The 1125350-nt window shown below is 46.6% G+C and overlaps 1 protein-coding gene across 1 annotated transcript; it reads right to left on the reverse strand.

Moving 5' to 3' along the window:
- Window positions 1–5383: 5383 nt before the first annotated feature.
- NR1I2 (nuclear receptor subfamily 1 group I member 2) lies at window positions 5384–817633 on the reverse strand. Its single transcript, XM_069635851.1, has 9 exons — window positions 817438–817633; window positions 319754–320033; window positions 238750–238880; window positions 235746–235936; window positions 215332–215630; window positions 138811–138956; window positions 53001–53117; window positions 43652–43757; window positions 5384–6698 (listed from the first exon to the last, which is right to left on the reverse strand). Exons 2-9 carry the CDS (start codon window positions 319936–319938, stop codon window positions 6554–6556), a joined length of 1320 nt encoding a protein of 439 aa, XP_069491952.1. The 5' UTR covers window positions 319939–320033; window positions 817438–817633; the 3' UTR covers window positions 5384–6553.
- Window positions 817634–1125350: the final 307717 nt, after the last annotated feature.

Below are 1125350 nucleotides of genomic sequence, written 5' to 3' on the forward strand. Positions count from 1 at the left end.
TCACCGGGAGGCTTTAATCATGTCTTGATTGGAAAGTATTGTGGGTATGCAGATATCCCAGTGAGTGTTTTACTGCTGCAATCCCTCACTGTTTACAGAGCACTTTCAACTAGTATTGGAGGCAAGCACATGAGCTGTGAAGGGCTTGGGGGTATGGACCCAAGAGAAAACTCCTTGTGGCGTTAAGAGCAAATTTGCAACTTTCAAAAACCAAGTCAGATGTTTCAGCAGTATAGAACAGTGAAGGAAATATGTTTGCTGAAGGATAGACAACTCTAGTAGCAGTCTAGGAAACTGCATCTTCTGTTTCTTTCCGTGCTCATTTGCTGAGGGCTTTTCAATATAATAATGTGTTCTGTGTTTTTATTGCCCTTAGCGTCCCCATACATCTTGTGTAACTGATAACAGTGAATTGCAGAAGAGGGGTCCCTAGTTACAAAAAGGTGGAACTCAAACTGCTGTACCTTTGAGAATGCTACTCTTAACATAAAAGACAAATGTGTGTGCTTTTCTTCCACTTGCTCCATGAGAAACCTAAGTAAGGCTCTTGTTGAATTTTTATCTAGGCTGTAGTGAGCAAGGGATGACAAAACCATGTATTATGTGCCCTGTCCTTTCACTTTACTATGTCAGGGTTACAATTAGGGCTCTGAGATTTTACTTCCTACATGGAACCAAATGATTTTTCAGGGAGTCAAATAATTTGCTTTGCCGAAAGGGATACTTTATGCCTATTAAAAGATTTCTTTCCCTATATAATTGCTCTTGAAATCGGACAGAAATATTAGTAGAGTTCTTTCCCATGCCACTGCTCTGCTGGCCACTTATACGAAAATATCAATGGAGCTTTGTGGGTGGAAGAAGGGTGATATAAGAACATGTTCATTGTTTACCATTTTTGTTGGTCACAGTTTCCTGTTTTTAGGGAGTATAAATGGGTGGCGGTATGCCTCTTAGCTGCAAGACTGGTTTTGAGGACGTTTTGTCACAGCTCTGTACACAGGACAATGTAGTGTGGATGGCAAGTAGCGGCACAGGAATTCTTATATTCTGTGGTGCAGTTATTCATATGCACTTTTCATCCTTGCACAAATGATCTTCTCCTGGCCTTTGAATTACTTCATTAGTGGATGTTCTTCATCAGTAATGACGAGTGATATTTTGTTTTGTACTACAGATGAGGTTTTTCCAAGGGAATAAAATACTTAAAGCAAGGGTCATAATTTCAAGTTGTAAGCTACTAGTAAGCCATAAAAATTCACTTGCCCCCTTAATTCTACACGTACACAAAGCACACCATTTCTTACTTTACTAGATTTATATTGGGCTGCCATTGACCCTTGGGCTTAAGGGCGCAACAAGACAGAAACAACAAGTAACAGATAGGCATAAGTGATATGCGAGGAGATAAGAGTCATTCATGCAACTAGCTAAGCAAACAAGTAGGTCTCGAGTTTCCCTTTGAAAATGTCAAGGGACTCAATACAGTGTATTTCTAGGGGATGGTCATTCCAGGCCTTCGGTGCAACAGCATAGAAGGCAGCATTGGTGACTTTCACCGTCCTACATCTTGGCATAGCCAGATCTGATGGCTGGCGCTAAGTAGTCTAGTTTCAGTTTTATTAGTAAGAAGTTCTCGCAGGTAGATGGGCATTTGTCCCTGAAGACACTTCTGCGTAATGGTGTGCCTAGCATCAGTGACATGATCTCGCCGGTCAAGGCTCTTTACCACTCTCACCGCACCATTTTGGACCACTTGCAGTTTATTGCATGTGGTTTTATCAATGCCTATCAGAAGGCTAGAGCAATAGTCAATCTTTGTGCCTATGATTGCACGCGCAATTGTTTCTGCGCTCTTTTGCAATATAAATGGTCTGAGATGTGCAAATAATTTTATATAGTAGACATAAGATGATATCAGACTGCTTACATGTGGTTTCATAGTCAGATGTTGGTCAAATACTACTCCCAAAGGTTTTACTTTTTTCAAAGGGGCGTTTATTGTAGCTCCTAGTGCAAAGTTCTCATAGTTGGGGCCCAGTTTCTGTATAGTATGAGGTGAGCCGATGACCAATAATTCGCTCTTCTCTCTATTAAGCGCTAGCTTATTAGCGATCATCCAAGACTCCACTAGGAAGTAGATCTTATTGATCAGGAGAATATCTGCATCATAGTTGCCAGTTAATGGGATGACGCATTGTGTGTCATCCACATAGTTCGTAAATATCACTCCCTCATGAGTCAACACAGCAAATAAAGGAGCAGTAAATATGTTGTATAAGCATGGTGATGTACAAGCACCCTGTGGCACTCTCATGGTAACATTGATGACGGCTGATTCAGCTTCCTTAAAGAATACCCGACTTTCTCGATTGCTAAGAAAAGAGGAGATCCAGTTGAACGCTACAGGTGAAAAGTTTGCAACTTCCCTCAGCCTGGTGGACATGATGGTATGGTCCACCAGGTCGAAGGCAGCCGAGAGATCGAGTAGCATCAGCAGGGAGGCTTCTTGTTTATCCAAGCGCGCAAGGAGCTTAGATTTAAGTTCTAAAAGAGCTGTCTGTGCCAAAGCTCACTCGAAAGCCTGACTGATGGTCATGTAGGACTGAGTATTTGTCAAGATGTATGGCTATTTGCTCATAGGCTACACAATCCAAAATTTTCAAAATTGCACGCACCAAGACTTGCTAAAACTACATTACCCAGCATTCTCGTAGTCCTTGAGACTACTTTTTTTTTAGAAACTCGGCATAAACGCGCCGGCGCGAGCTCGGTAAGCCGGTCTGTGCCGGGTACTTAAGCACCCTCTGTTTGACTTTATTCATAGATTGCTTCCATCCTCTTGGTGCTTATTTTACAAAAATTTTCAAAAGAAAACTTGTGTTAGTAATTGGCCTATAATTTTTTGCGAGGTTCACATCAAGGCATGGTTGTTTTTTTTTTATGATCGGCATGGTCCAGGCATCTTTCAATTCCTGAGGGACGCTCCCAGTACTCAGTGAGGCATTAATAAACATGTATATCACATTAAACAGTGTGGGTGGGCATGTTTTAATCATCATGGCTGTGTGAATATAATTTTTACATTTAGTAGTTTTAAGATGATTAATTATTCTAGCCAATTCAGTTATGGTAATTGGTGTAAAATCAAAAACGGGAATATCAGGGCATCTCACCATGAATCAAATACAAGTAGCCAGGGCTAGTGGCAGGGGCACATTTTGCGCCGTGCGTAATGCATTGTCGAAGGAGTACTTTTGCTCGGTTCTGTGGCAGATCCTTAAGTCTTAGACTGGTTGACGCTTTATAATAGCATATAAAATACATTATTTTGTTTAGTCTATCTTTGGAAAATGTTATGCAAATTACACTGTTTATACTGATTTGTAAAGAGTTGCAGTAGCTGGAAAAGAGAAACTCCCTTACAAACGCTTTGGGAATGATAACTCACTAACTATGCATGCTCACAAAGTGGCTTACCCCGTTAGTCAGTTGTGCACATGGAAAATAATGAGCACACAAAGGCCAGCCCTTTCCGTACATAGAGAAAAATAAAGGGAACATTGATTAAGACCCTCCATAAATGATTGTTCCTTCCATGTAAATGAAAAATTACTCTTCATTGAAGGCCAAGAGTCCAAACCCTGGTGAGAGAATCCGTTTATTTTCCATAGAACAGTCAACATATGTTTTGCTTTTCATTAACTTCAAGGCATATCACTTTTGGCAAAGAGGTGGAGAATTTTTCATTCGGTCAATACACTTCCTGTAAGCATTAAATCATCTTCAGGCATTTGCCGCAATGTAATTATTTATTGGGTATCAATAGCATTCTTTCATTATTATTTGGGGGCGTTCCACTGTGACATGCAGTGGTCGTGGCCGCTTGGGACTTAGTCAGGGCAGGCAATAGGCTCTTGCGGTTGAACATGCCATTCTTTGGTTCAGTAGTTCAATCAATTGTTTTATCACTTCATCTAACTAGTTCGCCAGAGGTTTCACCCTTTATGCCTACACCAATGGTGTAGTGTTAATGTTTGCCTGCATTTCCAGTGTAAAACACATTATAATGCTGCTTTTCACCCTGCTCTGCCTCCATGTGGCTTGCTCTGCCCAAGTTCTAATTTCTGCCCCATGTCACTCTGCCATCCCAACACTGCTACATTGCGCCATGCATCACCTGCCATGCACAGGGTCCCCCCTCCTGCGATACATCCTGCGCTCCATTCCCATCTGCCATATACACCACAATTTCCCTGTCAGTCCCACAGATGTGCACAGCAACTAGCAAGGCTCTATCCATGCGGCCTAGCAACTGGTAAGGTTCCCACTTGTGGCACCCTGATTCGGGTTCAGCTGAGCTGGCGGTGGTGCTCTAGCCCTGCAAGAAAGGAGTTCTGTTTGTAAATGCAAAGTTGGCCATTCCTTGTCTAGTATCACTGCAGCTCCCCTTCAGTGTGCCCTAGGCAAGCACCTAGTTGAACCAGCCCTGCCTATGGCAAGCGGCAGGATGCAGTGTCTGGATCATTCTCTCAAGACCAGCACACCCTATGGCAAGCGGTAGGATGCAGCATCTGGATCATTCTCTCAAGATCAGCCCTGCCTATGGCAAGCGGGAGGATGCAGCGTCTGGATCATTCTCTGAAGACCAGCAGCGTTTGGATCATTCTCTCAAGACCAGCCCTGCCTATGGCAAGCGGGCCAGCCCTGCCTATGGCAAGCGGGAGGATGCAGCGTCTGGATCATTCTCTCAAGACCAGCCCTGCCTATGGCAAGCGGGAGGATGCAGCGTCTGGATCATTCTCTCAAGACCAGCCCTGCCTATGGCAAGAGGGAGGATGCAGCGTCTGGATCATTCTCTTAAGATGATTCACAGGCAGGTCTGAGGTACACATTGTGACACGGCCGAACGCGTGTAAAGAGGTAGAATTACATTCTGGCACTACTAGAAATTAACCATCTGCTCTATAGGGCACAAGTGAGTAGTTTCACCTGTGGTAGTAGAATGGTTCAAGTATGTTGCAAACTTTAATTTGGTTTGCCTTTGTATTTATTTTCTTCAATTTTTAATGAGTTGACACCTTTCAATTAACCTTGTTACTCCCCTTTCTTATTTACCCTGCCCCTTTTCCTATCCCCAACCCCTTAATCGACTGTTGACTGGCAATGGAAAGACACGGATGAGTACACATGTTGAAGAGTTATATCAGATTGAGGGGTTCTTCCCCTCATTACTGACATGTAACTGGCATAACACAATGCCTCACGCTAACATACACCCGAAGTATGTGTTTTGAAGGAATGCAATGGGCACAACAGCACAGACAAAGATAGCAGCTAACTGCCACACCAGAATGTGACAGCATATTACACATCACAACCATTCCTGCAACAAGTGTTTTTTAATTGGTCGACCCTTTAAGCATATGTGAACAGGCAGTTCCCCCGCCCCTAAAACATCACACACCTTTCTCCTTGTGGGTCTTCTCCAATGCAACAATTAAAAAGATTGCTACAATCGCCCTTCACTGTCTCCCAGCACCAAGTCAGACACACATGAAGGCAAACATCTCGGGATCTGCCCATATGTCCTCTCCCCACTCTGCCTTGAAGACCCGCTCTGTCCCAAGTGTCCACGCCAGATACACAGGCAGCTGTGTGCATCCTGCATTTCCAAAGGACTATGGCTGAGAACTAAAATTGTGCAAAGCCATCAGAATCTTCCCTTCCGTCTCCCTGAGGTACAATTCAGACGTTGCATTACAGGACATGCACATCTGCCTGGTAACACTGTCTCCGTTGCTTGCACAGTTTCCACCACTGATCTAGGTGGCCACTGATGAAGAAGACACCAGTGTGGGAAATCACTGGGCATGTCAATGGAATACCCAGTGGCACAGGGTATTAAGAACTCTCTGCAAAAGTGTCTTTCCGAAAGGGTTGGTTTCTTTCACATGGCCTGGTCTCATGCGTAGAAAATTGGTACATTCATTTGGTCTTTTCCGCATTGCCACCATCTTAGACTTGTGCGTTACCTGAAGTTGCTTCTTTCTTGAAAAGAGCAGTTTTTAAATGTATCGAGCAAAAAACAGGTTCTTAGAAGATCGCAGAGATGAACCACTTTTCACAATGGCATTCCACTACAAGTAAAACTCCACCAAAAATATCAAGTTCTGAGTTTTTTACTTCTGTTTCTCACTGACTGCGCATGCTGAAGGGCCTTATGGGGCCTGCCAGGTTAGGAAATGGCTACCAACAGCCATTACAGATCCCTATGCAGTCAGCCGTGTTAACGCCAGACTACATTTCCCGCCCCAAGAACGTTCCCGCTTGCGAGTCTTGCAGTGTTCCCTGAAGCTCTAACATTCCCGGCCAAAGTGGCGGTTTAAAGTGCAGCAACCACATTGTCGACGTGCAGCAGCTTCATGGACCCAGCGTTCTCAGCGGCTAAACTGCTCTTTCGTTCACCAGCTCAATGGAGTGCATGAATGAACGTCCGACTGAAGGTTTCTCATACCACAGATGTGAGCTCCAGTAATGCGTGCTATGCGTTTCAGTCGTTTGTCCCGCTGAAAACCTCCATGATCAGGGGGGTGTTGTCTGGCTGGATGTCGTGAATCTCTACCACTTGCTTACAATATTCCACGTTCATGCTGCGCAGCTCCGTCAGGCACCGGATGATTTTGGGAAACAGGAACCTGAAAGAGACGAGACATGGAAGCATTGAAGAGACAGCATTACAATTAACTAATCACATAGCAGGCAATATTTTAGCATTGCATTAATTTCTGGATTCCATTTCCAAACATCATTTAAAAACCCCATCAAGTAGCAGGCAAGGGCTCCAGACTCTCCTATACAGACCACTGGTGTCACCAAACTATTCGAAATCACGTCATTCATGTCCTGGCTCTTGGTAGACTTGCCTTTCTATCCAGCATGGAGCTACTACCTGGCATCCCACACCATCACCTCCCATTGCATAACTAGGAGAATCCTCATACCAGTCCATCTTGCCCTTTCATGTAGATTACCACCCGTCTCCCACTATATGCAAGAATCCTGAAAGATCTGCGCCCCATCCATATGTTCACTTATTACTTTACTGCCCTGGCTGCAGCCAGAGCTTATTCACATGATTCCCCTGTTCCAATATCTTTCTAACCTCCCATCTATTCTGAACTGCGGAGACCACCGCCCCAGCCCACAAGTCTCCATGTCTCAAAGCGCTGGACACTTTCCATCAATCCCCAGAATTAATAAAGCATCCACAGGAAAGTACAGCATGGCCTTCAAGTGAACAAGAAGGTATAATGAGTGGTGGCTTCCCTTTTCCTCCCCTTAATGCTTAGGCACTGAGGCTACTGGTTGGTGGTAGCACAGTTATAGTAAGAACATGTTTTTTTATTGAACACATGCCGGTCCGATAGCACAACGAGTAGAGCGCTCGCTTTGACATCGCTGCAGAGCCTGCTAACGCAAGTTTGAATTCTGGGAGGGCCAAACTCAGCCTTTCATCCTTCCGAGGTCGATAAATGAGCACCACACACTGTGGGTAATAATAAGCCGCACTCAGATGGCTGAGGGTTCGTAGCACTATATAAATGCTAAATTATTATCATTATTATTATGACCCATCAGACCACATTTGCTCCTTCATTGGACAATAAATCCTAACAAACACAACTAGCAAACTTGCCTAATCAGCTGAACGACCACTCCAACCTCAAATTCACTCACTGACCGCATACTTAATCTGAGCTCTCCATCTCTGCAACGCTCATTCTTACACTGTGACTCTTTAGTTACCAAGGCTGGCACACTCTGCTCTACAGCTTTTCCCGCTTGGTTGACCTTATTGCTTGTTCTGGCAAAACTGGATCAGGAGGGATGTTGAGGGTGGGGGAGATTTTGAAGGAGGGAAGAATGGCGAGTTTCCCGTAACTTTGGAAAGGTTTCTCTTGGGAAAAGGGGGCTAGGGCGCTATAGGGAGATGCAGTCTTTGTTGTTTACAGAGACCTAGTATGTTAGGTACTATGCTTGTGGCAAAGCCAGAACTCGGTAAAACATCTGAGGCGGCACCGCACATGCTGTCTACTTATACTGCTATGCCGCCTATGGAACAATCGCATCAACACTCCTGAGATAGACAGACCGATTTGGTCAGACGAACTGGGCTATGTAATTTCACCCGATGAGTGGGGTGGATTGCTCAGGGTTGGTTTCAGGTCTAGATTAGATATGAATTTGAGATTAGTTGGGCAGAAGATTTTGCAACAGCTATATTGGACACCTATGCAGATATTTGGCTTGGGGTTGTTGGATAATACTTGTTGGGGATGTGGTGGAGATAGAAGCACTTTGCTGCATATGTTTTGGAATTGTTCGAGTGTCAGAGGGTTCTGGGGGGAAGTTTTGGATAGGATTGAGGTGCTACATATTGAGCTCCCTAGATTACCTGCTCAGGTGGTAGTGGTGTCAGGCGAATGGAGGTGTATCGTTGCTGAAGAATGAGGAGTAGATAAATAAAGCTTTAGGGGTTGCAGCCAAACGGATTTTGAAAGTTTGGAAGACTAAAAAGAAACCATGAGTGGGCGATTGGTTGGTAGAGATGCAGGCTATGTCTAGTTTTGAGAAGGTGATGTTGAACAGTGCCTGTGAAGAGGTTTACCTTGAGTTGTGCACACGATTTTAAGCCTGCCCGCAGCCCCCGATTGGGTCCTGGAGCCCTGCTGTGGAACACTGTGTGGGTGTAGCAACGTGGTGGACCTGCAACGCAGCTCCTTAGCTGCTTTCTCATGGCAAGGTGTGCTCTGCTGGATAGTCAGCTCCTGCTCATATGGCCTTCATTGTGTTAGATTTACTACATCTAGCTATATTTTGACGTCTTACAGCTTCCGTATTGCTGCTTCCACCACACCTAGTCCTTCCTGGTTCCTTCTCCCCCAGACTGCCTCCCAGCTAGCCCAGACCCCTGATTGGGCCTTGCTGCCCCTTTTTAAGTCTTGACTCTAGGGCAGCTCCCTGCCCATGCACCTCCAGACCATATTTGCCAGTGTTCGCCGGGGAAGCCTGCTGCCGTCAACCAGCAACAACTGACAAGATAAGAGGGGTCTGAGTGGGGAATACAGCATTTACTGTATTTTGGAAAGCCCTAGTGCCCCTCTCACCTACATAACATAGCTTACCAAGGTGTGCTAGCTAGTAAGTAATAGTCCTATCGCTGCTGCACTAACACCCTTCGAAAAGCTATTACTATCAGACTCTGGGGACAATCACATTGTGGGGACAATTTACAAGTATATCAGACAAAATGAGGAGGTAGGATATAGATGCTAGATGGGGCAATGGGACGACTCAGTGGGACGGCCAATTGAAGAGGCTGCGTGGGTACAATAGTTGGATGCTATTCCCAAGCATACAAGATCAATTCAAATACAGGAGATACGGGTAAAGCTGATGTTTCATGCCACCTTACCCCAGTGGTGCCACACAAGATCTTCCCGAAGGTGTCCAGGGAATGCAGGAGGGAACGTGATGAGGAGGGGGGAGTGCCCTCCGATCCAACAGTTTTGGGGAAAGACCATGGAGGCAATTGAAGAAATCATGGGGATTCAGGTGAAGGGAAATTTAGGTCTTGCAATCTTGGGCCTAGGACGGGTATTAGAAGAGCTACCCTCGAAAGTACAAAGGAAGGTATACTTGATCCTAATGATGGCAGGGGCATTGGTGATAGCGCAGAAGTGGAAAGCAAAGGAACCGCCTATGGACCATGATGTGTGGGTAAGGTATGGCACTTTGCGGCTCTAGAATGGGTATCCTACTCTTTACAAGGCAACCACCAGGGCTTTGCAGCGGACTGGGACTTGGTAATGAAATTCTTACAGAGTTCTACAGAGGAGTATGGTGCCCGAGGAAGATGAAACTCTTGGGTTTGGTATAAACGGTGGACACCAGCTTTGGAGTGATGGGTTTTACAAGGAGGGGACGGGTGGAGTTAAAGCAGGAATGGACTACAACTGCAATGGGAACTTGGACTATATACCAGACGGCGAAAAAAGAGACATTGGCGATTGGTTGGGACAAAGGGGGGAAGGGAGGGGAGTTGTAAAAATGTCAAGCGCACACCGGGGCCCTCCGGACCACCCATAGCCCCCAGCAGAGCTTGTCACAACAGGGTAAGTGGTACCCCACTACACAGCAACAAGGGGCACGTGAATCCAGAGCTGCCCCCTCGTGGGGCTGGGCCGACGCGGGAGTGCGCCCGAGCTCCTCCCTGACAATCCAGTGCCTACTACGGAACCGGCCACCAAGAGGTTCTCGACACAGGGGTGCAATTACGTGGGGGCCCCCTGGACTCCCCCACAGAGCTTGCCACAACGGGGTAAGTGGTGCCCCGCAACTAAGCATCGAGGGGCGCGTCGGTCCGGGGCGGCCCCTGCGTGGGACCGAGCCGACGCGGGAGCGTGCCTGGGCCTCCCCCAACACATCAGCGCCCATCACAGAACCGGTGATCAGGAGACCCGAGATATAGGGGCACAACTGCTTGGGGACAGCCCCCCCCTTCCAGAAGACCTGCGACTCCCTCCTCGAGAGACTCTCAGATATAGTTTCCAGAGCCCACGGCTGGATCAGGACAGGGGACGGGAAGCTGGGTAACAGGGGGGGGGGGGGAAACATGCCCACCTTGCAGTACCGCACCACTGAGACCCAGGAAACTGCCAAGCACACCGCCACTCCCAGAAGGTACCATCAAAGACACCAGAAACCGGTGGATATCTGAAGAGGGTAACACCATATGAGCTGGAAAGAAACCCTAGCGAAATACCACTTTACCCCAGGAGCTCCGAAGATGGAGACGGGCACCTCTTCCCCCTCTGCCCCAGACATGAACACCATGCAAAACAATATCCAGACGATTCTAGATGAAATCAGGGGCATGAGGACAGACATGGGTGCTAAACTGGCAGACCTCACCGCCAAAGTCTCCACACTTGAAGACCGAATAGAGGGAGTAGAGAATAACCAGGCATCTAAAGACCTACTAGAGACACAAATGGAGATGCGGTTCAGAGATATGCAGAGACGGGAGGACGAGCTTCGCCTCAAGGTAGACGACATGGAAAACCGGGAACGGAGAAACAACATGCAGATTTTTGGCCTGACAGAAGCGGAAGGCGAGACCCAGACCGGTCTAGAGAACAAAGTCCAGGAAATCATCAGAATAGTCTTGGGAACCGACTCTGGGGAAACCGTTCTAATCGACAGGGTCCATAGAGCTGGCGGAGGAGGTAGAGGCCCGCGATCGGTTCTGGCAAAGTTCCACTACTACAGAGACAAGGCAAGGATACTAGAGAGAGCGAGAACCTTAAGAGACATAAAATACGACAACTCAAACGTGGCAATCTACCAGGACCTGTCCGCATTCATGCTACAACTGCGGAAAAAGTGTGGGGCAATCACCAGGTGGCTACAGGAGAAGGGCGTCAGATAACGTTGGGGTCACCCCTTTTATCTGGCATTCGAATGGCAGGGTGAGAAATACCAGCTTGCGACTGAGGACGATATTCGGAGAACCGCGGAAGAGCTGGTTGGGGACCCCTCTAACCCATCGGGGTCACGCACGGGGTCGGACAGAGACCCTGCCCGGGGCCCACGAGGTCCAGATCCAAGTCAAGGAAAGCATAAAGTGAAAGGCACCCGCAAATTTCAGAAAACCAGACACCCCTCGAAGAGCAGAGATGAACCCATTTGACCATGGAGGGAGGTCGGTGGAACGAGATAGAGGGGAAAAAAAGATGGTTGTTCAGAACGTGGTTGCTTTTGTGGCCCAGGGTGACTCCCCATTGTGCAGGGTAAACATACACTACCACAGGATGTTGCCACAGTTGGTGAAGTTTTGGTTTAAATGATATAATAGAAAAAGTTTAAAATTCACCCCACAAAGGGTTGGAGGGGTGCGGATCCGTCCAGAGGTAACCCGCGGTGGTTATCCGATCTGGGGTGATCCCCTTCGGTCCTGTATTGAAAATCAAGGTACAAGCAGTCCCATGGTTTCTTTAGAAGCGGTTCATGTTGTTGAATGGGAGGGAGGGGAGACTCAAAAGAAAGGTCCCATGAAGCGACCTAACACCCAACCATACCTGGGACCCACCTTACATTGAATAAATGGAAGACATGCTCCATATCAATGTATCTCCCGAGGCCAAGGCAGCGGCCCTGGTTGTTTCGTTTACTAGACCCGATGTTCTTCGGGCTGTGGAAACGAACGCCTTACATAACGGGTAAGGGAGACAGGGACAAGGGAGATGTTCATACCATACCATGGAACGGGGGCCTGATCACAAGATTAACACAAGGGGAACTTACTTTGACTCTACAGGGCATGGGCTGCAATGATCATGGTTGAGGGACGGGTTGGCGCACTCAACGTCAAGGGTCTCAACTCACAGAATAAAAGATCTCTCACAAGTAATATGTTCCGCAAACAAAAATTGCTAATCCTCTTCCTACAAGAAACACACTATAGGAGGGGGGCCGAGTCAACAATAAGGGGAAAAGAAATTGGCAGGAACTTCTGGGCTTCACACAAGTCATCGAAGAAGGAGGGAGTGGGGATTCTCCTTAGCAAATCACTTCACCTTACAGATATTGAGATGAAAAGGGGCTTCGGGGGCAGATTTCTGGGGATCAAGGGACTATCCCAAGGCACACGGATTACTTTGGCCACCCTGTATGCACCAAACGCCGGCCAAACCAAATTCATTCATAAAATCCTCAAGGTTATGGACGAATGGGCCGAAGGGGCCACGATCCTGGGGGTTGGGGGGGGGGGACTTTAACCTCATTCAAGACCCCCAACTAGACTGGTGGTCCGCCAAGGGGACGGGAACGAAGGCCCCCACTAAAGATAACCTAGCCATGGGCGACCTGCTGCGGGAATACTGTTGGGTAGACGTATGGCGAAAATGCTGGCAGACCCCAGGGGGCTACACGTTTTTCTCCCCCCCCACCAGACATACACCAGGATTGACCTACTACTGATATCGGAGGAGGGCGGAGGGGAGGTCAGTGGCCCCACGGTCGAACCAATAACCTGGTCAGACCACGAACTTCTAGTCATGGGATGGTGTTTACAAGATGTCCCCAAATCATACAGGTGGCGCTGCAACGACACTCTCATAAGGGACCAGGTGTACAAGGAATTCCTACGGAAGGAAATTGAAGCCTTCTTTGAAACAAACGATAGGGGAGAGGTCCCCATGGCTACCGTCTGGGAGGCAGCAAAGGCAACCTTTAGGGGTCTCCTTATTGCGGAGGGCTCACGTAAGAAACGGGACAGAGCCCTAATAGAATCCAAACTCCGAGACGACCTAAAGGCCCTGAGGGCACAGCTCACCAAAGACACCGTAGACCGTGAAAGCCTCCTCAGCGAAATGAGAGATAAAAGACAGGCCCTACACACGACTAATTGGAGAGGTAGTCAAGAAAATGAGATACACTAAACAACGATACTATGAAAGGGGAGACAAGGTTGGAACACTACTAGCACATAGGCTTAGAGGTAATAGAGCTGACAGGCGGATAGAGAAGGTTAGAGATGGGTCGGGTACAGTCCATTCGACAGCCAAACATATAGCCACATCCTTTGCGGGCTTCTACGAAACGCTCTATACCGCACAGGAGGGAGAACCACTAGAAGACATCCATAGCTATCTTAAAGACCACCCCCTACCCAAGCTTACAGACCTAGAGAGGGAGACTTTGGAAAGGGAAATAACGGAGGAAGAAGTGGAGGAGGCCATTAAAAAATTGAAAGTAGGTAAGACCCCCGGGGAGGATGGCTATACAGCCGACTTCTACAAACAGTATCAACTGGTACTGACACCACCACTTGCCAAACTCTTCAACCAGATTAAAACCCCAAAAACTATCCCACCAACATTCCTACATGCCTTGATTATGGTAATCCCCAAACCTGGCAGGGACCCAACGGAATGTGGCTCATACAGGCCCCTTTCGTTCCTTAACACAGATGCAAAGATCTTTACGAGGATCCTAGCGACACGCCTAGAAAACTACCTCGCTAGACTGATACATCCAGATCAAGTCGGCTTTGTGTTGAACAGACAGGGAGCTGACAGCATGCGCAAGACCCTGCATATACTGAGCTCAAAAAAAGTTAAAACAGAGGACGCCCTTCTCCTGTCGCTGGACGTGGAGAAGGCATTTGATAGGGTGAGCTGGGCCTTCATGGAGGGTGTCTTGTCGTCCCTGGGGATGGGACCAAAGTGGCAGGGTTGGTTGTCAGCGCTCTACTCTAACCCCACAGCAAAAGTGGTAGTGAATGGGTGTGAATCGGAAGCCTTCCCATTGGGAAGAGGTACTAGACAAGGGTGCCCACTGTCCCCCCTTGTTTACGCCCTTGTAATGGAACCCTGGGCTATAGCAATCAGGAGTAACGACAAGGTCCAGGGCATCAGGATGGGGGAAACCGACCACAAAATAACTTTATTCGCAGACGACGTACTACTATACCTCTCCAACCCATCCCAATCAGTCCCAGAAGTGATGCACAGCCTAGAGCAATACGGGACCCTGGCGGGCTATAAGGTAAACTTAGATAAATCAATCGCATTCTCAGTGGGTCGCCTCGACGAGGTAGAGAAGCAGTACATTGAAACCCTCCCTTTCGTAAGCAACCTGAGGGGTTCTGCCATCTGGGGATCCAGATACCATCGGACCTAGCAGATCTTTTTAGAGCAAATTCCCCCCCCCCTCAGGTTGGCAATCAAGCGTGACCTCGAACGATGGGAAAAATCCGGTCTCTCATGGATGGCACGCCTCAACTCCATTAAGATGGTGATTCTCCCTAAATTTCTGTATCTCTTCCAGATGCTCCCAACTCAAATACCAAAGTCATTCCTTCTAGAGATCAAACAGGCCCTCCTCCGTTACCTCTGGGGGGGAAATTCCCATAGAATTGCATATGACGCTCTAATACGACCCAAAGACGAGGGTGGAGTCAATTTCCCGGACCTAGACACATACTACAAGGCTTCACAGCTCCGAATTCTGGTAGATCACTTGACGATGGGCCAGAAAAAGCAGTGGGTAGGACTAGATAACCTGCCTTTCTCCCCAGTCACACTGGATGAATGGTTGTGGGTCCCCAAGGCCAGTATCCCCAAAACAATTCTGAGACACCTGGTCCGGGGGGTCTTGTGGTCCATATGGAAGGAAGGGGGTTACCTTAGATGGCTCACAACATGGCCCTTACCCCTGAGCGGCATCTGGACTCCTCCACTTTGGGAAGGGATCAACGAGCCGCTGGCGTTCCAGCAATGGTAGAGAAGCTGGGCAGCTCTGTCGGGAGGGGGTGTTCATATCGTTGGGGGACTTGAAGGAAGCTCTCGATCTTCCCAACCTCTCCCCCTTTCGCTACCTACAACTTAAGGGGGCCTTGACCGAAAGCAGATGGGGTGACACACTTAGACGAGACCTAACGGACTTTGAGAAGTTCCTCATCACACACAAGGGAACCAGAGGGGTGATATCACGACTTTATAGCTTTCTGCTACTCTCTGTCCCGCGGGACCCCATGCCTGCCCAGCTCCAATGGGAGAGGGTCCTGGGTGCACCCATTGCCGAAAAAAGGTGGCTCAAGATATGTAGACAGGCCAGCCACTCCACGACTGCACCCCAATACCGCCACCAGGCTCTCAACCTAATCCATAGATGGCATTACCCCCCCACAGAGGATAGCCAGAATGAGAAAGGGATATAACCCACACTGCTGGAAATGTCAAACCGAAAAGGGAGACTATATACATATGTGGTGGAAATGTCGGGTGGCACAAACTTACTGGAATGAGGTCCTGTCCTGGATAAAGGAGGTGGATGGGATGGAGAGGACCCTATCCCCATGGCTAATGTTGTTTGGCATTGAAGTGGAAGGGGGTCCGAAGGTTAAACATGACCATATGCTACAGGTGATGTTGGTAGCCGCCAGAAGTTGCTGGGCCCAAAGGTGGAAATCGCCCCAACCCCCTGGGGAGAAGGAATGGGTATCAAAAACATGGGCAATATATGACATGGAATTTTTGACCCACCTGCTCGATGAAGTCAAGTCAAACAAACAGAGTCCCTATGGCTTCCCTTTTTTGACAAATATGGGAAAACACCATAAGACACTCACCTCACCTGAACCGTGAACAGCCCCCCGGACGTGTGGGCCCTGACGCGTTGAGTCACCCATGCCCATCCTGATTTCGCCCTATGCCCGTGTCACATCTTTCTCAGACTCCGAAGTAGACTCTATTGTTATTACTGCTCTCTGAACCATGGTATGGGAGAGGGAGGGGGGGAGGGGAGGGGAGGGAAAGGCTGGAATAGGGGAATAAGTTGTATTACAAATTTTTCTTTTTTTTTTCATCTGTAATGTACATTTTGCTGAACTCAAGCTTGCATTATTTGTTATGAAAATGAAAACCTTAATAAAAACTACATTTTCAAAAAAAAAGAATGCAACGGTACCACACCAGCACAGGAATGCCTTTGAAAGGCTTCCCTGAGGTAGCGTGGTGTGGGGTCCTATTTAACTGAAAAGTTTGCCGCTCCTGTGCTGCTTTTTACTAAAACTGCTGCGCAAACAAAACAATATATATGTATACTTTGGGCTCCCCCTTCTCCTTGAGGGAGTATGTGGGTGGCCAAACCTGGCAATTTGTATGGAAGCAAAGAGCATTAACATAAATATTTATAAAAAAGCTCTTTGCTTTTATGTAAAAGGCCAGGTTTCAAATTTAAAATTGTGGGCATTCTTTTTCAGAATGCCCACATTTTTACATTTGAAAAGTCTGCGATAGTGATTCAGCAGGAAATGTGAAGTTTAACTGTTTTTTTGGTCACAATACTCACCCTAACAAAAAAACGTCTGTAAATTGCAAGACATTAACCAATTTGGGCATCTTTTAAACAGGATGTGAGGCTGGCAGATCTTGGAGTATCCTGGATCAACATTTGGCTCTCAGGGCAGAAAAGCTTCCTGCACGTACCCGGAGCTTTTCTTTTACGTAGCGCGCCGGCCAGCACAGGGGAGCATTGCAGAACTCCCCTGAGCTGGTACGTGGCAAGGGGAAACTGGGTGACTGTTTTGAAAGCTTGTCATGATTGAGCATATTGCCTGGATGGGTGGGCGTTTGTCCTCTGCCTCTGTAGGTTTGCTGCTGCCACGCTAATGAATGTTTAAATGTAGACATTCTGCTCTCCCAGGTGAGAAATCTAGCAGGACTTTGGTAGCACCCCTTTCCCATTGGAGCCCAGGGCTTAGCACACAGGCATCAAGACAGAGTGCTGCTTTCTTAATAAAACCTCCCGTAACGACCCCGGCCGCACCTTCACAAGGGTGCAGAGAGCCAAATTTTGTTTCGCCTGAGGGGGAGCTGCTTAGCTAAATTCCCTCATAGGACAAAAATTAGAGCGATCTTAAGAACTGGAGAACACTATTGGCTTTGGGGTAGTTCAAGAATCCAGTGTTCTCATCTCAGAAACCCAGTACCAGCAGTGCCATCAAGCCAACAATTCAGCACTTAATATAGAAAATAACTACATACTGCTGTTAAGAGGAGCACCCATTTGATAAACATGGCCATTTGAACTGTCAAGTGTTTTTTTCTCCTACCATAATAGGCTGCTAGTACTTTTCAGAGGTTTCTGCTGCTTGCAACCCATTATGTGCAGATATAAAATGTCTCTCCAGGCCCTAGGGTAGGGTCTGGGTGATGGTCTCTGAAGCAGGTCTCCTGGAGCTTTCCCCGGCTTACTTACTGGTACATGTAGTTGAGCAATCCTGGCTAGCACTCTATGGCGAGGAATGGAGCTGATGAGACCTAACAAACACATTGAATACATTTGATTTCCATATTTCTGAAGCACAAACTCTGCAAACTAAATAGAGTTTAGCCACTTTGTATGTCTGGGGGAAGGGGCGTGTTCGGGCAGAGGACGAAGATGCCACTTTGGCTTTGGAAAATAGTCTTTGTGACTTTCCTAAAAGCCATCAGATTAGTGATACTGTATTTTGAAAGGGAGGGCGGGTGGTCAGTCATTCCATATTGTGGGGCACTTTACAGAGAATGTTCTTTCTTCCAACCTTTTAAACTTAGAAGTTGGCAGAACGGAGGGATATATTTGATATGTACAGCAGGACCTTGGCTGCAAGATTGGGAAGGTGGGTTCAGGCCATGCACATATTTGAAAGCGAGTCAGTGCAATTTGAAAGGCCTGCTGCTATTGACCTGAGGCGGCAATCCGTGTGGTCGGTGTCGGAGAGATAAGAGGGGAACCTTTTCTTAGAGTAACGACTAGCAATGGAATTCTGGAAGTATACAGACATAGCAAATACTCTGAGGGCCGCATAACAGGCATTGGTGCAGTCCAGTTTTGAGTTAATCAGCCAACATACAACAAGAGGACAGGTAGGGGGAATAAATGGCAAAGCTCAACAGAGCTGGTAAAAGGTTTACAATACTAGAATTAGTCTTGTAATTCATACAACTATTGGGTTCCAAAAACTCCTAGTTTCCTTTTGTCTTTGTTGAATATCATAGACAGCATGGGATGCGAATGGGATTGGACCCTGGAGGCGTGGCCCACCTTAGAGGCGTTGAGCTTCAACCTTCTGTTTCACATCCAAGAATGAACCTTTTCCAGTTCAGTCGACATGGAGGAAAAGTCTTCATGAGTATCGATAGTACAAAAGACCGTTCAAGTGCACACCAAAAGTTGAAGAGTAATAGCTGCAAACCCATTCATGCTGGATTAAAGCCAATGTGAGTGCAGCGGAGGTAAACCAGCCTTGATATATAGGCTGAAGAAAGAAGAGAGTCATGGTATCCAAGAATCGGGATACCGTTGTCCCCTGCACAGCTTTATACTGATAATAAAAGACAGCAATTGGTGACAATTTGAATAGGATAACAATGTTATGCAGCAGAGAGAAAAATTAGGTCTGGAGTAGGGGTGTACCTAATAGTGAAATTGGGCATATTATTAAATGGGTATATAGATCGCACTAAGTTTATTAAAACCTTGTTAAAAGATGAAAATAAATAAAAAAACACAGATTTGCCCCCATCGGTTGGACGGGAACTAACCCTTCAAATGTTGGGAGGGGCGCTAACGAGAGTCTGTGGGTGAAGGGCAAACTTGTGTGGGAGCATCTAACGTCTTCATGCATGCTATTAAGACTATTCTGGTGAAGCTTCAATGTTACAAACAGTTAACTCTTCTTTTTTGAAAACACACACTTAAGGGCTGCTGTAGGCATTAGCTGTCTCCTGTCCTCCCTACCTTTCCAATCACTGTGAAGCATACCTTGGGAATCAAATAGCATTATGTGCATCAATGGTTCTTTATTTAAACATTCACCTCCAAAAGCTAGCTGTGTGTGCACGACAAGTCCCAGAATGCAAAGCTCTGCAACAAAACCTGACCAATCTAATGACCTGGATAATGGAAATGTTTGTTACACTTACACAAGTGCCTTATACAACCAAAACCCACAAATTGGTATATAGGCAGTTGCTGAACAGTATGTGAGGCTTTGGCTGTTTCTACATTCAGTGTCCGTAGTAAGTCTTCTGAAGCGCGACCTGCGAGTTTCCTGGGCTACCCACTGAGCCTCGGTGTGCAGTATAGGCAAGACAAACTGTGCCAGGTTGATGCAAAGATAACAAAAATGTGGAAACGCTCAAGGAAAGCATGAGCATTTCTATTTTGACTAGGTCAGTGCTGCCAGGTGATTTTTCAGACCTGTGGCAGCATTGAGCTTTCCCTGACGCTGCCTAGTGAGGGAGCAGAAGGAAGAGGCACACATTTGCACACGCCTCTGGTGTTCTGACCCGTGGTGTGCTATGTCAGATCTTCCAAAGACACATTTTGTATCCGCCATTACAAAAGTAAAACTTATGATTCAGGCCAAGCACATAATGGAGACGTGTTTCCCCCATGCATTTCACCTGTGCACACACAATTGGAGAAATTAATTTTTGCGAACTGCTGCCGTGTTCCGTAGGCACTGTTATCATGAGAAAGTCACCTGCATGTATCACTGTGTGAACGGGCATGCAGCTTGATATTAAGCATTGTGGGAATAAAATGTGCAGTTCCCAGCCCTGGACTGAAAGTCATGGCGAGAACCTTTGATTGGCTCACGTTACATCATGACAGTCCCCAGGTGAGAAGAGCAAATCGCACAGTACTAGACAGAGCCCCTTGGACTGGACAGAGCCCCTTGCGAACGCAGACACAAATTCTTAGAGCTTAGTTACCCCTATGGGGCGCCACACCTTGCCCCCTACTTAGCTACAGCCCGGGTCTACTAGCCACAGCTCCCGAATCCAGTAACAGTGAATACTTGACACGATTTAACAGGATACGTTTAAATGAAGCACATCCCGTGAACAAATGTCCAAGTCGTCAGGCTGCAGATTCACTGCCCTGCACCAGCGCTGCATACACCAGTATGAACAGAAGCCACACAGATTCGTTCACTCTAGCAGTGAGTGTACTATGCAAAGGTCACCGCAAGAACTCTTCCACCATCATGTTATCATTGCATTTAGGAAAACAAACAAATGGCGATTAGCCATTTAAAATAGAGGACTCATATTTCCCATGGCAGTGCATGATAAGGCCATTCAGTCCATTTGTTTTCATCCGTTCCCTAAGCCTTGCGGTTCATCTCTCTTTCATTTGTCATTTAGCAACACTACAAGTCCCAGAATTCCAAACAGAAACACGACTGTATGGCGTTCCCACGCTTTACATATCAACCTTGAGAGATCTGCTTAATGCACTCATACATGCCAACAGTATCCATTCCTTTCCAGAGAAAGCCCCGTCCTATCCTGTTGTTTTTAACTTTGAGTTCTGGGATGTACATTCTGAGGGAGAGGCACCCGCAGTGTGTCCCTTTGTCCTTCACTGTGTTAAGAGTGACCCACGATGCTTTATATGTGCGTTTGGCATTAAGTTCCATGCAGTGTCAAGATGAGCCTGAGCTTGGCTTGGCCAGTCTCGCATTGTAAATGACTGCATTGTGTGAGAAGATTATGGGCAGCCCTTGGAGTGGTGCGGAGAAGCAGAGCACCCAGCATTCACACATTGTCATGTACTTTGGGAAAGGATTTAAGGAGTGCTGTTTGCATACCGCTTTGTAATAGGAAACTGCAGTGAAATGCCTGAATGATTTCAGGCATGCAGACAAAGGGGAACCTATTTGGCTTCGAGTGTTAATTAAGTATTCGGCCGAATAGCTAATTTCAGCCAGCATTCGGCCGAACACTTACTGGAAGCCGAATTTCGGTACACCCCTAGTTTGGAGAGTCCAAATTCTTACACATGTTTCCTATTGAATACCTCTGAAGCGCAATGCGTTTCGGGAGCATTCATCCCTTTATGAAGAGCATGGGTTAAATCGGTCAACAGTGTACATAATATAACAATTCCATAGAAAATTGTCTGGCATAATAATTATTAGGGGAGAGTTCATTGAAAATAACAATCCCCTCAAAAGAAAATCCAAAAAAATAGGGAATTAAATAAAGTAATTCAAGTCCTCATTCATCCCTTTAGGTGACAATGTGTCCCGAAGGTCAATCCAATACAGTTGTTATTGGGCAAATCTTTTTGATAAATCCCCATAATTTGTGATTGTTCATTCATGATCTTGATGCCTTGGACTGATGCCTTACTTCTCTTGATTAACACAATTAGGAGATATGTTCCCTTTTTTGTAAATTTATTGATTAAATGTTGGCTTGTATTACTAGTATAAAAAGGTGTGAAGTGGTCAGGGGTATCCGGATTCTTGGATTTCATTGCTGTATTCTAAAGTCTTCATGGGATCCGTTGACCCACGGACAGTGAGGCACAGACTTAATTGGCAATGTCTTCATGAGGCCCTTTAAGCCGTAGGAAAAAAAAAAAACTGGTCAATGGAAGCAGGATACTGAAGATCAACGGAAGACAAGAGGACCATTAAGAGGAGCACAAATGCATGAAAGATAAGGTGCAAGAGGAACTCCCCTGCTCCATAGTTTCATTACAACAGATGCAGAGCAGAATTCTCCAATGTAAAATTTTGGTGACGATTATTGAGAAAAGAACGGCACCAGTCCAGAGGGGTTTCCACAATTCCTCATGACCGAGTTCATGGTCAATTGTGTTGAATGCCGCCGACAGGTCTAGCATGACTCAAAGGATAAGGGAACCATAATTCGTTGCGTACCAGCTGTCATTCCAAATGGACAGAAGTGCACTCTCCGTCATGAGTTGGAGGATGAGGTTTTGCTCTCAATGGTTCTGCAGCTGCTTTAGCGCTGCTTTCCCTAGAATCCATTAGAGCCAAAGAAACCCAGCAATAGGTCTAAAGCTGTTAAGAATGGCTGGGCCTCATGATGATTTCTTTATAAGGGGGGGTGAGGACAGCAGATTTAAGAGGACCAGCTACTACTACAGATGTTGGGGAAGCATTAAGGTATTCAGTGATGAACGGGCCACCAAATGAGCATGTTCCTGTGTGGCTAGAGTGGGAGTAACCAAAAAAGTAAATCCGATGAAAAGCATTCATCAGACCTTGGGTCGCCAATAGTGTAGTAAAAACTACTGCAAAATTTGATTCTGTTCATTCACTGGTGAAAAATAGTCTGTAGGATTTAATTTAATTTTCTGACTAAATAAATAGACTAACCAAGTCCTTTATGATTCTGTTTGTAATTTTAATGTCACAAGTTCATCTTAAAGTGAGGAGGCAGAATTCAAGCAAATTGCCAATCCATTTCGGACCTGGCTTTTGGTCCTTCAGGGTGGATTCTGGCCATTTTGCTGCCTCCCTAGAGCATTGTTTACAAGTATATATTGCGCTGCTTGTGTCTTTTAACAGCTACTTCACGTGGCACACTGCATCAAAATCAAGAGGCGTGGCACCAGGGCTGGGAGTAACATCAATACAGTGATTTGCTGAGTGGGGTGCTTTCAGAAGGTTTCCAGTCTCTTCAATAGAGATCCATCAAAAAAGGTAAACAGAGCTGTTGCCCTATAGATGAGAATAGAGAAAGGAGTCCCGGTGGCAGGTTCTGATCTAGGGATCAGTCTCGATGTTCTGGATCACTTTTAGGAAAATATTTGCTAAAAGGCATCTCAGTGCTGACGGATCAACCCGTCCCATAACAGGTGGCAAAACAAATTCTAATAAGATTTGAACTATGGTCTTATGGCGAGTAATTGTCATATTTGAGCTCCTAATAAATATTTTAGCTGGGAAAATACACTTTTTATAGGTGGCTGTTGCTGCTTTAAACATTTACATTAGCATCAGTCAGGGGCATAGGAGACCCATAAAATCTGGAGGGGGTTTGGGGGATGAGACAGGGGAACTCTTGGGAATTTGCTTTTTAAAATTTATTTATTGTGTGACCTGCCACAACCCACACCATGAAAATCATTGTAACATCCTGCTCTAAACATCCTAGATGCATGCTAAGAGACAGGAATAGTAATATGTGTGAACAAATGTTGCAGATCAGCGAACCCACTGCCAGTTTGTTCACACAAATGAATAAATGAGCATTGGCAAAGCCAACAGTTTTGACTTGCATACAAGTATTAGGCATTTGCAAGGCACTGCTATTGGATGCCCAAGTACTCGCACTGGCTACCATCAATGGCCAGTTAATACCACTACGGCAGTGCCTGGCAAGTGCATTTCCCATGCCTCTACAATAGCCCAAACTGTTGGCATTGCCAGTACTTGTTTTTCCCAGTTCCTGGGAGGTACAGAGCCAGCGGGCGATGCTGGTACAGGTGCAGAGTAGGCTCGACGCGGAGCTCTGTGCAGTTTGAAGGCAGCATTTCAGTGATGCTTTACTTCTTGATGTTTTGGTGCATTTTTTTGGTGTAGCTACACCCACCCACGCACACCTACCCCTTCTAGCCCTGCCCAACCTATACCCTCTATTCCCCCATCCACGTACCTTACCTCCTCTCATCCTCTCGCGTTATTTCTTACCCTCTCACTTGCATCCTTTCCCTATCATATTTCCTCTTGCTCATCATCAGTGGCACCCTCTATCAATGGCTTCCTCCCTTCCTCTATTACCCTTCTCATCCAGCACCTCTCATTACATCCTCCCTTCAAACACTGTGCTCTCCTCCTTGTACCCTGGTGCCTATAAATGCAACATGCAAAGAACATATGAACGCCAAAAGGATTGGCATTGCCAATGCTTTTTAAGGAATGCTGCTCCAGTACCAGCACTTTCCAGCAGGACAGATGTACATAATCGTAGGAACAATATCTGCACTTCTCAGAAGAGCTCCTATGCTTATAATGGTGCAGAATCAACATTTGCTGCCAAGAAGAGAACACAAACAGGAACACAGTGTTTGAATATATTTGTCCCCCTGCGTGGCCATGTATGTTGTACAATGGTGGGCAGTGTGTGTAACCTGCATTACTGTGTCAGACCTTCGGCCTACCAGTCCTTCAGAGGCACGGCCAGTTTATTGCTCTCCTGATTCCTGTATGGGATCTTTTTTTTTAAGTCACCAGTAAAGCTGACGCACATCCATCCATAATCAGGGAATCCTTACTTACTACTGGCATTGCTTCAACCTTAGGGGCCTTCCAGCCACGCAAGTCAGTTTGTACAGACAGCTCAGGGGGTAACTGCACCTGCTGCAGAGATCTACATTTAGCCTGCAAGTCCTGGGATACACCTTGTGTGTCTCTGCAGCGATATATGTTTAATATGCAGGCTACAAGTTGAAACCGAAATGAGCCGACGTGCCTTCCAGTTATCCAGCAGTCCTTTAATGGAATTCAATAGCACATTAATGCTGATGCTGCCATCCCTTTAAAAGGATTATATGTTAGTAATCATCATAGCCTAAATACATGTACTGGGACAAAAGCAACATGTCACAGCAATGTTACCACATTTAAGGAGAGTAAGTGTATGTGGCACATTCTGCTGGTAGAGGAGGTGAACCTGCAACACAACCTGCGCCACCTAACAACATGGAATGCATCCCATTATGCTCCATCTACCAACAGACAATGCATCACATTCTGCTCATTTTGATGTCCCCCAGCCGTAGATGCTCTGGCCAATCAGATTAACAACCACTGTGTTTATCTTATTGCACACGTTAGCCATTTAGATTGGAGGAAACGCCTGTGTTTTGTGCAGTTTTGGTGGGTGGGCTGTGCAAAGAGTCAAAATTGACACAAATGCGGTGGTACGCCCAGCATGTGCCTCTTCCAACCCTTGAGATGAATGGGATTTCCAGATCAGGGATATACTTTTAAAAGGCACAGCAGCGGCACTTGTGAATAGAATCCCTCTAGTCTTTCCGAGACAGTTCTGCATGTTTCAACTGGGGTTTTAGTCTTTTAATGGGCAACAGTCTAATGTCTCAGCAGAAATGCTGCAACCATAATTGTAACAGGGCAGTGCTAACCATTGTGAGCTGGGCTGCTGCTGTACCTAAAAGGGTCGTGTGTGTTTTCTTGAGACATGTGTAACCTTTAATAGTGTATTATTGCTTTCAGGATCAGCATAGAGCCCCGAATGGCTATGGAATATGAAATCCACTGCGAGGCCCCTAAGGCAAGTATATTTTGTGTTGTATTATATTTAAAATCAAACATGTAAATAAAAAAAATAAACAAAAAGAATGAGACACACACTGCACCGTGACCTGGGAGAATACCACTAAGCCTGGCTAGTCTGGTCTACCAATCCCCCCCCCCCTTATGCAGACCCTCTAGAGATCACACCTGGTCCCCCACCCATGCCCAGCCCTCCCACAACCCACTTGTTTCAGACATCTCCAACTCCTACTGCTCGCAACACGCACTGATCAGTGGTGGTGGGCCACGTTTTACCAATGCCTAAGCTCCCCGGGCACCCGCGCCCATCGCCTTAAACCAGGCAGCGGCGCTAGCCCTTTATTGCTATGTGTATTTTTGTACGACGAGATGCAGGAATGAGGCAAGGGGTGCTGATAAACAGAGACCCAGAAGAATGGGAGACTACCTGCATGCAGTGCATTAACCCACTGCACTGTAATCAGCCTGCAACGTTTTTATACTTAACAGTGTGCAAATGGAGCAGAGGCTGTGCCCCTCATCCACCACCTGCACTCACGGCCTTGAGGTGCTGCATGTGTGCAGAGACAGTTTAGGGGCCACTTGGACTTACCGTAAAAGAACGGTAGTAGGTAAACTGAGCCTGCTGATATCTCTCAGGAGGTCGAGTTGCAGCAGTCAGAGTCTCACTCCTGCCACGATGCACACGCAGTCAGTCTCTCAGGACTCGGAGCACGTGCCGCTGCCTGGCTTGCTTCTCCAATCTCCTTGGTTCTGGAAGCTGCCTGAGGCTGCGCAGCAGTACACTGCGCACTCAAGGCAATTGCAGTATGTTGTTCCCCCGCCTGGGCACGCTCCAAATGCGCAGGCACAGTGGGAGGGGCACGCATGAGCGAGCAGAGTTCTTGTTTTACCTGCTGCTGCAGTCTGCAGACAGTCTGAAGTTTGCACGCATCACTGCACAGGCTACCGCTGCAGACTGTATTTTACACACTGCAGAGAGAGACACAAACTGGGGGAGGGGGGAATAAATGCCATTGTATCCCCCCCACTTAAAATTGTGGGAGGAGATTTGTCCCCTCTGTCCCCCCCCCCCCATGGGGTCAGTGGGAGATTTCCTCTGTGATGTTTTAGCATCTCTCTGGCTGCACTTGTACAGGGAGACTATCGATTCTTCTGTTTGGGCTCCTGTAGAATGGGCCACCAAATTGGTATCAGTTTCAAAGGCTGAAGAAAAATTACTAAACTAAGGGACACAACATGCCTTCGTTAGAAGGGGTGTTTAGCTCAATAATAAGGTCTTCTAGTTTTGTGAAACTTAATTGGTTGGCCTTTCTCAATTGTTTTTACTGGGATATGTGACATTTTAGGAGGAAGCAGGTCTGTGATGATAGGGAAAAAAGTGAGCCAAGTGGCTAAATCATGACACGGATTCCCTAAGCAATACGGTCAAGCTTCAGAACACAATGGGGTCCAAGCAATGGTTATTATGCAATGTGAGCACCTGAACACTGAAAATATTATCAGTGTGCTGAATCCATCACATTAGCATAACATGTAGAAGATGCAAGTATTGAAATATCATGCAAGGCAATTAAAGCCAAGAATATGAGTGGTATTAGCACTATTACAAATAGGATTGATAAAACAAAGCTGTGCTGCGCTGGAAGGAGGTGGCAGTCACTAATGTGCGCTCTAACCGTCTGGTTTGTGGAGGGGTTTGGAGTGGAGTTCCTTAGTTCAGCGCTCTCTCAGCCCAAGGGTCACATTGTTGACCACGGCTGGAAAGACTCAAAGCATAACTATCAAGGCTTGCATTCCGGGTAGTTCTGCACAGACCAGGGAAGTGAGCACCGGGCCGAGGTCTCACTGTGGTACCAGGGCGTGCAGTGAACACAAGGTACAGAGGAGAGTTTGGCCATCAGGAGACAATGCAGGGATTCTCCAAATAATCCACGGTCACAGGTCTTCCACCAAACCACTATACATACTACTAGTAACTGGAGCACACCCCCCATATTTACGTGAAAGTGAAATAATGGTCCCAAATTCCAATCACAGGTTTGCATCCAGGCCATCATGCTGGTTACCACCTAGTCAGTGGTGGTTGCCACAGTCAAACATTGCAGGCTTCTTGCGGGCAAACGCTCAGGCTCTGGTTTCACTCCAACTTCGAGACATTCCAGTTGCACTGTCAAGATCTTGTTTCGACTTGCACTGCCTATGGAAATCCAGGATTGCAAGTCAAACCCATGCACCCATATGCATGTCACACACCTACTGCCCATAGGATATAAAGTCCTGCTGCAGTTCTTGGCTTTAGAAGGGATTGCTGGCAGGCTCTAGATCAAAGCCATGTTGGGCTCCTGGAATTGATGAAAAGGCTACCCCCAACCAGAGTGGGCTCCTTAAAGCCACCTGAGCGAGGGTGCTGCGAGGGGAGAAAAAAAAATCAATAAAAAGGTGCAACCTCTGCACTCTGGATCTATGGGTGAAAATCAGGGGCAACAGCCTAAATCAGTTTTAGATATCAGCGATCAGCAGGGGTTGAGAACATGACACGAGGCAGGCAATTTCAGAAAAATGACTGGGTGCTTCTGCAGAGCTTCAGCTTTGAACATCCAGTCTCCGAGCCTGCTGCATCCATTTGCTCTCCTGGATTGAGGCCGTCCAACTTGCCTTCAGCCCTGCCTCTGCTGGTGGGCTCCTTTTGTCCTAACGCTCCTCTCCTGGAGTGATCCTTCTGTGGATCCCAGATTAGCCCCTCCAACCTGTGACCAGCCGGTCACCTGACTTCTCCATGTGAAACACAGGGCTTCACTATTTAATATCACTTCCTTAGGTGCCCTCTTTCAAATGGCATCTACTGCTAAGGGCCTTAAAACATTGCGTTTGCTCCTGTTTGACACAATAATGCTACTACAGCTACACAGGTTCCACTGTCCCTCCCTCATGGCTCCCCAACTCTCACTCACAGCAGCTTCCTTTTCATTCTTCACAGGCCATTTTGGCAAATCGAAAGTATTCACCCCTACTCCCCAGGGGGAGCACCACCCACTGTGACGCTAGGGCGGTAAGCCCACTCTGCAAGACCCTCCATAGGGGTCTGGGCAAGTGGGACTTCACTGGGAGTGACACCCCTCGAGGGGACAAGGACTCTTTCCCCATGAGGAACTCCCTATACCAACAACATCTGCTTACATTGAATTATCTTCCAATACAAGTCAAATGTCTTTTCTATTGAATTCACGTAAAATGAGGAAATCTGAAGCCAAACTGAATACCCATTTGCATTCTGACATACATGTAATGAAGGCTAATCGATTGAGAGAAGAGAGCCATACGCAGGGGAAGCCCTCTTATGTCACTACGCCTTGGAGGGGCGGATCAGTGAGGAACCGTGGAGCCCACGGTTGTCAGCAAAGGAGCGAACGCCAGCCCGAGAACGCCGGAAGACTGGTGTTGCAAGCAGGGCTGAATCCGCTGGCAGGACGGAGTCCAGGAGACCGTCTATTGTGGTGGTGTGAGTATGGGAGATCTGTGGTGGGTCTGGGGTCTGATGGACACTGATACCAACAGGAATGAGAAAAATGAAATCCCCCACCGGACGAGTGAAGCTCAACAGCCTGAGTCGAACAGACGCTCAGAGCGACTCCGCAGTGGAGTCAGGAAAACGACAGATGCGAAGCAAAACCGATTGGTCTCGACGCCATATCCCCGGAATCTAAACCCCGGGAATGAAGGTACTGGAGGAGAACGAGCGAGGGGGAGGCAACAGACGCTACAATCTAAATATGAACTGAAATCTAAGAAATAATGTGAAACCACAAGAGTGTGTACTGGCAGGAACCCAGGAAGTTGACCAGTGTCACATTTGTCAAACATGGGAACATTTTAGGAAAGGGCTGTGAAAGCCATTTGATATTAAGTTTAAGTACAAGGTCCAGCATTAGGAGAGAAAAAGAGGGATACACCAGTGGAAATGCCCCAGGAGTGGTGGAAGTACCAAGGTGAAAAGCAGGAGCAAGAGAAACCAAGTCCCAACAGAAGCAGGTACAAGGACTGCATACAACTGAAAACAAGAGGAAGAATCATAAGAGACTATATTCAGAAGGAAAGAAAGTAAGACTGAGAGTAGGGTCCTGAGGAGGTCTAGCAAATCAAACAAACTATTTACAGGAAATGTGTAATACAAGCTACAGGAGCTCATGAGAAACCTTGTGAGAGTTCACACTAATATTACTTATTGGCTGATTTTGAAAAACACAAAGATAAACTTTTCTTGTGGAGAAAACCATGGAGGAAAGGCATCACACCCAGCAGGCCAAACGGGAACATGCCAGAGAGAATACAAACTGTCAATCTTTAGTTATTACTTTTAGTGACAGGGCAAGGTAGAAGTAAGGTTTTGGACTGTGGACATTTCATTTTGGACTCTTACTGGCAGACGAGCACCCTTATTTAGCCCTGTTAGACAAGGACTATTTCCAATAGCAGTAGGGCAAGATATGCATTTTCACTTACTATTTAAATAAAAGCTTCATCATGTCTTTCATGCATCCAAATCCTTCTTCTGGTTCGTCAAACCACCTACTCACCCATTAGGCTTTGTGCACCTTGTCTACCCATCAGCAGCCTTCATTACATTATCTCATTTGCAATTCATTTATCACAGCTTAACTAGCTTCTCTCCCCTATGACGCCCCTATCCATTCACATTGGACTCCTGGCAATGTTGGGTACCTCTTTCCCATTCATGAAACCTTTTGAATGTATCTCGATCCCTCTTCATTTCCCGCTAACTCTCAATTCCTATGATCCCCATAGAGCTCCTAAATGCACACCATGCCTTTAACAAATCTCACATGGTGTTAGATTAATTCTTCTGGCTCAATCTACATTTCCTTTGCATAATCGAAACATGGATTCCTCACGCCAATACTGCCTCCTCCGTTTCTCCAACAACATCCCTCTCGAGCTACTCCCCCTCCCCTTGTCAGTCTGGCAGTGGTGGTGGGCCTGGTAGCCTCTATTGCTCTTTCTATACTGTAGTGCCTCAATCTCACTACTCTTCCTTTTTTCTCATCATTTAAATGCCATTACACTTCTTTTTCCAAAGCCTGTCCCTTCACCTTTTAGATTTATAGTGTCCTGCAGGCCCTCTATCCTTTTGTGAGGACTGGATTTCCTTTTCTTACTTCCACCAGTTCCATGTAATTTCACCAACTGAAAACACCTCGAAGTAATTTCTGTTGATGGTCCCCCCCAATTTCCCCCTTCCTCGCCCCAAACACCTCCACACACCCCTTTAGCCTTACCCCAAAATACACATATATAATTTTGAAGTAATAGCGTTAAAGTAAACTACTTCAAAGTTTTAGTTGTCGTCAAAACCACAGCCTACCCTTCCACCCGTTCTTTTTCTTCTTCTTGGTGATCTCATTCTTTGTCTCCTTAATAACCACGCATCTTTCTTTCTACCACAGCTTCACTCTTAAAATCCCATCCACTACTACTCCTTTCCCTCACATAAATCTCCTTCTTACTGCCACTTACGTCTGTCTCTGCAGACCTTTCCTCTGTTCATTTCTTATTATCCTTTTCTGTGGCTGCCCCCATTTCTTCCGATTCAGCTATTGCCCTCACCCAGCTTTACCTGCCACAATCTCCAATCCTTTGATGCCCCTGCCTTCACCTCTCTTCTCTTCCAGATTTTGCCACATAAACTGCCTCTGCTCTTCCCACTCTCAATTCTGGTTTTACTGCCATTTAACTCTACACCCTAATCGTGCCTTTTGTCTTTCCCATAACCCTCACTACGGCGTGCTGAACGTCACTGGAAAAAAAAAGGAAAAAAAAGAAAAATAATCAGACTCTTTGGGTGGCCTTGCTCTACTTTCCTCCCAACACTCTTCTAAAAATTCCTCCTTGATAACTGCAAAAACCATTACGCAACGTGGAAGTACTACGAAAGTACTGTTTGCCGTTTCTCCCCCCCGTCTCTTATTGACTGCTCCTGGTGATTTGCTATTGTCTGCAGAGCCTTTGTGAACCCACCCGGTTGAGCGAGAGTCAAGCTGATCCTGGGAGGATTCCATTAACTGTGGCACCACAAACGGCAAAACTGCTTTAAGAAACGCTCTTTGTTTCCCGTTGCTCCACCCCCTCAACCAGAGAGAGTGCGGTACAAATAGACCCGCACCTACGCACTCGCGCATGCACCGCGGAAGTACTACGGAAGTACTACGAAAGTACTACGAAAGTACTGTTTGCGGTGCGCGGCGCGGTGCCTGTGCGATTCGTTTTTGAGCTTCTGCTTAGATTGTCAAGGCGAGTGCTACTTGTAAATTAAATTCCTGTCTGCTCTCTTAGGAATTACTGGAGAAGGGGTTGTGTTTGAGTCATGCTAATCTATTGCTATAGTGCTCCTTTGTGCTTTGTAAGAAATGTGGCATATATACATGTTAAGAACCGGTATGCTTTTGCTTCCAAATATTTGGAGGGCAGCTCCCACAAGACATAACATAGAGGTATCTGAAAGTAAGACAGAAATTGCAGCTAATAATGCTGCGCTGACACGCTCAACCCCCAAAGTAATGTCTGGCTGTCGAAAGAGAGGCAGAAATAAAGATTCTGTCTACAATTCCACAGACATTAGAACCTTCAGTTTACCCACTGTAACTTCTAATAAATCCACTAATCCCCATGTGCCAACAACTAATAATGAAACAATAGGTGGTAATCCAGATAAAAATAGCATGACTGACGCAGTAATATCGGTACAATCGCAGGCTGTGGAAGACATAATAGAAATTACAGCTTGTGGTATATCCTTGTCTGACAGTACGGTGCTCAGAGGGGAATCTATGGCATATACAAGTGTCGTCATTGGCAATCGTTCTATCTCCCCTTCTGTTTCACACAGTTGAGCCACTGCCCATTGATTCAGCTCACTCGCAGAGTGAATCATCAAAACATGCTTTGCTAGAAAAATTATTTTCGCCAAATATCTCCGAAATCACGTATCGGAATCGTGTTGTGTCCTCTTCCTCTTTTTTAATTCCAACACCACGCAAACAAAATGACAAACAGCCCCAGCAAGAGTATGATGGCTTGCCCAAAGTGGTAGTCATGTCCTTTGAAGCCATGCAGACCACTATGAATACAATGGTCAAACTATTTGACACACTGAACGACAAAATAAAAGTGCAGAATGATTTACTTAATTCTGTACTAGCCTGGCAATCAAAATGTGATGCAACTCTGTTGCTGCGTGAGGTAGCAGCTAAAACTCACCACAAAAAAAGCAGAAAAGGTGAGAGTGCCGAAACAGCCATCTCTCCAAGAAAAGATTTGAATGGGCTTCCGAGCATAGTAACTAAATTGTGGACACCGCTGCTGACTTGCTTTCCCAACGTCATTATTGAGCACCATGCTAACATTCTGACCGCATCGGTCTTGTTGGAAAAACAGGGAAGCAAGACCACTACAAAAATAACAGAAAATGCAGTTTATACTATCTTCTCCAAAACTGATCACGCTGCAAGGCAACAAAGCTTAAAACAAGTGCCTAGCAAATTGACAAAGAAATCAAAAAACATTAAAGGCATGGTCTAGTAAAAAAATGTATTTAAAAAATAGATAGGCAACATAAGAAAAAATACTAGCATTCTCTTTTTTAAAACTTCCTATGTAAAATTTTGAGCTACTCAAGCTCAAAATTTGCAAAAGCAAGCATATGGGCGCATCCATTTTGTGAAATGGATGCCCTCCTGTGCTGGCTTTTGCTTTTGCGGCACTAATGAAGGAAAAGCCAGCCAGCTGTAGTAAACAAAAGCTACCGCTGGGTGGCTTTCCCTTCATTAATGCTGTACGCGGAGAACGGGGCCCGGAGACCAGAGCAGGAAAGCTGCAGCTGAATCTCGGTAAGTGCCATTTATTTTTTTTTAAAAATAAGCACTAGCTGCGGTTTTTTTCTAGGTTTTCCGGGCTGGAGGAGCCCGGAAAACGTAGAAATAAAACCGCAGCTTTAAAAACATTGTGATAATGTTTGCGGTCGCTTTTGAAGCGACCGCAAACATAAATACAACGTTATTGTGTTGGAAAACGCTGCGGTTTTTCTTTCCAAGTTTCTCAGGCTCCTCCGGCTCGGAGGAGCCTGAGAAACTCGGAAAGAAAAACCGCAGCGTTTTCCAACACAACCGCGTTGTGTTTCTGCCTGCTGTGGCTATCTCTTTGGGTCTCCGGTGCTCCCAGGGGAGCACCGGAAACCCAAAGTGAAAGCCACAGCAGGCAGAAACACAACACGGTTGTGTTTACATGCCGCGTAATGTTTCTACCTACAGATTTCCCATTTGGGGCTCTCGGGCTCCCCGTGGGGAGCCCGAGAGCCCCAAATGGGAAATGCTAAATGCTGCGTTTTGTCTGCCTAAATCTGCTTTCCCATTTGGGGCTCTGGGGCAGATTCAGGCAGAAACAACGCAGTTGTTTTCCGCAATGCCGCGTTGTTTCTGCCTGAATCTGCTTTCCCATTTGGGGCTCTCGGGCTCCCCGTGGGGAGCCCGAGAGCCCCAAATGGGAAAGAAGATTCAGGCAGAAACAACGCGGTTGTGTTGGAAAACGCTGCGTTTTTTCTTTCTGAGTTTCTCAGGCTCCTCCGAGCCGGAGGAGCCCGAGAAACTTGGAAAGAATAACCGCAGCGTTTTCCAACACAATAACGTTGTATTTATGTTTGCGGTTGCTTCAAAAGCGACCGCAAACATAAATACAACATTTTTAAAGCTGCGGTTTTGTTTCTAAGTTTTCCGGGCTCCTCCAGCCCGGAAAACTTAGAAAAAAAAACGCAGCTAGTGCTTATTTTTTTTTTTTTAAATAAATAGCACTTACCGAGATTCAGCTGCAACTTTCCTGCTCTGGTCTCCGGTCCCCGTCCTCCGCATACAGCACTAATGAAGGGAAAGCCACCCAGCGGTAGCTTTTGTTTACTACAGCTGGCTGGCTTTTCCTTCATTAGTGCCGCAAAAGCAACAGCCAGCACAGGAGGGCATCCATTTCACAAAACGGATGCGCCCATGTGCTTGCTTTTGCGAATTCTGAGCTTGAATAGCTCAATATTTTACATAGGAAGTTTTAAAAAAGAGAATGCTAGTATTTTTTTTATGTTGCCTATCTATTTTTTAAATAACATTTTTTACTAGACCATGCCTTTAAAGGAACTAACCAATCGATGACTGCTGCCTCTAAGCAGTTTATAAAGCACCTCAAAGTGCCAAGCTCTAGCTCTCAAATAGCCTCTACTGCAGTTTTATAAAAATACATACAGCTAGCACAAGCACGCAAACAAAAATCGAGTGTTGCTTCCTCCTCTAACACAACTGTGTCACCCTATGAACCATTGGATGATCTAATTAAAGTAGTTAATTCCCATTCAAGCATCAATAAAGATTTACCACCTAAAATGGTCACCAAAACTTCAACCTATGAATTGAATGTTAATTCGCTACATGACGACAAACAAAATGCCATCTCACGTCGAGAGGAGATCAGAAAAGCAGTTGATGCCTTTATGGCACAATGCTCGGCTCAAAGAGATCTGAAGGTACCAAAGTTTAACAGCAAACTTCCACTGTCCTCAACTCTGTGTGCGTGTCATAATAATGTGGAAAAAGCAAACAATTGTGACCTTAGGAATTCCCAAACGATGCCACCTAATTTGAACAAGACATCTAGTGTGGGAAAATCCTCTTCTGGTAAAGTCAAGGTAACGCACCTTTGTGATTCCCTCGACAAACAAGATAACACATTAAATAAGCAAATGAGATTGACTAATCAAAATGAAGGTCATGGGGCTGAATTTGCTCAATTGCTGAAATCACTGCTACCAGTAAAACCAAATGCTGAAGCAAGTAAGCCACCATCGATACTACTAAAGAAAAAACGAATATCAAATGATGTAATACAAACTAACCCCACTTATCATAACTTGGGTTCGTTGATTCTTGGTTGTCGCCCAGATCCCCATCCTCAAACTTTAAATCGACAAAGTATTTTGGAATTATTTTCTGATATTGATTCACTAGATGACATTATCAGTTCTGATATTGAACAAGTTGAATTTATTGCTCTGAATCATCGAAGTACAGCAAGATTATGGTTTTGATCAAGAGTCATCAAAACTCTTGTCTGGCAAGCGAAAGAAGTGTTGTTTTCAATGTTTTTTTTTGTAATCTGTGAACCAAAAGATGGCGTTGTGACAAATCCCTTAACAAAAGAGGGCACTAAAAAAAATGTGTTCTGGTGCCTAAATGATGATAACCATGAGTTTGAACATGATAAAAACCAGAAATGTCACTGCCAGTGTAAAGAAATCAAAAGTTAACTAGAGCACAAGGATGAGAGTGAAATAATATCTTTAGTCTCCTGGAATACCTGTGGTTTTCGTCATCCAATTGAAAACAAGAATGACAAACTCTCTAAATATAACATTGTGATGCTACAAGAGACTTGGATCACTAACTCAATTTTATGGGACAATCATGAACTCCATATTACCTCAGCTCTAAAAGGCCCTAAAGGCCGTCCGATGAGTGGCCTTCTTACTGCCACGAAAATTAGTGCTAATGTTTCTATCATACACAAATATTCTCCGAATTCTTATTCTCAATTGACCATTGTCTCAATCAACACTATCCTATATGCTCTGGTTAATCTTTACTGGAATACAATAAGAATTGATGATTTAGAATTTACCATCAATGTGTCAACTATGCTGGACTACATTACATCTGTTCCAAAAATAGCTCACACATTAATAGCCGGAGACCTAAATCTCCATTGTTTAACTAAGATAAAAGCTGTTGAACAAAAGAGAAGAACCATATGGAACCACATAATGGAAACAAGAGGTTTTTTTTATGTTGAATGGGTCTGGCCCCTTTGACTGCCCCCCTCTTTCAACCTGGTCTCAAAGAGGTTCTAGTGGTATTAATGATTACATATATGTGGAGAGTACACTATCCTCGTATCCATTTGAATTTGAAATAAAAAATATGATGAGCAGCGATCACAATATGCTTTGCCTACAATGGTCCTTACCACAATGACGACCACTGCTAACGAAAGAAAAATGGGGGTGCCCCGTAATTGCTAACAGCATCAATAGGGTACGTTGGACTGAACAATCCATTATACAGTTTGGTCTATCGCTCAAATCAGCTTTCGATAATCCAAACCTGCACCAGGCCCCCAGCTCTATTTATCATGAAATTTTACACGCTATGAGTCAACCAACTAACAGACAAAAACTACACAAGAATAGAAATCATGTGTCTGATCCCAAAATAAAGGAGAGGAAAGCACTCTTTCGGAAGGAAAAGCAGCAGGTGGGATTTCTACCGCTATGTATTGGTTATCAAACGCTTAAGCGCTTAAAGACAAACTACAAAAATGTGTTACGTCATTACAAAGCGCAAATGCTGCAAATTGATGGGGAACAAATGCTCGAATATCTAAAAGACAGAACAAAACTCGTATATGGAAGGCTATTAATGATTCGACCTCTTCCCAACAGCATTTTAAACAAATACAACATGTCTCTGAAGCGTCTTGGGTAGAATACTTTCAGAAAATTCTAGCGCCACCCGTCCAGAAAGGTCCAGTGCTAATTGACAAAAAATCTTCTCCCTTCTATCTCAACATAGATAGATCAGAGATATTGTATTACATTCAAACAATTAGTGCATCAAGAGCTCCAGGGCGTGACGGCCTATCAAACTATATATTTAAACAACATCCGGAACTATGGACAAACATCTTATTCTCCATTTTTTTGCAAATCAATATTTCCCAAACTATCCCTTGCTCTTGGAAACATTACATCATAGTTCCACTCTACAAAAAGGACAATCGCGAAAAACCAGAGAGTTACAGGCCGATAGCTCTTCTTGATGCCCCAGGAAAAATCTACACCCGAATTGTTCTGAAAGAACCAAATCTTTGGTTGAACACAGTTAATATGCGTGACCCATTTCAAACGGGGTTTGTGTCAGGACTTGGAACTACGCCAAACATGATAATACTTAATATGCTAAAAGCCAAATACCACAATCGGAATCAAAATCTATACATTGCTTTTGTTGATTTCCATTGTGCGTTTGATTCGGTTGATCGCAAACTGCTATTTTCTAAACTAAGTAAGTATGGATGTCCTCACTCACTACAAAGAATAATTGAAGATCTTCATTCTAATACAATGGTTCAAATCAGACTCACATTGGAAGGACACCTATCATAGAGTGTTCAATCAGAAAGAGGAGTTAAGCAAGGCTGTATTTTAGCCTCAACGCTCTTTATTCATTTTAGATTTGGGGAATGAATTTGACGACAGAGAGTGATGCTCCAAAACTGGGAACACAAATAATTAGGTGGATTCTCTATGCTGACAACCTGGTGCTTGTCTCAGACTCCAAGAGGCCTGCAGAATATGCTCAAGTGCTTAGAGAATTATAGTACAGCGAATAACTTAATAATCAATAGTGAAAAAACTGAGTGGTCATTTGTCAAAAGAACAAAAGCAAGAAAAATACAAGACATTGTAAATGGTCCTTAGGTAAGCAGTTTCTCAGTGCGGTTGACAACTACAAATATTTAGGCCTTTTTTTCTCAGGTAGTCCTGGACATCATCTTAAATCAGTCAATCTAAACGCAAAAATTCGAACATTGGCCTCCCAAGCATCCATTTTAATGCGCTAATATGGGAAGTTCACCACTAATCATGTATTACTGTTCTACAAACAAAAGGTAATACCTATAGTGTCAAATGGGGCTGAATCACAAATACCAAAATCAAGGAAACATTGGGATCGGTACGAAGGTCTCTTTTGGAAATCTGTTCTTAAACTACCAAAATGTGCACCGACCGCTTTGTTAAGATTAGAATTGGGAGCCAGCTCAATTTATTGTCATGTTATGTGGAAAATGTGCTGTTTCTTTAGGAAATGTATAGTGGGCGCATCTGAGAAAAACGTGTTAAACACCATAGCTCACTACTTATTAACATCATCTGACAAATTTCCAAACATGTGGTATAAATGTGTTTTAAATGCTCTAAATGAGGCTAATATCTCTTTGCAACTGCTAATTCTGAATCCCACAAAAGCCAAGGTAGCATTGCACCTTCAAGATTGGATCGAGACTCAAGACTTGTGTAAAGAATATGTGGATTATTCAACTCTAATATTCCGTCCAAACAAAATTGGAATAATGGAAAAATATTTACAAAAATGTCCCTCCAGTTTTGTCAGATCGCAAATGCTAAGAATACATTTAAATCTTTATCCTACAAATGAAATTCTGGCTAGACGTGGTAGTGTACAGAAGCAATATAGTTGGTGTCGCTTCTGTAAAAACAATGAGCAAATCGAGTCTCTAACTCATTTAGTGGTGTGCTGTCCGCTGAAAATTTTACAGCAAATATATTTAAAAAATGTATTACTTTATTGCTATCGCTCAGATGATGAAATTTGGGGGCATTTAATCAATAGTGAGCGCTCTGCAATGCATATTGCTTTGGTGAAATTTCTGTCCATCATCCTCTGAAAATGAAATTGTCGATAAAGAGTGTTAATTTTTATTATGCGTAAAAAAATCTTTTACATGTAAAATGAAGTTTTATTTTGAATTGATGAATAATGATGACTGTATACTAATGCTCATTTTTGTACTGAAAATTTGAAAGGTTGAATCTCAGCCAAAAAAAAAATAAAAAAATTACTTATATGATTTAATTCTCTCCTATTCTCTTCCACCCACTTCATCTGACCATTCTCTTATATCTCAATCTCCTGTGGACTTTGCCAATTTCTTCTCCAATAAAGTTGCACAACTACAGTCCTCGGTCTTATACAAATAAACTCCCTGTTCTCTGTACTACGTCCGTCTCCTCTTCTATGTCATCCTTACTACCCATCTCTGATTTTGATACCACTTTCTATCTCTCCCCAGCTCATTCTACTGCCTTGTCCTTTGACCCCCATCCCATCTTCTCTCATTCCAAATATGTATCCCCTCTTTACTCCCATTCCTAGCTACTCTTAACGCATCTCTTTCCTCCCCTATTTTTGGTCCCATTAAAACTCACTCTTACCTGCCCGTCATTCCAAACTTTATTCTTTTCTAATTCTCATTGATCTTTCTGCAGCTTTCTACACATTGACCACACTATTCTCTCTATTCTCAGATCACTGGGGTTCTCTGGCTCTGTTCTACAATGGTTCCATTCCCATCTATCCAATTGCTCATTTTGTATTTCCTGGCTGGTAAATGTTCCGCCACCTTTTCTTTATTGCATGCTGCATGGTGTCCTGCAAGGGTCTGTCCTGGTTCCCGTTCTCCTTTCCCTCTATACTGCTCAACTCATCTACTGTCTGCTGCTTCAGCCCATCTTCTCATTTCTACGCCAATGACACTCATATTTTTGTTTCTTTTTCCTCTATGTGTTTTCATGCTATCCAATCCTGGATGTGGGACCAAGCCTGATTGCCATACAGTCTTTCCCCTTTCTGTAATGGCTTGCAGACAGAAGAATAATGCTCAGGGGGTTTGCTAGAGTGATGCCAGAGGTTAAGATAATTCTAAACATTCCAGCCATCACCTCTTGTTTTGCTTTAGTCACCCTGAGTTGGACCGGTATGCCAAGACGTGGATACAGAGCATGCTGGGCCTAGAGACCCAAGCTACAGTACACGGATGATGCCCAATGAGGCCGTAACATGTTTGAGGTGGCTGGTCTTGCACAGTTCAAGTTGGACTGCCCCTTCTGGGGTGGGACCGTGCCTGATTTGCATAGGGTCTTCTCCATTTCTGTAATGGCTTGACACGCTAAAGAACAATGGTCTGGGTGATTGCCCAGAGTGATGCCAGAGAAAAGATTAATTCTAAACCTTCCAGCCATTACCTTGTTTGCTGCACGCACATATCCTGCATTTTAACGCCTCAAAAACTGAGATCCAGTTCTTCAAAGCTTCTTCTGTACCTTCACCTCTTGCCCCCGCCTCCATTATATCCTCCCCTCTCTCTCTTCTATGACATGTAATCTAGGAATGAGCTTTGACTCTTGTTTCTCCACACACATCTCTAACCGTGCTCGCTCTTGCCACCACCAACTTTACAGTATACACAAAGATCGTCCCTTTCTAGCCTTCCGTGCCACTAAGTTACTGATTTCCACTCGTATCCTCTCTCATCGAGACTACGGTTCTGCCCCGTTTATTGGAATTCTTACCTATCAGCTTTCCCCTGAGCTCAATCTTTAATAATGCTCTTCACACTCTCTGCCATCTCTCCCCATCTTGCGGTCACTAGCGCCCTGTCTTGGTTTTCATGAGAATCTCGTCTACTCTTTTCACCTTCTTTGTGTTGTCTTTAAATTTAAGCATGGTTTAGCTCCCCCTTATCTTTACTCAATCTCTCTATGTTCACCCCCCCGCTTTCTTCCCTCCCAAGCAGTTTCTTCTTTTAGTTCCTAAACCTCCACATGCCCAATCCTGTTTCCACCCCTTCTCCCTTCTAGCTTCTCTAACATCTAAACACTATTTCCCTGCCCCTCCATTTTAGGTATTCTACTCCTATTTTTGGCTCACATCTCAAAAATGTTCTCGCTTCTACCCACTAAATTTCTAATCTTTTCATAATGTGTGCTTCACATTTTTGCACCTTTTATCTTGTACAGTGCTTTGTCGACACTGCTTAATCAATAAAACACAAAAATGCAAATACATTATGATGGAGCTCCTCATGCAGCCCCTCGAGGAAACGCTTCCTTTTTTTGAAACTATGTTTCATTGAGTTTTACAAAAGAGAGAGTGCATCGTCTGCAAGAGCTCCACAATGACAAAGATTTTGTGAGCAAAAACGGGAGTCAAAATCACAACATGAAGGTCATCATATCTGCAGCACCACTATATACCCCCAATACTTCCAGCCTTGTGCAACCATTGACCTTTCTCCATTACACCTTTTACCTTTACCATTCCTATCTTACATCAACGAGGAGTATTTGTATAATGTTGATCTGAATACCACATTCGAATAATTTGCATTAAAAGTCAACTAAAGGAGAACATTTCTGTGTTGGGTGGGTGACTTAACAAGCATAGCAATTTGTTTTGGAGTGTCAAAATATCCAAAACTTTACACTATTGAATGCTCAAGTTGGGGCCATCTAGTGACTTCCAACATCTTGCCAAAACCAATTTTTCAGCAGTTGAATAAATGTGTGCCGAGAGTCGTAGTTCCTCCTGCTACAAAACACACCCTCCTCAACGTCTCCCAGGCATAATACCAGAGGGTTCAAATGCATTCTGTGATTGATTTTATTTTTACCAATTCCTCGTGAAGAGGGATGGTTATGAAACCATCTTTTAGTTTAGCATTTCCGCTGTACAATACCACCTATAACAACTGGTTTCTCTGATTTAGAACTATCTGGATGACCTATACGATTTGGACTATAGCTGTGCCAAGAGTCTGCGGTTATTTGGAGACCTAGTTCTTCCTCCCATTTAATTATATAGAGGAGCGTCTCATCCATTTCAGATGTATCCAACAGCTTGTAGAGCTTTCAATAATCTGCCTATTCTAATATCCTCCCCAAAGTTCAATTCAGGTGGCAACTGCGGACCCATCGCACATCTGTATGGCATCTTTCAATCCTAAATATAGATTTGAAGTGTTCAAAAGTCAGCTATTATTGTTATAAAGTTGGGAAAGTTTGTAAATTCCTTATGTGCCTATTATTTAAAAAAGCTATTCATCTTGTGTCCTGGTGTAAATTCAGGGTTCCCAAATGCTGGTGACGGTGGATCCAGTCTTGCCTTTTTGACCCACCTGAGCCATAAAATGTCAAATCATAAAATATCAAATCATAAACCTCAGCCACTCTAAAAAAGCATATTGCTGTTCAAGACCAACATGTTTCAATCACTACAATAACTTCAGGGGCAGAATAGTGTGGTGGTGAACAGAAAACCCCTCAAACAATGAGGATCGCAAAAATGAATATCAGATAGTCAATCCCACAATGTCTTATTTTAGACATGGGCTTGGGAGACAACCATTTATTGACTTGTCCATGACTCATCGGTTCCAAGGGCTGCCCATTTTTAAACAATTGGGATGGTTCTGTGGTCCTGGTGAGTCATACAGATGCACATTGTCAAAATGGCAATGTGCATCTATTAATATCTAATAAATGGCCTACTAATTTTCGCCATGAGGTTTTTCTGTTCACTGCAATATTGTTATTCTGCTCCTGAAAAGATCCCATAATTGTAGGCAGTGATACGTGTAGGGCTTGAACAGCAATGCACTTGTGTACAGTTGCTGAGGTTTACTATTTGACATTTATGTTTGCAGTTTAAAAACAGTTCTGCGTCAACACATCAGCCGTTTATGCAGTTTTTACATGTGTTGTATATATGATGCTTGATTTATTTTGGGTGATGAATATAATTATTTGTTCATAACTAGCATTGTTGCTTTATGATTTGGGGAGTCATCATTTAGGAGTGTTGATTGGCATAGTAGGTCTTCCTCCAGTTAGAAGATAACGTGCACCGACTATCTTTTCCAAGCTATGTAATACTGGTTCGGGAACTCCGCAGCAGGCCTGAGGGAACCTAATTTCTGAAGAACCCTAATGTTCACTTTATATTTCAATGAGACATTTAGTTATTAGTGGCCTAATTAATGCATATTAGTTTGCTATAATTAGCATACGATTTCTTCAGAGGACTTGAAAATGCATACTAACAGCAGACAAAATTGTATGATACCTAGAAGAGCCTTGAGCTGTGTTGTAGGAATAGGAGAGCCTGAGACATTTAAAAACGAATTTCCACCCAACCATCACATTCTAACTCCCAAAATCGACCAGAGTGTTGTGTAGATAGTTTAAGAAAAAAATTAACCATGAAAGAGGGTTCCATGAATACTCACTTATTTTTCGGCTGGGGGTGTTTGGTATCGATGTAGGCTTTGAGTGCGAGCGCGCACCTTTCCTGCAGCTCATCAATCATCCGACTGTGCTTGACACCAGGACGGTCTAGGTGAAAAAATACACAAGCATTAAGGTAATGGTTAGATCTGTGATGAGCAAGCATCTCGGGTAGCTCAGGCAATCGCATTGCACAGAACACAGTCTGTATCTGCAGACAAAAGTCAACGTTCTGATCCGGCTAGCTGCGGACTTCAAACCCCCTCAACTCCCTACTCCCGTTTACTTATTTGAATTCAGTTTTGGTTCCCTGCCTTTTCAGTTTTCACTGGATGCACTATTTTTTGGCCAACCTCTTGCTATGCTCCTCCACCGCCCTAGACAGAGAAAGGGTGCCCATTCTTTTTTCCTTGCCAGCCATGTTTATTCCTCACTTTTGATGAAATGGTTGGCCTCCGAGCAGGTTTGGCACAGAGCATGAAGAGCTCCCCAAAAAACGAAAATCAGTCACATTTAGAATTTGGAATGTTTGTTTTGGCTGCTTATGGCGACAATATACCTGCTCGGAATGTTGCTGCATTCCCCGATAACGGCCTTTGCTTCACTCAGGCCTGCTAACAAGCACAGGAGTGGTTACCAGAAGGTAACCGCCCACTGCCTATCGCCTAAATAGTTAGCCACCCTGTTGGGTCCACAACACCCTGCATTAAGCACATACAATATAGAAGAACAAGTTACTTCTTACCTTGTAACGTTCTTTCGACGGGATGTTCCTTGACGTATTCCTTATCTTTGATAATACGTTTCCAGCTTGCTGGCCTCAGAAATTTTTTCTGTAGAGGGCGCTGCGCGTCGACGTCCACCGAGTCGATGTCCCTCGACGGCCACCGTATCGACGCCGACGTCACCATGCCCATAAATAGCCACGCGCTGCGTCCGTTGCTCAGTTCCGTTTTGTAGCATAAGAAAAGTCATGCCTGAATTGGTTATTGACCTTGAAAGAGCGTAAGCTGCAACCACAAGGGAAGTATCAGTGCGGGGATGGATGGGAGGGGCGATAAGGAATACGTCGGAGGAACATCCCGTCGAAAGAACGTTACAGGGTAAGAAGTAACTTGTTCTTCGAAGGGATTGTGTCCTCCGACGTATTCCTTATCTTTGATAGACTCCCATAGCAGTGGCATGTAATTGGAGGTGGGAGTGAGAATGTTATGTATCCCTTAGGGATGGACCGAATGTAATACAGCCTTGCCAAATCTGGTCTCTTGAGTAGTGGAGGAATCCAGATTGTAAAATTTTGTGAATGTATGCGCGGATGACCATGTGGCAGCCGCACATATGTCACGGACCTGTACCCCTCTTTGGAGAGCCAAAGAGGCTGCGATACCCCTGGTTGAATGAGCCCTGAGCTTTTGGGGTGGCTCTTTCCCTGCCAGTTTGTAACATTCCAGAATGGCCAAAATAATCCACCTGGAGATGGTTTGTTTTGTTATGGGTAGTCCCAACTTGTGACCCGAGTATCCTACAAACAGTTGGTCTGCTTGCCTGATCCTAGCCATTCTGCTGATATAAAAGCTGAGAGCTCGCCTTGGGTCCACAGCCTATGTAGCCTTTCCTCCTCTTTCCCCGGATGGGGAAGAGGGTAGAACGAAGGTAAGGTAATTTTCTGAGTAATATGAAATTCAGAAACCACCTTTGGGAGGAAATTAGGCTTCACCTGTAGGATAACTTTGTCCTTGTGGAAAACTATGTTGGGGTTTACAGGAGAGAGTTTGTAGCTCGCTCACCCTCCTAGCAGATGTGAGTGCTACCAATAGGACAGTTTTAAGCGTGAGAAATCTCAGCGAACAAGAGTGAAGTGGTTCGAATGGAGTGCCCATTAGGAAGTTTAAGACTAAATTTAAGTCCCACAAGGGAACCTGGAATGGTTTTGGGGGATAAACATTAGTTAATCCCTTGAGAAATTGTACCACTAGAGGAAGTTTGAAATATGATGGTTCCTCCGCAGTGCGCTTGAAGATAGAAAGCGCTGCGAGATAGCCTTTTACAGTGCCAACTTTAAGGCCTGAGTTTGCCAAGTAGAGTAGAAACGATAACACCGTTGGTGTACCACATGAAAAAGGGTCGATATTCTCTTCCCTACACCAGCTGCAAAATTTGTTCCAACGGCAGCGGTATAAAGACTTTGTTGCTGGCCTTCTGGCCGAAAGTAACACCTCCATGATGTCATCAGGGAGATCCCAATCCTTGTACCTCACCCTTTCAGAAGCCAAGCGTGAAGGTTGAGGGTTCTGGTGTCTGGATGGAGAACCTGACCTCCCTTCTGCGAGAGAAGATTCTCTTTGAGTGGAAGACGGATTGGAGGGCAGATGGACATATCTAGAAGGTCCGGGTACCACGTTCTCCTGGCCCAATCCGGGACAATTAGGATCATGGTTTTCCAGAATCTTCTCAACCTCCTGATCATTTGAGGAATAACAGGGACTGGTGGGAACGCGTAAAGGAGTGGAAACTCCCAGTCCACTACGAACGCGTCTCCTAGAGCTCCTCTCGGGGGAAATTCGCTTGAACAGAAAAGATCGCACTTCCTGTTGGTGCTTGTGGCGAACAGATCCACCTGAGGGGTTCCCCAAAGGGCGAAGATCTCTTGAAGAACTTCCTGAGCTAGCTCCCACTCGTGGGAGACTGTGCTCTGCCTGCTCAGAGCGTCCGCTGTCAAGTTCTTCTCTCCGGCTAGGTGGACTGCCGATAGAGAGATTCCTTCTTGGATTGCCCAAAACCAGAGCTGCATCGCCTCTCTGCACAGTGGCAGTGAGCCTACGCCTCCTCTTTTGTTGAGGTAGTGCATGGCCACCGTGTTGTCCGTCATTATCAGGACATTTCTTCCCTGTACTGATGGCAGGAAAGCTTTCAGCGCTAGTCTGATCGCTCTCAGCTCCAATAGGTTGATGTGTAGTCTGGACTCCGATGGAGACCAACGACCGCTGATGGTCAAGTCGTTGCCATGGGCTCCCCACCCCGTGAGTGAGGCGTCCGACTACTGTTATCTCCGGCCATGGTTGCCAAAACAGTTCTCCTTTCAAGATGTTCTCTGGATAGGCCCACCATTGAAGGTCGCGGGCTACCTTGTCCGGAATCCGGAGGAGATCTGTCATTCTCCCTGAGGATTGCGACCACTGACTTCTCAGTGCCCACTGAAGAGATCTCATTCTCAGGCAAGCCTCTGGCACAAGGAAGATGCAGGATGCCATGAGGCCTAGCAACCTCAAAAAGTCGGAGGCTGGGAGACGTTGGGCATTTTGAAACTTGGTGACCATCTGTAGAATATCTTGAGCCCTCACCTCTGGTGGCGAGGCTTTTCCCAGGGAAGTGTCCAGGACCGCTCCAATGAACTGGAGTCTTTGTGATGGTATCATCTGTGACTTCTTTAAATTGAGGGAGAAGCCCAGTTTGTGAAGGAAGTGGCAGACATAATCTAGTTGGGCCTGGGCCTATTCCGAAGATACAGCCCTGATGAGCCAATCGTCCAGGTAAGGGTAGACGTGGAGCCCTTCCCTCCTTAGACTTGCTGCCACTACCGACATCAGCTTGGTGAAGACCCTTGGGGCAGAGGTCAGCCCAAATGGCAGAACTCGAAATTGATAATGAGAGTCGCCAATTGCGAACCTCAGGTATTTCCTGTGTTTGAGATGGATTGGCACATGGAAATAAGCATCCTGAAGGTCCAGAGATACCAGGCAGTCCTGGAGCTGGAGGGCCTGAAGGATCTGAGAGAGAGTTACCATCTTGAACTTGTCCTTCCTGAGGAACTTGTTCAATTCTCGTAAGTCCAGGATGGGTCTCAGTCCTCCGTCCTTCTTTGGTATGAGAAAGTAGGGGGGGGGGGGGAACAGTACCAGTCCTTGTTCCTGTCCGCTACAGGTACCGGTTCTATGGCACCTTTCTCTAGCAGGTCTATAATTTCCTGCAAGAGGAGAGAATCTGGAACTTTTAGATAGCTGTTCCCCGGTGGATGACTCTGAGGGATGTGTAGAAAGGGTAGGCAGTAACCCTGGGCAAGGTCTCCAATGCCCAAGCATCTGACGTTATAGCCTGCCATTCCGTCAGATAGTGAGTTAACCTGCCCCCTACAGGTGTATTGTGTGGAAAGGCCGCAGAGTGGTTTGGGGCGGCTGATGCAGATGCCGAGGGTAAAGAGGCACCTGCTGCTGCTGCGGCCTTAGTACTTTTGACCCGTCCACCTTGGGTGGATCTCCTTTGGCCTCTTTGAGCCAGCTGTCCTCTGCCTTTTCCGAATGCGGAATAATAGCGAAAGGACTTTCCTCTCCGAGAGGTTCCTGAGGGGCGAAAAGGAGTTTGGCGGATAGCAGCTCCTAAAGATTTTGCTGCTGCTTTATAAGTCTGTAACTTTTCTAGACTTATCAGCCTTTTTTCCGAATAGTGAAGAGCCGTCAAAGGGCATATTCAAAAGTCTGGCCTGTACATCTGGAGCAAAGCCAGACTTTCGCAACCACGCATGCCTGCGGATTGTTGTACTTGCCGCCATGGCCCTGCTGATACTGTCAGCGGAATCGATGCCAGTTTGAAGTGAGTCGCACATGGCATCTTAGCCTTCATTAACATTATTAAAGATGGCATCCTTTTCCTCTCCTTCGGGTATGCAGTCAGCCGCCGATGAAGCACACTCCCCATAGTGTGTGACTGAACCTGGCGAGCGTACAGGTGGCGTTGATGGACTTCAACGCCATACTACAAGCAGAGAAGACTTTCTTCGCCATAGAATCCTACCTCTTGTCATCTCTATCCTGTGGGACAGTAGGGTAAGCGGTCCTACTGCTAGATGAAGTTGCCGATAGAACAACCAGGCTCTCTGGAGTCAGGTGTTTTGATAAGTATTCAGGGTCAGCAGCCGCTACCCTATACTTGGCTGACAATCTTTTATTGACCGCAGGGATAACTTCAGGAGGTTCCCAATTTTCTTTCTAAGGCTGCATGGAAGGGAACCACAGGGTCCTCCTGCGGACCTTTGTCTAATATGTCTGTTAGGTCATCCTGTTGAAAAACAGGGGAAGGCACAGACCAACCCATAAATTCAATAATTCTTTGCATAAGGGTTCTATAGGGTGTTTCGGCATGTTCCCCTGGGTCTGGCTTAACAAATTCCACTTCTGGGGAAGTGTCCAGCCCACTTGCCTCATGTAGTGACTCTTGTAGGTCCTTCAGCCTTCTTTCCTCAGAGGTGAAATCCTCTGAAATAGGCAGTGTGGTCCTCTGTAACCCAAATGTTTCCTGGTCAGAATCTTCCCCCTCTTCATAAATTGAAGATAGTCCAGGGTACTCTGACCTCTGAAATGGCGTAAAACCCATCTCTAAGGCAGAAGGGGTCAAACTCGTCATTTTTGAGCGAGAAAACGTCGATGTCGTCGACGCCGATGTGACAGGCTTCGAAGGCGCAGAGAACGGCGTCGAAAAAACTGGAAGGTGTCTCGAAGAACTCGAGAGGATCGGGATCCTACACGAGGACATCGACGACGGTCTAGACGTCGTGCCGGAGGCCCTTGGAATCACCGTTTGCTGTGGAGTAGCCTTGGTCTTCTCTTTCATCTGCGTCGATGTCGACGATGGCGTCGAGTCGATCGACCGATGCGTCGAGGAACCCTTCGACGACGGCAAAGATGGTGCCTTCTTACCCGATGGCTTGTGGCGCTCTTGGGTGGAATGTTTCGCCGGGTGCTGCGACTCGCGGCGTTTTGATTTTTTGGGTTTTTCACCCGGGGTATCACCCTCAGCTGTCTTCGAGGGGGTCGAGGCTGCGTTCTCGAAGACGCTTAACATTTTCTTTCTGAATTCCTCCCACTCAGCTTGACAGCTGTGTTTCGTTAGACAGGAGACCCTTTCTGGGGACAAAGACGACGACGAGGAAGGGGATCTTCGACATCTCTTTTTTTAGTGTCTTGATCTCGATGAATGGTGGGAGCTACTTCGAGATCTAGAATGGGAATGTTTTCGACGGCGAGGAGACAAATGCCTCGACTCAGCCGAATAAACCTTTGAGGAGGTTTTTGCCTTGCCTCTCTTGAGCTTCCCCTTGCGCTCCTTCAAGGCATTCGCCATCATGGACATGCAGTTCTCACACTCCGAACAATGGTGCTCGGATCCCAAGCACCACAAGCAGATCCTGTGTGGATCAGTTATCGACATTTTTTTACCGCAGTCTCGACATTTCTTGAAGCCGGACCGTGGCGTCGTCGGTTCCGATGAAGAAGCCATCGAGAACGAGTAGGTATTATTCGAGTAGATATAGAGTTATCCTGACTGAACTGAGCAACGACGTTCCGAGGCCCCACAAAGCGTGGAAAAACGGAACTGAGCAACGGAGGCAGCGCGTGGCTATTTATGGGCATGGTGACATCGGCGCCGATACGGTGGCCGTCGAGGGACATCGACTCGGCGGACGTCGACGTGCAGCGCCCTCTACAGAAAAAATTTCCGAGGCCAGCAAGCTGGAAACGTATTATCAAAGATAAGGAATACGTCGGAGGACACAATCCCTTCGAAATGTGAATTATGTACTACTATTTTCGCAGTTTGAGTTGAAGCCTGTCCCGAAGAGTAAATCATCTCTGGAGCCCCTAAACTCTAACTGCAACTAAATTGTGGTGGTTGTGAGACTATATTTTACTAAATGTATGTCTAAATATAGAAAACCAAGTGGGTGAAAGTATTTTGCTCAACCACAACTGCTTGCCCCTTATTCCATGTGAGGTGTTGCATATTTCTCAACGCCAGGTGGCAGACATAAGCAATTTCTCTCCCCCCCCCCAAAAAAATGAATCTATACATCTCCCCTGATGCACTCGTCCCTCTCCCCCAATACCCTCCATTTACTCTTCATTTCATGGGGGCCTCTCTGCACCCCTGTTTCCTATGCCACTTCACTCCACCCGTTCCTCGAATCATCCAGTACCCTGGAGTACTGCACCATTCCCTACCCATCCATATCCGTTTCACCTGTGTAGTTACCCAGCCTTCATGTCCTCCCCCCGTCCCAGCATTCCTCTGGTCCCCACCCCACAAAAATAGCATTCCCCCACCATGCACCACCTCCCAACCTGTTACCACGTTAGTATGAGTCCACCATCCATTTCCACAATCCCAGCCCCCTCCTGACCTTGTAGTTAGGGTCCCTGTTATCCTTAAATTGAACAGTTTGAGTAGGTCGACCGGTTCAGTCTACCAGTTGAAACTGGCCGCCACTTAAATGCAAGCATTTGCATCAACGAGGACGAGGAGTTGAGGGGAGTCCAGCATTAGACTGGCTTCCATCCTATTAACACTGGGGTATTATTTACTTCATTAATATATACTACTAAATATCATTAGTAGTTTTTTTTTATAGAACAATGATGAGTCAAAGTTGACACTAATAATGTGGACTGACAAACGATCGTTAAACTGTCCAAAAGATGATCCAAACATCCCAGAGGTTCAAAAGCTTTGACTGTGGGAGACTTCAAAGAGAATGAATTCGGGCCAGAAAGGTAATTATTGGGGTGGGTGACATCAGTCAAGAAAATGTACAGAGATTAAAACTAAACTATGGGGTTCTGTTCACTGTCTTCCTGCTTTGGTGGGGTGCTTTAACTACGCAAACAGATGCGTACACCATGCCAGAAGACTCAAGGCATGGTCACACATGAGACAACCCTCATAGAACATTGCGAGACTGAATTTTGATGAGCTGGTAGTCAATGGTTCTTTATGCTGCTCTACCTCCTTCACTAATTACTAAATGCATTCAAGGGTTGGAGCCTCCCAAAAAAGACATGATACGCACTAACCCAACTGGGCGTCCCAGTCTGCTTCTGTACCTCAAGGTGATGTACAAAGGACACCCCACCTCAAAGGAACAGTGGAGTCGCCGCTAATAAGTTGGCCCCTGAAATCTTGGCAAATGAGAATCTACATCCCTCACCAGACTGGATGCTGATTCTACCAGACCACGGTTGAACTTCAGCAACTCTGCACATGACGCATTTCTGGAGACTCACTCCAGAATTGCCTCAATAATGGCAAGGAAAAGAAGTCAACTGTCAGTAAGAGTGCATTAAGCAAGTCAGGAATTGCTAGCAGAAGATGTGGAAGGCAACTTCTAAAGTACCTAGGAATGCCAAATTTCAAGGATGGTCTTCAAAAGGAAATTTGCTCTACTAAACTGCCTGCCTTCCAGTGTATTGCAAAATCATGTAGGCCGATGCAAAAGCATTAGACCGATGCAAAAGCATTAACATCTACATTAGACTTGGAAATTACGGTTCCATGTGTTAATATCCCTGCAAAAATATAGCCATACAAGAATGGTGCCATATTTTTGCAGCAGTATTAACCCATTAAACCTGCGGGGAACACCCCTGCAAACCCACTCCCATTTACCCCAAAAATGATCCCTACCAACAATATCGCCTATGGCCGTTCCCGATGTCCATGCATATGGCAATATTATTGGTGGGGATGATATTATCGGATACCGAAATTACTGCTCTTCGAAGAGTTAGGGTAAGTCACAGATGAGATGTTCCTCTGATGAATAAGACAATTCTTAGAAATCAAATACCACCCAACATTGTTTTCATTTTAGATGGACTATTTCCCTTCCAGTTTTCTTCTGAATCTCGATACTTTCAATAAACAGTTCAGGCAAGCAACCCTTGAAACAGTCTTACGGGTTACCGCTAAAGGAAAAATAACTTCCCAAGTGCCCTGAGGTGGACAGTTTGGCAAGAAATTACAAGATATCCCACTGTCAGAACTTATTCTGAAGTGAAAAGCAGTCTGCGTCTTGCTTGGGAAACATACCTCTTACTGGAATCGACACAGCATCTACTTGGAAATTGGTGCACACCTTCATTTCACTTTACAGCTGCTAGACTAAGGGGATTCTCAAATTGGTCAAACCTTTCTGAAAAGGTATTCTAGTTGCAACTCCTTACCTAGTCTCTCACAGCTCGTGGGTTCTAACTGATTTGTACTCATCTAGTAAGCAAAGGAACCCATAAAAGACCATGTATGGCCAAGAAAAGTAACCATTTGTTTGTAATCCTGATGCTGTATATAGGACTTGCATACAAATTTCGAATGAGAATAATGCCATATTATTGCTCCAAAATGGCACCCGAGCGGTGGGTCTGTGGCACAGGTAGCATCATCACCTCTCTCAGACAGGAAGGTGAGATTTGCAGATAGTCCCAGTTTACGCAGTAAAGGAAGGGAGATCTCAGGAACAGGAAGTGAGAGGGGCTCTTGTGGAAGTGCATGCCGCGCAGTTAAGAATCAGTGGGGTGCACCGCATACCTGGGGAGAAGAGCGAGATGGCCTGCATCAGCACATACTCCTCCTTCTGAAGGTTCAGCTTCTTCAACATATAATGAAACTTCAGGAGTGGGTCAAGGAGAAGCGCCTTAAAGCCAGCTGCAAAAGGGAAAGAAGAAAGCAACAATTAATGGCAACAACCGAACCAACATGAGAAGGAAGACGCACATCTAGTCACCAGGGTGGACAGTCATACATACGCAGATGACAATAGGATGAGGAAATGTCGGTGCACCACAACAGGGGAGGGACTTGCTTGCACTGGCAGAAGAGTCTTGCTCAGGCCTTTCACACAGCTTGAGGAGAGTGTTCTAGAACATTGGTTCAAATCAAGAAGGCAGCGAGGGGATGTTGCGCCAAAGCAGACACTGCAAAGCTGCTCTCTCGGACCTTAGCTTTTAGGATGCTTGACAGGTAATACTTCCAAGACTGCAGGACTTCTATCGTCCTGCACAATTCAAAGAAAGGGAGGTGTAAAATGGCCTAGTCTTTTCCCGCTCATCTCTATGTATGGTTCTTGGGAGCGCTGCCATCGGCTGTACACAAGTGAAGGTCCATGTTAGAAGAGACTGCCATCCAGGAACATAACAATGATCGCAGAATAAAGTTGGAACAAACCCAATGGATTATGTCCAACCTCTTTGGTGAGGATGAAAGCATTGCTAAATCAGTGCTCTCATTTGCCTCTTCACTCAGTCCCGACTTCCCCAAAAAAGACATCCCAACTGCCTCATTACTCTCCCTCCTCATCTCCGTGGGTTACCCTCTTAACACACCTGCTGTCACCCAGTCTCCTGTCTGTCAACTTTTGCTCTGCTTCGGTTGACTCATTTGCACCCCCACACTGTCAAGAAACTGCTTGCATCTGCCCTCACTTTCACCCGACGGTCACACTCTTGGATCTTGCCAGCCTACTTCCAGGCGGCAAATGCATTACGCACCCTGAAGAAACCAACAGCTGATGCAAACAACCCTGCAAATGCCAGTCAGTCCATCACTAACTCCAAGGTTACGGAGAGTGTGGTTATATCAAGAAACCGCTCCTACCCCCTGTGTGACATACCATACTCATGGATTCCACCATGACAAGCACAGCACACCTTTTCCCATAGTCACAGGACCCCACCATGACCTCTGGGAAGCTTAACTTCAGAAGAGTCTGGGAAGACCCACCGATGTTGTGGTATTCTGGTTGGTAGTTTGATTCACTCACGTTCCGGTCTCCCATTTATCCCCTCATATGCCACATGTTCTTGTCGCACCTATAGGCGATTTCATGCCTTGCACTAGCTTCTGAAACCGTTTTCTCTGCAAGCAGTGCTGTACAAAACTTCTAAACAAATCAAGCCCCCCTTGATTGATGTTGCCTTTGATGATGTTCATTATCCTGCTCTCCTCCGGATTGGGGTGCCACCTACCTGGTGGATTTCTCAGCTGGTCTTCGAGGTATAGGGAAACTTTGACACTGACTTCTCATCAAAAAAGCGTATAATTTGATCCAAGATTGGATGTCAGTCAACTCCCTGTTCCTGAACAAGGAAAAAAGCTCGACTCAAGATAGTCATTTTACCATCTCTAACTGGGTTATCCCAGTAAGCTCCACTGTGAAAACATTGGGCGGCGTCCGCGGTTCTGGGCAGACTATGAAGCAACATGTGTTACATGTTAAATCGTCCTGTGCCTATGTTAACAAGCTGCTAGAGCAAATTAAGCCGTACCAATCATCTCTGCATCTTTCATCGCTGGTTACAGCGCTTGTTAACTCCCAGCTCGATTATTGCAATAGTCTTTTGGTAGGCACATCAAAACAATTTGAAGAGTCTTCAAACAGCTCAGAATGGGGCCGTCAGAGCCATCTGTAACCTTGGCCCACGGGATCCTGTCTCTGATTCCAGAAGATCACTACACTGGCTCCCAGTAAGCCATCAGATTTCACATCAAATACTCGCCCTCACCGATAAATGCAGAGCGATAAGGCCCCTCGGCATCTCACCAGCCCTCTCCTCCATGCCTCCATTAAGCGCACCCTTCGCTCCAGTGGAGCGAACAAACTTTGTACCTAGATGCAAGCTAAAAAATGTTTGGCGGCACCTGTTTAACCGCCCACACTATGGAATTCTCTTCCCCCTACCTTGCATTAGCAGCTTTAATAAAGCATTACAAATATACGTCTTTAACAGTAATAATTAGCAACGTCTCTTCACCCACTTGATCCCTGGTCTGATCTCCCTCTCCCTCCACGACCTGGCTTTTGTGCTTCGAGACCTGCGGGCGTGTTGCGTGTTACAAATAAATAATAATATCCTGGAAAAATGACACCACCTCCACTCCCTCCCAGCCCTCCCCCATTCCAAAGTGTGTCCCTCCAGTATCACATTCTATTTTGGTAAACCTATGTACTTATTTTGGATGCTCATACCACCTTTTTGCTGGCAGCACACATTTTTTACTCCATCTTCGCCTCTGAACAATCCTCTCGCAGCTACTGTCTTTTTACCATTCAACACTGAATAGCGCAAAGTTGCAGAACTCCCAAATTCTCGCAGACCGACGTACTCATGACCCGACCTCCATCCTCTGTCCTCGCACAGTTCCATTACACTCCTCTGTTGTGCGTCTCCACCTGGGACTGCACCAGCCAGCCTTGGCTCTGAACTCAAAGGGAACTTTACTGGTCTCCAGGTCTAGCCCGAGAGCAAATTCTAGCGCCCTGGAACGCCGGGGTGGAGCTACAGACACTGAATTAGAACGTCGTCCCTTGCCATGTCTCTTGCTATGATTTACATTTATTTACGTGGGCCTAAATAACAAACCTTCTCGATTGTAATAGAGTTCTGCTAATTGGACATCCTACCAACCAACCTGGCTGCTTACTTATGAGCTCTGAAACTCTGCACACTTTGTACCCAATGCATACCACAGATGGATAGACAGAGAGAAAGGTAGAGTCGCATATTGGCATCACATAACAGTTACTGGTTTGTCATTTTTACCAGAGTCACAAATGACCACTTTATAAAAAAAGAAAGTTTTATTTACATATAAAATCCTCAATGAATTCTCACATCCATAAATAATAAACATTGTTATAACATCTTTTCATTATCGGAAGACGCTCCAGAGTTCTCTATTTGCACATCACGCCAAACACATGTCATCAAGGATAGCAAGTCGCATCATATAATGCCCCAAACATGGGCTTCAAACCACAAAGGGCTCATTACGAGTATGGCACTGCACGAATAAATGTTCCCGCTCTGCCAAACTACGAGTATGACCCTGGAAGGGGGAAGGGGGGCTTTACCCCCAGCATCATGCTAGAGGTAAATCCTCCCACTTTGCTCAGAAAATTCAGCAGAATTACCGCAGTGATAATTTTCCCGGCGGTAATTCTGCCAAAAATGCCCCATACAGTACAATGGACTCTCAGAAAATGGGACTTAACTCCTCCTCCGCCACTTGTAATCCGGTAATAATTCCGTTGCACCAAGTGGCGGGAACAGTAATTCTGTCGGGTGGTATTCTGGCAGATTTAACACCAGAATACCACCCAACTCGCAATGAGCCCCAAAGTGTCCAGTCTAGCCCATCATGGGCACAACAACAATCCCTTCTGTCTACTCCAAAAACTCTGCTCAATTTAAATCACAATTGACAGTAATATTAGAAATACATTTCAGAGCCTGCTCTGCGGTTACCCAACTAAGCCTAAAGTTTAGATCCACAGTGGCCAGCATAGGTCAATATAGTTTCATCATATATAATACAAGCACATGTCTATCCATACTTTAGAGCACAGCATTAAAGTCAGGAAAACCCTGCAAACAAGGTGCAGCCCAAAGGCAAACGCCCCCTGTAACTCGGTCTCAGTGCCGCAGGACCTCTGGACACGGCAAGGCCCCCCGACCTGCCAGCTCCCATCTGTGGGCTAGATGACGGTTTTATAGGATAAATATGGACAGTCCCTAATTAATATGCTCACATGTCATTTGATGGGCAGTCAGTCTCTCTGGATCTAGTGAGGCTAATGCAGATCTAGGCGCCTGGACCATTAAATGTCCAGCCCTTAGGGGCGAGGTGTACCAACAATCTCATCAGTACACCCCCATTCACTTCAAGGTGGGCTCCAGCTCCCAGTCAGGTAATGCATTCTCAATGCCAATGCTAATCTGTGCCCAGCAAGATGTTCTCGGTCAGTCTGCCCAAAGCAATTATTTATAATAGCACAACTAAAAGCTTGCATGTATAAAGGACAGGCAAGACCCTTGGTCCAGTGCATCTATATAGGACCGCTGCTCTATTCCTTTTTATGGGGAATTAAAAATGAATTCACTTGCACGACTTGCTTGCACAGTGTGCACGCATTTAGACTATACAGAATTACATTGTACTAAAATGAATGGATTGTATGTAAGAATGAATGTAAACACATTACATGGCTGCACTTACCAAATGAGGTTTACATTTAAGAAATTTGGGGGCAGGGGGTTGGACCTTATAATGTTCTCCCCATATACTTGGGGACATTTCCACGTGACTCTAGTGGATCCATATGTTTTAGCAGGAGATTTAATCTGCTCCCCACTGTGGACGTTTTAGGAACTAGGATGAAGATACCCATGTCTGACCGTGTCCACTTTGTGAAACATCATTGGAAACTATTCACCTGCTGATAAGAGTGCCCTGCCATAGCTGAATTAAGATCCTTTTATTTTAATACGTTTATAATATGATATAGATTTTTAACGATTGAAAAGTGGTGCACTATTTGGTTTAGTGGGCGTTATGTTCCATTAACTATGGCGGTAGGTAATGTCCTAATGTGACTGAACCTATAGGAATTGAGGGAGCTACCTGATCGACCCTGCTCTTATTTTCTGAAATGTGGTGTTCTGAATTTTAAAAGATGCATTTTGTGAGTATTATGGATTTTAGAATGTTTCTTCGCGTTTTCTTCTATTTTGATGATTTTAAAACGCGTCTTATGTACTATTCTCATTTTAACTCCTGTGTCATTTAGAATTATGAATTGTGTGATGAGATGCTAATATAGGTAAAATGTCATCATTGAGTTGTATACCTAATAAATATTTTTAAAAAGTATGCCACTATCGCTACATCGAGTGTCTCGAATAAATTGCGATATTGCTATGCAGTATAAACTGGCCTTTTGTCTAGGCGCTATATTCCAACTATGTTATTTTGCGCTGCCCTTTAAACACCTTGCTTGCTTACTTTAAGGCACTATAGGAAGGGACTGCTGACATGACATGGTATGTCATGCGCTATTTTACCCCCTGTGGTGCAGAATGTGTCCTATCACATGACACCCTGTGAAACGACCAGGGACTACACTTAACGGGACACAGCATCAACTCCCCCTGAAACTGAGCCAACCAAGCAGGACACCGGACACATGCAGGTAGCAGACCCGCCATCCTACTGCGGGTTCCCACAATGGGGCAGGACACAGACGGATGCCCGGTCGGCTGCATCGTCGGGTAACGTGGAGGGGCTGCAGCAGCAGGGAGCAGAGCAGTCTCCCTGCAGCTGCAACACCTGTACAGCCTGGAAACATTGACAAATGGAGAACGCTAGAACGGCAACCACAAGACAATGGTTCGAGGGACTGGTGTTCTGCGTCCTAGCCTCGCCACTTCCTCACAAAAATCCCCACCCTTTATGCCAAGAGCGCCAAGGCCACGGGAATGGGGGTGTAATGGCAGAATCTCACGCTCTGGGTAAAGGAGCAAGACATCCAACAGTGTACCTAACCAGAGCGGTCCCAAACCATACAGATGGCTTGAAAGGGGGAAGCAGAGACAACGACAACACCTTTCTACTCACAACTAGGGCAGGAACTTCCTGGTCGTCCAGTCAATCAGGGATGGAGTGGGTATTTAAATGAACAGGTTAAGACTGATATTCAGCCATTTTCCTCAGCAGCCTTTGAAGTAGGACTATGCATGGGTGCAGCAGAACTTTAGCTGGGCATATTGACTGAGTAAAAAAATTGCTTTGTGAAACCTAGGCCTTTCTCCCTCTATTCAGGATTCTCAAACTTCGGTGGTGTTTAACTTTGACTGAGTACAACATAATTGCTTTGTGAAACCTAGGCCTTTTTCCCCTATTCAGGATTCCCACACGAGTGTCTCCCTCCTGTCTTCATGTGCTTTTTGTGAGCGCTTTAAGCCTGAGTGTTGTCTTGTCCCGTTGCTCTAGTTGCCTGCCTCCCGCTGTCCTGTCTGCCTGCTCTAGCTGTCCCTTCTAGCGTCTCCCCCCTCTCCCGCCTACTCTATGGCGCTCTCTATCTCGCCTATCTTCTCTAACTGCTTCTCCATTGACTATCCTGCTCTCCTCACTAAATCTGGTAGGAAAAAGTTTAAAAAGGACATCCTGGTCTCCAATCCAGGCCTCCCTATCGCTGACACCTACACTAGTGCCTCCTCCAAGGAAACCCTCACCGACATCCTCTTTTTCATGCCTTCACCTGACCTATGGACCCTTCATATGGTCTCTGTGCTCTCACCTTTCTCCTCCTCTCCCATTAATGGTGGCACCCGTTGGGATGTCCTCTTGGCCTCCTTCCACTCCTCTAAGGCCAACATTAATGTCTACTCTAATGGGACCGTCTTGATCCAAGGCCCTCAGGCCAACCTTCACCTCTTTGATAGATGCTTCCCGCGCCTCATCAACTTCCTTTACTCTCCTGCTGTTCCCCTCCTCTGTCCTAGGCTACCTTGCCTCCACCCTCCCTCCCTGCCCCCTCTTGTGCTCCTTCTTCACCTCCACAGGGCGTATCTCTGATCTGTACCCCTCCCCGGAAGTCCTTCAAGGATGGCAACCTTCTCCACATTGCCACTCTTAACTCTCAATCTGCCGTCAAACATTCCTCTGAGTCTGTCGCCTTCTTGAGGAACTGGACCTTGATGTCCTTGGTCTCACTGAAACATGGTTCACGGCCAGCTCTGTCACCTGCTTTGACAAACTCCTACCTGACGGTTACAAGATCCTCTCCGTGCCCAGGCCAAACTGTGCTGGGGGGGTGTTGCCCTTATCTTCCCCGAGTGGATACCTGCCACTGTCACTGCTACGCAGACCTACTCCTCTTTTGAATGCCTTGTCTGCCGACTCTCTCTCTCTCTCTCCTAGCCATTCCCTTATCGTGGCTATCTATCGGCCACCCGGTCAAATCTCCTCCTTCCTCTCTGAGTGGGCGGACCTCTCCTCCTCACTCCTGTCCTCAACCACTCAACTCCTCTTTCTTGGAGACTTCAACAGCCACCTGGATGCCTCCTGTCCCCCCTCTGGACTCTTTCGCGACCTCTGCGCCTCTCTCTCACTCTCTATTCTCCCGTCTGGGCCGACTCATTCTGCAGGGCACACTCTTGATGCTGTGATCTCTTTCGACCTTCACCTCTCCGTCCGGCTCTCCTGGAGTGATCACTTTCTCCTATCCTCCCACCTCACCTTCCCTACCCCTCAGGCAAAGCCACCTTCATCACTGCCACCCTCCTTCTCGGTCATCCGACCCATGAAGCGCGTGTCAGTTGAGGCTTTCGCCGCCACCTTCTCGCCCCCTCATCCCCCTTCGGCTGACTCCCACCCTGACACAGCCCTCTCCACTCTGCTATATCTGATACTCTTGATATCTGTGCCCCTGCCATGAGAATCCGGCTGAAGCTCAAAGCCAAATGTAACTCCTGGTATGACTCGGATCTCGTCACCCTAAAACACAAGTGCAGGGTGGCAGAGAGGAAATGGCGTGCTTCATGTTCATCCTCTGACAAACTGGCCTGCCGCCTGCTCCAAAGGCAATACCGGCTCTCCGTTCTCATCAAGAAGAGAGCCCTTATCCAAGCCTGCATCTCTGCGGCATCTAACAATTCGGCCGAACTCTCTAAAATCTGCAAGGAGCTGGCCAACTCTGCTGCAGTCTCTACCTCTCCTGTCCCCTCCCAGGCCCTCTGCACGGCACTGGCCTCTCACTTCATTCCAAAAACTCAGGACATCCTGTCCTCACTCTCCTCCTATCACCTCCCCCCCTCTATTCCCTTCTCTTCCTCTGGTCCTTTTGCAGCCACCCCTCCTCCAGCCACCCCTCCTCCCTCCTTCCTTCTCTGCCTTTCCCCTTTTTCCTGCTGACGAGGTTTCCAGACAAGTCCTATCTATGAAAGTCTCGTCAAAACAGGTCCACCCCTGCTCCTCCAAAACTATCAAGGACCACATCGACTCCCTGGCTCCTGCCCTGGCTGACTTCTACAATCACTCCTTCGCCTCCGGAGTCTTCCCATCCCCCCTTTGTCAGTCTAGAAAAATGGATACCTCTCATATTTGACGGCAAACGTATTTTGGTGGCCGTGGGCCAACCGTCTCATGCACTCATCCAGAACAGGACTGCGAGACTTGTCCTTGGTCTCAAGCCCAGGGACCGTATCTCTCCAGGACTGAAATCGCTACACTGGCTCCCAGTGGCCGCGAGAATTAAGTTAAAAACCCTCTGCATTGTCCACAAGGCCTTCTGGGGCCTGGGGCCAAAATACCTTCAACTCTCACTTCCTAGATATATTCCTTCTCGAGCTCTTCGCTCATCCGCCTCCAACTCCCTCAGGGTCAGCCGCTTCTCCAATCAACGAGTTGGGGGTAGATCTCTCTCTCTGCAGCAGGGGCCTCCCTCTGGAACAGTCTTCCTGCCTCCCTGAAACTTGAGCACCATCTCTGGTTCCGGAAGCACCTCAAAACCTTCTTCTTTGCTTCTGGTTTCTCTCCTCCTCTCCCCTGCTAATTACTGAAACTGCTCTGAATCTGCAACTGGGCTACTCACCGTTCTCGGTCCTTGGCCCAGCCACTCTCCCCTGCACTGCCTCCCTGGCAACCCCTGCACTGCGGGACTGTCTGTGTATCCTACAGCCCCCCCTTCCCAGCACTTGTCTGCACTTACCTTGCACTTGCCTCCAGCGGGCCCTTATTTATCTTGTATTCTACCAACCCTGTACTGCACTTTCTCCTCTCCCTTTCCCCCTTGCACTTTTCCCTTCCCCCCCTACCCTTGCGCAATCTGAATGACACCTGGCCTAGTAGGATCGTTGTCTGTCTCCCCTTTGTTCCCCCCTCCCTGCCTCATCGCGCCTTGAAACACTTGTGTATAGGCACGTTACAAATGCCATATCATATCATAAAGAGGAGATCCTTCTACCAGAGAAGACTGAGACTTAAGAAAGAGCCCTGAAGAGGAATTGGGAATGGACTAAAAGGAGGACGTACAATGCAGATAATTGTAACCTGGGAAATAAATAAGCATCATTGAACTTAACCCATAGTCTCTGGCTTATTAGTGACAACCTCGTTTTTAGAAGTGGTGGTAGTGGTGGGATTGATGACGAACGCCATGGAGAACCTATTGAAAGCATTAACTGAAGGACAAAAGCAATTACAACAAGCCATACACCTACAAAGTCAGCAGGCAGAAGCCTATCGACAGGCCTTGCAACAAGCTGTTCAGGTACAGCAAGCCCAGTTGGGATGTGCCACCGCCATGCGACAAAGCTTGCAAGTGAATTACAGAAGCATATCACTGGGGAGGTTCCAGCACATTTCTTCTGTCAATTTTGAAAGAGTGGCTCGTAATGCTGCCTGGCAGCCGGACAGATGGGGTCAGTACATAACACCCCTTATGCTCAGTGAGATCCAGAGCGCTTATTTGGCCGCAAACCAGACAGGGGATTCACTGTACAATGAGACACAAAAACACAAGCAGGTCTGGAGCAAATGGGTCACGATGCAGAGAGCTACTGCATCAAATTCCGGGAAAACTTTCTGAATCCCAACAAAACCCCAAAACAACTCTTATCGAGTGAAGGTGCTGGTGGATAGGTGGTTGCAAACTACCACCTCATCCAAAGTGGACATTGCAGAAAAAAATAATCTTGGAACAATTCACAGAAGCCTTACCACCGCTTATACAAAGCGGTTTGAAACAACATCAACAACCCAGCCTAATGGAGGCAGTTCTCATTGCTTCCGCCTACCAAAAAGTAGGCATGGAAGAATGACATTGATGACAATGACCAAAAATAGCACGGAAATAACCAAACCCAACCTAAGACCTATGCCAGGGCGTAGTGTAGGGGCATACAATCCCAAGCCCAAAGGAGAATCCTGGAAACACAAAGCTACAGAGGGCATAGCGATAAATCCGAGGTTTCTTCCGTCACCCACTCCCAGGCCCCTCAGTGTTAAGAAGGTGGGGAATGGGGTCACATAACCAGAAACTGGGATAAGAAAGTAAAAACAAACCATGGATGTCAGCTTTTATGACGCTCTTCCAATCGAACTAGCAGAGGGGATGGCGAGAACAAGTGACAGGAAATATCCGTACATGTGTGAAGCATAGGAGTACGGACATCCAACCTCAGCAATGGTCGAATCTGGAAGCCTTCAGACAGCAGTGAGCAGCGAGCTGGTCGGTCCAGCCAAACCAGACGGACGGGCGATACGTAAACGTTGCATACATGGTGACATTAAACCATATCCATATGAAGTTAAGGCGAAGGAATATTTGGATAAATGGTGCAGTCATGTCACATATCCCAGAACCCCTTATATTAGGATCAGATGCCCTGGCTTTAAAGAGATTATCAAGGATCTAGGAGAAGAGTGGTAGGAAGAGGCTCTGTTTGCCCAAATAGAAACTGAGGCTCCTAAAGAGAAAAAGAAAACATGTAAAGAAAAGGAGACAGAAATACCTATGGAACAGCAGAACAATGTGTGCTGCTGCCGTTGACTGTAGGGTTGATGAACAAGGTCACAACAGAATGGCACAGGAGCAGGACCCTACCTTACATCATGCTTGGGAAGCCGCTAGTACACAGTGGCCACAGGCCCAGGGATCCTATTTTTGGAAGGAAAAGGGACTCCTACATAGAGTAGTGATAGAAAAACACAAGGAATCCACAAAACAACTCCACGTTCCACTAAAGTACCAGAATACAGTGATCAAAGCAGCTCATAATCATTCGGGGGAGTGTCACCAAGGAACTGACAAAACCACCCTCAACTCCTACAGAGATTCTATTGGCCGGGGGTACATGGTGACGTCAATCGTTTCTACAAACAATGTCCAGATTGTCAACTGAAGAACAGAGCTGGAGTACCCAAGGCTCCCCTATAAGTAATGCCATTGATTCAGGAGAACTTTCAGCTAATCGGTATGGACAGCGTTGGTCCATTAGAACCGTCTAGCCGGGGACACAAGTATCTACTGGTGATCGTATACTACGCCACCCGGTATCCTGAAGCGTTTCCACTAAGAAGCAACCGCAACACACATATGGGATGTGCTAATATCATTCTTGGCCCAGGTGGGTATCCCCAAGGAAATAGCAACGGGTTAAGGCACCAACTTCACTACACAGCTAGTACAAGAAGTATGTCAAGTTTTACATATAAACCACTTAAAAACAACCGTTCATCACCCTTAAACAGATGTACTAGTAGAAAGGTATAACCAGATCAAGCTGATGTTGCACAAGACCCTGTGCAACAGTGATCCCTTTAACTCCTTAATTGCCAGGCTATTAGGCAAGTCTATGCAAAAAGGACAAGCATACTCGTCCTTGGCACTTATGACCTTACGAAACACCCCACAGTCATCCGCGGGGTATTCCCTCTGTGAGCTTCTGTTTGGTAGACAGCCCTGGTCCTTACACGACATTCTCAAGGAAGAGTGGGAGGAGCAACCAGCTTAACAAACAACTGACAGTATATGCCCACAGCCTAGTCAAACATGTGCAATTACTACAAGGAATTGCACACAAGAATCTGCAACAAGCCCAAAATTTTGAGCCAATAACCACACCAGCAGAATTCCTAATTTAGCCACTCTAGACAGATTCCATACTTGTCCACTCTCCAATCGTACAGCATTGCCAAACACTTGGGTATCTCTAACAGGATCAGAATAGAGTGGCTCACCTTTCTTAGGTACCACAGCTCTCCTTATCCTGATGAGATCTCCTACTTCAACAATGTTTTTTTTTCTAGGAAACCTCTCATTCACCCATTTGTCTTTTCGAGCATCCATCCTTTTTCTTACCTCATCCACAACAATATCAGCCTCTCTTGCCCTACCCAGCCAGGCCGGTGACAATAGTGTGTTACTCTTGCGACCTCTCATAAGTTCGAAAGGACTAACTCCTGTTTCGGCACACGGTGCCATTCGCAAAGCATATAAGCGTTCCTTCACTGCCACCTTCTTATCACTGCCACACGCGCTCGCCCCTCTGATAGCTTCCATTATGGACCGATTTACTCTTTCAATTATGCCATTTCCCTGTGGATAATACAGCGCAGATCTTTTGTGCTTTATCCCACACTTGATTAAATATTCTTCAAATAATCTCCCAGCAAATTGTGGACCATTATCCGTAAGCACGCTCCTGGGTAGCCCTTCCCTCTCAAATATATCTGACAAGAATCCCACAACATGCTGGCACGTTACTTCTCTAAGTACTTTAAATTCTGTCCATCTCGAAAATGTGTCTACCAAAGCAAGGACAAATCTTCCTCGCCCCGTTCCCATATCAACCGGACCCAAAATATCTATGGCAAGATCTTGCCACACTCCTCTGGGTGCCTGAACCTTGTTCACCGGCTGAGACACAGCTGACACATTTTTTCCTGATTTGATGCAATCTACACAACCTCCAACCACTTTCTCAATTTCACGATCTAGACCTGGCCACCAGTAGTCCGCTTTTATTATTTCTTTAGTTTTGTACACACCTATATGATTTTGATGTGCAGTTCTTATTAGCTTTTCCCTCAAACAATGCGGAACAACCAACTTGTCCCATCGATACACTAACCCATCCTTCACAGACAATTCAAACCTCACTTCCCACAATGCATTCTCTTCACCAGACAATAACCTATTTTCTGGCCATTCCTCCTTAACAAAACTCACTGTTTCCACATTTCACGTTTCAGACTCCATCACCCGTGTACATTCATATTTCTGTATAACACCTTCTACAGTTGCAAAAACCATCTCAACAAACCTCTCTCTCTATCTTCACCATTGACCTCTTCCATCCTCACTCTGGATGCGTGATCAGCCTGCACATTTTCTTTACCAGAAACCACTTCTATAACAAATGTATGACATTGCAGCCTTGTCACCCAACAGGCAACCCTCCTTGACACTTTATCGAGGCCCTTGGTTTCAAATATAGCCTTCAGAGGTTTATGGTCAGTTCTCAGTATGAATTCTTGTCCCCACACAAAGTTTGAGCTTCTCTATGCCCCAATGACATGCTAAGGCTTCTTTTTCTAGGACAGAATAGTTAAGTTCCGCACCTTTCAACATACAAGAGGCATGTAACACAACAACCTCAGTTCCATCTACTTCCAGCTGTGACATCACAACCCCTATGCCAGTATCACTGGCATCTACAGCACGAATGGTCCTCCTTGTGTCATACATGGCTAAAGGCTTTGCCATGTCAATCTTCTGTTTAATTTCACTAAACTCTCGCTCACACTCTTTGCTCCACACAAACTCTACTCCTTTCTTCAAAATTTCCCTTAAACTGGTTACACTATCAGCGTAGTTTTCCACAGAACGAGGGTAAAACTCAATCGTTCCCAAAAACGACCTCAATTCCGCCGTATTCTTTGGAGATTGCATTCTCATAATACCATCCACCAAATTTCTTTTCGGCCTCCACCCATCCTCTGAAATTTCATCACCCAAATATTCTACCACTCGGTTTGAAAAAACATACTTTTCCCCTCGCAATGTTATACCTCTTGCTTTGAAAATGTCCAATACTACCTCAACTCTGTCTTTCAATTCCTCCTCACTCTTCCCACATATAAGGACATCATCCTGAAAACACCATACTCCACTTACATCCTTTAACAATTTATCCATAACTTTCTGAAATAGAGAGGATGCTGATATCAGTCCAAAGGGCATGTGGCGAAACTGGTAAATTCCCTTGTATGTAATAAAAGCAGTGAGTTTTCTAGACTCCAATTTGGCGAGAAATGCTGCGTTTGCAATGCGACTCAAGAGTTCTCTCATATTTGGAAGAGGATGTCGATCAGCTACTACACACCGATTGAGTTCCCTTAAGTCAACACAAACTCTCAAGTCACCATTGGCTTTCTTCACCACTACAACTGGGGAAATCCATTCAACAGCTTTGGAGGGTTCACTTATTCCTGCTTTTTCTAACTTGCTTAATTCTTCGTGCACTACATTGCGCATGGACAATGGCAAAGGTCTAAGTTTAGCCGCAACAGGCACACTTCCCTCTTTTACCACCATTTTGTGCAACATCCCTTTTAGACATCCCACACCCTTGCTAAAGACTTCAGGATATTTTAAAATTGTGTCACAACCCTTGTGGGCAATTTTATCTAATCCAGTCGTGTTGGCCACATTCAGAACCTGTTCTTTACTGTTAGGATCAAGTTTGATGCACAGCCCCCTCTGCCCCCTCCATCCAAGCAAAGTCTCACCCTTCTTAGTGACAAATGTTCCCATAGGTTACCCTAACCTTGAATTTAAATTGAGCCTTACAACATCCTAGTACCTCAATTCTACTTCCATTGTATCCCCCGGGATTCTTATCCGAGGGACTCAAATCCTCCACACTACCGCCAATTGTGTTTTCATAAACCACTCTGGACATCAGGGTGATTTTCGAACAAGAATCAGCCAACATCTTCACTTGATGTCCATTCACCTCAACCCAAGCAGAAGGGTGTTCACACTCGTATCCCATACACTGTACCATATTTACAGTAACAATCTCATTTTCTGACATTTCTCCTTCTTCCGATGAGATTGCATCATATTCATCAACCAACATGGTTCCCTTTTCTCCACCAATGTGGTAATCTTTGCAACAATTTTCGAAATGACCCCACCTCTTGCAAATGCCGCAATTGGAACGTCTCCCCGGATGTTAGGCAGAAACCTGTGCAGTTCCCTTGGGGAACACTGCAAAAGATTTAAGACTACAGGTAGAGCAGTAAACCCCTTTGGTAGCAGTCCGTACCACCCAGATTTACCTGGTAGCTGTGGCTGAGCAGTCAGACTTCTCTCAAGAAGAGTTAGGCAGTATGCAAAGTATACACAATATGTACCAAAACACAATAGCACAAGCAAACACTGACCAGAGCTTGGTTTCAAAAGAATATAGTTATTTATTTAAAAACACACATAAGTAAAAAAACACTCTAGCAACGAATATGGTAAAAACACTTCAACACAGTTATAATGAAAGTAAATTCAATCCTTTCTCCTATCTAGACAACTCTAGGTTAACACCACTTAATTAAAACAGAGGTGAGTGCTTAACGTTAGATGACACTCTAGTAGTTTCCAAGAAAGGGAGAGAAAAAGCAGAAATAGGTTAGACACACCACTCTAAGGTCCAGAACACTTGCAATAGGCTTAAAGAAGAATAAAGTCACAGGTGAGCAAAAGTCACTAGGCCGGGCCCACTCTTAGAGTAGCCGGAGCGAAAATGTGCCCAAGATCACACTGTTAGTTAGAGATTCAAAGTCTTGCAAAGAGTCAAAAAGAGTTTAGAGTGGCTCAGAAAGTTTAGCCAAAGTGTCCCAGGCACTCCCAGGTTCGAAAGCCGGGGACTAAATCTACCCCGTACAGTCGGTGGCAAGGGAAGCCAGGCGGAACACAGTACCTTAAGCGGAAAGGATCCTCCAGCGGGGGCAGTTGTTCCAGGCAGTGACAGCAAGGCTCGACGTCGGTCAGGGGAGAAGAATATCTCGCTGAAGAGCAGAAGAGAAAGGTCGTAGCACTGCCCGGGAAGAAACCAGCCGCGGAGTCCTCCGGTTAAAGGGTTGGTACCGACTTTCGCGGTATGGGGGTAAAGTGTGGTATTCCGGATGCCGGGGTGCTTGGCACAGGCAAGGCGGCCACGAGATACCTCAAAAGAACGGAAAGAAGGCGAAAACTGGTTGTCCCCACCAGTCAAGGGAAGGAGCCACTCCGTTAAGAGTTCTCCTCGGTCGTCGGGAAAAAGTGGTGAGACGGTTCAGCAGGGCTCCACCGGGTGGTGTCGTCGAAGCAGGTCGGCTCAGCTCTTCCCTCGTCGGATTCTTGGTCCTGTGGCGACTTCTGAAGTCCCAGTCCCCAAAGCCCTGCTTTTATGCAACAAGCCCCCATTCACCCAGCCTAGCTGTCACTCAAACATGCTAAGTGGTGAGCCGGGCGGCTCACCACTTGGGCCAATCAGGACGGAGTGCGACTTGAGTTACCAAGGTAACTCAGTCCAGGGTGCCTAAATCCCCCTCCACCCCTCCTAAGTACCCCAGACAGAGTGGCACCACTTTGGAGGGCTTCTGTGGAGAAGCCCGCCAAAAGTGGAACAAAGGGCTCCACTTTGGGTCAGAGTTACAGAGGCGAACACCAACGCCATTTTAGAATCAAGTTTTGGCAAAAAGTCCCAACCGGAGTTATAAAAATAAATATATAAACCGGCGGTATGTTTAAGGCTACCGTAAATAAATAATTAAATGTGTTAGCCTAAAACAATGGGAAATCCCATAGGAAAATATTCGCGGTCGAATATAAAAAGTAGTTTCCACTGCCACCAGCCAAAACTCGATCAGGGGGGACGGAGACGTGCCCCCTCGACTAACAGACCCTGGGGCAATCGAATTGCCCCAGCCAGTACGTCCACAATATGATGGTTTGTACTGGTTCTGTTCAGGATTCAAGACTAGCAAAGTCTTTGGTGACTTTACATGCCCTGGGAGACAGTAGTCAGTCCCAGGGTATGGAGTCTATGTTGGGGAGTCCCTAGGACACCCCTGGGTCACGGCACAGAGGGTGCTGTGTGACCCACATCACAAAAATACATGAGGCCCTATGGAGTAAAAGACCCCATAGCCCATTCAACACAAGGTTTAACCAAGAAAACACACTTCAACATGTCCAAGAGTGAGGGTAAAAGAGTCTCACTCTTGGCAGGAGAAAAAAATTAAACCCCAGAAATCCAGCAAAGCTGCTGGGGGACTCACTAGGTAGGGAAATTCAGCCTAAACAGAGAATTCTCCCTAACACACGCCCCCCCCAGACTAAGGGACAGGAGGATTTAATCCACCCCTGGATGAACCTCATACCTCTAGTCGATGATATACATCCTAGAGAGTCCATCAGCATTTTGATGGTGACACCCTGACCTGTGCTCAATGGTGAAATCAAACCCTTGCAGGCAGATTGACCATCTCAATAGTTTTGGATTTTCCCCCTTCATTTGCATTAACCATCTCAAGGGTTGGTGGTCAGTCTGAATAACAAAAGTAGAACCATACAAGTATGGCCTAAACTTCTTCAGTGCCCACACAATAGCAAAGCATTCTCTTTCGATAGTTGCCCACCTTGTCTCAGGATCCTTCAGTTTCCTACTGATGAAGCAAATGGGGTGCTCCCTACCCTTCTCATCCAGTTGGCTTAGAACTGCACCTATACCTACATTGGAAGCATCAGTTTGTACAATGAAAGGTTGGTGGTAGTCAGGAGCTCTCAATACTGGAGCTTGGCAAAGAGCTCTCTTCAGTTTTTCAAAGGCCTGATTGCACTCCTCATTCCATTTTACCTTTTTAGGGAATTTGGGAGAGGAGATTACATTCAGTGGAGAAGCTATGGTCCCATAGTTCTCAATGAAATTCCTGTAATATCCAGTGAGGCCTAAAAAAGCTCTCACTTGGGTTTGAGTAGTTGGTGTTGTCCAATTTTGCACAGCCTCAATCTTGCTGGGCAAAGGCCTTATTTCTCCACCTCCTACCTCATGTCCAAGGTAGACCACTTTACTTTGACCAATCTGGCACTTACTGGCTTTGATTGTCAAATGGGCCTGTTCCAGAGCCTGCAACACATGTCCTAGGTGGTTCACATGTTCTTCCCAGGAGTGGCTGAAGACTGCAATGTCATCCAAGTATGCCATGCAGAAATCTTCCATCCCAGCCAGAACCTGGTTCACCATCCTTTGGAATGTGGCAGGTGCATTTTTTAGTCCAAAAGGCATGACCTTAAACTGGTACAAGCCAACTGGGGTCGAAAATGCAGTTTTCTCCTTGGCATGGTCTGTCAGGGCTATTTGCCAATAGCCTGACGTCAGGTCAAATGTGCTGAGGTACTTGGCTGCACCAAGTTTATCCACCAACTCATCTGTCCTGGGCAAAGGGTGGGCATCAGTCTTGGTGACTGCGTTTAGAGCTCTATAGTCCACACAGAATCTCAAGTCTTTGGATCCTGCCTTTGGTACTAACACAACTGGGCTAGACCATGGACTAGTAGAGGGCTCTATTACCCCGAGATCAAGCATCTTCTTGACCTCTCCTTTGATGTGGGCTCTGATATGTTCTGACATTCTGTATCCTCTGCTTTTGACTGGCAGACAGTCACCAGTGAGTATCTCGTGCTGGCCCCAAGGGGTCAAGCCTGGTGACAGTGAGAACAGGGAGGCAAACTGATTTAACATAGATTTGCACTCCTCTTGTTGCTCAGGTGTCAGGTCTGAAGAGAGATTGACTCCTTCAACTTTTTCATCTAAAGGTACACCTCTGAGGAGATCAGGGAGAGATTCACTCTCTTCCTCCTCTGCAGCTGAAGCTAGAAGCAAGGCTCCTACATCAGGTCTGGAGATGTATGCTTTTAGTCGGTTGGTGTGGAAGACTCTAGGAGCTTCCCTGGGTCTGCCCAGATCCACCAGATAGTTGACCTCTCCAAGTTTTCCCACAACCTTGAAGGGTCCCATCCATTTGTCTTGCAAGGCCCTCTGCCTTGTTGGGAGCATAACTAGAACTAGCTGGTCTTGAGTAAACTCAACCATGTTAGCCTTCTGGTCGTGCCAATGTTTGACCAGGGCTTGACCAGCTTTCAAGTTGTCACTTGCTTCTGCCATCATGTGTGACATTCTCCTCCGGAGACCTATCACATAGTCAGTCACTCTGACTGGCTTGAGGGGAGGAGCACCTTCCAACCCCTCCTTAATCAGGGCCAATGGACCTCTGACTGGATGGCCATAGAGAAGCTCAAAGGGAGAATAACCTACTCCCTCCTGAGGGACTTCTCTATAAGCAAAGAGAAGGCATGGCAGTAGAAGGTCCCACTTTTTCTTGAGGGGTTCTTCTAAAGCACCTATCATGCTCTTCATGGTTCTGTTAAACCTTTCAACCAACCCGTTTGTCTGAGGGTGGTAGGCGGTTGAGAACTTGTAGGTAACTCCACAGGTTTTCCACATGGCCTTCATGTAGTGGGACATAAAGTTTGACCCCCTGTCAGAGATTACCTCCTTAGGAAACCCAACCCTGGTAAAAATACCAAGGAGGGCCTTAGCCACAGCCGGAGCTGTAACAGTCCTCATAGGAATGGCCTCAGGGTATCTAGTAGCATGGTCTACTACAACAAGGATAAACCTGTTGCCTGAGGAGGTTGGAGGATCAAGGGGACCAACAATGTCAATCCCTACCCTCTCAAATGGGACTCCCACAACTGGGAGAGGCACTAAAGGTGCCACATTCTTGGAACCAACCTTACCAGAAGTCTGGCAGGTATGGCAGCTCTTACAATATCTATCTACTTCAGCCCCCATCTTTGGCCAATAAAAGTAGAGTGAGAGCCTTTCCTTGGTCTTCTTGAAACTCAAGTGGCCAGCCAAAGGTATCTCATGGGCTAGTTGTAAGAACTGTTGTCTGTTTTCTTGTGGGACTACAAGGCGTTTGTAGTCTCCAGGTTCAGACTCAGTGGGTTCACTGTAGAAGAGGCCATCTTCCCAGTGCAACCTATACTTCCCAGGCTCTTGCCCATCAGCTTGAGAAGCTGCCTGGTGGCGGAGACCTTCCAGAGTTGGACATTCTCTTTGCCCCTTACGAAAAGCTGCCCTGCTAGGCCCACCTTCTGCCAGTAAAGACTGCAGCTCAGGATGGTCCTCAGGGTCCAAATCTCCAATAAGGTTGGGGCCTCCTTCTAGCTCTTCCTCAGAGTCTAGCTCAACCACACAGGGTTGTACCTCCCTCTCAGCCTCAGCTGGAGGTGGAGTTACAGGTGTAACTTTGGACAACCTAGGGGAAGTCCTTGTTGGAAGCACTGGAGTGCTTGCTGCTGGCTTTTTCCTAGGAGTCTTGGGTTGCCCCTTTGCTCCTGATCTGGTAGTTACTGCAGTAAGTTGCTCCAGTGGTAGAGGAGTGATTTCTGTCATCATCTCCTGAGATAACCCTCTCAGGGTTTTCTCCCTTGCAGGTTTTGTGAGTTCCTGGAACCTTTTGCTAGGAGGTCTGGGGGTATGAGATACAACTCCAAGAGCTTTGAGGTCATTACCCAACAGAACCCTACCTGGCACTTCACATTGTACACTGACAGGTATTTTTACAGCCATATCATTACATTGGATGAGAACTGGTAACTGGGGACACATCTGCACAGGCCCACCAGCTAACTTGGTGAGGCATTTGGGTGCCTTAGCAACATCCTCTGCCTTGAAAAATGATTCATCCACCACAGTTATGCTGGCTCCAGTGTCCCTAATGGCAGGAGTCTCCTGACCATTCACCTGGACACTGTCCTTATAATACTCTTTAGTATTATCTGGGATAGAGTTATAGACATCTAAATTCTGTTGCTCCCACAACCCCAGAGAGACTAAAGAAACACTAGCTGAGACTCCAGTGGGTTCATCAGCTAGTAATAGAAAGTTTCCACTTGCCATATGTACTTCCTCTTCTGGAGCGAAGGCTAAGGAGGCAAGCTGGACCCCTGAAGGTTTACCCTTACATCTGGGATCTCCTTTCACATGGTCAGTAGCCTTACAAACAAAGCATGAGCCAAAGGCTCGCTGGAATGGAGGCTTGTTCTGACCTCCTTCTGGTCTGGGACCAGAAGGTACACTAGCCTGATTTGGTTTCCCTTGTGGCTTACCCTTATAGTTTTGTTTGGGGCCCTCTTTGGAATTTGTAGTATTAGAATTCTCTTTGGAGTCCTTCTTAGACTGTTTTTCCCCATCCTTCTTCTGAGTTACCCCAGAATCCTTGTGAGTGGCCCTGTTGGCAACCCACAAGTCAGCAGCCTTAGCTAGTTTCCGGGAATCTAATTCCCTGGAATCAGCCAAGTGTTGTCTGAGCTCAGGAGAGCAGGCATCATAAATAGTCTCCAACATAAACAAATTCTTCATACCTTCATAAGTGTTCACCTTGTAACCCTTAATCCATCCCTCTAAGTTTTTCAAACATTCATTCACCCAGGTAGCCCAAGGGGTACCATCATGCTTTTTGAGGCTCCTAAACCTCTTAAGATACTGGGAAGGGGTCTTCCCAAACCTAGCTATCAAAGCTAGTTTCACACATTCATAGTCCTTCCTATCCTCCTCCCCCATCTCCATTACCACATCAGTTGCAACAGGGGGAAGCCTAGAGAACAACCAGGTGAGTAAGTCATTTCCTGTGATGTTCTGGAGCCCATGATTATATTCAAACAGAGACAACCAATCCAACACATCCAACTTAGGCTCATACATACCAACCAATTCTTTAGGCATCCGGGGTCTTTTAGGACTGGAACTTCTAGAGGAGCCAGAGAGAGAAACATTCTCAACAGATAATTTCTTCATTTCTAAGTCATACTTGAGCTCCATTTCCCTTAGCCTTAGTTCTTTGTCAGTTTGAGCATTAAGTTTCTTATACTCCAATTCTAGCTTCATTTTCTCCAGTTCAAAGTACTGAGGACTAAATGTGGGACCTGGTAAAGGTCCAGTAGGTACAGCAGGTAGAGCAGGCAGAGGCCTAGGGGGGACAGTTACAACAGCCTCACCCTCCTCTTCTGACTCTTCCTCAGAATCATCAACATTTTGCTCCATGTTAACTTCAATACTGTCATCTACAGTTGCTGGAGTGGTAGGCTCCTCTGAACCATCACCCAGACTTTGGTTAGCTAACAATCTTTCAATCAGCTCCATTTTCTTGCCCTTAGTCAGGAGATCCTTATGTTTACAGAGCACTCTTAAACAATCAGCAGTTTTGGCTGCAAGGGACTCTTGACTATAGCTTTCTATAACTGACATGTTAGAGGTTTTACTTTTTCAGTGCTAAGCTTTGTGGTTAGTTGCACTAAGGTATCTAAAGCACAATAAAATGTATACTCAATACAAATCCCACCGCTGTACACCAGTGTTAGGCAGAAACCTGTGCAGTTCCCTTGGGGAACACTGCAAAAGATTTAAGACTACAGGTAGAGCAGTAAACCCCTTTGGTAGCAGTCCGTACCACCCAGATTTACCTGGTAGCTGTGGCTGAGCAGTCAGACTTCTCTCAAGAAGAGTTAGGCAGTATGCAAAGTATACACAATATGTACCAAAACACAATAGCACAAGCAAACACTGACCAGAGCTTGGTTTCAAAAGAATATAGTTATTTATTTAAAAACACACATAAGTAAAAAAACACTCTAGCAACGAATATGGTAAAAACACTTCAACACAGTTATAATGAAAGTAAATTCAATCCTTTCTCCTATCTAGACAACTCTAGGTTAACACCACTTAATTAAAACAGAGGTGAGTGCTTAACGTTAGATGACACTCTAGTAGTTTCCAAGAAAGGGAGAGAAAAAGCAGAAATAGGTTAGACACACCACTCTAAGGTCCAGAACACTTGCAATAGGCTTAAAGAAGAATAAAGTCACAGGTGAGCAAAAGTCACTAGGCCGGGCCCACTCTTAGAGTAGCCGGAGCGAAAATGTGCCCAAGATCACACTGTTAGTTAGAGATTCAAAGTCTTGCAAAGAGTCAAAAAGAGTTTAGAGTGGCTCAGAAAGTTTAGCCAAAGTGTCCCAGGCACTCCCAGGTTCGAAAGCCGGGGACTAAATCTACCCCGTACAGTCGGTGGCAAGGGAAGCCAGGCGGAACACAGTACCTTAAGCGGAAAGGATCCTCCAGCGGGGGCAGTTGTTCCAGGCAGTGACAGCAAGGCTCGACGTCGGTCAGGGGAGAAGAATATCTCGCTGAAGAGCAGAAGAGAAAGGTCGTAGCACTGCCCGGGAAGAAACCAGCCGCGGAGTCCTCCGGTTAAAGGGTTGGTACCGACTTTCGCGGTATGGGGGTAAAGTGTGGTATTCCGGATGCCGGGGTGCTTGGCACAGGCAAGGCGGCCACGAGATACCTCAAAAGAACGGAAAGAAGGCGAAAACTGGTTGTCCCCACCAGTCAAGGGAAGGAGCCACTCCGTTAAGAGTTCTCCTCGGTCGTCGGGAAAAAGTGGCGAGACGGTTCAGCAGGGCTCCACCGGGTGGTGTCGTCGAAGCAGGTCGGCTCAGCTCTTCCCTCGTCGGATTCTTGGTCCTGTGGCGACTTCTGAAGTCCCAGTCCCCAAAGCCCTGCTTTTATGCAACAAGCCCCCATTCACCCAGCCTAGCTGTCACTCAAACATGCTAAGTGGTGAGCCGGGCGGCTCACCACTTGGGCCAATCAGGACGGAGTGCGACTTGAGTTACCAAGGTAACTCAGTCCAGGGTGCCTAAATCCCCCTCCACCCCTCCTAAGTACCCCAGACAGAGTGGCACCACTTTGGAGGGCTTCTGTGGAGAAGCCCGCCAAAAGTGGAACAAAGGGCTCCACTTTGGGTCAGAGTTACAGAGGCGAACACCAACGCCATTTTAGAATCAAGTTTTGGCAAAAAGTCCCAACCGGAGTTATAAAAATAAATATATAAACCGGCGGTATGTTTAAGGCTACCGTAAATAAATAATTAAATGTGTTAGCCTAAAACAATGGGAAATCCCATAGGAAAATATTCGCGGTCGAATATAAAAAGTAGTTTCCACTGCCACCAGCCAAAACTCGATCAGGGGGGACGGAGACGTGCCCCCTCGACTAACAGACCCTGGGGCAATCGAATTGCCCCAGCCAGTACGTCCACAATATGATGGTTTGTACTGGTTCTGTTCAGGATTCAAGACTAGCAAAGTCTTTGGTGACTTTACATGCCCTGGGAGACAGTAGTCAGTCCCAGGGTATGGAGTCTATGTTGGGGAGTCCCTAGGACACCCCTGGGTCACGGCACAGAGGGTGCTGTGTGACCCACATCACAAAAATACATGAGGCCCTATGGAGTAAAAGACCCCATAGCCCATTCAACACAAGGTTTAACCAAGAAAACACACTTCAACATGTCCAAGAGTGAGGGTAAAAGAGTCTCACTCTTGGCAGGAGAAAAAAATTAAACCCCAGAAATCCAGCAAAGCTGCTGGGGGACTCACTAGGTAGGGAAATTCAGCCTAAACAGAGAATTCTCCCTAACACCGGACAAACAGGAGACGTGGATAGATGGGGTGCACTACCACAACAAAAACAATCTATCATCCCTCTTTGCATTTCCTGGCAAGCTATCTTTTTGAGGCCATTTATTGCCCAGTTCGTTCACACCCCCTCTGCCTTGATTAGCATTATACTGCTTGACAGATTTGAACTTGTGTCTCCTTTTCTCTTTCATACCTTCTTTCTTTTTGTCACCCACCCTCGAGACCTCTGTGGACTGGATCGCTTTAGTTAGATTAACAGACAATTTAACAACACATTGTAAAGTGTGTTCAATTCTTTTGGCTATACGAATAACTTCCTCCAAACTAGGATCATCTTTGAGCCACACTTCCTGACGAAGTTTGTCGTTAGAGCAGTGCAACATAAATTGGTCCCTTATATGTTCGTTCAACCCCCCACTAAATTTAGAATTTAATGACATATGTCTCTGAGCAGTAACATAATCCTCCACCGACTCACCTTCATGTTGGTATCTCATACCAAAGTGGTATCTTTCAAGCACAGTGCTTATTTTGGCTTCAAAATGCTTATCTAACTTAGCAAGTGCCACATCGAAATCATTTGCTCCATCTTCCAAATCCAGCTCTGCAGCATCAAGGAGAGTATCGTAGATCTTTTGGCCTTCATAAGCAAGAAAGTGCATTAACATTGCTACTTTACGGTCCACCGACATGCCATTACCACACATGGCTTTGACATAATGTAGGAAACCTTTTTTCCATGGAGCCCACTTGATTCTAGGTGGGTCTGGTGTGGGCATAAACACTTGCGGGCCAGGTACTCCTGATAATTCCATTTTTCCTGCTCACCAGTCAATTGACTGCTAACTTCCACCTAGTTCCCTCGATGCCTTTAAACAAATCCGCACGAGGAGGCAATAAGCAAACCAATGGAAATGTAACGTTTCCTTCTCCACATTCAACTGGGCTCTACCAAAATGAGTAACTATATGTTCAGCAACAGTCAGAAAATTCTCACCTGTGATCTGATTTGATCCACAAACTATTTTGTATACGTGCCTGCACACAGCCTTGTACACAACACGCAGTGAAGGAAGCGGCTACAGACGCCGCGTTCACTCCGCCTTCCCGTCAGGGCCCCGGGCAGGTAGCAAAACAAGAGACTCTCTTTGGCTCCACCTGGTTGCCACTTCCTGATTGCTTCACCGCTATTGGGAGTACGTCCGACAGCAGGATGCGGCGCTGGACACATGACTCCACTCACATGACAATCGAGGGGAGGGGGGCGGAGGCTCCCTTGGGGTCGCGGGAACGCTCCTTACCTCCAAAAGCGGCACAGTTCCAAGATTTCACTTGTGCCTTGGAGCGGCGGGGATACGACTCAGTCTGCCATATACACACCGGCTTTTCCACTTCCAAACTCACTATCTGATCGCCGCTGTTTGACGGCTGTGTGTTGCTGCAAGAGGATCGCTTGCCGGTCTTCTCGGGGAAACAGCTGCTCTCCTTCTCACTCTGTGAATTCAGGCATCAGGGTGACAGAGTTAAACTGCAATGCAGGTAGGCGGCCGGCACCCTCTCCTTGCCCGTAGGTTGGGGGTCTTTGGGATCCCAGCTGATCCCAGATGGGAGGCACTGGCATTAGCATCCCATCCTTGTCGCCAATGTTGGGCCAATAACCACACCAGCAGAATTCCTTAATTGGTTTATTGGCATTTAAAGGATATATATTAAAGACCCCCAAACAGTACTGCAGCCCACATCAAACTGATAAACTTTGAGCGATAACAACCAGGCTGGGGAATCCAACTCTAGAATCTCTGACCTCATAAGCACAGCCAGATACAGAGCATTCTACAAGAAATGACATAGCACGTTGTAAATATACCAAGCATATACATAACACAAAAGACACAAGAGAACTACTATAACTTGAAGACACATCTACAAACCTTCCAGGTGGTAGACAAGGTAATGGTTTTACTACCAACAGAAAACACATTGGCCTCCTGGAAAGATACCTATCCATTAGAAACAGTACTGGGACCAGTAACCCACACGGTTAGACCGGATGACAGACGTCCTGCTCTCCAAACATACCATGTGAACCAGCTAAAAAAATTGGTGGAACCCACAGCAATTGCAGCCCTCATTTCTCCCAGACATGAGCGAGAAATGCACCCTGGACCAATCGGCAATGGGGTTAAAGACCTCCAGATTAATCCACGCCTATCATCCAAACAGCAGAGTGAACTATTGCTACTTTTGGAAAAATAGAAGAACTGTATTTTGTACCATACAGGGAGGACGGCAGAAGCCTTCCATGCGATACAGATGACACCAAACTAGGTAGATCGACAAAGAACATATTAGATCCCAGAGGCCAAGGCTGTGGAAGAGGAGGTAAAATACATGTTGGACTTGGGGGTCAGAGCCTTCAACAAGTCACTCGTGCTCACCCATCATTCTGGTGCCTATGCCAGACAGCTCCATATGTTTTTGCATGGATTTCCGATGCCTGAACAGGATCGAGGTTTGATGCATATCCCATGCTACGTATAGAGGACCTCTTGTAACAGCTAGGAAGGGCTCAATTTCCCACTACCAGAGATCTAAAAGATGGGTATTGGCAAATTCAACTAAAAAAAGCAGACCCAGAGAAAAACATGCTTGCCACCCCTAGCAGGTTGCATCAGTTCACCGTACTTCTCTTTGGCCTGCATGGAGCTCTGGCAACGTTTCAAAGACTTATGGACAAACTTCTACAAATCCATAGCTCTCAACGCTGCTGCTTATTTGGACTACATCGTCATACACAGCATTGCTTGGGAAAAAAAACTATCTATTTACAGGATATTTGTAAGGCACCTGGTGTCAACAACAAATGGTGTTTCAAGGCACCGCAAGACAATAAAGGGCTGGGGAACAAGGGAGAAAAGATACAATAATGGTACTACTAGGCCTTGTGACATTCGGATCGTGCAAGTGCAGAATAAGAAGTGCAAGCGATTGGGTGAAGGGGTGGGGGGGGCCTAGTCTGCGCAAAAACAAAGTGCTAAGGTGGGAGGGGAAAAAGGTGAAGAGGAGATTTGCAATAGGAGGCCAGAGGGAAAGTGCCAGGGATTGCAGGGTTGAGGGTCCACATGCTCAGTGCGAAGGGGAGCGGACAGGGGTTTGGGGGTGGGGGGGCTGGAACCCTGTAGTACTCAGAGGGAGCCAGGCAGCCAGTCACTGCAGCAGAAGGAAGGTGTTCGCAGGGGAGGGCAGTGGGGGATGAGTGAAGGAGGAGGAGAAAAGGAGATTCTTGAGGAGCTTCCGGAACTTAAGGAGATCAGGCTCAAGCCTGTAAGGGGAAGGAAGACCATTCCAAAGGGAGGCTCCTGTGGAGGAGAGAGGTCTGCCCCCCACTCTTTGCTTAGAGAAGCGTCTGATCTGCAAAGAGCTGGAGGTAGCATACTGAAGGGCACTAGCAGGGAGGTATTTAGGGAGAGAGAGTTGAATGTAGTAGGGCCCCAGGCCCCAGTAAGCCCTGTGGATGGTGCAGAGGGTCTTTAATTTGATCCTAGCAGCAACCGGGAGCCAGTAGAGAGCAATTGGGGGTGGAGTGGTGCAGTCCCTGGGCTTGAGGCCAAGGATAAGTCTCACAGTCCTATTCTGGATTAGTTGAAGGGGGCGAAGGGAGGATAAAGGAAGATTGAGGAAGAGGCTGTTGCAGTAGTCAAGCCTAGAGAGAACCAGAGCTCTGGAGACATTGAGTTTCTGGGGGAAGGTGAGGAAAGGGAGAATGCCCCCGAGGAGGTGCTGCTGATAGCAGACCTTACCAAAAAGGCCCACTATGTGATGAGAGAAAGAGGGAGTCTAGTGCCAGGTCAGTGATGCCAACGAGTAGATTTGTTAGGGTGGCATGGCATGATTGACCATGTCAAAGGCAAAGGAAAGAACCAGGAGGATAAGAACGGATGGAGAGTTGGAATCAAGATTTGAGAGCAAGTCTTCACAGGTTTTCAGTTGAGCAGTTTCTGTGCCTCGGTCGCTCTGAAGCCAGACTGGTGGTTGTGGAGACAACCGACAGATTCAGTGTGTTGGGTCAGTTGGGAGATGGCCAGCTTCTCCAGGAGTTTGCCCAGGAAGGGGGTAAAGGGGGTAATGGAGATAGGGTGGTTGTTAGCAGGACAGGAGCGGTTGGAAGAGGGTTTTTTTTTTAGGTGGGGATGCATTATTGAGTGCTTGAGGAGTAGATCATTTAGAACAAGTTTTGAAGACCCTTTAGTCTGTAGGTCTTCATGTCAAACCAAGAAAAAAAACACAGTGGGTGCCTTCCAGGCCAAATACCTAGGATACCAGGTGGGTAACGTAACTGTGAGGCCGCAAACAGATAAGGTAGAAGCTATACATCGCATCTCATTACCCGGCACAGTAAAGTAAGTAAGAGCCTTTCTGGGATTTGTGGGTTATTGGCAGCGGTTCATACTTCACTTTGCCACGTTAAGGGCACCACTCATGGATCTCCTAAAGAAAACACCTGCTTAGTTGGGTCCAGAAAGGGAGGCCGAGGCTATAACCACCTTCCATGTGTTAAATAACAGTGACAACTTCATTGTCCGGACATCTCGGCAATTATTTTCTTCTTTTCTTTTTACATACCTACACGTCGGGTACTGGACTGGGTGCGGAGAGGAGGAACAACCTGTGTTGCTCATTAGTCGTAAGTTGCTACCTCAGTAGAACAGCTATGCCACCATTGAGAAAGAGCATCGTTAACTGCAACAATGGACAATGGAGTTTTTATGCTATTACTTGCTGGGATGATACTTTAAGTTCCTCACAGATCAAGCTCTATTGGTTTGTTTGGTCCGCCACAAGGACACCAATTCTCGGGTCCTATGGCGTTTCCAGTCCTTGCAGCCCTTTTCCTTCACTACCCGGCACATTCCTTGTAGTTGTCTGGTTCAGGTAGTTTTTATGCCTCATTCCTTTTCCCTGCCCGAACGTCAGGGCTTGGTGAAGGGGGCATGTGAGACTATATCCCGAACGGGAGACATCTGCCTTGGAGTCATCTGACTCCACTGAAATGGACCAAACCAAGCAGGACACCGGACACTTACGGGACACAGACCAGACATCCTAATGCAGGTTCTCACCATGGGGAGGATACAGCCGGACGCCTGTCGACTGCATCGACAATGCTCGTGCAACTATGGGTTCATGGAGGGGTTCCAGCAGGAGGTAGCTGCTGACTCGCAAGAGCAGAGCAGTCTTCCTGCATATGCAACACCACCACAGCCTGGAGGCTGCAAATGCAGCCAAACGCTGGATGAAGTCAGGTCGTAGCAGAACAGTCTCCCTGCAGCTGCAATGACCACACAGCCAGGAGGCTGGAAAAGTGGACAAATGAAGAACGCTATAACGGCAACCACAAGACAACGGTTTTAGGGAACCTGTGGTGACAGCTAGCTTCTGCGGCCTAGCCTCGGCACTGCCTCACATAATTCCCCACCCTTCACACTAAGAGGGTCCGGGGAGCGCAAAGACCACAGGAATGATTTTCCATTGCCCCAATGGGTTGTTACCAAACAGGGATGTGAACTGCAGGGCTGTAATGGCAGAATCTCAACCAGAGAGGTCGCAAACCCTACGGGTGGCCTGAAAGGGGGAAGCAGAAACAACTAGGGTCGGAACTTCCTGGTCATGCAGCCAATTGGGGAAGGGGTGGGTATTTAAAGGAACAGGCTAAGACTGATATTTTGGCATTTTCATTGGCAGCCTTTGAAGGACAACATTGTCTGGGAGCAGCAGCATTTTACCTGGGCAAATAAAAAGGAGGAAATTCCTATTCCAGAAAAGACAGACTTAAGAGGGGAGCCCAGAAGAGTAATTGGGAATGGACTAAAAGAAGGAAGTACAATGCAGACACTTCTCCTAACTCCCTGATCTCAAACGTATGCCCAGAGTTAAGGGATCCAGGATAGCCCCAAAACTGCAACTCCGATCTCTTGAAGAGCCCCGGTGATATGCATGGGCATTGTGCCTACTCCTTGATCCCCAGCCCAATCCTTAACAGCAGCTATGTCAGTGTACTGTGAATGGAGGAAACTATACACAATGCATCTGCACACTAGGTCTGTCTTTGCCATTCCCGCATACCAGTTCCCCTCAACCTCACTCCTCCAACCGGTTCACAAATCCTCCATTAGTTCATTCACGAGACCGTCCAGCCTGCAGAATAGCTGCGATTCCAAAAATGACATGCGCATTAATGCATTTTCAAAGGGGTGGGGGTGCACAATTTCCAGAATGCCACTTTGAAGGCACACAATTTAGAATGTTACGGATTTGGCACTCATTTTAATACGCCTGAAAGAGAAGAACAAGTTACTCTCTTACCTGGTAACGTTCTTTCGATGGGATGGTCCGACGACGTATTCCATATCTATGACAGTAATCACCACAGCTGTGCTGCTTCGGAAAATCTTTCGGCGTCTGCGTAGATACCGTGCCCTCGAGGACCTCATCCGACGGCCGAAGTCACTGGATGTTATAAGTAGGACGCACAACGCCGTAGCCTCAGTTGTAGTTTTTTCCCCAGAACGTGTGGCACCAGTCTTCTGCCAGTCTGACCACACAAAACCTTGCGGAAACGTAAGCTGCAATCGCATAAGAAATTCTGTAGCGGGGAAGGCAGGGAGGGAGCGATATGGAATACGTCGTCGGACCATCCCATCGAAAGAACGTTACCAGGTAAGAGAGTAACTTGTTCTTCGAGGGGATTGGGTCCTCCGATGTATTCCATATCTATGACAGACTCCCAAAGCAGCATCAATGCAAGGAGGTGGGAAAAGAATTTAGCAAAAGAAATTTAGAATGCCCAATCAAATTGCGGAGCAAAGGACCGCCTTGCCAAAGGCCAGATCGTGCCCACGGATGGAATCGAGGGAGTAGTGACGCACAAAAGTATGGACCGAAGCCCAGGTGGCTGCGTCACAGATGTTACGAATAGGAATACCCCTCTGTAGGGCAGTAGAGGCAGCCATACCCCTGGTAGAACGGGCACGCAAGCCGACCGGTGGGTCCTTACCCGCCAAGCGGTAATACTCAGAAATAGCCAGAATAATCCAGCGAGACAAAGTCTGCTTAGTCAAAGCTTGTCCTAAACGCTTACCAGCATAACCAATGAAGAGTTGATCGTCCACTATGACCCGGGACATGCGTGAAATATAAAAGCTTAAAGCTCTCCTAGGATCGAGCCTATGGAGCCTCTCCTCTTCCTTACCAGGATGTGGGAGGATGAAATGCCGGAAGAACAACCTTCTGGCCTAAATGAAATTCCGACACCATCTTCGGAAGAAAGGAAGGACGAACTCTAAGGACAACCCTCTCCTTATGAAATACAGTGAAGGGTGGCTTAACTGAAAGTGCCTGTAACTCACTCACTCTGTGAGCGGAAGTGACTGCAACCAAAAATACCATTTTAAGAGTTAACAGTCTCAAAGGGCAAGAATGCAAAGGCTCAAACAGAGCACCCATCAGAAACTTGAGGACAAGGTTCAAATCCAAACAGGGCACCTGGAAAGGTGACGGAGGGAACAGATTAGTGAGCCCTTTTAGAAACTGAGAAATTAAAAGAATTTTAAAATAAGAACACTCTTCAGACGAGCGCTTAAATATGGACAGCGCCGCCAGGTAACCTTTAACCGTACCCACTTGCAAGCCCCTGTGGCTTGCAAGTGGACAGAACCACAGGAATGTCACATGCAAAAGGATCCACATTCTTAACGCAGCACCAGTCGCAGAACTTTTGCCAACGGCAACGGTACAGGGACTTAGTTGCGGGCCTTCTGGCCGAAAGCAACACCTCCATCACGTCTTCAGGGAGGTCCCAATCCTTATAACTCAACCTTTCAGAAACCAAGCGTGAAGGTTGAGGGATTTGACCTCTGGATGGAGAACCTGAACCCCCCCTCCCGTGAAAGCAGATCGTCTCGGAAGGGAAGACGACGTGGAGGGCAGATGGACAACTCGAGAAGGTCTGGGTACCACGTCCCCAGGGCCCACGCCGGAGCAATGAGGATCATCCGGGAACCGAACATTCGTAACCTCCACAGCACTTGCGGGATGACGGGGACTGGAAGAAACGCATACAGCAGTGGGAAAGACCACTCCACCACGAACGTGTCTCCTAAGGCTCCTTTTGGAGGAATTTCCCGCGAGCAGAACCTTTCGCACTTCCGGTTGACACAGGAGGCGAAGAGATCCAGTTGAGGGGGTCCCCCAAAGGGTGAAGATCTCCAGGAGAATCTCCTGAGCCAACTCCCACTCGTGAGAGATCGTGCTCTGCCTGCTCAGAGCGTCCGCCGTCTCGTTTTCATCACCTGCCAGATGAACTGCCGAGATCGAAACGTCCTGCTGGATTGCCCAGAACCAGAACTGCATCGCCTCCTTGCACAGAGGAAGTGACCCTGCCCCCCCTTTTTGTTGCGGTAGTGCATGGCCACTGTGTTGTCCATCAGGATCAGGAGATTCGTTCCTCGCACAGTCGGCAGTAAAGCCTTCAGGGCAAGCCTGACGGCCCTCAGCTCCAACAGATTGATAAGGAATCTGGACTCCGACGGAGACCAACGACCGCTGACTGTCGGCTCGTTGGCATGAGCTCCCCATCCTGTGAGGGATGCGTCCATCACGATCGTCACCTCCGGCCAGGTTAGCCAAAAGGGAGCCCCCTTCATCAGATTGCCTTCGACGGCCCACCACAGAAGATCCTGGGCGAGCGAGGACGGCACCTGAACAGGGTCCGACATCCTGCTGGAGAACAGACCACTGGAGCTTGAATGCCCATTGCAAAGATCTCATCTGCAACCTGGCCTCTGGCACCAGAAGAATGCAGGATGCCATGAGGCCAAGCAATCTCAAGAACTCAAACGCAGGGAGACACTGGGCAAGTTGAAACTTGTGCACCATCTGCTGAATGTGATGAGCCCTCACGTGGGGAGGAAAACACTGCCCCAGGGACGTGTCGAGCACTGCTCCGATGTACTGGAGCCTCTGAGTTGGTGTCAAATGGGACTTCTTTAAGTTGAGGGAGAAGCCCAGCTTGTGGAGGGAGTGGCAGGTGACTGACAGATGATCCAGGACTTGCTCGGGATCATCGCCCTGATCAACCGGGCGGAGGTCAATCCGAACGGCAGGGCCCGAAACTGAAAGTTCGAGTCGCCAACCGCGAACCTCAGGTACTTCTTGTGCTTTGGATGGATCGGCACATGAAAGTAAGCGTCCTTGAGGTCGAGAGACACCAACCAGTCCTGAAGTTGAAGGGCCTGGAGGACTTGAGAGAGAGTAACCATCTTGAACTTGTCCTTCCTGAGGAGATTGTTCAAACATGGCAAGTCCATGATGGGTCTCAATACCCAGTCTTTCTTGGAAATCAAAAATAAGGGGTTACCATCCCTTGTTCCTCTCCGCTACAGGCACCAGTTCTATGGCGCCTTTCTCCAGCAGGGATTGAATTTCCTGCGCAAGGAGCAGATCCGGACTCTTCAAAGAGAGATTCCATGGTGGATTGTCGTGAGGCCTCTGCCGGAAAGGAAGACAGTAGCCGTGGGCTATGATCTCCAGAACCCACACATCTGAAGTAATGGCAGGCCACTCTACAAGATGCTGCGCCAGCCTTCCCCCAACCGGCGAACCATGGGACATGGCCTCATGACTGAACTGAAGCGGCTGCAGCGTTGCCTGAGGGCAAAGCGGCAACTGCCCGAGCGGCCTTGGCACCTCGAGTACCTTGTTTTCCACCTCTGGCACTCCTACGGTGGCCCCTTTGACTGGCAGCTCCTCTCACTGTACCAATGGATGAGTAATAATGAAAGGAACCTCCCCTCCATTGCTGTCCCCTAGGACGAAAAGGCGGAGGTTGTTGAACTGTAGCGCCCAACGACTTCACTGCAGCTTTGGAGGTCTGCAACCTCTCAAGGCTCTAGTCAGCCTTGCTGCCAAAAAGATGTTCACCGTCAAAGGGCATGTTGAGGAGCCGGGCCTGCACATCAGGAGCAAACCCCGACTTCCGCAACCACGCAAACCTGCGTATTACGGTGCTTGCCGCCATGGACCGGCTGACGCAATCTGCCATGTCCAAACTCGACTGAACGGCCTCACACATGGCATCCTTGCCATCCTGGACCATAGCAAGGAAACGATCCCGTTCGTCCCCTTCGGGAATGTTCAGCCGCTAAGGAAACACAGTTCCACAGAGTGTGCATGAAACGTGACAAGGCACATACGGAGTTGGCCGCCTGAAGCGCCATACACCCTGAAGAAAACACTTTCTTTGACCAACCATCAAAACGCTCGTCGTCCCTATCAGGAGGGATGGTAGGATACGACGCCTGCTTTGCTGGGGCCGTAGCCGCCTGCACCACCAAACTCTCCGGAGTGGGGTGCTTGGTCAAGTAGCAGGGGTCGCTACTGGCTGGGCGGTATTTTCATGGCAAAGACTTGCCCACTGCCGGGAGACTCTCCGGAGCAGTCCAAGCCGCTGCCACCCTCCTCTGTAGAGCCATATGGAACGGCAGTACCGGGTCAGTTGGTAGACCTTGGCCGAGGATATCCGTAAGGTCATTCTGAAGAAAATCCCCTGGGGGAGCAGACCACCCCAAGTACTCGGTGACCCTAGACATAAGGCGCCGGTACGAGGAGTTGGCATGAGTGCCAGGCTCAAGCCTACAAAACTCCACCTCCGGACCGGTGTCGCATGCTTGGTGGGATAAGCGACCCGCCGACGGGCGGAGTCCTCGGAAGAGGACGGGGAAGCCGACCGATGACAGTGCTTCCGGGAGTGCCTCAAAGAGGCAGAGGAGTGGCGGGACCTACTCCGGGACCGAGACCCACTGGACTTCCGACGACGATGCGGAGAGTCACGCCTCAAATCGTTCGGCGAAAGCCCCGCAGACCTGGACTTCCTTGGCTTGGACACCTTACCTACCGACAGTTTCTTCTTGCGCTCCCGCAAGGCTTTGGACGTAAGCGTCTGGCAGTCGACACAATCATCTGTGTCATGGGCCTCCCCGAGGCACCAGAGTCAGGCGTCGTGCGAGTCCGTCACCGACATCTTCGACCGTACTGTAGAAAGGTTAACTAAAATGTTACATGATAAACTAGGCAAAGGGGATACTAAGTAACCTCTCCAGCACCCCACTGTAAGATAGTGTGTGGTGGGTCTGGAAAGTTACAAATGTAAGTAAAATCAATTTCACCTCACTGCTCTTGGAAACAGTAGTTTAACCAAGAGAAGGTATTTAAACCTGTGGGAAATCTGGAAGACTTTCCTGTGTCACTGCACTGAAGGTGCTCTGTGACACCATCTAAAAAGATGATGCCTATGGAGTTTGTCAGACTCCAAAACCAAAAGAAACAGTGTTCAAATTACAGAAAGTACACGAGAGAGTGGGAAAAAGGCCTCACTCTCTACAGGTTCAAAATTAAAAGTCCTAAAGTCCAGCAAAAGTGCTGGGGGTCTCTAAGGTAGAAGGGAATTAGCACCTTTCTGAGAATTCTCCATAACAAAGACTATTTGCTGCAGCCACGTGCAGAGAGCTCTCTGTTGACCCCTCCCCGTTGAAAATATAAAGTTAGAACTGTGTTAAGTCACACAATGACTGCTGAGCAACAGACTCAATGGCCGATGCAGAGAATACCCGTGAATGCCTGAATCCAGATTGGCTCCCAAGGATTCCAAAGTTCAACTCTGGGTGCAAAAACAAGGCTGAAACATGTTTGGGGTTGCTTGTGTTTCTGTGCAGAGGGGACATAGCCTAGCAGTTCGGCTGGGCTGCTCCCGTAAGTGGCAGTACACGACTGATTTGCATATGGCTGGATCCCTTTTGCAATGGCGCAGATGGGCTAAAAACAGTGGTGTGGAAGGTTGCCCAGAGCAGTGCCGGTGGTTCAGATTTATTCAAAACCTTCCACCCACCACTTTTTAGTAAGAGTAGTTATACAGCCTGTAGATCAGAGGAGTAGAGGGTGGGTCCCATGAGGAGGCTAGAGTACTTATGCAGCCTGTGGTGCAGAGTCCCATGAGGAGGCGAGAGCAGTTATACAGCCTGCGGATCAGAGGAGTAGAGGGTGGGTCCCATGAGGAGGCTAGAGTACTTATGCAGCCTGTGGTGCAGAGTCCCATGAGGAGGCGAGAGCAGTTATACAGCCTGTGGATCAGAGAAGTAGAGGGCGGGTCCCATGAGGAGGCTAGAGTACTTATGCAGCCTGTGGTGCAGAGTCTCATGAGGAGGCGAGAGCAGTTATGCATCCTGTGGAGCATAGTCCCATGAGAAGGCGACAGCAGTTATACAGCCTGTGGAGCAGAGTCCCATGAGAAGGTGACAGCAGTTATACAGCCTGTGATCAGAGGAATAGAGGGCGGGTCCCATGAGGAGGCGAGAGCAGTTCTGCAGCCTCTGGAGCAGAGTCCCACAAGGAGGCGAGAGCAGTTATACAGCCTGTGAAGGACCAGGGTGGCGGGCAGTGTTTTGTTAGAATTGGATGCGAGACAGACTGAATTTTACAGAGGTTAAACCTGGCAGTGCAGGGGATGAAATGTGGACGTTTAAAGTATTGATCAAAGGGAAGAATTCCAGGTGGCAAACCTTGGGGATGGGGTAAGGTCGTCAGGGGAAACAATGAAGAAACTTATAAGTGGCTGAGAGGCCAGCAGGAAAAAGACCACTTCAGTTTAGAGGAGTTGAGCATAAAACACTCTAGCACCATCCAGTGATGGATAAAAGATAGGCAGTTAGTGAGAGAGAGAGGACCACTCTGAGCAGGGGGCAGGGGGAATTTGTGGATCAGCAGATGAGATCTGAGAAGCCAAAGGAGGAGATGAGCTTGTGGCGAGAGGAGGTGCAGAGTGTGATGTGGAACAAGGGCAGATGCCTGTGGGACTCCACAGGGAGGAAGAGGACAGCCAAGTGTTTCAGCAAATTATATGAAGGAATGATCAGCAGACTAGGAGGCCACCCAAGCAAGCACAGAGCCATGGAAGGCAAGATGCTGCTGCAAAGTGAATGCATTTGCAATCACGGCCTTGTAGAGCACCAATACATAGAGGGCATGTAGGGTGCTCAGTTGCTTCCCATCCAGTTTTGAGCTACGTAAGACCCCAAATAAATAAATGTGGGGCTGAAGGAGGAGGGAAGGGCCGATTGTGTCAAAGCTTGTAGAGATCAAGGATAAGGTAGATGGTTGACAGATGGCTTTGGTGAGCTGTAGTGAGGGAATTCAAACATGGGTAAAGGCTGCCTCTGTTGAGTGTCATTATCCAAGGAGCTGGTGATGCAATTGAAAACTACACATTGGAGAACTTTAGACAAGTGAGAAAGGAGACACCAGATTACAGTTGGTGAGGTTGTTGGGATCAGCGGAGGAGTGCGGGTTCCTTCAAAACAGGAATGATGGGGGGGGGTTACTTTGAATAAAACTAGGAAGATGGAGAAACGTGAAAAGTTAAAGAGGGAAGAGGTAAAAGAGCAGGTCAGGTGTACTATCTCATTACGGGTGGTGCAAAGTGGTGTAAGAGCACAGAAGGGGATGGTAGCCCGCGGGATAGGGGTAGCTCAGCAGTGGTGGGAGGTCCAATAGCGAGGAGAGGGCAAGAGAGGTGAGTAGTGAAGAGAATAAAGGAGGGTGAGAATGGTAGACAGAGTGCCTCACAGCTTTCAGCTTTTGGAGAAGTAGCTGGCAATGCCGCCAGTTGACAGCAATGAGGAGAAAGCAGAGTTGGGGAGAGGCAAGCATGACCTTGGAGAAGAAAGGATGAATGTGCACTACTTGGACATGGCTGCGTCCAGAACAGCAGTGAAAGCAATGAGTGATACTTTGTAGAAAGCAGGAGGAGGTCTGCACCAGAAGCTCAGAAGTTGAGGTTCTCAGCAGTCCTCTGCCGATGGATGGCTGTGAAGATCCGGGGTTAGGGTGTGAGGGAGAAAAGGAGAATGGAATAACTGTTTAAGGGGAGCTACCAGTGCCGAAGGGAAATCCAGACAAATTTATTGAATTGTGCTAAGAAGAGGTGGAGTGGGAGTTTGACGTGGTCTACAGAGGGCGCCATAGATGCAGGATTACATTTTCATGGAGGTATTTGAGATGGACCGGGCAGTGGAGGGGTAGGGGCAGGGGCAGCAAGGGAGCATGTAGGGGAGCGCACGGGATACCAGATACAGCGTTATGTGACTAGTTTAGGGGAAGATGGCGTCTAAGGCCCTAAATACGTGTGCAGAAAAAGTGTTGTGCTTAAAGGTAATCTTATTGCCCAATAGTGCCCGCACCCCACTAGTGATACAACTTAACTACCAAAAAATTTGAAGGCACATTAAGTCAATAGTATTTTGTATAATACATCTTTATTTTAAATATCAAACATTTCCAAATTGCATTTCTGCCAGTGTGCTGGTCAACAGTTAAAACTATCAACCCCTCCCAAAAAATACATGGTTATCAATATTCTAAACAGTGATTATTTTTTTTTTACCGTTTTCTGTAAGCAAGTATTTTGTTTCTTTTGCAAGATATTCACATTTTTCCTAGGGCATGGCTGATTTGTCTTATCCTGGTCGATGGATTTGGTTTAATTTTCATTATGTATTTTGTTTTTCTGTCCTCATGTACATGAATTGTCTGGACTCCAAACTTGCCTTCCATAAGTTAATCAACTTTTGCCATTATATACCTCATAGGAATTATTACCAACTAGAAATGGTTTGCCATGTAGAATTATTGTCCTCAAAGTTGGTTTCCTCCCTTCTCTGGGAAAAACCAGAGGGGGCTTGAACGTGCGTTGTTGGACATGGTGGTCTAGCACCAAGCCTTTTCTAGTATGAACAGAAACAAAACCAAACGGTTACCCACTGGAGTTGCCCTTTGCCACTTCTGGCCCTATGACGGCAACACAGCTGCATGATCTCGGAAAACGGCATGGCATTTGCACCCATAGTGTAAAAGACTAGCATTGCAGCATTTGAAAAAATATATATAAATAAGGCCCTCTTCAGCTGATAGCTACCTCACATGTGAAAAGGTAGTCGCATCCAAAAGGATACCTGGGGTCCTCTTGGCAGGGAAGGACTAGCAACATTTGACATGAGGGTGTGAGGGGGGCAAGTTCTTCACCTTTCTAGCCCATTGAGCAATGGCCCAATCCCACAGTTCAGCAACCCCAACTTCCAGAAAACATCTTCAAGCCCAACCTCTCCCCCTCTCACACATTCTGAAGTATAATAGACATTATTTACATTACTTTCCTTTTATGCAACATATTGTTCCGTTATGTTTGTGGTTTCTAAGAGATCCAGACCCCTGGAAATTCTCCCACTTTTCATACAGTAAATCTATTTCATCAGGATTATAGAATTGGGAAATGTTATGTAGTCTTATGCATTAGCCTGTAGAATGCTACTGCAGGGATGCACTTGGAATGTTGATGGTTAAATTGGAGAGTGTGAGGAAGATCTAGAGTGGAGTCGGTTGCAGCCAAACAGCTGAAGGAGTTGGATGCCACCGCAGTCGGATGATTACGGTCTAATTTACAATAAATGAATGTCCTACCCAGGACCGTCGCGGGGGTTTGTTGGGAGGGGGGGGGTAACAGGAGGGGCAAACTGCCCTGGCCCTTGTGCTTGTGGGGGGCCTCGCGGCACTCTCTCGCTAGTAGAAAGAAGCACTGTCCACCCATGTCCATTATTCACACGGGGGACTGTGCTGTCTGCCCACTGCCCCAGCAATGAGTTTGCTGTTTGTTACAAGACCGTTTGGCTCCGCAACAAACAGCAAAATAATAGGAGACTGCAGGTCTCACAACTGAGCTCTGCTGTCTCCCGTTAATCAGCTGACAACGTAGACCTGCTGAATGGCAAGAGAGGACTCCTCTCCTGTCAGTCAGTGTGTTCGCGTTGCTCAGTGTGACCACGCTGACTGATGGGAGAGGAGTTCTCGCCTGTCAGGCAGCATGTCTACGCGTTGGAGTGCCGTGGCTGCCCTGGTGCTTTTGAAAGGTGCAGGGAGGTAAGGTAAGGGTTTTTTTTTTATTTTAAATTGAATATACATATTTAATTTATATATATATATATATATATATGAGTATGGATATGTGTATGAATGCATGAGTGCATGTTGATGTTTGAGTCAGTGCTGTTTTGGGTTTTATGTATATGTGCATGTAAATTGTGTGACTGGTGGATGGATGCACGGATGAAAGTGGTGAATGTGAATGCATGTACGTGTGCGAACCCACCCCTAATGCAGGGCACTTAATTAAGGGGTAGGGTCGTGGCATCAGAGGTGCACATAGACCAAAATGTTGGGGGGCAAAAGGGGCTGAGGGGGTGGGACATGCACTTCAAATGTTGGGAGAGGCGCTAACTTCAGTGGCTGTAAGGGAGGGGCAAACTTACTTGTGTGGGGACATCTAACATCTTTCCACATTCGAAAAAGACTATTCTGGTGAAGCTTCAATGTTAGAAGCAACTAGCTCTCTCCTTCATTTCTGAAATGTCACACTTAATGACTGCTGTCATAATGAGATTTCTCATATGATAGTTTATTTATTTATAAAGCGCCTATACACAATGCGTTTCAAAGCGCTTCAAGGCAAGGGAGGGAACAAGGGAAAATACAATGACATTCTTACAGGCCATGAACAGTAAGGATGTGAAATTAACCATCATACTCTGCCTGACAACATTTCATTTATTTATTCACATTTGTTGAGCGCGCAACACCCCGGGGGCATTGTGGCGCTAGTTAGACATTCTTTTTTGTTTCTTAGTTACATATTCTTGATCAACAGTTACTGATCATATTCTAGGATACAGTTATGTTGACATTTGCAGAAGAGATGGAGTGGGATTAGTTGAAGAGGGAGGTTTTTAGTTTTTTCGGAAGGCGAGGAGGGAGTTCTCAGGTCTGATCAGCAGGTAGTGAGTTCCATGCCTTGGAAGCAATATATGGGAAGCCTAGCCCACCCGCTCTGGCTTTGTTTATGTGCGGTGTGTGTAATAGGTTGGCGTAGCGTGTCCTGACTAGGCGCGTGGAAGTGGATTTGGTTATGGTTTCAGATAGGTATGTGGGTGAGGCATTTATGTGTGAGTGAGAATTTTGAATCTAATGCGTTCTTTGACTGGGCGCCAGTGTGCTTCTTGTCTAGCATGGGTGATGTGGTCTCTTTTTGGGTCACTGTTCTGCGTGATTTGGAGTCGGTTAATGTTTTTGGCTGAGGTACCTGCAAGGAGGGCATTACAATAATCCAGTTTGGCACCGACGGATGCTCTGGCTATAGATAGTTGGGTTTGGAGAGGTATGGCTTTATTGCATTTATAAGTTTGATGGTGTAAACTGAGGCGGAGGAGATGGCGTTGACTTGCTTAATCATGGATAAGGTAGAGTCAATGTGAACTCCTAAGGTCTTAACAGAGGTAGACACAGGGATGGTGGTTTTATCTATGGTGAAGTTGGAGTATGATTTGTCAAGTTTGGCTAGAGTTGTTTTTAAGACGTAATATGATGATTTCGGTCTTTTCCTCATTGAGGCAGAGGCCGTTGGCTGCCATCCAGGCCTGAATGGTGGCGTAGATTAGGTTCAGAGCTTCAGCGTCATTGTGGTATACTCCAGAGAGTGGTAGGAGTACCTGGGTATCGTCAGCATAGTTGGTGTATGCAATACCCAGGGCGTCAAGCTTATCGAAGAGAGGCTTGGTGAACAAGTTGTATAGAGTGGGGGCTGTGCAGGAGCCCTGCGGGACTCCACAGTGGATGGTGGTGGGGGCTGCGTTGGCAATGTCGGAGAAGACCTTCATGACCCTGCCCTCGAGGAAGGAGGTGACCCAAAGTGCTGCTTCTTTGGAAAAGTTTGCTGATTGGGTGAGGTGGGAAGTGAGAGTCTTGTGGTCCACCAGATCGAACGCAGCCGCGAGGTTTCGGAGTAGCAGGAGGGATGGCTTTCCTTTATCCAGGATTTGTGTGATCTGGTTTTTTAAATCTACTAGGGCAGTTTCTGTACCATGTCCTTTGCGGAAGCCGGATTGTCTAGTTCCGAGGATGGAGTGGGCGTCAAGGAATTGTTTGATTTGGCAATGGGCAGCCTTGTCCAAAATGTTGAGGAGGAAAGGCGCGGTGGTTATAGGGCGGTAGTTGTTAGGTGGGGTGGGGTCTAGTGTGGGCTCTTTGAGGAGGGGGCGGACCCAAGCCTCTTTAAGGCTGGTGGGGATGATACCGGTTCTGAAAGAGGCGTTGATGAAGACGGTCAGTAGAGGCGCAAGGCTGTCGGCGCAGTCCTTGATGAGCTTAGGAGGGCAAATGTCTCCCTTGCATGTCGAGGGTTTTAAAGGAGAAAAGGGGCTTGTCGGGAGGAGGCGTGGGTTGAGTCTGAGTGACCCTAGTGTTGAAGGGTAGAGCATTGTGGTGGTCCTGAATTTATTTTGCAGAAGATTCATTTTATTAAGCATGGCCGCTTGGATGCTGGCACACCAGGTTTCATCTTTGGTGATCTCATCGGGGGAGTTTGGGGGGAGGGGAGTTCCTTAAATATGGCAAAGATTTCCTTGGATTGCGAGTTGGCATTAGTGATTCGAGCGATGAAGGTGTCAGATTTGGCTTTGGTCATGGCATCTCTGTATTGGTGAGAGATTAGGTTGAAACAGTTCTTGGTAGTTTTGCAAGGGTTGGTTTGCCAGTTTTTTAATGCCTCTTTTGTGGGAGCGCATAGATTGTATTTCTTCCGTGAACCAGGAGTTAGCATGGAGGGTCTTTTTTCCTTTTTTGTTTTCTAGTGGAGCTATGGCGTCAATTGCCTTGGATGGTGTATTTTTGTATATGTCCGCTAGGATGTTGGGGTCATCTGAGAAAGGGTGGGCCAGTGCTGGGATGTTAAGGTACGGACGTAGATTGTCTGTGTTGAGTTTTTTAGAGCTTCTGGCTTGAGTGGGAAGGGCGGGTGAGTTTTTTTTATGCTAGATGTGATAGGCAGGTTGAATTCAATATAGTTGTGGTCAGTCCATGGTAGTGGTAAGTTGGCTGTGATGGTGGTGAGACAGTTATGGTCTGAAACCCAGTCGAGGGAGCAGCCTTTGTTGTGAGTTGGGGTGGAGATTCTTTGTGTGAATCCTAAGTTGCTAAGTTCTTTGGCAAGGGTGGCAGCAGTTTTGTCGTTAAGTCCTAGGTTCAGGTCTCCAAGTAGGAGGGTTTTGGAGGATCCTTTGATGTTGTTGCTTAGTAGGTGGGTGAGGTGTCCCAGGAAATCTGATGGGAGGTCTGGGGGGCGATAGAGTGTGTGTATATTTATGGTGCTGTTAGGGGACAATGAGAGCTTTGCAGAGAGCAAATCAGTGTTGCTTTGCCATGGGTGGCTAATCAATCTGATGAATAGAGTTTCTTTGAATATGAGGGCTACTCCTCCTCCAGGTCGGTTTGGTCTGTCTTGTCTGAGAATGGCATAGCCTTCTGGGTGCGCAAGAGCGATGGCAGGCCCTGATGCCTCATGCAGCCATGTTTCAGTGGTGGCTAGAAGGTCAATATTGTTGTTGGTTAGGAGATCATTTATTTCTAGGGCGTGAGCTGTGAGAGATCGGATGTTGAGGAGTGCACATTTGAGGTGATGAGGTGGAGCAGTTGTGATATTGGTGGTAGTGTGGATGCTGGATGTGCTAGGAGTGGGAGGGTGCGTGGGTGCGGCAATGAGCTTGGATGGGCTTGGATGAGAGAGTGGGAGTGCGAGGGTGTTTGAGGTGCGACGTGTATTTGTGTATGTATCGGGAACCTAAGTGTAGATTACGGAATGAGGTGGAGGGTGGATGGCTTTGTGGTTCAAGTGTGAGAGTACGTGCTCTAAGTCTTAAGCGACGGCTGGTGTGGGAGGAGGTGGGGTTTTGCATGAGAGGTGCGCTAGTGGTGTAAGCGCGGCGGGGCTCTAGGATGTAGTTGTAGGTGTGTTGTGTAGCGGGGGAGTAGGGGTGGTGCAGAGCTGCGAGAGAGGGCAAGTGTGGAAGGATTGGGGTTCTGTGGGATACAGTATAGAGTGTGTGAGGGCAAACACTGTGGTGGCAGTAAGAAACTTGTATAGGATCTTATTGATGGGCTGCATGGTGTATGTGGCACAGGGTTAGCAATCAATGAGCGGTACAGTGCAACAATCAATGGGGGTGGCAGGGACCAGCAATCAATGAGCAGTACAGTGCAGCACTCAATGGGGGCTGCAGGGGCCAGCAATCAATGAGCAGTACAGTGCAACAATCAATGGGGGCGGCAGGGGCCAGCAATCAATGAGCAGTACAGTGCAACAATCAATGGGGGCGGCAGGGGCCAGCAATCAATGAGCGGTACAGTGCAACAATCAATGGGGCCCGCAGGGGCCAGCAATCAATGAGCAGTACAGTGCAGCAATCAATGGGGGCAGCAAGGGCAGCAATCAATGAGCAGTACAGTGCAACAATCAATGGAGGCGGCAGGGGCCAGCAATCAATGAGCGGTACAGTGCAACAATCAATGGGGGCGGCAGGGGCAAGCAATCAATGAGCAGTACAGTGCAACAATCAATGGGGGCGGCAGGGCGGACCTGTAGTTTTAGGGGTGGTTGCCAGATCTGTATTTCGGTGTGGGCGCTGGGCTGTGGGGAGACTTGTGGGATGTGATTTTTGGGCAGTACACATACCACATAATCATCAAGACAAAGGAGTCTTAACAGGCGCAGAACAGGCCTTGTCCTCGAGGGCCTTCTCAGAGGAGGGCCGGCTTCCGCCGTCCGGCGGGGGCCTTGTGAATATGATTATGAGCAGTTGCTTAGCAGCAACAAAGGCAGCCTCGTTTCCATGCCGAAAAAGAGGTCGTCCATTTTGAAATCAGGCATGGGGCTCAGAGGATTTGAAAAACAGTTGATCATATGCTACATGCATCAGCAATGCTGTAGCTCACCTGAATCAGCTGTGCAGCCTCTCGTGTACTGCGGCAGCGGTCGGGGCCTCTGATTCTTGTAGTGAAGGTCGTCGGGAGTGCTGGTACAGCACGCCAAGGTGATGTGGCAGCTTCTGTTGGGATCTGAGGAGGGGCTCCTGCCTGCTCCAAGGGATTTCTTGGAATGAAGGGGGAATGTGCAGAACATGCATTGTCCTCGAGGAGGGCCGGCTTTCGCCGGGGGCCTTGTGAATATGATTATGAGAAGTTGCTTAGCAGCAACAAAGGCAGTCTCGTTTCCGTGCCGAAAAAGAGGTTGGCCATTTTGAAATCAGGCATGGGGCTCCGAGGATTTGTAAAACATTTCAGATAGTGCAAGCGCTAAGACATAGATATGGAAGGGAGGGGGAGAGTGGGAAGGAAATGGAAACAGACAGGTGACTACCATTCTAGGCCTGATAACATTTCTGGTAGAGCTGGAGAAAAACAAAAGGTGAGGGAGAAGGGTGCAGAAAGGAGGGGAGGAGCAAAATAAGCAACTATCGTACTAGGTCTGACGACAGTTCAGATAGTTCTGAGGGGTGGGGAACAAGTAAGAGGAGGAGGAGATAGACGAGGCTGCTATCATACTAGGTCCAGGGACAATTCTGATAGGCTAAGTGCATAGAAGAAAGTAAGGGGAGGAGGGAAGGTGATAGGAAAAGGGAGAGGAGGAGAGAACAGAGAGTAAGCAGTCAAAAAGTGGAGCAGCAAGAGCGGAGAGCAAATACAATTGTAGAAGTCATGATTCAGGGCCACCATGTGTACAAGATACAAAGGAAGTCCAGCATGAGAGTTAAGAAAGGGTGACAAGACAGTGGGTGGATGACTGTTTTGAAAGCGGATAGTGAGCGGGGCCAATAAACCCATTGCGCTGTCAGTCTCGCAACTGAGGGATGGAGTCTGGGTCTTTCACCGTTTGCAGTTGAAATGGGCTCTTAAGCAGCTGCCCCCCATGCTGGCATTCTTATGACGCAGAAACCTACTGAAAATCTGCAGCTTTTAACCACCTTGCTGCATTATTTTGACTTCATTATTGATTTAAGCACTCCACAGGTGCCTTGGCCTATTTTTCCAATCAGTAAGGCCAGGGGAGCCCCCTAAACATCACAAAGAAATGGAACTGCACCAGCTCTGACACATCTAACCAGCTCTGCTCCCAATTCCCTAAACCCAAGCTGAATGGCTATTTCATGTTCCAGTTGGTCTCTAGTCGTACCTTTCACCCTAATTCAGAGGCTTTTTACTTTCATAATACTATGCTAATGTCTGGAGAGGTGGGCCCCCTAATTGCGGAGACCAGACGTTAAGACTTTGGCTTTATCAAAGTTAGTCTGTTGATGTCGCATGGATAGGCTTTTGTGCTCTGCATGCTCGATGCTGCTGCCGCTCTTTAACAAGTGCTATCAGCTGGCAACACACCGAACGTGGCCTTCTGCATCAAACTGGGAGGGCTACAGCCCTCCCTAGTCAGGGGCTAGCGCCGCCCATGCAGCCAGGTCGAGACAACAAAGCCCAGCATTTCGTGCTAGAGCCTGATCTGCTCAATGGTGTTGCATCCTGTGTGTCTTTCACTGAAGTCTTGTTAAAAACACAAATTGGCAAATCTAACAGTTTTGGCTTGTGCATAAGTATTAGGCATTTGCCAGGAACGGTTATTAAATCCTCAGGTACTAAACCAGTTTGCACTTGCTACCATCAACGGCCAGTTAATACCAATATAGCAGTGCCTTTCCCCTGCCTACTTGAAAGCTCAAACTGTTAGCATTGCCAATGCTTGTTTTGCTTTACCCTTTATGCACAGGACTATGCATCAAGATTAAGGCAAACATACTACTCTGGTAAATTGGCCCACATTGAATTTAGGGCAATCTAGCCAGCAATAACACTTATTGTGCTCAGTTAGCCTTGACATACGTTCTGTGGCATGGCATTTTTACCTGCTGTGTGTCTGTACATGGTAAAAATGACATATATTGGTGCAGCCTGCATGGACATACATGGTAACAACCAGCATGAATATATGTTTATACTAGCATATGTTTTGTGCAAAGGCGGCATGGCATGTATTGGAAAATTTTCCTGTGCATGGTTGGTGACTTGCAACTATTAGGCTTTTCCATGTGCTTCCATACAAAACCAATTGCAAACTATATGGATTTCTATCTAATTTTACAAAGAAAGTGCTGTAAAATGCATCATTTTAACCCAATGTTTCAGAAATGTTCTTGGGATCGAGAAAACCCCTCAAGCCACCCTTGTTTGGTTTGGGGTCCCTCACTGTGCTCTGTGGATCCTGCATAATTGGCACAAACATTTAAGCCTCTTCAGTTCATAAATTCACCAGCCTCCACTGTACATCATCCATCTGTCACTGTGTATGATGTGTGTTTTAATGCGCACTAAGAGGAAAGGTGCTCCTTAATGCTGGCATCGCGCCCCACATGCTGTCATACCATCCTATGTATAGTAATGCATATGGTACAAAAGTTAGTCTGGCATAAACCTTTCTTCAGTAGAGAAAGCGAACTTTGCTGTAGTTGATTTGCAGTTGTAGTAATAAACCATATTTGGGTTCCTCCACACAAACTCAAGGGGAGATTTGAGTCGTTTGCCCAGTGCAGAAAATCCGAAGGAGGCCTCGCCAAATGTTTTTCCCCGGGTCTCACTACATCTTGTGACAGCCCTGGTGCTACCTGCACTGAGGGCATTGTGCTTCTTTCATTTGGCAACAAGCTGCTTTTTCATGCTGACTGCGGTGGAGGGTGAGTTAGCTGGGATAGGGACCCTTCTGGGCTGAAGCAGGCACAGCAACGGGCCCAGAGGCTGGTGCTGGAGCAGCAAATCAACCTGCGGTGTGCAGCAGAGCAGGCTGCACTGAACGACAGGTGTTGCCGTGCTGTGAAGTGGAACGAGCAGACAGCTCCAGTTCCTGAGGTGTCCGCTGCAGTTGCCCTAATGACAACGTGGGGGATGCCGCAGCCCTGTGCTAGGAGCAATGGAGCTGTCCGCTCCTTGTTTAGACGTGTGGGCACGCATGTTGTAGTTGTGCATTGGTTGCAGATGCGACCCAAGGTGGAGGAGGACCAAGTATAGGGGATTTTGGAGGAGTACCTGCGCACGTCTGGCTGATGGTTCACGCAGAGGCGCATCCAAGTAAGGAAACCTTGGGTGGGGGGCAACGTTGTGTCCATTTTGGTTTCTCTAGAAACCGAGTAAACAGAGACTGGAAGGCAATACAGAGGAAAGCACCACCAGCTGTAGAAAACGTGGGGGCCCATCCTGGTTGTTGTGGCAACCGGGATACACAAACACGACTCGTTGCCTCAGTGGAACGCTTGTATCCTCGGTCTTGTCCCAGTGAAAAACGCATTTGTTTTTCTCTTCTTTGTGGGCGCAAGCATGGCAAATATCCCTGGTTTCTTCCACAAGGTGTTGAGCCCTTGATCAGATAGAAGACGACTTCTTAAGTTTGTATTGGCTCTGTATGGATAGGACTACTTGGTGAAAAGGAAAGACACCTCCTCCACCACTGTTTGGAACATGGTGATAGAGGTGCTGAGGAGACTTCCGGTAACCATGCAGGAAGACAGGGTGGTCTTGCATGTGATTCCGCCTAGTTTAGCCAAACTGGACAATCATTTTGAAGGGAAGGAGAAGATTATTGCTTGCTAGCAGTTTGCAACCCGAGAGCAAAAGAGAGGGGAAAGCATTGAGGAGTTTGCAGCTGTTAAGTGTCAGTTTGGTCTGTCCTGTCTGGAAGAACAGTGACAAGACCAATTAATGATTAAATGTTCTGATAAGGTCCGTGAGAAACTTTGGAGGGAGAAAGATCCCAACCTTGAATGGGCCATAGAGATTGTAAAGCAGGTAGAGCACACTGCCTCATGCATCAAGGAACTGTCTACGCAGACGATCAAGAGTGGGAGAGTCTCACAAAGCCTATTTGGTGCGGAAAGACAGTCGCTCCCAAGCAAGCCATCAGGAAAGAGATTCATAGAGATCCTGACCGGAATAAGCGTGACATTGTTAAGGGGAGCATTCCCTCTCGCATGGAAAAAGTGCTGGTCAATCACCAGCTGGGACACTCAGAAGCACTGCTGCAGATGTGGCAGCACGTCACATTTAGCCGCAGATAAGGAGTGCACCACAATGTTTGTGAAGTGTCAACTGTGTGGCAAAATAGAACACTTACCTAAATATTGTAGACTAGCGTCCCCAGGCAGTGCCAATGAGAATTTTGGGGATTATGATGAGGTTCATTTTTATGATTGTTTGGAAGTAGTGCATGTGATCAATGTTTATGTGAGGTGAAAATTAAGAAGACCAAAGTCATGGTGGGAGTGAATGGGGTTGAAATTGCGATGTTGATTGACAGTGTAGCTGATTATACCCTGATCAGCCAGCAATCGTATGAAAATGAGTTATCCTGTTGCATGTTGAAGGAGGCCAGGGTTAAGAAGGCCAGGCATACAGCAAAACCCCCATTGTAATAATTGGTGAGTTACAAGCCACTTTAACGTTTAAGGGGAGGAACACTGTCAGTAGAGTTTCTGATGGATGTTGTTGAAAATGTATTGTCCTGGTGCGGTCAGGCTGCTTTAGGAATTGCTCTCGACCAACTTAGTCTGTGCAGGTGTACCCCTTTGTGGGCAATGTGATTTCAGAGATTAAGGAGCTGGATGTGAGCGAAGTGGCAAAGTGGGCCCTGAGCGTCTTTGAGGAAGAGGTAGCTTGCCTTAAAGGCTGTATTCATAAAAATCAAATTTTAGAGGGATGCCGCTCCCTCAGTTGCCAAGTTACGATCAGTACCCCCAGGAGGTAGGTCAAAGTGGAACTGGGGAGGATGTTCAAAGAGGGGGTTAATTAAACATACGCATGCCTCAGAGTGGGTCAGCCTCAAAGTGGGTCAGCCCCATAGTGGTTGTGAGGGAGGGCAATGGATCCACCAGGCTCTGTATTGACCTCAGAGAAGTCAATAAGAATGAGGTCACAGAGGTTTCCCTTACCCGAAATTGATTTAGATTTGAGATTGGTGTACCATCCAATCCACATGCACCCTTAGTCGCATTATGTACTCACATTTATCACTTATGTAGGGTTGTTCAAGTGCGTGAGGATGCCGTTTGGGTTGGTCTCAGGAGGTGATGCACAATGTGCTTGGTGGGCTGGCTGATATGTAGTGTTACCAGGAGGACACCCTCGTTTGGGGCTGGGACAGGGAAGAGCATGATCTCAGGTTGAGAGCCGTCTTGGAGATGTGGCTTTGCGAAACTGACCAGAAGAGGGGTGGTGGAATTTGAATGGTTCCCATCCTGTGAGAGTGAATTTACATTAGTGAAGCAGGAGATAGTATGGACCCCGGTGCTGCAGGGTTTTAGGGAAGGAGTGAGGACCATAGTGTATAACAGCACGTCTGAGTGTGGCCTGGGTAGAATACTTGCACAGGAGGATGGGAAGGACTGCACATACTGTTGCTTTTGCTTCACAGAAGCTCAAAGTCGAGTGTCGGTATTCAGTTATCAAACAGGAAGTCTTGGAGGTAGTGTGGGCCATCATGAAGTTCTGAGTGTATTTATATGGGAGACCATTTGCGATCCATAGTGACCACAGGCCATTGGTGTCAATCTTTAACAGGGGCCTGGATGGGGTCTCCAGGCGGATATTGAAGTGGCTCACGGTGGAACATGTTCACGGTAAGAATGCTGCAGCAGATTCCCTCTCAAGGAATCTGATTGTAGAAGAGGATGTGTCAGAGATGCCAGAGGAAGAGGATACCAGAGACATTCTCTTTGGAGGATAGTGTTCAGGAGGATGATTGGTTAGCAGCGTGCCTGGAAGATGATGTCTATCAAGAAGTCAACGCCTGATACGGGACAAGTGGGAGAGTGATAAATGAGTTGAAAGCAAGGGGGTGAGGTAAATGAGCTGAATACAAGGGGGTGAGTAAATACAGGAAGGTGGCAGATGAGTTGTGTTTGGAGGGCGAGTTTTTGTGTAGGGGACACAGGTTGGTGGTTTCAAGTGGCATGAGAGAGACTGTTGTGGATTTAGGTCACAGGAGTCACATGGGCATCTGTAGGATGAAATCCATAATTTGTTTGGACTTTTGGTGGTCCACATGGACAGTTTAATTGAGATGAGAATCCAGGAGTGCAAAGAATGTTGCAACAGTGATAAAGTACTGGTGACCAGAGTTCACCCTATGGCTGTACCTCAAGCTCCAAGGGTGCCTTGGGGGACAGTGGTGGTGTAATTGTTGGGGCTGTTAAATGTTTCAGGTCCAGAAACAGTTGTGATGATTTTGGTTATAGGTTAAAGTACTGAAAACAAAGGATCGAAAGATAAAAGGATTGAAAGTAAAAGGATCGACATCCCATAAACATAATGTAAACGGGTCAAAAGGATCGACATCCCATAAACATAATGTAAACGGGTCATTTGCTCGAAACAAAAGGCTCAAAAATTGAAAACCGTAATAAAAGGTAAATGAGCTAGAAAAAGGGTTAAAGGACGACATCTAAATGAAGACAAAAGCACCTTCTTTCGAAACCATAAGCACAGGTGACGGTTGAAAACAAACTGTCAGTTCATGAGGGAAGGTGACAGAGAGAACTGACAGATACGAGCGAGAGAATAACGTATTCGTGACTGAAATAAACTGGTAAGTAAAACACATGAAACATGCTAAATTAAAAAATCGTTAGCACATTACAGGAAAAACAGTTAAATTAATTTATAAAATTGACTGTTCAGATACAATTTCGAACGGATATGGAATTCATTAAATCACAGATGGGAAGTTTGCAATTGGTATATGAGGGCTACATCTACAGCAGGGAATGTACAAGAAAGGAAATAAGTTACTGGAAATGCAAGGATTATAAAAAATTAAAATGCACTGGAAGAGCTATAAACGAAAAGGAAAATATACGGTTAACTGGTGAGCATAATCATATGCCAGACAATATGACCATCTTAATAAAACAAAATAAAAAAAAATAAAAAAAACAACCAAATAAATATAGATAAATGAGCTAAAACTAAATGTGGAAGAAAATAAAAATGAGGTGACAAGCTCACTAATAAACAGAGCATACGAGAAATTACCGCTATATGTGGCCACACAGATGCCAAATACAAAATTAATGAAAAGAAGTGTAAACAGGCAAAAATAACGGAGAATTTACCAATGGCGCCTCAAACATATGTAAATGTAATAGTACTGGAAATTTTACAGAAAACGGAAGGGTGAACAATTTTTATGGAAAACATTAGATGTGAACAGTGAAAAAAAGTTAATTTTTGGGGGATTCGACTACATGGCACGGGGACGCTACATTTAAATCATGTCCAGCACCATTCCATCAATTTTCCAGTATTCACGGAACAATCAATGGGACAGTTTTACCTTTAATTTATGTTTTAATGCCTGGAAAATCAGAGGAACTGCACAAATTTATATATACATTAATCAGAGAATCATTGCCAGAAAAAAAAATAATCATGGATTTCGAGCAAGGACAACTGAGAGCTTTTTCTAAAATATATCCGGACACTCACATTCAGGGCTGTTTTTTTCATTTTGGACAATCATTGTGGAAAACAATTCAGAAACTAGGATTAAGGGCAAAATACGTAGAGGACAGTGAATTCCAACACCAAATCAAGAAATTATATGCATTAGCTTTTGTAAGAGAGGACATGGTAATAAAATATTATGACACTTTGATTTCATCAGAACACTATAATAATCATGAAGAGGAATTAAGCAATTTAATGGACTATATAGAGTGCACTTGGATTGGCCAACTGACACGACATGGCACAAGGAGAAAAGCGAAATACGAAAAAAACATATGGAATTGCCATAAATCTGTTAAAGAAAACTGGCCAAGAACCAATAACATACAGGAGGGATGGCACAGTAAAATCAACAGAGAATTCAACACCAACAATCGCAATTTATGGCACTTTATAAACCACCTAGAATCTGAACAAACTGCTCAAGAAATAAAACTGGCACAAACAATATCCATGGAAAACCAACCTAAAAGCAAAAATAAAATAGAGACTACGAAGAACGAATAACCAGCATTGTGAACAGTTTTGACACTATAGAACCAATGCAATTCCTGGAAGCTATAGCATATAACATGAAATGTTAACAAAAATTAAAAACAAACTCACCGGAAAACGCCACTTCTGGACAACGGATGGAAACACCAAATGCTGGAATCCGTGAAAAAAAAAAAATCCAAAAGAGGAGCCAACCATAATCCAAATCAAGAAACCATAAAAAAATGTAAAAAATTAAATCCAAGTCGGAACTCCATAGTAAAGTAAATTGGTGAATCCAAGTGAAAAAAAAAGAAAAAAGGCTTCATTCCAAGAGAAAACTCATCCTTGCAGAGAAAAAACCAATAGAAAACAGTCTGTTGGAAAAAAAAACACAAATCCATTAAAAAGTGGGGACGTGTGCTCCAAACCATAAAATCTGTGCAAAAAAAGGTTTCAATCCAGTAGAAAAAGCATCCTTGAAGAAAAAAAAAAAAAAAAAACACGAAAAAGCCATCCGTTGGAAGAAAAAAAACAGAAATCCATTGAAAACTTGGAGCGCGCACAGCAGGCATCCGGACCGCTAACGAAAGACTTAAAAAATGGCGACTACGTTAGCTCACGTAATACGTCAGATGTTAAAGACAAATCAAAACATATATATAGATATATATGACATTCAAGTTCAAAAAGAAAACCAACAGCCCCACCAAGTGGTCAAAAAGTAATACGTTTGTAATACATTTGCTTGCATGTTACAAGGCATTACATTTATTTATTCAGTTAAAACAAATATATATATTTAATATTAATACAAAAACTTAAAATGTTAAATGACTACATATTTTAAAAAGGTTTTACATTAAATAAAATATGTTGAACAAAAGTTGCAAAACATTGAACATTTAACATAAAAATATGTCAAATAAATACATTTAATGTAAACAAACTGTGAATGTCATTATTACATAAAAAAAACAAACAAAAAGTTTCGAATATATTTCTACCCTTGGACCAATCGACCCTATTGTTTTTCGAGACAATGTACTCGAACCTTTTGTATTCGATCCTTTTGCAATCAATACTTTAACTGGACACTGATGATTTTGATGGATCTGCTGTCTATGCTAGATGTTGGCATAGTCAGGGATGTCACCTTCAGAACTTGATTACATTTCTGGAAAATGTGTTCTGGAGGGAGGATCCAGTGCAACTGGTTAGTGATAATGGACCACAATTGGCTTCAACTGAGTTACAGTCTTGGATCCAGGAGAAAGGGATTGTGCACAAAAGAACTGCATTATATCATCCCCAGAGTAGCGGATGTGTAGAGCCGTTCAACCACACCATCATGGATGGCGTGAGGTTGTGGGTGATGAATAACGAAGATTGGCAAAGAGATTTACTTTGGAGAATTTTTCAGTACAGGGTGATACCTCATCCTTCCACGGGTGTCACTCCTTTTGTTTGAACTTATGAGCAGTTGGAAGCCCAACACTCATCGGACTACGGGCTGGTTGAATCGCTCCAGGATAGTGGTTCGAGATGTTAAGAGGTTTGGGGACAGGATTAAGGCGTGTGCTGAGGCATCCAAGTCAAGGTATGATGTCAAGTTAGGAAGTAAGTGAGACGTAAGAGAAGAGTTGTGTGCGGGTGATCCCTGCCCTCTCTGATCTTCCCCTGTGCATCCACCTTCTCTTCAGTTAAAGGAAAAGGAAGTGGGTTATCTAGGCTTATGCATCAGCTTGAAGAATATTACTGTAGTGATGCACTTGGAATGTTGATGGTTGAATTGTGGGGAAGATCTAGAGTGGAGTCAGTTGTAGCCAGACAGCTGAAGGACTCGGGTGTTACTGCAGTCAGATGATTGCAGTCTAATTTACAATAATAAATATATGTCCTCCCTGCACTGAGGGCATTGTGCTTAGAGAGTAACACTACAGAGTACAAAACCGCACGAGGGAGGCTTTCTTTACAGATAGTTGAGGAAAATCAATCACAGAGAAGGACAGTGATTTGTTCAGGCTCACAATGTATGGCGTGGAAGGTTGGAATTTGAGCCCCGTCTTCCTGGTACCCGAGCTTCCAATTCAGCACTTCATCTTCTCCAATTCCGTCTTCAATTTTTATTAACAAAAATAATGCTTTCTGTCAAGTTATTTTAGGACTAAACTAGTATACTGTTGAATAAATATGGTTTTCAAAGCACCAAGGTATCTACAAGGGGATGCCTATTTTGTTTCATGACGCCAAAATATCTGAGAAACAGACTAAGATTATAATTGTATGAAAATGTACTATAATGATAATCTTAGTCTGTACAATTGTGTGTACTTTCAAAGCACCAGGTCACCTGATAAAGCAATCTCAAAAAATATAAGTAGTAGTAACTGAAACATATTTTCATAGCGGTTATGCATCACTTCGTCAGAAAAGGGGTTAAGCCAGTCCCACATTCAGGGTGCAGGGTCATTCAGGTCAGACATATCTCAGCAACAGTCAACCTGTTGACCTACCGTTCCAGATGTGCACCTGCATTTCAATTACCCTATTTACCTTACTCATCATTCTCTGGCGCTCTTCCCTTGCACAACATTCTCAATGTCCTACTGTTTTTTACAGTTAACTTTCAGACCTTTGTTCCCCTTTTGCTCCGTCCTTAACTCCATCCCCTTCCCTTGCACACACCTCCTTCCATTGCCCTCCTTTTCACAGTCATCAATTCCTTGCCACTCACGCCATTTAATTCCGCATCCCACCTAGCCCATTCCTAGCACCTTCCGTTGCACAGTAGAATACCTTGATTTGTCAGCCAGCCTCTCCCAGACACTACAGGAAGCTGTAGTTGGGGTCTTGCTGGTAATTGATTATGGGTCTGCTCTTGGACAATGAAGCCTGAAAGATGATGGGGGTGGCTTTTTCTGTGCTGTAGAGTTGCACTTGCTTGGAAAATCGGCTGCATATTTCAACTTACAGAAACAGAGTGAACATCAAGGTGAATATTCCTTTGACCCGGAGAGGGAGTATGAACAGCCTTTTATATTTCTGTGTTTTCAAATAAGGTGGAGGGTGTGTGTGCTTTTGTCTTTGAGTATATGTGTGACAGGTGGAAAGATGCATCTCTGTTCCTATGACTTTGTATCTATACAGCTGAATCTCGTGTTGATTTGCATGTGTGTCTTGGCAGTCACATAAGAGAAGTGTGTTCTGGACAAGACAATCACAGACTTAGGGCATCATTCAGCATTGGGCGGTAACAGTAAAATCATCAGTATTTAGCAAATAAAGTGGATTTTACTATCCACCAAATTCAGGGTTTGGCCAAATCCCATCAGTGTTGTTCCATGGGAATACCGGCGGTGGTATTTTAGGTAGACATTTTGCAGAAAATCCACCTACTTTTACCTCCACCGTTTGGAGGTTAAAAAATCCAAACTGCCCCAAATGTTTTAAATCTTTCTTCTTACTGTACACAACGGAAGCACGGGTGCTGGTCTTCATCTCGGATTGCCTCCTCTCGTCAGCTTACACATATAATGCATAAAAGTGGCAGAATTTACCATTTTGTGCATAAATAACTAGTTTTATGAGCCACTACTGTACATAATCCAGTTCTTCCTTCAGATTGATGCTGAAAATGGCTGAAGAAAGTGTTAAAAATACCTTTTTTTACATTACCACCAGTGGAGGTGGTATTTCTGAAAGAGCACTGGATGTATTCCAGAAACACTACCTTTGTTTGTGGTAAACTGAGCAGGGCGAATTGATACCACTGGCGGACTTGGTAACTTTCTTCATGAGGTATTCAACAAATCCGCCCAACTCGGAATACCCCCCTTAGTTTGCAGTCTTCTAATAATTAATACCAGAATATTACTTTCTTTGTGTGTCCAAAAGCAAGAGCCACAAACAGTCCAACAGCCATTTCTATAACCAATATATAAGTAAAATCCATGAGCGCTATTCAGGGTGCTACTAAACTCTTTGTATGAACACTGGTGATCAAAAAATTCGCCAGAAGAAAGGAGAAGCATTTGTAGAGAATCAAACCGAGGATAAACTGTAACAAGATATGGACCCTTACTTCTTTGGCAAGCAGGAGCCATGATAAGCTGCTGTGGATGGTCACGGCCAATGGTGTATGGAGAGCGGTGGTGCCAACAGTGCCATCCAGGGTCAGTTTATTTATATGCATGCCTACATTGCCACTGGGCGAAATCAATATGGCCCTGCAGCCCATACCCCTCTCTATGTCACTCACTGTGGAGGCACATGTGTGGTGACCACTCAGGCACATCTACAACATCGCTGAAATCAAGACAAATGTCTCGCACCAATTACACGGAAATCCGAGCAGGATTTGCAGCACTCTGTTCCTTTGTGGCAGGCTAGATTCTGAAGGGTTTAATCTTTTTTAATTCCTTTTTTACATTGTGGAGCTCTGCTATAGAGGAAGAGCCCAGCCAGGGGGACAACTGCCCCTCTGATCCCCCCCTCATCCCTTGCCAGTCCGCCCCCGCCTCTCGGTCTCATTGGAGTGTGACAAGGTCCAGTAACAAGGTTCTCTTCTGATGAAAGCCTCAGTTTTTCTCAAATCCTGGATGGCGCTATCACGTATTGAACCACTAGATGGCAGGATTCGGTAAAGAAAAATAATTACAGAATGCTGCATAACGAGCCAGACCGTAGCACCAGTCGCGCCATTGGAGAACACGGTAAACAGCACAGTGCTACCAATTTTTTTGGATTAACCTTATTAAACGGGCGCAGAGTACAAGCTCTGAACAGAGTCATGCGATTGGGACGATCTAGAACAGGAAAAGTAGCGCTTATTGGGCATTAGGAACGTGGTGCATTTACTTCTCTATGGTTTATTTACACGTAGGATTGGTAAACATGGACACCTACAAATAGCACAATCAAGTCCCAAAACAAGCCCAAGTTTAGCCCAATGGGCTTGAATATTTCAGCGTGTCAGATGGAGCAAATTACACAGTACCTTTTATTGTGTGTTTAGGTATGGAGAGTACATTTAAAAAACCAACAAGCATTGGTAATGACAGTTTGTGTAGGCATAGGACAGGCACTCGCCTAATACTTCTACACCATCCAAATCGGTTGGCTTTGCCAATGCTTATTTTTAACAGGACTTCAGTAAAGGACACCCAAGGTGCTTATAAAATCGGGTGGCTGAAGGCAGACCTAGTTGAGACATTTTTATTGCACCAGTAGTATGTTTAGATCTCCAATTAAGTCATTAACTGCCATGGTCTTATGGACAACACCTCCAAACGGGATGCCCTTCACTGTGAGTGTTTCTCTTAGGCACTGTAGAAAGGGTGCCAAGTAGAATGCATATAGCAGGGGCGAAGTGGGCAGCTCTACTTGGTCCCCCTCTCTAGGCGAATGGGATGCGATAGTTGTCCATTTATGAATAGGCACAGGGCAGACGCTTGATAGTCTGCACTTGCAGAAGGAACCTCTCCCCGAATCCCATGTGCTCCATTGGCGAGAAAAAGGAACAGCCATTCCACGTGGTCAAACGTTTTTCCAGCATCCAAGGCTTTCGACAAACCTGCCTTGTGTTGTCGAAGGTCTGGCAGGATTTTATGAACCCCGACTGGTCAGGGTGGTTAAGACCCGGGAGTAGGCCCTCAAGTCTAGTTGCCAAGATCTTGATGTAAATCGTAATGTCTGTGTTGATGAGGGCTATCGGGTGATAGGAGCCCCACTGTGTCGGGTCTTTGGGAACACCACCAGCTTAACTTGGTCCATGGACTACATGATGCCCCCCTTCCACCTCAAATGAGTTGTACAGTCGCACTAGGTGCGGGACCGTGATTAGTTCCATACTTTTTGTAGAAAGCAGCCATGAAGCCATCTGGACCTGGTGCCTTATGAAGGGGAGTTTGGGGGGGGGGGGCAGTTTCCCAATGGCCATACAAACCTCATCCTCTGGGATATCCCCTTCCAGTGCCACTCTGACAGTCTTGGTAGTGTCATAGCATTAAAATATTCTTTCTGCAGGACCTCTTGAGGGCTGTCCGAGGCGCAGACAGTACTATAGAAGTGCTCAAAGCATCAGAGAATCCCCTCCGTACCCACCTCGTAGTTCCGTCTTATATTTTCAGGATTTTCTGGGCCACTCCCCTCTCTCTACGTTGCCTTGCGAGGAGTGTGCCTGCTCCGTTTCCCCTCACAAAGAATCACTGCTTTGCATTAAGTAGACTCCTCTCCGCCCTCTTAACCCTCAACCGGTCTAACTGGCCCCTAATCGAGCTGTAGCTTTTCTGCATAGCTTTCATTGTGCAGTTCCCCATTTTAGGCATAATGTCAGAGTTGTGGTTCCAATACCTCTCCATTTTCCTAGATTGTTTATCCCTAGAGACCTTGAAAGCGATCAACTCCACTGATTATAGCCCTGAAAGCGTCCCACCAATTCCCCGGGAGGTGTCATACATTGCGATGTCCCCCAAGTAAGTCTCGATGTTTTTCCCGGTTGTACGTGAAAGGATCGACAACCAAAGGACCGAAAACAAAAGGATTGAATTTAAAAAGAAATTTTTGGGGGGTCCCCCACCCCAAAACCCCCGTTTTTCCTGGAAAAAAAAAACTTCTCCATAAATGAAAACCCCCCAAATAAATGTAATTTAAAAAAAAAATTCGATCCTTTTGTTTTCGGTCCTTTGGTGTCGATCCTTTGACCATTCGACCCTTTGTAGTCGACCCTTTGACCGGACACCGTTTTTTCCCACAATGCCGCCGATAGGAATGTATCCGTGAAGATCTATTCCAGGAGGGACCATTGCCGAAGCCTCCTGTGGCCCTGGGTCATATCGATCATCGCGCCCAGTGGAGTGTGGTCGGACAATGCCATCAAACCCCAGGGAGACCTCCCGGATTCTCCCCGCTAGTTGAGCCGACACCCAGATGTAGTTATGCCAGATAACGTCCTATGCACGTGTGAGTAATACTTGTACCCAGCTTCTGCCCCCCTGCACGTATGCCAGACATCCACCAGCCCCATCCTTGCGAACCGGACTTTGAGTCTGTGTCGTTTGCCCCGTACCACTACGATCCTCCCCCGGCACCCAGGACAGGGGTCTCCAGTCAAAATTACATATCCCTCAGCCATCCCCTTTAGCTCGGCAAATGTCAATCTGAGAATCCCATCTTGCCCAGAATTCAGCACGTACACCATCGCCAAGGTGAATAGGTCAGTGTTGAAGCGGAATTTGACAAAAAGAAAGCGCCTCGGTTTATCGCCTCTAGAGTCCAGGCTCACCAGACTAGGGATATTCTTGAGGGGGTTGTAGGTCAAAGGATCAACAACCAAAGGATCGAATGGTCAAAGGGTCGACACCAAAGGACCGACAACAAAAGGATCGATTTTTTTTTTAGGCCCCCCATTCCCCCAACCCCTGTTTTTGTGGTAAAAACCACTTTCTTTCCATAAACAAAACCCCCCAAAAAATGTAATTAAAAAAAAATGCGATCCTTTTGTTTTCGGTCCTTTGGTGTCGATCCTTTGACCATTCGGCCCTTTGACCGGACACCTCTTGAGGGCAAATCAGGGGCAATCAGTACCCCCCACAGTTTTGTCAACCACATTACACTGAAACACATGTGGATACATATGGAGCAGGACCCCCAATTTGCCCCAGATGTGGGTTTCTTGGAGCAAGATAGTCCGGTTTCTCCCACCTCAAGAACTAATCGACCTTCCAGCGTTTTACTGCATAATTCAATCCCCCGATATTATATGTGAGGACTTTGAAAATGACTTTCTATCCTCTCCCCTCCTCCTCCTACCCAGGACTGCCTTCTGTTTTGCCACTGAAAGCCCACCAGAGTCTGTCTGACTCCCCGTTTGCTCGGACTAGTGCATGGCCAATGCACCCCTGAAATCCCCCTCCCACCCTTCACCCTCCCAGCTTCCATCACCGGAATCCAGTTTGAGTGTACCGCAGCTCTCCCCCTCCCCACCCCCGTTACCCGACCCACCTCCCACCCTCAACAACTACCCAGGTCGTTCCATGGGTCCTAGAAACAACCACAGGACTAAACCCCTACCGTGTACCAGAAAACAACCTGGGCCCAAGAACTGCAGAGAGACATCACTACTCCTCCTCATAGCATTCCAAGAAAACCCACCAAAGGCTTGCTCCCCACGCCTCCCCGCTCCTGCCTCCACCACCCGATTCCTCTGTACTTATTCCATGTTGCACATGCCCTAAAAAAGGGACAATGGGATCTCCATTGTACTATCCCTCTTAACCCCAGTCACCAGCTATCCTTAAAGGATAGTTCCGGGACTTTTTTTTTTATTGTCCCTACGGTTCGGCCATGTGTTTTTAAGCATAAATCGGTAGATCGTAGAAAACTTTCCTATGGACCTTACCCGACTTTTCGTCCATTAACGCACTCGAAATGAGCCGCCATTTTGTGATAATCCTATCATTTCCCCCCATCGACCTGGCTCACCTGCGTTTGCGGCACCAAATCAAATCCCCCGCCCCGGAGCCTGACATCAGCAGACGCGTACCGCCCATTTCCCAACGCCAAAGCACGTTTCGTGTCAACAATCGCTGCGCCTCAGCTAATGAAGTGTCGCCATGGAAATGGCAGGACGCCTCTTTCCTCAATAAGTATAAACACACCGTTTCACAACACACAGCAGCAGATTTTCGATTCCATTACTCTCTCTGTGTTACTTTGAGTATTCTGTGACTCGTTTCTGTGCTCTGGTCAGCTACCTTCGCCGCTTCTAGGCCTTGTGAACACCTGTACCATCTCTGTAAATTATTTTACTTTCTTTACCACACAATGGCTACAATAATGCCGTATATGTACGAGCCCGAGTACACCGAGGAAGAACTACTGGAAAGGCAAGCACGCGAAAACGATGGGGATTCGGACGGCAGTTGGGAGGACCAGTCAACGGATGAAGAGCCTGGACCATGTCGCATGGACGGCGTCTCCACCTGGTGCACGTGCAATCGGTGCGAGCTAATGCCAACTGAGGAGGAGAACTGCTGCTGCCGTGAAAATTCCGGGTGCTTGGCCTACATTTCGGAAGGCGAGCCAAGTCCGCAATGCATCACCGAGCTGCCAGAGTTCAGGGAAGCCTGCCTCTCACGGACCGTGTTGAGGATGATGATGGTGCTTATGCACGAACTTCGCGGCACTGTCCGTCCGCGTAATCCGAGTAACGAGTAAGTATACTCTGGTTGTGATGTCAGTGATGCCACTACTATTTCATGGTCGTCTCCCACATATAAAATTACATCTACATATCATTCGAATGCATGTAAATTGGTTCCATATTGTGCATTTTCTAGATCGAATTTTTTTCAAAGCAGAATGGCATTTTTTACCTGAATCGACAGTGATAAAGTTTTGTCATTTTAATACAGTTTGCATCTTTCATTTTCACAGGTGGTACAGGCTGGTGGCCTATCGTTGCTTCACTTGGTGGCTTCACGGGAGGCTCGGACACCGCGTTCGGAGAGTAATACCTGCCTTTGCGGTACTTCATATTTCTTTTTTTATTTGTATATCTCCGATTCTACTGTGTTATGTGGACTTATGTGTTTTTCATGTATTGGTTTTTTTATGGTACATTTTTGTGAATCTGATGTAAAGGGTTGAGACCTGATAACGGACAAGGTGTCCGAAATGCATTAGCTATACGTGACCAGTTAATGACTGCTTCTTCAAAATAAATATTTGGTTTTACGAAGACAACACAGTTTGTAAATTACATGGATTATCAAGAGAATGAGAATGAGAAAGAAATGATGACTTCACCATATAACTGATAGAACCTGCAGCTCAGTAGAGCAAATATGCGAACACATGGACTCCTAAGGCACACTTGGGAGCAATATTGTTATCCCCAAAACCCTAGCATTCCTACGGCACTCACTCGGCAAGCTTGTACAGACATCGGATGCACACTAGAATTTCTTATGACACTCGGGCTGCAAGTCCTCTTACACAGCAGAGGCTTGGTGGTATGCACATGCAGCATGTATACTGCAGAAACAGTGCCCTTTTCTTTCCTCACCCGCTGAACCCAGCTTCATAGGGATGTTACAACACAGGTTCCATCCTCTGGAGACTGAGTGCAGCCGCTTGTTGGGTGTAATTTTCCACCCCTTTCTGGTGCCATCCGTGGTCACCCTGACCCCTCTGTAACCCCTTTGTGTCCCACTCCCTCCCTGCACCCATTTCCTGGTTCCCCTGCCCCCCCGCCTCCCGTTCCCACCCATCCCCTCCCATTAGTGCATCCAGCGTGGGGCTGCGAGTGTACTGACTCGCGTGCCCGCTCCGGCTCTTTCCATCCTCTGGAGACGGTGAGTGCAGCCGCTTGTTGGGTGTAATTTTCCACCCCATCCTGGTGCCATCCGTGGTCCCCCAGACCCCTGTGTAACCCCTTTGTGTCCCACTCCCTCCCCGCACCCATTTCCTGGTTCCCCTGCCCTCCCACTTCCCGTTCCCGTCCACCCCCTCCCATTGGTGCATCCAGCGTGGGGCTGCGAGTGTACTGACTCGCGTGCCCACTCCGGCTCTTTCCATCCTCTGGAGACGGTGAGTGCAGCCGCTTGTTGGGTCTAATTTTTCTACCCCTTCCTGGTGCCATCCATGGTCCCCCAGATCCCTCTGTAACCCCTTTGTGTCCCACTCCCTCCCCGCACCCATTTCCTGGTTCCCATGCCCTCCCGCCCACCCCCTCACATTGGCGCATCCAGCGTGGGGCTGCGAGTGTACTGACTCGCGTGCCCGCTCCGGCTCTTTCCATCCTCTGGAGATGGTGGGTGCAGCCGCTTGTTGGGTGTAATTTTCCACCCCTTCCTGGTGCCATCCGTGGTCCCCCAGACCCCTCTGTAACCCCTTTGTGTCCCACTCCCTGCCTGCACCCATTTCCTGGTTCCCCTGCCCCTCGCCTCCCATTACCGCCCACCCCCTCCCATTAGTGCATCCAGCGTGGGGCTGCGAGTGTACTGACTCGCGTGCCCGCTCCGGCTCTTTCCATCCTCTGGAGATGGTGGGTGCAGCCGCTTGTTGGGTGTAATTTTCCACCCCTTCCTGGTGCCATCCGTGGTCCCCCAGACCCCTCTGTAACCCCTTTGTGTCCCACTCCCTGCCTGCACCCATTTCCTGGTTCCCCTGCCCCTCGCCTCCCGTTCCCGCCCACCCCCTCCCATTAGTGCATCCAGTGTGGGGCTGCGAGTGTACTGACTCCCGTGCCAGCTCCAGCTCTTTCCATCCTCTGGAGACGGTGAGTGCAGCCGCTTGTTGGGTGTAATTTTCCACCCCTTCCTGGTGCCATCCGTGGTCCCCCAGACTCCCCTGTAACCCATTTGCATGTCCCCCTCTTGTTGCTCCGTTCCCCGTCTCCTTTACTTCCCCCTTCCCCTCCCTCCGCCCGCCTCCCGGACCTCCCTCCACCCTGTAATTGGCTGACTGTCCGGTTTCAAATGAACCGACCAAGGCAGCCCTCTGCCTGACAGCCCCTGCGGCTAAGGGCCCCAAGGCCAAGGGCAGCTCCGACATTGGCGGCTCCAAGATGTGTCTGCAGATGTCAGCAGGGGAAGCCAAGGAAGCCAACAGACACCAACAAAACCGTGAGTGTGGCATGGGTGGGGCGTAGACCAATCACTCTACTCCAGAAAGCCCCTGTCACTCTATCTTACCTCCATAACGTAGACTGCCATAGACTTAAACAATACATACTTAGGAAGACTTGTGACCACTATAAATGGACTGTAAATGTTGCCTTGTGTTGCATATTAACTTACTTGCCAATTTAGCTAGTGCCACACATGTAGGGAACTGAACTTTAGCTTGCACCGCATCTGGATAGAAATGTGCTTATTAACATGCCCTGGTCGACTCTACAAATGCGCCTATTAACGTGCCCTGGTTGACTTTAGAAGTGTGCCTAATTGCGTACCCTTGTTGAATTTGAAGTGTGCCTAATATCCTCTCTGGGCAAAGTTGAATTTAGTAGTGTGCCTAATAACATGCCTTGCCTGATTTTAGAAGTGTGCCAAATAACGCGGCCTGGTTGAATTTAGAAGTGTGCCTGATATCTAGTGAATTGGGTTGCCTAACATCCTCTCTGTGCAAAGTTAAATCTAGAAATGTGCCTATTAGTGTGCCTTGGTTGAATTTAGAAGTGTGCCTAATATCCTCGCTGTGCAAAGTTGAATTTAGAAGTGTGCATATTAACATGCCCTGGTTGACTTTAGAAATGTGCCCAATAGCGTGCCCGGCTGACTTTAGAAGTGCGCCTAATATCCTCTCTGTACAAAGTTGAATTTAGAAGTATGCTTATTAACATGCCCTAGTTGACTCTACAAATGTGCCTATTAACGTGCCCTGGCTGACTTTAGAAGTGTGCCTAATAGCGCACCCTCGTTGAATTTTGAAGTGTGCCTAATATCCTCTCTGTGCAAAGTTTAATCTAGAAGTGTGCCTATTATCCTCTCTGTGCAAAGTTAAATCTAGAAATGTGCCTATTAGTGTGCCTTGGTTGAATTTAGAAGTGTGCCTAATATCCTCTCTGTGCAAAGTTGAATTTAGAAGTGTGCATATTAACATGCCCTGGTTGACTTTAGAAGTGTGCCTATTAACGTGCCCTGGTTGACTTTAGAAGTGTGCCTTATAGCGTACCCTCGTTGAATTTTGAAGTGTGCCTAATATCCTCTCTGTGCAAAGTTGAATTTTGAAGTGTGCCTAATATCCTCTCTGTGCAAAGTTGAATCTAAAAGTGTGCCTATTATCCTCTCTGTGCAAAGTTGAATCTAGAAGTGTGCCTAAAACCCTCTCTGTGCAATGTTGAATTTAGAAGTGTGCCTATGAGCGTGCCTTGGCTGAATTTAGAAGCGTGCCTAATATCCTCCCTGTGCAAAGTTGAATTTAGTAGTGTGCCTATTAATGTGCCTTGCCTGATTTTAGAAGTGTGCCAAATAACGCGCCCTGGTTGAATTTAGAAGTGTGCCTGATATCTTCTCTGTACAGAGTTGAATTGGGTTGCCTAATATCCTCTCTGTGCAAAGCTGAATTTTAGAAGGGTGCCTAATAGCGTGGCCTGGTTGAATTTAGAAGTGTGCCTGATAGCGTGCCCTTGGTATACCTTAGAAGTGTACCCATTAGCGCGCCTTAGTTGAATATCCTCACTGTGCAAATTTAAATTTGGTTGAATAACATCATCCCCATTGCAAAGATGTTTTGTTTGCCTATTATCCTCTTTCTGCAAAGCTGAATATAGAAGTGTGCCTATTATCCTCTTTGTGCAAAGTGGAAGTTAGAAGTGTGCCTTATAGCGTGCCTTAGTTGAATTTAGAAGTGTGCCTGATCGCATGCCCTGGTTGTACTTAGAAGTGTGCCTTTTAGCGTGCCTTGGCTGATTTTAGAAGTGTGCCTAATATCCTCTCGGTACAAAGTTGATTCTAGAAGTGTATATAACAACAACACTCTGGCATAACAGGATTTGACAGTGTCCCCAATAACGTCAATGTGCCAAAGTCTAGAAAGTCTGCCCTATGTCGGGTGAGCGGGTGAAGTGGATGCCCTATATCGGGTGAGTATGTGGATGGAACAGGTGAAGTATGTGGTTGGAACAGATGAAGTATGTGGATGGAACGGGTGAAGTATGTCGATGGAACGGGTGAAGTATGAGGATGGAACGGATGAACTGATGTAGAATGGGTGAAGTGGGTGGAACAGGTGAAATGGTAGAACGGATGAAGTAGGTGAATGAACGGGTGATGTGCTTGGAACCGGCGAAGTGGGTGGAACTAATGAAGTGCATGGAACGAGTGAAATGGTTGCAATTAGTTAAGTGAATGGAACTTGTGAAGATGACGCATGTGGATGGATGACGCTTGGAGTAAGGATAATATGGGTAGAACGAATGAAACGAGCAGTGTGAAGATGATGTATGTGTATGGATGATGAATGAAGAAAGGATAACGTGGGTAGAACGAATGAAAGGAGTAGTGCATAAAATGGTGGAGTGCATAAAATGGTTGAAGGACATGGAACGGATGGGAGTGCATAGAACGGATGGGAGTGCATGGAACGGATGGGAGTGCATGGAACGGATGGGAGTGCATGGAACGGATGGGAGTGCATGGAACGGATGGGAGTGCATGGAACGGATGGGAGTGCATGGAACGGATGGGAGTGCATGGAACGGGTTGGAGTGCACAGAATGGCGTGATGTACATGGAATGGTTTGGAAGGCATGGAACATCTGAAAGAGCTTTGAAAGGAACGGTCTCAGTGTTTGAAATGGTCGTAATGCACGGAACAGCCGGAGTACATGGAACGGATGAAGTTCATAGAACTATTGGAGTGGATGCAATCTCAAGCACCTACAGTAAACCACCATATTCACTTCTCCACGCTTACTCTCTTCTTTACACCACCACTCAAATAGAACACAGCGATACTATGACACCATTCGGTATAACTGTTCTCATACCAACATCTGCCTCAAACCCCCCATCACTCTAACTAAACACTGCTGGTTGCACACCCCCCAGCCAGGCGTTCTCCTCAGGCCCAACGCAGCCACAATCGGTCTGGATAAATCCTGCCAGAACGAACACATACTATTGACCTCTCAACCACCACACCTACCGCTAAGAAGCAGCTATTTCACGAATGCCACACCAGCTGCACACATATCCGGTGCTCACACGCACCTTTGACTCTCTCTACTCTCTCTACTGACTTGAACTTCGGTTCCCAAGGGCGTTCAACCTACCAGCGCCTTCAGACCATACCAATGGTACATAAGGCGCTATATAAATGCAAAGTAACATAACATAACATAACTTGCCATTAGACAACATTTCCCCAGCGACAGTGGACAATACCGCGGATTTTCCCTGGATGTGCTGCAACCGGAACTTTACAATGTGTAATGTTTATTATTTATGTTCAATTGAAATTAAGATCTAAAAGAAAACCCAACATATATTTTAACAATGGTTGTTTTGATTTTTTAAATGAATCTAGTGTGTCTCCATTGAAAAGTCTTTCTGTGCCTTGTCTTGTCACACCACATGTCTCCGGCCAGCATCCTCCCTCACGCTGGCCGCCCACCTTCAGTCCACATAACCGTTGAACCCATATGCAGCAGACATACATATGTTATTTTGCGGGTTGGCATCAAGCCTCCCGGCCTTGCCTCCTCCCCCAAAAATACTTACCACACCACTTTGTTCAAGCGTTGGCAATAAAAGGCCGTTGGATTTTATTGATACAAAACATGGTTATAGGTAAATAATCAATATAGTTGATCATAATAAATCATCCTTTTGGGCACCGGGTACAGAGATGACCCCCTCTGGCCCGTGCCGCCTTGCCACCACAGGCCAGCCTGCTGCTGACTAACTGCCTAGGCATCCAGGGTCTCCAGGGTGAACTGCACCCATATATTCTCCTGGGAGGGTGAGGTATTTATAAACTCACCCCCCTGCCTTCCATGTACTAGATCCTGCAGCCTGCCTCTTACATGCAGTTAGATGGCCTCTCCTTGGTGAGGCCCTGCGGCAAACGAGTCTTGTCTGCACGACCACCGCCCCAATCCACCCCCCCGCCCTATCAAAGGCAGTTCGCACCGGGGTACTTGTGCTGGCAAGTGGAGCTGTCAGGGAGCGATAAAGGCCAAGAGGTGCCAAAGACCATGTACACTTCAAAGTGGTCTATAGAGCATGGGTTGTTGTTCCCATGTCTACCTCCAGACCCCGTGTCTCCTGCCAAGCATCCCCCCTCACGCTGGACGCCCCCCTGCAATCCACATAAGTGTGTCTCCATTCACGAGTCTTCCTGTGTCTTGTCTGCACGACCACCGCCCCAATCCACCCCCCGCCCTATCAAAGGCAGTTCGCACCGGGGTACTTGTGCTGGCAAGTGGAGCTGTCAGGGAGCGATAAAGGCCAAGAGGTGCCAAAGACCATGTACACTTCAATGTGGTCTATAGAGCATGGGTTGTTGTTCCCATGTCTACCTCCAGACCCCGTGTCTCCTGCCAAGCATCCCCCCTCACGCTGGACGCCCCCCTGCAAACCGCATAATGCCACGACATATACACGTCATTCATTCACAAACACACCCCTGTTTCGAATTCTTTATAACCCACTTCATATTTCTAATGAGAACTTCTTTGCGCTTTGCTAGTCAACCCGTGAAGGTGCTGGTTATCTGCTCTTCGTCTCTGTGAACTTCCGTGACCACTTCGAGGAAACTCGTCAGTTTGCAACCTGTGAACTGCTCCCTGTTCTACGACAAGAAACTACTCTCATCCCTGCATCTAACTGTTTGTCAAGGTAGGCCATGTACCATAATCATTTTGCGTCCAATTTCTTTTCGTTCAAGACAGTACATGCAAGGAACTAGTCACATGTTCTGAGTTTAGTCAAATTATTTTTCTATTTTTTTAAAGTTATTCAAATACTTATCCGCATGTGAATAACGTGTATAGTTCCAAGAACCAAAACGAACCTTGCATTGAACCCTTTATGTGTCATTTAATTTTTTAACACATTGGTATTCATATAGAATTGTTGATCTTTACTTTTCAGAACTTTACACAATGCCTGCCTGTTCCATTGGCGGTTGCCCTTCGAAGACCCATAAAAAATCTGAAGGTACTATAATGCATGTTTTCCCTAAGACAATAGATCAGATAAGCGAATGGGTCCGATATTGCGGATATCCACCGTCTGAGCTTGAAAGTAGAGTCCTAGAAGTCTTTGCGGACAAGAGGGGTGATCGATACCGCATCTGCAGCAGGCACTTTAGCTCAGACATGTACTCCACATCATTGGTAATAAAGAAGAACACACCGCGAGCGAAGCGAAAATTGCTCTCAACCGCTATTCCCACTCTATTCGTCCACATCTGGTGAGTTTACGTATTTATCTCTCGGCCTTGCGGTAGTGTGTAGCATTAGCTAACAATAATTTCCCCATTTATGTATCCACTCAATATGAAGGCGGAAGATTCTCCATCCGTGTCGTTATTGCAGTCATCAGCCACTTCAAGCGCCTATCGGGTAATCTTACTTGGCTATTCTGCCACTGACTTGTTTTAGGCATGTAAATCAATAGTTTTAATTTATCGTGTAATTATTTTACCTAATGGTACACCCTTGTACTCGTCCTCTAGTCTTTGTTTTCAGTTATAATTATTGTTATCCAAAATAATGCAAGTACTGTCTTTCAGGGAGATGCTGAGGAGTCCAACGCATTGACGACAACCGTTGGTGTCACTCAGATGCTCGAGGTACGTTTCCGGACAGTTCCATCGATGGAGATCATCAGATCTTGCATTCTTGTAGCGTGATTGTTACACACAATGTTTCTTTCGTTTTTAGCCATTGATATGTCCTTCTGTCGTCGCCCTCCTATGTGTCTTCTTTTTTCAATATTGTGTTCATTACTAATGAAAGTCCTATGTTTCAGGGAGTCGATGGAGCATTAGTCCAAGAAGAAGGGGGAGCATGCAGTTACGGGACGGCGCAACAGCTTGCAGAAGTGTGCACCGCAGTTACATCGTCCCTTGATGTTCTTATGCATTTCGAGGTATGGATACTGACAGTTCGATCAAGTGAAATCATATGACGTGATTACATCCGCTATACTTCCTTCTTTATTAACGCAAGTGCTATGTTTCAGGGAGATGACGGAGCTTCTTCTACAAGAACATCACCCCTAGTAGTTGATGCAGATCTCTGGGTGGTGACACTTCCAACGATCGAGCAAATCGAATCATATTTAGATATCCATCATTTATTTTAGACAACTGATCATTTGTGCAGGTCTATTTAGATGAGCCGTTGACGCCTGCACAAAGTTTATGTTCTTTTTAACAAAATAGAAAACCATACTAATGCAATTACTGTGTTTCAGGGAGTTACTGAAGCATCATCTTCAATAATATCATCAATGGAAGTCTATGAGGAGCCCGAGGTATGGATCTTGACAGTTCCATCTAACAAGATCAACAATGCGTGAATAATTGTCGTTTGAATGTTCTACACAAAGCGTTCATTCGTGTTTTGCTATTGAGATGTACGTGGGTATTGGTCCCCAAGTACATTTTGTGTTTTCAATATTATTATACATACTAATGAAAGTTCTATGTTTCAGGGAGTCGATGGAGCATCAGTGCGTGATGGATGTGCTTATCATGAAAATATAGTCGTTGCAGCGCAAGAGGAAGTGGAGACATGCACACACGAGTCGGAGCAACAGCGTCCTGATGTTGAAGTTCGAGGCAAGAAAGTTTCAAAGAAAAGAAAGCAAAAGAAGGTTAGTGTCCTGGTCACTATATTATGTTGTTTTTCACTGTTAATAGTTCAATACTGTAAGTTGTGTTTAAACTGAACATCCCTTTTCCAATCTGTCCTCTAGTTGCGAGTGGGTGTACGAACTAGATCTACACAGACAGTGAAGCGAACGAGAGATGTTGCTTGCCAAACCTTTTGGCAGGGACTTGAGACTGGAGATGCATCGTGCCAATGGGAAGAATATGAAGTGATTGACAACAGAGCTATACCACCACCAGCCATTGATAGTGAATGTCCTCCTGGTAGTTCGGATGCAGTCGGAGATCAATTCACAGAATCCACACCCGCAAAAACTAAGACCGCGAGAAAGTTGAAGAAATTGTTTTATTCTCCCATCGCCGGAGAAGGAACAGATGTTGCAATGGAAGAGAATGAAATGGACGACAATGAAACACCATCAATATCACTGAACATAGCGGAAGACGATATCAGAGATTCTACCTTTCATGTGAGTGACATGTCCTCAACGTTACAGGCCGAACCAGCTGGGATGCAGAGTGACAGTATAAGGAAAGAGGCCAAATTCATTGTATTCGATAGTTGTTTGATTGATATTATTCGGATGAAATGTGGGCATTCGGTTGGTGGGGAAGTATGTGGGGAGCCATTGATTAATGTGACTCGTGCAATTCGAGGCACTAACCTTAAAATACATGCCACCTGTACAAAATATCATCCTTTCTCATGGTCTGCACAACCCATGCTCGGGCAAACTGCCAGCAGGCAATCTACTTTGTGCAGCGGCCACACTTTTTAGTGGTTCAAGTTTTAAAAAGTTAGAGTCTTTCTTTCAGTTTGTGGGAATCCATTTCATTGCGAAAACTCAGTTGTACAAATACCAAACCGATTATCTATTTCCAGCCATTAGCGAAGCTTGGAGAATGGAAAAAATGTCTATCGATAGTACATTCGCGGGCAAACGGTTCAGGCTAGCCGGTGATGGACAGTGCGACAGCACAGGATTTTCAGCCAAGGACTGCACCTACCACTTTCAGGACATGGAAAGTAAGAAAATTGTGAGTTCGGTGGTCGTGCAGGTGTCACAAAGTACATCCTCAGTGGCCATGGAGAAAGTTGGCTTTGTAGCATCATTGCAAGAACTACAATCGCGGGGAATGGTGATCGACCTGATAGCCACGGACAGACACGTTTCAATTGCCAAGACAATGAGAGAAGAGTACAAAAATATAAATCACCAATTTGACGTTTGGCATCTTGCAAAAACAATCAATAAAAAAATGTCGGCTGCAGGTAAAAAAAAGATATGCAAGGTATTTCACAGTGGTCCAAGTCAATCAGCAACCATCTTTGGTGGAGCTCAAAAACATGTGGAGGGTCGTTGGAAATTCTACTGGAAAAATGGCGGTCAGTAATGCTACACTGTAGCAACGTTCACCGCTGGACCACAAACCAACATTTCCACAATTGTGAACATGGCCATTTGTCCACAGAGGAGGCACGGAAGAAGAAGTGGTTGATTCCTTCATCACCCACTCACAAAGCCATTGAAAAGATTGTATTTGATAAAACTATAACAAGAGATTTGAGGGGACTCACGGAATTCTGCCACACAGGAGATTTGGAGGTGTTCCACAATATGTGCCTAAAGTACAGGCCAAAACGATTGCATTTTGGCATGGAGGGCATGATAAATCGGACTCTTCTAGCGGTCTTGGCACATAACCATAATGTTGGCCGTCAACAAAGTAGGACGACCGGAACTTTAGGGACGCTTCGCTACAATAAGGCCTTCACTAAAAGAAGTAAACAATGGGTGATCAAACCAGTGTTTGAGGATATGCAATATGAGTTTATTGAGAGACTTATTGTTGATGTCCTAGATAGGCACATACATGGAGTTGTGAACGAACCTGTGCAGGGGACAACTGCATTGCCACCCAATATTGCCTCTGTTCCATGTCCCCCTAAAGCAGAGCTCATTGAGAAAAACACATCACGGTTTAAATGATTGTAATTTGATTGTCTGTTCTCTCAAAATTCCTCATGTCGCAGGCCCATTGAATATGTGTAGCTATGTATTGTGTAAATAAAAGTGATTGCTCAGTGTACATGCAATGTGTCTATCCAACCTTGTTCATTTGCGCATTAAATTAAACCAAACAGTAATATAAATCATTTTTCAAAAAATATAGAATGTCTCCGTATTTATGGTTCTCTGGGGCTGCAAAGCACGCAGACAAAATGCAAAGATGGAGTGTAAATTTCAAGTCCTGTGAGATGGCCTTACACTGAATGTAGCTAACTAGGAATGTGTGCTCGTTCAAAGTGAAGGTCAGCTGCTTTGATTTTTTGCTCGGGTGCCGGAATGGCCCACAACTCAGTATAAGGTTCTATTGTTATTTGACCTTGACAGGCCGGGACCATCCCGAAAGACTTCTTTTTGGGGGTGTGGTGCAATAACGTAAGAAACGATAATGAATAAAATTTCAGAAACGATAGCCATTTAATGTTCGTTCATTAGAAGAAATAACGTCGGCATAGAAGGAGTGGTATTTCAGGGCTGCCCTACGCACAGACACAATGGAAAATGCAAATATAATGTAAGTAACTCTTTAGATGAGTTTATACCGCAATTTAATTACTATACAGTAGCTTTAAAGACGGGTTAAGTTGTACTTGTTCGTTCTATGTGGCATATTGTTTTGTACCGCGCACTATCTTGAGGAGAACCATCTCCTTTTACGGAAGCACCTCAAAACCTTCCTCTTTGCTTCTGCTTTCTCTCTCCCTCTCCCCTGCTACAACTGGTCCACTGTCTGCGACCTCGGTCCTGGGCCCTTCCACTCTCCACCTGCACTGCCTCCCTGTCAACCCCTGCACTGGGGGACTGTCTCAGTATCCTAGAGCCCCCCCTTGACGTATAATACCCAGTTGCACTGTCCTAGCTATGAAATAATTTCCCGACCTAATATATAAAATGAATAATTTTAATAAACATCTGATGGTGAGACTAATTTCATTTTTTATGTTTTTAAAACAGGTACATCCTTCATTATTGTATGTGTCACGAGTACCAGACACCGGCGGATGGCTTTTACAACCGCCAGTTGCTTCTCCGCGTGAACAACGTTACCACCCTGACCATTTTATGGGACGATCGCCAAGTACAAGTATGCCCTTACGCGGTACTAACGGCTAGATGCAACATACAGACCGTTGTGGTGGCCTAGTGCCTCGTTGTTGGAACAGCCATGCGATTATCAGTGCGACCGAAGAGCTTATTTTATCGTAAACCAACACCCTGTGTACTGCACACGAACATCGCTTGCCTCAAGACGAACTATTTTGGATCGAGAGCAAAGAAAAATGCAAATCGCTGAATATTCTCGAAACATTTGATGTCCAATAAATGTACTTTGCCAAATGTACAATCTTGCCGTTTGCTTTTAAACCACAGTTTCATATTCCGAATTGTGGCGCTGTATTGTGAGATGATCTAAGACCCTGTGTACAGCAAAGGAACATCGCGTGCCTCAAAACAAAATTTTTGGAACGCGAGCAAATAAAAATGCAAATCGCTGAATATTCTCTAAACATTTGATGTCAAATAAATGTACTTTAATAAACGTAAAGTGTGTCAGCGGAAAAAAAAACAACAAGTTATGGAGGAACCCGTCTATGGAACTAGGAGGGGGGCACCCAAATTCAGAACCACAGATCAAACCATACCAAGAGCAAAGAAATTTAGAAACCATAAATGTTTTATTTGTATTTCATTATATGTTTAAAATATACATATTGAATCATGTTTCGAGCTCATTATCTGAATAATACCATTTAATTAGAAAATTGAAAAACACAGTACTTTTCTAAAAACACGACTGATAATTCAGTCAACGCTAACTTGATGTAGCCAAGCAGTCTGAACGTCATGTCGGTTGAAGGGGATCATCCAGCTGGCGGTCAGAGGCTACGGCCACATTTAACAATATAAGAACCGCCGTAGCTTACTAGACAAAATAATGTTGGTTACTTCTGAAGTTAAGACCAACAGAAAAAAGAAGAAGGGGTGCCGTAAATGTACTTTACCAAATTTACAATCTTGCGGTTTGATTTAAAAGTACAGTTTCATATTCCGAATTGTGGCGCGCTGTGTTGTGAGCTGATCTGTGTTGGTTTCCGGGTTCTGTGTGGAGTCGCGTAGAAGACGCCTGGGCGCGTTTGCCTACGCAGCACAGTCACGTCACGGATAGAGGCGGGGAATATGAATGTTTTGATAAAGTCTGTTTCAGGGGCGGGGGATTTGATTTAGTGCCGCAAACGCAGGTGAGCCAGGTCGATGGGGGGAAATGATAGGATTATCACAAAATGGCGGCTCATTTTGAGTGCGTTAATGGACGAAAAGTCGGGTAAGGTCCATAGGAAAGTTTTCTACGATCTACCGATCTATGCTTAAAACACATGGCCGAACCGTAGGGACAATAAAAAAAAAGTCCCGGAACTATCCTTTAAGGGCCACTGCTGACCAGACCCAGACTTCACATCCTCTGCATCACCCCTCCGGGGGTGTGTCCATAAACTTAGACAACCCTTTCAGCACTCGGGATAGTTTATTCTTGCTCACGACTCAACCATTCCCATTGTCACCGTCTCTGCAAGCTGAGACTCGTATCCTCTGGGGCTGGCATCTTGTCGCAATCGTCGGGCGAGACAATGCTTGGGCCTACCTCGCAAGAGGTCACCATGCATTGCTTCCCTTTCCACGTGTACAACAAGCTGAACAGAAATGTCCACTTATACCGGATCTTCTGTTGATTGAGGATTTTAACTACCGGCCCCCATCAGTCTCCTCTTTAGCCATGAGGATTGTGCAAGATCTTGGAAGAGTTGGACCTCATCTCCATTGATGGCTGTGCAGGGCTGCCTTTAGAACAACGTCTCTTTTGTCATAAGATGCAAATGCGGCCAGGACTTTTCATGTGGGTCCCGCTCTATGGATTCTGTCAAGGTGGACCCTGTTGGGAGGACCTCCAGGAGCAACGCTGCAAAGAATGTTGGAACTGTAATTTCGAGGTCTCATTCTGTAAACTCCTCTGGGACATTCTTGAGGCATATGTTTGAGCGCCTCAACCTATGGAGGTCCTCACACTGAAGTTCCAGGTTGTGCGACAATTGTGCTAGTTGCTCTAGTGCTTCGTGAGGTCTCCCGGCGTCCTCTGACAAGTCCTGCAGAGTCCTCTCATTCATTTTCACTCGTTCCCCCCATTTTAGGGAGCTCCTCTTTAATCTCCTGTACTGCTCCTTTGAGATCTGACAAGGAGGAGAATTGTTCTTGGAAGGACTCTGATCCACATCTGGAGGTCAGCTAGACATTGCACCAAATCTTCCTTGTTGACCACCATGGGGTACAACAATGTAAACCCTGCGGCAGTGTACGAGGGATTCCCTAGAGCTCCGGTCTCCTTTCCCAGCCTACTTAGTGGCATTACACCCATCCAGAAGGGGAATCTAGGTATCACATGTTCACTTCATGGTTTTGGACCATGGACTGGGAGATGCGGTGATCGTTTAAGAAACACACGCAAAGGAGTGAAGCAACACTGTTGTGTGCGAGATTTAATAAATGGGGTGTATCCGTGGTGTGGCAGAGCACGCCCAGACGGAGAACAGCTTGTCCAGATTCATCTTTATGGTCAAGAGGGCTTGCGGTGTGCACAATGCAAAGATTGGGTTCTGCTAAAGAAGACCGACATCTTCTGATGTACTAGTTACTTCTTTAATTAAATTCCTGTACATTTTATCAAGTACATCAAGTCAGATACACTTAAGATTCGGGCAAAATGCACCAGCATCCTCTCTTGGGGGGTCTACATCTCCTACTGACACACTCAGAACTTCCACTCATACATCAACATTCTCACAGGCTGCATTCTATGTCACTCACCCAACATTCCATACATACTAACAAAAGGTAGCAAGGAAACCAGGTCACTACACACGACCCCATGGGGATCAATACGTTGCCGACAGGGAGGTCGTCTGCAATTGCACGGACCCGCTGGGCCAGGTGGCGGTGATTCCGAGTCGTAGCTCGGGGAGGAGAACGTTCACCAGCCACAGAGCCAATGTGTGCATGGTAACGATCGCCATCTTTGTTGCTCGAGTCACAGAGGTTGAGGCTCCCTAGGGGAGTGCTTCTGCGCCTCCCTAATTTTTGGACCATCCACAGACACCGTGGACATTTCTACATTGCTGGAATGTTTTGTCCTCTTCTTTCTTTGGAGTTCGTTTTCTTAAAAAGAAATTAAAAAAAAATAAAGACACATGAGACATTACAAAATGGCCTTTGAGTTTGTGTTTGGCAAAGTAAAGAGTTTTTCAATTTTTCTGGGTGCATCTGGAGAAGAGTGAATGGGAGGATCTCCAGATTGGTGTTTTTCTCCCACATTCTTTTTCTGTGTGGCCCATTTGTTCACATATTCTCCGCTTCATGTGGAGGAGGGGCTATCTGTGTGAGAGAACTCTAAGTGGCCAGTGGTGGGGGATGTTCCATTTGTCTCCTGCGTTCCTGTGTGGTTGCAGCCCTTGGGCAGTGAGGGGTGCTCATGTGCAGAGTGGATCACGCCTGGTAATAAGGTGTAAGCCAGTGCACCCCTCATCATTCATCTGTGAGTGCCACCAACATGCTGGATGGTCAAGATGGTGGAGGTGCGGCTGGTGCAGTCGCACAGGTGAGCATGCGAGTAGGGAGCTCTAGCCCAAGTTTGATGTCTCAGGCACACCGTCCAGCCTGGGTCCAAGATGGAACTTGTGGATCGACCGCCTTGACATGTACTTCAGGACACTGGGCAGACTGACGAAGAAAGGAAGGTGGCGACCCTCATCAATTCAGCTGGCCCTGCGGTGCACCAGATCTTTAAGACATTGCAACCGGCGGACGATTCATTCGATGGAGCGCAGAACGTGCTGCGGGAACATTTCATGCCCCTTGCTAACACAGACTATGAGAGGCTTGTGATGTGCAATGCGAGGCAGAAAGACCATGAATCCCTTGGCTCCTTTCATGATCATCTGTGATGCATGGAGGCAACCTGCAAATGGGAAAACGAGCAAAGTATGATCCGCAACCAGTTAATCCAGGGGTGTGCGTCTGGCAAGCTTCGTCGTCAGGTGCTGTGGGAACCAGGCCTTACTTTGGCCCGAATCCTTGAACGATCCCATGAAGTTGTGGAAACACGTGCTTCCAAGATGGACGCTGTGATACACTCGCTTAAGATTGACTAAGTATGCCCAATAAACTGCGGCCAAGAGGTGCCCGGTGGGCCACAGCACCGTCAAATGAAAGAGGCATCAGATCACCAGAGTCGTGCCTTAAGTGTGGGTATGACCTTCCAAACCCAAATGTGTGTCCACCAAAGGGCAAGGCATGTGGGAGGTGTGGGAATGTTGACCACTACGCATGTATGTGTAGAGCACCTCTTCCAGTGGTGGTCCAGAGGTGCCAGTCGGAGCAGGATTTTTCAGGCAGCAGCTCCCACCAAATGTAGCCCTCGTTGACCAGTAGGAGGAAGGAGGAACCCAGGTTGAAGAGGAAGACGAAGAGATTTTTATTTCATCTCTAGCGTGAATGTGCTGAAAGTTAAGGTCAGAAGACAGCCAAAGTAGATGGATCACCCGTTCCGGTGTTGGTGGACACAAGTGCCTCTGTCAACGTCATGGCGAAAGTACAGTATGAATCAATGAAGGACCCCACCAGTGCTGAAGCGTCGCAAGCATGGATTTTCATGTTAGGAGACCAGCTAATGGGTGCATTCATGTCACAGGTGGAACATGGCACCAGCTCAATAAAGGCCAGGTCTTTCGTCACGGACTTGAGTGCCAACACCCTATTGAGCTGCGCTGCAGCCAAAGCCTTGGGGATCGCGAGTTTCACATCCAGTGTGTACGTAGAAGATGTGCATGAGGTGCTTGAGAGGTTTTCAGAGGTATTCATCAGAATTGGACAGATGGTGGGTGAGCCGATCAGGCTACACAGAGGATTCTATGCAACCAGTTGCCCTGAAACATCGGAGGGTCCCTTTTCACTTAAGGGAGTTGGTGGCCAAAGAGCTGGAGAATCTTATCAACCTTGATATCATCAAGAAGGTAGAAAGTCCAACACCCTGGGTGTAACCCATTGTCAGGGATGGCACTCTATTAAGAGTAGCACAAGACACCCAGAAAGGGTTTGGGTGGTTGTGCCAAAATAAAGTGGACAGATAAGTACACACACAGCAGAGAGGAAAGAGAACAAAGAGTAGGCCAGAGTAGCAAGGGAAAAAGGTACAGAATGAATTCCCTCTTGGGGTGTATGCAGATCTAGGAAAAGAGTATTCCACGAACCTTAGGAAATACTCTAGCCTTCTACACAGTTTGCTATAACAGAGGCCCACGCTGTTTGCTCATGGCTTGGAACAGCAGCTATGGGTGTCTGTAATGTAGAAAAAAAAACAAGGGAAGGGGCAGAGGTTGACTGATGGGAACCAACAGACAAGCTCTGTACAAAAGGGTCTACAAACAGTACAAGAGAAGATACTACAGACAAATCCAGGAAAGGAGGTGATAGCAAACTAGCAGAAGGAAATGAAGGGAAAGTCGTGTAACAGGATAGGGTAGCAGAGGACAGTAAGGAACAAGGTTGAGAGCTCAGAGGAGCAGGAAAGCAATGAGCAAGCCCACAGGAGCAGGGCTGTAAATTAGAGAGCCCAGATGAAAAGGGCTTAGGGCAGCAGAGTAAAGCAGGCTGCACGGTAAGGAACCCAGAAGGGCCGGGCGGCAAGGAGTGGGCCCCGAGGGGCAGGGCCGCTGACCGTAGAAGGTAGCAGAGGACTGTAGCGGGCTGCTAGGCCGAGAACCCAGCGGAAAAAGATAGGTAGTAGGCAGCGGAGCGTGATAAGCTGCAAAGTAGGAAGGCCAGAGGACAAGGGCCGTAGGCAACCGGAGTGAGGTAGGCTGCAGAGCAGGGAGCCCAAAGGCTGAAGGCAGCCGGAGTGAGGCAGGCTGCAGAGCAGGGAGCCCAGAGGACAAGGGCTGAAGGCTGGAAAGCAGCAGAGCGTGATCAGCTGAAATGTAGAGAGCCCGCAGGGCAAGGGCGGAGGCTGGAAGGCAGCAGAGCGTGATCGGCTGCAATGTGGAGAGCCCGGCAGGGCAAGGGCGGAAGCTGGAAGGCAGCAGAGCGTGATCAGCTGCAATGTGGAGAGCCCAAAGGAGCAGGGCTGTGAGGCAGGGAGCCTGGAAGGCTATGGCAGGAGGCAGCGAAGTGTAACAGGCTGCAAGGCAGGAAGCCCAGAGGAGCTGGACTGAGGTAGGGAGCCCAGAAGGCTAGGGCTGTAGGCAGCAGGGTGTAGCAAGCTGCAAGGCAGGAAGCCCAGAGGAGCTGGACTGAGGCAGGAAGCCCAGAAGGCTAGGGCTGTAGACAGCAGGGTGTAGCAAGCTGCAAGGTAGGATCCAAGCAGGAGAGATGGTAAACAGCATACAAAGATCCGTAGAAAGACGCGAAAGGTGGAGGAAGGACTCTCAGGTGCAAGAGGCTGAGCCACTGCAGGCAGCAGCCTTTATACTGCCTAGCCCAGCACAGAGGCAGGCTAATTGGTTGCACCTGGCTAAGCACACCTGCAGGCAATCGGCCACCTCCCTTTCTGTTCCTGGGCTGGTGGAAGCAGGGCAAGTCCCTAGGGCTTCTGGGGGGTGTAGTTCCTTTGATAACCAATAGGAACAGCCAGAAATCGATGCTTGTAGCCAGGTGCATTGTGGTATACGTAGTTTGTTGGAAAAAATAATAAAGCACCAAAGTCTCGCAAATGGGAAATAAAGTTCCCAAAGTAAATGTAGATGGATCCAAGAGTCTGTTGTAAATAAATGATAAACAAATAGTGCATATTGAGCGTAAATGGATGCGCCCGTGGCGCAGGCGTGACACCCATTGGCATTGCACGGAAGCCCAAACAACCCAACTCTGCATGTTTGTAGATTTAAGGAAATGGATTATATATGGACAGCCTGAATTTCTGTTAATCGCTGTTCGGTTTCCGTGAAATTATCCTTTCATCATCTCAGGAAATTCAGGGGGAACTTACCAGCCTTGCATATACTAGATGGTATGTAGAGGCATATTTAAAAGAAGTTGTATTCTTGTGCCATAATCTGTCACGCAGTCTGGCGGCAGTGTTCACTCAATGTCAATCCAACCACAACACATTTAAGCCAGTTGTCCCTCTCCTGTAATACCAGCAGGTTAGCGCATTGATGCCCTCATATTGAAGGAGCTTGATGCCATAACTGGTATTCTATATATTAAGAGGGGTAAACTGCTTCATAATCATAACAAGTAATTCATTAACTGAGACACCCTAGCATTTAGCGATACAGCTGAGCAGTTGCTGGAGTGAGGGCTGCATGCTGGCGGAGGAGGGAGGGAGAACATCTCTGCTGTCAATCGCTTCACAAAAGGGGTCAAAGGTTCCCATTCGTTTTCACTGCCAGATATTAGGCACCAATCCCTTCCATCTTTCTATTGGTATTTGAATGATTTTAGGATGATTTTCGGGCTCCCCCTTACTTCTGTCTTGTGTTATTTTTCATTTCTGAATTCCTTGTCTCTCACGTTTAAGTCTGCGCCCTAATGCCTGGGGCTTCGGCGCATTATACACTTTTTTTTTTAAACCCTATCATTTTAGCTGGCAGCTGCCATAGGATGAACTTGCCAAAGGAGACTCCCCCTCTCCAACCAATCCATGGACAGCAGTTTAAATACCCCTTATAAACCTATAGCAGGTTACAATTATCTCCCACATTTTACTTATTTTATAAATGGGATTTTATTGACCGTTTTAAATCGAATCAAACTTACATTGATGTTCATAAAACACAGCACACTTACAAAAGTCCAACTTCTTGGGTGCAATGTAATCACAATCGCGGTTAATCTCCTGGATAATGTACTACATCCCTTAAATATAGGCCTATCAGAAACTTCATTCGCCTATAGGGAAGGGTGCTTAGCCAATCAAATTGCTGGAAATGTGGGCGAGAACACAGTGCACCGCCCAGATTTTGAAGCCACCCAAGCCCTTCCCCTGGTGGCGCTATCTTGATTGTGGGGAGGCAACAGATAGCATCTCACTGTTGCCTCCCTAAACCCCGACCCTCCCCCAACCCCTCAGACATCCGGCACCCTTCCCTCTCACCTCCCCATTTAACTGCTGGACCGGAGCTTTGTGCAGCGGTCCCAGCAACCTGTCCCGCGTGCAGCTGCCACAATACAAATAGAACAGGGACTACTATTTGCTATGGCAGCAGCCATCTTTCTTTTTTTTTTTTACAGGCGATTGGGCTCTGCGCAGAGTGAAAATAATCACCCCGCTCAGGGGTGCAAATGGGGCTGAAAGCATCCGTGAGCCCTCAGCGAGGCCCTCACCTCACTCAATCCTAACCTAGGCTCAGGCTGGCAGGCCGTTACCTGTCTTGTACGCCCTCCCCCTCTAAGCATGGGTGATTACTTCAGTCTACGCTCATGCCAAACATACCTTTACTATAGCTTTGATTATGAAAGGGATCAAATATAAACTTAAACTCTCATGGCATACACAAATCTCCAATCAATTTGTGCTGATTGGGCAATTTAAGCACCCCCCTCAACCCCTGCCAAAGACATTCTCCGAGACCTAACCTATCAATGAATAGCCTCTTCCCCGAAGGCTAGTTTAATTTCAAAGTTTCTTTTCTGAATCAACTGCACTTTAAAAACATGAGTTGTCAAGATGCGCATACCAGACCAATCCTTACAAGATTAAATGTTTTGGCAAAAATGTCAGAAGTTTCAATCAGCAAACAAATTCATTACACTGTTTGTATTGGTTGAACATTTCATCAATGCTGGCAGATAAGCTGCATTCTGGTGAGCAGTTAAAGTTTCCGGAAAGTTGGGAAAGGCCTTTGCAAGATTACACAACCGAACATTGCAATCAAAGCAACAAATCCAGGATTGGAGACTCGTAGCACTACCAGCTTTGTGTGAATGAACAGAGACCAATATAGCACTGGGGAAAATATTAGCTCTACACTGTAAGGAACGCATGGTGGCAATAGTGACCACAGTTGAAATTGAACTTTTGCAAGGGTATGATAAACGCCTATCTAAACCTAAATCTAAGATGGGAACAAGCTACAACCATCAAATAATAATGCAGTCCTAGTGGAGTCTTGTCAAATTAAAAAGGGCCTATAGTAAAAAGCCTATTGCGCATCCTTACCACTAATTTACAAATAGTGTGGGGTAAAGTGCATGAAAAGGAAAGAAGTGTTCACAAAATAAGTCTGGATGATTGGGCCATTGGCCTCCCGTCCCCAGGTTTTCAGCATGGGACAAGGCAGTTCACTCGAGCAAAGCGCACACTCCGACTTCGGTGGCACAGGGATACAGTTCTATTGTCACAGTTCAGGACCTACTGTCTCCAAGTCTCTTAGCTTCTTGCAAGTCTCTTGACTCAGAGGGCCGGTGTATACAAAACGCAACCGTTATTTTCCTTTTAACAATATTCAATTTGGGCATTTGCCCTGGATCCCCCTCTTCCGGGCTCAGATCGCTTTCAACTTTTTTCAGATCATTTCTTCTCAGGTGATTCACGGTTCACCCCGGATCCCCCTCAGCCGGACTCAGATCCCTTTCTCTTGGTCAATTAGCCTCCCTCAGCCAGGTTCGGACTAATTTCGATGTACTTTAAATTATCGAAGACTCAAATGTGCACAGGATTTAGCAGGACTCTTTGATCTCGGTATTCCTTTTTCTCACACTCAGCATCAGTTGGATACCTAACAGAGACCTTCGAATGGGCACCAGGTGTCGGCAGACCACTGTGCATGGTATCTTGAGTTGCCTCCCAAAGTTCAATCACAAAGTCAATTACTTCTTTGGTTCCAATTATACTTAAGTCGCTCCTTGCAAACGCCTCCCACACGGTTCTCTTTGTGCACTGTTGCCGTTTGCAACATTAGTTCAAAAACCACACTGGGTTGCCATCAGTCTCCCCAAATTACTGGCTGTGTTGTCTCTTGTGACGTTGCTTTGTTGTAGGAGCCAAGGACAGTACCACAGAGGCAATCACTCCTCCTTGGTTAACGATGCGGGAGAGCCCCGGGTACCTCAGACACACTGTGCAGGTTTGATCAGTCTTAGTGCCTTGTCTTCGGTTTCTTACTTTCCAAGGCTCATGAAAGTAACCGTCTTTAGAGGTTACAGGCTCTTCCCTCCTTGCGACTCTGTTCTCGCTCACTTACTCCTTGTATTAAAATGCCATCTTGCAACTGCTGTTCCCTCATGTGCTTTGCCTCGATCAGAGTGTGCTTTCATGCTCCACCTTTTATCCATTTGGGAAAGTGTGATGGAAGTCAGGTGTGTGTAATGATCCGTAATTGCCTGACCTTGCCTGTCTATGGCGTTGGGACATGTCAGGTATACGGCTCTGGTGTTAGTCCGTTTTTGCTCACGGTGAACTGTCCGTGAGAGAGTTTGTGTCAGAAAATGGGGGGATGGAGTGAATTCCTAGGTATCCTACCTGTTAGGATGGGCAAAGGGTGTTATTGGGAAGGGGATACCGCGTCTCACCCTCCGGTGTCAAACTTCCATTCCCAGAGGACCCCTCATCCAGGTGATCTTCCTGCACTAGTCCACCCCCAGGAACTGGATCAAAAAGTGATGGCCGTGTCTTGGCCACCAGGATGACAGATCCCCGGGGACTAGCCGGTGCGACACCTTCAGGTTTCTCACAACACCAAAAAGAAAATAGCCCAAATCAGTAAAAAGGTTTGCATGACAAAATGTTTGAGCGCTATATGGGAGTGCATTATTGAGAAAACTATGGCATTTGGTGCATTTTGAGGCACATGGTGCATCACAGTTGCTAGTTTTGATCAATGCTGCTTATGCAATGGATTGTTGGAGTGTTGCTTTGGGGTGGGGGCTCTCCTTTTGTCCAATGCACCAGCCCAAACCTGACGGGAAATGAGTCTCCACATGCACCACCGTAGATCACGTACGAGCTGCAAACAGGGAGGACACCGGGTAGGAGACTAGGAACTCAAAGGCAGTGTAAACTCACCGAGGGATGCATCGTTGATGTCATACTCTAGTTTACCACACTCCCACGACCCACAGACAGGGTTGAACAAGGTGTTGAAGCGTATCTGGGTCACCTCAAAAGCGGCTCCCTTCAGCAGTGCAATCTGGTCCTCAATGCTGAGATCTCTGGAATAGGTGTGGAAAGGAAACAGAATTAAAGGAGAAGCAGGCACAGGCTCAACAGAAGGTTTGCACACCCAACCGGAAACAATGGAATGACAGTTCATGCAGTGTTTTACCTCCAAAAATGAATAAATATGAAACGTTTAAAAGGGATCTTACAGCTTTAAACAAAAATCTCGAAACAATTATAAAGTTAAAATATAAAAAAAGCTATTACCATTCAAGAAGTTATTAGGAATAAAAACAAACAAAAATGTCAATCAATAACTTACAAAAATGCATTCTCCTTTTTCCAAGCCAAGTTAATATAATTTACTACAACAAAAACAAACATCACAGATGGTAACTCCGGCATTTTACCTTTTGGATTTGTATTTTTAAATTAATAACGTGCGCAGAACTGACCAAACCGTCTGATGGCGCTGATGACAAAAACATGATTCAGGTAGAACATAACTAGATCCAGCCTAGTAAAACCCTATAGAAACAGAAATGTTTTAGTGCTCCACGAAATTGGTAGAGCGAGTTAAGGGTCCTCAATTCAAGTGGTAAAGCTTTGGACCGAACACCGAACCTTCTGTCCCCCCGAGACTTGTACGCTGAGGGCGTGATAGAAAGATGAAGATCGCTAGAGCACAGCGATCTCGCAGGCTAGTATGGATAAATCAAGACCCTCAAGTATTGAGGGGCGGTACCATTGACACATTTAAAGACAAGGCAGGCTACCGTGAATCTAATAAGATACTCTATCCGTAACCAATGTCGATCTCGACGATAGGATGACACGTGAGCCTTTCTGCTCAACTTAAAGAACATCCTGACTGCTGCATTTTGTGCTTTCCGGCGTCTGTGGGTCGGTCTGGAAGGAATTCCCAGTAACTGGCTATTAAAAGACGCCTGATCTTCTTTGGGAATGAGATGAGAGCCTGGCGTAGAAGTCTCAACACAAAATGCACCGCCTGGACCTTTGCCCCCACCTGTCCTTTGCTGCCAAGATCATCTTGCCACACACAGCCCAAGTTCCTTACCTTAGAAAAAAAGTTTAGACTCTTTCCCAACTAAGTTGGGATGGGCAGTTTCTTGGCTGAGGTCAGTAGATGTCTTGGTCCAAACAAAATAAGTTTGGTCTTTGCAGCATTAAGTTGTAGTTGATTTTTGGACATCCAGCCACTTATTTCATCCAGACAGTGTCCCAATCAGCAAAATATTTCCGCAAAATTGACAACCCTTAAGAAGATCTGGGTATTGTCTGCGTAAGAATGGAATTTAAACCCATGGCGTCTTAAGATCGCCAAAAGGGGACAAATGTACAAATTAAACAATGGTGAAAGGGATAAACCCTGCGGGACTCTGCAGCCCAACCTGAACACATCAGATAAAAATTCACCTAGTCTCACCTGTTGTAGACGGTTCATCAAAAATGACCTTACCCAGCCTATTGCATGGTCAGAGACTTTTCCTACTTCTTGCAACTGCTCTAGGAGGATATGATTCACTGTATCAAAGGCTGCGGACAAATCTAACATCACCAATAAAGAGAGTTCACCCCGGTCTGCGGCCTTTAACAGATCATCCTGTACGGCTAGAAGGGAAGTCGTGGCTCCCCAACCTGGTCTAAAACATGAATGGAACTTATCCAGTAACAGTTCATGTTCTACAAATTTCTGAAGTTGACCAGTGACTACCTTTTCCAGAATTTTGGCCAGCCAAGGTAGCCCTGCAATGGGACGATAGTTCACGATAGAAAAACATCAGTTTGCATTACAACCCAGCCATTTATAAACTATTAGACAACATCTCCTAGGCTCCCTAGATAAAATGGGGAGAAAAAAAATGATCTTCCCCTTTCATCAATTGACTAAAGGCACATCCCTCCATGTGTTCTTGTTTCCAACAGGACATAAAACCCGCCCATGGTAAAATATTAAGAGAATTTCTTTAAGAATCCTGTTTGTCAATGGTAATATTTGATCCAGAAAAGACATTGGGACAATATTTAATGCAAGATTCATACAACTGGTAATATGACCGTGACTTTAGGGTATCATCCAAATATCATTTGGGTCCGATTGTTTATACAACTTCTTCACCGGTCTAACAAATGGTCACCTGCATTCTGTTCCCTCCAATAGGTAACCTACATTCAGTTGTTAAGACTGCATTTTACTTTACAGTGCTAGCCCCTCCTAGTCTCAAACCTGATGGTTTTATTACATTCTGTAGGGCCTGTTTATATTCTGACTACTCTCGCCCATTTAACCTTAACCAGTGTAAAGATCAGACTTTAATTTCATCTCCTATACTAACATCCTTAGACTTACTTCTAAATGGATGAAACTATTTGGGGCGCTTCTTGGTAGCAACATCACATGTTTCAGAAACTAAATTTCCTCTGTAATCAATTGTTTAATATTAACATTGCCCCAAATCTCTGCACTATAAGCTGTGGTTGATCGTACTTTGTGGAAAATTCCCAGTTCCCAAGACCTGGGAGAGTGAAATGGTGCCTTCCAGAACCACGCTTTGATGGTCACCGTTTTGGAATGCCTGCAAGGCCAGTTTGACATTCGCAGTGTTCCCGGTTCCCTTGATCTGGATTTGTGGGCCTGTGGCAGAAGTCTGCAAACACGCAGACATGTGGGAAAATAGAAACATAACATCCCATAATAAAATGTAATAAAAACTATCCTAGACAATTAGTACTTCCCAACGTACAAACAGCCAAAAACTAAAAATAGCCTCTAGATGGCTTTTAGGCTGGCCCTGATACACCACATGACCCTGAGCACATGACAAAATTAGGGACCAGGCCAGCCACTGCAGCCAAGGCGCATTCAATGTGCTCAAACCACATAAAAAGGGGATCAGTAACTGGAATAAAAGATAGACAGCCCACACCAGGATTGTCAGTCCACGGAAGATTTGCCAAAGGAAGATTGCAAATCCTGGAAGACCCCAAGCAGGGATGGCTGGTGTTAGTCAGAATCCCGCACAGTGCCCTTAAGGACCACTACACACAATTAAGACTACAAGTGGTAATACAAGTTCACCTTTGGTACAAGCCTGTACTACACTGTTAAAGTGGTAGCAGTAGCGGAGCAGCCAGACTTATCTCAAGAGTATATGAGCAGTAGTAGAGATTACACAAAGGACCACAATTACTGTGACTCAAGCAAACACGGACCCAAGGTTTCAGGTAAAGAATTATAAGTACATTTATTTTTAAACCATCTGTAAAACACAACACTTCTATTAATTCAAAACCACACAAAAAATACATTACAAACAACCAATTCACTTGGTATAGTATAACTCAAGGTAAGTACCCTATGTTTTAATGGACCGGTGTTGTGAACCAAAAGACGTTACCGGGAATACATATGCGATCACTTTGAAAGTAATGACAGTTCGGTCTTACGAAAGATACGCGTATCCGCGGAAAGAAATGTTACCGAGGCAAAAACACACTTAGCACCTGAGTTAACCAGAGAGAGTTGGGGGCAAAAATCATAGGCAATACTTTTGTCAAGGCAGACAGAATCAGAGAACACTTGCTGACAGAAATACAAAAGTCAATAGGCCGGAGCCAGTGTCAAGTGGAACCGAGTTCCTGTTGTCAGGGATCACACAGTCAGACAGTTCAAGATTCAACGTTGCCAGGAGTACTTGGATATTGTCAACAGAGGAAGCAAAAGTTATAAGAGGGAAGGAAGACAAGGGCAAGCCTTGGATGAGGAGAAAAAGGGATTCACCCTAGTTCCTCGAAGCAGAACACAGTACCTTATACAAAGAAGAAGCTGGTGCCACAGCAGTTGTTCCTGGAAGATTCCTGCAGACCCACGGTTCCTGGTGCGTCTGTCATTGAGACAAGAAGGAGGACATCTGGAGGGGTCTGCACCACTCAGGGATGAAGCCAGCAGCAGCGACATTGAATAAAAGGTGCGCTCCTTTAAAAACAGGAGAGGCTCTTCAGGTGGCTATCCGGACCACTACAGCAATGTGCAGCGATTTCGACCACGAAGAGGATCCTCTGGCTGTGGAAGATGAGCTGGTTGACCCCACCAGGCTCAAGGGAAGAAGACTCCGGACTGGATCTTCTCTGGTCGTCGAAGGGTAGATAGCTCAGGACTGCAGCAGGGCTTCACCGGGACGGGGTAGTTGCAGCAGCCGTCTTCTTCTCTGCTTTTCTTCGGTTCCTTGTAGTTCCAGTGGCGACTGACTTCCAGCCCAAGAGTCCTGCCTTTTATGCGAAAATCCACCATTCACACAGCCTGGCTGTCAATCACGCAGCAGGGTGGTTGTACAGCCCGGACAACCACCTCAGCCAATCATGGCAAAGTGCGACTTGGGTTTCCTAGGATACACTGTGCAGGGGGCGACTACACCCCTCCCTCACATTCAGCCCACCTAGACACCCAGGCGCCCAGAGGAGTGCTTCTTGGCAGAGGCCTGCCAAAAGACAGTGAACAAAGGAGGCAAACCTGGTTTGCCGCGCAAAGTAAAACACAAGAAGGACTTTAACAAAATGAAATGGCAAATAAACCCGACCGGAGCCAAAAGAAAGAGTATTTGGTCAAGCGTGTTTATGTTCGAGGCTAATATAATAGCCTAAAACAATACCACGTTTATATAGTATAATCGCAGTAGAAAAGTTAGGGTAGATACCACTGCCACCAGCCAAGTCTAAATGTTAAAAGAGCAAAACAATGCTCCAGGAGGGATAGATAAAAAGGGCTAAGGATTAACCCCTTTCCAATACTCCATGTAAGATGGGGTGTACTGGATCTGTGGTTATTTGACTATGTAAAGTTAATGGCAATTTTAACCTTTTCTGGAGTACTGTAGTCAGCCCCAGAAATGGAGTCGGTGGGAAGTCTCAAAGACAACCCTGTGTCACTGCACTGAAGGTGCTGTGTAACACACAAAGGAGTGGGGCTACTGAAGTGGTGTGCTCCAGAGTCCACAATCACAAAAACAGCTGAAATACACATGGTAAAACACAGGTAAGAGTGGGGGAAAAGCTCACACTCTTACCAAGTGGAAAAAAGTAAACTCCAGAAATCCAGCAAAGCTGCTGAGGGACTCACTAGGTAAGGGAAACTAGCCATTGAATGAGAATTCTCGCTAACAGCTGGTATACAGGCAGCCAAAGGAGGAACCCATACAAGAGATACTGGTGTGAGGGTTGTGGCAAGAGAAGAGACGTGTGTGGGAAGGTAGAGTTTAGAAAGACATTTGACTCAATGAAGAGAGTAAATTTGAGAACAGTAGGAAAATGGTTTTGTTAGATACTGAATTGGAGCAAGAAGAGAAATGGAAGTTAAAGACAGAAAAAGAAACATCTACTGGGAATTGATTTTGATGTGAAGATACAGAAATAGAATGTGTAAAGAGCTTTATTAGAGCTTGAGGAGTCAGGAAATTGTGCCGAAAGGAACTAGTTTCTACCAAGAGAAAGAGTGAGTTGGAATTGAAGGATACAAGATGTCGAGGACAGTGCAGTTTGAAGCATCAACAAATGAATGCCATCCAAGTGAGTGGGACAAGGTTATCACCTGGAGAGTGGTACAGCCAGGAATAGATCTTAATGGGAAGAAAGCTAGGAATTGAAACAAGAGATATTTTGATTTAAGGGGAGCGGGAATGTAACATGGAACAGAGACAGAGGGATGCCACCTGGCGGAGAGAAAAAAGGGGTATCGCCTCTGAAGAAGAGACGATAGTAAAACAGAAAGGAGATAATCTTAGCACAAAGACAGATGAGGATATTATTATAAAGATGACAACATGAATTTACAGACTGGACAGAGATACTGAAACCGGGGTAGAGACCAGAGGGGATAAATACAAGAAACTATAAAATGTGGATCAGAGGATAACAGTATAGATAATGGGAGTCAAAATCTTAGATGAAAGAAGGGCTGTAAGGTGAAAGTAGCATGCGCATACATTGGAAGGAGGTTGGGATTGGAAGAGAGGCAAGGACGAGGCAAAAGGTTAGGGGCGGGGGTGGGATTAGATGACCAGAGAAAAGATAGAAAAGGAAAGACTGTCATTTGGCTAGATAGTAGAGGAGGGGGGGGTTTGGAAAGGCCACATTGGATCAGAAGAGATTAAATAAGCAGGTGGTGGAACCAGACAGCAAGACCACAGTGGCGAACAGGAAGGACAGTATGAGACTAGACAGCAGGGCATGAGCTTAAGGGGGAACCCCGAGAGAAGGGGTTGAAAGGAGACATGCTTCTCTACCGAACCCCACCAAGGTGCACTAAACCCTCCAAGAAGTAACAACCGGGGGCTTAGCCCAACAGCCTCTTCTTTGCCGCTTTGGAAAAAGAAGTAGCCCACAGTAACCGCCTAGGATCTACCCAGCTGGAGGACCCCGAAAGCACATGGCAGCCCGAGACCTATACGTTTGTGGGTGGAAAATACCTTCACCCAGAGCCAACGCAGTCAGGTGACGGGGCATTCCCCTTCCCCCTCCACTGGTCCAACCCTGTGAGGAGCAACAGCATACTCCATGTTAATTACCTTATAATTGGACTTAACTTTTTAATCAGGTGAAGAGGAACTTTGGAACACTGTTTTGCACCATGCACTTGGTTTGGATTATTTGTTGGAACTTTTAGACAAATCATTGCTTTGGTGTGAACTTTTGGAGCAAGAGGGTAGGTCCCCACTTGGTTGAGACTTGCCCCATCTCTTCACCTCACATCTGGACACCATTTATTGGGTTTTAGGATTATTCAAACACATTCAATTTTAGTATTGCACGTATTAGGGTATTCAAACCTCCAAAACCCTTACGTTTCTGCACTTACTTCCTTTCTGGGAACATTGTGGTAAACCAACAATCAGAAGTACCACAACTTGCTTTACCAGCAAACCTCTTACTGAAGGATATTGTGGCCCATCATTTTAATTGTAACCCACTCTAAAACATGGCCCTGCCTTCGACTATGCCAAAGGTGAATGCCCTGATAATTAAAACGTTCTACCTATTGAATTGTATTGCCTATGATCTAATACAGCCGAAAGGATTTTTATACATAGAAACAGACGAGAAATCACATTACAGTACATGACATATCTCAAACCACAGTGTAATACCCTTAAAACAAAAAGTGATCCAAACAACAATATAAAAGAAAAAAGGAAGATAAAACGGAAGCCATCAAAAAGTCCATTTAATATGTGGAAAGGTTCAAGGGGACAGCCAAGATAGGTTTATGTCATTAAGTACACTACTTAGGCGGAAACTCTAGCAATCTTATTCAGGTTATCAAGCCTAGCTTGAAGTAACAACCAACATTTAGTTAAATGGTAAATAACAGAATGATCATTGGGTCATACCACTGGGGAAAGGCTAGCCCCTTCATCCACTACACCAGAGTTCCAATGCCAGCCTGCCTTTTTTACGTGCATCAAATATAGTTCTTTAAAAACAAAATTTGATGCACCATAAAATGATAGGTGGGGATTCGAACTTGAGTCTAGCGGTTGAAAGGGCCATCCCTTAACCACTAGACCACAGGAGTCAGTATGTAAGAGGAAAGCAAACACGACCTGTTAAACAGGACGTGTTTGACTTGTTCATAGGACAGGCATTCTTATGAATGTCATCCTAATACAGTAAACAAACGCTTTTCAGATTTTTCTGAAAAGTGTTTGATGCATTAGGATTGGAATTCATAGTAATGCCTGCTCTGTGAACGTGTTTTCATTCTCAGCTCCACAGCAATAACAAGCTACAGCTCCCAGTAAGGGGCTTGTGCTCAATTTCTGCTCCGGGAGCAGAGAATTAAAAAAAGACATACAAATGTTTCTGCATACAAAATGGATGCCACCAAGTCAGAACTTGGGAGGCACATTTCCAGATAATCTTTCACAGAAGTTTTGGTAAAAATAAAGTAAATATATATTCATCGTAAGGTTGAGGGGCTGGAGCTTAACAGAACTGTGGATCTCTGCGCTAGAGCACAGCCGTTTTTGGTGATTAATTGGCATGGTCTGTTCGTAGCTATATTTCCTGCTGCCTGTACATGGGGTTCCAATGGGACAGAGCTCCTGCAGTCCCAGTTTTTTAGAAATGTACGGTTTTTGGGGTTGGAACTCTGTTGTAGAGTGGCGCTGGATCGGGTGTTAACCTGTTTCAATTGCAGTACTCAAAGTTCAGTCTTCAATGATAAGTGACACCATTTTGGGCTTTGAGATTGGATGTATTATACCACATGATCAGTTGTACTTTATGTCAGAAATAGTTGCCACATGTGTGACGTGCATCTCTGCATACATTTTTTGGACTTATGTCATAAGCGCTGTAAGCAGAAGCAAGCAGCTTATCATTGAACACTGAGTACTGCAATTGAAACAGGTTAACATCTGATCCAGCGCCACCATACAACAGGGTTCCAACCCCAAAAACCATACATTTTTCATCAATAAAACCTTATTTCAGCTTCAACCATAAAAGCATCAAAATACAAAAAAATATATTTGAGACAAAACAAATAATTAAATTAGTATTATATTTAACCACATAAAATATGCAACACGCATTATAACGTTAAAATCCACTACAACCACAGCTAATACAAATCTGCAATTTAAAACCCTAAATAGCCATAATAATTGGTAACCTGTAAATACAAACCTAAGAACATTTCATACAATAGAAATGAATGTCCTAGGCACTCAATATTTATTGTTTGCACTCCCCAACCAGAATAAAGCCCCTTCTCAACCACACCCTGAAAATGTATTTGGCAATAAAATATAGAATGTTAACGTCATCAAATCTTTTGCAGTATTCCAATGCCACAACGCCCTCCGGAAACCTTTAGTTAGAAAATTTGACAATCGATACATTAATCTAAGGTCGTATCTGGGGCAAAGTAGCATGACATGGAGAACTGACTGGTTCTGTGCACCACAGCACAAGCAGTCTGAGCTATTTAAATGACTCCCTTTCCTCGTAAAGGAGGCAACCTGCAGAGTTCCGCCCTCAATTTGAATATTAGTAAATGGGCGAGGCTAGATGTGGTAGCATCCAAGTAGCCTCCATCGCCAAATGTACCCTTGATCTGCAGATATCTCTGGCCACAAGAGAGCTTTGCACAGGCTACCACCAAAGCCTTTTTATGGTTGCGCCTACTGGCCGCTTTAAACACTTCCTTACACCCAGAGTTCATGGTTGAAATGCACTCCCAATATTGTTCAAGGTCCAAGGTTACACACCAATGTTTGATGTGCCTGGGCCACGCTGTTGTGCGGCTACCTTCCAGTTCTAGAAAGTTTACCAGTAACTCTTTAAACATATGTAGCCCCTGTACAGTCCAGATACAGGGCCATAGAAACAAAGGTTCGATGGCTGATGAATGCTCGATGGGGCACACGACATTCCAGGTGGAGTATGGCATTTGGGGCACTGTTCGGTGGTAGCACTGATTTTAAACATTTATTCTCTGCTACTCCCAAGTTCGACTACTTTTCAGAACCCCAAATCTCTGCACCATATGTTGCTGCTGGTTTGACCTTTAAATTGCATAATTGTATAGTTGCAGGGCAGGTGTCAGGGGTCGCTTCGCATGCATAAAATGGAATCTCTTAATACTCCCACTATACTTAGTTAGTCTCGTAGTGGCTTTTGAGACTTGGTCATGCCAGGTAGCATTTTCATTAAAACATAAGCCCAAATAGTTATACATGGTAACCTACTCCAGCACAACCCCTTCAATTTCTATACGCACTGTCGCATGCCTAGCTGTTTTACTTCTAAAGGCAAGAGATTTTGTCTTGCCATTGTTGATTTCGTGACAAAGATTTTCAAAGCTCTTAACAAATACTGACACAGATTTTGACAGCGCTTAACAAATACGGATGCAGTGTGCTTATACACTTTGGGGAGGTTGACAATAACACTGCATCATCCGCAAAGAAACAAGCTGGATTGCCAATCCTGGGGGTCCATGCCACTAGCCACCCACACCTCTAGCAGGCAGTTTATATAGACACCAAGGAGCAGGGGGCTAGCACACAGCCCTGATTAACTCCAAGCTGGACCTCAAACTTCTCAGTGTTTACTCCACTCATCCCCCTGCCCCCATCTGACAGAGGCACTGTTATAATACAAAGACTGGATAATTGCCAGTAAACCTGGGGGATGTTATAGGACTGCAAAACCTGCCATAAGTTGTTACGAGGGACAGAGTCAAATGCTGTCCTTATGTCAGCAAAAACCGCATACAACTCACAATGATTTACAGCTGTGTATTTCTTAACAAGTAGGCCCTGTCGGAAATCCGCCTGGAGGGAATTAATTACTCCAGATGAATACACCCATTCTTGGAGGTGTCCCAGGATGGTCTTGACATACAATTTTCCCGCCCCATGCAACAATGAGATGGGTCAGTAATTTCCTGGAAGATCCTTGCTCCCCTTTTTAAAGATGGGCACAATCACTGCCTCCCTCCAAGTGTAGGGGACAGAGCCTGTCGCAGTCACCGCATTGAACACCCTTGACAGCACCGAACCCCACATTTCTGGTTCATTGAGGGGCTAGAGTGAGAAGTGCAGGAGTGGGGTGCCCCCAGGGAAGGGGGCAGGGAAGTGCTAGGCGGACCAAGTAGGCAAGTAACAGAGGATAAGGGGGCAAAGGAGGATGAGTGCGGTTTCCACTTCCCAAGGCTACAATGACTTCTACTACCTCCTCCATGATCACCGTGACATTTGAAACAGACGCTGGTAAGCCCTCTTCATATGTAACATTTTGCGAGTCACCGGAAGGCTCCAGGGCTTTGTACAAATTAGAGAAAATGCTCCCACCAAACATCCGGAGCTCTACTGCAATGCAAGACATTGTGCTCATCAGGGGACATGCCCATTACCAGCCTCCAAAAGGGACCCATGTCATTTGTTTTACTTGCCTGGTGGAATGTCCCCTTCTTTGACACAATCATAGATTTATATTTAGCTCTCAAGGCCCTCAAATTGAACATATAAGTAATTGGTCTTTCCCTGAGACAGTCCAGGATCTCCTTTTTGCAGGAACGGCATTCCGCATCATCCAAACCATGCGCCATATAAGCAGATTTCTTAACTGTGGCACCTGGTTGCGTGAAGGCGGAATGGGGCACTGCAACCAATTAGTCATAATGACACAAGACATCCTGCTTTCCCTTGGTCAAGTCACGAAAAATGAAATATGCCCAATAATGCTTGCATATATGTCTGGTAGAAATTCCTTTCCAATCACCTCCAACCCCTTCACCACCCTTCTCGATTTCCCACTAATACGGATTACATTGGATTTTAAATCTCGGGAGACCACAGGTTGATTTCTTAAGGCTGATGAATGCTACACATAATGGGTCTGTGGTCACTCGTGTTCCAATACCTCAAATGACCTATGAGACGCCAATCCTTGGCGACTATGAATACATAGTCAATTCGACTCGTGCCGCTGTTGCCATAAAAAAGTGGGCTTAGAAGGTTGGTCTAAAACACAGCGTCCATTACATGCCCTGAAATTGGATGCGTTCAAAAGGTGAGCCACTTGAACTGCAAATGGGTAGTTTTCCTTGGAAAATCTGCCACTTGAGGTGGAATCCCCCATGCTTCATCTTGATCATTCCATATCTCCCGCGTTAGGGCTCCAATTGAAGGTTAACGTCGCCTACGGCCAAAGTTATAATATTGGAGTTCGCTTCTTGCACCTTATTCTCAATCAGATCTTGAGCAGAGTATTCATCACAGTTCGACCTGTAGGCCGATTGTAAATGTGAAATAAATGTACACTAGTACCTCTACTTGTATCAAGGATAAGAAATTGCAGATCTGTTGACTGTGGGGAGTTGGGTTGGTTTCCAATTGAGCGAGGAGCGGACCCATGTCAACATACCCCCGCCGGGACGACGTCTTGCCCCCTTTGTTGCAGGTATTGTATAAGCAGAGTACCCTTGCAGCTCTATGGACTCTAATACCCAGGTTTCCTGGAGGCAGAAGTCGAAGCCGGAAATGACGTTTCTCCAGCTAAGATAGTTCATATGTTTTGCTACTCCACCGATGTTCCAAGAGAGCGCTGTGATGTCATTAATTTTGAGCGAGTCTCCACTTTCATATTTACCCCTTTATAGCTTCTACATGTTGTGCCTACAGATATTGTGTTTTTCTGTTATATGACCACCTTTTGCCATGAACGGGCCAGATCTACAGCTTACATCCCTCTTGAAGTAAGTGTTGTGTGGTAGTTTTGACTGAAAGGGCCGCCTACAAGGATTGTCTTGTGCATATTTGTCAATAACTGCGTAAATGCACGGCACAACCTGGTTCTTTAGGGACCTTGTGGCTGCCTGCACTGGAGGTTTCAAACGACTAGAGTTCGCAGAGCGTGGTTTTGGCACAGTGACTCTGCTCAGAGATGCAGTTGGTCTTTGAGGTGTTTTTAATAATGAACCACCAACTCTGGCACCCCAGGCAATCTGGCCCAACCTTGCTTTGTGAGTCGATGAATCATGGAGGTCATTCTCTTCAGGAGTGATACTGGTTTTCTGTTGTAGGTTGACTGCGCAGTTACAGACTTGGCAACCCCTAACCAGAATACCAGCAAATGAGGCACTTTTTGTAGCGCTAATTGGATTAAAGATCACCATCACCAAAGTATCAATTTTATCAGTCAGCCTCCCCTGGCACTCGCTCTTTCTCACAGGCCCTTCCGCCCTGACCAGCACTCTCCCAACCCCCTCCCACTCGCTCTCCCCTGCACTTAGCTTTACTTCACTTGCACGTTCCGAATATCACAAGGCCTAGTAGCAGCGTTTTTGTTTTGTCCTCCCTGTTCCCCACCCTCTTCTTGTTGCACCTCGAAACACATTGTGTATAGGCGCATTATAAATACCTAATAAATAAATAAAAAATAAAACTCAATTCATCTACAATTTTGTTCCAAATCTTCACCACAGAAATAATGAATGATAGTCGATTACCAGCTAAGCAAAGAACCCACATTTCATCTGCTAAAAACGGGTCATATTCATATACAAACTTATCAAATGCAGTAAATCGAATTGTGACTAATTTTACTGTGCCCAATATCCCATCTTTTTACATATACGACAAGTACGTTGCTCCAAGGCCAGGCCCAAACGTGGACCAGCACTGCCAGGCATGGTAACTCGTTTAGTCTTAATAACATGTATATTTTCGTATTATATGGCGAGGGGAATTTCTTAATATAAGGCCGGGCAGTGCGGGGTTAGATGTCCATATAATCATCTCTTGGACACTTTATTTACTTGCATTATACAGATTATGGACATGATCCCGGATACAGGCCTTGCCTAACAACCTGTCTCTTAGGGTTGCAATATCCAATTCCCAATATTTGCAGTACTCTAGCTTAGTCAGGAAAACATTGACCAGTGTAGTAAATTCATTTGATACCTTTATCCGCGTATTACTCATTAATTCATGCATCAATTTGTTAATCAGATTATCTTGTCTTTTGCAGATTTTGACATGCATCATGCATTTATTAATTAGTGCCTGTGTACTAAGTGCCACTATCCCCAGCTTCAATCTCATGAACTCTAATGGGATGGAGTTGGATACACCGAGCCAATACATCCATATTTTGGTTTCAAGCTTATCCAGCCAGCGATGATTTTTACCAAGACAGGCGTTGTACCCTATAATATAGTAGCAACTATACTGTGCCCATACACCAGTAAAAGTCCACAGAGACTGTAGCCCCCTTGCTGGGTAACCTAGTTCCTAATAGAGGCCACTTTAATTATTACCTTTCTGCATCGTGATTCCCTAAACTCAACCTTGCCTACCGTGTTCACTAGTTGCTTTTTCCTTTTGCGCAAGTCCACGACCTAGGTTTTACCAATGTTAATATATCCAGACCAATGCCCCTGCAGTGTTGTCCTACTGCATTCAAAGATCGTCTCAGGCCAACAGGGGTATGGTCAAGGAGCACCAAATCATCCGCAGAACTCATTCAGCATATATGCGTGTCACCAATTTTGGGAGGAAAATTGTTAATTAAGCAATAAGCCCCTAGCTGGGGGCGGAGGGGCATTACCGTTTCAGGTAATGCCCCGGGGCCCATAGTTAGATATCCAAGCAAAGTGAGTGCCTTATTGCAGGCCCCAGGGCATTACCTGAAGCGGGAAGCCCCCCCCCTTATTACTCCAGCCCGCAGGTCCGGGGTATTAAGAATCTTTTTTTCAGGTTGCAAGAAGCTCTGTCATTTCTCAACCGAAAAAAAATCAATTAAAATAAAAAAGTTAAAAAGATTTTTTTAAGTAAACAAAGAAGATGGCCACCAGGGAACTGGAGAACTGACTTTGTAGTCCCTTTGCCCTTTCCATGATGGCCAGTCGTGGAAGGAACCTCAAAGGACGCAGTGGTGAGCAGAACCTTGTCGGGCAGGTAAGGACCCGGCGAGGGCCAATCAGATCATTTGAAACAACGTGATTGTCCCTCGCTGGGTACTAATATTTAAGGCAGCTCTCATATCTGCCATATAAAGGTTCAATAATATGGGGGCTAGCACACCCCCTTGTTTGAAGCCTTTGTTGGTACTAATTGTGCAGGTGTGGCTGCCCCCAGTATCCAACATAATAGACAGTAGTGTTGCTATACAGCTCCATAACTAGATTCAATATACTAACCGGTAATCCCCACACACTCAATTGTGCCCACAGTTGTAGCCTATTGACATTGTGAAATGCTGCTCAGTAGTCAATAAAATCATCATACAAGGGTGTTGCATTGGGTTTATTTGTACCTGCAGTTAAAAGTTTTCATGATTAATACATTGAGTGGTGTTGCACCTTTGCCTAAAACCGGTTTGTAAAGGTGACAACATTTGTAATTGTTCTGCCCATTTATTGACCTCTTTTAGTAATATGATCTCAGAGAGCATGCTAGTGACCTCCAATAAGGCCCGAAATGTATCATTTAATGGAACTAATCTGCTACCTTTGTGTACGGGTACCAATATCGAGTGCTTCCAGGACATCAGCAGAACGTACCCATCTATGACCTCCTGAAAATACAGGCATAACAAATAACACCTCAGCCCAGAATCTAGGATTCTTTTTTAGCACAATGTTAGCTAAACCATCGGGGCCAGGAGCTCTTGAAATTTTAAGTTTGCGTATGAAATTCTATATGTCATAGTCATTACATTTGAATCTCAGTTCTTCCTCGATCTCAGGTAGAATGCGAACATGGCCTTCGTTAGGACATATTTTAGCTGCGTTCACACCATGTTGCCTCATCAATTCCATGAGCTGGAATGTTATTATGGCAGGACAACATCGTATGCATTTGCCAATATTTCTTAAGGGTCATTCATGACAAAGTGCACATCATAATTTGCCATCTGACTCTACAAAGTGAAATTTTTAAGCCAGTTCTGCCATTTCCCTCCGACTTGTCGCATCCAGTTTATTATTTCTGCACCCCATTTGCATTAGCCTTTCTTGGGTGCTCTAATTTCGCACCATAGCAACCTTTTATGGCTGCCAATTACAGCATAATTTAGGATGCCTCCTTTATAAAGTATGCATTTGCTGCCAATGAAAGCAAACCAACCACTAACCTATTTAATCCATTCAGAGATCTGTTCAACACTTCTATACGCCAATTGCTGACCTATGTTGTCACAGATAGCTTCTACATTACCGTCTTAATCTTCCTTGCCGACCAGATAATCCTGTTACCTTGATTATTAGTAAGCAGAGAACCAATTTCCTTCCCTTTTTGTCTAACAATACTATTTGGTAATGTAAGCATTAATTCTGCATGATCACTGTTTCTACTATTAATAGTGTTCATATCTGCCACTATGCCAAAATCTTTTAATGTAATGAAAAAGTAATCCATGGTTGCCTTATTGGTGCCAGATTCCCAGGTATCTCCCCAGCGACCCCTCCCATTTAATATATGCAGGGGGTTACTGGCCATAAATGTTAACATCTCAACCCTTGTTTATTATTTTGGCTATTTACCCTTTCCTCGGGGCTACAACATGCAATACAACATGTGCCAATATCCGATCGTGCAATGAGTATTGATGTTGCCTCCGACTGATATGATCAGCTCGCCATATCTTTCGGTGGCTAATGAGTGTTAGGGAGAATCCTCATTTTATGGCTAATTTCCCTTACCTATAGAGTCCCCAGCAGCTTTGCTGGATTTGAAGGGTTTGTTTCTTTTTTTTCCTGCTAAGAGTGAGACTCTTTTTCCCACTCTTAGACATTTTTGCTATGTGTGTTCTATGCTATTTTTGTGTTTAATGCCTATGGGGTTTCTCTCACCTCCATAGGAACCATCTTTATTCACATGCTTTACACAACACCCTCAGTGCAGTGACACAGGGGTGTCGTAGCGACCCCCAAACAGACTCCATACCCTGGGAATGACTACTGTCTCCCAGGGCATGTAAAGTCCCCATTGACTTTACTAGTCATTTTTTGTGAAATAAACCAGTATAACCCATCTTACTATGGAAGTACTGGGAAGGGTTAATAGTTTTTCCCTTATGTTCATTTTCGAGAGGGTACCGTACAGTCCCTCTCTCAAGTTTCTGGCTGGTGGCAGTGGTTACTACCAACAATATTCGACCGTAAATATTTTCCTATGGGATTTTCCCATTGTTCGAGGCTACCACTTTTTCTGACAGCCTCTAACCTACCACCGGTGTATTTTAATATTAACTTTACTCTGGTAGGTTTTATTTGCCAGAACTTTAATAACTTCTTTCTCGTGTCTTTCTCTAAACTCCTAACCCAGGTCGGGGATCCTTTGTTCGTCCTTTTGGCGGGCTTCTGCCAAGAAGCCCTCCTTTCGGCGTCACTGAGTCTGGGGTGGGTCCATTGTGTGGTAGGGGGAGTAGGCCCCCTGGACAGGGTTGCCTCAGCAACCCATCTCACACTCTATCCTGATAGGCTGGAGGGTCTCCCGCCAAGATGACCACTCCACTGTGTGTGTGACAGCTAGGCTGTATGAATGGGGATCTTTTTGCATAAAAGCAGGGTCCTGAGGACTGGAAGAACAAGACGTCTCCACTGGAACTAAGTAGCCGAAGAGGAGAGAAGCCAAAGACATCTGCCACGACTGAACCACCGGTGAAGCCCTGCTGCAGCGTCTCGTCACTTTTCTCCACACGACAAGAGGAGATCTTCATCTGCAAGAGCCTTCTTCCCTTGAGCTGGTGGGGCCAACCAGTTTGCCAATCGCCTTCCTGGACCTGCCCTGGTCGAATCGCCAGTATTTCCTATTTTAGCATGCACTGTCTTGCTATAACTGGTCCACAAGCTTATGGGAAGTGGTGCTAGGGTGTGTATGGAGATATTTTTAAATAACTTTTGCTTTCCCTCCCTTGTGAGAAATTGCTAGAGTATCCCTTTTGTGTGGTTTTCACTGTGCCGTTTTGCTCAGTTTACACTCTGGTTCACTTGGTCTACAATTTAACTAGGGAGTGTGTATATTTTTCGTCGACTCATTTTAACTTGCTTGATGACTGCGATAGATGTGTTTAACTAGAAGTGTATAAAAAAAATATCTACTTTTTAATACAAAGCTTTGGTCAGTGTTTCCTTGTGCCATAGTACTGTACACCTATTTCGTAAACCCTGAATACGGCTCATCTCCCTCTTGAGAAGTCTGACTTGCCAGCCACAGCTACCAACTAAACCTTTGTGGTACAGACTAATACCAAAGGGGATTTATTGCTCTCACTTGTAGTCCTAATCTTCTGTAGTGCTCCCTAAGGGAACTGCACAGGATTCAGCCTAACAATGAGATTGCATGATCTATATAGCAGTATCACATTGGTAAAATTCCCACCTGGTTGGCCATAAACATTGATCAGTAAGAGTGTCGAATTTGTGATAAAAATGCAAGTTCAGCGTGGTAAAAAGGTGCAAATTTAGCTGCGGGAGTAGCACTCTGCACGGGGAGGGGGCTTCCTTGATAGCCACACAGTGATTTTAACTAGGCTGGAAAATGCCCTAAATAACAGTGTCTCACGTTAAAGAAACATGGATAATAAAGATTGGACACAAGTATGTATACAAGATTTAGCATTAGGCTGAGGCACGACACAAAGGCCTCAAACCCATGTTTTTTCAGAAAATTGTGCTGGTTTCATTAATTTGCTTGGAAGCCGTAGCGGCTGGTAGCACATTGCAAATCCCACGATTCCAGGACCGCACGGTAGGAAGCAAACACTTACTTTCGAGGTCATAAACCAGAGCTCATGGGTCCTGCCGAAAGGCAATGAATGCACAATCATTTTATAAGTTGGCATTTCAATTTAGGAAGCCTGATCTACTGGCAGGTTTTCAGAAAACCCATGGAAGTTTCAAAACTAACATTAAGCAGCTGGCAGTGATGTGTTGGTTAAAGGTTACAAACTCTGCATCACATGTACTGGAGTCAACGTGTGCATACTTTCACTGCGAACGACCGTACTAAAAATGGACCTTTCTGCATATGCACACTCAAACTCTGAACTAAACACAACCACTCCTCTACTGCACCACAAACCGCACACACTCGACAGCAGGTATGAAATCAAACCACACACAATCACATCTCAACACCATATGATGGCTACTGACCGAAAACGCACTAACACGCAGCGATCAGTTTCTCTGAACTGAAGCTGCCAAGAGCAGATAAAAGCGCTCTTTCTCTTCTCCCTCTCATTCTCACTAACACAACCTGCAATGCTACTTCCTTTCCAGACCCGCCAGAGCACCAAGAGACCATGCAAGAGGCAACAGTGCGTGGTAAAATACCCACTAACATTAACAATACTATTATAAAAAGTAAGCGTGATTGGACATGGCATGTTGCACTACGCCCATACAGCATTTACTTTAAGAAGCGAGGTCTGGACCCTAAGTGGCAAAGCCCGCATTGGCTAAGGGGGCAGTGTTGTGTGAAGCATGACCGCAGGAGACGCTGGCCGATCGAACGTAGCACGTTGCGCTACGCCCACGGAGGGTACCCTTTAAGAAGCAAGGACCAGACCCTCTGTGGCAAAGCCTGTGTTGGCTTGGGGCACAGTGTTGTGCAACGCAGGTGTTTGGCGATGAAGGGGTGCAGCGCAGAGTGCATGTACGCAGCACAGTCACTGACCAGCAGCGACCGAAAAGTAAGAAAGGTTTGGGGAGGGGGAGCAGCCACTGCTGCTCTCCATTAAACTTCCCAGCCTTTGAGTGTACTTCCATCTAACCGTGTACATTATACTCTGTCTCTGTTTAACCCTAAGCTCTCCCCTCTAGCGATTGCCCATACCTTGTGTTGTGTCCCTTCCCAGGTCTCGTTCATCTTTTACTGTTGTACTGTGAACTGTGTCCCATTAGGCGCTCACCCTCTCTCTAGGTCCCCTTCCAGCTGTTGTCACTATTCTACTGTGTCCCTTTAGGCTCTCTCCCACTCTACGTCCCTTTCAACTATGGTTATGTTGTACTGTGAACTGTGACCCATTAAGCGCTCACTCGCACTCTGTAGGTCCCCACCCACTGGTGGTTCCGTGTACTGTTTGTGCCACCAGTCCGCTCCTCCGGTGTGCTCCCTACTGTGTGATCCACCCCCCCATGCATCCAGCGGTATGCAGCAATGGGCTGTGCATCTCTTTCTCACTCACATTCCCTCCCCCTCCTACTTTCCTCCTCGCACCCCCTATGGTGCTCTCCGTTTCCCCCATCATCTTCTTTAAACAAAGTGGAATGTATGCATGCGTGCATGTTTGTGTGGCTATACAAATCCACACCGTTGAACCCAAATCTACCAAATTGTGAATGGATTCCTCTTTTGTCTGTGGCAAGACCGTAGTATATGTTTGGATGCACAAATCTTATATGTAAAGAAAAATGTGTATGTGTGTCTGTATGTTTGTCCGGCTATACAAATCCACACTGTTGAACCCACTGCTACCAAAGTTTGCATGGATTCCTCATTTGTATGGGGCAAGATTGTAGTCTATGTTTGGATGCAAAAGAAAATTCACTCCGTACACACCCTCATTTACTGATGCTCACCCCAATTCCATACAGTAGGTACTAGAAGGAGGCAACATTTTGAAGTGTCTGAAGCAAAATGTTCGATGTATTGGTTATTCTTTTGACATTTCTTACTACTGTATGAAGTTCAAAAGTGTTCATTAAAGCATTTTTAAAGGGAATTAAAAAAATGTTTTTAATTTGTTTTTATTAAGCCACTCCAAATATGATAAATGGCAAGGTTACAGTTTACTTAAGTTCGAAAAGAGAGCACAATCAATCAATCTTTCTTGGACATTTTCTCAAATGTTGTGAAGCCATTGAGTGACTATTGCTGCATAAAAAACAAACATCACTTGGAAAAGCGTCATCTGCTGCAAAGCGAAAATCACGATCAAGAGCTTCTGAAACACAACAAACAGCAGCACGACTTGCCAGCCAGAGGACAAGAGCAACATCCCCAAGGCACACGAGACACCACTCAATCAGGACACGGGCAACGCTGGGTGCCCCAGCTATTGTCTCCAACTGCTACTCAATCTCCTATCCTATCCCTCTCACAAGTCTGGAAGGAAGAAGTTCAAAAGGGGCATCCTGGTTTCCAACCCAGGCCTCCCTATTGCCGATACCAACATCAGTGCTTCCTCCAGACAGACTTTAACAGACATCCTCTTAGTAGCTCCCTCACCAGACCTATGGACCCCTCTCTTCCTCCCCCATTAATGGTGGCACTCGGTGAGAGGCCCTCTTGGCCTGCTTCCACTCCTCCAAGACCATCATTAGTCTATCTGAATGGCACCATCATGGTCCAAGGCCATCAGCCCAAACTCCTCCTTTTCAATAGGCGTCTCCTACATCTTATCAGCTTCTTTCCTTCTCCTGCTACTCCTAGCACCTCTCGGGCACCTCTGCCACCTCCTACCAATGTCTCTGCAGCACTGTCCTCGTCGTCCTCTCTGGCTAGTATGCCTCCTCCTGCTACCACCTCTGCCCACTCTCAGGCCCCGCTACCAATTCCGCTGGGTATACCTTAAGCCTGTACCCCACCCTGTGAAGGTTTTCAAATGTGGCAACCTGCTCCACGTCCCTACTCAACTCTTGCTCTGCTGTCAAACACTCCTCCGACATCTGCCAACTCCTCAAAGAACTTGACCTGGATGTCCTCACTCTCGAGTGTTGGCAGCGTGTTGGCTGACAAGGACGTTGGCTGCTGGTCTCCTTGCTGCTTGCTGTATCGCAGTACTTTCCATTGCCCTTGCCAGGAGGAGGGCTTTAACTACCCACCACTGCACTCCTGATGCGGAGGGCCGCAGAGTGTTTGCGGAGGGTGCAGTGGGTATCATGGAGCAATGCATTCTACCAGATTCCAGACTGCTGCTAAGGATGCGTAGCCAAGCCAGTTCAGTGCTCCAAGATGTCCCCTTGGGGGAAGGAGGGGCCTCCCCCCTACTACAAGGATCTTCAACACCGAACTTCCAGACTCTACCTGAAAGTACTGTTCTTTCTTGGTCTTCCAATGCCCCCCCCCACCGGCCTGCTGGTCGCCCAGCAGGAGCCTCAAACTGACATTGAAACGCTTTCACTCTTGGAACTGGCCATATGGGAGGAACGGGAAACTGCGTGCACAGATTGTGCCGTGGCCCCGGCAGTCCTTGTCGAGGTTCACAAAGAGTTTCCAGCAGGCTCACAAGAATTATTTGTGCAAACCAGCGGGGAGGATTCGGTAAGGCGGGTTTCCGGCACTCACTCCCCCGGGGATTGAATAAGAACTTTGGCCACTAAAATGCAGGCTGTTAGTCTGAAGGGTCGCATTGGGCCGGCTTAGGAGCTTTTGCCTAGTACGAACCCATTACTCCGTGTACTACCTGATGACCCCCAAGCCTAGTGAACCGATCCAGCCCTTGAAGTTGAATAACAAGTCGATTATACCTGTGTCTGGTTCCCATCCACTGAAAAATATGGGCGGCCCTCAAGTAAAATGTAGAAGCATATCACTGTTGGAAGGGAAATCCATCAGAGGGCATTTTAGAGCGAAAGACCCTGTACCCTCTGTATAGGGCCAAAAAGACTGGATGATGGACAAAGACAAAAATCTTGCCTTGGCAATCCAGGAGGAAGTCTGGCAAGACATCTCAGAGGCAGACTGGAAGCAAAACAACAATCATATCAATGCGAATTCGCTCCAGGGGATTAGAGTAGCACCGTGACACTAGGCGAAGTACGCACTGCCCCTGGGACAGATGGTCTGGGTAACGAAGACACATTAAAACCCAGAAAAGGAGACACGATGATGCTAACGCATGTCCCTACTAATGGGGTTAATCAGGAGGGGAGTGTGGTGTGGACGTGGGCAAATAATCGGCCCAGTGCTGACTCTGATGGGGCTGGGGATCCTGTAATCCCCGCTAGCCTGGTAAAGGACATTGCAACACTAACACTGCAGTTAAGTACCAACCTGTAATCAAGAAGAGAGAAAAGGTCAATTGGAGAGGCAGACAGGTCCTTCCCGGTCATGGTACCCAGGAAAAAGTTGAAACTTGGAGGCGAGCGCGGGCTGGGAGCAGATCGAAAGAACACAATTCCCTCAGGGGGAGGACTCAGTCCAAGGGTGTCTCAAGGACAAGAAGCTGTTGCCGGGTCAGATTCAGAAGACTCAGATGCTGAAGACCCAGAGCTTGAGCAAACATGCAGGGAAAAAAGCTGAGCAAAGGAGCCTGGAATTACACAGGGGGGCTTGAAGCATCAGTTTGGGCAACAGAATTTACTAGCATTATACTAGAGGACCACTGCGCCAAACTACAGGTGGCCTTAGGTTCAATTGTTTCTTTTACCCTCTCCGTTCTGTAAAATTATACAAATCTTTAAATGAAAACTACAAGGACCAATCGACCCTCATGGCACTGATGCAGACTAAACTTATATTTATTGAATCTCACATCGAGGCAGGAGAGAAACCGAGATCCAGAGAAAAGAAGATGTTATTTTCAAAACTTTAACTGATCTAATTGAAGAAGCAAGGGAAGATAAAAAGGCCTTCCTGGCTTGTTTTAGAGACACTATCAAATCGATGAAAACCCAAGACCAGTTTGATAAGGAAAAACGCATCTCGGTTTACACCAACACCTACCTGCTTTTGGAGCAGATCAACCGGCTCTTTAAGCCCATGGCTTGTTCAAAGGGGAAGTGCAGAGCATTGGGCCTTGCTCCTGACCCTGATGGTGCACAGATGTCAGCCTATTACAGTTCGAGGGGAACTCTCCCTCGGTAAGCCCTCCGAAAAGCTGAGTGTTAAACCGTCTGAGGCCTGGTATGTAAGGGGAGTACAAGATTCTGTTAGGTGTGCCAATTAACTCGCACTCTGACTTCTTTACAAAAGAAAACAGTAGGCAAAGGAGCAAGACGCAAAACTGTGGTGCTGACAAAAAACCTCAGTGGCCCTGGACAGGGCGGCTCCCTATAAGATAACTGAGATTAACTCTCGAAACAATAACTGTGGGTCGCTTCAAATTGAAGAAGACCAAGACCAGTAGGCTGGAAATGATCCTCTGTTACAGAGGTCAACATATGAGGACTCCAACTCTGCTGTCTCAGAGGGCTTTTCACTGCTCAACATCTCCATCGATGAGGGTTCCCCAGAACAACAAGGAGCTCATTAAAAAAAACTTTTAAACATTGGAAGATAAAAGGGGCCGAATGGTACTCAAAGTTCTGCCAATCTAATATGACGGAATCATTGGTAGAGCGATCAAGTCAGGAGACACATTCAGTTAAGGGCCAATGATGCCCCAAATAAGATCAGGCCTTGGATGCCCTCTGGGTTGCGTCAGCAGGAGGGGGAGCACAAACGAATGGGGGATGTTCGGAGCCTACCCCATGAAGTGCTCCTTTAGAGAGTTCTGATAGCAGACGACGGCCCGATATTGAATCGTTCAAACATAATGGCTCTCCTGTACAATGTGCCTCAACTTATACTGATTGAACATAAGGCTATTAAGTTCATGATTTTCCTAGTGAACATGAAAACGATAGGGTTTGCCTACACATTACAACCCAGGCGGTAACAATGTTTTTTTTTTTTGTTAACTAGTTTTATTGATTTTTACAACAGCCCCAGTCAACAAAACAAACCCAACAGTGCTTAACATGTTACTTCAAGCATCATATACAGTAGTACAACGTCTACTGCTTCCCGTTACCCTCCCCTCTAACTCGAGCGTACTCCACTTCACTCTCCTCCGTCATTTCCTCTATGGTGCCTCTCCCTCCGTATTCTCAGAGAAATCATGATCACTTAGGCAGGACTGGGTGGACCCTGAGAGTGTGGCCACTAGTTGTCTCCAGGCCATCAAAGTTCCCACTTCCTCATCCCCCCTCTATTGGCTGCTTCATTCCATACCGCCGTCTCTGCTTCTGCCCATTTCTGGAGATCGTTCCACCAGACCTCTACCCTCGGTCTGTTTGGCAATTCTGCGCTTGGCAAGTATATGGGCCAAGTCCTTGAGTTTACTTAAGTGTTTCAGTTTGCGCAGTCTAGTGAATCCCCCTACCATGCATGCACACGCAGATTCCACATCTAGCGTGATCCCCTTCTCTGTTAAGCAGTGATCTATTTCTCCCCAGAATCTTCCAATTTCCGGGCACGCCCAGAACATATGTGTCATCCCTGGGTTCACTTCCCCACGTTTGGGACAGGTTTGTATTCCCGCACTCTTGAATCGAGCAATCCTCGGGGGGTTGGGGGCGTTCATGTACGCTTTGTGGCTAACATAGCTGGATCTGTTGCAACATGACATTCCTAGACACGTTTTTATGGTATTTCTGGACCCTCTCCCACAGCCCATCATTCATGGGTTCCCCGGCTTCCTCTTCCCAGTCCAGTCTCAGATGGGTCACTTCTTTTCCCACCCTGGACATCAGTAGTTCATAGACTCGGGAGACCTCGTGCCCACCTTCTTACCTATCATAAATTGTTTCTATGGCCGTGTCGGGTTGGTCTTCCAGCACTATTTCGGACCATGTCTCTTTCACCCGCTGTATTAATCTGATGTAGGGAATATACTGTCCTGAGTGTAGGCCTGTTTCTTCTGCCAATTTGCAAAATTCCATTACTTTCCCTTCTTGTCATATATCCTCCAGCGTTGCGACGCCCACCGGTTCCCAGTGCATGCGAATTGTCTTCCTCAATTGCTCGTCTCCTTCAGTCAGTGCCACTAACGGCACTTGCAAAGAACACGGGTCGGGTTCTCCATGGCCTGGCAAGCCTTACGCCACATCCTCCATCCCAGTTCTAACATCCTCGCGCACCCTTTTAGCTCTGGTTTTGGCAGCCATATCCATTCCTTCAAAAAAACAGTGCACATTCAGACCTCCACAATCTGAACTCCGACGTTGAGTCTTCCATTAGCCACTTGGCAACATATTGTAATTGGCTGGCCAGATAATAAACCTCAAAGTTGGGCAATTTTATGCCCCCTTTGTCATACATATTCTGCAGTTTCCACACAGCTATTCTATTCCTGGTATTATACCATATGAACCCTCTACATATGCTCTGAAGTTTAATAAAGAATTGTTTGGGTATCATGTATGGAATAGTCCCAAATAAATTAACAGCCTTGGCAATACTACCATCTTCAATAGTGCCACACTCCCCACCATGGCCAGAGGGAGCTTAGCCCAGAATCTCATGCTATTCTCAACTTTTCCTACTGCCTTCTCTGTGTTATGTTTGTATTCAGCATCTACCGTGTGATAGATATCCATCCCCAGGTATCTGAAGGTTCTGGTCTCCCAGGGTATTTGCAGTACTGGTCGATGTTCTCGCAGGATCCCCTTGCATCCCCCCAGTGGGAATATACACGACTTCTTGGGGTTAATTGCGATGCCAGAGAGCAGCGCGAATCGCTCCATTACTTCTAGGTTCTCCTCCTGATACCTCAAGTATAACAGTATATCGTCGGCATACATGGATATCTGATGTGGCCCCCCTTTCGTGTAGATTCCCACTTCCTCGTACTGCTGCCTCAGATATATCGCTAGGGGCTCTAGTGCAAGGATAAACATCGGGGACAAAGGGCAGCCCTGTCTGGTGCCCCTAGTGAGTTGCCACCTCTTTGAGATGATTGCTCCCGTCTTAACTCTGGCCAGTGCCCTACTGTACAGTAATTTTACTCAGGTAGCCAGGCCCAATGCCATATTCCTTTAGGGCTGCCATCAGCCAGGGCCATTTCACTGAGTCGAAGGCCTTCACCGCGTCTAATGAGATAATTGCCACTTCTTTTGAGTCCCCTTCCGTTTGCTCTATGACTCGGTGGAGCCTTCTTAGATTATCAGAGATGCTCCTGTGCGGCACATATCCGGTCTGGTCAGGATGTATAAGTTTGCTGATAACCTGTCTCAATCTATTTACCAGCACAGCCGTAAGTATCTTGCTGTCCTGGTTCAGCATGGATAGCGGTCTGTATGACCCACAGTCCGTGCCAGGCTTATTAGGCTTGAGAAGCAGGATGATAGTTGCCTCTCTCAGGGATTCTGGCAATGTCCCTATTTCTAACGCTTCATTCAACATTGCCAGTAGAGGGAGGGGGGGGGGGGGGCAGTTCCGTTTTATATGTTTTGTAGAACTCACTAGGGAGTCTGTCCATACCCAGGGCCTTACTGGTATGTAATAGCTTAATTACTTCTTCTAGTTCCTCTAATGTGATTGGGGCCTCTAGGTTCTCTCTCTCTTCGCTACTCAGTTTAGGTAAGCCAATATCCTCTAGTGTTTCCATCATCTCACTCCATTCAACCCCTTCAACGTTTCCATACAGTTGTTGATAGAACTTAAGGAACTCCCTGTTCACGCCCTCTTGGGTATCGTAAATCTGTCCGTTCTCCCTCTTTATTACTATGATTGATAATCTGGGAGTCTCATTTTTATATAGCCACGCTAGCAATCTTCCGGGCTTGTCCCTGCCAGCGTGCTGCCTCTCTATGTATTTTTTGTAGTTTAAATTACATAGTCTCTCCCAGAGCCCTCTACATTCTAGCTGCAATTGGCTTATGGTTTTGGCCTCCTCAAGGGAGTTCTCACCTTTCTGCATAAATGCTTCTAATTTCGCCTCTGCCTTTTGCAGCTCCTGTGTTATGCCTCCTTGTAGCTCTTTGGATTTGGAAATTGCTGCTCCCCTCACCACCACCTTAAATGCCTCCCATAGGATGCCAGCTGATTTTACGCTTCGTGCTCTTTTCGAAGTATTCTACCACTTCCTGCCGCAGGTCTCCCCTGAACATTGCATCTTTCAATGCTTTGGCCCCAAGCTTCCACATTGGGATCCTAGCTCTGGGAGGCATGTATTGCCATGTTAATATCAGCGGCGAGTGGTCCGAGAGGACCCTCGCCTTGTATTCCAACCGCATTAGCTCCCCCATCAGTTTCGAGGTAGCAAACATATAATCTAGCTGTGTGTACAAGTTTTGTGGGGCCGAGTAATGAGAATAATGTCTTTCGTGTGGGTGGTGTAGTCTCCATATATCCTCCAGATGAAAGTCTCCCATCAGGGCCCTCAGGGTTTTGGCTGTCGGGCTAGGTTTGTCTAGCTTCTCGTCTGATCGGTCTACCATAGGATCCAATTAAAGTCCCCCCATTTCACCGCCCCCGCCCCGAAGGTACGAACTAACCTTACTATATAACGTCTTGAAATAGGCCACCGTGTCCTGGTTCGGGGCATATGTATTGATGATGCACAGCTCATTTTCTATCAATCCCCGTATCGCCACCATCCTCCCATCGGATTCCGCCGTGGACTGTAATAACTGGAAGGGGACATGCAGTGCTATTCAAGTAATCACCCCGCAGGCGTATGCTGAATACGTTGCCCCTATGGGTAGTCCCCTTCCATTTTCTTTTACAATCATAGCCCATTTTTAATTTGTAAGGTGCATTTCTTGAAATAGGGCGAGGTCTATCCTCTGCCTCTTCAAATACATCATGATCTTATACCTCTTCAAGTAACTATTGAGCCTCATGACATTACAGGTTGCTATCTTAAGGTCCCCGATCTCTCAACCATACCCCATTTCACCTCTGCCTTCTCCTGCACCATGTGCATTAGCGCGTGGATGTAAGCTCGTTCTCGGTCCCTTACTTCCCCTCCCCCACCCACACACTCAACAGAAGTCCCCCAACCTCAACTGCAATCTTCCCCCCTCCCTAGCTCCAAATTCCCTGAACTGTTAGCCAGCTCCATCCCTGGATCTCAGACTACCCTGCATCTAGCCCTTTTCTCGGTACAACCGATACTCGGTACTCAGCAGGGGGATACTACCCTTGTGGTATCCTAACCAAACTACCTCCGGGGGGGATAGTAGCCTGTCTCCAGGTGCTGCTCCTCCTGCATTGCGCTAACATGTTGCCATGTATGGCCACAGACCATTGTATCGAGTCCCTATGCATTCTACTATAATCAAGTCCCAGTGTCATTATGTGTGCTGCACTTATCACTCAATTGTCTCCTCATGCGACAATGCAGCATCAACCATCTCGTCTTCTGCCTCCCTCAGACAGCTTTGCAAGTCCAGCCATGTGACCAGATCTTCCAGTGTTTCGAAGAACAGCGCTTTATTCTTATGCAACACTTTCATTTTTGCCGGGTATAACAGCATGTATCTGTAGCCTGCTTTCCGTAGTCTCCTCTTTACTGCCACGTAATTCAACCATTGTCTTTGCCCTAAGAGTGTAGTCCGGGTATGCAGTGATGGTTGCCGACGCTCTGCTTATCGTTGCACCTTTGCGCAAATGCTCCAGGACCTTCTCTCTGTCTTTATAGTTCAAATTCTTGGCAATAATAGGCCGCGGTGGGGCCCCCGGTGGCAGCTTCCTCGTCAGGACCCTATGTGCTCTTTCCACTGCAAATCCTTGGCTTATCATACCACATAATATCTCTTGCAGCAGCATGCTTTGTATCTGGGCCTTTGTAATGTTGTGCATGTAGGTACCAGCTCCTATTGGTGGTCTTCAGTGTGGTATGTTAGTGACCGTGGTCCTAATCGACCCGTGCTTGATGTAGTGTCCACCCCACTTCTGTCAAGCGCTTTGTTCCAGTTTCCGTGCCTTCACTGTTTCTGCTTACCTGGGTATGTCTCTTTTGGGGGCGCCCCGTAATGCAGCACTTCCTTGTCCTGCACTAGGGTGTGGCTTCATTTGTCACAATGCTGGTGATGTTGCATGCTGCCCCTCTGGTCATGCCTGTGCCATCCAGACCCACTGCCATTAGTCAATATCCCACTACATCCATTCCTGTTAGTGCATCTGTGGCATCATCCTCTTTCTCAATGTGCAGCTACTTTTTTTGTGTGAGCTCCTTTCAGCATTCTGCCAGTTCCGGGCTGCAAGCGTGTCTTAAACTTGCTCCTTCAGCGCACTGGATCACTCAAGGTCTTGCTGCTCCCGCTTTGATTATGCAAGCAGATGCTTGCTATAACATCCACGAGCCCCGGTCTCTCCCGTCTCCTGCTGCTGCAAAGAGCAGCTGTTCTTGCAGGACCTGCTCTGATCGTTTTAGCAGCTGCCTGCTAAAATGTATCGGCCCCAGCGCCCGGAGCTATGCCAACGTCAGGGTTGTATCTCTGTGTTCAGTGCTCTCGTGGGACGGCAGCGCTCGTATTCGCGTCTCCCACAGTTGGGATGAGCATCTGTTCTCAGGCCAGCCTCAGTGTCTTACTGCAGAGCCTCACCTCTGCGCACTAGGCATCACACGCATTCCGTTCTGTTGTGGATTCCTACGTGAAAGCCCGGTTTGGCTTTCTATCGCCATATAGGGGCACTGCTCTGTGTTCCCCTTATATGCTGGGCACGAACACCGCCCTCACTGCTCCGTGGTCGGGGAGCCGGCACTCCTCTATGGGTCCCTTTGTTCTCTTGTACGGGCCGCCATTTTGTTTCGCCCCGTGTCCTGGGCCACCGTGGCTCCTGTGATGTTCAGAACTTTGTGCGCACACGTTCTGCAGGCATCAGGTTCTCAGCGAGTGCACTCTGTATGTTCACATGCATGTGCATGCAGGTTCAGCTATCACAGGCACCTACATGTGCACTTCTTCAGATGGATCACAGAAAGATCGGCAGAGCTCCTCCGGGGACACGTCTCCTCACATGGCCTCATAGCCACGCCCCCCAGGCAGTAGCAACCGATGACCTGAGGGCCCTGGGTTTTGATCTAAAGCTCTGTGCCTCGGGGTCTGAGGATGACAGAGGGATCTATACCATCTTTCCAAGGAAACAGGGTCAAGGCCATAACCATATCGGCCATATGGAAGAGGACGAGTCTTCTAAACCCACCAGAGACTCCCCAGCTACTCTCCTTGGCCCAGAAGCTCTGCGGATAACTATCAAAAGGCAGGGCTTTCACTATGGTACATTCGAAAAAACTGAAGAATGACACCCTGGAAACCAGGATCAGCAAGGAGGAATCCTGGGATTGCTTAGCAAGGACCCTGCCCTCATCGGCCAGAGAATAGATCTATAAGAAGGGAGTTTCGAGTAGGATGAAGATCGGCTCCTGGAACACCAGAGGGTTTGTCTGCCTGTTGCAGCATCTTGATCCGAGGCTAAGTTGGACGTTCTCTGCACACAAAATACTTGGCTCAGAGAAACCCCCTTTTAGATGCTTCACGGGATATCTGAACAAGGCATCAAAAGGAACCAGAGGCAGACCCACATCAAGACTTACATTTTTAAATAATACTGCTGGAAAAGTGCCGAGAGTCATACACCCCCCAACCCCCTGATGCAGATTGTAATAATAAAATTGCTGGAGAAACCAAACCCCAAGGAGGGCCTGCTGGTTATTTTTAACCTGTACTGGAACCCCAAAGCTAAAGAGGGCAAGTCTTTTACCCAAATGGTAAAAAAATAGATTGATGATATAAGATCAGAACTGGTAGATCCTTGGATAGTTACTTGTGGGGACTTGAACACGGACTGTCTGGGGACCAGCATCAGTGACCAGAAGGGCAGTCTAAAGAATGAATAAAACTTTGCGAAGTCAGAAATGGCTTGAGGCAACCAAGATCAGAGATATTCACATTGTTAACGGGCAAGTGAAGAGGGACCTGATGGGTGCATGAACTTGGTCCACTACTAGGTCTTGTGCAATGCTTGACTACTTGTCGAAGGGGCAATGTTCCAAAGAGTGTCTTCCTTGAAGGTGTACCCCGCCACCCATAGCTATCATAGTCCATTAATTCTAACCTGCTTGAGACCAACTAAGCAGGACACCTAACAGGAATGATAAACGCTGGGACTGCAAAGTCATACTGGAGAACGGCTGTACCAGGTTAAGGATCGCTTCCAGTTCGCTTCAAGAGAAACACAAATTGGAAGGGGAAAAGTTTGCTTTAAGAGAAAACATGTTTATGACGAAGGGATTGCCAATAAAAGGAGCCAGTTAGTAAAGGACCTTAGACTATTAAACTCTGTCCCACTTATCAGGAAAGAGAAAAGGAGGACTCGGAAACAACGATACAGGAACTGGGTCAAGTTTCACAGAGCCATCCTTTACTAAAAAGGACACAGAACAAATGATGATGGCCCCGACTTCAAAGAACGCAAAATATTTCTAGACTCTCTTAAAGAGAACGACAATGGTGCCCTTCAGCTAAATCCTATCCAGGAATGCGTGTGGGTGTAGCATTCTGAATCATTGTATGGCCAAAGAAAATTAGCAAAACTGCTCCAGGCCTACAATCTCAAAATGAATCCTGGTCTATTCATTTTGAAGGAGACAAAATTAAATACATGGGGCCTCATTACAAACCACCCGGTATGGAAATAACGGTGGCGGTAAACCAGCTGCCACCCTTGTTTCCATACAGGGTGATCTCGAGTCCTGCAGGTGGAGGTGTCATTCCAGCCAGGTCTGACCTGGCGGGTTTAACACCACCCAGCTGCAGGCGGACGTGGAAACACCGGCACCATCACGAGTTGGTCTGTGTTTTGTCAATAATAATTCTTGCAATGTCTCATTCCATCCCCGTAGGTACGAAGAAGTAAATCGGAGCCGAGGAGGGTCCGGGAAGTCCCTAGAGATTGATGGAGTTTCAACAGTGGCAGGTGAGTTGGCTTTTATAAGGAAACTCTAGTCTCTTGTATGGCGCGGCTAGGCGTTCATTATTCGTATGAGTTCTAACCTGATGTGTTCTTTCCTCGCAGGTACAGGCCGACGGCGAAGAAAGGCGTCCGGATGTTCGATGAAGATTTGCGGTTGCAGGATGAAGATACCGCAGATAAAATGGAGAGAAGAGGAGCTCCGGAGAACTGGCCGCCCGGATTACGTAAGACGAAGACTCCGGCTCTGGCAGTGTTGGAATACAGGTAAGATGCGCACACAGCGATGTAGCGGCTGGCAGCAGGTAAGGAGCACCCTCAGAGGTCTTCAGGAATGGAGCTGCAGGAATCCAGTGATGCACAGGTAAGCACAGTGGAGAGCGTAACGCTGCTCAAAGCAGAATAACGTGAAGCAAAGGCACGTGGATGGGTTGGCCTTATATAGGCTGGCTCAGGCCCCTCCCTTTAGCCCCGCCTACTGACCACCTTGTCCTTCCCAGGGACTCTGGCACGTGCCTTCCAATGCTGTTCTATGGCCACGCCCGGCCCAGCTGCACCTGCCATTGGCACAGAGTGTGCAAGGCACACTTTTACATGTGCCTGGCACCATAGGCGCCAGGACAGGGTCCAATTGGACCCCGAGGATGAGGAAGGACTGGCCCCTTGTCCAGTGGCCATGACAGGTGCCAATTCTCCCTCATCCTATTTGCACTGGTCATTGAGCCAATGGCGGATTATGTCAGGGCGAGGAATTCCCGTAAAGGTATAGGCTTGGCATATGCCCCTGAAATAATAATATTGTACACAGACAATGTGCTGCTATACGTTAGGGACCCGACCCATCACCTGAATCCCATCGTTCAAAACATTACAAAAATTGGTACCTTCTCCGGCTTCACTATCAATTATTCAAAATCTGAGATATACCCGCACACCACCTCGACTCAGCAAGCAAAGTGTGAATATCCTCTCCGCTGGTCCCCAGGTGGCATTAAATATTTGGGGAGTCAGGTAACACTAGCCAGATCGACCCTGCTGGCTGATAACTACACTGCGGCCGCAAAACATTTTGAATCAAAAATACAGAGATGGCGGTCTCTCCCCCTGTCATTGGCTGGGAAACTGTCCATGATCAAGATGAACTGGTCCCACAACTCCTTTACATCTTCGTAAACGTCACAGTATGGCCTGGGGGAAAATACTTTGATAACCTACATAAAAGAAGTGCGTAATTCCTATGGCATGCGGGCACAGTCTGGAAAAAGTGGGAACAAATGACTTTACCCTATGAGAGGAGGGCTTTACCGCCCCCAACCTAACTATATATTGGCTTGCGGCACAAGCCCAACATGCTACATACTGGTACAAACACCCTACAGACCCGCCTCATATCAGATTTGAAAAGCTGGCGAAAGCTGGGATGCACACAATCTCACTAGTCCTTCATCGTAAGTATGAAACTGATGTGGCGGCTGACCCCCATTGCATCCACACTAAGGGCGTGCCACTGCCTTCTTGATAGGTTGTCAGATCCGTGCCCCTACTACAGATGGCTCCCTATTTGGGAGTTTCCCAGGCTCGAACCCACACGATATGTTTCTCTCTCACCGGTGGCAGGAATTAGGGTACCAAGCTCAATCTGATCTATTCCCAGAGGGTACGTTTATAACTCCACAAACGTGGCGGCCCGGCCTCTCCGGATCGGCATTGGAGATGTTGCAATATTATAGACTAAGTGCAGCGGTCCATGCCATGTGGTCCTCTTACCCAGACGAACCCCCTGAAACGCCCGAATTGCAATATATAGCCAACTCCAGTAATAGTCGTGGGGTAGACTCTGCCATATACAAAATGCTGCTGACAAAGTCTCCAGACCAACCCGCCCGGGCCCGCAGTGAATGGGCTAGCAAGCTCGGCCTTGAGATCACAGATGGCTTATGGAGGAGGATGTGCTTACACACAGGCAGAGTCTCACTTAATTTTAAATTCCGATGCATGCAGTATAAACTGCTGAACAGGGTATATTACATCCCGCATAAACTGAATACATTCGCCAAGGCCCAGATACACCTGCCCTAGAAGGGGCAAACCATACACACATGTTCTGGTTATGTCCCGTGCTGAACACGTACTGGACGGAGATCTTAGGGGCTCTCTCTGAGATTATGGAAACTGTAGTGGACCCGGACCCGATGGGTGTACTCTTCGGGATATGGGGTAATTATGATGCCAAGTTCCTAAATGTAAGCACCATGGTGGCCAAGAAATTCATATTGCAGCTCTGGAAACACTCATCTCTGCCTACTTTTACAATGTGGTTAATTGCACTAACTTGGATGCAAAACTTGCGAGGAGGAGTCCATTGCGTTGCTGCCGGCGCATTCACGTCACGAAAATGTATGGACTGCATTCTGCAGCTACCTCCACAGACGTGCCGAAGAGGCGCCCAACATCCCCACCCCTCCTGCCACATGCAACAGAACTGAGCCGTGAACTCGCCAAGTTACTGGCACTAAGTGAATATGTCATAGGCTTTCCACCAAAGTACAATAGAATATTAACTGCTAATGTTGTGAATGCTCATTATGTGCAACTGCTGTTAATTTCGCCAATAAAAACAAAGTTTTTAATAAATAAAATGTAAAAAACAAAATCTGTCTGTATGCAATATCAAAGGTGAAGTTAATCCAGTTTAAGTGAAAATCAATTATCATTTCTCACTATAACATTAATCAATATCCTAGTGTCTCATCAATTAAGATTAATTGATTTGTGCATAAAAAGGAAAGACATAAAAAAAGTTAAAAAGTAATTAGTGACTGGGTGATAGGTGACACAATCTTAATTCTTGCATCCCATCAGACAGATTTAATACTTAGAAATGGCCGACTCAATATTTCAACAGTTCACGTACCCATTCCAAAATGTTAAATCCTTGGAAGTGAAAAGAGGACTTGCAAAGTTGTCCTACTAATCCTGTAGCTATGAGAGTCCTATGCCTGGGTCTTTATAGTAAATGATATCTTTGCCAACGTGAAATTATCAGTGAAACACTTGTGGAGAAAGTGCAAGGAGACCGAATGCTGAATCCTGGTTCCCTGCTCTCTTCACGTTGCAGCGGATGCTGCCGTTAATGATGCCGCCTTCTTCAGGGCGTCAATTTGAAGACCCTGTGTGTTAATACATTAGAGCAATGTGAGTAAACCTCTCAATTAGTGCTTATAACAACTAAGCATAGATAAACTAAATTTAAACTCGAGTCACCGGCTTTATTTTATCTGCTGGGACCTGGATCCCAAGTTTCGGCTCATGCCTGCAGTGGAGAACAAATCAGCTCGGTCACGAGTTTGGACACTCTCCAAACCCAGAACCAACCGGCCCAGAGGTGGAGCAGCTCTGATCTTTCCAGAGTGGGTCCCTACTTATGTCATTCCCAAGCAGGCCTACTCCTCCTTTCAATGCCTGGTTTGCAGATGCTCCATCTTTCCAGGCCTCTGACTGTGGCCACCATCTACAGGCCAACTGGCCAGGTTGCCGTCTTCCTCTCAGAGTGGGTTGACCTCTCCTCTACCCTCCTTGCCGCTACCTCTCAACTCCTCCTCAGAGACCTCAACATCCACCTGGATGCTTTGAATACCTCCTCACTGCTCTTCTGCAAACCCTGCAACACTCTCTCTCCTTCCATTTTCCCCTCTGGTCAGACACTCTGACGGACATACCTTGGATGTTCTCATCTCCTCAGACATCCCCCTCACTAACCCTCTCACCACTCCTCTTTTGGATTGACTTTCTGCTCTCCTCTCACCTGAAACTCCCCGTTCCTCAAGCTAAGCCTACCCCAGCACTGTCACCTACTTTCTCAGTTATTGGGCCATAAAGCGCGTCAGTGAATGCCTTTGCTGCTACTTTCTCTGCTCCTCCTACGCCTGTGGCTGCAGCTGACTTGCACTCTGACACAGCCCTCTCTAACCTGCATCTTTCTAACTCAACACCCTGGACTTCCTTGCCCCCCTGTCGTGGGAATCCATCTGAAGCCTACCTCGAAGTGCAACTCTTGGTATGACTCCGATCTTGCCATCCTGAAACACAAGTGCATGATGGCTGAGAGGAAGTGGAGGGCTACGGACGCATTATCTGACAAACTGGCCTGCCGCCGGCTCCAAAGGCAATATAGACTGTCCTGTCCAAGAAGAGAGTCCACATCCAAGCCTGCATCTCTGCGGCCGCTAACAACGCAGCCAAACTCTTTAAAATCTGCAAGGAGCTGGCCAATCCTTCTGCAGTCTCCACCTCTCCTGGTCCCTCCCAGGCCATCTATACGGCTCTGGCTTCTCACTTCACCACTAAAACTCAGGATCTCTCTCTCTCGATCTCTCTCTCTCTCGATCTCTCTCTCTCTCTCTCTCTCCCGCTCTCTCGATCTCTCTCTTGTACCTCGCTCGGCTGCACTCTGATCACCCCTCTTTCTCCTCCTCCTTTCTCTCTGACAACACTTGAAGTTTCTAGACAAGTCCGATCTATGAAAATGTCGCCCAAACAGGTGCTCCCCTGCTCCTCCAGATCCATCAAGGACCACATTGATACCGTCACTCGCACCGGCTTCGGCCGTTTTCTGCAATCACTCTTTCACCGCTAGATCTTTCCCCTCTCTCCTCAATCAATCCCTTGCATACCCCCTCCTTAAAAAAAAGTCTTCTGCCAATCCTACCTGTCTGGCACACAATCGCCCAATCTCTATCACTCCTTTTCTGGGCAAACTCCTGGAAAAGCTGGCCCTCTCCTAGCTTACTCCACACTGAATCTGTTAATTGTCTCCATTACCATCAGTCTGGCTTCAGAGCAGCCAGAGGCACAGAAACTGCTCTATGAACACCCGTGAAGATATGCTCACTAATCTCAATTCTAGCCTTCCTTTTGTCCTCATCCTCCTCAACCATTCCTCTGCTTTTGACATGGTCAATCGACCAAGTGAGAACCTGGGCATCACCGATCAGGCCTGGGAGTGATTGTCCTCCTTCCTCCTTGACTGACCCTTCCAGGTTCAGCTTCGGTCCTTTTTCTCCATCTCGCTCTCCATATGCGGCATTCCATAGGGCTCCAACCTCTCACCCTGGCTCGTCAATACCTAATTGGCCCTTTTGGCCCACCTTACCTCTACCTTCTCCTCCATCTATCGTTCAGTGTTATGCAGATGACACTCGACTCTTTCAGATGCCTCTCCTCTCTTGCTCATTCCAGACCATCACGATACACGATTCAGGATTGGTGCGCCTCCAACGATCTCTGCCTTAATGCCAGTAAGACTGAGAACCTTCTCATTGGGACTCCTGCTCCCGCTTTCCCTCTCACTCTGGCCGTCCTCGTTGCACCCTCTTCATTCACCTTCCTTTGAGGCAAAAAAACCTTGGTGTCATCTTCAACTCCACTCTCTCCTTCTCCCGGCACATCACAGACCTTTCCAAGAAGGCCCACTACCAGTTGCACCTCCTCAAAGGTATTCTTCCTTTTCTCCCTTTCCCCCAGAAGCTCACTGTCCCCAGAGCCCTGGTTCTCTCTAGGCTGGACTACTGCAACTGCCTCTTTCTCAATCTGCCTTCCTCTATCCACCCTCTGCAACTAATCAGAACAGGACAGCAAGACTTGTCCTAGGCCTCAAGCCCAGGGACCGTATATCTCCAGCCCTGAAGATCTCTCCACTGGCTTCCGATGGGCGCAAGGATCAAGTTAGAGACCCTCTGCATCATCCATAAGGCTTTCTAGGGCCAGGGTCCACACTACATCCAACTCTTCCAAAACACCTTACTTCTCGAGCCCTTCGCTGACCACCTCCAACTCTAAGGGTCAGATGCTTCTCCAGGCAGAGAGTGGGGGGTAGATCTCCCTCCTATTCAGGTGCCTCCCTCTGGAATGGCCTCCTTGCCCCTCAAACTTGAGCCGGATTACCTGAAGCAGCCCAAGACCTTCCTTTCCGCCTCTGCTTTCTCTCTCCCCCCAACCCCCGTTGACCTACCTGTCTGCTGTGCCGACTGGTGGCCTGGCTACCCTCAGTCTCTCACTGTGTCCCAGGCTGCTCAACCAGCAGACGCCCTGCACTGCGGGACTGTAACCCAAGAGTCCCCTGACCCCTTGCAGTTACCCAGAGCCGCGATGATGTGGCTGCACTTAAAGCAACGCTTCCCTGATTGCACTTCCCCGACCCCCCCCACCCCCCGACTCCCACCCCCCCTGCACTTGCGTAATGGCACTTGCACGATCTGAATGACACAAGGCCTAGTAAGATAGTTTGTTTTGTCCTCCCTCCGTCTTCCCTCCCTTGTCTTGTCACGGCCAACACTTGTGTACAGGTGCGTTATTAATGACTTATATCACTTAAGGCTTCCTGACAGATCAGGTATGCAACCGATTCTAACGATAAGATTGATGATCTTTTGCACATTAGAGCAAAGATTCAAAAGTGAATTATTGTCCACCTCGGGAGAGTTAACCATGTTTACAGCTGGACGTGATGTGTTCAGATTACTTTTCTAGCTGTAATGTCGGTTATTTTTGCTTTTGTGTTATCAGGAAGCCCTTCTCTGTTTAGATTTATCATTGTGGTGGATGGAGCTACAGCTGCTGTTTCAACTATTGGGCTACTGGTCCTGGTTTACTTCGCAGGCATACTTGCCAACATGATCCGCTCCAATCTGTAGGTGCTTATTCAGTCTTTTCTTTGCAGTCTGGAACTTGTAGACCAGGTTTTTAATGGGAAAAGTGGAACTAAAGGTCCCAGAATGCAAAGAAAAAACCTTGACCGGATAAGCACCTACAGATTGGAATGGGTCATGTTGTCAAGTAGGCAGAGGTAATATGCCATCAAAACAAAATATCAGAGCTGGAAATGATAGTTCAAACCGACCACTGGTTCACAGATGGAAAATAACATGTTTACTGCGCGAGAGAGACCGGATGGCATTCTCCCAAGTAGACCTCGAGAATCCCTTATTCAGGTGGCCAGGGAAGGGCCGACACTCAGATTCCAACCCTGGAGACAGACGAGCAAGGATCACCCGAGTAGGGGAACCCAGGGTTATGCTCGGGGGAATACCCCAAGTGAGATGCAGTATTATACTGTGCACAAAATCCCTAAATCCTTTGTAGGTCGTTTTACATCTACCTCCCTTCCACCCAAGGAATATCCCTTACCTGTATCCCATGACCCCTCCACATCTGGTCCATCCCCTAGAAGCCCAAACCCTGTTGCATTCGGAAACCACATCTCCCAGAATCCCTGTTTTCATGTTTCCTACCCAGATACTCCCAGTCATTCTTCTCAGTTTTCCTCTGATTATTTGACAAACACTACCATTTCCCACAATCCCCCTTCTTCAGTTCACACCAATAATCCCAGTTATTCCCGTTTGTTTCACCAACCCTAAAAATCTCACCCTTCTGAGTTTACCAAAACCACTAGTACGAGGGCTATAATTCTGTGCAACACCTTTTCCCCTTCCTGTCCCATAGGATATTTAGAAACTCTAACCCCTCCACCCCCCTTCCCGACACTAACACTGATAGAAAACGGACTAACACTGAAGCCATTCACCTGATCCGTCCAAAACAAGGGTCAGGCAGAGACAGGCAATTGACAGTAATCACACACCTGACGGCCCTTTGCCGTCCCCACAGTGATAAAAGGCGGGGCACAAAAGCACACTTTGAGGAAGGTCAAACGCACGAGGAGACAGCTACACTGAACCGACAGTTCAAATGGAGAAGAAAAGCGACGAGACCTGGAAGGAGACGAAGGGGGAAATAGCCTTGCCCTTTTCAAATTTGAGTCGCGAAGCCTCAGAATGGGAAATCATAAGACCGGGAGTTACAGCTGGCGTGTGGAGAAGCAGAGGTCAACGGTACACGGGGGCCTCACGCATTGATCGCACAGGCAGAGAAGCGTGCTGGATACCGTGGATACCTTGACTCCAGACGCAAGACCAGACAGCAGGTTCAACACAGTCGGTGAGTCGGAGGAAGCTGATAGACCGGTGTCAGCTGAGCCCAAGGTTGCAAGTAGCAGCATTTGATGAACGCAAGAACCTGAAACAAAGAGCTTGTGTGTATGCAAACTTCCCAGAGAAGGGCCAGCTGCAGAGTGGTCAGGTGTCGTAGGAGTGCTCAGTCGAAGGACTCTCGCTGGCCCCTTGAGTATTGAAAACTGCAAGTACCAGAAGGCTCAAGGAGAGGGTGACTCGATATGTCAGAGTGGCCCTACAAAGGTCACAACAAATCCTTTGTACAATCTTAAGTCTCTGACTCAAGGTTGAGAGAAAGCTAGGGGAAGGGAACATCGCTTTCTGAGAAGACTGAACTGTGAAATAAGGAAACTGTGAACCAGACCAAGGGATGCCGTAAGAAAGCTAGGAGAAGGGAACCCATGCTTTCTGAGGAAAATAAGCGAATCACAAACTGTGTAGAAATTACATGAACTGTGTTAAAGAAGACAGTAGTGAACCGGACAGAGGGAGGCCCAGGTTGCAAGAAGGATCCGAGCCCAGCAGAGGGAGATCCCAGGGGCGAAGAGCAATCGCCCAAAGGTACAAAATTACAGAAGGAACTTCTGGACGTTGTTTTGATGCATCAGGCCTTCTATTCCAAGAGACTTTTGCAGGAAGAGTCTTGACCTTTGACGGTTGCGATATCATGGAACTGCAACTGTGAGCCTCATGCTGGAGAGGCCCAGGAGTGTCCTGTGCTTAGAGGTTGTGCCTTGTCCCATGCTTGAAGGGTGGGGAAGGGAGACCCAACCAAACCATCTCGACTTATTTTGTGAACACTTTCTTTTCTGATGACCATTATCCCACACTATTTTTGTAACTTAGGGGTAAGGGATTGGCAATAGTTTTTTTATTTAGTATAATCCCTTTTTATTTGACAAGACGCTACTAGGACTGCCTTATTATTATTTGATGGTCGTAGCTTGCTCCGATTTTAGCTTTCGGTTTACTTTAGGCATTTTTCTCACCCATTATAAAGTTCAATAAACACCCTTGAACTGTGATCACTTGAGTGTCTTTACTGTAGCCACCATGAGTTCCTTAACCATGTTGCTCACGTAATGCCAGCACACTGACCCTTGCCAAGCAGCCCGGCAGACTATTGACTCCACTTGTCACTACAAGTGTCCAAGCACAGGTGCTCTCGGCGTAAGGCGGGCAAGAGCAAAACACAGGTGGGTGGCGTTTCCAGCAGCTGCAAACCGAAAGTGCTGCCTTCTCACAAACAGGTGTTCCACGTCAGAATCACCACCCTGCCGACTGCACTTAGTCACCTCACTCGTCATTATTTTTACATTGAGTAACAGATTTATTCTCTGATCAGCTTGAAGCACATGTCACAAACAGTGGCTTCAGAGAGACTAGAATGAACGGGGAAGGGAGAAACTGAAAAGCCCACAAGGGACCAAGTGTGAAAGCAAAACAGTTAAGAAACTTTCACAGCTAAGCATCACACGTTTGAGTTTGGATAGCTTTTATTGAACCAAATGAAAATATTATGTTGCGATGCAGTAATGCATTAGCTTTCCAAGTCACAAAGACCTTCCTCAGATGTCAAAAAGCAAAAGCCAAGCATAGGAGATTCCATGAAAGGAGATGGGCAAGAAGAAAAGCTTTAAATAGACGTCATAGGAGGACATACCAGCAAAATGAAAATGCTAGCCAAAGTTACATGACCCACCAGAGCTTTTTAACTAGTTAGGAAACTCATATTGGAAAGAGACGATAGGGTAGAAAGGTCTTGAGATCTTTACAGTCTTCTTTCATTAAATCAGTTTATTCCAGGCTTTCTGACCAGCGAGTTGAAGGCTGTTTTGTCATAAAGCTTGCAGCTGAAGTGGCCATTTCATTTCTTCTTTGGAGGCTGATCTCATAGGTCAAAAACGGCCCTGCAGTTGAATCAGGTTGCTCGAGTGCAGAGCAGTTCACAGGAATGTGTGTACACTCCATCTGCATTTACGACAGACAAAGTGGTTCTTGGCTTTACTGGCAACCAATGGAGGGATTTCAAGGTAGACGTGATGTGGTCAGATCCAAGACTAAAGTGGCTGCAAGAATTTGGACTGGTTGCTGCTGCCATAGAATATTCTGGGGTAGACAAATGTATAGGATATTCCAGTAACTGGGCGTGACCTGGCCGTATTCCTGACTTGTTCGACTCTGTGGTCAAAGCCAAGAGTAGGTATTTCATTTTGGGCAGTTGGAAGTGAGAATTTTGCCATAGGATTACCAAGCAAGATGAAGGATAAGGAAGCATTGAAAACCACCTCCAAGTACCTTAACTTTGCTACAGGTTCTGTTATGCTCACCTGGTTCGCACAGGGGCGTCGGTCGGACCCAGACAGCTGCGGCCTCCACCAACATGATGCGTAGTGCAGAGATGATAGACTGGACTGGCCCTCCTAATCTCGTCTGCTTGATCTGTAGAAGGATTCTCCTGCAAGTGGAGAGAGGAATTTAGCCACCCGTGGATTCTAGTGATGGCATCTCCCTGCTCTCCCCACTAATCCCCTCCGAAATCCCCTTCCAGTACTCTCACCTTATATTCTTGAAAGATGAGCTCTCCATCCTGCGTGAATTGCAGTGGCGCGCAGACACCAGTTGCTTCACTGGTCAAAAGGCGTTGGGGAGTTCCGGACGAGAGTTGACTCTGAGGTTCCTGGCGAAGACCAGTAAGTATAGAGTTCATAGAGTACAATATGTCCGAGGTTCACTCGTGTCCCATTCCTTTCTTATCTTGCGGTGGATTTCGAGAAAAGATGGTCTTGTGGCGGTAGATGGCGTTCAGTTAAGAGTCTGTATTACCCGATGCTGTCCGGTAAATGATGCATGCATTTAACTTGTTGTTTTCTCTCCGTTTTCAGTTGCGGCGTTTGAAGATGTGAAGAGTTAAAGAATAATGCCTCCGGTGGTAAATCAGGTAAGTCTATGGTGGTAAGAGAGTTTGTATTTGTTGGCACTATCGGCTCACCTGGTTATTTCAGATGCCGGCCCCGGAGAAGAAATGATGGAGGCAGCACCGGATCGAAAGATGCTGCGAGGACTGGTGAGTATGGTGCGGCGATGCAGCTGTAGATGCGACGCGTACAGAAATTATCTTCTTTCCAGGTCCGGAGGCGAGATGGATCCGGAATCAGGTGAGGAATTAGAAAATAGTTTGTTTCTAACCTTGTCCTTTTCTTTCCTCTTTGTTTCAGGAGCTCCAGATTCGAGGCGGGCGTGGCAGAAGACTAGATGGAGGCTGCAGGCACGGTGAGCGTTACGCTGCTGGATGCCGAATAACGCGAAGTGTGTGTTGATGGTCGGGCGTGGTTTAAATAGCCTCAAAAGTAGTCCCAGGTAAGAAGTCCCTAGAACCACACCCGAGTAAAAAATAGTCCCTGTAGAAAAATAGTCCCTTTCAGGCTTCATGTTGGATTGGAGTCATTTGCAGCATGGTCTGCCTGAGGTAAGTGATGACTATGAGCCTGGCGTTTAAGGCGCCAGGGCTGAACCCAGATAGCCCCTAGCTGGGGCTGCTGAGGTTTTACTAAATGTCTAGATGCCTGCTCCCGGGGCTGAAGGGCTTGGTCCGGATGCCTGGGGGTAGGCATCATGACAGGTTCTCGCGGATTATCCATTGAGGAAGGCGAAGGGGCCCAGCTATTTCTGCTACACATCGGTACCTCCATCTTAGAGAGGTTGAGGCATATGCTGCACAGGCGCATTCATTATTGAATGCTGATGAGGCGCTGGGATCCTTTCCTCTCCTAAGGGCAAGATCTTGAAATCATCTGCTTGCATTTGGTAAGGCATGTCATAGTTAGGAAGACAAGTAAGCGGGCAAATCTCCATGGATGTGCCTTGAACGCCACACAAAAAGGCTTTGACAAAAATGCAACAGTTTACTTGATGTGTTCTGTATTTTGGTCTTGTAAACAGGGCACGCAAGAGTAAAATGATTTCAAGGACTATATTGCTAGGATTGCAGATGAAAACCTGCACTGGCATAGTTGACCTCTTCCATCTAATGGTGGATAGCTATGCAAGTAAAGCCTTGATCTGACATGTGTGCACCCAACACTTCCAAATTCCAATTCTGCAGCAGGGGCAACTTGGCCAGTCATCGTTCCAAGCTCGATAAAACAATTACCATTCGAAAATCATGGAACAATACCACTTATCACTGTGCTTAGAGGGTAGTGTAGTCTGGTATGACGTGCTTTATAAGAACACAATGTTATTAATGGAAAGAGCAAGGCAACTAAGGAGTATTAAGAGATTGTTGCAGGCACCCTTTACTGAATGAAATTCAAGAGTCATTTTAGCAAGGCTTAGAGTTTGGATGAGTTATTAGGCACAATCAAGCCACTGCTGATGGCTAGGAGGAGCCCGGACATGCACTACACAGCGTGTAGAGAATAGACGCCACCATTTTAGGAGGTAACGTTTCGCTTCGTGAGTAAATTTTTCTTGTTAATGACCGTGTACAAAAATTGGACCTGACTATTCAGGATTGGGGCATGGGACAGCCACCTGAACACGTTTTAAGCCTGTTTTTAAATGAGACATATAACATCACGGGTGTTGCTAATTACATGGTCACATAAGGGATTGAGCTGTTAAAATACTGCTCTGTGTTGCGGTTTCTCATGTATTCCATGAGATCATGGTTGAAAGCCTGTTGCATATGGTTCTATGCAATATGTGCAAGCACACACGTTACTGCATATTTATTGCATAAGCCATGTACAGGTTCAGACAGCCCGTTAATCACTAGTACCATTGATTGAGAATCAAATTATGATCCCCATTTGAAATTCCATTGTGGTTTGAATGACGTGTACAACTGTGCTCCTTTGATAGGGAAAGATTCACAGGCCACTATCAGTAGACAGAGTGACTGAATTCTGAGGACAGGGAACAGAATCTAAGATGGCCGACCTGGATTAGCTCATCCAACCTTGCCCAGTCAAGAGGCAAAGCAAAAACTACTAGAGCACAAGAATTCAAAATTTCAAAAGGAAAGAGAGGGGAAACAGTTTACCAAACAAGGCTCAAGTGGTTGGGGTATAAGAAGATCAAGCTAGCTGGAAGACAGTGTTGTCATATAGAGCTGGAGAAGGAAGCAGTGAATTGCTGTACTCCCAGTACCCGATAACTTATCTAACATGTTCACACTAGCAAGTGCGTCAACACAAAGATACTCGATTATCTAAAGCGCAAAACGAGGACCTTCCACTCTTGGATATGTTCATGTTCTAATAGAAATTGAAACGCAATTCAAATAACCCAACTCAATTATGCCACTTGATTGACAGATTATTTTGAGTCAATATTAAAGTTCCCTTTTAGAAAGATGCGCATTGGACAGAACATGCATACATTCAAGGAGTTCCATATTGAACATGAGAAGTATATGAGAAATAACAATTGTTGCCAGACATTTTTCTGTAATTATCTAGCCAATACGTCATATAAAAGATGTGGTGAATTGAAAATCACACACCTCCAAGTAGAGAGGTGCTCTTTACTGTCTCAAATAAGGTAAGGTTGGGAATCACACTACATATTAAGATTAACAATACCCTTGTGTTTCATCTAAATAGTGTTGGGTATTTGTCCTTTGTATTTATTTGAAAAACAGGCATGTGAATTGCGCTCTAAAATGACTTCCAAAAACACATATCTCCAGCATTGCATCTTTCATGGATTCACATGCTCTTTAATATCTGTCATAAGGCTGGGAAACCTCGATAACATTAAAGCAGTTTACCTTTAAATTTGCAAAATTTTTGATACTTTAGTGTTCCATTAGAGCCATTTTCAGTCATACTGCCCACAGCCAATTAGACAGCTGCCCTTAGCTCCACCCCTGGTGGCCATCTTCCCATTTGTTACCACACGTTAAGTGTTGGTAGCCCTCAATAAAGCTCTGCAAGATATTTGATGATTTTGTCTATTTTTGATTGTTTTTCCATCATATCTACCGGTTTGGTGCTGTGTCGCTTCTGAAGGTTCGACCCATTTCATCACCTCTGTGGTTACTCTACTTCCATCTGAGGCCTTCAAGAGTCCATGAACATCATGACAGACACAAGGAAGAAAAGCCTGTTCAAGGCCTGCTCTGCTTGTTATCTTAAGAACAAAGAACATGTATATCCAGGATCTTCATGAGCAATGTCCATCTGTTCTCTGAACCACAACATCTACCAGTTGTTCCTGTTCAAAACCCACAAGGATCGCCACTGGAGGCTAGTAGCTTGGTTGTATGAAGATACTGGGGCCTCTGACTCTGCCTTTGTCCGCAGTGACACCTCTGCCAAGCACAGCAGATCCCTAGAGCGCACTCCCTCATCAAAGAGTTTGAGGTGCCATAAAGAATCTTCCCATGGGAAGAAGGCAAACAAGCATTGACAAAACGATTGGCATTTGGCAGTGTTTGTAACAAGACTCCAGAGAAGGACACACAGTGCTCATAAATTGAGAGGCTGAAGCAGACCTGGTTTTATTAAACCAATATCGGGTTTACAACTCCAAATGAAGCCATTAACTCACACAGCCATTTTGAAATAACACTGGCAGGCGAGCTCAAAGACGTCCCACAAGGAGAAGATTTGGGAGGGGTAGGGCATGGCCATAGGAATTTGCAGTCAATGGGTGGGCAAATAAACAACAAAAAACGTTGTGCCCCTCCTCACGTGGCAGGTTTCCCGATCTGTACTCTAAACAACACCTACAGACTGTGTCCCTCCTCATGTTACGATTTCTTTTTAGTGCATTTTTTGCTGCAAAAACCCATCAACGAATATGGGGGAGGGTAAAGAGATATGTTCAAGGGGGGGCACTAGGTTGTAAATAGGTGGGAAGTGGGATTTGGGGGGGTAACCCCCAACAACAAAAACCAAACAAAATTCAATTTGCTTTTGCGGCACAAAATCGGTGGTAAAAAGTGCTGCAAAAAAACAAAAAAAAATGCCCGATGGAATGACATAGAACCTTCCTCATATGCCATTCCTCCCCATCTGTACTCCAATGCAACAGTTCCGGCTTATAGGCGCTCAAGCGACACCTAGTAGACTGAACTCAAAAGAGGAAACGGGATTGCAGGTCCAATGCAGAGGCACCCACATGTCAGATCAGAAGAAGGGCCGGGGAGGGGGCGCATTGTCCACAACCCATCTCACTGAAGGAACCTCTCCAAGTAACCCACTATACCAACATCTCATTCTCCAGCAAGTTCAAAGTCTCCCTTACAATTGACTTCGGTCACCTCTATGAGCTTAAAATAAATAGAACACGGACACAGAATTCTTGATAGATGATCTTGTAGCAGTGGCAGGTTTGTTTCTAGTCACATGTTCATTGTCACTTTAAAACCGATCATTAGAGAAGAAACCACCGATTTTAATTTTCATTGAGCTAGTAAGGGCCCAACCTAGGGCTGGCCAGATTCACGTGAACCCCCAACTCTAGATGGCTGCGTGAAAGGTCTGTGCCAACACACCCTCACGCTGGAAGCTTTCCCACGCGTCTCACAGCCTCATCCCGAGAACCTTGCTCCACTCCACAGTCCAAGTACTCCTCTAGATCTTTCCTGAAGGACACTTCACATTGGCCTACTTGCTGCGTACGTATAAAACATTTAGGGACCCGAGGGGAAAAAACGACCACCATTTTAGGAGAGGCGGCGTCACCTTCCCTTGAACCAGAAAGTAAGGAGTGGGCAAATAAGCTACGGACCATGAAGAAATTTCAAACTGTAAACGAGGCTATTCTTCTTCACCTTATTCTTTGCATTGCTTTATCCTCTTAACAATTCTGCAAACGCGTGCCAGCTAAATCCTGTAGCCCGGGACACGAAACATCCCAAAACGAAAGAAGTGTGCAAGAAAAGCTAAACACAAACGTACTCCTGTGATCCCAACACTGCACAACTTTTAGTGCGGTTCTAACTATGTTAGTTCTTCAAAAGAGATGAGTGAAGAGGCGGTTTCATCTCGAATCCGAGGAGCGCCAGGGTCAAGGGAAAGATCCTACAGCAGAATGCAGTGTCAGCCCGGTTAAAAGCCTGGAAGAGAGCCGGTTATGAATTGTGAACATCCCAGCATCACGCGCAGCGATTTTCCATATTGCCATTAAAAGCAGCGCTCATCCGTTTGAGCCACACCCCACTTCAGGACAGTTGGTTCACCCCAGCAACCCTGGTCAGGCGCACATCCATTCTGGGCCTCCTTTCACTTGACAGGGGCCCAGGGAAGCCGCTCGTAATCTTCCCTACTGCTGCTTTGGGGAACTTTGCAGCAGGTCCAAAGGGAACCTGGATCTCAACTGCAGAACGTGCCAACCTTTGCTTACTTTTTTATTTCCTTTATTAACCATTCTTCAACATAAGGACTAATACATGGATACAGATCCACAATACTTGGCAAAGCACATCTAATGTGGCAGGAAGCTCAAATAGGTATAGCTCGGGACAAGATCAAAAATAGCAGGCATGTGCAAAGGTAGCTCAGCTCTCATAGTGGGGCTACCTCAAATACATAACAAGTCATAGTAAGGGTAGCGGCCATATGCAATGGAAGGCTCAGCTCTTACAGCAAAGCTACCTCAAATACATAACAAGTCATCAAATTACTGGGCAAATACATGATATGATATGAAAAACAGAGGGGTGGGGTCTGGGAAACTCTCTACCAGCACAAACACAGCCCATTGACTTGTTCTTGGGTGGATGGCCCCTGGGAGAGGCTCAACCAAGTCTTTAGCTCACTGTTCTCTTCTCAGAGAAGACATTTCCAACCAAATGATATGATGATAGTTTATTTATATAGCGCCTGTACACAATGTGTTTCAAAGCGCTTCAAGGCAAGGGAGGGAACACGGGAAAATACAATGACATTCTTACAGGCCATGAACAGTAAGGATGTTAAATTAACTATTGTACTTGGCCTGATGACATTTCAGATAGTGCAAGAGCTAAGACATAGATAAGGAAGGGAGGGGGAAGAAAATGGAGACAGGCGACTATCGTACTAGGCCTGATGACATTTCATTCAGATAGTGCTGGGGGGGGGGGGGAGTGTTGAAAACAAGTAAGGGGAGGGGGGGAGGAGACAGACAAGCTTTCTATCATACTAGGTCCAGGGACAATTCTGATAAAGTGCATAGAAGAGAGGGGAGGAGATAGGAAAAGGGATGAGGAGGAGAGAACAGAGTAGTAAGCAGTCAAAAAGAGTGTCGACGCAAGAGGGGAGAGCGAATACAATGGCAGAAGTCAGTAGTAACACAATGTTGCACGCCAGGATACAAGATGAAGATGGGAACAGCATGATGCATGGTCAAGGTCAGAGGCAAAAGGATGGCGCCAACCACATGCTGCACGGCCGCAGCTACACACAGATGTAGGGTCATAATCAGTAAGCAGATGGAACAAGTTACTTACCTGTAACTGTTGTTCTCCAGCATGGGTCTGGCATGGATTCACATGCTCATGAATATTCCCCGTCGTCAGGCTGGGAATCCTCGGTAAAGAAAAAACCAGTATCAGTTTCGTTTCTGATCTGTCTTTCGTAGTAATAACCAATCACTGGTCTCTGAGTCATACTGACCACAGCCAATGACTGCCCTCTACCTAAGCAACGCCTCTGGCAGCCATCTTCAGATTTGGAAGCACGTGAAGTGGCAGTATGACCAAGTGAAGAGCCGCAGAGGGGTAGGCGGGAGGGTTCGCATGTGAATCCATGCCAGACCCATGCTGGAGAACAACAGTTACAGGTAAGTAACTTGTTCCTTCTCCAGCATGGGGTCTGGCATGGATTCACATGCTCATGAATAAAGAATACCTAGCAGTACACACATGCACAACCACGGGAGGTGGCAAAGGCTCAACATTAAGCATTACATCAAACTTAACATTAAGCATCTTACCTCCTCACCAGGCTCACCTCAGGCGAACAGGTTGCGCAGCACTGCTTGGCCGACCCTGGACTCCTCCCTGGAATCCCGATCGACGCAGTAGAATTTCGTGAAGGTGTGCGTCGACTTCCACGTAGCAGCCCTGCATATGTCCAGCAGGGGCACACCAGAAAGGAACGCCGTGGTAGCTGCGATCGCTCTGGTGGAATGGGCTCTCGGACGGCCAGGCAGCGGTCGGTTTGCCAACCGATGACAGTACATGATACAGCCGGAGAGCCATCTGGAAATGGAAGCCTTCGAGAGAGCCTTCCCCTGATTGACAGGTCCAAAGTTCACAAAGAGTTGTGACGTCTTCCGAAAACACTTTGTGCGGTCCACGTAGAACTTCAGCGCTCTAGCCACATCCAGCGAGTGCAAAGTCCTCTCAGCCGGCGACGAAGGCGACGGGAAGAACACAGGCAACACCAAGGGTTTGTTGAGATGGAAGTCCGACGGTACCTTGGGCATGAAGGAGGGGTGCGTCCTGAGCACTACCCTCGTGTCGTGAAAAGTCAAGTACGGGGCCTTGCAGGAAAGGGCCTAGATCTCTCCCACCCGTCGTGCGGAGGTGATGGCCACAAGAAACGCTGTTTTCCACGACAGAAACTTCAACGGGGCCGAGTGCAGAGGCTCGAACGGAGGTCCCATGAGCTTGGTCAGCACCACGTTGAGCTCCCACGCCGGGGCCGGCGCCTTCACCGGCGGGAACGATCTGAACAGTCCCTTCATGAACTCTTTCACCAGACGATGAGACCACAGGGACGTCCGGCCCGTGGTTCTGGTGTATCGGGAGATTGCAGCAAGGTGAATCTTGATGGACGCGTGTGCCAGTCCAGCTTTGGCCAGGGTCAGCAGGTACGGCAGTACCTGGGGAGCCGTAATCCGTAGAGGGTTAATCTTCTGTGGGTGGCACCAGACAGAGAACCTCTTCCATTTGTGTCCGTAGCATTTAAGAGTCGAGGACGCCCTGGCCTTTGCAAGAACCTCTCTGCAGTCGGCCGGTATGTCGTATCCTCCAAACTCTAGCGCTGCAGGAGCCAGGCCTGCAAGTTCAGCGATTTCGGGTCGTGGTGGAGGATGGCGCCTCCTTCCCTGGAGAGTAGATCCGTGTCCACCGGCAGCTTGATTGGCGGGGACGCTGACAAGTCCAGAAGGTCCGGGAACCATATCTGCCTCGGCCATGCAGGTGCGACGAGGATCATCCTGCACCGTGACCTCTTGAGCTGGTTGACGAGCCGGATTAGCAGTGGCAAAGGAGGGAACGCGTAGAGGAACAGGCCCTCCCAGGGGAACGAGAAAGCATCGCCCATGCTCCTCGCCTGGGGAAACCTGCTGGCGAACCTCCGGCACTTGGAGTTCGTCGCCGTCGCGAACAGGTCGATCTGGGGTGTGCCCCACCATCGGAAGAGGCGATCCACTAGATCCTGCCGTAGTTCCCACTCGTGGCACGAGCGCAGCTCCCTGCTGAGTGAGTCGGCGATTGTGTTTTTTATCCCTGCCAGATGAAACGGCACCAGAAACATTCTTTGGGCGACTGCCCAATGCCACAGGTCCTTGGACAGTGCTGGGGACCTGGTTCCGCCCTGTATCCTGATGTAAAACATGGTGGTGGTGTTGTCGGTGAAGATCCTCACCACCTTGCCCTTGATAGACGGAAGGAAGGACCTGAGGGCCCAGAACACTGCACGGAGCTCCAGGACATTGATATGGAGGGACTTCTCCGTCGGGAGCCAGAGGCCTCTCGCGTGCAGATTTTCGGTGTGCGCTCCCCACCCTTCCAGGGAGGCATCCGTGGTCACTGTCTCCTGGTGGTCTGGGGTCTGGAAGTCCATGCCCGCCGTCAGATGCGCGCGGGTGCCCCACCACCGGACCGCTCGGCGGAAACTCTCGTCGAGTGTGATCCTCTCCTCGAAGCTGCCCGTCGTTTGGATCCAGCGCGCGTCCAGGAACTCCTGCAACGGGCGCATCCGGAGCCTGCACATGGGAATGAGGTAGATGCAAGAGGACATCATTCCGAGGAGGGACTTGATGGACCTCACCGTGGCCGCGTCGGAAACCAACATCCGCTGTACCTTGCCCAGGATGGACCTGGTCCTTTCCTCCGACGGGGAGGCCAGAAGGGACACTGTCGAGCTTCGCTCCCAGAAACAGTGCGTTTTGCGCGGGTACCAGGTGGGACTTGGAGTAGTTCACGGAGAATCCCAGGTCCGTGAGAAGTTGGACGGTCCTTGCCGTGTGGTCCACGGCGAGCTCCCTCGTCTTGGCTCGGATGAGCCAGTCGTCCAGGTAGGGGTAGACGTGGATCCCCTCGCGGCACAGCTGCGCCGCCACCGGTGCAAGGCACTTGGTAAATACCCTGGGTGCCGACCGTAGTCCGAAGGGGAGGGCTTTGAACTGGTAGTGACGCCCTTGGACCACAAACCTGAGGAATTTTCGGTGCCCCTTTAGGATGGGAATATGGAAGTAGGCATCTTCCAAATCCAACGACGACAGGAAGTCTCCTTCCTCCAGCTGACCCAGGACGTGCTGGAGGGTGACCATCCGGAGCCTCTGCGCCTTAATGAACTTGTTCAGACGTCGCAGGTCTAGGATGGGGCGCCATCCTCCCGTCTTCTTCTTCACGAGGAAGTATCTCGAGTAAACTCCGGAGCCCCGAAGCCTCTTTGGGACGAGTTCGATGGCGCCCTTCCTGAGCAACGCCTTTACGTCCAGGAGAAGCTGAGGGACGTGAAGCTCTCTCCTGGCCACGGGGGGGACGCGCGGGCACCTTCTTTGAAACTCGAGTGCGTGGCCCCAGGCCAAGGCGTCCAGCACCCAACGGTCGGTGGAGATGGACTCCCACACGCTGACGAAGCTCGCCAGCCGGCCTCCCACCGGGGTGCTTCGGTGGGGGCCCGACCCCACGGCCGGTTCAATCCTGTTTCGACGAGGCTTTGCCGCCTTGACCTCCTTGGCGACGACGGCGGGGTCCTCCAGACTTGCCTCGTCCTCTGTAGGTCTCTTGAGACGACGAGCGGGCCGCTTGACGGTAGGTAGAGAAACCGCCGCCGGAACCTTTGGAGGCGCCCTTGCCTCCGCTGCTCCGAAAGGGCGTCCGTCGTTGCTGTAGAACCCCAAGGGCCCGGGCCGTCTCAGTGTCCGCTTTAATGGCCTGAAGGGAATCGTCCACTGTTTTCCCAAACAGGTTGTTCCCATCGAACGGCATGTCCAGGACTCTGGTCTGTACGTCTTGACGGAAGTCCGTAGCCTTGAGCCATCCACGCCGCCTAAGGCACACGCCGTTGCCCAACTGGCGAAATCCAGTGTCGGCGATGTCCGTCGCAATAGTGATGGCGTGGTCCGACGCCACCTCACCTTCCTGTAGGATCTCTAGGGCATCCGCCCTCTTGTCGTCCGGTAGGAAGTCCAGCAGGGGAGCCAGTTTGTACCATAGCTCCCTGTCGTAGCGGGCCACGATAGCCAAGATGTTGGCCGCTTTAATCGTCGTCGCTGCAGACGAGATGACCCTGCGTCCCATAGCGTCCAATTTCTTTCCCTCGCCGTCCGGTGGGGAAGTCGATGTGGAGGCCGCACCCCCCCCGCTTTCTTCCTGGCCGCCGCGGAGACGACGGAGTCCGGGGTAGGCTGCGCCCGGGGTAGGCTGCGCCCGGGACCCGGTACTTCTTTTCGTACCGGTCTCTTCTAGCTGGCGTCGAGGAAGGGTTCTTGAGGAGGGCGAGGCCCTCATCCCAAATGTCGTCCAGTAGAGGCACCGCGAGGACCGTCTTCCTCTTGGCCTCGCGCCGTTGATAAAGGAATCCTTCCTTTTTCTTCTCCTCAGGGCAGAGTTGGAAAAGCTCGGATGCCCTGGCGATCATGGAGTGGAACGATCCAATCTCGTCAGGCGGAGAGGCCCTGGTGGGAGGTGACGACGGGAGGTCCTCGTCGTATACCTAGTCGTCCGTACCCGTCGCTGCCGTGTCAGTCCCCGTATCATCCCCTCGGGTGGACGGGGAGGAGGGCTGGACGGGTCGCGACGGCTGAAAAGGAGGTGGAGGGTGAATCCTTCTTTTCATGGGAGGGGGAACACCCGAAGGCCCGGTTCAGGATCCCCCGACGGGAGAGGCTCCTGCGTCGGCAACGGTAGTCTCGTCCTTATCTCTGAGCATAAGGACTGTATAGCCAACAAAATGGCCACCGAGTTGTCTTGAGGCGCTGACAGAGGGGAATCCGACGGGCGATCAGGGGCCCCGTCGGCACCCTCGACGCTGTCGTCGTCACCTGCGTCGGGATCCATCCCGACGGGCCGGTCTTCATCCACGCCAAGGCCGTGGCTTAAGACCTTGATCAGCTCTTCCTCTGAAGCCGAATCTACGACGACGCCCTGCCCCCCCTTTTTCTTCCCCGCCGGGGATTTCACGGGGGTCCTATCGATGGGCACAAAAGAGGACTCCCTCCGAGGTGGCAGGGAGACTCTGACCCCCGAGGTCGCCACCACTGGTGTAGCCTCCACAGGCTGAGCCAGGGCCGCCGCGACAGTATCGATAGAGGGCTTGGCCGGATGGATTAAGGCCTTCACCACCTTAGGTGCGCTCACCGCCTTATCCTTGAGGGGGGGGGACACTGCCTCGCTCCCCCTCCGATGGGGCCTTCGAGCTCGACCGGGGCCTCTCCAGGAGCTTCGCCGGGTGCTCGCCCTTCCTCTTACCCGACCCAGAGCGTTGGCTCGTGGCTGAAGGTGCCGGGGAGGGTGCGCCCTGCCTGGCGCCCGTAGAGCCCGACCGTTCGGCGCTCGTGGTGCCAGCGGACTCGCGGTGCTTGGCCTTGTGTTGGACCCCCGTCGCCGGGACGTCCTCAAAGGTCTTAGAAGACCGCTCAGATTTCTTCCTCTTCTTCTCACCTGACGGGCTCTTCCCTTCCAGCCAGTTGGCGAGGCGTTGGTGGCGGTCCTTCATGGTCCGCTCCGACATATTGCCGCAAAACGCACAGTCCTTCTCCACGTGCGTCTTGTCCTCATGTAAGCAGTAGAGACAAAAGGAGTGTTCGTCCTCCTTAAAGATGTTCTGCAGCTGGCATCCAAGGCAGACCCTGAACAGCTTTCCGGGCGTCGAGCTTCCCTTCTCCTGGGCCATGTCCGGGCCTGAGAAGCTTCTGGAGTCCTCCAAACGTAGCTCGACAAAATCTTCACCCTTGAGGGGCGCAGACAAATCCGACACGGGTCCCCGTTGATCGGATGGAGAGTCGGTGGAGCTTGAGGCTCTTTTGACCGGAAAAAACGAAGTTTTGAGATAAAAACGTGAAAAAAATAGCACTAACGCTCGAGAGCAATAGCACGAGGATCCCAACACATGAACGTGCGGTAAAAATCTGAAGATGGCTGCCAGAGGCGGTGCTTAGGTAGAGGGCAGTCATTGGCTGTGGTCAGTATGACGCAGAGACCAGTGATTGGTTATTACTACGAAAGACAGATCAGAAACGAAACTGATACTGGTTTTTTCTTTACCGAGGATTCCCAGCCTGACGACGGGGAATATTCATGAGCATGTGAATCCATGCCAGACCCCATGCTGGAGAAGCATAGTTCCAGCCAAGTGATACATGGCGGCAGCTACACAGATGCATAGTCAAAATCAATAAACAAATAGATGGCATCAGCCACAAGTTACATGGTGGCAGCTTCATATTAATGCAGGGTCAAACTCAACAGCCAAGAGCATGGTGCCAGTCCCATGTTGCAAGACGGCATGTACATACAGATGGTAAGTTAAGGTCAACAAGCAAGAACATGGTGATAACCTCATGGTACAGGGCAGCGGCAACATATATGTGAAGTGACTTCAGTGGGGGCACCCAAAATGACACAGCCAGCCAGTGGAGGGGGTGGGGGGGAAGTCATACGGACACACAGACATCCAGCGGAGGGGGGGGTCATATGGACCCATCCCCAGCAGAGGGGGCGGGGGGTCAAAAAGACACACAGCCAGCCAGGGGAGGAGTACCGTGGTGGACAGGGATAGACGGGGCCTTTGTCGTGGGCCTTAAACATCAAGGGCCGGCTCCCGCCTCCTGGTTGTCGCGATTGGCCTGTCAAGGCAGCCAATGGAAGGGGGAGTCAGGCCCAACAAAGAAGAAGCAAGCCTGCAGTGGTGTGGTCCGGCCATCTTTAAAGGCCAAAACCGCAATGTAAAAATAAAGGCAGTGCAGCAATATGGTCCTTATTCTTCTTAATTATCGGAAGCGTGGGCGGACCCACGCAGGCGCTTCCCGCAATATGGTCCAAAAACCCAGTAAATGGGTTAATTCCGCCAGGAATGCGCTCTGGTTCCGAAAGTACATGGAGCAGCACTTCAATTTCGAATTTAGCAGGGCCGGATTGGCCCCTCGGCCTTTCGGCCTGTGGCCGGGTAAAAATCGTCCCTGGAGTGTGGGGGCTGGTTTCTGGTCATGCCTGCGCCGGTTTGGAGAAAAAAAAATGAAAATAAAAGTATTTGTTTTTCACATTTTTTCTTTCTTTTTCAAAAACCCTTTCATCCTTCTTAGGTCGATAAATGAGTAGCAACACAGGTTGGGTGATCTTGTATGCATATTTGTTCTATTAAAAAAAAAAAAAAGGGCTTTAGCGTAAGTGCTATACAATAACATTATCATTTGGCCTTGGACGTCTGCTTGGATTCACTGTAATTTAGTGTACTTAGGAAAAATGCTATTTGATGCCACTTCCCGTTGTGTCAAGGGTTGAAAAGTCGTGTTTCATCACTTCCCGGGATGCCACTTTGGGGTGGGGTCAAATGACATCACTTCGGGTGATGTCATCACAGGTCAAGGGTCATGAGGCGAGGGGTGAGCCACTTTTTTGAGGCGTGGGGTGGGCAACTTTTCTTGGGTGACCGGGCCTATTTCTTGTCCCAGTCCGACCCTGGAACGTAGGTGTAAATTTCAGAAAAAGCGCACACCGGCATGGTAAGCCACAAGAATGTCAGAACTTACCCCAGTATGCTGCAACTGCCCACAGAATAGGCTTCAAAAGCTGGGCGACTAGATGGGGGAGCAGAAAGTCGGGCTCCAAGGATGGAGAGAAAGCAGGAATGAAGCCAAGCTGCACTGATTGTCAGCCACTTCTGACTCCCCAGGCTAAGACTTCAGACCACAATCACTTAATACATCACTTTCGATTAATCCAACGTCCTAGGCTCCTAAATATCTGTGGTTAACTGCAGTCAACTGCCTGTAATGCGGATTCTTGGGAGACTGCTGCTTTTCAATTCTCACAGTGTCAGACGGCCAGAAACGCTCTTCCTCTCCCCGGGAGCACTGCACACTAGGTAAGCACTGCAGTCAACTGCCTGCAACCATTCCAGGTTTTGAAAACTATCTCCTGCAACGGCACTGCAATGAGAATACACAGCGTGTCCTTAGAGTGGCAGCAGTGGTGGGGTGATAAATCCCAAATGTCATGTCACCATAGTGGCAGCTTACCAAAACTAGCCCTAATTTCCTTGTAAATACAAAACGAAACAAGCTCCCAAAATGCAAATTACTTTAGCTATTTTAAACAATATATCATTTTATTTGGATGATGCATGTTAACTTTCCCATTCAAAGATGGCCGCTAGTTTTGCTTGGTTTCCAGAGAACTTCCTAAGAGACAGTCATCCAAGATGGCTGCTTCCATGGAAGAGCTAAAAAATCTCAGTTCCGAGGGGTGGGATTAGCCATAGGGATTGCATTGGCTAGACCAGGGAATGGGAAGGGTTACAACCGTTTATCCCTCCTCATATCTATCTCCATTGGAAAAGCACTACAGACCCTCATTCAAAACCCATATTTGAAGCTCTTATGTTAATGACAATAGTTTTGGCTTCAGTGCCACCTAATAGCCCAAACTAAAAAGGGACATGGATTGCATGCTTCGGCTGCCCCTTCGTCGCTGATGTGGATGTCTTCGACTACGCCTATGGGCACCACATTGACTACTACGGTGCCAAGAAAGCCTTAGTCAGCAGCTTCATCTAAGCACTCTTCAGAGAAGCAAAGCTTGTTCACGACTACAGTTCCTCCGTCTACACAATCCTTATCACGGCCCAAGTCCTCTTCTTTTTTAAAAAAAATGTTTTTATTATTGCACACAGATGAGTCTTACACACATTTGTTGAGAATACCAAACATTACAACATATGAGGTTACATTTTTTGTCAATCCGAGTCTTCGGTTTCTGTTTCGTCTGACAGGTATTGTTTATATCTAGCCCATATGTTCCTGGGTCTGGAAGTGAGTTGTACTGAGTTTATATACAGTTCCTCAGTGTCATTTGTCCATATCATGTGTTTTTCCTAGTCTGCTTTAGTAGGTGGTGTGCTATTCTTCCATTTCAGCAATATTGCCCTCTTGGCTATCAGCAGGCTCAAATTTAGAAGTTCCCGCCATGTCTTTTTCATCTTTCCTACGGCCCGCAGGAGGCATAGCTGTGGAGACCACTCGATGGGTTGGTCGGCCATTTCGTCCAATGTTGTGCAAATCCCTGCCCAGTATTCATTTAGTTTTGTGCATGCCCACAACATGTGGTAAATTCCTGCATCTTCGGAGTGACATCCCGGCATGAACCCTCTGTTGTGGGGAAGATGCTCTTGATCTTCGCAGGGATGTAGTGTATTCTGTGGACTATCTTATAATGTATAAGTTTATATCTGGCAGGCATTGCAGGATATATGTCTGGTCAAGGTGCATATCTGTAGCCAATGGTGGTCGTCAATACGTTGCCCCAAGTCTTGTTCCCACTTAGCTTTGGCTTTGTGCTCTGGCATGGGGCGAGTTTGAGGAATAGTTTTATATAATGTGGACGCCGTGATTTTCCCTGCCCTTTCGGTGAACAGGTACCCCAATCCCAGATTTATCTCTGGCTCTACCGGTACAGTAGGCCATACGCTCCTAATTGATGCTTTGATGCAATGTATTGCAGTTTGTATTTGGGTGAGTCTTCCACTATGGCTCTTTGTGTTTCCCAGGTCACAAAACGTTTTTCTGGAAACAACTGACCCAATTGAGCAATTCCCCTGGCGCTCCAATGTGTTGCTGCCTCCTTGTCTAGGGTTAGGAAGTATATGTGGGTCTGCCCAAATCGGCATGCTACGGTGGTACAGCTTGTCTATGCCGTATATATCGGTAATGTTGGCCCAGGCTGTGTACGTCACCTGCTTTGGGTCGATGGAATTATAATGCTTGGGACGAGGCTTTGTCATGTAATGGAGCAGTATGGCGGGTCACGGTGTGTGATGCCCATGTGGTGTGTTCTCAGGGTTCAGAAAGCTAGAGGCCCAATGGGCGGCCTAGTGTGCCTGCGCAGCTAAAAAATATAGTTCAAAATCCGGTGCCGCTAGTCCGCCTTGCGTATATGGAGCCGTCAGCATCTCCCAACTTAATCTGGGGTGCCCTCACCATGTGAATGCAATGCATGCACTTTTTATTTTTGTGAATACTCGTCCAAGCCACACCGGTACTGTATTGAATAGGTAGAAAAGTTTTGGGAGAATTATTTTGATGAGGGCGATGCTTCCCATAATTGAAATAGGTAGGGTGCTCCATCGTGCCATTTTCACACACAGGGCATCGGCTAGTGTGTCATAATTTAGCGCGCATGTTAGCTGGGCTGTCCCAGCAACGTATGTTCCTAGGTACTGAATGTGAATAGGGCTCCAACTGAGTCTGAAGATCATGAGGTGCCACTGTAGTTTTTGTGAGTGAGAATTTCAGATTTATTGGCATTGAGTTTTAAGCCAGAGAAGCCCCCAAAGTTTTTGACCTACCGAGCGTGCGATCTGGATTTTTCAAATACAACAGTATGCCGTCAGCATATAGAGTAATGATGTCCAATTTACCTTCTAGCCTCAATCCATATGTACTGTAGCGGGTTCCAAGTATGTCCTTCAATAGCTCTATTACTAGTGCATATAAGAGCAGTGACAGTGGGAAGCCCTGTCGGGTGTCCCCCCCAGGAGTTCCAGTGTGTCTGACAGTGCCATTGATACTTATCCTGGCATAGGGGCGCGTGTACAGTATTTTGATCCATTTTATGAAGTTAGGACCAAATCCGTAATTTTGGAGAACTCTAAATAAAAAGGGCCAGTATACTGTGTCGAATACTTTTTGCATGTCTAGGGACACTGCCACTCCTTGAGTGTCTTCGGGTATTGTTGCCAAGATCTTGTGACAACATCTAACATTCGTTGCTGTGGACCTACCTGCAACAAATCCGAAGCCTGGTCTTCATGGACCATGTAGGGCATCAGCGGGGTGAGCCGGGTTGCTAATATTTTTGCAAAGATTTTAGCATCAGTGTTTATTAGTGACAGTGGCCTATATGAGCCGCACTCATCTGTGGGTTTTCTGGGTTTAAGCAGCAGCGTGATAACCGACTCTTTGGTGGTGTTGGGTAGTTCCCCTTTTTCTAGGGCCTCTGTCCATAGTGCATGCAGCTAAGGTACGAGAATTGGGCTGAATTCTTTATTGAATTCCGCCCCCAGGACATCTGTACCAGGTGCTTTCCCGCTGGGGAGTGCTTTTATGTCTTCTGTTATCTCAGCTTCAGTAATTGGGTTTTCAAAGGTTTCCCTTGTGACATCTGCTAGCAGTGTCGTTGGTATACTGGAGAGGTACTGATCTATTTCTTCTTCGGTTGCCTCGGTCCGAGGGGAATATAACCGCCTGTAAAAGTCATAGAATGCCCCTTTAATCTCAGTATTGTCGATGGTTACTTTTCCATTTGTTAATTTTATACATGGGATGGTGGTCAGTCCCCGTTCAGTTCACACCACTCTAGCTAGAAGCCTCTCCGGGCGCTCGCCCTCACCGTACCGTTGCGCTGCTGCGGGTTTATCAAAGTATCGGATTTCTCGTTCCGCTGCTTCTCTAAATTCGTCTAATTTGATTTTAATCTCCAATCGTAGTTGTGATGTTGGGGATTGTACATACGGAGATTGTTTATTAGCAATCTCCGTTTCTAGGCACGCAAGGCTTCTACGTATGTCTTTGAGAACTCCGAACTCAGTGGACATTGCGTTGCCCCGATGCAGACATTAAATGCCTGCCATAGTATAGCTTGACTGGTAACAGAGCCCTCATTTATGTCAAAGTATTCCTGTATGTGTTGAGCTAATGCCGTTCTATAGACCAGATCTTGAAAGGCAGCTGATTTAAATCTCCATGGTGGTCTGCTTATTTTTATCTCAGGGATTCTTAACGTTAACTGTGTTGGTGAGTGGTCCGAGTATGTTCTGGGGGTAGATATGAGCGGTGGTAACCCAAACTAGTGCTTCACTGGCGACTAGCCATAGGTCTATTCTGGAGTGCATGTCATGCACGGTGGAGTAGTACGTATATTCCTTTTTGGCGGGATGCATGGATCGCCATGCGTCTCTCAGGTCTAAGTCAGCCATGTGGGGGAGTATCATTTGGGCGGACTTGGAGAGTGCCCTTGGCTGATTCGATGGGCGGTCTAGCTGCACGTCTAAAATAGTATTTAGATCACCTCCACATAGCAGATGGGCCGTTGGGTTTGCAAGTTTTCCAAATAGCGAGGAATAGAAGTCTGGGTCTTCTAGATTCGGGCCGTATATATTAAGAAGTACTACCGCTCTATCGTGATGGGTGCCATGGACCAGAACATATCTTCCCCCAGGGTCACACTCTGAACTGAAACAGGTGAACGGAAGATTTTTATGTACGAGGGTCGCTGCCCCCCTAGCCCGACTGGAGTAAGTCGTGTAGTGTTGATGTGTTCCCCAATTCGGGGCCAGCAGTCCAGCATGTTGATGTCCTAAATGCGTTTCCTGTAGAAAGATTATCTTGGGGCCTTGTCTGTTAATGTACGCTAATATTTTCCTTTTCTTGACACGGGTTCCTAGTCCCCGAACATTCCAGCTCAACATTTTGATATCCTCGTTGCTTGCGTTAACCATCCCCTTGACATGGGTAGAATTGCGTGTGCCATGTTCTATTCCCGTTGTGCTATCGGCCGTGATCATGCACATCATTTGTGCGCTTTTTTGTAGTATTGAACTTCTCTTCAGAAAACTGTGCCCCAACAACCATGCCTTGTGAACCTCCCCCTCCCTCATAGTTCCCCGAATTTCAACTATGCTCACATGTCCCTCCCTTCCCCAACCGTTAACTTATAGTGCACCTGCTACAGGGGGTCTGCAGCGACATCCTGGGCCGCAAAAGCTTACGTCCTTTCTTAGTGTAGCCAGTTCCGTGTTGTTACTCTCACTCATTTAGATAGTAAAGGGAGGTCTTCATTCTTGCCCTATATAGACCACTTCGGGTGTGCCCTTTCAACAAAGCCACCCCGGGGGGCAGGGGAGGGGGGGCTCCGTATCACTCCATGGTTCGTGATGCTAGTGCTGCCACCATTGCAAAGTGTCTTCTTTTAGTATCATTTTTTCTTCAGGGATCCTGTACTGCTCCTAGAGGAGGAGTTGGTACTGGGAAGTTTGCCGCCTCTTCTGGAAATGTGAAGTAGGTTTTGTTCTGAGGTTGTATTTTTTAGCCTGGCCGGGTATAGCATGGAATAGGGGTAGGACGTTCGCGCAGTAGTTTTTTTACACCAGTGAATAGGTGCCGTTCTTGTTGCACTGCCAGCTTGAAGTCTAGGAAAATGCGTATGATATTAGCTTCCCATCTCAGTTCTTGATTTTCTCTGGCGGTTTTCAGCACTAGGTCTATGTCCCTATAAGTCATCAAGCATGCTATAATGGGCCTTGGATATGCTCCGGGCTTAGGTTTTGGTGCAAGGGATCTGTGCGCCCGCTCCACAATGAACATGGGTGACCACCCGGGATCCCCTAGAGGGTTGCGCAGAAGAGTCTCCACCGCATGGGTCCCCTCAGGGCCTCCTCCAGCACGCCGACTATACAGATGTTGTTCCGTCTCGACCTGGCTTCCAAGTCCTCGCATTTAGTTTTTATCGTTCCCAATTCTATTGCCATCGTTGAAACTGTGGACTTCAGTGCCTCCAGCGCATCTTCTGTGCCGGAAATCCATGTTTCTGCTTCTGTAATTCTTGGTGTGGTCTTATCTAGTTGCGTTTTAATGGAGGCGACGTTGGCTGTTATCCTGTCCAGTTTTTCATTAAGTGCTGAGAACCCTTGTTGCATGGCCAGGAAGACTGCTTGTGGGTCCATCATGGAGGCGGGCGCATCAGGTTGTGTTTGGGGAGATGTTTCCTGAGACATCATGGGCTCTATATCTCTTCTTGTCATCGTATATTTTTTTATGGCTCCTTTCCCTTTCTTGGGTCCGAAGCTCTTGGGTATTGTATCCGGTACCTCCGAGCGGAGGTTACTATTGGTTTTACTTTGGATCAGTTTTTTGCATTGCGGCAAGGCTGTGATGTTCTCAGTAGCTCTCGTAGCATGTGGTGGACTTGGGTCGTGACCACCCGCTGCGATTGTTCGTGGGAGTTCGCTATATAGTTTGTGGTCCCATCTACCGCTTCTGTCTGTCGTTTTCCAGCGATTGTACTTCTGGCTCTGTTATGTTGCAACCAGTAAGTGAATGATTTTTAGATTCCGTGGTGATCTGGGTTTGTGCCTGTCATGTGCACTTCGGCTAAGGTGCTGCTGGACTTTGCGAGGTGGGCTTGATGGGCATGCAGGACGCTAGTATCTTGTGATCAGAGCGGTGGTGAGGTCTGCCCCCCGGTGTTTTGTCCTTGAACCCAGTGATCTGCCCGGATAATGTAACTACCCTCACCTGTTTGAGGTGACACAGAGGGTGTGATGCCCTTTTGTTGCTTGCAGTGTTGTATACCGCTTAGTAGTGGGGGTTACCTCAGGCTGACTTTGGGTGTGTTCACTCCGCTGTTTGAGGAGGGTTCTCACCCCCTTTCGGGGTATGCCGCACTGCTCTTCTGCTACCCTGTATGTGTCGACTCTCTCATAAGTGGTTCTTTGCGCCCCTCACTGCGCTACATTGGCTGCCCATTGGAGAGAGGGGTTGTGTTCCCTTGATTTAATATGTTCTGGGATCATCCTCCAATGGGTCTTCCTTTCTGGTATGGCCGGTAGCAGGTTACATGCAGACTCTCAATTTCTTGTTATTGGGGTGGCAGAAATGAGTTTTCCACGGTATGGCCAGGCCTGTGGATACTGGGGCAGTGGGCCGCTGTGGCTGCCGTGGCGTTGTGTAGTTATGCCGCAGGCTCTCAGTTGTCCCGGGGGTGCCCAGTCCCAGCGCTGGTGGGGGCTCCGAAGGTTGGCCGTATGCAGAGCGGCTTATTGATTTATGAGGCTGCAACTTCAGTGACACTAAAGGCCGCGGGACCGGTGGCGCACGCGTCCTCGATGGAGGAGCGAGTCCCCCCCCGCAGTCCCCTCCGCAGTCCCCTCCGCCGCCGGTCCCATCAATGTGGTAGGGGAAGGACGGCCCATCGGGTGGGGGAGGCAGCCAGGCCCGGATGATCTGACCGCCACTGATCTCACTGCGCCTGCGGTTCCCCACCTTCTTACCGTCCGCCTTGTAGGTTCGGGGGCCCCCTGCTCCTCCGCCACTCCTGTGATGTTGGTGTAGTTGGGGTCAGCAGGCGATCAACGGGAACCGGAGCGCCCGCGACCCTCCATGCGCCAGCAGGCCTCGCAACTCAGCCGCGCGGCCCTCCCTTCGTCATGCTGCTGGGCTCCTCTTTCTGATCCGCGGCTTGCACGGCAAGGTGTCTCCCGCTGCCCGTGTAGTAATTTCTCCACTAGTTATCGCCAGATTGGAGCAGGCAATTGTGCTGAAACTCAAAATGTTTCATGGAGCAGGTGGTGCACTTCAAGCGAATATTGTGCGGAACCGGCTCTTTTTAAGCACTTTTATCAGTGATGCAGCCCAGGGTGCCTGGAGAGCCTACACAGAAGCGTCCATCTCTCCACGCAGGCAACAGCGCCCCCCCGCGGCCCAAGTCCTCTTCGACGGCGACCATCATTAGGTTGGCAATAAAAATCCATTACATCTGACCAGTCAACCACCTCGTCTATGGTCAAATCATCTAGGTCCACTATGCCAACTGCCTCATTGTCATCTAGACCTACTCAGTCACCAAGCACATCATCCATGACGCCTGCTCAAAGGCCCTTGGTTTCCTCTTTTCCAAAGGGAGTTGATGTGGACAGAGATGTCCCATCAGCATGGTCTTACCTCCCCAGGCCAACTTGTGCTCAGCCACTGTTTTCACTTGCTCCATTGCACTGCCTACAGTCCCCTGTCCGACCATGGCCCCTCCAGAAGAACTACTACAGCAGGGTGCCAATTTGGACAGGGATGCACCGGAGGAAATATTCTCAGATGACAAGGAGGGTGCCGTGCCTTCTCTTGCAGACATGCTGCCACAGCCTCCACTAAAGCAAGGTCCTTCTCTACCTAAGCAAGATCCTCCTCAACCTTCTCCAATCGCACCTGTCCAAGTGGACATAGCTTCCAGGCCTCCTCAGGCTTCTGCGCCCTCGGGTTCAAGGGACATGTCTAAGGACATCTTGTCCATTCTACAGACACCACTTTTGGAGCTCTAACAGTGGCTTCCAGTTCCACAGTTGCCTTCTCCAGCACAGCCCCACATATTTCCTGCAAAAGGTTTGGTTCCTCCACCACCCTCCAAGCCCCCTACAGTCGCTCCCACAGATACAAACACCGACGACTATCCAACTGACAGTTCTCCACACAATCACTCTACAGATGAGTTTGAGGATCTGGTGCCAAATGACGGTGAGCCAGCAGATCTACCTCCAAGAGATTTGCCCCTGGACGAGATTAGCTCATTTCATGCTCTCATGTCACAAGCACCAATGCTATTTGAACTCCTCCCAGAGAAGCAGAAAAAGGAGGGATTCCTTTACCAAAGGCGGGAATCCTTCAGAGGGTCAGTAGTTGCTATTCCAGTGCTGGGTGATATTTGGAAAGACTGCCTCCTAGTGATGAGGAACCAGTTCTCAGCACCACCCAAGAAAGCTTGCTTTTAGAAGAAGTACAAGGTCCCAGATTCAGTGCCAAAATGCCTACACACAGCCCTGCCTGGACTCGGTTGTGTCTGCAGCCGCCTGTAGGCGCTCTGCCAATACTGACCCCTAGTAGGGTAACCGCCAGACAAGGAAGGCAAACAACTGTACGTTTTTGAAAAGAGGGACTGTCGCAACGACCATCAAGACGGCTAACTTGTTGGCAATGGTCTCCCACTACAACCGGGAACTCTGGTTCAAGATGGGGACAATCCTAGATTTTCTTCCCAACAAGCGTGATGAGGCACGTACACTGCTGTATTAGGGAGAAGCAGCATCGGATCATGCCATCTCTATTGCTGTGCACATTGTGGATACAGGATTCTGCCAAATGGGCAACGGTACAGTGTTTTGCTGTGAAGGTTGGCTTTAGGCCACCAATTTCTATCTGGATGTTCAGTCCAAGGTTGTCGACGTGCCTTTTGATGGCATCTATCAATTTGGAAAGAATGTTGAGCAGACCCTGCAGGCCATCAAGGCCAACAGGGCCAAGATGGCTCGTTCACCGAGTACTCTGCTACATTGTCGCCAGTCCTTTCACTCAGAAAAATCAAGGTTTGAAGATTTTTATGGACAGTAGGAGAAACTATAATCCCTCAGACATCCCACACCAGCACCACCCAAGAGGGCTACTAGGGAAGATCCCAGTCCCATCGAGGAAACTGTCAACACAGTTTCCTCCAGAAGTCAAGTGCCGAAGCAGGCCTGACCAGGCCCTAGCCCCCACCCCCAACTTCAACATGCCAGTAGGGGGACGCCTTGCCAACTTTGTCGCACAGTGGAAATCCATCACCACCGACAAATGGGTGCTGTCCATCATTCAACAGGGCCATACCCTGGAGTTTATTGGGCCACTCCCCTCTATTCCTCCCATCCCAAAGGTGAAAAAACACCTATCCCTGCTGCTACACGAGGTGCCATCCCTCCTAGAAAAAGGGTTAATCAAGGTTGCACTAGGGCCCCTGAGGTCCACCGGCGTATACGCCATATACTTTCCGGTGTAGAATTTAAAAAAAAAAAAAAAAAATCAGGAGGTTGCAGACCCATACTAGACCTCAGAAGGCTCAACAAGTTCAAGTCTCAAATGTTTTAATGGTGATGCTGCAACACATCTTGGACTAGCTGAAAGAAGGATTTCCCCTCTCTAGACCAAAATGGTGCACACTTTTTCCATATCCCAATTCATCAGCGTCACAGGCCTTTTTTGTCAGATTCATGTTCACAGGAAAACACTACCAATTCAAGGCCCTGTTGTTCGGGTTAAAATCAGCATCACAGGTGTTCACCAACTGCCTGGCCACAGTAGCAACCCACCTCCGGCGCTCAGGCATTCACGTTTACCCGGATTTGGACGACTGGTTGGTGGTGCTCACCTCATTGCTTCCACTAGCGATGCAACACAACAATCACTGGGGTTCTTGGTGAACTTTGCAAAGTCCTGCTTAAATCCTGCTTAGAACTCGTTCTTGGGCTCACGCCTGAACACTTTTGCGTATTTTGCCACACCTTCAGAGGAGAGGTTGAATACTATCCTGAACAAGGTCTGGCAGCTATTACACCTACCAATGGATTCAGTCAGCTCTCTCAAATCTCTCCTGCGATGTAAGCCCTCATCAATCCCAGTGATCCCACACTGCAGACTCAGAATGAGACCCCTTCAGGAGTTCTTCGATGCCTGTTGGCAACAAATATCAGGGTCTTGGGAGGACACACTTCACTGCACGGCCTCCTTTTGAAACACCCCTCCTTTGGTGGAGTCGTTGTCTCAACCTTACTCAGGGACCCCCTTTCCACCTTCTGGTATACAATGACCACAGAGGCCACCCTAGAAGGGTAGGGAGCTCACACGGCAGAGGTCCACGCCAGAGGCCGGTGGTTGCCCGAAGAAAAAGGCCTACACATCAATGTTCTGGAGCAGAGGGCAGTGTTCTGGTCCCCGAAGTCCTTCAAGCCACAATTGCAGAACCCACTGGTTCGCGTCTTCACGAACACCACCACCACCACCATCATCATTTTCTATATTCACAAGAAAAGGGGGGGCACTCTCTAATTCAGTCTGCAGAGGTGCAGGCGCTGTGGACATGGGCGCTGGCGCACAGCATGTTCCTAATTCCCTTCCATCTGCCTGGAATTCACAATACTACATAGTAGATTTGCTCAGCAGGGAACTCTGGTCCTGCAGGGAATGGGAACTTCACCAAGGCCAAGTCCTGTCTCTTCTTCGAGTGGGGTCATCTTGAGACTGACCTGTTTGCTACAGTGATCAACAAGAAATGTACCAGGTTTGCAAGCAGGTTTCCCCAAGGGGAGATCATGGGGGACACATTCTCCTTCCCATGGTAAGGACTGTCCCTTTACACCTTTCACCGATCCCTCTGCTACCTCGAGTTCTCTGTACACTCAAAACTGCTGCACAATGATCCTTGTGGCGCTAGCCTGGCCGCAGAAAATGTGGTCCTCAAACCTGCTTCACCTGCCAGTGGCTCCCTGCATCAGGTTGCCCCCGCTCTAGACCTTCTCTTCAGACACAGCGGGTCCATCCTGCACCACAACCCAGCGTTCCTTCAACTTGACGGCCTGGCTCCTGCAGCCCTAGAATTCAGAAACATCTTGGCCAGGGCAAGAGCACCGTCTGCATTGTCCTGCAACAGAATCAAGTGGAAACGTTTTACGATATAGTGTGCAACTGAACACCTAGAGACGTTGCATGTTTAGGCTGCAGATGTCTTGCCATACCTCCAGTCTTTGGCAAATTCTGGTTTAGCACACTCTTCTATCAAGATATATTTAGCAGCCATTTCGCACTAAATGGGTGCCTCAGATAAGCCTTCCCTTTGGTCACACAGGTTGGTGAAAGATGTCCTCAAAGACTGTTTTGGCCCTGTCCGAGTCCCATGCTCCAGCTTTGGACCTCACGTGGTCCTCTTGAATCCAATGGGCCCTCCTTTCGAGCCTCCTTATTTATCTATTTCTTACGTGGTGTAGCCCATAGGCATCAGGGCGCGGAGACAGATCGAAACAGGGGAATATATAGAAATCTCTAGAGGAGGCTGGCCTAAGAGTAAGAAAGTCTTTAGTGCTTTTTTAAATGCTGGCAGGCTCTTTTCCAGCATTGGTATATTTCATGGATTCATATGCAATGCTTCCTCCTACCCCTCTCGGGATCTTCTTAGTTCTTACTGCCACATTACGTGCACTGCCAAATCTGAAGATGGCCACCAGGGGTGGAGCTAAGGGGACCGGTCTAATTGGCTGTGGGCAATAGGACTCAAAATGGGCGGGAATGTCCCCCTCTCCCTTTAAAATATGGTGGTTGCGGGTGTCCCCCGCAGGTTTAATGGGTTAATATGGCTGCAAAAACATGGCTCCATTCTTGTATGCCAATATTTCTGCAGGGATATTAACACATGGAACCGTTCCTCAAGGGCTGGAAATAGTTCTGTGTAGGTTACCTCGATGTATACCAGCGTTTTTACTAGACTGGACATCATGAAGTTGGCACATTGATTACTGACAAGATCGAAAGACTGTAGAGTGCTAGAGGAGTTTTTTCAATAGAACATTTGGTTGAATTAATGATGGTGTCATTCTTTAAAACGTACACAAATTAATATTTCCTTTTGAATTTTAGCACTTCAAAAACATTTATAGAGTTAGGGCAAGCAATGCATTGGCATTCTGAAAATCTAATCAAGAACTTGTGAATGCCAACTAATTGTCATGCCCTGGCTGGTAGAACACCAAGGGAGCTGCTGAGCCTGCAAACCCTTGTGATTGTCCCGCATACAACAGGTTTCATTATCTTGCCCGGGAGAAAGCAGAAATGGATAAAATGACAAATCGGACCCTCATCAGTTTATCGAGATGTGCAAGGAGAGTAATTTCATTGCTACCCTAAATCAGATGCGCATTCCCCTTGTTATTACTCTTTCCTTGAGGCAATGCCGATACCAGAACCATTCTGCAAATTGCCTGGAAATGTGACGTCTCCAGAAGACAAATTCTCTTTCCCAAGTAACTGGATTTCTTGGCCGAGATGTCTAACAGTAATGAAGTTCTCGTTCATTTTCTAAAATCAGTTGCCTCAAGGAGAGGTTGGGAGTCTTTCTTGGGTTCCTTTACACCATGCAGCCAGATTTATTTTACTCTACACCAATTACTACCTCATCTCCAACTTTTTCCAACTAAGCCTACATCTAGAGGTTTTAAAAGTATACTATTTCAAACCTTCCCAAAAAAATGGACAAACTGTTGTACTTTTTCTTTCAACAGCTGGGGCTCATTGTCAGATACTGCCAGTTTTATTACCTGTTCATTCTGAGACCAGAGTGTGGAGAGTTGACAAAATGTCCAGAGAAACATCTCTTGGCAATGGGTCTCTCTGAGCTTCAGGTGTCAAGATTGGTGCATGAGGCCAGGGGCTCATGGGGTGAGCAAACTGAAGTGGTTGCGCATGCCACGGTGCAGGCTGTGGGTGCAGGCCAACGCCACCCTCCACAGGGTGTGGGCCAACGTCTTCAAGTACTTCTTCCTCCTCTGGCAGGATGGAAGTAGCAGAGACAAGGGCTGGAAACATGGATCTGGGAGGCACCACAGGAGTGTCAGGTAGCTGAGGGGCCCTTGTGCGCTTGGGTAGAATCTGGAGGTTTGTCCCCCTCTGCTGGATCCTCTCAGAAAGGTTCCTAGCACAGGCACACCTGGAGAAGGTAGTGTGGGCGGAACAGACCCAGCTGGGACCGACGGAGGCCTTGGAGGCAATGCTACCCTTGATATAGGTGTTTCGACCGTGAAGATGGTGCCTGCGGTCATAGACAGGCCTGTCGATGTGACAAACTGGCACTGATGGCCTGGCGGATTGTGTCGTCAATGAGGAAGGCTATTTTGACAATGGTCTTCGTGTCGTTGATGAAGAAGATTCTTAGCTGTCATTGACGATGATGGGGTTCCCTTCACTAGGATGCTGCGGCTGTGGTGTTCATCAGTGAGTAACTTCAGAGCATGTAAAAACTTCTCCTTTTTAGGTACCTTCCCCTTGGAAGTGTTCAAGGATCTCAACCTCTTGCCAGAGGGAGTACAATCTTTGGGCCTGCCAGCCCTGGCAGAGCCATGCCAGGGCACAGATGCTGAGTCAGAGGCTTTACCTTCCTACAGCCATGAGACCAGTCTCTGATGGCGATCCTTCCTCGTCTTATTTGAGAAAGACGAGCAGATGGGGAGTCCCTCCACATGGTGGTCTGGGTGCAGTCAGTAAATGCACTTCTGGTGGCGGTCTTCGATAAAGATGTTCTTCTGACTGCATCTTGAACAGGCCTTCAAGAGGCTCTTCTTCTCGGCCTCTGACATGGCGCGTGAACTAGGCTCAAAGCTTGGTCTGCGGCCTCACATGAGGTAACGATCCGATAGAGGGTGGGATCGAGAACAGCAACAGATCCTTGCTGCCAACAAGTCACAACAGTGGGTGGTTGAAGAAATAAGATAAATAGGAATATAATCAAGAAAATGAGGAGCGAAAGTAGAGGACTAGCAACACGAAAACATGCAGTAAAAATATGAAGATGGCCACCAGCACTGGAGCTAAATTGGACGAGTGTCATTGGTTGTGGCAGTATGACGCAAAGTGACAGCAATAGGCTGGCTATACAAGCGACAATGCCGCTTAAAGCTAAACTGTTTTATTTTACAGAGGATTCCCAGCTCGATGACTGGGAATACTCATAGCATGTGAATCCATGCAAGACCCCATGCTGGAGAAATGGTGACACTACGCTGCTCAGTACCGCGTAATAAAGCCTCCATCTCAGCCTTACTCGCACCCATCAATTCATTGCATTTTCTGCTTGGTATTTGTTCATTTCCCCTTCTGCTGTATCCTGTTCATGGATTGTTATAATTTTATTGTTCAATCCCATTCATTTTTGTAAAGCAAGTAAAAGCAAACAAGTTATCTAAATTGCAGTCAAATGATGACGCGCTTTTCAGCTTGCATGTTATGTTCTTTGAGCTGTGCACATTCTTTACGTAGACAACAAAAATGTATGCTAAAATGTAAAAGGCCAAGTTGCTAAGGCAACGCCTTATTACTGCGCCAGAAAAAGATCTTGGAAACCAAAGAGTTTTCTACTGTGGAAGTTTTTATTGTTAAATTTTGTGTGTCGCCCTATAGATTACACGTGTTTCGGCGTACCGCCTTTCTCAAATCAGGGCATGTCTGAGTTTGTAAAATCAAATGTGATAATAGCAATTGCATAATCACCAAGCACCATCACCCATTTTGGCAAACAGATTAAAACGTTCAAAATACATTGAAAATAAACACAAAAGGTGTGATTGAAATAAGCATATCATGGAAATAACATTGCACAATTCACATTTTCACGTGTGTATATTCCCATTTTAGGTTTAAGTTCACAGAGAAAAAGGGGTGGGGAATGGGGGAGGATAAAGAGGTAAGGAGAAATCAAACAGAGAGAAAGGTAAGTAACTCAATTAATTAATTTCTATTTTTAGCTATTTTGACCGTAAAAAAGAAAGCTTTCTTACCCGAATATTGCTTATTTCTAAGGTCAGATGAAACTGTCATAACTGGGATCAATCCCAACTAAGGGGTAAGGGGGAAGGAAGACAAAGGTAATTGTATTTAGGTTTTTTAGTAATACCGTAATCAAGTCATGTCTAGCGTTGCATCTAAAGCGCATGGTTTAGACCGTAATTAAAGTCTGTCATTTGGCCGCAATGCTTGGCAGACTTGCAGAGGCATTATTGGAACTTGCAAGTAAATACGTTGACTGACAGATTTTTGACACATTTTTAATGCAGCCGTGCAATTACCGTATTCTTATAGCAAATGCCGGCTTTATAAAGCATGTGGGTGCTTAATTAAACTCATGTTTTCCCTGTCATTGAAAGCCGTAGTTAAAAGATCTACCGTGACATAACTAAAACACGTTTGAAGCGTGTTTTTCAAAACGTGCTTGTGCTACAATTCGAGTAGACACTTCCACCATCACCCTGGTGTGCATTCATGTGCTTTAATAGTCGCATCGTGTTGTGGTTGGTCCTGTGAGCGGGTGGGCTTTAAGGACCCCAGGGCTTACCTCCAAATTAACGTTCTCGCGTCCCGCTTCTCCGGCGAAATGTGGTTGTTGCCTCTGCTTGTTGCTATGCAATAAGGGAATGAGTGACACCTAAAGTCCTTTGGCTATGTCCGTAGTGAAGAAAAGATACTCAGGGTACGCAAGCAGCCATATTTGAAGGTGCTACGACGTATGTATCTACCTGAGAAGAAATGATATTTGTGATTACACTGTCGGGATAGCAGGCAGTGTGGCCCTTGTAAATGTTTTGTTGTGTGTGGCAGTCGCATATTACTGATATAGAGTTGAACGCCCGCACGTAAGCACAACAAATAAATCAGGCTGTGTTCAAAATTAATTGGCTTCTCCATAAAGAATCGAGAGGCTTATTAAGTCCTCTTTGAATTGAAAAACCAGAGTGGAACGGTTGCATGATGAGGGCCTATATCTATTAAGCAAACGGATTAGCATGCTTAGTGCTCTAGTGTTTATCCTTGTAATTTTAAGTGATGCATTGTGGGAGTCGTAGTTAGCATGAGTAATGCTACTTACTGAGAAATGTTCGAGTTTACTTGAAAATCTCATGTTAGTCCCCTGATAAGGTTCTAGTGGTCTCATTATGTTAGTAAAATGCTCATGACAATTACTGCTAGCATTTGGCGTAAAATGATCATAATGCATAATCAAACATAATCAAGAGACAAGAGACTGTATACATTTAGTAATTGCTACACAATCTTCAGTTCCTGATTACAGGAAGTACGACATCTCATTGTCTGTGTTTAGACCGATATGCTGTAGGTGCAAATGATGGGCCCCTGTTAAGTACGTTAGTTTGGTCCTCCGTAAGTTCTAGGCTAGATAAGTTTGTAACCAAATTGTTTATTTTGTCTTCTTGGCCGCTTCCCTGGCTGCCGCCCTGGTTAGTCTTAGATGATCTTCTAGTGCATCAGGGTTCCTGGAGTCTACCTGACCCCCTCCTTCCTCTCCTCCTGGTAAAGGTTATGTCTTGTCTAGTAGATTCAGTGTTTGAAAACGGACTTGCTTCAAGGGCTGTGTCCTGTTGCCTTTTTTATATCTCCTGATCTGGTTGAGGAAGCCTTCCCAGGTAGATACGTACGTCGTAGCACCTTCCAATATGGCTGCTCGAGTACCCTGAGTATCTTTCCTTCACTACGGACATAGACAAAGGACTTTAGGTGTCGCTCATTCCCTTATTGCATAGCAACAAGCAGAGGCAACAACCACATTTCGCTGGAGAAGCGAGGACGTTAATTTGGAGGTAAGCCCTGGGGTCCTTAAAGCCCTCCCGCTCACAGGACCAACCACAACACGATGCGACTATTAAAGCACATGAATGCACACCAGGGTGATGGTGGAAGTGTCTACTCGAATTGTAGCACAACAAGCACGTTTTGAAAAACACACTTCAAACGTGTTTTAGTTATGTCACGGTAGATCTTTTAACTATGGCTTTCAATGACAGAGAAAACATGAGTTTAATTAAGCACCCAGATGCTTTATAAAGCCGGCATTTGCTATAAGAATACGATAATTGCACGGCTGCATTAAAAATTTGTCAAACAACGTATTTACTTGCACGTTCCAATAATGCCTCTGCAAGTCTGCCAAGCATTGCGGCCAAATGACAGACTTTAATTACGGTCTAAACCATGCGCTTTAGATGCAACGCTAGACTTGACTTGATTACGGTATTACTAAAAAACCTAAATACAATTATCTTTGTCTTCCTTCCCCCTTACCCCTCAGTTGGGATTGATCCCAGTTATGACAGATTCATCTGACCTTAGAAATAAGCAATATTCGGGTAAGAAAGCTTTCTTTTTTACGGTCAAAATAGCTAAAAATAAAAATTAATTAATTGAGAGTTACTTACCTTTCTCCCTGTTTGATTTCTCCTTACCTCTTTATCCTCCCTCATTCCCCACCCCTTTTTCTCTGTGAACTTAAACCTAAAATGGGAATATACACACGTGAAAATGTGAATTGTGCAATGTTATTTCCATGATATGCTTATTTCAATCACACCTTTTGTGTTTATCTTCAATGTATTTTGAACGTTTTAATCTGTTTGCCAAAATGGGTGATGGTGCTTGGTGATTATGCAATTGCTATTATCACATTTGATTTTACAAACTCAGACATGCCCTGATTTGAGAAAGGCGGTACGCCGAAACACGTGTAATCTGTAGGGCGACACACAAAATTTAACAATAAAAACTTCCACAGTATAAAACTCTTTGGTTTCCAAGATCTTTTTCTGGCGCAGTAATAAGGCGTTGCCTTAGCAACTTGGTCTTTCATTATACAAGCGGAGTTAAGGAACTCTAAGTCTCCGCTCTAATGGCACACCAATGCGACAGCTTGAAAATTTGCAAGTAATTAGGTCGCGGGGGTCACAAGGTGATATCAACCCAAAAGTTCCTTCGCAAGCTTTAAAATGTAAAAGGCATTAGCACTATGTACTGGGTGCTCGGCCAATCAGACACCTCCAAAAGCAGGCGTTATGTGGACAGCCAATGCACTGTCCACATAGAGAAACCAGGAAGCTGCGCAACCAGTGCCATAATGCCCCATGTCATCTAGATTGGCTCCCCCACTTCGAAAATAAAAGTTCTGCAGAACTTTTTATACAAAATTAAACTTACCCCGAGAATTTGCTCTCTGTAGTCCGTTCTCTGTGTTGTTTAGGTCAGCAGCCTAATCAACACTTACAATTGACTACAAAACGGAAGAACGGCATTCCTTTTTTCCCCTTAAAATTAAGTCTTAGAGCCAAAGTCTTAAAATCGTAGGTACCAATAGTGATCAAATGCCAGGGTGTAAGGGTGGCGGCACCACACAGGCTTTGCTAAGGACTGTGGTTTGTGACCTGAAGAAAGGTTATTACCTAGAGAGATGTCCCTCCTTGCAAAAAATATTGTTTTTATAAAAGCAAGCATGCATTTGGTCTTACAAAGATAGAATTAAACACTACCGAGAAGCAAACGGGAAAAGACATTGAAGATCAAACATGCTCTCCTCCATAAAACGTGATACATTAGCAATGGGCTGCTTGACATATGAAAACGTACAAGACATTTGATGGAACTATAGCCAAGTTATAATTTTACAATTGGAACAAAGCATTTTCACTCAGAAACCCTGACCTGTCCCAATCTCAGTATGGTTGGTGAAAAACTTGTAGTTTAGAACATACCTGAAATGTGGGGAAACTTTGGCAAAACTGATGACTCCTTTGATCATGTAGGTGGAGAGGTCAGCCAGATGAGGCAGCATGCAGAAGATCTTCGAGTCTTCCTGATCTTCTGTGATCGGTGTCCTGAGAGAGAGTTTGTGGCCAACAGGCGTCCTCACACCATCTCCAATGCTAGTCATCTTAGGGCCCACAGGGCTGCTGCTGCTGCTTCCGTTACTGGCCAGAACATAGCTGCTGTCAACACACTCCTCAAAACTGTCCCAGGAACTGCAGGAGCCGCAGGGATTGCGCCTAATTGGCTAAAATGGGAAAATGCAGAAAGAGAGCAAGACGGGACATTGTTAATTGGCGACCATGATGGAAGCGGAATCTGACGCAACGACCAGCACTCAAATACCAGTTTGTGAACGCTGGCTTCTGACTTTGGTTATTTTGTTTAAAGGTCTTTTTTTCTTATGGGTGGGGTTGTCCCATAACAGTCCTTTACACTTTCCCACCCACCGCATTCCCTACGGTCTTTTTTTCACCCCTTTAACTCTTTCAGAAAATAGGTTTTTAGGATCAACCTTACTCACTAGATTTTATTCATGAACACATTTTTCAAGCACTGTGTGATGAATCTGTTGATCTCATCGCTCCTGTCCCGGGAATAGCCTCTACCCATGTGGCTTGGGGGCAGAAACCGCTACCTGAACCTGCAGGCGGCTATATGAGGGAGGATCATGTGGGGGAGGGGACCCTCGTGGGGGGCGGAGGGAGTTGACATCAACAGATGAGACAAGAAATCCCCTTTTCCTTATAAGGATACTCCTTCCATTCCCCATGCCTTAATGGCAAATTGTCATGGCTCCCTTCAACCACCCATGGAAGCTACTGAGAATACCATTACATATTCTGTACATAAGTTACCAATAACTGATTACCATTTCCATACATGTGAAAGTACTGCAACGAGAAAGCTGAATGAAGTAATGAGGATCAGCAAAGGCAAGAAGCTCCAGATGCGCTGTAATGATTGCGAGCGCATAATAGGTGCCGGAACATTTAAAAACGCTAACCAATTTACGGGAGAGAGCCACTGCTTGGGGATGTTTTGCCTGCTCAGTGTTGACCCAGAGACCGCCGAGCCAAAAAGTCTGTAGCCAGCCGGCTCAGGAAAAAAGCAGAAGACGGAGGACTGCGAAAGCCGGTTTGCTGTGTAAAGACCGTGGGAGGAAGGAGAGAAGAGACTTCCTCGTGGACAGCGGAACCTGGAAGCAGCATCAAAGCTGCCGGAAGACACTGAAAAGCTCAGGAGATAAGCAGGTGCTGGGAAGGACCTGGAAGCCGCTGCATAAAGCTGGTGAGCCTGCTAGGTGGAGAGGGAGGCCAAGCCGATTCCCGCAGAAGAGGCTCAGGAGGGAAGCGGGTGCTGCGATGGTCATGGAAGCCGCCGAGCCTGTGAGGTGAAGACGGCACACCATGCTGCTTCCCTTTTACCACAGAGGAACACAAGAATGCAGCGAAAAGCCGGCGAGTCCTGTAGTGGTGAACTGGGACAGCGGGGCGCTTTGGCAACGCTTCCAAAGAAGGATAAAGAAAAATTGGACAAAAAAGAGGGAATATGTGACCCGATATTCTCAGAAAAAGACTAATATAATGAATGCGATAAATACACCAGTTTTCCAATGTGTAAAGCCCTGGCAGAAGAGTATACCAGGCATAGTCAAGTTTACAAGGGTGTAAAACAAGTCAAGTTAAGTTTCCACGTGTATTAAAGCATGTCACATAAGAAAGCCCTGGTAGGAGAGTATACCAGATAAAGTCAAGTTGGCAAGAGAATAAAGCGACTTACATGAGGAAGTCCTGGTAGGAGATGACACCAGGCAAAATGAAGACTGAGAAATTGTTATAATAATTGTTATGAAATTGTTATAATAAAGAACCTGCAGGGGAGTACATCAGATATTCCTATGAAATTGGGACTAACAGCCACGTTTCTTTTTTGATCAGAGAATTCCAAGGAAGATTCATATCCTTAGGAGTTTAAAATATTGTGAAGAGAAAACCTGGGCAAGGGAGCCATCCCCTGAAACTGCACTGTATCCATTGAGAACCTTTGTGTTGGAGCTATGCGCCTTTCCTTTTTAAGAGTTCTGCGCTTTCAAGGTCAAAGACATCCTTTTCACATTAACAGTTTCCTTTTAGAATGTGCGGGCCAGAATAGTATTTCGGACACAGGACATTTTTGCTTTTGACATCTTGACAACTGGCAGACCCTTCGTTTTGGTTGGGAAACACCTCCATAGGGACAGCAAGGCATTTTCCAACACCCTTTTATTTTGAATAAATGTTTATAGCTAAAACGATAAGCTCTCCGTCTGCATCTCATTCTTGGCTCCTCACAACTGCTAACACACTATTCAGGACACCCCAAGAAAGGGTTTCCAACATCAATAGATATTAATCAATCCCTAACTGACCAACTCGATCAATCCCAAGAATCACCTGCTCTGAGAAACCCGAGGATATCCTCACCCCTACTCCACTTGGATCCTCTTCTCAAATGGCCAGGGAAAGGCCATCGCTCTTGGATCCTAACCCTGGGGGTGGAGATGCGAGGGAGGACATCCACAGGAGAGACATGGTATCCCCTTTGCCAATTGAAAACCAACATCACCCTCCCCCTTCCTTTATATTCTATTGTAAACCCAGTCCCCTCAATTCCTCTCATTCATTTCACTATAGTACTAGGATGAAGAAGAGGAGAACAGGAGTTATATACACACCAATATGTCCTTTCACCATTCCAATACTGAGATGAGCAAGAGACCTATAGACTGGTCTAAGGGCCAGGCATGTCCAGAATGCTGCACTAATTATGGTCAGCCAATTGAGCCTAAAGACTCAAACCTGAAACCTTTTAAACAGTTGCAGGTGTATAAAATGTGGAGTCGGAGAGAACACAGTGAGACCAGCAGGGAGGCCTGCACACCGAGAAATCCTGTGGAATACGAGGGAGCCAAGGGTGGCTCCATCAGGGAAACCAGTACGCCAGGGAGAACCGAAATAAACTGTGGTGCCAGGCCCACGAGAGGCAGTGCGAATGCCACAGTGTTGGGAGCCTCGTAGGTCTGTGCCTGAATCAAAAGCTGTGGGCCGGAGAAGAGATCCAGTTGCAAGTCACCGGCAGGGTCCCTGGGATGCAAGCGGAGATGCCGGAGACCCACAGAGAGAGAAACAAACTGCAAGCAGGGCGCGAAAGAATTGTATGCGGAGCCGATCAGGAGGTGGCAGCCGCCCAGGGGAGACGTGGGAGACCGGTTAGTGAGGAAACGGGATCACTCGAACTGGGGTGCTCCTGAGGCCGTTACGTGGCGAAAAGGGAATGCTGAATGAACAAAAATTAAGATGCAAGACACAGTGAACCAAAGTACTGGAAACTATTGAATACATAACAGAAGGAGAGCTTTTGGTGAGCATATGAAATCTTTGAATAAACCAATGTGCAAACGACAAGTTGGCGTGAAAAATGAATATCATATATTGCAAGTTAATAGAGAATCTGATGTTTTCTTTGGTTCATGTGGCCTTACCAAACGATACGTGTTCAAATTAATTGAATCTTGGGCCAATATAGTATCTGTACATAATGATTTTGAATGAATAGAAAAGAATGGAACATTGCAAAGTAGTTTGAAAGCAATGTCGTGAAGGGAAAAGCACCACAAAGTGAACTGAATAATTGAACGCATAGAGGCAGAGTCCAGAGACTGGCGAACAGTGAAACACACTGTGGCAAAGCCAAAAGGCTGACAGAGAGCCAAGTGAGTGTGAACCAGAACAAAGGTGCAGCTACAGAAGAACCTGTGTGGGCAAGCATGCCCAGGGTGACCGATTGCGGGACTTGTGATGAGTGGACCGACAAACTGCCCCTAGACCAGGTGTACCCAATCTGTGAAAGCCAAAGAAATATACAGGAAAGTAATGACAAGTGCCTGTTACGCTCATCTGGTATCCACAGGGGCGCCACACGATACTGGTTGGAGGTCTAAGCGCTATCCCGGACCCCTCTCTGCTTGGTTATGTGCCAGATGTTGGGTAGCACCTATAACAGGAGAATGGAGGGTTAAGATACTAGTTCTGTGATGGGTGGACTCCCACCTCCCTCTGGTCCAAATCACCTCCCTTGGGGTTATTGCTCACCTTAGGTTTTTGTGCGTTGAACTCTCCGTCCTGCGTCTCTGTGCAGGGGCGCGTGGTTGGTGCGGGCGTTCCGTGGACCTAGTTGCTTCACTGGTCCGTGTGCCCTTATGTCGGGTCCAGACCGGCTGTGCCTCCGACTCTGCTGTCTTCCAGGTGAGTTATAATGTCTTTTCTGTCTTTATTCTGTCTCTGTTTCCCTCCGAGTCTTACTCCACTACACGGTTCCCCAACAATGTCTTTGTTTTCACAGGGATGGTTGTGATCTTGGAGTTGCTGTGCCGATGGCGAAGACCACGGTGAGTTATTGATGCACGGAGTGCTGCGCTGTTTATTGGTGTTAATTGCTAACCTGTGTTCTCTTCTTTGTACAGGTTGCGGTGATGTTCCGGAGTGATGAGCGATCGAAGCGCTGCTTGCCCAGGTAAGTGCGTTGTTAATGCTGTCCTTGTTCCTTCTCCCTTGCAGGTTGCAGTGAGACCCGGAGATGGGCGAGGTAAGAGAAGCGCAGGATGGATTCAAGGCCGGTTACTTCAAAGGTTAAGTGTTCTTGCTAGCTAATGCTGTTCTTGTTCTTCCAGGTTATTAATGGAATCCAGATCTAGGGCTTCAGGATGGGGCCACCGGAGAAGCAGATGAGCAGGAGCTGGACACAGTGAGCGTTACGCTGCAGGAGTGCAGAATAACTCGAAGCGTGTTCTGCTGTTTGGGTGTGGTTTAAATAGCCCAGGTAAAGTAGTTCCAGGCCAAGAAGTTCCAGGCAAAGCCACACCCAAAACACTAGACCACATGGCTTGGTTCTAAAGAACTGAGCTGTGTAATAGGTTTCCATGTTGGATTAAGGTCCAAAACTGGTATTGCTTTATTCCTGATAATGAGACCGACATCTATGTTTCCGATGGAGTTTTAAGGCCCTTGGGGCCAGTGTGAAGGGCTTTAGCCCCACTGCTGCCAGGGGGCTGTTATACCTCGGGTGGTCAGGGGCATGGATCGTGACAGTGCCTGACAGATTGTTGAAGTAAGGCAGATGAAAGTAATCTGCATGAACTGTCAAGAGGTATAAAGTTAACCTGGAACTGGTTCTGAATATTGAGAGACTGACCTTAAGTGCAAGTTGGCAAGCTGAGCAAGCTAGTGTCTAGGAAGATGAGAATCCAGAGACTCATTTTTGGGAACTGTGTTGCTTTCTTGGGGAAGGGAACCTCGCGATTCCGTTTTGAGACTTTTTGGAATAGTTGTGAACTTGGGGAAGGAGAGCTGGAAAGAACGCTGAGGGCTGGAAGAAGCTCAGCACATATTTGGAACACTATTTCTTTGGTTGCTGACTGACATCCCTACACACAGTTTAGCTTCAGATATGAGATTAAGTATAGGTTTTGGACACAGACAAACTTAAATTATCCTCCTGACTCAAGACTATCCTTAGTTTCTTTAGGTAGGGAAATCCGACAAACACAGGGCAAGTTAGGCCTTCAACCATCCTGACATTTGAGTTAATAAACCATTTTCTTTGAACTTTGAATCTGTGGTCGGTCTTTCACGATGCCTTCACACTGCCCAGTTTCAAAATGGTGTCCACTGTTTAGAATTGGAGTTGTAAACTGTTTTTTTGATAGAGAAAATAAAGGTATGAAATTCCCAGACCGAAAACAAGTCCGGAGGGTCCTAACAGGTAAATATGCAAAATGTGGTGCAGATTGGTGGAACGGTGTGAAATTGTAGAAGGAAAAATTGACAGATGTTCTGCTTTATGTATTGTAAGGGTGTAGAAGTAGAACTCGGACACAGTGGGCTCAAGTTGGTTGTCAAACATTTATTTAAAAGGAAATTAGGAAAAACCGTACTGGTCTGCCTCAACCAAAACCAAAGAAACTGTCAGGATGTCTGTCTAAATGAAACAGTGCACTGACACAGGTCCAAAGTCTACTTCTATCCCTTACACTTTTGACTAAACTATATGGAACATAAGATTGTCTTGACTCAGAAGAATAGAGTGCTGATCCAATCAGAGAAGGGGAAGACTTGTTCTAGAAAAATGTCCTCCTTTGGATCGTGTTCCCCTTTTCCAAGACTGCTCCTAACAAAAATTACAAACCCAAGCTTCTTAAATGTAAAACAAAGTTCAATAAAGTTCTTCGATATTTCGCTGTAACACAAGCTTTGCAACAACCATGGTCAATGACTCCCTTGCCCTGGTTCCTTCTCTTGGCAATGATCTTGTCTCTGGCAACACAACAACCAGGGGCAATGCCTCACTTACCCTGGTTACTTCTTTCTGCTTAGGCCAACTTGGTTCACTTCCCTGCCAAGTATGATCCTTAGGAAAAGTCTCTTGTAGGTCCCAGACCTTTCCTCCTCAGTCTTCTTGCTTCAAACAACTTGTTTCAATTCTCTCTCAAGTATGGTCCTTAGTAAATTGCTCTGTGGTTTCCCCCTTTTCATGGGAGTAGGTCCCAGACCCCTCTTAGGTTCGGTTACTTGGAGCCCTCTTCTCCCACGTACCACCACATGGACGAGGACTTGTGTTCTCAGATAGTGGTGGGCTCCAGGTCCCTCTCTGCCTTCAGATACTTGGGAGGAAAGGGCCCGAAGTATCACCATAAGGAAGACGACTGTGGTTACGTTCGTTTGGTGGGTTCCAGACCCCTAAGCTTCTCTTGTTGCAGGACAGACCTGGTTCACTACCCTGCCAGGTACGGACTATGCAGATACTGACTGCACCTTCTTAGATTCCCATCAGCGAGCCCGAGTGCTCCCCCTACCTCTAGGGAGCCTTGCAGTGGGCGCTGGTTTGCTCGGTAACACTGCAGTCTCCATCTTCCTCTGGGCAGCATGGTCCTCCCTTCACATGCTTCCCAGGCTTCATGAATGCCAGGACATTTTCTCTGCCAGCTTGCCTTCTGATCCTTCCACTCTAGACGGGCTGTGGTCCTTCCAGCTCCCCTCTTGGCATGCTGGTCTGCTTCCTTTCACCTTCATGTACTGTGCCGACTACTGCAGCTCCTCAAAGGAGGACTAGACAACTGTTCCCTGAGTTTTTCATCCTTTTCTACTCTGCTTGAACCATTGAGTAGCAAACAACCACTAAACCTCTCATTATGGTTCTAAAGAGTACTCTTCATGGCTCTGCACCTCGTCCCACTATTTTTAATCTGCATGTTCTCCTGAGAGTCAATGGAGTTATTCATCTCAGTACTTCGACCCTTGCGCTCCCTTGGGTCAGTTGTGCTCTTCATAGTCCCGGTACTTTCTAGGGAAACGGTAGGGTGACAATAATTCAGGGCCATATTAGGGAAGGGGTTGATAAAGTTGTAGGAAGGGGGTCTAGGGTCAGGTGATTGGCAGGGATATTGCATTCTCCTGATAGGGTCATCACTGGTCGCACAGGGGGTTTCCCCTCCCATGAGATCCACTCGCTGAGTACCACCTCCAAGGGGGGACAATCAGGTAGCGGTCTCACCTCCCTGACCTCATGGGAAGGGGCTCCCCCTATGGAAGCAGTGATGATATCCTGGGATTCATCAATATATAGAGAAGATCGAGATTGCGCTAGCAGCCACTACAAAAATACCTCCAAAGTGAAGAAAGCGGCAGTGCAAAAGCAGAGGTTATGATCAACCCGTGTCTCAATTAAACTAAAGGAAAGCAAATGGCAAACCCATGTGTAACTCTGCCAAGACAACGCTGTCCCTTCAGCACCCACCGGCTTCCCTAGCCCATTAGTTTGTTCAGCAGTGCATGGAGATATATTTATATTAGGACAGAGAGGAAGGCAGGTCACCGGGCGAACAGTGAAATAGGACCATTATGGTGGGCAACTTGTGTGTTGAGCCACCCTTCCTCCAGGCTCATGGGTCACAATACCTAAGAACGCAAAGAAAGATGGGGGCGGTCAGATGACGCAAAAATAAAACCAAACATGCATTTTTAGTACTGACCAACCACAAAGGGCTAAACAGAAGGGAAAAACTCAAGATCACAGAGGGGACAAATGAGTAGTAGAACTGTCACACAAAAGGGGGGGTCTCTGAATGAACAAATTCAAGATAAAAAAATGTTCAGCTACACCCCTACTAGGGCACATTGCGATCGTCAATTGTATTTCAGTAAATCTATTATATTGCACACAGATGAATATCAAATAAATTATTTATTCAATAGGCCCATGGGTCCTATAACAATACATATCAAAAATATGATGAAATCTGCTTCAGATTACACAGATGCAACAATAAGAAAATCATAAAAACACACCTCATACCAGTGAATCGAAACAAAAAATACATGTGAAGTAGCCTATTGTCCAGGGTTGAACATATGTATACAATTTGAAAATCCGAAAAGGGAGTTCAGAAGGGTGCTTTAAAGCAGGATTTTGGGTTGTCATGGCAACTGGTAATGCATGTGCATGAACTGCTGAACATCTATGTGTTAAGTTCTGCCTGCCTCCTCCATAACCATGAGGGGTTGATATGCTAGGCACTAGCCACTGGCCAATCAAGAATCTGCGAGACGTGCCTCACTACAGACAGCCATCAGGCCCCCTGCCGATGTTTTCTCCTGCTCGCGACCTGTTTCTACTTCCTGTTTTCCTTGGTTTTTGTTTATTTTATTTTTTGAAGAGGTGCAGCCACTGACAATCTCAATGTGATTTCTTCTGGGGACATCTCTATCTTAACAGTGGTACTGCACTTCTCCAATAAACGAAGTTACGAGGACATCTGTAGTTCATTGGCGAAGTGCAGTAACACTGACATTTAAAAAGACAAAAGAACATTGAGATCAAACCTAAACTATAATATAGGCCAACTACAACCAAAGGCTGTAATTCTACATGCAACCAAAAGATGTCACTCCTCTTGCGCTGTTGCTCCTTCCCCCGTGTGCTGTCCCTTCTCCCCCTTACAATATCCCTCCATTCCCCCATGTGCTGTACCAGTCCCCTCCTGCCACCCACCCCCTTGCACCGTCCCTCCATCCCCCTTTACGCTGTCACCCTGTCCCCCACCCGCATTTGTCCCGTCATGCTTTCCTTCAAAATGTTGTACAATTCTCCTGTGTACTGTTGCTGGCCCACTTTCCATCTATTGGATTTTGGTATTCTCCTTCGTGCTGCCATTTATTTCTTAATCCTGCCCCCCTCTTTACAGTGTTTCCCTCACCACCCCCCCAGTGCTGCCTTGATTCCATCCAATACTATAATTTCTTCCTCTGTGCTGACATTCCTTGTCCTTTCCCTCCATGCTAAATGTAATAAACTACAAACGCCAGAACAGAGCTTGTTTTCATCTTACTGCAGCAACCCCATGGGATTCCAGCAGGAAAACCCTAAGATGTGCTAAGGGGGAAAAGTGTCATGGGAAAGAGCGGGGAAAGGATAGCCGTTAACTGGCAGAAGGGAATTTGACAGTGAGGGGTACACATGTACAGTGGCAGTGGAGATGGGGGAATACACTTTTTTTTCGAGACTCTGTTACTGCAGTAACCTAAGAATTTTTGCAGGAATTATTCTCTGCAATATAAGATGGCATCACAGGGATCGCGGTTATGTTCCAACAGGAAATGTCTGGTGAAAAATATTGCTGGAATGAAAGAAGAGGGGGCTGGTGGAGGGCATTGGCCAGTGGGACCTGGTTATTTACTTTTGCGGGAGCTATGTGCCATGACCGGGGCCTGTGGATAAAATATAGCATAACAAAACCCTTGTAATACAGTAGAAAAACCTTAGTTAATACAGAGTTCTCAACTGCCATTTTGTGTTACAATGTGCATCACTTCCTTCAACTTACATGCCTCCTTGCAGACTTTGGCTTCAGGGTCTGACACAAAAGAGGGAAACACATTAAGTGGTTATCATTGGTTTTTGGCATAGGGCTTGGAAACGCACCAATCCCCTGGCTTAGATTCAATTATATAAGGAGTACATTTCCAGCACTCTGGTAAATTCTTCCCCTTGAATAGGAGTGGAGACAGTTGCTTCAGAAGGGAGTCCTATGGGGAACAGAGGCCACATGTTGAAAGAAAGAAAAGGTTCAATGTAGCTAAGAAACTGGTACCAAGGACTCCCACCTTAACAGAGACGACTTGCATATCCTTCTTTCCTTTTCATCCTTCTCGGGCTCTATTCACTCCTCCCTCTCAATCTGACTGCTAGCTATCCAATCTTGGATGTCCTCACAATAACTACATCATCAAAAAGGAAAGGTCTTTTCATTCCTGCTTCCACTCCCCCCCCCTCCATCTACTATCACTTTTCCTCCTTTACTCACTATCTCTGCCTCGGCACGTAACCTTGGAGTCATTTTTGACACCTCTCTTTCATTCTCATCTCACATTTCATCTATCTGCTGCTCCTGCCGATTTCATCTTTTCAATAGTCGTAAAGCCTGCCAGTTCTGAACTTTACATGTTTCCAAAACACTAATTTTGTCCTTGGTTTTCTCCAGTTTATTCTGTTGCTCTAGTCTACTACTTTGGTCTTCCCGTCTATCGTCTTGCCCCACTCCGCTCCATCAGTCTTCGATCCGCATTCTCTACACTCTCATTATTCTATTTCTTCAGCTTTGCATTCTCTTCCGTGGCTAACTTTTGTAGCCAGTCTGCCATTTTGATTCCGCTATTATTTAAATGTCTCTACAATCTTGCTCTCCTCCATCTTTAGTCTCCTTTTACTCTCCTTCTCTTCACTCCCAGTCCCTCTTCTGGTTGTCCCTCATGCTCCCTGTGCCTCATCTCGTTTCCGCTCCATCTTCCTTCTTGCCCCTAAGCAATGGAATGTCCTCCCTCTTTCTATTCGATCTCCAACTTCATTCTCTCTTTTCAAAACTTGATTAAAAGAGCATCTACATGCCAACTGATTTTTTTACTACTGTTTTGACCTCCAAGAAGTGCTAAGGTGTTAAGTGCTGTATAAATAAAAACAAATAAAATGTTAGAAGTCCTGCAAGCTACCCTGTTAGCCTTCTTATGCTTGGGAAGTGCAGAAAAGGATGCCAAATCTCCAAGGGAACTTATTTTGGAACCCACAACATTTTAAATTCCAAGGGTATTAGCCCTGGCATATGCTGTAGCTCAGCAGATCAACATTTTCATCCAGGAAAAACTTGAGCCTGATTTGAGATCACAAGCCACATTCGGTCAGACCGCTCATCAAGTCCCTTGCCAATCAGGCTAGATCACTGGCTGTCTTCTGAGCCCAAGTCACCTGCCACATTAAGACACTAGGCCTGAATCTGCTCTTTTCGGAAGAAGCTCAAGAGGCCCGATTGACACATTTGAGCCTGCTTATGAGACTAGTTAAGTAAACTGTTCCTATGTTAACTTTGCAAAGTTAACCCACTTCACACCTCCCATTGGTCTGGCACTATCCAGCAATGGGCATTGCAATATTGATTCATCTTCGTGCCATATTCATCCGCATACCTCATGGTCCCTTCGGTCTCTCCAGAGGACAACCACAGAACCCGCCCATTCCTTCACCCACTCACCAAATCCAAGGGCCAACCCCAGAAGACCCAACCATCCACTCCCACACACACTCATACTGTAGTTACCTCACTTAGTCCACTAAACATCTTTTGGAAATCATTCACATAGTTGTCCGCCTTGCATTTCTGACCACTTACACAACCTTACACAAACATTTTCCAGCAAATATTTATGTTGTGTTTTTACAGGTTTATTCATTTTGTCCTGCATTTCTCCCTCCTGCATTAGAATACACATAATGCAGACTATATTTCTAACCTGCATTATCTGTGCACTTAAGTTGCAGGGTGGGTTTTTTGTGTTTTTGTTAGCGATGTGTGTTTGTGTAAAATACATATAGAACTTTGCTCGGGCATTCCTATTATTATGGTACCTGAGGTACAATTACTGTTTGAATATTTATGTTGATAACTGGATTTTCTGAAGAGTAAAGCTCGCCCTTGTCCCATACTAATTTACATCTACGAATGAAAACTCATTGAGCTAAGTTGTGGTATAAGTTTCAGCATCTCTCAGATGTGTCCTTCTGGCAAGTACTGGACCCGTGGCCCGGTTTGCTGCACCTCCCAAATCCTCCTAGATGGAGTTGTGGGATGGTAACTTAGAATGAGGGGAAGGTGATGCTACACCGTTTCCATACTGGGGGAAGACTAAGCCCTTCCATGCCCTTGATCAGGAAGGAACAAGTTACTTACCTGTAACTGTTGTTCTCCAGCATGGGTCTGGCATGGATTCACATGCTCATGAATATTCCCCGTCGTCAGGCTGGGAATCCTCGGTAAAGAAAAAACCAGTATCAGTTTCGTTTCTGATCTGTCTTTCGTAGTAATAACCAATCACTGGTCTCTGCGTCATACTGACCACAGCCAATGACTGCCCTCTACCTAAGCACCGCCTCTGGCAGCCATCTTCAGATTTGGAAGCACGTGAAGTGGCAGTATGACCAAGTGAAGAGCCGCAGAGGGGTAGGCGGGAGGGTTCGCATGTGAATCCTTGCCACACCCATGCTGGAGAACAACAGTTACAGGTAAGTAACTTGTTCCTTCTCCAGCATGGGGTCTGGCATGGATTCACATGCTCATGAATAAAGAATACATAGCAGTACACACATGCACAACCACGGGAGGTGGCAAAGGCTCAACATTAAGCATTACATCAAACTCAACATTAAGCATTTTACCTCCTCACCAGGCTCACCTCAGGCGAACAGGTTGCGCAGCACTGCTTGGCCGGCCCTGGACTCCTCCCTGGAATCCCGATCGACGCAGTAGAATTTCGTGAAGGTGTGCGTCGACCTCCACGTAGCAGCCCTGCATATGTCCAGCAGGGGCACTCCAGAAAGGAACGCCGTGGTAGCTGCGATCGCTCTGGTGGAATGGGCTCTCGGACGGCCAGGCAGCGGTCGGTTTGCCAACCGATGACAGTACATGATACAGCCGGAGAGCCATCTGGAAATGGAAGCCTTCGAGAGAGCCTTCCCCTGATTGACAGGTCCAAAGTTCACAAAGAGGTGTGACGTCTTCCGAAAACACTTCGTGCGGTCCACGTAGAACTTCAGCGCTCTAGCCACATCCAGCGAGTGCAAAGTCCTCTCAGCCGGCGACGAAGGCGACGGGAAGAACACAGGCAACACCAAGGGTTCGTTGAGATGGAAGTCCGACGGTACCTTGGGCATGAAGGAGGGGTGCGTCCTGAGCACTACCCTCGTGTCGTGAAAAGTCAAGTACGGGGCCTTGCAGGAAAGGGCCTGGATCTCTCCCACCCGTCGTGCGGAGGCGATAGCCACAAGAAACGCTGTTTTCCACGACAGAAACTTCAACGGGGCCGAGTGCAGAGGCTCGAACGGAGGTCCCATGAGCTTGGTCAGCACCACGTTGAGCTCCCACGCCGGGGCCGGCGCCTTCACCGACGGGAACGATCTGAACAGTCCCTTCATGAACTCTTTCACCAGACGATGAGACCACAGGGACATCCGGCCCGTGGTTCTGGTGTATCGGGAGATCGCAGCAAGATGAATCTTGATGGGCGCGTGTGCCAGTCCAGCTTTGGCCAGCGTCAGCAGGTACGGCAGTACCTGGGGAGCCGTAATCCGTAGAGGGTTAATCTTCTGTGCGTGGCACCAGACAGAGAACCTCTTCCATTTGTGTCTGTAGCATTTAAGAGTCGAGGACGCCCAGGCCTTTGCAAGAACCTCTCTGCAGTCGGCCGGTATGTCGTATCCTCCAAACTCTAGCGCTGCAGGAGCCAGGCCTGCAAGTTCAGCGATTTCGGGTCGTGGTGGAGGATGGCGCCTCCTTCCCTGGAGAGTAGATCCGCGTCCACCGGCAGCTTGATTGGCGGGGACGCTGACAAGTCCAGAAGGTCCGGGAACCATATCTGCCTCGGCCACGCAGGTGCGACGAGGATCATCCTGCACCGTGACCTCTTGAGCTGGTTGACGAGCCGGATTAGCAGTGGCAAAGGAGGGAATGCGTAGAGGAACAGGCCATCCCAGGGGAACGAGAAAGCATCGCCCATGCTCCTCGCCTGGGGAAACCTGCTGGCGAACCTCCGGCACTTGGAGTTCGTCGCCGTCGCGAACAGGTCGATCTGGGGTGTGCCCCACCGTCGGAAGAGGCGATCCACTAGATCCTGCCGTAGTTCCCACTCGTGGCACGAGCGCAGCTCCCTGCTGAGTGAGTCGGCGATGGTGTTTTTTATCCCTGCCAGATGAAACGGCACCAGAAACATCCTTTGGGCGACTGCCCAATGCCACAGGTCCTGCGCCTCCTTGTACAGTGCTTGGGACCTGGTTCCGCCCGGTTTCCTGATGTAAAACATGGTGGTGGTGTTGTTGGTGAAGATCCTCACCACCTTGCCCTTGAGGGACGGAAGGAAGGACCTGAGGGCCCAGAACACTGCACGGAGCTCCAGGACGTTGATATGGAGGGACTTCTCCGTCGGGAGCCAGAGGCCTCTCGCGTGCAGATTCTCGGTGTGCGCTCCCCACCCTTCCAGGGAGGCATCCGTGGTCACTGTCTCCTGGTGGTCTGGGGTCTGGAAGTCCATGTCTGCCGTCAGATGCGCGCGGGTGCCCCACCACCGGACCGCTCGGCGGAAACTCTCGTCGAGTGTGATCCTCTCCTCGAAGCCGCCCGTCGTTTGGATCCAGCGCGCGTCCAGGAACTCCTGCAACGGGCGCATCCGGAGCCTGCACATGGGAATGAGGTAGATGCAAGAGGACATCATTCCGAGGAGGGACTTGATGGACCTCACCTTGGCCGCGTCGGAAACCAACATCCGCTGTACCTTGCCCAGGATGGACCTGGTCCTTTCCTCCGACGGGGAGGACAGAAGGGACACTGTCGAGCTTCGCTCCCAGAAACAGTGCTTTTTGCGTGGGTACCAGGTGGGACTTGGCGTAGTTCACGGAGAATCCCAGGTCCGTGAGAAGTTGGACGGTCCTTGCCGTGTGCTCCACGGCGAGCTCCCTCGTCTTGGCTCGGATGAGCCAGTCGTCCAGGTAGGGGTAGACGTGGATCCCCTCGCGGCGCAGCTGCGCCGCCACCGGTGCAAGGCACTTGGTAAATACCCTGGGTGCCGACCGTAGTCCGAAGGGGAGGGCTTTGAACTGGTAGTGACGCCCTTGGACCACAAACCTGAGGAATTTTCGGTGCCCCTTTAGGATGGGAATATGGAAGTAGGCATCCTCCAAATCCAACGACGACAGGAAGTCTCCTTCCTCCAGCTGACCCAGGACCTGCTGGAGGGTGACCATCCGGAACTTCTGTGCCTTGATGAACTTGTTCAGACGTCGCAGGTCTAGGATGGGGCGCCATCCTCCCGTCTTCTTCTTCACGAGGAAGTATCTCGAGTAAACTCCGGAGCCCCGAAGCCTCTTTGGGACGAGCTCGATGGCGCCCTTCCTGAGCAACGCCTTTACCTCCAGGAGAAGCTGAGGGACGTGAAGCTCTCTCCTGGCCACGGGGGGGGACGCGCGGGCACCTTCTTTGAAACTCGAGCGCGTGGCCCCGGGCCAAGGCGTCCAGCACCCAACGGTCGGTGGAGATGGACTCCCACACGCTGACGAAGCTCGCAAGCCGGCCTCCCACCGGGGTGCTTCGGTGGGGGCCCGACCCCACGGCCGGTTCAATCCTGTTTCGACGAGGCTTTACCGCCTTGACCTCCTTGGCGACGACGGCGGGGTCCTCCAGACTTGCCTCGTCCTCTGTAGGCCTCTTGAGACGACGAGCGGGCCGCTTGACGGTAGGTAGAGAAACCGCCGCTGGAACCTTTGGAGGCGCCCTTGCCTCCGCTGCTCTGAAAGGGCGTCCGTCGTTGCTGTAGAACCCCAAGGGCCCGGGCCGTCTCAGTGTCCGCTTTAATGGCCTGAAGGGAATCGTCCACTGTTTTCCCAAACAGGTTGTTCCCATCGAACGGCATGTCCAGGACTCTGGTCTGTACGTCTTGACGGAAGTCCGTAGCCTTGAGCCATCCACGCCGCCTAAGGCACACGCCGTTGCCCAACTGGCGAAACCCAGTGTCGGCGATGTCCGTCGCAATAGTGATGGCGTGGTCCGACGCCACCTCACCTTCCTGTAGGATCTCCAGGGCATCCGCCCTCTTGTCGTCCGGTAGGAAGTCCAGCAGGGGAGCCAGTTTGTACCATAGCTCCCTGTCGTAGCGGGCCACGATAGCCAAGGCGTTGGCCGCTTTAATCGTCGTCGCTGCAGACGAGATGACCCTGCGTCCCATAGCGTCCAATTTCTTTCCCTCGCCGTCCGGTGGGGAAGTCGAAGTGGAGGCCGCACCCCCCCCCCCGCTTTCTTCCTGGCCGCCGCGGAGACGACGGAGTCCGGGGTAGGCTGCGCCCGGAGGCACAGGGGGGCCGCGTCCGGGACCCGGTACTTCTTTTCGTACCGGTCTCTTCTAGCTGGCGTCGTGGAAGGGTTCTTGAGGAGGGCGAGGCCCTCATCCCAAATGTCGTCCAGTAGAGGCACCGCAAGGACCGTCTTCCTCTTGGCCTAGCGCCGTTGATAAAGGAATCCTTCCTTTTTCTTCTCCTCAGGGCAGAGTTGGAAAAGCTCGGATGCCCTGGCGATCATGGAGTGGAACGATCCAATCTCGTCGGGCGGAGAGGCCCTGGTGGGAGGTGACGACGGGAGATCCTCGTCGTATACCTCGTCGTCCGTACCCGTCGCTGCCGTGTCAGTCCCCGTATCATCCCCTCGGGTGGACGGGGAGGAGGGCTGGACGGGTCGCGACGGCTGAAAAGGAGGTGGAGGGTGAATCCTTCTTTTCTTGGGAGGGGGGAACACCCGAAGGTCCCGGTTCAGGATCCCCCGACGGGAGAGGCTCCTCCGTCGGCAACGGTAGTCTCGTCCTTATCTCTGAGCATAAGGACTGTATAGCCAACAAAATGGCCGCCGAGTTGTCTTGCGGCACTGGCAGAGGGGAATCCGACGGGCGATCAGGGGCCCTGCGTCGGGCTCCATCCCGACGGGCCGGTCTTCATCCACGCCAAGGCCGTGGCTTAAGACCTCGATCAGCTCTTCCTCTGAAGCCGAATCTACGACGACGCCCTGCCCCCCCTTTTTCTTCCCCGCCGGGGATTTCACGGGGGTCCTATCGATGGGCACAAAAGAGGACTCCCTCCGAGGTGGCAGGGAGACTCTGACCCCCGAGGTCGCCACCACTGGTGTAGCCTCCACAGGCTGAGCCAGGGCCGCCGCGACAGTATCGATAGAGGGCTTGGCCGGATGGATTAAGGCCTTCACCACCTTAGGTGCACTCACCGCCTTATCCTTGAGGGGGGGGACACTGCCTCGCTCCCCCTCCGATGGGGCCTTCGAGCTCGACCGGGGCCTCTCCAGGAGCTTTGCCGGGTGCTCGCCCTGCCTCTTACCCGACCCAGAGCGTTGGCTCGTGGCTGAAGGTGCCGGGGAAGGTGCGCCCTGCCTGGCGCCCGTAGAGCCCGACCGTTCGGCGCTCCCGGTGCCAGCGGACTCGCGGTGCTTGGCCTTGTGTTGGACCCCCGTCGCCGGGGCGTCCTCAAAGGTCTTAGAAGACCGCTCGGATTTCTTCCTCTTCTTCTCGCCTGACGGGCTCTTTCCCTTCCAGCCAGTTGGCGAGGCATTGGTGGCGGTCCTTCATGGTCCGCTCCGACATATTGCCGCAAAACGCACAGTCCTTCTCCATGTGCGTCTTGTCCTCATGTAAGCAGTAGAGACAAAAGGAGTGTTCGTCCTCCTTAAAGGCGTTCTGCAGCTGGCATCCAGGGCAGACCCTGAACAGCTTTCCGGGCGTCGAGCTTCCCTTCTCCTGGGCCATGTCCGGGCCTGAGAAGCTTCTGGAGTCCTCCAAAACGTAGCTCGACGAAATCTTCACCCTTGAGGGGCGCAGACGAATCCGACACGGGTCCCCGTTGATCGGATGGAGAGTCGGTGGAGCTTGAGGCTCTTTTGACCGGAAAAACGAAGTTTTGAGATAAAAACGTGAAAAAATAGCACTAACGCTCGAGAGCAATAGCACGAGGATCCCAACACATGAACGTGCGGTAAAAATCTGAAGATGGCTGCCAGAGGCGGTGCTTAGGTAGAGGGCAGTCATTGGCTGTGGTCAGTATGACGCAGAGACCAGTGATTGGTTATTACTACGAAAGACGGATCAGAAACGAAACTGATACTCGTTTTTTCTTTACCGAGGATTCCCAGCCTGACGACGGGGAATATTCATGAGCATGTGAATCCATGCCAGACCCCATGCTGGAGAAGAGGAGCGCTCCAACAAAGCCAAAGGTTGGTCCTGAAGCAGCACCATCCAGGCCTTGGGTGGTCACACATTCAGTGGGGCCTTGGGTGGTCACACATCCAGTGGGGCCTTGGGTGGTCACACATCCAGTGGATTTGGAGTGCCATTAACATTTATTAGAGGAGGGCCAAATACCCACTGGAGGAAATCTCATGGAACAGTTCTATGGAGACGGCGTCCTTCGTAGCTCTAGTCACGTATGCAACTCCTGGGAATGACACATGGTGCAGGTAGATGCCTTGACCACATCTAACCTCACAATGTCCACCCTGTCCAAAAACTCTTGTACGCTTGTTCCCTGCACCAGGCCAACTGCCAAATGATGTAGTGTTACTGCCAGGATGGGCAGTCCTTAAGTAGGCCGCAAAGGAAATTGATGCTTCTTTTGGCTCTTCGTATGTGCCTTGGGTTTCACCCAGTAAGAGTATTTGCTGAACTGATCAGCAGACCCATGTTGGGCAATGCAGTACAGGTACCAGAAAACAACCTCAAGACGACCTCAAAAGGTGGAATGGAGCTGGATACGCATCTGCTCCCTTTACCACCCGGGTGGGGCTTCTAGTGAGGATCCATACATGTGGCTGGTAATTTGGTGAGGGTTGTCCTCCATATGTATGCCACAGGGTCCTTTGAGCTCAACAGGTTGGGCTAAGCTAAAATTGGCCTACCCATCATCTCCAAATATAATCTACCCCTGTGACAGCCTAGTTACTTGCTGCGTGGAGCCTTCATTGTTTCCAGTATGTTTTCTCAATGCTGGATACACACTTGCAACAGTGCATCCCCAGCGAGAGGGTTTATTACCAGGGATCAATCTTGATACAACTTATTTCCACACTGCAGTCTCAGTATTCGGAAAGTGGCAAAATCGCAACATTGTATGTGCATTTCTACATAGTTCAAAGTGAGTCTCGGAAACTCCAAGGAAGAGTAGTTTGATGTATTTAAGGACGTTGTAACGGTATCTAAACACTTGCTACAGTCCACGAGAACACTTTGCCTGTTCTGTTTAGGGATGGCGTCAGGCTTTCAGTTCGGGAGGTGAGCACACTTGTTTCTGCGGGCCAATGGTTCAAGGCAGAGCTTTGGGACTGGAATTGCCTGCTGCACCACAAAGGGGTAGCGTATGCAGTAGTCGAAGTGAGCAAGAACAGTCCGGAGCGGTGTCCCACTACGTCTATATTTAACTGTTAACAGCACCACTACTTTTTGCAAACCTTTTCCCTATTCCGGAACGGTTCTTTATGAAGTTAAAGCATGCTTTTCCATTTTGCCACCTGATATCAGTTACAGCTAAACTGAAATCTATTTCAACTCAATTGGCCGTCAACCAGCGTGGCTTCAACCCTTCAAGCATGTGTTACACGTTACTCCTTTCCTTCCTACTCCATCCCCCACTGGAGTCACAGTTGCGCTACTTTTTTGGTACCCTTCTATCACTGAGCGCATGTCTAGTCTACCCAGACAGGCCTCATGTATGGTACTGTCATGAGCATACAAATTATTAACCTGAAGCTTTCAAAGAACACCCTCTGTCACGTACTTCTGTTCCTATTCATTGTTGCCTAAGTGGACTATGCAAGCAACAGTGGCAAGGATGGACATACACTTATGAAAGTAAAGGGTAGCAGCACAAAACTGCAATAGCTGAAGCTGAAATTATCAAAGCCCCAGATTGCACACAGCTCAAATAGAGGACATTGCCATGCCTCCAGACATACACAGATGGCAATAATCTGAGCTCAAATAAATACATCGCCATGCTCACACAGATGGCAATGTCCACAGCTCACACAGATGGCACGTGCATGGGGCCTCATGCTGCAGAGGACATAGGTGGCCCATATCACCAAGATGGCATGCCCATGACTATACAGTCCCTTTCCCAACCTTCCCACATGGTATCACTCAACTCTCAGCCCACACATCCATGACCCCACAGCAGCAGTCCTTACTCTGAAATGGTGGAAGTCACTGAATGACCTATCAAAGGTTCGATCCTGCGCCTCCATCAGATGCTGAATGAGCCGCTGCTGCTCACCAGTTAACCCAGTCTCCTCTGCAGCAGGAGCAGGAACCCTACGCTGCTGCTTCTTTCTTTTGATCAGGGCCCGCCTGGTCTCCACTGCCTCATCCGTCATGATCACTAAAGGGGAGTAAAAGGAATGCAAAGAGGTTTGGTTGTTGAGTAACAAGCAGTCGACGATGCTAGAAAAAATATTTGCATTAACAACTCAAATGATGATTGAGCCTTAACCTGTTTATAGAGATTCTGAGATGAAGCAAGTGTTTACTCAATATTAACCGTTCTGCCTAGTTACTCTTACCATAGTATATTAGAATTCAACTTCTATGCCAAAAACAATGAGCTATTTAGCCATCTAGCCCTGCCCAACAGTGAATTTAAAACAAGTATCCCTACGAAGGTCTGAAATCTTGATACATTGAATTACAAATAGAGAAAGTCACTGAATGACTGCAGACATGTAATTAAGGTCAAGCAGGATACCTAGCCTTTTCATTATTCTTCATGGCTTGCAAAAGGTATCCTCTTTCTTCAGGTCATGGGATGGGTGGTTGGTAGAGGGGCCAGCATTCATGCTGTACAACAACTCACCATTAGTACATTCAGTTATAGGATTGTGACTCGGGTAGTACACTGCACATTCCCTAACTGCCCCTTGGTCACGGCCAATGCGGGAAAGACCAGGCACTAATTGTGAGCCATTAGCTTGATATCGAGCCAGTGCCTGATATGAACATGTTTTGCAGTAAGAAACCTTTCCTGTACCAGAATCCATGCAAGCGTCCATGAAATGGAATTGCCTCTATGGAAAGTAACACAAGAACAGACAAATTGAAGGTATTACTGAAATGCTATAATGTATAGATTTACTATATAGGTCTTTGGTTACACCTGCCAGGCACTATTGGGAATGGGGGGCAACGAAAGAGTTACATTCGTCATGTGCTTATTCTGATGGACGTAAATGATCTTGCTCTGCCTAGGAAGTATGGAGGACTGTTAACCAAGTACCTCTGCCAGCAGATGGATCAAACATTGCATGCCTGTCCAGGAACATTGCCAACGGGCAGCTTCCTTAACATCCAGCAGATTGAACCACTTCGGCAGGAAACCATAGATCTCAGCACCCTCGTGCTAATAAGAGCAGTGTTGGGCACAGGCTCTTCCTACTTGCTGAACATAAGTGATTCCAAAGGTAATTAGTAGGGATTGGAAATAACAAGCCCATTGGTGGTGGTTAGTGATTCACAAATCCTACAAGCCAGCATTCTCACTACAAAGTTACTCCTTATCCTCATAAAAACAACAATCATACTTGTGTATAAGTGAAAAGCTTACTAGAGGGATCAAGCTTACAGTAATCCAACCTTCAACGAATGAAGTCCTCTGTAAGAGGCACTGCACTCCTTAGTTGGAGTCACAAGATTCTTGAATGTGTTCAGTGTCAGTCAGGGAAGACTCAGGAACCTGCCAAGTTTAGAGCAGATACATGATGCAGTGAAGTAAGGACTGGCTAGTAACCGCAGCCAGACAAGTGTACCTTTACAGCGTCTACTTATTTAAGCACTTCTTTTAGCACTATCAAATGAGGAGTAACTAGATCACTGCAGTAGCAGCCCAGGCATATTAAGGTTTTCTATGGGAATACACCAGGAAAGTCAGAACTGGAACCAACAATCCAGAGGCTGAACATGCAGAGCTAACAAAGGCTGTGGCCTCCCAGGGCCTGAAGATGAAGTATAATTGAAGCACCACTCAGATGCTTCTGCTGACATGGGCAGTACAAAACTGGTATGCAGTCTATATTGAACATGATATACTGAATTACCTCAGTGTGAAGACATGTAGCCCAAAACTGTCTGCCGCAGATTAATCAGGGGACCAATTCTGATCCGGTCTCCCTTCTCAAAAAGCAGAGTTAATGAACATGTGTAGCAACTCTTCCGCTGCCTAGCTACAAACTCTGGAGTGCAAAGGCAGGGGGGCTTGCTGAAAATAAGCCCCCTCTGCTCCTCTCAAATGGCAAGAGTGCTTACACCTCTCAATAATAGAAACTCAGTCAGGACTGCACCATCAGAAACCTCTTGCCTTGCACACCACGGTGAGTGGAGAGTAAATCTAACCCTTAAATTATTTCCACAACAGGTCTAAGCCACAGGAGTGCTTGCACTTCCACTCTTTCCCTCACTACACCTTATTACCAGGGTCAACTACAGGAACAGCACACATACCACAGAGTCACATAGGAGGTCAATTATCAGGAGGGCTCATACAATTCCATGGACAAATCGGACAACCAGCTGGAAAGATGAGTGCATCACCTCTGCGTCCGTTTCTCAAGCAGAAGATGGCATGTTTTTTTACCTGGGCGGGGGCACCATATGTCACATATGTTCAACAGACGTGTTAAAACTACTAGGGTGGTGAATCACTGCATCACAGGAGTACACCAACAACAAACAATTCATAAAAATGTAAATTGGCCCTCCCAGGCATGGAACCAGGGCACTGGCTGCTGACGGAGGGCTGTCAATGGTGATGCTGTAGCTTTGCTGTGTGTATAAAAAAAGGTGTTCAGACACTCACCCCCCCCCCCTATGCACTCAGCCAAGGTTCAATAGAAATGAGCACCCACTCAGACAGGGAATCAATAGGTGGATTACTCATTGAAACCAAACTCAAACGCCTGCGTCAATAGGTAGGCATTGCACTTCGCCCTACACACTAGGGTCAATGGAAATGGGTGTCAACACACCCAAGTGCCCCCGCATGTGAAAGTGAAGACACCATCCCACGCAAGGGTCCACAGAAATTAGTGGCTGTCCATGGTAGCAAGTCAGTGTAGACACAAGTCCATCCTCAGTGTATCTCTGCCACAATTCAGGATTACCCCTCCCCAAAACACCCTAAAATTCACCCCATAGACCACTCACGCTCCTTCAGCATCCCGATGTCCAGGCACTTTTTCAGCCGGCATGCCTGGCACTGCCGACGGTTGTTTTTGGTGACGACACAGGATCTCTGAAAGGGGCAGCTCAGGTGGATGCTGCGTTTCATTGCGCGTCTGAAGAAGAGAAGGGGACTAGCATTAAAGGCAAGTAAGCAGAGTTCATGCCAGACAGAAAAATGTAGGCATTTACAGTACACCCAAACATGCCTTTAAGCCAACTAGATATGAATCCGACTCTCCCACCCACCCCACCCAATGCGACAATACAAGGAGTGATGGCTGTGACAAAATGGCTACTGCCCCGCAGGAGTACAGAAGATGAGCAGGGTGTCAAAGTGCTTACGCAGCCCCCCACTAAGCAGTGATCTCATGAAACTGACCCTCTGAATGGCAAACCTCCTTCACCTCTTCATGAGGGTAGCCTGCACTCTTCAGGAGGGTGTGAACCAGCATGGAAGCATCCAAAAAGTATGCCAAGTGTCAAAACAAAAGAACTGTCCAATCACGGTTCTATAAAAGGAAGACTTTTAGTTTAAAGGACATGCAAACTATTAAACCCACCCCTGAAAACAGATGCACAAATAATGCAGACTTGGGAGAAAAGGGCACTCTGAACATTGGAGAATAGGGATCTGCTGGTAAATAAATTGCCTCGTAGAAAAGTCAACACAAGGGCAAGAATATGTTTTTAAGACATAAAATGGGACTCTTAAATGTCACCAATGCCCGCAGTACAGGGAGACTGAACCACTGATATACAACTTTTTATTTTCTTTCAGGATCTTGCCAGCATCAAGTTGGGTTTGTAAATGCCTTTTAGTGCTTCAAGGTCTGGCTTGAGTTGGTGAGCTAGCTCGACAGGATTCAACAAAATATTGTGGTTCAATAAGTGGCAATGGCTTGTGACTCAGAAGCAGGAGACAGTCAGGCAATGTACAGTTGCCGTAGTCAAAGGCATGACTGCATCTCCATGAGAGTAAAGCAGAGATTTGGCTTCAGTGACAAGTTGGCTTCACTACATTCAGCAAAGTGGTGCGAATCGACAAGCGGCAACGGCTCAAAGCAGTAGGCAGTTGTAACACAGCACAGGTTATTCTTTAGCGGTCGTGTTTCCAATTCACATTGCAGCTAGGTGCAGAGTGCCTGCAGTTGAAATGTTGACCGTGTTCCGGGTAGGTGTCTTAGATCCCAAGACAAGTGTTTGCTTCAAGTCCCTCGTTTTAGATTAGAGAGATCTGGTGGCTGTGCTTTTTCGGTTGCAGCTGCAAAATTGTGGAATTCGATTCTGCTCTTGTTAAGATCTAGAACTTATCATTTGGAGTTTAGATGGGATCTAAACCTTTTTGTTTTAGCTTACTTTGGTTTATGCTGTAGTCTTGCTGGTTGGTCCTGTTTAGCGCTAAGGTGCCTCTGGTGACAGTGTGCTATATAAGTAGCATTAACATAACACGATAGCTAAGGATGTGTCACAAGACAGGGCCCATCAGAGGAATAAACGTGTGCATTATACTTTTCAGCCTGGAGCATTTAGCAGAGCCCACTTGGAGATAAACCACCATGATTTGACATAGAATCAAGAAAGGCTCAGGGTTGCACACCTTAGCAAATTGAATTCTGTCACAATAGTAGACAGACAAATGGCCCTACTAAACCATGTCAGATTCAGTTTTGTTAGAACTTGGAGGATGTTTTTCTGACCAATCAAGAATTTTATACCCCTCGTCGTTCCCCATTTTTCATAGGAAAAAAGCAAAACCAATATAAAGGCGCATTTGCATTGTTTCTCAAAGAAGGCGTGACAAACCCCCTCTGCCCCCTTAATATAACCCTTCCCATCGGTTTTGAGTCTTCCCCGAAATATGAGCACGGGTGATGCAAATGCCCTCACAAACTCCTAGACGTGCAACTGGCCTGATGGAACGAAAGGTCATCATTGAAATTTGCCCAACTCTTCCTTCACAACTCCTGGATAGTTACCCCATGATTATACCTCCATCATAGCCAACAGTGGCTTTGCGTCATTGGGGTCTACCTTCAGCTTCAGCACCTTCAAATGTCTGCATCCTAATAGGTCAGATATTTTCCACGGCCAGTACAACTTCTCCATTCATCTGCCTTTATTTTGATATTTTACAGCAGACTATCCCATTGTCAATTTGTTTCTCCCCCGCAAGCACCCGGATTTATGTCCTGCACCACTTTCTCAGCCATCTTCCCTCCCATTTGGTGCCAGACATCTTGGCAGACAATATAATAAGGCAATCCAAGGTCCATCATCCACCCATCAGCCCAATCCACCTTCATAACAAGATAGTGGTCATTTGGCTCTACCTTCCATTTGAAGTAGCACATCCTCCATGACATCAATCACTCCACATACTGCACACCACCACCTTCACTCAAGTAATTAAACACATAGGAAGCTCTTCTGGCTCCATACATAGGGCGTGAGGCCATATGTTCTAGGAAGCCATATTCCTTGGACTGTAGTCACTGACACTTTACCGTCAGTTTTACACTTTGAGCTTTCTTTTTACCCCTACACTATTCACTTCCCCTCCCTTCAGATTGCCCTACAATATTCTGCTAACTTTACTCCATGTTTACAGTCTGCACCACGGTGGAGTGCTTAAACAGTCACCTCTGCACTGTTGGATTGTGGCACCAGCTGATCCCTCATCAGTCCATAAGTGAATGTTCCAAAATCACCATCCATCGGTAGTCAACTTAAGCAGCAACATTTCCCACAAAATATTTTCATTTGCTCAAAAATGTTCACTGGTGCCCACAAAGCCCCCTCAGTAGTATCCCCAACAAACACAGAATAATGTTCAAACGATCTCTTCATATCCTCTCCGAAACAACTGGACAATGCCTGCTGCATAACTGCATCAACGTTCATGCTACCTGTTGCGATCTCAAATGTTTTATGTTTATTTATACTGCATAATGCTGCCATTTTTCAGGCTCTCCAGGTGCTTCTCTGTGAGGAAAAGTGGGTTGGGTTGGTTAGTGAGGGAAGAGAGGGATAGGATTTGATTCATTTCTTACGTGCACCAAGCAAGCAATTGCATTGTGGCACAGATGTTAACTATATGTTATATATTTAGCTGTGGGTTGTAGGTTCACCATAGATACTGAAGTTCATTTGAATAGGAATGTTTTTGATTCTTTTCTAAAGGTTGCCAGTGTAGTGTATGAGCTAATGCCCAAAGGCAGCTGATTCCACAACTTGGGGCCGAACACAGAGAACCTCCTGTCTCCTTTAGAGGTGTATTTTGTCCGGGGGACACATAGCAGGAGTTTATCTCCTGAATGGATGTCTCTGGTAGAGTAATATTGGTGGATTCTCGTGTTCAGGTATCTGAGTGCGAGTTTATGGTAGCATTTAGAAACTAAACACGCCACCTTGAATTTAATACGGTCCTCCACCATCAGCCAGTGGAATGCTTTCCGAGATGCAGAAACGTGATCTATTTTGCCCAGGTGGGCAGTTAACCTTACTGCCACATTCTGGGCCTTTTGTAGTCTTGACATTTGTTTCATAGGAATCCCTGTCATAAGCCTATTACAATAATCAAGATGGGCACTTACCAAGGCTCCCACCACCACTGGCGGATCTTGGGGTGTTAAAAAAGGAAGTACATTCCCTAAGCAGGCGCAGGGCGTAGTAGACTGCTTTTATTTTTGCACCAACTTGTGCTTCGCTGGCCAAATTTTCTTGCCAGATGCAAACAAGATTTTTTACTTTCCAAGAGAACGGGATGTTTTTGCCGAAGATCTGTGGAGTTATGTGGGTTCCTTCCTCTCCATTTTTGTTCTCTGATCTAAAGAGGATTACCTCCGTTTTGGCTGAATTAAGCTGTAACTGGTTGCAAGCCATCCATTTTTTGACATCCTGCATACACCGGTCTATCCTTTTGAATGCTTCCGGCAGATCGTCTGTCTCCACGTAGATCTGCGTGTCGTCGGCATAAGAGTGGAAACGTAGACCGTGTTTCCTCAGGATGTCAAACAGTGGTCGAAAATATATATTAAAAATCAGAAGTGAAAGCGCTGAGCCTTGGGGGACTCCACATCTCAGTTGTATTAACTCTGAGTGGAAGGCTCCCAGGGCCACCTGTTGAGTTCTGTCTTGTAGGAGGGAATAGAACCAATCCACCACAACTTTAGCTGCTCTGCCTATACTTCCAATCTGTTGGAGTATAATTTTGTGGTTGATTGTGTCGAATGCTGCCGACAGATCGAGCATCAGCAGTATTGTGTTGCTTCCTCTGTCCACGGCTTCTAGTAGGTCACCCTGGACTGCCAGTAAGGCAGTTTCTGTCCCATGATTAGGGCAAAATCCTAATCGATGTTCGTCCAAAATGTGTCTATTATCGACGAACTGCTGAAATTGGTTACAAACAATTTTTTTCAAGAATTTTAGTGGGCCAGCACAGATTAGCCACAGGGCGGTAATTTTTTAGTATCATGGGGTCCAACTTGGGCTTTTTTAGTAGCGGTTTTACCACCACTCGCTTAAGTGAACAGGGAACATAGCCCTCTGATAGGGATTTATTTACAAAGGTTGTTAAAAAAGGGGTGAGGTTGGCTGCTAAACGAATAGCGGTACATGCTGGTATAGGAAAGGCCAAGTCCTTGGTGGGTTTTAACTCGAGTATCAAAGCTTCTATATCTTCCTTCTCAATAGGTTGGAAGCAAAAGTTCTCCTCGGTCTCCTGGCTTTCTACTACTTCTCTCTCTTTTCCAGATTCTCCCCATTCTTCCACAGTTATTAATTCCGTAATGCTTTTCTGGATGTCAATGATTTTTTTCTCAAAAAAATCATTAAACTTATTTGCCTGTTCCTTAGAGTCGGCGGTTGGTACTGCCATGCATTCTGGGTTCCTAAACCTTGCCACTACGTTAAACAGGGCTTTTGCCCGATTACCTGCTAACTTAATTTCTTCTTGGAGGAAGTTTTTTTTGGCCACAAAAAGGGCATTTCTATAATCACTTATTCGGGCCCTCGTCTTCACTGCATCTTCAGCTAATTTAGAGGATCTCCAGAGTTTATTTGCCTGGCGAACTTGTTTCCGCATGAGGCCCAGTGCTGGAGTGTACCAAGATTTAGATTGTTTAACGGTTTTAAGACTAAGTGGGGTGTATTTATCACAAATTACCCTTAACAGGTCTTCCCCCTTACTAAAAAATTCTTCACAAGTCATATTGGTATCCAGACATGGCAATTGGTCTTCAATTTCCTTCCCTGGGATTTTATCTAGGTCGGACATCTTCTGGCACCAAATTGGTGCAGTCTCCCGTCCTTTTCCCCTCTGATGTCCTATTTCTCTGATAGTCGCTAGTTGTAAGTAGTGATTGGACCATAGCAGTGGGATAGTCTCCCCAAATTGAACAACACCCCCTCTTGCTGCAACAAGATCTAGGCAGTGACCCTTCTTGTGGGAGGGTTCCCTAGTAATAAGCTCCAGCTCATGATTGTCTAAGAGTTGCATCAGCGCAGCATGATGTGGATGCAAATTATCATTTTCTAGGCAAATGTTCCAATCTCCTATACACAATATATCTTTATATTTGCTCCCCCATAATGTGAGGTGGGCATCTAATAGTTCTAGAAAGTCCAGTAGGGGTCCAGGTGGTCTGTAGCCCAGCAGTACTTTCATAGTTTGGGTATGTGACACCGAAATTGAGAAAACCCCAAACTGGGTATTCTCATCCCAGTCTAGTTTCTCCAAGTGTGAAATAATCATAGCCGACTTATAAATTATAGCAATCCCCCCTCCCGTCTTCTCCATTAATGAACTGAATGGTGCATTTTTCTGGGACCAATTTATGGAACGGTTCTACGTTATTTCGCCGACCTATTTTTCAACGTGGCACTTTTCATCGTCAGAATTTTAATCGCCAAAAACCCTGTGTTTTTTTATTCTGGGGGTTTCCCCCCGCAGACTCCCCCCTTGCTATTATAATCATACCCCGACCCCTACAAAACACCCCCCAAAATAAAAAATGGAAAAAACTGGGTTTTTGGTGATGATAATTCTGACGACGAAAAGTCCCACGTTGAAAAATAGGTCGGCGAAATGCGCGTACCTATGGAACATGGTCTGTGAACCTTCAGTAAACCAAGTTTCTGTCAGGCATAGCAGTGCCAAATCTAAGTCTTGAATAAGCTCTCCCACCTCTACAGCCTGAGCCACTGCTGAGTGTGCACTCAACAAAGCAATTCTAAGTGTGGTATTTCCCTCTTTTATCCAGACATCTTAAGTGCAAGTGGCCCTGCCCAGTATTCCAGGCCTTCATCTGTGTACTTGTATAAATTACCTTTATTCTTTGGTGCTCCATCATCTGTAGCTTTAACTTCCCCACAATAATAATGAAGCCCTGTGGCACCGAAATAGAGGTCATACTCATCTGTTGATGCGTGTAGAACCTTGAGGAACTGGCGTCTGTGTGTTTGAGGGGCTTGGGTGCATTTTGTTTTGTGCACTGGGCTTATTGTGTCCCGAAGGGCAGTGTCCAGTGTTCAAGTTGTTTGCCATTAGAGGTTATTGTGTTTGTAGATTGCTTAGAGAATGTTGTTCAGTTTGTGTGTTTTGGTGGGTTGATTCACTTGCCCCCTGGGCATGTGTTGTAGATGGGCAGTGTGGGTTGTGTAGAAGAGAGTAGTGGTTAGTGGATTTTGGGTTGACCTCTGGGTATTTGTAGCTAAGTTTTTCATTCTGTATTTATCCCTGGTTTCCGACTTATGGTTTTTGGGGGATCGCTCGAGAAGGTGAATGTTGTGTAGTTGGGTTATGTTTATCTCAGCGCTTTGAATAGGCATGTTTTTTGTTGTTTCTTGAAAGTTAAGTGGTCTTCCGCCATTCTTATTTCCTTCAGGATCGAGTTCCATAACTTAGCTATCAGACAGGAAAAGGCGGTGCCTCTGAATTTTCATTTTTCGTAGTGTCTGTTTTCTAATTGGAGGTCAGTACTAGAGCTCCAATCTCTTTTCGGTTTGCTTGGATTAATTATTCTCCTTTCAATGTAATAATTTATGGGCAATGCATAGGTCTTTGAAGTGGATGCATTTCTTTACTGGTAGCCAGTGTAGAAGTTTTAGGGCCGGTGCAATCTGTTTCCTACCAGTTAGTCTCAGGAGTAGTCTTGCAGTATTTTGGATGCATTGTTTTTTGTTGAGACATTCAGACATTTCTAGTTCAAGACTATTTATGTAGTCTATCCTAGATAATATCAAGGAGATGATCGCAAGGGTTCTGTGTGCGGAATTGAGGTCTTGTTATTCAGGAGGTAGAAATTATTTTTGGTATGGCATTGTCTTGTGGCTACAAGGTACCATGAAGATTACCAGATTTTTGTATCCTAGTTGACATCTCTGCTTGGGTACCCATGCTCCGGGGCCAGGTCAGGGGTGGCTGTGTTGGACGGTCTTCACATGGGCAGATTATTATTTTGGTTTTAATTGGGTTTAGTTTGAGGTTATTGTTTGCCATCCAAATGTTTATGTCGGTGAAGTATTTATTGAGGGTATACAAGTTGGGTTACGCCTGCGTAGTTGTAGGCTGTCAGTCCAGACTGTCCCTTCACAGGTTAGCATCCAGTGCGAGCCAGCTATGAACACACCAGGACATCCTTAAGTAGACCTAGACAATATAGCCCACAGGCCATGTGGAGGCTGTTCTGGTTGTTGGCAGATCCCACATCGGTAACGCATACTAGTATCCCACAACAAACAATGTCGGATTATTGTCCGCCTCAGAGAGCTTATCCCAAAATGAGGTTTCATAAAAGCCAAGCCAAGGGAGAAGATCTTCTTGAGAAAGCACAAAGGAGAAAGAAAGGTCGGGTGGAAATGCTCCCATTAGGTTGACCACAGGTCAAACGACGGAGGTACAAAAAGTGATTGACAAATATTGGGATGTACCTCATACTGATCCAGACTTTCCAAAAGGGTTCAATAGGGGTCCACAATTCAATTCAAGAAATTGCTTTGGTGCACAGTTATTAGGACACTAACATCTCCAGCTTGATGGTTGTCCCTGCAATTGGATTTTACATATACAAACTTTGTGGCGCGAGAGTTAGACAGAATGAGATTAAAGAATATTTTAATGTAAAAAATGGATAATAAGGCAATTTATGCATTGCAACAGTACTCATGCTGTTCATATCTTATAGTCTATATCTATGCTGCACTATAGTGGAGTATCAAGTTCCATAGGAAACTTGAAAAATGAATATCTTAAACTTTTGACTCGCAAGATGGATTAGGCTATTTTGCAAACATGGTCGTCACAGGGCCCCCCAGACTGCACATTTAGAGAAAGACAAAAAGTTTACAAAAATTAAGAAAGCAAAGAAATGCGGTTTTCGGCCCACTCCTGTTCATTTCCCCATAGAGAGAAATGACAAATTTCTGTGCAGCGTACCGCAAAAACCACTGGACGGAATTGGGCCAGGTACAAACTACTTGGGCATGAAGCATTGAAACGATTACTGGGAGCGGTCTTGGCTAGTGGGACTGAAAGAAAGCTATTGGGGCAACATGTAAAGGGGCCACCACCGACAGCTGGGCCAATGGTCATGGGTGAAGGCTATGGCTAGTGAGTGAGAAAGAAAGGTAGTGCTGTAAAAGATACAGTGGGCACAGCCGAAGGCCCGGAGTAGTGGCCCCAAAAGATATGCAGAATGGACACGGCCTGAGGCGCATTCCCATTGCAAAGCCCAGTAACACATACATATTATAAGAAAAGAGATTGACAATGACATACAAAATGGCATTATGGGGGACAACAACGGGCGCGCGCAGAGTTAAGCTGGTCATGACTATCCACATGCGCTGAATTGCAAGGGCTTTGTTGCATCAAATCTGTACCTTAACTAAGGTTTTTTTTTTCAGTGAATATTATAGTATACAATATAAGAACTGATCTTAGAATATATATGATGGCTCTATACAAACTCATTCATGTGGGGATTACAATAAGGACACTAAAATTGATGATTTGAGAACCCATTCACCCACTTGGAACAGACCCATTCATAATAATTTGGGTTTTTATACAGCGCTTCATGCCGGAATTGGATTCCGCCAGCTTCTAAGCACTCCATAAGAATTTCAACTTGTAAGGTGCAACTTGTATTGTGGCATAATGTCACACCAGTGCTTCATTAGTGAGCTACTCACACAGACCAACTATATACTATGTGAAGATGGCCACCTGCATTGCGTGTCGGACGCAGCCTGCAGACATCAAAGCACATCTGCATGCCGATTGGCCCAGTGTAACAGGAAACCAAGAAATGTTCCCCGAAGGCCGTAGCAAGATGGCAGAGCCGGCTAGAACCAAAGGCCAGGACACAAGGCAGCATCCAGAGCTCTCTGCAGCTCTTTGCTGCTTTTCGCCATGGACACCGACGTTGCAACATTCCATCCAAGCAAAGCCACTGCATACGGAAGGCAAGCCCATTGTATTTTGCAACACATCTGGCTCAGTTGCTAAAGGCCTGCACTTTGTGATTCTGTTATGCATGTCCTGCCCCTTGCTTCCCAACCCTTGCCCGTTCCTTCTCGCCGTTTCCTTCAGCTCGCATCCCTGCCTTGCTTGCACCACCTGCTCCCCCTTCGACCCGGTACTAACAACAAGGCGCGCCAAGGCAGCCCCCTGCATCCCGCCCTGAACTAACCGACCGACCGACAGATGCCCCTAAGGCCACACTACTCCGCCTGCACCCATCCCCAGCACTGCATACGTTCAGTGGCAATAAAATACCCAACCGCTCTAGCACCCAAGTGCACCCACATTGAGGAACCGCAACACTACCGAACCGCAGCCTCAACCAGCCAACCCCCACCTCAGGCTGCCAGGACCCTGGAGACTCACGCTTAAAGCAACTTCCTGAGCAGTCCTCATCACACCCTGAACGCAGGCCCATCGAGCCACCAGAAAAAGCGATAGCACAGCATGAAATGTAAAATAAAAAAGAATGGTTTTTGTTTAGATTGGAGGTAATGGGCAGGGGCAGCTCACATGGTCAGACTGGAGCATAAAACTCTCGGGCACCGATGAAAAAGTGGCCCGCAGTTGCAAATGGATACTCGCTCCTTTACTCACAGACTGTTTGAAAATTACCCAAGGGGGTGTTTTTTGTTAAAATGTAAGCAAATTGTGATATGTATAGAATATTCAGTAACAATGGTCAAAACTACTAGCTGCATAGTGAAGTAATTCAAACTGGCCCACATTGGCCAAAAAAGTGGCCCATTTTTACTGGCCCGCACTAGCATTTTGCATTTTTTGGTACGGGCATTGCCCTATTTCTCTATAGGCCAGTACGAGCCTGGCGGCTCCCTCAGTTGCTTCCCTTTGACAGTCCAGGTCTGTTCCCAGCCGCACATGCTCACCGAGCCATGCAAGGCCTGGGGGTGTTTTGTTTCGCCAGCCTTGCATAGTGAAGGTGGTCATTCCCCAGCATGCAGATCCTAAACTCAGAATAAATCGACACACCCCAGTAAGGAATGAGACCAAGAGAAAGATTGCAAGTTGAAAAAAGTTTATATCAGGTAAATAAGACATGCAGAGGCCTCTTCTGCTCCGAGAGCGCTCTGCCAAATGATACATGAACAGTAAGTTATATACACATAAATCGTCATGACATACTATGTAAAATATAGCAGCGTTCATTGGTGGGCCCCTTATGTAGCAATATACAGTGCCAGACTCATATTGGTTGCTGTAGGTTGGCCGGTCTATGGGCACGTGGGTTAGCTGGGCTCATCTTCACGGGGTGAAGGTCAGGCTGAGTCCACAAGATGCAATTGTTGTAACGAATCTAAACTACGCAATAATCACTGACATGTTAAGAGTAATGCAAGACATAAAATGTATACCAGAATGCAGGGTTGCCTGTAAATCGTGGGCAAACATACACATTCTTAACCCAGGCCTTTGAGGGGGCAGGGGTGCAGTGGTCCTTCCCCCCACCCCCCCAGGTGCCTTATGTAAGGGTTTGAATCTGAGATTTATTTGCATGGTGCCTCATGGTTCAAACAAATGGAATGATAGGTGTTCGTCCGTGGAGAATATATGATCACATAATATTAGGTATAATGGCGGCAATCTAGGGTGGTCCGTGGGGAAGGGTTTACCTCTAACTGCTACATGAAAGGAGAGGGGCAAAAGGTTGTGCAGGCAATAATTCCTAAAGGTGGGGGTTGAAGGAGCAGGTTTGTGGAGACGGATGAGCACACAAGCCAATGGTTCGCCCCCTCACACGCAGGGCAATGATCTCAGAGGAAGAGAAAGAATACTGTTTTAGGTTGCAACAATTTGCGCCTGGGCTTCTGTGAGAAAGGGCCTGGGGTGACGCAGACAGGGGAGGAGGTGGTGGGGGTGTTCGGCCTGGCTGTGAGCGGCGCTGGACAAAGGGAGGAAAGGCTTCTTAGAGATCATTGTGCAGCCTAGTAAAAAGATAGAGTCTGCAGTGACACAAAATGGAGAGTGTATCATCCAATGGCTTCCTTCCACTGTCGTCAGAGGAAAGACAAGGGGGACGTCTCCCTGCGATGGGATGAGCATGTAGACTTCTTTCAAGCAGAATGTACATGGGGGAAAAAGACCCTCCCTCACATTCCCCCCTTTCGTTACTGCTAAAGTAACAAATAACCATGGTTGTTCCATTGCCTGCTTTCTTCTGCTTCCATTACCACTTCATCCCAAGCTAGAGTCCCTTTTATTGGCATCCATGCCCTGCACAGAGATCTCAGATATTGACTCCTTCCTGCATATTCGTCAGGAATACAGGTCATATAGATGCACCCACCATCCCCAGCCAGATCCACCCACACCTCTTTATACCATTTTAGTTCATAGGGCTCCTTGATAGTGGTATGATACACATTATCCATATATATATACACATATATACACTGCTGTCATGCGGTATTTGGGCTCCTGGTTGTCCCCTGTTTGCACTTGTACGTCTTTCACATCATGAGGCACCTTTGTTGGGCTGGCCATTGTCACCATCCTCATTGCACTACTAGGCATAGATTTTGCACAGCATCGAACCCCTACCTGGCACACAAAAAATTAGCAGCAAAAATACTATGATGGGTACAGTAGCTTCATTGCAGTCCCAAACCAGGATGGTACCCAGTCAAAAACCGTGTCAAACCAGTCACTTGGTTGCACACCACCTTCCTTCTTCATTCTTTCTACGAGATTGTGTACTGCAGTTATCATGTGTGATAATGTTCCATTGTCTGCGTCTGCAGAAGGCATAAATGTGCAACATGCACTCCCAATTTTTTGGCAAACACTGCCTTCCATTGCTGTGAGGAGATCCAAGATATAACGGTTTTGCATGGTCATCAACCGCAGGGCTCTGTGTTCCACCTTGATGACGTTGAACCCTTCTTCAGTGTTGTTGGCTAACTGGATCAGCTCCCACCTCACAATCTGGAACCACTTGGCGTTTGCTCGTGCCTGGATGCTTGGTAGAAGGGATGCAAAAAAATTCTCTGCAGAGTTGAATAGCTTCAATTGGTCAGGTATTTGTGCAAAGAATTGGAAGAGTCTTTAGAAATATAAATTGATGCCCTTCTTTTGCATGACACTCTGTCTTGCAGCCTATCCTCCAATAGCACATCATATGTAGGGGGTTCTTCGGTTGACTGGGGTGCTGGAGGCTTTCTGGCAGGCACCCTCTCTCCCAGGACATGACTCTGGAATCACCAACAGGGCCGAATGCAGCATGGCCAGGGCACAAGTACCTCTCCATGACGGCGGGAGGTGCAAGTACACCAGATTGCTGCATACCCAGTAATTGTCCATTAAAGCATCTGTTCCTTTCTTCATGTCAGGGAGGACAAGCGTTTTGTTGCAATGTTTGTTTGATCCCATAGGCACCTTTCCTTCTCCGTGAAAGCAAAGTTCGTATAGCACATCACGTTGGATCTTGATTGGCTTTTTGAGGGCTGTTACCCATGTCAGTTTGGCAATGTGCTGGGACCAGACCGGAGTGCATGTTTTCTTGACACAAAGGAATTTTTCTTCCGTCAGTCCTCGTAGTGCTTCCGCCTTGCACATCACTGACCTCTTGCCATTTGCTTTCCGCAAACATTTCCTGCACAATGAAAGGATCTGGAACCTTTTTAGAATGGCTCCCCGGTGGATGATTCGGAGGTCTCTGAATGAAGGTGATGCAGTAACCTTGGGCTATGGTTTGTAATGCCAAAGCATCTCAAGTAATATCCCGCCATTCTTTCAGATGCTGAGACAGTCTGTCTCCCACTGGGGTGTCGCGAGTCAAGACCTCAGAGGCTTTGCACCTCTTCTCCGTCCACCATGAGGGAATCTTCTTTGGCCTCTTTGACCAGCCATTCTCCTCTAGCTCTTCTGAGGGGTAGTAGCGAAAGGATCTACCCCTCCAAGACGTTAGACTGGAGTGAAGGCTGGGGCTGCTTAATAGCAGCACGTAGAGATTTGGCTGCCGCCTTTGAGGTCTGCAGCTTCCCAAGGCTTTTGTCAGCCTTGCTGCCAAAAAGATGAGACCCGTCAAAAGGCATATTAAGGAGTCTAGACTGCACGTCCGGTGCAAATCCAGACTTCCTTAACCACGCAAAACTGTACATAATGGTGCTTGCCGCCATGTCTCTGCTTATGCTGTCAGCAGAATCCAAACCCGACTGAACAGACTCCCACATGGCCCCTTGCCAACTTTTACAATGAAGAAGAAACATTCTCTTTCCTTCCATTCGGAAATATGTTCAGCCGCCATGGATATAAGAATGTAAGTGAATTTTGCAAGGCCACATGTAGAGTTTGCTGATTTGAGAGCAATGCTCTCAGCAGAAAAGACTTTCCTAGACCAGGCGTCTATACATTTATCATCCTGATCTGGTGGGATGGTCGGCTAAGCAGCCTGATTTGGAGATAGCAGTTGTTGCTTGCACCATCAGACTTTCTGGAGTAGGATGTTTTCACAAGCAGCTGAGGTCACTATTTCACAGTCCGTATTTCTTTGTCAAATGTTTGACTGCCGGACTTGATTCCGGTGCTTCTCAATTTACACTTTCTCTCTTCTGTAGAGCGAAATGAAAGGGTAGGAAAGGAACCCTTTGAGGAACTTTGTCCAGGATATCTGTGAGGTCATCTTGTTCGAATGGTAGGGCAGGCCTGCTCCATCCCCGATAATCAACTACCTTGGTCATTAATTGCCTATAAGAGGCATCTGCATATTCATCTGATTCAGGCTTACCAAAATCCAACTCTGGTGAAGTGTCCCCTCAACTGGACATCTGTAAATTTTCATGCAGGTCCCGTAACTTAGATTCTTCTGATATGAAGCTATCAGTGACACTTGGAGTGCCACTCCAAAGTGTGCATCATTATAATCAGATGGCTCGTTGTCCTCATGAATGGAAGTGAGGGACAAAGAAATCCTTCCTAGGTAAAGGAGTGAAGGTTTTCTGAATTTCTGGCAAAGGTGTCTATGGCTTCAAAGGTTTCAGGCCAGATGCCCATGGAGTCGTCGACAGACGACGATGGTACCAGTGGCGCTGCTAGCATCAATGATTTCCTTTGTCCGTGATGGACTTCGATGGCTCAAAGGATTCCTCAATGACTTTTCATCGTGTCGAGGCCTCAGCCTTTCTAGATGGAAATCTGGCCTTCGTCATGGGCTCGAGGGCATGCAGGATTTGGCACAAGCGCTTTCCTTACCGGCTTCAGAGGGCATGGTAGGAGTATGGCCTACTTACTTCAAGGGTTTCTGGCTCTCGGAAATGTTTTAGCATCTCCTGCCTAAGTGATTCTCATTCAGCCAGAGTAGAGGCCTTAGTGGGGCAAGATATAGTCCTCTCTGGGGAGGAGTCAGACAAGGATAACGAAGTAGGCGATTTGTGATGCCTTTTCTTCCATTTCCATGACAACGCTGAGGAGTGGTGGCCATTTCGTGACCTGGACCTTTTAGTTTTCTGTCAGGAGAGTCGCTTCGTTGGAAGAAAGGTCCAAAAGGGGATTTTTTGGGGAGTCTACCTACCGCCAATTTCATTTTACGGTCCTTCAGAGATTTTCTGGCCATAGACTGATACTTTTGACAGGCCAACGTCTTGTGCTCCACACCGAGACACCACAAGCATACTCAATGCGGGTCCAACAGCGACATCTTGGCGTTGAAGTCTTGGCATTTTTTAAACCCAGTCTTTGGGGTTGCTGAAGATGAAGACATTTTTTGATAATTTTCAAAGAAATATCTGATGTGCGCCGTAGTTCACGAAGCAAAAGCTTAATTGGAAAAATGAAACTGATGCCAACGGGTGCTGTGCACGCTACATATACCTTCTATGACATCATCCTCAAGATGTAGGCCCTCGAGGAACATCGAGCAGACCGTATTGACGCACAGCGCCCTCTGCTGAAAATGTTTTCCGAAGCAGCACAAGCTGGCTAATGGAGATAACGAAAGATGAGGAATACGTGCGAGGACATAATCCATTCGAAGTATAAGTTATATAAATAGAGAGGGCTTACTGGGAAGGAGCACTATAAACAAGTCAAGAGGCAGGTGGTGTCCAAGCAGAAAAGAGATACTTCACCTTGAGCATCTCCTGAGGAGGAGCAGGGGAGAAGGTTCAATGGGGAACACTTCCCAATACCAGCCAACATATGCTGAGTTGGGAAAAAAGAATGCACTGTTGGAGGCCGAGTATGGGTGCACTCATTCTAAATTTGAAATAGGATTATGGACAAGCCCCAGCAGACTCAACTTGCATAAAAGTTGACAGACGGCTTCATGTTAATGTTGTGATATTTTGGAAGCCTGGAAAAAAACACAAGAGGTCAGAGCTTTTATTGACACTAGGGTGGAGGCCTCATTGATTCATAGAAATCTTTCAGGATTTAAAGGTTGACACTTTACCATTACTGGGTTGGGAGGAAAATAGACATCCACAGTACAAACAGGAGTGGAAATAAGATAGGCAATTTGAAAACAAATATCAAGTGTCGATTGTCCCGATACCCGAATATATCATTGGATTTGACATTCTGGAAAGGCCGACTCTAGTACTAGGAGGCAAGGCTCATCAGTTTGGAGTGAATGCGTTGACTTGTACTCCAGTGATTGTATGCAAACTGAACATCATTCCAGTGCACGTGCTATTGGCCACAGAGCGTGTCAATGAAGCAACACCACATTCCCGGGTGGGGGGCATGAGGAAATTTCAGACACCATTAAAGAATATGTAGAGGAAGGAGTATTACACTCTGTCTCTACTGCTTGGAAAAATCATGTCTGGCCTGTACAAATAAAGGATGGGAGCTGGAGAATGACTGTGCACTATATGGAATTGTACAAAAACTCCTTTAGTTCTTGCAGTGCCAGATACTGTTACCTTTATTGAGAACATACAGACGTTAGAGGGAACTTGGCACGCTGTATTACATTTGGCAAATACCCTTTTCTCTGTCCCAATTACCAAAGAGTGCCAGGAGCAGTTTTCATGTTCTTAAGGGGGTTGTCGGTACACCTTCACAAGATTACCTATGGGGTACTTGCACAGCCCAACCCTCTGTCACTGGCTGGCAGCAGAACACTTAGATAAAATACCATGCAAACCTGATATACAAATCTCACATTACATTGATGATATTCCGATTCAGGGCAAGGAAGAGTGCAGTGTGCAAAATCAATTGGAAGCAATCATTGATGGGTTGAAGGTTGGGAGATTAACCCTGATAAAATTCAAGGGCCAGCTGAGACACTGATATTTTTGGGAATTCAATGGCACAATGGGCACCAAGAGATAGTTATGTTATGTTACTTGGCATTTGTATAGCACCTTATGTATCATTGGTATGATCTCAAAGCGCTGGTAGGTTGAATGCCCTCAAGAACCGTAGTTCAAGTCAGTAGACAGAGTCATAAGGTGCATAGGTGCAGCCGGTGTGGCAGTTGCATAACAGCTGCTTCTTAGTGGTAGGTGTGCTGGTTGGGAGGTCAGGAATATGCGTTAAAATCTGGAGGGATGACGCCCAGACTGATTTGTGGCTGTGTTAGGCCTGAGGAGACACTTAAGCTAGCGGTGTGCTTAGCTGATGTTTAATTAGGATGATGAGGAGTATGTGGCGGGTGTTCGTATGAGAACAGCTATACCGATTGTGTCATAGTATCGCTGTGTTCTAGTTGCATGTTGGTGTATAGGTGGAGAGTAAGCGTGGTAGTGTAATATGGTGGTTATCAGTTCCAGCCTCTTGATCCGTTCAATCCGTTCCGGCCACTCCATCCGTTCCGGCCACTCCATCTCGTCCAGTCCACCTCACCCGTCCCATCCACCTCATCCGTTCTGTCCGCTTCATTCGTTCTATTCACCAACTAAACCACAGTATTGCTATTAGTCACACTTTCTATTCAACTAAACCACAGTATTGCCATTAGGAACACTTTCTATTCAACTAAACCACAGTTTTGCCATTAGGCTCACTTTCTATTCAACTAAACCACAGTTCTACTATTACGCTCACTTTCTATTCAACTAAACCACAGTTCTGCTACTAGGCACAGTTTCTAAACTTGGGAAGTCTGTGTAGACTATCTGGAAGTGAGAATCAACTCAATGGAACAAGTCAAGTACACTCAGTTGTTAGGAGTACAGTTTAGATGCAAGAGTTTATAACAGCAGGGCTTGTAGGGTTGAGTGGTAGGATAGTATGGCATGAAGTAATTGCTTCAGTCCCTACCCTTGCCACACTTAATTTTTTGGTGGGTATTCGGGCTTCTTGCTTCTCCTGCAGATACGATCAGCAGCCGTCCTTAGCCGAAGGAGGCTGCCGGGCAGAGGGCTGCCCTGGGAGGGCCAGTTAAGACCAGTTGGGAGAGCAAGAAGAAGGAGTGGAGGGAGGGCGGGTCGGGAGGCGGGCGGGCTGTGGAACCAGGAAGGGGGTGCAGGAAGGGAAGGGATGCAAGGGCCTGCTCCTGGGCACGGGCCCACAAACACAATGGGCAAGTTAAACACCAAAAGGTGCTTTCATGGGCACACTCACTGCGCTCCTTGGATGGCTAATGGAGCCGTTGAAACACACGCGAGTCGGTGGACTCGATGGGTACAGTGGATGGACCAATGGGGGGGGGGAGGGAGGGCGGGCCGGTCGGGAGGCAGGCGGGCTGTGGAACAAGGAAGGGAGTGCGGGGAAGGAAGGGACGCAAGAGCCTGCTCCTGGGCACGGGCCCACAAACAAAATGGGCAAATTAAAAACCATAGTGCTGAAAGCCAGACAAAAGGTACTTGAATTTACTACTACAGTGAACAATAAACAAGCTCAGCAGTTCATAGAGCGGTTTGTATTTTGGAGACAGCATATACCACCTGCAGGGCAAATCTTGGTCCCACTTTACTAAGTGACACAAAAGAAATATGAATTTGAGTGGGGCTAGGAGCAGCAGAGAGAATTTGATTTGCAAAGGACACAGTCCAACGTGTGCTTGATTTGTGACCTTTGAAGTCAAGAGAATGTAAGGAAGGCATGGTGTCAAAGTAAGACAGACACAAGTGATCACAGTTCAAGGGTGTTTATTGAACTTTAACAAAAGATGTGGTAAACTGCCTATCTAAATCAAATCTACAAATGGGAGAAAGCACCGACCATCAAATAATAATATGGCCCTAGTGGAGTCTTGTCAAAATAAAAGGACGTATACTAAAAAACCTATTGCAAATCCTTACCGCCAAGTACAAATAATGTGGGGTAGTGTTCATGAAAAAGAAAGCAGTGTTCACAAAATGATAAGTCAGGATATGTAGGCAGTTGGTCTCCCTTCCCCACATTTTCAGCACGGGACAAGCTGGTTCTCTTGAGCATAGCACACTCTAGGACTTCTTCGGCACAAGGACCCAGTTCCATTCCAACATCAGGCCCTTCTATGCCCAAGCCTCTTAAATTACCAAAGTCTCTTGATTCAGAGGGCCTGATGTACCAAACAAACTAAAAGTTCCTTTACAAGTACTCCAGTTGGGTGATTCACTCGTCACCCTGGATCCCCCTCAGCCAGGCTCAGATCCCTTTTATACTACAATCTTTATTTTGGATCCCCCTCTTTCAGGCTGTGATCCTTTTTTCCAATGCCTATAGAATATCTTTTCTCAGGTGACTCACGGTTCACCTCAGGTCCCTTTTTCACAATTAGTCTCCAGGCAGGCTCGGACAAATTACAGTTCGTATTAGCCATGCAAGACTTTCAATGTGAACAGGGTTTTGCTTGACCCGTTGTGGGACCACATTTGATTTTACAGTTCACAATTTTACACTCTCAGTTGTATACCCAACAGACCTTCAAATGAGCACCCATGTGGTGCCGGACCACTCTGTATATGGTATCTATTTTGGCTTCAAAGGTTCAGTCACTCCTTGGATATTCAACTATATTCAAGTCGCTCCTCACATATGCCTCACACTGTTCTTTGCAGATTTCTTCATACAATGTTGCCACTTGCAACCTTGGTTCTAACACAGATCGGTCTGCTATCAGTGTCCACGACTCGCTAACTTTGCTGGCGGTGCTTTGTTGTAGGAGCCAAGGACAGTACACAGCAGCAATCGCTCCTCCCCACCTTGTCTATCGTTGCAGGCAGACCCAGGGTACCTTCAACACACAATGCACCTTTCTTCAGCGTCAATTCCCAGTCTTAGGTTTCTTATACTCGAGGGCTCATGAAAGTAGCAGTTATTCTCCGAAAAAGGTTACTTCCCGCCTCGCAATCCTCTGGTCTCGCCATCCTTCTCATATTAAACGGTCATCTTGGAACTGCTGCTTCTTCATGTGTTTTGCCTTGCTCAGAGTGTGCTTTCGTGCCAAGCCCGTTTTTCCGTTTGGGGAAGTGTGATGGAAATCAGGCGTGTATAATTATCAGTAATTGCCCGACTCTGCTTGGCCAGAGTGTTGGAACATGTTCGGTGTACGGCTTGGGTGTTAATCCGTTCTCTCACAGCGAGATGTCCGGGAGAAAGTGTTTGCGTTGGGAAAAGGGGGGTTTGCTAGGTATCCTACCTGGTAGGATGTGGAAAAGGTGTTACAGGGAAAGGCATAGAGCATCTCACCATCCGGCATTCCACTCCCCGAAGACCACTCATCCAGGTGGTCCTCCCGCACTGGTCCACCCCCAGGAACTGGATCCAAAAGCAATGGCCGTGTCCTGGCCACCTGAATGACAGATCCCCGGGGACTACCAGGTGAAATACCTTCTGGTTTCTCAAAAAAGGTCTGTGGCAGAAGCAAGACATTAAGCGAGTTCCTTTGGGATTGCAAATTACCCGAGGCCGGGGATCAGTACACTCCATTTGAAAAGCAATTGCTAGCATTCTATTGGGCTCTTATTAATACAGAACAATTGACAGTGGGTCTAGATGTACTGATCAGACCTAAAACCCCAATTATGCAATGGGTGGTGAGCTCAACAAACAGGATAGGCCACACCCATGAAGCCAGTGTAATCAAATGGAAATGGTATATTCAAGGCAGAACCAAATCAGGACAGGGTGGGGTTGCAAAATTACATGAGCAAGCAGCTAATATACCACTCTTAGACTACATACCACAGGAAGTGACAAATGTACATGAGTCTCTAGTTAAATGGGGAGTACTTATGGGGATCTGACAGAGCAGAAGAGCATCCCCAGTTTACCGATGACTCTGCTCGCTACGTAGGAACTGCACGCTACTGGAAAGCAGTGTCATAAAAGTTCTTATCAGGGAAAGGGAAGAGCAGTCAGTTGGCAGAACTATGCAGCATATCAAGCTTTGAAACAAGAGACATCTGGTCAATGTAATTTGTACAGATTCATGGTCGGTGGCCAATGGGCTAGCTGTGTGGCTGCAGACATGGCAAAAGAATAGGTGGAAAATTAATTCCAAAGAATTGTGGGGAAAGGAACTGTGTCAAGATATCTGGGAAATGCCATCACAGGTGAAGGAACAGTATCATGTGGATGCACATTGTACTACTGAATCATTAGAGCATTGGTTTAATTCTGTTGCAGATGAACACACCAAGACTTAATCTGTGGACTCAGAGGCTCAGGAGGGTGATTTGGAGGGTTTGGCCAAGTGTGCTCACCAGAAATGTGCACACATGGGAGAAAAAGCTACTTGCAGGTGGGCACAAACTCGAGGGATTAATATCCCTCAACAGGTAGTGAAAACAATGATTTTGTTTAGTGTCCTGTGTGTCAACATCAAAAGACCCATCCCTCATATTGACCTTGCAACTTTAGAGTGACAATGGCACACATTTCAAAGGAAAGTTGATTCAGGAGTACTGTCAGGCGAATAATATAGATTGGCTTTACCATGTACCGCATCATCCACAAGGGGTGGCTTTGATTGAGAGGATGAATGGTTTGTTGAAAGAACAATTGCGCAAAGCACGCAATGGCAGTTTGGTAGGCTGGTGTGATGTGTGTTTGATGCTGTGAAAGTACTAAACAATCCAGCATTGGCAGAAAACGAGACACCTTTGACGCACCTCTTAACACCTGCTGTGCAGATGCAACATAATTCAGCCACAGTGACAACAGTTTATTGGGAAATCACGACAGGAGTAGACTTGCATGCTCAAAGAAATCAGAGGTATAATAGTAATTGAAACTGGGATTGGAGAACAGATTCCCTCAAAACACATGGGATTGATTCCCCGTAGATCTGGATTAGCATTGAAGGGCATCCAAGTACTGGAAAGAGTGAAAGACGCCGACTATCAAGGAGAAATCAAAGTCATTTTAATGAACAGTGGCGATCAGATATTCCCTATCCATGTAGGAGACAGGATAGCCCAATTAATTGTCATACCTGTTAAACTGTCCATGATCAGAAATGGAGAGCGTCCCCTACAGTGTTAACAACCCATGCAGACCATAGTTTTGGTTTATTAGACTTCATGGTACCTGGTGCAAAGGTATGGGTAGAGAAACCAAGTGACCCACCTGTACCTGCAGAGGTCTTAGCGTCGAGCTGAAACCAAGTTGTTTTAGTAATGGAGCCTGGCAGGGAGAAATTGATCCATGTACCCAGCAAAAAATGTTCTTTAAGAGAATGATTATCAAGACTGATATGTTTTTTTTCTGGGTTTGCTTTACAGAGCCTGTGCCTGGCTGGTGTTCTTGCAATTTCAAATGGACTCCATTCAGAAGGGTCAAACGACACACTGCAAAAACAAGATGTCGTGTTTGCGCAATCAACCAATGCGAGTACGATGATGAGGAATTATGTTTGTGGGTTGTTTAAGGCTGACGCTGACATACCAGCACAAGCCGGCACAGAGAAACTGATTTGCAAAGCATTGAGGATAAACCAAGTGCAAGTTGCACGTCAAATATATTCACCAATGAATGCCCAAAAGAGAACATATGGATATATATTGCAAGGAAAGTTAACGTTTGATGGATGTGCACAATGCTAGGTACCTACTGACAACATGTCTGGTAGCGATACCAACATCTGCTTCAACTTTGAGAGAAAGTATGGGAATCATTCAAATGATACTTTAGTGGAGAAAACTTCAGTTCTGCTTTTGCTTGTATTTTTACAATTGCTTTGATTTTAATTTGTTGTTGTAGTGTTCAATATATTTCTAGTTCAGTGCTAATGCTTCGTCGCTTTCAGAAGTCGACTTTAGTGCCACTGAGTTATGGAAGACAAATATCCAAAGGTTGAATGTAATAACCAGGCTACTCACCGTAGTGACCACCTTACTCCTAGCCCATAGTCCCCTTTCCTCCATACTTATGGGACATCTCTCCGTCCTGTGGGACGGGATCGGAGCACTTTGTAACAAGCATCCAAAAATGTTTTCCAAAATAGTGTCCTTCCTCTCTTTCTTGCGCGGGGCCTGGCACGCGGCCGTAACCCCGACCACCTCGGCTCCGCCCCACGCATCGCCCATCAGTCCTTTTCTATCGCCAGGTCAAAGACCTATTAGCAATAACAGAGGGACCTTATTAGAGGGGACGGCGGGCGGGCGTATGGAGGAAAGGGCACTATGGTCTAGGAGTAAGGTGGTCACTACGGTGAGTAACCTGGTTATACTCCTACGTCCCGTCCCCTTTTCTCCATACTTATGGGAGATTCCCAAGCACCCCTAACAGGAACTACGGGTGAATGGAAATACCCCTTACTGAAAAAGGTTCTTCAGACAAGCCTGACCAAACTGAGCACCAGTACTTGAGCTCATGTCAAGACAATAATGCTTACATAAAGCAGGTGGGGAGGCCAAAGTAGCTGCCCTAGCGATGGACTCCCAGGGGACATATTTCTGAAAAGCAACCGCGGCTGCCTTGCCCCGCACCAGGTGTGCATGAATACCCTTAGAAGGTTTCAGCCCTTTGATGGTGAAAGACTCTGTAATGCAGGCAGCGATCCACCGAGAAATAGTCGCCTTAGACGCCTGCTTACCCTGAGGGTTACCAAAAGTCACAAACAGTTGAGAACTCCTAAGCTCGGACGTTCTGTCCAGATAGAACTTAAGAGCCCTTCTGACATCAAGACAATGAAGAACCCTTTCTGCCTCTGAGGCAGGGTTCGGAAGAAAGACCGGCAGGGAGATCGACTGATTCAGATGGAATTCAGTTACCACCTTCGGCAGGAAAGCAGGATTCATCCATAGGACTACCTTATCCTTATGAAAGACCAAAAAGGGATGCGCCACCGACAAGGCCTGGAGCTCACTCACCCGCCTCGCAGACGTAACGGTGACCCAAAAGGAGACTTTCCAGGATAGGTACTTGAGGTCCACCGTAGCCATTGGTTCAAAAGGCTTGTGGCACAACGCCGTCAGGACTACATTTAGGTCCCACGGCGGGTCGGACTATGAATTGGAGGGTAGAGGCATGTCAAGCCTGTAAAAGGCCTCCTAACCACTGGATTAACCAGAGAGTAAGAGCAGTGGTCCGTAGAAAGATAAGCGGAGACCACTGAAAGCTAAGTTCTGCATGACAAAGTGAACACCCGACTCTGCTAGGAAGGATACAAAGGACAGCACCGTGTCAATCGAAGCCCCCCGTGGGTCCAACTGTTTTTCCAAACACCAATGACAGAACCTGAGCCATTTACTTCTGTATTGGGATCTAGTCGAGGGTTTCCTGGCTGCCTGGATAATACGCATGTTATCCGCAGACAAGTTAAGATGTTCTAAAGACTTGAACTCGGGCACCATGCCGCCAAGCTGAGCGATTGTGGGGAGGGGTGCCACATCTGCTGTTCCCGTTGGTAAAGAAGATTGGGAGTCACTGGTAACCTGATCAGCGGATACACCGACAGGTGTTGAAGTTCTGAGAACCAAAACCTGGCCGGCCACCACTGGGCTATGAGCAGAAGGGAACAGTTCACAGAGTTCTTCAGCTTCCAAATCGCTCGATGGAAAAGAGGCAGAGGCGGGAAGGCGTAAGCTCTCATGTTGTGCCATGGAATCTCGAGTGCATCCCCCAGAGAGGAGGCTCCCAGCCCCCCTCTGGAGGCATACTGAGGAAGCTTCTTGTTTACCGCCGTAGCGAAGTCTTCTACCTCCGGTGTGCCCCAACGCAAGAAAATCCATGAGAGGACATCCGCCTTCAACTCCCACTCGTAGCTGACCACTGTCTGCCGGCTGAGGCATCCGCTGTGACATTCAAGTGGCCCGGGATGTGCACTGCCAGCAGCCAAACACCATGAAGCACAGCCCACTCCCAAATCTGGATGGACAGATCCACAAGAGGAGGAGACTTGGTTCCCCCTTGCTTCTTGATGTAATACACCGACACCACATTGTCCATGCGTACGCGGACCACTTTGTTGGCTATGACCGGTCTGAACGCCCGGAGCACTAGGAAGATCGCCAGAAGCTCTAAATGATTTATGTGGAGGAGCTTTTCCTGAGGCGACCAGAGATCCGAGACCTGAAGAGGATCTAACGTCGCACCCCACCCCAGGAGGGAGGTGTCCATCGTGATCGTCACCGTAGGGACTGGGTCCTGAAACCCCACATCCACCGACAGGTTGCTGAGAGATGACCACCATTCCAGATCCACTCTCATGGAAGCCGGAATCATTATCAGCTTGGAATCCGGGTCCACAGCCTGACGCCAAGAACTCCGAAGAGCCATCTGGGTCTGCCTCATCTTGGGACGAGGAAGAGGAAGAGCGAACACACACGAGGCCATGAGGCCCAGAAGCCTCTGGAACCACCAGGCCGACATGCTCTCCGACTGCGCAAACATCCGACACGTGGCTTACAGGTCCGCCATCCTGTCCCCGGTCAGGTACACTCTGCAGTTGATCGTGTTCCAGCGAAAACCCAGGAAAATCAAGTCCTGCAAGACCGTCATGGAAGATTTCCGCCAGTTCACCGACAGCCCAAGATGAAACAGGAGCTGAAGGAGAGCCTGAAGATTGCCCGCTGCTTTCAACGGACAAGGGCTGCGTAAGAGCCAGTCGTCCAAATACAGATACACATGGATACCCTACAGACGAAGATAGGCCGCAATCACTGACATCTTCGTGAAGACACGCAGCACTGAACTGAGGCCAAAAGGAAGCACTAGAAACTGGAAGTGCTCCTCTCCCAAAGAGAAACGGAGATATCTCCTGTATGGATTCTAAATCAGAATATGCATGTACGCATCCTGAAGATCCACCACACTGAGCCAATTGCCCATCTGCAAGGAGGACCGTATCTGGCTGGGCGTGATCATCTTGAATTTCTCTTGGGGTAGGAAAAGATTGAACTGGGAAAGGTCTAGGATGGTGCGCAGGCTAGCCTGGTTTGGGCACCGGAAACAGCCGGGAGTAGATGCCCTCCCCTTGTTCCCCAAGGGGAACAGGTTCCACAGCTCTGAGGTGCAGAAGTTTCTGAACCTCGGCTTTGAGGGAGGGCGAGCCGGACAGTTGAAAAGGGGGGTTGAAGGGTGAGGTAGGGGGTAGGGGTAATCGGAAGCCCGCCCGAGCGACTGACAAGACCCATCTGTCTTCGGTGATGGTCTGCCACGCCTCCCAATGAGACGTGATGCGTCCTCCCACCAGGGTCTCGTCGAGCGCATAAAACCCTAATTTTGCAGGTTTTTCGGTGGTTTTGCCACCTGAACCTGAAGAGGAGGCTGAGGAGCGGGAGCAAACTGAGTCCATTGTTATCTGCGGTGGTTATGCCCCGAGGGGGTATCCACTCTGCGAGATTTCCAGTCAAGGAAGCCCCAAAAGCCAGAGGAGGGTCGGCTTTGCGACAGCGGTCTCTGGGTTTTGAAGGGGGTCTTAACAAAGACGGACAAGGACTTAGCAGTTTGAGTGCTATCCTTCGTCTTGGTGAGCTCTACATCTATTGAGGAATGAAAGAGCTCCTTACCATCGAACGGAAGGTCCAACACCTTGTCCTGTACCTCTTTCGAGAATTTGGTGGCATGCAGCCACGCCTGCCGTGAGGTATCAACCCCCAGCATAAGGCCCCGAGCCGAGGTTTCCACGTGATGAGCCGCAGCCTTCAGGAGATCCTGGGCCAGGACCCTGGCATCGGACAATCCCTCCCTTAAAGTCTTCCAGCTTCTCAACCGGGATGAACTCCTCAACCTCCGACAGACCTTTCCACATCTGCATATTAGCCCCCGCTAACACCAGTTCGGCATTGGCCTGCCTGAGCTGCAAGGCCAAGTTGGCGAAAATCTTCCTCCCAAGGGAATCAAGGAGCTAATCCTCCTTTCCCAGAACCTGAGTAGGCGTCGTGGAAGAGGATGCTGCAGGCCTGGACTGCAAAGTGGCCGCAGCCACTACTGTGGAGGAGGCGGGCACACAAGACAGGGCCACCTCTTCCGAAGAATGCAGCCTGTATCGCGCATCAATTTTCTTATTGACGAACAGTCCAGAGTGTGGCTTCTCCCAGACCCTACAGACCTCGGCCAGAATGTCCTTCTGCAAGAACAGGCCGGTACGCTCCAAGGGAGACAGGGTGAACGCCCCAGAAAGTACACCCTCCTGCGGAGTGGGTGCCTCGGACACCAGAACATCCAAGAAAGCCATCATGTCCAGTACCCAGTCATGGAAAGCTCTGATAGAGCGGGGCAGGTCCTCGTTGTCCTGATCGCCTTGTGCTTCATCCGACAGGTCAGGATCTTGCTGAGCCGCGTCGGGTGCTGCCTTGTCCACGGGGGACAATGGTGGCAAAGGTGGAAGAGTCGGGGAAGGCACCATGGGCAAAGGAGGCGCCGGCGGAACCACCGGGGGAACGGGTGGGGCCAGAGGCGCTGGCAAACATATCTCCCTAAAAAGCCCTTTGAAATATTCCCTTATGGGGTCGGTACGCATGAGCGTCTGAAATTTACCGAAAAAGGCTTCCTCCGGGGACTGCTTTGGAACCTGAGGTGGCCTCTCATGAGGAGGATAATTCCAGGGACGTAACGGGGAGGGGTTCCACACCAGCCCCTCCATCGACGAATCTACATAAATCAACGGTGCCGACCCCACAGGCAATGAAACAGAGTGCGGAAGGGGCATCCGGGCGTTCCAATCATAAACTGGCTGATAAGGATGAGCACAAGGGACTCTGTGTTCACCCACGGATCCAAGCCCTACACCTGATGTCGATGGCGAAGTTGTAGGGGCAGCACCCAAAATGGCTGCCGCGGTCGTGGTGGGAACGGGCGCCATTTTCTCATCACCTGAGGGGAACTGCGGCACGTGAGGAAGTGAGGCAGGGGTCCCCGTCGATGGATATGGGGTCTTAACTTTAGCCTTAACATAAGGGACCTCGGCAGAGCCGATACTGTGAGGTCTGGAATATTTCTGTGACATACCAACCGCCAAATTAGCCTTCGAAGGAAGGACCTCGGCACTGCCGGTAAAAGTAGAACTTTGCTTCTTTGCCCCCTCAACAGGTCTGGTGTCGCCGAGTGGTGCTGCCTGACATTCTGAACTTTGTAGGGTCCTTTCCTTGACACCTTTGACATTCTCCCGGATTACCATGTGGGTGAGAAGCTCCTCACGCTCTGTGCAGCCGTGCTGGCATGGTGTGTCTGCAGCAGTTGTGATGGATAGTGAATGTTAGTCTGAAGTATTGTCCGCTTGGCACCTGCAGTGGCTTCTTGTTCCCCGGGTTTGATCCAAGTGTGAAAAGCCCTGGGAATAAGGTATCATTTGATTTATTGTCCAGTCCAACCTACCTAATCCACCCGACTTGGCCACTTTGTTTAATTTTGTCCCATATTGTCCCACGCTGTGGCGGGATACTATCACCATTGATGTGGCTAGTTATCTTCATAACAGGGTTTCTCAGGAGGGGTTGTTGAACTGGTGGAGCAATAGAAGGTCCTTGTTGCAGGGTCGGCTGTTGACCTTTGTTCTCTTGAATTGCAATGCCCATCACCAGACCCATAGCAACTAAAATGCCATCTGCGCCATCTTCCCATTTGGCAGAGCTACCTGCCACACGTTATTAACCTGAGCCCCTTTGTCTAAGCGGAAAACAAGAATTCTCACAAAAAGACCTAATTCTAGGACGCTGGCTTCTTCTACCAGAAAGTATGGCATGCTAGGTATCCCAAGTGCTACCCCCATGTCTAATATGGGCCATTTCAATCAGGTGCTGGTACTAAGTGCACAAAGAAGACCGTGACTGCAGGATTTGAGAACTTGTCCTCCGAGTGTTCATGAGGATGATCATGGTTTGTCACTGGATAACCAGACAGGAGGCGAGGAGGTTGCATTAGAAGATCTTGCTAACCAAAAGAACCAGACGTTCACCAAGGGATGGGGCTATTAGAAGCCATGTTGGAAGGATTGATGGTTTATCTTCATCCTTATCCATGTCTTCCCTTCCTCTAGTAGAGGAAGGAGAGGAAGGGTGGAGAAAGCTATCTTGAAGCCTCCACTGCAGTCTCTCTTGGGGCCTGCGGGGCCGGGTAATGAGAATCCAATCTCTGAACATATTAGTTCTATGCAGTGGCATCCGGTCATCCAATGAATAATAGGCAAGCTTAATCAATGCAAAGATTTTGCTTTCTGCACTTGAGTGGATCTATTGGACACGTCTGCAGTACAATTTCACTCGGTCAGGGCAGACGAATGCTGCCAAATAAAGAGTTGCCAAACTATGCCAAATGAAACCAGCAGCTTGGTGTCTACAGATAAAAATCAACTGTTGAATTATAAGAGTCAAAAGAGAAGATGAAGACCTATGCAGACGCCAAGCGCAATGCAGGAGCGTCAAGTGCCATGCAGGAGCATGAAGCCTAGCCGTGGATGATGTGGTGATAGTTTGCCAAGACACATAAGTGCACCTCTGTGTGTCATGTGTATCCTATAGTGATCATTCAGAAGAAAGGATCCATGATAACAGCGGAGAATACAAGTCGGCAAGTAGCCAGGAACTTTGCCTTTCAAGAAAATGGGGCTGAGGGCAGTAATGAGTGATCCAAGGGTCAGTGAAGTGCATCCCAGTGAATCAGATGCCTCCTACCAAGGTGATGGCCACGAGTCGGAGAGTGATTCCCGGGAGATACGAGAAGTGAGATCACCAGGACAAGCAGACATTAATCGAATGGAGACCCCCCAACGGGCAACGATCCGGCCTGAGACTCATTGAAGAAATGAGGTAATGGGGAATTACACTTGAAACAAGGGGGAGGTTGTAGTGTCAGGAAAAACTATTGGCATTTTTATGGGCAAGGAGGTGGGATCAAAAGTAATTCGGAACGGGATGTGACGTGGGAGGGGGGAAGTTCGTTACAGGCAGGAAAACATTAAATACAGATGTGTTCACCATTCCTCTGTGTCTGCATCTTATTTAAAAAGGGAAGTGCCGTGTGGGGGAAGCAACCACAACAGCAACCATTGCTAAAACCCAGAGTAAGCATTAGCCCTGTGGGTTTGCACCGCAGATTATGTAGGTGGTGGCTGCTTAACGTAGGCCTTCAAGAAAATGTATAATTAAATTGTCCATATGTTTAAATGAAATGTACATAACTGCAAAAACGCCATGCTCCTTTATAATAAAAATGGTTTTAAAAAAATCATTGTCAATGCTCCCAAATGGGCCTCCGTCATGCTCAACACTGAGACAGTCCTGGCTTTCAACGTTGCATACTGTAACTTGTAGTCGCATGCGCACAATGGGGTAAACTGCATAAAGAGCTACTTTCTTGACGCAAGCTAGTCTGCAGGCAGGAGATTTCAATTGGGTAGAGTTGTTAGACCTCAAATTATACATGTTGTATTTAACAACCAATTCATCCTTCAGATACGCTGGTCCTGTGCTTCTCAGACATTTAAACGTAATCAACATTAGTCGGAAGCAGATTCTCTCTAACTGGAAGCCAGTGTAGGCCTCTTCTTGCCTCAGATATGTGGTCCTTTTTCTTGCGGTCCATAATCACTCTGACCGCGTTATTTTGCACCACTTGGAGTCTGTTGACCTCTGTTTTTGGCAAACCAGTGAGGAGACTGCTACAGTAGTAGATTCTTGATCCCATCGGCGTTCTTGCTAAAGTTTCATGACTTTCTCTTGAGATAAGGATTTCACTTCCACTCTTCACACGGGCTCGTGTTGAGAATCCCTTCCGTATTGCGACTAAACCAGATGCATGAAGGCATTATTTGGGCACTCCAGGCAGGCTCGTTTCCAGACCCCTTTGACTGGGGGGCGCAAGTGGGGCACTGACTTATGAAGGGATGCATGAAGTACGAGTGCACGCGTACACACGTCTGAATAGCATTCATTTGCCATTTGTCTCCACTACCCAGATCTACTTTAATTACTAAAATTCGTGCCTTATCATAGTTTAGGATAACGGGATGGCCAATCCGATTGCAGGGGTTGCACGTGCCACCCCAGGCCACTCTCTGGACACGCCTGTGACTCCCGCTTGTGGGTCAGTGGTTGCTTGGTTACCATCCATCATCGCCAAAGCACCCACTGTGCCGAGCCTCATCTCTGTGGCGATGGCGTCCTCCTCCTGGGGAGAGCATCAACACTCTGCGGGTGGCTGCGAGGATTGCGAGTGTGGGACTCGACATTAGTTTAGGTGAAGTTCTCATTTATGTACACTATGGGCAACGTTACGTGTTACCGTCAGCAGCCATCAGTGACAGGTGACCACCCACTGTACTGTATACAGCACCATAATGTAGCAGGACTGGACGCTGTTCTAGCAGGCGTGTAAATGTCTTACCTAAATCTTCACAGCATGTGTGTGTGCCACAGTTGTGATACAACACGTGTGTGTCATTTTGGTATGTGTGTAGCACATATCGGTACATTTTTGATCCACCCCCTGCTATTGTAATAGGAGTGAATTGTACATACATGCAACATGTACGTATGTTGGTGCGTACGCTGTTTTTGAAGCAATTTGGAATCGTACTGTTTTGTGGACCAGAGCTGCAATTGGGAAGACATTACCTTGGGAACCCTCTCCTCTTTCAGGGTGGGGCTGTCAGAACCAAGAGGTGTCACACACGGACGAGGTCACAACATTCTCTCTTCATGGAACCCAAACCCGACTATTTGCATAAAAGCAAAGTGCATATTGGGAACATAAGAATGGCAACAATTTTAAATTTGAAACCTCCCTGATCGTGATTCAAGAATAAAGCCTTTTAAGTGGGTAATAAAAGTTGAACTCTGCCCTTTTAATTGGTCTCAATATTTACCCTTACAGAAAAAAAGGAGTCTATAAATTAAGAGACATACCAGTTAAGACTGCTGCATTCAGGATCACATGTGTGTCTTTAGAACCACTCTGTGCTGCTCGTGCGTGAGGCCTTTGCGACAGAGAAGCGCTCCGGACCTCCGGTCTATCTGGGTCAGGCCCATTTCCTTCACTGGTGGTACGACACCTACAGTAATCAGGAGGCCAACATTTCCATCTACCCCGATTTAAGTAAAGGCTCCGCCACAGACGGCTCAAATATCTAAACTTAGTTTTGGCCAAGCTGCAGATCTACAAGGACATGGCCCACTTTCAGGATCCTGATGAGGCACTTACATTTCTCAAGCGAATGCCCCTGGTCTTCCCTGCATGCCCCGAAGGCGCTCCTGAGCTGGGTGAGAACTTCACATGACTCGACTCACTCGCCTTGTTAATGGCCAGATTGTTCGGGTGGCGCGATCCTGGGTGTCGCCTCGATTACCATGGGTTTATGGTTTCTTTGTGTTCACCTCTAACAGAGTGTCCATCCAGGTCATTCCACAGGGGAAGAATTTTATGTTTGGCCGGGCTTCATCCTTTTGGACTGCATCTGAGGCCGTGTGGGCCACGCAGGGTCTCTGCAGATGGGGCTTCAATGATCAGCCCCTTTTAGGGTGCATATGTTTGGTCCCGACGGTATATGCATTTAGGACTACTGGTGGTTTCTCCGCTACCGCCTCCACCGACATCCAGAGGTGGTGGCCCGATTAGTTTTAGCATTTTGTGGGATTGCTTTTTCCCCACCCTGGGGAAATTGGTGGTGGTTTGCTCAATGCAGGTTGTGGTTTGGCAGTGTGGGTGAGGCAGGGTACTTAGTTAGGATGATATGACATTTATAACGTGCCTGTACACCAGTGTTTCTAGGCGCGATGCGGTGGGACTGGAACAGCACAATTTTAATACACTAAAACATTCAGTAAACTCTACACAAATGTAAAACTCTTCACAACAGATGTACACGCTGTATTCACAGAGATGGTGTTCAAAGTTCCGCCCTACCCTCAATGCCCAATCTAGCAAAGCCTCAGTAGGAAACGGCTCCAAGAAACCTTGCTTTGCTTGGCTGAAACATTTCCAACTTCAAGAACATGCTGAATATTTTAGCATATGAAAATATCCCCGTTACAGTCCCACCATATCAAATTGAGTTTTTGGCCCGGCATTGGGGTACTAAAGCAATGAACAAGTTACTCTCTTACCTGGTAACATTCTTTCGATGGGATGGTCCGACGACATATTCCATATCTGCTGCTTCGGAAAATCTTCAGTGTCTGTGTCCTGCGTCGATGACGTCACTGGATGTTATAAGTAGGACGCATGACGACCGTAGCCTCAGTTGTAGTTTTTTCTCCAGAACGTGTGCCATCAGTCTTCTGCCAGTCTGACACACAAAGCCTTGTGGAAACGTAAGCTGCAATCGCATAAGAAATTCTGTAGAGGGGAAGGCAGGGAGGGAGCGATATGGAATACGTCGGCGGACCATCCCATCGAAAGAACGTTACCAGGTAAGAGAGTAACTTGTTCTTCGAGGGGAATGGGTCCTCCGACATATTCCATATCTATGACAGACTCCCAAAGCAGTACCAATGCAAGGAGGTGGGACAAAGAATTTAGAAAACAGAAATTTAGCATGCCCAATCAAATTGCAGAGTAAAGGATTGCAGATCCTGCCCCCGGATGGAATCGAGGGAATAGTGACGTACAAAAGTATGTGCCGAAGCCCAGGTGGCTGCATCACAGATGTTGCAAATAGGAACACCCCTCTGCAGGGCAGTAGAGGCAGCCATACCCTTGGTAGAATGGGCCCGTAAGCCGACCGGTGGGTCATTACCCACCAAGCGGTAACACTCAAGAGATAGCCAAAATAATCCAGCAAGACAAAGTCTGTTTCGTCACAGCCTGTCCAAAACACTTTCCAGGGTAACCAATAAAGAGCTGATCGTCTACTCTGACCCGGGACATGCATGAAATATAAAAGCTTAACGCCCTCCTACGATCAAGCCTTTGGAACCTCTCCTCTTCCTTACCAGGATGTGGAGGAGGATAAAATGCTGGAAGAACAACCTTCTGGCCTAAATAAAATTCCGACACCACCTTCGGAAGAAAAGAAGAAGGACGAACTCTAAGGACAACCCTGTCCTTATGAAACACTGAAGGGTGGCTTAACTGAAAGTGCCTGTAACTCACTCACTCTGCGAGCAGAAGTGACCGCAACTAAAAATACAGTTTTCAGAGTTAACAGTCTCAAACGGCATGAATGCAAAGGCTCAAACGGAGCACCCATCAGAAACTTGAGAACAAGGTTCAAATCCCAACCGGGCACCTGGAAAGGTGACGGAGGGAACACATTAGTGAGCCCTTTCAGAAACTGAGAAATTAAAGGAATTTTAAAATAGGAACACTCTTCAGACGAGCGCTTAAAGATGGACAGCGCCGCCAGCTAACCTTTAATGGTACCCACTTAAAGGCCCCTGTGGGCCAAAGAAAGCCAACAAGACAGAACCATGGGAATTTCACATGCAAAATGATCCACATTCTTAACCCTGCACCAGTCGCAGAACTTCCTCCAACGCAACGGTACAGGGACTTTGTTGCGGGCCTTGTGGCCGAAAGCAACACCTCCATCACGTCTTCATGGAGGTCCCAATCCTTATACCTCAACCTTTCATAAACCAAGCGTGAAGGTTTAGGGACCTGACCTCTGGATGGAGAACCTGACCCGCCTCCCGTGAGAGCAGATCGTCTCGGTAGGTAAGACGACGTGGAGGGCAGATGGACAAGTCGAGAAGGTCCAGGTACCACGTCCTCCGGGCCCACGCCGGAGCAATGAGGATCATCCGGGAACCGAATCTCCGTAACCTCCGCAGTACTTGCGGGATGACGGGGACTGGAGGAAACGCATACAGCAGTGGGAATGACCACTCCACCACGAACGCGTCTCCGAAGGCTCCGTTTGGAGGAAGTTCCCGCGAGCAGAACCTCTCGCACTTCCGGTTGACACTGGAGGCGAAGAGATCCACTTGAGGGGTCCCCCAAAGAGCGAAGATCTCTAGGAGAATCTCCTGAGCCGACTCCCACTCGAGAGATCGCGCTCTGCCTGCTCAGAGCGTCCGCCGTCTCGTTTTCATCTCCTGCCAGATGAACTGCCGAGATCGAAACTTCCTGCTGGATTGTCCAGAACCAGAGCTGTATCGCCTCCCTGCACAGAGGAAGTGACCCTGCCCCCCCACCCCCCTGCCTTTTGTTGAGGTAGTGTCATGATGCCCGCTCCCGGGGAGCCGGTTCAAGCCCTGCAGCGGATATCCAGTCCCCAAGGAAGGACCCAGCAACCCCATATAGGGGCCCTCTGGACAGTGTCCTGGCGCCATAGGCGCCAGGCTCATTATGGAAGTGCTTGGGTGCACTTACCTGATGCAGACCATGCTGCAGGATCCCGGCCTCCTTGAGGCCTGAAAGGAACTACTTTACCTGTGGGACTAATTTACCATCCGGGCGTGGTATAGGGAAGGATACATACCTGGAACTTCTTCCAAGGCTATTTAAACCCCACCCGAACAGCCACACGTGCTTCACGTTGTTCTGCATCTAGCAGCTGGACGCTCACTGTGTCTGCTCCTGCATCCTGACTTCTGCCACGCCTGCCAGCATCCTGGAGCACCTGCAAAGGAAGAGAAGAATAGAATAGAAGAATAAAAAGTCCTTACCTGCTAAATCCACATCAGGTGACATCTCGCCGACAATCCTGAAAAGGAAGCCTTATTTAAAAGCTCATTGCGTCGATCGCTGAAGCGCCGCATTCCACTCACCTTTACAGGGCGCCTCCATGTTCAGCAGCGATCATCCGGATTCGCAGTCACGCCCCAGCGCCTAGGGAGAAAAAGACCAGAACAAAAGGTGAGAGAGAAGGGAATAAGGAAAGTTAATCTCCATGTTAAGACTTACCTGTTGATTCATTCCCTCTTCATATCGGGTCCGCGCCGCATCCTGGCATTTCCGGACCCCGGCCCCTAAGGGGAAAAAGAGACATCAGCGTTAATGAGCGAATGAAAAGACATTACCAAAAAAACGCTCATTAAAGACTTACCTGATTTCTACAAGGATTTCACCTCTCATCTCGGGTCGGTGCCTGTTCCCCGGCATTCCATACCCCGGCCCCTATGGGGAAAAAGACACTAGCATTAGTACATTAATGCATGGACACAAGGGGAACCTCTTATCAAAAAAAACTTACCTGGAAGCCAAGCAAGTTTGGTTCTCACCAATCCGAAAATCCAGTGAAGTAACTGGATACCAACACGCCCCTGCATCAGAAGCAGGATGGAGAGCTCGTCCTTCCAGACCCTAAGGTGAGACGCTACGAGGAATCACAGAAGGGTGTCGAGGAGGGTGAGAGGGGAAAGTGGGAGGCTGATTGCATTACCCCGCAGACAGTTAATCCCCTATTTTCGCCTACAGAAGGATACTTCTGCGAGCCAGACAAGCCAGATTTGGGGGCCCGGTCCAGTCCGTCTTCCGAACCCTGCCCATCACCTTAGAAGAGGTCACAGCAGCGCGAACCAGGCCAGCGCCTCCGTGGGAGTCAGATGAGCGTTACAGGTAGTGCATGGCCAGCGTGTTGTCCGTCAGGATCAGGACATTCTTTCCTCGCACAGTCGGCAGAAAAGCCTTCAGGGCTAGCCTGACGGCCCTCAGCTCTAACAGATTGATATGGAGTCTGGACTCCGACGGAGACCAAGGACCGCTGACTGTCAACTCGTTGGCATGAGCTCCCCATCCCGTGAGCGATGCGTCCGTCACGATCGTCACCTCCGGCCAGGAGATTGCCTTCGTCGGCCACCACAGAAGGTCCTGGGCGACCGAAGACGGCACCTGAACAGGGTCCGACATCCTGCCGGAGGACTGAGACCACTGGAGCTTGAGTGCCCATTGCAAAGATCACATCCGCAACCTGGCCTCTGGCACCAGAAGAATGCAGGATGCCATGAGGCTGAGCAGTCTCAAGAACTCGAACGCTGGGAGAGTCTGGGCAAGTTGAAACTTGTGCACCATCTGCTGAATGTGATGAGCCCTCACCTGGGTAGGGAAACACTACCCCAGGGACATGTCGAGCACCGCTCCGATGTACTGGAGCCTCTGAGTAGGTGTCAAATTGGACTTCTTTAAGTTGAGGGAGAAGCCCAGCTTGTGGAGGGAGCGGCAGGTGACTGACAGATGATCCAGGACTCTCGTTTTACCAAAGGATGAGTAATAACGAAAGGAACCTCCCCTCCATTGCTATCCCCTAGGACGAAAAGGCGGAGGTTTTCGAACTGCAGCGCCCAACGATGTTGCTGCAGCTTTTGAGGTCTGCAACCTCTCAAGGCTCTCGTCAGCCTTGCTGCCAAAAAGATGTTCCCCGTCAAAGGGCATGTTGAGGAGCCGGGCCTGCACATCAGGAGCAAACCCCGGCTTCCGCAACCACGCAAACCTGCGTATCACGGTGCTCGCCGCCATGTACCGGCTGACGCAATCTGCCATGTCCAAACCCGACTGAACGGCCTCACACATAGCATCCTTGCCATCCTGAACCATGGCAAGGAAACCATCCTGTTCATCCCCTTCGGGAATATGTTCAGCCGCCAAGGAAACAGTTCCACAGAGTGTGCGTGAAATGAGACAAGGCACAAATTGAGTTGGCTGTCTGAAGCGCCATACCCCCGGCAGAAAACACTTCGCCCAGCCGTCAAAACGCTTGTCGTCCCTATCAGGAGGGATGGTAGGGTATGACGCCTGCTTTGCCGGGGCCGTAGCCGCCTGCACCACCAAACTCTCCGGAGTAGGGTGCTTGGACAAGTAGCAGGGGTCACTACTGGCTGGGCGTTTTTTTCGCGGCAAAGACTTGCTCACTGCCGGGAGACTCTCCGGAGCAGTCCAAGCCGCCGCCACCCTCCTCTGTAGAGCCATATGAAACGGCAGCGCCGGGTCAGTTGGTGGACCAATGTCAAGGATATCCATAAGGTCATCCTGAACAAACTCCCCTGTGGGAGCAGACCATCCTAAGTACTCGGTGACCCGTGACATAAGCAACGGTACGAAGAATCGGCATGAGTGCCAGGTTCGGGCCTACAAAACTCCACCTCCGGAGAGGTGTCCAGCCCATTAGCATCATGCTGGGACTGCCTCAGGTCCTCAAACTGGCTATGGTCCGAGAGAATCTCATCAGGCACCGTGTCTGGCACCATGCCATCATCAGAGCCCTCCATCCACCTCTGAAATGAAATCCAGATGGCGGTAAGAAGGCACAGAACTGGAACCAAAGCCATGCTTCACCTTGGCCAGAGCCTTTCTAGGTGGTTCCCCCAAGCCACGGGGTACCCCCGTCGACACAGCCCCGAAAGGCGTCGAGTGAATCGGCATCGACGACAGCCGCAGCGCCGACAGCATTGACGGCGTCCACACAGGCCTCGAAGGCGGAGCCCGAGCGTGTCCCTCGACATCCTGGGTGCCGAAGGCGTCGACGACGTCCTCGGATGCGGGGCCTCGAGAGAGTCCGTCGACGACCTCGGCGCCACAGGCGTCGATGTCTTCCTCGAAGACTTCACAGGTTCACGCTGTCTCGAGCGCGTCGAGGACCGGGACCTGGACCGGGCATGCCGATAACCATTCCCCTTGCCCGAGCGGGACCTTTCCCGCGAATCATGACGACCACCCGAGCCCGAAGGCATGCGAGCGGCGTCTCTCTAGGGCTGATCACGACCGACCCCGCTCGGAGGCGTGGACGGACCAGTGCCCTGCGATTCGAGAATCACCAACATTCCTCTGGTGTCGCATGCTTGGTGGGGTAAGCGACCCGCCGATGGGCGGAGTCCTCGGATGAGGACGGGGAAGGCGACCGATGACGGCGCTTCCGGGAGTGCCTCCAAGAGGCAGAGGAGTGGCAAGACCGACTCTGGGACCGAGACCCACTGGACTTCCGACGACGCTGAGAGTCGCCCCTCGAGTCGTCCGTCGAAAGCCCTGCAGACCTCAACTTCTGGGGCTTGGACACCTTACCTACCGATAACTTCTTCTTGCGCTCTAGCAAGGCTTTCGACGTGAGCGACTGGCAGTCGACAGTCATCTGTGTCATGGGCCTCCCCGAGGCACCAGAGGCAGGCGTTGTGCGAGTCCGTGACCGACATCTTGGACCCACAGTCCCCACACTTCTTAAAGCCCAGACGCGGTGTGGAAGACGAGGTAGACATCACGAAGAAATATTTCACAAACAGGTTCGAAGAACCGAGAAAGCAACAGAAACTCCAAAGAGTCGAGGCGTGCCGAGATTACCGAAGCGAACACGTTTGCGGAAAAACGGAACTGAGGCTACGGGCGTCGTGCATCCTACTTGGAACATCCAGTGACGTCGGCCGTTGGAGGAGGTCCTCGAGGGCGGCTTATCGATTTCATCGACGCAGGACGCGGACGCCGAAGATTTTCCGAAGCAGCACAGCTGTGGTGATTACTGTCATAGATATGGAATACGTCGGAGGACCCAATCCCCTCGAAATTAACCTTGATTCTCTATGAATTCAAAGTGTTACCACATTGATTAATAAGGCACCCAGCTTCGTTGGGGAGGGCAGATTTGTAATTGTCTCAAGCACCATTCAGCGGATCTCCAGATATTGAAGACCCAGAGTTCTTACTTATCTGTCTTGTGGATGCCATACATTTCTGGGGTCCCTCTTTAGTATTGGAATCAAGGATGACCGTCATCCTTGACTCCTTAGAATGTAGATTGGGTACTAGCTGCAGGACGCGGTCGCCTCTTGCCCTCATGCCTAGATTTGGTGGACACCTGGTGCACTTGGCACCCAGGGGCATGGGGATTTTCCCTTCGTTCCTCAGTGCATGATCAGCACTACAGGGTAGACTGGAATCTCACCTCATTTGCGGGTTGCTCCATACTCACCCAACACCTGGTGAACCTTCCTGCATTACAGTTTTTGTGCTTGTTGGCTGCAGATTCAAGTGTCCTGCATGGCCGCTGAAACTGTTGGCCCTTACTGACATATATGAGACACTTGCTTGAAATTTGTGCTGCCAGCGTACACCATCTGAGAGCCTTAAAATGACATGGTGGTTTGTATGCTGAAGGTGGGACACCAAAAGCGATCTGAAATTAACTATTCTACACGAAAGTCACTTAACAAGCTTGACAATGAGTATATGCTGCTTCTGGTGCACACGCAGTTGCACGGCCAAAAACAAAGCTGGATGATTTTTGGTCCCCTGTAGGAAAGCAGGGGGGGGCGCGTGGTTTCTCAGAGGGGATGGGGCTGGAGCATCTAGCCTCATGAAACAGGATATACATGGTTCCTTGCTTGCTGCCATCAGCAGACACCATAGGAGTTTAAAGAATTTAATCACAGACCTCTATGGAAATGTAGTTTCCCTCATTGTCAAAGATATGGTGGTATATCTTGCTGCCCCTCCCACCTCCCAAAGCGCATCAATGGCACCGCTCAGTAGGACCTGACTGCTTCAATGACGGTTCAAGAACTTCAGAGGGGGGGGGGGGAACTGAAGCGCTGCCCACAACAGCCCTAGGGAGCGATGGTCTTGTCTCTGAATTTTAGAAAGACTTATGGGGTGGGAGGAGGCCATAGGAAGCCATCACAACTTTCTTTTTTTAAAACATTTTTTTTTATTAATTTTACAAAAATAAAATAAACAGTTTAGCACAGCAGCACAAATAGTCATATCATCATAATTAAATACACCAAGATTAAGCATTCCAGATGGTGCAATACCTCTTTCACAATGGCGTGGCACCCACTCGTTACAATAGTGATATGTTCAAACAGCATTCGCCCATACAGCCCAAATCTTCCCAAATTTGTCAGGGCAGCACCTGTCACTGAATACCCTTTCCACCATAGCCATGCAGCCGTCCAGGTCTAGAATCCATTTGGACAACTTGGGGATCTCCCTTGTTCCCCAGTTAATGACAATGTTCAATTTTGCAATTATTAAAAGGTGCTTGAAGAAACAACGTTTCTTATCTAGAATCGCTGTATCCCCCCCAGATCCCGAGCAGCAACAGCTTTGGTTCAATTGGAATTGGTTCTGATATCACGGCGTCTAGAATTGAGTGATTCTCCTAGCTTTAGTTGTTAGAATTGTGGTAGGGTCTGTTAGTCTTAGTTTGGACTGTGGACACTTTACTTTTGGACATTCATAAGATGACTGACGAACACTGTAATTAGTTTAACAAGAGATAACACCCCATAAAGATAGGGGCAGCCAGGTGTTCTATTTATTCTTTAACAAATATATTATGGACATTTCCTCAGTCTGTTCCCGCCTTCTGACCTGCCACAGCTTTCTTGGACACTCGCCTGCGTCAGGGTTTCCGACTCGAGGACAATCCTCCACCAGAAGGACTGGTTTTGCAAACACTCCCAGGCAGTATGGTAAAACGACCCTGCGCTGAGTGACAGCATAAACAAATGGTGTTGGTTGTGCAGCCCAAACTATACAGTACCTCCCGCGTGAAGTGCGTTCTATACTGGATCTTTAACTGTACCAATCTAAATCTAGAGGTTATGGCGACTTTGCAGGGTGCCGCAAGGGCTTCATGCCATTCTTTGGCCTCGAAGCGGCCCATGTCAGTTCCCCACCTGATTTTGAGGCCCATAAGTGGTTGTTTGGTTAAACTGCAAAGTGTTTGGTACAAGGTGGAGACCGCCTTTCCAGTCAGAGGTTCGGCAATAACACAAAAGCCTCCAGATGGGGCTGCGGCGGGCAGTCGATATTCCCACAAAATTGTGCCCACACAGCGTGTCTAAACCAGACATATTGATATAGGTCTCGGTCTATAACCTGAGAGTTTTGCCTCCGTTCCCGAAATGAACGGATGCAGCCCTCCACCACCACATCTGCCATAACCCAAATACCTTTGCCGTACCATTGAGAAGGGAATGGGCAGTTTTTCCAACTAGTAGATCACGATTGTGCCATAGTGGGGCTTGAATCCCTTTCCAACCCATTTTGATCTTAGCTTTATCCCAGATCCTCACCATTTGTTGCGATATCTGAAGCAGGTCAGCCCCGTTCGTCCCTTCGTGGAGTGTCTACAACGGGTCCTCGTGGGACATTGCGGCATGCTCCAGCCCAATGTGTGAAATGTGTCTGCCTCCATGCAGCTACCCATTAGACACCATCAACTGGGAGTTCCAATAATATTTCTTAGGGTCGGAGAGTCCTATCCCACACAGAGTTCTATAAATTGCATAGCGTTATCCTAATTTGAGAGTCCCTCCATAGCAACTTCCGCAATGACAATTCAATAAGGTGATTATTGGTCAGGTACCCTAAACTGAGCATTTTGCAAATTGTAAAAGAATCCAGGCAAGGTCATGATTTAAAACATTGCGGTTCTTCCCAAACGGACATAGGGGAAGGGAAGACCAGAACCGGGTTCTACCACGAATCTTGCGGTTACTGGTTGCGTTCCAAAAAAGTGGCAGGGTCAAGGCCAATCTGGACTCCCAGATACTTAAAGGACTTAGACACTACCTAAAAGGTGTCACTATCCCAGATCGCCGCCCATCCACTCTTCACTGGAAGGAGGACCGATTTTGATCAATTAACCCGGAGAACACTATACCTTCCATAAGTCACACACATTTCGGTTATCCTCGGGATTGACTCATGATTCACCAACATTTAATAGCAGATCATCTGCATATAGGGAGAGACAGTCGGCTACACAAAGCCACTGATGAGAGGGTCCCCTCCAAGCCAGATCGCCTGGGGTTCCATGACTAGGATAAATAGGGCCCAGGGAGAGGGGGCAAACCTGGCGCGTGCCTCTCCCCAGCGAAAAGTTTTCAGACAATACCCAGTTGACCCGAACTGCCGCACCAGGGCGCTCGTACAACAACTTCACCTATGCAAGAAAAGTCTGTCCGAAACTCATATGTACCATAGTTTCTCATAAACGAACCCAAGATACTGAATCAAAGGCCTTTTCAAAATCTATGGCCACCCGAGCCAGTGGATCAGGACTATCATCAGCCATGTCTAAGGCCATGTATACCATTGTAATGTTCTGAGCAGTCAGTTTGCTAGGACCTTTTCCAGTACTTTAGATTCCATATTGAGAATCGATATTGTCTATATGGAGGAACACGACACAATGGTTAATCTTTTTTGGGGATAACTTTAATTGTTGCCTGCTCGAGATCCGGCAGCAATTCACCCACTCCGCGACCATTTCAGAACATGGCTAGCATGGGTTCTGACACTGCTGCGCCGAGTTGCTTCCAGAATTCTGCTGAAAAACTGTTGGGTCCAGGCGTCTTCTTAGACTGAACTGCCGAAACAACCGCAGCCACTTCTTCCTGGGTGATCTCTTTCTCTAGCTTCTCCATTTGGAGAAGCTAGAGAAAGATTCAAGGCCATCCCTGTATATCGGAGTGTCCCGATCTGTCAGTACGGCAGACAACTTATTATAATAAGCTGCAAATACATCAGAGTTGACTGTCCCCATGCACCCTCATGCCCAAATTGTTGTTAATTCCCTGTACACATCTCGCAGGTTTGTCCTCCGTTCCAGCCACGCCAGAAGCTTCTATGCCTTGTCGCTCTTCATGTTCTCGCCTGAGACGCCAAGTGGGCATGCTTTTCTGGTTTAGTGACTACAGTGCGATAGGCATCCCTTACCAACAGCAGCGCGTGCTGTGTGCCCCTTAGCGGTCCTCCATGAACGCGCGTTCCAGTCACAGAACCAGGAGTTCCGCCTTAGTTTCTTCCTCTCGTCTCCTTCTCCCTCGCTGCCAAAACCGAAATCGATTCCCCCCCATATGACTGCCTTAAAGCCCTCCCAGAGCATTATGGGGCTTTCCACGAACAGGATGTTTATTTCAAAGTATTCCTTTTTTTTGTCTGAGCTTTTCTACCGTGTCCGGAAACCCCAAGTGATATGCATTCAGGCACCAGGGCAGACGAGTTGTATGCTCAGTTGACCCCATTGACAGCAGCAGGGGAGAATGGTCGGAGAGTACCCGAGCCAGAATGTGCGCGTCAGATACTTTATCTCTTTGTGCCCCAACTGGATGTCCATAATCGGTCCGTGAGCGGTAGAGATGCGCCCCAGAGTGAAAGGAGAAGCCCAACTCAGACAGGTGCTTGTAGCGCCACACAACCAGTCCATTGGCTTTTGCAAATTCACATAATGGTTATTGCCTCATAAGAAATCTTTGCAGGCTCAGGAATCCGTCTTTACCCCCATCCACCACGTCATTAAGGTCCCCACCTTCCACCCACCTATCAACATTATGCTCAACGAATAAGCCTTCAACATTGTGTTGGCGCTCCCTCTGCAGAAGCCATCACAACTTGTAATGAAGCCATCAAAAGGCCCGCTCTCTGCGGATCCTATGGGCTACTTTTACAAATATTACTCCATTACAGATACTGAAATATTCTCACAGATTTAGATTTTAACACACAATTTCAGCCACCAGGGACTTTCGTACCACAGCCAATTTAGGAATACAGAGAAATCAGTAAAACAATAGGACAGTGGTTTCAAACTTCTTAAAAGCCACAAGAGAAACTTCGGTCCAGGAGTTAGAGGGTAGACCCGAGGCCAACCTTCAACGTTAGACTATGCGCTTATTCTAGAGTAAATAGGTGTGGGATTCTGCACCTACCTGCTTCTTTGATTGTTCCTCTTGAACAAACTAATAGAACCTACATCACCTGCTTTTAGTCGGACACCCTCAAGCAGGCAGATAGACCGCTGCAGATTGTAACACTTCGCAAGGAAGGGGTTGTCAACTCAGAGGCTTCCTTCGTTTCCATGCTACTTTCATGAATCTTGATACCCCTAATGTAGTTTTGAGGTGCAAGTCAACCAGTAAACAGAAAATGTCCAGATGTTGGCTGCACAAGACATTGGTCATATAGTCCTTTTTCAACGCATACTCCCCAAGCAGTAGACCCCCTTTCCTAGATCGAGCAAAGACTGCATTCTCAAACATTAGAAAGTTGGGTCAGGCATGCATGCAGAAAATGCATGCCAATGTAAGATTTTGCAGTTCAGAGCTATACGAGGTCATGCCTTTTCTCACGTGTGGTCTGGAGACCTTTCCAATTGGCCACTTTGGTTTTAAGTGATATTGAACTTGATAGATTTGCTTCTATCATCACTGAGAATCCCAGAGAGGTTGCCTCTAATTTATTTTGTATATTGTTAAATCCTTTACCATTTGGCGGAATGCTGGTTGAGGTGGGACCAAGCCCGATTTGGAGATTGTCTTTCCCATTCTGTAATGGCTTGGCAGGCTGAAAAAATGGCCTGGAGGGTTGCCCAGAGCTGTGTCATTGGTTATGATTGATTCAAAACCTTTAAGCCATCTCCTTTTGGTTAAATCCTGCCCCAGGGCCTTTTCAACCAAGTTCTTGGATGTGTCGAGGCATTCCCTGTTCATTGCATACCCAAGTGGGTTGTGTTTCACCCTTTCTGGGGTCAAGTTGCATGCCACGTCACCTTCCAATGCTACAATTGGGAAGCAGTAGGGTAGCAGCAAGCTCTTACCAAAAAGTTGTTGGTTGCAAATGATTTTGCTGCATGGTCGCAATCCCAAGTCTCAGGCCCATAAGCAATTTGGATTCTTGTCTCGACTTGACAGATCTTGTCCCTTTGGGTAGAGAAGGTGTTACCAGAGCTGCTAAGCAATAGGATTATAGCAACATTTGTTGATGGGGCATCCATGAAATATTTCGAATCCTCTTACCCACGTATGGCTATTCGGACACCTCTTCCAGTAGCAAGTGCACCGTTTCAATGGTTAGTTTGCCTTACCCCTATACATTTTTCATTCACTTTGCCCCATATATATATATATATATATATATATATATATATATATATATAGGAACTTTTGGGAGTAGGTCATTTTGTAAAATACCGTTTTGGATAAGTTAATGTCAGAGTAGAGGCAAGAAGATTTAGAAAGAAGCTGTTGCAATAGTCCAGCCTAGAGAGGACCAGAGTTCTGCAGATAGTGAGATTCTGGGGGAAAGGGAGAAAAGGAAGAATACCTCAAAGGAGGTGCAGCTGATGTTTTGACTTCTTAGAGACGGAGATGTGAGAAGAGAAGGAGAGGGTGGAGTCGAAGATGAAACCAAGTTCTTAGCCTCACAGGAAGGAGCAGGAAGAGGACCCAGAGTGGGCGGCTAGAGAGGAAAGGAGGGAGCGGGTGTCTCAATGAGGAAGATCTCAGTCTTACTGGCATTAAGGCAGAGATCACTGGTGGCACATCATTCCTGAATTATGGCCAGACAGTCTGGTATGAGAGAAGAAGCAGAGGTGGCTGAGGGGAGCCTGAAAGAACAGGGTATCATCCGCATAACATTAAACATTGGAGCAGAAAGTAGAGATGCAGTGGGCAGCAGGTGCCAGGTAGTGGTTGAAGAGCCAGGGAGAGAGGTTAGACCCCTGGGGGACACCACAAGTAAAGAGACAGAAGAGAGGAAAGACTCCAGTTGGAACTGAGAGGGTGCGTCAGTGAGAAGGGAGAACAACCAGGTCAGGGACTGATCAGTAATACCAAGGTTGTTGCGGAGGTGATTGAGCGGGATGGCATGGTGGACGGTGTCAAAAACAGAGGATAGATCAAGAAGAATGAGGACAGAAGGGAGATTAGAGTCAAGATTGGAGAGCAAGTCTTCACAGGTGTTCAGGGGAGCAGTTTCTGTGCTTCTGACAGCTCTGAAGCCAGACTGGTGGTCATAGAGGCAACCAACCGATTCAGTATGTAGGTTAAGCTGGGAGATGGCCAGCTTTTCCTAGAGTTTGCCCAGGAAAGGAGTGATGAGAATCGGCAATAGTTAGCTGGAGAGGAAGGATCAGCTGAGGTCTTCTTTAGAAGGGGGTGCACAGGAGAGTACTTGGGGGGAGGGGGGGAGAAATGTTCCAGTGGAAACAGAGTGATTGCAGAAATTGGGCAAGGCTGGAGCATGGGTGTCGATGTCCTCTATTCTGGATGAGCAGGGAGAATCTGCTTTGACGAGACTTTCATAGATCGGATTTGTCTAGAAACATTGTCAGGGGTGAACAGGGAGAAAGGAGGAGAGACGGCCTTAGACGGACCAGGAGTGGTAGAGGAGGAAGAGGAGGTAGAGGAAGAGAGGGTGGACAGGATGTCCTGAGTTTTAGTAGTGAAATTAGACCCCAAGGCCATGCAGAGGGCCTGGAGGGGAACAGGAGAGGTAGAGACTGCAGCAGGATCTACCAGCTCCTTGCTTTTCTATAAAGGAGGTTACATTTACATTTTCTGTCCCTTTTTTTATAGAATGGGACCACAATGCTGTTCCCTCCAGGATGGCAGAAATGATGGGCCTTTTGAAAGTTGCAGAAAGCCAGAGTCAATATGGAAATCCATTAGCTGAGATAATTTGTGAGGAGTTCTGATGAGATATGTGACTAAAGGACTACGCCAGGCCTTCACGAGGGGGGTTAGCTAGTACAATCTGGGTTCGTACCAGGCAGGTCCATCACTTAGAATATGCAGCTCCTTTTTGTATTCGCTCTTAGGTAAATCCAGATACCATTCACGTGGATGCTGCATTCTTTGAAAGCAAAAAAGCATTCAACTGTATCCTGGAATTTTTAGTTAGTGGTGCTGCATTGGATGGAGTTCTGTGGATAATTTTTGAATGCCGTACGTCTCCTGTATTCTGATGCAGTTGCAGGTTGTGCGGCAGAAAGGAACTCTGCTAGTTTTTTCTAACCTCTACTATTTACCCTTGTTACGGATTCCTTGGCAGCCAAGATCAAAGAGCATCATGCAACAGAGGGATTCGCTCGGAGCAGAGGAAGAGGACGATCATATCTCTGTATGTGGGGTACATCTTTCTTTTCACCATGAACCGCTCCACAAATCTACACAAATGGTTATTTTAGGAACTACTCAGAACTCTGGATAAATTTGTCGAAGTCTGGTCCGTTTCCTTTAACCAATGCCAAGTTTGCGGTTAGCCAGGATAACAAATGAGAACAGGACTTTAAAGTATACTTCGGGCTTTAGGTCAGCAACCAATCCAAACTAGTGGTAGACAATCATCTTGCCTACTTCAGATGGGCAGGTCTCCTGCTTTCAGAATATGGAAAGTTCTCCCAGCCATGATCTGTATGATGCTCTAGTTGCTTTTTCCATTTCCTTCATGCTCCCCTGATATACTTTGTTAAACCTTTTGACCAGGTGGAACCCCAGCTCCCAATATGGAGATGTACCTTGGTTCAAAAGAAGTTGCAAGCTACTAGCCAGCCATAAAAAGTGACTTGTCAGCTCAATTCTATACAGACGCCACACCATTTCTTACTCGCCAATTATCTCTAGCTAGTGGCAATTGCACATTTTGCACCCAGGCTGTACTGCCTCATGGCACAGAATGCTACCCTATTTGAGCTCCCGGGTTTGGCATTCCACCCAATCCCCATGTGGCTGTAGGCCCAAAGTCTTAACCATGTGCCAAGGAGAGTGAGCTTTCAGTTCGACCCAGTCAGAGGCACTCTTTTTGCTCAGCAAAGACTTACAGGCCTTTGGTAGATTGCCTTCATCTATGCTCCTGGGAAGCATTGGGGAGCTGGTACCAACCTGCGACTGCCGGGTTAGAAAACAACTAGGAAACTGTGGAGCATGACCAAACTTGGGGATGCCTTTCCGGCGAGAGTTTTTTTGTTACACGGGCCCGGAGCTCAGAGATGATTGGAGGTGGTTGCTCTTACCCTCTCCAATATTACAGAACGTGGGCTGCTTTTAGACCTTAAGATTAGCCTCCTTCCGAGTCTGCATGCATCCCCCACAGAAATACATTCTTAGTGCTGAAGGTGGTGGACCAGAGGCCTGAAAAAGCTGGAATTAGCAGAAGAACAAGTTACTTACCAACTGGAACGTTCTTTCGACTGGATGTTCCTCCCACGTATCCCTCATCCTAGATAAAATCTGCCAGCTTGCTGCTTCTTCGGAAACATTTTTCGCCAGAGGGCCCTGTGCTCGAGGCCGTGTAGCTTTAGTCCCTCGTGGGCCGCCGTCGAGTGTCGACATCATCCGTCGTATAAAGGGCTCGAGCTGCGCCTGTTGGTCTCAGTTTTTTTGGCATTAATGGTCGCATCAGTTGTATCAGGCATCGAAGGATGTCGGGCTCTTAAGGAAGTAAGAGTGCAAAAAGCGTAAAAACTCTATGGAGGGGTAGGCTGGGAGGGTCGAGGAGGAATACGTGGGAGGAACATCCAGCCAAAAGAACCTTACAGTTGGTAAGTAACTTGTTCTTCGAATGGATTGTGTCCTCCCATGTATTCCTCATCTTAGATAGACTCCCACAGCAGTAGTAAATTGGAGGAGGGATTACCAGAGTTTTTAATTGTGTGATGAACGAAGGGCGGCTTTTGCAAAAAGGCCTCCTTGGTAAGAAGTGGAATCTAAACAATGTTTTACAAAGGTGTGCATGGATGACCAGGTGGCCGCTGCACAAATGTCCTGCACAGGAACAACCCTCTGAAGAGCTGTGGAAGTTGCTATGCGCCTGGTTGAATGAGCCCTTAATCCATGTGGAGGCTCTTTGCCAGCCAACCTGTAACATTCAGATATTGCTAGGATTATCCATCTGGATAAGGTTTGTTTGGACACACCAAGGCCCAATTTGTGTCCAGCGTAACCGACAAACTGATCAGGTTGTCTAAATACTTCAAGTCTAGAGATACAGAAGCTGAGAGCCCATTTGGGGTCTAGCCTGTGGAACCTTTCTTCCTCTTTACTAGCGTGCAGAGGAGGGTAAAAGGAAGGTAAAGTAATCTTTTGTGACAGAAGGAAAATCGGAAACTATTTTAGGCAAGAAAAAAGGTTTGACCTTCAAAATAACTTCCTCCTTGTGGAAAATAGTGTGAGGTGGCTTACAAGAGCGTCTGCAACTCACTCACCCTGTTGGCTGAAGTTAAAGCCACTAGTAAAACAGTTTTAAAAGTTAGGAGCCTTAAGGGCAAGAATATAAAGGCTCAAAAGGGGCACACGAGAAATGTTAAGACTAAATTTAAGTCCCAAATGGGAACCTGAAAAGGTGTAGGAGGGAAGACATTTGTTAACTCTTTAAGAAATTGGAAACCTAAAGGCATCTTAAAATATGAAACGTCTTCTGAGGAGTGCTTTAAGATGCATAGCGCTGCTAAATATCCTTTAATAGTACCAACTTGGAGCCCCGAGTTGGCCAAATGTAGAAGAAAGGAAAGCACCATGGGAGTGGTTACATTGAAAAGGATCCACATTCTTATCCCTGCACCAGTTACTGACTTTCTTCCAACGGCACCGCTATAAGGATTTTGTTGCTGGCCTTCTAACCAAAAGCAAGATTTCCATATTGTCGTCCGGAAGGTCACAATCCTTATATCTCAGCCTCTCAGAAGCCAAACGTGAAGGCTGAGAGCTTTGACCTCTGGATGGAGAACTTGACCTTCTCTTTGCGAGAGGAGATCCTCTCTTTGCGGAAGATGTATTGGAGGGCAGATGGACATGTCCAGAAGGTCCGGGTACCACGTCCTCTTGTCCCAATCCGGGGCAATTAGGATCATGGTTTTCCTGAACTTTCTCAACCTCCTGATTACTTGAGGAATCACAGGGACTGGAGGGAACACGTACAGGAGTGGAAATATCCAGTCCACCACAAACACGTCTCCTAGAGCTCCTCTCGGGAGAAATTCCATTGAGCAGTACAGTTCACACTTTCGGTTGGTACCGGTCGCGAACAGATCCACTTGAGGGGTTCCCCCCAAAGGGCGAAGATCTCTTGAAGGACTTCCTGAGCTAGTTCCCCATTCGTGGGAGACTGCTCTGCCTGCTCAGATCTGCCGCCGCGCTTCTCTCCGGCTAGATGAATCGCCGATAGATTCCTTCTTGCATTGCCCAGAACCAAAGCTGCATTGCCTCTCTGCACAGTGGGAGTGATCATACGCCTCCTCTTTTGCTGAGGTAGTACATGGCCACTGTGTTGTCCGTCATTATCAGGACATTCTTTACCCGTACAGATGGCAGAAAAGCCTTCAGCACTAGTCCGATTGCCCTCAGCTCCAAAAAAGTTGATGTGTAGTTTGGACTCTGATGGAGACCAACGACCGCTGATAGTCAGACCGTTGGTGTGGGCTCCCCACCCAGTGAGTGAGGTGTCCGTCACTAACGTTATATCCGGCCATGGTTGCCAAAAAGGTTCCCCCTTGAGGATATTCTCCTTGCAAGCCCACCATAGAAGATCTTGAGCCATCCTGGTTGAAACCTGCAGAAGATCTGACATCTGCCCCGAAAATTGGGACCATCGAGTCCTGAGGGCCCATTGAAGGGAACTCATTCTCAATCTGGCCTCTGGCACCAGAAAAATGCAGGATGCCATTAGGCCAAGCAACCTTAGAAAGTCGAATGCCGGTAGATGTTGGGCATTTTGAAACTCCGGTGAGCTCTCTCCTCGGGAGGCGAGGCTTTCCTGGGGGTAGTATCCAGGAATGCTCTGATGAACTGGAGTCTTTGGCTTGGAATCATTTTTGGCTTCTTGTAATTGAGGGAGAAGCCCAGTCTGTGTAAGAAGTGGCAGGTCATGGTCAAATGTTCCTGGGCTCGTTCTGGTGAACTCGCTCTGATTAGCCAATCATCCAGGTAAGGATAGACATGAATCCCATCTCTCGAGACTTGCTGCTACTACAGCCATCAGCTTGGTGAAAACCCTCGGGCGGAGGTCAGCCCAAATGGCAGAACTCGAAACAGATAGTGAGATCCGCCAATTGCAAACCTCAGGTACTTTGTGTTTGAGATGGTTTGGCACATGAAAGTAAGCATCCTGAAGGTCTAATGATACCAGCCAGTCCAAAGGCTGAAGAGCCTGAAGGATTTGAGAAAGGGTCACCATCTTGAACTTGCGCTTCCTGAGGAACTTGTTCAAGTTTCTTAAGTCCTAAATGAGTCTCAATCCTCTGTCTTTTTTGGGGATGAGAAAATAGGGGGAGTACCAACCCTTGTTCCTCTCCGCTACAGGTACATGTTCTATTGCACCTTTCTCTAGCAGGGTTAAAATCTCCAGCAAAAGGAGCGGGTCTGGAACTTTTGCAGAATTGGCTCCCGGTGGATGATCTTGAGGTCTTTGATGAAAAGGAAGTCAGTAACCATGGGTCACTATCTCTAGTGCCCAGGCATCCAACGTAATGCCCCGCCATTCTTCCAGATAGCGAGTGATGTTTTTGAATAAGGTATTCTGCTGTTTTTTCAGAGATACAATTTGTAGTCTCAGCTTTATCCACAGTTGTCTGAATAATTGAGATGAACAAGTTACTTCTTACCTGGTAACGTTCTTCTGATGGGATGTTCCTCCGACTTATTACTTATCTTGATAGATTCACTTCCAGCTTGCTGGCCTCAGAATTTTTTTTTCAGTAGAGGGCGCTGCGCGTCGACGTCCCTCGAGTTGGTGTCCCTCGACAGCCTCCGTATCGGCGCCGGCGTCGTCATGCGTATAGACTTGCGCAGCGTCCGTTGCTCAGTTCCATTTTGAAGCTTAAGAGTAGCTGTGCATGAATTGGTTATTGACCTTGAAGGAGCGTAAGCTGCAACCACAAGGGAAGTTTTACTGAGGGGGTGGATGGGAGGGGCGATAAGGAATACGTCGGAGGAACATCCCATAGAAAGAACGTTACCAGGTAAGAAGTAACTTGTTCTTCGAAGGGATTGTGTCCTCCGACGTATTCCTTATCTTGATAGACTCCCATAGCACTGGTGTGTAACCGGAGGTGGGAGTAAAATTGTCATATTCCCCTGTAAGAGTGAACAGGGTAGCACAGCTTTGCCAAATCTAGTCTCTTGACTAGAAGAGGAATCCAGATTGTAGAATTTTGTAAAGGTATGTGCGGACGACCATGTGGCAGCCGCACATATGTCTCGAATCGGTACCCCTCTTTGGAGAGCCTAAGAGGCTGCGATACCCCTGGTTGAATGAGCCCTAAGATTTTGGGGGGGCTCTTTCCCTGCTAGTTTGTAACATTCTAGAATGGCTAAGATAATCCATCTGGAAATGGTCTGTTTTGTGATTGGCAACCCTAATTTGTGCCCTGCGTAACCTATGAACAGTTGGTCTGCTTGCCTAATCCTAGCAAGTCTGCTGATATAAAAACTCAAGGCTCGCCTTGGATCCAGCCTATGTAGCCTCTCTTCTTCTTTCCCTGGATGGGGAGGAGGATAGAATGAGGGTAAGGTTATCTTCTGAGTGATGTGGAATTCAGAAACCACCTTTGGGAGAAAATTAGGCTTCACTTGCAGGACAACTTTATCTTTGTGAAAAATTGTATGAGGGGGTTTACAAGATAGGGCTTGTAATTCGCTCACCCTCCTGGCAGATGTCAAAGCCACTAATAAGACCGTTTTAAGGGTGAGAAATCTTAACGAACAAGAGTGGAGTAGTTCGAAAGGAGTAGCCATCAGGAAATTGAAGACTAAATTTAAGTCTCATAAGGGAACTTGTAACGGTCTCGGGGGATAGACATTGGTTAACCCCTTCAGAAATGGTATTGCTAAGGGTAATTTGAAATATGATGGCTCCTCTACAGTGCGCTTGAAGATTGATAGCGCTGCGAGGTAGCCCTTGATCGTACCAACTTGAATACCTGAATTCGACAAATAGAGTAGAAAGGATATCCCCATTGGTGTACCACATGAAAAGGGTTCAATATTCTTTTCTCTACACTAGCTGCAAAATTTGTTCCAATGGCAGCGGTATAAAGTCTTTGTTGCTGGCCTTCTGGCTGAAAGCAACAATTCCATGATGTCATCTGGGAGGTCCCAATCCTTGTATCTCAACCTTTCAGATACCAAGCGTGAAGGTTGAGGGTTCTGATGTCTGGATGAGAACCTGACCTCCCTTCTGCGAGAGAAGATCCTCCTTGTGTGGAAGACGAATCAGAGGGCAGATGGACATGTCCAGAAGGTCCGGGTACCACGTTCTCCTGGCCCAGTCTGGGGCAATTAGGATCATAGTCTTCCAGAATCTTCTCAACCTCCTGATCATCTGAGGAATGACAGGGACTGGAGGAAACTCGTACAGAAGAGGAAACTCCAGGTCTACCACAAACGCGTCCCCTAGAGCTCCTCTTGGGGGAAATTCCCTTGAACAAAACTGATCGCACTTCCTGTTGCTACTGGTGGCGAACAGATCCACTTGAGGGGTTCCCCAAAGGGCAAAGATCTCTTGAAGGACTTCCTGAGCTATCTCCCACTCATGAGATACTGTGCTCTGCCTGCTCAGAGCATCCGCTGTCAAGTTCTTCTCTCTGCCTAAGTGAACTGCCGATAGAGAGATTCCTTCTTGAATTCCCCAAAACCAGAGCTGCATCGCCTCTCTGCACAGTGGCAGTGAGCCTACGCCTCCTCTTTTGTTGAGGTAGTGCATGGCCACTGTGTTGTCCATTATTAGGACATTTTTCCCTTGTACAGATGGCAGAAAAGCCTTCAGCGCTAGTCTGATAGCTCTCAGCTCCAACAGGTTGATATGTAGTCTGGACTCCGATGGAGACCAACGACCGCTGATGGTCAAGTCGTTGGCATGGGCTCCCCACCCCGCGAGTGAGGCATCCGTGACTACTGTAACATCCGGCCATGGTTGCCAAAACAGTTCTCCTTTCAAAATGTTCTCCCGACAGGCCCACCACTGAAGGTCTCGAGCCACTTTGTCCGGAACCTGAAGGAGATCTGTCATTTTTCCTGAGAATTGCGACCACTGACTTCTCAGTGCCCACGGAAACAATCTTTCTCAGGCGAGCCTCTGGCACAAGGAAGATGCAGGATGCCATGAGGCCTAGCAACCTCAAAATGTCGAAGGCTGGGAGATGTTGGGCATTTTGAAACTTGGTGACCATCTGCAGAATATCTTGAGCCCTCACCTCTGGTGGCGAGCCTTTCCCCAAGGAAGTGTCCAGGACCGCTCCGATAAACTGGAGTCTCTGCGATGGTATCATCTGTGACTTCTTTAAATTGAGGGAGAAGCCCAGTTTGTGAAGGAAGTGGCAGACATAATCTAGTTGAATCTGAGCTTGTTCCAAAGATACTGCGCTGATCAACCAATCCTCTAGATAGGGGTAGACTTGGATCCCTTCCCTCCTTAGACTTGCAGCCACTACCGACATTAGCTTGGTGAAGACCCTCGGGCGGAGGTAGCCCAAATGGCAGAACTCGAAATTGATGGCGAGAGGAAATACCTGAGGTTCACAATTGGCAACTGTGTTTGAGATGGATTGGCACATGGAAATAAGCATCCTGAAGGTCTAGAGATACCAGCCAGTCCTGAAGCTGGAGGGCCTGAAGGATCTGAGAGAGTTTTACCATCTTGACCTTGTCCTTCCTGAGGAATTTGTTCAATTCTCGTAAGTCCAATATGGGTCTCAGTCCTCCTTCGTTATCAAGAAGTAAGGGTAATACCAACCCTTGTTCCTCTCCACTACACGTACCGGTTCTATGGCACCTTTTTCTCCAGCAGGTCTAGAATCTCCTGCAAAAGGAGCGGATCTGGAAACTTCAGAGTTGTTCCCCGGTGGGTGACCGAGGGGTGCATAGAAAAGGCAGGCAGTAACATTGGGCAACTGTCTTCAATGCCCAAGCATCTGAGGTAATAGCCTGCCATTCCGTCAGATGTTTAGTTAACCTGCCCCCTACTGGTGTCTTGTGAGGAGAGTCCTCATAGTGGTTTAGAGGCGGCTGATACAGATGCAGAGGGTAAAGAGGCACCTGCTGCTGCTGCAGCTTTCGTACTTTTAACCCGTCCACCTCGGGTGAATTTCTTTTGGCCTCTTTGAGCCGGCTGTCCTCTGCCTTTTCCGAATGCGGAATAAAAACAAAAGAACCTACCTCTCCAAGAGGTACCGGAGGGGCGATAGGGAGTTTGACGGATTGCAGCTCTAAGGGATTTTGCTGCTGCCTTGGATGTCTAACTGCTCTAGGCTGTCATCAGCCTTATTACCAAATAAAGAAGAGCCGTCAAAGGGCATATTCAAAAGTCTGGCCTGGACATCTGGAGCAAAACCAGACTTTCGCAACCACGCAAATCTGCGGATTGTAGTACTTGCCGCCATGGCCCTGCTGATACTGTCACCAGAATCAATGCCAGTTTGAAGGGATTCGCACATTGCGTCTTTACCATCTTTAATGATGTCCAGAAAAGCTTCCCTTTCTTCTCCTTCCGGGAGGCAGTCAGCCGCTGATGAAGCACACTCCCAAAGTATATGGCTGAATCTTGCAAGCGTACAAGCAGCATTAATGGATTTAAGTGTCATGCTACACGCAGAAAAGACCTTTTCTGACATAGCGTCAAATCTGTTATCATCCCTGTCCTGTGGAACAGTAGGGTATGCAGATCTACTGTTCGATGAAGTTGCTGCTTGAACAATCCGACTCTCTGGAGTTGGATGTTTGGACAAATATTCAGGGTCAGAAGCAGATACCCTATATTTGGGAGATAGTTTTTTGTTATCTGCCGGGATAACCTCAGGAGTTTCCCCAGTTGGTCGATGTTTTTCCTCTGTAATGCAGTATGAAATGGAACCACAGGATCTTCCTGTGGGCCTTTAATTAAGATGTCTGTAAGATCATCTTGTTGAAAAGCAGGTGAAGGTGTACACCAACCCATGAAATCTATCATTCTGGCCATTACAGTTCTATAAGGGGTCTCAGCATGTTCCCCTGGGTCTGGTTTGGCAACTTCTACTTCCGGGGAAGTATCTAACCCACTTGCATCATGCAAGGACTCTTGAAGGTCTTTCAACCTATTATCTTCAGAGATAAATTCCTCTGGTACAGGTGTAGTTCTCTGCAACCGAAAAGGTCTTTCCCGATCAGAATCCTCCCCTTCTTCATAAATAGAGGACAAGGCTCTGAAATAATCTGACCTTGGAAAAGGCTTAAAACCCATTTCTAAAGCAGAAGGGGCTAAGCTTGTAGTAACCGGTTAAGAAAACGTTGGTGTTGTCGACGCAGAAGTCAAAGACTTCAAAGAAACCGAAAAAGGTGTCGAAAATGTATGAAGCGACCTCAAAGAACTCAAGAGGATCGGAATCCTACTCGGAGTCGTTGAGGTTATCAACGACAATCGAGGTCATGGTGGAAGCCCTCGGTATGACTACTGACTGAAGTAGTGACAGTCGTAGGTTTATCCTTTATCGGCGTCGACATCGGCGTCGAGGACGGCGTTGATTCGACCGATCTATGCGTCGATGGGCCCTTCGATAATGGCATCGATGACGCCGATTTTTGAGTCGAAGGGGCCTTCGACGATGGCGTCGATGACGCAGTCTTACTGCCTTTGCTCGAGGGTTTGGGACGCTCTCGGGCAGTTTCTTTCGCCGGGTGCAACGGCTCGCGGTGTTTTGATATTTTGGGTCTTTCACCCAGGGTATCCCCTTTAGCCGTCTCCGAGGGGGTCGAGGGTGCTTTCTCGAAGACGCTAAGCATCTTTTTATGGAATTCCTCCCACTTAGCTGGAGAGCTGCGTTTTGTGGAGCAGGTGACCCTTTCCGGGGAAACAGAAGATGAAGAAGAAGAGGGAGATCTTTGACGCCTCTTTTTCGAATGTTTGGATCTCGAAGAGTGATGGGAACTGCTTCGAGACCTCGAACAAGAATGTTTCCTGTGACGGCGAGGAGACGAATGTCTCGACTCTGCCGAGGAAACCTTCGAAGGAGTAGAAGTTTTAACAGTCTTACCTCTTTCGAGCTTCCCCTTACGCTCCTTCAAGGCTTTCGCCGTCATGGACATGCAGTCCTCGTATTCTGAACAATGGTGCTCCGATTCCAGGCACCACAAACGGATCCTGTGAGGATCCGTTAACGACATTATTTCCACAATCTCAACACTTTTTGAAGCCGGACCGTGGGGTCGACGGTTCAGATGAGGAAGCCATTGAAAAAAGTAAGATAGACTCGAGGAATAAGTAGAATCTACTTGAATAACGAACTGAGCAACATGATTCCAAGGCCCACGAAGTGCGGAAAAACAAAGCTGAGCAACGGACGCTGCACGAGTAGAACAAGTTACTTTCTTACCTGGTAACGTTCTTTCGATGGGATGGTCCGACGACGTATTCCATATCCATGACATGTAATCACCACAGCTGTGCTGCTTCGGAAACTTTTTTCGGCGTCTGCGTCCTGCGTCGATGACGTCGATGCGCCGTCGTCGAGGGCCTCCTCCGACGTCCAACGTCATCCGATGTGATAAGTAGGACGCACGACGCCCGTAGCCTCAGTTGTAGTTTTTTCCCCCAGAACGTGTGACACTAGTCAACTGCCAGTCAGACACAAAGCCTTGCGGAACGTAAGCTGCAATCGCAAAAGAAATTCTGCAGCGGGGAAGGCAGGGCGGGAGCGATATGGAATACGTCGTCGGACCATCCCATCGAAAGAACGTTACCAGGTAAGAAAGTAACTTGTTCTTCGAGGGGATTGGGTCCTCTGACGTATTCCATATCTATGACAGACTCCCAAAGCAGTACCAGAGCAAGGAGGAGGGAAAGAATTTAGAATCAAAATTTAGAATAGCCAATCAAATAGCAGAGCAAAGGACCGCCTTGCCAAAGGCCAGATCCTGTGCTCGGATGGAATCGAGGGAATAGTGACGTACAAATGTATGTACTGAAGCCCAGGTGGCTGCATCACAGATGTTGCGAATAGGAACACCCCTCTGCAGGGCAGTAGACGCAGCCATACCCCTGGTAGAATGGGCCCGCAAGCCAGCCGGTGGGCCCTTACCCGCCAAGCGGTAGCACTCCGAGATGGCCAAAATAATCCAGCGAGACAGTCTGTTTCGTCACAGCTTGCCCCAAACGCTTTCCAGCGTAACCAATAAAGAGTTGATCGTCCACTCTGACCCGGGACATGCGTGAAACATAAAAGCTTAAAGCTCTCCTAGGATCAAGCCTATGGAGCCTCTCCTCTTCCTTACCAGGATGCGGAGGAGGATAGAATGCCGGAAGAACAACCTTCTGGGCCAAATGAAATTCTGTCAATACCTTCGGAAGAAAAGAAGGACGAACTCTAAGGACAACCCTGTCCTTGTGAAAAACAGTGAAGGGTGGCTTAACTGAAAGTGCCTGTAACTCACTCACTCTGCGAGCGGAAGTAACCGCAACTAAAAACACAGTTTTCAGAGTTAACAGCCTCAAAGGGCAAGAATGTAAAGGCTCAAACGGAGCACCCATAAGAAACTTAAGAACAAGGTTTAAATCCCAACCGGGCACCAGGAAAGGTGACGGAGGGAACACATTAGTGAGCCCTTTCAGAAACTGTGAAATTAAAGGGATTTTAAAGTAAGAACACTCTTCAGACGAGCGCTTAAAGATGGACAGCGCCGCCAGGTAACCTTTAATGGTACCCACTTGCAAGCCCCTGTGGGCCAAAGAAAGTAAAAAGGACAGAACCATGGGGATGTCACATGCAAAAGGATCCACATTCTGAACTCTGCACCAGTCGCAGAACTTACGCCAACGGTACAGAGACTTTGTTGCTGGCCTTCGGGCCGAAAGCAACACCTCCATCACGTCTTCAGGGAGGTCCCAATCCCTATACCTCAACCTTTCAGAAGCCAAGCGTGAAGGTTGAGGGATCTGACCTCTGGATGGAGAACCTGACCCCCGTCCCGTGAGAGCAGATCATCTCGGTAGGGAAGACGACGCGGAGGGCAGATGGACAAGTCGAGAAGGTCCGGGTACCACGTCCTCCGAGCCCACGCCGGAGCAATGAGGATCATCCGGGAACCGAACTTCCGTAACCTCTGCAGCACTTGCGGGATGACGGGGACTGGAGGAAACGCGTACAGCAGCGGGAATGACCACTCCACCACGAACGCGTCTCCCAAGGCTCCTTTTGGAGGAAATTCCCGCGAGCAAAACATTTCGCACTTCCAGTTGACACTGGAGGCGAAGAGATCCACTTGAGGGGTCCCCCAAAGGGCGAAGATCTCCAGGAGAATCTCCTGAGCCAACTCCCACTCGTGAGAGATCGTGCTCTGCCTGCTCAGAGCGTCCGCCCTCACGTTTTTCGTCTCCGGCCAGATGAACTGCCGAGATCGAAACTTCCTGCTGGATGGCCCAAAACTCGAGCTGCATCGCCTCCCTGCACAGAGGAAGTGACCCTGCCCCCCCCCTTTTTGTTGAGGTAGTGCATGACCACTGTGTTGTCCGTCAGGATCAGGACACTCTTTCCTCGCACAGTCGGCAGAAAAGCCTTCAGGGCTAGCCTGACGGCCCTCAGCTCCAACAGATTGATATGGAGTCTGGACTCCGACGGAGACCAACGACCGCTGACTGTCAACTCGTTGGCATGAGCTCCCCAACCCGTGAGGGGATGCATCCGTCACGATCGTCACCTCCGGCCAGGGAAGCCAAAATGGAGCCCCCTTCATCAAGTTGCCTTCGACGGCCCACCACAGAAGGTCCTGGGCGACCGAGGGCGGCACCTGAACCGGGTCCGACATCCTGCCGGAGGACTGCGACCATTGCGTCTTGAGCGCCCACTGCAAAGATCTCATCCGCAGGCGAGTCTCTGGCACCAGAAGAATGCAGGATGTCATGAGGCCAAGCAACCTCAAGAACTCGAACGCTGGGAGCGTCTGGGCATGCTGAAACTTGTGCACCATCTGCTGAATGTGAAGAGCCCTCACCTGGGGAGGAAAACACTGCCCCAGGGAAGTGTCGAGCACTGCTCCGATGTACTGGAGCCGCTGTGTTGGCGGCAAATGGGACTTCTTTAAATTGAGGGAGAAGCACAGCCTGTGAAGGGAGTGGCAGGTGACGGACAGATGATCCAGGACTTGCTCGGGAGAGCTCCCACTGATCAACCAATCGTCCAGGTAGGGGTAGACGTGAATCCCCCCCTTGCCTGAGATGCGCTGCCACCACCACCATGAGCTTGGTGAAAACCCTCGGGGCGGAGGTCAATCCGAACGGCAGGACCCGAAACTGAAAGTGCGAGTCGCCAACCGCGAACGTCAGGTACTTCTTGTGCTTGGGATGGATCGGCACATGGAAGTAAGCATCCTTGAGGTCGAGTGACACCAACCAGTCCTGAAGCTGAAGGGCCTGGAGGACTTGAGAGAGAGTAACCATCTTGAACTTGTCCTTCCTGAGGAGTTTGTTCAAACCGCGCAAGTCCATGATGGGTCTCAATCCCCCGTCTTTCCTCGAAATCAAAAAATAAGGGGAATACCATCCCTTGCTCCTCTCCGCTACAGGCACCAGTTCTATGGCGCCTTTCTCCAGCAGGGCTTGAATTTCCTGCGCAAGGAGCGGATCCAGACTCTGCAAAGAGATGTTCCCCGGTGGATTGTCGCGAGGCCTGTGCGGAAAGGGAAGACAGTAGCCGCGGGTTATGATCTCCAGAACCCACACATCCGAAGTAATGGCTCGCCACTCTACAAGATGCTGCGCCAGCCTTCCCCCAACCGGCGAACCATGGGACATGGCCTCATGACTGAATGGGACCGGCTGCGGCGTTACCTGAGGGCAAAGAGGCAACTGCCCGAGCGGCCTTTGCACCACGGGTACCCTGTCCACCTCTGGTACCCCTGCGTTGGCCTCTTTGACTGCCAGCTCCTCTCGCTTTACTGAAGGAGTAATAGCGAAAGGAACCACCCCTCCACTGCTGTCCCCTAGGACGAAAAGGCGGAGGTTGGCGAACTGCAGCGCCCAACGACTTCGCTGCAGCTTTTGAGGTCTGCAACCTCTCAAGGCTCTCGTCAGCCTTGCTGCCAAAAAGGTGTTCACCGTCAAAGGGCATGTTGAGGAGCCGGGACTGCACATCAGGAGCAAACCCCGACTTCCGCAACCAAGCAAACCAGCGTATTACGGTGCTCGCCGCCATGGACCTACTGACGCATTCAGCTAAGTCTAAACCCGACTGAACGGACTGACACATGGCATCCTTACCATCCTGGACCATAGCAAGGAAACCATCCTGGTCGTCCCCTTAGGGAATATGTTCAGCCGCTAATGCAACACAGTTCCACAAAGTGTGTGTGAAACGAGACAAGGCACAAATGGAGTTGGCCGCCTGAAGCGCCATACCACCAGAAGAAAACACTTTCTTCGCCCAGCCATCAAAACGTTTGTCGTCCCTATCAGGAGGGATGGTAGGGTACGACGCCTGCTTTGCCGGGGCCGTGGCCGCCTGCACCACCAAACTCTCCGGAGTGGGGTGCCTGGTCAAGTAGCAGGGGTCGCTACTGGCTGGACGGTATTTTCGCGACAAGGATCTGCCCACCGCCGGGAGACTCTCCGGAGCAGTCCAAGCCGCCGCCACCCTTCTCTGTAAAGCCATATGGAACGGCAGTACCGGATCAGTTGGGGGACCAACATCAAGGATGTCCGTCAGATCATCCTGCACAAACTCCCCTGGGGGAGCAGACCATCCCAAGTACTCAGAAACCCTAGCCATAAGGCGCCGGTACGAGGAATCGGCATGAGAGCCAGGCTCAGGCCTACAAAACTCCACCTCCGGAGAGGTGTCCAGTCCACTGGCATCATGCAGCGACTGCCTCAAATCGTCAAACTGACTATGGCCCGAGACAATTTCATCTGGAACCTGACTAGGAACCAGGCCATCAGAATCATCATCCGCCTCTGAAATATAGTCCAGGTGGCGAAAAGAAGGCACCCGAGAGTGCTTGCTCTTAACCAGAGCCTTCCTAGGGGGTTCTCCCGTGCCACGGGGTACCTCCGACACGAAAGGCGTCGATCGAATCGGCGCCGGCGTCGAGAGAACCGGCATCGGCGCTGAGAGAACCGGGATCGGCGTCGAGGAAATCGGCGTCGACGTCAGATGCAGCGCCTCCAGCATCGGCGGCGTCGACACAGTCATCGAAGCCAGAGCCCAGAGCGTGTCCCTCGACGACCTGAGCGTCGACGGCTTTGACGACTTCCTCGGAGCCAGAGCCTCGAGAAAGCCTGTCGACGCCCTCGACGCCTCAGACGTCGATGTCTTCCTCGAAGACCTCACAGGTGCATGCGGTCTCGAACGCGGCGAGGACCGGGACCTGGAACGGGTACGTCGAGAACGAGTCTCCTTGTCCGAACGGGACCTCTCCCGTGACTCGTGCCGACCACTCTTGTGAGCGGTGTCTCGACCTCTCACGACCGACCCCACTCGGGGGCGCGGACGGCTTAGTACCCTGCGACTCAAGAATCTCCAGCATTTTCTTCCCGAAGGAAGCCCATTCCTCCGGCGTCGCACAGCTGGTGGGGTAAGCGACGTGCCGGGCAGAGTCCTCTGAAGGGGACCTGGAAGACGACCGGTGTCGGCGCTTCCGAGAATGCCTCGAAGAGGCTGAGGAGTGGCGAGATCGACTCCTAGGAGACCCACGAGACTTCCGACGATGACGCGAAGAGTCACCCCTCGAATCATCCGTCGAAAGCCCCGCAGACTTCGACTTCCTGGGCTTGGACACCCGACCTACCGACAACAACTTCTTACGTTCGCGTAAAGCTTTGGACGTGAGCGACTGGCAGTCGATACAGTCATCCGTGTCGTGGGCCTCCCCGAGGCACCAGAGGCAGGCGTCGTGCGAGTCCGTCACCGACATCTTGGACCCACACTCCCCGCACTTCTTGAAACCCGGACACGGGGTCGAAGACGAAGTAGAAGACATCTTCACACAAAGGATTTTCACAAAACGAACAGGTTCAAAGAACCGAGAAGAACAGAACTCCAAAGAGTCAAGGCGTTAACCGAGATTCACGAAGCAACACCTTTGCGGAAAAAAGGGAACTGAGGCTGACGTCGGACGAGGCCCTCGACGACGGCGCATCAACGTCATCGACGCAGGAAAAAGTTTCCGAAGCAGCACAGCTATGGTGATTACATGTCATAGATATGGAATACGTGGGAGGACCCAATCCCCTCGAATTTATACGCATGAGGACGTCGGCGCTGATACGGAGGCTGTCGAGGGACACCAACTCGAGGGACGTCGATGCGCAGCGCCCTCTACTGAAAAAAATTTCCGAGGCCAGCAAGCTGGAAGTAAATCTATCAAGATAAGGAATACGTCGGAGGACACAATCCCTTCGAAAGTGTGAAACCACTGGATAATGACCCAGTTATTGGAACTAAGTTGTGAAGCTCTTAGCATTCCCCTGGGAAAATCCTCTTCTACAATTTGTTTAGAAGAAGGGCGAGTCTGACTTTGAATAGATTCTTCACAAAATTCTTCAACCTGTTTTACCAACTATTTAACATAGGCATTTGTGTCTGAATATAACATATCACTTTAAATACCCGGATTTAAGGTCCCAATCTTCTTTGGACTTCTAGATTTTTTCTTTTTGTTACTTGTGGAGTGTGGAATAGAAGTCACCTCATAAGTAACATGTATTTCTCTTATTTATAAAAATATTGTACACTAGCATTACCGGGTTCAGAGTGACACTTGTTTAGATGGCCATCCTGTTACAAGTTGTTTGATTTTTTTTCTTAAAAAAGTGACTTAATTCTGTTATTTTATTTTCAAATTATTGTTAAACATCAGTTAATGTTTGATTCATTTCTGTTTCTATAGATCTATGTGAAAAATTTTTTGGAATCTATGCCCCTGATGAAGAGAATATGAATCGCGAAACGTGTTGGGCCTTTTTGAAAATATTAAAAATGAGAAGACCTTTCTTTCTCTAACCCAAAGGAGTCATTGAATGCATTCTTTGAATGAACTTAGTTACAAAATACTTTCACTCGTTTGATTACGAAATACCTTATGTAAAAAAGCTATTCAAACTATACAAACTTGTCAAAATACCTTTTAGGCTTATTGCCCTATGGAAAGTGTGCAGGGGACGTAGCTTTCCATAATTTTGATGTCTCTGTTCACTATTATATTCCAGCCTAGATACCAAGGCTGAGTCTTTCTCCCCTGCACCTCAAATTTTGTCAAAACAGTCTATTGAATACTACTCACCCCTCATGAAACTATAATTAAAAAATTGGTGCGCAAGTGTATTTCTGTGATCTGCCCCCTCTCTTTTCCAAAAGAGGAATAGAAGTGAAAAGGGCGACTCTTCCAGGAAGATGACCATGCTTAAGTGTAGTTGAGGTTGCCTTATAGCGGCGCTGAGCAATTTTGATGCCGCTTTTGTGGTCTGCAGCTTCTCCAAGCTCTCATTCGTCTTGCTGCCAAACAACCTCAAGCCGTCAAAAGGCATATCAAGTAATCTAGACTGCACATCAGGTGCAAAAACCAGATTTCATTAGCCATGCAAATCTACGCAAGACCCTGCTAGAAGGCATGGACCTGTTTATACTATCTGCAGTGCCCAGTCCTGACTTAAGGCACTCCTCCATAGCCTCCTTTCCATCCCTTACTATCGCCAGGAAACCATCCCATTCCTCACCCTCCGGGACATGATCAGCCGCTGCATTCAAGCAGTCCCACAGTGTGTAAGTAAATCTAGCTAATGTACAAGTCACATTAGTAGATTTAAGGGCCATCCTCGCCCAAGCATCAATCTTTTTATCGTCCCTGTCAGGGGGCATGGAGGGATAAGCTGATTGCTTATTTGTAGTCGCAGCTTGAATCACCAAGCTCTCAGGTGAAGGATGCTTAGACGGATACTCTGGATCTGAAGGTAAAGGTCTGTACTTTCCCACAGATTATTTATGTGCAGCTGGTAAAGATTCTGGGATTTCCCAATTTGCCATAACTCTCTTTTGTAGAGCTTTGTGGAAAGGAAGGATCAGGTTCTTCTGGGGTCCTTCATCAATAATAGCCGTCATGTCAGGTGAGGTATCTAGGCCACTGGCCGATTGTAGGCAGTCAAAGGTCTGCCATCTTGAAACTAGGATCTATTAATTCCACAGGAACGTCTCCTGTCCCAAATCTAACACCTGCTGATGTAATTTCTTCATCAGAGGATTGTTCTTTAAAAATAGGGGACATGGATTTGAAAAATTCCTGCCTGGATTGAGGATGGAAGATTTTTACTGGTAAAGGCGGCGGCATTGACCTAGGTTTAGCCATAATTGTAATTTTGGGTATCAGTACAAGAGACTTCCCCGACAAAGGCGTTGAAAGCGTCGATGGAATCAACGATGGCTTCGACGCTGAAGGTTATCAACACCATCTTTGGGTTCGACGTAGTTGAAGGACGCGTCAAATCGATGCCTGGCTTCGACGATGAGGACGCCATTTTGTCCTCTGTTAACCTTGATTTGTGCACCGAAGGTTTTTGTTTTGTTTCATGAGGCGCTGGAGAATCATCCTCTGAGAACGCCCTCGACTTTGTTGGATTTAGCGTGTACAGTTTTAGATTTCCCTCTGTCACTTTTGGAGTGGACAGGGGCATGCTCTTCACTTGACTTTTTAAGGGGGGCGGGGGTCGGGCTGCCTTCTCAGAAATCTTCAGCATTGAAGCCCTAAAGGCTTCCCATTTTTTGGGGGAATCATGCATAGGAGAACATGAAATTAACCTTCTGTCAGGCGAGGAGGAAGAAGATTTGTGACGTTGCTTCTTCGCTTTTTTAGATGAAGAGGAGGAAGATTTCCTCAAGCGACTCTTCGACCTCGACATGAGATTTTCTACTCGACTCTCCCGAGTCTTTTAGTCTTTTTGCAGACATAAAAGACTCCTCTCCCACAGCTAGCTTATCTTAGCGTTCCTTAAAAGCCTTGTTCGACATCGCCTGACACGAACCGCACTCGTCGACCCCATGGTCGGGGCTGAGGCACCAAAGGCAGTTGCGATGAGGATCCGTAATGGACATCTTCCTTCCACAATTCAGACACTTTTTAAAACCTGTCTTGGGTGTTGTCGGAGTTAAGGATGAAGACATTTTAATGAGAGAACTGGCGCGCCGTTTCGAAACCTGAAGCAGTTGTTCTCAAAAACAGAACTGAGACCAACGGGCACGGCTCGAGCCCTTTATACGACGGATGGCGTCGACACTCGATGGCGGCCCTCGAGGGACTAAAGCTACGCGGCCTCAAGCACAGCACCCTCTGGCAAATTTTTTTTCCGTAGAAGCAGCAAGCTGGCAGATTATATCTAAGATGAGGAATACGTGGGAGGACACAATCCATTTGAAATATGGACTTTGGGAGGCAGTTCCGATTCTCAGTGGAAATTGGTTTGCACACAGCACAACTCACAGTTCGCGACCGAAAAGCTTATTTTACTCAAAATTCTAAATAGGGTCAAGATTCATGCAAAAATGTCTTTGGCGTTGGAGCCAGTTCTGCTAGACTTAGATGTTGCAGCCAAAGTGCTGGGCTCCATCATGTGTTTTAGGACCCAGCAGCTCTTCAGCCCCAGGATGCCACCTTTGTGGGGACAGATATGCTTTAGAAGATGAACATACACATAGCTTAACAAAGGTTGTGGGAGCCCCTCTAATGGGAACGAACATGGGTCAAATACCCTGTTCTATGGAATTTCTCCCACTGAAGTCTACAGCCAAGTTTTAGCTCACTGCACCACTCAGAGGAGAAATATACATTTGCATATCAGTCACCTCCCAACGACAAGGGGAGTCCAGCACCGAAATGCTAGGCAATTCTCCTCTGAACAAGAGTACCATCAGCAACCCAAGACACGTTACTGCCCTGTTGGGCCACCTCAGCGAGTTGTCTGGGATTGATCATGGTATTCTTGTTCGGAGGAGAATTGCCTACCATTTCAGTGCTCTACCGGCAGTCCCGAACAGTTTGGACGAATCATTGAGGAGTTGCAAGCAGGCCACTTTTTCATAGGACTTTGTAAGGATGTTTTTTCTAAGGAGTGTTAGCGAGCCTGGCTAGTAGGCTCGGAGGAAAGAGATGGACCTTTGTGGAGGTGAAATAGAAAATGGCAACCGCTGAAGAACAGGGAAGCCAATGATCGCGCAATGTTATCTTTGACGATGCTGGCACGGCTAGGACGGACGGGCTCTGAGAATAGGGTGATATAGTATAGGGAAGTGATGCTTCATTTGTTCATTCAAGCATGTCGGTAGTGACCAACAGCAAATAGAGAATCTAGGACAGTGGTACCAACAGTAAAATGTAGGCAGTTAAGCCAGTAACAACCAGTATCACTCTTTGTGGCAGTCCAGGTGATTGAGTAGTATTTGAGGGCAGAGTTAGTAAATATGAATGAGGGGGGAGAGGGTGGGACAAAAAGGCACAAACCGGTGATGCCTTTTTCTGTGTGATGCTTGGTAATGGAATGCTGGATGGATGAGTTAAGTGGCGACTTGTGCTGCAGGGGACAAATTGTGCGGCAGCCTAATGCAGGAATGGCGACAGGCCGGCCAAGTGTCAGGGGTAGGTGCTTGGGTGCAGCATGTTGGCCCATAGTTCATAAGGAGGCATCCTACCTTACAAAAGTCTTCAGGTATGGTAGGGGGTGGAAGGGAGAATTGGCACTGTGGAGAGTCAGCAATAGTTGGTAGCGAGGAGGGAAGGAAGCCCCTGTGCTCCAACCTTTGGTGGATCACTGGCAGTGCTGCCTTATACTGCAATGGTGTCAGGCCTGCCAAAGGTCATATTGCATTTTGCAAGAGGAGCCTTTGGTGGGTAATGGGGCATAAGTTTGGGTTGTAGATCTGGAGGTGGCACACATTACAGTGGAAGGAGATTGTGGTGGAAACACTGGGTGCCCTACTCTTATAGATCAATACATTGAGAAATTAACCAATAAGTGGACTTACCATTGCCATACTGCACTTAACATTTACAAAAAGCAGTAGAGAGAGTTTGCTATTGATGAGGTATACATAAGAGCTCACCATTAGCAGAGATGTAGCAGTCACCTTGTGATGCTCGACTTGTTTAAGTTAGTAATCTGCAAAGAGAAGTTTATGAAAAACACTACACAGAAGATTGCAGGTGCTTTGTACAGCACCCCGAATACTTAATACAGCAATACACTGAGCCTGTACACATCTAAACTATTAACCCATTTTGGCAGTAAAATTAAAGTTGCGACGGCTTTTTCCTTGTTAATCGCAGTGCTATGAGCTTAAAGTGTTTTCAAAGGAGTCAGTGGAACAGGTGAAAGAGGTGGCAGTGACTGTAAAACATTTCAACACTGCTCACCATCCTAAATTAGGACAAATATAGGAGGGTAAGGGAGAGAGGGAGGAAGAGCAGGGGAAGAGAGGGTGGGCGAGAGGTAGAGTGATTGAGGGAGAGATTCGACATTAAATTCACTGCAAATTGTAATAGTTCCTATTAAATTCCAGGTGCTACGTCCAAAAGGAAGAGTCCTTTCATTCTAGTCATCAAACAGTAATATCTGCTGGTTTGCGGTGGATACCCCCCTCCAGCACATTGAGATAATCAGTGTTGCACATGCTTTAATGTATTGATGTCACTTGGTGGAAAGAAATCCTCATACACCAAGATTTAAAGCATTCATTCAAGGAAAGAGAAAATCCATTTGAATTAAATGCATAATACAATTACCCGGTTCAGCCACAAATATACCAAAAAAATATAATTACAAAATAGACCATTCCTAAAAAGCGAGGTCCCTTAAATATCAAAATGAATAGTATATCTTCCTCCCATTATGTGCAATCTTTTAACAAGGCCAATAAATAACATGCCAGGGCCATACCAAGACGCCCGGCGTCTCATCATAAAACGACTCCAAAACAAAGGTGGTTAGACATTCTTGATTATGCACAAGTTTATTAAAGTAAAGAACCCTACGTCCTTTCAGAGCTTCACATTCAGGTCTATAACCAATCCATAAATCAGATAGCAGCTAAAGATAACCAAAAGAATGCCAACACTATCTGACTTACAATCAAAATAACCATTCAGAATCCATATTAACAACCCATCAAATGTGTTCCTTGTTCCCTGGCCTCTAGAAATACGAGAGGATTTAAGCACCTTATCAACATGAAATCCAACTCCCTACAGGATTTTGATATTATAGCCTTACAAGAGATTTGGCTTTCTACTCCCCCACCCCCGTGTGGGATCAGCACACTGTTTCCTTGATCCCTGCTACTGTCTCGATTCGAGGTCGCCCGATGGCAGACCTTCTGGTTGCTGTAAAAACATCTTTGAATCTTAAATTAGAAGCTTGGGCCGTCTCCCAACAGTTTTACAGTTGGTGAAGATTAAATCCAGCAAACATTCCATTGCTTTAATAAATGCTAATTGGAATCACGCTGGCATTAGGGACGATGACTGGAATCCTTGTGAGATCTAATAGCTGCCGATCGTGAATGAACATACCATTCTAGATGCCGATGTCAACATCACGTTCATCAAACAAACTTCAAAGCCCTTTCTCCTGTAGCTATATGGTGCAATACACCCATGAAAGAGCGTCAGCTTCATATGCTAAATGGGGGTGTTTGTGGCGATATCCTGCCGGTTGATACCTGGCATAGAGGAAGCCAAGCTGCGCTAATCAACTACGTCTGTACGGACAGCAGTTCGATCTCATTCTCCATTTTCAGGTAAAATTCCAATCTGTTAGCGATCATGATATCCTTTCCCTATTATTGAGGTAGTCTAATCCTAGAAAAACATGTTACCCTGTGTCGCATTCGGCATGAAATGAAATAACGGTAAGGACAGATTTTGTTGGACAGCTAACTCATTGGATGATTTCAACATGAGGTTGGAACCAATAATCCAATATGCGGCGTCCTCTGCAACTCAGATGCCCATTCATATGTTAGTGTTATGCAAATCTTTAAAACCAAAAAGCAGTCGATCTCTAAAATCATCAATAATAATTTACATACTTATGATCGTGAGGTGGCTGAGAAAAAAGCTGCGTTTCGACCTGAGAAAAGAAAAATACACTTGCTCTCTGGCCCCTGTAAAATGGCATGCCTAAGATCACTAAATGTAAATTTTAAAAAAACTGGATAAGGGGGGGCGTGGCTTGGAGCGCCAGCGATGTTGTCGCTCCGCTGAAGCCGCCCGTGGATCGCACGCTGCCGCAGCAGAATTCATGCGGTTCCCTTGGCCGAAATGACTCGCCGACATTAGCAATAAGGAGCGGAACCGCCAGAGCACAAGCGGTCCGAAGATGAAGAGCCTGCAAGGAAGCTCTGCGCCCAAATTCATCGTCTGAAACATAGCGCCCTGCACCCCTCGGAAGAAGCAAGATGGTGGCCACACCCGTGAGCTCAGACACAGCCAAGAAATGGAGGCGGATCCTACGCTGACCCAGGACTCGACACAGAGGAGAGCCCGGGTGCAGCCTGCAGCCTGAAGCCGGATGCACAATGCGACCCAGACCTAACATAACGGTGAGGGGGCCAGCAGAGCTTTAGCCAGAGGGAGCACCCCCGGCCCCCAAGCGTGACGTGTGGCAGCGGAGCCCTGGCGAACCAGCACTCCATAAGCATCTTGGAACCGGCGGGGCGAGTGCCGCCTACCCCAGCCCTGCAGGGCACCAAAGAACGAAGACTCAGACAACCCAGGCCTCCCCCATCAGCCTACTCCACCGGAAGACACCAGGACCCCGCTCCAGCGGGCGGTAACCCTCAGCTGCAGACCCACACCTGTGGACTGGGAGCACCCTAAAACCACGCGCCCCACATAAGGTCCCCCTGGCTGTACAACGAAACCGCCGGTGTAAGCCAACGACCTCGCCGCGACCTGCCTCCCGTGAGTTTCCTGGGGCGCCCCGGCCCAACTTCATTGCCTGCAGAACCTCCGCCACAGCCGCCATGACGAAACAAACGAAGGCTGGCAAAAACTCGGGCATAGCTACTATGTTCTCGATGACAGAAAAGGGTAAGAAACAGGACCCTCCCAGTCTCACCCCGCAAACACCCCGTGGAGGAGAAGAAGCCCTCGCCACCAAGGGAGACCTGGTGGCTTTTATGGCGGACATCAAGTCCGAATTCTGCTCATGCTTAGCAGAACTCTCCTCCAAAGTGGAACAGACTGATCAGAGGGTGACTGAGGTGGAGCAGAGGTTGGGCGAGGTCGAAAATCACTCGCTGGAACATACAACCGCACTAGGGGAGGTGCAGCACTCAATCAGAGCCCTACAAGATAAATACGAGATCCTAGAGTATAAACAAGAGGACCTTGAAAACAGGGCCCATCGGAACAACCTGCGGATCCGAGGAATTCCGTCCTCTGTACCCGACAAAAACCTGGCGGAATACGTCGGAGACTTCTTTCGGTCCTTGCTCCCAGATCTCGATGAAACCCAACTCGTATTAGACTGCACCCATAGACTACGCCCACACCAGGGAATAGACTTGGATCTCCCACCAGATGTCATCACCAGGGTCCATTTCTTCTCTACTAAGGAGGCCATCTAACCGATCAGCCGTACCAGGGACAAACTCTTTCCAGGACTCTCCGCTCCAAATTTATCCAGATCTCTCAATGCTCACCCTCCAGAAAAGAAGGGCGCTCCGACCCCTAGCACTCTTTCTCCAAGACCAAAAAGTGCGTTACCGATGGCTATTTCCAACGGCCTTGCAGTTCTCATTCAAAGGCTTGATGCGACGTATCAGTCACCTGGAAGATGCGAATAAAATCATGAACCCAACCTCACCTAAAGAATCCGCCTCACCAAACTCAGAGCCAACTGGAGGCCCAGACCCGCCCCCCCCCCCGCCGCCCCGAAGCCAAGGCGGTCATCATGGTCAAAGGTGCAGCGGAACAACCGGAAGAGATAACTGAAGATATAGGCGCTCACCACACATTTCTCACCAACCGCTTGACCCTGCCCCGCAAGGAACCATCATCTTCGGGGTAAGGAACATGCGCCATTAACTGCGGCAGCGGGCAATATCCACGGCTCATGCTCGTTCCAAGAGACGTTCCAATTCTGAGTCCTTGGAAATTCACAGTACTGCATCGCTTGTTGGCCCTGTTGGCCAAGGGTGGGACCACTCACACAATGCCAGCCCACCCGCTAGTTAAAGTTACGGCCCCCCGTTGGGGGCTCGTGTTAAAATCCCAAGTGCAGGTTGACCACTTCTCATCTCTCACAAGCGATGGCGGTTGACCCAGGTGCCATCGACCCTTCCCCCCAATCCAGTCAATGGGGGAGAATCTGGCCCCGGATCACCAAAACCTAAGACTCCTCTCCCTCAATGTCAATGGGCTGAACTCTCCCGCCAAACGGAAGAATATCCTGCAAAAACTCCAAGATGAGTAGGCCGCGGTGGCCATGCTGCAGGAGACCCACCTGCTACGAGCAGAATTTGGGCGTCTCCGCTCCCGGATGTATCCACTCCAATTCTTTGCCTCGGGAGAGTCTAAAAAAGGAGGCACTGTAATCCTCTTCAGGAGAGACCTACACCCTCAAATCCTGGGCACTAAAACGTGCTCAGTAGGCCGGTTCATAGCAGTCAAATGCCTCCTCCTTGGTGACTTATATACCTTTGTCTCCGTATATGCGCCTAACTCTGGCCAATCGAACTTTTACAGCACGTCCCTTTCACGGTTCATAGAAGGCCAGGTGATAATAGCAGGGGACTTTAACGGAGTACCAGACACGATAAGAGATAAGTCACACCCTCCGACTCCGAACAACTTCACCCAGGCTGAGCCTCCTACACCTATTCAGATCCCTGGAAGTAGTGGACTCATGGCGGGTCCTACACCCCACTGAAATAGACTACTCTTTTCACTCCTACGTCCACCGAACCTTTTCGCGGATCGACCTCCTTCTGGCGTCCCCTCAAACTCTCGCCTTCGTCAAAGAAGTGTTCATTGGTTCAAGAATTCTATCTGACCACGCTCCAGTGATCATGGAGATCAGAGCCGAGAACCCCATCCCTAACGCTTCCCGTAAATGGTCATTATACGACCCGATCCTCAATGACATGTCGGTGAGAGACAGAATCACAACGGCGATCAAGAATTTTCTTGAAGAAAATCCAGCTTCTGATACCTCCCCAGCGAATAACTGGGACGCCATGAAGGCAGTGATCAGAGGCGTCCTGATTGCACAGGGAGTAGCCTATCATCGTAACAGGCGGCAGACCAGGACAACCTTGGAGGAAGAACTGAAAGCAGCAGAGGAGATCCACAAAGAAAAAGGCTGCCCCCCCAACTCTCCACCTCCGCAAGGGAATCTCTGGAGACACTGATCACAGAAGAAGAGGTTGAGTAAGCCATCAAATCGCTCAAGACACAGGCCCCAGGCCCAGATGGATTCTCAACAAGGTACTACAAATTATTCAAGCACCAGCTAACCACCCCCCCCTTAGTAACTCTCTTCAACTCCTTCAGAGATTCTGGCTCGGTGACCCCCTCGATGCAGGAATCAACCACTGTTCTTCTACCCAAGCCAGGGAAAGACCCGAGACCTAGCCTCCTACAGACCGATAGCACTATTGAACGTAGACGCAAACCTGTATTCCAAAGTCCTTGCGAATCGTCTGGGTCGCATCCTACTGGAGATAATCCAGCCAGACCAAGCAGGCTTCATCCTAAATCGGTCGGCACGGGACAATATCCGGAGAACTCTAAACTTGGTGGACATCGCCACCCGAAAATCCCAAAAACTAGTATTGATGGCACTGGATGCCACCAAGGCATTTGACAAGGTGGACTGGCCATTCATGAAACGCACCCTGGGGGCCTTTGGCTATGGAACAGCTTTTCAGACAATGGTCCTGGCCAAATACAAAGGACCCAAACATTCCTGAGGACCAACGGATCCATCTCGGCCCCGATCCCGCTGTCCTGTGGTACGAGACAGGGCAGCCCACTATCACCTCTGCTTTTTGCACTTACCATGGAGCCCTTTGCCCAGAAAATAAGACAAAACACCCAGATCACAGACCTGCAGGTCGGCCCCTCCCAACACAAAATCGCCTTATATGCTGATGCTGTCCTGCTAACGATCTCAGAACCCCGCCCCTCCCTGAAGCATGCCCTGGGAGAAATAAGCAGCTACGGTGAGGTATCCGGCTTTTCAGTTAACTTTGCTAAATCAACAGCCTTGGGCATTGGCCTCGCCCCGGAGGAGCGGGAGACACTGATCAAGATGAGCCCAATCAAGTGGGAAAACAGAGCCATCCCCTACTTGGGGGTCTACATCCCGGGGGATCCAAAAGAAACATACCAGACCAACTTTCCCCGGCTATTTAAAGAATTAAGGGAGACCTGAGACGCTGGACGACCCAGGAGATCTCCTTAATGGGGCGAATAACAGCCTGCAAAATGAACCTTCTCCCGAGGTTTCTCTATGCCTGCTCCTCCCTCCCAGTGGCAATCCCCGCACCAGCCCTTAAAGACCTACAGAAGAAAATGGTGAAGTTCAAATGGAGGGGTAAAAAACCTAGAATTCCTTACAAAACTACTGGGTGTCTCCAAAATGGGGGGGCTCGGAGTCCCGGACTTGCAGGCCTACAGAGTGGCGGCCCAACTGGCAAACGTTCACGCATGGCAAACACTCAAAAACCGCCCCAGATGGGTAGAACTGGAACAGTCACGGCTTCCCCTACCCCTGCGATTCCTGCCACACATCCTGGACCCCCTCAGGACACATTGGGGAGACCTCCTGCGGGCAACCAAACACACCCTGAGTGCCTGGGACTGGGCACTAAAACGGAAGGACGTCCCGAGAGGCCTGAACCCGCAATCGCCGATTTTCCACAATCCAGCTTTTTCACCCGGATCAAACCCGCGCAATTTTCAACATTGGATAAAGGGAGGCCTTGAGACCCTGGAACAGATGTACGAGGGGGAACACGCCATGCACGTTCGAACGATGCAAGAAGTTCCAACTTCAGGAAAAGGACAGATTTACCTACATACAGCTGCGCCACTGGTGCCCACAGCCCCAAATCCTACAAGCAGAAATGCGCGCCCCGGCTTCACGAACTATCGCTCAAGAACCCCCCCCCATCTCGAGGTAGGATATCTACCTTTTACAGACGCTTTTTGGGCGATTTCCTGGTCGAGAGAACCCGCTGCATGGCCCAGTGAGAGGCCGACCTGGAGCACCCGATAGAAGACCAAACATGGGTAGACATTTGGACCCGAGCACACTCCTCGTCCTCCTGTGTCACCAATAGGGAATGTGCATATAAAATCATGCTGAGGTGGTACTACCCCCCCCCCGCTTAGGCTCCATCACATGAATCTCAGGGTGGACCCCTCCTGCTGGAGAGGATGTGGCCACCCAGGCACCTTTCTCCGCATGTGGTGGATGTGCCCGAAAATCCAGCGATTTTGGAGGCAATGCCTGGGGACAATTACACAAATCACGGAGGCAACGATTCCACTGGAGCCGGGCCCCGTTCTGCTGGGGGTCCCAGTCCCAGCGATCTACCCACGCTTCGGGAATAAGGCGAAACTGTTGACCCAATGCCTTTTAGCCGGGAAACCGCTGCTGGCCCGCTACTGGAAATCCCCGGACGGCTCCTGTTTAGCTCATTGGTGGACAAAACTATGGGACATACTGATAGCGGAAAAGGTGACGGCAGCAAAGGCCGGGGTCCTTCACCGGTTCCAGAACATTTGGAGCCCGGTACTGGAATATGACCAGCGATTTCCCGCCCTGACCTATAAGCCTATAAATGCCCGATGGACCCTGGGAACCTGGGAGGAACCCGAAGCGGTCACAAACTATGGGGCCGCAGAGAGGAGGGCACGGAGAGTGGAGGCCTGGCAGGAGAGTGGAGGGAGGGGGGACGGGTCCGAGGGGAGGGGGCTGGGGGTTAACACATCTTTGCTACTATTCACGATGTATGCTTGTCAACCTACCTTGATTTAAAATAAAAATAATTTTTAAAAAAACTGGATAAAATCCAGGCGAGCACTAATTTATCAACGAGATGCTGAACATATGTTAGAGACACTAGCCTCTTAAAGTTCAGCTAGAATATGAGGCTTGCTGAATAAAGTGCATGGTTCCTCCAGGTGATCTCACAAGTGAATGTCATTCCCAAAGAAGTGTGGCTTACATTTTATAAGACACCATACGCCACTACCCCATTATCAGGTAATAGCATATATTGCACTGGTACCAGTCAACATCAGCTACAATTTGATATTGAAGATATATTATATCATATCTCCAAACTGAGCAGGTCTTGGGCCCCTGGCCCCCATGGCCTGTCTAATCAAATGCTTAAACACCCTATAGCATGGGCCCATATTCTTATGGTATAACTGGCACATTTCACCATCACTGATATTGGATCCCTGGATCCGCCATCTCCTCCGTGTACCATCAATGCCAATCTCCTAACGGCCCTTGTCCCAAAAAAGGAATGTTAATGATGTCCTTCCTCTCAACTCCCTCAGGATTCCCCCTACGCTTCCTTCACAACGCAGACCCTCAGGTTACTGCGTTGTCCCCCATTATCCATCTTTAGTTCCAAATCAACCACTGATTTCCAGATCCGTCCGCCTCACATCCGCCTTCATTTCCAAGGCATCTGCTGTGAACTGGTTGGACAAGATTGAGGTGAAAATGGAGGACTTGTAGAGCACACAACCTCTGAACACTGCTAACACCGCCTGTATATCAATCTGAGAGCTTTAATCTCATGCAGTATGTCCCATATGTCACCCTTCATTGTTCCCTTGGTCTGCTCCCTTTCCGCCTCCTTGTATTGGGGGTCCCAATCCATGGTAAACCGAGGGGTTCTTCTCTCCGAAAACATTGCAGTGACTCTACTGTTGCGAAAGGACTGACAGGGCACTCACCATTCACACTTGCACTCAGTCATGCCAAGAATCACATTCCAAGACCCTGTAGGCTTTTACCTCTGCCTCACTGAAGAGCTTGGCCCACTCTTCCTCCATGCTCCACCACAAAACCAACCAGAAATCTATGGATGCTTGGCCGCCTAGGTGCCCACCGCTCCCTCCACACTAGCGAGATTGCACTCCACACTCTGAGCAGAACAGTCTCTGTTCCATTCCCGCTTACCTGTACAGCGGTCAGCATCGCTTCCCATGGGATGACCCCAGTTAGTGTTGTCCCTTCTGAGCAGCCACCAGGGTCTTATATGTGCTCATTCACCCCCATGTCTCATCTCCTTATCCGGCTCCTACACTGCTCACTCCACTTCTACCCTCTTGCTTCAGCCTTCGGGATAACTTGCTCTTGGGTGGGGTGCTGGGGGGGCGGTTGTGGGCTCTGCTTGCCACCAGCACAGTTTCTGTGCACGGATAACCCCTGCAGGGAAGATAAAGCACTCTGTGGCTGCCATCACACCACACCACTGCCTCAAATGGCATGTGCCGCTCACCAGCACCTCAGGACTAGTACTGAAAACACTGCAGCCTCTGGCATTGCAGCACGCTGCAGTATCCCTCAGCCAGTCTCGACCATTCTGCCTCTGCCGGCCATCTGCCAGCTTGTTCAGTCGACTGCTGCCTCTCACCCCAGCTCCGGATAGGTTGCCGACCTCCACTAGGCTTCTCCCAAGTCACGTGGGGGATTTACTTTAGTTTAGGGTTTCAGGCTCTTCTAAGACATTAGGGGGAGAATGGAGTCTCCAGCGATTTGAATCATGCAGCCATTTTGGTCCACGCCACTTTGCGGTCTACAGATGATAATATTTATTTTATGTACACAAGGTCTACTCTAACAGATTACTTTCAAGTCTCATTCAAATGCCTTCACCTGGTTTTGTGTCAGGCCATGCCATCAATTAGATGCCCCATGACATGAAACAGTATGGTGTTGGTCATTTTGTAAAAGTTAGTACAACAATGTACGCTGGGCATCAGCGAGAGCTGTTAAATGTTGCTTTAAGAGCTTCTGGCCTGCATTACATTATTTTTGTGACTGGTTTGTATGCTGGTGGGTACATAAATATTTTATTTCACTTTTGAGCTGCATTCAATTAGTTGATTATTGCAGTTATTGGGATCATTGTAGTTCAGTGTGGTTAATAAATAAAATAGAGTTTCAAAATCAGCTTCTCCATGCCATGACGCAGAGAGCATATTTTATTGGCCCATTGCATCTTGAACATATTTTCCTAGGTTATGTTTAGACATGCCCAACAATAAGGTTTGTCAGCGTTTTACGGAGTGTATTTTACTGATGTGTGAAAACTTTGAGCCACCTTCTAAAGTGTCCCATAAGGTTATGATACATTGTAATAGATGCATCTTAGTATTTTTTTGTAGAACACGTGCTTACAGATAAGTGCTTTTGCAAGATCATGTAACAATTTTCATTAAGCTGCACAGAGCTGCTGGAAGGTAATGTGGGGGTGATGTGTGTATCACTTTTGTTCAAGCATTTTGAAATGTCTTGTGTATCTACTGTACTGAACAGCATTTTCCAAAGCAGAATGAGTGTTCAAGGTGGCACCGTTCCTGCAAGCTTTCAAAGTTTGGGTGACCATATGTATTCTCACACAATTGTCCATTGACCCAACTCTCCATTCTACCGTTTTCAATCCAACGTGTGAGGAAAAAAAAGAAATAAACATTTACAGGACAAAAGCAGCAGTTTCCAATTCATACATTGCTTCATGTAATTGCAAAGGGCACCGGGCCGATTTCTGGACTATGCAAGAAAGGCACAGGTAAAATGCAAGAAAACACAACTAAGGTTGCAGCGCAAACCAGGGCTCTCCGTAATCTGCTCCCATCATGAAACATTGGGAATTCTCTTCAATGGTGGCAAATCTACAATAACAAGCAATGATAGAGCTAATAGGTCTGGCTTTGCAAAAGTAAAAGGATACATGTCTGTCCTTTGGGAGCTAAAATAAATAAATAAATAATCTTTTACATAGCCAGAACTGTTGGATTTGGCAGCATTTACTTTTCTCCTGCGATTTCGAAAGAACTGCCATACTTTCTTTCATCCTCATGTCTACCTTTTTATGGTGGTGATCCTTTTCCTGCTTCCATTTTCCTCTTTCCGTGGGACTGTCCTCATTAACCACTCGATACATTTTGGTTCTGAGCCAGATTCTTTGCAAAGCAGGCCAATTTGCGCCTCTGTTAAGAGAGCCCTCACTTCACCCAGACGGAATAACATTCGGCAAATGAATTCGAGCAGCTAGGTTTTTTTGGTCCATCTAATCATCTGCTGGTTTCCTGCCAGTCTGTATCCTGCTCAGGATGCTGTACTGCGACAGATACCCTGCAGGTTCTAAATAACAAATCTTGCAGAATCCCTTAGCGGCGTCAGATATAGACATTAATAAGGTACTCCTTGACATGTTAAGGCATAGCATGGGGTGGAGGTGCACGTTTTGCACTGGTTTACCTCCTTAGACTACTAATTTTCATTTGGCTTCTATCACCCCTCTGCATGCACTTTGAAGAGTTCCAGGGTGCAGGGCCAATCCCCACACCGCCCATATTGTTTGATCCCTGTATGGAGCCGAGCTGCCTGCGAGGGTGGCGGGGGCTCTGGCTGCTGGCATCCTCATGTATCACTATGCCCACAATCCCCAGTTATATATGCAGATGTCATCTCTGGCTGATTAGCTTCTACTTTGGACTTTGAATACCTCAAAGTCTGAGAGGCCGTTCCTGACCATCACGGGGATTCAGTCTAAGGGAGTTTTACAATTCTTTGATCACGCTAAACCACATTGGTCTCTGTTCTTCCTGGAGGTTTCTACTCCCAGAGGGCCTCCCCGCCCCTCTTGTTTCCCCTGCAAAAATCTCTTGGGTTTGTTTTGGGTCCGTCACTGCTGCAATCGGCACACGTTCATCTTTTTTTCATTTGAGAGCGACTGTTATTTACAATAATGTTCGTTCCTGGCCATGTATCACACCTTCACCCAGGACTCTTTCTAGTCTTCCATGATTCACGCATGCTTCCTTGAGGGAGGTTCTCCATTCTGCAGCCGGGGGGCATGGGGGGTGGTCATGGCTTGTAGATTTCAGCACATTACTCAAACGCCCATTAAGCTGCACTGTCTGACGCTGCCTGGCAGAAAGGGCCTTAAAATACTCATAATGCTGGTATGCCAGAGATCAAATTTATCTGGCAAAAAAGAACATTCTGGCAGGACTTCCAAGCCATGATCAGCTACATCTGAAATTCAAAGGATGAAGCACTCTGCAACCCAACTTTAATCTTTTAGCCTAATAAATGTCAACATAAGGCCTGGCTTTGGTCCCGAGCAATATGCCGCCATGGTTCTAAAATTTCAAATTATGAAAGAGAGCCTTTAGAGGAGGAAGAAGGTATCAACATGTGTATAAGTGGTTTTATTGTCTTCTTAAACCTATGTCTGTATTTTAGTAGAATCGTCTGGTGCACTTGTGTGCTTTGTTTGCCCTCTGGAAATTAAATTAACCAAATAAATTAAGAGGTTGCAAGAGTGAGCAGTACCTGAAGAAGCCCTTGCACCCCTCACAGGTCATTGCATTGAAGTGGTAGCCAGTGGCTTGGTCCCCGCAAACTCGACAGATCTTGGGTTCCCCATCATCCTCTTCCTCCTCATCCATGCCAGTGTCACCGCTCGTGGCTGCCTCCGACTCCTCATCTTCCACCTCCTGTGGCACGTAGGGGTCCATGATCTTGGACGTGACCTTGCCCTGGTCCTCTGGCACCCAGTCTGATCCACAGCTTGTTTATTTATGGACCTCTGGCCCACATTTATTCAAGGAATCTGCAATGGAGAACCAAAAGGATTGGTGTGAGCATTGTACATACATTGCAAACTAAGCAGCTCAAATACGGACACCATTTCATCTTAAAGGCCAACGGTGTGCATACATTCCATATTTAGATAGCAAACAGGGAAACGGAAACGACTGGGGAGCCTACATTTGAAAAGGGACATTCTAAAAACGTGGTAGGGCCAGGCTTAATATAACAAATGCACTTAAAAGGTAGGAATACAATTTGGCAAGCTTTGCTTGCAACGCTCACCAACCGCAGCCACATTTTCTGCTGTCCTGAGCAGAACTACCCTTACTTCTAGGACTTACTCATTCAAAACAGGAAACTTAAGACTGATTCTGAACCACTTCCGCCCAAGCTGCTCTTCCATTTCGAACGTGAGAACTGCCATTACTTTAGGGTGGGCAACAATGCTCCTTAAGATGCCTGGTCAATAGCATGGACGGACAACCCGCCTGCGTCTAAGCCTGTCCTGCGTTACCAACACTCCTACCAAACTTTGTTTTTGTAACGTTTGCACTCTCCCCCACCCAATTAAAACATAACAAGTGGTTCATCAATATTAGAGAACCAAAATAAAAAGGGGGTGTTCATAACTGCAGAATTTACGAGACACCAAAACATCCATACAACGTTTATTTAAAAAGTAATTTAAGTTTTAAGAACAACAAGGAGGTAAGAATCATTCATATGCTAAAAATAGAGGCCCGCCTCCTAGCCATACATGTGTGGCTAATTATAAAACATACAGACAGGCGATCACAAACTCTTGAAAAGAGCAAGTCCTCAGTCCGCCCTTTCAAGAACAAGATTAAAACATCTAAACTTTGAGAGTGAACCAGAGTACAGTCAAAATTCTCATAATCAAACACCAGTACCCAACTCTGCTGCTTTACCAGCTCAGCCCCCCTAACCCTCCCGGCTACACTTCAGGCTCTTATACCCCCAAACCCTCCTACCAGCAGTATTCCCAACATAATGGCAAATCACCATTGAATTTATAAAGAGAAGGACATTTAGGGAGAAAAATCCCAAAGTCATATTTAGCTCAGAAGGAGAACAATTCAATCTTTAACTACACTGGTCCGTCATTCAGCTTCCCCATGTGCCATAACTCCTGAACCTTTCTAACCACTCTGCCTCATTTAGGTTTGGAAGAGGGAGAGACTCCCATGCAGACAAACGCTGGCCGGTATCACATATGGTGCATCATGGTCCACTGCGTATGCCATTCATGCAGCAAATGGTACCTTCAATACCTTGGACTTTAAAGCCCATCCAGCTCGGTCGTCTCTGCCATCAGCGTGATTTAGAAACGCTTCCTTCATCCGACATCTCAGCTGACTATCATTAGAATCATAAACAGTCAAACTCCTCATCATTGCAATCATATTACGTGTGTTTCCACCCCTCTGGATGTGAGAAACCATGCGGTATTCTCCCAAGCGGACCCCGAGAATCCCTTATTTAGGTGGCCAAGGAAAGGCTGACATGCTCAGATCCCTGCCCTTGGGGGCGAAAGAGTGAGAAGGGATCGCCTGGATGGGGGAACTTGTGCTCGGGGAAATGCCCCAGGTGAGACGTTGTATTATACTGAAGAGGAAGGTGAGGAGGGCGGAGTCCCTGAGGCTTTTGTAGGCTGTACCACATCTGCCTCCCTTCCTCACATCGCATCTCTTGCCCAAATCCAACAAATCCTCCATTTATAAACAAATCCCCTAAGATCCTGAACCCCTGAACAGTCAGAAACTACCCGAATACTCAGTCATTCTCCTTCCAAACCCTCTGATTATTATTGCCCGCACTCCCAATCTGCTCAGACAGAACACTACCATTCCCACAATTCCCCCATGTCATTTTATGATAATAATCCCGGTCATTCCAGCTTGTTTCATAAACCCTACCAATTTCACCCTTCTGAATTTATCAAAACCTCTAGGACGAAGAATATAATTGCTCATGACAGCCCCCCCTTTTCCGACACGGGACACAATGGACTAACACTAAAATCGTTTGCCTGACTTTGCCTGACCCTTGGGTTGTGACTTGTCAGTTAATTGACCAGAACCACTCACACCGTACAGCCCATTACTTTCCCCACAGGGATAAAATGTGGACCACGAGAGCACAATACGAGCAAGACACAACGATAACTAGAGAGCTAACTCAGCATGGCAGTTCAAGGGGAGAAAGATGGAGCGAACCGAGATTGTGGAAAGGAGAGAAGCGACCTTGCCCTTTTGGACCAATGCCTGTGAAACCTCCACAGAAGGAATCGTAATACCGCAAACAATAGCCAGCGTATGTTGCAGCAGATGTCAACGGTACACCGGGCCCTCCTCCGATGATTACCAATCCAGGGAGAGACACTTGCCACCGTGGCACTGGCCTAGACTCCAGAGACAAAAAAAGTCCTGCGGTTCATCATAGCCTGTGAGTCGAGGGGAGAGCTGATATGAAACCGAACTGTGTTGAACAAAAGTAGCAAACGGCTAATTGAAAAAAGTACAAAGAAATGTTAAGAAGAGAGGGGAAAACCACAGAGGAGTCAGGCAACACATGGGTGTTCACTTGAGAAACTCTGGCCGATTACTCTATTGTTGAAACTACCGTTACCAGAAGGCCTTGGGAACAGCATGAGAAGATGGTCAAACTGGTCATACCGGGGGTGTAGCAAAATCCTCTATACAGTCGAAAGTCTTGGACCGGCAAATGAAAGTAAAGCTAAGGGAAGGGAATCCTGCACTGTATGGATTGCAAAAGTTGGCAAGAGCGAACCCGATGGAGGGATTCTGATGAAAAGGGGGCAGAGTCTGACGTCCCAGTAAATAGTGTGTTGACAAGAGTGAACCAGGCAGAGGAATGTCCACAGTGAACTGTTTAATAAGACATTAAGATTTGCGAACGTTATGGGAGATTGTGTTGAAAAGCCGTAGGGAACCCTACGGAGAGAGGCAAACAGTCGGGTAGGGTCTGCGCCCAGAAGAGGGGCACCCAGGGGTGAAAAGGTATCACCCAAGTACAAAGAGAAGAAGGACTTTGGAACATTTGTTGAACCTTTTTGGGTAATTGTGAACTTGTCAGGCCCTTGGAAGCAAGAACCCCAGCTACCGAAGGTCCTGACATCATTAAGAACTTTTTGTGGATCTGAACTCAGAAGTGGGGGATCCAGGGATAAGAAATCATCACCTAGCAAGCATATGGAAAGGAACTCTTGGTTTATTATTTTTGATACACCAGGTCCTCTGAGGCAAGAGACTTTTTTTGTAGAAAAGAGACTTAACCCAGAAGGCCCAGATAGCTGAAAGCGGCACTGTTGGCTCACGCTTGGAAAGATAGAGTGTGTGCTGTGGAATCCCACCTTATCCTGTGCGCAAAACGTGGGGAAGAGCGACTGACTACCGCATCTTGGACTTATTTGTGAACACTTCATTCTTTCTTGTGAACTCTACCCCACACTTTGTTTTTATTTTAAGTGCAAGGATTGACATTACTTTTTTCCTAGTATAGGCCCTTTCATTTGACAAGACGCCATTAGGACTGCCATAGTTGATGGTCAAGCTTACTCCCAGCTTAGATTTAGATTGAGCGTTTTTCCAACCCGCATGTACAGTTTAGTAAACACCCTTCAACTGTGATCACTTGTGTCTTGTCTTTACTGTTGTCATCACGAGTTCCTTACATGGGTCTTGCAGCACTCTGGCCGCAGCAAGCCATCTTTCATTCTATCATTCCTGCTATTTCATCTGTCAAGTGATTGTAATGACACAATCAAATCTGACCAGCACATATTCAGTTCAATTTACACATTGGAAGACTGCCCCTATCTGGCCTTCCAAGCTAACTAGATTGAATGGCCCGGTCAGGTTAGGGCCTTAGAAAACACCACTCACTGCATCTAGTAGTGAGATATCATCTATGATGTTAAAAATGGTTATGCCCGACTATCTTGGTGACTTATGTGGACGGGAGATACCTAGGGCATGAAGGGAGCTTCTACTTGCTCGCAACGACCAAAAAAAAGCTCTACTACATGGGGAGGGTTCTTCGCAGATGGGGAATGATAGGGGGGTTGGAATAACCTGAGTTTCCAGCCTGGCTGAGAACAGGGAGGTTTTGGCAAATGGGCGGAGGGTGGCCTGGTAAGCCTACAGCAGATTTACAAAGACAACAGGCCAATGGCGTTTGAAAAATGCAAGCATACTTTCAATTTAAAAGAGTCTGAACGTTTCAGATAAGCGCAGCTGAGGCACTGGGCTTCCCACCCTCACATGAAGGGGGCTACCAGGCCCCTTTCCACTCTTGGGTTGACACTACAGGAGGGCATGACAAGGGGGCGGATCTCAAAGGTATACAAACTCTTGGATACAGGAGACACGGTCACGCGCTTGCCATACATGGCCAAATAGGAAGGTGATTTTGGGGGGGGGGGCCCATCGAGGATGAGGAATGGCTGAGAATATGGGGGGTGGGGGGTCGGATGCTCAAGTCCACCTGGTGCGTTACAGAAAGGGAATGCTCCTAGACGTTTTTTTAAGATGGTACCTCACCCCGGAAAGACTGCACCACATGGACAGCGACTACCCTGTTACTTGTTGGCAGGGATGCAAAGCAGTGGGCTACCACTTTCACATGGTGTGGTCATGGCCTAGCCTAAGGTGGCCCTTTATTGGAAGGAGGGGCTTGCTAGAATAAAAGATCACAGGGTTGACTCTCCCCATGGACGCATGTGTGGTGATATTGGGAGCTATGGGTGGTGGAGTGTTCCCCCTCACTGGTCCAATGGCTACTCTAATTGGGCACTTCCTGCTGGAAGCAAAACTTGCCATTGCATGTACCTGGTTGAGGCCCAGGTGGTTCAAATGTGGTGGGGTTAGAGTCTGGGACATCCTGGTGGTGGTATGCCAAGTAGGTCTCCGCATTGACTTTATTCATTCATTCATTCATTGACTTCTCCGAGATACCCCGCAATGGTTGTCAGGGCCCCAGTGTTCCAGCACTTTTCCTCTCTGTGATCCCACCACCTTACCCCTGGAAATGAGTGTGCGGCCGGAGACGGGGTTGGGGGGGGGTCTATTGGGGGAGGTTGGGGGAGTTTAGGGTCAACCAGACGCTCTCACCGCTTGTCTGTACTGTATTGAACCCCAGTGAGTGTGGGGGTCCCTATGCCTCGACATTGGTTACATTGTGCTGTACCTGTTGATATGCTTGTTTCATGTATTTTCTGTACTCACATGTTAATTTAAATAAAGGTTTTTGGGGGGAAAATGGTTATGCCCCTGAATAATGTTAATCATAACAAACATGTATGTTGTGTTGTTTTTGGACCACTATAACATTTGGTGTTAAACATACTGCCGAGGGTGGGTGCAGTAACAGACACTAGTGGCGGTGCATACCCCGTTTCATGCAATCACTCTTTCAGGTGCCATTTTAGTTCACAGTTTAGCACTTTGCCGAGGGTGGTATTGGATATGTAGTGGTTTCATTCATGAAATGTTTTTTATGATCAAATGTGGCTACATTCATAGCCGTGCCGTTTTAAAAATAAAAAAATGGTGGCTTTGTATGAAGTATTAATAAAGTCTATATTTGTTTAAGCTCTTACCATATACATTTTTTATATATAGCAATCAGTGGTACATTTTGCCTTCATCTGCCCCCTTTTCACAGTGAGGGGATACTTTGAATTTATATGATCCATTATCTGGATATATCTCCACTTACTGGGTACCTTCATTTGGTTTAGAAATGCATCATGTTGGAGGTCACAGTCTTACTCATGCAAATAAGTTGGAATTCTCTGGCCCTAACCTGAATGTTCTTTATCTCATCACCAAGCCTGTTTAAGGCAGTCAATGGTACAATGAATACTGCAATGAGCAGGGGAGGGCTGGAACACCCCCATCGTGTGCCTTTACTGAGAGAAAAAGTTGACTATACCCCATTCACTGGCAACGGCACTGAACATTATTTCCCCTAGTCATGCATGCAAACCAGTTGGCAAAGAAGATTGACGTGTTTCTCTTAGAAATCTCCAGCTGATCTGATTGAATGCCTTTTTGGCATCAAGAGAATTCAGAACCAGGTTAGTTTGGAGACCGCGGGCAGCATGAATTCGGTCATTGCTTTCCCACCTGGTCAGTCTGCATGAGGTCAGGAAGATTCTGGTTTAGTCTAGTTGCCCGCACCCTAGTTAACAACTTGGCATAGATAAGAGCCCAACATAATTCCGAGAAAAGGTGCTTAACTATCCCCTGTCAAAAGCATTCAAATGGTGTTGGGGGGTAAATTCCTAAACTTAAGGTCCATCAATTTCTCAAATTCTAAACATTTTACAGGTCACATAGTCTAAATAACAGGAGTGGGAAGAACACCTCACCCTCCTTCCATGTTCCAAACAGATTGTCAGTTAAGGCTTGGGAGAAGTATGGGCTTCCTAAGACTGGAGTCAAACAGGACTGGTAGCATGCTATCTTGACCACGTCAAAGAACAAGTTACTCTCTTACCTGGTAACGTTCTTTCGATGGGATGGTCTGACAACGTATTCCATATCTATGACAATCACCACAGCTGTGCTGCTTTCGGAAACTCTTTCGGCGTCTGCGTCGATGACGTCGATACAGTGTCCTCGAGGGCCCCTGTAGTGCCGATGTCAGAAGATGTTATAAGTAGGACGCACAGCGCCCATAGCCTCAGTTGTAGCTTTTTTGCCCAATCAAATTGCAGAGTAAAGGACCGCCTTGCCAAAGGCCAGTTCCTGCCCATGGATAGAATCTAAGGAGTAGTGTCGTACAAAAGTATGGACCGAAGCCCAAGTGGCTGCTTTACAGATGTTACGAATAGGAACACCCCTCTGCAGGGCAGTAGAGGCAGCCATACCCCTAGTAGAATGGGCCCGTAAGCCTACAGGAGGGTCCTTACCCACCAAGCTTTAACATTCAGAAATTGCCAAGACAATCCATTTAGACAAAGTCTGCTTAGTAACAGCTTGTCCCAAATGCCTTCCAGCGTAACCTATAAAGAGCTGACCATCCACTCTGACCCGGGACATGCGTGAAATGTACAAACTTAAAGCTCCCCTAGGATCCAACCTATGGAGCCTCTCCTCTTCCTTACCAGGATGAGGAGCAGGATAAAATGCCGGAAGAACAACCTTCTGGCCTAAATGAAATTCCGACACCACCTTCGGAAGAAAGGAAGGACGAACTCTAAGGACAACCCTGTCCTTATGAAACACAGTGAAGGGTGGCTTAACTGGAAGTGCCTGTAACTCACTCAATCTGCGAGCGGAAGTGACAGCAACTAAAAATACAGTTTTAAGGGTTAACAGTCTCAAAGGACAAGAATGGAGCACCCATTAGGGACTTTAGAACAAGGTTCAAATCCCAACTGGGCACCTGGAAAGGTGACGGTGGGAACACATTAAAGGAATTTTGAAATAAGAACACTCCCCAGACGAGCGCTTAAATATGGACAGTGCCGCTAGGTAACCTTTAATGGTACCCACTTGCAGGCCCTTGTGGGCTAAAGAAAGCAAAAAAAGACAGAACCACAGGAATGTCACATGAAAAAGGATCCACATTCTTAACCCTGCACCAGTCGCAGAACTTTCTCCAACGGTGCAGGTCATCTGGCCAAAAGCAACACCTTCATCCGTCTTCAGGGAGGTCCCAATCTTTATACCTCAACCTTTCAGAAGCCAAGCGTGTAGGTTGAGAGATCTGACCTCTGGATGGAGAACCTGACCCCCCTCTCGTGAGAGCCGATCGTCTCAGTAGGGAAGACGACGTGGAGGGCAGATGGACAAGTCGAGAAGGTCCGGGTACCACGTCCTCCGGGCCCATGCCAGAGCAATGAGGATCATTCGGGAACCGAACCTCAGTAACCTCTGCAGCACTTGCGGGATGACGGGGACTGGAGGAAATGCGTACAGCAGTGGGACGGACCACTCCACCACGAATGCGTCTCTTAAGGCTCCTCTTGGAGGAAATTCCAGCGAGCAGAACCTTTCGCACTTCCGGTTGACACTGGAGGCGAAGAGATCCACTTGAGGGGTCCCCCAAAGGGCAAAGATCTCCAGGAGAATCTCCTGAGCCAACTGCCACGTAAGAGATCGCGCTCTGCCTGCTCAGAGCATCCGCCGTCTCGCTTTAGTCTCCGGCCAAATGAACTGCCGAGATCGAAATTCCCTGCTAGATGGCCCAGAACCAGAGCTGCATCGCCTCCCTGCACAGAGGAAGTGACCCTGCCCCCCCTTTTTGTTGAAGTAGTGCATGGCCACCGTGTTGTCCGTCAGAATCAGGACATTCTTTCCTCGCACAGTCAGCAGAAAAGCCTTCAGGGCAAGCCTGACGGCCCTCAGCTCCAACAGATTGATATGGAGTCTGGATTTCCGGAGACCAACGACCGCTGACTGTCAACTCGTTGGCATGAGCTCCCCAACCCGTGAGGGATGCGTCCGTCACAATCGTCACCTCTGGCCACGGTAGCCAAAACGGAGCCCCCCTCATCAGAATGCCTTCGTCGGCCCACCACAGAAGGTCCTGAGCGACCGAGGGCAGCACCTGAACGGGGTCCAACATCCTGCCACAGGACTGTGACCACCATCTTGAGAGCCCATTCCAGCGATCTCATCCGCAACCGGGCCTCTGGAACCAGAAGAATGGAGGATGCCATGAGGCTGAGCAACCTCACGAACTCTAACACCGGGAGACTCTGGCCATGTTGAAACTTGTGTACCATCTGCTGAATATGAAGAGCCCTCACCTGGGGAGGAAAACACTGCCCCAGGGATGTGTCAAGCACTGCTCCGATGTACTGGAGCCGCTGAGTTGGCGTCAAGTGGGACTTCAAGTTGAGGGAGAAGCCCAGCTTGTGAAGGGAGTGGCAGGTGACGGACAGATGATCCAGGACTTGCTCGGGAGAGCGCGCCCTCATCAACCAATCATCCAGGTAGGGGTAGACGTGAATCCCCCCCTTTCCTGAGATACGCTGCCACCACCACCATGAGCTTGATGAAAACCCTTGGGGCGGAGGTCAAGCCGAACGGCAGGACACGAAACTGAAAGTGCGAGTCGCCAACCGCGAACCTCAGGTACTTCTTGTGCTTGGGATGGATCGGCACATGAAAGTAAGCGTCCTTGAGGTCAAGAGACACCAACCAGTCCTGAAGTTGAAGGGCCTGGAGGACTTGAGAGAGAGAGTAACCATCTTGAACTTGTCCTTCCTGAGGCGCTTGTACAAACTGCGCAAGTCCATGATGGGTCTCAAGCCCCGTCTTTCTTCGAAATCAAAAAATATGGGGAATACCATCCCTTGTTCCTCTCCGCTACAGGCACCAGTTCTATGGTGCCTTTCTCCAGCAGGGACTGAATTTCCAGCGCAAGGAGCGGATCCAGACTCTTGAAAGAGAGATTCCCTGGTGGATTGTCATGAGGCCTCTGCCGGAAAGGAAGACAGTAGCCGTGGGCTATGATCTTCAGAACCCACACATCTGAAGTAATGGCACGTCATTCTACAAGATGTTGCGCCAGCCTTCCCCCAACCGGCGGACCATGGGACATGGCCTCATAACTGAGCTGAAGCGGCTGCGGCATTGCCCGAGGGTAAAGAGGCAACAGCCCGAGCGGCCTTGGCACCTCGAGTACCCAGTTTTCCACCTCCGGCACTCCTACAGTGGCCCCTTTGACTTGCAGCTCCTCTCTATTCACTAAAGGATGAGTAATATCGAAAGGAACCTCCCCTCCATTGCGGTCTCCTAGGACGAAAAGGCGAGGTTGGCGAACTGCAGTGCTCAACGACTTTGCTGCAGCTTTGGAGGTCTGCAACCTCTCAAGGCTCTCGTCAGCCTTACTGCCAAAAAGATGTTCACCATCAAAGGGCATGTTGAGGAGCCGGGCTGCACATCAGGAGCAAACCCTGACTTCCGCAACCACGCAAACCTGCGCATTACGGTGCTCACCGCCATGGACCGGCTGACACAATTTGCCATGTCCAGACCCGACTGAACAGACTCACATGGCATCCTTGCCATCCTGCACCATGGCAAGAAAACCATCCTGTTCCTCCCCTTTGGGAATATGATCAGCCGCTAACGAAATACAGTTCCACAGAGTGTGCATGAAACGAGACAAGACACACGGAGTTGGCTGCCTGCAAAGCCATACCCCCTCAAGAAAACACTTTCCTCGCCCAGCCATCAAAACGCTTGTCATCCCTATCAGGAGGGATGGTAGGGTACGATGCCGGCTTTGCTGGGGCCGTAGCCGTGTGCACCACCAAACTCTCCGGAGTGGGGTGCATGGTCAAGTAGCAGGGGTCGCTACTGGCTGGACAGTATTTTCGCAGCAAAGACTTGCTCACTGCAGGGAGACTCTACGGGGCAGTCCAAGCCGCTGCCACCAAGGCCATATGAAATGGCAGTACCGGGTCATCCACCAGGTCATCCTGCAGAAAATCCAATGGTGGCGCAGACCACCCCAAGTATTCCGTTACCCTCGACATAAGGCGCCGGTACGAGGCCAGGCTCAGGCCTACAGAACTCCACCTCCGGAGAGGTGTCCAGACCACTGGCGTTGTGCAATGACTGCCACAGGTCTTCAATCTGGCTATGCCCAGACAAAATCTCATCAGGTACCTCCTCAGGAACCATACCTTCCTCAGACCCTTCATCCACCTCAGAAATATAATCCAGAGGCTGGAATGAGGGCACAGAAAAAGGGACAAAGACATTTTTAGCCTTGGCCAGAGCCTTTCTAGGGGGTTCCACCGTGCCACGGGGTACCTCGGACAAAAAACAGCCTCGAAAGGCGTCGATGGAATTGGCATCAACGCCGAGCGTGGTGCCGACAGCTTCGACACAGTCCTCGAGGGCGTAGCCCCGAGCGTGTCCTTCGACAGCCTGGGCACCGGTGGCGTCGACAGCTTCCTCGGAGGCAGAGCCTTGAGAGAGTCCCTCGACGACCTCGGCGCCGCAGGCGTCGATGTCTTCTTCGAAGACATCACAGGCTCCAAGGGTCTCGAGGACCGGACCAGGAACGGGCAGGTCTAGAGCGACCAACCTTGTCTGACCAGGACCTCGAAGGCGCCCTGTGATCGCGACGACCACTCTAACCCGAAGGCGTGCGAGTGGTGTCTCTAGCACGGTCACAGCCGGCGTCTTTCGACAGCGCGGCCGGACCAGAGCCCTGCGACTGAAAAATCGCCATCTCCTGCCGAAAGGAATCCCATTCGGCAGGAGTGGAATGCTTGTTGGGACAAGCAACCCGCTCACAGGCGGAGTCCTCGGACGAGGAAGGGGAAGGCGACCGGTGACGGCGCTTCCGTGAGTGCCTCGAAGAGGCAGAGGAATGGTGGGACCTACTCCTGGACCGAGACCCCCCAGACCGACGACAACGATGCGGAGAGTCGCCCTTCGCATCAGTCGAAAGGCTAGTGGACCTCGACATCTGGGGCTTAGCCACCTTACCTACAGAAAGCTTCTTCTTACGCTCCCGCAAGGCCTTCGAAGCAAGCGACTGGCAGTCCACACAGTCATCCGTGTTGTGGTCCCCACCGAGGCACCAGAGGCAAGCGGCGTGCAAATCCGTCAACCACATCTTGGACCCGCATTCCCGACACTTCTTAAAACCCGGCCGCGGGGTAGAAGAAGAAGAGGACATCGTAGATATTCACAAACAAACAGGTTCGAGGAACCGAAAGAACAGAACTCAGAATACTCGAGGCGCGCCGAGATCTCAGAAGCGAACACCTTTGCGGAAAAAACGGAACAGAGACTACAGGTGTCGTGCGTCCTACTTATAACATAACAAGGACTTTTTTTGGAAGCTTTATTTATTTAAAACACAAAATGGTTTTGAAATATAGGCTGTTGTAGGAGTTTACAGTTCTGCAGTTGGCTCCTGGGTGGATGAGTTCAGACCAAGTAGGATAACCATGGGAGAAAAGGCTAGTACAATTAATTTGTCTGTGCCAAGAAATTCCCAATCTACATCGCTGTAAATATTAATAGAAGATAGTGGAGTGGGTACATTATGGTTCTCTAAAATGTAGTCACTCTTAAATATTGAATGATATGTGTGACTCAGCCCACATTGGACCCCAGCTAGCTGACTCATTGGTAGGGATTCTGCAAGATTCAGGTCCATTCATTGTGCTTTGACTTAATCCCAATTATGTGAAAATAGTTGGTAATGACGTGGAGAGGCGTCTCAGGAACCATCAAGTAATCATCACAAAATGATACTTTTGAAAGCCCATCGATTTTCGCTATTACTTTTAGGTCTACATTTTCCCCAACGCTATCTGCCAAGGGTTCAGTAACTAGGGTGTAGATTAGTGGCAGTGGAAGAAGATACATACACAGGATTGGATGGGAGAGCGATTTGTCCATCCGAATGTGGGTAAGCAGGTCCTGAAAAGTGCCCAAGACCCAGTGCATCATTGTGGGGCCTGAACAAAAATTCTACAACAATCGGTAGAGACTTGGCCAGTTTATTCAGTTGAACACCAGCTCTGCATTACAGTACAGGGCAGCGAAAGGGAAGCCCAGTTTATGAGAAACACCAATGGTGTTATTTTACTTCCGAAAGTGTGCCCGATCCCAATCCTTTCATATTGTTCTTCCCATGTGGTCTCTTGGAGAGAGGATAATAATAATAATAATTAATAATAATAATTGGATGGAGAGTGAACATCATTGTGTGGGAACCAATTCCTTAAGCATACAGGATATCAATGAAGGTGACCTTTCCTTACCCTTAAATACCTACTCACCAAGCAGCATAAGCACAGGATAATCATTTCTGGACCAGGAACCATTTCTGGATTCATCATAAATTACAATTCCAAACAAAGAATAGAAGACCTACAAGTTGTCCATGTGGTACCCAACAAACTGCAATGAGTGAATCTTGCTGATGGGAGAGCAATGGCCCCAGTTTTAGCTCTAGTGGTATGAGCACTGGGACCGTGTGTGAAGGCAACAGCATGTGGCAAAGGCTGGCCACGCGCTAGCTATAATGCCTTACAAGCGTTCCTGCTTCGAACAGAAAAGGTGTGCCAACCATCATCTTCGCCCCAACAACATTGAAATGCCAGCAATCACAATTTTGTTAGCAGGAGACAAAGGCTTAAACAAATGGGTTGTGTCTGCTCGAAAGGGTCCAACAATCGAAGTGGCTCTTTAGTGGCAATTGGCACAGAAATGGGTGGAGTGCAGGAAGCCGATGGGTTGAGTTAGAGGCTCGACAACAAATTGTGCAAATTGTCAAAGGCAGCTCTGGATGCTTGCAGTGGATCAAAAAGCACCTCCAGATGGCTAAGTTGGCTCGAAAATGGATTGCTGTTAGAAGCGGGTCCAGAGGTGGCTGGGGGAACCACTTACAGGGGCATGGCAAGTCATTTGTTCTGCACGTCCCAGCCAGGAAGGTTTCTAGAGAGTACTTGCAGGGTTTTTGTCATCACCAGTGAGCAGGTTCCTGGATACCAGTGGTCACAGCTTGAAGGTCTTGTCTAGCCAGCAGGTCACCTCAAATATTGCTCCTGGATGATTGAGCAAAAAGGCTTGCCCTTTTCTTGGAGGTCTTGATCTTCACAGAGCACTTCGGAGCGGATTGTACTTCCAAAAACGTACCAGGTGTCACCCTTCTCCAATAGTTCAAAGTGGATTCAACAGAGAAGGTGGACTCACCCGTTTAAATAGGACATTTACTACAGTGGATTTGTTCCCTTCTAGCCTACCAGAAATGGTCCAATCCAGGCAGCTGTGTTCATAAACATGCCTGGTGCGGTCATACCCAAAGTGCGTCGTCTGCAAGATTGGGGCATGATAGAGGAAGATCTGGAGTCCTGGGAATTTCCAAGATGTTGGAATCCTTCCCTTGCAGGAAAGCCCTCTACTGAGCTACTCAACTGCTACCTTCTCTGGTCTGTCCACATCGTAGCGTCTCGGGTAATTACTACCCTGGCGTGATTTCCTTTGCCCTGCAGTCCTGTCAGATAATCACACAATGTCCCCTTGTGAGCTTCTTTACAAAGTTGTTTCTAAGTGCCCTTGCTTCTTCGAATGTGAAATATGCACAGACTATGTGCGCACTCTCCTACTGAGCAGAAAGGGATAGTGGCAATCTCTCCTCCTCCATCAGCCTCCTACTACTCCCAAAACGACCACCTACTCCTTTCCCCACCCCTGTATGCACATGTTCCATCACATCCATGCTGAGCTCTTAACTGGTATTTGTTACTCACGGCTGCTTGCCGGTTTGTCTTCTCCCAACGTTGTGCCACATTGTTCCGATTGCCTACTTGTTAGCCCTTCATTTCATTGAAGTACATCTTAATTGTATTTGCCTATTTATATCCTCCGTCTTGTTTCTTGTCCTGTCTGCTTGTGCCCCTCCTCTTTGTGCCCATCCCTAGTGCCTCCTCCTCCCACCTTTGTTTCCCCCCTGCAGTCCCCCTTTCCCCCTCACCTTTTCCGTCTGCATCCTGTATGGTGCTCTCAGTCTCTCCCATCATCTCTAACTGCTTTTCTATTAACTATCCCGTCCTTCTTTCTAAGTCTGGTAGGAAGACGTTTAAGAGGGATATCCTGGTCTCCAACCCAGGCCTCCCCATCGCTGATACCTACACCAGCACTTCTTCCAGACAGATCCTCACCGACATCCTCTTTGTTGTTCCCTCGCCAGGCCTATGACTCCACATATGGTCTCTGTGCGCTCTCATCTTTCCTCCTCTCCCATTAATGGTCGCACCCAGCGTGAGGTCCACCTGGACCCTTCCACTCCACTAAGACCATCATTAATGTTTATGTAAATGACACTGTCTTGGTCCAAGGCCCTCAGGCCAACCTCCTCCTTTTTGATAGATGCTTCCCACCCCTCATCAGCTTCCTTTCATCTCCTGCTGTCCCTTCTGTGGCTCAGCTACCTCCTCCACCCTCTGCCACCTCTATGGCTTCTGCTACTTCTCTAGCAGCCCTGTTGCCTCCCTCCTCTGTCACCTTGCCCTCTCCTCCTTCCACTTCTGCCCACCCTCCGCCTCCTACATTTCCGCTCCCCTCAGCGGAAGCCTTTTAAAAAGGTGGCAACCTTCTCCACATTGCCACGCTCAACTCTCTCTCAGCTGTAAAACACTCCTCTGACATCTGCCATCTCCTGGAAGAACTCGACCTTGATCTTCTCGGTCTGACTGAGACGTGGTCCACGGCCAGATCTATCATGAGTTTTGACTCTCTCAACCCTGATGGCTACAAGATCCTCTGTGTCCAGAACCAACTGTTCCGATGGGGGTGTAGCCTTCATCTTACTGGAATGGATCCCTGCATCTATCATCCCTATGCAGGACTACTCCTCCTTTGAATGCCTGGTCTGCAGTTGCTCTATCTCCTGGCAATTCTCACACTGGTGCTACCATCTACCGGCCATCTGGCCAGGTAACTTCCTTCCTTTCCGAGTGGGCCGACCTCTCCTCCTCCCTCATGGCCTTTACCACTCAACATCTCCTCTGAGACCTCAACATATACCTGGATGCTTCTTGTCCTTCAGGACTCTTTCACAACCTCTGCGATTTTATGATTATTTTTTTTTCTTCCCTCCATCTCTATCTATATTGATATTCTTCCCACTGGCCCAATTTATTCTGCGGGGCACACCTTGGATGTTCTAATCTCCTCAGACCTCCCCCTCTCTAAACCTCACACCACTCCTCTCTCCTGGAGTGACCACTTTCTCCTCCCATCTCTCTCTACAACCCTCAGGCCAAACCAACTCCAGCACTGTCGCCCACCTTCTCGGTCATCCTACCCATGAAGCGTTTGTCAGTTGAAGCTTTTGCTGCCACTTTCTCTCCTCCTCTTCCCCCTCCCCCGTACCTCTGGCTGGCTCACATCTTGACACAGCTCTATCTCCGACACCCTTGATGTACTTGCCCCTGTCGTGAGGATCCGCAGCTCGCCCCCCCTTAAATGCAAGTGTAGGGTGGCTAAGAGGAAATGGAGGGCATCAGGTGCACCCTCTGACAATCTGGCCTGCCACGTGTTCAAAAGGCAGTACCAACTGTCCACACCAGGAAGAGAGCTCACATCCAAGCCTGCGTCTCTGCGGCATCCAACAACTCTGCCGAACTCTTTAAAATCTGCAAGGAGCTGGCCAATCCTGCTGTAGTCTCTACCTCTCCTGTTCCCTCACAGGTCCTCTGCATAGCCTGGGCTTCTCATTTCATCACAAAAACCCAGGACATCCTGTCCACCCTCTCCTCTCCATCCTCTTCCTCTACTCCTGGCCTTCCTTTGGCCGCCTCTCCTTCCCCCTTCTCTTCTTTTCCTTTGTTCACCCCTGATGATATTTCTAGACAAGTCCAATCTATGAAAGTCTCGTCAAAGCAGGTTCTTCCCTGTTCATCCAAAACCATCAAGGACCACATGGACACCCTTGCTCCAGCCTTGGCCGACTTCTGCAATCGCTCGTTTGCCACTGGGCCCTTCCCCTCCCCCTGAAGCACTCCCTTGTGCACCCTCCCCTTAAGAAACCCTCCGACTATCCCTTCTATCCAGCTAACTATCGCCTGATCTCTATTATTCCTTTTCTGGCCAAAATCTTGGAAAAGTTAGCCATCTCCCAGCTTAACCTCCACACTGAATCTGTTGCTTGTCTACATGACCACCAGTCTGGCTTCAGCTGGGCCAGAAGCACAGAAACTGCTTGTGTAAACATCCGTGAAGACCCGTTCTGAAACCTAGACTCTAACCTTCCTTCTGTCCTTATCCTCTGTAATCTCTTTTCTGCTTATGATACGGTCAACCATGCCATCCTGCTCAACTGCTCCGTGATAACACGAGTATCACCAATCAGGCCCCGGCCTGGCCTGGCCTGGCCAACCTTTCTCTCCGTTCAATCCTCTCAGGTCCAACTTGGGTCCTTCCTCTCGTCTATCTCTCTCTACCTGTGGTGTTCCCCAGCAGTCTAATCTTTCTCCCTGACTGTTTAACCAATACCTGGCACCTCTCGCCCACTGCATAGCTGCTCTCTACTCCAACTTTCAGTGCTATGCAGAGGCTCTCTTTCAGGCTCCCCTCAGCCTCCTCTTCTCCCCCTCTCATCCCAGATTGAAGTCAAACTACCAGCTGCACCTCCTCAGAGGCACTCTTCCTTTCCTCACTTTCCCCCAGAATCTCACTGTCTCCAGGGCTCTGGTCCTCTCTAGGCTGGACTACTGCAACAACCTCGTTCTAAATCTACCTGCCACTACTCAACGTCCTCTACAACTCATCCAGAACAGGACTGCGAGACTGGTCCTTGGCCTCAAGCCCAGGGATTGTATCTCTCCAGCGCTGAGATCTCTTCAATGGCTCCTAGTAGCAGCCAGGATCAAGTTCAAGACCCTCTGCATTGTCCACAACACTTTCTGGGGCCTGGGACCGCAATACCTCCAACTCAAACTACCTAAATATCTTCCTACTCGAGCCCTTCGCTCCTCCAACACCAACTCTTTGAGGATCAGTCACTTCTCCAACCAAAGAGTTGGGGGCAAGATCTCCTTCAGCTCGGGCCTCCCCCTGGAACATCTTCCCCACCTCTCTGAAACTTGAGAAGAACCATCTCCGGTTCCGGAGGCACCTCAAAACCTTCCTCTTTGCTTCTGTCTTATCACTTACTCTCCCCTGCTGATCTATCTGATCCATGCACTGGCCACCTGGCTACCCTCTGAATTCGGGCTCTGGTCCCCGTCTGTCCAATGGCAACCTGCACTTCCTCTTGGCATGCCCTGCACTTGTGGTCTGTATCTGTAACCCTAGAGCCTCCTCTCTTGCACTTATTAGCCACCTGATGGCTGCACTCTCTGCTGTTTCCTTTATCTCGCACTTCTCCTTCCCCCGGCACTTCTCCCCTCCCCCTTATCCTGCACTTGTGCGGTCTGAATGTCACAAGGCCTAATAAGATACTTTTGTCCTCCATCCGTTTCCCCCACCTTGTCTTGTCACGCCTTGAAACATTTGTGTATAGGCACATTATCAATGCCATATATCCCCTCAGTTTGGACCTGCAAGCTTAATCCCTCCTTTCCCGCCCCATGCTAATCCGCCTCCTCCACACACCCGTGCCATTCAGTGATGCCTCTTAGAATACGACTAGCTGCCACGAATGAGGCACATCAGCAGGAGTCTCCGGGCTTTAATAGCAGACATTGCTATATGGCACACTGAAGTGTGCAGACGTATTAATGAGGTCCTGGAGGGTGCAGAACAGGCGAGATTTTAATTACCAAACTACTTCATGATCCCTATGTCCATGCTTCAAATCTATTCCCCTCCACTCCGCCCACACTTCTGCCTCAGGCACCCGCTCGTTTCCTCGACCCCATGCGGGTCAGTCTTTCCTCCCTTCACAGTGCCACTTATTTGGTCCAGACTGACAGGTATGCCCCCGACGTGGGTCCCGTGCCTGCTGGGCCTAGAGACCCAAGCTACTCCTCACTGATGTGGCCCAACAAGGCCAAAACATGTGGTCTCGTGCAGAAGGGAGGTGACGTAGCATTTTGGGCTCGACTTCCCCTTTTGGAGGTGAACGGTGGTCTGGAGGGTTGCACAGAGCAAAGCCAGGGGTTAAGATTAAAAAGACTTACGCTGTTAGTTACCCTGCAGTTGACAACTCCTCCAGTAAAATCCATCTCCGTGTCCTATGAAAGCAGATGGAATAATGCACCAATAGCCAGATGTATTCAGTTTGCCTTTGAAAATTATTCAAACAAGAAGTTAACTAATAAAGAGATTATCCTTGCACCCGAGTGCTAACAGATTTTATTTTGCAAGCTTTCGGACCTACAGGGGAATTGCCTGCAACACAGGCAAATATATATATATTAGCCGAATAATGGATTCACCGGCCCAAGATTATTTTTCACAGCAGTAAGGTAGCAGGTGCGGGCTCCAGACCTGCTCAGAGCTCTGCCGCCTGCTCTGTCTCTAACTCATCCGCTTTCCACCGCAATCCCAGGATTTACAAACCCTTTGGAAAAGCTTGAAAGGAAAGGGAAGAGAAACAGACCGATTAGTAAAGGAGGAATCAGACCGTTCCAGGGAGGCAGTGCCAAAACCCATCAAAAATATTTGTCTTGAGATTGTGCAACTTCGAATACCTCTTCTCCAAATACATCTCTTCACAACAGCAGTGTCCAATCATCAGGAATACTATGGAGAAATGACAGGGGACCATCTTTAATAAGAACGATGACCTTAAGGGAAGTGAGGAAGCGATGAGAGCGGGAGGAAGAGTGGCTACCAGAGTCTGGGAAAGAAAGGCTGTAAAGTGAGAATAAATAAATATGGTCACCTTTACTTGCATCAGTTATTGAAGTTGATCCACATACTGAGGGGGCAGTATATGTAGGTCCAAAGTCCTGCTGTCCCACAAGGTAGAACAACTGGAGCCGAGATGATCATACTCACAGACTGCCTGGCCAACAACCAGTCCACTCATCCGCACACACGAGCCAGCTGTCCGCTGTGGACACTGACAGTGCGCCCCATTTCCATAGACGGCACCCGCCGTGGATATACAGGCAGGGCGATTTGCCCAGAACAAAGGTACCTCTACAAGGCTGCAGTGCTGGCTCTGGCCCCTAGTAGACAGCAGTCCGCTGCATATCTGAGAAGGAGGAAGGGTAATACACATGTGAGAGACACTGATCCCGGGCTTCTGACAGGGAGACCAGCGTAATATGCCTGTTGAAGACAGAAGGGCAATCTGCTCCAACAAGTGGTGTAGGGCAATCTGCCCGGTGTGTGGTGACGGGCAATTTGCCCAGGGGAGGAAGGGCCATCTACCCACAGTCCGCTATATAGGGGTTCAGGCAATACGAATTCAGCTGCAAGAGGGCAGTCCGCTCTGGAGACGAAGGGCCTTCCACCCCACAAACGGAGGAGGTCCACTGACGCTGCGCCCCGGACAGCACAGACATCCCGTCTGGGAACCGGGTGTGAGCAGCCACTTGCCCTGCTACAGAAGGGCTCAGAGCCTGTGAAGAGTAAGGGCTCTCAGCCCCAAGCAGAGATCGATTCCAGTCCTGAGGTGTAAGAGGGGCATTCCGCTGTGCGTGTCGGAGGGGCGCCTGCAGGCCTTTGGCATATAGGGCACTCTACCCATAGGGTGAAGAGGTCTCTCCTCCCTTGTTTTAGACTGGGAGACCATCTGTCCGGGAGTGCAGGGAACGCAGACAGGGCAAACTACCCATGCAGAGAGCTGACCAAGTACATTCTGAGGGAGGAGGGCGACCCACCCACGGGACAAGGTCATCATTGCCCACCAACAAAATCCAGGAGAGGAACAAGGAAGAGTGCACCCAAAGGTGATCAGGAGCAAAACAAGGAATAGAAGGACAGAATGGGAGAAGAACAGACAGCCCCAAGGATGGGCAGCACGGTCAGTACTGCAAGAGCAGCCTTCCTCAGCAGACCGGAACAATTTCAGCTGCAGCCACATCAAGACAGAGGACCCAGGTGGGAGGAGTGGCTGGAGGAATTTACTGACTACATGAAAGTGCTGGGGGACGATGACCCAACAATGCTCCTGGCAGTATTCATGAACATTGAGGGGAGAGAGGTCAAGGGGATCCTGGGATCCTTAAGACGATCCTGCCACAGGAGAAAGCACCATACGAGATGGCCATCACTGCGCTCAATGGATAGCTACTCACCAAACAAGGATTTTGAAAGGTATTTGTTCAACAAATGTGGACAGCTACCTCAGGAAACAATGAGACTTCATCATCAGGTTGCAAAAGATTACTTTCCACTGTGGCTTTGAAAACTTCACTGACAAGGAGGCAATACGTCTTGTGATAATAGACGGGTGTAACCCACCCATATTTCAAAAGCATCTTTTGAAGGAGCCTCTTTCGCTTGCAGAGGTCCTGTACTTGGCATGGGTCCACGAAAGGGTGAATAACCAAGCAACAGAGATGTAGAAGCCGAAGGAAAGAGGGCAGATAGCCATCACTTTAAGAGGGTGTGCAGGGAAGGGATTCCGTTCCCACCAAAGGAGATGACGGGCCCTCATAGCGGTAGGGGCAGAGCGAGAGGAGACTTTCACAGGTGGGAAGGAAGAGGAGGTGCTACCAGAGCATGTGAAAGAAAGGCTGTAAAGGTAGAAATAAAGAAAGATGGTCACGGTTTACCTGGCTCCGTTATCCCACATACTGAGGGAACAGGATAAGAAAGTTTGAAGGCCGGCTGTCACACAAGGTATAACTGCTCCTCCCCCACGCCCAAAGGCCGTCCTGACATTCAGCCCAGGCTTTATGTGGGCTGCGGTTTGTAGAGGCTCAACAGCCCCACAGTCTACACAACAAAATAATCCTGTGAGCCTGTGCTTCTCATGTCTGAGGCAGGCCTGGTTTCCTAGTGTTCTCTAACACTTCTAGGGTCTCTCATCAATGCGAGATCAATGGTGGCCCATGCCGCAGAAATTGCGGACATTCTAAATAATGACAATCTGGACCTTTTGGCCATAACCGAGGCCTGGCTCCACGAGGACGCAGGACCAACACTAATGCTAGCAGTGCCCGATAATTACCAAATTGTTAGAGCCGACAGGCCTAATGCCAGAGGCGGTGGACTAGCCATTATCTGCAAATCCACACATTCCATCAGACCTGCCACTCTAGTCTCCTACTCATCGTGTGAAGTACTTACAGCCAAACTGCCCCTCTCCAACAATCGCATGCTCTCAATCCACTTAATATACAGACCCCAGGGCCTCTAGGCACCTTTGAAGATGACTTAACTAGCATTATAGCCAATAACACTAAACCATTCCCAAACCCTACTATTGGGAGACTTTAACATCGGTTTCAATGAAACTGACAATAAACACACAGTCAGTTGCAGCCTTGCTCAAGGACCATGGCCTTGATCAAAAAGTCCTCTCCCTTACTCACATCAAAGGTAGGACCCTCGACTGGGTATCAGAACTGAACTGTAACATCAGCATCACAGATATTGTTCCACAAACATGGACGGACCATTATCTAATAACATTCTCTGCCACTCTGGATCTCCTTAGCCCCAAAACTAACAACATGGTCCCCCCTCTCCTGACCAGAAGCAAGGAGGACATGACTGTTGAAAACATTATCCCTCTCCTCCTCCCAGCCATATCGGGACTGGAAAGCAACAACCCGGATACCCTGGTAAATACTTTCAACGATGTTATGACCAAAGCATTAGATGCAGTTGCTCCAGTCAAATTACGCAAAGCTAAACAGGAAGCTCACCTAAACGCCTGGTTTACGCCCCATCTCAAATCGCTAAGACTACAAAAAAGAAAGCTCCAATCCATCTGGCGCCACTCTCCCACTGAACACAACAAAAACAACCTAACTGAATTTGCCAAATTATACAAAAAAGAAATTATCAAAACTAAGAAAAACACCTTTAATGACAGGATAGCAAAAGCCAACTCTAATACTAAAGAGCTCTTCGCCATCCTCCACGAATTGGAATCCCCTATTCAACCAATAGGCAATGCCCCCAAAAACAAAGCTAGGCGCACAAACATACAAAATGCCCTTGCTAATAAAATCTCCTCGCTCCAATGCAAAATTGCAACAAAAAAAAAAGGCCACACTGCCACCTCTGGACCAACAAACACCCCAATCTCAGGAACAAAAGACCACTGCCCCATTTAGATTCAAGCCTATCACCATAATCGACACAGAAAAAATAATACTCTCCCTGAAACCCTCAAACTGCAAGGGCGACTACTGCCCAGCACAATAAATAAAGGACGCAGCTAAGGATCTAGCTCCTTTCATCTCCAAGCTCATAAACTCTTCCTTCAAATCCAATATGGTACCTACCAACCACAAAGAATCATGGATCCTCCCATTATTGAAAAAAACAAACTCTGGAACCCACCATCCCAACCAACTACAGACCAATCACCACAGTGCCTTTCCTACTAAAAATCCTAGACAGAGCTGCCTACATACAAATCCAGGATAAGCTGGAGGCCAACCACCTGCTTAGTTCATGGCAATCTGGTTTCCGCCCACTCCAGGGCACGGAAACAGCTTTGTTAGACCTTAAGACACAAATTGAGGAACTTAAGGACAACAGGAAAACAGCCCTGCTCCTCTTATTGGATCTGTCGGCTGCGTTTGATTTGGTGGACCATGTAGTCCTATTCAACCACCTTGAATCTGCCACCAACTTCACTGAAGATGCTATAGCCTGGGCCCAATCCTCCTTAGCAAATCGCACAATGCGAGTCTTCTCCGCCACCAACTCAGCTGACCCCATCAAAATAACTTGCAGTGTCCCACAAGGATCCTGTGTCTCCTCCACCATGTATAACATCTTCACCAAGCCTTTGTTTGACAAGTTGGACAGACTGGGTGTTAGCTACACAAACTACGCAGATGACACCCAGATCCTCATACCCCTTTCGGGCAACTACGAGACAGACTCAGACCTGGTGAACAAGATATACACCCTCATTCAGGCATGGATGGCCGCACACAGCCTCTGCCTGAATGACGATAAAACGGAACTACTAATTCTAGGCTCTGATGCCAACATCCAAAAACTATGCCCAAACTACACATCATTTAACATTGATAACAACCCTATCAAGGTGATGTCTGTGGTTAAAACCCTTGGATTCTATCTGGACTCCTCCCTCACTCAAGAAACAGGTCAACTCCCTCGCCTCTTCCACCACCTACACCTGCAAACTCATCCGTGCATCTAGACCTTACCTCTCCAGTGACAGCTGCATTACACTAGCTAACGCCCTTATTATGTCTAGGCTAGACTATTGCAATGCCCTGTACGCTGGAACTAACAAATATATCACTGATAAACTTCAAAGATTACAGAATAATGCCTTAAGAGCAGCACTAAATATCCTAAACAACCTAGCCCCCCCGTATCTAGCGGAAAAAAATCAACAGGAAAATCTCCACGTGACCCACGAGATCTGCTAACACCGCCAAACTAGAGATTCCAAGGTTTAAACGCTCCAACGCGGGAGGAACTAGCTTTCCTGTCAAAGCTGCCCACTACTGGAACAAATTACCACTTGACATTAGAATAGAGCAACCGTACCTGCAATTCAGGCATAAAATATTCAAGTGGCTGCGCGCCAACGACACATAACCCGATTTACATCTAGTTTACTCCCACCCTCAGCCATGATCTACCCTTTTGCCTAGACACCCCGCGACATGCCCTGCTCCTGGGCATATGTTGTATATATTTACTCCTTGCCGTTTGTGTTTTACAGACACTTGCTTGTATATAGTCGCTCATATATGTGCTCTTCTTGTAACTGTGCTGTATATACTCATGCCAATTACTGTAACAAGCTTAAGTTTTCATGTAACTTTCTTCTGTTGCGCCCGGCTACCCACGGGTTTTGCGCGCATTATCAAATAAACAAACAGTGTGCTAAAGTACACGAAAAGATGAGGAGCGACAATACTGCACATCCCCAATACATGTCACTATCACCCATGCTTAGAAGTATATTATCCGTTAGATATGTGGAGTTACATTATTCTCTAAAACTGAAGCGGAGTAGTTGAGCACACAAGGTTTTATTTTAGCAATGATTATTGCTGAAGTCTGGTCATTAGAATGATTTAATAAAATGAATACCAGATATCATGGATTTCATTCAAAAGAGCGGAGTGACTGGAACATGCATTGACCCATTTTATAATTCAATATCTTTTAGTCGATCATTTGACTGTACGTTAATTCTATTGAACACACTTTTGAAACAGATGTTACTCCATTTAATTCCAGGTACGAAACTCGACCACACTGTTAGGCCACAGCTTTTTAAAACACTCCAGATTGTGAGGCTGCGCCAGGCAGGTCTTGAGCCAGTTGGCCAGGCGCAGTCAGGCATTCTTATCCCACTTTGTTGCCCTGCATACAGGACACCTCTTTGGGAGTCGTGCTGGGCTCAAGGGGAACATCAGCACTTGTACACAGTCCAAAGGAACTAACCCAAAGACTTTGGCCATGGCATTTGATCATTCATATTTTTCAAAGAATGTCCTTCCGCACAGGTAGGCCCTAATTTAGTGGAGACGCTAGTAGAATGTACCTACTGTGGCGGAGTACACTAATCCAAACGCCTTTCATACAATTAGGAAATCCCAGGCGATTTGTATCAAAGTCCATCCACCTAGTGGTTTCTGAAGTCAGTCTATTCCTCATCCAACAATTGGTTGAATTGGATTTAGTAAAAAGTAGGTTGTAGTTTGGGGCTAGGCAATATTGGTGGGGGCTCTAGGGGAGATGTAGGGATAGTTGCGTGAGGATCCCCACTTGCCATCTGAAAAAAAATTGACTTAAATCAATTAGACCAAGAGAAAATAAAAAATAAAAATAACATGAGTATTAACATATACCCAAAGCGTCCAGATACATGGTATTCTCTTAGGGTTTCACCTCACTTGTGAGTTCTTGACATTTTCCAGCCCCACTCAGGATCTAGGTCCTTTGAGGATTCCCAGCATCTCGCTCAGGCACAAGGCACTGTGCAGGATTCTGAGCACCCTCTCATGCTGTAGGTGCTTTAAAGGATGCAATGCTCCCGAGAGTATGGACACTATTCAGGGTTCCCAGCAAGTTAGTCAGGTATCTCCATACCGACATGGGAGCCAAATACTGTATCCTCTCTCGAGGCAACAGCCTGACTCTTCCGCTGCCTTTGAGGCAATGTCCAACTTTCTTTCAGGCATCTTGCTCTTCTCATTCTCCACTTGAGCCCCATGTAGTAGGGAGCTCACGCACATGTCTCCCTGCCCCAGCTTTCTTGCAATTCTACTGGCTTGGCCATTTACGCGTCAAACCCTTTTACCCCATACTGCTCCGATATCCGACTCCCATCACATGACCCACCAAGGTCAAATGATAGGAACCCCGTCAGCCACCTTAAGTAGTATCAGATACTCCAGGCGTTTAGTGAAGCCATCACACGTAGCTGTTACTTTGTGAGGTGAGATAGGCTGTTGAAACATCTGTTTTACAGTAACTCACAGTTTCTCCTCTCAGGGAAGGGCCATTTCATCTCTTGTCCACCGCCCATAGATCGCTTGGATATATCTGGTGTTCAGGACAGACACGGACACACACACACACACTCCAAGTCTTTTTCCAAACCGATTCTATATCAGAACACAAGCTCTAGAGCGCAGAATGCTACACCACTTCCCCCTTTAAAACCTAACATAATAAAAACATGAACGTACAAAATCAAGATGGAGGACATCAAAGACCTACATTAAAAATCTTGTATATAAGAATGTAGTAACAGTGAACAACTAATTCTCTAAATTAAAATGACATGCAACCAAAATTGGTTAAACCCTTCAACAGCAAAACAATTAAACATTCCATCTTCTGCATTTCAATAGAGGAAAATAGATAAACAATATTCCTTCAAACACTATCACTCCACTCACCTGGACCTTACTGGAGAAACCTACTTTGTTTCTCCATCCTTCAAGTGGTTCATCCCCCACTCTCAGCGTGACTCCCCTTTCCTTCAGGAGTCTAGCTTCATTACCTTAACATCGCTCTTTCTTCTTTGTCCCCCATATCCTCAGGGGGATCCGGATTGTCACCCCTCTCCACTTCAGGGGATCTTTGCTTTTGCCACTCCCAAGGGGACCTGCTTCTGCCCTGGCATCTCTTCACCAGGATCCTAGCAAGGTGTTTGCCTTAGCCTCAGACGGGTCAGCTCTTTCACCTTTTTGGCTGTAGGGGTATTCTCCTTCGCCCTGGGTTAGTCAGTTACCTCAGCCTCTTATCAGGCAGGTCAGCTGTTCCACCCTTTTAGCTCAGGTGGGCTGCAGGGGTACTCTCCTCCTCACCCCTTGGGTCAATCAGTTCCCTCCTTGCTCTTCAGGCAGCCACTGCTCCAGGATAGTCCAGGCTCCACCACGCAGGCAGCAACTATGCCTTCAGGATGCAGCTTCTCTCCATGCACCAGAGTCTGGCGAGAAGTACAGGGAACCCGTCCCTGACTGAGACAAGTTCCAAATGAGCTGGCTCTGCTTTTATAGCCAGACTCCTCCTCATCATCATCATGTTGGTTGCTGATTGGTGGATAGCCCTGCTTACAGGATTGTCTGGCAGGATGTTTCCACTCTGGTACTCCTCTGTTTAGGCTCTCTTTCTCTTGGCCAGTCGGGGTTCCATTACTTCAATTGTAAAATCACTTTGCTTTTTATGCTCTTATTTTGTCCTGGGCTCCTTTTAAATATTTGTCTGATCCTTGGGGCTCAGGTTTCTATTTTATTAATGTAAGTACCTCTTACATTTCCCCAGGTTTCTCTATGGGGATTTGAACCCGGGTCCTCCCATAGGCTGCATGAAGTTCTAAACACCCATGACTTTTCTTAGCACTGTCTAAGGAAAAGACTAGGGCCTTTCTTCGGCAATCCTGCAGTGTCTCTTCAGCGTCTTACCTCAACACCTTCCATCACTCAGAGCGGAGCACGCCGCCAACCAGGCTTTTGTTCCAGCACCGGCACACCAAGGGGTGGGTGCCCATCTGTTCCTCCACACATCATGAGCTGTGCCACTGCTGTCGCCATCCAGCTCCAGTGGGTAGCGTCACTACCACCACCAGGCAGTCCTAGGTAAGGCTCTTGTGTGGATCGTGGCATCGAGAATCACCACAGTGGCTAAATAGCCAAACATAACCTACAAGTTGTGTGCCCCTCCTCACCTGCCATCTACCTCTTAGCTGTACTGTAATCGTTTTAGCCTATAGGTGGCTGAAGCTCTAATTTATAGCTAAAACTAAAAACACCAATGGCCTTAACAGCTATTTTCAGTGTTACTCTAGCACAAGTTTCTTATGCTACAAAGCGCTGTTCTGTTTCTACATTTTTCCACCTCACAATCTTTATGCATGAGGGTTACTGCTTTCTTTCTTTCACTGCACATTTTCTACTGTTTTGTCTGTCCTCCATGTCACTAACAAGTTGTCTGAGAACACATGGATGAAACCAGACCAGCAAAATAAGGAAGCTGGTGGGGGAGGGGGAGGGGGGGTTGGGACGCGGTTCAGAGAAAAGCAAGGAATAGGATACACATGACAACGTGCAATAGAACTATTGATGAATGGGAACTGAAGGAGGGGCTGGGGGTTGTTAGCATACTGTACATGCCCTGCATAGCTGTGTTTTAGCACAGCCGATTTGGTGTTCACTATTTCGGAGCGGCTCTCATTGAAGCACGCCCTGTGGCCAACAGGGCGCAGAGACGCATCTGCTCCGGGATATTACCGTTTGCTTAAATATATTGTCACGCAAAGTACTAATAAATGCAGTGCTTTGGGTGACTGTATATTTAAGCCAAACACCACATGCTAAATGTACTGAGCATTTGTCTTAAATATACAGTCACTCAAAGCATTGCATTCATTAGTGCTTTGGGTGACAACATATTTAGGCAAACAGTAATATCCAGTCATGGATAGGTCTCTGAACGGAATATTACTGTTAGCAGTGTTTCCCCACATGGATCGGTCCGTGCGCCATGTTGGCTGTGGCGCACCTGCGCCAAAACATCTGGCACCAAATTCTCTGCCACCGGAATGCTTGAGAGAATCTAGGGTGTCCCCCTCATTAAAAAGCCTAGGAAAAACAAAAAACTACCACAGGAAGGCGCTCCTCCCCCGCAAGCAAGATGCACGGTACAGTCTAGCTAGGTTGCGCCGTTACCTTTACATGGTCTGTGAATTCGGGGAAGGTGCGATGTTGCAGGGCTAATTGAAGCAAGGGCATGCTCAACGTGCCCTCCACAAGAAACAAGCCTGCTGCATGCAGCTTTTGGGATTCCCTGGTTTACCCCTGAGCACCAGACTGTTTTCACCTTCCAGACAGATTTTCCACATGGAGATCAAACAGAGGGTTTGGGGTATTTGTAGTGATGCGCTAGTGCTGATCGTGCACTCTGCAGTGAGTCATGATGGCATGCTGTTGACGCAAACTGGACCAGCATGGCCAGATCATAGAGGAGATCTGGGAGAGACAGCAACAAGCATTCTCACTGCTCTGCGCCTATATATTGAATTACACACTAGTTGGCGGCATATTGAGTATATAAAGAAACTTTACAATCTTCATTGACGTTTTCTATTCATAACACCTACTCAAAATCCTACAATGACATTGAGGATGCATTTCTGAAGACAGACGAAATTCCATCCAAGTCTGACAGCATAGATGGAGGGGAGAAGTAAGGTGTAACACTGATTTGCAACCAGGCAGCATGCAAGGAGTCACATCATCACCCACGTCCCTTAAGCTCCAGGTGAGCCAGATGTTCCATGGAACGAATGGAAATCCCAGTTTCAAACATTTAGAAGTAATAGACTGAACTGAATTTTCCTCCAAGAGGAAGTGTGCAGGAACACATTAGGCACTGAAGGTCAAAGTTTGTTATCACTCGCTTAAGTAGCAGAAATACCAGATGGTTCGGCTAATGATGATGCATATGAAGAAACAATGGTCATGTTGGAATCCAGGTTCGGTCAAGACCCGTACATAGTACTGAAGCAACAGAAGTACTACAAAGGTTACAGTCCGCATCGGAATAGAGGACTTTGTCACAGCACTTTGCAAGCATGTGAGCATTCAGGAATTTGGCAGATCAACTCAGAGATATCTCATTACACTGTTGAGATGTGAAGACCGAAGAAGCATTATGGACGGGTAGAGATCTGACTCGAGAATAAGCGATCACCTTCACTAAAACCGTGGAACGATTGTTCCGCTACACAAAGGAAGAAAGCCAAGTGACGTAAATGTTGAAGAAGGCTGCAAAGTAAGACAATGACCAGATGAACCAGGCAGAAAAAGGACCACCATAGAACACAGAACTTGGGAAGAAGAACCATGGCGAAACCCTCAGAGAGAAAATTCAAGAATGTTTCAAGTGTGGCAACCGCAACCACATACCTAGTGACTCGTCATGCCCTGCGACAGGAAATGAGTGTGCAGAGTGTCACAAAATAGGCCATTCAAGAAGATTGTACACCGTAGTAGTGGTACAAGACTTCTCGGACACCGAAGAACCCAGTTAACAATTTCAACAGGTGGCTCTGTGTGTTGATGGCAAAGTTAATACACACAACAAAACAATCTGACAAAGAAAAAAACAGCACCACTGTATTAGCAGATTCCAGTTCCGATTATACAATTTTACCCAAAGAAATGTACTTTAAGCTCTTGCAGAGACGTAAAGGGCACTTTAATGCACCATATATAAATCTGGTAACCTAAAGAGGCCACAAAATCAAATTAATTGGCTATAGGAGAAGCAGTCTCCTTTAAAGGATTAACTGCTGCGATTAAGTTGCAAATGTCAAAACATTTTCCCGCTGTCCTAGGTTGGGGTGATCAGAGTCTCCTGGAGATCAAGTGAATCCGTGTTCTCCTGAGCAGGTGCACAAAGTTGAACACTGTCCTGCCGCAGGCTTACTTGACGCCCAGCATGACATATTTCGAGAACAACTCTGAACACTCAAACAGTACATCTACAGGATTGTCTTGCGCACTAACGCCACATCTACAAAACAAAGTACGGGCAAGTTCCATTGACAGCACAAACAGAACTCAAGCTATTGTTTGACAAACTCTCATCGGAGGAACCATTGAGCAAGTAGAGGCCAAAGAATAGCTGCACCCAATCGTACTCAAGAGGCAAGGCAACAACAAAAGGCAAATGTGTCGATCTTCGCAGTCTTAAAATGAACATTGTCGCAGACCCTCACCCCTTGCCGAATATCACAGAATTGTTGCTATTGGTGCAAGATGCAAAGGTCTTCACAAAACTTGATCTTAAAAGCACCTACCATCAAATACTTTGCATCGCGATTCAAAAAACACCTTGCGCCATCAGTCACGCCAGAAGGCACATTCCGATATACCCGAATGCCTTTTAGCTTATCTTCAGCAGCAGCAGTTTTTGAAAGACTAGTTACAAACCTACTGAAGGAAATACCCCATGAAGCATTCTTTCAAGATGATCTCTTGGTGTACGGCCACATTGAGAAACCTCCATCCACGAGGAGGGTGGGATAACTCTGCGAAAGGAAAAATGCATGTTGGTTAGGTTCAAAGTTTAATATGTAGGTTACACGATTTTAGCCAAAGGAAGGGAGAAAACTGGGCACTCGGTCATGGCTTTCACATCAAGAGCACAGCGTCTGAATAAAACAACAGTCATTGAAAAGGAGATGCTTGAACGCTCTGGGGCAACAGAAACTACATATGGAGCAGCTTATTCACACTTTGCACCAACCACAAACTCCTCATTCATGCCTGGACACCCGGAGAGATGAGCAAAGGGATATCAAGATTAGCCAGACTTGCTTTGAAGCTTCAGGAATTCATATTCACCATCGCGTGTGTGCCAAGCTAGAAAAACTCACAAGCTGACTCCTATCCAGACTACCATTATCTCACAAGCCCAGTGATGAGTGGGATGCAAGTGACTGCATCGTAGCATCTGTGTAAGATGCAGCATAACACACCACAAAGCATCTCAGCGCTTAAATGGCTACATTAAACCAAAGAGAACACTCTTCAGCAACTAGCAAGTTTGCGAAGTCAGGATAGGCATCTGAAAAGAACCTTCCACTTCAATTATTATTATTTTAAATAACGTATAAAACGTGACTATGGCCCAAAAGCATCTAAGCACCGCTATTGGCAGTACAGAAAAGAAAAAAAAAATACCAAGAATGACCGCCGACTGATTAAAACAGAAAGGACATATGACCCTCAGAGCCAGAGGGAGAATAGTCCACAATGTAGGGCCATGACAGAAAAGGAACATCCTCCAAAACGTGCACGCTGATATCTAGGGACTTTAAGTAGCACCTGAGCAGATGAACTTGGAGTCCTGGTTGGTTGATACTGCTCTATTTTAGCAAATACTCCGGGCCTACATTGTACAGGGCTCAGTGAGTGACAGAGTATCTTAAACTTTATCTGTTCCACAACTGAGAGCCAATGCAGACACGGCAGGAGAGCAACAGACCGAGTCAAACGGAGCACATTAAGCACCAACCTTGCTTCTGCCTTGGGTTGCCCCAAGTAGATCCCGTTGCAGTAGTCCAGTGACCCCATTATTGTATATGTAACCAACATGGTACGGCTATCTGAGGGCAGAAGAGGCAGCATCTTCCTTAGGATTTTAAGTTCCCAAACCCTGCATTACACATTGCTGAAATCTGAGCTGCTTGCGACCCACCAGAGAGAAGTCTCACCCCTAAACTCTTTACAGATGTGCGGACTGCTGGACATGGGCCAAGCGATAAGGGCCAAAATTGAGAATGCCATAGACTATCAGCCAATTGGGGACCAAAAACCAACACCTCAGTTTTATCGCCATTGAACTTTAGCCAATTGGCCGACATCCCCTTGCCTATATTGTCCAAGCAGTCCCAAAGTTTGCCAGTAGGTTCAGATTGAGGGGAGCCAAGAAGAACTACTGAGCGTCATCAGCATAGGTATAGAAAATGACTCCAGACTGAGAAATCAAATCAGCCAACAAGCGCATATAAAGATTAAAAAAGGAGAGTGGACAAGGCGTCCGTCCCTCAAGGAATGACTCAAACCATACCAATAAGGACCCTGTAACACCTGCTTGCTCAAGGCAGGTCAGTCAAATTTGATACAGTATCGAAGGTTGTGGAGAGGTCGAGGAGGATTTGCACTCATACCTCCCTGTGATCCTGGAGTAGGGCAAAATCATCCAACAGAGATAGAATAGATTACGTACCCCTTGCTGGGTGGAATCCAGACTTAAAGGGATGCAAGCAGTCATTTTCCAGAAATTTTGAAAACTGCAGCGTGATGGCAGCCACCATGAGCTTCATTATAGCCAGAAGTAAGGAAATGGGCCTATAACGGGCCACTGCCTGAGGGTCTAAATTATGTTTTTTCAGAAGGAGTAACAATTGCATGCTTAAGAGCAGCTAGAATTACCCCAGACCTAAAAGAGCAAATGTTTCGTTGTGTGAGGGCCTTAAGAATATGGAGTGGCGCTGCATCAAATGGTGAAGCGGATTTCAGCCCATTCAGGGCCTTCCATACGGCATCATCATCAATAGGATCTATGCATAATACTACTAATAATGCCTACTGAACAAAGTTACGCATTGCTATTGATCAACTATACCGCCAAATGGAGGAAAGCCAAATGTATGCAAGAGATAACCAATGGAACGACCATACAAGCACTCATACAATTTCAGTAGAGAAGGATGTCCAAGTGTCTAACAAAATTAGTTTGACAATGGAGTTCAATTTCTCGCAGGTGAATGGTAAATTCCTTGCAACGCAACAATATAAAGACATTATTCAGCACTGTACCACCAAAGAGGAAATGGACAGGTGGAAAGAGCAAATCATATGATCAAAGAAGCAATCCACCAGACTCAAGCCAGTGGTGCTGACTGCCATGACACTCTGCAGAAAACAATATCAGCACAGAGTCATGAGGAACTCCACCAATGGGGTCACCAGGTTCAAATTAATGAGAGGACAAAAAGCCCAGACAAGACAGAATCCTACTGGGCACATTCAAGGAACGACAACCAAATGAAAGATGTGTGTGAATATGTGCTATTTACAGCACTGGAGAAGTTCCCGAACCATATTTGCTCCAATCAGCAGTTTTGTAAAAAGCGTGTTGTGCACCTGGCTTTCCATTCCCCAGCTACAGTTATTTCATATTGGGCTATTGCTCTATCCTCATTCCTTCGCATTCTCTTGCACACCCACGCCCCTTATCGCATCCTCCTTTAAAAATGAACACCTTCCTCCTTGCACCCTAGTACCTAGAAATGCAAAATGCAAATAACTTCAGTAAACGCCAAAACTATTGGCATTGACAGTGCTTGTTCTTCACAGATTTGCCTGCTTGACTGATGCAGATTTGACTTCAGCAAGAGTTCAAACCTTGCCCAATGTACCATTTGGCTGCCTGTGATGGCTTGCAAGCGCCCATCAATGGCTAATCCCCCTCACTAATAGAATCTAAACCCCCTTCTCATGTTAAAGACAATGAGGCGAGTATTATGCATAACAATCTTTACTTCTAAAACCACAGTAGCAAAGAAAAAACGTTTACAAACAAAAAGTTTGAATAACAGAACTAAATAGAGTTCAAGGTTAATGCAAGGGGGACTCCCCAATCCAACATGGAGGACAGGTCATGCCCTGCAGATGACCAATGAGCAGGGACCCTCCCGTATATATGTCCTTTACTCTAATCTCAACTCCTCTTTCTGCAGCTGTCTTGCATCAGACGCCCACTGCAAACACCAGCTGATATATTGCGGAGACAGGAGCCAACGAAGTTCAAAGATCACACACTCTCCGCATCCAGCAATCTCATCCCGAAGCTGAAAGAACAAGAAACAAAAGAGTGGGTGGGTGGGATAATACTCACCTCCTGGGGATTAGCCATTCTAGGTCAATACAGGAGGCTTCATATTATGCAAGTTTAAAGCCCTTGCATAACAATAACCCCAACATGATCAATACGCTTGTGATAAAAATAAAATGTTTTGAATGATGATTCTCCTGACCAATCAGCTGCTTTGACAATTGTTTTCCCCCTAGGGTAACCCCAGGAGAACCCAACACCCGAGCATCTTTAACTGAAAGAACCAAAGGAGGAATTGACTCCTTGTTTACGCATAATTTATTTAATCTATCTAGCAAAAGGGGCAGGGGACCCAGCAAGGAGTTCCCATAGGAATAGCAGCTGAGAGGTATTAGGAGGGTAAGAGCCTCACTCAAAACATTATAAACACTAAAACACATACCTTAAACTCTGAGAAAACCTGGATAAGAAATGATAGAAATCAAGCGCTTACACCTCCTGAAAATAAAGAAAGAGACCCCCCCTGAGGAGTGAACATTTTATTGCCCATATCCAATGCTCTGACCAGAGAAATTCTTAACGGGAACAAAATCCAAGATGGATACCTTAGAAGACAGTTGTAACAAAGACCAACCTTCATTAGAAAGGACCAAAAAATGTACAAATCCCGACGATACAAACATCCCATAGTAGAAAAAAATGCCTATCCTAGGTGGGACCCTAATGCCAATGAACTTGAAGGCCCTGCGCACCAAGGAGTGCCTATCCACTGCCTCACTGTTAACAAAATGTCCCGCAGAGACCGTGGCAGTTAAATGCATTCATCGACATGTAAATGTTAACTTTTAAACAACTCCACCAGAAGTTAATCTCTACTGAAAAGGAGAAACAGAACTGAAAATTGAGCCACACACCGACTAAACCAGCGGTTCCAAGCTGAAGGGCACCCTGACTTACTAGAGGCTGCGCCAAAGTACTTAATGATACAGATATAGTCCTGCGAAAGCCCTGGGAAGAACCAGGAAGAGAAGAAATGTTCTAATCAATAAGGGAGAGAAGACCACGGGTGGAGAGTGACAAGACGAGGAATATCCACCGCCAATTCCAGAAAGGCTGGGAACCACCCCCGGGAAGGCCAACCCTAGCGCTGCCACCTGCCTGCGCATCTGAACCAGGACTCTTGCTACCATGGCAAAGGAGAAAAGCATACGAAAGGAAATGGACCTGGAAAATTCTGGAGGAAAGTGTCAGAAGGCAGCGCAATAGGATCCGGACTAACTACAGAGCTGGGGAACTTCGCATATAAGTCATGAGGCAAAGAGAACCACTTAATCGGACCCCAATCTACAAGATCTTAGCAAAGAGAGAACCCCGTCTAACATCCAGTTGCTCCTGTCCTGGAGATGTCCTGAAAATCTAGGCCGTAACAGCGTTGCCAACTCCCGGAAAAATACTCTGGTTTTTCCTGTCTAGTTTGGGACATTACGTTGAAGGCAATTTCCCTTGCTAGATCTGCTAGGGCCTTGGACCTGGTCCCCCCTAGATGACTGATGTATCGCACAGCCGCATTATTGCCCATCTGGAATAAGACACAAAATTGCCTTGATCCCAGAGCAGCCTCTTAGCTGTTGTGAGCTGTTGCCAAGCTCTCTTGCAGTTGACATACAGTTTGCTCACTAAAGCGGACCACTTTGCTTGTGGAAACCTGTCCTATCTTGCTACCCCCAGACCAGTCTGCTTGCATCGGACTCCGGAAGAACCACCGGCGACGGAACAGAAAATGTGCCCTGCCATTCTAGGCATCCATGACTCTGACCCACTAAAGGCACTCCCAGCCGGACCTCCGGGAACAGAACCTTAACTGTGAGGAAGACAGATTATTGGTCTTGAGGCGTTACAACGTCCTATAATGTAGAGGGAGAAAGATAACTTGGATGGAACTGACCGCATCCCCACAACCAAGGCTAGCTGTCTGAGGGGAACCCTCCCTTTCGAAGGGAGAAGATGGATTACTTCCTTATCTAGGAGAGCCTGCCGCCCGGAAGGATAAAGACGCAGAGCTTAAACCCCTTGTATTTATAACAAAAACAAACCCATGATTGTAGAAGGGAACACCGCTAACTGCCGTCAAAGCAATATTATCCAAAACCCCTTGGACCGAGGTGAGTTATCACCAGCTTCATTAACTTGGTGAAGCACCAGGGGGCTGATGGGAAAGGTCAAACCAAAAGGAGGGACATTGGTAAGCGCGAGCCCATCAGTGGAACTGAAGAAAAAACTCCTGAGGAGGAGGAGGAAACAACATGAACCACCCGGCACTCATCCTTGAGGTCTAACTTGATCATACAATCCACCGGGAGAAGGGAGCCAATGAGAAGAAGAATCCCTTACAAGCACCATGTGGGTCCCAGCCCAGGAAGTCTCTCTCGATTCCCCCCTGGATGGTCAACACCTTCCTCCAGGAGACTGGGACCCTTCCTGTGAGGACCCCTGGGAACTGAGGCTCCCCAGGGTCCTGACATAGCAAAGGCCCTCTCACACCAGGATGGCGATTACTGTAGTCCTTTTGAGGTAGGCATACAGAGGGGAGTTCGAGTAGAGGCGTTTTCACAACCTTGGATTGTGCTTGGCAAATTTCCTACCCTATCCCACTTCCTGCAGGTAAGCCACTCTGGGTATGGCCCCAGCATGCAAAGGGCACTTGTTACTGCAACCAGGATTGGACCCCTGACAGACTTGCTGTGAACCAATCTGCTGTAGCATTTGGCCCATACAACCCTCCCCTTGTTAACCCAGGTGAATCATTCTAAAGCCAAAAGCTGAAAGTCTGTTGTGGTTACAATCTTTTCCAAAGTCCTCTGCAACAGAGGTGAAAACAGATGGAAGATAGGAGCTCTTTTCCACCCGCCCCCTCTCCTCACGCCCCTAGGGCGCATTTGGGATCAAAATTCTGAGGACCAAGTCGTCCTCTGCCTGGATGTGTGACCACTGGATGTGAAGGACCCATGCAGGTGGCAGACAATGTTCCTGAAGTGGGAATACAGCACAAAGGACTCAACTTGTCCCTGGAGACCCTACACTTGGGATTCTGATTTGCTACTGGGTTGCTGGGAGGCTGTTTACTGCCTCGAGAAACTTTCATCCAGCTCAATCTTGCTCGCCTCATCTCAAGCCGAAAGAACTGTGGCACTGCTTTCGGCCCTTTTAGAACTTCCCTGCTTCTTTGAGCCATCTAAATACCAACTTGACCCAGTAAAGTGCATCTCTACTGCAACTCGACTGCTGGCTAAGAGCGCCGACTTGACCCAACAGAAGCATCGTCCTAAACATAGTCTAACCCCTGGAAGCCATTGGCTCGAACCAACAGAAGCATCACCTGGACATGACCCTACTGACACAACCTGTTAGGAGACTGACTCAACCAGTCTTGAATGCAGACTCGAACCACAGAGCCCCATCTTAAATCTGCCTAGACAGACTCCCATCTGAAAAAGTGCAATTTGACCGTCTTGACTGCAGGAAAGCACCAAGAATCCGGTCTCGACACTGTAGATTTACAGAGACAGGCAATACAAGTTATTTGCAGTGGTTCCGTCCCCTGGTTCACCTCAGAGCCCTAGTTACTGATCCAACCCATTATTTGCCTTTTGAAAAGACACTTTCAAGTGCTTGTGACATTTGCTGCTCAAATCAATTACCTGCACCCCCGTCTTCACTGAAATTGCCCCCTTTGCTCTCAGTCTACATTCTCTGGGTCTCATCTACAGGGCTGGGTCTTAAGTGTTTTGAATTACTTGTATGCATTTCTAGTTTGGATTAAAGTTCCTATTTTTATAGAACTGTTACGCTCACCTGGCTCCCACAGGGGTGTCGAGCGGAACTGGACAGCCACAGTCTCCACCAACGTTATGCGTAGTGCAGAGATGACTGACTGGACTGGCCCACCTAGCTTCGTCTGCTTGACCCGTAGAAGTAGTCTCCTAAAGACGGGGAAAGGGAATTAGCCACCCGTGGATTTGAGTATTAACACCTCACTGCGTCCCCACTTATCACTTCTGACATTCCGTTTCACAAAGCTCACCTTATAGTTTTGTATGATGAGCTCTCCATCCTGCGAAGAATGCAGGGGCGCGTTGATGGCCAGCTACTTCACTAGCTTGAGGATATTGGAAGAGTTCTGGACAAATCTTGGCCCCAAACCTCCGGGCGAAAGGCCGTAAGTATATAGTTCTAATGAGTTCAAAATGTCCGATTAATCACTCTTGTCCAATTCCTGGTTTCTTTTGCAGCTTAAACCCAAAAGAGGATCGTCTTGTGGCAGCTGAAAGTGCTCAGGTAAGAGTGTGTTTTGTAACACTATCCGGTAAATAATGCCAAGGTTTAACTCGCTGCTTTCTCTTTTCTTGCAAGTGCAGCGTAGGAAGATTTGGCGTGCTGGTGGATAATACCTCCTGCGGTAAAATCAGGTAAGCATATGGTGGCAAGAGATTGTACTTGTTTGTTCCCTTGGCTCACCTTGTTGTTTTCTTGTCCCCCTTAGGCGCTGGAATGCGGCAACCAGGTGATGGAGACAGCAGAGGATCGTAGAGATGCTGCGAGGAATGGTGAGTATGGCACGGCGCGGCTGCTGGCGATCCGACGCGTTTAAAATTAAGTCCGTTTCTGGTTCGTAGATGCGCTGAATCCGAAATCAGGTAAGAAATCCAGTAAAGTTCTTGTTCTAACCTTTCTTCTTCTTTCCCTTCTTTCTAGGCGCTCTGGACTCAAGGCAGGCGTGGCAGGATGCTGGATGCGGACTGCAGACACAGTGAGCATTACGCTGCTGGATGAAGAATAACGCGAAGCATGTGCTGCTCTTCGGGCGTGGTTTAAATAGCCTACAAAGTAGTCCCAGGTAAGTATTCCTCCACAGCCACACCGGTGTAACAAAATAGTCCCAAGATAAAATAGTCCCTTCAAGCCTCACATGGGCTTGGATGCTTGGATCCCTTGCAGCATGGTCTGCATCAGGTAAGTTTTAACATATGAGCCTGGCGCCAAAGGCGCCAGGACTGATGTCCCATATGAGCCGGGCGCCATAGGCGCCAGGACTGTACCCAGATAGCCCCTAACAGGGGTTGCTGGGTTTGCTCCAGGTAACATGATGCCTGCTTCCGGGGTTGATGGACTTGGTCTGGATGCCCGGGGGTAGACATCATGACAAGAACCTTGGCTGGGCATGCTTTAATTTTGGTACTGCCATACTATGGTTTGGATTACCTTTGCACCAATACACACAACTCTTGAAGAGCATTTAGCCTGCCTTCGGCCCACGTTGCCAAAAAAGATGCAGCAGTTCTACCAGTCAGTCTGTGCCAGTTTCACCTTTACAGCTTGGATCACTGCTGGTTTAATAGTAGAGAGAGGTTCAGGATGATGTTTAGACACTACTCCATGTACTCCTGCAGAGCAGTAGTTATTTCCTCACAAGGCTTCTATACACCATGGCTTGACCCAAAACCTGTCTTGATGGGGAGGCAAATGACTGTTCTAAATGAAATTAATCTTTTATATCATGCTTAATACCGGGACACCGCAGGACCAGGTTTCGAACCTGTATCGCTCTGCAACACGTTGCCTCCGAGCTATCCTCCCAGCCCTCTACACATAAGTTGTCTTCTAAGACTTTCCATTTCTTCAAATGCTCTCTCTCGCACTATTAAAACAGTCCTGCACTTAGGGGTTAGAAATGGACATTCCTCCCTTGAGTCTGAACTTGGCATAGTTTACACTCCCAGTGCTCAACATTTCTTACTTGCCCCATCAGCGCTAACTGTTGTTCGCTTTACCATCATTCCAAATCTTGGCATGACATTAGCCACTGAGGAGTCACCCCTCCAGAGAGAAAGTCAAGGGCATGTGAATTAGAAAACAGCCTAGGAACACCCAAATCAGTCCCTTGTTATGCTCCCACCACCAGGACCAGTGGACAGCCTTATATCAAAACTCTTTCGATCACTCAAAGATGCCTGTACAACAATGCCCCCTTACCGCAAGAGCCCATTCGAGACAGACTCGCTCTGCCTACGCCCACCACCTCATCACACAGATTCAGACTGATTATAGTGGCGTCAACCCCCATTGGCCCCCCCAGCCCCTCTTCCATGGGGGGATACCAGAAACTAGACCACATCCTTAATAACCAAATGGGCACACACTAGTTTTACATTTGGAAACAACAGGTCACAATGTATTGGAGCATAACACAAGGGGGCAGTTCCAGCCCTAAACACACATGTTTCACGACCATACTTTTTCAAAGTGGCCCAACCTCAGGGCAATGTTATTCTGAATGTTCTCAGTGTCCCCTTGTTCAGGCGGGGGGGGGGGGCTGGAAAGAGGCTGGGCTCCAGTCCACCCGCCTTATATCCTGTCCCCAGGGCAAGCTGGATGCTCCGGCCCTGTGCACGCCCCTTTCTCTTGGAGGAGGGGTGGGAGAACCTATCAAAGGTATAAAGGTATGAGGTGGTCAGAGGGGCGTCCCGCTATGTGGGATGTCCCACGAGCGCCCCCTGCCGGGGCTTGGACATCCTCTAAGCGGGAGGATCCAGCTTTCCGGTAATTTCAGCAAAACTATGGAACACCTTACCTCTGACTGAGATCTGTACAATCCTATTCGACTTTCCGCAAACTCCTAAAAACAAGTCTCTTTGCCTAAAGGTACTCCGCTTCCAATCCTTAAGTCTGTTAACATATTACTGTCTCCAACTGTGGAACCTGCAGCACAACTAGACCCTTGATGCTCTTGCATTTAGTGCGTTGCTACAAATGTAAAAATAAAAGACAGACTCTGAAAAGAGTAGCTGCATTGGAAGCCATGTTGGAAGCAGTGCTGTAGTCCGCACCCAAGAAGCAGATTGGAAATGCAGAATACAGAAGGTCACAGGAACACAATGCGGACAAAGGCACGTGTCTGCAGGAGTGAAACCCTGAGAACGCACTATAATCAGGAGAATACTGAAAAATAAAAAAATAGTAATAGCATGTAGGTGACTGCCATTGGATGCACTTGCACGGTTAAATTGATGGGTTCAAAATCAGCTGTTGCTCCTGTATAATTTGCCACACCCACAAACGTGTTTGCTCCCCTTAATGGAAGGTTAAAAGATTGGAAGGTTCTGAATATAGTTGAATATATTTTTACTCTATTAAAACACTGTTCTTGGGAAAGGGGATCAATAATGTTTTACTCCTTAAAAAAAGTTTGCTTTCACACGAAACTTCAAGAAAGTAATATATAAAATACTCCTACCTCAAAATCGTTTATAGAACACTGGCTGGGCTGGTGCCTCGAGCACTGGCTGGCCCGGCCTCTCGAACACTGGCTGGCCCGGCGTCTCGAGCACTGTGTCCTGGTCCCCTCTGGCGTCTAGAGCACTGGCTGGCCTGGTCCCCACTGGCATCTAGAGCACTGGCTGGCCTGGTCCCCGCTGGTGCCTAAAGCACTGGCTGGCCCGGGCTCTGGAGCACTGGCTGGCCCAGGGTCTGGAGCACCGGCTGACCCGGGGTCTGCTGGTGTCTACATCTATGGCTGGGCCAGTGTCTGCTGGTGTCTACAGCACTTGCTGGCCTGGTCTTTTTCCGGTGTCTAGAGCACTTGCTGGCCTGGGTTCTTCTGGTGTCTAGAGCACTGGCTGGGCAGGCGAATTGGGGTGATAATTCTCTTAAGATGAGGAGCTGAAGTACTGTAGAATCAGTGGTCAAAGTGGGCAGGAGCAGTTGGAAGCTTTTTTTTAAAAAAAAAATAAACTATTCCGGAAATTGCTTAGTTTTAGAATTAAAGTGTAGGAATTAGTTGAAACTTGCACTTTAGTGCACTGTATTGAATGTTCCCTTAAACAGCAGGGGGTTTTCATTGCAAATGGGAGGAGAGCAGGGTTGAGGTTTGTGGGTAGCGGGGGCAGGCCAGCTGGGAACCTAGTTCCACTACTTCTTTGTGTACACTATGAAGCTGCAGGGTGAGGTATTGCATAGTAAGATTTCGAAGCGCAAGTATTGTAGGTTCTACTTTTGGAAAGACAGTAAAAAACGACTGAACTCCTTTTTACACGCTATTTTCGTACTACTTTGGAAGTTACAACTGAAATACTCCTGCCTTAAAGTCTCATCTGGAGTATTAGCTGGGGAGGTGAATCAGTAGTACTGCCCCCCCCCCCCACAATCCCCCAAAAATCCATCCCCAGTAAAGAGAAGATATTTAAGAGGCCAAACCACACAGAGCTGCAGGGCACGATGCCTCGGTTTCCAGGAAGCCTGCTGATGCCTGGTTGGGGGGAGCTAGGGCTGAGTGTGGAGTGACCTAGGGGGATTTGGGAGGCTAGTAGGCTGCGGCGAGGTGATGGGTGATGAAAGTGGGGCGTGTTTGTGAGGAGGTCAGATAAGGCTGGGTAGGGGTTGAGGGAAGAGGTGAAGTTGGGTGGGTGGCCAGAGTGGCTCCAGTAAGTTGGTTAAGATTTTGGGTGGTTGGAGGTTGGGTGAGTGGTGTGGAGGAGGTTGGGTGAATTGGAAAGGTGGGGTGGGTTGTGTTGTTGGAAGTCAAGTGAGCATGTGGTTGAGACAGCCGTCCATGGATGGGTGCGAGGTCATTGGTGTGATGAGATGCCGAGTGAGACTTTTAGTGTGGTTCTACGAGCAGGGGTGGGAGAGTTATCAGAACACAGTAAGGAAAATAAACCACTTGCACATTCTCCCTCTGAATGCCATACCTCAACCCAGTTGTAAATCTGAGGATAGGTAGCCAGTGTACTGCTGGTCCCTGGGAAGTCTAGGCCAATTCAAATGACAGGGATACGCCTGCCACTAAAATGGCTTCTCTGCAAGACACTGCAGTGATGCCAAACGTCACTCTGGGATGGATAGCAGGCAGCTGATCACAGTGGCACCCACAGAATTACCTTCATCTCCCCCATTCACCCAATCCCTTCCACACCACGAAACAAAGAGGCAGGCCAGGGTTTCTCTGGTTGAAGATATCACTTCTGGATACTGGCAGCAGGATCAGAATTAGTACGATCAGCAGACCAACCCTCTGCATGAATGGTGGACGTGCTCCCCAACCTTACTTCAGCCCCATCTAGCTCCTCGGGTGCGTGCCTTAAGGAGCGCAGTCTGTTTCAAAACGAAAGAAGTTGGAGGCTTAGTGGCTGCAACCTTTGACCGTACAAGCTCCACCCGTGTCAGACCTCCTAAAGGAGTGGGGAACACTATGGCCATTCAAACAGTAGTTTTGGCGTTTACTGAAGTTATTTGCATTTCTAGGTACCTGGGTGCAAGGAAAAGGGTGCAAAGTTTTAAAGGAGGATGCGGTAAGGGGCGCAGATGTGCAAGAGAGTGAGAAGGACGGAGGATAGATCAATAGCCCAATAGGAAATAACTGTAGCTGGGGAACAAAGCTGCTGATTGAAGCAAAATATGGTTAGGGAACTTCTCCAGCGCTGTACATAGCACACATTCACATTCATCTTCCATTTAAACTTGGTTTTCTTTGATCGAGCTGGTTTTAGGATTATAATGTTGGATTTGTTCACATTCATTTGCAAATAGTTTTCCTCTGCATAGGCGTTCAATAGCCTCTGAAGTCCTATGGGCATTTGGTCCAGTAGGACCAGATCATCAGCAGTGGTGCTAAATAAAACCGAATAACCTACCCTGCAACAAGAACTGTTTTTATTTGATTATTTTTATTTTAATAGATTGTATTTCAATACTGGCTCAGTACGTTCGATTTAAAAGTTATGTCAGAAGAGAAAATACAGAAAGTTTCATTTTACGATGTAAATGGGGCCCTTGTGCAATAATGAAATATGCCAGATCATTGAGTGTTATATAGGCAGCCACGAGACAGAATAAAATGCTGGAATAACAAAGCTTCCGGACCTTCTGCTTCGTTTGATTAGGCCTCCTCCATCCGCAACTTAGTTGATTATTCTCCTCCGGAGAATGTTATCTGGTATTTCATTAAAAAGAAGGCTAAGACGGAGATTCTCCTCATCGGCACACCTGCACCCTCCTTTCCCGTCTCTCTCTGGCCGGTCTCCATTGGCCCTCTTCCTGCTCCCACCCGTGAGGCTAAGAACCTCAGCATCATCTTCAACTACACACTCCTTTTCTCCTCACATCTTTAAGAAGTCACACTACCAACTGCACCTCCTCAGAGGTATTCTTCCTTTCTTCTCTTTCCCCAGAAGCTCACAGTCTCCAGAGCTATGGTTCTCTCTAGGCTGGACTACTGCAACAGCCTCTTTCTAAATCTGCCTGCCTTTACTCTCCCCCCTCTGCAGCTCATCCGGAACAGGTCTGTGATACTTGTCCTTTGCCTCAAGCCCAGGGATCGGATCTCTCCAGCACTGAAATCTCTGCACTGGCTCCCAGTGGCTGCGAGGATTAAGTTCAAGACCCTCTGCATTATCCACAAGGCCTTCTGGGGCCTCAATAACCTCCAACTCCCTCTTCGTAAATACCTTCGTACTCGAGATCTTCACTCCCCAGCTTCCAAACTCCCTCAGGGTCAGTTGGTGGTAGATCTCTTTCTTTGGCTGGGGCCTCCCTCTGGAACAGCCTCCCTGCCTCTCTGAAACTTGAGAACCATCTTCAGTTCCGGAAGCACCTCAAGACTTTCCTCTCTGCTTCTGCCTTCTCTCTTCCTCTGCCCTGCTGAATTCCTGGCTGAAACTGCACTGGTCACCTGGCTACCCTCTGATCTCGGGCCCAAGTCCCATTCCCGCCAAGTTGCACACCTCACTCCCCTGGCAACCCTTGCACTTGGGTCTGTATCTGTAACCCTACAGTCCCCCTACCTGCATTTTGGACACCCGCTGTCTGCACTTACCCTTGCACTTGCCACCCGTTGGCCGCACTTCTTATTGTTTGATCCCATGTCCTGCACTGCCCCTCCCCCCTCGCACGTTTCTCCCACCCATTTCCCTGCACTTGCGCAATCTCAACGTCACTTGGCCTAGTAAGACCGTTGTCTCCGTCTTCCCTTTGTCCCCATCCCTTGCCTCGTCGCACCTTGAAACACTTATGTATAGGCACGCTATAAATGCTGTATTATAACTAGAATTATAGAGCATTCCAGATGGAGTGCCAGACAGCAAAGCTTCTTCTGTAAACAGGTAGTAAAGATGAAATGTGCAAATGGATAAGGATTGGATAACCAGCAGCCGCATATGGTATTCAGAATCTTTTGGCATTTTCAGTAGATCCCCATAGGGTCCCAGTCGATCTACAGCATCTTCGCGAACGGCTAGTCTGAGAGGAGGGTGGGGAGACCTGCTGGTGATACAGAGCTGAGCAGGGCCAGCTCAGATCACAGAGGGATCTGGGCATGCTTGGCTTTGGGCAAGACGGTGACAGACCCGCATCTAGGCTCAATATAACGCCCTGGGCAAGAGCGGGCAGGACAGGGTAATAGGCAAGAGTACAAACTGGGGCTCTGAGTGTACACTTTAAGGGGAACATGAGTGCAGCATCCGGGTGCTGATGAAAAGCACAGGGTGTGTTAAACACGATGAAAGGGCAGGGAAAGGTAGACTGCAGAAGCCACCTGAACACTGTACAAGGCCCTATCATGTAGCGTTTACAAGTGGTTCACTTTAGAGCACCATGTACGAAGAAACAGTGGCAATGTCAAGGGATTTACTGTTCATGAGAATTGTATGGGCATTCAACATGCGCTACTGGTGGTATTGGTATTATATCCAAGATACTACGACCATTTGCTCTCCTTCTCGCAACAGATACCAAGTGTACTATGACTTATCTATTGCCATCAAACATACAGGGTGCTGCGGGACACTGACCTGAGCCTAAACGCTTAAGTGCAAGTAGTGATATTACCAACAAACTTCCAAATGAAACAGCACTTGTGTTGAAATTTCCTGTGCCAACATACTGCACCCCAACTATGGCAGTGTTCATGTGCTGGACTCGGAGCCGGCCACACCAAAGGAATGCAGTCACAGATTGAAATAGCACATCAGACTTAGCTGACTTAGTCGTCAAATGCCATCCAGATGCCAATTGAGTAAGCAGCATTCAGTGGCAGGCAGTAAAGAGAGTAGCACTCGAAACCTCATGCCTAGCCTAACAAAACTTACAACCCTCAGCCACCAAGTATCTGTACCACCATCCCATGCAGGTACCGCCTTTGAGCCACAATGTTTGCCTGTAAGCAAACAGCAGCAGCAGGCCTAGCAAGAACTTTGTGTCAGCAGTAACACCAAAGTGACGTTCGGAAGATGAACAGGTGCTGCGCATGTGAGAAACGAAAAGCATTGACAGGCTCCAGTGACCTAAAGCTGGTGTCGGACTTGCATATTTGGGAAGCATGTGTAAGGGGTGTGTGCCCTGGGGTGATTAGGAACCCCTAAGTAGGATTTGCGCAACACTCCGAGTAACCTCCTGTAAAGAACAGGAGAAATAAATATAGGCACACACACTATTACACCTGTGTGCGAATACAAGAGTTAGGAGGCACACAGTGAACAGAAGCGTAAACATGGGACCTATGGATGTGTGGAACAGTCACCACCAGGAGGGTGGTACTATGGCAGAAACCAATATGTATGAAATAAAGGCTCTACATGAGTTGGGAAACACTCAAAAATGGCTTCAATATATACGGCTGCACAAATGACTGGATCAGGTTTTCCAGTACACTGGAAGGACCTAAGTGGGCATTTCCACGTAATTACTTAAAATTAACAAATTAAAGTCGTTATTCGTTCATGAGAAAAAATTAGTGACGAAACTTTGTAGATTCAGCAAAACTTTGGTAGTTTATTCAATTATGCTTCATAGCAGGCTTTTAGTACCATTTTATGTCGTCCAACGCATTTTGGTCTATGGAAGACCTTCTTCAGGGACGGTTATTGCAAAGAAAAATATAAAATAAACAATCAAAAACTATCAACATCTTACTTCACAAATAAATAAACCTATCATATATTGTATGCTTTGTCAAAAATATATAAAAATATTGTTACCTTAGTGCTTGTAATTGCCTTATTGATAATTTCTTTCTTGTTCAAAAGAGTTTTCAAAATATTCCCTCAAACAGTATTGCTTTATAATGTTATTGTATCCTTATTAAGGTCTTCTTGAGACAATTTCTGGAGGGTAATCTACATGATAGAAATTGTAGATTTTTGTGGGGTTCCAAAATAAAACAGCTTAAATCTCAAATGGTAGCGATTCTCCTCCGCAAAAGGGGATTCTTACCTGTTTTGTAGCACTCTTTAAACAGCAGGGCACCATGCTCGTGTGGATACGCGTTGCTGGTTGTCCCGGCTGTTTATATACACTTAAAATGGCGTCGGCACGTAAAGTGACGTCATCAACGTGATGCCATCGCGTGCCGGCGGCCATTTTCAAAACAATTTTAGTTGGCTAACTTACTCCAAAAATTCTGTGTGCTAACAAAGTTCGTGAATTACATAGGTGGAAACAAACCGGGCAGACTGCTAGCCTGGTTATATAAAAATGAGACCCCGACCAGTGATTAGAGAAGTCAGAGACGCAGAAGGCCAGATCCACAACACCCAGGAGGGAGTAAATGAAGAGTTCCTCAGATATTACAAAAGTTTGTATGAGGGCGCAGGCGGAGACATGGGTCAGGAAATGCTGGAAACCCTAGAGGACATAGGTCTGCCCACCTTGGACGACCTGGAACAAGCAGACTTAGAGTCCCCAATCACCTTAGACGAACTGGAGACAGTGATCCAGCACCTGCCCACGTGTAAAGCGCCTGAGTCGGACGGGTTACCCAGCGAATTCTACAAAGTGTACAGGCAGGAGCTACTTCCAGCCGCTGCTGGCTATGCTCACTGAGGCTTACGAACAGGGGGAGCTGCCAGAATCCCTTCGAGAAGCAGTGATTATCCCGCTCTTGAAACAGGGTAAGCCGCAAGAGGACTGTGGGTCCTACAGGCCCCTATCGATGCTCAATCAAGATAGCAAAATACTCACTGCGGTGCTTGCCAACAGGCAAAAGTGAGTAATTGGCAAATTGATACACCCGGACCAAACAGGCTATGTCCGCGGCAGAAACATCACAGACAATCACAGGAGGCTACATCATATTATAGATCAAACAGAAAAAGACCCGGGTGATTTGCCCGTCGTGTCGCTGGACGCGGTCAAAGCCTTCGACTCAGTAAGGTGGCCATGGTTGATGGCGACCCTGAAAGGGTTCGGGATAGGGCCGGGGTATATGAGATGGGTCAAGATGTTATTCAGCTCCCCGATAGCAAGGGTTAAAACAGGCGTCATAATCTCAGATAAATGGCGACTCAGTAGAGGGACCAGACAGGGATGCCCCTGGTCGCCCATGTTATACATATTTGCTCTGGAGCCGTGTGCAATTTGCCTTAGGCAACAATACGGTGAGGTGGGGATCCGCTTGGCAGGAAGCACACACTTGATATCATTGTATGCCGATGACATGCTTCTCTACCTGCGCTTCCCGGAAGAGAACCTGAAATATGTGTTGGAGGTGATGGAACGCTATGCCACCCTCTCTGGAATATCAGTGAACCTGGGGAAGTCCAGTGTGTTCCCCCTGGGGAGATACAAGAATATACCGCCGGAAAGGCTGCCCGTTCTGCAGATACCCTGGCAGACCGAGTCGTTTTAATACCTAGGCGTAGACATAGACCACAAGATGGAGGTAGAGCACCAATACAACACAGAGAAAGCAGTTGAAGGCATTAAGAACAGTATGGTGTTTTGGTCCAGATTGCCCCTCGCCATGATGGGTAGAGCAGTTTTGCTCAAAATGGTGGTTTTGCCTAGACTTTACACTTTTTGTAAATATCCCATACTTGATCCCCAAACGATTCTTTGCCAGACTTCATAGCCTGTGCAGGGGCCTCATATGGCACAATTCTAGGAACAGGGTGGCCCTCTGGAAATTACAAAACTTGTGTGACAAGGGGGGGATAAACCTGCTGAACTTTGAATTGTATTACTTGGCGGGACAGCTGCTATATGTGGCTAGGTGGTTGTCCGAAAATGATTCTACGGAAGCCAGGCTTCTGCAGGGCTAGTCTGCCCCTACTTCCTCAAAGTGACATTGTGGCTGCACAAAGCGAAAGTGGCGGAGATGGGGAGACTGTTGGTGCTGGGCTGGGAGGTGTGGCATAGAGCATGGCGAACTGTGGGTGACCCGGACCCACTCTCTCAACAGGTCCCGTTGGTGGTGTTATGTGGGGGGGGGGGACTCACAGCTGATTAAAGGAGTCCGCAGTTACTGGGAAACGGTGGGCCTCGCCACCCTTGGAGAAATATGGCAGGAGGGGGGCATTGGACTTTCAGCTATTAATTGAGGAGACCGGGGTGCATAATGGCCAATATCTTACTTACTCCAGGATTAGGAAGCGGGTGAGGGAAAGATGGCCTGAAACAGTACTTGCAGAAGAACCTGATGCCACCATAGAAATGATGTACAATGTCTCGGAGGGTGGGCACAAAATATCTCGGATATAAGAGCTATTGGGCACAAAGGCGGGGAAGGAGTTGATTCAACTGAGACATGACTGGGAGGAGGAGGTGGGGGAACCCATGTCGGATGGACAATGGGATAGAGCCCAGAGCTACCACAAGAAAGTGTCCCGAAATGCGAGACATCAGAAGATCCAATGTCACCGATAGAGCATATTTGACCCCCAGCAGAATAGCCAGGTTTGGGGGCTCGGCTATACAAAGATGCCCCAGGTGCGGGGAGGAGGAGGCTGGGCTGCTGCATATGTTCTGGGCTTGCCCTGAAGTGAATAGATTCTGGGTAGAACTGAAAACAAAAATGGCCAGCAGTGGAGTGGTGCTTGATGTGGGGTCTGCTTGGGCATGTATGCTTGGAAGCTTTCCTAGGCCACGGAATTCAAAGTGTATTAGCAAGATGAAGGACCTGGCCTATATTTTGGCCAAGCACAGAATCGCTATGTGCTGGAAAGCGGTCCACCGGCCCAGAGTAAAGTTGTGGTGGGCAGACCTCCTGAAGTGGGCTGAGGCAGAAACCACAGCCTGGTATGAAGCACTCATAGGTGGGGAAGAGGAGGTAGGTCCCCCGATAGCCTGGAGACAATTGGTGACATTGATGGCAAACCCCCACCAGGCCTTACATGATACAGAAGACTTGGATGAGTTGACAATAAATGTGACACCTGATGAGATTCAGGAGGATGGCACGGTTATGATGGCTCGAGTTGATGGGGGGGGGACGGCAGAGAGCATCTTATAATGTAATGTTTTTAATACCGATCACGAACGTCCTAAATGGTTGCAATGTTTAGAGTGTTTGTTTAAAAATAATAAAAATGGTTCAAAAAAAAAAGTTTGTGAATGATATACATTATTGAAAGATAGATCATTACTCTCTCTAGACCAGTGATGTTAACTGGTATAAACTTTACAGATTCTAGCCATGTTAATTCATTTAAATACAGTACGTGACAGATGTACATTGATATAAATTACATCTTATTTTAGTGATGTAAATACTGCAAATACTGTGATATAGAATACTAATATACAACCCATATTTCGTATTGTGATATAGTAATAGTAACTCAATTCAAAATGACAAAATTATAGTGAGATGACCCAATCTTAACAGTGACTCTAAATACTCTATGAAAACTCTATAAAAATGTTGTGTTTACGCACACTTATTTTTGGTAGCTGTAACGTTCACTCTTCATCATTTAGACCAATTTGCTAGAACTAACCTTTAGTAACAATTTTAAATCAGAGAAAACATGCATAGTTACATTCCTCGTTCAGACCCCCTGCGTGCAAAGAGTTCAGTTGTTCTATCCAGAACGTTTCTTTTTGGCTCAGCAGTCGATTAATGTCCACTTTGACTCCTTGTGATAGTTCTAACACATCAAGAATTTGGAATCTAATTTTTGCTATTTGGTGTTTAGCTTCCTTAAAATGTCTTGATACAGGTGATTTCATGTTCCCTGTACGTATGTTCGACCGATGCTCATTCCATCTCACCTTGGCCTTCCATGTCGTTTGACCCACATAATACATGCTGCATGGGCACTTGATGCTATATATTACGTTCGTGGTGTCACAAGTTGCACATTTTTTAAGAAAATGTTTTCGTCCTGAGTTGGGGTGCAACAAGATGTCTCCTTGTTGAACCATGTGGCAATTCGAGCAGTTGAGGCAGGGATAGGTGCCTTTCCATTTTGGTCTTGGCTTGCATGTTGGAACATCACTTCGTACTAGCATATCTTTTATGTTCCTACTTCTGGTGTATGCAAACATGGGCGGGACTGTATAAATGCTTGCCAAAGTTCTGTCTTCCGACAAAAAATGCCAATGTTTCAAGACAATTTTCTTGATTTTGTGACTTTCTGTAGAGTATTTGGTCACGTAAATTAATGGTATTTCTTTGTTTGTGGGGACTTTTTCCAACATCTCTTTTCTATCCAATGCTTCTACCTTGGATTTTGAATTATTGATTTCTTCTGGTGTGTAGCCTCTTTGTAGAAATCTTGTTGCCATCTCTTGAGTTTGTTGTTTACGACATTCTGCTTCATCCTGTAAGTTTTTTTTTTACCCTTAGTAATTGACTGTATGGAAGACCTTTTAGTGCATTGGGTGGATGAAAACTGAGACGATGTAATAAGTTGTTGCGATCACTAGATTTACGATACAACGTTGTCATGAGTTGTGAATTCTTGTGCATCACAGTAACATCTAGGAAATTAACTTCATTCTTACTGTAAGTTGTGGTGAACTGTATGTAGTGTTATAAATTCCACAAATTGAATAAACTCTTCTTCAGTTCCTTGCCAAATTCCAAATACATCGTCTATGTATCTTCCCCAGTACTGGAGATGTTGTTTCCAGGTATTGTTCAGAATGTTCTCCATCTCAAATTTATACATGAAACTGTTGGCGTAGCTCGGAGCCATGGTGGCCCCCAATGAGGTGCCGTTTGTCTGTAGATAGTGTTGTTCCTTATATCTAAAGTATGAATTTTGTGCAATAAACTAATAGAATCATTAGGAATTCTTTAGATGCTCCTATGTCTCCGGTGTTGAGTAAAAGACATTCCACAGATTCCTTGCCTAAGTTATGTGGTATCGAGGTGTATAGACTTCGTACATCTGCGGTAAAGAGAATGATGTCCTCTTGTGTTATTGTTGCCAGAATATTGATAAAATGGGTGGTGTCTTTAATATAGGTCTTGGTATTTTGTATAATAGCTTGAAGGAAATGATCCAGATATGTTCCTAATGGTTGTAAAATACCATTTGTGGCCGACACAATGGGTCTGCCTGGAGGTTTGGATAGTGTTTTATGAATTTTAGGAATTGTGTAAAATACGGGGACCCTTGGATTCTTTGTAGTTAAAAATCTGCGAGTTTTGTCTGTTATCCAATTGTTCTGTTCGGCGAGATCGAATTACCAGGTTACTCACCGTAGTGACCACCTTACTCCTAAGCCCATAGTCCCCTTTCCTCCATACTTATAGGACATCCTGTGGGACGGGACCGGAGCACTTTGTAAAAAGCATCCAAATATTTCCAAAAATGTGTCCTTCCTCTCTTTCTTGCGCGGGGCCTGGCACGCGGCCGTAACCCTGCCCACCTTGGCTCCGCCCCGCGCATCGCCCTTCAGTTATTTTCTTTCGCCGTGTCAAAGACCCATTAGCAATAACGAAGGAACCTTATTAGAGGGGACGGCGGGCGGGCGTATGGAGGAAAGGGGACTATGGACTAGGAGTAAGGTGGTCACTACGGTGAGTAACCTGGTAATGCTCCTACGTCCCATCCCCTTTCCTCCATACTTATGGGAGATTCCCAAGCACTCCTTACAGAACTATGGGTGGATGGAAATACCCCTTACTGAAAAAGGTTCTTCAGTATAGCCTGACCAAAGTGAGCGTCAGCTCTTGAGCTCATGTCGAGACAATAATGCTTACAGAAAGCAGATGGGGAGGCCCAAGTAGCTGCCCTAGCAATGGACTCCCAGGGGACATATTTCTGAAAAGCAACGGCGGCTGCCTTATCCCGCACCAGGTGTGCATGAATACCCTTAGGAGGTTTCAGCCCTTGGACGGTGAAAGACTCCGTGATGCAGGCGGCGATCCACCTAGAAATAGTTGCCTTAGACGCCTGCCTGCCCTGAGGGTTACCGAAGGTCACAAAAAGTTGAAAAGAACTCCTAAGCTCGGAAGTCCTGTCCAGGTAGAATTTAAGAGCTCTTCGGACATCAAAACAGTGTAGAACCCTCTCAGCCTCAGAGGCAGGGTTCGGAAAAAAGACCGGTAGGGAGATCGACTGAGTCAGATGGAATTCGGTCACCACTTTCGGTAGAAAGGCCGAGTCTGTCTGAAGGACTACCTTGTCTTTGTGAAAGACCAAGAAAGGATGCTCCACCGACAATGCCTGGAGCTCACTCACTCTCCTTGCTGACATAACGGCAACAAATAAGGGCACTTTCCAAGACAAGTACTTGAGGTCCACCGTAGCCATTGGTTCAAAGGGTTTATGGCACAGCGCAGTCAGGACTACATTTAGGTCTCACGGCGGGTGCAGACTATGAACCGGAGGGTAGATGCTTGTCAACCCTGCAAAATGCCTTTTAACCACTGGGTTACTCCGAGAATAACACACTGGTCAGTAGAAAGATAAGCGGAAACCGCTGAAAGGTAAGTCCTGCATGACAGAACATGAACCCCTGACTCTGCTAGGGAGGACACGAAGGACAGCACCGTGTCAATCGTGGCCACCCTTGGATCCAACTTCTTCTCCAAACACCAATGACAGAACCTGAGCCATTTACTCTTGTACTGAGATCTGGTCGAGGGTTTCCTGGCTGCCTGGATGATGCGCATGTTAACCGTAGACAAATTCAGATTCTCTAAAGACTTGAACTCAGGCACCATGCCGCCAAGCTGAGCGATTGTGGGGAGGGGTGCCACATCTGCTGTTCCCCTTGGTGAAGAAGATCGGGCGTTACTGGTAACCTGATCGGCGGATACACCGACAGGTGTTGAAGTTCTGAGAACCAAAACCTGGCCGGCCACCACGGAGCTATGAGTAGAAGGGAACAGTTCACAGAGTTCTTGAACTTCCAAATTGCACAGTGAACTAGAGGCAGAGGCGGGAAGGCGTAAGCTCTCATGTTGTGCCATGGAATCTCGAGAGCATCCCCCAGAGAGGAGGCTCCCACCCCCCCTCTGGAGGCATACTGAGGAAGCTTCTTGTTCACAGCTGTGGCGAAGAGGTGCACCTCCGATGTGCCCCAACGCAAGAAAATCCATGAGAGGACCTCCGCCTTCAATTCCCACTCGTAGCTGACCACTGTCCGCCGGCTGAGGGCCTACGCTGTGACATTCAGCTGGCCCGGGATGTGCACTGCAAGCAGCCAGACACCATGAACACGGCCCACTCCCAAATCTGTATAGACAGGTCCACGGGGGGGGGACTTCATTCCCCCTTGCTTGTTGATGTAATACATTGTCACCACATTGTCCGTTCTTATGCAGACCACCTTGTTGACAATGAATGGTCTGAACACCCTGAGCGCTAGGAAGCTCCAGATCTATGTGGAGAAGCCTGTCCTGGGAAGACCAGAGGTCCGAGACCTGAAGAAGATCTAACGTCGTACCCCACCCCAGAAGGGAGGAGTCCGTCGTGATCGTCACCGTGAGGACCGAGTCCTGAAACTGCGCGCCCCCAGACAGGTTGCTGAGAGATGACCACCAATCCACATCCACTCTCATGGAATCCGGAATCATTATCCGCTTGGAATACGGATCCACTGCCTGACGCAATGAACTCCGAAGAGCCATCTGGGTCCGTCTCATTCTGAGACGAGCAAGAGGAAGAGCCAGTACACACGAGGCCATGAGGCCCAGAAGCCTCTGGAACCACCAGGCAGACATGCTCTCCGACTGCGCAAACATCTGACACGTGGCTAACAGATCCGCCATTCTGTCCGCGGTCAGATACACTCTGCAGTCGATCAAGTTCCAACGAAAACCCAGGAAAATCAGGTCCTGTAAAACCGTCATGGAGAATTTCCGCCAGTTCACCGACAGTCCAAGATGGAACAGGAGCAAAAGGAGAGACTGGAGATTGCCCGCTGCCGCCAGCGGACAAGGGCTGCGTAAGAGCCAGTCGTCCAAAAATGGATACACATGGATACCCTGGAGACGAAGATAGGCCGCAATCACCGACATCTTCGTGAAGACACGCGGCGCCGAGCTGAGGCCAAAAGGAAGCACCCGAAACTGGAAGTGCTCCTCTCCCAAAGAGAAGCAGAGGTACCTCCTGTGTGGATTCCAAATCAGGATTTGCATGTACGCGTCCTGAAGATTCACAACGCTGAGCCAATCGCCCCTCTGTAAGGAGGAGCGTATCTGGCTGGGCGTGATCATCTTGAATTTCTCTTGGGGTAGGAAAAGATTGAACTGGGAAAGGTCTAGGATGGTCCGCAGGCCAGCCTGGTTGGGTTTGGGCACCGTAAACAGTCGGGTGTAGAAGCCCTCCCCTCGCTCCCCAAGGGGAACGGGTTCCACAGCTCTGAGGTCCAGAAGTTTCTGAACTTCGGCCTTGAGGGACGGTGAGCCCGACAGCTGAAAAGGAGGGTTGAGGGGTGGGGTAGGGGGTAAAGGTAAGCGGAAGCCCGAGTGACTGACAAGACCCATCTGTCTTCTGTGATGGATGCCACGCCTCCCAATGAGACGCAATGCGTCCTCCCACCGGGGTCTTGTGCGAGCACGGAAAACCCTCATTTGGTAGGCTTATCGGTGGCAGTGCCACCTGAACCTGATGAGGAAGCTGAGGAGTGGGAGAAAAACTGCGTGCGCTGTGGTCTACGGCGGTTATTACCTGCAGGAGTATCCACTCTGCGAGATATGTGGTCAAGGAAGCCCCTAAAACCAGAGGAGGGTCGACTTTGAGACAACGATCTCTGGGATTTGAAAAGAGCTTTGACCAGAGCAGACAATGATTTAGCCGTCTGAGTGCGATCCTTGGTCTTGGTGAGCTCTACAGTCGTAGAATGAAAAAGCTCCTTACCATCGAACGGAAGGCCCAACACCTTGTCTTGCACTTCCTTAGAAAATTTAGTGGCATGCAGCCACGCCTGCCATGAAGTATCAACCCCCAGCATCAGGCCCCGAGCCGAGGTGTCTACGTGATGAGCCGCAGCCTCCAGGAGATCCTGGGCCAAGACCCTGGCGTCAGAAAGGCCTCCTTTAAAGTCTTCCAACTTCTCGACCAGGATGTGCTCCTCGAACTCCGACAGACCTTTCCACATCCACAGGTTAGCTCCTGCCAATATCAACTCAGCATTGGCCTGCCTGAGCTGCAAGGCTGAGTTGGCAATATTTTCCTCCCTAGGGAGTCAAGGAGCTTGTCCTCCTTTCCCAAGGCCTGAGAAACAGTCGTGGAAGAGGATGCTGCAGGTCTGGATTGAAACGTAGCCGCAGCCACCACTGTGGAGGAGGGAGGCGGACAAGACGACAGGGCCATCTCTTCCGAAAAATGTAGCCTGTACCTCACATCAATCTTCTTATTGACAAAAATTCCTGAGTGTGGCTTTTCCCCAGACTCTTCGGACCTCAGCCAGAATGTCCTTCTGCAGGAACAGGCCGGTACGCTCCAAGGGAGACAGGGTGAACGCCCCAGAAAGCACGCCCTCCTGCGGAGCGGGTGCCTCGGGCACCGGAACATCTAAGAAACTTATGTCTAGTACACGGTCATGAAAGGCTCTGATAGAGCGGGGAAGGTCCTTGTTGTCCTGATCGCCTTGAGGATCATCTGACAGGTCAGGATCCTGCTGAGCCGTGTCAGGCACTGCCTTGTCCATTGGGGACAATGAAGGCAAAGGCGGAAGAGCCGGGGGAGGCACCACGGGCAAGGAAGGCGCTGGCAGAACCATTCGGAGGAATGGGTGGAGGCGTAGGTGGACAAATCTCCTTGAAAAGCCCTTTGAAATATTCCCTCATGGGGTCGGTGCGCATAAGCGCTTGAAACTTAATGAAAAAGGCGTCCTCCGGAGACTGTTTCGGAACCTGAGAAGGCTTCTCATGAGGTGGACAAATCCATAAGGGTGCCACACCGGCCCCTCCACCGACGTATCCACATAAATCAAAGGTGCCGCCCCCGCGGGCAACGACACATTGTGCGAAAGAGGCATCCAATAATAAACTGGCCGGTAAGGATGCGCACAGGGGACCTTAGGTTCACCCAAGGGACCAAGCCCTACACCAGAGGCCGATGGCGTAGTTGTAGGGGTAGCACCTAAAATGGCTGCCGTGGTCGTGGCAGGAACGGGCGCCTTTTTGTCCTCATCTGAGGGGATCTGCAGCACGTGAGGAAGTGAGACAGGGGTCCCCGTTGATGGATCAGGGGTCTTAATCTTAGCATTAACATAAGGAACCTCGGCAGAGCCGGTACTATGAGGCCTAGAATGTTTTTGCGACATACCAACTGCCAACTGAGCCTTCGAAGGAAGGACCTTGGCACTGCCGGTAAAAGAAGAACTTTGCTTCTTTGCCCCCTCAACAGGTCTGGTGTCACCACAAGAGCGGGAACTGTGAGCAACCGCTTTCACCGACAAAGCCTTGACCGGCCTCTCAGAACTGTTGGTAGCTTTAGCCTCTGAACGAGGGACCTCGTACCCAGGCCCGGTAACAGCCTTATCTGCGCAGGCCTCAAACATCTGTTTGGTAACAAGCCCAGCCAAGGCCTCGGGGCGCACCCCGGTCTTGTTTTTGAGGGAAGCCGACAGAGGCCTCAAGCGAGCTCCGGTACCCCACGATTCAGTAGAACTGGGTCTACAAACAGCCCCCACAGGAGGGGCCTCGGAGCGTACTCTGTTATTCACAGCCCCTTTAGGGAGACCCTCTGAGAAAACTCCGGTAGAATGATTAGGCCCAACAGGCACCTCAGGGCGAACTCCGGTGACAGAGGGATCAACGCCCCTCCCGGACCGAGAGGAACCCGGGAAGGTATCCCCCGGCCGGGGTGCTCTGAAAAGTAAAGAACTTACCGGGCGTTGTTTCTTCTCGTCGATGAACGCCTGAAAATGTGAAGGAGGAGTTTGTCGGAACACCTCCTCCCACCGCTCCAACTGACGTTGAAGTGCCTGGACCGAAAGGGAGTCACATTAAAAACAGAAGTCCCAATGGTGTTCCGGACCCAAACACTCTAAACAAAGAGGATGTGGATCCGCCCTCGCGATGCGACGGTGACACAAACAATCTGGAAAGTCTAACTTGAAAGACAGACTGGCTCTCGCTAGCGTTTGTTTACTAGAGAGGAAAAAAGGGAAGAACATCTTCCAAGGATGCAAGTGTGTCCGGCCCCGATCGAGCAGAGAAAAGGACTGATGGGCGATGCGGAGCCAAGGTTGGCGGGGTTACGGCCGCTTGCCGGGCCCCGCGCAAGAAAGAGTGGAAGGACACATTTTTGGAAAAATTTGGATGCTTTTTACAAAGTGCTCTGGTCCCGTCCCACAGGACGGAGAGATGTCCTATAAGTATGGAGGAAGGGGGACGGGACGTAGGAGTATATTTCTTCCAAATTCTGATTGATTTCATTGGTGGGATCTCTTTCAATAGGGATGTAGATAGATCTGGAATTCAAACCCAAAAGTACTTTTATACCACCTTTTAATTACCCCATCATTGATTTATTCCAAAGGATGGTTACCACTGATTTTAAAAACTTTTCATATAAAGCACCACATAATAGCAACTACAGTAGAAAAGATCTGAACATTATTCAAAAGCTGTTCTCCAATGACATCATCACACTCAAACCAGCAGATAAAGGGGGAGCCCTAGTCATACAAAACACAAAGGACTATGATCAGGAATGTTCACAACAACTCACAGACAGATCTATCTACAGCCCTATTGAAAGTGATCCCACCAATGAAATCAATCAGAATTTGGAAATATTCGATCTCGCCAAACAGAACAATTGGATAACAGACAAAACTCGCAGATTTTTAACTACAAAGAATCCAAGGGTACCGGTATTTTACACAATTCCTAAAATTCATAAAACACTATCCAAACCTCCAGGCAGACCCATTGTGTCGGCCACAAATGGTATTTTACAACCATTAGGAACATATCTGGATCATTTCCTTCAAGCTATTGTACAAAATACCAAGACCTATATTAAAGACACCACCCATTTTCTCAATATTCTGGCAACAATAACACAAGAGGACATCATTCTCTTTACCACAGATGTACGAAGTCTATACACCTCGATACCACATAACTTAGGCCAGGAATCTGTGGACTGTCTTTTACTCAAACCGGAGACATAGGAGCATCTAAGGAATTCCTAATGATTCTATTAGAGTTTATTGCACAAAATTCATACTTAAGATATAAGGAACAACACTATCTACAGACAAGCAGCACCTCAATGGGGCCACCATGGCTCCGAGCTACACCAACAGTTTCATGTATAAATTTGAGATGGAGAACATTCTGAACAACAATACCTGGAAACAACATCTCCAGTACTGGGGAAGATACATAGACGATGTATTTGGAATTTGGCAAGGAACTGAAGAAGAGTTTATTCAATTTGCGGAATTTTTTAAACACTATTGATGACCACATACAGTTCACCACAACTTACAGTAAGAATGAAGTTAATTTCCTAGATGTTACTGTGATGCACAAGAATTCACAACTCATGAAAACGTTGTATCGTAAATCTAGTGATCGCAACAACTTATTACATCGTCTCAGTTTTCATCCACTCAATACCCTAAAAAGTCTTCGATACAGTCAATTACTAAGGGTCAAAAAAATCGTACAGGATGAAGCAGAATGTCGTAAACAAACTCAAGAGATGGCAACAAGATTTCTACGAAGCGGCTACACACCAGAAGAAATCAATAATTCAAAATCCAAGGTAGAAGCATTGGATAGAAAAGAGATGTTGGAAAAAGTCCCCACAACCAAAGAAACACCATTAATTTACGTGACCAAATACTCTACAGAAAAAACACAAAATCAAGAAAATTGGCTTGAAACAGTGCCATTTTTTGTCAGAAGACAGAACTTTGGCAAGCATTTATACAGTCCCGCCCATGTTTGCATACACCAGAAGTAGGAACATAAAAGATGTGCTAGTACGAAGTGATGTTCGAACACGCAAGCCAAGACCAAAAAGGAAAGGCACCTATCCGTGCCTCAACTGCTCGAATTGCCACATGGTTCAACAAGGAGACAGTGTTCCACCCAAACTCAGGACGAAAAAAAATTATTTAAAAATGTGCAACTTGTGACACCGCAAACGTAATATATAGCATCAAGTGTCCATGCAGCATATATTATGTGGGTCAAACGACACGGAAGGCCAAGGTGAGATGGAATGAGCATCGGTCCAATATACGTACAGGGAACATGAAATTACCTGTATCAAGACATTTTAAAGAAGCTAAACACCAAATAGCACAAATTAGATTCCAAATTCTTGATGTGTTAGAACTATCACAAGGAGTCAAAGTGGACATTAATCGACTGCTGAGCCAAAAAGAAACGTTCTGGATAGAACAACTGAACTCTTTGCAGCCAGGGGGTCTCAACGAGGAATGTAACTATGCATGTTTTCTCTGATTTAAATTGTTACTCAAAAGGTTAGTTCTAGCAAATTGGTCTAAACAATGAAGAATTAACTTTACAGCTACCAAAAATAAGTGTGCGTAAACACAACATTTTCATAGAGTTTTCATAGAGTATTTACAGTCACTGTTAAGATTGGGTCATCTCACTATAATTTTGTCATTTTGAAATGTGTTGCTATTACTATATCACAATACGAAATATGGGTTGTAAATTAGTATTCTATATCACAGTATTTGCAGTATTTACATCACTAAAATAAGATGTAATTTATATCAATGTACATCTGTCACGTACTGTATTTAAAAGAATTAAAATGGCTAGAATCTGTAACATTTATACCAGTTAACATCACTGGTCTAGAGAGAGTAATGATCTATCTTTCAATACTATATATCATTCACAAACTTTGTTAGCACACAGAATTTTTGAGTATGTTAACCAACTAAAATTACTTTTTCAAAATGGCCGCTGGCACACGATGACGTCATCATGTTGATGACATCATCACGTTATGTGCCGACACCATGTTAAGTGTATATAAACAGCAGGGACAACCAGCAATAGGTATCCACACAAGCATGGTGCCCTGCTGTTTAAAGAGTGCTACAAAACAGGTAAGAATCCCCTTTTGGGGAGGAGAATGGCTACCATTTGAGATTTAAGCTGTGTTTTATTTTGGAACCCCACAAAAATGTACAATTTCTATCATGTAGATTAACCTCCAGAAATTGGCTCAAGAAGACCTTAAGGATACAATAACATTATAAAGCAATACTGTTTAAGGGAATATTTTGAAAACTCTTTTGAACAAGAAAGAAATTATCAATAAGGCAATTACAAGCACTAAGGTAAACATATTTTTATATATTTTTGACAAAGCATACAATATATGATTGATTTGTGAAGAAGTCCCTGAAGGTGGTCTTCTATAGACCGAAATGCATTAGACCACATAAAATGGTGCTAAAAGCCTGCTATGAAGCATAATTGAATAAACTACCAAGGTTTTGTTGAATCTACAAAGTTTCATCACTAATTTTTTCTCATGAATGAACAACAACTTTAATTTGTTAATTTCAAGTAATTACGTGGAAATGCCCACTTAGGTCCTTCCAGTGTACTGGAAAATCTGATCCAGTCATTTGTGCATCTTTACTTGACACCACCCCTTGCAAACGGGGAGGCAACTGGCGACAGGACCAAACAATTTTTTTCCAACTGTTGAAAAATATATATGAAAATTAAGAAAATAGGCTGTGCCCACTTACTCCCTTTTCTGGATTCAATATATACAGCATCATAGAATAAAGAAAGGCAATTAATCGACCATGGATGGGTAGCATTCCTACCCCAGACCTGAATTAATAAATAAAATCAATGCATCAATAGTGGCTAGGTGACATGTATATCCTAAACATGAATTAATAAAAACATAGCATCAATTCTTGGCCGATGGATAATTGGGGAATACATATGCCAGAGACATGAATCAAATACATAGCATCAATTCCTGGGCGATGGATAATTGGCATATGTATTCCCCAGAGACATGAATCAATAAATACAGCGCATCAATACAGTGCTCCTAAAATGTAAATTGAAGAATCGCAGGCCCTATGTCCGTGCTTTATGAAAGTCAGTGACACACCTAGTTCATAACTAGTTTCCAGACCAATAGTTGATTTCTTGACACTACAATGCATAAATATATCCCCTACTTACATAAACAGAATGGCCCTGGTAACAGATGCCGTGGAAAAAAGAAACATGAATTAGTGAGTACAAGCATGGCATCCTTGTTTATAGCCTGCATGTGCCAGGCCATGAAGCAACCTGAATCCCACTCTTTAAACCCATTGCCTGAATATTACCTTCTCGATGAATAGTAAAGTGACACCCTTCTTTGGCACCTCCCAATATTTATGATGAATATTGAGTAACTAAATATGAGAACGGTTTCCTGTGAAGACCAATGGACGCCCCCAAACTAGGGTAGCTGCAGTCCACCACATACACCTAAAGGTCCACTTACATACACACACAAGACCGACAGTGCCTCACTGGGCCAGTAACTAGACATACAAATGCCCTTTGTGTGTCGAACTAACCTTTGTGCTGGAATTCCATGACAAGACAGGAGGCTCATATTATGCATTACAATCTTTACTCTGAAACCACAGCAGCAAAGAAAAAGCTTTTACAAACAAAGTTTGAAACACAGAGTTCATGTCAATGTAAGGGGGAACTCCCCAATCCATCATGGAGGACAGGTCATGCCCTGCAGGAGACCAATGGGCAGGAACCCTCTTCTATACAAGTCCTTTACTCCAATCCCAACTACTCTTTCTTTGCTGTTGACACCACAGCCAAGTCACTTCGTGTGTTGTGTCTTGCATGTTAGTCAGTAATACTAGGCCTTATTAGTACATTAAGGCTGTAAATTGCATATGTATTTAATATCCTTTGTTGTGTAAGTTCTGCTTTAGCACTGTATCTGGGAGGCCGTGTGTGGCCGTTGCTTTAATTAATGTGTTTGTATATAAAGCTCACGCTGGTTTGCCTCTGGCTATTAAGCGCGTTATATTAGCACTTCTAGTGAGCGTGTACGGTTTTCTTTAGGAGGTCGCATGGGAGGGCTGGCCTTCCTGGTGATGGTTACGGCATTCCTCTCATATTTCCCATCCTCACATTCCTTCTGTCACTTGCTACTGCCCTACTTAATCTGCTCTAATGGCCTATGTAAACAGTTTTGTTGTTGTTGAGGTAAGCAGTGCTTCTCTGTGATTATTCCGTACACAGACCTCAGTGTTTCTTCATTTTAAACGCCTGAGAGTTCCAGGTGCTGCGGAGGGCTTGTCTGCCATGTGGTCCGTTAGGCACTGATATGACGGAAGTTACTAAAGCTTCAGAACCGTCACGCACGAGTCCATGTGTTTATTATTTATGAAACGCCTGGAAATACCAGTTGCTGTAGTGGGCTTGCCTGCCCTTTATGGTGCACGCCGGTCTGAAAGACTCTTCTGCTTCAGACCTGGCGCGCACGAGCCCTGTGTGTTTTCAAGCAAATACTTTTGTTACGTAGCAAAGCTCCTGTTTCACTACAAAAGCAGAGTAGATCAATGATCGAACAGCATGGTTACCAGACAGGAAGACCTGGGTTTGTTTCCCTCATATTTCATACATATTTATTTATATATGTTTTAAAAGGAAATTATATTTTAATTTCATATTTTAATATGAATTTTTGTTATATATGGTTTGGGGTTACTTGGCTGCAGTGGCTCATTGGCAATGCGCCTGTCTTTGAAGAAAGACCACGCAGAGGAACAGGGGGTTTGAATACCGCTATGAAATAAAGATACCAGCCCGCAGGCTCAAGAGCCTAATGCACTGCCAGTCTGCAGCTTGTTTGAGTGCTGCGTATGGTGTTGGTGATTAACTGTAGGTGTGCCATAACCTGGTCGGTGGCAGGCTTTGCCCGTTTTCTACTGCGAGGTTGCCTCCTCGTGTATTGCTGGTTGCCACACCCTGCTAGGGTGAGCAGTTTGAGGTACACTTGCTCAGTGTACTCTTTTGCTAAACAATATTTTAAGCTGTACATGAAGCACGTTAACATTCCTGTCAGCAGTAGCCTGAATGGCTCAGTAAGCATCAGCTTTTTATAAGGGGTTTGAGTTTGGTGCCCTGTTGGGACGTAACGCCACTTTCTAGGGCTTTTAGTTTGCATTTTATATTTATTGTTATGTTTATTTAATACTTCAAAGAAGAACAAGTTACTTACCAACTGTAACGTTCTTTCGATTGGATGTACCTCCCACGTATTCCTCATCTTAGTTATATCCTTACCTTCAGCTTTGCTCCTTTGGAATTTCTTTCTCTCTCCACCAGAGGGCGCTCCACTCGAGGCGACGGCTTCGATGTCCCTCGGCGGCATCCGTCGAGTGTCGACGTCATCTGTAGTATAAATGCCTCGAGCGCGCCCGTTGGCCTCAGTTCTGTTTTTTCGTATCAGAGCCCATGTATTATCTGTTTTTTCATATCAGAGCCCATGTATTATAAACAAAGGCGTGCCTCTTATTGACCCAAGCCTTGAAAGAATTTAGAGTGTAAACCACGTAAACTGTATTGTGGGGTAGGATGGGAGGGTCGATGAGGAATACGTGGGAGGAACATCCAATCGAAAGAACGTTACAGTTGGTAAGTAACTTGTTCTTCGAATGGATTGTGTCCTCCCACGTATTCCTCATCTTAGATAGACTCCCAAAGCAGTTTTGTATTGGAGGCGGGAGTACAGATGCCTTTTAGTCATGTACCGAATGTAGTACAGATTTGGCAAATAAACCTCCTTGAGATGTAGTCGAGTCCAAAGCATAATGTTTGATGAAAGTATGCATGGATGACCATGTGGCTGCTGCACAAATATCTTGCACAGGGACACCCCTCTTAAGTGCTGTTGAAGTTGCTATGCCCCTGGTTGAATGGGCTCTTAAGCCCTCAGAGGGATCTTTTCCGGCTAGCCTATAACACTCTGTTATGGCTAAAATTATCCATCTTGAAAATGTTTGTTTGGTTACGGCTAGTCCCAATTTACGGCCAGTGTATCCCACAAAACGTTGATCATACTGACGTATCTTTGACAATCTTGAGATGTAAAAGCTTAGAGCCCTTCTGGGGTCTAGCCTATGCAGTCTTGCCTCTTCCTTACATGTGTGAGGAGGAGGAGGGTAGAACACAGGTAGAATTATTTTCTGTGACAGCTGAAAGTCTGAAACTATTTTTGGCATAAAAGATGGTTTAACTCGAAGGTCAACTTTATCTTTATGAAAGATAGTGTGAGGATGACCACTCGAAAGTGCCTGCAACTCACTTACTCTGCGGGCTGAAGTCAATGCAATTAAAAGTATAGTTTTTAATGTAAGAAGCCTTAACGGACAAAAATGTAAAGGCTCAAAGGGTGCACATGTCAGAAACTTAAGTACCAAATTTAAATCCCACACAGGAACTTGAAAAGGTACTGGTGGAAAAACATTGTTTAAACCTTTTAGAAATTGTATTAAGGGTATCTTAAAATAAGATTTTTCTTCTGATGAGCGCTTGAAGATAGATAGCGCTGCTACATATCCTTTTATTGTCTTAACCTGGAGCCTCAGATTAGCTAAATGTAATAGAAAAGATAATACCATTGGAATGTCACATTCAAAAGGATCCACATTATTATCCCTGCACCAGTTACTGAATTTATTCCAACAACACAGGTACAAAGATTTTGTTGCTGGCCTTCTGGCCGAAAGCAACACCTCCATATCATCATCCAGAAGGTCCCAATCCTTGTATCTCAATCTCTCAGAAGCCATGCGTGAAGGTTGAGTATGTTGCCCTCTGGATGGAGAACGTGACCTCCCTCTTGCGAGAGAAGATCCTCGCTTTTTGGAAGACGTATTGGTGGGCAGATGGACATGTCGAGAAGGTCCGGGTACCACGTTCTCCTGGCCCAATCCGGGGCAGTTAGGATCATGGTTTTCCTGAACTTTCTCAACCTCCTGATTACCTGAGGGATCACAGGGACTGGAGGGAACGCATATAGAAGAGTAAATTCCCACTCTACTACAAATGCATCTCCTAGAGCTCCTCTCGGGGGAAATTCCCTTGAGCAGTACAGTTCGCACTTCCTGTTGACAATGGTCGCGAACAGATCCACTTGAGGGGTTCCCCAAAGGGCGAAGATCTCCATAACGACTTCCTGAGCTATCTCCCACTCGTGAGAGACTGTGCTCTGCCTGCTCAGAGCGTCCGCCGCTGTGTTTTGCTCTCCTGCTAGGTGAATGGCAGATAGAGAGATCCCTTCTTGTATTGCCCAGAACCAGAGCTGCATTGCCTCTCTGCACAGTGGCAGTGACCCTACTCCTCTCTTGTTGAGGTAGTACATGGCCACTGTGTTGTCCGTCATGATCAGGACATTCTTTCCCCGTACAGAGGGCAGGAAGGCCTTCAGCGCTAGTCTGATCGCCCTCAGCTCCAAAAGGTTGATGTGTAGTCTCGACTCCGATGGAGAGCAACAACCGCCGATTGTCAGATCGTTGGTGTGGGCTCCCCACCCCGTGAGTGAGGCGTCTGTCACTACAGTGATCTCAGGCCATGGCTGCCAAAAAGATTGTCCCTTGAGGATTTGTTCTTTGCAAACCCACCATTGTAGGTCCTGAGCTACTCTGGTTGGGACTTGTAAGAGATCTGTCATTTCCCCTGAAAATTGGGACCATTGAGTCCTGAGGGCCCATTGAAGGGATCTCATCCTCAATCTGGCCTCTGGCACCAGAAAAATGCAGGATGCCATGAGGCCAAGCAACCTGAGAAATTGAAGGACGGTAGATACTGGGCATTCTGGAATTTTGTCACCATCTGCAGAATGTGGTGAGCTCTCTCTTCGGGAGACGAGGCTTTGCCCAAACAAGTATCCAAGACTGCTCCTATAAACTGGAGCTTCTGTGATGGTATCATGTTTGACTTTTTTTAATTCAGAGAAAACCCTAGTTTGTGAAGGAAGTGGCAAGTCTTGGGTAGATGATCCTGGACTTGTTCTGGAGAACGTGCCCTGATCATCCAATCGTCCAAATAGGGGTAGACATGAATCCCCCCTCTTCTGAGACTCGCTGCCACTACCGCCATCAACTTGGTGAAAACTCTTGGGGCGGAGGTCAACCCGAAAGGCAGAACTCGAAACTGATAATGAGAGTTGCCAATTGTGAACCTCAGGTACTTTGTGCTTGAGATGGATTGGCACATGAAAGTAAGCATCCTGAAGGTCCAATGATACCAAACAGTCTTGATGTTGGAGCGCCTGAAGGATCTGAGAAAGAGTGACCATCTTGAACTTGTCCTCCCTGAGGAACTTGTTCAAGTTTCTCAAGTCCAATATGGGTCTCAGTCCTCCGTCCTTCTTTGGAATGAGGCAATATGGGGAATACCAACCCTTGTTCCTCTCTGCTACAGGTACATGTTCTATTGCACCTTTCTGTAGCAGGGTTAAAACTTCCTGCAACAGGAGCGGGTCTGGATTTTTGGTAGAGTTGTATTCCGGTGGGTGATTCTGAGGTTTCTTTAAAAAAGGAAGGCAGTAACCTTGGGATACTGTTTCCAGTGCCCAAACATCTGAAGTAATACCCCACCATTCTTTCAGATGCTGTGAGATCCTGCCTCCCACTGGGGTCTTGTGAGTCAAAACCTCAGAGTGGTTTTGCGGCAGCTCCAGCAGCGGCTGAAGGGAGAAGGGACAGATGCTGCTGCTGGGGCAGATCTAGCGCCTCTTCCTCGCCCCCGAGGAAATTTTCTTTGCCCCCTTTGATTGGCCTGTCCCTTTCCTCTCCCAAATGAGTAAAAACAAAAGGGATGACCCCTCCAGGAAGATGAGCCTGTGTAGGGGCGTTGCTGAGGTTGTCGTATAGCGGCACTAAGTGACTTTGCCGCTGCCTCGGAGGTCTGCAGCTTCTCCAAACTTTCATCCGCCTTGCTGCCAAACAACCTCGAGCCATCAAATGGCATGTTAAGGAGTCTAGATTGAACATCTGGTGCAAAACCTAACTTCCTTAGCCACGCAAATCTGCGTAGCACTGCGCTAGACGCCATGGACCTGCTGATACTGTCAGCAGTGTCCAAACCTGCTTGAAGGCATTCTCCCGAAGCCTCCTTCCCATCCTTAATTATGGATAGGAAACCATCACGTTCCTCTCCTTCCGGTATGTGTTGAGCTGCCGCTGACATGCAGTCCCACAGAGTATAATTAAATCTAGCCAATGTACAAGATACATTGGTAGACTTCAGAGCCATGCTCCCCGATGTAAAGATCTTTTTCGACCAGGTATCTATTTTCTTGTCATCCCTATCAGGAGGAATAGTGGGGTATGCAGCATTTTTTTGTTGATGTGGCTGCCTGAACTACCAGACTCTCAGGAGAAGGATGTTTACTCAAATACTCTGGGTCAGAGTTACAAGGTCTGTATTTTGCCACATATTTTTTATTTACTGCTGGACTAGATTCCGGTCTTTCCCAAGCAGCATTTACTCTCCTTTGCAGGGCAATATGAAAAGGAAGTATGGGGTCTGGTTGAGGACCTCCTGACAAAATATCTGTCATGTCATCATCCTGGTATACTGGTGCATTATTACCCCACCCCATAAACTCTGTTACTCTATTCATGAGTTTTCTGTAACCCAGATCAGCATGTTCTGCTGGATCTGGTCTTTCAAATTCATATTCAGGAGATGTGTCTATTCCACTTGCAGAGTGTAAACATTCATACAAATCCTGCATTTTTGATTGAGGATTTATTATTTCCTCTGGAACATCTCTTGTCCCATATTTTACCCCTGCTGATGTAACCTCAGGTTCATCTTGTTCTTCATATTCTTCATTTTCTGATGACATTTCTCCATATACAGATGACATAGTATGGAAAAAATCATGTCTGTTTTTCAGAGTGAAATATTTTTTCAGGAATATGTTTCAACCCTGGTGTCGACAGAAGCGTCGAAATCGTGGTCGTTACCTTCGATGTTGTCGAGGTATTCTTTGATGTTTTCGAAGGCACTACAAATGGCGTCAAAGGAATCTTCGAGGCAGTCGATGTTGTGGAAGTAGTCTTCGAAACACTCGACGCCGTTGAAGAAATCTTCGAGGTCGTCGATAAAATATTCAACGTGACTTTTTTTTGTTGGGTCGTCGACCCTTTATACTCGACAGCCTTCAACAGAGGCTTCGAAGATGTTTTCGTCGAAGTCTTTAATGACTTATCGACGTTGAAAGTCTTTTTCGTAGAGTGTCTTTTTAGGTGTCTGGGAAGAGTCCCTAGAAGACACCCTCGACAATTTCTGGTCGGACTTCTTAGTTTTAGACCTTCCTCTGTCACTTTTGTGACTAGAGGCATGACCTTCAACAGACATTTTTGAGGGGGTCTGGGCCGCGTTCTCAAAAATTTTCATCATGGACTCTCTAAATGCTTCCCACTTTTTAGGGGAGTCGTGTTTATTTGGACAAGTAATAACTTCCTCCGAAGTTGAGGGAGATCGTTGTTGTCTCTTTTTTGCCTTTTTGGACGAAGAAGAGGACTTCCTTGATCTACTCCTAGATCGTGATTTTTTAATGGTATTTTCCCGAAGACTCAGCCGAGTCTTTCTTCCCTCTCGAAGAAAACTTCAAGGATTCCTCCCCCACCGCCAGTTTACCTCGTCTTTCTTTCAAGGCCTTGTGGGTCATGGATTGGCACGAACCGCAGTCATTGTTCCGATGTTCAGACCCGAGACACCCGAGGCAGTTACGGTGAGGGTCGGTCAGCGACATTTTTCTGCCGCACCTTAGACACTTCTTAAACCCCGTTTTCAGAGTAGATGAGTTCGAGGAAGACGACATAATCGCTTAAGACTGAAGCGCTGTTTTATTTCGATCTGAAGCAAAGCTAAAGGAAAAACGGAACTGAGGCCAACGGGCATGCTCGAGGCATTTATACTATGGATGACGTCGACACTCGACGGATGCCGCCAAGGGACATTGACGCCGTTGCCTCGAGTGGAGCGCCCTCTGGTGGAGAGAGAAAAAAATTCCGAAGCAGCAAAGCTGAAGGTAAAGATATATCTAAGATGAGGAATACGTGGGAGGACACAATCCATTCAAAAAGAGTGTTTGGAGGGTTAACAGACCTATAGGGGGGCCTACCTTCCTCTCTAGCCATCACGCACGTGCTAACCTGAGTCTTTTAGTAAAATTCTGTTGGCTCATAGTTTAGTTAGTACAGGACAACTCAGTCCTTTTTCCTTAGGCATTTCTTACACAATAACAATTGCCAGCTCAGTCCCTATTTCCTTATACAAATAATTGGTGATCTCTACTCTACTCGCCTTCATAAGGCGTCAAAGTATTAGACAGTCATGGTATCCTTCTTTGCCCAGAAAAGGGAAAGACCCACAAAAAGCGGGATAGATGAAGACTAGAAGGATAGTGCCATGTGTGTTTTGGGTTACTGAGTTTTATTCTCTTGACTAGCTGCAAGGAGAAATATCCACTAATTTCCCTAATGACGTGCACAGGCTGTGGGGCATGGTATGCGTATGGGGTTTGCCTGCTCGGCAACACCATTCCAGTCCTTAAAGGGTGACATGTTTTCCCTTTCTATTTGTTCCAATATGCCATTAAACGAGCCAATATTAAAATTTTGGCAGGGACAAAGTCAGCTCAAAGGCAACTGTTTAGTCTTGTAAGCAAGACAACGTTGAGCAACCCAGGGTCTCAACCTGATGCAGTGTATAGGAAACACTGGCTGATATTGCAGGTAAAGATGACCTAATAATAATAAAGTTATACCGCCGCCCCTATAGCCTTTTTTCTCCCATGACCTTGCCTATCCCGCTAATTTGTCTAGCGGTGTATAGAAATTCTCCTCTGCTGGAGGTGTACAAGCACAGCTTTTTACCCTCAAGGTGTTTCTCGTTGCAGTTTATAGATGGCTGTTTATTTTCATTCTTTTCCCAGGACAGTTTTTTTCCCCCATCTCTGAAGAAGCTGGTCAGCCTTTCAGGCACGCGGAGGTCCAGACCTCAATTTGGAAGGGACTGTGGTCACAGTATTCCTTCAGTTTCTTTTCAATTACTGAGCACAATAATTATCCTAAGCACCTTTCCCGACCCCATCTCCTCCTTCCCCGCTACCCATTTAGGGGGGGATTGCCTACTAAAGTTACACCTTTGGGAGGATCTCCGGATGATTTTCTGTTTTTCCCTTTAGCAGAAGTTCTCGTTCATGACCAGTGTGGAGCTCGCACTGGACAATTTGCTTCCCGTCTGTTCCCTTTCCACTTCACCAGTTTCCTGGTATTTCCCTAACTTAGCTGAGCCGCTGCAGGCTCACCTCAGGTCCTAAAAGGTCCGGATGATGCTCGTTTTTGTTTGTTAGGTTCTCCGTTTTTCCAGTGTCCAGTGGAGTTAATGAGGTCCCCCTCTCACAGTTATGGGGGTTGGTTTTATGTGCAAGAGTATATATTGAAGAGAGGTAAGGTCTCTCTTCAGGGTTTTTTCTTTAGATAAGTAGAGGAAGTTTATCTTTTCCCTAGAAAGGGAGAATCTCCCTCAGTGGCATGGAGGGGTCTGGGAGGGGTGTTCTTTTCCATTCATGTCATTACGGCCTCTATGTCAATGGGTGTTTCAGCAACTCAGCATTAGCCATCCCCGCAAGTGTCTGTCAGTACGATTGCTCAAGGAGACACTTCGTTAGTGACTGGGTTCACTTAGCTGTCTGCATAGCAGGTAGACCTTTTTTGGTTCCCTCTGTAGATTGTTCTGCAATAAAGTGCTAGCACAGTGCTGGGGGTGGCTAGATAGTTCAGATTTACTAAGACGAAGGTTAGCCCTCCTCCGTAAAGCAGCTTCATATTAACGGTTTAGTGATCAGTTTTCTTTGCAGTCTAGAGTCTTTCTCAAGACTTGGTGTTTAGTGGAACCTCCTTCGGTTGCTTTATGTTCCCCTAGGGGTTTTATCAACCATGGGGGAGGGGATAGGTCCAAGCACCTAGCGCTTCTAGTAGGGAGCTCAGGCATCACTATGATGGGAGCGATTGGATGTAGACAAGTTCCCCTTTGCCAAATTTGTCTCTTAAGGGTCAGGTTTATGCAAGTATCTCCCTATGGTCATGATAGGAGAGTTATTTTTTTCCAGGGGTTCAGGGGCTCCGAGGGTCTCCGTCTTTATGGCTTGACGAATTTAGCTCTTCCGGGGTTTTTTGAAGGATTTGGGGAATATCTCTGTCATCAGTATCCCCTGGTTGGGCTCTTCTCAGTAAGGATGTTATTTAACAACTACCTGCTGGGTTTCAGATGTGGCCTCTCTCTTCCATCCCGCTTCTGCCTCCTGAAGACGTAATCTTTTTCTGGGTTTAGAAAAGTTTATTGGTATAAAATGGTGTACTTAAGGACGGACTTGGGGTACACTATTGTTGGTGCACAAGGCCCTCAAGTCGTTTGCTGTTCAGCTCACCTAAGCTAGATTTTCCTATAACATGTTAATAAGGTGTCCCTTTGACTCCCGCTTGGGCCTTCTACCAAAGGTTTTCTGTTCCAATTCTGTTTCTCCAGGGTATTGATGTGATGTGTTTTGTTTCTATTATGATTCCTTTCATAAACACTTGGGCTGGAACCAACAATTCTTTCACCCCTTGGGGGAAGGGGGGGAATTCTTCATCTCCAGGAGAACTAAGTGTTTGACTTCTTTAGTTTACTGTCTGGGTACCATAAGTTATGACTAAGTGTTTTAAATGTTTGATGTTAAAGACAAAGTAGCTTATTATTCCTATGTTTTCTCCTGCCTATTGCAATAGGAAGACTTTTGTCTGGAGTTCCCCCCCAACCTCCTCTTTTTAGCCAGTCGGTTTTGGTGGCAGGTGAGAAATGCTGGAGTTGGCACATCTTCCTAGTTCTTTGCAGTTAAGACTGCTATTCCTTAGGACAGTTATTGGGGCAGCTTTGCCTGGGGGAATACATTTGCAATCAGTTGATTTGTCAAAATAGGAACATTTAAAACACTTCTCCTATTATTGTCACTACTGTATTGATCGTGTTGTAATTAATGTGATGCAAGGGCTTCAAACTTGCATAATATGAGCCTCCTGTCTTGCCATAGAATGACTAATCCCCCTCACTACCGTGAGAAGGGGGTTTAGATTCTATTCAAGATAAGGAGGCGAGTATTATCCCACCCTCCCACCCTTGATATATGATATGGCATTTATGGCGTGCCTATACACAGGTGTTTCAAGAGAGAACATTCTTTAGTTTGTTGTTCTTCCCATCCACCCACCCTTCTTTTTTTGTTGTTCTTACAGCTTCGGGCTGAGATGTTCTGTTGAGGAACGTTGGTAACAGTTACAAGATGTGGAGAGTGCGTGATCCGAGAGCTTCGCTGGATTGTTTTATCATCTGGTTTGTGCAGTGGACATCCGGTTCAAGACCGCTGTAGAAAGAGGAGTTGGGATTGGAGTAAAGGACTTCTATAGAAGAGGGTCCCTACCCATTGGTCTCCTGCAGGGCATGACCTATCCTCCATGATGGATTGGGGAATTCCCCCTTACATGGACATGAACTCTGTGTTTCAAACTTTTTTGTTTGTAAAAGTTTTTTCTTTGCTGCTGTGGTTTCAGAGTAAAGATTGTAATGCATAATACTTGCCTCCTTGTCTTTAATAGAATCTAACCCCCCCTTCTCACGCTAGTGAGGGAGATTAGTCATTACTACCCAGGACTGGCTGGAACGCTGAAAAACAGGCGCTCCGTTGGTTTAAAATGACTGCACTACCCACAGAAATGCTTAGGTGCTGTGCGCCTAGTGGAATATCAACAGCCCTACTTATTCCTCGACTCTCGTGGCGTGGTCACCTAAAAATATAACCTACAACTACCTGTCCATGAATAAACAAACCAAAACACTATCTGTCACACAGGATCTAAATGCTGTGGTGAGGCCTGTGGGGTTGCAATAAGCTGTGACCGCAGTTGGCTTCCCTTCCTTTTCCATGCGTTAGCACCATATGATGCAGAGCCCCATGTATGAAATTAAACAACCGCAAGCATTTCTTCCAAATTAATACTGCCGTTTCATTTGATTTGGAACGGCGGCAGCCTAAACATCAGCTCGGGTGGAGGGTAAAAGACTCGAAAATGTAGTAAAAATAAAGCGGTACCTAGAACGCTCTCCTCAAGGCAACCGATAACGCAACACAGGCAGGACAGCCCGTTTTCTGAAAATATACCAGCTCCCTCCTACCTCAAAATGATACACGGCCTGTAGCAGACACCCGCAACGTAGGTGGGAGTGGGAACCAGCACGAGGGAGTGGAACAGTGTACCCCGGTTCCCTCTCAGAACTGACAGTACAGTCATCTCGCTACATGCAGCGACTCTCGGAAAACCACAGCACAGACTTGGCTCTGGCAGCCCCTGCGAATTTCAGGAGAAAGCGCGCTTAACAAGATCCCTTCCCGGCTGTAATGGGGGGTAAAACTCTCACAGACCAGGGTAGGCCTTGAGAGAAAATAGAAGAGAACACCCCCCCCCCTCCCCACCCCTCTACTGTGCTGTCGTACTCTTCGGCTAGCTCTTCCCCTTCCCGCTCAGTGCAACCCCCTTTTCACGTGTCGGGCACTCCCACCTGCGTTGTCTCTGCAGGAGGACTTACTTCGTTTCTGAAGTAAATCATTTCAGAATGCATCTGCCTCCCCATCTCCCCTGCTGTTGGGGATACCACTGCCCACCATTTCGTAACAGTTCCCGAAACCTAATGGACCCGCGAAACCGGAGGTGAAAGCATAGAAGGAAAGAAAACACACAGACAGTCACACAGGGATCACGGTAGCAGTTTGACATGAAACAAAATCCAGATTGTCCTGGCAATTAAATGTTTAACCCACACATCCATTTTACTTTTACCACAGGTAATTTTCACATCTATTAAATCACTTTGAACGCAAAGAACATATTTTCGCGTGGTGGTCCCAATTGAGGGGGTAGTTTTCACTATCGGCGAACACCCTGAATATATGCAGGGTGGGTTTCACTTGGTACACACAGGTAACCTAACCTAAATGTATTTTAGAGCCTAGTGCAGTTTAAAGGAATGGAAACCGATCCAAAACCAAGATGCAGTCACTTTCCACAGCCCCGGCCCAAGGAACACGAGGTTACTGACGACACCTGGAGCTGAACATACAACTCTGAACTCAGTGTACATGGTCAGGCAGAGGCGGGGTGCGGCTGGGCAATGTCTTACAACATTCTCCCCGTTTTTTCCCCACCCTGAACAGTGCCATCTTCATTACTGTAAGAAACTGGAGGAAAAAAAAATGGTTACCACAAGCCATCTTGATGTGTTAAAAATGGGGGCCTCCTCTGACAAGATAGCTTAAAAGAAACTGGGCAGAACTATTTCAATAAACAATACGAGTGTTCGTTGCTCCCCAACTTCCTGATTGGTCTTCGCGACTTCTTCATTTTGACTTTCATTTCTGTAAACCCCACAGGGGCATCTTCAAACAAAAGTACCCCTACTCCGTCAGATAGTTTGTTAACCAGCAACAGCTTGCAGATCCAAAAAAAGCTCCAAAGGAGGGCAATGAAAAAGCTGCCCTGAAAAGGGGGAGCTCAAGCTCCTGAAACAGGCTGTGCAGACCCTGAAAGCGAGTACAGGCAGCCTAACACATTCCAGGGCTGCTTTGACAAAGGCTTTTTGCTAGATCTGAAATACCTTCGAGTTTCACAAAATATGCCATCGCTTCCAAGTTGGTTGCCACCCCACCTCTTTACAAAAACAATAACTGCTTACTCCCCAATGGGCCCATCCGCCTTCGTCTTGGAGTTGAAAGGTGTTTAGCACGACTAAGCTCCTGACCAACACTTCTAGTGCGTCCTAGCGAGCAGCCGCGGCCAATTTGGAAAAATTGTCATTTTCCTCCACATAAAGGGGCCAGCTCTCAGAAACTGCATCAATGCAACCGAGACAAAGAGCCAGCAGCATACTTTACAACTAGACGAGTCTCTTCCCTCACCTCACTGTTGGCTTTCTTAACAAAGCTAGCGTCACTGGGCACTCTGCATAGCGGGGCTAACCCCTACTATGGCCCCCTCTACCCAGTAAAACATCACATCTCATACTTTGTCCACACATAATGAGAGGAGACGGAACTTTCTGAACTTTGAACAACATTACATTTTATTGAAAAGCACATGGTCGCTTTCTTAGAGTCATCCTATCAGGAGATCCAAGCCCTGCTCAGTCCATACTTGTGCTTGGCCCACAAATATCCTTTCCCGGGTGGCTCTGCCAATCCCGTATTACATAGTCCAATGTCCAAACCAGTGAGCCTTTCTCACTTCCATTTCTGCTCTTGCGAGAACGGCCCGCCCCGGTATCCGACTGCCAGTTCAGTCACTCCCATTTAGTTAATGGAAAGAACAAGGCCAATGCGTCAGTTGTTGAGGAGTCCCCAACCGTCCCTAGTGGTATCAGTGCCCGTCTCATCCCTCCTGCCTTATGCAGCCAGTGGTTATAGCTTGCGGAAAAGACAGCAGTGTGCCTCCTTCTCTGGGATCGCCCTTGTAACTCTGCCACACTGTGGGGGTGCCGCCCCCGCAACCCACAATGACCCCACAAACTCAGTTACATCTCTCATACTCACCATCACACTATGTACATCCGCCTTTGACATCACTCCCGCAGCACTAGGTTGAAGGTATCCGTACCGGCACCGGCATATAGCATACAGCACACTTGACATCCTCACTTGCATAAATATTATTTAAAACTTTTCTTACATTATGTCTTGTGTTTCCGTTCTCCCTATGTGACTGACGGATGACCAAACCGCTCCGAAAGACAGATCTCAGTAATAGAAACTTAAAGTTCCTACATAAGCTTTCAATATAGCAAATATTATCACTTTGTCAATATTCAACAAATTTTGGCTTTCAAATTGTTATTGCAGTGAATTCAGGGACACATAATGCGACCCTTCATCCAGCATTCACAGCCTACAAATTGAACAATATTAATGGCAAGCTGTGCAGTGAAAAACTTTCAAGTTTCCGACAGATGAAAATATTTACTTCCATTTGACCGGTATCAATGCGCCTGGTCCCACAACATGCATGTATTCTTTCAAAGATGACCTAGGTGAGTTGCAGACAGGCTTGTATTTCCCTATATTTCAACAGGGCAATGGCCGCAAGAGAAAAAAAAAAAAAATTAATAGTGTGGGGCAGTTTTTTTGTTTTTGGGCCAAAGTGGGTGACTTCTTTTCTGAAATAAAAAATGTGAATACAAAAACAGTGCTTTAATATATAGAGATGGCACGAACGGGCCGGGAAGGGGGAGGGGGAGGGGCAATTTTGCACAAGGCTGGATGAACTATTGAAGCCAGGGCAACACATGCAATGAGTAACAAAGAAAAGAAAAAATTAAGATTACAGGATTACAATTCCAGCATGCGTCGAATGAGTGCAGTTTTGAAAGGTTTACTGGCATCTGTGTATATCTATTCAAGCAATCAAATTGATTTCTGCATTGACGCATGCACAACTGGTTGTCCTCCACATGTGAGCCTCCACAGTAAGATGTAAATGTGCAAAGGCCACAGGTGCTTGCTCATAGTGCATATTGACAAGACCTATTCCTTGGCTCATTATTTCAATGTTGGCTAACAATGAGTCATGTAAACCTTTGGTCTATTGCTATATGCAGCCACTAAAGATTCCTACTTCCCAGCGCGGTTAGACTTGATTTTATTTAATGGTTATTTGTAAAGCACCTATACAAAAAAAATGGTGTTTCAAGGTGCAAAACACAAAAAAGGAGGGGGCAGGGAAGAAAAAACAATAACAGTACGACTAGGCCTTGTGTCATTCGGATCATGCAAGAGCAGTAACAATAAGTGCAGGGGGAGGGAATGGGAACGAGGGGAGCTGTAGGTCGGGGTAGAAGGGAAAATGCTAGGGTGGGAGGAAAATGCTAGGGTGGGAGGGAAGTCTGGGGGAAGACCAAAACAAACTTTGCGCCACCCTAGCTAACAACTTCAACTTTTCCAAGGATGCCACTGCCTGGATCAAATCCTTCTTAGCAGACAGGACCTCAAGAGTCTATTGGCAAACAATCTGCCGACCCCATAGAAGTTCCTATTGGCGTCCCGCAAGTATCATGCCTGTCTCCTACACTATACAACGCCTATACCAAGCTGCTCTTCGCAGCCTTGGATGTCATGGGTGTCATCTATACCAATTTTGCTGATGACACGCAGATCCTCATTCCTCTATCAGGCAACTGCGAACAGGACTCACTGCTCATCAACCAAATTTACTAATTAATCCAAAATTGGATGGCACACAACAGCCTGTGCCTCAATGATGATAAAACGGAGCTAATCTTAATACGGTCTGCCTCTAAAATTAACTCACTACAGCTGCATCTTTCATCATTGATGGCACCACTATCCCAGTGCTCAAACAAGTCAAAACCCTTGGTGTCTACTTAGACGCCACAAGTAAACACCCTCTCCTCATCCACCTCCTACACCTCCAAACTCCTCTCCCTAAGTCGTTCCTCACGCCCATTAATACTCTCAAAGCTTGACTACTGCAATGTTCTCTTCCTAGGCACATCCAACACTAATATATCCAAACTCCAACTCATGCAGAACAAAGCCCTCCGAGTTGCAATAGGCAAAAAAAAAGACTGAACACCAACATCAGGAGAGATGACCACTGGCTACCCATCAAAGCTACGATTTTATTCAAAACCCTATGCATCATCCACAAATACACTGCCAACAAAGCTCCTTAAATACCTTACTAACAGTCATGAAGAAATCCTCCTCCAAATTCATTAGATCCATTAACAATTCACTCCTTGAAATCCCAAGATACAAAAGAGAAAGCGAGGGGAAGTAGTTTCAAAGTCCTTGCCCCTAGACACTGGAATGCCCTCCCAACAAACATTAAGAACGAAGCATCCTTCCAACAATGCAAAATAAATAAATAAACAAATAAATAAACACACTGAAAGCCTGGTTATTCAACCAATTCTAATATGATCCAAACTTCCTAACCCACCCTGACCAGGTCTTCCCCATACTCTGCCTCTGGATATGTATATATACTGTATGTATTTTTTTAAAATTGTTTCACTTAGAACATAAAGATTGTACTAACCCAAATGACTAACTATGCTGTGATACCTCCGGGTCTGGGCGTATAACAAATGTAATAAATCAATAAATCTGGTATCATATTAAATACCTTATGGCAGGAAAGAGTGGAATTATTTGAATTGGGATTCATTCTAGCTCATGATAGCCGGCTCCAAAGGCAGGAGCTGTACGACCGCAGACGACCTGATATATGAGATTATGAATCACCCCTTGAGGGTCTCCTGTTCCAGAGACAATTCCCAAACACAACGGCAGGTGCAGTCCATCCATGGTTAAAGAAGGAACTATGAGAAATGGAACCAGGTTTTAAATTAACAACCCAAGCACTCCCCGCAGAGAATCTGTAAAATAGCCAGTTGGAATTTTAGGGGATTTAAACATCTTTTAAAAAATGTTGCTAACACCCTAATGGAATACGACATAGTGGTACTACAAGAAATTTGGCCAAAGGAACCGCATATATGGGATGGATATGATGTATTACTATTACACCACTGAGATAGGATGGCTATCATATTACTATTACAGGCAAAGCAACATAGTAAAGGTAGACTTATGGCAGGCTGTGAAAACAGGGAAAGGTCTACAATTAGAGCCTTGGGCCTTGCCCAACATGTTTATTCAATGGGTAAAAATCAGTACTCCAGTGCAAGTACTAGCAATTGTGAATTTATTTTGGAACCATGTGGGTATTCTAGCTCACAACTTTAATGATCAGAAGAAATACTTGATCTAGTCATGAAGAATCCATGTGTAAGCTACACCTTACTAGCGGGTGACCTGAATATACATTGCCATTCAGCGAACCGTATGAGGTTGCTCGTGCAGCCCAGTTATGGCTAAAGGTTACGAGTAAAAGGCAATTTATAATGCTGAACAGGGCAATCCAAGGGACTATCCCAATGCAAGACACTTGGAAAAGGGGTACTCAAAAAGCTATTCTTGATTATGTCTTTGCCCAGAGAGAAATGTTTTCGATCATTAAGACCTTTAAAATCATCTCCAAAATGTAGAGTGATCACAAACTTCCATCACTTAGTTGGACATGGTCGTGCCCCATAAACCCAGTTCAGTTTTATAATCCCATCCTCCGGCTCTCAAATGGAAGGAATAGATTCAGGTGGACCGCTTATACATTACTGCAGCTTGATAAATGTTTGCAGGTGCCCCCTGAAACTCTAAATAACGATCTTATCAGGATTGATGGTGTATATGTAACTGCCCTGCAGATCTGTAAGCTACTCCCATCTACTCAGCATAAACCAACCTATAAACACAAGCACATGCATGATGATGAACTCCAGACGAGGAAAACCCAGTTACATAAAGATATTAGGAACTTTGCGCCCTATTCTCTTGATAATAGAATAATTATGATCCATAAACTGAAAATGCATCATAAAAATTGGCTAGAAGAGAATAAATACCTAATAATGCAGAAAGATGCTGAGCTAATGTTAAAAACCCTAGCGTAAAAAAACTCTGCGGCAATCGGGGCACTTTCACATCTCGCCCTACACGACACAGCTGCTGACGCAATTTAATGCTGTGCAGGAAGAGAAATGGGTAGAATATTATAAAACACTATATGCCCTGGCGTCCTCACACAATAGTGAAATAATCCAGAAATGCCCCATAGACACCCAGATGCACCTCGACTGAGCGGACATTGTATATTTAATCTCTAAATTAAGCAGGTCTAGAGTCCCGGCCTCGATGGGCTAACTAATGGGATTCTTAAAAACACACCCGGTAGAATGGGCAAACGTTGTGTAACATTTTTTGTAATGTTGCGAGGGAAAACCAGATCCCACAGAGTTGGAAAAAATCCATCATTCCAATTTTTAAGAAAGGCGACCAGGAGTTGTCTGAGAACTATTGCCCAATAGCACCTTTAGATATTCCTGGTAAAATCTTCGCTGAACTGATCTTGAGGGATTTTAACCGCTGGATGACTACTGAGGGTTTGCATGGCAACCTTCAAACATGATTCGTCCCAGGTCTAGGCACAACTGTGAATCTAGCGACCATTTTGACTATTAAGATGCATGAACATCAAATGAAACAACTCGTATACATGGCTTTTGTAGACTTTAGGATAGCCTTTGACTTTGTATCAAGAGCATTGTTATGGAACAAGCTGGAAGATGCAGCATGTCCGACCTACATCCAAGCCTTGATTTCACAGCTATACTCAATTACCTCAGTTAAGATCTACCTGTCCTTAGATGACAGACTGTCTGAAGCGATCCCGACATATAGAGGATTGAAATAAGGATGCAGACAATATGCAGCCTTGATTCAATTCTTTATAGCCGATATTGGCAAAAATGTTAACCAGTCTCCGACTTCCTCGAAACTTGGCAATTACACTGTGCTGTGGCTTCTCTGTGGACAACCTCATCCTGTTCTCTGAAACACAGAAAGGCCTGCAAAATCTTCTTTCAGATTTAGAACAATATGCTATAACAAACAAACTATTAATAAATATGGGAAAAACTAAGGTAATTATTTGTGCTAGCAAACAGACTAAAAGATGTTTATATATGCCATCTTATTACTCAGCTTTAGAAGTTGTGAATGAGTACCGTTATTGGGCTTCAACACCAATAACCATCCTTTGGATCTACCATACTGTAAAGAGTTAGAGAGGAAAATCCAAACTGCGGCCACTCAGGCCCTTATCAAATAAAAAATAAGGTAAATGCTCTATGGAGCCACTGCTTCAATTTTATAAGCAAAAAAGTAGTCCCAATAGTCACCAATGACTCAGAAACCAAGGCTTGGATGAATGTGTCCTCCTTGCTAAGGCTGGAGGGTCACTTCTGGAGGAAAGTGCTGTCTCTGCAAGCCAGCCAACCGATAAGTACTAGGAGAAGCAAATTGGAAATCCTCTCTCTCTGAGCTCATTATATGTGGGAAATGGGTTACCTTTATAGGAAATGTTTATTAGTGAGCGAACCAGACTCTCTGCTATTCATACTAGCCTCTTATCTGAATACAACTAAGGATCGTTCTATGGCAGCGTGGAAAGGACAAGTAATAACCCCAATGGAAGCTGCGGATATCTCGCTCTTGCTTCTAAAAACTAATCCTGTACGAGCAAAGCAGAAGTTATGGTACCATGACTGGATTTTAACATGCCAACATTGCATGACATAGCAACATTTCAAAAATGGGTGCTTCAGACTTGAAAGCCTTCAGGAACCTGAGCCGTGTCTTTCCAAGTTTCCGAGCTCGCTGTACAGAGACTTATTTCGGCCGCATTTATGGCTAACAAGAGACATTTTGGCTAAACAGAGCATAATTACCAAGGTTGTCATTTTTGCAGCAACCAAATTGAGCCAGAAACACTGAAACATCTCACACAATCTCCCTCTTTGCAATCACAGGGGAAACACTTTCTGCAGCCCCTTTTCCAAGACATCAGGAATCTAAATCAGGAATTGCTATGGTACAGGATTTCTAATAGTGATTGAATGTTTGTTACTATTGCAACCATGTCATTTTTATTATCTCTGAAACTATAACCAATTAACGCACTGTGGATTAGTATCCATATCTAGTAACAAAGGAGTGATTTCATACTTCAAGCTTTTGCAAGGCGCTGCTATATACCACGCGGGAAACTGGCAGCATGTCATAGATGCAGTGTAATAAGGCAGAACAGATTTGTAAGGCGTGCTACATAACTTTACTTAAACTTCTACTTGGCACTAGCATCTTGAGGAGACAAAAGAGGGTGCATTTGTAAATCTTGGGGCTTGTACTAGTAGTTTTGGGTGCTCTGCAGCAACATGCAGATAAATGTTAAACTGTCACTTCAAACAGCAAGGTGTTATGTTACTGGGGCTTGCTATAGCGCAGCGGTTGACATTTACATGCCATCTTTGGTGGAAAATTCAGGGCATGGTTGTTTTAGTTTAAAGAGGAGCGAGTCTCTCTAGATCCAAAGGCTGGAGTGACAGCCTGAGGGCATCCTCCCATCTACTCCCCTTGGATCTTCCTATGAGGTGGCCAGGGACAGGCCATTGTTTTGGTTCCTGACCTTGGGGGTGGATATGAGAGGGAGTATCACATGGGTGAAGGGACCTTGGAGAAGAGGATGTCGGCAGTTGAGCCATGATATCCCCCTTTCCACTATGCGAACGATTCCTACCCTCGCCTTCCTTCATGGGGTTTTGTCAATCTATACCTCTGTCACACACACTATGATATTAAAATGGGCCCCTTTAAAACTGGGAGGAAGAGGTGACTAGGAGCAATACACACCTGTAGACAGTTTCACCACTTTAGTACTGAGACGAGGAAGATGCCAATGAAGGTTCAGGCATGTCCTAATTGTTATAATGAAGGTCAGGCAAACTACCTGCAGCCTATTGAGAGGCTACAGGTGCTTAAAGCAGGCCCACAAAGAAGCAGAGAGAACCTGCTGTTGAAGCTCACTCAGTGTTGCCCCCGTTATGGGTAGCTTCCCTGGTAAGGCTACTATTTCTGGGGTCTCGTCTGTTAAATGTTCTGAAAGCGGTTGGGCTCCCCAGATATCTCCTGCCCTTGGACTACTCCTTCTGCATGAGGATAGCTCCATTATCATACGTCATCATCTAGCGTATTTCCTGAGCAAACTCTTTCGTCTGAGCCATGGAAGCTCGTTCATGCCGAAATTTTCGGAACTTGATAAGTGTTCCAACCCTAGTGACTTTTACGCTTGGCTGGGTCATGTACAGAAATCCGTCAAGATTCATTATTTGTTTAAAACTGAGAACCTCTGCCTTTTTGACCCTCATGCATCTTCAGTAACACGCATGGCCACTAATAAAGCAGATAGTTTCTGCCAAACTGATTTGCCTCTTGAGACCCTTGATAATCAGGGTCAAGCCACAGTGGGCCCGTTCCCCATGCCAGAATTGCTTTGTAAGACCATTAGGGAAGTCTGGTTCTACCTTGAAAGCCACTTTGGCAAGCAACACTTCAGTCTGTAAACACTGTATCTCCCGTTTCCACCAGAAAAGTTAAGTCGTGCCCGGCTGGCATGACTGGGTCCATGGATATTGTTCCAAACCAGCTGACCTTCAGACACTTAAGAAAGTCGTATATGACTGTCCCCAAGGATGGCCCAACCAGAGATCTATTCTCTGACCATAGGAACTTCATAATTACTAATGTTGATGAACCCTGTGAGAGAGAACCAAGGGATGCTTTACGAAATAAAGCACTGGCATGGCTTCATTTAAGAATGGGCCCGGGCATAGTCAGAAGCTCTGATCTGAAGTTTTTACAGAGTAGAAATTGATGGCTGGTGTACCATGAAGAACCGGGACTGTGTTCTGGTGGGTTGTGGAACTAGTGCTCTCCCTGGATTTTTAAGTATGTGTAAATAGTTGCCTATGGGATCCTCAAATGCAAGACTCATAGTGCGAGTCCCTATCGTGTTGTAGATCTCTCCCTGTTTATAGAGCCCAGGCTGATGCTTTTTTGCGTGCTTATGTTTGTCCATCTATTATTGTTCATGTTTTTGTTATGAGTTTTTGTGTAGCGCTCTGAGGCCTGCAGGCGTGTAGCGCTTTACAAGAATTTCTAATAAATAAAACCTGCCTGGAGATAAGGTGGCCGGTATGTGGCAAGGAGCAGACAGGAACAGGACAGGAGCTGGGGAACACCAAGGACTCCCGATTTCTGTGGGATGCTGCCAGAAGGTTCTCCGAAAGCGAGAGCTGGTCGCTGTGACCAACGCCTATCCAGGAGGAAAGAGAAACGAAGATGTGCGCAAGGACGCCCGACAAAGCAGACCAGCTCTGGTAAGAGAGAATACTCGTACAAGGCTGCTCTGGGCGAATGTAACTCATTCAATGTTTAAGCATAAGCGAAGGTTTGCAACGCGAATGAAGCCAAAGGAATCGTGAATAAATTACCAAGTGATTTTGAAGGAATAATGAATCATGAAAAATGTGTCAAGTATTGGGGAAAATACAACGGCCAATATTAAATACAGAACTAAAAGCAGATATGAAGGCATGTGAAATTTGTAGCACAAGCGGAAAACGTAAAGCATGCCATGTTGAAAGAAGTGAAGCTTGTTGCAAGCATTAAGAAACAAAGTGAAAGTTGGTACGAACATTTCTTTTGAACTGAATGAAAAGCAATTGTGATGAGAAACAAGCTGTTGAACTCAGAGGGGCAAGTTGAATGCAAGTTGTGGCAAAGCCAAAATACTCAAATAAGTGATGATCAAGCCCCTCTGTAAACAGAAAAGTGCCCCAACAAATGTCAAGTGTTGACACTGGGCCTAGGTGGGAAACCAGTGTTACTCAAGAAGGATTAAGAGCATCACAAAGTGACAAGGGTTATCAGTTACGAGACCTGTAATGGGTGGACCGTGTGGTCTGACAACTGTGCCTAGACCGATTAGCCCAGTCTGGGAAAGGACCAAGAAGAGCCCAGAGTGAAAGGCTGTGTGATAGAAGTGGTGAAGTGAAGAAGAGCCTATGTGATACGAGCTAAAATGAGTACCAGTGGGAACTGCAATACTGGTGAATCTCAAGAGACTTGAGCCATTTGGATCTGTGTGCATCTTGGGCAAGGGAACCCCGAGATACCCTGCAACTGTGGCGAACTTGCGGAAGAGACCACTGATATTTTGGATTGTGTTACACTTAGGGAAGGAAACCCAGAGCCTTTGTTTGTGGAACTATTTGAACTTTGGGAAGGGGAACCTGAACCAAGCCCGAGATGGACACAGTTTCTTTTTGGTGCTGCCATCCCTAATCATTGTATATCTTTAGTTGTGGGAGCAAACATAGGTTTTGGACACAGACAGACAAGTTGAACCTACTGACAGAGACTATCCTTAGTTTCTTTAGGTAGGGAAATCCAACCTCAGCGTGCGTCAAGGTAGGCCTTAATCCTTATGAAAGTGAAATTTGCGTCTTCATGATGCCTTCACACCCGACACAGACTGGGTTTGGCGTTGTGCTTGCTTGTTATAATCCGGTTCTAAATTGTTTTCCGCTGCATTTGTCATCTGCACATATGCATGAGAAAGGCAAACCCCACACTGCCCACAACCGGTTTCTCAATATTTACCTGAATACAAGAAAAAAAACAAAATAAAATAAGTGAACAGTTCAAAGAGGTATATTTCATTTGTATGACTGTTTGGCTGCTGTTGAAATGCATATTTAATCTCCTCAGGATTAACAGCAAGGTGCATCCTCGGGAGTGAGAATGGTTAATAACGGGGCCTACCCTGAAGGCTTCTTTGGAGTGTTTTTAAATCTTTTATGTAGTAACCATTTTGCAGAGATCTCAAATTGCTCTTTTTAGGCGCAAGGTGTTCAGCTAGTTTAGTTTATGAGGTTTACAACACTTTACATTCTAGTACTTCCACTCCCATAAAAAGGAAATCACCACTACAAGTAGATTACTCTGTAGCAGAAAAGATATATGTTCTACTGCAAATAAAACAAATGAACGCTTCGGCTGAGTACACACCCATGTCCTAAAAGAGACTGGTATTATGTTGCGGTGTGTCTGTGTCCTCCCATGTCCCTTCCGGAGGGATTATACAGTCTGTATGGCAATTTGTCAACCCACATATTAGTTGTGGCTATTATGTGGTGATTATGCACCACGTATAAACAGAAATGATGTCATTCGAATACGAGAGGAGCGGCATGGGATGTGAGGGACCAGCTTGTGGACATTGCTTGTTTACTCAACCATTGACTAGCCATGGCATGCGAATCACCCTAGCCACTTCCACCCACAATCTGCTGTTCCCTACCAAAAACGAATTTCTGAGCTAGCTCTTTCAAATAGTAACATCAAACGGTGTGCTGTAAATAGCCTGACAGTGTTATTTCAAAGCAGTCTTCTTCGAACAAATGGCTTAATTGGAGATGTTAATGTACTGCTCCTGTAATACACAGGTCTTAAACAAGAGAGCCTTCAACCACTTGTTTTAGAACAGAATCTATTTCCCGGAATCTGTTCCTTGCAAAAAAGTCCACTAAAAACCAGCATTGGAAAAAACATTTTTGGCTGGTGTGTAGGCATTAGGTAGAAACCTGACAGACACTGCTATCATATGCTCAGATACTCACATCATTTTACAGCTGTTGCTTCCATATAGCTATATAGCCACACCATCATGATGCTGTGACCTTGGCGGTAAGAGCCACACCTTCACGAGGCACCATGCGCGACACAAGGGACTTGCCCAAACATCCTCCACAAGAGATGAGCACTGCTGTGTGCCTACCCGGCCCTGGTGAAGAAAGAGTTTCTCCCCCCCCAACAGAGTGCATTGCACGACAAGATCCCGCAGAGCTAGAACAGCTCTAAAATGGCCCCCAGCATTTCACAACCCAATCTGGAGGCTGACTGGCCCACTTTTATCGTGATAGATTGGCCGTTTCAACTAATATATGGCCCTAGGAGGGAGTGCCAGCAGGCAAAGCCGGCCCCCTCATAAGGCTTTTGCCTGTCTGGCCCCGTCAGGCCATTGGAGGCCAGAGGCAGACTACCAACACACAGAGAGCTCCCCACATTACACCGGTAAGAGGTTGCCAATATCGGTCTCGACCATGGATGTGTCGCTGCCGACCCCATACACTGTGCCACCCATCTGTTTCCTGTCTGGCGCCTTGACACCTCCGCCTACGCCTGCCCCTTGCATGTACAGGCCTGTTAGGGAGAATTCTCATTTATGGCTTATTTCCCTCATCTAGTGAGTCCCTCAGCAGCTTTGCTGGATTTCTGGGCTTTATTTTTTCCACCTTGTAAGAGTGTGAGCCTTTTTCCTACTCTTAGATGTGTTTTGCCATATGTATTTCTACTGTGTGTGATCTTGGGCTCTGGTGCTACACCACTCCATGAGCCCCACTTTTTGTGTGTTACACAGTACCTTCAGTGTTATGACACAGGGTTGTCTTTGAGACTTCCCACTGACTTCATCTTTCTGGGGCTGACTACTGTCCCCCAGAAACATGTAAAAGTTGCCATTAACTTTATATAGTCACTTTAAACTACAGACCCAGTATCCCCCATATTACATGGAGTATTGGAAAGGGTTAATTCCTACCCCTTTTTGTCTGGGTCTCTTGGAGCTTTGTTTCCTCTCTTAACCTTAAGACTTGGCTGGTGGCAGTAGTACCCACCCTAACATTTCTACTGCGATTATAGTATATAAACGTGGTACTGTTTTTGGCTATTGTATTAGCCTCTACATAAACCCGCTTGACCAAATACTTTTTATTTTGGCTCCGGTCGGGTTTAGTCGCCATTTATTTTCTTGTGGTTTACTTTTCACGCCAAACCAGGTATGCCCAGGTATGCCTTCTTTGTTCGCCGACCTTTGGTGGGCTTCTGTCCAGAAGCCCTACTTTGGCGTCTAGGTGGGCTGAATGTGAGGGAGGGGTTTAGTCACCCAAGTCACACTTTGTGTCCATTGGCTGAGGTGGTTGTCCGGGCCGGACAACCACCCTGCTGAGTGATTGACAGCCAGGCTGTGTGAATGGGGGATTTTGGCATAAAAGGCAGGACTCTTGGGCTGGAAGTCAGAGTCGCCACTGGAACTGCAAAAACCGAAGAGAAGCGGAGAAGCTGCTGCAACTCTCGAGTCCCGGTGAAGCCCTGCTGCAGTCCTGAGCTATCTACCCTTCAACGACAGAGGAGTCTTCTTCCCTTGAGCCTGGTGGGATCAACCAGCTCACCTTCAACAGCCAGAGGATCCTCTTCTTGGTCGAAATTGATGCACACAGCTGTAGTGTTCCGGATATCCAACTGAAGAGCCTCTCCCCTTTTTTAAAGGAACGCACCTTTTATTCACCGTTGCTTCGCTGCTGCTGGCCTCATCCCTGGGTATTGCAGATCGCTCCAGACGTTCTTGTCCCCACGACTGAAGCTCCAGGAACCGTGAGTCTGCAGGAACTACCAGGAACAACTGCCGTTGCACCAGCTTTCTTCAAGCGAATAAGGTACTGTGTCCAACTTCAAGGAAATGGGGTGAACCCCTTTTCCTCACCAAAGGCTTGTCCTTGTATTCCTTCCCGCTTATAACTTTTGCTTCCCTTTTTGACAATATCCAAGTACTCCTGGCAATCTTGAATCGTGAACTGTTCTAAACTTATAATCCTCGGCAATAGGACCTCTGTTCCATTTGACATTGGTGCAGGCCTATTTACTTTTATCTACGTTTTAGAAAGTGTATTCCGATTCTATTTGCCTTGACAAAAGTATTGCCTATGATTTTTATCCCCTATTCTCTTGTATTAATTAATGTGCTAAGTGTGACTAAGTGTGTGTGACTTCGGTAATATTTCTTCCTGCGAGTACGCTTTTCTTTTGTAAGACCGAACTGTCATTACTGTCAAAAAGTGATCGCATATTAACCCACTGTAACGTCTTTTGTTTCACAACACCGGTTTGTCAAAACCCAATGTACTTACCTTGAATTGATCTGCACAAGGGGAATTGGTTGTGTGTAGTATATTTGAAGTGCGGTTTTATTTTTATAGAAGTGAAGTGTTTTGTGAACAGATGGTTTATAAATAAAATGTACTTCTATGTTTTAACCAGAAACCTTGAGTCAGTGTTTGCTTGAGTCACAGTCATTGTAGTCCTTTGTGTAATCTCTACTACTGCTCATTTATTTGCTCTCGAGATAAGTCTGGCTGCTCAGCCATTGCTACCACTTTTTCTGTGTAGTACAGGCTTGTACCAAAGGTGAAATTGTAGTCTTAATTGTGTGCAGTAGTCCCTAAGGGCACTGCATAGGATTCTGCCTAACAAGGCTCACACTGTGCCCAATGTTCTAGACGCCCACATTGTGCCCAAGATTGTAGATGCCCACACTGTGCCCAATGTTCTAGATGCCACACTGTGCTGTTAAGGATTTCAGTCAGGCGACACACCGGATCAGGACCCTCACCCTTAGTCTTGTATTTAGCGCTCAATTGAGATGCCTTCTTTATTTTCTGCGAATTCAATTTGAGATGGCACACAACCCGTCTCCCCTTTTTCAAATACCCTGTGTCACAATAGACTATGAACCAGGCCGGTTGGCGAGAATGCAAAATTTATTTATTGATAAAATTCAAAGAAATTGCACAAATTTTAATATTGGGCAGCAATCACCACAGGGTGATAATTAAAATGAAAACTACTGAAATACACTTGGGTAACCTTCTACAAGAACATATCCAAAGCACAAATGAATAGGAGCTCTTTTTTAATTAGGATAGATCGAGTTAACAATTCCCCCTGCAATGTTCCCCCAACCCACAATTAATCTAATTCTGAGTGGATAGAAAGAGGCAGCAGGTAGTCAGGGATAGGAGGAAGAAAACAGAACCCAAATCTCTTTGCAAAGGCATAAAATGACACTCGGAAATTGACAAATAATGTGCGCTTAAATCTATGAGCCAAATATGATTTCTCACAACAGCAGGAATGTATAAACACTAGCAATCACAAGGCAAGGTGTCAACCAAAGGCATACAATTCAAAAGCAAGTTGAAAGCAGGAACACAATGCAGCCGGAGTCACACGTTGTAAAGTTGCATTTTACACAGAAGCAGTTTTAAATGTCACACGGTTTTTATGAAAACCGGGTGAAATACTCGGATTTGGAATGCGGTTTTTGGGCTGAGGGATAGATTCCCATCACAGGGACAATATAGAAGGGAAAGGATGTCTCTAGCTGAATAACTGGATGAGATTTGCAAGATAAAAGGAGGTTCGATTTTGGTAAAATCAAGCAGTGAAAAAAAAAGAGAAAATTGATGGAAAAACAAGGTTTTACTTAAACTAGATCATCAAGACTAGATTGTTCAAGGAAGACCCAGTACAATCCAAGGTTGATTCGCAACGTCAACCTTGTCACTCCTGCGTTCAACGTTAAGTGGGAATTAGTTGGATTACTCAAAATATGACTAAGGGGTTATGATCTACACAAGACAGAAATGACTAGAGAGATGGCGCCAACAATTAGAAAGTCAAGGACAGGGAGCACAGAAAATTTTAACAGTTTTAAAACAAGTTACCAGGGTATGGCTAGGGTTACGGAGAGGGTAAAACCAAGACAAATGATCAAGATGGGTAGGCCATGTGTTTCTATGGGATGGGGAAATCACATTCCACACTTGAATCTGGGATTTTGGGACAGTCAACCGGGTTCTGGTCACTGCACAGCTCGGGTCACCAGGTAGCGGCAGACTCTCCTAGCAGAACAACAGATGGGCCTGTCTGGCCACTGGATAGCACTACAGCTGGGTAACAGGTACAGCAGGCATACAGCTAGTGGGAAAACAGCTGGTCAGGTCACAGGATGCTCCCCACAAGAGTACCACAGCTTTTCCCCTTGGTTAGTGGTTTTTTTTTAAGTGGGATTTCTAGTTCAAGGCCTTGCTGGGATGCTTTGGCCTTGCAGTGGAATCTGGCAAGATGAATGTAGAAGATCAGGAACGTAGGTGCTGGAAATACAGGAAAGAGTCTCGAGTTCTGTCAGCCTGGCAACATCATAGAATTATTGGTGGGCATAACTGAGATAGGCCTACCCCCAAGACCCTGATAGGGTAACCAATGTTGGTTGCCTCCTTTAGGAGGTGACTCAGTTTATGGAGTTGCACTATATGATGTGCAAAGCCTTCCCACAGACCTTTTTGCCAAAAATCTCTTAACAAAATGTACACATTTGTACAGTTACAGCACTTTTAACAAATCACATGGGCAGCTTACATATTTTTTACGCATAGCATGCCAGTCCAACTCTACAGTTTGTAAGACTTGGTTTCGTCCCTTTAAAACATTTGTCTTTTTCAGTTACAAATATTCGGCCTAAAATTCTATAACTTTATACATGTGTATAGATTATTAGGCATATCAGTATTGAATTTCAAAGTGGCATCATGTACACTTTCCTTAGAATATCCACTTCTCTGTAGCCTTCACTGCCATATGAGGAACAGAAATGGCAAAGTCTTAAATTAAAACCCACAAAATTACATTTACAGTGTTAATTTTTTACATTCCTGCGAAGTCCTGTTCCAAAGATGCAAGTCTGAAGCCCGCGGAGTTAAGGGCGCGGATTTGGTAAAGGCTGTTTGGCTGTGCTGTGCGCTGGACATGGGCGGAGGAAAAAGGCTTTGAGTGGACTGGTTCGGGATCAATAATAGCAATCTATTCCGGGAGAAGATAAAAGGTACAGTGACTGTCGTGAGATGAACGATGATGAATGTGTTTGGTCCTTACAGAGTGTTGTGAGGGGGTATACCGGAACACAAAGTTGCCATAATTTGCCACCTTTTACTTTTAATTTCTCCTCGGGGACTGTTGGTGTTGTACCTTTGACCCGAGGATAAACTTTAGCGAAGAGTGTTCTCTCCGCCCAGAATAATACCTTGGGGACTGCAGGCCGGTGAGCCTTTGACCCAAGAGGGGGGGTGTAGGGCTTGCTACATGAAAAAGTGATGTCGAAAATGTATAATTTATGGAGTTCAGACAACCCTGATATTTATACAAAAAAAAAACTCAAAGGGGACCTTTTGTAAGGACCAAGATGAAAGTGTGCGAGGTACACAAGGCAGATCTTTTTTGAAACGCTATAAGGCAGGCGGAGATGTCTTTCATCATCCCCCCCAGCGTTTTCTCATTGGACAATCAATTCTTCTACCTCTGGTTTTCTAAATTCATCTGTGGACCTGGGTTCCCTCCAAGGTCAGGAACAGGGAATCTCGACGCCGGTTAATCAGATTATTTGTGACTCCCTTGCTTCCAACTTAGACTATACCTTGAGGACAACAACAATGAAAAATGCAATATCAACTCATTTCACTCAAGGATTCAATTCCAGATCGAGGCAAAGTAACTGCGCAAGGACTGATAAATGGGTCGGAACCAGGGGATGAAGAACTGCTGGAGTTGGAAAGACTGATACCGGTGAATGTATCTTATGATTTAAATAAAATACCAGAAGAACAACAATGTCACTTGGATAATGAGGCCTCATTCTCTGTCCCGATGAGGTAGGCTGACGTTTCTGCAAATATCCAGTCTCAAGGGCTGGGAGAAACAAATTTAACTTTAATTCCACCAACACTTACTGCACTAAACTTTGTGCTAGGCTCATTAGTGAAGGTGTTTGAATCCATTAAACTAGAGGTCCAGCAACATACAGGAATATTATTAGAAATGTCAAAGGAATTGGAATTGAATGATATTACGATGACCGCAATGAAAACAGCTGTCAACAAAGGGATGGGAGATGTGCAACGAGAACTCCAGGAAATATCAAAAGACCAATCATCAAAACCTGACCACTTATTGGTCCAGAGTGGTAAGATGAAAATGGATCTAGTTGAACTAGTGGAAAAGTCTAAGACCCCCCAAAGGTAATTGAGGAGATGGCCGACTCTGAGCATCCCATAATAATACCGCAGCTATCGTTAGATGATTCCCCCTTGTCAGCCTCAGTGATGGAGGAATTTTTGCGAATGGCACAGGCCATATATTTAGATGTAATGTCTAAAGCTGTTATCATGGATCCTCCAGGAAATGCATCTGCCAATCCTGAAGAACGGGAAAACGAGAAAAAGAAAGTGTCAGGAAAAGCAAAAAAGAAAAACAAAATTGCTATAGAAGAGGCTGTTAAAGCACAAGGGGAGGCAAAAGGGAAATGCAAAGATAAGAGGAAACATCTGACGACAAACCAATCGCTTCGTGAAGAGTCTTTATGCTAAGTCAGGACAGGTGACAAGGGAAAGGGAAAAGAAACAGAAAAAAACTTATTAAAGAAAAAGAGAAGAAAGAATTAAAGGAGATGTCCGAGGATGACTCAAAGAAAATTACAGTGGGCATTCAAACAGATATAATTGAACCTCCAAAGAGAATTGCTCCAATTTTTCTCATTCCTAAGAACAAAATAAAGTTGGAGAATCCTACAATTGAGAAAGCTCCAATCTTTCTAAAAACTAAGCAATGTCAAGAAGTTGGACAGGGGGATAAGGGCCCAACCCTGGCTGGTAGAAGCGGGTCACCAGTAACAGGAGCATAGGGATGTTCACAGACATCGCCCGCAAAGAACCCACATTCAAGATGTTCGAAAGACTCAGGAAAATTCCCTGCACTCTTGGGTGAGGTCTTTGACTCAAATAAAAATACTCCAACACAATCACAGAGTTTAAATCAGATGCAGGCAATAAAAGTCTAAAGAACTCAAAGCGGAGTAAAGATTTAAGTGTATACAGTGCTCCAGATAAGATTTTGAGGTGGGAGTATTTTACTCCCTGTTTTTAAACTGAGTGTAAATGTGATTTTAAGAGAGTAAAAATTACTTTTCTCCTTTGCAATAGAGTAAAATGTATTTAACATCCACATCCAGCCGACGCATGCACAAACTGTATGAAACAATGTGTGTTTTGAGGTTCGATAGCAGAATTGTCTTTTGATGTTTAATGAAAGTCCTCATTTTCTGGAGCTATTACTACCTAATGGTATGCAAATGTTATGATACAACAGTGCAGAGAGGCAAGGACTCCGTGCTAAATTTTATATCGAATCTAACGGTCAAATGGTTATTTATATAACGATTTTGGCAAAGCGCTGTACATAGAACATATTTATCACAATTATCGCCAAACCAAAGTCGGTACTCCTTTATCAACCTCGAAAGGATGAAAAGCTGAGTTGGACTTTCCGGGATTCAAACCTTCAACCTACAGATCAGGCACAGATTGCAGCAATGAGTGCTCAACCGGCTGAGCCATCTTATTAGCTAACATCCTTCAGAGGTCAGTTAACCGAGTATCGACTGAGGTACAATAATCACAGCACCTAGATGTTAGATGAATCATTTATAAGGCACTACATGAAGTTAAATACCTATCTGGATTATCACAGGGACAGGTTTTGCTGACTTTCTATTTCAATTGCTAATGTAACTTTCATTTGTTTGTTTTTGAACAGCGCTTACACTTCCTGGAGTGTCCGGGTTTCGATGTTTTAATTGTAGTCTTGAAGATTTGAGAGGCTAGAACACCTTTGATTGGTGTAATAACAATGACTCACCCTTGAGCCAAGACTCTACTGCCACTGACCATTATTAGTAATGTACCCCATTGACTGCAAGGTTGAATGGGTGTAAACTACACTGTGCATAGTCATCATTTTACACACTGTTCTTATAATTAGACTGTAAATTAAATGATCGGCCTCTGCACGATTATGCACACAGCACCAGAACTCTGAAAAATACAATTGTGCAATACTGGTTTGCTTTCACTGGGAACAAAAAGCATCATTTGTTACAAAATATGAATTCTCAATTGCAACTTAGTTTTCCATCTTATTAATTATACAATCCTAAAATTCTAGGAATATTTGCACAGTGCCTCTGAAGCTGAATGGAAAGAAACCATTAATTTTATCACAGTGTGCCCTTTCTTTTTTTGAATGGCTTCAGAGAAATACATTCTGTTTCAGAGGTAGCTTGCAATTACATCCATTTAGATAAAAATCAAAAGAAGCCTTCTGGTTTCTGTCAAGTAACCTGACCTTTGCACTGCCCTCTGCTCTAAACCTGTGTGTAAATATACACAGGAAAATAATAAAGCTGTCGTATTTGCAAGATTTTCATGCGTAAAAAGGCCTAGTACGCACCTTATCTGGAGGCCTGGTTGCAATAGTCCAGCTTAGCACCTATGGTAGATCTAGCTATTGAAAGACAATTTTCCTTGGTTAAGAAAGGTTTGATAGCATTGATGAAGTTGGTGCTTAAGGCCGAGGCGGAATCAATGGCGCTGACCTGCTTATTCATGACAGCGTCGCATCAATGTGGACACCTAGAGTTTTGACAGATGAGGAGGGCGGGCTTACCTATATTCAAGATTTTGGTAATTTGATGTTTTAGATCCAACAGAGCTGTTTCGGTTCTGTGACCTTTATGGAATCCTGACTGTTTCCTAGGATGGAGTTCGAGTCAAGGTATAATTGTATTTGGCTGTGAGCTACTTTGTCTAAAATTTTGAGAAGGAAGGGGACTCTTATAGGTCTGTAGTTGTTGGGCTGAGCGGGGTCTAGAGTAGGCTTTTTCAGGAGGGGGAGCACCCACGCCTCTTTAAGGCTGTCCGGGACAGTGCACGTCTTAAAGGAGGCATTAATGAATGCGGTAATAAGTGGAGCAAGTGGCTCAACGCAGTCCTTGATGATCTTTGGAAGGCATACATTGGGCCTCATTACACGGAAGGCGGTAAGGGTTAACGGTCCCGGTAATGGTACCGGTGACCGTTAACCCTTACTGCCTTACTACGAGGTCCCTTTGCCGGTTGGCACTTTAACGCCTGCTTTTTAGCAGGCGTTAGAAACCAACCCGCAAAGGGACCAGGGTGCTAATTACAGTACCGCAATTTGCAGTACCGTAATTAGCACGTTCCCCATTCCCATTATGCCATATGGGTGTCATGCTCACCTGATTCCCACGGAGGCGCAGGTCTGGCTTTGAGTGCTGATGCTTCTTCTATGGTGAAGCGCAGGACTCTGAAGATGGACTCACTGGCTCGCAGGAATATTCCCCTGTGCGTGAAAAGGGAGCATTACCTACTGACGGAATAATGCTCAAGCCTCCCACTCCCTTCCAACCCTCCACGATACCCTTCCTCGATTCCCCGTGAAGTCTCACCTTAGGGTCTGGAAGGATGAGTTCTCCATCCTGCTTCTGATGCAGGGGCGCGTTGAAACCCAGTTACTTCACTGGATTGAGGTTTGATGGGAGTTCAAATAAGCTTGACTATTCAGGTAAGGCGCTGTAAGAGTTCTGTAGCAAGCTCAAAAGTTCAAGCTTAATAATAATGTTCATTGTCTTATTGCTTAAAGCGCTAACGCTTATGTCTTTTTCCCCTTAGGGGCCTGGGTTCGGAATGCCGGAGATATGGCGCCGACCCGAAGTGAAACGTGCAGTTCCAGTAAATGACAGTTAAGTTCTGGATGAGCGTTCGGGTAATGTCTTTGCATTCGCTCATTCAATGTCTTTGTCTTTTTTCCCCATAGGGGCCGGGGTCCGGAATGCCAGAAAGCAGCAGGACCCGAAATGAAATGGGAATGACCCAACAGGTAAGTCTTAGAAGGAAACTGAGCTTTTCCTATTCCCTTCCTTCTCTCACCTTGTGTTCTTGTCTTTTTCTCTCTAGGCTCTGGGAAGTGGCTGCGGATCCGGATGATCGCTGCTGAAGATGGAGGTGCCCAGAAAAGGTGAGTGAAATGCAGCGCTGCAGCGATCGAAACGAAATGCTTTTAAAATGATGTCTTCCCTTTCAGGATCGTCGGTGTGAAGTCTATGTGATGCAGCTTTAGCAGGTAAGGTCTTCTTCCTCTCCAATTCTCTCTTAGCAGGTGACCCAGGGTGCTGACAGGCGTGGCTGAAGTCCAGATGCAGGAGCTGACACGGTGAGCGTCCAGCTGCGAGGAGCAGAACAACGCGAAGCGTGAGTTGCTGATCGGGCGTGGTTTAAATTTAAATAGCTTTGGAAGAGGTTCCAGGTATGTATCCTTCCACCGATCAGGTATGTATCCTTCCCCGACCACACCCAGGGGAAAGTAGTTCCACAGGTAAAGTAGTTCCATTCAGGCCTCAAGAGGGCCTGGATGTAGCAGCATGGTCTGCATCAGGTAAGTGCACCTTAAAACACTTGAACACATGTCTAGCTTTATGAGCCTGGCGCCTAGGGCGCCAGGACAGGGGTCCAACATGAGCCTGGCGCCTAAGGCGCCAGGACTGTGTCCAAAGAGCCCCAGCTTGGGCCCGCTGGCACTTCCCTGGGGGAAATGATGCCTGCCTCTGGGGTTGCTGGGTCGGACCTGGCTCCTTGGAGGTAGGCATCATGACAGTACCCCCCCTCAAGGCCCCTCCCAAGGTTGTTCCCTCCGGGGGTTTTGGCTTGTTCGGAAATCTCCGGTGGAACCTTTGTATTAAATCGAGGTGCGTGAACATGGTTACTAGGCTCCCACGATCTCTCCTGAGGTCCATATCCCTTCCAGTCAACAAGATAGAAGAGTTTGGACTTTAACACCTTGGAGTCTAAAATGTCTAACAATCGAATTCTAATTCCCCTTCAATTTGAACTGGGTCTGGAGGCTTGGACAGTCGGGTCCCTGGTTGTACTGGCTTCAAAAGTGATGCATGAAAAACTGGATGAATACGCATGTTAGACGGTAAATCCAGTTTAAAGGCCACGGGATTGATTATAGCCTTGATGGGATAAGGTCCTATGAATCTGGGATTGAAGGTTCGCGGGCCCTTGAGGGGTAAATGTTTTGTTGCTAGCCATACCTGATCTCCTGCTTGGTAAGGAGGAGTTTTACTTCGGTGCAAATCAGCGTTTTCTTTATACTTTTTCTTGGCTTGCTGTAAATGAGCTGCAGCTTCTTCTTTGAAGGCTCGGGTTATTGTGGAATGCAGATGATTTACTGTGGGCATTTCCAGGGTCAGAGGTGGATCTAGATCAGAGGTCCGAGGATGGTGACCATACAAAGTATAAAAAGGAGTTTGTCCAGTTCCAGAATGCACTGAATTGTTGTATGCATATTCTGCGATCCAAAGGATGTCTTTCCAATTTAACTCGGATTGGTGTAACATGCACCGAAGATATTGCTCGAGAGTCTGATTGGTTCTCTCGGTTTGTCCGTCGGTCTGGGGGTGGTGGCTGGTGGATAGCCGCACATCTATTTGTGCTAGTTGGCAACACTTCTTCCAAAAATGGGAGATAAATTGACTTCCACGATCCGAGACTAATATGGAAGGGAAACCATGTATGCGAACTATATTCTCCAGAAATTCCTTGGCCAAGGTGGAAGCTGAAGGCAAACCTTTTAAAAGGGATAAAGTGGGCCATTTTGGAGAATAGATCCACAATTACAAGGATAGTGTTGTAACCAGCACAAGGAGGCAGGTCAGTTATAAAGTCCATTGACAAGTTGTGCCATGGTGCCGGTGGAATATCCAAGGGTTGAAGTAGGCCGGCTGGCCTTTTCTTTTGACCCTTGTTTTGGGCGCAAATTCCGCAAGACAATACAAAAGACTTTATGTCTTTTCTCCAAGAAGGCCACCAGAAGTGGCGTTTGATTTTCTCCTCAGTTTTAGCGATACCAGGGTGTCCTTCCATTAATGATTCATGATGATGGGCAATAACAAGTTCTTGCAATTCTTTACTAGGCAGAAACAACCGATCCTGGAAGTAGGGTAAGTCATCCTTAACCGTGTAATGAGGACCCTTTTGACTCCATTCCAGTAAGGCTGAAGAGTCTAGAAGTTGTTTTACTTGCGTTTGGATGTCCTCAATAGTTTGCAATGAAGTTAGGCCTAAGATTCTTTGTTCAGGTATGATTGGCACTGGTTCTAAACTCGAATTGGGTTCTTCCATGCCAATCCGGGATAAGGCGTCCGCTTTACCATTCTTGCAGCCAGGGCGATAGGTAATTACAAAATCAAATTCCGCAAAGAATAGAGCCCATCAGAGTTGTCGTGAAGATTGAGCCTTGGCCGTCTTTAAATACTGTAAATTTCTGTGGTCCGTAATTACGGTGATGGTGTGTCTTGCCCCGAGAAGGTAGTGACGCCAAGCCTTTAAAGCAGATTTAATAGCCAGCAACTCTTTGTCGGTAATTGCGTAGTTGATTTCAGGAGGAGAAAATTTCCTGGACCAAAAGGCCACAGGGTGTAGTTGGTTAGTTTCTGGGTCTCTTTGCGACAGGACAGCTCCCATGGCCGAACTGGATGCGTCGGTTTCCACAATGTAAGGGAGATATGGGTGCGGGTGCTTCAATATAGGTGCAGAGGTGAATTTGGTTTTCAGGTCCTGAAAGGCTTGTTTGGCCACAAGAGTCCATTCGAAGCGTTTGTTTATCTTTAGGAGAGCTGTGATGGGTTGGACTGTTCGGGAAAATTCCGGGATGAATCTTCGATAGAAATTGGCGGAGCCGAGCATGCCCTGAACTCCCTTCACCGAGCTAGGAGATGGCCATTTGAGGATGGCGTCCACCTTTCGCGAGTCCATTCAGACTCCTTGAGGTGTCAGGATGAATCTGAGAAACTCCACTTCTGTGGTATGAAAAACGCATTTTTCGAGCTTTGCAAATAGTCTGTGCTGGCGCAATTTCTCAAGAACTGCCCAAACATGTTTTCTGTGATCGGATTCTGAAGAGGAGGACACCAGGATGTCGTCAATATAAACAATGACACAGACGTCGATAAGTTCCCGAAGAACATCATTCATAAAGTACTGAAAGGCGGCAGGAGCATTGCACAAACCAAAGGGCATCACCTGATATTCGAAGAGCCCAAATTTGGTGCGGAATGCAGTCTTCCATTCGTCGCCTTCTTTTATACGCACCAGGTGATAAGCTCCTCAGAGATCTAACTTGGTGTACACACAAGAGTCTTTCACCTGGTCGATAAGCTCAGGGATCAGGGGCAGAGGATAACGATTCTTAGTCGTTATTTGATTTAGGGCGCGATAGTGTATACATGTTCTAAGGTCGCCCTCTTTTCGCCACGAAGAACAGAGCTGAGGAGACAGGAGACTTGGACGGGCGAATAAAACCATTGGCTAGGTACTGATCTAAATACTGACGCAAATGTAGGTTCTCAGGTTCTGTAAGAGCATAAATCCTACTACAGGGTAGTTGAGCATTGGGTACCAGATCGATTTGGCAATCATAAGACCGATGGGGAGGTAACGTGTTAGCCTGTTCCTTCTGAAAAACGTCTTGGAATTCTTGGTATTCTGACGGTAGCTGTACAGGGGTGGAAGTTGCTGAGGCTAGACCCATAACTGGATTTCTTGGGTAACAAGTTGGTTCACAATCAGGAAAACTTATCTTCTTTGCTCGCCAGTCAATTCTGGGATTATGTGTTTCTAACCAAGGAATTCCAAGAATTACTTGAAATCGGGGGGCCTTGATCATATCAAACACGATTGCTTCCCGATGTCCATCCTGACACACCAGTGTCATTTCAACAGTGGAATGCGTTACAGGACCTGAGGCTATTTCGGTTCCATCTACTGTAGTAATGACATTACTTTCGGGCGGAGAGGGAGCTTAATCCTGGAAGCCAATTCACGGTCTATGTAATTTCCAATAGCTCCACTGTCGATGTATGCTTTTATAGCATGCAACAGCTGAGGCTATTTTGGGTCCACGAGCACCATTGGCATGACAAAATGCGAGGTCAAAGAGTTTGTTTTCAAGCTCAGCAAGCGGACCCCTACGCTTGTCGGGCTAGGTCGTTTCCCGAATCAGGTGTCAATAAATCGTTATCAGTGGCTCCAACCACCTTCTTAGGTGGTTTAACCGGACAATTTCGAAGAAAGTGATCGGAAGTCCCGCAATACAGGCAAAGTTGCATTTGCCGCCTTCTCTCTCGTTCCTTCTGTGTTAATGGTCCTTTAACACCTCCGATTTGCATAGGTTCGGATACGTCGGTACTCTTGGAGTTAGCGTGGGTTTTGATCGGTACTCTGGTTTCGTACTTGAACCGATCTGCTTTTCTATTTTGAAGTCTGTGATCAAGTTGAACCACCAAGTCTATGTAGTCTGCGCAGACCTGGGGTGGATCTACTATCTGAGCTAGAACATCTTTAAGCTCTCCGCACAGGCCTCGATGAAACAATGTGATCCTTTTGTTTTCTGGCCATCCAGTTTCCACAACCCGTCTATTAAAGGTGGCAACGTAGGACAGAAGATCCTGATTACCTTGTCGTAAGGATAGCAGTTTGTTATCAAGGGCCTGTCCTTGAGAGTGTCGAGCAAACAATCTTTCCATGCTGGCCTGGAAACCATGAAAATTCTGGAGAATGGGATCATCCTGACTTACCAATGGAATAGACCAATCGGCAGCACTGCCACTGAGGTAAGATAGTATAAAGGCTACCTTGGTCTGGTCGTTAGGGAAGGCCCCGGGTCTGCATAGAAAGTGTAAACGACATTGGTTCATAAAGACGGCATATTTCTTGGGATCCCCCGCAAAACGTTCAGGCGGGGCCAAAGGCATGTGTCCAGGTAGATTGATTTGTACTGGGTTATTCAAACCGATTGATGTGGAAGTATCTCCGGAATTAGGTAAAGGAGTGTGCCCTACCTGGGCCTGGAATACCCTTTTGGCCAGGTCATCTGTTCTTTCCTTGGATAGGATCAGTTCTCTTTTGAGAGTGTTAGTCTCCTGGCGGGCTGAGTGCACTTATGCCCGTAATTCCCCAAAAGCTGGGCCAGCTGATCTGTCTCGGAAGTCTCCATAGCGCCCGGGTGGGAAATTGTGGGTAGGCTTCGCGTTCTGTCACGCTCACCTGATTCCCACGGAGGCGCAGGTCTGGCTTCGAGTGCAGATGCTTCTTCTATGGTGAAGCGCAGGACTCTGAAGATGGACTCACTGGCTCGCAGGAATATTCCCCTGTGCGTGAAAAGGGAGCATTACCTACTGACGGAATAATGCTCAAGCCTCCCACTCCCTTCCAACCCTCCACGATACCCTTCCTCGATTCCCCGTGAAGTCTCACCTTAGGGTCTGGAAGGATGAGTTCTCCATCCTGCTTCTGATGCAGGGGCGCGTTGAAACCCAGTTACTTCACTGGATTGAGGTTTGATGGGAGTTCAAATAAGCTTGACTATTCAGGTAAGGCGCTGTAAGAGTTCTGTAGCAAGCTCAAAAGTTCAAGCTTAATAATAATGTTCATTGTCTTATTGCTGCAAGCGCTAACGCTTATGTCTTTTTCCCCTTAGGGGCCTGGGTTCGGAATGCCGGCGATAAGGCGCCGACCCGAAGTGAAACGTGCAGTTGCAGTAAATGACAGGTAAATTCTGGATGAGCGTTCGGGTAATGTCTTTGCATTCGCTCATTCAATGTCTTTGTCTTTTTTCCCCATAGGGGCCGGGGTCCGGAATGCCAGGAAGCGGCAGGACCCGAAATGAAATGGGAATGACCCAACAGGTAAGTCTTAGAAGGAAACTGAGCTTTTCCTATTCCCTTCCTTCTCTCACCTTGTGTTCTTGTCTTTTTCTCTCTAGGCTCTGGGAAGTGGCTGCGGATCAGGATGATCGCTGCTGAAGATGGAGGTGCCCAGGAAAGGTGAGTGAAATGCAGCGCTGCAGCGATCGAAACGAAATGCTTTTAAAATGATGTCTTCCCTTTCAGGATCGTCAGTGTGAAGTCTCTGTGATGCAGCTTTAGCAGGTAAGGTCTTTTTTCTCTCCAATTCTCTCTTAGCAGGTGACCCAGGGTGCTGAAAGGCGTGGCTGAAGTCCAGATGCAGGAGCTGACACGGTGAGCGTCCAGCTGCGAGGAGCAGAACAACGCGAAGCGTGAGTTGCTGATCGGGCGTGGTTTAAATAGCTTTGGAGAGAAGTTCCAGGTATGTATCCTTCCACCTATCAGGTATGTATCCTTCCCCGACCACACCCAGGGAAAAGTAGTTCCACAGGTAAAGTAGTTCCATTCAGGCCTCAAGAGGGCCTGGATGTAGCAGCATGGTCTGCATCAGGTAAGTGCGCCTTAAAACACTTGAACACATGTCTAGCTTTATGAGCCTGGCGCCTAAGGCGCCAGGACAGGGGTCCAACATGAGCCTGGCGCCTAAGGCGCCAGGACTGTGTCCAAAGGGCCCCAGCTTGGGCCCGCTGGCACTTCTCTGGGGGAAATGATGCCTGCCTCTGGGGTTGCTGGGTCGGACCTGGCTCCTTGGAGGTAGGCATCATGACAATGGGGCAAAAATGGGAATGCGGAAGGGCAATGGGGGAAGGGGGAATTACCGCCCCGCCAACCTTGGAATAGGGCGGTAATTCCCCTTTCCTCCAAGGCGGTGCCAGTATTTTACCAGCATGGACCAAGGTGCTATAAGCACCTTGGTCCACCGCCTACCGTGTAATGAGGCCCATTGTCTTTGCATAGCGATGGCTTCAAGTGTTTCAGGATGTCTATGACTTCTGATTCAGAGACGTCATTAAAGGCGAATTTAGGGAAGTTAATAGTTTTGCTAATGGGTAACGTTTGTGTAGGCTGATTCGGTTTTGGTAGGGTGTTGTAATGGTCAAGGATTTTATTTTGTAGGAGGTCTATTTTTGAGCATGGCGGCTTGTATGCTGGTGCACCAAGCTTCATCTTTGACAATCTCATCAGTGGAGATAGGGGGAACAGTGAGTTCCTTAAAGATGGTAAAGAGTTCTTTAGATTGAGAGTTGGCGTTGGATATTTGATGATTGTAGGCTTGGGATTTGGCATTGAAAACGGCATCTTTGTGTTTTTTAGCAATAGCTTTAAACAATTCTTTAGTGGTGTCGCAGGGGTTAGCCTGGCAGTTTTTTTGCGCCCGACGTGTGTTATTGCGTTGGATTTGGAGGTCTTATGTGAACCATGAATTTGAGTGGAAAGACTTTCTTCTAGTGGTGCAATGGTGTTGATTCTGTTAGTAAGAGTGTCCTTAAAACAAGAGTGTCCTTAAAGCAATCTACTAGGGTGTTTGGGTCTTGCGAGAAGGGCGATGCTAGGCACGGGATTGTCAAGAAGGGGTCATATGTTATCTGCGGTTAACTTTTTGGAGCTTCTTGCTAGGGTGGCAGGTTTCTGTATAGTAAGGAGTTTTAGTGATTGCTGCTGTGGTGATGGTGAATTGAATGCAGCTGTGGTCTGTCCAAGGGTAGAAGGTGTTGGAGGTGATGGTGGAGTCACAATTGTGGTCGACCAATGTTAGGCAGAAACCTGTGCAGTTCCCTCTGGGACCACTGCAAAAGATTTAAGACTACAGGTGTTTGGCGGTAAACCCACTTGGTAGCAGTCTGTACCACACACATTCACTTGGTAGCTGTGGCTGAGCAGTCAGACTTCCCTCAAGAAGAGTTAGGCAATATACAGAGTATTCACAATAGGTCAAGAGAACACAGAACAAGTAAACACTGACCAGAGCTTGGTGTAAAAGATATAATTATTTATTTAAAACCACATCTAGAAAATCACACAGACACCAATAGTAAGCAATTCAAAAACACGGTCTCTAAAAGATATACACTTCCTTAGAAGAATATTAGACAAGTCTTAAGTAAAGCCCCACTTATTTTCAGACAGCGGTGAGCGCTTAACGCAGATGGCACTCTAATAATTTGTTTAAAAAGGGAGAGAAAAGCAGAGTATAATTTGAAACAGATCCTAACACTTTCACAAGAACAAAACAAGAGAGGAAGGCAAGTAAAACCGTGAAGTTAGAGTTCAGTAGGCCGGATCCACTTTAAGAGGGAAATGTGTCCAAGGTCACACGGTTGAAGTGCACAAGAGTCTTGCAAAGGTTCAAAAAGAGTTGGACCAAAAGAAAGGGACCAGTTAGAAGGTCAAGGCGGCCAGCCCAGTCCAGAAGGTTAAGGGATTATTATTACCTTGTAGCAATCTTTAGAAAGGGAGGCCTGGCGGACACAGTACCTTAAAGTGGTGAGAATACTCCAGCGGGGGCAGTTGTTCCTGGCAGTGGATGCAAGTCAGTGCTTCGTCCGGGGGAAGAGAGGATCTCGTTGGGGAGGAAGACAGGAGTCCGTTGCACTGCCAGGGAAGAAACCAGCCGCGGAGTTCTCAGGTAAAAGGAGCGGCCCTTTTATTCGCGGTCCAGTGGTAAGTGGCTATCCGGTTGCCGGGGTGCTTGGCATGGGCAATTCGACCACAAGACGCCCTGGGATGCGAAGAAAAGAAGGTAAACTGGTTGTGCCCACCAGTCAGGGGAAGAAGCCTCTCCAGCCGGGAGATCTTCTCTGTCGTCGGGAAGTGGCGAGTCGGTTCCGCAGGGCTCCACCGGTGGTGTCGTTGTGGTAGGTCGGCTCAGCTTCTCCCTCGTTGGATTCTCAGGTCCTGTGGCGACTTCTGAAATTCCAGTCCCCAAAGCCCTGGTGTTCCAAGTCTGTGGAGTCTAGAGCTACCCACACTATGCCTAAGCCTGGCTTGCCTGAGCCGGAACGGTCACGCTCACCTGGATTCCACAGGGGCACCGAACGAAGCTGGACTGCTGCGGTCTCCACCAGTGTGACTCGTAGCGAAGTGATGGTCGACTGCACTTGCCCACTCAGTTTCGTCTGCCTGGCCCGCAAGAGGATTTTCCTAGAAGCAGTAAAGGGAATTAGCCACCCGTGGTAGAGGGGTTAACACTATCTTCCCGAAAACATCTAGTATTCCCCTTTGTAAAGTCTCACCTTATAATTAGGAAGGATGAACTCTCCATCCTGCGTTTGGAGTGCAGGGGCGCATAGAACTCCAGTTACTTCACTGATCCGAAGTTATTTGGCAGAGTTGCAGACAAATAATGACTTCGAAGTTGTGTGTAAACCAAATGTATAGTTCTTTTAGAGTTCAAATGTCTGTAAATTTACCTGTGCTCCCTTCATACCTTTCCCCATGCAGCGTGCTCCAAGGAGCGAGTTTGCCTCGATGGATGAAGGTAGCGCCTTGGTAAGAGTCAGTTTGCACCAAGGAGTGTTTAGCAAGTAATATTGTTCCAAGTGCGATTAACCAATAGTTCTCTATCTTCGTTGCAGGAGCGGCGCCTTTGTGAAAATGTCGAGCGTAGAATGGTGACCAGCGCTGCCTCGAACGGTAATATTCCAAGTAAGAATCTTGCGGTAAGTAAGTGAATGCCTTTGGCGAAACCCTGCTCACCTTTTGTTTGTTCTTGTTTTTTCAGATGCTGATGTTGCGAGCGGCGATTCAACGGGCACCGCGCTGATTCGTAAAGATGCTCTAATGATAGGCGAGTCTGGCGCGGCGCTGCAGTTGGCAATGCGACACGGTTGTTTTAAATGTTTGTTCCCTTTCTCACAGGTGCGGCTGCTCCAGGATAAGATGATGACCAAATGGGAATCTTCCTGTTCTAACCTTCTCTTCTTTCCATTTTCTAGGATCGGCTCCGGACACAAACGGGTGTAGCTGTAGACTGAATACTGGACTGCAGACACGGTGAGCGTTACGCTGCTGAGATGCAGAATAACGCGAAGCATGTGAAGCTCTTCGGCGTGGTTTAAATAGCATCAAAAAAAGTAGTTCCCAGGTAAAGGGTTCCAGTACCACACCCTAGTAGTAAAATAGTTCCTAAAGGAAAATAGTCCCTTCATGGCCTCCTGATGGCCTGTACTTGAGTTCTTTGCAGGATGACCTGCACAGTTTAAAGATGGCAATATGAGCCTGGCGCCAGGACTGAACCAATATAGCCCCTAGACAGGGTTTTGGGAATTCCTGGGTCATCGGGGATGCCTGTTCCCTGAATAGATGGATCTGTTCCGGATGTCTGGGGGCAGGCATCGTGACAGGAACCTCTACAGCAGGCACTATCCACAGAGCACTGATCAATGCCAGATCCTTCCAGCTAATACCCTCGATATCTCCAACCTCATCACCACCAATAACTTGGATTTGCTAGCTATCCCTTCCCTCTCTCTCGCTACACCAGATAGTTATACCATCTACAAGAAAGATAGACCTATTGTCAAAGGAGGAGTGGCCCTCATTGCAAGAATTGTCCTGCCCATTAGAGTACTGCCCAACCAAAGGTTTAATTCGGGAGAAGTGCTCCCGACCAAACTTCCACTATCCAACATCACCACACTAACCATCCATATTACCAACAGGCCACCAGGACCACTACTATCCTTCGAGGAAGACATTGCTCTCCGCCTTGCCAACAATACTTAGCCCTCTTCTAGAATCATCTTTATGGGTGACGTTAATCTAGGCCTCAACGACCATGAAGATGATAATGCCAAGACTGTAAACACGATAGAATCGCTAGGATTCACACAGCGCATTACTTGCCCCACGCATAACAAAGACCTGACATTAGACTGGCTGGCTGATATGAACGGAAAGACTAACGTCATATCTAACATTCCTTGCCCATGGTCTGACCACATCATCCTCCTTTCCTCTATCCCTGAAGACAATACAACCACAAGGCAACTAGCACCTCCCACCCGATCAAGAAACACAGGTAACATCACACCGGACAACATGATCACTCTGCTGCATCCTATCCGAGACCAACATATAGTCTGTGATCCTTACTGCATGGTAGAGCTTTATAAACAAACCCTCCTCACAGCCATCGACAAGGTAGCTTCGAAGAGCATGCACAAACCAAAACCTAAAGCGCACCTGAACCCATGGTACACATCAAACCTCAAAGCCCTGCGATCCATCAAGCGAACAGCCGAGATTACCTGGAAAACACCACCAACAGCGACTAATAAAGACCAATTTGCATCAACAGCCGAAACCTATAAACAAGCCATCAGCCTAGCAAATTGGGTCCAAAAGAGCTATTCACAACCCAAGGGAACTTTAATCCTCAGTCCGACCCCCAGATAGCTGCATCAAGGATACCACATGGTGTTCTAACCTTCAATCAGCCAACTCCAGAACAACATTATCAACAAGCAATCCATATTACACTGATAACCTTTGCGCGACCCTACCACGCCCACACCGGAATCCATCAGCCAATTCCAATTCAGACCAGTCTCAGTATCAAAAGTCACCAAAAACATCAAAAGTCTCAGTGTCAGGATGCCAAGGTGATGTCTGCCCAGATGAGTGGCAGAAGTTGCCCCGTTCATCACATATCAACAATTCCTTTGAACAGGGCACCGTCCCAAACAACCTGGAAGATGCCTGGGTCCTTCCGCTCCTAAAAATAAAAAAAAAAACACAGTGGACCCCAACATCCCCACCAATTACCGCCCCACAACAACCGTCCCTTCTCCAAAATATTGAATAGAACAGCTTACCTGAAAACACAGAAACATTGAGCCCAACAGCATTCTCGGCCTACGCCAATCAGGCTTCTGCCCAGTACAAGGGACTGAGTCAGCACCCCTAGATCTAAAAATTCAAATGAACCAAATCATTGACAAAGGGAATCTTGCCATACTCCTCTGGCTCGACCTGTCTGCTGCATTTCGACTTAGTGAACCACAAAATACTATATCAACACCTCTCCTCCTCAGCCCACTTTTCCAAAAGGTATAACCTGGACAGAGTCCTTCCTCTCAAACCACACTATGAAGGTCTTCTCTAATCTTGCGGCCGCCTCCCCTGTCCAGTTTGGTGTGGTGTGCCTCAAGGCTCCTGCGTCTCCCCAACACTATATCTTCACAAAGCACCTCTTTGACCTCATGGAGGAACATGGCATTATCTACACAGGCTACGCGGATGACACACATTCTCCTTCCCATTTCTGGCAACCATAGCTCTGACAGCCTTGCCCTCAACAAAATATAACCACATCATCCAAGCATGAATGGCTAAACATGAACTCTGCCTTAACTGAATTGTTACTAGTAGGGTCACAAACACGAATAAACAAACTTGATGGCAACTACAAATCCTTTACAATCGACTGGCATTCCATCCCTGTCCTGAAGGAAGTAAAACCTCTAAGGGTTTATCTGGACTAATCTTTATCTCTAACCAGACAAGTAAATGCAACAGCTTCGTCTGCAGCATAGACTGCTAAACTCACCAACGCTTCCAGGCCACTCCTGACCCCAGAAAGCTGTCACGCTTGCAAGAGCTCTCTCATTCAGTGAGACTAGACTACTGCAACACACTCTTTGCAGGTTCGGAAACCAGGAATGTTAAACTACAAATCATTCCGAATAATGCATTAAGAGCATCACTAAACATCCTAAAGAAAGAGCACATTTCCCTGGCCAGACGCAAAGTCAACTGGATACGAGTGCGACAGCGCATCACCTTCAAAACCCTCTCCATCACCTAGCCAACACTGCCCCTAAAAATCTGGCCAACAAATTTGCCAAACATCAACCTAACAAATCTACCCAATCAACATTCTTGCACCTCCTCGCTATACCCAAATTCAAATGGTAAAAGGCAGGAGGTCGAAGCTTACCAGTCATAGCTGCAAAACAATGGAATGCCTTACCTCTTTCTATTAGATCAGAACCCCCATCTGTCATTTTAGCAAAAATTGAAAACATGGCTCCTTGCGCAAGACCTTTAAATTGCCTCTCAACCCTTACCCAGGCTTACCCTTCAATCAGACATTGCCTAATAATGAGCTGCCTAGTTCAGGACTGGACCGTACTGCACTTAGGCATTTCATGCCACCCACCGCTGCATTTTGTTTCTTGTATGTACTATATCAGCACTCAGATTCCCCAGGTTTGGTGTGCTTTAGAAATATCAAATAAGAAAATAAAATAGTACCATTATGGCAGTGCCTGGAAAATGCCTACTAAAACTGTTGGCTTTGCTAAAGCTTACTTTTTATGGACTTCAGCAATAATGGTGATTTTCTCCATAGCATGATGAGGAATGTTGCAACTCTTGACACTTGGAATGAGGCTGGCACACCAGCTAGGTAGGAGGTTTACAGTTCTCACAGTAAAAGGGACCTTTGAGGAGTCTTGGCATCCCATTTTAAGCTGGCACAATGAGCAGCAACTGACACTTCAATCTATACCAGGCTTGTCCAACCTTTTTGAATGTGGGGCCGAAGCATTAACTTTGTGTCACCGGGTGGGCCGGCGAGCCTTTGGGACTGCATGGCTATCACTGCCTGTGATACTTTGATCACTTCCCCTGACACCAAAAGCTATCTTTGATACAAAAGTTAGTTGCTTGTGATTTCCTTCAGTGTGTATGTGTTAATTTTTTTCTGAAATAGTGGGGTTCCCCTATCCCCCAATAATTTATTATCAAATATGGGGTTAAAATGGTGCATTTTACAGCAGATAAAGTGACCAAAAAGCCATAAGTTTACAATCAGTTCTAAAGGGGAACATGAAAATTCCATGTCACCAACAGCAGACAAGAACATTTTACAACACAACACATGTTAATGATAAATGTGTCCACAGTGTAAGACAGTACTGTCACTAATGTAACACATTGGCATGCTGGTTGTGCCCAAAATATCTGTAGCAACAGGTCTATGCTTGCTGTTCCCAATTTGGGCCAGCATTGTCCCGTACAAAGCATGATTGATGCTGCCTGAGCATGTGCAGTGTGCCCAATACATATGGCAGCTTTTCTCTGTAATACACATCATTACTTCTGTGGTAATGATTGATGCTGCCTGTGCAGTGTGCCCAATACATATGGCAGCTTTTCTCTGTAATACACATTCATTACTTCTGTGGTAATGAAAGAAGCATAATCCAATTCAACAGATAAAATGTGGAAAAGCGATCATCCAAAGGTGAACCTAATTGAAGAAACGCAATGTGAGCACAATCTTAAAGTATGAAGAACTTTTTTTATTGCACGATTAGTAACTTGTTGATAACCTTTCCTGGACAGGTTAAACCATGCAATCAAACGAGAAATGAAGTAAACAAAAGCCAAAATAGTGGCCAGGTTTTATACTACCTCTGGGATAATTGGCTCCAAATACAATGAGGCCACAAATGCCAATTCTCCTGTCTTGTACATAATATTAAGGCTTTGAGAAGCATTCAGCACAGTTAAGAAGAAGTCCAATCAGTCTACTAACACTGCAATTGTTTTCAGTGCGACACTTGGCATTGTTTTTGTTTGCACAATTTCTCAATATCTGCTGGCACAATTGATGTGGCAATGCAGAGTATTCCAGATAGGTGTCCATCTGTCAAAAGTGATCTCGATTTTGTTTTTATGCTCTTCGATCTTCAGGAAAGCTGTCCACAGCAGCATGTGCTGCCAAAAAGTGCAATGAATGGAGGTTTGGGTTAGAAAACAGTCATGGCAGGGTGGCTTCAAGAACCGGGGAACCGGATATCATGGGGCGCACATGTCCAGGGTTAGGTGCCTGTGCACTTCACCCCTCCAGTGAATGATGGCCCTCTTTACTGCAGCAAAATTCTGCTACAAGACCAGGGGCTCTGTGCGCAACCAACCTACTCACACATATGACTTTCTTTCACCAATACATCAGGACTGTGGACCCCTGAGCTGCTCAGTGCGGGCCCTCTTGACTGCAGCAAAAGAAACTGCGACAAGACCAGGGCCTCTGTGTACAAACAACCCTACTCGCACACTTCAAATAAATCAGGGGAAAGTTCCAAGCAAGAGGGCAGGGATTGGGCCCGTTCTGGAAGCCCCGCTAAGTAAGGGTGAGAAGGCAGACACTGACCCAGCCCCAGCCCTCCCGGAAGCCACAACCCCCACGACCCGGTTAATTTATTTATGCAATGTTACCCGACAAACGTTGCATAAATAAATCTTAAATACATAAATTAACCGGGTCGTGGCAGAGGACTAACTACCTCTTGTGACCCCTTGCAAGGGGTTACCAGAGGCAGTTTGAGTCCTCTGCCACGACCTGGTCCTCAGCCACGACCCAGTTTATTTATTTAGGCAATGTTTGTCGGATAAAGGTACTCGACAAACATTGCATAAATATATCTGCCTCGGTGTGTACGCACATGGCACCATGATGCTGGGCTGCAGGCTCTACCCTGGGCTGGTCTACAAGGCACTGTGTGGCCATCACTCCACCCACACACATTACGTGTTACGATTTCCATTGGCTGAGAAACAGCCAATGGAAATACTGTTACCATGCAAGGCATTGTTTTTATTTTTTAATTTCCACTATGTCGTGCCTTGCATGGTAACAGTATTTCCTTTGGCTGTTTTTCAGGCTATGGAAATCATAATGGGTGGACTAACGAAGCAACAAATATGACCCTAATCCTTTGTCTGTGCTCCTGAGCCTCACAGGCCGCATGTTATGTCTCTGCACCCTTCTCATCAATCTAGGGGTGTTTGTTACTAATTTCGCAGACAACACCCAATTAGTCATCGAACTAAGCAGGTGCCATGGTTCAGACAACTTCAGAACGGCCAATATTTACAACACCATGGAGGCTTGGATGAAGTCAAACTGACTATGTTTAAATGGAAGCAGGATCGAGCTTATGATCTTCAGCTCATCTCAAGCTCAGGCCAAACTCAACCCAGACTACACTTTTTACCATCAGAGACGCTCAGATCCCAGTCTCTGATAAGGTTAAAAACCCTTGGGTTTTTACCTTTAAGCATCTTTGGGAGCTGAATCACATGTAGCCCATCTAAAGAAAAAAATTGCCAATACTATCAGAGACTACTCAAATGGATTAGACCGGTTGGGTGAAAAAAACTGTTACAATCAACATGGCTACAATCCTCTCAAGACTGGATTATGGAAATGCCTTGTTAGCTGGTGCTAGCAAGAGCTGCATTGCGCAGTGCCAGATCATCCGTAATAATGCAGTGAGAACCAACAAAACAGAAAACAAGCAGAGAGCACATTTCCGAAGACAAAGTCCCTCCACTGTTTAGCTTTAGAAGAACGCATTGCTGTCAAAGCAATTACTATTGTGCATCATTGCCTTCATGGCGCAGCTCCAGCCTACCTCAAAGAGCAAATAACTCCCTACAAACCAGGTCGATCATTAAGATCCGAAAAACAGGGGTCAGTCCTGGAATGGGCGCCCATGCCCCTTAAGATTAGAATTCAACTTCCTGATCTTTAGAAAGAAACTAAAAACATTACTCTTTAAATAAATAACCCATCTGTGACTATTATGAACGGACTGTCTAGTGTCTGAGTGTACGCGCCCTGATGCCTGCAGGCTTGGGCGCGATAGAAGGGAGTAGTTTCTTACCTGAAACTTCATTTCTCCAGCGTTGGTATCTTTCATGGATTCACATGCTTAGAATATTCCTGTCAGGCTGGGAACCGGTTTCCCACCCTGACGATGGGGAATTTTCCAAGCATGTGAATCCATGAAAAATCCAATGCTGGAGAAATAAACCAATAATAAATAGTGAATTGAAATAAACTTGCTTTTTCAGATTATTTTCATGTACATTTTCTCCCTGAAGTTTGGTCAGGGATAAGAAAACATGTATATTCCCCCTTGTGCATTTAGTGCACTGCTGCAGTTTTACACAAATAAGCACCTGCATATAGATGTACATTTTAAAATAGGCGGTCAGCTGGCGATGAAACATATTTATGATAAACTGCTTAAATTAGTTGGCCACAAATTCCAGGCTGCATATTTGTCAATATAGTTATGACATACAGGTTCACATATTTCTAAATAACTGCTCGAGGACGTCTATTGCACCTGAGGGTCAAAAGAAGTGAAGTATTGAAAGGAGAGGTGAGGGGATTAGGAACTGCGCTGCATATTGTGGTAGAAATAAAGTACTCTGCGATGCAGAAAGATCTAGAAAAGTCACCTCAGAGTTCCCTGACTTTAATATGGAAAGCCCTCTGTGACTTGCAATTGCCTTATCACCAGTGGGCAAGGTGTGGGGGGTGGCTTACTCAAATATAATAAATAACTTAGTTTATGAACAGTATTTTGGGCTTCAATACAGGCTTGGTGCTAATGGTAAAAACAAAGTATTTTTAATACCCACTATTTTTAAAATACAACCCATTTACAGGTTGGAATCATGTGGGATATTTACATCAAGGGGTATATAGAAAATACTGCATGGGATAAATACCGGACATTTTCCCCATGCAGTATATTCACAAACATATACTCTTCTTTAGAAACCCCTCCTCCCCCGATACATTTCGATAGCAACTGGAAAAATAGAAAATGTGATCCTAGTAGAGCCCCTTACATTAGAACCCTTGGCCTCAAAGCTGACTGTGTATGCCTAGCGTCAATGCCTTCAGACCCATGGCTAGAAAGCATGTTGTGCAACCAAGTAATATTAGTTCTAATTCTATTACCGGCAGGATACCAGCAAAACTGTAATGAGGGCCATGATCTGGGATAAGTTGTTGGACAGTTCAGGTTCACTTCATAGTGCCTTCAACTTGCTGTGACAATTTGGGCACCCACTCTAGAGTGCTGGTGGGGTCTGCTGTATGTTAGGGTGACCAGACATCGCGGTTTTGCTCGGACAGTGCCAGAATTGGGCCCTCTGTCCCCCTTACCCAGACAGTTTTTTTTTTTCATTTAAAAATCCTATCACGGTTTTGGGGAAAGGGGGGAACGGGGGGGTGCCATTCCCTGTATATGTGGAAAGGGAAAGTCGGCAACAATTATGAAATAAGCATACATTAAAATACACAGACTTTTGCCATGGCAGGCTGGGTACAAACCCCTAGGTACCAGGCACACGCATTAACTGATTGTGCCACAGTGACCTGTTGGTAAATTAATGAGCAGCAAGGCTTTTAACATGCATCAAAGCAAAAGCTCTTTCCATAATAAGCTTACATTCAGTCAAAAGCTCACAATTTATAGGAGCAGTGCTGTAAATGCCTTGGGATGGAGGGGGCGTGGTGTGGTGGTTTTAGGTGGAGGGGATGGGTTGTGACGAACCAACTTTCGGGGCACCAGCGGCCCAGGGATGAATATCGGTTTCTAAACCATCAATCAGTCCCACACTTCTAGTACACCAAAAGGGATCCGAACAGATTGGAAACGCAAGCAAATTATATATCTCCTTGCAACATGGACGGAATGGCAGGCTCATCTCCGCAAGGTCATGGATTGTTGGTTAGTTGCAACACAGCAAAAATACAATTAACCAGTGATAAAAAGGGACTGGGCAGTCAAGGTTGTATACAAATATCTACTTTATTATCACAATAGACAGATCTACCACACTACAAAATACAACCCACCCTGTTAAAGAATGCAGAGGACAGTTTCAAGAAGGAAAAGAGATGCACTCTGTCTCCACAGACTATTGAGGAAACTGAGGCCAAGTCTCTTTTTCAACACTGACATGGATGTGGTACTATCCTACTCAGAAACTGACACCCTAGAATTTCGACCTAAGAGCAATTTTGACCCGTATACACAAAACTCCATGCTCAATTTATTTGAGAACAACGTGATGAGGAATTTAGAGAGGATCAATTACCAAAAGACCACACCTAGCAATGTGAAAAAATGCCAACTTGAGCATATTGAAACACTAGCTAAGGATGAGGAAATAACCATTAAACCGGCCGATAAAGGAGGTGCAATCATCATAATGGACACAGATGACCACACAACCAAATGCCTCACCCTCCTTAATGATGACAACACCTACTCCAAACTAGATGGAGACCCCATCCACAGAATCAGGATATTAATTACAAACATCATTGAAGAAGCAATTGACAATTGGATTAATTCCAAGACAGGCAAATTCTTGTTTAATCAACATCCCATCACTCCGGTATTTTACGGTCTCCCCAAGATTCACAAGAATCCCACCAACCCTCCATTAAGACCCATTGTAGCTGGATCAGACATCATTTCGACCCTCTAGCGATATATGTGGACAGATCACTCCAAAAACTCGTCCAAGATACTCCCACTTACCTGCGAGACACCTGACTTCTTAAACTGTATTCAGGACATCACAGCTTTGAGCTCCGACTGTATAATCTTCACCATGGACGTGCATAGCTTATACACGTCTATTCCCCACAACGAAGGCATAGAAGCAGTCCAATGTAACAGTCCTCATAACACGGGAAATAAAAATTTGATCTTGAAATTTCTGGACATAATACTGTTTAACAGCTATTTTAGATTTCAGGGCACATTTTATTTGCAGACAACAGGTACCTCCATGGGCGCCTCCATGGCGCCAGTATATGCCAAAACATTTATGTACAGACTTGAACACCAACATGTGCTAGATCATCCTGAATGGTCTTATAAGATCCTTATGTGAAAACAATACATCAATGACATTTTCAGCATCTGGTGTGGGACACGCGATGAATTTGACTCTTTCTTCAACTACATGAACACTATCCACAACAATATCAAATTCACCATGGAGATAGGGGCACCACACCTACACTTTCTGGATGTGGGCATGGAAATCAAAGAAAACCGCATTAGTACCACTGTATACCACAAACCGACCGATGCTAATAACCTGCTACATTTTACTAGTCATCACCCGCAATCAATGCTAAAAGGTTTACCATATAGCCAAATCTTACGATTGAAACGCATGATTTCAGACCCTGCAGGCTAGGACCAGAAAGCAGTAAACTATTCGAGAAATTTGAAGCCAGAGGCTATCCTGAGACTATCCCACAGGGAGCCAAACAAAGATCAGAACTTCTCAGTAAAGAAGAGCTCTTGATCCCCAAAACCAAAACTAAGGAAACACCACTATTGCACATTACAACATTTTCCAGACAAAGTTTCCAAGTGGGCAAAACCATCAGAAAGCATTGGAACATTCTCCATAATGACCAGACACTTAAAGAGCTATTTCCCAAAGCTCCCATGATTGCCTTCAGGCGAGGTAAAAACCTCAGATAAACTCGTCAGAGCGGAAAGACCACCCAAGGACAAACAAATGGTTTTACAAACCAAGAATATGGGCACTTTCCCTTGCCTTTGCTGCTCACACTGCAACAATGTTACCAAAGGCGACAACATTATCCATCCGTGCACAGGCAAGAAGATTAAACTATGTCACTACGCCACCTGTAACTCAACTGGAGTAATCTGTGCGATCAAATGCCCATGTGGCAAGCTCTACGTAGGTTAAACAACAAGATCTGTTAAAGAAAGACTTAAGACTTACAGAACACAAATCAAACATTAGGTGTAATAATATGAAATCACCCCTCTCGAGACACTTTAAGGAGAACAACCACACTGTGGCCAAGATCAAATTTCAAGTTCTTGAAGTAGTTAAAAAACCCTATAGGGGTGGTGACTACCAAGCAATACTATCACGCAGAGAAAAATATTGGATCCATACATTGAACACATTGCTCCCTAGGGGTCTTAATGATGAATTCTCATTGAAATGCTTTGTGTGATTTGGTCTCCGCTACTTATCTCTCATTTTTGACAGTTGGACTTTTAATTTGCATAACCAATTCCTTCCTTCTTTATGCTTAATGTATTCTAACTACATTGCTGTTCTCTGAATCCAATCACGTGCTCTATGTAAATGCTGTTCTCTGAACCCAATCACGTGTTCTATGTAAATGGAGACTCCATATATTAGAACTATATCACTTTGTTGAAATTGTCGATATAATATATACATTATGCTATTTATGTAATCTCAGAAATAGCGATCCTTTATTCCACACAACTGTTTAACCTGGTATATATCATCTACACAATTTCTATGGATCCGCCACAGTGGCACGATATTTAAAAACCTGTTTTGGACTCTGTAAATTCAAAGCCACCAAACCGTAACTCGCCAATTTGGACTCTTTGTTCCCAAGTGATTAGATCTGTATTTACCCTACCTAAATCTATAGCTTCTATTGCTCACCATATTGAGTGGATGCACTGGATAGCCATTCAAACATGGCTGCCGGTTTTCGCATGCATCTGTAACCCGCACTTTGGCTCCAAATTCGATCGCATAGTCCGTCATTTACTTTGACGAACTGTGCACTTCACATACCATCCGATGCATGCCCGAGGGTCTCTCACCACACGGGAAGCGTCTACCTAGCAACAATCTCCAGCGGTGGTTACACTTGCACGATCGAGCTGCGCGAGACACACTGTACTTTGTTTGCATGCCGAGCAAACACTGCCGACTTTGGTGAGTGCACCTTGTGTTCCCCTTAGCAAGTTCAATCTCCCTTTCCTTTACACGTGCTAATAGTCTATTTTTTTTTACGATCGGGCTATTCATAGATCCTGCCGTCACGCGCTGATCAGCATCCGATTCTTGAAGACACGCCGTCTGCGGCACTCGCTCGAAAGCACCGCGACGCCCCTAGATGAATTCGTACACTGACGGGGTGAGTGACTTACCTTGGCTTTTACACCCATTCTGGTACCAAGTTGTGGTGATGTTTCTAAACAATTTATCCACATTATTTATTGCAGCTCATTGAATATTTGCCTTAAACCGAAACTACAGTAGAACTCACTTTTTTACTTCAGTTCTCTGCGCCTACAGAGCCTCCTCCAACCGTTCTAATTCAAAGAACTCCTTTAGTCATGGTGAGCAATTGGTTAACCTTTCATCAAGAATTTTAACACTAATTAACCGGTTGGTTATTTGTTATTTCTTGGCTATGGTTGCTTGTGGCTTTGGATATAATTTTACTCTGAACTGTGACATTATACCTCAACGAGGATCCTGTTTTTGGTTTTTGACAATTTTTGGGACACTGAGTGTCATCTCACTGGTGAATTTAATTGTATGTTAATAGATCGGTTGTGGAATGAACTTGGTTGCAACAACAACCTGGTTGTCTTTTTTTTTCTCTACATCTCTTTGCTATTCAGTTCTTATACATGACTTCGGGCTCATGAAGAAGAGAATATACTTCTCGAAACGCGTCAGCCATCCTCAAACAAACTGAATCTTCTCTGTTTTCTACGTTTGGAATAAGTGTCAATTGTTTTTTACATCCTAAGAATGGACCGCATTATTTAACTTTAGTTAAACCTGTTCTCTTTTCATTAAAATGCATAGAATGTATGTTTATACTAAAATTTACTTAAATTGCAATTAAGGAGTCGTATTGACGCACAATTACGGTGTGCAGGGGACGGGAGGGTTCCAGTTTGGATCCTCTTTTCTCTCTCTTTGTATATTTATTTAGGTAGCCCTGTGCCAGGGCCACTTTTCCTCCCCCGCACCCATAAGATACCCTAATTTTTCCTACAGAATCAGTACTCCTTTATCTTTAAATCAGTGAGTGTGCATCTTCTACTCCTCCTCTATGCTCTCTGGATACTAACAGGAAGGTAGTTGGTAAAGTAATTAATCCCAACAGTTCAAGGATACATGGTTTCATTACAAAGGGAGCAATGGGTCGTAAAATGTCACTAGGAGCCTTGGGAGATGGACCAGGGGGACAGAACCACAATGTACCCTGTGCTTGTAGATGTCCTTGGTGCTCGAAAGGGTTGAGTCGGTTTCAGGGAGCTTTGTAGCACCTGCAACAGAGTTCAAGATGGGAGACAGCTGCGGGTATCAGGCAGCAGGCAGTTCGGCGAGCGAAGCTCGACGGATGGCTGCAGGCTGGCCTGCACATTGGCTCAGGGTCAGGAATCATCGTCTCAGTTCTGGGGGGTATGTCTGAGGCACTAGTCGAGGCATCTCGGACGAGGTTAGCAACTGCAGTATGACAACAGTCAGCGGTGTAGTCGGTTGCAGCTCGAGGGGTTCGACTTGCTCGAGAATTTCCTTTAATGCAGACACTGGTTGTTGCTCGTCAATTAGTGCCTCCTAGCTTCTTCACTGGGCTTGCGTCGTCCTTTAAGGCGGATGGCCCAAAGGTGAGGAGAATGTTGCAGGCAACTGCCTTGTCCATGGTTTGGTTCAGCTACTCTCTGGCACTTCTTACCTAGGAAGCTTTCTTGCAGAGCCTAACCGGGCACGCTGTGTGCTGGTTGGGTTCTGGAGCTGCTGGAGGGTCCTCTGTAGTCAGTATATCCCTCTGTTCCCTGGAAGAGGTTTAGGATAGGGTGTGGGGGAGGAATCTTGCTTCGCTCTTTGGAAATCCTGCCCTTCCTTCACTGGCGGCAGCTGTAAGGCAGACTGTACCTTCAGACAGGGTCCAAATGAGTTATTCTTGTTACGCCTTACGAAGTCTTCAGATGTTCTTCACAAAAGAGGGGCTCAGCCCTCTTTTAAAGCAAAATGGGCCACAGTGATTGGTGTGGGCTATGCCTACCTTCAGGAACCAATCCTGGGCCCCCACCGACAATCTCCCATATGCATGAGGTCATAACCAGAGTGCTTTGCAACAGAAAAGGTAAAGTGGTTAAAACACGAAATACAAAGTGTCACCCATCTTCCTGTCTGTTGTGGATTATAGGGTCTCTAGTTAATGGAGCCCTCTGTGGTTCCAGATTAAAGCGGCAGGTCTCCCTTGAAGCTGCAGCGATAAACTTTCTGTATCCATCAATCCACATACTCATACCTTCTGAATGGTGTCCCCCTGCGGGAGGTTGCCCACTGTAAACACATAGCCCCAGACATGACAGGTCACTGCCCTTGACCTGAGAGGCAGGAGCTGGCTTCAGGTTGACAGTGCATATGAAAGGGGTTTTGGAACCCCCCTCCCCACTCATCTCCTTTGTTTTAACCTAAGCAGCCAGGCCCCGTGTGGGCATGTTTGAAGTAGACTATTATGTTAATTGCAGCCACCATCTGCAAAGGGTAAACAGACAGGATGGATCCATGGAGCTCATTAGCTAATAGTTAATTAAGCTTGCCATGGCAGGAGGAAGGTTTTGGCCTGCCCCATTCTGAGATCCATTGTGTACTCCACCTGTCGGATCCCAACTAAATAGGGCGGGGAGGACTGTGCCTGAAGGCTGTGTCCACCCAGAGTAAACTGGTCTATGTGTATGTTGTACGGTGAGCATAGGAAAATGTGTGCGGATTAGCCCCACACACTTCCCAGGTGTTGATCTACCATCATTCAATTTCATTTAGAATTTCAAAAAAGCCCTGGCGAGCGCACACCCACTGTGCGGATGGTCGAATTCCTCGCAGGTTTTTTGTCTTGAAAATATGGTCACCCTACCGTATGGGAGTGCACTCTTCTGTGCAGCCCACTGCTCCGAGTCTACTGTGCCCAGACAGACCAGTTCTCCCTGCTCCGGTGCTCGCCTGATGCACCTCATTGAGCGCATGTGGGTATATTTTCCCAGGTTGCCAGTACTGTCCCTATGTCTCCAACACTCCTGTGAAACACTGAATCAGTTTTACTTACGCAAAAGTGTCACCCTCTGCAGATGATGCGGGAAGCGCGGAGATTGCATTTGCTAATGAACATCTGCCCACAATGCCCCCACTGCACAGACGCTCCTGTGCCCCTCAGAATCTGTGTGCATCAGGGGGGCATTGCTAACCGGTAATTGGGTACCACTGCGTGCCATTTACCGGCACCATCAGAGTCAGGACCTCTGGATCAAAATTCTCTCTCCCCCCCCCCCCAAGCAACCCCTAGATACATGCATCAATGGTGTTGGCTCAAGTACAGGCTGCGCTTTGTGCCACCTAACTGAGCTATGCAAAATGAATAAAGGAGGCCAGCTGACAGACGCAGTAGGCGGAGATAATTTGCACAAAGAATGGCCCGATTAATGAACCCCGAATGAAGCACGTCATGGGCTAGTCTTGGGATATAAAAAGCTGTGCGTTCTCAATCTGTCCACTGCTGCTTGAAGCACATATTTGGTACATGAGGTAGCCGCACCTGGGACACAGTGTACAGAGAGCACGAGGAAGCCGTGCAAGCTTTTATGGTGCCACAGTGAGGAGACCCCAGTAAATGGGGGCGTGGGGGGGGGCAAGTGTGCAGGGTCTGGAAGGGGACGAGATGTGCTACAGGGCATTGGGAGTGTGTGGAAAGGAACAGCAGCAGACTTGGGGTGTAGGGAGCTGTTCAGAAGTGAGCTGCAGGAAACTGCTTCGTTTCACAGGAACTAGCCACCATGTGGTTTAGTATGAATTATTTCTGCTTGGGGTTGCAGACCATCAGCTTGAAGAATTGATGCGAAAGAGTCATTTGGTGCTTAGTGCAGAGGAGAGGTGGCCTGTGTTTACCCTTCCTTATCCCCAAATGTACAGGCTGTTTGCCATGTGTTTGATGTGGGCCTGTGCCGTTCAAGTGCACTTAGCATCGGGGAGTCAAGTCGTCACCAGGCAATGAACATTTGGATTGGGAAGGAGCCATCTGCTGCTCCACTAGTTTTATCCCAGGAGAGGTTCAGGTGGTGGCGCTATCCATGGAAATGGCGCAGTTCCATTCATATGGACGTCCGAGCACTACGGTTCAGTAGTGCCCCTTTAGTACAAAGTTGGTAGCTTCTGACACAGGTAAGGAGGGCTGCCGACCTGCATTAATCAACGCAACCGTTTTCGGCACGTACCTCTACATCTTTTTAATTAACATTCCCTTCCGTACGTAGGGAGGACGTTGGCAGAAGGGCGCTTTACAGGACCGATTACACAATACCTGAAACAGGCTCTTATTATGGTATGGTGAGCGCTCAGAAACTTCTCGCCGGGAGCTTTCACTTCCCCCAAAAAGTTATGCTCTGTTGTATTGTAAGCACTGGTCCTTGTAGTGGAGGAACGACCCAATGTAACCCAGGGCAAGGGGGCTTGGAGGGGGGGGGGGGGGGGGCACATTAGTATGGGATAGTCTATCAAATGAGGTACCCCAGGGACTCCCACCAAACGGCATAAAGATAGATTTCTTTCCCGTGTTTCCGGGTACTGCGAAGCACGAGTTCATTGTTATGCTTCTAGAGGAAGCCGTCAAAATCTACAAATGCCTGCCTGCTTATTAATTTAAAAAAACGTTTAACTCGCTGCGGGCCGCAGCACATGTCGGGATCACCCGACATTAACCATGGAGCTGCGCTCACGCAGCAGACACAGCAGGAGGCATCCTGCGGGCTCCGGATCAACAAAGCAGGACCTCGTGGCTCGGGACACCCAGCCCACCGCAGCCCCGGCTCTGGGGGCACCATGGACAATGGTATGGTGGTGCCCGGCAGGGCCCATCCCATAGGCCTCCTGCCGTGCACGCGGCATGACACTGGCATGGTGCTCACAGTAAACACGCCAGTCAGCTCTTTGTTAGACTGACGAGCTGGAAACGGTGATGGGATTAACCCCTTGAGGTACAGACTGCACCAAAACACTTGGGGTTAAACATATAGATTTACTAAATTCGTAGGTTCACATGGACAGCAGGTAGGTACACAGGGAACAGGTAAGTGACATGTAGGTCAAGTTCTTATGTAGGGAGACATCCACCGGTCCCTTATCAACTCCAGGTCCAGATCCCAACTGACGCTTGATAGAATCTCAACATTCCATATTAAAATTAACCTACATACATACACACTCACAGGTCAGGGAGAGCCAAGGAGAGCCAGGTGTAGATCACAACAAACGGCTCGTCCCTTTAATTAGGTGGGTCACATGCTTAGCACCATGTGACCCAGGTACAAGCCCGTGCTGGTATGCACCAATAAAGGTGCCAGAGCCTGCAAAATAAGTGGGTGGCTTATTAACATATGTAGTGGCAAGTGAGGTCACAGTAAGTGAAAATCGCAGATACCATTTTTCAAGTGGCAAAGCCCAACCGAAAAAATTCAGAACAGCAAATGATCAACCGAAATAAAATACAAAAAAGCGGTTCCTATTATTCTGCTGGCAAAGTATGCAAGGTGCACCGGTTTTAGACCTAAACTGTTGTATTAATTTAGTCTCTGCGGAGTAAAAAAGTTCACAGGTGCTGTGCGTGCGCAGCCACTCAATGTAGTGTTAAGGGTAAGCGTCTTGCCACCATATCCTGGTGTATGCATCCCGTGCAGCAGGCTACATCTCAAACGCCCAGGGAAGCAGTGTGTCCCCCTCCTGATAAGGTGGGCGGGCGCCGTCCACTGGCCTGTTCCCTCAATCCGAGCCCTAAAGGGAAGCAGCCTTGGCCTCGCAATTTGAGGTGTACGACCCGAGATGAACATCGATTACCAAACGGCCCCAGGAGAGGTTCGCAGTTCTTTGGGCTGCAGAAGAGGAGAGGTGAATTTGGGGAGGGGCGCACTGCTGCAGGGTGACTGATTTAGCCAGATCATGGGTTCCTGAAATTGGGGAGCTAGGCGGTGTTAGTGGCCTGCCTCCGGTCACCGGGGCGGGCCACAGGTCGTGTCGGGAGCACCCAACTCGGCAACGGAGCACTGCGTCCTCCCAGTGTGGTGGATGCCGAGTCCACCCAGCAGCACCCGGATCACCGGGGTATGGAGTCCCAGGCTGGGGGGCACCCCAGCAATGGTGGCGCTCGCGCTGGGGGTACCCAGGCAAAGCCGCCAAATGGGCCACGGTCATGCGCCAAACAGTCACAACAATAATCACACAGACACGAATTGCCGCTTCCTGGGGCTCTGCTGCACTGCCGTGCCAGCAGAGCCTCTTTTATTACAGAGGCTTCATGACGAGGTCATGACGCGCTCTGGCACAAGAACTAGACCCACACACAACATCCCTCCTTTATTATAAACAAACAAAAATCAACCCACTGCAAACGGGAACCCTCTACTGGGTTACACTTGGTGCACTGTAGTCCGCGCACCCACTGTGCTCCTACATCACAGCAAACATTGGGTGCATTCCAGTCCGAGCACCGCCTAATAGCTACTGAAAACGTAAACGTTTAACACCGCAAACAAACAGGTGTGTTCCAGCCCGCACACCACAGGGCCAGACGGCGGGCTGCCGGAGCTTAGAAAATCCCGGAATCAAACTGGCCACTGGCGCTGCTGCAGGACAGGAGGAATACATTTTCTTCATCTGCCTCCTCTCCGACATCATAGTGTATTCCTCTGGGACCTTCTGCCACCTGGACAGCCACTCTGGGGGTCTTTCTCCCCTTAGACTCACTCCCCCCGGATGTCCCCGCCATACAGGCTGGAGTTGGGGGTGAGGCACATCAGCACGAAGTGATCTACTTTCCTGCACCTTCCACAGATGTGTCCTTTCGCCAGGCAGTCCTGCGGGTGTGTAAGATCCCACCCACACTGTTGACATATGGTGGCATTGGGGTCTCTCCTTGGCCAGTCTCCTCTTCTCATCGGTTTTCCTCCTTGCCACTAGCTGCCACCTCCTCGAGCTTGACCTGCTGCATGGGCGCCTCCAGCTTTAGACGATGTATGGATGAGTCCATGACTGAGGCCCGCACCTCCGCCAGTTCCTGGGCCCGGCCAAGGTCTAGTATACGATCAAGGGTCAGCGTCGGGTCCCTCAGGACCTGTTTGCGTAGCTTAGAGCAGCTGCACCCGTAGATCTGTGCTCTGATTTCGTCCCCCTCGAAGTTCTCCAGGTCGCAGGACAGTGCAATGCCACGCAGCTTCCCAGGGAACGCATCGAGGCTCTCCCCTTCTTCCTGCCTCGCACACCTCATCCTGACCCCAGTTCATAGTCCCTGTTGATCATGGGTTAGAAGTACTCATTCAGGGCTGCGATGGCTGCATCGTATGACTGATCTCTGGGCCTTAATGTCTTGAATAGCCTCTGAACGGCCAGTCCAGCAGAATACAGGAGTGTTGGGCATTTTGCTGCATCTTTGATCTCCATCGCCTCAAAGTATAGCTCTAGGTTTTCCACCCAAGCTGTCCACCGGGGTCCCAAACGGGCGGGCAAGCCCATCAGATGGAAGTGGTGGAGTTGTGCGAGCTGTCCTCGACATATCCCCTCATTGTCGTCTTCCATCATGGTGGCTGCTGGGCACTATCCCTGTTGGGCCACCAGTGTCACGTGTTGATATGATATGGCATTTGTAACGCACCTATACACAAGTGTTTCAAGGCACAAACTGGGGTGATCACCGTCTGGTCGTGGAGACTGCTGTTGAGTGTAGGTGGGGGCTCCCAATCACCATGCCACAGGTGGCCTGACCCCTCGTGGGGAGGTCTCTTGATGGTGTCCAAATGCTCCTGGGGCAGTTGCTACCTTTAGGAGCTGTTGATGACCAAGGTATCGGAACATCTTCATTGTCTGGGTTCACAAGTTCTTAACCCTGAAAGCCACACCCCTGGCACCCACTGGTGATTAACTTCGGCGGTGTCGCCCCGTTTCTACTTCCTAGGGGTGCACAAGCACTCCAGATTGAGCCGCTACCCCTTGGGCCTGAGTTATATGAAGAAAACAGGGGTTTAATCACAATTCCCCTTTTCATAGGGTGACCATTTGTTGTTATTCTTCAATCAAGGGTTTCTGAATCAGAACACTTCCCCGCTGCGGCCCGGTTCAGCAGGCCATGCCCCTTTTTCTTTGTTGGCAGACTGTTTCCGTGTGTTGGTCGGCCACCGTTAGGAAGGCACGCCCCCTGACCGCCGCACTGTGGGCAATACACCCAGAGGTTACACCGATGAGTTTGCTTTTCACCCGGCAGCCCAAGTGTTCATGGGCCGCTAGCCCCTTATCTGCAGCAGGCAGGACTGGGGCAAAGTTATAGCAGCATCCGCCGCTCCAGGCCCACGCGGCCACTCCTTGAGGCACAGGCCTTCACAGGCTCTGCCCCTTTCCTTTGTTCTGGGCCGGGCCCTGTCACGCGGTCCTGCCGGCTGCTTCCGCCACTAGCAACACCCTCTTCATCGGGTGAAGGCCATGAGCCTCGGCACCAAGACGCTCGGTGTCAGAGGCCAGATGCACCACCTCCAGCCCTGCGTTCGGAGGGGAGGCCCGGTCGCAGACGGTGACTGCACACGCGGCTTCTTGGCTCCACCCCCTTTTCTTTTGTGAGTCGGACAGAGGAGCGCCGACCTTCCAGGCGCTCCCAACAGCAGGCATATGGTGGGGGAGACACTCCCTCGTCGCCAATGTTAGTGGCCCGCCTCCGGTCACTGGGGCGGGCCACAGGCTGTCTTCGGGAGCACCCAACTCGGCAACGGAACCCACCGTCCTCACAGTGTGGTGGATGCCGGGTCCACCCAGCAATACCCGGATCACCAGGGTATGGAGTCCCAGGCTGGGGAGCCCCCCAGCAATGGTGGTACTTGCGCTGGGGGCACCCAGGCAAGGCCGCCAGATGGGTCACGGTCACGCGCCCAACAGTCACGACAATCACATAGACACGAGTTGCCGCTTCCTGGGGCTCTGCTGCACTGCTGTGTGCGTGCCAGCAGAGCCCCTTTTATTACAGAGGCGTCGTGACGAGGTCATGACGCTCTCTGGCACAAGAACTAGACCCACACACAACAGGCGGGTTGGAGGAGTTTCTAGCCACATGCTGGGCTCGCTCTTCTGGTTTCACTGGTTCGCTGGTGGGTAATTGTGTAATATTAACTGGGCTGTTCTGTTCTCTAGACTAATTAACGGCGCGCTCCCTGCCAGGCAGGCACGTGACTGCGGTTCACCCCTGCAATCACTAGAGCAGAAGCCATGTCATGGGCACTGCACCCAGTCATGCGTAAACCAGGGCCCCCAGGCGCAGCCCCACGTGTCACACACCCTACAGGCTGGCGTCTCTACCTCTGGCGCAGCAGTAATCACGTGATCCGAGTGCGTGCCCCTGGACAGGCCGCATAAGCAAGGCTACTACGAGGGCAAGTCAGCGACATCACTCATACACACGGCCAGTGCTTTAAGTGGTGTAAGACATTGAGGGGCAGGGGCAGGCGGGGACTCATTTGGGGACGTGGCTTGCCTGAGGGGCGAGGCCTAAAACGTGAAGGCATGGCCTAAAGAAGAGCATGCAAAAATGAACAGGGCTGGTCTTGTCTACATAACTAAGCACATACTGCAACACTGCTGGTACAACCAAAACGTGTGGTCCTGGGGAAATCATTTAATTGCACTGTGTCTTATATATCAGATATCTCCAATGAAACAATGACAATTTAGGTAGGACTCGCTAACCTAGAGATGGCATATCTTGCTGACCCTTCCTCACTGCTAAAGTAACCACACACTGATTTCGCACACACCCAAACAATAAGGGACTGTTCATCAATGGTTAGAGTCCATTTGAACTACCAGATATGCTGGGAAATGGGTTTTAAATCCTTTGTGAACTGGATTGATAGTGGGACACTAGGATTCGACCAGGGCTTCAACCCCAAGGTCTTCCTGCCAGATGCAACCCAGATTTTTTTTTTCTTAGATACTGTTTGCCCAAAGCAGGGGGATACGCAAATACATTCTTTGCGGTATGCAACAGATGCTTTGGCCCAAATAAGATCAGCTCAGTCTTAGACGCATTGATAATATTTTGACATCCAGCCACTAACTTCTTCCAAGCACTGGCCTAGTCGATTAAATGCCTCCTCAAAGTTGACAACGCGAATGAAGATGTGTTTATCATCCGCGTATGAGTGAAAATTCGACCCGCAACACTTCAGAATTTCCGGAAGGGGTCGGATGTCTTACCTTATAAGATTTGCCACTCTTGCCAACTATCCCCACCCATAACACCCCCCTCTCCCTGCACCGTCCCATGCTCATTTCAATATTTTAATATATGTTTCGCAAACTAAATCGTCTAGGAGGGGCGGTGACCTAGACGTGCATCCTAACACGTGTGAATTGGGCATCCGGCCCTGCAGCCTCTTTTGCATTCTGCAATGGTGAATGAAAAGCTGAACTATACATACAAGCGCTGCAGGGATTACACATCTCTGCTTCATAACCACCATAGAGGAGGAAGAAGGAAGTTGTGTGGAAAAAGCAGACTAGTGGCCTTTGAGCAAATATGATATGGTAGGTTATTTATAACAAGCTTAATACCAAGAGGTTTCTAAGAGCGGACCCCATGATCGAACCCGTGTTGCTCAGTGGCGTCTTGCTTCCAAGGTGAGCCCGTTGCAGCTGAGCTATCCTCCCGAGACTATGCTAATCTGCATTTGCTTTGCAGTACAAACATTTGGGAAAACCCAAACTACAAGTCCCAGAATGAAAACTGAAGTTGAATGAATGGGCAGGGCTTGAAGAGATGTCTGACATATTAAGGGACCACTTCTCTATACTTGAAGCTTTTTTTGGAATGCAGCCCCCTCTCAGATCTAGCTAACCAATTTCTAGTGAGAGTTACAACAATCATGTCCTCCAGACCCATATCAACACTTAAATCTGCTATTTGTAGATCTGCATCGGCATGACATTTTACAACGTAAAGTACATTTTGAGTCACAGATTTGTATTTGTTGCTGTATTTTTGCATTTAATTTTGTATTGATGAGAGGGTATAAGAGCTCGATTGCAATAGAGGTAGTCTATGTGAGGCTGCAAAAGAGCCAGATTTTCATTATGTGCACCTTTTGCATGTAGTTTCTGCTAGCATGTTAATAAGAGTCCCATAGGTCCCCGGCTTGATTGAACATTGTTTTGCTCTACTTTTATGGTTTATTGTCCGAGCCTATTTTATATTAATAGCTTTGATGTTTATCATTTGTAATGGTGCAAATATTTCCTTTCCATATTCTCCAATCCCCACCCCCAAATCACTGCCAAGCCCCCTCACACACCAATTCTCGGTCATAACTTACACTCCCAAACCACTCACTCTGACAATCACTTGCATACTCACTTGCCGTCACACTGCCAAGACAAAAAAAAAAAATCACACTCACCCCTGCTACACCGTCGCACATCTGACGTGTTCCAGTTCCTCCTGTAATCTATCGTCCTTCATTCTTCCTCACTCTTCCATCCCATAACTCCCTCCCACCCCCACCCAACCCCGTCTATCATCCTCTCCCAAACTGCAGCTTGCCCCCTCCTTCTGGCACACTGCTCCCTCTTTCTGGCCCATCGCACAATGGGCGACCATTCCCTGCTTTCTGGCCCACCACTCCCCCTCTCTGACCCACTTCTCCGCCCCCCCCCCCTGAGGTTACCACTCCTCGTCTGTCCCACTGCTCCCCTCATGGGAAGCAGTGGGACAGACAAGTCCCACTGCTTCCCATATTTAAATGCAGATTGGTTCTGTTAAAAATGTGCATTTTTTGCAAAAACTGCTGTTTTTTAAAAAATGCTGATTTTCCTGTTTTTTCGTGATTTTGAAATATTTTAAATGATGTAAAAACGCTAAAAGCTAAGGGTGCAAGATATCTATATTGTTGCTGTATGATATGTTTAACAAGTGCAAGAACAAAGATAAAATGGGAAGATTTAATAAGAGGCCAGTATCTGTGAAAGGCTAGGAGGAACTCTGAGAAGTCAGTGAACCCGGTTCAGGTTCAGACTCTTAGATCTGACAAAACTAATATGCTGGTGGAAAATATTTTCGGGTTGGATTTTATGACCGGCCTCTGTGTCCAAAAGCTTGGTAGTGATTGGGAAGAACCATCTTGAATACTGGATGTACCCGCATTTAATGTGTCTAGACTAGGTTTTAAAGTTTTGTGCTCGTATCAAATTAATTTGGTTGGGCAATAATGACCAAGTTTCTTAAAAATGTTAACAAACCATTCTGTAATTGTGCACACTTTATAACATGGTTAAAGAAGCACACTCACCTTTTCTCCCAGGGAGATTCTTTTGGAATGTTGACTTGGTGGGTCAATGTACCTTCTGCAGTGATTTATGTGAAACCTGAAGCTTGAGTTCTGCAGCAGGTTCTTAATCCACTGAGGTATTGCAAGGATTCACTGGGTTTCAAAGCTTAACAATTCTTATTATGAATGCTGTTAAAATGAATAACTTTCACAAATTAAATGCTCTGGCAAAATGGTCAAACACATCTTGTTAAAATCTTAACAGCTTTTCAGTCACTAGATCCAATTTTGTCATACCCAACGTAGTTTTCTAGGTCCAAAATGAGAGGTATATAATGAAATGTCATTTCAGCCTTACCCAATTAGTTATTTTGATAATGAAGATTGCAATTTAAATAAAAGACTATAGGTACACTAAAAAAAATAGTCCCAAGTATGATTTTCTCTTGGATGTATGATTTCATACACGAAAATGTTGAATTTTAAAATCATGAATTTGACATGCCCGTAACGAAATAATCGTGTATATGAACCCCACCCGCTATCCCCAAACCTTAAAAACGTACCTTGTGCTCCTCATTTACCTGCGTTTCCTCTGCATGGCCACGGCTCCATCCCTGCGACGCAAGCTCTACCTCCCCATTGAGGGGCGGAACTTCCGCCACAGGGTCAATTCCCCCCCCCCTTCTTAAAATCCTTAGTCTGCCGCTTTTCTTTTTATGGAAGCGTGGGACATCCCCGCCATCCCTGAATTCCCTTAATGTCGAAGAAAGAGCGGGGAAGCCCCCTGCAACCTTTGCTTCCCTTCGACATTTTGGTTTTCAGATTTTTATTTATTGATTTTTTTTTTTAACACTGCCAAATTCGTCATTTTCTCACATGCTTTTTATTTTCAACATTTTGAGCTGATAACTTCTCTCATCGTGCAATTGTGCTAGAGTTTTACAATCTATAAAAGGGGAGGGGCTTCTGCAAAGTAGCTAGGGCTTCTGTTGAGGTGGTCAGGAAAGGTTCCAGCGATAAAGAGGGGTTTATGTTGCATGCACCACCTTTGTGATGGAGCTAACTTGGCGCAATGTTTCAATTTCATATGTATCCAGTGTAGTTTAATGTGAATGGGATGTTACTTTAATCTGTATCAACTTCAAAAAAATGTAATACTAGATTTGTATGCACGTAGAAAGATAAAATGCTAAAAATCGGTGTGTGACGCAACACTTTTATAATGAACATGCAAGGAAGGGGTGTCGGTCCTGAAGAACCCATTGTAGGAAAGGGACAACATACACATTGTTAATTAATCTATAAGTGTTGTGCTTTCTTTATAAATGTATTATAACTCTGCAGCAGGGAGGACACAGGATGAATTCTGAGCATTTGGGAAGAACTAGTTTTGCAGGCTTGAAAGCAAAGCAATGATTAAACCAGGAGATGGTCAGCGGTTTATGGCTTAGTAGTGCCGCAGAGGGCAGATGTAATCTCCTAAGTACAATGGAATTTGCAGAGAGACCTGCCCATTTGTTTTGACCAGCAATACACATGGGTTGAAGTAACGCTCAAGCTGAAGTGATTGATACCCAGGAGTTTCATTTGTATTCTCAGATGCGCCGTGCATGCTGAAATGCTTGTCATTTGGATTAGAATGTTTCAATGACGCCAGTAAGCCAGAAGGATGAGATAGTTATCGCCAGTTCAAAGAGAACCTGTATCCATGCAAACCCTGTGCAATTACGTATTAAGGTTAAAGGGCCCAGGCCAGTTGTTACTTTTAATGAATTAGGTCTGCACACAATGTTTAACTGTGGGATTATGTCATGTCCTACGAGGGATGAATCTCAAGAAGGGGTGTGCTAGGAATATAATCCGAAGATGGTAGCTAAGATAACAAGTGGTCAATCAGAACGGAAGAAAGGTGGGATTTCTTTGTATAGGTTTTGTCCATTCACATGTGGGGGTGGATTGTAATATATATGGGAGTGTTTTAACTGTTGCAAAAATGCATATAATGTATCAGCTTATGTTTGGATAGACTTGGGTTTGTTTGGCACAGCAGGGTCATCTAGCTCCTCCCTGGGCAGTTGTACAATAAACTTGCTTCATATACAAACGTGCACTTGTTCCTTAAGCGCTGGGCTTGCTCGGTTTAAGGTGGTTCGATGCTCAAACATTTGGTGACCACGAAAGGACCAGAGGCTTTCCTAGACGTTGGGGGTCTCCTGTCTGCACAACTCAGCTGTGGCACCTCTCTCCGGGGACCAGTCTTCCATGCACGATGAAAAAGGGTTTTGCAGGTGCGACATTGGTTACAGGCCTGTGTTCCCCCGGAGGCGTGTTACCATGGTCTAGCCGTGCAGCACCACATTGGGCTCATGCAAGTTCACTTTTGGGGGTAAACACAGCAAGCAGAGAAATGGGGGTAAAAGAGGGTGGTTTCTTTTTCGATTTAAGGAGTTTGGTAAGGGTAGACTTGGAGTGCATGTGCGAAGGTAGCTGAGGTTACTGGGATTGAAACATTGAATGTTTTGAATGAGGGAGTGAATGGTTTTATATTGCAAATCCTTTGTATTCATTTTTACCTAGTTTGTTATTTTAGAGGTGTGAGGTGGCATCCTACCCAGCACGTCAATTTTGAGTTTTGTCCAGATACCCTTCAGATTGTTTGTCTGGAGCCATCACCTAGGAGTGAGGTGGCATCTTATGGTAAGTCACCTTCCTGAAGTGTACCCCTGGCATCTTTCATTCTGTATTCCCTGTGCGGGCAGAGCCCTCGTCTTGCATTTCTTGGTTAGTTGAAGTAGTGAAGGGAAACTTCCTGTAGTCAGGAATGGAGAGAGAGAGAGAGAGAGAGAGAGAGAGAGAGAGACAGAGACAGACAGACAGACAGACAAGCTTGACTGAAGGAGTTACCTCAGAAATAGTGACTTGCTTGTGTTTTTTGATAAGATGCTGTCTTTTGTGTAAGAGTGAGAAGTGAAACTAAAGTGAATAGCTAAGCGAGGGGATTGCAGTGAAAGCGAGTGAGGCGAGGGATTGTGGGGAAGATTAAGAAACCAGGAAGGGGGAAAGTTTTTTTTTTTTCGGGGTGGAGATTTTTTGTGCTGCAGGTTCAGCTTCAGTGTTTTTGTGAAATTATTTTGGATAACTTTGGTCGGAGTATGGAGACTCAATTGAATTATTTGTGAGAGGCAATTCCTGGTTATAAGGTGAAGACTTTAAAATACCATCAGTAAAGTCTGTGGGAAACTAAGGGTAAAATGCTCAATTCTTGGCCCATCGAGGGGGCCTATCATAAGGGGATATTGGTTAGTGCTACAGAAAGGCAGAGAGGGGAAAGGGAATAACCCATACAGCTAGATTAGAAGAGAGATTAAGGATGGAAGAACGAGAGAGCGAGGTTGGCAGAGTAGATGAAGGTATGACAATGGGGGAGAAAGGAAGGACTATGCCTTTTTCCAATAGGAAAGAGAATAGGCTGTGACGAGTGGTAGAGACACATGAGCGGGAAAACATTAAAGACACAATTAGGTTAGTGGAGGAAGAGGTCATGTTCTAATGGAGGCCAATAGATGAAAAGCAGATAGAAGTGAATAGGACATAGAGGAAGGAAGATGGGGGCATGGGCAGGTTCTTGTCAGGTTGGATAAATCTTATCAAAAAGGGGTCAACGTGGATCTGGAGAACAGAAATATGGCCACAGGTATAGGATTTGTGCAGGGAGGACAGGAGTCAGCACCCTACGTTAGTGCGGTTTCTTCCATGCCTGTAGACGTGTCAGGGGAAGGAAGAACAGGAGGAGACGAAAAGGAACAGTATGGGATTTTGAGCAGGGAGAACACGGTGTGGCAGCCCTACCTCCCGCACCAGTAGCGGGGATAAAAAGTACACCGGAGTTCTTGGGACGCGCCATTGTACTCGTATGGCTGTAGTAAGTAGCAGGGGGAGTGATGTGGGACGTCCCAGCAAAAGCAGGTGCAACTCAGTTTTTTGTTGTCACACATGGACCAGACTAACTTGAAGATACTCCCTTCGCTCACTGCAGGTGCGGGCAAGAGTATTTATGAATTAGAGAAACACACCGCCGGTGTAATGATGGCCATAGAGGACACAAAGAGCTTATTCACGGGCCTAATGGGGGAGCGGCCCTAATGGAGGAGCGATCAGACAAAATTTGGAGGAAACCGGGTATCCGGGAGTTCAGTTAGATACAAATGCCCATGATGGAGTACGTATGGGAAGGGGCCTTGCAGATTTTGTACCCTGATAAACACAATATAAATTCATTTCTAGCCAAAAGGATGAAATTGGATGATCCTGCTGCAGACATCCAGTTAATTCAGGAGATGTGGAGGGGAGAGATGGGAGAAGCATGGGACAAGAATGTGTACCACATGCTAAAGAAGGGACTTCCGAAGGACGTCCAGCACAATTTAGATAAAGTGGTGGGGATGGAGGCCAAGAGTTGGCTGGCTGAAAATTCAAGCACACATTGTGCATTTTTGTAAAAGGAAGCAACAAAAAGAAAAGGAGAGTATACAACAGCCAGAGAAACCAAAGGCCAAGCTCGTTCAGAAAAAAGTGGCAAAGATTTGTTTGGAAGGGGCAGTAATTACTAACTCTATGGAGGGACAGCAGTGGCAATTGGGACAACAGGGACATGGTGAATTGGGTACGACTCAGGGTTGGATGGACAGGTAGGCTCCCGGTCCAAGGCAAATGAGAAGGTTCCCAAGGGTTAGGGGAGGATTTTCACGGGGAAGTAGGTCATTTGGTGGGTTCAGATGAATGGGACCCCGGTTTAATGGGACAAATTATGGAGGGTTCTATAGGATTCAGTGTTGGTTGTGGGAAGGATGGGACAAGCGTCAGAATATTGTCGAGACAGGTCACAGCGCTTTAATGCGAGTGCTCAGCAAATGCAATCCCAGACCCTGCCATATGTCCCAGGTCTTGTGCAATCGCAGCAGGTATGGGTTGAACAGAACCCAGCGACTAAGGCTGCACAGACCTGCAGGATCCCACCAACCATGCCAGCACAAGCATCGGTACAGACATGGGAAAAAAATCCCAAGGAAAGGTTACTCATTACACTGGAGCATGCGTTTATGGAGGGAGTCGTTTTTCGCTCCCCAGTGCTCATATGGATCAAGAGTAGGACAGCCCACAGGGATCCCTGATGTGACCAGTCTTGTCCATTACCACTGATCTGGAACAGGAACCCCGGATAGTTGTGCAGGTAGGTGATCAAACCTTTTCATTCATGGTCAATACACAGGCCACAAAACCTTGCATCAAGGTAGGGGCGTTCCCCATGTCAGACAAAACAATGGACACAGGGATTATCTTGGGTTATCCCATTGGTTCCGTATACTGAAGATCTTCGTATCAAGGTAGGTACACAAAACATATCTGGTCCTTTGTTTTATTGCACAGATACCTCGGGGAATCACCTGTGTAGAGACCTCTTGAGCAAGTTGCGAATGTCGATTGCTTTCACAGAGTAAGGTAGTATCCTCGACTCCAGTGTTCTATCTGGTAAGAGAAGCAGTGCGTTTGCATGTATACTCTAGCGACAGCACGATAAGGGGTGTGCCCAACATTCAGCTTGGTTTATTTATCGGGTAATGGCTTTGTTGAGTTGGGTTCAGGAACCAGACATGGCTAGTACCAATTGAGTTATTATTTTGGCTGTTATGCCTTAGGAGGTAACACCAGGCACCATTGTTACGATTCTCTCAGAGGCAGTAGTGATCAAGAAAACAGGGTGGTTCTCTCAGGCCCTGATGAGGACGGCAGAGAGTGGCGGACAACTCTGACTCGATCAGACCTTATCGCTAAGGGACGTGTCCAACAAGCAATTGTTCGAAGACACCGATGAGATGGTTTTTGAAATTGGGGTGCCTTACCAGATAGTGATAGAGCAAAGTGCAGCACAACAGACCATGCTCATTGTTAGAAATACACTGCTACATTGGAAGGAGGACTTGGAAAAGGTACCGGACGATTTGTGGACCAGCAATCCTCATGTGGGGCAGCTAAAGTGTGTTGGGGCAGTGCAAATAAAATTGAAACCTGGTGCGATATTACCACAGGTTAAGCAGTACCCCATGTCTAGAGAAGCGAACAAAAAGGGATTTACGAGACCATTATGGCATTGTTGAAACAAGGCATAATGCAACCTGTGTTCCCATGTAACATAGCCATCTACCCTATGAAGGCGGCGAAGGGGGCCGGTTGGAGGATGGTCCAGGATTTGCACCCCCTCAATAATACTGTTTAAGTGGAATTTCTGGTTGTACCAAATCCTGCCACCATTCTGTTATATCCCTACTGGGTCAACCCACTTCATGGTGAATGATTTTTTTAAACAAATGCATTTTTCTCAGTCCCTTTACACTCTTATTCTCAGTACCTCACAGTGTATCGTGGTAGGAAATTCAAGCACACAAGGTTTCTCCAGGGGTACTGTGAATCTCCAAGTGTTTTAACAGAGTAGTTCAAATGGATTTGGGGAATTTAAATGTGTCCAGTACAGTAATTTAGTACGTGGACTAGTTGCTAGTCTGTAGCACTTCAGAAGAGCAGTGTCAGATTCAATAAGGCTCCTCAGCCTGCTTGCGGAGAAGGTGTACAAATCAAAACTGCAGTACTGACAGAGGTAGTATATTTGGGGCAAGTGATATTACCCGCAAGAAGGAAGGTAATGCCAGGGAGCCATTGCAGTTCAGAGTACACCTCACAGTGCAACAAATGCAGTGGTTTTTGGGGCTCCCTAACCATTGTAGATTGTGGATCTTTGACTACTCTAGTTACGCGAGGCCCTTACTGCAGGGAAATGAAGAGCAGAAGGTGAAGGGTCCAATAGAATGGTCTGAAGAAATGATTACTTGCTTTTGGGAACTCAAAGCTGCGTCCAGCAATACTCTGGTCTTGGGGACCCCAAATGACAAAGAAAAATTGTTTTTTTCTCATTGGAACAGGCAGGTGATGAGAGCGGTCCAGAACCAGCAAACATTGCTGGGCCACAAACCTTTAGCACATTATAGCGGACTCCTAGACCCAATGATGCAGGGGCAGTTTCCTTGTGAGCAAGCTTTAGTGGCAGCGGCTTTTGCAAATCATAAGTCTTCAACCATTACCATGGCATGCCCAGTGATATTGTACGTGGAGCATTCAGTCTTTGCGATTTTGGAAAAGTCGAGGTCGACTTTGGCGACCCAAAGAGTTTCAGAAAACATGGTTATTTTATCAAATGCAGCAATACATTCCATACGGTGTCACCTAGTCAATCCTGCAACATTTTTAGCTGAGCCAGTGAAATCTGATGACATTGTTCATGGTTGAGCCAATGACGAGGTAGAAGAGAAAAAAATGACGAATGTTAAAAGATTATGCCTTGGAGGGAGGCGAGGTACTTTTGTGGATGGGTCCTCAACAATTAATCAAGACATTGGTGACGGGCATACATGTGAAGCTGTTGTGGGTCTTGTGGAGGGGAATACCGGGTCGGTTAGCTTCGCATTATGCCACAAAAGTGGTGGAACTAGTGGCACATAGAGGCGCTAGACATGAGTAATGGGAAGGCAGTCACCATTTATTATAACTATGCATATGTGACCTCCACTGTGCATTCAGGGATCGAGGTGGCAGAGAAAATGGTTTAAGAGATCTGACAGGACCCCTGTCCAGCAAGCTGCACTGCTATCCCAATTAATTGAAGCGTTAACCCTGTCCACAGAAGTGGGTATTGTGAAATGTACTATGCATACTAATTGCACTAACTCCATAGCACTTTGAAATACCGCCACTGACAGGGCGGCGAAGGAAGCCACGTATTTGCGGTTTACAGATACCCAAAAAATGGAAGCAGTGTCCCAGCAGGTGCAGTTGCCAGTCTCAAACCACAGTCCCAGTGCTTCAAATCAGAGATGCAAAGAAAAGCCCATACAGAAGAACAGGAGCTCTGGAAAAAGAAAGGATGTGTTCTCTCGCCCACAGATTTGCTGTGGCGACACGAGTTGACTTGGAATTTAATGCCCGTAGAGCGCCTCCTTGTGGCTCTGGAGCAACATTACCCGTTGCACACTTTGATGGCAAACTGCAGCAGAGCACCAGGAGGAGTGGTTTATATCGAACCTCAAGGAACAGGTAAGTAGATCTGTAAGAAATTGTATAGTTTGTACTGAGCTTGTGGTGTTTCTGGGATTGAATTCTTTAAAAAGGGAGTCTTGCCTAGGCCCTCTGGGCTATTTAGGGAGCTCCACATAGATTTTGTGGACATGCTCATAAGATTTAACAATTATGGGTATCTCATTGTAATGATTTGTCCATTCTCCCGGTGGCTTGAGGTTGGTCCCTGTGTATATCCTGATGCTAAATCTGCAGCAAAATCTCTGGTGAGCAGCATTTCCATGGTGCAGAATTTGTGAGGTCTTAAAATCCCAAAACGGAACCAATTTTCTTATGCCTTGTTCGCAGAAATTACCCTTGCTTTTGGGAATCAAGCCCAGGGTGTGCTTGGTATACCACCCATAGGCCAACGGGATCATGGAAAGGTTAAACAGGGTCCTTAAGGCCCGGTTGGCCAAAATATGCAATGATTTAACATAGTCCCTTCGCACCATTTTCTTTGAGAAATCAGCCAGGAAAAGAGCACCACCTCATCCCTCACGCGATCAGGGATAGGCAACACATACATCTCTCACCTGCTTGCACTGCATCAGACACACACAAGACCACAGAGGACCTATGTGTGGAGTTTAGGGAGTAACCTAGAGCTTTAACCAAAAGTGTCAAGATTATATTTTCATGGCTTGTGTCTTCTCACCAACAGTCCACACGAGAAGGCGGCAAGGAAATAGACAATCAGTACATGCAACAATGGTATCCAGTGATTTTGACTAAATCATTTTCAGAGAAGGATATTTTACCGAAAAAACACTGAATTATTTTTGTATATATGGATTTGGGGGACCAATGCTATATATATATATATATATATATATATATATATATATATATATATTTCCAGTGTTTTCGTAAAAATATCACTTTCTGAAACGTTTGTTAAAATCCATATACCACAACTGCTGCTCCCGGGAGACCAGATTTACACCCGGACCTTCGTACGTCGTTTGAATGAGCTGCGTTTTCATGGGCTGCATCAGGTGATTTGTGACTCCAACTGCTGTGACGGTGGTGGGCAACAAGAGCTGTATTCACTTACTTCAGTGATCCCAGTACACTCCCACCGGCACAGGAGCAGTACCAGTTTCAAAAGTATGCCCCAAGGATTTGCAGTTCAATCCAGTGGAAAAGGGGGGCAAACGTAAATATGGGAATTGAATCTTTGTTAAGAAAAGGAAGAATATTTTAATTCATAATGTATGTCAGGATAAGTGTTCATATGTTTTTTGTGTTTCTTTTGTCATGTCGAAGATGACAAGTATAAATGTAAGATTAAAATGCATCTAGTTTCACAGAATATGAGAATGTATTAGTAAGGCCAAAAAGAAAGGATTGCTTTTAATCAATGAGGACAAGGAAATAGACCCAATAGTAAATGCACATGGTTTTGCAACAAATAATGTTTGGTACAGTCATACGAGGAAAGTTGGGAGAGAGCGATTAGTAGGATTTTGCTACATTTTCTGTCATCCCCCATGCTTCTGGTGTCCCTAAGGTGTTTATCCCCAATTGAAGTAGAGGTAGCAGACACACTGTCTAGTGCACCTAACATTGTGCAGGGTCCAAGGGCAGTTTAAAGAGCAATCAGTCACAGCATCCATTATACCCATCGATAAAGAATGGGCAGCTAAAGATCGTAAAGAGCAGATAATTGCTAAGTGTACATAAAGAGGCCAATTGAGTTTAGAAGGGGCTATCTTTTCCAGAAATTGTTGGGAGCAAGGGGTGAAGAGTTGCAGAGCTGGAGCAATGAGGGGATTCGAAGGAGTCCATGGGTAAATCGAGAATATGGAAATGTGTGGCAAAGTTACCTGCAGCATTTGACGTGGCTCAAGGAGCCAGAAAAAACTGTCAAGACACACTTACCGATTTCTTTCTGCGTTTTAAAGGCGCTAGTACAGTGTCTGTTGGCACAAATGGAAACTGCAACCGCACACTTTGCATCGCCAATCTGGCAGAAAGTACAGCAGCCCTTTTGGACATGCGGATTATATGCCTATCCTCAGTTGCCTCCAGCCTGGCAAGGTGTGTGCAGTTTCATTACACTCCATGGGCCAATCCTTGTTATCCATGAGGAACATTTAGTCATGGTCCTCCCAATGCTCACATCTATGCCCCCTTTGTCCCCTGTGCCACTTGCATTCCCCATCATCATCAAATAGACAAATCAATTACTTTATTCAATAACGGGAAGAAGGAACTATTGCAATGGACTAAGCGTTCCAATTATCTCTCAGCAACATCATCAAAGGTGTTCATGGACATTCCAGAGCTGTACCGACTGTTTAGTCACACAGATGTTATTTTACTCTCTTCTGGCACCTGGCGTCCAAACCACAGCAAATGCCAAGTTGCTCCAGGTGACCAGGTATAAACTCCTGTTTATACATTCATCTGAGCCAGCATTCAGTGCCATCAAAGAAGATCCGTGGCCACTACGGCTCATGACTTTAAAAAAAAAAAAAAAAAAAAAAAAAAAAAATCGGTGCACCCTCAACCTCCTAACAGCCATGAAGGGAGCGGTCTGTCAGAAGATAGGGAGCACATGCTGTACGTTTGTGCCTCCCAATGATTCAGAAAATGTGACCCTAACTATCACTGCCTTGTATAAGCTCAGAGTTATGGAACATGAGGCACGAATTACAAATGATTCTTGGATAGACTTCTCTTTTGGGTGCCGTCTTGGATGAGCCTTGCTGCAAACATTCTAGCTACATTTTCTTTTTTCTTATTATCTTTTGTTCCCGTCAAATGCTCCGATGATGTTCTGCCCAGGTACCAAAAACAGCTGCCATAATGGCTGACCCTGTCCATGGCAAGAATCACTACCATTTCCTCTCACATGGGTACGCCGAATGAAGCCGGTTTTTGTCCTCCACAAAGTTGGGATTATTGTGTGGTGCAGTGGGTAGATTGCAGAAACGGTGGGGAAGAGTTTGGTTTGTTCAACAGAGGAGCATGGCCATATTGGGCTCAGGATGAGAAATTACTGTAGGGATTTTCCCAGAGAAAATGGTTTTGACAAACAGGAACATGATTACTTAGTTAAAATATTAACTAAAGGGGGAGAAAGTTGGGGTTGTCAGGAAAGGTTCCAGCTATAAAGAGGAGTTCATGTCGCGCACACCATATTTGTGACTGAGGGTGTGGTGAACTGGGCGTGATGTTGCAATTTCACATGTATCCACTGTAGTTAAATGTGAATGGGATAGGTTACTTTAGTTGTTACTTTTTGTTTAAAGATGATGTAGATTAGATCTGCTAACGCCTAGAAAGAAAATGCCAATATGGATAAATTAAATGTAAACACGATTCAGACGTGGTGTGTGATGCGACAAAGTTTCATAATGCGCATGCGAGGAAGGAGGCCCGTCCAAAAGAACCCTTTGTGGAGGAGAGGCAACATATTGAGAAACACATAGGGAAAGTGTTGTGCTTTCTTTACAAATGTATTAAAACTCTGCAGCAAGGTGATCACAGGATGAATTCTGAGCGTTTAACTAGTTTTTCAGGCTTGAAGGAGAAGCAAGGATTAACAGAGCCAATGGTCAGCCGTTGAGCAGAACAGTGTTTAACCAGGTTACTCACCATAGTGACCACCTTCCTCCTAGTCCATAGTCCCCTTTCCTCCATACTTATGGGACATTCCTCTGTCCTGTGGGACAGGCAGGAGCACTTCGTAAAAGCATCCAAAATTTTGCAAACATTTTAGTCCTTCCTCTTTCTATGCGGCGTAACCCCGGCCATCTCGGCTCCGCTCCGAGCATCCCGCATGAGTCCTTTTCTATCACCAGGTCAGAGACCTTTAAGCAATAACAGAGGAAGCTTATTAGAGGGGACGGCGGACGGGCGTATGGAGGAAAGGGGACTATGGGCTAGGAGTAAGGTAGTCACTACGGTGAATAACCTGGTTATACTCCTACGTCCCGTCCCCTTTCCCCCAAACTTATGGGAGATTCCCAAGCCCTCCTTACAGGAACTAGGGGTGGATGGAAAACCCCTTACTGAAAAAAGGTTCTTCAGCACAGCCTGACCAAACTGAGCATCAGATCTGGAGCTCAGATCTAAACAATAATGTTTACAAAAAGCCGATAGGGAGGCCAAAGTAGCCGTCTTTGCGATGGTCTCCCAGGGGACATTTCTGAAAGGCAACTTCGGCTGCCTTGCCCTGCACCAAGTGTGCATGAATACCTTTAGGAGGTTGCAGTCCTTGGACAGTGTAAGACTCAGTAATGCAGGCAGCGATCAATCTGGAGATAGTTTCCTTAGAGGCCGACTTACCTTGTGGATTACCAAAGGTCACCAACAGTTGAGAAGAGCTCCTAAATTCGGATGTTCTGTCCAGATAGAACTTGAGAGCCCTTCTAACATCCAGGCAATGCAGAACCCTTTCCGCTTCTGAAGCGGGGTTCGGAAAAAAGACTGGCAGGAAGATTGACTGGTTCAGATGAAAATCAGAGACCACCTTCAGCAGGAAAGCAGGGTTTGTCCGTAGGACCACCTTATCCTTGTGAAAAACCAAGAAGGGATGCTCCACCGACAAAGCCTGGGGCACACTCGCATGCCTTGCTGAAGTAACGGCAACCAAAAAGGACACCTTCCACAACAGGTGTTTAAGGTCCACCGTGGCCATTGGTATTGGTTCAAAGGGTTTATGGCACAGCGCCGTAAGGACCACATTGAGATCCGAACCCGGGTGCGCTTTACCAACCGGGTGCTAAAGGCGCATCAAACCTGCGAAATGTCTCTTAACCACTGGATTGGACAGAGTAAGAGCATTGGTCCGTAGATAGCTAGGTGGATACCGCCAAAAGATAAGTTCTGCATGACAGAACGTGAATGCCCGACTCTGCTAGGTGGGATACGAAGGACAGCACAGTGCCAATCGTAGCCACCCTTGGGTCTATCTGTATGTCTAAGCACCAATGACAGAACCTAAGCCATTTGCTTCTATACTGAGACCTAGTCGAGGGTTTCCTGGCTGCTTCAATAATGAGCATGTTATCTGCAGACAGGTTGAGATGTTCTAAGGACCTGAACTCAGGCACCATTCCGCCAAGCTGAACGATTGTGGGGAGGGGTGCCACAGCGGTTGATCCCCCCCCCCCCCTGGTGAAGAAGATCAGGCTGCCGGTGACTCCCGATCGGTGCACACACCGACAGGTATTGAAGTTCTGAGAACCAGAGCCTGGCCGGCCACCACTGGGCTATAAGCAGACGGGGCTATAATTAGAAGAGAACAGTTCACCATGTTCTTCAGCTTGCAAATCGTCCGATGAATCAGAGGCAGAGGCGGGAAAGCAGAGGCCCTCATGTTGTGCCAAGGAATCTCGAGCGCCTCCCCCAGGAAAGAGGCTCCCAGACCATTTTTGGAGGCATACAGAAGAAGATAATCGCTGTTGCGAAGAGGTCCACCTCTGGGGTGCCCCAATGCAGGGAAATCCCAGAGAAGATCTCCGCCTTCAGTTCCCACTCGTAGCTGACCATCGTCCGCCGACTGAGGGCATCTGCCGGGACGTTCAGCTGGCCCAGAATGTGTACCGCCACTAGCCAGACACCATGACGAACTGCCCACTCCCAAATCTGGATGGACAGGTCCACAAGAGGGGAGACTTGGTGCCCCCTGCTTGTTGATGTAATACATTGACACCACATTGTCCGTGCAGACCTGGACCACCTTGTTGGCAATGATCGGTCTGAACACCTTGAGCACTATGAAAATCGCCAGAAGCTCCAGATGATTTATGTGGAGGAGCTTGTCCTGAGGCGACCAAAGGTCTGAGACCTGAAGAAGATCCAACGTCACACCCCACCCCAGAAGGGAGGAGTCCGTTGTGACTGTTACCGTCAGGGTTGGGTCCTGAAACCCCGCTCCCACCGACAGGTTGCTGAGAGACGACCACCACTCCAGGTCCGCTCTCATGGAAACCGGAATAAATATCAACTTGGAGTCCAGATCCACGGCTTGACGCCAAGAACTCTGCAGAGCCATCTGAGTCTGCCTCATCTTGAGACGGGCGAGAGGTAGAGACAAAAACACGAGGCCATGAGTCCCAGAAGCCTCTGGAACCACCAGGTCGACATGCTCTCCGACTGCGCAAACATCTGACACGTGGCCAACATATCCGCCATTCTGTCCCCAGTCAGGTAAACTGCAGTCGATTGTGCTCCAGAGAAAACCCAGGAAAATCAAGTCCTGAGAGACCGTCATGGAAGAATTCCGCCAGTTCACCGACAGCCCAAGCTTGAACAGGAGCTGGAGGAGAAACAGAGGACTTCCGGCGGCTTTCAAGGGCAAGGGCTGTGTAAGAGCCAGTCGTCCAAACACGGATACACAAGGATACCCTGCAGACGAAGATAGGTCGCGATCACCGACATCTTCGTAAAGACAACCAGCGCTGAGGCGAAAAGGAAGCACTCGAAACTGGAAGTGCTCCGCGCCCACAGAGAAACGAAGATATCTCCTGTGTGGATTCCAGATCAGTATATGCATGTATGCATCCTGAAGGTCCACCACGCTGAGCCAATCGCCCATCTGCACAGAGGACCGTATCTGGCCGGGCATGATCATCTTGAATTTCTATTGGGGTAGGAAAAGATTGAACTGGGAAAGGTCAAGGATGGTGCGCAGGCCAGCCTGGTTGGGTTTGGGCACCGTAAACAGTCGGGAGTAGAAGCCCTCCCCTCGCTCCCCCAGGGGAATGGGTTCCACAGCTCTGAGGTCCAGCAGTTTCTGAACCTCGACATTTAGGGCGGATGACCCAGACTGCTCGAAAGGAAGGTTGAAGGGTGGGTAGGGGGTAAGGGTAAACGGAAGCCCGCCCGAGCGGCTGACAAGACCCACCGGTCCTCAGTGATGGTCTGCCACGCCTCCCAATGAGACGCAATGCGCCCTCCCACCGGGGTCTTGTGCGAGCGCTGAGAACACTCATTTGGCGGGCTTTTCAGTGGACCTGAACCCGAAGAGGAGGCTGAGGAACGGGAGAAAAACCAAGTCCCAAAAACTCAACCCCAACCAAAAAAAATATTTAAAAAAGACCCTTGTGTTTTAGGTCAAATTGACTCTCACCTTTGGCATTTGATCCTTTTGAATTCGGTACTTAACTGGACACCGTCCTGCACCTCCTTTGAGAACTTGGTGGCATGTAACCAAGCTTGCCAAGAGGTATCAACCCCCAGCAAAAGGCCCCAAGCTGAAGTGTCAACGTGATGAGCCGCGGCCTCCAGCAAATACTGGGCCAAGACCCTGGCATCCGATAATCCTGCCTTAAAGTCGTCCAGCTTCTCGACCGGAAGGAACTCCTCGAACTCCGCCAGACCTTTCCACATCTTCATATTCACCCCCGCTAACACCAGTTCTGCATTGGCCTGCCGCAGCTGCAGGGCTGAGTTAGCAAAAAAAAAACCCTCCCCGCCAAGGGAGTCGAGAAGCTTGTCCTCTTTCCCCAGGACCTGAGTAGCCATCGTACAAGAGGATGCTGCAGACCTGGACGGTAAAGTGGCCGCAGCCACCACCGTGGAGGGGGCAGACAAAATGCTAGAGCCACCACTTCTGAGGAGTGCAGCCTGTAGCGCGCGTCAATTTTCTTATTGACGAAAAGTCCAGAGTGCGGCTTTTCCCAGACTCTACGGACCTCGGCCAAAACGTCCTTCTGCAAGAACAGGCCGGTTCGCTCCAAAAGAGACAAGGTGAACGCCCCCGAAAGCACACCCTCCGGCGGAGCAGGTGCCTCAGGCACTGGATTATCCAATAGGCACATCATGTCCAGTACCCGGGCGTGAAAATCTCTAATAGAGCAGGGCTGGTCTTCACTGTCCTGATCGCCCTGCGCATCATCCGACAGGTCAGGGTCCTGCTGGGCCATGTCGGGCACCACCTTGTCCACAGAGGACAACGGAGGCAAGGGCGGAAGGGTAGGGGGAGGCACCATAGGCAAAGGCGGCGCCGGCAGAACCACCAGGAAGTACGGATGGAGTCGGAGACGCAGGACCCTTGAAATACTCCCTCATGGGGTCGGTACGCACGAGTACCTGAAACTTGCCGTAAAAAGCGTCCTCCGGAGAAAGCTTTGGAGCTGCCGGAGAAGGCCTCTCATGAGGAGGATAATTCCAAAGACACAGAGGGGAGGGTTGCAAAGCAGACCCATCCCCGGATGTGTCCACATAAATCAAGGGTGCTGAACCAACAGGCAACGAGATGTTGTGCTGAATGGGCATCCGAGCGTTCCTGTCATAAACTGAACAAAACGTGTGCGCACAAGGAACCTTATGTTCACCTACAGAATCGCTCCCCATACCGGAGGCCGATGGCGTAGTTGTAGGGGAAGCGTCTAGAATGGCTGCCGTGGTCGTGGCGGGAGCAGCCGCCATTTTGCCGTCACGTGAGGGGAACTGCGGCACATGTGGAAGTGAGGCAGGGTTCCCCGCCGGTGGATCAAGGGTCTTCATTTTAATCTTTACACAAGTAACCTCGACCGAGCCGGTACTGTGCGGCCTGGAATGTTTCTGCGACATAATAGCCAAATTAGCCTTCACAGGAAGGACCTCGGCACTGCCGGTAAAGAAGGAACTTGGTTCACTCCTTGCCCCCTCAACGGTTCTGGCGTCGCAACAAGAGCAGGAACAGTGAGATGAGAAAACCCTTTCACCGATAAGGCCTTCCGAGGCCTCTCAGAACTGTTGGTTTCCTTAGCCTCAGTACGCGGGACATCAGACCCAGGTTCGGTAGAAGCCTTTCCACTGCGGGCCTCAAACATACGTTCAGTTTTACCAAGCCCAGCTGAGGCCTCGGGCGCACCCCAGTACTTTTGAGGGAAGCCGATAAGGAGGCCTCGGAGCAAGCTCCGGGACCCCACGACTCAGCAGAACTGGGTCTACAAGTAGCCCTCACAGGAGGGGCCTCTGAGTGCACTCCGGTATCCACAGGGCCCTTACAGAGACCCTCTGAGAAAACTCTGGTACAGTTTTTAGGCCCAGAAGGCACCTCGGTGCAAGCCCCGGTGACAGAGCGGTCAACATCCCTCCCGGACTGGGAAGACCCCAGGAAGGTGTCTCCCGGCCGGGGTGCTCTAAAAAGTAAAGAATTTACTGGGCGTTTCTTCATTTCGTCGATGAAGGATTGAAAATGCGTAGGAGGAGTATGCTGGAAAAAAACCTCCTCCCAGTGTTCTAACCGACGTTGAAGTGCCCGGACTGAAAGGGAATTGTCATGATGCCTACCTCCAAGGAGCCAGGTCGGAGCCAGGTCCGACCCAGCAATCCCAGAGGCAGGCATCATTTCCCCCCAGGGGAGTGCCAGCGGGCCCAAGCTGGGGCCCTTTGGACGCAGTCCTGGCGCCAGGCTCATGTTGGACCTCTGTCCTGGCGCCTTAGGCGCCAGGCTCATAAAGCTAGACATGTGTTCAAGTGTTTTAATGTGCACTTACCTGATGCAGACCATGCTGCCACATCCAGGCCCTCTTGAGGCCTGAATGGAACTACTTTACCTGTGGGATTACTTTCCACCCGGGTGTGGTCGGGGAAGGATACATACCTGATCGGAGGAAGGATACACACTTGGAACTTCTTCCAAAGCTATTTAAACCACACCCGATCAGCAACTCACGCTTCGCGTTGTTCTGCTCCTCGCAGCTGGACGCTCACCGTGTCAGCTCCTGCATCCGGACCTCAGCCACACCTGTCAGTATCCTGGGTCACCTGCAAAGGGAGACAAAAGACCTTATCTGCTAAATCAGCACCACAGAGACATCACACCGACGATCCTGAAAAGGAAGACATCATTTTAAAAGCATTTCGCTACTATCGCTGCAGCGCTGCATTTCACTCATCTTGCCTGGACGCCACCATCTTCAGCAGCGATCATCCGGATCCACAGCCACTTCCCAGAGCCTAGAGAGAAAGACAAGAACAAGGTGAGAGAAGGAAGGGAATAGGAAAAGCTCAGTTTCCTTCTAAGTCTTACCTGTTGGGTCATTCCCATTTCATTTCGGGTCTTGCCGCTTCCAGGCATCCGGACCCCGGCCCCTATGGGGAAAAAAAGACAAAGACATTGAATGAGCGAATGCAAAGACATTACCCGAGCGCTCATCCAGAACTTACCTGTCATTTACCGGAACTGCACGTTTCACTTCGGGTCGGCGCCATATCTCCGGCATTCCGAACCCCGGCCCCTGAGGGGAAAAAAAGACAATGAACATTATTTTTAAGCTTGGACTTTTGAACTTGCAACAGAACTTTTACAGAGCCTTACCTGAATAGTCAAGCTTACCTAAACTCCCATCATTCCTCAATCCAGTGAAGTAACTGGGTTTCAACGCGCCCCTGCATCAGAACCAGGATGGAGAGCTCATCCTTCCTGACCCTAAGGTGAGACTTCACAGGGAATCGTGGAAGGGTATCGTGGAGGGTTGGAAGAGAGTGGGAGGCTTGAGCATAACTCAGTCAGTAGGTAATACTCCCTTTTCACGCACAGGGGAATATTCCTGCGAGCCGGAGAAGCCAGAGTAGAGGGGCCCTTCTTGTCCATCTTCAGAGTCCTGCGCTTCACCGTTGAAGAAGCATCAGCACTCGAAGCCAGACCTGCGCCTCCGTGGGAATCAGGTGAGCGTTACAGGAATCACAATAGAAACAGGAGTCTAAACCGTGATCGGGACCCAAACACACTAAACAAAGAGAATGGGGATCCGCCCTCGCGAAGCGTCGCCGATACGAGGAACAATTTGGAAAGTCTAGTTTAAACAACATAGATAGACTAGTACGCGATCGCTAGCAAGAAGGAAAAAGAAGAAAATCTTCCGCTGATGCAAGTGCGTCCAGTCCCGAGCGAGCAGAGAAAAGGACTGATGGGCGATGCATGGGGCGGAGCTGAGATGGGCGGGGTTACGGTCGCGTGCTGTACCCCACGTACAAAGATGAAGGACTAAATTTTTTGCAAAATTTGGATGCTTTTACAAAGTGATCCCGTCCCACAGGACGGAGGAATGTCCCATAAGTATGGAGGAAAGGGGACGGGACATAGGAGTATATGGCTTAGTAGTTCCACAGAGAGCAGATGTAATCTCCTTTTAAGTTCATGGAAATCTGCAGAGGGACCGGACCATTTGTTAAAACCAGCAATAAACAGGGGGTGAAGTAACGCTCGAGGGTAAAGTGATTGATACCCAGGAATTTCAATTGCATTCTCAGATATGCCATGCGTGCTGAAATGTTAGTCATTTAGATTAGAATGTTTCAATGATGCCAGTAAGCTGGGGCAGATGAGACAGTTATCGCCAGTTCAAAGAGAACCTGTTTAGTCAGCCTTCCTCAGGTTGCTTGAAGTATTCATGCGCAATTATGATTAAGGTAAAAGGGCTATGGCCAATTGTTATTTGTAATGAATTAGGTTTGTACACAAATGTTAACTGACGATGTCATGACCTACCACAGACTAATCCAAAGAAGTGAGCTATGAATACGATCTGAAGATGGTTAAAATATCAAGTGGCCAATGATAACAGAAGAATTAGAGAAAGATGGGATTTCTTTGTATAGGTTTTGTCCAATCACAAAGGGGGCATAGGGGTGGATTGCAATAAAATATATGGGTGTTTTAACTGTTGCAAACATTTACATAATCTGTCATCATATGTGGTTCGGAGAGACTTGGGTTAGTTTGGCTCGACAGGGTCATCTAGTTCCTCCCCGGACGATTGTACAGTAAACTTGCTTTACGTACAAACATGCACTCATTCCTTAAGGGGTGGGCCTGCTTGGCTTAAGGTGGTTAGGGGCCCCACCCATACACTTCCAGTCCAGATTTTGCTTCAAACAAAAGTGGCAACCCTACTGAGTGTAGTGAAGGACCACGAATCAATATAGGGGGGCGAGGGATTCTCCCCGTGACATTTTTGAAATAATTAGTAGAGGTGCTGCAAACTTAAAGCACTTTAAAAAAGCAACAATATTGCCAAAAAGCCATGCGTTTGCATATTAAGAGGTAAGCCGCAGTAGCATCATGCAGGCCCATTTAAGGCGATTGCAGAAATTGAGTGATACAAGAATCCCTGGTCGCTACCCCTTGCAACTACAACGCATAGCATGATGCAGCCATCATATACATGGGTACTCCCTAAGTCCACCTTTTCCCTCTATCCATGCCAGAACAAAAACAATAAACCAGAAGCATTTCAAGGGGACCATTAGCAGTCCATGATGAGGGCACTTGTGTTCTAGCATTGGTATGGGGCACATTTTAACAATGAAAGTGTATGGGATCATGTGGTGCCTTTCACAGAGGCGAGAAGCTGCAGTGCGGAGCACCATCCTCACGCATGACTGGCCCATTATGCTCAAGATGCACCGGGTTGATGTGGTCTAGTAGTCCTTCTATTGTGGACGAACTTGCGTTACTAAACGGGTGCAATCCACTATGCCGCGCATCAACGCTGTGGACGAGTCACTTTTTCTCCTGCATGCAGACACTCCTTGGGTGCTTTCCCAGTTCTGTGGCTCTACCTCCTGGTTTTCCAAAATGTGTGTCTGGTTTCCCCCTGGTCACTGTTGCATGCTGTTGCTGCATTCAGCTTCCATCTAATACTTGCCTATTTAGCTATGCAACACTTTCTGTTACTGGGGAAACTCGAGGCTCCTTCAGCCCTCCAACTGGAACCAACAAGTGCCAAGCTTCTACCCAGTGGTTTTCCCCCTTCAAGTAGTGTTTCCCCCATTGAGGACAACACCCCAGTGGTCACACTGCACTGCCATACTAACAGTTGGAAGGTAGGGTTGCTGCCAAGAGTGGCTGGTTTTACCTTTTCTTGCTGTGCTCAGAGGAGCAATGCAAGGCAAGGCAGCAACTGGTAAGAATCCACCAGAAAGGTATACAGACTAGTGCAGATGCAGGACACAGATCAATAGTCATAAAAAAGTGACATGCATTCTGTAAGGCTGCTGATCCGAGTTGTCTGTTGCCGTACTGTGTATTTGCTCAAACATAGATGCAGTTAGGAGCAACGAGGAAGGTGTACACATTGCATAGATCAAGATATATAAAAAGAATAAGGATTACAAGTTAGCAGGAAGTTGTGCATATCTGAATGTAGACCGATTAGAAGAGGGACATGGTTTTCAATCTCGATTTTGCCATGGGTGAGCTAAGAAACAAATGACTGGTGTGCAGTATATACACGGTCATTGTATATGAAGGACTATAGATATTTCAATCTTGAGTGAGGCCTCTTTAATGAGCCTACACTGAGGACTAAATTCTTACAGGCTGACAACTTTAAAGCATGTAGGCAATGTTGACAGATTATGTACTAGGAGGTAAAATGGGCTACCAAGGATCACATGCTTTGGTTATGTTTTGAGTTTGCGCTGCAGTTTCAGCACTTGGCCACATTGTTTCCCAGTTATTGTCTTACAACAGAGTACAATTGTTTGTGAATGTTTGACTGTCATAAAACTTAAAATAATTCCCTGTTTTGTCGACCGGAATTGAAATATAAACAAGTTGCACGATAAGCCAACATGACAGTATTTACAAATATATTCATATACACACACACTAACTATAAAAGGTTTGCAGCTTTATTCTCTCAACATAAAGGCTGTCTGCAAGGACCAGACTGCAGAGGCATCTGGGTTCTACTGCTGTATTGCAAATATGTAAATACTTCAAGTCAAGCTAAAGGAAATGTATTATATGATATGTTATTTATAATGCGCTTATAAACCCAGAGGTTTCTAAGTGCGGACCAGGGGATCGAAACTGTGGTGCTCCGTGTCAAACACGTTTCCCCTGACCTATCCTTAATTAAAGGATAGTTCCGGGACTTTTTTTTTTATTGTCCCTACGGTTCGGCCATGTGTTTTTAAGCATAACTCGGTAGATCGTAGAAAACTTTCCTACGGACCTTACCCGACTTTTCGTCCATTAACGCACTCGAAATCAGCCGCCATTTTCTGATAATCCTATCATTTCCCCCCATCGCCCTGGCTCACCTGCTTTTGCGGCACTAAATCAAATCCCCCGCCCCTGAAACAGACTATCAAAACATTCATATTCCCCGCCTCTATCCGTGACGTGACTGAGCTGCGTAGGCAAACGCGCCCAGGCGTCTTCTACGCGACTCCACACAGAACCCGGAAATCAACACAGATGAGCTCACACAACACAGCGCGCTACAATTGGGAATATGAAACTGTACTTTTAAATTAAACCGCAAGATTGTAAATTTGGTAAAGTACATTTATTTGACATCAAATGTTTTGAGAATATTCAGCGACTTTCATTTTTATTTGCTCACGTTCCAAAAAGTTCGTTTTGAGGCACGCGATGTTCCTTTGCTGTACACAGGGTCTTAGATCATCTCACAATACAGCGCCACAATTCGGAATATGAAACTGTGGTTTAAAAGCAAACGGCAAGATTGTACATTTGGCAAAGTACATTTATTTGACATCAAATGTTTTGAGAATATTCAGCGATTTGCATTTTTCTTTGCTCTCGATCCAAAATAGTTCGTCTTGAGGCAAGCGATGTTCGTGTGCAGTACACAGGGTGTTGGTTTACGATAAAATAAGCTCTTCGGTCGCACTGATAATCGCATGGCTGTTCCAACAACGAGGCACTAGGCCACCACAACGGTCTGTACGTTGCATCTAGCCGTTAGTACCGCGTAAGGGCATACTTGTACTTGGCGATCGTCCCATAAAATGGTCAGGGTGGTAACGTTGTTCACGCGGAGAAGCAACTGGCGGTTGAAAAAGCCATCCGCCGGTGTCTGGTACTCGTGACACATACAATAATGAAGGATGTACCTGTTTTAAAAACATAAAAAATGAAATTAGTCTCACCATCAGATCTTTATTAAAATTATTCATTTTATATATTAGGTCGGGAAATTATTTCATAGCTAGGACAGTACAACTGGGTATTATACGTCAAGGGGGGGCTGTAGGATACTGAGACAGTCCCCCAGTGCAGGGGTTGACAGGGAGGCAGTGCAGGTGGAGAGTGGAAGGGCCCAGGACCGAGGTTGCAGACAGTGGACCAGTTGTGGCAGGGGAGAGGGAGAGAGAAAGCAGAAGCAAAGAGGAAGGTTTTGAGGTGCTTCCGTAAAAGGAGATGGTTCTCCTCAAGATAGTGCGCGGTACAAAACAATATGCCACATAGAACGAACAAGTACAACTTAACCCGTCTTTAAAGCTACTGTATAGTAATTAAATTGCGGTATAAACTCATCTAAAGAGTTACTTACATTATATTTGCATTTTCCATTGTGTCTGTGCGTAGGGCAGCCCCGAAATACCACTCCTTCTATGCCGACGTTATTTCTTCTAATGAACGAACATTAAATGGCTTTTGTTTCTGAAATTATATTCATTATCGTTTCTTACGTTATTGCCCCACACCCCCAAAAAGAAGTCTTTCGGGATGGTCCCGGCCTGTCAAGGTCAAATAACAATAGAACCTTATACTGAGTCGTGGGCCATTCCGGCACCCGAGCAAAAAATCAAAGCAGCTGACCTTCACTTTGAACGAGCACACATTCCTAGTTAGCTACATTCAGTGTAAGGCCATCTCACAGGACTTGAAATTTACACTCCATCTTTGCATTTTGTCTGCGTGCATTTGCAGCCCCAGAGAACCATAAATACGGAGACATCCTATATTTTTTGAAAAATGATTTATATTGCTGTTTGGTTTAAATTAATGCGCAAATGAACAAGGTTGGATAGACACATTGCATGTACATTGAGCAATCACTTTTATTTACACAATACATAGTTACACATATTCAATGGGCCTGCAACATGAGGAGACTCCAGAGCAAAGTCACAGGTGACACCCGGGTGGTTCGCACAACTGCACGGTGAAGGGAGGGGCAACGGTGGAGAGACACATTGCATGTACACTGAGCAATCACTTTTATTTACACATTACATAGATACACATATTCAATGGGCCTGTGACATGAGGAGACTCGAGAGAACAGACAAATTACAATCATTTAAACCGTGATGTGTATTTCTCAATGAGCTCTTCTTTAGGTGGACATGGAACAGAGGCAATGTTGGGTGGCAATGCAGTTGTCCCCTGCACAGGTTCGTTCACAACTCCATGTATGTGCCTATCTAGGACATCAACAATAAGTCTCTCAATAAACTCATATTGCATATCCTGAAACACTGGTTTGATCACCCATGGTTTACTTCTTTTAGTGAAGGCCTTATTGTAGCGAAGCGTCCCTAAAGTTCCGGTCGTCCTACTTTGTTGACGGCCAACATTATGGTTATGTGCCAAGACCGCTAGAAGAGTCCGATTTATCATGCCCTCCATGCCAAAATGCAATCGTTTTGGCCTGTACTTTAGGCACATATTGTGGAACACCTCCAAATCTCCTGTGTGGCAGAATTCCGTGAGTCCCCTCAAATCTCTTGTTATAGTTTTATCAAATACAATCTTTTCAATGGCTTTGTGAGTGGGTGATGAAGGAATCAACCACTTCTTCTTCCGTGCCTCCTCTGTGGACAAATGGCCATGTTCACAATTGTGGAAATGTTGGTTTGTAGTCCAGCGGTGAACGTTGCTACAGTGTAGCATTACTGACCGCCATTTTTCCAGTAGAATTTCCAACGACCCTCCACATGTTTTTGAGCTCCACCAAAGATGGTTGCTGATGGACTTGGACCACTGTGAAATACCTTGCACATCTTTTTTTTTACCTGCAGCCGACATTTTTTTATTGATTGTTTTTGCAAGATGCCAAACGTCAAATTGGTGATTTATATTTTTGTACTCTTCTCTCATTGTCTTGGCAATTGAAACGTGTCTGTCCGTGGCTATCAGGTCGATCACCATTCCCTGCGATTGTAGTTCTTGCAATGATGCTACAAAGCAAACTTTCTCCATGGCCACTGAGGATGTACTTTGTGACACCTGCACGACCACCGAACTCACAATTTTCTTACTTTCCATGTCCTGAAAGTGGTAGGTGCAGTACTTGGCTGAAAATCCTGGGCTGTCGCACGGTCCATCACCGGCTAGCCTGAACCGTTTGCCCGCGAATGTACTATCAATAGACATTTTTTCCATTCTCCAAGCTTCGCTAATGGCTGGAAATAGATAATCGGTTTGGTATTTGTACAACTGAGTTTTCGCAATGAAATGGATTCCCACAAACTGAAAGAAAGACTCTAACTTTTTAAAACTTGAACCACTAAAAAGTGCAGCCGCTGCACAAAATAGATTGCCTGCTGGCAGTTGCCCCAGCATGGGTTGTGCAGACCATGAGAAAGGATGATATTTTGTACAGGTGGCATGTATTTTAAGGTTAGTGCCTCGAATTGCACGAGTCACATTAATCAATGGCTCCCCACATACTTCCCCACCAACCGAATGCCCACATTTCATCCGAATAATAATATCAATCAAACAACTATCGAATACAATGAATTTGGCCTCTTTCCTTATACTGTCACTCTGCATCCCAGCTGGTTCGGCCTGTAACGTTGAGGACATGTCACTCACATGAAAGGTAGAATATCAGATATCGTCTTCCGCTATGTTCAGTGATATTGATGGTGTTTCATTGTCGTCCACTTCATTCTCTTCCATTGCAACATCTGTTCCTTCTCCGGCGATGGGTGAATAAAACAATTTCTTCAACTTTCTCGCGGTCTTAGTTTTTGCGGGTGTGGATTCTGTGAATTGATCTCCGACTGCATCCGAACTACCAGGAGGACATTCACTATCAAAGGCTGGATGTGGTATAGCTCCGTTGTCAATCACTTCATATTCTTCCCATTGGCACGATGCATCTCCAGTCTCAAGTCCCTGCCAAAAGGTTTGACAAGCAACATCTCTCGTTCGCTTCATTGTCTGTGTAGATCTAGTTCGTACACCCACTCGCAACTAGAGGACAGATTGGAAAAGGGATGTTCAATACTGTAAGTTGTGTTTAAACTGAACTATTAACAGTGAAAAACAACATAATATAGTGACCAGGACACTAACCTTCTTTTGCTTTCTTTTCTTTGAAACTTTCTTGCCTCGAACTTCAACATCAGGACGCTGTTGCTCCGACTCGTGTGTGCATGTCTCCACTTCCTCTTGCGCTGCAACGACTATATTTTGATAAGCACATCCATCACGCACTGACGCTCCATCGACTCCCTGAAACATAGAACCTTCATTAGTATGTATAATAATATCGAAAACACAAAATGTACTTGGGGACCAATACCCACGTACATCTCAATAGCAAAACACGAATGAACGCTTTGTGTAGAACATTCAAACGACAATTATTCACGCATTGTTGATCTAGTTAGATGGAACTGTCCAGATCCATACCTCGGGCTCCTCATAGACTTCCATTGATGATATTATTGAAGATGATGCTTCAGTAACTCCCGGAAACACAGTAATTGCATTAGTATGGTTTTCTATTTTGTTAAAAAGAACAAACTTTGTGCAGGCGTCAACGGCTCATCTAAATAGACCTGCACAAATGATCAGTTGTCTAAAATAAATAATGGATATGTAAATATGATTCGATTTGCTCGATCGTTGGAAGTGTCACCACCCAGAGATCTGCATCAACTACTGGGGGTGATGTTCTTGTAGAAGAAGCTCCGTCATCTCCCTGAAACATAGTACTTGCGTTAATAAAGAAGGAAGTATAGCGGATGTAATCACGTCATATGATTTCGCTTGATCGAACTGTCAGTATCCATACCTCGAAATGCATAAGAACATCAAGGGACGATGTAACTGCGGTGCACACTTCTGCAAGCTGTTGCGCCGACCCGTAACTGCATGCTCCCCCTTCTTCTTGGACTAATGCTCCATCGACTCCCTGAAACATAGGACTTTCATTAGTAATGAACACAATATTGAAAAAAGAAGACACATAGGAGGGCGACAACAGAAGGACATATCAATGGCTAAAAACGAAAGAAACATTGTGTGTAACAATCACGCTACAAGAATGCAAGGTCTGATGATCTCCATCGATGGAACTGTCCGGAAACGTACCTCGAGCATCTGAGTGACATCAACGGTTGTCGTCAATGCGTTGGACTCCTCAGCATCTCCCTGAAAGACAGTACTTGCATTATTTTGGATAACAATAATTATAACTGAAAACAAAGACTAGAGGACGAGTACAATGGTGTACCATTAGGTAAAATAATTACACAATAAATTAAAACTATTGATTTACATGCCTAAAACAAGTCAGTGGCAGAATAGCTAAGTAAGATTATCCGATAGGCGCTTGAAGTGGCTGATGACTGCAATAACGACACGGATGGAGAATCTTCCGCCTTCATATTGAGTGGATACATAAATGGGGAAATTATTGTTAGCTAATGCTACACACTACCGCAAGGCCGAGAGATAAATACGTAAACTTGACTCACCAGTGGAGGGATGTGGACGAATAGAGTGGGAATAGCGGTTGAGAGCAATTTTCGCCTCGCTCGCGGTGTGTTCTTCTTTATTAGCAATGATGTGGAGTACATGTCTGAGCTAAAGTGCCTGCTGCAGATGCGGTATCGATCACCCCTCTTGTCCGCAAAGACTTCTAGGACTCTACTTTCAAGCTCAGACGGTGGATATCCGCAATATCGGACCCATTCTCTTATCTGATCTATTGTCTTAGGGAAAACATGCATTATAGTACCTTCAGGTTTATTATGGGTCTTCGAAGGGCAACCGCCAATGGAACAGGCAGGCATTGTGGAAAGTTCTGAAAAGTAAGAATCAACAATTCTCTATGAATACCAATGTGTTAAAAAATTAAATGACACATAAAAGGTTCAATGCAAGGTTCGTTTTGGTTCATGAAACTATACACGTTATTCACATGCGGATAATTATTTGAATAACTTTAAAAAAATAGAAAGATAATTTGACTAAACTCAGAACATGTGACTAGTTCCTTGCATGTACTGTCTTGAACGAAAAGAAATTGGACGCAAAATGATTATGGTACATGGCCTTACCTTGACGAACAAACAGTTAGATGCAGGGATCAGAGTAGTTTCTTGTCGTAGAACAGGGAGCAGTTCACAGGTTGCAAACTGACGAGTTTCCTTGAAGTGGTCACGGAAGTTCACAGAGACGAAGAGCAGATAACCAGCACCTTCACGGGTTGACTAGCAAAGCGCAAAGAAGTTCTCATTAGAAATATGAAGTGGGTTATAAAGAATTCGAAACAGGGGTGTGTTTGTGAATGAATGACGTTTATATGTCGTGGCATTATGCGGTTTGCAGGGGGCCGTCCAGCGTGAAGGGGGATGCTTGGCAGGAGACACGGGGTCTGGAGGTAGACATGGGAACAACAACCCATGCTCTGTAGACCACTTTGAAGTGTACATGGTCTTTGGCACCTCTTGGCCTTTATCGCTCCCTGACAGCTCCACTTGGCAGCACAAGTACCCCGGTGCGAACTGCCTTTGATAGGGCGGGGGGGGTGGATTGGGGCGGTGGTCGTGCAGACAAGACACAGGAAGACTTGTGAATGGAGATACACTTGTGTGGATTGCAGGGGGCCATCCAGCGTGAGGGGGGATGCTTGGCAGGAGACACGGGGTCTGGAGGTAGACATGGGAACAACAACCCATGCTCTGTAGACCACTTTGAAGTGTACATGGTCTTTGGCACCTCTTGGCCTTTATCGCTCCCTGACAGCTCCACTTGGCAGCACAAGTACCCCGGTGCGAACTGCCTTTGATAGGGCGGGGGGGGGGGGTGGATTAGGGCGGTGGTCGTGCAGACAAGACTCGTTTGCCGCAGGGCCTCACCAAGGAGAGGCCATCTAACTGCATGTAAGAGGCAGGCTGCAGGATCTAGTACATGGAAGGCAGGGGGGTGAGTTTATAAATACCTCACCCTCCCAGGAGAATATATGGGTGCAGTTCACCCTGGAGACGCTGGATGCCTAGGCAGTTAGTCAGCAGCAGGCTGGCCTGTGGTGGCAAGGCGGCACGGGCAGAGGGGGTCATCTCTGTACCCGGTGCCCAAAAGGATGATTTATTATGATCAACCATATTGATTATTTACCTATAACCATGTTTTGTATCAATAAAATCCAACGGCCTTCCTTTTATTGCCAACGCTTGAACAAAGTGGTGTGGTAAGTATTTTTGGGGGAGGAGGCAAGGCCGGGAGGCTTGATGCCAACCCGCAAAATAACATATGTATGTCTGCTGCATATGGGTTCAACGGTTATGTGGATTGAAGGTGGGCGGCCAGCGTGAGGGAGGATGCTGGCCGGAGACATGTGGTGTGACAAGACAAGGCACAGGAAGACTATTCAATGGAGACACACTAGATTCATTTAAAAAATCAAAACAACCATTGTTAAAATATATGTTCGGTTTTATTTTAGATCTTTATTTCAATTGAACATAAATAATAAACATTACACATTGTAAAGTTCCGGTTGCAGCACATCCAGGGAAAATCTGCGGTATTGTCCACTGTCGCTGGGGAAATGTTGTCTAATGGCAAGTACCGCACAGGCAGGTATTACTCTCCGAACGCGGTGTCCGAGCCTCCCGTGAAGCCACCAAGTGAAGCAACGATAGGCCACCAGCCTGTACCACCTGTGAAAACGAAAGATGCAAACTGTATTAAAATGACAAAACTTTCTTATCACTGTCGATTCAGGTAAAAAATGTCATTCTGCTTTGAAAAACATTCTATCTAGAAAATGCACAATATGGAACCAATTTACATGCATTCGAATGATATGTAGATGTCATTTTATATGTGGGAGACGACCATGACATAGTAGTGGCATCACTGACATCAAAACCAGAGTATACTTACTCGTTACTCGGATTACGCGGACGAACAGTGCCGCGAAGTTCGTGCATAAGCACCATCATCCTCAACACGGTCCGTGAGAGGCAGGCTTCCCTGAACTCTGGCAGCTCGGTGATGCATTGCGGACTTGGCTCGCCTTCCGAAATGTAGGCCAAGCACCTGGAATTTTCACGGCAGCAGCAGTTCTCCTCCTCAGTTGGCATTAGCTCGCACCGATTGAACGTGCACCAGGTGGAGACGCCGTCCATGCGACATGGTCCAGGCTCTTCATCCGTTGACTGGTCCTCCCAACTGCCGTCCGAATCCCCATCGTTTTCGCGTGCTTGCCTTTCCAGTAGTTCTTGCTCGGTGTACTCGGGCTCGTACATATACGGCATTATTGTAGCCATTGTGTGGTAAAGAAAGTAAAATAATTTACAGACATGGTACAGGTGTTCACAAGGCCTAGAAGCGGCGAAGGTAGCTGACCAGAGCACAGAAACGAGTCACAGAATACTCAAAGTAACACAGAGAGAGTAATGGAATCGAAAATCTGCTGCTGTGTGTTGTGAAACGGTGTGTTTATACTTATTGAGGAAAGAGGCGTCCTGCCATTTCCATGGCGACACTTCATTAGCTGAGGCGCAGCGATTGTTGACACGAAACGTGCTTTGGCGTTGGGAAATGGGCGGTACGCGTCTGCTGATGTCAGGCTCAGGGGCGGGGGATTTGATTTAGTGCCGCAAAAGCAGGTGAGCCAGGGCGATGGGGGGAAATGATAGGATTATCAGAAAATGGCGGCTGATTTCGAGTGCGTTAATGGACGAAAAGTCGGGTAAGGTCCATAGGAAAGTTTTCTACGATCTACCGAGTTATGCTTAAAAACACATGGCCGAACCGTAGGGACAATAAAAAAAAAGTCCCGGAACTATCCTTTAAGAAGTCACTTGCTTACAGCAATTGTTTGACACAGACTTGCAGATTATTATTCAGGATGCGAAGAACAACATTCCCTTCAAATGGCCCACTCCAAAAAAAAAAAAAAAAAGAGGGTAATCGGCTAGACAATGCCACCAAAAAGTGAAAAGGCAAAGCCTTCCACCAAAGACAGCAGAGTGCTGTACTGTGAGAAAAGATCTGTTCAGGAACACACCATCATTCAGCGACCAACCACACAAATATGAGCCACGTTACCTCCGCGCCACAGTCTCAAATCTGGCTACCTAATCACCTGTCTCAACTAACGCATTATGCTGTTCGTTCAGGTGGCTTTCTTGGTTTTTACAGCCCTCGTTTGGAGGGATTGAGTCCTAGATCTGCACCATACTGGTGCTAGGTCAGTTTTCTCTTTTTAGACCCATCAATTTCTGGTGGTCGTACATGGTTTTGTATCAAAGAAAATGTCCCTGAGGTTTATATAGTGAAGTTGATCAGCCTCGGAGAGAGAGGGGGGGGGGGGGGAATGGGGAGGAATCCAGAGTCTTCCTTTTTGGGATTTCGTGCTGTCTTCTGCTGTGTGATCACAGAACTCACCAACATGTGCCCGACACACTAAGCCGTTTTACGAATCATTGTGGTGTTAAAACCTATTAACCTATTAAAATGCATTTCAACTTCAGTCATTACACATGATCAATATATCCCCAAGGAAAGGTGAAAATGCTGCACAAGTTGTGCTATGGCGAATGTGGAGAGCACAGAACACATTACAGGTTTAACTTGATCAGATTGGGCCTCATTTGCCAACAGAGGGCTCCGAGGCTCAACCACGTGTGCCATTGACTGCCTTGCATCAGGTGGGAAGCCTTCGAGGTTGGGGACCGGGCACAGTCTCCTTCTGTCTTCCCACGACAATAACCCTGGCATTTAGGAAAAGCTGGGTCAATTTACAAGGATACGCTAGATGTTGGCTTCATAGCAGAACAAGTCTGGTATTCTCTGGCCAGTGCAACTTCTAACTAGTCTCATCCCACTAGACAGCACATTCTGCTCCATGTTCCACTCTGTCCCTCCAGGTTCTGCCCTCAAAGGAGTGCACCCAAATTTGGGTTTTCGGGAGATGCCATCGAATTAAAGATTGGGTTTAAGGAATGCTACTCTGAAATGCTACTGGGAACACAATGACCAGTTTTTCAGAGTAATTTCATCAATGCGACCAGAAACCAAGATACACAAAGCAAAGAACAGGAAGACGGGCACTCTCCTACTAGGGCCCTGGACCTTACAATAACAAAGTGATATACATCAGATTGGCCCTATTACTCCTGCACTCCAGGAAAGATCTGAAGGCCCTGACCGTCAAGGAACACCTCATTTCTTGCCGACCCCCTGATCACACCTCTTCCTCCACTCCCCCACCCAACTCTCAGCCCTCTGTAATTACCCTTTTTTACAGTGATTTGTTGTTTGCTAGGTTTGGACTATGTAAGTACAATACATAAGGTGTGGCCACAGTAACCAAATTAACAGATACCATTCTTCACATATGCCGCAACCACTCTAGCGAGAACGTGCTTGGATGCACCACTGCTCTAGACTTGAAACCTGAATCCTAGCAGCCCTTATGTACCTACGCCATGATGGATTTGGATCATTGCCTTCCTCCACCAGGTATACACTACTCTTTGAGGCCAAGAGATATCGATCTCCAATTATCTGGATAGATCGTGCTGGACTCGTAACCTAAGCACCAATAGCACTTCTGTACCAACGCCATGACTGAGCTTGATCATTGCCTACTCCAGATATGGACTATGCCATCAGTCCAGGAGGCATCTGACCTTGCTAATCATACTTACTACATACCAAGGGCTACTAGCACTTATATATTTGCTAATCCCGCTATCTGGGAATGTATGGAGCAGAACCAACTACAGAGGGCCTTCTTACACCTAGATTGATAGGATTCGGGCCAGATCTGGTGGTCATTGTCCAACAGACATGGATGTTCTCGGATCATATGTTGCTTAATCTGATCTGTTTGGGAATTGATCACAGAACTCTTTTCTTGTGGGGGCACATGGCTCCTGTATGCCGATGCTTTATTAGGCTTGATCTTTTTCTTTGCTGTTATTCACTACGCTCTCCTATCAGATAACTGGGAAGGTAATACCAGACCACCCGATTTGAACAATCCAGAACCTAGAACATTTTGATCCAACAGCACTTACACTCCAACTTTTGCCCACCTTCTAGGGCTCTAGAAATCAGGCAACAAACCTGGCGAGGCAAGCACCTTCAAGGGACGTCGATGTGTTGTACGTAACTGTGCTAGTCAGACACAGGAGGACCAACAAGGCCTGGCCAGATGCTGCACCTTAAGGTTCACAGAGTAGCAGTCACGATTTCTAGGATGCACTTGTACGTCAGTACAGAACTTGATGCAACTGCACATTTAGAAGGTACCACCAACAAGCAATTGCAGACTCAGCCAGACACAGGGAGGACCATAGAGGCTGATGCTGGACAGGGCTTTAGAGCACCAGCTGTAATTCCTAGGATGTAGTGCTAGGACCGATTAAACCGAACTGGATGCAGCGGTACTCAAATAGGCAATTGCAGACCCAACAAGACCCAGGGGTGACCATAGCCTAATGGCCCCAAAGGGAGATGTTGTGACCTCGAAAGGCACTGGAAGGGCATCAGGAACAGGGTCTACCTCCAATCCACACAGACACTCAAACACACAAATATGCTAACTCTCTCCTCGGCACCAACAATAGAATGAAGCCATAACCCCTTGATTAATTTGGCATAGCTGTACACATTTATACACCTCCATGATCACCTCAGTCTTTAGAATGCAGCTATACCACAAGAAAATTGGTCTAGCTGCTCACATAATCCCATTCACAAACTCCACAACTGCCAGAATGCAGCTACCCAAGTCCAATTGCCCTTACTGCAGACACTAATGATCTCACACAACCACCGCATCACACCTAGCACTAGAGTGCAGCTATACACCACTTAATCCACACTGGCTGCACATATACTACATGCACCCAAGTCCTACACTACTCTCTCCACTGACCTGGACTACAGTCGCAAGGGCATTCAACCCACAGCGCTTTGGATACCAATGGTGAAAGGCGCTATAATAAATGCGCAATAACACCATGAGCTCAAATTCTCATGATTCAATTGGACCCACTCGATATCCCCAAACACATGGAGCGTTTCCCAGACAACACAGGTGTTAGTTTGTTTTGATTATGGTGAGGCATTTGCACATATCTGTTCAACCTGCCCACCTGGAATCAAGCAACCTTTGGCATCATTACCATCCTGTGAGCATTTGGCCAATTTCACCAGTATTTATTGTATATTTGGATTTATTTGAAGAACAAGGATGTTAATTTCAATCAGAAATGACTTGCAATAACACATTTACAGATGGCAGAGGAATTTCCACAAAGGGTGCCTGTACAACAGCACAAAGATGGGAACAAGCAGTGAGCCCATTCAAAAATAAAATCTGGTTATATACCTTTGCCACACAGCCTTCACCAAAGGAAACAGAGCAAGCCTCTCACATCGAATAAGACACTTATGCAATACTAGCCTTAACAGTGGCACAATCCTGGATGTCCTAAAAACACCACTGTGAGCCCCGTATATTGAAGATAGTTCACAACTTGACAACTACAAATCTTCTATCTTCCCTTCATGGCAAAAATGATTGCAAAAAGAGCCTGCATCCACCTAAACAAACACACTGAATCCCACAATCTACTTCACATCAACCAATCCGGATTCTGACCCGGAAGAAGTGCTGAAACCGCTCTTCTCTACATCAGGGAACACATCCTACGCTCCCTAGACAAACATTCCCAGAGGGCTCATTCTTCTAGCCCTCTCAGCGGCATTTGACACCATTAACCAGGACATCCTCATTACCCACCTACAAAAAACATAGGCCTCCAAGACCCAGCCATCCAATGGATCAAAACATTCCGAAGCGACCGTACCACCAATGTAAAAACAAAATCAACCTTCACATCCCCCTCATTATTGTCCAACCTCTACAAGTAGGAGTGTCACAAGGTTCCATCCTATTCCCTTGGCTGTGCAACCCATACATCAAACCCCTTGCTGACAGTCATTAGAAGCTTTCAAGCTTATGCTGGCATCATTACCCTTCACCCTATCCCCAACCTCAGAGACAAACATCAACCACACTACTACAAGAAGTCTAGTCACCGTACAAATATGGATGTCTCACAACAATCCGTCACACCCATAGCAAAACTGAAAGTCTACTAGTCACCAAAACACCCATATACAATTTACCATTCACCTGGCCGACAAATCTACGAGCACAAGAAACAAAAGACCTAGGCATCACATTCAAATCCCAACTTAAAACTCCCCCCTCGAATCCAATCAATCTAAAAAAAAGCCAACTCACTCATAACATCCTTAAAAAAATAAAATAATAATCCTACCATACCTAAAAATTAACCAGTGTCCTGCTACTAACAAAACATAATTATTGCAGACGATCTACATGGGCACCACATTAGAGAAAATAAACGCTCTTCAAAACCTACAGAACAATGCCACTGGGCTCATAATGGAATTACAACAATGCAGCCAAATTCGGAAGGTCTGGAAACCCTCAAATGGCTACCCATTAGTCACCACATACAAATCAGAATCCTCATTACATCACTCCCGATTGAATGCCAATGAATCACACTTCCTAAAAAAACTTCAAATCACAAAACTAGCACTCCCTGCACTCTCTGCTCCTCTTCCAAACCCAAACTACAAACCCACAAATGCCACAGAAAAGGTCGCAGAGGAAAATCCCTCTCTTCTATAGCCCCCTCCCTATGAATGCCCTCCCAGAACACCAAACAATGGATCCTAAAATCTACACTTTCAAAATGCACCTAAAACAACGGTATCTGAACAGTTGGCTACAAGAGGTATCTCGTGGTTTCCACAAAGCAAAATACTTTAATGTTATTTACTTTGTGGAAATTACTTCAAAAACACTTCGAAATGTACATGTTTGTGGGGTAACGTAAAAGGGTGATGGGAGCAGGGTTTGGGACGTGGGGGGGACCCCCAAAATAAGCATTTGAAAGTGTTTTTTCCAAGTAATTTCAACAAAGAAAATTGCATCAGAGTATTATTCTCGGTTGAAATGACATGGAACCCTACAACAAGAATAACAAACCCCTCCTGAAACTCCTGTCATCACCCCTAAGCCACCTGCAACACCATTATCACCTCCTCGACACACCCACACCTTTTTCCTTCCCTCCATTGCTGGATTGTACCTCTACGTACCTATAATAGTGTACCCGCTACCCCCATTGTCTCTCGTCTGATTCCCTCCACACTCGCTCAAGCTTTCTAACCCATCCCTGCTGATAAACTTATCTGCTCTCCCCTGCATGTCCTACCAACCTCTGCAAAATGCTTTGCTGATGCACTTAAACTCCCAATTGTCATTTTTCTCCATTTCAATTGCAATCTACCTGGCTGCGCCCAGCGCTTTAAAGCCATTTGGTGAGTTAGCGCTTTTAAATAAAAGACCAAATAAATACCAGAGACAAACAAAATAAAAAGAATAAAAAAATACATATATAGATTTATACAGGTAATCTAAACCGAAGGGGGAAAAGTACATCAAACTAAATAGAGTACTCTATCAGATCGCAGTGGTGGGGGTCAGGTAGGGAAAATGGGGGAAGAGGGTGAAGTTTAAGCCAAGTTTTGAAGAGATCCACGGTTGGGCTGGCTATGATTGTGATGGGTAGTGGGTTCAAGTGGTGCGGGGCAAGTAGAGAGGAAAAGCAAAAGCGAGAGGCAGCACAGTGAGCACATAGAACAGTGAGGTTGAGTGCAAAGTAGGATCGGAGGGAACGAGACAGGGAGTAAATGGAGATCCAATCAGGCAGGCCTTGAGGACCAAGACCATCGATAGCTTTGTAGACCAGGAGAAGAAACTTGAAGACTGGTTGTGCATGGCGACCAACTACATTTCTGTCAGTAGCTAAAAAGATCTGGGTAGGTTGTAGAGAATGCAGGTAGCAAAATTGAGGACTTATTAGAGTTTTGTAGAGTGATACGTAAGAAAAGGATGAATAATTTGAATGCTGAGGTTAAGCAACACAGGCAGCGGTAGTGAGTTGCTACAGTCGTAGGCCGCTATCAAAGTGGACCCCATGATTGTAAGCCTTGGTTGAAGGAGCAAGGTGGTCAGGCGATTAGGAAATGAGTGGTGAGGAGCACTTCAGTTTTTTGGCAGAGTCCAGGATGAGGCAGCAGGGAGCCATCCAGTGATGAATCGTAGTGAGAGTTCATAATCTGTTCAGAGATGGCTGGTGTGAAGAAGGGAGAGAAACAAATGAGTGTCATCAGCAAAGAAGTGACAATGATAGCCAAAGGAAAAGAGGTCTTCCTAGGACAGAGATATAGAGGGTGAACAGCGGAGGACCAGGGACTGATCCTTAGGGGACGCATAAAGGTGGAAGGGTGGAGGCAGAGGTGTGCGACTGCAAGGAGATTTTAAGCATCAATATTACAGGTAGTAGGTAATCCAGGCAAGAACAGATATGAGAGAAAGAGAGAGAAAGAGAGAGAGAGAGAGAGGGAGAGAGAGAGAGACGATCAGGTCAAAAGCAGCAGAAAGGTCCAAAAGGATGATTATAGAATACAGTTTGGAGAGGTGAGCATCAGAGAAAAAGTTGGAGACCTGCACGAGTGCTGCCTTGTGTAGTGTTTACTACAGAAAACAAATTGATGTGGCTTTCCAGGGCCATTATCCTCAAGACCACCCACACTGGAATAATGGGGGAAAAAGAGAAGGTTAGCAATAGTTTGTGGGGACCTTTGGGTCAGCAGATGGTTTCTTTAAAAGAGGTGGGGAAGTTGCAGACCTGAAGGTGGCAGGGAAGAGCCCAGCAGAGACAGAGAAGTTGAAGCTCAGAGATAAGGGCAAATGACTGAGACAAAGTCTTTGACCATTTGGGGAGCAACAGGGCCGAAAGGAGCACAAGATGGGTTGGCACAGCAAAGGATGGGTGCCAATTCAACAGGAGAGTTAGGGGAGAAGTCGTTGACAGTACAAGTGCTAGGGGGAGAGGTGGTAGACAGAAGGAGGGTTCGGGAGGGAGAGGAGGGCTGTGAGAGTGTAGAGATGTTAGAGGAAAAGTATTGAGCAAAGTCATTAGCAGAAAGAGAGGAGGCAATGGATACTGGCTTGGGATGTGCGAGCAAAGACTGCAAAGTAGATTAAGATTCACAGGGGTGACTGAAGGGAGGAAATTAGGTTTGTGAAGTAGGATGATTTGGCAGAGTTCAGTACAGAGGTTAGAGCATCAAGGGACTTTGTGTGCTACGAGTATGGTAGGTGGCCCTAATTTGCACCAGCATTGTAGGTTACAGCGCATGTTTGTTTTGGGGGTCTGAATTTCAGAAGTAATCCAAGTTGGAGGATGGGAATATGTGAACAGGATAATGCTGGTCAAACGGAGTCACAAGTGCATAGTGAATGTCAGAAAGCATGGTCAATGGAAGAAGAATGAATAGGGGAAAGAGACCGAGGAGAGGTCTTCACGTGATCATGGGACAAGAGTTCTGCCTGAAATTCTACTTATTCATTGAATAAGAGCGATGAGGAGTAGTAGGTGGAGGGACCGCAATGTGAAAGTGAACAATGGCGTGATCAGAAGGAGAGGGGTCAATGGAGAGTGAATTAGAGAGAAAGATAAGGTCAAGAGACTTACCCAACAGAGTGGGAAAGCTGCTATGCACGCAGTGGTACGCTAGGAGGGAGTTCAGTGCAAGGCAAGGGTCCTCCAGGATGACGATGGGGATGTCAGTAGGAGTGGCTCAAGAAGGGTCAGATCAGGTAGGAATTTAGAGGACCAGAGGGTTGAAAGAGAGCCAGAACAGTGAGTAGTAGGCGAGAAGAGTTGAATAACGGCATATTCAAAAGAGGAAGAGAGTTGATGACAGACAGGCAGAGGGTAGTGTTGAGGGCTTTAATGATAAGCAGCCATACACTGCTGCCCTTCCAAAAAGGAAGGGTAGAATGGGAGAAGGTGGCAGAGCCAGTATGGAGAGCTGCTAGTGTAACAGTCATAAAGGGAGAACCAGGTTTCTGTGATACCAAGAAGTACAAATTGAGGAGGATTAGAGTCGAAGTGGTCAGTGATGTAGGAAGACTTGCTGCAGAGGGATTGTGCCTTCCAGAGGTCAAGTTAAAGAGTGATTGATGGTGGTGGAGAGGAACACATGTTTTCCGGCAGGCGAGGGACATGGATTCTGTTGGAGATCCTCGAATTTTGACACAAAGTTCAAAACTTATAAAAGAGTCATCATTGGACTTCGTACAGATACTAAAATGAGTAGGCATTGCCATGGGAAACAATTACTGGTACCAATGCTCTCCAAAGAATACCTCTGCCATTTTACAGTTGACCGTAGTAACCTTCGACCAAACAAACTTTAGGTGGGGTTGGCACATCCCATACAGAAAGTTTCACGAACTCAAGAGCTTGCAATGGTAGTCTTACTTATTTCACAGCACTGCAAGTAGCCTGTGTATCTCTTACCAATTTTGTTATTCAATTTATTGAACTCAGCAGTATAAGTGACTGTGCCTACCCTACCAGGACTGGAACCCGTGACTGCAGGTTGAAAATGGATCACAGCAGGGAGTGCTTAACCCACAGAGTCATCAGTACGGCTGGAAATAAGCGTTGGTATGGTTGCAGGTCTGCGGTATATTCAAAACCACAGACACCCGTAACACCATGTTTCTTAATTCCAACTCTGATCTTGGAACAGCCAATTCTCATCATAGACCAATGAGGCCGAAGCACCTACGTTACCCAGTGTCCCTCCCACCCTTCAAGAGCTTTGGATACAGAGGCCAAGTGATGCTGCACTGGAAATACATCCTAAGTGTCAGAAGAGAAGACACTGGGAAAGATCAAATTGGGGGGTTGGGGGAGGGGGGACGGTGAATATCTAAAACATGGTCACATGACACAGTGGAGTTAGGTTTATAGCTCCCAGTAATCAGAAGAGAAATACTTTGATAGATATCATGCAAATGTATTCACAGTAAGCACCTGAAATGTACAGTACTGTTGCGAACGACAGGTTTTCAAGTTCAATAATAACCGATTCCATGCTACATTCTCCTAGCTGGTACAATCGCTCACCACACCGCTGCCAGTTTTGATCATCGATGCCTGCAAGATTGTACAGAGGATAAGCAGCTGTGCAGTCCTATCTTTAGATGAGGGTCGATTTTAGGTCAGATATCGGAACCAAGGAGCCACAAGCTAGGAAAGCAGTTGTAATTAACTCCCATATCATTTGAGGGCAACCCAAACTTTCAGCCCCTACTGGGTTATTTAAACCCTAATGGGGTACAGGGCTATCCCTACATAGGTGTATTTCACTTGTTTAATGGTTTTTCATTAGCTCTCATGCCACCACACAGCTGCATTACAATCTTTACATGAAACTAATACCACTCGTTTACCTCATGATCCTTCCCCTCCCCTCTGAAGCACTCCCTTGTGCATCCTCTTCTCAAGCAACCCACAGCTGATCCTTCCTGTCTGGCAAACTATTGTCCAATTTCCCTTACCCCCTTTCTGGGCAAACTCCTGGAAAAGCTGGCCATCTCTCAGCTTAACCTTCATTCAGATGCCGTTGGTTGTCTCCATGACCACCAGTCTGGCTTCAGAGCGGCCAGAAGCACGGAAACTTCTCTCCTCAATATCCGTGAAGATCTGCTCTCCAACCTTGATTCTAACATTCCCTCTGTCCTCATCCTTCTTGATCCCTCTTCTGCCTTCGACACGATCAACCACACCATCCTGCTCAACCGTCTATGATAATCTGGGTATCACTGATCAGGCTCTGGCCTGGCTGACCCCTTTCCTCTCTGATCGACCCTGCCAGGTCCAACTGGGGTCTTTCCTATCATCTATCTTCCTCTCCACCTGTGGGGTTCCCCAGGGGTCTAACCTCTCACCCTGGCTTTTCAACCAATACCTGGCAACTCTCGCTCACTGCATTGCCATTTTCTGCTCGAATTTCCAGTGCTACGCTGATGACACTCAACTCATTTTCCGGCTGCTCTCGGCCACCTCCTCTCCCTCATCTCTGACTGCCTAACTGCCATTCAAAATTGGTGTGCCGCCAATAATTTTTGTCTGAATGCCAGCAAGACGGAGATCCTCCTCATCGGCACACCATCTTCATCCTTTTCCCTCACTCTCTGGCCGGCCTCCCTTGGCCCTCCTCCTACCCCTACCTGCGAGGCCAAGAACCTTGGCGTCATCTTTGACTCCACACTTTCCTTCTCGGACCAAATCTCTGATGTCTCTAAAAAGTCAAACTTCCTACTGCACCTCCTCAGAGGTATTCTTCCTTTCCTCTCCTTCCTTCAGAAGCTCACTGTCTCCCAAGCTCTGGTTCTCTCTCGGTTGCACTTTTGTAACAGCCTTTTTCTAAATCTACCTGCCTCTACTCTCTGCCCTCTACAACATATCCAGAACAGGACTGCAAGACTTGTCCTTGGCCTTAAGCCCTGGGATCGTATCGCTCCAGCTTTGAAATCTCTCCATTGGCTCCCAGTGGATGCAAGGATTACATTCAAAAACCTCTGCATTGTCCACAAGGCTTTCTGGGGCCTGGGTCCAAAATACCTTCAGCTATCCCTCTGAAAATAACTCCCCTCTTGAGCTCTTCGCTCCTCTACCTCTAACTCCCTCAGGGTCAGTCGTTTTTCAAAGAAACGAGCTGGGGGTAGATCTCTATCTTCGGCTGGGTCCTCCCTCTGGAACAGCCTCCCTGCCACTCTAAAACCTGAGCAGAACCATCTCCAGTTCTGGAAGCATCTCAATACCTTCCTCTTTGCTTCTGCCTTTGCTCCCCTTCTCTCCTGCTGATCTACTCTCTTGCCACTGTGCACCTGGCCACCCTCTGTCCCCTGGGCCCAGGTACCTGCTCACCCTGCCACCTTCCTGCACCGCCTCCTGGCCACCCCTTGCACTGGGGACTGTATCTGTACCCATACAGCCCTCCCCCCATTTTTCTTCTTTTTCTGCACTTATTTAGACTTACCCAATCTGCTGCCTTAAACACAGCTCTTGCTGGCTGCACTACCATAGTTTGCCTCAATTTTCTATTTATTTTATTTATCTGTGCTCCTCGGCTTCTGCACTTTCCACTCTCCCCCTTCCATGCACTTTTTCCCTTTTCCCTTTCCCATGCACTTGCGCGTTCTCAGTGTCACTGGGCCTAGTAAGATCGTTTTTATGTTGTGCTATGTTCTCCCTTGTTCCCCTCCCTTGCCTAGTCGTGCTCTGAAACACGTGTGTACGAGTGTGATACAAATAAAATATGTCATATCACATGGTAACACAGGGTAGCTGTGCCATTCAGAACTATGGGAATCCGGGCTCTGCAACCATGTGATATGGTTGACTGTATGTGGGACAGAACAGGAATCCCTTCACCAATTTACAAAAACTTCCAGAGGTTTATTTATAATCTTCATTTCGACTTGCAGCATAAAAGAATACAAGAACCCCTCCCCCAAAATAGAAATCCGACCAACAAAATCATAACAAAAAGATATTTATAGAATTCACAGGAAAATAAAGTATTTTTGGCACAAAAACATGTACAAAATTTAACATTGATAGAGCAGAGGACATGAGTCTTTGACAATAGGGTGAGAGAATGTAGCCCTTAAGTACTGAGACAAGTAAGAGACCAACTGACTCATTAGAAGACCTCCAGATCAGTACTGGGATGAGGAAGAAGTACAGAAGCATAGGGTGCACTCATGAGAACTTGAGTGAACAGTCTAGTTTTTCCCAAAACCAGAATGGGCAGAAACCATTCGGAATTGAAGAGGGAAACCAGGAAGTAGAAAGATGCCCTCCCTGGAAAAACCGCAAGCTTGGGGGAACGCTTGACAGAGACCCAAAGCAGCTGCACAAAGGCTTACTGGGCAGGTGGAGTGGCTCTTACCTGGTCCGATGTGGACGGATCACCCAGCAAAGCAGAGCAGTGAACATCCAGCCAAGCCAAGCAGAAGCACCGTGCGGTCGCAGGAAGATGCACCCCATGAGAATCTGCAAGTGCCTCGGAGATGCCGCAGCACACCGTAAGAAAGAACGGAGAAGCCCTAAACAGAGGGCAGAGAACCCAGAGACCGATCAGGCCAAAACGATAGACCGTAAAAGTACCAGGGATACCAGGGCAGTTGGAAGGTGTGCCAGAGGGCATTGGCAGACGCTGGAGCCACAATTCTGAGGCTCAAGGAAAGCCCCTGAGGGAAAAGCCAAGCACCTTTGCGAAAAGGAACTGCAACCCCAGGAGGAGAAACTCCCATGGGTCTGGTACCCACATTCTTCTATGGAGAGCAACCCAAGTGATCTTCATAGTCACGGTACCTGGCAGGATAGTGAACCAGGACTACTGCACCAAATCAATAGGCATACACAGGTATGGTACCCACAAGTTTGGGTGCTCTGTTGAATTGTGACCTTTAGAAGTGTCAAGCAAGCCAGGGGAACGGCGGCATTCCCCCTAGTAATGTTGAACTGTGAAAGTCTGAGAAGGGTGTGGGGGGAAGGGAGTCATTCCGCCCAGTCTTTATGAACTGAAGCCAAGATTGTGTATCGTGAAGCCAATCAGAATACCTGGGAAGGGAGTCATTCACCTGGCACTGTTAGAACATGGGACCATATACCTGGAGAAGGGAGACAATCTCCAAGAACCCAATTGTGAAGCAAAACTATGGTAAATAAGGAACGACGTTTGAGTTGGAACCTTTTATTCTGCATTGGAACTGAACCCGTACTGCACTTTAAGTGGGACCTTTGTTTATTCAGAAAGAACTGAGCCCTGGAGAAAGGAGTCATTCTCACAGGCAAAATTCCCCCTACGATTGGAACTGTGGCTCATTGTCCAGAAGAAGGGATACCTTCTGGACCAAGAATAAAATTCACTACCCTTTTCTTATCAGTTACAAGTGTGAGGGACTGAAGTAAGCATTTTGACACAATGGTGGACTCTATCTACATGGACATTCTGGCCGATCGCTTCATTTCTTATAAGAGACTAGGAAACCCCTCTTAGAGTTGGGGAGATCTAGGGTTCCTCTTAATTGTTGCCCAAATAAAAAAAGTCTATGCCAATCACCATGCCACCATTGTATCAGACGCGTACATCTGCACCCCAATAGTCCATAGCCTCGTAGTGGTCCATAATCCTAATGGCTTCGGTTTGATAAAATAATCTATTGGGGTGACAGGTCAGTTCCAACTTTAACATTTCATTTGGAGCATATGAAGGTAGACAGACATTTAAAATATGTATTTTTACTAAATAAGAGTCGTCGAGTAGCCCAACATAGCAGTCGAGTAGCCCAATATTTCAGAATCAGACACCGATGCATGTTGAGACTGGGATTTGTAGATTATATTTTTTTTAAGTGGGCCTACCACTTAATTCCAAAAATGGTGAGAAAATTTACATTCATCTAGAATTTCAACAGTACGCACTCCACTGAGTATCCACCCGACAAGCAGCATGGATAGTGTAAATAAAGCATCTCAAATGCTCACTAAAGGATCAGATACCCTGATTGCTCTCAAGGTGGACCATAATATATCCCTAGGCATGGAGTCAAATGCAGTCCTCAAGTCAAAAAATGCCATTAGAGTGTTTGTGGAGACCGACATATTTCTCAACCAGTAGCTAAAACCTATAGTTTCCAAATTTGGAAACATAACATGTAACCGTTAGACCAGCAAATTCTACCCTACTGTTTTTACAGTAAACGAGTTTTAAAACACCCTTTCAACACAAGCATAGACAAACCGGTTCAACACACCAAAGAAAACACAAAAGATGGTATACAAAGATCTAAAAGCATTCTGAGACTAATAATCATTGTGGTGTTTTATCTAGTCCCGCTACCGCAAGCAATCTAGTTTCAGAGCACTTTGTAACCAATATTACTTACAATGTGGTTCTCACTGTATCCTCTAGGAAGGTGTTGGGGTTAATGGGCGAAGACAACCCGATTAAGGGGGAACATGGCAGGCATTGTCCTGTTCCCAAGCCGAGCGCATGGACTTTAAAAGAAAGGGTAGCTCAAGCGTAACCATTATGCCCACACATCCCAATTAGGCATTCTTCAAAATGACCACACCTAGCACCCTCTGCTCAATGGGCAACATCAGAGTGGAGGGGCTTTAGTGGAGGAAGAGCCTGGAAGTTCATTAGCGACTATGACATTTTGAGACAGTTAGGGTGACCAGCGTTTGGAAATTAAACAAATGGAGACTGCCACAAACATGAAAGTAGGACGACACCCTCCATCCTTCACCCCTTCGTCGCTGCCGGGATGACACACATTATTTGGATTTCCAGCACTGCTCCTGGTTATACACTGCACGGATGTGGTTGTCAATGTAGGCGTGTTCAAAGCAAAGGAGCCTTTACTCTTGTTGCATTGCATGCCTTTCTATGCATCTATTGTCCAGCCAGTCTCTGCGGCACAATCACTTAACATGTGACTGCACCCTGAAAGGTTTGCAGTTTCGAGTCAGATCTGGTGTTTATGAAATAATTACCATGTTCATTTGGTTAATAAATGTTACATTAAATTGTTGCAGCTTGTCAAGATTTAACCTAGAGTTGGATTTTTCCAGCAGTCACCCGCCCTTTCCCCCAAAACCAGTAGTGCATTTCTGACTAATCAAATAAAGAAAAAGTAAAAATAAATAAATCTGGGGTTGTTGGTAGAGGCAGTGCTAGTCATTGGGCCGGATTTACCCAGATCTGGCAAAAAAGGTTTCCCTGGATCTCAGACCCGGGTAATCGATTTGTGTGTCCCTTTCATGCAACTGATCTGCTTTCACTGATGAAGAGGGACTCAAACTCAGGCCATGGAGAGCAAAGTCAAAAGATTTACCCACTAGAACACTGGAAGATCTGATTAGAACCCTTGTGTACATGCCTGTAAAGATGCATCACCCTAGAAGTGGGTTGTGAGGAATTGGACCATCCGCACAGGGAGAGTGTGCTCTCCTGGGCTTTTTGATTTTTGTTCATTTAAAAGAATGAACGATGGGAGATCAACCTACAGAAAATATGCAGGGCCGTTCCTGCATATATTTTCCACGCTCACTACACAGCAGAAATAGTGATCTACTCTGGGAGGACACCGCTTACCAGCGCCGCCCTCCCCAGTCATGTGTAGCCGACACCCGACAGCTGTGGGTACATCAAAAGCCTCTGGCCGTGGGCAGCCTGATACGCATTAGCATTTGCTGGCGGCGGCGAATACTGAAGAATGTTGATAGCAGGCCTGGGTGCAGTAAGTGACAATGGAGACCAGAAGCAAACACCTCTTTGTAATGCAATTTGTCAACTTGGTACTAACAACCTTCCTTGGTATGAAAGGGCATCGAATTTCCTGCCTGGAACCACTCCTTTTAGAGCAGGGATGTATGAATTGTAGGAGACAAATGTCTGCTCGCAACCCCCTACTTCAAAGAAGGTCCATGTTGTAACCAAGCACCGCATAGGACACAGTTAATTAGGTAGACACTTTGATGTACAGCAGACAGGAAGATGGGTGGGACTGAAGTATATGTTGTCATCGTTCCCCTGTGTGTTGCCAAGTGCTCCAATTCTGACCTGAAGCATCACTGAAGATTACTGGTGGGGACCCAGGATTGGTTCAATAAGGTGGGCATAGCCTGCACCAATCACTGGGGCCCGTTAGGCTTTAAAAGAGGGCCAAGCCCCTCACTTATCAGATCATCTGAAGACTTCGCAAGGAGTAGCAAAAATTACTCACTTGGATCCGAGCTGAAGGTAGTCTACCTTACATCTTCCACCAGTGAAGGAAGGCCAGGAGCTCCAAGAGGGAAGCAAGATCCCTCCCCTAAACATCTCCCAGGGAACAGAGGAAGATAACAGACTGTGAGGACCCGTTCAGCAGTTCCTGGAACCAGTACCCAGCCAGCACACAGTGTGCCCTGCTAGGTTCTGACAGCAAGCTTCCTAGGTGGGAAGTGCTGGAAAGTCTTTGGACAAAGGACAAGGCCGTTGCCTGCCAACACCCTCCTGAGCTTCGGGGCATCCACTTTGAAAGGACACGAGCCCTGCGAAGAAGCTAGGAGGAGTGCCACACAAGCATCATTCAGCGTCCATCTTTTTATGGACAATTTCGAGACAGTCGAGTCCTCGAACCGCATCCGGCTGCACCGCTGACTGTTGTCACTCTGCAGTCACCAGAGCAGTCCGAGACGCCTCGACCAGCATTCCAGATCCACCAACCAGCACAGAGACAACAATTCCTGGCCCAAGACGCCATGCTGGACAGCCTGCAGACGTCCATCCAGCCTAGCTTTGCAAACTGCCTGCAGCCTGGTGCCTGCAGCCTGGTACCCGCAGCTGTCTCCCGCCACTAACTGTCTCACCAGCTGCAAAGCGCCCTGGAACTGCATCAATGCTGTCAAACACCAAGAACTTCTTCAGCACCAGGTACATTGTGATTATGCCCCCCAGTTCCTTCACTGCAGGCCCCTAGAGACAGTTCCGACCCTTTGCCCCTTTGGTGCTGGAACCAAATCTTGAACTACCCGCCTGTCAGAAGCCAGAGTGAATCTATTTCCTTTGTGAAAATGTCTGTCCTCAGTATTCCTTTACAGTGGCTGTTGTAATTGTAGTGGGCTAGAACTGTCTGTTGTAGTAATAATCAAGTATATATTTGTATACAACTTTGACTGGACAGTCCTTTTTATCATTGGTTAATAACTGTTTTCGCTGTGTTGCAACTAACCAACGATCCACGACCTTGTAGAGATAAGCCTGCTGTTCCATCCACGTTACCAAAATTGGACAAGGTCTTATAATTTAAGTGTATTCCAATCTGTTCGGATCCCTTCTGGTGTACTAGGTGGTGTGGGGTTGATTGATGGTTTAAAAACCAATATGGCTTTGTGAAGGTGTACTTTCCTCAGTTCAGCAAAAAATTCGCCAGCACATAGTTTGCCAACTGTCTCTGGTAAGGTTTGCAGGGTAAAGCGATTTTGGTTATATTTTTTATCTTGATGTCTGAACCTGATGCAGTGCCACGAGGAGCCGAAGTATTAGCTTCAGCTATTAAGACGAGAAAGGAACAAGGCGACACTATGTTGGACACGGGTCTGCTGCATGAAACGTTGAAAGCACAATGCTGCAACCAACACTACTAGATTCTAGTCAGCCAAAAGTAAAAGCATATATAATGGTCAGCTAAAGCACAACGCCAACGTGGAACCTGTAATAAATCTAATAGTGTGTTTTAGGGAGAATAGCACAAGTGCAAAACCCAGCTGCGAGGCGAGTGATAAATGGTAACCCTTGTGCCACTTAAAACTAAAGAAAAACCCCTTTGCACTTAAACATAACAAAATAAATGTGTCGAACACCTTGTAGAACTGCCTTTAACCAAGCGCGAAGTGCGAGGGGTTTTCCTTTACCTCCTTATTTACGCGTTGCAAATGAACTGCGTTTTTCACAGCACGATTAAAACACATTGGAGGCGTAATGTTAATGAAAGGAGTAAAAGTCACGCGGCTCATTTTTAAGCATTTGTATGACGGAAAGTTTCTGCCGCGTCCTTCCTCTCTGCCATGCATAAAGCATGAGTACCCCATAGGGATTCCATTGGAAAGGCTGCTTACCATGCTCGCATGCGAGGAAGCGTGTACAATTACACATGCTTGCATGTTGGGTAACGTTTAATTGTATTTGTGAACACTGAGCATGCCAGGCAGAGTTTACTCACTTTGCACATGTGTATGCTGCCTTTCGTACTGCACTTTTACACTCCACCGTGCAAATGAAAGTGACCTTTAACAAATGAAACTCTGGGTCAGCCCTGCTGGCATCCGATCAGTTGCCCTTCACCTTTCTAGAAATGTCGGCCTTGTGGGAGCTCATCTGGTTAACGCACCTTCAGCAGAGATCTACTTAACTTGTCATAATCCAGAAGGGGAGCCCTGGACTTTTCATACCCTGGTGGGCTTGCCGCTTGCATAAGAGCACCCTAGAGGTGACTAATGGTAGCAGTGTCTTTCTATGACATCAGTTGTCAAGGACCCCAAAACCATCTAGGCGCCCAGTCATTGGCAATGGTGCTTGGACATGATGAACTCCTCTTTTGTGGCATGGTCTTAGACAAAAGGACAAAAAGTGATGGATGGGAAAGTGGTTTCAATTAGTCCTAGCCATCAGCAGCGCCGCACAGTTGTTTCCAGTCTGTAGCTTTTTAGCCCATCCGTGCCATTAGAGCCCCAGAACGAAATATAGAAAATAATATATCACTGCGTTATAAAACTGCTGACTGGCAACATGGGGCAGTTGCTGCACCCTACCTCATGCCCCCCAACCCCAGGCTTGAGGCACCTTTCCACTGAAGAGGTTCACAGGCCCAGCCCCCAACGCTGTCCCTGTCCAAAGTTGGACCTTCCCAACCTCCTTTTCAAGATGTGCATGCAATTTAGTAGGTAGCGTACAGTGTCTGGACACACGCCCAGAAGCAGATCCAAAGCACTATGGATTAAGAAGGGTGGAAAAGTTAGCCTCTACAAAGCAGAGGCGCAACCCCTGAAAAAAGTTAAGGGGACCTGGATCCTGTCTGCCTAATTTTTTAAAGCGGTCCCTTTGGGCCTCTGACGAATGAACTTCCGGGGCACCAGTGGTCCAGGGATGAATATTTGTTTCTAAACCATCAATCAGCCTCACACCTCTAGTACACCAGAAGGGAACCAAACAGATTGCAAACACAAGTAAATTATAAACCACCTTGTCCAATTTTGGTAACGTAGACGGAACGGCATGCTGAACTCCGCAAGGTTGTGGATCGTTGGTTAGTTGCAAAACGGCAAAAATACAATTATTACCCAATGATAAAAGGGACTGCCCAGTCAAGGTTGTATACGAATATCTACTTCATTATTATTACACCAGACAGCTCTAGCACACTACAAAATACAACCCAGCCTCTAAAGGAACACAGAGGACAGACAGTTTCACGAAGGAAAGGGATGCACTCTGGACACTGACAGGAGGGTAGTCGGTAAAGCAGTCAGTCTTAACTGTTCAAGGTTATTTGGTTTAAGCACCAAGGGAGCAAGGGGGGGGGGGTGTAAATGTCACTGGGGGCCTTCGGATAAGGAACGGGGTTGACCAAACCTGGTGTTTGGGATGATCTTGATGCTCAACGGGGTCAAGTCCGTTCCAGGATGCTTTGCCGCTCCTGCGACAGAGTTCAAGACAGGCGACAGCTGCAGGTATCAGGCGGCAGACAGTTTGGCAAGCGAGGCTGGACAACTACAGGCTGGCCTACACAGTGGCTCAGGGTCAAGAATTGTGGTCCCTGTGCTAGTTGGCAGATCTGTCACGCTGGTCGATGCGGACGGCTTTAGTGTCTGCGGTGTGACAACAGTCAGTGGTGTAGCTGGCTGCTGCTCGAGGGGTTCGACTGCCTCGAAAATGTCCTTAAAAGATGGATGCTGGTTGAGGCTTGTTGTGGCACTCCTCCTAGCTTCTTCACAGGGCTTGTGCCATCCTTTAAGGCGGATGACCCAAAGCTGAGGAGAGTTTGCAGGCAAAGGCCTTGTCCTTTGATCAGGGACTCTGTGGCACAACCTAGCAGGTCACGCTGTGTGCTGGCTGGGAACTAGTTCTGGAGTTACTGGATAGGTCCTCCGAGTTCAGTCTCTCCCTCTGTTCCTGGGAGATGTTTTGGGGAGGGATCTTGCTTCCCTCTTGGAATTCCTGGCCTTCCTTCTCTGGCGGAAGCTGTAAGGCAGACAGACTACCTTCAGTCAGGGTCTTACTCCTTTCGAAGTCGTCGGATGATCTGCCAAAAGAGGGACTCGACCCTCTTTTACAGCCAAATGGGACCCAGTAATTGGTGCATGCTAAGCCTAACTTAATGAGCCAATCCTGGGTCCCCACCAACAATTTTCTGTTATGCGTGAGGTTATAAACAGGAAGGGTACGAGGTGACAGCCTGTACTACTAAGTCCCACCCATCTTCCTGTCTGCTGTGGATCAAAGTGTCTTTCTGGTTAATTGAGCTCTCTGTGGCTCCTGATCAAAGCGCAGGTCTCCCTTGAAGTTTGTGGCACGAACAGACTTTGTCTCCATCAAATCACATACTTCTTTCCTCTGAAAGCTCCCCACTACGCCCCTTGCAGGGGTTGCCTACTATAAACTGTCAAGAGTTTTGACCCATGTTGAATCAATAGACTGGGTAGATGTGGGGATGAGCTGTCGCCGCCCACATTCACGTCAGAATCCAGGAGAACTGCACAGTTGGCACAAGACCACTCCAAAGATACAACCTTGTTGTGGGGGGTTCCACATCACCATTCTACTGTAAGGATGCCATCAAAACAATGTTAAGCAAGGGTCCTATTCTATCAAGCAAAAGACCACTCTATTGAAATGCAGTAATTCAAGACAGATCCCAAAAATGGGTGCAGTACCAGCTTTGTCCACAAACCGGCGCTAGCGGTCTAAACTCTGACAGGAGAACTGAGTTCAATAGCTGTCAAAGGGACCTGAGCTAACTGGACTTCAAAGCCTGTTGGTTAATTAAAAAATCTTAGCCACCTGCTGTTCCCAGAGGCCAAGAGGCTGAGAACTCTTAACACCCCAGAGACTCACAACAGGAGGCAGGATATCACATGGCCCTTTTGAGTGAGAGGGAGGGGGTTTCCCCTTCAGCCTGGAGGAGAGAGAGACAATAGCCCCTTTCAATTGAATGGGGTATGTTAATTTTGAATGTTGGCTGTACACAAAGATCTGCCTGTGAGCAGAGACATCTGATCCCTGACCCACCCAGCTTCAAGGGGCGGGCCAGACTTGAGTGTGGATTCCTATTGCAGCAAATATATATTGTATAGAAACATTCATAACTTATTGTAACCAAATTACAGGAATGTACAACTTTGAGATTCTTAGTATGAAAAATGCCCTCACGATTTGAGTCAAAACTCCAATTTCTACGGTGTTCTAGGACCAAACCCCACTATTTAGTGATATTACAGACACCGGGTTTATGCTAGAAACCTAGTAAATAGCTGGAATGTGTGGAGGAGGAGGGTGTACAGTTGTGTTATTTTTGATGAAAATCCAATATTGCAAAACCAGTCAAAAAGCTCAAAATGCAAGCCCCCAGGAAGATCAGAGGCGGACAAGCATGGACCATAAGGAATATATAATGTGTTGTAATTTCAACAAATTGTGTATCTGGAAAGTATTTGGATCAGAAATAGATTTGTGTGTAAAGATGACAGGGGAGTGTTCTTTCTGGAGGCCATAAAAATGACATCACTCTGACACACTATCTCTTCCCAAATCAGGGACCAAAGAATCTATTGACCTATCAAATCAAGAGAGGGGCAGGCTTAATGATGCTACGCACACACCCACTTTCAAAACACATAAAAGGAACATTGAAACCCAGGTAGAGAGATTAAATTCCATTTTCTGCGGGACGCTCTGCCGGGAGACTCCAGACTTCACATCGATCAATCTCCAGAGACCAGAACTTAAAGCAAGGGCCTAAACCCACAAACTGAGAACTCTTCTCAGCAGGCCTCAGCATCCTTAAAATCATTTGCAAACTATTCCACAGCCGGCGAGCAGTCTGAATTCTTTGCCAAGAACTTTTGCCAGTACCCAGAAAGCAGCGTTACATCCAGAAGCCACTTGATCCGGACCGGAAAGCAGAGCAGTATCCAGAACCAGAGGCCGCTGTATCCAGAGAGGCTAGACCAGCAGAGCTGACCCAGACGCTTTGAGCAGAACCGCCCGAAGTCCAGTCCAGTGACCAGATCCGTGAATTAGGAGTATCCGCCAGAACTGTGCAGAACCCAATCTCTTAGTTAAAATAATCTAATCCAAACTATTTCAACCTAAGTAGAACTGCCTCCTAGTAATCCTGTCATCTGTCATTCTAAAGCTGCAAACTGTCACCTGTCATTTTGAGTTTTACTTTAAATCCGAAAAACTACCTTTACTAAATCGTCCGTATCTCTGGAACCGTTTGTGCTAGGAACGTGGTTTAACTTTCATTTTAAAGCTAGGATTCGAGGCTTTCCAACGAAACTACTTGCTACTCCTTATACCTTTGCCGTAATCACGATTCACTCACTCGCGAATTTTACTGCAATTTGCGATTTGGCCCGATTTCTTCTCCAGTAAAATGGTCAGCAGCAGCTCCTTGCTTTCCTTTGCTAAAATTCGTTTAACCTGCTAGTAACTCATAGAGCATTGCTAAAGTGAGCCTGAACTAATATAAAGTAGCCATCACCTACCCTGAACCTCTAGAGGGAATCAAAAGCAATTTTAGCACCTTTTCACTTACTTGCAAACCACATTAAAGTAATTTGCCTGTGTTTCAAACTTCTACCTGTTTTCCTCTAAGCTTGCTGGGGGGAACTGAATTTCGTATTGTATTTGATTGCATTCCTGAGAACTGTGTGCTCCTCCTTCCATTTCTTACATTGAATAGGGGGGGGGATGAATTGCCAGAGAAAAAGGGATTATATTATCTTTTGCTAAAATCATATCAAGTTATTTCTGTACTGCATTTCATTCCTCATTGCTTTTCCCTTGAAACCATAAAAGTATTTTCGCTGCCTTATCCATCCTATACCAACTCCTCATTGATTGTAAAGAGGCGTGCTAGTGTCAGATTACCCATTGTTGATCAACATTATATTCATAAGTGTGATATCAATTATTAATTTATTATAAAAGTGTGATCTATATATATATATTTAATTTTTCAAATAAACCTTTTAAATTTGCAAAACAAATCTATTTCTTGGCTCAGTGGGTTCAGGGGGATTCTAAGAGAGGGGTGTTATACAAGGGTTCATCATCCAGATTATAACTTGCCATAAAAATATATAAATAAGGGCTTCCCTTGGGCATCCCAGACAAGGCACCGACTTAGTGGGATTGCTTGATTGGAGTCACTTACAAAACAGTTGTCCCAGACAGGACATTCATTGCCCTTCATACAGCGGGGTGGGAGCTAGCTTCAAGTTGACGCATTGCATATTAAAGAGGTGTTGGTTTCGTGTCCCCTTTGTTCAGTTCTGCGATCATACTCCTTGCAGGCCCGTTTCAATGAACTCATCGGTATGCGCTGCCACCAGCAGAACTTAATAGACGAGGCATATCCATGCAGCCAATAGGCTGGGCATTGCAGGAGGAGGGTGTTGTCTTCCCCTTTCCTGAGATGCTTTGATGTATCCCTGGCTGTCATATTCCAGCTGAACATGACAGGGGGACTGCGCCTGTAGGCTGTGTCCACCCAGAGTACATGTGACTATGTGTTTGTTGTGCAGCAATAGGAAAATGTGCAGTTTAGCCCCACACATTTTCCGAGGTTGATCTCCCATCATTCAATTTCTTAAAAATATATAGGGAGGATGGTCGAATTCCTCACTGCCTCCCCGATGCCCTCCCCACTCTTTAAACACTTCCTCTCCTCTGCATTTCCCTCACTGCTGGAGCGACCTCCAACTCTGAGGTCAGACAGTTCTCCAGGCAGAGAGTGGAGGGAAGATCCCTCTCCTCTGTAGGTGTCTCCCTCTGGAATGGCCTCCCTGCCCCTCACAAACTTGAGCCGGACCACCTGATGTTCCGGAAGCGCCTCTTCCCTGCTGACCACCTGTCTGCGGCGCTGACTGGTTGCTAGGCTACTCTCAATCTCACTGGGTACCAGGCTCCTCCATGATCAATCTCCCCTGCACTGCCTCCAGGCCTACCGCACACTTAGGGGCTGTAACTGTAACCTCTACATTCCCCTGCCTCCTTGCACATACCTAGAGCCGCGCTGCCCTGGCTGCACTCCTTCCCCCCAACCCCTTGTACCTTCCCTCTCCCTAATACTTCCTCCGCTCCCTTCCCCCTGCAATTGGTGGTCGCACTTGCACAATCAGAAAGACACAAGGCCTAGTAAGATAGTTTGTCTTGTCCTCCCTCTGTCTGCCCTCTCTTGTCTTGTCACGTCTAGAAACACTTGTGGACAGGCGCGTTATAAATGACATATCAGAGTCCTAGTAACATGACCTTGCAGCAAGAACTGAAGTCCTGTTTAAGACAAGCATTGTCAAAGCCAAAATGTTTGGCTTGTGCATAGGGTTTAAGCTTTTGCCAGGCACTGCTACTGTATACCCAGGTACTCGCACCACTTTGCACCTGCTACCAACAATGGGTAGTTAATACCACTATAGCTATGCCTGGCAAGTGCCTTTCCCATGCCTACACAAAAGCCCAAACTGTTGGTATTGCCAACGATTGTTCCCATTGCACTTTACTTGCCTATATCTCCTATACCAGCACTCCAAACATCTGGAAGAAAGCAAGTCAACTGAGAGACAAGCAGCTAAAGTGTTTTGCTCAGGATCACACATTGTAGTCAACCGGAAAGGCAGAACTAGAATGCAAACATGTTTTATACAGTACTCATGTCGACCTTTTCCATTTTCTATTGCACAGTCTTCTAGGTTCTAATGCATATCATTTTAGGGGAGCACTGAAGAATTAATTTCAGAGGATCAACGACTCAACAGCTGTGTGTTAATGTAATGGCCGCAGGTGTCCTCTTTAAAGTGCATAACCTATATTATCTTTGTGTATATGTGTCATTACTCATTTGTACTCTGAGCTCCATTGCACATCTTCACCCTTGGATATCTGCCAGTAAAGCATCATTCATATGTGGCACGCTCCCTTACATCAGGCATTCGCCTATGGTAGTGAGTAGACTCCGAGCAGTGGTTAAATGACACCAATATAGTTTAGCTCGCACCAGTGGCTTGGCCCTCCCGGCGATGCCGTGCATGCCTGGCTCATGTAGGCTGCTGGTCTTTCCCATTCCCTTTCTCCATTGTGGTTCCCCGCATTCACCTTTTTCCAGCGCATATCCATGGCATTTCCAAATTATATACATAGGGTTTGCAGCCGACACCTAAAAAATGCTACTCGACAATTCTGGCATCTGCGCTTCAAGAGCGCCCCAAGCACATCTCGGGTGCATTGCACACCTACTTGTACTTTTTCCAAAGTATCAGAAAACACCATCACTGGAATAAACTGGATATGGGCTTTCCTTATTTTCCCTCTTTCTGGATCAAAATTCCCTACCTACCACTACACGTACCCCTGCTTCTAGAATCCTATTCCCCCTCCAACACAATCCCCATGGCTGACTTCTTTCCTCTCCGACCGACCCTCCCAGGTCCAACTTGGGTCCTTCCTCTCTGCCATCTTCTTCTCTACCTGTGGTGTCCCCCAGGGGGGCTAACCTCTCTCCCTGGCTGTTCAACCAATACCTGGCACTCCTTGCGAACCACATCGCCGCTCTATGCCCCAACTTTCAGCAGGGCTGTCAGAAGATGTGGTGAGGCCCGGGGCAAAACATTTGGTGAGGCCCCCTTACAATTTTTTGCACTCAGCCAGCGGCGGCACATCCGCAAACAGGAGACTCGAGAAATCTCCCCTTGAGTTTGTGTGCAGGATCCCAAATATGGTTTATTAATACAACTCCAAATCAACTACAGCAAAGTTAGATTTCTCTACTGAAGAAAGGTTCATGCCAGACTAACTTTTTTAATCATATGACTAAATATATATAGGATGGCATGAGCTCTCCACTGCACCACCTCCAATTCTCTGAGGGTTTGTCACTTTTCCAAGCAAAGAGTTGAGGGCAGATCTCTTTCTTCGGCTGGGGCCTCCCTCTGTAAACAGCCTCCCTACCTTGCTGAAACTTGAGGAGAACCTTCTCTGGTTCCGGAAGCAACTCAAGACCTATCTCTTTGATTACGCTTTCTCTCTTCCTCTCCCTTGCTGATCACCTGCCTGATCCATGCACTGGTCACGCTCTGAATTCGGGCCCAGGTCCCTGCCTGTCCTGTTGCAATCCCACACTGCCTCTTGGCTCCCCTGCACTTGTGGTCTGTATCTGTAACCCTACAGTCCCCACTCTTGCTCTCCACCCGTTGGCTGCACCTATGAGTACCCCCACTTGCCACCAGTTGGCTGCACTCTTGTTTCTCCTTTGTTCCTGCACTTCTGCATCCTACCCCACCCTCGGCACTTCTCCCCTCCCCCTTCCCTGCCCTTGCGCGATCTGAATGACACAAGGCCTAGTAAGATCTTTGTTTTGTCCTACTCTTGTTTCTCCCTCCTGCCTTTTTCGCGCCTACAAACACTTGTGTACAGGCATGTTATAAATGCCATATCATTAAGGAGCACCCTGCCCCTGTGTGCGCATTAAAACACACATCATACACAGTGACAAATGATGTACAGTGGAGGCTGGTACATTTTTTAACTTAAGAGGCTTAAATATTTGTGCCAATTAGGCAGGATCAACAGAGCACAGAGAGGGAGCCCAGACCAAACAAGGGTTGCTTGAGGGGGGTTCTCACTCCCAAGAAAATGTTTGAAACATTGGGTTAAAAGTATGCATTTTACAGCACTTTCTTTGTAAAATTGGGTAGAAATCCATACAGTTTGCAATTGGTTTTGTATGGAAGCACATGGAAATTCCCAATAGTTGCAAATCACAAATTGTGCATAGGAACATTTTCCAATACATTTCATGCCGCCTTTTCACGCGAGATATGCTAGTATAAAAATATAGTCATGCTGGTTGTTCTAATTATGTCGATGCAGGCTGCATCAATATATGCCATTACCACCATGTACGGACTCCCAGCCAGTAAAAATGCCATGCCACAGAAAGTATATCCAGGCTGACTGTGTACCATAAGTGTTATTACTGGCTAGATTGACCTACATTCAATGTGGGCCAATTTAGCCAAGTAGTATGTTTGCTTTAACCTTGATGCATAGTCCTGTGCATCAAGGGTAAAGCAAAAATAGCACTGGCAATGCTAACACTTTGGGCATTCCTGTAGGCATAGGAAAGGCACTTCTGTATTGGTATTAGCTGGCCATTGATAGTGCCAGTGCAAAATGGTTCGAGTACCTGAGCAGCTGATAGCAGTGCCTGGTAAATGCCTAATACTTGTACACAAGCCAAAACTGTTGGCTTTGCCAATGCTTATTTTTAAAAGAACTTCAGTGAACTTCACGACACGCAGGGTGTTTTTAAATTGAATGGCCAAAGGCAGACCTGATTAAGACATTTTTATTACACCCAGTTACGTGCTTACAACTCCAATGAAGTCATGAATTCTCAGAAGACTCCTTTGAGGAAACACTGTTTAAAGGTAGCTCAAGAGTTCCAGTGAGAAGGTGTTTTGGGTGGGGAAGGTAGGAAATGGGTGAGAATTGCCATAGGGATTAGCATGGCCATGAGAAGTCATTTCACTGTTAGCACCTGCATTCATATCTATACATTCTTAGGTAATTGAAATTGTGATGTGGTGTTAACACTTGCATGCTAGGGGAGTGATTAGAAGGGAAGTGGTGACATGAGATATCTCATTCTCACAGCAGTCCTTAAGTGTGACGTTTCAGAAATGAAGGCAAGAGGTAGCTGCTTGTAACACTGAAGCTTCACCAGAATAGTCTCATTCGAAATGTGGAAAGATGTTAGGTGCCCCCACACAAGGAAGTTTGCCCCTTCCTCACAGCCTCTGACATTGGCGCCTCACCCAACATTTGAAGTGTTAGTCCCCTTTCCCCCCACTAACATTTTAGCCTAGGTGCACCTCTGATGCCATGAACCCACCCCTTAATGGAGTGGCCCCCAGGGCGGCTACATTTAGGGGTGGTGCTGAACACACACTCACAAAAAACACTTTCACTCATGCATTCATCCACCAGTTACACAACTCCATACATACATGCATACATAAAACCAAACAGCATTGACACAAACACCAACATGCATGCATGAATGAATTCATACATACACATATACATACTAATTTAATTTAAATACACATATACACTTTTAATTTAAAATAAACACTTACCTTACCTCCATGCACCCTTAAAAAGCATCCACGCAGCCGACACGTAGACATGCTGCCTGACAAGAGAGAACTCCTCTCCCATCAGTCGGCGTGATCACGCTGACAACATGAACACAATGACTGACAGGAGAGGAGCCCTCTCCTGTCAGTCAGTGTGATCACGCTGAGCAACATGAACACACTGACAGGCATGTCCACGTTTTCAGCTGAATGACGGGAGGCATCAGAGCCCACTTCTGAGCCCTGCTGTCTCCCATTATTTTGCTGTTTGTTGCGGAACCAAACGGCTTCACAAGAAACAGCAAAATCATTGCAGGGGCAGCACAGTCCCGCGTGTGAATAAAGGACACGGGAGACTGTGCTGCCTTCCACTTAGGAGAGAGGTCCGCGAGGCCCCCAGCAAGCGCGAGGCTCGGGGCAGTTTGCCCCCCCCCTGCACCCACCTCGTGACGGCCCTGAATTTCAGTGAAATGCGGATGACACCCAGCTCATTTTCAGGCTACCCTCGGTCTCCTCCTCTCCTTCGCTCATTTCTGACTGTCTGCTATCCAGGAGTGGTGTGCCGCCAATGACCTCTGCCTTAATGCCAGTAAGACTGAGATTCTCCTCATGGGCACACCCGCTCCCTCCTTTCCTGGAGCTCTCTGGCCGGCCTCTCTTGGCCCTCTTCCTGCTCCCATCTGCAAGGCTAAAAACCTCGGGGTCAGCTTCGACTCCACACTCTCCTTCTCTCCTCACATCTCTGACGTCTCTAAGAAGTCACACTACCAGCTGCATCTCCTCAGAGGTATTCTTACTTTCCTCTCCTTCCCCCAGAAGCTCACTGTCTCCAGAGCTCTGGTTCTCCCTAGGCTGGACTATTGTAACACTAATCTGCCCGCTTCTACTCTCCACCCTCTGCAACTTCTCCAGAATAGGACTGCAAGACTTGGCCTTGGCCTCAAGCCCAGGGATCGTATCTCTCCAGGACTGAAATCTCTGCACTGGCTCCCAGTGGCTGCGAGGATTAAGTTCAAAACCTTCTGCATCGTTCACAAGGCCTTCTGGGGCCTGGGGCCTCAATACCTTCAACTCTCTCTTCCCCAAATATCTTCCTTCTCAAGCTCTTCGCTCATCCGCCTCCAACTCCCTCAGGGTCCGTCGCTTCTCCAAGCAACGAGTTGGTGGTAGATCTCCTTCTTCAGCTTGTGCCTCCCTTAAACTTGAGGAGAACCATCTCTGGTTCATCTCTCTTTGCTTCTGCCTTTTCTCCTCTCCACTGCTGAGCTCCTGGCTGTAATCGGAATTGCACTGGCTACCTGGACACTCTTTGATCTCGGGCCCACCAGCATCACACACCTGCACTGCCCACCTGGCAACCCCCGCACTTGGGGACTTTTCTGTATCCCTACAGTCCCCCTACCAGCCCTTGACACCTGATGCCCGCACTAACCCATGCGCTTGACACATGCTGGCCGTTTATTTACTTATTGTCACCATTTTCCCCCCATGTACTGCACTGTCCTTGCCCCCTTCCCACGCACTTGCGTGATCTTAATGACGTCCTCCCTTTGTTACCTTCCCTTGCCTCGTCGCGCCTTGAAACACTTGTGTATTGGCGCATTACAAATGCCATATCATACCCTTCCGAGTGTTGGCTCCCTGTGCCCTTATCCACTTCCTCTCTGCCCCATCTTTTTGCTCAATTTTCATTTCTTCCTCCTCCACAGACTACAGTCTTTTTACCTTGGGTGGGGAAGTTAAAGGTTCTTCTAGCCACCTGAGCGATTTCTTGGCGTTCCAGTGGATCTGTAAAGGAAAGTGGAGAAACATGCCATTTTCTCAGAACTCAAAGTATGTGCCTAGAAAGGTCATCACTGGGTAACACCACGAGTAACTCCAAACAAGAGCTCTGTTTGAACAAATCTGGATACTGTATTCTTTTCCAATTGCTGTGTCCACAAAGTTTGGCACACCCTTAATTTTATCTAGGCTTTAGTGTGCCTCATTCCAACGTTAATAACTTACTGTGGCTCTTGTGAATGCCGATCTTCCCTCAACCCTGCAAGTAGGAGGCAGAGTGTTTGAATGTGTCCTTTTACCCTTTTATTTGTAGCTACAAAGTGAGTGTCCAAATTAAGCCACAGTCCAACTAAAAGTTCTTCTTTCTTTCCACTTGACAGGTTACGAGTTCTTCCTAGTCATGAATATCATCTACACATGCTGTGGTTCTTTCCCGATTGTAGCTTCTTCGCGGTGGGGTGTAAGCAGAGGAATCTCTCAGGCGTAGATCTTTGTGTCCCCCAGGAAGATCCAAGCTCGCCTACCCTGCACTTTGACAGCAGATGGCGCAACGTCCTCAACAATGAAAGGACCGTAAAAGCAGGGCTCGTCCCACTTTTTCCTTGTGCGATTGCGGATCTGGATCTTGTCCCCTGGGTAAATTCTTGGGCATATAAACTCAGGGTTTGGATTGTTGAAACATCCCCTATGTTCTGTACTGCTGTACACCCTCGTCTCTGCAACTGTCTTGAAATCACAGAAAAAAAAGATGTTAAACAGTTCAAGTAGTTTTGCAATTCAAGTCCTAACACTTCTGATGTTGGCTGATCATCACTTCTAACTCAGGATGGAGGCATTAAAGGAGTTTTCATTCTCCTGCCAGTCACAATCTTATGCGGCGCAAAATGGTGGTCAGAACCTGGTTGGTTCCTTAATGCATACAATGCCAGTGGTAGGCAGTGCAACCACCCTTTTTTCAAAGTAAGCTTCAATTTAGCTTTTCTTTCCCTTAACAGCCTGTTGGGCTTTTCACAGATACCATTTCCTTGCGGATGAGAAACCAAAGAAAACGTATTTTTTATTCTGAGCAGCCAAGTGATCTATACAAAAACTGCATTAATAAAATGCGGTCCATTATCCGATTTCATTACTTCACCGCCCCCCCCCCCCCCCCCCCATCTGGGAAACACTTCCCGCATCAAAAACTTGGCTGCACAGGTGGAGTCTGGGTGCATACATCAACCTGCCTCTATCCATCTAGAGAAAGGACATACTCCAATTAAAAAGGTATTTGTATCCATTACAAACTTGTATCATGTCAACATAGTCGATATGCAAGTTCTGAAAAGTGCCCTGTGGTCTTGGGATCACCCCCTCATTATGGGTAGTGTATGCTCAGCCGTGAACTGCTGGCAAATAATACAATTTAATAAAAAAGGCAACACGTTCCATTAGGATTGGTACAAACCAATCCTCAGCAATGGTTACAGCAAGATTATCCCTTGTGTGTGCGGGATATGTTCTAGCGCCATCTTTAATAAGGCTATAGGCATTACTGGTTTACCAGTGCTGTCTTGTCACCACAATGCTTCAGAGGGGTTTAAAGAACACCCTCTTCGCTTCTATAAGTTGTTTTCTTCTTGCGATGCCTCCCCTTGGAGTTCTATCTGTGTTTTAGGCATATGATTGTATCCCTCGTCCACATTTAATATTACAGTCATTCATTTACATCAATGGTTTGAACATTCATAATTTCTATATCTGTATTTGCTAAGCATTTGGCTTCAGCGTCTGTTGCTTGATTTCCGCGTGAGATAAAATATGTCCTTTTTGTGAGCTGCGCATTTAACGACTTATGCCCATAGGGAGTTGTAGTGCCTTTACAAGCCTATCCAATAAGGCTGTGTGCAGCACTGTCGTGCCGTCCGCTCGGAGGTAGCCCATCCTTTTCCAGCATGCTAATCCTGCATGCATGGTCGATGTCACATAGGTGGAGCGCTGTATACTGTCACTTCCAGGTCTGTGTGATTCTTGACAGAGTATCAATGCCAATAATTCTGCAGCTTGCACTGAATAATGAGATGGTAATCGAGTACTTACGAGCACTCGAAATTCTCCATTTGCCAAATGTTTCACTACAGCAGCACCTGTATATCTTTGACCGTCATTTTATTTAATCGAGTCTGGAAGAACTGTCAATGAAGACAATCTCTCCTCCTGAGAGTGCATTCGCCTTTATTCTAGGGAGCTCATCACAGAATTCTTCACAGTTTGCACAATCATGTATAGGCTCTCCTATAGGCTCTCCTTCTGTAATTGGCTCAGCTATAAACATTGCTGGATTCACTATTTTACATCAGACTATTTTAATTGCTGGAGTCAATAGGATTACCTCTTAGGCAGAAGCCCTTTGAGTAGTCAACATGCTTTTTGGTTTTTCTAAAATTGCGAATAATGCACGTTCAACAAATAACATGGAACATCCCATCACTATATTTGTTGCTTTCTCTATAGCAAATGCGGCAGCTGCTAAACTTTGTTCACATGGAAAGTTACCTCATTACTGGGTCTAAAATGCCACTAATATGCAAGGGGTTTGTACCCCAATGTAGTTCTCTGTGTAAGTACTGCCGTCATAAAAGTACCATCTGTGTGCGAGAATAAAAAGAATTCCTCTGCATAATTAGGAATCCCTAAAACTGGAGCCGTGCAAATGGCGTTTTTCAGTTCGTCAAACCCTTCTTCCATTGCCTCAGTCCACACAATTCTTTCGTAGCCTGTGCTTTCTTTAATGCCTGCAAAAGCGGCCTAGTGTACAAGCTGTAGTCAAAGACCCATGCTCGAACATAATTGCATAGTCCTAGAAAACTCAGCATTGTTTTATCGTGTGTGGCTTGGCTGTTTTTAAAACGGCCTCAGCTCTTCAGGGGTAACTTTCTTTCCCTCATGTGAAATCAATTGGCCTATGTATAACACTTCTTGTTGACAATATTGTAACTTCTCCTTGTCAACCTTATATCCTTTATCAGCAAGTATAATCATCAGCTGAACAGAATCGTGTATGCACTCTTCCACCGTGGTGCTGCAAACTAAAATGTCATCTACGTATTGCCGCACAACGCTTTCTAAAGCAATATTGCTTAAGTCCATCTGGAGGACTTTTAAAAATCGATGGGGACTCACAGTACCCCTGGGGCAGCCTTGTGCTTTTAAATTGCGCTTGTCTAAAAGTGTCCTGATGCCTACCCCCGGGCATCCGGATCGAGTCCATCAGCCCCGGGCGCAGGCATCCAGATACTCATTAAAACCCCAACAGCCCTGGCTGGGGGCTGTTTGGATTCAGTCCTGGCGCCGGGCTCATCATGGAAATCAGTCCGGGCGCCGTAGGCGCCAGGCTCATAGACTTTACTTACCTTATGCAGACCATGCTGCAAATGAGTGCAAGCCAACGTGAGGCCGGGATGGGACTATTTTATTGCAGGGACTATATTTTACTCGGGTGTGGTTCTGGGGAACTTACCTGGGACTACTTTACAGGCTATTTAAACCACGCCTGAACAGCAGCTCATGCTTCGTGTTATTCTGCATCCAGTAGCGTAACGCTCACAGTGTCTGCAAGTCAGCATCCAGTCTTCTGCCACGCCCGCCTCGAATCCGGAGCTCCTAGACAAAAGGAAAAGAAAGGAGAAGAGGTTAGATCACGGACATTATTTGATTCCTTACCTGATTCCGGACCCAGCACATCTCCGAGCCTGGAAAGGACATTATTTCAGTACGCGTCGCTTCGCCAGCAGCAGCACTGCGTTATATTCACCAGTCCACCGCATCTTTCAACTCGGTGCTGCCTCCATCATTTTCTTCGTCGAAAACCCAGCACCTGGGGGGAAAGCAAAAGGAATAACAAGGTGAGCCGAGAAAACCGACAAAGACAATCTCTTTGCCACCATAGGCTTACCTGCTTTACCACATGAGGTATTATCCTTTAAATTCGCCGCATCTTTCTATTCCGCACCTACAAAGGGAGAGAAAACAGCAAGTTAAACTCCTGCAACTTTTACCGGACAGTGTTTGGTAATACAGACTCTTACCTGAACGACATCAGCTGCCTCCAGGCAATATTCTTTTGGACCCAGCTGCAACCTAACGAGGGAATGGAACAAGAGTGAACATCGGACTTATTGAACTCTTTGAACTTTATAGACACTGTAGTCAATATTCCTCTGGAACTCCTCCAGTACCTTCAAACCAGAGAAGTAACTGGTGTCTACGCTATCATGCAGGATGGAGAGCTCATCATTTAAAAACATAAGGTGAGGTCACCAAGAGGGGATATCGGAGGTGATTAGTGGGGAGAACGAGAACAGTTGGGGGGGGGCATCACTAAAGTCCACGGGTGGCTAAATCCCTTTCTCCATTTGCAGGAGAATACTTCTAGGAGTCCAGCAGACAAGATTATGCGGGCCAGTCCAGACTGTCATCTCTTCACTACGCATCACGTTGGTGGAGACCGCAGCTGTCCGGGTCCGATCGACGCCCCTATGGGAACCAGGTGAGCGTAACAAAAAGTGAACAAATGTCAAATCTTGTGAGTCTTTATGCAATGGGATTGAGAAAAACACATTGTTCAAGTCAATCAGTGTGAAATATTATGCATCAACAGGTATATTACATAGAATCACGGAAGGGTTAGGGACTAGAGGGAACTCGGCCTCTACAATCTTGTTTATTAGGCGAAGGTCTTGGATTAGCCTCCAGGACCCCCCCTTTTTTCTTTTTTCACTGGATAAATCAAAGTATTACATGGTGACTCTTGACATCACTAAGATACCTTGGTCCATCATGGCGGAAATTATCTTGAATATTCCTTCATCTGCTTCTGGAGACATGGGATATTGTCGTGCTCGAGGTGAAATTGCTCCCGATTTCAATTTAATCTTCACTTACCCAACTCCTTCCAATAAGCCTACGTCATAGGGGTCTGTAGTCCACGATGAGATTGGCACTTTCGCCATATCTTCATTAAAATATTCAGGACGCTTCTTTGCTAGCATCATTCTCTGCAGGACCTCGATAATCACTTTGACCCAATAAGTAATGCACATTTCAAATATCACAAAATCATCAGATTTGTCATCTCCAAATAAATCTCCATCAGTGACATCAGTCACTCTGCAGCCTTCCTCGATGGCAATTACTGTGCACCATTGTCTACCTTTGTCATCAGTTGCATCAAGCAAAGCCATATTTCCTCATACTATAGCTGCTTCTATGTCTAAGGGGAAAATTCGCCCCTCTTCTTCATCCATGGGTATCTGTGGTCTAAATAGAAACTCATCTAGCATTCTCATGGGTCTGCCTACTAAACCTGGCAGCCATGTTAACAAAATGAGTATCCCATAATGGAACACTCCAGTTTCCAATGGTATTGTGCTAGGCGCCATTTGTCCTGCATCGAATCTTGCCATGGGGGCTGTTCTTTCTCAGAGACATCGAGAGACAGGACAACTTCATCCAGTGGCTTACTATTCTAAAAAATGTTCTATGGCAGAACAAAATTATACCATCTCAGATCGAGAATTATTGGCAATCAAGTTCGCTTTTGAAGAGTGGAGACATTTATTAAAGGGAGCAAGACATACTGTGACTGTGTTAACAGACCATAGAAATCTGCTTTTTTTGAAATCAGCTAAGACTCTCACACCAAGGCAGTTAAGATGGTCATTGTTCTTTGCCGATTATGATTTTGTAGTGACATTTAAGCCAGGTAGGCTTAATGGAAAGGCTGATGCTTTATCACGTCAATTTCCTGGAAGTGAGATGGAATCAGAAAAGGAGATGATATCCATTATCGATCCATGCTGTTTTATTTCTGCCGGAATACAGAAAATTGAGGATGTTAAGGAAGAAGTTCGAAAGTCCATGTCAATTGCACAAATGGAGGAATGGGTTCGAAAGGATCTGGTTCGAAAAATTGAAAAAGGATTGCCGTTTTTTGAAAATAAACTTTACTTACCTATTTTGGAATTGCGAGAGAGAGTAATAAGAGACTGTCATGAATCTATGCTGTCCGGACACCCAGGTTTTAGAAAGACGCTGGAATTGGTCAGGAGAAGCTTCTGGTGGGAAAAAATGCGTCAGGACATCTTAAATTTTGTAAAAACCTGTGCTATTTGCGCTCAAATGAAAAATCAAACCGGAAAACCAGTCGGGTTGTTGGAGCCGTTGCCTATTCCACCTCGTCCTTGGCATACAATCTCCCTGGACTTCATTACAGATCTTCCTTGTGACAAGGGTTGTACATCTATTCTAGTTGTGGTGGACCTCTTGTCAAAAGAGGCTCACTTTGTTCCAATGGAGGGAGAGGTTACTGCAGACGTTTTGGCCAAAATCTTTTTGCGAGAAATAGTTAGACTGCATGGTCTTCCTAATCAAATTATCTCAGATAGAGGTCCTCAATTCATTTCTAGATTTTGGAGGGTTTTTTGTAAGGATTTGGGTGTGGAAGTCAGTTTATCATCAGGTTATCATCCCAAGACCAATGGACAAGTAGAAAGGGTAAATCAAGAACTGGAGAAATATCTGAGGTGTTATCTACAGGCAGGGGAAGAATGGGTGGATTTGATTTGGCTTGCCGAATTTGCTTATAATTATTGTGCTAAAGATTCAACTAACATGTCTCCGTTTTACCTTGGAAGAGGTTTTCACCCACGGTTTTTAATTTTTGAAATTACTGAAGAGTCAGAGAATCCTGGAGTTGAGGTTCGATTAAAAACTATGAGAAAGAATTTGGAAAGAGCAAAAAGGGTACTTTTCGATAGTAAACAGAAGTACAAAAGATTTGCAGATCAAAAAAGGAGGTTGGGTCCTAAATATGAGGTTGGTGACTTGGTTTGGCTTTCGACTAGACATTTGAGAATTAAGGGCAAAAACAAATTTACTCCACGTTTTGTAGGTCCATTTAAAGTAGAAAAGGTGATCAATCCAGTGTCAGTACGGTTAAAATTACCTACTTCCTTGAAAATTCATCCCACCTTTCACATTAGTCTATTAAAACCTGTTATTCAGGGGACTAGAGTTGTACATCCACCTTCACCAGTTCAGTTAGAGAATTCATCTGAAGAGTTTGTAGTGAAAAGAATTGTAGATTCCAGGAGGTTAAGAGGGAAATTACAATATTTAATAGACTGGGAAGGTTTCGGACCTGAGGAACGTACATGGGAGGATGAGGTGAATGTGCATGCACCACAATTAGTCGCAAAATTTCATAGAAAGTATCCTTCTAAAGTTGGCCCTGGGACAGGGCATTAAGGGGGGGGGGTACTGTCAGGTTTCGTGGGATTTGGATGAATGAGGTGAAATGGGGATATGATTAACAAAGTATGGTTTGGGCCTTAACTTTCTGTGCAGAGTGTGGAGAGCTTCCCAAGTCAAAATGGAGAATTCCAAAAGGATCAGTGATTGGCCATAAGTAAAAGAAAGGCATTGTTGGAACATTCTAAACCGCCTTTCATTGTCAGAAGCCCAGCTGGAAGGTCTTATGTTTGAAGCTCTTAAGTTTTAGAAAACTTTAGTTAGGCCCTTGTGCCTAATATTAGTTATTTGGACCAGGAAAGTGTTGGAGATTTAAAAAGAAACTTAGAAAACGTTCCGGTGAAAGAAAGAAGCAAGCTAAGTGATTTCATTATCTTTTATGGAATTTTATGATTATCAAGCAGGAGTTAAATATCAAAACTATTAATTAACTTGTTCCTGTTTTTCTTAGTTTTTGTTTATATAGTAGTTCTTTTTGTTCTTTCAAGAATTTATTTTTTAACTTCTAGAACTGTATTTAAATTAATTGAACTGCGTCACATTTTTTTGCACCTGGCAAATTGGAGTGTGGAGGTCTGTTATTCATTTTAGAATCGTGTGTTTTTTCGGCCGTATAGAAGTTTGAGTACTGTACCTTTTGTCGGTAACAGTGCTTTTCTTAGCGTCGGACTAGCGTTAGAAATCTTACACTGTCTGCGCAAGTGACAGTGTGGTAGCCACGCGACTCCGAGGCGTTATGTTTAATTTACTAACATTCTAACCTGGCGCGTGATCTTCACTGGGCTGCCTCTTCAAGGATTAGTCTCCGGAACTGAGGAATTTCTCCTTTCCTGTTTGAGCAATTCATATTAAGAAGAGTGGAAGACTATTCCTTTACGCATGCGCCCAAGCCAGTTTCATTTTTGAACTCAATTCCTTGTTCATGTGCGCTTCCATTTTAGAAGGAGTAAACAATATCTTCACGCATGCGCATATTCTGGTAAAAGGAACGCTTCTTTTACGAGCGATCTTCTTTGCAAGCAAAAGATCCAATTAATGAACACTTTTACACATTCAGAAAACAAACAATTTTAAATTGAATAGTTAGAGTGTCATTCTTGGAATTTGTGTTGAAGCTAGACACCAATACAAACTACATGTATAATATTTCCAGCGGGTTGCTTGGGCAAAAGACAGTTGAACTGCTTGAAGACAAACTCCTTAAACAGAGAGATTAGCAGTTTTTTGCAAAACCGAATTGAAGAAATCAGTAAGAGCATCTAAGACTCTATTTTTATGTTTTCTTCAGTAGAATTCATACACGTCCTCCTAGTTATTCACAGAGGATAATCAGGTATGGTGGCGTGTTTATTTACTTAAATTTATAAAGAGAAGTCAGAGCCAAGGAATTCAAAGGTTAGTGACTAAAGTGAATTGTTGTTATTTTCACCAACAGGTTGGCAGATAAAGAAGCTGAGCAAAACCTGAAGTTTATTATTTTGTCCCATTTTCCCCCTTTCCCTTGGGGGTGCTCTCAACTGTATGCCCTGATCATTTCACACAAGTTTAAATAATGCATTGATGGTGTCGAGCATATTATCCCATCATCTGTAAATAAAAATGGTCATATTCATTTTTGTCATTAAATTTCGTCCTAATATGTTGACCGGCATTTGCCTTGAATAAAGCAGTGGCACCTTCATATCACACTCCCCTGAAGAGACTGGTAATTCTTCTGTAAAAGGAACATGACTCGTAGCTCCTGGAAAGCCCCGAGTATTCATTGCATCGCCTGACATTAAAGATTTGCTCACACGTATACACAAGCGTGTTGCACCCGTGCCCACTAGGAAGGAGTAAGCTTTGCTGCCTATAACTGCGTCTATCCTCGGCTGCTCAGAAGGATTTGGCATAATAGATAGGACTGAATACATCAGGTCCCCCAGTGAGCTGTCCTATTGCGGGTACAGCCTCACTCCATCACTCCTGAATGGATTTCCTCCAACAGTGACACCTCCTATTCTACGCGTCATAGGTTGCTCTGCGTTTGCGTTTTGCTGAAGTTGCATAGGAGATTGCTGCGATTGTCCTTGCAGTTGATTACCTGTCATTTGCTGTGGTTGCAAGGCTTGCTGCACCCTCAGCGTTTGCTGCTGCACTGTTTGATCTTGAGCAACTCCATTTCCACTCGGCTGTGAATATGCAGGTGGATTTGGCATTCCCCGTCTTATAAACTGAGCATTCTGTACCATCCCTTGGCTTCTGCACATACGAGCTATATGCCTCATCATTCCACACGTCCAACAACATGCGGTTGTCTTCCCATCTGCCCATTTTGCATGTTTTGATTACCAATTTGAAAACTCTGAAACCCTTGTTGGTTGTTCTGAAAACTTCCTCGATTATTCTGCCAATATCCTTGATTACCTTGCCAACCTCTCCCATGATACCCTTCCTCTTGGAGCATACCCATTATTTGTCTAATCAAACTGTTTATTAGCGGCATAGGTACTGCTTGCTGTGGGTTTGATCCGCCGACGTTAGTTAACATTGCCCCTTCAATAGCATATTTGGATAACTTTTTCTGCACTAACTTTGCTTCTTCATATTTTCGTGCATCGTCTTTTGTGCAAGTCTTATCCTGTAGAAATCTGTAATGTGCGATTTTCAACTGAATTTCCGACCATGGTTTTGCTCCTACCCCCACTAATTTCTTGAGCTGTTTCTGCACTTGCTCTGGCAGCCCTTGGCATAATATATGGTAAAACACATATATGGACTTCCCCCAAGCCTCCCGTGTTTCAAGCGCCCATGCATCTTGAAAACTTTGAATACAAAGCAACGGATCCTCTCCTCCTTTCATCTTTCTTGTCATTATAGCTCCCATATAAGACATGTCCGATATAGCACTCAAAGCACTTTCCAAATTGCTGCTCTACAGTTATTAAACGGCGCTCCATCATGTGCGGTGTTGACTGTAGTCACACCAGGGTAACCTGCTCGCGTCCATACGTCATCAGCTCTTTCACCAAGTATGGCGATTAGAAGACCTTTTGATATCTCCTATAGCTAATGTAGTCCCTCCTGTCATTTTTTCTAACTCCATTTTCTAGCACCGGAAGTTAAATTTGGGAGTTTACATTTTAAGTTTTCCCTGTCCATTTGGGGCCATGGTATATACTGTGGTCTGGTTCCTCCTTTTTCTAACAAAGAGAACTGCAATGCTCCAAATTCATTCTCACCTCTCATCATTTGTCGATCTACTTCTTGAGTAAGATTCCCACATCGCAGTCTACCTGGCAAATGACCTTAGCCTGCTTACATAAAGGCTGAGACTCCCCCCTCTGACCATGGGGTGCCACTGATGTCAGTCCGACTGACAGTGGCTCTGATGCATTAGATATAGGTACTTTTAAATCCAACCATCTTACTTCTTTATACAACGGCGGATGTTCTTCTAGCTCACTTATAAAACTACTAACTTCCTTCACATTCTGGTGAGAAGTCCTTGACAGAGTGGATATGACTCTTTCTGTTAAATTTCCGAGAGGGCCGTTACAGGTTTTGCTTTTGGCAAATACTGGGCAGTGTTTGTCAGCTCGTTTATATGGTTCTTGGATAAATAGGATATTGGTGATCGCAGCGAATGTGGTAATTTTATCAGATTTTGAATTTGTCATGTATAAGAGGAAGGGTAAAGAAGAGGTGAATTGGATCTTTTGGAGATCTTTTATTGATGTATATGGTAATGGTACTTTGCATGTATGAACAATTACTCTAAGTGAATGTTTACTTGTGTCCGTGTTCGCCCTGTTTGTTGTAGTGTGTGTTTTGTTATGTATGTTTAGTGTTTGTATGTTGGTAAATTTGAATTTTCTCTTTTGTATAGGATTATTTTCATTTGGAAATGTATTATGACCCCAGTGTATGTGAGTTTCTTTGACCTATTAATTTCTCTTTATTGAATTTCCTGGGATATGTCAAATTCTACAAGATTTGCGTGTTGAGATATATTGTACTTTGTGTTGATTTTAGATGTATTATATCTTGCATGTAATGTTTGAATAAGATAGAGTATAAACTAACATCCTTCAAGTAGGTATCCCTTTCTTCATCTGATACTTCTTGTGCCCAATTTATGCAACTCCTCTCATCATTCTATTGTTAACCTGTTTAAAGACAGCTCCTTTTGTCTCATACTACAGGAGGCTTCCTCCACGTCATACAACTGCGTAATCTCAAGATGCAAATTTTTTCCTCTTCCTTTGCGCTTCTTCCTGAGCTTGCATTTCATGATATACTTTATCAATCATTTCCCCAATGCTTTGCGAATCAAATTAGTCTTCCAGATTTACTCCAGAATTGCTTGGAAATGGCTCAGACTCGGGAAAGAATTACCCTTTATCTTCCCAGTTTACCCACGGATTGGGATCTCTTACTTCCTTTTCCAAATAGTCAAGGTCGCATGCTCTCTGTCTCCTTTTGCGTTCCATGTCATCATCAACTTCTCTACGCTCTCGCCTCTTCTCTTATTGTATCTTTCTCTTTCCTTTTCATATCCCTTTGTTCATTTGCCCTTTGCCTTTCCTCATCCTCTCACCTTTGTATCGTTTTCTCTCTCGACCTTTCCTGTTCATCGGCTTCTATTCTTTTCTCTTTTAGTCTTTTTTTCCCTCAGCTGTTTTTACTATCACGCTTCCTTTGTTCTTCTGCCCTCTTGTTTTCTAGCATGCTCATCTTGATATAACTGCACTTGTCTTTGTCTATCTTTTCTTCTTGCTCCTTTGTCTCTCAATCATTCCTTCCTTTGTCTCTCCCGTCTTGTTCGTCTTCATCTCCCCTTCGTCTTACATCTTCAATGCCTTTACCATCGAGTTGAAGTAAAATCTGACCTTGCAACCATTCGTTCTGTACGAGCGCTATGTCATCAGTTTGATCCCCATCTACTTTCCATCTCTTTGTTGCTCTCCTTTTGTCTAGAGATGTACTTGCTTGATCATTCTCTCCGTATCGCGTCTCTCCTGGTCTCTCAGGATGACTTTGGAGGTTAAATCTCTTTTGGTGTCTTTCTCTGGGCCCTCGTCAGTACTTTGCGATATGATGGATTGCTATATCCCGTCGCTGCTTTAAGTTCTCTTAATGGGTATAACACTTAATCTTTCTTACTCTCTTTCATTCCCCCCTCCTGGCATATGTTGAATATCCAATTTAAAGGAGGCTCCTCCTCCTTCTCGTGTTCATACATCTTCCAAAGCTCTATATTCGCAAGGCGCTTTTCTAACTTTTCCCCCATATACGCAGCATGCAAATAGGTCATATGCTGTAGAACTATTCTCGATAATGACCCGCCTTGGAGCCAAGGCATAAACATTTTGTCCGCGGTCCCTTTAACACATTCTGCACTGTACTGTTTAAGTTTAAGTGCGTGCTTTGGTAGCGGTTTGCAAAGATGGACTAATGGCGTAACTGCTTCCATTTCTAACTTTTAATTCTCTTTTTATTACTACTTCGCTTATTCTTGAATTACAGTTCTCAATTTTATATTTCAAATCGACATACACTTAAGAGCGAGCACCAATCGTCGCAAGCTCCAATCCCGTTATAATGCAATTTTTTTACTTTAATATTACTAAACAACAACCATCAAAGTTTCATCTTAAAACAATCACTTTTTGCGTCTTACTTCCACATTTCTTTTATTACTTAAAACATTTCTTTTCTCAACAGTGACGTCACCACACTTTTCAACCACACAAAACAAAACAGACGGACTTGACCAGTCACATGTAGGTGCACCTTATAATCCTTTCCTTAGGACTCGTCTTACCCTCTACAATTCTTGTTCCGACTGGAACTAAAGCCAATTCCCTTAAGAAAGTCTTTAAATTTGTCTCGTCTCCTTTATGTCCCTCACAAAAGTGGGCTCTGAATTAAGGCTTCTGCTAGCATCCTTTAAAATCTAGCAACAGGCTGTATCCTTATAGCGTGGCTACACCTCACGACTATTTTCCTCATATATTACTTGGCAATACTCCAGTCAATATCTTTCCCCATGTACATATATTTTATGCTCTTAATCTTGCATTATATTTTACCCCGCCTCCCTCCGTTACCCTGTGTTATTTACTACGCATGCATCCCTTTTTGCCACTCTTTTTGATCTTTCACTCACTGTTCGCATGTTTTCGTCTTCGGACCCTCGGGATCACCGCCTTCATTACCACCTCTTCGAGCTGCTTTCCGATCCGCTTTGTGAAGATGTGGGAGGGGTTTCTATACAAACTAGGGGTCCTGTCACACCCAACTTGCAAGTTTTTGGGGTCCAATTTCTAACCACGATCTACGGGGAGCTTCACGTCCTGTCAGCCGAATGGCAAAGGTCGTGCGATATTGCCGAGACCCTAAAGGTTACCCATGTCGACGGCCGATGGTATCTTATCCAACCATCAATCTCTGCTACCAAGTGAACTGGAGACTTCCAGCCCTTTAAGATGAGTAGCAATACCCTTGAGACGGATGGGGATGTAAATTTTAATCAAACATCAACAATTCAGATGACACAAATGGCTTGGCAAAATGTTAGTCTGTTTTAATGTAATTAAGTAAAACGGAGTACAACAAACATCAACAATCGCTCGATACTCAACTCACTCATTTAACAAAAAACACATTTTTATAGACCAAATGTGTCACTACTGACATGTAGACCTGCGTCATTACCAACGTCATCTTACGTGGCAAGTTTCTAAAACCTATCGGGAAGCGGGATTGGCTCTAAGCGAACTAAGTATGGGTATAAGATCTGTGTAGAGTAACAGAGAAATAATTGGATAGTTAACAGGTGGGACAACTAAGCCCTTCCTTCAAAATGGCCACTAATAACGTCACTAAATGTACAACGTCCCATTGGCTACATAACTATAGGACCCACAACTATGTGGCCCTCTACAATTGGTTTGCTACTAACCCCTGTCAATAACTTTCCACCTACGTGAGCAGCATACAGACTGAACAACCAGGTGCGGGTGAGCTTGTCTCGATACCAGCTTCCCACCAATTAAAAAGGACACTCCATAACCTCAACGGTTCAGTGTCAATTAGTGTCTGAAATTGGCCTTCAATTTGTACTCTTCTCTGGGATTTCTTTTTATTTATTTATTTATTTTTTTTAAAAGGAGTATGGGTACTGTCTGGCTTCCATGCATAGGTGTGATCTCCTCAGGAGTCCAACTTTCTTCCATCACGTGACTGGACACCATGAATTGAGCCTTTCTTGTGTATTTAACTGTTTTTTCCAATAGTCTTCTAACGTCTGTTTATATTTGACCTTCTTGAACAGGAGCTTCTGTTATTTCATGTTAATTGTATCTAATGTCAGCCAATTTTAGTTCTGATAAGACCTTGGCTCTTTAGCTCATCCAACTCCTTAGCTGAAATATATTCTGCTGAATTCAATTGCTTTTGTAACTGCGACACTGAATTTGAGTCCTTCCTCGTTGTTCAGGACTGCTATATACGTAGTGGAACCTTCATTCTTTAGTCAATCCATATGTATCTATGATGTATATATGTAAATGTTGGCAATCTATTTACTATAAGCATTTGGCTAGCTTCATGATTGCTTTGCTGCTTGTGTTTCATTGCATCTGTACACGTTTAAACTAAATATCTTCATCACGTTTGTGGCATAAGTTTCTTCATCTTGATCCCAAAATGTCACTTATTCTTAGTAGTACTACTTCATTCTTCATAAATCGTCTGCCTCTCAGGTCCGATTATCTTCCATCTATGGAATAGATGGAGTTTCGTATGACGTCATCATTCATCCTGGTCATTCAGTTTCTTTATTTCATCAGGAATCGCATTCAAATAACCATCATATTGTCTTGGATGTAGGTATGGTTTCCTTAATGGATACTTTACTTCCCATATTCTCTTAGGTATAGGCATTCTTATGGGTACTGCACAGAATCGTTGCCCTTCTTCTTGCCTTCTGATTGGTGTAGTATGTCACATATTTTGGTTCCTACCGCTCAGGTAATGTAGGCGCGGTAGGGGGGTAGGGGTACTTGGCTCCTCCTCTACACTATTGTTGAGAGAGTCTATGTGTAACCAGCTATACCAGATTTCTTTCATAGGTTGTCACTGTATGCTAGTGGCAGAGGTGTTGAGGTTGTCAGGTGTTTCAATCTGGATGGCTGTGTGTGCTGCTAGACCGGAAAGCATAGCCACAGCTGCACTGTACGGTGCATGGATGCTTGGCTGTGTCTGCAGTCTGTGTCCACAGATGTGGTATAAGGTATGCATACCATAGTCTTCAGGGTTATATGCAACGTAGCCATGCTGGATGATATTCAGTTACATCTAGACAGGATTCTGAATGTCAGCCAGTGCCACATTTAGATATGACTCAAGCCACCCTTCACAAAACTGTCAAGGTCTGATGAGAGCTAATATTTGCAATTATATCTAAATGTGGCTAATATTCACACGATTATATCTAAATGTGGCACTGGCTAACATTCACAATCCTGTCTAGATGTCACGTAGGCCAATATTCACAGTTAAATCTAGGTGTGGCACTGATTAACATTCACAATCCTGTCTAGTTGTTAGGCTGGTTAGTATTAACATCCTGGCGTGCTATGTTGAGGGTAGGTGGAGTGGCATGGCTTCTGGAGTAGAGCGATTGCTCGACTCCCCACCCAGGCCACACCTACCTTGATGGTCGCTGCTGGTTGACAGGTGACCCTGGCCTCCCCTGCTGACACCTGCAGACACAGTTTGGAGCTGCCAATATAGGAGCCGTCCTTTGCCTTTGGGCCCTTTGCCCTTGAAGCCCCTGCGGCTGAGGGCAGAGGGCTGCCTTGGGAGGGACTGTTAAATGCAGGAATTACCCAATCAGGGTGGGGGGTGTTAAGGGGATGCGGAAACCGGTCCGGGGAGAGGCAAGGGACAGGGAGTGCTGGTGTGTCGGGGGAATTATTTAAAAATAAATATATCAACTGGCCCAAGAAAGTCCCAAGGGCCTTTCTACTCACCTTCCTAGACTGCAAAAATGTTGACGGTTTCTAGCTTCTGGGGGGAAACAGTTTGGCCTCTCGGTGGTAGCAGCTTTTTGAGAATTGTACTGATTTGGTCTGCCCGTGCCCCAGCCTATCTAGCCTTTCCATATGGTCCATGCAGCTCTGCATGAAACAGTGACTGCCAGTGGGTCCACACGGCGCACCACTTCTCCTGCGTTTCAGTGCCAGTGTTGTATGATAGCCGGCCCCCTGTGGCAGACTGCAGGAGTTAGTGTTTGGCAATCTTCGAGAAACACGGCCCACCTGGTAACCCAGAAGGCGGTTCTACCAGGTGGACGTGCCCCAAAGACTGCTTAACACCAACTCCTGCACTCTGCCAGGGGGAAGCATACACCGCCGGCTTGAGCAGCCAGGCTCCTACCGTGAACACACCATGCAGGACACGGCCTACAATGATACATCAATGTAAGGCATGAATCAGCCATATTTCGGAAATATGCATATCTCCAATTCTATAATCTCCCATTTAATTATCTGTGATACTAAGCAGTAATAGGGTCAAGTGGCAGAACCAGGAAACCTGTGTGACCTGGGGCACATGGACATGCCCCTCCACAGCAGAGCTTGCTTGCCTATGTAGCAAAGATAGTATTACCCAACATGCCAGTACTCGCGAAAAGCTTGTGAGGCCTCGTGTGGAGCAGCCAAGTAAGTGGCATAATGTGACCCAGACAGTGAAGGACATGAAAAAATGTAAAGGAGGATGTCACAAGGGCCGCTGTGGGGGCAGAGTTTGGAGGAGGGGTAAAGTTCTGAGTGGGTGGGGCTGGCAGTTGAACTCTACACCATTTTAAAACTAGTTTCCTTTGAGCAATTTCTTTCATGCTGCTTCTTTCTAAACTCCACACTGTACATCAATTCCACTTTAAATCGCTTCCTTGGCAGTGGTGCAACCAAAATACTGTTGGCAATGCAGTGATTTTTAGTACATTAAGGGATCCATAGACATGCTCTACAGTAGAAGGCTACCAAGGCAGCTCAGCAGGTTGAGGGACCATTGCTGAGTTGTTCTATATTAAAATCTTTTAGCAATTCGTTATATAAAAAAAAAAGTGCTATGCACTGTGTTTGAATATAGGCAAGCAACCAACCCATGCCCTGGCCAGGGAAGAGGTGAGGGCATTTCTGCCCATGTAGTGAAAATCAAAAGTTGGCACCCACGAGCGCACAGTTTAAGTTCCCAATGACTGCTGTCAGCTTTTATAACATCTTTATATAACATGTGATAAAACACAAAAGGAAGGAGCACACAAATTACACGGTATTTGTGTGGTAGTCCGACAAATAAACAACACATTTCAAAGAAAACTAGTAATGCAAGTTTAAGCACCATTTGAGTTTGGAAATTACTTTTTCTATGAAAATAGAATTTGAGCCCGTGGAAAACAATGAAAGACTGCTTTTAACAGCGATGGGCTCAACACCCCCGTGATAGTCATGGCCCAGTGATTGCAGTGGCGTCCCTTTCAGACCAGAAGGCGGCAGGCTGGGCAAATAACTGGTAAACGCGCACATGACAGCTGGGTAAAGGAGTACAGAGCATATCTCCGAGCCCCCAGCTTCCTGCGGCGAAGCTAGGAGCTTGGTAGGTAAAGGCTTGCCAGGGCTGAGGCAGGCCGGGTCTGAGATCCGGAGATCTCAGACCAGCAAGTGCCGGCCCATTGGCCAGCGCTGGTCCCAGACCATCAAGCCAGTCGCTGCCACTGCCTAAAAGAAAGCGTCGTAAATAAGGAAGTGGAACATCTCCGGGCGCACGCTGGATATTTTAAATTTTAATTGGTGGGGTTCATGTCAGGCCGGCTTACTACAGCTGAGCGACAGTCCATTTAATAGGAGTGAACCTGGAGCAACATGTGCTATAAATGTAGCAAACCAAATGCACTACTCTCTGGATTAACCACATCCGGCTCATTCGAGTCCCCTTTCCTTGGTGTACTCAGCTGGGTCTCAAAGCGAGCGATAGAACTTCTTATAGAATGACCCAAGTTTACAGGTGACTGCAGCCCACGATTCTTGCATGCTCTTTAGTCACACTGGGGAGCAAGATCCAGAGCCCAGGGGGAACCCCTGCCTGGCGCCAGTTCTGCCGTGGAGAAGGATGGGCTTCCCACAGCTGGCACCTAAAGGAGAGCAGTTTACCATACCCATTGCGAGACCCTCCCCTCCCCCAACCACCACATGACATATACACTGCTTTACTGCTGTGGCCATCACGGCAAAGACCCTGTGAAACCAGCCCTACTGTGACAAGGCCGCACAGGCTGAAGAATTCCAACCCACAACTATACACTCAACACGAGAAGATGGAGTAATGAGGCTCAAGCCTGGGTATCCAATAATCACAGCTGATGGAGAAAATCCACCAGCAAGAAGACAGAAGAGTGGCCCTGCCCTGCAGCAGGAGCTAGTAGGGACGCTGCAGAGCTCCCCTTTGCTTACCGTCGCTACATCTGCACCCAATTAACGGGCATACGTCATTTGTATAGCGCCTTTTCCCCATTGATGTGGTCTCAAAGCGCTGAATATAGCGAGAATACCAGGCTAGGTAGGGGGAGCAAGTTCCATCACACAAGCAATTATTATTTGGTTATTTATTGAGCGCAGACCTAGCTTCGAGAAGCAAAGGAGCACTTTACAGTCACAGGGACAGAAGAACATGGCGAGGGTAGCAGAGGAATAAGCGAGAGGATCTACAGGCAATCAGGGGAGGAAACAGCGGGGAGCAGATCACACAGTTTCGGGTGGGAAGAGGGTGTGTGGACCCAGGTGTAATGCCTTTCCTCCCCCTTGATTATCATACTTTTAAATCACTCTTGGTACCGGGTGCATACGAGTCCGTCCCCAGTAGCCATCAGGCAAAGAAACCATTCACATCAATTCATCCCACTCCCTCCCTTATTGCCCCCCACCTCAGATGCACGTTCCGCAATCCTGAGGGCACCCCTTCGCTATTAGATCAGTCACTCCAGTTGTCAATGTCCTCCATTTAGTTGCAGGGGCTTGGGCACCTGGTTTTATGGCCAGCCATCTGACCAGAACATGGCAACAGTACCTGGCAGATTACAGAGCACCCGCCAGAACAGCCTTTTAAAAGGGCAGCACCCGAGACATAAAGTGGGTACCTGCCATTTAATGGGAAAAAAACGCCAGGTTGTGGACATCAGAAGGTTGGTGGCAATACCAGGGATATGACGCAGGTACACGCTATTTGTTGGGCATAGCCTTTTGGTGGGAAATGCTGGCATGTTGTGGGTATTTTAGCATTTGATGGCAATACCTGGCTTATATAGCAAGCACCTACACAGAGGAGACCAATAGCAGGCAGCCCAGACAATGTCACGATACAAAACGCCTAAACTGCCGTCTTTGCCAAGGCTGGTCAATTGTTGCATTATTCTTCACCTTGTGTATCACTATTGGTTTGTGTTGTCCCACATTCCGTCGCATTGTGTAATGAATTTGATAACCTTAAGGGTGCTCAAATCGGCCCAACCTTCTCCCAGCTTGCCCTCTGCTCACCTCACACCGCATCCCTCTGCCCCAGCTGTTCACTCCACTCTGCTCTGGCCCAGCCTTCTCCCAGCTTGCCCTCTGCTCACCTCACACCGCATCCCCCTGCCCCAGCTGTTCACTCCACTCTGCTCCATCCCAACCTTCTCCCAGCTTTCCCTCTGCTCACCTCACACCGCATCCCCCTGCCCCAGCTGTTCACTCCACTCGGCTCCATCCCAACCTTCTCCCAGCTTTCCCTCTGCTCACCTCACACCGCATCCCTCTGCCCCGGCTGTTGACTCCACTCTGCTCTGGCCCAGCCTTCTCCCAGCTTGCCCTCTGCTCACCTCACACCGCATCCCTCTGCCCCGGCTGTTCACTCCACTCTGCTCTGCTCTAGCCCCACCTTCTCCCAGCTTGCCCTCTGCTCACCTCACACCGCATCACTCTGCCCCGGCTGTTGACTCCACTCTGCTCTGGCCCAGCCTTCTCCCAGCTTGCCCTCTGCTCACCTCACACCGCATCCCCCTGCCACGGCTGTTCACTCCACTCGGCTCCATCCCAACCTTCTCCCAGCTTTCCCTCTGCTCACCTCACACTGCATCCCTCTGCCCCGGCTGTTCACTCTGCTCTGCCCTGGCCCAGCCTTCTCCCAGCTTGCCCTCTGCTCACCTCACACCGCATCCCCCTGCCACGGCTGTTCACTCCACTCTGCTACGGCCCAATCCTCTCCCAGCTTTCCCTCTGCTCACCTCGCACCGCATCCCTCTGCCCCGGCTGTTCACTCTACTCTGCTCTATCTTAACCTTCTCCCAGCTTGCCACCTCACACTGCACCCCCCTGCCACGGCTGTTCACTCCACTCGGCTCCATCCCAACCTTCTCCCAGCTTTCTCTCTGCTCACCTCACACCGCATCCCTCTGCCCCGGCTGTTCACTCCACTCGGCTCCATCCCAACCTTCTCCCAGCTTTCCCTCTGCTCACCTCACACTGCATCCCTCTGCCCCGGCTGTTCGCTCTGCTCTGCTCTGCTCTGCTCTGCTCTAGCCTTCTCCCAGCTTGCCCTCTGCTCACCTCACACCGCATCCCCCTACCACGGCTGTTCACTCCACTCTGCTACGGCCCAATCTTCTCCCAGCTTTCCCTCTGCTCACCTCGCACCGCATCCCTCTGCCCCGGCTGTTCACTCCACCCACTCTAAACATGCCCTCTGCTCCTCTTGCAGAACCACACCCTCTTGACTTTCTTCCTTGCTCAACCCAGCCAGACCCCAACCCTCTGCCACAATTCCGTCCACTCCCCTCACATTCCCAGCCCCACTTGCCTTTCTCTCCCCTCAATCCGGCCCAATCCCTCATCCAGCTTCCTCTCTGCACACCTTGCCTCCTCAGCCTTTCCCCCACTACTTCCACTGCACCCCAGCCTCGACCCACTCAACCCGACCCCTGCCCTCTGCCAATATTCCCTCTGCTCCCCATGCATTCCCAACCCCTATGCCCCCCTTCACTCAATCCTGCCCCAACCAGCTTGCCCTCTGCTCCCCGAATCCCCAGACATTTCCCTCCACAGCTGCCCCGTTTTTCCACTTGCCTCTCGAGCCCTCCCCCGAACTCAACCCAACCCTCTTCCTGCAGCCCCTCTACATCCCTTCCCCTTCCATCCCGAACCCCACCAGCCTTTGTCCTTCCCCCTCAACCCTTTAGACAGCTGAGGTGGCGACCTTAATTGCACACACAGAACCATACTGTGTCAGGCTTCAGACAGCATGGCTATCCCTAAATAGCATATGCTGCGCCGTCCATGGTCAGGCTATAGGCAGCAGGGCTAACCCCCTAAATCGCACATACTGGCCCGAAGTGGCAACAAATAGCCAGGCAACCGAGGGGAGCTCGCATATCTAATGGGTTTTCCTAAGTTTTGGAACTAGCTTCAAAACTACGCAATTTTCTTGCACTGGTCCCAGAAAGGATATTAAATTGTGTTAAAAAAAAGTGAATACTATGGTACAAATCAGACCACCCCACCTTATTCCAGAAAAGCAACCCTCTGCCCCTTAATAATGTGAAAAGGTGTACATTGTTGATGAAGCACTTTCATTGGTCCAGTACACCACCCATTTACCCCCTCTGCCCCCCACCGTGGGGACAATTTCAACCTTTAATTTGTTAATCTTTCACAGTCCCTCGGTAATTCTGCAAGATCAGCCCTTAAAATGATGGAATATGGCATACCTGTTCTGGGCAGCAAATGTTTCCAAGGAGCTTAGGCAGACAATGTCCATTCAAAGAGCTGCAGAGACTAATGAGATTACAGGGTTATTGGACTGACCATCAAAGGCCCTCCCACCCATATGCCCTTCCTTTCAATGTCGGTATGCTAACGTTAACTTTCCCAGAAGTCGCTTCAGCCCCTCTGGGCAAAGGGATGGTGCACCCAGCTTTGTGGGGCACTGAGGAAATGACATCATTCGCTTTCCTATCCCCCTCCCCCATTTCACTGCGAATAATCCCTGCAGTGTTTCAGCATCATTCTGAAACCAAAGTTAAAGAGCTGTCTCAGGTAAGTTGTGTCGAGCGGGGGAGGGAAAATTTCAGTTCGGCCCCCGTCTGCATGCACTGTGTGATAGGAGTTTGAGACTTGTGGGAGTCACTGGGGTATAACCCTGGTAGACCCAACCTTTGTTATAACTTGTTAAATAGACTTTCAATGTGGTTAACTGCCAAAAGTTGTGATTTTAGAAATTGAGATGAACTGTTAATGTTTTTCTAGGTGCTGGGGAGAAAACTACAACCTTGGCATATAGGTTGTGAAAAAAAAAAGACAAAAAAAATCCCTATTAGGGAACTCACGTCCCCTGCACACGGTCTATGGCTATAAGAGCCAAACTTGTATATGAGGTAGATTAAGATGCCAGCATATAAGTATCTACTCAACTACTTCACAATTTAAACAGAAATTTAATACAATTTTAGGTCTTCTTCTTGACAATCAATGATTTGTTGAAATCTGGGCAAGCGATCCAACAAATAATTCAAATGACCATTCAATAGTTCCAAAAAGTTTATTGTACACGTGGCCCAGCAAGTTTCAAGTAAACTCTTCATCAGGCATCAGGGGCGAATCAAAATTTTATCTACAAAAAAGTCAAAGCAAAAGTTTGAGTCCAATGTTTGTAACAATAAATCATTCATCACTAGCATATAAAAACCTTGTTACTTTGAAGAATTCTTGATCTCAATGTGAAATTCTTGCCAAAGTATGATGCATAGCTTAGTGAGCCTAATCAGGTGCTCAGTCACCTATAGTTCTTATACCCTAGTGGTATGTGAATATTCTTAATGAATACCTCAAGGTTCTTCACCATATCGCTTAATCTTGGTTTTTGAATGCGAAATAGTTAGTACTGAGGTTCTCTCATAGGTACTTAACATATGAAGGTGCTAACACTCAGTTTTATAACAAACGTGCCATAGGACACATTATTATGCTGACCATCAATGTTGTCCACATAGTGCCATAGCATGAGAATAGTTCTATTTGCAGTTCAATGTTCAAAATCTGTCATACAGTGTTGAAATCAGCTCTCACCATTTAGAAAAAAAATATTTGCTTTCAATACCCAAATCTTAAATAACACCAATACTATGTCCAAAAGGAATCTGGAATTCTTACCACCGACTCCTTATTTATGTGTTCAGGTGATCCTAGAAGAAACTCCCAGGGCCCCTGACACTTGCTCTAAAAGGCAAATGATCCAGCTAGCTACTGAGTAAGTTCTAGACATTTGAGGCTGCTCTCAACCCATCAACCAACACATTAAGGCAGGTAAGGTAATGGGTGCCTGGTATCCTCATTTCAGGAAGCCCTTTTTTGGAATCAAAAGGTCTTTCCTTTCAGAACCCTCAGCACGCGGTTTGGGGTAATGAGTGTAGAATCAGGGCTGCCTCCTTACCTCATCTCCCAATTCAGACTTGGTATGGAGGGGGTGAGTGGAAGGGGAAGAGAGATTGGAGAAGGAGGAGAGAATGTGGAGAGGTATGAGAGAGAATGGCACTACGAGAAAGTGAAATAGTATTGGTCTTTAAGAGACCAGTGGTAGGCGTTCAGGGAGGACACCAGGTTGTCTTGTCTTACAAATCCTTCTCCCCTCCCCAATCTCCTACCAACTTAAAACTGCATAGACAAATATCCCTCTGATGGCACCACAGGCCTGGCCATTAGCCCATCAACTCAAACTAAGCTATGTCCAAGTGCTCCTCTTTAGCCCCATCAAACCCCCTACCCTAATATCAGCGGCTAGCCAGGCCCAAAAGGCTGCTGCAGACCATCATATCTTGGTCTTTCACATTCAGAAAACATACTCCATTCTACAAAACCCATAGGAAGTAGATAGCCACTCAGAAACAAGGTACTTCCTACCTAACACTACATGTTTGCACCTGCCTCAGCTGCTATCCCACTAATGCCCGTCACGGTTTCTTTTTGATGCATTTTGGTGGAGCAGCCACCAAAATATTGCGAACAACAATGCTACAGAGAAGAGTGTTAAGGGGTGCCACAAAGCAGACTTTGTGACTGGCATGACAACTGGAAATGCTGTGGTATAATCAGCTGACACACTAAATGCTATTTCTTGTTCCATTACACAGATGAGGCCTGTTTAACTAATTGTCCCCCAATTAGGTGTTCTGTACCATGTCATGTGACTCCCACTTTCAAAGTTGGGTGGCATGGTGATTTAATTTGTGCAGCCAGAGGGAGCTGGGCTGGGGCAGCTCATAATGGGCGAGGGATCGAGGACCAACCGGGTCTTGGCCCTCCTCACACCCATTATGGAGGAGTTAGCCATTAAAATACAAGCACTCCCTCAGCTGTCTTTTTCAGCTAGTAGTGCTCTTAACTGTGAAAGGTAAACTTGGTTTCCATTTCGTAGTTAAATTTCACCAAGCCGCGCAAGCTCAATGAGCCATGCAAGGCTGGGGCCGTGCGTTTCCCCATCCTTGTATGGTTCATTTGAAAAGCTGGCTGGGGAACTGCACGTCTATGTGCAAGGTGGCGCTCCCGCTCCTCCTTGCACAGACAGACCAGGCTGGAGTGGGGAGTCTTCAGACCCACGCTCTGGCCCCTTGCACACATGTGCAGGGACCAGGAAAGTTCCCAATTGCTGTTCATGCTTGCAGGGGGCTGGAGCACTGGAACATCCGGACCGGCAGCAGAAAGTAAGTTTATGTTCATTTTTTTTAAATTATGTGTATGGATGCGTGTATGCTTGTGTTAGGTGAATGTATGATGATGGATGCTGGTGTAAGTGCTTTCTGTGTATGTTGTGTAAATGTGCGTTTGCATGTTCATTATTTAAGCATGTGTATGGATGCGTGTATGCTTGTGCTATGAGAGTGCATGATGGGTCCTTGTGCGAATAAAACAGAGTGCTTGCTGTGTGTAGGTTGTGTAAATGTGTGTGTTTGCAAGTTTGTTTATTTTTTTAGTTGTGTATGGATGCATGTATGCTTGTGTTATGAGTGAGTGCATGATGCGTGCTCCCGACTGAATGAGACAGCGAGTGCTTGCTGTGTAGGTTGTGTGTGTGTGCTGGTCTGAGATGATTTTGGCAAGTGGGGGTAGAAGGTTTGTACAACAAAGGCATTTTAAAAATGCTTTGTTGCACAAACCCACCTTCCCCCTCCCCACCGGCCGAAATCAGCTCTGTCTGGAGGTGATGTGAGGCCCAGGGGACATGCATGGTATTATTTAACTGGGCATCTACCATAGATGTCTAGTACAAAAATACCATGCCTACCCCCTGCCACCCTCAGCACCTTGCATATACACACAATCACGTGTGTGTGTTTGGCGCTGTGAGTCCCAGGCGACAGGCATGGTATTTGTTTACTGGACATCTGATGTCCAGCAAAAAATACCATCCCCGCCCCCTGGTCCCCCAGTGCCTGGCATACACACAGAACCACATTGATTGTGTGCATGTGTGAGGAGCTTGTGACCCAGGGGACAGGTGTGTCATTTTATTACTGGCCATTTTTGATAGACGGCAAGCTAAAAAAAGAAAAAAAAAATAGCCTTAACCCCCAGCGCCTTGCAATCGCACATAACATTCGTCATTATTGTGACGATATCTGACTGAGGCGTTGGCACACCATGGAGCAAGTATGGCATTTTTTTTACTGCGTGTGGTTGATAAAGCAAGCATATCTATTTTTATGTAGCTAGACCTGTATTTTAATGCAGTCTGTCTAGTCATTTCTTATTGTGGTATGACATTTTGTATTGGCCATCTTTGATAAAGCAAGCATGATAAGTGTTATTACAAAGCAAGACTGGCATTTTTATACTACCAGTCTAGCCATTTTTTTAATGAGGCATGACACTGTATTGGGCATCTTTGATAAAGCAAGCAGGATCAGTGGTATTATTCTTACTGTGGCATAACACTTTGTATGAGGCACCTTTGGTAAAACAAGCTTGCTTATGTAGCTCAACTGGCATTTTAGTACAGCAGTTTGGGCATGTTTCATACATCATGCATTTTAATGGTAAAGCCAACTGGAGTATGTTCTTATGTGGGGATACTGCCATATATTGGAAGAACAAACATGGACATGTTCTCTTATAGTATCATTACTGGCATTATGCACAAAGCAAACACGAATATGTTCTTGTATGGGAATAATAGGGTATAATGTTGCAGTCAGCATGGAAATGTATAGGCACAGCCAGTGTGAACATTTTTATATTGAGATATTGTGGGAAATGGCATGAAAATGTGTTGGGGCAATGCTCATGAGTACTGTTGGTGACTTGCATCTATTGGATTTCTTTCATGAATTACCCCACAACACCCAATTGCAAACCGTTTGGCTTTCTAGCAAAATTTACTAAAAAGTGTGCTCCAAAATGCATCATTTTCACACATTATTTAAAAGAAATTCTTGGGGTAGAACCCCCCCACACAGCCCTGCAACCTCCCTGGAGTGGTGTGGGCTCCCTCGGTCACATCAGGAACAAATATTTATGCCCCTCCAGTTAAAAAAAAAAAAAGTTACCAGCTGCCACTGGAGTTGGGCTATATTTGGGCTACTTTCCTGGCGCTGTTGGGCTGAATGTAGGTTCCCTTTCTGGATAGTGTTACCATGCAAGAGATTATTTTTTGCAGAGGTGCAGTACCACAGACAACATCCAGCAGATGTGTCGGTGGTACTGAACATCACTAATACAATAGGTTGTAGTTTACTGGAGTAGTGCAGTACCATTGACAACATACAGGTGTCCTTGTAAGAAATCACATCGACATCAAAGCTAATACAGGAAAACTACAACCAAAAGGTAGCAATTATACATACGCCCCTTATCTGTAGGGCTGGTTGTATCAGCCATTTTTACTCACAAAAAATTGGCAAATACTCACAAAAAGATCAAAATAAGGAGTCAAAATACTCCCAAAAAAATAAAAATAAAATACAAAAAGTGGGGAAAAAGACATTTAGAATCTTGCGCCCCTGCTTTCACCCTCACAGCTCCATGGATCGGTTTGAAACAGTAGTGCACGTAGTACCACAGGAAGAAACTACTTTTACGGCCAGATTGGCCTGTAAACATGTATATTTTAATGTGCATGAATAACTAGGAGCAAAGAAATACATTTTACAAGAACATTTCGATGAAAACAATTTTACTCACTTATAAAATACTCGTTGAGAATTGGAGTACTGCATACAACCAACAGATGTCACTCCTCATTTGCGCTTTTGCTCCCTCCTCCCCCCTTGTGCACTGCCCTCCCACCCACCCACCACCTCGCGCTGCCACTCCTTCCTTGAAATATTGTCCAATGCTCCTGTGATGTGCTGTGCTGTGCTGACCTAGCTTTCATCTATTCGATCGTTTTATTCTTCCTCGTGTTGCCATTTATTTCTTACCCCCCACAGTGCTTCCCTGCAGTGCCCTTCATGCTCTCCCATGCTGTCACTCCTGCCCTCTGTGATGAATCCAATAAACTACAAACGCCAAAACTAGATTACAGAACCGCACATTGCAAGGCAAACCGAAGAGCACTAGAACACACTTTACATCACTTAATAAAGACCCTTTTGCTTGGTGACGTGTAAAACCTTAATGTTTCTGTGCAGCTGCTTTTTTTCCACGTCAATGCTGGTTAGAAGGAGAAGCAAGAATATAGCACAAATCTAGTCTGAAAATGCCTTTCAGCTGCAAAAGAATTGCCACTAATCGACACAACAAGGAGCAGTGGGCTTAGGCAGGTCGCCATTAAGGGTTGCCTGGAGTGAGCTAGCATTCAATCCCCACAAACCAATTTGCAAAAGTAACTCACTCTTCACCCGTTCTGTTGCAATATCAAAAGCTTTCCTTAAAATCAAAAACACACAACACATAGCTCTCCCATAATGCATGTCTGATCGACCAGTAAAAACAAGTCAATACAATTGGTCCAACTATCGTCACCGTTCGAAGGCATGTGGCGTTTAAAATAAATGCCCAATTAAATTAATCTCAATCGCCGAGTGACACTAATGCACATTTGAGCCAACTGCTTAAATATTTTTTAAAAAGTTGTAACTTAAATTAGCCAGCATTAAGGGCCTAGACAGAATTAGCGGTCACATAAGACGACCCAAGCCCCTCATCAAACCCTAATCGCCTCCATTTAGACAGAAGCCATCAGATCAGCGTCTGATCTCGGATCGCTTCCGGCTCAGCTTTCGACCATGATCCAGTGAGAATCTGCATCAAATGTTGAGCTCCGATTATGGGGTGCCCGCCAACATTATGACCAACGGAAGCTTTGGGCACCGTGGACACGTACGCCTCTGCTCCCTCCTTAATGAGCCTCCACAATACAGGATCATTATTGGTAAGGCAGAAAAACCCTGGTGCGTTCTTCCTTTTAATCTAAGAACGGCCACTAATTGGCTTTGCTGCATCTAGCCCTTGTATTATGCAATTAGCACAGCTGTAAGTCTCCAGAGAGCAGGTTTCAGCTGTCTCTTGCTTGCAGATGCTTCCAAGAGGTGGCATGCCATTTCAGGAATTATTCCCCCTTTGTCGCGCAGTGACGCACCAAGCATGCTCAGCACCCTCCAAGGATCCACTACACACAAACTGCTAAATGCGGGGAAACCGACAAAATACATGTGGGTCTACTACCCGCTCCCTGGAATCGGAGAATGCCCTCATTATTCGTGGCTCTTCCAGGTACACAGCACCAAGAGCAGTGACGCAGCTCAAACTTGAAGATGATTTCAAGACCCCACCAATTAAACATAACCTCCCCTCCCCCAACTGGCCCAAGGGAGCCAGAGCGCAATGCGAAAAACCCTTGCATGGTATTAGCGCAGAAGGACACATGCCACATATTCAAGGATACAAGTCAAAGCCAAGGGAGGGATACTTGGCGACTTGTTGGCAGTCACCCGCTCTACATCTCCTGCCGCAACACTGCTCAATGGCACAAGCAGCTTTGTGTACAACAAGAACATTACAGCCTTGGCGGCCAGACCGTGAAACTACTTCCTGCACTCTCTTAGAGGGTACGAACATTGACAGACTTGAACAGATATCCTTCACATATAATTGGAGCTCATTTCAAGCCCAGAGCAGAGAACAAATATTTTTAAGATGAGCCACAAAGCTTGTTTAAATAGGTCTACACTTCCAAGACCAGCTATACATTGTATTCACGTTTTAAAGGCAGTAGTGTAGCCATGTTCTGCAGGCCATTCCTGTATTGTAGCCATCTTTAACACAGGCCATGGGGCGTAGCCAATTTTTTAAGGCACTCATTTGGGGTAACTATGTTGAATGGCAGTCACGGATTGGACGGTTTTCGAAGGCTTGCCACCTGGAAAGGTGTAGAGGATTTCTAAATCCGAGAATAAACCAATAGTCTATCTGATTATGAAAACCTGCTTGGGGGACAGAGCCATCTAACTGGCAGACAGGTGGTGTGGAACCAGACTTTTGCCTTATGAACACAGACTTCAAAGGAAAACAAACCCAAATGATGTAAGATATCGGCTAGTTTAAAAAATAAAATAAGGAATTCATTATTAAAAAGACAACAAAAAAAAACGTGCCTCGTACAGGGCTGTAGGGGAATAGTGTTAGGAAAGGGGGTGGGATAGAAGAGTGGGGGCCACAGGCAGGCTCTGACTGGGTCAAAAACGTTGCCCGCATTTAAAAATGGCTGTTAACTAGTCATAAACTCTAAACCTGTACTGGAGTATCCGGTTGAAACGAATTGCAGCAAAGTCTTCATTTTAAAGCACATCGGCTGAGCATAGTGCACTGCGCAGCTGGTAGTTTTGATCTACAAACTGCTCCACATTTCTCCATAAAACGAGCCCATACTGCCCTGCTGGGCTGGCAAACCGGGCATAGACCAGTCATAGCATGGCCACTGGGGACATCTTTTTATATGCGAGATCTTCCAACCCTGTGAAGACAGTAACTAATGTCGATTGTTAAAAAAAACATTGCGCCTAGTTAGCAAAGGTTGATGTAACTTTTCGATGCAAGATAAATATCATACATGGGGATATACAGCAAGAAATGGAGTGCTGCGTCATACAAATCAGTGTATGCATTTCAAAGTTCGGGGCGCTTAGTCCGCCGGCAGCATGAATGGGGATATCCCAGCAGACCGTTTAAAGTGGAACGCATCAATTTCACAGATGATGAAAAAAGGGGAAGCCAGCTGAATAGGGATATTAACCAACAAGTATAGGCATTTAAGTAACAATACCATTTTATGGCCATAATTTCCCCGACTAAGAGATGGGAACGGTTATGATTCATCTCGTCACTTCTCCCTTTGTCGGTGAGGCTAGGGAGGTGAAGCGGCTACCCAACAGTCCCCCCAAGGGTGGTGGTAGGAAGCGAGACATCACAGGAACTTCACTCCTGGGAATAGGGACCTCACAGAAATCCCTGATAACACTACTGTCTATTATGGTAATGTCTCTTCTGTCTTTGATTTACCAATTAATATAACCTAGGCGAAGAAGAGCCAAAGAAACCTGCAGTGTAATAATAGGTAGTCTGATCATACCACTGAGAATAGTTGGCCCCAAGGAAGGATGAAGATCATAGCAACAACAGTAAAGAAGGATTCTGACTTCACGCCGGGGAGGATCCAGCTACTGGCAATGAAGAGTGAGGAAGGACGGGCAAATGGAGAGCCCAGCCGGTATGTGGCTAGCCTGGGAAGTTCGAACCTGGGAACACGAAGCTGTACACATTCTCATCCCCGGTGGCAGGGATACCTAGGAACGGTCGGCAGAGCTCTGCGGTTGAGGCCAAGCTCCTGACCAGTGGAAGAATGGAAAAGAAGCCAGCAGTGGCGCGTCCTCGGGGAGGTGGACAATGTGGTCCTGCAACTATGACAGAGCCATGTTGTGAATGTTTCCACAGAGCTGCAAAGATGGAGCGGAGTAAAGAAAGCACGAAGCAGTGAAGTAACGCGGGGCAGCCCATCACCCCAGGGAGAAGCACAACAGATAACGGGAGTAGTGGAAGACCCGGTAGGAGCATGGTGCAGCTCCAGAGACAAGTGAGCATCAGGAGTGAACTCCCTCATCACAGTAGTGACATAGAACTAAGAGTCAAGAAAGTCTTGGGCATATTCTCCCTCATCGTAGTATTGACCCAGAGAACAATGCATGCATTTAGAGGAATCTCCCTTGTCACAGTGTTAATCTAGTTAAGATTGAAGACAACACTAGACCAGAGCTATCTGGAGATAATCTTCATAAAATCAGAGGACAGGGAAGAAGGGCTGAAATTAGAATGCAAGCTTTCAGAAGCCCTTGGTAATGAGTAGACACACTTGAGGACTATTGCTAAAGAATATACCAAGAAAGCCATCAAGGCTGTGCAAGGTGGGCCAGGAGAAGGGAGTCCATCCTTTCCTTAGCAAACCCTTTTTTTTTTTTTTTTTTAATAGTTTTTATTGGCATTTTGTTCTAAACAAGAACATTGGGACTCAGTGTCCCTCAACTCCCCTCTTCCCCATCCCCTCCCCCCCTCACCGGTTTTAATGTCTTTGCACTGTCTCTGCAAACCTTGGATGGTTTTGTTTAGGCCGTGAACATATCAAGTATGCGGATGTTATGGGGGCACCATTGCTGTATATAGTCGCCTTGCAGAAATTAGATGGCTTCTCCCCAGTCCGTGGCAAACTTCTGTCTGTCCCCTTGAAGGCCGTACGTGATCTTTTCCATAGCTACATGTGTCCAAATCCTTCGGAGCCATTCTTGGGTGGTTGGGGATGGGGGGCCGGTTTTGTTTCCATTTTTGCGCAATGGCCAGCCACGCTGCTATGAGGAATCCCATGAAGTTCCGTTTTTGCGTCTTTGTATAGGACTTCTCGGGGAGATTACCTGCATTTGTGCTTTCACTTCCTCCCAAAATTGTTGTATTTCGATGCAGTCCCACCAGATATGTCTCCAGGTGCCCAATGTGTCGCATCCCCTCCAGCATTTGCTTTGTGTTGTTGGGAACATTTTGTGAATTCTCTCCGGCGTACAATGCCATTGAACCATTATTTTCGTCCAGGCTTCCCTCGTTTGTACTGCCCGTGTCCATTTCGGGATTACTTGCCAGAGGTATGACCATTGGTCCCTCGTAATTCGTTTCCCTAGGGTAACTTCCCATTTTTTCATATACTGCCAGGTAATGTTTTCTTCTTGGGCGTTGATACATTTGTATAGAGTGGATACAAATTTCGATTCCCCCGTATTGGTCATGATATAAGTCTCGAATGGGGTGAGGTCTCTTGACCAGGCCTTTGTAATTCTTGGTGAAGTGAGCCAGTGGTGGAGTTGCTCATATTGAGATCTGTCCCTTTCCGTGAGGCCCAGCAATTCCCGGGTGTTTTGGAAGGATCTGATTTGTTGACCCTCAATCATATCTCCCACTTTCGTGCAGTGTGCTTCGTGCCATTTCCTAAAGGAGCCTCTCTCCTGGTCGGGGGGGGAAGAGGGGGAGTCGGGGTTGGCGAAGAGTGGGATGAAGGGGGCTGGGTCGATCGTCAGAGCGCCCTTTCTTGTAGCTCTGTTCCAAATTTCCATGGCGGAGCTCATGACTTCGCTGAGGTTTATGTTGTGGTGTCTGTGTTCGGGTTTCATCCAGAGGAGGTGGCGTAGATTCGCTCTTGCCACTGCCCTGTCCTGTGCCGCCCACCACTTTTCTGAGTCAACCGTGATCCATTTGTGTAGGACCCACAGTTGTGCAGCATCGTAGTATTTCTTCATGTGGGGAAGCACCATTCCTCCGTCCGACTTACGTGCGGTGAGTGTTTGGAGTGAGACTCTCGGAGTTTTGTTTTGCCATACGTATTTCAAAATGGTTTTGGAGAGGGTTCTAAAGAATGCTGGTGGGACCCGGATGGGGAGAGCCTGGAAGTAGTATAGTAATCTTGGTAATATTGTCATCTTGAGGACTGTGATTCTGCCCCACCATGAAATTGTCAAGGGGTTCCACCTGAGTAAATCGCTTTTGACGTCTTCTAAAAGTTTGGGGTAGTTTCCTTTGTAGAGGTCCTGTACCCGCAGTGTCAATGTCACTCCGAGATATTTAACACCTGCTTCTGCTTTTTGTAGTTGGTCGGTCGTTGTCTTGTATATTTCTTTCTTGTCGCCCGCCAGTGCCATCACGGATGATTTTGGTTTATTTATATTCAAACCCGAGATCACTCCATAGTTGTCTATTTGCCGAATAAGGAGGGGAAGCGTTTTGCTTGGGTCTGCTAAAGTTAGCAGCATGTCGTCTGCATATGCCGCCGTCTTGTGCGTGTGCCCTCCCATTTCTATGCCCCCGATGTCTGGGTTCGCTCTAATCTGCGTTAGGAGGGGTTCTAGGAATATAGCATAGAGAATGGGCGAAAGGGGGCACCCCTGTTTCGTTCCCCTGCTGATTCTGACTGTATCCGAGGAGTTCTGAGTTGACTGCGATTCTGGCCGTTGGGGAATTATGGTTGGCCTGTATCATGTTGATAAAGTCCATTCCCATGCCCATTTTCTGTAATGTGGCAAACAATAGGGACCATTCCACCCGGTCGAATGCTTTTTCGGCGTCCAGCGATATTATTGCCGAGGAGATTTCTATGATTCCTGTCTTCTCTATGAGATGTATAATTCTTCTAATGTCGTGGGTTTTCCTTTTAGGGATGAAGCCGGCTTGTTCCTGGTGGATTAATTTGGGGAGTAAAGGAGCTAGTCTGTTGGCCAGGACTTTTGTATAGAGTTTGGCGTCGATATGGATTAGAGCGATTGGGTGATATGAGCCCAGAGCTTCAGGGTCTTTCCCCTTCTTATGGAAGACTAGTATTTTTGCTTCATTCATTGATGGTACGATGTTACCTGAAGTCTTGAAGGTGTTGAAAAGTGTACTTAGATGGGGTGTTAATATGTCTGCGTATGTTTTATAAAATGCTGCTGTAAAGCCGTCTGGCCCCGGGGCTTTATTCCTGAGGAGGTCTCTGATTGCCTTCCCCACCTCTTCCTGCGTTATTGGTTGGTCGAGGGCCGTTTTCTCTGACGGGATACTGTCGGAGGGGTAATCCCTGTTAAAAACTCCATTTGAGCCCCTCTACTCGGCCGCTGCGACGTGTATAGGTTCTGGTAGTACTCTCTGAACTCTTCTTTTATGTCCTTTGTTTGCGTCTTCTTTTCTCCCCGTCCATTTATCAGGGTTTTCACTGCTTGATCCTGGTGCCTGCCTTTTAGTTGTCTCGCTAGGAGCTTGTCCGCTTTATTTGATTTCATCGCATACCAGTGTTTTGCATGGAGTAGTTGCGTCTCAGCCCTTTTGGTTCTTATCAGGTCTAACTGGCTCCGAGTGCGTCAGTATGCTCTCTTCAGTTTTCTGGAGGAGTTATTGGTCATTTCCTGCCTTATTTCTTCCAGCTTCTCCCCCAGCTCGTCCTCCCATTTGTGGATGAGCTTATTCTTCCATGCTTTTAGAGCTATTAGTTGACCCCTTATCACGACTTTGAATGCTTCTCACTTGGTGCCCTAGGTGACATCCGGGGTATCGTGCTCGAAGTATTCATCTATTTTTTTCCCTGATAGTTTCTCTTAACACTGGATCTTATAATATTTCTCCTGGGAGAGTCCATCGCCACAGCCCTGAGTGCTTTTGCATCTTGGGGAGGGTGATCCATAGCGGGGGCATGGTCTTATAATGATATTATGCCTTTTTTGATGTCCCGGATTTCCCCGAGTAATGCACCCGATGCCCATATGTAGTCTATTCTAGAGCTTGTATCGTGAACGTGTGAGTGATAGGTGTATCTGTCCGTTGGTCCTCTGAGTCTTCTCCACACGTCATCTAGAGCCAGATTCTGCATCGCCTGTCTGAGAGCTGGTGACAGGGCCCCCTGTTGGGATGATTTCGGTTTTGAGCGATCTTCTGGTAGGTTCCACGCTATGTTGAAGTCTCCTGTGAGGATCACCTCCCCTTCTGCGAAGCTTTCGAGTTTGTTGAGTGTTGCTTTCATGAAGCCCTCCTGGCCCGTATTAGGGGCGTATAGGGTTGCAATGGTCAGATTACGGTTGTCTAACTGGATCTTAGCAAAGACATAGCTGCCGTTTTTCTCTGCCAATGTTTCCTTGACTTGGACCTGCAGGTGGTTGGCGAATGCAATGAGGGCGCCTATTTTCTTTTCCTCATCGTTAGATTGAATAAGCTGTTTATATCCTCTTATGCGGAGTAGATTTTTCCTCTTCTTCTGTATGTGAGTTTCTTGGAGCGTTATTATATCAAACTTTTCCCTGAATAAGAAGTGTTCTGTTTTTTTACTCTTCACTGGCGTGTTCAGCCCCCTAATATTAAAAGTTAGTATTTTCAGCCCCATTCTGTCCTCTGTTTTTGCAGTTCCTCGGTGGGGGCCTCCTGTGGTTCACTATAGTGTGCATTTGATCCGGTGATTGAGTTTATTCCCTCCCAAACTTTCCCAAGAACTCCCTTTCCCTGCCCCCTCCCTTCCAATCCCCCCAACAATGTCCCTGAAGAGGGCCCTGGGCCCTATGGTTGCTCTGGCGTTACGCCTTTGCTCCATGCCCTCAAAGGTCTCAGGGGGGTAGTTCGCAGGGGATCCTAAACCCTGCATGTCGCGCGATTCCAAGATGGTCTCATGGCCTCGCCGCGCATAGTTTTCGGCTTTTGCCCTCTCTATTGTTCCTCTAGTCTTGTAGACTCCTTCTCCAGATCTGTCTTGGCTTATTCCCTCCGGGTTCTTGATTCTAGTCTGGGTTGCGTGACTGGAGTCTCGTTCTTCTTTTCACCGTTTGCCACCCCTTCGTCTGTCTTCGTTGTTTTGGGGGTTCCCTAGTTTCTGTCGGATCTTGCTCCTTTTCCTGGCATCCCAAGATCCTCAGGCCCTCTTCGCATGTAGTGACGCAGTGTTGTCTTTCTTCCCATGAGAATAGAAGGCCAAAGGGGAATGTCCATTTGTATCGAATTTGTCTTTCCGATAGGATCTTGGCCAGTTGGCCCATTTCTCTTTTTCTGAGCGTGGATTGTGCCAGGTCTTGGAAGAGTAAAATGTCTTTGCCATTCATTCTAATTTGGTCCAGAGGCCTGGCCTCTCTCAATATTCGTTCCTTTTGTGCGTATCTGGTCATGGCCACTAAGAAGTCTCTGGGGCGGGACCCAGGGTCCCCTGCCCGCCAGGGGCCTACCCTGTGTATTTTATCGATGATAATATCTTCACTGAGGTCGTCCTTCAGTATGTTCTGGAACACTTGTTGCGGAGATCTTTGTCCTCCACTGTTTCCGGCATATTTTTAATGCGCATGTTCGATCTCCTAGATCTGTTCTCCAAGTCTTCGCATTGGGTTTCAAGTTCCAACGCCAGACGTGCGAGGCGGTCTTGTGCCTCGGCCTGCGAAGTCACCTCTTCGTCCATGTTGTGGACCGTCCTTTCCAAGTTGTCCGTCCTCTCTTCCTTCTAGAGATTGGATGTCCTTTTTTAAATCCTGTACAGCTCGTTTCAGTTCCCCCTTCATATTGTCAAATTGGGATTGCGTAGAGGCAATAAATTGGTCTTGAAGTTCCTTAAACCACTTTTTCAAATCCTCTCGTGAGGTCGCCATTTTGCCGCGATCTGCAGGGGGTCTTTCCGGGCTTGAGAGTTTGGCTGCTTGCTTTATTCCCGCGTTTCCTAACCCCCAGATGTCTCTTGACTCTTCGCCAGAGCCTGTGCCCCTCTGCTCAACCGCTGTTGGGATGTGGTTTGCCCCGATTCCCTGGGCCGGCTTGATTCCCCGGTTCTGCTTGGTCACCCGGCGTTGGGGTGTTTTGTAGGGGACTGTGGGCCTGTCTCCGTAGGGGCCGAGGCGGTCTCCCCATGACTCTCGTATCCTTTTTATCCGGTCTTCCCCGAATTCGATGAGTCGCCTCAGGCCCGCCTCATGGGGGGGGTCTCTGTTTGCTTTTGTGGGTGATTGTTGGACGGTCCTTCTCATTCCCCTGTGGGTCTTCGGGGCGTGCGGGAGGTGCGCAAGCGGGGGGGCCCTCACCGTGTACCCCGGGATCTTCTCGCTGCAGCCGTGTACCTGTCTGCTTTGTCCCCGTTCGGGGCTCCGCTGGACTAGAGCGCTGCTTCTGGAGCCGCCGGACTCCGACTGCCTCTCACCGCTGAGTTTCCTTCTGCTGGGCTAGCAGAGGCGCCTTTTCTCCCTCCTGGGCTGCTCCCTCTCACTGGCGGCTTCTCTTACGGCTATTCCCCTCTTTTCGCGTGTTGAGGCGTCCGGGCCTCCTTGGCTGCATCACTCCTGGAGGGGTCCCTCACCGGATTTCTCACCGGTGGGGGACCGGGACCTATGCTGCATGGGTTCTTCTGCCGCTGTCGGGAAAGGGGGGGGTGGGGGCGCCGATCCCGGGCTGGACGCACTTCTCTCGGATGCCTGCCGCGACGTTAAGTTCCAAGCGGAGCTCCGTGTCTGCGGGAAGGTGGGGTATTTCGGGGCCGCGGTGACGGTGCTGCCACCACCGAGGTGCTTCGTTCGGCGAGACTTCGCTCCCAATCTCTATCTGAGATAGGAGGGGTAAAGGAATCGTCTTGATGGGCTCATCGCCGGCTTTTGTTATTTTCTTTATTGCCGTGGCCCGAGCTGGGGGACGGAGCTTCGCTCACGAACGTCTGCCCAGCTCGGCCGCCATCTTGGAATCAGCACACCCTTTTTAAATCAGAAGCTAGTGCAAAAGATTGTTGGAAAAGAGATGAAGACTGAACCAGTTTACCAGGAGCTGCCATTACCTTCATTTGGATGCTGAACCCTTTTGTAAAACTAGTGGTAGGGTTAGAGTAGGTTTTGGACAAAGGACGGACACTTTTCATTTAGACAAACATCCTAAGACGAGCACCCGAGTTGAAATTTGTTTAGGTGGGGATAACCCTTTAGAAATATGGCGAGGTAGGACCTTTCCTTTATCTTTACAAATAATACGTGTTCAAACATGCCACCCCTTTGTGAGACTTCTTGCTCCACCTCACCATAGAACCTAAATGCATCTATTAGTTTTAGTCTGGTTGTCTGCTAGCAAAGGGGCATAGTTCGGTATAAAAGATTCCAGTGATCTGGCAATTTTGATGCCCAAATATTTAACATGATCCCAAGACCATTTAGACTCCAATAATTGTGGGACACAAATGAAAAAACAAAACTTGTTGCCCAAATTCATTGCCTTTCCGGATCAGTGGCCGAATTCCTTCACCTCGTCCATCAGCTTGATTCCCCTTTCCGAATAGTATACACAAAGGATGCAAGCTAAGAGTTCAATAGAAAGCACAAACAGGATAGGCGACAAGAGACTTCCCATGTCCCCAAATTTGTTATTAAGTGGGAGGTAGCTTGGAGGGTGGGGGGTAGGCCTTGGGACTAAAAAGCCTTCAAAATTGAGAACATATGTCCCACTGAGCCTGACTTCGTGAACTCATTTAGACAAAAGCATGCATTGTATATCTACGCATAGGTCGCCAATGAAAGGAAACACCAGGGTAAAGTGTGTGTCCTTTATTACCAATTCTCCTTAGCATAGGTGTGGTGCCATTTTAATTTGTGAGCATCAAGCAAAGGAAAACCGTATATTCCACCACAAAATGGGCATTGCCCATTTAAGGAGTTTCAACAGGCTGAGCCGGTGTATACAGCAGCTTTCACAGGCATTGCTCTGCATGGAAAAAGGGTAGGTGGAAGGGACGCTCTTAAGAAGCGTGGCAGGAAAAACCTTTGGCACTGTCTTGTGGCGAGCTGAATTGCAGATGGTACATACGACTCTTCCAGGTCACATTAGGGGAGTAGAGCGAACACATGACCCAAGGAGTGGAAGCCTTTCAAAGACTGAAGACCACCGCTTCATGCAGCATAGGGTTCTCTCCACCTTAATGCAGAAAACTCACACACGTGCCCTTAGGCTCTGGGAGACCAGCACCACTGGTAGACTTCCACCAGCGTGTAGAACATATCTATACCAGTCAGGCTCACCCCTGGGAGACTGCCCCGAGCGTACCATACCCTTAGAAATTATCTACAGATAGTGGTCAAAGTCGGTGGGGGCGGTTGGGAGCGCTGCTCCTCTACTTGTTTTTTAAGTTTTACTGTTCCTATACTTTTGTTTTAAAAATCCTTTCCAGAATGGTTTAGTTTTAAAATAAAAGTGTAGGAATGCATTGAAACGTGCACTTCAGTACACTGAACATTCCCTTAAACAGCAGGTGTTTTTGGGGGTTTGGATTGAGCGTGGGAGGGGCCATGGTGATGAGGTTTGTGTTGGGTGGGGGTAGGCAAGCAGGGAACATAGTTCCACTACTTCTTTTCGCACACTTAGACCACTGGTTACAGGGTAATAATGTTAATTGCACAGAATCACAAGTGCTGAGCGGGTTTGGAACCTTAGTCTTTGCTTCTAATACAGCAATTTAGAGAATTGCACCACACTCTGACTCTTGTAAAGAGTACATATCTACATACATGACAACCGATGCACAAATGATTGAAAACAAAAAAAGAGCATGCCCGTACAGCATTGAGAAATCGCCATTTAAACAAATAACAAGGTTACTCATCGTAGTGACTACCTTACTCCTAGTCCATAGTCCCCTTTCCTCCATACTTATGGGACATTGCTCCGTCCTGTGGGACGGGACCGGAGCACTTTGGAAAAAGCAAATTTTTCAAAAATGTGTTCTTCCTCCCTTTTTACGTGGGGTACCGCACGCACCCGTATCCCCGCCCCCCTCAGCTCCGCCCAGCGCATCGCCCATCAACCTTTTCGATCGCAAGGTCTGCGACCTTTACACATTAACAGAGGCACCTTATTAGAGGGGACGACGGGCGGGCATATGGAGGAAAGGGGACTATGGACTAGGAGTAAGGTAGTCACTACGGTGAGTAACCTTATTATACTCCTACATCCCGTCCCCTTTCCTCCATACATATAGGTGATTCCCAAGCACTCCTCGTAGAAATCACGGGTGGATGGCAACTCCTCATTGAAACAGGTTTTTTTTAGCACAGCTTGACCGAGCTGAGCATCAGCTCTGGAGCTCAGGTCTAGACAACAATGCCTACAAAAAGCCAATGGGGAGTCCCACGTAGCCGCTTTCGCGATGGTCTCCCAGGGGAACATACTTTTGGAAGGCAACTGCAGCCGCCTTGAGCATGAACCGCTTTCGGCGGTTGAAGGCCCTGAACAGCGCAAGCCTCTGGAATACTGGCAGCAATCCATCTGGAGATAGTTGCTTTAGAGGCCGGCTTCTGATTGCGGATTACCGAAAGTCACCAAAATCTGAGAAGAGTTCCTAAACTCAGATGTTCTGTCTAGAAAGAACTTAAGAGCTCTTCTAATGTCTAGACAATGCAAAACCCTCTCAGGCTGGGTTTGGGAAGAAGACAGGCAAAGAGGCTGACTGGTTTAGATGAAAATCAGAGACCACTTTATGGCAGGAAGGATTCGTCCTCAGGACGACCTTATCCTTATGAAAAACCAGAAAGGGATGCTCCACCGACAAGGCTTGGAGCTCACTCACATGCCTTGCCAAAGTCACAGCCACCAAGGAGGACACTTTCCACGAAAGGTACTTAAGGTCTACCGTAGCCATGGGCTCAAAAGGCTTATGGCACGAGGCCGTAAGGACCACATTTAGATCCCACGTTGGATGCGGTTTGCAAACAGGAGGGTAAAGGTGCATTAGAGCCGCAAAGTGTCTCAATGACTGGATTTGACAGCAAAAAAAAGCACTGTTCCGTGGACAGGTAAGTGGCAATAGCCGACAGATAAGTCCTGCAGGACAAGACATGAATGCCCGATTCTGCCAGATGTGAGACAAAGGACATAGCCTTCCTGGGGTCCAGCTGCCTAGCCAAACACCAGTGTCGGAACCATAGCCATTTACTTTTATAGTGAGATCTCATTGAGGGCTTCCTGGCCGCCTGAATAATGCGCATGTTATCTGTGGACAAATTGAGGCGCTCTAAGGATCTGAACTCAGGCACCATGCCGCCAAGTTGAACGATTGTGGGGAGGGGTGCCATGTGAAGCAGGTTGGGAACCAACAGAAGCCTGATCGGTGTACACACTGATAGATGCTGAAGCTCTGAAAAACAAAACCTGGCCGGCCACCACTTTGCCCCTCAGCTTGAAAAGCGCCCGATAAATCAGAGGCCGAGGCGTAAAAGGATAGGCTTGCATGTTTTGCCAGGGAATTTCGAGAGCATCTCCCAGAGAGGAGGCTTCCAGCCCGTTTCTGAAGGCATACAGGGAAAGTGTCCTGTATGCGACGTCGCAAAGAGGTCAATTTCTGGAGTGCCCCAACAATGGAAGATTTGTAAGAGGACCTCCGTGTTCAGTTCCCACTCGTAGCTGGCCATTGTTTGTCGGCTGAGGGCATTTGCAGTAACATTCAACTGGCCCGGGATGTGTACTGCCACCAGCCAGATGCCATGCTGAACAGCCCATACCCAAATCTGAATGGCAAGATCCACAAGAGGAGGGGACCTGGTACCCCCCCCTATTTGGTGATATAAAACATGGATACCACATTGTCCGTGCGGACACGGACCACATAGTTGACAATGACAGGTTTGAACGCTTCCAGCGCCAGGAATATCGCCAGGAGCTCCAAGTGATTTATATGAAGCTGTTTGTCCTGCGGCGACCAGAGATCGGAAACCTGAAGAAGATCCAGCGTTGCACCCCAACCCAGAACGGAGGAGTCCGTTGTGACCTAGCAGGCAGGGGTCTTGAAAAGCTGCACCCACCGACCGACCGAATGCTGGGAGAAGACCACCACAAGAGGTCTATCCTCATGAAGGATGGAAACAGGATAATTTTGGAAACTGGATCCACTGCTTTGGCGCCAAGAGCTCGGAAGAGCCATCTGCAGTCTCCTCATCTTGAGAAGAGGAAGAGCCAGCACACACAAGGCCATGAGGCCCAGAAACCTCTGGAACCACCAGGCCGACATGCTTTCCAACCCCGTAAACACCCGACACGTGGCCAACAGATCCGCCATTCTGTCCCCGGTCAGGTATTCTCTGCAGTCGATCGTGTTCCAACGAAAATGCAGGAAAATCAAGTCCTGAGAGACTGTCATGGATGATTTCCGCCAGTTCACCGACAGCCCAAGATGGAACAGGAGACTGAAGGTAGCACCCAATCATCCAAATACGGACACACATGGATACCCTGTAGCCGAAGATAAGCTGCGATGACCGACATCTTCGTAAAGACACGCGGTGCCGAGCTGAGGCCAAACGGGAGCATACGAAAATGGAAGTGCTCCGCCGCCATGGAACACTGTAGGTATTTCCGATGAAGACTCCAAATAAGGATATGCATATAAGCATCGCGAAGGTCCACCACGCAGAGATTAAACTTGGAAAGGTCTACGATGGTGCGCAGGCCAGCCTGGTTGGGTATGGGCACCGTAAACAGACGGGAGTAGAAGCCCTCCCCTCGCTCACCTAGGGGAACGGGTTCCACCGCCCTGAGATCCAGAAGCTTCTGGACCTCAGCTCTGATGGAGGGCGATCCAGACTGCTGGAAGGAAGTGGGGCAGTGGTAAGGGGCAAGCGGAAGCCCGCCCGAGCAATCCTCGCTTCCAGCAGTTGGGATCGCCCTCCATCAGAGCCTGCCACGCCTCCAAGTGAGACACTGGGGTCTCGTGCGAGTGCAGAAAAACCTCATTTAGCTGGTTTTTCGGTGGCTGTACCACCAGAACCTGAGGAGGAGGCCGAGGATCGAGAGAAAAACGTTTCCTGTTGAGTATCGACCCTACTGGTCTTCTGATCCAGAAACCCCCGAAGGAATGGCGAGGCTGCGAAGACGTCCTTCGTGGCCTGAAAGGCGGTTTTACCAAGACAGACAGGGACTTCGCGGTCCGAGTGCTGTCCTTGGTCTTGGTCAGTTCAACGTCCGTCGATGAATGAAAAAGCTCTTTGCCGTCAAAAGGCAGGTCCAGAATTTTATCCTGCACCTCTTTAGAAAAAATTGTGGCATGAAGCCAAACTTGACGAGAGGTGTCCACACCAAGCATGAGGCACCGAGCCAAGGTGTCGACATGATGCAGCCTCAAGCATATCCTGCGCCAGGACCCTAGCATCTGACAAACCCGCTTTAAAATAGTCTAGTTTATCCGCAGGGATGAATTCCTCAAATTCCGACAGAACTTTCCACATATTCATATTCGCCACCGCTAACACAAGCTCTGCGTTCGCTTGACGCAACTGCAGGACCGAATTAGCAAAGATCTTCCTCCCCAAAGAGTCCAGAATCTTGTCCTCTTTGGCCAGAACCTGGGCTGCCGTTGTAGATGACGCTAAAGCCGTTCTGGATTGTAACGTGGCAGACGCCACCACCGTGGAGGAAGGGGGCAGACAAGACGCTAAGGCTACCTCTTCAGAAGGATGAAGCCTATAACTAGCGTCAATCTTTTTGTTAACAATTAGTCCAGAGTGTGGTTTATCCCAGAACTTTCGGACCTTGGCCAAAACATCCTTCTGGAAGAACAAGCCAGTACGCTCCAGAGGAGAAGACAAGGTGAACGCCCCAGAAAGCACCCTGCCTCGGGTACTAGAACATCCAGAAGACACATATCCAGCACACAGTCGTGGAAGGCTCTAACCGAGCAGGGCTGGTCCTCGCTGTCCTGATACCCCTGTGCGTCATCTGACACATTCAGGTCAAGCTGCGTCACATCTGGCCCTGCTGAAGATTTGTCCACTCGAGACAAGGGAGGGAGAGCTGTTGGCAGGCCGGCATGTAGAGTCAGAGCTGGTGGAACCACCGGTGCCGCGACTGGAACCAACCGCACAGGAGCCACTGGGGGGCATATTTCCCTAAACAAACCTCAGAAATACTCCTTCATGGGGTGGGAGTGCATAAGCCTTTGAAATTTTATGAAAAAAAGCATCCTCCGCTGACTGTTTAGGCATGGCCGGAGGAGGCCTCATGAGCGAAGTAGCTCCAGGGGCTTAAGGGAGAAGGCTGCCAAGAAAGCCCTTCTCCACCTGAATCAACAAAGATCAAGGGCGCAGATGCCGCAGGGAGCGAGACTGTGTGCGGTAAAGGCATCCAAGCGTTCCAGTCATATACTGGGCAAAAAGGATCCGCACAAGGAAAACAATGTTCACCTGAAGAACCACTCCCAACACCTAGCGCCGATGGCATAGTTGTAAGAGAGGCATCCAAAATTGCCGCCGTAGCGTTAGTGGTGAAGGCCCCCATTTTGCTAGCACCTTAGGAGATCTGCGACACACATGGGAGTGAGTCAGGGGTCTCCACAGACGTGTCAGGGGTCTTCATTTTAACGTTGACACAAGGAACCTCGGCAGAGCCGGTCCTGTGTGGCCTAGGATGTTTGAGAAATGTTATGAGCCAAATTAGCCTCCAACGGAGGGACCTCGGCCACGCCGGTAACAGGCATTCCAGCAGAGACCTCACTCTGTGCCCCTCAACAGAACCGGTTTCACCGCTCGAGCGGGAGCGATGAGTACAACTCACCGACAAGACCTTTACCGGCCTCTCGGAACTGTTGGTCACCTTAGCCTCAAACATAGGAACCTCGGACCCGAGTCCAGTAACAGCCCCCTCACGAGGGTCCTCGAACCTCAGTTTGGTACAGAAAACCTCCACAGAGGCCTCAGGGCGTACCCCGGTGTCTGTATGGGAAGCTCCAGACAAGGGGACCTCAAAGCAAGCTCCGGTACCCACCGCCTCAGTATAACTGGGCCCACAAACAGCCCCCACAGGAGGGGCCTCTGATTGTAATTCGGTGTCAATAGGCCCCCTATGGAGGCCCTCGGAGAAAACTGTAGTATTCTTTTTAGACGTAGAAGGCACCTCAGGGCAGACCTCGGGAAGGAGTCCCCTGGCCGGGGTGCTCTAAAAACTAAAGAAGTTATCGGGCATCTCTCTTTTCGTTGATGAAACTTTGAAAATGCGGAGAGCGAGTGTGCAGAAACACCTCCTCCCACCGCTCCAGACGACATTGAAGCACCCGGACCGAAAGGGAATCGCAGTAGAAGCATGAGTCCCTACGGTGGTCCGGACCCAAATACTGTAAACAAAGGATGGGTATCCGCCCTAGCGAAGCGTCGATTGCAGGAACAATTAGGAAAATCTAACAAACGGCATAGACGGACTACTGCGCAACCGCTAAGCCGGAGCAGGAGAGGACGACACTGGAAGGAAAAAGTCTTCCAAAGATGCAAGTGCGTCCAGTCGCGACGGTGCAGAGAAAAGGACTGACGGGCGATGCGCTGGGCAGAGCTAAGGTGGGTGGGGTTATGGCTGTGTGCAGTACCCCGCGTAAAAAGAGAGGAAGGACACAATTTTGAAAAATGTGATGCTTTTTACAAAGTGCTCTGGTCCTGTCCCACAGGATGGAGGAATGTAATTCCTCCATAAGTATGGAGGAAAGGGGACGGGGCGTAGGAGTATGCAGAATACTAATCTTCAAAGGACAATGAGGTGTATTACACAGATCTGCATATGCAGTGCCCCATTGTGATTAGCTGTTATAGGGGTTCTGGCCTCATCTACCAATTCATGTTCCGTCTTTATATGAAGACGGATGCAAGGGTAAAATGCACGTTGCAAGCTACCAGCCAGTCCCAAAGACACTTGCCATCTCAATTCTACAGACACAGCAAACCAGTTCTTACTCACCGAGTCAATTAACACTAGCCACTGGCAGGTGTACATTTCGATCCGTGTTTGGGTGTGGAACGAGCCACAGATCAGATTTCCTGTACCATGTTAGCAAATGGTAATATAAAAAGTGTTGCTCAAAAAAAAAGACAATACCTTAGTTAGGATAACAAAATCATTTGCACGCTTTCCTAACCTTCAAATGACTTCATCGGGCAGAGGAAGAAAAGGAGGTTTTTCGAAGAGCTGGGCAGCTCAAGGATTCACCTCTGGAAAGCCTCATCTGTTCCTGTCCGTTTCGGATTGGTTTCCTTCACAAGGAGCCTTACACATTAGAAGTTCCTCCCACGCATTCCAGCGAAATGCAAGCAGGCAAGAGAAATACAAAAATATAAAAATGGAGGCATGAAGGAATAGGGTACTGCCAGACAGATCATGTGCAAAACTATTGAAGGCCTGTATGTATGTTTAATTTTATACTTGAAAAATGTTTCTTGAAAGTATTTATTTCTTTGCCGCTCCAGGGCTAGGTAAGGATGGATGCACAATTATCACCCCATAGAATACAAGCCCCAAATCTCAATAGTCAGGGGATTAGCCATTGTAATGGACAGAGGCAGAATGCCTGCCTGGCCCAACCCAGCTGCAGATTGCATACGCTCAGTCTAGTTTGAATTGGTCTTCCTTCTGCACAACGGACCTGCATAACCTGGAGGGCAGATCCAGGCCCGCATCTGGCAGGCAGTTCTTTCCCTTGGAGTAAGGAGGAAGGGGCCATACTTTCCACCCATACTTTCCCAATATAGACCCTAAACAACCACCAAACAGGCGGCCCATTGTGGGTTAGACATGTGGGGCTTTTCACCTCGCTACCATGAGCTCTAGACCCAAAGTCCTTACAGAAATGGTTTGAGGAATTAAATAAATATCTTAGAGGTCGCAGCAGATTTCACTAAATCCGTCCTCGCCAGTCGCCCCCATCCAAAGCAGCTGCACAGATCGAAAGGTCTGGCAAAGCTGTAGAAGGTTCAGCTTCATACAGACTCAACATTTCAGCCATCGGATGAAAAAGTGAAGATGTTTAGTGGAAATGGATTACGATAAAATGTGACTGCATATAGTGCTACACGTAGAAGTCAAATAAAACAAAGCCATGCCAGGTGTGCCTGATCCAGCTTTTCTACCTTGCCAGTGTGATATAGACTGCCACAGAAGAACAAGTTACTTACAAACTGTAACGTTCTTTCGATTGGGTGTTCCTCCCAAGTATTCCTCATCTTCGATATATCTCGTCTCCCAGCTTTATTGCTTCGGAAAAAAATAATTCACCAGACAGCGCTGGGGTTGAGGCCGCAGAGTCATAGTCCCTCAAGGGCTGCCGTCGAGCATCTAGCAGCTGCGCCCGTTACCTCAGTTCTGTTTTTACGGTATTCACGGTCTCATCAGTTGATCAGGCTTTTAAGTCCTCAGGCTCTTAAGGAAGTTCGAGTGCAACTGGCGTAAACTGTACGGAGGGGTAGGTTGGGAGGGTTGAGGAATACGTGGGAGGAACAGCCAATCGAAAGAACGTTACAGATGGTAAGTAACTTGTTCTTCGAATGGATTGTGTCCTCCCACGTATTCCTCATCTTAGCTACGCTCCCAAAGCAGTAAGAATTTCGAGGAGGGAGTACCAAAAATGTCAATCATGGACTGAATGAAGGACAGCTTTTGCAAAGGGTCCTCCTTGATATGATGTAGAGTCCAAGGAGTAATGCTTCACTAAAGTGTGCATTGACAACCAGGTGGCCGCAGCACAAGTATGCTGCACAGGCCACCCCTCTGAAGAGCCGTCGAAGTTAACCATGCCCTTGGTTGAATGAGCCCTTAACCCATCTGGAGGCTCTTTCCCAGCCATTTGTTAGCACTCCGAGATTGCTAGATTTATTCATCATCTGGATAGAGTTTGCTTACACACTCCAATGCCCAATTTGTGTCCAGTATACCCAACAAATAGTTGGTCACATTGTCGAAAATTTGCCAGTCTAGAAATATAGAAACCGAGAGCCCTTTTTGGGTCAAGTCTGTATAATCTTTCCCCTTCCTTACTAGCGTGTGGAGGAGGGTAAAAAGAAGGTAAAGTGATTTTCTGTGACAGATGGAAATCGGAGACTATCTTTGGCAAAAAGGATGGTTCGACTTTTAGAATAGCTTTGTCCCTATGTAAAATAGTGTGAGGAGGCTTACAAGAGGGCGCCTGCAACTTACTCACCCTGCAGGCTGACATAGCCACTAACAAAATTGTTCTTTAGAGTGAGAAGTCTTAATGGGCAAGAATGTAAGGGTTCGAAAGGGGCACACATAAGAAATGTTAACACTAAATTCAAATCCCAGATGGGCATCTGAAAAGGCGGAGGGTACACATTTGTCAGTCCTCTCAAGAATTGAATGACCAAGGGCATTTTAAAATAGGACACCTCTTCCGAAGAGCGCTTAAAGATAGATAGCGCTGCCAAATATCCTTTTATAGTACCAACTTGGAGTCCCAAATTGGCTAAGTGTAAGAGGAAAGAAAGCACTAAGAGTATTACATAAAAATTGATCGCATTCTTATCCTTGCACCAATTACTGAACTTGTTCCAACGACACTGATACAAGGATTTTGTTGCTGGCTGTCTGGCCGAAAGCAAGATCTCCATTATGTCATCCGGGAGGTCCCAATACTTATATCTCAGCCTCTCAGAAACCATGCGTGAAGGCTGAACGTCATGACCCCTGGATGGAGAACCCAACCTTCCTCTTGCGAGAGAAGATCCTCTCTTTCTGGAAGACGTATTGGAGGGCAGATGGACAAGTCCAGAAGGCTCGGGTACCACGTCCTCCTGGCCCAATCCGGGGCAATTATGATCATGGGGTTTCTGAACTTTCTCAACCTTCCGGTTACATGAGGAATCACAGGGACTGGAGGAAACTCTTATAGGAGCGGAAATACCCAGTCCACTACAAACGTGTCCCCTAGAGCTCATCTTGGGGGATATTCCTTTGAGCAGTACAGTTTGCATTGACTGCTGACACTGGTCGTGAACGGATCCACTTGAGGGGTTCCCCAAAGCGCGAAGATCTCTTGAAGGATTTCCAGAGCTAGTTCCCAATCGTGAGAGACTGTGCTCTTCCTACTCAGAGCGTCCGCTGCTGTGTTCTGCTCTCTGGCTAGGTTAACTACCGATAGAGGGATTCCTTCTTGCATTGCCCAGAACCAGAGCTGCATTGCCTCTCTACACAGTGGTAGTGATACTATGCCACTTCTTGTTGAGGTAGTACATGGCCACTGTGTTGTCCGTCATTATCAAGACATTATTTCCTTGTACAGAGGGCAGAAAAGCCTTCAGCGCTAGTCAGATTCCCCTCAGCTCCGAAAGGTTGATGTGTAGTTTGGACTCTGATGGAGACCAACGACAGCCGATAGTCAGATCGTTGGTGTAGGCTCCCCACCCCGTGAGTGAGGCGTCCGTCACTACTGTTGTCTTCGGCCATGGTTGCCAAAAAGGTTCTCCCTTGAGGATATTTTCCTTGCAAACCCACCATAGAAGATCTTGAGCCACTTTGGCAGGGACTCACAAGATCTGGCATCTCCCCCGAAAATTGGGACCATTGTGTCCTGATGGCCCATTGAAGGGATCTCATCCTCAATCTAGCCTCTGGCACCAGAAAAATGCAGGATGCCATGAGGCCGAGCAACCTTAGAAAATCGAATGCCAGCAGATGTTGGGCATTTTGAAACTTTGTTACCATCTGCAGAATGTGGTGAGCTCTCTCCTCAGGAGGCGAGGCATTCCCTGAGGAAGTATCCAGGACTGCTCCGATGAAATGGAGTCTTTGGCTTGGAATCATTTGGACTTCTTGAAATTGCGGGAGAAGCCCAGTCTGTGTAAGTAGTGGCAGGTCATGGCCAGATGTTCTTGGGCTCGTGCGAGTGAATTTGCCCTGATTAGCCAATCGTCCAGGTAAGGGTAGACGTGAATCACCCCTCTCCTGAGACTCGCCGCCATCAGCTTGGTGAAAACCCTTGGGCAGAGGTCAGTTACTTTCTGTGCTCGAGATGGATTGGCACATGAAAGTAAGCATCCTGAAGGTCCAATGAAACCAGCCATTCTTGAAGCTGAAGAGCTTGAAGGATCTGAGAAAGGGTCACCATCTTGAACTCTTCCTGGCAGAGGAATTTTTTCAAATTTCTTAAGTCCAAGATGCATCTCAATCCTCCGTCCTTTTTGGAGGTGAGAAAATAAGGGAAATACCAACCCTTGTTCCTTTCCGCTACAGGTACATGTTCTATTGCACCTTTCTCTAGCATGGTTGAAATCTCCTGAACAAGGAGCGGGTCTGGACTTTTTGCAGAGTTGGCTCCCGGTGGATGATCTTGAGGTCTTTGATGAAAAGGAAGGCAGTAACCATGGGTCACCATCTCTAGCACCCAGACATCTGACGTAATGCCCCGCCATTCGTTCAGATACCGAGTGATTCTGCTTCCCACCGGGGTCTCGTGGGTGAAGACCTCAAAGTGGCTTTGCAGCGGCTGTAGCAGTGGCTGAGGAGGTAGTAGCCGTTGCTGGGGCCGATTTAGCACCTCTCCCCTTTCTACCACGAAAGGGTTTTCTCTGTTGGCCTCTTTGACTGGCCTGCCCCCTCCTGTTAGGAAAGATTTCTTAATTGTGGGTAATTTTCCTTCCATGTGGCAACCCCTAAACTTTTTGCTGTTTTCACCCTGATCTAGACTTTGTCAGAGAAGCTCAGCCTTCCGCCGCACTCCTCTGGGCTTTCGCTCCATTCTTATGGGGAAACTGACATGCCCTTAAGACTGTCAGCACCAGGAAACGTTTTCCGTAGTTCTTTTATCATGTTGCAGCTTTCGCGCAACATGACACAAGAGGGCACTGTAAGCTAAATTACTGCTCTCTTGGGTCTCTAGTCACTCTACAGGCCCTAGACACTCCCTTTGGATTGTTAATGAACGGTGCAAGTGAATCACGGACGGGACTGGTGGCAGCGATAGTTTCTTTGTGTTTTGAGCTCCTTTTGGCAGTTTAAGCGCGTTTCTCGCGCTTAGCCCAAAATGGTGGCCTGGCTCCAAAAATGGCCAGACCACGACGCTCTTTGTCCTGACCGTCTTGCCCCCTTTACCTTCCCCAGGTCGAGCCGACCCGGGGCCTTCCTTATTTGGGCATGTACTTTCCCGCGAAACATAGATGCTTTCGCAGGCTTCTAGAGGCCTTGTGTGTGCCTCCAGGATGTGGGCTGGGATGTCTGGTGCCAATACACATCCTTGTCTAGTGTGTCTTGAATGCCTGGGACCACCGTGGTCCGTGATAAGTCCATGTATGGTGTGAGTGTTTTGTGAGCAGATCTCCCATTGGGTCCTCTCCGTTTTGGCGCGAAGGAAACTCTGGATAAGATGAGGCTGGAAACACCACTACCATGTCGATCTGAGTTCTCACGAACGACGGATACAGGAGCCAAATATCCTGCAACTACGAGGCTGAACCGAGGAATCGCTGGTGACCCGCTGAAGGACTGCTCCTCTGCACTGCTGTCACTCTGTGAAACCATTCTGCCTCTGATCGAACGAGAAGGCCTGTACTGGTACTTCGACCCTTTGGAATAGTGGGAACAACTATTCTCGGCATCTTCATCATCTCCTGCACGTAAGCCTTCGGAGGCATCTCTGGGCCATCCAGTGGACTGACCAGCTTACCCAGGAGTCTTGCTCTGTCACCGCTGTCAGGTTGCTGCTGTATTCCGAGTCCTTGACACTCTCACACGATTCGTACACTTGGCATTCCCAGGTCTGAAGTGAGAAGTGTACATTGGACGGAAATACACACGGCCGCTCCGTTGCCCTGCTGTGGTAACAATCTGTGTGGGTTCACTGCGTTTGGGACATCCTCAACTCTAACTTCTGCTGCAGCGGAATCTACGCGACGCCGAGACGTCCCCTGCTCGCATCTGAACCTGCCAGCACTGAAACTGACGCGGAGAAGCCTGGTTCTGCCTGCATCGGGAACTGGCGAATAGCAACGCTAGGAACTGGTCGCTCTTCTGCAGTAGCCCGTAACTTTTCCTCGCTGTGTTAAACAGCACACCTTTTTCGCACTCGCGCTCTGCTTCAGCCCGCAAGTGGAGGCCGCGCTTGAGGAGCGGAGATCTGTTCGCCCTCCTTTGTTCACCACTCTGAACTGCCTGACTTCCTTGAAGAGACTCCCTTTGGCCCATCGGCATCAGCGTGTGCAGGTACTTTTGAGCACAAGGCTCCACTCTTTGTAGGGCTCAGACTTCCTTCTAGCTAGGTGGCCTCTGAAGGCGAACTGGGTCTAAACGATTACTTGCACTGCCCGCTTTCCTCCCCATCTAGGTGGTCTGCATATTTCATGCTTCTAACTCTTTAGACCCTTCGGTAATTGTATATATACTGTATTTGATTGTGATGTATTGGTTTCCTTGAGTTTTATCGTGATTCTTTGCTATGGTCAATATTACAAAGGCCTTGTAATAAATGTGTCTATATTTTTAATACAACACCTGCTTGGAGTAATTTGTAAGCGTCCTTGCTTTGTGTGCTCATTGCGGGCTTTCAGTCACCCTCACCCCTCTTGAGACCTAGTCTTGACCGCCGCGATCACTACCTTGATTGGTCTGGCTTGTCCAGAGGTTACCCTGTTCAAAGAAACTAGGCTGGCCTTCTGAACCTCTGCCCCTCTAGGATGGAGTTCAGAAATCCATCTTAACAGCTCCCTCCTCCAAAAGAGCAGTAGAAACTAAAGGGACAACTCCTCCAGGAAGATGACCCTGCGTAGGCGTGTTGTTGAGGCTGTTTTATAGCGGTGTCGAGTGATTTTGCTGCCGCTTTTGGGGTCTGCAGCTTCTCCAAGCTCTTGCTTTCCCATTTTTCACTATCGCCAGGAAACCATCGCGTTCCTCACCCTCCGGGATGTGATCAGCTGCTGATGTCATACAGTCCCACAGGGTCTATGTAAATCTTGCCAAAGTGCAAGTTACATTAGTCGATTTAAGAGCCATGCTGCCTGAAGAAAAGACTTTCTGGGCCAAAGCATCAACTTTTTTATAATCCCTATCTGGTGGTATTGAAGGGTAAGCGGACCGCCTCGTGGAGGTTGCAGCTTGTACCTCTAAACTTTCAGGAGAGGGATGTTTAGATAGATATTCAGGATCTGATGAAGATGGCCTGTATTTTGCCACAAATCTTATTTACTGCCGAAACAAAAACAGGGGAATCCAAATTTGCCATCACCCTTTTTTGCAGTGCCTTATGGAAAGGGGGGGAGAGGATCTTTTTGGAGGTCCCTCAGTCAGGATATCAGTCATATCATCCTGACCGAAACTTGGGGAAGCTGCTTTCCAAACCATGAAATCAGTGACCCTTCCCAGGATGTTCCTATACCCATGATCTGCAGGGTCTGGTTTCCCAAATTCCACTTCAGGGGAAGTGTCTAGGCCACTGGCATTTTGAAGACAATCATGAAGATCTGTCATCTTGGTATTCGGGTCTACTAACTTCAGGAACCTCCCTGGCTCCAAACCTAACCCCAGCTGAAGTTACGTCCTCTTCAGAGTACTGCTCTTCAAAAATAGATGTCATAAATCTGACTTGGTTGAGGCTGGAAAATATTTTTTGGTAAGGGGGCGGCACCGACTTGGGCTTGGACAATGGCGTCAGTATTAAGGAATGCTTCAATAAAGGAGTCTACGCCGTTGAAGTAGGCTTCGACACTGTTGAAGGTATCGACGCCATTTTCATTGGCGGCTTCAACGTTATCGTTGTGGACAGTGTCGAGTCGGATTTGGACTTCGGTGTTGATTCCGTTACCCCCGATTTATGCACCACTGGTTTTGCCTTTACATGAGGTGTCGGAGAACTTTCCCCTGATTACACCCTCGACTGTTTGTCGGATCGTGCGTTCCTGGTCTTTGATCTCCCTCTCTCACTTTTGGAGTGGGCAGGGGCATGATCTCCACATGGCTTTTTCGAGGGGGTCTGGGCTGCTTTCTTGAAGATTTTAAGCATCAAAGCCGTAAAGGCCTCCCATTTTTCAGGGGAATCGTGCTTGGAAGGATAAGTCACCCTTCTCTCAGACGAGGAGGAAGAGGAGGAAGAGGAGGAAGAAGACCTATGATGTTGTTTTTTTTTACTTCTTGGACAAAGACGAGGAGGAATTCCTTAAGCGACTCTTGGACCTCGACCTCCGACCCATTTTGAGATTTTCCTGAATCTTTTTGTCTTTTCGAAGACCTAGAAGATTCCTCCCCCACCGCCAGCTTACCTTTCCGTTCCCTAAGAGCCTTATTGGACATGGCCCGACAAGAACCACATTCGTCAACCCGATGGTTGGGGCTGAGACACCAAAGGCAATTCCGATGGGGGTAGGTAATTGACATTTTCCTACCACACTTCACCCACACCCAAGACGGGTTTCAAAAAATGTCTGGAGTAGATGACGAGAACATCGTCGAGAAAAAACCTGATGTGCCGTTCTGTGACACGAAGCAGTGCTTGCAAAAACTGAACTGAGGTAACTGGCGCGGCTCAAGCCCTTTATACAGCTGATGACGTCGACTCACACAATGCCCTCTGGTGAAATTTCTTTTCCGAAGCAGCAAAGCTGGGAGGCAAGATATATCCAAGATGAGTAATATGTGGGAGGACACAATCCATTTGAAGAGGGCAATATGGAATAGTGAGAAATCCTGACAGGCCAGTATTTGTGGTCCGTTGTACTCTGAGAGGGCACTTGTAAGTGAATCCAACTACCAGCCAATGACATTTCCCGAATGGAACCTGATGCTTTCACTGCTTGCTTTGTGTCATCCTTCCATGGTTTGTTTTTGTATATTTTTCTCATGCCTAGGTCTTTGGGATCTGTTGTGCTTGGCATTCAAGGTGAGATTAGTCTGGAGCTACCAAGTTGCGCTTGGTGTCATTCTATGCGCTGCTATAGCTTCCAGGGACACTTTCGAACCCCAAAGCAGCTTCTTGTTTCAGACTCTAATGAATCAGTTCCTGCATTCATCCTGCCCATTCCCTGGGAGTGATTCAGAGCTGTGAAATTGTGTTTTATGCATTTCCATTGTAGTTGGTCTCATTCCCAGGGAGGGGAGTTGGACTCCACTGTCTGAATAGTTCAGTTGCATACCCTTCTCTTTGGAACATGCATTCCGGGACTTAATTCACTGATGTGGTTGTGCTGCGCACAAATTGCAACTTTGCCAATTTCATAATAGTCTACTAGGACAATGCCATATGTGTTATATTTGCTCATTTTATCTAGAAGGCCCATTTAAACTGGATACAACTTTGTCCACAATTGGTATGGTTTTATTGGACATATGTGCACTTGCCCTCTATATACAAGTTTCACACTCTGGACAAATGCAGAGCAGTTAGTGATTTTTATCTATCCCCCCATAATCCATTTTAGGCCCCCGATTTGTATTAAATCAGACCTTTATCAAGGTTGCATCTAGGTGTCCTTTATGAGCCTTAACAGTTAGATCATGTCTTATACCAACTGGTGCTATAAATAGGCAATTTCGTAAGATCAATTCAGCTTCCACTGTGCGCTCATGAACTACTTCCCTATAGGAGAAATACTGGGTCGGTCACGTTTTTTTGTTCAAGGGGGATCGAGTTGCAAAAGGACCAGGGGTACAGTATGCAAACGAGAAAAGACAACTCAATTTCCCCTCTCTTAGTTCACCTCTATGGTTTGCCAGAAAAAGAATGTATAGATATGCTATCTATTTTGCATATCCTATACGGATCACAAATTGCCCAATCATTTACACAAAAGTTTAATACATTTTATTCAATTATGTTTAAGTAAAAAAAGAGGTAATAGGTGCTTTCCACAAGGCACTTAGTACAATTCAGTTAAAAAACAGATGGAGAGTTTTTGCACTATTCAATACTCAACACCTTTAGTGACCATGGTTAGTAGGTGACATACATAATACATCACATAAGCAACGGCAGATGCTCAACTTTTTGCAACGTCTAATACCAGGGGATGTTTTATTCTAAAGGAAGTTTTTGTTATTGTCCTTTGGTTGAATAAAAATACATGGTTATTGTAATGTCTCACGGATGTCTACATATGTTTCGGCTGACGAAAAGCATCAACACCATCCCTGGTGTTCCACTCTTCTTAGTATGGCCCTCTTCAGGACAGGTGATTTCTTACTTGATAGACACAAAGTTCAAAACAAAGATTCCCCAAAAGGTCACAATTTGTTGCGAGCTATAGAGACAAAGACAAAGTATAGAAAGAAAAAGGGGGTCAGTGATTATTTTACTGAAGACCTATTAAAATTTAAAAATGTATGTTTGTGGCAAAAGATTAGTATATTCTGGGAATCATCAGTTCTTGTATATACATTCCACTGACCTTGTCAGTCTCTTGTGGTTGAACTAGAGCATTTGTTGATTTAGCAGGAGATTTTTACTTCTTTCCCATGCGTTCTATCACGCGAGAAATTTCATGAGAAGCCTTTCATTCTTTCGGCGGTAAGCAGTTGGTTGTTTTAATGTCTTTATCGATTTTTTGTAGTATTCAATAAGGTAGGCGGTTTTTCACCACCTTGGCTGTAATTGGACCCGTTTTACAAAGCACTGTGTTAATTGTGCTGTTTTTTCAAATAAAATGCCCAACATTAATTGGCTTAATTGTCCTACTAACCTGCATATTGTTCCAAAAGGATTATTGTTGCAGGTATAGTATTTTCTTTCGGCGGGTGTCTGGCGCAGTGTCTTCGATATTTGTGATCGCCTTTTTCCTATCTCTCTCTCCCTTTTAGGTTTTGCGGGCGATGGCGCCTTCCTATTGAACATAGGAATGTTATATTGGATTTAAGCCAAATGTGAGCAACGTATGCAATGGTGTTGTATTTTATCTTCCACCATTTGGGTGTGATGGTAATCTATACGTGAGTGCATGTCTCTGTACATATTACTCCCGTTTACAGAGTTTTCCATAACGATCATTCGTTTTCATTCGGCGTCGGACGGGGAAGCTGCCTTCTCATATCCGCGTCTCCTCGCGGCTTCTGCAGGAGTCTCCGTTGTAGTGCTGTCACTAGTTTCCGCAGGGCCGGATGTGTATTCGTTTTGTTTGTTTTCGTGTTCCGGCAGACAAGTCACATGGTCAGACTCTAAGCTGACACACTCGCTTTACATTAACAGTTTGGCCATCTTGAAAAAGTGTGCCGTAATGTTGTTATAGCATTTGATTACGGTTGTGCCTTGTTCTTTGATTGAAGAAAACCAGGGCATATTATTTAACGTTATAGATTCGTATTTTGCATCTTTCCCCATCAACTGTAGATCCCAGAAACTTTGGAGATTCAGGCGAATCTGTATTATCGTTGGGAAATTTCTGAATTGTTGTATTTTGCTGGAGGGCAGCCTCAGCTGTTATTGGCCTCTTCTATAGTGGTTTAAAAGAAAATGCCCCATTCCACTGCTGAATTGAGACCGTGCTTTACGGTGTCCAGATCAAAAATCCACTTTTGCACGCATTTGCAGAGCGCTAGGTCTCTGTCCCCTCCTCTTTTTGAGATCTGCACCGTTTGGATGATGAACCAAAACATGTTGGTGGGCTTATGTTTTAAACGTATATCATGTGCCACCAAAGGTTCGTTTGGGATTTGGTTTCTAATACTAGATCTATGTTCCCCTATCCGCTGTTTGACTTGTCCTTTAATTTTTCCAATGTATGACAAATTGCAGGGGGAACATGATCGCGTATACCACCCACTGAGATGAACAATTGGTGAAAGATCCGAGTTGCCACATTTTCCCTTTCAGGGGGATTTCTTTTAGATTCTTTGCGAGGGAGCAGACCGAGCAATTGCCGCATTTAAAATTTCCAGTTACTGCTGGTGATTCCCATAGTGTTCTTTGTGCATCCACTTTCCGGATTTCTTTGGGATATGTGTGGACTAAGCTGTCTTTAAGATTCTGTTGTCTTTTGAAAGCGAACCTCGGTGTTGTGGGATTAAAGTCTTCTGTTTTTAATATATGCCAGTTTTTATCACTAGCTTACTTAGGCTGTGGCTAATAGGGCAGAATGTAGTTACACATGTTATTTTATCCATTGTTGTTCTTTTCACTGGATTCATCGCATACGTTGCTCACATTTGGCTTAAATACAATATAACATTTATATGTTTAATAGGAAGGCACCATCACCCGCAAAACCTAAAAGGGAGAGAGAGATGGGAAAAATAATATCGAAGACACTGCGCCAGACACCCGCCGAAAGAAAATACTATACCTGCAACAATAATCCTTTTGGAACAATATGCAGGTTAGTAGGACAATTAAGCCAATTAATGTTGGGCATTTTATTTGAAAAAACAGCACAAGTAACAGTGCTTTGTAAAACCGGTCCAATTACGGCCACGGTGGTGAAAAACAGCCTACCTTATTGAATACTACAAAAAAAAAAAAAATCGATAAAGACATTAAAACCGCCGAAAAAAAATGAAAGGCTTCTCACAAAATTTCTCGCATGATATAACGCATGGGAAAAGTAGTAAAAATCTCCTACTAAATCAACAAATGCTCTAGTTCAACCACAAGAGACTGACAAGGTCAGTGGAATGTATATACAAGAACTGCTGAATCACAGAATATACAAATCTTTTGCCACAAACGTACGTTTTTAAATTTTAATAGGTCTTAAGGAAAATGATCACTGACCCCCTTTTTCTTTCTATACTTTGTCTTTGTCTCTATAGCTCACAACAAATTGTGACCTTTTGGGGAATCTTTGTTTTGAACCTTGTGTCTATCAAGTAAAATATCACCTGTCCTGAAGAGGGCCATACTAAGACGAGTGGAACACCAGGAATGGTGTTGATGCTTTTCGTCAGCCAAAACATATGTAGACATCCGTGAGACATTCCAATAACCATGTCTTTTTATTCAACCAAAGAAGGACAATAACAAAAACTTCCTTTAGAATAAAACATCCCCTGATATTAGACGTTGCAAAAAGTTGAGCATCTGCCTTTGCTTATGTGATGTATTATGTATGTCACCTACTAACCACAGTTACTAAAGTTGTTGAGTACTGAATAGTGCAAAAACTCTCCATCTGTTTAACTGAGTTGTACTAAGTGCCTTGTGGAAAGCACCTATTACCTCTTTTATACTTAAACATAATTGAATATGATGTATTAAACTTGTGTGTAAATAACTGGGCAATTTGTGATCCGTATAGGATATGCGAAATAGATAGCATATCTATACATTCTTTTTCTGGCTACTTCCCTATAGTCCTGCAAGTGAGCGCATTGGCATGTTTTTTTTTTGTTGTCACCCAGCGTTTGCAGTCAAGTAGTGCTTTGGTCAGCACATTCTGCACTGAATGCTTTGTCCGGTTTCCTTTACTGTAGGTGGTTTTGCTTTCTTGTTCTACATCTTCCAGTGAGGCTAAAATACACTCATCCCTTAGCAAATACTCTTCTCTTCTACAGATGATCTTGACAAGCAGCCCGTTATACGTTCCTGCTAGGTATTCTATTTTGAAAGTGAATTGTGAGAACTTGACTGCAAGCCTGGCCAATCAGGGAGTGGCTGTTTCTGTGCCTCCAAAGATGTGCGCGAGTGGTTTGTGGTTAGCGCAGAGTTTATATTCTCTGCCACAGAGATGGAATCAGCACATGCCCATACACAAATGCAACCAGCAGTGTCCGAAATTCGACTTCAAATATTCGGTGGAATTCCAGTTGAAAATGAGATTTGCTTTGGACAAAAACTTTAAAAAAAAAGATACATGCATTACTTACCATAATAGTATTTCTGATGCTTGTATCTACTTTGATTCACATGCTGTGCATATAGTACGACATCTAGTGGTAACCGCAGAGTATTGTCTATTCTCTTTCGAGGATCAAAATGGGACGACAACATGGGCGTTCCTTTAACACTATCCCTAACGTGACGTGCAGTGTACCCAAAATCCCTCACGCGTTGAGGTCCCTCCGATTGTGTTTTTTCTGCCGTGAGGGAGCCAAATGACCATCATGAGTACAGGAAAGAGTGAAGAAGTAGTAAGATGGCTATGTTCCTTCCATCCGAGTGGGGAGGAAGGGTGGGCGCATGTGAATCTATGCAGATACAATCATCAGAAATGCTATTACGGTAAGTAATGCATGTCTTCTGATGCTTGTTAATCTGCTTAGAATCACATGCTGTGCATACACTAGCGAGCAGTAGCCAGAGTTGGAGGTGGGATGTCAGAAGGAACAGTAGTGAAAAGATGTCTTAGTACTGCTTGCCCCACCTGAGAATCAGACCTAGAGTGAGTGTCTAGGTAAAGATGTTTTGTAAAGGTGTGTACAGAACTCCAGGTTGCCGCTTTTCAAATGGACTTGAGAGGAACATTTGCAATGAATGCTATGGAAGCCCCAGTGCCTTGCGTAGAGCGTGCTCTAGGCTTGAAGGGCAGATCTCTCTTGGCGAGAGTGTAGCAGAGTGTGATGCAATTTACAATCCACCTAGAACTGCCACTGAAACAAAAAACTGGTTCGTCTTTCTTAGTGGTTTAGTCCTTTCCAGTTAGTACATGACTGCCCTGCGCACATCCAGTGTGTGTAGGCTTCTTTCCGCCATTGACTAGTTCACATGGAACTTGGAAATAGATTTGGGCGCAAACCGAGGGTGAGTGCCCAGAACCACCTTCTCTGAATTGTGACAAAAGGGTCTAGAATAGAAAGGGCCTGCAGCTCACTGACTCCTTATCGAAGTGACTGCCACCAGAAAGGCGGTCTTGTAAGTAAGAGCTTTGAGACTTGCTTTATGCATAGGTTCAAAGGGAGACCCCATAAGTATGGTTAACACCACATTTAGGTCCCATCCGAGAGCCGTGTTAGAAATGTGCGGATGAATTCTCTTAACCCCTTCCATGAAAGCTTTAATAACTGGGATCTTCAACCACGACACCTTACGTTGGGACGTGGTATAGGCTGAGAGTGCAGCTAAGTGAACCTTCAGGGAATTAAAAACCAGACCCGAGTCTAATAGGTGAGTCAGGTATAACACAATACGAGTAGGAGAGCAGTCAACAGGATTGATGCTCTTGGAATTACATCAGATGACGAAATGTTTCCATTTATTGGAGTAGCAATGTCTAGTGTTCGGCTTTCTTGCTTCCACAAGCATAACCATGCATCTGAGGAAGTTGGAGATGCCCGAACTCTATGACCTGAGGAGGCGAGCCTCTAAGTTCAGAGTCTGCGGGCATGGGTGAAGCGTTTTCCCCCTTCCTTGTACTGAGATGGCATGTTGTAGGGGCAAGGTAGTTTCATCGGAGGAGAGAGTGACATCTCCATCAGATGGGAGAAACAGGGTTGACGGGCCCACATCAGGGTCACCAATATCATGGGGACTGGTTCCTGGTGCAACTTGTGCACAATCTTGTCGAGTAGGGCAGTCGGGGGAAAGAAACACATCCCTGACCATGTTATGCAGAGACCGTGCCCCTTGGATCGGTTTGGAGGGTACCTGGAGGCGTAATCTGGGCATTGCGAGTTCTCCAGAGTTGCGAACAAGTCTATCTCTGGGAAACCCCATTCTGCGAAAATGTTGAAGACGATGTCTTCGTGTAGTCGCCATTCGTACTCTAAGGGCAACGGGAAGTCTCTGCTGAGCAAGTCTGCCAGAAGATGGAGTTTCCCTGGAACGTGTTGAGACAATAAAAACATTTTGTGTTTGAGAGTCCATTTCCAAATGTGTATGCACAGCCCTGGAGAGCGAGTGCCTACTTGCTTGTTCAGGTAGTAAATTGTTGTGGTGCTGTCTGAGGATCAGTATTGTTTTTACCTGCAACTGTGTCTGAAAGGTCTTCAGTGCTTTGAATACCACTAACAGCTCCAACAGGTTTATGTGGTTGAATGCTACTACTGGGGATCAAACTCTGTGCGCCGTCTGTTGAAGGAGGACCCCGTGAGAGAGGAGTCCGTCATTGGAGTGACTTCTACTGTGGGGGTGGTTAAGGTTTTCCCTTTTAAAAGGTTTTCCCCTCGACCATTACTGCAGAGAGCGCACGAGGGCTGCCGAGACAATCAATAGATTGTCCCTTTGGCCTGACACCACTGGCTGTTGAGCCACTCTTGCATGGGGTGCATGCGCAAACATGCGATAGGGCCAGGTAAATGCAGGATGCCAGCATCCCTAACAGTCGCATGGCTTTGCGTACTGTCACTTCTCGACTGGCTTCATACTGAGGGATCCGAAACAGCATGTTTTGAACTCTGAGGGGAAGACGAGGCCGTCTTCTGTCCGAATTAGAGCCCCCAGAAACCGCTCGACTTGGCTGGGGTCTAGGCTGGATTTCTTATTGTTTATGGAGAATCCCAGACTGAATAAGGTCTATTGTCTTTTGAGTGTTCGACAGGCATGTTCCGTAGGAGTCCCCCTGTTATGAGCCAGTCTTCAAGTTAACGATATACTGTGATGGATTGCATGCGCAGGTGTGCTGCTGCAACTGCCAGTACCTTTGTAAATACCCTTGGGGCTGAGGCAATGCCGAAGAGAAGGACCTGCAACTGAGAGGGTTTGTCCTTTATCATGAACCTTAGGCATTTCCTGTGCGCCAGTAAAATTGAAATATGAAAGTATGCATCGTTCATGTCCAATGTTACCATATAATTCCGTGCGTCAGTAGAGGAATCACCTCTTGAAATGTTACCATTTGAAACTTTTGTGGTTTGCCAAATTTGTTCGCTGGGCGCAAGTCTAGGTCAGGGCGCATGGAGAGATCATTTTTCGGTACAAGGAAGTACACTGAATATACCCTTGTTTACCTGTAGAAGGGGGAGGACTTCAATTGCGCCCTTTTCCAGCAGGACCTGGACCTCTTGCAGCAGGATCTTCAGGTGGTCTGGTGTAAGGCGCCTGGATCTTGGAGGTCTGTATCGAGATGGCCAGCTCAACTCGATGCAATAACCATGGATGACTGTCTTGAGCACCCACTGGTCTGTGGTAATCTCCCATGCGTGCAGGAATGATGTTACACGTCCCCCGACTGTGGAGGCATGGGAGGGGACCCGGATTTGAGAGTAATTTCTGACTGGAGGCCGGGGAGAGTCTGGTGGTGGCAAGCCGAACCCTTCCTTTCCCACGGCGTTGTCCTCTGGTTGGATATCGGTTTGCAGAGGCAGACCCCTGTCTTGAGGATCAATTGTTGCACAAGCCATATCAGTTGTGTGGGGAACGAGAATAGGACTGGCCACGAAAAGAGCGGCGAGAACTTCTCCCTCTGTTGAAAGGGTCTTTGAGTGATTTCATTCAAAGTTTTCAAAGTCACATGCTCCTTCTTGGCCGTTTCCAGTGCCTCATCAACAGCCTTGCCAAATAGGTTCGAGTTTTCCACCGGTTTGTTGATTAAAGATGCCTGTGTCTCTGGTTTGAACCCAGAGTTCTTCAACCAGGCGTGGCATTTTAAAAGGGTACCCTGGGCCAAGGTCCTTCCTTCTGTCTCAGCAGCATCAAGGGGGATTTGAGGATGTCGTTTACTTGCTTGCCCTCCAATACAATTGTAAGCAGGCGAGAACGCACTGGTTCAGGGACCTCCTGTAGGGCCTCCTGCAGCAGGTTCCATTGGACATCAGAATAGCTGGCCAACAGCGTGGTGTTGGCTATGCGGGTAGAATATGCTGCTGCAGTAGTGATTCTCTTTCCAAGAGCATACCATTTTTTACATTCTTTGTCCGGCGGTGCCTCGCCTGTGGACAAGGAGACCTCTGTCCTTTTCCTTGTCGTCGTGACCACAAAAGAATCTGGGGTGGCATGACCCCCAATATAGAGATGGTCAGAAGGTGAAGGGGCGAAAAAGTTTCCACCTGAGAGTTCACAGCTCTGGATTGAGAGGGTGTTAATTCCATCAAGAAGTGCATCGCCCCTTCCTTATCAAGTAAAGGATAGCCTGGATGGCAGGAGGCTTCTCCTTTAATATGTCCTCCACGAAATCTGAATTTAACACTGCCTCTTGCGTGGCTATCTGGAAGTGCTCTGCAGCCTATTTCAGAATGGCGTTAAACATCTGGTCATTGCAGAGAAGGTGAAGAGGGGGAGGGGTACATACATATGGTATCAGGATCCTGGGTATGGGTAGGGGACAGCCAAGGTGGGTTATCCACCTGCTGGTCTTCCCCCACAGTCCAGTGTCTGATCAGTGGTATCCACAAAGGGATCATCCTCCTGCAAATAAGGGTCAAGAGGCTCTTGATCTGTAAGGTCAAAGACCTTCTCATGAAGAGGGCGAGATGTCTCCTGAAATTTGCTCACTGCAGGATAAAGGTAGTCTTCACTAGACCTTTTAGGGGTGAATCTCTCAGAGAAGTCCCCAAATTTAGCCAACCTGTCCATACACCCTCCAAATTTTTCCCTGGTAATGTATATGAGGCAGAGGGGTTGAGAGGGGAGAGGGCCCCTCCGGCGAATGATTTTCCAGCCTAGGACGCCAAGATTTGTCAAGGAGGGTCCTAGATCAGGGCTGGGGACTTTCTGAATAACCCACCCGCTCTTCTGCGCGTTCAAACGTTTATTTCAACATATCTTTAGACCTGTCCCTTTGTTTACGGTCTGCCGAAATGATCTTTGCAAGACTTTGCTGATGTTCGGCATTACCGGGAGAGGTTTAGGCCGTTTAGACGGTTGCCCTATTGACTTTGACGCAACCAGAGCTTTATGCATCAGCGCGCTCTTCGGAGGCGTCTCGATGGCCTTTTGAGTCTTGGCGCTGGCACCCTTACTCGTAGAATGCCCGGACGCATGCCGCTGATGCGGTTGTGGGGAAGGCTGCCAATCATGCAAATCGACGGGTACAGTCGAGGAACTCTACGTTCCCGTTGGGGCCTTGGCCCGCTCCGACTGATCCGCCGAGGCGGTACCGGGGGTTGTGCGTTTGGTTCTATGGGTATCGTGTGCGTCCCAGTCACCGGGGTGTACCTTCCACATAGCAGGACTATTGTCGTGCCTGGTGGGGCCGGGGACGGACGGACGTGGAGCGCAAGCGCTCCGATGTGAGGTCAATGGCAGCCGGATCAGAGCCATGGCTGTCGCTTAGATCCTCATCACTTTTGATGGCGGGGGAGCTACCCTCGGCCTGCGACATGGCGTAGGGCATCCACCGCTTCACTCGACGCTCCTTGATAATCTTGCGACGCAGGAGCTGGCAGTACACCTCGTCATGATTGAGGGGAAGACACTTATTGCACTGCTGGTGCACGTCTTTCCAGGGGTATTTTCCCTTACAAGAAAGGCAAAAATTAAATGGTGTCATGTCCATAGCTCAGGTGTGTGAAAGCGACGGCAAAACCAAAAGGGCAAAGAGGGGACAGGGAAAGACATTCTTGAAAAGAATAGAAACCCCCAGAACCCACTCTCCCTACTGTATAGGCCTGGCCATGCGGTCAGCTGTGCCGACTGTAGCACCAGCCAGCGAAGTCTGTCCTTCCGCGGTGGTTAGGAAGTAATTGAAGATGGGACGAATTATATATAAACGACCAGAGGTTGTGAAATATAACAATTTTGCAATAAGTAGGAGCTCCACATAAGGCGATCAGCTAGCTGGGCGGAAAAAACAATCTGAAGGACTTCAACGCGTGATGGATTTTGGGTACACTACACGTCACGTTCGGGTTAGTGTTACAGGCATGCCCATGTCGACATCCCCTTTTGATCCTCACAAGACAAGATGCAATACTCTGCGGTTACCACTAGATGTACAGCATGTGATTCTAAGCAGATTAAGAAGCATCAGAAATACATTTATTACGAAAGATTCACGTTTCACAAAAGAGCATTTCAGCAATGCATAAAAGATAGGCACAGTTAAGGAATATGGACGCCAATAGCAGGGTACATCATTGATACATTTCAGACCAATCAGAAAACAAACTGAGAATGACAATGCCACTCTAATGTGCAGCCACCAATCCCTCCACACCAGTATCTGGGCATTGAGCTAGGAAGAAAGACACAAAGGGGCCCCATATGGTCTTCGGTCTGGTCCACACCGCACATCATGTCATTCAGCCAAACCAAATATTCTAACCAGGCTCGAATAGTAAGGGGGCCTGGCTGGTCCATCGCATCAATACACATCTCTGAGCCACTATCATGCTAGTGTTCAGGAACTTTCAGCCAGGGCCCGATTCATCAGGAAGCCAGCCAAACATACAGCATAACAATTCACAGGGCACATCAGAGATCAGCATACAGGAAAGAATACACACCACCCCTGCCCAGAAATCCTGCAGATGGGGGCATGACCACAGCGTGTGAAGGAAGTCTGCTGGATTTGCCCGGCATCTGGGGCACATATTGCTCTTAGCAGGATAAAAAAACAAAAATAAACAGCTGGGCAGGTGCAAGGTATACCCTATGAAGAGTTAATCTGGATCAACTTGAGGTGGGTATTGAACACCCCATTATGGCACTGCTCGCATAGCATTGCCCACTGCTTGTCTGTAAATGTGACCCCAACATCCTTTTACCAGCGCTGCTTACACTTCAAGACCACTCCGAGAGAGTCATTGCACCTGGCCATATATGGTGGAGACAAGCCGCTTGGCTGATGTCAGATTAAGGAGACACTGCAATATCGGAGCAGCTTGGGGGGGGGGGGGAGGCACACAAAAAGTCTGAAACCGCCTACAGAGGCCACCCCCCCCCATCTTAGCCATGAACTACTGAGCTACAAACACCCCACCAGGATACAAGTAAACCATAGTGCTTATCCACACCTACTGTCCATTCCTGAACCATGGCTGCATCACAGGTAGGCGGGATGACACTCAATGTTCCAAAGCTGGAGCGCCAGGTACTAAGGGATGCCTACTCCCAGCCTCTTAAGGATCCTATTCCATTCATGCAACGTGCAAGGCACTGGGTCAAATGGACACTCATCAGCAACCTTCTTTGACACCATCGCACCCTGAGCTGCAAAAGGGCGCACCAAGCATTTTTCAATACGGACATGGCGGTATGCCAGGACCCAGGCATCCAATAAGATGCCTGGAAATTTACCTCCATATTGGGCGCACATATACCACTGTGGTCCCACGGGAGGACAAAGGTGCCCTAATGAATTGGAGGGTATTTAGGGTGCCACACCAGTCTCACCATTAGGGCCTTAAGTCGAAGAACGCTGCTCCCGGCCACACAGGGATATTTTTAAACCCATTCAACAGCTTACGGACTACTATCATTTTGGCAATGGCAACCCAGCCCAAAAGGGTTAAGAGGCAACATGCACTACTTTTCCACTTTGGATTAGTAGGGTACGCTTACCTTCGGGTGTCCTTCTTTGGCAAGGGTTCTGTGTGTGTGGCTCCCCTCAGTGAGCAGATGCGAAGACTGTCCAAAACACTTCTCCCTCCACGGACTTCGCAGAGTGGCTTGTTGGCCCTGCGCACAGTGCAAAGGGGGGGGGTGCTTTGGGGGTTGGTAATCACTATGACTGCGGTGATCTGGATCACTGCCATGTGGGATAGGAACATGGTTGCTGTGTTACCTACAAAAAAAAAAAGAAAAAAAAAAAGACACTGTATGGATCCAATCCAATGTAGTTGACCACCCCAACCCCCAAACCTCGCTTGGTGTCCCCCCCCCCCAATCCCAAGGCTGCTGGCTGACCAGGGCACTGGCTCATCTTTGTATCTGGTGACAAGTTCCAGCAGGCAGACTTCAGCACAGGATCCAGTTACTTCAATGGACTAACATGGTCCAGACCAGCTGTGACACATGAGATGCAGCAGGTGAGTATAAGGTCTTGGAGTGAGGATTGGAGGAGGCGCTGCAAAGCGCAAGTCTATGAAAGTCAGTCAGCAGTGGCTGCTTCCCCAGCGCATGCTACGTTGGAATAATGGAACGTGCAGCGGTTGCGCTTCGTCATGTTGCTTTGTCCTTGATGCCGCTTGTTTTATACTTTTGACAGATGACGGAATGCTGAAGAGACTGTGTGCAATCAACCGCGTTGGTATGTAGCTGAGCCGCGGCGGAATGAAGCCGTGTAGGAGATATACAAGGTAAGCCACTTCCTATAAAGGATTGCGCCGCGAGTCACTGTGCAGCGCTAACCTTTGTGTTCTGCCGTTGTCCTCACAGGCATGCAGCGATAGCAGGAAGCGGGTTAGAGGCAGCTGGCAACGAAAACTGATGAGTGGACTGGAAGTAATACAGAAGGCTTCCGCTGCAGTTCTTGCCATCAATACGGCTTTCGGGCAGGAGATAAGCGCGACACTTCTCTATGAAACAGGAGAACCGCACGGGGTGTGGCTGAGGGTGTGGTTTTACAGCCCTGGACTCCACCCTGGAACACTAGACCACCACAAAGTTTGCAGCATGGGCCATCACAGAGCCATCTTGGGTTCTATTAATTGACTCATCCTGGCAGCCATCTTGGTGTAGGCGTTCAGCACTACTATACTGTTGTCTACGCCAGTCAGCTGTTCGCTGTGGCTACCAATACTACAGGTATGGGGCATTGTTCATAGAACCCTGCTAGCATGAGAGAACCTGTTCTGTCCCCTGCTGGAAATTGCGACAGCACACCCCTCCAAATCCACCCCCCCCCACCCTCCCTCCAAGGAAAGCTAAACCCGGTCCTGGGCGATCTGAATTGTTAGGGTGATCACGTGCTGGCAATCGCAGAGGATGTATGTTGGTGGCAGGCTCCCATGTCCTATCCAGAACACTATACCCCACCCAGTCTACGAGGTAGTACAGGGTTTTCCTTAGAATTTTGGAATCCAATATTTCTCTGACCTCGTATTCATTCTTGTTTTCTTGTGTCTCAATTGGAGAGTGGGGGGGGGATTCGTGATGGAATTGCGAGTGCCAGGGTGCACTGCTTTTAGCAATGAGACATGGAAGACTGGGTGTATTTGTAAGGTAGTAGGCAGATCTAGTTTAACTGCAACTGGGTCTATGAGGTAATGTGATAGGGAACAATATATTTTGGCAGAAACCTTTTGGTACCTGTTACGCTCACCTGGTTCCCACAGGGGCGTCGATCGGACCCGGACAGCTGCGGTCTCCACCAACGTGATGAGTAGTGAAGAGATGACAGTCTGGACTGGCCCGCCTAATATTGTCTGCTGGACTCGTAGAAGTATTCTCCTGCAAGTGGAGAAAGGGATTTAGCCGTGGACTTTAGTTATGGGCCCCCCCAACTGTTCTCGTTCTCCCCACTAATCACCTCCGATATCCCCTCTTGGTAACCTCACCTTAAGCTTTTAAATGATGAGCTCTCCATCCTGCATGGCATGCAGGGGCGCGTAGATACCAGTTACTTCACTGGTTTGAAGGTACTGGAGGAGTTCGAGGAATATTGACACCAGTGTCTATAAAGTTCAAAGAGTTCAATTTGTCTGATGTTCACTCTTGTTCCATTTCCTCGTTAGGTTGCAGCTGGGTCCAAAAGAATATTGCCTGGAGGCAGCTGATGGCGTTCAGGTAAGAGTCTGTATTACCAAACACTGTCCGGTAAAAGTTGCATGAGTTTAACTTGCTGTTTTCTCTGCCTTTATAGGTGCGGCATAGAAAGATGCAGCGAATTAAAGGATAATACCTCCGGTGGTAAAGCAGGTAAGCCTATGGTGGCAAAGAGATTGTCTTTGTCGGTTTTCTCGGCTCACCTTGTTATTCCTTTTGTTTTCCCCCCAGGTGCTGGGTTTCGACGAAGAAAATGATGGAGGCAGCGCCGAGTTGAAAGATGCGGTGGACTGGTGAGTATAACGCGGCGCTGCTGCTGGCGAAGCGACGCGTGCTGAAATAATGTCCTTTCCAGGCTCAGAGATGTGGTGGGTCCGGAATCAGGTAAGGAAACAAATAATGTCCGTGATCTAACCTCTTCTCCTTTCTTTGGTCTAGGAGCTCCGGATTCGAGGTGGGCGTGGCAGAAGACTGGATGCTGACTTGCAGACACGGTGAGCGTTACGCTGCTGGATGCAGAATGACAGCAAGCATGAGCTGCTTTTCGGGCGTAGTTTAAATAGCCTGCAAAGTAGTCCCAGGTAAGAAGTTCCCCACAACCACACCCGAGTAAAAAATAGTCCCTGTAATAAAATAGTCCCATCCAGGCCTCACGTTGGCTTGGACTCATTTGCAGCATGGTCTGCATAAGGTAAGTAAAGTCTATGAGCCTGGCCTATGGCGCCAGGACTGATTTCTATGAAGAGCCTGGCGCCTAAGGCGCCAGGACTGAATCCAAACAGCCCCCACCCAGGGCTGTTGGGGTTTTAATTAGTATCTGGATGCCTGCTCCCGGGGCTGATGGACTCGATCCGGATGCCCGGGGGTAGGCATCATGACAGGACCTTTCAACTGGTTGTTCTTGGTTGCTAACCACATCTTGTCCCCAATATGGTTAACAGGAGCCTCAGACCTATGTCGGTCAGCAAATCGCTTGTGGGCCGATTTAGTTTCACATGGCGTCCTACCAGCATTTTTCAAGGTTTCCTTGACACTTGTATGAAGAGAAGTATTAGCTTGCATTTCTAATGTTGAAGGTGGATCAAAGGCAGTGGTGCGTGGATCTCTCCAATACAAAAAATAAGAAAGGTGAGACGCCTGTGGAACTGTGAATGGTATGGTTATAAGCATATTCTGTGGCCCACAGTAAATCAACCCATCCCTGTTCTGTTTGAACATACAGCTTAGGTATTGTTGAAGGCTTTGATTTGTCCTCTGTCTGACCGTCCTTCTGTGGGTGGTGGCTAGTCGATAGGCAGACTTCGATCTGGGTTTTGGCACAACAACTTCTCCAGAACTTAGAAATAAATTGACTTCCTCGATAAGAGACCACGACAGAACCAAACCATGCAATCTGACTATGCTCATCAGGAATATCTGTGCCAGGGTTCCTGCGTTTGGTAATCCCTTTAACTCAATGACATGCGCCATCTTGGACATGAGATCGACAACCACCAAGACTGTAGTATATCCATTACATGAAGGGAAGTCGGTAAGGAAGTCTATTGATACTGTGTGCCACGGGGCAAGTGGTATCGGCAGTGTCCGAAGTAAACCTTGTGGTTTCGTTTTTGGCGCTTTATTCCTTGCGCAGATGTCACCAGTCTTGACGTAGAGTATTAGGTCCTTCCGCCAAGTAGGCCACTAAAACTGCTGCTGAATTTTGGACATTGTGTTTTTGTCATGTCTGGATGCCCGGCTGTGCGCGTGTCAAAAACCTTGAGTTGTATATCAGAACTCGGTAAGTACAAGCGCTGCTGAAAGTAAGGCAACCCATTGTGCTCAGTTTGCTGCGGGTCCTGGGAAACCCAAGCCTGTATCTGACCCGGACTCATGGATTGTTTGACCTCGTCTTGCCATGAACCTATGAAGGGTGAGGCAATGTTTGTGCTTATAATGCCTAGCAGCTTTTTTTCTGGAATGATAGCTACTGGCCTTGGTGGTGCATAGACATCTTCCCCTTCCGCATCCCAACCTATTCGAGAGAGAGCATCCGCCTTTCCATGCCACACTCCTGTGCGGTATGTCACGGTGAAATCATTCAGTAAAGAACTGCACCCATCTCAACTGGCGGGGTGATTGTACTTTAGCAGATCTTAGATATTGGCGGTTGCGGTGGTCGGTTAGTACCGCGATGGTGTGACGTGCTCCAAGCAGGTGATGTCACCATTCTTTAAACGCTGCTTTAATTGCGAGGAGTTTTGTCTGTAACAGCATAATTGACTTCAGGTGAGAACTTAGACAAGGATGCAATTGATTGGCGGTTGGGTCTTGTTGGGACAATATGGCCCTTATTGCTACACTGGAGGCATCAGTCTCTACCAAAAAAGAAAGTTCCGGGTCTGGATGTCGAAGTACCGGTGCAGTGATGAACTGATGTTTCAATCGAGTGAAAACTTGTTTGGCTTCTTTGGTCCACACAAAGGTCTTATTCTTACGTAGTAATGAGGTAGATGGATGTGCTGTGTCCAAAAAGTCTGAGCTAAAACAACGGTAGAAATTGGCAAACCCTAGGAAGCTCTGGACTGCTTTGACGGACGTAGGCAAGGGCCACTGGAGAATTGCTTCCACCTTCGGTTGTCCATGTGTACTCCCTGTGGGGTTAGGATGAAGCCCAAGAATTCAACCAGTCACATGGAAGTCACACTTCTCAAGTTTAGCATACAATCAATGTTGTCGTAGCTTTTCCAGGACTGCCTTTACATGTTGTAGGTGTTCTTCCAAGGTTGCAAATAGATCTATATACGCCATAGCGCATACATCCAGGAGTTCCCTTAAAACATCATTCATAAAGAATTGAAAGTTGTCCGGCGCATTACACAGCCCAAAGGGCAGTACTGTGTACTCCAACAAGGTGAACTTGTTGCAAAAGGCAGTCTTCCATTAATCACCAGCATTCACGTGCACCAGATGTTACGCTCCTCGTAAGTCAAGCTTGGTGTAGATGTTGGCTTTCTTTACCTGATCCAGGAGTACTGGGATTAATGGCAACGGGTACTGGTTCTTGATGGTAATTTAGTTGAGGCTTCTATAAAATCGATGCATGTTCTGAGGTCACTCTCTTCCTTTGGAACGAAAAAAAGCACAGAGGAGGCGGGCGATTGAGGGTCTTATGAACCCATTTGCCAAGTATTGATCCAGGTACTCCTGTAGCCGTTAGTTCTCCTTTTCTGTAAAAGCGTAAATGCGGCTGCACGGTACTTGAGATCCAGAGAGTAGATTATCTGGCAGTCATAGGGTCTAGGTGTGTTACCTTGCTCTTTCTTGAAAATGTCCCAAAATGCCTCATATTCAGAAGGCAGCTGATAGTGATACCACCGATCACCACCTGATGCTCTTTCTCTGGCGTTGCTGCAACTAGTACCTGGGTCGACTCAGGCAGATGGGAATAACAAGTCTGTAAACACTCGGCTGGAAAGATATGCTTTCTCCATGCTCAGATTGTGACACTCCAACCAAGACATTCAAAGCATGAGTTGGAACTGGGGTGCGTTAATCAGATACAAGACTATGCATTCTCAGTGCCTATCATTACACAGCAACTTGTCGTCCTCTGAAGATGGAACGCAATGCCCATCGGGTCCTGTGAATCAATGTACAGAGACAATGTTGTTGATCTTCTCTTAGCCGCATGGGGACGCCTATCCGTTGAGCCAAAGCGATATCCAAATAATTCCCACCAGCACTACACTCCACGTACGCCTCCAGGGCGTGCATCTTCTGAGGTTGGTCCGGACAAAGAAGGATTACTGGTGTTGTGAGATGCGAGACAGTTGATGACTTCTCCCTCGACAAGCCAATCTCTACTCCTGTCGAGCCCTGAAGTTTTCCAAAGGCCTCGGTGAGTTTTCCTCTGATTCAATATCAGCTGTTACACCCAATGGTTTGTGTGGTGTCTTACTTGGGCAATCCTGTAGAAAATGTCCTGCTTTTCTGCAGTATAGGCATAGCTGCCGACGCCTCCGCCTGTCTTTCCTCTTTGGTCAAGGCCCCTCCCCCCCCAAACACTCCCGATCTGCATGGGTTCAGGCAGATTCTCAGTAGTGCGTGGTGGTGCTTCTCGTGGGCGCACATATAAAGGTCGCCCCTCAGAGCGTGACCAGTCAGCCCTCCCTTCTTGCAACCGAGGATCGATCTGCACCACTAGATCAGTATAGTCTGCACAGCGTTCCAGAGGATTGACTACTTGCGCCAACACATCCTCGAGTTCCCCACGAAGGCCTCGATAAAACAGGGTGGTCCCCTTTTCTTCTGGCCAGTTGGTTTCGGCCTCAGGGACAACAATTCTCCATTTAGGGCGGCCCCTTGTGCTCTTCGGGCGAAGAATTTGTCCAGTTCCTGTTGGAAACCCTTGAAATTGTATAGGATGGGGTCGCCTTGATTGACTAACGGCACCGACCAGCTGGCCGCATGTGTCCCCCCCCATCCCCTCCCCAAGTAAGATAGGACAAACGCGACTTTATTTTGGTCCGTATGAAATGCCCCTGGTCGACATAAAAAGTGAAGCCGGCAGTGGTTCATAAATACAGCATACTTCTGTGTGGATCACCCATGAAAAGATCAGGTGGAGCTAGAGGGACTGTAACCGGAGAGGTGACCTGCATCTGGGCTGTAGCGGCAGCTGCGCTGTCTGGTGTCTGGCGGGCCTGGTAGGGGTACCTGGCCAGCTTGGGTCCTGGTTAGCCACTTAACGAGCTCTTCTGTCCTCTCCTGGTTCACCACCAACTCCTTCCTCATGGCGTTTGTCTCGGAAATGGGCCGCATATACCTCAGCCCTCAACTCCCCTAGCAAAGCCGCTAACTGGTCTACCTCCGACATGACGCTCAGGCAGGACTTGGACACCTGGGCTTAGTGGTCTGCAGCGCTTACCTTCGGGTGTCCTGCGGGGGAGTCCATCTTCGGCAAGGGTTCTGTGTGTGTGTGGCTCCCCTCAGTGGGAAGACGGTCCAAAACACTCCTACCTCCACTGATTTGGCAGAGTGGCTTGTTGGCCCTGTGCACGGTGCAAAGGGTGCTTTGGGGGTTGGTAATCACTCTGACTGCGGTGATCTGGATTGCTGCCGTGTGGGATAGGAACTGGGTTGCTGTGTTACCTACTAAAAGCAAGGGACACTTATGGATCCAATGTAGTTCTCACAGCCCCCCCCCCCAAACTCCCTTGGTGTCCCAACTAGGGCTGCTGGCTGACCAGGGCACTGGCTCACCTTTGTATCTGGTAACAAGTTCCAGCAGGCAGACTCCAGCACACGATCCAGGTACTTCACTGGACTAACGTGGTCCAGACCAGCTATGACACACGAGATGCAGCAAGTGAGTAGAAGGTCTTGGGGTGAAGCTTGGAGGAGGTGCTGCAAAGTGCGAGTCTATGGAAGTCAGTCAGCAGTAGCTGCTTCCCCAGTGCGTGCTGCGTTGGATTAATGGAGTGCTTGCAGTGTTGAAGATTTGAGTATATCCGTGCAGCGTTTGCGTTACATTGCTTTGCCCTTGATGCTACTTTTTTTTTTTGACAGATGCCGGAATGCTGAATAGGCTGTGTGCAATCAACTGCGTTGGTATGCAGCTGAGCCGCAGTGGAAGGAAGCCGCGCACAAGGTAAGCTGTTTCCTAAACAGGATCGGGCCGTGAGTCACTGTGCAACACTAACCTTTGTGTTCTGTCTTTGTCCTCAGGCGTGCCGCGATAGCAGGAAGCTGGTTAGAGGCAGTTGGCAACAAAACTGATGAGTGGACTGGAAGTAATACAGAAGGTTTCCGCTGCAGTTTTTGCCGGCAATACGGCGATCAGGCAGGAGATAAGTGCGACACTGTTCTCTATGAAACAGGAGAAATGCTAAGCAAGGGGTGCGGCTCAGGGCGTGGTTTTATAGCCCTGGGCTGCACCCTGGAACACTAGACCACCAGGGAAGTTTGCAGCATGGGCCATCACAGAGCCATCTTGGGTTCTATTAATTGACTCATCCTGGCAGCCAGCTTGGTATAGGCGTTCAGCACTACTATACTGCGGTCTATGTCAGCCAGCTGTTCCCAGTACTGAGATTCTGCCAATACTACAGGTATGGGGCATTGTTCCTAGAACCCTGCTAGTATGAGAGTACCTGTTCTGTCCGCTGCTGGGAATCATGACAATTAGGAGCTCCCAGTCTCTGCTGCTAGAGGATAATCACATGAAGTACCTGCTGGTCCTGAGAAACATACACTTAGGTACTTGACAGACAATTGCTCCCATCTGTATCCTCCAACATCCGCTGGCCTGACCAAATCCTCATTGAGGGGAAACAAAATGGACTCGGACCAGTCCACACAGACCCGAAAAACAGCGGCTTCTTGCGACAAAGGATGCAGGTTTACACCCAGATCTTTGAAATACAAAAAACACAAATCGCATTTTCGCCATATAAAGACACCAGTTCTTTGCACTCCCTCCCCCAATCGCTAAACTACAAGCCAGGTGGAACTTCTGTAGCCTAACCGCCAGGGGCTGTTTCACCAATTCAAAGAGTAGTGGAGATAACGGTCACCCCCGACAAGTGCCACAACCCAAGTCGAAGTCCACAGAACGCTTACCAACCAAGCCAATCTTAGCTGTCAAAACAGTATCAGGGATTCAAGTTAACGATGCATCCTACTACTTCTAGACCTATCCGCGGCTTTCAATTTAGTAGACCCCAATAAACTCTGTCTTCCGTTTGCCAACAACTTTCACTTCTCTAAAGAGGCCACTGCTTGAATGAAGTCATTCCTCACAGACTGCACTTCGAGAGTAGCAATAGGTGATGTTGCTGCAGACAATCACAGTTCCACTGCAAGTCCCCCAAGGTTCCTGCCTCTCCCCGACACCAACGCGTACACAAAATTACTCTTCGCATCACTAGATGCCATGGGAGTAATATATACCAAATTCGTGGATGACAAATATTCATCCCCATCTCTGGCAATCTCCAACAGGACACCATCGCCATAAACAAAATGTACTCCATCATACAGAATTGGATGGCGACAAACAGCCTATGTCTCAATGGAGAAAAAACAGAGATACTGATAGTAGGATCCCCAGACCAAATAAGTAAACTACAGCCACACTACACAGCCATAGTCATCAACGGCACTCCAATAAATATCTCCAAACAAGTCAAAACCCTAGGGGTGTATTTAGACTCTAGTCTTACTATGAGCAAACACATTAGTGCGCTTTCATCATCCACGGCTTGCACAGCCAAACTCATTTCCCTGAGCAGACCTTTTCTCACACCTCAAAATTGCCCCACCATTGCCAGAGCCCTCATACTGGCAAAAATGGACTATTGCAAAATACTCCTACTAGGGACTTTTAAAATAAAAAAAAAAAAAATAAAAAAAACTCAAGAAAATACAACTAATTCAGAAGAAAGCCCTCTGAGCAGCACTAGGTATAAAAGAGAGCGACCATATTTCTCAACATAGGAGAGAAGCCCACTGGCTTCCCATACAAGCCAGGATCGTACACAAAACCCTCACGATAGCACACAAATGTGTAACAGGCACAGCACCAAGCTACCTCAACCAATGGCTAACCCGCAAAATCTCATCCAGAACACCAAGATCTAATTCAGACACACTCCTTTGCATCCCCCCGCTTCATAAACGTGAGAACAGGTAACTCCAGCTTTCCAGTAGCAGCCCGCAGAATTTAGAACTCACTTCCAGCTGCCATTTCCAATGAGCTGTCCCTCCCCAAATTCAAGGAATTCCTTAAAACCTTGTTATTGAATACATTCTAATAACCTCAAATTCCACAGCACAATAAAAAAAGATTAAAGTATAGAATTTTTGCAAGAATGTAAACCTATACCACTGTACCCTTACAGCTAAGCCCTGCTTGACTCCAACACTATGTAAGTGAACTGTATATTTCGCTAAAATAAAGAAAACTATGCCTACAAATATGCTAACCTGTACAAACTAAGTACGAAGTAATCCTGTACCAACTAAGCGCCAAGTATTCTTGTAACCTATGCCGCGATAACCAAGGGTTTGGGCGTATAACCAAATTAAATAAATAAAAAAATAAATAAATGTATAGCATAGTCTTATCACTGCAAGAAAGGATACCGGAACCCCCACCGCTTTCAACACCTGAAAGAAATAGCCCCATTCAACTGAATTAAATGCCTTCTCCATGTCGAGTAGGGCCGCAAACGCCTGCACTTTAGGATCTATTTGAGCTAATATGGCAAACAGCCGGCAGAGGTTCAGCGAAGTTGTCTCCCCGGGATAAACCCGGACTAGTCTGGATGAATCACATCCCGGATGAATGGAAGCAATCTGTGTGCCAGGACCTCAGCAAAGATCTTGGTATCTAAATTAATAAGTGATAGCGGACGGTACGAAGCACACTCCTTTAGAATGAAAGACACCACAGCCTCACGCATCGTAGGTGGCAGTTGCCCCAAGCCCAATGCTTCCTCCCAAAATTCTGCTGTTATGCCATCAGACCGGGGAGCCTTACCCAAGGGAAGGGCTTCGGACGAATACTTAATTTTAACTCAAAGCCGAATAGTTTCCCCTGTAAAATAAATTAAGTATTGCTTTGACTGTGCAAGAAATCATTCAGGCATGTCATGTTTTACTTCAAAAGGATCATTAAAAAAAAAAGAAAGAAAAGCTGCTGTCACTTTTTGATTGACAGTTTGCACTTTCACACCCCTGCTCTGTCTGCAAACCCTTGATCTGCTGGACAGACCGATTTTAATCTGGTGGTGAGGGGTGAGCTGAAGCAAACTGTTCAATATTTTTAATTTGCAAGAGATGTCTCTGTTCTCCCTGTATTTTGCAGTTTTAAACCATTGAGCTGGAATAATAGTTTGCAAAGACGCTACTGGAAAATGGTATTTTCTCTAGGGGCTTATTGATTTGCCGATTACCTGAGTGAGTAATCTGAAAGCTACAGGTTCCAATCCACTAATTCCCATCCAAGTAATATAATTAAATGGATTAATATAACTGCTGCAGAGATCCAAGGAAATTCCAAACAGTAAAATAGCTCAGGTTGTGGTGGGCATGCAGAAAAGAACCATATTCAAGCTAAGGTTATGAAGCAAGTAAAATGGCTCAGTGGAAAATGTGCCTGCAGCATAGATGTGCTTGTAATATCGAAACATAGGTTACAATTCCTGCCTTCCAACTGTTTCATTTGCCAAAATGAGTACCTTTAAATTGGGTAACGTGACAGATGTTACTAAAGTATTTGGCTATCCAAAGGATTAGGAGTTTTACAAATAAATGTGTAACCAGAATGCCCCAGCCTGTGGCAGCAGCCACATTCCTCCCAACATTAGAGAGTTAAAGAGGAGGGATATGTGTGTAATAATGAGGAACTACAAGTTTAACATTTAGAAACATTGAACCAAACAAATGAGTAAAACAAACATGCATATGCCAATTAAATATCTGAAAGTCAGCACAGTCCTTTCCCTGTAGGGTCAGCCGAGAATCACGGAGGACTTGGCATTCCCTATATATTTTTGTCTAGCATTTTTTACCATCACCAAACCACCACATAGACACCCCATGCGAAAAAAACTAAGAAAAATACTATCCACATTTAAAAATAAATTGTTCACATGCCTCAGCCCCACTCAATACCACAGGTAGAAAGCATGGCTTTACCATCCCAAAGGTTTGTATTGAGTAGCACTTCAGAAGTCAGAAGAGTCCTAAATGATGTAATCTCTCCTTTGCGTTACAGTGCCTTGCTGGAGCCAAAAGGCTGAATATGAGTAGGCCCAAAAGGAACATTGAAAGTACAAGTAGACACATGCCCGTTTCCCCTCACAGTGATGCATACATTACTACCGGGCAAGTCTTAGTTCCTTCAGCCCTGACCGATAAGCAACACCCATGAATGCAACCAAATACAAACTGTGCTGTTATTGAACTGTTAATTTTCTGATAATGCATTCCCTTCATGGTTTACACAAACATCGTCTGTAGAGAAATACAATAAAAAAAAAATGGATGTGCATATTTTAAAGTGTGTTTTTAATGTCTACACATTTATTTAAAAGGCAATTGTTTGGCTCGGTAGTCCCTCCATCCATATACTTGTACAACTATCCGGTATTGGGACAAATACTTAAATCTACTATTTAGTACACCCCTTCTATGACCGTGGTTTAGTTCTGAGCCAGTAGGCCTCTCAAGGCAGAGGCCACTAATCATTCTGTGGAATCACCGTTTTTGGTGTTGTAACATGCACCTTTCTTTCAGATTCTCATGGTTAATGGCATGGTGCATTGGGAATTGCTATTTTTAAATCCATTATGCCAATTCCATGTCTTCAGTCAACTCAAATGCCTAACCACGTTTGAACAGGGCTCTCATCAGGCCCATTCTTGGGGCAAGTCTTAGGAAAAACTTTAGTTGTTTTTTTGTAGTCTTGGAGGATTGGCGCTCGATGCTACCAACTCATGCTCTAGTTTTATGCCTTTACCTGAAATCATGCAATCTGAGTAGTCTACTTGTCTGGGGAAGAAAAATGACATTTCCTTTGCATAGTTTTATCCTGTGCTAGTCATGTGTTTAAGTACTTACCTCAGAGCTATATTTGTCACTGTCACCATCTTGAGAGTACGTTACATTTCCTATATCGTGCTGCAGAGGAGCTATCATTCGGTGTAATATGGAGACAGCAGACGAGAGCCAGTATGGCTTTCTGTTAAACTGGAATTGACCATTTCTGGCTTATGAATGCGATTAGCAGCTTAGATAATTCATGCAACTTGGATCTGTTAATATGCATTGTACAGGTCCATTGCAGTGAATGGATTAGCGCTTCCCAGCATTAAAAATTGTTCCGATATATTGGGCAGTGGACAGTAATCTGTAACCATCTTTTGGGAGACCGATGGACTATTTCCCTGTGCCTTTGTTTTAGAAGCAGTACTGAGCTAAACCGAGCTGTGATTTCTAATGTCCCAGTTACACCTTCACGTACCACCTGATTGAGCAGTTTGTTACTGGTAGTGAGGGGCACTTGTCTCCCTTTGTATCTGATGGTTACAGCTTTCTACTCAAATTGTATAGTGTGAGACACCTTTGACACCCCATTTCACTGCTTAAGGCTGCATTTTCTAATGATATTCTTCCATATTGACAGTACATGCATTCTAGTTGCATGACTATTAGTCATGCCAGCCTAATATGGGCACCCCTGGTCAGTTACATACACTCTTGTACTTGAGGAATAGTCTTTGGAGCCAATTTTATGTTTCGTATATCATGAGATGGGATTGACATGCTTGCATATACTGCTGGTTTATATTTGGGTATGCAGTTTGATCCATTCCCCTAAAACAAACTTGTGGCAAAGTTTTCATTTATCATTGACTACTTTCACTCAAGTTCTCCCCTAGACCTTCTTGCGATCACAACCCTGGATTTCTGCATCTGACACTGCCTCTCTGGTGGCCCCACATGACTCCAAACTATCCATCGTTCACTCTCCTCGACTGATAGGCAGAGGCATCAGACAGCTACTCTTCCCACCTCGATGCCTCACAAATCTCCAATGCCACATCCTCTCCTACCTCTTAAATTCATATTATTGATCTGCCTCACTCGGTTTACATCATCTCAATCTATCGCCCTACTGGTCCCACTGGACCATTCTTTGATGATCTTGGGCAACACCTTGATTCTCTTTTCACTAAACATCACCTCATTCTCTTACGTGACTTTAACTTTCCCTCTCCAACCACTTCCGCACAGACATGCATCGCCTTCTGCACAATTGGAGGCATACTCACTTGCATAAGGACCTGCAACTCTACCTCTGTGCCCTGAGCTCTATCAAGTCCACTCTTGAGAGCTAAAAGCGCATTCTACTTAACCCTCATTGACTCTCGCTCCAACCACCCTCGCCGGCTACATGGCACCCTAAAATCACTCCTCTACGACTATCAACTCCACTCTTCTAGCTAATGACCTAGCCGACTACTTCGCTGCAAACATTTTCAAAATTAGAGACTCTCTTCTGACTTTCCCCACAATCCCTCCTCCTACGTTTTGCACTCTGCCTACTCTACCATCATCCTGTGCCTCCACCTCCCACTTTAGTCACATTAATACTGGCGAAGTGCTGTATCTATTGATGAAGGCAAACCCCACTTGTGTCCATTCAGATCCTCTTGCTCCTCAGTCAGTTAAGCCTATTGTGTCTAAAGTGGCCTCCGACCTCGAGCTCTTCAACCGGTCCTTCGACTTCACTGGCTTTTCCTCGGTTTTCAAAACAGCCAAGGTCACCCCACTCAAAAAAAGCAAGGGTCGGACCCAAACCTACCGGCTAACTTTCGTCCTGTGTCTCTCCTTCGCACTAGTCTAAAGTGCTCGAAAGGGTTATCTTCAACCGTCTTACTAATTACATTAACAATCAAGCACTTGCCTGGATTGAATCCTACCTTGCACCTTGCCAGTTCTTGTCACCTGGAGCAAAACCACCTCTGAAATCACTACTCTTAACTGTTGGTGTTCCACAAGGCTCAGTCTTGGGTCTGCTCCTCTTTACACTGTACACTTCTGCTCTTGGCGCACTTATCTCCTCCTTTGGGTTCTTGCACCAACCCTTCGCTGACAACAACCAAAGGTCTCTTTTCCTGAACTCTCCTCTAATCTCTCTATCAAAAATTCCAACCATCTCTCTACCATTAAATATTGGATGACTTCACACCCCGATGTTAAACTCTACCAAAACAGAGGTACTCTTCTTCCCTGCTAAAAGCTCTCTCTCCCTATCTCATCTCTTCCGCTGCTTATCCAGTTCCCACCTGACACTCTCCCTCAGCTAGAAGCTTCAGCATCTTCTATGACCCTTCACACACCTGCTGTACTTTCATCTCCAAAACTGGAACAGCAGCTCACCTCAACCTCCCAAATATAAGGAAAAATCAGGCACGGCCATCCTTTCAACATCGTCAAGCAGCTCTTAACCACGCTGGTCTTCTCTAAGAACGACACTACTGTGCCAGTATCCTCTGATCTCCGAAACTACGCTTTCTGTCCTCTCGACAAGTTCATTAACTTTACTACCAGGACTCTCTTAACTCCCTCACTTCACACCCACTGCCTCGTACCATCAACAGGTTGGATGGCTGATGCAAAACAGGGTTCTACTGAAGTTTCTTCTCCTGGTTTACAAATCTATCCATGGTAAGGCAACACAGTATTTACCTTCCTCTATAAGCCTTCTCGTAATCTCCACTCTGCCTCCTCAACTATCCTTGTGACTCCTCGTCCTCCCTGTGCCCCTCTTTTATTGCTCCACTTGCATGGAATTCTCTTCCCCTGGACATCCGAGAAACAGTCCACACAGATTTGTTCAAAACCAAACTAACAGCCTACCTCTTCGCTGCACGAGTTACCCTCTTAACCAACCTCTCATCTGCCTGCTAGCTAACATTTTTCCCTCACCTCTGTCTCTCAATTCCTCTGCCTCTATTCTAGCACATCACCATCATGGTCATGTTGCGAGCACAGCTGGCCGTACCGCCTACCTGCACTTAAATTGGTGTTAGTCTTAGCAGTGCACGGTGGTGGCGCGAGTTGTGGTTGCTTAGCTTACCATAACTGGTGAATTTCAGGGTTTTTTCGATTTTACTTGTAACCATAATGTCCTTTTAACAAAGATTTTTTACTGAATTTCATGGGTTTTTAGTAGCGCAACTTAACCATAACATCCATTTAACAAAGTGTTTTTCACTGAATAGAGATATCATGAATTTGATAGGTTTTTACTAGGATTCCCTTCGTTTATATAGATATACCATACAACATACTGAACCCCCCCTGTCCCACGTTAGTGTTTGGTATGTCCGGGTACTGACGCAGTCAACATGAACATTGTCCAAAAACTCAGGGGGTATCTGACATTGTATCATGCAATAAACACACTGAACATGTTCAAAGACCAGCATATAAATAAAATATATTGAAAAATTAATAAGGAGTGCAAACTGTATTTGTAAGACACCACAGTCCAAGTACATAGCATATGAAACATAATGGAAGATACCAAAAAAAAAACATGCCTCCAACAAAATAACCTCACTGATGCTTTATACAGAAACTGCACGACAAATATCAACAGCACACCTACATAGCAGTAACAGGACAACTAAAACACAAACTGGTAAGTACACTACATTAATTCCTATATTTATAAACTTTCTGTAGTAGGATGCATTAAAAAAATATATTTTTCTTTTTTACACAGAAGAAGAAGTTACTCTCTTACCTGGTAACGTTCTTTCGATGGGATGGTGCGACGACATATTCCATATCTATGACCGTAATCACCACAGCTATGCTGCTTCGGAAAATGTTCAGCGTCTGCGTCGATGACGTCGTTACGCTGCCCTTGAGGGCCTCCGTCGAGCCGACATCACCGGATGTTATAAGTAGGACGCATGAGGCCCGTAGCCTCAGTTGTAGTTTTTTTCCCCAGAACGTGTGGCACCAAACCACTGCCAGTAGGACCACAGAAAGCCTTGCGGAAACGTAAGCTGCAATCGCATAAGAATTTCTGTAGCGGGACAGGTAGGGAGGGAGCGATATGTAATACGTCGTCGGACCATCCCATCGAAAGAACGTTACCATGTAAGAGAGTAACTTGTTCTTCGAGGGGATTGGGTCCTCCGACGTATTCCATATCTATGACAGACTCCCAAAGCAGTACCAACGTATGGAGGAGGGAAAAAGAATTTAGAATATAGAAATTTAGAATGCCCAATCAAATTGCAGCGTAATGGACCGCCTTGCCAAAAGCCAGATCCTGCCCATGGATAGAATCTAGGGTGTAGTGTCGTACAAAAGTATGGACCGAAGCCCAAGTGGGTGCTTCAGAGGTTACGAATAGGAACACCCCTCAGCAGGGCAGTAGAGGCAGCCATACCCCTAGTAGAATGGGCCTGCAAGCCTACCAGAGGGTCCTTACTCGCCAAGCGGTAACATTCAGAAATTGCCAAGATAATCCATCTAGACAAAGTCTGCTTAGTAACAGCTTGTCCCAAACGCCTTCCAGCATAACCTATAAAGAGCTGATCATCCACTCTGACCCGGGACATGCGTGAAATGTAGAAACTTAAAAGCTCTCCTAGGAGCTTAAATGAAATTCTGACACCACTTTCGGAAGGAAGGAAGAACTCCAAGGACAACCCTGTCCTTATGAAACACAGTGAAGGGTGGCTTAACTAAAAGTGCCTGTAACTCACTCACTGTCATGATGCCTACCCCCGGGCATCCGGATCAAGCCCATCAGCCCCGGGAGCAGGCATCCAGATATTTAATAAAACCCCAGCAGCCCCGGCTGGGGGCTGTCTGGGTTCAGTCCTGGCGCCTTAGGCGCCAGGCTCATAATAGAAATCAGTCCTGGCGCCTTAGGCGCCAGGTTCATAACAGAAATCAGTCCTGGCACCATAGGCGCCAGGCTCAGACTTTACTTACCTCATGCAGACCATGCTGCAAATGAATCCAAGCCAACGCGAGGCCTGGATGGGACTATTTTACTACAGGGACTATTTTTTACTCGGGTGTGGTTCTAGGGACTTCTTACCTGGAACTACTTTGGAGGCCATTTAAACCACGCCCGAACAGCAGCACATGCTTCGCGTTATTCTGCATCCAGCAGCATAACGCTCACCATGCCTGCAGTCAGCATCCAGTCTTCAGCCACGCCCATCTCGAATCCAGAGCTCCTAGCAATAGAAGAGAAGGAAAGGTTAGAATACAGATATTATTTCAATCCGTACCTGAATTCCGGACCCATCACGTCTTCGAACTTGAACATGACATTCTACACGCGTCGCATCGCCAGCTGCAGCGCCGTGCCATACTCACCAGTCCTCACAGCATTTTTCGATCCGGCGCAGCCTCCATCATTTTTTTCGCCGAATTCCACCATCTAGGGGACAAAAGAAACATAGACTTACCTGATTAACAACCGGAGGCATTATTCTGTAACAAACTGCAACTTCTTACACCGCACCTGTAAGGAGAGAGAAACCAGCAATTTTAATACACGCATCTTTTACCGGACAGTGTTGGGTAATACAGACTCTTACCTGAACACCATCAGCTGCCACAAGACAATCTTCCCTTGGATCCAGCTGCAACACAAGAAAGGAATGTACAAGAGTGAACATCGGACATATTGAACTCTTTGAACTTTATACTTACGGGTTCTCGCCTGGAACCTCGGAGTCAATATTCATCCGGAACTCTTCCAACACCTTCAAATCAGTGAAGTAACTGGTATCTACACGCCCCTGCATTCCACGCAGGATGGAGAGCTCATCATTTAAAAACATAAGGTGAGCTTACTGAAAGTGAATATCGGTGGTGATTTGTGGGAAGAACAGTGGGGTGCCATTACTAGAATCCACGGGTGGCTAAATCCCTTTCTCCACTTGCAGGAGAATACTTCTACGGGTCAAGCAGACGAGATTAGGCGGTCCAGTTCAGTCTGTCATCTCTGCACTACGTTTCACGTTGGAGGAGGTTGCAGCTGTCCGGGTCCGATCGACGCCCCTGTGGGAGCCAGGTGAGCCTAACACTCACTCTGCGAGCGGAAGTGATCGCAACTAAAAATACACTTTTAAGAGTTAACAATCTCAAAGGACAAGAATGTAAAGGCTCAAATGGAGCACCCATTAGAAACTTGAGAACAAGGTTCAAATCCCAACCGGGCACCTGGAAAGGTGACGGCGGGAACACATTAGTGAGTCCTTTGAGAAACTGAGAAATTAAAGGAATTTCGAAATAGGAACACTCCTCATACAAGCGCTTAAATATAGACAGCGCCGCCAGGTAACCTTTAACAGTACCCCACTTGCAGGCCCCTGTGGGCCAACGAAAGCAAAAAAAGACAGAACCACAGGAATGTCACATGAAAAAGGATCCACATTCTTAACCCTGCACCAGTCGCAGAACTTTCTCCAACAGCAACGGTACAGGGACTTTGTTTCTGGTCGTCTGGCCGAAAGCAACACCTCCATCACATCTTCAGGGAGGTCCCAAACCTTATACCTCAGCCTTTCAAAAGCCAAGCGTGAAGGTTGAGGGATTTGACGTCTGGATGGAGAACCTGACTGAAGTATCCAGGCGGAGACCAACGGTAAGTAAAATAGTTTATTTACTTGGTGAACAACCCGGCGCTCTGCACTGCAGCTCTCCCCTCTTCAGCTCGGTACTCTCCCCGCAACCGCCCACTTCCGAATCTCACTCATCCCAAAACATTTTAAGACTCCCTTGCGCAGTGCAGGGACGCTGCTGCATACATGGATACAACATCACCCCCCGCCCCCAACCTTATCGGCTATGGCAAATGGGATGGGTCTTGCCTTCGAGTGTTTAACTGGCACTGCTCCTCTTTTGAGACGAATTCTGTGTGCAAAATTCTTTAGCAGGCCCAACTTCTCTTGGCCTTCACTTCTACTTGTTTGACTTGGACTACTATTAACAATTAGAATCATCTGCTCATCTTCATTGGGATCTAATCTGATTCTTAACCCAGCCTGATCCCTCCAGCCAATTATATTTACTCCCTTTTCAGCTACATAGACCTTCACTTATGCTCGCCTGTCCTTGAACTGGATGATACATGAGAACCAACCAATCATCTTGATCTTTGACCCTTCAAAACCTCCGGGATTCTTTATATCAGATACTTTTAAGACCACAAGTTTTACCAAGTTTTCTTAGTAATGATTGTCCAGGTGAACAGCTATCTACTTTCACCTTGAGTTTCCAATTGTCAAATATCACCTCACAACTTGGGCATTTGAATTCTCCTCCTGGTGGTTCATGAATCATAAACACTCTTTCTTCATCTGATTCCGATTCCTCATCTTGAATAGCTGAAACTCTTTTCTTCTGCCTGCATGCGACAGCAAAATGGCCCTTAATTCCACAATTTCCGCACTTCTGCCCTATGGCTGGGCACTGCTTAGCATATGCATAATGGCCAAACCTGCCACAATTATAGCATCTGTCCCCTTCCCTAGATTGTGTGTTCAACGATCTGGATTCGTTCTTCACCCAATTTCTTCCTCTATATGAGTTTCCTTTATTTTCAAATCCCCTATGCCTGTTAGTCTTGACAGTAGTGGTGTCCATCCGTTCCTTGATTCTTAACGTGCTGACCATGCTTTGTTCCTCTGCTTCTGATGTGACTTTACTCCCTTGTTGGTGCATGTTATGAGCAGCCTCTTGTTTCTTGCTCTTCATTTCCCTGGAGCACAATTGACTGTGCTCTATCCGTTTAGCTATGGCGATAGTTTCTGGCAAGGACAGGTTACCTACCATTCATGAACTGTCTTGGACTAGACTGTCCTTTGAATGGATGATTATTTGGTCTCTGATCAATTCATCCAAGGTGATCCCATTACCAAAATGACATGGGCCCGATAAAACTCAGGCGACACATCCCTCATTTGACTCATGCTCCTTTTGTATTCTTGTATAAAAAATATACCTGTTTATAGCCACATTCGTCTCCGGAGCATAGTATTTGTCTAACTGTTTTACGGCCCTTTCATGTTCATCAGCATCGCCAGCTTCATCTCCCGGTAACTCTGGCAACTCTCTAAACTTCCTTTGGCCTTCTAGTCCCAATGCATGTAGTAACAATAACTTTTTTATGGGACGCGAGTCCTTCCTGATCAACCGTCTGAACATAATTTAACCAGAATTCTTTCCACTCAGACCAAGTAACAACGGGTTGACCCGGTGTTGGAAGGAAGCTCGCTGGTGGTTGTATACTGATGACTTGCATGGCTAAAACAAATGACTCTTCAATCCAATGCAAAATGTAAGTAATGTCAACTTGGGCTGTGAGCTTCCTTCCAACACCGGGTCAACCCGTTTATAGCCACATTCGTCTCCAGAGGGCAAATGGACAAGTCGAGAAGGTCCGGGTTCCACGTCCTCCGGCCCCATGCCAGAGCAATGATGATCATCTGGGAACCGAACCTCCATAACCTCTGCAGCACTTGGGGGATGACAGGGACTGGAGGAAACGCGTACAGCAGTGGGAAGGACACTCCACCACAAACGCGTCTCCTAAAGCTCCTCTAGGAGGAAATTCCTGCGAGCAGAAACCTTCGCACTTCCGGTTGACACTGGAGGAGAAGAGATCCACTTGAGGGGTCCCCCAAAGGGCGAAGATCTAGAGGAGAAACTCCTGAGCCAATTCCCACTCATGAGAGATCGCGCTCTGCCTGCTCAGAGCGTCCGCCGTCTCGTTTTCGTCTCCGGCCAGATGAACTGCCGAGATCGAAATTTCCTGCTGGATGACTCAGAACCAGAGATGCATCGCCTCCCTGCACAGAGGAAGGGACCCTGCCCCCACCCCCCTTTTTGTTGAGGTAGTGCATGGCCACTGTGTTGTCCGTCAGAATCGGGATATTCTTTCCTAGCACAGTCGGCAGAAAAGCCTTCTGGACAAGCCCGACGGCCCTCGGCTCCAACAGATTGATATGGAGTCTGGACTCCGATGGAGACCAACGACTGCTGACTCAACTCGTTGGCATGAGCTCCCCATTCCGTGAGGGATGCGTCCGTCACGATCGTTACCTCTGGCCAGGGTAGCCAAAATGGAGCCCCTATCAGAGTGCCTTCATCGGCCCACCACAGAAGGTCCTGAACGACCGAGGGCGGCACATGAACGGGGTCCGACATCCTGCCAGAGAACTGACCACTGCATCGTGAGAGCCCATTGCAGAGATCTCATCCACAACCTGGCCTCTGGCACCAGAAGAATGCAGGATGCCATGAGGCCGAGCAACCTCAAGAACTCAAACGCCAGGAGACTCTGGGCATGTTGAAACTTGTGTACATCTGCTGAATGTGATGAGCCCTCACCTGGGGAGGAAAACACTGCCCCAGGGATGTGTCGAGCACTGCTCCGATGTACTGGAGCCGCTGAGTTGGCGTCAAGTGGCACTTCTTTAAGTTGAGGGAGAAGCCCAGCCTGTGAAGGGAGAGCGCGCCCTGATCAACCAATCGTCCAGGCAGGGGTAGACATGAATCCCCCCTTTCCTGAGATACGCTGCCACCACCACCATGAGCTTGGTGAAAACCCTTGGGGCGGAGGTCAATCCGAACGGCAGGACCCGAAACTGAAAGTGCGAGTCGCCAACCGCAAACCTCAGGTACTTCTTGTGCTTGGGATGGATCGGCACATGAAAGTAAGCACCCTTGAGGTTGAGGGACACCAACCAGTCCTGAAGTTGAAGGACCTGGAGGACTTGAGAAAGAGTAACCATCTTGAACTTGTCCTTCCTGAGGAGTTTGTTCAAACCGCGCAAGTCCACGATGGGTCGCAATCCCTAGTCTTTCTTTGAAATAAAACAAATAAGGGGAATACAATCCCTTGTTCCTCTCCGCTACAGGCACCAGTTCTATGGTGCCTTTCTCCGCAGGGCTTGCATTTCCTGCGCAATGAGCGGACCTGGACTCTTTAAAGAGAGATTTCCCTGGTGGATTGTCGTGAGGCCTCTGCCGGAAAGGAAGACAGTACCCATGGGCTATGATCTCCAGAATCCACACATCTGAAGTAATGGCATGCCATTCTACAAGATGCTGCGCCAGCCTTCCCCCAACCGGCGAAACATGGGACATGGCCTCATGACTGAGCTGAAGCGGCTGCGGCATTGCCTGAGGGTAAAGAGGCAACTGCCCGAGCGACCTTGGCACCTCGAGTACCCCGTTTTCCACCTCTGGCACTCCTACGGTGGCCCCTTTGACTGGCAGCTCCTCTCGATCTACTAAAGGATGAGTAATATAGAAAGGAACCTCCCCTCCATTGCTGTCCCCTAGGACGAAATGGCGGAGGTTGGCGAACTGCAGCGCTCAACGACTTTGCTGCAGCTTTGGAGGTCTGCAACCTCTCAAGGCTCTCGTCAGCCTTGCTGCCAAAAAGATGTTCACCATCAAAGGGCATGTTGAGGAGCCGGGCTTGCACATCGGGAGCAAACCCCGACTTCCGCAACCACGCAAACCTGCGTATTACGGTGCTCGCCCTAATGGACCGGCTGTCATGATGGCTGCTCCCAGGGAGCCAGGCCAGGCCCAGCGTCCCCGGAAGCAGACCTATCACCCACATCGCCGGATCCAGCAGACCGCTACTGGGGTCCTTTGGAACACGTCCTGGCGCCATAGGCGCCAGGCTCATTTGGTCAAAACATGTCATAATGCTTGGGTGGACTTATCCGAGGCAGACCATGCTGCTTACTCACCCAGAGCAATCCAGTCTGGCTGAGGTCTCCAGCCATTTAGGCTGGGAGGAACTATTTTTCCTCTTCAGGAACTCTTTTTCTTACCTGGGTGGGGCCGGAGGAAGGATACTCACCTGAAGCACTTCTCTGCTATTTAAACCACGCCCGAAGGAATTCACGTGCTTCGTGTTAATCTGCATCAGCAGCAGGGCGCTCACCGAGTCGGCTCCTGCATCCTGGCTCCTGACACGCCCGCAGCTCCTGGAACACCTGAAAGACAAAAGGAGAGAAAAGACAAGCATCCAAAGCTTTACTCACCGGAATCCTGCACTCGGGAAACCACCTTCCGACAATCCTGCAAAAGAAAAGCACAAGGTTAGCAGCGCACCACAACGCTCGCCGCATCGCCGCTTTCTCTTACCTATCGTGGCCGCGCCACATGCAGAAACGGCTACAAAGCTTGCCGCACCTCGGCACCTGCAAAAAGGGGAAAGACACGATTAGAAGCGCTCCGCTTCACCCGGTGCCACACCTATTCCACTTACCTTTACGAGGCCTTACCACGAACTACAGCGGTTTCGACGCCGGCAGCAAATTGGCTCCTGCAAAAGGGGAGAAGGTGAGCATCGGACTTGATACAGGAGGGAATATTCACCTAAGGACTTACCAGATTTTGGTTGAACTCAATCCTCCAATCGAGTCAGAAGGGCCTTTCTGCCTTTCCTAGACCCCGGCCCCGAAGGGGAAAAGACATTTAATATAATCTAAAGACTACATACTTACGGCAATCCCGAAGTGGGATCGAACAGCCAGAGGAATCGCGCCCACTAAATACCCCAGTGAAGTAACTGGAATCAACGCGCCCCTGCACCAGAAGCAGGAAGGAGGGCTCATCCTTACAGAAAATAAGGTGAAAGCCCACAAAAACCGAACTAGCGACAAGGGGATTTAGAAGGGGAGATAGGGGGGAGCAGATACTCTTTCCAGCAGATATTAACTCCCTCTTTCCCACCTACAGAAAAATTATCCTGCGAGCCAGACAGACGAGATTCGGGGGAGGGCCAGTCCAGTCCATCTTCCGGGCCCTGCGCTTTGTAGAAGAATTGATAGCAGTCCAGAACGGGTCAGCGCCTCTGTGGGAATCAGGTGAGCGTTACACCGGCAGACACAATCTGCCATGTCCAGACCCGACTGAACAGACTCGCACATGGCATCCTTGCCATCCTCCACCATGGCAAGAAAACCATCCTGTTCCTCCCCTTCGGGAATATGATCAGCCGCTAACAAAATAGTTCCACAGAGGGTGCGTAAAACGTGACGAGGCACACGGAGTTGGCTGCCTGCAAAGCCATATCCCCTGAAGAAAACACTTTCTTCCCCCAGCCATCAAAACACTTGTCGTCCCTATCAGGAGGGATGGTAGGGTACGACACCTGCTTTGCTGGGGCCGTAGCCGCCTGCACCACCAAACTCTCCGGAGTGGGGTGCGTGGTCAAGTAGCAGGGGTCGCTACTGACTAGATGGTATTTTCGCAGCAAAGACTTGCTCACTGCCAGGACACTCTCCAGGGCAGTCCAAGCCGCCGCCACCCTTCTTTGCAAGGCCATATGGAATGGCAGTACCGGGTCAGTTGGTGGACCATGGTCGAGGATATCCGTCAGGTCATCCTGCAGAAAATCCCCTGGTGGCGCAGACCACCCCAAGTATTCCCTTACCCTAGACATAAGGCGCCGGTACAAGGACTCGGCATGGGTGCCAGGCTCAGGCCTACAGAACTCCACCTCCGGAGGTGTGTCCAGACCACTTGCATCGTGCAATGACTGCCGCAGGTCTTCAATCTGGCTATGCCCAGACCAAATCTCGTCAGGTACCGCCTCAGGAACCAAACCTTCCTCGGACCCTTCATCCACCTCAGAAATATAATCCAGAGGCTGGAATGAGGGCACAGAAAAAGGGACAAAGACATTTTTAGCCTTGACCAGAGCCTTTCTAGGGGGTTCCACCGTGCCACGGGGTACCTCCGACAAAGCAGCCCCGAAAGGCATCTAGGGCGTCAACTGAATCAGCGTCGAGCGTGGCGCCGACAACTTCGACTGCGTCAACACAGTCCTCGAGGGCAGAGCCCCGAGCGTGTCCTTAGACAGCCTGGGCACTGATGGCGTCGACGGCTTCCTCGGAGGCGGAGCCTCGAGAGAGTCACTCAACGACCTCAGCACCAAAGGTGTCTATGTCTTCCTCGAAGACTTCATAGGCTCCTACGGTCTCGAGGGCGTCGAGGACCGGGACCTGGAACGGGCATGTTTAGAGCGACCAGCCTTGTCCTACCGGGACCTCGAAGGCGCCCAGTGGTCGCGACGACCGCTCGAGCCTGAAGGCGCAGGAGTGGCGTCTCTAGCATGCTCACACGGAACAGAGCCCTGCGACTGAAAAATCGCCATCATCTCCTGCCGGAACGAATCCCATTCCTCAGGAGTGTAATGCTTGTTGGGACAAGCAACCCGCCGACGGGTGGAGTCTTCGGATGAGGACTGGGAAGGTGACCTGTGAAGGCGCTTCCGTGAGTGCCCCGAAGAGGCAGAGGAATGGCGAGACAGACTCCTGGACCGAGACCCCCCCAGACTCACGACGACGATGCAGAGAGTCGCCCTTCGAATCGTCCGTCGAAAGTCCAGTGGATCTTACCCACCGACAGCTTCTTCTTATGCTCCCGCAAGGCCTTCGATGTAAGCGACTGGCAATTGACATTCATCCATATCGTGGTCCTCCCAGAGGCAAGCGTTGTGCGTGTCAGTCAACGACATCTTGGACCCGCAAACCCAACACTTCTTAAAACCAGACCGCGGGGTGGAAGAAGCCGAAGACATCATTGTTAACGTTCGAAGAGCTGAAAGAAGAGGATTCAGTAGAACAGAGGTGCGCCGAGATCTGCAAAACGAACACGTTCGCTGAAAAAACGGAACTGAGTGTCATGCCTGTGCCACTGGCGCACACATTGGCAACCATCATGGACTATTCACACTTTGGTCCTTAATTTCCATTTGCACGACTTTGGTACTTTCTTATTTAACTCGGCTAACTACATGTACCTTAATGCACCTTGCTACAGTTATTTCCTGGCTATTCCCATTCATCAGTATTGGAACCACAATCCCCAGAAACCCTAGCGATCAGTGCCGCTTCCTCCTTCTAAGGACCAGAGAGGGAGGAGGCAGATTACCTTCAGGTGTGTTACTCAAGGTGCTGCCAATTAGCCTGCCTCAGTACAGGGCAGGGCTGTATTTAAGCAGCTGCCTGCAGGAGCACAGTCTCTTGCATCAAGAGTTCTCCCAGCCCCTTTTTGCTTTGAGCCACAATTTGTTTGCTGTTCCTGTATTATCCTGCTTTTGATCCTGTGCCCTTTGCCCGGCGCCTCTGGGCTCTCTGTCTGCAGCCTACTACAGTCCTCGGCTGCCCACTACAGTCTGCCGCCCTGTGCCTCTGGACTCCCGGTCTTGCAGCCTATATTACAGCCCACTGCAGCCCACTACAGTCTGCTGCCCTTTAGGCTCCTTGCCTTGCAGTTGGCTACTCTCCTCTGCCTTCTGCTCCGCTGAGTTTCTTGCTCCGCAGTCCTGCTCCTATGTTGCAGTCATTGTTCCTGGTCTGCTGCCTGTTGCTCTATTCCTCTTATTATCGGGCTTAACTGCCTATTCTTCTTTCTTGTTGAACTTCCTGCTGCGTGTGCTTATCTGTCCCCTTACATCAGTACAGCCACCCAAAACCTACCTGGATGCCCTGTGCCACTCTTGACAGAGTGCCATCCATGACAGAATGCAAGCGCCAATAAATTCTTGTCCCATAGGCAGGAAAGGCGCACACACAGACCAAAGATGCTTTCCTTTCGGTTCAAGAAACCTCTGCAGAAATCTAAAGTTTTCCTAAGGACAGCAAACAAAACCCCTAGTTTAAAAGACAGACTAGCCCTAGTAAACAAAGGTTTGCAAGCACAGTACTACACTCACTAGCTCTCTGACCCTGCTATGTTAAACTACTATGACATGTGTAACTATGATCCGCAGTCCCCATCTGTAGAAGGACTACAGCAAGATAATGAATTTGTGCAGATTTTGTTAGCCCAAACTGTGGAAAAAACTCATGCGCTTTTGTCACGCTCACCTTGTCTCCACGGGGGCGTAGCACGTCGTCGTATGACCGATATCTGTACTGGCGTAGATTTGATGGTATGATGGTGTCCTCTCCCCAGTTATCTCCCCAGGAGGCGTTAGCCTGCAATGTTGAAACAAGATGTTAGCTAATGAGTGGGTTGGATTGGTCCCACCACCTGCAACCTCCTGATGCCCGACTCCTCTCCTGCTCACCTTTGAGTTTGGTGAGGTTGGCTCTCCGTCCTGCTTCACCTTCAGCAGGGGCGCAGTAGGCTCAGTTACTTCACTGTTCCAGAGTGGCTGTTGCTGTGTTTCGGGAATGCTTGGATTAATCAGGTAAGTCTGTATCCCAATGACAGCTTGGTATAGATGCTCAAAGTCTTATTGTCCCAAGGTTTAAACGTGTTTTGTCTTTCTTGCGGACGCGGTTTCATACGGAAGTCTACAAGAAGAATTGAGTCTCCTAGGATGTTGAACTGGTTGCCTCCAAGTGAATATTAGCGCGGATGAGTGGCGCTGGATAGCTGAACAATTGTTCGTTTTGAATTGTGCGTGACTAACCTGCTGTTTTTCTGTTCCCTTTTTGCAGGCGCGGCGCGGCCCCAAGATGAAGAATGGAAGAACCGCTCCGAAGTAACCCAGAGGAATGCAGAATCCCGGGTGAGTATTGGATGCCTGCGCGGAAGTCCTTTCCCAACAGGGGCGGCAGTCAGGAGACCAGCTGGAGACGAGACCGATAGATGGAATTGCAGTTAAGGCCTTTGTCGCTGTAGTAACTCCTGTTCTTCTCCTTTTCTTCTTCCAGACACCGATGGATGGAAATCACAGACTGGCGTGGCTGTAGAAACTCGAGGACAGAGCAGACACGGTGAGCGTTACGCTGCAGGAGTGCAGAATAGCGTGAAGCGTGTTCTGCCTGGAGGGTGTGGCTTAAATAGCCTTGCAAGTAGTTCCAGGTAAAGTAGTCCCTTTACCACACCCTGTCTCTCAAGAAAAGTAGTCCCTCTGCCACACCTTGGATATAAAGGCTCAGCCTCACTAGGTAGATTAAGTAGTTCCACAAGTTCAGCCCATTTCATGAGCCTGGCGCCAACGGTGCCAGGACTGAGTCCATGAGGCTCTGGGGCACTTCCTTGGGGCCGGACAAGTCCTTCTGGGTGACGGGGACTGGGGTGGGCCCAACAGTTCCAGGGGTTTCGGAGCATGCACTCCCCCCCCCACCCCCCCAAACCCCCCTAATGGCGGGATCTCCCCTTGGTCCTGGTTTGTTCGGGTGACTATGATGAAACCTTTTCAACAACCGTGGTGCATGAATGTGTTCACTAGGTTCCCATGATCTTTTTCATGTGGTCCATATCCTTTCCAGTCTATTAGATAGAACAGTTTTGATTTGACGATTTTCGAGTCCAGGATATCCTTGATTTCAAATTCGGGTTCTCCGTCGACCATGATCGGTTTTGGTGGTTTCAGTACTCGGGTTCCTGGTTGCACTGCTTTCAGACTGCTGATAACACTCATTTAACAGGACAAGGCATTCAGTATCCTGAGGTTAGTGCAGCTGATTCTGGGTACAAAAGACCAATACTGACCATCTGTTGTCTTAATGCTTCCCCCAGTAACTACTAACCACGATAACACTAAGGTCAGTCTTCACATTGCAACACCTGGCTTTTCTGCTACACCAGATACTGACGTAGATCTGGCAAATGGAACATACCAGTTACAAGAACAGCTCTTGCGCCTTAAAAGACAAACCAAAGACCGCTATGATGAATTTGTCTATTTGCATTGTAAGAATCTAGCAAACGGACACAATTTACCAGACCATCTGACACTATGCCAAACACCCGACATTCTGTCTTTAGAGATTGACATACGGCCTGGAATGGTAACACAGAAAAAGATAGACTTATACAGAGCAGATGGAAGACCTGAACTTGGCATATGCATACCATCTAAAGCTTCGCACAGCTCATTCACTTACTAGCCACAGTAAGTCAGGCTGTTGTTCAGATAGTGAAGAATGAACTCCTCCGGTGGGCCGAATCGCTCACTCTGCCATTACACCACAAATCAAGTGTAATCATCTGACTGGAGATCCTGCTGAATCAAAGGATTGTCCCGTTCTTACCCTTGATGTCGGTCCTTTACTCACACTTACAGCCTCTACTGAAGTGACCAAGTCAAAGATGTACTCTGCTTCTATCAACATTTGGGCACCAGACAAGGAGTCAGATCCTAAACTATACCCAGTATCTGTATGGAATCCAGCTTTGCCAAAAGTCAATACCCCAGACCCATCTATCAACCTGAGCACAAAAGACTTTGAAGGCCAGCCATCAGAAAGCGTACCCTTTCCTGATCCCACATCAGCCATGCTACCCGTTACAGAATCTGCAAGCCCAATCTCTGCTGCTCCTCCTGCTAGTACTCCTGAATCTGCTACTGATGCAGCATCTCAAATCACTCTTACTGCAGTAGAAGCACCCCCTTCCTCTCTGCCTGCAAGGACAGTACCTGTTGCAAAGCCAGTTAAAAGTTACCTATTAAGGCTACAGCTCCGGTTGTTCCTGCTGGTGCCTCTGCAACACCTAAACTACCAGACTCTACTCCATCAGCCGCAGTTGCGTCCCTGCCCGCTGGTGCTCCTGTGGCACCTATACTCCCAGCTACTACAGCACCTGAACTTCCTACTGCTATTCCTGATCTCCCTGCTGCTGCGGCTTCTGAACTCCCTGCAACTCATGGTGTCCGTGCAACATTTGTTACTCCTGAGGTCCATGCTGCAAATCTTGATGTTGCCATTGCTGCTTCTGAAGAACCTGCCGCTGTGTTTCCTGAAGTTACTGCTACTTCTGATGCTCTCGATGCCCCGATTTCAGCTTCCTCCATAGCTATGCTCGCTGCGGCTGAATACTCTGCTTCTGCTACACAACCTAATCCCACAGCTCCTTCTCTTCCTGATTTACATCCCTCAAACTATCCTGTAGTGGTTATAGTTTCTATCATATCTAATGAGACAACCGAGCGCTTAGTGGATACCGTTCCTTTCAAGAACCAGTCCAGATATCTGAATACACTTGAAGATCCATTTGTGAACAAAGAGACACCCCCGTTTACACTTTGCAATGAAATTCCTGTCTTGCCTGATCTTCAAATATAAAGATCACGCCGACTACCAATACATCTGAAGATTTGGAAGACCTTCCCAGAGCAATCAATTCAGCTGTATCTCTGGTTCCACCTTTCAGCACTGTACGGTTGCCAGCCCTAAGGAAGACCACTACTTTCAAAAAAATCTATGCCATGGAGCCTGCAGCAGATCTTCACGGTTCCTCAGTTCATGAACACACTGTTGCGTTTTGTGCCCCTAAGAATTTGTCTTTTCTGGAATCAATCTCAAAGGTCCTAAACAATGGGAAAGTTTCCTCCTTTAAAAACTCTCACCTTGCAGCCTTACACAGTTCTTGGATCTTCATGAAGTGCCTTTTTAGTATAAGACTCTCTCACGGTGTGACAGGCCTTGGACTTGCTCTTCTTGTTGGTCAGTCTTTAGGGGGCCTGGAGAGGGGCATGGGGAGGGGCATACTCTCATGCCTGTGCCACTGGCACACACATTGGAAACCATCATGGACCACTTGGAACTCATTTATCTTCATAATACTCTTTGAACAGCCCCTATTCACACTTTGGCCCTTAATTTCCATTTGCACGACTTTGGTACTCTTATTTAATTCAGCTAACCACATGTACCATAATGCACCTTGCTACGGTTATTTCCTGGCTATTCCCATTCATGAGTATTGGAACCACAATCCCCAGAAACCCTAGTGATCAGTGCTGCTTCCTCCTTCTCAGGACCAGAGAGGGAGGAGGCAGATTACCTTCAGGTGTGTTGCTCCAGGTTCTGCCTCAGTACAGGGCAGGGCTGTATTTAAGCAGCTGCCTGCAGGAGCACAGTCTCTTGCATCAAGAGTTCTCCCAGTGTCTTTTTGCCTTGAGCCACGATTTGTTTGCTGTTCCTGTTGTTGTTGCTGTATTATCCCGCTTTTTATCCTGTACCCTTTGCCCGGCTCCTCTGGGCTCTCTTTCTGCAGCCTACTACAGCTCTCTGTCCTGCTCCTCTGGACTTCTGCCTTGCAGCCTACTACAGTCCTCGGCAGCCCACTACAGTCTGCTGCCTTGTGCCTCTGCAGCCCACTACAGTCTGCTGCCCAGTGCCTCTGGACTCCCTGCCTGGCAGCCCATTACACTCTGCTGTCTTCTGCCTTGTTCCTCTGGGCTCCTTCCCTTGCAGTCTGCTACTCTCCTCTGCCTTCTGCCCCGCTCTGCTGAGTTTCTTGCTCCGCAGTCCTGCTCCTCTGTTGCAGTCATTGTTCCTTGTATGCTGCCTGTTGCTCTATTCCTCTCATTATCTGGCTTGACTGCCTATTCTTCTTTCTTGTTGAGCTTCCTGCTGTGTTTGCTTATCTGTCCCTTTTCATCAGCACAGCCACCCAAAATCTACCTGGGTTCCCTGTGCCACTCTTGACAGAGTGCAATCCTTGACACTGAGGCTACAGACATCGTGCGTCCTACTTATAACATCCGTGACGTCGGCTCCACGGAGGCCCCTCGAGGACAGCGTTTCGACGTCATCGATGCAGAAAATTTTCCAAAGCAGCACAGCGTTGGTGATTACTGTCATAGATATGGAATACGTCGGAGGACCCAATCCCCTCGAAATGTCTAGTACTTTGCAGTGCCTTGAAGAAAATGTTCCCCACGACAAAATGAGTGAAAACAGTGATACTAATGGTAGACACTGCCGCTTTCAAAGTAAGCCAATTAATACACATTATTTTATATGTATCTAACACATTTTCTTTTTTAACAGAACATACAAAAAATAAGAATACTAATACTGAAACAGATACTGTGGAAAATCATCTACAGAGTTTGGAACAAAGAATTGATCAATTAATTACCAATTTCATTATTTTGAAGAACTTTGTAGAAAACCATATCATGGAAAAAATGTAAAATCACTGTCCCACATGCACCTGTACCCCTTCTCCATGCCCCAGTCAACCATCCCCAAAAAATCCCCATCACCAAAAACGTTATGAGACTTCAATCCCTTCCTCCCCTACCATCCAACATGTAGAAAACACTAATTCCCCTGTATTTGTCTCAATTTCTGATTCCCCCTCTCTTTCATAATTTCTATATGTTTGTACAATAATACAATGTTATGTATACTGGTACTATATTTCGCTGTTTTTTAAAAAGAACATTTTTTAAAAGGCTGTTAGGTTGTCTGCCGTCAGCGCAGGTGTCAGGGATATCCGCAATTAACCAAAATGGGGGGTGTCCCAAGGACACTATGCCTGTTCGCACTGTCCGTAATCAAAATGGGGATGTCCGTATGACACATAATCTGTCTGCATGTCCGCTATTAGTGAAAATAGGGTGTCCGAAGAATATCCCCCCTGTTTGTATTGTCCTCAGAGTAAATGTGTCCATAGAACACATAACCTGTCCGCATAGTTATGGCGCACCTTTAATTCGTTCAGGAACCCAAACCCTGTCCGGTGGACACCTGCACGCATGCGTACCCCACCCTCGGGTCCTACGAACATCACGCCTGTTCGGGTCCCCAAACTAATTAAAAGTGCAACACACATGCGGCAGACAGTTACGAACACTGTCCGTAGAACACCCGCACACATGCGTACAACCAACCCCACGCATATTGGGACAAACGTGTCTGCGACGTCATCATGTGACTGCACCCACGCCAAGCGTGGGTCATTGTTCTCGAACTCAGTCTGGCCCCTGGACACACAAAAAGTGCTTTTTTGAGCAATCCAAACCATTTTACTATGAAACTTCACCCTTGCACATGTCCCAGACCATGCACCTGGCGATCGGGATACTTTTGGGAACTTTTTGAACCCTTTTTGTTGTTTGAAGTGTCCGTGAACAGCACCCCTATAAAAAGGGCCACACCCCAGAGCTGCTCCTCATCCTGTTTTTGGACTTCCAGGACAGACACTGCTCCACATTGCTGGATTGCTCTTTTGTTTTCCTGGATTGCTGACTTCTTGGTGGCTCCTGAGAACTTTGGAAATGGCATCCGTGGCTGCTCCTGCTGCAGTTGCTTCTGCCTCACCACCGCCCTCAACCCCTTCCCAAGGGCCTGGAGAGGGGAACAGGCATGAGGATGCAGACAGTGATGAAGAGGATGAGGTAGTGGAAGTCCCTACTACTCATAGCCCCAGTGACTCTCGGGTGTGGAGGTTGTTTGCCACTGTTGGAGGGGTACCAAAAGCTCGTGCAAACAAGGTGCAATGCACTCAGTGCCAGATGGTGCTCAGTCATGGCAAACCAGGTTTGTACAGTTACGGTACTACCTTTGTGAAGCGACACCTAAAGTCATTCCACACTGGGGCAATTCGTAAGGTTGTCCCTTGCGATAAACGTAGTAGACAGAGTTCCTCTGCAACATCCTCGGTTTCAGCTCCTGCCACCATAAGAGGCACTCCTGTGGGGGCATCGCATCCCTCAAGGTGCCTCGCAGGCCATACGCGACACAGTAGAGTCTTACCTTTCGAGGGTCACAGTATTGTGGATGTACTGCGATGCAGTACTCCGCAGGGGGAGACTAAGTCCCGGGAGCATGAGAAGGACTGCTCACAACCTGATCAAGGCCCCACCCGACATCTTCCTCTATCCACTTGCCCTTTCTTATCCCCTTGGTTGGTGCCCCTCCCTTTCCTTTTGTGTCTGGTTAAAAAAAAAAAGAAACTCTTCAGAGCCGCCTTTCACAGTTTAAAAATAGAAGTGCCAATGAAATGCTGTAGGGCCCTGTGCATTTTTAGAAGTCCGTGGACATTGCTATTTTAAGGGGTGCTGCACTATCAAAACCATTGAGCTCTTCTCCAGGAGGAAGTGGTGGCTCTGAAAAGAGCTTTTTTGTGTTTTTTTTGCATTTCATCTCTGTGGAAAATGTGTGTACTACGAAACATAATATTTTCATTGTGGAAAGAGGACATGCCAACATCTCTCAAAACAGCCTTTTTGACATTGCGCCTCGCTTTCTCCATTTGTAGACCAAATGAAGAAGAACGCAGCCACATTTGTCTCTGCGCAATACGAGAAAATAAATTACTCAGGAGTTTGGAAACATGTCCATGACTACCCCACCTCCCCCAAGTCCTCCTTTAATTGCAAAGAGATTCCAGAGACATGTCCTAAACTGTTCCCTCCACAAAGAATAATAATGTCAGGATGACGCTGTGTCACCAAAGTAGCACAAAGTGGAACCAAATACAGCCACTTCATTCCACGCATTCCATACCACTGCACATCCATATGAGGGAATCCAAAATGTGCAGCCACTCCACAGCGATCTGCATGCACCTCCAACCAATTTATCCACGAGTCACCCAAAATCCAGACAATTTGTTTCTGAGAGGAGATCAGATAGCTATGGCTGTCTTTCAGAAGGCAGACTTTCTGCCAAAGTCTCTCCTTACACATCACACCCAGTAAACCTTATTGACCAATCCCTTGCCCTGCACAGTCTCATTTGCATGCGTCTCAGCCTCAAAATGTCTATGTATTACGCGCTGTCTGTGGACAACCGCGGTGTCCGTGGACAAATCATAAAATCTGAGAGTGGGGAATGAAAATTTAAATAGTGTGGCCCACGTCCCCTTTGAGGATGGCTCTGAAAAGAGGCTTTTTTTTGGAAAGTGTTTTGCTTATTAAAAAAAAAAAAAGCTTCCATTGTTATTTTTTTCACTTATTTTCTTCCTCATGTCTTCACATTATCCCCTGTAAAGCACTCCTTAGATTTTGAAATAACAGAATTTCCCAATATAGATATGGAAATGCCATTTGCTTTAAAATAGTCACCATTAACAAAATCAATAGTCATTGTTACAAGACAACATTCCACTTCTCAACAAGAAAGCAGACATCCCTCTGTTCACCAAACACCTTTGTAAGTGGTTTGAACTTAGCACTCCACTTAAGTCAATGCCTAGCATGAGATGCCCAGCTGGAACCCTTATTTATAAATTTTTATGTCAAAAGTTTTGATTTCTGGACGATGTACCCTTATATAACGCCCCTCTCTTTGAATCCCCCCCCCTGGTCTCACTGAACGAAGAAGTAGGTTGTTTTGCAAAGTTAAAAGATTTATTTGATTAATTGAATATATCACACTTATGAATATGAATGATATTTAGATATCACACTTATTAATATTTATACACTGATCAGCAAAGGGTGATATCACAACAATCAACAATCTCTTTAATCAATAGGAGTATGGGTGATAAGAATAATGTAACAGAGAATAACTGTGTTCAATGAAATGCAAGGATATGAAATTAATGCAGCACAGAAATGAAACTTGATATGAATTCAAAGACAATGTAATCATTCTTTCCCCCTGTTGCTACTCAATTTCCCCCCCCCCCACCATTATGCAAGATGAATAGATGGAATGAGGACACACAGGTTTCAGGAATATACAATCAACAATGCAGTTCAATCCCAATTCCCCAGCAAGCTTAGAGAGAACAGGAATGATTTTAAAAACAGGTCAAATACTTTTGGATGTGATTTGAAATGAATGGCAAAGTGCTAAAAATAACTTTCATTCGCTAAATTGGATTCAGAACTAGTGAGAGCTGCTTTGAATGAGTTCAGGTAGACACTAGCAATGATGTGTGAATGATTGGCAGATGGAAAACGAAATTCAGAAGTTGAAAGCAAGAAATAGCTGTTTTTACATGTGGTGAAATTCAGCCAAATGTGAAATCGCGGCTAACTTTTGCAATGCGTTTCTTCGTTCGTTTGGACGCTGAGGAGGTTCGCTTCAAAATGACATTTAAATTTCGTTCCTAGCATGTACGGTTCAAAAGTTTAGAGGTTTTAGTGAAGGTTGATTTTTCTCAAAAAGGGTCAAGATTTTACCAATGGGATTGAAGATTTACCAACAAGGATGGGCTTATACTAAGGGGCTATGAAGGTGCAAGATACCCAACGGGACAGCCACCGGAACAGGGCGCCTTCCGCTTTGACTTTTGCCCGCCAGGACACTTGACTTTCTTCAGAACAATATTAGCGCACAGGTGATTATCACTACAAATATCACAGAATTATATGGATTGGAGAAGGATTTAGGATAGACACGAGATTCTACCATGCAGTTCTGGTTATATTGGAATGGGTTGGATAGGATTACTTAAAACTTAAGAGATTTGCTATGGACAGTTCTATGCTAAATACTCACAACTGGAATGGGCCAGTCAAAGATCTGGTCAAAGGTTTGGCTGGAATTCGCTCGCCACCGGACAGGATTCAGGGCACCTGGACTCTGCACTCAGCACTCTGGACCGGATCTGACAGGTTGGTTCTGGGTTACAGCTGTGCTCTAATGGTCTGGATCTCTGGGTTCTGGCAAGGGTTATTGGCCAGAAGCAGCAAAACAGCTCAGCCAGGCTGTTGGATTAGTTGTGCCCCTTATAAGTTTAGGGGTTAAAATCGGGTTGCAAGATTTTAAATGCCAGCTGAGAAGGGTTCAGCTTTTTGGATTGGGCCTTTTGCTTCAGGGTTCTGGAGTCTGGATATGGGTTCTGGAGTCTGGATATGGGTTCTTCCTGCAGAGCGCTTCACGAGTCGATCAGTTGATGGGTGAATGTGTGTTTCTTTCTGGGTACTCAACAGTCCCCATTTATGTATTTTCCAAGTGGGTGGGGAGGCCGATTATACTATGCCCAACCCTCTAAGAATCTGATGGTCAGAGAATTACCTCTCCCCTGATTTGAGGAGGAACAGAGTGTCATGATGTGTCAGAGTGACACTCATTTACAATCCAGGGAGAGACCTCCCCTTTGTTTCTATACAGTATATCTTATTTTTCATAAAAAACATATTTCCAATATTCCCAACTTGCTAACATTACATATACACATCACGGATTAATTAAGGCACGTCTCTGTTCAAGTCCATCTTCATAAGAGTTTTGGTTCGCAAATGATAATTTTTCGCGCTTTTGGTTGATTTCTCAGTGTTCAATCTATACACATTTTTCCCCATACATGCACATACCCTCTGGACATATTCCTGTAAATTTTCATATTTTTCACATAATCACAACTGCTACAAAGTCCACATTTTGATAGTTCAGTCTCTGAACATCGCAAAAATGCCAGAGTAGTTTCTACTTGGGAGCGATATTTTAAATTTTAATAATCTCTAACTTCCATATTTTTGCCAGCTCGGTACAATTTTTTAGAAGTCTTTTCCTCAAACATGTATTTCCTCCAGTTCAAAATCCACATCTCAGTCTGGGCCCGCCTCCAAGGTCTTGGCTGAGCCAGAGAGTAACTTGAGCTTCTTCCTGCCAGGGCTGGTTTCCATTGACACCCCAAATTAGCATTTGCATTCAGTTCAAGGAAGTCCTTTGTCTGCTAGCAGAACCAAAGTCCCCTTCCCGGTTCCTTTCACACCAGCCTGCCAGTTTCTTAGCACAGAGCAGGGGGAAAGATTCCTTTGTTGGGTAAAAGGGTGTGGAATGTCTTTGAAGCCCAGTGAAGTTGGCTTTCACCCACTTTGAAAACCAAGTTTTGTCCTAAAATACAAATAACCACAAATCTCTTAATTTCAGCCTTCTTAAAATATAGGGATCGAATTATAACAACCCATCTTGCTTTGGATAGGAAGTTTCTTCTTTGGCATATTTTTATTCAATGTACAACTTTAAAATGACAGTTTTAGAGATCGCCAGCTTCTGATACAGGCGAGCAACGGTACTGCGCCCATTTTTGACATATCTTCCACAGCAAGCATCTTTAAAGGTGGATTTTGTTCTGATAAATGTACTTAGGCAGATATTGTATTTATGTAGATTCTTGAAGTAAAATGATGTTTAACACCAAACAAGGAGGTTGGATCTTGTGTGGTTTGTGAACCATGATTTATGCAACCAAGAAAAATGGATTTCCAAACAGCTCTGTGTTTCTTTTGCAATCAGCATGGCTTTTTCAAGTAGTTTCAGGCTGCTCTGCAGGTAGCCCAATGGTGGGTTTTGGCAGTGGTCTCCTGTGTTACCAATGACATAGGAGAAAGTGGATTGGCGGCCTATTTTTCAGCTTTTTCCTGCGTACTTCTGTGCGATTTTAAGCGAACACCATGCTTTCCGGCCGCCATTTCTTATGTTTCTGATGCAAGCAATGCACAGTGATGTTGCAGAGCATGGACTAGCGGGTTAGAACACCCCACACCTTGCACCATTTTGCTGGGGGAAGAAAACATTAGAATTGTCCCATACTACTCTAGGCAATATTTCAGAAAAGAAAAAGAAAAAAAAAAAATCACCTTCCCATTTGAAACAACCTCCATCACCGCCTGAACAAGAGTACTCAAACTAGGAGCACCGATCTATCCCAAATGGACACCACCCCAATGCAGTACCACTACATCTTGACTCTTCCACATGCAGAAAGTTTTACAAGCTCCAACCACTGCATGCATATTGGAACCAGGCACAGTGGACCCGAAAACCTACACTCCTTCAAAAACCAAAACTGGCAGCCTTATGTTTAAACATAGCATACCTCTCCAAACCATCTACAAAAATCTCCAACAACCAACACCCTCAATTTCTTCACCTCTGCCATCTTCACTACACACACACTCTTCCTGCAAAGAACAACTTCAACACCCGATTGGCTAATTCCCTTAGTCTTATTTCCATGCCAGATATACTGTGAAGCCCCGGATGTAGCACGCCCTGACCGCACAGCTGCGGGTCCCGCGGACACCGCAACACAGGGGCAGCCCTTCTACCCTTTCCACTTCACTCTCTGCACCATTTCCTCATTGGCTACTGTTAAGCAGCCGCACAACCATCCACCAATCACATTCGAGAACTATACATCTAACTCCATCATCACAGTTCACCACTTTATATGTACTGTTGATCCCCAAGTACAATTCTGCTGTGATTACAAACCACCTACAGCAATAACTGCTGTAAAACTCTCCAATAATCCTGCTTGCAGATTCATGCCCATCCACATGCATGAACACAAATTGCAGGTATGAATATTGTGTGCACAGTACATGTACAACTCTTGTATAAATGCATTTCAGCAGGGTAACAGCCACTTACCCTGCAAAAATGCTGACTGTCATTTCTCCCATCTGCTATTATCAAGTGTCACTTGCAAAGCTGTGTACTCTCCAAATTTTCATGTACCCATATTACTAATTGTAATATGCAAACTGGTTTTCTCTTCATTCATTCTGTCATTTTTATAACCACTGCCACCTATTTATCCTTTCTGTACATTCTGGGCATTTTACATAGAATCCATCATTTGAACTACAAATGATTACAATAGTAATCAGACACAACACACACAGCTGTCTAACAAAGTGTCATTTCATGTTAAAAGATGGGAAAAATAACATCAGGCTTGTAAATGGCAAAAACCATATTCAAATGCATGCAATACAAGGTTTCCTGTTCTGTGTTGCGATATGGGTAAATGAAAACTTGTAAAACACACACCATTAAAGTGACACTTTATCATAGCAGATGAGAGAAATGATAGCATGACAATGTTACTACTTATCCAGGGTAAGTAGCAGGTACCTTGCATTGTAAATAGATACACTGCAAGCTTGTCAACAGAGTTCCTGCCATTTACCCAGTATAAGCAGCAAGAAAAAAAAAATACTGTTATTTCTCCTAACATCAAACAACACTGCCTTAAAAAGCCAAATGTGCTCTGTGTGCTTACTATTGTAATCATTTATAAGGCAAGTTCAATGGACAGATTCTATGTAAAATATCCAGAATGCACATAGACAAAGGGAACTGCATGTACATGCTGTGCACAATTAACAGAATGCGGTATTACTGCAAAAAGAAATACATGTCTACATTAACAAGAGTGCTATTAACACACATATGTACAAATGTCTCTTTCACAATTGCAGTGAAGACCACACTCCTGAAAACCAGCAGCGTCTGAAGTACAAACCAGAACTCCGAAGAACCCTACTCTTTGCATCCAAAAAAGTAAGTGCAATACTGCCATAATGCTGTAACTGTTACTCAAACACTGGAGAATTTTAGTATTGTAAAAACAAACAATTGTATTAACCCTGCAGCATTAGATTCAGCATTACTGATTGCACCTCAGCAGGTGCACACTTTGCACTGTCATCTGTACACCAGTATAGTAACAAATTTGAGAATAGCCTTCCCAACCTGAAGTAACAGCCCATTCCACAATCGCACCTCTACATATTTGCCTACCATCATACTCGTACACTCATGCACAGACACACTGCACAACGTCCCAACCCACCCTTTCTTTTTCTCCAACAGACCCCAAAGAAAGCCTACCAAAAAGCAACTCCATACAAAGCAACGCAGAAGTAGAGCAGACCAAAATAAGTGTACAAAATAAGCATCCACCTCTAGCAGAATGTATACAAAAAGTTCAAACAAAACAGCTAATACAGTCACTAAGTGAAAATCAGCTTCCAGTAAAGAAACTTTGCCTCCTCTTTCAAAATGTAAAACTAAACAAAGTTATTAAAGACTGCAGCTACCACTAGTGCTCTAACACTGCACCTATAAGTCTCAATGTAGCCACAAGTAAGCATACCAAAAACATTTTATAAAAAATGTTCCGCCACCGAGTCCTTCAGAACCTTATAAAAGCAGGAAAAGAATCATGCACAACCCTTAAAACCTACTGTAGAAAATTAATCTTGGAAACTCTCAGACAGTGCACTCCTTCTCAAAAAATTATTTTAGTTTTAAACAGAATGAAACCACTAACAGAATGAAACTACTAAACTACAAAGAAGACTTCTCAATAAACGGAATATCAACAAAGATAGCTTCCAAACATCTGTGGAGGTGAGTGGAGTCACACCACCAGCACAGAACCAGATTTCAATGAAGAAGCATACAAAAAAAAGCAAACAAACCCAATTGCCATATATAGCAGTGGACGGGGGTTTTAAAAAAAAAAAAAAAAAAAAAGTACTGTTATGAAACAAGAAACACTGCTCAGAAAAATATCCCCAGAAAACATCGTATCAACCCTCGATTCCACTGAACCAATACGTCCATTCTACAAATGGCCGTGCACATCAATGTGTAACATAGCAAAAAATCTTTCACATCTTTACGCTGCTTCTTCAATCGGTATGTGAAAGGCAAAGAAATTGAAAATAAAACTATTACAAACTATGGAATCCTGTCCAGTGCGAAAATACACAGGACTACAAGGACGTTCATTAGCCTGCATCGCTGGACCTATTTGTAAAAGCACTGTCCACAAAATCAAACTGATAGGAAAACACCATTCAACTGTAAGAAATCTCGTTCATAAACTCTATTATTTAAATTGGATAGTGCTAAAGTAGGACTTTTGGCATAACATTCTTCTACATGGTACAGCCAACGAACTACTCGAAGAATAGACCACATCCAGAAATAATATTTTGAAATTGAAAGCCACTTACAAAATTCAATATCTTTAGAACAACTAGCAACAACTTTACAGATGACAACCTTCTACTACACACATACAAAAAAGAAATACTAAAGTTTAAAAGCACACCTGCTGATGTACCAAAACATGTGTGTGTGTTGCCGCAGGACTTTATTAGAATAGCAAAAAAAACTGTAGATATAATGTACAAAATAGAAGACAATGAAGATTCCAAGTGGTTCCAATTAGCTCTCCATTTTATAGCAGAAAACAAATCCGAAATTACTAACCCCTTAATACGTTGCAGTTACTGCACTGCAAAACTTAACAACCAAATACCTTCACGTGCTATCACTAATAACTTGGAATTATTCCCAGTAGCAAAACCACTGCAACAACTTAACTTGTATGAGAGCATTATAATTCAAACAGTGCACCCATTTCAAGCAATAATACGCCTTGAACCAAAAACAGCAAAACTATCTCCCTCCAAATTACTGAAAGGTATTCATGGCAAAATAGGTTATTTGCCATTAGATCTCAGAGAAAATGTACACACTCTGGGAGTGCAACGTCCAATAGATCAATCTTTGATTATCCTAGTAAATGGCGTACCAACAAAAGTCAAAAAGAATTGGCAGCAACTAGTGGACTTGCATAAAGTTATAGTAGCCCTGCAATATCTTAAAGACAACAATGAATACTGCAAAGAAATAAACATCGAAGAAAACCTGAGGGAAACCACTGAAATAATTCAAGAATCGTCAGGAACTGGCCAGTTTCAACTTCTAGATCCTACTACAGAATCCAATATTTTAGAACATTATACAATTCATACATTGCACTGTAAAGACACCATAGATGATGCACTGGAAACTTACCAAATGCGACAAGCCAAAGGATCTCCAATCAGCATATGGGAAAAAAGTGTAGAAGCACGAGCCTTCCGTCTACTCTTTCCAACTGGAAAAGGAGGAAGGTACGATGAAAGACCTACACAAATAACAGCATCAGAATACCGGTCTTTACGAATGTATTCTGAAGGCCCCAGATTCAGACAAAATGTGGAATACATATTCCATCTACTCTTTGAAAGTGAACTAGCAACTCTATGCTACGGAGTTGCACACACATTGAAATCAGGTACCAATTTTCAAAATATGTCTGCTAAGTAATTACTAGAAAAAGTGCAAGAAAAAGACAAAGTTTTACAATCAAACATTACGAATCTTTTAGCAAAAATGCTTGGTACAAAAGAATACTGGTTCAGACGTCATGCAGATGCACGCTGTATGATAAGAAACCTTGGCCCACCCACTTGGTTTGTGGCATTAAGTTGTGCATGATATGCATGGGAAGATTTGCACGATTTCCTACGCGTAGCAAACAAAAATAAAACAAATATAGATATGAAAACACCAGGAGAACTCTGCTCTCTACATCCTGTAAATGTATCAAGATATTTCCATCATCGCTTCATTGCTATGCTACACTTCATTTGTAATAAAACAATGCCTCCCCTCAGAGAAGTGCAACACTTCTTTTGGAGAAAAGAATACCAAGCTAGAGGAGCACCACACATCCACATGCTGATGCTTTCAAAGCAAATGAACACTAACAGACGAAAACTTAACATGGTATGCAGCATGAAACTAAACATTTTACCTGTTGAGACTACAAACCTATACTGCTATATGTGAGTGGTCCAGCTGGTTCAGGCAAAACATTCTTAATCAAAATCATCAGCAAGTTCCTTCAACAATTGACAGCTGTTGTAACTGCCCCCACAGGTTTAGCCACCTACAACATAGGCGTCACTTTACACTGATTACTAACACCAAAACAAATTAGACTACTATAAACTTTCTCCAAAAGCTGCAATGTAACTACGCAGAGTTTTGAAACAAATTAAAATGCTGCTAATCGAGGAGATAAGCATGGTTTCAAACCTAATGTTAGCCTTGATGCACCTCAGATTACAAGAGGTCCTGAAAACAGATGACGACGAACTCTTTAGAGGAAAACACATTGTTTTCAGAGATCTTCAATTAACACCAGTTAACGGTGAACCTATTTTTAAAAACTTTGGGGGCACACTATGCCGTAAAACTGTTGGCAGCATAGGAAATGTCAACCTTTGGCAACATTTCCAATACAAAGAATTAACTGAAAACATGCGTCAGTCTGCAGACCTCAAGAACGTCAACATTTTAAAAAGTATTAGAGTCGGTGGACTATCTCAAGAAGCACAATCTAGATTAAATACCAGGCACATCCATGCACTATGGCCATAACTCATGTGCTACTGATGTCATTGAACAATTAGCACACAAAAATGTAAACTGTATGTCCTTGATGCCAACTCTTGCAAGCTGTGCTCAATTCAATGAAACAATGTTGAAAAAAGAAATGCAACCAATAGTTCATATTTGCTCCACAGACAAAGTGAACGTGCACGGTATGACACTACCCATGTGTGAACAAGCCACAGCACGACTAAATACCTTAGAAAACTAACAGCTGGTTTCGAGAAAATATTAAAATTATCTTTAAACTGTGGAGTAATGCTTAAACTTAACCTTGACGTGGAACAAGGACTAGTTAATGGAGCACTTGGTACAGTTGCTGGCTCTCAAACATACCCACGTGACAACATTCCGTTTGTCAATATTCACTTTGACAAACTATCAGAAGTTAAAAGGATAGGACGCTCAACAGCCCGATGACTTCTTTTCAAAGACATGTATGTACGCAGAGAACAATCTTCTCTATCTCTAGCATACGCTGTCACCATTCAGAAATCACAAGGTCTTACCCTAGATAAAGCATTGATAGATATTGGTAGCACAGTGTTTAAAGAATGAGCTATGTAGCACTATCACGCTTACGTACACTTGGACTATTTCTAGTCAACTTTGATGCAAGTAAAGTAAACGCTGCTATTCCTTGCATTCTAGAATACAATAGACTGCGTGCACTCTACGCCCCCACGCCATCTCAAAACCTATACTGTTCCTCAGAAAGCAAAAGTTTGTAAACAAAAACTACTTCAGACTCAAATCATGCAGGATCTCACAGCAATACCTCCAAAAAAAATTAAAAGAAGCTAATACTTCAAAGACCACAACCAAAGAGGGATCTAGTGCACAAACAAAACCAACTACCTCTTCAATGAAACCACACACACTCAGAACAAATAACCTGGACAAAAAACTGCCTGGTCCATTCAAGTTTTCAAATACAACTGGTGTAAATTGCTATGCAAATGTAGCAATCAATATTCTATTCCAATTGCCACCAATTGTTGAAAACATTTACTTAAACGGGACGGACCAATTGTGTTTGCAAATGTTAGTCCTTCACAGAAATACAAGCAACAATTCTGACAGTGTTTCTGGAATAAGGCAGAAATTGGACTACTAGGCTGTAATGGTCAAATTCACTGTAAACACACAAGAGGATCCACATGAATTTCTTATGTACTTACTACAAGTACTGGAAAACAAAAACATACCTATAAATGAAATGTTCCAGATTTCATACATGTGTAAACATACATGCACTCTCTGCAGCCATGTGGCACAGGAACAAGTTCCTAATGAACGTTTTATGTATGTATCCATACCTAACTGTGAATCCATTCCATTTCAGCAACTTGTACAAAATGCAAACCATGGCAGATTATGTACTACCTGCAATTCCGATAATCATTCCGCCTTACAAATACAGTCACATAGTGGATACGTAATAGTAATGCTTTTACGTTACAATGCAGATGGTACCAAAAACAACTGCAAGCTGACTGGATTCACACAGGGACAAATATCACTTGGTAAGTAAACCTTCACAACAGTAGGTATAATCTACCACGCAAGAGTCCCAACCAATGCAGGTCACTACACTGTATACATAAAAAAGAACTGTGGATGGTTTGAATGTAAGGATACTACCATTACTCTGAAGCAGAGATCACCTGCAAATCTCGTAAACGCTTACTTAATATTCTTAAAACCAAAATGTGATCACTAATCAGAGTATGAACATCAACAAAATCTCCTCAACCTTTAAATCCGTAAACTACAACCAGAAAACGTCAATATGCATATTTCTAAGGAAACCCTGCGACACTTATTACGTACAAAAATAACCTCAACAATTCTGCAACCTCAACAATTTCAATTCTGCAAAAAGCAAACCGATAAATCAATACCACTAAAATGCAACAAGAAATAATTAGAATACGCCAATTGGTATCTAATTGCAACAATATTACCAACACTTCCAAACTAAAAACCATACACCTATTAAATTCCTCCCATTCAAAATCAACCACAGAAAGATATTGTACCATAACGTAGAAAGGTTTTTTTGGTAATACGGCTTGGATTTCTTTTCCCCACAGACCCAATGATTTCATGAACAAACACAGGAATAGAGCAAATTGCACAGTAGACTGGATTGAACCATAAATAGTACTTGTAAAGTACTAACTATAAGGGTCGAAAAATACAGAAATACCTACTATGCATTGCAATATAACTCATTACAAACTACCTACACTAACATGTGTTCTCTTTTCTTTTATCACAGAGATTGAAGAAACAAAGTCTGCTCCAATTACCCATGTCATGAAAAAAGTACATACAACCACAACAAATCAAAAAGTAAGTATATAATGATTGGACTCGCAAACACTGCAACATAACACACCCATGCAAACGAACACCTGACCAATAAATACAAACCAAAATACCTAGATTCTTGAGTACCAACATTCTGAACACAATCCAACAAACCAAATACCACACAACATGTCACTATCCCATAAACACCATTACACTACTGCCAATCAGTACACAAACCTTTGAAAACATATCCCCTAAGCAGCCCACATACCACAGTCAAAACGTTTGCTTGCATGGGTGTGTTATGCTGCAGTGAATGTGGCCACTGCTTAGAGTCTTGGGTGCATGGCCGAAGGCCTCCTTCAGCCATGCACCCAAGACTCTAGGCCCTGGCCACAACCACTGCAGCATAACACACCCATCCAAGCAAACACCTGCCAAATGACCACAACCCAAAAACAATACAACCACCTCAAAACTTATCCACTTCAATTAACATTCTGAAACAATTACAGCCAATGCACAAACTCTTCAATACATACCCTCTTCACCCAATGATCTAACTACCCAAAACCAACATCAAAGTATAGTAAAATACCCAGTAGTGCGCCCAGGGTTTGGTATGTCCGCGGACATCCGCGAGCACATCACAGCCTTCGCCCACCTAAACAAATACAGCATTTGACCCATCTCTCACTCCCTCACCCTCTCCTACACACACAAAATGAGATTTATGCTCAGTTCCACACCGCGCTGATCCAAAATGGCAGGCGCATAGAGAGAATGTGACGCACCTCACACTCCAACCAATCAGCGAACACGTTGTCTGTCTGCGGACATGACCTAAGCCAATTGGCCAATCGGTGTCCTGTCCGCTGAGCGAACAGGGAAGTGTGTCTGCAGAGCGGACATAGATATCACACATTTTTTTAAACCTACTTTTTGGTAGTTAAAAAAAATAAAAAAAGATTTAAAAAAAAAAAGAAAACTACCGACGGATTTCCACCAAATTTACAAAAGCACGCTTCGGGACCAAGCCACTGCTCCTGCCGCAAATTTTGTAAAAATCCGTCCAGCGGTTTGGGCTGTAGGCGGGAGCAAAGTTTTTTCTCCATTCAGTTTATGGGAAAAAAATATATTTTGGGTCCCCCCCTATAACTTCTCCCCCCCCCGACCAAACCTCACCAAACTTTGCAAACATATTCAGAGTGGGCCATATACTTTTATTGCAAAGTTTGGTGAGTATTCGTCCAGGGTGAGCGAAGTTATAAGCCACCCAAAAAGTGCTCTTCCTATGGGTTTAGCAACTTAACCATAACTACTGGACCGCTACCACGGTCCAGATTAGAGAGAATATATATATATATAAAAAACCTTGCACAAAGTACAAAAAGCGAACAGCAGTCCAGGAGCAGCAGTATAGAGGAGTACCCAACACTGCCAGACAAACGACCAAGGTATCCACATCAGCAAATTTCCTTTAATTGTGCTGTGGAAAACAAAAACTGCAGGCAACGACGCGTTTCGCAGTAACACACTGCTTGTTCACATTCAAAGGTTTTTACACAAACAAAGGACTAATAAATCGATCTAAGTCTCTATGATCTGGCTGCCAGAATGTCTTCAAAATGGCTTTAACATTGGGGCAATACTGGTGTACAAAAGGCGCGGACATGTTGCAATAGTGCATTTTTTACATAGAACAGCCACAATTGTTTTAAAAGTTACAGCACGTCCACAAAGTGTTGGCAACAGAAGTCAGTACATGAATAAACATTGCATAAAATAAAATCGAGTGAAGTCATTACACAAATACATTGTCAAATCCTGGCCGTAAACTGTTATTAGGCAAAAAGCGTAAGCTGCGCGTTGCCACTGATGGCGCATGTGCGATGCTTTTCCATTGTGCTGTCTGACCACCTTGTGCGTGTAAATGCAGATTTAACCAGCAAGCCACATTTAATAATAAAACCCACATGGGTTGCATGGAACCTTGAGCACTATCCCTAAATATTAAAACAGGTAAATAATTTGATACAAGTTAACTATAATATGAGATGACTAGTGCTTTAGCAATCCCATTCTGAATGTAGAATGGATTATGTATGCGGTTTTTATTGCAAATAGCATTTCAGAATGTCACTTGGCGGTTCAAAAGGCAGTAATATCGTTACTATGTGTAAAAATACAAATTCGTAAAAAGAATGCAATATTTAGCATAGTGCTAGCTGGCTTTCTTCGAGGAGAGCCTATAAAAAAAGGACACAAAAAACATCAGCAGGCAAGGTCATTTAGAACATGAAAGGCTTTTTATTTTAATAAGATTGGAGAGGAAAACATAACACGGCTTTGCACTCTCTTTGGCTGCAATATGTAGATAAGTCTGACCTTTACAAAACAAAAGCGAGCAGTCTGTGCCTGGATTCTGTGCCTGGGATAAGAGGAAGAGCCAGGACGCGTGCCAAGGGCTGCAGGGACGCAATGTCCTGTCAAACCTAATCACCCGTGTTTACCTTTCAGCTCGTACCGTGGGTAAAAGTGGCCATGCAGCCAGCCAAGACTGGCCCCGTGAATGAAACAGTCGTCCCCGGGCCTAGAAGGGTGCGAAGTGTACGAAAAGAAGTCCTGGAACTAGGTTCCCTTCTGGCCTGCCCCAGCTCCCCACAAACCCCACCGCCACACCCCTCCCAGGCGCAATCCAAAAACCCAAACACACCTGCTGTTTAAGGGAACGTACACTGCAGTGCACTGGAAGTGCAAGTTTCAACTTCTTCCTACACTGAATTCTGGAATTGTTTCCTTTTAAAATAAAAAAAAGTACAGGAATAGTCAAATGTAAAAAAACTAAAAATTAAACAAGATTAAAAAAAACAAGTAGAGGAGCACCATTCCCGCCCACTTTGACCATTGGGTGTAACAGACAGATAGGGCCACCCTGTAGAATTTGGTATGAGAGGTCCCCGAGGTTTCTCAGCAAAAGTAACAAAAATCACTAGAAATATGGTACATCCTGTTTAGGAGGTACCGACAATTTGCGTTTTTATTTTGAAATGTGTAAAGATTTTGCCGCAGCCTATGAACATCTCGTATTTAACATCGCTGAGGAGAAAGGTATCTTTTTCCTTCCACTATCTCCACATATATGAACAAATTCCAGTCCAAACAAATAATTATACTGGCACCAGAATATGTTCGGAAGGCTGGACAGTGAAACTGAACAAAAACGACAGGAGTAGACTTCGCTGGACCAGAAAATAATGTACAATTTGATATGTCACAATAGTGCTCTTCAAGCACAGGGGGCCATTAGTGTCTTGCCTAGAATGATTATATAGCCGCTTTATCCCATTAGTCCCATTAGTATGTGCTCAACCCGCTTGTGGTGGGAACGCACTCCTGGACCAACTATGGGAACGTTCACAGAGGATAATGCAGATGTGCATTTGGCCAAATTAGGGAGTAGGTGGGAGGGCCTACCCATGATGGTCAGGTGCGTTTGCCCCCTCGCCCCTTCGGGTCTTCCTTTCACATGAGGACACATTTTCTCCCAACAGATACTGGAATCTGGTAGCTGGTCATTGCATCGAATGCAATACCATCGAATGCCATACCATAGAAAAAAGGCATTAAAGAAGAGCATCGAATGCATTTTTTTTTTTAAAGGTAATGGGTTTAGTTTTATTATAATGCATTTGATGCTTTTTTTCGATGCTTATTTTCTATGGTATGGCATTCGAAAGCCCTGGAATCTGCATCTCACCAACTCCTTGTGCCTTTCATTGGTGTGTGCCCAGGCCCACTTCAACTCTTGCTTCCAGATCTACTCCTTCACTTCCCCATTACCATCTCTGCCTCGTGCCTAAGCCCCCTCCATCCATCCCCCACTTGCACCTCCCCCCTCTGTTCTACCCTCTAATTTGACCTAATTATTAGAGTTTCTGAACTCCACTTCATTCTCATCTAAATTCCTACCTTTCCCAATTTGCTCAATTTTATTTAACTCCCCGCTGTCGTCTCTGGACCACTGCATCTGCGCCCCCCCCCCCCCAGCCCCCGAGCCTTTCTCCCAGTTGTCTCGACCACTGACTGAGTCAACTCAAACTCAGTCAGCCTCAAGCTCTCACCTCCATCTCCAACAGTCTCACTGGTGTCTCCTGGCTCCCCTCTCACCTCCACTCAGTCAAACTTTCTCTCACAGATTCCATTCCAGGTTCAGACTCCCCTCCCATTTCTACCTATTACATTCCCTCTCCTCCACAGTCACCTTCAACTCAAGGTTTCTCCTCTTTCCACGACCTGGGCTCAAGTTTCCTAATTCTCGGATCTCTATATCCTACTTTCCTCCTCAGCCCCCATCTCTAGACCGCTCTTCGATTCCCTATCAAGTCGCTCAGTATCTTCCACCACTTGTGCTTCTCATCTCCCCCTAGTACTGCCTTTCTCCAGCTCCCTCATCGCTTACCTCCCACTCTCAAATTTCCTCCCTGCTCTTATTTTGTCTCATCTTCTGTTCTTAACGCCTTGTCCAACTTGCTGCCGGTAGGTCCTTCCTCCATCAAGATACTGGTTTCCCTCTCCCTGCTGTTGCCCTCTTTCACCCACAACTCTCGCCCAAAAGTAATTCTCTGATCAACCTTATAGCTCACTTTACTTTCCAATCACTCTACATCATTCTTACACGCGCAAGTCCTTTTTCATCTAAAAATAATGTTTCTATTGCTTTCTTTCTTAGGTTTAGATTCATCCTTTATTTTTCTGCTGGTTATTTCCCAGTTTGATCCCCATTTTCCCTGTTCCTTTGTCAGTCCAGCTTGTTTATGCATCATTTATACTTCCTTATCCTTCATGTCAATGGTTTTCCATTTTGTCATTTCATTATCCTTCCTTTCTAGCCCTCCACCTAGATCTCCCTTTCTCCCATCAGGTGTACTTTCTTATTGTACTCTACCCATCTTTCTCTGAGGTCTCTTCCTCTCCCCTTTTTTCTGATCCATCCTCCACTCCTCCTTGCCCCCTTCCCCTTAATAATTTTCCAGTTTTCCTTCTCTCTATGTCTAGATTTCACGGTCACTCCTGCATTTCTTTCGCCATTCCTTTCTTGCAGTCTCTGCGCCTCAGTCTTAGCTTTCTTGCTTTCACGAGTTCCCTTCAGCATACTTTTCTGAGACCGGCCGTTCCGCCTCCTTTGTAGGACCTTCTTCAGCGTGGATGCCTGTGGGCGTGGATGCCTGTGCTCCAGTGAAGCAGCTACCACAGGGGCACAGAGTACCCGGGTGCTCAGGCACCCACTGGGAATGGCCATCTGCGTACAAGTCCCTATACTTTAAAATGGGACTTTATTTCTGGGTGCCGGCAACCCCCCGGGAAAACCTGAGATCTTCTCTTTTTACTAATCCCCTATTCTGCTTCCCTCATCTTAACGCTTCAACTCTGGGCGGTTACAGGCCAGGAGCATCTGCAACATAACCTCTCCCGAGTCTTCTGATGCTTCTCTGTGCTGGGAAAGTTCAGGAGCAATGTCCTCAAATATATGATCTGCCACAGTGGCCAACTGGTGGTTGCATGCTTTGGCATGATAAGCTATCCCTTCTGCATTCCACTTTGTTCCATTTTTCTTTGGAACAGCATTAGGGTAGGTGTGCAATATCTAGACCGTGGGTAAAGGTCAAACTTGATCGAGGCAATTTCAAAACTAGTGGGGCTTGGTAGCCTGATCGTAGCTGGCCTTATTGCAGCATTCCTTTTTTCTTGCAACGTTCTCGTAATCCTTCTTGAATTTCAAGGCGTGTAGGTACATTTGGTCCTGTCTGGTTTATGATCCATATTGGCGACAAAGCGGTTCTCAGCCTTTGTCCCCCCCTCCCCCCGGGGCAGTAATGCACCTTCTGCAGTAATCCACTTAATGCAAATGATACCAGGCACTGAAACATCGATGGAGGGTGCTGGGCGTTTATGTATTAAGCTCACAGGTGAGCCCCCAAGCTACAGGGAAGCAACAACTGTAAGGGTGGGCATTTTGTCTCCTTCATGGAGTCAAGACCGGATGCTCGTCTCCATGGACAGATGGAGGGCAGCAGAAAGAGCTCATAGCGTGCACCGCTGCAGAGACCCACACAAAACCCTGTTATTAACAGCATAGGCAGATGTGCCCGGACTACTGAATGGAAACGGACTCCGTAGACATGGCCTCGCTATGTGAGTGAACTCTGGGGAATTAATTTCGTTTTGGGGAATGCTCGCTAAGCAGCACCTCAGGGAAAGGGCAGAAGATGCAACATCCCCCACATCGTTACACTGAGAAAGGGGGTCCAACTTGAACGACGTGGCTCTGAATCCTGGTTGCACTGCATGACTCGGGGAGGGGGGATAGCTCAGGGGCAACAAGTTTGTCTTGGAAGCCAGACAACACAGGTTTGAATCCGGATCCCGCACTTCGAAACCAATCTCTGGTATTAAGCATGCTATAAATGGACAATTCTAATAGAATAGCGTGGGTTTGGCAAACATACTGATGTTACAGATGCAAGAACAAGCAACCAAAAAACAAAAACAACCCCAACATATCTGTGCGCAGATTCATGCCCCAGGGCCCCAGCTCCCTCATGGTCCAGAAGAGCCCCTGGATATTCGAGCAAAGATTTCTGCTCCTTAAATTGAAACAGGAAATACAAGGAGCACAGGAAAATTAAATGCATCAATGAACGTATCAAAGCAGCCGATTCTCACCTGGAGGAAGTGGAAAAAACACGCGACTGGAGTGAGTTCCGCTATAAAACCTCTTGTAGCAGCACCCAGCATGATTCAATGTCTACCACGAGCAGAGGATCCCTGCCAGGAACTCTGCACCAGGAGCTCCGCGGCACGCTTGGAGGTGGGGGGGGGTTCCTTCACCAGATCACAAGGTTCGTACATCAAGAGCCCCAGAGGTTAGGAGTGACACCCAGAAGGATTCCTCTCACTTTGTATTCCAGAAAAGGGCTCATCTCACCAGAGTCGCCTCCTTCCTCCTCTGTGGACGTCTCATGCACCAGACTCTCTGCAACCGTCTTGTCTTGCCTGCATGCCAAATCATGGCACCTAACCTGGTCTTCAATGGAGTGGCGTGCTGTGGCATGCTGTGCCCCAACAGTGTCAAACCTAGCTCAAGAGCAGCAGAGCTCTTTTACAGCTGGATTGTGCCTTCACCAAAGTGTAAATCTACTACCAGAATGGCACCATTGTCTTAAGAACACAAGGCCTCTGCCCGGGGGAAATCGGTCCAGTTGGAAGGAGGCCCCGACTGGCCAGAGGCTACCCTGAAGAGTCCGGAAGGACATTGTCTGCACCGGTCTTATTAGCGTTCCATCTCACCTATTTACTCCAACTGCTACTCTATCACCTATCCTACTTCCCTCTCCAAGCCTGGAACAAAAAAGTTCAAAAAAGTATCTCCTGGTCTCCAATCCAAACCTGCCCGTTGCCGACACCTCCATCAGTGATTCTTCCAGCCAGACTGTCACTGACATCCTCTTTGTCGCTGCCTCCCTAGACTTTGGACTCCGCATTTGGTCTGTGCTCTCTCCTGGTCTCCCATTAATGGAGGAACCAGGTGGGAAGTACTCTTGCTCATCCACTGCGTGCATCATTAATGCCCATCACAAGTGCATGGTCATGACCCAGGGTTCTCAGCCCAACCTTATCCTTCTTGATAGAGTTGGGAAGGGGGCAGCACGCCCTCCCTTCTCCGCTCCCACCCAGGTGCTTTAAAGTAAGGCGAGATGCATTCGAAGATGAGCCTTGCATCACCCACGTGATGGAAGACGGACAGACTGGGACCAATAAACTGCCATCCCATATGGATAAAGGCAGCACCCATTCAATCAGCCAGGCGGGGTTTTTGTACCTCTCTTTGGCAGAACATTCTTAGCAGCAGGGTTCTTTGCTGTTGCCCTCATCTTGCTGCAAGATTAAAACTTGTTATCCTTACAAGATCGACTTGGGCCTTTCTTCCCTAGCAGCTTGGATTTTATCAGGTGTGAGCGTTTAGGGGCTCGCTTTCAATAGGCGTCTGTCGCTCATGAACTTCCTCCCTTCTTCCGCCACTCCCCCGGCAGCCACTCCGTACCCCTTCTACAAATGATGGGCATACCACATCCCTGTACCCCTCCTCGGAAGACCTCCAAAAAAGGTGGTAACCGGGTCCACCTAGCTACCCTTAACTCTCGCTTTGCCGTCAAACACGCTTCCGATATTAGTCTCCTTCTTGAAGGCTTTGACCGACGTGCTCACCCTCACTGAGATGTGGTTTACTGCCAGCTCCATCACTGCTGTTGACGCTCCTTCCTGAGGGATACAAGATCCTCTCCAAAGCCCAGGCCTAACTCGCCTGGAGGCAGAGTGGCCTTGATCTTCCCCCATTGGCTCACTGCTACCATCATTCCCACTCAGTCTTACTCCTCCTTTGAATGCCTCGTCTGCAGGGTTAGCATCTCTCCAAGTGACTCTCGCCACCATCTACAGGACCCCTTGTTCAATTGCCCTCTTCCTCTCGGAGTGGTCTGACCTCACCTCTTCCCTTCTTGCCTCGACCTCCAAACTTCTCCTCCACTGGGACTTCAATATCCACCTGGACTCTCAAGGCAGCCACTGGATCCTGAGGCAGCCACTGGATCCTAATGCAGCCTCTGCAACGCCCTTTCCCTCACCATTGATCCCTCAGGTCCGACGCACTCTGCCCGACATACGTTGGAATGTCAGGAGATGAGTATCCATCCAATCGCCAACCTTCTCACTACACCTCTCTCCTAGTCTGACCATTGCCTAATGTTCTCTCATCTGGATCTCTTAGGTCCCCCTACTAAGCCTCGGTCTGCACTGGCTGTTTCCTTCCCAGTTATTTGACCAATGAAGCGAGTGTCAGTTGCTGCCACTTTCATTCCCTTCCGACTCCTGCCAAGGACTCCTACACTGGCTGCCCTTGCCAATCTTCACCTTTCTATCACCACTACTCTGGATATCTTTCCCCTGTTAGGGGGATCCTAATGAAGCCGGGCTCCAAGCACAACACCTGGTATGACTCTGTCCTAGCCTCTTTGAAACGCAAATGCAGAGTGGCTGAGCGGAAGTGGCGGGCATCAGACATCCTCTGACAAACTGGCTTATTTCCTGCTCGAAAGGCAATAGACTCTTCAATCACTTTAAGAGGGCTCACATCCAAGCCTGCATCTCCGGCGCCTCTAACAACTCTAGCAAACTATTTTAAATCTGTAAGGAACTCGCCAATCCTTATGCAGTCTCACCTGCTATCCCGACCCTCTGTACCTCAATGGCCTGCCACTTCCTTTCCAAATCTGAGGACATTCTGTCCCACCCTCTTCTACCCCCCCCATCCCTCCTCCCCCCCTGCTCACATGCCTCCCTCGACTCCCCTCCCCTACTTCCCTGCTCTCCTTCTCTCCCATAGCACCGGATGAGGTCTCTAGACGAGTCTTCTAAATGAAAGTCTCCTCTAGACAGGTGCTCCCCTGCTCCTCCAGAACTATCAAGGAAAACTTTGCCTCTCTTGGGCCTTCCCTTGCGGATTTCTGTAATCATTCCTTTGCCACCGGCTCCTTCTCTCTACCCCCTCAAGTGCTCCTTTGTGCATTCCTTCCTTAAAATGCCCTCTGCCGACTCCTCCTTCTCGGCTAACTATCGCTATTACCCCCCTTCCTAGGCAAACTCCTGTAGAAGCTGGCCATCTGCCAACTGACAACACACCAAATCTGTCGGCTGTCTCCACGACCACCAGTCTGGGTTTAGAGCAGCCAGAGGCATGGAAACTGCTCTACTGAACACCCGTGATTATTTGCGCTGTAATCTAGACTCTTCCTCTCCATCCATTCTTATCGTCCTGGATCTTTCCTCTGCTTTCGACACAGTCAATCATGCCACACTGACCAATCGGCTGCAACACCCTTGGCATCACGGGCCTAGCACTGGATTGGTTGATTTCCTTCCTCTCCAACCGTCCTTCCCAGGTTCAACTAGGCCCTTTTCCCTCACCCATCACACACTCCCCACCTGCGGCTCAAGGCTCCATTCTCTCGCTGTTGGCCCCCTTGATCTCTTCCTTCTCTCCTCACTTCCAGTGTTATGCAGACAACAAGCAGCTCTCCTTCAAGCTTCCCTCCTCGCATCCCCAACAGTAGTTATTCAGTCATGGTGCACGGCCAACGATCTCTGCCTTAATGCCAGTAAGATGGAGATAATTTTCATTGCAACTCCAGCACCCTTCTTCCTCTCCTCCCTCTGGCCTCTTGAGACAAAAAACCTTGGTGCCATCTTTGATTCTCCCTACCCTTAAAGCACTTCAAGGCGGGAAGGGAGCAAGGGGATACAGTAGTCATTCTTAGGCCTTCAAGTTTCTGAATAATCTAACAAAAACAAAAAAACAAGCATACTAGGCCTGACGGCATTTCTCCCTAGTGAAAGTGCATGAAGTGATTCAGGCACAACCAAACTAATGATGGGAAGACAAAGGGGGGGACAGGACAGAGTTTACTAGCCTAGTAAATTCAGGTCGCACAAGTGTACAAATAGAAGTGCCCGGGGAAGGTGGGGGGCGGGGGGTGGTCATTCAAGTGCACCTAGTCCAGCAGGGCCCTGGGTTAAGAGCAGAGAGGTTACCATGGAACGTAAGATGAAAGTGCAGTAGTGCTGAACATAGTGCAGAGGCCCGGAGGCAAGTGCAAAGACTGGCGGGGGAGCCTGGGACCTTTGAGGCTCAGGAGATGAACCAGGCGACCAGTCAATAAAAACTGTACATAGTTAGCGAAGAGAGAAAGAGAGAAAGAGAGAAAGAGAGAAAGAGAGAAAGAGAGAAAGAGAGAAAGAGAGAAAGAGAGAAAGAGAGAAAGAGAGAAAGAGAGAAAGAGAGAAAGAGAGAAAGAGAGAAAGAGAGAAAGAGAGAAAGAGAGAGAGAGAGAAAGAGAGAGAGAGAGAGAGGTCTTGAGGAGTTTTGGGAACTTAAGGAGCTCCAGCTCAAGGCGCAGATAGGAAGGGAAGCTGTTCCAGAGGGAGACACCTGCAGAGGATAAGGATCTCCCCCCAAATCTCTGCTTGTAAAGACAGCTCACCCGCAAGGAGTTGAAGGAGGACAAGTGGAGGGCTCTAGGAGAGTATTTAGGAAGAGAGTGATGTAGCTAGTGCAAGCCCCGGCCCCAGAAAGCCTTGTGGACTATGCAGAGGGCCTTGAACTTGATCCTAGCAGCCACAGGAGAGATGCAGACCCTGAGCTGGAGTCCAAGGGTACGTCTTGCGGTTATGTTCTGGATGAGTTGTAGCAGATGGAGAGTAGGAAGAAACACTGTTGTATAGGCGCCTTACAAATATCCAGTGAATAAATAGCACTGATGCTGCCAACCATCCTCTCACCTTTGAAATATGTGGCATCCTCATGGTCTTGATGGCCAGCATCTGCTGGGGTTACTTTGCAAACCTGGAATATACTCGATGTGGTGGTAACCATGCATTTTAGAAGTTAACCTGGCTAAATGGGGCGCAAGACTTCCCAGGGTTTTTCGGGCCCAGCATGTCAACTAGAGAGGCTTGTGATCAGTGAATATGAAAAAGGTCAACCCCCCCAAACACCCCCCTGCCCCCTCCCCCCCAACTCCTCCTCAACTATACCCCCACCCCAAGTGTTTGAATACCCACATGAAAGTCATCATCTCTTTCTCAAAGGCAGAATCGTGTATTTTTACCACTGAGAAACTTCAGGGCAATGTCTTTGCTAGCGTTTGTCTTTTGCAGGAGTGCAGCCCCAGGGTGGAAGTGCCAGCATCTGACAATGGTTTCAAGTGAAAAGTCAAAAGGGCTTAAGCAGGTGTATTCAGAATAGCTTCCTTCACTGTGACAAATGCCAGATTGCAGTCTCACCAATCATAGTGGGCACCCTTGCAAGGTAGTGCTCTCATGCATTTGGTGGTAGCGGTCATCTTGGCATAGTACTCAGCTAGCCCCATGAAAGAGCCAAGCAGCTCTCCATTTTCTGGCTCCAGTGCTTCGCTAAGGCTTTTGACAAGGCTGTTCCTATGGTGCATCCTTTCAGGAGGATATACCACAAATAGTCAAGTTGTCTTGACAAATCCACAAACTCCTAAACGTTCTAGAATTGAGTTAAGTGTTTAATAAGGTTCTTCCTTTGTCTTCTTGTGCAGGTGTAGGTTCTCTGGAATTATTTGGCTCATGTAATGCCAGAGAGCAGAGGTCTTCAAATTTTGGGGGCATGGTCAGCCTGAAATGACAAAAACAGCATTTCTTTCCCCAAAGGGAGGAAAGATAAATCAGGCGTGGGTTGGGACATGCACTTTTGTGCATAGCCCATCCTACCATGGTCCCAACCGCACATGCTCAGTGTGACGGGGCCAGGCTTAGGGTCAGTGGAAGTGGTTGAACCAGGAAATAGACACCCTGTAGGCGCGCTCTCCATCCCTTGCCAGAGAGCCTGCTTCCAGGCTGTTTGAACCTAGTAACAGGAACGAAACCAGGATCAACCCAGCGGCCCCCTCGCCCATTATGGAAGAGCCAAGGAGCCAGCCCAGTGAAACAGAGTGCTCTATCAGCTGCATTTTCCAGCATTCATTTTAAGCTACTTGATTAATTTGAAGCTCATTTTATTGTATTTGAATCAATTTGTTTTATGAAATGTATTATTGAATTGTATGTTACTAGTGTAAAAGGTCACGCGGAATGTGGCAAATTGTTCCGGTGTGCCCTGAAATCACTGTGCAAACACTGGTTGCTGTATACTGCGTGTTAGCAGTGTTTCTTCACGCTCGACTGGTGAAGTGGTAGGAGCAACCTTAAAACACTGGCCACCCCGTGGAGTGTGGCAGTGTGTTCTGGCTTTCCGGTTCCCAGCAGTGGTACACTTTCTGATTCACTAATTAGGGATGGGGGGGCACAGTTTCCAATCCTCCCCTAACTATCCCCACCCCCTTCCCCCGCAAGAACCAGACTTCAAGCAAACAACAAGGTGAGCGGGAAGGGGGCGAACAGAGATCCTTATGAGAACCAAGTCAGAGTCCTACGTGACTCCGGAGACTATATTGCAGCCACCTACCCCAGTCCATCTGGCCAATACTTGTGCATGGCCCAATATTGTGAAAAATTGAACCGAATACAACAGGCTCACTCTAGCCCAAAAAAGGAAGATGGGGTAGCCACCACAAAAAGGAGGCTAGCACCGGCAGCAAAGAAAAGTTTAATTAGCCCCAGAGGGTCGCTCCACCTTGATGGGGATCCAGTTTCCCTGAGGGAGGAACAGCCCACAGCAAATATATTGGAACTAACGGGCGCTGAAAATCCTGAACGTAATAGGGACCCCAGAATCAAGTAGAGGTAAATCCAAGGAGAGACCAGCGGTTTTCTACGTGGCCTCGCCAGATTTGAAGACACCAAGGCAGGAGGAGGGTTATGTCCAGATGACCCAGAACGGCAAGTGGACATCTCAAGCAGTGCATGGCTTGGGAGGAGTCCCATGTGTGGATTGTTTTTTCCTTCCCCTGGCAAGTGCCCATTGTTAAATGAAACACTGTTGCCAGGTGAGTTTAGAATCGCTGGCGTAGACGATAAGCTAGCTTTGGCTACGAAGGGTTATTCTGTAGGAGAGGCCTTGGCTACAGAATTAAGTTCCCGTAAGGGCACGAACATACCTCAAGGGAAGGTTCAGGCCCGACGTAGGTTCGTGGAGGCTAGAAGCCAGCCCAATGTCTTCATTAATCTGAAATCCTTGAGCAAAGCGCTGTAGGAAAGTCAGTCCAACTTGGAGCCTGAGGTGCCAATCGAAAGCTCATGCTCTGTCTCTTCGTTGGAGGACTTGGGTTTCTGCCCACCCACCTTACCCCCCCCAAACCTCCACCACCCCCCTGCCCACCCACACCCCCCCCCAGAGAACTTTGAAAGGCCCTAATGCTATCTTGAATTCCACCGCATTCAATAAACAGTCTACTTTGTTGGCTACATTAACATGCCGGTTGCCAATTCTGAAACTAACCTATTCCTTAAATGGAAAGCTGAAGGACCAGTGAACCCCATTGGCCCTCATCAACTCTAAATTGATTTATATGGTGAATTGTATTACCTCCCTTGCAGTCAAGAATTGACCAGGAAACGGAGTGCTCCAACAGACTCCAACAAAACTCCTCTACTGCACTCAGTCTAGAAAGAGAAGACATGCCTATTGGGACTCCCTCTTGGAATTACTCCAAGTGAAGGCATCTATTCAGGTCTAGAAGGCTAGAAGGGCATCTATGTGCCCTTTGGAACTCTTATCCACGTTACCATCGACCAGTAGCAAACCTCCTATGCAAGAACATCAGATTACAGAAGTGGAAGAGACCGTGCCCAATGCAGGTCAGGAGCTCATCAAGGAATCCTCCATTGTTGTGACCGTAAGTCTAAAAAGAACCCCTAACTCAATAGGCCCTAGTACTGGATGCAGAGATAGACTGGCAACTAAAACAGATCAACAACATAGTGGGAAAGGAGGTGGTAATCGGCTAAATTGTCCACTAAGGAACTGGGGGGAAAAGTCTCCTTCCCTATCTTTCAAAAGAGGTAAAAGCTTAAATGGCAGGAAGCTTACTCAAAAGGTGTTTTACTAACAAGCAAAGTTAAATCTACAATTTCTATTAAGCTGAAAAGAAGATCCAATGGCTTGCAGGCATTTTTAAGGAATCTTACCATGCCACCTTCTCATTCCAATACAGGTGGCAAAGTGGTAGGTGTGAAGATGCTGGAGCGGACCAAACCAACGGTGGAGTCAAAACTTAAGAGAAACGGTACCCTTCTCTCCACCCTTGATTGAAGATATCACAGGTTCTAAGGATGAGGCAGATCTTAACCCGTCCCTCTGGACAATCCATGATGATCACAACAACGAGGAGGATCCAATATCTCCCCCAGAGAGTATGCATTTTGAAGTTTGAGGGCTCTTAAGCATTCGGTGTGGCCGTAAATAAAAATAGATCCGGAGGGCAGCGTCAGACCCTGAAGGACCAAAGGAGGCAAATGACTCAAAAGACCATCCCACTGCGCCTCGCCTAAAGCGAAAATGGAAGAGGCCTTGCATCAAGGAGAGAAAACCGAAGAGCAATCTATAACTTTTTTTCTTCAAACAACTTAAGTTATCATGTTGTGAGTACAGTACAATGAGCGTTTTCGGGGAATGGCAACTGGGTACATGAACACACTAGATCACAGCAGTACAGGCAGGAATTTAGCACATCCATGACTGGCTATCCCCCTCCTGGTTCCGTCCGCTCCCTCCTCCCTTCCGGGCAGGCGGGATCACAGGAGAGAATTGTTGCAATATTGGGGGTTTTACAACCATAGCAGAGTATTTTTCAGCAAAGTCAATAAGTGGGGCCCACACTGAGACATACCTTGCGTAATGCCCCTCGCATAGTGCCATGATTTTGTCTGCAACAAATATGCCCCAGACCCTAACCCACCACATCAGTCTCACTGGGCCCCTCGGTCACCTTCCAAGTACGGGTAATGACAAGCTTTGCTGCCAGTAGAAGATGTCCAATTAAGGTAGCCAGTGGACCAGTACCCCCTCCCTCCATAACCCCCCCCCAAATCCCCCCACCCCAAGATCGCTACCCGTGGATCCATGGGAAGGTCCAGCCATGTGATCTCCTTTATCTTAGCCAGCACCTGCTTCCAGTAGAGACCCCATCTTGGGACATGCCCAAGGTGACATGCCACCAGACTCCGCAATCTCAGAAATCGATCATTTCCTAGGTATTTACTCTGCTCACCCACACCCATCACAACTATACACACCAGATTAGGCACCCGCGCTGCACCACTACCCCATACTAAGATGAGCATAGGCACTGCCCCTCTCCCCCCACCACCCCAACATGCCTCTACATTACTTTGCACTAAGCCCCTCACTACCACACACCACAACAAGCACACTTCATCCCATACTAGTACAAACAAAAACATCAAAGGCACACAACACCCACCTCTTAAATGTGCACTACTGAACGTACGCTCCCTACCTGCACATGCCCTCGAGATGAATGATCTACTAGCCACACTTAATCTGGACTTACTATGAATCACCGAATCCTGGCTCAATGATGCCTCCTGCCCAGCCATCGCACTAGCCCTACCCACAGGCTACACCATCCTTAGGCAAGATAGATGTGATAAGATTGGAGTGGGAGTCGCCCTTATCCACAAAGACTCACTTTCCATTAGATTAGCAGACCATAGTACATGGGGTGGTAATGCAAGCTTACGCTCTCCTCCAATAATCTAATCAACATCCACATCCTATACAGACCTCCCGGACTCCCAGCTGACTTCCAAGAGCACCTCTCCCATCGACTCAGCAACATTAAAAAGTCCTCCAAAATCCTATTAGGAGACTTAAATTTAGGATACAATGATCCTAAGGATAAATCTGCCGCAACCCTAGCTAAAGAACTCGCAGACTTAGGTTTCTCCCAAGGAGTCCTCACCCCCACTCACTCCAAAGGCCGCACCCTTGACTGTGTCCTGGATCACAACTGTGCATCCAACATTACCTCAAACACTGCCCTTCCATGGACAGACCACACATGCATCGAATTCCTCATCCCACCAACCCTAAACCTAAGACTCTCACCCACGCACCACCTGTCACAATAAGAAGTTCTAAAAATCTCAATGCAGACAACTTGCATCCCCACCTTAAAAGCCCCTGCCTAGCACCACCTTTTTCTCAGGACCCAAATATACTATCAGCTATCTTCAATGATACTCTCACCAATGCCATAAACTCTATAGCCCCACCTGAAAGCAAGAAGGAAAAGAAAATCATTTCACTGCAACTCTTGGTTCTCGGAAGAACTCCAAATCCTCCAAGCTAAAAAGCGTCAGTCGCTTAAAAACTGGCAAACGGATCAGAGTGATCTAAATAAGAGCCTCTTCAAACAAATAGCCCTCCAATATAAAAAAGCCATTTTAGCAGCAAAATCCAACTCCTTCAATGATAGGATCTCAAAGGCCAACTCCCAAGCTAAAGAACTATTCGCAATCTTTCATGAATTAGTCACTCCTCCGGCTACCGCTGACGAGATAACTAAAGACAAAGCCTGGTGTGCCAGCATTCAGTCCGCCATGCTCAACAAAATAAAACTCCTCCAGAACAAAATCCAAAACCACTGAAAAGCCCTCCCAAACCAAAAAACCAACCGCCCTACACAAGACAAGCGTAGTAATCTCAATCACGCTCAATTCTCCTTCAGAGACGTCACTGAACCTGGGGTCCTTAATCCCATCAAAAACCTCAAACCATCCCTCTGCAAAGCAGACATTTGCTCTCCCAAAATCATAAAGAAATGCGCCAATGACCTAGCACCCCCGATTACTGCCTTCAATAACACATCTTTCCAAACAGGAACTGTCCCAAACAATCTCAAGGAGGCCTGGGTGCGGCCACTTCTTAAAAAAAAAAAAAAAAAGCCACACTTGACCCAGCACAACCCAACAACTACAGACCGATAACGACAACCCTGTTCCTCCTAAAAATCCTGGACACGTCCAGATCCAATCATACATAGAAGCTAACTCCATACTAGGCAAAAGACAATCTGGCTTCCGTGTCGGGCATGGAACAGAATCCGCCTTATTAGACCTAAAAAAATCATATCTCAGATCATGGACAATGTCAAACCTGCCTTGCTCCTCCTGCTCGATCTATCGCTGCTTTTGACCTGGTAGATCACCCAACACCACACCCATGCAGCTCATTTCTCTAATCAAGCAGCATCCTGGATCACTTACTTCCTTCCTTGAAGGACTACTCTGACAAAGCTAATGCAGCTCCTACCACTATAAACTGTGGTGTCCCCCAAGGATCTTGTACAGCCCCCACCCTCTATAACCTCTTCACAAAACCCCTCTTCGACCTACTTGACACCATGGGTGTTGCATATACAAACTATGCAGACGACACATTTTTACCCCTATCTGGACACTATCACCAAGACGCCACGGCCCTTCACAACATCTATGCCACTATCCAAGCTTGGATGGCAATCAATGGCCTCTGTCTTAACAGGAGAAGACTGAAATTCTCATCCTGGGCCAGACAAACACATTATCGAAACTAAGCCCCCAATACAACAACTTCAACATATATAACTCAACCATCTCCGTATAATCCTCGGTCAAGGCTCTAGGTGTTCACATTGATGCAAATCTATCCATGAACAAGTCAGCGCCATAGCCTCTGCATCAAACTCATCAATGCCATTAAACCCCTACTTATCTACTCCCAACCGCTTGGCCATAGCTAGAGCAACTATAGGAGCCAAACTCGATTATTGCAACGCCCTACTAGCTGGCACCTCCGCCAAAAACATTCACAGACTGCAAACTACACAAAACAATGCCCTCAGAGCCGTCATGAGCATCCCTAGAAGAGACCAGGTCAAAGACCGTATTACTCTGAAAATCCTCACCATCACTCACAGATACATCTACAAAACCGCTCCAGCATACCTATCTGAAGCAATATCAAGGACCACATCCACTCGCACCACCAGAGCTCAGTACACCAACCAGCTACACATACCAGGCATAAAGTGAGCCACAGCGGGAGGTCTAGGCTTCTCCTATATTGCACCGAAACTCTGGAACTCACTCCCTGCCACCCTTAGAGCTGAACCTTCCATCTCCGTCTTCCGCAACAACCTCAAGGCCACTCTCCTCAACTAGCAAGTGGAGGACTGCCTCCTCCACCTCTGCCATGTATATTGTAATATAACACAAATGTAAAATAAATATATTGTAACCTGTATATATACTGCTAATGACTATGTAACTATATTGCACGCTCTTACGTTGGATAAAGATACTTTATAAAGACCCAAGAGCAAGGGTCAAGACGGGTAGACACCTATCCAGGGAATGGGGCATAGAGAGAGGCACAAAGCAGGGGTGCCCCCTGTCCCCAATGCTATATATTTTGGCTCTGGAGCCGTTCGGGGCATTCCTAAGAACGGACTACAAAGACACGGGCATAGAGATAGACGGGGAAACACACCAGATATCGATATACGCGGACGACATATTGCTCTACGTACAAGATCCACGCACCCACCTACAGGACCTGCTAGAAGCGCTGAGCGCATTCGGTAGGTTGTCAGGAATTGTGATCAACAGAGAAAAATCCATATTGTTCCCCCTGGCCGGCCTGCGCACAATACCAGCAGACCAACTGCCACGCCTGGGCATCAAATGGTCCCCGACCACTTTCAAATGCCTGGGAGTGGATATTTATCACGACACCACGGAAACACATATAGGCAACACGCAAGCAGCCCTAAACAAAATCGGGAACGCCATGAAATTCTGGCAGACCCTACCGCTGGGCATGATAGGCCGAGCAGCCTTATTAAAGATGACGGTCCTGCCTCGACTACTATATTACTTCACAAACATCCCTTACAACATTCCAGAGACCTTCTTCAAACACCTGCACACCATGGCGAGAGCTTTCTTGTGGGGAGGAGGGAGAAACAGGGTGGCACTACACACATTGCAAAGGGACTACGAGTGGGGGGGAATCAAGGTCCCGGACTTCGAGTACTACTACTTGGCAGCACAGCTTCAATTCGTAGTACGATGGCTGGGAGAAGAGGTCTCCATAGATGCAATACTCTTCCAGCCAACACTCCGGCAATATTACCTGAGAGAACTGTTATGGCTAAAAGGCGCCCAAGCCAAAGACCTCCCCAACATGGTCCAGTTGGGCCGAACACTGTGGAAAAGAGCCTGGAAGACGCAAGGCACGCAAGACCCCTGCTCAAGACAGATCCCCCTGGCGGGACTAGTAGATGCCCGAGTGGCGAGCCTGACCACGTACAGGACACAGTGGGAGGACAAAGGAATAGCCCAAATAGGGGACTTGCGGCATGAAGGACAATGGGTCGAATTTCAGACCCTGGTGGACGAACAGGATGTACACAAAGGCCAATTCATCCTATACAATAGCCTAGTGCAAGCAATAAAGAAAAGGTGGGATATCACGCCAGAGATAGAGGACACCGAAGGAGCGTTGGACGCATGGTACGACGTTTCTGAAGGGGGACACACCGTGTCCAGACTCTACGAGCAACTACTGGGGACTACCAACAAAAAGACACTGAAAGCGCGAGCGAAGTGGGAGGAGGAACTCCGACAACCCTTCACAGATGGAGAATGGAACAGGATCCTCCTGTACACGAAAAAAGTCTCCAGAAACGCCAGGTTCAGGCAGCTGCAAATTTATATAGTACACAGAGCATACCTAACTCCCAAGAGAATGTCGAGGATGGGAGGTAGACAGACCCGGTGCTGCCCGCGTTGCAAAGAAGAACAAGCCGACATGCTACACATGTTCTGGTCGTGCCCGAAGATAATAGACTTCTGGAATGTGGTAAGGGAAAGGGCGATGGCGGCAGAAATCCACATGCTGACCGGGTCGCCGGCGTCTTATATTCTGGGCCTGTTCCCGAGGGGAGACCGGCAGATGTCGCACGTGGCAAAAATGAAAGACTTGATGACAATATTAGCGAAGCGCCGCATAGCGATGGCATGGAACAAGAGCGAAGGCCCCTCGAAGGAGGGCTGGTGGGCGGACCTGCAAAAATGGGCGATAGCAGAAACAGCAGTCTGGACGAGAGCCACGCAGAAGGGAGAAGGCAACAGCGGGGCCAGACTACTGGCGTGGAACACCCTGGTGCAAGATCTGTTCCGAAACAGAGAAGAAGACAGTCTGAGTGATCGAGACAACCCAGGAGAAGAAGGAGTTGACCCGCTAGCGCCTGGGGGGAATATGCGTATGGACCAGAGAAGGGCAGACAACCGGACAGGAGAAAAGGCCCGGTAGTGACGGACGCGGTCAATGGACAACGCAGATCTCACCTGAATGTGCCTTCTCATATACTCATGGACAGAGGAGAGGACACCCCCAGGGAAGAGAAGGGGGCGGCCGAGAGGGTGGTCCCTCCACCAAACACTTGACAACTGTTGTGCACCGGCGAGGAGACGACGGATCACGGACATACTGCTGCTGCCTTCGAGTGAGAGAGGGGGGTGGGGGGGGGAGCGGGGTAATGGTTCTTTTTCTCTCTTGCCTTTCTTTTTTTCGGTTTTTCTTTTTCCCTGTTGTAAAACCAATAAAAAGAAGTTTAAAAAAAAAAACTATATTGCACGCTGTATATATATATATTGCTAATGACCATCTAACTAAGTAACTAAGCTTTGTACTGTAACAAGTGCCACGATGTTCTCGGGCTGTTGTGCGCTATATAAATACGAATAAAACAAATACCATATGGAACAGAGAACCCACTGCTTCACAGCCCTGCCAGCAGATGGCAGGGTAACTTCCATCCATGTGTTGTAGTCTCTCCAGGGTGAGGTACAACCTATAGCAGAATTTATAAGAGCATTCCCTGTTCGTGACGCACCAGGAGGACTTGAGCGTCCGGCCCCATATTCTCAACCAATCCTCATTTTCAATGGTGGCCCCGCAGATCTTCCCATTTAGACCTGTATGGCAGGCGCATGACCGGTTCTCCCATGTCTAGTAGATAAGACCCCCGCCATAACACCCTCCTGTAATGTCAACTCTAGGGCACAGAGGGACCTTGTAGCCCCCTCTTTCGTGTGCGTGTGGGAGGCCCAATGCCTCAGTTGCGTGCATCTATACCGCTCTGATGCCGATACGTTAAAGGTGCGCTTGCATTCTTTGAATGTCACAGGCCATTTATCTTTATAGAGCTGCCGTATGCATTCCAGGCCACCCTCCACCCATTCACAAAAGCCCCCCCCGCGCCCCCACACCCTGGCCGGAAGCCCGGGTTATACCAGACTGGTGAAAAGGGTCCCATCCCTCTAGATATTCCCCAATCTACGGAACCCCTCTCCCCATGTAATAGAGTGTACAATTGGTTGTCAACAGCAGGGAAAATTCCCATTCCTGCCCCATGTGTCTCCCCTCCATGTAAGGCAACCAAGCCAGTTCCACGACAACTGGGCCTGTTCGTTGAGTTTCCATTCCATTTTGGCGGTGATGTATCCCCCCCCCCCAGGTGAATCTATGTGCTAGCTGAGCTGCAAGGTTATAACGAAATACGTCCGGGACCCCCAGTCCTCCCACCCTTGCTGGCTTTAGCAGGACCCTCTTGGATATCCTAGCCCGTTTGTTCCCCCAGATGAAGCCAAAGATTTTCCCCTGTAGAGTGCGAAAGCCGGAGTCCGGGATCCTCACCTCCAGTGCAAATTCAGGTAAAGCAAGCGTGGGATCAAATTCATTTTGACTGCCGCAATGCAGCCAAACCAGGAGATCTCTTGATGTCCCCAAATCCCCAATCAATTCCACAAACAGCATGGGAAAGTTGGCTAGATACACCTCCTACAGACTGTCACTGGGCTTAAGAGACATCCAGACAATGGGACTTGACATAGGTCACCCTTAAACCCGAGGCCAGGCCAAACTCATCCAACTCATCCAGCACCACCGCCAGGGAGGAGGCAGGGTTGCTTAGCGTGAGCAGGATATCGTCCTCATAGTCGCACCTTGCCTACAATTGCCGCTGCAGACCTGATGCAACTGGCGAATGGCTCCATGCATAAAGCAAAGATCAGCAGGGAGAGCGGGCAACCCTGCCTTGTACCTCTAGTTAGTCAAATTGGACATTGTGCTCCCATTCACGCGGAAGTGAATAGATCGATCTTGATAAATCGCTACGACCCAACTAATGAAACCAGGCCCAAACCTTTCCAGGACCCTCCTCAAGTCACCCTAGTCTACACTATTGAAAGCTGTGTGAGCATCCAGAGCAATTATCCCCAGGTCCAGGGCCGCCCTCACTCACTTCCATCTCCAACAATCCCAGCGTACATCTCACACATTGTCCTGAGCTCCCCGACCCGAGATAAATACCGGCTGGTCCACATCTACGAGCCCGGGTAAGACCCCCATCATTCTACGGACCAGTATTTTGGAAAAAAGCTTGGAATACACATTAGTAAGTATGATAGGCTGATACTAATCGCACATGGTTGGGTTCTTTGCTGGTTTTCGGACCAGGACGGTTGCTGTGGTGCCCATGGACGGGGTGACCCTGCCAGAAGTCCTAAAGGAGTTGAACAACCCCACCAGTTGAGGGACCAGAATACTGCTAAACTTCTTGTAGATGGGGGCCGTAAAGCCATCTGGGCCCGGGGCTTTGTTTTTTTAGTGTCTTTTATAGCCCACTCCACTTCCCCAGGTGCTATTGGTGCCCGGAGTACCTCTCGGTCCTCTGGCGTTAGGCAAGGCAGGTGTGCTTCCCTCAGGTAACCTACCTGAGCCTCCTCCGGCCGGAGATTCCCCCCCCTGAATACTGCCAAGAAATGGGCCTCCAAAATGCCTGCCTTAGCGGGCTCATCCCGTCGCAACTCCCCATGTTCATGCCATAGAGCCTGAAAAGAGTTCCGGGTCTAGATTTTATGCAGCTTGGTCACTAGTAGCCGATTGCCCCGGTTCCCTTTTGCATAATAAAATTGCCTAGTTTTCATTATTGCATTTGCCAGGTGCGCTTCCAGACCACCCAGCGCACACATTGCTCTACGGGACCCCGACTTCTTGTGCTCCTGCTCAGCTTGGGTAACCTCCTTCTCTAGCCTCTCACCGACTAATTTCCTCGCTTTAGTGTATGCCGCAGTCCTGCTAATAAGCCCCCCCCTTACCACCGCCTTCATAGCATCCCACACCATTTCCTGCAAAGAGCCAGACTTAATTTTCTTTGTAATAATTAGAAAGTACTCCTCCCCCCCCTCCCCTTATCTCCCTGACCAGGACAGAATCCCCGAGCACTGGCTCATAATTTCCATGGACACCTGGCCCGTGCAGGTCTATCCGCGATTGCTAAAGTCACTGATACCGGTGCGTGGTAAGATAGTGTGCGTGTACCTATCCCCAGCCTCCCGGATGCATGGGTACAGTGTACTAGGTATCAATACTAGAGCCAATCTAGAGAAACCACTGTGGACATGTGAGTTTGTTTATTTATTTATTAATTTACATAGCGCGCCTGACCAGTAGGTATCTGGGCGCTTTTAAAGTGGTTACAGGTGATAACAGGGTAAAGAATACAGGATAAACAGATACAAACATGTGTTACATTACATTATTTACAATACAGGCAAGTGATTGGGCAACAGACACTTTATAATACATTTTTTGGCAGTTGTGTGAGGTTCGCGGGTTGCGAGCCATATTAGACATCGAGAGATGAGCCAATATTTAGTACTTTTTCTGAAGCAGTGGAAGGAGGGTTCAGACCTTAAAATTAACTGCCAATGGATTCCAAAGGTGAAATGCTAAAAACAGGGAAGCTACTTCCCCCTGCTCTTTTGAGGTTGTATCTATGGATCTTGAGGCAGTGAGATTGGCAACTAATAGGTTGATTTGAAGTGTTTTTAGAGAATTCGTCCACTAGACACTTGGGGGAAGAGTTTGCAAGACATTTCCGAGTGAGGTTTAGTAATTTAAAGTTAATTCTGTCCTCACAGCTAGCCATTTAGTGTTATGTCTAGCCCCAGAGATATGCTGCATTCTGGGGATATTGCATTCTGGGGATATTTAATGCAGTTTCTTAAAGTATTGTTTTGCAGGATTTGCAGTTTGTTGACATTGGGCCTCATTCCGACCCTGGCGTTAACCAAGGCGCTATGAGGCGCCTTGGTTGACGCCGTTATTTTTCCGACTCCGCCATGGTGAATGGCGGAATTACCGCCCCATTCCAAGGTTGGCGGGGTCGGTAATTCCCCATTCACCAAGGGCCCTTCCCCATTCCCATTTTTGCCCCATAGGGCTCAATGGGAATGGGGAAGGCGCTAACTACGGCACCGTTAATTACGGTGCCGTAATTAGCTCCTAGGTCCCTTTGCGGGTTGGTTTTTTAACGCCTGCAAAAAGCAGGCGTTAAGTACCAACCCGCAAAGGGAACTCGGAATAGGGCGGTAAGGGTTTTAAGGCACCGGTCTCGTTAACGGTGACAGTTAACCCTTACCGCCCTACTCGGAATGACCCCCATTATGTTTTCTTGACCCTAGGAACAGGGCATTACAATAGTCTATTTTAGAGAGGATTAAGTTTAAGATTACTAATTCGGTTAGGAGGTGGAGAGAAAAGATGTACATGCATTAATTAACTTACAAGTGTATGCCGCAGCCAAAGTTATGGCATTAACTTGTCTTTTCAGATTTAGGGCTGAGTCGAGATAAAAACCCAGAGTTTTTACATCCTTAGATACTTTAAATGATATTACCATCAATGTTAAATGAGTTAAATAGGTTACTTAATTTGTTTAGTCGTACTGAGGAGCCAATGAGCAGAAGCTCAGCCTTCTCATCATTGAGGCAGAGGCCATGAGTGGCCACCCATGCCTGAATGATGAGGTAGATTTTGTTAAGCATGACAGTGTTTTATGGTCACCAGTAATGGGGATGAGAATATGGGTGTCATTGGCATAATTAGTGTAGGTGACACCCAGATTGTCAAGGTTTCTCAAATAGGGGCTTGGTGAAGATGTTGTACATCGTAGGGGAGACGCAAGACCCCCGACGTACTCCACAGGTAATAGGTAGAAGTTCCGCTCAAGCAACGGGTGAGAAGACTCTCGTTGTGAGGTTATCCATAAAGGATTGAATCCAAGCAGTAGCTTAGTCTGAAAAGAAGGCTGCTGATTTTAAATGGTCACACAAGACTGATCTAAGTCGAATGCTGCCGACCGATCCAATAGGAGAAGGAGGGATTTTTTAAGTCTATAAGTGCTGTCTCTGTTCCATGTTTCAGTCTAAACCCCGACTGCCGCAGGCCCAGGTTAGTTTCAAGATACGCCTGGATTTCCAAGTACGAAGCCTTATCTAGTATCTTCAGCAGAAATGGAACAGTTGTTATAGGTCGATAGTTCATTGGGATAGTGTTATTTATTTTTTTAAATAGGGGAGGACCCAAGCGTCTTTTCAATTGGTTGGGACCGTACCCGTGTTAAAGGAGATATGTATTAGTGTCATGATAAAAAGGCGCTAGTTCCCTAGCTGCCTCTTTAATTATAGATGCAGGGCAAGTGTCCCCTTGGCATCTGGAAGGTTTATCATTATGTGCTGTATGTCGAGACTCGTAAGTAGGGTAAATTTGAAACAATGCTTAGGTTTCGTAGGTCATTTGGGGCTTCAGCAGGGAAGGATTCCCAGAGAGACTACTATTTTGTGTTCAATTTTCTTTTGTAGAAGATCAAACTTGTCTTTGGTACAGGTGTCTGCTGGAGGAGAAGGGGGATTCTATTTCTTGGAGAATAACAAACAGTTCTCTCCTGTTGGAGTTAGCTTTATTAATTCTATTGTTGTATGTATCTCTTTTAGTTTGAATAATTTCAGATTTGTATCTAGCAGAGATTTTAGAAAGCTTATGCTTATTCTCTGGTGTAGGATTATTTTTCCAAGAAGATTCAGCACCCTTTTTTTGGTTTTGTAGAGTTTAAGTTAAAGGTGAACCCTGAGTTTAGATGCGCACATTGCTTACTTTTGCACATTTTTAGAGGAGCTATTTTGTCAATGGCATGGTTAATAGTGTCGCTGTAAAGGTCTACAACAGTGGGGTTAGATTTAGCAGCTGTGAAATTAGTGATGGGTGGAGGAACGGTAATAAGTTCTCCACGGTTATATTCAGTTTATTTCTTTCAATGGCTGGAGGAGCTGAGGGATTCATCTGTGTAAGATGAGGACAATCTTGTAAGGTGAAGGAGGTAAGGTTGTGGTCAGTCCAGGCACATTGTTCAATAGAGGTGATGTTGATATCACAGTTAAGATCAGCGAGCCAGTCTAGCTTTCTTCCTTTCGTATGCGTTGGCAGGTTAATTCGGTGTGTAAGGCCCAGTTCAGTAATGGTATTGGCTAGTAAGGTGGCATTGTCATCTCTAGGGTCATCGAGACCTAGATTAAAAGGCACCTATTACTATGATTTGAGACGTCGGTTTGATATTGGTGGAGAATATAGATGCGATATCCTCCTCAAAGGTTAGGATGGGGCCAAGTGGTCTATAGATCAGATGCATAGTTCTGGTACGTGATGGTGCGAGTGGCAGTTTGATGGATATCAACTCTCCTGAAGAGAAAGGAAGGTGTGGGAGGGCCCCTAGACCTAGATTGATCTTTGCAATCAAGGCAATGCCGCCTCCCTGGGTGGTTTCTCCATCTTGTCCAAGAAGGGTGTAGTTTTCTGGTGTCGCTAATGACAGTGACGGACCTGTGGCAGAGTGAAGCCAGGTCTCAGTAATGGCAAGAAAATCAAGTTTGTTGGTGGCAATGTCCGAAATGTCAAGTGGGGGGGGGGGCTACCAAGGATCTGGCATTAATCAAGGTGCCTTTGATTTGAGAAATGTCAGGGTCAATGTGTGCTGGAGTGGGGCAAGTAATTCCCTGTGCAGTGGGCTTATTAGTGGTTAGGTAAGTTTTGCTTAGGTCTCTTTAGATTAATTTAGCTAATTGGGTCTGGCATTGTCATTGACTAATGGTTGATATACTTCCCAGTCTAGATCATAAACTAAGGTTCCTAGAATGTGTATGACATGGTTGGTTAGGGGGTCTGTTGCGTGGCATATAGTTGAATCCCACTGGAGTGGTGATAATGGGCCCGTATGGTCAGCGAGTGATAAGCCCTTGGAAACGAGAGTGTGTCAGACATGTTGGAATGGCGGAAGGAATGTAGTTGGTATGACTGAGGGAACAGATTGGTCATAGTAAGCAGATGTTGAGGTTTATACAAGGTGACACTTGTTCCAGAGTTAATCACCATTGAATTGTTTAATTGAGAGTTAACCATAGTAAAGGTGGTGCACTGTGTAAGGAGTATGGTTTAAAAAAAAAAAGAGCCGAAGTGGTGTACGTGTGCTAAAGGTAGAGGGGTACATGATTTAATTAACACCACAGATAAGTATGAGATATGGTAATACGGATGCAATGGTAAAAATAAGACCAGATTGTTACGGAACATAGCAGATATAGATTAGTAACTTGTTGAGGTGCCGTGAAAATTGGCAGTAGGCACAACTCCTATTTCCTAGTTTAGTTTAGTTTTTTATTTGTATTGCGCTCCAGACCCGAGGGTATTCAGGCGCAAGGCATAAGGATATTCAAAGCTTGGTTACAACATGTAAAATACAATTATGTGCAAGTGCCGCTTGGTTACATGTTGGCAACATGAAGTTACGATATATACAGGCGGGTACATTGATGGCATGCATAGTTTTACACAGTGGTTGGTGCATGTGGTGTAGAGAGGTGCCGGGCAAAGTCAGCAAGGTATATGCCTAGATGTCTGCATCTTTGAGCCAACTAGAGATGCTTTGACGGAACTTGTGATAGGATTGATTGATTCTTAGAGGGGAAGGTAGTGAGTTCCATAGGAGTGCTGCCTTGACCTGGAAGCTGCTGCCTCCTATTTTGACATGTTTGTATCTGGGGATCCAGAGGTAGTTGGTGTTGGCGAGTCTGGTGATTCTTGTGGTAGGCTTCAAAGTGAATCTGTCGGATAGGTAGCGGGGTGCTGCATTGTTCAAGCATTTGTGCGTGAGGGAGGCAGTTTTTAGTTTTATTTTGTCGTGAGTGGAGAGCCAGTTGTTGGCTCTTCTGGTGTTAGAGATATGTTCTCTCTTGGGGATTCCTAGGGCTGCTCTTAGCGCATTATTTTGTAGGAGTTGGATTTTTTTGATGGTTTGTTTATTGGCTCCTATGTATAGCGCGTTGCAGTAGTCCAGCCTGGATAAAATGAGGGCTCTGGCTAGGGTGATGCAACTGTCCTGAGACAGGAAGGCCTTGCCTGCTCTGATCAACTTGCATGTGTATGCCGTGGCCGAGGCCAAGGCATTGACCTGCTTGCTGAGGGAGAGAGTGGCGTCCAGATAGAAACCCAGTGTTTTGACCTCCTTGGCGACAGTAATAATATTATTGTCTATGTTGAATGCTGAGTATTCGGGGCTGAGTTTTTTGAGGGTCGAGGGAGTGCCCAGGATGATCTCTGTTTTGTCATCATTCAGGCATAGACCGTGGGTGGCCATCCATGCCTGGATGATGAGCTATATCCTGTTCACCAATGCCAAATCCTTGTCGTAATCACCGGTAAGCGGTAGGAGAATCTGAGTGTCATCTGCATAGTTAGTGTAGGTGACACCCAGAAGGTCCAGATTGTCGAACAGGGGCCTGGTAAAGATATTGTAGAGAGGGTGAGACGCAAGATCCCTGGGGCACTCCGCAAGTTATGGGGATGGGGTTGGCTGCTGCCATAGGAGAGAAGACTCTCATAGTCCTGTTGGTTAGGAATGATTGTATCCATGCAGTGGCTTCTTCGGAGAAATGAGCTGCCGAATTCAGATGCCTGCATAGGACCCTGTGGTCGACCAGGTCGAAGGCAGCTGATAAATCTAGGAGCAGAAGGAGGGCTGATTTTCCTTCATCCCGGAGTTCATCTATCTGTGACTTGAGGTCTATGAGAGCTGTTTCTGTGCCATGTTGGGGCCGGAAGCCTGATTGCCTAGTTCCTAGTAGAGAGTTGGTTTCCAAGTATTTTTGTATCTGGGAGTATGCCATTTTATCTAGGATCTTTAGGAGAAACGGCACTGTAGTAATCGGGCGGTAATTAGTTGGTATTAGTGGGTCTAGGGACTGCTTTTTCAGTAGAGGAAGCACCCATGATTCTTTGAGGTTGGATGGGATGGTATTGGTGGAGAAGGATGAGTTAATAAGTTTTGTGATAAAGGGGGCCAGATCTCTGGCTGCATCCTTTAGAAGTTGAGCGGGGCATAGGTCTCCTTGACAGTTGGTGGGTTTGAGAGATAGTATGGTATTTTCTGTTTCTTTTATGGTGACTTTGGAAAACTTGAATCTGGGGTGATTGGTAGAGTTACTTAGTTGTACTGGGTTGACGCTAATGGGTTTGTTGCCGGCGAGTGTGGCTTTTTTCTTGGCTATTTTTATTTGAAGGGTAGTGACTTTGTTGGCTAGAGCTTGTTGTATGTTGGAGCACCAGAGTTGGTCTTTGATGCAGTTGTCTGGCACCGGGATGGGCGCTTCTAGCTCTTTGAGGATGACAAAGAGTTCTTTCGTGCTAGAATTAGCTTGGGCAATTCTAGCGTTGTAGGTTTCGCGTTTAGCTAGGATGATTTCTTTTTTGTATAGGGCTGTGATGGAGCAGAGGTTGGCTTTGTTTTCGTCAGAAGGTTGTGCTCACCAGGATGTCTCAGTGCCTTTTTTGTTTGCGCAATGATTTTAGGTATGGGGTGTACCATGAATTGAGATGGGCTTTGGGTTTGCTTTGTCCACGTTTGAGTGGTGCAATAGAGTCTAGAGATGTGGTTAAATTCCTTAACCATAGTTTCGGGGTCCAGGTTTTCCGGGATGGCCTTGAGTGTAGGGAGGATGAGGGGTAGCAGTTTGTCACAGGTGATGTTTTTCTTGTTCCGGGTGGGAATGGACGGAGCTAGGGGTGTGGGAGCCAAGGTAGGTTTGGCGGCAGTTAGGGTAAAGGTTATGAGGTGGTGATCTGTCCAGATCTGGGGGGATATGGAGGCTATCGTGGCGTTGCAGTTGTAGTCTGCTACCCAGTCCAAGGTTCTGCCTTTGTTGTGCGAGTATATGCTCTGATGCAGTAGTAACATTGTACAGCATAATATTCAACAATTCCTTCAAGCAATGGGGATAGTAATTAGAAGTTATACAGAACCATCTTAAGGACATCAGGAAACAATTATTACTGTAGCAAGGAGTGGACTCCAGCAGCTAGTCGGATGTGTATGAGGCCAATTAGGACACGGTTTGTACAAAAGTGGCTACCACACTGAATGAAAAAGCGCGAGCTTGGGGAACACTGTATGCTAATGCCTAAATGAAGGGAAGCAATGGCGAGTTAGGCAAGTCATAAGAAAGAAACAGGTTATACATAATGCAGATACTTTACTGGTAGTTAGGGTAAGAACGAAGGTTAAGCTTGCATATGGACATTACAATCAGTAGTGGCAGGTTCTTAGTAGAGAACAGGAGTTGGGTGCATGCCTAACTAAGGAATAGTATGTGACTGACAGAAGGAACAGTGTGGAAGTTGGGGTTCACAGATGCGGGTGAGCAAAAAGGCTACCGCTTACCATGCGATTTTGAGCGAGTCTGGGAGTCTGTAGGGATAGGCGGTCACAAATGCTAGTAGAACACGTGCAAAGTCTGACACGTGATAGATTGTAGTTAGTCGTGGTGAGCAGAGACAAGGAATGATGAATGCCGTGTTTCCTGTCCCAACGGCCCTAGCAGCTCAGACAGGGCCTTATAAAAACAGTCCTTGGAGGAAACGGGGCTGGGTTCTGCCTGCAATGGGGGCAGATCAGTGAAAGACCCACGACTGACCAATCCACTGTGCTGGAGGCACTCTACGATTGAATACAAAAAACAGCGGCCATTACTGAGGTTGCCGTGTTGAGCGTACACAAAGGTCATGATGATTGAGCAGCAGCATGTCAGGAATAAGGCTTCGGCTGGGTTTTCAAAGCGCACGGGTAGCAAGATAAGTCGGGAATGTGATTATCGAGAGATATGCAGGGTTGAGAACGGGCGCAGCGAAACTACTCCCTCGTCTCGCTGTAATTGCTGAAAGGTCCTCCTGGAGTAGGGGAAGGAGAAATCTCTAGCATCCCCAAAAGCCAACCTCCATGTGTCCACCAAACCCAGTTCTCGGAGGAAAAGGCAAAATGCTGTGGAGTGTTTGAAGACCAGCCTAGTAGATGGGAGCGTTTTAACCATTGTGGGGTTTCAAAAACAAATTAAACCCCCCACCCCCATAGTATCTGTCCCTCGGCGAATGGCAATATCCTGGATATGAGGCTTTCCGGGAAACTGTCTTGGCCTACATTCGTGGTGTACAGAGACACCGGGGTGCATGCACGGTCCCACAATAGACGCTGAACACAAAAGATCTCCCCTGTGGGTCCCGCAGAACTTTGATTTTTGTGATTGGATTTTTCCGCTCACTAGGATGGTACCCCCCTTTTCATGTACCAATCGCTATGGTGTCCTCCTCCCCATCTAGCCTTGCTACTTCAATTACCATGGAACCCTGATTTTAGGTTGCCTCCCCCTCCATCCTATTCTGCGTCATATCCCTCACACCACCTTAGTAATGTACGGCTCACAACCAACATTTTAGAACTCAACAATCACCCCCACCTCCGCCCACTTCCCCCAAGCAAGCTTCAACTCGAGCATCTTCCTAACATTAGGAAATTGGTCGAGGGCCCGACTTGTAGGGCGGAGATCATCTTCCAGTAGCGCCCCTCAATTCCTCTCCAACCATACCCCATCTCACTGCTGCCCTTCCACTGTTGGGGCATCCCGTCCCCCCACCCGCACCTCCACAGCCTCAGCTCCTAAAACCTCCCAAGGACCCAGAGCCCAATGCCCCCTTGCGCCCCTCTCCCAGCACGGCCACCTCAGGTCTTCCTAGGTGGACCCCTCAGTCGCCTCCCCCTGCCCACCTTACGCCATTTCTGCAGGCGCTGGCTCTGCTTCACGGTAGGGTTCCCTCCATACCCTGCCAGGTCCTTCCGGGCTTAACAGCCCCTCTGCCATCACCTCCCCCGATGTGTGAAATGCAGGGCAGTTCTGAAGCTCCCCCAGTAAGGCATCTCCTTTTTGCGCAGCCATTCGGACATTGGTCGCAGTGCTTTGCGTTTCATTAGGGTTGCTGCTGCCAGGTCGTGGTACAATGGAAGGTACATTTTGTGGAAGGGGATAGTTGGCCTGGGTCTAGCTGCTGCCAATATGCACTCCTTTAGTTGAAAGAAGTGGACCTGAGTCAGAACATCCACGGGCCTGTCCCGACTCGAGGCGGTGCGGGATCTGGTGCAGTGTGTCTTGTCCAGTTCCAAGTCCTGGTCCACCGGCGTTTTGAGGATGAAGCGACATAGGTCAGCTACGAAGGCTGGCAGTTCCTCGTCCCTTACTGCGGCAGAGACACCATGGATGCGAATACTGTTACTACAGGAATTATTTTCCCCCGTCTTCCTGCTTGCCCTCCAAGGCCACGCAACGCGCCTCCAGAGAATCTAGGCATTTGGAACATTCCTCCACCATGTATATTTGCTCGCAGAGTGTGTCCTCCACCTCCGACACCATGTGCACTGCTTCAGCGACTCGTGCCAGGATTTTATGGGAGAATTCCTCTGTGCTTTGAAGAATCTCCTTACGGATTTCGGCCAGCAGGTCCTTCAGGCCAGCTTTTGAGGACATCTGGCAGGGGGTCTGCGCTATGCACCTGGGCTGTCTCTGTGCACCTGTTCCTGTCCACAGCATAGTGGAGATGTCCCTCCGTTTACCACTCTTCGGGGCTTTAGCCATTGTAGATGACATGGGGCCCGGGGATCCGGACAGTTGGGCACCCGATCAATTTGGCTCGCTTTCCTGATGGGATATGGACCACCTATGGGCAAGTGCCACTTCAGGGGCACCCTCCAGATGTGGGCACGGAAACCACCAGTTTATTCCTCCGATAGGCTGTGATGTACGCGCTCACTCTTCTCAAGTATCTCCTGAGGCTGACTGTGGGTGAAATGTCAATGGGTCCCAGCCATTGAAGGTGACCCCCACCCTCCAATGAAGATGCTGGTGCAACTCGGGTGCGGCACCGCTAGCTAACTTTTAGATTGCTCGTCACCCCCCCTCCCCATTTGGTCCAGAAACACCCTGCACCCCACACCACCTTCAGGCTCCCCTCTGCTCCACTGATCAGGCCCAGCTAGGTCATTGTTCTCCTTGGCTGTGATAGCTCACCATGCTTGAATAGTTTGTCGGTACCATAGCTCAGGGAGACAACTTATGTTATATAAAGAGGGGTGCGCGTTCCCCTCGACTTGCTTCCTTCTCCTGGGCCACCATCACGTCACCGCAATCTCCCCAGCATGCTGTTCAGCTCTCACGCTTCACCTGCCCAGTCAGCCCACTCCCAGTCCAGCAGAGCACTGCCACCAAGGCTGTTCCTCTGGAAAAAAAGGGGGGAGTGCGCCTCTCTCTCCTCACCCTCCGCTCGCCCTGGTACTGGCTGTTGCCCGAACGATCCTCGCTGCCGCCTGCTCTTCCCTCCCGGGTGGACCCCTCCACCGCTTCTTCTCTCATCAGTCCTCCACTCAAGCACAGGGTGCCGATCCCCTCGCCACCGCAGACAGGAGGCACCTGTCGGGCGTTCAGCGACTCTGGCCACACTCCAGGCAGATCGCAGCCGGGCACAGGGCTCCCCTCACGTTCGTCGAGCACCGCCCGGCAGACGCCGCTCCTCACCAAATTCTACAAGCAAGGCAAAAGACTTACAGGTGAACGAGAGGCCAAGAGGATACCTCTAAAATTGAGATTGGACAAGTTGCTCTCTCGACGACGGAGTGATTCCAAATGGAGCCAATGTAGCGAAGTTGTTTCATCACATCCCCGACTTCCATTTTGTCCATTCGGACGATATAAGAATTGTTGACTTCGCGGATGAGGGCCGGATGGATGCAGTGATCCTCCATCTAAACTCAAGGTCAATTAAAATCGTCTCTTGAGGCGTTCACCCCTAGTGCTCCCATGGGGCTTTGATTTAACGGAGCTTCCCGTACGCGAAAGTTTGTTCAAGCCAGGGTTGCAACATCAAAACAAGCCTAAAAATAGATTTTTAGAACGGATACAAAAATGGAATCTTGCAAATGGCCCAAGAGCGAGGCGGGGTTGAAATAGACCGAGCGTATGGTTTTCAGATCTACTAGCCCAGTGCTGAAATGGGAGGGTGCGCTCAAAGTAACATTTGAAAGTCGACATTTTGGAGAGTGAAACATTTCTCTTGTGGAAAAATTGGAAGTGAGAAAGCCTCAAAAAGGGAAAGTGACGGTCCTCAATCTGAATGAACAACGAGCACCCGGATTGAATATAGGCTTCTGAGACAAGGGGGTTCTCCCATTTGGCAAAGGCTAAGGATAATACATCAGGAGAAATAGATATCCTCTGTTTACAAGAAACCTGGTTATCAACTTCGCCAGCCTAGGATGGATACAGTTCTCATATCAATCCTGCTTTTGCGGGAAACAAATGTTGGCCTTCTGCAGCCTCCTCACATTGACGAGCAATGGCAGGGGCTTTTGTGTGGTCGAGTCTAAATGTCGAAATAGATTTGTCCAGGCTACTTGTGTGAGACTGGGAGGGGCGCCCCTGGATAGCTATATCTGGTTGCTCATTATGAATATTGATTGGAATCCGAAGGGGATTGACTCGACCAGGCTTTTGAAGTCTGTTCACGATCTTATAGATGAATATCATGGCACATCTTTGATCGACTGTGTGGGTGGTGACTTTAATGTGCATTGCCTGGCCCAAGGGGAGGTAAGGTTGGCGGAAAGGACAGGTAACTAGGGGACTGGAATCAAAAGGGCTGTGGACTGGTTAAAGCTAATGGAAGCCTGTGATTTAGGATTTTGATGAAGGGGGCGGTTAACCGGCAGCAATTTGGACAAATGGGGTATATTCCTCTATGTTGGACTATGCGTTTGTTTGCTCCAATCTCAATAAGTGGGTTATTTTGTTAGGAAATCCACCCAAAAATATTTTTAGCAATCATTCCTTCCAGAAACTATCGATACAAGAATGTGTGCCTGGTGCTATGTACTAGCCTCTCCCGGGTGATTAGACACTGGCCACTGACAGGGGACAAGCCCACAATTCACACGGAATGCCTTGCTGGGGCGGTTTACACCTTCTTCCATTAGAGGCCGATAACTTTAAGGCCATTGCATTGGGATACAACATGTATTACAGCGCTAGAATCAAGGAATCTGCATTGAAGCACTGTATAGCAAAACATAATACTAATAAGGGGCATAGTGGCTAACCAATCTTGAGGCAGTCTATGCAGAGGGTGCTGCCAGTCCCAACCCAATCCAGAGTCATATTTTGTGCACTGTGCTCAGAGTCGCTACTCGAGTCTACTTTGGGGTCCCATCCAGTGCACTGCATAGTAGACTTCCAGATGAGATGGTGGAGCAACAACCTGTGCTTGGTCTGTATAGATCCAAAGGACACGAAGAGCTTGTTGGAGAAAATCTACACAGGCTCTATTGCCTTGAACCAGCAGCGATGGCACAGATTTTAGCAACACTAATAAGCCAATAACACATATGAAGCGCGTTACTGAGCATGTATGATACATTGTTACAACAATGGGTCATTTGAAAATGGCCAGGGAACCACGATTCAAAGCTGTGTTGCTCTGCATGGTCTTGCATCCAAGACAAACGCGTTTCCCCAGAGCGATCTTCCCGGCCAGCAATGCATTTGTTAAACGGTTCAAAGGTTATGAAAACAAACTAGGTGTTTTTCAGCCTATTTCTGTCCATTTTCCCATAGAGAAAAAAAAGGTGCTTTTATTAAACACGTAGCACCAAAACCGTTGGATGAATGTATTTATTTATTTAAATTTATATAGCGCACAAGCAGCCCACGGGTATTGAGGCGCTGTTACTTGTGAGAGCTTAGTTACAGAGGTACAGTACTTACAGTTTATGCGATTGGTCATTACATTCCAGCTTATGCAGTGGGTCAGATGTATAGTATTCATGCTGATGCGAGGGACCTTATGTGAAGAGGATGGTTTTCATAGCTTTATGGAAGGCGACGAGGGAGGCCTCACCTCGGATAGTGGGAGGTAGGGCATTCCAGTGTGTGGGTGCAAGATATGGGAAGCTGGAACCACCCGCTCTGGCTCTTTTTACTAGTGGCACATAGAGCATGTTGGTATAGGGTGATCTGGTTGTCCTTGTGGAGTTAGACAGGGGGGGATCCTTTCCGAGAGGTAAATGGGAGCAGTGAGGAGAATGCATTTGTGGGTCAGTGTAAGAGCTTTGAAGACGATTCTTTCCTTAATTGGGAGCCAGTGGGCTAGTTTTCTAGCCTCCGAGATGAGTTCTCTTTTAGCAATGCCTTGGGCTGCACGGAGAGCACTGTTCTGTATGACTTGTAGCCTTTCCAAATTTTTGTTAGAGGTTCCTAGAAAGAGTACATTGCAGTAGTCTAGCCTGGAGCCATTGATGGCTCTGGCTATGTTTGTGCAGTTCTCTTTGGAGAGAAAGAGCCTGACTGTGTTGATTAGTTTAGCGTGATATGCAGCTGAGGAGGCTATTGCATTGACTTGTCTCTCCATGGATAGGTTGGAATCCAAATAGACTCCAAGGGTTTTGACTGAGTCTGAGACAGGTATTTTGATGGTGTCGATGGTGAAGTGACTGAATTGGGAGTGTAGATTTCTTAGTGTGTCGGTGGAACCTATCAGGAGGAGTTCGGTCTTATTGGAATTGAGGCATAGTCCATTGTCTGCCATCCAGGCTTGAATGGTGTTGTAGAGGTTGTTAAGGGTCAAGGAGTCAGTGTCGTAGTTGCCAGTGAGGGTAAGGAGGATCTGGGTATCGTCAGCATAGTTAGTGTATGAGATACGGACAGCGTCGAGGATGAGGAAGAGGGGCCGTGTGAAGATGTTGTACAGGGTGGGAGAGAGGCAGGAGCCTTGGGGCACACCACAGAGTATGAAGGAGGGTGAGGCGGAGGCTAGGTCAGAGAATACTTGCATGGTTCTGTCTTGTAGGAAGGAAGTGATCCATGCAGTGGCGTCAGGGGAGAACTTGGCAGTGGAGGAGAGGTGGTGGCATAGGACGTCGTGATCTACAAGATCGAAAGCCGCGGATAAGTCAAGAAGTAGGAGAAGTGTTGGTTTGCCCATGTCTCTGGCATCCTCCATCTGGTTTTTCAGGTCAAGTAAGGCGGTTTCAGTCCTGTGTCTGCGGCGGAAGCCAGATTGACAGAGTCCCAGGAGTTTGTTCTCTTCAATGAAGTGCTGGACCTGCAGGTAGGCTGCTTGGTCCAATATTTTGAGGAGGAAAGGGACAGTGGTGATAGGTCTGTAGTTGTTAGGGGATGTTGGGTCAAGAGTTGTTTTTTTTTTTTTAAGAGAGGGCGGACCCAGGCTTCCTTGAGGGAAGCAGGGACTTTCCCTGTGGCAAAGGACGCATTGACAAAGGCTGCCAGGAAGGGAGTCAGCGCTTCAGTACAGTCCTTGATGATGGTGCCTTTTTTGGTTTGGCATAAATCCATCCAGTAGTTTAAACAAAACACCACAAGAAGGGGATATCACTGCTCCAAATACATATCTCCCATGGTGCATTAGCACAAATGAGGCTTGTTTTTCACTGATGCAAGCAACATTCGCAGTCATTTCACAGTAAATTTAGACACAAAGTAAGGGTCCCAAAATACAAAATGTATGTCAAAACACCAAGTAGGTAATTTTGCATAAAAATGAAAGAGGACCACCAACATCAATACTTCCGTGCTGTTCCGTCACCTTGTTGCGATTGAAAACATTTACAAAAAGTTTAAAATTGAAGAGTAAAATCAGGTGAAATAGTCATCCTGGGTGCAGAAGGGACAGCGTCCATGGTCGGTGAGATCGGATCATTTAATTGTGAGGATGATCAGGACTTTGGCTGTAGGCCTGGCCAAGGTCAAGTGCTTGTAGCCCATTTGGTGCAACGTGGACAGTGGTCCCAGCCGGAGGCCACTGGGCAGTTTCCTATATATCCCCATCACTGACAGCTTAAACCTGACCAATAAACAGCATTGCCTACTTTAGTTTTGGCCATTAGGTATTGTAGAAAGCGCTACCTATAAAGCCAAAACTATTGTCGTTAAATTAAGAGCTTTAACATAAGAGCTTGAAATAGGGGCTTTGAATGTAGGTTTGTAAAGCTTTTCAATATAAGACATGAGGATGGATTTATGTTGTTTGGCTTTGTGTCCCACCAATTTAACTCCCATTGCGAAGTGATATCTATAGGGTTTTCCTCCCATTCCCACCCATTTTCCCCTCCAATCACACCTCTTTTTGCACTCTTTGGCTGAATTTCTGCTGTGTGGTGAATTTGTTAGCCATTTTTACTTCCAAAATGGCAGCCACCTTCTGTTTTTTTTTATTTACTTGTTTATAATCAAAAACGTTTGATTTTTACAAGATGTTGATTTGAAAAGCAGAAAAGAAAAAAAAAAACGCACGTTTTGTAGAAAATAGATATCATAGATGCAGATAAAAAAAAGAGAAAGACAGAACAAAAAGTGGATGACAAGAAACAGGGGAATCAGGAATAATTGGAACCAGGAAACTAGGCGCTTCACTGAAGAAACTTTGCGTCTCAACATAAAAGAAAGTCACTGTTCTTTAAATTGCACTTGACTAGTTTATAGGTTCTGGTTTAGACTCAATGCTGCCTCTAAAATCTTTACTGTCGCTGTCGACCACTTCGTTCTGTCTCCAGCAATCAGACGACACCACCATGTGTTTTCCTCTCGGAGTGGTACGTCATACATCAAAGGGAGCAGATAGGTTTCCCGCAAAAATTGGGTTCTAGTGCAAGTCGTGAGTAAGTGTCTCAGAGTTTCCACTTTTCCTGGGTCCAGACAGAATCTGCAGGTACGAGCGTCCGTTTTCGTACGGATTGCTATAATTTCCTGTGTTGGTAATTGATTGAATCTTATTTTCATAAAAGTTTTCTGCATTTTTTTGTTGGGTAATTTTATGCAGTAGCTCATAGGTTGGTTGAGTTTATTTGTTGTTGCTGGCAAATGAGCCAGGAGTTTGTTTCCTGTTTTTTCGCCGGTTTGGATCCAATCTGCTTACGCTATTTTTGTCTTGATTCTGTTGGGGTTTGTGATCAGATCATCTGTCGAACAGGCCAAATCTGCTAGTTGTTTTGTAAGTTTTTGAACCCAGTTGTTTAGTGCTCTGCAACGTCCTTGGTTAAGCTCTATCTAAACCAACTTGTAAATTGGAATGGTATCTGGAAGAATAATTTTCCGAAAAAGATGCATCTTGCTTTGGTGTACTGATGCTTGTAATGATAGTAAGCCCAGTTCACGTCTAACAGCATCAATTGCGGAGGATTTAGGCAGCCCTAACACGGCTTTCCATAGGTAGCCTTCCAGTTGGGTCCATATGGTGTTATCGATGTTCAACGCAGCGTCCATGCCGTAGATTATAGACGGAACTACCTTTTGTTTGTAGTATTGGATCACTGGAAGAAGCGAGAATTTACCAAATTTCCGATCTACTAATTTCATTTGGATTGTCAGAGTTTTGGTCTTTGTCCATAGCGCTGAAATGGTCGCACTTTCTGACCTTTTTGAATCTATCATGATTCCCAAGTATTTTATAATAGACACGGATTCAAGTTTTGTGTTGTTTAAATACCAGTGGTCTTGATGGATCGTTGCTGAACGACTTTTCCCCATCGTCAAAATTTTGGACTTATAGATGTTTATCTCTAAGTCATTGTCGCTGATGTAACTTGCCAGGTTCGTAAGTTGGCGTTGGAGACCTATTTGGGTTCGATCCATCAGGATCAAGTAGTCAGCATATAACAATCTTGAAATTTCAGTATTGCCCAATTTAGGTGTAAAGGCTCTGACTGCTGGTTGTGTATGCTGGAAGTCTCCCATGAAGGCGATGAAGGGGGCCGGAGCGAGCGGGCAACCCTGTTAAACACCACGCTCTGATGAAAATTGGTCCGATAACATCCCTTGCCGATTTAAGCGTACTCTTAGTTTAGTATCGGTGTGTAATGCGATCACCGGGCAAAGGATCTTTTCAGGGCAATTCCATATTTTTAATTTCGCCCATAACCTTGGACGGCTGATCTTGTCAAAGGCTTGTGTTAAATCGATAAACGCAATGTGTACTGAAGGCGCACCGTTCTTAACATTGTCCTTTACGATGTTCAAAATCAGGATGTTTATACTGGTACTTGCGTTTTTAACAAAGCCTGTTTGAAATTTATCTAGACAGGGCGCCAATCTTGCCCAGTTTTGAAATCTAGTTAATAGAAGGGTGGCAAAGATCTTCCCCATGATGTCAAGAAGGGCAATCGGGCGGTAGTTTGCTGGAATTTCTCTATTTCGCTTTTTAAAAATGGGAACTATTACCGCCTCAGTCCAAGTTTTAGGTATTAGCCTAGTGATCGTACATTGCTTAAAGATTTTTGTGATTAGGGCGGCCCATTCCTCTGGATGCTGCTTTCGATCGACGTTGGTTAAGCCATCGGGGCCAGGCGCCCTAGAGGTTAATTTCAGGATTGTTGCCAGAATTTCGTCGCGATCTGCCAGATCTTCCCAAGGTGATGTTGTGCAGCATAGAGATTTGTTTGAGGTTTGCGAGATAGAAGCAAACTGTGTTGAGAAAAAGGTTATCCACGCCTATTCTGAGACGGCGTTCGAGAGTTTGTTTTTGTCTTTGATCAGGGACCAGAATTCTCTTGGGTTTTTTGTTGTTAGAGTTTTTAGCATTTGCTCTGAGTCATTCTGGTACATTGCTGCTTTATGGTGCCTCACCCAAGATTTGTAGGATCTTGTGGCCGCTTTAGCGTAGTCCTTTTCTACCTGATTGTTGGAGACTTTGGCCAGACGGTTTAATTTACGCATCTGCTTTTTTTTCACGGCAAGTTCTTTGTCGTACTCATGGACCCCTTTTCCACTGGGTCGGTAACATAGACCCTTTTCCTTCCTATACGGCAGCAGCAAGGGGATGTAAATTGGTCTACTTGTTGCGTCTATCTTTGTTTTACTCAGTACATCAAATTTCTCGGCTATTTCCTGGATATTAGTTGATGTAAGTTGAATTTGCGACGACTTTCGCGCTACCTCTACCTCGAAAGGATATATTTGCTTTGGAGTTGGTTCGGTCTCGAGAGTCATTAGAGGATTATGGTCACTGAATTTTGTTCTGTATACCTCGAAATAGTCAACAAAGGGGAGGAACGGATAAGAGACGTAAATATGATCCAGTGTTGCTGCTGATTTGGCACGTTCCCAAGTTGGAATTCGGGGTAAATGGCCTCTAGTTGGTGCAACATTGTAAAATTTTCTCAAGTCCATAAAGTCGGTCCAAAGCACACCTCTCAGAGCCGAGGGGCAGAGATTTAGTGCTGCAGCAGTTTGGTCAACTCTTGCATGAAGATCGCCACAGATTATGATGTAGTCAGTTTTCTCTTCAAGAAGAAATTTATCTATGGTTTCCGCAATGGTTTCAAGAAATTCCATGTTACTTGTTCTTTGCGGGTTCCAATAGACATTGATGATTCCGAGGTTGGATTTCGTATTGCTTCTTGATATAGATTCTATATGAAGCCACTCAACTAGTAGAGCTAACATGCCATATGATTCGGCCACTTTCTTTTTACTAGAGATGCCCGATCCAATTTTAATTGCCGTTAGGAGGCCCGATGATGGTCTTCCAAACAGACCTTTGACTGCAGAAGAAATGTGTATATCGTATCCATCTAGTACTGGTGGTTCCATAAGCCACGTCTCCTGGAGGCAGATAATATCAAAGTCACTCAGGTCAAAAGCGGCTGGCTTAGTGAGGTGATCGTGACCCCTCGTGTTCCAAGAACACGATACTCCTGTTCCGTTGTAGACATTCCGATGTTAGAGGTCCCGTGGGTGTCGCTGAATCTTTTAGTTGTTATTCTTGCTAGTTTGGGTTCAGAGCCTTTTTTTAACCATCTCCAAGGCCCCGACGGTTCACGCTTTTTATTATGGGCCCACTCAGCAGTTTCGTCAGTGGACTCTGGGTGCTTATGGATTTTCCCCCGTCTGGGATTTGAACTCCAGTTACCTTCATGTTGAAATTTTCGATGGTTTGCGTTGGTGTTCGACGAGTATAATCTCGATCTGAATCTCCCTCTGCTTTGTTCAGGTTTCTCCCTGAAAGCGACTCTTCTACTGCCCACCGGCAGATTTGTAGTGTTTAGGTGGTGTCCACCGTTCCATTGCTTCGCAGAGGAACAGCCTTTTCCGCACCTTCAGACATCGTGACTTCCTCTATCCAGAAGCCTAATTGGATTAAGGCGGCACTCACGTCTTCGTCACCATCCAAGTCCACGAGATTGTTCCCATGAAGGTAAGTTTTTGCCTTCCCGTCTCTGTGGTAAGGATCCACCAATACAAGATCTGATGTTTTTAAAGATTTCAATGCCGGTATGCTGGTTAAAATTTTCAGGACCGTCTTTCTGTTCAAGACGAGGACATTTTTCCCGGCTGCGAGTTGTTGCATTTTAAAGACTCTGGTAAATGTTACTTTGGAATCGCGCTGACGCCTTGTCTCCCCTGATATCTTAATAATATTTACATTTTTCGTCTTTTCAGGTGTTTTTTCATGTTGCTTTTGCCGTACCTCCCTTTTTTTTGATCGATGGATCCGCTAGTAGTTTCACTCTCTTTACACGTTGTAGATTTTGTTTTATTTGTGTTTGAAGGCAGGGATTTACTCACGAGTTGTGGTTCTTCTCCGTCATTTACGTTTAACTCCAAGTTAGTTTCCTCTTCGTTTAGATGGACCGTCAGGTCAAGAAGTGACGAATTCCCCATTGAACCTTGCTCATCTAGTTTTGAATTGTCAAGTTCGATTATAGTTTGTTCCATTTCTGAGTTACTGCCAACTGGGGATTGAGGTGGCGCGTGGGTAATTACAATCTTTTCCTGTGTCGAAACAATTACTTTTGGAGTTTAAAACATTGCTGGCATTTTTAGATGTTCTTTGCTTTTCTTCCCGTTTTGAAGTGTAGAGTTTGTGCTTTGGCTTCTCACGGCTTGATTTGCCTTTGCACCTTGTGTTTGTGGATCCTTTATGTTTAAGGACAGAGGATGTTCTAACGGGGGGGTTTTGCCTGTTTTCCCCAAGATTTCTTACAGTGGTTAGTGTGGTAATTAAAGATTCAAGCCGTGCAAGCTTTGCATCCCATTGTTTCTCTTTCTCCACGTTTTGTTGGTTTTGGGCAGTAATGAAACCTTCCAAAAATGTTACTTTTGTATTCAGGGCCGAAGCAAGAGTTAAAGAGTCCTTCATTGAATCGTTAATTGATTCATACAATTTTACAAAGGGTGCCAGCCCAACTGTTATGGCGGACATGATTGCGAGTAAGTCTGGCTTTTTTGTTGGCGTTTCTTGGGGAAGGTGGCCCACCATGTCACTTGATCTTCTGTTTCTGACTGGTGTTGAGGTGTCTTTTAGAAAGTCATTATATGAAGACTGCCTTCCAGGTGAAGGGTCAGGTGGAAATATATTTTGTCCATGCGTAACCAGCACAGGTGGAACGATTCTAGGAAGGGACTTATTCCCCAAATCCAGTTGGGCTGGTATTGGTGACGAAGTCTTTCTTTGGTTATTTACTTTAATTGGTGGGGAAATAGTTGATGGTATTAGAAAATGTTCCTCCTGTCCGGCTCTCTCCGAGTGATGTGGGGGGACGTCTTCATCGAGCAGATTTATTGTCTCCGTTTGAACTCTCGTTCGACAATGGTTGATCCGGTTTCCTTGCAGCTCCCTGTCACCTCGACTGTTGAATAGTGGGGTGGTGGGGTTGCCACACTGGGCCTCAGCTGCACTATGAGTGAGATCTGCTATTCTTTCTCTTTGTTGCGCCACTGGAGGTAATTCCAGTGGAACATCGAGCATTTCTGCATCGGAAAGTTCGGTGTCAGTTTGGGGTATTCTCTTTGTTTGTTTAAAAAAGAATTCTTTGAGCGCATGTGGTGTCGGAAGGTTTTGAAAGGTGGATTTGACTGAGTCACATTTTTTTTGTTTCTGAATTGGAGCCCTTTTTAGTTGTTGGGAGCTATGCTCTAAATGTTCCCCCAGTTCCTTTCCACTCTTTCTTAATGATGCTCTTTTTTTTTTTTTAATAGCGCCATTGCAATTTCTCTTTTCTGGGCAATGAGCTCGCCAGTTACAGCATTTTGTCTATTTCCCTGGGTTTGGCGATCTGGGGTTGCATCCGTGAACCCGTTCTCAATAACAGGTAAGGAAGCCTGTTGCTGCAAGTCTTGGCTTTGCCACAAGGTGGCGGCGGAGAGAAGCTCCGTAGTCGATTCGCCTGAGTATAACACAGGCTGATGTTTGGCCGCGACAGCTTCTGCCTGTAAAAGACCTTGATGGTCTTGGATATCTAATTTCTCGGAAAAAGTAGCAGGTGGCCCCCTCATCGATGGGGCAAGAGGGACGTGCGAGCCACAAGCAAAAGCCGCCACCGGCACGGCGACCCGCAAGCTGAGATCAGCCGTGCGGGGTCCTACGACTCCGCTTGGCTCACTCAGTCGCCGCAGCGGAGGCCTGCGGGGTGCCAACGGGCAACGGTGGCGGGCTCGTACTGAGCATCGGCCTCCCAGCATCCAACCTTGGGTCTGTTTCAGCGAGCACAGCGTCAGATTGGGGAGGTAGCAGTGCCGGATACGATGTTTCACAGGAAACGTTAGTAGAATCCTCCTCCGAGCTTTCACTCATTGCGTTGTCCAAAGTACCGTAGGAAATGTCATTTGATGTTTTCTGAGCAGTCCAAGGGCTTACGACCTTGCAGGACGCTTTCTCAAGAGGGTTCTCAAGGTGGCTAAAGTTCGTTTGGTTGGGGGGCACTGAGGGTCCTGAAGGTAGCGCTTTTTTCACTGGCATAATGCCAGAGTTAGCATTAATTTCACGGTTTTTCTTTGCCATATAAATTTTTCGGGATTCTTTGGGCTTCTCAGGGCATTGAAATTTGCTCCTCAGTACCCTACCAGATGGACTTATTACTTGGGGGTAGAGGGTGGAAAGTTCAGAGTTATCTGTAGCATTTCCAGGTCTAGGAAGTAGGGGGTCCGCTTGCAAATCCATGTCTCCTTACCCCTTTGCTTCCGTAAACTGCTTCCTTACCATCCACCAAACAGCCGCACAACAGCCGATGGACTTTACTCCACAGGGCTTAACGCCCCTCGGGCGGATGGGTCTGCCTCTTCAAGGTGTTCAAAGTCACGTGATACGTCACGTGATTAGCACAGCTCTGCCTCCTCCAGGCAGCACACAGACACACGGGAACCAGCAAGTGCCCTCTCCTTGCTCACAGCGCTGGTGCTGGCGTACACAAAAACAAACGCCTGTTCACGAGCAGAAAACCACTGCTCCGATGCAGCAGCTGACGCCCCTCGGGCGGATGGGTCTGCCTCTTCAAGGTGTTCAAAGTCACGTGATACATCATGTGATTAGCACGGCCCCGCCTCCTCCAGGCAGCACACAGGAACCAGCAAGTGCCCTCTCCTTGCTCACAGCGCTGGTGCTGGCGTTAATGTTGTTTGACTTGATTGATGCTTTAAAATATATTTATTGCAGCTTTCAAGTTATGTTGAACATTTTACTGTCTTTTAAATTCAAAATGAACAAGGTAATAGTATGTTTTGGTTTAAAATGGCACTGAATGTAGATCTTGTGACTTGTGGGGGGTTGGTATAGCGTTTTTGATGCAAGGAGCACCTGCTTTGCTGTACAGTGACCAATTCCCCTCACTAGCGTGAGAAGGGGGTTTAGATTCTATTAAAGACAAGGAGGTGAGTATTATGCATTACAATCTTTACTCTGAAAACACAGCAGCAAAGAAAAAACGTTTACAAACAAAAAAAGTTTGAAACTCAGAACTAAATAGAACTCATGTCAATGTAAGGGGGGGGAACTCCCCAATCCATCATGGAGGACAGGTCATGCCCTGCAGGAGACCAATGGGCAGGGACCCTCCTCTATATAAGTCCTTTACTCCAATCCCAACTCCTTTTTTTGTAGCGGTCTTGAACCAGGCATCCACTGCACAGACCAGATAACACAATCCAGTGAAGCTCTCGGATCACGCACTCTCCACATCTTGTAACTGTTACTAAAGTTCCTCAACAGAACAACTCAGCCCGAAGCTGTAAGAACAACAAAGAAGGGTGGGTGGATGGGAAGAACAAACCAACCAAAGAATGTTCTCTCTTGAAACACCTGTGTATAGGCACGCTATAAATGCCATATCAGATCACGGGAGGATGGGTGGTAAATACTCACCTCCTTGTCTTTAATAGAATCCAAACCCCCCCCTTATAATGCTAGTGAGGGGGATTAGTCATTCTATGGCAAGACGGGAGGCTCATATTATGCAAGTTTGAAGCCCTTGCATCCTATTAATTACAACATGATCAATACAATAGAGACAATAGCATAATAATAATAAGAGAAGTAGTATTTTAAATGTTTCCATTTTGACCAAACAACTGATTGCAAATGTATTCCCCCAGGCAATGCTGCCCCAATAACTGTCCTAAGGCATAGCAGACTTAACTGCAAAAAACTAGGAAGATGTGCCAATTCCAGCGTTACTCATCGGCCACCAAAACCAACTGGTTAAAAAGAGGGGAAGAAGGGAACACCAAACAAAATAATTCTTCTTATTGTAATAAGCAGGAGAAAACATAGGAATAATAAGCTCCTTTGTCTTCAACAACATTTAAAACACAAAGTCATACCAATTTATGGTACCTAGACAGTAAACGGAAGAAGTTAACCACTTAGTTCTCCTGGGGATAAAGAATGTTATTCCTCCCCATCCCCCACCCTCCCCCCAAGGGGTGAAAGGATTGTTGGTTCCATCCCATGTGTTGATGAAAGGAATCATAATAGAAACAAGACACATCACAACACTACCCTGGAGAAACAGAATTGGAACGGCAAACCTTTGGTAGAAGGCCCAAGCGAGAGTCAAAGGGACACCTTATTAACACGTTATAGGACAGTCTAGCTTAGGTGGAGCTAAAAAGCAAACGACTTGAGGGCATTGTGCACCCAAAAGTCCTGTCCTTGAGTACACCATTTTATACCAGTAAACCTTTCTAAACCCAGAAAAAGGATTAGGTCTCCTGGAGGCAGAAGCGGGATGGAAGAGAAGGGCCACACCTGAAACCCAGCAGGTAGGTGTTAAATAACATCCTTACTAAGAAGAGCCCAACCAGGGGACACTGATGACAGAGATATTTCCCAAATCCTTGAAAAAAAAAAAAAAACAGGAAGATCTAAATTTGTCAAGACGTAAGACTGAGACCCTCAGACCCCCTGAACAAAAAAAAGGAACTCTTCAGCACCATAGGGAGATGCTTACATAAACCTGACCCTTAAGAGACAAATTTGGCAAAGAGGAACTTATCTTACATCCAATCGCTCCCATCATAGCGATGCCTGATCTCCCTGCTAGAAGCGCTAGGTGCTAGGTGCTTGGACCTATCCCCTTCCCCATGGTCGATAAAACCCCCAGGGGAACAAAGCAACCGAAGGAGGGCCCACTAAACACCAAGTCTTGAGAAAGACTCTAGACTGCAAAGAAAAACCGATAAGTAAACAGTTAATATGAAGCTGCTTTACGGAGGACGACTAACCTTTGTCTTAGTATATCTCAACTATCTAGATACCCCCAGCACACTGTGCTAGCACTTTATTGCAGAACAAGCTCCAGAGGGCACCAAAAAGGTCTACCTGCTATGCAGACGGCTAAGTGAACCCAGTCCCTAACGAAGTGTCTCCTTGAGCAATCGTACTGACAGACACTTGCGGGGATGGCTAATGCAGAGTTGCTGAAACGCCTAGTGACAGAGAGGCCATAAGAACATGAATGGAAAACACTCCTCCCAGACCCCTCTATGCCACTGAGTGAGATTTTCCCTTCCTAGGGAAAAGATAAACTTCCCCCACTTATCTAAAGAAAAACCCCCAGAAGAGAGACCTTACCTCTCTTCAATATATACTCTTGCACATAAAACCAACCCCCATCACTGTAAGAGAGGGGCTCCATTAACTCCACTGGACACTGGAAAAACTAAGAGACCAGAAACAAAAACAAGCATCATCCGGACCTCTTAGGATCCGAGGTGAGCCTGCAGCGGCTCCGGTAAGTTAGTGAAATACCAGGAAACTGGTGAAGTGGAAAGGGAACAGACGGGAAGCAAATTGTCCAGCGCGAGCTCCACACTGGTCATAAACGAGAACTTCCACTAAAGGGAAAACAGAAAACCATCAGGAGATCCTCCCAGAGGTGTAACTTTAGGAGGCAAGCCCCCCCCCCTATTGGGTAGCTGGGGAGGGGGATTGGGAGGAAGGGCAGGGCTTGGGATAATTATCGTGCTCTGTAATTGAAAAAAAACTGAAGGAATACTGGGACCACCGTCCCTTCCACATTGAGGTCTGGACCTCCGCGTGCCTGAAAGGCTGACCAGCTTCTCCAAGGATCAGGGGAAAGGATCAAGGAGAAAAACTGTCAAGGGAAAAGAATGAAAATAAACAGCCATCTATAAACTGCAATGAGCCTTGAAGGCAAACTGTTTGTGCTCCTCGAGCAGAGGAGAATCTCTATACACCGCTAGACAAATTAGCAGGATAGGCAAAGGCTTGGGAGAAAAAAGGCTATGGGGGGGGGGGGCGCTATATATTATTAGGTCTTCTTTACCTCCGATATCAGCCAGTGTTTCCTAAACACTGCATCAGGGTGAGACCCTGGGTTGCTCAACATTGTCTTGCTTACAAGACTAAACAGTTGCCTTTGAGCTGACCTTGTCCCCGCCAAACATTTTTATATTGGCCCGTTTAATGACATATTGGGATAAATAGAAAGGAAAAACACGTCACCCTTTAAGGACTGGAGATGGTGTTGCCGAGCAGGCAAACCCCATGCACCCATCATGCCACACAGCTTGTGCACGTAATTAGGGAAATTAGTGGATATTTCTCTGTGCAGCTAGTCAAGAGAAAAACTCAGTAACCCAAAACACACGGTACAATCCTTCTAGTCTTCATCTATCCCCTTTTTGGGGGTCTTTCCCTTTTCTGGGCAAAGAAGGACACCATCTAATATTTTAACGCCTTATGAAGGCGAGTAGAGTATAGATCACCAATTATTTGTACTGGGAATTAGGGATTGAGCTGGCAATTTTGTTATTGTGAAAGAAATGCCTAAGGAAAAAGGGCCGAGTTGTCAGGACTGTGTTGTCCTGTACTAACTAAACTATGGGCTGACAGACGTTTACTAAAAGACTAAGGTTAGCATGCGAGTGATGGCTAGCGAGGAAGGTGGGGCCCCCTATAGGTCTGTTAACGACCCTCCAAACATACTTTTCTTTGAAGTACTAAATAAAAATAAACTACAAACTAATGCCCCTAGAAAGTGGCATTATGCCCAAACAGGGGTCCAAACTCAGGCCCTTATAAAAAGCTGAAGCTTACTGAGCCGTTCGGGCTACTGCCAACAAGAACGTTAATGTGCTTCACACACAGCTTAAAATATTGTTTAGCAAAAGAGTACACTGAGCAAGTGTACCTCAAACTGCTAACCCTAGCAGGGTGTGGCAACTAGCAGTACACGAGAGGCAACCTCACAGTAGAACACAGGCAAAGCCTGCCACCGACCAGGTTATGGCACAAGTCTCGGGAGGATAGCTCAGGGGCAACACGCTCGCCCTGGAAGCAATACGACATGGAGCACCACAGGCTCGACCCCTGGGCAACGCCCAGAACCCTGTGGGCATTAAGCGCGCCATAAACAACCCATCATATCATACCTACAGTGAAGGTAATCACCAACGCCATATGCAGTACTCAAAGTTGCCGACTTTAAGCGATGAATACACTGAGCAAGTGTACCTCAAACTGCTCACCCTAGCAGGGTGTGGCAACCAGCAGTACAAGAGGGGGCAACCTCACAGTAGAACACAGGCAAAGCCTGCCACCAAGCAGGTCATGGCACACCTACAGTGAAGGTAATCACCAACGCCATATGCAGCACTCAAACAAAGCTGCAGACTGGCAGTGCATTAGGCTCTGGAGCGGGCGGGTTGATATTTTAATTTATTTTAGCGGTATTCAAACCCCTGTCCCTCTGCCTGGTCTTTCTTCAAAGACAGGCGCATTGCCAATGAGCCACTGAAGCCAAGTAACCCCAAACCATATATAACAAAATTCTTATGAAAATACCAAATTAAAATATATAATTTCCTTTTAAAACATATAAATAAATATGTACAAAATATGATGGGAAACGAACCCAGGTCTTCCTGCCTTTTAACCATGCCGCTCAATCATTGATCTACCCTGCTTCTGTAGTGAAGCAGAAGTTTTGCTACATAACAAACTATTTGCTTGAGAAAACACACAGTGCTCATGCGCGGCAGGTCCGAAGCAGAAGCTTTTTTCAGACCGGCACGCACCATAAAGGGCAGGCAAGCCCACTACAGCACCTGGTATTCCCAGGCATTTAAAAAATAAAACAAACACATTGGCTCATGCGCGGTAGCACCACAGGGCAGGCAAGCCCTCTGCCGCACCTGGAACTCCCAGGCGTTTAAAATAAACACCATGCACAGAAAAAAAAAAAAGAAAAAGAAAAAAAAAATGCTACCCTTTTATTTCAATAATGTAGGCTGGTAGTCAACAAAACAACTGTTTACATAGGCCATTAGAGCCAACAGATTTATTAAGCCAGTTGGAACGTGAGGATTGGTGGGAAGGAAATTCAAGAGAAATGCGGAACCATCACAGGGAAGGCCAGCCCTCCCAGGCGACCGCTAAAGAAAACAGTATACGCTCACTAGAAGATTTGCTAATATAACAGGCTTAATAGCCAGAGGCAAACAAGCGCGAGCGTTATTGTAACACAAACACATTAATTATAGCAACGGCCGCATGCGGCCTCCCACATACAGTGCGGAAGCAGAACAACTCCCCTAATACTACAAAGGATATTAAATGCATATACATTTACACAATTTACAGCCTTAATGTACTAATAGGGCCTAGTACTATTGATTAACATGCAAGACACAACGCAAGGAGTGACTTAGCTGTGGTGTCAGCAGCAAAGAAAGAGGAGTTGGGATTGGAGTAAAGGGCTTATATAGAGGAGGGTCCCTGCCCATTGGTCTCCTGCAGGGCATGACCTGTCCTCCATGATGGATTGGGGAGTTCCCCTTACATTGACATGAGTTCTATTTAGTTCTGGGTTTCAAACTTTTTTTGTTTGTAAAAGTTTTTTCTTTGCTGCTGTGGTTTCAGAGTAAAGACTGTAATGCATAATATGAGCCTCCTGTCTTGCCATAGAATTAGTGATGAGATGATAAGTGCATGTTGGTTTGTACGTGCAAGCCATTTTGTTTCTGGTTTCTATAGACTTTTTGAGATTGTGTTAATGCAAGTATTTGCTGTGCAGTGCTTTGTGTATGGTATTTCATAGCGGCAGCTGCAACCGCAGCAGAGGTGAGACGTTAGACAGCACAGAGCGCGGTTTTGATTGCATGAAGGTCCTGGGTTTTGTCACGCCATCTTAAGTTGAACGGAAGTCGAAGCGTGTGTTTGTGATGCTCAGGCCGGTTGCTCAGACTCTGGTGACGTGTCCATGAGTATTCACTTGCGCGGGGATGCAGTCCCCAGGTCTGCAGCAGTGGGAGCATCATGGGGAGTCCCAGCACAGGTCCCTTTGCGATTAGAGGAGGAGACCTAGAAGCAGTGAGCGGTGTGTCTAAGACGTGATTTGCGGCAATCCATGCCAAGGAAAAGCCTCCTAAGCAGCAGCGACAGAAGTACGCACTAGGGTGGCCAACTGTCCCGGAATTTGCGGGTTTGCCCCGTAATTGCTGATGGCGTCCCGCGGTCTGCCTAAAGGCTCTGCGGGACGCGGGATGTCCCACTTTGCTCTTTATGAGAACAATCAGACATGCAGGGAGCGGCCGCTGCAGGGCATGCAATCCATGTCAGGCGGATTAGCTGCCACTTGGCAGCCACTGTTATTCCCATTTGCGGGAAATGGAGTGCAACACTCTTAATGAGTACTTTGGTATTTAATTGCAGCCGCAGCTGCCTACGTGACAGGCCTTCTGTGCAGAAGCACTAGAAGTGCATTGCCTGGATTCCCGCTTTAATGGGAGGTGATCAACCTCCCATTAAAGTGGGACTCCATGCGACTCACTTATAGTGCATATGCGCAGCAGGCCTGTCAGGTAGGCAGCTGCAGGGGGTGGGGGTGGGAGGAGAGCAATGCATTGATTGGATGGGGTGGGGGGCGGGGGAGTATCGGATGCCATTTATCGCCAGCACAGCTGGTCAGTGGCAAGAAGTTTGCCTGAGCCTGAGGGGAGAAGAGGAACCAGCTGTCACCGCCTGCCTGCCAGTGCTAGGACCTTTGCTGATGACAAGGCGAGATGAATCTGCTCCAGAGGGGCAGATCTGAGGCGCTACATAGTCAGGGAAAAAAGGCACATTGATAAGAGTATGTGTAAATGGGGAAGCAAGATAGATGGTAGATTGGATAAGGTGTTGTAATGTTATGAGTGCAAGTGTGTGGTGTTTTTATGTGAACTGAACCAGGCCCAGTGGGCAGTGTTGGTGCGAGTGATGTTTCTGCTGGGATAACAATTGGTGAGTGTGGTGCTGCCTCTGAAAAAGGATGCATGTTGGTTAGGCTTTTGCTACTGCTGAGCGCATGGTTTGTGGCGGCGGCACTGCCATGGAGGGCATGATTGGTGGGTGTAGTGCTGCTTGTAAGACCCTGGGTGGTGGTGTTACACTGGGCCCTGCATGGTGGTGGTTTTCTTGCCAGTGGTGCTGGTGTTGCCGCTGAGGTGCTGGGCGGTGGTGGTGGTGCCAGTGCTGCCTCTGCAGCCCTGGGTGGTGGTTTTTATGGGGCAAGTTCTGGCATTGGGGCATGGTGACATACTAAAATGAGGGTGTGTGTGATGGTGACAGAGGAAAAGTATGTGCAAAGATGTCAGTTGGTGAACATGCATGCAAGGCACCGGGAACAAGGGAGTGCATGCAAGTGTTTGAGAAGGTAAGTATGCGTGCAAGGGTGCGAGAGATTGAGAGTGCGAGGTGGAGTGTGTGTGTGGATGCTGAGCCAGGGTGCACGTTGAGCCACTGTGGAAGTACTGTGTTTGTAAGTGTACTTGATGGAAGAGACACAAGGGAGTCCAAATAAGCACGGGATAGAAGGCAGATTGACGTTCAGATTTGCAAGAGGGAGTTGCAGTGAAAGGGTGACAAAACGTTGAAGGAGGAAGCAAGAGGAGTAGGGACAGTTGGGAAATATATACGAATGATAAGGGAAAAGCGACATGGGGCAGGTAAACGGGGGTGAAGAGAGGGCTTCGGGAGTAGCACAGAGAGGAAGGAGCAAAGACATGGTTGGGAATAGGATGGGCAAGCCTGGGCAGGAGTTGCTCACAGGCGATGGAGGCATAAGGGGATGGAGGGTGCATCTCAGTAAGGTTTCATAATAGGCACATGGGTTATCATATTGGCAAGGAAGGAGAGGTGAAGCAAAGAACGTGCAAATAAATGACAAAGGGTAGCCAAGTTCAATTACAAAAATAAATAGCACAATGAAGTCACCTGACAACATGTACATCCTTACAGCAATATGTTAAGGCAAAAGAATATAATTGTGGCTTTAATTTTCACATCCTGAATGGTAAACTATAATGTGCCAGAATGCGAGATAATGGCCAACTGAAAAGTATAGTTAGCGCCCCACTGTACTTTCAATGATTTAAGACGGGTAATAAAGGAAGTTGTGTAATAAACAAAGATAGATATACAGATTGTCACAAATGTACAGCTCGTTGTTATTCATAAGGTTAAAAACATTTGATTAGTGACTTAAAGCAAATTTCTTTTTTTGCATGTCAAGATTTAATGATTTTAGGGAAAACATTTTACTCTGCCAGATATCCATCCCAATGGGTACCAGATTTGGAATCCATTTTAATGTCTTCCTTCCCTAATATTCCCCCTATTTTGTTTCTGTACAGAGAAAAAGTTGCTTGAGTGACCTGAGAGCCAAACAGAAAAGTGGGTAGCTAAAACCCAGAAGGAAACACCACAAAGGCAGCCGTGGGAGAGTAGAGAAGAGTGGCCAAAACCAGGAAGAACCTTTACCAAGTAACTTGCTGGAGGCAATCCTTTAGTGGTATATTAGCCACCCTCAAAGACTTAACATGTCTGCTATACTAAGTGAATGCAGCAGTGATGGCACTGATAATGGCAATTATATTGAAGTTGGTGGCAAGGATAATGTGAACCAATCGCAAAATAGCATTGTTAAAAAAAAATGTACCCCAGAAGAAAAGAAAGCGTTTGTGTGTATACCGGCAAGAGTGGGAAGTAGAGACACACTGGTTGACTGGCGGTAAGGAATGCGACAATGAAGCCAGGTGTATCCCATGTCGAAAGTAATTTTTCATTGGCCATGGAGGTTTTCATGATGTACAGCCACATGCGAATACAGATTTACATAAAAGATCTGTGCATTCACTCTCTGTTAGGCAAGCAATCCAGCGTTTCTTTGTTAACCCTGTGGAGACCACAGAGCATGACAAGGTAATACTAGCAGAAGTTTCCAGCGTGTACCATGCCATAATCCATAATCATTCTTACCATTCAATGGACTGCGGGATGAAACTCACTGCTAAGATATTTCCTGACTCCAACATCTCATGCAAAATAATGTGTGCTAAAACAAAAGCCAATGCAATAGCAGTTAATGTGCTTGGTCCTTATTCTATCAAGGATAGTGTCCATGTTCTGACTGGGCAAAAAACTCTTGGAGGTTTTTCTCCATTGGAAGCGATGCCTCCAACAAGGGTAACCTAAAACTATTCCCATTGGTAATAAGATATTTTTATATTGACTATGGGGTGAAAGATTGTTTGCTTGCTTGATTTCTATGAAGACAGTGATGAAACCGCAGTTGCTATTTCCACCCAAATACAGGAGAAGCTACAATATTTTGGCCTCAATTTAAATCAGGTTTCTTCGTATAGTGCAGATAATGCAAGTGTACATTTTGGAAGACATAATAGTGTGTTCACCATACTGCAAAAGCAAAAGGATGGCCAGATAATTCAGGGCAACTGCTCAGCCCATATCCTGCACAACACATCCAAACACAGCATTGGGAGAGTGAGGTTTGATGTTGAGAATCTAGTGACCAAAGTTTATAGTCATTTCTCCTGTTCAGCCAAGCGTAGGCAAGAACTTATTGGCATGTGTGAGTTTGCTCAGATTAAGTGGTGAGAACTTCAACGGCATGTACCAATGAGACGGCTCAGCCTTTTTCCAGCCATTGAGCGCCTGCTGTCTAACTGGCCTGCAGCGCACTCCTATTTTCTTTCTCTTGGAGAAGAAGCATGCCCTTATTTTTTGTGTCAAATATTTGAAGGTGACAGCATGGGTGGTGGTGAGCATGATGCAAGGAAAGTAACAAAAGCTGAGATCATACTTTCTTTTCTGCACAATGTGCTGAAGGTTTGTCAAGATACAATTCTCATAATGGAGCGGAGGGACATGACTATTACTGAACTTTTTGATGTTTTTAGTCTATTCCGAAAGAAAATGTCCAGGCGTCAGAAAGACTGTTTTCTTGGGTTTAAAGCAGACGATTTGAAAAGTGTAGGTGAGAAGGTTAGACGGGCTGTTCTGAAGGATGTGACTGCTTTCTACGATTCGGTTCTGATCTACTTTGACAAGTGGATTGATCTTTCTGAAAAGGGACGACTTCAGTGCTCACCATTGTTTTCACTTAATAGACCCATGTCTTTTGCTGAAATAACATTGCTTCAATCTTTCCCAGCTCTGTTAATAGATGTTAATCTGTTATATGATGAATTTTGCATTGTAGAAAGCATCATACATATTTTAACTTCTTCAAATGACGAAGGAACCATCCAAAAATGGATAAAGCTCCCGAATGCCTTGGGCCATGAAGGAAAACAGTTCACCAAGATTGCAAGCTTTGGGCTTTCAATACCTGCATCAAATGCACATGTGGAGAGAGCATTTTCTCTTGTTTCCTTTACCTGGAGTGACGCCAGGAACCGTTTTGAAGTTAACACAATTAAGGCTGAGCTTCAAATTAAATATAATTTTCAGATGAGCTGTACTGATTTTAGTGCAAAGTGCTCCAAAGACAAGAAGTTATTGCTTTCAGCAAAAAGTCAAAAAAAGTAAAAGTTAGAAATATGCAATTATTATTACTTTAATGGAGAATCTGTTTTGGTTATAAACTGACTACATATTAAAGATAACTTGAGATACGTTTGACTTCTGTCTTTTTCGACTGACCAACAATATCAAGATAGCAAAATGCTATACTGGTGAGCTGAGCAACAACAAAGTAAGCTTCAAACTATGTGTTTAAGTGTAATTGTTGTGATGTAGGTACGTTTTTTTTTACATACATACAGGTATGGGTTCCAGTTTCTCTTAGTTATATACGAGACAGACCACCCACCAGCCATCCTCACACACAGCAGCTCATCAACATTCTCCTGCGCGGTCAGTCTTTCCAAGCACCCACATTCTCTCAGAATACATAGATGGCCAGCAGGACAGGACATTTAATCACCACAACAGTCATATGTAAACAAATGTAGCCATATGTTAGTGCGAACAAATGGCGCTGTATAAAATCTTGTGCGCGCACTTAAAACCATTTTTGAGCCTCAGCGCGTAAAAAGTGTCCTGCAAAGCCATTTTGAAAAGTTGGCCACCCTAGTGCGCACTGAAATACAGATTCCCCATTCCGGGGGATTGCAGAAAGTGACTGGTGCACTGAGAAGTCATATCTACGTGTACTCTTTTCTATGACGCTGAAGTTAGCTTCTTGTTATGACACAAAGTTAAGAATTAGTTATCTGCTGTCGTGTCTGCTAGGGAGCACTGGCTTTCCAAACGCAGTCTCATTTGCATGGATCAGGCTCTGCATTTTTGTATTCGTATCGTTACCTCCAAGACATGACATAATTGAATGGGCTGTGCTGGAGCCTTTGTCCACGGGTATTTTTATCCAGAACGCATGCATTTCTGAAGGTAAAGAGGCAGCGTGGACGTCAAAGTTTGTTGTATGAATAGCCGCTTTTGTGCTGTGCTATGAGTTGTGATGTGCTGGCTCCCACTCCCCCGCCCCCGTTTCAGGATAAACCACATTTGGGCGAAACAATGCTTTTGTGCCTACGTCGGTGCCAGAACACCAGCAGGCAGATGCCAAGGACAGCACTGGAGTTTTTCAGAGGTTTTGCAGCCCTCCATTAAAAATGGGTTTTATTTTTTTAAATGCATCGTCACCTGCGTAAACCGACACAATTTGAGAGAATCTAACTTATTTTTACTTTGGAGCTAAATGAATGGTGAAAGCTAATCTATACGCAACATATCAAAAGATGCATAGTATTACATTTGTTGAATGACATCATTTGATGCATATTTTAGCTCACTACTCTTGTCCACTGCTATGACGAGTTCGCTTAGTAAGTTTTAATGTTTGCTTGCAAAAAGTTCATGGACCCGTTTGTATCTGGTAGTCTACACACAGATGCATTTAGCTACCTAAATATGCCGCCCTGTTTATTCCCAAGGTTCATTTGATAGCCGTGACGTCACTGCACATCTGGTCGATTGACAGAGCCGTATTTCTGGTTTAAATCACTACAGTAATGTACCCCTATTGTATCATCGATCGCGCCCGCCTCATTATTTTGGGAAACTTTCAGCAGAGATCTATTTAAACGAAAGTCGAGGAAAGCCTTAAAGCACTTCCTGAAATTGCCTTTCTTTTCAAAGTCCAGTGCAAATGACACCTCCTGGCAGCTCCTAGTGCCAGTTGGATGGATGCCACTCAACGGTGCCCTATGCGCTGCTGTTTACAGAAGTGAAGCTATGCCCGCATTGGACCCCCAGACACGGTGCATATGAGGCATTGAAAGAACATTTGTCAGCATGTAGCAAAGAGGGATCATGCGAGGGTCAAATAAGCATTTAAAAAAGTCAATGCAACCCCCACGGCAATGTGAAAATGGAACCAAAAAGGTCAAACTTTGCTCTGACCGGTAAGGTTACTCAGAGTTAATGCAACAGCTCCAGAGATGTGTAACCCTGGCGTTGCAGGATGGGAATAGCGCCAAGCAGTCTCATCCTTGCATCGCCCAGAGGCGTGTAATAACCTTTTATTCCTGAAACAAGAGGTTTGTTTTGTAGACTCTCCAAATGAATAGCAATAAGAGTATTACGCGCACGTGAAGTGCGACGTAAGTGCACCGGCTGTTTGGCTGAAGGCTCTGTTCTGCTGCTCTGCTGTGAGTTTGCCTGTTGTGTGCTTTTTTACATCGAGTTTTTATTTTTTTTTTAAACAAAAGTTGTTTATTAGTTTGATTAACAAACTTTTTACAACAATTTCAGATTCTTCATAATAATTCATAATTCATTTTACGCATCATAAGAAATTACATTCAAACTCCAATATACAAAAAGATTTTAAAAAAATACTTAAAGGCCTTATAACATTTTTCATTCTATCAAATTAAGAGCCTACTCATTTACTGTAGAGTAAGATTCCTTCTTCTCTAATTCCACAACCAGTTTCTCAAGAAATCTACATAATAGAACATTCATTTTAAACGAGTAACCCCACATACATTTTCTCCAACACCATTCTCTAGATTCTAGTGTCATGCCTAAAACATTTGGACCAATAAGCGAATATCTCAAGGCTTCAAATTTACTACAATACATGGGTAGATGTTTTAGATGTTCTGTAAAGCAATTACCATCACAAAATCTACACCATGGACTCTGGGAAATCAATATTTGCTTGTTCCACGTAATAGTTTTTTCAAAAGTGTGCAGTTGATTGAACTTAAATCTCAAATATAGATCACGATAAGGGCTAGCGGGAAATGTTAACAAATATGCTCTACCAGGAGTTCTGCGAGTAGAAAATTTTGCTGCTTCAGAATATTGTTTTTTTGAATGCATCTCATTTAAAGTAATTAACCAATCATGTTCGTATAATCATTCCTTTACATGACCAGCACAAAATTTGAGATCTATTGGTTTGAGGCCACATTCATTGAGTTTGTTGATCATAAGATTTGAAAAAATGACCATCGAAGCAGGCATTTCTTTCTTGATCATAATTAAGAACTCCTCGTATAGCGATTGCGGGGGTGGAAATAACATCTTTCCATAGTTTGTTAATTGTCGCCGGTGGAACCTAGCTGACAAGGCCGAGATCCCCAACTCCTGACGTAAAACGCAGTTTGGTAAGGAGTTTGGTAGTCTCAGTGTAGACTTCCATAGAAATCCTTGAATTTGGTCTAAAATTGCATCAATATTGCACAAACATAAATCAAGCCCATATAAGATGGCTTCTACTTTCAGCATGTAAAATTGAAAGAGTGGTATAATCAAAAATTTGCAAAATTTCTTAAATATTATCCGCATCTGAGTCACCAAAACCGATTTCTTGGCATTTAAATTTAGTAACCAGTTTTTTCTTGAAGATGAATGTATAACATCATAACCCAAATATCTCATGTTCAAGTTTATGGGCATGGAGTTTATAGACCATTTCATCGTGGAGATATTCTCTTTTCTGTTTTTCAAGATAAATATGCTGGATTTCTCAACGTTGAATGTTAAATTGTGTTGAAACAAATATTCTGAGAAAATTACGAGCTTTTTTTGGAGTCCATATGGTGTACGATCAAATAATAAGACATCGTCCGCAAATGCAATCCATTGAATCCAGAGATGTCCCAACTTTGCAGGGTAAGCGATCTCATTTTTCCATATTTGTTCAATGTCTGTGAGGTAGAAATTAAACAGGGTAGCCGCCAAGTTGCAGCCCTGTTTAATCCCCACCTCAGTTGGGATAGGAGTAGTTGTTGATCCAGTGCTGTTAATACGGACACGATAAGAAGTGTCTTGATGTAATTTGGCCAGCATTGCAATTAGGTTCTGTGGGATCCCCTTTGCATCGAGTTTTTCCCACAGTAAACTCCTAATTACACAATCGAATGCTGCGGATAAAAATCGACAGATGCCATGTAAAGCGCACCCGAGTTTGGAGTTTTTGTTTGGGCTATTAAGTGTGCAAGGACAGTTGCGTTCAGCGCAGTTCCCATGCAAGCTCTAAAACCAATCTGAAATGGTGAGAAGATGGCAAACTGCTTTATAAACTGTTTTAACCGCTGTAGAAGAATAGCAAAAGTTTTTGCAGTTCATCAATTAATGCAATGGGCCGAAAATTGCTAGGATTAGTCTTAAGACCTTTCTTATGTATGGGCACTTTAACAGACTGTAACCATGAACGGGGAACACAAGATGCCCGAATAACTTCATCAAATTGTGTTTTAAGCACCGTTGCCCATAGTTGCACATTTTCTTTCCTTAAGTACGCATGGCGGAATACAGTCCGGTCCAGGGGCTCTGATTTGTTTAGCTTACCCAAGACCCATACAATGGCGTCTGTTGACCAACTCTTAAATTGCTCAACTGAATGATCCGTAAATTTAGATGGTAAATCCCGAAATCTGTCAGGTAAAGCAAATTTTTCCTTGTAAAAAAAAAAAAAAAAAAAAAAAAAAAAAAAAAAAAGAGTCCATGTTTCTGCACTAATATTAGAGGATTGATCGTCAGTTCTTGAGTATTCGTTACCCCTTATCATAGCCCAGGTAGATCGCCGTTCATTGGTGCACAATGATGCCATCCTTTGATTTATTGACTGATGAAGATACATTCTATAGTTTGTTATTGTGATATTTATTGATGATTTTCCTTTTTCTAGTTTTATATTCAGTTAGCTAAATTGATTTTGGATAAATGCCCAATATCCCACTTTTTTGCTTTTTTAACATGTTGATTCTCTCAGCCAGTAAATCAACAGCTGAAAGCTGTACTGGTTCAGTTGATTTAAGCCAAACCAGATGAGTGCAGTTGTAATAATGGTCGAAATTTGGAATAGCTTTTTCGACCCTTTGGTTGTGGTATTGGTGACATTCATGCAATTTAGTGCTAGCATTTTAATATTTGCATTTAGTTTTCTACAAGTTTGAGTTCCATCTTATTGACACACCTGGTCGATCTTCCATGATAAATATACTCAGTGAATCTTGTACCAATTTTGGAATTATTAGTTGCATTTCTGTGTATAGGATGCAATGGTCACTTAATTCAATCGTAGCGGTTTCTACTCTAGTACAACTTGAGGATGACTCCACTGATACTGCAATATAATCAATACATGATTTTCTGTTATTGCGAAACCACCTGTAAACATTCTCACTTGGAGTAAAAGGAAGAAAAACAATGTTCCAACGCTCAAAAAAGTGCTGAAAGAGTAATCCTCTTCCTATTCAGCAATAATTGGTCTTGAAGCGAGGTTTTTAGTACAGTACAAGGATCTTGGAGTTAAAATCACCTCCGATAATTATTTTTACATTAGGCCACTTGACGAGAACCTCATCAAGCAAAGCATCAAGATCAGTGAACAAGTTTGTTATTGCAGTTTCTAGGGGGTTGTAGTACAATGACACTATTAATATGGTGTTCTCCTTAGCCGTTCCTATTTCTAGGAGTATCGCAATATAAGAGTGAGAGGACTGTGTCATTACCAATGCATAAACAAGCTCTGTGTTCATCAAAATGGTGATTCCACCAGATGGTCTACACTTTCGACATTCGTGTCGACAAAGCCACTAATTTCAAGTTGCTTGACAGCCATTGTTTCTTGACATAAAACTATATCCACAATTCCTGGGGGGCATATTTCGCTGCCCATCTTTTCAAATTTTGTACTCCGCATGAATTTCAAGACATTACTCGTAGGAGCTATTTGCTACTATGATTGTTCAACTTTTGTTGAGTCCTTGTGGGACCCTATCAGAGCTGATAACCAAGACCAGTCTTTGGAGACAGCAGAAATTGCAACCAACTGTGTCAATACTGCAGTCTCCGACACTTGCGGACTGATGGATGAGTTTGGTTGATTATTTGTATTCGCTAAATAGGCGGTGGGGTTTCATTGAAGATTTTAGCTTCTTCAATCAACTGAAGTTGGGTGATAGATAACCCTAACGTTTTTAGTTTCCTTCTAGGATTCCAGATTAGTTCAAGTTCAAAGACCATCCTATAATTTTTTACCGATGGAAGTGTAATCCAAGTAATGTCACTGGATACCAGAGTTCTTAGAGCTGGAATCTTTTTAAAGGTCTGCAGCATGAATGATCGATTTAAATCTTAATCTCCGTTTATTTCGGTTGAGCTAATCCAACCCAAAAATACTCGATGTAGGTAAATCAAGTATGGATTGATCCATAGAATCAACTGTTTTATATGATTTTTTAGAAGTTGGTTCAGATTCCAAGTTATTCATGGCCCCCTCTCTGAGTCAACTGTCTTTTTTCAACTGAGGGGAGAGCATCTTCCCCCGTGTTTGTTAAATTCTCATTATTCACTGAATGCACTCGGGGCACTTTTTGTGGAGAATTATGTCGTCGTTCATAAATATCCTGGGTATTTGTGTTGCATTGTAATGGTACACTTTATTGAATTGGGTGGATTATCTCTTGAGATTTCCTTGACAAAATATCAGTCGCCGTTCGAGGTTCCTGGTCTGAGATCAATCGTTCAGTAGTTTTTTGTTTGGAATTGGTTTGTAAAAGGCTGAGAGCAGGGATTGTTGGGTAGAAGACAGTGACACAGAAAATTCTTTGTTTATCTGTAATGGATTTTTCTGTCTGTGGCATATGTTTTTTTTCTTTAAAACCAGACAAATTTGATTGCAACTGTAGGGCCAAACGACTTTCAAGAGAAAGCTCCTCAACATTGATCCCCAAATCGGTGTTTAACTGCAGAGGCAGAATATTTGGTATTGAATCAGTTGATGTTACAATTGTGTTGACTTTTGGGTCACTATTAAGAAGTTGTTTTTGATTTTTTTTTTTTTGTTTTTGATTTTTTTCCTGGATTTCCAGTATTTTTGCATTACGTACGTCAAGTCTGTCCATTGCACGTGTGTGCAGTCTTTTTTGTTTGCGAGAAATAAATAGTTTTTGTCCTCCAAGGTCGGAGGGGGACTCCTTTTGTGGGGAGTCTAATACAACTCCTGCCCTCTCATTCTCTTCTTTTAGTATTTTAATCAATTCAGATGGACTGTCCGGAGTTGGGCTCATATGAGGAAGCTGCATCGGCTCTTGATTGGAGTCTTTTATTGAAGTTTCCACATCATTTACTTGATTGAAAAATAGTAACTGGTCAATTTTTTCTGCATGAACAGCTACCATTTGACATAGCTGGGCATGCGTGTATATTTGCGTAGGTCCCATATTTCTTTGCATGTTAACTGTCTGTGCAAAAGTCGTAGGAAATTCACAGATTGGACCACTTACATTTTTTTGGGAATATACTGCATCACCATTTGTGGACTCTCTGTGATGCAGTAGTGTGCATATTCACAATCGGCACATTTGGAGAATGACAACCTTTCTGCTTTTCAAAGTTGTCAGCAAAAATATAACCCTCAAGTTTATTAAGTTTTGAGGAGATCTCATGTAGTGCTGTTTTTAGATCACAGAGTTAGTAATGACTATAATCATGCCCTTTGTCATGCAAACATACAAAGAGGGGATGGAGGAAACACTTCAACATGTGTTACTTATTTGTCCTGCTCTTATGGGTCAACGCATAGTGTATTTTTCCCAATTTGTGAATTCTATTTCCTTTGTTAACCGAGAATGGCTCCGGCATAGAATGAGGCACGAAAACAGCCTTAATATTACGAGTCGCTGCCTTTCTGAAAAATATTTGTGATCTCTCCTAGTGTGATGGTCAGTACTGTTTGTGATGTTTTAAAAAATTGCTTAATATGTGATATTGGTATCTTTCTTTCTCCTCTTCCATAAATGTAATTGATGATTGCATATTGCAATGTGTAAGTGCAAGTTTTTTAAGACCGATTATTTATGTATGTTGTGTATTTTGATATGACTTTTGTATTATTTAGTAAAGTCATATTACAATATTGGTATTTTTCACCTTCCTCTTTTATGAATGTAATTGTCGACTGTTTGAATATGAAAAGTGTAAGCTTTTAGATGGATTAATTATTTATACAAGTATGTTGTGTTTTTTTTATGTCTTCTGTATTATATTGGAAAGGTTTACTATAAACCAACACAAATAAATAAGAGTATTACAGAGCTGGTGGTACTTCAGTGAACCCCGCCATCTACCCACTTAAGATCATTATAGAGATCTCTGCTTTTTGCTTTTTAGTCAGAAGTTAAATCCAAAGGGAGCAGTTTCTTCAATAGGCGCAGAAGCAAAAGACCCACCTCTATAATTATAATCTTTCTCCCTCTCCTTGCTCTGTCACTCTTCCACTCTCTCCCTCTACCACACGATCTCCTCACACTGTCATATTTCCCCACACCTTCTCTGTGTAGTCTCTTTCTCATCACTTTGTGCAGTCTCCCTGTTTTCTCCTTGCGCTTTTCCTCCTTTTCTCACAAGTTTCATTTTTCATTGTGCTGTCTCTCAGCTTTTGCTGTCACACACTCTCACTTCGCCCCCTCACACCATTACTCTCCCTCTCACCCAGGCACCCTTGACGATATCCTCTCTTGCACCCCCATCGCATCTTCTCCAACTCGCACCTTTCTTTGTAGGACTTAATTTTTCTCTAATCAATCCTCTCACAGCCTTGCTTTTTTTACCCTCCCACTCACCCTTCCTTGCTCACACCCCCTTGCTCACCATGGACGTCAACCTTCACAAAGGCTTCCTCCTTGCTCTATTCTCCTTCTCATTCTCTTGCATACCTGCATCACTTCTCGCATCCGCCCTTGAAACATTTTACTCTTCTCCTTGCACACTGGTTCCCATACATGCAAAATGCAAAGAACAGTAAACGCCAAAACTATTTGCTTTGCCAATGCTTGTTATTTTTAAGAATAGAGTAGGATTATGGTCTTTGAAGTTTCTAAAATGTTTTTACACAAGTAGTTTAGTATCATAAGTGGAAATGGACCATTAAACTTGTGGTGCTGCCAGTTGGGCCATCCTACAAGGTCAGCCACTCTCCATTCCTTAATTGATGGCTCTTCTCAGGGTAGGGCGTTGGGTATGGACAGGACTTAAGGTTAGGTAGGGTTTCCAAGCTCAGTTAATTCTCACCTCCGTTTCTCTGCAGCCCCTCTGAACTGCTGCTGAACCTACCTTACCAGTTTAAGTTCAGGCTCAGATGTCCCTCAAGAAGGAAGGCTTCCCTTGGCAGTCCTGGCCCATTTGCATTCTCTGCTGAATGTGGTCCTTTTATGGGTGGGGTGTTGGTGGCAGGAGGTTATGTACCATATCCTCACAAAGCTTGGTGAGTTCTTAACAGTTTGCAAGGCCCCAATCACCCTGGAACCGATGCACTTGAACACTAGAGTTGAATGCTGGACCTAAAATGCAACCCTTCAATGACTAGCCACCCAGTTTAACATGGTCAATATGAATCTCGCCAACGGGCAGTAAAATGCTGCCATCCTAAACACTAATGCTTTACAAGACTGCGTGGGTTACTGAGGGAGGCGGCTGTGTGGGTGGGCCTCAAATCACCTTAACCCGAAGTAGGCCCACTGCTTAAGAAGCAAGTGCACATTTTTTACCATAAAGCAAGTTCATTGTACAAATGGCCAGGACGGGCTAGATGACGCTATAGAGTCAAACTAACCAGAGTCTCCTTGAACCACACAAATGGACACTTTATATACCTTTTTGCAACAGTTAAAAAACACTCCCACATATTTTGTTACAATCATCCCCCCCATACATGATCGGATTTCTTTTGTAAACGGTTGACCAATCTTTTCCAATTCTGCTCATAACCATCGCACACTCCTTTTACTGGGATTCCTCTTCGGTAGGTTGTGACATCACATAGTTACCCATTCACATACAATTACAAGTTCCAGCTGGCCTGGGACCTTCTAACCCCGGATGTGATGCACATGGGTTACAAGAGTACTTCAAACAATCTGAGAGGTGAGGGAGCAGCAGGAACAGGTTCCCTTACAACGACAATAACCATCTCTCCCACCCAGACTTGCTGGCAGCCTTGTTTCACTCTAATATAAACAACTACCAATTCAACACGCATGGCATCCGGAAGAACAGACCGAAACCCATTAAATAATTTGTCAAATCTGCCCTAAGCGGCTCTTGGGCCATGTTTATTGCTTGGTCAAAAGCAGACGGCGGGACTATCCTGAACAATGATTAACAGTCTCCCATGTACTTAAAAAGATTGCATCTCCTTTCCGCAACCGTACCAAGTGGTAAAAATCCAGCCTGGCTGTAACTGACATCTGATAACGTTACAGCTACTCATTGCTTTCCCTCTGCTTCCAACCTTGCAAAACCAGCTGTTGCAGTCACACAGTTCACCTCACAATCCCTGGCTGCAGCACCTGGCCAAACTATGAAAAAGCACGCAGTATACAGATTGGTACATTCCCCCCCCCCTCCCATGTACCCAAACATGTCCCTCAAGACCCCTATGTAGGTCGGTGCACAAGACTACCGTGTCCTCTACCTTGGGTTCTTCATTGCCAATCTCCTTTCTCTCATGTGCATTATGCAGCTCCTTGCTGTCCAGTTTCTAGGCCCTTCATAACACAATACCTATATTGCATTTATATTTTATCTGTGGTTTTGGCATTATCTTGCTGCGCACCTGCAATCTAAAATATATCAACTGAAAAACAATAGTAACACTAAAAGTAACACATCCCTTTCCCATAACTACACCAAATGTATGTAAAATTGCCCCAACTTCGCTTTTCCCCAGTCATCAATGACATGCGCAACGTGAACCCCTCCCTCATTGGGATGTTTACTTACCACCCAAACAGGTCTACGGTCCCACAGCCTCACAAACAGCAATTTTCTTCAAATAACGATAGGGCCCCAATCACTCCAAATGTCAGATTTAACCTTCTGTTGTCGAAAGTCGCTATGAGTAATCTAAAAGGTTCTCGGATTGCTAGTCCAGTTCTTTTGCATTTCATTATTAAAACTTGCATCTTTTCCTACTGACCAAGCGAAGGCCATATTCATCGCTCAGTGCAGCCTTCAAGGGCGTGGTTGAACACGAGTCAGCCAAAGGCAATTTAGATGTTCACCTTGAGGCAGCAGAACTGAAACTGTGTTTCTTATATTACACAAAAGTTAATCACTGGGGTTCAGTGGTCAGAAGACTCACTGTGTATGATATATAGTGTTCTACACAGATTGTGCAACAAGTTACAGGGCAACCTGGCACAAGGCAGCCATGCCCCAAACACCATAGATGGCAATGTCACTTTACAATTGGAACAATGGATACAAGAACAAAAAAACAGCTGAAAAAGACTAAAGAGATATGTACCTTTGTCACCCACTGGGCGTCCATGTTGGCAATAATACCAAGAACCTGGACCCGAGACAACCCAACGGAAATAGGCAAAGTATGCGGCACGCCCACCACAGAAAAAAAGGCTTTGATGAAGGAAGTAAAATCTGTGCATGTCCTGCGGGAAAAAAGGGACGATGTGCGTGAATGCCAATGCTCTCAGTCAGCCCACTTGGGAGACATTTCTGTTACAGTTACAAGTCTCATTTTAAGCCTGGATTCCAAAAAGCCAAACTTTGTCAATGTGAACAAATATTTCTTCCACTGGAAACATGAACTGCCATATTTGTGCCAAAATACAAAATTGGGTGGCCATCCAGGAATGAAACAGACCTACAAATGGGTCAAACGCTGGTTCTGGTGGCCCGGAATGAGAGAAGATGTTCTGATTTAAACAAATATGTGGAGGTCTGCACCATTTTCGCTTAACAGAAAGAAGCAAAGGAGGACCAGGTATGGTACATTGGGATTTCTACAAACATTGGCATAGGCCAACAAATACTGTGGGAAAGGCTGAAAATAAATGTTAACCATGGATTTGATCCCAAATTGCATCCATCAAAATAGAGGCCTCATCTGGACCATACTTTACATATACACCCAAATGGGACACTTCGTGCCTTTGGCTAATCTAGCGTCAACTGAACCATGTGTGACTAAGTTTCCTGGCTGGTTCTGTAGACATCTAGCGTATGGACCAAGGAGCCAGGCACTTCTAGAATGTTGCGTATGATGGGCCCAGGGTATAGTATGGCGAGGAGCCCATAGTCATCCTCACTTAGTTCCAGTACAAGGTAGGGGCTAGTCCCATGCAACACCTCACCCTCTTGAGATTTGCAATTTAAAGATCTACTCCCCACACGGTAGACCGTGTCCTGTTGGGAATCAGACAGTCTTCCCACATCCCGAATCGCTTCAGAATGAGGCTAAAACCGTGGAAGTTAATGTAAGAGCATGGGGGGTGGGGGGCAGGAGTGCCCCTAAAGGCTTCTACACAATCATATTATTGCATGCAGGAAGAAATGCCATCTCAGATATTAGCAGTGGTGGAAAGGGACAGCCCCGTCCCACCCTCCTAAGCGATTTAGAGTGAGGTGAGATGAGATGCATTCAAAGCACTATGATGGGCCAGGGGCTAGAGGGCAATGGTGAAAGGATCAACTCCCAATATAAAGGACCCCACTTCAATATAATCAACCCACATGGTGACGTGCAGGGCGCGAGCAACACTGCTATTTTGCGTAGATGTTCAAAGCTAAAAGCCAGGCCCGCACGGCGAATGCGACATTGCCTACACTAGGCCCAAATTGCGAGAAGAGGGAAATCTCCAGCCCAAACTCCCATGAGAACAGCCCACACCCCCAACTGTCACAACGTCTATTCATTGTTCCAACAGTGTTGCAAAGATGTGTTTGTTTTTTTTTTTATTCAAGAGGAATGTGCCCAAAAAGGTAATTATCATAGACCGGCGCCTGGTGTGCACGTTATCTCACACTGGCCAAAGCATGACCCGGCCCATCCCCAGGTAACTAAGGGATTTCAATCCGGCACACAACCAAGTCAACGCCTAGCATGTAATGCACAACTGAAATCCTGATTTATTTTGGTCTAAAAGTTCTTTATTCTGACCGATATACCACTCATATCACGCGCCTCTCCTGGAACTGTCCCCCCCCACCCCCCGGTCACACTGAACCAGGAATCAGGCTGGTTTGCAAAGTTAAAATATTTATTTATGTATTTTTCTACAATTTAATCACACTGTTTTAATGGGTACAAAATAATCAACAATGGGGTGATTTAACACTGAATAATCTCTTTAATACACAAGGAATAATAGCGTCAAGATGAACATAGGCATCAGGATTTTTCAGTTCCTGTCCTCTTAATTTTTACTTCCAGTGAGAATCGTCAGGTCCGTTCTGGGATGGCGATTTCCTCTCCAATCTGAATTTCCACTGCGTATGGCAGCAGCTGAGCCGACTGAAATGCTTTCTCTGGCTCATCAAAGTCCACAGGATTACCCGCTAATCGGGACCAAGCTTTGAAGTTTATTAGGTCCAAACTAATGGCAAAGCGATTTAGACCGTCACTGCCTAAGTAAAATGCGGCAGGTACATCTCACACAACCCAACAATTATGAACTATGCTCTTGTTGCCTATGGGAATTTTGAGCATACACCTGCTAGGCAGGAGATGTTTCCAGGTCCATTTCCCATTTGTCTAACAGTTTAGATGTGGGAATGGCTGGATCTTTTGGGAGTTTGCGGAACACGGCCTCGCTGATGAAGCTCTTACCGTTGTTCACACAAACTCGGACAAGAACAGAGTCTTTCCCTCATTTAACTAAATAGGGATGAACAGCTGCTCTCCAATTTCCTGTATATCAGCCAAGCTTTGAGCCGATTTCTCATCCTTTTGGACTACAGAAATGGAATTTTCTGATTGTGAATTTGTACAGAATTTCAGAGTGTTTCTTTCCAGTGTGGAATGACACCTTAGACTGGAAGGAAGGTTGATTTTCAGAAATAGAGGGGACTCCCCATAACCAGTTTGTTGTCCTACTGCAATTACTGTCACATCTGGGATTTGATTATTCTGGAAGTGGAACTCAATTTGGTCAGGTTTTTTTTTCAACCATGTGGCATGTGCCATTTAAACTAACAGGGTTGATGCTCTGTTTCCATTTTATTGGTCGGTTAGTCTGGGTACAGAGGACCTTGTTTACACAATCTATGAGGGGTGACAATCTATGCAGGAAGTCATTCCCTAGTAAACAAGGTGTACCCTCTGGAGTCACAACTATGACTGGTTGCTTCACCTTGTGTCGCCCAATTTTTATGTCTAAATACGCTGTCCCCACAACAGGAATTTCCTTCCCATCGAAGTTCTGAAGTTGTCCAGGAAGAGGTGTGAGAGGGATTTGGTATTTCTCCCCCCTTCCCGAATTCAGTTTATCAAAGGCCCTTTTTGAAAAAAGGGTAGCTTGGGATCCAGTGTCCACCAGTGCCAAAATTGTACATTGCCCCTGTATTTGGACCGGGGCATAAAAATCTTCCCTGCTTTTCCTCAAGTGGGTAAAGATAATGCACATTTTTGGCCAACTGGTGGGTTAATTTCCTTGCTTTGGATACTGCCAGAGGTGATTTGGGCAGGATTCTGTTTGGGATCTTGGGCACCTGCAAGAAAATGACAGCTTTATCCTACCCACCAGACTTTCGGGGGCAGGAGATTTTGGTTCCGGTTCCTGGGTTTCCAGGGGTTTTTCACAAGTGGGGAAGGACGCTTCCTCTAAGGCTTTACACGCCCCTGCCCCTTGTGCCTCCTTAGGAACCGGTGGGTGGTCGGGGGTTCATCCCCCCAACCCCCCCGTCATTGTTGTGGAGCACCAGACCCTGGATTTGAGGAGTTCTGAGCCACCATGCTCATCTGAGGGTTCTGTTGAGCCCTCAGCATGCGACCCAGATCCTGTGCGATGTTCTGGACCTGGTGCTCTAGTTGGGAGTTGGGACATCCGCTCTGGCTGGTACATATGTGCGTTGCATGTTCAATGACCCAGTCTAATGATCTTTTCTCATGAACGTCCCTCACTAGCTGGGTCATAATGTATTTAGGGAGGGCATGAAAGAAAGTGTTCACAAATTCCTTACCGTCAGTGCGCACCCTTCTAGTGGTCTGCGCAAAGGCGTGTTTCAATTCCTGAACAAATTCTTGTGGGGCCTGGTATTCCCCACATTGTAAGTTGTAGGCTGCCTTGCGAGCCTCTTGAGGGTTCCTATGAATGGAAAAATGTTTCAGGATGGCCGCCCTGTAGGTGGGCCATCTGGAATGGTTCTGATCCTTCGGCCTGGCAAAGAAACTGGAGTACTCAGGAGAAAATGTCCACTTTACGTACTGAATACAGCTTTGGCTGTCCTTCAGGTGGAAAGTCCCCATCTGCTCAAATAATTCAAGGTACTCCCAGACCAAACATTTGGCATTTTTGTGGTAGGGTGTGATGACGCTCCGGATAGCTTTTATTTGCTTCAGGTGATCCTTAAGTAAAGCCCTCTTCTCTTTGTTAGCCTTTTTAGTTCTGGTCACCCTGGTCCACTCATCCTCCGACTCAGCGGCACTGCTACCAGAGGTGGCTGTCTAGAAGATCAGACTCTCCCAGATTCTGCAAGCTTGGGAATGGCTGGCAGAATGTGGGGGCCTAGTCTCTAGGGACCTGTGGCGCTCAGAAGAGTCTTCTGACTCTTCCTTGTTTCCAGGATTGGTCGAGTACCCCCCCCACCTCCTCCCCAACTGTCCTAGCTGGGAAAGAGGTTTTTAGTATGCTCTTAGTGGGCCTAGGGTCATGGAATTCCCCACCAAATTTCACTGGAGGATCCATTTCTCTGATTCTCCCCTCACTGGAGTCTCCCTCATTAGAAAAAATGGCCCTAGCACTTGGGAACCTGTACATAGATGGCAGCCCATCCATTTGTGGGAGGCGCTGACCTATTAGCCCCAAATTTCCCATTGGGTTGAAGTATAACATCCCTGTGGCCCTTGGTATACGTGAGCCATACGACATGGGGGTGGTAGAGTCCATGGAATTGAACGGATTAAAGTCTCTGGTGCCAGGGTTTCTGAGGTAATGCTCAGGGGTTTCCCTCTCCCATCTGACCTCATCTCACTCAGCTCCTACTCCCCGATGACATGCAAGAATCTGACCCTTTTGTTCTTCTATTAAGGCCTTACTGGTCTCTATTAGTTGCTCCTGCCCGGCTATCTATCTATGGAGCCTGTCATTTTTTTCAGAGAGCCTCATTGTCTCTGTGCTTCCTGCCTGCTTTGGGATTATTGGGCCAATTTTTGCTGCAGGAAACTCCCCTCCTGAGTCTGATCCTTACTGGCCTGATTATTCTTTGCCAGAGCATCTTCCACCCTCCTGGTGTGCTCTAACAGCTTTTCGAAGTCCATTTTGAGTTCAACCAGTCCCTGGAGGGCCAGGTGATTTTCTTCCACCTTGGTTTGCCTAAGGCGTCCCTTTCCTGAATTAGAGTACCCCTCTGTGCAGCCAGGTCGTCCCTTTGTTTTCTAATGGCACATCATTTCAGGCGCTCCTCATCAACATCTGTTTGTTACGCTCACCTGATTCCCACGGGGGCGCCGATCTGGACTGGCCCGCTGTTGCTTCCACCAGAGTAACACGTAGAGCCGAGATGACAGACTGGACAGACCCACTTAGCTTCGTTTGTTGGACTCGTACGAATATCTTTCTGCAATGGAGAAGGGGAATTAACCTCCCGTAATCTGAGCGTTAACCCGCCTTCCCACTCCCCTTGTCTGCCCACAGAACACTCCTGAAGTCCCCTCTTAATCTCACCTGATGATTTGGAAAGATGAGCTCTCCATCCTGCGTCGAGCGCAGGGGCGCGTAGGCGACCAGTTACTTCACTGGCGTGGAGGAATTGGCGAGTTCCAGTATTGACTCTAAAGTCCAATCGTTCGTAAGAGTTCAAAAGTCTGATCTTCACTCTGCCAGATTCCTTGCAGGTTGCAGATTTAAACCACTAGAAGAGTTCCAAGTGGCAATTGGTAAGATCCTGGTAAGTCTATTGTGGTTCTCCCCATTGGGGCCGGGGTACAGCGATGATGCAGAATTAACTGCGGCGACCCGAAATGAGGCGAGTACCCCCCGGTGGTAATCAGGTAAGTCTTTGGGGGCGGTTTGTATTGCCCTTGCTCACCTATTTGTTCTCGTCTCCCCCAGGTGTTGAAGAATGGCCTGGAGATGCTGGGTTCTCGATGGAGTAAAGGAATGCAGCCCCGGATGGTGAGGTCAGCGCGGCGCTGTGAGATGCGTGGTAACACACCTGTGAAGGCTTCTCTCTTCCAGAACGACGATGTGCTGGATCAGGATTCAGGTAAGGGTTTTGTTCTAATCTCTTCTTCTCCTTTTCTTGTTCCAGGGCTGAAGCGGGCATGGCTGAAGACTGGAGCTGGTGAAGACACAGTGAGCGTTATGCTGCAGCAGGCAGAATAACGCGAAGCATGTGTGGCTGTCTGTAACGCTCACCTGATTCCCGTAGAGGCGCCGGTCTTGACTGGGCGTATACCGTATCTTCAAAGGTGATGTGTAACACACGGCTGGCTCTTTGGGCTGGACCTCTGTGCACTGTATGTCTGGCTCGAAGGGTAAGATGTCTGCAGATAGAAAATGTGGGATTAATGAACTGGGTTATTGAACGTCTCTCTCTTCTTCCCTTTCTCTTCTCCTGTAGAACCCCAAAGGTTAACGCTCTCACCTTAGGTAAGTGAACGCCGTGCTCTCCATCTGCCTCGAGGCAGGGTGCTGTAACCAGTTTCTTCACTGGATAAGGGGAGCAGGCCTCTTGACTTCAGAGGACTGCTGTCCGTCGTTTACTGCACGAACGGTAAGTTTCGAGTAATTCTAATGTCTTTAAAGTCTTTAGTAATGATGTCTCTTGTTTTGCAGGGTTCCGGCGATGGCGGATGGCGGGCTGAAGTGAGTTGAAGATGGAGCCCGTGTGATGAATAGAAGCGCCTGGAAGCACGTAAGTAAGCGCTTGTTGCCTGCTTCACGATGCGCTCTAACTGTCTTTTTATTTTGCAGGTACAAGTTCGGGGCGGCTGCAGGGTGCCGGAATACCCACTGGGTTAGATGTGGAAAGGAGTAATGGCACGTGAGTATTAAAGTTCCCCAATGTCTTTAAACGCACCTTGTTTTGTCTTTCAGATGCGGGATGCAGCGCCGAAGGCCTCCGGAGCGTGCAAAGAGTTGGTAAGCTTTTGTCTTTCAGATGCCGGAATGCAGTGTGAAGGCCTCCGGAGCGCACGAAGAGTAGGTAAGCCTTTGTCTTTCAGATGCCGGAATGCAGCGCGAGGCGTAGGAGACAGCCGATGGACCAGGTAAGTGAAGAGCTGTCACTGAAGACCGTAATGCTAACCTGTTCTTTCTTGTCTTTATAGGTGTTGCTGAAGACTGGATTCAGGATGGTAAGCCTTTTTCCTTAGGCCCAGGATCAGATGCAGAAGACACGATGAGCGTTCTGCTGCAGAGGATGCAGAATAACGCAAAGCAAGATTCATCCATCGGGTGTGGTTTAAATAGCCTCCTGTAGTGCTTAGGTGTCTCCTTCCACAGCCACGCCTAGGTAAGAAAAGAGTTCCTGCTTTCCAGAAGAGTTCCAGTGTTCTGAATCTAGGGAGTGGCTCCTGCCCCACCCAACAGGAAAAGTAGTCCCAAACAGAAGAGGATCAGAGACTCAACTGGCAGGCAAGTAAGCAGCATGGTCTGCTGCAGGTAAGTCCACCCAAGCATTATGAGCCCGGCGCTTCCAGCGCTGGGACTGGGCATATTTATGAGCCTGGTGCCACTGGCGCCAGGACTGGGTCCAAAAGGTCTCAATTGGGACTGGTTGGCACTCAGAACCTGGGTTATGGATCTGCTTCCAAGGGAGTTGGGAAAACCCTGACCTTTTGGAAGCAGAGATCATGACACTGACTGGGTGTGGCTTAAATAGCCTTGGAAGAAGTCCCAGGTAAGTATTCTTCCACAGCCCCACCCGAGAGGAAAGGAGTCCCTGAGGTAAAATAGTCCCTCTAAGCCTCATTTGGCTTGTGGCTTCGTGCAGCATGGTCTGCATCAGGTAGGCATGCAGCATGGTCTGCATCAGGTAAGTTTTCTGTAATGAGCCTGGCGCCCATGGGGCCAGGACTGACTTTATTCTTATGAGCCTGGCGCCATAGGCGCCAGGACTGTAGCCAAATAGCCCCTAACTGGGGTTTTTGGGCATGCTTCAAGTGGCATGATGCCTGCTTCCGGGGTTGCTGGGCCTGGTCTGGCTTTCTGGGGGCAGGCATCATGACATGTTTGAGTGTGGAGACCCTTCACTATTAATTCATTATTTTCCTCCTTTACTTGGTCTATCTGGTCTTGTAAGACATGGAACTGTTCTGCACAGACTTAAAATTTAATTGTTGTTCCAGCTTTTGTTGGCTCCATTTTAAAGAGTCCAACCTTTCTTGACACTCTTTTTGCAGTGCCAGTAGTTTGGTATCTTGCGCTACCTTCTCTTGCTGCAGGAGATCCAGATCTTCCTTTAATTTTATCAAGTACTGTCTGGTTTCTTTCTCTGATTCTTGGCTCTTTTGTAGCCTTTTCTCTGCAGAGTCCAAATCAGTTTGCGTTTTCTCTAGGGATTGTACTTGCCTCTTTGCCAGAACTAGGTTTTTGGCATATTTTTCCTGTATTACTCCAATGTGGAGGTATAGGTAAGCCGCTATTTTGGCAATTTCACATTGCTTTTCTTTTACTCATGGGGCCATATAGAATTCACCAAGTGCAATGTATCTAATTCAATAGCAGTGATTTGTTGCTTGATTTCCTGCAAACAAATATTCTCATCCGGCTCTACCCATTCACCCCTGATAAACAATTTGTGCAGTAGGTGTTCTTTTGCCATATTGATTTCCACTGGGGTTGCCATTCTGGAAATATTAAATTTCCTTTCGATTTATCTCAGGGTTATTTTACTTTTGCAAAACAGGCCCAACTCCTTTGAGTATTTCTATTGAAGGGTGTTTTTACAGTGCAGCACAGTATGGTAGCCCAAAAGGGTGTATGTACCCAGTCAGTTAGCACGCTGTGTTAGACTGTCACAAGTGGTATGTCCAATCCAGGATCCCGGACGAGCCCCCAAGTTGTAAGTGATTTCAATCCGGCACACACCCAAGTCAACGCCTAGCATGTAATGCACAACTGGATTTATTTTTGTCGAAAAGTTCTTTATTCTGAACGATATACCACTCATATGACGCGCCTCTCCTGGAACCCGCCCGGTCACACTGAACCAGGAATCAGGCTGTTTTGCAAAGTTAAAATATTTATTCATGTATCTACAATTTAATCACCCCGTTTAATGGGTACACAATCACCAATGGGGTGATTTAACACTGAATAATCTCTTTAATACACAAGGAGTAATAGTGAGCAAAACAGTTCAGCACGTGTGTATATATCAGATAGCACTGTGGTTAAAGGTTCCCCCTGCACACCCCTCAACTCCCAATTGGCAATGTAAAGAGATAGGAGGAGAGAACAGGTTTTCAGGAATGGCAGCATTCACACAGAATATCAATCCCACTTTCCCCCAGCAAACCAGAGAAAAACTGACTGTCAAACTGTCAGAATGGCTTTTAAGTTGTCTTATAATGAACTCGGTAAAGACCCTAAATATGGTCAAAATGGCTGGAATTGCTATAAATACTTATGGGAGCCGCTTTGGATAGTTGCACACAAACACAAGCAATGATTTGATACCAAGAAACAATTTGAAATCTTAAAATTCAAGTTGGAAGCAATCAAAAGCTGTTTTCCAAGTCTCAGAATTTCCCAAAAACGAAATTTGCGGCAAACTTTTCACCGCGCGATAATTGCGCTAACAGGAGAACCGTATGGATGTGAAATGAGATTTAAAGCTGTGGCTGTTAGCTACAAGCAGAAGTGGACATTTTTTTTCCCCTAGCACAAAAACGGAGGAAGTCATGGACGTTTTAGTGGAGGTCGTTTTTTCGAGATAGGCGCAAGAATGGAAAACAGGAATGCACTTTTAAAATGACAAATGGGTTTCTTACACTAGAGGATGACTATGAAGAAAACTAATACCACACAGGAACACAGTCACTTGATCAGGGTGACTGCCTGCAGAGGACACTCGCCTTTTTCAGATGAGAAAGTATCAGCGCAGTTTTAGCAATACTAATACAGGAGGAAGGGAGGATGGTTTGGATTGAGTTTAGACAATTCAAAACTACTCCCGACACAGGTTCTGAATACAAGATAGGATGGGTTTAAAATGGGGATTAACTAAGCAAGGTACATATGCTAGTGACAGTTCTTTCTAGAGATGCTCACTAGATATGTTTTTAAACATAACCGTCAGGACTCTGGTCCATCAAGATTCTGCAATCAGATCTGCAATCAGGAAGGCGCTCTGGTCACAGCACGGCAGAGGACTGGACTGGATCTGTAATGCACTCTGGTCACAGCACGGCACAGGACTGGATTGGATCTGCCCTTCTTGGGTGGGATGATAATTCTTTTGGCAGGCAAGCAGTACAGAGCAGCCCGGCTGCATTTTGATGCTTCCCCTTAGGTTTGTGGGGTTCTGGTTCTAAAATTGAGGCCTAGTTGAAAATGGTTCAGCTATGCAATGGGTTCTGCTTTGCCAAGTTTCTGGAGTCAGAAGCAAGGAAGATGTAGAGTTCAGCAGCAGGGTGCTCCACCAGTATCAGGATAGTGAGGGAACCTGGCTGTCTTTTTTTGTGGTGAGCTGTCTCTATGGTATGATAAAGGGGGTGTGTGGGCTGGTTTATCCTAAGCTCGCCCCTTTGACAGGTGATTGGGTCAGAGTCTCCTCTCTGCCTTGATAGGAGGAGAGGAGAGAAACAGTGCGTCACCTTTATGGTGTGATTTTATGAGGCTGAGAAGCCACCCCATCCTCTCGAACACAAAATCTACTTTTGGAACAATACAGATTAACACCTGTGCAACCTCTAAGAATCACATATACAGATTACATATTTTATACAGCAGCTATCGCTCAAAACCCTGTAGCTGTAGGATCTTGTCTCAGCTTTTCACAGAATTTTGCCCTTTTCATCAGGAACACAATGTCCAATTCTTAAGCAAATTTCTACAAGTGTGCGCGTTTAACATGGGCATAAGTGTATGCAGTTTCATACTTCTAGCAGAAATACATTGTGTGTAAAATCACATTTCCTGCCATTTCTTTCCAGAACATATCACACGATTTTGCCGCTTCTTGAAACGTGCAGCCAAAATTTAGATTATAAAATCTGTTTTCATATTTCACAATTTTAAACAGTAAGTTATCTGTCTTTTTAAAATGTGTTCTTTGTCATTGTTAAGCAACAAATGGTTGTTTTAGCTCCACTCATCTCTCCCTGGGAGCACAGGAGCCATCTCCCATGTTTGCTCCCTGCAGAGGCCATGTACGACTGTCCTCACACCTCGCATTTCCTTAGCAGCAGCTGTTTTTTGTTCCCTTTTGCCTCTGTAGACCAAATTCTTTCCAAACCCTATAATTACCGCTTGGGTGCGATTTCCTGGTGGGGGGGGGGGGACGAGGCCATCCTTCTGTGGGGAAACCTGATATTCCAGTTTGTTAGCTTTTAGCCAGGCTTGATTTAATTAATTCTGTTGCATTGTCCCTTAGCTTAAAACAAACTTGTGATTTCAAAATATCAGCTAGAATTCTAATTCAAGATTTTAAACCATGGGATCAAAACAATTCCAACATAGGTTACTCTCAGTAACAGGCCTCAGTTTGCAAGCATTTGGTTTCAGTGTATGCACATGTTTAAGTTTAACCAGGCAGGCTCTTGACAGCTGTCATCACAGCAGTCCACTGCTGCACAGAGATTTGTGACATCCACAGACAGGCCATTTTTGCTGTGTAAATCCCTTTATGCTTTCAGCTTTTCAGGACCTTGCAAGTTCATAATGATTTTACACTAAGTGAATTGTAGCACCCAGCAAGAATTTTGGATGTTTGAGGGTGTTTTGTACTGGCATTCTGCAATTTCAGCAACAAAGAAAAAGGGATTTAGAGCACGATTTTGGATTTCATTTAGCAAAATCCTGCTTTTTCCTTCTGTGCTCCATTTTCAATTGTTGTGGAGCCCAGTGACATATTCCAGAAGTGTGATCTCTGTTCCACCACTGACAAAATGCGTGGCAGATTGGGCAGCCCTCTTTTTGTGCTTTGCAAAGCGCGATTTTCAGAGGTTTTGGCGCGCGCAAGGGTTTCGCGGCCATTCTGTTAGTTCTGGCACCATCATAACACAGTGATGCCGCCTAGCAGAGCAAAGATGGGTTAAAATATCCCACAAGACCATGAGTTATAGCACCTATAACCAACTAAAACCTCAATATCCCTGAATACCATGGCACCAGGTGCCCTTTGACCACCAACCCCAAAGTAACAAGTCCTGGAATGTTCAAAGAGGGCGGACAGTGTACATCGTCGAGCAACAAACGTATGACTTGTATTGAGAGGGATAAATTATAGGGTGGAGTCCTTAGAGACAGACGGGAGTGAGTGATGTGTGTGAAGGTTAGAGTGTGCCAGAAGCTCCTTTGAGCCAGTCTTAAAGACTCCCAGATGCACAGTATGATGATAAAGTAGCATTGTGTTAGGAGTGTAGTTAATTTGTTCGTTTTTTACCTTCGACGTAAGAGGAAGCTGATCAACGCAGCACCCTCGTGATGGAAGACAGACTGACTGGGCTGGAACCAATGAACTGGCATCTCTTATGGAGCAGGCATATCAGATATAGGCGCACACCAACCAGCCATGTAGGTTCCTACTGCATATATTGCGTCATCAATGACGATGTTTGTTTGCTGACGAAAAGTAGTACTAGCAGAATCTTACAGAGTTCTTTGCTGTTGCGCTCATCTGTCTATGAGATTAAAACTGCTCGATCTTGTAAAGTTAACTTGGGCATTTCTTCCCTAGCGGGTTGTATTCTCTCTGGTGTGAAAATTCAGGGACTTGCCTTCAGCAGCCATATTGCAACACAAAGCCTAATTGCAGCGCAGCAGCCAGAATCCCAGGTGTAGGCTGTAAACATGAGGAAAATAACAGGTTGTATTCTGGGCATTGGTGAGAAAGGCCACAGAGATCCATAAGCCCCAAAAGTTGCCAGCCATCGCGCCCTGGCAAGAATGTGCCCTGCAAGGACATAGTAGGGCCGAGTACCTTTGTATAATACGATCGCACGAGTGATCCCCTCTAGTCTCAATTCTAAGTTATGGCACCCAAATGCCGTAGCCTTAGGATCCCTGAATTCCAGGGTACCAGTCAGCCCCAAACCACTGATCATAAACCTGTTAGACCCCGTGAAAAGATCCTAAAGCAAGACTTTCTTGCCTTCACTTCTAGGTCACGTGATTTGTGCTGAAAGGTGCAGGGACGGATGGAATTATAGCCCAGAACGAGGGCAGAAGACCTTGGAGAGGTGCCGGCCTGTCAGAGTAAGTGAAGTGTGCAAGTTAGTATGACCTCAGCTTTTCCCCTGGGCCCCATCTGCTCATACCAGGTGCACTGCTACATAGACATGTATTGTTTAGCTTGCAAATGATTGCCAATTACCCAGCTTGTGGCCAACGACAAATGCAGCATAACCCACGTGGAAGCAGATGTACGAACAGTGCTGGGACCAATGGCCTGGCATGCCCTATGGAGCAGGCAGCCTATGTATAGAGTCTCATCAACCAGCCATGTGGGTTTCTACTGTATGTAATGATGCCACTGAGTAACCTTTATAATGTGCTGCTCATGCAGATTTTGGCAGAACGTTCTGTGGCAGCAGAGTCCTTTGTCGGCGCTTTGCATTTATGTGTGGAAATAACATAGTTGTCCTTGCAAGAGGTGTACCTGGCCGTTTTCCCTAGTAGGTTGCATTTTTTCTGGTGTGAGAGTGTAGGGGCATTCCTACAGTCCTCAGTAGTGAAATGAGTGCAGGGCCCTTCACCGGGTCATCAATGATAGGGAAACATACCAAACACTCACCCGACACAATAGAGAAAGTAGCACGGAGGTTTGCAGAAGACCGGACACAACGCTCACATGTATGCATAGCCAAGCACGGTCCGTCAACTCAAGATTGTGAATCAAGCCTTATGAGCCTCCTCGACACTGCAAAGCCCCCACCCATACATGATCCACTCAGACATGGACCATATACCAAACCAAGTTGCCAAAGCTAGGGCAGGATAAGCAGCGAGAACGCGCCCCCGGCACAAAGATTTACAAAATGCCAAGATTCCCAGAACTAGCCTATGCACAGGAATTAAACGTTCAGCGAACCTTCCCCAAAGCAAAACTAAAGGAACACACAGGCTAAGGAAGCACTAATCACTCTTCAAAACCACACTCAGCCACCACCCATTAGGAAAGCAATGGCCCAAGAGGAGTTAGGCCAATGCGGTAGGGCCAGGGATCGAGGAAGGAGGCTGCTGCTCCAAAGAGTTAATTTAAAGTCGGATGGTGGAAGGAGAAGAAAGAGCAGGAGCAGAGCCTCACCCGAGAGACTAGAGAATAAATGCAGTAGGGGGGGGGGAGAAACTGTCTCAAAGTAAGAAGAGACCCAGGAAGCCAGAAGAACGTCAGAAAGAGCCAAGTGGTTTGAGAACGGTGGCCCAACAGACTAAAGCGAGCCAGAGTGAGGGAGTAATGGGGTCAGCACCAGAGGTGGAAGGCGATACACCCAGAAAAACCCAGAAGTGTGAAGATCCTCACTAATTGGGAGTCGCCCCCAGGGGTGAAGGATTGAGAGGCAGGATAGTTGTGGGAGAGAATAAACAACCAGAAAGAACGAGAGAGCAATAACCAAAGGTATGAAGTAGTGGCTATTTATATGGAGGTGCAGGATACCTGCCCAGAGAGGTTAAGGCAGTAGTGAGAAGCTGTTACAGGAGATTGTGGGCCACAACTGAAGACATGATGGGGTAAAGCACTCAAGAAAAATGTACAGAGGAAGGGGGTATTACAGAGTTTTGAAGATAAATTGTGGTACAAAGGAGAGTGGAGGAATGTGGAAATAATGAGTGGTGTGAAGGCGTCAAGGAGGTGAGGAGAAAAACAAAAAACAAGATGAGAGGTGGACGAGAGTCAGATCTGATAGCAAGAGGCAAATGTTGCCCACCAGGGAGTGGAGAGGAATAAGGAGGTACCTCTTAGACTGACAATGGAAGTGGGGGCAAGAAAAGACAAATACACATTAAAAAAATAATAGTAAAGTGATCCAGGTAGTGACATACCAGCATGGAAGGCATTCCCGGGAGACTTCATGCATTGCACGCACCGGGGAAATCTGTGCAAGCCAATCTGCATGAATGCAAACTTTATTCACGGATGAAAGGTTTCATTCAAAGCTACTAGTCATTCATCATCGCCGATGCCCGACCTTGTTGACCTGCACTTGGATCTCACACCCCCTTCCCCAATCTCTCCTGCTGCACCGCCTTATCCATTTCCAACACCATACTCAGTAGGCGCCAGCTTCAATGTCCAGCCCCTGATTTCCCTGGCCTCTTAATGCAGATTGCATGGCAAGAGAAGAGGGGCTATGCTCGGAACTCTGCTTTCCATTTGTATAAAGGCCATGTTCCTTTTTTCACAAACAGAATCCACAGGTCATAAGCTTGCCCACACCCATGTTTTACCTCCGTTACTTCAACCTTCGTAACCCAGGGGTTGTTCTAGCAATAACAGCCCCATGCTTCAGGCCATGGAGGGTGTCCAGCCTGATATTATCACCTGCACTAGCCCTTAGCCCGAGGTTCTGCTTCTTGGCTCCCCTTAGCACTTCCCTCCCGATCCCACTTCTAGCACTTGCCCACGCCTCTGCTCTCCCCACCCATTTCCTGCACCTCTCACTGCACTTGCACATCCGAATGCCACAAGGCCTAGTAGGGCCATAACTGTATTTTACTGTTTTTTCCATTGTTCCCTTCCCATTTAGCCTTATGGCACTTTGACATTTTTTTTCTCCCTCACTCACTGCATACTCATTCCAGAGAAATGTATAGACAATATAGTGGCAAGGGTTAAAATCTAAAATGCACCTCATAGCACAAACTCAGAATGCAAAATCAGCCCAAAATTGTGGCATTGTAAACAAGGCTGGTTTTATCAACTTTAAAGTAATTCAATGTAATATTTAGACATATCAAAATAGAGAATTCTGCAAAAATAATTCACTTTCATTATCACATGTATACGTTCATTGTCTAAATTGCCATCTCCAAGGTTTTTCAGCCACAAAAGTGTTTTATGCTGCTGTGTTATCAATTTACCATATACTTCTGCAACATTAATCCTGAGGAAACCTCAAAAAAGTGGGCAGTAGCGAATAAGATACTATCCAAGTGCCAAACCGGATTCAGAAGGGTGTTGGGGAGATCCCTAAATGGATTCATAACGGGCCAACTCATACAAACATCATGGACTAAGGATACATCTCCCCGATTAGTTGCCTGTATATACAGGTCTACGGCTTTTGACAAGTTTAATAGATCAACATTGTGGCAGAAACTCCAGATGTGGCACTTACCCTAATGAACTACTGGAGCTGCTGGTGGAAATCCATTGCAAGACAAAAATAAGAGCGAGATTGAACAAGCAGTGTGCCAGCACAAAATATATTGCAACCTATAAGGGTTTGAGACAATGATGTGTGTTGCCACCCTGCCTAATCAATCTGTATGTCTCGGATATGGGGGAAGTGCCTGGAGAAAGGAGCCTTTGTGCCACCAGATTAGGGGACTGTTGGTTTATGTTGGTTGGCCTATGCAGACAATATTATCCTGATGGATCATACTCAAAGCTGTAAAGATTTATCAAAGCCTTTGGTAAGTTTGCAGCAGAAAAGATCTGTGTATAAATACCACCAAAAACCAAAGGTTAAAAAGCACACGTTTAAGTGGAACCTGGACAACAGAGATTAACTGCAAATGAACTGACATACCTGCTATATTGTGTGTATGCACATGCCAACCAAGGAGTATTGAGAAAGCAAGTGGGCATGGAAGCCAAATGAAAAATAAGCACCCGATTTGGAAGATTCTCAAATGTTGCCAATGATACTATAAAAGCAAAGTGATTCCAGCTCTGACCTATGGATTGGAGGTTAACAATCGAGCTAGAGAAAACCAGGCAGTATTTGGCGCATTGCATTGTCTCTGCCAAATTGTGTACCGGTCACTGTCATAAGACAAACTGGCTATATTTCTATTAAAGGATGTCCTCAATGGAAGCAATTGCAAATTTTTAGGTATATTTTAATTGCAGCAAATGCCTCCCTGTAAATGGGTCTGAATAACGCTAATAAAGATAAAAACGGTCCCCTCATTAGTTTTAAAATGTATTGCAGACATTTGCTGGAGTAGATTGACGTGGATAATGAAACTCATCTCCAATCCTATAACCTTTTTTGATGGAATTCTTGTAAAATAAAGGAAAAGTATTAATGTATAAGTTCTATGTGCATCTAAATATGGATGTCATAGGGTTAGATATTATGCTAAAATATCTAGTTAAATGCCCCCAACACCTATTGGCGGACACAGTTTATGCGTTTTAGAAAGGATAGTCTATCAACGGGAGGGATTAGCTTTATAAGAGGTTTTTGGCCAGCAGAAGGGGATGGTTGCAACTACTGTAAAGAGAATCAAACAGAGTTTAATACATTTAATTACAAAATGCACTGCCATAAAAGGAGACAAATGGCTGGGGACGTTTGCTCACAATACAGACGGGCTACAAATAGAATAGGTATGGTATAGGATTGTGGCTGGTAATGAAATCTCGTTAACCATTGCAGTAATTAGTTTTCTTAATTTAGTAAAACTGACCTAGTTGAAATATTATTATGATGAAATAATTTTAGAGTACGTATACTACAAGGGTTTGAGGGGAGATTAAGGGTAGAGCTGACAGAATAGGGATAATGTATATGCAATGGAATGCATTTTAAACATATGCTGTGTTTTAATTGCTATTATGGATTTTAACTGTATGAATTAATTTGTGTACACGTGAAACGTATTGTTTTGCTGTCTGCCGGTCCACGACAATGTATTAATAAAGGACTACTTGCTTGCAGTCATCCCTGGGATTACATTTGCATTTTTTCTGATTGCCCGAGTGCCGCTGCACCCTGGACTCCTTGGCAGCCCATCCCTATACGAGAAATGTTTTATATTAAACTAACACTAATATAACTAATTAAAAATGTGCACTAACCAAAAAATACCTAGAATCAATAGCCTCATTTTTAGTTTACTAAAGCTCCTCAATCAGCAACCATAATTAAGATCTTCAGGGCAACTCACATAATTGGAAACAAATATGGTGAATACATTCCAATAAGGTAGAAATGTTTGCAATGCATAATTTTGGGCTTTGCCAGTGCTACATAATAGTAAACCAGATGCAAATGTTGTTGTTCTTTAGAGCGTGCACAGCAAACTGGTCTCAGTGCCTTACCTGGCAAACAATGGGGGGGTCCGTAGAAGTTAGTCAGACGATTGCCCAGGATCACACTTTGGGTAACTGGAATGTGATCAGAGTCTGCAATTTTGGCACTTGACCACATATCTAATCAGCTCTAGTTGTTACTTAAATGTTAGTTTCCCCATGGCCAAGATATTTTGCTTTTCTAAGATGACACAATTACCCAATGAATCCACCCAACATCTAATTTATTATTGTTACAAAATCTTTAAGCACTTTAATGTGATACAGATTGAAAGTAATTCAAACTTTACACATATTACAAATTACATAGAAAAAATAAACTTTAAAAATATAGAAACATAAATATATACATCAATACATAGTTCCTTTACAAACATCAAAATTACTTCAGAGAGAAAGTAAAATTAAAATACAAAATGCAAGATGCTATGTAGCCAGTTATCCTTGGCTACCTGTTAGCACACACCTGATGGTTATGCAGGAGTTATACACCCCTACCAGAAACATCATGCCTCTATACCCATTAACTGTGTAGGAGAAGAATTACCTCTTCTCAATCAGAGACACTCGAATATTAGTGAGACCTTCCCATTAGGATATTTTAGATCAAGGCGCCCATGACTTTTTCGATCTGTAGCCATATATTATCCAACGTAATGTAGAGATGCATGTTAGAAGTATTAGTACAATAGAGCCAAAATTCTCTTTCACATATAGTTTGCGGGTCATGCACAAATTCCCCAAGATATTTAGTAATTGAGGATCCCAGTACAGAGCACTCGGTTAGTACATGCTTGGCGGTCTCCAAGCATTCAGGGAGGTTACATAGACGGCATGCTCTCTCCGCTGTAGAGATATTTTTCCTGGATCCTAAATTATACAAAGTCGGTAATTGCTCCAGGCGGAATAGAGTAATAAACCGTCTGAGCCTTATGGAGGGGCAGAGGTACAAATAGGCTTGAGGTTTCATAAAATTGTAGAGTCTATATTTGACAAAAGCACATGACTTTAAACTACTCAAGTGTGAGAAGTTCTCCAGCCAGTCCCAGAGGTCTACCTTTTTGCCAAGCGCGGTTAAAACGTCCTGGGTAACAGTTGCCCCTCTATGTATCCAACCTATATCTCTAAGAAATTTGCTCATATCTTTCTGGAGGGGAGACGTGGTATCCTTTTTACTCACTTCTTGATATAAAATAGCCAATAACGGGTTAGGAGAACTGCTCTTCACCTTGAGATAGAAGCCCGCCCTCTTTTTAAGAACCAGTGCTTTAAGAGAAGGCAGACCCAGCTCAAGCCTAATCAGGGCCATAGGGACACTCGGAGGTAATCCCAGTATACGTCGCCAAAATTTTCCCTCCATCACTTGCAGCCAGGCCAGGTTGCATGAAGCAAGGGCTTCCAGCCCATACGTGATCATGGGTGCAAACACTTGAATGTATAAGTGTCTCGTCCACCATAAGGTAAAACCGGCCTGCTTGCAGGTGAATGATGCAATTAAAGCTGTTACTTGCTGCACCCTAGTTATTCGCCCTTGTCTACACAGGGAATAGTCGCCCAGCGGTTCAATTTCAACACCTAGATACCGATAGGAAGGGAAATATAGAATATTGTTATTACTCACCCAGAGCTCGACTCGGGATACACTTTTCTTCGTGAATCTGATCACCTTTGTCTTGTCTAGGTTGATCGACAGACCATTAATCTTGGCATATTCCCATAGAGTCGCCGCAGAGCGCCTAATACCAGCTATAGTGTTATCAAAGATAACCAGGTCGTCTGCATATGCTAAGACTGTACACGGTTCTTCCCCCATTTTGGGTGGGCAGTTATTCGCCTCGGCCAGTGCTAATGGGATATCAGACGTATAGATTATACACCAGGGGTGCTGTTACGCATCCCTGTTTTACCCCCTATTCTGTCTCACTTGTCAAGTCATGGTGCCTTCTTGATTTAACCTAAGGCACACCAAGGTGTTATAATGTAACTGTTTTAGATAGTGAAGGAGACCTGGCGGACAACCCATGGCTTCTAGCTTAGTCCACAGCCTCACTCTTGGAATGGAGTCAAAGGCAGCCTTGAAATCAATGTATAGTGCGTAGAGCGGGGGCTGTCCCTTGCTAAGCGCCCGCGTTCGGAGCATGTCCATCACCCACAGGTTGTGCGTGGTAGAGAAGCCACGGCGAAAACCACATTGGAATTTGCTAAGAATGTTGGTGTGTTCTACCCAATTCTGCAGCTCCATAAGCAAAAGTGCTGCAAAGAGTTTTCCTGTGGTATCAAGCATGGAGAGGAGCCTATAGTTGTTTGGATCCATGCGGCTACCCTTTTTGAACACCGGCACCAATATAGCCGTTTGCCATGAGCAAGGAGTTATCCCCTGGGCTAGGACCTTTTTGAAAAGTATAGAAAGGAGGGGTCCCCAAAAAGCAGGATGGCTCTTAATAACTGCATTGGCCAACCCATTTGGGCCAGGTGCTCTGGAAGCTTTCAAGGTGGCTATTTTATTAATTATGGTCTCTTCCGAGAGATCAAGGGGCGGAGGAAAGGGAACCTTCGTTACTGATGTAATTGGATCCTCCGCCTCTCCAGAATTACGGTCTAATAGAAATTTCACCCATGTTTCCCCTCCAATAGGGTTATCTAAGTGGCACTTGATTGATTGTTACAAAATGCTATGTGGTGAGATCAGAATAGCCAGAGCCTTTTTGATTTTTAAATATTAAGATGTGGGTAATTATGTTTAAAAGGGAGCTTATTCTTCTTAAAGGCTCCATGCCAAAAATATAGCGCACAAATTTGCTTTTGCCGTACCCAGTCTTCAGACGCTACAGGGCCAGCTCTGCAGTGGACAGAGCAGGTACAAACATATGTGCATTCCCGACTGATGCTAGAACTCAAAGTTCTTGCAGACAGAAGTGGATTTTTAATCTTCACCTCTAAGGCAAACAATTATCATTTAGCGCAGTCTTCTGGCAGGTAAATCTATCAAAATAAGCCATGACTGGTTGTGGCATGGTGATTGCTAACAGCACACATTTGTACAGCCAAAGAAATCTGAAATCACACTAGGGTCAGCTCTGTGAGCCGATCCCAACTATTTTTTGACCCATGTAGATTTGCGTCTGGCCTGAAGGTCTCCACAGCTTTTGTGGAACAATAGCAGGGATGCAGACGGACTCTCCCTACAGGAAGGCCAACACCTCCCCCTGTCCCCCAGGCATTAGAACCCCCCCCCCCCCATGTGGTTTTCTGGGAACCAGTGCTTCAAAGACACTCTCACACCAGGGGGTGTAACACTAGATTCCCTTTTAAGTCTGCAGACATGAGGAGTAGCCAAATAGGAGGTGTGGGCGGAGAGAAGGGTCACACCATCTTGTTTTCTGTTACAGCTCCTCATTTTCCTGTAGGCAAGGTACACTGGGGTGATGTCATAAGGCAAAAGACACTTGTTACAACAGCCTGGAATGAATCCCTTACAGCAGGCTTGTGTTGGGCCAATCCACTGACATAAAAAGCTGCACGCCTCTTTGGATTCTTACAAGGACAAGAAGGATGGAATGGACTGCTGTTGGGAGTTGACCATGCTCCATTTTGACAGACGCGAAGATGGGAGGAATGCAATGCAGAAGAGAGCTTGGTCGCCTAACCATGATGGGTGGGAGGCAGGGGAGGCAGTGGAGGGGACAATACTTTTGACCGATGGATGCTGTACACTAGAACAGTGATCCTGCTCACTGGAGGTGAAGGACCCCGCCTGTAAGGCGGAGACAACTTCCTGGAGTGGAATTGCAGAACTAATGACTCAGCTTGCCCCTGGATTGGGCTTCCCAGCAACCCAACCATCAAGAAACATCTCAGAGTCCAGCATCCCACAATGAACAGCTGGTGGGCTACAACGACTTGGACATTACCCGCTTTTCCAAGCTTCTTCGTGCCATGTGCTGTTGTGACTGCACTGCGTGTTGGTCCCAGTTGTCCAGCTCACCAACCAGATGCAAATCATTGCTCCAGAAAGCATAGTTCAACATAGTTGATGAGTCACAAAGACAAGAACCCAACAGGGTACTGTGAAGAGATCGCGTCTCCCTGTTCCACATTTTGGGGTTGTGGTCACTTAAGCCCCTCTTCTCTACCTTATGGCTACAAAGACATATCCTTGAAATATTGACATTGTTGCCAAGTCTCTTACCCGAGCACCCCTAGAGATCAACCTAGACTGCCCACTCACACCAAGTTCTGCATTCTCAGTCTTTCTTTTAAAAAGCTAGTCTTTTAGTGTAATTTGTTGCACTGGTGGTTTTAATCAAGTTCCTATATTTTTGTAGTGCCTTGATTGGACATTCTTTTATTTTGGAACCATTGTACTAAAACGAATTTGCTTGCCAATATGATCAGCTCACATCCCTCCTGAAGATACAGCCTGACCTCGGACTCAACTACCAAAACAGAAGGAGGTATACCCGTCAGGCTGTGCTGGTTTCACCTTTATGCTGGGATCACTGCTGCTTTAGTAGTAGTGAGGGGCTGAGTAAGTGGTTTAGTCACTAATCATCCCGGTAGTCGTGCAGAAATGTAAATTTGTCATGTCATGAGTTATAGAACCATTTTGAGCAACAAATAAGTAAAAAGAAGTAAGATCCTAGCTTAACAAATCAAAGGCAGCAGGCAGACCAGTCCTTTTTGCACTATGTCCTGGTAAAGTCAGGGTTTGGAGAAGGACGGTAGGTGTGCACTGATCCACTGATCTACAGCGCACCCTATTCCAGGAACTGCAATTGGCCAATCCCAGTGAGTTGTGACTGGACAGGGAAATAGGCCATTCCCATGTGGGTCTCCTACCGTCTACAACAAAATACATGTCAAATGGGCTGCTTAAAAACAACAGATGGTGAGAAAGTTACTTGCAACCTGCGCAGCCCCACTGGGAATTGCCTTAACATTTTAGCGAAGAACTTGACCGGTACCCACTCACCCCCTGCAGCAACAAAAAAGTAACGATTCATAATGAAATTATGTTTTATGGAGTTTTACACTTTTGTAGGAGCATTCCTCAGGGGGTTTAAGGTCAACGGCCCCAGCACTCTGGGCGGGGGGGGGGTGGGGGGGGGGGCTCAGGGACAATAGACCCATATAACCCAGTGCCTATGTCCAGTGACTAAGTTGATGGGTCTAGGAGTTAGGCTACCAAGCATGGTATCCGGGGAAGTCGGACACCCTCTTCCTGCCAACCGCTCCTGTTCCACATTCAGGTATGAGGGTGCTATGCCCAGGGCCATCACCCTGATAGCGCAACTACCAAGCAGAATGCTCATGTAGAGACTCTCCTTATGTCTTGCCAAAGGTTGACTTTTGAGGCTAGAAAGCCAAGCCAAGCCACAGAGGCAAAGGAAGAAGGGATCACCCCAAGACCAGTACAGGATTGTGGTCTCCAAGGTCTTAGTAGTAACCTGGAGAACCAAACCATCCTGACATTTTAGTTGCAGTTTACATCATTCCCATTTTGTTATTTTGTCCCGTGCTGTGCAAAATCCCCTAAAACCATGTCACACTTACTTCTTCTGTGTTGTCTGGTCCTTGGATACCTGGCAGGGAGGCCTCACATTGCAAAATGATTAATTCAACACTGTCCGGTAGACCATGGTGTCTGACCAAGCCATATCTGATAGGGAGCCGCAATTCATAGCTTTCCTAGTTGCCTCCAGGCCACGATCCTGAAACCAGGGTAAGCCAGCACATCTTCGATCCTATGGACAAGGACGCAGGTGGAATATTTGCTACAATGGAAGGAATGGGGCTCAAAGCACATCACATAAATCCTGTACTCCACACCCCCCGCCCCCAATTGCATTATCCAACTTCCCCAACAATCCCAATTCCTTTTATGCTTAGCACCCATTGGGGGGTGGGGAGGGAGTGGGAGAGGATACTGAGGCGTCGCTGGCATCTCCAGAAGCTCATTAGGGAAAGTATGGACTAAGTGACTGGTTTAGTGACTGCTCCAGTATAAAGGGGCTAATTAGTAACAGCTGCTGGCCGAGAAGTCACTCCACTGGTCCTCCCCCACCCTGCTTGCACTCCAGTTACCTGCTACTCCAGTTGCTCAACATCCCTGGGGAGCCACGGACTCCATTCCGGCGACGTCCTGCTAATGTTACAGCGATCGGCTCTCACTTCTGGTGGCTGAGCGCAACTCTGGGCTGCTCCTCCATCGTTTCGTCTAGCAGTTTCAGCCGTTGCACCGGCAAACACATTGGCTGCAAGTATCCCTGACGCAGAGCTCTCTGCCCTGCAGCACCTGGCGCCTCCTTCAGGCCAAATTGCTGGTTCCTTAGCCCACACTGCAACCAATTCCACCCTTACCTGGCCTATCCCTTCAAATCCACATCCTCTTTCAGGGCCGGGTGCCTCATGGTAGAAATGGCCCTGGTTACCACGTGCTTCGGTTCCTGATGGACATCTTTGCTCCGCCAGGGGAGAGCCCCATGCCTTACCAGCACTGCTCCAGCGCCAAAATGTTTAGCTCACTGCCTGAAGTCAAGTGGTGCTGCCTTACACTCCTTAACTGAAAGTTCCCCCCCCCCCCAAGGAAGGGGTCACGTCACAATAGGACTCAAGGTCAGGTGCGCTTCCGTGTCCTACTGTTAATTCTGAATAGTTTCTCTGCAGCCCCATTGGACAGATTTTGCGCCTCCTCTACCAGTAGAAACCCACTCAGCTGCCCCTTCCAGAAGGAAATCTCTACATGGACTTCCCAGACCATCTGCATTCTTTGCCGCCAGGCACGTACGGGCCTATAGGGCAATATGTCAATTGCCGAAGTGCAGGCACAGGATTCTAGCGGTAACCAGTCATTTGGTCGAAAACCAAATTATCGAATGCCAAATGGTCGAAAAAATGGTCGAATTTTTTTTTAATCTTTTTTTTATGGGGGGGGTTCCCCCCAACCACCCTTTTTCTTTATATTTTTTTTTTACCAACCAAAACGAAAAAATATATATAAATAAATAAAAAATTAGACTTTTTTTTTTTCGACCAAACGGTCATTCGATCTTTTATTTTCGACCAAATGACTGGACAGCGATTCTAGCGTGTGCCAGCTACTTTGGTCAAGTTTGAGGATTTACCTGTGCGACTAGCAGTTATTAGCAATGTTACTTAACAATTATGCTTTTAAATGCACAATTTGCAAAATATTTTATCCCAAAAAAGCTCCTCCTTGGGTACTATGCCGGATGTGGGCCAGGTTTTAATTGGTGCTTGAGCTAATGTTATGACCCAGTCCGACCCGGTTTGCAGCTCTCAGTCCTTTGGTGGAGGTGGTGCTTGCAGCAGGAGGCTCCATGCAGCCTCCTCGTCAATTCATGTGCGCAGTTTGGCAATTACATAATAATTCTCAGTACACAGGCGTGGATAAGTAGCTCTGCTTTTATTTTGGGGACAGTACAGCAGTGTTTCGTGCTTGCAAAAGAGGGGGGGGCGGGCAGGACGATTGAGTGGTTGGGGCAGTGGTGGTCACATTTGGACAACTACCATCTGACCTTTAGGAATTGCCCAACATCACAAGACAGAGCCAACCAGGGCAGCGGCTGGCAGAGTCTGTGCCAAAGCATGCCCTTCCGGTCCACACAGACAGACCTCTGTTCAGCAGCCTAGGAGTGCAGGCTGACCTTTGGCCCAGTGAAACTATATTCATTTCCTTGCAACCAGGAAGCTTTGGTTTTCATATTCAGTCTCCTCTTGCCCCATGGGCCGATAACCTCATTTGCGACGCTGCATATGCATAGTGATGTCCTGTAGGTCTCGGAGCAGGACCCTTCTGGAAGAGGGACGAAGGGAAGGGGCTTTCTTGCTTTCCTCTTAACCCACTGTGGAAGTCCGGCCTTCTTCGTACGCAAGACACTGTTTAGATACTGCTCCAAACAGGATACGTTGGCAGGAGACTGCACGTTTTGCCTCAAATACATTTTTTATTTTTAAACTGTCGACGGAAATGTGTTCATAGTATGTATCCAACGTAATGTACATAAAACATTTTTGTATGCAATTATTTTATACTCTGTATGCAATCTGCAAAGAGGGCTTGACCCACAGATCTTTTTTTTTTTTAACGCTGGGTAAAGCAGTTGCTTACCACCGCAACAAGTGCCTTAACAAGCCCAACTGGACACAATGGTCAATGAGGGCACGATCGAGACTGGAGTCATCCGAGCGGCTGAGCCCGGTAGTTTTGTTTATTTTGTTTTTTCTAAGTACAACACCAGACACATGACGAGTGTGCATGGATCTGTGCAGCCTAAATATGGAAGTGATAACATACAGCTACCCTCTACCCAACATGAACAAACTGATCCTCATGATGACGGAAGCAAAGCTCTTCTCGAAATTAAGCATCTGTGATGCATACCACCATATCATTCTGCACAAAGATACCCAGCCGCGCACTGCCTTCTTCACACCCTTTGGCTGTACCAGTACACTCCCATGCCGTTAGGTCTGTCATCAGCAGCTTCGGCATTCCAAAGGATGATGGACTCCTTTTGCGTAATGCGGAAAATATGTCCTACTTTGAGGATGACCTTTTCATTTATGCAGAAGATGCCGCAACCCATGACAAAAGGGTTAAGGAAATATTGGAGAAGCTTCAAGGAACAGGAGTATGGTTGCAATATGAGAAATGTGTATTGAGAGCCCAAGAAGTAGAATACATGGGATACCCGATCGTGAAGGATGGAGTAAGTCCCAAGAAGGATCTCTTGCAGGCCATAGTCAAGGCCCCAACCCTGGAGTCAAAGGACATTCTGCGATCCTTCTTAGGACTCTTAGAGTTCTATGCAAAGTGTGTACCAAGGTTCTCCGAGACAACAGCCTGTGAAGAGAATTGCTGAGGAAACGAGCAGAGTATGGGTGGAATCTACAACAAATGATCGCCTTCAAAGTCAAAACAAGGAAAATCAATGACCCACCCATGCGTGAAGCCGTTCAATCCAGCGTGGGAAACATACACCACCACAGATGCAAGTGCCTAAGGGCTGAGTGCCAGGCTTAAGGGGAAAGCCGAACATTCGCGTTTTCATCCAAAGCACTCTGATGCAGAAAAAAAATAATTTACTCCACAGTCGCAAAAGAAACGCTTGCATGTGCAATGGCTGTGGAGTACTTCCGGACATGTGTGGGACACGAAGTTCCGGTTGGTCACCAACCACAAACCCATAGTCCACGGCAACCCCCGGCGCAGAGGGAGGGCTCGGGGGGGTTGGGGGCACCGCTACATGTCGGAGAGAGGGGAAGGGCACCCCCACCCTTGGACTAAAACAAGGTTTTTTTAGTCACTGCCTTCATAAATACATTATTTCTGTTGCCACGTAACAGAAATACAATCTTTATGAAGACAAAGTGACTACAAAAAGAAACCATTTCTTTTTGAAAATCGAGTGCTCCCCCCACCCCATGACACGGAACCCTCTAGGCTGGAGGACTCCATGTCATGGGGTGTGAAGCTCTGACTTAAAACAGAAATGGCTTCTTTTTGAAGTCACTCTGCCTTCATAAATAAATCATTTCCATTATGGTTCAGTCCTTAACGGAAATAATTTCGTTCTGAAGTCGGAGTGACTTAAAAAAGAAGCCATTTCTTTTTAAAGCAATAGGGCTCACATCAACCCCATGACATGTGCGAGTGTATGGTGAAAGGGTGCAAACTTAAATGCATGGGTGGCTGAGTGCTCACGTATGTATGGTGTGTGTGCTTGTGTTCAGGGCCACAACGAAATGTAAATTTCCAGGTGGGAGTGGGGGTGCTAACCCTTCAAATGTTGAGAGGTGCTAACTTCACAGGCAGTGGAGGGGCAAAATTATTTGTGTGGGACATCTAACGTTATGCATTCTAATGAGACTATTCAAGTGCAGCTTCAATTTTACAAGTAGTTAACTCTCTCCTTTAAGCCTGAAGGCAACCACCTCTGGACTGCTGTGAGAATAATCGGTCGCCTGTCCCCCCTCAACCCCTACAATTACTTCCCTGGCATGCAAATACTAAACCCACATCAAGATTAATTGCCTAAAGAATTGTGCCTTTAAATGCTGGTACTAACAGTGAAATGCTTTAGGTTAGTAATTGCTGGATCTTTGTTAACAGCGAAACCCAGGTGCAGTTTAACATCTGTGTCTTGTTCTGTCTGGCAACGGCTCTGAAGGTCAGCTCAATTGTGTTGTGCCACTACTTAGGTTTAATCCCTTGGTTACTTAATGGTAATTTTCATTACTCATAGCCCTATTAATCATCGTCCCAGTACTTGTGTATGAGTCAAAGTGCTTCATGCACAAGTACTGGGATGAGGTAGGGAGACATGGAGGCAATGCCTGGCTTAATTACCTGTAATCTTCATTACTCCTAGTGCCACTCTTCCTCATCCCACTACTTACCTATAAGGCAAGGAGCCTCACATGCAAGCACTGGGACAAGGAAAAGGGACATTGAGGGAATTCTGGGCTGAGAAGCGGATTTTGGTGTTTGGGGAATGGGGTTGTTAGGGAAAGGGGATGTGTGGGGGGTGGGAAGGGGATTGCACGATAAATCGTAATGGTCATCCGTATCCAGGCAAATGATATGTGGTTTTAGTGGCCAGAGAGGCATTTTGGTGTAGCCAGTCTAGTCATTTCTTAATTTGGCTTGACTTTAACTGGACATCTCTGATAAAGCAGTCCTGGTAAGTGCAATTACCTGGTTAGACTGGCATTCGGGTGCTGCCAGTCTAGCAGTTTCTTACTGCAACATTGAATATCTGTGATAAAATAACCATAAGTGTTATTGCTTCAACTGGCATTTTGGTACAACCAGTCTATGCATCTGTAAATGTGACCTGGCATGCTTTACTGTAATATGTTATTACAGTCTAGACTGGTCTACATTGTGCAGCCAGTTGGACACGGTTTCATTGTGGTATTGCATTTTTTTATAGCAAAGCATTAAATTAAAGCATTCATGTTCCTGTGCACTGTTGGGGACTGCATTATTGGGTTTTTGGATTGCTGCCATCCTACAAAACTGCAAACATTGGCCATTATTTCTCCGAAGGCATGCTATAAAATGCATTAAAAACACATTTATATATCATCTCCTAGTGCAGTGTGCAGCGTACCCCTGCAGCAGCATGTTCGTGGGTGCGTATTGCACAAGCATGGTAATCTAGGCCAACCCAGAGTGTGGCACTTCCCATGATTTGTTGCAGAGTTGTGTGGTCCCCCTCTATCAACATGGCTCGCAGGGGCCCTCCCAAATTTTGAGTTACGCTTCCGCTATTCCATATGCTAAATCCAGGGGGCACACAGATTTAAACGCAGAGACTGGCACAGATAGCAACCAAGCTGCAAAAATACAAATATCGAACCTTGCACATAGCAGGTTGGAGGAATGCTCAAGCAAACTGCATGTTGAGGTTGCTGGGACGGGGCATTTGCATCCATTGGGGACCTAAGAAGCCAGGAGTTTCAGGAAATGAGCAAGTCCCACTGGAAAGAAGAGCTGGACGAAGATGAGCCCTTATGAAAAGAGGCCAACTGTGGGTGACCAAATGAGTCTTCTTATGTGTGAGAAATGTTAGTACCTTAACGTGGGTATTCTCAAAGTTAACGTCGCCATTTAATAGGCAGTAACCAGAACTTCAAGAGCATGTTTTTTTCCCCACAATGAATGATGCAATTGAAGCTGTGTGGTACGCAATGCAAACAAGTATACAGCGCATAAAATGATTTTTGCTTTGGCAGCTGTAAAGCAAATCCTATTGGCACAGACGTAGAGACTACAGGGAGATGGGAGAAGGGATAAAGCCTGTAACTGGCGTTTGGTACCTACCAATGAACCATGCCAATCTCTATGGCCATTCCCACCCACTACCCTCATCCCTCTTTGTCCAAAACACACCCTTTTTTTGGATTGTGGAAGTTGGCAGCCATACTTCAGTGCAGGACACAGAATATCGTGCCCTATACAGAGAAGGAGGCCTTCTCCCCTCCCCCCCTTCCCTGCCTCCCCACTACTTGCCGATCACAGACTGGCTGTGGATGCAGCAGATAAACCCCCAGCAGGACTAGCTGTCATGAAGTGCGAGACCCAGTGCCGATATCCAGCACGCTGCAGCAGTGTGCGAGAACCAGCCTCACTTCAGGAGAGCAAGAGACAGTGCAGCGAACCAGCCGGTTAGGGAGAATTCACAGAAATGTGCCAATTCCCTCCACTTTAGAGACCCCCAGCAACTTTGCTGGATTTTGAGGACTTGATTTTTTTGAACCTGGAGAGAGCGAGACCCTTTTTCCCCCCACTCTCTCATGCATTTTAATGTGATTTTGTACACTGGGTTTCTTTAGGTTGTGGAGTCTGACAAACTCCACAGGCATCATCTTTTACATTGTGTCACAGCACCTTCAGTGTAGTGGTACAGGGAAGTCTCAGATTTCCCAAAGGTTTAACTCCTTTCTCTGGGATAAACTACTGTTTACCAGAGCAGTAAAGTAAAATTGACTCTACTTACATTTGTAACTTTCTAGACCCAGCACACACTACCTTACAATAGGGTGCCGGAGGGGTTACCTAGTTTCCCCTTTATCTACCTTCTCATGTAACATTTTTATGTTACCCTTTTCTCACTGAATGGCTGGTGGCAGTGGTTTCATTGAACTACCATGGTGTGCAATTACGGCAGGCTGCGTTCGCAGCTGCAGTAAAGCACCAAAGGGTGCCATTTTTCTCAAAATGGCCCTGGTCTTTTTTCGCCATTTCTTTGTGGAAAGGTCCTTCTTGAGATTTACAAACGGTTTGGTCCCATTGTTAGTTTTGCCTTTGGCGGGATTCACGAGTGAAGCCCGCGCCCGGTTCCAGAGTATGAGGGAGGTGCCCGAAACTCCCTGTGCTTAGTCTTCTAGGAGACCCAAATGCACTCTGTGATGATTGGCTGGCTGTCCAGCAAGGACAGCCACCCTGCTGGGTGATTGACAGCTAGGCTGGAATGAATGGGAAATAAGTGAATAAAAGGTGAGTCTTTTGGTTTGGAAGGCAGAGTCGACAAAGGAACCAAACAAGAACTTTAAGTGGACGCTTGCTGCAACTCCTGGACCATTGGTATGTACGGTGAAGCCCTGCTGCAGTGCCGAAACACCAAGTTCGCATCGACAGGGAAGCCCCTGCCAGGACGACTTCTCCCCTTGAGTTGGTGGGACCAATCAACTCCAAAGTAAGCCACCTCGCCCATCCATCTCAGAGCTGGTTGAATTTCCACAGAGTTGCTGTGGAAACCGTACAGCCAGGGAGAGGAACACCAGATTGTGTGCATTGCTTTTAATCTGGCCTACAGCTCCAGGAAGATCCTCCGGACTCCCATGAAGCAGGAATGACAGAGCCCGAGCCCTCTCAGAGTGCAGGACCCCAGAAGCAAGAAAAGTCCATCTCGACAGCCAGGAACTGCACTGTTGCTATTTGCTGTAGACAGGAAGAGCTGAAACACTGAACAGCCCCTGAAAGTGAAGTTTGCCGGTTGCGAGTCTTGACCGTCCCAGTGCAGTGCAGGAGTCGCCGACGTCCTCCCTCTTGTCCCCACGACTAAGGCCCAGGAACAGTGAGATCTGCACAAGAAACCGAGTCATCTGCTGCATCTCTTCTTCATTTTAAACAGGTACTGTAAAAGTCAGAGAGAACTTCATCTTACTGTACAGTTGCTTGCATCTTCTACTACTCAAGTCTAATCAGCTTGTGGCCCTACATTTGATTCTTCGTTTCTTCAAATACTTCTAAAACATTGTGCAAAGACTTTCTACTTCCCTCCAAAGAAGTGCTTCAGCTTACATAGACTTTTTCCTATTGACTTTGGCTTAGCCTCTTCCACTGAATGACTCTTATTGGAGGATCTGAAAGTATTTGCATGCTGAAGAATATTGGTGGTCTGCTTGTTCTAAATAATATTTTCCTTTGATTTATTACTATATGATCCTAAATGCAACAGTGATATATTAATATCCCCAGCATCCTAGCAACTGAAGTCACCTGAGGGTGTAGGTAGTGTCTGTGGGCCATCCCAAAAGGGTGTCTACTGATTTAGAGATATTAAGAGTGATCCTGTCTCAATCCACTGAATAGGCCTACTTTGCCACTGATTGATTGCCACTACTGAATGGTATTTATGACAATCAACCGTTACAACAATTTAGCAGACCCTCCACATCATTTTCGTTCCTTCCCTGCCTCACAGAGCAAGGCCTGTTACGCACCAGCCTCCCATACTCTCAAGTACAAATACATTTCGTTATACCGACAGTTCACCCCCATCATTTTGCCTAAGGTCTCAAACTGCACACATCTGCCCACACATCTTCATTCTCGTTGCTGTGCTCCTCACAGCTATCCACGCAGCATATGCATTATATCACACAGCAATGACACTTATATCTTCCTCCCAGATCCCAATACATCACACTCAATGTACACTACCGCACTCTAGAATACTCTCAACCGAGGATATAGTAGCGCCCCCTACTTCATAAGACCATGGCATCACACTGTCTCAGCCACCCAATCTACCTGTCAGACCTCATAGACTGAGAACTCTTACATTATCTAGAGACTTGCCCTGTTCACCCCTATCCCCCTCTCTAAGGAATGACAGATTAAGCATCTGCACAGTATGCAGACCTCTTACATCAGCAATTCATAGCAATGCATCTGCACCCTTATCCGCACCTCTCAAAACCACTCCTGCACCTTCGAACGCCAAACCATATTTGATCTTGCCTAATAAGCCAGCCACCTTACAACCAGAAGCAAACAAAAACGCACGCTACCCACACCTCAAATGTGCACTGCTCAACGTACGCTCACTTCCTGTGCATGCACTAGAAATAAATGATCTCCTATCCACCCATAATCGTGACCTACTAAGCATCACTGAAACCTGGCTTCATGATGCCTCCGGGCCAGCTATCACATTAGCCCTCCCCCAGGCTACACCATCTTTAGACAAGACAAAAATAGGAGGTGGAGTTGTCCTCATCTACAAAGATTCCCTTTCCATCACGCTCATTTCTAGCACCTGGGGCGGTAATGCGGACATTCTATCCGTTAAACTAACCCTCTCACCCAACACCACCATTAACATCCACACTATATACAGGCAACCTGGCCTTCCCGCAGACTTTCAAGGACACCTCACCCACCGACTTAGCAACATCAAAAAAATCCTCTAAAATCTTACTCTTAGGAGATCTAAACTTAGGATTCAATGATTCGAAGCTGCCACAGTTCTAGCCAAAGAATTATCTGACCTAGGATTCTCCCAAGGAGTACTCACCACTACCCACTCCAAAGGCCGTACCCTCGATTGGGTAATTGATCACAACTGTGCATCCACTATTGCCTCAAACACTGCCTACTCATGGACAGACCACACTTGCATTCAATTCACCATCCCTACAGCCCCTAGCCCCAAAGCCCTCACACACGCTTCACCAGCCAAAACAAGAAGTTCAAAAAACTTAATTCAGACAACCTCCGCCGACCATACCTTGACAATCCATTCTCTCAGGATCCAAATGTACTAGCAGACATTTTTAAAGACACACTTACCAATGCTATAAATTCAATTGCCCCACTCGAAAGCAAGAAAAAAAAATCCTTTCATTGCAACTCTTGGTTCTCGGATGAGCTCCAAACCCTTCGTGCACAAAAGCGTCAGGCCCAAAAACCAAAAACAACTGGCAAGCCAACCCTAATGACTCAAACAAGAACAAGTTCAAACAAATACCTCTCCATTACAAAGAAGCTTTTATCACAGCAAAAGCTAACTCCTTCAACGGCATGATCTCAAATACCAACTCTCAAACTAAAGAGATCTTCACAATCTTCAACAAGATGGTCACAATCCCTACCAACAAAGAGGACATCATTAAAGACAAAACTTGGTGCGCAAGCAATCAGTCTGCAATGCTCAACAAAATAGATCTCCTCAAAAAAAGAATCCAAGATCACTACAAAGCCCTCCCAAACCAAAAGATAAACTCTTGCAGACAAACTAAGCATAATGATTCCCACCAATCCCAATTCTTTAAAAACATCACTGAATTGGAGGTCATTGATCTCATTAAACATCTGAAACCCTCTCTATGCAAAGGAGATATATGCCCTCCCAAAATCATTAAGGAATGTGCCACAGACCTCATCCCCCACCCCCTCATAACTGCCTTAATTAATGCCTCATTCAGAACAGGTATTGTTCCTGGCAGTCTCAAAGCAGCATGGGTCTGCCCCCTTCTATATTAAAAAAATAAAAAAATAAGAGAATTTGTTTTTTAAAAACATACAGTAGACCCGGCCCAGCCTAACAACTATAGGCCTATAACAACGGTCCCGTTCCTCCTTAAAATCTTGGACAAGGCAGCCCAACTCCATATTGGGCAAAAGACAATCTGGGTTCCATAAAGGTCATGGAACGGAAACTGCCCTACTGGACTTAAAAAACCAAATTGCCCAGATCATGGACAAAGGTAAGCCTGACCTCCTCCTCCTTCTCCTTCTCCATCTATCGGCAGCCTTTGATCTGGTAGATCACAAGACCCTTACTACCCATTTTACCCAGGCAGCCCATTTCTCCAAACAAGCATCCTCTTGGATTACCTCATTTCTGGAAGGAAGAGCTATGAAAGTATTCTCCAACATACTAAACGCTGACCCTACTACCATACACTTGGGTACAGCCCCTACCCTGTACAACCTCTTCACAAAACCACACTTCGACCTACTCGACTCTCTGGGTATCGCATATTCAAATTATACTGACTATACCCAAGTACTCCTACCACTATCTGTATCTTATCACCCAGACGCCACTACACAAAATCTACAATACAATCCAAGCATAGACGGCTGTCAATGGTCTATGCCTTAACATGGATAAGACAAATTCTTATCCTTGGTCAGAAAGTCACACTAGCCAAGCTAAACCCACAATACTCTAACTTTAACATAGAGGACTCTGTTATCAAGGTCTCTTCTTCTGTTAAGTCATTAGGTGTGTATATTGATACCAACCCATCAATGAACAAACAAGTTAGCGCTATTGCCTCTGCATCAGCATACAGCACCAAACTCAGCAATGCCATAACACCCTACCTCTCTTAACCCAACTGCATCGCAATAGCCAGAGCAACCATAGGCGCCAAACTAGACTACTGAAATGCTCTCCTAGCAGGCACCTCATCCAAAAACATACACGCACTTAAATTACACAAAACAATGCCCTTAGAGGCACCTAGAGCATACCTAGAAGAGGCCATCTCTCACAGGATAGAAATTTAGCTAAATGGCTCCAAGTTAAACACTGCATTACACTCAAAATCCTCCCCATCATGCATAGATGCCTCAATCACACTGCGCCCACATACTTAACTGAAGCTATATCCAGAACCACTTCTGCATGCCCCACTAGAACACAGTACACCAACCAACTACATATACCTCGCATCCGCAGAGTCAAAGCAGGAGGGATAGGGTTCTCATACATAGCACCTAAACTATGGAACTCACTCCCCGCCACCCTTGGAGCTGAAACATCCATCCAGGCCTTCCGTAAGAATCTCAAAATCACCTACCTAAACTAACTCTCCTCTAACCCCACCAATCTCATACTACCCTATCCTTTTTATTCTGTAATGTAATTATGGTTTAAAAAAACTCCAATTGTATTATTATTACATAAATGTCATTTGTAAATGATAACTGCATAACTCTGTAACCAAGTATGTCCTATCTATGTAATAAGTGCCACGGTACCTCAAGGCTGCTGCAAGCTAAATAAATAAAGAGTGTGTATTTCATGAAGTGCATTTGAGTGTTACTATTAGATTGCTCCCTTCTGAAGAAGGCTTATTCTAACTGACTGATAAATACATGATTGTTTATCCAAGAAACCTTGAGTGTAAGAGTTTATTTGAATACTTGCAACTGTAAATCGCTGTGTAACCCCACTACAGCTCACATTGACCCCTCTTGAGATAAGCCTGGCTGCTCAACATGATACCAAAACTGTGTCATAAGCTTATACCAAAGGTTGGGTTTCCTACACCTGTAGTCAGAGTTGTTTGTAGAGGGTACTGCATACAAACTTTGCCTAACAAAGCTTCACTTCAGGAGAGCTGGAGACCCAGTGCCGAGGACCAGCCTCACTTCAGGACAGTGCGAGGCCCATCGCTGAGAAACAGCCCCACTCCAGGTCTAGGTAGACCTGGCCAGAAAAAGCATTGCATAATACTGCCTGAACTCACCCTCCTCCCACCACGCAGGATGAGACTTTTGGGGCAAAGCAGGGTCGGACTGGGCCATAAAATTGTCTCAGGCACTAACAAAAAAGCATCCCACAGCTGCAAATGGCAATTCATTCCTTTTGTGACACCGTTTTTTTTTTTTTTTGTGCATTTCCAAAAAAGAAAAAGAAAGTAGAATTGTTTCCTCGCGCTCTTAGCGCGGTGTTTGGCCTGCTCCTGCTCCCCCCTCCCACTTCCTGGTCTTCCTCTCCCTCCCCGCCTCCCTGCCCGCCCACCCCCCCCCCCCCCTCTGATTGGCTGTGTGCCTGCCTCCCCTCTGGCCTACTCGACGGCCGTTCCCCACGCTCGCTTCTTTTCTCCAGCGGAGCGTGGAGAGCGTTCGCCGGTGGCCTGAGGGGATCAGCAGGCCTGGAAAGCCCTGCCTGGGCCTCCGTGAGTGTTGGGTTTTTTTTTAATTTTTTTTTTTGTGCATTTCCAAAAAAGAAAAAGAAAGTAGAATTGTTTCCTCGCGCTCCTAGCGCGGTGTTTGGCCTGCTCCTGCTCCCCTCTCCCACTTCCTGGTCTTCCTCTCCCTCCCCGCCTCCCTGCCCGCCCACACCCCCCCCCTCCTCTCCCTCTGCCTATAACCTCCCCCCTCCTGGGCAGCCCTCTGCCCGGCAGCCCCCGCGGCTAAGGGCCCCAGGCCAAGGGCGACTCCTATAGTGCGGCTCCCTGTGTGTCTGCAGGTGTCCGCAGGGGACGCCAGGTGCCAGCTCCTCCGCTCCCCGGCCCACACCTGCTCACCTCATCTGCATGATGCCTCGCCCCCCTATTCCAATTTATTGGTAAACTAGGGTGCTTTTCTCCCCTCGCAGGATTCTCAAACTTAGGTGGCCCTGACCTACTACGCATTACTGTTTGCTCTGCATTGTTTTAAACTAGGGTGCTTTTTCTCCCCTCGCAGGATTCTCAAACTTAGGTGGCCCTGACCTACTACGCATTATTGTTTGCTCTGCATTGTGTTAAACTAGGATGCTTTTCTCCCCTCGCGGGATTCTCAAACTTAGGTGGCCCTGACCTACTACGCATTACTGTTTGCTCTGCATTGTGGTAAACCAGTGCCCTCCACTCACTTCCTGTCTGCATACTCGTGTTGTCCGCCTCCCCTCCTACTCCATGGTGCTCTCTATCTCGCCTATCTACTCTAACTGCTTCTCTATTGACTATCCTGCTCTCCTCACTAAATCCGGTAGGAAAAAGTTTAAAAAGGACATCCTGGTCTCCGACCCAGGCCTCCCTATCGCTGACACCTACACGAGCGCCTGCTCCAAGGAAACTCTCACTGACATTCTCTTTTTCGTGCCTTCACCTGACCTATGGACCCTTCACATGGTCGCTGTGCTCTCTCCTTTCTCCTCCTCTCCCATTAATGGTGGCACCCGTTGGGATGTCCTCTTGGCCCCTTTCCACTCCTCTAAGGCCATCATTAATGTCTATGCTAACGGGACCGTTTTGGTCCAAGGCCCTCAGGCCAACCTTCACCTCTTTGATAGACGCTTCCCACGCCTCATCAACTTCCTCTCCGCTCCCGCTGTCCCCCCTCCTCTGTCCTCGGCTACCTTGCCTCCCCCCTCCCTCCCTGCCCCTTCTCTTGCTCCCTCTTCAACTCCTTCTCTAACACCTCCGCAGGGCGTACCTCTGATCTGTACCCCTCCCCGGGAGTCTTTCAAGGGTGGCAACCTTCTCCACATTGCCACTCTAAATTCTCGCTCTGCCATCAAGCACTCCTCTGATATCTGTCGCCTTCTTGAGGAACTGGACCTCGACGTCCTCGGTCTCACTGAGACATGGTTCACTGCCAGCTCTGCCACCAGCTTCGACACACTCCTACCTGACGGCTACAAGATCCTCTCCGTGCCCAGGCCCAACCGTTCAGGGGGTGGTGTTGCCCTTATCTTCCCTGAGTGGATTCCCGCCTCTGTCACTCCTACGCAGACCTACTCCTCTTTTGAATGTCTTGTCTGCCGACTCTCTCTCTCTCCTAGCCATTCCCTTACCGTGGCTACTATCTATCGGCCACCTGGTCAAATTTCCTCCTTCCTCTCTGAGTGGGCTGACCTCTCCTCCTCACTCCTGTCCTCAACCACCCAACTCCTCTTTCTCGGTGACTTCAACATCCACCTCGATGCCTCCTGTCCCCCCACTGGTCTCTTTCGCGAACTCTGCAACTCTCTCTCACTCTCTATTCTCCCGTCTGGGCCTACTCACTCTGCAGGGCACACTCTTGATGCTCTGATCTCATCTGACCTTCCCCTCTCCCTCCCTCTCTCCACTCCTCTCTCCTGGAGCGATCACTTTCTCCTATCCTCCCACCTCTCCCTCCCCACCCCACAGGCAAAGCCACCCTCTTCACTGCCACCCACCTTCTCGGTCATCCGACCCATGAAGCGCGTGTCAGTTGAGGCTTTCGCTGCTACCTTCTCGCCCCCTCCTCCCCCCTCGGCTGACTCCCACCCCGACAGCACCTCTCCATGCTCTATTCCTCTATATCTGATACTCTCGATATCCTTGCCCCCGTCATGAGAATCCGCCTGAAGCCCAAAGCCAAATGTAACTCCTGGTATGACTCGGATCTCGTCACCCTAAAACGCAAGTGCAGGGTGGCAGAGAGGAAATGGCGTGCTTCATGTTCATCCTCTGACAAACTGGCCTGCCGCCTGCTCCAAAGGCAATACCGGCTCTCCGTTCTCACCAAGAAGAGAGCCCTTATCCAAGCCCGCATCTGAGGCATCTAACAACTCGGCCGAACTCTTTAAAATCTGCAAGGAGCTGGCCAACCCTGCTGCAGTCTCTACCTCTCCTGTCCCCTCCCAGGCCCTCTGCACTGCACTAGCCTCGCACTTCATCTCAAAAACTCAGGACATCCTGTCCTCGCTCTCCTCCTCTCTCCTCCCTCCCTCTCTTCCCGGCTCTTCCTCTTGCTCTCTTGCAGCCGCCCCTCCGCCCTCCTTCTCTGCTTTTCCACCTTTTTCTGCTGATGAGGTTTCCAGACAAGTCCGATCTATGAAAGCCTCGTCTAAACAGGTTCACCCCTGTTCCTCCAAAACCATCAAGGACCACATCGACTCCCTGGCTCCTGCCCTGGCTGACTTTTGCAACCACTCATTCGCCTCTGGAGTCTTCCCATCCCCCCTCAAGCACTCCCTTGTGCACCCCCTCCTCAAGAAACCCTCTTCCGACCCCTCCTGCCCGGCCAACTATCGCCCAATCTCCATTACTCCCTTCCTGGGCAAGCTCCTGGAGAAACTGGCCATCTCCCAGCTTAACCTCCATGCTGAATCTGTTGGTAATCTTCATGACCATCAATTCAGCTTCAGAGCGGCCAGAAGCACGGAAACTGCTCTCCTGAACATCCTTGAGGACTTGCTCCTGAACCTCGATTCCAACACTCCCTGTGTTCTCATTCTGCTCGATCTCTCCTCTGCCTTTGACACTGTCAACCATGCCATCCTGCTCAACCGTCTCCGTGATAACCTGGGTATCACTGGTCAGGCTCTGGCATGGCTGACCTCTTTCCTTTCCGGTCGACCCTCCCAGGTCCAAATGGGCTCCTTCCTCTCTGACATCTTTTTCTCCACCTGTGGTGTCCCCCAGGGATCCAACCTCTCTCCCTGGCTTTTCAACCAGTATCTGGCACTCCTTGCCCACCGCATCGCCGCTCTCTGCCCCTACTTCCAGTGCTATGCGGACGATACCCAGCTCATTTTCAGGCTACCCTCGGCCTCCTCCTCTCCTTCCCTCATCTCCGACTGTCTGTCTGCTATCCAGGAATGGTGTGCCGCCAATGACCTCTGCCTTAACGCCAGTAAGGCCGAGATTCTACTCATCTGCACACCCACTCCCTCCTTCCCTGCAGCTCTCTGGCCGGCCTCCCTTGGCCCCCTTCCTGCCCCTACCTGCAAGGCTAAAAACCTCGGGGTCATCTTCGACTCCACACTCTCCTTCTCTCCTCATATATCTGACGTCTCTAAGAAGTCACACTACCAGCTGCACCTCCTCAGAGGTATTCTTCCCTTCCTCTCCTTCCCCCAGAAGCTCACTGTCTCGAGCCCTGGTTCGCTCAAGGCTGGACTACTGTAACAGCCTCTATCTTAATCTGCCTGCCTCCACTCTCCGCCCTCTGCAACTTATCCAGAACAGAACTGCGAGACTTGTCCTTGGCCTCAAGCCCAGGGACCGTATCTCTCCAGGACTGAAATCTCTTCACTGGCTCCCAGTGGCTGCGAGGATTAAGTTCAAAACCCTCTGCATTGTCCACAAGGCCTTCTGGGGCCTGGGGCCTAAATACCTTCAACTCTCTCTTCCTAAATATCTTCCTTCACGAGCCCTTCGCTCATCCGTCTCCAACTCCCTCATGGTCAGCCGCTTCTTGAAGCAACGAGCTGGGGGTAGATCTCTCTCCGCAGCAGGGGCCTCCCTCTGGAACAGCCTTCCTGCCTCCCTGAAACTTGAGGAGAACCATCTCCGGTTCCGGAAGCACCTCAAAACCTTCCTCTTCGCTTCTGCCTTCTCTCTCCCTCTCCCCTGCTAAACCTGCTTAACTCCCCACTGAATTTCTGCACTAAACCTGCATCTGGGCCACTCTCAGCGACCTCGGTGAGGGCCCAGCCACTCTCCACTTGCACTGCCTCCCTGGCTCCCCCTGCACTGTGGGACTGTCACTGTATCCCTACAGCCCCCCCTCCCAGCACTTGCACTGCACTTACCTCGCACTTGCCACCAGCTGGCCCTTTTATTTATTATTTATTATTTTTTTACGCTACTTACCTTGTACTGCACTTTCCCCCCCCCACTTCCCCCCCCCCAGCACTTTCTCCTTTTCCCCTTAACTCTGCACTTGCGCGATCTGAATGACACCTGGCCTAGTAGGATCGTTTGTCTGTCTTCCCCTTGTTTCCCTCCCTCCCTGCCTCGTCGCGCCTTGAAACACTTGTGTATAGGCGCGTTACAAATACCATATCATATCATACCCAAGGGGTGTTTGTTTTGATGAAATGTGATGCAAATTGTGCATTATAAAGAATATGTATTTATTTATATTTTATTTAAATTGAAAAACAATTTTTACAAAATAACAGGCAGGTTATCAATTCAATATCCTAACAGTATATATGGGGAGTTCTTACATATAATATTCTATTTGATGATTTTTACGCCCTCTGGCCTGTGTTATAATACTGTTTTTTTTTCATTCTTCTCCTCCCTCCCCATATCCTCTGTTTACGTCAGATCCTCGATGCTCCAGGTCAACAATGTATCTGAAAAATGTGGTCACTCCGATCACACAACGAGTGTTGTCGCCACTCATCAGGACTGCCCACCAGTCATCTTCTGTTAATGTGGTAAATGAGTTGAAAATTCTTCCCAGAGCAGCTTCTCTCGCACTCTAAGTCCCTTTGCAACCAAGGAGAAGGTGTCGGTTTCTACCACATTCTCAATGTTGCAGTATCTGCACTTATTCGTCGGGGAGAGATTTCGAATAAACACCACCTCGTTTGTTTTCAGTTGGTTCAAACGAAAACACATGAAGTGCCTACTTAGAATTTTGTTCGGAAACTTTTCCAAATAGCTTCTTACAGCATTTCTCTTCATCTGAGTAGTTGGAAAAGTTTTTGTCGACTTATCTTAATTTCCGAGCTCTCCCGTGCGTATCCAATCAGCCTCAAAATGTTTCTTCATTACTTTATCAGGATTTGTCAGAAGTAGTTCGACTGATACTTTTATACTTTCTAGGATTTTCAAGTTACGGTTTTTCCATAACTCTAGAGCAGGGATGTTTCCTCCTTCCAACTCTTTCCTTACCAGGTCTAAAGCATTTGGTTTTGTGTCCAAGAGGAGTTTCCGGTATAGATTCAGTGTATTTCGCTCTTGGATAGCCTTCAATGAATTCAGACAAAGTTCCCGTCTAATGAGCGGTAATGGTGATGATTGCGCCAGACTTAATACTTTTCTCAAAATAAAAACACTCCAAATCCATCCACAACTTTTCTGGAAGTGAGAGGATGGCGTCGGTCCCATATAGCACCGCTGGGACTACCTTCACTTTGTAGAAGTTAAGTACAGCCACTGCCGAAAATCTTCCATATTTTCAGTCCACTGCTTTAGCTTTGTTTGCTAAGATCTTTATTTTGGACCACAGCAGATCTGGCATTTCTGTTTCTTTCATCGATTGACTTTTCATAACTCCTAGATATTTGAAGGAGCTTACTCCTTCCAGTTTCAATCCTTCAGCAAACCAATTGGCCTGAGGGTATTTCTTACGGCCCGGTGGTTGCCATGCATTACTTTCGTTTTTGAGGAGTTCAATTGTAAGTTGTTTGCTTTAAGATACTCACGGAGGTTCGTCGGCCGACGCAGCAGCCCTAGCGGGGTCCGGTCTAAAAGAATAATATAATCCGCGTACAAAAGACGTGAAATTTCCGTTCCCAGTTTTGGCGGGAACATTCCGATTTAATTTCTGGGTCCACGTAATCTGCCATATAGGCGTTATATAATGCTGGTGCGAGTGGGCACCCCTGTTTTACACCTCTCTCCGTGATAATCACTTTCGACACTTTTTTTTATTTATTTTCATTCTTAGTAACACACCAGATCGCCCGCAGGCCTCAAGGCGCACACAAAGGACAAATCAACAAACAGTGATGCAGTATCAGTGAACAGAGCAAGGAGTAGATCTAGGGAGCCATGAAAAAAAATGTCATTTCTTTTTTAAATCAGCAAGTGCCATGGTCATTTTAAGACCCATGGGAATGGAGTTCCCGGTGGCTGGAACAACAACATCAAAAGTGGTCTTCCCAAATTTGGCTAGGCGAAATCTGGGTTGGTAGCTTGCTCAAGGGACCCGAGAACTTGTGGAGGCACATACCCCTCTGAATGCGCTCGGAAAGATAGCTGGTTGCTGCAGAGGTCAAGTACTTAAAATAAGTGTCAAGATCTTGAACGAGACATAGTGCTTGACCGGAAGCCAGTGCAGGTGGTTTCTGGCTTCAGTAATGAAAAGCCGTCTGGGGATGCCCAGCACTGCTCTCACCGCACCATTTTGTGTGAGATGAAGGGCGGCAAGATTGGATTGAGCAGTGCCCAACAACAAGGCTGCTTTAATTAACTCTAGGCTAGATTATTGTAACAGAGGGTATAACGGACATCTTTTTGACAGACTGAAACAGGCACAAGAAACCCAACTGCTTGTTGATACGACCACAAGAGGCACAGGTCTTTGCTACATGTGGCCTCATAGTGAGCTCGGCATCGAGTGTGACGGCAAGCATTTTAACGCTCTTGGCCACAGGGATGGCAACATTGCAGATTGAGAAGGAAGCATATTCCGACAAAGGAGTTTTAAGCATGTGATTTGAACACAGCTACACTCATCAAAACTATTAGCCACATAGTGAAATAACTCAAACTGGCCCACACTGGCCAAAAAAGTGGCCCACTTACCCAGAAAAACTGGCCCACGCAAGCATTTTGCGTTTTTAGTTCAGTCATGAGCCCATTGCCGTATAGGCCAGTCCGAGCCTGGGGTAAAGGTACTGCATACAGAACAGTGGAGCTTTAGCAGCTGCAAGGGCTGCACTGCGGAGCCATGTTAGGAAAGATTCCCATTGTGAAGTTTTCCCTCCAGTTGTGTAACCCCCAACTTTTTGCTGCTGTTTAAACACCTTGGCCTGACTTTTCCAGTGGAGCAAAGCCTTCAGCTGCACTCCCCTGGGCTTTTCGCTCACTTTGTTATGTGGAAACTGACATGCCCTTAAAGACAGTCCGTACTGGGAGACTGTTTCCCTTCGTGCTTTCCAATGTTGCAACATGTTGCAAGTGCACAATGTACCTTACAGTACAGTGCATTAGGGCTTACTGCCATTTCCAAAGGCCCTAAACATCCAGGAAGTTTTTTTTTTTTTTGGAGAGGTGCAGATGTGCCTTGGCTGGGGCTGGTGGCAGTTTATCTTTTCATGTATTTTTAACCCTTTCTTGCCATGCAAACTGTTTACCGCTTTTGGCACAGAAAGGTAGCCTGGCTGCAAAATGACCATGCCACAAGGTTCTTTGTCCTGTCCTTTGGCCATCTTGCCCCTTCATCTTCCTCAGGTCAGTGCATGTTTGGGGATGCATTCTCCCACGAAACGCCAAGCTTTCGCGGGATTTTGCATGCGTTGTGTGTGCCCCCGGATGGTGTGGGCTGGACCTTCTAGTGGCAATCCACATCCTGGGGGCCAGAGAGTTTGGTGTGCTGTGAATGACTGGGAGCACCGTGGTCCATGATCATCTCCCATTGGGTCCTCTTCATTTTGGCGGGAAGGAGATTCTGGATAAGAGAAGGCCCCAAACACACATACCAGGTCAATCTTGAGTTCACAACCTAGGATTGGATCCAAGCATCCTGAAACTAAGAAGCCAAGTTGAGGAACCGCTGGAAGGTTTGGCACCCTGCGCCCGCTGTTGTCCCGCTGAACCCTGCTGCATCTGATCGAACTAGAAGGTTTTCCAAGACGCTTCGACCCATTAGAATAGTGGGACCAACTATTTTCGGCACCTTCATCAATCCCTGCAAGTAAGCCTTCTCAGACCTGGGTCAACCACTGAGCTGACCAGCATGCGCAGGACCTTTGCTCTGACACCACCGCCGTTTCAAGGAGACCCTTGAAACATCGCAAGCTCTGTTCACGGCACTCTCACCCCAGATTTTGTACACTTGGCATTCCCAGGTCTGAGGTAAAGAGCACCCGAGCCGGAGTAAACACGGTTACCATGATACCCAGGTGTGGTGATGAACCTGGCAGGTGCCTTGCTGCTGTGCCCCCCCCTCCCCTGAAGCATGCTCCAGTGAAACTGGCCTCATCTATCCTCCAGGAGCGGAGAAATCGCCACTGTCCCGTTTGGGAATCAACACTAACTTTGCAGCTGTAAACCACACAACTGATGCATTGGAACCTCCAAATGCAGTGGACTCGACTGATGAAGTTTGGTCCGGAGTGCACCGGGGGTCGGTGAGTACGTGCAAGCCTTACCGGTGCCCCCTAGAGTGTCCGCCCACTTTTACGCACCAGTACCCCCCTGAGAGCCACTCTCCTTTCCACAGATAGCTTGAGCTAGCAAACTAGCCCAACTCCTGGAACCTGTTCTGCCCTCTTGGAGACCCTCCACGAAAAGTAGGAACTTATTCTGCATCACCTCACCCACCTTCCAGAGCTGCTACAGACCCTACAAGAGACCCGTTTTTCGCCCTTCTGCACAATCGCATGCACCAACACCTGAAAGTACATTTGAGCACTAGGCTCCTCTCAATATAGGGACTGGACTGCCTTTCAGTTAGTTATTGAACTTTGCAGAACTGCCTAAAGATAATTACTGCTTGCTTCCTTCCCTTGTAGGTTGTGGACCCATTCTGTGTGTTTAACCCTTTAGGCCATTTGGTCTTGTATTGTAGTAGGATCGTATTGGTTTAAAAGCATTACTGTTGATAATTACTACAAGATAATGTAGAATTACTACAAGATAATGTAGAATCACCATAATTCCAGTGTTTTGATACTCAAAGGCCTTGAATAAATGCATTTGTATTTTTAGGATATATACACCTGACTGGGAGTGTGCTCATTGAGGTCTTTAGTCACCCTCACCCCTCCCGAGTCCTAGTCTTAACCGCCGCCAATGCTACCTTGATTGGTCTGGCTTGTACAGTAGGCTACCCTGTTCCAAGAAACAAGGCTGGCCTTCTGAACCTCTGGCCACCAGGTCAGAGTTCAGAAATCCATCTTAACACATGTCACTTGCTTAGGGCCATTCTAGGTGAGGAGTAGGTGGGCAAGGACCGGATCTGCTGGCAATGTAGTTAAATTAACCATGAGAAGTGGCAGGCAGCAATGTGAAGGGCAACGTCAGCAGAAAAGGGAAATTCTGATAGGCAATCTAAGTGCCACGGGCCATTCATGTCATTCATGTGCAATGGGTATGTTCTGGGGAGAAATCAGTTGGCCGTTGTGGGAGGTGGGGGGAAGGGAGTGAGGACTAATGGTAGTGGAAAGGGGATGTTCCGGGGCAATAGAAAGTGGCATGAGTTATGGTGACAGGGAACGTTCTTCCAGGAGGGCGTAATGAAGCACAGGAGGCAGTGGTGACCTTTAGGATTGTTAAGGATGTCAATCAGACGACACACACCTTGGTCTTGGCCTAGTATGCAGCGCACAACTGAAATGCTCATCTCTTTATATTATATAGATTCAATATTGAGATGGTACACCACGTATATCACACCCCCTTTTCAAATACCCCGGGTCACAATGGACCATGAACCAGGCTGGTTGGCAAGATGCAATATATATTTATTTTAAAATTCAAAAGAAATCATGCCATTTTTAATATGGGGCAGCAATCACCAATGGGGTGATAATTACAATGACAAAGTAAGCAATGCACTGGGTTTAACTTGCTAGTGGAACAGACACAGCACTGCGGAATAGGAGCACTTTTTGGTTTAGGAAAGATAGCACCCAAGTTAGGATTTTTCCCCTGCAATGTTCCCTCAAGCCACAAATAATTAATTCTGAGTATATAAACAGAAGCAGCAGGTAATCGGGAATACGAATCAAGAAACAATCCAAATCTGACCTTCCCTCCCCAAATAAGAGATTTTAAACCCCCTTGCAAGGTTATGAAATGACACTCGGAAATGGACAAATAAATAATGAACGTGTGTTAAAAACCTTGAAGCAAATAGAATTCCTCACTAAAAGCAACACTTTTTTTTATATATACTTGATTTAACTGTATTTACCAATTTTTACAAGTGTTGCTTCATCAAAAACAGTTTAGAGTGAAGTGCAATCAGCTTGCTTAGTTGATTGACTCTTTGCCCAAGTGATGGCCTAACATTTATTATCCAGGTTCAGACTCTCCAGGAAGTTTGCTACTGCGATTACGGACTTGGTGGTTGTGCCATTCATCAGAAAACTCCACCAGTAATCCTTATTTTGCTGTCTGAATTCAGTGAATAGGTGTCCCATAAACGTTTTCTCTTCGACCAGACCTGGCACTGGGTAAGCAGATGTATTAACTTTTCTGTTTTGTCTCTGTCACAATACCTACATTGGTCGTCAGTCGAGGTTCCCCCGATTTTGTTAGTTTTCAACAGATTTAGCAGAGCACTTAAGAAGGTTGAACGAAGTCTCTTGTTCAGAAATTTGATTAGGTAGGTCATGGGTTGGTTAATCCTCCGGACGTTCAATGGTAGATGTTTCGTAAGTTTATTTTTATCCGCCTTATCCAACAACTGGCACCAGTCCCATTCTTTTAGTTTTTTTTGCCGTCTTGGTTGGATTACGGTCAAGGTCCCTTTCAGAGCTACCGATTTCTTCCACAAGAGGCAGATGTTTTTGATCTTCCATTCTCACGCAGCATTGTACTGGAGCCTTTGTTCATTTCCTCCCGCAGAAGGTCAAATAATATTTGGTTTGACGTTTGGAGATTTCTAAAGAGCATCAGCCCATTTAAATCCACTGTGCCTTTTAATTAAGTGAGGCAGAGCTCTTTTCTCAGTGCTGAGATTGTGGTGGAGGTAGGTAGGGTCAAGAGTTTCCTCCAATAATAGCTTTCAAGCTTTATTGTCCGCACAACCTTTGCTTTCTAGAAATTCAGTGAAGCTTGAAGAGGAAAAACATCAGAATTTCTTGTCCATTCTCCTCGCTTGAGCCGTGAGGGTCTCGATTTTCATGAACAGGAGGAAATCCTGCATTGGGAGTTCTTGGCGATGTAAACTGAAAATCACCCCTATGTACCTCAAACTCTTTACTGTTTTCAAGGCACATCCTTCTAGGAAAATGTTTTGTAGATTTTCCTTTTGCGGTCTTCTCAAGGAACATCATTTGTTTTCGTCATGTTGATCTCCAGATCGTTTTTTTCTGAGATAGTTCTGTAGGCTGAGCAGTTTCCTCTGTAAGCCCACTCCTGTTTGATCTATGATGATGATATCAGCATAGACCAATCTATATATTTTTTCCTTTACCGACTGATGGAGGGAAGGTTCGGATGTCTTTCCATTTTGCTGGTGTCACCAATATAGGCATTATAGAGTGCCTGTGCCAGGGGACAGCCTTGCTTTACTCCTCTAAAGGGGAGTATATTTTCTGACAATAGACCACTTCCACTCAAGCGCGCCCTCATCGACGTGTCTGTATGTAGTTCCATGATAGGGTTCAGTATCGAGTCCAGACAGTGCCATTTGTGTAATTTGATTTACCTTACAAAGGCATGTGAAAGATCTATAAAGGCGAGAGCAATTTTGGGGGCACCTTCCAAGACTTTTGCTTTTAAGATGCGCAGGGTAAAGATGTTTTCCTTTTTGTAAAGCCTGTTTGGAATGGGTCATAGCCCTCTGAGGTGGCTACCCAGACTTTAAACTTATCGAGGAGGAAGGACCCAAAGATTTTGCCAATTGTGTCTAATGGGGCGATTAGACGATAGTTGGTAGGTTCGCTCCTATCTCCTTTTTTGTGAATGGGTACTACGTTGGTGGTTTTCCAAAAGAGGGGAATTGACCATAAATAGTACAGTTTTTAAAGATTTCTCAAATCAAAACGGCCCATTTGTCACCATGATATGACATTGATATGATATATGACATTTGTAACGCGCCTATACACAAGTGTTTCAAGGCGCGACAAGGCAGGGAGGGGGGAACAAGGGGAAGACAGACAACGATCCTACTAGGCCAGGTGTCATTCAGACAGCGCAAGTGCAGGGGTAGGGGGAAGGGAAAAGTGCAAGGGGAAGGGGAGGGGGGAAGTGCAGTACAAGTAAGTAGAATAAGAAAATAAATAGGGCCAGCTGGTGGCAAGTGCAAGGTAAGTGCAGACAAGTGCTGGGAAAGGGGGGGCTGTAGGGATACAGAGACAGTCCCTCAGTGCAGGGGTTGCCAGGGAGGCAGTGCAAGAGGAGAGTGGCTGGGACCAGGACCGAGGTCGGTAAGAGTGGCCCAGTTGCAGATTCGGTGCAGATTCAGTCGAGACTTTAGCAGGGGAGAGGGAGAGAGAAAGCAGAAGCAAAGAGGAAGGTTTTGAGGTGCTTCCGGAACCGGAGATGGTTCTCCTCAAGTTTCAGGGAGGCTGGAAGGCTGTTCCAGAGGGAGGCCCCTGCCACGGCGAGAGATCGACCCCCGACTCGTTGCTTCGAGAAGCGGCTGACCCTGAGGGAGTTGGAGATGGATGAGCGAAGGGCTCGGGAAGGAAGATATTTAGGAAGAGCGAGTTGAAGGTATTTAGGCCCCAGAAGGCCTTGTGGACAATGCAGAGGGTTTTGAACTTAATCCTCGCAGCCACTGGGAGCCAGTGTAGAGATTTCAGTCCTGGAGAGATACGGTCCCTGGGCTTGAGGCCATGGACAAGTCTCGCAGTTCTGTTCTGGATGAGTTGCAGGGGGCGGAGAGTGGAGGCAGGCAGATTAAGATAGAGGCTGTTACAGTAGTCCAGCTTCGAGAGAACCAGGGCTCGGAAGACAGTGAGCTTCTGGGGGAAGGAGAGGAAGGGAAGAATACCTCTGAGGAGGTGCAGCTGGTAGTGTGACTTCTTAGAGACGTCAGATATATGAGGAGAGAAGGAGAGTGTGGAGTCGAAGATGACCCCAAGGTTTTTTGCCTTGCAAGTAGGAGCAGGAGGAGGGCCAAGCGAGGATGGCCAGAGAGCTACAGGGAAGGAGGGAGTGGGTGTGCCGATAAGTAGAATCTCAGTCTTACTAGCATTAAGGCAGAGGTCATTGGCGGCACACCATTCCTGGATGGCAGACAGACAGTCAGAGATGAGGGAAGGAAAGGAGGAGGCCGAGGGTAGCCTGAAAATGAGCTGGGTGTCGTCCGCATAGCACTGAAAGTAGGGGCAGAGAGCGGCGATGCGGTGGGCAAGGAGTGCCAGATACTGGTTGAACAGCCAGGGAGAGAGACTAGATCCCTGGGGAACACCACAGGTGGAGAAAAAGATGTCAAGAGAGGAAGGACCCAAGTTGGACCTGGGAGGGTCGACTGGAAAGGAAAGAGGTCAGCCACGCCAGAGCCTGACCAGTGATACCCAGGTCATCACGGAGACGGTTGAGCAGGATGGCATGGTTGACCGTGTCAAAGGCAGAAGAGAGATCGAGCAGAATGAGAACACACGGAGTGTTGGAGTCGAGGTTCAAGAGCACCATATGATTTTAGGTCTATATTTGAGATCCCATCCGGGCCAGGAGCTTGCAATGTTTTCAGTTTGGCAATCTTTTCACATATGGACTATGTTCTGGTCAACGTCCCACATTATGGATTTCTTTGTTGGAGAGATGGACAAAGCCTTTGGAAGTTCAAACAGATTCGAGAAGTACGAGACCCATCTGTTTTCGGGCACATGATTTGATATTTCGTCTTGCGTTCCTCTTCCCTTTGTATTAATCAGTGACCAAAAGGCTCTAGCCTGTTTCCCACTTAGTGTTGATAGCATTTTTTCTGAGTCCTGTTGGTATAGATTGATTTGGTAGGATTTTAGCCAACGTTTGTACTTTTTTTTTCTTGTCTTGCTGCTTCTATGTTTATCACTCTTGGAGTTTTTTTTGCTTTCCTCGTTGCCATCCGCACTGCTCTTCTTTTCAGTTTTAGCGGTTGGTCATTTGAGTGGCAATGAGCTATAATGTGACTTACTACCCGTCCTTTGAAGATAAGGAAGTAACAGAGGCTGGTAGTCTGGGATCAGCACACTCTGTGATGCCTTGTCTATTAGGCTAACATGTTGGTATAGTCTTGTAATTTCCTTTATTGCCGTTGAGTTTAGCCTCAGTTTTGTTGGCTTCTAAGTTAAGGTTCATTTTTTTCTCTGCTGGGAGAATTTAAAGGCGTTTTCAAGTCCCACTCTGTTTGCAAAAGATTGTGGTCACTGTATTCAGTTCTCACCACTTCAAATGCCGTTATTCTTGGCAGCAGGTCCCTTGAGGCATGTACGTGGTCTAAATTTGCTTTGCGGTTTTCGTGTTCAGGATGGTAAATTGTGTTGGGATGATATCACACTGTGTAAATTGTGTACGTCTCTGGCGTCAATACTGTACACCAGATCTGAATGTGTAGGATATGCCCTTGTGTCGGTCAAACTTCTCTTGTTTGTTGAGCTTTTGGCGTCCTCCTTTAGAACTTTACAGTTGAATGTTGCATTCAGGTCACCACGTGTGTGGTCAATCTTGAACTCTTGGGAGGCTAATACTTTTTCGATCTTGGTTATAAAGACAGTGTCTGCTACTACTTTTGGGTTCCAGTAGAGATTGATCAACAAATATAATTTATATTCTCAACAATGCAAAGACAGTAATAATCACAAAGAATGGATTACCAAGAGCATACCGTTCGAAAATGAGTGGAAAGTTTAAAAACAGACTGCAGCAAAATGACACATGTAAAAGCTGCTTTTTTTCAATTCCCGCCTTAAATTACCCAAACGGTTTTTAATAAAAACGGGTGAAATGCACTGATTTGGAGTGCGGTTTTTGGGTTGGGGTACATTTCCTAGGGGGAAGCTTTAACTCTGCCAACCGGAATAACCTGTTTTTGACAGCTTGCAAATCCAGCCAATGCGGTTTAACACCTTTTTCTGATATTTGGTCCTGAATTAAAACAAGCCTGTGGAATAAAATAGTCCATGTGTTGTGTATTATCACCAGCAACAAAACCCCTTCACATTGCTAGATAATGGCAGGCTTTCACTCAGTTTACTTTTGAAAACTGGCATTTTTAGACAGGCCCATTTTTACACATGTGGTGCAAGCTGCTAGCATTTCTCTTTAAATTCGGTTTTGCATCTCCATCAGATTCCCACACTCTTGCAGCTATAGTTATTTTCTCGTATGCAGGAGTTTGGTTTGAAGCACATATGCATTGAAACTGACATAGCTCAGACAGCTGGAGTCTCTTTTGAGCTACTGAGCTTTGATACATTTGTCAAGAAATGAAAGTGTTTTCCCGTGCAGGAAAAGTGAAGCTCCTTGTTGATTTTTCTCAAAGTTGGTTTGACAGGGCCTGCCGTTCAGAAATCATGCCTGGTTTGGCTAAAGCACAACGAGATATCCTGGGCATGGCAGGGCCTTATTGTTCACAGTGGTTTAAGAAATTAGCGTAAAAGCAGCATTTCTTTTTTTTTTTTAAAAAAGGTGAAAACGTTTTTTTTCAATGGGGATTTTGGGGTTTTCATCAAAGCAGTGCTGTCTTTTCACTTTCTTCCTTTTGTATATGTCAGAACACACTGGCACGCTCTTTCAATGTGTCCCCTTGTTCCATCATGCCCAATGTATGCTTGGCAAGAAGGTGCAGTCATCTTTTTGTGGCTGCAAAACGCAGTTTTGAGGCCAAGGTGCTAACAGGAGCCAGCACAGCCATTCTGCTGTTTCTGCGCAAATGCAGCTTGGTGATGTGGGGAAATACTGTTGAGTGTCAACATATCCCACATATTCTTATTCTCTCTGCAGACATGAAAAGGTAAATTGCGTGGTAAGGGCCCCCACCAGCTTCACATTCCTTTCCTTCTCACAAGCGCCGGTCCTAAAATTTCTCATGACCCCAAGACTCCACGTTTCTAGAACATTCACACATTCTTACTTCCATCTCTCAGTTAAGAATATATACATATTTACACCACACACCGCCCATCTTTATTTTATTGAGCCACTCATGACAACCGTGGGCCTCACACTTTCACCACTCTTCCAAGATTCCTCACTTGTGCACATTAACCTGCACAGTCCCTACGCACACTCTTTCCACTTGCATGAGATCACTGTATTTCTCCTTTTTTCCCTCACAGCTCCTTACTTCCAATTCTTGTACACCCCTTCTAGCATCAAATGTTTCTCTCTTTTTATAGCACACACATTCTCCTCACTGCTCCCAAAACCACATCTGTAACTTCAGCCCACCCTAACCAGGCCGGATTGATGAGAGGAAGGAAGGGAAATTCTCGCATCAGCTCAAGGGGTACTTCTCCCATCACAGAATGAGCACACATTCTCAACCCTTTTATCCTCTCCTCCAGCAGAGTCCCCTCTTTCCCCCGTCATCCACATAACCGGACTATCCTTAAAGCCTCCGTTATACCCTTTCCAAAGCTCCATCACTTTCATGGTAATATAATAATGTTTGCTTATGCTTAACCCCACAGATCCTAAAATACTCTTCCATCATGTTTCCACAAAACTGCAGACCAATGACCGTCGATATAGATTCCGGACATCCTTCCCTTCCAAATACATCCTCATGAAATGTCACAATTGTCCCTGCACTCGCCTCACGGACGAACTCTCTCAACCCACCAAGTTTACATATCCATCAAAAGTAGAACTTATATTTTCCACATCCACAGGACCCAAAATACACCTTGCCCAAAATACACCTTGCCAACTCTTCCCACACGTTATGAGGAACATCAAACCATATCATGGCCCACATGCAAAGCCTCCTACAACATTTTTACAGCAAATCGAACATTATTTCTACCATCCAATCCAAACCGAGCCCACCAATAGTCTGCTTCCAACAAAACCTTTGTCTTTGCATGCATCATATCCAATTTCACGCAATCCGAAAAGGATAACTACTTTCCCAGAACAGTAAAGTATTCAGGTGCCAATACTCAATTATTCTCGGACTTCCCAATTGGCCCTTACATCTCCAGCCATTCTTTCCTTCAATTGTGATCCAGCCTGCAACTCCTGCATTGCAGTGGCAATGTCTAGATCTTGTATTACTGCTTCTATCACTTTCTTTGACCTCTCCCACCACGAGTTACAAATCCTTGCTCACACCATTCCTCCTCCCCAGTTTCTTCCTTGGCCCCCAAGCATGGCAAACAATCAGCAAAATCATTATCTTTGGCAGTGATTGTTAGGGAGGATTCTGCAGATTGGCTAATTTCCCTTACTTACTGAGTCCCTCAGCAGCTTTGCTGGATTTCTAGGATTAATTGTTTTTCACCTGGTAAAAGTGTGAGCCTTTTTTCCCCACTCTTACATGTATTTTGCTGTGTGACGAGTACCCGGGTCAACCGGGTAATCACCAGAGTACCCGATTGCCCAATCCAGCAGTGATCGAAATCTGCATCATATCCAGTGTAAGCCAGCTAAGCCTTTATGCCTTCCTCAAGACACACAAGTAACCCAAACATGGAGCTCATTTCACCTAACGCGGGTGCTCCACATTATTCAGACAGCAGTAAAAACAAGCAGCAAAAACCTGTCAATCTAAGTAGGTTTGGTGGCTTTTAAATGCCAACAATATACTGGCACTGGACAGAAGAGATCAACTAAAACCATCAGTGCCAACAACTTAGAGAACATGACTGTCCCCAATACACAGAAAACAAAAAAGAAAAATAGTTTTTTTTATTTTAAAGAAAGCCGACGAGATGGCTGTTCAACTACCATCCACCTCCAATGGGAAATTGCAAGACACTCTGAGAATGCTCCCTCATCAGCATTCAGGATCTGGCCTGACCAGAGGGATGACAACTGGCCAGACTATCACATAAAATCTCTGGTGAACCCTGGAAGGTGGTAAACATGCTCGGTCGCTCTGTTGCCTACGACAAATAAGACCCCAACGTTCTAATCATTCGCCTAGAGAGGTGGACTAGAGGTTTGGGAACAGCCCTCATACGTACTGACCAGAGTCCTCCCATGCAAGTGACTCATGGACCAGGCCAAGCACCACTTTCAACATGCACCTGCCTTCTCTGATCGAGCAACACGCTTCTCTTCCAGTTGTACCCCTAGTGGGAGGGGTGGGGGGGGGCTGTTGGTAGGGGCTGACACCCAGCCAGTTTCACTGATACACACAAGGGCCAAAGAACACAGGGGACGCCAGCCTCATTGGCACCGCTTTGGTCGCAGGGAGGGGATGCAAAGTAGCATCTACCCGCCACATGGTAGGATCACAGGGCTAGCAAGACAAAGACAAAATGAGGGTCTCTACAAGGACATGACATGGCACCAGCTATACAGAAGTAGCACCCAAGCTGCCTGCATGCCTCCAGGCAAAGAAATCACCATAAGAGCAGGGTGCTCTAGCAACCCCCTTCTCACTTCTCACCGACGCTGACCTGTGCCACAACACCCCATCAACATGGAGAGAATCAGCGCAGAAGAGGAAATAAATACTTCCCTCCTCAGCATGGCGAAAGCAGCAAAAGGGCACATCAAGCACAGGGGGGAGGGGGGACGGTCCCTACGGTGATGGAGGCACTAAGGAAACCGAAAGCCCCTTCAGTAGAAATGCTCGAAGAGCACGACTACCGTAGAAACAGCTGGTCGTCGGTGCTCTTGAACAGGAATGTGGTATTGGGCGTGTCTGGAGAAACAGCACAGCAAGCTATAGCCCGAGTGTACTGCATCCATTTCTTTTCCGCGATAAATGACAAAAGGAGATGCGTCCATGCATCTGTTGGGCAGGGATGATCAGCAGCAGGCGAGACGCCAGGTGCTGCATACAGTTCTTTGCCTTGACCAAAGAGAAAAACAGGTGTTCTTGCCCCCGTCGGGTTACGGATCAGCTGCGGCACATTATACCCAGGTGCGGCAACCAATGCACACCTAAGGACAAAGGGAGAGGTGTCCGGGCCCCTGTAAAGCAAAGTATCCACTGCGGCAGCTGGGGAGTGATGCCGAACACAGGCATGTCCGCACAAGTAGCTTTTAAGAGTGCTGACAGCATAGGGGAATAAATAACACACCAGCCACTTTAAACAGTCTTAAGCCCTAAAAGGGATTTTCTATTAGTGTAACATAGTATGCAATGCCAACAAAGGCCATATATAATTGGTGAAGCTCATCTTAACGCCGAGACATATGGATTGGTTTTGGCAACCAGTTCAGAAGATAGGAATCCTTACTTGGTATTGCCAGGCTGACCCTCCCACTTGCGTACAGTTCCAAGGAGTGCTTGATGGCAGCCGCTTCCCTCACCCAGATCCAGTGCCCCCCACCCCTCTGCTCCCCCCCCCCTCACCTAGGCCTTGAAGAAAGCCCTTGGGGGGCAATCGGGCAAGTAGGGCCATATTAGATGTTGGCCCTGCAATCCTCCGTTATTTAAGCAACCACAACTCCACAGGGAATGACCACACTATAAAATGGTAGAATCAATATAGGTAGCTGACAACCTTACCCAGGCAGCTGCAGCCTGCCAAGGGCTCTGCAAAGTGTACAGTCAAGCAGCAGTCCTAACAGGTAAGCCTCCCCCAACCCATAACTTGCAGGATCATGTTCAGTTGGAAGCATAGATTTATTTACAACAAGGCCGACTACGCCCAGTCCTAGAGCGGGAGATTGCCAGAGGAGCAGCAATTTATTGCAGTTTATTTTCAATTTACTCGTTGTCATTTTTACAGTATAAAGCCAATTTTGTTTCTCAGAGTTCGGTGGATCCACAACACAGAGCACTTTTGAGCTGTTAGCAGTCATTCCACTCTGACAGCTAAAGTCTTTAATGGGCACACTCGTACATATGCTTGATATCTGTAAAAGTGTGGTTAGGCTGACTTGTTTAAAAAAAGAAAATTAAAATAAAAAAATTTAAAAAAGCATACCAAACCCAGCGTCCTTATTTACCGATTCATTCAAACAACTCTCACAGACACATGGCAGATATTGTTACAACTGTTTTTCTGAAGTCCAACTAAGTGTTTAGTAAAACCATTCAACTGAGGCAGTACAAGACTCCACTCTGATTTAAAGGCAGTATCACCCGCGGTCAAGGTGATACAAATGGTGCACTGAAACACTATGTATTGTAAAAAATAAATGGTTTATTTAAATACAAGTAGGCCCAGATAAATCTTATGGGAAATAACTACCATCACAGATCATGTAAAACACATTATCAACACTATACTTGAAGTTACATAGACGAAAGCATATAACCTAATTTGGAACACCTAACAGTAGTTGTAGGGAAGTCAACCCAATAGTTACTTTAGATTACTTTAGTAATACCAGGGCAGTAGACCCCATCAGTTGTACCGTGACTCTCAGCAAGAAATCACATAGCTGGACAATATACTTTCAGAAAAGTGGAACACTTATTCTAGGAACAGTAAAAACAACTACAACACTGATTCGGGATATGTTATTCTAGGGGAGTTGGACCTGGGGTGTAATATTCATTTACAGTTGCTTTTCAGTTCACAGACTAAGGGAAGCAATAACTCGAAGGATAATAGTTAAGCAAAACCCATGTACTTTTATCAGGCGCTACCAGCAACATAAAAGGCAAGTATGAACTAGGCAGACTTGTTCTGGACAGGCTAACAGCAAGTCAGGGCAAGCAAGACCCAATTGGGGACACTCTTACAATTACCCTAACAGGAATAATAAAGGGACACCAACAACATTACTTTTGGGAAGAGGGGAACCCACCCAATTCACAGATGAGTAACTAACATTCTACTCTGTTAGAATGACAAGACAGTTTCTAAGGAAAGTTACACTATAAGAAGACATGCAGCTTATTCAAGGTAAGTAAATCCTATATACACACACTTTTCAGAACGGCGAATCTCGAAGTCAAGTAATAACTTTTTGTAACTATTCACTCGGAGAGTTTAAAGTTACAAACGGACTCATTTACAAGTAAATAATTCAACACCCGTTTTACTTTTCAAGGCAGACCCCATAGGTGTCCAGCCCTTCCGAATTCTAGTACACAAGTTCTCTCAGAGGCAGAAGAGGCACCCTAGTGGTCTAGGAGCCAGCTGTAGGCAGGGTGAGAGAGGGCTCAGTTGCAGACAAAGGCAGAGTTCCAGGGGGAAGAATGTTCAAACAAGTAAGTATTTTAGTCAGTAGAGGTTCCAGTGATTTAAGAGACACCCTAAGAGGATTCCAGCAGTGGGTCTGGGTGAACCGGACGAGGACACACCCCAATCACAGAAAACACCCCAAAACTACACAGAAATCACAGAGACTAAAAGGTAAGTAAATACCCAAGCCAGCACAGAATCTCAGCACAGATGATTTTGCAGGAGGAGGACTTCAGGATCAGTAGCCAAAAACCCAGTTGTTGAACTCTTTCATCAAGAAGAAAGATCACTGGAAGGACTGTTGCAGCAAGGATCATAGGGAAGGGTCTAGGCAAGGTTTTCCTCGTGGCTGGATGCAGCTCTGTGGATTTGGCACCATTTTCAGGAGCACAGAAGACAGAATATTGCTGGATGGGTTTTCATCGTTCGCAAAGTCCAACACTCTGATGAGGGGACTTTTCGGACTGAAATCGTGCCTCTGGAGATCCAGCAGGATGCCCACAAAGTTTCAGCGAGATGCTGAAGATGACGCACCGCACAATGGCTCGAGATTCCAGGTTATTGCAGCCCCGCAAGGTCGCAACACGACATGGGATGGTTCAAAATGCACGTCTTCTTGACTCTAGTGGGTATCACCTGCCCCTGGGTCAGGGTGGTCATTTTCGTAGTCCCAAGGTCAATTGGAAGGAAGGGCTACAGCAGGCTCTGTTTACACAGCAGGCTCTCTCCAGTCACTGGAAATTGTCTCAGATGAACAAAGATTAATGTCTGAACTTCATTTTACATCTATGTTGTTGTGTTATGTTCTATGATGTAAAAATGTTGTTGCTAAAAATAGTTTCAATTAAAGCACATAAAAATACAAAAGAAATCATTGCAGCTGCGATTCCTTCATCTTCTTCGGTTTTGGTTCCAATGATCGACTACCTCTTCAGGTTCCAGGATCAGACTTATGCAGGAACCCAGCCAATCAAACAGCCTTGCAACATTCAAACCTGGGGGGTTGGCAATCCTTTCAGGACAGCCAGCCGCCCAGTTTTAACTTTAATCTCACAGGCAGGCTGGAAGATAAAAGGGCTGGAGAGTTTTGGACTCCTCCCTCGCTTCGACTCCCGCCAAAGATAAAAATAAGAAAAATTTAAAAAAACAAACACACTAAGGAATACTCCCAAATTCATAAAAAGGTTCACTGCCACCAGCCATTAAAAAGGTATGTTTGTCCTTGTTACATAAAAGTTACATTTCAAATGAGAGAGAGGATTCCCAGCACTCCACATAAGGTGGCGGATGCTGGTCTCACTGGGGTCCAAGGATCCTTTCTACCCTTGGGAACTGTAGTTCTAACAAGGTTAGCCAGAGAAAGTTAAGGAGCCGCTAGTGTAACCCAGCAACAATAGTCACTTATTGCCAAAACATTGTCAAAGAGGATAACTTTTAAAAGACACTATGAAGTGTCTTAAAAATGACAGATAAAAAGAGTAAAAGACTCAGTGTGGAAAAAGGTTGTCACACAGAGGTATAAGGAAAAATAATCCACCAGTAAAAGCAAAAAGTTCTGGGGGTGACACAGGTCAGGAAGATTCCCAAAATGCTCTTTGATATGCAAAACAGCCAAAATCTGATCAGTGCCACTTCACATTATCTTTGGAGCTCTTTCTAATAAATACACACATACATTGTGTTAAAGGAATCACTTTTTGGATTCCAAGATGGCGACCGTTGAAGGAGGATGCGTCCGACGGTCTCTCCTCCCAGAGCCGCGACATTAAGCCCATCAACACAGCAGATCGGCCAATCCCTTGAATGAAAACCTGACAGCGGGACGGCAGCAGAGCAACCCCCGGGAGAATGAGAATGACACTACAAGAGCCATAGGAACCTGGGGCTGAAAGGGTGCACCGGATGAGCAGTGAGCCTGCGCCGCACGCAAGGCCCGCCCTAGGGAGAGACCGCTACAGCGGGACCCAGCGCAGGAACCGAGGAGAGGGCAGCGGGCCCCCATCCATCGAAGATCGTGCCCCGGGCCCGCAGAGTGTACCCGCCCCGAGAAGAGGAGTAATTTCAACAGGTGGCGGATTGCCGCGGCTGACTGAGCAGTTGGAACAGAGGCGGGACCCCCGGACGGAGACTCCCTCCCCCAGCAACACTGGAGCGCCGTGGGACAGCAATACATGCAGCAACACCCCCATGCGGCCTGCCTGGAGCGAGATCGGGGCAGCGTGAGCCCCGCTGATCATCAACAGCACCAAGGAACAGTGGCGGCTGGTGAAATTCTGAAGTGGTGGGGCGCTAAACCTGGAATTAGAAAGTGCATGCAAGCGAGCGTAGCGGGCGAGCTGAACCGACAATAGGGGGGTTTGCTGGGGTTTTCCCCCTATGAAAATTTGGAAAAAAGGGTTGCATGTATGCAATTTACAGTACTGTTTTCAAAGGAAAAGGAGTACAAATGTATTGATTTTACAGGCAGTTTTTAAGAATTAAGTTTTCCAATACTCCAGGTTCTGTTACAATTCAAGAGCATCATTCAAATCTGCTTTGCGGGTGAGGGAGTGGCAGGCTATCCTATAGGAGAATGCTGCAAAGACAACTCAGCAGGTTAGGTGACTGTTGCTGAGATTATGTTTAGACCTTCTAATAAAATATGCTTTTCTCTAATCCTGCTGCAAAATGTGCTGTAAAATGTGTGGTTTCGACTGGGGGATGGGTACAGCTCCCTCGCATCACTCTGTGTGGTAATCTCTACCCCCATACCAAAAATCAAAGGCTGCCACCCATTAATATATGCACTGTAAGTGAACATATCTTAAAGTGAAATATACACATTCAGTTCAATTGATCTTTCCCTTCAGAAGAAAGTGCACAAGACAAATGAGTATTTGCCTTTCAAAAAATGTAACCAACACTGGAACAATAACCTGAAAGAGTTCCAATAACTATACTGGCAAAGAATAAAAAGTACACACCTTTTAAACCCAACAATTTATATTGAAATATTTCAAGGAAAACAAAATCCAAACAGTAGACATGTGCTTTGACGACACTTTCATGTGGGCTTGTAGGTAAGCTTTTGCACTGGAAACATGCTAACATGGGGTGAAAAATGCTAGTAGCCGAACACTTGACTTGAGTGATTGAATGCTAGACTCAGATACACCTAAAAGGGGTTGCGTTCGCACCCGGAAAAAAGTGGGTGGATGCTATCCACCCATATGTGTCCTCTCGACTTGTGCCCTGAAAATCAGCATAGGGCCTGAGAGAATATAACCTCTCAAGTCTCCAGTCTCCAGTCTCCAGTACTGAATCCTCTCTTCCCAGATCCTGGGCCCATAGTCAAGACTCACTTGCCCTCTCATCCTACCCTTCTCACTCCCATGTTTGGCTTTCAACAATATTCTATTTTACAAAGAGAATTTGAAAAGTACACAAACCATATTAAGGTAGTCATACAAATATATAAATCCTTCTCGAAATATGCTAGGCAAAAAGTTTACATTTGTGGCATTAATCACCCCACCTTGAATGGAAGGCTAAAAATACCAGGATGCACTTCAGCAGAAAGCCCTTGCTGTGCTTGAAGCCTTCAAGAGACAGCTAGAGTAAACTTCAGATTTATTTGGAGGAAAAAGAAAAACATAAAGACTGTTTTTCTTTTTCCTACAAATGTACTAATTATGCATAGGCTCGTAAAGGCTCCCAATATACCCATGGCCGCCCTCACCTGTGACTTAACTCCGAATAACAGGGAGGCAACACTGCAGGCTGAGAGAGGAGCAGAAAGGACATACACAGTACGTAAGCGTGGAACATGAGGTGCGAGCAAAGAGGGGGAATACGAGGCAGAGTAGATAGGCCAGGGGTAAGTGCAGAGCCGGCGGAAGTTTGGGGGCAGTAGATGTCGAAGAGGTGGGTAGATTGGGGAGAGCAGGAGAGGGTATGCTATAAGGGAAGGCTATAACATGTGGAGGTGGTAGGAGATGCTGCTGGAAAGAAGGGGGTAGTAGTGGTGGGGGTAAAGAAATGAGGGTCTAGGAGGGGAGCCAGAGAAGGAAGGATAAGTTAGCAGTTGAAAGAGTCAGACAAATGGTAAAGGGGAGGTAAGAAAGGAAGGGTGTGTGTTGAAGAAGAACACACAGAAGACGGGGCGAGGGGGGCTAAGAAGATGGCGTGGCAAATGAGATTAGCAGACAGGTTGAGAAGAGGAAGGGCAGCGCGTGATGGTGGGGGAAAATGTAAGCGGGGCAGACGTGTAAGTGGGGGTTAACTAGAATGGGCTATGGAATAAGATTGCCAATAGCGGTCAGGGTTTGCAAATGTAGCACCTAATTAAGGGAGTGCATATGGGCGGGCTTTAACATAAAACCATGGCATTCACCGACGACATGTTGTTGGCTCCGACGGACCCCACCAGATCCCTGCCCACACTTATGAGCGAGTTGGAGGCATTCGGAGCCATCTCAGGCCTCAAAATAAACAAACGCAAATCAGAAATACTGAACTTGTCGGTCAAACCCGTGACTATATCAACCATGGGCCAGGAACAAGGAGTGAAGCTGGTACGGGATAGTATAACCTCGGAGTCAAAGTCACCTCCAGAATAAGGCAACTGTACACTGAAAATCATCCGGGTTTTCCCCACCCACCTCCAAAAACTACTGACAAGATGGACCCCACTATCTACCTCATGGTGGGTGCGCATCTCGGTTAGATGACAATTCTCCTTAAAGTCCTGTATTACTTACAGGCCCTCCCAATTAGGCTACCCTGGTCATCGTTTCGCTCATTAAACAAGATGGCATCAGCATACGTGTGGCAGCGCAGGAGACAGAGGGTGGCAATGGCCACATTGACAGCAGCAGTGAAGGAAGGGGGCCTGGCTTTCCCACACTTTAAGAGGTACTATGAAGCAGCGCAACGCAAGTCATGAAGGAGTGGGAGGCAGATTTCCCACTGTCCAAATGGACAAATCAGGACATAGCTGTGGCCAGAGGCCCACTCTCGAACCTCCTGTGGTCCCACAAAAGGTACAGACACGCGAATACCCGATTAAGCGAGATACTGAGCGCTCCTCTCAATGCGTGGGACTCAGCAGTAAAGGGGAAATTTGACGACACATCCATCTCCATTTACGCTGCTCTTCCACAACCCTGATTTTCCACTGGGGATAGATCCGAAGGCCTTCACGCCCTGGAATCAGGTGGGCAGTACTAGGATTGGCAATATGTACAAAGAGAGGTCACTTAGGTCATTTGAAGACTGTGTTCAAGAACTGGGAGTGGCGAGGGCGGAGAGGTACCGATCTGTCCAATTGAGTCACTGGCTATCCACCCCGATCAATGAAGCAGAAACGAGAGACCTCACGAAATTTGAGACCTATATGATAACAGATCCAGGTACGCGCAAATTGATATCCAATCTGTACACTCACCTGAACTCGCAAGGGGAAGAAGTTAGATGGTTATACATGAGGAGGTGGGAGGAGATGCTGGGGATGGAAATTCTGCAATCCCACTGGGAAGAGGTATGGCGAAGCGTCACTACACTGACAAGATCCATTCACCTGAGGGAAATGTGGCAAAAAGTACTGCTGCAATGGCATCTAACACCAAAGAGACTTAAAGACATGTAGCCTAATACGGATGGTTTATGCTGGCGTTGATGTTGACAGGAAGGAGATTGGAAACACATCTGGAGAACCTGCCCAAACATCACACGCTTCTGGAACGAGGTCAAGGCTCAAACCGGGAAAATGGTTCAAGGGTCTGAAAATCTTGGGGACAGAGTATGGTTGGCGGGCATATGGGACCCCACACATAAAATGCACACCAAGCGCCAGCGGAAGGTGATCATGGTCCTGGTGGTGGCTGCCTGGCTGGTGATAACCCAAGGTTGGAAGCAACAGATGCCCCCGACACAACTCCAATGGCTTAGAAAGGTATGACACTTTGTAACTATGGAGTGGATGTCATGTAAACTGCAGGGAGCCACCGAGAACTTTCAATTGGACTGGGGCCCGGTTCTCCAATACTTGCAGAGTGACTATATGCTCCAATGGTGCCCCCATAACATTTGTATCCTTAATATGTTCTGAAAGTGTATCTCCATGTTGATTTCAAAAGACTGGTAGCTATATTTTAGTTGTCTCGGGTCCCAGGGAGTAAGGGGATGGGGAGGTAGGGGGAGGGGTGTTATCGATGTTGATACATGTTATACCTTAAAACAAAACAAAAATTATTTTTTTTTTAAATGAATCACATCTATATTCAAATACATGACACTCACTTTTTTAAACCGCTGCAAAAATTAGGTTTTCCCCCCTTTAGAAAAAAGGAAAGAAGGAAGCACTCCCTGGTACCACATTTCCGTGGCTGCCCAAAAGGTGCAAGCATGAAATGGATCATAGAGAAGTTAAAGCGGCAAATAGTCAACATGAAAGCGCAAGCGCATCAAGAAACCTGTGAAAATATACCCAAGGCCATAGAAGGGCGAGAACAAAAACTGTGTGCCAAAAGTACACACTGTTTCGCAGCTGTAAAGATGCCCCGTAAAGATATCCATGAAGATATCTTTACAGACGCTGATCAGTGCCAAGTAAGCAAATGGCATCCCTGCTAGGTTTATCATGCGTCTTTGATGACATTCTGCTGCACGCTCAGTACTACCAGGACAACACTGCAAATATATGTCACACAATGTATAACTGATGCTAACAAGTAATTTCACATGAATTATACTTTAAATACAAGATAGGACTTTTACTGTGAAACAGTACTACAAAAACAGCGGGACATTTATAGCTCCAACGACACATCTCAAAACGTACCTATGCATTGTGCAGTCCAACCAACGCTACAGAGTTAAGACACTTTAAATTACCTTAAAGGCAAGCTGGCAAGGCCCATAGCCTAAACCACACTCACAAAAGGTAATATTGTGCCGGAACACCCGATCCATTACTCAGTTTCACTCTGGAGTGTTGGCGCTTTTGAACAATTGCACAAACAGCAATGATGTAAACAGTATCTACCACCTCATTCGTTATAAAAGGTGCCTGCATTGTGCAGCTACGAGGAATGCTGCTGTTTCCCCACACATAAATGTTCAGGGTCGCCCTTATCCATTACTCCGTGAGAATGCACAGCCAAAAAGATTCCAAGAACCTTCCCTAACTGTCTTTACACTGCTGAGGCGTTTAAACCCAGGCAGAATTTACACATTCCAGCTCAAGGGATTGGAGGTTCCAGCCCAAGGGATTGGATTGGCGGCAGCAGGTAACTTGACTTATTTTCATTTTACCCCCGGCTAACAGCAGAGCTGTAACCATGAGAAGCGGAAAGAGTTTGTTTTATTCAACATTTTTAGAAGATTTGTCTGTACCGCGTGCATATATTTCATATGTAAACTGCCATTTGATAAGACCAGATGAAGACATTTAGTTATGTTGCATTAATATTACAGACCAGTCTAGGTGCTTCTCAGTGACAGCAGGCATTTTGTGAGAAACCACATATTGGCATTGAAACCAAAATTCCTCATTCCAACCTTCATCAACTGGACACAAGTGAGATGACAGCTTATGTTCTTATCACTTCCTCTAAAAGATGGTCTACTTTCGGTGTCTGAAATCAATTAGCTGTAACAATTACCTCTAGTGCACTCAACTGTAGAACACACTGCCTTCTCCAAATCTCGGGCAGCAGAGATCTGAAAACGCTCGTTCAACTAACATAGCATAGAAGATGACAGGCCTGAATTAATAGAGAGGAAGCAATAACTTCCTAATCCCTGCAACATTAAAAGCGCCCTTCTGTTATGGAGCCAAAATGGGGGTGAAGAGGCGCAATTTGGACACCATGGACAGAGTGTGTTGAAGGGGTGTAATCTGGTGAAGGTGAAGAGTCTGGCAGAGGTGGAGTAAAGTTGGGGTGGGCGCATACACTTATTTGGGCATAGGGCAGCAGAAAGCCGAAATACACCAAATCGCTCCTCCCATATGCCACCATCTGTGGGAGGGCAGGTTTAGTTCAGGATCTCCACATTACCAAAATAAAGGATGTGTTCATGCTCCTATTATATCAGTGCCTTGGTGACCCACAGCATTGGGCTCATTTGCGCCAGGGGTTACAACCAAACTATGGGTCAGGTACCTTGGACCATGGCAACTGACACCCCTCGAGGAAACACAGCCTTTGCATATAGGGCAGTCACACACTAGCCGCCATTTCCTGCGTCACTTGCCTTGCTTCCAATTGTTAAAAATAATATTCATTTTTTTTTAATGGAAGTAGTGGAGAAGGCCATTCTGTATTCAGCATCAACACAAATTCATCTGACCTCAAGAACAGGGATACCCAGCGAGAGAGGTTCATTGGCCAAAGGGCATGGAACAAAATGGAAGCTAAATCAGCCAAGCACGGGTAACATAAGGAGTCAAAGCACTGACCGCCCCTGTGCTTCCGTAACTAGACAAGATACGGTACAAACAGGTTGCCTGGCAACTGGGTTCACAATGGTTTCATAGTTTATGGAATCCCAGGATATTTAAAGGCCAGGTCATGATCAGATTCAGACTTCCCCAGTAGGACTGTAAGGTGCCAGAAATACTCAAAAACAAATTAACATCCATTGCCCACTGCTGCAAAAAGCCTAGCATGCACCTTTTGACAAAGGGACAGGGAGTGGGTTTTTTTTGCGTTTGGTTGCTTACACGCCCGAGAGAAGATGACTATAGAAGGATGACTTACCTGCTCTCCGCTCATGGAGATGAGCTATGCCATCCAATCTCTCTAGGGCTATGTTATGTTTGTACTTTTCCTCCTAATTAATTAGTTGTCTGTATGTATGAGCCCCTGATGGAATGTTAGTGTAGAATGTTCTTGATGAACTGTGTCTGTGTGTTCCACAAAGTCAGTTGGGGCCTGAGCTTAGATGATGAGGGGGCCGGTGGATGTCTCTCCCTCCTAATATACTTAATCTACTTGTTTCATGTAACTTACCTCCTATGTCTACTTAATAAAGTCTTGCTATACCTACGTGCAGTCTGACGCACTTATTGACACAAGTGCATAACTCAACATTGGCGACGAGGATTGTTGGGGGACTTTGAGATCGTGTGCTGGAGAAATAGGAGTAAGAAAAGAAACAGTAAAGCAAAGCGTGCACCAAGAAAAAGGAAAATGGAGCAACAGGACGGGCTTAAGCAGAGTGCCAAAGGAGACATCCACCAGCCACCCCCCGACCCCAAGGTAAGCGCGCTCCGTGCCAGCGTTGATTTAAGAGGGTCGGTTTTACTTAGGAGTTGTCCTGTCAACCCTCGTAATGACTTGTAACTGGCACTGATGCTGCAGCAGCGCGAAAGGGCTGGGGATCAACATATTAAGGTGATCAGCGCTTCATAAGGCGGCGGAGTGAAAGCATTGAAAAGCAGCATAAGTGAAGCATTTTAAAGAAATTGTGTTGTGGCATTACCCCAGGAGGAGCTGCATGACTTGTGATATGTGAGTCTCGAACGCCGGCCTGTGAGAGCGTTTTCCGGGGGAGTTTTATGCGGCCCTGAAAGGAGAAGTGGGTGGCCCTCAGCAAAGTTCGTTGGTGCAGAGAGCTCCGTTTCACTCAGCTGCCCAGTCCGACTGATGACGTAGTGTGGTATGCTGGAGGACTTAGTGATTGTTGCTACGGAGGCTTCGGAGACATTGACATCATAGAAGCAACGTTCGGTTGCTGCGTAGAAGCGCTGGAAAAAAAAAAAAAGTGAACCTTTCTACGTGCCTGAACGTGACAACGCAGCGTGTGTTTCTTCTTCCGTGATATGGTTTAGCAGAGCACTGCCATGGGATCTCTTCATTTACTTGCCACCAAAATCATCATATAGTATTCATCACGGAAGCGGAGCCCTTTCCCGTGTGTGTGTTTACGATTTTGAAACTATGGAAGGGACCGAGCAGCTGTGGCGTTTTTCTTTTGACTGGGTGTTTTGTTTAAGGCGCTCAAAGTTTTCTGGCATTGGTAAAGGCAGTATGCTGCTTGTGAGAAGAGGAATACAGCACTCTTGGATTGTAAACGGTACTGAAAGAAAAAAAAACAGGTTTTATTGTCGAAGCGCCACATGTCTTTTGAGGAGAAATGTGATATGTGATGATTAGCTGACATATCGGCCCAGTTATTTTTAGTGTCAACAATTAGTGTCAAAGACGCTTTGCTGATTGGGAGAGTTTTCTCCGTTTGAAAAAGAAAAGAGGATATGAATTGCTGTAATGATATCCTAAAGTGTTATTCTGGTATTCATATTGCGAAGAGTTAAAATGTCATGTGAGGCCTGTCATTTTAAAGTTATGTTGTGGGGTCTAGTTCCTCACACAGGTGTCTAAGTGGGGGACAATGTTAAATATACTGTGACAGTGTGTATGATGATCAGGATGTCAGCTGTCTCTGAATGAGAGTATGAGTTTAATGAGTTTATATGACGTGGCCTTTGTTAGTGGGGAAATTTTAAAGGTGAAGTTGATATTTATGCTGAGGTATAAATGTTTAATGACATTTTCTTTCCACAGGATCATTTTAGCTAAAGGACTTTGTATTATAGAGAACATGGACTCGATAAGTAGTGTATAACTCTCGTTTTCCATACTTATATGTGCAATTTACCGAAGCTTGCATGAATAGAACCTGTGAATGTATTTTGGTGATGTGATGAGTGTGATTGCCAAATTTTAAGGGGGCTGGTGGTCCCGGTAAAGGGTACAGGTTCTGGTTGAACTTGCATCTTTCGCACTAGGTGCATTCTGACTATTTGGTGTGTCAGTGGGATGTATGGTCCCGGTAAAAGGTTCTTGTTCTGGGTGAACCGGTATCCTTCGCACTAGGTGCATTCTGTCATTATGGTGTTTCGGTGGGATGTATGGGCCCGGTAAAAGGTTCTTGTTCTGGGTGAACCGGTATCCTTCGCACTAGGTGCATTCTGTCATTATGGTGTTTCGGTGGGATGTATGGTCCCGGTAAAAGGTCCTTGTTCTGGGTGAACCGGTATCCTTCGCACTAGGTGCATTTCTGACTATTTGGTGTGTCAGTGGGATGTATGGTCCCGGTAAAAGGTCCTTGTTCTGGGTGAACCGGTATCCTTCGCACTAGGTGCATTTCTGACTATTTGGTGTGATAGTGTATTGGGATCTGTGTCCCACTCAGGCTTGCTTGGGAGCGTGAAATATGGTGATGTTGTTATTGGTGGGAATTGGTATCCTGTGTTGGTGGGTACAGGTAGAGGTGTTTAACATTTTATGGTGTCCTTGCACACCTTGTTAAGGCCTGATGGATGATGATGATGGTACTGTGTCTGAGTTATTGGTTTGGTTTGGTTTTGTGAGTGAGGGCTGGTTCCCTGTGTTTGATGTCCGTTGTGGGCCCGCTACGGAATTGGTTGAATGTATGTGTTGGAGTTTAGATTACAGAAGCTAGTTTAAGGTTTGGTGGAGTTGAGCAATCAGCTTTGCTCTGAGCATTTTGCTTGGTATGGAAGTCTGAGTTAGATGGCTTTCTTGAATCGTTCTATAGAGTTCTATATTAATGTTCCCTTGTTTCCTCCTCTGTTGCTTTCATAAAGGGGGAAGATGTGTTATGTTTGTACTTTTCCTCCTAATTAATTAGTGGTCTGTATGTATGAGCCCCTGATGGAATGTTAGTGTAGAATGTTATTGATGAACTGTGTCTGTGTGTTCCACAAAGTCAGTTGGGGCCTGAGCTTAGATGATGAGGGGGCCGGTGGATGTCTCTCCCTCCTAATATACTTAATCTACTTGTTTCATGTAACTTACCTCCTATGTCTACTTAATAAAGTCCTGCTATACCTACGTGCAGTCTGACGCACTTATTGACACAAGTGCATAACTCAACAGGCTACCAGACTCTCCCCCTGATTCTTTAACATCTACCTTGCTCTCCTTGCACACCTCACCTCCACCTTCTCCTCCAACTTCCAGGGCTAAGCAGATGACACACAGCTCTTCTTCAGACTCCCTGCTGACCCTCTTTCACCCTCCCTCATCTATGACTGCTTATCTGCCATCCAGTCCTGGTACGCCTCCAATCTCTGCTTCAATGCCTGTAAAACTGAGATCCTTCCCATTAAGACCCCTGCTCCCTCCTCCTCCCCCTCACTCTGGCTTTCCTCCTTGGCTCTCCCCCTACACTCTCAACTGACGCCAGAAACATTGCTCCCTCTACTCCCTCCCACTCAGGACATTGCCAAGAAGTCCATCATCAGCTCTTCCTTCTCAAAGGAATTATAGCTTTTCTCACTTTTCCTCAGAGGCTCAATGTGACTCAAGCCTCGACTACTGTTAACAGCCTCGTTCTGAATCTTCCTTCTTCCACTCTGCGACCCCCTTCAGCTTAGCCAGAAGAGGGCAGCAAGACTTATCCTTGGCCTTAAACCCAGGGACTGCATCTCTCCTGCACTAAAAAGTCTTCACTGGCTCCCGGTTGCTGCACGGATTAAATTCATATCCCTCTGCATCATCCACAAGACTGTCTGGGCTCGGGCACCACACCATCTACTACTTAATCTCACTAAACACTGCCTCCAGACCACTTCGCTCCTCTGGCACCAACTCTGTGTGTAAAGCATTTTGCTAAACAGGGGGCAGGTGGTCGCTCTTTCCTCTGCAGGCTCCCTCCTTTGGAAAAGCCTCCTCTCCATGCACCTTAAGCAGAATCTTCTCAAATTCTGGAAGCCCCATAAGACTTTCCCCTTTCCTTTCCCCTCTCCTTTCCTCTCCTAATCTCATGGGTGCTGTATTGGTGTCCTTGGCCTTTATGCATCTTCGGGCCTTGACCCAAAACACCAACTCCCCCAGCTCCCGTCTATCCACAGCACTTGTACCTGCACACCCTCCAGCATGGAGGCTCGCGTTTACACCTCCCGCGGCCCAAGCTGTGTAGCACTAACATTCCTAGCATTTAGTCCACAGCTCACCTTTGAGCTCGGACTGCCCAGTAGTTACACCCCCAGCCCCTCTTCCTTCTTCCTTTTGCACCTGCACGTTCTGGATACTCACAAGGCATAGTAGGTTTGTCCCTCACCCGCTGCTCTTAATATTGTGATGTGTTGCATTTTTATTTCCTACCCTCCCTGCCCTGTGGGCGCTTTGAAACAGTATATTCTTATTGTATAAGTGCCTAACAAGCCAACAATAAATAAATAGGGAGAAAAACAATGGACAGGCCACCCCAGCCTTGGGACGTGGACTAGCCTGAAGGGAAGAGAATCGTGTGGAAAAACAAAACATTGAAAATACGGTCTGGAGAGGGACAGAGAATCAACAACTAGCAAGAAGACTTGGTGGATGCCCCATTGGGGCTGCAGACTCAGGAAGCACAAAGGACCATATATGTCAGGACAATCCCAGAATGGGCAAAAGCCTTGACTGCACATGCAGCATGAGCGTCGCCCTGACCTGTGAAGCAGTCAGCCCACCATGGAGGCAGACCAGAAAGGCTCAAAGAATGGCAGACCTGGGCCACATTTGCGGGGCAGCCGCAAAGCAGCCACGGCCATATGGGGCTAGCTGAAAGCGATTAATGTTCTGGGCTGGATCTCCCTTGCAGCCCAGGTGAAAAAGAAATAGGTGGCCTGCTGCCCGTTCAAGAGCCAGCCGGTAAAGATTTAAGTCTGTTCCGTGTTGGCCTTGATAAAGACAAGGAAGTGCAGGAGTCACAAGAGCGTGCCGGCATGCCTGAAACAATGCACTCAACAAAAATGGGATGGGTCGGCCCTCCAGCACTGCGCAGGAGCTGTGCATGGAGTGGGCGGGCCACACCTCTACTCTTGAAGGAACGGACGTATAGGTGCAGGTTGCAGAGGTGATAGTGGTATCCCTTTTGGGCATGAGGCAAAGCACTAAACAAAACTTTTGGTGTTGCTGCAGAGACGGTCCTGTGACGTGGAATCCCACAGGCATGGAGTCGAAGGGCACAGGCTTTAGGAGGAGTTTAGAAGTGGGTAAGTGGTCAGGATTGGGGCGGAACATGCAGATACTATCAGTCGAACCCCCTCCCCATCCCCCCCCCCGTTTCTTTCCCAGGCTGCAGGGTGGCTGGCGCATGGCATCAAAGAAAGGGTCTCCATGGTGCCGGGCTTAGAAGTCCAAGGTGTGTCAACACCTTGCATTTCAAAAGATAGTAAGGACAAGGAATGCAGAAGAAGGGGAGACAACAAAAGTCAGGATGTGTGGGGGAGGGGTGGGCAGGAGAAGGAAGCCACAACCCAAACGTGACGATGCGGCCCAAAACCGGCCCAGTTTCATCATGCTTAAAAATTAGGCCCTCAGGGAAATCTTGCCCCATAAATATAAGTGGGCAGTGGCGGCACAATGCACAAAATCAAGCCGGCTGTAGCAGATCCGGAGGGCTATCCCCCCCCCCCCCCCCCAACTTCCTCTTCCGCCCCTGTCCCAAATCTCCTCCCAGCACTTAGTTGTCCTTTCTCTGCTCTGGAGCAAAGATTGCTTTAAGCCGGCAGCGGAGAAAGGGCACGCCGACACAGAGCCCTGCAGCGCTCATTTTCCACGCACGGGTACATTCTTTGCTTACCAAGCCAGCGACTCGGGTTTGATGCCCACACCAGGCTGAAAATATTGTAGTGAATGCTCGTTGTTTGTGACCTTAATACGTGGCAGCTGCCCTGCTCAGCATGTTTGCTACATTATCACACAGGGAGGGGGTGCTTAGACACGGGGCCCTGCAGCGCTCATTCTCCGTCCAACATGCAGAAGATTATCAGTGCACAGCACTAGCAGGAGCCAGGGAGAACAGTGGCGGCACGGAAGCAGGAATAAACACGTGTGCAGGGACCAGTCTCCGGTATTAAGCACATTATAAAGAACTAATGAATACCTGGCACAGTATCCAGAGGTTCAGAAGAAGAAAGGAGGAAGGTGTATATACCCAGAGAGCTGCGTATTTCAACAACAAGGAAGCTACTGGAGAAGAATTTGAGAGCACACAAGGGGAAAGGAGCGCCAGCTACTGGCATAGTCAGCAGCCGCCGAACTGAAATCTGGGCTGAACTGGGTGCAGAGGAAGCTATGCCAGGGCGCTCGGGCACCAGATGGAAGTCAATCCCCCAGCCTCTTGGAAGAAAGTGACAGTGAAATGTTAACAGACTCAGACATCGCAGAGATCTCCCCTAGTGCAAGGAAAAAAGAAACGGGTACTGAGGAAGGGTGGTGGGGGTGAGATTTGGAAAAAACAATTGAAATTGTTTTTTGGTAATGACCCCATAGACCTAGGGCCCTTTAAGACGAGGTAGCAATACTTACAGATGGATGGGGGATGCAGAATTTACTCATACATCAATAATCGAACTGACTCAGGATGTTGGCAAAACAAGGTCCCGTTTTATTTGCAATTATCTAAAACAGGGGTTACGACGGACATCAACAGGCGTTCGCTTGATTTCTCTCAACACATTTTTAAAAAAAAAAAACACTTATAGTCAAAACTCGTCATCAATAACATCACACTACATGACAAACTACAAACAACTACTTGGGGGATGTGATCGGCTTACAGGGATTATCTAAAAGTATGTTCCTTACTAATGGGGGTAGTGATTGGGTCTCTAACATCAGGTGGACAAATAAGCCCTCCTCTAGTGCAAGTCATCTTCGTCGTCATGAAATATACAACAATACATTGGTTACACAAACTATAGAGTTACGTTACGTGGCCCTCTACAATTGGTTGAGACACTTGCACCCCGAATATTCCACATGCTAGCAGCACACAGGCTAGTACTCCAAGTGCCTGTGGGCTGGTCTTGACCATAGCTTCCCACCTAATTAGCCCGACATCCATCATCACTCTTGCGGTCTGCCATTCAATTACGGCTTTGAACTTGGCCTTGCATAAGCTCTCTGTGCCTGAGAATAAAAGGGAGTGTGGCATGGCTTAATCTTCTGGTTTCGGTGTAGCTCGACCCAATAGTCTATTTTCATCTGACCATGTGACTGGAGGCCGTGTTTGAGCTCTTTGCTGCATATAATACTATTAAACGATGAACTCTTGATGCCTTCAGTGTTCCTCCATTCCACCACAAACAGAGGTTTGTTTCTTTCTCACATCCATGTAACCACTTGACAGACAACCAGGCTCATGGTGGCCTCAACTCTTGGTGCTTGGCCAGCAAAGCCTTTCTTGAATCCTCCTTCGCCATCAGCCATTTTCCAACTGCGCCACACTGAAGCCCTTTTCATTCACAGGATTCAAGACTTGCTAAAGTGCATCATGGAACATCCAGGTTCTATACATTCCTATGTATATACATTGGCGCATCGCCGTAATCTATTCACTACGTAGCCAGCCTCAAGATCACAGCGTCTACTTGCGTTACTGCAACTGTACAATTTTAAAATGACTTGCCATTTTCTTCAGCGTTTCTTTGCATGCACATCTTCATTTCGAGCCCGAAAGGTTGCTCATCTTTGACACCTCCTCTTTAGATCTTATAGAAGGTCTAGGTTCTTCCGTCTTGTGCATCTTTTCAGGGTGCGTCAGTTCTGTTTCACAGAACGTCACCAGTCTTTCTCGCTCATTTTCACACTTCTTCCAGGATTCTGTCGAAAAGGGTTTTCTCAGTGGATACCTGGTCTCCAGAATGTCTGCGACACAGGCATCCTCTCTGGTACTGCACATGTTCCAATTTCCGGTTCCCAACATATAGGCAACATAGGGGTGCAGCTTTTGGTAGGGGCTTTTGACTCTTCCTCTACAGTAAACAAAAAGCAGACCATGATAAAAAATAAAATAGAAATAAAAAATAAAAATTGATGGAAAAGATTGAAAGTAGGTTTAACAAACTGGGGAAAAGAAAGTTCAAAAAAAAAATAAAAAAAAAAAAAAAAAGTGGGATACACCAAAGGCAGATGGCAGACAAAACAGATAATGAGGGAACACCTTAGTGCATGGGCTATAAAAAATAAAGGGGGGGACACAACTCCAAAAAAGCATCAAGGATAACAAAAACCAAGAAAGAGCATTTAATACAAAATGAGTGAGGTACACAGTGAGGAAAATGGTGCAGAGAAAGATACGTTTGCATTCCGCATTGAGAAGTTAGTTAAGAGGAAAATATGGAGGACGGAGTTTGAGATCTTCTCATTAGATTTTCATAAAAGAGGGTTTGAAATTAATAATGGTGGACAAAAAGGAAGTTTCAAAGACGGCATCAGTGGAACATAATTTCCAAAACTGTCCGGTTTTAGGGACCATAATACTGCAGGAATTCCCTGAGGAAGGGTCAGCATTATTGGCATATCAACACACAGGGCTGAAGGTCCACAAGCCATTTGGGGGAAGACGCCTGGCTAAATTACAAGGATGGTATGAAGAAGCAAACCTGTATGTACATATCCATTGTATTAAAAAGGCAAGGATAAACCAGGGGCAAACCTAAGAAGGATGGTACCAGGCCTTTTTATGCATGAAAATCTTGTATATACGACACCTTTATTTTCCTCCTCGTACGTTTACGCACAGGTTTAGAGCAGAGGGTAGTGCAAAGGTCAGGTTACTTGACAGAAACCTGCCCTTTTACTTCTTTTGATTTTTATCTACATGTATGTAATTGTAAGCCATGGAGAAAAGCCTCTGAAACTGAATTTATTTATCTGAAGCCATGCTCACAATGTGATAAAAGGGAATGGTTTCTTTCCGTTCAGCTTCTGTTGTGTTGTGTGTGAATGCCCATGGAGCAAATAGAAGCACTGTGCAGATTTATTTTCCTAGCATTCTCGGATTGCAGAATAAGATGGAAAACTAAGTTGCAATTGAAAATTAATCTTTTGTAACAAATTATGCTTTTTATCCCCCAGTGAAAGCAAACCAGTATTGCACAATTTTATTTTGCAGAGTTCCTGTGCATAATCATGCAGAGGCAGATCATATTTACACTTCTAATTTAATACACACCCCATTACAAAAAGTGTGTAAAATGATGAGTATGCACGGTCTAGTTTACAACCTTGCAGTCAATGGGGTACATTGCTATAAACGGTCAGAGGCAGCAAAGTCTTTTCTCGAGGGTGAGTGATTGTCATTACACCAATCACAGGTGTTATAGCCTCTCAAATCTTCAAGACTACAAAAACATATAAAACTTGACTCTCTAGGAAGTGCAAGCGCTGTTCAAACACAAATGTAACTTTCATTTGTTTGCAATTGAAACTCAGCAAAACCAGTCCCTGGGACAAATCTACATGTAGTGCTTCATGCATGGTTTGTCCAACATCTAGGCACTGATTATTATACCTCAGCCGATACTTAGTTTACCAACAATCCTTGAAGTCGGCTCAGCCAGTGGAGTGCTCGTTGCTGCGATGTGTAGGTTGCACGTTCTAATCCTGGCAAAGCCAACTCAGCCTTTGATATTTTGGAGGTTGATAAGAGTACTAACTTCGGTTTGGTGATAATTGTGATAAATATGTTCCATGTACAGTGCTCTGCCAAAAGTGTTGCATGAATAACAATTTGACCAGGAGATTAGGTACAGAATTTAGCATGGAGTCCTTGCCTTTTCGACACTGTTCTATCATAACATACCATTAAGAAATAATAGTTCCAGGAAATTAGGACTTTCATTAAACATCCAAAGACATTTGTTCTATCGAATCTCAAAAAAAAAAAAACCACACAATACAATTCATGTTTGCTTTTCTATGTAACTGGCTAGGTTTTTGTGTTTTCAACTTTCAAATATATACAGGAGAGATCAAATGGCCAGATGTTAGAGAAATAATGAAAGGTATTCTGTCACAATGCAGAAAGCTGACATGTTAGGGATTTCCATACAGTTTTTACATGTTGGCTGGATGTCGCATACATTTTACTCTTGCAAAGGAGAAAAGACATTTTTATTCTCTTGAAATCACATTTACTCTCACAGTTTAATATAGGGAGAAAAATACTCCTCAAATTCTTACCTGGAGCACTGCCAACAGGCCAGCAAGGAAACCTTACTACAACACACAAATCCAGCGACAACTACCATCAGCAAATCAAGGTGTGGCAGTCCTTTTGCAGGAGTCAAATACATAACTGCAACATGCCACGATTTCCTCTACAACACAAGGAGCCACACACAAAATTGGAATCCAACAATATGTTGGAATTTAAAAAAAAAGGTAGCTGCAAATGGGGCAAAGAATGCAGATAGACACATCATTCTAGCAAATGTGGAGCAGGACACAGCAGCACAAATGCACCAAGATCACGCCAACAGCGGTTGAAGTCGAGCACCCTTGATACCGACCTAGGCCTGGGTAGATCGACAATCAAGTTGCAGGCAAAGTTTAAATGGTTAAAGGAAATCACCGACAAAGTGCAGAATTTCATTACAGTAGGTTTCAACTATGGTTTTACCATCCTGTTCTAGGGCAGAGGCTCGCAAGAAATCACAAATAATCTCAAATCTGCACCAGAGGAACCTGAAATAGTGAAGAAAGATACAGAAGGAAATGGACCTTTGTAGATCTGAGCAGCCCTGGGGGGAGGTGGGGAAATACATCTGTACCCCCTAGGGCTAGTCCCCCCTAAAAAAGTGAAAGGGGAGTACATACTTGTACTTCATTTATCCTACCCCCTTGGCCGATCAGTGAATGATGGCATCCCACAACGGAAGCAGCAGGATCATACACCTGCTTCCATGAAGCAGTGGCAATAGTGAAGAAGGCAGGCAAAGGGGCTCTATTAGCAAAAGCCGATTTACAGTCGGCATTTCCGGATACTGCCTGTACACAGGAGCTCAGAGCCCTGTATTAGCATTATGGTATTTATGGAGCATGGCCCTAGCTTCGAGAAGCAACGGAGCACTTTACAGAGGTATACAACAATACAGATACATAACGGAGCGCTTTTCAGAGATAACAGAAAAAATATACAGCATGGGGTACGATACAGCAGAGGGGTTACAGCTGTACCAGGTGGACGGGAGGAGGGGGGCAGGCGGCATCTAGAGAGTCAGGTGGCGCTGGGGCAACGTGATGGCCATGGAGTTGAGGAGGATAGCACAGACTAGGTTTTCATTTTGACAACACATTTTATGTAGATAAATGTCTACCAACGGTATGTGCCATTTTATGCACCTTTGTTGAAAAACTGAGACGTTTCCTGCAATAGGTTCATCAGACCTCGATCCCAGACCCATTGGTCATCCATTATTTGGACCTGTGAACATAAATTCATCCAAAGGGGGCATATTTATGCAGACAGGCACTGGAATAATGTAATGAAATTACAGAGGAGTGGGATATCCCACTGGTTCAAGAGAAAACAGCTGGCCCATCCCAAAAAATGCCATTCTTGGAAATAGAAATGGACTCTGAAGGAGAATGCTGCATCCAAAAATAAAGGATTCACTAAAAATATCTATGCGAGCAAAATGGGAAAAGGCAACAATGAAGGAACCCCAGTCACTAATGGGAGAGCTAATCTTTGCAGCCAGAATAGTGCCACAGGGCCGCATCTTTGCGAGAAGTATTGAGTTAAAGACCAGAGGGGCAACAAAGGGGCACCACCAGATAAGGTTAGGGAAATATGTCGAGTGCCCTAGCAATGTGGAAGAATTCTTTATGGGTCCGTAATATTGCGCACACTATTAAGAAGATAGGAGTCTTTGATTTACAGATGCGGCAGGCAGCAAAGGCTTTGGAGCAATTTTGGGTAAAAAGTAGAGTGCTGGGCCCTGGCCACCGGCCTGGCAGGTCAACGGTTGGACCAGAAACATTACGTTTCTGGAAATCTTTCCAATTTGGATTGCAGTGTTTTTGTGGGGGCCAAGAACTAGAACACAAGGAGCAGGCAGTTTGGTAAGACATGGCCGGGAAACAAGTAATAAGGGGCCACAGAATGCCAACTGTAACTGACGGTTTGAAGGGCAATAAGGAAAGCTGCACTGAGACACAATATTGGAATAAGAGCAAAGCATATTGTTGGCAAAGAAAGAACGAGGCGGCTGATGCTTCATCTCGCTTTCAGTTGGACACTTTCAGGCAGCTAAGACCAGATGCATACCAGGAAATGACTGCAGTGCCAAACGAGGTATGGAGAATTTTGGAAGAACAGGAAAAGAAAAAAAGGAAGTTACCAGGCTGCATGGCAGGGTTGGGAAAATATGAAACAGGACAAAAGAACGCACACCAATATCGGGTGCCTGCCAAGGCAATTACAACTATGAAACACCTCAAGGGTATGGGGGTGTACTATTGCCAAATAGCACCCTGAACTCAAAAATGTCTAGGCGGTACAGTAAGTATATTTAAGGAAGTAATACAAATGGTTAGTAACAAAGACATAACGGAAGTGAGGACGTTGGTGGAGTGCGCATTCCTGCAGGGCACCTCGCAGCATTGACATACTCTGTTGAGGGGAGAACCCAACTCACAGCACATTAGTCAAATATACCGTGAAAGTAAGGTCCAAGAAAAAGGTAAAACGCCCCAGGGACGACATTTCGCCAAAGTGCCAGACGTAGAAGTAGTGACACCACACGACCCTTGACCCCCTGATGACATCATAGGGAGTGTTGTCATTTGACCCCACCCCGAAATGATATCGCGGGAAGCGATGGAACACAACCTTTCACCCGTTGGCAAAACAGAAAGTGGCATCACATAGCATTGTACACTACGAAAAATATGGTTACGATATCACTATAATGTGATGTACATTTCATACAAGAATGGATCGTCATATAAGATCAGTGTGTACAGGCCCATATTACCAAATTACTGGGAATCACGCAGACGTCCATGACCAAATGATGTGTTATTACATAGCACTTGCGCTTAAGCGCTTTATACAGAAAAAATATACACCCAATATCACCAAACATGTGTTGATACTCATTTATCGACCTCAGAAGGATGAAAGGCTGAGTTGAGGCGTTTAAGAACAGACTAAATCAGTGACTCTACCGCTGAAGTGTGCCCGAAATAAACATTTAATGAGTCTAGCAATTATTGTATAGAATTCCAGAAAGGAACATTATTTGGCATTTCTATTCTTTCTTGTTTAGGGTCAGTGCTGAAGTGTTAGACATGTGGCACTCCTTTTCTTTTTTTATTGTTTTTTTTTTTTTTGTTTTCCCCCTACAGGGGCCTGAACAAGAAAACCAGCCACTGCAGCAGTAAAGAGCCACATGGCGTGGCCACAGCCCATGAGCTTGCATAAAATAAATAAAAATAAATATATATATTTTTTATTTAAGAGGTCGCAAGAGAGACCACGTAGGTAGCAGGACGTCCCTGAAACGCCCTTTGAATGTTTGCAAATGACTAGTATTGCCAGACACACTGGATGCCATGTGCACAAACACCAACGAGGCAGCGTTTAGAGCAGCTTTTGCACTGGCTTATTTCGGGGCATTCAGAGGGAGCAGACGTATTTCCAGAAGCACAACAGCGGAGGATGGCTTAGCCATGGAGGATGTGTACATCAGTAAAGGAAGCATGGCAATATTGTTGAGGAAGTCATATACAGAACAGCAAGAGAAAGGGAGACTGATCAACTTATAGATGGTAGCAAAGGGTATCGGGGGAGGGGAAGGTTTAAAAAAATAAATAAATAATGAATAAAAAAAAGCTGAAGGAGAACAGGGGGGTGTCCCCCGCTCCCGCTCTTTGACATTAAGGGAATTTGATGGTGTCCCCGACTTCCATAACAAGGACAGTGGGGGACGAAGAAAGACTTCTAAACAATACAAAAAATAAAGGGAAAAAAATAAAGAAAAATTAAATTAAAAACAGACACTGCAGCGGAAGTTCTACGTCTCAATAGGGAGGCGGAACTCTCGTCGTAGGGATGGAGCCGTGGCCGTGCAGAGGGAAGTAAGGAGCAAGAGGTACGTTTTTAAGGGTAGGCGGTCGGGAGGATAGCGGGCAGGGTCCTGTACAAGATTATTTCTATACGGTCATGTTGAATTTGGGATTTTCTAAAGCAACATTTTCGTACACGAAATAATCACGTGCATCCGTTACCAACCACTGCCCCATATGCATCACAACAAACACAATATACGCCCCTCCCTGGGTGGGCAATTTATGATGCATAGAAATGGCGGGGCCCTCAGCAGGTTCCAGTTCCAACCAGTAATGAAGAGGTCCATTTCAATGTCAAGGGGGGATCCAGCAGAGGATGGTATTCATTACGCTTAGCGGCAGCAACGTTTGCATGGATGGGTGGTTTAGGCCCCGGAGAGTGAATAAAGTGGGTGGCTGGGCTTCGGAGTGGTATAAAAAAATATTTAAAGGGCACACCTGATCTAACTGGACATATTCTTTTGACAGGTGATGACGATTACAGGTCAGTGTGGATCACAGGGCACTCCTTTGTAACGCAAACAGGGTGGTGGCTCAAGGACAGACGGCAAGGCTTATGTAACTATCACTGCCTGGTGGGGTACCTCCTGCATGGGAGGAGATCCACGAGAAATTGGCAGACTTAGTTGGTTTCAGGGACCCGCTGAATACCGGGTTATTCATTTAGGGGGCTATGACCTGGCCAAACTGGGCAGAAAACAGATAACATGATATGTGCACATCACCAACAGGCATATTCCATTGTTGGAGGGACACAAATCTTCATGTTTGAGAGGCTCCCCAGAAGGCAATGGAGGCGGGCGGACGCCAACAAAGCAATAGATATAGCCAGGAGAAAGTTGAAACAAGGATTAGCAGGGTTTTGCAAGAGCAGGGGGCTAAACTTCATAAGACATGTGGGGAGGGGCAAACAGCTTTGAGAAGCCTTATTGATTCCATAGTGATGGTGTGCATTTATCGGTAAAAGGAATGGAACTATTTTCATCAGGCATATTCAATACATTGACAGAGGATGCAAGTCTTTGGGAGGAACCTGACCAGCCGTAGACCCACTCAGGTGTGGCAGCACAGGTCATGGAGAAGGCTGCACTCCCCCATAAAATAAAGTGCCATCCAGAATTGTCACAGGTCCCACTTCACGGACCTGGGGTTTTGGTGACTGGAATCAGGAAATCACTTGCGAGAAGGTGCATACCCTCCTCCTGACCCTGAAGTGCCCAAAAGAGCACATCTGGAGTGTTTGGTTTCATAATCATTGTTGAATGATAAAAGCCTACAACATCATTTCCGTCTCACTGTACTGATGGCATAGGTTTATCCGCTACCTTGTGCTACTACCTAGGCCAGCAACTAATGTCCCCCATTTAGACTGCCCAACCCATCTAATGACGCATTTTAGCTCACCATCTTAAACCCTGTATATAGGCTCGGCGTTTACTAGTGTTCCTAAGCTGACTGCTGTTTTTCTCCCTACTGTGCCTCCATTTTAGGCACTTTCTCCCTCTATCTTGCTGTCTCAAATCTAGGTGTTGCATTTACTACTGTGCCCCCATTTTAGGTGCTTTCCCTCTCCATCTAGGAGTCCCAAATCTAGATGCGGTTGTATCCACCACTGTTCCCCCCCTGTTAGGCAGAATTATATGCAGTACCCTTTGGGAACACCACACACAATTAAGACTACAAGTGACAGTACAATTTCACCTTTGGTACAAGCCTGTACTACACAGTTAAAGTGGTAGCAGTGGCTGAGCAGCCAGATCTATCTCAAGAGTAAGTGAGCAGTATCAAATAATTACACAAAGGACAGCAATTACTATGATTCAGGCAAACACTGACTCAAGGTTTTCACGTAAAAGAATATACATTTATTTCACTCTTCAGTTGTATAACATGACACTATTATAAGCAGTCTAAAAAGCACACTCTTAATACACCACACCACTTTCCTTAAATTCCAGACAAATTAAGCTCACAAAATGAGGTGGGAGCAAAATGGCACTCCCGTCTTTCCCTCCCTTTTAAATTGCTGAAGTTAACAGATATTGAATCACACCAACAGGTAAGTACTCAGGGCAATTGAACAAGAGGGACTACAATGATAAAATCAGATAGAAAAGGCTTAGGGCCAGAATCAATGGTTCAAAAGTCTTTTGCTCAAGATCATACAGTTCAGTGTAGTTTGCGATAAAGTTCGTGTCACGGATTCCAGACGAGGTTGGTTGGTTGGTAGAAAGTTAGTTCAAGGAGAAGAGGAGGACAAGCCCTCAGATTGGAGAAAGATTTCAAACACTTTCACCGCAGCTGAACGAAACGAACAACCGGATTTGCACAGTACCTTAAAACGGAGAGGGGCTGTAGCTGAGGCAGACTTTCCTGGTAGTTCCTGCAGGCTCACTTTTCCTGAAGCGGCTTTCGGACTGATCAGAAGTAGGAAGACTGGAGGGTCCTGCACTACCCAGGGAAGAAACCAGCAGCAAAGCAACAAATAAAAGGTGTGCTCCTTAAAACCCAAGCAGGGTCCGATCTTCCTCGCTATCCGGTCCACTGTAGCTCTGTACAGCGAATTCAACCAGAGGAGGGGTCCTGGCTTGCAGTTTGGGTGAAATGGTTGGTCCCACCAGCTCAAGGAAGAAGTCATCCGTAATATGGGAGAAAACATCAAAATTACAATTTTAGGAACAAATACCTCCGCTGCAAATGACCATACCAACGATCATGAATCCTTGGAAAATAATAACACAACAAAAAACTGGAATTGGCTTGCTGGAGTCCTGGGTGGGCAAACCAGCTAACGCCTGCAGAGACACAGTAGTCCCCACATGCATGTCCTCTCATGGAACACCCGAGGATTCATGCATTTATTCAACAAATCAATTAAAAGCCCTTTGAATCAGTCAGTGATCTGCCTGCAGGAAACGTGGCTTACCCTGTGCCCATTGTCAGACGAATATGAAATAGCCATGAACCCAGCTATATCGAGAAAAAAAGGACGACCATCTGCTGGGTTACTAACAATGGTGGCAAAAAACTCGGGATGGAAAGTGAAAAGCTCCCTCAATCTCACTCCTTACATCCAACACACAATCATAGAAGCAACTTCATTGAACTCTGGGAAAGAAACCAAAACCCAGTTGAACATAATTAATTTGTATTGGCACCACAAAGAAGCAGGTACAAATAAATTTATGAACATAGTGCTGGATTTAATCGATGCGATTAACAGCGAGCAACACGCATCGAACATAATATGCTGTGTTGACTTGAACCTATCGTGCATAAGGGATGTGCAAGACGTTGTAGTTTCCACCCCAATGCAAAAACTGGCAGCAAAATGGTGTTCAGCTTTATTAGAAAGAGACATCACAATGGTGAATGGGAACATTAGTGGAGATATACCAGCCCAAAAAACATGGAAACGTGAGAAGTCATCATCCATCATAGACTACTTCTTTATTTCTGGAAATCTAAACCATCGAGCAGTGGCACTAACTGTCCTAGAAGATCTCAATAGCGACCATAGCAAATTAACATTGACTCTGCTTTGTCCATCCGTAGCGAAACCTAACATCTGGAAGAATCAGGTGGAAGTAGAATCTAACAGAATTCGCTTAAAAATAAAGCCATTTGAGGTGGAGCGGATCACAGATTCATACTACAACCTCACAACAAACTCAAGGGACTCCACCCTCGAATACACCGTAGTTTTAAAACAGTTCATGACAACTCAAAATGGCTTAAAAAAAACGGCCTTTGCTCCAAAACACTGCTATAACAATGAAATCGCAGAAAGAAAGAGGCAATTGAGGAAAGAACTAAGACAGCATGCACAACTAGATCGCGTCCAATGTCAGCTTGCAAAAAAAGCCTCAAAACAGCAATATAAAAATTGGCTAATTTCGCATAAAGCAATACAATTTCAACTGGACAGCGAAGCCATGTTAGCGGCCCTCAGCAACAAGAACTCAGCTGACTTTTGGAAGTTAATAAATAACATGAATTGTCCACAAAGCGCAACTCAGACAAACATGGTCACACAAGCCGAATGGCTTGCTCATTTCAACTCGATCTACAGAAAAAATAGCTCCACAATTGAGCCTGAACTTCCGAAGCTATCTAAGTGGGATTTAAAGTTCAACAAGGAGAGTATAACACAGGCTATACTACGAGCATCCTCCTCAAGAGCACCGGGTCCGGATGGCCTTTCCAACCATCTAATAAAACAAAATCCAGAGGGTTGGTCCAAGTTCCTCATGCTACTCTTCACAACAATTGCAGAAGAAGCCTCCTTACCATCTAGCTGGAAATCTGCAATCATAATCCCCATCTTTAAGAGTGGGAACAGAGCAGATCCCAAAAATTACAGGCCTATAGCCTTACTAGATGTCCTCGGAAAAATCTTTGCTACTCAGCTACAAAATCAACTGAACAAATGGATTGAATCTACAAAACACACGGACCCTCGACAAACTGGATTTGTCCGAGGTGTCGGCTGTGGCTTAAACCTGCTAATGCTTAACATCCTAAAAATGGACGCAATAAGAGCAAATAAGAAAATCTATCTCGCATTTGTGGACCTATCCCAGGCATTCGACAGCATTGATCGGGAATTACTGTGGAAGAAAATGGCGACCTGGAACTGCCCTCTTAGTTTACTTCTGGCGATTAAAGCTCTTCACACTGATACAGTGATAAGAGTGAGATTGAATCAACAAGGCCTTCTTTCTGACCCAATAAAAACCTACCGAGGTGTTAAACAGGGTTGTCCACTTGCCGCCATAATTTTTAACCTGTTCATTTCGGACTTGGGGATCGCTTTTGAAAAAAACAACGCCTTCGCCCCAAAAATAAATGGAAACGAGGTAAATTGGCTCCTATATGCGGACGACCTAGTCCTTCTGGACCTAACCCCAATAGGCCTGCAACAGAAACTGTTCATACTCGATCAATATGTCATGCAAAATGGTCTAACAGTGAACTCCAAAAAATCAGTAATACTAACTCTGCAAGATCTTCAAAAACACAAAAACAGAGAGGGCACGAAAAAGTTCAAATGGAGAATTGGGAATGAGTCATTAATAAGTGTTGATCAGACCATGTATCTCGGTATGTGCATGATCTCCAGCATTAACGACTCACCATGGGTAGTGAAAATAAAGGACAAATGCAAACAACTAACTGCACAAGCCAGCCTACTAAACAAGAAATTTGGTAAACACTCGTTAAAACCAGTTATGGACTTCTTCAAAATGAAATTCATTCCAGCAATAACATATGGAGCCAACTGTGCCCTAGGCTGTCCAGACGCCCTATGGCCATCACTCGAACATTATTTCTGTTCCAAAGTCCTGCGCCTCACAACAGGCGTTCCAACAGCCTGCATAAGATACGAGCTAAACCTGCTGTCAATCAATGCAATGGTAACATGGTCTACCTTGACTGAATTCAGAAAAATAACCATTGTCCCAACTGTACCTCAATATCAGATTCTGACTAATGCAGATTCAGGTCCGATAAATTGCATTCTGTCCCAATGGTTAAAACGTTGTGACAATATCTTAAGTGATCTAAGTACTAACAGAGAGCTACTTCATGTGAATCCTGGCAAAGTAAAATCCTTATTATGGCAACAAGATTGGATCGACACAGTTGACATTCGAGGAGCTCACAGAATCATGAAAACTTGCCCAGCAGAAGCAAGAAAACTGAATGCTACTCAATCTTACTTGCTAAAATTTCCAGACACCACACGTAGACTTCTGTACATGAAATTTCGTTTAAATCAATTTCCAACAAGGGAAATGCTAGCAATTCGCCAAACTAATGGCGATCCAATGCTGTCCTGTCGCTTATGTGGGGAAGAATTCGAAACCTTAAAGCATCTCACATTGTTTTGCCCTCAACTGCGACAGGAGCGATCTATTCATTTCAGACGACATATTATGACACGACCAACCATGTCTATTGAGGATTGGTGGGCCTTGATGCATCAAGACTCGGAACGTAGCCTAACGCTCGAACTAACCTTTTTTCTGGAAAAAATGAACGAAAAGCTGGAAAAATACAAAAAAGACAGTAAAGCTGTCCTAATCTCAGCCTGAATCAACAGCAATCGAAGACCTGGCACGGGCTGCGAAGACTTATGTCGTGGATTTATGTCTCATTCATCCCAATCTTTTTTAATCTTACTGTCTATTTATGCTCTACCCTAAGATTGGAGCTCCTTTTATGGACCTATTAAGAACGAATCTTCTAATGCTCCTCTTGTTTTTCTTTCTTTCGCTTTCTCTTTTTCTTACTTTTTTAAAGGTTTGTAACAAACCAATAAAAAAAAAAAAAAAAAAAGAAGTTTCCTGGAGGATCTTCTCAGTCGTCGGATTCTGAAGATTTGGACCTGCAACAGGGCTTCACCGGGTGGTTCAGTCGTTGTAGGGGTCCTCTGCCATCAGCTCCTCATAGGTTCTTTCGTTCCAGTGGCGACTCTGCATAAAAAGCAGGTCTTGGGCTGAAGAGCAGTTTTCCCCCCATTCATATAGCCTGGCTGTCAATCACACAGCAGGGTGGCTGTCCTGGCAAGGACAGTTACCCAGCCAATCAAACAGGAGTACGACTTGGGTTACCAAGGGAACCCATGGCAGGGGTCCTAAAACCACTCCCTCACATCATGCCTACCCAGACTTTCTGGTGTCTGAAGGAGGGCTTCTGTGCAGAAGCCCGCGAAAAGACGGTGAACAAAGGGACCAAACCTGGTTTGGCGCGCAGAGTAAAACACAAGAAAGCCATTTACAAAAAGAATAAACCCAGCCGGAACCGTAATAAAACATATGGTCAAGCAGGTTTATGTTTGAGGCTAATATAATAGTCGAAAACAATACCATGGTTATTTAAGATAACCGCGGTATACAAAAATAGGGTAGATACCACTGCCACCAGCCAAGTCTTCGTGTAAAGGGAGAGAAACAATTCTCCAAGAGACACAGACAAAAAGGGATAAGAATGAACCCTTTCCAATACTCCATGTAAGATGGGGTGTACTGGGTCTGTGGTTAAAGTGACTAAAGTCAATGGCAGTAGTCAGCCCCAGAAAATGGAGTCAGTGGGGATTCAAAAAGACAACCCTGTGTCACTGCACTGAAGGTGCTGTGTAACACACAAAAAATATGGTGCCATGGAGTAGGTGAGGCTCCAGTGCCCACGATCACAAAAAAATAGAAATACTCATAGCAAAACGCATGTAAAAGTATGAAAAATGCTCACACTCTTACCAGGTGTAAAACACACCCTAGAAATCCAGCAAAGCTGCTGAGTGACTCAGTAGGTAAGGGAAATTGGCCATTTATGAGAATTCTCCCCAACACCCCCCACTTCAGGTGTCCAAATTATAGGTGTCGCATTTACCACTGTGCCCCCATTTTAGGTGCCCTCTCCCTCCAACTCGTCCTGAATTCCAGGTGTGTTGCATTTACTACCCAGCCCACATTTAGGCACTTTCTCCCTAGATCTAGGTTTTGTTACATTTACTACTTGCCCCGCCCCTCCAGGTGTCCAGATTCGAAGTGCTACATTTACTACCGTGCCCCTTTTTATGCACTCTCACAGTCTATCTAGTTGTCTCAAATCTAGGCATGGTTTTGTTTACTGCTCCTTTTCAGACATCCTAACACTAGGTGTACCAAATATAAGTTTTGCATTGGCCACTGTGCACCCCCCTCCCTACTTTCAGTGTCCAAAACCACAGTTTTGGTGCATTTTGCTGCACTACCTCCTTTTTGGGTGCTTTCTCCCTCCAACTAGCCCTCTCGAATCTACTACTGCTGATGCCCCAATTTCAAACTACCACGGCCGACAAATTACTTTCTGACAACATGGAGCGAGAACCACAGCCTCCTCTCCACCCCCTCAACTCTTACCCAGCAACTATGCACTCAGAACATCACTCCCACACACGGCCTCTTTCCCCACCAACCATGGACAGAATCATGCAAAGAAGCAAGTAAGAACCGTGCACGTCCCACCTCCTACAAAGTAGCACCTTCAGTCTCAAACTACACTCACTCACTCCACCCCTCTCTATCCCCATCTCCAATATCACCCCATGTCCCTTGCTCACTCAACACGCCACCTCCGTCCCTCAACAGTGGAGCCATCTGGCACAGCACAAACCATCCCGCCCCAACCACTCACCCCCACACGTTCACATCCGCTTCACCCTTACACCCCCGAAACCCAGCCATACACTATGTATGACCCTCACTCCTCCACTCACCGCGCTACCTCCAACTCACACGCCAGAGGAGCACTCTGGCGCTCCAAACGCAGCCACTTCGGCATCATCTGCACCTCCCTGCATAAATTCCACCCCCACTGCATTAGCTGTCCCAGACCCTCATCCCTACCCACAACAATCAGAACCCCCCCCTTCTCCCACCCCATGCCACATCCAACTCCCAAGCCAGGGGAGCACTCTGGCGTTCCAAACACATCCTCCCAGCCACCTCCAGAACATTTGTTCCTCCCACAGAATCCTGTCCTTTAGACCGGCTCCACTGCCCTCATCCCCTACCGCTCTAGACAGAACCCAGTGACCCCCCCCCCCCAAACAACACCAACCACTTATTCTTGGAGAGATCCATGCTGCCCTACTAAGCCCACTGACACCCCCCCTCCTCCCCCGCCTCAAATAACCCTGCCATCCTGCTGAGACGCCTCCCCTCCCTCCCCAAATCACTCCACCACTTCCTCCATTGCCTGGCACCCCCAACTCTTTCATTGCATCCTGCCGCAATCTCCCCTCGGTCTAACCTCCTGTCCTCTCCACTTGCTATACCAACCCCGCCCCCTCACACCCCCCTCCTTGGTATTCCCTCACCCTCCAACCCTTTCCCAGCATGGCACACCTTGCTCCCCCCAGAACTATCACCTCTTCCCATTCGATACCCCCCCCCCCCCCAACTCTATCCCACACACCTCCCGCGCCCAATCAGAAATAATGACTAGCCCTCACCCTCCATGCCTCACCTCACCTGCATCAGTCCTCCCTCACCACCACCACCACCACCACCCACGGCACACCTGTCAGGAACTCCCAGTTAGTCCCTCTTTGAGCACGACCACTCTCCCTCATCCCTACACCCCCCAGATTTACATCCCAATCAGCCAGTCCGTACCAGCATGGCACCACCCGCCACCCACCCCCTCCTGCTCCCCACGCAACTCCATCTCATTCAGAACGACCACCGCTCACTCACACACTCTTCCCGCTCAACCTCATTTCCCCCACCCCTTAATCATCATTAACCCCAACAACCCTGACTGTTCCAGACTCTTCGCCCATACCCCCTCCCACCAATACTGCCACCTCCCGACCGGCCTCCCAGACCTGCGCGGTCCATCTAGCCACTAATGCCAGTGGAACCACCCCTTCTGACTCAGTCACCTTCCTCTTATTCAATGCCCGCTCCGTGGCCAGAAACAGACAAAGCATCTTTGACCTACTATCCTCTGAAAAAACCAGATTTCATATTCATCACTGATACATGGTTCTGTGACAATTCTAAACCAGACGCACACAAAGCTTTCCCTCCCGACTACGCGCCCATCCCCCACAACCGACCCTCGAGAGGTGGCGGAGAAGCCATCCACCACAAACCGCACATATCCGTCTCAATCACCTAAACCAAGCAATGCACAGCTAACTGCGAATCCCTGTCGGTCAGACTCTTTCTATTGCCCACTATCTCACACCGTTTCCTACTCATCTAGAGGCCCCCGGATACGACAAACATTATGCCAACAATCTCTGAGTCAATAGCCACCACTCTAGTCAACCATCCTTCACTATCAGATTTTACAAATCAACGCTCTTAAAGCAGCACTGAGCATCCCCAAAAAAGAACATACTTCCGACATAAGGAGAGCCAACAACTGGCTCACCACTAAAGACAAAATCTCGCTAAAAAGTTGCCTTACTTGCACACAAGTGCCTTAATAACACCACCCCACGCTACCTCAGACAGATTCAAGAGGTACTCCCCCAACCGACCTACCAGAACAGCAAACTCCAACCTCCTCACAGTGCCCAGATTCAAACGTGCCAAAACGGGAGGTACTAGCTGCCAGGTGAAAGCCGCCTAACACTGGAACTCCCCCCCCGCCCCCTTAAGGGTAGCCCAAACGTACCCACACTTTAGGCTAAGCTACATTCATTGGATCAACGAAAACGACCGTTAACCCACCTCTGTCCACCCGGCCCCACCCTCCAAAGACCTGGACCTCCTGTGTACATTTGGTAAACTTGTTATTTGCAATTATTTTGTATATTGTACTTTGCATTTTCTGTATATTCCCTACTGCTTTCTGCACCCTGATACCCATGGGTCTGGTGCACATTACAAATAATAAAACAAACTCACTCACCCTTCTGGGAGATCAACATCTGGCTTGATGTTCCCAATAACTACATGACATATGCTGGTAGACAGTCTGGAGGCACTCCCTGCATACCACATGTTCCACCCACTCCAGGGGTCACACCCTTGATGCAATTTTCAGCTCCCCCAACCTGGTCTCATCTCCAGCCTCTTACCCCTCATCTGGGCAGACCATTTTGCCCTCCCTTTATCTGTCCACACATACCAACCTCACCAAAAGCCTGCATGGTCCCACAGCACAACAGCAAATGCTGGAACATGGTGATGGTACTGCCTGGACTGACTAAAGCCTTGCTACGCTCACTCCTCACCTCAGACAGCGCTCTACCTATGAAATCCTTTCACTCTTGGCTCAACGCCTCACCCCTCCCTCTCACTCATTACATCCTGCCTAGCCACCACCCGCAAAGGACCTACCCCCAAATGGTTCAATCCCCACTTGAAGACTCAAAACCCATAACCGCTCCCTTGTGCGCAAATGGCAAGCATCAAAAACCCCCCTCAACAAATCCCTGCAGGCCCACCACTGGAACTACAAATCCGAGATCCAAAAGGCCAATAAAAAAAAATAATAATAATAATCCTACTACAATAAAAGAATCCTGAACTGCTGCAGGATCATCTAAAATTTGTGAAGCCTGCGTGTACCTCTACGCGACCACGCCCATGCATGCGCTCTGCAACTCCCCCAGTACAGCAATGAACAGGAGGCCACCATTAACACCAAACTCTCCAACCCTCCCCACTACCCAAAACCAGCCCCTCAAGATCTCATCCCCTGGGCCACCCCTGGGAAAAGCACTTTCAAATCCAACAAGCCCATACTCAAGCGAATAATTTATCAAATTATTGTCCAGCAGCAGACCCCCCCTGGATATCCCCCCCCTTGACCCTTGCCCAGCCTCTCTCGTGAAAGAAATCTTCTCCACCTGTGCTGGAGACCAGGCCAGGTTAATAATCAATTACTCCTTCACTTCTGGCACCATCCCCGACCGCTTCAAAATAGCCCATGTCAAACCCCCGCTGAAAGAAAAAAAAAGCTGGCCTCAAACCCCTTCAGCCAAGCAATTACAGGCCCATCTCCAACACCAGATTCCAGGCAAAACTAATCAACCGATCTGCCTACACCCAACTCAATCCATTCCTTGAATCCAACACCCTACTAAACCCTGCTCAGTATGGCTTCTGGCCTCACCACGGAACAGAAACCACCCGGATCTCGATCTGGTACGATCTCAAAGTCACAGTAGACGAAGGATGCGCCACTCTGGTTCTCCTAGATAGCTCAGTTGCCTTTGACACCATTAACCACTCTATCCTCCTTGACAAGACTCCACTCCTAGGAATCCGAGAATTGGCATTCAACTGGATTTCCTTGTTCCTTAACAGGAAACAAATCACTATCCCCCCCGCCCACTTTCTCCTCCTCCGCTCGGTGAACACAGGAGTACCCGAATGCGCCAGCATCTCTGCTCTCCTTTTCAACCCCTAAATTACCCCCGCTGCCAGCGATCATCCACTCCCACAATCTCACCTACTATCTAACTAAGCTGACAACACCCAAATTATGCTGAGAATCCCTAAAATGAGCTTGATCAATGCCCAGACCCAGCAGCTTGCCTCAATGATATAGGCATATGGATGACAAGAAACCACCTTGTTCTCAACCCAGGGAAAACAGATTATAGGTTGCGGCAACACAACTACTCCCACAACCACTCCTCGCCACCCCACCCATACCTCCATCACAGTCAAAACCCTTGGCTGCACAATGGACTTAGGCCGAACCCTGTCACACCAGATCAATAATGTATCAAAATCCTGACACTACCACGCATTTTCTCCCTTAGCACACCTTCACCAACAGACTAGCCTCCATTATGTCCATTGTCATGTCCAGACTAGACTATTCGAGCTCAAAGTACCTGGGTGCACCGGCCTACTAACAAACTCCAAAGAGCTTAAAGCGCAGCTGAAGACAGGACCACATCTCGCCTGCTCTCTCCACTGGATGCCTATTGGACGCAGGGCCACTTACAAAATCCTATGCATCACCCACCGTGCATTGCACAAGGCCAGCCCAACATACCTCCAAAAGAAGATTAAGCCCTACTGCCCAACACACCCTAAAGTCAAGCACGCCCTTCCTTCTAGTGATCCAAGCCTCCAATTCAGCCAGGTTTGGAGGGACAGCCTACTCCACCCGGGCACCAACTCTGGAATTCACAGCCTCACCATATTAGACAACCATGACCACATGGCCTTCCGTAAAACACTTTTCCCAAATCAGTGAAAGGGATTCCCCTAAAGCCAAAAATCCTTCCACCAATTGCCAAATCCGGACAAAATCAGCATTACTCTAAACACAGCAACAGCTAAGGCCACTAAAGCGGACTAACTAATCTAAGTGACAACTGATCACATGAATATTCAGGGCACGGGAGTTGACCTTTAGTCCATAGGGACCCAAACCCAGGCAGTGGCGGAGTGTATGCCCCGGCTCAACAATCATGACATAGCAAGCGTTACAACCTAAATAGTGGCTGACCGAGAGAAAGAAAAAAACAAAACAAAAAAAAGCCACACGCCGCCCTGCTGAGGCACAGAATTGACTATGCTCGGCTTGACTCTTCTAAGAAAAATACGATAACCCAGGAAGCACCCACCACCCCACTGTAAACTACCACCAGGGACCCGAATTTGGGCCCCCTGAGTCCTACTACAAAGCCTCTGGAAATAATCTGCCCAACTGTGCCATCACTTTCTGCACTCACCGGCCAGACTATTGCTCTCAGAAATCCAATACCACGAACCACCAGACCAGACGCAGCCATCGCGTTTAGCTTCAAAACCAAACCAGGAACAAAGTCCTCCGACCACTAACCATAGACACTTACTCCTACCAATATGCTCACTGTTCACTTTGCATCAGCTAACAGAACGCAGCTACACCCCACAATCGATTCGGCATAGCTGCACACATACCTACATTTCTTCCCAAAACACCTCAACAGCCTAGTAGAACGCAGCTATAACCCACGAAAAAACCAGCCTGGCTGCACACAATTCCTCTACACAAGCCCCATGGCAGACAGAATGCAGAGTGAGAGTCCACCCTCCTCGCTGCGCACATTTACACTGACCGCCCCAATCCACGACAGCGCACCTAGCGATAGAATACAGCCAACCTGAGCAAACCACGCTGGCTGCACACATACCAAGTGCACCCAAGCACCAATATGCTACTATACTATCTCCACTGACACAGACCACGGTCACCAAGGGCGTTCAACCCACTCGAAGTGGCCCAGACAGGAACAGGAGTCGCTAAGAGAAACTGGTCTGCGAGAGCCGTGGGTATCGCCATTCATGAACAGAGACTCGAGCCCTGCCCTATGGCCTTGTGACAGTGATAATAGCGTGGCCCCCTCAAGTCAAAGGGTGCCACTATGGATAGGACAGTACCCAAGGCGGCCCCTCCTATATCAGGAGCAGCAGCGAGAGGGATAGACACCCCCTTCCCCCAATAACGTTTGAATCCCAACTGGAAATGTTGTTAACAGGTTCACAAGTTATTAAGACAGCAGGGCGGGGAGGTTTTCAGCCTCTTCATTTTCCCCAAAGAGGAAATGGTTCTTCCGTTGAACACACACGTAGCACAACAAATGGCTGGATGGATTTGAACCAAACTTGGGCACAAAGCGTTGGAGAAAAGCTGCAGTAGTATTCAAATAATTTGATGGAGAAGTGGGTGCTGCCGGTCTCCCAACACAAAAAAAAAAAAAAATACTAATAAAGTGTATGCACCTCTCATGGTGCAACGCATCAGTGAGGCTTTTAAAATGAAAATCAGTCATCCCCATGCCTCTAGCCTCCGCCCCAACCCTGCTACCTCGATGCGAGCCAGGGAAGCCAAAAACAAAAGCGCTCAAAATTATATTTTGAGAAGGGAGAGTGAAAGGACCGATTGTTGCGCGACCACAGACGGTAGACACAGAAAGAACGACAACATGCTTACTGAGTAATCTTGGATATGGACACATCTCCAGTGTCTCTTTGGTCATCTGGTAGGTGAAAGTAAAAAAGGACAAAGAAATGCAAGAGTGCGACGACATTCTGGACGTTGTGAAAGAATGTAAAATAAAAACACATGCAGCTGCATATTTTGGGAAGGAAGTTAAAAAATTGAAGAATCCAGCACTTTTACCTGTCAAGGGAGTTCCTAGATGGTAGAATACTGGTAAATACAGCCAAAGTACAGGATGCTTACTTAGCTGGACTTTTTGCTCAGTTTCCTGGCTCTCTGCCACCCAGAGCACAGATATTGTGCGATGCTGGGTAACAAAGCTTTTACTGTAGTACATTCAGTTTGTCCTGTTAAAGTATAGGCATTGCAGGGATGCCAAAAAGAAGCAAGATAATTCACACACACTACAAATTTCCTATAAGAGAAAGTAACTGTCCCCATTACTTAAAGAAATGAACCATCAATGTTACACTGCACCATTATGTGCCTGAGTAATCATGGTGACTTGTAAGACCGACACGTGATCACAGTTCAAGGGTGTTTATTGAACAATTAATTCTGTATGCAGGTTGGAAAAACACCTAATCTAAACCTAAGATTTAACAAGCGTCGACCACCAAATGAAAAATAAGGCAGTCCTAGTAGTGTTGTGTCAAATGAGAAGGACCTATACTAAGAAACCTATTGCCCAGCCTTGCAACCAATACAAAACGTTTTGAGAATGGGGCAAGATGGGAGTTTGGAGCACAGTACAGTCTCTGGCTTCTGCAGCACGAGAGGGAAGATCTAATGGTAGCTTTCCAGACCCTCAATGGCCAAGTCTCATCTCACTTGAAAGTCTCTTGCCTTCGAGGGCCTGGCATGTATAGATAGTTCCCTTAACAAACGAAAGTTTGTTTTCAATATTTGCTGAGTGATGGGTTCACCCCTGGGCAGGCTCGGAGTGGCCAATAAGCCCATGGCCGAACTAAAGACACAAAATGTTGGCAAGGGCCACTTTTTTGGGGCAAAGTGAGCCACTTGTGGGCTAGTTTGCCGAGTTATTTAATTACACATAGTTTTGGACAGTGTTGTTGAATAAATATTCTTTACAATGCACAATTTTTTTTTTTTTTTTTTTTAAAATCAAAAAGAAAATGCAAAACTCACCCTCGAGTACCATTAAAAGTTTGGATGATAGCGTCACCCATGATCTCCCTCTGCCGGGCTCAGACCCATCTTCTCTGGCATCCCTCCTTCAGGTTCTCTCTTGCCGTTTCTTAGCTTTCCCTTTTCTCAATCTTGGGGAAAACAACTCACCCTTGGGTCTCCCTCTGCCGGGCTCCAACCCCTCTCGATTCTTCGCCTCCCTTCACCGGGTTTACTGTGGCTCTCGATCAGGGTGATAATGGCCCACCCAGAGTGCCCCTCTTCTGGGCGCTGACCCCTCTTTAAAATTTCAATGTTCTCTTTTACATAGTTCAATGTTCAATGTTTGCGGGATTCACTTCCCTTGTTTTTCAACACTTGTAGATCAAAGTCTTTCGATTGTATGGAGATTTTGCGTGACCCTCAGCATGACCACTTTGACCTATTCCGTTGGCTCTCCTTTGGCATGCTGGTATCTGTAGTTTCTCTCATATGGGGCTCGACCAGTCTCTCAAGTTATCCCCACGTGGTGCCGGTTTTCCTCCGCAGCTGGTCTCCCCTTAACACTTTATAGTTAATTCCTCGAACTTGTTCAACCTTGCCACTTTGCAATTCCCTCACTCAACACAGCCCGGTTCTTATCGATTCTCCCCGCGACTCACTGGCTGTAATGAACCGCATGACTTTTGGCTTTTCTGGAGTCAAGGCCGGTACCACAGGAGCTTCCTTCACTCCTCCTCATCAGCATAGGATTGCCTCGTATACCGTTGAAATCTGCTGCAAGACACTTGTGCTATTGTTCGCAGTCTTAAGCTTTCTTCCACAAAGGTTGCACAGGCCTGGGATGAAAAGGGCAAGGTCATTTCTCTCCTTGCCACCCTCTCGATTCCTACCACCTTACTCCTTCGCTTGAACTGCTGCATCAGGTTAGCCATCTCGTCGAGGTTAGCCATCTCGTCGTGTCGTCTGCCGTGCCTGCCTTGCTCATACTGTGATTTCTTAGTCCACCTTTTACCCTTGAGGGGAAAGGAAAGGGCCTTCTGATTCGGGTTAATTGCCCGACTTTGCCTGACCCTTGTATTGGGACAAGTCAGGTACACAGGTTTATTACCAGCCCATTTTATTCTACATTGGGGACAAGTGTGGGAAACGGGAAGAGGTAGAGTTAGTACATGTCCTATGGGGTAGGCTGGAGAAGGTTTGTGAAATAAGCAAGAGGGTTTGGGAGAATTTGGAAAATGATTATCAGCAAGACGGGATTGGTAGTGTTTGGCGGTGGTAACCAGCAATAGCTGGGACTGAAAAAAAAGAACAAAAAGGAATTGTGGGAATCGTAGTGTTTTAGCTGAGCCTGTGGGAGTGTGGGAAACAGAGGGATGTGGAGAAGAACGGTTGGAATCGTTTAGTAGGCATTAGGAAACCAAGGATTCTGGGATAGGGAGTTTCTGGGAGCAAAGGAAATTGGGATCGTAAGGGATTGGTTATATACAGAGGGGTTGTTGGCTTTCAGAAGAGGACGTTAATTGGATTGGAAGGAGGTCGATTTGGTATAGCCTATAACAGGCTTCATAGACCTAGTCTTCCTCATCCCCCTCGCCTGCATAATACTGAATCTCAGCTGTGGTTTGAGTCCACATAGCGGCACAAAGTACTAGCATTATGTATACCCGTGAAGAGCTTACCCAAGGTCAGAGACACGGCAAAGTCTGTGCCCAGTCACAGTTGGACACTTCTGTTACCTTGTGCAATGTGGCCCACATCCTTAATAATGATATGGTGACACCGGTCTTAGTTTGCATCCTTAAAATAAAAAAAAAAAAGGGAATGCATTCACCAGGTAAAACTTGCACATACTGCAGGTCTGTCCCACAAGGACCTGCCACATTACATACTTTAACATGTTCAGGTCGCCGCTGATGCCTCGTGTAGGATGAGAAAACAGTGCTTCTTCTCATTGATCTCCTGCCCATCTTGCTAAACTAGACAAAGCCTTCAGTCACTTCAGCATCGATGGCCACAAAATCCCTGTTGCCTCGTGTAAAAATCTTGGGTGTCTAGCTACCTGCAGCTCTGAACAGGTCACGTCAAGTTAATCAAAGCCCCTCTACCTCAGCTTATGACTCGAAGCTTATTAAAGCAAGCAAACCATTCCTTTCTTCCTAAAATCACCTCGCCATGCACAGACCCTGTGGATCTACTGAGAAAAACCTGAGAAAAAACCTTAATAAAACAAGTAATACAAAATAATAATGCTCTCCATGCCACACTAGACTTGGGTAAGCATGACCACATTTCCGGAGCTAGAAGACCTGGTCACTGACTTCCCGTCAAAGAAACAATCAAATTTAAAGTTCTCTCCATCACCCACCAATGTCTTTCTAATAATGCACCCTTGCTCCAAGACTCAGACATGCTCCTGCCAGAACCCTACAATCCACTCACAAATACTGCCTCATCATACCAAGAAGAGCATTATGCGGGTGGCTCCTGCTTCCCGTTGGACAACTCCCACCCTCCCCCTTCCCTTGAGTGGGGAGCCATCCTTGCACCTGTTCAGGAAAATGCTCAAATCCCATCTAATCCCACTGTACCCATCCGTCAACCGACCTCACTGTAACTAGTGCCTATATGCCCACGGGCTTTGTGCGCTCCTATAATTGCACAAATAAATATGTACTATACAGAGATGCAGCTAATATTTCTTAAAAAAGGTCGCAGGCGCTCCTCTCCAGAAAGAACATGGCATGATAACCTGTTCTGAGATGAGAGTTTGCAGCAAACGCTTTTTGCTCACTGTACCTCGATGAAACAGTCTGGAAAGCCAATTGGGACCCCCACCTCCGCCTCCCACACCAGAGGCCAGGGTCCACGACTGGCAAGCTATTACTCAAGACTAAGTGGTGTGGGGCGGTCCCCCTACATGTCTATTGAACCACCGATGCCCCCCACCTCCGCGCCCTCCCCGTTGAGAACTGTCAGCACTTGGAAGCCCACTGATGGCAAGATTGCTAGCAAATTAAAATGCACCTGCGTTGGCTTTGTTCTTGCTTTGCAGCATACATAACATTCAGGCGATGGCCCTACCCCCCCCCCCCCAACCCCACATCTTTTGCCAATATTTAGAAACCCCTCAAGCTAAATAGAACTGGCCAGTTCTCCAAAGTCTATCCACTCAGTTTCTGGTCTCCAACTTTGCTATATCGCCCACAGGCCATTCATGGTCCATCATCCGGTGCAGAAGGGCCTGGGGTGACAGTCAATCTATCAAGGGGTCCAAGTAACAACACAATAAGCCGTCTCCAGACGCGACAGAGAAAAACATCCCATCTGTGTAGTCAAATAAAAAAAAAATGTTAATTAAAAAAATAAAAATAAATCCTGCTTTGATCCTCGGTTGTAGGACTGCAGAGCCTGATAACAGCGCATCGCCAAAACAGGTCCTCCCCCCCTCACCCTCCCGATCACACCGACTGCAGAACCTGGCATTGCCATCATCACACAAGCAGCAAAGCCAGTACTCTCCTCCCCGCTACCCCCACTTCTTTAGGACAGTGGCTGGATGCAAAGCGCGGGGCTGTCCTTCTGCAGTGGACTGCACTTACCTGATAATAGGACACCAGCTTACTTTTTGCTCAGCACCACGCAGGTGCAGGAAGCTTTTGCACTATAAAAGAATCTGCAGTCCACACTCATTCAGATTAGTTCTATGGCAATGCGAGGGGCTTGGAAGCAAGACCAGGCTGAGCAACACAGGTTCAAATCCTGGATCAGCACTTGAAACAAAGCGCGTTATAAATAACCTGCACTTGCACGATCTGAATGTACAAGGCCTAGTAGGATCGTTCTACTCTCACCACCCCCTCCCACCTTGCCTTGTGCCAGGGGACACGTGTACAGGCGCATTATGACCTTACAATTTTTTTTTTTTTTTTTTTAAAGCCCATGCCCCGATCATGACTCAAATGTGCACGCACCACTAGCCATTGCCCATTGAAAATTGTCACAAATCGGATAACAGTGAGGGACGTTAGCCTCTATGTTTGGAGAAGAGGCAGGGGATGCCCGTGTTGGAAGTGACTCCTGAGCACAACCAAAGACACTTCTGTGGTACTGCCACAAAGTCCTCTTCTCTTACAGAGCCAGGTGAGCGCCTGGAGACTGCCTACAGCGCCTGGTATAAGTCTACATAGCACAACATGGAAAGCAAGAATAAGTGCGCATGCGTAGAATTGAGATAGCAAGTGACCTTATGGCTTGCAACTTGAAATTTTGGTACCCGACCCTATGCAGCCACCAGGGAGGCCACGTCCAATGCAGTCATGTAGGGTACAGAACTACGCGCCCTGATGCTCGCAGGTTCGGACACGTTATAAATGTATAAATAAATACAGGGCCACTGCAAGATCAACCAGCCAATCATTAACTAAAACAAATTCAACACAAATCTTCTGCCCAGGCCACTTGGCAGCCCAAATGCTGTGCTCAAAATGGAGCTTTGCCAACTCGGGTTCGGGAAGGCTAAAATGAGGTCATTTCTTCACTGGAACAAATTCGGATCCATAGCAGAATACAGAGGGACGATTCAGGATGTACTAGAGGGCGATCAAGCAAGCTCGAGCCTGGTTCACGCACGCTAGGGACGCTTTACGCAGAATGTATAAATTGTGACTTGTTTCATAACTATTCCCTCGACACGCATCTCTCCATTACTTATAATGATTCAGCAGAGAGGTTATACATTTGTAAATGTATTACTCCTTTTACTTGTAAGAATGAAGCCTTAGTATGACGCCTCTACTAGTAGCTGTGACCTTTCTTGTGTTTGTAGGATGGTACGAAACAGGTACAAGGAGTAATACTTTTACAAATGCATAACCCTCCTGATGAACCATTATAAATAGAGAAACACGTGTCGAGGTAATAGTTGATCAATGAAACAAGTCACAAATGATACATACTTGAAGTAACATTTAATCAGATATTGGTGCAAATTGATGTACAAATCGAAGAGGAAATGAAAAATTCCTAAACTTGTGTGAAAACCAATAATTCAAGCAAACACATTTGGGGCGCACAACAAAGGCTACTTAAGCTCTTTTCATTTGAGGGCCAGAAGTGTGCCAGTAATACCCACCAAACGGAAGGATAGTTTCTACCCTCTGGTGTGCAACAACCCTTAGTATATGGGGACTACAGACAGGGACAGCATGTTGGCCTTTTTTTCCATAACAACATTTTATTGGGATTTTACAGATAATCACAGCATTCACAACAATACAGCAATCAATATTCGCATCAGCGTGATACTGCCATTCGAGCTGAGTGGCAGGGGGAGGTAGCTCTTGATGGTCTGCTCACTGTTGTCCTTGGCCTTGGCTATTCGCGGTGTTTGAGCAAATAACCGCGCTCTGGGTCGGACTGGTTTGAGTCTACAGTTTAATAGAGGGGGCTGCCTTGGAGCCATCTGGTTAGTGGAGGCCTTCTGGCGAGAGCTGGGAACTTGGCTGCGTAATCCATAAATGGGTGACCGATGTTCAGGGTTCTGTTTAGGGATCCTGATCGGATTGCAGTGACTTTTTCGGCCACTGCTATGTGCCAACATTTGGAGCACCATAGTGCAACTGAAGGTCCGTCTTTGTTTTTCCACAGCCGGACCATAGCAATTTTTGCCGCTAGGAGTAGGTGAGTGTATAGACTGGGGATGTGCCCTGAGATTGGGGATGTGCCCTGAGATTGGCAATGCGCCTCCTCCAGTTTCGCCCAGGAGGATAACCCCCGGTTCCCAGGGGATGGAGAGACCGGTGATTTCCTTGATGTGGTTTATTATCCCTCTCCAGTATGTCTCTGTCTTCAGGCAGTTCCAGACCATATGAAATAGTGAGCCGGGGGCGGGGCAACCGCGCCAGTGGGTTCCGGGGATGGTTGGGTTGGCCTTGTTCAGTTGAGCTGGGGTGACATAGTACCTGTAGCAGATTTTGTAGCCACCTTCCCCGTTTGTTATGCACAGAGAACCTTTATTTAGCCTGGACCATATTGTCTCCCTTTCCTCGACCTCCATTTCTCGACCCAAGTCCTTCTCCCACTCCAGCATGTGCCTTTCTTTTTTGGCGGGGATCTGCTCTGTCTAGGAGATGATAGAGAGCAGAGGTTCTACCTCTTTTCGTTGGGATTGTGAGTGAAAGTTCCAGCGCTGATAACTCCCTGGAGCATTTTTCCCTGACCACCCTATGGGACAGCCAGTGCCGTATTTGGGCGTAGTGGAATCTTTCCCGCTCATCCAACCCGAATTTTGACTTGCATCTCTCGAATGAGATGGGCATTCCCTCTTCTAAAGAGTCGCCAGTTTTCAGTAATCCGCCCTCCCTCCAGGGCTGGAAGCTGAGCGGGGTCATGCCTGGTGAGAAGTCGGGATTGTTCCAAATGGGGGTCAGGGGACCCAAAGCTCCTCTGATGCCCCATTTTCGGGCTGCCGCTTTCCAGCAGCGGACTATTGTGGCTGTGGCCGAGAGGGGGACAGCTGTTTGCTTGTGGCTTTATGTTTGGTAGATGTGAGAGATCTGAAGGTGTGACCGGGCACCAGGCCTCTTCGAGCTGTGACCATTTCGGGATGTCTGTCTCTTGTGCCCACGAAAATGCGTGCAACAGCTGTGCCGCTAAAGTATATCTGGCCAAGTCGGGGACTCCCAGACCGCCTTGAGCTTTCCCCCCGCATAATTATTCATTTGCAGATTCGGCGTTATTCCCCCCCCCCCCCAAACAAGACAAATTCCTGCATTTTCCTTAGCAGAGCTGTCAGAGCGGCACCCGGGATATGGATCGGCAATTCTGTGCAGTGGTACAGCCATCTGGGGATGAGGTTAATTTTTATGCCGGTAATCCGCCCGAACCAGGAGATTCGTGGGACTTCTACCTCTTTGGGTCGTTTTGGAGATCTTTGATTAGCTGCGGGAAGTTGCTCGAGTACAAGTGGGATGGGTTATTGGTGAGGTTTACCCCGAAGTATTCGATTGGTCCTTTCGCCCAGGGGATAGGCATTAGGGGCTGAGGGTGGCTCTTTCCTGCTTAGAGAGATTGATTGCTATGGCTGAGTATTTTTCCAGGTTTACTCTGAACCCTGAAAGGACCCCGAACTCTTTGATCTTGTCCCACCAGCAACGAAGTTAGATTGGACGCTGTTATTAACACGTCATCTGCATAGAGCGCAATTTTATATTCGTGGCCACCCACGGATATCCCTTTTATCCTAGTATTTTGCCCAATTCTTGCTGTGAAGGGTTCCATGGACAGGGAGAAAATCAAGGCAGAGTGGGCATCCCTGCCTGGTACCCCTGGAAATATGTATGGCTCCGGCCCTAGTGCCGTTTACCCGCAGTTGTGTGGAGGGGGTTTGATAGTTGCCCATTACCCAGGTTATCAAATTTGGGCCGAAGCCAAAGTGCTTGAGGACAGCCAGAATGTACCCCCAGTCCACCAAATCGAAGGCTTTATGGCCGTCTAAGGATATGACCGCCATTCCCACCTCCAGTTTGTGGGCGCTCTCAATGATATTTATCATTCTCCTGATGTTGTCGTGGGCTCCCTCGCCCCGGAATGAATCCAGTTTGATCACGGTCAATCAGGTTTGGCAGAATCACCCCCAGCCTGCCGAACTTGGCAAAAATCTTGTCATCATTATTCAGGAGTGCTATGGGGCGGTAGGAGGTGGCCAAGTCGGGGGTCTTTCCCTGGTTTATGTAGCAGGACTGTGAGCAACTCCGCCATAGAGCCGGTGACCGATCAGGAAGGAGTTAAAAAGGGCAGCCATCTGGGGTGCTAAAATCCTTGCATACTTTTTATAGAAGTTAGAGGATAGGCCATCTGGGCCCGGGGCAGTGGATTTGAGATATTTGATGGCTTTGGTGATTTCTTCCGTAGCAATGGGCGATTCTAGGGACTCCAGCTGGGATTTGCTTCAGGGAGGGGGGGAGGGGGGAGTAAATCGATCGTAAATATTCTGGCAGGTTATCTAATACTGTGGGTTCCCCCGACATTATGGCCTTGTGGTGCCTCACCAGTTCGCTAATTTTATCTGTCTCAGAGTAACATATTCCCCCCCCCCCCCCCATCTTCTCCCACTAGTTTGAGGATGTTGTTTCGGCTGCCGATCTTTTTCAACTTTTGCGCTAGCATTTTGTTTGCCTTATTCCCCTTACTATAGTAGAACTGTCTGTGAAGGCCAGGGATTTGGCGGTTCGATGGGCAGTGCATTTCGAGCGCTATTTTGGCTTTCCTCAAGGCTCTCCATTTTCCTGGAGCTGTGCGACTTCAGTTCAGCCTCCAGTTGGTTTACCTTATTTTCCAGTTTAGCTGTTGCGATATTCGAGGCTCTTCTCTGTTCCGGTCCGGCACTAATTAGGGACCCTCTGACAACTGCTTTCATCGCATCCCAAATGATGTTGATGGGGGAATGCTCCGTTGTGTTATCCTCAAACTAGTTGGATATCGTTTCTTCCACTTCAGATCTGATACATTTGTCTAATAGTAAGGAGTCATTTAGTTTCCAGTGTCTCTGGACAGGGTGCTTTTGGCCAGATATTACTAGGTTTGCGGACACTGGTGCGTGATCCGATACCATGCATGTGTGAATTTCTGCCTTGTTTAGGCAAGAGAACAGCACCCCGGAGATTAGAATGAGGTCTATCCTTGAGAATCCTTTATGTACGCACGAGTGATGGGTATAGTCTCAAGGTTCCATTGAATAGTCTCCAGGCATAGACAGATTCTGTCTCCCTGAGTAGCTTAGCTACGGATAGAGCTTGCACGAAGTCTGCTTTTGTGGCTGGCAGAGTTTTGTCCATTTGGGGGTTTGGCATGGAGTTGAAATCCCCGCCCATGAACAAGTGCCCTTGGAAGGCCAGGATGGTCGGGATTAGATCCGAGATAAAGTTGGCTTGGGCTGTGTCGGGACCATAGATTGAAACGATAGTGACGGGGAGCTCCTCGAATAGGCCCTTAAACAGGAGGAAGCGACCTTCCAGATCTCCTCTTATTGTGATTTTCGATAGCGGGACCTTATCGCTTAGTAGTAATGCAACCCCTCTTTTTCTTTCCAGATGTGGCAAAATAAGCTTTTTTGTACCTGCTGTATCTCACTTGGCACTCATCTTCTTGCAGCAAGTGAGTTTCCTGGAAGCGAACAATGTCTCTGGATAATTGCGCCAGTCTGTGTTCGACTGATCTTCGCTTCCTTGGCGAGTTCAGGCCTTGGACTTTCCATGAGAGAATGATTACCTCACTTTTATCAGCCATCACCTCTCTTGTCTGTATTAGCTGTGGTCCATGCTGTGTCCTCCACCGGGAGCTGTGCTATCGAGAGCGGTGGGAGATCGCTGTGCTGGTATAGTTTAGAGGTTGCTGTTGTTGAGACATGTTGTAGTGGTGATCGGGAGGCTGGCACTTGGGCGTACCAGCACTCCGAGCTTTGGACTAGTCCTCCCTTAACCCCTCCCGCCCCCCCTCCCCCGAGTTGAACTCGTAGGAGAAACGTCATCCTACTGCCACTGGGAAAACTGGTGGCACCAATGCGTTGGAAGTTGGCCAACTGGGCCGCCGAACTGAGGTAACTTGGAGCTCGCTCGTTGCACCCGCACTGTTAAGGTAGTCGTAGGCCATTTCCATAAGGAACCTCCATGCTGGGAAGGACATGATTCATTCCGAACTGGTGGGATCTCTCCGCCTATAGTTTATTGATTCGGGAAGAATAGTTGTCCTGTTCCTGGGGTCCTTGATTCTCTGGTGGAGTTAACGAGTGGTCATCCCGGGTTGGAAACTTTCTTGGGTGGGCCACTTAGTCTGCACCTCATTCCTGCTTTCGACCATGTTCCCTCCCCGGATTTTCTGGGGGGTGCACGGTTTGATTCTTCGGATTCCGATTCGCTCTCTGTTCTACTGACACCCATGAATTTGTCCGCCTCTTTCATTGAGTGGATTTGTTTCTGGGCCCCTTCCCATGTGAACCTGACCAAGGTCGGGAATCCCCAGTGGTATGGGACCTTCTTTTCGCGTGCCACTCAGTGAGGAGAGTGGAGTTTGCTAGGTCTTGGGAGAGTGAGATTATGGATCCCTGGAAGGTGATTTGGAGCATTTGCCTCGCCTCACGCATGATTTCCTCCTTAATTTGGAAAAAGTGGATTCTCACCAGGACGTCTGGGGGGTGGGGGGGAGGGGCGGTGGGGGCGGGGAGTGTAGATGCTCGTCTAGGGATTGTTCTGTGCATCCAATCCAATTCCAGGGGTGACTCATCCGGGAGGGTGATTATGAACCGAAACAGATCCATGACGTAACCTTTGAGGTCTGCATCTGGGATGGAAGATGGAATCCCTCGTATGCGGATATTGTTCCTTCAGGACCGATTCTCTGCGTCCTCCTGCTTTGTTTCTAGGAGTTTGCATCTCGCCTCCAGGGCAGCAATTCTATCCCTATCTTGTTCCATATTGAATCTTTGGTCGCAGACCTTGGATTCGAGTTCGGTTGTACGGTGTTCTACCTCCACCGCTCTTGTCCAGAGAGTTGATTTTTTTTCGTGACCTCTTCTGTGCTTTTTGGGATTTCTTTGGTTAGTGCCGATAGAGGGTCTTGGAGATCAGCCTTTGTGACCATTTGTGATGAGCTGTGGGCCGATTCGGCCGTGGTGCTGTTGTTGGGGTCCTCTGGCGGGTCCACCTTTTTGGATTTTTCAATAGCTGAGTTGGACATTAGGGCAGCGATGTCCGTTTGCTTGGATGCCGCCCCGCTTTTTGACATTTTGACTCGATTGGGTGAGTCCAGATGCGCTTTCTGTGGAGTGTTCTTGACTCACCTCTGCAAATGAGGGATTTAGGGATCGGCACTTGTTTCACGCCCTCCCGGGGGTCCAAGTTCTGCCTCATATTTTCAGATTGGGAGGGAGGGGTTGAAAGGGTGCACCCCCATGGTGGGCCGTTTATTGGTTGTAGTGCTTGCTGCCGTGGTGTCCGGTGGGCACTTATATGGGTGCAGAATAGAAGTGGTGAGACCGCTTGCAGGAGGATGAGGGTTGAGGACTCCGATGGTTCTGGGTGAGTGTCTTGATTGGGGTCCCTCGAGGATGGAGCCCAGGGCTGAAGTTGGCAGGGGGGCTGGGAGCCAGGCAGGACTCAGATGCCCCCCCCCGCGGCCCCAACTCCTCACCTGCTTCAATCCGGAGTGCTATGGGTCTGCCCCAAGGGGAGCCACTCGTGCAGGCCGGCAGGTCTTGTTGCTGGAAGGGCCGGGGACCTGGATGGCTGATGCGGCCGAGCCTTATGGGCGGAGCGCAGGGCCCGCTTCGGTGCAGCGCCAGCCCTCCGGGGCGTTGGGCGGGCTGCAGCAGCTGGTGGATCGGCCCTGGGGCGATCCAGGCAGGCCCCCACACGCCATCTGTGCCTCCGCTTCGGGACTCACCCAGGAGAGGTGCAGCCCCCTGGCTTCTGGGGCTCTGGGAAACCTCGGGCGAGTGTGCTTCAGGACAGCGCCGCTGGAGGGGGAAATCTGCGGGAGCTGGGCGGATGGCAGAGGGTGGGGGCTCCAGAGTAGTGGGTCCTGCCCAGCGGAGTAGCCTGGCCTGCAGATCTGGTGTTGCTGGATGGGCCACAGGCAGGGGTTCGCTCCTCTGATTCGGTGGATAGCTAGATGCTGTCTGAGGTGGACCCAGCCGGCTGAGTGCTATATCCGTGTGGTGGATCACCGCCCCCAGGATTGATCCCCAGATCCCCCACCGCTGCGGCTGGGCCTTATGGGTGGAGCACATGGCCCCGCTTCAATGTAGCACCAGCCCTCCGTGGCGATGGGCGGGCTGCAGTAGCTGATGAGTCAGCCCTAGGGAGATCCGGGCAGGACCCCGCAAGTTGCCCCCACCTCCGCTTCGGTCCCCACACGGAGGTCAGCGCCGTTGGAGGGGGGGGGGGGGTAAAGCATGCGGGTGCTGGGCGGGTTGAAGGGAGTGGGAGGCTCCAGGATGACTGGTCCTGCCCAGCGGGGTATTGCTGTGTGCTGGGATCCCTCCTGCAGTAGCCACGGGGATCAGCCGGGAGGAATACCGGAGCGGGGCGTTGTGGTCCCGGATGTAGGCTCACTCGTCGGAGCTGGCGTGGCCTGCGACAGTGCGGGCTGGAGTCGTTAGGCGGCATTAACATGCCTGCCCCTCCCCCTCGTGGATGCACTTGTGGTTATGGTGGCCATCTTTTTGCCGAGTGGGTCCCGACATGGAAACGGTCTGCGTCATGTTGGATCAGCATCAGAGCTGGGACCCACTCGGGCGATCGCCACAGCAGGGTTTCCCCCCCAGCAAAACATTTCAATTGCGGGCTCCAACGAGGACTGTAAACGGCACTTTTGTTGGACGCATTGGGCCAGGCAGGAGCTCCTAGGAAAACATGCGGCAGCTCCAAGCCACGCTCCTGCAGGTTGGCCTTTTAACCTTTTCAGTTCACTTGTGCCTTGAGGGGTGGAGGCGGGGAGAAGAAGGGCAGCAACAGCCCCCAAACTGCCAGTCAGTCTTAATCTAGCAATATATTCCTTTATATAGTACGGTCGTTCTGAATCTTAGAATTTGCACTTTGCAGCACTCAAAAGCTGTGCTTGCTGAGCCCTTACGGCCACACTTCTCTCAGGGTTTACAAAAGTGTGATCACCTGGTTGACGTAACAGTTCCTCCACATCAGCCACTTGCTGACAAAGAAAGTTTTATTGCTTTTTAGTGGGCAATTAGTGTTTCAGCTCCCTGATGGCTGGCCATCCTGTGATAGTTGATGATTAACCCATGCTGTATTTCTTTGACTCCATCATAATGTATGCACTGCATAGTGCCTTAGACTGTTGTGCGCTCTAAGCAAGGCCCCCCCTTCAAACCACTATGTTGTAATGGGCCACCACATATCTTCAGCCAAGCCAGACTACAGAGGAGCCAAAATATAATCTATCCCCTGTTCAGGCCCGCTGGGTATGCCAGCGGGAAGTCTTGGATGTTTCTGTGGTGACCGAATACAGAGCAGCTCCAAGCAACCCATCAAACGACCGCTTAATTCATCCCCCTAGAAGGAGAACCGAAAATGCCAGCATTAGAGCAGCCCCTCAGTAGAAATAAAAGGGCCCTGGTAGGGGGCCACGGTTTTGAAAAGCAGATCAGGAATGTCGATAGGGAGGCAAAAGGGCAAAGCCAAAAGGGTAGGGCAGGTTGTGGTACCAGAATCAAACCTACTTTGGGCGTGAGGTCTCAAAACAACATTACACAAGGAAGGCACAGGCTCCTGGGTTGAATAGGATCAATGCCCTGCGCCTTTTCATGAGGGTTCTTTTCAGAAGAATGAGCAGTCTCTGTGTGCTGTTTTTCTCTCTCCTCACGCTTACTGCTGTGAGCCACAACTGGGCAAGTCCACCCAGCAGAGGTATTGCTAAGGGTCCGGGGGCAGGGAGGCAGAGGACTATAGCCCTTGGTCTTTTTGCTTGTGGCCCCACATAGAGGCTCAGGGGCTACAACCAAAAGGCTAGCTAGCCCTGAATCTTTTCTAGACCTAGCAACACCCCAGCCAAAGGATGACCAGAGGTGCCGGTTTTTCGGAACGGTCCCGGAATTGGATGCCCTGTCCGTTGCTCAAGATGACTGTTCAGTTGTAAAATGCAGTGGGCCCGGTTTTTTGGGAGGAGTAGGTCTTCATAGCTGACAGGTACAATCTCACGCAGAAGAAATACTGTATTTTAAAAATTAGATAGTGATAGTTTGTGATTAATAGTATGTGTTAATTCCAACAGTAACACTTAAACCTACTTCTCCTCCAACCGCTACTGAAGTGCAGTGTCTTGGACAGCCACTTTCAAGAGTTAGTCCTACTTTTTATGTTAGTTGCCCTGACCCGGTTTTTTACTTTTTATTTTATTGTTTTGGTTTATTCAAACCTTAATAGAACACAAATCACAGAAATTCATCAATATTCGTAACAAGATCTAAAATCATACATTTGTTGCCTGCATCCTAAAGTTAAAAGTAAAATAAAAACAATTCATACCACATATACAAAACCCTTCCCCACTACAGCACAAACTATGGCCGCGAAACGTGGCACTTCTCTAAATTTAAAAACTTCAGAAACTATGCAGTTTCCAACCCATCTTAAAGGATATAAACACATTGTTGCCACAACATGAAACCTATTAAAAGGAGCTGCACAACTTCCCCAGATGGGTAAGGCCATACGTTGCAATAAAGTGGAAAACTTTAAACATCTTATCAGAGGCCACAAAACAAACATGCAGAATCGTCCACTTGAATTGACCCGCTCTTCAAAAGTGCTTCTTTGGATGGCAACAGGTTCCATCCTAATTTAAAGGAATATTATTGTCCCGTGAGTTTGGGAATGTGTTGTTGATTGATCGTACAAACATTTCCTATGGACCTTACTGTAGTTCTCTTTTGTGCACATGCGAAATCAGGCAGCAGGGCGCGGCCATCTTGTGATAATCTTATCCGTTGCGACTGGCCTGACGGCACCAATTCATATGCCCCGTCCCGGAGGCTGACATCACTAGATGCGTACCACCCATTTCACAACGCCAATGCACGCGCAGAGAATGTTGACACATCAGCTAATGACGTGTCTCCATGGAAATGGCAGGACGCCTCTTTCCGCAATAAGTATAAACAGACCGCTTCTCATCAGATCTGCTTTTCGAATCGTTTCACTGTCTTTTGAGTATTCAGTGCCTCGTTTCTGTGCTCTGGTCAGCTACCCTCATTGCTTGTAGCCCGTGCGAACAAATTCTAGTATCATTACTATCCATTTTTTTTTTTTTATTTGCCCCATAATGGCAACAATACAGCCCGAGCCGGAGTATTCCGAGGCGGAATTACTCGAAAGAGGAAGATGCGCAAACGATGGGGCTTCAGGCGACAGTTGGGAGGACGATTCTACAGATGAAGAGCCTGGGCCTAGTCGCATGGACGGCGTTTCCACCTAGTGTACCTGCAATTGGCGCGCGCTAATGCCAACCGAGGAGGAGAACTGCTGCTGCCGAGAAAACTATGGATGCTTGTCCTACATATCGGAAGGCGAAACACGGCCGCAATGAGTTACTCACACGGACCGTGTTGAGGATTATGATGGTGCTTATGCACGAACTTCGAGCAACAGTTCACCCTCGTAATCTAAGTAATGAGTAAGTGTACTCTAGTTGTAATGTCACTCAGGCCAGTAACATTTCATGGTTGTCTCCTGTATAGTCGTAACTTTGATCTATCAATGCCAAACGAATCTAGTCTTGCAATTCTATACATCACTATAAATTTGGGGAAATCATAGTGGTCTCCTTATTCCTTATGTTAATTTCATGTACATCCATGAAGCAATATTTCTTTGTGTCCCAAATGTAATGGAATGCATTGTCGTTCAATATTGTACAGTGTCTAGGTAGCTTTTGTACTGGCAACAATGCCTTTGGATACAAGAATTGTCATTGGCAATAAGGTTTAATACACTCTGGTTCATTAACAGTTTGTATCCTTCTCTTTCACAGGTGGTACAGGCTGGAGGCCCATCGTTCGTTTACATGGCGGCTTCATGGGAGGCTTGGACACTGCGTTCGACGAGTAATACCTGCACGCGCCGTTGGTGCCATTAGAGAAACTTTCCCCAGTAACAGCGGATTTCCCCACACTGTGATGCAACCAGAGGTTTTTAATGTGCAGTACATTTGTGCCATCAAAATCAGAAACAAAATAAAACACAACAGAACTTTTATCAATGGTCGTTTTTCAGTGAATCAAGTGTGTCTCCATTCAGCAATGTTCTGGCCCTTTCCTGCACACCCCTTGCCCATCCATCCCCCCTCAATTATCTAAGGCAGTTGACACCAGTGGATGTGCGCTGCCAAAGGGGGCTGGCAACGTTGGGAAGGGCCAAGGTGTCAAACACCATGTAAACTTCAAAAGGTATCTTCCACACAGGGGCCATTGTACATATGGTCTCCCCAGACCCAGTGTCTCCAGGCAGGCTCCCCTGAAGGAGGCCGCGCCCCTGCTATCCGCATAAGACCAACCCATATACATGTCATTCATTCACATACACACCCTCTTTTCAAATGCTTTATAAACCACTTGATATTTTTCATGAAAACATCTTTGAGCACTGCAAGTCAACTTGTGAACGTGCTACCTGAGAACTTCTGTGACCACTGCGATTCAGCTCGTTGTCGTGCTGCCTGTGAACATCTCCCGGTTCTCCTGCCACTAACTACCCTGCTTGCTGAATCCAACTGTCTGTTGGTCAAGGTAAGGGCAGGTCACCTAATCATATCTCCTTGATCTCTAAATTTCTGTCTATTTCGAACGAGCACACACAGTAGTGTTATGTTCATTCATCTGATTGCCATTGACTTGATTTTAATTTGTTTTTATATATAAACGGTCATCAGTGTCAATTGGGATCGAATTGCATCCTTCACGGACCATGTCTATAAGCAAGTCTTATATGTCTTAATATGTCTTTTGATGCTCGACAGTACATTCAAGGGACGGGAAACATGTTATGATTTTCTCACATCAATGAATTGTTTATGAAAGTTATCCTATAATATAGCCGGCTACGCTACACTTGTTTTGCTTCGGTGACCAAAACATACCTTGCATAGAAAAGAATGTATGGTATAATTCCATCTTTCTCACGCTTTTATGCAAAGTAATTTTTGAATATTTTTTTTTTTTTTTAAACAGAATTTCCAACAATGCCTGCATGTACGTTTTATGTTGCCCTTCCAAGAACCATAACAAATCTAAGGGCACTACAATGCATGTATTCCCGAGGAATATAGATCGAATAAGAGAATGGGTCAGATATTGCAGATTTGTGCTGGAAGAGCTTGAAAGTAGAGCCCATAAAGTCTTGCAGGACACAAGGGGTGATCGATTCCACATCTGCAGCCTGCACTTTGCCACAAATATGTACGACCAATCCAAGTCACAAAGAAGAATCGACTCGGAACGTCTCGTAAATTACTCCCAAATGCAATTTCGACTATTCATGCACAGGCCGCCTCAGGTGAGTCATGGTTCCCGATTTAGCTGTAGGCCTTGAGGTAGTGAACAGGTAACTAAATGGACGGATTGGTGATTTAGGTGTAAATGCCCCTCATATTCATATTTACATGATTGTATTGCTTTATAACTAAACCCCATTTAGCTAAACATCTGTCCTTGTTTTTAGGAGAATCATAGAAAACGATTTATGGGCACAGATAACTATGGTATAGTGCCCTTATAAATAAGCATACACTTGTCGTAATCTGTCTCTTTACATGCCAATTTTGAAGATTAGCACTTCTAAATCAAATAAAATGTTCCCTTTACATCTCCATGACTATGCACTGAATATGAAGGAGCAAGATTCTGCATCCATGTCTTGCCTGGAGTCAACAACAACTTCGAGCGCGTATCGGGTAGTCTTATTTAGCTATTCAGTTCCAGAATGTTTTATGCATGGAATTTGATCATATTGTTACGCTCACCTGGACCCCACAGGGGTGTCGATCGGACCTGGACAGCTGCGGTCTCCTTCAACGTGATGCGTAGTGCAGAGATGACTGTCTGGACTGGCCCGCCTAGTGTTGTCTGCTGGACCCGAAGATGTATTTTCCTGCAAGTGGAGACAGGGATTAACCACCTGTGGGTTTTAGCGATGGCCTCCCAACTGTTCTCGCTCTCCCCCACTAATCACCACCGATATCCCCTTAGTAACCTCACCTTATGTTCGTAAAAGATGAGCTCTCCATCCTGCGTGTCTTGCAGGGGCGCGTAGATACCAGTTACTTCACTGGTTTGAAGGCGCTGGGAGAGTTCAGGTAAGTATTGACTCTGAAGTCCCTGGCGGGATTGGTAAGTATCAAGTTCAAAGAGTTCAATGTGCCCGATGTTCACTCTTGTCCCCTTCCTTCCTTAAGTTGCAACTGAGTTTGTGAGAAGAAGGTCTCGTAGCTGCTGCTGGCGTTCAGGTAAGAGTGTGTTACCCAACGCTGTCCGGTAACTATTGCATTCGTTAACGTGTTGTTTTTCTCCTTCTTTACAGATGCGGCATATGAAAATGTGGAGAGTTATGGAATAATACCGCCGGTGGTAAATTAGGTAAGTCTATGGTGGTAAGAGGTATTTGTTGATTCCCTTGGCTCACCTTGTTTTTTCTTGTGTCCCCTAGGTGCCGGATTATGGCGAAGAAATGATGGAGACAGTGCCGGATCGAAAGATGCTGCGAGAACTGGCGAGTATGGCGCCGTGCTGGAGCTGGCGAAGTGATGCGTGCAGGACTGGTGTACTTTCCAGGTCCGGAATTTAAATGGTTCCGGAATTAGGTGAGGAATTTGAAATAAATTCATTTTCTAACCTTGTCCTTTTCTTCTTCTTTATTCTAGGAGCTCCGGATTCGAGGCGGGCGTGGCAGAAAACTGGATGCTGGCTGCAGGCACGCGGGCGTGGCAGAAGACTGGATGCTGGCTGCAGGCACGGTGAGCGTCACGCTGTTGGATGCAGAATAACGCGAAGTGTGGTTTAAATAGCCTCCAAAGTAGTTCCAGGTAAGAAGTTCCCTAGAGCCACGCCCGAGTAAAAAATAGTCCCTGTAACAAAATAGTCCCATCCAGGCCTCATGTAGGCTTGGAATCTTTTGCAGCATGGTCTGCATCAGGTAAGTAAGTCCATGAGCCTGGCGCCCATGGCGCCAGGACTGAACCCAGACAGCCCCTAGCCGGGGCTGCTGAGGTTTAAACAAATGTCTGGATGCCTGGTCCCGGAGCTGAGGGCCTTGGTCCTGATGCCCGGGGGTAGGCATCATGACACGTTTACGTACCATGCCATTCATTTAACAATGTTTCATTCATGTGCTTTTTATTGATATGTACCATTGTCTGCGTCACATGTTCAATTTCAATTAATTTTTTCATCCATACTAAAACAAGTACTGTGTTACACGGAGATGCTGAAGCTTTGACTACAATTACCTCATCCCCCGTAGTTGATCCAGACCCAGAGGTATGCGTACTGACAGTTCCCTCGAATGAACAAAAAAAAGTATTTCCTAGATCTGATACTATTACACAGTGATATTATAAACGAGCAGTTTTTGCAAATAGCTTGAGTGCAATATTTCTGTGTGCTTTGCACAGTCATGTTTGATCTAGTAAACTAGCCATCAATCAGGTGGACATCGGAATGTATTTTTTGACTAAATGACGTACACGGTTGTGCGATTGTATAGTTTGATTTCTAATACAAATTCGGTATTTTGAATGGATACTCTTTTCTAGGGATGTATACATGATATATAAGAGGAGGCACGTAGATCTGAGTCGGTGGACCAGCTTTCTGTTACAGTAAAGAAGAAGGTGTCACAGAAAAGCAAGAAAGATAAGGTAATTTGCAAACAATGTAATTTTTAAACAGTGTATTGTGCTGGGGCCTCCATAACATGCTTTTATGTTACTTGCCCAATACTGTATGTTGGATTTACACTGAACATCTTTTTTCCAACCTGTCTTTTAGTTGCCCGATGGTGTACGAAGTATGCAGACACAGACAGCTACAGAAATCAGAGATGCTGCTTGCCAAACTGATTTCACCGCCAAAAAAGGGCCACCCAAAAACCAATCTACATTGATGTTTTCTCCGATTCATTATCAAGTAACAGACGCTGAATGACAGACTGAAGCATCAATATAATTGACCGAGGAACTAGACAAAGATCTCGAATACAGTATGTCCAGTTTGGCTGATATGTCTACCACAGTTCGGTCAGAAACAATAATGCCGGATGATAGTCTAATAAAGGAGCCCAAATACATAGTATTCGACAGCAGCTTGATGGAGATTATAATGATGCTGAAATGTGTGCATTCAGTGAGAGGGGAAGTATGTGGGAAGCTATTGGTGAATGTGGCTCGTTTATCACAAGGCAGTAACCTCAAAATACATGCCACCTGTGAAATGCTCCATGAAAAAATGTTCATGGTCCGCACAACCGATGCTGGGGAAACTGCCAGCTGGGAATCTGTGTCCAGATGCTTTACTTTTCAGTGGCTCTAGTTTCATAAAGTTGTCCAGTTTCTGTCAATTTGTGGGACTCCAGTTCATTTCTAAAACATAGTACTACAAATATCAACATCAATATCTATTCCCTGCTATTAGTGAAGCATGGAAATTCAAAGTACATTCTCTGAAAAACGGTCCAGGCTAGCTGGCGATGGACAGTGTGAGAGCCCCGGATTTTCAGCAAAGTACTGCACATACCACTATCAGGACATTGTGAGTTCAGTGGTCATGCAGGTGTCAGAATGTAAATCCTCAGTGGCCATGGTGAAACTTGGTTTTATAAAATCACTAGAAGATCACCAATCGAGGGAATGCAAATCGACCTCATAGCCACGGACAGACACGTTTCAATAGCCAAGACAACGAGAGAGCAGTTTCCACAAATATTCGCCATCAATTCGATGTATGGCACGTTGCCAAATCTAAGAAATCTCAGTTGCAGGGGGAAAAAAAAAAAAAAAAAAAAAAAAAAAAAAAAAAAAGTTCTGAAAATATTTTCCAGTGGTTCCAGTCTTTCAGCAGCCATCTTTGGTGGAGCTCCAAAACTTGTGATGGGTCTGTGAAAATTCTACTAGAAAAATGGCGGTCAATAATGCACCACTGTTCAAACATTCACTCTTGGACAAAAAAACAATGTTTCCACCAATGTGCACATGGCCCTTTGTCGCCGGTGTATGAACGGAAGAAGTAGCGGATTCCATTTTCACCTTCACACAAAGCCCTTGAGAAGATTGCGTTTGATAAAACTCTATCAAGAGATCTGAAGGAACTCACAGAATTCTGTCACACAGGAGATGTGGAGGTGTTCCAAAATATGTGCCTCAAGTACAGGCGAAAGAGATTGCATTTCGGCATAGACGGGATGAAATAAAGGACATTATTAGCGGTATTTGCGCATAACAAGAAGGTAGGCCGTGATTGAGGACTGCAAGAAACTTTGGGATGCTTTGCTACACAATGGCCTTTATGGGTGGTCAAGCCAATATAAGAGGAAATGGAATTCGATTTTGTGAAAGATCTTATGACTGTCGTGGAGATACATACTCATGGAATCACGCACGATTTTGTTCTGGAGGACACATACATTATTGCCAACGTGCCCTGTCCACCTAAAGCAGAGCTCGTGGACAGTTCATTTCCCGGTACAAATGATTACCATCAGTTTTTTTGTTCAGGAATGTTTTTATGAAGTGTTCAAATAAACCATCCAATTTGTATTTTGAAATCTATCCTATGTCGATTTTTTTCTTCAACAAGTACCATTTTTACTAATGCCATACAATGTAACGCTGTGCTTTCACACTTCCCAGTTTTGTCGAGCTACTGCAGGACCTTCACTGATCGTGGGAGGGCCAGATGGATAACAGTATGAAAGCAACTATGGGGTTCTGCAGTTGCCTTACCAAACAGTTTCCCAAATAGCTGAATAACTACTCGTCACACAAAAGGGATGAGACCCAGGCTAGATAAGATACTCTGCATGCAAGAACTACTGATTGTGAGCAAAACAGCGCATCAAAGTGGGTTGTTGGTGAGAAATAGAAGCACTCTGACCAATACATTCATGGGGGCATGTGTTGGAGGGTCATTGCTAATGTAAGGAAGGAGTGGGTCAGATGAGCCCCTGGCCCCCATACATTGTACACAAAAGTGACATCCTGCTATTGCACTCGTGGGGGGGCACCTCCTTTGCCCTTCTGCTGCCATGTATAAGAAGGCCCTGACATAAGCAGCGGTGGGGCTGTTGCTACACACTTGGACTCCATTGTGTGTACCCTCGACTCCAACTTTGGACTAGGCCGCATTATGTCATTGCGAAGTTTCCCCTACCACTCAGCAGCACCGTGAACAGCGAGCACTGACACCCCCCACATTTTTCCACCTGTACCTCACAAGTCCCTTTCACATGCATGCGCCAAGACAAGATATTGCAAACTAAGAATGTATCTTCATTCTGAGTGAAGGTTACCAGCTTTGAATTTTGGCTTGCGAGCTGAGGAAGCCCACGCATCGCACACAGTATAAGGTTCAATTGTTTTTCGACCTTGATAGAAAGGGACCATTCCGAAAGGAAATGAATCGAGGGGTGTATGATAAGGTTCACTAATCAAAAACTGGTCAAAGGAACATGTAATTGTAATTTATGAAAAATCGTTGATCTGAACGGAGTCTGCGTTACGGTCTGCGTTATGCCAAGAGAATGGAAATGGTGAATATAGTGTAAGTTTGACTTTCGACGATTTTATAGACTTACGAGTCAACTTATCATTAGCCGACCTTTATTGCTGGGTTACATTGTACTTGTTTGTTCTGTGTGGCATATTGCATTGAAACACAAGTACAACCTTTGTGTCTACTGGTCTTTCTACCAGGCACATGGGCAATCCAGTATCTAGATGCATGTAGACCACCAATCAGTTCCCCCAGGTTCAACGCTAATATTTAATTAAAATGCCGTCTATAAGTTCCTCAATTTGTAGCGTCAGCTTCCGCATCCCATTTCAAGCTGAACATACTCTATAGCACTATCCTCCGAAGCAAATTGTAGACTTCTTTACACACGTTGTTTTCTATGGTTTCATGTCTGTGTTCATCGTTACGTTTTAACACGGGGCTGAATTCATGTGTAAAAGGATAAATTGTAATAAAGATCGGCTACTGAGACACAAATTCTGTTATGTTTTCAAAACAGATACATTCTGCCTTTCTGCTATTGTCATAGAATCCACATACCAACTGATGGGTTTTTCAACCGGCAGCTGCAGATACACGTCAATAGCTGGATATCATTGACTCTTTTTTGGGATGATCGCCACGGCTCGATATGCCCTTACGCGGTACCGGCCATTAGGAGCAACCTAACATCATTTACGGTGGCCTAGCACCAAGCTGATGCACAAGCCTTGCGATTCACGGTGCGTCCAAAACGCTTCTTTCACCCAAAAGGAACATTGCGTGATTCACAATAAACATTTGCGGAATGAGACCGAGGAAAGAAAAATGACCCATTTGATTGAATATGGCAATCGCCGGATGCTCACGGAAGGGTTTATTGTGAAAGTCTTGCCATTTCCTTTTAAAGTATAGTTTTATATACACAGAATTGTGAAGCGCTGTGTTGTGAGATGATGTGTTGGTTTCCAGGTTCTGCGTCACATCACGTCACGGATGACTGGGCGCGCTTGGCTACGCTGCCCAGTAACGTCCTGGAGATAGGCAGAGAATATCACTAGGTTTGGTGATCTCAGCCTCAAGGGTGGAGCATATGAATTAGTGCCGACAGGGCAGTCCTGCTTGGGCGATGCAGCAACAGAGAAGATTATCACAAGATAGCAGCTCCCTGTTGCCTGATTTAGCATTTGTACCAAAGAGGAAAACTACGGTAAGGTGCATACGAAATGTTTGTACGATCGATCAACGTATGCTTAAAAACATGCCCGAACCCACGGGACAATAATATATTTCTGCGCGCACTATTCCTTTAAGGAGCAGGCTACGAAAATGTTAGCTTGGAAACTGAAATAAAATGTGTGAATCCTCTTTTTTTGTGTTCTTTTCGAAAAGATGTTTCAATGAAGGATAGTCATGAAATGGCACTACAGTCACATGCCAGATTTTGTCAAAAAGTGCATTTTTGACTTTATCCGGGTTCTCCAACAAGGTAGCCCTTCCATACAAGATCCCCCAACATCTTAGCACAGTCATAAGCAAGTTGTACCAAAACCTCCACAACCTTGCCCAAAGAAATGAGCCCCCAGAACTTCCAACAGTGAATTGAATGCATTTTAATTTGGTATACAAAGAGTTTTTTCCAATAGACACAGGCTTTAAGTGAGACCAAACCAAAGCGGATAGCCGCCATTGGGATCACGTTTGGGACTTTCAGGCATTGCCTCCACACAACTGCCTCAAAGGTGTCCAGGCATCCAATAACTGTCTCACTTAAGCACCCTGCACCATACACAAGCTTAGGAATGATCTTGCCCTCGTAAAATTGTTTTGCCGGTTTTATTGAAAATCTGGCATACCTGCGGTCCAACCTCACAAATTGTATAGACAAACATATGGATTTCAATTTTAATCCTTCCCAGGCTTTGCTGCGAGGTGGCTTAGCAAACATTTAAAATCTCAAATGTATCATGTTGTAGGAACACCCAAGCCTAGTCTCTCCCAACGACCACACCAGTTTTCTATATTTCCTCGCACTAGCCAACTGCAGGATTTTAGTCTTTAATGGATTGATCCTTCACCCATTAAAAGTAGCATATTTCACTAACCCATTTATGAGCCTTTGTAGACCAACCCGAGTATGTTGAAAATTGAGAAAATCATCAGCGCATGAGATCTATGGGACTTAAGGCCCCCTACTTTTGGTGGTACGAAGGCAAACCCATGTAAATGGAACACGATGTCTGACACGAATAAATTGAAGGGGCAGGGGACCAACACGCATCCCTGTCTCAGGCAGGTGTGTACCACTATTCTACATGAAAGATTGCCCTTTTTATTCATTCAATCCGACTTTTATGGCTGAATTTGTGTGCAGGCCAATCAATTTTAGGAGTCTCCAATCTAATAATTGAGCCCACAACCTATTTCGGTCCACACTATCAAAAGCATTAGATAGGCCTATAGAAGCCATATAAAACGATCCCTTCTGATTCCCCCCCCCCCCCCCGCCCCGCTTGGTCTTGAAGTAACCGGAGGATCATGCCAGTCAAAGACGTTGAATGTCCTTTTCTAAAACCAGTTTGTAATTTACACAACCAATGCGTAGACTCCACCCATTGTTCAAGATCTACTGAGAAAAATCACTTGCAGTCGGCATCGGTCAACGAAATTGGGCGATAGCTTTTTGGTTAGTTTCTGCGACCATGCTTAAAGATCAGGACTACAATGGCTAATGCCCATGAAGTTTGGAAACACACCAAAGCTCACAATCCCTGCAAAACATAAAGTCAAAATCGTGCCCTAAGTACATGCATCAGACTTAAAGAAACAGTTTGTCAAGCCACTAGTGCCAGGGGCGCTCGAGTTACTGCATAGCTTGATTAAGGACATCATCGATCCCAATTGCCACCCTGGAATTGAACAGACTGTTTCAAAACCAGGCGATCCCAACACAACCCCCATAGTATTACCATACAGGTTACAAAAACATGTTGCACATTGCCAACCAGAACACAAATTAACATCAATCGCAGGTGAAGAACTGCTGCAAGAGCTTCAAGGTGGCCTTCCTTTCAGAACCCGAATTACCCACACCATTGCATCACTAAAAAAAAATCAGTTTCTGATCTCTGAATGATACTCATGTCAGGTGGGTGTAACCCATTCGGTCAAGTTTGTTTCCTTTGCATTCTGGGAGTTGTAGTTTTGCCTTGCCCTCTTACGAATTCAGGACACGAATGCAAAAGAATAAACATAACTACAACCAGCTGCACCAGTTTCCCCAATGGCTTGGTTGAAGTTAGGTGTGTTCCTATGCCAGCAATACGCACACGAGGCCGGTTTATTAGATCTGTCTCGTAGGCGTTTCTCTCGAGCAGGCACACGTCTTTGCTGTTGCCCATCAGTAACGACTCGGGAGGCGGCGTGGGTTGAAATTCTCGATAGAACCGTACCCAGCGAGCAGGACAATGCGAGTTGCACTTTAAACGGTTTAACACGTTGGGGAGACTCCACTCCTCGCGTTTGCCTGATAAAAAGCTGCAAAGCTTAAGCGTCCCCCTGTGCAGGCCTGGGTCACGGTGAGCACTTACCTGCTGCATCGCCCGTGGCTCCTTTCCCAAGCGGCCTCTCCCCTGGGCTACAGTCCGGTCACCCACAAGTACCAAAGAATGGGCTTGACAGGTGACAACCGGTTCCAGTCACAGCCGACCTGGCAGCTCCTGTCTGCTCCACGCACCCAGGTCCACTGACAGCCCGCAGCGCACGCACGCTTCGACGGCGCACACCTACGCCGACTTCACGCCCCATCCACCAATGGCAGCTGGGCTCCGGGGCGGGGCTGGAGGTTCCCATGGCCGCCGGAGGCGGAGCCTGGAAGCAGGTAACTCCGGAGCCCACGCTGCGACTGGGCGGGGCGGGTGCCGTTTGCCAATCAACGTTCGCGGGGCGGGGCCTCGCGAGACGTGGCCAGATGGGATAAAAACAGTAAACACAAGGTGAGCGGGCACGTGACGGGCCCGCGGCGCAGCTCGAGGCGGGGTTCCCCGGCAGCCAGCGAGGGCTTTACTTGACACTCCAGGACAACAGAGTGCAAATATCAAAGTGCAATGCATATGTGGAAAAAAGGAACTGTTGCTTTAATAACAATTTACACGTTAAATGCAAAGCAGTGCTCCTTTTCTCATGTCTGTTCATACCAAGAAGGGCCATTCAATCTACAGCGCGTCGAAGACCTAACAGATGGCAGGAGGCGCTGTCCAAATAGCAAGTTCCATAACATAGGTCAGTCTGGAAGAAAATTCGCGATCTCTGGATCAGATTAACATATTAAGAGTTCTTTCTTGGTAGTAATGTAGGTCGCCGTTTCAGACCAACTCATCCAGTAAATGCAAACCACCTTCCTGCGTGTGCAGAACACATTGTTGCAAATACTGACCACCTTCCTTTGGATGCAAAGAACCTTTGCGTAAAAACAGACATCCTGTAAATACAGACCACCCCCTCTAAATACAGACCCCGCTACCTCCAAACACATGTGCCTGCTGTTTAAGGGAAGGTTCTGTGGAGTGCACTGAACGTGCAAGTCTCAACTCCTTCCTGCACTTTTATTTTAAAGCGAAACCGAATGGTTTCTTTTTAAAATAAAAGTGCAGGAACAGTAAAACGTAATTTAAAAAACTAGAGGAGCACCGCTCCCAACTGCTCTCACCCACTTCGACCACTGGTACAGACCTGCCTGTTACTGTGAATACAGACCTCATTCCCAGGGCCGGCCCTAGCCTTTCGTACACAAAGGTATAATGGGAAGTTAAATTAGAAACATTTTGCAATGTGTAAGGTACTACACAAATATACTATGACATCCAGTATATGAATTGTCAATATTAATATTCACCTATGTAGCAATATCAGGAGTGAGGCATTTTTGGAGTAGCAGACAGCTCAATACCTTGTACAGACTTCTAATTTTGGCAGATAAGGCATAGTGTGAGAAAAGGATTTGGCCCGCAGCACACACTTTGGTTAAGTGGAGAAGCCGGGATTGCAGACCAGTCTGCAATTCAGGTACTTGAACACATCTCTTCCCAGAAGCAATTAGTAGAAATACTGTTTGCAAAAGTCTTTTTGAAACTTTTGTTTGAAAACACTATCTGTGTAAGGCACTGCAACAATATGGTAATTGTGTTTTGCTAACTGAAACTAACTGCTGCTTTTGCAGAAGTTACACCATTTTTTTTATTTTGTGTATATTTGGGCAATACAAGTGCATAGATGCGCACAAGCTTAGTGTGCTTTACTAATGTAAAAATAAATACAAATTATTGTCCAAATTAGCCATATGCTTTTATTGCAGAAGCTACAGATAAGGATTATTTTGACTTTCAAAAACAAAATAATAACTACGTTTATCTAGTGCTGCTCACTACCAAATGAGAGGGGAGCCTCATTAATGTACCCCCCGAGCCTTGATTGGTGGGGTGAGCTGGCCAAAACTCTATAGCAGAAAGTTGCAAAGGCAACTGAGCGGGTTAAGAGACTGTTGCTGAGATGTTATACATTTAGATTTTCATGTCAATCATAGGTCTTCTTTCCTATTCCTGCAGCAACATGTGCTGTAAAATGTGGTGTTTTGACATGGGGATGAGTACAGCTCCCTTGCTTCACTCAGTGTGCAATCTTTTGCCCCGCATAGTGAAAATCAAAAGCTGGCACCCAAGAATATACCCACAGTAAGTGAACATATCTTAAAGTGAAAGATAGAAATGTAGTTCAATTGACATTTACCCTTAGAAGAAAGTACACTAGAGAAAAGAGCATTGGCTTTTCAAAAAAGTAGTCAACAACAGAAACATATTCTGAGAGAGGACATTTTCCAATAAATACGCTGGCAAAGTATAAAAGGTGCTCACCTTTTAAACCGAGCCATATGTAGTGAAATATTCCCTGGGAAACAGAATCCCAATACGAGCATGTGCTCTGATAATCAGTTTAAGCGTCTGCACTGGAAACATGGCAACCTTAGTGAAAACCGTGTAACAAAATGCTTGAGAAACCGTGCTGACCTCAAAAACACCCAAGGGGGTTGCATCCACAGTCTGAAAAATGTTACGCTGTCCACCCACATGTATCCTTTACCTGTGCTTGAATAGCAATAGTCACGATCAGGGAAAAATCATTGCACCAGTCTCCAGGATTGCAACCTATCTTGCCACATCCTGGGCAAATATTTAGGACTCACTTGCCCTCTCATCATTTCCCTCCTCAACCCCATGTCTGGCTTTCAACAATACTCTGCTGTGTGAAAATGACTTGAAAAGTACACATACCATAGTAAGGTACCCACTCAAATGTATAAATCCTGACAGGAATATGTTAAGCAATCCTGACTGGGAGACAACAAATACCAGAATGCAATTCAGCAAAAGGCAAACCAATGAATGGCCTTTGTCCTTTCAAGACGTATAACACGTAATGTGTGAAAAGGTTACCTGTTTGTGTTTAAGTGTTTGACAAATGCAAGGTTCACATATGATGTGATGAAAAAAACACATTCTACCAAAAATAAATGCTTTTTGGTGCGTTACATATGAACATCTGAAAATAATGTAGCTAATTCTAAACTGTTTTGTGTGATATATTGTTATTGATCTGGAGGAGAGCGTAGATGTAGGCAGCTAACTGGTGCTTTGTGTGTGCTTTCAGAATGAAAATACTTATTTGCATTTCTTAACACAGAAACGTTAACAACATCTCTTCCAAAAAAATAAATGGTCTCTTAAATGGGCTATAACTTGTAAATTGCCCCACTTTAAATACTCTGTTTGAAGAAAGAAAGTGATACGTTTTCATTAATGGCCCTGCAGCGTCTGATGGGCTGCTGGGAGTGGGTGTTGTGGCCTCACATGAGTACATGGAAGCCACACAGCCCCCCTTAAAACAATATTGTCTGCATAGTTGAAGCAGGCACTGGTGCTTGTGGGCCCCCTCTGACAGCTTCTGACAGTTGGGCCCTTAGCACTGCACAGACTGCCCATGCCTCGGGCCAGCTCTGCTCCTTCCAGTGAGTACAGACCCAACAGTTCCTGTGAATAGAGACCACATTTCCTGTGAATACAGAGCCCAAAGTTACTGTGAATACAGACCACCTTCCAGTGAATACAGACCGCCTTCCGGTGAATACAGACCCAACAACCCCCAGGAATACAGACCACCTTCCAGTGAGTGCAGACCCAACAATTCCTGTGAATACAGACCCCCTTCCAGACCCAACAGTTCATGTGAATACTGACCACTTTCCTGCGAGTACAGACCCAAACGTTCCAGTGAATACAGACTAGCTTCCAGTGAATATAGACCCAGAATTCTCTGTGAATACGGACAAGCTTCAAATGAATACAGACCCAGAATTTCCTGTGAATACAGACCAGCTTCCAGTGAATATGGATCCAGACTTTCCTGTGAATATGGACCAGCTTCCAGTGAATACAGACCCAAAGGTTCCTGTAAATACAGACCACCTTCCATTGCATTCAGACCCAACAGTCACCAGGAATACAGACCTGCTTCCTTTGAATACAGACCCAAAAGTTCCTGAAAATACAGACCACCTTCCAGTGAATACAGTCCCAACAATTCCTGTGAATACAGACACAACAGTTCCTGTGAATGCAGAGAACCTTCCAGACCCAAAAGTGCCTGTGGAAACAGACTGCCTTCTTGTGAATAGCCACCTAACAGTTCAAATGAATACTGACCACCTTCCAGTGAATACAGACCCAAATGTTACTGTAAATGCGGACCAGCTTCCAGTGAATACAGAGTCAACAGTTCCTGTGAATACAGAGAAGCTTCCAGACCTAACAGTGCCTGTGAACACAGACCACCTGCCTGTGAATACACACCGAACAGTTCCTGGGAATACAGACCACCTTCCTGTGGATACAGACCCACATGTTCCTGGGAACACCAACCACCTTCCATTGAATACAGACCCAAAGGTTCCTGTAAATATAGACCACCTGCCAGTGAATACCGACCCAAAAGCTCATGTAAATACAGACCCAAAAGTTCCTGTAAATACAGACAACCCTCCAGTGAATACAGACCACCTTCCAGTGAATACAGACCAAACAGTCCCTGGGAATACAGACCACCTTCCAGTGAATACAGACCCAAAAAGCTCCTGTGAATACAGACCCAAATGTTCCTGTGATTACGGACCAGCTTCCAATGAATACAGACACAACATTTCCTGTGAATGCAGAGAACCTTCTAGACCAGCCAGTGCCTGTAAAAACAGACCGATTTCCTGTGAATACCCACCTAACAGTTTCAATGAATACTGACCACCTTCCAGTGAATACAGACCCAAAGGTTCCTGTATATAAGCACCAGCTACCAGTGAATACAGACAACCTTCCAGTGAATACAGACCTAAAGGTTCCTGTAAATAAGCACCACCTTCCAGTGAATACAGACACAACAGTCCCCAGGAATACAGACCACCTTCCAGTGAATACAAACCCAACAGTCCCCAGGAATACAGACAACCTTCCAGTGAATACAGACCCAACAGTCCCCAGGAATACAGACCACGTTCCAGTGAATACAGACCCAACAGTTCCAGTGAATACAGACCCAACAGTTCCAGTGAATACAGACCCAACAGTTCCAGTGAATACAGACCACCTTCCAGTGAATACAGAACCAACAGTTCTAGTGAATACAGACCACCTTCCAGTGAATACAGACCCCAAAGCTCCTGTGAATACAGACCCAAATGTTCCTGTGATTACGGACCAGCTTCCAATGAATACAGACCCAACATTTCCTGTGATTGCAGAGAACCTTCTAGACCCGCCAGTGCCTGTAAAAACAGACCGATTTCCTGTGAATACCCACTTAACAGTTTCAATGAATACTGACCACCTTCCAGTGAATACAGAACCAAAGGTTCCTGTATATAAGCACGAGCTACCAGTGAATACAGACAACCTTCCAGTGAATACAGACCTAAAGGTTCCTGTAAATAAGCACCACCTTCCAGTGAATACAGACCCAACGGTCCCCAGGAATACAGACCACCTTCCAGTGAATACAGACCCAACAGTTCCAGTGAATACAGACCCAACAGTTCCAGTGAATACAGACCACCTTCCAGTGAATACAGAACCAACAGTTCCAGTGAATAAAGGTCACCTTTCTCTGAATACAGGCCTAACTGTTCCTGTATATACCTGCCACTAATCTTGTAGATATAGACCACCTTCCAGTGAATACAGACCCAGCAGTTCCAGTGAATACAGACCACCTCCCAGTGACTACAGGTCAGCTTCCAGGGGGCCTAATTCCATGACGGTCCTGGCTAAACCTGTATGCGACTGCAAAGCCCCACAGCTGTCATATTCAGAAAGAACAGACACCCAACACCACGTGCAAAAAACGAGAGGCCTACCGAATTGCCCATCAAAACATTATACATTTAAAAAGGATGCCCCAGAAAGCACAAACATGTTGATTATTTTTGCTGTCAAGGCAAGAGACAAGAGTCGATAGGAGAGGGTAAGTCCGTTTCTGTTATTGTGTAAAGCGCACTGAATCGCTTCTTGGCGCCGAGGCATCGACCGGAGAGCAGTCTCTTGGTTACCAGCTGCAGAGGATAACAAGAATCCCAGGTCGCTGGGTTACGATCGGAAGTGGGGTCGCTGCAAGCAGGGGGGTGGGTCGCCTAGTAACCAAGCGGCCAGGATGCAGATAGTTAGGATACGAGAATATGCCTGGACGCCCCTCCCCCCGTTACACGGAGCCTGTATCCTCCAGAGCATAGAGGCGGAAGGGGATACAACCGGGCGGGTGGCAGTAACGCCCTCTAAAGTTGCAAAGCTGCCGCCACTCACCTGTTTTGGGTTTTTTGTGCTCACACTCGAACACATTTTGAGTGTAAGCGGCTTCCTTGCCGTTAGTAGACGCTCTCATCCTTCTATTCGGTTCCCCGTCGCCTCTCGTCTGTCACTTCCTGCTGAACAGCGTTCTCTTGCATCTTTTATACTTTGCCCGTGCACTCATCGGTTTTCGTTGCATTTAGTTAATTTTATTCACGTTGTTTTCGATTTTGATGTTTTTATTTCATTTTTTTCACGACTGTAAATTTCGGGGGGGAAATCCGGATTATTTCTTGTAAAAGCTCTCGAGTTTCACGATACCATGCGCAAGAAGGTTATCCAGTCCTGGTTTTGCTAGAGATTCTCGAATTTGTAATTTGTTCATTCCCATTTGGAATTTAAGCAACGTACAAGTGCCAGAGCCAAAAAGGGAAACAAGCAGGACTGGGTAACCGTACCTAGCTATTGTTTATAATTCCAAACCCAATACTTGCACCCTCCTGTTCTAAATCACTCTTGAGCTAGGTTTGCACTATAAGCAATACAATAAAATAGAGCTGCGCTACCATGCATGCCAACATTCCCCATTGTGGCTAGTCCAGTCCTGATGTTATCTTTGCATTCTGGGGTGTGTAGTCCCGAATGTATCCATTACAACTCCCAGGGCACGCCTAATGCTTTATTACATCTAGAAATTAACTTGAGCCCTATTGGTGGCATTGCCGCAACAAAACCCATCTGATGTTGGCTACTGCTGGGGAAGTCTCCAGATCTTGCCGATTTTAGAAATGATTTAGCGCAAGTATAGAGCCTAGAAGGCAGTATGAATTTGCTGTGGATCGCCGACTTCAAAAAAGGACTGTGCGACGTTCATGAGAAAGTCATGGTCATGTCCTGCCCAGGTTAACAAAACCCTGCTCAGGAGAATTAAAAACAAGCTTTGTGTTGACCAGCCTAGGGTGGACACGTTGGCAGCCTGTCGTCGATTGAAATTGATTTAGGATCAAAAGGGAATTTGCTTTTGAGAAATATCTCGATTTCATTGACCCGCCATTTGCTCGTGCATTGTTCATTAAATTCCCCCATGGCACATTGAAGCGAGCTACTTTTCCAACGTCTTGGGGAGAAGGGAATTCAGGCTGATGCTCACATGCGAGGGGACAGTTCCTCATTTGATGTTTTTATGGCCCATCACACGAGGTTTGAGAGCCCTTTACCTCACAGCCATTTTAAGAACAGCAGGTAGGCATACCATACTCGATGCCCTGGACCATTGTAAAAGATCAGACGAGAAGGACTTCGTTTTTAGAGTGTCCAAATTCATCCATCGAGCATGGCTACTAAGGTCCAAGAGAACGACATTATATAACAATTGCACACAGGCAATGTAGCCTAACCCGTAGGATGTTCTACATAGTCCTTAGCTGTGGGGGTCACGAGCACTTTTCCCCACCAGCCTGGCTGCTAATAGTGGGGCCATGATGTCCCAGAGCGCTATTTATGGACAATAGAGCTACACAACTTGGATGGCGACCCTGGCCCTATAAACCGAAACCCTCATTTACTGGTGGGAGCTGCAAGTACAAGCACTCCTCGTTTTGCCTGCTGAGAACTATGGTCATGAGGACCTTACCATGTAAATGTGCATTTCATGACTTTTAGGGATTTTTAAAAACTTTGTAATATATTTTTATGCACTTTCATCATGAATCTAGCATTTTATCCTGTACTTCTATTAACGTGTATATTTATTTGCTTGCTGCTATTCACCTTTTACGGCTTCATGCCGAATAAAAGTGAATAATGAATGATAGTAGTGGCAATAAAAATAATCACAGTGCATGCATCCACCATACCCAGTCAATGTAAAGAAATGCATACCTGCCAACAATTGTACACGCGTGCGAAATCCCCAAAAAGCATATACAAAAGTCTGCGGACCAAAAACCTGTCTCTGTATTCCTAAACTATGCACAATGTTTCGTTAAATGAGACTACTTAATCACCGCATTCTTTCTTGGCCCTGCTTATTTTGATATTGTATCGATAATAATCTATTGTATATAATATGATACGCGTCTCGTTGACCTAAGGATGGGCATGCGGCTCCAACAGTCTTCCTTACTCTAGCACCTGGAGCATTCTTACTGCAGTGCTCTCTACCATTGGAAATGGATTTCAGTTTACAAAGTACTTGCTTAAATTATAAGGTGGTGCCCGCCTAGCTGCTCTCTTTTTAATAAGGCCATGCCCCCCCCCCAAGGCCGGAGAATGTACTGTTCATTGGTAATGTAACCAGACTTTGATGTTTCACTGTTTGGGGGTATGGAAATAAACCTTGTTTCTAGCTTCGAGGCCTGGGTTCCTATTGGATTATTTGGTGATGAGCTGCGTGATTGTACAATGCCAACACAGTCTTGTTGACTGTCTTCAGATGCATTGACTGCCCCTGGATTAATGATAAGAGAGCCTTCAAGGAAGACCTTACCACCAGCACCTCTTTCTTTCCAGTTTGATGTCAGTCACTATTCATCTGATGTTTTTCTCCCATCATTGCTCCACACCCCCAAGGACTGGCAACCGGACTTACCATTGTGGCAGATGAAACGTTGAGTCCCACCACTCTCTGAAGACTGCCTCCATCCATCCACCATCCTAAATGTACCTTGCGTCTCTTGGGCATACTTTTTTTTTTTTAAATATATTTATTGTTTTTTCAAAATACAATACAACCAGCATCATCAACATAGTAATCAGTTATGTGTCAATAGTAACTCCCCCCCTTCCCTCCCCCCCAATGAAAACCCAGACCGGGACGTTGGGCTGTCTACTGTTTGCGCTAAGGTGAGCCTGGGCTGTCCAGGTCCTCGCCTGAGGAGCTGTCCTCTTTGGGGCGGAACAGAGCTGCTGTGAGGGCTATCCATTGTAAAAGGTCCTCAGAGTCGCCAATTTTTTGTTGTCGGTGCGCCAGCTCCCAGGCCCCGGTTTCGGCCACAGTCCATCTACGGAGGTCTTCCCACCATGTTATGAGTCTAGGGGCTCTGGGGCGCTTCCAGGCCATGGCGATACGTCTTTTTGCCAGGATGTACATTAAATCCTTGAGTCTGTTAAGGGGCTTGTTCTTTTTGCCTCGCGGGTATGAGCCCAATATGCAGGACCTGGGGGACTGCACGTCCAGTGTTATGTCCTCTTCTGCTACCCTAGCTTGAGTCTGGGACCAGAAGGTCTGTATGGGCGGGCAGGCCCAGAACATGTGGGTCAGTGTGGCTGCGGGTTCTTGGCACTTGGGGCACGTCACTACACCGGAGCCGCTGAATCTTGAAATGACAGCTGGGGTAAGGTAGGCTCTGTGGATGATGTAGAATTGAATAAGCTGGAATCGGGCATTCCTAGAAACTCTTTTGTGGTAATGTGTTATGGTTTCCCATTCCGTGTCTCCAAACTGCGTGTTTCAGATTCCCATTTGCCTTTACATCTGAGTTCGTTATGTGTGGTGTTGTCAATTAGGATCTCATAGAGCCTCGAGGTTTCGTGCCCCCCTTCTGCAACGCTCAGCAAGTTTTCGATGGCCTCGTGCCCGGCGCAGAGGGATTCTGCATCTGGCCATCGCTTCTTAAGCTTTTCCAACACCGCCCCGTGTAGAAGGAACTGACCCAGCGGGACCCCTGTCAACTCATGCAGCTCGGGAAATGTGTGGATGCCCTGGTCATCCACCAGGTCATCCAGGGTGGCGACACCAGAGGGTTCCCATATGTTCCGGATCGCCTTTCGGTCCTCTGGTCTGGTGGACATGATGGAAGCTATTGGGATTTGTGGGGTGTAAGGGTCGGTCAGCTTGACCGATTTGCAGGCCCGATTCCAGATATGGGTGCCCAGGCGGATTAGGTGTGTATTATGCGTTTTTGGCGCTGGTTTGATCCAGAGGAGGTCCCTGAGCAACCAGGGTGCGTCTGGGGGCTGTAAGAGGCGTGTGTCCGTTGAGGCGTCATCAGCCATCCACTGAATCACGTGCTTGAGCTGGGCTGCTATATAGTAGAGCTCAAAGTTGGGGGTTTTTAGGCCTCCTTTATCGTACGGTCTCTGTGTTATGTCTAGGGCGACTCTGTGCCTTCCTTCCAGCCATAGAAGTTTCCTACAAAGTTTATTCAAGTCTCTGAAGAAATGTTGCGGGATATTGTAAGGGACATTGGTGAAGAAGTGTAGAAGGCGCGGGAGTGCCACCATTTTAAGGAGTCCCGCCCTACCAGCCATCGAGAGGGGCAGCTTGCACCAGAAGTCAATTGATTTAGCCAGGCCCTCCTTTGCCCTGCCGGTGTTTAGTGCGTGTTCGGCTACGGGGTCGCGGTGGATCATAACGCCCAGGTATTTGAATGTGGTGGGTTCCCATTTGAGGGCTAGAGGGGGGAGGTGTTCTTTCTTGGTCTCGCTAAGGGCAGCCAGGGGGAATAGGCAAGACTTACTATGATTGATCTGGATCCCGGTGCATCTGTGGAACCCATCTAGGGTTTCAAGAATGTAGGGGAGGATGTGTTCGGGATCCCTTAAGTAGAGGAGCATGTCGTCCGCGTACATGGAAACGAGGTGGTTCACTCCATTTATCAGTATACCCCCGTCTCCGTACTCCTGCCTGAGGTATGCCGCCACTGGTTCGATCGCTAAGATGTAGAGTAAAGGGGATAGGGGGCACCCTTGCCGAGTGCCTCTGGCCAGGCTCCATTTTTCTGAAAAGGTGTTATTGGTTCGCACTCTGGCGGTGGGATTGGTGTAGATGAGTTTGACCCAATTCATGAACGCCGGACCGATCCCCATCTTGGATAGGGCGGCATAGAGCCATTTCCATCGGACCGAATCAAAGGCCTTAGAGGCGTCGAGGGACGCAACTGTGTATTTGCCAGGTATGCCATTTGTGCTATGTATGACGTGATGCAGCCTGTGCAGGTTCTCTGAGATGGAACGGCCCTGCACGTAACCCGTTTGATCCTGGTGGATGAGGTGTGGGATGGCTGCTTGAAGCCTTCTGGCCAGTAGTGCTGTGAGGATTTTGTTATCTACGTTTAGCATGGACAAGGGACGATACGAGCCGCAGTCAGTGCTATCTTTGTCGGGTTTGAGTAAAGGGATGATAGTGGCTTCAGCCATGGAGTCGGGGAGGTGGCCTTTTTCGTACGCCTCGTTGTATACTTTGGACAATAGGGGGGCTAGTATGTCCTCGTAGGCTTTATAAAATTCGCCTGGGAGACCGTCTGGTCCTGGCATTTTCCCAGAGGGTAGTGACCTGATGGTGGCCATGACCTCGTCTGGGGTGACAGGGCTTCCGAGGGGATCTGCCAGGTGGTCTTCCAGGTAAGGGAGCCTGATGATGCCCAGGACATCTTCAATTGCGGAGTCTGGGGGCGGGGCGGGATCGGAATAGAGGGATTGATAATATTCCTTGAACGCTGCATTGATCCCCACTTGCGTGTGGAGGGTCAGGCCATCTATGTTACGGATAGAGCAGATGGGGTGCCTGGGGGTTTCCCGCTTGTAAAGCCACGCGAGTAGTTTCCCGGGTTTATCGCCTAGGGCGTGGTTCCTTTCAGTGTATTTGGTATAGCTTAGTTTCCCCAGTGTCTCCCAGTGTGTCAGGCATGTTTGTTTGAGTTCGATCAATTGGTGCGTCTGGGCAGGGTCAGGGGATGGTGTTGCTTCGAGGGCTTGGAGTTCGGCTTCGGTGTGCGCTAGTTGGGACGTGATGAGTTTTAGGGCCCCTCCAGCGGCGGCTATCATTTCCCCCCTTGTTACCACTTTATAGGCTTCCCATGCTGTACGTATGTGTTGGACACTATCAATGTTGGTTTGCCAGTAGTGTGTGGTGCCCTCCCTGATTTGTTCGTTAAAGGCTTTGTCTAGTAGCGCTTCGCTTCTCAGTTTCCATGTCGGGATGGGGGTCTAGGGGCTGTGATCGCCCATGAGGTCATCAGGGGGGAGTGGTCCGATAGCACTCGGGCCAGGTACTGCGTGTCCTCAAATCTGGCAGCATGCTCTTCACTAACGAACAAACAGTCTATTCTGGTGTGAACCTTATGTGGGGGGGAGTAAAAGGAGTAGCCTCTGGTTTCGGGGTTTTGTGCTCTCCACAGGTCTTTCAGGGCGTATTGCTGCATGAGGGCGTTCAGTATTCTGGCGGGTGGGGAGGGGTTGCCATGCTTACTATCCAATCTGTCTATGCGAGGGTCTAAGGTGCAGTTGTTATCGCCTCCCCATATTGTTATGCATTCGTTACTCAGGGACAGCCGGGTGTACAGCGAGCGGAAGAAGACAGTTGCATCATGATTCGGGGCGTAGGTGCAGATCAGGCGTATATCGCGCCCTTCTATGGTGCCCTGTACCAGGGCCATTCTGCCTTCATTGTCCGTTTTGGTGTGGCTCAGCGAGACAGGGACGGAGGGGGCAATCCATATCAAGACTCCTCTGGAGTATATGGAGTACGAGGAGCCCACCAGGGTGCCTCTCCAGACTTTGGCCAGCGCTGCTAGCTTGGGAGCGCTTAGGTGGGTCTCCTGAAGGAGGGCGATTCCGACTCTGTGGCGTTTCATGTAGGCGTGGATGCGGCGCTATTTGATGTAGCTATTTAGTCCCCTGACGTTCCAGGACATGACTCTGATCTTGTCAGCCATAGTCTGGATGTGGTCGTGGGGCTGTGGGCAGCCTAAGGTTGAGGTATTTAACAAACTTGGTCAGCCTGGTGGCGATTCCGTTGCGCGTGGTCCCGGTCTGGCGTGTGGAGAACTTAAACTGAAATCCCAACTTGGGGTTCTGACCCCCATGAATAATAACGTCTAACTTAACTTTAAACACAACACGTCTAGCGAGGTTACCCTTGCTCTGACTTTCCCGTTTCTGCCCCATCGGACCTGGGTCTTCCGGTGCCCTACGGGTGGGTGAACTCATCCAAACTAGCCTGGGGGTAGGGGAGGGGTTGCCTCCGGGGATATTATCAAGAGGTACGCCGTGTCTGGCGCCGCTCCGGTACCACTAGTGTCACTGCCTTTGCTGGCGTGTTGCTGTGTGATTGATGGGTGCTGCCCATGAGAAGTGAGGAAGGGACCATCGCTGCGGGCGGCTAGGGCCTGCGTTGCTTCAGTTCAACGTCTGGGATCTGTTTTCTGTCCATCCATTCGCAGGCCTCTCCGGGGGTATCGAATAAGTGTGCCTTGTTGTTGCGCAAGACTTTCAGTCTAGCCGGATAGAGGAGTAAATAGCGCAGGTCTGCGTTCTTGAGTCTGGCTTTGGTGTGGTGGAACTGGGCCCTACTCCTTTGAACCTGCAGGGTGTAATCGGGGTATATTGCGATCTTTGCAGCGTCCCTCTGTATAGAGCCACCCATTCTGGAGAAGGCCAAGATGGTTTCCCTGTCCTTGTAGTTGAGGACTTTGGCTATTATAGGTCTGGGTGGATTCCCCGGAGGGGACCACCTGGCTAGGGAGCGGTGGGCTCTTTCTATGGTGAAGCCCTGTGACAGTTTTCCGGCTCCAATTTCGTGTATGAGGAGGTCCTCGATGTAATTAGTGGGGTCGTTGCCCTCGATGCCCTCGGGCAAGCCAATGATTCTAATGTTATTTCTGGGGGCGCGTCCCTCGGCCTCATCAGTTCAGGTCAATGGCGACCGCGTCTATTTTGTTCTCCATGGTCTTCTGAAGTGTCATGATGGCCTCTAGTAGCTGGGAGTTGGCCGGCTCGGGCGTCTCGGCGCTTGGCGCCTCTCCAGGGGCGGGAGCCGCCTCGGGCCCAGTCGCTCCGGCGGCCGCGAAGGACTCCATGGTGGTTTGACGGTGTTTGCTTCGGGCGCCCTTGGTGGTCATGTCCCCGCCGCGAGGCCCCCCTGACCTCGGCAGGGACTGTGCGGTCTGTAGCCTCTGGTGTCGGGGCCGGTTCTGCCGGCTAGTGTGGGGGGAAGCTTTTACGCTCCAAGGGGCCTGTCTCCCGGTGGACGTGTTCGTGCGCTGGTTGTCCTCAGGCCTTGCTCAGGGTGCCAATGAGATGTGGGTCATCGGCCCATCGGGCAATGTCAGCGTAGTGTGGGCGCCTCAGCTGCTTGGCAGGGTGGCTGGGTACAGTTCGGCTTCGAGGCCCCTGCCTCGGGTCCAGTGGGAGTGTAGTAAAGGCCGCGCCAGGCGCTCCCCCCTCCGACTCCTTACCGCTTTCCTTCGTGGTTCCGGGAGTGCGGATCCCAGCGGCTCCGTGGGTGCAGGCAGCCCTCTTCAGATCACCGTTGGTCGGGCACCCAGGTCCTCGGCGAGCTCCCTCGGGGTCGGTCGCAGCGCTCTGCTTACAGCGTCGGGCCGGGACTCACAATGGCCGCCATTTTCTGTGTCCATATGGCGTTCTTTTCTTTTCGACGTTGCGGGCCAACGGAGGGACGCAGGGCTTCCAAACTTCGACAGCGGGCGGATCAGGCTTTCGCACGGCTTGTGTACGGTTTTCAGATGTTTGTAGTCGAAAAAAGCAGTAGTTGGCGGCGGATCGTTAAACGTATCGCACGGAGCTGCACCGAACACGTCTCGCCTACATGGCGGTTAGCCACGCCCCCCAACTCCGTCCCTTGGGCATACTTAAAAACTCTTCTAAAGCTTGCTGCTCTGGATTCCAGAAATCCTGAAGATTCCCCACTGCAAGACTTCTCTCTTCGCCTGTAATGTCTGCTTTTCTTGCAGGAACGCGAGACTTAACTGATCAAAACAGTGCCCCTTTGAACTGGGTATTCTGATCTGGTTCCAGGTGGGATTTCTTCTCATTGATTAGTTACCCAGGTTACTGCTATACCACAACCATTCGGCCCGCGGAATGGCACGGTTATAATAGGATCAGTATGCTGGTGACAATTTGAAATTTTACTACTTGTCACCCAATTTAGTTAGTTTTACTAAGATTATGTCTGTCTTCATTTAAACCGGAGTTACACATAGTTATTAATCAAATATTACAGGTGTTTATATAAGAACGTAGAAAACGTTTCAATGAATCCAGCATCTTTGCTAGGGTCAGATCTCATCTATTAGTAATGAATCTCAAAACCATAATGTGTAATATGTTTTAATATCAGTAATTTTGCTCATATACATGAGCAGTCAACTGATTTTCTTATTGACATAATTTTTTACTTAGATTGATAATTCCAGTCATATATGAAGTGCTAATAATGATACATTATTTATTTAAATTTGATCATTAAAATCGACTTGCGACATGCATTTACAAAAGCAATATTCAAGTAAAAATTAATCTACTTCACCCATTGAACAGTCTAATTCTACGAGAGTTTGAATAATTCATCCATTAATTGATTAGTCCTTGTCATTTTTTGTCATGATCAGAACATGTAACATTCTTCCATGGTATACATTTTTTAAATATATTTTATGGTCCTTGTTTAGTCCATTTTCAATAGAGTTGAAATTAAAAAATTAGTTTAGCTTCTTTTCGTGTCATGTGTTGTTCGATGTCCGCTTTTCTTTCACCTATTTTCACTCTCACTATTCCCAAGAATTGTAGATGTTGAATGCCTTCTGGAGTATGGTGTTCAGACCAATGAATGGCTAATGGGTACTTCTGGTTTTTGTCACGACCCCCATCCAGAAGACCCCCTGGCAAGCCCATGGGCCAGGAAGGGTCTTGACTCGGGTCTCCACTAAAACCAGGCATCCTTGGCCTAGGCCTTCTTGGGGCCAGTCCTGGCGCCTTTGGCACCAGGCTCATACTTGATAAAGGACTTGTATTGGGAACTACTTTATTTCAGTGCCAATCAACATGGAGGCACCCACATAGCTTGGCTCCTTGGAACCAAGCTATGCGGTATAGTATTTTTGGGTGTGGTACCATAGGAACTATTTTACCTGGACTACTTTCTTGAAGCTATTTAAACCACGCCCGACTGGGATAACACGCTTCGCGTTACTTTGCAATTCTGAAACGTGACGCTCACCATGTTCAGCTGCAACCGCTAACCTCGGAAGAACAGCATCTGTTAAGGAGGAAAAGGACATCGTTAGCAGCAGCAGCTTACCTGTAATTCCATCGTTAGCTGTCCACGGCTCTTGCGATCCGCATCCCGGAACCAGCGCTCCTCCCGAACTGACGGATCTGCAAAAAAGGAAGAAACAAGGCATTGGACATTTTTACAATTTAACGAACGGTGCTGAAAAGCTTACCTCGCAAGCCGCTCCTCGACCAACATCGCCTCAGGAATTCCATGCACCGGGTGAGCACCGCGACCTGTGGGGAAGACAAGACAACAGGTTAGCAAAAGGCAAGGCATCATAGCGCTGCGCTTTGCGCCTACTCACCGCATCAAGGCGCTCTAAAAACGCCATTACTTACCAGCGAGACCCAATTCAGTCTATGCCACATATTGGACTTCCGCGCACCTAAGGAAGAGAAATACATTAGTTAAACCAAAAAGGCATGCGAGGACAACAATACACCACAGCAATAAGACCTACTTCAAAGACTCAAAGCGGGCCGGCATCAGTGAAGTAACTTGATCGCAATCGCCCACCAAGCACAACGTGCCCCTGCCAAGAAGGCAGGACGAAGAACACACCTGCATTAAAAACAAGGTGAGGAGAGGTCCAGAGAGGCCGCGGGTATACGGGGTGGTGGAGGGCTGTTTACCCCAGTTGCCCAGTCTTGAACATTGCCCACCTGTATTCCAGGCAGAACCCTCCCGCTGGTCACACCTGGGAACCGCAGAGAAGGATACCTGAGTCCCAACTGCTGGGTGGCGTCCCTGTGGAACCAGGTGAGCGTAACAGTTCTTTAGATGAATTGATCAAGTATGTTAATATATACTGGACCATAGTTGTCTAATTGTGCTACCAATATGACATTTTGTGCATAAAGACACATTTTTTCACGTATAAAACATGTGTACTTTTGCAAATACTAAATTGCTTGATTTGTATATTCTTACCATCTTTGTCTGAAATGGATGATGTCTTATCCATAGCATAGCTGCACATTTTACAATGGTGGCACTTGTAAAATCCATTTGGTAATGTTTTCAACCAGATATTCTTGGACACAATTGTTTTTCCAAATGGCATGGACTTAGTAATCGTTGCAATGTTTGAGCTGTGCTGGAACCAATCATAGGTCTATCATGTAAAACATGTTTTATCTCTTTATCAAGTTGTACATTCCAACAAAATACTGAATACTTTACTGCTGTCAAATTTATATTTGGGGTAAATAGTGCTTTATATTTCTTTTTATTGATTTTCTCTTTATTTGTCAATGATTGTGCTCCATCATTTGATTTTGCTTTTTGTTTTTCTTTGATAATCACATCTTTGTTATATCCTCAAGAAATGTATTTGATACATTCCATATCATAATCCGCTGTTGACGTGAAAATGCATTGTGCTCTTATACATTCTTCTAATGGAATGTTATCAAGTATCTTTTTTTAATGAAAACTAGCTGCTAGAAATATAGAGTTAACTCCTGTTTCCATTTAAAAAGTTTTGGTTTACATATTCCACTCTTTAACATATTTCTACAAATCTAGAAAGGTGGTTTCTGTTTTATTGTTTGTAATGGTGAATGTAAAACCAAATAAATTATGGGTTAATCAGGAATAGAAAATATATTATTTATCTTCTGAGCCATACCAGATTAGTAAAATATCATCAATGTAATGGGCCCATAGTTTGATACTTGATTTCTCTTCTAGTTTAATGTATGTTTATTCTATTTGTCTGATCAATAGATTGGCCACTGATGTGCCACATTTTGAACCCATTACAATCCCAAATATTTGTTTATGCTGTTGACCATTGAATATATTTTGTGTGTATCAGTATTAATTCCAACAGTTCCTTGATCATACATCATTCTTTATAGAAATGTGCAGATTATTTATAATAATAATAATCTATATCTTAAACCACTGAATTATGTTTCATTGTTGTGTATACAGCTACTATGTCTAAGGTAACCAACATATAATTAGTGTCCCATTGTATACTTGCAATTTTTTAAGAATGTGCATGGTGTCTCTGGCGTATGGTCGCAATTCTTTTACTATTAGGTTAAGGAATGCATCCACAAATTCAGAAAAAGGTTCCATGTGTGATCTGATACCAGTGATAATGTATTTTACTGTTAGTAATATGTCACATTTCGTATAACATATTGATAAGAAATAAATAGTTGGTATTGTTGGGTTTTCCCTGAGTAGCTGACCCCTAGTGTGTTCCTTTATCAATTCTTCACCATACCAATATGATATTGTTTTGGTGATAATATCTCTCTTTAATGGTAGAACATTTTTGAAGTACAATTTGTGTATAACAACCCAATGTAGCTAGATGTAGTAACCCCTCACAACACAGTTCTTTCTGTCTAATAGTACAATATTATCTCATTTATCATGTTGTTTAATTACAAGGTTTCTATGCTGAACATTAGATTCTATAGAGCTTTATTTTCACTTCCAGCTATGGTTAAAATGTATGTATGTTTTTTTTTTATTCTCCAATTCTAAATTCTCATTAGCCACCTCTTTAAAGAAGGCATTTATCACATAATTATCATTTGTTAATACTGTACATTTTGACTTTATTATTAACTAGCTGTGCCCGGCAACGCGTTGCTGTGGCTCGGTATGGTTAAATGGGAAAGAAAGAAAAGAGAAAGTACACATTTCTAATATGTTTAATTTCACAATGGTTGTGTGTATACAATATTTTTTGTTGTTCCATTGTCTGTGCCGATATAGAGATTGTCTGGTTTGTCGACTGTAGAACACGCAACATATAATTGTCCATGTGAGAAGCAATCCGTGTCTAGATCTAAACCGCACAATTCTAACGATTGGCCTTGAGCTTTGTTGATGATGATTGCCAACACAAGTTGGCATGAATTGAGCTGTTATGATTTCTGCGCTGAACGACATCATTTGGAAGCATGAGTTGTATTTCCTGATGTTAGATAGGAAATGCTTTGATTCAGCGGTATATCCGGCAAGCACCCACTTATGGACTGCTGTGAGAATGACTGGTCTCCTGTTCCCTCTCTACCCATTCTGGGCCAAGGAGTTCATTTCGGAGACTGGGGTAGGGGATGGGAGGGAGAGGGGATGTGTGGAGGGGCAGGATTGTGCAATAAATCAAAATGGTTGTCCATGTCCAGGATAAGCAGGCATGATATGTGGTATTATTGGCAAGAGAGACATGTTGGTGCAGCCAGTCTAGTCATTCCTCAGTTTGGTATGACTTTTATTTAACTGGCCAGTTGTGACAAAGCAGTACTGCTAAGTGTAATTACCTGGCTAGAGTGGCATTTGGGTTCTGCCAGTCTAGCCATTTCTTATTGCGGCATTGTATGTTTTTCTGGCCATCTGTGATAAAATGATATATGATAAGTCATATATAACGCGCCTGTACACATGTGTTTCTAGGCGCAACAAGACAAGGGAGGGAAAATAGAGGGAGGACAAGACAAACAATCTTACTAGGCATTGTGTATGGGTGGCCGCCTGGGTGTGCCTGTATGGTGAAAGAGTGCAAACCTAAGTGTATGGATGGCTCGGTGTGTGTGTGTATATATGGTGAATGTTGTGTGTGCTTGTGTTCAGGGGTGCAACAAAACCTACATTTTGGGGGCTAACCCTTCAAATGTTGGGAGAGGCGCTAACTTCACGTGTGGTGGGGAGGAGCAAACGTATTTGTTTGGGGGCATCTAACTTCTTTACGCATTGTATGCCCTCTTCTCATCTGCCCCAGACCCGGGTTTTGTGGGTGATGTAAGTGGAACTGACGGAGAAGGTGAGGAGCCCGTAGGTGAGATACCGGTTCCCATGTGCGTTCCAAGATAGAGTACCCCTTCCAGTGACCCAGATTTTGAAGAGATCCTTTGTAGTATCTGGAATCACATATCTTCTCGACCTCGTATTCTAATGGTCCAGGGTCAGAAGCTGCCAGGGTACCTGGTATCTTCTGTTGGTGCGGGTCAGTCTTGTATTCCTTCAGTAGGGAGGTGTGAAAAACTGGGTGTATACGGTTCCAAGAGGGAGGAAGCTGAAGTCGAAAAGCCACAGAGTTGATTCTTTTTGTTATGATGAAAGGCACGACGTATCTAGGTGCCAATTTTGTAGGACAAATCCATCTAGGAGGATATTTGGTGGACAGCCACTCCTTGTCTCCGGGTTTCCATGTGGGCATTTATCTCTTGTGGAGATCAGCATATTTCTTGTTCCTTTCCTTTGACAGTGTGAGATGTCATAAGCTGTCTTGTGATTGTTCCTGATGGTTGACTAATAGTCATTGACAATAGGAACATTAGTAACTAAACCGGCCGTAGTGGGAAAGGATCTGGGATGGTAACCCGAATGGCAATAGAAAGGACACATGGAAGTAGCGGTGTGCATGGTGTTGTTGTAGGAATATTCTGCAAAAGATCCGACCACGTGTGTTGCGTGGTTGCAGTAAAATATTGTAGATATTGTTCTAACGTGAGATTTAGCCTCTCTGTTTGACCGTTCGATTCGGGATGATACCCGAGGATAGATTCCTATCGATTTCCAAAGATAAACAGAGGGCTTTCCAAAACTTGGAGGTGAACTGTGAACCTCTGTCGGTGGTAATGGAACCCCGAAGGCCATGGAGATGATACATTTCTCTAAGGAATAGCTTTGCCATTTGGGGAGGCATGGGCAAACCGGGCAGAGGCATGAAGTGGGCCATCTTGGTAAAAGAGTCTACGGTCACAATTATGGTGGTATTGCTGTTGGAAGCAGGTAGTTCTACCATGAAGTCCGTCGAGATATGGGTCCACGGTGTCCGAGGCACCGGTGCTTGCTCTAGTTTGCCTATGGGTCGTGCTGTGGAGTGTTTGTTAGCAGCACACACAGGACAGGTAAGAACATATTCTCTAATGTCCCTGAACATAGTAGACCACCAGAAATGCCGTGACAGTAGTTCATAGGTAGCTGCCACTCCCTGTGACCCATGGACAAGCTGTTATGGCCCCAAGAAATAACCTGTTGTTGTAAAGGGGAGGTAGGAATAAACAGCTTCCCCTCATAATAACCTACTCCGTCTTTCCACACAAAAGCTGGATTAAGCTGAAGAGAGTGGAGATCCGGGACTGTAACGGTTTCTTTTTTGACTTCTCAGAGGAACTTGTAAGCAGAGAATACAAAGGACTTGTTGACGAGGATCTTATCAGCTTTTTCGTCTTCTTCGGATGTCTCTAGGTAGTGACGGGACAAGGAGTCTGCTACAATGTTTTGGGATCCTGGTAAATAAGTAATCCTGAAATGGTATTGGGAAAAGAAGTAGGCCCATCGGGCTTGTCTAGAGTTCCTGCATTCCATCTGTTGAAAGATCTGTAGGTTCTTATGATCAGTCCTCACTTCGAATTCATGTATGGATCCGAGCAGTAAGTGACACCATTCTACGTAGGCTTCCCTGATGGCTAGGAGCTCCTTCTCTATAACAGAGTAATTATTCTTGCTGGGTCCCAGGGTGTGGGAATAATAGGCTTTGGGGTGTTCAAGTCCGTCTTTAGCCGTCTGCTTCAGAACTGCCCCAAGAGCTCCTTTGGAAGCGTCGGTCTCCACTAGAAACGGCTTGCTCTGATCTGGTTGCATTAGGACTGGAGCGGTACAAAAAGCCTTCTTAAGGGTTTGGAAGGAGGTTTCAGCGAAATGATCCCAAGAGAACGGTACGTCCTTCTTCAAGAGACGAGTGATGGGGAGAACAATGTCGGAAAAGTGAGGGATGAATCGCTGGTAGAAATTAACTACCCCCAGAAAACATTGGATTTCCTTGACCGTCTTGGGAGGCGGCCAGTCAAGAATGGCAGAGGTCTTCCGAGGGCCCATCTGGATACCCTAAGGAGTAAGTATGAACCCCAGATAGGGGACCGTTTCTGCTTCAAAAATGCATTTTTCCAGTTTAGCTAGCATATTGTTCCGAGAAAGACGACGTAAGACTTCCTTGAGGCGTTCTCTAAACTGGCCGTAGTGGGAAAGGATCTGGTATGGTAACCCGAATGGCAATAGAAAGGACTCATGGAAGTAGCAGTGTGCATGGTGTTGTTGTAGGAATATTCTGCCAAGGGCAAAAGATCCGACCACGTGTGTTGCGTGGTTGCAGTAAAACATTGTAGATATTTTTCTAACGTGAGATTTAGCCTCTCTGTTTGACCGTTCGATTCGGGATGATACCCCGGGGATAGATTCCTATCGATTCCCAAAGATAAACAGAGGGCTTTCCAAAACTTGGAGGTGAACTGTGAACCTCTGTCGGTGGTAATGGAAACCGGAAGAGCATGGAGACGATAAATCCCTCTAAGGAATACCGTTGCCATTTGGGGAGGCATGGGCAAACCGGGCAGAGGCGTGAAGTGGGCCATCTTGGTAAAAGAGTCTACAGTCACCATTAAGGTGGTATTGCCGTTGGAAGCAGGTAGTTCTACCATAAAGTCCATCCGATATGGGTCCACGGAGCCTGAGGCACCTGTGCTTGCTCTAGTTTGCCTATGGGTCGTGCTGTGGAGTGTTTGTTAGCAGCACACACAGGACAGGTAAGAACATATTCTCTAATGTCCCTGGGCATAGTAGACCATCAGAAATGCCGTGACAGTAGTTCATGGGTAGCTGCCACTCCCTTGTGACCCGTGGACAAGCTGGCATGGCCCCAACAGATAACCTGTCGTTGTAAAGGGGAGGTAGGAATAAACAGCTTCCCCTCATAATAACCTACTCCCCACACAAAAGCTGGATTAAGCTTAAGAGAGTGGAGATACGGGACTCTAACGGTTTCTTTTTTGACATCGTCGAGGAACTTGTAAGCAGAGAATACAAAGGACTTGTTGACGATGATCTTCTCAGCTTTTTCGAAAGGCAGAATCCTGCTACTGAAGAATCGAGTGAAGAAATCCCACGAACAAAGCTCCCAATGGCAAGGAAGCTACACCCCGCAGCTCAGAGAAGAGCGGGGAGTAAAAGGGAGCACTGAAGCAACAGGTAAGGAGAGGACGGAGAAACGGGGAAAGGGAAAGCCCAATGAGTACATAAGGGGCTAACAGCCAGAGAAAACAAGTGAAGAAAGGAGGTAAGGTGGAAACAGGGAAAAAACTGCAGAAAGGCTAACACTGGGAGTGAGCGGGACTTAGCGTTTTACCCACTGGACAAGTGTGGAGGGTTGCAACGCACCCGACTCCTCTCCGTACTCACATAAGTGTACTTCTGGGTATTGGGTGGCGGCCATCTTGATAAAAGACTAGACCGCTCGCTGCAGGTACGTAGTGTCTTGTTGGAGCGTAATGCTCGTAAGGACACTGCCACCATTCTGGGACTGATCCGCCAACGGTGCCACAGAGACCATCTAGGTGCTGTGACAGTTTCTAAGCACGGACCCAGGGATCGAACCTGTGTTGCTCCGTGTCGTCTTGCTTCCAAGGTGAGTGTGTTGCCCCTGAGCTGTTACTTTTACAGTCTGTTACTGTTTCTATATATTTTTGTGGGTGTCCGGGCAAATGGTCGAAAATAAATGTTTGAATGACCATTTGATCGAATCAAAATGGTCGAAAAAAAAGGTCGATTTTTGTATTTATTTATTTATATATTTTGTTTAAGTTTTGGTTGCTTAAAAAATATTTTTAATAAAGAAAAAGGGGGGTTGGGGGGAACCCCCCCATAAAATAATTTTTTTTTAAAAAAATGCGACCTTTTTTTTCCGACCATTTTACTTCGATCAAATGGTCATTCGACCATTTGGTTTTCGACCAAATGACTCGTAACCATTTTTGTGCATACACTTTTGTTATCAGAACTAATGGGTGTAATATTTGGACCATTACTTTTTATGTTTCTTTTGTTCATAACATGGTTGATATGTGTATACTCTATTTAGTCGATAGTTTTTCTCATTTTCCAAAAATGTTTTCGCAATAGGTTGCTTAGCCTGCCAAGCAGTCACCGAGATGACATGCCCCGTCTGTTCCCCATAAAGGAGAGAAAGAAGCCTTGAAAGAAACAAGCAGTGGCAAAAGCCATTAGGTCTTGCCTCACAAATGTACAGGCTCAGCTAGAACACATCTTATCCTCTAAATTTACAACACCAGAACTACTGGCTGTATCATTGTTTTTCTGGTTCATCCTTATTCTATATGTGGTCCCAATCAATGGAATACTGTCCTTCTTGACTTTGAGGCTAAACACAAGCACCTTGGACCTCGCTTGAAAACACAGCTTTCTAAAAATTATTATTCACAGGCATGACTTTTCTCCTACTGCAGTGATACACAGTGCCAAACGGCAGTTTAGTGCACAGTGCAAGAAAAAAGAAACACAGGAAACAGGCCTTCTCTTGCTCTGCCTCAGCCTACTGGAACACCATCCCAGTTGCAATCAGGACTGCTCTAATGCTCCTGCAGTTCAGAGAAAAACTCAAGACATAGATTTTCATGGAATACCTGGGGTCGCTTAGGACCTGCTACTCTTAGGTATATACCAGCCGAGTAGTCTGGGATATCCAAACTACATAACCCGTAACCATCCCTTCCACCAACTTCTGTTCAGCACTCTGTTCCTTCCTAGCTAGGTTCTCGCCATAAAAACCCAAATACAAATACACGTGTACCCTTTACAAGTGAACTCTCTGTCAGGAGATGCACAGAACAACTTGGTGGCTAATATAGAGGGAGAGGCATGCACATACAGCAGGAGGGTAAACAAGAAGGAAAACAGACAAGTTAACTAAGAACAATGGAACAGGAAGAAAAAAGGCAGACCATGATGGCGAACAAGTAGGTACAGGTACCATGTACTGTATCAACAACGAGGGATCCCACTAGGGGTGTAGACACGGGACTAAGGGAAGCTCAATGTCTCTGTGCAAGTTACTCTTACAGATACCCTGCAAACCCATGGAAGTGGGCAGTGAGAGTGGTTTTGGCACAAACAAAGAGTGTACTTACAAGAGCCAAGCCTGTGTGGGTCCAGCCAGAACATACCAGCAGGGGGCGCAGAAGCTCGGCTGCCTGAACCGGCGCCTCCTCATATCAGGCTGAATCCTTCATAAATAAGACATTAAAAACAGCAAATAACGCCCTACCTCCCACCGTTCCTGCTTCTTACCTCCGTTGGCTCCTCTGTCAGAGATTTCGTCGAGAATCGGATCTCCCTTCGACTGTTTCTGGGACAGCCCCTTGGTGAGGCCTCCTCCTGTTCCGTCGCCAGCGAGACTCTCTTTTTCATGAGCACCTCCTGCCTCCTGTGCTCCGCGGGCTGCGGATAGAGCCCTCAAGACCAGCTCCACTGTCCTCTGCCGGCCTCATCCGGTTCCTCCTGTTCTCCGCGGGCTGTGGACCGAGCCCTCAAGACCAGCTCCACAGCCCTCTGCAGGCCTCATCCGGCTCCTCCTTTTCTCTGCGGGCTGCGGGCCGAGCCCTCAAGGCCAACTCCATGGCCCTCTGCAGGCCCTCTCCACGGCCCTCCACGGCTCTCAAGACCAGCTCCACGGCCCTCTGCAGGCCTCATCCGGCTCCTCCTTTTCTCTGCGGGGTGCGGGCCGAGCCCTCAAGGCCAGCTCCACGGCCCTCTGCAGGCCCTCTCCACGGCCCTCAAGGCCAGCTCCACGGCCCTCTGCAGGCCTCATCCGGCTCCCCCCGCTGCTCCTCTAGCTTGCTCCCACTGCAGCTGCCCCTCTGCTCGGCGGCCGTCGCAGCTGTTTGGAACTGCGGTTTCATCCCGCCCACGCAGCTGCCCAAGAGCCTGCATCCTGGACCCAGTGTCTCCGTTTATAGCCCTACCCACACAGGGGCTGAAGCGGCTGCCCGGAATTGCGGTCTCACTCGCCCGCCTCAACAGCCTCGAGCCTCGAGCTTCTTATATCACCTTGCCTGCTGGAACGGGTGTTTTGCAGACGGCTTCTCCGCTTTAGCTCCAGTCTTCCACCACGGCGCCGGATCCATCTGTAGCGGTAGGTGCTGCTGCCTGGTGTCTCCTTTCCGGCTCGGAGCCCCATTCCACCAACCAGCAGGGGTCCTACGCTCCTAATCCAGAGCCTCCAGTGCCGCCTACCTGTAGTGTCCTCTGGCTTAGTTCCGCCTCCCCCCCCGGTGCCTACTGACTGCGCCTCCATTCTGGTGTCGTCCGCCCGCCCCAGCTGCCTTGAACCTCCATTGCCCTGGGGCTTCCGCCTACAACAACAGGTGTCTGCTGACAGCACCTCTGCTAAGGTTCCTGCCTATCATCCACGGCGGCGGGTCCATCCACGGCGGCAGGCCCTGGTTCCTCCATCTCACCACTCAGCCTGCTACCTGTGTCTCCTTTCTGGCTCGGAGCCCCCATCTACCTACCCACAGGGGTCATACGCTCCTAGTCCGGATCCTCCAGCTGCAGTGGCGCTTGCCTGCAGTGTCCCCTGGCCTGCCTTGGACCCCCAAGTGTCTTCTAACTGCGCTCCCCATTCCGGCTCCTGACTTCCATCCACAGAGCTGGGTCCTGGGACCTCCATCTGTAACGGAAGGTGCTTGCCACCTGGTGCCTCCATTCTGTCCAGGGGTCACCATCTGCTTTTCCCGCAGGTAACCTGAGCTCCAGGTCCTGAGCTTCCTGCTGCAGCAAAGTTTCACCTCTGTGTCTTCTGACCTGCCTCTGCCGCCTGTGACCCCCATCTTGTTGTTGTGTGAGACACTACTTCCCGCACCCTCAGCCAGGAGTGTCTGTTGAGGGCCCACCTTACAGCGGCAGGAGCCGTTACATTTTACACTTGATACAGCCCGCCTCCTCTATTGACCACGGCTGTACTGTTATCCTCCCACCTCCTGTCTGGGCCCCACGCCTGCTTCCTGGATCTATCTGCTTTGCTGCTGAGAATCCCACCTAACAGCGGCAGAAGCTGCTACACTCGTGGCATTTCCGATTTGCATTTAAATTTGCATTTGATTTGCGCTGCACTTAGACTTGCATTTTGGATTGAATTTTGGATTTGCATTTGATTTGTGCTGCACTTAGATCCCTGCACTTCCCCATCCCTCTGGCTGCCTGACTTCCTCCTCTGGCGCCTCCTTTCCGCTTCAGGCACCACCATTATCTACTGTCCCTACTTGCAATTTCTACACAGGTCTCTGTCCTCGCCATCTCTAGTCTCTACAGCCACGGCCCTTCCCTACTTGTCCTATCTCTGAGCCCTCTGATATGCGATCTTCCAAAACTCCTTTCCACCACCCTCTCTTCCCTCTCCTTCCCTTCTCTCCCTCCTACTATCTTCTCCTCTCCCTCTTACTCTCCTTTTTCCTCCCAATGCCCAGTCCTCTCCACTATCCTCCCCCTCACTCCTCCTATCACACTTCTACCTTCTCTCATCGCCCTAATCTTCTTTACCCCCCTACCGCCAACCATTCCACCCTCATGAACATGGCCCTCTGGAACGCCAGATCCATGTGCAACAAAACCACAGCAGTTCTTGACTTATTCTTTTGCCTCAACCTTCATTTCCTCTGCCTGACTGAAACCTGGATTCCCCCCCATAACACCTCTGTCCCCGCTTCACTAACCACCTCCTCCTCCTCCTTCTTTCACATCCCTCGCGCTACTGGCCGTGGTGGAGGCGTTGGCCTCCACTACCACCCTAAGTACATCATCTCCTCCTCCTCCTCACCATCTCTCCCTTCTTTCCCTTCCTTTGAATTCCTTTACAAATCTTTCTCCTCTCCCCACCCTATTTCCTTCCTGATCATCTATCGTCCCCCTGGCCCTCTCTCTTCCTTCTATGAAGACCTTGATCACCTCCTCTCGCTTATCTCTCCCTCGCCCACCCCTCTGTCAGTGCTTGGTGGCTTTAATCTTCATCTTCCTTCTCCCCCGCAATCCTCTCCCCTCTTCTCAATCCTAGACTCCTACCTCCTTTCCCCCCTTCCTTCCTCCCCCTCTCACTCCTCTGGCTCCACCCTTGACCTCATCTTCAATTCTTCCTACCCCTCTTCCCCAGTCTCTTCTCTTCCTGTCTATCTCTCTGATCACGTCCTACTCTCTTTCTCCCTTTCTCCTCTCCCACACTCCTCTGCTGCTAATCCCTCCCCTCCAATCTACTCAGGGAGTGATTTACGTAACTTCGACCCTACTCTCCTTATTGACACTTGCTCTTCTTCTCTTCCAACTCTCCAAGACTTCTCTTTACTATCCGCGACTGATGCTCTATCCTCCCTTTCCTCCTCTATCTCCTCCGCCCTTGATCAACTTTACGCCCTTTCTCTCTTCCGTCCAACTCAGAAAACCTCTCAACCTTGGCTTACTCCTCATCTCCTCTCTATGCGCCGCCTTCTCCGACGTCTGGAGAGACTGTGGCTCAAAACTCCCTCACTCTCCAACCAAACCTCTTACTTCTCTTACCACTCACTCTACAACTCTTGTCTTACCTCGGCTAAATCCTCCTACTACTCTAACCTACTCCAATCTCAAGCCACCCACCCTGGCCGCATCTTCCAAACTCTTTCTCGACTTCTCTCTCCTCCCACTCAAGATCCCTCCTCCAATTCCAAGCTCTCTCCTTCTGACTTCGCTAACTTCTTCTCCTCCAAAATTCTCACCCTCCGGCAAAAAATCAACACCCCCTCTGACTTCCCCTCTCCCTCTCTTTCCTCCCCTCCCTTATCCTCCATGTCCATCTTCTCACCTGTCTCCCCGTCCAATGTCTCTGCCCTTCTATCCAAAGCCCACCCCACGTCCGCCCCAACTGACCCTCTCCCTTCCCTCCTTATCCCTAAGATCTACCCTCTTCTTATCCCCTACCTTACCTCCTTCTTCAACATCTGCCTCTCCTCAGCAACCTTTCCCACCGCGTTCAAGCATGCTACGATTATTCCTATTCTGAAGAAACCTTCTGCTGATCCACTTCTCACCTCGAACTTCAGACCTATCTCTCTTCTCCCATTCCTCTCTAAGCTTCTTGAGCGTCTTGCCTATTCTCAGCTCTCATCCTTTGTCACTACTTTCTCTCTCCTTCCGCCCTCCCAATCTGGCTTCCGTCCCAAACATTCCACTGAAACTGCTCTCACCTCTATACTTAACTCCCTCCTCTCTGCTCGCCATGCCAAGCAATCCTCCATCCTTATTCTCCTTGATCTCTCTGCAGCCTTTGACACTGTCGATCATGCCCTCCTTCTCCACACTCTTTCCTCCTTCGGGTTCAAAGGCTCTGTTCTCAACTGGTTATCCTCTTACCTCTCTTCCCGCTCCTTTACTGTATCCTGGGGCGGCCGGACCTCTCCTACCCATCCTCTTGATTACGGAGTACCCCAAGGTTCAGTGCTTGGTCCTTTTCTCTTCACCTCACTCATTGCACCTGTTATCTCCTCGTTTGGCATCTCCCACCACTTCTATTCCGACGACACTCAACTCTTCCTCTCTTTCTCCTCCTTCTCAACTGACCTTCACCAAAAACTCTCTTCCTGCTTTACTGCCTTTTAGAACTGGATGTCCTCCCGCTTTCTCTCTCTTAACACTGACAAAACCGAAGTCCTATTCTTTCCCTCCAACTCTCTTCCCTCTCCCTCTCCTCCCCCGTTCATTCACTTTCCTCCCTGTAATCTCCCTATCTCTCTCCAAGCTCATAATTTAGGCGTCCTCTTTGACTCCTCTCTCTCATTCTCCCAACAGATTTCCCTCACTTCTCGCACCTGTCGCTATCACCTCCTCAATATTGGCAAAATCCGTCCCTCCCTCAAGTTCCATGCTACCAAACTCTTAATCTCCTCCCTCATCTTCTCCCGCCTCTTCTATTGCTCTTCCCTACTCTTTGGACTACCTACATCTCATCTTGCCCCCCTTAAATCCATCTACCACTCTGCTGTTCGTACCCTTTGTCTCCTTACCTCTCGTGACTCCATCTCCACCTCGCTATCCTGCCTTTGCTGGCTACCATTCCACCCTCAAATTAAATTTCACTTTCTATGCCTTGTCTTCAAATCCCTCCATGGTCTTGCTCCCTCTTACCTCTCCTCCCTTCTCACTTTCTACTCCCCCTCCCGTTCCCTTCGATCCGCTGACCATTTCCTTCTCACTGTTCCTCCTTCCCCCTGCGCCTCCTCCCGTTTCCGCTCCTTCCAACTCCTAGCGCCTCTGCACTGGAACTCCCTTCCTCTCGCAATCTGCTCTACCCCTACCTTCTCCTCTTTTCGCACTTCCCTTAAATCTGTCCTCCTCCATTCTCCCCCTTGAAACCCCCTCCCCCTCTCCATCCCCTCCCTCCTCACTCTTTCCCCTTGACTATCTCTCCTCCCTCTCCTACCTCCCCTCTCTCTCCCTTCCCTTTCCCTCCTCCAACTCATCACCACTACTCCCCCTCTTCTCCCCTCAGTTAATTGCTCTTTTCACTGTTTTGTTGAATGGTTCATATTGTAATTTTGCTTCTACCGTTATATTGTTTATGTGTTATGTGCTAAATTGTTCCACTGTACAGCGCCTTGGTGTAAGGCGCTTTATAAATCAATAAATACAAATACAAATACACATACAGTGGATGCCTTTTGTGAAAACAAAAGGCAACACACTGTAGGGGAGGCATGGTATCACAAGTGTGACACTGACATAGGTACAATTTGTAAAACCTTTATTGATGTTTCTGGGGTTGGAAAAACGCTTATGTTGCCCAATAACTAAAATGGGAGTAGTCTCGACCATCAAACGATAAACAAAATAGTCCTAGTGCAGTCCGTCAAATCAAAAATGGCCTATGCTAACAGAACCTAATGCCTCCCCTATCTCTTGTACACTAAGTGTATAAAGGAGAAATGTATATAAGGAAAAATCAGTGTTCAAAAGAATAAATGTGGCTGAATCTGCTCTCCTCCCCTCGTTAGACCACATGGAGTAAGGCAGCCCCTGTAGGCAGAATGACACACTCTAGCTTGGGTTTTCAACACACTAAACATTTCCAAAACGTGGATCGAGGCCCACCTGGCCTTCCACGTTAATGTCTCTCTTTCCAGACTTCCAAATAATGTTTCAACAAAATGTTCACATAGGCTCCCCTCTGTCGGTCTCAGACCTCTCGAAAACACAGTTCACATGGGTCCTCCTCTGTCGGGCTCAGACCTCATGAAGGTCCCCCTCTGTCGGGCTCAGACCTCTTCAAAACACAGTTCACATAGGCCCGCCTCTGTCAGGCTCAGATCTATTCAGAACAAAGTTCAACAAAACTTGCAAGGGAGGCCCTTCCTCAAGCTTATTATACTTTGGGTCTCCCTCAGTCGGGCTCAGACCGTTTTCAGATGTTGAAGACTTTCGAATGTGCGTGGATTTCTTTACAGACCTCTTCAGGACCACTTTGACTAAAAGTTTAAGGTTCATCTTTCACTCTCCCCTTCTCTAGGAGTTAATTTTGATTACTTCGCTTTTGTAGTTAATTCGCTTTATCGTTACAAATAATGCACCTTTCATGGAGACTTTCAGTAGGCTACTTCCTTTTTCCGGACCACTCCGTTACTCAGTATCGCTGATTTCACAGCTGTCCTTACTTCGAAGCTCATTCACAGGTCTGCCTTTCTTTGTTCCTCATCCACATGTGTGCAGCCTGCACTTGCTATATAATGTTGCCACTACAAAATGTCCTTAACACACACCTATCTCTCAGGTCGCTTGTCAACTCACCAACTGTGTGCGTTTCTTTCTTGGTTTTATGATTTCCAATTCACGAGTCAAGTACCACAGGCTTTGCCTCACCTCCTCAACTCACCCGGGAGGGTCGCTGGCATCCTTAAAACACAATGCAGCCTTCTGATATGGGATCTGGCCTTCTCCATGTGTCTTTCACAGCCTGTCAGAGGCAACGACCTCCAGTAGGGAACTCTTGAGGTTTTCGACCCACTGCTCTCGTCCCTTGGTCCGTCCCTCTGCTCCATTAGGTTTGTCTTCACCCCAAAAGTCCTGCTCATACTCATGTTCTGCCTTGCTCAGAGTGTGTCTTTAGGTTCTGCCTTTTATCCATGTGAGAAGAGCTAATTGGTATCAGGTGTATGCACTTAGAATCAAGTGTCTGACTTTGCCTGACCCGATTGATGGGACATGTCCAGTACGATGTATGATAGTTCATTTGGTTACTCTCAGTCACCCTCTTTCTCGGCCCAGTGTTTGTGTAAAATGGGGTTTGGAGGGGAGTTGGGACCTCAGAGAATCCTAAAAAATATGATGGGTTAGGTGAACAAAAAAGGGAAAAAGGGAGGAATACCACGCCTCATCATCGGCTGCCTCACCCCCACTCACCCAGGTGATCCTGCCACACTGGTCCACCCCCAGGGTCTGGATCCAAAGGCGATGGCCGTGCCCTGGCCACCTGAAAGAGTGATCCTCAGGGGCTAGCGGGTGAGACACCCTCTGGTTTCTTACAACACTGTTACATAAAATATACTGTACTTCTATAAGTAGGACAAGACAATGGGAAGGGAAAGCGATTGACTCTAAGGGTATATGAGTCAATCTTTGTACAAAGGAATAAACAAAGGTGCAGATGCAGACACACCCCTTAACATACACTAAGAACAGTCACTAAGAGCCCCAAAAGGAAACAAGAATTCAGAACAGGCAAGCAGGGACTAGGAATGCAAAGAAATGTAGCACAGAACTGGTACAAGATAACTGAGGCAAAGAACTGGCTTAAGGTAACTGAGGCAAGTAACTAGTACAAGTTAAGTGAGCATGGTACTGGTACAAGGTAACTGAATCTAGGTAACACAAGCAGCATTAGAAACTTGGGCTCATACCTCCCTCCAGACCACAGGTGAACAGAAGTAGCAGCAACAGATGGGCAGTATGAGAGGGGGGGCCCCCTGTGGAGCCCAACAAACAACACGCCCTACACTCCATGTCCCTCAATCTTCTAGAATAAAGGCGCAGAGACGCAGGGAGTGGGGGAGGTGCCATAGACGCTGATAAAAGCCAGGAGCTGGAGTGGGACAAATCCTGCGAACCCCATACCTGGGATTAGTCCACCTGGCCACAATAAGGGCGTCAGATGGTGAAGCAATGTACAGCTCCGGTGCCCACAATGACAGTGTGAGGAGGATATACAGGGTTGAGAGAGAGACCCCCCATGACAAGCTTAGAGGAGCCCACTGAAAGTGTGTTTTTGGTAGAATAGCATCCCTGGAGACCCACTGCTGAAAGACCGATTGGACCGGGGCTCCACAGGAAAATCCTGGGGACCTGGGGGAACAGTTTTGGTGAAGTACCCCCTGGCGCTTTCTCATATGTGGCGAGGCTCCGCTGGGACAGAGAGGCCCTGTGCCCCGCTAAAGGGAAAGGCAATGTAGGGGATGAGGACAAGTGGGACCAGCGCAGGGCATAAGTGGTGAGGTGAGGGCCCCCTCGGCTGGAAGAAGAGGGTGTGCCCACTTCGACACTACCCACATAGGGACTGCCACAGGAGAGTGCAGACAGATAAGAAGGGAAGATCGCCCGTGGTGCTGGAGGTGAAGGAGAGGTGGGGCTATAACGAAGACCCCCTGAGGGGGAGTCACAGAGACCACTGGACTAAGTGGAAAGAGGCCGGCGACGGAAAGAAGAGAGGGGTTCTGTTCTGTCCTCCTTGGACCTGGCTCATCTACCCAATTGGAGTGGGGTAAGTGTGGACCCTGACCAGAGCTGCGCAGTATCAAGACAAAGCAACTGACCGGGAAAGAGTGGGACGGGCAGGCCATTGAAGGGGCTATGGAGAATACTAGAAGCCCGAAGATACATGAGCTGGAGAACAGCCCTTGAGAGGTTCCAGTTTCAAAACCCCGTACCCAGAACATCCCAGACCGTGCCCTCCCAGGACAGTGAAATGGAGGCAGACCCACTGCCGCACTGATGGAGGAAATCAGGGGAATGTGCTCAGTACTGGGCCTCAGGTTAGACAACATGTATAAGAGAGTGGATTCCATCGATGAGAGGGTTCAATGCCTGGAGAACAAGCAAACCTTGCTTGATACTTTGGAGACACAGATGGATATGAGGCTCTCAGAACTGAAGTGAAACTAAAAATGGACTTTGAAAAAACAGGGAATGAAGGAACAACCTCTGTTTCTTTGGGTTCCCGGAAAGTGAGGGAGAAACCAAGGGAGATATCAAGAGGTCGATCATGGAGGTCCCAAGAATCCTGTTTGGCTCGGATGCGATTGATAAGCCCACGATCGACCGAGCGCACTAAGCTTGTGGTGGAGTGGGGGGGGGGGGCCAAGGACAGTGTTGGCAAAGTTACACTACTTCCCTGAAAAGGTGAAGATACAGGAGAAGGCGAGGAAGGCGGCCCAATGACCTGTGGGCCCGCAAAGATATTAATCTACCAGGACCTGTCGGCCCTCACTTTGGCTAGGAGGAAGCAATGTGGTCACCTGACGAAATGGCTCACTGACAAGTGCGTGAGGTATCGATGGGGCTTCCCTTTCTCAATATCTTATGAGCACGAGGGTTACTCATACAGACCAATAACGGAAGATGACATTCAAAGGGCTATCACCGAACCTATGGGGGACCTCCAACCCCTGCCACGGGGTCCCGGCAAATCAATGGAAATAGTGGGCAGCAGCAGCCAGATGAATGATAGACAGAAGATCCTGAGGACACAGAAGTTTAAACAACCTAACATTCCCCCGGGAGAAAGGGGACATCGATGAATATTGCGGGGAAGCGCATTTATGATGTTATCGTCATGTTGAGGAGGAGTGGTGGGGCCTGAGGATCAGGACATTGGGGGGAGTGCAGAGGAGGAGTGGTAAGAAGGGGGGAGGGAGGTGACTTGAGGTATTTAGAGATGGGGGCTCAGGGAAAGGGGCTTAATCGATAGCTGGTCCCGGGTTCGGGAGGACTGCTGGTGATTTGATCCCGTCTAAGGTGAATCTGGGCGGGGTTGGATGCCGAGGGTGGGAGAGGAAGGGAATGGTGGATTGGGTTTGTTATGCAAAGTTTTGAGGGCAGGGTTTCACAGTTTACTAAATGTCCCATGGGTTCCGGGGATGGAGGCTCATCATGGGAAATGTCTCAGAGAAGGGGGGGGAAGTCATGTGGTGTTCCGACAGTAGAGTAATGTCTGGATTGGGTGAAATGTGTATTGTCTCCCTCAATGCACAAGGCCTCAACTCGCCAAGTAAGAGATCAATGGTGCTCTGTCAATTTAAGTGGGCAAAATAAGATTGGATGTGTCTTCAGGAAACATATTGGTCCAGGGGCAAAGAGCCCAGACTACGACGCCAATAGGTTAGGGGAGGTGATCATGGCTTCTGATGTGGGCAAACGACGGGGGGTGGCAATCCTGATCTCAGCCTGACTGGGATTTGTTGAGGAATCAGTTCTAGCTGACCCCAATGGAAGGTATGTGTTTGTAAAGGGTCTATGACGAGACACTCGACTCACATTGGGCTCGGTGTACACTCCCAATGTGGCGTAGGGGGACTTCTGGGAGGTGGTTCTGGATAAAATAATTGAGTTTGCAGACAGTCAGTTGATGGCTGGAGGCAATTTCAATATGGTGCTAGTCCCGATGAGGGACCGCAAGAGAATGGGGGAGGGACCGGCTGTGAGAACAAGGGTGGGGGAATCGGAATGTTTTAAACAAGTAAATGAGGTTTTGGGTCTGGTAGATTCTCCCTCACCCCCCCTGGAAGGTGACAGATCATACACCTTCTATTCGGCGTTGCACAATTCATTCTCATGCATTGACCTGATCCAGGTGGATGCAACCCTAAAAGCGCAGGTTTTGGAATCTCAGATCGCCCCAATCCCATGGTCCGATCACTATAGGGTTAGAATCACGATTCACATGGGGCGGGGAGGAGACCGTGGAGGGAGCTGGAAGTGTAACGACTTCCTAACAAAGGATAGAGAGGTACAACAGGAGCTGCTAGTGGGAATTAAGGAATTGAGAGGGTGAAGAAAGAAATCATTTTACTCCACAAGATAGCACAAGTACAGCGGGGGCAGGGGGCAGGGAGCATATATCTCCCTGCCAGAAGCGAAGGAACTCCAGCGCTATAAAACACAGTTGAAGGCCATTATGACCCAGGACACGGAAAGGAAACTCCTGTTCCTGAAACAGAAATATCATGAGAGGGAGGACAAAGCAGACACAATCCTGGCATGGAGATTGAGGGAGGAGAGGAAGCGAAGAACAATTGGGGCTATAAAGACCGAGGAGGGTGGGTCCGTCTTCGACCCTAGGGGTATTAGAAAGGAATTTGCAAAGTACTACAGCAACCTCTATGCGTTGGAGTGGACGGGGGAGGAAACACAAATAGATTATTTCCTTAGGGTTCTACCCATTCCAGGGCTTCCCCAAGATACAGTGGAGAACCTGGGGCGCCCCATAAATGTTGAGGAGGATCTGCTGGCCATTAAGGGTATTAAGGGAGGGACGGCCCCGGGGAAGGACGTTTTCACGATTAAGTTTTATAAGCTATTCGGGTCTCTGTTGGCTCCATGCTTAGTGAAGGTGTATAAAACATGTCTGCAGGGGGAGGCTCTGCCCTCGAAGATGTTAGGGGAGGTGATCATGGCTTGCGACGATGGAAGCAATCCCAAGAGGAGGGAAAGATCCGACCTTGTGTGCCTGGCTTGCTCACAGAAATGGTTGGACATAGGCATGGAAAGGGTGGGACAAATGTTTAAAGAAGGGGTCTTCCTGGACCTGGAAACTACCCAAGAGGCATTGGGGAAGGATGTGGTTTCAGTGTTTGAGTACTTCTGCAGCAAAGACTTATTGATGGACCCAAAGTGGGGTGGCTTGGTGGCAAGAGGGCTTACCACTGTGGAGAAGGTAATTGATGTCTCTGCCACAAGAAGGTATTGGTTGGACTTGGCGGGGGAGGAGATCTCGGAGGAGCTATGGGCGCAAATTTACAAGGTGGCCTTCCAGGGTGGTTTGTTTACCTCCACGATGGAACATAATTTCAAGATGTTGATGGGTTGGCACAGGCACCCCCTGCAGCTATCCAGGATGTTTGCAGGAACCTCTCCCATGTATCCCAGGGGATGTGGGCTGCAGGGGTCTCTGACCCACATGCGGTGGAGGTTCCCCAAGGTGGAGGTGTTCTGGAAGGAGGTGCTTAGCTGGATGGAAGAAGTCATAGGAGTCCGGTTGGGCCTGGACCCCTTGCAAATGCTTCTAGGGGTTCGGGAAGGGACAGGGATGAATATAGGCCCCCCAGAATGTGGGAAGCAATGCTGAAAGCTGTGAGACTGGCTATAGCGCAGAGCTGGAAATGTGAAACACTCCCATTGAGAGAAACTTGGGAAGGAAAGGTATATAGCATGATGGTCATGGAAAAGCTGATGGCGATAGTGAATGATAGGTTAAGTGACTTTTATGCGGAGTGTGGTGTGCTATTGATGAAATGGGGGCTGGAAGGGGAGAACACAGCTGGTCATAAAGCACTTGAGCTATGGTGGTGTGGGGGGAGGAGGCTTCAGAGGGAGCCGATACAGGCTAGTGGAAATACAACACAGACAGTTCCTCCGAGACATAAGTAAATGAGCAACTGCAATATTGGACACGTTATAGAGACAGGGTTTTGGGGGGATGGGCGTAGGGGGTTGTAAGGGGCTGTTGGAGTTCTAGTATGTAGGGGGAAAAAAGGATGTAGTGGTGTATTACCTGTGAGGTTGTAAGGGGGAGGGGCAGGGGTGGGAACCAAGTCTGTTGATTACTATGTGGTTTGGAAATCGAAAATTACATTATTATGTCTTGTTCCCTTAACAAATGCCAATAAAAACGAAAGTAAAAAAAAGGGGGCGGGGGCTGGGGCTGGGGCTGGGTACAAACCATATATAGCGTTCGCTATGCTGGACAAAAGCCCAAAACGCAGCAAAAACAAAAGTGCACTTTAAAATGGACAATCAAGCCATATAAAAGGCTTCTCTGCCCTTTCTGCAGGGCGAACCCCTATCAAATTAAGTTTCACTGCAGCACCTAGGCCCAAAACTACTGTAAAGCTGCGTTGGGAGTGGCACACGCAGAAGGAAAAGCACAGGGCTTGTGCTCGAGTCTTCAAGCAGACAAGAGGTGCCTCCGAGCAGCTCTGGCCTCATATGCCAATGCGAGGGGCCACACCCCACCGGATCGACATCCCAGCCCCTCACAAGACACAGCCAAGTCCTGCAGTGCTTACACTAACTACGGGGAGCAGGTGGTTGCGCAGGGGGCACAACTGTGATGCTGGAAATGCATTGGAGGGACAGGGTAATATTATGGCGGACTATGGAACCATAGCTGCACCTCTGACAGCTCTGACTTCACCCAAACAGCCTAGGAAGGATAATTGGACTGAATACTGTCAGAGGGCCTTTGATGGCTTGAAAGAAAGTCTGTGTAGGGCACCCGTGTTGTGTGCGCCTGATTACAGCAAGTTCTTTATCGTTCAAACTGACACCTGCGACACCGGAATGGGAGCTGTCTTGTCCCAGTTAGATGACAAAGGAAGAGAACATCTGATCATATTCATCAATAGACAGCTCAAGGGGAGAGAACCTAGGTGGGATACTGTTGAAAAGGAATGCTTTAGTATAGCTTGGAGCCTTAGGCGTTTTAGACCCTACCTTACCGGGTCTACCTTCAAGGTCCAAACAGATCATAAGCCCCTGAAGTGGCTTATGCAGATGAAGGGTGAAAACCCGAAGCTGCTCAGGTGGTCCATTAGCCTGCAAGGGCTAGACTTCACCATAGAGCATAGACCAGGGAAGAGTCACGATAATGCAGGTGGCCTTTCCAGAAGGTATGTTGACCGTCTGGATGAGGGTGTCTATCCCGTGGGAGATTAGGCACCCTAACCTCAGTCTGGGGGGGGGGGGGACTGTGATGCTGGAAATGCATCGGAGGGACAGGGCCTCCGCATCCTTGTCCTTTACTGCTTTTTATCGTGTGTTCTGTCGTGTTTTCTGCGCAACAGTTCATGTGGGACTCCTGGCGGTGCAGCTCTCTCTTTTGGTTTGGTGTACAGACCCATGGGATACCCTTATGGCACCCATGGGTGAGGGTACAACCCTGTGCCCCTAGTGTATGTTTTTGGGCACCTGTGTGTGACCCACAGAGCAGGGTACAGGCTAGTGGCAGCTCTGTGCTGAATTGACTGGTGCCCTGAGCCTCCTCCATTTTGGGATGCCCAGGCCCTGTCATTGGAATCAGTAGATTCCTGATGGAGACAAGATGGCCTCTGTGGCCTCTTGCCTTCCATCGCCTGTTAACTTTATTCTTCCCGAAGTCCCGGGAAGCCCTGACTCTGTCCCTTCCCCCTGACTGGCTGTTGGGTGGAAGTTTCATATATGGTAGTATGGGGAAGTGCCGACCAGACTGGCTGGAGCATTCCTAACGAACCATATGCTGTGGGTACACCTGTGGGTGGGACCTGGGTGAATGGAGTGTGTGATGAATCTACACTTCTTGTTGTGGATGTCTGGTATCTGGTGTTTGACACAATGACTGAGACAGACCTGCCCGAAACTGGTATGAATGACCCAGCAGAATGAATGGGAAATCAACAGTATATCTGGGGACCTCTTCTGCTAGGAATTGTGTTCAGAAGCTGAAGTCCAAACTACGAAGAGTAACTGGAGTGAAACTGAAGCTTGACCTGGAAGCCCTGATGGAAAAGAAGAATTGCTGTTGCTCTACTTCATCAATCTGAAAGCTGCTGTGTCGCCAAGGACTGACCCAGAGAGGACCTGGTAAGGCACCCTCTTCCCGAGCTACGAGGGACCATCGTGCACCAGCTGATCCTTGCCAAAGCTCCCTGGTAGACAGACCTACGAAAGGCTGCCGACCGGAGACGGGGACTGCCACGGAATCCCAAAGAGAAGCGCCCAGACTATTGTCTGCCACCATCGACCACAGCCCTCGCCGACTGGAGCCGCCGTGCTCCCGTTGCCCAAGAACTTTCGATTCACGGACATGCTCGTCCGCACCGCCGCCCGCCTTATCCCGTCAGAGAAGGCCAGGCTGTCGGCACGCTGAGGAGTATCCACTGGTGGGTTTACCACCACCCAAAGACCACAGAGACGCCGACAACTCGATGCCCTTGCTGGGCCACAGTACTTCAAACTCTTTGCAGTACAGAACTATCGACATCGAGGTGCCCCGCATGCCTCTTCCTTGCAGGACGTTTACACTTCCCCGTCGACGAGCACCGCTAGGAAAGAAGCTGCCACTTCACCGCCGTAGTTCACCTTGTTCTTTTCCGGACGTTCGACGACCCATGACTCCTGCCTTAAAGGGAGGGCACTCAAGAAGGGACGTCGATTCCCTGACGAGGAACGCTACAATGCCAGGTACTTTGGGGTTGCTGAACTATTGGGAAGACTCTTGTGAACAATATATGGACTGGGCTTGTGAAATATATTTATTCTACAGGTTGCCCAGGTGGGGGGATCTCCACACAGAACTGTGTCTAGGTAAACGGGGCCAGTATTCTGCCAATTGTTCTAACCAACTGCTTTCCTCTTATATCTATTGTTCGTTTCCTTTACATACTGATGTGTGTGACATTTAACCATACAGTTGATGCACTTTAAAGAGATCGAATAGTAATTGTGGTACCACGTAGAACCATTTGCCATTATAGATAACCAAGTACAAAGTGGGTTATCGTGATATTGTACATAACCTTTAATATTAATTATATAAAGACTGTGTTTTAACTAATACAGTGTGCGGACATTCCTTTGTGCGTGCTTGGGGACTACACTGTACTTAAGAACCAGCCTGCATCACCCCCTGAGAAGTTAGGCTTTGATTGCTCGTCCATTGCTACCACAATAGAGAATCTTGGCTGGGGACTTCTGTGCCTCTCCTCTACCATATAGAGAGCGGAAGTACAGACACCCCCCTCCAGTCTTTACAACAGCCCCACCAGTTACCTGGCCCCTGCTTCCCACAAAGCTAAGTGCCGGCTAAAGCTGCATGGTGCATACCATGTAATGGAGCGCAGTAAATGCAGCGCACTGAACGCAACATTAACCCGCGCTACCTACAAAGTGCAGCACCCTTATTATTGAGAAAGCGGCTCATAAGCTGTGGACGCTTTCCAGAGCGCCTCTGAACTACTAATCATCCTGCATGCTTGATCCTGACCGGAGCCATATGTGGCCCTGCATGCTGCATGCCAATTAGCCACGTGCGATTCCACTGAAACTCTGCATGACTTCGGGACGTAAGTAGCCATGTGCAGCAACTAACACTTAGAAACCCACTAAACAAAGACAGAAAGCTTATGTACACGCAAGTGAACAGTCACGTGTGGCAGTGTTTAATGAGTGCACTAACTGTAGCACTTTCTTGCAGCATTTGAACTGCTACTGCAATGCAGCCTGGGTCTGTGACTTCACAGGCGACAACAAGGCACTTTCCGGGCAACCACTACCCTAAGCTAAGCATTACACTACTCATGTGTGTTTGATACTATGTTCTTGTTTTCTGCTGTGTTCTTACTATTGTGTGCTTTAGCATTGTGTGCATTACAGCTCAGGGAGCATTGTATGTATGTGTGCCTGGATTAGAGTGGTAACCACATGCTGGATTGATGTGCAAGGTCAGATCTTAGCCCATCTCCCCCTACCTATCCATAGCCTCTCCCTAAGCCTCATTCCGGTTTCTCTACCACCCCATTCATATCCAACCATCGATTCCCTAACCCTCCTTCCCTGCTGGGGTTGTGCAGCCCTGTGTAAGCACTGACTTGCCAGTCCCAAAACTACAGTGGGGATGGTTGGTTCATGCCACTTCTACGCCTCGGAGCTGTGGATCCTGTAATTGTAATTGAAATTGTTTATTTATACATCGCTTATACACAGGTGGAGTGCTTCAAAGGTGGGAAGGGAACAAGGGAATACAGTAATCATGGTTAGGCTTTGAAGTTTCCGATGATCTAAACAGTAAAAAGGGGATACTAGGTCTGTCAGCATTTCTCCTAGTGCAAGTGCATGAGGTGTTACTGTTTTTTTACCAAGCTATGGTGGGAGACAGCAAGGTGGGTGGAGGGTGGGGGACAGGACAGACAAATTCACTAGTCCTAGTACATTTAGGTAACATATGGGTACAGATGGAGGTGCAAGGAAGGGGAGGTGGGGGGGACAAGCACGTCCAGTCCAACCAGACCCTGGTTTAAGTGCAGAGAGGTTGCCTCGCTCATATAGCGCAAGCAGAACGTGCAGTAATGCTGAACATAGTGCAGTGGTCGGGAGGCAAGTGCAAAGACTGCCAGGAGGGCCTTGGACCTCTAAGGCTCTGAAGGTGAACCAGGCAACCAGTCAGCAAAAACTGAACAGAGTTAGGGAGGAGAAGGAGGGTGGAGAAAAAGAACATAGGTTAGCAGTGTACAGGCAGAGAGAAGGAGGAAGAGAAGAGGAAGGTCTTGAGGAGTTTCCGGAACGTAAGGTGCTCTGGCTCAAGACATAGAGAGGCAGGGAGGCTGTTCCAGAGGGATGGACCTGCAGAGGATAAAGCCCTACCCCCAAATCTCAGTTTGTGAAAGCGGCTTACCCGCTGAGAGTTGGAGGATGACGAGCGGAGGACTCTAGAGGGACTTATGTTACTTGTGCTATTTCCTACTGGAAATAGCACAAGTAACAGAGGCTAGAAGCTGCAGGGACACAGCACAAGAAACAGGGGTTAATATGTAGAGGAGCAGGTGAATGCATTTTCCCTAACTCTCGTGCCCTCACTGATGTCATACTGGAACAGCAGGAGAAGGGCTATATGTGGGACTCCATGTGTTATGCCTATACCGCATCGAGTGTACGAAAGACGATATGCACTCAGACAACCATATCAAATGTATCCTTGCACTGAGAGAGTGGAAGGATATTGTGTAGAAGGATGTCAGGAAGCACCATTGGACATCATGTAGTGCTGAGTGAAATCTGACAAGGGCATAGTAGTGTCATGAAGAAGATATACGAGGATATACAGAAACAATATTAAAATACTTACGATTAAGAATGTAACTGAAGTGACAAGAGAAACATACAAAATGATAAAGTAAACATGTATGCAAAAGGAGATAAAGTAACCTGCTGACCAATGAGTGTAAATACGAAATAATGCAAGATAGGTGAGACATATAGAAGCTTGCTATAGAGGAAAATATAACATGGCAAGGCCGGCCATGATGGGATAATGGGCGTCGGGTTGTTTAAAGATTCAATCCAGCTACCTCAGGGGTGCAAAGTCAGGAGACGTTGGAGAATTACCTTTGTGTGCAAAACAAAGAGGAGTCTATGTTGGCTTGGGATCAAGGATGCTATTTGAGGAATAGCTGCAAAGCAGAATGGGAGGCAGACGGATAAGCCATGGACATGAGACACATTACTCTTCGATTAAAGAAGAAGAAAACATTTGCAAGAGCCAAGTTTTGGACAATTAACCATGGATAAGGCTCCTACAAGATGGGGTGAGCAAGTCTCTAGAGGCCAAGAGGAGCAAAGACCCCCAGCATAATTGAGTCAAATAGCAGTAAATAGATCAAAATGGACACATTTGCAGTCTCCTCATGCCTGATTCAGCAGTCGAAACAGGGGCTATATTAAACTGCGGATGCTTACACTCCCCTGAATGCCCCAGACAGAGCAAGCTACAAGGTCAACTACAGACAGGAATCTTTGGCTTATGGTCAGACAGATGGGAGATGATGGACTAATTGGGAAAGTGGGGAGTAATCTGATGTGACCCGAGCACCTAGGTTTCATTTGGCTGACGTGCTGCTAGCCGAGCCGAACGTCCAAGGTTGGGTGGGAATGGGGTAACCTGCTATACAATGTTGCATACACCAATCTGCTGCCATTTTGTCTGCTATAATCAGTATGATATGTATTTAGAGGTACTTCGAGGCATGCCTTACAGATAAGAGACAGACAATGAAGTACTAACCCATATGTATTCTATAAGTAGATATGCTCACCTAACCAATTACTCCTGTCAATAGATTTTACGGTTTGCCACGTAGGATGACATCATAGATGATGCATGTTGTGGTATAAAACCTCTCTGTAATCAAGTTTGTGTGTGAGTGTGCAAGCATCAGTCCGATATCTGCCAGTTTGCCCTGCTTTATTAAATTGAGAGTCAAGTAATACTTTGCAATATTCTTTGTGTCTGTCTGGTTATTTGGTCTGAGATCTTTATTGGTAATCCCATCTAGCACAAGAGACGCTTCAAGGTGCTAGAGCACACATGCATGCAGGATCACAGCACAAAGGGAAGGAGAAATACACTGGCAGCAGACAGAGCGGAGATGATTTAGCCAGTAGGGCATGGTTGAGGAAATTAAAGCAAGGCAACACAAGAGCAGGGCTCAGTCACAGGCAAAGCACAAGGCAAGCGGGTTAGAAAAGCAGAGAGCGATTTCAATTTCTTTTGGCTGCAATAGATTCAGATTTCAATGCTCAAACAGGAATCTTTAGTGTGTGGCAGCTTATAAGCAGTGCTAGCAGGTAGGAAAGCCAGGATGCAGCTGTATGATTGGGCTGCACACTAGCACTCACAGGTGCGGTTAATAGAAATCCATGGCATGTACATTTGGAGAGGAGCCAGTGCTGGCAATCTCCAGGATATTTTGTTTTGAGCATTCCAGTCCATTGAAATATGGCTGTCTCCTTTTCATTCACTGTGAAACCAGTGTGCATATCATTCAGAGTGCAAGAACGTTTCTGTATTAGGCTGCCGGGTTTCCCAGATACTGTGCAAGTGCATTCTGTTAAAGGTAGCCCATGTTTCTAGAAATTGTTACATGTCTCCCCTGTTGGGAGACATGGTATCTTCCCGGGTGTTGTCTTGGTCACGTGGGGAACCACGTGACCAAGTTAATAAAGAGAACGAGCCGCTTCGAGACCCAACTGACTCCACGTGTGTGTGTGTCTTTGTGGGCACCATGCGGGTGCCCTACCACGTGTGCTGGGCCCAAGGATGGGGCCCAGCTCCAGGACGGTGCCCCTGCCGGGCAACGCCGTCCAGACGGTGCCCCTGCCGGGCAACGCCGTCCCTGTGTGTCACCCTGGCCCTGTGAGTCGGGCCAGGATGGCAACCCCGGCCTGGGTGCCCCCAGAGCCGGGGCCGCGGTAAACCGGTTGCCATCCGGCCCATGTGTGGAGCTCCGGTGTCCCCGGAGCCGGTGGGATGGACCCCCACCCTTCATCTAGCGGCGTGATCGCTGCACCTCTGTGTGTGCTGTCGGGTGCTACCCGACACAAGTATGGGGCTGCCCGGTGGACCGGAGCAGCCCCCAACAATGGCGACGAGGAAGTCGGCCCTGCGTGCCCCGAGGATCGCGTGCGAGGGCGGGCCCATCTCCAACTGGGCCCGCAATGAAGATGGGGATGGCGAGCTGCCCGCCCTGTCCCCGAGGGAGAGGGAACGTGTTGGCAGATGCGCCACCGTGTAGGAGGAAGAGGGGCCCTGCGCGCCCCAGCAAGAAATGGTGAGGCGGGCCCATCTCCAACTGGGCCCGCAAAGACAGAGGGTGGCGAGCTGCCCGCCCTGTCCCCCGCAGGAGACGGAACGGGTCGGCGGCTGCGCCACATGAATGAAGAGATGTGGCCCCGGGAGGAGGAGCGGCTGCCCTCCCCCGTGTGAAGGAGGATGAGCGGCGTCGGCCCCTGCGGTGAGGGAGTGCTGGGGCCGCATACCGGCTGAGGTGGCCTCCATGGAGAGTGGATCTGCTGCCCTCTCCCCCAAAGGTGAGGGAACATGCTAGTGGCTGTGCCGCAGCGCGGACGTGCTGTCCTTCCTCCACCATAAGGCGGCGGTGACCTGCAACGAAGGGGCGGGTTGCCTGCCCCTCCCCCACCCGCAACATGCGCGGGGCTCGCGGTGGCCGTGCTGGCCTCGATGGGTGCCAGCCCTGCGGAGACAGGGAATGTCGCCAGAAAAGGGGGGCCGCCAAACAGCTGACGCGGCCCCCATGGGAGGCAGGCCCAACACCAACTGGGCCTGTGAACAAAAAAAAACAAAAAAAGAAGAGTGTGAGGCGAGCTGCCTGCCCCTCCCCTGCCCGGTGGGCCCAGGCAATATGAACAGCCCAGGTTGCGGCCCGCGATGGGGAGGAGAGGAGGAGAGGTGTGCCCCCCCAGACGACATGAAGCGGCTGGGGCCGCAATGGAGGGGTGAGCGGTCCGCCCCTCACCCGAAAGTCAAGGGGCACAAAGTCATACTGCCTCACAGGAAGGCTGCAGGAACTCAGCCCCTGGGACAAAAAGGGAGGGATGGCTGGCTTGCCGGTGTCAGGTGCTCCTCCCCGCCCGGCGGTTCAGGCACCCTGCCACTGTGTTCCGGCCATCTGCCAGAGGAAGGAGAGGAAGCGCAACAGAGGGCCTGTCCCCAGGGTGCCATGATGCCATCACACGCGCCCCCAGACTATGGACTTGGCCGATGTGGCCCCTGGGCATCCCCAGGCGCGGCTTTGCCGGTTTTGTGACTTTGCTGTGACTGTCCTATACGAGTGCTGGTGAGGATGCAAGCTGGTTTCCGGCGACTCCACGAGTATGGGAGGTGGACATCATAACTGACATCCCCCTGTGGACTGCGAGCCCGCAGACATGAATTTGCTTAAAATGGCCCAGTGAGTGGGCAATGTTGTGTGGTGCACACCTGTAGGGGTGGAGTGCGTCATGTTGTGCCAGTAGTACTCAGTGGTGCATTGTAGTGACATGAGAGCCACTCACCCAGATTAATAAAGGGTGTGTAAAGTAGTAGAGTGGCTCAAGTGGCTCAAGTAGTACTAGTGGTGGTTATGTTGGGGTTTTTGCTTGATTGTTATGAAAAAGGAGGAGTGTTACATGTCTCCTCTGTTGGGAGACATGGTATCTTCCCGGGTGTTGTCTAGTTCACGTGGGGAACCTATAGAGATAATCCTCCTCATACCCTCAGAGTTGGAGCCTTCAGGCCTGCAGTCATATGCTTAGTGTTAAGCAAGGCTTTAGTGTCTTTACATACTGGAGAGTTCAAAACAACTGTTAAGCGTTGTACTCTTTTCTTCCTCGGCAAAACCAGCAGTTCACCAGCAGAAAGCAATACAGAAAGTGATGCAGACAGGGACACGTGCTCTTTCCTTGTAGAAATATAGTCACTAGTTGTATTCGCAGACTCACCTGAAAGAGGACCCTGCACTTAACTTTCATACACAGATGATGTAGAGGTATGCGAAGGAGGCATTAATGGCACTTCCCAGTCAATTGACAGTGGCAGGGCACTGAGCGCCTCATGATCTGAAAGCATAGACTTCTCAGAGTTCTAGTTTGCTGCAGATTGGAGTTGATGCATGGCATCAGCCCACATCTCTAAAAGGATAAATGCTCTCTTCTGTTGACTTAGGCATTCTTGGGGCATAATACTAATCACAGTGCTTATCAGATTTTCAAAGACTGGGCTAGAGTGCAGGTCTTCCTAAATGGTTGGAGGGGTACGTTTGGTTAAGGGGTGGTTCTCAGTCTCTGGTGGCTGGGATATGTGATAGAGAGAAGGTGAATTAGACTGGTGAGTTTCAGTACTGCATCAAGCATTGGAAGGTCAAGGATGAGTCCATCATTCAGCTTAGGACTGGAGCCACAGGTGAAGTCGGAAGTACGGCACTGGTGGTTTCTAACTCTATGGAGAGACTGGAGTTCCATGCATGATGTATAGCAGAGTCTAGGACGTCGGTAATAGACAACGCTTCTGAAAGAAAGACAAGCTTGGTGTCAGGAAAAGATGTTCCCTGATCAGTGCTCAGAAAAAGGGAAAACAAATCCCCTTTAGAGGTGGGAGAGGCAGGATGGGATGACTTTGTGGGAGAAGCATTTTTTCCTAACCATATGCTTTGTTCAGGGTCTCCAAATTCTTTGCATGGATTCTAAACCAGTTCTCATTTCACTAAACGTGATAAACAGAATGTTCGATTCTGGCCCGGTGATAAGTACCGAAGTGAAAGATCTTGCCAATTCAAACCAACATTTTCATCATAAAGGTCCTGTGTCTGTCTTTTAAACTGTTGCAGGCTTTTTTGTACTTGATCTATGCTAATATGGTTTTCCAATTCCCATACTTTAGGTACTGATTTAGCAGGCATACTATGTGTTGCAATGTGAGCGCTAGCTGCCCACTCAGTCTGACTGCTAGCCACTATGTGTCAATAATCTTTGGCGGCAGCAGTGTTTGGACATTGGGCTTGGGGCATAGCAATCTGTGATAAATTATTAAATGGCTTATGGAAGAGATGAGAGTCGAATGCAGTGTCAGTAGAAATTCTAGAGAATTTTTATGGGTTCTGTGATGAATCCTGCAGAGTCATCACTGATTCCCTGGTGGTAGTCTCCTGCCACATGGCCAGGGAAAGACAGCTGCTACCTGATCCTGACCGTTGGGGTGGTGTCAGGAGGGAGGATCATGGAGAAGAGATGAGTACCGGGGAGAGGTGGTGACTCTGACATGAGAGGCATGGTATTCTCCCCTTTCTGTAAGGAGGAAACCCTAATTCCAGAGTCTTTGATGGCATATTGTTATACGTTGGTAAGGTACTCTCTCTCTGAGGCTCCTATCGGGGCACAAAATGTGAAGGTTGTCTAGTTTGGTGGGGTCCCCAACTAGCATCACCTAGTATCAATTGGGTCACATCCCACTTCTGACACAATATGTAAGGAACTCATGGTGGCAAAGGTAAAGACAGACACAAGTGATCAAAGTTCAAGTGTGTTTATTAAACTGTATGATTGGTTGAGAAAAACACCTAATCTAAACCTAAAGCTAAGATGGGAGAAAGCTACAACCATCAAATAACAATAAGGCAGTCCTAGTGGCGTCTTGTCAAATAAAAAGGGGCTATACTAAAAAACCTATTGCCAATCCTTACCACTAAGTTACAAAAGAGTGTGGGATAATGTTCACCAGAAAAGAAAGACGTGTTCACAAAATGATAAGTCAGGATGGTATGGCTGGAGTCTCTCTTCCCCACGTTTTAAGCACGGGACAAGGCGGGACTTCTGAGAACAGCGCACTCCTGGGCCTCTCCAGCTCGAGATTCACAATTCCATTCAATGACACCAGGACCCTCAAGGCCAAGTCTCTCTTCTGCAAAGTCTCTTGCCTTAGAAGGCCTGCTGGATTAAAACAACAAACAAAAGTTCCTTAGATTATCTTGCACGTTGGGGGATTGCACTTCATGCCTAGTATCTCCCTCCGCCAGGATCGGATCCATCGTCAACGTGTGCCTCCCTCTGCCGGGCACACTACAGCCTTTTACTCGGAATATCAATACTATCACCATACATTTACTTTTAGCTTTTCCCTTGGCATCCCCCTGTCAGGTTCACATAGCCATCTTTAACACAGTTCATGAATTTCTAACAAAGTTCATGATTTGCGTCATTTCATCAGAAAGCGTGTTTTCCTTTCCTTTAGCTTTCTTTCGGCATCCCTCTGTCGGGTTCACACTTGCTGTAGCTCACAATGTTCACAATATCTTCAGAAAGCAGAGTTTCCCTTCCCCTACCTTTCTTTTGGCAATGGGTCAGAAACTCTCGATTGTAAAAGAGATTTGACATGACCCTTGAAGGGCCACTCTGACACCTCACACCATCCCTTCCTATGGCCTTCTGGTACTTGCAGTTTTAACTAACATGAGTCATAGTTCCTTCGTTTTCACAGTTCGCATACCTTTCACAAAGTCCTCTTGCCGGCCACTTTGCTACTTAGTATCACCAGTATTTACAGATCTTTAACACTCAATGTACTTGTTATCGCTCCTATCAGCGTGTGCGTCTTTCGCTACTGTTGCAAGCTCCTCCTCACATACACACCAGACTCTCTTCCTGTATTGGACTCACGGGCTGTGAATGGAGGCTTCGATCCGTAGCGTCCTTTTCTCTCTGGAAGTCAAGGCTGGGTTTGCCGTCTCCTCGAGTCCTCCCCAACTTTGTCGTTAACCCAGTAGGGCCTTCTGCAAAAAGCTAGCACTCTTGGGCTCAGTTAATCTTTCCAGCAATTGGCCACTACGGTTGCAGTTCTCAGGAGACAACTCAGCTCGGCCATAGGGATCTTTAACATTTGTTAGCTTCCCTCTTTCGCTGTGGTCAGTCATTCCTCTCTGCCTGGTCTCCCACTGCTCTGAACAACCAGCTCCTCTCAATGCTTTGCCTCGCTCTTAGTGTGCTCTCGTGCTCTGCCTTCTATCTGTGTTGCGAAGAGTCATGGGCGTCGTGTGTGTGCAGCTAGAAGGGATTGCCTGACCCTGCCTGATCTCATTAACTGGACAATATGGTCGATTCTCATAGGAAGTTAAAGCCCTACTTTTCCTATGGGGAATCTTTCTTTCTTTTTGTCTGTTCTTCCTCGTCCCAGTATTTCTTAGAACTGGGGAGGTGGAGTTAAAGATTGAACTTAAATACCCTTTGCAGGCCGAAAATGGGGTAGAATGATGGATTTTACAAGAAGAATGTATATTACGTCTCCCCTGTTGGTATTCTCCTCTGAAGTTTCCATTTAACTGGGGAACAAAGTGGAAAACGCCCTTGCATTTTTCACAAGGGGAAAAAGGTTTCTAACCAGATGGAACTTGTGATAATTGAAATTGTTTGTAAGTTGTGTAAACTGTGTAACTAGGAGATGAGGCTATGACCAAATATGGAAAGGCCCCATAGAGGGGTGTAGTGTAAATATGAAAAATGCAATTATAAGTTAAAGAGGATGGTGCTTAGATGAATGTATCCAATAAGAAGTGTGAGAACTAAAGGGAATATGGTTACATTGTATAGGTTTAACCAATCATGTGTGGGGGGTTGACTCTGTAACAAAATCTTTGGGAGTGTTTTAACTGTTGCAAATTGCATAAAATGTGTGTTCTTTGTGTGGTTCGGGGAGACAGGTTAGTTTGATTCTTCAATGTCATCTAATCCGTTTCTTTTACAATAAACTTGCTTTACGGACAAAGCGTGTACGTACTCTTTAAGGGTGGGCCTGATTTTGGTTATAGTGGTCAAAAGGCCCATTCCTACAGGGTGGACAAGCAAGGGAGGATCACTTGAGCGGAAGGTCCTTGGGGATTGGGGGAGAATGCCCCAGGGTGATACACAGTATTTCCTACGTCATGGTGACAACCTATTCCACCTTCCCTCTAAGTTTATGGGTTATTGTCAACCCTGTGCCATCCTTTCCCTTCCGGTTTACAAAATGTTAGAATCAGAATAGCGGGGAGCAGTATCTGCTCCCTATCCCAGAAACCATACTGGAAGTTGAAAAAATGGAAGTCATCAAAAGGGACATGCACTTCCCATTGCAGATCCCAATTCACCAGTTCCCCACTACTTACACAAAATTCTCTGAAAAAGAAGAGAGCCTCTAACGGTGAGACGTGGTATCCCCCCTTCCCTAACACTGACCTTCCCTTCCTTCCCTCAGCCTTCATGGGCTACTTCCATTCATGCCCCATATTTCTCTGTAACTACCCACCAAATACTGAGAAGAGGAAGAAGCAACTAGGAGTAATTTTCACAGTGCTTGCCCCCAGACATCGGGAGCAGACCAGCCTGACCCAGGTACCGGCACCTATGGGGACCTTTAAGGCCCCAACGGATTGCCTAAGGGCTTCCTGGACTCAGTCCTCGCGCCATTCGAGCTAGGCTCATACTGGCCTCTGAAGCAAGGCAGTTTGCAGGGGAAGAGGAATCACATGCCGACCAGTCTGAGGCATGCTGGAGGGACTACTTTACCTGGGACTACATTGATAGGGTGTGGTTGGAGGGACTACTTTACCTGGGGACTACTTCCTGAGGCTATATAAACCACACCCTCAGAACAGAACACGCTTCGCGTTATTCTGCACTCCTGCAGCGTAACGCTCACTGTGTCTGCTAGCTTCAGCCTGGTCTTAAACCACGCCCGTCCAGGACTTCATGAACCGCTGCCTGTAAGGAAGGAAAGGAAGAGAGAGGAGAAAACAGAACAAGGTTCTTACCTGATGCTCCATCTCGATCGCTCTGGAGCCTCCACATCTGCCGAATGGAAAAGGAAAACCCCAGGTTAGCCACGCAGAGCAAAGGACCACGTTAAAGACATTGCAACACTGCACAGCGCTAATACTCACCAGAAGGCTGCTCACTCTTGCGATCCATCGAAGCACCATCATGCGATCACCGCTCCGGAGCTGCCGCACCTGCAGAATAGAAAAGGAACAGCAGGTTAGTTGCTCAGAAGAACAATACCGTATGTTAAGACATTATCGCATCACGCTAGCGTGGAAACTCACCTTGGAATTCTGCTCACCATTTTCGGAGAGGAGTTACACTCCATTAGGTACACCAAAGGGGAACCTGCAAAGAAAAAGGCACAGGAGTGAACTTATGGCAACTTGAACTCTAAAGCAACCCATATTCGTCTGGAACTCTTCAGGATCAGTGAAGTAACTAGATCCTTGAACTGCTACGCACCCCTGCATACAGTCGCAGGATGGAGAGTCCGCCATTCATAACACTAAGGTGAGACACAGTAGAGGAGTGCATAAGGAGATCAAGGGAGGTGGGAGTCGGTCCTCCTCCTTACAGCTAGTTAACATTTCATTTAAACATTTTAGGCAAATCTTCTTTCGTGACGGAAGGGCGAAACAGAGAGGGCACGTGGAGCCATTCATCAATCCGCTACGTGTGACGCTGGTGGAGACAGTTACCGTCCAGCTTTGTTTGGCGCCCCTGTGGAGACCAGGTGAGCATAACAGAACGCGAAGACTTCACACAAACCTCTACCTGGGCACGCTGGAAACCTCAGAGACTGACCAATTAGCCCAGCTTTTGGGGGAACTCAGAGCAGAGGTGCATTCAGCTCGACATGAAACCAACGCTCTAAGAAGAGAACTGATTGTGGCAAAAGATCATACCGATGACCTAGCCAGACAATTACTCCAATCCCAGGCTGGCCACATGCCTTTACCTGGAATGGGGGCATCAGTCCCAACTCAGTCAAGTAACCCAGTGCAGGTGGTCCTTCTGGGAGCTATACCTTTGGCTCCACCAGAACGCTTTGCGGGAGACCCTAAACGGTTTGCGGTTTTTATGAACCAGTGCCGCCTACACTTCCTATGTAGGCCTGGGGCCTTTCCGAACGATCAATCAAAGGTGGCCTTTGTACTTTCATACCTCAGTGGCAGTTCTGCAGAGTGGTCCATACCACTAGTTAATCAAGATGATCCCCTTCTCCGAGATTTCCAGGGGTTTCAGCAGAATATGGAGAAGCTGTTAGCCCGACACTCCCAAGGCCAAGCTTTAGATAATGAACTGATGTCTCTTCGCCAAGGGAACCAGGATCTGTTAACATATATTGCAACCTTCAACAGATTAGGGGTGGAAACCAGTTGGCCTGAAGACAAAAGAACTACATTATTTCATTGGGGGTGAGAGGCGAATTAAAAGACGTCTTGGCTCAAGTGGTCAACCCACCCTGAGACTGTGCGGAATACATTGACTTGGTGGTACAGCTGGACCACAGACTGCAGAATCGGAAGGCTGACCGAGCTAGATTGGAGAATCAGGTGTTTGTGAGTCCGAGAGACAACACCTCCAAAGACCACAGACACGTCCGAACCCATGCAAATTGGAGGAGTACGGGGGCCACTATCTAAAACCGAGAGGGACAAGAGAAGGCAACAACAATTGTGCTTATATTGCGGAACAGCTGGCCATTATCTTCGAGACTGTCCAGTGAAACCACCCAAGAAGGCAGTCGATAAGGTCAGCGCCGAACCAGAGCCGGAAAACTACTCGGCCCGACAAGCGTAGAGGTCCGCTTGTCGAGCGAGAAGAAGGACTGCCAGACCTCACACCTAGCCTTACCAATGATCCTCATTAGTCACCAGCAACCGTCTCGTATGCATGCAGTCAGAGCTTACATCGACAGTGGAGCCATAGGTAACTATATGGATTAAGAATTGGCTTCAAGGATGAGTCTTCCTCTTTGCGAAAAGGGAACAACTGATTTGGTCACCACCGTCGACAGAATGGCGATCTCTTCTGGTCCTGTAACACACTCGACGGAGATGACACTGTTGTGCCAAGATGGGCATCGAGAAACCATTGTGTTCGACTTAATCAAGGCTCCACAATTCCAAATAATTCTGGGGATGCCGTGGTTAGAAACGCATAATCCTTGCATAGACTGGCGTGATAAGAGGTTGACCTTCTCAGAATGTGCTCATACTTGCTATCCAGAAGAATCCTTGACCAAGAAAATTGCAACAGTCATGAGTCCGGCAAATCTGCTACCCCAGGAATACCAGTATTTTCAGGATGTTTTCCAGGAGGAACAAGTCAATACTTTATCACCCCCATAGACCATATGATTGCCAGATCAACCTTATACCTGGCGTTCAGATTCCATGCAGTAGAATTTACGCCCTCACGGAACCCGAGAATCTTCATCTAAAACAATACTTAGATCAATACCTGGCTAACGGCTTCATTTGCCCGTCCAAGTCCCCGGCGGCCTAGCCCTTATTCTTCGTCCCTGAAAAGGAAGGAGATCTAAGAACTTGTATCGACTACCGCACATTAAACCAAGTAACCGTAAAAAAACGGTACCCCCTGCCTCTAATGCTGGAACTGCTGGACCAAGTAAAGGATGCTCGAATTTACACTAAATTGGATCTCAGAGGGGCGTACCATCTCGTATGAGTCAAAAAGGGGGACGAATGGAAGACCGCCTTCCGCACTAAGTACGGGCTATTCGAATATCAGGTGATGCCCTTTGGGCTTTCTAACACCCCGGCCGCATTTCAATATTTTACGAACAATGTCCTTCAAGAGCTAATTGATGTCTGTGTCGTTGTATATATTGACGATATCCTGGTGTACTCATTCCGAGCAGGACCATGTGAAACACGCCTGCGCTGTACTTGAAAAACCTCAGCAACATAAGCTGTATGCCAAATTAGAAAAATGTTTCTCCCACGTTACTGAGGTCGAGTTTCTTGGGTTTGTCCTAACTCCATGTGGTGTTCGTATGGATTCGCAGAAGGTAGACGCCATCCTCAAGTGACCCTCTCCAACTTCAATCAAAGGAGGTCAGACCATGCCTGTGTTTGCAAACTTCTATCGCAGATTCATCCCAGGCTTTTCACATTTGGTGCATCCCATCACATCTTTATTACGAAAGAACAAACGCTTTCAGTGGTCTGATGAAGCGGAAAAGGCCTTCCAAGACCTAAAAAGAAAATTCACCTCAGCCCCAGTCCTGAAACATCCTCGCCCAGATCTCCCGTACGTGGTAGAAACTGATGCTTCCAGTTCGGCAATGGGGGCGGTCCTTTCTCAGAAAGACCCCGAGACAGGTCAACTTCACCCAGTAGCCTTTTGGTCACGAAAATTCACAGCACCTGAATGGAATTATGCCGTAACCAACAAGGAGCTTCTAGCCATCAAGGCAGCATTCAAAGCTTGGTGACATTATCTCCTAGGAGCCAGACACACCATTACTGTGATTACAGATCATCGAAATTTACAATACCTATAGACGGCCAAGGCCCAGTCCTCTCGTCAGCTCCGATGGGCGTTATTTTTCGCAGAATACGATTTCGTGATTACTTACCGACCTGGTTGCCGAAACTGCAAGGCAGATGATCTGTCCCGCATAGGGATGGAAGAAGCATACTTGAGTCCGGACCTAGTGCCCATAATCCCAGGGGAAGAATCCTGGGAATCACTACTTCGCTGACCCTGGACGACATCCACAAGGAAATCTTGCATCTCCTGGACTCCAAGGCCTTACAGGATTGGTCGACTAAATGCAGATATCATTCAGTCACTGATCATTTACCTTATTTCTAAGGGCGCCTCTACTTACCTAGTAAGGAACTTCAGAAACAAGTAATCTCAAATTACCATGGGTCATTGGTAGAAGGCCACCCTGGAATTGCAAAACCGAAGCCAAGATCAAGAGACATTTTTGGTGGCCAACATGGCGTAAAGACATTAAACAATTTGTGCTATCATGTGGCATTTGTGCAAAAAACAAAGCCCAGAAAAAGAAACCATAGGATCTACTACAACCTCTGGATGTTCCACCTACACCCTGGCATACATTGTCTCTTGATTTTATCACTGATCTTCCCACTTGTAATGGCTTCAACACCATATTAGTGGTAGTAGACTTGGTTTCCAAATGGCCCACTTCATTCCGTTAAAAGGTTTGTCCTCAGCTTCAATTCTGGCAAAGGAGTTCCTAGAACAGATTGTCCGGATACACAGATTCCCCTCCGTCCTAGTTTCAGATCGGGGCAGTCAGTTTATCTCACAGTTTTGGAGAAAATGTTGCCAGTTGGCCCAAATTGACGTAAGGCTTTCGACCAGCCACCATCCTCAAACGGATGGTCAAACCGAGAGAACCAACCAAACATTGGAGCAATACCTAAGGTGCATGTTACACCAAACTGAAAGCAACTGGAAGGACATTTTATGGATAACTGAGTATGACTACAACAACTCTTTGCACTCCAGCACTGGGCAGAGTCCGTTCTATACAATACATGGAATGCATCCACGAACCTCTGAACTCGATCCACCTCAACATTTAGACATGCCAGCCGTAAGCAGTCTGCACACTACCATTGCACAAGCCTTCAAGAAGGCGACGGAACATTTAAAGCAAGCTAAGGAAAGATACAAGTAATCCGCAGATCAACATAGGAGTGAAGCTCCGAAATACCAGATTGGAGATGAGGTTTGGCTAGCCTCAAGGCACATACCACTTAAAGGAACCCACACATTTAATCCCAGGTATTTGGGACCATACACCATTAAAGCCATCATTAATCCAGTGGCAGCAAAATTGGAGTTACCTCCGAACATGCGAGTCCACCCCGTATTTCACGTTACTCTTTTGAAACCAGTACAACCTGGAACTCAGATAACGAAACCACCAAAACCAATCTTGGTATATGGTGAACCAGAATTCGAGGTTAAAGAAATTCTGGACTCAAAGTTTGTCAAATCAAAACTTTTCTATCTAGTTGACTGGAAAGGCTATGGACCACAAGAAAGGTCGTGGGAACCAAGTGACTAGGTCCATGTGCCATGTCTAGTAAACCGGTTCCATCGAAACTACCCGACCAAGCCTGGACCAGTGAGACAAACCACCTTGGGAGGGGCCTTGGGGGGCGTGCTATCATGGTGCTTGCCCCCAGACATTGGGAGCAGACCAGCCTGCCCCAGTTACCGGCACCTATGGGGACCTTTAAGGCCCCAAAGGCTCATACTGCCCTCTCAAGCAAGGCAGTTTGCAGGGGAAGAGAAATCACGTGCAGACCAGTCTGAGGCATGCTGGAGGGACTACTTTACCTGGGACTACTTTGATAGGGTGTGGTTGGAGGGACTACTTTACCTGGGGACTACTTCTTGAGGCTATATAAACCACACCCTCAGACCAGAACACGCTTCGTGTTATTCTGCACTCCTGCAGCATAACGCTCACTGTGTCTGCTAGTCCTTCAACCACGCCCATCCAGGTCTTCACGAACCGCAGCCTGTAAGGAAGGAAAGGAAGAGAGAGGAGAAAACAGAACAAGGCTCTTACCTGACGCTCCATCTCGATCGCTCTGGAGCCTCCACATCTGCCGAACAGAAAAGGAAAACACCAGGTTAGCCCCGCAGAGCAAAGAACCACGTTAAAGACATTGCAACAATGCGCATCGCTAATACTCACCAGAAGGCTGCTCACTCTTGCGATCCATCGAGCACCATCACGCAATCGCCGCTCTGGAGCTGCCGCACCTGTCGAACAGAAAAGAAAGCATCAGGTTAGCTGTGCAAAGGGAAAAGGCCTCATTAAAGACATTTAAATCTTACGCAGCGCTAATACTCGCCTGAAGGCTGCACTCTCTTGCGGTCGCTTGAGACACCATCACGCGATCGCCGCTCCGGAGGCACCGCACCTGCAGAATAGAATAGGAACAGCAGGTTAGTTGCTCAGAAGAACAATACCGTATGCTAAGACATTATCGCATTATGCTAGCGTGGAAACTCACCTTGGAATTCTGCTCACCATTTTCGGAGAGGAGTCACACTTCATTAGGTGCACCAAAGGTGAACCTGCAAAGAAAAAGGCACAGAAGTGAACGTTTGGCAACTTGAACTCCAAAGCAACCCATACCAAAGAGTAATGGTATAAAGACTTACCCACTGAGTCATAGTTGTCTGGAACTCTTCAGGATCAGTGAAGTAACTAGATCCTTGAACTGCTACGCACCCCTGCATACAGTCGCAGGATGGAGAGTCCGCCATCCATAACACGAAGGTAAGACATAGTAGAGGGGTGCATAAGGAGATCACGGGAGGTGGGAGTCGGTCCTCCTCCTTACGGCTAGTTAACATTTAATTTCAACATTTTAGGCAAATCTTCTTTCGTGACAGAAGGGCAAAACAGAGAGGGCACGTGGAGTCATTCATCACTCCGCTACGTGTGACGCTGGTGGAGACAGTTACCGTCCAGCTTTGTTCGGCGCCCCTGTGGAGACCAGGTGAGCGTAACAGTACTGCATACTTCCTGTTACAAACACCACTCTAGTACTGGGACGAAGAAGAGGGGTATGAAGGGATCCAATACTGAAGATCAGGCATGTCCCATTGATTGGGTTCATTATGGTCAGGCAAGAAAAGCCAACGACTCACACCTGAGGCCCCTTAATTGGGCTCAGGTGTATAAAGGGAGGAGACCCGCACATGCAGGGGGGGAAGAACCACTGTGGTGGAACGAGACCAGGAGATCTGAATGCCAGCAATGATCCCAAAGGATCTGCAGGACCCGCAGCGAACAAGTCGTATGGTGGTTGCAGGACTGGGAGCCCTCGAGTCAGAAGGCAGGCAGCTTGAGCTGCCAAACTGTGGAGAAACAGAATGGATGCAGTCCGCATCCAGTTGGAATGTGGGCGTGTGCAGAGACATGCCCGGCAAGTACACGGAGCTCAGGCGGTCTGCTTCCCACTACAGAGAAGGTGAGCGTGAGTAGTAGGAACCTCTACTGGGGAGGTGTAAAAAGCCGGTGAGTGTCAGAGGACACAGGAAAACTGGAGCGCTTCCAGGGGGCCAAAAGGCAAGTGACAGCACATGAAACTAAATTATTATAAACTATATTGAATACTGGAGTGAATTGAAAATGTGGTTTGAATGAAACCACGTTATATTGAATACCGAACTGAATGAAAACTGCTATTTGAATAAGATCACAACATATTAAGTTAAAACAACATATTGAATGTCAGACTTTATGTAAGACTGTATGTAAGCAGCACTGTGAGAAAAACGAAAACATATGGAAGATTGAACAATCACTTGAGTACTCTACCAATCAATTTGAGATGCAGAAGAGTGTTACACTTACCAAAGAAAATAAGTTTGAGAAGTCAGAAGCCTGAGGCGGAAACGCCTGTGAAGGGGCCAAACAAGGCCAAGGTAACTTATGGTTGCGCAACCTGTAATGGGTGGACTGTGTGGTCTGACAACATCGCCTAGATCAGTGAGTTTCCCACTGTCAATATTACAAACATCACAAATCAAGTCAAGGAGAAGCATAAGGGTTCTTGGTTGTGCAACCTGTGATGAGTGGACTGTGCGGTCTGACAACTGCGCCTAGACCAGAGAGCCCTAAATGGTGACAAACAAAAGACCTTGTGAATAAACCACAGAGAACTGTGAACTGAATGCTAAAACAAGCTAGAAAATGTGTCAAGTGGACCCATTGTTTTCTTATAGTCAACTGTGCAAGTGAAAGCAGTGTAGGTGCTACAGTGAAATCTTGGCTAAGGGAACCATGACAACCGAAAGACCTCAGAAACACTGTCTTGGGGGACGGGAACCTCAAGACTTCTCCTTTTTGTGTGAACTGTGCTCGACTGAACTTGGAGAAGGGAACCTCAAGACCTCTCTTTTGTGTGAACTTTGTTAAATTGAACTTGAGAAAAAGAATCCTCAATACCTCTCCTTTTTGTGTGGAGTGTGCTAGATTAAACTTGGGAAAGGGAGCATCAAGACCTGGTGGAACATTGCAAAGACAAGCAGCTATTGGAACTGTATTGGACTTGGGATAGGGAACCCAAGAAGAACTTTAAGCTAAGGACAGCTGAGACTTTACCTTTTGAACACTATTTTGTTGGCTAAGAAGAACCCCATTTCATGTTTTTCTAGATGTGAAGGCAAGCATAGTTTTTGACACAGACAGACTTTTGATTTGGACTTACAGACACAGATGTCCCTTATTTTCCTTTAGGCAGGAGAAATCCCTATCTTAGTTATCGGGCAAGTTAGGCCTTACACCATCCTGATATTGAAATAAAACAGTCTTTGAAATTTGAAATCTGTTGTCTGTGTCATCTCTTGATACCATGCCTGTCTCAGCGATATCCCTGCCTTAAAGCCGCCTGTAGCTCAATTGTACACCAAGTACCTGTCAACCTCTGTTCATCGTGTGACCACAACGCTGCTGTTTTGCTTTAACACTTGTGCGGCAGAGCAGAAACATTAGTTTACCGTCGCATCTATAGGGTAACACAAATATGTAAAGACCTCTGTGTCACGCCCCCTGCCACATCCTCCCCAAATCACCCCACTTTCGTGCATGCACCTTATCCCGATCATCTACACACTAGGCGATGTACACGTAACATGCACCAATCCCGCCAGAGGACCAGTATGATCCGTTCTCATGGGCAGAACCCTTGGCAACTGTGGATGCGCTGACTCTGGGGTCACGCTGTCTGCCGTGCTGACGTGACCTTGCCCACGCGGCGTGTTTCCCAGGCAACCGCTTAAAACGAACGTCCTGTTTGGCGTTCATCGCTTCTCAGCTGTGTTGTTTCCTGGCGAGTGGCGTTTCAGTTGTTGTGTTCTGGATCTGTGAACTTTCTTGCTCACGTTACCTGGATTGTTTTTGTCTGAACCCTTGGCTACGGCGTATCAAGCTAACTCGGATCCTGACCTCGGTTTATCAACATAGACTGCTCTCGTTTGCTTCTTTTAGCCACAGTGTTACGGGACTTACTCACACGGAAGTCAGACCTCGGCATTGTTTTACGGATTGATATTGTCTCCTCCCACAAGCACGTGTACCCTTGGATTGTCTGCAACACTTGCTACCTGTTACGGGAGCTTCTGCTACTCCTTGTTTTTCTCTGGACATTCCCAGTCACAGCCTCTTCGGTACTAGCCACAGAATCAAGTTCAAGCGGTGACACCCTGAGAGTGTTTTGGAGTTGGTATCCTCTGGCTCCATTCTACATCCACACACACACAGGGGGAACTAGGTCGGCATCACTTAGAGGGAAATCGCATTATCTACTCCCTCAGGTAAATATGTTCCTAAAGGCCTCTGGTAGGTGTCATTTTCCTTATTCCATCAGACTGCATGCAGCTATTGTCTTGTTCCTTGTTTAACCCAGTGCATCACTGGTTCTCTTTACAGCCACGTGTAGTCCTGGTGTCCCTGTTCCAGTCACCTGTGGCCCCAATAACTTGTCAACAAGTTCCTTACTACCTTTCTGACCGGTGCTTGGGGACAGAGGTAATCATTGTCTGCACGGAACTTGAGTCTGGGATAGACCTTGCCCCTGATTAGACCGAAATACTGGTCTAGATTGCCAAAATGATTACAGATGATCTCTGGATGTCCTGCAGGATAGGGGTTGTCATTATTTTATAGAGGGTTATAGACTGGTAAAATCTAGGTAGTGTATTTGTTCACCCTCTGAGATGCAATGGTGTAACTTTAAAGCATTTTTGTGGCCACTGTACAGCGCATTGTGGGGATTTAGGTGTCAGGCAAATTCCTCTCTTTAAGAAAACGACACATGTTCCCAGATACTGATGACGCGAATACCTGACTGACCAGAAATGTATGCTTTAACAGGGTGCGTCTTTACAGCTGTTCCCAGGTAGTGCCCATCAAAGTGTTGAAACGCCTGGCGTGGTAGCAATTGGGGCATCTGTGGTAAAAGCAGTCATTGAATTTGTAGGCTGTTTCCACTCCCTGAACCGCTGCATACTTGTCCAACCAATATTGTCTGTAGTGTTTGTCACCCCCGCAAGTTAGTGCGTGTTGTATAGAGATGTTCTCTGTCTTGAGATGTATATGAGGCACTGAATAGACAGCATAGAATAAAAATATTTGCCGCCCATCTTATGAATCATGGGGAAGCAGAGCGATTGTTTCAGGTTTAAGATATAGTTGTCTGTAGATCTGCATACAACAACTAGGCAGCGTGATACTCTGAAAAGGGTTGAAGTATGACATGTGTAGTCCACCCATTATAGGTGTTTCACAACGAGTCATTTAAATGATTACAAGCTTGTCTTAAAATGTTGACATCTTCTTGACAGTAAGCCCTTAACTCTTGGCGAAAATCAAACACATCATGTTTTGATTTTGAAGCATTTGATTTTGAAGCATTTATAAACACGCACACAACAAACCAAATCGTATCCTGGCGCAGATGGAACAAAAAGATGACACTCAGAAGGCCAGAAAGACCAACTAGGTAGACAATACTATACAGCAAACAAAAATAATCAGGATCACAGATTTATTTAAAGAGATGAGTTTTGAGACCTGCTCTAAATGTCATCAGGGAGTTGGTTTATCTCAGATATAGCGGAAGACTGTTCCACAATCGGGGCCGAGTCACTGAAAAACACTGATCTCCCCTAGACCTATAATTCATCCTAGGAATTACAAGAAGGAAGTGATCCTCCGACCTAAGAGTGCGAGTAGGTTGGTATCGTCTCAGTTTGTCTATTAGATATGCTGGTGCCCTGTCGTGCAGGCATCGATAAACCAGACAACCGGTCTTAAATTTAATCCGATCTTCGACTGTCAACCAGTATAGTGATCGACCAAGACTGGATGTATGAGTATTTCTTGGTACACCAAAGACCAGTCTGACTCCAACATTTTGTGCTTTCTGGAGACGATGGATTTGATTACTTGGTGCTCCGGCCAGAAGACCATTGCAGTAATCAAGATTTGAATTAACCAGTGCTCCCACCACTACAGCACAATCTACTTTAGGCACGTAGGGTAGAGCTTGGCGCAAGAGGCCAATTTTATAAAATACGGACTGTGCCTTGGCTGAGACCTGGGCGTTACATCCCAGGTCACTCTGCCAAATACAGCCCAAATTCTTAACCTTGGTGGAATATTTAAGGCTAGCCCCCAAAAACTGAGGATGAGGGGGACATTTACCTCCTACAAGGAGATGGTTAGGCCCAAACAAAATCACCTCAGTTTTTTTTGGGTTCAATTGCAGCCAATTTTCCTCCAGCCAGGTGCTTATCTCGTCTAGACAACTAGTGACCACAGTAAGAGCATCCTGTACATCATCAAGTCTGTTGTACAGCTGAGTATCATCAGCATAAGAGTGAAATCTGAGGTTATATTTTTCCAAGATGTTCATCAAAGCACGGAGGTAAATATTAAACAAGAGTGGGGAGAGAGCTGATCCCTGTGGCACCCCACAACACTGAGAAAGTATTTCTGAGAGAAATCCCCCTACTCGAACACTTTGCTGACGATCGGTAAGAAAAGATGTAAACCATTGGAGTGCCTCGAGAGATCGAGCATTACAAGCATGGAAAGTTTCCCAGCATCTCCTGCCTGCAACATATCATCCCAGACCGCTGTGAGTGCAGTCTCTGTCCCGTGCAGTGGACGGAAGCCCGACTGTAAAGGATGGAGTAGGCAGTGATCTTCAACAAAATCCTGTAACTGTTTAGTCACTACTTTCTCTAAAATTTTGCCTGGCCAGGGAAGACCCGCAATAGGGCGATAATTGCCATAGTCTTCTGGATCCAGTCCAGTTTTTTTTAACAAGGGAGTAACAATCGACATTTTCAAAGCATCTGGGACAAGTCCCTGAGCAAGAGAGAGGTTAACGAACTTAGTCATAAAAGGTGTGAGTTCCAGACAAAGTCGTTTGGCAACCAAAGCTGGCAATGGAAAAAAGGAATCTTTTGTGGGTTTAAGCTCGGATAGAAGTGGTGTAATATCCTCAGCTGAAACTTGTTTAAAATCAAACTGGATTTTTTGTCCCACATAATCTATAGTAGAGCTAGATACCACAGATTCCGAGATTGTATCTCGCTTTCTATGGGACCGGATATTTTCTTGGATATTTAAAATTTTATCTCTGAAAAAATTATTTAGACCATTGGCATGATTTACAGATGAGGTCTTCACTGGTGCATGGGTGCTTGGATTAACAAAATCAGCAATGGTTTTAAACAATTTTTGAGGGTGGTTTATGGCAGATGAAATTTTAGTCGATAAAAAGAGCGACTTAGCTGTAAACAATGCCTTTTTATAGCTAATTAAAGCAATATTTGCCTGATTAAATGTTCAATTAATTTGGAACAATACCATCTGTTTTCATGATATTTGTGTTCCTTCTTTAGCTCCAAAAGCTCTCTAGTAAACCAAGGTTTAGAAGCTTTCTTGGAGACCATATTTTTCATGGGTGCGTATCTGGTGCAGATAAGACTCATGGCTTGATTACCTTCTCGAAAAAGAGTATTACAGTCATTAGACTGAATACATACAGTTAGTCAATGATGTACTGAGTTCCATGCCAGGTATAGCATGTTCATTCGCCTTGTACCATGTTACAAACTGCTCTTTCTCGCTAGGTTAGACGCTGTGTTATAAAGATGCGGAAAGAAGCCCTTTGAACCGGGGAAACTAAAAGCTCTTGGGAGCTTGCTGACAGGGGTGTAGGAGACACATAAGATCTGGGGGGGGGAGGCAGGGGACACATTGGGGACATTGCTACAGACACAAACCAATCCATATTCAAACTGACATAAGGCAAGGCCAGCCGAGTGCTGAAGCCTTATAGCGCTGATAAACACAAATGTTTAATACTGTTGTGTCTTGACTGTCGTGTAGGCAGAAGAGTCCTCTGTCCACAAGTGCCGCACAGAGAGAGTCCAAAATCACCCTCTGTGCAACCCTTGAGGCCACAGGTGGGAGATGATCTTCCGGAACCACTAACCTCTGGGGACCCCAAGCTACTGCAAAGAAAGCACTGGTTAAGTATCAAGCCAAAACAGCAGTCACAAACCAAACAGTAAGTAAGTGGAACGGTCTTACCAGAAAAGGGCAGTGATGACGATGCTAACCCTTTAGGAGGGGTTCTGGGACTCACCAGGGCAACTTTCCCCAGTATGATGTAATGAGCCCCTGAAGCCAGCCAGTGGTGTGAGGGCTGCGCCCACCTGATCCAAGGATCCAGACAAGGAAACCAGAACGTGGTACCAAGGAATTACCAAGTAGAAGTCAAGTAAGCAGTCCGTGATTCGTAACAAGAATATCCAAGCAGCCAGAAACAAGGGTAATCCAAGAGCAGTCCTTAATCCAAGCCGAAGTCAGTTTCCAGGTAAATCCAAATATGAGTATCCGAGGTGCCGAACAGTGTCAAAGTGAACACTTTTTTTGTCCCACATAATCTATAGTAGAGCTAGATACCACAGTTTCCGAGATTGTATCTCGCTTTCTATGGGACCGGATATTTTCTTGGATATTTAAAATTTTATCTCTGAAAAAATTATTTAGACCATTGGCATGATTTACAGATGAGGTCTTCACTGGTGCACGGGTGCTTGGATTAACAAAATCAGCAATGGTTTTAAACAATTTTTGAGGGTGGTTCATTGCAGATGACATTTTAGTCGATAAAAAGAGCGATTTAGCTGTAAACAATGCCTTTTTATAGCTAATTAAAGCAATATTTGCCTGATTAAATGTTCAATTAATTTGGAACAATACCATCTGTTTTCATGATATTTGTGTTCCTTCTTTAGCTCCAAAAGCTCTCTATTAAACCAAGGTTTAGAAGCTTTCTTGGAGACCATATTTTTCATGGGTGCGTATCTGGTGCAGATAAGACTCATGGCTTGAGTACCTTCTTGAAAAAGAGTATTACAGTCATTAGACTGAATACATACAGTTAGTCAATGCTGTACTGAGTTCCATGCCAGGTATAGCATGTTCATTTGCCATGTACCATGTTACGAACTGCTCTTTCTCACTAGGTTAGACTCTGTGTTAAAAACATGCGGAAAGAAGCCCTTTGAACCGGGGAAACTAAAAGCTCTTGGGAGCTTGCTGACAGGGGTGTAGGAGACACATAAGATCTGGGGGGGGGGGAGGCAGGGGACACATTGGGGACATTGCTACAGACACAAACCAATCCATATTCAAACTGACATAAGGCAAGGCCAGCCGAGTGCTGAAGCCTTATAGCGCTGATAAACACAAATGTTTAATACTGTTGTGTCTTAACTGTCGTGTAGGCAGAAGAGTCCTCTGTCCACAAGTGCCGCACAGAGAGAGTCCAAAATCACTCTCTGTGCAACCCTTGAGGCCACAGGTGGGAGATGATCTTCCGGAACCACGAACCTCTGGGGACCCCAAGCTACTCAAAAGAAAGCACTGGTTAAGTATCAAGCCAAAACAGCAGTCACAAACCAAACAGCAAGTAAGTGGAACAGTCTTACCAGAAAAGGGCAGTGATGACGCTGCTAACCCTTTAGGAGGGGTTCTGGGACTCACCAGGGCAACTTTCCCCAGTATGATGTAATGAGCCCCTGAGGCCAGCCAGTGGCGTGAGGGCTGCACCCACCTGATCCAAGGATCCAGACAAGGAAACCAGAACGTGGTACCAAGGAATTACCAAGTAGAAGTCAAGTAAGCAGTCTGTGATTCGTAACAAGAATATCCAAGCAGCCAGAAACAAGGGTAATCCAAGAGCAGTCCTTAATCCAAGCCGAAGTCAGTTTCCAGGTAAATCCAAATATGAGTATCCGAGGTGCCGAACAGTGTCAAAGTGAACAGCTGTGAAGCACCGAGTGTTCGGATGCGGCTGTTTAAATAAGGCGCTGCGGATTACTTCCTGGTCACATGACCCGCGACCGCATCACGTGAATGTGCAGCAGAGACACGTGAGCAGGAAGCGCTGGTCACGTGACGCGGAAGCGAATTGCAGCGCCGGTCTCGCAGACGCCAAGGAACACGCCAATGGAGCGGGCGCATCCGCGAGTGTGTAACATGCCGAAACACTCACACTGGCACATGGGATTCCGGGGGGAGCACGCGTGAGTCCCGGAACCGGGCAAGAGGACGGGGCGGAATGGAGGGATGAGGACAGGCTTTGGGAACACTGGGAACGCTAAGGGGTGTGTGCATGACAAATACATTTTAAAAGAAAACCCCCGCAATAAGGGCAGTTTTAAAAATGGTCACACTTCTAACAAGTTGCAGATTTCTCAACTATGCCACAATATGTGAAGCTGATTGTAACACGTTTTCATCAAAACAGTGTTCGACAAATAAAAACATCCACTCGCCAATAAGCACAGAGGAGTTGATCTATTTCTTTTAGGGCCATACACATAAAGCATATGTCAGTGTACGTTATATGTGTGAGTGGCTTCCCAAAAAGATGTGGTTTCTATGTCCCTGCACGTAGGGCCCTTCCTAGGATTTGTGGGGCCAAGTGCAGCAATTCAAGTGTGGGACCCATCTAATGTGTACATGATTACACCACAGGAAATTACATAATGGGAAATGACATCACTAGAAAGGTAAGTTACTTACCTCTGTAAACACAGTTTTTGACAACATGTTTTGAATATTGCTATTCCTCAATCTGGAAACATCTAGAAACTTAAAATTCACATGCACAGAAGTGAAACAGCAATGTAAAAATAACTAAAGTGTCTAGAAGTGATTTAATCAGTAGTGTGAGCAAAGTAATGTGGTGGCTAAGAGAAGATCCTTTCACTGGCACAGAAGACGAAGCAGCAAAAAAACTCAATGGGAGGTATCTGAAGACATTAAAGGTACTTATTGAGTATTAGTGCATAAAAGGGAAGGAGCAAATACCCACCGAAAAAGTAACAATAGTAGATGGAAAGGAAAGACAAGAAAACATGGGAATGCGAAGATAGGTGGGGAAAGGTTAGGAACTGTGGAGATACAATGAAAAAACAAAGAGAAGGAGATAAGGAACGTAAAATGGAGAAACAGAGGAGGAAAGGGAGAATGCACAGACACTAAGCAAGAGACTGGAGGGGCAAAATATACTGAAAGGATGTCATATGACCATTTGGGAACGAGGGGGTGGTGATGGGTAGCAGGATCTGTGACAGAGAGAAAGAGCATGCAAGTGGTAGAGAAGGAGCAATGAGTTCATGCTAGAGCTGGAAAGGACATGGTGAGTGAAAGTAGAGTCCGGTTGGGGCAGAACCGGATTCTATACAGTTTCAGGCAATAAATACTGCCTTTAGATTAGAGAACTATGAGATTTTATCTAGAATAAAGGTTTGGTTGCTCGCTCCTTGATAAATACATCACACTACTGAGTTCCAGGCAGAGTAACATGTCTGTGAATGCTGAATATTTTTTAGATGCTTGTCCTTGGCTGGCAAAGTAATAGCCAGGTGTCTGCACCCTTTCTCTCTCATGGTGTTTTGGTCCACATCTCTCACCAGCCCTAGCCAGAATAGTCAATGACGAGGAATCATGGGAGTTATAGTCCAAAACATTTGTGTATCCACAGGTTGCAAACCCCGACACTGTCTTAAAACAGAGAATTGGATGCTGAACTTTACAAATTGCAAAAAGGTGTGTGTGCCACATTGAGAATTAAATTATCATTTTATCTGTGTAAAGTCAAGACTATTGGCATACCAGTACAGAAAGGAGGGCAATGGAATGTGAGGAATGACAAAAAAGCTAGTACATTGTGTGTGACTCTTTACCCACCTATTTACCTCCATGAAAATGCTAATCACTGAAGGCAAGTCCCTGTTTACGCTCACGCCAGAATGAATACAACCCTCAAGGGAAAAAAGGCCAAGAGATGGCTTGCAAGGATAATAAGGTTTAATTGTACAGAATACAAAGGTTTCAGCAAAGGACTCTGCTGCTCGAGAACGTTCTGGCTTCACTTAGTACAAGCAGTGGTTTAAAAGGGAGAACATGGAATTTGTATACAGTAAAAACTGGCATCACTGATTGGCCAGACCATATTCATATTCCATATTATATCATATTGGCCAGACCATATTATATCATATTCAGACATGCATTTATGGAACTGCTGAACCTGTAATACCAATTTAGGCTGCATGATCCTTTTCTCTTCTTTCTTTGCTTATTTGTTTGCATCTATTCGCTCCAAGGATTTGGGCCCTCATTACGACCATGGCAGTAAGTTAAAAACGATGCCGGTAAAGGATTACCGGCATCCCTTACCGCTAGGGCCGATTATGACCCGAGACAGTGCTATCAGCGGCACCGTAATTAACGGCATGCGACCTCCCATGCCGTAAATACCAGCATGGCGTAAAGTGGGGATGAGTACGAGTCAAGCGGACATGCTCTTAATGCCCTTGCAAAGGCCGTAAAGTACCTTAACGCCATGGTGCTAATACCGCCATCGCGGACCAACCGTAAACGCCCATGTGCAGTGTTCCAAAGTGACACAGGTGCACATAATCAGCACAGATGGAGGCAATACAGACTGGCCACGCACAAAAGGAGCACACCCCACCCCTTCCCACACCCAGTCACACTTCACAATGATTACAATAGGACTAGCAATGTTGGGCGTGGAGGACCTGATTGTAATGGAAGTGGTACAACAACAACAACAACAACAACAACAACAAGCACAACAGGCAGTACAGAGGAGACGCAGGAGGAGAAGGAGGGCAAGGCAGGGCCAGCAAGCCCCACCAGCACAGCCAGTGCCACCACGCAGGCAGCCCCAATTCCCACGCATCAGAGCCAGTCCATTCAACCTCACCGCTCAGCAGATCCACACCCTGTACCGTTTGGACCGGGACACCATCACCACCATCGTGGACATGATACACGACGACATCGTCAGCATGAATGAAACACGCACCGCCACCCTCCTCCCCTACTGAAGGTAGTGTCCGTGCTCCACTTCCTGGCCACAGGCACCTACCAGCACACAGTGGGGCACTTGCATGGCATTTCACAACCATTATTCTCACGTACGCTGAACCAAGTGCTTGATGCCCTCCTCAAGAACACAGATGATCACATTACCTTACCACGGTCTGCCCAGGAGATATCAAACACCAAAGTGGGTTTCCATGCACTGGCCGGCATACCTGGCTGCATTGGTGCCATCGACTGCACCCATGTTGAATTGGTGGTCCCACATGCTATGGAGGTAGCGTACCGCAACCGTAAGCAATACCACTCAATCAACGTGCAAATGGTATGTGACTCGAACAGGATCATCACACATTGTTGTGCCCAATTCCCCGGATCAACCCATGATTCAATGGTCCTGCGGAACTCCACAATACCACGCTACATGGAGCGACATGCAGGGCAGAGATCCTGGCTACTCGGTGAGTCGCATGTCATGGCCATGGTAATGAGAAGTGTGTAGGTGATTGAGGTACAGATGCATACTTTACCTGGCTGACATGGGGGAAGGGGATAGATGCATACTTTACCTGGCTGACATGGGGGCAGGAGGAGATGCATACTTTACCTGGCTGATATGGGGGGGGGGGATTCTGGGACTCACCAGGGCAACTTTCCCCAGTATGATGTAATGAGCCCCTGAGGCCAGCCATTGGCGTGAGGGCTGCGCCCACCTGATCCAAGGATCCAGACAAGGAAACCAGAACGTGGTATCAAAGAATTACCAAGTAGAAGTCAAATAAGCAGTCCGTGATTCGTAACAAGAATATCCAAGCAGCCAGAAACAAGGGTAATCCAAGAGCAGTCCTTAATCCAAGCCGAAGTCAGTTTCCAGGTAAATCCAAATATGAGTATCCGAGGTGCCGAACAGTGTCAAAGTGAACAGCTGTGAAGCACCGAGTGTTCGGATGCGGCTGTTTAAATAAGGCGCTGCGGATTACTTCCTGGTCACATGACCCGCGACCGCATCACGTGAATGTGCAGCAGAGACACGTGAGCAGGAAGCGCTGGTCACGTGACGCGGAAGCGAATTGCAGCGCCGGTCTCGCAGACGCCAAGGAACACGCCAATGGAGCGGGCGCATCCGCGAGTGTGTAACATGCCGAAACACTCACACTGGCACATGGGATTCCGGGGGGAGCACGCGTGAGTCCCGGAACCGGGCAAGAGGACGGGGCGGAATGGAGGGATGAGGACAGGCTTTGGGAACACTGGGAACGCTAAGGGGTGTGTGCATGACAAATACATTTTAAAAGAAAACCCCCGCAATAAGGGCAGTTTTAAAAATGGTCACACTTCTAACAAGTTGCAGATTTCTCAACTATGCCACAATATGTGAAGCTGATTGTAACACGTTTTCATCAAAACAGTGTTCGACAAATAAAAACATCCACTCGCCAATAAGCACAGAGGAGTTGATCTATTTCTTTTAGGGCCATACACATAAAGCATATGTCAGTGTACGTTATATGTGTGAGTGGCTTCCCAAAAAGATGTGGTTTCTATGTCCCTGCACGTAGGGCCCTTCCTAGGATTTGTGGGGCCAAGTGCAGCAATTCAAGTGTGGGACCCATCTAATGTGTACATGATTACACCACAGGAAATTACATAATGGGAAATGACATCACTAGAAAGGTAAGTTACTTACCTCTGTAAACACAGTTTTTGACAACATGTTTTGAATATTGCTATTCCTCAATCTGGAAACATCTAGAAACTTAAAATTCACATGCACAGAAGTGAAACAGCAATGTAAAAATAACTAAAGTGTCTAGAAGTGATTTAATCAGTAGTGTGAGCAAAGTAATGTGGTGGCTAAGAGAAGATCCTTTCACTGGCACAGAAGACGAAGCAGCAAAAAAACTCAATGGGAGGTATCTGAAGACATTAAAGGTACTTATTGAGTTTTAGTGCATAAAAGGGAAGGAGCAAATACCCACTGAAAAAGTAACAATAGTAGATGGAAAGGAAAGACAAGAAAACATGGGAATGCGAAGATAGGTGGGGAAAGGTTAGGAACTGTGGAGATACAATGAAAAAACAAAGAGAAGGAGATAAGGAACGTAAAATGGAGAAACAGAGGAGGAAAGGGAGAATGCACAGACACTAAGCAAGAGACTGGAGGGGCAAAATATACTGAAAGGATGTCATATGACCATTTGGGAACGAGGGGGTGGTGATGGGTAGCAGGATCTGTGACAGAGAGAAAGAGCATGCAAGTGGTAGAGAAGGAGCAATGAGTTCATGCTAGAGCTGGAAAGGACATGGTGAGTGAAAGTAGAGTCCGGTTGGGGCAGAACCGGATTCTATACAGTTTCAGGCAATAAATACTGCCTTTAGATTAGAGAACTATGAGATTTTATCTAGAATAAAGGTTTGGTTGCTCGCTCCTTGATAAATACATCACACTACTGAGTTCCAGGCAGAGTAACATGTCTGTGAATGCTGAATATTTTTTAGATGCTTGTCCTTGGCTGGCAAAGTAATAGCCAGGTGTCTGCACCCTTTCTCTCTCATGGTGTTTTGGTCCACATCTCTCACCAGCCCTAGCCAGAATAGTCAATGACGAGGAATCATGGGAGTTATAGTCCAAAACATTTGTGTATCCACAGGTTGCAAACCCCGACACTGTCTTAAAACAGAGAATTGGATGCTGAACTTTACAAATTGCAAAAAGGTGTGTGTGCCACATTGAGAATTAAATTATCATTTTATCTGTGTAAAGTCAAGACTATTGGCATACCCGTACAGAAAGGAGGGCAATGGAATGTGAGGAAGGACAAAAAAGCTAGTACATTTTGTGTGACTCTTTACCCACCTATTTACCTCCATGAAAATGCTAATCACTGAAGGCAAGTCCCTGTTTACGCTCACGCCAGAATGAATACAACCCTCAAGGGAAAAAAAGGCCAAGAGATGGCTTGCAAGGATAATAAGGTTTAATTGTACAGAATTCAAAGGTTTCAGCAAAGGACTCTGCTGCTCGAGAACGTTCTGGCTTCACTTAGTACAAGCAGTGGTTTAAAAGGGGAGAGAGAACATGGAATTTGTATACAGTAAAAACTGGCATCACTGATTGGCCAGACCATATTCATATTCCATATTATATCATATTGGCCAGACCATATTATATCATATTCAGACATGCATTTATGGAACTGCTGAACCTGTAATACCAATTTAGGCTGCATAATCCTTTTCTCTTCTTTCTTTGCTTATTTGTTTGCATCTATTAGCTCCAAGGATTTAGGCCCTCATTACGACCATGGCGGTAAGTTAAAAACGATGCCGGTAAAGGATTACCGGCATCCCTTACCGCTAGGGCCGATTATGACCCGAGACAGTGCTATCAGCGGCACTGTAATTAACGGCATGCGACCTCCCATGCCGTAAATACCAGCATGGCGTAAAGTGGGGATGAGAACGAGTCAAGCGGACATGCTCTTAATGCCCTTGCAAAGGCCGTAAAGTACCTTAACGCCATGGTGCTAATACTTCCATCGCGGACCAACCGTAAACGCCCATGTGCAGTGTTCCAAAGTGACACAGGTGCACATAATCAGCACAGGTGGAGACAATACAGACTGGCCAAGCACAAAAGAAGCACACCCCACCCCTTCCCACACCCAGTCACACTTCACAATGATTCCAATAGGACTAGCAATGTTGGGCGTGGAGGACCTGATTGCAATGGAAGTGGTACAACAACAACAACAACAACAACAAGCACAACAGGCAGCACAGAGGAGACGCAGGAAGAGAAGGAGGGCAAGGCAGGGCCAGCAAGCCCCACCAGCACAGCCAGTGCCACCACGCAGGCAGCCCCCAATCCCACGCATCAGAGCCAGTCCATTCAACCTCACCGCTCAGCAGATCCACACCCTGTACCGTTTGGACCGGGACACCATCACCACCATCGTGGACATGATACACGACGACATTGTCAGCATGATTGAAACACGCACCGCCACCCTCCTCCCCTACTGAAGGTAGTGTCTGTGCTCCACTTCCTGGCCACAGGCACCTACCAGCACACAGTGGGGCACTTGCATGGCATTTCACAACCATTATTCTCACGTACGCTGAACCAAGTGCATGATGCCCTCCTCAAGCACACAGATGACCACATTACCTTACCACGGTCTGCCCAGGAGATATGAAACACCAAAGTGGGTTTCCATGCACTGGCCGGCATACCTGGCTGCATTGGTGCCATCGACTGCACCCATGTTGAATTGGTGGTCCCACATGCAATGGAGGTACCGCACCGCAACCGTAAGCAATACCACTCAATCAACGTGCAAATGGTATGTGACTCCAACAGGATCATCACACATTGTTGTGCCCGATTCCCCGGATCAACGCATGATTCAATGATCCTGCGGAACTCCACAATACCACGCTACATGGAGCGACATGCAGGGCAGAGATCCTGGCTACTCGGTGAGTCGCATGTCATGCCCATGGTAATGAGTAGTGTGTAGGTGATTGAGGTACAGATGCATACTTTACCTGGCTGACATGGGGGAAGGGGAGAGATGCATACTTCACCTGGCTGCAAGTACCAGAGGGAATGGAGCAAGCTCATACCCCAAAGCAGCCCAGATTGGAGCTCACACCTGACCACATAATGCTAGATGTAAGCAGCCCTACCATGTGAATGAAGCTGTGTCCCAACCATTCCACAACCATCTGCATGTGCACTATACCAAATCAGACCGCATCCACCCTCAACGAAAAGCAGCTACATGCAATGACTTCAGCCAATACACAGCACCAAATACCATCTACTGAAAGGCCAGTCCCCCATCAAAGGAGTCACATGACGGTCATAAACATCAATACACCACTACACCGACACAGAGGCCCAACTAAATAGCATAACACCATTTGAAGTGCTCAGAGGGATCACCACAACACTGACAGCAATGGTGCCAGGATGAAAGCATTAATATCACTGGACATCTGCCAGATCACCAAAACAAACACTGTGGTCTAACACAGTGCATGGGCACTCACAAGGTACTGGACCCCCTGCGTACACTAGTTGATGGCATGCAAAACAGTCTATAAGAGGAATACACATATAGCAGCCACAACGTGTGACTCCATTCATGCATTGAAATGGGGTTAAAAGTAAGAAATGAATGCATGCCATGGTGTCACTTGATGAGGTAAAATCTGATGTCATAACTAACACATACATTGTTGCCCACATACAGGTGATGCAGGCAATCCCTTGAAGAGGTGGCTCCTTACCCCAGTCCGGAACCCACAAAACCGACACGAGGAGGACTATAATTGTGCACATACACGAACCCGTGTGGTGATTGAGCAGACATTTGGCCTCTTGAAGGCACGGTTTCGGTGCCTCAGCAGGTCTGGTGGGGCACTCCTGTACCTCCATGAGAAGGTGGCAAAGATCGTCATGGCATGTGTCATGCTACACAATATGTGCATCAGACGGAATGTGCCCCTGCCCCCTGACGCTGAACTGCAACCACCTGACGAAGAGGATGAGGAGGGTGGGGATGGTGCAGCACCTCAGGGAGGAAGCGATGCACAGGAGGGACGTGCCATCCTTCAAACTCTGATTAACCAATGCTTCTAGCACACATGGACGGGGGGTGTCACATGGAGATGGCACTTGGGGCACTGGGTGTGTCTGGGACATGCACACTGTGGACTGTTCACCAATAAAGCAGACGTACGCAATTAACAATGTCCACACATGTGATTTGTGCATAACCAAAAAGTGTATTGAAATGGAAAATTTAAGTGAACACACCCACTCCCCCTCCACCCTCAAATCCCCAACACACCCACTCCCCCCTCCCCCCTCAACTCCCCAACACACCCACTTCCCCCTCAAGTCCCCCCTCCCCCTCAACTCCCCATAAAATGGTGTGGATGTCTGTGCTGAAGTGCATCATGTGGGATCATTCCACAGGGCGGCCTCTATTGGCACCCCCCTCTCCCGGCACCCGGTACACCCCTGTCTGTACGCCGCAGGTTCCTGCCCGATCTGCGGACGGGGCTGGTTCGGGTAGAACTGGCAGCCGAGGAGGAACTGGGCTGCTCACAGGGACGTATGTCCCTCATAGTTTGGACAAGCTCCGAGAGTATGTGCCGCACCGCGGCTAGTTCAGCATAAATAACCTTGGAGGTGGACTCTATGGCAGCCTTTACAGTTTCTGCACCTTCGCGCATTTCCCCCCTTGCGCTGGTGCATTCTGCCACATGCTGTGTCAAGAGGGAGGCCAGTTGTGCTTGTCGTGTGATGAATTCATGCATCGGGTCCTGGGTTTTTTGGCCTGTGGATGATGCTACTGGCGTGTCCATTGAGCTGCCCCCCTCCTGCACATCTGCCACTGGGCATGGAGTGGCCGGCCAAGAGTTATCAGGAGATTGCCCCCGTATGCCATCGTCATGCTGGCTCCATGGGGACAGGTAGGGGAAATGAAGGAGGGCAGTGGGGGGACCCACAACAACATCAACATCCCCTTCATCATTGTCTGAGCTGGCAGCGGTGGCAACAGTCTCACCAATCGTGCTGCTTCCTGCAGACCCAGTGCCTTAAGTAGACACCACTGGGCGGATGGTTGTCGTTGGTGGTGCCGTAGTGCCTGACTTGCTGCACATCAGTGCCGTGGACTGTGATGTGCTTGTGGATTTTGGCTGCTGTGGGGGTTTGATTTTTGCACCAGAGGTGGAGGGACGGTGTTTTGGGTCTTCGGGCCTGGCCTTCTTGGCAGGTGTAGTGCCAGTGTCTTCGTCGGCACTGTCCGAATGAGAGCCTGTGGTAGACCACAGGAGGGAAAGGGTTATTGATGGGTCTGCGGACATTGAGCAGGCATTGAGATGGCTGCATTCATTTTGATTACTAGATGGTGCACATTGGAGGCAGTGACATACAGGTTGTCTCCCTCTTAGGTGGTAGAAGCATGGAGGCATGTGGGTGGCTACAGTAAGGGTGTGCATGATGCATGTGTACAAGGTGGAGGTCAGCACTGCCTGTAGGCAGTCTTCTGCTAATGTGTCGAATTGACCCTGTTAGGCATCATTGCACTTCCCAAAAATCTGGACTTCAGTGAGTTTTGCATGGCTGGATTTAAGGCACCTACCTGCGTCGCCAGATGTCGGGGCTCCTCTCTCCAGATCTCCGACCTCCTCTATGCTCTCTGTGGCTATGGTTGCGGCACATATCTCCTCCCACGGCTGCATTTTGATGGGCGACTCAGCTCCTCCGCCAGTTGCCATGGCCAGATTTCTATTCGCTGCCAGTATACTCCTGACGCGGAGACATAGATCGTCCCACCTTTTTCTGCACTGTCTGGCATTTCGGGGTGTTGTGCCAACTGCACTGACCCTCTGGGCTACCATGGCCCATATGGCCTTCTTTCTCATGATCGCCGGTCTGGTCATCTCTGTTGAGAAGACTACATCGGCATGCTCTTGTAGGGTTTCAGCCAACATATTTAACTCCTCCCTAGAAAAGCGCTCCTGCCACAGCCGATCTCCGTTTTTTTCAGAACTTTAGGCATTCTGATGATTAATGGGTGGAGGAGAAGGTTTGTGGAGGTTGTGGGGGTCAGGTATCCACTGGTTGAAGAGGATGGCAATGGATTGTGTTTTTAAAGATGGCCGCCGTGCTCTTTGCCGTTCCTGTGCGGTGACGCAACTTCCGGATCCGCTTATTTGCGGTCACCGCTATTAGCGGTGACCGCTAATATCGATAGCTACGGTGGAGGACGTGCTATTTGCACAGCATACGATGCCGGTAAGTGGCGTTTTAAGGACTTTAGCAGCATGGCAGTGATTGCATTACCGGCATGGCGCAATGCTCGTACCTGAGATGCCGTAATGTGCCGCTTTTAGCCGTATCTGGCCAGCACGGACACGTTAATTGCGCCATGCCGGTAATGACCGTTACTTACCGCCAGGGTCGTAATGAGGGCCTTGGTGTTCTTTCAAAAAAATGTTTTCTTTGTTATCAAATCTTCTTTGCATTTATGTGTTTCGAAGACTTTTTGATTTCTTTGAACTCTGCCAAATTTTAATTTGTTTCATTAATTGTGTACTATCGATGGTTGCTTATTTTTTCAATTTTAAATATGCCTTTTTTCTTTTCTTAAATGCAAAAGAATCCATTAAAATTTGCTTCAAAAAGAAGGACTGTTTTCAGTATCTAGAGTGGCGCAAAATAACTGTGATATCCGCTGTTAGGATACACAAAAATTAAATCGATCTAACTCATATTAGATTTTTCTACAACAGCATAGTGGATACTATTGGTATACCAATAGACCATATTCATGGGACTGCTGCATAGAGGATGCCAGGCTGCAATTGGTTCACTTCTCAGTCGTCTGTCAGTCCTCACGTGGGTCAGCTGGGAGCATCTCTCTGCAGAGTGAAGGTCAGGTCTCTCATAAGTTACATTATCAAATGCTTCTATGATAGACTAAGCCTGCTACTACATCACTGTGGCATGCATCTGGGAGGCTCGGGAACGAGTGCCAGGGGGAAGGGAGGGAGAAATGCAGTCAACCTGACCCACACATTCTGTGCTTTGTTGATACCGTACCCCTCGCACCCAAGGCCTCCACCCTCGTTTTGATCTATAATTTATCCTTCCATGTACCTCGTGTTACAAAGGACGTATTTATGTGGAGAGGTGAAACAGTTGCACATGCTCGAATCTTTTATGGCCATTTGGTTTATGACTGGGGCTGGAGTCACTATCATAGAATGCAGGGGCGTGGGGATCGGGTCAGTGGTGTGTGCTATGGCTCTGGGTAGGTTTGGTGGGGGTTAGAGGTCTGTTAGCAGCTTGGCTGTGATGAATGGGCACTGCATGGGGCCTGGTGTTGTCTCACAGCCTTGTAGGGCGCATTCCTCCCAGTGATACTAATTAGTTATAACAATAAAGGGACAAGGGGAAGCTTCCGTGAGAACTGGCTATCCAGACTCATCTCGTCTTAATGGTCTGGGCGTAGTCGAGCCTTCCAGGGAGCTAAAGTTGTGCCACGCGGCCCTGCCAGGCTATGCATCCACCATAACTACAAGTCTATGCAGCTATCATTCTCGCAATATTAAATCTGTGCTGAGTTTCACACAGCGGTTGTCTCCCTCCTTGTACACTACACAACTTCATACAGGATTTGCCTCACCTTAAAGCGCTTAGGGGGGTGGGATAGACTCATTTCCATTCCAACATCCCTCTGGTCATTCCCACTGACTACACTCCCCTCACTGTGCAAAACACATTCTCCCGGGATCACTTTGAGCTAGCTCTATTGCTCAGTAAAATCAGACTATGGACTTTTAGTGGGCTGCCATTGTTTAATCCAAGCAGTCCTCTGGGAGTTACTGGCATAATGGGAGCTGTACATTGGATCTCAATGTAATACAAATGCCTTAACCAAATGTATTTACAGTCACTTGATTTATTATCAAATGGGCACATCCTTTAATCTATTCCAGGCACTAAATACCTGTTAAAACAAGCTTTGGAAAAGCCACCAACTTTGGCTCTTTTATAGGCATTAACTAGCCATTTGCCAGACACTTGTCATGACCCTTGCCCCTGACCCTCACTGGCAAGTCAGCCTTCCAGTTAGGGCCAGGTGAAAGGCCTTAAAACCTCATCTAAGACTCTCTTGGAGTCAGTCCTGGCGCCTTTGACGCCAGGCTCATAACCATCATGAAGACCAACATTAGAATGGGACTATTTACTTGGGACTATTTAACTTGGGGGTGTTCAGCCAACATGGAGGCACACACATAGCTCAGTTACAAGGAACTGAGCTATGCGGTCTAGTCTTTTGGTTGTGGCAGGCCTGGGACTACTTTACCTGGACTACTTTGGGTGTGGCAGGCCTAGGACTATTTTACATGGACTACTTTACCTGAGACTATTTAAACCACACCCAAACAGCAGAACATGCTTTGCGCTATTCTGCTGTGGCAGCATAATGCTCACTGTGTCCAGTTCTTTGATGCCAGCTTACCTGAAACCAAGGACCTGCAGAGAGAGAAAGAACACTACGAAACTTACCTGGAACAGTATCCTGTCTTCAATCCATTGCTGACATCAGTTCCACTCACCTGAAGGTATGAACTCCATCATCCGGCACTGCATGCATCCTGGAATACCATAACCTGGAAAGAGGGGTGAAAGAAAGACAGCATTAGTTAGCATTTACTCACGTTTGCTCCTGAATTAAGAAAGCCACACAATTCTTATCTGGGTAGTCATCTCCTGGTCAGTATCATTGCTGGAACATTACGGTGCTCGGTGAGGAACATCGCAACCTGCAAGGAGAGAAAAGACACAGGTTAGCAATATAAAAGGCGAAACAGCACCGCACATCGCGCATTACTCACCAGACAGCATCGCGCACACCACGCTTTCGCCTACCGGCCCATGCTCATCTTCAAACTGCATGACAACACCAAAATACCTTTCCATACCTAAAAGGAAATAAGCAAAACGTTATTATTCGTACTAAGAGGAACATAAGAACTGCATATAAAGACTGTAAAGCAGCAAACCTACGGAGTCGCAGCATGCCTGAATTCCCACAGGGGGGCTTGCACCAGTGCAGTAACTTGGTCGGTGCTCACCCCCCACATCTTCGCGCCCCTGCCACGAGGAGCAGGACGGAGAATCCACCTCTTACAATATTAAGGTGAGGAGAAGGCCCAATGGGGAGGAAGGAGTTGAGGCCAAGGGAGGTGGGAAAACATAAAGACAATGTGGTATTGAATCCAGCTCTCCTATATTGCAGATCTTTAACCAGAGGCCTTACCAAGGGACCGGGAGAGGGTTTGAGAGTGCAAATCATCCAACCAGGGCTAGGTGGTGTCCCCGTGGATACCAGGTGAGCGTAACAGAACGCAAAGCCTCAATAATCTTATCCACCTGGGCGTCATGGAGACTTCAGAGACTGACCAGTTAGTTCAGTTGTTGGGACAATTACACGCTGAAGTACATTCAGCCAGGCAAGAAACCAACGCTCTTAGGAGGGACTTGATTGTTACTAAGGATCGTACCGACGAAATAAGTAGACAATTGCTCCAATCACAGGCAGGACAGACTCCATTGCCTGGTAACATTCCGCCAGCACCTGTACCAACTTCTTCCACCAATCCAGTACAAATAACCCTTCCTGGGGTAGTTCCTTTAGTTCCACCTGAACGATTTACAGGGGACCCCAAGAAGTACGCAACGTTGATGAACCAGTGTCATCTTCATTTCCTTTGCAGACCTGGGGCTTTTCCTAACGACCAAGCGCGGGTTGCTTTTGTCTTGTCATATCTGAGTGGCAGTGCTGCGGATTGGTCGGTACCATTGGTAAGTCAGGATAACCCATTGTTACATGACTTTGGGGGTTTCCAGATGGAAATGGAAAAACTCTTTGCTCGTCATACCCAAGGCCAAGCATTAAACAACAAACTTTTGTCACTCTGTCAAGGAAGTCAAGACTTGCTTACATATATAGCAACATTTAACAGACTAGTTATTGAAGCTAAGTGGCCTGAGGAAAAAAGGACCACATTATTTCATCGGGGTCTACGAGGGGAACTAAAGGATGTCCTTGCTCAAGTGGTTAACCCACCTAAAGACTGTGGAGAATTCATCAACCTTGTGGTGCAATTAGATCAAAGATGACAAGACCGAAAAACAGACCGGATAAGGTTCGACACTCGAGCTGTGTATGTGTCCGGTCAAAGGATAATGTTCCACGTACATTGGAAAACACGGTAGAACTCATACAAATTGTAGGAGTACGGCCCCCTTAACTAAAACTGAAAGAGACAAGAGAAGGCAACAGCAAATATGCTTATATTGCAGAAAATCAGGCCACTTCCTCAAAGAATGTCTAGTGAAACCACCAAGGAGAACTGTTAGAGCCACAGAGAAGGAAGATAATAACAAGGAGTCGGAAAACTACTAAGCCCGGCAAGCGTAGAGGTCTACTTGTCGAGCAAGAAGGATGAGCCACAGACCTCACACTTTACATTACCAGTAATTTTGATCAATCACCAACAACCATCTCAGATACATGCTGTCGAAGCATACATAGACAGCGGAGAAGTTGGGAATTATGTAGACCAAGATCTGGCAGCAGAGATGGGGCTTCCCTTATGGTGTCAAGGAGTTCCCCCCTTCTCACCTGAGTCCGATCTTTGCTGGATTTCTTGGTCGATGCCTTCTTCAGACGGATCGGGTCTTGAATAAGGCTGCACAAGTCTCTTCCGACTCCATCGTGCGTTCAAAGTTCCGGGATGCAACAATCCAGGAATCCGGGGAAGTAACAGAGTGCGCTACTTAGCACACAAGTCCAGGAATCAAGAAAGAAGGGAAAGGGTCTAGGAATGGGGTTGGTTGGGATGGAACCAAGGATAACAATACCGCAAGCTACGGAGCACACGTCTGGTCGCTACTTCGCAATAGCATTGAGACACACGGAGCTGCGGGGGGCGTGGTCTATTAATAGAACACGCTACGTCCAACGTGTAGAGCGAGGAAGGTGTTTCACACTGGACGGCCATGTTGGGAGTACCAGGGAATGTAAGCCCCGTTGAGACAAGGACCAGGAAGTCCAAAAGGGGCGTGTTCTATAGGTCATGACATATGGTCTAAGTCGACTACTGAAAAAGTTACTACTGTTGATGGGACAGAAATTGCTTCTGGACCAGTAACCCAATGTACAGCAGCACTAACCCTACTGTGCCGGGATGGACACCGAGAATCTATTGCATTTGATCTCATCAAAGCTCCTCAGTTTTGACTAATCTTAGGGATGCCATAGTTGGTAGCTCACAACCCTCTAACAGATTGGCGTGCCAAGAAGTTGGCCTTTTCCGATGATTGTGCTCGCACCTGTTATTACCAAGAAAAGGGGAAAAAAGACTTATGTACATCTGCTACTCCCAGTACGGCGGCAATTGTGCTAGGTATGACTAGTACTCTACCAAATGAATACCAAGATTTTCAAGACTTGTTCCAGAAAGAACAAGCCAATACTCTACCACTGCACAGGCCCTACGATTGTCAGATCAACCTCATACCTGGTGTGCAAATTCCTCGTGGTCGAATCTATGCACTTACTGAACCAGAAAACCTCCATTTGAAATCTTATCTTGATCAGTACCTGGCAAATGGATTTATCCGCCCATCTAAATCACCGGCAGCCAGTCCCTTATTCTTCGTACCAAAGAAGGAAGGAGATTTGAGGATTTGCATCGACTATCGCGCATTAAACCAGATCACAGTAAAAAAACGTTATTCACGGCCCCTTATTCCTGAATTATTGGATCATGTCAAAGACGCCCAAATCTATACCAAACTGGACCTTAGGGGGGCGTACCACCTTGTTCGAGTGAAGAAAGGAGATGAATGGAAAACCGCCTTTCGTACCAAATACGGTTTGTATGAATACCAGGTAATGCCTTTTGGACTTTGAAACGCTCCTGCTGAATTCCAGTACTTTATGAATGATGTTTTGCGGGAGTTAATCAACGTTTGCGCCCTGGTTTACATTGATGACATCTTAGTGTATTCTGCTACAAAAGAAGACCATGTCAGGCATGTCCGCTCCATCCTTACTAAACTCTGCCAACATAAACTGTATGCTAAACTCGAAAAATGCTCTTTTCATTTCACCGAAGTGGAGTTCCTCGGTTTTCTCCTCACACCAAAAGGTATCAGAATGGATAGGCACAAGGTAGATGCCATTCTTAACTGACTGTCACCAACTTCATTTAAAGGAATCCAGAGTATGTTGGGCTTTGCAAACCTTTACCGCTGATTCATCCCAGATGTTTCCCAAATAGTGCGTCCAATTACATCACTATTGAGAAAAAACAATAAAAAGTTCCATTGGACCGAAGAAGCAGAGAAGGCCTTTCAAGAACTTAAGAAAAAATTCACTTCTGCTCCAGTTCTACGGCATCCTCGCCCAGACCTCCCTTATATAGTTGAAACAGATGCCTCTAGCATGGCTATGGGAGCTGTTCTCTCACACAGGGACCCAGGAACTGGCCAGTTACACCCTGTGGCCTTCTGGTCACGAAAATTCTCACCTCCCGAACTCAACTATGCTATCACAGACAAAGAACTCTTCGCTATAAAATCAGCTTTCAAGGCATGGCGACACTATCTCCTTGGTGCTAGACATACTGTCACGGTCATAACTGATCATCGAAACCTGCAATACCTAAAAACAGCAAAGGCTCAATCATCCCGTCAAATGCGGTGGGCTCTTTTCTTCGCTGAATATGACTATGTGATCACCTACCAGCCAGGAGTCCAAAACTGAAAGGCTGATGCCTTGTCCCGCATGGGTGTTGATGAAAAGGTATACATAACTTCAAATCCAGTAGCCATCATTCCAGGAGACAAACTCCTGGGTCTTATGACAACATTGACACAGGGTGAACTCCAAAACAAGATCCAACTCTTAATGGATCCCACTTTCTCACAAGAGTGGTGTACTCAAGGAGAACATTACACCATTATAGACCAGTTACCATATTTTAGGAACCGTCTATACTTGCGAAGTAAAGATTTACAAAAGCAGGTTATTTCTGGTTATCACGACTCCCTGATTGAAGGTCATCCTGGAATTGCCAAAACTTTAGCTAAAGTAAAACAAAACTATTGGTGGCCCACATAGCGTAAAGACATCATACAATGTATCCAATCTTGCGGTGTGTGTACACAAAACAAGTCCCAAATGCAGAAACCAGCTGGTCTTCTCCAACCATTGGAAATTCCTCCCGCACCATGGCACACACTCTCCCTCGATTTCATTACAGATCTACAACCCAGTCACAGATTCAACACCATCTTAGTAGTTGTAGACTTGTTCTCTAAAATGGCACACTTTATTCCTTTTAAGGGTCTTCCAAATGCATCCAATTTAGCAAAAGTATTCCTGGAGGAAATCGTACAGCTACATGGCTTTCCATCGGTCTTGATCTCAGATCAAGGTAGTCAGTTCGTATCCAACTTCTGGAGGAAATGCTGTTCAATGGCCCAAATTGACATTCGACTATCCACAAGTCACCATCCTAAAACAGATGGCCAAACAGAAAGAACAAACCAAACCCCCGAGCAATACTTACGTTGCATGTTACATCAAGTGGAAAGAAATTGGAAGGACTTGTTATGGATAGCTGAATATGCCTATAATAATTCATTACACACCAGCACTGGACAAACCCCTTTCTACACTATATATGGTAGACATCCACGTACTTCAGAATTGGATCTCCCAACCCCTTTGGAAATGCCAGCGGTTAAAACCCTACATACGACTATTTCCCAGGCCTTCAAAGAAGCAGCAGAACATTTACTCCAAGCCAAGAACAGACAAAAGAAATTTGCTGACCAACATCGTAGTAAAGCCCCGACTATCAAATTGGAGACAAGGTCTGGTTAGCATCAAAGTATGTGCCCATAAAAGGGAATCAGACCTTTCGTCCCTGATATTTGCGACCTTATTCTATTGAATCCATAATAAATCCAGTGGCAGTTAAATTAGCCCTACCACCCACTATGCAAACTCATCTTGTGTTTCATGTATCCCTCCTGAAACCGGTACAACCCGGTACTCGGGTTACAACACCACCAAAATCAGTATTAGTTGACGGAGAATCAGAGTTTGAAGTAAAGGATATCCTAGACTCAAAATACACCAGATCCAAACTATACTACTTAGTTGATTGGAAGGGTTACAGCCCTCAAGACAGATCATGGGAACCTAGTGAATACATCCATGCACCTCGCTTAATTAAAAAGTTCCATCAGAATTTTTAACCAGGACCAGGCAGAAGTGCCACCGTGAGAGGGGCCTTGGGGGCGAGTGCTGTCATGACCCATGCCCCTGGCCCTCACTGGCAAGTCAGCCTTCCAGTTAGGGCCAGGTCAAAGTCCCTAAACCCTCATCCAAGACTCTCTTGGAGTCAGTCCTGGCGCCTTTGGCACCAGGCTCATAACCATCATGAAGACCAACATTAGAATGGGACTATTTACTTGGGACTATTTAACTTGGGGGGGTTCAGCCAACATGGAGGCACACACATAGCTCAGTTACAAGGAACTGAGCTATGCATTCTAGTCTTTTGGGTGTGGCAGGCCTAGGACTACTTTACCTGGACTACTTTGGGTGTGGCAGGCCTCGGACTATTTTACCTGGACTACTTTACCTGAGACTATTTAAACTACACCCAAACAGCAGAACATGCTTTGCGTTATTCTGCTGTGGGCAGCATAACGCTCACTGTGTCCAGTTCTTTGATGCCAGCTTACCTGAAACCAAGGACCTGCAGAGAGAGAAAGAACACTACAAAACTTACCTGGAACAGTATCCTGTCTTCAATCCATCGCTGACTTCAGTTCCACTCACCTGAAGGTACGAACTCCATCATCCGGCACCGCATGCATCCTGGAATACCATAACCTAGAAAGAGGGGTGAAAGAAAGACAGCATTAGTAAGCGTTTACTCACGTTTCCTCCCGAATTAAGAAAGCCACACAATTCTTACCTGAGTAGTCATCTCCTGGTCAGTATCATTGCTGGAACGTTACGGCGCTTGGGGAGGAACATCGCAACCTGCAAGGAGAGAAAAGACACAGGTTAGCAATATAAAAGGCGAAACAGCACCGCAAACCGCGCATTACTCACCGGACAGCATCGCGCACACCACGCTTTCACCTACCGGCCCATGGTCATGTTCAAACTGCATGACAACACAAAAATACCTTTCCATACCTAAAAGGAAAGAAGCAAGACATTATTATTCGAAATAAAAGGAACATAAGAACTGCATATAAAGACTGTAAAGCAGAAAACCTACGGAGTCGCAGCAGGCCTAGATTCCCACAGGGGGGCTTGCACCAGTAAAGTAACTTGGTCGCTGTTCGCCCCCCACATCTACGCGCCCCTGCCACGAGGAGCAGGACGGAGAATCCTCCTCTTTCAATATTAGGTGAGGAGAAGGCCCAAGGGGAAGGAAGGAGTTGAGGCCAAGGGTGGTGGGAAAACATAAAGACAATCTGGTATTGATTACAGCTCTCCTATATTGCAGACCCATCTTTAACCAGAGGCCTTACCAGGGGACCGGGAGATGGTTTGAGAGTGGAAATCATTCAACCAGGGCTAGGTGGCGTCCCCGTGGATACCAGGTGAGCCTAACAACACTATAATATGTCCAGGTACTGACACCATTTGCCAGCTGTTGCAGTGTTATTGGTAGGTAGTACCAGCATGGCTATGCTTGGCAAATGCATATACAACGCCTATACATATGCCAAAACGGTTGTCATTGTCACTGCTTGCACTTTATTGATAGTGGGTGAGGGGATCAACAGTAAAGGGCTGCATGCGGACAGTTATATGAGTGAAAAGATTATTACGAGTGAATGCATCTTTTCCATCGCTTATGAACGTGGATGGCAGGGTCTTTTATTTTATTTTACCTGCCACATTAATTGAGCTTCATTACTTTTAAAGCATGTCAGCTGCATCACACTGCCAAAAGCAAAACAGGACAAAACATTGCTGACAGAGGTCTTTTGCTGTGATATAAAACGTTTTGTAATGTTACAGATGTACACTGACTGCGCTACACTGTCATGTGCATGAACTCTGTGGACCCACTATCTTTCGAACATGAAGTTCTTCCCTGATCGAAAGTTCCTAGTAGTTTAGATGTATACAATTTTACTATACAGCCTACAAACGTGTGTTATGTTTGTATTGTTTGCGCTTGTCCCAGCTGTGGCTACTTTGAGTTTCCTACGTGTCTGAGGGCAGGCAGATCTGTCCAGGGCTTACAGAGTTTACTCCCTGCTGACAATAATTGCCCTGTGGGAGTTGTAAGTTGGCCCTGAGCACAGAACCAGGCAAGATTAAGCTGTTAACAGCTGCATAAGTAACTTTATGTAATGTGAGGGGGCCGATTTGATTCAGTAAACGGGGACTCAGTTGCTGTGCAGACCTAACATGTCGAAGAAGCAGTGCAAACATGATGTCGTGTTCATCACATGTGGCATGTTGAGTTTATCAAGGTTTTAGAAAAATTGAAATGTGGTACTTGTTTGTATCATAGACCAAAGTTTTAAACAATGTGGACTGTTACTTGAAATTTTGTTATCGGATGTCACCAAGTAATAAGGTGCTAAGCAGAATAAACGTGTGACAATTTCACAAACGTTTACTTTTTAACTTTCAGATTTTTCACCCTTTCAATTTACCATATTGTGCTACTACCTATTTAATTTTATTTGGGGTATGGGCATCCACCCCTACTCGACAGTAGCACTCTATAAAATGAATCATGCAACACTCTAAACATCTAAATATTTAAAAGAAGTTTGTTAACTATCTGAAAGAAAATATGAACCTTACCTGCTATAGATCTTAACTTCCCAACGACTCCACAAGAGCCTTGCTCTACATGGACACTCTCCTGCATTATCAGGCCCCTCGTAATAACCAGATATCTGATGACATGTTGCAATTTTCTGCCCGTGTTTGTGTGAGAGTGCTATGCACACACATTGGGCCTCATTCCGAGATTGGAGGTAGTCATGGCGCTATTAGCGCCATGACTGCCTCCAATAACGGTAACGAGTCGGCCCTGGTTCAATGGGGACTTACCGGTATTCCGACCTTTGCGGGACCGGTAAGTCCCCATTGAAAATGGCAATCCCCATTCCCATTTGAGCCCCCATAGGGCTCAATGGGAATGGGGAGGGCGCAAATAACGGCCGGCGCACGCCAAGGCCGTTATTTGCACCCTGGTCCCCTGACGGGAACCGTAAGGTACGTTTGGTCCGACCACTTCGAGAACCAAAAAGAAATGGCTTAGACGTTCGAAATGTTCAAAGTTTGAATGCTTTACCCATGTTGTCTTCTCATTCATTGTACTTCTCAGATTGTTTAAAGTACTGCCTTATACTTCTGTCTTCACATGTAGTATAAGGCAGCAACCATTTCTTTAGAGCTGCTTCACGCACAGAAAGAATAGATGACCAGACGAGCTATATGTCACCGGACTCACCTCAATCTTTCATCGCTGGGAAAAGCTCTCCTTACACTAATCCTCTGCCTCTGCTACTGTCGCGTTTGTCTCGTCTCGAGAAGGCTGCAGCTCATGGGCAAAGAGCAGAGCCTGAGCATTGTTAGAACAGTCAGCCACAGCATGTGCGTCCATCTGCTCCAATGCAATCCGCAGGTGCTGACAGTGTTTTTGTGCAGGCCTGAATAAGCTTAAGAAGAGAGTAAGTGAGGAAGTGCGCTGGGCAAGTCAAAACCATTAGTTGAATGTTTATTATTCAATTAGGCAACACGAGCAGCAACAACAAGAAAAATGTGATCACAGAATGCAAGCACAGCCAACCATAGCTCATTCATGTATCCTTCTCCACAAAAAAAGAGGCCCCATACAGTGGCGTAACACAACATTTGGGGGCCCCCTTGTGAGCCATGCTGAGGCCCCCCCAACTCAGCAACAAAACATGGGTCGCGCCACACTCTGGACCGGCCTAGATTACTAGGCAATATGCACAAACGTGTCGCTGAAGGGGTATGCCGCACACTGCACTAGGAGAAAGATATAAATATGTGTTTTAATGCAATATACAGCACACTTTCTGAGAAAAATTGGATAAAAAGCCACAGTGTTTGCAATTGTTTTGTAGGGTAACACCAATCCAATACATGCAAGTCACCAACAGTGCACAGGAACATTAAGGCTATGCTATTAAAAATGCCATGCCACAATGAAAACATGTACAACTGGCTGCACAATGTAGACCAGTGAAGACACGTAATAACATTACAGTAAAGCATGCCAGGCCACACTTAGACATACCTAGACTGGATGCACCAAAATGCCAGTCGAAGCAATAACACTCATCAAGACGAGAGCACACATTCAAGCCCGAGTCTCTGCGGCCTCTAACAACATGGCCAAACTCTTTAAAATCTGCAAGGAACTGGCCAATCCTGTTGCAGTCTGTACCTCTCCTGTTCCCTCAACAGGCCCTTTGTACGGCTTTCTCCTCTCGCTTCTCTGCTAAATCTCATGACATCCTGTTCTCTATCTCCTCTTCCTCTCCCTCTTTCTCTCTCTGCCCTCCTTTAGCCATCTCTCCGCCACCTCCTTCTTTCTCCTCTTTCTCTCTGATAACATCGGACGAGGTTTTTATACAGATCCCATCTATGAAAGTGTTGTCGAAACAGGTGCACACCCACTCCTCCAGAACAATCAAGGACAAGATTGACACCCTTTGCCACTGGAACTTTCCACTCTCCCAAACTCTTGGAAAAGCGGGCCATCTCCCAGTTTACTCCCCACACCTGTCTCCATGACCATTAGTCTGGTTTCAGAGCTGCCAGAGGCATGGAAACTGCTCTCCTGAACACTTGTGAAGATCTGGTCTCTAACCTTGATTCCAGCATTCCTTCTGTCCTCATCCTCCTTGAACTTTCCTCTGCCTTACGACACGGTCAACTGCACCATCCTGATTAATCGACTCTGTGAGAACCTGGGCATCATGGATCAGGCCCTGGAGTGGCTGACCTCCTTCCTCTTGGACCGCCCTCCTAGGTCCAACTTCGTCTGTTCCTGTCCACCACCTCTCTCTCTAACTGTGGCATTCCCCAGGGCTTTATCCTCTCACCCTGGTTTTTCAACCTCTACTTGGCCCCTTTGGTCCACCTGATCTTTACCTTCTCCTCTAACTTTCAGTGTTATGCGGATGACACTCAGCATTTTTTCAGGCTCCCCACAGCTTCCTCTCCTCTCTCGCTCATTCCTGACTGTCTATCCACGATTTAGGATTGGTGCACCTCCAACGATCTCTGCCTTAATGCCAGTAAGACAGAGATCCTTCTCATTGGGACCCCAGCCCCTGTTTTCCCTCTCTCACTCTGCCCACCTGCATCGGGCCCTCTTCCTTCGCCTTCCTGCGAGGCAAAAAACCTTGGTGTCATCTTCAACTCCACTTTCTCATACTCTCCTCACATCTTAGATGTCGCCAAGAAGTCCCACTACCAGCTGCACCTCCTCAAAGGGACTCTTCCCTTTGTCACTTTCCCCCAGAAGCTCATTGTCTCCAGAGCCCTTGTTCTCTCTAGGCTGGACTACTGCAACAGCCTTTTTTCTCAATCTGCCTTCCTTTACTCTCCGCCCTCTGCAACTAATCCAGAACATGACTGTGAGACTTATCCTTGGCTTCAAGCCCAGGGACCGTATCTCTCCAGCCATGAAATCTCTCCACTAGCTGCCGGTGACTGCAAGGATCAAGTTCAAGACCCTTTGCAATTTCCACAAGGCTTTCTGGGGCCGGGACCCGCACTACATCCAACGTTCTCTTCCAAAATAGCTTCCTTCCCGAGCACTAAGGGTTAGATGCTTCTACAGGCAGAGAGCGGCGGGTAGATCTCTCTCCTCTGCAGGTGCCTCCCTCTAGAATGGCCTCTCCACCCCTCTCAAACTTGAGCCAGACCACCTGAAGTTCCGGATGCAGCTCAAAATGTTCCTCTTCTCATCTGCTTTCTCTCTCTCCCTCCCCTGCTGACCTACCTGTTTGCTGTACTAACTGGTTGCTTGGCTACTCTCAGTCTCACTGAGTCCAGGCTCTTTCTTGATCAGTCACCCTTGCACTGCCTCCGGGTTTACCACGCACTTAGGGGCTGTAACTGTAAGCCTACAGTCCCTTATTCTCATTGCACTACCCAGAGCCACGCTGCCCTGGCTGCACCTACTCAGAGTACTGCTGCCCTGTTTTCCCCCTCCCCTCTCCCCTGCAGTTCCCCCTCCCTTTCCCGTTGCACTTCTCGTTCTCGCACTTGCACAATCTGAATGACACAATGCCTAGTAAGATTGTTTGTTTTGTCCTCCTTCTATTTTCCCTCCCTTGTCTTGTTGCGCCTAGAAACACATGTGTACAGGCGCGTTATATATGACTTATCATATATCATTTTATCACAGATGCCCAGAAAAACATACAATGCCGCAGTAAGAAACGGCTAGACTGGCAGAACCCAAATTCCACTCTAGCCAGGTAATTACACTTAGCAGTACTGCTTTGTCACAACTGGCCAGTTAAATAAAAGTCATACCAAACTGAGGAATGACTAGACTGGCTGCACCAAAATGTCTCTCTTGCCAATAATACCACATATCATGCCTGCTTATCCTGGACATGGACGACCATTTTGATTTATTGCACAATCCTGCCCCTCCACACATCCCCTCTCCCTCCCATCCGCTTCCCCAGTCTCCGAAATGAACTCCTCGGCCCAGAATGACCTCCACGTCCCTCTTCCTTGTCCCAGTGCTTACGTATGAGGCTCCTTGCCTCATAGGTAAGTACTCAGATGAGGAAGAGTGGGACTAAGAGTAATGAAGATTACAGGTAGCTAAGTCAGGCATTACCTCCATGTACCTCTACCTCATCCAAGTACTTGTGTATGAGGCAGAGTGCACAAGTACTCCTTTATAAACACGTACTGGAACGAGGAAGAATAGGGCTATGAGTATTGAAGATGACCAATAAGTAATGGCATTAAACACAAGTAGTAGCACAACACCATTGAGATGGCTAGTCTTCAGCACACCGCTCCCCCCTGAAATTGTGGGCTATGTTGACTCGACCTGCCTGACCTACAGAGCAGTTGCCGGACAGAAAAGGACACAGATGTTGAACAGCACCTGGGTTTTGCTGTTAACAAGGGCCCGGCCCAGCAATTACTAACGTACAGCATTTCACTGTTAGTACCTGCATTCAAATGCCACATTTTTTAGGCAATTGAAATCATGATGTGGGTTTAGTGCTTGCATGCCAGGGGAGTGATTGGAAGGGTAGAGAGGGAACAGGAGACCAGTCATTCTCACAGCAGTCCATAAGTGGGTGCTTTCAGACTTAAAGGAGAGAGTTAACTGCTTGTAACATTGAAGCTGCACTAGAATAGTCTCATTAAAATGCGTAAAGAAGTTAGATGCCCCCAAACAAATACGTTTGCTCCTCCCCACCACACGTGAAGTTAGCGCCTCTCCCAACATTTGAAGGGTTAGCCCCCAAAATGTACATTTTGTTGCACCCCTGAACACAAGCACACACAACATTCACCATATATACACACACACACCGAGCCATCCATACACTTAGGTGTGCACTCTTTCACCATACAGGCACACCCAGGCGGCCACTCATACACAATGCCTAGTAAGATTGTTTGTCTTGTCCTCCCTCTATTTTCCCTCCCTTGTCTTGTTGCGCCTAGAAAAACATGTGTACAGGCGCGTTATATATGACTTATCATATATCATTTTATCACAGATGCCCAGAAAAACATACAATGCCGCAGTAAGAAACGGCTAGACTGGCAGAACCCAAATGCCACTCTAGCCAGGTAATTAAACTTAGCAGTACTGCTTTGTCACAACTGGCCAGTTAAATAAAAGTCATACCAAACTGAGGAATGACTAGACTGGCTGCACCAAAATGTCTCTCTTGCCAATAATACCACATATCATGCCTGCTTATCCTGGACATGGACGACCATTTTGATTTATTGCACAATCCTGCCCCTCCACACATCCCCTCTCCCTCCCATCCCCTACCCCAGTCTCCGAAATGAACTCCTCGGCCCAGAATGACCTCCAAGTCCCTCTTCCTTGTCCCAGTGCTTACGTATGAGGCTCCTTGCCTCATAGGTAAGTACTCAGATGAGGAAGAGTGGGACTAAGAGTAATGAAGATTACAGGTAGCTAAGTCAGGCATTACCTCCATGTACCTCTACCTCATCCAAGTACTTGTGTATGAGGCAGAGTGCACAAGTACTCCTTTATAAACACGTACTGGAACGAGGAAGAATAGGGCTATGAGTATTGAAGATGACCAATAAGTAATGGCATTAAACACAAGTAGTAGCACAACACCATTGAGATGGCTAGTCTTCAGCACACCGCTCCCCCCTGAAATTGTGGGCTATGTTGACTCGACCTGCCTGACCTACAGAGCAGTTGCCGGACAGAAAAGGACACAGATGTTGAACAGCACCTGGGTTTTGCTGTTAACAAGGGCCCGGCCCAGCAATTACTAACGTACAGCATTTCACTGTTAGTACCTGCATTCAAATGCCACATTTTTTAGGCAATTGAAATCATGATGTGGGTTTAGTGCTTGCATGCCAGGGGAGTGATTGGAAGGGTAGAGAGGGAACAGGAGACCAGTCATTCTCACAGCAGTCCATAAGTGGGTGCTTTCAGACTTAAAGGAGAGAGTTAACTGCTTGTAACATTGAAGCTGCACTAGAATAGTCTCATTAAAATGCGTAAAGAAGTTAGATGCCCCCAAACAAATACGTTTGCTCCTCCCCACCACACGTGAAGTTAGCGCCTCTCCCAACATTTGAAGGGTTAGCCCCCAAAATGTACATTTTGTTGCACCCCTGAACACAAGCACACACAACATTCACCATATATACACACACACACCGAGCCATCCATACACTTAGGTGTGCACTCTTTCACCATACAGGCACACCCAGGCGGCCACTCATACACAATGCCTAGTAAGATTGTTTGTCTTGTCCTCCCTCTATTTTCCCTCCCTTGTCTTGTTGCGCCTAGAAAAACATGTGTACAGGCGCGTTATATATGACTTATCATATATCATTTTATCACAGATGCCCAGAAAAACATACAATGCCGCAGTAAGAAACGGCTAGACTGGCAGAACCCAAATGCCACTCTAGCCAGGTAATTAAACTTAGCAGTACTGCTTTGTCACAACTGGCCAGTTAAATAAAAGTCATACCAAACTGAGGAATGACTAGACTGGCTGCACCAAAATGTCTCTCTTGCCAATAATACCACATATCATGCCTGCTTATCCTGGACATGGACGACCATTTTGATTTATTGCACAATCCTGCCCCTCCACACATCCCCTCTCCCTCCCATCCCCTACCCCAGTCTCTGAAATGAACTCCTCGGCCCAGAATGACCTCCAAGTCCCTCTTCCTTGTCCCAGTGCTTACGTATGAGGCTCCTTGCCTCATAGGTAAGTACTCAGATGAGGAAGAGTGGGACTAAGAGTAATGAAGATTACAGGTAGCTAAGTCAGGCATTACCTCCATGTACCTCTACCTCATCCAAGTACTTGTGTATGAAGCAGAGTGCACAAGTACTCCTTCATAAACACGTACTGGAACGAGGAAGAATAGGGCTATGAGTATTGAAGATGACCAATAAGTAATCAAGGCATTAAACACAAGTAGTGGCACAACACCATTGAGCTGGCTGGTCTTCAGCACACCCCTCCCCCCTGAAATTGTGGGCTATGTTGACTCGACCTGCCTGACCTACAGAGCAGTTGCCGGACAGAAAAGGACACAGATGTTAAACAGAACCTGGGTTTTGCTGTTAACAAGGGCCCGGCCCAGCAATTACTAACGTACAGCATTTCACTGTTAGTACCTGCATTCAAATGCCACATTTTTTAGCCAATTGAAATCATGATGTGGGTTTAGTACTTGCATGCCAGGGGAGTGATTGGAAGGGTAGAGAGGGAACAGGAGACCAGTCATTCTCACAGCAGTCCATAAGTGGGTGCTTTCAGACTTAAAGGAGAGAGTTAACTGCTTGTAACATTGAAGCTGCACTAGAATAGTCTCATTAAAATGCGTAAAGAAGTTAGATGCCCCCAAACAAATTACGTTTGCTCCTCCCCACCACACGTGAAGTTAGCGCCTCTTCCAACATTTGAAGGGTTAGCCCCCAAAATGTAGGTTTTGTTGCACCCCTGAACACAAGCACACACAACATTCACCATATATACACACACACCGAGCCATCCATACACTTAGGTGTGGACTCTTTCACCATACAGGCACACCCAGGCGGCCACCCAACACAATGCCTAGTAAGATTGTTTGTCTTGTCCTCCCTCTATTTTCCCTCCCTTGTCTTGTTGCGCCTAGAAACACATGTGTACCTGCGCGTTATATATGACTTATCATATATCATTTTATCACAGATGCCCAGAAAAACATACAATGCCGCAGTAAGAAACGGCTAGACTGGCAGAACCCAAATGCCACTCTAGCCAGGTAATTACACTTAGCAGTACTGCTTTGTCACAACTGGCCAGTTAAATAAAAGTCATACCAAACTGAGGAATGACTAGACTGGCTGCACCAAAATGTCTCTCTTGCCAATAATACCACATATCATGCCTGCTTATCCTGGACATGGACAACCATTTTGATTTATTGCACAATCCTGCCCCTCCACACATCCCCTCTCCCTCCCCTCCCCTACCCCAGTCTCCGAAATGAACTCCTTGGCCCAGAATGACCTCCACTTCCCTCTTCCTTGTCCCAGTGCTTACGTATGAGGCTTCTTGCCTCATAGGTAAGTACTCAGATGAGGAAGAGTGGGACTAAGAGTAATGAAGATTACAGGTAGCTAAGTCAGACATTACCTCCATGTACCTCTACCTCATCCAAGTACTTGTGTATGAAGCAGAGTGCACAAGTACTCCTTCATAAACACGTACTGGAACGAGGAAGAATAGGGCTATGAGTATTGAAGATGACCAATAAGTAATCAAGGCATTAAACACAAGTAGTGGCACAACACCATTGAGCTGGCTGGTCTTCAGCACACCCCTCCCCCCTGAAATTGTGGGCTATGTTGACTCGACCTGCCTGACCTACAGAGCAGTTGCCGGACAGAAAAGGACACAGATGTTAAACAGCACCTGGATTTTGCTGTTAACAAGGGCCCGGCCCAGCAATTACTGACGTACAGCATTTCACTGTTAGTACCTGCATTCAAATGCCACATTTTTTAGGCAATTGAAATCATGATGTGGGTTTAGTACTTGCATGCCAGGGGAGTGATTGGAAGGGTAGAGAGGGAACAGGAGACCAGTCATTCTCACAGCAGTCCATAAGTGGGTGCTTTCAGACTTAAAGGAGAGAGTTAACTGCTTGTAACATTGAAGCTGCACTAGAATAGTCTCATTAAAATGCGTAAAGAAGTTAGATGCCCCCAAACAAATATGTTTGCTCCTCCCCACCACACGTGAAGTTAGCGCCTCTCCCAACATTTGAAGGGTTAGCCCCCAAAATGTACATTTTGTTGCACCCCTGAACACAAGCACACACAACATTCACCATATATACACACACACACCGAGCCATCCATACACTTAGGTGTGCACTCTTTCACCATACAGGCACACCCAGGCGACCACCCATACACAATGCCTAGTAAGATTGTTTGTCTTGTCCTCCCTTTATTTTCCCTCCCTTGTCTTGTTGCGCCTAGAAACACATGTGTACAGGCGCGTTATATATGACTTATCATATATCATTTTATCACAGATGCCCAGAAAAACATACAATGCCGCAGTAAGAAACGGCTAGACTGGCAGAACCCAAATGCCACTCTAGCCAGGTAATTACACTTAGCAGTACTGCTTTGTCACAACTGGCCAGTTAAATAAAAGTCATACCAAACTGAGGAATGACTAGACTGGCTGCACCAAAATGTCTCTCTTGCCAATAATACCACATATGTCACGACTCGCTCCCTTCGCTCCCGTTCCCACCATTTGGGGGCATGATTTGGGGTTTATTCCCTACTGGACTTTTCCTCCGAACTTTATGCTACAGTGCTGTGATGATTTGGGAGCGCTAAATCCCTATTTTCCCAGCTACTTCCCTTCCGGATCCATTCCAGGTTTTTGGCAGCCAGCATGCTTCTTTAACCAAATGACTATGCTTCCCAGAATGCCTGGCCCACTGCTCCACCTCCACCCTTGCAACACAAGGTTGGGTGGAGGATAGGTAACAGCTGTGGCGGCAGGTGCAGCAATCAGCACACCCGAGGCGTGTGCTCGTTAAGCAGCTTTAAAAGCCTCAGTCTTACTTCAGTCCAGCGCTGGTCATCGATCGCAGTGTTCCTGTTTTTGACTAGTCCCTGGTTCCTGGTTCCTTGCCTTTGTACCTACTTCCTTGTTCCTGTTTTCTTGTTTCCTCCGCCCTGAATTTCGGATTCATGCGCTAATTGATTTCTGCTCCCTTGATTTCCCTTTTTGTCTTCCTCTGTTTGCAGGCAGCAATTCTCAGTGCTTTCCCCTTTTAGATGCAGCCCAGTTTGTCTGTGTTCTATATTTCTTTGACTCTGTCCTTTGCTGCTGTTACCCATTTGCCTTAGCCTTCCTCTTAGTTTAGTTTCCTGTCTTTTCCATGGAGGGGTAGGGAGAAGTTTGCATAGGTTATTTCGTTTTTCCCTGCTCCTGATCCTTACTTTCTAGAGGATCCATTCCATGTTTTCCACTGCACTTCTGCATTTATTTTCCCTTTGATTATTAGGTGTGGTGTGCGGTAGTAGCTAGCTCCTGTGTGAATGCTTATGTTTTCCTCACTATTTTGTAAACACTATTCCCACTTAGGTATTTAGTTTTCCTTCCATTGCTGTTCTAGCCTTTCGGGGTCCCAGTTTCTTCAACAGGATTCGTGGGCTAGCTGACATTCAAGAGGTTTATCTCGTCCTCGTGAGTACAGTTCTTAAGTTCCCTTATGTAATACCATCAAGAGTGTTAGTACACAGATCCTGTCATTGCTTGCCCTCCACGTGGGTTTAGCGCTGTCAGTACCTGTAACAGCAATTGGGGGTAAGGCGCTTGCCGACTTTCCTCGCGGTCAGGTGCTTACCCCACATCCCTTTTCATATATTGGTTTTGATGTCACACTCTATTTGCACTCCTGGGTTCTAGCATACCTGAGTCGTAGTTCCTGGGTGCACATTTCCCTTGCCATATTCGCTGCCTTTGTACTCGCCTGACTAATCCTGACAACATATCATGCCTGCTTATCCTGGACATGGACGACCATTTTGATTTATTGCACAATCCTGCCCCTCCACACATCCCCTCTCCCTCCCATCCCCTACCCCAGTCTCCGAAATGAACTCCTCGGCCCAGAATGACCTCCACGTCCCTCTTCCTTGTCCCAGTGCTTACGTATGAGGCTCCTTGCCTCATAGGAAAGCACTCAGATGAGGAAGAGTGGGACTAAGAGTAATGAAGATTACAGGTAGCTAAGTCAGGCATTACCTCCATGTACCTCTACCTCATCCAAGTACTTGTGTATGAGGCAGAGTGCACAAGTACTCCTTCATAAACAAGTACTGGAACGAGGAAGAATAGGGCTATGAGTATTGAAGATGACCAATAAGTAATCAAGGCATTAAACACAAGTAGTAGCACAACACCATTGAGCTGGCTGGTCTTCAGCACACCGCTCCCCCCTGAAATTGTGGGTTATGTTGACTCGACCTGCCTGACCTACAGAGCAGTTGCCGGACAGAAAAGGACACAGATGTTGAACAGCACCTGGATTTTGCTGTTAACAAGGGCCCGGCCCAGCAATTACTAACGTACAGCATTTCACTGTTAGTACCTGCATTCAAATGCCACATTTTTTAGGCAATTAGAAATCATGATGTGGGTTTAGTGCTTGCATGCCAGGGGAGTGATTGGAAGGGTAGAGAGGGAACAGGAGACCAGTCAATCTCACAGCAGTCCATAAGTGGGTGCTTTCAGACTTAAAGGAGAGAGTTAACTGCTTGTAACATTGAAGCTGCACTAGAATAGTCTCATTAAAATGCGTAAAGAAGTTAGATGCCCCCAAACAAATACGTTTGCTCCTCCCCACCACACGTGAAGTTAGCGCCTCTTCCAACATTTGAAGGGTTAGCCCCCAAAATGTAGGTTTTGTTGCACCCCTGAACACAAGCACACACAACATTCACCATATATACACACACACCGAGCCATCCATACACTTAGGTGTGGACTCTTTCACCATACAGGCACACCCAGGCGGCCACCCAACACAATGCCTAGTAAGATTGTTTGTCTTGTCCTCCCTCTATTTTCCCTCCCTTGTCTTGTTGCGCCTAGAAACACATGTGTACCTGCGCGTTATATATGACTTATCATATATCATTTTATCACAGATGCCCAGAAAAACATACAATGCCGCAGTAAGAAACGGCTAGACTGGCAGAACCCAAATGCCACTCTAGCCAGGTAATTACACTTAGCAGTACTGCTTTGTCACAACTGGCCAGTTAAATAAAAGTCATACCAAACTGAGGAATGACTAGACTGGCTGCACCAAAATGTCTCTCTTGCCAATAATACCACATATCATGCCTACTTATCCTGGACATGGACAACCATTTTGATTTATTGCACAATCCTGCCCCTCCACACATCCCCTCTCCCTCCCATCCCCTACCCCAGTCTCCGAAATGAACTCCTTGGCCCAGAATGACCTCCACTTCCCTCTTCCTTGTCCCAGTGCTTACGTATGAGGCTTCTTGCCTCATAGGTAAGTACTCAGATGAGGAAGAGTGGGACTAAGAGTAATGAAGATTACAGGTAGCTAAGTCAGACATTACCTCCATGTACCTCTACCTCATCCAAGTACTTGTGTATGAAGCAGAGTGCACAAGTACTCCTTCATAAACACGTACTGGAACGAGGAAGAATAGGGCTATGAGTATTGAAGATGACCAATAAGTAATCAAGGCATTAAACACAAGTAGTGGCACAACACCATTGAGCTGGCTGGTCTTCAGCACACCCCTCCCCCCTGAAATTGTGGGATATGTTGACTCGACCTGCCTGACCTACAGAGCAGTTGCCGGACAGAAAAGGACACAGATGTTAAACAGCACCTGGATTTTGCTGTTAACAAGGGCCCGGCCCAGCAATTACTAACGTACAGCATTTCACTGTTAGTACCTGCATTCAAATGCCACATTTTTTAGGCAATTGAAATCATGATGTGGGTTTAGTACTTGCATGCCAGGGGAGTGATTGGAAGGGTAGAGAGGGAACAGGAGACCAGTCATTCTCACAGCAGTCCATAAGTGGGTGCTTTCAGACTTAAAGGAGAGAGTTAACTGCTTGTAACATTGAAGCTGCACTAGAATAGTCTCATTAAAATGCGTAAAGAAGTTAGATGCCCCCAAACAAATATGTTTGCTCCTCCCCACCACACGTGAAGTTAGCGCCTCTCCCAACATTTGAAGGGTTAGCCCCCAAAATGTACATTTTGTTGCACCCCTGAACACAAGCACACACAACATTCACCATATATACACACACACACCGAGCCATCCATACACTTAGGTGTGCACTCTTTCACCATAGAGGCACACCCAGGCGACCACCCATACACAATGCCTAGTAAGATTGTTTGTCTTGTCCTCCCTTTATTTTCCCTCCCTTGTCTTGTTGCGCCTAGAAACACATGTGTACAGGCGCGTTATATATGACTTATCATATATCATTTTATCACAGATGCCCAGAAAAACATACAATGCCGCAGTAAGAAACGGCTAGACTGGCAGAACCCAAATGCCACTCTAGCCAGGTAATTACACTTAGCAGTACTGCTTTGTCACAACTGGCCAGTTAAATAAAAGTCATACCAAACTGAGGAATGACTAGACTGGCTGCACCAAAATGTCTCTCTTGCCAATAATACCACATATCATGCCTGCTTATCCTGGACATGGACGACCATTTTGATTTATTGCACAATCCTGCCCCTCCACACATCCCCTCTCCCTCCCATCCCCTACCCCAGTCTCCGAAATGAACTCCTCGGCCCAGAATGACCTCCACGTCCCTCTTCCTTGTCCCAGTGCTTACGTATGAGGCTCCTTGCCTCATAGGTAAGCACTCAGATGAGGAAGAGTGGGACTAAGAGTAATGAAGATTACAGGTAGCTAAGTCAGGCATTACCTCCATGTACCTCTACCTCATCCAAGTACTTGTGTATGAGGCAGAGTGCACAAGTACTCCTTCATAAACAAGTACTGGAACGAGGAAGAATAGGGCTATGAGTATTGAAGATGACCAATAAGTAATCAAGGCATTAAACACAAGTAGTAGCACAACACCATTGAGCTGGCTGGTCTTCAGCACACCGCTCCCCCCTGAAATTGTGGGTTATGTTGACTCGACCTGCCTGACCTACAGAGCAGTTGCCGGACAGAAAAGGACACAGATGTTGAACAGCACCTGGGTTTTGCTGTTAACAAGGGCCCGGCCCAGCAATTACTAACGTACAGCATTTCACTGTTAGTACCTGCATTCAAATGCCACATTTTTTAGGCAATTAGAAATCATGATGTGGGTTTAGTGCTTGCATGCCAGGGGAGTGATTGGAAGGGTAGAGAGGGAACAGGAGACCAGTCAATCTCACAGCAGTCCATAAGTGGGTGCTTTCAGACTTAAAGGAGAGAGTTAACTGCTTGTAACATTGAAGCTGCACTAGAATAGTCTCATTAAAATGCGTAAAGAAGTTAGATGCCCCCAAACAAATACGTTTGCTCCTCCCCACCACACGTGAAGTTAGCGCCTCTTCCAACATTTGAAGGGTTAGCCCCCAAAATGTAGGTTTTGTTGCACCCCTGAACACAAGCACACACAACATTCACCATATATACACACACACCGAGCCATCCATACACTTAGGTGTGGACTCTTTCACCATACAGGCACACCCAGGCGGCCACCCAACACAATGCCTAGTAAGATTGTTTGTCTTGTCCTCCCTCTATTTTCCCTCCCTTTTCTTGTTGCGCCTAGAAACACATGTGTACCTGCGCGTTATATATGACTTATCATATATCATTTTATCACAGATGCCCAGAAAAACATACAATGCCGCAGTAAGAAACGGCTAGACTGGCAGAACCCAAATGCCACTCTAGCCAGGTAATTACACTTAGCAGTACTGCTTTGTCACAACTGGCCAGTTAAATAAAAGTCATACCAAACTGAGGAATGACTAGACTGGCTGCACCAAAATGTCTCTCTTGCCAATAATACCACATATCATGCCTACTTATCCTGGACATGGACAACCATTTTGATTTATTGCACAATCCTGCCCCTCCACACATCCCCTCTCCCTCCCATCCCCTACCCCAGTCTCCGAAATGAACTCCTTGGCCCAGAATGACCTCCACGTCCCTCTTCCTTGTCCCAGTGCTTACGTATGAGGCTTCTTACCTCATAGGTAAGTACTCAGATGAGGAAGAGTGGGACTAAGAGTAATGAAGATTACAGGTAGCTAAGTCAGACATTACCTCCATGTACCTCTACCTCATCCAAGTACTTGTGTATGAGGCAGAGTGCACAAGTACTCCTTCATAAACACGTACTGGAACGAGGAAGAATAGGGCTATGAGTATTGAAGATGACCAATAAGTAATCAAGGTATTAAACACAAGTAGTGGCACAACACCATTGAGCTGGCTGGTCTTCAGCACACCCCTCCCCCCTGAAATTGTGGGCTATGTTGACTCGACCTGCCTGACCTACAGAGCAGTTGCCGGACAGAAAAGGACACAGATGTTAAACAGCACCTGGATTTTGCTGTTAACAAGGGCCCGGCCCAGCAATTACTAACGTACAGCATTTCACTGTTAGTACCTGCATTCAAATGCCACATTTTTTAGGCAATTGAAATCATGATGTGGGTTTAGTACTTGCATGCCAGGGGAGTGATTGGAAGGGTAGAGAGGGAACAGGAGACCAGTCATTCTCACAGCAGTCCATAAGTGGGTGCGTTCAGACTTAAAGGAGAGAGTTAACTGCTTGTAACATTGAAGCTGCACTAGAATAGTCTCATTAAAATGCGTAAAGAAGTTAGATGCCCCCAAACAAATACGTTTGCTCCTCCCCACCACACGTGAAGTTAGCGCCTCTCCCAACATTTGAAGGGTTAGCCCCCAAAATGTAGGTTTTGTTGCACCCCTGAACACAAGCACACACAACATTCACCATATATACACACACACACCGAGCCATCCATACACTTAGGTGTGCACTCTTTCACCATACAGGCACACCCAGGCGGCCACCCATACACAATGCCTAGTAAGATTGTTTGTCTTGTCCTCCCTCTATTTTCCCTCCCTTGTCTTGTTGCGCCTAGAAACACATGTGCACAGGCGCGTTATATATGACTTATCATATATCATTTTATCACAGATGCCCAGAAAAACATACAATGCCGCAGTAAGAAACGGCTAGACTGGCAGAACCCAAATGCCACTCTAGCCAGGTAATTACACTTAGCAGTACTGCTTTGTCACAACTGCCCAGTTAAATAAAAGTCATACCAAACTGAGGAATGACTAGACTGGCTGCACCAAAATGTCCCTCTTGCCAATAATACTACATATCATGCCTGCTTAACCTGGACATGGACAACCATTTTGATTTATTGCACAATCCTGCCCCTCCACACATATCCTCTCCCTCCCATCCCCTACCCCAGTCTCCGAAATGAACTCCTTGGCCCAGAATGAACTCCACGTCCCTCTTCCTTGTCCCAGTGCTTACATATGAGGCTCCTTGCCTCATAGGTAAGTACTCAGATGAGGAAGAGTGGGACTAAAAGTAATGAAGATTACAGGTAGCTAAGTCAGGCATTACCTCCATGTACCTCTACCTCATCCAAGTACTTGTGTATGAGGCAGAGTGCACAAGTACTCCTTCATAAACACGTACTGGAACGAGGAAGAATAGGGCTATGAGTATTGAAGATGACCAATAAGTAATCAAGGCATTAAACACAAGTAGTGGCACAACACCATTGAGCTGGCTGGTCTTCAGCACACCCCTCCCCCCTGAAATTGTGGGCTATGTTGACTCGACCTGCCTGACCTACAGAGCAGTTGCCGGACAGAAAAGGACACAGATGTTAAACAGCACCTGGGTTTTGCTGTTAACAAGGGCCCGGCCCAGCAATTACTAACGTACAGCATTTCACTGTTAGTACCTGCATTCAAATGCCACATTTTTTAGGCAATTAAAATCATGATGTGGGTTTAGTACTTGCATGCCAGGGGAGTGATTGGAAGAGTAGAGAGGGAACAGGAGACCAGTCATTCTCACAGCAGTCCATAAGTGGGTGCTTTCAGACTTAAAGGAGAGAGTTAACTGCTTGTAACATTGAAGCTGCACTAGAATAGTCTCATTAAAATGGGTAAAGAAGTTAGATGCCCCCAAACAAATACGTTTGCTCCTCCCCACCACACGTGAAGTTAGCGCCACTCCCAACATTTGAAGGGTTAGCCCCCAAAATGTACATTTTGTTGCACCCCTGAACACAAGCACACACAACATTCACCATATATACACACACACACCGAGCCATCCATACACTTAGGTGTGCACTCATTCACCATACAGGCACACCCAGGTGACCACCCATACACAATGCCTAGTAAGATTGTTTGTCTTGTCCTCCCTCTATTTTCCCTCCCTTGTCTTGTTGCGCCTAGAAACACATGTGTACAGGCGCGTTATATATGACTTATCATATATCATTTCATCACAGATGCCCAGAAAAACATACAATGCCGCAGTAAGAAACGGCTAGACTGGCAGAACCCAAATGCCACTCTAGCCAGGTAATTACACTTAGCAGTACTGCTTTGTCACAACTGGCCAGTTAAATAAAAGTCATACCAAACTGAGGAATGACTAGACTGGCTGCACCAAAATGTCTCTCTTGCCAATAATACCACATATCATGCCTGCTTATCCTGGACATGGACGACCATTTTGATTTATTGCACAATCCTGCCCCTCCACACATCATCCCCTCTCCCTCCCATCCCCTACCCCAGTCTCCGAAATGAACTCCTCGGCCCAGAATGACCTCCACGTCCCTCTTCCTTGTCCCAGTGCTTACGTATGAGGCTCCTTGCCTCATAGGTAAGTACTCAGATGAGGAAGAGTGGGACTAAGAGTAATGAAGATTACAGGTAGCTAAGTCAGGCATTACCTCCATGTACCTCTACCTCATCCAAGTACTTGTGTATGAAGCAGAGTGCACAAGTACTCCTTCATAAACACGTACTGGAACGAGGAAGAATAGGGCTATAAGTATTGAAGATGACCAATAAGTAATCAAGGCATTAAACACAAGTAGTGGCACAACACCATTGAGCTGGCTGGTCTTCAGCACACCCCTCCCCCCTGAAATTGTGGGCTATGTTGACTCGACCTGCCTGACCTACAGAGCAGTTGCCGGACAGAAAAGGACACAGATGTTAAACAGAACCTGGGTTTTGCTGTTAACAAGGGCCCGGCCCAGCAATTCCTAACGTACAGCATTTCACTGTTAGTACCTGCATTCAAATGCCACATTTTTTAGGCAATTGAAATCATGATGTGGGTTTAGTACTTGCATGCCAGGGGATTGATTAGAAGGCTAGAGAGGGAACAGGAGACCAGTCATTCTCACAGCAGTCCATAAGTGGGTGCTTTCAGACTTAAAGGAGAGAGTTAACTGCTTGTAACATTGAAGCTGCACTAGAATAGTCTCATTAAAATGCGTAAAGAAGTTAGATGCCCCCAAACAAATATGTTTGCTCCTCCCCACCACACGTGAAGTTAGCTCCTCTCCCAACATTTGAAGGGTTAGCCCCCAAAATGTAGGTTTTGTTGCAACCCTGAACACAAGCACACACAACATTCACCATATATACACACACACACCGAGCCATCCATACACTTAGGTGTGCACTCTTTCACCATACAGGCACACCCAGGCGGCCACCCATACACAATGCCTAGTAAGATTGTTTGTCTTGTCCTCCCTCTATTTTCCCTCCCTTGTCTTGTTGCGCCTAGAAACACATGTGTCCAGGCGCGTTATATATGACTTATCATATATCATTTTATCACAGATGCCCAGAAAAACATACAATGCCGCAGTAAGAAACGGCTAGACTGGCAGAACCCAAATGCCACTCTAGCCAGGTAATTACACTTAACAGTACTGCTTTGTCACAACTGGCCAGTTAAATAAAAGTCATACCAAACTGAGAAATGACTAGACTGGCTGCACCAAAATGTCTCTCTTGCTAATAATACCACATATCATGCCTGCTTATCCTGGACATGGACGACCATTTTGATTTATTGCACAATCCTGCCCCTCCACACATCCCCTCTCCCTCCCATCCCCTACCCCAGTCTCCGAAATGAACTCCTCGGCCCAGAATTACCTCCACGTCCCTCTTCCTTGTCCCAGTGCTTACGTATGAGGCTCCTTGCCTCATAGGTAAGTACTCAGATGAGGAAGAGTGGGACTAAGAGTAATGAAGATTACAGGTAGCTAAGTCAGGCATTACCTCCATGTACCTCTACCTCATCCAAGTACTTGTGTATGAGGCAGAGTGCACAAGTACTCCCTCATAAACACGTACTAGAACGAGGAAGAATAGGGCTATGAGTATTGAAGAGGACCAATAAGTAATCAAGGCATTAAACACAAGTAGTGGCACAACACCATTGAGCTGGCTGGTCTTCAGCACACCCCTCCCCCCTGAAATTGTGGGCTATGTTGACTCGACCTGCCTGACCTACAGAGCAGTTGCCGGACAGAAAAGGACACAGATGTTAAACAGCACCTGGGTTTTGCTGTTAACAAGGGCCCGGCCCAGCAATTACTAACGTACAGCATTTCACTGTTAGTACCTGCTTTCAAATGCCACATTTTTTAGGCAATTGAAATCATGATGTGGGTTTAGTACTTGCATGCCAGAGGAGTGGTTGGCAGGGTAGAGAGGGATCAAGAGACCAGTCATTCTCACAGCAGTCCATAAGTGGGTGCTTTCAGACAAATACGTTTGCTCCTCCCCACCACACGTGAAGTTAGCGCCTCTCCCAACATTTGAAGGGTTAGCCCCCAAAATGTAGGTTTTGTTGCACCCCTGAACACAAGCACACACAACATTCACCATATATACACACACCGAGCCATCCATACATTTAGGTGTGCACTTTTTCACCATACAGGCACACCCAGGCGGCCACCCATACATTTAAATATGCACCCTTTCACCATACACTCACACAGGCAGCCACCTATACATTTAAGTGTGCACCCTTTCACCATACACTCACAGACACACACGTCATGGGGTTGTGGGGAGCCATAATACTTCAAAAAGAAATTGTTCTTTTTGAAGTTACTCTGACTTCATAAAGAAATTATTTCCATAAAAGAACGAACCATAACAGAAATAATTTCTTTATGAAGGCAGAGTGACTGCAAAAATAAACAATTTCTTTTTGTAGTCATAGGACTCCCCCCACCCAATGACATGGAGGCCTCCAGCCTAGGGTCTTCATGTCATGGGGTGGGGGTAGCCCCCGGACTTAAAAAAGAAAGTTTCTTTTTGTATTCACTCTGCCTTCATAAAGAAATTATAATAATGTTTTATTGCATTTTATTTTACTCCAAGTGGGGCACCCTCCCAGGACATGTGGTGGCAGGGCCCCACACCATGGGGGTTGTGGGGGCCCCTGTTATGCCAGTGACCCCATATCAAGAGGCCTAGCCCCAAGCACGTCCAGCCCTGATGTTACTTAAGATAGTGCGCTGCCCTGCTTCACTAGGAACAATAAACCCCCCCTGCTTTACCCTCACTTTTAATTGTGGAAAGATTTGGGGGGATACATGATATTATATCTCCCTGCTTAAAATTTTGGGGGGATTTGTCTCCCGTGTCCCCCCCCCATTTCCTATGCCCATGCTTGCTGAGGTTCATGGGCAAAATGTTCAAGGAGTCAATAAAAGCGTATCTGTAGAGCTAGCACAAAAATAGCCATAAGCTTAGCACCCTGGGTGATAAGTTTCAATTTAATTCTCCTCTGAACCAATTGTCGCAGTACAAAGTATCCATCGTCGGCTTTGGAAGTATGTACTAGAAAGGTGTAGCCCGTGAATTTGCCTGTTACAAAAGTGCTCACAAAGGCAGCCACACACAAGTCTTCTGTACATTCTCAACAGCTGTCACCTGTTAGATGTCTGGCAAAGATATAGTTTGGTAGGTGGATTACATACACTATGTAGTGCTTGGTTCTATTTGGAGGTCTACCAGCTGTCATGAAACACATGTGTTGAGCCATGTTGACAATGAAAATTTTGCACACCCTACAGATTATTCAGTTATAATTATGACTCTTGGGAAGACATTTTTTGCAGGCGGGGAGTCAATGCGCAGTTCACACACGACAGCTCCCAATGCCGTTCACTGAGTGTGCTTGTCTACACAGACCTGAGACCTCGCGAACGTGTCACACAGTGGACATTTTGCATGTTTTTCCTTAAGCATTTGACATTCTTCTCTTACACACAAGCAACACCGATACTGACAACTTTGTTTATTTTTGGAAATGTGATGGCAATGCTGACAGAGATGTTTAGCCCCCAGAAAATCTTTTAGGTTGCTTATACCATATAAATGGTCATCGTGGTGTAAAACATACAAAGTGTTTCTGGTTGTTTTTGCCATTAGCAGAAAATACGGCCACACCCCATTGTTAAACTAGAGTATGTTGATGGGTCTACCAAAATACTTCTGAAATCCAGCTGGCCAAACCCTACCGGAGTGTCCGTCAGAAGCCCCATCTTCTCGTTTACTTGCAAAGCTTTTGCACATATATTGGCGTCTGTTATGCTTTGTGGTTCGATTAAAACTATGGGACTAGACACAAGCAGAGATTTAAGGGCCAGTGATCGAAATTTAATAACCATCTGTCTTTGGATTGTATGATGAGACTATGCAGAATTTTGGTTAAAAGTTTATAAGCACTGCTGGAGTGTGGCCTGACAACTAGCACCATTCTTCAAATTCTCCAAAAACTGCAAAATGCAGAAAGTACCACAAGGGGATCACCTTGTAAACAACAGTCTGTTTAAACTCTCAGCCTCCATTCTTATTTGAACAAAATCATTGGACTGACAGTTTCCAATATCTGATGGACCAGTGTTTCCACAGCATCCGTTATGACTGTTAGTCCGTGCCCCAGGGAGTGCAAGTGGTCCAATTTCACAAATCTAAATTTTATAACTTCTTTGATAAAGTCATCAACTTAATGGCCAGGGTTTGAAACCAGGCCTCTCCCTATAGCGCTGCAGAACTGGCAACTTGTTAAATGCACTATCCCCGTTGTCTTTGAACTGTTAGAATATAGGGGGTGGTTTGTCCCACCAGGCCCCCAGTGAGGCGTTCACTTGTCAGACCATTTCCAAAACATTGGTTGTCACGATCCAATGCGGGAACAGCGCAGAACCCAAAATACCCCACCTGGGTCTTAGACGCTCCTTTATCACTCGATGGGGCCCCCAAGCATTTCATCGGGCCTTGCCGGGGCTGAAATCCACCTGTGCCCATTGCCAAATCTGACGCACAACTCCGTGTCATGGGGCCCCGATCCAATCTGTCGGGCCTTGCAAGAGGCTGCAAACCATCGCTGACCATTGCTGATCTGGCAAAAACATGCAAGTCCATACTCAGGCCTTTAAAACATCTGTGATTTGTCGAATCAGATGCACTAATCTCCATAGATCCAACGAGTGCCTGGTGCTGGGCTCCGCAGGCCATTTTTTCCAGAGTCTGTCCGCTGTGCCCTCCATCTGTTAGGCTACATGATGTCACTAAAAATACAAGAAAATATACAATCAGAATAGAACATCATTTACACAAGCATCAGCGCTTTAGAATATTCACCAACTATATTACAACTCTGATAGCACACAGCGTGCTGCAATGTCAGCATCACAAACAAAAGCAGAACCCCTAAGAAATTGAAATTTCAATCAATTTATATAAAAGAGTCGCGACTATCGCACTTTACCAAATGTCTGATCTGTGCCACATACTCAAACCCTGTCGAGCCCAGCCTGCCAAAATATGAATCCACATTGTCAGCATTGTCAATATTCTATAAAACACAGCAAAAGTTAACAACGGTCATTTAAATTGCTAGAGCCCAATATTTTGAATACAGTTACCATTAAATATTCTGCCATGCTGACAGTTTGTACAGAATAAATCGTGGCGCCAGTGTTTAAACCGCCTGTGTGATCTTTGACAAGGATAGCAACAACCTTGCATTGTCAGCATTGTCAATATTGTCAAAAAGACAATGCTTAAGTTAAAAACTTTGATTTAAATTGCTAGCGCCCAATATAACCCATCTAGCTCTTAATTAACAAAGCACACATTGCAGCTTGCATATGTAGAAATCGAGTCCTAGCACTCTGATCTTCCCTAGCACACAGAGAATAGGCACTCATGTTTTTTTTGTTTTTTACTGCTTTGCACCCAGTGCCAATACTGTGTCAATTGTGTAGCTTATGTGCACAAAGCATGCACTGTCATTTATACTGCTTTACTCCCAAAAACAAAAATCCATGTTGCAGCACATACTTAAAAATACATAGTGAGCGCATCATCATGTACATCATGAACTGACACAGTCCTAAAAACTTAAAAGAAGCCTGTTTTTACACAAAACACATCTTTAAAAAATATTAACCAAAACTATTGGAACTCTAGCAACACTGCGTGTTGCAAAGACACCTATTGGAACCTAACACCAACGCAGCACCCTAGCACTTGTACCATTTCTGAACGTGAGAATGACAGTTACAATATCGCTGACAGAGTGGTCCGGCACCATGAATGTGCTCAATCAAAGGTCTCTGTAAGGTATCTTGGCAAGAGAAACAAAAGTAGATTGATAAAAACATTCAAAGTGGTCCGGCACCGGTTTAAGCAAAACCCCTCGCACATTCGAAAGTCTTTGATTTTGATATCAAGAGGATCCAAGCCCGAACGAGGAAGATCCATGGTACAAGCACGAACAAGGGAGAGCTAGTGTAAAAATGGTGGTAAAAAGGGGGTCCAAGCCTGAATGAGGGAGACCCATGATGAACACTGGAAGCTAGAACTTGTGCATGTGAAGATTCTGATAGGAATGGAACTTTGATATTTGTTTGTTACGGCAGGCCCTCTGCAGTAAGAGACTGCTATTGGAAAAGAAACTTTGGCAGAAGGCCCTGAGATCTATGCTTTGAACTGTATCCTCATGACAGAGAAACCAGAGTGTGTGCGAAGCTCAAACCTGCCGCCTTACCCTGTGCTGAAAACTTGGGGGAGTGAAGCCAACTGCTCAACATATTATTTCTTGAACACTTCTCTTTTTGTATACAATATTGTCGCACTCCCTTTTGTATTTAGAAGTGAGGATCGGCAATGGGTATATTAGTATAGGCCCTTTTATTTTGACAGAGACTCGACTAGGACTGCGTTATTTTTATTTGATGCTCGTAGCTTGCTCCTATCCTTAGATTTAGGTTAGATAGACATTCAACCAACCCATTAAAGTTCAATAAACACCCTTCAACTGTGATCACTTGTGACTGTCTTCACTGTTTGATACCATGCCTTCCTTACAATGGTGACTTGCCACCCAATTCCCTTTTATAAAGGAGACATCATCAGAGGATTGGCGTGCACGTGCATCTCTTTGAGACATATCGGAATGTTTCATGTATTAGAGAATGACTTGTAAATCGTATGTTTTGCCAACTTTTTAGCCAAAACATTGCTCATGATTTGCACCAGGTCAGCCCAGTATTGAAAGGCCAGAATTTGAACATATACATACAGGTTCACCGTAGATCTCTATAGATCTCCAGGTTTGTGCACATGGCCAAAGGGGATCAACCCTAGTAATTGTTCGCCCATCCCATGTCTCTGCTCAATGGTCTCTTCGTGTATTTGCCACCCTGTTTTGTACAGTGCTCTGTTACTTAGTAACTAGGTACAAGCTAGAATAATACTATACATATCAAAATATATACATGCAAACCGCTGCTCACTTTTCCTACCTAATTACTTCAATCCTACAATTATTTCATAAAACACGGGCTAAAATAGAACTCTCACATTATGTTTTTTAAGTCCTAGTATTGATAGGCATGTCACTTTACATTCCTGTACAGTTTTATAAATGTAAGTGGTCAAGCACCAGAATGCAGTGCTCCAGAATGCAGTACAGCTAGTAGTTTTCCATGTTTACTTAAATGTAAAATTGCAGATACGCTTGAATTCCTGTTTTGGGACATCCATAGCGGTGGGCTCCTCCATATCACTGCATATTCCATCTTAAGCTTTCTTGTAAAACTGTTTTTATTGGCATTTTCATTTATAACAAACATTAAATCCCCCTTCCATCCCCATACCCCGTCCTGACCCTTCCTACCCCGCCCTTACCGTTGTGCATGGTTCAGGCAGCAAAGTCAGTAAGGTCATTCAATGCCCAAAGTAGGAAATATTATAGTAATTTTGAAGAAAGTTTAGAACTATGTCCCAATCTTCAGTGAATTTTGGTTGTCCCCCCCTATATAGAGTAAGTTATCCATTCCAAAGCGTCAAAGTTCCACACTTTTGAGAACCATTCGTTGATGTGTGGGGGATTGTTCGATTTCCAGTTTTGAGCGATCACCAGTAAAGCCGCTAGTTGAAGTATGGCAAAGGCTTTGCAAGTCTGTTTAGAACTTTGTTGTAGATCACATTCAATAACCACCTGAAGGCAAGATCTAAGAGTCCTGTTTTTTATATACCAAATATATGTATCATATGATTATAGACTTCCTCCCAGTATTTCGACAGACCCAGGCAATTCCTCCAAATGTGTCCGCAATCCCCATTCCCTTCACATTCTCTCCAGCACTTATCTGAGAAAGAGGATCTCATTTTGTGTAAATGACTTGGTGTGTAGAGCTATTGTATCATTAGCTTATATCAAAATTCTCTTACTTGGATCGACCGAGTGAGCATCGGTACGTCTTTCGATAACCAGTCCCACTCGTCACCAACAACGGCTCCCCCAGTGTCAAATGCCAATGATGTTTGTATTGCAGAGGTATTTTAGAGGTTATGTCGGCCATAATTTGATATATGTTTGAGGGGAAAGATTTGTCTCCTGGGTCTGATGTAACACATTTTTCAAATGGGGTTAAAGCTCTCACTGCTGCTTTCTTTTTAGGGGGAGCCAAATATCCAATGCCGAACCTGAAAGTATTGCAATCGGCTGGATTCCTTCAGTCCCAGTTCTAATTTGCATTGGATAAAAGGTTTGGAGTCAGTACCTTGAAACATATCCTGCAATCTAGTACAACCTGCCTGGCTCCATGGGGTGAATTGCGGATTAAAAAGTGTGGGTATGAAGGGAGATGGGAAGGTCGTCAGTGGATATTTCCTAACTACTGTGTCCCAGACTTCTTCAACCAAACTGAAGATCACACTCTTATGCATATTGGAGGGCCAATCTTGTTTAGCTAGCCACAATTTATCTCCCATCCGTGACCCACCCAAAGCTCTCTCCATTTGAACCCATCGTTTCCCGGTATCTTCCACGCACCAATCTTTCAGGGCCCGGATTTGAGCAGCGTGGCCAAATGTTTGGAAATCCAGAAGACCCAGACCCAGCCTGAGTGTAGGAGTCATTAGTCTGGCCAGAGCTACCCTTAGGGTCTTATTATTCCATATAAAAATAGAGATTGCCCTATTCATGTTTTGAAAGAAAGAGGTAGGGACCCGTACAGGTAGCGCCTAAAACATATATAGTTCTTTGGTTAGCATAACCATTTTCACTGAGTTCATTCGACCTAACCAAGAGACCGATAACGGACCCCATTTTTTCAACAATTGACTTTTAATGCCTTTTAACAGAGGAGGATAATTGGCTTCATACAACGTTTCTATTATGAGAGTTATGGTGATTCCTAATAATGTAATCCCTTTCTGAGCCCATCCGAATTGAGTGTGTGATATCAAGAACTGCAAGTCATTGGAGGGGAGCCATAGATTTCAAATTTATGATTTGGTTACATTAACCTTCTGCCCTGCAACCATCCCAACTCTTGTACCACCACTTGCAGGGTATTGATGGGGTCCAAGGCGAAAAGTAACATGTCATCTGTGTATGCCATGATCTTGAGTATGGACCCACCAAGATATATCCTTTGAACAGCATATTTTTGTCTAATCTTGGTAAGGAGGGATTCCAAATGCAGTGCATAAAGAAGCGGGGATAAAGGGCACCCTTGCTTGGTCCCTCGTTGAAGAGCAATGGGATGAGATAACTGAATGTTAGTAAATAATCTAACACTAGGTCGTATAGTAAGCCTTTATTTTATCTATACATTTCACTCAAACCCCATAGAGATAGAAGTACCACTGGGATATTTGTCTTTTCTACTTTCACAAGGATGTGACACGTTCATATTATATTGTCATGTGTTTGGCATTGCTTTATGAAACCAGTTTGAGCTGGATGTAGGACGTATGACCCACATCTGTTGGGGTCTTTAACGAGTTTCGGAAACAATACTATTTATGCTTCCTACATAGCGGGAGAGGTACGACCCGAATGCATACAGAAATTGTATAAATGCGTTAATCGAGGAGCTAATATATTCCTGTAGGTCTTATAAAAGCGGGTTGGGTATCCATCCAGGCCTGGTGATTTATTTAGCAGAAGGGAACGTATGACCCTAAGAATTTCTTCCTGCGTGATATCAGATTCCAGGTAGTCCCTATCTGCCAATGCTAATTGGGGAAGTGTGACTGCCTCTAGATAAGGTTTTTGAGACACAGGGTTTGGGGAATCCAACCGATATATCTTTGAGTAAAATATGTGAAATTGCAAAACAATTTGAGGAGTTTCTGTGATCTGCTCATCCAGGGGAAGACTAATAGATTGTATGGTCTGAGCTGCCGCTTTCTGCCAGAGTTGTCCGGCTAATAATTGATCTGAATTGCTGGCCTTTACATAATATTTTTGTTTGAGATATAACAATGATTTTTCCCCCTTTTTCGCTTGAAATATGTTTAATTTACCAGCCCCAGCTCTAAAAGCTTTTTGTGCAGACTGCCCAGTATTCGTTTCCAGATGTTTCATTGCACGCCTTAAATCCTCCTCCAACGCTGTTTCAAGTTCCATCTTTTGTTTAAATCTGATGGCTTCTTCAGCTATCGGGGCCCCCCGTAGTGTTCCCTTAAAAGCGCCCCATATCACATTTACTGCTAATTCCCCAAACGGATTGAGGTTAAAAAACTACCCTATCTTCCCTTCTGTTTTGTCTCTAATGACTTGACCCCGAGTAGTTTCCACGTGGAATGTTCAGGTCAATAGCGAATGATGCTTGATCGGAAACGGTTACCGTACGACACCTGATTTGGGTAATACTGTCCAGAAGTGGGATTGAAGCCCAAGAGTAATCGATGTGCGAAAAAGAGCGATGGACATGTGAATAAAACAAGGACCCTTTCTCAGAACCTCTAAGTGTTAACCAAACGTCTATCAAAGACAAATGTGCACATTTTTATTTTAGTGCATTAGAGAGGGAGCGTTGATTGAGCATACCGTGTGATTATGCTGCGGTCCCGGGTGGGGTCCCAAGCTATATTGAAGTCTCCTAGTAGTACTATTTCACCTTCCCTAAAAGACTCTAGATGTGCAAGTGTCATTTTTAGGAACACTTCAGTCAAAATTCGAATTGTCATGTATGTTTGCAGCGTAAGTCTCTAATAGTGGTGTGCAACATCTCATGCAAAATCCTATCCATGTGCACGTTAAATTCCATAGGAAGTTTCTAAGATTTATCAGAGATTAAATGTTTTAGCATAGAGAAGCATATTTAACATACAGATAATCATTATCTCAGTTGATTCTAACTATTGTGGCAAGGATGATTGTGCACTCACAATTGTTCGGTTGTGTTTAGCATTAATGCATAGGTTAGCATGTTCAAGTGTGATGGCATGCATTAGTGAGTGTTAACTCACCCCCCAGCATGTGTGGGTATTAAGAAATGGATGGCTTGGTGTGGCCACTCACCAGAGTTCTTTAAGATCCTACATGGTCTGTAATGTTTGGATAGTGGTCAATTCATGATATACATAGCAACAAAATACATCTTAACTGGATATGAAGCTCATACCATGGATTAATGAATAGTGCAGTCCTCCTAATCTGTTTCTTTGGCTCCTGGTTAGTTACCATGAGGAAAGTGTAGGTCGCCTTTGTTAAAATTAGCACTGGCTCCTGCATAAAGGAAGCCTTTGATTAGGTGTGGTAATGGCAAGGTTAAATCTGCTATCTATTATAACCACTTTGCCTGGGGTAAAGCCCCTCCACGAAGTTCACTTACTTTAGCCTGAAGCAGTGTCCTGTGTGGACTCACCCAAAGCAAGCCGTATGCTTTTGCATTGCGGCCGCCATCTTTGTTGGTTTAAATATCGCTGGTTGACGTTCACGTGAAACGTGATGACATCACTCGTATCTCGTGTAACTTTGTGGGAGATATAGTCCTGTTTGCAAGTCTCTAATTGTATAATTAATATATGTTTTAGCGTGCAACTTTATATAAAAATGTTACATTCTATATACAAAATATTAATTAGTATACACATTTTTATATCAAAATATGTATATTAATGTGTATATAATTGTTTTAATATAAAACAATATTAATGTTTATATTAATGGTTAAATAAATGTTTATATTAAAAATATACATTTGTATATGTCCTTTTATATCCCCTTTCTGCTAGACCTACTTGACTCCCAGATATTTAGACTGTTTCTAATATAATTAATATGCTAACGGCACACCCATCTAAAGATTTGCAAGCCAATATCATACAATTTATTCTCCACCGATGACAAAATCTTTTGTCCCATACCACAATAGCAATCTAACAGTAATTGAATGCATATACCAATTTGTCAATAGGATGCAAGCCTTGATAACGACTTGATTGTCGAAACACGTGTCGGCTGAGATGTTCATAAAATATATACCTTATCATTAGGAAAAAAGCTATGACCTTTATAATGCAAATTTTCTCCAATTAAGGACTTTGGATACCTTTAACCTGCTTTCAGCTACAAGTTCAATGGGTCTTTTAAGAATCTAGTCCAGATGTGTTAATTTGAGGGAGAGCGTGCTTATTTTCAGGTCAATTGCACTTTATTGACCTTTTATATTCATTGTTACATTAAAAATATTAAATGTTATACTCATTTTTACATACATTATATATTAAAAAGATATACAAATGTTTTGATATCATTTTCCAGCCGCTGTTCCTTCTCGCCTGTCATTCCAATGATGGCCATTCCCAAGGTTTAGTATGCTTGATCAGGCGGCCAGTCCCTGTGTCTGATGAACCCGCTTCTGTATCCTCTTCAATGTGAAGAAGGGTAATTCCTGCTTCTTGGGAGGTGATTCTATGCTGTCTCCTTACATGGAAAAATGCTATATTCATTTTATATAAAAGATAGCATTGCTTACATACACTTTTACATGAAAATATTTATATTAATTTTAATATACTTTTTATCTAAACATATTAATGTGTATATTAATTTGTATATACATGTTTATATTAAAACATATACATTTGTATATACACTTTTCTATACATTTTTAGATGAAAAATATTACATTTTATATTCATTTTATATACTTTTTATATTAAAAAGATATACAAATGTTTTGATATCATTTTCCGCTTCCTATCACTTTAAAGGCCAAACCACTCTCCGATGTCATCAGTGCATCACAACGCAAAACCCTAAGTTCATAGTCCCTGTCTTCAGAGCTCATAGTCGACCAAGGAACACCACAACATGCTTTTCCTGTGTTTACATTATTTTTTATATAAAATGTATAGTAAATTGATATCAAAACCCTATCAAAAGGGAGCAGGACTAAAGACTCAAAGGGGGCGCGTCCACCTGTCAAAATTGTACATCGCAAAAAAGGGAACCCCATTAATTACTGATATTCATTCTAAAAGTCTGAACGAATGTTTCATATAGTGCTGGGCTATCTGACGAACTACTACATCTATCATGGGTGCTATATGCTATAAAAATCAGAATTTATATAGCAGTGTATTGTGGTAGTCCAGTGAAGAGGAAGATGAATTTGTAGCGTTCAATGCTGCAACATTGTGGTTATCCATCTGCTGGATAGAGTACTGTGACTTATCCCAAAACTCTTTCATTAGAGAGAACTTGAAGTGCTACTTCTGTACCATTAAAAGCATAACAGCCTCACCAAGAAGTGCTGGCACTATCCCATTAAACAAAGAGCAGTAGGGAGAACTGCTGTTACAGCCCCGTTAAAAGTAGCCCTAAGAAGTTACAAAACATCCATTTTGTATAGTCAGTTACTTAAACAACAAGTCTCATAATACATAAATTAGTCTCATTTAGGAGAACTTTTAATATCTTTGTGCCATATAAGTTGCCGGTTGTAGGTGAAGCCGACAGTGGGCAGGACTGAAAGTGGGTGGTGACATCACATGGGTGCTAGACAACATTTGGGGCCCTGGCACTTAAGTTTTTTACACATTAATATCTGCCCCCTGTGCACCTCCTCAGTGCCTTGTGCCTCCTCAATCCCCTGACTCTCGCAGGGATGGTAGGTTTGAAAGTAAGTAAAAAAAAGAAAAGTACATTTAACAAAATAAAAAGCATGTGTACATTAAAGGATGTGTGTGGCGTGCATGCTGATTCCCAGGATCTTTAGCAACCAAATTGTGGGGAAATCACTCAGCATGCTCCAGATGTTCAAGTCCCTCCAGAGCATGCCACCACTGCCTGGATTTGTTCCCACTCCCGCCCTACACTGCAGACAGAACAGAAGGGATATGGTAAAACTTTTTTTTAAAAATAAGTATTTGCAGTTTTGCTGTATGCATGCATGTTTGAATGTAATAGTGTATGTGTAAGAATTTTGAGTGTGTGTGTGTGTGCGCTTGTGTCTGACTGAGTGTCTGGGTTTCAGTGAGAGCGTGAATACAATGCGTGAATGTGTGTTTGTATGGCAGGGAGAGTAGCAATCAATGCTAATATTTATTGTGGCCACAGCTTTATTAAAGTGATTTGCAGCGAACATAATGGCATAGATATATTGATGGCTGCAGCTTCCTGGACATGTTTCAAAATCCTCCCGTGTACGTTTGGCGACATGGCATTTACTGGCTATTTTCATGTGTTACCTTAGATAACCAATTGTAAATTGTATGGCTTTAAAAGAAAAGAAATGGTCCTGTAAAATGCACCATTTCAACACATTGGCCTTATTACGAGTTTGCCGGTATCCCGGCTGGTAATTCCGGCGGAATACCAGCATACTGCCCTTACAGTTACTGGCACCTACCTGTATATTCCAGGTGCCGGCAATGGCAGGAAATCCCCATTCCATGGATAATCGCGGCAATGATTTGCCAGTGGGGGCCTAATTTACCGGCAAGTCAGGCCTGGAGGTAGATCTGTGGCCCCCACCGGCAAACTTGTGTTTCCCCGGTATGGTAAAAATGCTTGAGCCATAAATACCAGCATTTTTAACGTACCGGGGAAACTGTAATGAGGCCCATTATTTTAGAACTTGCATCAGGGGTTGAAACCTCTCCTCTCCCTGAACAACACTACATTATTTTAAGATCCCTCACAATGCTCAGTTTCTTGCATCCATTTGGGGATATATTTAGGCCCCTCCACTGATAATATTCACCAGCCCTGACTGTCCTTCAATCATTTAGATTACTGGTGCCCCCTCTGGAGCCACCTATGCCCCCCGCCACATAACACTGCCTCGACCACTGCGGGCGGGGTATCATAGCCTTGCACTGGTAGCGCCAGACAATTTCAGGTAGTTCTAACCAAGTACGGACAGGCTTATCTGGTGTGGAGGCGTGGTAAAGAAATCACCGGGAGGTGGAAAGGGTCAGGAGCTGAGACAACAAGGAGGGTCCAGGAGCCTTGTTGAAAGGAAGGGCCAAGGGGCATGGAAAGAGGGAATAGGAGGTTGAAGGGGTGAGGGGTGCAAGGGTAGCCGAATGCCCATTGGTGGCTGGCCCAAGAGGGAGTGTTGTTATTAGAGTAGGAGAGAGGTGGGTTACATGTAATATGCATTAGTTGTCATGTTTATGGTAACTTTATTCTCAGGTTTATGGTAACTTTATTCTCAGGTTATGTGCGGACTGATGTGTCTCATTACACACAACAGCGATGCCTTTTATCCACTGCACATATCCCCAAAGTGCCCTGCAAACATTTCACCCTGACTTAGAAGGTAAACATTAGACTGTTGGGCATGCATTTGAAACAGCGAATAGATGGTGTCCTAGTAAAGGCTGGTTCTCACTAAAGATATTGTACTTCTACAGCTCTTTGTGTGCTTGTTCCTCAGATGTGAGTAATGGATAGCAATTGCGAGCTCAACTCAAGCACAGTTGCCAGATTACAGCAGAGATTACTGAATATGCATGTGTTCCTGGCAGGGAGGACCCACCAGAAGCCAGCAAACGTGTCGCTGAGGTGAGAAGGGGGTTCTTGTGATCTGCGTGTTTAGGGGATATATGCCCAGCTAACAGCACTATCAATCACCCCATGAGCTGACTCTCCGCAGTGTAGTGTCACTACTGCACCGAAGACCAATACATCACACACAGTGGGCCGCGTGGCCGCCTTGCATCTGGAAGAACACCCTGTGCTACTCCTAATATACATGTTTCACCACCTGCGTTCAGCTGTCACGTGAGGACGCTATTGCCATCCGTGGGACCTGCCTGCTCTTCCCTATACCCCGTTCAGAAATACCGGAAGAGCAGCATTCCAGACCCGATGAACAGGGCGGAACGGACAAGAAGGGCAAGATCCAGGCCAGAAAAGGAACGTGCTGGAGGTCTGGCAAGGCCAGAGCCGTGCTGCTTGTTTAAAGAATACTGCCCCCTAAGCATGCTATGGCTACTCATATGGCGATTTAACTGAAATTATTGACAGAATTTAGGACTGTCATCGGCGTGGGTTCCTTTCTTAGGTTCTTTGTTTTGAATGTTTATACTGCCCCTGCCCACGCATGCACAGTGGGGCACACCTATTGTTTGTATTTATATCTTAACAACCACGGTTGCTTAGGTTGTACGACAAATTGAGCCTGAAATTTTGGGCTATTGTCTGGTCCATTGATTACTGGACCAATCTTCTCCAAATAATAATATGGAGATTACACCAAAATTATTGACAGAATTTAGGACTGTCATCGGCGTGGGTTCCTTTATTAGGTTCTTTGTTTTGAATGTTTATACTGCCCCTGCCCATGCATGCACACTGGGGCACACCTATTGTTTGATTTATATCTTAGCAACCATGGTTGCTTAGGTTGTGCGACAAATTGAGCCTGAAATTTTGGGCTATTGTCCTGTCCATTGATTACTGGACCAATCTTCTCCAAATAATAATATGGAGATTTAACCGAAATTATTGACAGAATTTAGGACTGTCATCGGCGTGGGTTCCTTTCTTAGGTTCTTTGTTTTGAATGTTTATACTGCCCCTGCCCACGCATGCACAATGGGGCTCACCTATTATTTGTATTTATATCTTAGCAACCACGGTTGCTTAGGTTGTGCGACAAATTGAGCCTGAAATTTTGGGCTATTGTCCGGTCCATAGATTACTGGACCAATCTTCTCCAAATAATAATATGGAGATTTAACCGAAATTATTGACAGAATTTAGGACTGTCATCGGCGTGGGTTCCTTTCTTAGGTTCTTTGTTTTGAATGTTTATACTGCCCCTGCCCACGCATGCACACTGGGGCACACCTATTGTTTGTATTTATATCTTAGCAACCATGGTTGCTTAGGTTGTGCGAGAAATTGAGCATGAAATTTTGGGCTATTGTCCGGTCCATTGATTACTGGACCAATCTTCTCCAAATAATAATATGGAGATTTAACCGAAATTATTGACAGAATTTAGGACTGTCATCGGCGTGGGTTCCTTTCTTAGGTTCTTTGTTTTGAATCTTTATACTGCCCCTGCCCAGGCATGCACACTGGGGCACACCTATTGTTTGTATTTATATCTTAGGAACCACGGTTGCTTAGGTTGTGCAACAAATTGAGGCTAAAATTTTGGGCTATTGTCCGGTCCATAGATTACTGGACCAATCTTCTCCAAATAATAATATGGAGATTTAACCGAAATTATTGACAGAATTTAGGACTGTCATCGGCGTGGGTTCCTTTCGTAGGTTCTTTGTTTTGAATGTTTATACTGCCCCTGCCCAGGCATGCACACTGGGGCACACCTATTGTTTGTATTTATATCTTAGCAACCACGGTTGCTTAGGTTGTGCGACAAATTGAGCCTGAGATTTTGGGCTATTGTCCGGTCCATTGATTACTGGACCTATCGTCTCCAAATAATAATATGGAGATTTAACCAAAATTATTGACAGAATTTAGGACTGTCATCGGCGTGGGTTCCTTTCGTAGGTTCTTTGTTTTGAATGTTTATACTGCCCCTGCCCAGGCATGCACACTGGGGCACACCTATTGTTTGTATTTATATCTTAGCAACCACGGTTGCTTAGGTTTTGCGACAAATTGAGCCTGAAATTTTGGGCTATTGTCCGGTCCATTGATTACTGGACCAATCTTCTCCAAATAATAATATGGAGATTTAACCAAAATTATTGACAGAATTTAGGACTGTCATCGGCGTGGGTTCCTTTCGTAGGTTCTTTGTTTTGAATGTTTATACTGCCCCTGCCCAGGCATGCACACTGGGGCACACCTATTGTTTGTATTTATATCTTAGCAACCACGGTTGCTTAGGTTGTGCGACAAATTGAGCCTGAAATTTTGGGCTATTGTCCGGTCCATTGATTACTGGACCAATCTTCTCCAAATAATAATATGGAGATTTAACCGAAATTATTGACAGAATTTAGGATTGTCATCGGCGCGGGTTCCTTTCTTAGGTTCTTTGTTTTGAATGTTTATACTGCCCCTGCCCACGCATGCACACTGGGGCACACCTATTGTTTGTATTTATATCTTAGCAACCATGGTTGCTTAGGTTGTGCGACAAATTGAGCCTGAAATTTTGGGCTATTGTCCGGTCCATTGATTACTGGACCAATCTTCTCCAAATAATAATATGGAGATTTAACCGAAATTATTGACAGAATTTAGGACTGTCATCGGCGTGGGTTCCTTTCGTAGGTTCTTTGTTTTGAATGTTTATACTGCCCCTGCCCAGGCATGCACACTGGGGCACACCTATTGTTTGTATTTATATCTTAGCAACCACGGTTGCTTAGGTTGTGCGACAAATTGAGCCTGAGATTTTGGGCTATTGTCCGGTCCATTGATTACTGGACCTATCGTCTCCAAATAATAATATGGAGATTTAACCAAAATTATTGACAGAATTTAGGACTGTCATCGGCGTGGGTTCCTTTCGTAGGTTCTTTGTTTTGAATGTTTACACTGCCCCTGCCCAGGCATGCACACTGGGGCACACCTATTGTTTGTATTTATATCTTAGCAACCACGGTTGCTTAGGTTTTGCGACAAATTGAGCCTGAAATTTTGGGCTATTGTCCGGTCCATTGATTACTGGACCAATCTTCTCCAAATAATAATATGGAGATTTAACCAAAATTATTGACAGAATTTAGGACTGTCATCGGCGTGGGTTCCTTTCGTAGGTTCTTTGTTTTGAATGTTTATACTGCCCCTGCCCAGGCATGCACACTGGGGCACACCTATTGTTTGTATTTATATCTTAGCAACCACGGTTGCTTAGGTTGTGCGACAAATTGAGCCTGAAATTTTGGGCTATTGTCCGGTCCATTGATTACTGGACCAATCTTCTCCAAATAATAATATGGAGATTTAACCGAAATTATTGACAGAATTTAGGATTGTCATCGGCGCGGGTTCCTTTCTTAGGTTCTTTGTTTTGAATGTTTATACTGCCCCTGCCCACGCATGCACACTGGGGCACACCTATTGTTTGTATTTATATCTTAGCAACCATGGTTGCTTAGGTTGTGCGACAAATTGAGCCTGAAATTTTGGGCTATTGTCCGGTCCATTGATTACTGGACCAATCTTCTCCAAATAATAATATGGAGATTTAACCGAAATTATTGACAGAATTTAGGACTGTCATCGACGTGGGTTCCTTTCTTAGGTTCTTTGTTTTGAATGCTTATACTGCCCCTGCCCACGCATGCACACTGGGGCACACCTATTGTTTGTATTTATATCTTAGCAACCACGATTGCTTAGGTTGTGCGACAAATTGAGCCTGAAATTTTGGGCTATTGTCCGGTCCATTGATTACTGGACCAATCTTCTCCAAATAATAATATGGAGATTTAACCGAAATTATTGACAGAATTTAGGATTGTCATCGGCGCGGGTTCCTTTCTTAGGTTCTTTGTTTTGAATGTTTATACTGCCCCTGCCCACGCATGCACACTGGGGCACACCTATTGTTTGTATTTATATCTTAGCAACCATGGTTGCTTAGGTTGTGCGACAAATTGAGCCTGAAATTTTGGGCTATTGTCCGGTCCATTGATTACTGGACCAATCTTCTCCAAATAATAATATGGAGATTTAACCGAAATTATTGACAGAATTTAGGACTGTCATCGACGTGGGTTCCTTTCTTAGGTTCTTTGTTTTGAATGCTTATACTGCCCCTGCCCACGCATGCACACTGGGGCACACCTATTGTTTGTATTTATATCTTAGCAACCACGGTTGCTTAGGTTGTGCGACAAATTGAGCCTGAAATTTTGGGCTATTGTCCGGTCCATTGATTCTGGACCAATCTTCTCCAAACAATAATATGGAGATTTAACCAAAATTATTGACAGAATTTAGGATTGTCATCGCGTTGGTTCCTTTCTTAGGTTCTTTGTTTTGAATGTTTATACTGCCCCTGCCCACGCATGCACACTGGGGCACACCTATTGTTTGTATTTATATATTAGCAACCACGGTTGCTTAGGTTGTGCAACAAATTGAGCCTGAAATTTTGGGCTATTGTCCGGTCCACTGATTACTGGACCAATCTTCTCCAAATAATAATATGGAGATTTTTTTTTTTTTTAAATTTCACTTTTATTGGTTTTTGAAAGCTTAGCAATCACATAAATGCAGCTTACATCTCTTGTTTACAAAGAAAGCGAGCATGTAAGTAGAGTTACAGTCTCTTATTTCGCATAACAAGAAAACCCAACCTTTGTTTCTGATTATATCCCACCCCCCAACTCCCGCCCCCCGCACATGATATCAGACCTGGAACTAAAGAGAGCGTTAAACAAAACCATTAAACCGCCATTTTAGTCATGGCATTGGGCATAGAAGTCATGCATTGATTCAGCTGACGAGCACTCGAGTCATTTCAGGCATTAAACCATAATAACCTTAGGTAAAGCGTAATTCAGACACATTTCACAAAGCATATGCGGAGCGAAACTCCGACCAGGTGTTCTCTACATTAGTACGGTCCCAGTGCAATGCTGCAGTCAAGCATTCCATTCTGTAGATGCTCAATGCGACCGCTAGCCATTCACTCTTGCTGGGGAGCGGGGGCCTTTTCCATGTCATGGTAAGGCATGCTCGAGCAGCCATCAGTAGGCCCTGCACCATTTTGCACGCCACCACTATCTTATCCCCAGTTTCAGTTAAGGAAAACAAAACGAGCAGTGGGTGCTTCTCTCTGTCCTCTCCGTCAAGGTCCCTGATCCAGCTAAGGACTTCTGACCAGTAGATTTGGACCTGTGCGCATCCCCACCACATATGCCAATAATCGGCCCGCCTCCCATATCCCCTCCAACAATTCGGGCTTACTCCCTGGTACATTTTGGCCAGCCGGGCAGGGTCGTATTGCCACCTGTATAGCAGTTTGGTAGCATGTAATTTGTATTGACACGATAGGGATGATTTCGCCGTTCGTCTGCACATTTGTAACCATAGCTTTGGGGAGATTTGTCTGCCCTTGAGCATCAAGGAGGGTTTAATATCAATTTCAATGAGTGCGAGGTACATAGCACTGATCAGACCTTTGGAGCTTGTGCATAAATCAAGGATCTTCTCAAACGGTGTGAGGTCTCTCTGTAACTGTTGTTTCCATATTGATCTAGTCATTACCCCCTTGAGTCTAAGATACAGGAAGACCGAGAGGTTACCTATGCCGAGGGCTTCCTGCAACTCCTGAATGGTAATGAAGGAGTCATTTCGGCGCAATTGGCCTGCCCTTTCTAGCCCCGCCCGGTACCATGTTTCAAAACTTCCTGGCTCGGGAATTGCGTCGCGGATCCCAGGTGACCAGAGATGCCCCAGTGGGGCGGGCCATGTTGTGACACCCACCATTTTCCTCCCTGGTTTCCATATTGACCATATTGTGCCTATGATGGGGTGAGATTTGACAGTATTACGTAGTTGTGGTCCGGGCACCCATAGCCATTCACACATGATAAAGGGACGAAGGTGATAGTTATCATGTGCTATCCACTGAGGCTCAGACTGCTGCCTGAAATGTGGGACAAGGACTCTGAGCTGAGTGGCTCTATAGTATGTCTCAATATCTGGAAGACCCACCCCAGCGTTATCCTTTCTAAGTTGAAGGAGGGATCTCGGGATTCTTGGCTTTTGGCCTTGCCATAGAAAGTTTAGTATCAATTTCCTCGTATCTGTAAAGTATTCTGGGGGCATTTTAATAGGGAGCATTTGAAAGAGATATAGTATCTTAGGGAGCAGGACCATTTTTATAGCATTTAAACACCCTAGCCACGAAATGGTAAGTTTGGACCACCTTTGGACATCTTTCTGGAGAGCAAGGGACATTGGGGGAAAGTTGGCCCCATACAAGGATCCAAGGTCACGGGTGACGTTAATGCCCAGGTATCGGAGCGTGGTGAGGCTGACTTTTACTCCCAAAGGGGCGAAGCGCTCGGCATCCGAGTCTCTGCGTTCATCTATTGGAAGGAGGACAGATTTCCCTGTATTGATTTTCAGTCCCGCAAGCTCTCCATATTCCTCAATAATACTAAATGCTGCCGGGATCGAGTCTAAGGGGTCGGTCACATGTAGCAAAATATCATCAGCGTATAGGCCTAGTTTATATTCCCGGTCACCCACTGTGATACCCCTAATTCTGGTGTCATTTCTCAGCTTTTGTGCCAATGGCTCCAGAGACATCACAAATAGGATTGCTGACAATGGGCAACCTTGCCTTGTGCCTCTCTCAAGGGGAAACCAACGAGAGTATCCCCCGTTCACCACCACTGACGTCATGGGGGAGCTAAAGAGTGCTTTAATGGCACGGGAGAGCTGTGGTCCTAGCCCATATGAACTCAGTACCCTCTCCAGGAATTCCCATGAGACTCTTCAAGTCTGAGTTGTGATCGATAAAATATTCCCCACCCGCCCCAAACTCCCCTCCCCCCCTATCCTCTTTATGTTCGGCGCCCGATCCGTCTGGGTTAACCTCACCCAGTTGAACTCGGACCATCAGTGGTGACCGCAAGAACAAGCGGTCCCATCTTACTACAAGCATATATAACAGTGAGCCCCCAACAGTCAACTCATACAGAAACTTTAACAATCCGCAGCTTCGGGATAGTACTATCAACTCCCCCCAGGGTGTCTTTACTGCATGGATATTACCTCATATCCTTCACCAAGTTCCTCATGCATACAGAATCGAGTGCTCCATGCGCACGGGCAGGTTAACATATGGAAGTCGAGGAGCGCATCGAGGGACACATATGCAACAATGATCTTCAATGTGCGAGTACCATCCCGGTCGACACCGCGACCTGGTTTCGCGCCACCCCGGGCGGGGTCCCAAGTGGCGTGATCGGGCAAAAGTGCCCATCAGAAGAAGCCATTATCTTCAGCAATTGAGCACGCATGTCCTCTGTCCAAGTTAATGTTCCATGTCTTGCGAGTTATTCATTCTCCGAAATTTCCTGGACCCCTGGATCCGCCTACGACGGGGACCCTTGATACGCCATTCAGCTTCCTTTTTGTTTGGATCTCCCTGGGAGGGGTCCTCTGCCTGTTCGCCCAGGAGATCAGCTGTGAAGTCTGTAATTTCCTTCTCCGAAGCGAGCTTTATTGTCGAGCCTTGCCACTCAAAGGTGAGAGAGAACGGGTAACCCCATCGATATCTGTTTCCCTTGTCCTTCAGCATCTTTGTAATTGGGATACATTTCCTCCTCAGGGCAAGCGTGAGTGATGATAAGTCCTGATAAAGAGAGACGGTTGTGTCACCCATGGTGAGTGGCGGGGCATTTCTAGCTTTTTCCAAGATGCGGGTCCTATCAGCGTAGTTATGGAATCTGACTAGGACTGAACGTGGGCCCCCTGCCCTGCCTCCTGCTCTGTGAATGCGGTCGATTTTGGGTTCGTCTATCAGATCATCTTTAAAGAGGAGTTTTAAGATGCTGTGAATGGTTTGTTTCAAATCAAGGTCAGTTTCTCCTTCTTTTTCAGGAATGCCGTGGACACGTATGTTGTTACGGCGTTCTCTGTTTTCAAGATCGTCCACTTTCAGGTTTATTTCTTCTTCCCTGTGCTCCAACTCTGCAATACGAAGGTCCATCTGGGCTTCCAGCGTGTTTAAGGAGGTTTGATTGTGCTCGAGCTGCTCGACTCTGTCATCCATTTTATCCATCCTTTGCATAATCTTGTCAATCCGACCCCCTATGTCTGCCCTCATACTCCTCATTTCCTTGAGTAAGTCAGCTACGTCCCCTTTAGTTGCTGCGGCCTCAGACCCTTGGGAAGCCATCGTTTGCTCGTTGGGGCCTGGGGGTCTTCCTGCGATGGGGCAAACTTATACTTTGCCGGTTTGCCCTTAGGGTCCATGGGTAGTGGGGTCACAACCATACAGTGGGGTGCTCTCAGGTCAACGTCTGCACAGAGTTCCAGTAGTGAAGTGCGTCTTGTGGTCCAGATAGATTCCGTGCTGTTGAGACCTGTTGAGGTAGGTCAAATCCCTTATATGTTCAATAGATGGTGTACTGGAATGCTGTATGAGGGTGGGGGCCTCTGCAAAGGAGCCACCTCCAAGGGGTACCTGCAGCTTCGTCCGGAGATCCCCGCAGGAAGAGTCCTGGCCAGGCGGGGTGTTAGTTCAATGGGACCAGCAGGCGCTAGGGCCGCGATGGAGGCCGAGGAGGGCACACGCCCTGGACACAAGGGGCCCAACCCTCAGCCCACTGTAGCCTGGGGAAGAGTGGAAATATGAAGCGCCATACTGCGCAACGCGCGTAGTCCAGGTACCCCGGAATGGGGATGTGTTTGCCCCACGTTGAGTGCGTCTTTCCCTCAGATGAGCCCACAGAAGAGCTGAAAGTTCGGGGGGGGTTTTGTGGATCCGCGTAAAGAGGGCCTTCCTCCACCGCCGCCCGGGCGGAAACCCGCCTACCGGTCACCGGGGCTCAGTGCGCAAGCCGCGGCACGGAGTCCGGGGGAGGTCCACTATGGGCGCGTATGCGGTCTCCACCCGCGTGGGGCCACCGCGACGCGGGGGTTGCTGCGGTCTGATCACTGAGAGTCGAGATTCTGAGGTGGGTCGCGTGGCTCGGGAGAGGCCACGGCCTAGAGTCGGGGACCGAGTCTCCCGCGTCCGAGCTCGGGGCGAGCTCACTCTTTGTAAACCTCCTGCAGGTCGGGTATGGCCCGTGCGTCTTTTTAATTGCACGTACCTTCTCGCAGGGTTCAGCCGAACCGGGAGTCCGCGTCGCAGCAGGCTTCGTGGAATCGTGCGTATCCCGATGCGACGTGTGCTGGGAGCCTCCAGGCCTCGTCTGTCCTCCTTCGTCGATGTGACGCAGGAGAGTGTTTCTCCAGAATGTAAGGTCCGATTTTGATCGGATTTGGAACCTGATGGTGCCTGGGTGGTTCCGACGCCAGGTTCCGTCGCTATTTCAGCCGGCGGGGGTCTCGTGGTGGGGGCTCAACTCACTTTTCGGAACCCTTGCGCGGAGCTCACACAGGGACCGTCTCCATCCGTGCGCCCCCTGGTGGCCGATCATCATAATATGGAGATTTAACCGAAATTATTGACAGAATTTAGGATTGTCATCGGCGTGGGTTCCTTTCTTAGGTTCTTTGTTTTGAATGTTTATACTGCCCCTGCCCACGCATGCACAGTGGGGCACACCTATTGTTTGTATTTATATCTTAGCAACCACGATTGCTTAGGTTGTGTGACAAATTGAGCCTGAAATTTTGGGCTATTGTCCGGTCCATTGATTACTGGACCAATCTTCTCCAAATAATAATATGGAGATTTAACCGAATATATTGACAGAATTTAGGACTGTTATCGGCGTGGGTTCCTTTCTTAGGTTCTTTGTTTTGAATGTTTATACTGCCCCTGCCCACGCATGCACACTAGAGCACACCTATTGTTTGTATTTATATCTTAGCAACCACGGTTGCTTATGTTGTGCGACAAATTGAGCCTGAAATGTTGGGCTATTGTCCGGTCCATTGATTACTGGACCAATCTTCTCCAAATAATAATTTGGAGATTTAACTGAAATTATTGACAGAATTTAGGACTGTCATCGGCGTGGGTTCCTTTCTTAGGTTCTTTGTTTTGAATGTTTATACTGCCCCTGCCCACGCATGCACACTGGGGCACACCTATTGTTTGTATTTATATCTTAGCAACCATGGTTGCTTATGTTGTGCGACAAATTGAGCCTGAAATGTTGGGCTATTGTCCGGTCCATTGATTACTGGACCAATCTTCTCCAAATAATAATATGGAGATTTAACCAAAATTATTGACAGAATTTAGGATTGTTATCGGCGTCGGTTCCTTTCTTAGGTTCTTTGTTTTGAATGTTTATACTGCCCCTGCCCACGCATGCACACTGGGGCACACCAATTGTTTGTATTTATATCTTAGCAACCACGGTTGCTTAGGTTGTGCGACAAATTGAGCCTGTAATTTTGGGCTATTGTCCGGTCCATTGATTACTGGACCAATCTTCTCCAAATAATCATATGGAGATTTAACCGAATATATTGACAGAATTTAGGACTGTTATCGGCGTGGGTTCCTTTCTTAGGTTCTTTGTTTTGAATGTTTATACTGCCCCTGCCCACGCATGCACACTAGAGCACACCTATTGTTTGTATTTATATCTTAGCAACCACGGTTGCTTATGTTGTGCGACAAATTGAGCCTGAAATGTTGGGCTATTGTCCGGTCCATTGATTACTGGACCAATCTTCTCCAAATAATAATTTGGAGATTTAACTGAAATTATTGACAGAATTTAGGACTGTCATCGGCGTGGGTTCCTTTCTTAGGTTCTTTGTTTTGAATGTTTATACTGCCCCTGCCCACGCATGCACACTGGGGCACACCTATTGTTTGTATTTATATCTTAGCAACCATGGTTGCTTATGTTGTGCGACAAATTGAGCCTGAAATGTTGGGCTATTGTCCGGTCCATTGATTACTGGACCAATCTTCTCCAAATAATAATATGGAGATTTAACCAAAATTATTGACAGAATTTAGGATTGTTATCGGCGTCGGTTCCTTTCTTAGGTTCTTTGTTTTGACTGTTTATACTGCCCCTGCCCACACATGCACAGTGGGGCACACCTATTGTTTGTATTTATATCTTAGCAACCACGGTTGCTTAGGTTGTGTGACAAATTGAGCCTGAAATTTTGGGCTATTGTCCGGTTCATTGATTACTGGACCAATCTTCTCCAAATAATAATATGGAGATTTAACCGAAATTATTGACAGAATTTAGGACTGTCATCGGCGTGGGTTCCTTTCTTAGGTTTTTTGTTTTGAATGTTTATACTGCCCCTGCCCACGCATGCACACTGGGTCACACCTATTGTTTGTATTTATATCTTAGCAACCACGGTTGCTTAGGTTGTGTGACAAATTGAGCCTGAAATTTTGGGCTATTGTCCGGTTCATTGATTACTGGACCAATCTTCTCCAAATAATAATATGGAGATTTAACCGAAATTATTGACAGAATTTAGGACTGTCATCGGCGTGGGTTCCTTTCTTAGGTTCTTTGTTTTGAATGTTTATACTGCCCCTGCCCACGCATGCACACTGGGGCACACCAATTGTTTGTATTTATATCTTAGCAACCACGGTTGCTTAGGTTGTGCGACAAATTGAGCCTGTAATTTTGGGCTATTGTCCGGTCCATTGATTACTGGACCAATCTTCTCCAAATAATCATATGGGGATTTAACCGAAATTATTGACAGAATTTAGGACTGTTATCAGCGTGGGTTCCTTTCTTAGGTTCTTTGTTTTGAATGTTTATACTGCCCCTGCCCAGGCATGCACACTGGGGCACACCTATTGTTTGTATTTATATCTTAGCAACCATGGTTGCTTAGGTTGTGCGACAAATTGAGCCTGAAATTTTGGGCTATTGTCCGGTCCATTGATTACTTCACCAATCTTCTCCAAATAATAATATGGAGCTTTAACCGGAATTATTGACAGAATTTAGGACTGTCATCGGCATGGGTTCCTTTCTTAGGTTCTTTGTTTTGAATGTTTATACTGCCCCTGCCCAGGCATGCACACTGGGGCACACCTATTGTTTGTATTTATATCTTAGCAACCACGGTTGCTTAGGTTGTGCGACAAATTGAGCCTGAAATTTTGTGCTATTGTCCGGTCCATTGATTACTAGACCAATCTTCTCCGAATAATAATATGGAAATTTAACCGAAATTATTGACGGAATTTAGGACTGTCATCGGCATGGGTTCCTTTCTTAGGTTCTTTGTTTTGAATGTTTATACTGCCCGTGCCCACGCATGCACACTGGGGCATACCTATTTGTTTATTATTTTTTGTTTGTTTATGATTTATAATGCGCACAAGACCCAGGAGCATCAGGGCGCAGCAGTAAGGATATGTTAAACTTAGTTACATGGCCAACAGGCCGACATATATAATAACACATCAGTATATACAGAGTAAATTACATAATCGCAAGTGAATGCACTGAGATTACATGGGTACAAGAAATACAGGAAAAAATAGACAGTGGCATATCAATATATACAATGTAGGTTGCATGGTTAGGTGGCGTAGAGTAAGGTGGACGCAGTACATTAGGAGAGTTGTCCAGGTGGACTTGGTGCAAAGTAGGTGACTCCATAGGCAGAGGGTAGGAAGCAGAGCGTCGAGAGGGTGTTAGTCTGAGTTTATTTGTCATTTTCTTTTAGCCAGTTGGTCAAAATCTGTCTGAATTTGGCATAAGGCTGGGGGGCTCTAATACCTGGAGGTAGAGAGTTCCACAGTTGTGCGGCCTTGACTGGGAAGCTATGTCCCCCAATAGTGGATAGTCTAAATCGTGGAACTTGGAGGCAGTTGGAGTTAGCTATTCTCGTCGGTCTGGAGGATGTTTTTTGCAAATTCTGTCTGTAAGGTAGGGTGGTGCATTATTATTGAGGCACTTGTGGGTAAGGGAGGCAGTCTTGAGTTTGATTTTATCAAGGGTAGATAACCATTTGCATTCTCTTCTAGTAGAGGAGATATGCTCACTTCTATTGATCTTCAATGCTGCTCTCAGGGCATTGTTCTGGAGAACCTGTATTTTATGGATGGTTTGTTTATTCGCTCCGATGTAGAGTGCGTTACAATAATCCAATTTGGAAAGTATGAGGGCTGTAGCCAGCGTGAGGCAACTCTCAGTGGAGAGGAATTGTTTACTAGCTCTGATGATTTTGCATGTGTATGCAGTAGCCGATGCAAGGGAGTTAACCTGTTTAGTGAAGCTCATAGTGGCGTCTAGGTAGAAGCCTAGGGTCTTCACTTCCTTTGCTACTTTTATGTTATTACCATCAATAGCGAAGTTGGCATAATCTGGGCTAAATTTGGCTAAGAGGGTCGGGGTGCCTAGGATAATGAGCTCGGTTTTGTCGTCGTTCAGACATAGACCATGAGTGGCCATCCATGCCTGAACGATACTGTAAATTCTATTCACCAAGGCCAGATCAACGGCGTAATCTCCTGAAAGCGGAAGGAGGATTTGGGTATCGTCTGCATAGTTAGTATAGGCGATACCCAAATGGTCCATTTCGTCGAAGAGGGGCTTGGTGAATACGTTGTAGAGTGTGGGTGACACACAGGATCCCTGTGGAACGCCGCAGGTTATGGGTATAGGGTCTGCTGAGGCCGAGGGAGAGAAGACTCTCATGGTCCGGTTACTCAGAAAAGACTCGATCCAGGTTATGGCCTCCTTAGAGAAATGGGCTGCGGAATCTAGGTGACTACATAGGACTTTATGGTCGACCAGGTCGAATGCAGCCGAGAGGTCTGGAAGGAGGAGTAGTGCTGCTTGGCCTTTGTCTCTAAACTCATCTATTTGGGCCTTAAGGTCAATTAAGGCCGTCTCGGTGCCATGTTGAGGGCGGAATCCAGATTGACGAGATCCTAGGAGGAGTTTAGATTCCAAGAAATTCTGTATTTGAATGTAGGCCAGTTTATCTAAGATTTTTAGAAGAAATGGCACAGTCGTGATAGGTCTGAAGTTCGTGGGAATGGCAGGGTCAAGGGTTTGCTTTTTCAGTAGTGTCAGAACCCAGGATTCTTTCAGGTTATTCGGGACAGTACCGGTGGTGAATGACGAGTTGATAAGTTTGGTTATGAAAGGAGAGAGTTCTCTCGCGGCATCCTTGATAAGTTGCGCCGGACATTGGTCTCCTTTGCAATTGGACGGTTTAAGTCCCAATATGACCTTCTCCACCTCGGTTGTTGATACTTTAGAGAAGCTGAAACGTGTTTCTTGTTTGTAATGTGGTACGGGAGCTATGCTCTGAGGCGTTTGGGGTGCTAGAGAGGCTTTCTTGTGGGCAATTTTGGTCTGTAGGTTGGCTACTTTGTTGGTTAGGGCGTGTTGGATACTGGAACACCACTTTTTGTCTTTGATACAGTTTTCTTGTGGTACAATGGGTGTTTCCAGTTCTTTCAGGATAATGAACAGTTCTTTAACGCTGGACTTGGATTGGGATATTCTGTTGTTACAGGTTTCATGTTTGGCTAAAAGGATGTCTTTTTTGTATTGAGATGAGACTTTGGTGAGGTTTAGTTTATTTTCTGCTGATGGGGAGAGTCTCCAAGCCGTTTCCAGCTTTCTTTTGAGTAATCTCAGGTTTTTTAAGTGTGGGGTAAACCAAGAGTTGGTGTTTTTTGGGTTTACTATTCCTTAGTTTCAGCGGTGCAATATTGTCAAGGGCTGAATTCATGACTTTGTTGTAACGTTCGACTAGAGCGTTAGGGTCCATATTGTCCGGTATAGAATTGAGTTTAGGTATGATATGTGGCAGCAGTTTTTCAGCTGTCATGAGTTTTTTATTCCTCGTAAGTGACGGAGGGGTGATCGAGGGCTGGGCCGTGGCTAGGTTAGTGGCTAGTGTGAATACTAGAAGATGGTGGTCTGTCCAGATCTGCGGAACGATAGCCGTAATAGTTACCTCACAGTTATATTCTGCAATCCAGTCGAGGATTCGACCCTTGTTGTGCGTGGGTGAGTTGACTTTCTGGGAGAAGCCAAGCTCTTGCAGAGTCATAGCAATAACAGTAGAGTTGGTATCCTTAGTATCATTATAACCTAGATTGAAGTCGCCTAACACTAGTGTTTGGGTAGTATTTTTTAGGTTGTTAGACAAGGCCGTAGAGATGTCGTCCGAGAAGATTCCAATGGGACCTGGTGGCCTATAGATCAGGAAGATGTTTAGAGTTTGTGAGTTGGCCGTGGCGACTTTGACCGACAGGCATTCACAAGATTTCATGATTGGTGTTGTCACAATTCTCAAATCTAAGTTGGTCTTGGCTATAATTGCTATTCCTCCACCTTGAGAGGTGTGTCTATCTACTCGCAGGATAGTGTAATTTTCAGGGACTGCCAGCGATAGGGCAGGGCCTTCTGCGTCATGTAGCCAAGATTCTGAGATGGCCAAGAAGTCTAAGTTGTCTGTTAATAAAGTGTCAGAGATTTCAGTTGCATGGGCAACTAGAGACCTAGCATTTATGAGGGCTCCTTTGAGGTTAGGTTGGTGGCTGTCTGGTATGTAGGCAGTGCTAGGACTATCTTTGGGCTTCTGTTTAGTACAGTTCAATGTGGGTCTTTTGTGGTTAGAGGGACTACAGTTGGACTCCTTGGTTACTTTCTGGAGTGGGCATTTTTTAGAAGGTTTAATTGTTCAATTTTCTTCGCCGGTAGCTCATATAATTTGGAGAGGCGGGCACGCAATCTTAGGTTTCTGTCGGTAGTATTGCATGGTAGCTGTGTGGATGAGTATTCTTGGTATTGGCTAGTTTTTTACTTTTGTGTGACTAGTGAAGTAGGGCAGAGGGGAATGTTAGGAGGGGCAGTACGGGCGAGCATCGTGTCGCTGGTTTTAATAAGCAGACTGTTAGACTGTAATGCTAATATGAGGGCAGAGGCAATGTAAAGCGTTAACCAAGCTATCTTGGGAAGGGTACCTGATAGGTGTTTGCACGGGCTACGAGTGTGCATACTGGTAGTAATGGTCAGTTCTAAGTGAGCAAAGAGGGCTACTAGTCAGCTGATTCCGGGGAATGCTATAAACTATGCGGCTAGGTAGGCAGTGGCAAGTTCCTGCGACAGTATCAGATTCGGTCTCAATGCAGCTTTGCTATTATAGTCAAGAGTAGGATGGTGATAGCTAATTACATACAGTCAAGGTGCGACTTTGCTATTATGGTCAAAAGGAAGTTGGCTAAATGCTAAATCGGCTGTAAAAACAAACTAGGTACATTTTTGCTCTTGTGGTCTAGCATAGATCAGTAATAGCTGCTACCAAGCCATCTAGGTGTAATTTTGCTATTAAAATGCAAATCAGGTACATCAATCAAGTTAGCGCTGTGAGGCAGCACTGACCAAAATGCAAATCAGGTACAATCAATCAAGTTAGCGCTGTGAGGCAGCACTGACCAAAATGCAAATCAGGTACAATCAATCAAGTTAGCGCTGTGAGGCAGCACTGACCAAAATGCAGATTAGTGTTTTGGGATATGTGTCGGTACAACTTCTTCTGTTGGCGACCAAGATGGGTTTGATTTGGCCTCTCAGCCGTGTCGCATCCTATGTGGCATTCGTTGGAGGAACCAATCCCCTACCTCCTTGGTTACTAATATGAATAGATAATCTGCCACTCAAGAATTGCGCCACACTTGTTAGTTCAATATTTTCAAAAGAACATTTCTTTTTATTCCTTATTTGCCCTTTGAATTCTTGTTGACACGTGTTTCGGCTACTCAAGAGCCTTTCTCAAAACAGAACAGGGCTTTATTAGGTACATATCTTATTCTATTTACACAATTATTATATAATGTTCAAAAACATTTATGTATTCAAAAAGGTTTGGGTAAGGAAAGGAAGGTAACGAAGAAAAGAAAGAAGTAGGAAAGGGGGGGGGGGGTGGGGGGTTATGCAATATTAAATCACATATATTTTGGAAAATAAATAAAAGTAATAGATAATTCACAAATGCAGTACATCGCAATACAAATAATTACATCAAAATGTGCATCAAATTCATAATAAATACAAAACAATATAAGTGATAAGAGAACAATAAAAGATAAAAAATAATAATAGTGGATAATAAGTAAAATAACAAACAGAGAAACAGAAAAAATATATTGTTTAAAATAATTCCTCATACATAAATCCACATTTTATATTTAAGGTTTCAATATTAAACACAAATTCTCATTTGTATTATTTCTATAGTGATTCTATCATGTATTACAGACTACAGTATTGTTCCCTCTAATGGGTTGCAGTAAATCTACATTCGACACACAATAATATATTCATGTTTGAGCGTAATACATAGAACAGTAGAAATCTCTTACCCGTTAATTCCATAAATCCCGGGTAAATCCCTATAGTGAAAATAATGCAGAAAGAAATATTTCCAATCCAATTGTTGTTCACACACAGGAATTGAATCTATTAATTCTCCAAAGGTTTTGGTTAAGCTCAACCTTTCGTATGGCCATAAATTCTAACCTTCCACTTAAGAGTCCATCACATCTACCTCGCCACTCCACACCTTAATTTATCAACAATTTCGGTTTGTCTTATTAAGTTCACAGTCTCCCCGTTAGCAAAAAGACCCCGGTCTAAATCAACTCCCATATGGGCATTTGGATCGCCCGACTGCGGGCGTGCAAAAACGTCTCTTTTTCCTTTTCCGTTCGGGGACCCACCCCTGATGGCTTACCTGCAGCTTTGTAACAATCCGTCTCCTCGCGTCGGCCTCAAACAGAAATGAGCCACCGCGGGGATCCACCATGTAATGTATAGCATCACCAAAGTTACACGAATCCTCCTTCTTCTCTTTCTAGCATCGTTTTACAGAGCGGCCATATTGGAAGGGTTAAGAATGCACAAATCATCTATTCACTTAATCATTGTTTGTATCATGATGATGTGTCAAATTCCCCATCTCCCATTCACATATTGGAATAAATGAATATATTTCTGAACGGACATCTACCCTATATTATAGGCCAATTTAAAAATATATATTTACTACAAATTTTTGTTAGCCCCTAGAAATTAAATTCTTGTTATTATCCAAATGGTGTTCCAACTCAGTTTGTGTCGAATGTGATTAGCCATTAACCACCCTTACATAACATTATTTCTCAATTAATCTTGATACAAGTAAATGTTATTGAAAAGATTTCGGCATTACAAACTACCTTTGCATATCAAATTGTTTATCATTTTTGTACATTTTACATATAAAATCAAGGTTTCAAACCATAAAGAATAGCATCCATTTCAATATCCATTTGCTTCCTTCCACCAGAAATAAAGTACCATGCCCTAACAGTGTCCTTTCATTTCATGACATGTATGAACATTATCAAATCAGAGAAAATGTCCCATCTCGTTATCATGATTGAGACCAAACTCAATCGATCTAAATTTGCATATCAATCTGGCTTCCATCTGTCTTAATTTCTCCTCTATATTTCCACCTCTTTTCCCCATTCGTATCTTCTGCAGTCCAATAAACCTCAGAGTTTTTTTGTTTTCCATTTGATGTTGGAGCTGCCAATGTTGTGCCAGCGGTAATGTTGCATCCTGGCTTCCAATGGATGAGAAATGTTCTCTTATACGAAACCTCGTTTCCCTAATCGTGCTTCCAATATAGATCATCTTGCATGGACATATTATTGCATATATTGTATATTTTGAACGACAATTTATATTTTCTTTGATTTTCATTTGCGTCCCTCTTGAGTCCACAAATTCCATCGTCATGTCATGTGCAAAATCACACATAGTGCAGGTGCCACATTTTCGGAACCCTGACGTCTTTGGGTCCAACCATGTTCTGCTAGGTTCAGGTTTTACATCTGGTAGAAGAGAAGGGCTCAAGGTCATTTTCAAAGTTTTAGCCTTACGATATGTTATTTTTGGTCTTTCTCCAATATACTCCGTTAGGTGAGAATCAAGTTGTAAAAGATGCCAATTTTTGTTTAACGTTTTCTTGAGTACTCCAATATTGGAGCTATATGTTGTAATGAAATTAATCATCCTGTGCTCAGTATTTGTCCTTCTTTCTTTAGGCATCAGAGTCTGCTCCCAGGTTACTTTAGCTACCTTTTGTTGTGCTGCTTCAATGCATTTCTTTGAGTAGCCTCTCTGTTCAAAACGATCCTGCAGTAGCTCACATTCTGACTTGAAATCAATAGTGTTTGTACAGTTTCTCCGTGCTCTAATAAATTCCCCTTTCGGGACATTCCATTTTATCGGTTTGTGGTGGCAACTACCGGCATGGAGGGTTGAATTCACCTCCGTTTCCTTGCGAAAAGTTCGTGTTACCAATCTATTGTTCTGTACAAAGATGGTCAAATCAAGAAAATTTATGGAACACTTGTCATCCTTGCCTACAAATTCAATGCCCAGATCATTATCATTTAATTTGATTTTAAATTCATTCAAATCTGAACTTGTTCCATCCCAGATTATGAGGACATCATCAATAAACCGTACCCATAGAATCATGTGTTGTTTGAATACCTCCTCCGTGTATACTGATTTCTCCTCAAACATACCCATAAAAAGGTTAGCCAATGCTGGTGCATACTTAGTGCCCATAGCAATCCCTTTCTTCTGCTGATAGTATTTGTTATCAAACAAGAAAATATTGTTCTCTAATGTTACTGCCAACATCTCCTTCAACATTTGTATGTATTGGTAGTGCGATGCCGAGTCCTGTCTAAATTCAAAATCTATGGTTTGTATAGCCGCTGGATGTTCAATGATAGTATATAGTGCGCGGACATCCCAGGTTGCAAGTCGATATGATGGTTTCCAATTTATTCTACTGATTGCCTTGATAGTGTCTGTAGTATCTTTAATAAACGCCTTTAGTTTTGGTACACGTGGTCTTAGTATGTTATCAATATACTCAGAAATTTTCTCCGTTAGCCATCCGATACCACTAAGTATTGGTCTACCTTCAGGAATCTTGTCAAACAATTTATGTATTTTAGGTAAAAAATACATGGTTGGGATCACTGGAGTTTTATTTGATAATGCCGATTTTTCATCATCCGTAATCAGACCTTTCCTATGCCATTCATGTATCTGTTCCTCCACTCGAGTTATAATGTCCACTATGGGATTGCCTGGTAGTTTCAGGTAACAATTTGGTATTGTTAAGTGATTCTGAGCCATAATGATGTAATCCTCTCTATTCATCAGTACAATATTCCCGCCTTTATCGGCCTCCTTTATAACAATTGTATTGTCATTCTCCAAATTCCTCAATGCTTGCCTTTCCCCCTTTGTTAGGTTCTGTTTGTCCACTTTCATTCTGATTTCATCATACATTTTATATATATCACGTGATGTTGCTTTGTAGAATACTTCAGTCATATTTTCATTTGAGAGTTGCGGTGAAAATTTAGATTTAGGTTTAAGTTCCTTCTCTATAAGACAACTCGGTCTGATTTTCAAGTCATAAAGAGTATTGTGAATTTCACTGTCTTCTCCATCTCATGATTTAATATTGCATAACCCCCCACCCCCCCCCCTTTCCTACTTCTTTCTTTTCTTCGTTACCTTCCTTTCCTTACCCAAACCTTTTTGAATACATAAATGTTTTTGAACATTATATAATAATTGTGTAAATAGAATAAGATATGTACCTAATAAAGCCCTGTTCTGTTTTGAGAAAGGCTCTTGAGTAGCCGAAACACGTGTCAACAAGAATTCAAAGGGCAAATAAGGAATAAAAAGAAATGTTCTTTTGAAAATATTGAACTAACAAGTGTGGCGCAATTCTTGAGTGGCAGATTATCTATTCATATTACTGACCAAAATGCAGTTCAGGTACATAAATCAGGGTGGCGCTGTGAGGCAGCACTGACCAAAATGCAAATCAGGTACATCAATCAAGTTAGCGCTGTGAGGCAGCACTGACCAAAATGCAAATCAGGTACAATCAATCAAGTTAGCGCTGTGAGGCAGCACTGACCAAAATGCAAATCAGGTACATCAATCAAGTTAGCGCTGTGAGGCAGAACTGATCAAAATGCAAATCAGGTACAATCAATCAAGTTAGCGCTGTGAGGCAGCACTGACCAAAATGCAGTTCAGGTACATAAATCAGGGTGGCGCTGTGAGGCAGCACTGACCAAAATGCAAATCAGGTACATCAATCAAGTTAGCGCTGTGAGGCAGAACTGATCAAAATGCAAATCAGGTACAATCAATCAAGTTAGCGCTGTGAGGCAGCACTGACCAAAATGCAGTTCAGGTACATAAATCAGGGTGGCGCTGTGAGGCAGCACTGACCAAAATGCAAATCAGGTACATCAATCAAGTTAGCGCTGTGAGGCAGAACTGATCAAAATGCAAATCAGGTACATCAATCAAGTTAGCGCTGTGAGTCAGCACTGACCAAAGTGCAAATTAAATACATAAATCAGGGTAGCGCTGTGAGGCAGCAGTGGTCGAGTGTAAGGTCAACAGCAGACCTCAAAGATAGGGAATCAAGCAGTGGAACACAATGATAGGGCTGTAGTGTTAATGCTAGGGCATGCAGCAATATGCTAACATGATGAATTAAAGGCTGGATTGGTTGTGCGAGCGCATAGTTTCATGGGTGACTTACTGATTGGTCATAGGATGCAGCATGGTGTGTGGAAGAGGGCGGTGTGCCCTGTGGGCAAAGGCTGTAGGAGCACAATAGCGTAAGTGCGTTATCTATGCACATGCATCTGTCAGATTACGCAGTGGGGAAAGTCATAATGTTAAGCCAGGATAGCTTACCTAATAGAGACGTGTTTTCGTCTGGATCCTGGCCCTGGGCTCTGTCAGCTCTGGACAGGCTCAGGACAGGAGCTTGCCTTGGGACTGTGTGCCTTGGATGTGGGCCGGCGCTCGCCTACCGGCGAGATTCGATTGGCTAAGGCTGAGGCTTGGCCAATCCGGATGCAGCCTCTGGTTCCTAGATGCAGGAGGCAGTCAGGCGATTTTGAGGGCGGCCATCTTGGCCTCTGTTCCTCCTCGTGGTGAGCAATGGAGGAGAGTCGGAAAGTAGACAGAAGAAGTGCAAATAAACGCTTTTCTCGGCCGGTGACAGGATATTCCCTTCTTGTACGAATTTAGGAAGGTGGATGCAAAGGGGGAACGGCATGGAAGCGTGCAGGTATAGATGCACGGGGGTAGCCAGCAATAATGCTCGGGCTTACCTAGGAGCACTCCAGTGCTTTTTATGGTAGGCACTGCTCCAGCAGTGCCTGCAGCTACTGGGACAACGATCCCAAATTGTTTGTATTTATATCTTAGCAACCATGGTTGCTTAGGTTGAGCGACAAATGGAGCATGAAATTCTGGGCTATTGTCCAGTCCATTGATTAATGGACCAATCTTCTCCAAATAATAATATGGAGATTTAGCCGAAATTATTGACAGAATTTAGCACTGTCATCGGCGTGAGTTCCTTTCTTAGGTTCTTTGTTTTGAATGTTTATACTGCCCCTGCCCACCCATGCACACTGGGGCACACCTATTGTTTGTATTTATATCTTAGCAACCACGGTTGCTTAGGTTGTGCGACAAATTGAGCCTGAGATTTTGCGCTATTGTTCGGTCCATTGATTACTGGACCAATCTTCTCCAAATAATAGTATGGAGATTTAACCGAAATTATTGACAGAATTTAGGACTGTCATCGGCGTGAGTTCCTTTCTTAGGTTCTTTGTTTTGAATGTTTATACTGCCCCTGCCCACGCATGCACACTGGGGCACACCTATTTGTATTTATATCTTAGCAACCACGGTTGCTTAGGTTGTGCGACAAATTGAGCCTGAGATTTTGCGCTATCGTTCGGTCCATTGATTACTGGACCAATCTTCTCCAAATAATAATATGGAGATTTAACTGAAATTATTGACAGAATTTAGGACTGTCAACGGCGTGGGTTCCTTTCTTAGGTTCTTTGTTTTGAATGTTTATACTGCCCCTGCCCACGCATGCACACTGGGGCACACCTATTGTTTGTATTTATATCTTAGCAACCACAGTTGCTTAGGTTGTGCGACAAATTGAGCCTGAGATTTTGCGCTATTGTTCGGTCCATTGATTACTGGACCAATCTTCTCCAAATAATAATATGGAGATTTAACCGAAATTATTGACAGAATTTAGGACTGTCAACGGCGTGGGTTCCTTTCTTAGGTACTTTGCTTTGAATGTTTATACTGCCACTGCCCACGCATGCACACTGGGGCACACCTATTGTTTGTATTTATATCTTAGCAACCAAGGTTGCTTAGGTTGTGCGACAAATTGAGCCTGAAATTCTGGGCTATTGTCCGGTCCATTGATTACTGGACCAATCTTCTCCAAATAATAATATGGAGATTTAACCAAAATTATTGACAAAATTTAGGACTGTCATCGGCGTGAGTTCCTTTCTTAGGTTCTTTGTTTTGAATGTTTATACTGCCCCTGCCCACGCATGCACACTGGGTCACACCTATTGTTTGTATTTATATCTTAGCAACCAAGGTTGCTTAGGTTGTGCGACAAATTGAGCATGACATTTTGGGCTATTGTCCGGTCCATTGATTACTGGACCAATCTTCTCCAAATAATAATATGGAGATTTAACCGAAAATATTGACAGAATTTAGGACTGTCATCGGCGTGGGTTCCTTTCTTAGGTTCTTTGTTTTGAATGCCTACTCATTGATGGCATTATCACAAGAAGGCACTCGGGGGAATACTAACACGATAGCAATAATAATAATATGTGTCATGAACACCCTTTCTTCACAGGTTTTGCTTTGAAGCAGCCCTACAGCACTCAAGTTAATGGCTTCGATCAAAGACTGCCGTGTCCCACCAGAAATAGCCCATGGGACCTGCATGCGGCACAGGGAGAGCTACAGGAAGTGCACGCACCCACTGAGCTGCAGCACTGGGTCTAAAATACCCTGCAACAGCGTAACACATTGAAAGCATTATCATAGGAACACTGATTATTAGTGCACGCAATAAAGAGCTTTTATTTGGTTTAGTTATTTTATTCTTTAAAGCGCAGACCCAGCTGGAGAGCAGCAGAGCGCTGTACAGAGTCTGGGTAGCTGGTATTTGGGTTGGCATCTTTTAACAGAAGCGTAGTACTGTGAGCAGAGGCATTGCGGGGGGGGTCTGAGGAGGCTATAGCCACGGGTCTTTTGGTTGTGGCCCCGACTAGAAGCTCAGAGGCTACAACCAAAAGGCTATAGTTAGCCCTGCATCCCGCCAGTCCCGACATTAGTGTAGCCCCGGATCTTTTCCAGACTTAGCAACACCCCTGACTGTGAAGCCTCTGCGTCTGTATGTGCATCCAATGGGTTTAGTCCATAGCCAGGTGTTGTTGAAAACGGCGTGTTTTGAGAGATTAGCAAAATCGGAGAATTGTGGGGGGCATTCCGAGCCGATACATGGATCGAGTACCAGTGGCCAGGTGCATGCTAAGAGAAGGATTGTTTGAAGAACCTCTCTTTGCGGACGAGTTTTGATTCAAGCCGGTTGGTCAATTTGCTAATCAGCTTTATCATAGAAATATTGTAACTGAGTGCACTGGCAGTTTTCCTCTAGCTCAGTGCCTCAAAGAGCAGTGTCATGAGAATACTGTACCTCAGTGCAGCAGAGTGATATCACTGGAATACGGTACCCGAGTGCAGTAGAGTGATATCATTAGAATACTGTACCATAGTGCAGCAGGGTGTTATCACCAGAATACTGTACCTCAGTGAGGCGCAGGGTATTATCATTGGAACACTACTCCGCAGTGGGGTGAAGAGTATTATTTTTATTGGGACACTGTACCTCAGTGTATCAAATACCTGTGTCATGGGAATAATGTACCTCAGTGCAGCAGAGTGATATCACTGGAATACTGTACCTCAGTGCAGCAGAGTGATATCACTGGAATACTGTACCTCAGTGCAGCAGGGTGATATCACCGGAATACTGTACCTCAGTGAGGCGCAGGGTATTATCATTGGAACACTACTTTGCAGTGCGGTGAAGAGTATTATTATTATTGGAACACTGTATCTCAGTGTATCAAATAACAGTGTCATGAGAATAATGTACCTCCATGCAGCAGAGTGATATCACTGGAATACTGTACCCCAGTGCAGCAGAGTGATATCACTGGAATACTGTATCCCAGTGCAGCAGAGTGATATCATTAGAATACTGTACCTCAGTGAGGCACAGGATATTATCATTGGAACACTAATCCCCAGTGGGGGGAAGAGTGCTATTATTGGAACAGTCTAGCTCAGAGCATTGTTGTGTAAATAGTGTACCTAACTACAGCACAGTATTATTATTGGCACACTGTACCTCAGTGAGGTGAAGAGTATTATTATTGGAGCACTGTACCTCAGTGCATGAAAGAGCAGCGTCATGAGAATATTGTACCTCAGTGCAGCAGGGTGATTTCGCTGGATTTACTGTACCCCAGTGCAGCAGAGTGATATCATTAGAATACTGTACCTCAGTGCAGCAGGGTGATATCACTGGAATACTGTACCTTCGTGCAGCAGAGTGATATCACTGGAATACTGTACCTCAGTGCAGCAGAGTGATATCACTGGAATACCCTACCCCATTGCAGAAGAGTGATATCACTGGAATACTGTACCCCAGTGCAGCAGAGTGATATCACTGGAATACTGTACCTCAGTGAGGAACAGGGTATTATCATTGGAACACTATTCCTCAGAGAGGTGAAGAGTATTATTATTGGAACACTGTACCTCAGTGCATGAAAGAGCAGTGTCATGAGAATACTGTACCTCTGTGCAGCAGGGTGATATGGCTGCAATACTGTACCTTGGTGCAGCAGAGTGATATCACTGGAATACTGTACCCCAGTGCAGCAGAGTATTATCATTATAATACTGTACCTTAGTGCAGCAGGGTGATATCACTGGAATACTGTACCTCGGTGCAGCACAGTGATATCACTGGAATATTGTAACCCAGTGCAGCAGAGTACTATCACTGGAATACTGTACCTCAGTGAGGCGGAGGGTATTATCATTGGAACACTAGTCCTCAGTGAGGTGAAGAGTATTATTATTGGAACACTGTACCTCAGTGCATGAAAGAGCAGTGTCATGAGAATACTGTACCTCAGTGCAGCAGGTTGATATCACTGGAATACTGTATCTCAGTGAAGCAAAATGATATCATTGGAATACTGTACCTCAGTGCAGCAGGGTGATATCACTGGAATGCTATACCCAAGTGCAGCACAGTGATATCATTAGAATACTGTACCTCGGTGCAGCAGGGTGATATCACTGGAATACTGTACCTCGGTGCAGCACAGTGATATCACTGGAATACTGTACCCCAGTGCAGCAGGGATATATCACTGGAATACTGTACCCCAGTGCAACACAGTGATATCATTAGAATACCATACTTCAGTGCAGCAGAGTGATATCACTGGAATACTGTACCCCATTGCAGAAGAGTGATATCACTGGAATACTGTACCCCAGTGAGGCGCAGAGTATTATCACTGGAACACTATTCCCCAGTGGGGTGAAGAGTATTACTATTGGAACAGTTTAGCTCAGAGCATTGTTGTGTAAATAGTGTACCTAACTACAGCACAGTATTATTATCGGAACACTGTACCTCAGTTCACCAAAGAGCATTGCCATGGCAATACTGTACCGCAGTGCCGTACATAGATTTCGCTAATAGCGTACACTTGGACATTCCAGATATCTTGTGTCATGCAAGACAGCAGCACGCAAATTGCTGAAATTGCAGAAAAATGTGCTCACTCATTACACTGACTACCAATCAAAGCCAGAGTGAACTTCAAGGCGCTATGCATGGCTCGCCGCTCCTATAATCTGCCAGGCCATAGATTTATCTGAGACATATGGCGACCATACAGACAGACGCGTTCTCTACGGTCTGGAGACGATGTTATGGTTCGGTCAATGGATGCACACTTTCAGTGGCTTTTCGTTGGTTTTTCTTCTTAGCATGTATGTCATAGCAGATGCAGAAAGCCTGCACATCTGGGCGGGGGGGTTTGGGGAGATCGGGAGGGAGATAAACCATCACACATCTTCATGATATTTAAGACCATTCCTCACATACATTGTGGCACAATTATACAACACACTTTGTTTATTTTTATTTTGATATTCTGCCCTAATTATCAAACGTTTTCTCTTGTTATTCCAGTTAGGGAACAGTGCAGCATTTCTACAGAAACCTTGGTTTCTCTGGTAACCAAGGGGTCAAGTGGTTGGTAGCCAGGCCGTCCTTCCGCTTACGCGGCTTTTTAAATGTTAAAGGGGAGTAGTATTGATGCAAAAACACTTAAAGCAATCAATTGGCAGCCCGCTAAGGCGATTCGTAGAATGCTTAATCTGCGTCTGCACTTCTCGACATGAAAAGCAGTACGTTTGTATCCAGGCAAATTTGCAACAAACAGGGGCAGCTGTCAATCAAAGATAAAGACATGTTTGGCCCTGTTTTCCGAATCTCCAATACGTTCATCTAGTGTCAGCTCTGAAATCTGTGTGGAAAGCGAAAAGTGTCCAATTAGGCACTTTCAGGCAAGTTGGAATGAGGACAAACAGGCACACGTGAGTCAATAAGGTCATGGCTCAGACCTGGGGGTGGACATAATGACAGGTGGTTAAGCAAAATCAGTGAAATTCTAGTCCAATTTCGCTTTACTGGCGCAGGGGAATTTTTGTCTAGTTCACTAGTCCGAAGTTAACAAAGTGGGCAGATTTAGGCCAGAATTTGCCAATTTCTCGGCCGAGCAAATGCCATTTTGCCCTCCTTTTCAGGACTCCGGGTGAAAGTCGTGGGCCAATAATGTTTTTGGCACAGAGGAACCTCCTGTACTAGTTTAGAGGTCGACTCTGAGAGCACATCCGATCCCACTTTCACTAGGACCGAGAGGATCTGACTCTTCGACCATCTCGAATCTAGGACTGAAAGGATATGACTCACCGTGACCACCTTGAATCTAGGACTGAGAGGATATGACTCACCGTGACCACCTTGAATCTAGGACTGAGAGGATATGACTCACTGTGACCATCCCGAATCTAGGACTGAGAGGATATGACTCACCGTGACCACCTTGAATCTAGGACTGAGAGGATATGACTCGCCGTGACCATCCCGAATCTAGGACTGAGAGGATATGACTCACTGCAACCATCTCGAATCTTTCGGGTCAGGAAGTGAATGTTGAAGGTCTAGAATGGTCCTCCAACCCCCTTTGTCCATTTTAGGAAGGGTGAAGAAACCTGCGAAATAGCCTTGCCAAGGCCGTAGGAGACCCACAAAATCTGTCGGGGACAAGGGACACCATTAATTGGGACTTTGCTACAGACACAACATAACCCAATCCAAAACGCCAGAGGGCCGGTGCAGGGGTGGCCGATTGCCTATCTTTTTTTTTATTAAAATAGGAGAGAGGAGGGTTACACGTAATATGCATTGATTGTCATGTTTATGGTAACTTTATTTTCAGAATGGACTAAAGGGAGGTTATGTGAGGACAAATGTGTCGCATTACACACAACAGCGATGCCTGTTATCCGCTGCACATTATCCCCAAAGTGCCCTGCAAACATTTCACCCTGACTTAGAAGGTAAACATTGGACTGTTGGGCATGCATTTCAAACAGCGAATAGATGGTGTCCTAGTAAAGGCTGGCTCTCACAAAAGATGTAGTACTTCTACAGCTCTTTTTGTGCTTGTTCCTCAGATGTGAGTAATGGATAGCAATTGCGAGCTCAACTCAAGCACAGGTGCCAGGTTACAGCCGAGCTTGCTGAATACTCAAGTGTCCCTGGCGGGGAGGACCCACGCCCAACAGAAGCCAGCACACGTGTCGCTGAGGTGAGAAGGGGGTTCTTGTGAAATGCCCCAGGGGAGATATGCCCAGCTAACAGCACTATCAATCGCCCAGTGAGTTGACTTTCCGGTGGGCCGCGTGGCCGCCTTGCATCTGGAAGAACACCCTTCCTGTGCTACTCCTAATATGCATGTTTCACCACCTGTGTGCAGCTGTCACGTGAGGACGCTGTTGCCATCCGTGGGACCTGCCTGCTCTTCCCTTTACCCCGCTCAGAAATACCAGAAGAGCAGCATTCCAGACCGGATGAACAGGGCGGAAGGAGAAGAAGGACAAGATCCAGGCCAGAAAAGGAACGTGCTGGAGGCGTGGCAAGGCCAGAGCCGTGCTGCTCGCTTAAACAATACTACCCCCTAAGCATGCAATGCCTACTCAGTGATGGCATGATCACAAGAAGGCACTCAGGGGAATACTAACACCATAAACATACATGCCAACCCTCCCGATTTAGGCGGGAGACTCCTGATTTTGAGGTGAATAATATTGCTATTTTTCACGGTCTCCTGCCTAAAATAACTTTAGCCCCAATGCATTCCTATGGGGAAATATGCGTCTCCCGATTTCCCTGTGGAAATCTCCCTCCCAGGTGCATCTCAATATTGGCATGTATGTAGTAAGAATAATAATATGTGTCATGCACGCCCTTTATTCACAGGTTTTGCTTTAAAGCAGCCCTACAGCACTCACTTCAATGGCTTCGATCAAAGACTGCCATGTCCCACCAGAAATAGCCCATGGGACCTGCATGCGGCACAGGGAGATCTCCAGGAAGTGCACGCACCCACTGAGCTGCAGCACTGGTCTAAAATACCCTGCAACAGCGTAACACATTGAAAGCATTATCATAGGAACACTGATCATTAGTGCACGCAGTAAAGAGCTTTTATTTGGTTTAGTTGTTATTTTATTTTTTTAAGTGCAGACCTAGCTCGAGAGCAGCAGAGCGCTGCACAGAGTCTGGGTATCTGGCATTTGGACCGGCATCTTTTAACAGAAGCGTAGTACTGTGAGCAGAGGTGTTGCTGGGGGGGGTGCTGAGGAGGCTATAGCCACAGGTCTTTTGGTTGTAGCCCCGAATAGAAGCTCAGAGGCTACAACCAAAAGGCTATAGTTAGCCCCGCAGCCCGCCAGTCCCGACATTAGTGTAGCCCCGGATCTTTTCCAGACTTAGCAACACCTCTGACTGTGAAGCCTGTGCGTCTGTATGTGCGTCCAATGGGATTAGTCCATGGCCAGGTGTTGTTGAAAAAGGCGTGTTTTGGGAGATTAGCAAAATCGGAGAATTGTGGGGGCATTCCGGGCCGATACAGGGATCGAGTCCAGTGGCCAGGTGCATGCCAAGAGAAGGATTGTTTAAAGAACCTCTCTTTGCGGACGGGTTGTGATTCAAGCCGGTTGGTCAATTTGATAATCAGCTTTATCATAGAAACATTGTAACTGAGTGCACTGGCAGTTTTCCTCTACCTCAGTGCCTCAAAGAGAAGTGTCATGAGAATACTGTACCTCAGTGCAGCAGAGTGATATCACTGGAATACTGTGCCCCAGTGCAGCAGAGTGATATCATTAGAATACTGTACCTAAGTGAGGCACAGGATATTATCATTGGAACACTATTCCCCAGTGGGGTGAAGAGTATTATTGTTATTGGAACTCTGTACCTCAGTGCAGCCGAGTGATATCACTGGAATACTGTACCCGAGTGCAGCAGAGTGATATCATTAGAATAGTGTACCTCAGTGCAGCAGAATTATATCATTGGAATACTGTACCATAGTGCAGTAGAGTGATATCACTGGAATACTGTACCTCAGTGAGGAACAGGATATTATTATTCGAGCACTATTCCTCAGTGATGTGAAAAGTGTTATTATTGGAACACTGTAACTCAGTGCATCAAAGAGCAGTGCCATGAGAATAATGTACCTCAGTGCAGCAGGGTGATATCACTGGAATACTGTACCTCAGTGAGGCACAGGGTATTATCATTGGAACACTATTCCTCAGTGAGATGAAAAGTATTGTGGCGTGAGGACGAGCGTTCCTGGCGAATTTGAAAGGCAGTTATTTAGTGCAAAAATCGGATTTGAAATTGCACAGATTGGACGAAGATACTCCTGTGACATGTGAGTTTGACAGACTTGTGCCAAAACACCGGCCGGTGACCCGCTGGACAAGCTCTTCCATTTTGCTTGCGTTATTCACACGAGGCTGCATTACTCACCACTTACTCACCACTGCTGAATCACGCCTTCATTTTTGTTATTCATACGCATCAGAAACATATTTATTTTATTTATTTGTTTAATTTGTAGTGCAACGGTAGCTCGCAAGCCTCGGGGCACAGAGTCATGGACAAAAGGGACGGTGTGGACAAAGACAGAAGTGGAGACGGGACATACAGCAAGATCACAGAGAGGCTAGATTGAGGACCTGAGGGAGGTTCTTATTTAAAGATATGGATTTTCACTAGTTTGCGTTATCACATGTAGTTGGCTTCCAGTCTTATATGGTTGGGAAGTTTGTTCCAAAGGCCAGCTGCTAGTATGGGAAAAGATCTGCCCATACCGCATTTAAGCTTGTGCGCGGCCACTGTGATTTTACCAAGGTTGGAGGATCTTAACATTCTGCTGGGTACATAGGATTGTATCTTGGTTTTTAGGTAAGCTGGAGCTTTTCCAAAGATGCATCTGTGCACCAGTGTTAAGGCCTTCAAGTGAACCCTAGCTTCAATTTTCAGCCAATGTAACTCCCTTCTGGAGTCACTGATATGCTGCGATCTGGTTCTGTACTTAAGGATCCTTACCGCATTGTTCTGAACAACCTGGTAACTGTGCATACATTGTTTGTTAGAACCTAGGACAAGTGCGTTACCATAATCGAGGCGAGACATTATAATTGCTCTTGCAATGATGGCACAGTTGTCCTCTGATAAGTAAGGCCTGATAGCTTTAAGTAGTCTAAGGTGGTATGCGCCTGTTTTTTTTTATATTGGGCTTGTGCATCGGTCCCCAGAGATGCTTCCAGCATCATGCCAAGGGTTTTGACCTTACTCAGGACTTGTATGTATGTGTCTTTGATCAAGAATGATCTGTATGGAGTGGGTAGTTTCGCTCTGGCTGAAGTGGTGCAAAATACCATGAGCTCTGTTTTTTTGCCGTTAAGACAAGTCCAGTTGGTGTCCATCCATTGTTCCACTTTGTTATAGATCATGGTGAGCTGGTCACTGTCTTTCTGATAGTCTCCACTCAATTCAAACACCAGCTGAGTATCGTCAGCGTAGTTTGTAAAGAAGGTGTTGATATGATCGAGGACTAGGCAGAGATATCTCAGGTAAAGGTTAAAGAGCAATGTCGACACGCTGGCCCCCTGTGGAACTCCACATAGGATTTCCTTTTCCAGAGAGAACCTGTCCCCCCAATGTACCCTGGACATCCTGTTTTTTTAAAAAGGACACTATCCAGCGATTGCTTCTTCAGTACAATTGGTGGTTTTCTCTAATGCAGTCTTGAGTAGATTATGATCAAGTAAGTGAAATTCTGCTCTTAGGTCGAGGAGAATGAGGAGGCCTGTCTTCGCCTTGTCGATAATGCTAAGCATTTTGGTGTGCAAGTCTAGCATGGCTGTCTCCGTGTTATGGGCAGGGCGGAAACCCGACTGTTGGTGGTGTAGGGAGTTTGATGCTTCCACATGTGCCTGAAGTTGCGTAGTAGCAATCCTATCCATGATCTTTAGGATAAAGTTGCAGTTAGTAATAGGTCTGAAATTGTTGGGATCTCTTTGGTCGAGGTTAGGTTTCTTGACCAGTGGCGTCACAGTGACCCTTTTTATGGAATCAGGTACTTTCTGGTCTCTGAATGATGTGTTAATGATTTTTGTTAAAATGGGGGAGAAGATGTCAGAGTTGTCCAGTATTATTTTGGGCGGAAGTATGTTTTCCGCGCAAGTGGTGGGTTTCATAGTGGCGAGCACCTTAGTCATGGCACTGATGGTAATTTCTGTGAACTTGAATGTTTCTGTGTATTGAGGTGCTACCTCAACTGGCATTGTGGCTGTCGTCTTTTTGCTAATCAGGGAGTTTGCTATTGAGTCCCTAGCTTTGGTGATTTTATTAAAGAAGGCGTTACATTCTTCTTGTGTGGGTGAGAAGGGGGGGATAGCCTTAGGTTTTTCTACTGATTTCAGGATGTTAAATAACTTACTGGTGGAATTGGCTGCTGAGGTGATCTGTTCGTTGTAGAAATTCTTCTTTGCCTCTAGTATCATGTTTTTATAGTTTTTTTTCACTTTCCTTCCATGAAGCTTTATTGGCAAGAGAGGGTTTTTTTCTCCATACATTTTCTCTATTTCGCTTATCCCTTTTTTGTTCTACAAGTTCTTTTGAGAACCATTGTTGTTTTCTAAAGGTCGGTCTAGTTAGCCTGGTCTGTAGGGGTGCTTCTTGGTCGGCTAATTTCTCGAGGGGGCTAAGTAAATTTGTCAGTAGGGATTCACATGAATCCTTCTCAATTTGATTGTTTTTGACATTTACTAGGCATTGCTCAAGTTGGCTCCTGTCGATGTTTTTGTAGTTTCGATGTGTCACTTTAGTGGGACAGTTGGGGGTTTTAGGTTTCAGGAGTGGCAAGGTGATGTAGAAGGTTACACTATGGTGGTCTGACCATATACAAGGTTCAGTCTTAAAGTCTCGTGTTTCGAGGTTGTTTGTGCAAACCCAATCTAATAGGTGTCCATTGTCCATCATGGGTTCCTGGTTGGTAACCTTAAAGTCAATGTTGTTTAAAAGTCTTTGTAAATTGGTGGCTTCTTTGTCTTCAGTATCACTGTACCATTGATTAAAGTCCCCCAATATTATTGTGGGCGTATTGGGTCCTTTGAGCATATTTAGTTGGTGTGTTATCTCCTCATTAAATTCTGGGATAGTAGTAGGAGGCCTGTAGACTACGATTAAATTTAAGCTGCTGTTGGCTGTGGGGAGATGTTTAAGTTGTAGATGTTTGCTTCCCGTACATGCTATATTGCTGGGAAACAGATGAATGGAGTCTCTTGCAATTACTGCAACGCCACCCCCCTGCCCTTCTTCTCTGTTGGAATAGAAGATGGAGTAGCCATCCGGGACCGCAATATCGCCGGTGGGGCCAATAGACTCCTTAAGCCAAGTTTTGGTGATACATATAATATCTATTTCCTTGGCAATAATCCTGTCATGTATGCATTGGGCGTGTTTTTTAAGGGAGCGGGTATTAAGTAGGCACAATTTTAAGTCCAGTTTATGGGTAGATTGGCTTTCGGTGCCGTTCGGAGGAGTAGTAATCAATTTGTCTTTTTTTGGAGGCCTTTTGATTGCAAGGCTTTCCTTAGTGGAGGGTGGGTTATGGCTAGTATGGTCTTTAACTGTTTCAACAGCTATTTTGACCATATTCATACAATGATGATTGTGTAGGTCTAAGACTAGCTTGTTTATAGGGAGTAGCCCCATGGTTACCGGTGAAAATGTTGCAAGAGGGCTGTAGTCTCTCGAGCAGCGCATCCTGCACCGGGCGCCGTTGACGGCGAGGACTTTCGAAGATCAGCTTGGCTTCAGAAGCGCCAGCGCTGAAGCGCCTGACGGTTCTCTAAATAGCCAGCCGAGGCTTCTGGTCAATGTAGTTCCTACGCTCCTGTGAGCTCACGCAACCAGACACAGCCCGATATGGCGTGCGAGAAACACAAATGTAACTTAATGTGCACCAAATACAAACACACTGTTTGAATTTCTCACAGCGTGTGTGTATAGTCGGCAAAGAAACTACTGATGTTTTCACGGTTCAGTTTCTCAAATCAAGATTATATTTGCAGCACTAAAATGCAGTGAGAATTTTCAGCAATTTTCGGCAGTTTCTTAGTACAAGCAATTCAGTATAATCAAATGAAATACAGTCAATCAAGTCTAGTACAAGGTTACTGGAAATTTAGGCAGCGCCCCTCCTGTGGCCAGTTTCCTAGGAGATGTATAAACAACCCTTCCAGAAGCAAAATAGTGGATCACCTTAAATAGAGGCCGGCGGCACCGGTGAAGACCGGCTTGGCTTTAGAAGCACCTGACGTTTCTCTAAATAGCCAGCCGGGGATTCTGGTCAATGTAGTTCCTACGCTCCTGTGAGCTCCCACAACCAGATAGCCCGATATGGCGTGTGAGAAACACAAATGTAACTTAATGTGCACCAAATACAAACACACTGTTTGAACTGCTCGCAGCGTGTGTGTGCGGTCTGCAAAGAAACTACTGATGTTTTCAAGGTTCAGTTTCTCAAATCAAGATTATATTTGCAGCACTAAAATGCAGTGACAAATTTTCAGTAGTTTCTTAGTACAAGCAATTCAGTATAATCAAATGAAATACAGTCAATCAAGTCTAGTATAAGGTTACTGGAAATTTAGGCAGCACCCCTCCCGTGACCCGTTTCCTAGGAGATGTCTAAACAACCCTTTAATGTTGAAGGCTTGCCTAGTCTTGCGCTGAACATAGAAGTGCTTTATTTTGCTGTTGTTGGAGACTGTATGCTGGCGAGAAAAGACTGCGGGCCACATCGCCTCTGAGTTTCCCAACGGGTGAACCATAAACTTGTGCCCTGGGACACTGGTGGACACGGCGGGCCACTATAGCCTTTGATACACTTGTGCCCAATTCAGTGAATACACTGCACCCAGTAAAAACACCTGTGTGTTGTAACAGCTCATAGGAAACAAGGTGTGAGAACAAGGCAGAAAGCTACTGATAATACTGTTGGACGTCAAAACACCAGGAACCAACTGTGACGTGCGGTTGTTCCGCCATGACCAAAAAGAAGAAGGAGACGTACATGACTGATTGCGCTGAGAAGCGCACAGCACAAAAGCACGTTAGTTAAAAGCCTCTCTGACCTTTAATTCTGTCTGTGGCCATTGTAACTTGAAAGTAAAATTTGACAGCGACCAGCAAGTCGTAAGTCCCACGTAAACGAACAGGGATTGCCAGCTAAAAATGACACTGCCGCAGACAAGGTTGCGCACAAAGACCATGTCAACACCAGATCTGGATACACCAAATAATGTTGAGCAAGAAACACCCGAGGATGCTCAACTGAGACTAATGGAGCATAGTCATAGCGATAGTGCCAAAGAAAGACAATACAAAACTATACAGCAAAATGAGCCCAAAAAGCTGTTACAAACATGTGCTGGCAAGGGAAATACTGGGCGAACTATCCCATATAAGACTGAGAGTCACATACCCACAAAATGAATGAAGAAAAGGGAAATCATGAAGAAATAATAATCCCAATTACAGGAAGCATATGTACGGTGGGGACATTAGCAGCAATATTACAAGACAGTAAGCCGAGACCAGCAGGATTTGCTACTCCAGCCTATGACACTGATAAAGTAACCAAGGCAAAGGAACCAAAACTTCCCAAGGTTTGCTACCCTTGCTACCCTCATCCACAAATGTGCTTGATGCAACAGCTAGGATGGTGTTTCCTCCTGTCGAATTGCTCATGGATAAACAACTGACGTTTAAGCCTAATTAACAAGACACAGATATTAAATGGGAACAGCAACCGAAGCATGGGGAAGATACAGTTGAGCTAACACAAAAAGACAAAGCAAAAATAGCCAGAAGGAAATGACAATCGCTGTATGAGAGCCGAAGGACCTCTCAACTACCATCAGACAGGAATCCGGCAGAATTAAATTCCAAAGCAGCTCGATTGTCACTTGATATAGCAGACATCGAGAATTTGATGAAAAATCATGAAAAAAGAATGGAAGTGTTTGGGAAGAGACAGAATACAAGGACGTCAATTTCCATGGAACTGTCAAACACTGAACGTACAATAACCAGTAAGCATGAGTACAGCGAGCTGAGATCTAGGTATAATTATTCAAGTGCACAAAAAAAGAGCAATATATACATGGAATGCACCATAAGGAGGCAGGAACACATTGCCAAGCTAACAACCTCTCCCAAAACAGGTGAAGCTGTGAGCCAGCTATAAATCAAGAAATGGCGTCAATTCCAACGTCAATGATCGATCTTCAAAATATGTTGATCACAACTACTTCACAGTCATTGATTCCATACATGAAAATACAAGAGGCGCTTGTGGAGACTATCAAGGACCAAGCAACCCTCCTGGCTCTAATACATTCTAAGCAAATATATTCAGAATCATTAATGAATAAAATTCAAGACCGTCTTGAGATGGAAGGCCAAGCAAGCCTAATGTGGCAATCTAGGCTGTTTGATATTGCAAGAAGTGACGGAGCTGAAAAAACTGATTTGACTAATGCTCTGATCACTATGATGACATCTAATTAAACTCATTGTCATGGTGCAGACACCCAAACCCTTGAAACTGGTGGGTCCATCCCGGACTTTGGCCCCCTTGGGGGCTTATCAGGTCCCAGCCAGGCTCACCTGGACTCAGTCCGGCCAGGCTCACGGAGGTGTTAGTTACATGGTCCATTAACTTGGCTCTGAGAGGCTGAGCCATTCAGTTCAGGGTGTGGCCTGGAACTACTTTACCTGAGAGAAGGGATACGGAGAAGAGGACTATTTTCTTGGAACTACTTGCAAGGCAATTTAAACCGCACCCAACAATCTGACCATGCTTTGCGTTATTCTGCACTCCTGCAGCGTAACGCTCATCGTGTCAGATCAGTTCTTGCTTCCTTCTGCCACGCCCGTCCAGAGTCTTCCATCCATCGGCACCTGTGAACAGAGAATAACAGGAGTTATTTAAGCATCGAAGGCCTTACCTGCAGTGCATCCAGATCTCTCCTCCTGCCTTCCCACGGACCGCCGCATCTGTAGAACAGAACAAAAAGCACCCTCTCGGGTAGCTACTCACCTGATCGGCCCGCTCCAGGAACTTCATCAGACAGTTCTTCACTCAGCAGCGCGCCGCAGCTAGACACTGCTACACTGATCTTCTATTCTTCTTCCTAGACTCGTGCCGTACCTGCTGAACAGAAAAAGACAAACAGGTTAGTTGCACATAGCAAAGGAAGGCTACAGAGGCGAACATTCACGCGCCCAGCACAGCGCAATACTTACCGGCAGGAATCCTGAGCATCATTGTCAGGAGGGTCATCCATCATCCGAAGGTCGCTTAACGCCGCACCTGTAAGACAATAACGGACATTAGTTATCTTGAACAGAAAGACTTAAAGGCAGTCATTCCAAGCAGTTATTGGAATAGAGACTCACCTGCTTACTCCCGGGCCTTCTACTTCAGCAACTTCCTTCGGATCAGTGACGTAATTCGATCCAGGAAAGACTGTGAAACGCGCCCCTGCCAGAGTGTGCAGGACGGAGAGCTTGCCCATTAAAAAACAGAGGTGAGCCAGAAGAAGTGAAGGATAGACCGGACGGAGGTGAAACCACTGACCAGCTCCCTTCAGTAGCTCATATCTTATCCTGTTTTGACTTGCAGGTTAACATCTCCTGAAGCAAGGACTAAGGGGAGACGCAAGCTAGCATCACCAGCCAAGCAGAGCAGCATCAGGACAGACAACACTCTACGCACACGAGCATGCCCCCGTGGAGACCAGGTGAGCGTGACACTTACCAGAGTACTATTACAAAGGAAACATCAAAGGGAAAGCAGGGAAATGGAACTCTGATGATGGTATTCTAACAACCTCAACAAATTCAAGGGTGGAAATCCAGCACACCACTGATATCAATCTAATTGACTTAAATGATGAAGTGACCTCCCCGCAAAAAAAATAATAACAAAATGAAGACATCAAAAGAAGACCATTTAATCATTGAGAAAAATGAGAGAATGAAGATCGGCAATAAAGGGCTGGATACATACGGGATATTCACAAAGGGAAATAACTCTGTAAAAGCAAAAGTAACTAATAAAAAAGGGTTTAATCCAACAAAAAAAAGGTAAACAGGATCGCAAGCATTTTTGTGAAATTTAACACTCCCAGCAAAGGAGACTCAGGAGAATACCCCAGAGAAGTTTCCACAACAACACAACTCACGGCAACTGGAAATATCTTTAGATAAGAACCCAAAGGTTACTGAAAATATAATTGAAATCAGTCACGAAGAAATAACAACAGAAGATTTGATGAACATGTCAATATATATGGAAGATGACAATGACCAATCGGAAGATGCGCAAATTCAAATGAGGCAAGACTCAATGATCATAATAGATCAATACGATGAAGGTTACTCCCAAGAAGCCTCAGGAATAGATGTAACGCTCGATGATATCTCGAACTTGGAGTCTGAAGAAGACCAAACAGAACTCCCAGAGGAAATCGAAAGGACAATGTAAGAGGAAAGCTTAAATGAGAGGTATACGCCAACAAATCGGCATCGAAAGAGACAGACACCTAGAGCAATCCAAAATGACGTCTGGGAAACTCAAACACCCCATTTTCGTTGATCCGCAAAAGCAAAAACCAAAATGTAATGAACATAGGATACAATTACGAAGAATTGTGACACAACGACAAACTATGCAATTTAGTGATGATGGAATTATGGATCAAGTTTGGAAAGTCTTCACAGAGGCAAAAAAACTTTGCCTAATGATTGAAAACAAGCCACAATTTCTTCAACTCGGATTTGAACTCATGTCTAGTGAAGGAAGTATCGAGCTGGACAAGAATCAGTCTGACAGGTCATGTGTACCCGCCCAATCGAGCGCAAAATACTGCGAGAATTCCAAGAGTGATGAGCCCAAGTATGGATCTTGCAAGCGCAATGGAAAGAGACGGTCGACTGAAAGTGAGAACAATAATGATAATCACACTCAAATACAATACCCAGCGCACATAAACCTGGCATATGGAGGCGAATGGATTATACATCATTGAATGAGTAAGACAACTACAACTATCAGCAGTAACAATCAAATGCAGAGAAGACCCTGATGATCTCTATATGCTCATGGAACATACGTGGACATTCTCACTTATTCAGATCAACAGAAAGGGAGCTTAATAACCATCATGTCATTTGTATACAAGAATCCTGGCTATCTGAGCAACCGGTCTGCGATGGATACTCTGTGTTAATTAATCCAGCAATCCAAAGAAAGGACGACCGTCGACAGGACTCCTGACAATGGTTAAGAATGGGGGAAATATCAAAATAATAGAATCTGTAAACATGCATCCGTGGGCCCAACTAACGATTGTCAAACAAATGCGACATTCCCTGTGGACCATAACGCTGAAGTCCAGCTCAATCAAAACAGAAACCTGGGGAATAATGAATTTGTACTGGAATCCAGAGTCCATGGCAGATGAAATTTTCATTGATACAGTATTCTCGGCTATCGACCAAGCAAAGGGAAAATACAATGACATAGACTTCATCATCTGCGAAGATTTAAACATACAACTGTGCGATATGGACGGTGTGAACCTTGAAGAACATAAACTACATGCTCGAGCCAGAAGCTGGAACAAAAAAGTAATAAGTAGGAATCTGCGGGGGCGTGGCTTGGACGGCCATGTAAAGGGACGTGCTCTTGTGGAGATCCGCTGATCCTACAATGATCCTGGAGGAGAAGTGCGTGCACGGGAACCGGCCGGCACTGGAAAATAATGCCCATGCATGTGAAGATGATGGCTACACTCGCAGAAACTTTGATGCGAGTGGAGGGTGAGGACACTGAGTTATACTCGTCTGTGGGCCGCGAGCCCCGGATCGGCGAGTGGAACAAGATGGCGGCAGAGACAAAGAGGACAACAGGGGTCACGAGATGTAGGTCCTGTAAAGCCCCTGCATCGAACTCCAAGACAGCGATTAGAAGCAGACCTCAGCACTTGACCGGAATGCGCTGTTGCTTCACTGAGGCGGTGCACATCTGTGGGCACACGTACCCGGAGCTGGTACAACCTACAGACTGTACATTGCCGAGACTCATCGAGCACATTGGTAACCGACGCTGGGCCCGCAGCGTAATCGGATTGTATGCCGACGGAACCCAGGAGGATTCATTGTGGCAGCGCACCAATTAGGCGGCCGCGGATCCTGGGGCCGACGGGAACGAGCGGGCGGCGGTGGCTGCAATTTTCCACAGCGCAGCGGATCAACTCTGTACACACGGGAAGATGGGAGAAATCCCATAGAGTCAGACGAAACATCGGCGCAGGCCAGTGGTTGAGGCCGATGCAAGACAATTGCTGATCTCCTGCACTTAGAGCGGCCCCTCTGGGCCTGGGCATTGTGGGCCGGATGGCCTTGTGATCGCGGAATAGGTGCACGCACTCGAGCACTGGCCACGGAAGGAACACGACAGAGACCGGGCCACGACACCAAGAGGGTACGAGCACATGGGAGGAGACGGCCCACTTTGGGCGCAAGAGAAGAGACAAGTACATACAGGTACATGCTTGGCCTGCTGAGAGTGGTCCGTGACCACGCGGACCTTTGTGAGGAGGGAGGCACGGCAGGCCCTCGCCCAGCTAACATAGCAGGATGTCCTCTAAAGTGGTTAGACCCAGGATCCGACAGTCCACGATGGAGACTTACGCCAGGTCACCCCCAGAAGCGGAGAGGGGCAAGAGCAAGGAGACCCCCACGGCAGCGGCGGAAACACCGGGCACAATCCAGGAAGTGCTGGCAGCGATCGCAGACTTAAAGGTGGCCTGGGAGACTAAGTTGGGCCAGGCAATGAAAGAGCTGCAGGAGGGCCTGTACCTCAAGATCGGAGCGGTCCAGGAGGAGGTGAACCTGCTGAGACAGGACGTGCGAAAGATTGCGGAGCGCACTGGGGCCTTGGAGAAGGAGATGGCCCCGAACACAGAGGCGTGCGCCGCACATGGAAAGGAGCTCCATGCCCTCGTGCAACGGGTGGGCAATCTGGAGGACAGAGCTGAGAAAGGAGAAGGGCGCGCCAGACGCAATAACATCCGTATAGTGGGCCTGCCGGAAGATATGGAAGGGTCAAACCCCACAGAATACGTGGAATCCATGCTATTACAGGAGATAACAGGTGGGGTGCTGACCCAGGGGTTCGCGGTTGAAAGGGCGCACAGGGCCTTGACAAGAAGACCGCCCCCTGGAGCCCCCCCGCGGCCGCTGATCGCAAAGATCCTGAACTATCGGGATCGGGAGAAGATCCTCGAATTTTTCCGGAGCGGAGGAACGATTGAAAAGGGTCCCGCAAAAATCACGGCCTACCCGGACTATACGCTGCTTGTACAGCGTAGTAGGATGAACTTCGGATCAGTGAAAAGGAGGCTGAAGGACACAGGCCATCGCTACATGTTGCTCTACCCAGCCAAGTTGAAAGTGTTTTATAAGAACAGATCCCTTTTTTTCGAGACGCCGACCGAGGCAATGGACTGGCTGGACATGCAGGGCCGACCTCAAGAACCGGATGTCCAGATGGGAGCTGCAGGAGATCAGTAGCGGACGGCTGTGGCACCTGGGGTGACATGGCCAAGACTTTGGGACTTGATTATAGAGTTGTATTAAGCTTGTGGGGGTGTGTTGTAGTATCAACTGGCTGGACCTGCTGGACGCACCAATCCTAAAATAGACGACTGGGAGCTCCTGGGAGGCATCCCTTGTACCCAATAGTAATATACTTAGTTAGGTCACTGTTAGATCGGTGACGCCCGCGGGGTCCTAGTCCTCGGCGAAGGGACAGGACCAGACGCGGGTGGGCCTGAGATCCAGGGATGGAGCTGGGCATTTGTTGGGGTAGGGCAGGGTGGGGGGAGGGGCTGGGTTGTGTGCAGTGGATGGGAGTTGGGGAACAGGGAGGGGGGGGGAAAGGTGGGGAGCCGGAAAACAAACAATCAAGGGAAGCATTGAAGGGAGAGGTAGGTTGGGAAAAAACCGAGTAGATGGCATCGGGTAACCTCAGAATTGTGACCTGGAATGTACGGGGCCTTAATAGCTATCTGAAACATAACAAAGTGATGCTGTATCTAAAAAGGATGCACATTGATGTGGCCCTGCTGCAGGAGACTCATCTCACAAGGGAGAAGTTGGAGGTTGTCAGGCGAAAATGGAGGGGACATGTTGTGGGGGCTACGTATTCTGCGTACGCTAGAGGGGTTATCACTTGGGTGGTGCCGCACGTTCCGCTCCAGGTACTTAGCTCAACGGCTTATTTTAGATCCCTTTACAGCAGAATTATCCCCCTGGTTGGGGGTGCGGTGATGTGGGGAGGGGACTTTAATTGTACCCTGAATCCCAAAATGGATAGGTCAGTCGACAAAGCGGGGAAGCCGGCGCCGGCGGCCAAAGCACTGGGGACATTATTAAAAGATCTAGGCCTAGAAGACGTGTGGAGAAGGTTGCATCCAATGGATAGGCAATACTCGCACTATGCAGCACCCCATGACCTGCACACAAGGCTAGATTATGTGTTCATAGCGGCTGAGATAGCGGGAGAAATGGTGGGAGCGGAATACAAGGCCCGGGTACTATCTGACCACTTGCCGTTGGTGGTAGAGTGGCGACACCAACCCCCCAGAGCGCAGATCCCGACATGGAGACTTAGGACTGAGGCATTACAAGATGAGGGGTTCCGGGAGGATTTGAGGGAAGCCATCAAGGAATATTTTGAGGCAGTGTGCGCTCGGTTGGAACAGTATGGGAGGCGTTCAAGGTGGTGGTGTGTGGAGTAGCCATTTCAAAATCTAAAGGGCTCCAGGGGGGCATTGAAAGGGAACTTCAGGAAACGGAAAGGGAGCTGGAGGGCCTCACGGGACATGAGGATACCGCCCGGAAGAATAGCGATAAGATAAAAGACCTACAGTTAACCTGCAGTGGACTCTGGGATAGGCTATGTAGACTAAATTACAAGAAATACACGGCGAGGCTACACGCAGGGGGCGATAAGCCGGGCAGATTGCTGGCCTGGCTGTATAAGAGTGAGACCCCCCCGCACAGTGATCAGTGAGATAAGGGATGAGGAAGGTCGCATCTGTAATACCCAGGAGGGGGTGAACGAGGAGTTCCTCAAGTTTTGGAGACACTTATATGAGGACGCAGGGGAGGATAGGAGCCGAGACATACTGGACACGTTAGAGGACATAGAGCTGCCCACCCTGGACGACCTAGAATGCGCGGAATTGGACGCCCTTATCACCTCGGAAGAGCTGGAGGTAGCGATCCAACATTTGCCCACGTGTAAGGCACCCGGGACGGACGGGTTGCCTAGCGAGTTTTACAAGACATATAAACAGGAGCTGCTTCAGCCACTGCTTGCTATGTTCAACAAGGCCTATGAGCAGGGGGAACTGCGATTGTCCCTTTGCGAGGCGATGATCATCCCACTCCTAAAACCAGGCCAGCCGGCCGCGGAGTGTGGGTCTTACAGACCCTTGTCTATGCTGAATCAGGACAGCAAAATACTTACGGCAGTGCTGGCCAATAGGCTGAAGAGGGTGATCGGTAAGCTGATACACCCAGACCAGACAGGATAGGTCCCCGGCAGGAACATCACAGATAACCATAGGAGGCAACACCACATCATTGACCACACTGAGGAAGATACGGGTGAGCTGGCCATCGTGTCGCTAGACGCGGTCAAAGCCTTTGACTTGGTGCGATGGCCGTGGTTGAAAGCAGCCCTGAGGGGATACGGAATGGGACCTGGGTATATCAGGTGGTTTCAGTTGTTATACAGCACCCCGGTGGCGACAGGATCCATAATCTCAGATACTTGGCAACTCAGCAGGGGGACCAGACAGGGATGCCCCTGGTCGCCCATGCTATACATTCTGACATTAGAGCCGCTGGCAATATGTCTGAGGCAACAATACGGGGTGGTGGGGATTAGTACAGTAAGTGGTAGACACCTGGTATTGCTGTACGCAGATGACATGCTCCTTTATCTGCGCTATCCGGAGGAGAACTTGCAGTATGTGCTAGAGGTGATGGACCGATATGCCACCCTCTCGGGCATATCGGTGAACCCTAGGAAGTCTAGTGTGTTCCCCTTGGGTAGATACAAGAATGTCCCGTTACAGAGGCTGCCTAGCCTGCCGATACCATGGCAGACTGAGACATTTAGGTATTTGGGAGTAAATATTTACCACAGGATCGAGGCGGAGCACCAACATAATACAGAGAAAGCAATAGAGGGGGTCAAGAACAGCATGGTGTTTTGGTCCAGATTGCCCCTGACCATGATATGATGGGGAGAGCGGCCTTGCTTAAGATGGTGGTCCTGCCCAGACTCCTGCACTTCATTGTGAATGTCCTGTTTTTGATTCCCAGGAGCCTATTTGTGAGACTTTGAAGACTCGGCGGAAGCCAGGCTTCTGCGGGAAGACTCAGCCCCATACTTTTTGAATGAGGTGGTGTGGTTACAAAAGAACAAACTGGTGGGAAGAGGGCGGCTGTTGAGGCTTGGGTGGGAGGTTTGGCGCATAATGTGGAGAATGATGGGTGACATAGAGCCGTTCTCTCAGCAGGCCCCGCTAGTAGCACTATGCGGGAACGACTCACAACTGTTCGAAGCGGTCCGTAGATATTGGGAACCTGTGGGCCTGGCCACCCTTGGGGACATATGGCAGGAAGGGGAGGCATTGGAATTTCAGAGGTTGCAAGAAGAGACAGGGGTGCATAGAGGCCAATATATAACCTACGCTAGGCTCATGAAACGGGTAAGGAAGAGATGGCCGGAGACAGCGCTAGCGGATGACCCTGATGCCTTCCTGGAAATGATGTATGATGTTTCGGTGGGCGGGCACGAGATATCTAGAATATACGAGCTTCTAAGAGCAAAGGTAGGGAAGGAGCTGCTTCAATTGGGGTAGGACTGGGAGGAGGAAGTAGGAGGACCCATGTCAGATGGGCAATGGGAGAGAGCCCAAAGGTACCATAAAAAGGTATCCCGGAATGCGAGACTCCAACAACTCCAATTGTATGTCACTCACAGGGCTTATTTGACTCCCGGGAAATTGCAAGGTTTGGAGGCTCGGCTACGCAGAAATGCCCCAGGTGTGGGGAGGTGGAAGCGGGGCTGCTACACATGTTCTGGACTTGCCCGGAGGTGCACAGATTTTGGGACGAGATTAAAACTAAATTGGCTGGTGGGGGAGTGGAGCTGGACGTGGGATCAGCTTGGCCATGCATGCTCGGGATTTTTCCCAGGCCACAGGATTTAAAGCACATAAGCAAAATGAAGGACCTAGCCTACATCCTGGCTAAGCGCAGGATCGCAATGGGTTGGAAGGCACTCCACAGACCCAAGGTGGAGCTATGGTGGACGGACCTCCTCAGATGGGTGGAGGCGGAATCCGTAGTATGGTTTGAAGCGGTTACCAGGGGGGGGAGAGGAGGTGTAACGCTCACCTGATTCCCACGGAGGCGCAGGTCTGGCTTCGAGTGCTGATGCTTCTTCAATGGTGAAGCGCAGGACTCTGAAGATGGACAGGAAGGGCCCTCTACTCTGGCTTCTCCGGCTCGCAGGAATATTCCCCTGTGCGTGAAAAGGGAGTATTACCTACTGACTGACTCTCTATTTCGCTTATCCCTTTTTTGTTCTACAAGTTCTTTTGAGAACCATTGTTGTTTTCTAAAGGTCGGTCTAGTTAGCCTGGTCTGTAGGGGTGCTTCTTGGTCGGCTAATTTCTCGAGGGGGCTAAGTAAAAGGGAGTATTACCTACTGACTCTCTATTTCGCTTATCCCTTTTTTGTTCTACAAGTTCTTTTGAGAACCATTGTTGTTTTCTAAAGGTCGGTCTAGTTAGTCTGGTCTGTAGGGGTGCTTCTTGGTCGGCTAATTTCTCGAGGGGGCTAAGTAAATTTGTCAGTAGGGATTCACATGAATCCTTCTCAATTTGATTGTTTTTGACATTTACTAGGCATTGCTCAAGTTGGCTCCTGTCGATGTTTTTGTAGTTTCGATGTGTCACTTTAGTGGGACAGTTGGGGGTTTTAGGTTTCAGGAGTGGCAAGGTGATGTAGAAGCCTCCCACTCTCTTCCAACCCTCCACGATACCCTTCCACGATTCCCCGTGAAGTCTCACCTTAGGGTCTGAAAGGACGAGCTCTCCATCCTGCTTCTGACGCAGGGGCGCGTTGAACCCAGTTACTTCACTGGATTGAGGTTGGATGGGAGTTCAGGTAAGCTTGATTATACTGGTAAGGCGCTGTAAAAGTTCTGTTGCAAGTTCAAAAGTTCAAGCTTTAAATAATAATGTTCATTGTCTTTTTTCAGGTGATGAATGAAGATTCCTTTGGAGACTTCTTGCAACAAAGCGCTGATGTTGATGTCTTTTCCCCATAGGGGCCGGGGTTCGGAATGCCGGAGATATGGCGCCGACCCGAAGTGAAACGTGCAGTTCCAGTAAAGATCTGGTAAATCCTAGATGAGCGCCCAGGTAATGTTTTTGCATTCGCTCATCTAATGTCTTTGTCTTTTTTCCCCATAGGGGCCGGGGTCCTGCTTGGAAGCAGCAAGACCCGAAATTAAATGGGAATGACCCAACAGGTAAGTCTTAGAAGGAAACTGAGCTTTTCCTATTCCCTTCCTTCTCTCACCTCTTATTCTTGTCTTTTTCTCTAGGCTATGGGAAGTGGCTGTGTATCCGGATGATCGCTGCTGAAGATGGAGGAACCCAGGAAAGGTGAGTGAAATGCAGCGCTGCAGCGATCGTAACGAAATGCTTTTAAAAATGATGTCTTCCCTTTCAGGATCGTCGGTGATGTCTCCGTGGTGCAGATTAGCTGGTAGGTCTCTTGTCTCCCTTTGCAGGTGACCCATGATGCTGACAGGCGTGGCTGAAGTCCAGATGCAGGAGCTGACACGGTGAGCGTCCAGCTGCGAGGAGCAGAACAACGCGAAGCGTGAGTTGCTGATCGGGTGTGGTTTAAATAGCTTTGGAAGAAGTTCCAAGTGTGTATCCTTCCTCCGATCAGGTATGTATCCTTCCCCGACCACACCCGGGTGGAAAGTAGTCCCACAGGTAAAGTAGTTCCTATTCAGGCCTCAAGAGGGCCTGGATGTGGCAGCATGGTCTGCATCAGGTAAGTGCACATTAAAACACTTGAACACATGTCGAGCTTTATGAGCCTGGCACCTAAGGCGTCAGGACAGAGGTCCAACATGAGCCTGGCACCTAAGGCGCTAGGACTGAGTCCAAAGGGCCCCAGCTTGGGCCCGCTGGCACTCCCCTGGGGGAAATGATGCCTGCCTATGGGGTTGCTGGGTCGGACCTGGCTCCTTGGAGGTAGGCATCATGACAGTACCCCCCCTCAAGGCCCCTCCCAAGGTTCTTCCCTCCAGGGGTTTGGGCTTGTTCGGAAATCTCCTGTGAAACCTTTGTACTAATCGAGGTGCGTGGACATGGTTACTAGGCTCCCACGATCTCTCCTGAGGTCCATATCCCTTCCAGTCAACAAGATAGAAGAGTTTCCACTTTACCACCTTGGAGTCTAAAATGTCTTTAACTTCAAATTCTAATTCCCCTTCAATTTGAACTGGATCTGGAGGCTTGGACAATCGGGTTCCTGGTTGTACTGGCTTCAAAATTGATGCATGAAAAACTGGATGAATACGCATGTTGGACGGTAGATCCAGTTTAAAGGCCACTGGGTTGATTATAACTTTGATGGGATAAGGTCCTATGAATCTGGGATTGAAGGTTTGCGGGCCCTTGAGGGGTAAATGTTTAGTTGCTAGCCATACCTGGTCTCCTACTTGGTAAGGAGGAGTTTTACTTCGGTGCAAATCAGCGTTTTCTTTATACTTTTTCTTGGCTTGCTGTAAATGAGTTGCAGCTTCTTTGAAGGCTCGGGTTATTGTGGAATGCAGATGATTTACTGCGGGCATTTCCAGGGTCAGAGGTGGATCTAGATCAGAGGTCCGAGGATGGTGACCATACAAAGTATAAAAGGGGGTTTGTCCGGTTCCAGAATGCACTGAATTGTTGTATGCATATTCTGCGATCCAAAGGATGTCTTTCCAATTTAACTCGGATTGGTGTAACATGCACCGAAGATATTGCTTGAGAGTCTGATTGGTTCTCTCGGTTTGTCCGTCGGTCTGGGGGTGGTGGCTGGTGGATAACCACACATCTATTTGTGCTAGTTGGCAACACTTCTTCCAAAAATGTGAGATAAATTGACTTCCACGATCCGAGACTAAAATGGAAGGGAAACCATGTATGCGAACTATATTCTCCAGGAATTCCTTGGCCAAGGTGGAAGCTGAAGGCAAACCCTTTAAAGGGATAAAGTGGGCCATTTTGGAGAATAGGTCCACAATTACAAGGATTGTGTTGTAACCAGCACAAGGAGGCAGATCCGTTATAAAGTCCATTGACAGGGTGTGCCATGGTGCCGGTGGAATATCCAAGGGTTGAAGTAGGCCGGCTGGCCTTTTTTTTTTTAGCCTTGTTTTGGGCGCAAATTCCACAAGACAGTACAAAAGACTTTATGTCTTTTCTCCAAGAAGGCCACCAGAAGTGGCGTTTGATTTTTTCCTCCGTTTTAGCGATACCAGGGTGTCCTTCCATTAAAGATTCATGATGATGGGCAATAACAAGTTCTTGCAATTCTTTACTTGGCAGAAACAACCGCTCCTGGAAGTAGGGTAAGTCATCCTTAACGGTGTAATGAGGACCCTTTTGACTCCATTCCAGTAAGGTTGAAGAGTCTAGAAGTTGTTTTACTTGCGTTTGGATATCCTCAATAGATTGCAATGAAGTTAAGCCTAAGATTCTTTGCTCAGGTATGATGGGCACAGGTTCTAAGCTCGAATTAGGTTCTTCCATGCCAATCCGACATAAGGCGTCTGCTTTTCCATTCTTGCAGCCAGGGCGATAGATAATTACAAAATCAAATTCTGCAAAGAATAGAGCCCATCAGAGTTGTCGTGAAGATCGAGCTTTGGCCGTCTTTAAATACTGTAAGTTTCTGTGGTCCGTAATTACGGTGATGGTGTGTCTTGCCCCGAGAAGGTAGTGACGCCAAGCCTTGAAAGCAGATTTGATGGCCAGTAACTCTTTATCGGTAATTGCGTAGTTGATTTCAGGAGGAGAACATTTTCTGGACCAAAAGGCCACTGGGTGTAGTTGGTTAGTTTTTGGGTCTCTTTGCGACAGGACAGCTCCCATGGCCGAACTGGAAGCATCGGTTTCCACTATGTACGGGAGATCTGGGTGCGGGTGCTTCAATACAGGTGCAGAGGTGAATTTGGTTTTCAGGTCCTGGAGGGCTTGTTCGACCTCAAGAGTCCATTCGAAGCGTTTGTTTTTCTTTAGGAGAGCGGTGATGGTTTGGACTGTTCGGGAAAATTCCGGGATGAATCTTCGATAGAAATTGGCAAAGCTGAGCATGCTCTGAACTCCCTCCACCGAGCTTGGAGATGGCCATTTGAGGATGGCGTCCACCTTTTGCGAGTCCATTCGGACTCCTTGAGGTGTCAGGATGAATCCGAGAAACTCAACTTCTGTGGTATGAAAAACGCATTTTTCGAGTTTTGCAAATAGTCTGTGCTGGCGCAGTTTCTCAAGAACTGCCCTAACATGTTTTCTGTGATCAGATTCTGAAGAAGAGTACACCAGGATGTCGTCAATGTAAACAATGACGCAGACATCGATAAGTTCCCGAAGAACATCATTCATAAAGTACTGAAAGGCGGCAGGTGCATTGCACAAACCGAAGGGCATCACCTGATATTCGAAGAGCCCAAATTTGGTGCGGAATGCAGTCTTCCATTCGTCGCCTTCTTTTATGCGCACCAGGTGATAAGCTCCTCGGAGATCTAACTTGGTGTACACACAAGCGTCTTTCACCTGGTCGATAAACTCAGGGATCAAGGGCAGAGGATAACGATTCTTAATCGTTATTTGATTTAGGGCGCGATAGTCTATACACGTTCTAAGGTCGCCTTCTTTTTTTGGCACGAAGAACAGAGCTGAAGAGACAGGAGACTTGGACGGGCGAATAAAACCATTGGCTAGGTACTGATCTAAATACTGACGCAAATGCAGGTTCTCAGGTTCCGTAAGAGCATAAATCCTACTACAAGGTAGTTGAGCATTGGGTACCAGATCGATCTGGCAATCATAAGACCGATGGGGAGGTAACGTGTTAGCCTGTTCTTTCTGAAAAACCTCTTGGAATTCTTGGTATTCTGACGCTAGCTGTACAGGGGTGGAAGTTGCTGTGGCTAGACCCATAGCTGGATTTCTTGGATAACAAGTTGGTTCACAATCAGGAAAACTTATCTTCTTTGCTCGCCAGTCAATTCTGGGATTATGTGTTTCTAACCAAGGAATTCCAAGAATTACTTGAAATTGTGGGGCCTTGATCACATCAAACACGATTGCTTCCCGATGTCCATCCTGACCCACCAGTGTCACTTCAACAGTGGAATGCGTTACAGGCCCTGAGGCTATTTCGGTTCCATCTACTGTAGTAATGACATCTTGGGTTACTTTCGGGCGGAGAGGAAGCTTAATCCTGGAAGCCAATTCACGGTCTATGTAATTTCCAATAGCTCCACTCTCGATGTATGCTTTTATAGCATGCAACTGCAGAGACAGGCTGTTTTGGGTCCACGAGCACCATTGGCATGACGAAATGCGAGGTCAAAGAGTTAGTTTTCAAGCTCGGCAAGCGGACCCCTACGCTTGCCGGGCTAGGTCGTTTCCCGAATCAGGTGTCTCTAATTCATTATCAGTAGCTCCAACCACCTTCTTAAGTGGTTTAACTGGACAATTTCGAAGAAAGTGACCGGAAGTCCCGCAATACAGACAAAGTTGCATTTGCCGCCTTCTCTCTCGTTCTTTCTGCGTTAAAGGTCCTTTAACACCACCGATTTGCATAGGTTCAGATACGTCGGTACTCTTGGAGGTAGCGTGGGTTTTGATCGGTGCTCGGTTTTCATACTTGAACCGATCTGCTTTTCTATTTTGAAGTCTGTGATCAAGTTGAACCACCAAGTCAATGTAGTCTGCGCAGACCTGGGGTGGGTTTACTATCTGAGCTAGAACATCCTTAAGCTCTCCGCGCAGGCCTCGATGAAACAATGTGATCCTTTTGCCTTCTGGCCATCAGTTTCCACAACCAGTCTGTTAAAGGTGGCTATGTAGGACAGAAGATCCTGATTACCTTGTTGTAAGGATAGCAGTTCGTTATCAAGGGCCTGTCCTTGAGAGGGTCGAGCGAACAATCTTTCTATGCTGGCCTGGAAGCCCTGAAAATTCTGGAGAATGGGATCATCCTGATTTACCAATGGAATAGACCAATCGGCAGCACTGCCACTGAGGTAAGATAGTATAAAGGCTACCTTGGTCTGGTCTTTAGGGAAGGCTCCGGGTCTGCATAGAAAGTGTAAACGACATTGGTTCATAAAGACGGCATATTTCTTGGGATCCCCTGCAAAACGTTCAGGCGGGGCCAAAGGCATGTGTCCAGGTAGATTAATTTGTACCGGGTTACTCAAACCCATTGATGTGGAAATGTCTCCGGAATTAGGTAAAGGAGTGTGCCCTGCCTGGGCCTGTAATAAACTTTTGGCTAGGTCATCTGTTCTTTCCTTGGATAAGATCAGTTCTCTTTTGAGAGCGTTAGTCTCCTGGCAGGCTGAGTGCACCTCTGCCCGTAATTCCCCCAAAAGCTGGGCCAGCTGGTCAGTCTCGGAAGTCTCCATAGCGCCCGGGTGGGAAATTGTGGGTAGGCTTCGCGTTCTGTAACGCTCACCTGATTCCCACGGAGGCGCAGGTCTGGCTTCGAGTGCTGATGCTTCTTCAATGGTGAAGCGCAGGACTCTGAAGATGGACAGGAAGGGCCCTCTACTCTGGCTTCTCCGGCTCGCAGGAATATTCCCCTGTGCGTGAAAAGGGAGTATTACCTACTGACTGAGTTATGCTCAAGCCTCCCACTCTCTTGCAACCCTCCACGATACCCTTCCACGATTCCCTGTGAAGTCTCACCTTAGGGTCTGAAAGGACGAGCTCTACATCCTGCTTCTGACGCAGGGGCGTGTTGAACCCAGTTACTTCACTGGATTGAGGTTGGATGGGAGTTCAGGTAAGCTTGATTATACTGGTAAGGCGCTGTAAAAGTTCTGTTGCAAGTTCAAAAGTTCAAGCTTTAAATAATAATGTTCACTGTCTTTTTTCAGGTGATGAATGAAGATTCCTTTGGAGACTTCTTGCAACAAAGCGCTGATGTTGATGTCTTTTCCCCATAGGGGCCGAGGTTCGGAATGCCGGAGATATGGCGCCGACCCGAAGTGAAACGTGCAGTTCCAGTAAAGATCTGGTAAGTCCTAGATGAGCGCTCAGGTAATGTTTTTGCATTCGCTCATCTAATGTCTTTGACTTTTTTCCCCATAGGGGCCGGGGTCCTGCTTGGAAGCAGCAAGACCCGAAATGAAATGGGAATGACCCAACAGGTAAGTCTTAGAAGGAAACTGAGCTTTTCCTATTCCCTTCCTTCTCTCACTTCTTATTCTTGTCTTTTTCTCTAGGCTCTGGGAAGTGGCTGTGTATCCGGATGATCGCTGAAGATGGAGGAACCCAGGAAAGGTGAGTGAAATGCAGCGCTGCAGCGATCGTAACGAAATGCTTTTAAAAATGATGTCTTCCCTTTCAGGATCGTCGGTGATGTCTCCGTGGTGCAGATTAGCTGGTAGGTCTCTTGTCTCCCTTTGCAGGTGACCCAGGATGCTGACAGGCGTGGCTGAAGTCCAGATGCAGGAGCTGACACGGTGAGCGTGCAGCTGCGAGGAGCAGAACAACGCGAAGCGTGAGTTGCTGATCGGGTGTGGTTTAAATAGCTTTGGAAGAAGTTCCAAGTGTGTATCCTTCCTCCGATCAGGTATGTATCCTTCCCCGACCACACCCGGGTGGAAAGTAGTCCCACAGGTAAAGTAGTTCCTATTCAGGCCTCAAGAGGGCCTGGATTTGGCAGCATGGTCTGCATCAGGTAAGTGCACATTAAAACACTTGAACACATGTCGAGCTTTATGAGCCTGGCGCCTAAGGCGCCAGGACAGAGGTCCAACATGAGCCTGGCGCCTAAGGCGCCAGGACTGAGTCCAAAGGGCCCCAGCTTGGGCCCGCTGGCACTCCCCTGGGGGAAATGATGCCTGCCTCTGGGGTTGCTGGGTCGGACCTGGCTCCTTGGAGGTAGGAATCATGACAGGAGGAAGTAGGGCCCTTGTTGGCCTGGCGGCAATTGGTGACCTCTATGGCAAACCCTCACCAAGACAATAGCGAATCAGAGTACTCTGATGAGAGCACAAGCACTGCGATACCTGATAATGCTCCCATAGATGACATGAGTGAGCCGGCTCTAGTTTGTGGGGTGGGAGGGGGGAGGACGGAGAGTTATACTGTATAATGTGATGGTTTGATGCTGATTATGTACGTCCTAAACAGTTGTAATGTGTGTTATTTTGTTTGGTTTTATTGAAAATAAAAATAAATACATTTTAAAAAAAAAGTAGGAATCTGCTCTGGTGCGGTAGTATTGATATTTCCACAGGACAACCCACCGAAACTTGGGTGAGAGGCACAACTCCAACAATTGACTACATATACACGTGGAAGGGAATTTATGACAAAATCATTAACAGCCAGAATCTGAAAACAGCTAACAGAACATCACTATATCATGATAAGAGCTTGGCACTTGCCATGGCCATATACTGAGAAAAGTTGCCTCTCAAAGCGAGGAATTACAGCAAGTGACGGAAAAAAAATTGCAATTTAAGTGGGAGCGCTCCGATATACAGAAGGCAATTCCTAGTCTATATATGTCAAGAGCACCAGGGCCCGATGGTCTCTCCAATCTGATCATAAAGCAGAACCCAGAGATTTGGGGATCAATTTATGACGGCATATTCAGGCTAATTCAAAAGACCAATAATATTCCATCATTGTGGCAGCAAGCAATTCTAATTCCCATTTTTATACATGGGCCTACTAAAGAGCCTCAAAATTACCGGTCACTTGCACTACTGGACCCCCTTGGGAAAATGTTAGCGAAATTGTTGCTTGACAGCCTGAATAGCTGGGCAAAGAAGGGAAAGAAATATGCAATAAGACAAACTGGATTTGTGAAATCCACAGGAACGAACATCAACCTTTTCCTGTTGAATCCTAAAACAGAAAGCTATCAAATCCAGAACACAGATTTATGCAGCCTTCGTGGATCTTAAATAAGCTTTCAACATGGTGAATAGAAATAGACTGTTGAATAAATTATGATTATGGGGCTGCCCGACAAACATACTAGAACCGATCAAACTTTTATATGGAAACACATCGATCGGAATTAGAATGTCCAGGGAAGGAATTCTCACGGACGTTATAAAAACGTGGAAAGGCCTGAAACAGGTCTGCCCGCTGGCATTCACACGTTTCAATTTATTTACAGCTGATTTCGAAGAAAACATTCATACTCCATTGATTAATCCACCAAAACTCAATAACACAGTAATACCGTGCATCATGTATGCAGAAGATATTTCTTTACTAGCCAAAACCCCAAGAGGGCTGCAGATAGCCCTAAACAAACTTGAAGAATACATGATTGAGAACCAATTCGAAATAAATGTACAAAAAACTAAAATCATGCCTCTTGCAAGACAAAACATACGCAAAGGAGCGAATTTCTCTTTTTACATCGTGAACCAAAAATTATAAGTCAAAAGGCTAAAATACCTTGGTGTATGGCTCACACAATCTCCAACAGAGAAAGAATGGTCTTTGCATCTTAAATCAAAGGCGCTATCACTAGCGCGCCAAGCAGAAATACTCTACCGGAAATTCAGAACGTTTTCTCTGTCTCCATTAATCACTTTTTATCGACAAAAGGTGATGGCAATTTTAACTTATGGAGTTGAAACAATGATAAATATAGATCACACAACCTGGATACAACTAGAAGGCACATTCTGGAGGAAAGCACTAGCATTACCGGCTGCATTCCCAATGCCACGTATACGCTCAGAACTTGGTCTCCAATCCCTAGCCTCAACCGTAGTCTGAAAACAACTTGATTTATACCGGAAAATAATGAGCGATACATATGTACCAGCACTTGAAATTCTCTGATGCAGAAAAAATGGAAATAAAGAACAACCGTTGGCTATCAGGAAAAAAATCTGTTGACGCTAAAAGAGAAGCATCAGACATCACAATGGACATGCTTCTCAACAGATCTCAAAAGGCAAAAAAGAGACTAGCGAACAACGATTGGATACAGACCATTTCCAAAAAAGCTCCATATCAGCATGATCTTCCGTGTCATTTTGACATGAGACCTCTTAATAAGTTGCTGCCATATCTAAAGAAATTTCCATCAAAGAACATACGAAATACTTTTATGAGAATGTGGCTAAATGTATCACTGATTCGTGAAATGTCAGCAAGGAGAATAATTCCAGAAAATCAAACGGTTTGTCGATTCTGTGGCGACAAGTAAACAATCGAAAGCCTGCAACATATTATTATGATTTGCCACGCTTTGCAGGAAAAAAGAAACGTATGCAGAGGATAGTTTACCAATAACCAAACACAACTGTCCCCGGAAGACAGATGGGCCGAAATTCTATCGAGCAAAGACAAAAACATGATCTTTGCTGTAGTTTCATTCTGGAATAAGATCATGGAAAATACCCAACTTGGATGATAAATAACAGTGACAATGAATACAGGACAATGAATGAAAATTAACAAGGGGGGGGGGTCCTGGGAGTCCCTCTGCCAGACATTAGTCCTGGTTACGAGAGACTTACCCAAAGTCTTTAGCTCACTTTCTTTCACAGAGAAGAAATATCCCAAACATATCAGTCTTTGTCCTGCCCTGGGGCAGTCCAGCAACGAAAAGCTAGGCAATTCTCCTCTGAACAAGAGTACCAACAGCAACCCCAGACATGTGTTTCGGTCTGGTTGGACCTCATCAGTACGGTGGATCTGTGCCTCTCTAAGAATAGTGAGCAAGGGGTCCACGTCTGAATTCCCCTAGTAACTTAGGGTGAGACCCAAAGTTACTTAAATATGCAAATTAACAACGGGGGGAGGGGGGTGAATGAAAAGACACAAACCTCACATGAAAGGCTTGAATAGTTATCTAGTAACTGTGACGATTTGATGAAAGATTATGTATGATTGATGTATAAGATGAAAGGTTTGACTTTCAAACCATAACATTTTAATTAAAAATAAAAATAAAAATAAATTATTATTGGAACACTGTAACTCAGAGCATCAAAGAGCAGTGTCATGATAATACTGTACCTCGGTGCAGCAGAGTGATATCATTAGAATACTGTACCTCAGTGAGGCACAGGTTATTATCATTGAAACACTAATCCCCAGTGTGTTGAAGAGTATTATTACTATTGGAACACTGTACCTCACTGCATTAAATAGCAGTGTCACGAGAATACTGTACCTCAATGCAGCAGAGTGATATCACTGGAATACTGTACCCCAGTGCAGCAGAGTGATATCACTGGAATACTGTACCTCAGCGAGGAACAGGGTATTATTATTGGAACACTATTCCTCAGTGGGATGAAAAGTATTATTATTGGAACACTGTACCTCAGTGCAACAAATAGCAGTGTCACAAGAATACTGTACCTCAATGCAGCAGAGTGATATCACTGGAATACTGTACCCCAATGCAGTAGAGTGATATCACTGGAATACTGTACCCCAGTGCAGCAGAGTGATATTATTAAAATAGTGTACCTCAGTGCAGCAGAGTGATATCACTGGAATACTGTACGTCAGTAAGGAACACGGTATTCTTATTGGAACACTATTCCTCAGACGGTTAAAAAGTATTATTATTGGAACACTGTACCTCAGTGCATGAAAGAGCAGTGTCATGGGAATACTGTACCCCAGTGCAGCAGAGTGATATCAATGGAACACCGTACCCAAGCAAGCAGAGTAATATCATTAGAATACTGTACCTCAATGCAGCAGGGTGTTATCACTGGAATACTGTACCTCAGTGAGGTGCAGGGTATTATCATTTGAACACTATTCCACAGTGAGGTGGAAAGTATTATTATTGGAACACTAACTCAGAGCAAAAGCATCAAAGAGCAGTGTCATGAGAATACTGTACCTCGGTGCAGCAGAGTGATATCACTGGAATACTGTACCCCAGTCCAGCACAGTGATATCATTAGAATACAGTACCTCAGTGCAGCAGAGAGATATCATTAGAATACTGTACCTCAGTGAGGTGCAGGGTATTATCATTGGAACACTTATCCCCAGTGGGGTGAAGAGTATTATTATTGGAACAGTGTAGCTCAGAGCATTGCTGTGTAAATAATATACCTAACTACAACACAGTATTGTTATTATTGGGACACTGTACCTCAGTTCACCAAAGAACGTTGCCATGGCAATACTGTACCGCAGTGCTGTATGTAGATTTCACTAATAGCGTACACTTGGGCATTCCAGATTACCTTGCGTCATGCAAGACGGATAAATTAGTGCACTCACTACACTGACTACCAATCAAAGCCAGAGTGTACTTTAAGGTGCTGTGCATGGCTCGCTGCGCCTAAAATAAACCAAGCCCTAGATTTATCAGAGACATATGGAGACCATGGAGTCTGGTGATAGTGTTATCGGCCCGGTTATTGGCAGGATCGGATTGGCCCCTCAGCCTTTCGGCCCGTGGCCGGCCCGAAACCGTCCCTGGAGTGTGGGGGCCAGTTTCTGTCCATGCCTGTGCCGGTTTTGGAAAAAGAAAATTGAAAACAAAATTATACTTTTTTCAAATTTTTTTCTTCTTTTTTTCAAAAAGCCTTTCATCCTTTTTATGTCGATAAATGGTTCCAACACAGGTTGGGTGATATTGTATGCATATTTGTTCCATAAAAAAGAGCTTAAGCGTAAGTGCTATACAATAACATATTATCATTTGGCCTTGGACGTCTGCTTGGATTCACAGTAATTTAGTGTACTTAGGTACAATGCTATTTGATGACACTTCCTGTTTTGTCAAGGGGTGAAAGGTCTTGTTTCATCGCTTCCGGGATGTCACTTTGGGATGGGGTCAAATGACATCACTTCCGGTGATGTCATCAGAGGTCATGGGTCGTAAGGCGAGGGGTGGGACACCTCTTTGAGGCGAGGGGTGGGCCACTTTTTTTGGGTGACCGGGCCCATTTCTTGTCCCAGTCCGACACTGGTTATTGGATGCACACGTTCAGTGGCTTTTTCAGTGGTTTTTCGTTTAATACCTTTGCATGTATGCCATAGCAGATGCAGAAAGCCTGCACATCTGGGGTGGGGGGAGTGGAATATTACATCAAACATCTTCTTGATATTTAAGACCATTTATTACATAAATTGTGGCACAATTAAACAACACCATTCCTTTATTTTTATTTTGATATTCTGCCCTAATTATCAAACGTGTTATTCCAATTAGGGCTCGTTGCTTCATTTCTACAGAAACCCTGGTTTCTCTGGAAACCAAGGGGTCAAGTGGTTGGTAGCCAGGCCGTCCTTCGGCTTACACAGCTTTCTAAATGTTAAAGCAATCAATTGGCAGCCCGCTAAGGCGATTCTTAGAATGCTAATCTGCACTTCTCCACATGAAAAGCAGTACGTTTGTATCCAGGCAAATTTGCAACAAAGAGGGGCAGCTGTCACTCAAAGATAAACACATTTTTGGCCCCCGTTTCCGGGATCTGAAGTCTGTGTGGAAAGCGAAAAGTGTCCAATTAGGCACCTTTAGGCAAGTTGGAATGAGGACAAACACGTGAGTCAATAAGGTCATGGCTCAGACCTGGGGTGGACATAATTACAGGTGGTTAAGCAAAATCAGTGAAATTCAATTCCAATTTCGCTTTACTGGCGCAGGGATATTTGTGTGTAGTTCACTAGTCCGAAGTTAACAAAGTGGGCAGATTTAGGCCAGAATTCGCGAATTTCTTGGCAGAGCAAATGTCTGCCATTTTGCCCTCCTTCTCCCCCACTCAGGACTCCGGGTGAAAGGAGGGGGCCAATAATGTTTTTGGCACAGAGGAACCTCCTGGACTAGTTTAGAGGCCGACCCTGAGAGCACATTCGATCCCCTTTCACTAGGGACCAGAGGATATGACTCACCACAACCATCTCGAATCAAGGACTGAGAGGATATGACTGACTGCGACCATCTTGAATCTTTTGGTCGGAAAGTGAATATTGAAATCTCGAATGGTCCTCCAACCCCCTTTGTCCTTCTTTCGAAGGGTGAAGAACCCTGAGTAATAGCCTTGTCAAAGCCGTAGGAGACCCACAAAATCTGTGGGGACAGGGGACACCATTGGGACTATGCTACAGACACAACATAACCCAATCCAAAACGCCAGAGGGCCGACTCCATTCCTTAAAGCATTTTAAATATACGAGTTCTTAGATTTATTTAAAAAAATAAAAACAAATAATGACAGTTTTAAACATACTGTCACACAGGATTTCAAGATGGACACCGGACTGTGAGGAAGCACTCTCATGCTCTCCTGCAAAGCCACCAGAAGCAGGCCCACGGGACGCAGGAAGCAAATTCCCGGTCACCCACCACCATCCAGGACTAGGGAGAAGCCCGGCACCAAGACCGCAAAAGGGGACCACCAGGCCTGTCTTTTCTCAATAAAGAAGACTCTCATAGGTACAAGGCTCCATATACCAGAGTGCAGCATCACAGACGATCAAATGCTGCGTGGAACCTCCCCTCGGCGTCTGAAGTTACACACACCAGTGAGGAGGGCTGGCGCAGTCACCAAACGATAACGGCAGCCTAAGTCCCGCAGACAGCACCCCACCGTGGGGCAAGTCAACATAGAGACTGCCGGTGAGCCTGAACGTCCGGCAGAAAAGGCGGATCACTTGCCATCAACGGGGAGAAGTGCCGACCCGGGTCAGGCTGCGGCAACAGGAAAACGTATTCGAGAAGCAGACATGCCCATCCCTCGATGCAGTTGGAAAGACCCGGGGATCGGACCAAGTAGCAGAGCGACATAACAGCAGAGAGCAGATGACCCCACGCTATATCATTGGACCGGGTAAAACAGGCAGCCCACAAGCAGACCATCAATCCCCTGATGACCAAATAAGGGGGAAACCACAGGAGGCATCGGCCCATGGAGAGACCAGACCTCAGCTAGAGAGGGCTCCACAAACACAGAGACCACGGTGAGTCCCGCCAGGCCCCGCTCCCAATACGGCATGGGAGAGGCCCTGGAAGGCAGGGGAAGAAAGAGCTATAGAAGCCTCTGGAAAGAAACTAGAGCAAGGAGGCCCTAGAAGAGACAGACAGTAAAACCACTCCATAGGAGCCCGAAATGGGGAGAGGAGAGGGTGGGGCCAGGCAGCAGGGGAAGGGCCCAAGAACAGGCACTCCAGAGCTCCCCCGGGACAAGAAGTGGGCCGGAACCCAGAGGTGAGCACGGTAGTCTCCAGAAAGGCACAGAGAGAAGCCGGGCGCAGCTGCTATCACGCCGGACGTAGAGTGAAAGAGAACAGCGGCCCACAAGGAGGACAATTAGACCGCTGCTTGGGTCATCTGCAAGAGGAGGGGCACCCCACGCAGGCAGAGGCCCCGTCAAAGGGCGAGAATAAGAAAGAAGGTACCCACAAGATGGCCCTGAACAAAGACGATCTCATGAAATGCCTTAAGGGCCTTGAGGAATGGATGGTGAGATAATTCCAGGATCAGCTCACGAAAATCAAGGAGTACCTACGAAGCTCCCTTCAGGAGGTACGACAGGAGATCAACAATCTAGGCACCAGAGTGGATGTAACGGCACAAGGACTCGCAGATCTCTCCAAAGAGGTCAGGCAGAATAGCGAACTTTTGGAACAGGTGGCGAAGGCTACCTACAATCTGGAAGTGCAGGCAGAGGACCTGGAAACTCACTCTAGAAGATCGAACATTCGAGTGAAAGGCCTAGGCGAATCTACCCCGGACAGGGAACTGAAGAGCACAAGGCAGCAATGCTGACTGACACTCGGCCTGGATATATGGAGATCCACCACATACACAGAGTGGGCCCCAAAAGGTCGGGCCCAGGGCTGAGACCACAAGAAATATACTGAGAGCCGCACGTGCCCACACAGACATTACGGTAAATGGTTCCTCAATTTAGCTATTCCAGGATTTAGCGCTATCCACATTACAGAAACAGAGAGCAATGTTTCCAGTAATAAAAGCGTTCAATGAAAAACAAATCCCCTATAAATGGACCTTCCCATTCGGGGATCCCCCATCTGATGGTGGCACAAAATGCCCCGGCAGTACAGCAAGGGCAAAAGCGGAACAAAACAGTAGATACTGGTACAGGTGGAGGGGGTGTAGGTCGCCTTCGAAGGAGAGAACCCTGGGTTAAACCAGGTCTTGATACCCCAGGCTAGAAACTGGGGTGGTTCTTGGGACCACTGGCCCTGACCGGGGTTAGGGGAGGGCACATGGGAAGGGGAACATGGGGGGATTCGGGATAAGGAGGAGCAAAACACCTAAAGAGAACTTGTGTTTCCCCGGTATGGTTAAAATGCTGGAGCCGGAATTACCAGCATTTTTAACGTACCAGGGAAACTGTAATGAGGCCTGTTATTTTAGAACTTCCATCAGGGGGAGAAACCTCTCCTCCCCCTGAACACTACATTATTTTAAGAGCCCTCACAATGCTCAGTCTCCTGCATCCATTTGGGGATATATTTAGGCCCCTCCACTGATAATATGCACCAGCCCTGACTGACCTTCAATCATTTAGATTCCTGGTGCCCCCTCTGGAGCCCCGATCACAAAACACTGCCTCCACCACTGCGGGCGGAGTAATGTAGCCTTGCCCTGGTAGCGGCAGACAATTTCTGCTAGTTCTAACCAAGGACTGACAGGCTTAACTGGTGCGGCAAAAGTGACGTTACGGCGGCATGGAAAGAGGGAGTAGGAGGTTGAAGGGGTGAGGGGTGCAGGGGTAGCCCATTGCCTATCGGCGGCTGGCCCAAGAGGGAGTGTTGTTATTAGAGTAGGAGAGAGGTGGGTTACATGTAATATGCATTAGTTGTCATGTTTATGGTAACTTTATTCTCAGGTTATGTGAGGACAGATGTGTCGCATTACACACAACAGCGATGCCTGTTATCCGCTGCACATTATCCCCAAAGTGCCCTGAAAACTTTTCACCCTGACTTAGAAGGTAAACATTGGACTGTTGGGCATGCATTTCAAACAGCTGGCGCTCATAAAAGATGTTGTACTTCTACAGCTCTTTGTGTGCTTGTTCCTCAGATGTGAGTAATGGATAGCAATTGCGAGCTCAACTCAAGCACAGGTGCCAGGTTACAGCCGAGCTTGCTGAATATGCACGTGTCCCTGGGGGGGGAGGGGAGGACCCACGCCCAACAGAAGCCAGCACACGTGTCGCTGAGGTGAGAAGGGGGTTCTTGTGAAATGGCCCTCTGCGTGTTTGGGTTCTTGTGAAATGCCCCTCTGCGTGTTTAGGGGATATATGTCCAGCTAACAGCACTATCAATCTCCCAGTGAGTTGACTCTTAGCAGTGCGGTGTCACTGCTGCACCGAGTGGGCCGCGTGGCCGCCTTGCATCTGGAAGAACACCCTTCCTGTGCTACTCCTAATATGCATGTTTCACCACCTGTGTGCAGCTGTCACGTGCGGACGCTGTTGCCATCCGTGGGACCTGCCTGCTCTTCCCTTTACCCCGCTCAGAAATACAGGAAGAGCAGCATTCCAGACCGGATGAACAGGGCGGAAGGAGAAGAAGGACAAGATCCAGGCCAGAAAAGGAACGTGCTGGAGGCGTGGCAAGGCCAGAGCCGTGCTGCTCGCTTAAACAATACTACCCCCTAAGCATGCAATGCCTACTCAGTGATGGCATGATCACAAGAAGGCACTCAGGGGAATACTAACACGATAGCAATAACAATAATATGTGTCATGAACACCCTTTATTCACAGGTTTTGCTTTAAAGCAGCCCTGTAGCACTCACGTTAATGGCTTCGATCAAAGACTGCCATGTCCCACCAGAAATAGCCCATGGGACCTGCATGCGGCACAGGGAGAGCTACCGGAAGTGCACGTACCCACTGAGCTGCAGCACTGGGTCTAAAATACCATGCAACGGCATAACACATTCACGCAGTAAAGAGCTTTTATTTGGTTTATTTATTTTATTGTTTGAAGCACAGACCTAGCTGGAGAGCAGCGGAGCGCTGCACAGAGTGTGGGTAGCTGGCATTTGGACCGGCATCTTTTAACAGAAGCGCACTACTGTGAGGTCTGTGAGTCGGTATGTGCATCCATTGGGATTAGTCCATGGCCAGGTGCTGTTGAAAAAGGCATGTTTTGAGAGATTTGCAAAATCGGAGAATTGTGGGGGGCATTCCGGGCCGACACAGGGATCGAGTTCCAGTGGCCAGGTGCATGCCAAGAGAAGGATTGTTTGCGGAACCTCTCTTTGCAGACTGATTCAAGCCGGTTGGTCGATTTGCTAATTGGCTTTATCATCGAAATATTGTAACTGAGTGCACTGGTAGTTTTCCTCTACCTCAGTGCCTCAAAGAGCAGTCTCATGAGAATACTGTACCCCAGTGCAGCAGAGTGATACCACTGGAATACTGTACCCCAGTGCAACAGAGTGATATCACTGGAATACTGTACCTCAGTGAGGCGCAGGGTATTATAATTGGAACGCTATTGAGGTGAAGGTGAAGAGTATTATTATTGAAACACTGTACCTCAGTGCATCAAAGAGCAGTGTCATGAGAATACCTACCTCAGTGCTGCAGAGTGATATCCCTGGAATACTGTACCCCAGTGCAGCAGAGTGATATCACTGGAATACTGTACCTCAGTGCAGCAGGGTGATATCACTGGATTACTGTACCTCAGTGCAGCAGGGCGATATCACTGGAATAGTGTACCTCAGTGAGGTGCAGGGTATTATCATCGGAACACTATTCCCCAGTGGGGTGAAGAGTATTACTATTGGAACAGTCTAGCTCAGAGCATTGTTTGGTAAATAGTGTAACTAACGACAGCACAGTATTATTATTGGAACACTGTACCTCAGTTCACCAAAGAGCATTGCCATGGCAATACTGTACCGCAGTGCCGTACATAGATTTAGCTAATAACGTATGTTGCTGAAATTGCTGAAAAATGTGTTCACTGACTACCAATCACAGCCAGAGTGAACTTCAAGGCGATGTGTATAGCTCGCCGCGCCTCAAATCAACCAGGCCCTAGATTTATCAGACATATATGTAGACCATACAGACAAACGCGTTCTCTACGGTCTGGTGACAATGTTATCGGGCCGGTTATTGGATGCACACTTTCGGTGGTGTTTCTTATAATACATTCGCATGTATGCCATAGCAGTTGCAGAAAGCCTATACACCTTGGAGGGGGGCGGCAGCTGGGAGGGGGAATATTCCATCAAACCTTGAAATTTAAGACCATTTATCACATAAATTGTGGCACAATTAAATTCTGCCCTAATTATCAAACGTTTTCTCGTGTTATTCCAATTAGGGCACAGTGCATCATTTCTCCAGAAACCTTGGTTTCTCTGGAAACCAAGCGGTCAAGTGGTTGGTAGTCAGGCTGTCCTTCCGCTTATGCGGCTTTCTAAATGTTAGCATTGATGCAAAAACACTTAAAGCAATCAATTGGCGATTCTTAGAATGCTTAATCTGCGTCTGCACTTCTCGGCATGAAAAGCAGTATGTTTGTATCCAGGCAAATTTAAAACAAACAGGGGCAGCTGTCAATCAAAGATAAAGGCCTTTTTGGCCCCTGTTTTCGGGACCTCCAATACGTTCATCTAGTGTCAGCTCTGAAATCTGTGTGCAAAGCGAAAAGTGTCCAATTAGGCACTTTCAGGCAAGTTGTAATAAGGACAAGCAGGCACACGTGAGTCAATAAGGTCATGGCTCAGACCTGGGGTGGACATAATTACAATTGATTAAGCAAAATCTGTGAAATTCAATTCCAATTTCGCTTTACTGGCGCAGGGGAATTTTTGTCTAGTTCACCACTTTTGTGTAAATTTGGTTTTTGATCAGATTTTCCCGAAATTTCAGTCACTTAGGTCCGAAGATAAAAAAAAGTGGGCAGATTTAGGCCAGAATTCTCCAATTTCTCGGCAGAGCAAATGTCTTCCATTTTGCCCTCCTCCCCCACCCAGGATTCCGGGTGAAAGGAGGGGGCCAATAATGTTTTTGGCACAGAGGATCCTCCTGGACTAGTTTAGAGGCTGGCCCTGAGAGCACATCCGATCCCCTTTCACTAGGGCCCAGAGGATATGACTCACCGCAACCATCTTGAATCGAGTACTGACAGGATATGACTGACTGCGACCATCTTGATTCTTTTGGTCGGGAAGTGAATGTTGAAGATCTAGAATGGTCCTCCAACCCCCTTTGTCTTTCTTCGGAAGGGTGAAGAAACCTGAGAAATAGCCTTGCCAAGGGCGTAGGAGAGGCACAAAATCTAGGGGGCTTGGGGGACACCATTGGGACTTTGCTACAGACACAGCATAACCGAATACAAAATGCCACAGGGCCGAGTCCAATCCTTAAAGCATTTTAAATATATGAGCTCTCAGATTTATTTAAAAAAAGAAAAACAAATGATGACAGTTTAAAAACACTGTCACATGGGATTCCAAGATGGCCACCGGACTGTGAGTACGCACTCTCACGCCCCCTGGCAAAGCCACCAGAAGCAGGCCCACGGGCCGTCAGAAAGCAAATTCCAGCCACCCACCACCATCCAGGAATAGGGAGAAGCCCTAGCACCAAGACCGCAAAAGGGGACCACCCGAACCACTTTTTCGCAATAAAGAAGGCTCAAAGGTACGAGGCTGCGGTTACCGGAGCACGGCGTTGGAGACTATCAGCCACTGCTGGGAACCGCCTGCGGGCGGCCGAAGTTACACGGACTGGTGAGGAGGGCCCGGCGCAGGTGTGGAGGCACCAGAGGATAACAGCAGCATAAGTCCCGCAGACAGCACAGCACTGCGGGAGAAGTTAACGTAGAGACTGCCAGTGAGCCGGAACGTCAAGCAGAAGAGGCAGACCACCTGCCATCAACGGGGAGAAGTGCCGACCCGGGCCAGGCTGCGGCAACAGGAAAAAGGGTTCGTGAAGCCGACATGTCCATCCAACAGTGCAGTTTGAAAGACCTGGGGATCTGACCAAGCAGCGGAGCAACATAAACAGCAGAGAGCAGACACCACCACCGCTATATCATCGGACCAGGTAAGACAGGCAGCCCACAAGCAGACCGTCAATCCCCTGTTGATCGAATTAGGGGGAACCACAGGGAGCTTTGGCGCACAGAGATACCAGACGTCAGCTAGAGAGTGCTCCACACACACAGGCCCCGGTGAGTCCCTCCAGGCCCCACTCCCAATACGTTAGAGGAGAGGCCTTCGGAGGCGGGGGAAGAAAGAGCTATAGAAGCCTCTGGAAAGAAACGAGAGCAATGAGGCCCTAGAAGGGAAAGACAGTAAAACCTCCCCTGAGGAGCCCGAAACACAGAGAGGTAAGGAGAGGGGGGAACCAGACAGCAGGGGAAGGGCCAGCGAACAACGGCTCCGGAGAGTAAAGTCAAAGCTCCTCGGGGACAAGAAGTGGGCTGGACCCTGGAGGTAAGCATGGCAGTCTCCAGAAGGGCAGAGAGAGAAGCCGGGCCCTGCTGCCATCACGCTGGACGGTGAGTGAAAGAGAAAGGACCCCCCAGATGCCAGAGGGTAGAACCTCGCGGCCAAACATAAATCGAACAGCAGCCCACAAGGAGGACAATTAGAACGCTGCTGGGGTCAACTGCAAGAGGAGGGGCACCCCACGGAGGCAGAGGCCCCATCAAAGGGGGTGAATAAGGGAGAAGGTACCCACAAGATGGCCCTGAACAAAAACAATATGGAATGCCTTAAGGGCCTCGAGGAACGGATGGTGAGTTCATTCCAGGATTAGCTCATGAAAATGAAGGCGGACCTATGAAGCTTCCTTCAGAAAGTATAACAGGAGATCAACGATGTGGGCACCAGAGTGAAAGTAATGGAACAAGAACTCTCAGATTTCTCTGAAGAGGTCAGGCAGAATAGTGAACTTTTGGAACAGGTGGCCAAAGCTACCCACAACCTTGAACTGCTGGTAGAGGACCTGGAAAATCGCTCTAGAAGATTGAATATTCGATTGAAAGGCCTAGGGGAATCTACCCTGGATGGGGGACCCGAAGAGCACGATGCAGCAATGCTTCAGGAGCCTGCTGACCGACACTCTACCTGAAGATATCAAGATAGACAGCATTGACAGAGTGGGCCCCAAAAGGTCGGGCCAGAGTGGGACCCAAAAGGTCAGGCCTAGGGCTGAGATCACGAGACGTGCTGGTCGCACTTACATCATACGCAGAGAAGGAAAACATACTGAGAGCTGCACGGTTCCACACAGACATTACGGTAAATGGTTCCTTAATTCAGGTATTCCAGGATTTAGCGCAATCCACATTACAGAAACGGAGTGCAATGTTTCCAGTAACAAAAGCGATCAACGCAAAACAAATCCCCCATAAATGGACCTTCCCTTTCGGGATCCTCTTCTCATGGGAAGGCAGACAGCAGCGAGAGGTTACATGCGAAGAGGGCCTGGCAGTCATGCACTTGGAAGAGGGGGAAGACTATTCAGTGCACAACTTCAGTTGCGCTACTCCAGAAAGCACCAGCGATCAAGAAACGCAGGACGATGCAGCAGAGAAAGAAGAATTAGGGGCCCCAGGGCAAGACGGGAGAATCGGGCCACCCGGGAAGAACCTAAAACATGGCCTGGGGATCCCCCGTCTGATGGTGGCACAAAATACCCCGCAGTACAGCAAGGGCAAAACCAGAACAAAACAACAGTGGACATTGGTGCAAGTGGAGGGGGCCTCCAGGGGTCGAGCCAGAGGAAGGGCAGTTGAAGACCATCGTGGAATCATTAAGGGGGTGTAGTTCACCTACCAAGGAATGAACCCTGTGTTAAACCTGGTCTTATACCCCAGGCTAGAAACTAGGGTGGTTCTCGGGACCACTGGCCCTGACCGGGGGGAGGACACAGGGGAAGGGGAAGGCAGGGAGGTTGGGATAGGGAGGAGGGCAGAAGATGGCAAAGGGGGAGGGGGAGGGAGGGTATGGATAGAGGGGGGAGGGAGAGAGGCCGCACGCCAGCAGGAGAAGAGATAACATTACAGTAGCTAAAATACAGATACCAATCACAGGGAAAACACCTAAAGAGAACAATGTCACTCACACTATTATCCTACAATGTTCAGGCTTAAACTCCCCTGTCAAATGCAAGAAAGTGGAAGGGAAAGCGAAACATAGTGCGGCAGACATCATAATGTTTCAGGAAACCCACATAAAAAGAGCAGAGAAATCAATCCCCCATTTCTTCTATCTTTTCACACATCTATACCAGGCTAACGCGCAAGGGAAAACTGTAGGGGTATTGATCGTTCTTAGGGACTTGCTACAGGCAAAGGTGCTGCAAATCCTGATGGATCCCCAGGGGAGGTTTATATTTATACGAATACAAATAGAACGAAGGACCTTGATCCTGGGAGGCACTGCTGAAACTAGAAAGATTTGCAGATGGAGATCATTCTCACAGGCAATTTTAACATAGCATGGGATCCCGATATAGATAGAAGTGCTGGCAGAAGCCAAGTTGACCGCCCCACTTTCAAAACATTGAGGGAAGCCTTTGAAAATCTCACACTCAAGGATACCTGGTGACATAAAAAGGGCACGGAAAATGGGTACACTTTCTTCTCTCACGTACGCCAAACCATTTCCAGAATTGACTATGTCTGGATGACACCAACCATCTTGGGGGAGGTAGAAGATATTCAAATGGGTGCAATAGCCCTTTCATATCACGCCCCGATGACAGTAACAGTGAGGAGACGGGAGTGGCACAGGGGATTGTGGGCCTGGTCGTTCCCCTGGGAGCAAGTTGCGGATGGGGCGACGGCAGACTTATTGGGGGGCAGTATAGAGGAATACTTTGAGCACAAAGACAACCAGGAGGCCTCACAGGAGGGGATATGAGAAGCCTTCAAGGTGGTAATGAGAGGGGAGATTATTGCGCTCCAGGTCCAAAATCAAAAGACAAGAGTCGCAATAGAAGAAGGGTTGGAGGCTCAGCTAAAAAGGTGATGCTCGAAATGGCAAAGAAAAACAAAAAACCCACCATAAAGAAAATGAAAGAGATAAGAAGCCGGTTAGAGCTGATAGGGTCACGCAACGCAGAAAAGACCCTACTGCGCATATGATAAGGATATTATGTTAGCGCAAATAAGGCCGGAAGGCATTTAGCGAGGCAAGTGCGGAAGGCGGATGCCAATCGCACAATAGTGGGCATAAAGCAACCAGACCGGTCCCTAGCAACAGACTTATAGACAATAGCGGGCTCCTTCAAAAATGTTTTACGAGAAGCTGTACTCGTCCGATAACCCAGATCACTCCACAGTGACCGATTTATTTAGCAACCTTCAGTTGTGCAAACACAAACCCACCAATAGCACCAGCCTAGAAGAAGAAATCACTAAAGAAGAAGTAGAAAAAGAAGTAGAGGCGGTCATAAAGGGCCTACCTCGGAACAAAGCCCCAGGACCAGATGGGTTCTCGTGGGCTTTTACCAAACGTATTGCCAGAAACTAAGCCTCAGGTTAGCGAGACTCTTTAACTCTATAGGACAGATGGGAATGGTGACCCGCACAATGAAAGAGGTGAAAGTAGTGGTATTTGTAAAACCCAAGCACGACCCGAAGTCATGTGGATCCTGCTGCCCTATCACCCTCTTAATTATGGATGCTAAGATCTACACACTGGTCCTGGCGGCCAAACTGACGCCTCTCCTCCCCAGCCTAATAGGAACAGACCAGTCAGGCTTCATAAAAGGGAAGACAAATGTGGGACAACACTAGAAGGCTAGTTCATCTGATAGAAAAGGTGGGGATGGGTAGGGAATCGGCAATGCTAATATCAATAGATGATGAGATGGCCTTCGACCGGGTGGAGTGGCCATTCTTGTTTGAGGCGATGGAACAGATGGGGATGGGCCCAAAGTTTCTACGGAAGGTGAGGGCCAACTACACAGTCACTTCGATGTGACTTTCAATGAACTCCCATCTATCATACAGGGTGCCCATCACACAAGACAGCGGTGCCCCTCAACACCGCTCCTATATGCAATCTATATAGAAGCACTCTTAGCCTCAATCAGGCTCAACTCATCCATACACGGAATAAGGTTCGGGGAGGAGGAGCATAAAGTAGTGGCCTTTGCCGCCGACATGCTAATGACCCTGACTGACCAAGATAACTCAATCCCCACCCGACTGAACGAGCTGGAGACAGTGGAGAAGGTCTCTGGGCTAAAGATTAACCAGACCAAGCTGGAACTTCTATGGCTAAGACGGCATAATGCTCAAGAAAAGGACCAAACACTGACATTACCATTCAAAGTAGCAAAGGGTTCCATCACATATTTGGGGGTGAATCTAACACCCTTGATTGCACGCCTACCCATAGCGGTACCGCAGACGTTTTTCAAGTCGATCAATAAAATAATGTCACAATTTATATCGTAGAACAAGCGACCTAGGCTGGCTCTGGAGACTGTGATGGCCCCCAAACACAGAGGAGGTCTTGGCCTGCCAAACTCCACAAAATATTATCAGGCAGCCCAATTACGGGTACTGCGAGAATGGTTCTCAAACGACAAGGCTAGGTCATGGACCGGGCAGTGGCAACCACTTCTCTAGAGAGACTTCTATGGCTGGAAAAGCAGGACAGGCCTCGCAACGCTGGGCATAGCCAGGTACTCTTGGTAACCTGTAGTATATGGGGCAGCAGCACCTGTTGATGCGCCCTTCCCCTTTCACTCCACTCTTTGAGAACCCACAATTCTCCCCAGGAAGGACGCAAGGAACCTTCCGGCAATAGGCTGTTAGAAGGTGGGAGATATGGTGCATGGGGGGGGGGTGGAGTCCTGTCATTCGAGGAATGCAAGACACACCTGACCCTGACAGAAAAAGACAGGTTGGAATATTATCAATTGAGGCACTGGTTGAAACAACCCGAATTCAAAACAGCAACTAATAGAGCACTAACACTATTCGAGAAATTCATTATGATACACTCATGGGACAAACAACTAGTCTTGCAACTCTATTCCATCCTGATGGGGGAGGGGGAGGAGCATACATGGCCATACATGCACAGATGGGAGAAGACATTGGGGGGAAGAAATACTGAGGATACAGTGGGAAGATCTATGGGACAATATAACCAAACTCACTTGATCCAGTCAAATTAGAGCGACCTGGTACAAGGTCATGATACAGTGGCACTACACACCAAAAAGGCTATACGACATATCTGGGCATAACTCAAGAATGTTGGAGAGGGTGTGCAGGGAAGGGAGACTGGAGACATGTATGGTGGGATCGCCCAGGACTAGGACCATTTTGGGGGGAAGTGAGTGCCCAGATGCAACAAATAAGTGGCCCTCTGCAATAATCTCCCAAAGAATGGAAGTGTGTTATAGTGGACCCGGAATTTCAAATCCCTATGAAGCCACAACGCAAAGCCTTTATGATTTTGGTGATAGCGGTCTGGCAGGTAATAGCCAGGAAATGGAAGCATAAAGTACCCCTAACGAACATAGAATGGCTACATAAGATATGGAATATGCTAGCCATGGAGTGGGTAACATATGGAATTCCGGGGGGAAAGAGACAAGTTCTGACAGCACTGGGGGGTGACATTAGAGGGTGACATTAGACTTTCTCCGGGGGCGATTATATGCAACAATGGTGTCCCCAAAACCTAAAAATTCTGGACATAATGTAGGTAGCGTGATACCCATGGAAGAAACAGGCGAGCAACTGTTAATCAGCAAAAAGTCTGTTCGTGCGTGGGGGGAAGAGCGAAAGGGATGGCCTTATGGATGTGTTATTTTCTCAATGTGTGTTCTATTACCTGCATTGGAAACTAATAAAAACATGTTTAAAAAAGAAATTTTAAAGAACAGTCACGCTTCCAATAAGTTGCAGATTTCTTATCAATAGCACAATACTTAAAGCTCATTATAAGCACATGTTCAGCAAAGCAGTGTTAGAAATAAAGTGTTTGCTCTAAGGTGGTCTGCTATACTGTCGCATAACATTTGCGAGGGTACGGTGTGGTTATGGAGGAGATTTCTTTTGTATATCCTTGATAATTCTGTACATTTCCATTTGGGGGTTTGTGGCTGATTGGATTCTTGCAGCATAGTGTGCTTTCTTGGCCTTAAAGACTGCAGATATGTATAGATGAATCTGTCATTGGTAGTTCTTTTTGTTCATTTGGTTGTAGTTTTTCCTCCATTTCTTTTCTAGGTTATGGTTTATTTTCTTAAGTTCTCACAGTTCCTCTGTGAACCACCTGACCACTGCTTTTTTTCAGTTTGAGTATAAAAGGTTTTAAGGGTGCCAGTTGGTCTAACCCATCTGTGATCCAGGTGTGAAGGTCCTGTAGTTGGGAGGAATCTGGTTTGGTGGTTTCTAGTTAGTTGTGTTAGAGTTTTTAGATTAAGCATTTTCCAGTTTCTTTTGTTTGTCATCGGTTGCTTTATGTTTGTGGGGATTCTACTAGTGAATGGGATCCTATGATGCTCTCTCCAGGTGATTGGTACCAGTGGGTAGGTAGTTGAGAGTACATCCCTGCAGAATACTGCGTTGAGGATGTGTCAAGCTCCATGGTTGGGTCCCCTCACCATTTGTTTCAGATGGAGAATTTCCAGGCGTGCGCTGATGGAGTCAGTTGTGGTTTTGTTTTCTCTTTCAAACCAAACATAGAAATCTCCCAGAATTAGGATCAGTGGGTTTTGGGGAGAAGTTAGGTTTTTTGTTTTTTTTAATATTATTTATTTGTTCGTATGCTGCCGAAATCCTGCAGGTATCGGGGCGCCAAGACATTTACACGATAAGAACGACCATCAAGTGACAGGACAGAAGAAAGGAAGGGCAGGTATACAAGAAGGGTGGGTTACTCAAAGAGAAAGGTTTTTAGGGATTTTCTGAATGTTCCTAGACCGGGTTCCATTCTCAGAGTATAGGGAAGCGAATTCCAGAATTTGGCTGCTTTTACTGGAAAAGATCTTCCAAGTCCCTTTGCGCGTCTGTGATCTGGGCATGTAATCTGCATTTTGTTTGTGGAGCGCAGTATTCTGGGTGGACGATATTGTGGAATTGATGTTTTTAAATAGGCAGTGGCTTGTCCGAAAATACATTTGTGAACCATGGTTCCTGCTATAAAATGGATTCTTTCCTTAATGGGGAGCCAGTGAAGATTTTGTTTGTGCTTTGAGATATTTGCACGTCTTGAGACGTTCTTAACGGTGTGTACTGCATCATTTTGTAGTACTTGGCATTTTTTCAGGCTGGAATTTGAAGCTCCTATCAGTAGAGAATTGCAATAGCCTTGAGATAATAGTAGCTCAAGCAATAGCGGCACTATTTACTTCAGAAATATAAGGGCAAATGTTTCTAAGGAGACAAAGGTGGTAGTTACAGTTACGGTTCAGCTGGTTGGCATGTGCCTCAGAGTTCAGAGAGGCCTCCAACTGGACACCCAGTGCTTTCACCTTGGCTTGGACAGGGATGGTTTTGTCTCCGATTTTAAAGCTTGTAAAGGACAGGCTCAAGTTCGCCCGGGCCTGTCTTGAGCAAAAGGAAAGTGTCTCTGTTTTGTTGCCGTTCAAACAGAGCCAGTTGCAAGACATCAAAGTTCTTTCTGATCGCAGATGTTAGTAAGAGTCCTGTTGTCAGTTAAATAGTCCCCAGTGGGTTCTATAACTAGCTCGGTGTCATCCGCGTAGTTCATAAAAAATACACCCAAATCATCTAGTAGGGAAAAAAGTGGCCTAATGTATAGATTAAACAAAATGGGAGATAGGCTAGCCCCTTGGGGACTCCACACCAAATAGTGGCCGTTGGGGAGCATGCTGAATTTTAGATTCACGTTCAGATAGAAAAGAGTGGAACCAGTTGACCGCCCCCTCTGAACAAAGTCCTAGGTGACACAGGGAATAAAGGAGGCGTTTGCGATCCACCTGATCGAACACTGCCGACAAATCCAACAACCAACAGCCCTGTTGTGCCTTTTTCGATGATTCCCAGAATGTGTGACTGAAGGTCTAATAATGCAGTCTCAGTACTATAACAGGGTCGGAAACTGGATTGTCTATTGTGGAGGATGTTATGAGTTTCCACAAAAGCTTGAAATTGCACACAGGCAAGTTTATAGAGAATCTTAAAGAGAAAATGGCAATTTGTGATAGGCCTGAGGTTGCCAGGGTCTTTTGGGTTTAAATTGGGCTTTTTTAGCAATGGAGTAAGCAAAACGGTTTTAATTGACCTGGGATTCCTGCAGTCTCTAAAAGATGTGTTAACAAATCTGTTAAAAAATGGAGCAAACAGATCTTTATATTCTAAGATTAACTTAGGAGGCAGAATATTTTCCAAGCAGGAAGTTGGATGCATGAAAGATAAGAGTTTATGCATATCGGGAACGGTTATTGGTGAAAATGCAAAAAGAGCGGGACGTTCATTTTTAAGTTCATGGAACTGCTGCTCATTTGAGTTGGCAACATTAAGCAGTGCATCTTTGATTTTCTCTCTAGTATTTACTATTTTAGCTTCAAAGGCTTTTTGTACTGCTATGGAGTAGTGTGTGGAAGGAGAAAACATGGCTTGGAGTGCCTTAGGCTTTTCAAGAGGTCTTACAGTCTCGAAGAGTTGTTTGGGCAATTGGAAGCTTGGCTTATCTCAAACTAGACTCTCTCTACGCTAACCTCCACATCGACAACTGCATCTTCCCGGTCTTATCCTCTGTTAAAACCTTAGGGGTACACATCGATGCCACGCTGTCCATGAACAAACAAGTCAGCAATATCGTCTCTGCCTCCTCCTTGAGTACAAAGCTCATCAACGACATAAAACCTTTCCTAACAAAAGACAACTGTCTCTACATTGCCAGAGCTACTATAGGGGCCAAGCTTGATTACTGCAATGCGCTCCTAGCCAGCACCTCTAAACAAAACTTAAGCAGACTCCAGACTACCCAAAATAACTTGTCCAGAGCAGCCCTAAGTATACCAAAAAGAGACCACATCACACAAGCAAGAAAGACGGTTCTCTGGCTCCCAGTCAAAGACCGCATCACGTTCAAAATCCTCACTACCACACACAAATGCATAAACTACACAGCACCATCCTACCTCTCAGACACACTATCTAGATCACTCTCAACTAAGCCCACCAGTTCATATTACTCTAACCAACTCATTATACCGCACATTAATAGGGCTAAGGCTGCAGGGTTAGGCTTCCCTTATCTTGCCCCTAAGCTATGGAATGCGCTCCCTACCGCACTCAGAGCTGAAACTTCTCTACATGCCTTCCAGAAAAACCTCAAAACGACTCTCTTCAACTAACTGCTTATACCTACCATCCCCTGCTGCTCCCCATCCTCATGCTTCCTATCTGCTCTTTGTACATATGATTGTCTATTGTTTTTTATGTAAATAAACTATGATCACCTACTGTAACAAGCGCCACGATGCCTCAGGGCTGTTGTGCGCTCTACAAATGTGAATAAATAAATAAGGTTGTAGTACTCCTTTTTGATTTCAACGATTTTGTTTTTATATGTTTTATCTACTTCCTTCCAGGCCTTTTTATTTTCTTCAGTTTGATGTTTTAACCACTGCAGTTCCAGTTTGCATTTTTCCCTTTTTAGCGCTGTGAGGTGAGGAGTGAACCATTTTATGTGGCCGTAATTATCTCTTGCAGTTCTCAATCGAACAGGGGCCTTTTCGTCAAGCATCTTCAAAAAGGTATTTGAGAAGGACGAGGCCAAATACTCAATGGAATCCATACTCGAAGTCTCAGTCATAGCAGTTGTGAGACATGAAGATAAGTCATCATGGACTTGTATCCTGTTAAAGTTGCGGTTTGTGACAGCTTTTGAAGGGTTGTGGGGTTGAACAACAACCTCTGGGTGTTGGAAGTGAAAGTCAACAATATAATGATCCCACCAAATACAAGGATGAGTTTGGTCGATGTTGGTTGATATGTCTTTGGAAACCACCTGTTATGCTTGATCTAAAATGGCGCTGGTGCGCAATGTATTCTGGGAGCACTCGGAGCCTTGATGGATATTTACTTCATACCGCAGTGAAACGCTGCACACATTTTGCAGAGTGTTAGATTCATGGTGCCGAGAAAAACATGCTTTCCAAACCTGGTATGCGGTCAAGGCCATTTCTGCTCGGAAACCTACCTTTGTTATGGTTTGCTACTGTTCTCCGTGGAGCGTGTTTTTAGAGAAGGGAGGCACTGTGCTTCTTGGGGGGAGCTCTCGATTGACCCAGCTGGTAACCGACGGCTGTTCCTCAACTGCGCAAGTGCAATTTCCAGAAGGTTTGAGAATTGACTCCCCTTTGTGGAGTGCGTATATATGCGGAAGCCCGGAGGTGGTCAGGTGAGACTTCAGCCGGAGAAGGACGCTTACGTCCGGCCTTCCTGTGAGCTTTGGTACTCTCAGCCTGGCTGTTCCCGGGGTCTTCCAGCCGCTTCTGGGCGAGATGATGAATTCTGTTACACTCATGGTGATGTATTTCCTTTTGAATTCTTTATTTCTTCTGTGATTTATGTCCATATTATTTTTTGTGATTTATTTCTATGTATTTCTGAGCTTTGAATAAATAGCCGTAGAAGAGCTGATTATCTTCTAAGAGTGCGTGGCTGTGAGTTAATGCGTCTGTCTACGTTCAAAGTATTTGCTCTGTAATTGCTTTGGTGATTTATCATTGTTCCGTGCACTTTGGGGGAGAGCAATACACCACCCAATCTAAAATATGATTTTTGTCTGTGGTGGGGTCCAAGTTTACAACTTGAAAGCTTAAGTTGTTTAAGGTTAAGTTGTTTAAGATTCTCTCATGTTCGGTAGCTGCCTTATCTGTCTTTTCACCCCTCCAATAATTCTGGGTTGTAGCTGGCCAGTCTCTAGAAAAGAAGGAATAGTAGGTTGGATTGTTCGCTGAGTTTGAGGTTGACTAAGAGTGATTTGCAGTTTTCTATGTCTGTTAAATGTAAATATGTGGAGCTAATGTGTTTGTTTGTGCCATGGTAATTCCTCCTCCTCTGCTGCTTTCTTTGTTAGATTGTATTAGTTTATAGTTGCCGGCTTTGGCTTCATGAGCGATTATTTTATAGTTGTCTGATAACCATGTTTCTGTGAGAAAGAGGGTATCAATGTTGCCTTTGCTTAAGAGGTCGTACATTTCCATTTTGTGTTTTGCCATAGATCGTACGTTGAGCAGGCCGCAGCATAACATGTGTGTTTTGGATGACATGTTGTTGGATGCTTTTCCTGGCGGTCCAGTGGGTGTGGGGTGTGCGGGTTGTTTGTCTACCAATTTGGTGGGGTTGGTTGTTTCTTTGTGTTTGTCTAGATCCTCTGTCCCTTTGTTGAGGAGTTGCAGCGGCTGTCACAATTAAAAAAAGAAATCATGACAGGGTGAGAAATGACCCTGTCATGACTTGCTCCTCCCCCTGCGCCTGTTTCCAAAGGAGCAGGGAGATGACCCTCATTTCACGGCATTTCATTTAAACTCCCCATTATTTGTGCATTCAGATCACCTTTGTGAATTGGGCTTCTTTTATTCGCTCAAGTGAGGAGATGCGCTAGCACATCTCACTTGCGCCATAAAGGTTTTAGAATCTGGCCCATTGAATTTTTCTAATAATCCACCTTTTGGCCTTGCACCACCTATAAGCCAAAACTATTGCATTAGAGTTCAACTAGGGAGAAATGGCATATGAGGAGGGACCCAACGCCTTTTAGGTGTTGTTTGATATTTGCCCACCCATTGACTGCCCGTGGCCATGTTAATTCCCATGGCCATTCCCACCGAGATCCTGCCCCTCCCCACCCGAAACACCTCCTCTTGGGAACTCTTTGGGCTTGCTTTAATCAAGCCTTACCATCAAACTTTCCACTCAAAGTGCCTGCCAATGATTATTCAAAGCAGTCTTCTGAAGTTAATGACTTAGGGCCACATTCACAGAAGCATTTTATAATGGTGCAATCCCATTGGAAAACACTCTGTGAATCAGGCCCTTAATTGGAGCAACTGGTGTAATAAAAATGTTTTAACCATGTCTGCCTTCAGCCACTCGATTTATAAGCACTATGCATGTCATTCACTGAAGTCCTTGTCAAACTGCCCTTCTTTCTCCTCACCTGAGCCTTCAGAAGAGGTGTGCGGGGAAGAGTCCATCTGTATTGGCTTCTTGTTCTTCTTCTTCTTAGAGGTATTGCGTTACTTGTAGAGGTATGGCCTGCCTCGAGGAGTAGACACTATGCTTGCCTCACAATAGTCCGGGCAAGAGGCTGACTCCCCAGAACACCCAAGCAAAGGAAAAAAAGCCAAAGGCACAAAAAAACCCTGAAGAAACTCCACCGGTGGTATAATAGGAAGCTTGGGAGCACTGGCAGATCCAAAGGAAGGTATGATAGATAGCGCTATTTCCAGAATCAGGAGATGGACAATACATAAGCATAGGCCAGAGGAACAGAACAAAGAAGAACGTTGTACAGCAAGCAGGTAAGCAGGAAGTCAGACATAGCAAGTGGTAGCGGCAAAGGCAGGCAAAACAGAGGATGAAGTAGAACAGCCAACACAGAGACAACAGGAAAAGACTGGACAGCAAGCGGGAGAATAACAAACAACGGGGGAGTGTCTTACCAAAGGAGGACGGTAAACGGGTTGCAATGCACCGCCGTTGTGATCCAACAACAAACGTATTCCTTTGACGGCGGCAATCTTGAAGGAAGACTAGACTGACCCATACGTTTGTGGAACGAACGTGGCGGTGCAACAATGGCAGACAGTTCTACTCCTCCACAAACACCAGAACAGTGAAGCCATGACAGTATTCCCCCTTCTATAATTGATTGTCCCCGGTCTCCCGGGATGAAGTCTGTAGAATCGTCGGATGAGTCTGGGTGCATTGGCATAAGTGCTTGGCTTGCAAGAATCTTTGGACTGTGGTTACCTCTTCCAGCTCACAAGGTACTGCAGAACTCCTCTGCGATAGCGAGAATCGCAAATGTGGGAAACCTCTTAGTCTTCTGCATCTGGAATAACAGTGGTGCCATGCCTCTTCTTCTGTCGGGAGTAGGGATCAGGAACCTATGTACGTAGTAGAGAGGCATGAAACACCAGACAAATACCATGCAGTCTCTCAGGTAAGTGTACCCGAATAGCCACTGGATTGATCTTAGCCAATATCTTGAAGGGTCTGATATATTGTGGAGAGAGTTTGGAGGGATGAACCCATCTGGGTAGATACTTGGTAGATAACTGCACTCCGATGCCAACAGTTCAATCATGGGATTGGCTGCGATGTTTGTCCACCTGGAATTTGTTCCTTTGTTTGCTATCTTCAAGACCTTGTTTGGCTGTTCTGTGCACCCTAGAGAGGCTAGACAATACGTGATCTACTGAAGGCATCTTGGTGGAAGGGTACACACTTATGGGTAATGAGCGGGGATGAAATCCATATCTGCAAAAAAAGGACTAATTTTGATGGAGGTATGAACAGCATTTCTGTAAGAAAATTCAGCAGTAGGAAGGAGGTCCACCCAGGCATCTTGTTGGGCATTGGTGAAGCAACAAAGGTACTGCTCCATGGTAGCGTTCACTCTCTCAGTTTGTCCATTGGCTTGTGGGTGATAGCTGGAGGACAAGGCCCTCTTCATACCCAAAAGCTTGCAGAGGTTACCCGAGAAGGCCGATGTAAATTGGGATCCACAATCAGATATGATACTTTCGGGTAGTCTGTGTAATCTAAAAATGTCTCGGAGAAAGATTCTGGCCATTTCGGCTGCTGTAGGAAGACCAGGTAAGGAAACAAAATGGGCCAATTTGTAAAAAGAGTCTATGGTGACCACAATAGTGGTGTTCCCTTGTGATGGAGGTAAATCTACCACAAAATCAGTGGACAGGTGACTCCAAGGTCGGGGCGGTACAGATGCTTGCTCCAAGAAGCCTATAGGTCTTCCTGTGCTATGCTTAAATTGAGCACATACCAAACATGAAGTAACAAAGAACTTAACATCTCCAGAAACTCCGGGCCACCAAAAATGTCTTAGTACCAGTTCCAGAGTGGTGGCAAATTCTTGATGACCCGCAGACTTGCTGTCATGACACCATGTGAGAACTTGTCTTTGTAATGACGGTTCTGGAACCATCAAACGTTCATGATAGAATAGCATATCCTCTTTCTTTGTGAAAGGTTGTCCCCAATGTCCATCCTCGGAAAAGGGTAAATGACAACTGGCTTCTTTGATGTCGTGAAGAAAAGAGGAAACCAAATACACTAATCGATTTTGATGAAACATACTCACTGGTTGTGGTAATCGAGGAGTCTATGGGCCTCATTATGAGTTTGCCAGTCTGGTAACAACAGTACCGGTAAGCTTGCCAGCACTGTTGTTACCAGACCGGCAAACTCTGAGTCTGCGAGCAGGTGCCCTTCTGCCTGCCAGGTCTGACCTGGAGGGTTGAAAGGCACCCGCTCGCAGACCTAGATGGATGCCCCGGCACCATACATGAATGGTGCCAGTGCATCCGCCTTCCCCATTCCCATTGAGTCCTATGGGACTCAATGGGGAGTAATCTTTACCGGCACCCGGGAATGGGCAATTACCATGTCCGCTGGGGCTGTGATGCCCCGGTAATTGCCAATAAAAAAATTACTCCGGCGGCAGCCGGCACGGCTACCGCCAGAGTCATAATGAGGCCCTATGTCTTAGTAGTGAGACAAAGTGTCAGCAATAGTGTTTTGGGTTCCTGGAAAGTAAGTTATGTTGAAATCGAATTGCGTGAAGTAATGTGCCCATCTAGCCTGTCCAAGGTTAACACATTCCATTTTTTGTAAGATCCTGAGGTTTCAGTGATTGGTCCTTACTTCAAATGGGTATTTCGCTCCTTGCAAAAGATGACGCCTTTCTTCCGCAGGCTAACTTGATAGCCAATAGTTCCCTCTCTATGACCGAGTAATTGCACTGACTGGAAGTAAGCGTCTTGGACAAGTATGCAATGGGATGCTCTTGTTTGTCCACTTCTTACTTGAGTACACCCCCTACTGCCCCAGCTGAGACATCAGTTTCAATGATGAAAGGTAGGTCTTGATTGGGTTGAAGTAAAACAGGAGCTGTACAGAACAATTCCTTGAGGTGTCGGAAGGCCTCTTCAGCTGACATACTCCCATGAAATGGAACGTTCTTCTTAAGAAGTGCAGTGATGGAGAGTACCAGCTCTGAAAATCTTGGTAGAAACTGCGATAGAAATTCACAAGACCAAGAAACTGCTGAATATCCTTAACCAATTTAGGAGCCGGCCATTCAAGAACAGCTGACACCTTCCGTGGATCCATCTCAATCCCCTGGTCAGAAAGTATGAAGCCCAAATATGGTACAGAGGACACACCAAATGAACACTTTCCGGTTTAACCAAACGATGATGGTCACGCATCCTGGATAGTACTTCATTGAGCTGTTCAAAGTGTTGTTGACGAGAAGTAGAAAATACCAGAATATCATCAAAATAGATCACGACTGAATGGAATAACCGATCGGAGAGTCTATCCATAAAATGTTGAAACACAGATATGGCGTTCACTAGTCCAAAGGGCATAACCTGCTACTCAAAGTGGCCAAAAGGTGTTTGGAAGGCTGTCTTCCATTCGTCAGCAGGTCTTATGCGTAAAATATGGTAGGCCCCGGGGGGGCGTGGCTTGGCACCATGACAGACGGTCTGGCCCGGTGAGAGCTCCTGGCCGAGACCACGTGTCTGATGAAAATGCCCCAGTAAAGTTGAAGCTTCTGCCAAAAAATTCGGCACCCCAAAAAGCCGGAAGGCTGAGGCAGCTCGTGCTACGCTCTCAATGTTCCTGGCCCTGGAGAGACAGAGTTCTGTTGAGTTCCCAACAGAGCAGCTTGGCGCCCCTGATGATCTCCCAAAATGGCGGACAGTATCGGCGCCTAAACCGATCCCTACAGCCCGCTCAGCTCCGACACTAACATCGGGATGAGGGATAACCGTAGAAGACGGCGGCGGTGAGATCCCTTCCCTGAATCCGGACGACTTTGCGAGCGACCTCCAGGGGTGCACTCACCAATAAGCGGCAGCCAGTGGGGTTGATCATATACAGCCGCGCCACTGACCCGACACCCACTGAGACCCAGCAGACTAAGCCACCCCGGCCAGCAGGACGCCAAGCACACCCACAGGCGGCCAAGTACAGCACAGGGGGACCCACTACAAATCAGCGCAGTGAAGGCATCCCTTTGGTCCCCCCAACCAACCTTCCTCCAGCCATTTCTCCAGGCATGGCAGCCTCTGCCTGGCCACCGCCGACAGCCCAGTGCAGCCGGCGCCTGGAGCAATTGCGGGGAATCAGGGCGCTCTGCTGCCGTGGCTCCTCCTCGGACCGAAGACGGCCAGTCGCGGCTTGTGGGGAACCACCACAGAGTGGCGCAGTGAAGGCATCCCCCTGGTCCCTTAACTGGCATTCCTCTGCCTAGATCTCTGGGCCTGGTGGCCTTCGACCAGCCCCTACGGATGTGCCCGAACGGAAAGCGGAGGCAAACCCCCAGTACCCCTGCATCCTGGCCACGCCACCCGCACCCATACGGAGGTAGGGCGGCACCTGCCGCAACATCCAGGTCCCCGTAGCCCTGCAAGCGGGTCCTACTGGCCCACCTCTCGGCAGTTGGCAAGGAGGTCCCAGCGGGCCCCGGGTCCCATCAGGAGGGCACCCCGAAAGGAATCAGCAGGCCCAGGCGAATCCGGGGGAGAAAGTCCCCGCCCCCCCCCCCCCTCAGCTCCCGCCGGGAAGTACCAAAGTCGGGTCGGTGCTCCCTGTATAGGTCTGCGGGCTGCCAGCTTCGGACCCGGTGGGGGCGATGGACGGCTCGCGGGCCGCCGGGGTGCACACACACCCCCAAACAACTCCACCCAATTCGCTACGAGAGGGGACTCAACTGGACGCTGACAGCACCTACATCGCACCCCGGGGGGGAGCCCGAGATCCCCCCCTACTCACAACAAAATAGGGGCGCCGGGGGCTGCCGCACTCTTGCAACCCACAACAGAGCATCTTATCAACACACACCAACCCCAGGACATTTCCAAGGTGCAAAGTGGGAGTCTAAGCTAGAAGCACGCCTCCTGACAACTAAATTTGCACATCAAACGTGAAGGGTTGGACCAGATCCCTACCACGATAGCACAGAACAATGTCCAGAAATCCTAAACCTGCCAAACAAGCCGACATATCTATCCTGTTATCCACTACCATGGGGGAGAAGTCAAAGAAAGCGGAACGCAACGACAATGCACACTCCAGCGCACCCCCAGATCCCAATCCTGAGTTGCCGACCCAAGCAGTTACAAAAGCAGATCTCCAAGAGCTCCTCTCTACCATAACTAGGGAATGTCAAAAAGGCACAGAAGAACTAAAAAGCAAAATTTCGTCCGTAGACAAGAGAGTGGCGAAATTGAAGCCAGAACAGAAGAAATTGAAGCAACCCTCTACGAGCAAAACTTTGAGATCGAAGAAGGGGTCGACAGACTAACTGCACTAGAGGCCAGATGTGAGGCCCTCGAAAACAAGCAGGAAGAAGCGGAAAATAGGTCAAGGCGCAATAACATCCGCCTGAAAGGAATCCTGAGCTCTATCCCCGATGAAGAACTAAGCGCATATGTCAACGACTTATTCCGCTTCATTTTAACGCTCTCAGATGAAGCCCCCCTAGAACTGGACCGTGTCCACAGGGTCAGAGCCAAACAGAATGCAACCTCTCCACCAGATGTCCTTGCGAGAGTCCACTTCTACATAGTCAAGGAAGAAATCATGCGCAAATCTAGAAGCTCGACCCAAATTGGCTTCCGAGACGCCTCAATATCCCTCTACCAAGACCTAGCAGCGGCCACCTTCGCAAAAAGAAAAGCCCTTAAACCACTGACCGAATGCCTGCGGGAGAGTAAACAACCTATCGGTGGAGGTTCCCCACAGCTCTCATCTTCACATGGGATGGTAAGCCACGACTCATCCCCTCCCCCAGGGAAGCTGAGCGCTTCATGAACCCGGACAATGAGACGGGTGACTTCGGGGGACCCGCAGACAACACGGAAAGACCTCAAGCAGGGACTCCACCAAATCATGGACTAGGGTGGGGGGGCACCGCAGAACCCGAGGCCCCCCTACCAAAAGTAAGAGGAATAACAATCTATAAGAAAGGAGCCCCTTCAACTACAACCTCACTTTAGGGGAGTCATCACGCCTCCCCAGGCCTCCGAAAGCTAACCTGGCAGGAAGTGAATCTGAGATAGTTGTGGCTTGACCTAAACCACGGTCCCTCTATCTTCCTGGGACTCTCAGGCTAATCCTCTTAAACGACTCAAAAGGACGCCTAGCCCGGGGGAGGAGGCCTGAACACCTCCAGAAGCCTGGTAACAGTTCCACCCAAGACTACAATGGGAATATTCTCAAAATTTTATTGTGCAGCAAAAGGGGCGCAGTTGCCTCCATCAGCGTTAACACGCCGGTCCGGCCAAATGCCCCGTTGGTTGAAGGCTGGTCCGGAAAACCTGTTATTTTGGGGAGGAGGGGGGTAGGGGTCAGAGGAGGGGGGTCCATGTGGAGGGGGTGGCACTGTGGAAAAAGAAACCGACAAGGAGTGAACAAGTTACCAGCAGGGAAGACAATGAACTGAACTATTATGGGCTCAAGAGATGGGTTCGCTAGATAAAACAATCTCCATCACGACGTGGAATGTGAGGGCCTCAATGCCCAAGAAAGCGGAAATCGGTGGAACATAGACTGGACCAGTTAGCAGCCGACATAGTCTACCTTCAGGAAACTCACCTAATAGCAGAAGACGAAAAGCGGATAAGGTTTCGACGCTACTCTAAATGTTACTTTGCCTCCGCCACACAGAAAAAAAGAGGAGTTGCGATAATGCTTACTCAAAATCTACAACTGACCCAGATCACTACCAAAGGAGACCCAGAAGGGAGATAATTGTTCCTGAAAGGCTTCCTGGTTGAACTCCCAATCACCCTGGCAATCTACAGTCCAAACAAAGAGCAGGACCAGCTTCTCCACAGCCTCCTTCCGATCATCACAGCTTTCACCGCTGGCCATCTACTAATTGGAGGAGACTTCAATCTTCCACCAGACCCGAACATCGACAAGACCCTGCCACCCTCAAGAGACGACTTTGTCAAAGCCTTGGCCATGGCCGAATTCCTACGGGAATCCGAAACGATCGACATCTGGAGACTACGCAACCAGGGAGAAAGGGACTATACTTTCTTTTCCTACGTCCATAGAGGATATTCGAGGATCGACCTCTTACTTGTCGCAAACACGATGGCCCCTTATGTGGAGGAAGTCCAAATTGGGCACATAGCAATCTCAGACCATGCACCGGTCACGATGAATCTGCTTCTGCAGGGAGTTCCGGAACCTGCCCAACGGCAATGGAAATGCAGGACCACATATTGTCTGACGCAGCCGCCAGCTATGACCTCAGCGAGGCGCTTCAGAACTATTTCAAAGAAAACACAACCCCATACCCTCCAAGTGCAATAGTGTGGGACACCATGAAACCTGTAATCCGGGGGGTGGCAATGGACACAACAGCCAGACTCAGATGACAAAATCTTCTAAAACAACGAAAGCTGGAGGAGAGGGTAGCAGAACTGGAAAACAAGCTCAAGAAGCGCCACACAAAAACAAACCGAGACCTAAAAAGAGCGTAAAGGGAACTGGAAATTCACCTAGCGGACCGGGCCGCCAGAGCATTAATCTACACTAAGCAATTCTACAAGTCCACAAGTGCCTCTATGGTAAAGCACCAGAGTATTTGAAAAACAGCCTAGTCCTCTACACACCCAGGAGAAGACTACGATCGGAAGGAAAGTGCCTCATGGTCGTACCCAATTTCAAGCTGAAATCGGGGTTGGGTAGATCTTTTCTGGTACTGGCACCTAAATTGTGGAACAGCCTTCCCGATTCACTGAGGTCAGAAGCAAACCACCTTGTATTTAGGAAACGGATGAAGACACTCCTCTTCAGATAAGATCTCTAACGCTAGTGGCTGTCAGGTCTTCCATGCCAACTGTTTTGCGTCTCTTTATGCCTGCTTTCTTCTCTTCTATGTTGTAATGTTCAAGCGCCCTGATGCCCTCGGGCTACCGGCGCTTTATAAAAATATATACATACATACATACATACTACCTCAACAGCAATAAAGCTAACCGCCTCCTAGCGCATAAGCTGAAAAAACTGCAAACAAGGAACTACATCCAATGTCTGGTCAATAAAAATGGCATCCCGCGCCATATGGAAGCAGAAAAGCTCAAGACAATGGTTCAGCATCATGAGGAAATCATGGCAGGGCCCCAGACACCAAGCCAGGCCATCACGCAATTCCTGGCCCTGGTATCAAAGAAGCAGCCGCATCCCCGAATGACGGACCTAGAGCATCCAATCTCAGTGGAAGAAGTAAGCGAGACGATCCACTTCCTGAAAAACACGACGGGTTGACCTCAAAATTTTACAAGAAATTTGCTCACCTCTTAGCACCCCAACTGGCGAACCTATGTAACTAATTTCTTTCTACTGGCTCCACCACGGCGGCCATGAGTGAATCCCTAACGGTGCGGATCCCTAAACCGGGGAAGGACCGGACGCAATGCGCATCATACAGACCAATAACACTCCTAAACAACGACGCTAAAATATTTGCAAAAATATTGGCAAACAGACTGACTCCGCTCCTCCCAGACATCATTCATCCAGACCAAACAGGCTTCATCCCAGGGTGGAGCACTCGGGATAACATCCGCAGAACTATCAACATAATAGAATCAGCAAATAGGATGGGCTCGAAGCTGACAGTCCTCTCCCTGGATGCGCACAAGGCATTTGACATGCTCGACTGGGGATATATAAGGGAAGCCCTGCTGCACTACGGCTTTGGCCGAATCCATAGGGGCCCTATGACAAACCTTGGAAGGGTTCCGAACAGCCTCGGGGTTCACAATAAATATCTTAAAATCTGCAGCATTGGGCATCAACGTACCAAAAAAGCTCAAAACGACACTGGAGGCTGAATATCAGATCCCATGGGCAAAGGGGAGTGTAAGCTACCTGGGAGTCTTGATGCCCAGCAAAATGGAGAAGCTGTACAAGATAAACTTCCCTGCGCTTCTCAAAGAGTTCCAAAATGACCTCAAACACTGGGGAGCAGAGACCCCGATTGAGGCGCTGCCCCACATGAACGAACCAAAGGGCACTCAAGACCCGGACCCTCTGCCTTCGACGAGAAATGCAGTAGCTAGCTGGAAAAAGGCAGCCCGCCTAGGGAAGTGCAGAAGCACAATGGGAACCCTCACACCAATCTGGGACAACCCAGACTTTTCCCCAGGAACCACACCAAATCATTTTACGAAATGGAGGGACGGGGGTTTGGAGACCATGAAAGACTTCTTTGAGAATGGACGTCCACTAAATTTTGAGGAGTGCAAAGACAAATTTCAGGTCCCGGAGACGGAAAGGTTCCACTACACGCAGTTGAAGCACTGGCTCTCGAGTGAGCTAGCCAAGAAAAATGGCAGCAGAGAACTGACAGCACTAGAACAAACACTCTCTGCCAACCCTCCGAGGGGGAAAATCTCCACATTATATGAACTATTGGACAGGACAGATCCAACCAAAAAAGAGCTATACATCCTTGAATGGGAAGACTACATAGGTAGAACGATCGAGCCGGAGGAATGGAATCATATCTGGGCACGGGCGCACAAAAGCTCAAAATGTGTGACAAACAAAGAAGGGGCGTTTAAAGTTTGCTACAGGTGGTACCGCACCCTGAGATCCTAAACAAATGCAACCCGGCAATCCCTGCACAGTGTTGGAGGAGCTGCCCGGACCGAGGAACCCTGTTCCACCTCTTTTGGACTTGCCTGAAGGCCACCCAATTCTGGAGGGACACCCCCGAACAGATCAAAGCAATAACTGGGCATACCATCCCCTGGGATCCGGGAATTGTGTTGTTGGGGGCCAACTCCCCCTAACAAGCTGCATGGCAGACCTCTGCTCCCACCTCCTGACAGCCGCAAAAATTTCCATCGCCAGACTTTGGAAAAATCCTCAAGGCCCCAAATGTTGGGAAATTGTAGCAGCCGAAAAAGTTACGGCCATCAGACTCGGCAACAAACCCGAATTCGAGCGCATCTGGGCCCCCTTCCTGGACTACACACAACGATTCCCCGGCATGGCAAGACAACCACCGGCGCTGCGTTGGATGGAAACCCAGGACTGCAAGGAAAGGGGCATAACAAACAGCCGATGAACCTAGGGACGCCTGTTTCCAACCGAATCGCTGAATACCTGGCGGACTAGGTTACACAAATCCGCAGAAGCGTTCCCTGAAAGAACCCATCCCGGGCCCGAGCACCGAGACATACCGACAACTTCACAAGAAGCCAACTGTGAAAGAAGCAATCTTCCCGTTCCTGCCTTGGACCGTGCCCTCCCACCCCCCACTTTCATTATGATTTGCTCCGCTCTTGGCGATAGTTCATTATTTGTTTTGATCTAGTTATATCGTTTGCAGTTTGCTTTTCTTGTGTGGTATTACAAGCCCCAAAAGCATGTAACACTTGAATATCTGCAAAGCTTGTTGTACCAAAAACAATAAAAACAATTTTGGAGAAAAATAAAAGATGGTAGGCCCCACATAGGTCCAATTTAGAAAACACCACAGATTCTTGTACTGCATCTAGAATATCTTTTATGAGGGGCATAGGATAACTGTCTCTAATGGTAAAACTCGTTGAGACCCAAGTAATCTATGAACAGCCTCAATTCTCTGGCATCTTTCTTTGATATAAAGAACAGGGATGCCCCTGCAGGGGAACAAGAAGGTCGGATAAGGCCGTTTCGAAGATTGGAATCAAGATACTCCCAAAGTGCTGTTTTTTCTGTGATGGACAGGTGATACATTCATCCAAATGGTACCAGAGGTTCCAGATCGATGGAACAGTCCTCTGGGTGATGTGGTGGTAGGTCCTTAGGTATCTTATCTTGAAACATGTTGGCAAATTCACTAAGATCGTGAGCTATACAATGCACACCTATTGTCGAGGAGGTGGACTGGTCTGGGCATGCCAAAACAGTCTTCTCCTGGATAACTTCCAGACAATGTAAGGCACAATAGTCTGACTCAAACAACAAAGTATTCTTAGTGCAGTTGATGCTGGGATTATGTTGTCTCAACCAGGGTAGTCACAGTATCACCGCAAAGTGTGCTGCAGGGATGACGTCAAAACGCATGGTCTCCTGATGGTTGGATATCTTCACCATCAAAAGTTCTGTGGTATGTGTAATGGGACCATTGACTCCTTACACTGACTCGTTTTCTTTCCTCTGCAGTAGTAGAATTCCTTCTTTCTCTGCCCACACTATCTCTACAAAATATCTGTCCGCACTGCTGTCTATGAGAGCGAGGGTGTCTACGACCTTTTGGTTGAAGGTTACCTGAACCCGCACCACCATGAGTCTGGTGTTGGTCTGCACGGTACATGTTGTAAGAGTATTCGAGGGTCCTGCTTCGGGATCCCAGGAACTGGTCCCTAGTACTGGACTTCGTCGTGTCCTGAGCGCCAGGATGGAACCTCTTGACAAGTTCGAAGATGTTGCCCTGAGCTACAGTACATGTACAATCCATTTTCTCTTCTCCCTTTCCTTTCAGCAGGAGAGAGAGGGCCTCTGGCTGCTCTGACCTGAATAGGCTCCTCCTTGGTGTTATCAGGTGAAGCTGGAACTGAATGAGACGGTATGGGAGAGGTCAATTAGTATCCTCTATACCTTTTCCTCTCAGATCTCTTTTCTGATAGTTGGTACTCTATTTGAAGAGCTAACAAAATTAAGGCCGACTGGGTGTTCGGGCGGTTGGTTCGAGCTAATTCATCCTTAATTTCGTCATTCAAGCCATGCCTGAAAATGGTGTATTGCGCTTCTTCTTGCCAACCAGCTTTAGAAGCCGTCTTTTGGAACAATGATACATAAGACATAATATCCACTGATCCTTGTCTTATGTCCAGTAAGGAATTTCAAGTCGATAAAACCACTTCGGGTCTCTCGAAGATACGTCTCAGTAGGGCTAGAAATGCTGCATAGTTCTGTAGAACTGGGCTTGCCGATGTAACCAATGATGTGACCCAAGCAAGAGCGTTCCCAACCATGTTGGAAGTCAATAATCCAATCCTGGAATGATCAGATGCTTAAGTGTCTGTGTGAAAAGTGAAATGCACCATGCAAGCATCAATAAACTCTGTGTTTCTTGGGTGATCCATCGAATATCCCTGTAGGGCGATGTTCTCTAGCTGCAACTAGTTGTCTCAGTACAGTGTTTTCCGTTTTGAGGCTCTGGACTTCCAGAATCAGGCCTTGAACAGCGGCCAAAAGTTCTTGTACCTGCTCTGCAGTAGCCATAGTCCTTTGGCGTTGCAAACTGTCGCACTCCCCTTCTTTCTCCTCACCTAAGTCTTCAGAAGAGGTGTACAGAGAAGAGTCTGTCTGGATTGGCTTCTTGTTCTTCTTCTTCTAAGAGGTATTGTGTTTCTTGTAGAGGTATGGCCTGCCACGAGGAGTAGCCACTTTACCTGCCTGACAATAGTCCGGGCAAGAGGCTGACTCCCCGGAACACCCAAGCAAGGGTAAAAAGCCAAAGGCACAGAAAAAACCCAAAGAAACTCCACCAGTGGTATAACAGGAAGCTTGGGAGCGCTGGCAGAACCCAAGGAAGGTATGACAGGTAGCGCTATTTCCACAATCAGGAGATGGACAATAGTTAAGCATAGGCCGGAGGAACAGAACAAAGAATGGTGTGCAGCGGTTTATGGTCATTGCATCGAATTCTTTGCATCTAATACCTTTCATCTAAAGCATTTGCATCGATAAAAATTAGCATCGAACCCCCGTTTTTTACCCATCAAAACCCAACCACAATAAAAATTAACCCTTTAGCCCCATAACCCCCAAAAAACATGCATTTGATGCATATTTTTTCGATGCAAATGCCTCGATGAAAATGCATTAGATGGAAAGGCATTAGATGCAAAGTCCAGATACCGTGTGCAGCAAGCAGGAAAGCAGGTATTCAGCCACAGCAAGTGGTAGCACAAATGCAGGCAAAACGGTGGATGAAGTAGAAGGGCCAACAGGGAGACAACAAGAAAAGGCTGGACAGCGAGCAGAAGAATAATAAACAATGGGGGAGCGTTTTACCCATGGAGTAAGGGAAATGGGTTGCAATGCACCACCCTTGTGATCGACAACAAATCTATTCCTTTGGCGGTAGCCATGTTGAAGGAAGACTGGAGCGACCCATACGTTCGTGGAACGAACGTGGTGGCGCAACAATGGCAGCCAGTTCTACTCCTCCACAAATGCCACAACAGTGAAGCCGTGACAGTCATGTGAAAAACAAGCATTGGCAAAGACAACAGTTTTGGCTTCTGTATAGTTATTAAGCATTTGTCAGGCACTGCTATTAGATGCCCAGATATTCACACTATTTTGCACCTGCTGCCATCAATGGTCAGTAAATACTACTACCGCAGTGCCTGGTAAGTGACTTTCCCATGCCTACACAAATGCCCGAACCGTTGGCCTTGCCAATGCCTGCTTTTAATTGTGGCTGAAAGATGGCAAATCACAATTTCTTTAAAAAGTGTGAGAAAGGCACATGAAGGCATTTATTTTTGACTAATTAGGTAACTTGAAAGGACATGCATTCTGAGGTGTGGTCAACCTTAAGAAACTCCTTTAATTGTAAAGTATGAAGCAGGTACAGCATGTGCACAAGTACGCTTTGGCAATAAACATGCCAGAACTGCATAGGCAGCACTGCCCATTACTACGTATACATCCATTGCAGCATTGCACATAGACACCAACCAGCACTGCGTATACACCACTCCACTGCACTGTATGCCCACACTGCCCAACACTGCGTATACACACCACTGCACTGTACACACAAAACATTCCATCACAACACTTCACACTGCCCTCAGCATGGCAATGGACACACTTCACCCAGCACTGCACTGCACACTCCCACTGCCCCCAGCACCACACACATACATTCGACCACACCACACACATACAGCCCCCTAACGAACATGGAAGTGTAGTGCTGTCCAAGCATATTGTAGTCTAGGCTTTGTGATGATTCATGGAATCTCATCACTTCTGCCCAGAGGGGAGCCCTTCCCTGTGAGGTGAGCCTGCTACGTAACAATCCCATAGGGATGGCTGAAAGCGGGACCTCAAAGGAAGGGAATCCCCTCATGAGGACAATGACTCCCATTTTTTGATGGAACTCCCTAACACCCTTACATTTGAGACTATGAAATCCTTGAAGTCATCCAAGAAACAACCTGAAAGCACTACTGTTTGTTATTGCAATATTCCCTCCTTTCTTCCCTTAAGACTTAATACTACCAAGACGAGGAGGAACATACAGAGTGATAATAAGCCATTTCCCCGAAGTACTGAGAAGAGGAAGACCGAAGGAGTGATGCACACTACTCCTTTTCCAAGTCTAGACAGTACTGAGAAGAGGTGGCCCAAAAGAGGCATGAAGAATACTCCAGTGATGCAAACGAAGGACTATGGCACTCCACTTGGGGAATGGGGGGGGGGGCATCTACAGGACATACAAATCAAGAAGGGACTCAATGAAGAGAAAACCCAGCGTGAATCCCGTCGGCCACAGGATATTCAAACCTGGGAACGAGGAAGTGAGCAGGAGAAGCTGGTCTTCGTTGTGAGGACACTCTGGAATGGTCGGCAGAGCACTCCATAGTCAGACGGAGACCCGACCTAGGCAGAAGCTGGTGAGAGGCAGATGGATGCGTGACCTCAGGGAGGTGGACCATGCAGTCTTTCAACTACGTCAACAACGAAAGGCCAAGAAATCCACAGAGCCAGAGGGAAGCAGAGAGAGAGAGACACACAATGAGCGATCAACAAGAGCGAGCAAGGCAAACACCCCAGTAAGAACCAGTGACGTGCCCCCACCGGAAAGAGGGTAACAGGGTCACGGGAGACCAGATAGGGGTTTGGACAAGAGGGAAGAGTATTTTGGGAGTAATCTCCCTCGTCAGAGTAATTACAAAAAAGATACAAAGAGTGAAGATTTGTCATGATGCCTACCACCGGGGACCCAGACCAAGTCCAGCAACCCTGGAAGCAGGCATCAAGATACTCCAAGCAAGCCCAACAACCCCTGCTAGGGGCTATTTGGGTGCAGTCCTGGAGTCTATGGCGCCAGGCTCATATGGAGAGTCAGTCCAGGCTCATAGATTAAAACTTACCTGATGCAGACCATGCTGCAAACTTACCAGATGCAGACCATGCTGCAAGAGCTCCAAGCCAAAAGAGGCCTGGAAGGGACTACTTTACCTAGGGACTATTTTTACTCGGGTGGGGCTTGGGAGGAATACTTACCTGTGACTACTTTGGAGGCTATTTAAACCACGCCCGAAGAGCAGCACACGCTTCGCGTTATTCTGCATCCAGCAGCGTAACGCTCACCGTGCCTGCAAGTCTGCATCCAGTCTTCTGCCTTGCCCGCCTCGAGTCCGGAGCTCCTAGAAAAAGGGAGAAAGAAGGGGAAAAGGTTAGAACAAGAGCAATACCTTTGATCCTTACCTGAATTCCCGATCCATCGCGCCTTCGAGCTGGAAGAAAGAAGTTATTTTATGCGCGTCGCCTTGCCTGCTGCAGCGCCGCACTGATCTCACCGGCCTTCGCAGCATCTTCACATTCCACCGCATCCTTCTGCATGTTCCCGCCGCACTCCGGCACCTAAGGGGAAGACAAGAACAGCAAGGTGAGCCAAGGGAATACACAGAGGCAATATTAGTTACCCCCCATAGACTTACCTGATTTTACCACCGGGGGTACTATTCCTCTTCATGGGTCAGCGCAGCTTCCACTGCATCCTCGCCGAACCCGGCCCCTAAGGGGAAACAAAAGGACAGCAAGGTGAAACAAAGGGACAAACAAGGGGAAACCTCATCACCACAATAGACTTACCTGATTTTACAGCCAGAGGCATTATTCCCTGAGACTTCATACTTTTTCTCAGCGCCTGAATAAGGGAGAAAGCAACAGGTTACATATTGATATTCTTTTATCGAACTGTGTTGGATAATACAAATCCTTACCTGAATATTACCGGTTGCCACGAGGAACTCTTCGCTAGGGTCAAGCTGCAACCTGCAAGGAATCGGACAGAGTGAAAGTCAGACATTTGAACTCTTACAAACTACATACTTACGGCGTCTTGCCGGGAATCTCAGAGTCAATATTGTTCTGGAACTCACCAATTCCTTCGAGCCAGTGAAGCAACTGGTTATGTACGCGCCCCTGCACTCAATGCAGGATGGAGTGCTCATCTTTTCAAACCATCAGGTGAGACTATAAGAGGGGACATCAAAGGTGATCAGTGGGGAGAACAGCGGGAGTGGGGGAGGGTTAACGCTCAACTCCACGGGTAGTTAATTCCCTTTTTCCATTTGCAGAAGTACATTTCTACGGGCCAAGCAAACGAAGCTAGGTGGGCCAGTCCAGTCCGTCATCTCGGCACTACGTGTCACATTGTTGGAGACCGCAGCTGTCCAGTTCAGATCGACGCCCCTGTGGGAGCCAGGTGAGCGTAACAAGAGTAACCTTCATGTCACAGTAATTGTAAGGAAGAGAGCAAGAGTGAAGAGTATCTTGGGAGTCATCTCCCGCATCACAGGGATTGCAAGATAGGAACCAAGAGTGAAGAGTGCTGCTAGAGTAATCTTCCTCATCGCAGTAGTTACAAGAATGATGCCAAGAGTGAAGAATACCTCTGAAGTAATCTCCCTTGTCACTGTAATTACAGGAAAGATACCAAGGGTGAAGAGTGCCTCAGGTGTAATTTCCCTTGTTACAACAACCACAAGAGAGATATCAAGGATAAAGACTACTACTGGAGTAGTTTACCTCATCAGAGGATTTGTGGAAAAAGCCAAAGACATTTCGGGAGTGATGTCCCTTGTTGCAACAGAGAAGATAAGGAAAATCCAGGAATATATATATACCACTCAAAATAATTGTATGCAGCATGCAGTGTCTCACGGAGAGCTCCGGGATTACCTTTCATAGGCCAACTCACGAGTCTTTCCTTGCACATCTGTGCGCTTCGCTGATGCTGCGACCTCTTCGGTCCTTGCGATCTGAGCTTTTGACAACTGCGGGTACGTTTCTGTGTCCCGCATCTCTCCCGAAAGGAGCACACTTTGCTCCTGGCTTTTTCCAATGCTCGCCAGCCACCAGAAAGAGGAGTAGGGAACAGGAAACTTCTTCCTTCAAAAAGGCAGCCGGCCACCGTAAATGCTTTACCCTGCACGACCTCTGCAGTTTGAGCTTCTTAATCCTACGACTCTCTCAGCATCATTTCCCACTATATCAACAGCAGCGCTCCGGGCATCTTCATTTCTTAGCTGTGCCTGCATGCACAGCTGCTCACTGCTTCTCCAGCTACTTCTACCATGACTTCCACCAAAATTTCTAATGGCCTGCACCCACTGCTACTGATAAGGTTTTGAAGAGTAAAAATGTAAGTCCAAATCCCAAAGAGAGTATTTTATAAGCAAGTAAAATATGTTTTAGCTGCAAAATGGAAATGATTTTGTAATATGTATTTTCTTTATTTGCACCTATATATTCATGCATATTAAAAGATACTTGTTTACTTCTTCCAATCAGGCAGTTACAATTGTAATTTCTTCCTGTGGTACTAAGTGCACTACTGGTACAAACAGATCCATGGAGCTGTGAGGGTGAAAGCAGGGGTTCAAGATTCAACATGTCTTTTTCCTATTTTTATTTTCTGGGAGTATTTGCCAATTTCTAGGTAGTAAAAAAGTGGCTGGTGCACCTCTTAACTGTAGGGCTGGGAGTGCACCTAGGCTAACATTTCAGGGGGCCCTGTCTAACCCTTCAAATGTTGGGAGAGGACTAACTTCAGAGACTGTGTAGGGAGGCAAACTTACCTATGTGGCAGCCTCTCACTTCTTTACACATTCAAATTAGACTATTCTAGTGCAGCTTCAATGTTACAGTTAACTCTCCCTTCATGCCTGAAACCACTCACTTAAGGACTGCTGTGAGAACTAGCTGTCTCCTGACCCCGCCCCACCATTCCAATCACTCCCCTGACATGCAAGTACTAACACCACATCACGACTTCAGTTGCTTAAAAATGTCTGCATGCGACAAAAGTTCCTAAGAATGAAATTCTTTACATTAATAATTGTTGGGCCTTTGTTAACAGTGCAGCCCTAAGCACTGTTTGTCTGTTTCCTGTTCTGTCCGAAAGCAACGGTTTTGTAGGAAATAATGTTTTAATGCTTGAAAGAACTGAAGCAAAAAACTGGAGGTGTGTATCCTCTAACTCATAAGTGCAAGGCGTTAACAGGAGGGTGGCAAATCCAAAGTGGTTAGTGCTTCACAGTCCAAGTGTTGAGGGGAGGCTCTTCTAAAAATTCCACACTCATACCATCTGGGAGTGTGCTGGAGCAGTTGTTTACTTTCTTTCTTTGTTACCCACGGGAACCATTAAAGAAAGTAAACAACTGCTCCAGCACACTCCCAGATGGTATGAGTGTGGAATTTTTAGAAGAGCCTCCCCTCAACACTTGGCCCCTTGGCCAAATAATTCTTTTTAATCTGTGCATTTCCAAGCGGCAAATATCTCTGATTCTTTGTTACCCACGGGAACCATTAAAGAAACTATACAGAATACAGAATATGAATAGTTAACCCGATCCAGATCGGACTACCACCTCACAGCTCCAGAATCTATCCCCAATCCTGGACTGTGAAGCACTAACCACTTTGGATTTGCCACCCTCCTGTTAACGCCTTGCACTTATGAGTTAGAGGATACACACCTCCAGTTTTTTGCTTCAGTTCTTTCAAGCATTAAAACATTATTTCCTACAAAACCGTTGCTTTTGTGCTATAATGCTTGATTTATATTTAACGGTTAAAAGGAACTCAACGGCTTGTCCGTGCCCTCCCTTGGTACCTTACCCCAACAACATACCCTGTTTGTTGTTATATCCTGTTCTGTCCGGCCACATGTCTTTAGGTCAACCAGGTCGAGTCAACATAGCCCAAAATGTTGGTGGGGCTAAATCCTAATGTGCCAAATGGTTATTGTGCTACTGACATAGCGCATGGCAGGGGCACATAAATCCCTATATATCTGGGGGTACGTTTGTCACTTGAATTCAGAGGCTGGTGGGTAGTGCAGCCCGGCCGTGTTTACTCTAGTCGAGTCTCATGACGGTTATTGCCACATCTCTCCCCTGACTGTACCTGGCCTAGACGGCACAAACAAATACCTCACTTCACGTAACGCTTAAAAGCGGAGCTTCTTTGATAGTATCAAAGGGTATGGCTGCCTTTCCATTGCATTACATTGCCATCCATTGCAGAAGCTCAGCACCCTAAGTCAACACTTACCTTTTTGTTGGTGGGAATATGAGGCAGACGGACATGAGGGCATATGAGACGACTTGGGCTCCCCCTGGCAGGGTTTTCAGCTTGCTGCTGGGGCCCCTTGATGACTCATGCTCCAGTTGCTGCACGTGTGGAATGTGGTCCGCCTACTTACAAAGATAAACTCCATCGCCACACAGCACACCTTCAAACTCAAGAGGCTAAAAAGAAAGGCCAATGGCTTTTGACTGTGTGCGTGATTGACAGCAGACCCTGGCTTAATACTGGCTAAAGTCTGCTGCCAGTCACAGATACGGAATTGTTGCACTGTGTTTGGGTATAGGTCAAGTGAGGCAGAGGGACCAGGCCTCTCGCAAAGGCCCAGACTCCCCCCACCAAGCCAGCCAACTCGAACGGAATCCCCGAACTTGCATTGCATGGTGTTAATGATGCAGCCTGCAGTGCCATCTAGTGGAAGAAAGAGGATGTTTTTTAATGACTAAATAAAGTGAAAACTTTGCATGAACGGTAGCAGTGGAAAATGAAATGTTCCATATTTACTATAACTACATGTGTAAAAAGGCACAATACGCACCTTATCTGGAGGGATGCCTGCACCGAAGGGGCCTTAAATAATCAAAAGTCCAGCTCAGTTCTGGGCAATTAGAAACACTAGACTGCACATTGCATTTCTGTGCCACCAAGTCACTTCCTCGTCCTAGTACCCAGGGTATTATGGGACTTGAAGTTAATGTTAACGGACATTTGTACCGCGCACTATCACCACCGTAGTGGTCCCTTGGCGCTCTGGCGGCTCTGAAAGAGGAGGGGAGGTTGAGTTAGTGGGAGGAAGCAGGAAAAGTGCAAGAGAGCAGTGATGTGCTGTTGGCGGCCTCAGCCCGGTGGGTCCGTTGGCTGGGCCTGGGGTGTTTGCGGCCAGTAGTCGTCGTGTACTGTTGTGCAAGGCTATGTGTGTTTTTGTTTTGTTGTTGCAATGTAGTGAAGTTTGTGCGGTTTGTTGTGCTGTAGGTTTTGGTTGTCTTTGGTTTGGAATTTGAGAGGTGTATGCAGTCCCTAATGTTTGTGCTTCTTTTAAAGGTCCTAGTTTCAACCTTATTAAACTCACTTGGGTTATGGAAGGTATTTTTAGAAAAGGGCCTTAAAGTAATTGTTGATTAATTCTTGATTTCAGAGTTCATACAAAAGGAGGGATCACATATATCGGGAGTAATGGTATTGAGGTTCTGATCCTGATATATTCTGTTCCTAGATTGGCCAAAAGGTTTTTCATTAACAACCTGTTGGGTGTTTTTAGAAAGGGGAGTCTGATTTTGAAAGCACATCATTATGTATTCTGGCAGTCTGGAAGTTACACACTCCAAAGAGGTTGCATACTGCGTCTCTCTTTGTGGAGCCCTCCTATTTCCTTAGGGACCTTCTCCTCCCCAATGATCAACCCGGCTAACACCACGCCCTGGGTTAGGATCAGGAAACATCTGCCTTTCCCTGGCCACCTGGGGGGAGTCATTAGGCAGGAGTTCTGTGAGGACTCTGCAGGATTCATCACAGGACACCCACGGTACTGGCGGAACACGTTGGGCATGTGCCGTGGAGGTAGTAAACTGTTTTGAAGCTACATCAGCGAAGCTGCTTACTCAACGCTCCATCCCCATTCGATGCAGAGAAAGGGACTGACAGTAGGGAGGGGCATCCAGAGGAGGTACAGTGCAGGGCTGCTTTGCAACATGCTCTGGTCCCGTTTGTCATGAGAGGACAGAGGACAAAGGCAGTGAATGTGGCAAAGGAAATGTGCACACTATCACACAGTGAATGGCTTTGAGTCAAACAGCATACATTCAGGAACCAAGACACATGTACACTAAAACCCACATGTGTGAATAGAGTATGATAAGCAGAGAGTTGGCGGCACATCTCTATCTTCAGCTGGGGCCTCCCTCTGAAACAGCCTCCCTGCCTCTCTCAAACTTGAGCAGGAACACCTCTGGTTCTGGAAACAACTCAAGACCTTCCTCTTCACTTCCGCTTTCTCTCTTCCTCTCCCTTGCTGATGTCCCGACTGCCTCACGCACTGGTCATCTGGCTACCCTCTGAACTTGGCCTTGGCTCCTGCATGTCCAGTTGCACCACGCATTGCCTCCCGGTTCCCCTAGTACTTGTGGTCTGTATCTGCAACCCTACAGTCCCTTCTCTCTGCACTTATGAGCCACCCGTTGGCTTCACTTCTTGAGTTATCTGCACTGAGCCACACGCTGGCTGCACTTTTGAGTTACCTGCACTTCTCCCTCCACCCCCATCTCCCTCAGCACTTCTCCCTTTTCAACTTCCCTGCACTTGCTCAAGCTGAATGACACAGGGCCTAGTAAGATCGTTGGTTTGTCCTCCCTACGTTTCCCCCTCCTTGTCTTGTCACACCTAGAAACACTTGTGTACAGGTGCGTTATAAATGCCATATCATATCATAAGAATACAAATGTATGAAAAGGGATGTGGGGAAAGCACTTAGAAGCTCCTTATGATTACAAAGATAGTTGGCAAGCTCCTCACCCACAATTGCTGTTACAGGTACTGTCAGCGCTACGCTCACATACAGGACAAGCAACAACAGGATTTGTGAGGTACCACTCTTGATGGTATTGTATAATGCAATCCTAAAGACAATACTCACAAGGACGAGAAGTTCCACCTGAAATGTCAGCAAAGCCTACAACCCCTTTTAATCAAACAGGGCCCCAGAAAGGCAATAACAGCAAAGGGAGGATAACTTAATACATACATAAGGCTCCTGACAAGGGACAAGCAGGAAAAGTGATTACAGGAGCTGGATACAACAGCTCACTACATCTAACAATCAATAGGGAACCAAGGGAGAAGTGGAAGGGAAAATCGGGGACAGACTCCAAGAGAGAGTAAAGGAACAGGAGCAGGAAAAATGCAATGACAAGTGCAAAATCTCCATCCTGCCCACCCAGGGAAGGAAAATGGGACAAATTCGAAAATCTATAAATGATGGGAGTCTAAGTATCAAGAATGCACCGAAGAAAAAGGCAAAGTCAAAGGAATAAAGAATACAGACAAACTGGGCTGCACAGAAGAAGGAAAGCACTGGGAAGTGCTGACTGCCAAACAGAAGAAGACAGCAAGGGAATCCATGAAGCAGAAAATACTAATAAGCACACAAAATCCAAAATTCAGGGAATAGATAACAAGAAATAAGAAACTAGGTACTTGACACTAAGCTTAGAACCAGGAGCAAGGGACCGGTCAAAACAGAAACCCTGCATCAATCACCAGCCTGGACTGAAGCAAACTGAGGTAACGAGCACACGCCTCAGTTGTGCTGCTTGCTGGCACCTCACAGCCACAGGTGCTGCTTATCCTCCACCCAACCTTGTCCTGCACGGGTGGAGATGAAGGAGTGGGCCAGGCATTCTGGAAAGCATTGTCTTTTGATTAAAGCAGCACAGTGGCTGCCAAGAACCTGCAACAGGTCCGGAAGGGAAGCGGCATGGAAAATAAGAATTTAGGGCTCTGAAATCACCACAGCTTTGTCTCATGAGGTTTGAAAGAAATGTCAGATAGGGAATAAACCCCAAGTCAGGCCCCCAAGTGGCAAGAAAGAGAGCGAAGGGAGCGAATTGTGACACCGTCCCTGTTCCGAGGGACGTCCCATGAGTCTGGAGGAAAGGGGACGGGACATAAGAGTACAGCTGTATGAGACTTATTTTATTTCCTGGTGTAGTAAGTGGATGGTGGTGTGTAAGGGACCATATTGTGTGCAGAAGCACAAGAAATACATTGAGTTGGACCACGTATGTCAATAAATAGCTACGTTTTGAAATGTGAACTGAGCATGTACTTAACATTGCACATATGAGTGAAAAGTATAGGCACTGTTTTATGTGAAAGTATAAACATGAGTAATGGTTTAAAAAAAAGGGTCTAACATGGGTCTAAGATTAAATAGCGTAGGAAAGAAAGTAAACGTTAAGCACCATAGTGACCACTGTTGCCCTCGTCCCTAATCTCGCTTTCCTCATACTGCTAATCCTGTTGTGTCCTGCTTCCTAGACCCGAGAACTGCTCTGCTGAGCACCACAAGTTATTGCAGAAATGGAGGCTTAACAACAGGCCCTATTTAGTGTAAACTGTTTTGTAAGACAGATGGATCGCATGGACCATGCTTCGGAAGAGCTCCTAAAGAACCCTAGCTGTATTTTGAAAGTCACAACTAGGCAATCTGAATCATATGACTGTGTTGAAAACCTAGGCCTTTATCACCTTCAGTAAGTCATACTTGTGTGTATTTTAATTGCTGGCTGCATCCAGGTGTTTTCCCTCTGTTTTCATATCTCATATAATTTCGATGTGCCTTCTACTGCTCACTGTAACCTAGGCCTTAACCCTCCTAGACACCTGAATTACTGGTCATCTGATTCACCCTCCATTGTCTTGCTGCTAGGCCACCTGGTGAGTTCCTTGTGCACTGTGCAGTCTCTCTTTCTGCTCTCTACCCCTGCATCCTATTCATTGCTACTCTATCAGCTATCCCACCTCTCTCTCGAAGCCTGGAAGGAAAATGTTTAAGTAAGGCCCCCTGGCCTTGATCCGTTGTTGCTTGTCCATTGTGTACCCCCCTCCTTTTGTGTCCCCCCTTTGTATCCTCCTAACCTGCCTGCTCCCCTGCACTACCTCCCCGCTCCTTCTTGAGCAACTCCCCCTCTAAGCCACCCTCTTTGTCTCTGCACCCTCTATGGTACTCTCTATCTCACCTATCTTCTCTAACTGCATTTCTATCAACTATCCTATCCCTCTCACTAAGTCTGGCAGGGATAAACTCAAAAAGGGACATCCTGGTTGGCAACCCTGGCCTCCCTATCACTGATACCTACACCAGTGCTTCCTCCAGACAGACCCTTACCGACATCCTCTTAGTCGTTCCCTCTCCAGGCCTATGGACTCCCCATATGGTCTCTGTACTCTCTCCTTTTTCCTCTTCTCCAATTAATGGTGGCACCCGGTGAGAGGCCCTCCTTACCCCCTTCCACTCCTCCAAGACCATCATTAATGTCTATTTAAATGGTACAGTCTTAGTCCAGGGCCCTCAGGCCAACCTCCTCCTTTTTGATAGACGCTTCCCGCGCCTTATCAACTTCCTTTCCTCTCCTGCTATCCCATCTTTCCCCTTTCTGGCTCCTCTGCCGCCTCCATCCTCTGCCACCTCTATGGCACTCTCTGCTGCTTCTCTAACCACCCTGTTACCTCCTACCTCCGCCACCCTTCTGCCACCCTGTCCCTCCTCCCTGGCTACCTTGCTTTTTCCTCCTTCCTCCTCTGCCCATCCTCGGACACCTCCAACTCTTCCGCAGGGCATGCCTCTGACCTGTACCCCTCCATGGAAGTCCTTCAAAGGGGGCAAACTGCTCCACATTGCTACTCTCAATTCACGCTCAGCTGTCAAACACTCCTCTGACATCTGCCGTCTCCTAGAAGAACTTAATTTGGATGTACTCAGTCTCACCGAGACTTAGTTCACGGCTAGCTCTGTCACACGCTTTGACACTCTCCTTCCTGATGGATACAAGATCCTCTCCGAACCCAGAACCACTTGTCCCAGTGGGGGTGTAGCCTTTATCTTCCCAGAGTGGATCCTGCTTCAATCACCCCTATGCAGGACTACTCCTCCTTTGAATGCCTGGTCTGCAGGCTTTCTATCTCTCGTGGCCTTTCTCTCACTGTGGCCACTATCTACAGGCCGCCTGGCCAGGTCGCCCTCTCCCTCTCTGAGTGGGCTGACCTCTCTTTCTCCTTCCTCCCTCCTCGCCTCTACTTCTCAACTTCTCCTTCCTCCTCAGAGACCTGAACGTCAACCTGGAGTCTACTTGCCCTTCTTCGGGACTCTTTCACAACCTCTGTGACTCTCTCTCACCATTGTACAATCATCATCCATTCAATCAAAGCAGCACATGCACGACAGCAGTATTGATGAGACTGGTGGTCTACCAGCTCGAAAACCTTTTGTGTTCTCTAGGGTCACAGAAGAGACAGTCTACTGTCTTCTTTCTAAGTTGAACCCTTCTAATGATACCTTGTTCCCAATTCCATCATGTATGGCAAAAAGACTGGCATCAGACATCTCACCTTTTATAACAGACTTTGTAAACAAATCCTGAGCAACGGGCTTTGTACCTGCAAATCTGAAAAAGGTAGGGGTTACCTCACTCCTAAAGAAACCAAAATTAGATCCTAAAAATCTGCAAAATGATTGGCCAGTGGCAGGATTACCCTGACTTGGAAAGATCCTTAAGAAAATAGTAACTTCCCAATTACAGGAGTATGTGGAAAGGGAGGACATATTGGATTCTTTCCAATCAGATTATCGACCTGGGTTTGGCAGTGAGACAGCACTGTTGATGGTGTGGGACGATCTCCTTGAGGGGGCAGATCAGGGAGAAATATTGCTCCCGATTATGTTAGATCTGTCAGCAGCGTTTGACACGGTTGACCACGATATTTATTCTGCTTAGGCGCCTCAGTGAGGTTGGTAATGTCTCTGTACATGCCTTGGGTCGGTTTGAGTCATTTTTGACTGGTCGGGAACAAAGAGTTAGATTTGGGTGATATTTTTCGGATTCCCTCATGCAGACCTGTGGCGCCCCGCAAGCCTCTTCACTCTCCACTCTCATTTTTAACTTATATGTGAAACCTCTTATGGACATACTGAGGAGACATCAAGTTAAGTTCCATTCGTATGCTGATGACACCAAGGTGTTCCTGAGAGTGAAGAGGACGGATGAGATGTTTGAGTTGGTGGAACGCTGCCTAATGGAAGTGCGATCATGGATGTGCTCAAACCAGTTGTGGTTGAACACAGGAAAGACAGAGGTAGCATGGTTTGGTTCTAAACATCAATTACAATATGCCCTCTTAGGGTCACACCTGGACTTTGCTCCTAAGATAAACAATTTAGGAAGAGAAGATGTGGAGTAAAGCACAGGTCAGTGCAAAGGTACAAACAGTGTTTTGTACTTTACGTCTTTTAAGACAGATCCTACCATTTATACCCGGTAAGGACCGTGCAGCAGTTGTGGGGACTCTTACTAACTCACGATTGGACTATGGTAATTCCTTGCTGATAGGAATTCCAACAACCCAAGTTCGGAGACTGCAGATAGCACAAAATGTGGAAGTGAGACTTGTTTTTGGGGTGGCAAAATCATCCCCTATCTCTAATCTGCGGTGATCACTGCACTGGCTTGCTTTGAAGGAACAGATAGATTTTAAAATTCTCTGTATTATTTTTAAATGCGGGAAACAGTTGGGACCTAGTTATCTGATGGGCAAAATTAAGATCTATACTCCGGGCATTCAGTAAAGTTTCTGGGACAAGTTGTTGATGCAGGTCCCACTATCCATATATGTATCTAAGTGGGGTTGAAGGTTTGGAGTTTATGGCCCAAAGCTTAGGAACAGTTTTCCTATGGGAATCCGAGAACAAAAAACATTAATTGCGTTTCGGAAGGCCCTGAAGACTCATCTCTTCTGTTAAATAATGAACCTGGTGATTTAGTTGGTTGCTTGACATTGATGCTTGGAGTTGATACTATACGCTCTTAGGCGGTAGACATTGGTCACCGTTGCTTCTAGCTGCACCCAGATACGGTTTGTTTTGTCTGGCGTGCAATATAAATTATTTCAAATTAAACAAATTCTAATTCTATTCTTCCCTCAGGACTCAATTTGCAGGGCAAACCCTGGATGTTCTGATCTCATCCTACCTCCCCTTCTCTAAACCCCTCACCACTCCTCTCTCCTGGAGTGATCACTTTCTCCTTTCCTCTGACCTCTCTTTCAATACCCCTCAGGACAAGCCGACTCCAGCACTGTCACCTACCTCCTTGGTCATCCGACCCATGAAGCGTGTGTCAGTGGAGGCTTTCACTGCTACTTTCTCTCCTCCTTCTACACCTTTGGCTGACTCACACCCTGACACAGCCCTATCCAACCTTCCTCTCTCTATCTCTAACACTCTTGATGTCCTTGCCCCTGCAATGAGGATCCGTTTGAAGCACAAATCCAAGTGCAACTCTTGGTACAACTCCAACCTCGTCATCCTTAAATGCAAGTGTATGATGGCTGAGAGGAAGTGGTGGGCTTCAGGCGCACCCCCTGACAAACTGGCCTGCCTCCTGCTTCAAAGGCAATACAGTCTCTCTGTCCTCGCTAAGAAGAGAGCCCACATCCAAGCCTGCATCCCTGCGGTATCTAACAACTCGGCCAAACTCTTCTGAATCTGCAAGGAGGTGGCCAATCCTGCTGCAGTCTCTACCTCTCCTGTTCCCTTCCAGGCCCTCTGCATGGCCTTGTCTTCTCAGTTCATCACTAAAACTCAGGACATCCTGTCCTCCCCTTCTTCCTCTACACTACAGCCTCCTCGTCGTCCTCCACTTCTGGACATCCTATGGCTGTCTCTCCTCCTCCTTTCTCCTCCTTTCCTTTGTTCACCCCAGACAATGTTTCTAGACAAGTTCGACCTATGAAAGTCTTGTCAAAGCAGGTTCTCCCCTGCTCATGCAGAACCATCAAGGACCACATTGACATCCCTTGCTCCAGCCTTGGCTGATTTCTGCAATCACTCCTTTGCCACTGGAACATTCTGCTCCCCCTTATGCACTCCCTTGTGCACCCCCTTCTTAAGAAGCCATCTGCTGATCCTTCCTCTCTGGCTAACTAGTGCCCGATCTCCATCACTCCTTTCCTGGACAAACTGTTGGAAAAGCTGTCTATCTCCAGCTTAACCTGCACACTGAATCTGTGTTTTGTCTCCACGACCACCATTCTGGCTCTAGAGCTGCTAGAAGCTTGGAAAATGCTCTCCTAAACACCTGTGAAGACCTGCCCTCTAACCTTGACTCGAACCTTCATTCTGACATCATCAGGGGTGTTGCTAGGTCTGTAAAAGATCCAGGGCTACGCTAATGTCAAGACTTTTGGGAATGGAGCTAGCCTTTTGGTTGTAGCCCCTGAGCTTATAACCAGGGCTACAACCAAAAGACCCAGGGATATAGCTCCCTCAGCCCCCCTAGCAATGCCACTGGTCATCAAGCCCCCCCTAGCAATGCCTCTGGTCATCATTCTCCTCGATCTTTCTTCTGCATTAGATATGGTCAACCATGACATCCTGCTCAATCGCCTCCATGATATCCTGGGTATCACTGATGAGGCCCTTGACTGGCTGACCTCCTTTCTCACTAACAGATCCTCTCAGGTCCAACTGGGGTCTTTCTTCTCTTCTATCTCTCTCTCTCTAGTTGTGGTGTTCCCCATGGGTCTAGCCTTTCTCCCTGGCTTTCCAACCTCTACCTGGCACCTCTTTCCCACTGCATGTGAAGCCCGGTGCGAGTCAAGGGCGGTGCTTCGTTTTGCATTCACGCTGTTTTGCTGCTGTGGCTCTGGTCAGGACTACAGACCATTGGAGTGTGAGCTACAGCGCTTTTTTCATCTGTGTTAATTCGGAACTTTGAGCTTGCAGGACCGAAACTTATTCATCAGATAGGGAGCCTTTCTCCTTTAAGGCTTCCCGAGCAACAGACCACGCCCCCTGGAGCCAGGAAGTAAAACGAAGAGTCCTGAGCCCTTGCGGCGTGAAGCCCGTTGCGAGTCAAGGGCGGTGCTTCGTTTTGCATTCATGCTGTTTTGCTGCTGTTCGGCTCTGGAGGGCCTGGAGGGCAGCAGAAAGTGATATCGCGGAGTCCGGCAGTGAGTCCAGTCTGCCCAGTCCGCCTCAGTGCGCCTTAGAGCGGTTGAGCGTTCAAGGCGTTCGAGGTTGATCGGTGGGTGGCGTCAGGGGCTCGGTCAGATGGAACTGCCCCCAGGCGAGGAGACCTCAGGCGTGGGAGTACACACGCGAAACCGGCTGCGGAAACAAAATTCTAAAAAGGATCAAGGTAAGCCAAACGCACTTCACCTCACACCAAACGCGTTGCCCCAAAAAGCAGATCTGTGCGCCCTTGACTGCTCAGTGGAAACATCTTCAGAGACTCTGAATGATGGCTTACCTAGCATGCTACAAACTGCATCTCCAGTCAGACAGTTATTGCCATCATCTGTTACACTGCCACCCTCAACGGAAGCCGCGCACACCGGGTTAGCCGCGGCTGAGGCTGTAGTTGCGGTAGAGGTGGGAGTGGGAGGGAACGACGCAGCCGACATCCCTCTCGCAGCGGTTTACCTTGAGGCGAATAATAAAAATCACTCCGCCTACATCGGCATTAATTCTGAAGTGGCCCATCGCCTAATTGCAAATTTCAACGTGCAGCCTGTAATGTTCCCGGCGTCCGATATAAAAGGTCCAAAAACTCTAGAAAGTCAAAAAGAGCACTCAGTACAACTCACAGCGCGTTTGCCTGTTCTCCCTACAATTGTGCAAATCGATTTGCCAGAACATCCTCCAACAGTATACCTAGACGCCTCCGAGACCTTCTCATTTGACATTACTGATGCAGATTTATTGGCACTGCGTTCTCCATCAGTCGGAAGCCTAAAATCTCCCGAAAAACAGAATAGTTCCATGCAGTCTGATGACATATCAAAAAATACAGAGGCGCTGCAAGGTCACTCCAGTATACGAGATTTTCAAAAAACAGCCAAACCATCTGACATGAGGCTTCCTATTCAAAAAGGTGCTTCTCAAGTGCATATAACTACGCATGTAACAACATGCACTGCAAACAAGGTAGTTGGACGTGCACCTAACGACGTAGATAACAATGCCGCATCAGCTGCCTGGGCAAGGTTCGAAAACAAATTGCCCAAGTCAAAATCACAGTTGACACCCAATGTGAACACATCCATGTCTTTCGACATTGCTGCGCGTGAAGCACGGCTAACTGCCCGACTCAAATCAGACTTTAATCTGCGTGAGCGCTTAAATGAAAGCTTCCCATCTAACAATGCCAATGTGCTAACACCTGGATGCAAGGCAAGCACTCTGCGCAAAGAAGCAAAACATACCTCTCAAAAAACACCATCTTCACCACACCTTGGTTCCATAGTAGGCCATTTGAACCTGGACGCACCTGATGCCCATCAACAAAACAACCGACAGAATAAAACAGAGAACAAAAAACATGACGAACACAATGCTAATCACACTGCAAATAACTCGACAGAAAATGGGCCGTTGGAACTAAGTGAAAGTAAAGGTCCAGAAAATTACACGAACAGCAAAGGAAACATCTCCATCGCGGCCGGAATTCAGATTCACAACAATGTCCTAGCGGCCACCTCAATAGCATTAATGCCATTCATGAAATTATATGAGACACTAAATGAATCCGTACAGGACCAAAACGCCATTCTGGCAGTGTTACACAACAAACTGTTGACTCTAGAAAAGGGAAATGAACACCTAAGCAATCGTTTGGACCTTGAAGCTGCGTCGACCCATCAATGGCACTCGCGTCTAAATGAAATCACACGAAGGGAGGCACATGAAAAATCAGATCTCGCTGAAGCCTTAGTAGAGTGCACCAAGTGGCTTAGACATAATGTCACTGTACAACCACTCATCAACTTAATGAGAGAGCCTACAGCCGGCAGTCTGAGTCGTGCTGATCATGGGAGGAAGTCTAAGCAACAAGGGAGCTATGATCAACCACGGATGCAATCAATCGACCTGGAGAAAAATCTCACAGACACTGAGATTAGCGGTGTTAAAACTGCAAACAAGAATGAGGAAACCATCCGACTCGAGAAAGCAATGCCCTCTATTGGTGAATTTGTCATCAAAGTAAACAATATAGTGGGCTCCGCTACCTCGACTGATGTTCAACGAAGATCCACCACAAGAAAAGAAGCAGCAGATGTGACAGTTGGAGCAGGGCAAAATGAAGTGCCCCCTACATCACTGATCACACCGGCGAACCAAGTAGCATCAACAGAGAAGAAAATCTCCTTTGACATTTTCTCAGGCACAGCGAAAACTATACAAACAGCAAAACTATCAGATAAATCGAAGACAACTCAATCCACTACCTTGAAAACTCTAAAGAGAGGTCCGGCTCCAAAACGTCCACGTACTAACGAGGCAAAAACATTCATAAGAAACCTGAACACACCGCCGCGACTAGTGGTACAAAAAACCACTGTCGCGCCGAAAAAAGCTGACGCACAAGAAACTGCCAGGCCGGGTGCAGTTTACCTCACAGATAACAAAGAACCACCCACCAAACGCAGAAGAGATGACATCAGTCCATCGGTTGATCAATCCATAGAAGGGGCAATTGAACTTTGTGATCTATCGATTTACTATGTCGACGACGAACAAGAAACTGATGATGTCTCTAAGGTGCATGATCCGTCAGATAGAGAACGGGTCACTTTAATACCATCTATTAGAGAAGAAAGAGACGCACATTCGGATCGCTATCCTTTGGGCCCCGTTGGGCGATGGCCAAAAGAAGTTGAAAAACGGCGGGAAACGTTCGGTATGAACAAGACTGAAACAAATAGCCGATCCCAAAGATCATCTGAAAAATCACTACTGAAACTAAACCCGAAACATACAAAGGCCCAAACTAAAAATCTAAATCAACCTGGCACACAATGCAGAATTGACCAACTGACCCAATCTACAGGATGTCTGGACAAACTGGAGCTCGAAAATATACTAGAGGAAAAAAACGAAATAAATCTCAATAGAACAAATGTGATGAGACTGTTGCACAGCATACCTGCCTTGAGGAATATCCGATCCGATGATATCAATATCGTTGAATATAAAAAAGAATCCAGATCAGATTGGGTAATTTTGCACATGCGATCCAAAACAGTAGCGCGCCCAATTCTTGACGCAAAAGAAGACCTACTGTTCTATGGATTTAACCTAACCACAGCAATCGATTCCCCAGTCCTTAACAAATCGACACATGGAAAAGGCCAATATCAAAAGACATCTGCTACAAAAAGGGAAGACCTGAGAAACCAACTTAAACAACAAATGTCACAGGTCCCCGAAGCATATAGACGAAAAAACAACGTATAGGATGACGCAGGGTCCAGGCATGTGACCCAATTATTAACAACTTGGAACACCAGAGGATTTGCCCATATATTTCGCGAAGAAGGAGCGCAAGACATCAGAAGCCTGTTTAATTGTTTTCAGGAAACATGGCTCAGAAAGACGCCCTCCTGTGATGGATATACTACATATTTAAATGAAGCGGGCAAAAACACACTGGGACGGCCTATTTCCGGCCTTCTTGCCATGATAAAAAATTCATCAGGATGGAAAGTAATCGACATCCAGAATCCGAATTTATTTGTTCAAGCAATTACCCTTGAAGCGTCGTCCCATACCCTACACGGACTAGAAGGAAAACAACATCTGCTGCTGGTAAACACTTACTGGAATCCCGCAATGATTACCGATGATGACTACTTGCGGTCAGTAACCACCCAAATAGACAGCTGCTATGCAGCATTTGTCGCGCCACTCATACTAATCTGCGGTGATCTAAACTTTTCCTGGTTCAAAAAATCCAATCAGTCCAACACGGACACCACACAAGTGATTCCATCTGAAAGGTCGGATCGTAGTATGAAATGGACACACGAAATATCAGCTCGTAACTGTGTACTGCTGAATGGTAGTACAAAAGGAGATATTCCTGCTGCAGAACGTGGTGATCTATCTAAAACCCTAGACTATAAATGGGTATCTGATAACTTGCATGCCTTGATTTCCGACCTACAAGTAAGGAAAATGCCCAATAGTGATCATAACCCACTTATTCTATCATGGTACATAGGCCCTATAACAACGCAGCAATGTTACCCTACGCAGTTGGACATCAACTCTTCCCAAAAGCTTCTAAGAATAACCAACAAGCAAATTGACATCATAACCTTGGCCTTCATGGAGGCATGTTCTACAAATCTACACACAGAATATACTCCTTTCCTGGATCCGCACAGAAATACAAACAAGAAAACGATCAGAGACCACACCCATCCATTTAGTCCAGCACTAAGTGAAGCGAAAAAACTACTTGCCAGTGACCTAAAAAAAACTAAAATCTATTGGAGGGACTAACCTACCACAACATCTAGCCACCAGGTGTCAAAATTATCGGAATTGGTTAAAATCCTTTAAAATCACTCGAAGACAGGAACAAGCAGAACTAATGCTGCGTCTTTTAATTCAAAAAGACAGTTCCAACATATGAAAAATAATAAATAATGGTTGCCTGATTCAACCCAATTATCTAGCAAATGGTGTGAACAATACCTCCTGGAAAATTCATTATGACACAGTTTTCAATAACACTGGTGATGATAAAACCTCAAATTTAAAAATAGATCACTATATCTGGGATGTAAGAGAATCACTTGAGAACATCTTACACGCAATTCAGAAGTTAAAACCATCACGCGCCGCTGGCCCTGATGGAGTATCCAACATCATGTTAAAAACAAACAAAGCAAGTTGGGCAAATTTCATCAAGGTGCTATTCGACCAGATTGCCCGAAAATCTAAATTTCCCTACTCATGGACGAAAGCAATAATCGTTCCAGTGTTCAAAAGAGGAAATAAAGATGATCCTGCAAATTATCGCCCCATAGCGCTGCTTGACACTATGGGGAAGATATTTGCCACATTCCTCCAAGAGAAAATTGAAAGATGGGCAAAACTGAACAAGATCTACGATGAGAGACAAACCGGGTTCACCAAAGGAGTCGGCGTAGAACTTAATCTGGTATTGCTAAACCTGGCTAAACTAAATGCAATAAAACAGAAAAAAAGGTTGTTTTTAGCGTTTATGATCTAAAGCAAGCCTTTGACTGCATAAACCGGAACCTGCTGTGGCATAAACTAAAAAAGTGGGGATGTCCCAATGATCTACTAGCCCCACTGGTGGCATTACATACTAAAACCAGTATCCGTGTACGTCTAAATGCAGAAGGAGAACTAACCGATGAAATAAAAACTACACAGGGTATGAAGCAAGGCTGCCCACTTGCAGCCACACTGTTCAAACTTTTCATCTCAGATTTACCCGAAGCTTTTTCTCTAACGAGGTGCTTTCCTCCAAAAATCAACAGCACGCGTGTAACACATATAATCTATGCGGATGACATAGTGTTGCCTGATAGCACCGAAATAGGCCTACAACGATTACTAGCAGCTCTGCAAGCCTACCTAACAGTAAATAATCTAATGATAAATGCAAACAAAACGCAAGTGATGGTTTTTGGATCAAAAAACAACTTAAGAAAAGCGAGGTTCAACTGGTACATCGATAAGGAAATACTATCAAGAACAGAAGCCATCCGATATCTGGGTGTTTCATTCAATGGATCAATCAGAGAGTGGAGCTGGACAAACGAAATCATCTTGCGTATGAAAATGTTTGCTTTACAAGGTCGTAAATTGCATTTAAATTACGGGAAATTCTCACTCCAACCCGTAACGACTTTCTACCTACAGAAAGTGATCCCAGCAATATGTTTTGGGAGTGAAACAGGGTGGAATATCAGGGCAAGCCTATGGGCACAAGTTGAAGGTTGCTTCTGGCGTAAAGTCCTCCAACTACCACAATGCGTCTCAATGGTGGCTGTGAGGCACGAACTTGGTCTTGACTCCCTGCACTCTACTGTACTATGGAAATCCATACTACTGTTGAGGAAAATCAGAATGGTGCCGGTAGCAACTGCTTACACAATCTTGGCCAACAAAATAACCGATACATCTGCATCCATGCTAAAAAGCTGGGAAGAAAACCTATTAGGCATCCTGGAAGAAGCAAACATAAAAATGCCTCTGGTGCTACGGCTGCCAAAACTGGCAATAATAAAATGTATGCAATCCAAGTGGATTAAAAATGCAGAAAGGCGAGCAGCACTATCCACAGGCCTAGACTTTGGAATGTGCGAACAGGAATGAGGTACCCTACCCTCTCACTATCATCGGAATCAATTTTTAAGGCTTCGCCTTAACTTGTCCAACACCAGGTTATACAAAAGAAGAATAAAAGATCCCATGACTATCGACGCCAACTGTCGTTTCTGTAAGCAGGAACCTGAATCTATTAAACATCTTATAATCGATTGCACACAGATTATTGAACAGCGCACCCTCCATCTTGAATGTTATGCCCCTAAAAACGGCAATATGGAAGAATGGTGGTCGTACTTGATAACGGGAAGAAACGTACAGCTAACCTGCAACGTGATTAACTTTATGGACATGATACTGACATAATCTACTGTAAAACACTGGCTCGCCAGAATAAGGATTTATCTCAGACGATCCATTATGCCCACACTTGCCTAACTCAAAGGAAAAATGTATTAATGGCATGACGTGGGTTGGGGATTGCAATCGAATTGAATCTGCAAAAAAAGTTTGTTTTTCGTTACAAAACTAAAAGTCTATAAAATAAATTAAAAAAAAAAAATTACTACTTTCTGCTCCAACTTTCAGTGTGATGCAGATGACACCCATCCCTCTTTCAGGCTCACTTCAACAACCTTTTCCCCTTCTCCGATACCAGACTGTGTGGGCGCAATTCAGGAATGGTGTGCAACCAATGATCTCTGCCGTAATGCCAGTAAGACCAAGATCGTCCTAATGCAAACACCAGCTCCCTCCTTTCCTCTCTCTCTCTAGCCGCCCACTCTGGGTCCTCGTCCTGCCACAACTTGTGAGACTAAGAACGTTGGTGTCATCTTCGATTCCACCCTCTCCTTCTCTCCTCACATCTCTGATGTCTCTAAGAAGTCTCTGGTCCTCTCTAGGCTGGACTACTGCAACAGCCTCTTTCTAAATCTGCCTGCCTCTACTCTCCGACCTCTACATCTTATCCAGAACAGGACTGCAAGACTTGTCCTTGGACTCAAGCCCAGTGATTGTATCTCTCCAGCTCTGAAATCTATGCACTGGCTCCCTCTGGCAGCAAGGATCATGTTCAAGACCCTTTTGCATCATCCACAAGCCTTTCTGGGGCCTGGGACTGCATTACCGTCAACTCTCTCTTCCTAAACATCTCCCTTCTCAAGCTCTCCGCTCATCCACTTCCAACTCTCTGAGGGTCAGACACTTTTCCATGCAGAGTGTTGGGGTAGATCTCTCTCTTCGGCAGGGCCTCCCTCTAGAACAGCCTCCCTGCCTCTCTCAAACTTGAGCAGAACCACTTCTGGTTCAAGAAGCAACTCAAGACCTTCCTTTTTGCTTCCCCTTTCTCTTTTCCTCTCCCCGGCTGATGTCCTGAGTGCTCCATACACTGGTCACCTGGCTACCCTCTGAACTCGGGCCCAGGCTCCTGCATGCCCAGTTGCGCTTGCACTGCCTCCGGGCTCCCCAATCACCTATGGTCTGTATCTGCATCCCTGCAGTCCCTTCTCTCTGCACTTATGAGCCACCCGCAGGCTGCACTTATTGAATTACCTGCACTTCTCCCCTTCCACTTCCCTGCACTTGCGCGATCTGAATTACACAATGCCTAGTAAAATGTTGTTTTTGTCCTCCCTCAGTCGCGCCTAGAAACATTTGTGTACTGCCGCGTCATAAATGCGATATCATATCTAACCCAGGCCTGCCCATTGCTGACACCTACATGAATACTTCCTCCAGGCAGACTATCAATGATATGTAATGCATCAGTCATGGAAGATATGGAACCGATGGAGACACACCTAAGATGGAGCAAGAAGGGCCATTCAGCGGTCTATGCTTTAATTCCAAGATGGCCGCGTGACGTATATACGTCACACGCATCAGTACACCGATGCGTTGTATCGTCGTTTTTTCTCTCAAGAAACTTCTAACGCTTACTCCCTGTTCTGAACCGAATTTCTACCGAATTTCTTATATTCTCTCTTCCCTAGTTTTGTTCTCTTTCATTCTCTCTCTAGGTGTCTTTCGCTTTCCGGTGCGGGTAGATCAAGGGCTGTCTAGCTCACACGGAGGAGGTAAGGGATCTCCTTTCACTTTTACATTTACTTTCTATACTACTGTTTCCCCTCCCGTTCTCCGTTTCCACTTGCTTCCCATCTCACCTCTGCTAACGGCTACCTTCTTTTCTTTTCTTCCTTGCTCTCTTAGCCTTGTGAATATCACTGTCGAAGCCACGTATCTCTCAGGCGCCTTTTTCCTCTTCTGTGGGATAGATATCTTACCTTCCGCCTGGTTGCCTGCACTCTCACCAGGCAGTGGATTCCCGCCTGGCTGCATCCACTCTCACCAGGCAGCGGATTCCCGCCTGGCTGCATCCTCTCTCAACAGGCAGAGGATTTCCACGGCGGAGCTCCATCTCAGCCAGGCAGCGGGATCAAAGCTGCAGTCTGCCGTAAGCGGCTTTTCACCGCAGTACTACTCTTTGTACCAGAGACTTCTTCAGACATATTACTTGGTCCTGTCATTGGCCTCTTCATAGCGACGACCAGGATAGGACAGTTTTCTTGGTCTATTTGAACTACCTTAACATTCTACTTTTGGACCTCATACCTACCAATCTAGGAAGAGACATCATCCGCAGGGTTTTTTCTGCCAACCGGCTTTTTCCCTGTTTTAGGACTGGCTCCTCGGGGGGTCTCTGGGACCTGGTTCCTTCCGGTCACGACAGCGTCTGAGGAGCCACGCCCCTGTTTGCATCACAAGAAGGATAAAGGAGAGAAGAAGACAAGAAAGACCCGCAAGAAGAAGGAGACTGAACTGTCCACAGATGCAACAGAAGAGAGAGGTGAGGAGGAGTTAAGGGAGGAGGTGAAAGTTATTGAGCTGCATGACAGATATCCTCTTTGACGCCCCCTCTCCGGACCTATGGACTCCCCATGTGGTCTCTACCCTCTCCTCTTTCTCTTCTTCGTCCATTAATGGTGAAACCAGATCGGAAGTTCTCTTGGCACACTTCCATCCTCTAGGTTTATCATTAATATCTATCAGAATGGCGCTGTCATGACCCAGGGTTCTCAGCCCAATCTCCTCCTTCTTGATAGGAGTCTTCCGTCTCTCATCAACTTCCTTCCTTCTCCTGCCATTCCTACTTCTGTCACCCCTTGCCTCTTGCCTCTTTGCCTCTACGGAAGGATGTACCACATCCATGTACACCTCCTCGAAAAACCTTCAAATGTGGCAACCAGCTTCACTTAGCTACTCTCAATGATCGTTTGGCAAATAAACACTCTTCGGACATCTGTCTCCTTCTTGAAGACTTTGACCTCACCAAGATGAGGTTTAATGCCAGCTCTGTCACTGCTCTTGACACTCTTCTTCCTAAGGGCTACAAGATTCTCTCCAAGCCCAGGCCCAACAGGTCTGAAGGCAGAGTGGCTCTTATTTTCCCTGAATGAGTTCCTGCTCCCATCATACCCACCAATCCTTTTCCTCCTTTGAATGCATTGTCTGTAGGCTTGGTGTTTCTCCTGCCCTCTCGCCACCATCTACACGCCCCCGGTCCAGTCTCCCTTTCCTCTCTGAATGGGCCGATCTCACCTCTTCTCTTCTGACCTCTACTTCCAAGTACCTCCTCAGAGACTTCAACATTCACTTGATGCTTCAGATGCATCCACTTTACTCTTCTACGACCTCAGTGACTCCCTTTCCCTCACTATTCTTCCCTCTGGCCCTACCCCCTGAGCCAGTCACACCTTGGATGCTCTCATCCCAGCTGACATCCCTATCTCTAACCCTCTCACGACACCTCTCTCCTGGTCTGACCATGCCCTCCTCTCCTCTCACCTGTAGCTCTTGTGCTCCCTAGCCAAGCCGTTGCCCGTACTGCCAGTCTCCTTCTCCATCATTCGACCAATGAAGCTAGTGGCAGTTGCTGCTTTTGCTGTCACCTTCATCCCCCTCCCTCTCCTGCTATTGACTCTCACACCTACACAGCCCTTGCCATCCTTCACCTCTCAATCTCCAACACCCTTGACACCCTTGCCCCCGTCTGTCTTGTGGGTCCACCTGAATCCTGCCTCCAAGCGCAGCAGCTGGTATGATTCTGATCTAGCCTCTCGGAAACACAAGTGCAGAGTTGCTGAATGGAAGTGGCAGACTTCAGGCACACCCACTGACAAACTGGCCTGCCGCCTGCTCCAAAGGCAATACCTCTATTCTCTCCAAGAAGAGGTCTCACATCCAAGCTTGCATCTCTGGGGCCACCAATAATTCAGTTCAGAATCTGTAAGGAACTCGCAAATCCTACCACAGTTTCAACATCTCCTCTTCCATCCCAGGCCCACTGCACTGGCCCCCCATTTCATAACCAAAATCCGGCTACCCCTGTCCTTACTTTCCCCCGACTTACCCCCCCCGCTTTCATGCCTCCCTTGGCCTGCCTCTTCCCCATACTCTACTCCTTTTCGCCCATAGCACAGGATGAGGTCTCTAAGGTTGTCCGCTCTATGAAAGTCTCCTCCAAACAGGTGCTCCCCTGCTCCTCCAGAACTATCAAGGACATCATCTCCTCACTCGCTCTCGCCTTAGCTGACTTCTGTAACCATTCCTTTGCCACTGGCTCCTTCCCACTATCCTTCAAGCACTCCTATTATTATCCTCTCCTTAAAAAGCCATCTTCTGACCCCTGCTGCCCGGCTAACTACCGCCCTATTTCCACAACCCCTTTCCTGGGCAAACTCTTGGAGAAGCTGCCCATCTCCCAACTGACACTCCACACCGAATCTGTTGGCTGTCTTCATGACCACAAGTCCGGCTCTAGAGGCACGGAAACTGCTCTTGTGAACACCCGTGATGACCTGCTTTCAAACCTAGAATCCAACTCTTCTTCTGCCCTCATCCTCTAAGCTTGTCCTCTGCCTTTGATGCGGTTAATCATGCCACCCTCTTAAAGCGGCTCCATGTCACCCTTTGTATTACGCACCTGGCACTAGATTGGTTGTTATCCTTCCTTTCTAATCGACCTTCCTAGATGCAACTGGGTCCTTTCCTCTCTTCCACCTCATTCTCTACCTGTGGCATCCTTCAGGGCTCTATCCTATCGCTCTGGCTCTTCAACATCTACCTTGCCCCTCTTGCCCACCTGATCTCTTCCTTCTCTCCCCATTTTGAGTGCTATGCTGATGACACTCAGCTCTCCTTCAAGCTTCCCTCCTCTTCCTCCTCTCTGGTTCCCGACTGTCTGTCTGCTAATCAGACATGGTGCACATCTAATGATCTCTGTCTTACTGCCAGTAAGACCAAGATACTTCTCATTGGGAGCCCTGCTCCCCCCTTCGGCTGCCCTGCTTGGGTGCCCACCCCTCACCATGCTGTGAGGCAAAAACCCTCAGTGTCATCTTTGACACCTCTCTCTCATTCATCCCACACATTATGGATCTTGCCAAGAAGATCTGCTTTAAGCTTCACCTCCTCAAAGGCATTATCCCGTTCCTTACCTTCCCCCAGAAACTCAATGTCTCCAGAGCTCTAGTTCTCTCTAGACTTGACTACTGCAATAGCCTCTTCCTCAATCTACCTCTTTCCTCTCTTTTCCCCTTCAACTAATCCAGAATAGGACTGCAAGACTTATCCTTGGCCTCAAGCCCAGGCAATGCATCTCTCCAGCCCTTAAATCTCTCCATTGGCTCACGGTGGCTGCAAGGATCAAATTCAAGACCATCTACATCTCTTGCAAGGCCTTCTGGGGCCTGGGACCATGCTGCATCCAACTCTCTCTCTACAAATACCTCCCAGCTAGAGCCCTTCGGTCTAATTGCTCCAAATCTCTGCTGATCAGACATTTCTCCAAGTAGAGAGTGGGGGTCAATCTCTTTCTTCGGCAGATGCCTCCCTCTGGGATAGCCTCCCTGCCCCTCTCAGACTTGAGTCGGATCGTCTTAAGTTCCAGAATTTCCTCAAGACGGTGCTCTTCTCTAGCTCCTGCCCTCTCCCCATCCCTTGCTAGCATCCCCATCTGCCACTGCGACAGGCGGCCTGGTCATTTATGAGTCTCAATGTGCATCAGGCCCTCCCTGACCAGTTTATCAGCACATCCCTGACTAGCACTGCCCTTCTGGTCCCCCTTCCTGACTAGTGTGTTGGGACGGGTACCCCTCCTGAGTCTGGTCCACGCCCTGTCCTTGCACTTAGATGGCGGTTCACACCCTTCATTTCCCTGCCTAGCCCCTGGGCCCTTGCTCCTTCTCCCCCATCCCTGATCTTCACCGCACCCCCCTGCACTTCTTGCTATTACACTTGCACGATACAAATGTCACAAGGCCTAGTAGGAAAGTTTCTGTTGTTTATATCCTCTGCTCCCCCACCCGTTTTTGGCCTTGTGGCACCTGGAAACACTTGTTGCTCTGTTGTGGGCCATATAAATATTCAATAAATAAAATATATAAATACTGGAGGAACATGGAAACCTGGCAGAGGTGATGCACTACTGATCCATAAGCACATGAAACCAGCGCTGGCCCTAAAGTTTTAGCTGCACTAGGCAACAATTCCCAAGTACACCCCGAAAGACCCCCAAACACCTCACTACATGGTCACATGTGATAGAGAAGCCACAGAGGCAACATCAAGGATGCAGCTTAGGGCTGCTGCTTTTTCTCTAGACCAGTGCACTTCTTTCTTTCCAATAAATGCAGACTTGGCTGGCTGTGTTTCAAGGTTGAGGTCTGCTGTTGTTCTCCTTCATGATGGACCAATACCCGCCACCTACTGGGAGGGGTTGGTCATTGATGCAACTATGGGCAAGCTGCCTGGGAACCCTTTCTGCCCTAGGACTCACTTTCCAACTTTACTAGTAGGAATTCTCTCTTCTATCGAGTCCCTCCGGATAGATGTTGTTCACCCCTTATCTAGGACTTCATCTGCAAGTGTACTTTAATTGGGTTTATAGCTCTCAGCAAGTGTCTAACACCTCTCTTTCACCCTCACTCGCAGTCCTTATGCTTTAGACCCACACGTCTTTTGGGCTCAGGTTCAAAAGGAATGCCACTGGCTCTGTCCCTATAACCTGCTTTTTCTCCATCCTTGGACACACTAGTCTCGCCACATGCTCCTTAGCAATCTCACTCCTTTTACTTTAGCAGTGTTGACTTGGACAATGGTGACATGTGTGCTGGGCCTCTCTGCTGTCATTGTTCTTCCATCCTCCTCTAGATCTTGCCCTTTCTCCTCCAACTCCCACTGCTCCCATTCTCTTCTTCTCAATCTTTCTCCTCCAATCTCCTACTCTTCTCTCCCTACAACACCTGCCCAATCCCACACAAAGCCAGTGTAACCTGCCTGCCTTTTATACTGTGGGTAATGGGGTGAGTGGGGCAGCAAGTAATCCGGCTGGTTTCTCTGTTCATTTCTGACTGTGATAGGCCCTGATTGGCACTGGACCATGTGCCCTCCTTATGGATTAGCCCCCACCACTCATCCATTAGTCTTCTACAGACTCTGGTCATTTTCTCAGCATTTAGGGGTCAGATAAAGGTGTCATGGCTACTGCCGGACCTATTGAAACTCCTGGGATGTTTGTATCGAAGAGGCTCTCCCGTCTCTGAGTGTATGTTTTGAACTGAATGCCTGATTCCTGCCATTCTATATTGTGAGGAGTCAGGAATGAAACTCGGACAAAAGTGAGTCATGATTTTGGTGAAAGACTTTTATTGAAAAAAAAGGAGTTGTGAAAATGCCTCTCTGACCCTGCTCTAGGAGGAGTTTCCCTACCTAAACCAGTAACAGTTCCTTCGGCCTTTCTTGACCAGCAACAATACGGACACAAAAAACGGTCTGGTTTTCAACTTTTGTCTCTTTCAGGTTACCTGGTACACTCTCCTGCCAGGATTTTGCTCCTTCTCTCCTGTTTAACACAATCCTTTTCCTGGCCCTGATGTTTCTTTTCAGGACCTCTTTACTCCTGGTTAATACAATCCTTTTTTCTAGTCCTGATATTTCTTCTCAGGACCTCTTCACTCCTGGTTAACACAATCCTTTTCCTAGTCCTATTATTTCTTCTCAATACCTCTTTATTACTAGTTAACACAATCCTTTCTCTAGTCTTAATATTTCTTCAGAACCTCCTTACCTTTTGCACTTTTCTTGTAACTGCCTGGTATACTCTGCTGCCAGAGCTTCTATTTATACGGGCTCTCTTCCCTATCCCAGACTGGCACATTTATTTTGTTTGATAATGTATCTGCTTCATATATTATCCTGTCTAAGTTTCCCATATACTTGCAATGTATACATTCACATACTTGTAAGGTTTTCACTCGCAGTTCATTTCCCCTTTTGACAATAAGCTATCTCGCTCTTTCTCTCCTGGCTTCTTTATTTACAAAGACTTGCATTCGGCGTGGCCACCAATATGTCTCAGTGTCCCCACTGTCTCTGGGTAGACTCATTGGTTCTTGTTGGTGCTCCGGTTTCTCCCGCAGCCAGCCAGTGATGGTGTTTTGGTTCTTTCCTTCTCGCCACTGCTTCTTCTCAGCTTTCCCCTCTTTCACGGCTTCTGCTGGGCTCGCTTGCTTCATTCCAGGCTCGGGTGAGTTAGATGCTGCTTTCTAACACCTGCAAATGCCCAGGAGTCTATCATTGGCACCTGATGTTCCTGCAGTGTGTCATCTTCTTGTGGCAGCTTCTTTCTTGGCTCTTGAGCCAGACAGCTCCACCACACCGGTCCCAGTCTTTCAGTCTCTCGATCCGCATGGAGAGGCAGAGCTCTCTCCCACCAGCAACACACCTGGTCACAGGTGTGTGTGTGTAACAACTTAAGCACTGCTTGGGCTTATGGCCTCCTTCGCTCTACAATGCTCCGTTCCTCTTCTTCGTCCTAGTATTTTGTTAATTTTGGGAAAAGAAGCCCATTCTTGACAATTTACTCAACACACTTGGGTAAACATTCCTAATGGTTTTCAAGGGTCAGCCAATCCTGGATGATTGGTAGGTAGAACTGGAGATGGCGTTTTCATATGTTTCACAAGGCAGATCAGAGTTGGAAGGCTGGCCTATGGGTCTTGGAAAAAGGTTTTCATTACCCTTAATAGGAGGATGAGAAGATGTATGACAATATGCCATGAGGGTATCAGGTATGGTAGGATTATCCTCAAGGAAAAATGGGAGATACCATGTCTCATCCGATGAAGCCATGACATCTCCCCGGAGGTTGTCCCCCCATGTGATCCTCCTTCATATAGCCACCTCCACGGTCAGGATCAGGTAGCGGCTGCCGTCCCCTGGCCACATGGGTAGAGGTCACAGCCGGGAAAACAGTGATGACTCCATCAGATTCATCACAATATTCACAGGGAAATGGAAAACGTGGTTTATGGACCATTGTTTTCAAACTGGGCCCGGGTTCCATTGGTGAAGTGTCCAAGAGAGCCAGCTATCCATGTGTGGCAGCTGTCTTAAGGGCTGCTAGGCACTGGGCAAGGTCGGGGAGGGTAATGGGGACCCCAATCTTTCACCTCCAGGGGTTGCTGCATGTCCCGGTAAGCTATACTAAAAATGAATTGTCATACTTGGGCCATATGAACTGATTCACTCATGCAGACTCTCTCCCTAGCCGTGCAAGCAATAGACCAGATCATCAGAAAATAACGCATATAAAAGGAGTTACTTGCGCTTCTAGATACATAGGTTATCATCTTGGTCAAGAAGGATAAGTATAAGATGTGTTTAGGGGTTAGAACCTTGAAGATGATCTCAATAGGCTATGTTGTTATTTTATGTGGTATTTGTATAGCGCTTGCTGCCATTAGTATGGCCTCTAAGTGCTGTGAGGATGAACGCCCTTTGTAAGACCGCAGTCAGAGTTGAAGTGCATTTATAGTCAGAACACAAAGGTGGTTAGGGAGTGGCTAGGTCCCTAACAGCAGCCCATATCATCAAGTGAGAGGAAGGCGTTGTGTCAAATTGTCAAAAGAGTTAAAAGAGTCAATCTATGTGAACGACTGGACCGTATTTTGCGTGGGACTCAGCTGTATTCTATGGGAGGTCGTACTCGGGCCCAGGGTGATGTATGATTGATGTATGATTAGGGTAGGTGTGGTCAAATAGTGTGTCTCACAAATGTGTGGGGATGTGTGGGCTGAACACCCGGTGGGACACTGCTGTATTCCATGGAATGCAGCACATGAGGGTTCGGTGAAGAAAGACTGAAGAACAGTTCATTTTAGTCATGCGGAGCATATCATTGGTGTAGGTAAGAAGTGCTGTGTTCCACCTAATGGACTCCTCTTGTGCGCCCACTTTCCTCGCAAGGGGGTATTTGTATTTTATTTATTTGTATAGCGCACCAGGCCCGAGGGCAACCGGGCGCATATCTTAGAGCAATAGGTACATGCATGGCATGGAATACAGTTACAATCAGTAAATTACATTGGGCAAAAGACAGCAAACAGGTTGGGCGTGGAATCCGACTATGTGTGTGAGGGTGGCGATGGGGAAGAGCCAGGGTTTGAGAGCCTTCCTGAAGGTGAGCTGCTCCTCTATGTGGCACATGGTTAATGGGAGGGAGTTCCAGATGGTGAATGCTTGGACTGAGGAGGAGCCCACCTCCCCCACCCCCAGATGGGTTGATTTCATCACTGGAATGACGAGAAGAAGTGTTGAGCCTGATCTGAGGTATCTGTTAGGCCTGTACTATGTACATACATGCTGCAGGTACCCAGGTCCTTTGTTGTAAAGGTCTTGGTGGGTGATGGACATCGCCTTGAAGGTGGAGCGCCACCCAATTGGAAGCCATTGAAGGACACGGAGGGTGGGATGATGTGTTCTCTGGGGCTTAGGAAGGGTGGCCTACCCACAAAGCATGATATCGGTTTTGCCAGGATTGAGTAGGGGGTGGTTGGTCGTCATCCAATGTTCAATTTCTGAGAGGCAGGTTGCGAGGTAGGCGGTTGAGGGGAGGAATTAGCCTGTGGGGCTCTATGTGGTAAACTGACCATAACATTGTAATGGCCTGACTGAGACCTATCTGTACCAGGAAAATGAAACTTGATGTAATGTAGCTGGAAGTTATTTCTGTCTGTTCAGCATTTTAAGCCCTAAAGGGGGAATAACCATGCCAGAGGTTTTAACAAGCAATCACAGTGATTTAAGGCACAAGGCGGTTAGCCAAATAAGCCTTGGTTGACCATTTGAGCGCTCTTATGACAGATATACATGACATTAAAAGGGGTTCCATACATGCGTTCTAATTTGGGGTGGGGATCAAAAGGGATTATGTACAGTAGTGGCGGCTCACACCACTACTGTACGTTTCTGTATGCAGAAAAGGATACATTCTGCCCTTTTATGAATTGCATGGGTATGGTAATGAGAGGGGGAGCATCAGAGATGGCCTTCTTATGACACCCTTACCATGGTCCTTTGTAAAAAAAAACGGTTGCACTGCAATGAAAGTAAGCACCTGCGCTTCGGTTCTGTAGTGGAAAAAATATTTAACAATTTGGATTTTTTTTTTACCTCCGCCTCCAAGATGGAGGTAAAAATAGGAGGTTTTTCAGCCAAAAGTCCACCTAAAAAACACTGGTGGCATTCCAATGGATTACAGTCAAAGGTATTAGTTCAAATCCAGAAATGAGCCGATGGTAAAGTCTGCAGTATTGGCCAAATACTGCTGCTTTTACCATTACGATTGCCATCCTACTCCGAATACCCCCTAAGCCTGTGATTGTTTTCATTGTCTTGTCCAGAACACACTTATGTGACCAAAAAAGAAACGCATACAAAACAACAAAATATTCACATACAGAGCCACTGGGCCTCATAACAAGGTCGGTGGTAACCCGATGGTACGACAGGCGGGCTGCCACCGACCCAGTATCACCGGATCCGTTGCCCGAGTTCCCGGTGCCACTGGGACATAAGTCCCACCGGAGCGGGAAGTCAGGTGGCAGGTTTTAAGTCCCCATTCCCATGGAGTCCCATAGGACTCCATGGGAATGGGGACTAGGAAGCATGGCACCATTTCTAATGGTACCGGTGCTTCCATGGTAACTCTGCCTGCCGGGGCTGCTACGCCCCTGTCGGGCGCAGACTCGTAATGTGGTGGTCCGGAAACAAGTGTGCCAGTAAACCTAACGGCACCCTTGTTTCCAGACTGCCACACTCATAATGAGGCCCACTGTCACATTTCATTCCCTTCGCAATTGTTCCAGGCACTTGGGGCATCATTTTTAGACTTATTTATTGCAGTAACCTTTTGACCCCAATGACACTACTGTGGGAGCTCTAAAACAATATGTTCCACTTCACTTTTCTACCCTTCCAGATCCAGTTTGAGTATTTTGCAGACAGTATGCTTCTTCATTCAAAAGGCTATGCTTCCCAGTATGCCTGGCCCACTGCTTCCTCTCTGCTTTTACAGGACCAGGTTGGGTGTAGGATAAGAAAACACCTGTGACTGGCAGGTGCTAGCAGGCATCGGGCCTGGACACGATTGTTGGCCAGCTTTAAAAGCTTCAGCACTGGTCCTTTCTGCAATGTTACTGTTGGTGGCTGGTCCTTTGTTCAGGATGTTTTATTCTTAGTTTCTAGTTCCTTGATTTTTGTACCTATGGATTTCGTATTTCGTGCGCTTAATAGCATTTTCAACTTCCTGGATTCCCTTTTTGCCTTCCTCCGTTTTGCAGTCGGCGCTTTCCAGTGCTTTCCTTTTCCTGTGCAGCCCAGTTTGTCTGTGCAGTCTTTTTTTTTTTGCCCGTGTTCTGCAGTGTAACTTTGATCCTTTTGTAAGAAAGGCATGGTATCAACAGTAGACACAAACACAATAGATGCAAGTTTTGAAAACCTTTATTTTGGTATTTTGGTTGGGTTGGTAGAATTCCTCACTGGCCCTAACTCTACTATGGGAGTAGTCTCGACTATTAAACAAATAACAAACAAGTCCAATTCAGTCTAGTCAAAATAAAAAGGCATATACTAAAAAACCCTAACCTTGCCCTGCTTCTTAAATGACAAATGTGTAAAGGGAATACAAAAAGAAAAATAGTGTCTTAAAAGAAATGTCAGAATGGCTTAGGTAACAACTCCCTTACACACGTTCAGCAGCACAGGGTTTCGAGAGTTTCTTAGAAAGGATAGATGGATGGCACAGTTCTATCAGTCTTGCACACTTTGGCTTACTTGTACAATTCAACAGTTCAGGCTTGGGCTTCAAGTCTTTGGCAATTCAATCAGTTCCTTAGGCTTCGCCCGCCTTTCCACAAATCGACAGTTCTACTCTTGACTTTTACTTTGCCACAGTTCAGCACAGGCTTCCCTCTGCCAGGCTCGAGCCTTGTTCCCTTCCCCACTGTCCTTTTATCACAATTCAGTATAGGCTTCCCTCCGCCGGGCTCAAGCCGATCTTTCACTTTGTGGGGGTTCCCTTCCCCACGTTCTATCTTTATATCTTTTTACTTTCGAAGACTTTTGAAACTGCAACGATTTTACATAGACCTCCGCATGACCACTTTGACCTTTCTTTAACAATCAACAATCTTCATCACCTCGCAACACCAATACTTCTTGGTATCAGTAGTTTCTTATTCTCTTTATTTTTGTCCTCTTGGCCTCTTTCAAATGTCATATACTTTGCCCTCTTGGCATATTCGGGGTTCACAACTTTGCCTTTCACTTATTCAACTTTCATTCGGGATTGCAGTTTCTTTCTTGCCTTTGGTTCCTGTTTAATACACTTCAAATCAGAACATTTCAAAAAGACCTTTGAATGTGCAATTCCTCCTTTAACTCTGTTACTTTGCACACTTTTGAAACAAAGAAAAGTGTCTACATCTAGAGACACTCCCGTCCCCTGCACACCATTGATACTGATACACTATCAGTCAATAATAATGAAAAAAGAGTGTAATCTTATAATAAGTCAAACTTTAATCAAAGCAAACCATTCTAAGTACTGTAAAAATCACTTCAAATCAACATAAAGGAATAAAGGCATTCAATACATAGAAATAAGCCATTGATCATGAGAAGAATATATACAAATTAGCAACTGAAATAATAATATACAATCCAAATTTTCAAATGATGAATTTCGTGGTAGTGAACTCAGATGATCAGATGCTCTACGCGTTTCGGGGGAATAACCCCTTCTTCAGGAGCAAAGTAATCTGAAAATGTATGCATCAAAAGTACAACATCAGTATATTGATTCACAATGTTAAAACAAGGATGTACACAAAGATTGAGCAATCCAACACCGCTAAGTGCAAGAGTACAATGATTTTAGCTAATTCATAAAAGTACATGAAAATCCACATTAGGATACACATAGGTGATCAAGATATAAAGATCGATTTAACCAAGGGTGTGACTCCAAAAAGAGATGGGAAAATGAGTAGGCTCAAAAAAAGCGAATACCTGAAATAAACACGGGCGTGCTGAATCTGATGTACAGCGGTGCTGTGTGGAGAAGAATCCACAAACTGCTGAGGTGCAAATAAACTTTTTTCAAGGTCATAAACCTGGTGTAATAAATAAATGAATATGTATAGCCACTTGTGTGAGACAAAAACCTTTTAGGTCAAAGAAAATTAAAACCTGCTGGAGAGACAGTTAACAATCGAGCTGCTTACCACAAAATTGAGCTGCAGTCGCTTAACTGTATTAAGATATTCGGGGTTACAGCTGAAGCAATCAGGAAAGGTCCAGCTTCAATCCTAGACACTTCAAGAGTCAATCGAGGAAGTACCCAAGTAATGCCAATCTTGTGCGGAAAACTACAAGTACAGTACTACGTGTACTAAAAAAGAAAAAGAAACAAGAATTACCACTAAGCTAGCCTAAGCATCTAACTATAGCAAAAACTCTTGGGCTATCACTCTAGAAATGTGCCATACAGGTAAACAAACAAAGAACAAATCAAAGAAAACGCATGAGGCAGGTAATGCACATGGAGTGCACATCCAAGATAATTACCAAAAACTGAGCAAGGAAAAAGTGGTCCAAGGTACATTCATTCAAAGCACCAAGTGGCAAAAAGTAAAGAAGAAGCCTTAAACTTGGCGCACGGATGAAAGTGCCCCACATAAATAACAAAGCCTAAATAGAACTTCCAAACTCACCATGGAAAAACGCAAAGAACATCCGCGCACGTCACCGCTCCGGTAGCTCTGCACGCTGATGCCGGACGTGTGTTAAGTAGTGATGACTCATAATGAGTCATATGACAAAGAGATGTCACATGACCCCCAGGGTTGTGGACGGAACGTTCTAATCACGGAGGCATAGGCGGAACAAACGGTAGCTGTGCACCACTGAATGCACAGTATACCGTTAGTAAAGAGTAATAGTAAAGATAAAAGGAAACACTTACATTTAGAGAAGGGAACAAATATAAACTAAAATACGGCGCCATCTATGAAGAACTAAGTCAAGAGGGCCAAAAAATAAATCTAAAGCGTGAACTAGCACCCAATTAATGGAAGTGAATCCACAACACCTGGGCAAAACAGATGATGAAGGGAAATAGGTGAGAAAGGCAGCGGATAAAAAAAAAGATAAATGATCAATAATTCCAAACCAATTACTAAAACTAAGCAAGCGAATAAACGTACTGCATGAACAATGAAACAAATGTAACCCTGTGTGCACAGTAAAACAAATAAAATAGCGACACAGAAATAACTAATAAAGTGAAAAAAGATGCTCTACACAAGTTTACAGAATAAGAAAGAAATAGAGAGATAAACACTACTAATTGAAGTCACCTGTAGGTAGATCAACCTGCCAGAGAAAGATCAGATTCAAACAAAGCAGTTAAGTGAAAACTCCTCATTTAATCCTCTAGATGAAATAGTGTCAAGCAAGTCAATCCAAAACATCTCTCTTTGGGTGAGTATTCTCATAAAGTCCCCTCCCCTGGTGGGACGCTTAACAACTTCCAAAATGGTGAACCTAATCTGGGCTATGGTGTGGCGAGCTGATGTGAAATGTCTCGAGACCGGAGATTTGTTATTCTTGCAGCGAATATTTGATTTGTGCTCGGTCCACCTCTCTCGGGCTGAACGGGCGGTCTGCCCAACATAGATTAAACCGCATGGGCATTTGATGCAGTAAATGACACCAGTAGATCGACAAGTTGCGAAGTGTCGTAATTTGATCTTTTTCCCCGTGTGGGGGTGTGAAATAGATTCACCCTTAGATATATTGTTACAGTGACTTACCTTTTTTCTTTGTGGCTAGTGTCAACTGAGTTTCCTTAAGTGTGCGTTCTGCCTTTACAACTTTGTCTCGGATGTTGACTCCTCGTTTGTATACCATCATTGGTGGTTCAGGAAACAGCTCGCCTAGAGTTGGATCATAATGCAGAATGGGCCAATGTTTTTGGATAATTTGTTTAATGTGAAATGATTGTCTAGAGAATTTAGAAATGTGGAGGATAGCCGTATTCTCTTTTTTGGTTGTAACTGTCAATAGTTGTTCTCTGGTCATCGGGAGTGACTTTGCCTGTGCTTCTTCCACTAATTCCACTGGATACCCTCTTGAGGTAAATCGCTTAGACAAGTTCACACACTCCTCTTGAAAAACATTGCAATCAGTGATGATTCTCTTCAGACGTAACGTTTGGCTATATGGCAGACTCGCCATCATTGCCTTAGGATGGAAACTAGCGTAATGTAATAAACTGTTGATGTCAGTAGCTTCGTGGTATACAGATGTTTTAATTTGATTGTTCACAATTTCTAGTTGCACGTCTAGAAAATGGAGAGAAGGTTCCCCAATGTCTAAAGTGAATTTAATTCTTGGATGAACAGAATTAAGATAGTTAAGAAAATCTTCCAGTTCTTTTTTGGAGCCACACCACACACCAAAAATATCATCTATGTACCTTTTCCACATAATAATCTTTGACGAACATTCCATGTTGTCCAGTACAAATCTTTTCTCAAACCAATACATGTATATATTAGCATATGCTGGGGCCATCGCTGACCCCATCGCTGTACCAGATATTTGAGCGTAATAATCGCGTTGGTATCGGAAAAAACTGTTGTGAAGGATGATCGTGATAAATTGAATGATTCATTGTGGATCACATTTAACATTTCTTGCTTGCAATAATAACCATTCTACTGCCTGAATACCCTCCTGATGGGGAATAGAGGTATATAGGCTGCATACATCCATTGAAAAAAGAATACATTCAGATGACAGGCAAGAACATTCATTAACATTCAACAAAAAGTCCGTGGTGTCTCTCAAATACGTTGGTATAGATTGAACAATTGGTTGTAAAATTCGATCAACATATTTGGATAAGGGATCAAAAATGCTCTCAGTACAGGCAACAATTGGTCTCAATGGGGGGTGGTCTTTATTTTTGTGGATTTTTGGCAAACCATACAGTACTGGCATCATAGGGAATTTTTTCAAAAGGAAAGACCTAGTTTTTACAGAGATCCAATCATTCTCAAGTGCATCGTTAACACAATTTTCAATTTTCAACTTTGCACACTTTTCTCATAGTTCAACAATTGTACTTTCGATTACACGTTCTATCTGCAAAGGTGCAACCTTCAACTTTTGGTTGCAGTTACTTTTGCTTTTAACACAAACCAGGCTTTTGTTGTCTTCGATAACTCACCGGTCATGTTAATTGGGCTCCTTTCTTCAAAATCTTTCATGTAGCATTCAATGCAGTTACCAACGCCTCCTCTGCTCCTCCCCAACTCTGTCGTTCACCCAGGAGGGTAGCGGGCTGCTTTGAAGCACCTTAAAGGTTTCTCCTTTCTGCTCACTCGGCTTCAGTCTTGGAATGTTTACGGCTTCCCGAAAGTGTGAAATTCTCGCCTGGCTCTTTTTTGTTCTTCGCAACCACTGATAAGCCCCTTAGCCTTCCAACTTCCATAGCCTGGTTCACATCAGCTCTGAAAGAGCTGCTACTTCTCAAACTGAGTCTCATTCAGAGTGTGCCTGTGCGTGCCACCTTTTATCCTGACAGGGACTGTTAATAAGTGGCAGGTGTGTATAGGTAGGATTACACGCCTGACTCTGCCTGGTCTCATTAAAGGGACAGTGCCATTGCAAGTCAGTAGAGATAATCTTGGTCTCATTCCTCATCTTTCTCAGCTCAGTAGTGTTGTCAATGTGAGTGGGGAGGAATTATGGGAGCTGTAGTTTCCCATAAAATAAGTAGGGATAGGGGTTAGATGGGTTGTGGAATAAGGAGGATACTATGTCTCACCATCAGTTGCTTCTCCCCCACCCCCCAGGACCCCCTACCCAGGTGATCCTTCCCCGCTCGTTACCCCAAGGTCAGGATCCATGATCCTTCCCCTGGCCATCTGAATACAGGATCCCGGGGACTAGGTTGTGAAACACTCTCTGGTGTTTCACATACCCTTCCCCTATGCAATGCGGACAAATCTGTTTCACTGGGGAACCGTGAAAGGAAATCCATGTTGCTCTGATCTTTACCTTTCCGATGTTCTACTGTGAAACAGTATGGATGTAAGCCCAGAAACCATCTCATATCCCGTGGATTGGACTCCCTTTGCGGCCTTACTCAGATAAGGAGAGAATGATCAGTTTCAATAGGATATTCGGTCACATGTTTCATAAAGGTCTCTTGTAGGCCTTCCTTACCCTTCTATGTCATGTCGTGCCTGAGGGTTCTTGGTCCCTGGTCCCTACGGACCTCCTCTTATTCCCCAGGACTGAAGATCCCCTGGGGTCAGAGGTGGAATGCCCCTGTAGGTTTCCCTATATTTTTCACCTAAAACTTTGGCTAACCATTGAAGGGACATTTGGTATACTAAGGCCATTGGATGGATAGTTTGACCAATCCCATCTCGATGCAGAGGAAGAAAATAAATCTGATTGCCAGTTTTTAGTGGGGGAAAATTGAGGGAACTGTGGTGGAACATCTTGCATTAATGTAGAGAAGTTGGGAAAATCTGTACCATTGATTACTTCTTCTGGAAGGCCGGGTATGATGGTTTGCTTCCCTCTAATATTGAAAGATACAGGTATCTTGGGATGTATTTCATTATGCCCATGTACGCATAATGTATGCAGGTAACTCTGACCAAGTTTTACGGTCTCTTTGCAAGACAAGGTCTGCTCTCACTGCCGTTTACTTGCTTCCTGAATCTATCAACACATATACTATCCTTCCATTAATGGAAGCCTTTTCATGGGTAAACTCTATAGGAGAATGACAAAAACATACGTTAACAGATTCAATATCCTCTTCTGGTTCTTCCAATTCGTCTCCCACCAAACACCACATTTCCATGGGTTCTTCTTTCTGATTCTTGGGGCTGTTTCTAGCTACGTGGCCAACTTCTTTACATGAATAAAAGGTGGGCAGTTGGATTTTAGGTATTCTGGACTCATCTTTCATTCCCTCTTCTTTGATTTTAAATTCTTGTTTTCTAACTCTGATTTTTCTCCATCTTTTCCTGTCCATTCTCTAGTCTTGGGAGGATTTTCCCCCTTGTTCAGATACGAATGGTGTTGGACGTGAGTAACTATTACAATCTTTTCTCTCATCATAGTTATGTAGAGAGTGAAAAAGTTTATTTGCATCTGAGTGGTTCTGAGCAGTTCCAATGGCCAAAGTAAGGGTAGGCTTGTTCAATTGCAAGACTGCTTTCTGTAAGGAGGGAGGTAGAGAGTTAATGAATTGTTCTATAGTGAACATCTCTATCAGTTCTGGTAAAGTTGTTTTTAGCAGTCCATAGAGAAACAGTGTCTCCAGGGTTCAGTCTGATGTTTCTTAATTTCTGTCTATAAAAATTACTAGTGTGTCCTACTCTTTGCAGGAGGCCTTCCTTAATATATGCAAAACTATTGCCGCCTTGGAGATTAAGTAATTGATACAATGCTTGTAGTACATCTTTGAGTAAGGGTCCTAGGTAGCAGATTTTTAAATTATCATCCCACCCAAACTGTACTGCCAATCGTTCGAAATTGAGAAAAAAAATTCCCAAGTCCTCACGTTCTTGGTATGGTTGAAGAATACCTTGAGGCAACATAGGTTTGGCATGACTGGCAATCAATTGTTCCAAGCATGACTGATGGACTGCTAATTGGGCTAATGCGTTTTCAATAAATGCCATACTTATATGGGGTATTAAAGTTTTGTCTGATTCTTCTCCTGTCTCTGATGGGAAAAAGATGGATCCAACTTCTTCTTTAGGATTGATCTAAAATAAAATCGAATTCTTTGGTATCTGAACCAGATTGGGGTAGAGAGGACTGAAGGTTTGGGTCCACTTCTGGTAAGGCAGAGGTGGGAGGGAGGCTACCTGCGAGGAAGGGTTTCCCTTTAAGGACAGATTCTAGGGCACTAGGCCTAATGAAGGTATGAGGTGATCTTATCGTCAGGATTATACGGTTCCATTGTTGAAGATGATAATGGAAAATAGGTAAGGTATCAAGTAGCAGTTGGGACTGAAAAAAATCCATCTTGGTCTCTAATGGGGATGTGGGCTTGTAAGAAAAGGGACTTCTTTATGGTAGGTATTTGGTCTGAAGCTTCAACATCAACAATTAGTTTCTTCGTGACTGGTGGTAAAACAATAATAAACATGTGGTCTTCAACTTTTATCAATTGAATCAGATCCCACCTCTGACACCATATATAAGGAAAGCATGGGATCAACAGTAGACACAGACACAATAGATGCAAGTTTCGAAAACCTTTATTTTGGTATTTTGGTTGGGTCGGTAGAATTCCTAACTGGCCCTAACTCTAGAATGGGAGTAGTCTCGACCATTAAACAAATAACAAATACGTCCAAGTCACTCTAGTCAAAATAAAAAGGCCTATACAACAAAGAAAATAACCTTGTCCTCCTTCTTAAATGACAAATGTGTTAAGGGAATACAAAAGGGAAAATAGTGTCGTAAAATAAATGTTAGAGAATGGCTTAGGTAACAACTCCCTTCCCCACGTTCAGCAGCACAATATCTAAAGAGTTTCTTAAAAAGGATAGATGGATGGCTCAGTTCTATCAGTCTTGCACACTTTGGCTTACTTGTATAATTCAACAGTTCAGGCTTGGGCTTCAAACGTTTGGCAGTTCAATCAGTTCCTTAGGCTTTGTCCGCCTTGCCATAAATATACAGTTCTACTCTTGACTTTTACTTTGCCACAGTTCAACAAAGGCATCCCTCTGCCAGGCTCGAGCCTGCCTCTATTTTTAAAATTACGTTTTCACAGGTCAGCAAAAACTTCCCTCCGCAGGGCTCAAGCCTATGTTTCACTTTGTGGGGGTTCCCTTCCCCATATTTTATCTTTATATCTTTTTACTGTCGAAGACTTTTGAAACAGCAAGGATTTTATGTAGACCTGTACATGACCACTTCAACCTTTCTTTAAACAATTAAACAATCAACAATCTTCATCACCTTGCAACACAAATACTTCTTGGTACCTGTAGTTCCTTATTCTCTTTACTTTTGTTTGCCCTCTTGGCATCTTTTCAGTTCATATGCAACACTGATACTTCTTGGTATTTGTAGTTTCTTAGTCTCTTTACTTTTGCTCTCTTGGCCTCTTTCAAAGTTCATATACTTTTTGCTGCTTGGCATATTCAAAGTTCACATACTTTGCTTTTCACTTATTCAACTTTCATTTCATTTGGGATTGTGGTTACTTTCTTGCCTTCAGCTGCTGTTTAATACACTTCAACTCATAACATTTCACAGAGACTCTCGAATGTGCGATTCGGCCTTGCAGTACCACTCTGTTACTTTGTATACTTTTCTCACAGTTCAATAATTGTCCTTTCCATTACACATTCTATCGGCACACACGCAACCATACATTTTTGGTTACAGTTACTTTTGCTTTTAACACTAACTAGGGTTTTGTTTCCTTCGATAACTCACTGATCGTGTTAATTGGGCTTCTTTCTTCAACATCTTTCATGTAGCAGTTAAGGCCATTACCAATGTCTCCACTGCTCCTCCCCAAGTCCGTCATTCACCTGGGCGACTAGCAGGCGGCATTGAAGCAGCTTAAGGATTTCTCCTTTCCGCTCACGCGGTTTCAGTCTTGGAATACTTACGGCTTCCTGAAAGTGTGGAATTCTCGCCTAGCTCTCTCTTGTTCTTTGCAACTGCAGATCAGCCAATTGGCCTTCCAACTTCCATAGCCTGGTTCGCATCAGCCCCAAAAGAACTGCTCCTTCTCGTACGCAGCCTTGCTCCAAGTGTGCCAGTGCACTCTGGGTGTTAGTGTGCTTGTATCTCAGGTCCTGAGTGCATGTAGTTTGATGCAAATCGCACGGTGTGATCTTGTGCACATTTCCCTTGCCATATCCACACTCTTTGTTTCCCCATGACAGCCACATGAACACATATACATTCTTCCCCATATACTTTACACAGTCATAAATATACTCAAACACATCACCTCAGTCACACAACAAATCAACAACATATTCACATATATAGATACAAAGTCGCATGAATGCAGATACAGCCTTCTACGCATACTTTACACAGTCACAAAGACACTCAAAGACATAACCACAGTTACACAAAATGAAACATAATTGCACACACACCACCTTTCTGGAAAACACAAATAAATATAATAGGTCACGCTTACTCTCTCTGCATCCCCAAATTCCAGGCTGACACCCCTAGCTGTTCCCTCTGCTTTCATGAATTGAAATACACAGCTGACTATCCAAGAAAAGTGAAACTTGGAAACACAACAAAAGCCAGGTCCCTAGCATAGCTACAGCTACCAGCAAGACCCCGACCACAGCTTCTCATCGCATTTGGCAGTGGGCGACTGTCAAATCAAGGTGGTCAACCGTCTACATGTGTGCCAGGGCAATGGAAGGATGTGACAATGTATTGGTGACTGAGCATTTTGGGCAAGGTAAGGTGGTGCATGCGTTGTCCGGGAAGGGGATTGAGTTAAGGCTTCAGGGATGGTGCAAAAGTGAAACAGAGGTCTGAAAGTTCATTGTAAGGAAGGGGATAAAGGGGCATTGAGGATGTGGTGCAAGGGAATGGCAGCAGAGCTTGATGGGTGAGGAAAATAGGGTAAATGAGACAGAGGTAAAAATCTTAGCAAAATTGTGTGACTGTTTCTCATATCTGTGACTGACCCTCGTGCCACTGCACTAGATAGTAGGACTGCCTCAACCCTTTTCTTTTTTCTGTCTAAGTGATGCATACTTGCTTTATTGACATATGTTTCAATTAAGACTCCTCAAATGTTTTGTCTGGCTACGTCATGTGACTTGAAAGCCATAATAATAATGGGTATCATGTTTATTTTCCAACAGCATTTTTTTCGTAAATAATTTCCGACGTTGGCATTACTTTGAAAAAAACGAATTGTAATATATGGTTGAGGGGCGGAGATTAATAATGGGTGGTGAGGGGCTCAGGGTAGGGGTCAAACAAAGGGAAAAAATAAGTCAAAAAATGTACATAGAACCTAATAATGTGCTAGTTTAGCCTTTGAGTAATAACTTTGCAGAAAGAGATTTGTTGGTTCTAATATTGAAGATGGAATAGGAGAAGATGAGGTCTCCTTTGCTGTCGAAATTGTAAACTGTGGAACCGGGACGCTTGGGCTCAAATCCTTGCCTTCTACACTTCACACACACACATTCAGTGATCCCAAGCAAAACACTTTTCATCACTGTGTATTATTTACCATAACTATCTGTAGGGAACATCTCCCTTATCTGGATTTATGAGCTATAGTGTTACTACATAAATGCTTATAATATTAATAATTTATATAATGCATAATGGGCGGGAGGCAGGAAGGTTGTGTTGTGGTGGTCAGTAGACAGAGTGCCAGGTATGGGTCTTGAGTTGCCGGGAGATAGGAACCCAGATATGGGACTTTTGCCCTGACAGCCCGGGTTTGGCTTGTAGAGCAAAGCTAGACACGATGGCTCAACGATGGTTCGACTCGATCAATACATTCTTCAGCTTCCACACATTTTTACATTGGTGTAAAACTAAAGATGGGATGGGAGATGTAGCCTTCAGTCAAATTGCAAACTGGAATGCAAGACAACCTTGGCCCAAAACCCAGCTTTCTAATTTCAGCTAATTTTATTATCCTTGTGAAATTAGTTGACTACGTTTGGTATGGGGAAGCAGCTGGTATTCAAAAGGCAAAGGATTAAAGATGTCTTCTGAAAGGTCAGCACCTTGATGGTCAACCTGCTGTCAGTTGCTCTACAGTTTGAATTGAGTTTGAATGGAGTGCTCAGAGCTGTCAAGGGTTTTGAAGAGGCTACTGTTTTGGAGAGTGTAGACATAGGCTTCTTTCGACCCATTTGGCTCAGACATAGAGGTTGCTTTACCACCTCAATCTGTAAAAGCCTTTGGAGTATTGTCTGAACTCACCATGGTCTTTGTACTTTCCCCAGCCCTGAGTGATCAGTTCTGTGATTTTCACCTCCCCGCCCCACAAGGACACTGAACAGTTCTTTGGCCTAATTTAGAGTATGGTGGTAGCAGTACAGAAATACATTAATTGAATTACTGTCATTTTCACAGCTCCGACATACCCCGTGTTTGAAGGCACATCCGAGGACACACCTCCAACACGTGGCTTATGTTCATTCCAGTAGAAGAATTGAGGAAGTATCACGGGCAAAATAAGCACCAGCGCCGACTCCTCCAGTCCTCAAAGACGTGCAAAGGGGGTTCATAATGGGGAGCAGCAAAAACTCATAACTTTGAGGATTTACCCCCAATTACAAAGTGTGAGGGATCATAAATGAGAGGCTGACACAAAGGTGTGCTATTCTCATTATCAGACATCTTTATTAAAACAAAAAGAGTTTGATGAAGACCTTTAGATCCCTAACCTGAGGAGAATTTCCCTACCTAGGAAACTAAAACTAAAGATATATGTGTGTCAAGTCATTAAACCTATAAACCATCTGTGTCCGAAACATTGTAATCTGACCCTTATACTAGAAATGAAAAACAAAGGGTGGAAGGAAATGTCTCTGATCTATGTTTTGCAAAAGGTGTTAAAAATCAAAATAAATAAGTAAATCCAACAGAAACAGTCTTTTCCATGGAGGAATCCTTGGATCCACAGGATCATTCCCTTCCCCTGGATAATTAGGTAGGATTGCAAAAGAGTCTCTTTTGAACATGTTTCTTGAAAAGGACCAAACGTTTCTCTTTCAAACAAGTTTCTTGAGGATGGCAAAAGCTTCTCTTTCAAACAACAGTTTCTTAAGGATAGCAAAGGTTTATCTTTCAAACAACAGTTCCTTTGGCTCTTTATACACAGTTCATAATGTTCTTGTATAAACACTATGTTCCATAACATTCAGCTCTTCCTTGGTTTCTTTGAACTGAATTCACAACAGTGTCTTCTTTAAATTATAGACTCCACAGTAAGTTTAATTTGAGCAGCTTAAAAGGAGTTCCTGGTATACTCTTCTGCCAGAAATCCCCTTATGGGCTCTTCAGATGCCCTGGTTTACTCTCCTGCCAGGTATCTACCCACAATTTCAAAGTTCCTATTATAATTTCAAAATGCCTGGTGTTTCTGATCGGCGGGGTTTCTTTTCATCAAAGTCTTAGATTTCCTGATATACTCTCCTGCCAGATAACTTGACACTATCTTATACTTCCTTACACTTGGGGTGTATTGGCTGGTATACTACCCTGCCATGAATACCTTTCTGGGGTCTTGCAGATCCCCCGTTCTATTTCTCTGCCAGGTATCTCCCTACCCCAAAATGTCCACTGCCTGATGTGCTCCTCTCACCAGGACTTCTCAGCGTCACTGTCCTTTATTATACCACAGTTGAATAACTACATTGGGTTTCTATTTTATTTGCTTGATGTAATACTTGTTCCAACTTTCCTCGCATTGATATCTCATACATGGAGACTTGTTCAAGTTGTGTGCTGCTGTATGTATCTCTTTAGTATTTGTTTACTTGCTTACATGCCTTTCTGTATGCCCCCGGGTCCCTAAGGGCTCTGTGCAGACTCACCAGTAGTTTGTAGCGTTTCCAACCCGTGGGACGTCTCTGGGACAAAGGTTCTTCTCTGGGATGGCCTCCTTCACAATGCAGACCTTCCTTCAGTGTTTCCTGCAGCTCCACACTCCCCCACTGATGTCTCTCCATGACCTGGATCGAAGAACGCTGCTTTTCAGCACAACTGTTACTCAGGTAGCTCTGCTGCTGCTGCCGGTGCTCTGACGGTCCTCCAAAGGTGCCTGCTGCGATTCTCCCTCCTTCACGCCACGACAGTATGTTACTCTCATGGTTGCAAACTGCTGTTTGGATGTGCTGGTTCTTTTAATCTCTTCCAGCACAGTCCGTTCCCGTTCGGTCTTCTTCTCGGGCTCTACCTTCTTCTTGAATGCGGACACCATTTTTAAATGTCCCGTGCACTCTCGATTCACCAAAACAACTAGTCTGCATATTCAGCTTTGTGTTGCTTTCAATCTGTATTAACACCTTCCTCCTTTTCTTCGTCTTAGTACTTGAGGCTTTATGGGATTTGAAGTCCCTAGAATGTATGGGATTTCTAAAATGATGTTGTTTAGGAGCTTTACTTCGAAGAACATTGTGAAAAGGGAGATGTTATGTATGTGTTGTGATTATTTGGGTGATGAATGGAATTTAGTCTAGACCATCAAGAACGTAGGTACCATGAGTTCTTCAGTAGTAAAGAGGGGATACTGTGTCACATCTGAGGGAGTCACCACCTTCCCCCCGACAGCCGTCTCTTCCCACATGATCCTCCTCTATAGTACAAATCCCAGGGTCAGGATCAGGGAGCGGCTGCCGTCCCCTGGCCACATGGGAGGAGATAATTGCCGGGAATCAGTGATGACTCCACAGGATTCATCAAAAATGGCATTAAAGGTGTCCCCTTTTGTCAGAATTAGCATGGATAATTCTTCCAAACTCAGAAAGGGGGCCCTTATACTTTTCTGGCAAACCATGATTTATCCTGTTGTGTCCAAACCTTATCCTTTTCTGGCAAACCATGAATTATCCTGTTGTGTCCACCTCTTGAGTCTGAATCACACTATTTGCATGTCTGTGGTCACAGTGAAGACCAGAAATGAGGAAGGTGGAAGGGATGAGGTAGAGAAAGTGCAGCACTAGAAAGAGGCCAGAAAGAGAAAGGGCTGGTCAAGATCTAGAACCCCGGAGAGACCCGTAGGAGAGGAGCCAACCCAGGACAAGTTGGGAAACGGGGTCAAGCCTGACAACTCCAGCGGCCAATGCGTGCCTCTGAGTTTGACACCTGACCCACACACATATAGATGACCCATGGCATAAGAGATGGCAGCGCCAGGTATTAAAGAATGCTAAGAAAACCATTGAGCCATGCTGACAACGCCCACAGAAGACACAATAGACTGCACAAGGTTAAGAAATACGTGCAGGGCACTCTAACCCCAGAGACTGAGTGACTTTCCTCTGCCCAGAAGGCAGAGTTGTGTGAAAAGAGAGGGAAGGACTGAGGATCAGGGCATAACAAGCAAAGACTAATGGAAGCCATCATTTCCTGATGGTGGAAAGGGCCAGGCAGCAGTGCTCGAGTGCATGTCCTCATCTTACGCTCTGTCCTCATCTTACTCAATCTCTCTTTTGCCTTTGACATGGTCAACCATGCTATCCTGTGCAATCGTCTCAGTGATAACCTGGTTATCACCGATCAGGCCCTGGCCTGGCTGACCTCTTTCCTCTTTGATCGACCCTCTCAGATCCAACTTGGGTTCTTCATTTCCTCTATCGCACTCTCTACCTGTGGTGTTCCCCAGGGGTCTAACATCTCTCCCTGGCTGTTCAACCAATACCTGGCACCTCTCGCCCGCCGCATTGCTGCTCTCTGCTCCAACTTTCAGTGCTATGCGGATGATACTCAGCTCGTTTTCAGGCTCCCTATCCAGGAGTGGTGTGCCGCCAACAATTTCTGCCTTAATGCCAGTAAGACAGAGATTCTCCTCATCCGCACACCTGCACCCTCCTTTCCTGTCACTCTCTGGCCGGCCTCCCTTGGCCCTCTTCCTGCTCCCACCTGTGAGGCTAAGGACCTCGGGGTCATCTTTGACTCCACACTCTCCCTTTCTCCTCACATCTCTGATGTCTCCAAGTAGTCACACTACCAACTGCACCTCCTCAGTGGTATTCTTCCTTTCCTCTTCTTCCCCCAGAAGCTTACTGTCTCTAGAGCTCTGCATCTCTCTAGGCTGGACTACTGCAACAGCCTCTTTCTAAATCGGCCTGCTTCTACTCTCCGACCTCTGCAACTCACCCAGAACAGGACTGCAAAACTTGTCCTTGGCCTCGAGCCCAGGGATCGTATCTCTCCAGCCCTGAAATCTCTGCATTGTCTCCCAGTGGCTGCGAGGATTAAGTTCAAGACGCTCTGCATTTTCCACAAGGCCTTCTGGAGCCTGGGTCCTCAATACCTCCAACTATCTCTCTTTAAAAATAGCCGCCTACTCAAGCTCTTGCTCCACCACTCCAACTCCCTCAGGGTCAGTCGCTTCTCCAAGCAACACGTTGGTGGTAGATCTCTTTCTTCGGCTGGGGCCTCCCCCTGGAACAGCCTCCCTGCCACCCTGAAACTTGAGGAGAACCATCTCTGGTTCCGGAAGCACCTCAAGACCTTCCTCTTTGCATCTGCCTTCTCACTTCCTCTCCCCTGCTGATTTCCTGTCTGATATTGCACTTGTCACCGGGCTTCCCACCGATTTCAGGCCTAGTTACACACCTGCACTGCCTCCCAGCAACCCTTGCACTTTGGTCTGTATCTGTAACCCTATAGTCCCCCTTCCTGCACTTTGGACACCTACTGTCTGCACTTACCCTTTCACCTGCCAGCTTCTGGCTACACTTCTTGTTATTGTTTGATCCCATGTACAGCAATCCCCCCCTACTTGCGCAATCTCAATGTCACCTGGCCTAGTAAGATTGTTGCCTCTGTCCTCCCGCTGTTCCCCCTCCCTTGCCTTGTCGCACCTTGAAACACTTGTGTATAGGTGCGCTATAAATGCCATATCATATCATGTGCGCTGGCTTCCTTTTTGGCTCTGGATTTAGGATTTGCTTGCCTAAAAGGTTCTTCAGGCCCGGTGCCAAGGACAGAAACATGCAAGCAGTAAGAGGACAAACAGCAAAGATGTGGGACAATGTTTTGTTTGTAAGTGTTAAGTGGCTAATGTAGTGTTATAATTTGCAGTTAATGTTATAGTGCACATTAACATTAATATTGCAAACATGCAATATTACCTTCATGTATCATTCAGGTAATCTTTTTTTTTCTAGTTATTATTTTGTTTAAAACATGTACAGCTCTAAACCAAAATATTCAATGTGGCAACAAGTTCATGAATGTACTACTAATTCATATCTATGTCAAAATTCCTGCCCATTTCCAACAATAAATACATCAAAACAGTAACTCAATTAAATTGAATAATAAAGTACAGTGACATACATGGAGAGACTAGCAAACAGTCTGGAGGGTTATTCCATTCCAGAGTCCTCGTACCTATGCACTTGGCTTTTCATTACTAATAATATCTATGATCATTTTCCACTACATTCAAGCGAGTGAAACCCCTGTTTCTTAGAAATTGAATGCCTAAAAAATAGTCATACACCAACATGTAGTGTCGCAATGCTCCGGGAAGGAAGCCATCATTTTTCATTTCTCTAGTGAACCCAGGTCTAAAGAGTGTTTCTCTAAAAAGGTCCACCATTCTTCCGTGAAACAGGGAATATTGGCATGAGTCAAATAGGCCAACAATATCATCATAAAGCCATGCCATACTTTTTACAACCAGTCCAATCTGTTAGGTGGCACAGATAGTGTAACTACTACTTTTGTGGCACAACTTCTACTTTTGTGGCACAGAAGGTCTACATGCACAGCTCCCATAATTCTCAACAGCACATAACCACAGATTCTTTCAGAGGAAGACCCCCCAGTAATGGGCTCTCCAAGATATACTTAGTCCAACTAAAGATTTCTGACCAGTACATTTGAATTGCAGTGAGGTCTTTTCCAATCTGTTTACCCTCAAACTAGAGAATAGCACCCGTATAGGGAATGTCTCCCTTCCCCTGGATTGTACACACTCAAGAGGATGACTCCCTCCTCTTGATTTCCTCATTTTATATGCAGCTTCTTGGCAAGCATGAGACCGAGTCCCAGACCGCTCTGTGAGAGGGAGTCCCAGACCCTCCTCTGTTTGTCTGGTACACTCTCCCTCCTTCAGTTCCAAACACTTGTCTTAACACAATTGGGTGCGGGCCCCAGACTTGCATTCAGTTTGCCTGGTATACTCTCCTGCCAGGACTTTAATGTGTAACAGTTCCACGCTTTTAGATTTTCTTCACTCAACCATTGGGTCCTCGACCCGCTTTCACTTGCTTCATTCAACACTGTCTTGGCGTCCCAGCTTCCCTGCTCGGGTTCAACCAGCTCATGTAATTTTCCTTCAATGTAGTGCAGTGTATGCCACGAAGCGCCTCGGCATCCCAACTCCCCTTTCTGGGCTTACCTGTTTGGCCTGGCTGCTTCGGCATTTTCTGCGGTCTGCAATTCTCCCAACGGCTCACTTTGTCCTCATTCCACAGCTTCCTCTGCCCTCTGCCTTTGCACGGCTAACTTCAGGCTCCCAGGCTTCTCGTGACAGCACCTCCAGGAGCTTCCTTGCGCCCCACTGCAACTTGCTTCTTCTCGGTTTCCCAACCTGCATCAGGAGTAGTGGTTCTCCATGTTTCTTAACACTTTATGTTTTTAAATGTCCATGCACCTATCAGATCCTTCCACAACTAGAGCGCATCTCTGGCTTCCCGGCTTCAGCGCTCTGTATTGCTCTAGTGCTCTTCTTTGTCTGAGTCATTCTACTACACGGGTATGAAAGAGCCTTGTTGGCAGTCCGGACTGGATGTTCTAGTTTTATGTTACAATATCACATACAGGATTGGGAAATTAAGGGGTTGGTGTCATAGCTTGACTGGAAAGGGGGATACCATGTGGCAGCTAGCAGGTGTACCTCCCTCCCATGAGGGTTGTCTGACCCATATGGTCCTGCCTCAGCCAGCAACCAGCAACCCCAGAGTCAGTATCAGGTAGAGGCCGCCTTTCCCTGGACATATGGGGAGAGAGTTTCCTCTGAGAAGCAGTGATGACGTCGCTAGATTCATCAAAGACCCCAGATCTGGAACCATCGACAACTAAGGGGGCACCGGTAATAGCACTGGCAGTGGTGCTGAAGATATTAATATAGACGTCCCAGCTGGCTTCACTGGCAGTGCACTCTGGACTGAGCACTTAGGTGTGGAATTTTGAGTGGGGCCATTGCATCCACCGTTCCAAGAGGGAACAATGGCTGCAACGGCTATCACAGTAACGGGAGGCAGATGCCTGTTTCAACACCTTCAGCATGGCTGCTTGGAATACCTCAGAATATATGAAGAATGGAGGAGCAGAATTGGGAAAAGAAAGCCTGTCATTCACCTTCACAAGTATTGGGGTGGTCTCTTCCTTGAAATTCCTTGGTAGTCTTGGAGCACTGGACATCTGACACAGATTCTGAGAGAATGAAGAGTTAATATGGGAAGAAAATGGGTTACCCATGGTCCCCGAGTGCAGTTGCTGCTTTTTTATTTCTACCCCCTATCAGACGATGCACAGGAGCAGAAGGCTCAGTGTGGTTATTCGTTGGAGTGCACGTCTCAGGATTTGACTTCTCCCCTAGTCAGAAAGCGCTCGATTTTGTTCCCCAACATGGTCTTTGAGTGCTGTGACAAATCTGAGGATGCCGTCCCTTGTCCCCTATGTTGGAGACCTTTACCGTCGGGTCAGGGCAGTGCATCCATAGTACAATAGGCCCCCGGGGGTGGTACACTGAGGGGGGATCACATGGGAGAGGAAGCCCCTTTTGGGATAAGGGATGAGCATTCCTAGAGAATGCAGTATTCCTCCACTTTATTAGACCCTCCCTCCTTCCCCAAGCCAAACTCTCCTTCCCTGTGCCAAATTAGTGCCAATATATTTTTATGTGAGATCAACCAACCTGCTAGGTTAGACATAACTAGCGGCCCTGAAAATACCAACTGTTTCCCATATAACGCCAATGCAGGTACTGTGAAGAAGATGATGACCAGGAGTAGGATGATCCCTCCAGAGAACCAGAGTGCTAGATCTAGTCTATCGCTATATTTGATTGGTCAAGGAAAATACAAATTTGTAGAGCGAAACTAACATGGGGAAGGCCATCCTCCGTTGAGGAAGCCCGGCAAACGCTGACTCTACAAACAGGGTACTGCAATAGGAGACGATGTGCACAGAGACGAACGGGAGTGCAGTAGTAGTCTAAGCAAACAGAGCTATATTACACGTTGCCCGAGCAAACCTACAAGCTGCGGGAAAGTAAAGACCAATCCCGAGAAGGGAGACGAGACTGGCAGAATGACCTCTACCGAGAAGAGAAACACAATTGCAAGTTGAGCGTTGAGAACGCCGACGACCACACAGAACGCCTGAACTCTGCCCGAGCCTCAGAGGGAAGCAATGTAGCTCGCAGGATGCGGACCACAGCAACAGGTACGTGGGAAAACCGAGAGGTGCAAGAGGTGTGGGAGGAATTGGGGAACGGCTGCAGAACACGAGATAAGAGGGTCTGGGACCCACACCTATGTGAGAGCGAGGGAATAAGAGGGTCTGGGACCCTGAAAGAAGCAGAGACAGTAAAGAAAGGAGCATATGCTTGGCAGGAGAGTAAACCAAGCTATTGCAACAGAGCACTGTAAGTCTGGGACACATACCCATATGAGTGCCAAAGAATACGAGTGTCTGGGACCCTGAGAGAAACAGAGACAGTCTACAGGAGAGTAAACCAAGCTATTGCGATCACGCATTGCGAGTCTGGGACCCGCACCCACATGTGAATTTGAGAATAAGAGGTTGTGGGACCCTCAGAGCAAAAGTGATGGGTCGGAAGAAAGCCTATGCTTGGCAGAAGAGTACACCAAATTGGTATAATACAGAACTGTAAGTCTGAGACTGAAACGTGAAATTGTAAGAGTACAGTGACCCAAGCTACTCCTCACTAATGAGGCCCAAAAAGGCTGAAACATGTTTGGGGATGCTTGTGGTCTCGTGCAGAAGGGTTGTGACCAAGCATTTCGGGCTGGCCTGCCCCTTTAGTGGTGGGACCAGGCCCAATTAGCATATGGTCTTTCCCCTTTTGTAATGGCTTGGCAGGTGAAGAACCATGGTCTGGAGGGTTGCCCAGAGCAATGCCAGAGGTTAGGATTAATTCCAAACCTTCCAGCCATCACCTCTTTTGTTTTGCATGAGTCACCCCGAGTGGGATGGGTATGCCCAGACGTGGGTCCCGTGCCTGCTGGGCCTACAGACCCAAGCTACTCCTCACTGATGAGGCCCAAGAAGGCTGAACTATGTCTGGGGATGTTTGTGGTCTAGTGCAGAAGGCATGTGACCTAGCAGTTCGGGCTGAACTGCTCCTTTAGTGGTGGGACCAAGCCTGATTTGCTTATGGTCGTTCCCCTTTTGTAATGGCTTGGCAGGTGAAGAACCATGGTCTGGAGGGTTGCCCAGAGCAATGCCAGAGGTTAGGATCCATTCCAAACCTTCCAGCCATCACCTCTTTTGTTTTGCGAGAGTACAGTGAAGTGCATCCAAGAAGATACCCTTTGCAGTGATTTAAACTAATAGAAAATAAACAACATTTAAATCTAAACATGTATAATGAAAACAATACTGAATAAAAAAAAAAAAAAAAAAAAAAAAAATTATATATATATATATATATATATATATATATATATATATATATATATATATATATATATATATATATATATATATATATATAGTGGGGCAAGGGGTTAAAATGGGCGGGGAGGGGGTTGGGTGGGATTATAAACAAAGTGAAACGAGCCCCCCAAACCCAAATAAAATTCGTTAAACATGTTTAGATAAAAAAGTGTTCGTTATTGTTCTGTTCGTTAAAATCACATGTAATTGAAGATCCGGGGTCTGGGGCCCAAGGAGATGAAGAAAGGAAAAGTAGAGCCAGAAGTAATCCAGGGTAAAGGAGCAAACCCCTAATCCTTGGACTCAAACATTGTGGAACATTTCTTTTGCCATTTTGTCTTTTATCATTCTTTCTGTTAGAAAGAACTGTCATTGCCACTTTACTTTGGAAGAGACCCCCCCCCTTGCATATTTAGTTTAGGTTATTAGTGTTAGGGTCATAAGTAGGTATTTGGGACATGACAGTGACAGACATTTTATTTCTGACATCCTGACATTTTCATAGGTTTTCTTCGAGACCTTTCCCCAATCCTTTCCATGGTAGGTGTGCAGAGGTTGCGGGGGTGTCCCCCACACGCCTTCCTCGGTATTTCCAATTTCGGGGGCTGCAGAGGTGTCCCCCCCGCATACATGAAACTGAAGGCAGATAGAATTGCAATATGCGGCACAGTGGGTCTCGGCATTTTGCAAGTCCATCTTTTCTTCCTACGTTATTTTAACGTACATCCGTTTCAGCCAGGGGCGTTGCTGGGGGGGGGGTGGTTAGGGGGCTATAGCCCCTGATCTTTTGGTTGTAGCCCTGGATAGAATCTCAGGAGCTACAGCCAAAAGACTAGCTAGCCCCCAGTCCCAACAGTTCCGACATCAGCTTAGCCCCGGGTCTTTTCCAGACCTAGCAACTCCCCTGGTTTCAGAAGTGTTATTCTTCCAGTATTTAATTCTATCGCTGTATTGCTGAGATGCAACCTTGCTCAATCACCATGCACTCAAAAAACAGAAAGCTCCAAAAGCTTACAAAGTGTGATTTCACCCCTGAAATCATGCGCTGCGGATCACCAAGAAGCTCGAGGTAGCATGGGATGCAACCAGGAGGGTCAGTGGCAACAATTCAAAATCCATGATAACGGGTAGGGCAGGTATAGCCTCACTAGAAGGTACACCCAAGGGGATGAGCAAAGCCACTAAAAAAGCACCCAGCAACAGTGTAGGCTGTAGGAGCAGGAAGTTCACATTTGGAGGCAGATGGAAACTGGAGAACAGTGAAAGAAGCAGAGGCTGAATAAGTGGCAGCAGTGAAGAGAAGGGAGAGGTGGAGAGAGCCATGAGGGTCAAGGAGGAGGTGATGACATCAAAGGATGAGAGTGGACAGCAGGAGGCAGTAACTAGAGATGAGGTAATAATGGAGGGAGCAAGACAGAAGGAGGAGGATCTAAGCATTATTGCAGTAGATGAGAAGACCGTAATATCCGGAAAAGGACAGGAAAAGGGTTGTAGGAGTCCAGGTGCAGGAGGTGGTGAACTCAAGGTGAAGGAGTAGGGGGCAGCATCAGAGACTGTGTGACACAGAGAAGGTAAAATCAAGGGAAGAGGTTGAACCATATGGTGGATGTAAAGTGGTATTAAAGTGGTACAGAGGAGGATTCCATGTTCGTTTAACACCAGTTTTCTTTCCCGATGAGGTTTTAATAAAATATGTTCATTGAAAAAACAAAAAACATTTTGTTTATATTTGGGAGGTTTCCCCGATTATTTAATGGCTATCACTAACCACCCTGCCCCTTGTATCCCCTTACCCACTCCTCTTTATTTTATGAGTTTTTTCGATGAATATTTTTCAGAAAACAATTAATTACAAAAACCTGGCGGGAAACCAACTGTATACTCAGAGGGGACAGCGGGAGTGGAAAAGAAAGTCGAAAGAAAGAACGACAGCAAAGAGAGACATCGGGAGGAGGAAAATGTGCACACCTAGCTAGTAAGAGCAAGCAGATTCCAGAAAATCCAGTTAGCCCTAGCCGGGGTGGGGGTGGTGGGATGGACAGTGGGAGGAGGTAAGAGCTTGGGACAAAGAGTTTATTGTGAGTTTTGAGAGGTTGGGAAAGAAAGACAAGAAGTCCAGTGCGACCACAGGGACCCCTCCTCATGCTCCAAGCTGGGTACATCCATTAAATCACCTGCTCGCAAGAATCCACCATAGAGTGAGACGGGGGATATGGCCTCCCTGAAATCCCACATTTATACCAGAGCAAGAAGGGGTTGGGTCACTATGATTCATCCTACAGACTCCTCACTAAGTCCCTGCCTAAAGTCTCCTCTCAGGTGGCCAGGAAGAGGCAGATGCTTCCTGGTCCTGACCTTGGGAGTGGTGTTCTGCGGGAGGATCACCTGGGAGGAGAAAAGGCCCAAGGGAGTGAGAGGGATGAGATTCAGTATTTGCCTTTCTCTAGGGAGGATGGCTCTGCAATGCCCAAGTACGTAATGGCTTGTTGCAATAACCAACTTGCTGTTCCACAGCATATAAATATAAGTAGAGGGGAAACCAATCAGGCACTCCTGGGGATTGGGGGAAATGAAAAGCCTTTCAGAGTTTGGGAGACCTGTAAAGTTGAAAATCTCCCTAACACCTAAAGGGACAGTGAAAGGAAATGTGCAACTAACCCCAGTGTAAAAGAATTGCCTTCCCCTATACAGTCAAAGCTAAATGACCAATTCTTATGATGCTCCTTTAAAGAATGTTGTAAGGAATGTTATTTGCAAAGATCTGACCTTTTATTTTGAATTGCCCAACCTTGCAACAAACCTTTATCAAAAGTTAGAAAACCTGGCATCTGGTCTTGGGGGTCCATCTTGATCCTAGATGGAACCATGTGGGATTGAGAAGGCTTGGACTGGCTAACTAGCTCAGCAACCCAGCACCAAGACTGCAACCCTAGTGTAGAGAATTCTATCCGCTCTAAGACAAGAAACCCAATGTGTCCCATTTTTGTCCTGCTGGTTAGGAAAAAACGAGTGGCACAAGATAACCGAAACGGTGAGGTAGGAATGCTGGAGATAGTCCTAGCTCAAAGCAAAGGGTATCCAACAGGGTAAGAGACTACCATCCACCCTAGTTGGGTTTTCTGGGGCTTCCTTCAGAACCCAAATTATAAACCATACATCAATTGACCCACCAACAGTGAACACTCTGAAAGAAGGCCTTGGAACCCAGAAGATTGCAACAATACTCTGGAGCAGGAGCTTTTGGGAACAATGTCCCGAACCAGAACTAGAGATGCATGCAAGGAGACTCCAGCAAAGCAGCATCCAATGCAAAGTACTCACCCATTCTTCCTGCTATCCTACACAACACCACGTAAGGAGATCTAGAGAGCTTGGTATTCATTACAATCACCAATCGGATTGGACAGCAATAACCATCTCATCAGAAAGTAGACCAGTGCAGGAACCTTAGCTCTAGGAGGAGCTGGAGGTGAACAGGAAACCATATCCTCGGCCTGTCTATTGAACAACTTGGTGATGGGACCACTGGCTCACCTGGGACACCTACAGATGAGAACACTGGTCCCTTCAGTATCACCCCTGCAGAAATACACCAAAGGAGAAGAACCAGTAATCTACTTTCAGAATTTTGAAAGGATTGTGACAGCTGCCTGGTTGTAGAAGACAAGCTGGCTCCGTTATATAGCTTTATTACTTACTAGACAACTCCATGTGGCACATCAAGTTCTAAATACTCACAGAAGAATAGTATTCTGGAAAGATGGGCTGGGTCTAATAGTATCATTGGTGGTGCTTGAGGGATGTCCATCTAAAGCCACAGGAGAGCCCTAAGCAGATGCTGTGCAGCAGGGGTCTGCAACCTTTGACTTTCCAGATGTGTTGGACTACAACTCCCGTCATCCATAACCAGCATAGTCAATAGCAAGGTATCATGGGAATTGTAGTCCGAAACATATGGAGAGCCAAAGGTTGCAGACCCCTGCCCTAAAGGATCAAGTTGCTCATTGAAAAATGGTTTGGAAAGGAAACTGAAAGAAATCAGAGGAGATTGTCAAAGTAAATTGTGGAATTCTTGCACATACACATATAAAGACCCTTGAGGCAGATCCACAAACCAAGCCTGGAGTTGGCCATCCGAATTTCCAAAGGGGTCCAATGGGCACAGCAGTGGAGGCTCACTGGAAGTGATCAGCCACTCCAGAGACCAGCTGCAATACCATCAAGGAGAGGAATGGGCTTGTTGGAGGCCCAAGACCATCATTAGATGCATAGACCGTGGGGCTGTCTCTCAGAGGCTTGGAAATGGCAAATCCCTAAAACAGTCTCCATAAGGGTACCCCAAAAGACGAGAGGATGCAGAGAAAACTGTAAGGCAGCACACACAACACCAGATAGACATAGCGTCCGATGTTCCACCTGTGACCAGGTTAGACACATGGCTCACATCTGTCCCATTCCATCAACCCCTGTGCTGTTGGACAGCGGAGAACAAAAAAAAAAGACAGATGAAAACTGGTGGATGGAACCCAAATTTCAAACCCCAGAGACAGCAGAGGAAATGTCAATGAAGGTAAACCAGCCACACTTATTACGTTCCTATCAAACCAGTTTACAGTATTTTGGATTCGGAGAGTCATTGGTAGAAGTGTGCCAGAAAAGTAGTGGAACTGTGACTCTGGTGGGGAATGGGAGATGTGGGAGGGAGAAAGTTGCAACACATCTTTCAAGGGGTTATGGAGGCCCAGGTTGACAGCCTAGTAGGTGAAACAGATATCAGTTTAGCTGTAACTTCCATAGCGAGGTAAAGTGATGAAGTATGAGTTAACTTCAAAAACAGTTCCAGAATGGTGAAAGTGGTTGTAAAAAGTAGTGGAGCTGTTAACAGTAAAAAATAAAAGTAGTGGTACTCCACTCCCGATAACTCACGCTCACTTCAACCTCTGCTGGGAGCAGATAAACCGTAGTCCAGCTGGTGCAGGCCAAACAGGCAAACACTCTGTGCCTCATCCCAGTAACCTGCATGCAGAAAGATCAGGCCATGTATCCAGAAGTCAATGCGATTCAATAGTGGACATGGAAAAGGCAAATCTACCAGTTATCCCGAGCACTGATTTTCCTCAGTTACTGGTTCCGGATGGCCCAGAGAAGATGATGGCCTTTTGTTGGTTGGTCGGTTGGTAGAATCACCTAAGATGAAAGGCCAGCCCTTTTCTGGTATTTTCAACTCATTGAATGAAAAGGTGTTACGATTTTCAGTGAGTTTGAATGAGGGTGTTGAGTTTTTGGAACAATATTTTGGGTTTAGCATAGAAGAGACCAGATAAAAAAAGTTCTGGACTGGTATTGTGCCCTTTTAATGGAAGCCTCTCAAAACCATATTTATTGCACAGAGTATGTCTTTTATACATTTTAACCATGGTGTTATAATTTGCCCTGTCATCTGGGTGAATGTTTTTCGGTAATTCAGCCTCCAGTTACCTATCCGCTTGCTAACGGCTTTTAAGACCTTGGTTCAATAAATGGGGTGAGTGAGTTTGAGCTCGAATCTGTATGGCTAAACCTTCCCAAGTGTTCGAGCATTAGCTAGTGGAAGTAGCCATTTCATCCTTGCTCCCTTATTGAGGAATCGAGCTACATTTGAAGAAAATAGGTCTGGAAAAGTATGGCAAGTTGTGTGATTGAGAAAGAACCCTTACATGTGTTTCTCTTCTATGGATCTCGCTGGATGGCCAATGGGCACTTCAAATTCCTTGAAAGCCGAATGTTATAAATAATGGTCTGACCAAACGAGTGGCAGACCAGAAGAGGTGGTTATACCTGTACGGGTACAATAAACAACATTCAATCTATGGCCTTTGCAGTGTATTGGTCCAAGGATACACTGAGAAAGACCCAGCAATAAACATGGAAGAAGGGAAGTCAGGCATAACACACCCAGAGACTAAGGTCAACCAGAATAGTAATGTGCATATATGTATTACTCAAGAAGACATTGGGAGAGCAAAAACTAGAAATAGGTAAAATTCCAGTCTGGGAGGGTGGGGTGGTGCTATATCATAACAACTAAGCTGAACTGATTTCATGAGGCAACGTCCGAGCGTAGTCCTTCTGTACTGCCTCCCAAATTCTTTCTCAGTTTGTCTTGGACCAAAGGGACATTATTATGGATCACCACTCCAAGCGCCCCTCCACCCCCATGGTCTCTGGAGGATAGCTCAGGGGCAACGTGCTCGCCTTGGAAGCAAGAGGACACAGAGCAACACAGGTTTGATCCCCGGATCCGCGCGTTATAAATAACCAATCCTATCATATCACCTGGAAGTGATCCACAAGCAGGATTTTAAAGCAGACTAACTGTACACAGGTATCATATACAATGAATTCAAAGGAGTCATCACGGATCCCCTGGAGGTAACCTCCCTTTTGGCCTGGGGACGGCAGCCGCTACCTGATCCTAACCCTGGGGGCTACTACATGAGGGAGGACCACAAGGGAGGAGACAGCCACCGGGGGGAAGTCATGGCTTCATTGAATGAGACATGGTATCCCCCATTTGTCCATGAAAAAGACCCCTTGATACCAAAGACCCTAATGGCCTATTGCCATGCACCTGTTCCCCACTTTAGGGAAAATAAGAGAAACCTTTTCCCAAAACCCTTTAGGCCAAATCTCCATCCCTGGTCTAAAATGTAAAAGCTCCAAGAATACCTGTTCCAATTCCTCTTCATATAGAATGGGCTCATCATATGGAACATCGTCTAAAAAGTAAAAGCTCCAAGAATACCTTTTCCAGTTTTAATTCCTCTTCATGTAAAACTGGATTATCATATGGAACCATTGAGAGGGATTTCCCGAGTAATCCACATCAGTTAACATCTATGGACTCCAATTCCCACAACCACCTAAGTACTGGGACGGGGGAGAACAAGGAAACAATGCAAAGCAAAATGACCCTCAAGCTCAATGAGCGTGCTAGTTTTCAGAAGGCACCTGTGCCTGGGACATTTAAAGATGGACAACAAACTATTGGAAGGTGCTGTTTGGGAGAAGATGTCGCACAAACCGGTGTGGCAGAGCAAAGGGGCTCGCCAGCAAAGGGAAGGAGGAACATGCCGCATCAATGCCAGGCACCAAGGGAAGAGTCCTAGGCGTTCAGAAGCCGGAGAAAGCAACGTTACCCTTACCGGGACCTGAAGGAAGGCAGGCGTGCAGAAGTGAACGGGACCGAAGAAGCCACACCCAGCTGGTGAGCCAGCCCAAGCCAAGCGGGGACCCTGGGGCATTTAGGCAATCGCGCCAAAGACAGTTTGTAAACTTCAAAGCATCAGAAACAGAAAGATTTTTTTTTTTAAAATTTTGTATTCATTGAACTTATAACATAAGGTACAGTGATAAACATATTGTCAGAAGCATTGTTTCCCATTACATCCCTCCCCGCTCCCCCTATCCTCTACCTTGCAAACCAACTTACAAAACACAAAGTCCCGGGAGGATAGCTCGGCGGCAACATGCTCGCCTTGGAAACAAGACAACATGGAGCGACACAGGTTCGATCCCTGCGTCCGCGCTTAGAAACCTCTGGGTATTAAGCGCGTTATAAATAACCTATCATATCATAACACTGGGTTACAACATGTTTCCATTTGTTACAGCATTAAAGCAGGAATTCATAGCGCCTTAACTGCGAAGTCAATTAGGCTTTTTAAGTTCCTTTTTCCATCTTAAGAAGAAACTCCCCCCGTTAAACCCTAGATATGTCCTCAGTGTTCTCCATCTGACTGATTAGTCGGCTCTTACAGATGGTTGTGCTGACGCTTTATGGCCTGCTATCACCCCATTTCGGTATGAGTGTTCCCCAATCCATGTGAAAGGATTCCATCTCATCATTTAGCATTGCAGTGTGTTTTTCCAAAACGAATCTACCCGAAGGTTTGAGGGACCAGTCAGTTGTTGAGGGGATAGCAGAGCTCTTCCACCTTTGTGCTATTGCTACCTGGGCCGCTCTCAGCATCGCCTCGCATATTTTTGGTTACCTGCTTTCATCCCTGCCACTCTCCGGTACCCCGAGTAGCATTTGCAGTGGGTCAAGGGTGAAGGCTATGCCCACCACCTCCTTCATTCAACTAAGGACTTCAGCCCAGTACACCTGGATTTTGGGTCATGTCCACCACATGCGATATGAAGAGCCCAGCATCCCACATTCCCTGGGACAAAGGGGGGAAATCTTGGCAAACATTTGGACATGTTCTAGGGGGCTAGGTGCCAGCCGTGTAACGTTTTAAAGTTCTGCTCCATTGTCTCCGTGAACAGATTCCCATGGAACATAATGTGATATACCTGGTCCCATGTCGCTTTGGCTATTTTCCTCCTGGTCTCCACCTCCCAAGATTGTATGAAATTGTGTCTCCCTTCTAAATTTGCTGTAACCAACACTATACAATTTGGACATGATTCCCTTCCTGGTGGTAGCCTCATTGATAGCTCGATCAAAGGCTGTTAATGGGTGGGAGAGTTTCGGTAGGACCCTGGGGTCTGTACAGATGCCCTTCAGCCTCAAGAAATCAAACACTGTCGCCCCTTCCTCCCCCAGCACCTCCCCCTCATCATCTCGAGGTTCTTGAACCGTCCCTCTTGGAAGAGTTGTCCCGCCTTTTTTAAATCCCCTTTTACCTAGCTCTATTGGGGGATCCCATATTGAGCTTGAGGGAGTGGCCAGGAGGAAAGGACCACATTTCACCCGTTATTCTTCCACAATGTACATATTACCCCCAGCACTGGGTGCTCCCTGAGACTCACTGGCACCGACTTGGTCGGGGCCCCCAGCAGGTCTCTAACTTTCCTGTGGGGGGCATACATATCCTCCAGATAAGACCAGAAGGCGCCCATGTCATCCTTTGTGTGTTCTAGGAAGATGCACAATTGGGCTGCTTTGTAGTACACGTAGAAGTCCGGTAAGGCAAAACCTCCAAAGTCTCTGGGAAGAGTGAGGGTGGTTCTTTTGACTCTGGGTCTCTTCCCTTGCCGTATGAATCGGGAGATCATAGAGTTAAGTTTCTCGAAAAAGGGGTCTGGGAAGCGAGGGGGAATCACTATGAATAAATATAATAGGCTCGGGAGGACCATCATTTTAATTGAGGTCATCCTGCCATACCACCAAAGAGTCAACGGGGCCCAGCGTGAAGGTCTGCACCCAGTTTGGTCAGGGCTGGAGTGAAGTTGACTTCAATCAGACGGGTCAGGTCGCGGGAGAGACATATCCCTAAGTAGGTAATTTCTTTGTTTTCCAGCCTCATCCCTCTTATTGTTCCCTGGGCTATCACGTGAGTGTGTGCAGGCCGTTGTGTCATTACACTAGACTTTGTGTTGTTAATTGTTAGGCGCAACAATTCCCCAAAGGTGTTAATTTGGTCTAGTAGAAAGGGGAGGGAATGTTGCACTTCAGATAGATAACATAGGATATCATCTGCAAACAGCGACAGTTTAAACTCAACTACGCCACACCCTATCCCTCTAAAGTCCGAATTATTCCTAATTGCTATCGCGAGGGGTTCCATGGTAAGAGCGTATATAAGTGGGGAGAAAGGACAGCCCTGTCTAGTTCCCCTGGTTAAGGGAATGGATTGTGATATTGTGCCATTAACTAGAACCCTTGCCGTCGTATCTGTGTATAGTGCTTATGAAATTTGGAAATGGAAATTTGGTTCCCAATCCCATTTTCTTGAGAACCTTGCACATATACCCCCACTCCACCCTGTCGAAAGCTTTTTCGAGTTGATGGGGACCAGGAAACCATCCAGATTCTATTCTTGAGCCAGGTGCATTAAGTCAATCGTTTTACGAATATTATCTGCGCCCTGCCATCCCATAATAAAACCGACCTGGTCTCCATGGACTAACGAAGGCATGAGTGATTCCAGTCTGATAATGTTTTTGCAAAAATGTTTGCATCTGCGTTTAACAGGGAGATAGGTCTGTATGATTGGCATTGTGTCCCTATCCTCTTTGGGAAGAACCACTATCAGGGCCCTTCGTAGGGAGTCCGGGAGGATACTTGTTTCCAGTACCTGGTTAAACAGTCTAGCTAGGAAGGGTTCTAGAGTGAAACAGATGTCTTGAAGAAGCGGACAGAGAAGACATCCACCCCTGAAGATATTCCTAATTTCATCTTCCCTATTGATGAGCTAATTTAGTCAGCTGTAAATGGGGCTTCTAGTATTGCTGCCTGTTCTGCGGGGGGATGCTGGGTATATGGAGAGCATTGAACAATTTGTCAATCTGGGCTCTGTCCCCCATATATTCAGTCGAGTAGAGGGCCTCATAGTATTTACACAACTCCTACGCTATTTGCTGGTCTCTATATACCCTTTCTGAGCCTGTTTGATGGATTGACCCTATTCTATTGGCATATCTCTGAGCCCAACATTTCCAGGCTAGTATTTTATCCGCGCGTTCCCCCTTCTCCATATATTTTTGCTTGAGAAACACTAGCTTTCTCTCTGTTTGATACGGAAGGAGATCCTTCAACTGTGTTCTATATTTTTGCACTTTTGGCAGTTTATCTGGGGATATTTGCGATGTTAGCATCCTCTTAGGTTTTAGTGCCTCTTTGTAGGTCCCAGTCAGATTAATTCCCCTTGTATCATGGCCTTAAATGCCTCTCAGTTAAATGCCTCTCAGACCGTTGTTAGCCTCACCTCCCCATTGTCGTTGAACTGGAAGAACTCCTTTATCGATGTTACCAAGCCCTGGGCCACCTCTATATCTTTCAACAGCAATCATTGCACATCCACCTCCCCTTTCTCTGCTCAGGAGTCCACTCACCCAATTTTACACTAACTAAATCGTGGTCCGACAAGGGGACCGGCTCGATGGTTGGTTTCGACACTTTATGTAACAGGTCAGAGTCTAAGAGGACATAATGTTCCTTGAATAGGTATCATGGACCTTCGAGTGGAATGTGTACAATGGGACAACTTCTCCCCCACGGAACAATGCATCTACCACCCCCAGTTCGTTATTTATTTGTGCAAAGTGACAGGCCATCTTCTGCTGCGCATAGGATCCCCTTGACGGGGTTGCCCCCTTTCTGTTTGCTTCCGGGTCCAGGACCATGTTAAAGTCCACCCCAATAAGTAAATGCCCTTCTACAAAGGTTTGGATTTTCCCTTTCACTTTTTCCCAGTAGTGGTCTTGTCCCTCATTTGGGCAAGATTGAAATTAAGGATACCCTTTGGCCTTTTATCAACCCCTTGATGAATATGTAGCGTTCATCTGGGTTAACCAAGGAGAACATATCTGTTCTTTTCTCTGTTTGTGTTGCAATCTGCAACAACTGTGATGGCCCTAGAAAATTGACGAGAGAGAGAGAGCTCACTTTAGAGCTCTAGTGCTATGATATGCTATGATATGTGTGAGGAGTCAGTAATGAAAGCCGGACACAAAGTTGCCATGTTTTTGGTTAAAGACTTATATTAAGCTAAATTAAATAAAACAAAATAAAAATTAAGATAAACAGGTTGGGAAAATGCCTCTCCGACCCTGCTCGAAGAGGAATTTCCTTACCTAAAACCAAAAACTAAGGATCTGTCTGTGCCATGATGTCAAAATCAAAACTGTTCTTGTCTTGCGTTCAAACGTTCTAGCCTGACCCTCACACTACAAAACAAAAAATAAGGTGAGAAGGGAAATGTATTTAACCTGGTGATTGCCAAAAAGTGTTTATAAATGCAAGTAGAACAGCTCCAACATTAAAGTTCTCCAAGGTAACAGAACCTTGCTTCCAGAGGGCGATTCCCTTCCCCTGGATTCTTCAACGCTATGTCAATGTTTTCTTGGTCTAAAAGTTCTTTGTGTCTTTCTTGGCCCACAACAATAGTTGCAACGCTTTTTAGCCTTATGGTTTCGTCTTCAAAAAGTTCCTTCTTAACACAACTCACCAAGAGTAACAAGCCTTGGTTCCAGAGTTGTATTCCCTTCCCCAGGATTCTTCTTTAACATCAATGATTCTTCATCTGACAGTTCTTTGTTCAACAAACATAGCCCTTTCTCATGACTTCCTGTAGATTTGCAACTGCCTGGTGTAATCCCCTGCCAGGACTTCGTATGCACTTGCCACTGCCTAGTACACTCCCCTGTCAGGACTTCTTATGTACTTGTATCTGCCTGGTTTACTTGCCTGCCAGGACTTCTTATTTCCTTAGGTAACAGTTTCTCTTTACATCCACAATTGCATAAACCTTCCTTGGTTCTGTTTTATCTGGTTGTTTCAACATTCGCTTTGAAGTTTCCATTATATCTGCATTCAATGCATTTGCATATTGTTGGGGAACGTATTTGCCTTTGTGATCCACAAACAATCTTCTTTCGATCGACCACCAGGGGGTGCAGTGATGTGCTAGCACATCTGCATCTTTGCCCCCCCTAGCAAGGCATAAAAGGGAGTAGAGCCCCCCAATGTGCCCACAGAAAACTGTGCCGACCAGGGGTGAAAGAATGGACTGTGTAACCCCCGGAACAGCAGAGACAAGACGCCAAAAAGTTGAGGTGGTGGAAACAGCTCTGAGCCGCCCGCGGTTGCAGACGAACTGCACGTGAGGCAGCGTGAGGCAGCAGAGTGAAGACAGCACCACCTGGAGGGAAGGGCATCGACCTAGTCTCCTTCCGTCAGAGGAGTACCCACGACCGGCTTGCCTTGCACTCCCACCACAAAGCCATCAGCAAGCGTGTGGGCGGCAGAGGGAAGCGCACCTCAGGAAACATATCGCTGGTGGCAGGGGTGAGTACCATGACACCACCTGCCCATAATGCATCTAGGCAACCAATCCCATACACCTGATCGGAGATCCAGGTGGGCGGAGTGTGGCGGGAAAAATCAAGTGTGGCACCCAGCTGTCCGTTTCCCTGGACCCCTATTTGTGGCAGGGAGGGGCTCACCTCCACCCCCATTCACACACTCTGGAATTCCCAGCCAGTGGGGGACACCAGCACCTTGCCCCACGGGCCCGGATTGCCTAGGGGAGCTAGTGAGGGGGGCGATGCAGGAGGCAGCAGAGCGGCAAGTCCCCTGGTGGGCGTTGGCCCTACCCTGAGCGTGTGGAAAAGGCCCCCATGGCGGCGTAGAGACCATTGCAGGGTATACCCACCTCCCTGCAGTACCCTTGGGGGCAGCAACACCAGTGCTGCAATCTATTGGCACAGAGCACCCCAAACAAAGAAAGAATCGAGTCTCTACAGACTTGGTCCTCAGGTAAACCCAACACAGTCCCACGCACGAGGAGGGAGGGGAACACCCAGAGGAGGGAACCTTGGCTCCCAACCCGCAGCCCTGGGTGGTGATGGCTCCGGTCTCGCCAGCAGAACAAGAGGCCCCAACGAGGGAGCGATATGGTGCTCCCCAGTACCTCAAACTCATCCAAGGAGCAGAGGACCTAGAAGAGAGTAAGCCCAGGAGAGGTCTGGGATTGGGGTCCCTCCATACCAGCAAACACCCAGGTAGTCCAAAGGCAAACTTAATTTCATATACATGAACTGGGTGGCCCTGCTCCATAAATTAAAGTATAATCCATTCCCCGGGACAACATCAGAGTGGCAAATTCAACCATGGCTGATGATGCAATAGCTATGAGGAGGGATATGGCAGCGATCCTGGAGGAAATGAAAGGTTTTAGATCCGACATCACATATATATTAGACAGACTAGACAAAAAATGGTCGATATGGACGATCGAATCGAAGGAGTAGAGGCCAAACAGTCATCAGTAGACGTCCTGGAAACCCAATTCGATATGCGGATCTCAGAGTTAGAAAGAAGGAAAGAGGAATTTGCCCTAAAAATTGATGATTTTGAGAACAGGGAGCGACGAAATAATCTCAGCTTTTTTGGGTTTCCTGAAAAAGTAGGTGAAACACAAACACAAAGAGACATCTAGGCAATTAATGGAATTGTCAAAAAGCTATTTAATGATGAAAAGACCACAGAACTCACCATTGAATTGATAGAGCAGGAGGTGGTTCCAGAGAAAATGAAAATCTTAGAGATGGCCAGGGCAATGGGCCCAATTGAGTGGGGATAATCCAGGGTCAGCATTTACCAGGACCTTTCTTCATTCACTCTGTCTAAATGTCACCTCTGTGCCCCCTTGACAAAATGGCTCAATGCAAAAGGAAACCGCTATAGATGGGGATTTCTATTCTCCTTAAACTTTGATCATGAGGGATACAAGTACAATTTGAAAACGGAAGACGACATCGGCAGGGTATCACGAGAAGTACTGGAAGAGTCATCTCAGAACAAGAAGTCCATGGAAGTGGGGGAGACAAAGGGAAAGAACCCAAGGTCTGAGAAGCTCAACGATAGATGATGCATCAGGGGATACCGCAAATTCAAGAAGTTGAATCCACCCTCTCTAGCACAAACCTGAAGTGGACACTGAGAAACCTAAATGCCGGACCAGATGGAGATCTTCTCTGCACACATTTGGTGGTAGAACAAACAAGTTAAGGTGGTATGGGGCTATACACCGACACCCAGAATGCACAGCCTTCTGAAGTGGGAGGCCCGATTCCAGAGGGAAGAGTACGGTGGGACCCAAGACAATAAGTTGCATGCAGGCTCAGGGAGGAGGGAGGGGAGAAGGGGGCACACAAAAGGCATAGGGATAGGGGTATAGGGATAAATAAAATAGGGGAGGAGAGATTGAGGGGAACCCCACCAAATAAAAGAAATTTAAAAATGTTTTTTTTCGCCAAACTATTTTCAGTAAAAAGTGCTGCGGGAAAATAAATGACTAAGAATTAACATAGAACCTTGTAAACGGTATTTTTTTTTAAAATGCTACAAGCTATATTTCAAATGATCACTTCCAGTACATATTCTAATCATATGAAAGTTACAATTGACTTTCTAAGCTACCCACATTACCAAAACCTAAAATATGTATATAAATGACCTTCTTATAGAATGTTGATATTCGAAGATGGACAGTATAGTACACTCCCATTGTGCTCATTCAAAATACCCTTGTGAGAAAAATACTAAAGTACCGAAGAGGGTTCCTGACTGCTCTGTGTAAAATCAAAGAACAGTTTTTGAATAATGACCACAGAACTATAACCTTGACAGACAAGTCTGTGAAAAAGGATTGAATATGGCTTTCACTCCCTGGCCTGGGTCCAGACATGGCCAGTAACGGCCCGCTAGCCCGAGCCATGGTAGGCCCGAGTGAAGCAAGGCCCTCGGCAAGGGTTGTGGGCAGTTAACAGCAATGTCCTTCCCTCCCTACCCCTGGGGTGCAGATTCCATTTGCACCACAGCGTTTATCCAGGGTGCGAATGCTTTATTTTTTCCATTGTGAGATTTGTGCTGCTTGTTCAGACAATCTCCTGAGGGGAAAAATGAAAAAATGATGGCCACCGCAATAGGGAAAATTGATTTTTATGGCGGCTCTGGGAGCTGAAGGAGCGCGGGGACCTGAGATTGTTGGGAATTTGCGATGGGGAAGGTGTTTGGTTGGTGTTGGGAGTGGTGGGGAGACAACAGGGAGAGGCTCCCTGTTGCCTCCCCAGATAAAAAAAATGGCACCACCCGGGGAAGGGCCTAGGGCTTCTGGAACAGCGGGTAGAGAATGTATATTGTCGCCTGCTGTTCCAGCCACCTTATTGGCTAATGGCCCTTCCGCGGGTGCGAATGCTTCAATCACTAGGTACATAATCCTCAAAGAGCTTGGTGCTAATTCCTCATGTTAGGCAGAATTACATGCAGTACTCTTTGGGAACACTACACACAATTAAGCCTACAGGTGTAAGCACAATCTCACCTTTGGTACAAGCCTGTACTACACAGTTATGTGGCAGCAGTGGCTGAGCAGCCAGGCTCATCTCAAGATGGATGTGAGCAGTACAAGATGTTACACAAAGGACTTTCAATCACAGTAGTGCAAACCAACAGTTACTCAAGGTTTCTTGGTAAAAGAATATACATTTATTTACACATTTGGTTAGAAAACATTCCACTAGTAAGAAGGAGCTCAATATCACACTATAATACACTACAGTACACAACCAATAAGTTTCTGCACAAGTTAGGCTCCCCTGAAATGGGAGCAAAATGGCACTTCAGTAACTTTCAAAAGGGGTAGAAAGACAAAGGTTAAAAGAACTAAAGCACAATTACTTTCATAGGCAGGGCAAATAGTTTCAGTTTACTACAAGATGCAATTCAATTCAATAGGCCTGGGCCAAAGTCAATGGTTCAGTGTCTTGGATAGGATAGCACAGTTCTGGTAGTAAACGGTTAAGTCTGTGCCAATGTTCTTAGAAGTAGTTTGCCAGAAAAAGAGCTATATTTCGGTTTAGGAGCGAACAAGACTCCAAAGTTGGGAAAGTTTCACAAACTTTCACTGCGGCAGAAAGGATTTCCACACAGCGTTTGCACAGTACCTTAAGTATGAAGAAAAGCTGTGGCAGAGGCAGTTGTTCATGGCAGTTCCTGCAGATCTCGCTGTTCCTGAGCGTCAGTCGTGGGGACAAGAAGGAGGACGTCGGGAGGTTCCTGCACTGCCCAGAGAAGAGGCCACAAGCTTGGCAAAACGTCGGTTTTAAGGTGAATGTCTTAAAGTCCTCAAACTTGTATCCTTGTCACTGGCTATCCGGTTTTCAACAGCACTCTGATGAAAATTCGACCGGTATGGAGACAGTGTCCAGGTGGCTTATGAGTTGGTTGTTCCCACCAGCTCAAGGGAAAAAGCCGTCCTTGAAGGAGCTTCTGTCGATGGAGTTTCAGGCAATTCGGACATGCAGCAGGGCTTCACCGGGCAGACCAACGGTCCCGGAGTTGCAGCAGTCGTCTTCCTTCAGCTTCGGTTCTTTCGTTCCAGTGGTCGACTCTGCCTTCCAGATCCCAGAGACCTTCTTTTATTTATTTATTTCTTTATTTTTAACCTTTTCTTTATTGGCATGAAGCAGTAGCAGGTACACAACACAGTACACGAGCAGTTACAATCACATTATTTGCTCTTATACCAGATTCAGGGGATGTGCTGTGGGGTGAGTTATCCACCCATTGTCATACCAAGAGTTCAGAGTCATTGCTAGTCCTGTATGCCCAGCGAAGGAGGAGAGACGGGCCCTGCGTCCTCCTTATTGTTAAGATAGCTGCAGAAGTGCGTCCACACATTTTTGGGGCGGGAGTTCGCCGCGAGGGAGTTGATATATTCTTCCTCACATGTTTGTGTCCATGTAAGCAATCTTAACCACATTTCAAATGTGTGAGGGTGTGGGGGTGAAAGACGCTTCCAGCATTGTAGTATGCATTTTTTGGCCACCATGGTGCTCACATTCAAAAATGTAGACATCTTTTTCACCTCGTCTCTGTCCCACATCCCAAATAGAATAGCTAGCGGATCTAGACCCACTGCGGTCTCAACTATTTCCGAGAGGGCCTCAGAGACCTGCTTTTAAACAGTTTTCTCCCATTCATTCCAGCCCAGCTGTCACTCACCCAGCAGGGTGGCTGTCCTTGCCAGACAGTCAGCCAGCCAATCACGCCAGAGTGCATTCAGGTCTCCTCGAAGACTAAGCACAGGGAGTTTCGGGCACCTCCCTCACATCCTGTCTACCCCAGACACTCAGGTGCCAGAGGAGGGCTTCAGCAATGAAGCCCGCCAAAGGGCATGAACAAAGGGACCAAACCTGGATTGGTGCGTAGAGTTAAACACAAGAAGGACCTTTCCTAAAAGAAACGGCGAAGAAAGATGACCAGAGTCTGTTTTTACAGAGGGGTCTTCGGTGCCATATTGAAAAACATGGCTGACCCGATTTTTAGCTACCGGTGTTCGCTGTCGGGAAAAATCATGGTAGTTTGTTCTGAAACCACTGCCACCTGCCATTTCAAGAGGAAAGGGTAACATTTGACTATTACATGAGTGTTTAGACACAGGGGATGCTAGGCAACCCCTCCAGCACTCTATAGGAAGATGGTGTGTGCTGGGCCTATGAATTTAAAAAGACTAGCAAAGTTAATTTAACTTTGAAGGTGCTGTGTGACACACAAGAAAAAGATGATGCCTATGAAGTTTTTTTAAAACTCCATATCCATGATGGGGTGGCTCGGAGCCGCCGTGACTGGTATGGCTTCCTAGGAGCTCCTGTATGGCCCAAGCCGCCAACGTCTCTGCCGCTTCTAGACCCCGTTATGGGAAGCATTTAACAGAGATCGCATATGAACCTTCGCCACACCTATCATCCGAACGAGTCCCCGTTCCGAGCCCGATTTATTGCAATTTGGCTCGTTTTTCTTCTTGGGACCCGCTCGGCTTCAAGATGGCGGCATCCGCACGATCGACGGAGGCTTCTCCATAGGGGGGAGGGGCAGGTGCGCTCATGCAACTGAAGCCGCCGAGCATCCCCAGCTCGCCCTCCAACTCTGTCGGCCTCTCACCCTGCACCTTCTGATCGTGTCCGCCAGTGGCAGCTCCTGATCCCCTGGGCAGCATCCGCCACGCATCTGCCACAACGGACTCACTGTGGCATATCCCGTCACCAGCAGACATCCCGCTGCAGAGGCGCGGGAAAATCATCGATCCCGAGGTGTCCCCGCTTCGGCCTCTTCACCTGAGATCCGGAGTCCTGTGCTTCTTCCTCCCTCCTCACCGCACGAAGACTGCAGCACTCGCGGCCTCCCTCCCGCCTGTGAGCGCGGGTCCTAGCACCCACCGGGGCCTCGAGCAGAGGGAGACACACGACGCAGGCATCCCGCCTGGGACCACATGGCAGCAAACCTCCAGCGAAGTGCCACTTCGCCGCCCAGGCCCCGGATCAGCACCCCGATTCCCATATGAACGCTGCACAGGAGGCCTCTCACCCTTCAGCATCCGGGGATCCTCAATCACACCTACGACTCAGCGGGTCCGGCGCAAAGAGCCCCTAGCACCTCAAGCGCTCTTCACACCAGATCGCTGCATCATCCGCTCCCCGGGGCCTCTTAGGTCGCAACATTCTTCGCTGCCCTCGCCAAAGCAGACCCTATGAGGTAAGGAGCGGGGAGGGGTGAGTGGAACCACCTGGGCCACAGTCCATAGCCCCACGCCAATCGGGCTCCAGGCCACCTCGCCCATCGGCCACTCCTGGATCGCTTCAGCCGGTCCCAACCACCTCCTTGGGACCCAGCCATCTTGCTCACCACCTCTCCCCCCCCACCCCCTTCTCCATCCCTCTGGACCCACAAAAGCAAACTCTGAGGCTCCCCGTGCTCACCTGAGAGCAGAAATCCGCCTCTTACATCCGCCCTCATATAGCTGACCTCCCGACACTGGGTCCGGCTGGGCTGGAACTCTGCGGGGGCTCCCGAACTCTGCTCTTGCAAGGCGACACTAAAGATCCCATACGGAAAAACTCTATCACAGAGGCCCGACCATATCAGCATGTCCAAAAACAGCAAAGCATCCAAACAAGCGGACATTGTCTCCCTGATGGCCATCTTAGCGGTCAACAGATCTAAAAGGGGGGACCCTCCAGAAGACTCCACCAATATCCCCACGACTACGGCACCCATGCCAACCCAAGGTCCCGCTCAAATGGTCAACAAAACCGACCTACAAGACCTCCTATCAGCTCTAACTAAAGAAATACACAAAAGCACAGAAGAGGTCACAAAGAAAATTACGATCTTGGACAAGTGGATGGCCGAAATAGAACACCAAACGGCCAAACTGGAATCTGAGGTCTGTGACCAAAGATTTGAAGGAGAACTGGACAGGGATCGGATTACAGCCTTAGAGGCGAGATTCAACCTCCTAGAAGCCAAGCAGGAAGACGCAGAAAACCGCTCTCGGAGGAATAACATCCGCCTACGAGGCATACCTACCTCTATCACAGACGCAGAACTAAAACCCTACATCTATGAGCTCCTCAGGTTCATAATCACCCTCCTGGACACCTCACCCATGGAGCTGGATTGAGTACATAGGACATCCCTGAGACGGGAATCCAACTTTCCCCCAGATGTTCTTGTCAGGGTCCACTTCTTCCAGCTAAAAGAAGAAATCATGGTCATCAGGCCCAATCGCTTATCTTGGGGTTCAGATCCCCAATGACCCATTACGCTTATACTCTAGCAATTTCCCGCAAATGATTAGAGAGCTCCAAAAGGATCTTAAACGATGGAAACCTCAGGAAATTCCCTGGTTCGGGCGAATCACCGCCATCAAAATTAACCTAATCCCTAGATGGCTGTACCACAGCACAGCACTATCAATTCAGATCCCCGGCCCTAATAGCTCTACAAAAGAAAATTCAAGAATTTCTTGTATGGGGGGATGGGGGAGAAACCGCGCATCAGCAAACGAATAATGATGAGGGGGATAGCACAGGGTGGGTTGGGAGTCCCAGACCTGGCCAGATATACCCTAGCGGCGCAACTATCCCACGCTTTCGCATGGGTCCAAGAATCAGACACACCGAAATGGACGCATCTCGAAGAAGCCTGGTGCTCAGTCCCACCCCCCGCACTACCACAGCTACCCAACATACAATCCAAAGCTACTAACGGCCCCCTAACATCGACTAGAACTACATCCCGATGCTGGAAAGCTGCGGTTCGTAGATGGGGCATTCGCTGCTCTCTAGGTCCCCTTTCCCCCCCATCTGGAACAACCCAGAATTCTCTCCAGGCATGACCCCACAGAACTTCCAATCATGGAGGGAGGGTGGTTTGCGAATAACCAGCGACTTCTTAGAGGCAGGTGCTCCCATTTCATTCGAAAGGTGCAAAGTAAAATTCGAGGTGAACGAGCGAGAAAGATTCCGCTATGCCCAAATCCGACACTGGCTATCCCACAGGGAGACCAGAGAGAAATGCTCCAGAGAACTAACCGCATTGGAACTATCTCTCACGACCCCTACTAACAAAGGCAGAACCTCGACCCTCTACCGACTCCTAGATAGGGCAGACCCCTCTATAAAAGAAAGATACATGCTTGAATGGGAAAAGTGTCATGGGCGCTACTCCCGAGGGGCCAGGACTGGCCCAGCGCACTCGGAAGCAGACCCGTCTTCCACTACTCCGGACCCAGCAGACCCCTACAGGGGCCCTTTGGATCGTGTCCTGGCGCCTTTGGCGCCAGGCTCATGAAGGGTTTCAGTCCCGGCGCCATAGGCTGGAACTATTCCCTCCATTCAGGAACTCTTTTCTTACCTGGGTGGAACCGCTGGAAGAACACACACTGGAAGCACTTCTCTGCTATTTAAACCACGCCCGATGGAAAACACGTGCTTCGCGTTATTCTGCAGCAGCAGCAGGAGGATGCTCACCGAGTCGGCTCCTGCATTCCAGGTCCAGAGTCATCTTCAGCTTCCGCGCAGCAACCTGTGGATGAAGAAAGACACAGAACAATACTTACCAGATCCCGGAATCCAGTCACCGGCAAAACCTGCAAAGAATAAACATAAGGTTAGAAATGTGCAACTCGCTCGCAGCCGCGCCCGCTTACCTGATCCATCCGTGATTGCAACGGAGCTAACCGCGGCCTTCTCTTCGGCAGCTTCTCTGCACCTGAAAGGCAAAGGACATAATTAAAAAGGGGTTCGGGTGAAGGCAGTCGCATTCATCTTAACTTACCAGTTTTTGCACGCGCAGTAGCGGCCGCATCAACCTCAGCATCCCGGCACCTGAAAAACAGGAAAAAGACATTATTTGAGGTGCCATTAAAAGCGGCCAACGATCATTATACTTATGTGCATCGGCACGTGCAGTGGCAACGGATATAAAGCCCGCAGCATCCCGGCACCTGGAAAGTAGGAAAAGGACATTATTAGAGGTGCCATTAAAAGCGGCCAACGATCATTATACTTATGTGCATCGGCACGTGCAGTGGCAACGGATATAAAGCCCGCAGCATCCCGGCACCTGGAAAGTAGGAAAAGGACATTATTAGAGGTGCCATTAAAAGCGGCCAACGATCATTATACTTACGTGCATCGGCACGTGCAGCGGCAACGGAAAACTACGCCCACAGCATCCCGAGGCCTGAAACAAAGGAAAAGGGACATTATTAAGGTGCCCATCTTTTAAAGCCTAAAGACTACAGTATACTTACAGGCATCCGCTTGTGCAGTAACGGCGGCATCGCTCTTCGGCATCCCAGCACCAGTGCCACAACTAAGGCCGCAAAAGACTTGAGCCTCAACACTGAACTCATCCAGTGACGTAACTGGAATCCACGCACCCCTGCACCAGACGCAGGATGGAGAGCTCAGCATTTATACGCCTAAGGTGAGAGCTCGCCGAGACAAGTAGAAAGCTAGGCTGTGGGAGAAACTGGCGATTGGTGGGAGAAGGAATCCCATCAAACGGTGATTAACCCTTTTTCTTCCACCTGCAGAAAACTTACCCTGCAAGTCAGACATTCGATAAGAGGAAGCCCAGTCCTGAGAGTCGTCCGAGCTCTACGCTTCTCAATTGAAGAAACGATAGCAGCCCAGCCGGGATCAGCGCCTCCGTGGGAATCAGGTGAGCGTTACAAAAAGGACCTGGGCAAAGAAATCAATATTGAAAACTGGGGGAAAATTTGGACCAGGCTGCATAAAAGCAAGCAATGTATCACAAACAGGGAAGGGGGCTACAAGCTTTGCTACAGGTATTATATAACCCCCACTCAAATCAACAGGGCCAACCCGAACATCCCCGGATCTTGCTGGCGCGGGTGTGCGGCACCAGGCTCATTATTCCATATGGTATGGACATGCCAGAATGCTGAACTGTACTGGAGAGAGGTAATCAAACATATCAAAAGACATCTCTGGCCTATCCATCCCCTGGGACCCCGGAATCATCCTACTGGGCGACACTGGCGAGGGCGCTCTCCCACTCTCAGGCCATATCCCCCGGCTATGCTCTCACCTACTCCTAGCGGCGAAAATCTCAATGGCCTGGGTATGGAAAGACAAAGAAGGGCCCTCAGTGCCACTCTGGTGGGCGAAATGCTGGGACATAGCGGTCGCCGAAAAAATCACGGCAATCCGATCAGGCTCTCTGAGTAGAGCCTTAAATATCTGGGACCCATTCATGGATTATGCAGCCAAATATCTGGCTCTCACCAGAAGGCCCCCATTAACCAGATGGCCCCAAACCAACCCACTTCACTGACCCCCAGCCTCGGGCTACAGCAACCCAGCAAGTCAAAGACCCTTCAGCAACCAAGGACAGATCGGCCCACGGACATGACCACTCACCCCATCAACATTTCCCCTCCCTCCACTGCCTCCACCGAAAGTCATCGGCACTTGACTATGCTTTGCGATCGTTGATCTGCTGTTCTTGTACTCAATGTAATGCTCATTTATGAAAACCCAATAAAAAAACCTCCATATCCAAAGAACACAAAAGTAAAACACACATCAAAATACCTGAAAGAGTGGGGAAAAAGGCTGACTCTTTTCCAGGTAAAAATGTAAATCCTAGAAATCCAGCAAAGTTGCTGGGGGTCTCAAAAGGTAAGGGAAATTAGCACATTCTTGAGAATTCTCCCTAACTCCCCTCCCACCCCCTCACCCCTCCGACTAAGGGACAGGAGGATTTAATCCACTCCTGGATGAATCTCCTTACTCCAGTCAGTCAAACATCCTGGAGAGACACATCAGCATTTTGGTGGTAACACCCAGACCTGTGTTCAATGGAAAAATCAAACCCTTGCAGGCTGATTGACCATCTCAGTAGTTTAGGGTTTTCCCCTTTTATTTGCATCAACCATCTGAAGGGTTGGTGGTCAGTCTGAATCACAAAAGTAGATCCATACAAGTATGGCCTAAACTTCTTCAGTGACCACACAATAGCAAAACATTCTCTTTCAATGGTTGCCCACCTTGTTTCAGGTTCCTTCAGCTTCCTGCTGATGAAGCAAATGGGGTGCTCCCTACCTTTCCCATTGAGCTGGCTCAGAACTGCACCTATACCTGTATTGGAAGCATCTGTTTGCACAATGAAGGTTTGGTTGTAGTAAGGAGCTCTTAAGACTGGAGCTTGACAAAGGGCTTTCTTAAGGCCTTCAAATGCTTGAGTGCACCCCTCATTCCACCTGACTTTTTCTGGAAATTAGGGTGAGGAGAACACATTCAAGGGAGAAGCTATGGTCCCATAGTTCTCTACGAAGTTCCTATAGTAACCAGTGAGGCCTAGGAAGTCTCTCACTTGGGTTTGAGTAGTGTAGGGGTGGCCCTGTTTTGTACAGCTTGTACCTTGCTAGGTAATGGCCTGATTTCACCTCCTCCTAGCTCATGTCCAAGGTAGACCACTTTACTCTGACCAATTTGACACTTACTCGCCTTTATAGTCAGATGGGCCTGCTCAAGAGCCTGTAAAACATATCCTAAGTAGTCACCATGTTCTTTCCAAGTAGGGCTGAACACTGCAATGTCATCCAAGGATGCCATGCAGAAGTCCTCCATCCCATTCAAAACTTGATTAACCATCCTTTGGAATGTTGCAGGTGCATTCTTTAGACCAAAAGGCATTACTTTAAACTGGTAGAGGCCTGCTGGGGTTGAGAATGCAGTTTTCTCTTTGGCATGGTCTGTCAGTACTATTTGCCAGTAGCCTGAAGTGAGATCAAATGTACTGAGGTACTTGGCTGAAACAAGTCCATCCACTAGTTCATCTGTCCTTGGCAAAGGATGGGCATCAGTCTTTGTGACTGCAGTAAGAGCTCTATAGTCCACACAGAATATCAACTCCTTGGATCCTGCCTTTGGCACTAGTACAACTGGACTAGGCCATGGACTTGTAGATCGCTCTATTACCCCGAGATCAAGCATCTTGTTGACCTCTTCCTTTATGTGGGTTCTTACATGATCTGACATCCTGCAACCTCTGCTTTTAACAGGTAAACAGTCACCAGTGAGAGTATCATGCTGGCCCCAAGGGGCTCAAGCCTGGTGAAAGTGAAAACAGGGAGGCAAACTGATTTAACAGGAACTTGAACTCCTCCTGTTGTTCCAGGGTCAGATTAGAAGAGAGACTGACTCCTATCTTCTCATCTAAAGGCTGTACTCTGAGTAGGTCAGGTTGAGGTTCACTCTCCTCCTCCTCTTGAGCTGAAGCTAGAAGCAAAGCTCCCACTTCTGGCCTTGAGACATAAGCTTTTAGACGATTGGTGTGAAAGACTCTGGGAGCCTCCTTAGGATTGCCTAAGTGCACCAGATAGTTGACCTCCCCAAGTTTTCCCACAACCTTGAATGGTCCTATACATTTGTCCTGTAAGGCCCTCAGCCTTCTAGGTACCATAACCAGAACGTGCTGGTCTTGAGTAAACTTAACTATGTTGGCCTTCTGGCCATGCCAATGCTTCACCAGAGCCTGACCTGCTTTCAAGTTATCTAATGCTTCTGCCATCATGTGTGACATTCTCCTCCGGAGACCTGTCACAGTCAGTGACTCTCACTGGCTTGGGGTAAGGAGCACTCTCCTACCCCTCCTTAATTAGGGCCAAGGGACCTCTAACTGGATGGCCATAGAGAAGCTCAAAGGGACTAAATCCAACTCCCTCCCGAGTGACTTCTCTAGAAGCAAATAGGCATGGCAGTAGAATGTCCCACTTTCTTCTAAGGGGTTCTTCTAAAGCACCTATCATGCTCTTCACTGTACGATTAAACCTCTCTACCAATCCATTTGTCTGTGGATGGTAGGCAGTTGAGAACTTGTAAGTCACTCCACAGTTCTTCCACATGGTCTGCATGTAGTGGGACATAAAATTGGATCCCCTGTCAGAGATGACTTCCTTAAGAAAACCTACCCTGATAAAAATACCAAGTAGGGCCTTAGCAACAGTCTGAGCTATAACAGTCCTCATAGGTATTGCTTCAGGATACCTAATAGTATGGTCTACTACAACCAGGATAAACCTGTTGCCTGAAGAAGTTGGAGGGTATAAGGGACAAACAATGTTGATTCCTGCCCTCTCAAAAAGGACTCCCACCACTGGGAGAGGCACCAAGGGTGCCACATTCTTGGCTCCACTCTTGCCAGGTGTCTGACAATTGCGACAGCTCCTACAGAATGTGTCTACATCAGACCCCAACTTAGGCCAGTAGAAATACAAAGAAAGCCTTTCCTTAGTCTTCTTGAAACTCAAGTAACCAGAGAAAGGAATCTCATGGGCTAACTGTAGGAACCGTTCTCTGCTTTCCAGAGGCACTACACGTCTTCTGTACTCCCCTGGAATAGACTCAGTAGGTTCACCGTAGAAGAGGCCATCTTCCCAGTACAACCTATGCTTCCATGGCTCTTGCCCTTCCAGCTGGGAAGCTGCCTGTTGGCGAAGACCTTCAAGCGTAGGACACTCTTTGACCTCTGTTGAAGTCTGCCCTAAAGGGTCCACCTTCTGCCAGTAAAGACTGCAGCTCAGGATGGTCTGCAGAATCCAGATCTCCAACAGGAGCAAGGTCCTCTTCCAGCTCTGATTCCTCAGCAGCTAATTCAACCACACTAGGTTGTTCCTACACTCAGCCTCAGCTGGTGGAGGAGTCACAGGTGTGACTTTGGACAGTCCTCTCGGGGGATGTCCTTGTAGGTAGCACAGGAGTGCTGGTTGGTTTCTTCCTTGAGGTTTTAGGTTTCCCCCTTTCCTCCTTTTTCTTAGAAATGGCAGTCAGTAAGTTCTGTGGACTGGGGGTTATAGTTTCCTCTATAAGTTCCCGCGGGGAGCCTCTTCAGGTGCTCTCTCTGGCCTTCCTTGTCTGCTCCGGTTTCCTTTTGCTGGGAGGCCTGGAGGTGTGTGATACAACTCCAAGAGTTTTTAAGTCATTCCCCAAAAGGACTCTCCCAGGTACTTCACTCTGCACACTTACAGGTATCTTGACAGTCGTGTCATTGCACTGGATGAGAGCTGGTAACTGTGGAAGCATTTGGACAGGGTCTCCAGAAAGCCTAGTGAGTTATTTGGGTTCCTTAGCAACATCCTCTACCTTGAAAAAAGATTCATCACTACAGTAATGCTGGCCCCAGTGTGTCTGATGGCAGGGGTCTCCTGACCATTCACAAGAACACTGTCTTTGTAATACTCTTTAGTACTGTCTGGAATGGAATTGTAGACATCTAAGTTCTGTTGTTCCCACAGACCCAGGGACACTAAAGAAACACTGGCTGAGACTTTAATGGGTTCCTCAGCCAGTAGGTGAAAGTTTCCAGTTGTCATTGTTTTAACTTCTTCCTCTGGGGAGAAGGCCAAGGAGACAGTGTGGACCCCTGAAGGTTTACCCTTACATCTGGGATCCCCTTTCACATGGTCAGTTGATCCACATGCATAACATTTTGCAAATGTCTTTATGAATGGTGGTTTGGCCTGACCCACCTCTGGTTTAGCACCAGGGATTACACTAGCCTGATTTTGGTTTCCCATATGGCTTACCCTTGTTATGTTTGTGGCCCTCTTTTGGAGTGGAGGCATTGGAATTCTCTTTGTTATCTTTCTTGTGTTGCTTTCCCTCATCCTTCTTCTGAGTTGCCCCAGAATCCTTGTGAGTAGCCCTGTTGACAACTCACAAGTCAGCAGTCTTTGCTAACTTCTTTGGATCATTTCCTTGGGTCAGCCAAGTGCTGTCTCAGCTCAGGAGAGCAGGCATCATATATAGACTCCAACATAAACAGATTTCTCATACCATAAGTGTTAACTATGTAACCCTTAACCCAACCATCTATGTTTTGCAAACATTCCCACACACAGGTAGCCCAAGGGGTACCATCATGCATTTTGAGTTTTGTAAACCTCTAAAGATACTGGGAAGGAGTTTTCCCAACTCTAGCTTCACACTTTCATACTCCATTCTGTCTACTTCTCCCATCTCCATTACAACATCAGATGCGACTGGGGGAAGCCTACACAAAAGCCAAGGAATCAGATGATTCCCTGTAATTTCCTGAATCCCATGGTTAGATTCAAAAGTTGCCAACCAATCCAAAATAACAAGCTTAACCTCATACATACTTACTGCATCTTTGGGCATGCGAGGCCTCTTAGGAGTGGAAGACATAGAAGACTCTGGGAGAGAACCATTCTCAAGAGACAATTTCTTCATTTCAAGAGCATGTTGTAATTCCATTTCCCTTAGTTTAAGTTCTTGATGTTTACTTTGAGTTTGGGTTTGGATTCTTTTCAATTCCAACTCAAGTCTCATCTTCTCAAGAGAGACAAACTCTGGACTCAGTATTGGACCTGGTAGGGCCCCTGTGGCAAAAGATTGAGTTCTAAGAGAATGTAGAGGAAAAGTGAGGCCTACATCTTCAGACTCCTCTGCCTCATCTAACTCTTCAACAACATTTGAGTTAGACTCTGAAACATTATCATCCTCATCATCATTTTCCACATTTTCATCAGAATTAGATACAGCAGACCTATTTCTTTGACTTTGACATTCCAACAACTTTTCTATCTATTCATTATTTTTACCTGCAACAATGAGGTTCCTAGCTTTTCACATTTCTCTCAGCTGATCAACTGTTAAAATGACTAGGGTCTCCTGTCTGTAGCTATCCATATCAGGCATGATAAAACAATTGCTTTTCTAGTGGTGCTTAGCCTTGTGAGGGTTATTTGAACAAAGGTAAGAGCTACACTCTCAATGTAACAACTATACTTTATCCTCACCACTTGCCACCAGTGTTAGGCAGAATTACATGCAGTACCCTTTGGGAACACTACACACAATTAAGACTACAGGTGTAAGCACAACCTCACCTTTGGTACAAGCCTGTACTACACAGTTATGTGGTAGCAGTGGCTGAGCAGCCAGACTTATCTCAAGAGGGATGTGAGCAGTACAAGATGTTACACAAAGGACTTGCAATCAGAGTAGTTCAAACAAAAACTTACTCAAGGTTTCCTGGTAAAAGAAGAACAAGTTACTTCTTACCTTGTAACGTTCTTTCAATGGGATGTTCCTCTGACGTATTCCTTATCTTGATAGATTACATCTCAGCTTGCCAGCCTCGGAAATGTTTTCAGTAGAGGGCGCTGCGCGTCTAAATCCCTCGAGCTGGTGTCCCTCGACAGCCACCGTCTCGGCACCGTCATTGTGCGTATAAATGGACTCGCGCAGCGACCGTTGCTCAGTTCCATTTTGAAGCTTGAAATTTAGCTGTGCATGAATTGGTTATTGATCTTGAAGGAGCGTAAACTGCAACTACAAGGGAAGTTTTTACTGCAGGGATGGATGGGAGGAGCGATAAGGAATACATCGGAGGAACATCCCATCGAAAGAACGTTACAAGGTAAGAAGTAACTTGTTCTTCGAAGGGATTGTGTCCTCCGACGTATTCCTTATCTTGATAGACTCCCATAGCAGTGGTGTGCAAACGGAGGTGGGAGTAAAATTGGAATATTTCCCTTTAAGAATGAACAGAGCTTTGCCAAATCTTGTCTCCTGGCTAGAGGAGGAATCCAGATTTTAGACTTTTGTAAAGGTATGTGCGGACGACCATGTGGCAGCAGCGCATATGTCCCGAATCGGTACCCCTCTTTGGAGAGCCGAAGAGGCTGCGATACACCTGGTTGAATGACCCCTAAGGTGTTGAGGGGGCTCTCTCCTTGCCAATTTGTAGCATTCTAGAATGGCTAAAATAATCCATCTTGAAATGGTCTGTTTTGTGATTGGCAATCCTAATTTGTGTCCTGCATAACCTATAAACAGTTGGTCTGCTTGCCTTATCCTGGCAAGTCTGCTGATATAAAAAAAACTCAAGGCACGCCTTGGATCCAGCATATGTAGCCTCTCTTCCTCTTTCCCTGGATGGGGAGGAGGATAGAATGAAGGTAAGGTTATCTTCTCAGTGATGTGGAATTCAGAGACTACCTTTGGGAGGAAATTAGGCTTCACTTGTAAGACAACTTTGTCTTTGTGAAAAATTGTATGAGGAGGTTTGCAAGATAGAGCTTGTAATTCGCTCACTCTTCTGGCAGATGTTAGAGCCACTAATAAGACTGTTTTAAGGGTGAGAAATCTTAATGAACAAGAATGGAGTGGTTCAAAGGGAGTACCCATCGGGAAATTTAAGACTAGATTTAAGTCCCACAAGGGAACTTCGAACGGCTTTGGGGGATAGACATTAGTTAACCCCTTCAGAAATTGGATTACTAGGGGTAATTTGAAATAAGATGGCTCCTCTGCAGTGCGCTTGAAAATTCACAGCGCTGCGAGGTAGCCCTTGATAGTACCAACATGAAGACCTGAATTCGCCCAAAAGATCAAAAAAGATAACACCATTGGTGTACCGCATGAAAAGGGTTTGATATTCTTTTCTCTACACCAGCTGCAAAACCTGTTCCAACGGCAGCGGTATAAAGTCTTTGTTGCTGGCCTTCTAGCAGAAAGCAACCCCTCCATGACGTCATCCGGGAGGTCCCAATCCTTGTATCTCAACCTTTCAGAAACCAAGCGTGAAGGTTGAGGGTTCTGATGTCTGGATGGAGAACCTGACCTCCCTTCTGTGCAGAAGACGAATCGGAGGGCAGATGGACATGTCCAGAAGGTCCGGGTACCACGTTCTCCTGGCCCAGTCTGGGACAATTAGGATCATAGTCTTCCGGAATCTTCTCAACCTCCTGATCATCTGAGGAATGAAGGGACTGGAGGAAACGCGTATAGCAGTGGAAACTCCCAGTCCACTACAAACGCGTCCCCTAGAACTCCTCCCTGGGGAAATTCCCTTGAACAAAACTGATCGCACTTCCTGTTGATACTGGTGGCGAACAGATCCACTTGAGGGGTTCCCCAAAGGGCAAAGATCTCTTGGAGGACTTCCTGAGCTAGCTCTCACTCGTCTGCCTGCCCAGAGCGTCTGCTGTCAAGTTCTTCTCTCCGGCTAAGTGAACTGGCGATAGAGAGATTCCTTCTTGAATTGCCCAAAACCAGAGCTGCATCGCCTCTCTGCACAGTGGCAGTGATCCTACACCTCCTCTTTTGTTGAGGTAGTGCATGGCCACTGTGTTGTCCGTCATTATTAGGACATTTTTCCCTTGTACAGATGGCAGAAAAGCCTTCAGCGCTAGTCTGATAGCTCTCAGCCGCAACAGGATGATATGTAGTCTGGACTCCAATGGAGACCAACGACCGCTGATGGCCAAGTCGTTGGCATGGGCTCCCCACCACGTGAGTGAGGCATCCGTGACTACTGTTATCTCTGGCCATGGTTGCCAAAACTGTTCTCCTTTCAAAATGTTCTCCCGACAGGCCCACCACCAAAGGTCTCGAGCCACTCTGTCCGGGACCTGAAGGAGATCTGTCATTCTTCCTGAGAATTGCGACCACTGGGTTCTTAGAGCCCACTGGAGGGATCTCATTCTCAGGTGAGCCTCTGGCACTAGGAAGATGCAGGATGCCATGAGGCCTAGCAACCTCAAAAAGTCAAGGGCTGGAAGACGTTGGGCATTTGGAAACTTGGTGACCATCTGCGGAATATCTTGAGCCCTCACCTCTGGTGGCGAGGCTTTCCCCAGGGAAGTGTCCAGGACCGCTCCAATGAACTGGAGTCTCTGTGATGGTATCATCTGTGACTTCTTTAAATTGAGGGAGAAGCCCAGTTTGTGAAGGAAGTGGCAGACATAATCTAGCTGGGTCTGAGCTTGTTCCGAAGATACTGCTCTGATCAACCAATCGTCCAGGTAGGGGTAGACGTGGATCCCTTCCCTCCTTAGACTTGCAGCCACTACCGACATTAGCTTGGTGAAGACCCTCGGGGCAGAGGTCAGCCCAAATAGCAGAACTTGAAATTGATAGTGAGAGTTGCCAATTGCGAACCTCAGGTATTTCCTGTGTTTGAGATGGATTGGCACATGGAAATAAGCATCCTGAAGGTCTAGAGATACCAGCCAGTCCTGAAGCTGGAGGGTCTGAAGGATCTGAGAGAGAGGTACCTTCTTGAACTTGTCCTTCCTGAGGAATTTGTTCAATTCTCTTAAGTCCAAGATGGGTCTCAGTCCTCCGTCCTTCTTCGGTACTAGGAAGTAGGGGGAATACCAACCCTTGTTCCTCTCCACTGCAGGTACCAGTTCTATGGCACCTTTCTCTAGCAGGTCTAGAATCTCCTGCAGAAGGAGCGGATCTGGAAAACTCAAAGAGTTGTTCCCCGTTGGATGACTCTGAGGGGTGTGTAGAAAAGGCAGGCAGTAAGCTTGGGCAACTGTCTCCAATGCCCAAGTATCTGACGTAATAGCCTGCCATTCCGCCAGATGTTGAGTTAACCTGCCCCTTACTGGTGTCTTGTGAGGAGAGACCTCAGAGGGGTTTAGAAGCGGCTGACGCAGATGCAGAGGGTAAAGATGCACCTGCGGCTGCAGCTTTTATACCTTTAACCCGTCCACCACGCGTGAATCGTTTTTGGCCCCTTTGAACTGGCTGTCCTCTGCCTTTTCTGAATGCAGAGTAAAAGCGAAAGGACCTACCCCTCCAGGAGGTTTCTGAGGGGCGATTCAGAGTCTGACGGATTGCAGCTCCAAGAGATTTCGTTGCTGCCTTAGATGTTTTTAACTTCTCCAGGCTGTCATCAGCCTTCTTACCAAATAAAGAAGTGCCGTCAAAGGGCATATTCAAAAGTCTGGCCTGTACATCTGGAGCAAAACCAGACTTTCACAACCACGCAAATCTGCGGATTGTAGTACTTGCCGCCATGGCCCTGCTGATACTGTTAGCAGAATCAATGCCAGTTTGAAGGGATTCGCACATTGCATCCTTGCCATCTTTAATGATGTTTAAAAATGCTTCCCTTTCCTCTCCTTTCGGGAGACAGTCAGCCGCAGATCAAGCACACTCCCAAAGTGTATGGCTGAATCTTGCAAGCGTGCAAGTGGCGTTAATAGATTTAAGCGCCATGCTACATGCCGAAAAGACTTTTTTTTAAACTTTGCGTCAAACCTTTCATCATCCCTGTCTTGTGGAATAGTAGGGTATGCAGATCTACTGTTCGATGATGTTGCTGCTTGTACAACCAAACTCTCTGGAGTTGGATGTTTGCTCAAATATTCAGGGTCTGAAGCAGATACCCTGTATTTGGCAGATAGTTTCTTGTTAACTGCCGGGATAACTTCAGGATTTTCCCAATTAGCAGAGATTTTTCTTTGCAGTGCAGTATGAAAAGGAACAACAGGATCTTCCTGTGGACCTTTAACTAAAACGTCAGTAAGGACATCCTGCTGAAAAGAAGGTGAAGGTGTAGACCACCCCATGAACTCTATTATTCTGGCCATCAGAACCCTATAAGGTGTCTCAACATGCTCCCCAGTGTCTGGTTTAGCAAATTCTACTTCTGGAGAAGAATCTAAACCACTTGCCTCATGTAAAGACTCTTGAAGATTCTTTAACCTGTTCTCTTCAGAGATAAATTCCTCTGGTATGGGTGTTGTGGTCCTTTGCAGCCCAAAGGGTCTCTCATGGTCGTAATCCTCCCCTTCTTCATATAAAGAGGACAAAGCTCTAAAATAATCAGGCCTAGGGTATGGTTTAAAACCCATTTCTAGAGCAGAGGGGGCCAGATTTGTTGTCACCTGTTGAGAAAACGTCGAAGTTGTCGACGTGGAAGTCAAAGGCTTCGACAAACCCGAAAAGGGCGTCGAAAAAGTTTGAAGAGACCTCGAAGTACTCGAGAGGATCGGAATCCTACTCAGAGTCGTTGAAGTTGTCGACGGCATCCTCGAGGTCATGGTCGAAACCCTCGGCACCTCTACTGACTGAGATGTAGTGACAGTAGTAGGTCTGTCTTTTATCGGAGTCGACAGTGGCGTCGAAGACAGTGTTGATGCAACCGATTTATGCGTCGACGGACCCTTCGACGACGGCGTCGATGATGCAGTCTTACTGACTTTACTTGAGGGTTCATGACGGGCAGTTTCTTTCGCCGGGTGCAACGACTCGCAGCGTTTTGATTTTTTGGGTCTTTCAGGGTATCACCTTTAGCCGTCTCTGAGGGGGTCAAGGCCGCTTTCTCGAAGACACTAAGCATTTTCTTACGGAATTCCTCCCACTTACCTGGAGAGCTGTGTTTCGTGGGGCAGGTGACCCTTTCCGGGGAAATAGAAGAAGACGAAGAAGAGGGAGATCTACAACACCTCTTTTTCGAGTGTTTCGATCTCAAAGACTGATGGGAACTGTTTCGCGACCTTGAACTGGAATGTTTCCCTTGATGGCAAGGAGACGAATGTCTCGACTCTGCCGAGGAAACTTTCGAAGGAGTAGAAGTTTTAAGAGTCTTACCTCTTTCTAGCTTCCCCTTACGCTCCTTTGAGGCTTTCGCCATCATGGACATACAGTCCGAACAGTGATGCTGCGATCCCAGGCACCACAAACAGATCCTGTGAGGATCCGTCAACGACATTTTCTTCCCACAATCGCAACACTTTCTGAAGCTGGACCATGAGGTTGACGGTTCGGATGAGGAAGCCATTGAATAAAGTATGATATCTTCGAGGAATAAGTAGAATCAACTTGAAGAAAGAACTGAGCAACACGATTCCGAGGCCCACGAAGCGCGGAAAAACGGAACTGAGCAACGGTCGCTGCGCGAGTCCATTTATACGCACGATAATGTAGGCGCCGAGACAGTGGCTGTTGAGGGACACCAGCTCGAGGGACTTCGACGCGCAGCGCCCTCTACTGAAAGAATTTCCGAGGCCAGCAAGTTGGGATGTAATCTATCAAGATAAGGAATACGTTGGTGGACACAATCCCTTTGAATATACATTTATTTACACTTTTTGTTAGAAAACATTCCACTAGGAGGAAGCAGCTCAATATCACACTGTAATACACAACCAATAAGTTTTTGAACATGTTAGGCTCCCCTGAAGTGGGAGCAAAATGGCATTACAGTAACTTTCAAAAGGGGTAGAAAGACAAATGTTAAAAGAATTAAAGCACAATTACTTTCATAGGCAGAGCAAATAGTTTCAGTTCACTACAAGAGGATATTCAATTCAATAGGCCTTGGCCAAAGTCAATGGTTCAGTGTCTTGGATAGGATAGCACAGTTCTGGTAGTAAACGGTTCCGTCTTTGCCAACGTTCTTATTGGATTTCCACACCGCGTTTGCACAGTACCTTAAGTATGAAGAAAAGCTGTAACTGAGGCAGTTGTTCCGGGCGGTTCCTTCAGATCTCGCTGTTCCTGAGCTTCAGTCGTGGGGACAAGAAGGAGGACGTCGGGAGGTTCCTGCACTGCCCAGGGAAGAGGCCACAAGCTTGGCAAAAGGTCGGTTTTAAGGTGCGAGTGCATTAAAGTCCACAAAATGGTATCCTTCTCACTGGCTATCTGGTTTTCAACAGCACTCTGATGAAAATCCGACCAGTATGGAGATGGCGTCCAAGTGGCTTACGAGTTGGTTGTTCCCACCAGCTCATGGGAAGAAGTCGTCCTTGAAGGAGCTTCTCTGTCGATGGAGTTTCAGGCAATTCGGACATGCAGCAGGGCTTCACCGGGCAAACCAATCATCCAGGAATTGCACCAGTCGTCTTCCTTCAGCTCGTCTTTGGTTCTTTCGTTCCAGTGGTCGACTCTGCCTTCCAGATCCCAGGGACCTGCTTTTAAACAGTTTTCTCTCATTAATTCCAGTCTAGCTGTCACTCACCCAGCAGGGCGGCTGTCTTTGCCGGACAGTCAGCCAGCCAATCACACCAGAGTGCATTCAGGTCTCCTAGGCGACTAAGCACATGGAGTTTCGGGCACCTCCCTCGCATCCTGTCCACCCCAGACACTCAGGTGCCAGAGGAGGGTGTCAGCACTGAAGCCCGCCAAAGGGCATCGAACAAAGGGACCAAACCTGGTTTGGCGCACAGAGTTAAACACAAGAAGGACCTTTCCTAAAAGAAACAGTGAAAAAAGATGACCGTAGTCTGTTTTTACAGAGGGGTCTTGGCCGCCATATTGAAAAACGTGGCTGACCCGATTTTTAGTTACCGGTGTTCGCGGTCGGGAAAATTCATGGTAGTTTGTTCTAAAACCACTGCCACCAACCATTTTAAGAGGGAAGGGTAACATTGGACTGTTGCATGAGTGTTTAGACATAGGGGATGCTAGGAAACCCCTCCAGCACTCTATAGGAAGATAGTGTGTGCTGGGTCTATGAATTTAAAAAGACTAGCAAAGTTAATTAACTTAACATGCTCTGGGAGACAGTAGTCAGTCCCAGAGACGGTAGTTAAACCTTGGGAAGTCTAACAAATAAAAATAAAAAGACACCCCTGTGCCACTGCACTGAAGGTGCTGTGTGACACAAAAAGAAGATGATGCCTATGGAGTTGTTTTAAAGCTCCATATCCAAAGAACACAAAACTAAAACACACATCAAAATACATGAAAGAGTGGGAAAAAAGGCTCACACTCTTTCCAGGTAAAAATGTTAATCCTAGAAATCCAGCAAAGTGGCTGGGGGTCTCAAAGGGTAAGGGAAATTAGCACATTCTTGAGAATTCTCCCTAACACCTCAAAATATGGATGTGTGGATAAAATGGCTGAAACATTGGTCACTTCATTGCTTCTCATTTCAGAGGCTGCAAGAGGAAGCACGGTCTCAAGCTAAAGATGTGGTATGGGGGTGGCCAGTCCACAATGCACAGACATCTTTAGAGAATTATAAAGAAAAGGATAGGAATGAGATGATAAAAACTGGGGGGAGGCAGGGCTTAGCCAAGGTTCGAGAAATGGAAGAAATGAAAATTGGTCTAGTCAATCAGATCATGAATCTCAATGCAATGTTTGGTGGCAGAGCATACTTGGAATAAGCCATATTTGAGAAGATGCAACCTGTGGGTTTGGTGACCAAGTAAGTTATAGGAGAATGGGAGAGTCTGAAAAGGTCTAGGATGTCTATTTCCAACATCGAGAAGTGTTATTTTGTGTTCTGAAAGCGAGAACTGCCCTTTCAAAATGCAATATTGAAAAGCAATGTATCAAAGAGATGACAGATGTATATCCATGGTAATAGACCATTCTCTTAGATTTGTGTGTAGGCACAGAAATGTGCCTCGATGCCACAGTGAATGGCTGCAAACAATCCCATGTCATTAGCATCCATCCTTTGCTGAGAGGCTGGCATTGCACTCCTAGGACTGCAAGATTAGGGAGAGTAGGAGGTGATGCCAATTGCCTAAATGAAGGCAGTGCAGCATCAGCAGATGCATGGACATCATGGGGATGCTGGTAGTTGTAGTTCCGGTCCTGGCCCCCCTTAACCTTTCCTTTGGTGCAAGGTGGAGTATGGACTGAGCAGTGCAAATCCTGCTTCCTTCTCGGTCAGTCAGTGGGAAGAGTTCAGAGGCACAGCAGCTGGGCGGCAATCACTAGATCTCACTGCTATCTCACTACTTTTGTCCCGTACCCAGGTTCCTCCTCGTGATCAGAAAGCCTACAAGTGGGTGAGGTATGAATAGGTGTTTTACAGCTGTGACAAGAAAAGGAAAAACATTTATTGTAAACGGTGCACGTTTTTAAGGGCATGATTTTATTGCTGATTTTGTCAGGTAAAAACATTTACTCGAGGCTGACAGATTTGTAACAACAGCATTTTAAAATATTTTGTAAAACCTTCTGCAAGCAAATGTGGTTATGGATAGGCCCTTTACTGACGCAAAACGTAGAAAAAGCAGCCCACATAGCTGTGTCGTCATTCTATGTGCCATTTCCAAACAAATACCACCAACCTTTTCATCTGTAGTGCAGATATAGTTAGAATATAACAAACAAGGTTGCAGCTGAGCATTCACACATTCTAGTCCAATCACTAGATTGGCCCACAATGGTTTATGTGTCATGCTCTTTAAATGATCATACAGAAAGCCAGCACCTTCTGTCCCTTCATTGCACAATTGTAATATAAAGAG

This window comes from Ambystoma mexicanum, chromosome 7p (assembly GCF_040938575.1).
Source record: "Ambystoma mexicanum isolate Mex_15411 chromosome 7p, UKY_AmexF1_1, whole genome shotgun sequence".
NCBI classification, from domain to species: Eukaryota; Metazoa; Chordata; class Amphibia; order Caudata; family Ambystomatidae; genus Ambystoma; species Ambystoma mexicanum.

Coding starts and splice junctions, on each gene's coding strand:
- NR1I2 (XM_069635851.1), bottom strand. CDS start 319,938: ATGGACCCCTACGTGCCACAGGAGGTGGAAGATGAGGAGTCGGAGGCA. Junction 215,631..235,745: donor GTGACTTCCACCATTTCAGA/GTAAGGACTGCT, acceptor TTCCCATTTTAG/CCAATTAGGCGCAATCCCTG. Junction 53,118..138,810: donor CATCAACGATGCATCCCTCG/GTGAGTTTACAC, acceptor TCCCTTTTGCAG/CTGGCTTTAAGGCGCTTCTC.